This window comes from Schistocerca serialis, chromosome 7 (assembly GCF_023864345.2).
Source record: "Schistocerca serialis cubense isolate TAMUIC-IGC-003099 chromosome 7, iqSchSeri2.2, whole genome shotgun sequence".
Lineage (NCBI taxonomy): Eukaryota > Metazoa > Arthropoda > Insecta > Orthoptera > Acrididae > Schistocerca > Schistocerca serialis.
Genome location: NC_064644.1, coordinates 423,374,909 through 424,528,341, shown reverse-complemented (window position 1 = coordinate 424,528,341; position 1,153,433 = coordinate 423,374,909). Strand labels below are relative to the sequence as shown.

The window sequence follows — 1,153,433 nt, the reverse complement described above, 5'->3', positions numbered from 1 at the left end:
GATTGAAGGTTTTCAGATATTATGAACTGTGGGTTTGCTTATAAATAAATAAATCTTCTGCTACCAGTCACGATTTTTCTTTATTTTACTATTCGCACTATGCGTTTCGAGAAATAATTCCCATTTACACATCGAAAATATCTTATATAAACGAAACAGTTACAAATATCTTCTTACAGGTAGTCCACAGAGATAACATTATAGGTCTTCCTCAGATTACGATATGCTTTTGTACAGAGATTATTTATCTTAACAATTTGGCTCATGAATTACTTATATTGATTTTACAATTGTTAAGATAAATAGCCTCTGTACAAAAGCATATCATAATCTGTGGAAGACCCATAATGTTATCTCTGAGGACTACCTGTAAGAAGATCTTTGTAACTGTTTTGTTTATATAAGATATTTTCGATATGTAAAGTATACAAGAAGTTGTGTGTGATGTGAAGTGTGTGTGAGACTACACAAATGAACCATTAGAAATCTGTAAGTACAAATTCTTCTAAATTTTAGCCGCTAACCTCACAAAAAGAATTGATACCCAATTAAAAAATCGCATGTTTCTTATATATTACAGTAAAAGTCAACAATATGAAGCAGACTGACACACACTGACAATATCAAAAGAAATTGCTTAATACGCAAAAAAACGCACTTGAAAATGGGAATTATTTCTCGAAACGCGTCCTGCGAATAGCAAAATAAAGAAAAATCGTGACTGGTAGCAGAAGATTTACTTATTTATAAACAAACCCATTGTTTCTACAGTCGCAGGCTTTCAAAAACCATTTGTAATGGATCAAATCAGATTATAAACTGTAGTGTAATTGAAGAAAAGAATTGTAAGTGGATGTATAAATGCTCGTCGCGATAGGAGATGGGAAATGTGGGACCCTGCAGCGAAACTTGCAGGAAAATCGATGTAAGCACACTGGCTTTATTCATATGATCGTCTACCAGCTGGAAAGCATTAGGTTATGTATGCATTTATGCATGTATTTATGCATATATGTATGTATTATGAAGACATGCATTCATGGATGAAAGAATGGTTTGAAAGCGCTTCTAGCGTGTCTGCAATGTTGCAACTGCAACGGAGTTGCGTGTTACTCAGGAAAAATGTATAGGAAGTACCAGGTTGCTGTCGCCCCGTCCGTCACTGTGATTTGCGAAGAATAAGTGCGGGCGTAACAGCACGATAAGGAATTTGAAAATCTGTTTCTCGCTTGGACGCACGGCTGTTGGAAATGCCGAAAGGGGTGAGTGCGCACCCTATGGCGGCTGTGACGTAATGGGGCCGACGGCTGATGGGAAGAAAATGGGAGCGCTTCCGCTTTAACTCGGCTGAGACGGGAGTTGAGGTGGAAAGCTCTTACCGGCAGGAATGGGACGAGGTCTGGCGGTGGCGAATCCAGGGCGTAGAGGCGTGTGCGGGCGGTTTAATTCCACCGAGCAAGTGGCGACGAGCGGTGGCTCAGACACATGGTCGGCCGCAGAAATGCATCCAGAGAGCACAAGAATCTAAAAATGCCATTTCTTTAGGTAACTGATTCGATGAATCTGAGAACATTTTCTAGTTCATGAATGAAATATAATAACAAATTCATGTAAGTTACTGTACTTCAAACGACTGATCGGTATACACTCAATATCAATAACACACCCAAAAAAATAAAAAATAAAAAACGCAAAGGATTGTGGGTCCGCATTATTACAAAATACTTTGTTTATTTATTTCTTTATCAAATAAGTTTCAGCGAAAATATCGCCACCATCAGTGGATTTTTCTTTATTCCAAAACATTAAAAATTAGCAACGTTATAAACATTACAAACCATTTTTCATTGGCAGTGTTTGGTTCCAAATACCGTATTCTATGAATAGTTTTCTACACAACTGGACACTAAAACTACTACACCACGAAGATGACGTGCTACAGACGCGAAATTTAACCGACAGGAAGACACCTACAATTTGCTGACATGAGGAAAGTTTCCAACCGATTTCTCATACACAAACAGCAGTTGACCAGCGTTGCCTGGTGAAACGTTGTTGTGATGCCTCGTGTAAGGAGGAGAAATGCGAACCGTCACGTTTCCGTCTTTGATAAATGTCGGATTGCAGCCTATCGCGATTGCGGTTCATCGTATCGCGACATTGCTGCTCGCGTTGGTCGAGATCCAAAGACTGTTAGCAGAGTATGGAATCGGTGTGTTCAGGATGGTAATACGGAGCGCCGTGCTGGATCCCAACGGCCTCGTATCACTAGCAGTCGAGATGACAGGCATCTTATCCGCATGGCTGTAACGGATCGTGCAGCCACGTCTCGATCCCTGAGTGAACAGATGGGGACATTTGCAAGACAACAACCATCTGCATGAACAATTCGACGACGTTTGAAGCAGCATGGGCTATGAGCTCGGAGACCATGGCTGCGGTTACCCTTGACGCTGTATCACAGACAGGAGCGCCTGCGATGGTGTACTCAACGACGAACCTGGGTCCACGAATGGCAAAACGTCATTTTTTCGGATGAATCCAGGTTCTGTTTACAGCATCATGATGGTCGCATCCGTGTTTGGCGACATCGCGGTGAACGCGCATTGGAAGTGTGTATTCGTCATCGCCATACTGGCGTATCATCCGGCGTCATGGTATGGGGTGCCATTGGTTACTCGTCTCGGTTACCTCTTGTTCGCATTGACGGCACTTTGAATAGTGGACGTTACATTTCAGATGTGTTACGACCCGTGCCTCTACCTTTCATTCATGCCCGCGAAACGCTACATTTCAGCAGGATAATGCACGACCGCATGTTGCAGGTCCTGTACGGGTCTTTCTGCATACAGAAAAAGTTCGACTGCTGCCCTGGCCAGCACATTCTCCAGATCTCTCACCAATTGAAACGACTGGTCAATGGTGGCCGAGCAACTGGCTCGTCACAATACGCCAGTCACTACTCTTGATGAACTGTGGTATCGTGTTGAAGCTGCATGGGCAGCTGTACCTGTACACGCCATCCAAGCTCTGTTTGACTCAATGCCCAGGCGTATTAAGGCCGTTATTACGGCCAGCGGTGGTTATTGTGGGTACTGATTTCTCAGGATGTATGCACCCAAATTGCGTGAAAATGTAATCACATGTCTGTTCTAGTATAATATATTTGTCGAATGAATACCCGTTTATCATCTGCATTTCTTCTTGGTGTAGCAATTTTAATGGCCAGTAGTGTAATTCCTTGTTTGCTTTAAGTCACAGCATGGTTTCTACCCTCGTTGTCGTTATTGCCGGCATATTTTCTGTGTTTCCGTTGCCGTCCCTTCCGGCTTACAGCATGTCATCTGCAACTGAGTCCGCCTGCTTTGGGTGGGTGGTAACGTGCTCGCCTCCCATGCAAGCGGGCCCGGGTTCGATTCCCGGCCGGGTTGGAGATTTTCTCCGCTCGCGGTCTGGGTGTTGTGTTGACCTCATCATCATTTCATCCTCATCATCGGCGCGTAAGTCGCCCAGTGTGTCGTCGACTGAAATAAGACTTGCACTTGGCGGCCGAACTTCCCCGGATAGGGCCTCCCGGTCAATGATGGCGTACGCTCATTTCATTTCATCTGCAACTGAATGAGCAGCTGTTAGCAACACAGCTGAAAAAGTGAACTTACATACTATTTGGAAGTGTGGTAATGTTGTGGATGCAGTTTTGGAGTGCAATATGTTGTTACATAATTTGTCGTGTACTGACGTTGGTTGGTCGGCTTGGAGTTACTTTCGTAGAAAAACATAGCTTTACCACTTGGTTGTAATTAAAAACACGTAATATTCTTGTTCGCATGTGTTACGAGAGGGTTTGAAAACTGTAGCTGAAGTTTGGCGACTTCTGTTCCTTATTTGTGTTTCTTTGTGTGATGGGGGTGCGATTATGTAGCCGACCTGGTGGCCGAGAGGTTCTATGCGCTTCAATCCGGAACCACGCATCTGCTGCGATCGCAGGTACGAATCCTGCAACGGGCATGGATGTGTGTGATGTCCTTAGGTTAGTTAGGTTTAAGTAGTTGTAAGTTGAGGGGACTGATGACCTCAGATGTTAAGTCCCATAGAGCTTCAGCCATTTGAACCATTTTTCTTTTATGATTATGTGTGTGCGCATGTGTGTTGTTCCCATCCTGTGTCATGTGTCTGTTCTCTCAAAGCCGTAAAGAATGTGTTGTTTCAAAGGTTTGTATTTTCATATATTAATTTTTCTCTGCCATTGTAGCCATTTTTATGTAATAACTTTCTTCTGTTGTTAGTTTTCTCTGTAAACTGTGGCTGTGTTTCAGGATGTGTAGATTAGTTTCGATATTAATGTGGTGTTGGTGTTTCATTCATTAGCTGTTCTGCGGAAGTTAAACGCGTGCTGACACACCTAAGAACTCTCATCTGCTCTGTGTACCTTCTTGCGGAAGTTCCTGCTTGTTTGTCCTATTTATTGAGTTTCACAGGAGTTGAATGTGAGTTGCAGTGCTCAATTTGTTTCAGATTCTCTCGCCTGTATCTATAAGGCAGACTTCTTTGATACATAAACAGTAACCATATTTCGTCAGTATATGCAAAGTCTATCTTTTCATACTATTAATTTGAGTATTAACAACAAATTTTCGACTCAACGATATTGAATTATATCCTGCTTTCACACGAGAAGAGCACGCGATTTCAAGCCTCGTTGGTCCAGGTTCAATGCTCTATGTGCGGGCGTCAACGGAACGCAGGTTACTGGTCGTCGAGCAAAGAGACGGCGCCCAGGCAGTAACCGCGCCACAGCGGAACGCGACTTTTCGAACCTTGCAGTCTTGTTACATGTGGCTGTAACTGCATCTGCTGTTTGACGTGGTCAGTTCTTGTCTGTTGCCCAATTAAGCAGTCATCTGCTGCTGTAGTGGTCCGTGGCCGACCTCCGACCTCGTCGTTTCCTTCGGGCAGCCTATGATACGGAGGACTCACCATGCACGTTAGACAGTGCTGTGAACATATCGAAACTTCTCCTCACGGTTTCCTGATGATTCTTCCCCGTGCAAAGTCATGCTAATGTTGTCTCCGGGCCCTTTAGTAATGAAGAGTATGCCATAACTGCTCACTGATTGACACGAGCTATCTTTTTCCGTTCCTTCAAGTGCCCTGTGTTGCAGGGCAGTCCTATTTGGGGGCACAGTCACGCTGACGTCATGTGAGTAGAGTTTGCTGAGCAAGATTTTTTTTTTCTTTAATTTCTGTATTTTGGCTATGTTTTACAAGGGCCATACAGCCAACGACGGTTATAAAGTGCCAAAGAAACATAACTGCAGAAAAGCACAATACAACAAAACTACGAAGTTGGCACACAAACACACTCATAAAGTAAAATAAAAGCGCAATTAGACAGAAACCAGACAGCCGGCAGCTGTGATAACAATGACACTGGAGCAGAATTACAAACAGCACTATACGACAACATTATGACAAACATGCGTATGCTCTTGAGGCAAAAGACAAAACGTGAAAGGGCAAACACCGTACACTACATAGTAAATACAACAATACCTGAAATAAACTGCAAACAACGTAGCATACAGACAGACGTACTTAACATAAAAGAAAAACTCAAAATGACAGACACAATACAACCAATGGCACGTACATTATAGCCAGTAGAACAGGTAAGTAATATGCACAAGTGGGCAATAAAAAAAATTTAATTTACAAATAGAGGTCTGTACGCAAAGTAACACACGAATTTACGCACGCGATTACGAACAGGACAGATGCCATGTGAAAATGAAGACCTCGGCACCTCATAAATTAAATTTGGATGCCGGTGGCTTTCAGATAGTCTGTGAGTAGTATATGGGTCACTTGGGAACACCCCCTCATATCAAGGTCAAACTAACCATAGAATATTTTCAATTTTATGGTCAATTTGGACCATAAAAATAACACCACATTTTGTGGGAGTACTGGTCAAACTAACCATAATATTTACATTTTTATTATGGTCAAAACAACCATAATAAAAAAACTTTCTTTATTCAGGACACTGTGGTTAGACTAACCTTAACGATAGCACTCGTTGATATTACGGTCAAAACTAGCCATAACATTAAAACATTTTATGGTAAAAATCAACCTTAATTAAAATACTTTCTTTACCTCGAATATTGTGGTCAAAACTAACCGTAACGTTAATACTCATCTTATGGTCTAATTAGACCATAAAAGAAACGTATCTAGTACCGAGAACACACGCAAATTTAATGGTTGAATGTAGTCCTACAATTTCCAACGACGTCTCCAACGTAAATAATGGTCCAAACTAAGGCTACAATCTCCAACGACTTAATGGTCGAAACTAATGCTACATTCTCAATCTACTTTTCCCCATAAATAATGGTCCAAACTAAGGCTACCCTCCTGAGGGAAGACGTCTATAATGTGTTGGACACTTGGGAACCACACTAATTTTATGGGCTAAACTAACCATAACATTTACAAGTATTTTATGGTGAAAATCAATAATAAAAATGTTTTCTTTTGCAGAGATCACTAGTCGATTTTGATGCTTAAAACTAGACCTACTTTCTCAAACCCAAATGATGTCTAGTTACAGTCAAAGACACCATTAATCGAACTATTGTGTCATAGACGTATAAAACTGCGGTTATTCAATGAGTTGAGCTATCAGGTTATCAAATTCTTGTTCTACCTTAGACAAGCTTTCGCCTATTTTGTATAGATCACGGTTGTCTTCTACTAATTCCATAACAGTCAGCTGTAAGTACTGAAACCTTCTTAGATAGTTAAAAACGATACCTTTTAGGTTTTCTGGCACCTTATTTATATCAAAAGCAAGTACTGCTGGTTTGTCGTCACCTGTCATTATCCTCGTCATGCTACAAGGAGGTACTAGTTGATTACTCATTATTATTTATTTACTTTATATTTTATTAAAAAATCATTTTTACTCGTTTTTTTTCTTCTGACCCATACTCGTAGTTTGTACGACTTTGGGTTATTAAAATGTTTTGTAATCTACTTTACTTTATTAATTTAATTAAAAAATTGTTGAAAACAGCAAAACCTCGGCGCCGAGGAACCCTGTGGGGTCTTTTCATCTATTATCATCGTCGTCGTCGTCGTCCATCTTCTGCCCCACAGGGTTTTTTCTTCTTCTATTTCCACGTCTCGTCCCATGCATCTTGTCTGATGAGGGAGAGCGGATCTGTGCGGACGTCTCATGACGTCACTCAAAATTCCACGACGAATAGTGTACTCAGTTTATTTATTACAGAGGCTGGCCAGACCCCTGACCGAACGCGCTGAGCTACCGCGCCGGCGAAGGAATTGCACTCAGATAGAGTACTAGTAGCACACACACACACACACAGAACGTAAGTAACTCCATCTGTTGGCTACTGAGTGACTCAAAGGCTGACGCGGAGGGATTCACGTCACGCGCGCGAAACTGACCTTTCCTGCAGATTGCGGAATTCGCGTATCTCTAACACAGCCTTGACCGCCACCGTTGGCGTTCTGTATCGGACCACAACTTCATTCTGTTAATACAAAGGGAACTGTTGGAACAGCATCCGAAAATAGAATTAATCCGTGGTCTACCCTAACTAATATCCCCAAGGATACGTTTCAATAATACCACCGGCCTCAGGCTTAATCAGTCTTTTATCATATTCGAATTTGAAATCTTTGCTAACATTCTTATTGACTAGAGTTTTGGATTTAGAATCCCTGGTAATCATTTTGTAGTTTAATCTAACCTTATCTATCTCTTTATCTACAATATTTTTCATAGCTTTTGTGTTCAATGCTTTAGAGTTCTCGTAGTTTAGAGTGAAACCTTTAACTTTCATGGTTTCCTTACCCTTACTTGTCAAGTAACCGTAGCTCTTAGGTCCCGTAGAGATCCAATCTGTTATGTAATCATCCTTTCCCAGTTCATCAGTCCATTCCCCTAGCATACAACCTGTTTTTATGGTATTTGTTCCATCATCTATGTAAACCACTGAGTCAGTATCGTAATAGACCACATTTGACCCTAACTTGTCTAACATATCGTAAAGCCTAAGTCTTGCATTTGAAGTTGTAAATGCAGCTATAAACACATTAGTGGATAAACTATCCTCAACAAAATTATCATTGAATTTGTAGGTGACTTGTACTACACCATCATTAATAAAAATCATATTGCTTATATCTAACCTATCGTCCAATAGTAGGGTATACCATCTTTTAACATCTACTACGTATTCAGTCTGGGTCAAGTTTTGTCTCTGTCCGAATTTACCACACAACGAGTTTAAACAAATCTTAGAAACAGCTCGCTTACCAGGATTTGGAACCACCTCTTCAGGATTTAGGTCTATATCAAGATATTTCTTAACCGCTGTGGTGTACTCTTCAATAGTTTTAAAATCCTCTTTCCATCCACTCGTTTCTAGCTTTATTTTCATAAAGTCTTTGACGTATCCTTTAAATAGATCATTACTCTTTTCTTTAAAGTGCCATACCTCATAAACTTCGAGTATCTTGTAACCCTTTTCGATAGCTTTGTTGACTTCATCAGTGGTCCACGTTCCAATGATTGCCCTTTCACCATCAGAGTGCTGACAAGCACCACATTTCTCCTCAAAACATTTGGAGCACAGTGTAAATATCAGCTTATCCTTCTTTACTGGTAACACAGGGTGGTAAAGCTTACGCGGAGGTAATACTTTGCCCTTAATCAGACCATACCAGTTTTTGTTATATACCTTCGGCTTTAATATTTTTTTAGGGTGGCCGACAGGGTAATAATCAAAATACTGAACAGTAGGATATAGACTGCACACATCTATGTATCTAAGCTTTTTATTCTGGACTTTAAGCTTGCTTGCATTAGTCCTTCCTCCATAGAAAGCATCTCTAGGGTTCAGTGGCTCTACGACTAATTTAGTCTTCTTCTTGTAATCTTTGCTTTTAAGCCATTTACATTCCCACATTTCTACTAAATTGTATCCAGCATCTCTAATCTGAACACTTCTCCGTCTTGTTTTCTCAAACAAATCACCCATAGTCTCATTGTTGACATTGTTAATAGTCTCTTCTTGATAACAATCAGGGCAACCGTGCCAAAAACAGCCATGGTACTGGTACACAGTATTGGTCTCTTTGTTGAACCCGTCGACCTTTGCCCCACAAATCGCGACTTCACCTCCATTTAAAGCGTGTTGTACCCCACCGAAAGTGTTGAGCCAGGTTATAGAAGCTTCACTATACATTTCTTTCTTTTCAGTTTTAATAACAGCCATAGTATTTTCTTGGAGATACTTAGACCTGTATATACCCATGCATACACTCGCGATCGTAATGTACTGGAATGGGTCAATGTTAGCAATATCTAAAAATTGTTTTCTAAGCTCTAGGCATCCTCTACGCAGAATATCAACATCAGAGTTACAATAGTCCATAAATTCCTTTTGAAAGTCAAACACGTAGTTCTCTTTAACCTTCTCATTGTACCACTCAAGGAACTCTTTTCTACCCTTTTCCTTCATTGTGTCAACACCGTAGTATTTAGTAGATGGAATGGGACCTACGTAATTTTGATTCTCTTTTGTATTGAAAAAATGTGGGAAGTAGCCCTTCTTAAGTTCTTTTAGATCAAATGTCTTAGGGAACTCCCTCAAAGGAGAAGCTACAAAATTGTGGCTATCGATAACTTTAATTAAACCATTAACCTCTAGCATCATTAACTTTGTACCATTGTATATAGTATATGGTTTCAACGTATTCTCAACACAATATTTTAAGATGAATTGTGAGTCATAACTTTTAGCATTGTGTGCAATGGCTATGTAGCCTTTGTGATCCTTTGATATCAACCATTTACAAAATTCTTCATTGGTGTTGAAGTACTCTTTGGTCCCGTCGATGTAATGTACTACAATAAGATTGGGAATGTGCACCCCGGTCTCTTGTTCAGCTTCGTAATCGAACCATATGTATTTCTCCGTGTAGCTACAGCCGTTTTCGCGAGTGATAATGTCAATCAAAACATTGTTAAGTAGTGATGTATACCTTTCTTCCGTAATTTCTCTAGCTAAGAATCGTTTCTGGAGGTCTTTAATCTTTGGTTTTTCAAACAGTTGTAACCTATTTTTATTCATAAAACGTTGTAGAAACTTACGTTTATCGTCAGCATTACAGATACACTCGTTGTCACACTTCCCGCCCTTCTGTTGTTTGTGCTGGATGTAGCATTGGTGTTCACCAATCTTAAAAGGTTCCATACAATTGTAGCAGAAGGAGTACCCACATTTGTGCCTGTATATTTTTTCACATTTACTATTACATGTTAAACACTTGAGTGTTATAAAACAGTTCACTTTCTTTGCACATTTCTCACATTCCATGAATACAACAATTCTGCGTAAGTTGTAGTAATACTTGTTTTCATGAACCTTTTTGCACTCACTTTTACATTCTCCGCAGTTCAAAACGACTTCATATTTTACAAAAGTTTCACATTTCCTACATTTAGCAAAGCAACCGCTAGCTTGTTCATATTCCCTTAAGCATATTTTATTGCAGCCTTTGCACTTGTAAGCTACCTTACATACCTCAGAGTGATGGCTCAAACAATCCTGGTTATAACAATACCTATTGCATTCACTACAGTAAACTTTATCTTTCTCTTCGATCGAGTGTGCTGGTTTCTTGCACAGAATACACACATCCCCCTTCCTCTTACACTTATGTTTATCCTTGTTGTTGTAAGGTGTATCGCACCTGTCGCAGTAATATACACTGCCTAAGAATGCTTTCATACTGTTTATAACGTCAAAATGGTTTCCGTTTTTGTATAAATAAATTTTGGTATCCCTCTCTTCACCCGAGTATATAACTGAATTGAAGTTTTCGGCACACACGACCTTTATTTGAATATTCAGTAGTTTTTCCACGTTCTTTATATCCTCTAGAGTAAAACCTTCTTCGTTGTAAGTACCAAGCCTTTTGCACAACTCTTCAGTCAACTCCGTTTGGATTTTTCTACCCATTCTGACCTGTTTAAGATCCATTTCACTTAGTTTCCGGTTTAGTACGTTGCTTGTATTGTAAGTTAACGCAGTTACTATAGCTCTTGGGCAGCACAAGTTATCTCTGTTCTTGATTTGTGTGATACATCTCTTGGTCCTCACGTCATCTGCTAGATTTATTATTTTTGATCTACCCTGGCCCCTAGGCATGTTTATAACCTTAATGTTAAATCTGGTTTGTGTGATGTTTAAGTTTTCATTAGAAGATATAATATTTCCGATATGATTCATGAATGATCTAGCGTTTACGTCTGACTGAACAACAGTTGAAATATCGTGGTTGAAATTAGGATTGCTTGCTACTATCGTCAACTTATCTCCTTTTTTGTAGTTACCTTTCTCTTTGACCAGTTTAATCATTGCATTGATGGCGTTTTCAACTTCCATAATTTTGTCAATCTTAATGGTATAATCTACCTCTGTGGTGTTAAATTTCTTGATAAATCTTGACTTGGTTTCTGTGATAGTGTATGGTGCTTTCCGATCTTGTTCTTTTGGATTTTCAATCAAGTCTTCGTGAAAGCTTAGCTCTTGAGCTACCTTATTACGGAAGACATTGTCTTGCGTCTTTAAAATAGTTTCAATAATTTCTGGTTTTCTCATCCTGTAAGTTACTTTAATGTTTTGATTTCTCCCAAACTCTCTGAGTTGCGGTACTGTTAATCTTTCCAAATCGTCCCTTTTATATAGTATATTATTTACTTTATTTAAAGCCTCAATAAGTTGTGATTTGTTCCATCTAGAGTAGCCACGAAGGTTGTACTCTTTAGCCATACCCCGAAGGTCATTACATGTCACCTCCTGCTTGACTTCTACCTTCTTCTTCTTCTCTTCATTATTAGGGTCATTCTTAATATGACTCATTGATTTCAAGTGTCTGGCCCAGTTGGCGTAACTGATGTCCACACCACACTCTTCTTCCATATCTCTTTATTATATATATTATTTTCTTTTCAAAAAAATCAATTTTCTGCAATATTAAAATCGTATATAATAAATGAACAGAATAATTCTACTATCAATACTATGATTGGTATCTGCTCACAATGAAGCAGCAATAAAATATTTGCACAACTTTGGGTACATAGACTGTCAAGAAGATCAACTTTCTCAGTTGAGTGAAGATATGTACAAAGATGCACTTACGTTATTCCAACAGAAATATAAACTCGTGGCTAATGGTGAGATGACTGATGAAACTTCGCAATTAATGGACAAACCAAGGTGTGGAGTGGAAGATAACGTTTTAAGCTTTACTACACACATCTACAAGTGGAATAAGAAGAATATAAAATGGCATTACTACCTCGCTACTAGAAAAATGTTGCAAATAGCGGAGGCAGCATTTAAAATGTGGCAAGAACACACGGATCTTACTTTTGAGAACAGCAATCAAACTCCTGATATTATCATTTCGACCAAGAGAGGGGCACACCGACGCCAAAATTCTGCCCCACAGTTCTGTCAACGAAGTTTTGATGGTAGAGGAAGAGTATTAGCTCATGCAGATTACCCTAATTTGTACAACGACCCCGTTGAAATCCACGTTGATCAGGATGAATATTGGTACATGGAAATGGACGGTAACACACCATCTTCACAAACAAACCTATTTACCGTGTTAGTTCACGAGATTGGTCACACACTGGGTATGGCACATTCAGATTTCTCTGAATCGATTATGTACGCATTTTACAATAACACTATTGCGAACCTATCTGAAGATGATATACGCGGTATTCAAAGTTTATATGGAAAACGCGCTTCTAGCGATACGGAAGATCACTCTAGTAAATCTCCGGCTTCACCCTCTACCGAAACCGTACCCGAAAAGGAACCTGATTTATGCAGAATGAAGCAGTTTGGAAGTTCTGTGATTGTGAATGAGTTTCTATACATATTTTATGGAAGGTGGGTTTGGATGACTGCTCTTAATAGTAATGACGAGCGTTCAAAGCCACAACTAATCACCGACTGGTTAACGTTCCTGCCTCAGCGATTCAAAAATGTATCTGCTGTTTATCAGAGACCATCAGGTGAAGTCGTTATGATTATTAATAACATGATATACATGGTTCAAATACCGAGCTTAGAGTTAGAATCTAGTTACCCAAAAAGAGTATCTGATATAGGGTTGCGACAAAATTCTGTTGTCCATGGAGCTGTGAACACTTACTCTGGTAGAACCTTCATTTTTTATGACCACATATATTTTGCAGAAATAGATGAATGTAGCTTTAAAGCAAAGGCTTATGGTATGATCAGTAAAAGTTTCCCAGGGGTACCTTCTGCCTTAGATTCTGTTTTCAGATACATAAATGGTTTGTTGTACTTCTTCAAGGATGGTATATTTTATGAATACAATGAATTCTCAAACGTACTAGTAAGAGCAGGGAAATTCGAACTTTCATTATTTGGTATAAACTGTCCCAAGAAGTCATCTTCCTTTACGACACTAGTAAAGAGCTTAAAAGATACTGTGACTCAGCTAGAGAAAGCGACCAGTTGACATTAAACAAACCCAAAAGGCATACAGCTTTAACGTCCCAACGTCAACGTCCCAACGTCAACGTCCCAAAGTCAACGTCCCAACGTCAACGTCCCAACGTCAACGTCCCAACGTCAACGTTTGAGGAAATTTTGTCGCATTTTACAATAAATAAATGTTTGCAAAGTATGATGAAAAGCTTGTGAAGCAAGCAAGAAAGAACAGAAAGAAATTCGAACAACTCAAAGTTCAGTTCAAAGAATGGAAAACTAAACCTATAACTGAATACGAAAAGTATAAGAAAGAAGACCAACCAGTAATTGACAAATTAGATGCTTTAGGGAAAGAAGTTATTGATGCTATAGAGAAAAATCGTGAGATTGAAAAGCAGCTACTACCGTACGAGGGAGACTACGATGGTATGTTCCCAATCCCACCCACACCTAAGGAATCATCTTTTGAGAGAAGCTTATTTGTAGATGATCCCATCACACCAAAGACACGTAAGAGACTGGAACCTATGCTGGAACAAATTGAAGAAGAGGAACGGCAGAAGATGAAGGCAGTTACAGACTACTCAACTACTTACTTGGGCCCAAAAGTATCAAAATACTTAGGCGCTCTGAGTGATACAATTTTTGGACTCCGATTCGACCAGGGTAGACATTACATGGGTGACTCTTCAGTAACTTTTAACAACGACACTATTTCTGTTAAGGGAAAAACATTTAACGCCACAGACGGATTGATGAAGCTATTGACCCAGAAAAGTGTATCACCCGAAGACTACACACCAAATGACCTTGATGCGTACACAACAATGCTTAAGGTGACCAACGCAGTTTTTCAAAACAACGATAAGAGTGCAAATAAGCCCAAGTCAAGCATTAGTGAAAAATACAACATAATTATTAAACCTGTGTGGCAGTCACTCAAGAAAGAACGTAAGAACTCGCAGACAATGTCACCAAACACAAAGGGCGGTATGGGTTTCGTAAAACGGTACACAAACAATCCTGTGGAGTACGTCTGGATGAATGACGTCAGAGATTTGATTGATAGATTAATGGTGATCCACGGTGAAGAAAATGCTGGGAACACCAACTACCACAACGAGAAGGTTGGGATAACCAAGATGCTTACGAGTAAATTTAATGACTTCATAGTAAACAATCCAAAGGGGATACCTTACCTAATTAGATTTCTAAATAATCTACCACATACCTTCTGGAAATCGGAAAGTCACGGAAAGGGCTTAGTGAACACGCTAATTAATAATCTCCCTGTCGAAATGCATTTACCTGGATATAATTACTGCGGCCCAGGCACCAAACTAGAAGAAAGATTAGCTAGAGGGGATGCAGGAGTTAATCCTCTAGATGAGGCGTGTAAAAGGCATGATATCGCCTACAGGGACCATAAAGATTTGGAGAGTAGACACATTGCTGATAAAGAACTGCAGAAAGCTGCGAAGGAAAGGATGTTCAGCAAAGATGCTTCACTTGGAGAGAGATTGGCTTCAACAGCTGTTGCTGGAATAATGTTTGGGAAAAGGAAGCTAGGGTTAGGCTTAGATGATAACGGTTGGTCACTGTGAATTGTGCAACAAATGTAATTTTAATGCAACAATTGCATTAAAATAACTTAATTAATAAATGAAAGGATTTAGTATTGACTACAGTGTTCCCTCCAGTGGGAACCCCAGAGCAAAATCTATTAAAATAAAACTATCCAATGACGATTTGAAAAGTCATGGGTTTCTTGATGCTTATCTTACACCTACTCAAATGAAACAGAAAGAAGGTAAACTTAAAAAGGGTGGTAGCTTACTTTTAACACTATCTATACCTGTCGTGAAAAGGATTCTTGAGTACCTTAACTCAAAGAGTTTAAAAAAAGGCTCTGGGTTGGGTAAGCACGAAGGTGGGTTCTTACCACTGATACTTGCTGCGTTGGGAGCGATCGGTTCTTTAGCTAGTGGTGCAGCGGCAATAACAAGTGCTGTCCACAAAAAGCAGAAGGAAGACGCTGAGTTGGCTGAACAAAAGAGGCATAATCTTGAAATGGAAAAGAAAGCGGGTTCTGGCATCTTTAAAAAAAAGTCGAAAAAATAATTAAGGATTACAACCATCCACTGAGTAACTATGATATCGAGAGGTTAGCGAAATCTTTGAAAATCAAAACCTTTAGGGGCGTATTCATGGCTGACGAATTACCATTAGAACCTAATGAAGTTGAATCAGGGGTAGTTAACTTGGATACATCTGATCACGTAGGCACTCACTGGATATGCTACTTTAAGAACGGTAATGAAAAATTTGTTTTTGATTCATTTGGCGGTATTATTCCACAAACTTTAGTGCACTACCTGGGACCTGATAATTTGTATTACAACACAGAAAGAATTCAAAACTTTAATGAGTTCATATGCGGTCACCTGTGTATACTGGTACTGAAGCTATTTACAGATGGGTGGAATTTTAGTAAAATTCTTGATAAAATAAATGGATATTTTCGGGAACAAAGTAGGTGTAACTACTAACATAACGTTTGGAGTGACGAAAGAAGAATTAGAAAAGCTCAAAGGTGTCGAAAAGAACTTTATCAAATTTCAAAAATATTTCACAGATCTTCTTAAGAAATCAAAGCGTTATATTAATTTTCTAGGTAGAAGGTTAGTTAATGTTGATGATCCTGTTGATGATATGGATGTAGTGACCAAGAGGTATCTGCAAACAAAACTTGACGATAGTAGTGGATTGTACACTGGTCTTTTAACACAGTTCAGTAATTATTACAACAAGAAGGAGATTGAAAAAGCTCTTTCAGATTATTTTACTAAAGCAGATTTAAAGCCGTATATGGAGAGAACTGAGAGCGTGATATACGATAAACAAACAATTGAGTTTACTTTTCTGACTGGTGATGAAGTAATAGAACATCAGTTTGAGTACGATGTAAGAATTAAGAAAATTTTTATATCGGGAGCCAATGTAGATGGTGAAGTGTATCCTGTTAACTTTACAGTAAAAATTAAAAGATCTAATGATAAGATACAAAATCTGTATACTGATCAACTAGATAAAGTACATGAAATGAAATGGAGGGATAAAATGCTGATATCTATGAATCAAACAATTAAAACAGTTCCAGTAGATGTAAAAATATTTTTATTTGGTGAACTGACACCTGTTGGCGAGGATTTAGAGAATTGAGAGTATATTTTTTAACGATCGTTGGGATCTTTAAAAAATGATTTTTAATTATTTAAAATATGATTTTTAATTTTCAATTAAATAAATGAACGACGAAATAAGTATTTGGTGTTTAAAGTGTAAAAGGTTTACCAACACACTTCACTCTCACACTGTTGCGACGAAAAACGGTCGTCACAGGATTGAAGGTATTTGTGGTGAATGTAGCACTAAAAAAAGTAAGTTTGTAAAAAAAAAGATGCAGAAAATGTAGGGGGTAACGTTCCTAAGGAACAGTCATCTGTACGTGAAGGTATTGTAAACGAACTGCATAAACCACTTAGAAAGAACTTTCCAAGGAGAGCTGTTATAACTACCGGTATTGATGATTTGTGGCAAGCTGATCTGGTTGAGATGGATTCTGGTAACCTAAAAGGCATATCTAAAATCAATAAAGGATACAAGTATCTACTAACAGTTATCGATGTATTTTCAAAGTATGCTTGGGCTATACCTGTTAAAGATAAAACAGGTGTGAATGTAGCCATTGCTTTTAAAAGTATCCTACAAGAAAGGAAACCAAAGAATTTACAAACTGATAATGGCAAAGAGTTCTACAATAAACACTTTAAGGAGTTGGTGAAGCTTGAAGGCATAAACCACTACTCTACCTTTACAGAACTTAAGGCATCAGTCGTTGAAAGGTTCAATAGGACGCTAAAAGAAAAAATGTGGAAAAAATTTGCTTTGCAAGGTAATCAAAAGTGGATTGAGCTCCTGCCTGCGCTAATACATGATTACAACAACAGAAAACATAGAACAATAGGAATGAGGCCGGTAGACGTAGATAAAAATAATGCAAAGAAGGTGGTGAAGAATGTAGAATGGAAATCAAACACACCAAAGTTTCATGTAGGTGATAAAGTAAGGATTAGTAAACTGAAAGGTTTATTCGAGAAAGGGTATACTGCTAATTGGTCGACAGAAATATTTCAAGTGAGTCAAGTCACTAACACAATTCCAACCATGTACAAGCTGAAAGGTATTAACAGAGAGGAAATTAAAGGTAACTTCTACGAACAGGAATTACAAAAAACTAAGTATCCAGATGTGTACCTTGTAGAAAAAGTAATAAGAAAAAAGGGTGATAAAGTATATGTCAAGTGGTTAGGTTTTGATAGCTCACACAATAGTTGGGTGAATAAAAGTAATGTTGTACTTTAACCGTGTGGTTAATGTAGAATATTTTAATGGCTTTAATGCTTAAAAGAAGCATTAAAATCTGATAAATGTTTTGATTTTGTTACGGTATTTTCCACTATTAGATTTACGGGTCATGTCAACAGTTATAAATCCAAAGTCCTCGTTCCATACCTTGCTACAAAGTTCTCTAAAGTCGTTCCACTTCAAGTCTCCACCCACAAATTCGTCATATATATGCTTCAAGTTGATGTCGTCTTGCCTAAATATGTTCAAAAAATTAAGGTTATCTCTCACCAATTGCTTAGGTATCTTTGAATATGTTTGAGCTAAATAGAAGCAATCAACGTTCTTATGTCTTCCTCTGGTAAAGTACTCTCTAACAATATCCTGGTTTTCTGATATAAAGTCGTCAAACACCACCACTGAACGTTCTTCACATTCATCTAAGGGTATTATGTCATCACTGTTACTGATAAAGGTAGCTATTTTGTCACTGTACTCATTTGCTATTCTTTCGCATTTATCCATAAGATACTTGTATTTGGGTTGTTCCAAGCTTTTAGAGTAGATGTACACCTTATTTATATCATTCCAGTTTAGCCATCCTGGGCACAACAGGTAATTATCAACCATTAATGTAGTTTTACCACAACCACTAGGCCCGATGATAGCACAACGAATTGAACTAGGTAATAGCTTACCATGTCTGTTTCTGATTCTTTTTTCTCTAATTCTTATCTTTGGATCCCAGTCAGTCATTTTACTTTTTTATTTACTACTTATTAATTGAATTAATAAATGAATAGAATTTTTGAAATCAGTGGTGCATCCTCAAACTTAAAAAAGAGGTTAAATGTACCAATACGAAACAAGTTTACTAAGGTTGGATTGGTTGGTTTTTATTCGACATTTTTGACTCCCAATGTTACCAACCAAAATAATAGACTACACTATGAGAAAGATGGTGAGGTTAGCATCATAAATATTCCTCCAGGACAGTATAGCTTAGATAATTTAGAGAAATATATTCAGAGTCAGGAACCATTTAGTGCTACTAATATAAAAATTAAGGCAAACAACATCCTCAACAGAGTCGAAACTGAAAGCTCTGAATTTAAACTACATTTTGATAAAGAATGTAGCATTGGAAGTGTGTTAGGTTTTAAAAATCAAACTGTGGAACCCTCAACAAGTGTTGTTGCGGCAGAGCTACCAAAAATAATCCCTTTCGAGAAAATTAAAGTACACTTCAACTTAGCTGACGGTATGTTTGTAAAGGATTCTGACCACTTTCATCGGGAAACAAATATTATTGCTTCCTTTAAACCCAAGATAGAGGGGTGTGGTCACTTACAGTTTGGTAGTCCAATAATACACGAGCCTAGTTATCCATTATTTTTTCCAGTACACGATAAAGTGCAAAACTTGGAAGTAAATGTAACAGACGAGAACGACTGTGTTATAGATTTTGGTGGGGCTACGGTGACTGTGATTTTAGAAATGTTTTAATACAATTTTTGCATTAAATATTGCAGTTAATAAAATGAATAAAATAGAAAGTTATCAGTGGCAGTCTTTTCCAGTAAATGAGAAGACTAGGAATAATATCAACCTACCGAACAAAGATGTAGAAATAGACATCAAAATTGGTGATGGTTGGTTTGACAACAATGCTTACTTGTACATGACATATAATGTTACTCATGCAAATGGCTCAGACTATACTGCTTATGAAGGCAAATCGAATGTGAAACTAGTTGACAACTTTCCGACACAGCTGTGGAGTGCGGTAATTGTTAAGAAACGAGGACACATCATCTACAGGTTAGAACACCCTAACATTTCTTCAACGGTTTTATATCACCTTACATCTTCCCTCGACGATGACATCAGGTACGAAGGCAATTTCATTAACAATGGGAAGCTACAAAGGAAGGAAAATGAGGTGTTGTACCCACTAAAAATGTTAGGAGGTTTCTTTAAGGATTACAAAGAAATTATATGGGAAGGAGATCTAACAATAACTTTTGTTGGAAGTTCAAATGTGGGCGATGCTTTGTTTAGATGGTTTTCAAAAAATAATGATGGAACTGATGTTGTGGGTTCTCGACCAGAACAAGGAAAAGTAACAATTACAAATATGGAAATTCGAGTGCCCATAGTAAAGTATGAACCTAACTATGAACTAGAATTACGCGAAAAGATGCTAAAGGACCCAAAGATACCTATTTCGTTCTTTGACATTCAAACGCAGGAGATAGCAGGAATTAGTGGTAAGAGGAACTTTGAGATAGATATAACCAATTACTACAATTCTATGGAGTTTGACATGCCATATTTTGTTTTTGTGGTGTTTCAGACCAACAGGAAAGGGAATCAAGATGCAGACTCTTCGCTGTATGATCACGTTCATCTACAAAATATTTATCTAAAGAATGGTAGAAACGAGATATTTCCTGAAGAACTGTGGAACATTAACCCACCTGGAACGTGTTTGAAAGCCTACAATGCATTTACAGATTTTAAGAGAATAACGGAATTAAAGGATGACATAAAAATTAGTGCATACAATTTTGTTAATTCGTACCCTGTTTATGTAATCAATATGAGTAGACGGAAGAATGTTGTCACGGCACAAAAGACTGCCATGAAGCTGTCGGCGACTTTTAATGCACCTATTCCTGATAACACTGTAGCGTACATCATTATGTATGGCAAGAGAAATTTGACTTACGACCTTAAACATGGAATAATAACAGAGAACTTTTAATTAGAAGTAGATTGATTTTAATGGATACAACTCCATTAAAATTTGATTAAATTAACTGAACTGTACAAGGGTGAAGACTACCATAATTATTATATTCATACATCATTCGGTAGTAACGGGTCAATGGAAAATAGAATTAAACCAAATAAGTGACGTTCGAGACGTCATTACCGTTCTAACTTTTGATTTGACCATTATTTTTAGTAACCCGACTAAATACATCTTATTTAGTTGGGACAGAAGGAAAAAAACTATTATTGATTTTGACCATACAATACTTGTAAATGTTATGGTTAGTTTAGCCCATAAAATTAGTGTGGTTCCCAAGTGTCCAACACATTATAGACGTCTTCCCTCAGGAGGGTAGCCTTAGTTTGGACCATTATTTATGGGGAAAAGTAGATTGAGAATGTAGCATTAGTTTCGACCATTAAGTCGTTGGAGATTGTAGCCTTAGTTTGGACCATTATTTACGTTGGAGACGTCGTTGGAAATTGTAGGACTACATTCAACCATTAAATTTGCGTGTGTTCTCGGTACTAGATACGTTTCTTTTATGGTCTAATTAGACCATAAGATGAGTATTAACGTTACGGTTAGTTTTGACCACAATATTCGAGGTAAAGAAAGTATTTTAATTAAGGTTGATTTTTACCATAAAATGTTTTAATGTTATGGCTAGTTTTGACCGTAATATCAACGAGTGCTATCGTTAAGGTTAGTCTAACCACAGTGTCCTGAATAAAGAAAGTTTTTTTATTATGGTTGTTTTGACCATAATAAAAATGTAAATATTATGGTTAGTTTGACCAGTACTCCCACAAAATGTGGTGTTATTTTTATGGTCCAAATTGACCATAAAATTGAAAATATTCTATGGTTAGTTTGACCTTGATATGAGGGGGTGTTCCCAAGTGACCCATATACTACTTCTGTGAACAAGTTATATTTATCAAAACGGTGCAGTAAAACAGAAACGCTGGTCGGGATGGGGTAACCTCTCGCAACCAGTCTCTTATACGAGACTGACTGTGCAGTCGTGTACATGGAACATGCCAATATGCTGTGGTTAAGATTCGCCACTGCCGTTGAGTCCTTATCGCACTGTCCAGAATTGCTAATCTTCAACCGATACAGGTGCGCGGAGTAACATCCGTTTCCTAGACGCAAGCGGATAATGGAAGTCACATGACGTCTACCAAGATGACGAGAATAGACTTTCGATTTTATGGCCGCCATGTGGCCGCCCTTAAGTGCTGAGAGAAAGGCCATTCACAGCTCTAAGTGTGAAAAGCAGCCTTCCGTGCCGTCAATACGAGATCCGTATAAGGGATTGGCTTTGGGCGTAACTGTTCTTCCGTAATACTCCTCTTTGAAAGGCGGTCCCAGTGTTTAATTATGGAGAATGTCATTGTGTCTTTTGATCCAGATTAATTGGACGGCAATGCCCAAGGTATGCATGTCTCTTAAGGCCGCCGAGACGCCCAGAACATTTATGGTGGTCTGTCTGTCAAACGCGGGTTGTTGCAATTTCTGCAGCACACTTTGAGAGTCAGCAAGTATCACGAAGAACGTGAATGTCTGGGTACCATTATGAATGGCTTCCCGGATGAACAGTAACTCCGCTATGTAGATAGGAGTTTCAGAGCGATACGCAGACATTTGGTACGCGCCACTAGAAGGGCTAAAGAAGGAGCATCACACAAGCGCCTCCGATTTAGAACTGTCCGTATAGATGTGAGCGAACTGTGGTCATCGTATGATGAGAAAATGCTCCCGGTGGGTTCAAAATGGTTCAAATGGCTCTAAGCACCATGGGACTTAACATCTGAGGTCATCAGTCCCATAGACTCAGAACTACTGTAACTAACCTAAGGACATCACACACATCCATGCCCGAGGCAGGATTCGAACTTGCGACCGTAGCAGCAGCGGACTGAAGCACCTACAACCAGTCGGCCACAGCGGCCGGCTGCTCCAGGTTGCGAGTGATGTTGGTCTCAGTACGGAAACCGGACGGCAGATATGACACGGGGCCTGGGGTGAAGAATAGGCTAAACCAAAAACGAAAACAGGGGAATTTGGTGTCCAGTAGAAAGAGTGGAAATATATGGCGCCATTTCTGGTAGCTCTGAAATAGTAAAGAAGTTCTGATCATTCGTCGTCTCCAGAACTGGACCACCGCTTTAAAAGAGACACAATCAAATATCGAAGATCGACTGAAAAGAAAAATATCAGACACCATCTGCATCTTACAGACAACGTCATTAAGGATGCTTCCACTAGCAGGTCATTGGTGGGCATTGATTTCATGGTACTGAGGACAAGCTGTGCACGATTGGGAGAGTATCAACATGTTCCACACTTTCATTCATTTCCTCCGAGTTGTTAAATGTGTTATGTCACTTTACATATCTCGTCCTCCGATTTTGCAAAACAGTCTACGTTGCTGGTAAATATGTTCTGTAGATATATTCTGTATCCTTCGTGGCTTAGTTTAGGTTCAGCTCACGACTAAATTGGTTGAATACGACTATTCCGTAACATAGGGGCTCATCTGTCCATTAAAGTGTTGGATTGGACAAATGTGGTGCCACAGCGTCACTCTGACCCAACAGAAGCGGGAGTATCCAGGGCGTCCCAAGCTTTTGTTATGTAAGGAGTTTTAATATTTATGTAAGAGCAATGCTGTTTTCCTGCTCGCCTCATAGCTCATGCTCATATGGTGTGTGGAAGTGAGACTATACTTAACTTTGTAGAGAAGGCTTTAATAACACATAAGTACAACTAATGTTTTGAGTTTTAACGTCTGTTACTTTATTTTTAATGCCAGCATATGTCATTTGCCGGTAATGATTGCACTTCGTGTGCTTGAAAATGACTCAATGTCAAAATTCCATTCGCAATAAATATTTTTGAGAGCTACAAGCGGGCTAGTTACATTCAGCTTCCCTATTTCATTCATGACAAATGAGGAGTAGTAGTCTCCGCAAAGAACACAGCTAATTTCCTTTCCCAACCGTCTACATTGGAAACTTGTGCTTCGTCGCTGATGACCATGTAGTTGACGGAACGTTAAACGCTGACCTTTCATGCTTCGGTGAGGATGTGGTTCATTTGTAAGCAGCCGAACAGTCTCTACAGAGATGGAGGCTTCTAGTCCAAGGCGATCATGCTCGATTTCGCGCACTTATCTGTTTTACAGCAAACACTTACCCCAAGGCGTTGTCAGTTCGATTTGATACTTGATTTTCGTTGAAAACATTTCGGGCCTTCTTAGGAAAGGAGCTGCATCTTGCAGTTCTCTGCATGAGAGCTTGGTCACGCCGGTTGCAGATTGGTAAGGAGAATGTCATTCACTTCCGAAGGAGCTCGAGGTAGTCTCTGGTTGGTTTGACGTTACCTGTACCACAACGTACTGACAAGTACGTATATTTGAAGAACTTTAAGAATTTTAACTTAAATTCTGGAGAGTGTTTTATTCAGAGCTCGTGATGTATCCTAGAAAGCGACAAAATTTCGTGTTAATACACACACAGTTACTTGTGTTCTCTTTATCTTTATAATTCTTTTCCTTGATATATGCCAAAGAATTATTTTCTGACGAGAGTATGACATTTGCTGGTGATAAGAAAAATCAAGTAGATACATAGTTCAATAAACGAGTCTATAATAACCGCTGTTCATGATCTGTCTCTTTGTTCTTTATGAAGAACTCTTTCAGAAAATATCGTTGTTACGAGATTGAACTGTGTTCCCTTTAAACGTTATCGCTGTCTCATTGGAGGTTGAAAGCCCTGTGGAGTGTAGAGTAAATCATTGCAGTGTAATTTATATTAATGAAGCAGCAATCATTACACGAATTACTTTGTTCCTTCGAGACGGCTTCGCGATTCCATTGTAGAAAGACACCGTTCCACCAGGCCGTATGAGTAAATACTAATTTCTAGTGCTGTTCATTCCTAAGTGCGTACACGTGCATAGAACATCCACGTCAAACAGAAATTGTGTGCCGTGCGTGGTTGTGAACATTGACGATCGTGCTATTATTTTCTTTATTATTATCGTGTGGGTGATACAGGGCCAGACGATGTACATCAAAAAGAATTTCATAAATTCCTTTCAGCCCTTCATTATGCCTATACTACTTCAATTTTCACAAAATGGTTTGTTTTCTTATCCTCAAACCTAACAGTTTCGTTCCTCATGCTGTTTTCCGTTTGGCAAACCGTCAAGGTGAATTTTCTGCCAAAAGTGTTATTCTTCTTGTATTTCATTTTGTGTTAGCTCATCGTCTTTCAAATATTCGTTTATAGTCGCAATTTCTGATTTAGAAGTTTCGTAGACTTCCACAACTTGGTTTTTTGTCCCATTTCTTCAATATGCACACAGAATTGTAGCCTACAATCTATAATTTTCGAATAAAGTTGGTATGTTTTTGAATTTCATTATTAGCGTGTAGATGGTGTTTCCTGTTCATTGTAATTCGACCTAATATTTGTGTGATTACCTTTTGATTGCTTCAGTGTTCCCTCTTCTAGGGGAAGACATAATGTCTATCCAACGATACAATAGCCGTTGGGAAACGATAACTAATTGTTTATTGTAGTCATAGGTGCCATTTAAAATAGGTGATTAGGCGTTTTGGTTGTTGTTTTCAGCTTGGTTCAAGTGAAAAAGTCAACTTTGTAGCCTAGTATGAACGCCACAAAATTAAAGTAGTTTGGTTTGTCACTGAATTGCTACACAGTAACAGTTAAAAATGTCAGAACAGTCGAAAATGGTATATAACCTTTCATACCGCATTTCTGACTCTGAACTACATTAAATGTACACATACATTCCGCAACCTACAAATGTGCATGGTAGAAGGCACTTTGCATCTCTACTGCTCGTTTCCTGTTCTTTTCCACTCGCAAATAGATCGAGGGGAATACGACTATCTTTATGCCTCTGTACGATCTCTCATTTCTGTTACATTCGCGTCCCTAGCCGAAATGTACGTTGGTGGCAGTATAATAGTTCAAAATGGCTCTGAGCGCTATGGACTTAACTTCTAAGGTCATCAGTCCCCTATAAGTTAGAACTACTTAAACCTAACTAACCTAACGACATCACACACATCCTTGCCCGGGGCAGGATTCGAACCTGTGACCGTAGCGGTCGTGCGGTTCCACACTGTAGCGCAAGAACCGCTCGGCCACCTCGGCCGGCCTTCCCTGTTACTGTTCTTACGTGCTCATTTCATCTCGCATCACTATGCCTAGACACAGCATACGACTAAACCTTTCACTGCTACCGACGAGCTCTCTGCATTCTTGAGGCTGTACTGCTCGCCAAATGCTGAGACTTGTGACCAGAAACAATGTTCTGGCGGCTTTAAAATGCTTCTCATCCGATTTTAAGAAAACTATTTTGCGCATCTTACAATCTGTTATTTTCGCTCGATAGGACCGAATTTCTTTTCGTTGTACATTTGCGCTGCATCAAATGAAGTAAAACATTACTCGACATTTTCAAGAGTCTTTGGAGGTAAAAACGCATTGCATAAACTTTGTGCATGGTTGGTTTTAGCTTGTACATTGCAGTATACGAAATTTAGAAAAACGTATAGGAATTTTAATTACAAACTGCGAGGAAATGATATGTCACATAGTTCTCGAGTTACAGATTTTTATATCGGACAGCGGGCGCGCGCAAACGTGTCCATTCCCTTCCTAGTGTATCAGGAATTATGTGGTCATATCAATCGACATATTTCATAAACAGTTCAAGATATCTAAACGATGTTCTTTTGCAAACGCTATCACTCAAAGAGTCACGTATGTTGTACGATAAATACTCGAAACATACAAATGCGGTATTTGAACATTGTGAGAATATTTAACCTACTACTCTTCAGTAACTTTCATTTTTCTACATGAAGAACAAGCTGCAATTCATCACACCATCTACAAATGTTTTTTAAGTCCCTCAACGAGGGCAGCTTCCCGTACACTACTTCATCATCAGCAAACAGCCATACATTGCTCTTAAGAGTTGTCTATCAAACTTTCCTGGGACACTCCCGACGATACCCTTTCCTATGTTGAACTCTCGCCATTAAAGACAACGTACTGGGTTCTACAGCTTAAGAAATCTTCGAACCACTTACGTATCTAGTAACCTATTATGTATTCTCATGGCTTTGTTAACAATCTCCTGTGGGGCTCCGTGTGCAGAGATTTCTGGAAATCTAGGAATATGGAATCTGCGTGCTGCCTTCATCCGTCGTTCACGGATGTCATGTGAAAAGAGAGCAAGGTGAAGTTTTCACGAGCGATGCTTTTCTGTGTCAAGGAAATTTATTCTAACTGAGAATATATTCCCGAATTCTGCAGTAAACCAGTTTATATAGGTGTGTAATTCTGCGAGTCCGTCTTTTACGCATCTTATACAGGGTGAAAAGTATTTAAACCGACAAACTCTGGGAGGTTGTAGGGGACATCAAAACAAATATTTTTCCCTAATATCATTTTTTCCTATGAGGATTATTTAAACCGTTGGAGGCCGTATTACGATCTTCAGTTGTTAGAGGGCGTATTACGCTCTTCAGTTGTAGGCAACTGCTGTCCACCAGTGTAGCAGTGCATTGTCTCTGTTTACTAATGGAGCGATGCACCTGGAGTGATTACACTGATATGGTTGGTGCGTACTACGTAGCTCACCGCAACGGACGAGCTGCACAGCGGGTTTATCAACAACAATATCCTAATCGCCGTATCCCGCATAATACGACCTTTGCTGCTGTGTACCAACGTCTACGTGAGACCGGGTCATTTAGCAGATTACCTGGACAGGTAAGGTAAGAACGCTGCAATTTGAGGAAGCAGTCTTGCAGCATGTGGCGCGGGATCCTTCAATCAGCACTCACGCAATTGCACGTAACATGGGGACGAATCAGACCAATGTAAGAACAGCCCTTCGAGAACAATTGTTACGTCCATTTCACTTAACAGCGTGCCCACGACCTAGAACCAGTTGACTATCCACCCAGAGCACAGTTTTCGCAGTGGTACCTGGAACACCGTGAAATGCATCCTACATTTCCATCCTCTGTGTTGTTTATCGATGAAGCAACGTTCTGGCGTGATGGAGTCTTCAACATGCACAATTCGCATGCTTGGAGTGAGGATAACACACATTTTTTGAAAATCTACTGTAATTCAAATTGGGTTGTGTCGATGTGTGGTCTGTTGGTCATAAAAAAATGGAAAAGTGTTTGTTGGTTTAATTAATTTGCCGCCAGAGAAATCTTCCTCTACCGGTTTAAATATTACTCATAGGAAAAAATGACATTTGGGAAAAATTTATGTTTTGATGTGCTCTACAACCTCCCAGAGTTTGTCGGTTTAAATACTTTTCACCCTGTATACAGGAGTCACCAGCGCTGTTATATTTTCGCTTGCCATTTCACGCTGTTACAAGAGATCCACAGTAGTTGCAACCTAAGTAAGTAGGCAATGCCTTATAATATGCCTTGTGAAACCGAATTCGGATTCCATGCTGACCTGCCGACTTACTAGTTTCAAATTTTTTAGCTGCTTCTCTACGCTGGGGATGCCTGTCTGTTACCATGGGGCAATAGGGGGGGGGAGGAGGGGGGGGGGGAAGGGGAGGGGGTCTGTGCAATGGTCGAATGACAGTACGTTTGTACGATCATCCTCTGTGAACAATTTCTTGAACGCGAAATTTAAAACATCAGCTTTTCTGTTCACTGCCTTTATTGCCGAACTAAACTGGTCAAAAAGTGGCTGTGTAGAAGCCTTCGACGCACGTAGCAATTTTACATAGGACCAGATTTTTCTCGGGTTTACGGCAAGACCTTTCGCTATGTGATTAGGGTGGTAGTCGTTGTACACTTTGTGCAACCATCTTTTTCAGACACAAGAGCCTCTACTAATTTTTTTTTTTTGTAATCATTTGCGCGTTATCGTTTGAACCTAAAATACAAAAGTTTTGAACATGGCTACATGGTTCAATGACCGTTTATAAATTAAAATTGAAACAAATGAGCCCTCGGTCACAATCTTTTAGTCATATTTACCAGGGTTCAACACTTCTAAGAGTGGATTCATCAGAATTTAGACATTTAGAGTGGTTTACAACATAATTACAAATTTATGGGAAGAAAAAATTTTTATGTAAAAAGGTGTAAGTACTGACTAACAATACAAGACAGAGACAGTACCTACACGTCACGTATAAAATAAATAACAGTCCAGAAGGGCCTTAGTTACAAAATATTTAATAGTAATGCGTGAAGGCGAGCCTCTAAGGGCTGCTCATACCTGTACAGCCACAGGTTGCAACGGACTGAGGCGCCCGCGTAAACAAGGTGAACAAGACATTTTCCGAAATTTCTTTTTAAGCTACGGTTAATCTTTTCCAACCACTTTCTCGGAACGTACTTCTCCAGAGCGCGATTTACAATCAGTTTAAACTTTGCGCATAATTCCTCTACGTCCATCACATTCAACTAAATGATGTCGATTCATTGACCAAATGGGACGGTATCAACTGCTTATCTGCACTTCGTAGCAATACACTATCGTACCCTTCTTGATGAATTTATTAGCTTCAGTAACCATCGTCACTATGACACCACCCAGTCCCAAAAGACTCTCTTGTTTAATTGACGTGGTGCAGTGCCTCAGTTTTTTTTTTTTTTTTTTTTTTTTTTTTTTTTTTTTTTTTTTTTTTTTTTTTTTTTTTTTTGGAGACCGCATATTGGTTGAAATTTACGAAGAGCTATGCCCAGGAGGTGCAGGTGTCTGGACTCAGGGCACTATTTATTCAGGCAGCAAACTGTGGTACAACGCAGTAGTCGAAAATATCAAATACATGTCCCTTTTTACGATAAAGGTGTGAAAGCATTTTAAAGTACTGTAACCGGTTTTGACAGCTCGGTGATAGTCAGATAGTCAACAGAAACAAAAGGAAAGACAAAGGATCATATTGTATGGAAGCTTGTCAAGTACCTATATATGTAATAATAAAACAAGAACAAAATTTTGCCTAAAAGGGCATGTTGTGAGTGTTCACGCAATGTTTTGCACTCCGCTGGTACCATAACTAAGAAGAACACTAAGTAGAGCTCGAGGTTTATGAGCAGAGTGAAATTTCTTTGTCTGTTCGTAAACTCTGATGGGCGAAAACAATACGATCATTGCCCACCGCTAGATTTAATGTCGCATAGTCGTGTTGCAGGCACGTACATGATAGTTTACAAACGCAGAAGAGAGTAGTAGTCCAGGCAACAAAGGAAAAATAGTGGGGGATATTGTGTATTCGCGAAATTTTTCCACAGTTCTAAGACAGGATGTCATGAAAGAAACAGAAAAAAATCGTGAAAGAGGGGTGTGTAGACAAAATCACTTCACTGAGTTCATATTTATAGAGGGGAGTTCTTTTCAGTTAATTGAGTACTTATTTGCAGTTCGTAAAGGAGCTATCATGTAAATACGTTCTGGCGTGTTTAATTTGTTGGTGTGATGTTGTCAGTAACATACGTAGAAAGGACTGGTAAATGTGGCACCTTGGTGCTCTCTGTCGTTCACCTGCTTATTGTAAACCCATGTAACAGTGTTTCAGTCACTCCGTGGTGAATCAATGAATGACCAAAAACTTATTGCATTTGTCTCATCATTAATTGTGTTACTAGTAGATTGCATAAATCTTTTCCATTCTGGAATTGCTGGCACTTGAAGTTGTGACTACAGTGAGTCGAACCAATTACCACACATCCACTGTAAATCTTCCAAGATAAGGATGTCCAGTGTGATGCGACTGAACTTGTTGAAGTCTAGAAGAGTAATCTGCTTGAGCTATGTTGAAATATCTGATTTTGTTCTGTAACACCTAGGTGACCAACTGCAATGGGAAAAAGTTAAGCCTCTGAGCCTCTTCAGATTTTGGGAGAGTTGCGGCTGAGATGATGCATTTAATACCCCTCATGCTGTAAAAAGTATTCCAGACAGTGACAGAGCAGGCTACGAAATCGACATTGTCGAATGTTTATTGACAGTGTGTTACACTTGGAAAAGGCTCTTCAGTGTAGTACACAGTTGGAAGCTCCTGCTGTTGAGCGTTTTTACATAACAACTTCTTCTTCTTCTTCTTCTTCTTGCGTTACGGCCTCTGTAGGGCCATGGGTAGCCCCTTCGTGGACTGCATTTTCCTCTTCTTCTCCCAGAACCTCTTCATTCTTTCTCTTCTTCCGAGATCTTCAGTTTCCGTTTCTCCAGGCGGCTCCACTGTTGACATTATAATCTTTTCCCGCATTCTTCTCTGTCATTGATCTCCGGCGTATTTGTCGGTGTATGTTTGTTCCTCCAATTTTCCTTACCTTCGACCTTGTTCCCCAATTCCAACCAGTCCTTCCGAAGTTCAACAATCCACTTGGTTCCTGTCTTTCCCCTTGTCCTCCCTGTCGTTTCCCACACTCTCTTCGCCATTCTGTCCATACTCGTTCTAACTACATGCCCAGCAAACCTCGCCCTTTTGAGTCTGATTTCCCCGGGTATTGTTCTCATGTTCCGGCACAATTCTTCCCTAGGTCCTCGCATCCACCTCTCTCCACCTCTTTTGGGACCTAGTATTTTTCTCAGTATTTTCCTCTCTTCTTTCTCTAGTTGCTATGCCCCATTTCTTCCTAGTGTCATCGTCTCAGCAGCATATAATACTATATTCCTCACTGTTGCCTTGTAGTGGCTTATCTTTGCATCTGTGGTTATATTCTTTTTATTGAATATCTCTCTCGTCATGCAGAAGGCTGACCTCATCTTCTTTATCCTCTCTGCTATTGCCTCCTTGCTCCGGTTCCTTCCTGTTCCCAGGTATTTAAATTTGTCCACCATTTGCACAGTTACATCATAACTGCAAATAATAAACGGACTTTTCTCGTTTTGAGAATACTGAAGGGCGATCTGTTTGATTGTAAAAAAAAAAAAAAAAAAAAAGAAATCAAGGAGCCAAGGCCGCATAAAACATTTCTTTATTTAAGGCAACCTGTTTCAACAGACTATGGTGTCATCTTCAGGTCTTAAAATCTTTTGTTGTAAGACGTGTTCATTTTACAATGAATCTCACGCATAGGGTGTCAAATAGATAAAAATCAGCACATTATAAACGGTCTATCATTCCTAAAACATTTAAAAACATAAAGCATATTATGCAAATAATAAACTGAATAACTCCGCTGTACATAAACTAGCGTACTGAAGTTATTTTGTCTACTCACATAAAACAAATGGACAGGAAATATTGGAGAGCTACACAGAAGAACACTGCAGCTGCTGTACGAGATCACTCAGAATCAATCCTCTAGCAGCGTAAAACAGTGTGCACACATTTATGTAGATTCTGTCCACATTCATTACCTCCGTTGGTGTTATTAGTAACCCCAATCTTCATTGCACGTAGTGCTAACGCATTTTTTGAAGACTAGACACTCTCCGAGCATGTCTGCCCCTGCTTCACTAATGTTTCATAAGCCGCTGTGTGGGGCCCGTATATTTTTGAACACGTCCACTAACGGGTCAACGTTGTTGTGATACAATACTCCTTCCCCATGTTCATCTTTTCAGAAGGACATTCTGTCCTGATTTAGTTTTTGTGGGCGATAATGCGCGACCGCATCGAACAGCTCGTAGTTGCTAGCTATGACGTTGTGGAGTAGATAGAGTGGGGAATCACCTTTTCGGGCTTCAGTTTGTAGACCTATGAAGGAGGGACGTGCATGAACACAATCCGAAGACCCGCCTTCCCTCGAATTTCGACCTCACATCTCCCTCTTCACCGTGTTACATCCCAGGAACACAATTTATCACCTAATACAGCTGTATTGCACTTAGATGTGGTATACACTGTAAGTAGGCTGTTTAGGTTTTTATATTGGTAACGCCACGAAGCGCTCTGTATGAAAATCATTGACTGTGCTGTGTGCAGTCTGTGGCTCGTTTGCGTTGTTGGATATTTGCTATTGTAGCGTTGGGCAGTTGGATGTGAACCGCGCGTAGCGTTGTGCAGTTGGAGGTGAGCCGCCAGCAATGGTGGATGTGGGGAAAGAGGGATGGCACAGTTTTGAGAGCGAACGATCTGGACGTGTGTCCTTCAGAAAAAGGAAATTTGTAAGACTGGATGTCATATATATAATGACTTTTGAACACTATTAAGGTAAATACATTGTTTGGTCTCTATCAAAATCTTTCATTTGCTAACTATGCCTATCAGTAGTTAGTGCCTTCGGTAGTTAGAATCTTTCATTTAGCTGGCAGTATTGGCGCTCGCTGTATTGCATTAGTTCGAGTAAAGAAGATTTTTGTGAGGTAAGTGATTCATGAGACGTATGGGTTATTGTTAGTCTGGGCTATTCTTTCGTAGGGAATATTGAAAGTCAGATTGCGTTGCGCTAAAAATATTGTGTGTCACTTTAGTGATGATCAGAATAAGTAATGAGAGAACTGTTTTTCATTGAGATTTGTTCAGCTGCTTGAAAATCAAATAACATACGAGGTTCACCAGCACAGACATTTATAAATTTTTCCAAGGGAATGTTTCAACACATTTAATATTTGTTTTTTACCACTTCATTTAAACATAAACATTAATTTTATACCATTAGAACAACAAATTTACTAACCTGCGATTTTTCCATCCTCTAAATCCAGAAATTATTAAACCAGAGAAATTATGAGCAGGACATTTTTTGTAGGAAAATTAACGTAGTGTAATTTTGTACTTCATAATATTTTCGCTAGAAGCTGTAGCTTTTTAGTTATCCGAGAAAAACCTAAAAAATGTAGCATTTAAACCTATTTCACCCCCTCCCCCCGCACATAAGATCTCACGCTCCAGCGGATAGAATTTTTACTATATTCTTCCTGACACTCCCAAATAATATGCAAAAATTGGTGACTACATGATTCTTCCTCCTAACCGACCTTTGTTGGTCTTCGTTGACCGGGGTAGGGTGGGGGAGCATCAAATCTGGAAATATGCTGGCATAAACGACTTTGACGAAGGACAGGTTGTTAGTGTGTCTGGGAATGAGCATCTCGCAGACGAAGAAACTGGTCGGCTGTTCGCTTGTTACTGCCGCGATCATTATGAAAAGACGTTAAAGGACGATGAAACCACGACTAGGTGACAAGGTGTTGCACTACCATGCCTCATGTGTGGAGGACGGAGGCTAGCTCTATAGCTAGATGGGGGGAGGGGGCAATCTGTGGCAGATATGACGACAGAATACAGTGCTGTTGCAAGGCAAGTGATTCGAAACATACTGTTCGAGGCACATTGTTGAACTTCTGCATCTGCACCAATGACCCTTACTGGTATCGACGTTGGCCAAGTTATACCGTCAGTGATGATTGCAGTGGGCACGGTATCATCGAGTCTGGGCCGTGGGTCAACGAAAACATGTTGCCCGGTCGGATGAACCACGGTCCTTGTTCCAGCAGGTCGATGGTCACGTTCACATACGCCGTCATTCAGGCGAACGTCTGCTTGGAGCAAGTGCCGCGGCACAGTCGGGGGTCGTTGGGGCCGTTTCATCTGTGTTTCAACGGGGCCTGGGGTAGTAAGCTAAGGCACAATGACAGTAATGAACAACTTCAACATTACAGTGGACAATGTGCACCTCTTCATGCTTGATGATTTTCCGGACGGAAATGATATCTACCATCAGATAAATGTTTTCGTGCTACAGTATTCTGAGAACATTGATACTGAACTCACGTTGATCCCCTGACCACCGAATTCGCCTGATCTGAACGCGAGTGAACGTGTCTTGGATGCTATCGCACAAGCCACCCGCCAGTAATTTACGGGAATTGCCTGATCTGTACGTAGACAGCTGATGCCACCTATCTCCGGAAACCTAAGGGGAGTTGTCGAATCCATGACACGGAAAATCGCTGCTGTGTTGCGTTCCAAAGCTGAACCAATACATAAAGGGATCCGTCTTCAGGCCACAAGTGGCCCATCGGGACCATCCGACCGCCTTGTCATCCTCAGGTGAGAATGCGGATAGCAGGGGCGTGTGGTCAGCACACCACTCTCCCGGTCGTTATGATGGTTTTCTGTGACCGGAGTCACTACTATTCGGTCGCGTATCTCCTCAATTGGCATCAGGAGGCTGAATGCACCCTGAAAAATGGCAACAGCGCATGGCAGCCTGGATGGTCACGCATCCAAGTGCCGGCCACGCCCGACAGCGCTTAACTTCGGTGATCTCACGGGAACCTCTGTATCCTCTGCGGAAAGGCCGTTGTCTACAAATACATAAGGATGAGGTCATATTGTTTTGACTTAACAATGTATATCTACAATCCTGAAACTAACAAGCATCCATTACAGTATCCGACTTTAATTTTAAAAAATTAAGCTAGATTTCAAATTTGTATAGCGGATAAGATGGGTGTTGGAGTATGGGGAGTGGTTCGTAAACAGATGACGGGCAACAATTAAGGATGAAAGTGGCTTTCTCATGTGTCACTAACAAGCAACATAGCTCGATGGAACTGGTACTATACCTAGAAAGGAACAGCTACAATATAGTGTGGAAGGTAACTGAAATAAACATGCAGTGAGACGAACAGAAATTGTGCTTTCATTCAAAGACAATAGCTACACTAAATTCATCGCGATTCATGATGTTTCCCTGGTCATTATATTGCTATTAAATGGGTGTGTGATCACTACGGACGGCAGTACGTACTCTGAAGCGTGCTTACATTCTGGCAAGAAGGTTGATAAGGAGTTCTTGTGGTAGGGCATTCAATTTATTCACCAGTGCGCTTGACAACTGTTGAATGATTTTTGGTGGACGTGGGCGTGCTGCAGTTCGTCTCCCGAAAGGATCCCACAAGCGCTCTTTGGGGTCAGAGTAGAGCAACGGGTAGGCCAGTCTCTTCTTCTTTTGCTTTTGCCTTTGTCCAGCAGTTTTCGCGGGGTTATGGTCTTGTTTGGCATGGTTAATTTAAGTAGTGGCCTGATGCCCTTCCTGCCGCCACCTCTTTGCCGACGACACAAATACCCAGTCCGTGAGAAGACAAAATCTCCGACGCAGCTGGGAATCGAACCCGGGCCATCTTGGCATGACAGTCCGTCACACTGACCAACCAGCTATGGGGGCGGACAACGGATAAGCCTAAATGAAGATGGTATCTGTTCTCTTGGACATTAAATCAACACCCTAAGCTGTCGACAGGCGTTGATATACATCAACGGAGACAGTTGAAAATGTGTGCCCCGACCGGGACTTGAACCCGGGATCTCCTGCTTACATGGCAACGCTCTATCCATCTGAGCCACCGAGGGCACAGAAGACGTGCGACTGCAAGGATTTATCTCTTGCACGCTCCCCGTGAGACCCACATTCCCAACTTAATGTCCACACACTACATTCGTAGTGCCCTTGCCCATTACGCTCATTACTCGCGGCAAACAATCTTACCAAGTCCCGTATGAGTTCGGGCAATGCGTGTGCATCCAGCACATATTTTCAACTGTCCCCGTTGATGTATATCAACGCCTGTCTACAGCTTAGGGTGTTGATTTAATTATCATTTCATTCTAAGAGAGCTGCATGGTCACCGATGTCTGAAAGAACAGATACCATCTTCATATAGTGAGGCTAACCGGCCGTTGACCTTCTGTGCTGGATGCACACGCATTGCCCGAACTCTTACGGGACTCGGTAAGATTGTCTGCCGCGAGTAATGAGTGAATGGGCAGGGGCACCACAAATGTAGTGTGTGGACATTAAGCTGAGAATGTAGGTCTCGCGGCAGGCGTGCGCAAGATTGTCCCTGCAGTCGCACTATCCTCTGTGCCCTCGGTGGCTCAGATGGATAGAGTGTCTGCCATGTAAGCAGGAGATGTATATCAACGTCTGTTGACAGCTTAGGGTGTTGATTTAATTGTCATTTCAACGAGTAGGCCAGCGTAAGCGTATTTGCCCGTAAATTCTCTCATTCAAAGAGTTTCCTCAACATGCGATGTTCTATGCTGTCGCGCACTCCCATCAATAAACGTGGCGTCAGTCGAATGCACGGCTGGAAAGATGCACATGGGCAGAGTGTAGAGAGTCGCGATAATGTTGACCAGTTTGTGTACCGTGGTCGAATATTTGGAGATCTCTACAGCCATGCAACATTATGCCTCCCCACCCAAAGCACCTGCAACACCAAAACGATCATGTTCGGCAGTGCTGGACGTACCCTGGTGGCAGGCGGGAACACGTAATGCAACCAGGGACATCATCGAACATTATCGGTTCCGAGGTCCAAATATTTGGGTGCGCAGTGGCTTAATGTAGCATGGGTGTAATGACCTCCAAATCTTTGAACAGGTAAGCTAACTGGTCAGCGTTACTGAGACCTGGTAGTCAAGTGAAGGCAGGATTCGGTTACGATTGTGGACGGGGCCGTAATCAGTTACTATTGGTTGTCTTTTACAATTACACACATTTATTTTTAAATCAGTAATTCCAGACTCAACAATAAATAAAAGAAGTACACCACGTTATTAACGAAGGAATAAACCACTGTGTAAATGAGTGTTTTCAGTGCGCTACAATTTAGCAAATCACCATAAAATACAAATACAGATAATCTTCATAAAAACAAGCCACTGTGATCACGGCTGAAGCCCTTACACGCCAAAACTGGCAATCTATTAAGAATGTTTGGGCACTCGCTGCAATTACAACTTACAGGTATTCAATTACTAAAAAGTAAGTGGCTACAAACACAGCAGCAGGTATCCGACGCCAGGAATGGCAGTAAATAAGGTTTTAAAGCTTACTGATAAAATACAAATATCGAATTTTTTTTAAGCAAATGACCACAATCACGGCTGAAGGCCTTACACGCAAGGAACGGCAATTATATTAAAAATTTAGAAACCTGCTGTAAAACAGTAAATACAAGCAAAGGTTAATTAAAAGAAACAAGCAACTGACCACCAAACGGGTGAAATAAGATTGTGGTAACCTTGTAACACAACCCTTACACTGCTAAATTTATTCCCGAAGGCGACTGTAACTATTAACTAGACATACACAAACTTTAATGTAGGCATTACAAGGTATGGTAATAAATAATACAATAATAACACACAAGGACCAGTCACAACGGTGCTCCAGGAATCGAACTCTGAGAATTTCCGGTAACAAACACTTTCGCGAGCGATGCGATAGGCAGCCGAGAGTTGCATTCACTTCACAAGGTGGTAACTCAGGCTAGTGGCAGTCTAACGAATGACTATTGATAATCTTGCTGAAGCTACATGACTTCCAGCAAACCAAATTCATGAATGGAATAACATGCGAAAGCCGGAACCGTCGATCTGCACTACGCCCTGAGAATACTGTGCTCAGAGCGCCCGGGACGAGAAAGGAATCACTACCACCAAAGTAGAAGAATCACAAACGGCCTACAATCAAGAAAGCTGTCAAAACTACACGCCTCACTGGACAGCAGTGGCAAGGCGAGGAAATGTACACCGCCGTTACATACACTAACCCCCACGCAAGATAACTGGGGCATTAGCAACGACCAGGAATGAAAAATACCGCTTGTTGAACTTAACAAATTGTAACAAGCTGAACGCAGAAAATTGTAATAAGAAGTCGAGGAAAGCTAATCAGATCCGCTTTTCCCAAGCACTCCGCTCGGTGCTCTTCGCCTCGGCGACACTACGAGCAGCAAAACGAACCCAAGTCACTGGAGAATAGCGAGATCGGCCGGCCGGAGTGGCCGTGCGGTTCTAGGCGCTACACTCTGGAACCGCGAGACCGCTACGGTCGCAGTTTCGAACCCTGCCTCGGGCATGGATGTGTGTGATGTCCTTAGGTTAGTTTAAGTAGTTCTAAGTTCTAGGGGACTGATGACCTCAGAAGTTGAGTCCCATAGTGCTCAGAGCCATTTGAACCAATAGCGAGATCTCACAATGGCGGAGGTTTTAATTGAAGTGCACTCATCTTAAAGACTGCAGGATCTGGTTTACGACGAGGTCGTGCACCCTCGTGACCACAGCCCCTCCATTTGGCAGTCCATGCGTGCCGCCAGCGGTCCCGGCGTGTTCGCGCACTGTGCTGACCTGGCTCCTCCTGAGTCCCTGGCAGAACTGGCCCACTCACACGACCCGGAAAAACAACGACGTCGCCCCAAAGATAGGGCAACAGTTACTACATATCGATAACCGCCGCTGCTACCACTGGCGGACAGGCAACGCTTGCGAAACGAGTGGCGCCAGTCAAGACGGGAAGAAGACAAACCACCACAACCATGCCAACTGAAGGATACGCTCCGGCCTCCAACAGAGGGCGGAAACCTACGAATAGCACCAACGCGAGCCGCAGCACGGCTCAGTTACTGTAACGTTACACTCCTTCCCCACGTGCTTCTTTTCAGAGATGCATTCGGCTCTGACTTCGTTTTTGTGGACGGAAATGCGCGACCGCATTGAATAGCGAAGATGGAAGAGCTCTCGGATCTACAGATTATTCGGCGAGTGGACTGGCCTACCAGTTTCCCCAATTTCAGGTCGAGCACATGTTGATCGTCGGGGGAAATTATTACAGCACGTCCACGTGCGCCAACGGCCATCAAGCAATTGCCAACCGTGCTAGTGGATGAATGGCACGCCCCACTATAAAAACTCCTTACCAGTCATTTGGCCTGTGTTGGAGCACGTTGCATGCATCCATTGCCATCCGGCGTTACCACACACCTGATTAAGAACCATACCCTGGCTGTTGAAATGTACAGAAAATTATCATGTATCGCAGTCACTTCACTGTAATTGTTGCCTTTGTATGAAAGTATTATTTCTGTTGTTTTTGCGTATTTCCTTCAGTCACCTTCTGTGCTAAACTGTAGCAGCTCCTCTTTATTTTTGGTTTAAGTGTCATCGAGCTACGATAACTGCGACACATCACGCGAAAGTTTTCCTCACCAGTGCGCTAAACAGAAATACTCTTGGATACATGATGTCTGCGACAACTAGCTCTGATGCAGCTAGTGTCAAGTGACTTTAGCGTGTCGGAATATTGGAACAGATGTGAGGGGCGGAAAGAAGATGAGATGGTGCCATCTGGCAAATTAGGGGCTGCCGGCGTTCTTGTGGCCTGACGTCAGCTGCCGGCCTCGCTTCTTGTCGCACTTCTGCCACCCACTCTCCCTGACACCCCCACCCTAACGACCAGCCCACTGCCGGCTTCATCCACATCCCTCGAAGACAAGAGAACCGCTGTCAGCTTTTTTTTTTCCAGCCAGAGTGCCTCCATCTTCAGCAAACGCGAAGAACAGCCAGCAGCGCAGCACAGTGGACCGTATCTGCACGTCGTACTGGCAAAGGGCGTCATACTACGACAAGGAATGACGTTTCGCCCGAGGCATATTATTACCTCCACGTCATTACCCCACTTCGATGAGAAAAATCTACGAGAGAAAACTTCAGATTAGTAGAGCCTGTTTTATATTCACATACAGTTCAAATGTTTCAAATGGCTCTGAGAACTATGGTGCTTAACATCGGAGGTCATCAGTCCCATAGACTTAGAACTACGTAAACCTGACTAACTTACATACATCACACACATCCATGCCTTAAGCAGGATTCGAACGGTAGACCATAGCACCAGTGCTGTTCCAGACTGAAGCGCCTATAACCGCTCGGCCACAAGGGCCGGCTTCATATACAGTGGCTGAGGCATTCATTGGGGTGATGACAGATTGATCTAATTAGATATTTTTGTGACAGAAGCGTAATTCCCGACGAGAAGTTAACACACCTATCCACACTGTCAGAAAAAATGCTCAAGGACAAGGTCAGAGCATATGACGACAAATATACACCAAATGAAACACACACGTCACAGTAATAGGTGCCCAAACTATCTCTTCAGTACACAGTGCTGTCCCCTCTGGCAAAACAGGCGTGTATTCTCGCATGCAAACAATCAGAAAGGTGCCGAATGACATTGTGCGATAAATTGTCCCAAACATCTCGCGCCTGTTGTTACAACTTGGCAATGGTTCCTCAGGCCCTGGAGAACGAATAAGTTCCCCTTTCATCACACTCCATACGTGTTCAACTTTGGAGAGCTCTCGTGATCGTTCTGGCCAGGCAGTAGTTGTACGCCACTAAGAGGACGTCAGGTCGCAGCAGCCGTTTGTGCACGTGAATGTCACCACTGGAAAATCACATAACTTCCCTTTCGAAGAAATGATAGCAGCACGTGTTAACCACCTGTTGACCATAGCGGTCACTGCTTGCTTTTAGCCTGCAGAAACACCAAATGTGATCACGAGTTGCCAATGGCTTCCTACAGCATGAAGCCTGGGACGGGACCTGTCCGTTATGGACGAAAGCACTGTAGAATATGCAGCTCACCAGGTCTACGCGTTACACGTGTATGTCCATCACTCGCATATGGAGAGAAATTACTCACGTCAGCCAAGACAGAAAGCAGTCGTTCCACTCTCTAATCAACTCTTTCAGGACACCAGAATAGCCATGCTTGGCAGTATCGTTGTGTGGGGGTAGCCCGGCCAGGGGCACACGTGATCTTAATTCTGCTGCAGGCAGACGGTTCCCAATGGTCTCTGATGACACAACAGGTACAATATGTGCCCAGGTTTCGTCCCTTGATGATAAACATTTGGCCACCATTGCTGACATAACGTGTTGAGCTTATTATAGATGCGTCCAGCGCCTGGTCTATAGGTACGGGAGTCTTTCACAAACCACTATTAATACACTCCTGGAAATGGAAAAAAGAACACATTGACACCGGTGTGTCAGACCCACCATACTTGCTCCGGACACTGCGAGAGGGCTGTACAACCAATGATCACACGCACGGCACAGCGGACACACCAGGAACCGCAGTGTTGGCCGTCGAATGGCGCTAGCTGCGCAGCATTTGTGCACCGCCGCCGTCAGTGTCAGCCAGTTTGCCGTGGCATACGGAGCTCCATCGCAGTCTTTAACACTGGTAGCATGCCGCGACAGCGTGGACGTGAACCGTATGTGCAGTTGACGGACTTTGAGCGAGGCCATATAGTGGGCATGCGGGAGGCCGGGTGGACGTACTGCCGAATTGCTCAACACGTGGGGCGTGAGGTCTCCACAGTACATCGATGTTGTCGCCAGTGGTCGGCGGAAGGTGCACGTGCCCGTCGACCTGGGACCGGACCGCAGCGACGCACGGATGCACGCCAAGACCGTAGGATCCTACGCAGTGCCGTAGGGGACCGCACCGCCATTTCCCAGCAAATTAGGGACACTGTTGCTCCTAGGGTATCGGCGAGGACCATTCGCAACCGTCTCCATGAAGCTGGGCTACGGTCCCGCACACCGTTAGGCCGTCTTCCGCTCACGCCCCAACATCGTGCAGCCCGCCTCCAGTGGTGTCGCGACAGGCGTGAATGGAGGGACGAATGGAGACGTGTCGTCTTCAGCGATGAGAGTCGCTTCTGCCTTGGTGCCAATGATGGTCGTATGCGTGTTTGGCGCCGTGCAGGTGAGCGCCACAATCAGGACTGCATACGACCGAGGCACACAGGGCCAACACCCGGCATCATGGTGTGGGGAGCGATCTCCTACACTGGCCGTACACCACTGGTGATCGTCGAGGGGACACTGAATAGTGCACGGTACATCCAAACCGTCATCGAACCCATCGTTCTACCATTCCTAGACCGGCAAGGGAACTTGCTGTTCCAACAGGACAATGCACGTCCGCATGTATCCCGTGCCACCCAACGTGCTCTAGAAGGTGTAAGTCAACTACCCTGGCCAGCAAGATCTCCGGATCTGTCCCCCATTGAGCATGTTTGGGACTGGATGAAGCGTCGTCTCATGCGGTCTGCACGTCCAGCACGAACGCTGGTCCAACTGAGGCGCCAGGTGGAAATGGCATGGCAAGCCGTTCCACAGGACTACATCCAGCATCTCTACGATCGTCTCCATGGGAGAATAGCAGCCTGCATTGCTGCGAAAGGTGGATATACACTGTATTAGTGCCGACATTGTGCATGCTCTGTTGCCTGTGTCTATGTGCCTGTGGTTCTGTCAGTGTGATCATGTGATGTATCTGACCCCAGGAATGTGTCAATAAAGTTTCCCCTTCCTGGGACAATGAATTCACGGTGTTATTATTTCAATTTCCAGGAGTGTAGAAACTACACGCCACCGATGCATTGCGCCCAACTCTTGCTGCACTACCTCAATAGGTCCATCCAGCTTCCCGCGGGCTTACAGTGCGATCTCTTTCAAATGGCTGACGCTGTTCAACCGGAGCACTTAATCGTTATTGGGGAATGATTGTACCTTAGCATGAACGTTGCAAACTCTGTTCATCACTAAACCGACGACAGTTACTGCCTGCTGAGCTAAAATAGCGAGTGGACAAACAGACCTCCTGAGCGCCACCTGACCGCTGATGAGCGGGACAAGTGAACCAGTGACACTACAACTCTTCACTGTACTCATATTACGCACTACTGCCACTGAAAACAGTCATTGTGGGTGTTACATTTTTGCCCAGCAGTGCATAAGACAGCTAGTTCAGTGATTTAGGCCGCAGAATTCGGCTTCATATTGTCTACGTACTTGCAGCGTCCACCCTAATCAGTTCGTTAAACAAATCAGTTCGTTAAACAAATATATCACATTGTGTTGTGCGTAATACATTAAACTCCCATTTAGGAGGTTCGGGGATTTAGCCATCATTATTTGGATTTTCCATGGTGCAATTGCAACGATTACTGGGATGTTTCCTTCCAAATGGCGCCATCGACTTTTTCCTCGCCGAGTTCGCGCAAAATAACGTTGCACCGGTGCAGAAACTCATTCTCGTCGTAAGTTCCATCCCGCCGCTCCGAAGGAGTGCGCGCCTCAGTCGACAGACGCCCCCCTGACCCGGACACTTCGAGTTACTGATACTGCTACTTCTTCGCATCTGCAGTGGTAAGTAATTTCGGATGTGTAAGTGGTTTGCCGTATTTTGGATGTCTAGTGACAACCGTTAGACTTTGAAATCTGAAGGGCTCCTTCATCTTCAACGAACCTCCTTGATATAGAAAATAACCTCCTTTGCGTCGATTAGCGCTGGGTAGGATGACAAACCTGAGAGTAACCAACGCGTTATCTGCTTTCTGTGCCACAAAAGGCAGAACTCGGCAGTGGTTTTTTACAACTGGCAGGAGACTTATTTTTCTACGCCAGGGACGTACTCAGGACTGCCGGCCAGAGTGGCCGAGCGGTTAAAGGCACTACAGTCTGGAACCGCACAACCGCTACGGTCGCAGGTTCGAATCCTGCCTCGGGCATGGATGTGTGTGATGTCCTTAGGTTAGTTAGGTTTAAGTAGTTCTAAGTTCTAGGGGACTTATGACCACAGCAGTTGAGTCCCATAGTGCTCAGAGCCATTTTTCGTACTCAGGACTGCTCACTCCGATCTCATAAAACTTCTTGGACGTGACCACCTCGCCCATTCTCTTCCATCGAACATCCGCGCTTGCACTTACATGGTATGCTCGAGAGACGTCACCGGTTACCGAATTCGGCTGCGGGTACTTGGCCCCTATAATTTCGTAACACAAAACAATCGATAAGTTACGCACATGAAAATATGAGTTGCACTGAATTCGCTCGACCAGCCGCCGCAAGATAGCACTACAGGTATTACTTACAACAAACGAAGTTACAGAAGTAACGGCTTCAGATCTCATGACCTCTCTAGTACTGCGCAGCTCATTGCTCAGTAAGCATGTCTTTCCCAAAGTGCAACGACTCCCTGTTGTCCAACAGCATTCTGCCAACTGTTGTAGATGCATTCAGTAGGAAATATCCAGTTACTGCAGTGGCGAAGAGTACAACGATAGCAAGATTAATCGCCCATATCCGGTTATGAGGATCAGTTGTTGACATAAAATAACCAGGAGACAGTTCATTTTGATATACTCTAAACTTGATGAAATGACGAATGTTATGTTGCGTTCGCCTTCAAGAGGATTGAGGAGGCTGTCTGTCCAGCCTCATATTTCGCAGTGTAGTGCTCAGAAATCGCCACAGAAGTTAAAATGTCGTGCTGTGTAGGAACTGAAGGCACCGGATAAAGAAACGCATCTAATGTACTGCATGGTTTCCGTCACTTCTTGCAGTCGCAGAACCGGATCGTGGTTTCTTCGCTGATAATGCACGGTTTCTCCTTGGTTAACCGAAAATCCACATGTCTTTCATTAAAACACCTTGCTTTGTCAGTAAATTGGAGTGTAGTGTGCCGAATCACGTCTTCGCATAGTGAACCCTGTTTTCTTTGAATGGTCAATGAACACTATGTATCATCCCTCCCTCTTTTCATTGTGTCGATAATTTTCCGTATGGATTTTCGTACTTTCGGATGAACAGCTAGTTTTTTCGTGCTAATAGCAATGAAATGCGCTACGTAGACCAAAACTGATGAAATTAGTTCTTTGCGGAATTTCGCTTCCCAGTACAAACACGCTCCCAGCGTATACTATACACGTGCCTTGTTAAAAAAATCGTATCAGTATTGCCAGGTGTAAAACAATACAGGGTTATTACAAATGACTGAAGCGATTTCACAGCTCTACAATAACTTTATTATTTGAGATATTTTCACAATGCTTTGCACACGCACACAAAAACTCAAAAAGTTTTTTTAGGCATTCACAAATGTTCGATATGTGCCCCATTAGTGATTCGGCAGACTTCAAGCCGATAATCAAGTTCCTCCCACACTCGGCGCAGCATGTCCCCTTCAATGAGTTCGAAAGCATCGTTGATGCGAGCTCGCAGTTCTGGCACATTTCTTGGTAGAGGAGGTTTAAACACTGAATCTTTCACATAACCCCACAGAAAGAAATTGCATGGGAAGTCGGGATAGCGTGGAGGCCATGACATGAATTGCTGATCATGATCTCCACCACGACCAATCCATCGGTTTTCCAATCTCCTGTTTAAGAAATACCGAACATCATGATGGAAGTGCGGTGGAGCACCATCCTGTGGTACGTTTAGCTCCATGCTTGCTTTATTCGTCGACTTCCGCGGGCTACGCGTGAAACTTGCCCGCACGCGTTCAACCGTTTCTTCGCTCACTGCAGGCCGACCCGTTGATTTCCCCTTACAGAGGCATCCAGAAGCTTTAAACTGCGCATACCATCGCCGAATGGAGTTAGCAGTTGGTGGATCTTTGTTGAACTTCGTCCTGAAGTGTCGTTGCACTGTTATGACTGACTGATGTGAGTACATTTCAAGCACGACATATGCTTTCTCGGCTCCTGTCGCCATTTTGTCTCACTGCGCTCTCGAGCGCTCTGGCGGCAGAAACCTGAAGTGCGGCTTCAGCCGAACAAAACTTTATGAGTTTTTCTACGTATCTGTAGTGTGTCGTGACCATATGTCAATGAATGGAGCTACAGTGAATTTATGAAATCGCTTCAATCATTTGTAATAGCCCTGTACTATGGAGAAAGACATTACAGCCAGCTACGTAGCTATATTGTGGCACCGATCATAATGATAATTTCCTGTTATGACCTGATTTTAAAGGTGAAATGCTGTTAAGTATTTTCTAGAAATTAAATCCATCTTTTTTTCAAATGGTTCAAATGGCTCTGTAGACTGTAGGACTTAACATCTGAGGTCATCAGTCCCCTATTAGAACTACTTAAACCTAAGGACATCACACACAACCATGCCCGAGGCAGAATTCGAATCTGCGACATTAGAACGCGGTTCCGGACTGAAGCGCCTAGAACCTCTCAGCCACAGCGGCCGGCGCGTCTTTTTTCCATTAATGGTATTGTCTCACTGTTAATGAGCAAAGATATTATTACTGATACGGGCTAGAGCTTTGTAATTTATTCTCAGTTAAATCCATATTGTAATCTGTCTGTCTGTGAAGGAATGTCATTCAAATATTACGCTAAACTGAAACTATTTCCTACCGTTATCTTGTTGTGTGAAGCCCGTAAATAAATAACGTTTGCAAGTTTAACGCAATGGGCGCCTGTGCGCCATTGCGGCAGACGAAAGCGGATGACCAAAAGAATCTCTCTACCAGGTTCTTATATTATTACCTTCTCCACGTGGCGGGGATGAAATGAAGGAACATAGTTTCATTTAGTACACATATTGCGGAAAGACACTTACACACCTCTGTAAGAGAAACGTTCGAAGCTGTTCGCTTCTAGAACAATATTAAAAGCCTCCTTCTTTTACGTTAGAGACATAGTTCATTATCAAGGACTTTCTAGAATATGGCTTCTTTGTAGTACATGTGTAGATAACAAAAATATATTTATTTATCCATACGCAACATTAACTAAATTTCAGCGTTCTATCTTTTTCTGCAACTACATATTTACTTACAACGGTGGGCAGTCGATGTTTTTAGATAAACGCGCCGTTTTTCTCTTTTCTTTCGTTCTTACACTTCTTTCATTGTACACAGAATTTTTCCAGGTGACTTTTGTGTAGCAAGACGTCATTACTTCGTTTATTTTTCCTCTTGGTGCTGCGGTGTGCAACTTTTAGACTACCCTGTAGGTAGGTTTATTGTTACTGTACCGGGTAATGACGCCCGCGATGAAGGGCCGCTTTAACGCTTTGAAAGATCCTGCTTCGAACAGGAGCGTTGTGGCAGCAAAAATGGTTCAAATGGCTCTGAGCACTATGGGACTTAACTTCTGAGGTCATCAGTCTCCTAGCACTTAGAACTATTTAAACCTAACTAACCTAAGGACATCACACACATCCATGCCCGAGGCAGGATTCGAAACTGCGACCGTAGCGGTCGCGCAGTTCCAGGCTGTAGCGCCTAGAACCGCTCGGCAACCCCGGCCGGCGTTGTGGCAGCAAGCTAGGTGTTTCAAGGCAACTTCAACGTCACCGTCTGGTTTGTCCTGATAGGTTTCCAACAACTGTGTTTGCAATGTAGAGCATAAATTTAGCATTTAGAGTAACGACATGCTGTCCGTCACGCTGTAAACTCTACCTCTTTATTTCTTTATTAACGATAACTGTTTCTCTTTCTCAGTTTCTTGCCTATGACTAGAAATGCGTATAAGCAAGAGAATACTTTTTAATAAGCACCTACCGAATGTGTCAGTGCATGTATTAAGACACAGACTTCACTTTTGCGAAGATGAAATTTGGTCTTACCGGCTATATTGACCTAAGGCATTTCAAGCAAATACCGGGATGATTCCATCACAAAATCTGCGGTCGACCACCTGTCGTATTTTCTCCTCGTCGTGGTTTCAGCGTGCTTCAACGACTTTCCGCAGGTACTGCTAAGGCCTTGTCAAAGAGGACGGAGCAGTGGACAGAGTTTCAGGACAACCTCTTGCCCTTTAAATGGGAAACTGCCCCCAACAGGCCGAAGACTCAGCAGTGATCAAGGCATGAAGATGCAGAAGCCAGTGGAAACTACTGCAGTTGAAAACGGGTCTTGATGATAGCTCCATTGGCAAAAGATTCTGTGTTGGTCCCCCTTTCGGGAGGGGACTGCCAATGGGGAGGTGGTCGTGAGAAGAAAGATGGAATAACCAGCGACAGAATGATACGAGTCGGAACATGAAATGTCAGACCTTTGAATGTAATAGGAAAGCTAGGAAATCTGAAAAGGGAAATACAGTGGCTCAGTCTAGGTATAGCGGAGATCAGTGAAATGAAATGGAAAGAAAATTACGATTTCTGATCAAACGAATGTGGAGTAATAACAAAATCGATAGAAAATAGTAAATGGGAGTGGGATTCGTTATGTATAGGAAAGTAGGGTAGAGACTTAGTTACTATGAACAGTTCAGTGATAGGGTTGTGCTCATCAGAAGCGACAATAAACCTAAGCCAAAAACAATAGTTTAGATTTATTGCAGATGTGAAATGCAGAAGATGGACAGATAGAGGAAGTATATGAGGCTGTTTAACAGGTAACTGAGTATGTAAAGTGAGATGATAATCTAATAGTCCTTGGGGGACTGTAATGCGGTAATAGGGGAAGAAATAGAAGAATGGGTCTCGGGCTTGGCCGTAGGAACGAGAGAGGAGGAAGACTAATAGAGTTCTTCAATAAATCTCAATTAGCAATAGTGAATACAGTGTTCAAAAATCACAAGAGGAGGAGCTACACTTGGAAAAGGCTTTGATACATGGGAAGATTCCAGTTGGATTATATCATGGTCAGACAGAGAGTCTAAAATCAGATATTGGATTGTAAGGCGATTCCAGAATCAGATATAAACAGTTAGGTCATGTTGAAGAGTAGACTGAAGTTTAAGACAACCATCCGGAAGACTCAGCATGAAAAGCAGCGGATATTGAACTACTGAAAAATGATCAGGTGCACTTAAAGTTCACTAACGCTATGATTATGAATAGTACGACAGGTAGTTAGCTGCAAAGGAATACACGTTTCTGAAAAGGGCAAGCAGAGATGTTAAGCACACAAACATAACTCCTGCAAAGGTAACTGCGAATAAATCTTGTGTAACAGAAGAAATACGACAGTTTCTAGAACAAAGAGGAGATAAAAAAATGTTCAGAGACAGGCAGGAATACAGCAGTATAAATCACTTGAAAACGAAAATAAGAGAAAATACAGTGAAGGCGCGGTTAAATTGGTGCAGGAGAAATGTGGAGAAATCGAAATTGTTATCAGAAAAACTGTTCAGCATATGTAATCAAAAGTGTAAGAAATAGGATAGTGTCCTTAGGGACTGACTTTAGAATCATACATAGGAATGCGCACTGGACGAGCCATAAGCAGTTTCTGGCATTTTCTACTCCTTTTGTGACATACGCGGCTGTGTTTTGTGAAGCGTTTGTAAATACACATATTTAAGTGATTTATAATATATTAAAACTATTTGGAGGATATTGTTAATAATTAGTTACAGAATTTTAAGTTGAGTAAAACTCTCTATAATTTCAAATTAATTACATAACGTGTTGATTGTTAAGACATACTTCGTGGGTCATAGACCATGTCCTACTCTTCCATGGTAGAGTACTGAGGTCATTTAATGTATTAACGATTCTACCTATCTTTAAATTTGTGTTAGTTGCCAATAGCTCGTATTTCAAAATACTTTTCAAATTTGTAAATGATTTATGATAACGTTTCTTCTTAATTTGATTTCACTCACTGATTATTGGCGTGTAACAGAATAATAATGTAACACCCAGACTATTAAACAAAAATCGACACTATTTTATCCATTGCAACACTTTAAAATTGAGTAGAATGTTTGTTCCCAGGTATACACTTCATATATGACCATATTATACCCTGTAACAGTTCTTCACATTTCGAAAAATCTTACTTTTACGGGATAATGTTCGTAATTTCAGAAAAAGACGGCAGCAGACATAAAATATTGCTACCATTTCAAAACGGAAAAAGAAAATACATTAAACTTCTGTTAGAGGGCTGAGAAGAGACGACAGTCTGAAATGTTTTCCACAGTGCAATACTCTCCCCTGCAGAATATGGATTAAGAGTAAACTGAAGAAAGACAAAAGATGTGAAGATTGGCATAAATGAGATTAACGATAAACTTAGCATCAGAATTGGGGACCACGAAGTAGATGAAGTGGAGGAGTTTTGCTACCTTGGAACCAAACTAACAAACGACGGAAGAAGAAAGAAGGACATTAAAGGTAGACTAACACATGCAGAGAAGGCATTCCTGGCCAAAAGAAGTCTACAAGTATCAAATATCGAGCTTAATTTGAGGAGGACGTTTCTGAGAATGAATGGATCACAGCATTGAGTGGTAGTGAATCGCGCAATGTGGGAAAATCGGAAAAGTAGAGAATCAAAGCGTTTGAGACGTGACGTTTAAGATGAACGTTTAAATTTAGGTGGACTGATGAGAAATGAGAAACTTCTACACAGGATCAGCCAAGAAAATATATGTAAACCACTGACAAGAAGACGGAACAGAATAACACGACATGTGTCATGAGGGAATAACTTACATGGTACTAAAAGCAGCTGTAGAGGTTAAAATCTGCAGTGGACGACTGAGACTGGAATAAATCCAAAAAAAAAAGAAAAAAAAATTGAGGACCTCAGGTTCAAGTGCTAATCTGAGATGAGGGGATAGACACAACAGAACAACTCATGGCGGGTCGCATCGAACCAGTCAGAAGAATAATGATTAAGAACAATCGGCGCTATAGTAATACCCAATGCCTCCTCCGCTTCTACAGGGTGAACATTAACAAAACCGACACTCTGGAGGGACGGATTCCTGACTGGAAATCGTGGGAAAAGGTCACATGAACATGCGTGCGGAAATGCATCGTTGCCACAGTAGATGGCGCGGATGAATGGAAGTTTCTCTGACCATCTGCCGAGTGTTACTTGTGTGTTGCGGCATGTGTGGTTGACGCAGCATACTCGAAGCAACAGTATAGTCTGGTTTTCAAGTCGGGAACAAGCCGAGACGGTGTTTGTGCACGGCTGAGCAGATGGAAACAGTCAAGAGACAGCACAGTCCTCCAAATCTGGTGTACACACAGTCCGCCGCCTCTCCGCACCTTCGTCTGTCTGAGAGGACACATGGTCACACAAACGGAGTGGTAATGGTACGTGATGTGAGGGCTCTTGTTTTGGTATAGCCGTGCAACCCCTCGACCGTTTCCGTCTTCTTGGCTGTGCACAGACACCATTCCGGCTTATTCCCAACATTAATACCGGACAATTTTGCTATTTACAGCACTCTGCGTCACTCACGCAACCTGAAACACACAAGGAACACATGACACACGGTCAAAAAATGGTTCAAATGGCTCTGAGCACTATGGGACTTAACATCTGAGGTCATCAGTTCCCTAGACATACAACTACACTACTGGCCATTAAAATTCCTACACCACGAAGATGACGTGCTACAGACGCGAAATTTAGCCGACAGGAAGAAGATGCTGTGATAAGCAAATGAATAGCTTTTCAGAGCATTCACGCAAGGTTGGTGCCGGAGGCGACACTTACAACGTGCTGACATGAGGACAGTTTCCAACCGATTTCTCATACACAAATAGCAGTTGACCGGCGTTGCCTGGTGAAACGTTGTTGTGATGCCTCGTGTTAGGAGGAGAAATGCGAACTATCACGTTTCCGACTTTGATAAAGGTCGGATTGTAGCCTATCGCGATTGCGGTTTATCGTATCGCGACATTGCTGCTCGCGATCCAATGTCTGTTAGCAGAATAAGGAATCGGTGGGTTCAGGAGTGTAATACAGAACGCTAGCAGTCGAGATGACAGGTATCTTATCCGCATGGCTGTAACGGATCGTGCAGCCACGTCTCGATCCCTTAGTCAAGAGATAGGGACGTTTGCAAGACAACATCCATCTGTACGAACAGTTCGAAGACGTTTGCAGCAGCACGGACTATCAGCTCAGAGACCATGGTTGCGGTTACACTTGACGCTGCGTCACAGACAGGAGCGCCTGCGATGGTGTATTCAACGACGAACCTGGGTGCACGAATGGCAAAACGTCATTTCTTCGGACGAAAGCAGGTTCTGTTTACAGCATCATGATGGTCGCATCCATGTTTGGCGACATCGCGGTTTACGCACATTGGAAGCGTGTATTCGTCATCGCCATACTGGCGTATCACCCGGCGTGATGGAATGGGGTGCCATTGGTTACACGTCTCGGTCACCTCTTCTTCGCATTGACGTTACTTTGAACAGTGGACGTTACATTTCAGATGTGTGGCTCTACCCTTCATTCGATCCCTGCGAAACCCTACATTTCAGCAGGATAATGCACGACCGCATGTTGCAGGTCGTGTACGGGCCTTTCTGGCTACAGAAAATGTTCGACTGCTGCCCTGGCCAGCACATTCTCCAGATCTCTCACCAACTGAAAACGTCTGGTCAATGGTGGCCGAGCAACTGGCTCGTCACAATACGCCAGTCACAACTCTTGATGAACTGTTGTATCGTGTTGAAATTGCATGGGCAGCTGTACCTGCACACGCCATCCAAGCTCTGTTTGACTCAATGCCCAGGCGTATCAAGGTCGTTATTACGCACATAGGTGGTTGTTCTGGGTACTGATTTCTCAAGATCTATGCACCCAAATTGCGTGAAAATGTAATCACTTGTCAGTTCTAGTATAATATATCTGTCCAATGAATACCCGTTTATCATCTGCATTTCTTCTTGGTGTAGCAATTGTAATGGGCAGTAGTGTACTTAAAGCTAACTAACCTAAGGACATCACACGCATCCATGCCCGAGGTAGGATTCGAACATGCGACCGTAGCACCAGCTCGGGGCCGAACTGAAGCGCCTAGAACCGCTCGGCCACAGCGGTCGGCGACGCATGGTAAGAGGTCCTTATATTCGTCAGCGCCATTTACCGTGGCAATGATGCATTTCCTGACACATGTTCATAGAGTCTTTTTTTCCTCCATTTCCAGTCAGCAATCCGCCCTTGCTGCTCGTAAGTTTTATTAATGTTCACCCTGTGTTCCTCCCTCATCGCCTCCTGTTTCCTAGTGGTGTTCAGCTTCGCTGGGGGAAGTGGTGTCTATGTTCTGGCTCAACACTGTATAGTGTCTGTCTCTTTTCATCGTATTATGTTGACAAATCCTATACGATTATCATATGTTCTCCTGGATAAAAACTAAGTAAATGAAAATCTCATCATCATCATCAGCCAATTCAATCATTATATGATGTGGCCTCTTCGAGTCGTGGTTTCAGGTAGGCTTTCAGAAGTCTTCTCCAAGTGGGACGGTCTTGGGCAGTTCTCTGCCAGGTGTTACCAGCGATCTTCTTGATGTCTTTGTCCCATCTGTCTGGTGGTCTTCCTCTAGGCCTCCGGTGCTCTCTCAGACTCCACTCCAGTACTATCTTCGTCCATCTGTTGTCTTTTCTTCTTGCGTCTTGGCCAGCCCACTGCCATTTCAAGGAACCTACTCTCTCTAAGATGTCATTAACCTTCGTCACAAATCGGATGTCATCTGCCCTTTTCCTGTCCTTTCTTGTATAGCCCAGCATTGGTATCTCCATGGCTCTCTGTGCTGTCCTAAGTTTCCCTTTTGTAAATGAGTTCAGTGTCCATGTCTCGCAGCCATACGACATCTCAGGAAGAATGCATTGATCAAATACTGCTTTCTTCAGATTTACTGGCATTTTTGATCTGAATACTTTTGAATTCTTCCCAAATGCTTGCCAGCCAAGCTTGATGCGTCGATAGATTTCTGGCCTTACGTCTCCCTTCATATTTATAATCTGGCCAAGGTAGACATATTCACTGACCTCTTCTAGTAGACTGTCCTTGACTTTCACATCTCCAGCTGGGACCCATTTGTTGGCTATTACTTTTGTTTTGGAAAGGTTCATGTTCAAGCCAACCATGTTCATGAAAATCTAGTTTGGTAAATTTCTGTCGCTGAATGGTTTATCGGTACCTCCTTGCGATGCTTCAAACCATTTGAGTGTCTTTTCGAGTACACTGCTAGCGCTTTGTACTGCCTACAGCGCTACGTCACAGACCGCCAATGCCAAATGTTTCCTGTCGACAATACACCAGCACGGTACGGCGGACAGAAGCCAGTGGGTCGAGGTGCCGACACTAGTGTATAAAATAAGACATTGTCGGCAAGGCCGCAGCTTCCGGCGGAGAGCGCCATCGACCGCGCCAGAGTGGTTGCCCTCTAGTATTTCTCGGGTCTTCCGGCCCGGCCCGGCCCTGCACGTATCGCGGCCACTGGCTGCTATTGACGGCTGGCCGCCCTTTCAGTGGCCGTGGACCTCCCGGACGATCGAGTTTCCAAAGAGGCGCTGCCTTGACTCTTCCACCCTCCACAAACCCCCTCCCGGCCCCTCCAACCCAGCCGCAGTTCGGGTTACGGCCGGAGCCGCACAAACAAGTGCCGAATATTCCACCCGCCTGTGTCGGCGCGATAACCTCCCGTTATTTGTACTCCCACCGAGGAAAATAGATTCTTTTTCCTCCTGTCTGGCTCCGGCACAGCGGTCCGACTCGGGGCAAAAAGATAGTTTTCTCTCTCTCTCACTCTCTCCTTCCTTCCCAATAACCCCCTTCCTTGGTCACAACATACAGACGGAGGCAGCAGATAAGGCATGAAGGTTTGCAAGGCCCTGTCTTGGCGTCACCTACATTCTTATTTGCAGATCGCCGGAATTCGGTTCAGCGTTTTCCTCGCGCTGCCGTAGAGGGGAGGTAGGATTTCTTTGTTCCTGAATTCTATTTAGCCCCGAACGAGTCTGAAATACCTACCTACGTGTCTGTTGATGCTATGTACGCTTCTCAGCCTCCAGAATAAACAGAAAGACATGGAACGCAAGCAGCAACTGATACTCGGTTATTCTGACTGCGTCAAACCAATCCCATTTCATTGGTATCCATCCATTATTACACATACAGCAGCATTTCGATGTTTATTCTTCTACTTGACCGAACGATGTTCATCCATCTGACGGACCCATGGAAACGTAATGTTTATCGATTTTAATTCCACACGCTATACCTATGCTGGCTCCACATAATGATGGCACATTTAAATTCCACACCTATGCTGTGACTCGAACACAGTATCTCCAATTTACAAAGAAGAGATGCTACCATAACACACAGTGGCCGATATTATCTGTACAGCTGCATGATAGATCAGGTACTTCATAATATATTAATTGTCATGTGATGTACTGTAGATGCCTCATGGGCAAATCTAGTTACTGAAACTGCCAGTTACATCTGATGTTCAGAGTACGAAGTAATGATTGAACAACAAGTACTGTGTGTAGGCAGCACACAGCACTTATGTTCACATGCATAGTTTGACCTATTTCCATTAGGATTGTGGCTATGAAAAATGAAAGTTGTGGATTATGGAACTTCCTGGCAGATTAAAACTGTGTGCCGGGCCGAGACTCGAATTCGGGACCTTTGCCTTTTGTGAGCAAGTTCTCTACCAACTGAGCTACCAAAGCACGATTCATGGCCCGTCCTCACAGATTTACTTCCGCCAGTACCTCGTCTCCTACCTTCCAAACTTCACAGAAGCTCTCCTGCGAACCATGCAGGACTAGCACTCCTGAAAGAAACGATATTGCGGAGACATGGCTTAGCCACAGGCTAGGGGATGTTTCCAGAATGAGTTTTCCATTCTGCAGCGGAGTGTGTGCTGATATGAAACTTCCTGGCAGATTAAAACTGTGTACCGACCGAGACTCGAATTCGGGACATTTGCCTTTCGTGGGCAGGAGTGCTAATCCTGCATGGTTCGCAGGAAAGCTTCTGTAAAGTTTGGAAGGTAGGAGACGAAGTACTGGCGGAAGTAAATCTGTGAGGACGGGGTGTGAGTCGTGCTTGGGTAGCTCAGTTGGTAGAGCACTTGCCCGCGAAAGGCAATCCCGAGTTCGAGTCTCGGTACGGTACAAAGTTTTAATCTGTCAGGAAGTTTCACATCAGGGCACACTCCGCTGCAGAGTGAAAATCTCGTTCTCATGGATTATGTTCACAAACTCAATGCATTTCTTCAAAATAGTCCCCTCGTCAATCAGTACAGAGCTGATACTATTTTAAATGTTTTTGAAACAATCATTGTAGTCATCTTTTGGAACTGCATTTAGCAGTGGCGTAGAATTTCCTTGGATGTCCTTAATTGCGTCATAACACTGTCCTTTCATTGCCAACCTCACTTTGAGGAACAATTAGAAGTCGGCTGTGGCGAAATCAGGTGACTATGCTGGGAAATCCAGAACTTTGATCCATCTGCTGGCAAAAAACTGGCGCATGATCTTTGCATTGTGGGCTGGGGCGTAGTTGTGGAAGAGCAACCAGGAATTTCACGCTCGATGTTCCACTCGAATTCGACGAATTCTCGCCCAAAAACGATGGAGGACTGACAATAGTTGATGTTTCCTCGCTGTTCCACCGCCATTTTCCGACGAGTGTCAGACGCGTGCTGCTACATTTACGGCCAGAAAGCCTGTTGCAGCAGTGCTAGCGCTTTGACTTTCTACATGGCTGTTGTTGAAACTTCGAGGATTGTTACACTCAGTAGACGGTCGAATGATTAAAGCGATTAAGTTAGTTAAAGGGAGGAGTTTTACAGTAATGAAGTTAGTTAAAATATGAAGGAATATTCAGAGCCGGAAGCCATATTTCTGTTACATTCTGCTGCACAGCGCAGTGGTATGCAGGTAGGTTGGTGGAGCGCCAAGTTACGAAACACGAAGGAGAACACTCTTTCGCTTTCGCTTGTGCCTTTGTCCCGCAGGTACGCAGGGTCGGCATGGGTAATCGGATTTGGCAATATTAGATTAAGGGGTGGCCGGATGGCCCTCCTGCCGCCACCCCGTTACCCCCCCCCCCCCCCCCCCCCAGGACGGAATTACTGTACCCCAACTGTCTGCGACTAGTGTAATCCATAGAATAATGTGAAATTGTTCAGATGTCTGCGAGCCATATAACTGAGGCGGGACGTGGGGACCAGCCCAGTATTCACCTAGGGGGATGTGGAAAACCGCCTAAAAACCACATCCAGGCTGGCCGGCACACCGACGGTCGTCGTTAATCCGCCGGGCGGATTCAATCCGGGGCCTACCCGAGTCCACGAAGCAGCGCATTAGCGCTCTCGGCTAACGTGGCGGGTCAACACGAAGGAGAACACTGTCACTGGCCAATGGAGGATGCGACAAGAAGCAGCTCGCCTCACGCCACGATGTCAACATCGAGGGCTGTAATCTGGTCAGTTATGCCAGCCCAGCAACACCAGAATATTCCACCATCTACTGGGGAGGAAAAACTATAAAGATAAGCGACAGGAAGCCGTATTTAAGGAGATGCTGGAGTGACACAGAGCTTGTGTATCGTCAAATGTCGTCTGCCTGTAATTGGAGTCATGGCCTGGGGTGCTTTATGGTAAGGTACAGTCGCCATCGTCCTGGGACGCTGCCCTCATTTCTAATAATATTAGGGGCGATCAAAAAGTTTCCCTTTGTGGGCGTTGCTGAAGCATACGTGCAACGTGGAGCGACTACGAAGCAGATTCAGACGCGCGCTAAACCCACTGGGCAGAACAGGTGATTAGGATTGTGGAAAGGGCTAAATAAGATGTCGGTCAGTTTCACTTCAAAATTGTAATTTATTGTAAATTAATAACATCTTTAGACCAAATCAGCACATAGCCGAACCTTTACAACTAAGAGTTTCAAAATCCAATTCTTTCACGGCTGAAGGCCTCCAAACAAGAAATCTTAAAAGCAACAAGATAAATTTCAAGTGACTGAAGACATGCAGTTAAAATTGCAAATAAAATAATTAGAGCTAGGTGGAAAGCCTCAAAGCAAAAGTGGATAGAACAAACATATACAAGGTGCAATATAAAGGGCTCAAGGCCACAATTAAACTTCAAAGGCAGAAGGCGGCAGTGTTTTCGCTTAAGGGGAAATTTTTAGAATAAGGCTTTAAGTGACTGAAGGCCAACGGTTGTTTTTCCAAAAATTCAAAAATACCTTAACCTTTAATTTTCAATGGCCGAACGCACACTACATGAAAAAGCAACGCAACGACAATAACTAAATCTAAGAATAAGATTTTACGCGACTGAACGCCCACAATGATTTACATAAATTGATTTACATAAAACACAATTAAATTTTTTTTCTTTTAAAGCATTGGCTGTAACAGATTACCAACAGACCATTAAACACCCATGAAAAGGACAGTATTGACAACGGCACTCCGACGCCTCCGGGGGGGGGGGCTGCCCTCGAAACATTAACGTTCACTTAGGTGAAACAGATGGTGGGCCCAGCTACACTTGATCCGTCGGTAACCCAACAATGAGACAGTCACGGACGGACCGACCAGACGACTTGCCAGCCACCAGTCGGTACACAAAAACTCATAATCAAACTGTTATGGACGTGATTATCCACAATGAAATATATATTAAGTTGTCAAAACTACGCGCCATGTTGGACAGCGACAACAGGTGAGGAAAGGACACTGCCTGAAATTACGTTAGTGGCCAGGGCAGGTAACTGGAATACTAACGGCCACAAGGCAGAAAATTCCTCTGGTGCACTTGAATTGTAGCGAACCAATATAGTTGATTCCACCGCACTGCGGCTCGATTTCACCACTACAAACACTCGGTGTTGCTCACAGGAAAAGTTCCCCAACAGCGAACCACCGAAACGAACGACACAACATGAACGGACATGGCTTGGGTACTTAAGACACCACTCAACTTTGACGTCCTGGGTCGGTGAGCCGCGAAGCTCGTAGCGATCGAACAACTCCACACACGCTCCGACACAGCACAGGGACCGCCAGCGAACCCAGCCGACCGCTCTGCACGAAGATATTCTGCCTGGTCCGCACCAACCGACCGACTACCCTCAGAGTGCCGACAACATCTAAAATAGTCGTCAGTGTAAATAACGCCAACTACACACACAACCTGATAAATACTTGCATGAAGACCTGAACGATACCCTATAGTAACTAAGGACGCACGAAGACAAATCGGGAGTCGATGCACACACGCACAGCCGACTCATGAACGATCGGCGAGCCAAAACGCGTCGTACGGTAGTACGACCGACCGACGATCCACCAAGACCGTGGCCCGGCTCAAGTGATGCGTGGCGGCAATGGTCGGGCGAGCCATGTAGACGCAGACCTCACAGCTCCAACCCAACTGCTCTAGTGCAGCATTGCATCGCAACTCCCCGACTGTCAGGTCCGGACTGCGCTCCAGACGCGTTCCAACTGACTGGCAGCACGAACTCGCGAGCCGAACTGAAAACGACTGGGAAGTAATAGCAGTCGAGCAAAGATACTACGAGAGGGGATATATTGATACGCGCTGCTAGCGCCGTTCACGGTCAGGCAAAGCAGCAACTCAGTGGCACCAGTAATTTAAATTAACGTAGTGAGGTGGAAGTACGTTAAAAACAGGGTGTAAAATACATGATGGCGGGAACACGAGCAACCCACAGAACACAGGTATATGAGTATCTACATTTAGGATTAGGATTAATGTGGCATTCGTGTCTTTCCAACATGGAGCGTCGGTGGGTGGTGGTGGTGGTGGTGGTGGTGGTGGTGGTGGTGGCGGTAACTTCCTGTGGGACCAAACTGCTGAGGTCATCGGTCCCTAGGCGCACACACTACTTAACCCAACTAAAACTAACTTACTCTAAGGACAACACACACACACACCCATGCCCGAGGGAGGACTCTAACCTCCGACAGACGTAGCCGCGCGAACCGTGACAGAGGCGCCTCAGAGCGCGCGGCTGCGTCTGTGGGATGATTGCCTCAATGCTCAACGCTCTTTTGCCTGATTGACATACGGATTCTGAACTGTATGCCCTTTGATCAGAAACGTTTTGATCGCCCCTTACAAATCATTGTAAATTGTTGGTAATCTGTGTCGCCATCTGTTTTTGCCATAGCAGTTGCCTTACACTATTTGGTCTATTGATAAGGCTGTATACATGCAGCATGCAATCATGTCACCTCAGTGGTAAGGGGTTCCCTCCCTGCCCCATTTACATCTTTGAACCGAAATTCATTTAGTGAATACAGCAGGAGAAAATAAATTTGTGATACAGCTTGTCTAAATAAGAGGTTGGTTGGTAGTAGACGTCCTGAGGCATCGAAGTGTCGTCAGTTTGGTAATGAAAGGAGATCAATGATTGAGTACAGTTGTAAGGTGAAAAGGTTTTGCCACGATACATTCAATATTCTTTTAGATGTATATTTATACTGCATCACTGTTTACGACGCTGAGCCGTGGTAAAAATTGCTGTTTTGAAGAGCGCGCCGCAGCGCGTAGTGTGAAGCAGTCGCCCTCCGTTTCTGGAATGGCGCCGCTGAGGCAATCGCAGCTTTGGCGCCTCCCACTGGTGGAAAAGTGGAAAGGTTGCCTGCTCACGTGCATTTAAGGGGCGCGATAAGCTCGCCAGTCGGTGAGTTGCTCAGCCAAGTCAGTCTGGGCCTGTCTCTCGTCCGCATTGGTGAGGCAGTTAGTGTCTGTTGTCGTCCGGGGTGCTAGTATGTGTTAGGCCGCCAGTCTGCTCGAGTTTGTTCAGGCAATGGTCATTGGCGGTTGGATCGGTCGATTGGTCTGTCGCGCGCTGAGACACAAGATGACTTGTCCGTCTTGAGTGTCGGCGAGTGTGAGGTCGCCACGTGTGTGAAGTGGGCCGCGCCGTATAGCGAGGGGTAGTGGCTTCGAGGCCGACACGAGAGCACAGGAGTCAACCCACGACATCGGTCTCTCCGGTGCGAGCTGCGACGCCGTGAGACGGGAGATCGGCGCGCCTTCATGCGTCCGTTGAAGCGGTTGGCAGCGGACGGTTCGGGAGAGCGTTTTGGGGGTGCTGCGCCTGGTTTTCGCCAGAAATCGCAGTTTATTAGAAATTGATTCGCGATATGTTGTTTCATTTACTTGTTAAATTCTACTTGTCTTTTTGGTCAGTCTCTCGTCCCCAGCTTGCTCGTCTGTCCCTCGTCCGCAATTGTTAGGCAGTTAGTGTCTGTATGTCGGTCTGCCGTACGTTAATAGCTGCCTCTGCCAAGTTTGTCGGATTCGGTGTGTTAACGAATTTTTTGCTTGAAGTGTAAAGACCGAACTCCTGAAATATGTTTTTATCTTGCCTATCATCTTGAGAGGCGGTATATGTGTAATGTAGAGCATGTTTGGCCAACCTTGTATACTTTATGTAAGACTGCATTTCATGGGTTTTTATTTAAATGGTCATTTTAGTATGTAAAGTTGCCACCCTACCACCGTAAGATTTTTTTTTTTTTTTAAATCAAGTTGCTCCTTCGGTGGCAAGTTAATCTTTTAATGTTAGTGTTTGTACCATTTCCACCCCTCCTACGGGGTGCATAGTTTATGTGCTTGTGTGAGTTGTTAAAAGTCGAAGGGTACTATGTTGTAAAAATTCAAATGCTTAAAATCTAATTATGAGAGCATAGCTCTTTCAGAAATGGCCATCCACTAATGCTGTTGTAGCGATCTTAGCTTTTGAAATTCTCACAAGATACTATATATCGCAGGTCGCCCACAGACTGACCATGTCATGAATACATCCCGATAGAATGATTGATTTGATGCGGTAAACTGAAGAGAAACCGCCACACAAAACTTCGGTTTATGGAAATCCCTAGATATGGATTGTCAATAGCAGGGTCATCTTAATCATTTATACGCGTAAGAATTCCATTGTGGAGATAACATTAGGCAACCTCACAGTCACAGGATGTATGTTACGTACAGCACTGGGGTTTCCATAAAACATTAAGCAGGAACAAATGGATGTAGGCTGAAGTAGTTGCGAAGAGATGAAGAGACTTCCGTGGAGAGCTGCATCGAACCAGTCTTCAGGCAGTAGAACTGAACAATCGATGATGCGTATTGTCGGATTCGTAACAAGCTGTTCTGGAAAGTAAGGACCAGGTCAGCGACCCGAGAGGAGCGGCCTCCGTCTCGTGAACAAATAGAGCGTCTGGTTTCAGCTGAGAGAGCTTTTCCGCTCCGGCGCTGAGGGGTGTGGGAGACGCCGCCCCCGCAGTTTTGGCCGCGTCTACGTCCGCGTCTCCGTCTCCGGCGCCGCCACGAGCAGGGCGCCCGCGGCCTCATTACGGCTTATCGCGAGTCGCCGCCAGACGGACGCCGGATGATGGATGACTACTCCTGCGGCGGGCGCGTCGCCATGGCGACCTGTGACGTCACGCTCCTTGGTCTGCGTCTCGGCGCTGCCGCCTCAGCCTCCGGGAGCCGGGAGACGGCAGCCAGCGGCAGGCCAATTACCGTAGACTGCTCCGGCTGCGCTAGAGTTCTCCCCCCATGGGGCGCTGTAGAGGGAGGCGAGTGCTAGGCGCCACGTATATACGCTATACTCCGTACGCTCTATTCTGTATTGTCTTTCAGATACTGGATATTGAGGAGGGTGATTGGGGGAGGGGGAGGAGACGTGACTCATTAGGCTTCTGAATGATTTAATACGGATCGCCACGAATTACTCTCCTTGGCCAAACTCTTCATCGCCGAGTAGCACATCAACAGCGTCCACAATTATTTGTTGGATGTGTTCCAATCTCTGTTTTCTCCTACAGATACTATCGTCTGCAGCGAAATTGATCAAAGTCATTGCAATTTGTTGGCATCAGATAGCTGTGTACCATGTTAGATATATTGTCTCCGATTTTCAGAGTTTAATTCGCTACAAATGATTAAAAGCCATTTTGTTGTAACCAATGCGCAATGCCACGCGCACTTTTGTAAACTAAATGATAAAGCTTCGCTAACCTTGGAAGGAAATTAGCACATGATATATGAGGCAACGGGGACACAGAAAACTGACTAGTGCTGGGGAAGGGAGCATCACTGCCCAAAAGAACCATGGTCCGTAATTTGGAAAAGAAACTGCTGAGAATGTTAGTCTGGAGCACAGCATTGTGTGTAAATGAATCAGGGACTATGGGAAAACCGTTTACTACTTATTATAAATATCTTGTGCCAGATGCACACAAAATCTTTCCATTAAATCTCCAGACGCACAACATGTGACGTGAATGACGTGTGAGCATGTGGATGCAATGTTGTGGCGATTTGTGTACATAGTAATTTTAACTTTTACTTTTGACACGCCAACACATCATTCACGTCGTATGTTGTGCATCTGAAGATTTAATGCAAAGATTTTGCGTGCATCTGGCACAAGATGGTTATAAAAACTTGTACGAAGATTTGATGATGGTAACATGGTTTTACTGAAACCAGTCATTCAAAATACATTGTTTATTGCAATCTTGGCTAAGAAGTTTTTCTACTCCTAAGGAAGTAAATACAGATCGCCTCGTCATACTCAGTATGAGTAAACTAATCGTCTCTCTCTCCCTCTCTCACTCTCTCTCTCCCCCTCTCTCTCTCTCTCTCTATCTTTTCTTTTTTTTTCCTTTATACGAGGTTTCGAGTTGTTACGTTTTCAGTCATGGATGAAATTGTTTGTAAGTTCTGACGTCGCGTATATTTCGCACACTCGTCGTAACGGCTAAAATGTACACTAACAATCATCAATGTTTCTGCGTATGTAAATAACTCAAATTAAAGGTACTAGGTTAGCTTGGAACAATTTACTTACGTTGTCAACACACACGTTTAGCTCAAAAATACGGGTGGTTTGTATAAAACTGTAATAGTTAATGCTTGATAAATAAATACTGTTGCAGACACAGACACGATATAATCACCCATGTACTTGTGTTATTATGCTCAATGTTACATAAATTCTTCGTTGAACACTGACCTTTTATACTGTTAATTGTGATCTCAATAATATTTATGACAGTGAAAACAAGATTTTTACCAGTCAGCGAATTATTATAAGCAAAAATGAACCTCAAATAATTATTTATTACATTTATCGTGTGTATTCAATGAAAACTTTTCTGGAAAAAATATTTTCTTTTCCTGATAGCAAGATACAATTTTCCTTTTTTTTCTTGTGGGTGAAGCCCTGAAAATCACGTGATTAATTATATTTCACGTAACGACTGCCAATGCGCCATTATGAGAAAAGAATGGCAGATGGCCAGGATAAAACTTGAATTCTAGCGATAATTAATTATTTCCACTTAATTATATTCACATTGAGGGAGAGGTGTGGAATGAGAATAAAAGGACACATACTTTTTATACATATATTGTGAAAAAAGTTATGTACAATTAACGAAATCGTGCCTTCAGAAGCAACGTCGGACAAAAGCATGTAATAGGTCCGAGAGCTAAAGCAAGAGTGATCATATTACTCATCCAAGCCTTTATCCCACAACTGTACAGAAATTCCATGACCTGATATACTCATAGTCTTTGTTATTCTTAGTATTTGTAACACAGAAATATACGAGGGTTGGAACTTAGGTAGTAGCAACTATTTATTCACAACCGATACTGTCCTTCAAAATAGTCACCAGCGTTGTGTAGAACCCGTTGCCAGCGATGTGGAAGGCGTAGGTCGTAGGTTGTGCTCCAAGAATGAACAAAGCACTATGGGACTTAACTTCTAAGGTCATTAGTCCCCTAGAACTTAGAACTACTTAAACCTAACTAACCTAAGGACATCACACACATCTATGCCCGAGGCAGGATTCGAACCTGCGACCATAGCGGTCGCGCCATTCCAGACTGTAGCGCCTAGAACCGCTCGGCCAAGAATGAACAGCATAGAGACATATGTGATGACACTTTCTGCAGGACCTGACCATCATTTGCAAGACAACGCTCAAGCAAGTACAGTGCAAGCTTCACTGATTTGTTTGACTGATGGGGCTGCTAAGTGCTGTACGACCTACTGCACTCCCCTGACTTATGCGCTCGTGAGTTTAACTCGATTTCTAAACTGAAGAAAACACTTCACGGCATTCGCTTCAGAACTGCTACAAATTCGTCGGCAATAGACGGCGCCGCTCGAACTATCAACACAACTGGCACCGTAAAGAGTAACCTACGACATCCACATCGCTGGCAACTAGTTGTACACAATGCTGGTAACTGCTTTGAAGGTCAGTAAAACTTTGAAACACGTTTCTATTTTGTACGAGCTGTAAATAAATAGTTGCCACTATTAAAGTTCCAACCCTCGTATAAAACGCGTTTCTGTTATTGATAAGCAAATTTCACATTTATCAATAATAATGGGGAACTCTTGCCTTTGATCATGATGAAGAACGTTCTGTTGAGCACAAGACAACAACGAGTTCATGTTTATTAACGTAAATTGTTCTTGCATCAAAATTAATGGCTTTGGCTAACAAAAGCGCAGAATTTACGGGATCAATTAATTTCATTACTTATAAAATGCAATTTATATTCTGTAAGGATGTCAAATACCCTATGGATTGTCACTGAACGCTGTGCGATTCTAATTATGTGCAAAACAAACAACCGAACAAAAAAAGAGAGATGACGTCGGCTCCTAGTTTCCGTAGTCGGCTGCTGTGGCCGAGCGGTTCTAGGCGCTTCAGTCCGGAACTGCGCTGCTGCTACGGTTGCAGGTTCGAATCCTGCCTCGGGCATGGATGTTTGTTATGTCCTTAGGTTGGTTAGCTTTAAGTAGTTCTAAGTCTAGGGGACTGATGACCTCAACTCCCATAGTGCTCAGAACCATTTGAACCATTTTTCCTAGTTTCCGTCGTAAACATTCATTCATGTTTCTCCCCCTACCAGTGCTACAAATACGACCAACTACCCCAACAATTTACTATGTCATTTATGTATATGCTAAAGCGCAACTGAGTCATTGGTACTTGAGTGAATGACCCTGCCTGTGTTTACATGTTTCGATTCGGATCGCTCCTGGACTGTTTTGACGACATTCACTTTATTCTGGTCTGGACTTATGGCTAACAATTCACTTAGTGAACTCCGCCTTATCGACATAGAAGGCGCCTCTTTGTTCCACTCGTCTCTGCGTCTCTGGCAGTGCTAGTGTATCCTACCTACGACGAGTAGAACGGAATAGTCTTAACGGAGAGAAAACTTCCATATACAAAAGTAACTTCTAATGCACCTTAAGGAGTGATATAGAATGATTACTGTTCACAGAATTTGGTAAATGACATAGTGGATAACATTCAGAGGTCGAAGAACTGATCAGTTAATGTTGTGGTCTTATGTAGAGACGTCACAACTAAATGGCTCTGAGCACTATGGGACTCAACTGCTGAGGTCATTAGTCCCCTAGAACTTAGAACTAGTTAAACCTAACTAACCTAAGGACATCACAAACATCCATGCCCGAGGCAGGATTCGAACCTGCGACCGTAGCGGTCTTGTGGTTCCAGACTGCAGCGCCTTTAACCGCACGGCCACTTCGGCCGGCTAGACGTCACAACTAGAAAATTTTAACGACATGGTGGGAGACCTGCACAGGATATGTGCTTGGTGCACGGGTCGGCAGTTATACCAAAGCAAAGTGTTGTGCATAAATGCCCAAAAATCTCCATTGTTGTTTGATCACACGACTGCCGAAAAGTTGCTAGAACGTTGACATCCATTAATCGTCATAGAGGATGCATACACAGTGATTTAAAGGGGAACAATCGAATAAAATCGCAGAAAACGCACATGCCAGGTTGAGATTCATTGAAAGCACCCTCAGAAAGTGTGGTCAGCCTACGACGGAGGTAGCCTACAGTACAGTTATTCAACTGTTTCTTAAGCATTGATTTTGAAATTAATTCGATGAATCCGAATACTTTATCAGCTGTATTAGGCATAAATCTTCTACCTAATAACGACCTATAAAAATTTGTGCCGAACGGAAACTAGAACCTCGATTTCCCGTTGGTCCTGAGCGGTGGCCCTACCCATATTTTTGGTGATAACGTTGTATTTCATTATCAAACAATATAAAACTGAATACAACCAACCTGAGGATACCCTTCCATTAGTACAACATAAGAACGAAGTCACTCGGAAACATCAAAAAATAAATGTTGTTTGGTCCCAAATCTCCATAGCGGGGAGATGGATACGTCTTCTCGTAATATAGTCTTTTTCAACGGCCCATTTCGAGATTCAAACCAGTATCCACCAGACGCAACTTCTCTTACCCGGTACTGCCCACCTGCAGGGGTGGGGGGAAATGGGAGAGGGGGCAGAGGATCTTTGAATACACTGTTTAAGTAGTAAACAGAAGTCTAATATCTGGAATTGCAGTGCAATTAATCTTGTTGTTATTATGGACAGTCCAAAATCGACCGTATCATCTTCATCTTTGCCTAGGTGCGGTGTGTGGTCTTCCGGAGCCTTCGCTTTGCTCCGCCGCAACTGGTCCGTTTGCTTTTAAATTTCGGAGGGCGTTGCGTTCTGGGGAGAGACCTGCTGACGACGAGAGTATCGAGTGCTGCTGCCGGAGTGAGACGGGGAGTTTAGTTTCCGGTTGTGTTGCGGGAAAAGTGGTATAACTTCCTGTGAACGCATGTGATTTCTACGAGCGTGTGTACTCGGGACGGCGGCAGTCGTTCTGGACGGGCTGTGTGATAAGGAAGCTCGGCGTGGCAACTGTTGACGCGGCGCGTCCGCGTTGCTATGGCGGAACTGGGGCGATTGACATAACTCGAGTTGGTGCTGGTTGCAACCTGTCGCCGAATGCTTGTCTGCCTTCTGGACTAACGGTGAGAATTTCTTGACTTGATGTGTCTCACTCAATTTCTGCCCGTATCGTCGTGTGTGTTTTGCTCTAAGGTCGTGTGCCGTGGTGTTTCGCAATTTTAGTAGGCTCAGGCGTGCCCAGAATCCCGATTCAATGATTTGCTGTTATATTGTCAAGTGTAACAATCACTAGAAAAGAGTGTTAACTCTCTGTGCCTTAATAACTGAACCTAAAATATTATCTGTGGTTGAAATTTTATTCTGACCCAAGTGCAATAACGATCTTGTATTTTACAATTTGTTGAGTGGTATTATTATTTAGTACTGGCCGTCACATTTACTAAGTCGAAGATTTACGAAGGCCAGTGGGCGTCATTAACAGTTCCTGCCCAGATAGGCGTTATATTTTGAACCATGTGCTTCAATGTTTAGTAATTTTTATGTGTTATAGAGAATTGCTGTCATGCCCTATGTGGACGACTCGTCACGTTGGTGAAGTTTCTAGTTGTTCTGCTGCTAAAGCAGTCAGTTCTAGCACAGCTGATTGTGAATTTTTCCTAGTGGTGAGGAGCACGGGCTGGTTTTAAGTGCTAACTCACAAACTTCAACCATTCTCAAATATTTATTACTACTGATATTCAGGCCCTTCAGGCCGAGTGGCGACGTCACTACCCCTTTTTGGTTATTAATTTTATCTTGTTACCTTGTTTCATTAAAAAAAAAAACCTTTGGTATTTCAATTTGTCTTTTGGTCTTTACTGTTCCTTTGGACGAAGTAAATTAGCTGTTGGTTTTGCATTCTTGTAGCATTATCAAAACAGCATTTATGGTTATATTTTATTGGCCCTTCTGGCAGAATGATTAAAGTCATTCCTTTCAGTAACTTATTACATTGGTCAATAATTAATCAAAAGTGTTGGGTCCTTCAGACCGTGATTATCTCCTTATGTTGAATCTTAAGGTTGATGTTTCTCACTCCCTGCAGGCTTTGAGCTCTGCTTACCTTACGTTTTGGTTAAGTTTTCCCATAGCACGACGTATCACAAAAGTCAAGCACATCTTTGAGAATGTACCACGAAAAGGTAGTACACAGGATGTCCTTCGACCCAGTTCATCGCAACTGCTTTTGATTGAGGAAATTAAGTATTAATAAGATGAAGGAGCATTGCGGGCGCGATAGTGTAGTGGGGCGGTACTCTAAGTGTAAGGCATCCGTCTTCTGAATTAGAAGTCACACATTCGCAAAAGATCCACATTCCAGGTGATTTCCATCCATGTCCATCGCAGGACGCCGCATGCACATTGGTGAGTCAGCTAGAGCAATATTGTGCAATCTACGTCTTGTCGGAAAACTTTGTTGACCACTAGGTATCAGGTGACGCGGCTCTCTCGTCAAATATTTTTGGCGAATCGCTCGTCACACCGCAGGCCACGCCACTGCTGGGTAGCGTCTTTCAACCACATTCCCAGGGTGATTCGTCATCAATAGGCCGCACACATCTTGCGATGTAGGTGCCCTGGTACGAGCAAGATTCGTGTGCATTATAGCTATAATCGAGGAAGAATGTTTTGACGTGTGGGGGCGCAGGCTCGGTGTGAGCGATAGCAACAGGGGGCAGACAATACGGAGGCGCCAGTTCATCAGTGAGGGGACCGGTGAAGTTGCGTCTTGACCGAGGTGTTGATGTAAAGGCCGCCGCACGCGCTCGAACGTTGGTCAGTCCCAGTCCTCCGCTGCGACGGGAGAGATTGAGGGCATCATATACTATCCTAAAGACAAATGGTCTCCTGAATGCGCTGTAAGATCATTCGAGTCATCGGTAGGATCTGCGCCAAATGTGAGTTCCGGGACGCCATGTGGCTATTAATGAAGGCGACCCTTTGGACCATATCTAAAGATCGGAGCAGGTGACATCAAACACCCATGCAGTGAGCTTGTAAAAGGCGTTTATAGTTCAGCGCTATCTTACGGTGCACGTCTTTGATAAATATGATGCCCGAACACCAAAGTGTATGCATCGTCTGCAGAGGGTCCACACTCACTTTCCGGAGCCCTCTATCGATTCTGAGGCACGTGACCTGACCAGGATCACGTTGCTGCGTGCCAAATCCCCACGGTGCCCGACCCATCCTATCGTCATCTGGATCTCCTCTTCAGAACGAGCGAAAAATACCAGATCATTCGCATAAGCTCGGCACCGGAAACTGTGTGCCTTCACCCTGATCTCCAGAAGCTGTTGTTTTAGCCCATTTAGAAGCGGCTCTGTCGGTATTGCATAGAGGATCATTGACAGTGGACACCCCTGCTTGACCGCGCATAATTGATTACCATCCTCGACGAGGCACCATGGAGAATACGCATGACTACGCAAGTAAAGGCGGCAAGGAAGGCCATATGATTCCCCACGACAGACAGGAAATGATGACTCGCTTTATCAGATCACTTCGGCTATTCGTGCATGCTTGGGTAGTACATCAATACCTAATACACCTGACACCACGGAATTTGCACTCACTGATTTCATTTGTAATATTTCGCACAGCTGTGGTTCGTCAACAATGTCTGTTCTTTCAGACACGCGAATAAGTATTAGAAGTCTAGGCGATCATTCTCCCTTTTAAGTAATGTTGTGAGCACCAGGTGATGAATTTAGTGGACGACAATGTAAAGATGTAGATTGTGTGACATATGGAAGTTTGGGTCGGCTCGGAGAGCGTGCGTGGATGGTCTACTTGGTTGCGACTGCTCGCTGTAAACAGAAGATACGGATTCTCATCCCAGTCCGACACATCATGCGGATCGCCGTCCGTATCTAATGCGCGTAAATCAAGAGTCATTTTATGTATGTAAAATATGGGGTTAGATTCTCGCTTACTCAGAAGTTAAGTTTAAAATGTAGTTTTTTCATGTTTTTACTAAAAATAGTCATTACCATCTATGTGAAGAGACATTTTAATGCAAAATTTGTACACTACGTAATTTAGAACAAAAAACACGCAACGATACACTAAAATCACTATTCCGTCTATAGTGAACTCCCAGCCTGCTCTTCTCACAATCCTTTAACGCCCTAGGGTTCTCCTGACATTTTGATATTGTGAAAGCCAAAACGATACCTGAAGCGATAAAACCAACCTGAACTAGCCGATAAACGTGCTGGATCGTCCTCTTCTTTAGATAAATCTCCATACAAGCTGTTAGCTTTATCTTGGATAGCAGCTCCAGAGAGAGGCATATGCTGTTAGTTGTTATACCCAACCCAATATCTTAACTTTTTTTTTCATTCTTTCCATCGTCTCAGGGGGATATTTGGTCACTCTAGCCACACTTAAGTTACGTGAAGTGTTAGCAGTTTTTTGAATTGCTTCCGCACTGTCACGAACAGCTCTCACAGTGGATTCACTAAGCACACTGAATGTCAACAATACGCTCAACTTTCCCCACAACGATTCTAAACTTCTATCTTTATTTCTAATGAATACGGCCTTTGCACACTCTCCTTCCTCAACGTGCATGCTTTCTTTCTTTTTCCCCGACGTTTTACGTAAAGACCCTGCGAAGTGCAATTTCACAGTTCTACTGACATGAACTGATGGTTCACGTCTCGACAAAAACGACGGAAGATGCGTGTTGAGATGCGCTAATGCAGTACTGGTTCAGTGTGCTGCTAACAGATGGCAACACTGGACTTACAACTAAAATACCATGCATGCAAAAATGCAGATAACGAATCCGTATATAACGGGATCCACCTGCATGTTACTATTGAGTAGAAGACCTGTATCTAATACAGCTGCTCTCAAGTATTTCGTACAGTTTTGGGTCGTCAACAGTGTCTATCCTTTCAGACATACATGTGAGTATTTAAGGATTCTTCTCAGACTGGCTGCGCTAGTGCTATAGGTGTAGCGTCTCTGACCAGTAGGAAAAATGTTTTGAATCGCGGATTCGGACCCAGCGGCGGCTTCAACCCTGTACTTCCGAAGGTGGTTTTACATTTTTTGTTTTTGTCCTGTAAAGAACGGAGTGTTGCGTTCCATCTACGAGGAAGGCAGTGACATACCCGGTCCATTGATAAACACCCCTCAGCGACAGTGCAGAACGGTTTAATGGCTTCCCTAGATCAAAGAATACGGCATCAACTTGGGCGCCCTTGCCCACGTTGCTCTTGAGCTAAGTTTCACAATATCTCCGTTTGCTAAATCCATGTATATTCAAACGAAACTATACGATTCCAGAGACCTTTCCAAGTTCAAGAGTCTTTGCTGTATATATGCAGACTGAAGCGACGAATGAAAATTTGTACCGCTGCTCGGATCCGAAGCCCGGTCTCCTGATCACTAGCAGATGCGCTGATCACTACGGAACCCTGGTGCAGTGGCTATGCGCAACAACACGGACTACCTTAACATGCGTGCCTCCTCAACCCGAATTCCCTGTAGCGCCTCAGCCCACTTCGCATTCCCCCTAAACTCACACTGCAGTGCCTATCGCGCAGGAAACCGGGTTTGAAACCTGCCCTGGGTACAAATTTCCATTCATCGTTTCAGTCTGAAAGCCAGGATCCCCCGTTTCGTTCGATGCTGAGGTACTATTCCATCAATGCTCTTTGAATGTAGGGGAAATACGAAGTGTGCTGAGGTCTGAATGGGAATTTGTATTGGGGACAGAGGCATACTAGGGTAATCCGTGCAGCTGTGCAAAGCCACTGCGCCAGGGTGAAGCAGTGGTTACCGTATCTGCCTACTTAGAAGGAGACCCACGTTTGAATCCTGACATTAGTGTAAATTTTCATTCGTCGCTTCAGTCTGCATACATCGACCATGGATATTTGTTCTCCTGAACGACCATAATATGTGAACATAAAATGTGTCCCATAATCCGGAAGTATATTTAATGTACAATTATGTGTATTTGTCTGTCGATGCTTTTGGAAAACTGGAAATACTGAAATTTCTTCCAGTCGACTGGTATTCGTTTTCGTTACAGCTACCTACTGCTATGATACTGCTTTACTGGGAGCAAGTACTTTCGTATAATGTCTATAGGAATCGCAGGTATCTCACCAAGTCCGGATGAATTTCCACTATTGAGTGGTTTTTGATGGATTTCCCGTTCCGCGACCATTTATCTCAATACTTGTCATTCAGGCTTTTACGCTATGATCGGAAGGAAGAATCGTATGATGATCTTTTGCCGTGAAATAAATTCTGGAGAATTAGTACTGACATTCATAGAACAAAAAAGCTGCAGTAGTAATCATTGCATTAGTATTAAGAAGGACCCATTAATGTATTAGGTAGTGGGTTGCTTATGTATCATGTATTGAAGAATAAAGAATTCTTTTAAAAAAATCTGGAATATGGAGACAGCAATTCGGCCTTCTGTCTGTCACCTGCCATTTCAGTGTTAGAAGGATCGCTGAGTGACTGAATAGATTATTTTGACGCTTTTACCAGCTTTCCGTAAGGCACCACCTAAACTTGTTATGATTTTTGGTCGCTTTGGTTAGCTAAATTTTACTTTCTGAGTGAAGTCTCTTTGCTTATTATCCTTACAGTGTTATGCTACGTTTCTGCATATTTCTATTTTTGCTTCACTGAGGCTCAGACTTCGCTTAAATATGCGGTAACTTTCATAGTCCTCTTCTAAGATGGCTATTGAACCACAACGGTTCTTACGTTAACGTAAATGTAAATGTAGTCGCAGTTGCGAATGTACAACCTTCAGCTATAGAATGGAATTACGACAGTGAAAACTTGTGCTGGACTGGGACTCGAACCAAGATTTCCAGCTTATTGCGAGCGGTGGCAATACCATTAGGCTCTCCGAGCACGACTCAATGCCAGACACAAACTTCCAAATGTCGTCAACCATTTGTCTGCAGCCGGTACTCGTACGTCCATCATCGAATGAGGTGGCGCAGTGGTTAGCACACTGGACTCGCTTTCGGGAGGACAACGGTTCAAACTTGGGTCTGGCGATTCTGATTTAGGTTTCCCTTGATTTCCATGAATCACTTCAGGTAAATGCCGGGACGGTTCCTATGAACGGGCACGGCCGAATTTCTTCCCCATCCTTCCCTAATCTGATGGGACCGATGACCCCTCTATTTGGTCGCCTCCCACGAATCAACAAACCAACGAGCCGTACCTCCATTATGTACATTCCCAAACAGAGGGGACATTTTACTTGAAAGCCACTTGACCGCAGTCGGCGGATAAATGTTCCTTCGGACATGCATCGTATCTATCTGCCGTAACCGGACAAGTGACTTTCTAGTAAAATGTTCCACCTGTACGGCAGTATACATAATTGTTGTAGGAGCATAGGTTGTAGACGTATGGTTGACATATGAATCTATGGGTCTGTCCGTGCGTCGTGCTCAGGTAGCCAAATCGTTAGGCAACCACGGGAAATCCGGTTAAGAGACTCGGTCCGACACAAATTTTCACTATCGGCATTCCATTCTACAGCTGATTGTTCTCCATAGTCGCAATTTCGAATACATTTAATGTATTTCATAATGGCTGTCGTTGCCACAGTGCCTGTTCATTTAGACATGCACGCATGTCCAAAGGAACTTTGCATCGTAATTCATAACACAGGAACTGCAATATCGTACAACAGTTCTTTGTTGGTCCTAGCAGCAATGCTCGGCTCACAAATGTCAGAGGTGATTGCACAAAGCTTCTGAATTTTATCCATTTGCGCTCCACATCTTCGCCTTCGGAACTGAATATCTGATGTTGACTACTCACTCTGTAATATGTTTCCTGCCATTCTTGCTTATCAAAAACATTTTTCTGTGTTTATTAACATTCCTTTTATCACCTATGGTCACTTATTTCCTCCCCCGCATTAACTGATTCCAAAGCGTCCCCATTACTTTTATGTCTTGAATGGTAGAGAAAAGTAACGTACGATCTGACCATTCTTTCTCCGGGCTGTGGGAGAAAATGTTTAAAAGCCAAGACTTAGCTAATGGTTGATCCTAACATTTCTGGAACCACGCCTGCGTGTAAACTGACCTGACAAAGACCGCCGCAACTCAAGACACGAGAATTTTTTATCGCCCGCTTTATTTGCACGGAAGCGTTTGATGCTGAAAATAGGAACAGATTCAGCGCTTCCCAAGAAGTGGGACTCTCCCCAGATCAAAGACTCCACTTCGGAACTGTTAGCGGCTCCTGTACGGACACCAAACAGCAACTCCTGTTCTAGGACGTGGACGCGCAGAAACAAATAAACATAGATCTTCTCAATAATCATTCCATAAATTTTCTTACAGTTAGTCATATGCAACGTCTCTCTCTAAATCAAACTATTTACTGCTAGATGCTAAACTAAAAAGGTAACATTATGTGTTCAGTAGTCGCCATAATGTGCAACTTGGTTGCAGTACAGTTACAAGGTTTATAATTTAACCAGCAGCCAGCCACAAGTATGGTTTAAAAATGTTTATTTGTTAGTCATGTGACGCTGGGTCACCTTTTTCAATAGTGAAGCGTGTGTGCTGCCATAAAATATTAAGTGGTGTGTATCATAACATTTTACAGGGAATTAAACAGTCCTTACAAGGTGCATGTGCAAAATGGATTAACTTTATAACGCAAAACAAAAACCCGGAAAGAATTCCTCGCACAGAAACACGCACCACGCATGTTTTTTGCCATATTTCCTGCTCTATCAACTTAATATTATTTCATATACCTTCCTGTGACAATCTAGTAGGTCCATTTCGATACCACTGAGCTGTGTCATTGAACTGGTGCTTGTTGGCCGCATGTGAAATGGGGTTGCAATGGGTTTGCACATCCACGATGTCTTTAGAGGACGGTTGAATCGTCTGGGGGGGGGGGGGGGGAGGGAGGGAAGTGTCAGCAGTTGAAATTTAATACTCCTAAAACTTCTTAGTACTCTCTCTGTTCATGTAACAAAATATATTTTTTTTCTCTTCATCGTCACAGTCATCATTTATTGCGGTAATGGTCCTTTACGCCTACAGCCAAAAACAAAAGAAAAAAGCCCACTACAGATCGGGGAAAAACAGCACACTACAAAACACCTGTGGACCTGCCTGCAATACCATTGAAGGGTAAATGGGAAAGGAGGCCGTCCTCTACCAGCGGTTTCAAAAGTCACACGTTGGCCGAATATTGTGGAAGAAGATGCTACATCATGAGCACAATGCATTACAAACAGTGCAATAAAAAAAAGAAGTCCATCGGCGACAATGGAGAAGATACCTGAGCCGTGCGCTCTCCCAACTATGCGTTTTCGTGAACTTCGCCGTCTATCTGCGTCTGGTTTCCCGCCCTCGTCGCCTTTACGTCGTAGTTATTCTTCCTTCTACGTGTCGCAACAGTGATGTGTATCGATATTTGCGCCGTGTACCATCTTTGATTTGGTGGATACAGTTTCCGGCAAGGGGGTCTGGGGGGAGTCGGTCGGTTGTTGCGGACCAGGGAAGTTATCTCCACGCAGTGCAGTCGGCTGGGGCCGCTGGCAGTCCCTGCGCAGTGTCTCAGCGTGTGTAGAGGTGTCCGATCGCTACGAGCTTCGTGATTCACCGACTGAGGACGTCAAAGTTGAGTAGTGGTTTCAACTACACAGTCCACGTCTATTCATGTTGTGGTGGTTCGCTTCGGTGGTTTGCTGTTGGAGAGGTTTTCCGGTGAGCAATACCGAGTGGTTCTACTGCTGAGATTTAGCCGCCATGCGGAGCAATTAACTGTTTTGGTCGACTACGATTTGAGTGCACAAGTGGAATTTTCTGTCTTGTGGCCGTTAATGTTCTGGTTACCTGCCCTGGGTACTGGCGTAAATTCAGGCAGCGTTCTTTTAAGCGAGTTAACTATTACCGTGTTTCAAATTCAAGTGTACCAGCGGAATTTTCTGCCTAGTGGCCGTTAGTGTTCCGGTTACCTGCCCTAGCCACTAACGTAATTTCAAGCAGCGTCCTTTCCTCACCTGTTGTCGCTGTCCAACATGGTGTGTAATTTTGACAGCTAATTATTGAAATTTAATTGTGGCCCTCAGCTATTCCTGTTGCACCTTGTATTTTTTGCCTTTTGGGTTTTAAATTATTTTGTTGGTATCTTAATTGAATTTTTGACTTTTTTTATTTCTTGTTGGCCTTCTCCCTTTAAAGATCTATGGTAATGTATTCAGAAATTTTGGAAATTAATTCTGGCCCTCAGCCATTTGTATTGCACTTCGCGTATGTTATTTTTGAATTATTTTATTGCTATCTTAATTGGATTTTATGTTGTTAATATTTCTTGTTGGAGGCCTTCAGCCGTGAAAGAGTTGCTAAATTACAACAAATGACAATTAGAAGCAAAAACTGACTTCAACCCTTGGCCCTTTCCACAATCTTATTACCTGTTCTGCCCAGCGGGTTTAGCGGGCGTTTCAATACCTACTGCAGATGATAGTCCTTCGGTGCCGGTCTCTAGTTTCGTCTTTCACCGCTGTCGGCTCCACTAGTTTAAGGATTGTTAACACTCGATCATTTCATTGCTTCCACGGACGTCCCATGGAGCGCTTGCATTATGAGAATGGAGGACTCGGTTAGGAACGGCTCCATCAGCTGGAAACATGTGGCCAAACCACTGTAGCATCTTCAGCAATAGTATTCGGCCAATGTGTGCCTTTCGAAACCGCTGGTACAGGGCGGCCTCCGCTCCCATTTACCTTCCGTGGTATTATAGGCAGGTCCACAGATCCTTTCGAAAGGAAGCGTAGTTTCTCTTTTTGGAAACTAACAACAAATATATTATTAGGCTAATACTGCACAGATGCGCTCAAGACATATTTATGGAAACAACAATGGAAAAAAATCACGTGAACCAGACTTATTCAGAATGCGAAACTACACAGTATAATAGTTTTTTAACACAACAGATACGATGCATTGCACGTGTGTGATAGAGAGCTTGGAGATAATAACGAGTAGTGACGTAGCCGCGGCGCCAAATTGGAACGTCTTGCAACCTTCCCATTTCCCTCTCTCCACCTCCTTTTCTCTCTCTCTCTCTCTCTGGCGCAGGCTGTGGGCGCTGGAAAGCTGAGCGCCATTGTCTTCTGGGTGGGCGAGCCAGCGCGCAATTTGTGTTCAATGGGCGGCAGACAGGCAGCGGCTACGGTGCGCTCCAGCGACCAGCGCGGCTCTCTGCGGCCAGGTCGCGCCCTTCCTCTACTCTCTACCCCCCCCCCCCCCCCACCCGTCCCCTCCCCCCCTCCCACCATCGCCAGTGCCCATAACCTGCCACGCCCAGATCCTGACGCTCTACAGCATTATCTGGCTGCTGGGACGACAAACAGTAACAACGTTTATGTTGTATTCTCCAACAGTTTATTGAACGTAACTTCTTCTACAACACAATAGCTAGCTGTACAATAGATGTAGACGTCCGTCGATCTAGCCGGAGATGTGGTTCCTCTCGGCCGGCTGGCGGTGCAGTACAGCGGCTTCGGTGATAGCTTCTCGGAGACTCTGCTATAGCGGTTGCCATTAGCAGCGGACGAAGACCGGCCGGGCCTATATAGTGAGTTGGAGCCAATAGAGTGCAAGAAAAGGTTCCTATTAATCGACTGGAATCTTCGGCGTGTTTACTTGATGTCTTCGCCTGTTTGGCTGTTGGTTCGTTTCCCTCATAGCGTGGCTGTTATGCGGTGCTGCCTGCCATTTAGGGGAACCCGATGGCAGACAGTACAGTTTACCTTCGAAAGCAAGTACCATTTCATGACGGATCGAATCGATCTTCTGTATAGTAACTACTTTTCTTCCGATCTTTGGCGAAGGCTGCGATGCCGATTTTCAGCTTCGGCTTTATCGATAACTGCCGCTCTAGTGTAATGTCTTTGGCCCGTTGCCTGGTAACTGTGGCTCGGTCATCCCGCTAGGAGGCAACGATGTGATGCTTCGCGATGGTGAAAGCTCGCTCACGAGCTACAGTATGCTGGTGCTGGTTGAGCATCGATTGCAGTACTGCCACTAGTGATAGTTTGCTGACGGCTCTGTGTAACGACCGACGGACTGGCTTCAGCAGTTCGTCCATTTGGAGTATCTACGCGAACGAGTTGATCGATCCACACTGTTGGAAAAGGATGTCTGCTTCCGGCTTGGGCAGCTGCTAGTTGCGAGTTGGAGTCAAGTCCCTGGATACGCTCCCCAGCCTGGCAGATGGGAAGCTTGTGGTGGTTTTAATGTCATCCGAGAACTACTTGGAAACTACGGCGAGCATCTGCTTTACAGCCATCGAGTGCCTGGGAAGGCAGTTCTGGAAAAGCTCTGTGTTCTGCCGTAAGGTTCCCCATCGTGGTTATCGAAACACATTACGCTACAATACTGTGTGGTCCCGACACTTGTGGATGCATTGTTACTCTCTGTTATCGTACTAAGTAAGCGTGTTACTTCTTGTTAACTTTTCATAAAGTTCTGCTTCACGCTATACAGCAGGCAAGCGGTATACTGGCTAGTGGACATTGTCTGTATGTAATCAATTTTAATGGTAATTTCCAAGAATGATTGCCTATTGAAGTTGGAGATGATTTATCGAAGTTGGCGGTGTCCAAACGATACATACCGAACGTACGATGGTAAATCGATTATGGAAGTCTCCTGGCTCGCGTTGTGAGTATGTTTCAAGTTGTCACTACAGTAACGACAAAAAAAAGCGTTAGAGAAGCACTTGTAAATTCAAAGGAGACGACTTACCTTACTCGTCGTCTGTGTTATCGTCTTGTGACAGTCCGTGTGATGTATAAGCGACAGGGGCAATTCCTTTTTTCCCGTTGCCAGAGTAAACTCTGCCAATATCGCGCAGGAATATCGGCAGAGTGTCGCATGCGTCGACTTTCCCCTGCAAACGCAAGTTGTGGAAGTATGGGTACAGGAAAAAGTACAGTTCGTCCCTCTGTCCTGGACGCCCTTCTTGTTTTATGGTACACTTGACAGACTTCCACAGCCGTTCTATATTCTGGGTGTGGTCACTGGCGTCACACGAAGAGACGAACTCCACTAAGTGGTTCACGAATTCGTGGTCGAACCCTTCAACTTTCAGTGTCTGGTACGACTGAAACCCGCCTGTGATGACTTTTGTTCCAGGCTATATGAAGTGTTTTATGCGACCCACTAAAGTCACCTCCAGGGACAATACCCTCACAACGAAACACTTGCTGAACTCTCTTTCTATCCCACCAAAAACCCAATTATGATCTACTTCACATTTATAAGGTCGTCCTCTCTGGTTCTTTCATCTAGCAATATGAGATTCGTCTACTTCTACTATTTTATTTGGTCCACTAATTGGCACACTGTTATTTGTCACTACCACGTAACACACTTCTCGGCAAAACCTGAAATATTCACACACGGTATTTGCCGATAACTCAATTTCTGATGCTGTGGTTTGCAACGTGTAATCTCGAATCCAACACTACACAAGAATTACGCTCGTCTGAATCGATAATTTGGAGGACTCAAACCACGTATTTTTCCTGATGCTGGTTCGCTTTCCGCAAAGTACGCAATGAAATTGCAACGGTATCTCAGTGTCCACACTCCTCTTACGAAGTTCTATAGACTTCGCAACACCACAATCAAAACAGTCTCTCCTTTCCTCGCCCGGCAGAAGTCCATATTTGCGGAAAAAATTTAAACATTTGTCTATGCTGGATATGCATGGAATTAGAGTTTTCCGCGTCAGACAATCCGCAGAAGAAACGTGAGAAACAGCAGACATTACACTCGCTATCAACAGAAACCGTGTGGGTTGCCCAATCAAATCACAAATAATTATGGCGGAAATGTAATGTACACGAACTGAAGGAACAACGGAAAACTAATAAAAATGACGATCACAAATAATTGATCATAACGCGCGCCTCGGGGCTTCCATAATCGATGTACTATTGCACGTTCGATGTGTGTCGTTTGACCCCTCCAACTTTAATAGACAATCATTCTAGGAAATTACCATTTTATTTATGTTTACAATGTATATAAAACTGGGTGACGCTGGTTGCACTGACAGAAGTACTGCTTACGTTTGTCATTACTTGGCTTTCGATCTGTTCTGTGATACTTCGCCGATAGATGGTGTTTGTATTTCGATTCTTGCGCCCTCTCACGCTGATGGCAGTTTGGTGATTGCGCTTGGGCGTATTCTTTATTTTTTTGTTTAATTCTTTGTGCTTGTCGAAGCAACATTTAAAAATCTTAAAGACTTTGGTGTGTTTCGGACCTTCACATTGTAAGGAATTTAAAATCTTAAATGATAGCCCATTAGAGGACCTAGTTTGCTAATGGTTGAGCTGTTTCCTAAGTTTTAGTAACTCATTTGGAAAGTAGTTAGCCATCTTTGCTTTGCTAGTTTAATCTGACTGCTGCCATGGCTAGTTGCCAAATGCTGTTTTTTTTTTTTTTCCTCATCTTGGTTGCCTACTATGTTGAGTTGCTTGAAACTGTTTTAAAATGTTATTTAAACTTATCAGTTTCCGTGAAGGCACTAATTTAATTACTCTGTTTCTTTATTCTGTTACTTTTAAGGTGGTTGAAGTTGCAATTGCTTTTGACATTTTATTCCTTCCATTCCCATTGACCCGAGTGTTAGCCAGAGCGAAAAAGACAATATCGTATAATCCACTTTTCTAAATTGTCCGCCAGGAGAAACATTAAGAGAACTGAAGCTTCTTGTTGTTTTTTTTCGTTTGATCTTATTGTTACGTAAACTTATAGAAACTGTTTCAACCTATTAAATCCAGCGCCTCACCACTCACCATCTTAGCTCCCTACCATTTCAGATTTCATTCCTCCTTTTCTTCTTTGATGGTTTCTTCTGGTTTCTGTCTAGAACAAACAAAAATCTACATTGGTATGACACAGTAACATTTAATCCAGTCAATAAATGTGACTACCTGGTGGCATTGTGGCACTGCACTCTGGTGCCCAGGTTGTCACTTCTATGGCGTTCTTCATTTATAGAAGAAGTCACCGGGTGACATACCAAACCTCCTCTAGAGGTATGGCAGATGCAGTTGCGCCGTCGAGGAATCCGGAGGGTGATACTAAGCTAGTTCCCCAGACGACAGCTGTGTATGCTAAAACTGGACCCAATATCATTCTCTACAGAACAACTCCAAAGGCATGTGGAAGTGTGGACGTCGGAATCTGCATCCACTTTTACATACATACTGCGCAACCCGTCATACGGTGCATGGAGTCATTCCCTTTGCTGGCCCACTCGCAGATGGAGCAAGGAAAAAACGACTCTCTATACGCCTCTGCAAAGGACCTACTTTCTTATCGTGTCCTCGTGGTCCTCGGGTGAAATGTACGTTAACGGTAGTAGAATCGTTATGCAGCCAGCCGCAAATGCCGATCGTCTGATTTTTCTCAAAAGTGTTTCGCGAAAAGAACGTCTCCTTTCCTCCAGAAATTTCCAATTGAGTTCACAGAGCATTTCCTTAATAATCGTAGATCGAACCTCCCTGTAACTAATCCAGGATCACGCCTCTCCATTACTTCGATGTCTTCCTTTAATATTGCCTGGTGGCGATCCCATACACTCGAACAGTACTCAAGATTGGATCGCTTTAGTTTTCTAATCGTGATCTCCTTTACGGATGACCTATGCTCTCTCCAATAAACCGAAGTCAACATTTCGCCTCCCTTACAGCTGATGTTATGTGTTCGTTCCGTTCATACAGCTTTGCAAAGTTACGCTTAGATATTTAATCTACGTGACTGTGTCAACCAGCACACTACTAATGCTGTGTCCGAATATTGTGTGATTGATTTTCCTACTCATCTAATTGATTTTAGCAGCAAGTTTCATCAGGACACACATTTCGCTACAAGTACAAGTACAAAATCAGGCTGCACACCCCACCAATGCTGTCGAAGTGCATTACACAGATAACTCGCTGAGACGATTGCCCAGTGCGAGGCAGTTGGTTGCATTGATTTGAATCCCTGACAGGTCGTAGGCGTAGCACCTATCTCGGATCTCTTGAGCCCAACTTTCTAAGAGCGGCCCACATACTACCGAGCTTCCGCTGACAACTAGTGAAGTATCAGCTGGATAAGAGTCACTGATGCCAATTGTCACGTGTAACACTCCTGCTCGCCTATCAACACTGCTGGCCACTAAAACTGCAGCACCGTAAAAAATAGTAAATAAAGACATATCACTGATTGTGTATGTAATATACGAGATGAACATTAACAAAGCCGACAAACTGCAGGGACGGATTCCCGAGGAGAAGTGGAGAAAAAAGGTTCTATGAAGATGTGTCCGGAAATGCATCATCGCCGGCCGTTGTGGCCGAGCGGTTCTAGGCGCTCCAGTCCGGAACCGTGCTGCTGTTACGGTCGCATGTTCGAATCCTGCCTCGGGCATGGATGTGTGTGATGTCCTTATGTTAGTTAGGTTTAAGTTGTCTTTGAGTACGGCCAAGCACATGGAAACGATCGAGACACATCAGAGCGATATCAAAACAAGTACCCTCACAGACACCAATCGGATCACACAACATTTCAAGCCCTTTTTGGGCCTTTGTGTAAACATACGCCCTTTTGGACAGACAACGTGCAGGGAGGCACACACACACATACACACCAGATATGGAGCACCGTGCTGCCTCTTGACCATTTCCATCTGTTTGGCCATACACAAACACCAATTCGGGTTGTCCCTGACATGAATGCTGGACCATTTTGCTGCCTACAGTACGCTGCGTCAATCATACAGCCTGCAACACACAAGTAACAAACGGCAAGTCGTCAGAGGAACTCATTCGTCAGCGCCGCCTACCGTGGCAGCGACGCGTTTCCTGACACATGTTCATAGGACCTTTTTATCCTCGATTTCCAGTCAGCAATCCCTCCCTGCAGTTTGTCGCTTTTGTTAATGTTCACCCTGTATATACAGGAATGGATGTTGGTATATCAGTTTGAGATTAATAAATTTCCACACCGTTTGACCGATCGCCATTAAAGTTGCCACATATTCGTATTTTTTCTTGGAGAATGTTTTTATGCTATCCATTTTGTTGAAATTCCCAGAGAGGCGGGGATGAAAAAGAAGCGTAGTGCACCGAAAGTAAATACCCAGACTATATTAATCCAGTAGTTGCGAGTGCCGGAGTGCCAGACTCTGGGCAAACAACGAACTGATGTTTACGATGACAGATCTGGGGAACAAGCTGCACAGGGCGTCGAGAACCCTTTATATCGAGGTGGGCTAAGACAGCACGGGCAACAGGCGGTTTTGCCTTATTTTGTTGAAAGATATCAAGGAGACCTCGACTAAGGGGTGCAGACGCCGTCCTTAATGCGTTACAAGTGTAACACCTGGCCAAATTACCGTCTATGGAAGGTTACTGAGGTGATTGTGCTGTGTACCCTATGGTACAATTATACCACAACCCCTTGTGCTGAATCCTTGTGATGAGTAGAGAAAAGCTTTCTGCCAAAACGTCCAGAGTACCGTCAAGCGGTGGGCAAAGGAGGTGGCAGGCGAAGAGATTAGAATTCTCATCCCTCCAATCACTAAGTGCATCGAGAACGAAGGCGACGACATCGAGAAATAGTATCTGATGTACGTCTGCGAATATTTCATAAATATATAGCCTTTCCCATTTTTAAACAACTGTCTATTCTTAATTTTGTGGATGGGTCCCGTACATCAGTTACTGTCGCTTGAGCCTCCATTTCATAACTGACCGCGCATCGGTGCGTGTAAAAAGCCGTGGGTTAATGCTCTTGCGCTGTTAGTATGTTATTACTGGAACTTTGTATAAGTTTGTTGATGAACAATGAAGAACTCCATTGGTGTTTATCCCACTAATGAAAATACTCCCTGCGCACGGGAAACTTCTAATGATGGATAAACGCGATTGTTCTGCTGTAAGCCCTTCAGCATTTTCTACAATCGACAGTTGTATGTTTTGGGTACGTGGTTGATTTATTGTAGTAACACAACAAATATCTTTCTCCAGTCGTATCGAGTGTATGTTTCTTTTAATGCATTGCCGGCATCGAGATCACTAATATCCTGCTATCCAACGGCAAACAAACCTCTTGTCTGTTTCCCAATGGCGCTAATATTTTTCAATCATTATTCATCACACGATCTATTCAGTGAATATAGTATGCTTCCAGTAAATGAAAAGAGCGACTTCATTGACTATTGGCAAGAAGAATTCTATTGCAAAGTGTACCACAACTTTACGTCGTGTGTGCACTTAATCTCACTGATGATCTTCTTCGCCATTTTCACGGGACAAATGATTATTACAACAGTAATCTTGACGTAGTAGTTAAATACTGTAGCTCACGACAGCTTCTCGGCTGTTATGTACGATGGTGTTGCTGTTCGGCACTACACTCATACTCATATATTAAGGATAATTGCAGAATGTGGCAGAACGTGGCACTACACAAATCTGGTTCAAAATGGTTCAAATGGCTCTGAGCACTATGGGACTTAACATCTATGGTCATCAGTCCCCTAGAACTTAGAACTACATAAACCTAACTAACCTAAGGACATCACACAACACCCAGCCATCACGAGGTAGAGAAAATCCCTGACCCCGCCGGGAATCGAACCCGGGAACCCGGGCGTGGGAAGCGAGAACGCTACCGCACGACCACGAGATGCGGGCCACAAATCTGGCGCTAATACCATAGGCACATAGGGAACACACACGACACAGATCTGCAAGTCCACAGCATTGGTGATAAGTTGAGAAAAGCGTCCCGAAAAACACATGTGCTACAAAATGCCACTGTTTCCTGAGAATGCAGCCCTACATCAATAAGGGATATGATCACCATGCACACGTACACAGGCCGCACAACGCGTTGGCATACTCTGGATCAGGTGGTCGAGCAGCTGCTGGGGTATAGCCTCCCATTCTTGCACCAGTGCCTGCCAGAGCTGCTGAAGTGTCCTGGGGGTTTGAAGACGTGCAGTGATACGTCGACCGACAGCATCCCAGACGTACTCGATGGGGTTTAGGTCTGAAGAACAGGCAGGCCACTCCATTCACCTGGTATCTTCTCTTTCAAGGTACTCCTCCACGATGGCAGCTCGGTGGGGCTGTGTGTTATCTTCCATCAGGAGGAAGGTGGGACACACTGCACCCCTGAAAAGGCGGACATACTGGTGCAAAATGACGTCCCGATACATCTGACCTGTTACAGTTCCTCTGTCAAAGACATGCAGGGGTGTACGTACACCATCACCCCACACCATCAAACCACGACCTCCATACAGGTCCTTTTCAAGGACATTAAGAGGTTGCTATCGAGTTCCTGGTACACGCCAGATGAAAACCCGGCAAGAATCATCTTTCAGACTAAACCTGGACTCGTTCGTGAACATAACCTGGGACCATTGTTCCAATGACCATTTACTGTGTTCTTGACAGCTCGCTTTACGGGCTCTCCTGTTACCAGGGGTCAGTGGAATGCACCTTGCAGGTCTCCGGGCGAATAAACCGTGTCTGTTCAGTCGTCTGTAGACAGTGTGTCTGGAAATAACTGTTCCAGTAGCTGCGGTAAGGTCCCGAGAGGGCTACCGCCAGTACTCCGTGGCCGTCTGCGGGCACTGCTGGTGAGATATCGATCTTCTTGTGGCGTTGTACATTGTGTACGTCTCGTACTGTAGCGCCTGGACACGTTTCCTGTCTGCTGGAATCGTTTCCATAATCTTGAGATCACACTTTGTGGCACACGGAGGGCCCGTGCTATGACCTGCTGTATTTGACCAGCCTCCAGTCGCCCTAGTATCCCCCCCCCCCCTGATAACGTCATCAATATGTGTTCTTTGAGTTATTTTCAACACACCATTGGCAGTCTGAAAACGTCTGCACACTTACTCGCTGCACCGTACTCTGACATGCACCAACACACCTCTGCGTATGTGGACTGCTGCCAGCGCCACCGTCAGTTGCATCGCATGGTCATACCCCGAGGTGATTAAAACCGCAAACCTGCCACCAGAGCGTTGTTTCACCATGTATCAGCATTATCCTTAATTTATGAGCATGAGTGTAGATAGCGTGTTCTGTAAATTATGACACCCAGTTAAAATAGTTCAGCTCAGCCTCTACAAAACATCATTAGTATGCAGCATATTATCTTGACGGTGGACCTGTAAGCAAAAACGGAATGAACTTAACAGTGAAACGAATATCGTACAACGGTCACAGTTTGTTGTTCACGTGATTGAAGCAACACCTTTGTACGAATCAGTAACTAAAGTACCCACCGCAATGGAAATATTGACATGGCACAGTGACCACTGAGGACTTGTTTCCTTGAAGTCATGACTATATTGATCTCAGTTAACTGCAAAAGACAGCACACGTATAAATTAAAGGTTCAATGGTACTGTGTCTCAATAAGGCCAGAAGAAAGAGTTGTGCAGAAAAAGGTTTTACGCTGGAACACAGTACGCAGCGCTATAAAAGCAGCATTATTATTGAGATATTTAACTTTTGTTCCCTTTAACGACTGTCATTCTGTTATTTCTTTGTTATGTATGGTCAGTTTCCCTGTACTGTAAACGTTATAAACAAAACGTGAGAATTTAATTCATTACAATAGAATCCTATTCTGAAGCATTAAATAAAAAAAAACTGTAGCATCGGTACAGGAGACACAATAGCAATGTTACGGACTTTTGTATTACATCGACTCAGTGAAACTGAGCTGTGGAACAAAGTCTTTGCACTGTAGAAGGTCTCTGACAACAGCAGCGGGCCGTAAAAAGACCTGGTGTAGTTGCGAGTGAGGAAGAACACATATCTGTGTGAACCTGGTGTAGTGAATGTTTGTGCAGCAGTTCCTTGTAGTTTCTAGAGGCAATGCAAGTTCCAAGGGCCACTGTGTATGCTTCAAGAGGAATAAAAGAAATTCTATTGTTTGACCACAGCAAATATAAGGAATATTCGCTCCTGGAGACGAGACATTACAAGTGTTGCCGCACAGCTACGACTTCGCTCTTGCAGTGTCTAAAATTGTATTACTGAACTACTTCACGCCCTTAGCTTCGTAAAAACTTGCCAGAGTTTTAAGCGATCTGGACACAAAAATTTTAATGTGAACTTTAATAACAATCTCATAGTTGTCATTACTGCAAGTCATTATTATCTGAACATGATCCACGTCCTATTGTCGTATGTTTTGAGTCACATTAAGAATAAAAATTTGATTATGTTGAGGACAATATACTTTCCCGAAACTGAAACCAAATTTTTGTTGAGTTGAAAGTTCACGTTGTTACTTATTAAATAAAATCATATTTAACGTTTGAGCTACAACAATGATTACTTTCAAAGTTAATATGTAAAAGAACTGTTGAGCCATGGAACCTGACAGATCGTTGTAAATTTTACTTCCCGCTTAACTAATTAATTTGATCTGCATTTGGTAAGTTTATATACTCACAAGCTGACAAATCCGGCATTGTCCGGTTATTCACTTTGCCAATATTCTATTAGAAAACAAAAAACAAAGAAAAGTTTTTGTTGAGTAATAACGAAAAAATTTCGTTTAAATGTATTCGTGAAAACGCATTTGAAGGTATGAAACAGTCGTACAAAGAAATATGCATAATGTACGGATGTATAAGTACAGTTGCTTTGGGTGTCTACAACTGTTTTCTAAACACCTTTATGGCAACGCTTCTTCATAGCTCTATAGGCAAATGCTGTTTTCACGACATCCGTTCGTGCTTTGCAGTTGGAAGTTGTCAAAAGTGCTGCCAGGTGTCAGGAATTTCTTTTCTGTGGAAGAATCGGCATTTTTTCACACATCTCAGTGCTCATGGCGCATGTCTCTTGAACAATGTGTCGTACAATAATATATTTATGTAGATAAGTCCAGCGGCATACTGTCTGTAAAAAAACGTTTTGAATAGAGTCAGTGGCAAAGACTTAATAAATTTAAACGTCATCCATGATGTGGCAGTTCTTTTACGCAAGTTATTGTTTAGGACGTCGTATCTCCTGAACTACATTAGGTGTTTCGTACCCCCACAGAGATTGTTGTCTGACAGCAAGGGACATGTGTAGCAAGTTTGGTTCAAATCGGTCCACTGGTTTAGGACGAGATGTGCAGCATACACACATAAATACATCTTTATATGGATATGGTGTCTGTTCTTTCGGACAGTAGGTGCACGTTATCGTGATTGGTTATGGCGTATACCGAACGAATGTGAAAGTTACAAAGGAAGGGGAAATGTTTTTATTAAATTAGTCGGATTTAGGTGAATCCCATGGAGTGTGGTCTCTGGGATACGGAAAAAAATCGAACATGTGCATTTGATTTAAGTGCAAGACAAAGAAATGACACTACATTACCCTTTTCCAGTGCTTATTCTAATTGTAAATTATTTTAAAACAATAAATTTAAGAGTTTCTATGAAGATACTCTTTTCAATGTAGTACAAGCTGCTGCCAAAAAGAAATTTCATTAACAACTTGTGAAAACATTGCTGGAAATTAACAATAATCTGATAGATAATTAAAATACTCTTCAGTCTTTATTGCACGAGTTAATAAAAAACATAAATCACGCGTCAAAATAATAACCGGTTTCGATTGTATCAGAAATCATCTTCAGATCATGTCTAATCAGGTGAGCGGGGACGACGGGGCAACACAGGTAAGGCCGGCTTCTGGCTGGCCGAGCGGTTCTAGGCGCTTCAGTCTGGAACCGCGCGACCGCTACGGTCGCAAGTTCGAATCCTGCCTCGGGCATGGATGTGTGTGATGTCCTTAGGCTAGGTAGGTTTAAGTAGTTCTTAGTTCTAGGGGACTGATGACCTGAGATGTTAAGTCCCATAGTGCTCAGAGCCATTTGAACCATTTGAACACAGGTAAGTGTCTGGGAACACCACTGGTCGTCTCAGCTTACCTCCTGATGAGACGTGCTCTAAAGACGATTTTTGATAAAATCGAAACTGATTATCATTTTGACGTGTGATTTTTATTTTCATTTTTATTAACTCTGCAGCTCCTAATGAAACATGGTCTTAAAATTGTTTTCGATAAAATTGAATCGTTGCAACCAAAACTGATTAGCATTTTAATTATAAATTTCATTAATTCACCACATCATATACGTGACATTTAATGTACTCTGCTTGATTGTTGAATGCATCTGTATCCACATATTTAACTCTTTTCTGTACGATACGGATGTTAACTGCTTCATGTCTTGTTGTTGTTAGATTCATACTTTTCTCTATTTATTTATTTATTTATTTTTTTTTTTGTGAGAAGGGGAAGGTTGGTAAAGACAAAGAACATTAATAAGTACAGTCATTTATATTAGGCAAAGGGCAGGAGAGAGTGGTATAGATTCAACTGGAACAACGTCATATATAGAAATACCACATAGCTGTACCGTAGTTGGTTTCTTTATAGTTATATAAAGCTGTCAGTACGCTCAAAATGGTTCAAATGTCTCTAAGCAATATGGAACTTAATATCTAAGGTCATCAGTCCCCTGGACTTAGAACTACTTAAACCTAACTAACCTAAGGACATCACACACATCCATACCCGAGGCAGGATTCGAACATGCGACCGTAGCAGGCTCAGTATGCTCTGAAGTTTGTTGATGGGCAAGTGGTCTTACATGCAGTACGACCCATTTGCATTTTAGATTACTTCCCCTGTATTACGAGTTACTGAATGTAGGTAATTCGTTAAAAACATGGCAATTCGTCTTGTTTTTCAACGTCTTTAAGTGAAGAACTACCGTGACGCCTGTATGGAATCACTGTTACTTCTGCTCATTTTCACGGAAGACTGTTGTTTTTGGGACTTAATGATGTCCAGATGTCTATAAATTATAATATGGTTTTTTTATGAAATACACTCCTGGAAATGGAAAAAAGAACACATTGACACCGGTGTGTCAGACCCACCATACTTGCTCCGGACACTGCGAGAGGGCTGTACAAGCAATGATCACACGCACGGCACAGCGGACACACCAGGAACCGCGGTGTTGGCCGTCGAATGGCGCTAGCTGCGCAGCATTTGTGCACCGCCGCCGTCAGTGTCAGCCAGTTTGCCGTGGCATACGGAGCTCCATCGCAGTCTTTAACACTGGTAGCATGCCGCGACAGCGTGGACGTGAACCGTATGTGCAGTTGACGGACTTTGAGCGAGGGCGTATAGTGGGCATGCGGGAGGCCGGGTGGGCGTACCGCCGAATTGCTCAACACGTGGGGCGTGAGGTCTCCACAGTACATCGATGTTGTCGCCAGTGGTCGGCGGAAGGTGCACGTGCCCGTCGACCTGGGACCGGACCGCAGCGACGCACGGATGCACGCCAAGACCGTAGGATCCTACGCAGTGCCGTAGGGGACCGCACCGCCACTTCCCAGCAAATTAGGGACACTGTTGCTCCTGGGGTATCGGCGAGGACCATTCGCAACCGTCTCCATGAAGCTGGGCTACGGTCCCGCACACCGTTAGGCCGTCTTCCGCTCACGCCCCAACATCGTGCAGCCCGCCTCCAGTGGTGTCGCGACAGGCGTGAATGGAGGGACGAATGGAGACGTGTCGTCTTCAGCGATGAGAGTCGCTTCTGACTTGGTGCCAATGATGGTCGTATGCGTGTTTGGCGCCGTGCAGGTGAGCGCCACAATCAGGACTGCATACGACCGAGGCACACAGGGCCAACACCCGGCATCATGGTGTGGGGAGCGATCTCCTACACTGGCCGTACACCACTGGTGATCGTCGAGGGGACACTGAATAGTGCACGGTGCATCCAAACCGTCATCGAACCCATCGTTCTACCATTCCTAGACCGGCAAGGGAACTTGCTGTTCCAACAGGACAATGCACGTCCGCATGTATCCCGTGCCACCCAACGTGCTCTAGAAGGTGTAAGTCAACTACCCTGGCCAGCAAGATCTCCGGATCTGTCCCCCATTGAGCATGTTTGGGACTGGATGAAGCGTCGTCTCACGCGGTCTGCACGTCCAGCACGAACGCTGGTCCAACTGAGGCGCCAGGTGGAAATGGCATGGCAAGCCGTTCCACAGGACTACATCCAGCATCTCTACGATCGTCTCCATGGGAGAATAGCAGCCTGCATTGCTGCGAAAGGTGGATATACACTGTACTAGTGCCGACATTGTGCATGCTCTGTTGCCTGTGTCTATGTGCCTGTGGTTCTGTCAGTGTGATCATGTGATGTATCTGACCCCAGGAATGTGTCAATAAAGTTTCCCCTTCCTGGGACAATGAATTCACGGTGCTCTTATTTCAATTTCCAGGAGTGTATATTCGGTTAGCTCATAAGTTCGTACCGTCATTCTATGAGCTTAATAAACACAGCAGATGGACATAACAAGACTATATTCATCAATGATATATCATACAACGGTTTGCCAACGCTGGTATAACTTTTCGATTCCGCGACTGTAGAAATCACCTGGTGTTGAGGCGAAGGACTCATCGAGTCATGTTCGGAGCGCATTTCCATCCGGAAAGAAAGTTCCTTGTAGACTGCTCGATACAGAGCAGAAACGGTGAAAATTTGAGGGTTCAAATGGCTCTGAGCACTATGGGACTTAACATCTGTGGTCATCAGTCCCCCTAGAACTTAAAACTACTTAAACCTAACTAACCTAAGGACATCACACACATCCATGCCCGAGGCAGGATTCGAACCTGCAACCGTAGTAGTCGCGCGGTTCCGGACTGAGCGCCTGAACCGCTAGACCACCGCGGCCGGCAAAATTTGAGGGCGCAAGATCAGCTGAATAAGGTGGGTGCGGAATGACTTCGCAGCGCAACTCCTGTATAGAGTATTTTTGTCAATCTAGCAGAATTCAGACGGGTGTTACCGTGGAGTAGGATTACTTCACGCAATCTTCCTGGCCGTTGTTCTCGGACTGCGGCTGCAAGACGCTTCAGTTGTTGACAATAAATCTCAGCAGTGATGGCTACATCTCGGGGCAAACACCTTCGTAGTACATCACACCGTCTCTGTTCCACCGGATGCGTAATATTACCTTTTGTGGACGCGCTCTGGACGTTGTACGGGCAGCTGCTGCTTTGATTGGGCTCAACCATTCCTTTCTTTTCCTTATGGCAGCATGAAGACATAGCATCTTGTCATCATGAACGACAGAGGAAAGGGATGGTCGGTGTTGTTCACGAGCCAGTTGATCACGAGCAAGCAGAGATGCACATATGGCAAGTTGGATTAGTGCATACACCTGTTTTTTGAACTTGCCTCATTGCATATTGCATGCAAATGTCGCACGAGGATGGAATGGTCACAGTTTCTCTCATTTGCCAGTTCTCGAGTACATTGACGTGTATCATAGTGGACCGACGCGTTTAAACAATCTTCACCAAATCCGTAAGGTCTTCCTGAACATGGAGAGTCACTAATGTCGAAAAGATCCTCCGAACGAGAAAACCATTTTCTTGTCCTGCTCTGTTGAGTAGTGTTATCCTCTTTCACAGCGAATATGTCTCTGTCTGCCTCTCCTGCTGTCGCCCATCTATTGATCTCAGACAGAAGAATATGTCAAAACATTCCGATTTCTCGACTTGGCGCTCCAATTCCTAGCTTCCACAGTTCCACTCAGTATCTCCAAATAATGAAATCACACTATGTAAGCTCAGACAGCAACAATGATAACACATAAGAAATGAAAATCCATAAATAAACTCATTGTAACCAGAATATCAATAAGCAAAACAAAAATCTTACGAGCTCATCCACCAACCTAATATACAGGGTGAAGCAAAATTCGAGCACTCGGGCTTCGCAGCGCAACTCCTCACATGCCAGCGATAAAAAAAATGTCTGTCACAAAATTTCGTCCGACGAGTACATCCGGCAGAAAAAGGGCGTTTAAGAGTGGCAGTCTGGCAACACTGTTAACCACATGTGTAGTAACTTGCTCTGTCAACACGTTGTAGTTGTGCTGTACAGTTGGTGCATTGTAGTTCAGCGTGTTCGGTCAGAGCGTTAGCTACCCTCTGCAACAAAAAACTGAGTGAATAGATCAATGGAGAACCTAAATGGGTGGCATCCGACGTCCGCCCCGAACAAATTCAACGAACTAAATGAGATCAACAAAAAAAATAGTACAGTGGATAGAGTTTTGGGTTAGCATGCAGGAGGTCGAGGGTTCGAGACTGGGTTCAAGCATATGTTTCTTATTTGGTAAATGTACGCCAAGTGATACGGTATCTGACATCTTAAGCGTCAACAGCTATTGCAGAAGGTCCTCTGGAAAACATACGACAGTCGTAGAAATGGAACAGCGGTCGGTTTTGAAAGATATGCTTCCCACGTCATGGACTCGAATTTATTCGCACCACTTCCTCTACTAGACGCGAAACCTGCTTTCTTTGTACTCTCCTCTAATGGTCACATAGATTAGTACCAACTATTATTCTTGCCTCGTTCAGGTCCATTCTATTTCGTTAGGGCCTTACGTTACCAGTAGGACTAGCAACGTACTTTGCAAATAATGTCCAGACTTGGTTACTATTTGTATGTGTTATCACCATGGTCCCACTAATTGTTTCAAATGTCTATTTCTTATTTGTCCAACCACGTATTTGTGTGTTCAGCATTAGTAAATGTTGTAAATTTAGGGTACATGTGACATAAGAAACGGTGTGTATTAACTACTTAATGTCAGACTGAAATTAGCAAATAAAAAAATGCACCCCAACCAAGGATAGAACCCTCGACCTCTTGCATGGTAACCCAAAACACTATCCACTGAGCCAACTGTGCAGCAGGATTAAAATTTCCTGTAAATGTAGTTACCATACGTGTTGTTATAGTGTTGCCATATTGCCACTGTTTGACGTCCTTCTTCTGCCAAATATACTCGCCGCACGAAATTTTGGGAAAGGCATTTTTTTATCGCTGGCATGTGAGGAGTCGCCCTGCGAAGCCCGAGTGCGCGAATTTCACTTCACCCTGTATAATATGGCTGCCTGACAAGGTGCTCAGAAGTCATTTGAGACAGACAGCAGATACATTCAGAATACGGCTCGCGACAGTACCACAAGGTGCGCTCGCAATCTTCCTCACAGATTACATCCTGTGCACAAGAGCTTTCCCAATTCCAAGTCACACAACATAACGGGTGGGCGAGTGAATTTAAAAGTCGTCGGAAAAGTAAACAGCTGGAAGATTTCAGTTAACTGAAAGTGATTTGCAACTAAATGGAAACTGAGACAAAAAAAAAACACCACCAACATGTTAGCATTGGGCAAATACCGACAGAAACGATGACATGGCTCTGCTATGTCGTGGGCCTCATTTAAGAAAAGTCGTCCAACCTCTCCGCAGCTTTTGAGTGCGCCCGTAACGTGTAGAACGACACGTTTAACACGATTCGAGGACAGCCACACCCTGCTTAATGCATCGCGTCGGATGAATTACGAACGCCTCGGAGTCAGGTCTATAATTAGAACGTTTTCGTATGCCGAGAAAGCCTAATTGTAGGGAAAATTGCGGTATCATGTTAACGTAAACATTCTCAATGCGCCTGTGTGGAAAACAAGACCGTAAATTTTCTATTTGTGAAATAACTTTGTAACAGACGACATCGTTACGGAAAATTTGCGACGACTCCGTTCGTGTCTACCGGTTACCGAGTAATCGTGAATCACCCAACGGTCGCTTGGACTACACTGACCTCTAGGACAGAATTCTCCCGTAAAGTTTGCAAAGCCATGTAAACTGCAAATCAAGTGCTCCAGGTTGATCGGTGATATTTCTGTATTAGAGATACAATTAAGTCTTTACACAGGCTGCGGGTAATATGAAATTTACTCGGTCGGAAACACCCACGAGATGCGATCTTTGAAGTGCTGATGTGAATTGAAAGACGGCTGGTTTTGATCAAGGTCTCATCAGTTTCATGGTTTCCATCTTCACGATTTGTCTCAATCTCCTTAGGTCTTCCTAGATGCCTCGTTTATTAGGGTTCTTTGTAATCTAATGCTGATTTGAGAAGTCGTATGTTGCCTATTCTCTCCAAGTGCTTTGAAGTATTTATAATCTCATTTGATTGTACTTCTGCTTACTGCCGCACTGATCCGTATTGTTATGTAGTACACTACTAAACAGCTTTTTTTATTAGTGTCTCCATGTTTGGAGAGCACTGCTGCTCCCCAACCGAATTCATGAACAACCGTTGTAGTGGCTAAACATTCTTTATTTTAGTTCAACCGGATCAAGTTTTTATATTGCAGCCATTTTGTAGCGGAATCTAAAACTGACGTTGTAAATGCACTCAAACCGGGTGTGAACTACGTTCCCGCAAAGGAATTGAAGAGTCAAGACTTCCAACACGGAACGCAACTTCAAAAACTATAAAAACATATGTTTTGACAGAGCACAGAGAAACTGCGCGATTGTGAAACTCTTTCGTTCATTTGTTGCATCTTACATGACAAACTATTATGTTTTTATCATTTTCTTGGGAGTGATCACATTCACATTCATACCATCACCTATATCGAGCAAGGAAGCATATCTTACTCACTTACCAGTGTACAGATTAGATGAGTCGATAAGAGATTCCTATCATATGACACACGTACTGTCAGTAATGGCATGTATGACACAGCCGACGTGTTTACTGGTCGACTATTCGGTTGACTTGTCATCAAACGTTGACGGTTCCCATTCGAAAGCCGCTTCCTTTCGGCTGCTAATAGAGTAGTTGTGCAGAATCAACTCTCATTATATCCGCAGCTCGTCGTCTTGCGGTAGCGTTCCCGCTTTCCGCGCACGGGGTCCCGGGTTTGATTCCCGGCGGGGTCAAGGACTTTCCCTGCCTCGAAATGACTGGGTATTGTGTGTCCTTCATCATTACTTCATCATCATTGACTCGCAAGTCGCCGAAGTGGCGTCAATTGGAAAGGACTTGCAGTACAGTGGCCGAAATCCCCCGAATGGGGCCTCCCGGCCAACAATGCCATACGATCAACATTTTTTCAACTTTCATTATAGGTCCGTACCTTATACCTTGCTGTTACTCTACGACACTGACATAAATTTGCATAAAGCGAACGGCTGTCCAATAGGCTCGCTTACCACAAAATATGAGGGGGGGGGGGGGGGGTGCGATGGAGAGTTCCCCTCTTGTAAGGAAAGTAAGTTTCCTGAATCAATGGCACCCCGTTATTAATTCCTTCCTGTAAAGGCACTTCGTAGCTGCCTTCAGATGTTAGTGAACATATTCTTAATCTTGCAAGTAGTCCACGTTGCGCCCATGAAGGGCCAACGTCAGCAACAGTTCCTTGGGTTCTAACTTTTGCCGTTCACATTAGAAGATGTAACTTGAAATTTGACCCTTGACCTGGACGCAACGTCCACTGCAACTATTTTATAATTTCCTTAAAACGTAACAACTGCCTTTAGCTTCTGTCAGTTTTTCCATTCTGTAAGTAATTCGTGTAAATACGAGGGACATTCAATAAGTACTGCAACACATTTTCTTCTGCAAATTTCGATTGAAAACTTGCGGAATTTGTTGTGAGACATCGTGCAATATTCCCGTTTCAGCCCCTATGATTTCTTGAATTTTAGATGGGTGGAGGCGCTATAGTCTACGTAGCCTTCAGAATGTAACAGAACTGCGTTCCAAGTAGAGAGTTGTCATTCAGTTTCTTTTGGCGGAAAACCAGAGCATCGCAGCTATTCTCAGGCGCTTGCAGAATGTCTACAGAGACCTGTCAGTGAACAAAAGAACGGTGGGCCGTTGGGCGAGGTGTCTGTCATGATCGCAACAATCTCGCACAAACCTGTCCGAGCCCCCGTGTTCCAGTCGGTGGCCCACAGCAGTGACTCCTGCAATGTTGGTACGACTTCAGAGTTTTCGTCACCACAAAATGAAAACGAAATTCTTCTTCTCCATGACAGCGGAAGGCCACACACAAGTATCTGCAACCGATTGGAACTCACGAAACTTCATTGACATTTTCTTCCTTATCCACCAAACAATCCGGATCTTCCACCTTCCACCTTCCGACTTCCATCTGTTTGGCCCAATGAAAGATACACTCCACAGGAACCAGTATGTGGATGATTGGGAGATATTGATGCAGCAGACGTTGGTTCCGACGGTACCATGCGGGCATATTGACCCTCCCAGTATGGTGGTGTAAGGCCGTCGCATTCAACGCAGACTGTTTTGAAAAATAGGGTTTGGCAGCCAAATGATTGGGGAATAATGTAGTGTATTGGAATCCTGAACAGAATCAACCTGCTTTCAGAAAAAAGTGTTGCGTTACTTACTGAACACCCCTTCCATTTTTCAACTGTCAGTCATTAAACATGTCCGCGCCTGTCTTCTTTAGATCTGGAATTATTACATTATTCTCATATATCTTACGCACCATGTGGAATAGTTTTGTCATGGCTGGCTCTCCCAAGGATATCAATTATTCTGAAGAAATTTCCTCTGCCCGAGAGGAATAATTTGTATTAAATACTCCCTTTCATTTCTTCTTAGACACAATTACAAACCGTGTATTAATAGCGACCGTTTTCAGCCATACAGTGGCCATCTTCAAAACCCGTATGTCACTTAACATTTATGGGTGGCCAGTTTAAAGCGAAATCGGTAATTATTAAAAGCATTTTCTATGATTCGCTTTAAAACATTGAACAGTTTGGTGCAAGACGGGGGACAATTCAAAAATTCACGAAAAACTGTTTATCGCGCATATTTGTGCAGTAAAATTGCTTGGTTCAAAGTGGGCGACCGTAGCGGTCGCGCGGTTCCAGACTGTAGCGCCTAGAGCCGCTCGGCCACTCCAGCCCGCAAAATTTCTTGCGTCTTTGATGCAATTGTAAGGTAGAGCCGCTGGAAACTGACGATAATACATGTGATTAAAGCTTTCATCCCTCTTGCATTTGAGGCAATACAGAGGTACTTCCAGGATGTACCTCTCTCTTGTCCTAAGGTGGTTGAGCAATCACTCGGTAGAGAGAAGCACATTCCGATGTTAGTTGAAGAAAAGGCGGACGAGAGTAATGAGAGTGAACCTTGTGCAGATTCCGACAGCGAATTTAATCCCAATAATGGTACAGGAAGTGAATCTTCAGGGAAAAATATGTCAGTCATCAAAGCGGTCGAAAGCAATTTAGAAATCCAATGAAGTGAGAAAGGAATCTGAGGAAATTGAAACGTGCTAAGGGTGAAGAATATGCTGGTGTTACTGGAAACGTTTTACCAATCAGGAAGCCTACTAAAGACTGCGAACGCAAGGATAACTGCTTGCCGATACATACAGACGATGAGAAAAGTTATATCTTTACTTATTTCTGTGTAATAGAAAATCAAGAGCACCAAAATATGTATTTGACTGATTTAATATCTGTACATACCGTCGTGTGACGCAGGTCAACAACAGGGACAAGGACTTGTCGACCTTGCAGTTTCGAGTTAAGGTACGTGTTGGAAGGAAACACATTCCGAAATGTATGTCTCTCCACATGTTGCTATGTAGAGCAGTGGAGTTTCATACTATAATGGTTTTTTTAGGTTAGAATGGAACCAAAGGAATTTAAACTATGCAAGACGGGATTCAGTCTAATACTGTATATGGGATCAGTAAAAAGAGCGCACTGCAATTTACATAGCAGCAAACATTATACCTACGCAGGACAAAATAGGAAAACATGAAATCATGCCCAGTGGCATTCCAGAAACCATTATCTAACAGATAGACTGTCATATTAACACTTTTCCATTACGTTCATTCCACTACTGCAGAACGAGTTAAATGTTAACAAGATGTGTGACATACATTCGAGACCAGGATATTTAGAAGGTAGAGGGTAGAACTTATAAACCTATTGTCTCTTATCATTTCTACTAAAGACACCTTTATTAAAACTTTAATTATGCGTTTGGGAGTTCTCGATCGGACATCTGCAGAACCTGTGACACAATAGCTAATCGAATGAAAAGTACTACCTCTGAGGAAGAAAAGAAGAAACTTGAAACTGAGAAAGAGTTGCATAATTGAAAAGTTGAATGTTTCTACAATGAACAGAGAGATAAATGTGCAGAGGCACGGGTGGAGGCTTCTGTTGAAACACTGTGTATTGACCACCAGCAGAACACACTACTGCCCAAGGACCGTCTACTGATGCATTTTACAGTCGTCAGCTTTGAGAGTATAACTTCTGCATCTGTGGAGCCAGGAATAAGACAACACACTTTTATATGTATAATGAATCGACTGGAAAGAAAAGTGCAACTGAGGTAGTCACCTTTATGCTCACTACCTTGAGAATATTCTGAGTAGAGATGTTAAACATCTAGGCCTATACATATTTTCAGCCACCTCGTCACTAGTTCAGTTTCCATTTACGTACGGTAATATTGGCAGACTGGAAATCATTACCCCCCGCCCCCCCCCCCCCCCCCGGGTTCCAGAACCAGATCTTAGTTTTATGCTCTGCGACTGGTATTTCGGTCTAATAGAGAAGAACACGCGCAGAACAGAGAGTATTTTTCTGCCTCAGGAAGATGAGAAAATAGTGAAAAAGACGTGACAATAGAGGTTCCATGTAATCAGCTTGAACACCACTATGTTAAGAGACTATGTGAGTCATCTTCCTAAAAACCTTTAGAAGTTATATCAAAGACAGACTTCTAGTGTCTGTTTATCGAGTGTTTCGTTACATTCACAATAGTGATGTGGTAAAATGTAATGTATCTGCAAGTACGCCTATCTTCTGCAAGTTCAGGCTGCTGAAGCAATCTCAGAATATTACCCTCACTGCTCCATGTGAATACCAAAGAAAGCTGCCATTAGAACTTGCAAAACCAAAAAGACGCGATGGTATTGGCGTAGCAGTATGTACCACGTCGTGGCATGTGACACTACGAAGCACTGAAGTGTACCTTACGTCAGTGATGTGAAGACTGTACTAACTTTCTTACAGGAGACAAGAGACAACGCTTACATAGTGAACATTTCACTTTCTATGGTGGCTATTTTCGTTTTATTTTGTTTGTATGTTTGGATTCAAAGAGTAAAAGTCTTTGTTATACATTCGATTTGATATCTTTCACATTGATGATTACAATGAAGAGACATTCTCAAATATTTTAACGTATTTTTAATATTTTGGTGCAAGACAGAGGTAGCTCCATTTTAAATTTGTGTTAATATAAATAACACTAATCAGCTTGAACCTTCAAATTGTACCCACGCATGGCCTTCTTAAAATAGGTGCTTCGAGAATATATCTCTTTGAACTAGTCAAACTGTTTGAAACACGTTAGTCAGTTTTATGTCTCTCATGAAGAAAATGCTGAAATGGAGTTACCGCCTCTTGCACCAGACCCTTCAGTTACAAGAATGTGGTTTTGGTCTTATGTTTAAGCAGTGCGAAAACACGACTCCGTATAAGTTACACAATATGTTTTTGTACGCGTTTTCGTAGTCAAAAGAAGAATGTGAGACCGGCCGTGATGGCCGAGCGGTTCTAGGTGCTACAATCTGGAACCGGGCGACCGCTACGGTCGCAGGTTCGAACCTGCCTCGGGCATGGATGTGTGTGATGTCTTTGGTTTAAGTAGTTCTAAGTTGTAGGGGACTGATGACCTCAGAAGTTAAGTCCCATAGTGCCCAGAGCCATTTGAACCATTTGAAGAATGGGAAATGGACACATGGGGCATCAAATTGACTAGCGTGAGGTCCAATCTTACGAAAAGATATTTGATTGCTTGAAAGTAATAAGGGTAATTAATAATTACCTAATAACAGATTTGAGAGAAAATTGAAATATTTCACGAATAGCTGCTGCTAGCTATGTACGAGGCTTATTCGGAAAGTAAGGAGCGATCGGTTACGAAATGGAAACCACAGTGAAATCCGATAAAGTTTTGCACAGATGTGTTGGGCAGTGTCTCTAGTATTCCAGTCGATCGCGTTACGTCGTTCTTTTTAGTTCTGAGCACACAAGGAGCACATAATGATACCTAGAACAATAGTGTCTACCACCAAGTACGAGGGCGTGGTGAGAAATTTTGCCTGAAGCTATGCAGCCAACATTACATAACTGTCGTGCGTTTTATTCTTCAAGACAATTCTCAGCCGCATTCTGCAGGGTCAATGAAGATGCTCCTGCATAGTTTTCAATTGGAAATGTTTGATTACCCGTAATACAGCCCGTAATTGTCTCCCACTGAATTTCATCTCTGCTCAAATGATCCGCTGGCTATGAAGACAAGATTCTGGCACAGAAAACGAGCTGTAGGCCAGCGTAGAGAATTGGCGGAAAGCACTGGCGGCTCCCTTCTATAACGAGGGTGTTGGATAGTTGGTACAACGCTACGACAAACGTCTAAGTCGTATCGGCAACTCTGGAGATAAGTAGCTGGAAGTTGTAGCTAACTGTTGCAAATAAAACAGTTTTGATTTTCACTGTGGTTTCCATTTCGCGACCTATCGTTCCTTACCTTCCGAATAGCCTTCGTAAATAAGTGTCAAAATGTTCATCTCTTCAAGGCCAAGGTATTTTACGCATGAAAGATTAATTAGTAAGATATTAAATTATCGATCAGCCTTCCTTTATGTCAAGTACTAAATTTTGGATATTTCAAGATCGTACTAACACGCTGGAAAAGCAAATGAGTTGTCAATAAGAATATGCTCTCCGAACAGAACTTGAAAATTAAAAAAAAATGTAAAAAATCGGTCGGAAACTTTGAAAAATGATTTTTGTAAAAGTTAAGCAGTAAAATAGAGTAGAGAAACAATTGCCGCGTCTTTGTATGATGATCGGAATCGTGTACAGCAAATGCGGTGCGTCAAATGTTCCTCTGTTTCTTTTCTTACTTTTAGACAAATAATTTCCGAAGTATGTGACCAAAATTGTTGTAGTTTTTTTGTTTTACAAAAACCTTATATTAAAGATGATACACAGCGAAAATTACTGACCCATACGCCCAGTTCATGAGGAGTTCCCAGCTGTGTTCACTTACTCTCGACGTTGACCATTGCTCATCAATTTCCATAGTTGCCTTCGTTAATGTTGTCAAAAATTGGGAAAGCACATAGCGAAATATCTGCTACGTAGGGAACATGATTTTATTAAAACATTACTCGACTGTTACCGGACGTCGTCATCCATCCCCTGTTGACAAATTTCAAAACCGACGCACTTTTCTCAAGTCTCTTGAAATCTGCAAGAATCGTAGTGAAGGACGCTGTATGTGAATTTTTCATCCATAGGGTGCAAATTTATTTAAATTTAAGTGTTACGTCTGAGAGACACTCAAACGTCTGTCTACAGGCTGCATCCATTGCCCCTTTTTCGAATTTCTGGAGATTAGAATAATGATATCAAGGTAGTGGATGGATAGAATGTTGGTTTCCTTAGTATCTTAAGGAAGAGTTGAACTGTTAGTAGTATTATCTGCGTGTAAATGTTCGAGCGTTAAGATTTACGTAAGGTACTTTTAGAGTATCATGTTGTAGTCTTCAGCCTGAAGACTGCTTTGATACAGATTAGCCGCTAGTCTTTCCTGTGGAACTGTCTTCATCTGTGCATAAGTAATGAAACATCCACTTTATTCATCTCACTGCATTTGAGCATTGGTCTCCCTCAACAGTGTTTACCCCTCAGACTGCCCTCCAATACAAATTTAACTATCCCTCGATGTTTCAGAATTTTTCTAATTAAGCTTTTATTTTATTCAAGATGCGCCAAAGAGCTATTTTCTCCACGACTCAAATCAGTACCTCTGCAATACCCGAAGCATACATCTAACCTTCAGCATTCTCTTGTGACACCATGTTTCAGAATCTTCTATTTTCTTGTTATCTGTGATGTTTATTATCCAGTGCCTTACTTCTCGTAATGCTACTCCAGATAAATACTTTCAGAAAACACTCTGAACACTTTAATTTACATAACATTTAAGCTTTCTTCAAAATTGAGTAATATGTTATCCTAACACTGCCAGACAAGAATTATATCCTCTTTACTTCTCCATCGTCGGTTATTTTGCTTTTAAAGTAGCAAAACTTGTCTACCACTAATTCATTTTCATTGCATAATCTATTTTTGTTGGCATTTGGTTGGATTGCATTCGCCTTGTTTTGCTTTCATTAATGTTCATAACCTATTTTCAAGACAGGTTTATTCCATTCAGATGATATTCCACATCTTATTACCTATTCTGACAGAATTAGAATATTATCGCAGACCGACACCGAAATACCAAAAATTTTCATTATCAGACTCAATTAGACAAAGATTACGATGCCATAATTAGAGCGGAATTTGGAACTTGTTTATGAGAAAACTCGCCGCTGTGCTCAGAACCAGGGAGGCGCAACTAAACGTAGTTTAAATTGTAAGACTAGACTGCAGAAGGTTTCGAAATACCAAAAGCTTCACATTGCCTTTAGGGAAATAGATGAACTTTCGATGAATAACATTCCTGCCTTACTGTATTTTTAACGAACTGCAAATACTGTGCCCGCATCTCGTGGTCGTGCGGTAGCGTTCTCGCTTCCCACGCCCGGGTTCCCGGGTTCGATTCCCGGCGGGGTTAGGGATTTTCTCTGCCTCGTGATGGCTGGGTGTTGTTTGATGTCCTTAGATTAATTAGGTTTAAGTAGTTCTAAGTTCTAGGGGACTGATGACCATAGATGTTAAGTCCCATAGTGCTCAGAGCCATTTGAACCATTTTTGACTCGACGAGCGTCTGTCCGTTTAAAATATATATTTTATGAGAATCGAAAAATTACGTTTGCTGCTTCTACTTCGGATTTGAAGCTTTTGTTTTCTATATCTGTTTCAGAACGAAACCTCCAAATTACATATAGAAAATAAGGAAAACGAAGGTGGAACACACCGACGCCGCCATTTCCGTTGGTGCCAAGAGTGGTCCAACGTGAAGAGGGTCACGTGCTCTTCTCGGATGAGAGCAGACTCAGTCTGAATAGCTATTCTGGTCATGTCCTCATATAGCGAGAGGTGGAAACATGAAATGCATCCAGGAACATCGTCTAACGTGATCGTTTTGCAGCTCCAAATGTTGTTGTGTTCGGAGGCATAATGTCGCGTGGCTGTACTACCTCCAGATCATTGAACGCAATATTCCTACCAGTCAACTTTATTGTTATGCTGTATTACTCTCCCAGTGCATCTTTTCGGGGGTGCGTTCGAACCTTGCATTACTTTCATGGATAACAATGCACGACCGCATCGAACAGCACAGGTGGAGATGTTTTTGGTACAAGAGGATATTCGGCGAATGGAATGTATAATGTTTCTAACTTATTTTTAGCTTTTTGTTTTACATTCACTGAATTTGGGGAGGCCCCTTGCAGGGCAGGTACGGCCGCCTTGGTGCAGGTCTTATTACATTCGAAGCCACATTGGACTACCTGCGCTCCGGATGGGGATGAAATGATGATGAAGACAACACAATACCCAGTCCCTGAGCGGAGAAAATCCCCGACCCCACGGGAATCGAACCCGGGCCTGTAGGATGGCAATCCGTCACGCTGAACAGTCAGCTATCAGGGCGGACACTGAATTTGATGAGAGCTCTATATTTTCATGCGACGTGTCATACTTCGTATTTGTACACTGGACATTTTTCGAACAGTAGTCTTCAATAGTCGATATATTACACCACAGAGGTTCCGAGTACATGCAATGTGATCCTTGGTTGGCAGTAACGTTGTTGTTGTAGCATTCTGTGAGAGGTAAGTGGAAGAGTTGGGTGTTGGTCAGGTTACCGAACGGTCCGGGCATTACTGACGGAGCACACATATGGAGATAAAGAGCATTCTTAATTTTGGAAATATGATTTGGTAAAGATTGATTTGAAAACTATAAAGACTTTCAAGTAGGTTGTTGCTGCACTGCTTGCTTGTGTATATTTATGATGCATTTGGAAAACGTAATGTTGTAGTGGGACTTTTTCATTGGTTGAGGTTAGTTAGTTTTCATTGTTCAGACGCGAATAAGGAAACTTACTTGTTCACATGGCTCGCGTTCAGAAGTTATTTATATACCGCTCCATCACCATTACACTAATTCATTTCGTGGCACAGTCATACTTATAAGATATAAAGGTGACTGTAATGATTCAATTACTCACAATATAGTTCTTGAATGCTAGTTTCTTTATAATCATGCAGTAAATGCACTATCCTCCACCGTCGCCTGGTGAATTTCATTTTAAGATTGTATGTGTCGCCGCATTGCGCTGAGAGTATCGCAATTGCTTAAAAGTGAAGCGTCATCTGCTTAGTCTAGTAGCAAGTCCTCACACTGTGCTGCGCAAGACTTTCTTTTATTTAGCTGGTTTGCTGCTGTAATGTTCATCACTATCAAGCAGCATCGACTTTCCGTTACTACAGGTGAGACATAAAAATTAGTTGGCACCAGTTTAAAATCACAATCAAAACATAGCAAGATCGTTTACAGTGAGCTTTGCATTTCAAAATTATTATCACGTTCAGCTTAGGCAAAGTTCATTTCAGATTTCATTTCGTATGTCGATAGTCTCATTCTTATTGTACAGTGTTACATTCATTTGCGCATCATATAGTGTTCGGAATATTATTTAGTCAGTTTGCATACGTAGAATCACAGAGAATATTCACATAAATACTTTTGTTATTTAGTCTTTCAAAATTCAATTTGTAATTTTATGTAGCATTTGTGTTCTGTCAGTTATAAGTGCAGAAACTGCAAGTCACGTACTGTGACGACACACGCCGTAGCACTATTCATTGCGCTGCACAAACAGAATTTCACAGGACAGTTTCTTTAGTTTACAACTTCAGATTTTATAATTAATTTGGCTGATGTTAACTGCAAGACATTTACACAGCTTCAGTTAGTTTGGTGACTCATTTATCAGATAGCGATTCGTAGGTACACCACTTTCGTTGTTCAGGATTACAACATCTACATCTACGTGATTACTCTGCTATTCACAATAAAGTGCCTGGCAGAGGGTTCAATGAACCACCTTCAAGCTGTCTCTCTAACGTTCCACTCTCGAAAAGCACACGGGAAAAACAAGCACTTAAATTTTTCTGTGCGAGCCCCGATTTCTCTTATTTTATCGTGATGATCATTTCTCCCTATGTAGGTGGGTGCCAACAGAATGTTTTCGCAATCGGAGGAGAAAACTGGTGATTGAAATTTCATGAGAAGATCCCGTCGCAACGAAAAACGCCTTTATTTTAATAATTGCCACTTCATTCACGTATCATATCTGTGACACTATCTCCACTATTTCGCTATAATACAAAACGAGCTGCCCTTCTTTGTACTTTTTCGAGGCACACACACACACACACACACACACACACACACACACACACACACACACACATGCACACGCGCGCGCGAAGTAAGACACGAAACTAGTTAAATTCAGTTTTTTCTTATTTCTAAATTATTCTTATTCAGAAAACTTACCCCTCCCCCCCCCTATATACAATACAAAACGAGCTGCCCTTCTTTGTACTTTTTCGAGGCACACACACACACACACACACACACACACGCACGCGCGCAGTAAGACACGAAACTAGTTAAATTTAGTTTTTTTTTTTATTTCTAAATTATTCTTATTCAGAAAACTTACCCCCTCCCCCCCCCCCCCCCCGTAATAAATCCCATTTAGCACTTGTGGATTGCTTTGGGGAGGCATACTGTAGCACGTTTACATGCACCAGCGACCATATAGCCTGTAACTGCCCTGTTAAATTGTTGGAAACTTAATTAGCTGGTGTCGTAATTTTGAAATGAGAGTTGTTATGGTGGTCGCGTAGTAAGTATTTCGCGCGAAGTACCGTTGCGACATAGGCAAAGGTCAATTTTGGGAACTCAGCCACTGAATATTACAAGTATCATTATAGAGCACGTCCGACTGACTCCACAAAATAAGAGGGCATGTACATTCGCGAGTGAATGGTTCAAAATAAGAACTGATACCGTAAAGGAAATGGGTCATAAATATAGTTCCGTCGGTACACACTCAGTTGTATGTGAACGTACGATCGGCATAGAGGCACGAACGCTCTAAGTACTATCATTCTCCGTAGCCTAGATAAAAGAATTGTGATTAAATTGCATTTTTTTATCTGAGAAGGAAAATTATCGGTCTTCCAAATTGAATGAAAAGAAAGACTGCAGGTTCTGAATGTCGCGGCATATACATCGAAATCGACATTGGAGGCCGCGAAGGGAAAGAGATGAACACATACACGTACCTCTATTGTTGAACAGCACCGTCGTGAATATCGTCGCCTATATCTAAATACTTCATATAAAATTAAAATAATAATAATCTCCCAGAGTTACAGGAGCTGGGATCCGTGGTATCCTAAATCAGAAAATCATATTGACCATAAATTGCTTTTATTGTATAACTCCATTCCAATTTAAAATTACACCACACTTCTTATCACGAGGACAGGAGAATAACGAAAGGCAACCAATACTAAAACTCATCAACGAAGAGCCTAAAGCTTCTTTTGTCAACCAGTGTTAAATACTTTTCAAGTGGATCTTTGGTGTGAGAGTCGAATAACTGTCTATACATTTGGCAATAAGAAAAAATTATTAAGTTCCTTTATAAGCCGTTGTCAACGACACTAGAGGAGTAATGGAACACCCTACTACAAAACTCCATACCAACCTTATGGTCACCATGTCAACACGTTGCCGAGTATGCATTACCACCAGAGTGATAACACACCCAAGTGAGAACCATGTCCCGCCTTTCGAAAAAATCCCAGGGATCATAATTCAATGTCCGTGATTTCATTGTAATTATTGCCTCAGAATCAAAGTCTCATTTCCGTTCGTCTCAATGCGTACTTTTTCAATTACCTTATGCACTGTACTGTAGCGATGTTTTCTATGCGTGGTCAAAATATTAATTACTACGTTACTTGGCAGTGACACACGAAGCGAAAGTTGCTTGGGTCTTTAAGATTTGCGGAGCAGTGCACATTTTTCATTACGTCGCAGGTAGTTCGAGCGTCAGTGAAGACGACAGCCTCCCTCCCATACAGTGACGTACAAGAACGTTTATTACAGTACAATAAATCAAGTAGTGATAATGTACACTACTGGCCATTAAAACTGCTACACCAAGAAGAAATGCAGATGATAAACTGGTATTCATTGGACAAATATATTATACTAGAAGTGACATGTGATTACAGTTTCACGCAATTTGGGTGCATAGATCCAGAGAAATCAGTACCCAGAACAACCACCTCTGGCCGTAATAACGAGCTTGATACGCCTGGGCATTGAATTACACAGAGCTTATATGGCGTGTACAGGTACAGCTGCCCATACAGCTTCAACATGAAACTTCAGTTCATCAAGAGAAGTGACTGGCGTATTTTGACGAGCCTGTAGCTCGGCCACCATTAACCAGTCGTTTCAATTGGTGAGAGATCTGGAGAATGTGCTGGCCAGCGCAGCAGTCGAACATTTTCTGTATCCAGAAAGGCCCGTGCAGGACCTGCAACATGCGGTTGTGCATTATCCTGCTGAAATGTAGAGTTTCGCAGGGATCGAATTAAGGGTAGAGCCACGGGTCTTAACGCATCTGGAATGTAACGTCTACTGTTCAAAGTTCCGTCAATGCGAACAAGAGGTGACCGAGACGTAAAACCAATGGCACCTCATACCATCACACCGGGTGATACGCCAGTATGGCGATGACGAATACACGCTTCCAATGTGCGTTCACCGCGATGTCGCCTGGATTCATCCGAAAAAAATGACGTTTTGCCATTCGTGCACTCAGGTTCGTCGTCGAGTACACCATCGCAGGCGCTCCTGTCTGTGATACAGCGTCAAGGGTAACTGCAGCCGTGGTCTCCGAGCTTATAGCCCATGCTGCTGCAAACGTCGTCGAACTGTTCGTGCAGATGGTTATTATCTTGCAAACGTCCCCACCTGTTGACTCAGGGATCGAGACGTTTCTGCACGATCCGTTAAAGCCATGCAGATAAGACGCCTGTCATCGCGACTGCTAGTGATACGAGGCCGTTGGGATCGAGCACGGCGGTCCGTATTACACTCCTGAACCCACCGATTCCATATTCCGCTAACAGTCATCGGATCTCGACCAACGCGAACAGCAATGTCGCGATACGGTAAACCGCAATCGCGATAGGCTACAATCCGAACTTTATCAACGTCGGAAACGATATGGTACACATTTCTCCTCCTTATACGACGCATCACAACAACGTTTCACCAGGCAACGCCGGTCAACTGATGTTTGTGTATGAGAAATCGGTTGCAAACTTTCCTCATGTCAGCACGTTGTAGGTGTCGCCACCGGCGCCAACCTTGTGTGAATGCTCCGAAAAGCTACTCGTTTGCACATCACAGCGTCTTCTTCCTTTGGGTTAAATTTCGCGTCTGTAGCACGTCATCTTTGTGGTGTAGCAATTTTAATGGCCATAGTGTACCATTTTTCATTATATGCGTCAGTGCGACTCGTAAACCCGTCACGTGCTGTAGAATTTCCTTTTTTTTATCATCACAACTGGTATGCAATCGTACCGGTGCAAACGTGGCGTGGCAGGTGCAGAGAGCAGGTGCCCGTGGGGCCTCGGTGTGCCGCAGGAATTTGCCAAATCCGCGTTATGCGAGTGAGCGAGCGCCTATCGCTGGCGGCCATGAATATGCAGATGTCGACGCAGCGGGCGCACTCGCTGGATTACGCGGCGGCCGTCGCCTCTCCATTTGCGGAATTGCTCGGCGACTTTGTTCGTCGGCAGACGCAACCCTGTCCCTGCTGTCGCGTCTTTTCCAAACCACATTCACCAGCCTCCCTCTGAGCGAGCCGAGTGTCCTTGACTACGCGCTAGAGTCAAGGCACTGATTTACGACATTTTCAGTACGGACAAATATTGTCACGGCTTTACTGTGGTAGTATTTTCTTCCAAGTTACCATACTTTCGACTAGTGTTGGTCTCCATTTTTTCATAAGATCTCAGAACAAAACGTTAGTCATTTCCCTTAAAAGAGGACACTGGTTCCTTTGGATCGCTCTAGACGATGTCGATCTGTTACCAGAGATGGAGTGTTGTATTTAGAACAACAAATAGTAGAGACTTTTTTTTTTTAGTCATCAGTCTTCTGACTGGCTTAGTGTGGCTCGTCATCAGTTCCACTCGTGTGACCCTTTCAACTGACAGTAGAAATTACAACCTACCTCAATTATCTGCTGGATGCAGTCAGATCTCTGCCCCATCTACAGCGTTTAGCCTCTACAGCTCCGTCTGGCACCATGGAAGTTAGTCCGTTATGTCTTAACAGATGTCTTATCAGCCGTCAGCTATGACCGAGCGGTTCTAGGCGCTTCAGTCCGGACCCGCGCTGCTGCTATGGTCGCAGGTTCGAATCCTGCCTCGGGAATGGGTGTGTGTGATGTCCCTAGGTTAGTTAGGTTTAAGTAGTTCCAATTCTAGGGCACTGATGACCTCAGATGTCGAGTCCCATAGTGCTTATAGCCATTTGAACCATTTTTTGTCTTCATCCTGTCGCTTCATCTTGTCATTGTTTTACATATAATCCTTTTTCGTCGATTCCGTGGACACCTCCTCATTCCTTATCAGTCCACTTAAATTTCAACTCTCTTCTGTAGCACCACATCTCAAATGCATCGATTCTCTTCTGTTCCGGTTTTCCCACAGCCCATGTTTCACTTGCATACAGGGCTGCGTTTGAAACGAACATTTTCAGAAATTTCTTCCTCAGATTAAGGCTTGATACTAGTAAAACTCCCGTTTTCCCTGTGCCCCTCTTGTTCCGTCTATAATAAGTTATTTTGCTGCCTAGGAAGCAGAATTTCTTAATTTCATCTACTTTGTGATCTTTAATTTTGATGTTAAGTCTCTCGTTGTTCTCATTTCTGTTTCTTCTCATTACTTTAGTCGTTCTTCGATTTACTCTCAATCCATATTCTCCTCCCATTAGACTCTTCATTCCATCAATCAACATATCCGGTTATGCTCTTTAACTTTCACTGTGGATAGCAATGACATCAGCGCATGTTATCATTGATATCCTTCCAACTTTAATTTTAATCCCAGTATTGATATTTCCTGTTATTTCCGTCATTGCCTCTTCGATGTATAGACTGAACAGCAGAGGTGAAAGAATACATCCCTGTCTTACACCCATTTTAATCCGGGCACTTCGTTCTTGGGGTTTCATTCTTATTTTTCCATCTTGGTTTTTGTATGTATTGTATATTCCGTCCGCAGCTCGTGGTCTTGCGTTAGCGTTCTCACTTCCCGCGCAACGGGATCCGCGGTTCGATTCCCGGCGGTGTCAGGGATTTTCCTTGCCTCGAGATGACTGGGTGTTGTTGTGTTGTCTTCATCATCATCATTCATCCCCATTACAGTCGGAGGAAGGCAATGGCAAACCACCTCCGCTACGACCTTGCCTAGTCGGCGGTGCGGGTCTCCCGCATCGTTCCCTACGCTCCTCGGAGTATGGAGCCTCATCATCATCATCGTATATTCCACCATAGCTTACACCTACTTCCCACAGAATTTCGAAAATCTTGCACCACTTTACATTATCTAATTCTTTTCACAGGTCGATTAACCCTATGAACGTGTCTTGATTTTTCTTCAGCTTTGCTTCCATTATCAACCGCAACGCCAGACCTGCCTCTCTGGTGCTTTTATCTTCCCAAAAACGAGTCTGATTGTCATCTAATAGATCCTCAATTTTCTTTTCCATTCTCGTGTATATTATTAATGTCAGCAAAGTCGATGCAAGAACTGACTGTACAATAATTTTTGCACATGTCAGCTCTTGCAATCTTCGCAACGTGTGGTTGATATTTTCCCGAAAGTCTGATCGTATACCGCCAGTCTCTTACATCCTACACACCAACGTGAATAGTCGTTTCATTGACACTTTCAAAAAATGATGGAATGTTATCTATCTCTCTTGCATTTGATCTTAAGTCGTCCACACGTCTGACTCTAGTACTGTACCCCCAATCTCTTCCCTGCCGACTCTGGTTTAGGATTTAGGTCCGGGGAGTGTGCAGGCCTTTCCATGCATTCAATATCTTCACTTTCCAGGGTGTCCGACAGCTCAGCGGCCCTGACTAGTTGGAGATTGTCGTCCATAAACAGAACGCCTGGACCTAACGCAACCCTAAATAGAGAAAATTATCAAGAATAATCTCCCTGCAACACCGCTCCGCTGTAATGGTTCCTCGCAGAAAGATATGCAGTGTCCACAGCTCGTGGTCGTGCGGTAGCGTTCTCGCTTCCCACGCCCGGGTTCCCGGGTTCGATTCCCGGCGGGGTCAGGGATTTTCTCTGCCTCGTGATGACTTTGTGTGATGTCCTTAGGTTAGTTAGGTTTAAGTAGTTCTAAGTTCTAGGGGACTGATGACCATAGATGTTAAGTCCCATAGTGCTCAGAACCATTTGAAAGATATGCAGTGGTTTTCGGCCATTGAGCATAATTCTTTCACAAACCATAAAGCCTAGGCCATTCCGATAATGTTCAACAACATTCTGTGCTGACCAACGTGTTCTCCTCACTCTCCACATCCTAAGTGGTAGGCAGAATCACTTGCCAAGGTGAAGCGGGATTCGTCGGAGGACCTCACTCTGGAACACTGTCATTGACCCCAACCAACAAGCTCTCTACACTAAGGAATCGTTTTTCGACGATGGCGTGGTTGAAGTGGGATGCATTTAACGGGCTTCTAGGCAAACAAACTAGCCTGATTTAATCGCCGTCAAATGGTTCTGGCAGACAGATGTGTACTGGTAGCTGTTGCAAGGTCTGCAGCGATCTGCCTAGGGGTGAGGTGTCTGTTCGTGTCGCCATTAAGGCTATGTATCGATCCTCCTGCAGTGTGGTGATCCGTCTACTACCACCAGCATGCTTTCACCTAGTATATCCACCTTTAGCAGCTTGAAATGACACTTTTGAACACATCCATTACTGTGGCCACAGCAGTGATACTTTGACCAGCTTCGAGCCGTCGGTCTGCTGGTCAGCGATGGTAAGCACTCAAATTACGTGTTGCAGACATGTTGCCGTCCCCACGGAACGTTACACTAATCTCTTCCACAACAATATTTAATAAACGCCGTACACCATGAACTTTCGAATGCGTACAGAGCTTTCGTGCGCAGGCTTCACTGCAGTTATCACGTTCCGCCCTCTATATTTCGTTTAACTATCCTTAGCCGAGTGTTCCATAGCAATTGTCGGTCGTTCCGTTACGACTGGCAGTTGTTCCTTAGCAAGTGTCACTTGTTCCTTAGTAGATGTCAAGCAGTGTATTTTGACGTGCCTGTGAACACAGTGTGAATGAAGCTGTCTGGATTGTTGATGTACCAACACCGGCAGCTCTGCTTAGTTCAAATGGCTCTAAGCACTATTGGACTTAACCTATGAGCTCATCAGTCCCCTAGACTTAGAACTACTTAAACCTACCTAACCTAAGGACATCACATACATTCATGCCCGAGGCAAGATTCGAACCTGTGACAGTAGCAGCAGCGCGGTTCCGGACTGAAGCGTCTAGAACCGCTCGGTCACAGCGGCCGGCCAGCCCTGCTTGTCTACAAGGGGAGTTCAACAAGTAATGCAGCACTTTTTTCTGAAAGCAGGTTGCTTTTATTCAGGATTCCTATACCACATATTATTCCCTAATTTTTTGGGTAGAAAACCATATTTTTCAACACAATCTTCGTCCAGTGTGACGTCCTTACACCCATTATTGCCAAGCCCTGTTTTCCCGCATGGTACCACTCTACAGGTCGACGTCGAATCCAACGTCTTAACTGCATCAGTAAGCTCCCCGTCATCTACATACTGCTTCCTGCGCAGTGCGTCCTTCATTGGGTCAAACGAAAGTTAGAAGGTAGGAGGTTCGGACTTTACAATTGACGTTGAAGAGCAGTCCACTAAAATCTGTGAGCTCCTCTCGGGCGCTCAGCTTTTTGCGAGACCTTGCTTTGTCGTTTAGAAGGACAAGTTGGATTTTATTTTTGTGCCGATGAACACGCTGAAGTACCCCAACTGGTGGACGAATATGTCAGCGCTACCAAAAAAGACGTCCAGTTGAGCAGCGACGTGTTTGACGGTGATCCGTCGATCACCTCGAATGAGAGTGTCCGCATCTTTCTGTGTGCGGCCGGTAGGAGATTGGCAAAGTATGCGTGGCCTTTTGCGACGATAACAGAAGCCTCGTTCAACGATTCACCGTGCTTTTGTTCACTGCCAAGTCTCCATAGACATTCTGCATGCACCTATGAATATCAGCGGTGATACGTATAGCGCCGCCATTACGCCACCTATCGCAACTTCATGAAAGTATAGGGGCTGAAGCGGAAATATTCCACGGTGTTGTACAATTTTTCAACAGAAATTGGCCGGAACCTAATTTGTTGAATTACTTAGTGAACGCCTCTCGTACAAGGAAGGGTGTACCATTCGCAGCCATGTAACAATCTAAATACAGTGATCGTAGAAAGATCCCATCCGACAAAGACGAAAGACGAGTGTCACGAATTGTCAATGGCAAACGGTTTCCAATGCAAAAGCAACTGCTGCTGTCATCGAATGCACGTCAATCTCAACATGTTATCTAGCGAATTTTGCGAACTGCCTTCAGCGAAGTTTAGAGTCTGCTACATCGCTTAATGCCGGCGCTCACAGCTGCACATGAAGCTGGGTGTCTTCAGTGGGATAAATAACACGTACACTGGACGGTAGCTGAATGGAGTCGTCTCATGCGTTCTGATGAGTCGTGATTTTGACTCGCTTAAATAATTCTGGATGTCCTGTGCAATGATAGCCCTTTGACGCGTTTATCCCGGAGCATCGGGAAGTTTTAGTTCAGGCTGGTAATGGTCCTGTTGTGTTTTTGGGTGTTTTACGTTCTATGTTTGGGTTCACACATTCAGGTTATCGTAAACACTAACCGCGATGTTTCTTTTTTTAAACATTACAGTCTACCAGCGTTGCCCTTTTCTTCCACATCGACATCATGACAATATCTTTCAAGAAGAGAACAGCCGTATTCAGACACATACACGCTTAATTTCTTCGTTTGACAGTCACGCAGCCACCCTATCACACATCGACTGGCCCGCTAAACTTCGCGGTCTGACTCGCATAGAAAATGTCGGGTCTACTTGGAGCCGCGAGTGAAACGTAACAATCAGCATCTCGGTGATTTGTTAACTGTATTTACCCTACGAGCGATGAGTTGCTACAGGTGAATATGGTATCTTTTGTGTTAGCAGAAGAGCCAACACCGTGTTACGACTGGAGGCCGAAATGCACGCGTTTTAGCTCACGCAGGCTGGTGTGAAGAGGGAAGAACTATACTGACGTGACGTCTGGAACATGACAAGGAATGAGAATTCAGAAAGTAATTAGTTTGATAGTTAACTTTAATCCATAAATGATGAACGTCGCTCTTGACGGTACATGATTCACAATATTGTCTGTTCCAATTACTGAATATGGCGTCTTGCTAGGTCGTAGCAAATGACGTAGCTGAAGGCTATGCTAAACTGTAGTCTCTGCAAATGAGAGCGTATGTAGACAGTGAACCATCGCTAGCAAAGTCGGCTGTACAACTGGGGCGAGTGCTAGGGAGTCTCTCTAGACTAGACCAGCCGTGTGGCGGCGCTCGGTCTGCAATCACTGATAGTAGCGACACGCGGGTTCGACGTATACTAACGGACCGCGGCCGATTTAAAGTCTACCATCTAGCAAGTGTGGTGTCTGGCGGTGACACCACAGTATCCATCGATATTATAAAAACGGATGTATATAGATGTATACGAGGTGTGTGAGAAAAGTCTTGAGACTGATAAGGGTCCGAGCAATCTGCCACGATGTGTTGTTCTGCTTGTATTGACAGGTATGTTCATCCCTTCCAGATGTCAAGTTTCAGCTCCATACAACCATCACGTATGTATGTTTGTTCGACATCTCCTCTTAAACCACTGATTTCAACCAATATTCGTACACATATCCGTTACTGTCAGACAGCAATCTCTGTGGTGGTAAGAACCACCTACCTATCATAGTTCAGGAGATACGACGTCATAATCAATGAAAAACTACCGTGTCATGCATGACTTTTAAATTTTATTTCTTCTGTGCTACTAACACAGCGTATTTCGCAGACAGTATCCACATATCCCACTAAATGTACCTACACAAATATATCGTTGTACAACCTGTAATTCAAGAGATACAACGTCAAAAACACAGAGATACGTGAAAAAAAGCCGCATCATGCATGAACTTCTATTACATTTATTCTTTACTACAGTAGATATAATATAAGAAACTCCCTGAAATCTGCCAGCGCTTTAGAAAGCTTTCAACTGCAAAGCGCAAGACGCTGTAGGCGGAAACAATAGCCATCTATAGAAGTATCATGCGGTGTTGCTATAGAGTCGTTCACAAAATCACGTTGTAGGCACGCGAAGCAACAGCGCCCAGCCTACAGAACGTACCCGGGATCATCCCACACTGAGTCTATTTCAAGAGTAAATGTTGTTGTTGTTGTGGTCTTCAATCCCAAGACTGGTATGATGAAGCTCCCCATGCTACTCCATCCTTCGCAAGCCTCTTCATCTCCGAATAACCACTGCTACATACATCCTTCCGAATCTGCTTGCTATATTTATGTCTTTGTCTTCCTCTACGATTTTTACCCTCCACGCTGCCCTCCAATACTAAATTGGAGATCCCTTGATGTCTTAGAATGTGTCCTATCAACCAGCCCCTTCTTCTAGTCACGCTGTGCCACAAAGTTCCTTTCGCCTCAGTTCTGCTCAGTACGTCCTCATTAGTTAGGTGATTAATCCGCCTAATCCTCAACATTTTTCTGCAGCACGACATTTCAACAGCTACTATTCTCTTCTTGTCCAAACTGTTTATCGTCCATGTTTTATCAGCATTTATGGCTACACTCCATATAAATACTTTCACAAAAGACTTCCTGATACTTAAATCAATATTCGATGTTAACAAATTTCTTTTCTTCAGAAACGCTTTTCTTGCCATTCCCAGTCTACATTTTATATTCCGTCTACTTTGGCCATCACTAGTTATTTTGCTGCCCAAATAGCAAAACTAAAAGAAGTGTCTCGTTTCCTAATCTAACTACCTCAGAATCAACTAACGTATTTCGACCGCATTCAATTATTCTTGTTTTGCTTTCGTTGATGTTCACCTCTGTCCTCCTTCAAGTCATTGATTTTCGATATACCGGCTGTGGTTAATAAAGAAATGCCACAAGGCTCAATAAGATGGCGCCCATGCAACGTGGCCCGATACAGGGCTTCATGCAAAGAATCATAAGGCATATCTTGCAATAAATCCGAAAGGAGCGGATAGATAAACAATTATATTCCAAGTAAACTGAAGGAGAGGAGTTAACAGTCCCGCAGGAGTACTCAAACCTGCAGGTACTAGACTCAGATTTACGACAAACAGTAGAATCATCCTGTTCTCTTTTCACGATTTCTGAATAAGTAAAAACAATTTATACCGCAGGACAGGGTAACGCCATAAAATTTGCAATAAGACGAATTGAAAGTATAGTGTATAAAGGTGTAATCAGGTTCCATTCAACTAAGTGTAAGCTACATATAGATTTTACTACGTGGAAGCACATGACCTCTATCCTTAATCCAGGAGTGATCGCAAACAGCCAATGCTAACGTGACCCTCGATACGTAATGTAATAACAAATTCTCTGTCAAACAAGGAGGACCTCAAGGGTGCAGCCCACAAACGATCCCCATTGGTCGAAAGGAAACTGACTCCCAAAGGCGTAAAACGGTCTCAGCGACCAATAAAAGACGTTGTTACATTGCTTGTAAATATTAATTGAATCTATAGCAGATTCGCCGAAGGTATTGGATAGTTTAATATCGAACTTCCTTTATCATGTTCGTGGAAGACGAGCCGCTTCCAATAGTAGGCATTCTCTCCAAATCTTGAAGTATATCCATTCTGTTATTATCAGACAGTGGCAGTGATTTTCAAAGGGAATTTCCCTACATTTTCACACTAATTATCAATCTTTTTACTCATTGTCTATCCTGCTAAATTTTGTACTTTCGTCGTCTCGATAAGTTATGACATAATTTTGTCTAAACCAGATTTCAATTTTTTGAGTTTCATTTTACTTCAAATTTTCTCATTATCTTGTTTCAGCTAGTGTATAGTGCTCCTCTCCCAAAATTTCCAGTGTCAAGAACTTCTTTCTGTATTGTGCCTCGTTTTATTCAATTGAAAATATGCATCTTGTACACTTTGAACATAAAATGTACATTACGTTTCTTTTCCGTTCCCTGTTAACTCAGTTTAACCTACGGCCTAGGTCTTGGGCAAACAACGGCAATGGAGTGTCGTAGAATTAATTCAGGTGATGCTACGGGAATTAGATTAAAAAGTGAGACAAAAAAAGTAGTGGAAGAGTTTTGTTAATTGAGCAAAAAAATAAAACACATGATAGAAATAAAGAGGGTATGTGGAGTGTACTCTTACGTGAAAGGGAGACATGGGCGATAAATGGAATCAACAACAAGAGGTAGAGTCTTTTCAAACTTGGTACTGGAGAAGAATTCTGAAGATAAATTGGTAGACCGAAAAAGTAATGAAGGGACACTGAATCGAATGGAGGATTAAAAAGAAGTTTTGCACAATTTCATTAAAAGAAGGATAAGCTTGAGATGCCAATGACTATTTAAATTGCTAATAAATGGAAGCGTGGAATCTAAAAATTGTAGTTCAAGGCCAGTCGAACTGAACACAACAACAACAACTACTACTACTACTACTACTACTACAAACTGAAAAAAAAACAGATGCACATAATTTTTTGCATCTGAGGTCTAGGAGACTTGTCTTTGTGTGACTTTTGAATTACATGACAAATAGCGTTCTTACGAGATTGTGTGTCTGTTCAGCGACCTTGGTTTCGAGTGTTACGATACTACAGTGTCTGTGTTATTCTGGTTACGATGCAAAGTTCCTTTGGACATGCATGCATACAGTATCGTATTTCTCTATTTCTCTACCGATACTGGGCAAGCGACTTTCAAGTACAATATCTGACTTGTACGGGAATGTACATAATGGACGTACGAGTACGGATTGTTGACGCAGGGTTGACGAGATATGGAAGTTTGGTTCCGGCTGTTGAGTCGTGCGCTGATAGCCAAATGGCACACCGGCACGATAGCTCAGAGTGTTCGGTCGGAGGATTGGCTGCCCTCTGTAAAAAAAAAAATAAATAAATAAATAAATAAAACTGTGTGAATTTATCAACGACGAACCTGAAAGGGTGTCATAGGACTTCCGCCACGAACAAATGGAACGAACAAAATTACGTTAAAAAAATGGTAAGGCGACCGCTTGCGATAACCGAGAAATCCGGTTTCGAGTCCCAGCCCAGCACAGATTTTCATAGTCGTCATTCCATTCTACAACTGATGGAAGACCTTTTTACTGTTGCGAATACATTTAATGTATTAGTTTTTAACTTATGGGACCTAACTGCTAAGGTCATCAGTCCCTAAGCTTACACACTACTTAGTCTAAATTATCCTAAGGACAAACACACACGCCCATACCCGAGGGAGGACTCGAACCCCCGCCGGGACCAGCCGTACAGTCCATGACTGCAGCGCCTGAGACCGCTCGGCTAATCCCGCGCTGCGTGTTCCGCTTGATTTTAAAAGATAAGGTTGATATACCAGTTTATGTTCTGAGAAACACTGGAACCGACGTTTAAGAAATTCAGCTTGGGCCAACAGCGGGTCTTGCCGCCACCCCCGCTTCTGGGAAGCATAATCTCCTTGTCTCGCACCACCGAACGAGGAGAAAGGCTGTCCCGCAGTTTAGGCCGGAACACTTCTCTTATTCATTCTTTCTTTACTTTCTTGTCCTGGCGGCAGGACGGCAGGGTCTAGTTTCAAGCGAGGGACGGCGAAACTGAGAAGTCGGCGAGCGCCGTGAACTTCCAGTCCATAAAGTTGTGTCCGTGCCGGCGGGCAGCTGTCGTTGTCGGAGCCGAATCTGCGCTGCAGAGTGGAGCCCCTGCGCGAAAAGTACAGCGTCGGTGGGCGGCGCAGCAAAACAGCGAAGGGTAGCGGAACAAGTTGCCTGCAGTTGACTGCGACTTCTGGCAAAGTAATTCACCCGTCTTCGCGTTACACTAGACTCGAAAGAAAGCGTGTCGCTTCTTATTCCAGTTATTTTAGACATCGCGTTTAATCTTATTATTTTCTCTTGCGGTTTAGTGACTAAATTATTTTCCTACTGGTGTTGTAATCTTAATCGAGGTGGACGAGTTATTTGACTGGATGACAATATACACTACTCTGCATAACATAAGGGCTAGATGGATAAAGAAACGTAAAAACTAACTACTGGGCGCTACCCTCTATTAACAAATTAAGTAGTCATTGGTACCTCAAGCTTGTCCTTTTGACGTATCTCTAGTGTTAATGAAACTGTACAATATTTTTTTATCCTCCATTCTTTTCAGTGTGTCTTCATTACTTTTTCGGTCTACCAATTTATCTTCAGAAGTCTTCTCCAGCACCACGTTTCAAAAGTCTCTATTCTCTTGTTATCGATACCGTTTATCACCCACGTTTCACTTTCACGTAAGAGTACACTCCACAAAACCTCTTTACTTCTCACATGTGTTTGATTTTGGTGCCCAATTAACAAAACTCTTTCACTACTTTTTCTGTCTAGTTTTCTAATCTACTTTCCGCAGCATTACCTTTACCCTTGTTTTACTTGTATTAATGTTCAACTTACTGCCTCTTGAAAACCTTGACCGTAGGCTAAACTGAATTAAAAGGCAAGAGAAAATCAATGTAATTTACACTCTATGTTAAATTTGTACAATATGCAAATTTTCGATTCAATAAAACAAGCCTAAATAAAGAAAGAAGTTTTTGTCACAGGAGTTTTTGAGAGAGGAGCAAATACACTAGCTGAAACAAGACAGTGGGAAAATTTGAAGTAAAATGAAATAGAAAAATTTGAAATCTGGTTTAGACAAAATTAAGTCACAATTGATCGAAGCGAAAGAAGTACAAAATCTAGCAGTATAGGCACAATGAATGAAAAGTTTGATTACTAGTGATTTAGTGATTTTCAGTGAGAATTTACCTATAATTTCACACTGCGCGAACACCAGATGGCGCTGGCCCCGCAACAAGAGACAGTTGAACCAACGGAAAAAGTATGTATATATATATATATATATATATATATATATATATATATATATATATATATACACGAGGGGCGTTTGAAAAGTTCGTGCAAAAATAAAACTACTTACGTGTTTGGAGTAAACCATGTTTATTTTTCGACATAGTCTCCTTTTAGACTTACACACTTCGTCCAACGCTATTCTAATTTGTTGATCCCTTCCGAATAATAGGAGTCGACCAAGTTTGCAAAATAGCTATTAGTTGCTGCAATCACTTCCTCGTTTGAATAAAATCTTTGTCCCCCCAGCCATTTCTTCCAATTGGGGAACAAATAGTAGTCCGAGGGAGCCACGTCTGGAGAATAAGGGGGCTGTGAAACGAGTTGGAATCACATTTCCATTAATTTTGCGACCACAACTTCTGATGTGTGTGCTGGTGCATTGTCGTGATGGAAAAGACTTTTTTGCGGTCAAATCGACGGCGTTTTTCTTGCAGCTCGGTTTTCAAACGGTCCAATAACGGTGAATGATACGCACCTGTAATAGTTTTACCCTTTCCCAGACAGTCAACTAGGATTATCCCTTGCAAATCCCAAAAGACAGACACCATAACCGTTCGAGCCCAAGGACAGGTCATCGCCATTTCTGGTGCAGATTCTCGCTTGGTAACCCATTGTTTAGATTGTTGTTTGGTCTCAGGAGTATAGTAATGTATCCATGTTACATACACAATGACGAAACGACGCTTAAAGTCCTGCGGATTCTTCCTGAACAGCTGCAAATCATCCTTGCAACTCTTCACGCGATTCCGTTTTTGGTCAAGCGTGAGCAATCGTGGAACCCATCTTGCGGATAGCTTTCTCATGTCCAAATGTTTATGCAAAATATTATGCACCCGTTCATTCGAGATGCCCACAGCACTAGCAATCTTACGCACCTTAACTCTTCTGTCATCCATCACCATATCATGGATTTTATCAATGATTTCTGAAGTCGCAATCTCCACAGGGCGTCCAGAACGTTCAGCATCACTTGTGCTCATACGGCCACTCTGAAAGTTTCGAAACCACTTATAAACTGTTCTAATCGAAGGTGAAGAGTCGCCGTAATTTTTATCAAGCTTCTCTTTAGTCTCTGAGGCATTTTGTCTTTCATAAAGTAGTGTTTAATCACCACACGAAATTATTTTTCCATTTTTTGACAATCACTCGACTTCCTTGATTCACACGAATGCCAAACAGAAAGAAACTGACGAATATGGCTGAAACTTGGTGTGCGTTCTTTCCAAAGATGCTACTAACTAAACATGACCTCGATACACGCCGGTGTTGCCATCTCTCGGACTTTGCGAGGACTTTTCAAACGGCCCTTGTATATATATATATAATCATCGAACTGTTACGGTAGACTTTTATGGTGTTCATCATACAAGGCCCGAGAACAACATTTGGATTTCACACGGGGGAGAATCATCTGGAAACTGGAAGAAGGACGAAGTATGACGAGTGTAGCCCTGGAATTTGGTACTGCTCACAGGACTGTTTCACGTGCTTGTGGAGTGTCCCGAACCACAGGCAATGCTTCCCGAAGGAGAGGAGGTGGTCGACGATGGTCATCTATCACAGCAGATGACCGCTATACAGTGCACTCGTAAGCACATTTAACGGCACTGAAAGGCACGCAATCTGATGCTCCACGGATGCACGGCAACTGCATGGGGGTGATCTTTTTGTCGGACGACTATTACATCATGTTCCGTTGATACCTGCACATCGGCGGCACCGAGGAGTGGGGACGCGTTCTCTTCTCGAATGAGGGCAGAATCATTCTGAGTAGTGGTTCTGGACGTACCCTCATACAACGAGAGGCGGTAACACATAATGCACTCAAAAAACATTGTCGGTCATCATCGCTTTGGTCCCGATGTTACAGTGTGGGGAGCATAATGTTGCACAGGCGCACCGACCTCCAAACCTCAGTACACGGTAGACTCACTGCTCAACGTTATTGTGACTCTGTACTCCTTCCCCATTGATGTCTCTTTAGCACTGCTTTGGGTTCTGACTTCATTATTATGGATAGCAATGCGAGACTCCATCTAACAGCGTGGGTCGAGGAGCTCTTAGAACTAGAGCATATTTGCTGAATGGACTGGCCTGCCTATTCCCCCCGACTTAAAATCCATCGAGCACATGTGGGATGCGTTGGAGAGACGCATTACAGCACCTGCACAAACGCCAACGTCGATTCAGCAGCTGTCAATCGCGTTGGTGGGGAAATGGAATGTTCTACCACAAACATCGTTCCTGTTAAACACAACTAACTCTTTATTCACACGAAGTGCTGAGTGCTATTGACAAGGCATTTCAGATCGATCCCGTATTTCTGGATTTCCAGAAGGCTTTTGACACTGTACCACACAAGCGGCTCGTAGTGAATTTGAATGCTTATGGAATATCGTCTCAGTTATGTGACTGGATTTGTGATTTCCTGTCAGAGAGGTCACAGTTCGTAGTAATTGACGGAAAGTCATCGAGTACAACAGAAGTGATTTCTGGCGTTCCCCAAGGTACTATTATAGGCCCTTTGCAGTTCCTTATCTATTTAAACGATTTTGGAGACAATCTGAGCAGCCGTCTTCGGTTGTTTGCAGATGATGCTATCGTTTATCGACTAATAAAGTCATCAGAAGATCAAAAAAAACTGCAAAACGATTTAGAAAAGATATCTGAATGGTGCGAAAAGTGACAGTTAACCCTAAATAACGAAGAGTGTGAGGTCATCCACATGAGTGCTAAAATGAATTCGTTAAACTTCGGTTACACGATAAATCGGTCTCATCTGATAGCCATAAATTCAACCAAATACCTAGGAATTACAATTACGAACAACTAAAATTGGAAGGAACACACAGAAAATGTTGTGGGGGAGGCTAACCAAAGACTGCGTTTTATTGGCAGGACACTTAGAAAATGTAGCAGACCTACTAAGGAGACTGCCTTCACTACGCTTGTCCGTCCTCTTTTAGAATAGTGCTGCGAGGTGTGAAGGTGGTTCAATGAACCCTCTGCCAGGCACTTGAATGTGATTTGCAGAGTATCCATGTAGATGTAGACGTAGAATAACTCCCTAACAACTGTGTGGTAAGCATGAGAGCACGCTGAAGAGCGTGCACTGCTGCACGTGGTGATCACACTCCCTATTCAGAATCATGTCCCGCCTTCTTTAGCATTCACGAGATTATTATGAATCACGTTGACATCAGTGTAATTGTCCTCGAATAAAAACTGTCATTTCTGTTCGTGTCATTGCGTGTTTCTTCTATTTGCCCTCTGTGCTACACTGAGGTGACATAAGTCGTAGGATAGCGATACACACATACACAGACGGCGGCACTATCGCATACAAAAGGTATATAAGGGCAATGCACTGGCGGATATATCATTTAACACAAGGTATTCATATGAAATGGTTCCCGATGTCGTTATGGGCACATGGCGGCAATTAACCGATTTCGATCGCGTACTGGAGCTACGTACATGAGATGTTCCCTTCCGGAAATCGTTAGGAAATTCAGTACTTCGAAATCCACAGTGTCAACACTGTGCCGAGAATACCATATTTAAGACATCACGTCTCGCCACGGCAACGCAATGGCCGACGACCTTCACTTAACGACCGACGGCAGCTGCCTTTTCGTACAGTTGTCAGTGCTAACATACAAGCAACACTGCATGAAATAACCGCAGAGGTCAATGTCGGGCGTACGACTACGTATCCGCCAGGACAGTGCGGCGAAATTTGGCGTTAATGGCTATGGCAGTGGACGACAGACATGAGTGTCTTTCCTGACAGCACATCATCGCCAGCAGCGTCTCTCCTGGCTTCGTGACCATATCATTTGTACCCTAGACGACTGGAAAATCTGGCGCTGGTCAGATAAGCCCCTATTTCTGTTGACAACAACTGATGGTAGAATTCGAGTGAGGCGCAAATCCCACGCAGCCTTGGACCCAAGTTGTCAACAAGACACTGTACAAGCCGGTGGTGGCTCCATAATTATGTGGGCTGCGTTTGCATGGAATAGATTTGATCCTCTTGTCAAACTAAATTGGCACTTCAATCCGGAACCGCGCTGCTGCTACGGTCGTAGATTCGAAACCTGCCTCCGGCATCGATGTGTGTGATGTCCTTAGGTTAAGTTAGGTTTAAGTAGTTCTACGTCTAGGGGACTGATGACCTCAGATGTTAAGTCCCATAGTGCTTAGAGACATTTGAACCATTTTGAAACTAAATTGTTCATTGACTGGAAATTTTTTTTACTTTCGGCTGCTTGGAGACAATTTGCAAACATTCATCGACTTCATGTTCCCGTCACAACACGCCATGTCACCGGACCACAATGGTTCACGACTGGTTTGAGGAACATTCTGGACAATTCGAGCGAATGATTTGCCCACTGAGATCACCCGACATGAATCCCATCTAACATTTATGGGGACATAATCGAGAGATCATTTCGTATACAGAATCCTGCATCGGTAACCCTTTCGCGATTATGAATGTCCATAGGGGAAACATGGTCCAGTATTTCAGCAGGGAACTTCCAAACACATGTTGAGTTCACGTCACGTCGAGTTACTAGACTACGCCAGGCAAAAGTAGGTCCGGCAGGATATTAGGAAGTGTAGAAAAATTTCCGTTGCCAGTCATAATAAAAAGTTACTTATTTGTCACACGACCGGTTTCTCGCTTGTGGTGCTTATATATTCATTTACATGTTCATATACTGGAGATCGCTGTATAAATACAAAGAAATTATGTACTGGTGACTAAACATTTACAAGTGGGACAATTGTCTAAGTGGCAAGGCAACATTTGTCGAAAATATATCTGTACTTACATAAAGATGAAGCATCATTATTATAGTTACGCTGTGGTGGCAGTTTTTCCACTTAGTTACACACTTATTATCATTTTCACGTCTATATTTCAGTTTTATAAAGTTTAGCTGCATATTGCACTATTATAATGTGGTCTCGTGAAATACACTGTGTTTACATACAAACATGTGAGCTGTGGTCAAAGAACTTAGACGTAGCTGGTGTAAAGATGTTTCTCACACAGAAACATTTAGGTAATGGTCAAAGAACTTAGCCACAGGAAGTGCAAGAGTGTTTCACATATAGAGACTTAAAAAGCTATTATATACTGTGAAGTTTTTATGAATTTTTTGATCCACATTTTTGTCAGAGAACTTAAATCTAGAAATATGAAATTACTGAAAGATATCAACAGCACCCACTATGGATAAAATTCATCATATTAGCAAGTGTCCCATAACCTTTCGCTCCTCAGTGTACTGCAGCAGTTCTTTATATGTGCGGTCCAAGTTCATCAGCTATGTTACATGGCAGTTGCTCATCATGCGAAAGCTACTTCGGTCACTAAGTTTTGCACTCCAGCGTACTTTCCACACATCATGCAAGAAAAAATACCCAAAGTCATTTATCAACAGTATCCTTTCTTCAGAGAATACTATCCCGCGAGGTATACGGGATAAATTCTGTGAAGTTTGAAAGATTGACGTATTGGTCAAAATAAAGCTGCGAGGGCCGTTCGGATAGTTCATTCAGTAAGAGGATTTTTCGTGCAAGACTAGTGGAAGGGCTCGGTTCCCGTCTGGCACACAGTTTTAATCTGCCAGAAAGTTTCAAATCAGCGCACATCCGCTGCAGAAAGAAAGATTCAATCTGCAAAAATACATCAGCATGGATTATGAGACTGGAAAGGGAGCGGCTGGCCTAATCTCAGCCAGGGAACTCAAGAGTTTAGGTCACGTGCTTCCTCTGCCTGAAGAACTCAGCTGTTACAGATAAAAAGGAAAAAGATACGTGTGGCGTGAGGGGGCCGCATTGGTCTAGACCGAATCATCAGATCTGTGTAGGAAAAGCTCTAAACTCAGCATAATTCGATGGTCATGGATTTCTGTTTCACTCTTTGTTTCCGTGAAAATTTCCTAGATAGACATACAGATCTTGCCATATTATTCGTTCAAACAAGTTTTTACAAAAAGCTTAACTCATTATACAACAAAACGAACAAAGTAAATCAGTTCTGCGTGTAGTACGTACTACTTCATAGTGCTCTGAGGCTAAACACCACAAGAGAATGACAAAAGCACCACGGTTTGTCGACGGACATTCCATTGAAAGCGACCGCCAGAGAAACCCCTATCTCCACATCGCTCTTACGTCAAGGAAGTTAGTCCAGCAGAGAAACCAATGACAGATGGGTTAATTCAGCTAAGCTGTTCATCCCAGATATTGCATAAACAGTTTCAATAATTGTAATTCTATTCTCGCCTCAATAACGAAATGTGAAAAAGTCCTCCTTGAATAGTGTACAGTTCCTTTTCATAGCTATACACAAACTGATACTCATTACACTTGGCTATATGTAGTTCGACTGACAAATCAATTGTAACGCGAAGTACGAGGAACATAAGGATGATTCACCAGTTAACTACGGCAACAGTTCTGCTCTTGTTTTAGCCCTAGCCTTGATATGAAGGCCAAAAATTGAATAGATTTGTAAAACATGAAACTAAGATACATATAGACTGTTGCATACACTGGTGTGCAAAACTAGAGGAAAGTAACTTTCCCATGATGTCACTGCTAAGCAGCACAGCTGGATGAAATCATAAATAAAAGGAACTGCTACAGCATAGTACATACATTATGTGATCAAAAGTATCCGGACACCCCCAAAAACATACGTTTTTTTATATTCGGTGCATTGTGCTACCACCTACTGCCAGGTACTCCATATCAGCGACCTCAGTAGTCATTAGACATCGCGAGAGAGGAGAATGCGGCGCTCCGCGGAACTCACGGACTTTGAACATGGTGCGACTGGGTGTCACTTGTGTCATACGCCTGTAAGCGAGATTTCCACAATCCTAAACACCCCTAGGTCCACTGTTTCCGATGTGACAGTGAAGTGGCAACATTAAGGGACACGTATAGCACAAAAGCGTACAGGCCGACCTCGTCTGTTGACTGACAGAGACAGCCAACAGTTCAAGAGGGTTGTAATGTATAATAGGCAGACATCTATCCAGACCATCACACAGGAATTCCAAACTGCATCAGGATCCACTGCAAGTACTATGACAGTTAGGCGGGAGGTGAGAAAACTTGGAAAAAATTTGGAAATTTGTGGTAAGGACTATGGGACCAAACTGCTGAGGTCATCGGTCCCTAGGCTTACGCTCTGCTTAATCGAACTTAAACTTACACTAAGGACAACACACACACCCATGCCCGAGGGAGAACTCGAACCTCCGACGGGGGGAGCCGCACAAACTGTGACAAGAAGCCTCAGATCACACGTCTACCCCGCGCGGCTGAGAAAAACTTGGTTTTCATGGTTCAAAAAAATGGCTCTGAGCACTATGGGACTTCACATCTGTGGTCATAAGTCCCCTAGAACTTAGAACTACTTAAACCTAACTAACCTAAGGACATCACACACATCCATGCCCGAGGCAGGATTCGAACCTGCGACCGTAGCAATCCCGCGGTTCCGGACTGCGCGCCTAGAAGCACTACACCACCGCTGCCGGCTGGATTTCATGGTCGAGCGACTGCTCTTAAGCTACACATCACACCGTTAAGTGCTAAATGACGCCTCTCTTGGTATAAGGACTGGTGTAACGATTGAACAGTGTAAAAACGTTGTGTGGAGTGACGAATCACGGTACAAAACGTGGCGATCCGATGGCAGGGTGTAGATATGGTGAATGCCCGGTGAAAGTCATCTGCCAACGTGTGCAGTGCCAACAGTAAAATTCGGAGGCGACAGTGTTACGGTGTGGTCGTATTTCTCATGGTGGCGGCATGCACCCCTTGTTGTTTTGCATGGCACTATCACAGCACAAGTCAACAATGATGGTGAAGAGCAATTTGGAGATGTCGTCTGCATCTTTCACACGATCGAGCAGCTATCCATAATGCACGGCTTGTGGCGGAGTGGTTACACGACAATAACATCCCTGTAATGGACTGGCCTGCACAGAGTCCTGACATGAATCGTATAGAACACCTGTGGCATGTTTTGGAACGCCGACTTCGTGCCATACCTCATCGACCGACATCGATACCTCTCCTCAGTGCAGCACTCCGTGAAGAGTGGACTGCCATTCCCCAAGAAACAATCCAGCACCTGACTGAAAGTGTGCCTGCGAGAGTGGAAGCTGTCATCAAGGCTAAGGGTGGGCCAACACCATACTGAATTCCAGCATTACCGATGGAGGGCGCCACGAATTTGTAAGTCATTTTCAGCCACGTGTCGGAATGCTTTTGGTCACGAAGTGTAAAGTAAGTGGAAAATGCCCAGTGACATTAATAGAAATGACACTTTTATTAAACGACTGTAATGTGACTGATGTCACTGCGATTTGTGATGGTCCTCCAGGCGTTACTAAAGGCAGAACATGGTTCTCAATAAGGCGTATGTTCACCATGGACGGCAATGCATGCTCTGCGACGTGCTACCATCGAAGTTGGAGAGCAAAAGCAAAGGGAAATCAGACAATATTGTAGTCGTAAACGTTTGCTTAACATGACAGGAAATGTTCTAAACTCCACAGTCTACCGCAATACGCGTTTGCAGTCGCTAATGCAAGAACTTCTGGACAGACTGAAGAAATTGCTTCGATGTCAGCGCACATTCTGGAACAGTGTGGCGTTTTGTATTCTCTGAGATTGCCGGAATTTGTATATGATTTAATCTTTGAGTTTACTCCAGAGAAAAATAAATACAGTGGCGTTATAGCAGACGAAAGTGCAGGCCAACACCTTTACATCCTCTCCAGCGACGAGGATATAGCAGCATGAGTGCTTTCGTAGCCACAGCCGAGTAGTGAGCCTGGGAACGCATCGTGCTGGACCACGCACATCTACGTATTTCAAGTTGTGCCAGCTTACATAGTCGTTTTTCTATGTCGACATATCCGATGAGCGTGCCTTGATTCTTCTTCCATTATTAAGTGTAACGTCAGAACTGCTTCCCTGGCGCCTTTGCCTTTCCCAAAACTAAAGTCATACTCAACAGATCCTCACTTTTCTTACGGATAACGTACTGTAAAGAAGAGCCTAGAACAATAATCCTCAAACGAAACAGAAACATGCAACACACGAGAGCAATCCTTTGAGGCGTTGCGCCACTTCTGACAGTGCCTATTTTTCTTCACTCAACTATCATTAATCTTCTTTTAATTGAACAAAACAGTACTTAGCTGAGTGGTCAGCTCGGCGGAGTGCCACGCCAAGGGGACCGGGTTCGATTCCCGGCTGTGGCAGGAGATTTTCTCCGCTCAGGGACTGAACGCTGTGTTGTCGCCCAATGTGCCGTCGAATGCAATAAGCACTTGCCCTCGGCGGCCGAACTTTCCCGAATGGGGGACTCCCGGACCACAGCGCCGTACGCTCGTTCCCAATTTTTTGTTTTAGTACTTTAAATTATCTACATAAAATAAATGTTGACAGTTCGTGCAAATGATTTTTTAATTATATGAAAATTTTTTGACTTGCTCGTGTTGCTTAAGCCGCAGCTCGCTAGCTTACGCTACAGAGAGATTAGCCAAACCTGGGTCGAATCCGCGAGGGCAGTTGACTATTGTTCTTCCGGTACAATCGGCAAACTGAGTGTTTTTTAGGTCTTTTTCGACGCTCATATTGCCAAATACTGGGCTGGTCCTTCATCTGCGCATCAAAAAATGCTGTAGATTAACAGTTAAAATACAGTGAGAGACACCAAATGTTTCACGACTCGCAGACGGCTTCCCTCCCGTGAGCGAGGCGATAGGGAGGGTACTGGCCACTAGGCAGACGACGTTTTAGGCAATGTTCCACGTCATGGAGGAATGAAACCCATATTCCAGAGTCCCTGCAGGATTCGAGATCTTTTGAGGCCCATTAAAGCTCCAATGGATGCTCTCCACACTGCGGGCGTCTACGAACTTCATCGTGAAAGCGGCCAATTCGATATATACTAGAATGTCGGAGAATATAAAGTTATGTACGACTGGGACAGAACAACAAGACAACTGTGACTGAACACTACAACGAGTGTAGCCGGTCTATAAATTTTCTAGAACCTCAAATGGCACTGAGCACTATAAGACTTAACTTCTGAGGTCATCTGTCCCCTAGAACTTAGAACTACTTAAACGTAACTAACCTAAGGACATCACACACACCCATTCCCGAGGCAGGATTCAAACCTGCGACCGTAAAGGTCGCGCTGTTCCAGACTGTAGCGCCTAGAACCGCTCGGCCACCCGGGCCGGCTCTAGAACCTCACGTGCTTGGTAGACAGCCATGGATGCAGCTGCGTAAAACAAGAGGGCTATTGAAATACGAGAGGCGTTCAATAAGTAATGCCAAACATAGCGTTATACGTAGCCTTCAAAATGGCCCCTGTAAAGGAGGTACGTTCCAAGGAGAGAGCTGTAATTGATTTTCTTTTGACGAAAATCCACAACATCGCAGATATTCGTAGGTGCTTGCAGAATGTCTACGGAGACCTGGCAGTGAACAAAAGCACGGTGAGTCGCTTGGCGAGGTGTCTGTCATAGTCGAAACAAGGTCGCACAAACCTGTCCTACCTCCAGCATACATCTGTAATTCCTCCAATGTTGGAACGTGCGGACGCAGTCATTCGAGGTGATTGATGGATCACAATCATATACCCGGGTGTATAGCTGGACGTCTCTGTGTCTCTGACACGCTCGTCCACCTGGTGTGTGCTCGTTGGCTTCCTCGCCGGCTAACAGAAAAACATAAAGAATAACGAAGGAACACGTGTGTTGAATTGCTTCCGCTTTACGAAGATTATCGTGACAGTTTTTGTCGAACATCGCCACAGGCGATGAAATATGGGTTCATCACTTCGAGCCGGAAACAAAACGTTAATCCATGGAATGGCGCTACACCACATCTCCTCCGAAGGAAAAGTTCACAGCCGCACCCTCAGCCAAAAATGGAGACTGTCTTCTGAGACTCCTAATGTGTTATCCTATTTGATGACCTCCCTCATGATGCAACGATAAACTCTGAAGTTACCTTGGCTAACTGAAAAAACGACTTGAGCTTGTACGTCGCCACGAAAATGCAAACGAACATTTCCTTCTCTGTGATAACGTAAGGTCTCACACACATCCGCGCACCCGAGAGGAGCTCACAGAACGACATGAGACTGTTCTTCCTCATCCACTCTACAGCCTGAACCTCGCGTCTTCTAACTTTCATTTTCTTGAAACCAAGGAAGAATGCACTGAGAGGAAAGCAGTACGTGGGTGATGGAGTCGATATTGATGGAACAAGATGTTGGTTTCGACTTTGACAAGTAGACTGGTACCATACGGGTATATAGGCCCTCCCAGTAAGTTGGCATATGGCCGTAAATCTGAAAGGAGATTGTTGAAAAATAGGTTTTCTGTCCAAAAGAACGTGGTATAATATGGTGTATTGGAATCATGGCCAAAACCAACATGCTTTCAGAAAGAAATATGTGTATTACTTACTGAAAGCGCCTTGTAATTAAACACCTTAAGGGAACCACACCTTGGTTCAGGTCGAAAAAAATCGATTTTCGGTTTTCACCATATTTCGATACACTAAGGTTTTATTTAAGTACTTTGAAAAGGATTTTGCTAAAAAAAATTATTTTCGAGCATTTAAAGAGCATTTTCCTACCACGTGTGTTTCTGTGCCACGCCCACTTTTCTGTCACCCACCTTTCTGCATATATTTTAGATCTTTATATCCTCTACATTGCACTTTAGGGATTTTTTTTACTCCCAAGTGTGTTGGCTATGCTTAGTCTGCAACGATAGGCATTCTTTTGTTTCTGCTGTTTGTTATCAACACGCTTACAAACTCGTGGTTAGTTTTGTTCAAGTGTGATTGTGAGTAGTTGTTATAATTACGTTCGCAGTGCTTGTTTACGTGTGTTCTGTGGTGTTTATTGAAGATAACAAAACGTAAAGGCATTTTCAAGAAAGGAAAATTTAGAGGAAGCAAGTTTAGAAAGCTTTCTGTACAAGAGGTTATGTTGCCTGGCAACGATGTTTCTAATTGTATTTCTTCAAGTGCATCATCAAAGAAGCTCTCACCGTTTCAAGAGAGTTACGACGAATTTTTGTAAGTGACAAGGGCTGCAGTAACATTATTATAAATTCGAGAATATCATCAGATGTAATTTATAAATTTGTACAATGTAGACAGTGTGATGAGTCACAGGGTGTGAAAATTTGTGAGAGTGCCAGTGGGAGAAAAGGCCTAGCAACTGCTTTGGATTTAATTTGCGGTAAACATTCAGCTGTGATTTCATTTATGAGTTCTTCAAAACAAGATGCAAGTGGCCCATATGAAATCAATACTAGATTAGTTTATTCCTTACGATCTATCGGCAAGGGCATGGCTGCAGGGAGTACATTTTGTTCAGTGATGAACTTACATCAACCACGAAAAAAATTTGAAAAACTGACTGCAATATTAGAGAAAGTTGTATGTGAGATCAGTGAGGAAAGCATGAAACTGGCTGCTAGGGAAGCAGTGGAAGAAAATGATGGATGTTCGGATATTGCAGTTGCACTTGATGGAAGTTGCCAGAAAAGAGGACTTGCTTCTCTGAATGGAGTAGTGACTGCTACAAGTGTAGACACCGGTAAAGTATTAGATGTGCAGATAATTGCAAATGTTGTAAAGTCAATGAACATAAAGAGCAGAACTGTGTGGCTAATCTTAGATTAACAAGTGGCGGTATGGAAGTTCACGGAGTACAACAAATATTTCATCGCTCCATAGAAACAAGAGGCATACGGTAGACCAAATATTTGGAGATGCCATTATTAGCAAAATAGAATGTGTAGGCCATGTTCAAAAACGTTTGGGAACAAGGCGGAGAAAACTAACTGTTGATATGAGAGGAAAAAAATTAAAAAATGGAAAACTGTTGACCGGACAGGGTCGGTAAACTAAAACTGAAATAGAAAACTTGCAGGTATCCTAGGAGCACGCAATTAGGAGAAATAAAGAAATTCTGGAGGCAATGAAGAGAGATGTTTGGGCCATATTCCTCCATAAGTCCTCTACTGATCGTAAGTCATGCCATTGATTGTGTCCATCAGGAGAAAATTCGTGGTGCAAATACAACAGGGCTCAGGCAGCTGGAGAATCTTATTCTGACCAGAATTCTCTTCCTGCTGCTGTTATTACAGCAATTAAACCTATTTTCAGAGACGTGGCTCATTCTGACCTTCTAAGGAAATGTCTGCATGGGCAGACACAGAACCCAAATGAATGTTCCAACAACATAATTTGGAACCGCCTTCCTAAAACTGTATTTGTAGGCATGCATACAATGAAACTAGGAGTTCATGATGCTGTTATTACATTCAACTACGGTAATATTGGAAAGTGTTGGGCACTGACAAAGCTGGGAATTAATCCTGGTGAAAATATGATCACTGTGCTGCAACATTGCGATAAAATGAGGAAAGCAGATGCAGATAGGTCTGCATCTGTCATGGCCAAGAAAGCAAGACAAACATCCAGGAAGGTGAAAAAGAAGCTGGAAGACCTGCTAGAGGCCAAAGGAGGGCCATCATATGCAGCAGGACAGTTTTAATTAATTTTATGTAACAAATTTCAAAAGCTTTTTCTTTAATGTTAATTTCCCACAAACTAAAATTTTCAGTATCTATGCCCCATTACATCAGAAAGTATCGTAGATAAAGGAATGAAATTTTCAGAGACTCTGCATAACATAAAAAGCCACCTCTGGTACTACATTCATTAATATTGCCCGATTAGGAAGTTCACAAAAAATATTTTCTGCAGAAAAAACTTAATATTTTTTTATAAATTTAAAAAAGTATCTCTTAAAAACTATAAAATGGATAAAGTAAATTTTAGTACAGTTGACTCTATTATCATCATGTAACATAAAAATATTAAGGTCCTGTATCAAATAGTTTTTTTCAGAAATGAGTCAAATATTTGCCTAAATTAACAAGTGTTAGATAGGCAGGGTGTGGTCCCCGTAACAACACGAACAGGGAGGATGTTTACTAGAAGCCTGCCGCCCGGCTGCCAGCGATCCCAGCCTGGTGCACCACGTCTGTTCGCCATCCATCAGCTGCACTTGACCTGACTTTGGTGGCGTAAACAGCGTCACGAGAGAACTGCCGTGCGGCCTGAACGCTCCGGCATGGATACAAGCTGCCCATTTGTTATTGCCTACTAGTCACCAACGAGAGTTGCCTCGAATCATTTATTAGAGACATACTGTCAGAAACGAATCTGACACAGTTCGTGAGACCACGAACAGAACCTGCATGCCACAAGAAGCAATGGGGAGACAGAAAGGAAAAGACCCTCCCCCCCCCCCCCTCAGGGGTAAAAGACCCAAGTACATTGCCGATGCGCTGTTTCCTACCATTTGTCCGCAGCTTGTGTTCTAGCGGCTAGCGTTGTTGCCTCTGGATCACGGGGTCCCAGGTTCGATTCCCGCCCGGGTTGTGGATTTTCTCTGCCCAGGGACTCGGTGTTTGTGTTGTCCTCATCATTTCATCATCATCATCATCATCATTCGTGACAGTGGCTAAATTGGACTGTGTAAAAATTGGGCTCTGTAAACATTGGGACTTTGTACGGGTACTGATGCCAGCATAGTTGAGGGCCCCACATCATCATACTACCATTCATCCTCTACAGTCGCTTTCCAACCATCTGCCAGAGTATCACTGGCGATAAACAACCTTAGAGCCACTCGCCTCCACAGCAACCTCTCTTCGAATTATTGTCCAGCGACATCCCAGACTTGTGACATCGATACCTACGAGATCCCACGAAATAGATCGGGTAAAGGGGAAGATATTCATCAGTATCCAGCAGTTAACCGTTCTGAAGATGATCGCAAGAAGTCGGTCAAAACGACGGCAATTTAGCTGCTTTAATGTTTTACAATGACGCCCCCTAACCCTGAAAACCATTTTATTTAAAAGTAAGTTTCCGGAATCACAAAAACGGCAGACCCAGTACGACGGAACAAAAAGTATGAAAGAGAGACATGTGTTGTTTCGATAGTTTCACAAAGTATCCGTGATTTTATACAAAATGAGTTTTCATAGAGATGTTGCGGTCGATTGTCATCTTTTGCAGAGTAATCTTGGCTGCAAAGAACAAAGTTCTGCCATTCTGACCCCAGGCAGGCCATTCGAGACCGACCGACCAACCGCCGTGTCATCCTCAGCCAATGGCGTCTGTTGGATGCGGCACGGAGGGGCGTGACGTCAGCACACCGCTCTCAGGTGTTGTCGGTTTCTTCGGAGCCGCGACTTCTCATTCAAATAGCTCCTCTTTAGGCATCCCGAGGCTAAGTGGACCGCCATTCAGTCGTCCCACGAAGGAAAACCGACTGGAAATACCGAGAAATGAACCTGGGCCTCTGCATGACAGAGAGCTACGCTGATCACATTTTTTGCCTTCTTTTGACATTTTTCTTCGTCGTGATGCCGCCAGTGGTTTTTGACGGATGACACCTTTCAGAATCTGTCGATGAGATCTTCACTCAGTTTTGTTATTCCACAGGGTTTGCCAGTCCTCTGAACGAACCATTTGAGGTACTGTGCAGAAAAAATGTGTATCGGCCGGGACTTACCATGGGATACGGAGGCGAACGCAGTAGTAACTGAATTACAAATCTCGTACTTTTATTAAATACTTAGTGAGAGACGTTGTGTGGAAGAAGATATGAGGAATATTTCTAGGGCGTGGAGGATTGTCATCATTTATTCAAAAATGGTTCAAATGGCTCTGAGCACTATGCGACTTAACATCTATGGTCATCAGTCCCCTAGAACTTAGAACTACTTAAACCTAACTAACCTAAGGACATCACACAACACCCAGTCATCACGAGGCAGAGAAAATCCCTGACCCGGCCGGGAATCGAACCCGGGAACCCGGGCGTGGGAAGCGAGAACGCTACCGCACGACCACGAGATGCGGGCTATCATTTATTCATGCCGCTTATCATGAAATTGGAATTGTTTATAAATCACGTGTTTTAAAAGAAACTTATTAGCAAAAAGTAAGAATGATAGGGTGAACAATACGTGAGTTGATGTAATTTGTCACCAGTGGCAGTAAAAATACTTCCATATTTACACTTAGTGACAAAATTCATAAGTTAACACCAACAGTGAAAAGTCATAGCCGCAGTTTTGCAACTGCTGATCCCTGTGGGGCTTCTGGAGGCCATGGCTGCGTTTATATGTTTACATTCATAAATTTCCGAATTTCTCAGCAAATTGTAGCAGAATAATATTGAATTGAAACTTCGAGTCTCGAAAACGTCAAGAAATTCTAGAAATAACACGCTACGTTTACTCAAAACACTTTATTCAGCTGTTTCCTTGAGGACCTGCCGACGTGAGCCTAACCTTGTACAGATAATACTCCAGGCAGGAGACACACACACACACACACACATACACACACACACACACACACACACACACAGTCACAGGCTGACTGTAGACGCTGTCAATAGCGAGTCCGACACAGCTCTGGAGTCCACATGGAGGCCCTGCAAAATACTGGAAGCTGAGTAAAGGAAGACTCGATCAAAAAACCCTCTCAAAGGGGGGGAAATGACACAAAGAATGACGTTCCTGACCGTCTGGTCGAAACGACTCAAAGAAACGACGTTACCCACATTTAGATGCTCACTAGTAGCGTCTACTGCACACCTGTTTTCGCAATCGCAGTGTTAAGTGAAATTCTGATGTCCATAACTCCACACAACGATTTTATATTGTGTGAAATGTGACGCTATCGAAGTCTAAATAAATTGCATGACACATGTACTTATAAAATTTTTCGACAAATCATCTTCAAGTGTTGTGTACCTCTGAACTGTAGTTTCTGGGAAGTTATGCTAAAGAGATATACTGCGCACGGATGTAAACAAATTATTATGGTTTTATTATTACTTCTTTACTTTCTCAGACGTTAAGTCTGGTTAAAAATGGGACGTGACACGGACCTTGATCAAGCGTCACTTCCTTTTAACTGTAAGGTATATGTTATATTGCATTTAGGAACTTTCGGGTAATAGAACATGTATCAATAATTACGGATTTCTGTAATTGTATATATAAGTTTGGATGTAGCTGTATTGTATTTATGTACTGGTGGATATTGTGTGGTATGACTCCTGTAGTTGATAGTATAATTGGTATATTGTCAACTTTATTCTGATGCCACATGTCCTTGACTTCCTCAGCCAGTTGGATGTATTTTTCAATTTTTTCTCCTGTTTTCTTTTGTATATTTGTTGTATTGGGTATGGATATTTCGATTAGTTGTGTTAATTTCTTCTTTTTATTGGTGAGTATGATGTCAGGTTTGTTATGTGGTGTTGTTTTATCTGTTGTAATGGTTCTGTTCCAGTATAATTTGTATTCATCATTCTCCAGTACATTTTGTGGTGCATACTTGTATGTGGGAACGTGTTGCTTTATAAGTTTACGTTGTAAGGCAAGCTGTTGATGTATTATTTTTGCTACATTGTCATGTCTTCTGGGGTATTCTGTATTTCCTATTATTATTATTATTATTATTATTACTGTAATTCTCAGATAGGTCAACTAAGGACCAAGGACCACGTGCCAATTTCAGTTCTTTATTTGCTGATCTTTTCTTTTCTTCCAGTAATCTTTCATCTATTCACATGCTTTTCCTCGTGTCATCTGGCCACTTCAGTCAGCTTCTTCTTCTTTTTTCACTCTTCTACCTTGCAATCCTTCAATATTCAATATTGTTTCCCTAAACACTTCTATCAGTTGTCTCTCCAGTTTTTACATGTACTTCTAAATCCATTTTTATTTTTGTGAACTTTTTATTCCACAGATACATGAAGATACTTTGCATACTATGTAAATGACCAAAAATTGTCAATCTTCTCTTGCTGATTGCTTCTGGTATGTTTCCTGTTTCGATCAATTTTATGATTTCTTCGTAATTTCTAGCCTTCTTAGTTATTCACTTATGTAATATTTTAAAATGGTACCCCTTCTAGTATTTCTAATTTATCTCAATTATAGTTTAGTGATTGATATTCTCTTACATGTATTCAGTACTGAATTGTGATGCCTTATTTTTACATTTCTAGACAGGAATAATTGTAACAGATCTTTAGTTATAACATGTGCCCTTCCCTCTCCGTGTATTCTTCTCTCTATAATGGATTTTTGTAAACTATTTTCTTGGATTATCTCGACAAGATACTTAATTTTTTTAAGCAGCTCTGTTTGGCTAATATCTATTTTCACAAATTTCGGCGCATTTATAATACACTGCTGGCCACCGTAAATGCAACACCCTGAAGGAAGCATCCGAATCAAGTGAAATTTACACCATGGGTTTGAAGCGATAAGATATGCAACTGATTAGAATTTCAGCGCAGACGCACATCACGCGCGCCTGTGGCGCCACCTCATAGCGCCATTTAAGGCTTGGCGATTTCGACGAGTGTACGTTCGACACGTGTGTTTACCTTGTGGTTGTTTCACAAGACGATCAGTTATGCCTCGTAGACAACAGCGAACATCGTTTGATCAAGTATCCGAGTTCGACAGAGGAAGGATAGTGGCTTACCGATATTGTGGATTATCATACAGAGAAATCGCTAGTCGTGTTGGACGAAACCAAACAACTGTAATGCGGATATGTGACCGTTGGATGCAGGAGGGTACTACGGACCGACGTGGTCGATCGCATTCACCTCGGTGCACCACTGCACGTGCTGATAGGCAAATTGTGCACATGGCAGTGACGGATCGCTCAGTGACATCCCGAACCATAGCACAGCACATTGCGTCTGTAACGCATCATCCAGTGTCTGCGCGTACCATTCGACGCCGTTTACAGCACAGTGGTCTGTCCGCAAGACGTCCATTGCTTCGTCTACCATTGACGCAGAACCACAGACGTCTCTGTCGCCAATAGTGTGATGACAAACGGATGTGGACGGCAGAATGGAACGACGTTGTCTTTACTGACGAGGCACGCTTCTGTCTGCAGCACCACGATGGTCGGATTCGAGTGTGGAGACACCGTGGAGAGAGGATGCTGGACAGCTGCATTATGCACCGACACACTGGTCTTGCACCGGGTATTATGGTATGGGGCGGTATTGGATATTACTCTCGCACGCCTCTAGTACACATTGCCGGTACTTTAAATAGCCGGTGCTACATATCCGAGGTGCTGGAGGCAGTTGTCCTTCCTTACCTTCAGGGCTCGGCCACAGCCATATTTCAACAGGATAATGCGCGACCACACGTGGCACGCATTGTCCAAAGGTTCTTCGTCAATAACCAGATTGAATTGCTTCCCTGGCCGGCTCGCTCTCCGGATCTTTCGCCGATAGAAAACATGTGGTCCATGGTTGCTCAACGAGTGACCCAGATTACATCCCCAGCTGCCACACCAGATGATCTTTGGCAACGTGTGGAAGCTGCTTGGGCTGCTGTACCCCAGAAACACATCCAACGTCTCTTTGACTCAATGCCGAGACGTGTGGCAGCGGTGATCTCCAACAATGGCGGCTACTCTGGCTACTGATTCTGGCAGGAACCAAATGTCACAGACGTCTGTAAACGTAATCATTTGATACTTGGTCAACATGTTATCTACAAAATAAATTTTGTTGTGCTACCTCTTGTCTTTCTTGGTGTTGCATTTACGGTGGCCAGCAGTGTATATGTTAAACTGACTGTCTGTTCTGAAAGATTATTTTTTACTTCTGTGGGTATCACATTTTCAGAGAACGTGGGCAAGTCATTTGCAAATACGTGTCAATTTATTCCATTATTTTTGTTCCGTCCTCCCAACCTTATTTGTGAATTATTCACTTCCCTCAATACTAATTCTTACTGATGTTTCTATAACACTGTTAAAAAGAACTGAAGAAAGGCCACGCCGTTGTCGTACACCTGTGTTTGATTCGAAAGGTGGGCCATACATTTTATTTTATATGTGTGTGTTTCACTAACTAGATTTACTAATTTAGACTTTCCACAATACCTCGGAATATTTCGTCTGTAGTTTCTCTGTCGACAGGGTCAGAGGCCTTTTAGTTTGATGCCAAGTACTACTTGGGAGGTGGAAGGGGGAGAGAATAAAAAACCATGTACTCTCCATAACCGAATACTGGATCCGCGTCTGCAGTTTCGCAGCTGAGCCTATGTTCATGTATATTATCGTATTTTATTTGTTTCGTTGTCTCCTATAGCTACCGACATAAGGGGCGCCTTGTTTATAAGACTGGACTAGTCTGCGGTAGGAATAGAGCCTCAAATTATGATTTAGCCATCTACATTTGTTTTACTGAGGAGTTCCAGAATGACCAGTTCCCATTCCCATCCTTGTGCAGCTTGGCTAGTGTTCTGCCGATAAGGTCTTTGACACTGAAATGGAAGGGAACAAACAAATAAGGTTAGGTGGCGTGAGCGCTTTGAAAATTGGTGTTAGGGTGATGTTGGACGAAAACGACCTACCAGTTTCGCAAGGGCCTGGAGAGACACGATAGCCCTTTGTAAAAAGTTGGATGGGACGCGACACGACGAATCTGGCCGACGGATTGGCGCCAGCAAAAAAGCCGTTGGTCATCCACAGTGGCTGTCACGCTTGAATACTGCTGGAATCCGCCAAAAAACAGAGTCAACATATGACAGCCCTGCATTTGATGAGTTTGTCTATCTTGTTTACCATAAAGAGGTTACATTCAGGACATAAAGGCAAAGCAGAGAGGGAATGGATTCCAGCAAGTAATTTGCGGGGATTAATTACTTTTTCACAGCCGCAGTTACTATAAAATGATACTAATAGCATAGAGGGTGGTACCAGCCTGTGATTGTTTGGCACAAACAGTCATTGTCGGAGATACTCCGGAGACGATGCCGATCGAAAACGATAACTCTTCCTGTGTCGTCGTGAGCAGCGGACATGCAAGACTGCAGCCTCAACACTCGTCGGCTGGTTGATAGATTTATGTAGCGTGATGCACAACATTGGTTACGTGTTGTATATTAATTACCTTGCCCCACTGTCGCCGGTCTTCCGTATCCCTGGACGGTTCGTGGCGTAGTCGTTTTAGCTAAACCAGTAAACCTCGATTCCTTACACAACCAAACTCCCATGTATAAAACAGTTTCAGACGTCTGACTACTTTAACCGAATTCTGTTAGCGTAATATATATGTCACGTAACATTTTGTAATTTTTTTCTCTTGCTGGAAACAATGCGTGCGTTTGGAATGCCTACTGCCGTATGTTTCTCAGACGAGAAAGCTCTATTGTTGACATTTTGGCGGGTTTCTGCCAGCAGAAAGCAAAAAGAGGACAGTGTCTGGTGCTTCAAATACTGTAGACTTTCTCTGAACAAACTTTTGCCTTGGAATGAGACGTAAGTAGTATTTTCTGTCGCAATATATCACACAGATTTAAAACTTTCGCTTGATGAGGATGTTAAGTGATTTAGGTTATCCATAAAATGCAGTCAATTATTACGGTTCCTAGTCCACTTTTTAATTGTGTGTTGCGTATGTAGTACGCTAGTCAGAGCAGTCAATATAATGATTCCTTCTCCCTCAGAGACCTGTCTGTACATGCAATCCTGGTTACTCTTCAGAAGAGGAAGAGGATGCATCGGATATATTTACTGAGCCTCCTGCAGCTAATATGGAGTCAGATCAAGATTTTTGTGAAGAAGACGGGGGTGGAAAGATGGATAATCTTGGACCAGGGAACTTCATGCTGGTGAAGAAGCGGTTCTGACCAACAAAAACAGGTTAGGTGGTGAACATTGATTGTTCACAAGAGTGTAGAAAACGTCGAGTTAGACCAAACAGAAAAGCTATAAATCTTAAAATCTGTGATCTGAGATTGGATAAGGGAGTATCTGCAAAGTGATAACGTTCTATTTCCTGAGAGTGATCATAGTAAACAGAAACTTGTCTCCAGTTCAGTGCTTCAGATTCTTTTGGAATGATGAAATAATTAAATTTCTCATCCCCGAACCGACAAAATACGCCTTATTCAAGAACTGACCAGATCCAAAAAAAATAACACATAAAGGGATAAAACATTTTGTAGGTATTCTAATTCTCTGAATTATAATCCTCTACCTAGAAGAATTTGTTAATGGGACTCAGGGTTGTACATGAAAATGAGATGGTGCACAACATGACTAGAAGATACAGTTTTGAAGTAATTATGAGATCAATCCACTCTTGTGATAACACACAAATCAACGTAAATGATAAGGTGTTGAAACTTCGCTAAGAAAAGTGTTTTCTCTCAACCTCAACAAGATTTGGGTTACGATGAGAGCACGATAAAGTATTTTGTTAGGCATGGATGCAAACAATTTCTGAAAGGTAAATCCATTAGTGTTGGGTGCAAAGTACGGAGTCTAAACAACCATGGTTTATGTAGTAGATTTCTAAATATACCAAGAAACTGATCCACGAAGGAACGAAGTGTACGAGAAAGCATGTAGAAAATGTGCTGCACCTCTGGTTCAAATGATCGATTCACTTCCTGAAAAAAGTAAAAATCTGCCCTACAGGTATTATTTTCACAACTTGTTTACATCACAACATTGCTGATTCACCTAAAAGAACGAAGCTATGGTGTAACTGGCACTCTCAGTGAGAGGCGTCTGCTCCAAGAATGTCAGATTATACCCTGTAAGACAATTTACAAGAGGAGTAAGTGAGGTGATTTTGAGTACAAGAATAGCAACGAAGGCAGAATGATTACTATCCGATGGCTAGATAATTCTTTAGTAACAATTGATTCAACCAGCTACGGGATAAATCCAGTGCACTCTATGGACCGATATTCCAAACAACAGAATAAAAGAGTCGTTGTACCCTGACCACATGTTTTTGGACAATACAATAAAAATATGGGGCGAAATTGACTGAACGGACGAAAGCATAGCGCTATATAGGGTATCAGAGGAAATAAATGGTGTTTGCCAATTTTTACATGGCTTCTGGATGGGTCTGTACATAAGGCGTGGCTTCTGCAGAGAAAGACAAGTGTGAATATGCCACAGCTGCAGTTTTGGCACTTCATTCTGAAATATTATCTGAATGCCAATGCAACGATCCCTAGAGGTCCGGATCGCCCTGCAGGTAATTCAGATCAGGGTAGACTGCTGCATTACCTCTAATACGATGAGAAAATCGTCTGGTAGTTATGGTGCCACAGAAAAAAAAGAAGACACTGCACCCAGTATACTTCAAAGGAACTCCAAGGAAGTGTGCTGCAAATCTGATGCTGGTTTATTGTTTTATGCATAAAGAGTTCTGTACCGTGTCACAGAAAATGAATGCCGTTGCCTAAAAATAATATAAATGACACAATGATTTATTGTATTTACTGTCATGTATTTCACTTACAATGTATGTTCCGAATAGCGTGACACTCTCCTTTACTTAAATTATTATTTTACTTTATTGTTTAGCTTGTTGTAGCATATCTCTTCGATGACAATAAACAAATAAATGTGTAATTTCTAAATTCAGAAGTGAAAATTAATTCAGTCATAAATGGGTTAAAATAGGTTAATGTATTACATGTTTGCCATTAAGCTTGTAAACGAGTAAAAATTAAGAAAAGATTTGAAATTACGCTCAAAGTTGTTGGAAGTCACTAAGTGCTCGCTCTATGAAACACTGGGCGAATACAGTCTAAGTAATTAGCGCTCCATTTTAAACGAACCGCGCGACTGCTGCGGTCGCAGGTTCGAATACTGGCTCGGGCATGGATGTGTGTGATGTCCTTAGGTTAGTTAAGTTTAAGTAGTTCTAAGTTCTAGGGGACTGATGACCACAGATGTTAAGTCCCATAGTGCTCAGAGCCATTTGAACCATTTTTTTCCAATTTAAACGAAACCTAGTATTTCATGCATTTCGATGTCTGTGATGTTGTATCTCCTGCACTTACATTCATTGATATATTATGTAGATACTGTCTGGAAAGTGTGTTCCTAATAGAGTTAGCAGTAATGAAGTAAAATTAAAACGTCACGCCTGTTGTGGAAGTTTTACGAGCACCGCACGCCATTTTAAGTAGAAGCCAATTTTTCGCACATCTGCATGTCTATGACGCCATATTTCGAACTATGTGTCGTAAAATGCTATAATTTTGCATGTACATTCAGTGGTGTATGTAGTTACTGTCTATAAACTTCGATCCAAATGTAGTCGGCAGTAGATAAGTAATAAATAAAAACATGGTGTATAAATCTTGCGCACTGACAAATTACTTCTATTAAAATGTCAATATCGGTTTCGCATCGGTGGAGGTGCATCTTCAGGGGATAAGGTTTTTTTTTTTTTTTTTTTAAAAAAAAAAAAAAAAAAGGTCATGGCGCGGCAAAGAGAATTCTTCGAGTCAAGTTCCACCGCTCATCGTCGTGATGAAAGCGGTAGCGCGCTAAAGGCGGTTGTCTATGATTAAACTGACTGGGATCGCGCCGCACCATGCAGTAGACATTATAGAAGTATGTACGGTGCCAGCGTAAGACAGTCAGTTTAACCATAGAAAACGGCTCTTAGCACGCTGTCGGCTTTATCTTGACGATGAAGGATGGGACTTGGCTCTAAGCATTCACTTTGTCGTGCCATGACTGTTTAAAAGAATAACAAAACGCCATGCCTTAACTGTTTAAAAAATAAAATCACCTGAAGATGCACCTCTATTGATGCCCGACCTATAAAATAACAAATTACGACGTCTTACCTGATACTGAAGTCTTAGGGCATGAACCGTGAAGAGGTAGTAAACGATAAACGTTTTGCTTCCATCTTTTTGTATGTATGTGCGTGTGTTGGGTGGGGGGGGGGGGCGGGTGGGGGGGGGGGGTGGAGGGTGGAGGGGATGTCAGCGAGAAGTTGTTTCTTAAAGGTTTCACATTAAGGGCTCTCATTTTCAAATACTACATTCATAAGGCCCAGGTAATTTCTCACACTCGCTTAAATTGCCTCAAGACAGACACACGCTATCTAACTGTAATAGTTGTCTTGTTGTGTTAAACTTTTAACATAAAATTATATCTCTTGATGAGAAGACTACGACAGCATTCTAAATTTTTAAATTCGTTCAATATTTACGCGAGATATTGAAAATCAAATTTTAGTTGTTCCTGGAAGCTGTTAGACAGCCAACATGTAACTAGTACAGGGTACTGGGTATCGGGATACTTGCTTACTAATACAAACAATTAGAGTAAAATTTAATTAGAGCTTCGTAAAACTAAACTAATAATGTACTTTATGTGAGGCGTGGCTATTGAAAGAAAAAGGAGTCTTATCCTCATTTAGTTTTGTTTATTCTGGGTTGGCGACCTTGTTTTTCATCAGCTCGTGCTGTGCTGTATGCAGTATATTAGACGTATCCGTTGTGTGACGGGGCACGGAAATGAAGGTGTAAATGGGGGCAGTTGTTCTTGACCATTACAGAGATCTTGGCCCCATGGATTCCGCAGGTTACAAAACTTGCAAGCATTAGCAAAGTACAGCAACAGCTTTTGAAATCTTTAATGCCGCAAAAACTTTGTATTACCGCAGAATCCACATCGCCTTTCTTCCTTTCTATGCGCTAGACGTGACTGGTAGGCATGCAGTGCGCTGCAATTGAGCTGTTAACACCGACAGTTCTGGAAATTACAGTCAAGTTTCGAGGGATGTCTGGAAAATTCTTGGCCTCGTCCAGAAACCGCAGCACTACCCTCGTGATTCGATTCTCCCTTACGTTCGTACACGCTTAGTAAACGCCACGTTAACTTGCAAGTCATTCCAGAAATGAGTTGACTGTAGGCATTCGTTTGAAGCAGTTGTGGTGCGCGTGATGTTGGAAATGGAAACAATCGAGTATCGTGCAGTGATTAAATTCTTCGTAAAAGAAGGTTTAACGTGGATTGAAATTCATTCGCGGCTTCTGATGTGTGTGGTGGCTCTTCACCTTAAATTTCCACTGCGAAGAAATGGGAGGGCCAATTTAAACGTGGCCGTGAACGGATCCAAGGTAATCCATGTGCCAGGCGTCCAGAAAGTGCAAGCACATCGGGAATCACCGACAAAGCGCATGATATGATTTTGGATATCGGCGTAAAAAAGTGCGTGAAATTGTCAATTCTCTAGTAATATCAAAGGAAGGCACTGGTCACATTTTCCACCACAAATTGAGCATGAGAAAGCTCTGCGCTAGATGTGTGCCACGCTTTCCCACGACGCTTCCCGGAAGGTGCTTGGTGCGTCTGAAGAAAAACGAATGCGACGACTTCTTGAGCCGATACGTGACACAGATTCACCATTAAACGACCGAATCGAAACGGCAGTTTATGGAGCTCATAGAAGCCGGTTCTTTGGTTCCAACGAAGGAAAGGGCGGTGCCATCGACAGGAAACTTGATGGTGTCCGTGTTTTGAATGCGATAGGAATTTTGTTGATTGACTATCTTGAAAAAGATAAAACGTTAAAACCATGCCAGAGAACACTACTCTCAGCTTCTAACGAAACTGGACCAAGCATTCGTAAAAACAGACCCGGATTAAAGAGGAAAAAAATCATCTTCCATCAGGACAATGTACCTCCCTAAAAAGTGTCTTGGCAATGGGGAAATTGAGGGATTTGCACTGTGAAGTACTGGAACATTCACCCAACTCCCCTGATTTGGCTCCCTAGGACTTCTATCTATTCTCGAAACTGAAGAAATTCTTCGCTTGTCAGGGCTTTCCATCCAGTCAGGAGGCAATTGCGGCTGTAGATGAGTACCTTGCAGCAGAGGAACAGTGCAGAGAGGGGATAATGGCATTGCAATACTACTAGATGAAATGTATTTATATAAGAGGAGATTATACTGAAAAATAAGACGCCTTTGAAAACATAAACTGTCGTTTCCATTGTCAGGCCGAGCCCTCATATTCCACTGGAAACGAAATTTAGCTGATTAACTAGGAGTGGGGAGCGTAAACCAGGTGCCAGGGATGCAGCAGCTAGGTGCTCAGGTCGACTCCGTGTCTCCCCGGGGATTCCAGGAGCTGAAGCTGCGACCCGGATGCAAATTCCAGAGTTATCAAGCGGCGGCATTGCTCCGTCCCTCCGGGTTCGAGCCCCGCCTCTGTCCCCGCCGACGCCGCGCTTGCGCGCAGTATCTGCTTCCGCGCAAGCGAGCAGCGGCCGTGATTTATTCGGACGTAATGCGGTTAAAACTAAATCGCGGCGGCGCGCCGGGGGCTTGCGAGGCAATAAATTCCGCGCCATATATCCGGTGAGGGGAAGGGGAGGGGGGGGGGGGGAGCGGGGAGAGGGAGCGGGTGGCGCCCCGGGGAAACACCGACCTGCCCTTCGGTGGCAAACTCGGCCCTTTCCTCCCTTAAAGAAGATGCGCCGCCAGAGCATAAAGGTGTCTGTTCCCGTTTGGAAGTTAATTCTTCATTTGTGTGGCCATATTGTCCGTAGTTGTTTTACAGTTTCTGGGGATATTTTTGCTTTGTGGCTAAAACTACAAGAAGTTTGGCACCATAGTTGAGTGGTCAGCGCGTCTGATAGCCATGCAGCGGGCCCGGGTTCGATTCCCGGCCGGCTCGGAGGTTTTCTTCGCTCGGGGTCTGGGTGCTGTATTATCGTCATTTCATCATCATCGCTAGTCACCCATTGTGGCATCAACTGAAAAGACTTGCGACTCGGCGGCCGAAGCTCCCCAGATGGGGGACTTCCAGCTATCAGTGCCATACGATCACTTCAGCTACAAGAGATGCGTGCTTTTTTCACCAAACGCGTTTCGCATTATTGACATAAAGCATCATCAGTGGTCTGTAATTAAAGATACTTAGAATCCGATTTGTTTTCTAGATAGAAAAGCAGTTCGTTAACAATTCGTTGGTTCTTCCTTACGATTTTATCTTTGCTTGGTTTTTCGCCGCCTGCTAGCTCGTTTATAGTTCCTTTCGTCGTTAGACACTGATAACTCGGTCTAATATTAAGCTGCTTTGCAGAACTATGAATTTTTGACGTTTAACACAGCACAATGTCGTACACTACTGTTCAGTGTTTATTTGTACACTTCTAAGTGTGTATCGAGTTCTGTTTTGTTGCCAGCATTGCCACTAGCTTTTCTTTGATCTTTATTCCTTACTGTCGACTTATCTTTGCTTCTTCCCCAAACCACCTTTAAACCTACTCAAAATTTAAACCCAATCACTATTCCTTCATTATTTCTCTTACACAGTGTATGATAGATAGGTAGATAGATAGATAATTTATTTGTGTTATTTAATTATGTACGTATCAAAGAAAACCTAGTGGCGATGTTGGCAACACTATGAAACACGATACACACTTAGAAGTATACAAATAAACGCTGAACAGTGGTGTGCGCATCAAAAATGCATGACTCTGCAAACCAGCGTAAAATTAGACATTTATCGACGGCATTTCGTACTGTAGGAGAGAAACCAGCAATTTATCAACGAAGTGTTTTCCGATCTAGAAAATAAACCAGATTGTAAATATCTTTAGTTAGAAACCACTAATGATGCTTTACTTTAATAAAGCGAAACGCTTCTGATGAGAAAAGCACGATTTTTCTTGTAGTCATAACGACAAAACAAAACTACCCGCAGAAATATATTCGTATTTTCATTCACGTTTACGAAATTTATTTTGGGAGCGAACCAAGCCTATTCCTGCGTGCTGCCGAAGGTTTTACGTTAATTTTTGAATCGGAAACATCAGTTTCAGGTTTACCAAATCTATTACTATTCTCTCTGCATATCTGAAAGTCATTAGTAGAATGGCTCACATAGTAGGATAATTAGCCCACTACTGTCCTTCCTCTGTTCTAAATGATCTCCTATATTGTTCCAAACAGGAACCACTCCTCTTTGCAGGTAATGCGAGCGTTGCGTAAAGCCGAGGAAAGAAACGTCAACAAAGAAAATAATAAATATATTTTTGTGGAAATTACTTAACTATTTTTCCATAAATGGCCTAGCTATATAGTTTGAAAAAACGCATCTCGTCCGATCTGGTACCGTACTGTCAAATGTATTCCTCTCCTCTGAAACTAGTACACCTACAAGAAATAGTGAACAGCGCAGAAAGTTCTAATTACTTAAGTGTGAATGTTGATGAAATGTTAATCTGGAAAAACCATATAGCAGACCTGCTAAAACGATTAGGTTCGGCTAGTTTTTGTCATAACTGCCAGCTTTGTGGATGAAGAAATGAACAAGGTAACATATATTGCGTATTTTCATTAGTTTGTTTGTTGCAAGTTCTATAGATCATTTGAACAACTCATTTTTCAAAATGATATGTAACAAGTCAGTTTACATGATAAATATACACTTTTATTGTTGACAGTAATGAAAACATTTTTTGTTGTGCACTTCAAATAAACTTTTCTACTTTTTATTCATTTTTTACTGACTACCAGCTTTTAAGTATAAATTCGTCAATGGAATAGAGTTATCCATGTGAAATGATTTTAAATTAGATATGAAACTTGTTTCACTAACTTTCAGAAGTTTGATGTTTTTCGGGAAATGATACGAACTTTTTGTTTATGCACATTGAACTGCTTCTGAACCAAATGACAGCTTTGACAATGAGTGATAAATGTCATTGTTCCCCTCTAGTATTGTAGGTATGGACATCACTGTTCTTCTCAAATTGTGATGGATTATGTACTACGAGTTTTATTAGTGAATATATGTATTGTGACCACGTAGTTACAATGCCTAGGTCCTTCAAGAGGTACATACATAACATCCATGGATGAACACTACATATGATTCATAGGGCTCGCTTTCGTGAAATCACTATTCTCTTTCTAAGTGACCAGTTACCCCAGAAAATTATTCCGAAAGACATTACTGAGTGGAAATATGCAAACTATGTCAGGAGGTTGATTGTTTCCAAATTTAACCGCTACACGAAGAGCAAAAGTAGCTAAATTTCATTGTTTGAAAAGCTCAGTAATATGCTTCTTCCAGTTTAGCTTTCATCAATATATACACCCAAAACTTGGGAGAATTTTACCCTGTTCACTGACTCCTCGTCGCGTGCTAAATCAATTGCTTTTATGACTATTTGTTGTACAGAACTGAATGTAGCGTCTTTCAGTACAAAATTATGTTTATATGAAACAAAATATGATTTCATTTTTTGATTTCACACAAACAGTGTGAATGATGTGTTGCGTGTGCGTGGATTTCTGTACAATGAAGGAGTTACAGTATCTCAGTACCACAAAAAGACGACTGCAGGTCGAGAGAGGCAGAACATACACGCGAACATCACATAAAATACTACTGTAAATATTTTCACTTGATAATGACAAAAAATTCTCGAAACACGTCGTGATATGCATGAAAAATGTAAGTGTTCCAGTGTTTTATTAACTACATCGTGACTGACGCAGTTGCAGGCGTTCTAAAAGCGTCAGTTACGATGAATGAAATTACGTTTCTTTTGGACTGAAGAGTATGAACGCTTCCATGCGTCAACGTTGACGATAAATCACTGTCTGTCGGAGTCTTTTTGTCTTTTGTGTAGCGTCTCCTCTCAAACACAGCACACTAAATGTTCTGGGATCATGTGGCTTTCAGACAGGTTTGTAAATAGACTCATTTAACGTTACAGTTATCTGTTCAATTGTGTGCTACTACGAGGAATATTGATAAGGAAAATGAGACGAGCTTTTTGTGGTTTGTAACGTGTTTACTTTTTTTTAATTCGGATGCTGACATTCAGAGAAATGTCTGCATTGCTGTGGCGAACGAGCTCAACGGACTTTCACAAAAATAGCTAATTGACCTGTCAGTGCGGGGCGTTTATTCTGTATTGTGTTACTAACCGCGGGAACGTAGTTGCGCTGTCTTTCAGAGGAGAGCAGTGTATTGCCCGTTTGTTGTGGCTACGGACTGTTTGTTTGGGTTCGACATCTGTGGGAAGGGTATGGGTTTTGACGGCTGTCTGCTTGTATTTACGCAGCACTGGCTGAAAGTGGATTTGTTGACATTTCAGGCTCTCCTAGAAATATGATTTCCGCCATGACTGGCACACGTGATCTGACGTGAGAATACGAAAACGGCTACACTTTTAATAAACTGGGGACCGGCTTTGCAATGTAATGTGGAGAAAATTTAGTGTTGGCTAAAGTTTTAACAACTAATCTACTTTTCTGAATGAATATTCTCTCCGCAGGGGAGCGTGCGCTGATTTTAAACTTCCTGACAGATGAGAATTGTGCAGAGGACACGAACCTTTATAGTGTTAAAGGTGCACCATTTACCAATCAATTAAGAGTTTTAGGCGTCTCTTACAGAAACTGAAAGAATAATGGAATTTTGTCAAAGATTTTTATCCATTGTTAACCTTTGTATGTACTGACCTTTCTGTGTGATTGTAGGTGCTGATATTTTTGGAAATAGTTAACATCTACATTTCACCTATTCATTGTGCAGTCTTCCTGTCTCTGAAAACAAATCGTGGTCAGCCAGAAACGAATCTTGCATTCTTCCTGTGTATTCTGCATTCGCCGACTGGCGTACTTTCCCTTCTCGCCATACTGCTAGTTCTGTGCGCTAACAATCCTTTTCTCGTATCGTGTTGACAAAGCCGTCAGATAAACCACTTCTGTGTTCATAAACACTTGTTTATTTGTCCTTTAAAAGTGCAATTTTCATTACAGAACGTTAACTTGGCTGAGTAGCTCAACACAGTAAAGCAACGACTCATACAAACAGAAGCAGCTTGAGACGCCCGCTAATCGCGCTGGGCAGAACAGGTAATAGGATTGCGGAAAGCGCCAAGGGTTAAGGTCAGTTTCTGCTTCTAATTTTCGTTTATTGTAATTTAGCAACTCTTTCACGGCTGAAGGCCTCCAACAAGAAATCGTAACAAGACAAAAATCCAATTAAGATAGCAATAAAATAATTCAATAAGCAACATACGCAAAGTGCAATACAAATGGCTGAGGGCCACAATTAAAAAATTTCCAAAATTTTAGTACATGTATTACCATAGACCTTTAAAGGCAGAAGGCCAACAAGAAATCTTAAAAAAAAAACTCAAAAATTCTGTTAAGATGGCAATAAAATAATTTAAAACCCAAAAGGCAACATATACAAGGTGTAATACAAATGGCTGAGGGCCACAATTAAATTTCAAAACTTCAGAATATATTACCATAGACCTTTAAAGGCAGAAGGCCAACATGTTTAACAACAAGAAATCTTAAAAATCAATAAGATAAAAATCCTCTTAAGATAGCAATAAAATAATTTAAAGAAACAACATATGGAAGGTGCAATACCAATGGCTGAGGGCCACAATCAAACTTCAAAATTTCAAAATATATTACCATAATCTTTAAAGTCAGAAGGCCACAGTGTTTAAGCTTGAAAGATAAATTTAAAAATTAATTTTTCAAAATTTTAAGAAACAAACAATAACCACAAGCGCAAAATTTAAAATAGCTGATACCAGATAATTAAACACCGGTAGCACTCAGAAGCATCGTTCACTTAGGCTAGACTGGTGGTGAGCCCAACTATACTTGATCCGTCGGAACCCAACCAGTGAACAGCCACGGATCAACTGACAAACGTCTTGCTTGCCACCAATCGGTACATGAGAAATCAAACTAAATCTCCCCAACAGCGAACCACCGAAACGAATCACATATGAATGGATGAGACACCACTCAACTTTGACGTCCTGGGTCGGTGAACCAAGAAGCTCGGAGCGATCGGACAGCTCCACACACGCTCCGACACTGAGCATGGAGCGGCAGCGGACCCAGCGACTGCACCGCTGGGAGATATCTTCCCTGGTCCGCAGCAACCGACCGACTGCCTGCTGGTCCGTCCGCAACTCCTGCTCCGTCGCGACTGCACTGCTGGTGCGTTTACCACTCACTTCCAGACACACGACGGCGGAAATACAGGCTCGGACGCAACCATGCCGAGGAAACACGCCCACTGGCTAAACCACATCCCTGCACCAGGAAAGGACCAACCCAAGTCCCACAAGATGGTAATTGAAGGGGCCCAGAAGCGCTAAGAGAACTAGTTAAACGTCGCCCGTTGAGACGACCGACCTTTCAGAGCCAATACACCGATCACATTTAAAATAACTTGTCAATCGAAATAACGCCAACTACACACACAACCTGACAAACACTTGCACGAAGACCTGAATGATACCCAACAGCAACTAAATACACACACGAACACGAATCGGGAGTCGATGCACACATACACAGCCGACTCATGAACGTCCGGTGAGCCCAAACGCTGCGTCCGGTAGGACGACTGACGGACAGTCCACCAAGACCGTGGCGCGGCTCACGTAATGCATGGCGGCAATGGTCGGGCGAGCCATGTCGATGCAGACCTCACTGCTGCTCCAACCCCACTGCCCTAGTGCCACATTGCCATTCCGACTGGCAGGTTCGGACTGCACTCCAGACGCGTTCCAACTGACTGGCACACCCGGACTCGAGACGAACTCACGACGCGAACTGAACTAGCTTACGTCAGACAACAACCGGGGAAGTAATAGCAGTTGAGCAACGATTCTACGAGAGGGGATATATCGTTATTCTCTGCTAACGCCGCTCACGGTCAGGCAAAGCAGCAACTCAGTGACAGCAGTAATTTAAATTAACGTGGTGAGGTGGAAGTACGTTAAAACCAGGATGTAAAATACATGATGGCGGGAACACCAACCACGCACGGCTCAAAGTTAATCAAAAAAAAAAGTTAATGTAGTCCTGTCTTCAAATTTCGTTTATAACATCAAAGATGTTATGTTTCCTTAGTTCCTATAGTTGTGTACAATTTACCGTAAGCGGTTAAAATATAATAAAGTTCATCGTCAAAAAAAGAAACGAAGTTTCTTGTATCAATCAATCTTCCTAGACACACTCCACCGCAACACTAGCCTGTCGTAGTCAGTTGTTCATCAGAATTTTTTTGTTTCCCGTCACGCTTTCTATCCCATCCTTTCCAAAAATGGTTTTTGTGGCTAGCTTCTCACGCTGTATTCTACTTTTTGTTAAGGCATAACGTAACCGACTGAGCTGCTGATGCACGACTTACGATACACATTCACAACTCCAGTTCCGCCATTAACTTTCTCCTACTTTCAAAATTCACGGAGGTTCTCCTACACACCTTGTACGAGTGGCACTCCTGAAAGGAAGCATAGAGTGGATAAATCGCTTCATCACAGCATAGGAGATTGTTTCCAGAATGAATTTTCACTCTGTAGCAATATTCTTCGATGACTGTGGACCTTCAAGTGTTGACCGCTAGTACTAGTACTCTTGTAAATTATGTTTGTCTGTATACTGAATCTCATACTTGCAAGCAAAATTTTAATATGAACACTTGAAGAGATCAGAGTTCTCGTCTTTAATTTCACAGTACTCACAGTCCCCTGCCTTATCCAGTTCCCATGGTTTCTCAGTTCTCTGTCATACAGCATTCGTTTGTACTTATAGATGTGTACGGCATATACATACAGTTCGGCTAATAGACAAGTGTACTGCAGCATAGTGAAGCAGCAGTTGCAGAGAACAGCAGCAGAGAGGTACAGACTGTCTCATGTTCAAGGTTCTAGGACAGGTATGGCGAACTATTGTACACCTATGTGCCATTTTTCTTCCAAAGAAATGTTTAATACGACCATGATGTGGTATCAAACTAATCATAGAACTATATACCTTTTCTTTCTTGCTTATTTTGGGCATTTTTAGACATATGAACGAATGCATGGATATTTTAAGGTTTGGTACTGTATAGAAACATGGTCTCTACTGTATAATGAAACAAATCTAAATACAGTGTGAGGTGAATGAAATTGGCCTGGACATTTTGAAACCATTTGTGGCGGCATTAAAGGAGGTGGATCAGATCTACAGTTATTTACAGCAGGATGGAACAACTGCCCGTACCGCCGGCCGAACCATGAAGTACTTTTACGCAATCTTTGCGCTGACACAGTTATTAGCAGAAGTCAGTCTGGTTGCGGCCCTAGCTGGTCGCCCAGGTCATCTTATCCGTCATTGTGAGATTACTTTGTGTGCGGAGCGCTCAAGTTCAAATGGTTCAAATGGCTCTGAGCACTATGGGACTTAACTGCTGTGGTCATCAGTCCCCTAGAACTTGGAACTACTTAAACCTAACTATCCTAAGGACATCACACACATCCATGCCCGAGGCAGGATTCGAACCTGCGACCGTAGCGGTCACGCGGTTCCAGACTGAAGCGCCTTTAACCGCACGGCCACACCGGCCGGCTCGGAGCGCTCAAGTCTCAGGCGTATCGCAACAGCTCTCAGTTTTCAGGAACTGCAGCAGAACACCTCGGATGAGGTTGCAGCAATTACAGCAGTCCAGCTTTGAACTGTCTTCAGAAACTTGCTGATCAGGGCCCAAATGTTCCAAGGGATGAATGGTGGTCACTTTCAGTATGTGTTACAGTCAGGTTAGTACCGTATTTACTTTCCTCTGCAGTGTTTGCTTGTACCCTGGAACTTGTTCTCCGGGCCACTTTCATTTGTCCCACCCTGTGCTTCAATATTAATAATCTTAATCTGCAATCAGAAATAGATCTTTTATGCAGCAATCATGAATACATTTTTAGTTTATCAAAATGAAAGAAAAATTGATGTGATTTCTGCTTTTGCAAATTCGATTTCAAATAATTTATATTAGGAGCTAACGTTGTGACATTTTTGCAGCGAGTCACTTGAAAACTTTCTTAGCGAGTCTTCAATGCTTTTCATTTCAGGCATAGATAGATGAAAACATTCTCAAGATAGCAAATAAGAGCTTCTTTAGACAGCTATATGTGGCTGGAATTGAATTCCACGTTACCACAATTTTAATCTCGGCGTTTTTATATTATCAATGGAAATAAAACTACCTTTTGCACCAAGGTTCAAATGGTTCTGTGCACTATGCGACTTAACTTCTGAGGTCATCAGTCACCTAGAACTTAGAACTTATTAAACCTAACTAACCTAAGGACATCACACACATCCATGCCCGAGGCAGGATTCGAACCTGCGACCGTAGCGGTCGCTCGGCTCCAGATTGTAGCGCCTAGAACCGCGCGGCCACTCCGGCCGGCTTTGCACACAAGGCTTGTTGATGTATGATGTGATGGAATTCAAGATCAGAATGTCCAATGTGTGCTTGGTGTAAACTAATAAAATTACTTTTTTTCGCATCGTACTGGAAACACGATCAATCGTTATCGAAACAGTTTTTCGTGTCTCTATTTCTTTTCCAGCAAACGAATTTTTAACAGCCGTTCAAATATCTGTGCCCTGAGTAGTTGCTGGCAACGATATCATCGCAATCAGTTCTTTGATGTCACTTACGACATAATATGGAGCAATCACAGATAAACGGGCAAATTTAGTTACTGCCGTGTTTTCGTCAAGACAAAGCGAAATTTAAGGAGAGGATGTCATTTTTTGTTGTTTCTTTAAATTACCCGCTATTTGTAGGATTCTGTGTTTAATTGTTTCTAGATGAAGGAGTATCTTTAATGCGCTTAGTTATTTTTATCTTACCCGTACTTCAAAATTTTCAAGAAGTGATGGGCGACGTGCTAAGCAGGATTCCTTCAAAATTCCTCAATCCGAAAGCTTTACGATGCCGATCAATACTGTTTGCAGCCAAGAAAACTGCGACAGTGCTATGACAGCCCTTGCTAACATACTTAATCATAGGTGTCAATTGTATTCCTGTCTTTAACAGCACATGCAGTTATGTGACTGCTTTTGCTCTTTTCACTTTTTTGACAAAGAGATGTGTGATTTGTATCGTAGTATCATTTTACCGTCTGTGTTCTACACACCATTTTCCGAACTAAATACACACAGCTTTATTACCTTTATTAATCATGCCATATTTCTCAGTACACCAAGAACGAAACTATTATACTTATCTTGCACGTTTTGTTTCTTTGCCAAACGAACCATACTGAATAATACAAGTTTAAAAATGGTACTATCTATGTGTCACTGCAGCACAAGACGTAAGTGCACCACATACGAACACTAACAGGTGGACGCTGTTACGCCACGACAATTTCACAGTACGGTACCTGTCGGTAGTGGTCGGAAGTCGTCGTCGTTGGAACAGCTCCCATCCTATGTGCCTAACAGTGGACGAGATGTATTATTACAAATGCTTTTGAGTACAGCGTGACTCACAGAGCCGGCCGCGGTGGCCGAGCGGCTCTAGGCGCTTCAGTGAGGAACTGCGCGACTGCTACGGGCGCAGGTTCGAATCCTGCCTCGGGCATGGATGTGTGTCACGTCCTTAGGTTAGTTAGGTTTAAGTAGTTCTAAGTTCTATGGGACTGATGACCTCCGATGTTAAGTCCCATAGTGCTCAGAGCCATTCGAACAGATCCATTTGACTAACAGTGAGCGAGTATGAGCGAAGATATGTCATGTACAACTTCAACGACGTCTCGGCATCGATAGACCATTCACGATAAACTTTCGTAATGTGACTTAAATGCAGACGAACAAACGAATTATTTCGATTAGGTATGCCTACCTAAATTCCACAAATTATTAGGTCCAGTGCCACTAATGGCACGCTTGCCATTGATTCTCCGTACCTGTTCTAGTCATGCATTACACATAACGAAGTCCTAAGAGAACAAATTTCAGTGAAGGCAATAAGGGAGAAATCTGATTTCAGTTAGATCTATCCGTGAACTTACTGTAGTGTTTTGAGGCAAGTGTTTCCTGAGAAGGTCCGTGTTCTTAATTAGATTCAAGCATTAAAAGAAACAGCATTTTTAAACATCTACTTTAAACATCTACACATGTACATTTACTAAATTGGGCTTGGACTTTACCAATGGATCATTGCCTTATGTTTGCTTCCAGTAGACCAATACGATGTATAGGACGGGTGGGCATAACCATTGGTTGAATTTCATGCACAAGTACAGTGCACAGTTAACAACAAGCCGGCCGGTGTGGCCGAGCGGTTCTAGGCGCTTCAGTCTGGAACCGCGCTACCGCTACAATCGCAGGTTCGAATCCTGCCTCGGGCATGGGTGTGTGTGATGTCCTTAGGTTAGTTAGGTTTAAGTAGTTCTAAGTTCTAGGGGACTGATGACCTGAGATGTTAAGTCCCATAGTGCTCAGAGCCATTTGAACCAAGTTAACGACAAACAGATCACTTCAGCATGCGAAATTGTCTCAAGCTTCGAGAAGGCTGTAACAATTCTTAAACAAAGGCAGCTTCTGACAGGTTTATTATCGAACCATCTCATTAATGAATCATGATTGCAAAATATCATGAATTATCCAATTGCAGGTAGGATGAGAACTCGGCGTGAATGGGTATTGTCGTTTCTTTAATTAGTGTTGACCGGCGCGCTCCGCGTAATTCTTTCGTTACATTCCATGATAAAGCTCGACATGAATGTATTTTTATGGACTGGTCCATTAACTATGCACTTGTCAATCAGACCACAATGCAGACTGATACTGAAATTAATTAAGAACGCAACTGATAACGCAAGAATGACAGGCTGCCAATAGAACACCACGTACAGTTGGCTGAACACGTACCTCTTTCTTTTATTATTATTAAATTACTGTATGCTTTTCTGCTCTCTTGGGCTGTCTTGTCAAAACAGTAATTATCTTGGGCATAACGTATTCCCTCAATGGATCAATACGGAATAGGGATAACTGCATTGAAAAAGGAGCTCTTTTATAAAAATGCACATTTATATTTTAAATGGACAAGTATAAAGGGTTTTAACTGACAAGTACATTCATGTCCACTAAAGGTGCCAATAGCTTTCACTTAATTTATATTGGTCTCCTAATACATAAAGGACATCACCACACAAGGTTTGAAAGTGAAATCAAGACGAGATCTGGTTACTACATTCATCATTCACAAACAATCATATGCGATTAGTGCTACACTGGGATGCACTCAGAACTACGTGATATCATGAGCAAATGATGATGTCAAGGCAAACATCGACGACTGGTTACCCGACAATAGCTTCTGACACCAAGCGTGCAGGTGGACGCTATGTAACGAAAGAACTTTATTTGTCAGTTACCGTTTAATCGTTCATTAATCAGCATCATTCAGTAAAGGGGGTGCATAATTCTTGGCCATAAGGGTACGTGACTGACGCTACCATACAAGGGATGGGGGGAGTGGGGGAAATGGATTGCTGTCAAAACGACAAGTAATATTTGGAGAAATTATTTCCATCTGTACTTCAAGTTACCTTACAACGTGTCGGCGATTGCTGCGTAAACACTGTCTCCACGTACATGTACACCATAACTACTCTACCACACAAATATTTGGGGCTACACTCGTCTGGTATGAGACGTTCCCGGGGGAGTCCACTGGGGGCCGAACCGAACAATAACCCTGGGTTCGGTATGGGGCGGCGGTGGGGTGGGTGGCCTGCTGTGGCCTGTTGTGGGGTTGTGAACCACTGAGGGCTACGGTGGGACGAAGTCTCTCCGTCGTTTCTAGGTCCCCAGTTCAATACACACACATACATACACAATACCTTACAACAGGCAGACAGGGTGGGCAGCACTCTGCAGTTGTGATGTACATGGAGTTCTCGAAGACAAGTGACTGTAGGTTGATACAAGATGATCTAGACAAAATTTCTGGTTGGTGTGATAAATGACAGCTGGCTCTTAATGTAGAAGAATGTAAGTTACCGTGGAAGAGTAGGAAAAACAAACTCGTAATGTTCGGATAAAGCATTAGTAGTAGCATGTGAGGACTGTGGTAGGGAAGGCGAATGGTCGACTTCGGTTTATTGGGAGAATTTTATTAAAGTTTTATTCATCTGTAAAGAAGACCGCATATAAGACGCTGGTGCGACCTGTTCTTGAGTAGTGCTCGAGTGTTTGGGATCCGCACCAGGTTGGACTGAAAGAAGACATCGAAGCAATTCAGAGGCGAGCTGCTAGGTTTGTTACCGGTACGTTCGATAAGCTTACACGTATTACAGATACGCTTCGGGAGCTCAGGTGGGAATCCCTCGAGGAAAGAAGACATTCATTTCGAAGAACACTACTCAGAAAGCCTAGAGAACAGGCGTTTGAAGCTGACTGTAAAACGATGCTACTGCCTCCAGCATACATTTCAAGTAGGGACTACGAAGATAAGATACTAGAAATTAGCTCATACGGAGGCGTACAGACAGTCGTTTTCCCGCGCTCTATCTACGTACGGAACAGAAAAGGAAACGACTAGTTGTGGTACAGGGCACTACATCTACATCTAAATTTAGATGTAGATGAATTCTGGTTACAAAGAAATCACCGAAAAATCATTAACGCCACCAGACAGAATTACTCCAGCTTCTCTGATTGTACATGAACAAATTTTAAAGGCATGAAGGATCCCACGAAAATGTATTTTGAGACTGGTTAATCTAGGGCACAGTTAATCGTGCGAACATGTGGTTGAAGACCATTCACAAAGAAATCATCATTAAATTCATAAAATCCACAGACATAATTTATACAATCTCATCAAAATTCAATTAAACGATCTTTTAACATAAAAAAACACCCGAAATAATAATCTTTACATGTTTAAACTGGAATACCACAAATTATGGAGACACATGACCAAGTTCCACGTACAAGGGAAGGGTCTTAATTTTCAGAGCAAGATGAGATTTTGCAGTTGATACTACACTTAACACCCGCATTTCAAATGAAATTAGAATGCAAACTCACGATTGATACTCGACCTGGACATGACTAACACCCCCCTTTACCATCAATCTTCCAAAACAGTAGCAATTAAACTCTAAAGTGATGCTGACAGATAACTTTATAGCATTTTCTGTCACCGAACATCATATTCTCATACCTCTCTTTGTACCTTTACCTGATGAGCCTCATCGCACGTCCGCAAACTTCGCTACCCAGTCCAACATGGCGGGCTGCAGAGACAACGGTTCCCCTTTCCAGCTCAGCGGATGTAGTGGGTTCTCATGAGCTGTGACCAAGATATCATCTAACGTACTGATTTCGTTATCTTTGGCTCAACATTCCCTTTGCAGAATATTCCCCCACAGGTTAGGTTGGTACTATATCAGTCTACTCACTGTGGTTAGCTCTAAGCTTTCCTATTCTCTAAATCTCATCTGCACACATTCCAGCACCAACACAAAGAAATTGAAATGGACGTAAGGAAAAAGGAGTACGTATTTAAAAAACACAAACACGTCCATCTTTCTGTCCATTACGCGTTATCTACAAAGCGGGAATAATATCATTCAGACACTATTTAACGATAAGAAACTAGGATCGTGTGAAAGTTGTAAATGAAACTAAACAACGTAAGAGAACCGATTCAGGGGGAGGTTACATTGGGGGCGGAAATACACGGAAAACGCCTATCAATAATAACACTACGATTTATCTTTGAAAACACCTTAAAGAAAGGCAAACCGACATTCATAGCATTTTTTGATTACAAAACGTATTTGAGTGTTGACTGAAATACGCTCTTTGCAATTATGGAATTATCGGGGTTAAAATATGAGGAGCGAATGGTTATCTACAATCTGTAGAGAAACCATACTCCATTTGTAAGAACTAAAGGACGTTATAGAAATGCATTAGTAGAGAAGGGAGTGAGACAAGGCTGTAGCCTATTCTCCACACTATTCACCTTTAATACGCTATTGGCCATTAAAATTGCTACACCAAGAAGAAATGCAGATGGTAAACGGGTATTCATTGGACAAATATATTATACCAGAACTGACATGTGATTACATTTTCACGCCATTTGGGTGCATAGACACTGAGAAATCAGTACCGAAAACAACCACCTCTGGCCATAATAACGGCCTTGATATGCCTGGGCATTGACTCAAACAGAGCTTGGATGGCGTGTACAGGTACAGCTGCCCATGCAGCTTCAACACGATACCACAGGTCATCAAGAGTAGTGACTGGCGTATTGTGACGAGTCAGTTGCTCGGCCACCATTGACCAGTCGTTTCAATTGGTGAGAGATCTGGAGAATGTACTCGCCAGGGCAGCAGTCGAACTTTTTCTGTGTCCAGAAAGACCCGTACAGGATCTGCAACATGCGGTCGTGCATTATCCCGCTGAAATGTAGCGTTTCGCGGGCATCGAATGAAGGGTAGAGCCACGGGTCGTAACACATCTGAAATGTAACGTCCACTATTCAAAGTGCCGTCAATGCGAACAAGAGGTAACCGAGACGAGTAACCAATGGCACACCATACCATCACGCCAGGTGATACGCCAGTATGGCGACGACGATTACACGCTTCCAATGTGCGTTCACCACGGTGTCGCCAAACACGGATGCGATCATCTTGATGCTGTAAACAGAACCTGGATTCATCCGAAAAAATGACGTTTTGCCATTCGTGCACCCAGGTTCGTCGTTGAGTACACCATCGCAGGTGCTCCTGTCTGTGATACAGTGTCAAGAGTAACCGCAGCCATGGTCTACGAGCAGATAGTGCATGCTGCTGCAAACGTCGTCGAATTGTTCATGCAGATGGTTGTTGTCTTGCAAACGTCCCCACCTGTTGACTCAAGGATCGAGACGTGGCTGCACGATGCGTTACAGCCATGCGGATAAGATGCCTGTCATCTCGACTGCTAGTGATACGAGGCCGTTGGGATCCAGCACGGCGTTCCGTATTACCCTCCAGAACCCACCGATTCCATATTCTGCTAACAGTCATTGGACCTCGACCAACTCGAGCAGCAATGTCGCGATATGATAAACCGAAATAGTCTACAATCCGACCTTTATCAAAGCCGGAAACGTGATGGTACGCATTTCTCCTCCCTACACGAGGCATCACAACAACGTTTCACCAGGCAACGGCGGTCAACTGCTGTTTGTGTATGAGAAATCGGTTGGAAACTTTCCTCTTGTCAGCACGTTGTAGGTGTCAGCACCGGCGAAAACCTTGCGTGAATGCTCTGAAAAGCTAATCATTTGCATATCACAGCATCTTATTCCTGTCGGTTAAATTTCGCGTTTGTAGCACGTCATCTTCGTGGTGTAGCAATTTTAATGGCCATTAGTGTAATTTTCTGATGCAACACATTCCAAAAGCTTTTGTTCTCTTCTTACCATAACTGGTTATCGTTCACGTTGAATTTCAAAATATGACTACATTCGAGCCATAATTAAGAAGAAATCTGCAAAAAGAATTATATTGCAGGAAGAATAAGAAAAAACATTTGCCAATATCATTGGAAGGGCATTTTAAAGGAATGTATTATGTCGCGGAAAAAGGTTATGGGATTAACATAAGTGAAGCATGAGTAACGAAATGTGAATTTAGGTAAAGTTGAGAGAATTAATTCAGTAACTGGAAGCTAAAAATAATAGACGAGTTATGCTATTTGGGTCTAAGTTAATTGATGGTATAGAGAAGATATAAAGTGTAGGCTGACAAAAGTAAGAGAAGCTTTTTTCTGGAAAAGAGAAAACTTTTTACACCTACCACGAGAGTGGTTTGGTGAGTCCGGTAAAAATGCAAAAAGAAGTGTTTGTTTCGTAAACAACTCACCTTATTTCTTGACATAATCTCCTTTGAGGAATATACACTTGGTCCACCGATCCTTCAGGTTTTTCATCCCATCGACAAATTTGCCTAACTCTACAAAATACTCGTTGACTGCAAAACTCACTTCTTCATTTGGTGCAATTTTCTTCCCAGGAAGCCAAAGTTTCAAGTTAAGGGACAGGAAGAAGTCGCTTGGAGCTATGTCTAGGAACAAGATGGATGTGGAACCAATTCAAAGCCCAGTTCATGCACTTTCGCCATCGCTATCGCTAGTGTATAGGATGATGCCAACCTTGTTTTTTTCCAGCTAACACAAGTTTCAAACGATCCAGTACTGAAGCTTAATAGGGTGCATTTATTGTTCTGCGTTTTCCCAACTAATCTATGATGATTATTCCTTGTGAATTCCAAAAAAGAGTGACCATCACCTTAGCAGATGACAAAACAGCCTTTGCTTCTTTTGGTTCACTTTCACCAGACTGTGTCAGTTCCTTTGTCAGCCTATTTGGCTCTGGTGTGTAATGATGGATACAGGTTTGTAATATTATTGGGATTTCCGTCTTATGAAAGCTTTGAGTACCCTTCTAAAGGCATTCACCTATCTGTATATTAAATTATCAACTTATGAGATGAGACATATTCTTTGAAAGACATTTGTTTTATATAATTTACGTAACTGTAAAGATGCGCATCTAGCGCGGACGCTAATACATAGATTGCGCAGTCAAAGAAACATTTTAACAGATAAAAGATGACGGTAAAAAAACTTCTGTAGATGTTCAGATTTTTAATGTACTACTTCTGCTTGTAATGTGAAAACGTTAAGAAGGTCGACTTTAAGCTAGAAAAGTGAGCGGTCTTGCCAGCGTGCAGACAACATTATTAATTAATAAAATTCAAGTAATTTATGTTCGAAACTGTAAATCGGCAAGTTATTGTTATGAAGGTGTTGGACAGTGCAAGAATTGTCTTTAACGAAGGAGAAAAGTAATGACTGTAATTTGTGACAAAAACGTAAACCAAGGAGACAGCACAGGGCAGGCTGAAATCTGATCGCACCAAACAGTTAAAAAAGAACTTACGTAAGTTATATTGTTTATGAATAAGCCCTAATTTGCTAGTGAGAATTGTTTGAATATATTTAGTGTTTACCAGATTTCTTATTCTGTTCTTTTCCTTTACCCTTTTTGAACCTCCATGCCATATGATTTTTATAAATGTCAGACAGCCTTTACTACAGCAGAGAATACTGCGGCATCCTGGTCGTGTACAGAAGGCCGCCCCTTGTCTTCTAGACAACTCATAGCTGCTCCATTTATTAATGATTTCATTTGCAAATGCAATTTTTTTTTACTGTTCATTGTTAAAGGTCCCTTAGGTAATTATAAAATTCATACTAATTACGTAAAGAAATTCGGGTTGTTCTTTTCCAAATAACAGAAGTCTTTGCGCAATCAAAAACTAGCCTCCTTCTGACAGCGATCAGGAGCCGACCAGAAGACGGACGTCTTCGACCGCTTTCGTGTCTCCTGTGGCAAAGCTGTGCCAAACTGGAAACACGACATTCTAGTATGAAAAACAGATTTAAATTGAAAGAATTGAAATATATTTAACCTAATAATTTTTTTTATCATACTAGAGGTTGCATCAACAGTCACAAATCGGTGCACAAAGTCTTAAGGATTGCAACTAAGCATCGCCAGACAATTGTTGAAGTGTTGTGCCAGATGCACTTTTGGTCGACTGTGAGTAATTTCTATACCCACCTCACACACAGCTTCTTCATAGACAAATATTCAAATAAGTGTGAATTCCTAAGGAACCAAACTGCTGAGGTCATCATTCCGTAGACTTACACACTACTTAAACTAACTTACACTAACTTACGCTAAGAACAAAACACACACACACACACACACACACACACACACACACACACACATGCCCGAGTGAGGACTCGAACCTCTGGCGGGAGAGGCCGCGCAATCAGTGACATGGTGTCTCTAACCGGGGGCCACTGTTCGCGGCTATTCATACAGAATTTCTGTGCAGGATATTATGCACTCGCTCACTTGACACCCTTACTGTCTAAGCAATCTTATGAATGTTTATTGGTCAGTCTTGCATTGCCATATAATGGATTTTGTCAGTGATTTCCTCTGTGGCGACCACAATTGTACGGTTGGCGCGCACTCCATTCTCAGTGCTCGTCCAAGCACGTTTAAAGTCAGTGATATGATGATGTATGTTTGTGGGGCACTCGACATCCTGGTCATCAGCATCCATACAGATTCCACTCTTTCCATTTCCAGTCTCGCCACTACCTGAATGATGATGAGGTGATGAGGACAACACGAACACTCTGTCCCCGGGTGAAGGAAATCTCCGACCCGGCCGGGAATCGAACCCTGGACCCTATGATACAGAGGCAGGAACGCTAGCCACTAGACTACGAGCTGATACATCAGTAATGCTGAGTCCAAGTGAACATCATGCAGTTTTGTTTTGATTTGTGTGACAGTCCAACCTTTCAAATGACAATACTGAATAACAACATGAAATTCGGTTTTCTCCATTATCAAACACAGTCAACACACTGATCAACTCAGACAGGTGTCAACAATGAACTGTACGTTTTACATTGTTGAGATTCCTCATACGATTCTTGGAATAATAAAAGTTACCAAACATCCAGGTGCAACAAAAATGTTCCATTCTTTCATGGAAATTCACCACACGTATCAAACCACCTTTGTAAAAATTTAACTGTCAGGAAATGTTTTCTGAAATTATTTGTCTGCAGCGTAGCCATGTTTTGAAACTAAACGTTGCCGGTAAGTTGTTAAGACAAGAAGAGAGTAAAAGCTTTTGAAACGTGTTGCGAAAGAATATTGTAAAAGATTAAATGGGTTCGATCAGATCACTAACAAAGAGGTATTGAATCAAACTGGTGAGAAGAGAACTTTATGATCACGTCGAGTGAATGAAGGCCTTATTAAAGGTTAATAAGGAAAGAATACAATAATCTGCTTAAAATCAAATGGTTCAAATGGCTCTGAGCACTATGCGACTTAACTTCTGAGGTCATCAGTCGCCTAAAACTTAGAACTAATTAAACCTAACTAACCTAAGGACATCACACGCATCCATTCCCGAGGCAGGATTCGAACCTGCGACCGTAGCGCTCACGCGGTTCCAGACTGAAGCGCCTATAACCGCACAGCCACACCGGCCGGCTGCTTAAAATCGATACAGGTTGCAGTAGTTATACAGAAATGAAGGTACTTACAGGAGAGGCTGGTGAGGATAAGTGCAACACTCTACAGGTTGTTTCAGATTTCATGTCACACATTTCTAGAGGCTGTAGAGGGGACTTAGTAAATCAAGTTTTGCATATGAACCCATCTCCAGAAACGTCATCCAACGAAGCTACAGACCGTCATTACTATAGGCGCCGACAGTTGTAAATGTTTTCTACATGCGAGGTGATTCCGCAATGACGTTACAAACTTTCTGGGGTGATGGACAAGGGTAATTTCAATTAGAGTAAGGGTGCATATACCGGAAACGAACGCGTCGAAAATTAGAAGCTAAAACCTTTCTGATACCTCTGACAGTTCCTGATAGTGTTGTTGCTAAGATTGTGTGGTAGACAACTTTCAGAGGTGGTAGTATGGACCAGTAAATAAGGTTCTAAAATGAATACCTGAGGAGCTATGAGCACTTGTTCAACTTCGCTACTGAGGAACACATTTCCTATATTGAACATGTATTCATAGCTTTTAAAGTATGCATTTTAGAGTCCATGTTTACTAGACGTTTTTTTCTTGTTTTTATCCGTACTATCTCCTCTGAAAATTCACTTCTTCCAGTTTCTAGGGGAATCTAGTGAGACACTGATTGCATGCGTGAACAGAGCAATCTTAATCACGTAACACACCTAATGTACAGGTAACGCGGCTACTATCGTCATTGGCCAAGGTTAGTTGGAGAACTGCCTTAGTCTACGCTTACTTATAATAGTCTAGCGTAGTCTACGGTATTTTACAAGCCTGCTTGTTGCATGTAATTAGCTCGTACTTACACATAGGCAATCTACTGTAGCTGCTTCTAATGTAAGCCGCTGTGGTGCCTTCAGTGACTCCAATAGACTGTATTTTATAGAGCTTTCCCGCGTGATCATTTCGAGAATCTGTAACATAATTAAGAACTTAGCGAGATGCTCCACCCACTGATATGTGTCTATTTTCTGTACGTCTTGTAGTTTTCTCACAGTCATCCTCTGAAACCCCAGAGGTTGTTGTTGTTGTTGTTGTGGTCTTCAGTCCTGAGACTGGTTTGATGCAGCTCTCCATGCTAATCTATCCTGTGCAAGCTCCTTCATCACCCAGTACCTACTTCAAACTACATCCTTCTGAATCTGCTTAGTGTATTCATCTCTTGGTCTCCCTCTACGATTATTACCCTCCACGCTGCCCTCCAATGCTGAATTTGTGATCCCTTGATGCCTCAGGACATGTCCTACCAACTGATCCCTTCTTCTAGTCAAGTTGTGCCACAAACTTCTCTTCTCCCCAATCCAATACCTCCTCATTAGTTACGTGATCTACCCACCAAATCTTCAACATTGTTCTGCAGCACCACATTTCGAAAGCTTCTATTCTCTTCTTGTTCAAACTATTTATTGTCCATGTTTCACTTCCATACATGGCTACACTCCATAAAAATACTTTCAGAAACGACTTCCTGAGACTTAAATCTATACTCGATGTTAACAAATTTCTCTTCTTCAGAAACGCTTTCCTTGCCATTGCCAGTCTACATTTTATATCCTCTCTACTTCGACCATCATCAGTTATTTTGCTCCCCAAATAGCAAAACCCCTTTCCTACTTTAAGTGTCTCATTTCCTAATCTAATTTCCTCAGCATCACCCGACTTAATTCGACTACATTCCATTATCCTTGTTTTGCTTTTGTTGATGTTCATCTTATATCCTCCTTTCAAGACACTGTCCACTCCATTCAACTGCTCTTCCAAGTCCTTTGCTGTCTCTGACAGAATTACAATGTCATCGGCGAACCTCGAAGTTTTTATTTCTTCCCCCTGGATTTTAATACCTAATCCAAATTTTTCTTGTTTCCTTTACTGCTTGCTCAATATACAGATTGAATAACATCGGGGATAGGCTACAACCCTGTCTCACTCCCTTCCCAACCACTGCTTCCTTTTTATGCCCCTCGACTCTTATAACTGCCATCTGCTTTCTGTACAAATTGTAAATAGCCTTTCGCTCCCTGTATTTTACCCCTGCCACCTTTAGAATTTGAAAGAGAGTATTCCAGTCAACATTGTCAAACGCTTTCTCTAAGTCTACAAATGCTAGAAACGTACGTTTGCCTTTCCTTAATCTTTCTTCTAAGATACGTCGTAAGGTCAGTATTGCCTCACGCGTTCCAACATTTCTACGGAATCCAAACTGATCTTCCCTGAGGTCGGCTTCTACCAGTTTTTCCATTCGTCTGTAAATAATTCGTGTTAGTATTTTGCAGCTGTGACTTATTGAACTGATAGTTCGGGAATTTTCACATGTGTCAACACCTGCTTTCTTTGGGATTGGAATTATTATATTCTTCTTGAAGTCTGAGGATGTTTCGCCCGTCTCGTACATCTTGCTCACCAGATGGTAGAGTTTTGTCAGGACTGGCTCTCCCAAGGCCGTCAGTAGTTCTAATGGAATGCTGTCTACTCCTGGGGCCTTGTTTTGACTCAGGTCTTTCAGTGCTCTGTCAAACTCTTCACGCAGTATCGAATCTCCCATTTCATCTTCATCTACATCCTCTTCCATTTCCATAATATTGTCCTCAAGTACATTCCCCTTGTATAGACCCTCTATATACTCCTTCCACCTTTCTGGTTTCCCCTCTTTGCTTAGAACTGGGTTTCCATCTGAGCTCTTGATATTCATACAAGTGGCTCTCTTTTCTCCAAAGGTCTCTCTAATTTTCTTGTAGGCTGTATCTATCTTACCCCTAGTGAGATAAGTCTCTACATCCTTACATTTGTCATCTAGCCATGCTTGCTTAGCCGTTTTGCACTTCCTGTCGATTTCATTTTTGAGACGTTTTTTATTCCTTTTTGCCTGCTTCATTTACTGCATTTTTATATCGTCTCCTTTCTTCGATTAAATTCAATATTTCTTCTGTTACTCAAGGATTTCTACGAGCCCTCGTCTTCTTACCAACTCAATCCTCTGCTGCCTTCACTACTTCATCCCTCAGAGCTACCCATTCGTCTTCTATTGTATTTCTTTCCTCCATTCCTGTCAATTGTTCCCTTATGCTCTCCCTAAAACTCTGTACAACCTCTGGTTTAGTCAGTTTATTCAGGTCCCATCTCCTTAAATTCCCACCTTTTTGCAATTTCTTCAGTTTTACTCTACAGTTCATAACCAATAGAATGTGGTCAGAGTCCACATCTGCCCCTGGAAATGACCTACAATTTAAAACCTGGTTCCTAAATCTCTGTCTTACCATTATGTAATCTGTCTGATACCTTTTAGTATCTCCAGGATTCTTCCATGTGTACAACCTTCTTTTATGATTCTTGAACCAAGTGTTAGCTATGATTAAGTTATGCTCTGTGCAAAATTCTAACAGACGGCTTCCTCTTTCATTTCTTAGCCCCAATCCATATTCACCTACTATGTTTCCTTCTCTCCCTTTTCCTACTGTCGAATTCCAGTCACCCATGACTATTAAATTTTCGTCTCCCTTCACTACCTGAATAATTTCTTTTATTTCATCATACATTTCTTCAATTTCTTCGTCATCTGCAGAGCTAGTTGGCATATAAACTTGTACTACTGTGGTAGGCGTGGGCTTCGTGTCTATCTTGGGCACTATAATACGTTCACTATGCTGTTTGTAGTAGCTTACCCGCAGTCCTATTTTTTTATTCATTATTAAACCTACTCCTGCATTTCCCCTATTTGACTTTGTATTTATAACCCTGTATTCGCCTGACCAAAAGTCTTGTTCCTCCTGCCACCGAACTTCACTAATTCCCACTATATCTAACTTTAACCTATCCATTTCCCTTTTTAAATTTTGTAACCTACCTGCCCGATTAAGGGATCTGACATTCCACGCTCCGATCCGTAGAATGCCAGTTTTCTTTCTCCTGATAACGACGTCCTCTTGAGTAGTCCCCGCCCGGAGATCCGAATGGGGGATTATTTTACCTCCGGAATATTTTACCCAAGAAGACGCCATCATCATTTGACCATACAGTATAGCTGCATGCTGTCGGGAAAAATTAAGGCTGTAGTTTCCCCTTGCTTTCAGCCGTTCGCAGTACCAGCACACCAAGGCCGTTTTGGTTAATGTTACAAGGCCAGATCAGTCAATCATCCAGACTGTTGCCCCTGCAACTACTGAAAAGGCTGCTGCCCCTCTTCAGGAACCACACGTTTGTCTGGCCTCTCAACAGATACCCATCCGATGTGGTTGCACCTACGGTACGGCTATCTGTATCGTTGAGGCACGCAAGCCTTCCCACCAACGGAAAGGTCTATCCCCAGAGGTACTTACGAATAATCCCGTATTTGGGAGGAAATAGGAAAGGGAAGACGACAGGAAAGGAATCGGAGAAAGGAAACAGCATTTACAACTTCGGGGTGGACGAGCAAACTAGGGACATAACATTTTATGCCAATTATTGCTTTTAATTGTCCTGTTGTGAAGAACTAAGTCTGCCAGAGTGTTCAACACCCGGAGAGTCATTCAAAGCAACGAAAAAACTTGCAACGATACTTTCTCGGACGCCTTCCTTCAAAAAATCGTTTCCTTGCAAATTTAGGTTGCGTATGCACTTAATTCTGTCTTCCACAGTAAGATTATCAGTGGCTTCCTCAAGTAAAGCCGGCCGGAGTGGCCAAGCGGTTCTAGGCTCTATAGTCTGGAACCGCGCGACCGCTACAGTCGCAGGTTCGAATCCTGCTTCGGGCATGGATGTGTGTGATGTCCTTAGTTTAGTTAGGTTTAAGTAGTTCTAAGTTCTAGGGGACTGATGACCTCAGAAGTTAAGTCCCATAGTGCTCAGAGCCATTTGAACCTCAAGTAAATTCTGGGCATCTTTTATTCTGAGCACGCATTTTCTGGATGCCACCTTTCTTTTCACTGGAGCCCATTCATTTCCCATAGGGTTTTATTGGCAATGATACGGTGGCAATCTGACAACTTCATGTCGGCAGCAGGATGAATTAAGCCTAGTGTTGCGACATAAACTATGTCAACAATAAGTGTCTGTTTAGCAGTCCTTGTTTCCTATGCACAGGATTTGGTGGTTGAGGCGCAGTGACCAATTTTCGTCCAAAGCGCTAGGCGAGTTCATTCATTTGTTCGGAAGGGGAGGCAGTCACCCGACGGCGTCGGCCACCTTTAGGCCGATAGTCGATGACAGAATCGAGGATCAGGCTCTGCAGTCATTCTCTAACGACTTCACAGAAACTACGAGGGTCACTCCAAAAGAAATGCACACTATTTTTTTAAACCATCTTTTATTCTACATTTTTGAAAGTTTTACAGTGTGTAGATACACCCTTTAGGAACAATATTTTCATTTCTCCACATAATTTCCATCCCTCTCAACTGCCTTACACCATCTTGGATCCAGCGCCTGTATACCCGCACGGTAAAATTCTGGACCAACGTCTTGGAGCCACTGTTTGGCAGCGTGCACAAGGGAGTCATCATCTTCAAACCTTGTTCCACGAAGAGAGTCTTTCAGTTTCCCAAAGAGATGATAGTCATATGGAGCCAGGTCAGGACTGTAAGGCGGGTGTTTCAGTGTTGTCCACCCGCGTTTTGTGATCGCTTCCATGGTTTTTTGACTGACATGTGGCTGTGCATTGTCGTGTAACAGCAAAACATCCTGCTTTCGCCGATGTGGTCGAACACGACTCAGTCGAGCTTGAAGTTTCTTCAGTGTCGTCACAAATGCATCAGAATTTATGGCGGTTCCACTTGGCGTGATGTCCACAAGCAAGAGTCCTTCGGAATCGAAAAACACCGTAGCCATAACTTTTCAAGCAGAAGGTATGGTTTTGAATTTTTTTTTCTTGGGTGCATTTGCATGATGCCACTCCATTGATTGCCTCTTCGTCTCTGGTGAAAAATGATGGAGCCATGTTTCATCACCTGTCACAATTCTTCCAAGAAATTCGTCTCCACCATTCTCGTACTGTTCCAAAAGTTCGCTGCATACCGTTTTCCTTGTTTCTTTGTGAGCCACTGTCAACATCCTGGGAACCCACCTGGCACAAACCTTTTTTAACGCCAATACTTTCAGTATTCTGCAAACACTTCCTTCCCCTGTCCCAACGTAGCGTGACAATTCGTTCACTGTGATGCGTCTGTCAGCAGTCACCAATTCGTTAACACTCTGCACATTGTCTGGAGTGTGTGCAGTACGAGGCCTGCCGCTGCGAGGATAATCCTCAATATTTCCGTGCCCTCTTTAATCACGCAACCTGCTTGCCCACCAATTAACTGTACTGCGATCGACAGCAGCGTCTCCATACATCTATTTCAAACTCTTGTGGATGTTTCCCACTGTCTCGTTTTCACAGCACAGGCATTCTGTGATAGCACGTTGCTTCTTTGAATGTCAAGTGTAGCAGCCATCTTGAAGACATGCTGTGACGGCGCCACTCACGGGAACAGGTTGAACTAAGTTTGAAAACAAGTGGGAAAGATGTATCTACACACTGTAAGACTTCCACACATGCAGAATGAAAACTGTGTTTTTACAAAAATAGTGTGCATTTCTTTTGGAGTGGCCCTCATAATAGGTTAAAAATTTTCTCTTAATGCAGCTTTATATGTTAGGTCGATTATGATGTGCCCATCATTTCGTTAATTTTGATAGTTATTGTGATATTTACGTGAAAGTAACAAACTGCGTGAAATTCGAAAAAGTTTGCAATGAAAAACAGGAGTCGCTATGATTTTGCGTTTAGTGCATATTACATGATATGTTGATGTGGATGATATTTAGCTAACGTACTGAATTTTTGCAGGCCTCTGCCACTAATCTCGAGAAAATTGATCTGATGTAGCACACTCATTTGCAATTGCGCCACGCCAGCTATAAGGCCCGACTGAAATACCCACAACAGTCCTCATGTTTCACAAACAGTTTTGGGTATCTAAACGAGAAAATGGAAGACAAGTGGTGGGACAATAATGTTCCCCTCCCAGTTATCAGTTTTGCTGTTCCCAAGTATTGTCTCTAGACTGAAGACTATTACTAAAATACCTTATTTGTCATATGTGGAATTTATGTCATTAGCTTTGGCTCATCTCATCACACTATTCCACATTGCACAAAAGTTGAGTGTTATAGGTCGCTATATTGGACTTTGGCTGGTATTGCACTATCAAAATTTCTTTGACAAAAAAGTTATCATATATTCATCATACTTTCTCTGACAAAGGTATCTGATGTGGTGCAAATAGAGATACTACACTGTCATTAAGTTTTCTTTGACAAAGGAGTTTGACAACATAGTTGCTTCAGAATGGCTGACGAAGACTTACTGCTGTGCTCTGCAGTTGCGTGTACGGAAACTGCATTGTATTTACATTGGAGGAGGAGCATAAGAAGAGAAGAAACTTAAGTAGTAGGACAAAGAGAGCATCATCCCAAATTTATTCAAGATGATCGCCATAGATGTGGGAATGTCGCACTGATGTCATGGAGGATAATTCAGATTTTGGTGGGAAAATCAAAAGGGTGGGAAATTCAAATTCAATAGTGGGAATATCAGATTTTGTGTGTTCAACCTGAAGCCTGTAGACCAACTGACCTAGTTCCCAACACCACTAACAGAGGCCCTCCACCACTCCAGAATGGGAATGGGCATGCAGGAGGACCAACAGTGTCGTCTGTTGATGGCGTTGTGAACTAGGCCAGTTGGTCTCCAGACCTCCACTCCCCATTCCATCTGGAAATTGGTCAGAAAAGGACTCAATCTGTGATGGGCTGCTGCATAGGATGTGGTGCAGTATGGTGCTTATTAAAACAACTTTAGTTGCTATTGATCGATTACTAGACAGTAGCTCCATCCAGTTGCGTCAATAACTGCTGGATATGGAGTGGATATTTTCGCAGTTGGTCTAGATCTGGAGAGATGCTCCAGCCAGGTTAGCCAGTAGCCATATATGGGGAGGATGGGTACTAATGATGGGACAGCAAGCTATCATTGAAGTATGGGGAAGTAGCTTCCAGCTGATCCAAAAGTCAATAGCTTTTGTTGGGAGGTAATAATAATATTAGAACAGCAATTCCCTGTCCCACTGTGCCTTCCTTTTTTTTATTTGTTGACACTGTGTAAATCGAAGTGACATCCCCGATGACGATCAAGACTTCTTGGTGGAAGGTAAGTAGGTGTTTGAGTTCACATTATCATGAATAAACTTTAGGGTTCAACTTCTTAGGCCCTGTATGTAGGTCCATACAATACCGCCATTTGGAATTATAGTACTCTTGAAAAAAGGGGGGAGTTTCTTGGCCATACCAAAAGCTTTGTTCCTGAGAGAGCCGAGAGTCAGTATGTTTATGGAGAAAGAAGTGTTTGTCCAAAGTGACCCCCAGGTCCTGAGAGAGTCGAGAGTCAGTATGTTTAAGGAGAAAGAAGTGTTTGTCCAAAGTGACCCCAGGTAAGTCACTGTTGCCCCCCCCCCCTTCCAAGGGGATATCCCACCCAAGCAGTCTGGAGTTGTTAGGCATCAAGGGGCGTTTCTTGCTGAAATAGACGGCTGTCGTCTTGGCGGAATTTAGTTGCACTTTAATGGTGTTACACCAACCTGCTGTGGCATCAAATTGATCCTGAAGGCGTCGAATGTTGGCGTGAATATGTCTTCCACTGATTAAAAAAGCCGTATCATCAGCAAACTGTGCAATTTTTACTCCTGTGGCTGTCGACATGTCATTTACATAGAGATTAAATAGTAATGGGGATAAAACGGATCCTTGAGGCATCCCTGCGTGTAGCTGTCAGGTATTAGACGATTGGCCCTCTACTGTAACTATCGCATTTACTCTTCGCCTATAACAGCCTGACATATATATGTATAGGTTTCCTGTAGCAACATCATTTGAGAAGAAAACACACGTCTACCTATGTACGAATCGCAAGCAACATGGAAAATATATCATACGATATGTTTTTCGAATGTAGTGCTCATTATCTTACCTGAAAACGGTGTCCCAAGACGAAAAAGGAAACAGACTAGGAAGCTCCAGTCTAGTCCAGCGCCATCTACAGGGTTTATTATGTACCTGAAGAGCTATCCAGCCGAGAAACCACGGCAGGTCAGAGGCCAGGCTAATCCTCAACTTCCGCATGCCCAACCATTCCTGCCGCCAGCCGTGGCACAATGCAGCCCAACTCGAACTAAATGCAGACCCAAACCTGACGCAGACTCCTCAGTTTAAAAAATCCTGAGATATTTTTTGTCAATACATCTCGAATTTCCACATGAAATGTAGACTCGTCCCATTTATACAAGTTATTTTCGAAGACAGAAGAAATCAGACCATACTTCTTTTGGGAATCCTGTATGGCACTATTACATAGACTATGTTTCCTCTAAGTATTTTCTAATTTCTGACTTATGAAGGAGTGCTAAGAGCATGCTCTACCTCTGTCCCAGGATGCCTCCTCACTTTCGAACGCTCTCTTTAAGCAAGCAATGTTTCATCACATACGAAGGTAACAGCACAGAGAAGTTCTAAATATCATGCTTATACTACATATCAATTTATAAATTTGATAATATAGATGATTTTATTACGATGATCATCTCTCCCTTTGTGGGTGGAAGTTAGAAATAGTTAAAAGATGTCGCCGCAGAGGAAAAACGCCTGATTACCAATCCAACACCTGAATCATAACCTTTGTACTCTCACCCTCGCTTCCACCCACCCGGTGGCATGTCATCGATACCGAATTGATAAGCTAATTAATTAAATTGATCATGAGAGTCTCTTTGCATGGTGGGTATTTTTTTCTGTAGGGTCGTATTATACCCGCCAGGTATCCGTTACAGATGTCTCCATGACGTCTCGGTAGGTTTCCCACAGGCTAGGTATTCACTTCCTATGACGCCAAAATGGGTGGTAGCAGTCAGTAAATAGCAACACTAATTGCGTTATGTCTCTCGGTTTTGTTGTCATGCTTGTGGAAGTAACACATTAGGTTAGGTTAGCTTAGGCTAGGTTAGGTTAGGTTACGTTAGGTTAACCAGTGTCGCAAAAGTTGTCCAATTCTTCTCAGAAGGACTGGGCTCTCAAATTTCGTTGCGGTAAAAACTAGGGCGTTGAACAATATGCTTCCCCTCACCCCTCCCGCAGATCAAAAAGTTCTGAGGTGTGTTTTCACAATATCGCAGAAAGGCTAACACAGTGAGCAATAACAAAATTCGTGTCTACTGACGCCACATCCCAAACATATACGAATCTGCAGACCTAGGATACCCTCAGAAAACAGCCCTATCGAAGCATTCCTATTGGCTCCCACCAAATTAGTGAACGGATGTTCGAGAACTCTAATTGGAATTCCTGGAGGAAAGACAATGTTCTTTTCGAGGAGCACTATGGAGAACCGGTATTTGAAGCTGACTGCAGAAGGATTCTACTGGCGCCAACATTGATTTCGCATGAGGACCATAAAGGTAAGATACGTGAATACGACAAACTAGCGCTTTTCGAGTGGAATAGGAAAGGGAATGACTAGAAGTGGTACAGGATACCCTCTGCCACACACTGTACGATGGATTAAGATCCAGTCCATCCATTTATAGGTACAAAATACTCATGGAAGAGTGTTACTCTTATTTACCGAGGAAACAAAAAGACGGAACATTCTGCTGCTGATTACTCTCTGTAGAAACCTTCGTATTAGCCCATAATTTGCTCGCAGCAGTCACTTCATGAGACATATATCAGAGGTTGTAATATGTTTGGCCGCAACACTTAGAAGAAACTGTATAGAAATCACCTCAACTCCCCTTTCTCACGAATCTGCCAGTCTTCGATATATAGTATTTGAATCCACCTGGTTTCGACGATTAAGAAATGTCTCCCGCAAAGATACAGATCCCTGCTAATTTTCTCAAAATATCGCCACGTTCCGATAGCACTGTTCCGTTAGTTAGAAGGCTTACACGTTGAGAGCTATCACAACGGGCAAAATAGCACATTACCATAGAGGAGGAAAATCACAACCGTGCAGAGTATACGGAGACCGCACAAAGAAATTCAGAAGCATAACACCTACAATTCATAAGTATCGGATGACGATCTATAAATATCACTTTGTACTAGTCCTGATCTCCTTTATCGTGTTCCTATGTTTATCACACTAGAAATAAGACAGTGCAGTGGTGACCGAGTCTTCGTTGACAGCGCAGTGTCCCCTCGTTATTCTTGTAACTTCCAATTAAGTAAAACTATGAACTATAAAATAACTTCTGTAACTTCACCTCGTAGAGGACTCAATAAGATTTTACTGCATCTTTCTCTTCCAATATTTCAGGAAACAAATTCTGTCTTCATGTTGACATCAAACATATGTGATAATATCATTAAGTATACAGGGTGGTCAGAAAATGTCTGAAACTCTTGTAGGGATGTTGCAAGGCACGTTGTACTGAGATATAAATGTTAAGAAACAAATTCAATACGTTGCGATGTTTCCGAGTTATTTAGCATTGAAATTAGCCAATCAGATCGTTGCGCGCGAAAATCCAAGTTTTATGTAACCAAACAAAGCACTCATTGGGCAACACCGCTCCTGGCACGCCGCTTGAATGTGAGTGCGCGATGCCCCCATTGGCTAGTTTCAACGCTAAATAACTCTGAAACGGCACAACGTATTGAATTTGTTTCTTAACACTTATATCTCAGTACAACGTGCCCTGCAACATCCCTACAAGCGTTTCAGACATTTTGTGACCAACCTGTATATGTATTGGTCCACTGGAGAAGGCGAGCAGTGATCAAAGTCAAAGATTTGTTGCCTGTACTGGAGGATGACCATACTGACTATGTAAAATATAGCTTTCTGGTAGCACCCACTGTTCACATCTGATCATGGTTCAGAAATTATACTACACATACATCAGTCCAATGAAATCATCATCAGCAACGGAGAATCCTCTTACAAGAACACAGACAAATGCATAACATTGGTGTTTTATGTGAGAAATTACATGCCATGCTGCGCTAATTCCATCAACAGCACAACTGTCAAGAAAATATATGTGTAGGGTTTGCAGAAGCTGACAAACACCTGTCACTATCTTAGAACTATTGCAGTTATGAAACTGAAGACTCGATTTATGTCCAAGTTGTGGCAGAGAATTGGAATACTTCACATGCATATTCATTCGTCCAGAAGAGAGAGTTGAAAAAGGTTTTCCATCGATGGGAATGATTTATCACACATATGTTTGAAACTCTCTGCTAATTGTAGCATGTAAACTTTTGCTGTTAACGATTACAGGAAGATAGCACTCTAAGTCACACACAGAACACGCAGTTGTATACAAATCGATTGCAAGTCATACCACACAACTGATGCACCCCGAAAGAACAAAGGAAAAAATAGTTAATTGCATGATAAATGACTTACAGCAACATCTCCTTCTGTCTGGATGTCAGGGGCAGGGTTGCAGCTATCCCGCGTCAAAACACTTTGTGTCACATGGGGAGGGGTGGGGTGGGTGTGGAGGGGGAGAGGGGAGGGTGGGAGGGAGGAAAGTTTGGGAGGCAGGCGAGATTGGGAGGGTCAACAGCGGCCTCTGGTGGTGGTGCCTTGAACTACATCAGTTGGTCTCCGGACCAAAACATGAACACAGAAAATTTGATATTCCCACCAATAAATTAGAATTTCCCACCATTTTGGTTTTCCTGCTATTTTAATTTTCCTATTATTTTGATTTTTCCGCCAAGATACAATTTCGCGCCATGACGTGAGTGCCATGTTGCCATATCTATGGCTGCCATCTTCAATAAATTTGGCAATGATGCAAAGTGGGATGATGCTCTCTTTGTCCAGCTACTAGCATACTTGGATGAAGCCATGGTTTTCACAACGAGATGCTAAAAGCATCCAAAGAAATCTCTTATGGCAACTGCAAGTCAAGGATGTAAAAAATCTTGCGAAAATTGCTTGCGAATGGACGAGAGTGCATTTCAGTCCTGTTCAAGGAAAAAACTTTTCAGTTATGAAGCATAAAACTCATCTCAGAATGCAATGCTATACCTACGATTTTTTGCTACAGAAGAAAGCTACTCTTCGGTATAGCAATCGAATACTGCAGTGCATATTGACGAACTTGGTACCAGAAATGTGTGAAGCTATTTATAAAGCACTGAAGGAGGAATGTCTGAAGGCAATTAAATGTTAAGTACATGCGATACACATTACGAATTTTTTTCTACAAAAGTAGTGGGTTTTCACCTTTATATCCTCAGGAGTACATCGTACACTGTACTTCATGGATAATGGTCTCCACAACTTTCTTATAGCTTCACTTCTTATTATTTAATTTTTGTGTTCGAGAGTCAGCAAGGTATATAGTGCTTCATCTGCCCCGTACTTTACCATCAGGTTCGTTGCAGATGCAACGCACTATATAAATTTCGAAGCCTCGCAGATAAACGTTAGATGTCAGACAACTGCAACGATGCTACCGCTCCAAGTGGCTACATTTCTGCTTGCGATAAACAGAAGGCCAACATTTTCTTTTATCTTATGTGAGACGCGGCGCCGAAATTGATGAAAGAAAATTGGACCAATGTTTAACTTTGACAGAGTTCCTTATTATGCTGCCAAGTTGTATTTGACGAAAAAACTGTGTAAAAGAAAATTTGGAAGTGTAACACCGGCCTTAGTTCCTGCTGACGTGATTCAATAGTGTTGCAGCCCCACTCGCGTGTAGAAGCTCTACTTTAGCTGATATGGCTGCGTGTGACGAATAGCCTGACATACGTTCAAGACTTGGAACACCGTTTTTCGGCGGGCGAGCGCGTGGTCGCGGGGTTTAGAGCCGGCGGAGGGCTCGTCGTTAGGGGCGATGCGCGTCCAGCGGGGGTGTTATGGATGGCGGCTGGCCTGGTGACGTCATCGGTCTTCTGGGCTGTGCCGCGCGCAGCACTCCCGCCAAGACAGGACATCCATCACCCGGGCAGACGCCGGCCCGGCTCCAAGGCCGTCTGGGGAGAGAGCGAGGAGCGACCAAGGGAGGGAGGAAGGAAGTTGGGGACCCACCGATGGCCAACAGTCGCGCAGCCACGCACCACACACCTGTCGAAGCTCTCCGAGCCGGCACAAGGCTTTTGTTGACAACGAGGTGTGGTGCATGGTGCAATTCCGCTTCCTTTGCAATTCCTTTTTGCATCGTCTTGAGTCAGTAGCTGTTTGATACGTTTCTTCTTCGTGGAGGAGAGTCACTCCATTTAAGTTAGGGAGAGGAGTACCTCGAACTTGTGCCCTGTCCATAACAAAATTAATTATAATTTTCGTTCTGAGGCTGGACTGTCGGGGCAAACGAACCCGTCGTTATGTGCGGAGGTTCTAAACTCGTGAATTAAGAGGCCGAAAAGCGGACAGGGGTTATAACGCACGAAGAGAAAGGTTATCATTCCAATAGTCATATTTTAGAACCAGTATCTTCCACACTGGCAAGAATAGCCTAAAACGGGTCTAACTTCTCTATCCTCTGTCTGACACTGTCCAGTAGTGACTGGATTGCTTAAGGGGGATAGGATGTCAAACGGGCTGACTTGGAGCAGGAGAGGCACCAGAGGACATTTTAATTTCCACTGTCAATACTTTTGCAAGTAAATTCATAAGACTTTGTCAGAATGACCAGGAAGGATTCAGGATTCACACTCGTAGCAACGGAAGTTCAAAAACATAACAAAATAATTTTTTTACATGTGGAATTTCATCATTTTTCACTTACTATTGGCTGAATTTGTTGCTATAGGTACACTTTTCTTGATAAGTAAGAGAGGCTGTTCGATGAATTTTGCACAGCATACAAACCATACTTACAAGTGCCTGAAACTCTAGAATCTATTTAATTTATGAAAAAATGAATGAGCTGTTACGTTTTAAACTTTATGTTTTGAAAAAAAATCAAATTTTGTAGTTAATTATCTCAATTTAAAATGGTTTGTATGCTGTGCAAAATTCATCAAAGAATCTCTCTTACTTGTGAAGAAAAATGTACCTATAGCATCAAATGCAGCCAACAGTAAGTGAAAAAATGATGAAATTTCGTATCTAAAAACAAATTATTTTGTTATGTTTTTGCACTTCCGCTGCTATAAGTGTGAATCCTGAATCCTTCCTGGTCGTGATTACAAAGTTTTATGAATTTATTTGTAAAAGCATAGACAGTAGGAAATATAATGTCCTGTGGTGCCTCTCCTGCTCCAAGTCGGCCCGTTTGACGTCCCACCCTCCTTAAGACGGTATTGCAAAAGTTAACGAAACTTGTAAATCGTGAACGTAATACTACTTTCGACTGTAGCTGGCAAATATGAGTGAAACTAAAACACTCCCCACGACATCTAGACTTATAGTCCTCTGACGACATTAGTTTACTACTCGTATAACGTCACAGGTATTTAATACTTCAGCACCAAACGTGTCCACCGTACCATCTGGCTGGCCCCAATTAACTTGTATCACTTCCCTTTTGACACTCTGCTTAAAACAAGAAGTCTCAAACACTATTACGTAGATCTCTGCAATTTCTTAGTAGCTAGCGTTCTTCGTGTGACGGAATGAGATGTGTACTGCAACACACTCATACACTCATGTTTACCCTTACAATACAATGCATGCAGTTAAATACGTACAGTCGTGGACAAAACGAGCAAGGCCCCTCGCCTTTTCGTTATGCTTTAAAGTCTGATACACAGCATAACTGGCAAGGGGACGAAGTGCTACCAACATACCTTGCACAGGAGTGAAATGGAAAAACTTTCCGAACTTTGGCAGACAGTTATCAAACGTGTGGAAGACTATATTAATGCTGATTAATGTATTAAACAAAACACATAAATGTAAGATATAAATGAAAGGAGAAACGCTAATTAGTATGAACTCCACTAAGAAAATGAATTTCAGCTTATCGAGATAACTGTTTTAGTAAGACAAAATACCCCAGATCTTTACGAATTACAAAAATACTATGCGCATTCGGCCGCGAAACGGTCTGTGTCAACAATCAGACCAGTCATACTGTATTTCCGTTGCTGGCCTACCATGAAAGTGTGCAAATTTAGCAATGTGTGAAGATTCATAACGCAATTCAGTTAAAAATCATTCAGTGCTACACTTAACTCAATTCAATTACTGACAGAAGCGGAAAAAGTAGGCAGTAAAAAGTATGAAATTCTACAAGAGTTCCATATTGACATCCACAGGGCGCCAGTACAGAATAAAGTGAATCGAGATTAGAACCGAAAATAAACCAGACCTCCCTTGCAGTAGCAAACACCTTTCACTACACTAGCAGACAACCCAGGAAAACAGCTGTCTATTACTTCCCCAAACATGAATAAGCCGGCAATTTAGCAATGAAAATGGCAAAATGATCTGCAGTTTCTGTTGCATAGAGCTTTCTGGACTCAAAAACATGAATTTCCTACCTTTATGTCACCGCTTATGTGACACTCATTCGGGATGTTTATAGAAATAACAAAATACTGTTAGTAGCGAGTAAATTTAGTAGGATAATTCTGCACCACCCCAGGAAATAAACGGCGACATAGCTGCCAAACGTACTCTACAATGTTTCGAATCCTCCATTAGATTCACCACAGCTAGAAAACGTTCATTAGCCGAAGTGTTTCTTAAGCTAGCTATCGATGGGAATACTCGCACTTCTAAAACTCGGTGGCATTAATACTGGGATCTGAATTACCATGGGTACAGGCAAATGGATTTTATTTGCATTCCTGTAAACGTGATTTGGATCGAAAGCGTAGCTACGATTAATATGCTGATGTATCGACTGCAACTAGAACATTTAGAATAAAGAGTAGGTGGAATTATTTATGCGGCCCTCATCTTCCGTTATTGTCGTAGCTATTTTCGTTGGTAGGATTTCGTCACCTAAATCGGTAAAAATGGAACACACTAATCAGCATTAATATAGTCTTACATATGATTGAAAACAGTCTGACAAAGTTGGAATAGTTTTTCAATTTCACGCCTGTGCATAGTATGTTGGTAGCACTTCGTCGCCTTGCCTGTTATGTTGTGTATCAGACTTTAAAGTTGTGCGGATCAGCATAACGAAAAGGCGAGGGGTGTCGCTCGTTTTGTCCACGACTGTACATAGATATAAAATGCATAAATGTTAGAAGTTCTGTTGTGTTATAATTACTGATTCGTAACTGTTCGTTATTGAAAGCGAATATGTTGACAAGTAACTTAGTTGTGTTTGGTGTAATCGTCATGCTAAAGTAAATAAACAGGAATGCTTTATTTATTTAGGATCATAAGGACCAGTGTTTCACACGTACGGTATCTATACATCATAGTTATCTAAGAAATAACAATTTTAATATGGCAACTACTATTAAAACAATGGTGAGTGTCTGAAGTGGTAGTGTGAGTAAATTTTACTGATTATGAACCAATAAAGTAAATTCTGGCAGTACTTGTACTACAGCAGCTGTTGCCACTATTAGTGATAGTAATAACAATAATAATAATAATAATAACGGCATCAATTGTGACAGTAATAATAACAATGATAGCGGGAGATATAAGAAGAAACTATAGGTGTACAAAATAAATTTTTTCTGATACAGCGAGTTCTAGGAAAAGGAAATTTAAAGAGACTGCATGGACTAAGAATATTGGGAAATGAGGAAGATATGGTTGGAAAGAGGGATGTAAAAGAGAACTAGAGTATGCAGGGACAATGGCAATCATTATTGAAACTTTAGCAGATATCTCATTACCTGTCTTCTGGAGCTGTAGATGTTATTTGTTTCTCTGATATGCGGGAAAGTGTTCCAGAGTTGGGTTCCTGCTTTTAGGAAGGGCTTCGAGAAGGTGACTTATCGCTGGAATGGGACAAAAAGGATTTTGCTCTGAGGGGAACTGGTGTTTCTGCTGTGTTGTTCAGACAAGAGCATTAAGGTCGAGGAGAGGTATGAGGGACAGTGTTCATTGATAACACAGTAGAGAAGACACAGAGTATGGAAATCTCTGAGCTTGTCTACATGCAACAAGAATAGCTGTTTAAAGAATAAAGCGTTTCATATTGGAAGCATTATTGTATAGAAAATTTATATTAGTGTCACCAACTATAATTACATGCGCGTGCGCCGTTTCAAGACTTGAAAGGGCAATTTTGAAGCAGGAAGACCCGATGATTTCAGGATTTTTGTGGAGGTCACGTATTGGGAACTTTCTGTTGATTTGATCTGTATGAACGTATCCACTTTACTGATCCGTATTAGCAGAGCGGTGTTGTGCGAGATATTCAAATTGAACATAATAACAAAACGTTGACATTGTAAATGGAGGTTGCATTTGACAGTGAGAAACCTAACCATAGTTAATTAATTGTAGTATAGATGAACACTTAAATGCAGTGAATGATATTGTCACTTTTGTATGAATTCTATTTTTTTTTCAGCTAAATGTGAGCTTCTGTTATATTTCACAACAACTCCTATCTCTTTAATATCATATATTTGAACTGTTTAAACAAAACATACTGCCACTTTGATTTCATATACAATGTCCTCGAACGTATCTAAGGAACGTATTTAAGTAATGATTCCAATGTTATGTTACTCACAAACTCGTACACTTGCACTGAGCCTAATGTTGTGCATGATAGCAGCTGTAGCTGCGAAACGAATGCTATAACTGTCAGTTTAACTGATGTGCTGTGGAATACTGTCACTTATTTCTCAAAGAAAATGCTAAATCTGTTCAGAGCTTCATAATTGCTCTGGCGTACCGTTTTGTAGCAAAGCAAATTGTTAATAAACCTTCTAACTGTTTCCAAATGGGAGGCAGGATGGAATGTGTCGGGTTAGTAAATTTATCAGACACGGTGTATGCACTTCTAACAATGATAACTGCTTAGGTTAAATAGTGAGCCCTTTGTTTAGTATTTCTCATTCAGCATAAATGACTAGAAGCGTAGTACCCTCACACTGTTGAAATACACATTTGAAGATAAATACACAGTTCAGTGCACGGAACAATATTGGCCAATTTACACTCGTAAACAGTAGAACAACAGAATTCACAGTCTCTGTTCTATCTTAAATATCACGGTGAGCAGTTACAGCAGTTCTCAGGAAGACGACCATCACACACCTGAAGCCATTGTGCTAGCCAAACCAACAGCTTCGCTGTACCCTAGACCACTACCCTTGTCCCATGACCAGTGTACAATGGACTTCAAGAAAAACGGCAGGGGAAATTACCATTCGCAAGCTTTTGTTTAAGGGGGCATCATCCTCCGAAGAAGTAAACCACTCATCCTGGCACATAGGTATGAAGCATGTGATTTCAGACAGCAGAACTGCAATGAACTACTGCGAAATACAGGTCAGTAAAGTATCGCTATTACAGCCAATTCTTCTTCCATGACCTCTTCCACTATGCGACCTTTGGGAATCTAATTTGCGAAGGTTACTCTTCAGTCCGCTTCGCCGTTGGGTGCAGATGTGTTGGGGAAAATGGCTATAGGAAAGAAAGCGGCAAGAGATGAGGCGTTGGTAACACAGTTCGTCAGGTTCATCTGCTGAGACCCGTACGGCCTGGGAGACCCTTCCAGTAACCACACCACCATCAGCATAACCTCTGCTTCACGAGAACACCCAAACCTCTCTGTCCGCACGATCAGTGTTACGATGAGGCGGTATCCCCTGCAGAGAAGTGTTCAAGAAAGTGTTCAAATGTGTGTGAAATCTTATGGGACTTAACTGCTAAGCTTACACACTACTAACCTGAATTATCCTAAGGACAAACACACACACACACCCATGCCCGAGGGAGGACTCGAATCGCCGCCGGGACCAGCCGCACAGTCCATGACTGCAGCGCCCTAGACCGCTCGGCTAATCCCGCGCGGCAGAGAAGTGATCAATATAGATTTGAATAATAAAAAGTATGCGCAATGGCAGCGACTGAAGTGCTTAAAACTACGATTTGCCAGAATGAATTTTTCACTCTGCACCGGAGTGTGCACCTATACGAAGCTTCCTGGCAGATAAAACTGTGTGCCAGAACAAGACACGAACTCGGGACATTTGCTTTTCGAGGCAGTTGCCTGCGAAAGGCAAAGGTTTCAAGTTCGAGTGTTGGTCCGGCATACAGTTTTTATCTGCCAGGAAGCTTCACTCTACAGGTTAGTGTAAAAGTGGCTTATGTGTTGACATGGAAGATTGAAGAAAAAAAAGTATCGAGTGACTACCAGCTAGAAACAAAACACAACGAGAAAGTTACGAATTGGGTTCATCGGTTCTTTTATGGCATTACGCAGTTGTCAAATCTAAACGCTAACCAACTTTCCCGTGCTGACAGAGCTGGAAAGGATCGGACGCTCGCAGTGCCCCGGCTGGAAACTGGACGAATGTGAAACACGCGGAGGGCGTGGGTGGGAGAGGAGCGATAATTTCCCCCGATAACTCAGGCGGCGCTGAATGCGACCCCAAATCACACGGACGTTTCTCCGATAAGCGAGACACATTCAGGACGCTTCCGCGCCATTGGACAATTTAATAACGGCCGCACTGTGCTGTGTGTTGCGGCGGGCGGACCCGTGAGTCCAACACAGGGCAGCACCAAACAGCGGGACGCGTTTTGTACACCCAGTTGCGAACCGGCGTCTGGGTCTACTGCAACAGGGGTAAAGCTAGCGCAAGTGACGTATTAAGCTGGCAGCTAGGCAGCGATCTGATTAACGCGGTACTGTTAGCGGCTGCTGGTTTCGTCTTGCAGAAAATGGTGGAAGTTGTGTTAGAAAACGTTTTCCAAATCATTTATCCCCTTATGCGAATTATGAATCACTGGCGAGTTGCAGAGACACACTATGTATAGATATATGCATAGATATAGGAGACAATCTGAGTAGCTGTCTCAGATTGTTGGCAGATGATGCTGTCATTTACAGTCTTCTAAAGTCATCAGATGACCAAAACGACTTTTGCAAAATGATATAGATAAGATATCTGAATGGTGCGAAAAGTGGCAGTTGACTGTGAATAAAGGAAAGTGTGAAGTTATTCATATGAATATTAAAAGAAATCAGCTAAATTTCGATAACGCGATAAGTCACAAAAATGTGAAGGCTGTAAATTCAGCTAAATAATTAGGGATTACAATTACAAATTACCTAAATTGGAACGATCACACAGATAATACTGTGAGTAGAGCAAACCAAAGACTGCGATTCATTGGCAGAACACTTAGAAGGTGCAACAGGTCTACTAAAGAGACTGCTTACACCACGCTTGTCCGCCCTATTCTGGAGTATTGCTGTGCGGTGTGGGATCCCCATCAGATGGGACTGACGGATGACGTCGAAAAAGTACAAAAAAGGGCAGCTCGTTTCGTATTATCGCGAAATAGGGGATATAGTGTCACAGGCATGATACTTGAATTGGAGTAGCAATCATTAAAACAAAGTAGTTTTTCGTTGCGATGGGATCTTCTCATGAAATTTCAATCACCAGTTTTCTCCCCCGATTGCGAAAACATTCTGTTGCCACCCACCTACATAGGGAGAATTGATCATCACGATAAAATAAGAGAAAACAGGGCTCACACAGAAAAATTTAAGTGCTCGTTTTTCCCGCGTGCTGTTCGAGAGTGGAACGGTAGAGAAAGCTTGAAGGTGGTTCATTGAATCCTCTGCCAGGCACTTTATTGTGAACAGCAGAGTAATCACGTTGATGAAGATGTAGATTTTGTCTGCTAGGAATGCCTCATTCTTTGGCTGCGTAGCGATGGAATTCTTGTAAAGCTCTGTCTCGTTGTTAAGTGTCTTTTCATTTTTATATGATTAATTTTGTGGCTGTCACACTACAGGACTCAGATATGGGACTCTTACATAGAGATCACGCTTCGTGACGAAATAAGCCTGACCGTGTGCCTACTACGCGTTGTGTTTCTTATAGTTTTCAAATACTGAAGTCCTTCAACTGAAAAATAAAAATAGTCACTTTGAAATAACAACAGTACAAGTCAATGTTCTTCGTTTTATTATCCTTTTAGCAAGTAACGCAGTTCCCTAGCAATGCGTAAACTCATTCAGTTCAGTATTAACACTGCCAGTTCCAATCCATCTTCCATTACGCGCATTATCTAGGGGGAAGGTGTGTTTTATGCCTATCTATAAAAAAACTGAAAAAAAACAAAATTCTGTAATTTTTCGGACTTACATTAAAAACATACTTTTTATTTTTAAATAGATACTGATGTGTAAGTAGGGTCCAGTCACTGAAAAGATCTTTGAACACGTTGTTAGAAATGTCAACGCACATTCAGTAACATGGACTACGGACGGGGCGGGAGGTTAGCGAGGGGGGTGGCAATTCATGCCAACAGTAAAAAAAAAAAAAAAAAAAAAGCTAAATTCGCTTACTGTTCTTGAGTTTTACTCGCAGCATACTTTTTAAAGAGATTGTCGTGCAAGTAACGTCCTGAACCTGAAAATACTGAATATGACCTACGTTGTGGAAAGTGATCGTCTACGGAAAGATCAAGTTTAACTGAAAAATTCAAAACATTTGTGGAATCTGGCAGAAGTATTCCTTATAAACAAGAAACTTCTGTGACAAAATTTTGAAATAAACAGTAACTGGTTGGGTAACAATATTTTCAAAAGGTAGGTACAAAGATTCACCACCCCCCACCCGTCCATGGTATTGCCAAGGTTAAGAGTTATGCTTGTTTCACATTCACACAGAAGAATCATTGCTGTGTTGCAGTTCCACATTCATTAAACAGGTAACAAGTAATTACTGATCATGAAAGCCTTTTGATTTACGTTCGACTATCAGTATGTCAATACGTTCCTGCACGACAGTTACTGATTCACAAACACAGCACTGTTTCAACCGTAAATCTCGTAATTTATCCGGTGCGCCTTTCCGCGAGATGATCGAATTACTGAAACACTTGTTCTCTACGCTGCGACTTAACAATTTCAAGTATTAATTATCTTTCTAGCAGGTTATTCAAATTAATTATCCATGATTCGGCTGCGAGTGACTGCTCCGCGCTGGAGCTCAACGACTGTGCTTCACAGACATCAAGGAAAGCAAAATAAGCAAAATGTGTCTTTAAAAAAGCAGGAAAGAGCCGAAATTAAGTATGGTGTATTGTTTAACTTTTGCAGCAGTTATACTGTGTAAGATATTCAAGAAAAGGAGGGAAGTATTCGAAAATGCTGTGAAGTACATATCGTTAGTTAGTCAGCCCATTTTTAAAACCTTAATATTTTGATGTCAGTTTCTTTCGCATAACTTTATTTTTCTCAACAAAAACATAACTAATCCTTCTCCTAGGTACTTAGAGGACAAATTTCACAATAGCTGCACTGTAATATTACGTTATTTGTTACATTTATCTAATTATGGCATTGAACAGAAGTCGTATGTTTGTCTTCTCAGTTTAGTCAAAAATGGTTCAAATGGCTCTGACCACTATGGGACTTAACATCTATGGTCATCAGTCCCCTAGAACTTAGAACTAGTTAAACCAAACTAACCTAAGGACATCACACAACACCCAGACATCACGAGGCAGAGAAAATCCCTGACCCCGCCGGGAATCGAACCCGGGAACCCGGGCGTGGGAAGCGAGAACGCTACCGCACGACCACGAGCTGCGGACTCAGTTCAGTCTCTGGCACTTTGTTTATAGCAAATGTGAAGCATATCACTTTTCATTCATCAACACCAACACAGCTTTAGTTTGTTTGTTGTGCGTTTTATTTCATTCAGTCCTTAACAAATTTTCATGGGATGCTGAAGTAATCAATCCGCATTTTAAAGCTTTCCTATAGTCAAGAAAAAAGGGCTACAAAAGAAGCCAAATAACTGTCAAAAAAGTTATTTTGCCGGACTCCAGCTAAATTACTCGTTTATCAGCTACACTCGCACCAAGACAGCGCGTGACCACTAGCACTGCGGCATTATTGTCGTTATACAGCAAGATAATGCTCCCACACAGAAATGCCGCGCGCTTGGCTCCGAAATTTCCAGAAGCCAGCGATAAGTAAGAAGTACGATCTCGTACTTTACGGCATCAAACATAGCAGGACACCTTACATACTTGACTGACCAATCCTGTGTAAGAACGATTGACGTCTGAATTAGCGTGCCCCAGTGCACCGAGAGGAAAAACACATCGTATGTCCGCCAACCTGGAACGCAGCCTGCACTTATCATGATTCAAATTCGACGATTCTGCTAAATGTTTCATTTTGTTGGTCATTTATACACTGTAACACAGAGGAATTTATGCTGATATCGTTGCTTGTTCAGTACTTTGGCGTAATATTTCGTCGCATGACTTTTCAGATTTATAGTTATGATTTCTTTGTGACCAAGGTTAAATCCGTAGTACAGAGCGAGAAACTGTGTTCCACCCTCAAGTATCGGTATCCATATTTTATTAACTCAACCGTGGGGCATGTCATGGCACACGTTACTATCCGACTCATTTACTATTAGTACGGGGATTAGAAATTATGTGGGGTCCTTTCGATCTAATTTTAATGATTTGTGGTAACCGTGTCCCACATGGTCCCATTGAGGACATCTGTAATTTGAGTGCTGAGCCATTGCACTGATTTACTTTAATACTATTCAATAATTATTCCAACTTCTGTTCAGTTACTTCTCATCCCAAAGCTGCTTATACACTACTGGCCATTAAAATTTCTACACCAAGAAGAAATGCAGATGATAAACGGGTATGCATTATACTAGAACTGACATGTGATTACATTTTCACGCAATTTGGGTGCATAGGTCCTGAGAAATCAGTATCCATAACAATCACCTGTCGCCGTAATAACGGCCTTGATACACCTGGGCATTGAGTCAAACAGGGCTTGGATGGCGTGTACAGGTACAGCTGCCCATGCAGCTTCAACACGATACCATAGTTCATCACGAGTAGTGACTGGCGTATTGTGACGAGCCAGTTGCTCGGCCACCATTGACCAGACGTTTTCAATTGGTGAGACATCTGAAGAATGTGCTGGTAAGGGCAGCAGTCGAACATTTTCTGTATCCAGAAAGGCCCGTACAGGACCTGCAACATGCGGTCGTGCATTATCCTGCTGAAACGTAGGGTTTCGCAAGGATTGAATGAAGGGTAGATCCAATGGTCGTAACACATCTGAAATGTAACGTCCACTGTACAAAGTGCCGTCAAAGTGAACAAGAGGTGACCGAGACGTGTAACCAATGGTATCCCATACCATCACGCCGGGCGATACGCCAGTATGGCGATGACGAATACACGCTTCCAATGTGGTTCATCGCGATGTCGCCAAACACGGATGCGAACCATCATGATGCTGTAAACAGAACCTGGATTCATCCGAAAAAATAACGTTTTGCCATTCGTGCACCCAGGTTCGTCGTTGAGTACACCATCGCAGGCGCACCTGCCTGTGATGCAGCGTCAAGGGTAACAGTAAGAATGGTCTCCGAGCTGATAGTCCATGCTGCTGCAAACGTCGTCAAACTGTTCGTGTAGATGGTTGTTGTCTTGCAAACGTCCCCATATGTTGACTCAGGGATCGAGACGCGGCTGCACGATCCTTTACACCCATACGGATAAGATGCCTGTCATCTCGACTGCTAGTGATACGAGGCAGTTGGGATCCAGGACGGCGTTCCGTATTACCCTCCTGAACCCACCGATTCCATATTCTGCTAACAGTCATTGGATCTCGACCAACGTGAGCAGCAATGTCGCGATACGATAAACCGCAATCGCGATAGGCTACAATCCGACCTTTAACATAGTCGGAAACGTGATGGTACGCATTTCTCCTCCGTACACAAGGCATCACAACAACGTTTCACTAGGCAACGCCTGTCAACTGCTGATTGTGTATGAGAAATCGGTTGGAAACTTTCCTCATATCAGCACCGGCGCCAACTTTGTGTGAATGCTCTGGAAAGCTAATCATTTGCATATCGCAGCATCTTCTTCCTGTCGGTTAAATTTCACGTCTGTAGCACGACATCTTCGTGGTGCAGTAATTTTAATGGCCAGTAGTGTTGTTCTTCATTCTTTCTACATCTTCAGCTACATAAATAGCACGCAGAGCACCGTATGGTACTTGGCAGAGGGTAACCTATACCGCTATTTGTCGTTTCCTTTCCTGTTCCACTCGCAAATAGAGCGAGGAAAAAACGACTGTCTATATGCCTCCGTATGACGCTAATTTCTCGCATCTTTTCTTCGTGGTTCTTACACGCTATGTATTTTCTTGTCAGCAGGTCGTTCGGCAGTCAGCTTCAAATGCTGATTCTCCAAAATTTCCCAATACCTTTTCCCGAAACACCTCCGTAACACTTACGTGTTGTTCGAACCTACTAGTAACAAATCTAACAGACCGCCTCTGAATTCCATCTGTCTTCCTTCAATCTGGCCTGGTACGTATCCCAAACACTCAAGCAAATCTCATGAATAGATCCACCAGAATCCTATATGCTGTCTCTTTTACGGATGAACCACTCTTTCCTAAAATTCTCCCAATAAACCGAAGTCGACCATTCGCATTCCCTACTACAGTTAACACATGATCGTTCCACCTCATCGGTTTGCAACGTTACTCCCGGATATTTAAACGACTGTGTTAAGCAAGGGACTAGTAATACCGTATCCGAACATTACTACCTACTCATCCGCATTGCCTTACATTTTCTCTTCATTTAGGACTAGTTGCCATTCGTCATACCAACTGGATATTTTATCTAAGTCGTCTTTTACCTTCCTTCCGACAGTCGCTAAACTTCGACTCCTTACCGTGTACCATGGCATCGTCAGCAAACAACCGCAGAATGCTGCCCTCCCTGTCCGCCAAATCATTTATGTATAAAGAGAACAACAGCGCTCGTATCACATTTCCCTGGGGCACTCCTGTTGAAACTCTTGTCTCTGATAAACACTCGGCGCGGAGGACAACATACTGGGTTCTGTTATATCTGAGTTTATTCCATTTGCTAGTACCTTCGCTAACAGCCTGCAATGGGGCAGCGTGTCAAAGGCTTACCGGAAATCTAGAAATATGGAATATTCCTGTTGCCGTTCATCCATAGTTCTCAGTATATCATGTTGGAAAAAGGCAAGCTGAGTTTCGCACTAGCGATGCTTTCGAAAACCATGCTGATTCGTGGAGATAAGCTTCTCAGTGTCAAGATGGTTCAAATGCTTCAAATGGCTCTGAGGACTATGGGACTTAACATCTGAGATCATCAGTCTCCTAGAACTTAGAACTACTTAAACTTAACTAACCTAAGAACATCACACACTTCCATGCCCAAGGCAGGATTCTAAGCTGCAACCGTAGCAGTCCCGCGGTTCCGGACTGAAGTGCCTAGAACCGCTTGGCCACCCCGGCCGGCCAGTGTCAAAAGAATATGTTCAAGGATTCTGCAGCAAACAGAAGTTAGGGATATTGGTCTGTGATTTTGCGGGTCCGTTCTTTTTCCCTTCTTGTATACTGGTGTCCCTGGCGCTTTTTTCCAGTCGCTTTGGACTTGGTGCTGGACGAGAGAGGCAAGCTAATTCAGGGGCCAGTGCCGCAGAGCACTCTTTGTAAATTCGAATTGGGATTCCATACGGACCTTGTGATTCATTTGCTTTCAAATCTTTCAGTTGTTTCTCTCTTTCATCGTCACTGCTCACTTGCTTTTTGTCTAAAGCCATAGCACCATACTTAACTGGCTTCGATGGAAACGTTATTTTGACTGGTTTTGGAAGATTATTAATTTATTTCTTTGGATGCAAATTACAGCTTGTAAAGGGTAAGTCTGACCGGCTGAGAACTTCAAGATGCGTGCTGATCCTGAATATATTGAGATTGATCATTTTTATTAATGGCTGTTACAAGTTGGTGTGAGTTTATACGACATAAATCTATATCTCCATTGCACACACAGTCTCTAGAAGGAATGTTTCACTACACTTTCAAACTGTGTTGACAGGTTTGTGTGTATTGGTTGTTGCCATGTATTATTTAGATATATGTTGAAGTTCCCCCTTATTTACCATTGCACTATGGAAATCTTCCTCATCCCCGAACATCTCACAAAAAGTCAGATCGCGTTGATATTTATTCATGGGCCGAAATCTTACATAAAAGGTGAATGTATGAAGACAAAAATATCCTGCGACTACAGTGGATCACACCCACGACAGAACGTACACTACAGCAAACGTCATTGCGTTGCAAACCAATTTACCAATCAACGTGGCAGGTATGGAAGACACATTATTAGATTACACTGAAGCGCCAAAGAAACTGGTATAGGCATGCATATTCAAATGCAGAGCTATGTAAACTGGCAGAATATAGCGCTGCGATCGGCGACGCCTACATAAGACAACAACTGTCTGGCGCATTTGGTAGATCGGTTACTGCTGCTACAATGGCAGGTTATGAAGATTTAAGTCAGTTTGAACGTGGTGTTTTAGTTCACAGCATCTCCGAGGTAGTGATGAAGTGGAGATCTTTCCGAACGACCAAATCGCGAGTGTACCGTGACTATCAGGAATCCGGTAAAACGTCAGATCTCCAACATCGCTGCGGCCGGAAAAAGATCCTGCAAGAACAGGACCAAGGACGACTTAAGTGATTCGTTCAACGTGACAGAATTGCAGCCCTTCCGCAAACTTCTGGAGATGTCAATGCTCGACCACCAGCAAATATCAGCGCTCGAACCATTCAACGAAACATCATCGATATGCGCTTTCTGAGCCGAAGGCCCACTCCTGTACCCTCGATGACTGCACGACACAAAGCTTTACGCCTCGCCTGGGTCAGTCACAACCGAAACTGGACTGTTGATGACTGGAAACATGTTGCCTGGTCGGACGAGTCTCGTTTCAAATTGTATCGAGTGGATGGAAGTGTATGGCTATGGAGACAACCTCATGAATCCATGGACCCTGCATATCAGCAGGGACTGTTCAAGCTGGTCGAGGCTCTGTAATGATGTGAGACGTGTGCAGTTGGAGTGATATTACACCCCTGATACGTCTAGATATGACTGTGACAGGTGACACGTAAGTAAGCATCCTGTCTGATCACCTGCATCCATTCATATCAGTTGTGCATTCCGACGGACTTGGGGGATTCCAGAAGGACAATGCTACACCCCACACGTCTATAATTGATACAGAGTGGCTCCAGGAACACCCTTTTGGGTAAACAATTCCGCTGGCCACCAAACGTCCCAGACATGAACATTATTGGGCATATCTGGAATGCCTTGCAACGTGCTATTCAGAATAGATCTCCACAACCTCTTACTCTTACGGATTTATGGACAGCTATGCAGCATTCGTGGTGTCAGTTCCCTCAGCACTACTTCAGACGTTAGTCGAGTCTATACCACGTCGTGTTGAGTCACTTTTGCATGCTTACGGGGGCACTACAAGATATTAGGCAGGTTTACCAGTTTCTTTCGCTCCTCAGTATATTTTCAGGTAATTAATACTGAAGAAATATCAATTATGTACTCAGATTAAATTTAAAAAGGAGATGAAATGTAAATTAAAAAGATGTAATTTTTCGTTATGGTCCTAGGTGGCTAATCGGGCCCTACCGACCGTTGTGTCACCCTCTGCCAATGCCGTCATTGGATGCTGCATTATAGGGCACATGGTCAGGACACCGCTCTCCCGGTCGCTATCGAGTTTCTTAACTTTGGAACGATTACTAATCGGTTGAGTAGCTACTCAGTGGACCTCACAGGGCTGAGTATACCCAGTACCAGTCCTTCCACCATGGAAAATTCCCTGGCATTACCGGGAACTGAAACCGGGTCATCCGCATTGTAGCCAGGTATGCTCATTCTAGAGGCGGACTTCAGTGATAAAAACTGTCGACAAAAATTACGAAAAGTTATAGATTCCTCAGTTTGTTCGTATCGTTTTATTGCAAGATTGCATGAAAGCAGTCGGAGACATTAAATAATTTCAAGTACGGGTACGGCGCAATTCAAAGTTAAACTGTCACTTACGAAAGGCAGATGCCTCACAGAAATGTTCAGAAAGTGTAGTCTACCCACAAAGTAGGTAGTTTACAAAACCTTCGTTAGAGCGATACCCGCTCTTCGCTTTAGGAACTTTATCGATAAGAGTGAGAGAGGAAATAGAGAAGACCCTAAGAAGAGCAACCAGTCACGTGCCCATTTAGTAAGCACAAAAGTGTCAACGGAGATGGTTGTTCGTCTCCGCTGTAAGAAATTCGTTGTCCATTATGTGGTTTACTGTTTAAACTCGGAGAGCGTACGTTACTTAAAGAGACATCCGTCATACTTCTTACTCCTAAATATACTGCAAGTCTACAAAGGAAAACTGGAAATATTTTTGGTCTCACGCAAACTACCAACACTCATTTCTTCCCTCGCACCATTCGCGACTGGAATTGGAAAGGATGAAGTAATAAAGTTACACGCAGTACACACTTTAAGTTGATTTGCAGGGTATACAGGGTGTCACAAAAAGGTACGGCCAAACTTTCAGAAAACTTTCCTCACACACAAAGAAAGAAAATATGTTATGTGGACATGTGTCCGGAAACGCTTACTTTCCATCTTAGAGCTCATTTTATTACATCTCTTCAAATCACATTAATCATGGAATGGAAACACACAGCAACATAACGTACCAGCGTGACTTCAAACACTTTGTTACAGGAAATGTTCAAAATGTCCTCCGTTAGCGAGGATACATGCATCCACCCTCCGTCGCATGGAATCCCTGATGTGCTGATGCAGCCCTAGAGAATGGCGTATTGTATCACAGCCGTCCACAATACGAGCACGAAGAGTCTCTACATTTGGTACCGGGGTTGCGTAGACAAGAGCTTTCAAATGCCCCCATAAATGAAAGTCAAGAGGGCTGAGGTCAGAAGAGCGTGGGTGCCATGGAATTGGTCCGCCTCTACCAATCCATCGGTCACCGAATCTGTTGTTGAGAAGCGTACGAACACTTCGACTGAAATGTGCAGGAGCTCCATCGTTCGTGAATTACATGTTGTGTCGTACTTGTAAAGGCACATGTTCTAGCAGCACAGGTAGAGTATCCGTATGGAATCATGATAACGTGCTCCATTGAGCGTAGGTGAAAGAACATGGGGCCCAATCAAGACATCACCAACAATGCCTGCCCAAACGTTCACAGAAAATCTGTGTTGATGACGTGATTGCACAATTGCGTGCGGATTCTCGTCAGCCCACACATGTTGATCGTGAAAATTTACAATTTGATCACGTTGGAATGAAGCCTCATCCGCAAAGCGAACATTTGCACTGAAATGAGGATTGACACATCGTTGGATGAACTATTCGTAGAAGTGTACCCGTGGAGGCCAATCAGCTGCTGATAGTGCCTGCACACGCTGTACATCGTACAGAAACAACTGGTTCTACCGTAGCACTCTCCATACAGTGACGTGGTCAACGTTATCTTGTACAGCAGCAACTGACATTAGAGTTATCGTCAACTGCACGAAGAATTGCCTCGTCCATTGCAGGTGTCCTCGTCGTTCTAGGTCTTCCCCAGTCGCGAGTCATAGGCTGGAATGTTCCGTGCTCCCTAAGACGCCGATCAATTGCTTCGAACGTCTTCCTGTCGGGACACCTTCGTTCTGGAAATCTGTCTCGGTAGAAACGTACCGCGCCACGGCTATTGCCCCGTGCTAATCCATACATGAAATGGGCATCTGCCAACTCCGCATTTGTAAACATTGCACTGACTACAAAACCACGTTCGTGATGAACACTAACCTGTTGATGCTACACACTGATGTGCTTGATGCTAGTACTGTAGAGCAATGAGTCGCATGTCAACACAAGCACCGAAGTCAACATTACCTTCCTTCAATTGGGCCAACTGGCGGTGAATCGAGGAAGCACAGTACATACTGAGGAAAATAAAATGAGCTCTAACATGGAAATTAAGCGTTGCCGGACAGATGTCCATACAACATCTTTTCTTTATTTGTGTGTGAGGAATGTTTCCTGAAAGTTTGGCCGTACCTTTTTGTAACACCCTGTATATGTACACACACGCAACTGCAGATCCACGGTATTGTGACGCTTTGAAATATTACCTATGGTCTTTGAATTAGGCGAATATCAGTCTCGGAAACAGGTAAACACTATGGGCTTCTACTACAGTATTATATGAAACGAGAAACCAGCATGATATGAAGCTAACTGGAATCCATATCGTGCTTTAGCATCTCTACGATAATCCTATATTTTTGGATAAAATACTAGTTTCTGGTAATCGTAAGGAGGAACTTGTTGTTGAGATGAAACTTCTTGTGACTAATATGTCAACGGCACACATGTTGAAAATTATCTTTTGCCTGTTCAGTTAGTTAGTCTCATGTTCCAAGGATCAATTTGCACGTAAATCGTATTGATGTGATATGGCTACATGCTGAACATTTATAAAACTCTTTTTTGTTTTCAAATATACTGATGTGACTTCGTAATTCCTACCCACCAGCATTTACATATAACCGTAACAGGAATTCTTTTAAAGAATGGGACTTGTCAAGGAGAAACGTCTCAGTTTTTTTCAAGTTTTATTGTGCTGTCTGTCAAACAGTTTATATCACTGGGTAAGTTATCAAAAATTTTAAGTGCAGCATTGTGTACCATTTTCGTGCTAAAGACAACCTTAATGTTGAATAATAAATGTCATTTTTCCTTTTGGTATTGTAATTATGTACATCATTGTTCCTTTTGAACTACAGTGGATCATTTACAACAAACTTAATGAGCGAATAAATGTAACGTGAAGCAACAGTAAGAATGTCCAGCTCCTTAAAGAGATATATTGTACAAGATGAATTATGAAGTAAAACTTTCTACATTCTTTTGATTAAATATGACATTACCCATTTCTTGGCTATAATATCAGTCCCATAAAACTTCAGCTTACCTAGGTGAATAAAGTAATTTACACAGTCAAATGCCTTCAATAGATCCTAGAAAATATCAGCGGGCTCTATTTTATTTTTGTACACTTGTAAAATTTGGTGAGTGTTCATGTAGATGGCATTCTGAGAAGAGCAACTTTTCTAAATTCCAAACAGTATTTGCTGAGGATATTATTGTGACTCAGGTGATATACTACAAGTGTTCCAGAACACTTTACCTGCTCAAAAATCTTGGGAAACGACGTCAGCAGTGCAACAGATCGGTCGGTAGTTACCAGCGTCTTTCCTATCATCTTTCTTAAATAGGATTTGAAAACAGCACATTTCAGTCTCTTTCTGAAAAAAATGCCTTGAGTTGGTGATGCATTACATGTGTCAGGTAAGACTGGGCATATTATATGGGAACAAATTGTCAGTACCACGTGAACTTCTACTTCTGAGAGAATACATAATTTTCTTAGTTTCAGAAGGAAAGGTTTGTGAGTTCCTTTTCTAACATACCGCTGTGATTGTTCTCCTGAAATGTTTGTACCTATACTTTCTACTGTATTTAAGAAACGGCTGTTAAATGTATTTGCTACCTGCGACTCATAATTTACAGCCCTTCCTTTCAGTTCAGTAGTGATTTTATGGCTGGTTATTCTGTCTCTCGTTTCACTACATTTCATGTAGCCTCAAGTCTGTTGTCAGAATTACTGACTTCTGACATTATGTGCATGTTCCTTGAATTTTAAGACCTTTACTTACTAATTTTGAATAGTTTTGTAGCGTGCAACTACTGCAGAATTTCTACTTCTTCGTGTCAACACACACAATTCCCTTTTCCTTTCTCAAGATACTTTAATCCCTCTAGGGATTCATGGCTTTTTACACGCCTGTTTAATGTTCTTTGGGAATAGCTAACACAAAAAGCTATTTTCAAATAATGACACGAATTTATCAGGGAATATAAATATCATCCCAGGCCATGCTTTGTAAACTTTTCTTAAAAACTTAATCTGAAGTCATTAATTATTCTAATTTCCACTGAGGAGTATCCATCCTGTAAGGCACTTTGTTACCGATCCTATTCAACTGTGCATCATGATCAGAGACAGCGTTTGTTACTGGATAAATAATTATCATCTTGCTTTGAGCTTCACCAACGGAGATATTATCAATTAGAGTGCTTCTGTTTTTAACCACTCAAATTGGAAATTTGATTACTGAGATCAAATTGTAGGATCCAAATAAAATTTAATGATCATTTTTCTATCTTAATCCTTTATAAAATCTACTTTGAGGTTACCACAGACTATTAAGTGCTTGCTGCTCTCTGACAGCACATAAGGAATCCAGATGTATGATATAATGTAAAAAGTTAATTATTTCCACTGAGAACAATCACTCAGCACTCTGTTAACTACAAATTCTGTTAATTATCTTACTCATAATAGAATACAACTTTTAATACACGCAAACTCAAACTGTGCCTAAACTAACTACTAGTGCAAAAATGTCTAACTCAAACAACGTAATATCTATGTTACTTTCCGAAAGTGTGAACTTAATAATGGAGAAATACACTATACTCAAATTGCTGGAAATAAAAACAGAACAAGTAAATGGGATTCTCTAAATTAACTGTGCCAGAACATAAACAAAAATACGACTACAGCCCGATCTTACGATTATTCGTATTTTCTGGAACAACAAATAAATAAAAATGATACCTTTACGAGTAAGTTTAAAAAACACAATAATATACGCTTTTAAATCTATTAAACTGTTATTACAATCTAAATATCTTTTCTTTACGACAGTGTAATAACTCGCATGTCTCACTTCGAACAGTTCAGTGACATAATCCCTTCTCATTGCTCTAATGTGTATGTCGTCTCATTATCATTTTGTTCTACACTTATTTGTTGGTTCGAATGCCACATTGATCTCCACTATAATTTAAACATACTCTTTAGTCATATATTTTGCTGAAAACAAACAATAGAAACAAGAATTTGGGAACGAACTCGCAAAGAGCCACAAACCCATTGCAAAATACTTTCTAGTATTTAGACATACGATGCATCAGTAGCTACATCACAATTCTGCGAAGATTCAAACAATTCCAGCAGATAGAGAATCGATCCACATTAGATAATGAGCAGAAAACTCATTTTCAACAGAAAACTCATTTTCCACATTAGTGTATATAAAAAATTAACACAAATGTTATTACTGAATTTGAGGTGTTGCACAGGAATCCAATACTGTACTTATTATAGTCATAATGGTCCTGAAAAGTGTTACTTAACAAAAATCACCTAAATGTTGAAAATCCTCTGTCGGATTAAACAAGGAACTGAATCATTTTTATGACATTTTCATCCTGTTATTTTTAATTATTGCAGTAAAGATTATCACACGGAACACAACAAATGTAACACTTATGAAGGGGACAATTTTTCAAAAATGGATACAAATATAAAAGTTACAAATTAAATATGCAGATAGTGTATGCAGAAGTGATAAATGTGTAATCAAGCGTTATAAAGCACAGTAATTATGGTTCAGAATTTAAAGTGATGGGCGAAACATAGGCCACCTGTTGAAAACGTTTTATTCTTTACCATCCAGCAGTGGAGCAGCGTTAGTTATTGAAGCTATGGTCAAGGAAAAGTGGTGGAAGAATAGAAAGAAGAAGAAGAAGAAGAAGAAAAAGAAGAAGGAGAGGAAGCAGAAGAAGAAGAACATGATGATGATGATTATGATGCTGAAAAATAGAAAGCCCAAGGGCTTAGAAGTGTATGGCGACTACACATTTGTGCATATCAAAATGTAATCAAAGTGTTCTATTTCAGAACCTCACACAAAACTTAAATAAAATATGATCATAACGTTTGTTCTGCTATACTTTGAAGACACTGTCGTTCTCAATCTGCAGATCTGTCAGCAGCAATTATAGTTCCACTTTTTCCTATTCACTGCAAGTCTTTCCAATTGAGAGTGTGTTGTCAGTGCAACGTCTTGTTTTATCTACCTAATGCTTTGAAGTCTTGGTCTTCCTCGTGCATTCTTCCATTCTTCTGTTCTGGCTCTCCTACGTCCATGTTTCTGAGCCATAAAGGGCAACCCTTTAAACAAAAATTTTTACATGCTGCTTCAGATGTTTAAATTATTGTTTTTGAATGTTAGTACCTCTTACCTTCTGCTAAATGATATTTTAGCTTGTGCACACAATTGTTTACAGTGCGCGGAAAAGCAGCATAAATGTCATACATTTCTAAGTCACTGATACCAGTGTGTTATATACTAATAATCCTGATTGAACAATATCCGCAATCTTCGATTTTTCATGAACTAGCGCATCAGAAATTATCAGTTACTTTATTAAACTTCTAGAGTCTAGACTGTACCTATTGCCCTTGTCTCATTATCCCGCCATTATTCCTACATGTGCTAGTCAGTCAGTTCACTACATTTCCACAGGGAATGAGTCGTCATGAAATCTACAATTACACATCTCCTAATACAACGTCTTTTATTCTAAAATACAAACATTGGCATTAGAAGTGACTGACAAATCGCAATCGCGCTATTTGAATACTCAGACGGAAGAGCAGCAAGTTGTAAACATAGTTTAATAAAGTTGCAAATGTACGATTGGTCAGATAAATAATTACTGAATGTTGTTATCAATCTGAGAGCTTCCTCACATCTACTGAATACCCAACCAGAGCTTGACAGAACACTACAGCAATTTTAAAAACGGAAACCTGTTCCAGATGCCCTACAACTGTTATTTATTTAATTATCTCACAGGATTTCGTCTTCTTAGGTCATCATCAGGTGACAACAGAATATCACAGCTACATATAGAATGAGGTGAGACTTAGAGATATTAGTGATACGTTACTTTTTATACGAAATTCTTTCGCTTAGTGAATAGCGCTTTCCACTTAAGAATTTTTGTTGCACCGTCACATATTCTTGTTCGAATATCTCGAATCACTTGAATGGAAATCTCTAGTTAATTTTGGTAACGTAAGATGGATTGTCACATTCTCATTGTTGTCACTGCTAGTAACAATACAACGGATTTCAGACCAGAAGTATCGGCACTTAATGCCAACACAACTGGGTGATCAATATAGTACGCTCTCATCGAACTGTGGATCACCTCAGCTTGCTATGTTGCCTCCATAAAAATTCACCTTCACACATAAGAATCTCTTCATTTAGGTGTGCAATAACAATACTCAATCTGTGGCTCTCCCCAACACTGATATCCCTGAAAACCGATTCTCTTATGCAGGCGTTATCCACATATCAAAGCCTACTAAAAAAAAAAGAAAAAAAATCTGTGATATAACTCCTGATTAGTATCCACAACACATTTTACAATTTTACAAATGAAATGGCAGTGTACAAGACAATAACAAGATAAATGTATTTTTAACTAAAAACAACCACAAATTTATCGTTTTACCATTACAATCTTAATCAATGAATGCAACAGCAAATTATGAGTTGTAATGAAATTATGAATGTTTTATGAATGATAACGAGACATAACTGGAGACAGCTGATTGTTCAGATAGGTATTTTACAGACATCTATTCAGGTGATATGATGGATGCATATCCATTAATCATATATCCTTGTAAGATGCCTTGAATATGACAATTTAAAAGATGATTTGTAATTAGAGTAACATAGTATATGAGACATATGCAGTATGACACACAAAAAGGAAAAGTTTGAATGAATATTGTTAGTTTTTCCTAGATACTAGTTCTGACAGCTATGGTTTAGATGAAGAGTCACTAATAATGTTCGCAGACTCCATGCAGTTTTCTGATAAACAGTAGAACAAATATCCATCTCTTTCTTAATAACTACATAATTTTAGTAAGTAACATACGGAGAATGCAGTCCCCCCCCCCCCCTTCCTCTCTCTCTCTCTCTCTCTCTCTCTCTCTCTCTCTCTCTCTCTCTCTCTCTCTGTAATACACACACAGTATCTAGTAACATTTTAACTGTAATTGCTGTTTTGTGGAGGTACTTGTGCTGCGAAATTTATTGAGCCGGTGTTTCCCTTTTCGTTTCAGAGATCTCAGCGGCAACAACATCACAGACATGAGGGCCGAGACATTGTCTCAGGTTCCAGAGTTGGAGGAGCTGTGAGTACCACATTATCGTTACTCATCAATGCCGCGACTGTATTTCAGTGCTATTTTTTCTTTCTTATCGCAAGAAAAGAGAGGAGTAAAATAGCGCCATTCAGTCTAAAATTAAGACCTCTCTCCGAGAACTTAATCACGAGGCAATTACCAGCTTTGCTAATGCAGTGGTGTAGATAACCTAGCGGTGACTTAAGCTACCTACGGAGATGTAACCATATATTTTAGATAGAAGATCAGTTATAATAAGTCAGAGCCAAGGTGAACTGCAGAATTACAGAAAGAAAAAAAACGAAAGAAGCAAGAAGGAGAACAAGAAGATGAAGCTGAAAAACAGAGTTAGAGAAGTATATGGTGATTAAAAATTCGCGCGCATCTAGAAGTAATCAAGTGTTTTATTTCACAACCTCACACACATCGCTTATATCATAAACGCTGAATGGTTGTCCTGTTCAGTAATGCAAACACGAACATGTTTATCATGTTTCAACCTACTTTGCGAGTCACATTGAAATTAATGTTGTTAATCTCCGTTCTTATATTAATTTTTAATTCCGCCGGTATATGCCGTCTGTTCTTATATGCTCTTTAAGATAGCCCCAAATAATGAAGTCTGGAGACGTTAGATTGGGAGAATGTGAGAGCCATAATCCTTTAGAGATGATTCACTCACAAAAAACTCATACAACTGTACAACACTGGAAGCGATAGAAGCGTGAGTGCGAGCGACCCCAAGATTATTATATGCAACAAATATTTTCTCCCAGGCAGAGCATTTTGTATCTCGTGATGGCCACCTTAGTCTGGCAACTGTACGCCTCACCTTTTCTCCTATGTCGTGATTTCATTCTGTACACCTCTCTGTGGGTAAATACCACGTCGTCTATTAGGGGCCTACTTACTGACCAATTCATTTCCGATCTTGATCTGTATCTTCTTAATGATGGTGCCCCAACACACGGAAGTGCCTCCCGTAGCAAAATCTTCCTCTAAAATTCTGACTTCGCCACAGTTTTCGCTGTACGACAATCTTTCCGCTGCTACTGTCATTCCACCCCCCCCCCCCAAAAAAAAGGCCATTGTACGCTTTATGGTGATCCTCGGAATCCACCAATTAGATATGAGGATAAGATATCATGCAGCCTCCTATGTGTCACGTAAAGGGGATTTGATGAAAGTCTAGGGAATCTTTGTCCAAAGAGTAACACCCAAGTCCCAATTCCTGAAAAAAGTAAAAAAAAATTTTAAAAACCTACATTCACGCCTACATTTCTTATGCACTTCACACGTTCCACATCACAACGTTACCGTGAGATTGATCAAAGGAACAGATAAATAACTAGCTAACTAACCAACTGGAAAGTGGGTACGTGGCAGAATGGCTGGTACAACAGTGAAACAAGTCGAAGACCTTATCAGCTATTCATGTTTCATAGAAAACGCCTAGGGCTCGGCCATATAAACCGTAGTCAGTGCATAGAAAATTTTCTAAAACGGCACAGCCCTGATTACCATTACAGGTTCAATAGGAAAGGCAGTGTGGTCATACAAGTACACCTTCCAGCATTATCCTCATCTTTGACGCCTGTAATGGAATTAGGGAACCAGTAGAGTGTAACAATTGTACGAATTTGTAAGAAATAACGTATGACAGAAATAGACTAGGGTGCTGATAGTATTTCCCAGCATGAAGATACAAATTTGCCACAGTACAGCAATCACAAACTCCTTCACATCCTTCACAGCATCCTCATAGGAGTGTCAACGGCGAAAGCGAAGTGCTAGCAAATCCATCTGTGTTGAGGAAGATGTGAATTAATATTGAGTTACAGTGTGTGTGTGTGTGTGTGTGTGTGTGTGTGTGTGTGTGTGTGTGTGTGTGTATGTATGACCAAGATCACAGCGAGACATTACGTAGAACCTGCAGTACCACATAAATCCAACGTTGGTGCACCTTCCAGTTCCACCTTGGCTATGGAGACAAGGAGGTGAGCACTGGAGGGAGGTTCGTAGCACATAAAATGTAAAAAAGTGCCAAAACAGTCCCAATGTTTTTCCAAGACTTTTTTCAAACACAAAACAATAATAATGAATATTAAAAAGTGATTACTGTACCATAAACATAATGCTAATGTGCTCTGATGCCATTCCATAACATATTCACTTTATGTATAAACTAGCCCCTGTAGCTTCTCCCATGTATGTTTCCAAGACATATATTAAACACCCCCCCCCCCTGTCCTCCCTCTCTTTGTGACCATCTCTTCCTCCCTCTCTGTCCACCTCATCCTCTCTGTCTATTTCTTCATCTTCTCCTCCCTTCTCTTTGTTTATTTCCTCCCTTACTCTGACCATATCCTCTTTCCCAGCTCCCCTTGGCAATATTCTCCTCTCTCTCCATCTCTGCCTCCTCCTCTTCTTTTTCATCTCAACCTGTCTCAGGCCATATGCATTGGCACATGTAGCCCCTGCAACACAGTTCTATGAAGCCAGTTGATACTACTCCTACAACACACCTGTCATGTGGTGTAGGCTACTATACATCAGGAGGTTGAAAATCATTTATTTGCCTCCTCTGCATCCACTGTGTCCAGTCCAGAATTGGGGCACAATTCATGAAGACATGCTGCAGTACTTCATGCACTGTGGGGGTGTTGGTAACACAGATCCACCTAGTCTGCAGAGGAACATCTTCTAGCATCCATGGGAGATGATCTGTTAGGAGGCTGCAATACTTGTGCATGTTCAGTGTTCCATCTATGAAAACTGGGAATATGAGCTGATGGTCCATGCCACCAAGCAAAGCAGTTCCATGAACCAGGACAACATTACTCCAACATGACATGCCTGTCACACAATGCAGCTTGGATATCTGGGCCCAGAATTCCATTTCTTGCCCCTGACATGTAGCCTACCCTGCAAAGCAATTTGTTTTGGCAGGTCGAAACTGCTCCCATGCAACATATCTGTCATGTTGGGCAGCCCATACATCATATTATTATTTCTATTTTTATGCTGATATGTAACTTTGTAACCAATGAAAATATGTAACATGTTTAAAAATTATTAAAACACGACCTATTATACAAACAGAAAGAGTGGGTGTCATGGAAGTAAATAAACAAAGTTGTACATCTTTGCTATCACATTCATCCCATCTCCATCAGAGTATCGACAAAATTGTCAGAGATATCTCTTCTGCAGTTATCTGCACTACTGCAACTGCTCTCCCCCTTTCTACTGCCTGGTGCCATGGTGAATAAAAGACACTCAAACAACTATTCAGGAGCATCTAAAGGCCCTGCAACATCTCAAATGACATCCATTACAAATTATCCTCATCATTCTTAAGTAATTCTGTGCAAAGAATCACTACCTAATTAAAAGCAATAAAAAGGAACGCTGGGATTGCTACGTCTCTTCCTCAGAAAGATAAGTTTTTATGCAGTTGCGGCCCAAGTTCTATAGTCTAAGAGGTCGTTGAAGATCGACAACAGTTTTGGGTTTGTCCCTTTTTGCTGAACACCTCACAACCACTGTGAGAGAGCGTCAGTGTCCAATATTTACCCAGCTACATACTGAATGTGTAAAACAGAAGCTGCATATGCATCTCTGTACTCTACCCCATGTAACCCTGAATTACATAAAGGAACTTTCACTGACTGAGATTTGCTTCAGAGTCTTCTAAATTCTTGAGTCAGTTCATATCATGTTATCTAACATCTGGATGTGACTCACAAACTTCATCCACCCAGCTTTTCCTTCAGAGCGGAAGGTTACAGTCATCATCCTAATTCTTAAAATGGGCGAAACCCAATGCCCATTGATAGCTAACGGCCTATTACCCCTACAGAGGGCCCTTTGTCCCCCCTCAGTGTGATTTCAGAGATGGGCAATCCGCAATGTCCATCTGGTTACATTGAAAACAGCAGTCCATCAGGCATCAGCAGTCCGTTGCAGGTTACACAGAGAAGACAGGCATCTGAACATTGTGGATGGAGCGTCAGAGAATGTACATGTCTCAGACGTACTGTCCCACAGGCTCTACAAGACAACAGAACAGCCATGTTCCGGGCCAGTGTCATGTGCGAATGCCAGATGTATATCATCGTTATCTGAGGTAATTTGATGTTTGTTCAATATAGGAACAGTATCCTCCAGCCCACGTTCCAGCCCTACACTCAACATTTCGGTGAGAGATACGTCTTTCAGGATGGCAATGTTGGAATACACTGCACCTACATCATGAACACCTTCCTCCAGCTGCCAGAAATCAACCGAATATCTGTTGAAACAAATCCTATCGAATATGCTTGGGTCCCATGGAGATTTGCAGAAATTCTCCTTACATAGTGGATAACGCAATGAGGGCCACAGTCTAAGAGTGGCACAAGCCTGAGCACAGAAGTGCTGGTCACCTTGTAGGCAGCTTTTGCAAGGAGATCCAAGCATACATGTATTCGTGGTTAGGTTCTGGGAGTCACAATTCCTTACTTTCTTCCCCATGCTTCTCTCGCAAATTTAATGTGCTGTCACTCCTCCTTTTCACACAACTTATTTCCCTAGAATTTACTAATAATAACGTACGTAGGGTGTTTGACTATTATAGATACAAACGGAAGGTGTTAGTAGAAGACACTGGAACTATCAAATAATCCTAATAAACAAAGGTCACGAAACCAGTGTTTTTCCCAGCACAACATTCTAAAACTGAGTACAGGAACACGTAACACAGTTCCCGAGGGTCCAAACTGCACGTTTGAGACTGTTGATTCCACATATGAACATGTGTAAAAAATCTAAAATCTAAATATCGCACGCTGCACAGTCCTTGTATCAATATTTGCATCTTGTTTAAAGAGTTTAGTCCGTAACTTCTCAAGTCCCGTAGATATTAAGCGTTGAACTTTGTACATTGATTGCACTTTTGTTTTCCGAAACTTTGTGTGTACGATGTGAATTTCAGTTACAAAGTTTCTGACAGAGATGCTTATGTGTTACGTTCGTCACACTGAACTAAAACAAAATACGCAGAAGCAGTCGTATTATACAGTGATAAATGAGTAATATTTTTTTTTTTTTTTTTACTCTAAGAACACTGGAATGAAACAATGTTCATTTAATAGTATGTTGCAGGATGAAACAGAGCTTCATTGTGGATGATCATAATCACATAATTTACATACACTGCTCAGCCGGAGCATTATGGCCACCCACCTAATAGCCTGTAAGCCCACCTTCGGTACGAATAATAAAGGCGACGTGCCGTGGCATGGAAGCAATGAGGCCTAGGTAGCTCTCTGGTGGCACCAAATCTGCACACACAAATCACCTAATTCCCATTAATTCTGGGGAGGGCGGCGATGAAATCTAGTGCCACGTTCAATCACATCCCAGATATGTTCGATCGGGTTCAGATATGACGAGCTGCGTGGCCAGCACATCAATTGGAACTCGCAACTGTTTTCTTCAAACCACTCCGTCTCTTCTGGCCTTGTGATATGGCGCATTACCTTGCTGAAGAATACCTCTGCCGTCGGTTCAGAAATGGTGCAAATGGCTCTGAGAGCTATGGGACTTAATATCTGCGGTCATAAGTCCCCTAGAACTACTTAAACCTAACTAACCTAAAGACATCACACACACCCATGCCCGAGGCAGGATTCGAACCTGCGACCGTAGCGGTCGCGCGTTTCCAGACTATAGCGCCTAGAACCGCTCGGCCACCCCGGGAGGAGATCAGTGTAAGTGTCTGGAAATAATCAACTTAAACAGTTCACTTTCTTCCAACTGCGAACACTACACGCCTTTCTGCCGACGGTTGTCGGCAAAACAAGAACCTCATAATGATTAGCATGGTGAGTAGGTTGTTGGCAACTGAAGCATCAACCCAAATAAAAGGTGGTGATTTTTCCAGAACCCGGCCACTTGTATAAGTCTCTAGTTCGAGTTTTGGGTCGTTTCCTGACCTCCACTTCATGCTACTTGCTGTGTTAAAAGATGATTCTCAACTTGATGTACAGAACACTTTAACTGCACAAGATCACAATGACGTTTGCCCCGGAAACAAAACTACAAGATTGTCCATGATCACTTGAGAATAACAAATACGATGTTCACTGGCGTGATACTAGTCGGGCGGGAAATGTGATCCCTTATGGTTGTTGCGCGGTGTCTGTGGGGGACCACGCCACGTGGAGTAACGTAGCGAGCGGAGTAGAGCTTGTGTCGGCGAGTTTCGTTTGATGCGCTGCTAGTGTGGCCGGCTACTAGCACGGAACTGCGACAGCAACTGAACTGACCTGCTCCATCTGCTGTCTTCTCTTTCTAGATGTGAATAATGTAAGGTCGTGTTTACCATTGGGTATTTACTGCAACAGCAGCCTGTATTACTGTTCATTAGTTTTTTCAGTGTATTGGTGTGTCGTCTCGTGAGCATTAGTGATGTGGCTGCAGGGTCATAATAAGGTGACCTTACTATTTCTCACGTTAAGCCACTGGCCGCCGAAAGCGGTCTCTGTCATTACATCGGTATAGTTGGCGGATAGTAGAGAGGGGATTCCCTTGTCTTCTCGTACGTACTGAGGGCGTGATGTTGGAAGCGGGCAAGAACCTCAATTTCTTGTGCAGAGATTGAGCTGTAAACCGTCGAGATACATGAAATATCTTCTGTAGGGCGACTTTCTGCGTCTGCTGGAGAGAGCGTAGCTAGCCACGGTGCACCATCCGTCACAGGCATAGTCCATGATGGGGCAGACACAAGCCCAGAAGAATGTGAGGCCACAAGTTTACCGGCAAGGTGCACCCTTCGTGCATGAATAGGTAGAGTGCGCCATGTCGTTGCTGCATATTCTATTTAACATTGCGCACGTGCTTTTTCCAGGCGAGCGTAGGATGAAGTGTGAGGCCAAGGCACTTTGCACCATCAGTCCGTTATATAGGCTGCAGCTGCTGCCACAACCACTGGACGAAGTCCCTTGGCAAACATTACAGCTGGCTGTTAGTCGCATTCAAGTTTGTCCGCCACGTCGCTGCCCAATCCTGAACACGCCTCCTGAAAGCGTCAGTGTATGATGAGCGATCAACGACTTGTTGTAAGGACTGTGGTGTTATCTGCATAAACCGCCCGAGCAACTTGAAGCGTCCTGGCTAGGTCTTATGTGTAGACCGACTAGAGGACCAGCGCAAGGACGGGACTTTGTGGGTCACCTGCCTCTACACAAGCTAAACATAGTGGCCATGGAACTCAAAGACGAAAGTTTGTAGAGTAGACCTTGGTGCCAATCACGGTCAGACGCTCGCTTCGCATCCAAAACGAGACCACCACAGTATTCCCTATAGTTGAAGGATGTCGTTATCTCTTCAACCTCTCGAAGGAGTTGGAGTGTGCTTGAGTGTCCATCTCTGAACCGAAACGTTCCGGAGGTAGAAGCCCATCTTCTGTAACTTACTGAGAGAGCCGTAGCAGCACGATTCGTTCAAACAACTTGCTCAGAAAGGGAAGCAGGCTAATCGGCAGATTGTTCCAGGAATCGGCTCTGTTTTCGCCTGGCCTCGTAACAGCAACAATGAGACTTCCATGGCTGAGGTTACGGCGTCAGCCTCCCGAAACACCGGCTGAGGATGCGACTTTTATCTTTTTCTTCAGAGGAGGGATGGTGCGGTGCCGGTCCATTGATTTTCGACAAAAAATGGTCTCGATCAGCCTCGTGGCCGCGTGGAGTAGCCATGGGTGTGTGTGTTGTTCTTAGTGTAAGTTAATTAAAGTTAGATTAAGTTGTGTGTGATCCTAGGGACCGATGACCTTAGCAGTTTGGTCCTATAGGAACTTCAGCGGGCACACACTTTGAGTACCCAACTGGTGGACCAACAAAGACGTCGAGCTGAGCAGTGAGGTGTTCGACTGTGATCCGTCAATGACCTCGAATGGGAGTGTCCGCAACTCCAAAAGCGCATGAGTCACAGCTGTGTTTGGGCAGCCGGCACGCAGGAGATTGGACTGGTTTGTGCGATCTTCTTGCGATGATGACAGACGCCTCGCTCAGCGATCCACCGTGATTTTGTTCACTGCCAGATTTCTGTAGACGTTCTGCATGAACCTAAGAATATCTGCGCTCCTCTGGTTTTGCGCCAATGGTACTGGCCTGCTCGGCACGCATCTCTGCTACAGATGATATTTTGAAGGATATATATACCACAGCCACCAATCTAAAGTTTGTGAAACTATATAAAAGCTGGAGTGGGAATACTCCACGACGTCCCACAATAAATTCCGCATTTTTTCAACCGAAACTGGTCAAGAAAAGAAATGTTTTTCGTTACTTATTATATCCTCCTTGTAGTTCCTTAGGATTAAATTTTTGTAATCGGGGAAAGACTTTATGTTCACCGTATACAGGCGGTAAATTTATTTAATAGGGCATAAGCTCACTGTGAAGTAGGCAAGGCTCTACAAGTGCCAGCGCTACAAAAGAAACAAGATCTATAGATCTCCTGAAATCATTGATTGAGTGAGTGAGTGATACACGATTTTGGAGGGACAAGGATAAAAATGCATTTAACCACAAAGCGCCTTCTAAGCTGTTAATGTACGAGGGTGAGTCAAATGAAAACCTTAAATTTGTAATAACAAATCGAAATTTCGAGCCTTTATCCTGTAAGTTGGTAAGCGTGCTACAAACAGTGTGCAGAAAGGCCTGCACGTGGCAACACAGTGCAGATGTACACATACCGTCGCAGTATCAGTATAAAGATGGCCGTCCCACTTGCGACTTGCACCAGGGAAGAACAGCGTTCTGTCATTCGGTTTATGCGAATTGAAGGTGTGCAACCTATTGTAATTCATCGATGAATGAAGGTTCAGTACGGTGATGCATGTTTGTCACAGCAGCAAGTCAACGAATGGAGTAGGAAGTTCGCAAATGGTGTGACCAGTGGAAGATGCTCCTCGTCCAAGTCAGGCACAACGAGTTGTGACTCCAAAAAACATTGGAGCAGTTGAAGCCATAGTGAAGGAAAACCGCCGAGTGACACTGAATAACATTGCAGCATGTTTACAGATTAGTCATGGGTCAGCACACCACATTGTGCACGATGTGCTCCAGTTTCACAAAGTGTCTGCAAGATGGGTGCCACGGCAGCTGACTCCTGAAATGAGAGAACGACATGTTGATGCTTGTGAAGAACTTCTTCGGCGCTTTGAACTAGAAGGTGATGGCTTCCTTGCAAGAATCGTTACTGGGGACGAAACCTGGGTTCACTTCCACCAACCGGAAACGAAGAGAGCGAGCAAGGAATGGCGCCTTTCCTCATCACCAAAACTAAAGAAGTTTCTAACAGAACCATCAGCAAGGAAGGTTATGCTGACTCCCTGTTGGGACGACAAAGGCGTCATTTTGGAGCATTACATGCCTAGAGGGATCACTGTCACCAGTGCATCATACACAGATCTCCTAAAAAATCATCTGCGGCCTGCAATCAAATCAGAGCGACGTGGATTGCTATCAGCAGGTGTCCTTTTGCTACATGACAATGCAAGGCCCCACACTGCCCGTACAACAATTGCAACAATTACAGACCTGCATTTTGAGTGTCTTCCTCATCCAACATACTCACCAGACCTTGCCCCAAGTGATTTCCATATGTTTGGACCACTCAAAGACGCAATGGCAGGAAAGTAGTTCCGTTCTGATCAAGAGGTACACCACGCGGTGCATGAGTGGCTGCCCGGACTACCAAAAGAACTCTTTGTAAAGGAATTTATGCACTTTGTAAGCGCTGGAGCACTTGCATTGAGCGTCAGGGAGATTATGTTGAAAAGTGATATAGTTTTGTACCACTTCTGCACAATAAATAATATTTAAAAAAATACACCACCGGCCATTAAAATTGCTACAGAAGAAATGCAGATGATAAACGGGTATTCATTGGACAAATATATTATACTTGAACTGACATGTGATTACATTTTCACGCAATTTGGGTGCATAGATCCTGAGAAATCAGTACCTAGAACAACCACCTCTGGCCGTAATAATGGCCTTGATACGCCTGGGCACTGAGTCAAACAGAGCTTGGATGGTGTGTACAGGCACAGCTGCCCATGCAGCTTCAACACGATACCACAGTTCATCAAGAGTAGGACAGGCGTGTTGTGACGAGCCAGTTGCTCGGCCACCATTGACCAGACGCTTTCAATTGGTGAGAGATCTGGAGAATGTTCTGGCCAGGGCAGCAGTCGAACATTTTCTGTATCCAGACGGCCCGTACAGGACCTGCAATATGCGGTCGTGCATTATCCTGCTGAAATGTAGGGTTTCGCAAGTATCGAATGAATGGTAGAACCACGGGTCGTAACACATCTGAAATGTAACGTCCACTGTTCAAAGTGCCGTCAATGCGAACAAGAGGTGACCGAGACGTGCAACCAGTGGCACCCGATACCATCATGCCGGGTGATACGCCAGTATGGCGATGACGAATACACGCTTCCAATGCGCGTTCACCGCGATGTCGCTAAACACGGATGCGACCATCATGATGCTGTAAACAGAACCTGGATTCATCCGAAAAAATGACGTTTTTCCATTCGTGCACACAGATTCGTCGTTGAGTACACCATCGCTGGGACTCCTGTCTGTGATGCAGCGTCAAGGGTAACTGCAGCCATGGTCTCCGAGCTGATAATGCATGCTGCTGCAAACGTCGTCGAACTGTTCGTGCAGATGGTTGTTGCCTTGCAAACATCCCCATCTGTTGACTCAGGAATCGAGACGTGGCGGCATGATCCATTACATCCATGCGGATAAAACGCCTGTCATCTCGACTGCTAGTGATACGAGGCCGTTGGGTTCCAGCACGGCGTTCCGTATCACCTTGCTGAACCCACCGATTCCATATTCTGCTAACAGTCATTGGATCTCGACCAACGCGAGCAGCAATGTGGCGATACTATAAACCGCAATCGCGATTGGCTACAATCCGACCTTTATCAAAATCGGAAACGTGATGGTACGCCTTTCTCCTCCTTACCCGAAGCATCACAACAACGTTTCACCAGGCAACGCCGGTCAACTGCCGTTTGTGTATGAGATATCGGTTGGAAACTTTCCTGATGTCAGCACGTTGTAAGTGTCGCCACCGGCGTCAACCATGTGTGAATGCTCTGAAAAGCTAATCATTTGCATATCACAGTATCTTCTTACCTGCCGGTTAAATATCGCGTCCCTAGCACGTCATCGTCATGGTGTAGCAATTTTAATGGCCAATAGTGTATTTGAGGTTTTCATTTGACTCACCCTCGTACGAGGGTTGTTTTTTAAGTAAGGGCCGTTCGCGCATATAGTCCCGTAGTTCGCGCGGACGCCGCAACAAGCCACCGCGCCACTTGCCGTCATCCTTCCCGTTCACACGGATGCAAGTTGCAGCTCTGTAGCTGACGTGTACGCATCGTTGTGCTACTTTATAATGTTTACGATTATTGAATCGCCCGCCGCGTGTGAGATACGGTCAGTGATACGTTCTTTGACCGCGAGAAGCCTATCAGCTGCAGAAATTCATCGTCGGTTAACAGAAGTTTATGGCTTGAATGCAATGAGTGAAGGTAAAGTGCGTCAATGGGTTGGAGAGTTTAAAAATGGTCGTCAAAACGTCCATGACGAAGAACGCTCAGACCGGCCCTCTGTGATCACTGATGATTTGGTGGCTGCAGTCGAAACAAAGATTCGTGAGGACAGAAGATTCACAATTTCCACTCTTTCTTTGGAATTTCCACAAGTTTCAAGATCGGTTTTGTACAAAATTGTATGTGAAAACGTAAACTTTAAGAAACTGTGTTCTCGGTGGGTACCCAGACTCTTCACAGAGGACCACAAAGGGAAGAGATTTGCCACTTCATTGGACTTCTTGATTCGTTACGAGGAAGAAGGGGATGACATGTTGAGTCAAATTGTCACTGGAAATGAAACATGGGTATCCCATATCACTCCCGAAAGCAAGCGACAATCGATGGAATGGCGACACACAACCTCACCCGTCAAGTTCAAAGCCAAACAGCCGCTGTCAAAGCGCAAGATTATGGCAACTGTGTTCTGGGACCGGCGCGGTGTTTTGCTAGTGGACTTTATGCCACGAGGAACGACAATCAACTCAGATGCCTACTGTGCAACTCTAAAGAAGCTCCGCAGAGCAATTCAAAACAAAAGGCGCGGCATGCTGACAAAAGGAGTTTTGCTCCTGCACGATAACGCTAGGCCTCACACCTCTCAAAAGACTCGGGATTTGATTGATTCTTTTGGCTGGGAAGTTTTGGACCATGCACCATACAGCCCCGACCTTGCTCCTAGCGATTTTCACCTTTTCCGGTACCTGAAACACCATCTTGGCGGGCAGCGTTCAATGACGACGATGAAGTGAAAGCGGCCGTGAACTCTTGGCTGTCGGAGCGGGCGGCCGAATTCTTTGAAGAGGGAATTAAAAACTTAGTTGTACGGTATGACAAATGCTTAAATAAACAAGGCAACTATGCAGAAAAATAGGTAAAACTGTGTAGAATCAGAAAATAAAAGTTTTTTTACAAAAGTATTTGAATCTTTTTTTAAAAATCAAAACGGCCCTTACTTAAAAACAACCCTCGTATGTTGAGACATGCACCATTGAATTCCAGTGGTTGGGTATACCACACCGCGTGACCCCATGCTGCCTATCGAAATTGAAGCAATGTAACACGGCGCGGACGGCTGCAGGGCTGGTAGTAAAACAGCCACGGCAGGCGGTGACTGCGTGCGTGCTGGCAGAGGGAGAACAGACCGGACCACAGCAGGCCACAGGCAGGGGCAGGGTTTGGGCAGAGGGTTTGTAGCCGGCCAACCCCTTAATCCGCGGCCTGCGCGGAACTGCCGGCCCGCTCACTTTATGAGGGGTGGCGCTATCTGGCCGGCCCGCCATTGTCCGCACACGCACGCTCGACCTGGTTCCTCCTGCCGGGCTGCGCTCGCCCGCCTGCGCCGCACAAAAGCGCCCGTGTATAAAAGATTCCACTTGTTAGAGCAGTGTCAACCACAGCGTAAGTCCTCATCATCCTCATTAACAAAACAACAAAGCTGTTTCTCAACTAAGAGGACATTCAAAGTTACAAGCCCTTCCCTGGAGTGTATGATGTTAGTTCAAAGAGGACGCAACTCATTTTCTAAGTTTAAGGTTAAAACTTCGATCTGACATGAGTAGAACAACGAAACCTCCTCAGTGATCCAAAACATACTGCATGTAGTGTGGCGGTATGAAGAGCTTACTTTTTATAAATTTGGTGTTTCTCTAGTCAATTACCAACTAGCCACAGATAATATACATGTTGAATCGCCTACAACTTACAAATATAGCGAAAATGGGAAGTGCTGTTGATGTATCAAATGGCTCTCAGCACAATGGGACTTAACACCTGAGGTCATCAGACCCCTAGAACTTAGAACTACTTAAACCTAACTAACCTAACGACATCACACACATCCATGACCGAGGCAGGATTCGAACCCGCGACCGTAGCGGTCGCGCGGTTCCAGACTGAAGAGCCTAGAACCGCTCGGCCACTGTGTTGATGTATCGTTCTCACAGAATGGGTTGGTAGCCGGGGGCTTGTATTGATAGCCAATCATTAGAGTATAATAATTCTTATAGAGTGTAGCCCGACGGGATTAGCCGAGCGGTCTGGGCCGCTGCAGTCATGGACTGTGCGGCTCGTCCCGGCGGAGGTTCGAGTCCTCCCTCGGGCATGTGTGTGTGTGTTTGTCCTTAATTTAATTTAGGTTAAGTAGTGTGTACGCTTAGGGACTGATGACCTTAGCAGTTAAGTCCCTTAAGATTTCACACACATTTGAACATTTTTTTATACAGTCTATTTTTGTGCAAGAATACACTTTTTATATGGAGCAATGCCTATTGACATTAACAAACTAAAAGTAGGGTAAATTAGAAAGTCAGTGGTGTTCTTCGCAGAAGTATAGTTTGAGTCGTTGAAGAGATATCGTATTTTTATAGGTTCAAAATGGTTCAAATGGCTCTAAGCACTATGGGACTTAACATCTGAGATCATTAGTCCCCTAGACTTAGGGCTACTTAAACCTAACTAACCTAAGGACATCACACACACACCCATGCCCGAGGCAGGATTCGAACCTGCGACCGTAGCAGCAGCGCGGTCCCGGACTGAAGCGTCTAGAACCGCTCGGCCCCAGAGGCCGGCTTTTAAAGTTTCCCGCACACATCTTGTACAATACCTGTGGTAGCGCACACTAAAGAACAACACAAATGGATGCGCGAGGTATGTGGATTCTGATCAGTAACGAGACAATTGATCATCACAAATAACGAGATAACTGATCATCACAGATTGTGTTCAAAATGACCACCGGCAACGCCAATACACGCTTATAGTCTTGTCTGGAACAAGTGCTGCAAATGTGCTAGTATTTCAGCAGTGGTGTCCGAGCAGGCTGCAGTAGTATGTCGTTGAATGTCATCAGGTGTAGTTGGTATGTTCTTGTAGACAGCGTCTTTCACTTTCCCTCACAGAAAAAGTCTACTTGTGTCAAATCTGGGCAACAGGCCAGCAAATGTATAGGTCGTCTGCGTATAGTCCAACGATTTGTAGACAATTTATGAAGACATGCTGTAGCACAGGTTCCTCCTAGTCTGCAAAGGAACGTCGTGTAGCATTCATCGAATATGGTCTATTACGATGGTGCGATACTTGCGCACGTTCGGTGTTCCATGTATAAACTACGGACCGAAGAGCTGTTGGTTGACTATCCCACATCAATTACACTGTCTGGAGCTGACGTTTCATCTGAGGAAGCCAAAGGGGATAGTCAACAGCCCTGTAGTGCATCTTTCTTGCGGTTTACCTGACCATCATTGGTAAATGTGGCTTCATTACTAAAGAAGATACGTGATACTTATGGAACATCCTGACTTAATGTCCATGTATAGAAGTTAACTCGACTCTCATAATTGTTTCTATGCAGCTCTTGATGGAGAGATATACGACAGGGAGGGAACGTATGTCACTGGAGAATTTTTAGGACACTTGCCTGACTCATCTGTGTGTGCCTCCAGACAAAGGGAGATGATTGTCTACGTCCACATATCAAACACCCGTCAAGTTGTTGTACTGCACTCGCAGAGACCGCGTCCCACTACTGTATGTTTCACGCTCCCAGTTCTGTTTCATTAGCACGTAGTGCACGACAACGTGATAGCCCATGTGCGTCTGCAGTAGCACTGAGATAACATATTTTGTTCTCTTTATCCCTTTGGAAATATATGATTCAGTCGATAGAATAGTCATGCACCAGATAAAACTGGTAATTTAAAACCAAAGTAAAAAGTCTCGACCGGAAAAAACCTTTATCTTTGAGGTTACCGGTTTCGATCACTTACTGACCATCTTCAGACCTCATACCGTGATGGTAGGCGGTGGCAGAGAACTGAGCAGTTGTTACGAACTCCAAGAAAATCCGTTAACGCCAGCTCCGCTGTCTGCCACCGTCTACCATCACGGTATGAGGTCTGAAGTTTGTCAGTAACTGACGGAAACCGGTAACCTCAAAGATAAAGGTCTTTTGCTGTCGGGACTATTTGCGTTGATTTTAAAGTACCAAGAAAAGCCGTTGTTGTCCACAACAAACGCTCTCAAAAATTACTAAAACTGGTATTCTCGTCCAGACCCCTTGGTGGTCCCGGCGGTACCGACCGATCGCCACGTCATCCCCTGGCAATCGCGTCATTGGATGGTGTATGTAGGGGGCGGGGTCGGCACACGGGTCTCCCGGCCGTTGTCAGTTTTCGTGACCTCAGTTGGCACCACGACGCTGAGCACACCTCGTTCCAGTCCTCCCACCAAGGGAAAATCGTTGGTAGTACTGGGAATAGAACTAAGGTCCTCTGCATGGCAATCAGCTGCGCTGTACTCTCAGTTGCGGAGGCAGAAGTCACGTATCATATAACGTCTCAAATTACTACATTCACCTCACTGTATCGTACGTGTATTGTGACTAGTCTGTTGTTATCACTTAAGTGAATGCATATTTTACATTTTTATGACTTACTTTGGTTTGACATTTGCAGAAAGAACAATATTATATCCCTGTTTTTTGTAGTCTTGTTTCATGACATGTTCTACATCCGTGAGGATGTCCTCACTGTGTCTCTATGGAACAGAATGTATCTCTAATCGAATCAGCCTACTTCCAACATCAAGTGTATTAAGTTGAAACGTCCCCTTAGAACAATTATACACGACTGTGCTTAACCTGACACACAATATTTTTAGCGCAACGCAATCTGACTATCAAAGATCCCTGCAAAAGAATGGCCCTGACTAACATTAAACTATACCTTTCACAAATCACTTACCTCACAAAAATCTTCGCTGCTCAAGCTACTGCAATACAGCGAGCGCCACTACTGCCAGCTAAATAAAAGATTCAAACTATGGAAGGCACTAACTACTGATAGGGATAGTTAGCAAATGAAAGATATTAATAGAGAACAAACAATGTATTTACCTTAATATCATCACAAGTCATAATATATATATCAGTTCATGACAAATTATAAATCTCCGCCATCTCTCTCCCCACATCCACCACTGCTGGCGGCTCACCTCCAACTGCGCAACGCTACGCGCTGTTCACAGCCAGCTGCCGCTGCCCAACACTACAATGGCAGACAACAATGCAAACTAGCCACAGACTGCACACAGCACAGCCAGTGATTTTCATATTGAGCGCTACGTAACGTTGCCAATAAGAAAACATAAACAGCCTACTTACATAGCCCCCATGCTCCCCACAAAAATTTTTACAAATGGTGTTGGGCACTGGCCAATACAGATTTGACAAAAATTTTTCACAATTACAGTAACAAAGATATAAAATGCACACACTTATTGATACATTGGTGGTCAAAAGCTAAAAATCTCTCACAGTCCATAAAGACAGTCCACATTGTTCATCACAGTGAAACTGCCGTTTCTTTTCTCAAAGTCTGAGCAGTAAAAGACAATGCACACAGAAGTAGTGGATTTCCATGCAGTCTTGAAGAAGTAGTGTTGTCCTTCCAATGGAAAGACAGTGCTGACTCTTGACATGCTGACAGGTAATGGGCCACAATGGAGCAAACCCACAGCAGAGTCATTCGAAGTTTTGAAGAATATTGGTAGGTAGGTCATCACAGAGCAGACCCACTGGAGTCCTGGTAGAGATTGTGGTATTGGTGGGCCACCAGAGGTGCAGACCCACTGTAGTCCTTGTAGAGATTACGGTATTGGTGGGCCATCAAAGATGCAGACCCACTGTAGTCCTTGTAGAGATGGCCAGCAGCCATCTGTTGTGACTGTGCAGGTGCACAATCACCATTGAAGAGTCTTGCGGATAATATAGCAAGTCCATAAACCACCACTTGTGCACTCACAAAGTTTTTGAAATTGTCCTTAGAACCAGCAATGCTGTTATCCAGTCCCTTGCTGAGTTATTAACACACGTGCAAACACTAACAGTCCCTACTTCTCACATATTGTCCACATACTATGACCAACAGAAACGTGTGCAGTGAAATGTAACTAACAAGTTAATAATGTCATGAACTGGTGACAATTACAATTTTATAACATAAGAATACAATTACAAAGGTACAAAATACATCATTAAAAACATAATAATACAGATAACATTTGTAGTACAGGCTTTACAAAAGAATAGAAATAAACATATACATCAGTGTTACAAAAATAGTGACATAAGTACATACATAAAATAATGAGAATAGTTTTCGAAACATTAATTTCACACATGAACATTGAAACAGAACAGAATTGTAAACAACTTTACAAAGAAAATAACATATTATTAATGCAACTTATATTTGAGGATAACAGTATTCCTCCTCATAGTGAATGTAGCTTAATATTAAAAGGAAAAAAAATTCTATGAAACTACACAGAGACAGGAAGAAAACAAATACACAAGGGTACACAAACACATAGTGGGATAACACCAATAGGAAAGGACAGGGTTCGTTTTCAGTGTAACATTTGGTACTGCAGTCCATCCCAAAACTTCATATATCTTTCCTCTTATTTCATCCTTTGTTTCCACCAAAAAAAATTCTATCTAAGCATGCTTTCTGTATTTATATGTTCACACATTTCTTACCTCAACATTTATTTCCAAGAAAATCCTACCTAAACCTGTTTTCTCAATGCATTTCTTCCAATTCATCGCAACTCATTCTCTTAGAGGCTGCCCCCTCTTAAGCTAACTTAAATCTACTGAGCTCAGATGCTAAACTAAGGGACGAGGCAATGCAGCATCACATAACAAATCAACACAAACAGCAATGCAAAAAAATGCAAATTGGCAAAGCTAGCAGCATAAATGAGCAAAAGTCAAATTCAATAACACTATGCCTGGCAAACAGCAGCAACTTATACCTAAACATGACATAGCGCAAGCAGAAAAAATATTACACTAAACAACAATGCAGATAAGGGAAATGTATATTCACATCTTAATGTCTATGTAATTAAAGTGGTGCACCACAAGAAGTTATTCTACCAAAAAGTTACCAATTACTTGAAAAGAAAATTACGAATGCAGTTACTAGTTCCTTCTTATTGTTCTTTCCTTTCCAAGTGCTCCTTTTTTAAAGAATGTGGATCATAAAATAATTATTTAATAGATCTGTTGACAGAAAGTGTTCACATTAGCAAATGCATTTTATTTTATAAAAGCAATGCTGCAACACAGCTGGAAAACAGATGTCAAATGAAATAAGCAACTATGAAAAGCAAAGCATAAAAATATCATTCAGTAGTCATGTGACATTTCGTAAGTTAGTAGAAATTCTCTCAACTCTCATAGAAAGACGCTTGTCATAATCAGGTGTGCAGATGTAAAAATATTGCTTGTCATTTTATTAGGCATTTCAGTAAATATCGTAAATTAAGAGCTAGTGTAATCATATGTTTTCAAGTTCGACCGTGTCGTTTTTGCGATGCTTTCTCTAAAGGAATGACAATGGCCAGGATAATGGCCTTCCCTTTCCTTTTTTTTTTTTCTTGTGCTCTGAAAGGCACGCGCTAATGACTTTTTCTCCAGGCGTCTGACACAGCTGGGTGCCCGCGACGCATTACGTGCAGGTGGTCACTTAACTTTCGTACGGAAATATTTACGACAGCAATTTTCGCTAAAGTGACAGTCTCACATAAAAATACTTCACAGGTCAAGAATTAGCGTTGCAAATCTGTAGAAACAAAATCCTATGAATATAAGTGTCCAAAAAAAATATTCGTCAGCATTGTGATACAGTCACACATTTCATAACTCTTAAAGTACGTTTCTTGGTTTCCAACATCCTTTTCATAAATCAGAGTCCCTAAACACTACTCATTATTCCTTACCTTATTACACATATACATATTCGTCGACACTTCTTCAATATTTCATCATGAGAAATACGTAGCATAATAAACATTCCTCAACAACATAATACACATCGTCGTCGTAATAATAACATCATAACACTTCAGTCAAATCTTAAAATCGTCGTAACTTCCTCCAATAATTTCAAAACGTAAAAAAATTCTCTGCTCATTTCAATAGTGTCATCTACCTCAAACGTACTTTAAAATCATGCTCCCTTACCAAATGCATCATTCAAAGCTCTCATAGTATCACAATGGTTCCGAAAAAATATGAGCATTTCACAAAGTACAGACAAAATACAATTTCGTAAGTGTGAAGTAATCCAACTCTGTAATTGCGTAAACATCTGTCACTGACGTAGTAAAAAAAAAAATTTATCTCTCAGTTAAATGATCAGATAGCTGGGTAATTTGTGTGTTAGAGAAATATGGTACCGATGTGTAAAGTTGTATAAACAAATACCATATTAGCTAGGGTTCCTTGTGGTTGCCACACACATGGTACACAAAGTAAGCGTGTACCCCCCTGAGGATTAATGTAATTATACCCTCAGGTGTTACAGATTACAGCAATGGAATGAAATGTATCACGGAAAACTTTATTTGTAATTCAAAAATCTTTAAAAATAAATGTTTTAAATATAAAATTGATCACTCAAATACGTGTACTGTAGCGCTAAACTGTGCGTCTTGTAACATAATCTCTGTGGAAGTGTCGTAGTTATCGTCCTCCGAAAGCTAAGTTCTGCAGAAGTCAATGTACTTACCTCATGATAAACAAAAGTGAAATGCTTTGCGTATAGATATCATAGTTATTATGCTTATTGGCGTGATGAAGAAAGTACTGTACAGTAACGTATTGTTGTGCCACGAAAAAGGCTGTCTCATTTTTGCTATACCACAAAAGTTACTGCTAAAACATGTTTTTCTTTCCAGAAGAATTCAGAAAACTGTGCAGATATAAAACAGATACACCGCAAAAGCAACATTGTAAATTGTCACTCATTAGTAGCGTCGTGATAAAATCGTGTATCTGTCACATAAACTAATCACTCTGTCGTCTGGTATCTCACAGAAAGCACTTAAATTCAGAATGTATTTTCAAATAAACCAAAATGTTGCATTAAAATCTCATTATCAGTACTGGTAAATGTTCTAAGTATGTGAGCCTTATAGTCGTTACGTAATCGTGCAACAAACAAGCAAGAATGTACACACACAATAACACTGTGACGTCTGTTCACTATAACAATGCATTCGTCATTTCTGTTTAAAAATGTTCCCTAGGTTCTAGACTGGATATTTAACTTCAAACATTGTTGCATGTTAACAGTTTCTAAAGCGTACTAGTAACGTGAAGTGAAACGTTTTATGGCAAAGACAAAGTTAAAAAGCAGATTATCTTTCAATAATCGGTTTTACATGTGAAATGTGGTACAATCTTTTACTCTTCAAAGTACTCAGAATTTCAGCTTGAACGCAATTATCATGCAGTATACGTCGGTAAAGAATACTGGAATTTTTCACAGGGTTAGCGTCTATGTTATTTTTCTCTGAGTGAGCGGGCGCACGCGGGTGCCTGCGGCGCGAGTCATTGTCTGTCTCTTTGTTGGCGCGCGTTGTTATTGGGATTTGGAGACCTAACTTCTACAAATTCACCGTGACGAGAGGGCCCTGCTCTGTTTGAATCCCGCCAGTTCTGATGCAATTCAGGTCTGTCGTTACGATCATATCGTCTGTCGTCATGTCGGTAGATTCCATAGTTTCTTTCTTGTCGGTCACATGGTGGAGAATTTCTCCCTGAATCGTAACTGCGCGCTGGTCCGTTGCGTCTAAAGTTATTCTGTCTCCCTTGATAGTATTTATTTTGGTTCCCATATTGTCTGTTTCTCTTATTGTCTCTGTGATAGTCATTACCACGGAGAGGTGATCTTTCCCTGTAGTTATTACTACTCTGCCAACGGTTGTCATACGGGTGGTGTCTATTTTGGTCACGATTTGTGTTGTGAGAATAGCCTTGTCGCGTCCAGTTATTATTTCTTTCATCGCGGAATTGCGACTGATGTGATCTGTAATTGTTGTGCTCCTGCGTTCCGCGATTGTCAGTGTCACTTTCCAGTTCTTGTAACAGTCCCTGAAAAGCTTCAATGTCGTCTTTGCAACGTCCTGCCAAAATAATGTGTCGTAAATGTTCAGGTAATTTGATTAAGCAAATGCGGATGAGTTCTGAGGGGCTGTATGGATTTGACAGGTACTGATTCTTGTGCAACATGTCTTCAAAATATTTCACAAGACTGGAGAATTCAGATTGTTCGAAACGTTTCATCATTATGATGCCATGTTTTACACGGTCTTGTGTAGCTTGCGACCAATATGCTGAGAGGAAGGCATGGTAAAATTCTCCTTCACTGTGGCAATCGTGAATGACCGATCGCATTCTCACAGCTGGTTCATTCTCTAAGTAGCCACACATAAATTCTAATCTGTGCTCCAATGACCAGTTGGGAGGAAAACAATGAGAAAATTGATGGAGCCATGCTTGTGGATGAATGTCGTTGCCAGAATTCTTAAATGTTTTGAATTTACGTGTAGTAATGAACAGCTTATAGTCAAAATCGTCATGTCGGCGAGTCGCATATTGGTCATTGTTAGGTCGTGTCGGCCGTTCCATCTCAAAATTCGGTGCACATTGCCAATTTCTTTCATAATTTCCGAAATGCCCTGTGTTATTATTTTGCGGCTTTTCCGTGTTTCTAAGTTCCTCTTCCCGTGTTGGAGCGCGAGTGTCCTCTGAAATACGTAATTCTTGTATTACCTGTGTCAGCTGATCTTGTACTTCCCGGATTTCTCTTTGGTGTTGTGTATTAATTTGATTTTGATTTTGTTTGAATTTTCTTATTTGTTCATACTCTTCTGTGTCAGTGAAGGCTACGGGTCTTGTGTCATTCAGATCATCATCTACCTTTGTAGATAAGTTAGTGACCTGATCCGAAAGTTCGGCTACTTTCTCCGATAGTGTACCTATTTCTTCAGTGTGTTTTTCTGAACCAAGTTTCAGAGTATCTACTGTGTCCTTAAAGTTTTCCTGAGTTTTTGCAAGTTGCGTAACCGAATCGGTAGATGCAACTGAGTCAAATTTAGCTTGCAAGGTCTCATGATTTTCATGAACAATAATTTGCAGTTCTTTTATGGCTGTTTCGTGATTCTGTAATGCATTTTCATGCCGCGAAAAAATAGGTTGAAAATGCTCACAAATTTGTGTTTTTACGTCATTACAGACTTTTTGACATTTAGATTCAATGTTATGTAACTCAGTAGTTAAATCTTCACGTGTTTGTTCAAGAGTTTGCTCCAATGAGTCTAACTTTTTAAGATTTTGTTCCACTGTGTCTAACTTTTGAAGCTTTTGCTGTGTTTGTCTCTGATTTTGTTCCACTGTGTCTAACTGTTGCTGTGTTTGTCTCTGATTTTGTTCCATTTGTTGCATTAATTGCAATAATAATGTATTAGTGTCTGGAATCTGTTTCTCTACGCTGTTCGGCAGTGCATTTGCACCGGCAACATTCACATTTTGACAAGCAGAAAATGTGTCTTGACTTATTTGAGAAAACGGTGAGGATCCAAAACCTGAATCTACAGTATTTGCGAGATTGTTTCCTGTCATTTCGGATTCCTGAGGCGAGCTGTTGCCGACCGATCGATCGATAATGCTTCCCTGTTCTCTACATGTTTCAATGTCTACACCATTATTTGACGCCCGCTCCATTTCCCTATGCACAGTTACCAAATTACTATTTTGAATATTTGTTAATTCATTACATGGTGGCGTTAACACACTGCTTTCGTCTTCACTGTCATTTCTCAGTTTACTTTGGAGCCTAGTATTACGTTTCTCACACGCCATTATTGTCACAATATTTCACACGATAACACAGAAAAACACAATTTGAAGATCAAAAATAAGAGAACACATTAACATAGCACTGAAAATAATATCTAGTTAATTACCAGCGCAGCTGCGAAATACTTGGTGCAAATCTACATGCATGCCACAACTGTTTTACAGTACAACAATGAAAGACTGCAACTACAAAGGAGATTCTCTCTACAATTACGCGCTAGCAATAAACAAAAGCTACACTAAATACACAAACTACAAGAAAAAATCAGAAGATTACAGTGAGGTATCCTAGGCTAAGGGTCGACATATGAAACGTCCCCTTAGAACAATTATACACGACTGTGCTTAACCTGACACACAATATTTTTAGCGCAACGCAATCTGACTATCAAAGATCCCTGCAAAAGAATGGCCCTGACTAACATTAAACTATACCTTTCACAAATCACTTACCTCACAAAAATCTTCGCTGCTCAAGCTACTGCAATACAGCGAGCGCCACTACTGCCAGCTAAATAAAAGATTCAAACTATGGAAGGCACTAACTACTGATAGGGATAGTTAGCAAATGAAAGATATTAATAGAGAACAAACAATGTATTTACCTTAATATCATCACAAGTCATAATATATATATCAGTTCATGACAAATTATAAATCTCCGCCATCTCTCTCCCCACATCCACCACTGCTGGCGGCTCACCTCCAACTGCGCAACGCTACGCGCTGTTCACAGCCAGCTGCCGCTGCCCAACACTACAATGGCAGACAACAATGCAAACTAGCCACAGACTGCACACAGCACAGCCAGTGATTTTCATATTGAGCGCTACGTAACGTTGCCAATAATAAAACATAAACAGCCTACTTACAAAGTGACCTGACAGCGTTTCGCCCACTCCCCGTGTTTTCCACTATAAGTTCACCGAAGATTTCTGTGAGAACTTCCTGGCAGATGAAAACTATTGTGTCGGACCAGGACTTGAACCCATGCCAAAAGCGGGCAATGTTCTTACAAACTGAATTACCCAGGCTGGACTCACGATCGGCCGTCACACCTGTAATTCTGTCACTACCTCCCCAGTACCTTCCACACTTCTAGTCCCGCACCAGAATGCGATGAGAAGACGCGTACGTACACAACAGCCTCCAACCAGCAGTATTCATGAGCAGACACATCCTGTTTTGCAGGCATGGCGACAAATTCACGAAGACAAAATTCGGAGACTGCGTCGACAAAAAAAAAAAAAAAAAAAAAAAAAATACATGAGGTTTTTGTTTAGCTGTGTGTCCATTGTTCCTACAGTTTCTTCACAAATATTCTAGATTTTTAAAATCTATCATTGCAAATACTAGGAAATACCACTCAGCTAATAGTAAACATTAGAGAAATAAAAGTTCCATACACAGGTACACTGTTTTCCATTGACAAACACAGAAGCGCCAAAGAAACTGGTACAGGCACTAGTATTCAAACAGTTTGAACGTTGTTTTATAGTCGGCACACGAGCGATGGGACACAGCATCTCCGAGGTAGCGATGAAGTATTTTTCCCGTACGAACATTGCATGAGTGTACCGTGAATATCAGGAATCCGGTAAAACATCAAATCTGCGACATCGCTGCGGACGGAAGAAGATCCTGGAAGAACGGGACCAACGACGACTGAAGAGAATCGTTCAACATGACAGAAGTGCAACCCATCCGCAAATTGCTGCAGATTTCAATGCTGGACCATCAAGAAGTGTCAGCTTGCGAACCATCAGCGATATGGGCTTTTGGAGCCGAAGGTACACTCTTGTACCCTTGTTGACTGCACGACACAAAGTTTTACGCCTCGCCTGGGCCCTTCAATACCGACACTGGACTGTTGATGACTGGAAACATATTGCCTGGTCGGACGAGTCTCGTTTCATATTGTATCGACCGGATGGAGATGTACGAGTATGGAGACAACCTCATGAATCCATGGATCCTGCATCTCAGCAGGGACTGTTCAAGCTGGTGGAGGCTCTGTAATGGTGTGGGACGGTTGCAGTTGGAGTGACATGGGACCATAGATACGACTGTGACAGGTGACATGTACTTAAGCATCCTGTCTGACCACCTGCATCCATTTATGTCCATTGTGCATTCCGACGGACTTGGGCAATTCCAGCAGAACAATGCGACACCTCACAAGTCCAGAATTGGTAAGGAGGGGCTCTAGGAACACTCTTCTGAGTTTAAACACTTCCGCTGGCCCCCAAACTCTCCATACATGAACATTATTGAGCATATCTTGGGTGCCTTGCAACGTGCTGTTGAAAAGAGATCTCCACCTCCTCGTACTCTTACGGATTTATGGACAGCCCTGCAGGATTTATGGTGTCAGTTCCCTCCAGCACTACTTCAGACATCAGTCGAGTCCATGCCATGTCGTGTTACGGCACTTCTGCGTGCTCGTGCCTGCACGATATTAGGCAGGTGTACCAGTTTCTTTGGTTCTTCAGTGTACAAAACATGTGGAGTTGAAGCTATGATAGTGAGACCATTAAACTAAGTGAAGAATGCCTGAAAATACACAATTAGCGACCTCAAAATCATATAGACGAAGCTATAAATTTACTGTAGTTAACAGCACAACTGCGCAGTTGGAGGACGTCGCAGAACAATAGGACTGGCCTGTGCGCTCGCCCTACTTAAATCCCATCAAATACGAGATGCGTTGGGGAGACGTATTGCGTCACGTTCACATGAACCAGTGACCATCCAGCACTTATCAACAGTGCTGGTGATGGAGAGGAACGCGCAACCGCAAGAACTCATAAACATTGAGTCCAGCACGTAGTTTTCGTTGCCGTGCCTGGTGATAACAAACCCTCTAGAGAACCGTGTCCCACCTTTTGTGCCGGCCGAAGTGGCCGTGCGGTTAAAGGCGCTGCAGTCTGGAACCGCAAGACCGCTACGGTCGCAGGTTCGAATCCTGCCTCGGGCATGGATGTTTGTGATGTCCTTAGGTTAGTTAGGTTTAACTAGTTCTAAGTTCTAGGGGACTAATGACCTCAGCAGTTGAGTCCCATAGTGCTCAGAGCCATTTGAACCATTTGAACCACCTTTTGTAATGCCCAGGGAAATTCTACATTACAATGAATTCAGCGTAATTATTGTTGTTGAAAAAAAGTGTCATTTCTGTTCGTCTCGTTGCGTATTTCTTACCGTTTCCTTCTGTACTATGCTATACGGTTCTTTCTACGTATGGTCCATGTTTGAACGAGCTATGTTACTTGGCTGAGACACATCATGCGTTAACTACCTTAGTCCATAAATTTGGGACACCAGTACACATACCGGTATAGAGTAAATGGTTCAAATGGCTCTGAGCACTATGGGACTTAACATCTATGGTCATCAGTCCCCTAGAACTTAGAACTACTTAAACCTAACTAACCTAAGGACAGCACACAACACCCAGCCATCACGAGGCAGAGAAAATCACTGACCCCGCCGGGAATCGAACCCGCATACCGGTATAGAGTAATTATTTATGCCCCGGACAATAACCTCAAATTTAAGAAACGATTTTAAAGGATAAAGCGATCTGATTAGGATAGTGAGAGGGAGAGCGAAATTACGCAAGAGCGCAGCAATGAAATGAGATAATCATTTAATAGTGTGCCGTACTTAACATGAAACACAAATTGTGAACCGTGAGCTCCTAGTATCATTATTTCAATGCGTAGTGGAAGACATCTAGCGCGACTGTATAAACTCCGAAAATGTCCTTTAATAACAGCTGCCTTTGAGAGATCTTCAAATCTCTGTCTTTCGACCGATACTAGTTCATGTACGTTGTTACTCATCCCCACCGGCATCCGTGTCAGACTTACTTACGACCTGAAAAATTACTTCCAAAATATGACTTAGACAAAATTTATAGCTGATGTGACGTATGGCAGCTGGCTCTTAATGTGAAGAAATGTAAGTTAATGCAGATGAGTACGGAAAAAATTCGGCAACGTTTGAATACAGTATTAGTGGTGTGACTTGATTGAGTCACGTCGATTGACTATCTGGGCGTAACATTCTAAAGCGATATGAAATACACTACTCACCATTAAAATTGCTACACTAAGAAGAAATGCAGATGATCAACGGGGATTCATTGGACAAATATATTATGCTAGAACTGACATGTGATTACATTTTCAAGCAATTTGGGTGCATAGATCCTGAGAAATCAGTACCCAGAACAACAACCTCTGGCCGTAGTAACGGCCTTGATACTCCTGGGCATTGAGTCAAACAGAGCTTGGATGGCGTGTACAGGTACAGCTGCCCATGCAGCTTCAACACAATACCACAGTTCATCAAGAGTAGTGAATCGCGTATTGTGACGAGCCAGTTGCTCGGCCACCATTGACCAGGCGTTTTCAATTGGATAGAGGTCTGGAGAATGTGCTGGCCAGGGTAGCGGGCAGCAGTCGAACATTTTCTGTATCCAGAAAGGCCCGTACAGGACCTGCAACATGCGGTCGTGCATTATCCTACTGAAATGTAGGGTTTCGCAGGGATCGAATGAAGGATAGAACCACGGGTCGTAACACATCTGAAATGTAACGTCCACTGTTCAAAGTTTCGTCAATGCGGACAAGAGGTGACCGAGACGTGTAACCAATGGCACCCCATACCATCACGCCGGGTGATACGCCAGTATGGCGATGACGAATACACGCTTCCAAAGTTGTTACGATGTCGCCAAACGCGGATGCGACCATCATGATGCTGTAAACAGAACCTGGATTCATCCGAAAAGTAACGTCTTGCCATTCGTGTACCCAGGTTCGTCGTTGAGTACACCATCGCAGGCGCTCCTGTCTGTGATGCAGCGTCAAGGGTAACCTCAGCCATGGTCTCCGAGCTGATAGTCCATGCTGCTGCAAACGTCGTCGAACTGTTCGTGCAGATGGTTATTGTCTTACAAACGTCACCATCTGTTGACTCAGGGATCGAGACGTGGCTGCACGATCCGTTACAGCCATGCGGATAAGATGCCTGTCATCTCGATTACTAGTGATACGAGGCCGTTGAGATCTAGCACGGCGTTCCGTATTACCCTCCTGAACCCACCGATTCCATATTCTGCTACAGGCATTGGATCTCGACCAGAGCGAGGAGCAATGTTGCGATACGATAAACCGCAATCGGGATAGGCTACAATTCGACCTTTATCAAAGTCGGAAACGTGATGGTACGCATTTCTCCTCCTTACACGAGGCATCACAACAACGTTTCGCCAGGCAATGCCGGTCAACTGCTGTTTGTGTATGAGAAATCGGTTGGAAACTTCCCTCATGTCAGCACGCTGCAGGTGTCGCCACCGTCGCCAACCTTGTGTGGATGCTCTGAAAAGCTAATCATTTGCATATCACAGCATCTTCTTATGGGTTAAATTTCACGTAGCACGTCATCTTCGTGGTGTAGCAATTTTAATGGCCAGTAGTGTAGAATGAGAGCATAAGGATGGTAGCAGGGGAGGCGAATGCTCGACTTCGAGTTATTGTGAGAATTTTAGGAACGTATGTTTCATATGTAGTGGAGGCAGCGTATAGAGCACTAGGGAGACCCATATTTGAGTATTTCTCGAACGTTTGGGATCCAAATCAGGTCGGAATAAAGGGAGACATCGAAGCAATTCAGAAGTGAAATGCTAGGTTTTTGACAGGTGGCAGGTGAACCGGTAGCAAATGAACAGGTAGCAGATGAACCGGTAGCAAATGAACTGGTAGTTTCGATCAACAGGCGAATATTTCGGAGATGCTTCATGAAATCAGGTGAGAGTTCCGAGAGGGAAAACAATGCTCTTTTCGTGGTAAACTATTAGATAAATTTAGGAAAATGACATTTAGAACTACCTGCAGAACGATTCTACTAACGCCAATGTACATTTAGCGTAAGAAGCACTAAGATTAGATAAGAGAATTCAGGTCTCATACGGAGCTGTATATGTAGTCGTTTCTTCCTCGCTCTATTACGGGCGAAACAGGAAAGAAAGCGACTAGCAGTGATACACGTTCCCTCCGGCACGCAGCACACGGTTGTTTGCGGAGTCTGTACGTAGATGTAGATGTGTTCAAAGGAAGCACATTAGTGCAATGAACCCCTGAAAATTCCAGATTCTACGGACCGTAAGAGCTCGTGGAGCGATCTCATTCAAAATTTCAACATGAATGCCATGCCATCTGACAAGTATATGGCTTCAGAGAAAGGGGGAGAATAAATTATTTAATGGTTGTTGGTAAATAGAATTTACTGGTTCTATAAATGAAAAACGATGTCAAATACACAATTCAGCCCTCGAGGTCGTGCTCACATAAACAAATGAAAGTAACGTTATATTTTTCTGAACGACACAGTGAAAGCACATCAAAGAAAATATTATACTAAATGGGAAAATACATCTTTTAAAGTGAATAAGCTTCTTCAAAGTCATTTTCGGTATAATACGTCCATTATTCATACAGAGTTAGGATCAAACGTAACTGCTGAGACGAATGAAGACCCACGTTTACCACACTAAACTGCAACCATAAATTCCGATAAATACGAGGTGCGACAATAAAGTAATGAGACTGATTTTCTTTGCAAGATGTGGCAACCCTGCAGGCATGCGTTCGCACAATATCTTTGACCTTGGTCTATAAGATGCTTTCTAGTCCAAGCTACACATCGATGCAACAGCTCAGTTGTGAGTTGTGCTGTAATAAGTTAACACGTGTTTGTGTCTCTCGTCACGGAAATGGAACAGCATAATATTGCGCAACGGTATTCCATTTAGTTTCGGTAGAGTGGGTGAAAACATGACGACAACTTACGGTAAGCTTCAGAAGGCTTTTGGAGAGGAGATTATGTCAAGAGCTCAAGTTTTTCTTTGGCACAAAATGTTTAGTGAAGGCAGAACGAATGTTGAAGATGAGGACCGCAATGGACGACCTCACGGATAAATGTCAACTTGGCCCGGGTTCGTGAACTCGTACGATCTAGTCGAAGAGTATCCGTTAAAATGATTACAGAAGAACTGAACATCAATCGAGAAACGGTTCGTCTAATAATAACTGAAGATCTTGGTACGAGAAAGATTTGTGCAAAAATTGTCCCCAAAAATCTCACACCACAACAGCGAGAAACACGGAAAAATGTGGCAGCCGACCTGTTAGAGCAAACGGAAATCAATCCAGAATTGTTGAACCGTTCAAATGGCTCTGAGCACTATGGGACTCAACTGCTGAGGTCATTAGTCCCCTAGAACTTAGAACTAGTTAAACCTAACTAACCTAAGGACATCACAAACATCCATGCCCGAGGCAGGATTCGAACCTGCGACCGTAGGGGTCTTGCGGTTCCAGACTGCAGCACATTTAACCGCACGGCCACTTCGGCCGGCCTGTTGAACCGTGTTATCACTGGTGATGAAAGTTGGTTTTTCAGTACGATCCAGAGACAAAACTCCAAAGGGATAACCCAGACCAAAAAAAGCTCGCATGTCAAAGTCAAAAGTGAAATGCATGCTTGTGTGCTGCTTTGATTCCAAGGGAATTCTTCATAAAGAGTGGGTGCCTCCTGGACAAACAGTTAACCAATATTACTACAAAGAAATTTTAGAAAGACTTCGTAAAAGAGTTGTTCGCGTCCTTGCCAACAATGCTGGTAATAGGATTCTGCATCACGATAATGCGCCATCCCATACTGCTCTGTCAGTACAGCAATTGTTAACCTTAAAACAAATTTCAGTACTACAACAGCCACCTTATTCGCCACATATTGCTCCGTGCGACTTTTTTCTATTTCCAAGAGTCAAAATGGTCAAGGAACACTATTTTCAAACAACACAAGATGTCCAAAAATCTGTGACGAGGGTCTTGGAGGATATTGCAGAATATGAGTTCCAGAAATGTTACCATCAATGGCAGAAGCGCTGGAAAAAGTGTGTATAATCAGAAGGGAACTACTTTGAATGAAATAACATTAAACTTGACTAAAACGGTGAGCAACATTTTTTTTTCACATCAGTCTCATTACTTTATTGTAGCACCTCGGATGAACTAATTTGAAACGAAACTAGAACGCATCTCAACATGTTATATCAGAATAGGCTGTTCTAAAGCGTCTTATGCGATAGACAGACGGTCTAAATAACTGATTGTTTATGCGTTCCCCAAGTTACGGCGCCTATGCCACAGAACGCACGTTCACCAGCAGCAGATGAACGACATAGAATTCTTTTTGTGTTATCAGCCGCGTGCCCATTGGCTGACCTTGGTTCAGATACCTTAGCGTATCAGAAGAGACCACCGCTTGCTCACACTTGCAAAGATGCACAGCACCCGCGCTTTGCAATCGACACTCTGCAGACATATTGTAATGCGTACAACAGATTCGGGAGGAATAAAAAGGGGCGTGTTATTAAGTAGTTGTCTTTCAATAGGAAAACTAATATTTGGAGATACAGTTGCAACCACACCCTCTGACTCTTATAACTAAATATCGGGACGCATATTAGTACAATTTTATACCCTCGAAGGGATTGTAGGACAGGACGTGACTAGTCCTCCCGCACCGTTTAGTCCATTTGTCAGTAGTCTTACACGACGGATTAGCCCGCCTGTCTGCCTTCGGATGCTGTCATGAACTGCGCACAGCGACTACATGTCGCCGATCTAGATCGATCACTGTACAGCTCTGAAAAGAGACACCGCCCTTCAGTGACCGCACCCGCTAAATGGCGAAGCGGTGTCCCTCACTTGGGTACACAGAGCTCGAGCGTTCTCCACGTCAGCTCTGTTAGCCGATACTGCCATGCGCAACACTGCGATAGAAGTAAGAGTGGAGCCACACGGATTTGTGACTGCCGCATCAGAGAAAACATAGTAGATATTTCTTTCTTTCGCACTCTTCCGACTAGTATGATGCGACCCGCCGCACATTCCTCTCTAGTGCCCTCCTCTTCATCTCAAAGTGGCACTTGCACCCGTAGTCCTCCACTATTTTTCGATAACACTTCAGTCTCTGTTTTCTCTACAGATACTAGCTTCTATAAATGCTTCAAGTGCAATGCAAGTTATTCCTTGGTGTCGTAACACATGTGCTGTCATCCTGTCCCTTTTACCTGTAAATATGTAACACATTATCCTCTCTCATTCCGATTCTGCAGAGAAACTTCTCATTTCTTATTTTATCAGTCCTTCAATTTTCAACATCGTTCTATGGCACCATATCTGAAATACAGGATGTATGAAAAAGGACTACCCCATTTAAAAAAATCATAACTACTGTGTTATTTGAGGTATGTGCTGAACAACGTACTGATGAAAAGAGTAAAATCTCGAGCTTTACATGGTTCGCGCTAGGTAGCAGTAGTGTGCTCCCACTCAGGTCTAGTAAAAATGGTGCCGGGGCAACAAAAAACGTTTTGTGTTCTACGATTTGCGCACCGCGGGTCAGCATTAACTGTTCAGCGTGACGTTCGTACTAGGTATGGTGTGGATCCTCCTACAGCACAGGGCATTAGACTATGGCATGAACAATTCCGAGAAACAGGTTGTTTGTGTAAAGGCAAATTGTCGGGCTGTCGCCATGTTTCTGACACAGATGTCGAACGCATCCGCCATAGTTTCACAAGGAGTTCGCAGAAATCCGTTCGCCGTGCAGCTCGATAGCTCAACATGCCCCCGATGTCAGTCTGGCGTTTTTTGTGTCGACGTTTACACATGAAACAACACAAATTTCAGCTACTGCAAGCTCTTCGTGAAGGTAGCAAACAACAATGTGTGAAATTCTGTAATTTCGTTTTTGGCAAGAGGGAGGATGACAGTTTTCTTTCTGGCTTAGTGTTTAGTGACGAGGCAATATTCCATTTAAATGAAGGGTGAACGGCTATAATGTAGGAATAATGGGTACGGAACAACCACATGAAGTTGTACAACATGAGAGGCACTTTCCTAAATTTAATGTGTTTTGTGCAGTTTCACAGGAAAAGGTGTATGGCCCATTTTTCTTTGCCGAGAACACTGTTACAGGAAGCACATATCTTGATATGCTTGAGAACTTCCTTTCCCCGAGGTTGGAGACTGATTCTAACGGCTGCATTTACCAATAGGATGGGCACCGCCGCACTATCATGTGGAAGTGAGGGAGTTCTTAAATCAGAAGATTACAGAACGACGGATAGGTAGCACTGGTCCAAATGATTCAGCCTTACGTTACTGGCCTCCAAGATCACCGGACCTGACCCTATGTAGTTATTTCTTGTGGCGGTTTATAAACGACTCTGTTTATGTGCCTCCGCTACCAGAAACAATGAATTATCTGAGACATCGCATAACAGCAGCTGTGGAAGCTGTAACTCAAGACATGCTCGCTGCGGTGTGGGAACAATTTGAATACCGCATTGGCATATGCCGTGCGTCTCAAAGGGGGCATATTAAACACCTATGAAAAGGTGTGAACAGAACTTTTCGAGTTTCCTGTTCATCAAAAAACAAAATTCATTGTATATGTTTATAGTTTCAGAACTATAGACGAGCCAAATCGGATGAATCTTTTTGATACACCCTCTACTTCAGTCTTTTCTTTTCCGGTTTCCCCACAGACTTTGATTGACTTACATTCAATGCTGTGATCCAAACGTACATTCTCCGAAATTTTTTTGATACCTGCTGGCTTATTGTTGTGGCGTAACAAGACAGCCACGCCACTCGGAAGTAGCCGAAAGGCACGCGTTAAGCTCACGCAGATTGGCGTGAGCTCTGAAACAGGATACGTAATGAATGCTATAAAGAAAAGTACGTAGCTTCTGGAATACTTAACTTTAATCCATCATTGTTGTACATCGCTCTGTAGATACATGCAATGTTACTAATGGCGCCTTGCTAGGTCGTAGCCATTGACTTAGCTGAAGGCTATTCTATCTGCTCTGCAAATGAGCGAGGCTTCGTCAGTGTGCATCGCTAGCGAAGTCGTCCGTACAACTGGGCCGAGTGCTAGTAAGTCTCTCGAGACCTGCCGTGTGGTGGCGCTCGGTCTGCGATCAATGACAGTGGCGACACGCGGGTCCGACATGTACTAATGGACCGCGGCCAATTTAAAGCTACCACCTAGCAAGTGTGGTGTCTGGCGGTGACACCACACTTATTTCTCTTTTGGACAGTATTGCCACCTTTGTCTGAATTATCCTGATTTTCACGCCCTCCTTGCTTCGTGCATCAAACGTTATTTTTCTTCTAAGGTGGCAGTAGTCCTTCTCATCGGCTAGAAGCGCTTCCCAGCTTTGATGTTTAAGTTTAACGCTTACGTAATTTCTGATACTTCTATTTAATTTGGTGTGTATTTGATTTACTCTCAGTCCACAGTGTATGTTCATTAGATTCTTTATTCCGCTCAACAGGTTCCGCAATCCTTTCAATGAGGATAATTATGTCATCAGCGACTCTTCTTTCATCCTGAATTTTAGTGTCCCTCCAGAAACTTTATTTTAATTCCGCCATTATTTCTTTTATGTTTATAATGAACAGTAGGAGCAAAACACTACATTCTTGTCTTACATTTTTATACCATTTCTAATCCGAGGACTTCGTTCTTCCATTCTTATTTTCGTTCTTGGCTCTTCTACATACTGCGTTTAGCATACTGTAGCTTGCATCTGTTCTCCTGAAAATTTTGACGTATCAAAGAGTAGATCTGGGCCTAAGACTATGGAATTTCCAAGTGACCAACGTCAGGTCATGTTTGGCAAGTAAGTTCCGTTGTACTGTGCTTGTGGAACCTATGGCATTTGTTGTCCTTTTCTTTATCTGACTGGTGACTATAACTCGCAGTTGATAACAGCGATTTTACTAGGAGATCGCGCAGTGTTGCAGTCTGGTGCTGAGATATTTACACAATCGTGATATATGCAGTGCCATATTTCAATTTGTTAAATTACGTTTTTCGAAGCGGCAAAGTAATGAAATTATTCAAACGTGTGAATAAATCTCTTTCTGGAGCCAATAATATCTACATATACGGAAACATATGCAACAGGTCTCAGTGCGCGTGCACGCACTCCACCCCCTCTCCCCCCTCCCCCCTTCTCTCTCTCTCTCTCTCTCTCTCTCGCTCGCTCTCATGCGCGCTCTATCAAAGTTCATGTGGATGAAAACAATTTATAAATGAGACTTTAGTGACCATTTTACAACAAAAATATTTGTTCTCCCTAGTATTTCTGTGGCAATATGAGAACTGTTTTTCCTTCATTTTCGTGACGTTGGTTCAATAGGCTTATACTGATCAAGAATCAAATATGTTATCGCCTTCCCGCTTAATATGGTTTCTCTCTGCAATATTGTGATTCATGAACTAAGAACGTCGGCAATCGCCGGTACTGTCCCTAAAACAATAGAATTTACAGTATACTAAGCGTTTTCCAACTGTTAAGAATCTGTATTTTGACCACCGTGCCGTGTAGTATCGATAACTTTAGATAGCAGTGGAGACAATTCTGGGAGCATCTTACCGAAATTTTTATACGTTCTTTATAAGGACATTTAAAACTTACTGTAAGGAAATCACCTTTTCTAGTCAACCGTTCAGGATTGACTAATCATTTGAGGCTTCACATTTCTGTCCGTTGCATAACTAGTGTAGACTGATAGTTCTTCCTGTCAAATAAATCAGTCAGAAACCTTACCCTGTCAGCGAACTGACCAAGAGCCAAACTACAGCCCTACGGATTACTGACCGCAGAAAAGTATCATGAATATTCTTCCAGTGTCGTCTCCATAGCAATCTAATGGCATCGATACTGCACGGCAAGGTGGTAAAGTATAGTATTCGCAACACTTGAGAAACGACTAGTACACTGTAAATTCTATTCTTTTATGGACAGTACCGGCGGATGCCGACGTTGTCAGTACATAATCCACAATTTGAATAGGGAAACCACATTAAACGTTAGGGCGATAACATATTTGATGTGTACCATGTTTGGTTGAAATTGATCAAGCGGTTTAGGAGATGTGGAGCATACATACATATGCATATATAAACACACGTATACACTAATTCAAATACAAGGATATGTAAACAGGCAGAATATAGCGGTGCTGTCGGCAACGCCTACGTAAAACAACAAGCGTCTGGTGCAATTTTTAGATCGGTTACTGCTGTTGCAATGGCAGGTTATCAAGATTTGAGCGATTTAGAACGTGATGTAGTCGGGGCATGAGTGATGGGACCCAGCATCTCCGAGGTAGCGATGAAGTGAAGTGGCGATTCTGCCGTACGACCATTTCACGAGCTTAATGTATCAGGAATCAAGTAAAACATCAAATCTCCGACATCGCTGCGGTTGGAAAAAGATCCTGCAAGAACGGAACCAATGACGATTGAAGAGAATCGTTCACCGTGAAAGAAGTGCAACACTTCCGGAAATTGCAGCACACTACAATGCCGGGCCATCAACAAGTCTGAGCGTGCAAACCAATCAACGAAACATCAAAACATCATCATATATGTATATGGCATAGACGCTTCCATCGTGACCAGACAAGCGGCAACAATGTTGCATGTCATCTCTCTGTGAGGAAACGAGAACCGCAATAGAAGTGAAGTTCCTGGTGCTTGAAGACAGGTGTATTACAATAGAAGCCTCAGTGGATAAAATGAAAATCAGTCGTGGATGAGTTTTCAACATCTTACATGGAATTTGGAACGCTCACCATCTGCTGGGTTCCGTAACTGTTCACACCTATTCCAAAAATCCGTTGTAGAGAGGCTGAAGCGAGATTATTCAAGAAGTTGAAACCATTTTGACTATTTTTCGATCGTGACTGTCTCAAGAAATATGTAAAGTTTTTTTTTTTTAAATTACCGCTACCTGTTACAACCTTTGTCAATTTATTTAGTGACATGTTTCGACGGTTAAACCTCACCTTCAGGCTAAATGGCCTTAGAAAAACAACTTTACAATAAGGTCATACTGATGTTACAGTCTTTTCGTAAATATTGTGGTCATCCTGTGGAGGAAGAGAAAACTTAGTAATAGGCGATGTCACTTTGGAAATTGGACTGATGTTTTCACGAAAATGTTTTGTTATGGTCACTTACTTTGTTCTTCTGGCGTTGCAGTCTCGTGATGCTTTGCGGTGTTTTCATTTCCGTGGTCTCTTGGTCACTGTTCACAAATTGTCACTAGATTATTGAAAGTGTGTCACTTCAATCCAGACTACTTTCTTAACCACCTAACCACTACGGACGAGTGTTAAGTATGTGGCTGTGACCTCGAGTCAAAGAAGCAAATCAAACAGTGGAAACATGCGGATCCACCACCGCCGTAAAATTTAAAAACCCAACCGTCTTCCAGTAAAGTGATGCTGGTGAGTTTGAGGACCACCATGTTGTGGAGCTGACAGATCATACTCGTAAGGATCATACTACCGAAATCTCCTGTCAAGAGTATTCGAGGTAGTTAAGACGAAGCGGGAAGCTCTCCAGAGGGGAGTTTCTTTCCGTCGACAGCGTCCTAGCTCATTCTGCGCTGGGTACAGATATCTATGTTGCTCCTTTGGCCTATTGTGCTAACGTGGCATCTACTGACTTCTTCCTCTTTCACCAGATGGAAAAACCATTGTGTGGTAGTTGTTTCCAGAATAGCGAGTTTTCAAGATGCAACGTTTCCTGAACAGCCAAAATGTCGACTTCTACAACCAAGATCTTCGACAAGTCATCCATTGTCGGCAACAAAGTATTGAAGGGTGAATCTGCTAATACCACTACCACCTTTCCTGGTCTCAGCTTCATTTTTTAGAGGTAGCAATTTAAACGTGACGTCCGGCTCTCGTACACAATACTCCTGGAGATAAACCGTCGATCAAGGTATCGTAACGGCTCATGTGCTGGTAGCATTATCGCTGACAGCCAATGAAGATGAGTCGTGAAGTTGCAGGTGCTGATCCTGAAGCCTCAGGAGATTCTGATCTGGCGAGCGCGTCTAGTCTACCTTACGTTCAGTATTGAAAATGACCATTCAAACTGGCCGAGCTGTTCTAGGCGCTACAGTCTGGAACCGCGTGACCGCTACGGTCGCAGGTTCGAATCCTGCCTCGGGCATGGATGTGTGTGATGTCCTTAGGTTAGTTAGGTTTAAGTACTAAGTTCTAGCGGACTGATGACCTTAGAAGTTAAGTCCCATAGTGCTCAGAGCATTTTTGAACCATTCAAACCTGTCCTGGGCAGCTGTCAATAGTAGTTAATTGCGATTATATCTACATATATTCTCCTCCTGCCAGTTTACTGTCTGTGGTGTTGGGAACATCGACTACAAGACTCACTTCTCCCCTTCGTTTCTGAAGTTGTGAATGACAAGATGTTGGTAAGCAGTCATTTGATGTCTAATCTCCTTAATTATACTTCCATGGTCTTTTCGTAGTGGATATATACTGACGAAAAAAAAATCGCAAGGCCAAAAAGGAGTTGTACGAAATAAAAGGAAGTTGGTAGGCGTCAAATTTCGCGCCAATCGTGTAAAATTTGTACTAGCAGCGCCACTATGAGGGTGCATATCAAGTTTGCTTTAAATACACGCTGTAACGTCCGTGAGCGTTAGTTACTTTTGAAAATGGACGTGGTCAGCTGATGTAAGTCAGAATGCTATTAATTCGACAAAGACGCCATTCAGGACACCTCACTGAGTTTGAAAGAAATGATAATTAAATCAAGACCCTACAGGCGTTGATATACATCAACGGGAACAGTTGAAAATGTGTGCCCCGACCGAGACTCGAACCCGGGATCTCCTGCTTACATGACACTCACTCTATCCATCTGAGCCACCGAGGGTACAGAATATAGCGCGACTGCTGGAACTTATCGCGTGCACGCTTTCCGTGAGACCCACATTCCCAAATTAATGTCCAGACACTACATTCGTACTGCCAGTCCGCAGCTCGCGGTCGCGTTCTCGCTTCCCGAGCACGGGGTTCCGGGTTCGATTCCCGGCGGGGTCAGGGATTTTCACCTGTCTCTAGACGTCCCCCTCTGTCTGCAAGTGGTGTATACAAGATTCCGCGTATATGTGGTAGGGTCTACATTGGAACTAGAAAGAGAAGTGTGAGTACATGGTTGAAGGAACATAAAAGTCTTTGCCGACTAGGGAAAACAGACAAGTCAGTCGTGGTGGAACATGCTCTGCAATCGGGTGATCACGTAGTGAAATTTTCGGAAACTGAAGTTTTATGTACTATGACGAACTATTAGTGACGGCTATATAGAGAAGCCATCGAAATATATAAACATGGTGATAATTTTAACTCAGCGATATATTGACAGTAGCGCTACAGAATCGATATGAAGTTTCTATCTTTGACGTACTATGGTCGATAGCTATATTTTATGCTTGACAAGGCTCATCTCTGCTATCACGTCAAATCCAGACCACCCCCACTTTCGACTGTATTTAGGTCGTTTTTCAACGTCCGACTCGTCAGCCGGCAACACAGCACAACCAGGAGCATCTCCGAAGATGTCCAACGTAGGTTTGGACTAAACGCCAGGGATAAAAGAGGTCCATGGACCACGGCCATACAACCCGGAAGAATTCTCGGAGGGATAACACTCGCCCAAATATCGCTGTTGTTATTCGACTTGCTCTACAGAGTATCCAAATGTTGTCTTGGCCTGCTCGATTCCCAAATCTGTCTCCAATCGAATACATATATCATTGAACGACAACTCCAGCGCCATCTACAACCAGCATTAACTGTCCCTGTATTGACCGACCAAGTGCAAGATGCATGGAACTCCATCCAACAAACTTACATCAAGCACCTATAGAACACAATGCAAACAAGTTTTCATGCATGCATTCAGCATTCTGGCGCTTACACTGGTCATTAATGTACGAGTATTTCACATAATGGCTTATCTCGTGCTTATATCTACCTGTGATCTTGCAGTATTAATCGTTTAAATATGTTACCTAGACGAATGTATTCCCGAAATTTCATTACCGTACACTAATCACTTTTTGGTGCTGCGATTTTTTTTCCGTCAGTGTACATTAGTTGATTGTTCCATGAAGCTCACGGGATATCGTAACTTGTAAAGTGACACACAACCTCTCTCGCGTAGCGATTGCCACTGAGGTTGGGTGAGCACTTCGATGACGCTTCCGACCTTACTAAATGAAGCTGTTACAAAATGGGCTCCTTTTCTTTAGGTCTTGAAATTCTCCTCTCAATCATACCCGCAAAAGGTTCCAGGATAAGGAGAAACACTCCATTAAATGTCGAAGTAGAATTTTGTAAGCTACCTACTTTGTAGTTGGACTACACTTCCTGAAACCTCTTTCAGTGAATCTCTGTCAGATATTTTCATTTGCTACTTTAAAATGGTCCTTGCGCTTACTCTCCTATGCTTACAGGGTCTCACTATTTCCAGTGATTGTTCTGCATCAATGAAACAAATTGGATCTTACTGCCTATTTACACGCAAGCGTCAGGTTGCCATGTTCTGGATCAGTTGACAACAGCTGTAACAAAGATCGCCCCTCTGTAAGCCTTCCTGCATTTCGTTACAACTGTCTAGGACTGCGACTCTTCTACAAGTTGCAGGGCCTTCTGTGAACACTCTCATGGATCTTACGATATTATCCAACACGTCATGTATACATTATATTGCTATCAGTATGCCTTAAGTTCAGTACTTTTACGTCTGAAGATTTCTCTTATTTATAAACGTTATGTTCCGTTCTTCTTGCAGGATGCCGATTAGTCCGACACACAGTACTTTAGTACTTTCTTCACTAGAATAATTATATCGAACGAGTACCCGATCTAATGGCATCCATCTGTTGGACTGTATCTACTGCCACTGAACGAAACGGGAATGGATTTCGGAAGATCATCGTTTTCAAAATTTGCGTTGCTTCCTCCAGGGGCCGTATTCAGTTATAGAACTACTGTATTGGAAACAATAATGACCTGTACATTTTCTCAGTCACTTGGAAAGCTTAGATAATCGAGGAACTGCTACTAGGAGAGGAGCAAGTTTTTTTCGCATATTCTGCAGGGCTGAGAAAAATTGTCACGAAATTTTAACCTTGGATACCAGATGCCAGTAGGAACCAAAATTACTGATGTTGTGCAGGTCGACAACGCACCTTTTTAAACAACAGAAACACGGCACCACGTGCTCCGATTGGCCGTGGCATTGCCCTGTTGCCGTTCGTCGGTCGACGGGCAGCGCTATGGTTGTCGGTTCATTCATACAAACGTCCGTCACCCCGTCACTGCCCGAACGTGACACGCACACGTGTCTAATAGGTCTTGCTGTTTGTCTCCACCTCGTGTCAGAGACGTTCACACGTAAGCTTCGCTTCGGAGCACATACACGTCACCTGCGATTTAGTCATACAGTAAGCATGGCGGCGCAGCATTCGTTTGAAGAATAACGAGATACGATTTTTGTTTATGGAGCAGCTGACGGTAATGCTCATGAAGCTCGAAGGTTGTATGAGTAACGGTACCCAGCAAGACGCTACCCACACCCGCAAATGTTTACAGCAACTCACCGGTGACTTGGCGTAACAGGTGCGTTAGGGAATATCATGGAGATGTTGGAAGACCTCGAACACGACGGGATGCTGCATTTGAAGAGACTGTTCTCGAGCACTTCGAGTAAGAAACTACGACAAGTACTCGAGCGGTTGGATACGATATGGGAGTCAAAAAAGAATGGTTCAAATGGCTCTGAGCACTATGGGACTTAACATCTATGGTCATCAGTCCCCTAGAACTTAGAACTACTTAAACCTAACTAACCTAAGGACATCACACAACACCCAGTCATCACGAGGCAGAGAAAATCCCTGACCCCGCCGGGAATCGAACCCGGTAACTCGGGGTCATGGGAGTCACTCATCGGTTAGTCTGGGAGGTTTTGAGAGCTGACAGACAGCATCCATTTACAGAATGAGATTTTCACTCTGCAGCGGAGTGTGCGCTGATATGAAACTTCCTGGCAGATTAAAACTGTGTGCCGGACAGTGACTCGAGCTCGGGACCTATGTCTTTCGCGGGCAAGTGCTCTACCATCTGAGCTACCCAAGCACGACTTACGCCCCGTCCTCCCGAGTTCGAGTCTCGGTCCGGCACACAGTTTTAATCTTCCAGGAAATTTCTTAGCATCCATTTAGTTTCCGCCCTGTCCAAGACCTAAATCCTGTGGCGGACTATGAGCACAGGTCAGGGTTCTGCCGGTGGTTTCCGCGACGTGTTGCATGCGATCCCGACTTCTTCGCCATTGTGTTCTTTACCGACGAGTGCACCTTCCATCGGGATAGCCTTTACAACACTCGTAACGTTCATTGCTGGGCAAGAGGAAATCCTCACGTCACGTACGTCCGCGGACACCAGGAACGATTTTCGCTCAACATTTGGGCAGGCGTTGTGGGTGACCATCTTATTGGGCCCGTAAGTCTACCTCCTCGGCTTACTGAGGCAAATTACCGTCACTTTTTGCAAGAAACTCTACCCGGCCTGCTGGAAGATGTTCCCATGGACATACGGCTACGCATGTGGTTGCAGCATGACGGGGCGCCCGCACGTAACTGTCTTCGACGACCGGGTAATTGACAGAGGTTCTCGTAGGACATGGCCCCCGCGATCACCAGACCTCACACCACCGGACTTCTTCCGTGGGGGTTCTTCAAGGTTCTAGTTCACCCACCTGCGAACGCGAATCACCTAGAAACGAAGAGGAATTAATGGATGGCATTCAAGATGCCATCAGGGCAATGCCAGGAATCTTTGAAAGGGATCAACAAAACACCGTTCGACGTTACCGAGCTTGTGTCGCGTCAGAGGGTCGTCAGTTCGAGCTCCCTGCTTTAAGCGAACGAACAGCGGTCGACTGGTTTGTTCCCGGTACGTCTTATAATGAAACTACAATAGATGTGTCGAGTTCCGGGCGGATTCGGCCCCAAGCCCCGAGAGTGGAAGGCTAGCGCGTTACCACGGAACGTGCGGGCCGTCTTGGATACATCGAGGCATGGCATAGCATTAGCGATCATGCGTTGTCCAGAGCATACCGCAACAGGGCAATCCCGGGGCCAATCGGAGCGCGTGGCGCCAAGTTTCTGTAGTTTAAAAGTTGTGCGTTGTCGACCTGCACAACATTAGTAATTTTGGTTCCTACTGGCATCAGCTATCCAGAGTTAAAATTTCGTGACGCATTTTTTCTCCAAGCTGTTTCACTTTTTCGAAAGGTCGTTATTGTTTCCCATTCCGACGCAGAAGTTTGAAAGTTAGCTCAAAGATACCTACAGCCATCGTCTGTACTGGCGCAAAAGCGTGGCAAACTACGATGTCACCCTCCGGCTCGGCGACCCTTGAAATAGGAAGGTATCGACACACACGGAAAAAAAGGCCACGGCTCAGAAGTTCATGTGAGGTGTAAGGTTGGTTAATGATACCACATTGGCACCAAATGCCACCAAATCCACCGCGGACGTGTCAAATAATGGTAATGTCGTCACAGCCCCTGTTACCAACATTTCACTCTTCTGCGATGGAGGTCAGGACTGCGACGCCCGGCACTGAAAACACAGTTCTGGATGTCAGAGGGAAACGTTTCAGACATACCGCCGACCAGAGTCTGGGCCCTAGATCCTTGCAGACAGGCAACACTTGACACCCCTCCGATACCGCGCAGCTACTAGCATGTGCAAGAATAGCAGTGTAGGCTTCCAGCAATCGCCCAGGACTCTCATCATACTTTTTCTCTGTACAGGTGTATTTTTAAAGTGCTCCAAAGCCAGCCTATGGCCCCGAAAGTGTCCCCAACTGAGGAGTCAGGGATCAAATGGCTCTGAGCAGTATGGGACTTAACATCTGAGGTCATCAGTCCACTAGACTTAAAACTATGTAAACCTGACTTACCTAAGGACATCACACACATCCATGACCGAGGCGAGATTCAAACCTGCGACCGTAGCAGCCGCGTGGTTCCGGACTGAAGCGCCTATAAAAGCTCGGCCACAGCGGCTGGCCTTACTGGGATCCTTCGCCGTTTTATTCACGCATGTGCCATTGTCACATCCCACCGTGATCACGCAACAGGGTATGGGGGGGGGGGGGGGCGGAGATCTGAAAAAAGCAAATAAGCACCATTTTCTGCATTTGATGGCATTCAAATGTTATGCAATGGTTGGAAACGGTCCTAGTGGTCCCACACTGGGAATCAGACCAAAAACCGCAGTCACGCTGCACTCCAAAGTGATGCGACTACGTCCAGTGGGGCTGATGCCCTACGTCTTCCTTATACAGGGTGTTACAAAAAGGTACGGCCAAACTTTCAGGAAACATTCCTCACACACAAATAAACAAAAGGTGTTGTGTGAACATGTGTCCGGAAACGCTTGATTTCCATGTTACAGCTCATTTTAGTTTCGTCCACCTACGCTCAGTGGAGCACGTTATCATGATTTCATACGGGATACTCTACCTGTGCTGTTAGAACATGTGCCTTTACAAGTACGACACAACATGTGGTTCATGCACGATGGAGCTCCTGCACATTTCAGTCGAAGTGTTCGTACGCTTCTCAACAACGGATTCGGTGACCGATGGATTGGTAGAGGAGGACCAATTCCATGGCACCCACGCTCTCCAGACCTCAACCCTCTTGACTTTCATTTATGGGGGCATTTGAAAGCTCTTGTCTACGCAACCCCGGTACCAAATGTAGAGACTCTTCGTGCTCGTGCTGTGGACGGCTGTGATACAATACGCCATTCTCCAGGGCTGCATCAGCGCATCAGGGATTCCATGCGACGGAGAGTGGGTGCATGTATCCTCGCTAACGGAGGACATTTTGAACATTTCCTATAACAAAGTGTTTGAAGTCACGCTGGTACGTTCTGTTGCTGTGTGTTTCCATTCCATGATTAATGTGGTTTGAAGAGAAGTAATAAAATAGGCTCTAACATGGAAAGTAAGCGTTTCCGTACACATGTCCACATAACATAGTCTTTCTTTGTGTGTGAGGAATGTTTCCTGAAAGTTTGACCGTACCTTTTTATAACACCCTGTATAATCGTCCCGCTCAGTGTTGGCAGTGTCATAATTTGCCAACAACGTCGTACTGTAGCTTATCTTACTGCAAACTGTCATTCTCGACCGCGGAATTTGTACGAATCTGTGCCCCAAAGAAAGTGATGGTTTCATTGATGCCCCCTACGCCACCTCCTAAGGCCTTATCGTGCCGATTCTGAGCAGCGATGAGTCTGAAATGTTTTCCTTGGCCACCCGTGAAAAAATCGCGTGATTTCAATGCCGAACGTCGCGATTCTGACCTCCATCGCATTGGCGTCAAAAGGAAGGAAGCTGAGACGACCTTCCCATTGCGTGACACGTCCACGGTGGCGATGGGCGGAATTGTGCGAAATGTGGTGTCAATGAGACATCATTAACCCACCTTACACATCACATGCACTTCCGAGCTCTGGCTTTTCTTTCACATTTGTCGACACCTTGTTGTTTGAAGCGTCGCTGAGCCGGAAGGTGAAGTCATAGGTCGCAGCGCTTTTGCACCGTTACACAGGAAAAAAATGGTTCAAATGGCTCTGTGCACTATGGGACTTAACATCTGAGGCCATCCGTCCCCGAGAACTTAGAACTACTTAAACCTAACTAACCTAAGGACTACACACACATCCATGCCCGAGGCAGGATTCGAACCTGCGACCGTAGCTGTCGCACTGTTCCAGACTGAAGCGCCTAGAATCGCTCGGCTACTCCGGCCGGCGTTACACAGGGAAGTTGTAGGGACCTTCGTGTAGCGTAACTTTACGCTAGCACAGGAAAGGTTCATTTAATGAAAGGAATAGGCCACAATTCTCAAATTAATTACTATAATTAAATATAGAAATCTCCAAACCAAATTCAAGCTGACAAGTAAATGACTTTAGAATTAAGTTCTGCAATAGTTCAACACAGGATCATTAAGAAACATTAAACAAACGCAACTACAAATGCATCAAGAGATAATGGTTATAATTGGAGGCGTATACTTAAGGCAGGATTACACAGCTTTGCTTTCATTACACGTGAACTGCCGCTCTTGGTACGAGAGCCCTTTTACTCTCCAACAATCAACAGGCCCAGCTCGCCCGTCTCCTCAGGCAGGTCGTTGTACACACGGGAGAGAACACAAAGTAACAAGGCAAGCTTCTAAAACACACAAACAGATGGTGTCAATTCAACCAGCCTCAAAAACATGTTCATACGTGCTTCAGAAAATACAGGCTAGACGATAATCACAATTTAAACTACGGCTTGGAAAACTTCAAGCAACCAGTTGGTCCCGCAAATAAAATGTAAAAAAATGTTAACCACACTTGATAAACCATCAAAACACGCGCATTTCACTACTAAGGAAACCGTTCAGGACTGGCAGTTGGCAATACCCATAGCACAGATTGAAGTAGCTGACGATAATTACGAATGAGGCAACAAGAGGCAGCAATCACGGCCGGCCGCGGTGGTCGAGCGGTTCTAGACGCTACAGTCCGGAACCGCGCGACTGCTGCGGTTGCAGGTTCGAATCCTGCCTCGGGCATGGATGTGTGTGATGTCCTTAGGTTAGTTAGGTTTAAGTAGTTCTAAGTTCTAGGGGACTGATGACCTCAGAAGTTAAGTCCCATAGTGGTCAGAGCCATTTGAACCATTTTGAATATTAAATCACGTTGTTACCACAGTTCATGGGCTGAAATTTTGCTTGAGGGATTGCTGATTGCTCTCCTGCCGTTGTTTATGTCACTTCTCTGCCAGGGCAGCGGAAGGAGCATAATATGCAACCAGTCAGTTAACTGACAAGACTCTGACTGACTGATTTCAAACAGGAACACTATATTTCTTGGTGAAAGAGTTTCGTTGCCACTAATTTATTGGATAAGTGACATTCATCAGTTTACTAGACGTGCAAATAACCTCTTTCTAAGCACATGTGAATCATTATGGAAGGATTCCGTCTTAGCTTTTCAGACAAGCAAATGTGGTGTTGCAGTACACATTTTGATGCGTCTTCTTACGCTCCTTTTGCTTTTCATTCCGCTTTTGCTTGTCAGCAAAGCTGTGACTACGTTTAAAGTGAATCTGTAACGACAAGAAAGGCAACAGCAGGAAATGAATGTTTTCAAGATGTACTAACAGTTAAATTTAGGAACAACTTGATATTGCAATAACGCAGAAAAAGGAAAGTAATAGAAGTATTAGGAAGGACTAGTAAGTCGGGCAGTTTTCCACTTTGAACAGCGGCGGCAGTGAACTCGAAAGAAACGGCGGAGACAAAACTGAAACGAGATTAGCCGTCAAATGCACAGGGCGAAATTGCATGCTAACAAGAAAGAAGACTCCGACCATCAAGTAAAGGGACACCTGCTATCATTAACGCGGGCTAGGTCGTCATCTACACAGCCCTTTGCCGACAGCAGAGGACGCTTTCTCTACTGCCACTTCTCACCGAGTTCCATAAGAGCGCCTGAAATTTTCTCTTTAATTAATTTTGAACAGCTGCCGCAGGTTTCTCCCGCTAGACTGCCCCGCCAATCAGCGCTAATGGCTTTCTTCTCATTCCCTTTCTTTGCAAAGTAAAGCAGTCGCTCCGTTGCAGGAAAAGGAGCTGTCGGGAGTTGATGAAACTCGATAGCCCACTTTGAGGACGGCAACTTGCAATTTTTAGGAGGCCACAGTCTTTTTATCGTGTTACACTTACAAGTCCTAAGCGGCAGATAGCGTTTTAGAAACAATATAACCACTGCGAAGATTGGTACGTACGGCACATCAAGCGACTGAATGCTTAGTATATTAAATGTATTCGGAATTATGAATATGAACAATCATCAGCTGTAGAATGGAATGACGAAAACGAAAATTTGTGCGAGACCGGGACTCGAATCCGGATTTTCCGTTTATTGCGAGCTGTCGACTTACTATTTGGCTATCCGTGCACGATTCACAGACCCAAGCTTCCATATGTCGTCCACCCTGCGTCTACAACTGTGGTCGTACATCCTGTACAGATGAGACATTTTACTCAAAGGTCGCTTGGCCGGTGTCGGTGGATAAATACTATATTTCAGTGCCTCTGTTACTCTCAATTACGATGCACACATGTCCAAAGGAACTTTGCACCAAAACTGAGAATAACATAGGCTCAACAAGTGGCTAGGTCTACCCCCTATTAGTTTGTATCTGTTTTCAGTCTGTCACTTCCAAATGCGCTTCTACTAACCCTTCAGTGCAGTGCGGATCCCGCTAAAGGGCAAACATTAATATGTCTGGTAACAAATATTAATAAAATGCGTATCAAAGAGGACTTTCCAACTCTGAAAATTCGTACAAACTTATTCATACGACTTACAAACTAAGTCTTAGTGTCACCTTGGAGAAAAACAGATTAAGTCTTTACTGTTTGGTAAGACGTCAGGGATTTTGTAAATTTACGCATTCCACGTAAGTGAATGAGCGGAGGTGCGCCAATTGCATGACGCCCATGTTCACTGGACCTGACACCTCTTACTTTTTGTTTTAGAGAATCATCAAGCGTACCTTGTTTGTTCCTCCCTTGCAAGCTCAAAGCTATCATCTACCTCGCACGCCTAACACGCCGCAGCAAGTTTGGCAAGAAATCGATGGTATGTGTGCCACATAATCAGTGAACCTGATTAGGTCTGTGGTAAAATATCTGGATGTATTCTTCTATAAAAGGACGACAAAACCATATCTGTAGTTAAATGAACAAATAGAGATGAGTTTTCAGTTGTAAAGACGTCTTTGATACACCTTTCATATGTGATCGTCCTGATTCGTTCGTTACGTTCGGATTAGGTTATGACGATTAGAGGATAGGTAGAAAGCTGTCATGGTATTGGCGCATTCATTAAGTGTGCAGAAATTGACATTCTACGATCACAAAACACATACATGTTACACACCTGATCTGGTTTACTTGGGGTGATTTTCTTCGTTTGTATCATGTGGGGTAATAATTCGGAACATTCGAACGAACATTTTTTCGATGTAATGACACATGTAAAATTTTTAGTCTGAAAATCGTCTAGTATACATGGTGTTACAGAATGACGTTTTAAAAATCTGGGAGCGTTAGAGGATGCAATTTTGAACATTTCGATATGGGAGTCTACAGTCTCAAATGTGAAATTAATTTTATACAGCACTACGCACTTTCTACGCATTCGGTAAGCAGAATGAAACACCAGGATAATGTAATTTTGAAAATGTTTATTGACAGTACAGTACAATCAAATACTGGAAAACTGTGGCTTCACTACTTAACAATAAATGTTCAATGTTACGACCATCGACCTCGATACACATTGTGCAACAACATACCATGTTTTGTCTGATTCCCTGTAAGATCGGATATTTGGAATTTTGTGGTAGGGTCTTATGCAGGGCCGGCCAAACGCTGCACAGTGTGCAGACGTGCGGAAGTGCTGCACATGTGCGACAGCGAGCGACATCTGTTGTTAGACATATGTCCTAAATGAACGGTGGCGGCTCCACTTCCATGTTTATGTGGTACAAGCAAGAGCGCAACATACCCAGTCTCGTTTACCCCTGGTAACCGTAACATTAACAGAGAAGTACTGAGAAATGGCAGGTACTGTGAAAAAGCAAAGGACGGGAGATCTATGTTCTCAGTCGTTTAAAAATTACTGGGAACTGCAATTCTTTTTTGTAGCCGTTGGTGAAAACACAGTGTTTGCTATGCCGCCGAATAATAGGCGGCCAGCGTAACTTTTCAAGACACTACAATACATATCACGAAGACGAGTGTAGTGTACTCAACAGTGAAGAACGGCAAGCAAAATTAAATGTCCTTAAGAAAATGGGTGAGACACATCAACTCGATTATCATTTCTCATGACCAGTGATAAACGTGTTTGGATTTATTCCTTTCATAATTAAAAATTGTTTACTCACTGTGCATTATTGCCTCATTCTGCTCCATATTACATTATTATCAGGAAAGTTGGTCATTAAACCGATTGTTCCAATGTATACTTACATTTATGATTTTTTTTTTTAAATTTGTGAAGGGGTACGCTCAGCTGAAGTCGATAAAACGTAACATTCATCTAATTGTCGGTTATTATTCAGATTTCAGACGGAACTGATGAAAGATGTATCAATAATGGTATTGAAATAGCAGGTGATCATCGAGAGGTCTGCGGTTATCATTCTGTTCAGAGGTCAGTGAGACAGAAATTATGTGGCAGTAACTGGGGGCACCGAGAACTAGTTATAGGAAACCTTGCATTAGTTTAATGTTATTTGAAATCATGAATAAGGTTCGTTGGAAGTCGCAAAGTGCTCTCTTTCTTAAATACTAGATCAAAAACATTACGCATATTTACGTGCCGTCAGTCAAGCTGCCTTAATAAAAACCCACGGTTGTTAACTATATTACTTATCTTTCTGGGTTAAACTGTTAACATAAAAGTAGACGTCTCAATGAGTAGACTGTGACAGTATTTCCCATGGTTGGCTTGCAAGCTGTGGAAAGAGCACTAGAATGCGCCGGTACAGAGTATCCCAGCAAGTGGATAAAGCGACATCTGTGCGTAGAAACATGCACTACATGAACGCTGACGGCTGCGGCGTGCACGCTGTGACCCGGAAGTTGCACATGTGCAGGAGCACCGCACGCGTGCAGAATTTCTGGCCGGGCCTGGTCTTATGGGACCAAACTGCTGAGATCATCGGGTCCTAAGCTTCAACACTAATAAGCTAACTTAAGCTGACTTACGCTAAGGACAACGCATACATCCATGCCCGAGGGAGGACTCGAACCTCCGACGGGGGTAGCCGCACGGACCGTGACAATGCGCCCGAGACCACGCGCCTACCCCTCGCGGCTCTGTAAAATTACGCGCTCCCCTCTGATGGAATCAAATGCTTGAAGCTGTGCTCAATAAGCGCTGGTCCTGTGCCTACTAGTGTTGAGTACACAAAGACTTTACATAAGACCAGAAGAAAAGGTCAAGAGGGGTGAAGTCAGGGAAGCGCACACGCCAAGGGACTGGGCAAGACTCTTTCCTGAAATTGAGAGATACACCCTGACCCCGACAATCATAGTGCGCTGTAGCACCATCGATTTGAAACCACAGACTACTGCGCAGTTGTAAGAGAACGTCCTCTAGAAGTTCAGAGAATCCATTGTCTAGAAGGTTCAAATACCACGATCCCTTCAAACCATCTGGTAAGATGTGTGGTTCAATAAGGTGATTTCCAAAAATTCCAGTCCAGATGTTCTCTAAGAATATCGCCTAATAACTTCTGGTACAAGTACAGTTTGAGTTTTCAGCAACAGTGGTGGCTGTAGAAACGTTATTTCATATTTACATCTATATGTTCCTTATATCAAAACGTTCAAAACTTGTAGAACATTTTGTAACAGCTCTATATACGACATCTACCGACCAACCGTTCGTCACCGGATTTTATTAGGCTGGTGTTTACAATTTATGTATCTTTACATAGTGTATGGTATTGACACTATGGATCTGCACAGACGGGAAAGTTTTCTGTATTATCAATTGTCGACAGACGTATAGTTAATAGCTTGAGACGTACGTGAAGAGTCGAAAATTTTCGCGATTCATGGGCCATTATGTAATGTGATACTGAAGTGCTAACAGTAAGAGCAAATAATTTGTAAGACGTTAGAACAACGGAACACTTATTCCACCCAGAAGTATTTTAAATGTTTAATACACGAAATACCTTCCCATGGTTGGCTTGCAAGCTGTGGAAAGAGCATTGGAATGCGCCGGTACAGAGTATCCCAGCAATGTTTTGGTAATCATTAATAACATTATAATTATCACAGCAATTAATTAGCTTTCGTGCTACCATAGTTACGCCTGACGGTCGAGCATATGTAAACTGAGTATGATGGTTTAGTAGCAGTTATGCGGTTCATATAATGATTTTGTTTTGATTTCAATCACGATCTCTCTAAGTTTCAGTCGTTTGTGCCCTTGCCGGAGAATTCCAGCATCCATCGTGTGTGTGTGTGTGTGTGAATGTATGTGTGTGTGTGTGTGTGTGTGTGTGTGTGTGTGTGTGTGTTTGCGTGTGTGCTGCGTGCGTGCGTGCTTGGGTGCGTTTCAGGATGGGAGGAGTGGAAGCTGCATTTAGCTTTAATGCGTGTACTGTGAACCACATCATATACGTTGCAGTTAATCGTGAAAAAACGTAATTTGGATGATTCTATAGCTTTGTTTAAATGTACAGTCATGTTATGAACATAAATTTTCTTGTAAATATCAGCATCGTCTTATTGCAAATAATCTCTTAATAACTAGGTGGAGCAGACATCTACAGTGAACACGCTATTTTTAACCGTACGGTAACATGATAAAGCCATCAGCTGACATATAGGGCAATCAGCGTAGAGAAAGGTTTCATGGAGTGGAAGCGATGCATCTACAGACAATGACTTTTTAGAACCTCACGCATTTGCGATCGCGCCAGAAAATTTGGGGCTTTGGAATTAAGTCTAAATTGTAACTGTTTAAGCGTTTCTCTACATATGTACCAACAGATGTACCTAGTACTTGCCCAAGACCAAGAAGCCAGGTTGGTACTGTTCCTACACAACCTAAGAAACGATAAACGGAAAATATGAAACATTATTTCCTGCTGCGGAATACAATTGTATAATAGATTCCCTAAGGATATTATTAGATTAATAGACACAGCTTATTTAAAATGCAATAAAAATGTACCTTTGGAACAATACATTCCGTATAATGGATGATTACTTACTTGAGTGCGAGGTCGCAAGTTCAGTCTTTAGTAAGGATCATTTGAAAGTGTTGTGTTAACAATGACAGGAAAGATATTATGACTCACCATATGCATCAAGAGGGCGACAGAAAATGAATGTCCGGAGGGTGCAGAGGTCAATCATCAGTGGCATGTATGAATTGCACTTCACAAAATGGACATTGTCGACATTCAAGAAGTTTTCAAAACGAACCATTAACTTGCACCATGAACACCAAATGTAAAATTGCACGCCACAGTGATCACAAAGGTTCGCACTATCAAGATCGAAGACGAAATCCTTGGGAGTCACAAACAGGGTAGGACGATCAGCTAGGCATCCAATCTTAAAGAATGTATGCAGAATCACATTGATGTAAAGGGTGATGAGAATTGATGGAATATGATGGCATGCAACTGAATCTGACACAATCTGTCGTGGAGCTTGTAGTGATACTGGCTATCCCTTTAAGCGTAGCTGGACATAGTGCGATGATGTTTTATAGAAACGGAAAAAAATAAACATGCAGAGGCATGATTTGTACACCGGGTCCAGATGATATGAGTTGCAATGTTGTACACTTTTCAGGAGGAATAGTTTGCTCTAAGGCAGCATGATTTTTATACACAGACCAGCAATCAAGCAAAAATGGCTCTGAGCACTATGGGACTTAACATCTTAGGTCATCAGTCCCCTAGAACTTAGGACTACTTAGGCCTAACTAACCTAAGGACATCACACAACACCCAGCCATCACGAGGCAGAGAAAATCCCTGACCCCGCCGGGAATCGAACCCGGGAACCCGGGCGTGGGAAGCGAGAACGCTACCGCACGACCACGAGATGCGGGCAGCAATCAAGCGAAAGCAAGTTATTTTAACCAGCTATTGGCCAAATCAAGTGCTCATACCATAGTTGTAGTTCACTTATGCCCATTTTCTCATTATTGCTTGTTGCAACGTTTATATTCCCTACTGACCTTGCAAGGTCACTTACACGAAAAAGAATCGTAGGGGCAGAGGACCCCCAACGTCTCGCATCACAGTAAATAAATTTCCAACGATTTTACATCCACATTAACAGTCGGTATAATTGTATACGAATGCGTTAAGACATACAACTCTCATCCCCCTTCCAATTGCATTTCCTCTTAAAATTGTGATTGGTCGGGGTTTAAAACAGATTCCTTATTGAAGGAAAAGTTTGTTTATTTCGTCTTCATATTCCACAGTTTTCTGTGCATCATCAAGTTGAAGTTTTGTTTGAAATTTCGTTATCTTAAGTATTACATTTCTGGAGCGTAGCTTGGAGTTATGCAACCATCCACTGCTTCCTTTGAAATAACCGTAATCTATGTCGCGCGCAATTTGATGTGCAAAACGTAGTAGGTCACTATCATGCAAATCCTGAAAATTGTATCGAATATCCTTGAAACGCGCAAACATCAGTTTTTGTAACAAGTGCGTCTTGTTCTCTCTTGAATATCCGTAATTTTTCGTATGCACTACGCAGTTATATAACTGTAGACGTATTCTAAATCTATTCATAACTGTTTTTTCTATGCTGCGGCTGTTCTTCCTTGTACGTAATTATGCTTAGTACCCCCTCTTGAACAACGATTGTCCTTTACTACGTGTCAGCGGAGACGGTTTTTGTGGCTCTCTGTCCAACAGGGATCACGAACTACATGGCTCGGCACCTGTTTCATTATCACTTTCACTTGTTAAGCACCTGTCGGCATCATTGTAGTCCTTGTGTACATTATCCACACAGTCGAGCGTATATGACACCACACATCCCACTGACTGATATTGCAGAAACACTAATATTTCATCTGCCACTTCTTCCTCACTCTGCGAAGTTCCTTGTGTTCATTTCTGACGAAATGCCATCTAAATAAAATGCAATGTTTGCTAGGTTTCTTGTTGCCATTGCTCTACTTTGTATCAACACTATTAGCACTGTAGCATTGTCGAGAGCTACTCGTTGACTAAGTAGTTCAACTCCATAGTAGTTCAACTCCATAGTAGTTCAACTCCATAGCAGTTCAACTCTGTAGTAGTTCAACGCTGTAGTAGTTGAACTCCATAGCAGTTCAACTCTGTAGTAGTTCAACTCCATAGCAGTTCAACTCTGTAGTAGTTCAACTCCATAGTAGTTCAACGCCGTAGTCTAATGCTGTGTTCATTATTGGATACTTCCAGTCCCGCTCCCAGTTGCCATCAGCTAACAATGTGTGGGCGTCGGATGCTGTAAACATGATTGGCCTTTTGCGGCCTCGCTCTCGAGGGGTTCCTTGTTAAATAAGACAAACTAGAGATTTGGTAAAAATGTAAATACACGTAAATAACAACAATGACTTCTTCTATGTCTCAACACCCTTTCGCACATAATTTTTCTTTCTTTTCTGTTATGGAACACCTTACTGCAAAACTCTCCTCTTTCTGATCGCATTGCACTCACTACGGAGAGATGCTGACTCCGCTTTTCAAGCAAACAAATCCGATGTAGTGGTACGCAATATAGATACCAAACGTCGTCGTCATAGTCCTGATGTCCACAGGTAGTGTGTGGAGTGTAGCATTGTGAAATATGCGACTAATTGCATACTAATTGACTACATCTGCTGGATGGTAAGTTCCTAAGTTTGGAAGAAAAAGCGTACAATCGATAGCCATGTTCGTAAACACACATTTTTAACTCGAACAAAGCACCAGGTGGTGGACGTTTCGGCAGTTTGCACGTCGTCAGGACCCTAGCCGCCGGCCGGCGTGCCGCGGCCTTTATGGGCTGGGAACCTGCTGGCTGCTGGCCGTGATAGGTTTACGATCGGCTGCGTCCGCCCTTCTGTTCCGATAACGGCCTCTGAGATCACCATCCGCTCTGTACCTCATGGACCCTTCGGTAGGCCGGGCCTGCAAGCTAACACCCTCATCTGTAATAAACCGGCTCTCGTGCGGTTCAACGCCCTGCTAATCAAATCGCCTAATATGAGGCATCGTGCCAAAGATCGTGTATCGTGAATACTAAAATTCATGAGACTACAAGTATATTACCTTGTTGTATCACCTCTCCCTACCCTCACATCACCCACCTACATTTATCGTGCCACAAATGCCTGCAACTTTCTTAGTAGTAACAATCAAACATATAAAATGTTTTAATATAATCATGTTAATTTCTTTACATCTGTGGTTAGTATTGGTCGAGCACAATATAGTTGCAACTGGAAGGAGAGCGCTTCAGTTAGCTTATCGGGAGTGTTTATCGTGATACCCCACGAGGTTCCGCTTGATACTATGCGTATATGCACTCGCCAATGTACACGATGCTTATAATAAAACTTTCCCTATTTAACAAGTATAGCATTGGAACAAATAACCGTTCGAGCACCAAACTTGCTAGCATTAATGTCCAGAGTATGGGGTGCATGATTTCCATGCGTCACAGCGCCGCCATCCAGTTATAACTATGACCACCAGGTGCTGTGATTCCGTGCAGAATGGCCGCGCGGTTTGAGGCGTGCTGTCACGGGCTGCGCGGCCATTCCCGCCGGAGGTTCGAGTCCTCCGTCGAGCATGGGTGTGTGTGTGTGTTGTTCTTAGCATAAGTTAGTTTAACTTAGTTTAAGTAGTGTGTGAGTCTAAAAGCCGATGACCTCAGCAGTTTGGTCCCTTAGGAATTAACACACATTTGAACATTTTTCGGTGCTGTGATATCGTGACGCATCGTCTCACGCACGTGACCAGTCGCAGTGCACCTGTTGACGTTCAGGGCGAAAGGAGCATGGCATTATTGGTGAAACTCTATTATCAAAACACCAGTAATGCTGTAGCTGCATTCCGAGATTATCGCTGGCTGAAAAGATTACGGGAGGGTCCTCTTTCTCCACCTACTGGGTGGAGTATGATGAAGACGTTCGAATCAATTGGAGAACTGGGCGTCGCTCCGGGAGGAGGCGACGACCGGTTGCACCACAGGTGGTTGATGGAATCGCTGTTGCTATGGCAGATAACGCTGCGCGCAATTCCCGATCGTCAGGCAGTGCGCGTGCTGTGTCACATCAGTTGAACATCCCGTGGTTCACTGTACGGAAGGTGATTCGAAACATTCTCAAATGGTATCCGTACAAGATCCATATCGTACAGCAGCTTGCACCACAGAATCTCGTAGGGACTGAAGATGACGAGGGCTGGCCCTGAACCATCCTATGGACAGACGAAGCTCATTTTTCTCTGAACACACAGAAATACCGAACGTGGAGATCCTCATCCCCAGTCACTGTGAATAAAGTTCGTCCGCCTGGTGAACGTGCCACCGTATAGTGTGGCTTCACGGCTACGGTAATCATCGACCCATTCTTTTCTGAACATTTTGGCGCTCAAGGATCAAATACGTGCAGTGTGATTGGCCAGCGTTACTACAATATGCTTCGCCAGCAGATTATACCCACCATACAGGAGAGAGACGCATTTAACTCAACAGTTTTCGTGCAAGATGGGGCCCTACCGCACATCGCTCGTGAAGTTCACACGCTTTCCCGAAACACATTCGGAAACTATAGAATTATCATCCGATCGTTTCCAAATGCTTGGCTGGCACGATCACCTGGTCTCACTCCCTGTGATTTTTGGTTGTGGAGCAATCTGTAGGACAGGGTTTGCCAAGGGAACATTGACACATGTGCTGAAGCGCAGCATATCAATAGACGTAGCCAGCATACCTACGGGCATGCTTCGTTCTCCTTTGCAGAATGCAATCCTGCGCTTTCAGAGCCTTCTGGACAGTGATGGGCGCCATATTTAGCCGTTATTGTAGCAGTATTGGTATTGGTATGTAGTGGCATGATGTACCTTAGCAGCACATTGGAAGTGCCAGAATGAGATTTTCACTCTGCAGCGGAGTGTGCGCTGATATGAAACTTCCTGGCACATTAAAACTGCGTGCCCGACCGAGACTCCAACTCGAGTTCGAGTCTCGGTCAGGCACGCAGTTTTAATGTGCCAGGAAGTTACATTAGAAGTGTTTCTGCTGAATTGATTCTACGTTATTTCTCTTCCCCATGTCCTTGACATTAATGCTACCATGTTTGGTACTTTTACGGTAATTAGTTTCCGTGTTACAACGTTTTAAATAGGGAAAGTGCAATTATAACCACCTGGTACTTGTTCACTGTGTCGTCACCACGTGTTTCTGATAGGGGCCACAGAAGGCCAACTGCAATAATATCATGGTCAGATAGTGAAGAGTTTTTATGGAGGGACGGGCACCTCCCTCCGCTTGGATCCGCGTATGTCAACCTCGGGCGGGGTGCATTACAAATAATGTGCGACAACAAAATTTCGTTAGGGTGAGAACGTTGCTCGAACAACGTCCAAGTCACTCCTCTTTCCATCGACTTACTGTGGAGCCACACGCCACACCGCCTCCATAGAGCACCTGCCATTTCACTACACTGTATAGATAAAGAGCGTGCCAGTTTAACGTTCCATAAGTTAACATGAAACTTAAGCAGTGTGGGACTCAACACCTGAAGTCATCAGTCCCCTAGAACTTGTAACTACTTAAACCTAACTAATCTAAGGACATCGCACACGTCCATGCCCGAGGCAGGATTCGAAACTGCGACCGTAGCGTCACGCGGTTCCAGACTGAAGCGTTTAGAACCGCTCGACCACACCGACCGGGAATCCCTAAAAGTACTTTGGCAGTCAGACTAAATCTTTTGAAACATGGCGAGGATGCTGACATGAATCCCCAGACTGGTCGTTTCAAGCAGACCATTTCAGAATAATTAGAATCAAGCTTAGTTCAGCATTTGGCACACGTACATAGTAGAATGATACCAACGAGTGAAAAAGAATTTTTAAGATTTGTGTTTGAAATGTCTGAGCACCTTAAAATTCCGCACCAGCTTAGTAAAGAACAACAGACAGCAGGTGATAAATTTTATTACCAATTTACAGGCCGCCATCCTGAACTCTCTTTACGAAAACCTCAGTCGATGAGTATCCAACGGGCTGTCGGCTTCAGCAAAGAACAAGTTGAGATTTTTATAACAATTATGAAACAATGGTAACAAAATACAAGTTAGATCCCTCAAAAATCTTCAACTGTGACGAAACTGTTATGTCAGTGGTTCATGAAAATTCCACAATGGCTATGTCCCAAAAAGGCAAATAGCAAGGAAGCAAAATCTCGCGATGGAAAAGAGGAAGAAATGTGTCTGTGTTGCTAACAGTCAGCGCTGTACGTGACGCTTTTCTACCCCCTTTATTTGTATTTGGGAAAAATAAATTGGCTTAGGAGCTAAAAAAGGATGCGCCAGAGGAGAGTACCCTCGCTTGTGAACAAAGTGGGTGGATCACTGCAAATTCATTTTTGCTTTGGCTGAAGATGTTTGTTGCTCGTGTGAACCCAACAAAGGGAAGTCCTGCACTTATAATATTAGATGGCCACAGCTCACACAAGGAACTTCAAGTAATTTTGTACTCAAAAAACAACAACGTCCATATGATAAGCATTCCCCCTCGTATTACACAAAAGCTTCAGCCACTTGACCGTGCAGTAATGAGACCCTTCAAATTGGCTTACAGTGAAGCCTGTGCTAGATGGATGAACAAATATCGTCCTCTTAAAAGACTCAAAGGGACTTTGCTGGTTTGTTTGGGACTGCTTTCAAGGCTATTTGCAGGATGGACCTTGCAGCTTCTGGGTTTTCCTGCACTGGGCTCGACCCATTAGCGAAAGACATCTTTACATATTTAGACTTCCTGGCTGCAAGTCACTTCTCTGAGGAAAAGTCCGACAATTATTTGAAGACCAACGATTTTTGGTGCCGTAGGACTGAATGCGTCTTCAGAAGAACCAGGGGCTGCAATTGCAACTCCTTCTGTGTCAACGATTGACCCAGTGCTGTCGTGGTCAACAGATGTCTCCTTGCCCTGCATTGCGTCAACAAGTCTTTCCACGGCAGATTCTGCTACCGCTTCTCCTCCAACCACTTCTGGGTACTCCAGTGGACATGGAAGCTGCATTTCTTCCTTATTCTAAACAGTGACAAAAATAATTTCTCCAGAGTCAGAGAATGGGAGAAATAAAATTGTCAGTAGGAAGAGAAGAATCGAAAAAAACGAAATATTAACTGACACCTCCTATGGAGAAACCTCATCAATCCATGGACCCTGCATGTCAGCATCGGACTGTTCAAGCTGATGGAGGCCTTGTAATGACCTGGGGCGTGTGCAAATGGATATGGGATCCCTAATACGTCTAGATACGATTCTGATAGGCTTGCTGTCTGATCACCTACATCCATTCATGTCCATTGTGCATTCCGACGGACTTGGGCAATTCCATCAATCCATGGACCCTGCATGTCAGCTTCGGACTGTTCAAGCTGATGGAGGCCTTGTAATGACCTGGGGCGTGTGCAAATGGATATGGGATCCCTGATACGTCTAGATACGATTCTGATAGGCTTGCTGTCTGATCACCTACATCCATTCATGTCCACTGTGCATTCCGACGGACTTGGGCAATTCCAGCAGGACAATGTTACACTCCGCACGTCCAGAATTGCTACAGAGTCGCTCTAGTTTAAACACTTCCGCTGGCCACCTAACTCCCCAGACATGTACATTGTTGAGCACATCTGGCATGCCTTTCAACTTGCTGTTCATAAGAAATATCCACCCCCTCTTACAGTTACGGATTTATGGACATCCCTGCAGGATACATGGTGTCAGTTCCCTCCAGCACTACTTCAGACATTAGTCGAGTCCATGCCATGTCGTGTTGCGGGACTTCTGCGATCTCGCGGACTCCCTACACGATTCTAGGCAGGTGTACCAGTGAATTTGGCTCTTCAATGTAAATGTGTTAAATATTTCAGTCTTTCATAATCTGTTCATATTACGTATGTCTCTATTGAACAAATTATTGTGTTAAACATACGATTGTTTGTGCTAGCCACATTCCATGCATGTTAAACCATTTTTTGTGCAAATGCCCATTTTAGGGTGTATAGCTAGAATCTTAAAATCACGTTATCCATTAAAAATTGTGCATATTACATTTATAGCTTCGATCTTAAAGGAATTGCCAGCGCACAATTAGTTTTCTTGGTCAGGGTAAATATTCACACGCCAGGGGCTTTACATGCTAATCTTTTGCGCAATCAAGCACGTCATACCAATTTAACATCTGTTGTGTCATCTTCATGGTGTTTCTATTTTAATGAGAGCATTGTAATTTAAAAACTCACACACTGCTCACGAATTTGAACACAGCACTGTAGCGACACAACTGCAGTAAGAAAAATTATAAGACGCCGTCAGACAGATAAAAACATATAGATCTAACTGTCTCCATATAAGCTCCAGATAGCTACTTGCAACGCCCTCGCCAATGCCAGAAAATAAAAAGTGCCAGGATAAGAGGCGAAGATGATAAAGTCATACAGTCACACCAAAATTGAGGAGTTCTTCTTCCACGGAAAGAAAGCAATTTATACCCATGTTTATTAACCACAAAAAAATCTATTTCTTCGACCACCACTTCCTACAGCTGATTGCCAGCTTTCCAGTCTAATGCAAGCTAGAGCTAGATCACTGTGCACTCGACTTTAAAGTAACAGCTGCAGATCAGCTACCACTATAACAAAGCTATGGCCGTTAAATCACGGGTTCCTACCGAAAAATGACGACGTATTATCATGGATACGGTACGTTACCAAACGTAGATAATATTTATTTTCTACCAGACATACCCAAAGAGCCACGCACTTCAAGAATACATTACTTTTTCTGTATTAAACATTTGGAAGGACCCGCTGCACGTCATGAAGGTCAACGTTAGTGCTGTACATATATAAACTGACAGCGACGAGATAGTTGGGAGCAAGCTCCTGGATAATCAGATGATTACCTTCTTGCCTGTAAATAAATTGTGTTCTATTAAAATTTGTTTGTTCTTCACGTACTTGTAATTCTCCACGCCAGAAGAAATAAATGTGTATTAACTGACATATTGCAACTTGGTAATTGCCTTTATTAACGCGAATAACCCTAGCCACATGACCGGGCCAAATATCTCACGAAATAAGCGTCAAACTAAAAAGCTACAAAGAACGAAACTCATCCAGCTTGAAGGGGCAAACCAGGTGGCGCTATTGTTGGCCCGCTAGATGTCGCTGCCTTAGGTCAAAAGGATATCAACTGCGTTTCTTTTTTTTAATAGGAACCCCCATTATTACATATTCGTGTAGTACATAAAGAAATATGAATGTTCTAGTTGGACCACTTTTTTCGATTTGTGATAGATGGCGCTGTAATAGTCACAAACATATGGCTCACAATTTTAGACGAACAGTTGGTAACAGGTAGGTTTTTTAAATTAAAATACAGATCATAGGAACGTTTGAACATTTTATTTCGGTTGTTGCAATGTGATACATGTACCTTTACTGAACTTATCATTTCTGAGAACGCATGCTGTTACAATGTGATTACATGTAAGTACCGCATTAATGCAATAAATGCTCAAAATGATGTCCGTCAACCTCAATGCAATTGGCAATACGTGCAACGACATTCGTCTCAACAGCAAGTAGTTCGCCTTCCCTAATGTTCACACGTGCATTGACAATGCGTTGACGTATGTTGTCAGGCGTTGTCGGTGGATCACGATAGCAAATATCCTTCAACTTTCCCCACAGAAAGAAATCCGGGGACGTCAGATCCGGTTAACTTGCGGGCCATGGTATGGTGCTTCGACAACCAATCCACCTGTCATGAAATATGCTATTCAATACCGCTTCAACTTCACGCGAGATGTGTGCCGGACATCCATCTTGTTGGATGTACATCGCCATTCTGTCATGTAGTGAAACATCTTGTAGTAACATCGGTAGAACATTACGTAGGAAATCAGCATACACGGCACCATTTAGATTGCCATCGATAAAATGGGAGACAATTATCCTTCCTCCCATAATGCCGCACCATACATTAACCCGCCAAGGTCGCTGATGTTCCACTTGTCGCAGCCATCGCGGATTTTCCGTTGCCCAATAGTGCATATTATGCCGGCTTACGTTACAGCTGCTGATGAATGATGCTTCGTCGCTAAATAGAAAGCGTGCAAAAAATCTGTCATCGTCCCGTAATTTCTCTTGTGCCCAGTGGCAGAACTGTACACGACGTTCAAAGTCGTCGCTATGATATTCCTGGTGCATAGAAATGTGGTACGGGTGCAATCGATGTTGATGTAGCAGTCTCAACACCGACGTTTTTGAGATTCGCGATTTGTGCGGATTAGCCACGACAGCAGCTAAAACATCTACTTGGGCATCATCATTTGTGGCAGGTCGTGGCTCACGTTTCACATGTGGCTGAACGCTTCCTGTTTCCTTAAATAACGTAACTATCCGGCGAACGGTCCGGACACTTGGATGATGTCGTCAACGACACCGAGCAGCATATACAGGGTGTTACAAAAAGGTACGGCCAAACTTTCAGGAAACATTCCTCACACACAAATAAAGAAAAGATGTTATGTGGACATGAGTCCGGAAACGCTTAATTTCTATGTTAGAGCTCATTTTAGTTTCGTCAGTATGTACTCCAACGTGATCAAATTGTAAATGTTCACAATCAACATGTGTGGGCTGACGAGAATCCGCACGCAATTGTGCAATCACGTTATCAACACAGATTTTCTGTGAACGTTTGGGCAGGCATTGTTGGTGATGTCTTGATTGGGCCCCATGTTCTTCCACCTACGCTCAATGCAGCACGTTATCATGATTTCATACGGGATACTCTATCTGTGCTGCTAAAACATGTGCCTCTACAAGTACGACACAACATGTGGTTCATGCACGATGGAGCTCCTGCACATTTCAGTCGACGTGTTTCTACGCCTCTCAACAACAGATTCGGTGATCGATGGATTGATAGAGGCGGACCAATTCCATGGCACCCACGCTCTCCAGACCTCAACCCTCTTGACTTTCATTTATGGGGGCATTTGAAAGCTCTTGGCTACGCAACCCCGGTACCAAATGTAGAGACTCTTCGTGCTCGTGTTGTGGACGGCTGTGATACAATACGCCATTCTCCAGGGCTGCATCAGCGCATCAGGGATTCCATGCGACGGAGAGTGGATGCATGTATCCTCGCTAACGGAGGACATTTTGAACATTTCCTGTAAAATGTTTGAAGTCACGCTGGTACCTTCTGTTGCTGTGTGTTTCCATTCCATGATTAATGTGATTTGAAAGGAAGTAATAAAATGGGCTCTAACATGGAAAGTAAGCGTTTCCGGACACATGTCCACATAACATATTTTCTTTCTTTGTGTGTGAGGAATGTTTCCTGAAAGTTTGGCCGTACCTTTTTATAACACTTTGTATAGCTCACGCCCGTTGGGCATTTTGATCACAATAGCCATACATCAATACGATATCGACCTTTTCCGCAATTGGTAAACGGTCCATTTTAACACGGGTAATGGATCACGAAGCAAATACCATCCGCACTGGCGGAATGTTACGTGATACCACGTACTTACACGTTTGTGACTATTACAGTGCCATCTATCACATAGTGAAAAAAGTGGTCCAACTAAAACATTCATATTTCATTACGTACTACACGAATATGTAATAAAAATGGGGGTTCCTATTAAAAAAAAACGCATTTGATATCCGTTTGACCTATGGCAGCGCCATCTAGCGGGCCAACCATAGCGCCATCTGGATTTCCCCTTCAAGCTATACGAGTTTCGTTATTTGTAGTTTTTTTCGTTTGATGCTTATTTCGTGAGATATTGGGCCCTGTCACTAGCAATGGACCACCCTGTATATGCGTCGGTAGCTGAGGAGGCCAATAAAGACAGTCAGATACCTGCAAAAAGGTAGCACATTAATAAGTTTATTTGCGATATTTACACATAATAATTGAAACCTACGTAACTTTGAAATGCTGTAACGTCATTCTGTGGTGCTGAGCTATATACAGTGAGGAATAAATAATCTTAGCAGGCGCGAACGATGAAGTTGTCATTGATATCTCATTTATGATTTGACTGCTGTATATTATACTCTATTTACAGTCATGCATTTGTAAAGTACCCGTTATTCGGCTGATCAGAACACATTTTATTGTTTCCAATTGTGCTGTTCCACCTACATGAAGTGAATATATCAGCCGCTGCAGAACGTGTAGAGTAAGGAGCTAGCGGTAGGCTCCCACATTGACTAGCAGAGGCGGTGGGCCATTTGGCACTTTCAGACCAGTGGGATGAGGTGAAGATGAAGAAATCGCTCGCGACGTCAGCAAAGGGTTACATAGGGAAAGTACATTTACTCTGGCGTGAATAAGATAATTAGTGTTAACACTAGAAGTACCATATGGGTAATTTTTGACCCATGATGGTTTTTCGAGGGCCGTAGCGCTCTCCATAATCATCGTAGGACCAAACGCTCCCATGACTTTCCATCATTTACGAGATTGTACAACTCATCAATATTTCGTCCCCTTAGCTCACCTATGAAAAATTTGCCTGTTATACCAGTAGTACCGCCCGCATCTCGTGGTCGTGCGGTAGCGTTCTCGCTTCCCACGCCCGGGTTCCCGGGTTCGATTCCCGGCGGGGTCAGGGATTTTCTCTGCCTCGTGATGGCTGGGTGTTGTGTGCTGTCCTTAGGTTAGTTAGGTTTAAGTAGTTCTAAGTTCTAGGGGACTTATGACCATAGCAGTTGAGTCCCATAGTGCTCAGAGCCATTTGAACCATTTTTTTGAACCAGTAGTACCATGTGGGTCATTTTTGACCCATACGCATTTTAACGCAATTTGATATCAGTAAAGTCGGTTTTAAGACACTAAATAGTTTCTCGGCGTGCCCCGGCGCTATTTACGAGATGTTAGAGTATATTATGATACTTTGGGCCAAAAAGAATGTGAAATACGAAGTATTCGGAGGTCGGACGATACTTTATACAGCGCGGCTTTCCGTTTTCTATGGACTGGCGATATGGAGACCTACGGAGTAACACCGGGACGCTACAGAATAGCATTTCATCTCTCTTTCTCTCTCTCTCTTTCTCTCTCTGTCTCTCTCTTTTCTTGTGCCTTCGTCCCGCACTTTCGCAAGGTCGACATTGTTATGGGTTGATTTGGCAAGGTTAATTGTAGGGGGGGGGGGGGGGGGGGGCCGGATGTCGTACCTATCGCCACCCCGGTGGATGAGACGAAGATGAAGACAACAGAACACCCAGTCCCTGGGCGGAGAAAAATCCCCGATCCAGCTGGGAATCTAACCCGGGCCCCTTTGCGCAGCATTCCGTCGCTCTGACCACTCAGCTAGCGGAGCGGACACAGGATAACATATTATACACTGGGGAATCCGCTCGTCCTCTTCTACACTGCTGTCTGTGTCACTGCTAATAGTTCTCTTATACGACAGCAGATGTCAGGTGCGTCGCCCTTACAGGACGTCACGACTGACAACTTCTTCACCTCCGTGAAACTGGCAGATGAGCTTAAACAAATGTCAAATGTGTGTGAAATCTTATGGGACTTAACTGCTAAGGTCATCAGTCCCTAAGCTTACACACTACTTAACCTAAATTATCCTAAGGACAAACACACACACCCATGTCCCAGGAAGGACTCAAACCTCCGCCGGGATCAGCCGCACAGTCCATGACTGCATGAGCTGAAACAGAAGGTTCAAATGGTTCAAATGGCTCTGAGCACTATGGGACTTAACATCTATGGTCATCAGTCCCCTAGAACTTAGAACTACTTAAACCTAACTAACCTAAGGACATCACACAACACCCAGTCATCACGAGGCAGAGAAAATCCCTGACCCCGCCGGGAATCAAACCCGGGAACCCGGGCGCGGGAAGCGAGAACGCTACCGCGCGACCACGAGCTGCGGACGAAACAGAAGGGAACCAGTTTAGTTGGCGCCCTTCGGAGATCACTCAAGGAGGTCTTTCCTGCAGCGTGAAGTGAAGACGACACATTGTATGCAACACAAAGGTTAGGCGACAATCTTCTCACAGTATACGAAGGGAAAAAGAAAAAACAATCTGTATCCTGAGTAACATGCATGCTGGATGTCAGATGAATGAGAATACTGAGTAGAAACTTCCAGAAACTGTGAAGTTTTATAATGAAACCAAGGGTGGAGTCGATATAGCTGACCAAATGGCTAAACAGTACAGTGTCCGAGCTGGCACCAACCGATGGGCTGTGCGTGTCTTTTACAATATTCCTGATCTTGCCATGATCAACGCTCACACAATTTTTAAGTTACTTATCTCTAAGAAGATTTCGCGTCGGGACTTCCTCTGAGTAGCAGATGAGCTTGCTGCCCTCTACATACGGCAAACAGGAGCCAGTCTCCCCTTGCAGGCACTCGTTGCCGGCGGTGGCAAATATGGAGAAGTCGATGTCAAATTCAGCACTTTATCCCCAGAATCGCAGATGAGCTTGCTGCCTCTTACAAACCGCAGAGAGAAGTCAATCTCCCCTTTCAGGCACTCTATACCGGCACTGACCAATATGGAAGCAGAAGGTCTTGTCAAATTCAGGTTTCCTGCAAACAACAAAACAACAAAGGGAAATAAAACATCAAGCGTATGCATCAAGTGCAACAAATATGTGTGCAAAAGCTGCCGAGCAAAAACTCATGTCGAATGTTTGAATCCCAGCTTAGGCAATTTTGTCAAGTCCTTGTTCTTCAATATTTCCAAATGTTTATAATTATAGGCTCAAGTTATTTGTTCCTATGTTTTAGTTCCTTGATTGCAACAAATAAGAAAACACGCAGGGCGTTTTAGTCACCTGCTGCATTTTGGAATCTTTCACAAACATTTGGTACTTACATTGTTTTTTTATAAAAGTAAAAATACTATAAATACTCACATGATCAATATGTTTTGACTCTGTTTCAATCTTTTTATAAAGAAAAACTTTATAACATTGTTTTACTTACCTGTTTTATCGACGATTGATGAAAGAATGTGAAATTTCTTCTGTAAAATTTAAAAGAAAATAAGTTTACTTCTGGAAATTTATGTTTGGCGGTGTACTATTTATTTTAGAGACGTATTGTCAACATGAAGTCACTCAAAACACCACCCAAATACGAATAAAACTGTGGCTTTCAACGGTGCATCAAAAATGACCTACATGGCACTACTAGGGGCATGGCGAAGTCCCGTACTTCAAGTGTTAATAAATATTTGCTAACAAAAATAACCTTTTGCCAGTCAAACATTAGGAGGAATCTATGGGTCATAAATGCCAACGGCCCTGCCACACTGGTAACACCGGTTCCCGTCAGATCACCGAAGTTTCCGACTGGGCTAACACTTGGATGGTTGACCATCCGGTCTGCCGAGCGCTGTTGGCAAGCTGGGTGCACTCAGCCCTTGTGAAGCAAACTGAGGAGCTACTTGACTGAGAAATAGCGGCTCCCGTCCCGAAAACTGACAACGGTGTGCTGACCACATGCCCCTCCGCATCCAGTGACTCCCCTGGGCTGAGAGGATGACACGGCGGCCCTTCGGTACTACTGGGCCTCCAAGACCTGTTCGGACGAAGTTTAGTTTGGTTTAGTTCAAAAAATGGTTCAAATGGCTCTGAGCACTATGGGACTTAACTACTGAGGTCATCAGTCCCCTAGAACTGAGAACTACTTAAACCTAACCAACCTAAGGACATCACACACATCCATGCCGGAGGCAGGATTCGAACCTGCGACCGTAGCGGTCACGCGGTTCCAAACTGACGCGCTTAGAACCGCACGGCCACACCGGCCGGCAGTTTGGTTTAGTTTATGGGTCATAAATACTACCTTTGAGTAATTTTATAATACCTGTAAATATTGATATTAACAAATAAATGAATAACTTTGGCATAACCGAAGTTGTACGATCTTCTACGAAGCATACCGATTGAACGCACAAGTTACGAACTGTGCGCCATAATAGGCAGTGGTTGATAGGATGCCTTTCGATCTAGTCATATGCTAGACCGCGCTCTCGTGCCGTTAGTAGTTAGCTTACACTCAGTGTGAACAAGTTCATTTTATGGTGTTTTTGAATTACTCGTAAACTTACCATAATGGCATCCCATGTAAAAAGTATTTGCACAAAATAGCTATTACCCGCTTGATTACGTAAAGCCTAGACAGTGGTAGTGCACTTCCATCAGAATCAGACGGCGCTGTTACGGCTCTACAACGGGACATAAAGCTATGAGAGCATCTCCACATAACAGGTAGGAAGAATTCCTACACTGTGGCCCATTGGTTAGCACACTTGACTCCCATTCCACGACGGTGCAAACCCGCGTCCGGCCTTTTACGCGATTTCCCTAAATCGCTTCAGACAGATACCGGGATGGTTCCTTTGAAATGGTACGGCCGATTTCCTTCTCCATCCTTCCCTAATCCGAGCTTGTGCTCGGTTTGTAATTACCTCGTTGTCGATGGAACGTTAAACACTAATTACCTCCTCCAATACCTATGCGGCGGCTCACTAAGTCCGTTCAAGGACAGATTGGCTTAACTATCGCAGAACTCGGGTGGGAAGGCGTGGCCAGTTGTACTGCACGCCCCTTATACCACCGTCTACGGATTCACCAGCTGAACTGAGACATTCCTGGCAGTTTAGTGCGAGTGGCGTGAGGGAGGGGGGGTGGGGGTGGGTCTTCTTGCAATTTTCATAGAGAGATACGGTACTTCGACATGGCTCCCAAGGTTCAGCATCCTAGCATCCTATTAAAAACTTTCCTCACTCCATGACACACATCAGACTGTCACCTCGTTCGTTTTGTTTGTTCACGTTGCATTATACCTTGGATGTCTGAATAATATTTTATGTAGAACAAATTTGTTGCACTGCTTCCAGGACCATAAGGTGATTGGATCAGATAAGGAATTACCTGCTTTAACGGCGTCTCGCCTGATCAGGAGTATTGTCTTTAGCATTCCATGCAGTTATGAGACATAAAGCGTCACACTGCAAGGATTTGACAAGAGTAACATAATGCTGTTGATGGCTACGGCCGTCTGAATAATGGTGCTTACGCTGCAAAATACAATAATCAGCTGATCACCTTCATCGCAGTTCATTCGCATCTCGTATATTATTTTTACTTTATTTAACTTACATCATGTGGACATAAGCCGCACGCCGCAATTAATTGTATCCCAGCATTTTTCGAGGCTTACGTTTGTTCATTCGTGTCAGAGGAACGTAGTTTGCATAAAAATGTCTGTGCTTCAGTGCGACACAGTTGACATACGTCGTATAGACAACAAATTTAGTTTATAAATACAAAAGGGCACAAAATCACAAAATAGGAACTACCATTACGAACACCTTTATCAGATAATGACCATTTGAGTTTGCAGTAACTAAACCCTCCAAAGAATGACGTAAACGTAGCTGGGGGGGGGGGGGGGGGGCGAAGAAAAATCATCGGTGAGAAACGATTTAATGATTTTTTTTCCATAACTTCATAGAGTAGTCTCACAACGAAAGCCTTGTTTCATGAAGTTTGCGTTGAGTCACCTAACACAATCTGCAGTCAGTCTGTTCAAAGGTTTCAACCATATATAGAGTCCTGGTCCAGCATACAATTCCATCATGTAAATTTTGGCTATGTTGCCGGTATGTATGGCAATAAACTTTCATCACACCAACTTTCTTGGCGCAGTACAACGTCAGCCTTCACAGACGAAGTATTTGCTAAAGCAAAGATACCTTGACAGGATCTGTGTGCTTGAAGCATGAAAGTCTTTCAGCAGAAGATATGTGCGTTCCTTCGTTTTCTTGTTGTGATCCATGTAATGTGACGGTAATTTCCGGCTGCCCAGCAGCGCAGGTATCACTTTCCGTGTGCGTCAGCACTCACCTGGTGAGCACGACACGAACACAATTGCCAGTGAACTGCAGTGCAAGCTGTGGGTCATGAAACCTACATTATTTTTGTTCATGTTGTTAAAGGCCTTTGATCATACCTAGTTTTTATGTCATCAGTCAAGATTGAAGCCACATTTTGAGTCTATTATGGGGCGGAATTTAGATTAGTTGATTTCTCGTATGTTGATGTACGTAACGACCAACCGATAATTCGACACGTATTCTGGCCCACATGGAGTTTCTTGCTTCCAATATTTCCCCTCTAGATTCTCTTATACTCTTTCTCAGTATATTTTCCAGTACATTTTTATAACTGTAATTAAGGTAATTGTATGCGAGGATGCACTTTAGGTAACACCTGATCATACACAGTGTGCCTTTAGCATTTTGCCGTGTGTGTTCTTTTCATTGTGGTTGGAAATGCCCTTGTTTTTATTATTTTCAGTTCAGTATAGTTTTATTCGAAACTGTTGTCACTGGTTTCTGGTTTCACATACCCTCTACGTAATCTTTTTATAATACTTGGCTTAGCTTTCCCATTTTCGTAGTCTCACCTCTTTGAAACAGACTGAGATATGTACAGTGCACAGACAGTACATGTTTTCTGTCAGTGTATGCTGGAAATTTGTCGTATTGTGACTACGAGATGCGGGACAGATACAGATTTCTTTGCGCAAATTATTGACAAATCGTGTTGGTTCGTTTCACGGCTATGGTCAATAATACATATTGTTAACGCACATTAGTTATTAGCCTCACCTATGGCTATATCTAATGTTTATTATCGATAAGATGGACTGCTGCTCGTAATTATCGGTAAGAAAGTAACAATAAGTACTAAAATTACACATGTCACAAATAATGATTACAACACATACTCCGCAAAGGGCTAAAAATCCTATCAACACTAGTTTCATGGACGAAGTGGCTCAAAGGAAATTTATCTGTTTATTATGTATTTATTTGCTGCTATTTACAAGTGACCTACCACCTTGTTACTAAGACAGGTCGTATTTTCAGAATACGAAATTGTGCATGTAGAGAATGTGAAACTTATTTGATCTTTCTCGTTTTTAATAAAGATTAATAATATTCCAGCTTTAAATATGTATGGAATTAAAAGTTATTAAGAAACGAAAACCTTAAAATTAACGATTTATGAATAGAAGATAGGAATTTAGGAAGACAGAGAAGAGGTTATCACATATTATAACACTAAGACATAATATAAGCTCGGGATTTTTTTTAAATAAACAAGATTGTTGTATTTCAGATGAGTAAATAAAAGGTAATAAATATTTATGAAATTAACAAAATTTTGGAAAATCGAAATAGAAACCATAACCATATTTTCAGGAAGAAGAGAAACATAAGATAGGAAAGATGATAGTGGAAGAATGCCACTTCACCAAGTGTATATGACGGTGAGTGTCTTGGAAACGTCCATCAAGCCGCCGACTGCCAGTCAAAGTTCTTCATCTAAATGTAACATCTGCCCTAGATTTCCTAATAAGTAAACCTTAACCTCTAACAATTGTCTTTACACTATGTTTGTTTTTTTTTTTTTTTTTTTTTTGGATATAGAGTTCTTGAGATACAGAGATATACATGTCTTGAGTTTAATGTTCTTTTAAGCTATTGTGTTGTTTATTTAGGATATTACTTCATTTTCATTTACATTGTGTCGGGACCAGTATCATTCCATGATTCCATATCGAAATCAATGCTGTTTTCGACTTTGTGGATTCCTCCCTGTCTTTGCAAAGGAAAACAAGACCATCTGTCACGAAACGTACTAAATAACTCGTCCACTGCTTGAAGTAAATGAGGGAAAAGAGATGATGATAATTTCACGCTATATGCGAGTACTAAAAGAACGCGAGGGTTAATAAGGGTCGCTGTCATATGAGAATGCCGAAAGTAAGGACATTGATACTATCAAAAGAGAGAAACTGCAGTACTTAATATTGAAATGAGTCGGGCAAGATTTCACTGCTCACTTCAAACATTTACGTCCATTGCATGGGAGCAAATTTCATACGCAAACTTGTAACTGCTTCTCAGAAAATTAGAGCCAGTTGGGGGACGTGAGCGTAACGTATCCTGTGGAGCTGGTTTCCGCTGCTTAGTTCAGAGGCAATCGTGTCAGGCGGGGGGATTCATTTAACACCGAGCCAAGCACCGGTGTCCTTGTTATTGCCTGCCCCGGTGACGGAGCGACACGAAATGGGCGCTCCACACTTGTTGCTCCTTAGCTCCTGACACGTTCCTCCGCTTCGTTACCTGCGCGTACATGCGCGCACGAACGTCTCATAAACGTCCGTAACTCCTATAAACGATTATCTTATTCCTGGCGTTGAGCGTTTATCAGGAGGGGGAGCACTGCAGACTGGTTCGCGACGACCGTAATACTCGCAAGAGGGATAAATAAACTTTCGTGACTTCGCAGCCAGCCTGGAACATTCCAGTGCGGCTTTATATGACTCACTGTTATGGTGTGAAGAGGAGAATACACCCGTCGACAGGTGCTTTCGTCCAAGCTGCTCGTTGCAGGTCTGAAACTGTTCTACGACGGTGTGCTGAAAAATAATGCTTTCGAATTTTTTATGTGAACACCCTTAAAGCTTTTTAAATGAAACAAACTTTATTAACTATTAACATTCTACATTTTTATTCTTTATGCCTGCAAATTTATCTCTCAACATATTCACCCTGGCAATGGACACTGTCGCCGGCTGCTGTGGCTGAATGGTTGTAGGCGCTTCAAGCCGGAACGACGCGGCTGCTACAATCGCAGGTTCGAATCCTGCCTCGGGCATGGATGTGTGTGATGTCCTTAGGTTAGTTAGGTTTAAGTAGTTCTACGTCTAGGGCACTGATGACCGCAGTTGTTAAGTCCCATAGTGCTTAGAGCCATTTGAACCATTTTTTGATACTGTCGCTATAGAATGTTTGACTTTATTGATGGAGCCAGAACCTCACTTCTTCATGCACTGCTTCATCACTATCAGAATGAAGTCCTCGAAGGTGGTCTGTAAGTTTTGGGCCCAAGTCTGAACTGTGTGGATGATGATCGATGACAGTGAACCCAAGACGTCAGATTGATGCAGATGTCGCAGCTCTCGGGTGTTGTCATGCTGAAAGTGAGACTGCGTCTTGTGTGGCAGGTTAGAAACTCGGTTACAGCACGCTAATCCTCACGCTCCTATATAGTTACGTTACACGGTGCCATGTTACACGCTGCAATTCGGAACTCTCTAGTTACAGAAAGTTGTAACTTGCGTCACCGAAGCGGTTAAGTCGATGACATGAAATGCCTCAAGCCACAGTGAGAACGGAATGCGAAATTCGAGGGCATTACTTTTTAGGATTCCCTCGTAAATTTAGGCGCTTCACAAACCGTAACAACTTTCTCTTGTCCGCCTTGGCGTCTTTAGAAAGTCAGCACATAGGGATTGTCATCGAAGAAGTCGTGTGAAACGGGACAAAAAGAAGTGGAAAATACGGGCGAAGAAACAGCAGTGGCCTTTATAAAGAACCTTACTGCCATTTGAAAGAAACTGTTTTGAAAAGTTGTACCTCGGTCTAATTTTTCTGCTGAAATAACTTAAGAGCCCTGGTGCCAAACTTAGTAGGCCGATAGTAATACAGTATATTGAGGTTCTCGCGCGCGTACTTTTTCGTATGTGTGTGTTCCAACCTGTGAAACACTGGGAACAATTTCAAACTAACTTTTTCCACATTTGTTTTATAATCGCAAAAATAGTGCTAGTGTGGGGCGTTAGGTGGGTGACAGGTAAAAACAACCACTATCGTGATAGTTTCTGGTGACTGACTGATGGATCCACATCATATCACAGGAACAGTCAGCATTTCAGAGTGCATATGAAGTCGTCATCCTTCTCCAGCAGGTAACTTGCTTGCTCAAGGGTAGGGTCTTTTAGGATCTGTTTGCTTTTTTTGCTGTTGGAAGTGAAACTGAATATGTTGTTACGCTCAACTTTGTGTTACATTAATATTACAGTCAATTTGGACGTAGTTAATTTTAACTTTTATCTTTTAAAACACGTAAAAAATTACTTTGATTTTATTTCGTTTTTAAATTTTATCCTATTCTTTGTAAACGACAACTTGGCTACATGTATTTGTTGATCACAAAATATTGCTCCAGAAGTTGGACCATTACGGAATACGGGGAGTAGCTCACAATTGTTTCACCTTTTACTTTAGCAACAGACATCAAAAGGTCATTATTCACAATGTTGAGAATGGCTGTGATGTGGGTGTGGTCTGAATGGGGTACAGTCAAGTGGGAGGTGCCCCAGGGATCAGTGCTGGGGCCACTCCTATTCCTTATTTATATAAATGATATGCCCTCTAGTATCAAGGATAACTGTAAAATATTTCTGCATGCTGATGACACTAGCTTGGTAGTAAAGGATGTTGTGTGCAACCTTGGCTCGGTTTTAAATTGTGCAGTTCATGACTTAAGTTCATGGCTTGTAGAAAACAAACTAATGCTAAATCACAGTAAGACTCAGTTTTTACAGTTTCTAACAAGCAATTCAACAAAACCTGGCGTTTTAATGTCAGAGAATTGGCATATGATTAGTGAAACTGAACGGTTTAAATTTCTAGGTGTTCAGATAGATAGTAAGCCGTCGTGGAAGGCTCACGTTCAGGATCTTGTTCAAAGACTTAATGCTGAAATTTTAATATTCGAATGGTATCTGAAGTGAGTGATCGTTCGACACGTAAATTATTACTTTGCTTATTTTCATTTGCTTATGTCTTATGGTGTTATATTTTGGGGTAACTCTTCCCATTCTAAAAGGATATATTTGGCTGAGAAGGGGGAGGGGGGGATTTGGGCAATAAGTAGTGTAAGTTCACGAACCTCTTGTCGACCCCTGTTCACGAGTCTGGGTATTTTGACAGTGGCCTCTCAATATATATGTTCCTTACTGTCATTTCTTGTTAACAGTGTTATCTTATTCCCAAGAATAAGGAACTTTCACTCAGTTAATACTCGGCAGAAATCAAACCTGCATTTGGATCGGACTTTCTTAAGTCTTATGCAGAAAGGTGTGCCGTGTACTGCTGCATCCGTTTTCAATAAGCCACCTCTCGAATTAAAAATCTTATGACTTATCCACTCGCTTTCAAATCGAAACTAAAGAGTTTCCTCATGGGTGACTCGTTCTATTCTGTCAAGGAGTTTCTTGAAAAATTAAGCTGATTCTTGTTGTGTTGTTGATTGCGTTTAAACTTATGGACTGACTTTCTTCGGGTTCATAAGCATTTATTTTTATCTGTTATTACTTTTGTGTTTTAATTTCATGTACTGAGACGTTCGATGACCTTGGAGATTTGCTCCTCAGTTTGGTCCTACGGAACTTGACGTGTAAATAAATAAATAATGGCACAACATCGTATTCAGGTGGTATTTAGTACAAAAGAACTCGATGTAGAATTATACAGCGGTACTAGTGCCATGGTCCAGTTAGCCTTTAAAAAAATCAATCTCTCTCTGAAATGGCTGGTATGACGAGATAAAATGATTAAATAAAACGATGTAATACGTTATGAATTGATGACCTGAAAATTTGTTACCACCTTTATACAGAAAGAGGTTTGATCATTAAGATAAAATTGAAGATAATAGCTAATGTGCTAAAGTCACCTTATAAATAAGCGATCTCGTTTGTGAAAGTTAGCACTCGCATGTACAACGCACGATGGACAAGGAAGAGAAGGGCTGATCAGAACAGATGGCATTGAAAAATATAAGACGGCACGATAAAGACCTAAAGAATTACTTGTTCCCCATTACAGATGGACGTTAGTTGACTGTGTGGCTCAGAAGCACGTCAGGTCTTGCACCTACCAATTAACGAACGTAACTTTCATTCTGTGTAAGTTTTTCCACTTTAATTTAAACCTTGTCAAGTATCTAATACGAGCTATTGTTGTCGGTCATTACTTAATCTACTACCATGTCAAACGATTTACAGAAAACATGGAAAAGCTAAACATGGACAGCGCAGCGGGATTTGATTCCGCCGCTCCAAAACACAAGCGTCGTGTCTTAACCATTGCACCAACCCGATCGTAATTTTATAAACATGACGTTACACGTTGGTATAGTTATGTAATGGAAGAAAGCTCAGGAATTCGAAACTGATATACTGGTAATCTGGAACGGCGATATCTTATACATTCTGATGCGGACCATATTATACCGGCAATTCGGCCGAAGCGTCGGAGCCTAGCTGCTATATCTGCGGCCTTTTCGCCCGCCGCCTGATACACGATATTGGTGAGGAATCCCCAATCGGGTCAGCCAATACAACGAAGGCAGACTGTCAGCGAAAACAGCTGAGACGCGCCCCGCGTGCCGATGTCAGCGCCACCCTTCTTCTTCTCGCTGAACTCTCTCTCTCTCTCTCTCTCTCTCTCTCTCTCTCTCCACACACACAAAATCATTGACGCACTTAAAAGATACTTTGATGCAGTCTGACAGGTACATTATGAGTTAAATCTATGAATAATCTGATGATGAAGCAAAAATCTCTGGATCTGGATTCCTCTGTCTTTCACACCGTCAATTGCTACATCTACCGCCGCAATAATTAATCCCTGACGCCTCAGGTCGCGTCCGTTCAATCTGCTGTAACAAACCGTAAGTCGGACGCATTCTTTGTGCGAAAGAAAACCATCGTTCGATGTAGATGACGTATACACAATGAGCCAAGACGTAATGACCACGTGGTTAACAGTGTGTTTGTCCAGCTTGGGAACGTAATACAGCAGCCACTGTGCTAGGCTGGTCACATACAGGTCACGCAATTCCCGTAAATTTAGGGCCGATTGTTCGCGAGCTGAGAGCTGGCGGCCAATAGCTTCCAACATGTGTTCCAACGAGTTCACATCAGGGAGTTTATATGAGGCGAATTTGGTGGCCAAGACTGCGTCAGTTACCATAATGCTCCTTAAGCCACTGTTACCAAGTTCTGACCTTTTTGGCACAGATGGTTATTCTTCTGTAACATTACATCGACGTCGGGGAGCACACTAAGTATGAAGGAATGTAGGTCGAAGTGGCTTTAGTTGATAGTGGCAAAAAATTACGGCAGATTTCGCCAAGACAGGTCTGAGCATTTCCTTGCAAAGTGAGTTCTATAATAAATTCTAGGACAAAATTCTACGCACTACGAATAAATTATTCGAAAGGGACGGAAATGATAGATACGATGTAGGGAAGCGAGGGGCTTGTTGTAACAGGCGTAAGTAGTAACAGGCTCTTTTCACTAGGACCTTAAACTTTATTAGCGTATTTCTTCGACTCGATTTGACCTATAAAGCGCGCCGCATCATGTTGCCATAGCCAGTGTTCCGCCGGCCGGCGCAGTGAGCGGAAGTGTGCACGCACTTTTGCCAGGTAATACAAAATTGTACTGCCGTAACATTTTGGTTTGCGTTATTATTATCGACTGATTGCAAACTCTCTATATCTTATTTACATTCAAATTTATCTATCTCTGATAATGTGTAACAGTTTTTCAGATTGCTAAATTGTTTAAATAGTTATCTTGATAAATATTAAAAATCATACCATGTGGTTAGTTTTAACAAAATCCCGGGACTTGCTGTAACGTGTTACAACATGCCCCACGTTATGATGTAGATACCTACTTATTTTTTTCCCCTTTCTTCTAGAATGAGGGTGTATAAAAGAAAGTAAGAGTGGGCAACACAAAGCAAAGAAGTGTACGAGTTAGCAGCAGCTGAAGTTGTAGGAAAAAAAATGTAGTACTCGGAAAGCTAGTCAGACTTTCGGATTATGTCACGTCTCTCTTTATAGATACATAAAGAAAAAGAAGAATAATGAATGTTTAAGAGTTGCTTATGTTAAGCCTAGACAAGTATTTACTGGAGAAGAAGAGGGTAAGATGGCTTCCTACCTACTCAAGTGCGCCTAAATATATTTTGGACTACTTCCTATAGAAGTAAGCAAACTAGCTTACCAATGCGGTGTGCAGCTTAATGCTAAAAACATTCCTCCTTCTTGGGATCAAAATAACATGGCTGGTACTGACTGGTTCCAAAATTTTATGTGCAGAAATCCACAGTTATCTTTAAGGACACCAGAAGGGACCTCTTTAAGTCGAGCGACGTCGTTCAATAAGACCAACGTTAATTAATTCTTTGCAATATATCAACGACTTCTCCAAAAGTATCAGTTTAATGCTTCTCGAATATAGAACATTGATGAAACAGGGGATACAACGATTCAAAAATCTAAGAAAATAGTAGCCGTTCTTTGCAAAAAGCAAATTGGAGCTATCACATCGGCTGAGAGGGGAACTCTTGTAACACTTGCTTGTGCCTCTAACGCTGCGGGTAATTTTATCCCACCGATGTTTGTTTTTCCCAGGCTCAAATATTCTGAAATGTTTATTCGTGGTGGTCCTCCAGATTGCATTGGAGCTGGTAATTCTTCTGGATGGATGGCCGAAAAAGAATTTATAATTTTTATGGATCATTTTATCAAAAACGCCAAACCCACCAAGGAAGAGCCAGTCCTGTTGCTACTTGATAACCATAGCTCACACGTGATTATTGGAGTTGTTGAAAAAGCCAAAGAAAATAATGTCATTATGTTATCATTTCCCCCGCACTGCTCCTACAATTTGCAGCCCTTTTAAAACTTACATAAATAGGGCACAGACAGCATGGATGCACAACAATCCGGGGAAAACAATGACCATATATGACATGCCAGGAATTGTGAAAGAGTCGTTACCGATTGCCTTAAACCCTGCTAATATTATGTGGATTTGAAGCTTCTGGTGTGTGGCCATTGAATGCTGATATTTTCCAAGGATCGAACTTTGCGCCATGTTATGTTACAGATCGCCCAGATCCTACACAAGAGCCAGATGTCGTAAATGTCACAGAGAATTTATCATTGAATCTTGAAAATCCAGAACTATTAGATTCTGCCCCTGAATTAGATATCAGCACCACGGAAATTATAAGCCAAATCGAAACTGCGAACGAACCAACTCCGTGTTCCTCGAGTCTACAAATACCTTTTTCGCCATCGAAGATTACTCCTCTACCAAAGGCGCCACCAAGAAAAACTAATACAAATAGTAGACGCAAAAGAAAATCTACAGTATTGACAGACACTCCTGTAATAGAAGCTTTACAAAAGGAATACGAGGAAAAGATGAAGAAAAAAACCTAAAAAAGATGACAAAATTGAAGGAAAAGGTAAAGGAAAGGGGAAGGGGAAAGGCAAAGGTAAATCAACAAAACAGAAAACCGGAATGGACAGAGCTGAAAAAAAGATTTTATGAATCAGAAGAGTGGTATTGTCTGGTATGTGGTGACGCTTACACAGATTCAAATAAAGAAGATTGGATCGAGTGTTGCATTTGTAAGATGTGGGCACATGTAGGATGTGTTACAGGAGACACTATATCTTTTATTTGTATTAATTGTAGCTCATATCAACACTGAATTTAATTATAATGAAACCCACCAAATGTTGATTCGTATATAAGTGCAATAATTTGTTAGATAGATATTAAAAAGAAATAATTACGAAGCATACCTTAGATGTAAATAATTTAATTACTTACTGCGATTGAAAAGTGCCATGATGATTATAAGTAGTGTTTAACTAAATAAAACTTAATTACTTAATTTTTAGGTGTTGATTGCTTAAAAAGTGTATTTAAGTTGATTTTTGATAAGAATTACATAATACCTACTTTAGAAAGATGTCAATTTTGTCAACAATAAACAAAGAATAAATTATTAGAGTTTTTTTTTTTTTTTTTTTTTTTTTTTTTTGGCGATACTACTTACTACTTGCCCCGGTAGACGTTACAACTTGCCCCAAGCACGAGGTAAGTTGTAGCACCGCACTTCTTCTAGCAAATAATTGATTGTAAAATAATGACCAATAGTAATGGTATTATTTTTACTTGATTTGGCAGAGGAAGAGTTACAGCATCCATCCATCTCTATTTAGTAGCAATTTCATAAATGGGTCTGAAGATATATTAGTTTTCATGGAAACTATTACAACAAGCCCCTCGCTCCCCTACCTGTAGAGACAAACAAATGAGTAGAGTTTCAGAAAAATTGGATGGTTTATTCAATAGAAAGAGCTTCACAGACTGAACAAGTGAATAATGCGCTGTCAGTGGCGTCTCCAGCCGTGTCTTCAGTGTTCGAAAGGGCTCATTTCGAAGCGTTACTCATTACTGAAGACAATTCTACTCCAGCCGATGAGATTCTAGCCCTTACTGCCACCCGCCATACAGCCCGATATCCAGGAGTGATGGTCTGGGGCGCCATATTTTTCATAGCAGGACCCCTTCGGTTGGCATCCGCGGCGCCCTTACGGCACAGCGGTACGTTGACGGTATTCTACGTACCGGTTTGTTGCCCTTCTTGGCAAGCCATCCTGGGCTTATATTCCAGCAAGATGATGCCCGCCAGCACATCGCGAGAGTTTTTATTGCTTGCCTTTGTTCTTGCCAAACCCTACCTTGCCCAGAAACGTCGCCAGATATCTCCCAAGTTGAGAAAGTAGGGAGCACTATTGGCAGTACCCTCCAATTAGGTCAGGAACGTGACCAACCAAAGTACCACCTAAACAGGATTTGCCGCGATTTCCCTCAGGAGGACATCTAACAACTCTTTCAGTCAATTCCACGCCGAATAACTACGTCCATAAGGGCCAGAAGTGGACCAACGAGTTACTGACTTGCTCAATTTTTCTCTCTATTTTTCAATCTAACTCTTGCTCCCTCCCTCCCTCCCTCTCTCCCTACATACCTACCTCTCACATACTCTTTTTTTTAAATTAAAATAAAAAAGGATAATACATTTTAATTTTATACCTTTGGTTTTAAGATATTACTTTTTGTTTGTCTATTGATCCCTGGGACAAGGTGGCATACTATGGGGCAGTTATAGACGCCAATTCAGCACTCTGCATGGTCTGGTCTGAAACTGTCCTCTGCCATGCTACCAGGCAAGGGTCCACAAAGGTGGATTTCGGGCTAGGGGTTTGTCTTGGGAGTCATGACGCATCCCCTTCCTTCCCATTCAACATTTCATTGAAAGCTTTTATATTTTTGTATTGTATTGTATTGTATTGTATATTAACCGAGGACCTAGAAACGACGGAGAGGCTACGTCCCCGCCACAGCCGCAGTGGTCCACAGCCCCAGAACGACTACCGCCGTCCACTTCACCTCTCGGCCGCCCCACACCGAACCCAGGGTTATTGTTGTGCGGTTCGGCCCCCGGTGTACACCCCCCTCCCCCCAGGGAACGTCTCACGCCAGACGAGTGTAACCCCTGTTTACGTGGTAGAGTAATGGTGGTGTACGCGTACGTGGAGAACTTCTTTGTGCAGCAATGCCTGACATAGTGTAGCTGAGGCGGAATAAGGGGAACGAGCTCGCATTCCCCGAGCCAGATGGAAAACCACCTAAAATCCATCCGCAGACTGACCGGCTCACCGGACCTCGACACAAGTCCACCGGGAGGATTCGTGCTGGGGAGCAGGTGCTCCTCCCAACTCCGGAAAGCGGTGCGTTAGACCTCTCGATTAACCGGATATTTTTACATACCTTAATTTCCAAATTTTTCATCTAACTCTCGGAGAATACATCCTAGTGAGAAGTAAGCGACTCTAAATTGACAATAAATTAAAGTACCAGTCTTCGTTTAACAGAGGATACTTCTCTTCTGCATTCCTGGAGGGTTAGACCTTATGGATTGGTTTTCGGTCCGACTCGTTGCCGAAAACATCCCAGGTAGGGCAAGGCGCCCAAGATCGACCATATCTCTTGCAAACAATAAATTTGACACGGTTCATGAGTCCATAAATGTAAACGACAAATCACAGAAGGCTGAAGGAAGATAAAGCTAAAAGATTCTCCCCGAATAAAAAAAAATAGAAAAGACTCACTTTACCGAACATATGCAGAAATGACTGAAAGATACAGCCTCCCGCACACTTATACGCTTGCACAGAGGCAGTCTGCAGACCAGTTTTCACAAGCTTAAAATTGGAACACTGATAATAGTTGGTGCATACTTCCATTTTACTGTGCAAAATATGTTGTCAAAGTTGTCAAAATTTGTTGCCATTATACGACACCTCTTAAGGCACTGGCATGACACAAGTACTTCCAATATTTTGGACAAATTCTTTTCAGGTAACACACTGTCCAATCTCATTAATGCGACCACTTGTCAAAAGCCAGAATAATCACCTTTTCAGTAGAAGGTACTGACAGGGACGTGCAGCCCTGCCGACTACAGTGCCCTATGTTTCTTGGACGAGGATCCATCACACGAACAACGCGGTCGAGCCAGTCCCACAGATTCTTTATTGGGCTTAAATCCGGGAAGTTTGGTGTCCGAGGGAGTGCGGTAAACTCGCCCTTGTGCATTCGAAACGCGCACGTACACTATGATGTCTGTCACGTTGCACTGTCGTGCTGATAGACGCCATCGTGCCGAGGAACCCAGACTGCTTGCAGGAGTGGACACGGTCCCCAAGGATAGATGCACACTTGTGGTGATCCACTGTGTGTTTCAGAAGGACCAAGTTGCCCAGAGAATGGCACGAAAACGTTCTTCAGATCATAAACTCCAACGGTTATTGCAAGGTGTTTGCTTCCAGACCTCTCGCGCGATACGCACCAATGGCTATCTTTCGTTGATGACGAATAGCAGTCTGGGTGCATGAACCAGGCACCTGTTGCAGAGGTCCGTACAAGGCAACGTTCGCTGATCGGTCGTTGAAGAGATACTGCTGGTAGCCCTTGGTTCATCGGGTTGGTCAGTTGCCCAATCTGGACCTCTAGTCATCCATACATATCTTTGCTGTCCGTCGTGTATGGCCCGTGATGTACCACGGATGCCTCAGCTCTATTTTGCCAGACACGGTACACTTCAACGACGGCGGCACGCGAACAGTTTACAAACTTACCCGTTTCGGAAATGGATCCACCCTTGGCCTGAAAGTCAATGATTAAGCTCTGTTGGACCTCATATAAATAGTTCAGTTTCCGCATTACGACAAAGATCGCAGTATTTATCACGTCCTCCCCGACGCACTTCATGTGCCCTCCATTACTACTGCTGCCACCTGGCGCCTGTGAAAGTCAAACGTAAGCAGTGATCACATTAATGCGGCTGGAGCACGTAGATTTACCTGAAGTGCAGTCTCTTGGAAGTTATGCTGGAGTGATGTAAACAAAATACATAAAATAGTTTAATATAAGAACAGCAATATATTGCTATTTTTACAGTCTCATGCATCTGTATTTAGAGGGGGCGGAGGAATAACAAACCGTGACCACCCAGATTCGAACTCTAGATCTGCGACTGGGTGTCACAGTGGCTGTACTTCACACCACAAGTGGTTGGTAACCGTCCGTGCACAATATAAAAGTAGACTGCGGTTCCAATGCTTCGTTTCTCGATGACCTCACTGGTTGCGAGAGCCTACTCTTGAGAGGCCGGTGCGTGACTATCGGCTCTGTGACGTTGAGCGGCAGTATGGCGATTTGTTATGGCCGCCAGCTTGAGTCCGCAGTGATGAAGAAACACTTGGTAGCGGCTGCACCCAGCGTAGTCGACCCTTTCGGAGAAGCCCTTGGGGTTCTGGGCCAGTCCAGAGCATAGTGTGAGCGATAAAGACGCGTGTTCTGCCCGATAGGTTGTTATTTATTATCAGTATGCGATTCTGATTTCACACAGAGGTGCACACATGTAGAAGATGTCAAAGTTTTAAAATGTTTTTGAGAGAATCTCAGATGCCATTTGTGCCAGCTACAGTTCACACTTGGTTCCACGAAAGAAACACAGTTGACTACATACAGAGACTTTGAACGCATCAGATAACCTGAACTTTCAACTCAGACGCAAGAAATAGTTTGAGAGATGATTTCCATTCCTTCCGCGGATACAAAGGAAAAATTTCATGGATTTTCTAAGAAACTTACTCAGCTATGTGTGACAAACACGCTGACTACAGATCGGAAAAGTGAGGAGGAAGCTGGCACCTTAGCTTACTGATGAGTTAAAACGGAGCATCGGGCGTACAAATTACGCCCTGCAGTTTAAAAAGGGGAAGCGGAATGGACTCACTCTAGCTGTGAGATAATGTTAAACTCAGGAAGGCCATACATTAACCGACAACAGGCCCAGACCGGCAGTCGTATGGAGAAACCTGTTCGGTATCGGTGTAGGTAAAGTGAAAGCTGCAGCTGTAATGGTTCAAATGGTTTAAATGGCTCTGAGCACTATGGGACTTAACTTCTGAGGTCATCAGTCCCCTAGAACCGCTCGGCAACCACGGCCGGTGGCTGTAATGTCTATGGCATGGTGTCAGCAGTAAGTCACTGTGTGAACTGTACCTCTCTGATCTTATCTTTTTCGTCTTTTCGCGATAAATGTAGGATGAATTAATGAGTTGGTTTACTCCTATAGGAATGTGTATTGGCCGGCCGGTGTGGCCGAGCGGTTCTAGGCGCTTCAGTCTGAAACCCCGCGACCGCGACGGTCGCAGGTTCGAATCCTGCTTCGGGCATGGATGTGTGTGATGTCCTTAGGTTAGTTAGGCTTACGTAGCTCTAAATTCTAGGGGACTGATGATCTCAGAAGTTAAGTCCCATAGTGCTCAGAGCCATTTTTGAATGTGCATTCACGGATTTTTAACAGTATATCACAGTGCATTTAGAATGCCTCTCTTGGAATGTTTGATACTAGAGTTGGATCAAAGTCCCCATGACACTTTTACGCTTTTTAAACGAGCCTGTGACAAAACACGTTGCTCTCCGTTGGATATTCTCCTCTATGAATCTATTCCGGTACGGATCCCAGACTGACGAGTAATATTTAAGTATTGGTGAAACGAGTGTTTTGTAGACTACATCTTTCATGGGTGGGTTACACTTCCCGAGGATTCTTCTAATGAGTATCGCTCCGGTATCTGCCTACCTTGCGATTACTTGCACATGGTCTCTTCACTTTAAATTGCTTTGTTTGCATACTCCAAAATAATTAATGGGTGTGAATGGCAGCATGCAGGGTATGACTGACTGCGTGCAGTGATTGTTCAACAGTCGCGTAATACAATAACGTATCTTTCCATCTTGTTACGCGCAATAGCTTACATTTCTTTACACTCGCGCCATCTGGCAATCCTTGCACCAATCTTTGATCTCCCGTAGGTCTCCCTACGCTTTGCTACAATTTCCCAGTGTTTTGACGTTTTACACTCTTTTAGTAGCCATAATGTACTCGCAGCATTCAATATATGTAGGAATGGCCTTTTTGCTGTCTTGAAAATATTCAAGATAAGCTCACATACGGACTAAATTTTAATTAAAGTCTTCCACATGTATGGAAGAACTAAAGGAAGCCTGCTTAGACTTTTTCACAGTTTGGCAAAACTAACGATTCAAAAATCAGAGGCGGGCCACTGGCCACTGACTATTAATATTTTTGTTACTCGTGATAAGAGTAAGTCTTCCATTAAAGTACTGTGCAGTGAAAGAAATGCAACAGGCTGACCGTAGTTTATATAAAGAAATTAAGTAGCATATTCTGCTAAATAAAGAAACAAATTTGACAAAAATCAAAATCTAAATAATTAGTACAATTAATGTGATTTCTGAAATCGTTTCTCTTTTAATGATTTTCCTATGTTGGGCTTCAGATCAGACGTTGTCACTAGCAACAAATCAGAAATACGTTGCTCAGGCAGACATATGTGGTATTTCTTTTTTACACAATTAATATTTGAAAAAACTTTTTCAGAAACTTGTTGTTTCGAAACTACTTAAAAACTGAAGACGAGGTCAATTATTGCAGGAAAGCTTTCTTTTGACACCAGTTTCCAGAAATTTGCAAATCCTCCTGAAGGAGTTTGTGACGTCAACGATTTCTTTTTTTCAAAAAGGTTTTCTAGTGCAGCATGATTCTGTAGATCAGTGAGCTCCAACTGAATATTGTCATAATGACTGATTATTTTAGTGAAACTTATTGTAAAATGCTTCACAAAACTTTGTTTTCCTCTATACTTTCAAGAACTTGGAACCTTCTGTCAAACGACAGTTATTGGCATTTAATTTTAGATTCGTACTTAGTACTATTGATAGTGGTGATAGTGAGCTCTTTCAAATCATCGATTGTTGGAAAAAGGTCAATATTTTGGTTTGCTAAATTAATTAAAAACATGCTTAATTTAGCTCGGAATGCGCTTACCAAAGTAAACATATACACTGCCTTGTAATTTGACGTTTAAAATATCGAGGTGATTGATAACGTCAACAAGAAATGCAATGCGGCTGGTCCCGGCGGAGGTTCGAGTCCTCCCTCGGGCATGGTTGTGTGTGTTTGTCCTTAGGATAATTTAGGTTAAGTAGTGTGTAAGCTTAGGGGCTGATGACCTTAGCAGTTAATTTCCATAAGATTTCACTCACATTTTGAACATTTTGAAGAAATGCTAGATCACTCAACCAGGATTTATTTTTCCAGAGGTAGCACCCTTTTTTCCTTTAAATATTCGAACGCCTGCTCTCTCAGGTTGAAGAAATATTTCAACTGAAAAATGCGTAAATGCTTTGTGAGATTTTGTGGCCATGTTTCAACATGTTGCTACTTGAAAGTCATCACACAGTACAGTACAGTTGTAACCCTCCATTATTTATGTGGCGTGTACCTTGGAGTATGATGCAATGACACGAAAACAATTCAAACAATTTTCTAACAAAACTACGCGACCATTGTTTCTCCCGGTCGTTGCAGGCCCACCATCTGTGCAAGTATATTTCATTTAGTCCAATGGTAAAGCCTTTTCCAAATGCATTCCTTAGTTTTCTAAAAAATGTCTTTTCAGTAGGTTGTTGATTCCAGTTTACGTAATTCTAGCAAATCTTGAAATATACTCGTGTTCAGATGTACAACAACGTAACGAATGAAAATAGCCATCTAAGATGTACTCGTTAAATTGCAAATTTCATCGAACGTCAGTGAAAAGTATTTGCACTAATCTCTTGGGTCTGGTCGCTGGTATCAACTGACAGCCCCTCCACCCGCCCGCTACAGTGATTCGTGAAAGTGAAAGACGGTCTCCTTTAGCTTTGACGTTTTGGACATTAAAATTTTGTGCAAAGATTGGCAAAGCCTTTTTAACAGTTTCTCCATCAGAAAAATGCTTCTTCTTTTCATTAAAAGCGAAGAAGTATCGTAAGATGTTCTCATCATACATGCCTTTTAACGAAAATATTCTGTTGGTTGAACTTTGCCCGTTTGCTTTACTTTTAAAAATCTTTTAAAATTCTTCTCTGGTGGCACTACCAATAGGATAGTCTTTTTTCGAAAATCATTTCGTTTATAATGTCTTTATAAATTATTTTTATTTTGTAACAGCTATTGTAGTAAAGAAAAGTAAACATATAGATTTCTGCAGCTTGTTTTCAGTAAAACAATATTCCTTTTTCCGTTCATCATGGAAAAAATGGTAGAACTCTTTCGATTTCGACGTACATGGTTTGCTGTCAGACATACCGTAAACAAACAGCACTTTTTGCTTTACTTCCTCAATACCTAACGTGAAAATTTGTAATCAGGTTTACTGTGGGGAAAACTTAAATTAGGTAACAATGAACAGCAGATCATTGAATGCCAAAATAAGCACTTCTTGTTGTTTATAACAAAGCTGAACAAGCATATCCTATGTTTACTGCAGTACAATCTTCAAAATCACAAATTAAAATGGTATTAGGTACATAATATTCAAGGCAAATAATTAAAAGCTGCAACTGTAAGTAAATAGGCGCACGAACTCGCTACGACTGTTCCTCGAACCACAGAGTACGACCTTCCAAACGGCATAGCCAATCGCGCGACCACGTGCAGCGCGCATCACTTGTTTCCGTGCCGCGGAACACTTTTTCACTGTTTCGGAAATTTTGAAACCTGCTCATGCGGGCCATTTATGGGCCGCTACACATGGAGCCACCCAGCAGAGCTTTTCTGCAGTGCACCAAGCCTTCACACGGCTCAGCGCTATTGGAAACAGAAGCGGTTCTCTTGTCGCTTTGGTCTGCCGCTGCTGCAGCGCCTCCGTGTTTCCGTTCCTTCACGGATCTAATGAGCAGGATGCCTCTCTTTTACTTCTCTCGCTGAACAAGAAAATCAAAAAGTGATGATTAAAAGTAAACACTGGGTGCTCCTGTTTCTCGAAGGACGAGTAGTCAAAGGGCTTACCAATATAGCAGCCAATTTATCCGGTAATGTGGGGACTACAAATGGCAACATATACTTTTCAGCAACGCTGCTGACTCTGGGTTGTTATATTACATCAACAAAAACATTTTCTCGACATTGTTGCTGACCATGTGTGAGTCCCACCACAGGCTGATGTTCATTGACGTTGGAGCAAATAAAAGACTGTCATATTGCTCTGTCTTCAAGAAATGATTGCTTCATAAGAAGATAACTGACAATGAAACTAAATTTCCTGAAAGCAGGCCGTTGTATGAAGGTTGTGATTACTTTTGCAACCGTCGGTGAGTAAAGTCACTTTGTAATGCTGTCACGGTAGACAGGGGAATGAATGTTCGAAATATCGTCTGCCACAATATGTACAGGGGGATGGACAGTGATGCTACGGGTGATTTACAGGTAAAAGGCCAGTGAGTCCGCCCCCCAACTTCTCGTAACTGATATGTAGCCAACTTTGCTTACCTCCCGTCTCGTTGACGTTGCCCCAGTTGGTTTCTTCCCCGTCGGTCGCGAGCTTTTGTGCCATAAACAGCGCTTGATAATATGACGGGTTGGTAGGTTTAAATGCAAAGCATAATAAGAGTCGTAAAATGTTAGCATGCCAAATAATTTTGTTTTATTTCACCAATCGCAAAATTAGTAAAACTATTTCCTGACTCAGTCTATCGTTAATATTCAGAACAAGATTCCTGGTCATTAATCATTATTTCCTGAGCACCGCAAAGGTCACAAAAATGCTTCACACTATCTTAAATCAACATGAGATCGCACAAATTCGTTATCCGACCCAAGTTTTAACAGTTAATTCCGTCCTTACGCGGAGCTGCACTTCACACGCTAGTTCGCATATTGCCACCTCGAAAACCTATCCTACAGTGCCTTGGATTAGCACAACATAGCACAAGTACGTCGTCCGAGGCACATTTTAGAGAAACTGTTTCGACTTTCTATGAGAACACATTTTATATGCGGATGCTCGTATTACCTCGTCGGAAGCCGATCGTAGACTAGTAGTCGGCTATCTTAGCAGTATGGCGCCTGCACTCTCAGGGCGTACTTGTGATTGGTCCATCCTTTCCATTAACAAACACTGACAGTAACTAAAATTCATAATTATTATTTCTTGATGAATTGAGCGATATTGAAATTATTGTTAACAGGCTCTCAGAGCAAATAACGTCATCAGCGTGATTGGTGCTGTGTATTAATATTTAAACAGTAAAGATAAATAACAAAATTTTCGCTTCCCAGCGTTGTCTCTCTCTGTCTCTCTCTCTCTCTCTCTCTCTCTCTCTCTCTCTCTCTCTCTCCCTCTCTCTTTCTCTCTCTCTCTCTCCTCCAACAGTCTATGCCCTCGCTCGCCCGGCCGTTCCCACGTTATACAGGGTGAAAAGTATTTAAACTGACAAACTCTGGGAGGTTGTAGGGGACATCAAAACAAATATTTTTCCCTAATGTCATTTTTCCCTATGAGGAATATTTAAACCGATAGAGGAAGATTTCTCTAGTGGCAAATTAATAAAACCAATAAACACTTTTCCATTTTTTATGACCAGGAGGCAACACATTAACACAACCCAATTTCAGTTACAGCAGATTTTCAAAAATACCTCCATTGACACGTAAACAAAGGTTGAACCATCGGATCATGTTCTGTCTGACACGGGCAAAAACCCCAGGAGTATCCTGAATTGTTCCTGCTGCTCCTACTATCTGGCCAACCAGATCCTTTTCTGATGCAACAGGAGTTGCATAAACGAAGTTGTGCATCTCTCACCACACAAAAAAGTCCAGAGGGGACATATCTGCGGATCGAGCAGGCCATGGTACAGGACCACCTCTGCCAATCCACGTTTCTGGGAACCATCGGTCCAGGAATCGACGCACACGACGACTGAAATGTGCCGGCGCCCCGTCGTGTTGGAACCATATGCGTTGTCTTGTAGGGAGCGGGACGTCTTCCAGCAATTCTGGCAATGCTCTGGCGAGAAAATTGTAATAGTGGCTGCCATTTAATGGCCTAGGTAGCAGATACGGCCCAGTTAAACAGTCCTCAACAACACCGACCCACACATTAACGAAGAACCGCACTTGATGAGCTCTAACAACTGTGGCATGTGGGCTATCCTTACTCCAAACATGCGAATTGTGCATATTGAAGACTCTATCACGCCTGAACGTTGCTTCATCTGTAAATAACACAGAGGATGGAAATGTAGGATACATTTCACACTGTTCCAGGTACCACCGCTAAAACTGTGCTCTGGGTGGATAATCAACTGGTTCCAGGTTGTGGACACACTGTAAGTGAAATGGACGTAAAAATTTCTCTCAAAGGGCTGTTCTTACATTGGTCTGATTCGTCCACATGTTACGTGCAATTGCACGAGTGCTGATTGAAGGATCCCGCTCCACATGCTGCGAGAGAGCTTCCTCAAATTGCAGCGTTCTTTTAGTGCGACGGCGTCCCTGTCCAGGTAATCTGCTAAATGAACCGGTCTCACGCAGATGTTGGTACACAGTAGCAAAGATCGTATGATGCGGGATACGGCGATTAGGATATTGTTGTTGATAAACCCGCTATGCAACTCGTCCGTTGTGGTGCGCTACGTTGTATGCACCAACCATATCAGTGTACTCACTCCAGGTGAATCGCTCCATTAGTAAACACAGACAATGCACTACTACACTGGTGGACAGGAGTTGCCTACAACTGAAGAGCGTAATACGCCCTCTAACAACTGAAGATCGTAATACGGCCTCTAACAACTAAATAGCGTAATATGGCCTCCACCAGTTTAAATAATCCTCATACGAAAAAATGACATCAGGGAAAAATATTTGCTTTGATGTCACCTACAACCTCCCAGAGTTTGTCGGTTTAAATACTTTTCACCCTGTATGACCATCTGGCGCGCCGTTCGACGGATCTTCCAGATAACCTTATCTACCCGCTAGCCTCCCGTAATAAAATCTTCTTATACTTTATATTAAAACATAGAAACAAAATAATAGCAACGTGATCAGTGATGTACCGTAAAAGCCATAATCTTTCTTACTGCATTAATACGGAGACAACTTGTTTTCAAAGAGTTTTCCAATACAGTCTCTGTAGGGCTAGAAGACATGTTGAATGTATTTTTGACATTCTTGGTAAAGAGTGTAGAATTTCTGATAGTCTTCGAATGTATCTCCAGAATTTGCTGAAGATATTGTAAAAACTTGGTGCGTGCTGCACAGTTTTGTTCGTGATCGACCCAACACAAAAATGGTTCAAATGGCTCTGAGCACTATGGGACTTAACAGCTGTGGTCATCAGTCCCCTAGAACTTAGAACTACTTAAACCTAACTAACCTAAGGACATCACACACATCCATGCCCGAGGCAGGATTCGAACCTGCGACCGTAGCAGTCGCACGGTTCCGGACTGCGCGCCTAGAACCGCGAGACCACCGCGGCCGGCGACCCAAGACAAGCAGGAACAAATGTGCGTGACGCTAATCAATCATCGTGCTCTCTGAACATCGCTTGCCTCAAACACCCGGTGAAAACTTTAAATTTCTACAGTTTATCTGAATATTCCTCGCATATTAAATGGGGGTTTCTGAGATTCACAGATGAAATCTTCGGTACTGACTTCCATCTCTCGTCAACAGTATGACCTACACGATGATGATGAGGTCCTATACTACGAGGAGCGTAGGTGACGATGTGGGATGCCCGCACCGCCGTACTTCAAAAAATGGTTCAAATGGTTCTGAGCACTATGGGACTGAACATCTAAGGTCATCAGTCCCCTAGCACTACTTAAACCTAACTAACCTAAGAACATCACACACATCCATGCCCGAGGCAGGATTCGAACCTGCAACCGTAGCGGTCACGCGGTTCCAGACTGAAGCGCCTAGAACCGCACGGCCACACGGGCCGGCGCACCGCCGTACTAGGCAAGGTCCTAGGGGAGGTGTTTTGCCATTGCCTTCGTCCGACCGTAATTGGGATGAATGATGATTATGAAGACGACACATCACCACCCAGCCACCTCGAGGCTGGAAAAATCCTTGATCCCGCTGAAATCGAACCCGTGACAGCGTGCGCGGGAAGCGAGAACGCTACCGCAAGACCACGAGCTGCGGACGACCTACATCAACGTACTACCAAAGAATATTGAGCAGCAACCCCAATACGTCACGAGCCGACTGCGTTAATCGCTGTTAGCCGGTCAGCAGCGCCGCCGAGTGGCATCAGGTGAAGTAGTGGCGCTTCAGCGCCGCCAGTGGCGGTAGTCCACTACCTAGCGCCACAGAAGCACCGTGGCGCTACACATCTGATGGCGCCCGTTTAAACCAGTGTTTATTAGCCACCGGAAACCCTACTGAGAACCGCTTCTCAGTGATTCTATAACTGCCAGCTAGTATACACAATGGAGCTCAAATGTCATCCAGTTCCTGGCGTTCACCTTCCATGCGTGTTGCCGTCCTGGCTCCTCCTCAGTATTCGCGTACAGCACTGCTTGCCTTCTGCCGCTGCCACCTGTCAGTCACGAAGCTATTTTTAGCGCGGCGGGAAGCGGTGCGAGGCAGTTCCCGCCCCTGCTACAGCAGTGTCCAGCTGTGGCAGTGTTCTGAGCCGGCAGCCTCGCTACTTGGCGTGATTAGCCGTGGCCGTTCTAATGCGTGGCGTGTGTTTTGAGAGATGGCGTGCAACTGGCGCTGCCACTAATTGCTCCCCGCGCTTCATTAGCGGCCGGCACGCCATTTGAATGCATGAATATTCATACGGGCCGCGCTTATAGCCCGCCATCTACATCGTCTTCCACTCTTCTCGGCCGGCTAATGTCCGCGCCCACTGCACCGATTCCTTACTCGCAATCCAGTGTTCGCAACACTTTATGACCACCTCCTCATTGATAAAAGAGAGCAGTAAGAGCCGCTCGTTGTGGCACAATGTACGAGGCGCACTGTTTCCTTTTGTGACTTACACTATTTGTTGTGTCATCACTCATGACTGCTAAAGTAGTGAAACTTTGTGAAAGCCGGCCGGAGTGGCCGTGCGGTTCTAGGCGCTACAATCTGGAGCCGAGCGACCGCTACGGTCGCAGGTTCGAATCCTGCCTCGGGCATGGATGTGTGTGATGTCCTTAGGTTAGTTAGGTTTAATTAGTTCTAAGTTCTAGGCGACTGATGGTCTTAGAAGTTAAGTCGCATAGTGCTCAGAGCCATTTGAGCCATTTGAACTTCTCTTTGAATTTCTCTCTGAAATTTACGAAACGGACTGTCTGCTCAAGGGGCTTTTCAATGAAGGATAAACAACGCACACACAAAACACACACACACACACACACACACACACACACACACACACACACACCATTATTCTCTTAATACACAAATCCTACCAATAAATGTAATTTCTCCAAATGATACTGTACAAGAATTGTGTCGGTCACTCTACATGTTATTGGCTTCGAATGGATTGTAACAGCGATGTGTTCTGACTGTAACCGTTTTCCCTACGATCAGATTGTTACGACCTCACCTGATAGTATTCTGCCCCCTGGAAAGTGGTGACATGAGGTTCCTCCATGTCCAGCAGGAATGTCGATTGCCTATTACAACCAATGAATTACTGAAGGGAATAAGTGGAAAATACAGTCCAATAACAGTCTGGCGATATACCATCTGCCTTTGGGAAAACATCATCCACACAATGCCGAAGATTGCAAGGGCTGAGAAGTATGAGAAATTTGGGGATGTGTTAGACGACTGTCAGTTTGGCTTCATAAAAGGTAAGGGCACCAGAGAGGCAATTCTGACGTTGCAGTTGACAACGGAAACAAGACTAAAGAAAAATAGAGACATTTCATAGGATATGTCGACCTGGAAAAAACATTCGACATTGTCATGTGGTGTAAGATGTTCGAAATTCTGAAAAAAAACAGTGATAAGCTATACAGAGAGACAGATAATATACAATATTTACAAGAGACAACAGTGAACAATAAGAGTAGAAGTCAAGAACGAGGTACTCGGATTAAAAAGGATGTAAGACAGGAATGTAGTCTTTCGTCCTTGATGTTCAATCTATACATCGAAGAAGCAATGACGAATATAAAAGAAACATTCAACAGTTGGTTTAAAATTCGGGATGATAGGACCCAAATGATAAGATTCGCTGACGGCATGGGTATCCTAAGTGAAAATGAAGAATAATTACAGGGTCTGTTGAAGTGAATTAACATTTTAATGAGCAAAGACTATGGGATGATAGTCAACCAGAAAAACGAGTAATGAGAAGAGCAGAAATAATAACAGTGAGAAAGTTAACATCAAAAATGGTGGTCCCGAAGTAGGCATAATTAAGGATTCTGCTACCATGGAATTAAAGTAACGCATGACAGACGGAGCAAGGAGGAAATAAAAACTAGGCTAGCACTCGCAAAAAGGGCATTCATGGCCAAGAGAAGTCTACTAGCATGGAACATGGGCCTTAATTTGAGGAGAAAACTTCTGAGAATATACGTTTGGAGCACAGCACTGTATGACAGTGTAATATGGACTGTGGGAAAACCGGAACAGAAGAGAATCTAAGCATTTGAGGTGTGGTACTACAGAAGACTGTTGAAAATTAGATGGACTGATAAGGTAAGAATTGAGATGTCCATACAATCGATGAAGAAAGGATCATATGTAAAACACCGACAAGACGAAGGGATTGGATGATAGGACATCTGTTAAGATATGAGGTAATAACTTCCATGGTAGTATAGGGAGCTGTAGGGGGAAACAGAGATTGAAAACATCCAGAAAATATTTGAGACCGTAGGTTGCAATGCTATTCTGAAATGAAGAGGTTGACGCAGGAGAGGAATTCGTGGCGAGCCGCATGAAACCAGTTAGAAGACTGATGACTCAGAATAAAAAAAAAAATGATACGAGACAGTTTCGTTACACGAAAAGGCGGCGAACTTACCAGTCCACAAATCTGGACTACATGGTCAACCTGCAGGTTAGCTGTGGGGCTCAAATGGCTCTGAGCACTATGGGACTTAACTTCTGAGGTCATCAGTGCACAAGAACTTAGAACTACTTAAACCTAACTAACCTAAGGACATCACACACACCCATGCCCGAGGCAGGATACGAACCTGAAACTGTAAGCAGCAGCGCGGTTCCGGACTGAAGCGCCTAGAGCCGCTCGACCACAGAGGCCGGCGCAAAACGTTCCTTGCAGCCAACTTAACTGGGGAGCAGTCATGCCAATGGCCACTTAGTCTTTCTGCCGAGGGTCATTTCGGCCCACCCCCGTACAGGCTGCCATTACGGGAGTCGGCGGCAGCTCTCTGTCCGCAGAACAACTTGGTATGCCTCTTCCAGCAGTTGTCTCGGCTTAAATTTTAGTTAATGCCTACTGGAACTTCTGTAGATTTGCCTTATCTTGGATGTTTTAAGAATTACATGATTGGTGATAAAAATAACGATTCCGCTCCCGCCATTCAATAGTCCTCTACTTCGATAAGCTGCAGGTTGCTTCAGTTGGCTTGGTGATGATGATGATGATGATGATGATTGGTTTGTAGGGCTCTCAGCTGCGTGGTCATCAGCGCCCGTACAAAGTCCCAATTTTTACACAGTTCATTTTCTTTTCACAATCCAATCTAGTCACTCTCACAAATGATGATGATGATGATGAAGAAATGATGAGGACAACACAAACACCTAGTCACTGGACAGAGAAAATCCCTAACCCGGCCGGGAATCGAACCCGGGACCACGTGGTCCAGAGGCAGTAACGCTACAGTTGGCTTGGGAAAATTACTTTTTGATGTATCAACAAGTAAATTAAATTCATCGACTTTTTAATTAAAAAGGTGTACCACCCACCCGTCCCTCCTACCACTGAACTAGTAATCGCATAAGCACTCCGAAGCTGTGGTTGTAAACACGGTTTTAATTTTATGTAAATCTCTTTGTAATGGGACTGCGATAGATAACAACAGAGACTTCGCTACATGCTCTAAACTTCTCAGAAACTCTGTGTTACAACTGTAACAATTATTAATCATGAATGTACAGTGTACGTCTGTTCACAACTTGCACAAAAAACAAGACTGCGGTTATGAGTTGACATGTAAGGAAAACAGTAGTAGAGAAGGTGTGTACCCTACCCACGATGCTATTCAACTTGTACAATGAGCACGCTGCGAGGAAAAATTTGGATAGGGAATTAAAATTAAAGTTTTAAGTTAAGCTGATGACATTCTCATTCCGACTGTTAGGTCAATGTACTTGGAAGTGAAGTTGAACGGAATGGATAGAATCTTGACAGGAGGTTATAAGACAGTCTTCGATAAAAATAAAACAAGTTAAATGGAATGTAGCTCAATAAAATAAGGGGATGCTGATGTTGTTTCATTACGAAATGAGACACTAAAAGTGATATGGGATTTACTATTGGGGCAAAAAAATAACTGCCAACGCCGGAAGAAGAACATATGAAAGCAGGCTGGCAATAGCTAGAAAAGCCTTTTTTAAAAATGGAAAATCACTAATATCGAATATAAATGTAAGTGTTTTGATATATTTCCTGAAAACATTGTTGCATTTGTAGCCTTGCATAGAGCTGAAATGTGGACCATAAACTATGTACGTTTACAGCGACCTTGTACTGCAGGTCACATCTATTTATCACTGTTTTATTATGTTTTTTACATCTTCTGACGGTGTATATCTTTGAAAGTTCTGTATTCTATTTAATAGCTTAGAAAGACGGAGGCATCAGATGATTACTTCATGCATTGAAACCGGTCGCAGAATAAAGCAAAATTTTTGCAATTTTGCAATCAACGACTGTTTCGAATTCCAAAAAAGTAAACAGTGTAGACAAAGAAAAGAATAGAAAGTGGTGCTGCTGGAGAATGCCAGAACTATTTTGTCTACGCTTCAAAAAGCGTAGACCAAACTGTTAATGAGGAACTACTGATTCTAACCGGGGAGAAAAGGGCATTACGGCACAACTTAACTAAAAGAAGGGATCGGCTAATACGTCACATCCTCAGACATCAAAGGATCATCAGTTTGGTACTAGAGAAAAGTGTGTGGGGTAAAATTGTAGAGTGAGGTCATGGCTCAAATGCAGTAAGCACGTTCAAACGCATATAGGCTGTAGTAATTATGCAGAGACAAGAGACTTGCGTAGGATAGAGTTCCGTGGAGAGCTGCATCAAAAAAGTCTTCTGACTGAAGACCACGCTTTAGCAATATGAACCTTAAAAAAAAAATAAGTCGTTTCGCAATGGTGCTAAGGCCCCAGGTGAATTAGATTTCTTGACAAAATCTCCAAAACGAAGTCTGGATTTAACGTTCCGTCGATGACTATTTCTTTACTGATTGACTGCAAGTTCAGATTGGGGATTTTTGGAGAAGGAAATCGATAGCGAGTTTTAAAAGAAAACATCCCGCCAGTTTGTCTTCGGCGATTCAGGGAGACCTATATCTAAATGGTTAAACTGTTCACACGTTTGACCCGAATACGAATCCAAAGTCTTACCACTGCTGCGCCAACCTCGCTGGTGTGTTTGGTGTTTGTGTAACAGGTTAGAGATAATGAGAAGCCATCTGACTATCAATGAAGTCACACTGCTGGAGCTCAGGCATTAGATGCAATAGAACCGATTACTGCCGTGTGCTATGTGTATTCTGAAAGGTATAAGCTTCAAAGCGATAACGTGGCATTAACTACGACTAATAGCACACGGAAATCAGTTCTAGGTGATCAGGATCGACCAATATCATATAGCATTACCATAAAGAAGTGCTGAAGTAATTCGACCCATGTGTTGACACAACTCAGTCAGCATATTAAACAACCTGTTTTCTCCAGTTACACTCCGAAGCAGTCTGCACAAATTAAACGTCCGCGGCCGGGTGGCTGTACAGAACTGTCTGATCGCTTGCAACAACACATAAACTCTACGAAAATGGCGCCGACATCTCCTAACGAGGACCAGAAATGATCTGAATAGGGCAGTGTAGTCCAGGACGAAAAAACGCTGGAGGCGTTCGCCTCGGCACAGCATTGGGTCCTAACAAGCCTAGATTTACTTTTGGAAGAGATCGAACAGCTACTACAATACACAAAAAGTATTACATAGCTGTATTAAAACTTGAACAAGACAGAATACTTAAGTTGGAAGTAATCCATGTCCACAGGATGACAGCTGTATTGTTACTCTCGCTGATCTCTGTAACTTCTCATTTGATAATTGACAGTGCCAGTCTTTTTCCCTCACGCGGAGAACACGCGCAAGTGCCATAGCCCGATACCCCAGAAACTTCGCACCGTAGAAGAGGAGTCACAGCAGCGGACACGTGTCTGAACATGTTCACAGGTACTCCACCGTTTCTGACAAAATGACGGTCAAAGGCTTCGATGTAACTTAAATGCCATTTAGTGTGCATCAATCTCAGCCGAAATGTCGGCAGAGTGGCTATCGCCGCGGTTTCTTACATTCTGAGCCCCATACCGGAAGCCTGATTATTACTTTTATTTTTGTTTCTTATTTATCTACCCATGTCTACAGAGGATTACCAGATGGATGCTTCTTATCAAGGCAGGATACAAGGCCGTTATATTAATTGCAAAATTACAACTGGGTTTTACAATAAGTGTCATACATGTACTACACACATCAAAAACAGTTTTGCATCACCTTGGTTCCGAGAGTTCCAGAACCTGCACAGAAAATTGGAATAGAGATAAACATAAACATCATTCCCGTCCTTTTTTTGTGCTCATGAAAACCACACATTGCATGTTGTACCACCATACAGCGAGACTTTCAGAGGTGGTCGTTCAGATTGCTGTACACACCGGTACCTCTAATACCCAGTAGCACATCCTCTTGCATTGATGCATGCCTGTATTCGTCGTGGCATACTACCCACAAGTTCATCGAGGCACTGTTGTCCAGATCGTCCCACTCCTCAACGGCGATTTGGCGTAGATCCCTGAGAGTGCTTGGTGAGTCGCGTCGTCCATAAACAGCCTTTTTCAATCTGTCCCAGGCATAGGGTCCATGTCTGGAGAACATGCTGGCCGCTCTAGTCGAGCGACGTCGTTATCCTGAATATGTCTTTCAAAAGATGAGCACAATGGGGCCGCGAACTGTCGTCCACGACGACGAATGCCTCGCCAATATGCTGCCGATATTGTTGCACTATCGCTCGGAGGATGGCATTCATGTATCGTACAGCCGTTACGGCGTCTTCCATGACCACCAGCGGCCTACGTCAGCCCCCCTTAATGCCACGCCAAAACAGCAGGGAACCTCAACCTTGCTGCACTCTCTGGACAGTGTGTGTAAAGGCGTTCACCCTGACCGGTTTGCCTCCAAACGCGTCTCTGACGATTGTCTGGTTGAAGGCATATGTGACACTCATCGGTGAAGAGAACGTGATGCCAGTCCTGAGTGGTCCATTCGACATGTTGTTGGGCCCATCTGTACCACGCTGCATGGTGTCGTGCTTACAAAGATGGAGCTCGCCATGGACGTAGGGAGTGAAGCTGCGCATCATACAGCGTATTGCGCACAGTTTGAGTCGTCACACGACGTGTGGCTGCACGAAAAGCATTATTCAACATGGTCGCGTTGCTGTCAGGGTTTCTCCGAGCCATAATCCGTATGTAGCGGTAATCCACTGCAGTAGTTGCTCTTGGGCGATATGAGCGTGGCATGTCATCTACAGTTCCTGTGTCTCTGTATCTTCTCCATGTCCGAATAACATCGCTTTGGTTCACTCCGAGATGCCTGGACATTTCCCTTGTTGAGAGCCTTCCCTTGACAAAGTAACAACGCGGACGCGATCTAATCGCGGTTTTGACCATCTAGGCATGGTTCAACTACAGACAACAAGAGCCGTGTACCTTCTTCTGGCTTAATGACTGGAACCGATCAGCTGTCGGACCCCATTCCGTCTAAAAGGCGCTGGTCATGCATGTCTGTTATACAATATCGACAGTCAACGATTATCTTCAGGAGTTCTGGGAACTGGGGTGATGCAAAACTCGTTTTGATGTGTGTATATAATACATGTGTATATGGTAACTTCACGGCATTCACTTCAGAACTGCTACAAATTCGTCGGGCTACAGACCGCGCCGCTCGAACTGTCAACACATCTGGCACTGCTAAGAGTATCCCACGACTTCCATAACGCTGGCAACGGGTTATACACAATGCTGGTGACTACTCTGAAGGTCAGTAAAACTGTCAAACACGTATATATCTTTTACGAGCTGTAAATAAATAGTCGCCACTATTAATGTTGCAACCCTCGAGACTTGTCTCAATATCATCTACGCTTCCTCCCTTTGGGGTTTTTAAACACAAATAAGACTCACACTGTATATCTAAGACAGAATACCTGTGGCAATGAATTAGTAACAAGAACAACCGTGTATTAACATAATGTACATCACAAAATAGTCAACTTTTGCGTATAGAGAAGGCAAAATTCTGAACTTAATCTACCCAAACACGGGTAGAAGATTACTAAGTAATTGAAGTTCAGAATGGACTGCACTTTTGAAAGTTTTAGTTCAGTCAGTAGACTAACTCTGGCTATCACCGTAGATAAGTTGTAGACGACTGTAGAACTGAAGAACTGTTAAACTGTAGATGTGTGGTCCTTAAATCATGCGCTCAGAGAATTAATGTCAAAGTGTGAACTATTAAGCGCATATATTAGACAGTTTCAAGTTTCGTCGCTCTTTGTGTCGGCAGACGTAACTTTGGCGGATGCATGACCCATTTAAATGCATTGAGCAGAAGAATAAAGCAGTTCCTGGTATGAGTGCCATCTAGGAGGCTACTGACGGTACTATATGTGAGGCCCAACGCTGTTACTGAATGGTGTGAGACGCCCTCTGATGATAAGGCTGTGTATTGCGTCTGGCGGAGACTCAGCACTACGTATGGCAGAGTTCCAAGCAAAAGACTGTGCAACACAGTTCCTTCTCCTAGCGTAAAGTTATGAATGGGATTTTCAGTCGTGTGTGCCTAGTTTCAACATGTTTTGCGATATGTCTCCAAATAGGATTTGAAATGTAAGAGCATCGTAGCTCAGAGCAGCATTTGAATTCTAGCTGCACGTTCAGAACGTGTTTCCGAGAAAACGATGTGAGTTGATGGCTGTACTGTCTAAGCAATTACCAAAGGCATTCTATTTTATTGAGCATCTACTACGGCCTGAATGTTCCTGATTAAAAGTATCCAGACATTAAAATGGGGTGTGTCCACCCGTTGCATTTGTGGCAGCCAGAACTCTGCTAGGGACACTTCCGATGAAAATATCTGAATGTCTGCGGAGGAATGGCAATTCATTCTTCCTCAAGAACCGAAACCAGAGAAGGTAGTAACGTTGGACACTGAGGTCAACGTTCTAACTCATGCCAGAAGCGTTCTATTGGGTTCAGGTCGGGACCCTGGGCAGATCAGTCCTTCTCAGGAATGTTACTGTCCGCAAGTCATTGCCTCATACAATGAAGAGCCAAAGAAACTGGTAGACCTGCCTAATATCGTGTAGGGCCCAGGGGAGCACTCAGAACTGCCGCAACACGACGTGGCATGAATTCAACAAATGTCTGGAGTAGTGCTGGAGGGAATTGACACCATGAATCCTGCAGGTTTGTCCATGTAAGAGTACAGTGGGGTGGAGATCTCTTCTGAACAGCATGTTGCAAAGCATCCCAGATATGCTCAATAATCTTCATGTTTGGGGAGTTTGGTGGCCAACGGAAGTGTTGAAGCTCAGAAGAGTGTGCCTGGAGCTACTCTGCAGCTGTTCTGAAGGTGTCGGATGACGTATTGTCCTGCTGGAATTGCCCAAGTCCTTCGGAATGCATAATGAACGTGAATGGATACAGGTGATCCTACAGGATGTTTACGTACGTGTAATACTCCATCTGCACACGTTCCACGCCATTACAGAGTCTCCACCAGTTTGAACAGTCCCCTGCTGACATGCAGGGTCCATGGATTCATGAGGTTTTCTCCATACCCGTACACGTCCCTCCGCTCGATACAACTGGAAACGAGACTCGTCCGACCAGGCAACATGGTTCCAGTCATCAACAGTCCAACGTCGATGTTAACGGACCCAAGCCAGGGGTAAAGCTTTGTGTCGTGCAGGCATCAAGGGTACACGAGTGGGCCTTCCACTCCGAAAGCCCATGTCGATGGTGTTTCGTTGAATGGTTCGCACGCTGACAGTTGTTGATGGCCAGGCACCGAAATCTGCAGCAATTTGAGGAATGGTTGCACTTCTGTCACGTTGAACGGTTCTCTTCAGTCGTCGTTGGTCTCGTTCTTGCAGGATTTTTTTTTCGACCACAGCGACGTCGGAGGTTCGATGTTTCACCGGATTCCTGATATCTACGGTACACACGTGAAATGGGTAGTACGCGAAAGTCCCCACGTCATCGCTACATCGAAGACGCTATTTCCCATCACTCGTGCGCCGACTATAACACCACGTTCAAACTCACTTAAATCTTGACAACCTGCAATTGTAGCAGCAGTAACCGATCTAACAACTGCGCCAGACATTTGTTGTCTTATATAGACGTTGCCATCCGCAGCGCTATATTCTACCTCCTTACATATCTCTGTATTTGAATACGTATGACCATACCCGTTCAGTGTATATGATGCTTTATGGCACGGTAGATTGTCATACTGATACAACAGCATCTCCGAGCTGCTCCTCCACTGTACTCAGTACGTAATGATGCACCTTTCCCTCGAATTGCCACGGCATGTAGCACGATTGATGATCCCAAATCACTCTTTTCCTATCATCCAATATCCAACGGCGACACTTTACACCACCTCAAGCATCGCATAACAATTGACTATTTGGAGTGACGGTAGAAGTTTAGAGCTCAAGAATAATTCCTTCCGTTGATTTCAAGCAACTTTTTACAACCAATGCTCGACGGTCGCTGTCCGTCGGTACATGAGGTGTACTTGGTTTCGGCTCAGCTCTAGCTGTTCTTTCGCGTTTCCACTTCACAGTCACATCATCGACAGTCGACTTGGAGAGCTTTAGATGGGGCGAAACGGCCTCGACGGGTCTGTTACTCAAGTGACATCCAGTTACTATTCCTCGTTCGAAGTCACTGACCTCTCTTACTGACACATTATGCTTTTTCTATTTCTATTCTCACAACAAAGAACTGTCCGTCTCCATTTATACAGGCGGGTTCACCTCTCGTGACACCTGGTGGTCAATTCCCAATTACACAGGGATGTTCGGATGTTTTGATAGGTACTGTAACTCCAGCCTCCTCTATAGTTTGATTTAAATTAGTTGGTTCTGAAGTCGACACGTACCGCGGAAAGCAACGTCTTACAATTATCTGCTAGAGCGTTTCCTTGTCCTCGATGATAAGGAATTGCATTAAGTTTCTTTGTCCTAAAGAAATCACACAAAAAAATCAGACAAGCCACGAATTATATAGATCTCTAGAGGGGTCCCTAAGCACGAGTTAAATCTATTCCTAATTTCAATTAGAACAGAATAGTTTGTGCTCTCGTTGATTATCTAAATACTCGTACAACGCCCGGTAATGCATCCTCCCAAACTTAGCGTATCGCCTTGCTTTTGTTATGTGTAAGCGTTGGTAAATAGTGTTGATTTCAATTCTTTTATTACTTAACTCGGCAAAATTATGAAGTTTAAAGTCTCGCCCCTTTAAAAAAATATATCAAAATTGTGAAAGTCACGTATGGTATAGGTCTAGATAGTGTACCCAAGTGTGTCAAAAATCTCTTCGTAATTTTATTAGCGTGATAGTTTAGTTATTTTCCTGAAATAGGCAAAACTTTCACATTCAAAAAGGTTCCGTCTTGAGAATTGGTGGAGGGGGGGGGGGGGGGGGGGGCGTGCAGTCCACTAGCTGTCAAATGCCACCTCCTATAAATCGGACTGTAGTTATTAGGTCTAGGGGTAGCGTCTTTCACTAGTTACCGAAACATATTGGGTCCCCGATTCGGAACGAGCCATTCCTTACATTTTGAATAAAAATCATCATCAATGGCTGCCGACGACTTCCGATGAAAGAAGGTGTCCTCCTTCTGCCAAAGGCCTTTTCAAAGAGGATGGAGTAACTGACAGAGATTGATGGCCACCTGTTGACCTCAGTGTGAAGAAACTACCGCTAAAATGTGCAAGAATCAGCCATGTTAAACAGCACGAGGATGCAGAGGGCAATGGAAGCCACTGTTTTGAAGACACACAAAATGTATTCACAGGACCTGTGGCTTGTAACTGAAAAAGTATCATGATGATCTCTCCACTGGAGAAAGACTCCACGTTAGGGCCCCATTCGTTTTTTCAGGAGGTGACTGCCAAGGGGAAAGTGACTTTGACAAAAAATTGAATATTGTTGTTGTTGTGGTCTACAGTACTGAGACTGGTCTGATGCAGCTCTCCAGTAAAGCTGCATGCCTCAAAAATTACGGCTGCATTTTGCCCTTGCTTTCAGCCGTTCGCAGTACCACAACAGCAAGGCCGTTTTGGTGTTACAGGGCCAGATCAGTCAATCATCCAGACTGTTGCCCCTGCAACTACTGAAAAGGCTGATGCCCCTCTTCAGGAACCACACGTTTGTCTGGCTTCTCAACAGATACCCCTCCGTTGTGGTTGCACCTACGGTACGGCTATCTGTGTCGTTGAGGCACTCAAGCCTCCCCATCAACGGTAAGGTCCATGGTTCAGGGGGGGGGGGGGAGAAAAATTGAATAACCAACGAAAAGATAACATTCTACAGGTCGGAACGTGGAATATTAAAAATTAGAACGTCTACGCCAACAGCTACATAGATGCTCCGCAAACCAACTTCTAGCGCTTGGCGAAGGGTACCTTGTACCAATATTGGTCTTTTCCTTTCCTGTTCCTACATGCCTCCACATGAACTCTAATATCTCGTATCTTGTCTTCGTGGTCCTTACGCGCAATGTATGTTGACGGCAATAGAATCATTCGGCAGTCAGCTTCAAATGCCACTTCTCTAAATTTTCTCAATAGCGTTGTTCGAAAAGAACGTCGCTTCCCTCCAGAGATTCCCTTTTGAGTTCCAGAAGCATCTCCGTAATACTTACAAACTGTTCGAACCTACCTCTAACAAGTCTAGCTGCCCACCTCTGAATTGCCTCGATGTCATCCTTCAATACAACCTGGTATGAATCCCAAACACCCGTAATCAAGAATATTTCGCACCCGCATCCTATGTGCGGTCTCCTTTACAGATGAACCACACCTTCCTAAAATTCTCCCAATAAAGAGAAGCCGACCATTCGCCTTCCCTACCACAGTCTTCACATCCTTGTTCCATATCATATCGTTTCGCAGCGTTACGCCCAGATATTCAAAAGACGTGAGGGTGTCGAGCAGTACACTAGACTTCTAATTCTGTATCCGAACTTTACAGGCTTGCCTGTCCTAGTCATCGACATTAACTTACGTTTTCCCACACTTAGAGCTAGCTGCCATTTCTCACACCAACTAAAATTTTTGTCTAAGTCATCTTGTATCTTCTTGCAGTGACTCAACTCTGATACCTTACCGCTCACCGCAGCATCATCAGCTGACATCCGCAGGTTGCTTGCTCTCCCCCCACCCCCCTCCAACATCAAATCATTTATGTACATAGAGAAAAACAGTGATCCTATCACAATTCCTTGGGGCACTCCTGACGATATCCTTGTCTCTGATGATGATTATTTAAGAAGTCATCGAGCCACTCACACATCTGCGAACGTATTCCACGTGCCTGTACCTTCGTTAACTGCCGGCAATGGGGAACCGTGTCGTATGCTTTCCCGAAATCTAGAAATATGGACTCTGCCTGTTCTCCTCCATTCACAGTTCACAGTATTAGCTGAGTTTCGCCTGAGTGATGCTTTCTAAAACCACGCTGATTCCTGGCCAAAAGCTCTCAAAGAAAATTTATTCTAAATCTGCATCTACTCCGCAAGCCACCTAATGGTGTGAGGTGGACGGTATTTTTTGCACCACTAACTGATCTCTCCAACCCTGTTCGACTCGCGAATAGCGTGTGGGAAGAATGATTGTCGGTAAGCCTCTGCATTGGCACTAATTTCTCGAATTTTCTCCTCATGGTCATGATGCGAGACATATGCAGGGGGAAGTAATGTGTTGGGCGACTCTTCCCGGAAAGCGCTCTCACGATATTTTAATACTAAACCTCTCCATGATGCACATCGCCTCTCTTGTAACGTCTGGCAACGGAATTTGTTGAGCATCTCCCTGTCGCTCTAGTGCCGACTAAACGATCCCGTGACGAAACGTGCCGCTCCTTGTCGAATTTTCTCTCTCTCTTCTATCAGTCGCATCTGGAGGGATAGCAGATAGATGAGCGATACTCAAGAGTGGGTCGAACAAGCGCCCTATAAGCCACTTGCTTCGTGAATGAGTTACATTCCCTTAGGATTCTTCCTATGAATCTGAGTCTGGCATCTGCTTTTTCCACTGATTTATACAGTCACGACACCCCCAGAACAGATATAGACTCAACCACAATTTAGTAATAACAAAGAATAAGCTACAGTTCAAGAACAACTAGCTTAAGTATTAGAAAAATGACCAGAAGAATCAAAATGAAAAGAACTGAGATATGAAGTACTGAGGAAAGATGAGACATGTTTAAAGTCTCTAAAGCTGTACATAAAGCGATAATGAATACCACTAAATACTGCAGTTGGAAGTTGTGTTGAAGAGAAATGGATGACCATAAAAATGTCAATCACAGAAAATGGACATACAAACAGGAAAAAGATGTGTTAGTGCAAAGAAACCTTTGGTAATAGAAGAAATACTTCAGTTGGTCGACGAAAGAAGGAAGGACAAAAATCGTCTAGGAATAACAGCAATACGGCAGTGTAAGTGTTACGTCTGCCACAGACGGCCCCTGCTATACAGACTACACTCAAGACACCACTGAGTACCAGATAACATACGCAAGCAGTTGCAGGCGCAACCAAGAGGAAAACAATTCTTCAAAACAAACAGAACTTGCTAGAGACTAATGCGAACCTTTTTCTGCAGAGGTCGCCTCACAGATACAGGGAAAGTTGGAGTACTCTGCCGGCCTCCGCCGCCTTTATAAGGCCAGCGCAGCAGCAGTACAGCCAGTTCCTTGCTGAGCTAGGACCAGCTGCGACGGACCTCACCGACGCTCTTAATGAATGGTTGTCTACAATTTATTTCTTTCTGTGTGTATATAGTGATTGTTGAAGAATTGTAGTTCAGTTTCAATAAACGACATTATACTGAGTGTTCTACAATGCTGAGTATTCTTCAGTAAGCCACTCGATTATGAAGCGAATAGGAAGCGTAGACAAGACAATGCGAAATGGCTGGAGGGAAAACGTAGAGAAATCGAAAAACAAATGATAGTTGAGGAAACTGACCTAGCATACAGAAAAGTCAAAATAGCCGTCCGTTAAATTAAAAGCAAAGACATCAAAATTGAGAATGCATTGGGAACTCCATCGTTAAACGCAGAGGATGAGCGGGTAGGTGGAAAGATACATCGAATAGGCTAGTGCTAGGGAGTCTCTCTAGACTAGACCTGCCGTGTGGCGGCGCTCGGTCTGCAATCACTGATAGTGGCGACACGCGGGTCCGACGTATACTAACGGACCGCAGCCGATTTAAAGGCTACCACCTAGCAAGTGTGGTGTCTGGCGGTGACACCACAGATTTATTCTCGTAAATTTTGTGAATGGAAAAGGGTTATTAGCTGCTGGTTACCTCGGTTTGTGGAAGGCGGCGGGGCGTGGCACCTGCAAGTCTTCAGCAGTGGCTTGACAAAAGCAGAAATCCGAGAGATTTCCCACCAGAAAGTCTCACGGGCAACATTCCCCCGAGTAGGCCGCTTTATCTCTTAAGCTAGAGTGCTAAAAAAAGCGCCGTTCAAAGCTGTACAAGCCACGTGAGCTATTTGAACAAAGCCCAGAAGACGGAAGCAGGAAAGCAGAGCCACCGTTACGTTCCCTTGAATAGCGTACGAAGCGAGCTGGGTTTATGCACCCAGATATCTCACCGCCGATCACAAGGCGAGAGCCGCTATTCTGCAAAATATTAGATTGTTAACAGAGAATACAAAAAAGCTGGATAAGAAAATTCTGCAGGCTTTCCATGCACGCAGGAAGAGAGATTGAGACTATCAGCAGTCACTATGACAAACCTTGCAATTTTTCTCCCTTCCTACAGTAATTATAAGGAGTATGAGAGATACAGTCAGTCGTGGTTTGCTCGGAGAGGAGAGGAGAAGTTTTCTGGGCGAGGACAAGGAAACTTCTTCGTCTTGTTGCGAGGTTACTGTTCGGTGCCCTGCTTCAACTTGGCGCGCCTTTAGCGGTTTTGGAGTAAGTGCCGCTTTTAGCGTATTGCATGTCTCTGTGCACTGCGTAACTCACAATCTGCGTGTCCGTTTCGCAACTTGAAACTGCATTTTATCGTTATTTATCGAATTGGGATCTAATGCTATCCATTGTATGCTCATTTAATGGGTTTTCCGACTTTGATAAATGACTTTCATCTATCTACGGTCTTCCAGAGGTCATTCAAGTGCCTTCTGCACAGTTATCAGAAATTTGAATATTATAACGATGGAGAGCATATTGCTATTTACGCATTTGATGAAACTTACTGTAAATCAATGTAACCTCTGTGAGACGAAATAGACTAGCATATTTAAAAATAAATTCTGTCATGCCATCATTTCCTACCACAACATACTGATGAAGCGACAATTTTCTTATAAAGAAAAAACAAAGTCTTTAGTGGAACTGCAGTCTCACTGTATCGGTGTTATAGATGTGCCACAACTAGAATCATGTTGTTGCCTTTTACTCTTGAAAGTTAGCTGGGTCATTTTTAATTAGATAAATGTAAATTAATTTTTTATTTCGTTGATAATGAAATTTTAACTGCATTGTTGCTTAGCAGCGTGAAAAACTATCGATTTAACAGTTGTGTTGGATTCTATTTGAGAATAGAATCATTTGTGTGGTCTTTTGTGTGTTTGAGTTCGCGAGTGTGGTTGGCAGCTTGCACTGTCGACTGTCGACTGTCGACTACTGAACCATGGTCGATTCGCACACAACGTACAACAGAAGAATAGACGGCAACAATTATTCATTGTTACGTATAATCTATACTCGATGTTAACAAATTTTTCTTCTTCAGAAACGCATTCCTTGCCATTGCCAGTCTGCATTTTATATCCTCTCTACTTCGACCATCATCAGTTATTTTGCTCCCCAAATAGCAAAACTCCTTTACTACATTAAGTGTCTCATTTCCTAATCTAATTCCCTCAACATCACCCGACTTAATACGACTACATTCCATTATCCTCGTTTTGCTTTTGTTGATGTTCATCTTACACCCTCCTTTCAAGACACTGTCCATTCCGTTCAACTGCTCTTCTAAGTCCTTTACTGTCCTTGACAGAATTACAATGTCATCGGCGAACCTCAATGTTATTATTTCTTCTCCATGGATTTTAATACCTGCTCCGAAATTTTCTTTTGTTTCCTCTACTGCTTGTTCAATATACAGATTGAATAGCATCGGGGAGAGGCTACAACCCTGTCTCACTTCCTTCCCAACTACTGCTTCCCTTTCATGTCCCTCGACTCTTATAACTGCCATATGCTTTCTGTACAAATTTTAAATAGCCTTTCGCTCCCTGTATTTTACCCCTTCCATCTTCAGAATTTGAAAAAGAATATTCCAGTCAACATTGTCAAAAGCTTTCTCTAAGTCTACAAATGCTAGAAATGTAGGTTTGCCTTTCCTTAATCTTTCTTCTAAGATAAGTCGTAGGGTCAGTACTGCCTCACGTGTTCCAACATTTCTACGGAATCCAAACTGATCTTCCCCGAGGTCGGCTTCTACCAGCTTTCCATTCGTCTGTGAAGAATTCGCGTTAGTATTTTGCAGCTGTGACTTATTAAACCGATAGTTCGGTAATTTTCACATCTGTCAACACCTGCTTTCTTTGGGATTGGAATTATTATATTCTTCTTGAAGTCTGAGGGTATTCCGCCTGCCTCATACATCTTGCTCACCAGATGGTAGAGTTTTATCAGGACTGGCTCATGCATTGTAAACGATGGGGGAACTATCACGCTTCCGCGTGGTACTCCGAAAATTACTTTTACGTCTGTCGATTTTGTCCCGTTAAGAGCAACTTGTTGAGTTCTGTCTGCAAGGAAATTTTAAATCCAGTCGCAAATCTGATCCAATAGTCGGGAAGCTCGTTTCCCCCTCTCCACCCCCCACCACCACCCAACAGCAGTGCCGGACGATGTCAAATACCTACCTGACGACAAGGAACACAGTATTACCCTGAGTGCCGTTGTCTACAGCTCTATGGATCTCATGGAGCAACTGAGAGAGCTGGGTGTCGCAAGATCTCTGTCTTCGGAATCCGTGTTGCCGTTTTACACAGGAGATTTTCGTTCTCCAAGAACGTCATAATTCTCGAGCGTAAAACATGTTCCACAATTCTACAACAAATTGACGTCAGTTATATAGGCCTACGAGTACAATTATATGCATCTGTTCTACGACCCTGCTTGAAAACTGGAATTACCTGTGGTTTTTTCAAATCGCTAGGTACCCTTCGTTGCTCCACAAAAGAAACAACTGCGATTGAAATGGTCGCTTGTTCGGGAAGCATGGATGGTGACGAATGACATCGCAATGTATTGCGCTATAAATCGCGGTTCTACCTGCCTCGGACGAGTTGTCGACAATTAGGGCGGCGACTCGGGGAGACTTCTCATTCTTGCACAGGGGCGTTACTCTTCGCATCGTGGTTTAGGAAACCATGGCGAATGAGTTCAGGTCATGTTTTACCTCTCATGCAATATTTTTCAACAGGACAGTGCTCGTCCGCACATGACACGAGTCTTTATGTTTTTCCTCCGTCACGTAGACGTACGCCTGTGACAAGAAACATCTTCAGGGCTATTCGGAAAATAAGTTCCGATCGGTCACGAAATGGAAACCACAGTGAAAATCCGATGAAGCTTTGCTCATACGTGTCACGTCGCTCTTTTCAGTTCTGAGTGCACGGTGAGCACGTAAAAATGCCTAGAAAATGTCTGCCGCCAAGTATGAGGATATGGTGAGAGATTTCGTCTGATGTCATGCAGCCAATATAAAATAACTCTCATGAGGTTCCTTCTTCATAACAGTTCTCGCCTGCACTCTGCAGGGGCAATGGAGATGCTTCCGTAGCGTTTTCGATGCGAAGCGTTTGATCGCCCAAAATACAGCCCGTAAAAGGCTCCCACTGAGATTCATCTCTGCTCACATGAACTGCTGGCTATGAAGACAACGTTTCGGCACAGATAACGAGCTGCAGGTCATCCTAGAGAAATGGCGTCGAGCATAAGATGGTGCCTGCTGTGACGTGGTTATTGGAAAGTAGATAGAACGTTACGACATATTACAGTTTTGAACATGGCTGTTACTCTGCAACCCTACACTAGTTTCAGCATAGGATTATACAGCCAACCGGTTGCACATAACTGGTAGGTACATTAATCAAGGCGTCGACACCTATTGGGGGAGTCTTCATCAGAATGAAATTTTGATAAATCGCAAAATTACATTGCTGAAAATCAATGGTCGGAAATTAGAGCAGCTATGCTCAAGTCAGAAGTGAAATAAAATGTTCTAGCCTTTGCCACATGTGCCCAGCTGGGAGCAACATCATACTGATGTTGTTCTCAGCTGAGCTCACGTGGCAAAGGCTACATGATTTTATTTCACTTCTGACTTGAGCATAGCTGGGAACATCAGACTGATGTTGTTCCCCGCTGCGCACACTTGGCAAAGCGTACATCATTTTATTTCATTTCTGACTTGAGCATAGCTGGGAACGTCAGACTGATGTTGTTTCCAGCTGGGCACACTTGGAAAAGGCTACATCATTTTATTTCACGTCTGACTTGAGCATAGCTGAGAACAACATCAGACTGATGTTGTTCCCAGCTGGGCACACGTGGAAAAGGCTGCATCATTTTATTTCACTTCTGACTTGACCATAGCTGCTCTGATTACTGACCATTGCTTTTTAGCAATGTTATTTTACGATTAATCAAAATTTGATTCTGATGAAGACACCCCTAGTTGGCGCCGAAGTCTAGGTCAATTTATCTATCAGTTAGGTGCAACTGGTTAGCTGTATAATCCTATGTTGAAGCTACGATGTATGTCTAAGTCGGAGCAGTGACTATGTAGAAAACTGGCCGGAAGGTGTGGTTAACTGTTGCAAATAAAACATTTTTCACTTTAACAGTGGTTTCCATTTCGCGACCGATTGGAATTTCCGAACAGCCCTCGTACATGGATCAGCTCGGACAGTAACTCCGTCCCAGTGACATTATTCAGGATATCACGTATCAGTTACAATAATTGTGGACCAGCGAGCCTCAGGAAAGGATAACGGCTTTATGACACCGTTCCCAGCCGAATCAGTGCGAGCATCCAGGCGTAGAGATGGTGCAACTTGGTTCTGGCACGTCGGCTCATATTCCCAACTTATTTGCAAATTTGACACGATTTTGTAATCACTGAAATACCGTCAAGTACAGTCTTAAGGGAGGCACGTTTCAGAAAATACTCTGCTTCACATAATCTAATTCCACTTTTACTCTTTGAGAGATAATTGAACCAAAATTGACATATGTTAGCATCACACTATTGGCTATAATCTATATTTTTCAATATTTTTTTTTACATGATATGATCATCAGGTTGCTGGATACTTTTGGAAACACATAACACAACAGGAGGAACATTTCCTAAAGGATTATTTAACGTCACTTTCAAAAAGTGGTAGATTATTCTTAGTATTTACATAAACAAGTCAGTGAACCAGTTTTTAATATCAGTCTTAGAACCCTCGCAACAATATTTTAAAATTATATGTATGATATATAGAAATTTCTATTTCACATAAATTTAAGTAGAGTTGACAGTAATGGACTTTGGAAAATTTTGGGCCGCAGTAAGCTGTCGCATAGTATTTTCAAAGTCTGCGCCAAATTTCACCTTTTTAGTTGAAATGGTTTAGTAGGAAATGTTCCTTATACACGGCAAAATAAAAGTTGCGGGGAACACAGAAAAAATTATTTTACTAGCAGTTAGTCCTGAAACAAGTACCTTAACGTCGGCCATAACCATCTATTTGGTCCTTTTGGTTTTCATGTAGCTCTTTTCTTCTATCCAGATCATTATGGCGTACTCCTTTGACAATATCGGTCTCTGACACTTCAGAACTAGCAATACCAACATCGTCAATTTTCTTCAAATGCTCAAATGTGTGTGAATTCCTAAGGGACCAAACTGCGGAGGTCATCAGTCCCTAGACTTACACACTACTTAAACTAACTTATGCTAAGAACAACGCACAAACCATGCCCGAGGGAGGACTCCAATCTCCGGCGGTAGGGGCGTCGCAGTCTGTGACGTGGCTCCTCAAACCGCGCGGCCACTCCGAGCGGCGCAAGTTTATTCAATAAATTTTCAGTGGAGCAACGTGCATCAAATCCGAGTCTCCTAACGGTCCTGAGTCTTCCAGTGATACCATCGTTGAACATCAGCCAAGCATCATAAGAGGAAATTTTAACAATAGTATATGAGCAGAATGTTGTCTTGGGACACCTCTTCTAGATTAGGTTATTAAGGCTTTCGTTTCGGTTTTAATTTTCCATCATCTGTGCATTTCAGAATAGGATTCTCACTCTGCAGCGGAGTGTACGCTGATATGAAACTACCCGGCAGATTAAAACTGTGTGCCGGACCGAGACTCGAACTCGGGACCTTTGCCTTTCTCAGGCAAGTGTTCTACCGTCTGAGCTACCCAAGCACGACTCACGCCCCGTCCTCACAGCATTTTCAGTACACAGTACACAGGTTTTTCAGTACGATCCAGAGACAAAACGCCAAAGTTCGCAATGGTGCTTAAGGCGATCACCCAGACCAAAAAATGCTCGCAAGTCAAAGTCAAAAGTGAAATGCATGCTTGTCTGCTTCTTTGATTCCAAGGGAATTGTTTATAAAGAGTAGGTGGCCCCTGGACAAACAGTTAACCAATATTAGTACAAAGAAATTTTAGAAAGACTTCGTAAAAGAGGTCATCGTGTCCGTGCCAACATTGCTGATAGTTGGATTCTGCATCACGATAATGCGCCATCCCATACTGCTCTGTCAGTACAGCAATTTTTAACCTCAAAACAAATTTCACTACTACCACAGCCACCTTATTCACCAGATATCGCTACGTGCGACTTTTTTCTATTTCCAAGAGTCATAACGGCAGTCAAGGGACACCATTTTGAAACAACACAGCATGTCCAAAAAGCTGTGACGAGGGTCTCGGAGTATATTACAGAAGATGAGTTCCAGAAATGTTACCATGAATGGCAGAAGCGCTGGAAAAAAGTGTGTGCAATCAGAAGGGAACTACTTTGAAGGAGACAACACTAAACTTGACTAAAACGGCAAGCAACATTTTTTTTTTTTCACATCAGTCTCATTACTTTATTGTCGCACCTCGCATTCTACAGATGTCTTCTCTGATGTCAGGAAATAATAAAATATCGCAAACAACGAAAGGTTCATGTAGGAAAGAGGGCGTGGCACTGTGCATTGGTTGAAACAGGATGACTTTTACATCATTTGTAGGTCAAATTCAACTCTGAAAATTGGAAAAAATGTTTCTAAAATGCTATAGAACTATTTGGTGGCAATAGATAAGTAAAAAATAAAAACTGACCAATTTTACATACATATCCTCTTAACTTGTGAAGTCTCATTTCGTTTCCTCCTCCCCAACTGAGTTCTTCACTTTAGGCAACGAGAAATGTTATTTACTTCAATGATTCAAATCTGTGTCAGTTGGAGCGCGCTATGCAGTTAAGAAATATGTCCAGAGGAACAGTGAAGTAACTATAGGGGGGGGGGGGGGGGGGAATGGATTACAGCGTAGTGAAACATGAGTTGATGTAACAGCGAGTAGACCTCGTCAGCCAGCCCCCCGCAGTGAAGGGCCTCAGCAGAATATCTGTGACTGTGCGGCGGCAGCGACCTCACAAAGTCGCAGCTGGACCACTTTACGCGGTGCGAAAGAGCGCTCGCGACAGACGGCGATAATAGCGATGGAGCCGTCGCCAGGACTGACTTGTGTTCTCCGGCCGGGCCGGCGGTTCGGCGCCCCTCAGAGCTGATTGTGACGTGTCGGTGCGGGGATGGGGGGCGGAGCAGCGATAGCCCGTGATTTATGGCACCGAGCATTACTTTCCGCCGCCGCCAGCCAGCGCACAGCGATATGAACGATGATAGGCGGCGACTGGGACCCCTCTGTCTGCAACTCCACTAAAGTCTGCCGACTGGCTCCCAGTGGACTTTTGTCTTGCGGAAAATGAATAGTCAGAGGAGGCGGCGGCTCTCCTATCTTGATTGTTCTGCTCCTATGTGGGCCACGCCGTTTTAGCAGCAAACATTCTCCGGTCCTTTCTTTTTTCTTTACAACCGCGATGTGGCAATGGTTATGGTAAGAGTCAAAAAGCGACTGATAGCCAAGTGGGTCGCTGCACTAATTATTTTAATAATGGGCTATAAAGGTCGTTGTTCTATATACACTTCTGGCCACTAAAATTGCTACACCAAGAAGATGTGCAAATGATAAACGGGTATTCATTGGATAAATATATTATACTAGAACTGACATGTGATTACATTTTCACCCAAAATGGGTGCGTAGATCCTGAGAAATCAGTACCCAGAACAACCACCTCTGGCCGTAATAACGGCCTTGATACGCCTGGGCATTCAGTCAAACAGAGCTTGGATGGCGTGTACAGGTACAGCTGCCCATGCAGCTTCAACACGATACCATAGTTCATCACGAGTAGTGACTGGCGTATTGTGACGAGCCAGTTGCTCGGCCACCATTGACCAGACGTTTTCAGTTGGTGAGAGATCTGGAGAATGTGCTGACCAGGGCAGCAGTCGAACATTCTCTGTACCCAGTGAGATATTCGCTATTTTTGACTTCATTAAAACAGCAAATACGAGTAGTTAATACTTTCAGCCAGAAGGCAAATACTTGTTTGTAAATAATGATTAATGTGTAATGAGGCGTCGCATAGCGACGGTGGAATTTTCTAGTGATGTAATTTGTCGTCTTTGGGCGGCAATAAAAACAGAAAAATACGGATAGATATACGATCCTTCACTATTTTGATCGAGGGAGAACAAATGAAGCCTGGAGCGCTAAGAAGACTTGTACTGTTTTTCTCAAGTAAGACGGACGCAGATTTGTGGCAGTCTGATCTAATTTTTTACTAAATGTATAAAAACGTGTATGTCTGAGTTGAGTGAAGTGTAAAGAACTGTTATAACTTACCGTGACGACGCACGAGCGACTCAAAGAAGACAATGGCTATATAAAAGAGCGCTAAATGGACATGATACGGACATAAAAATCTACCGTCATTGTTGTATTAAGCTTAAGGTACGATATATGTTTTAGTTATAATAAATATTTGTTCTGGGAATACTGAATCATTTAGCAGTGCTCATTCCTATTATCTCCTCAGTATTATTTTCATTTTAATTATGCATTTTGCTAATATTACAGACACCAAGATCAGCAGTCTAATGTGCGTGTTACATTGATAAAAAGAAAACTGTTTTATCGTCTTCTTGCATCAGCTTTAATATCGAATTTCCCTTTTGTGTGATGTTACAGTTGTTTTTGCGCCCTTAAGAACTTTCTGGTCCCTTAGGAAATTGTTTTGTCATAACAATAACTTCACAACCGGGTATGATCGTATCTACGATCATGAAGTAATTAGAAAGACGATAACGCAATTTCTTAATCAATAGCACGCTAGTTGAGACTGCCTCAAGCCACGCGAAACCGCAAGTAAAAACTATTCACATCTCATAATGCAATATTTTATGACAATGGTCAATCCATGATTCTTACGCCAATTGCGATTGATAAAACAGTAAGCTAAATCTCAATTCCCAACTTTCCATTGAATAACAACATCACTTTTATTTTGTAACATCACACCAGAAAGGGCCGTACAGGACCTGCAACTTGCGGTCGTGCATTATCCTGCTGAAATGTAGGATTTCGCAGGGATCGAATGAAGAGTAGAGCCACGGGTCTTAACACATCTGAAATGTAACGTCCACTGTTCAAAGCGCCGTCAATGCGAACAAGAGGTGACCGAGACGTGAAACCAATGGTACCCCATACCATCGCGCCGGGTGATACGCCAGTATGGCGATGACGAATACACGCTTCCAATGTGCGTTCACCGCGATGTCCCCAAATACGGTTGCGACCATCGTGATGCTGTACACAGAACCTGGATTCATCCAAAAAAATGACGTTTTACCATTCGTGCACCCAGGTTCGTCGTTGGGTAGACCATCGCAGGCGCTCCCGTCTGTGATGCAGCATCAAGGGTAACCGCAGCCATGGTCTCCGAGCTGACAGTCCATGCTGCTGCAAACGTCGTCAAACTGTTAGTGCAGATGGTTGTTCTCTTGCAAACGTCCCCATCTGTTGACTCAAGGATCGAGAAGTGGCTGCACCATCCGTTACAGCCATGCGGATAAGATGCCTGTCATCTCGACTACTAGTGATACGAGGTCGTTGGGATCCAGCACGGCGTTCCGTATTACCCTCTTGAACCCACCGATTCCATATTCTGCTAACAGTCATTGGATCTCGACCAACGCGAGCAGCAATGTCGCGATACGATAAACCGCAATCGCGATAGGCTACAATCCGACCTTTATCAAAGTCGGAAACGAGATGGTACGCATTTCTCCTCGTTACACGAGGCATCACAACAACTTTTCACCAGGCAACGCCGGTCAACTGCTGTTTGTGTATGAGAAATCGGTTGGAAACTTTCCTCATGTCAGCACGTTGTAGGTGTCACCACCGGCGCCAACCTTGTGCGAATGCTCTGAAAAGCTAATCATTTGCATATCACAGTATCTTCTTCCTGTCGGTTAAATTTCGCGTCTGTAGCACGTCATCTTCGTGGTGTAGCAATATTAATGACCAATAGTGTATATGAAACTAATCATCATAACTTCTGAACGGTTTGCGTTAGGGTGTTCAAACTGCACAGTTGGCCGCGGGGCATGATGGGAATTTTATGGCTTGGTTTGGCTACGAGGGCCACTTCCATTTGGATGGGTTCCTCAGTAGGCAAAATTGGCACATTTGGGGGACTGAAAATCCGCTTTCCGCGATCGAGAAGTCTCTTCACCTTCAACGGATGACTGAGTGGTGTGCAATGTCTACTCACGGAATAATCGGTGCGATGTTCCTTGATGATACGGTGACTATCGAACGGTACGTACTCAAAGTATCCTCCGCCACACACCGTCTGGTGGCTTGCGGAGTATGGATGTAGATGTAGATGTACGCTAGTTTTGGAAGATGATTGCATCCCCTTTATCCTAAGTGACCCTGATTTCGACAAGATGTGGTTCGTGCAAGACGGAGCTCGACCTCCTCGAAGCAGGAGAGTTATATCCTGGAGGAGCACTTTGGCGGCCACATTCTGGGTCTGGTGTTCCCAGAGGCCACCGGCATGGCCGTCGATTGTCCGCCATATTGTCCGGATCTGAGCACATGCAACTCCTTTTTGTAGGGCTATATTAAAGAAAAGGCGTACAGCAATAACACCAATACCACTGCTGAGCTGAAAACAGCCATTCAAGAGGTCATCGACAACATCGATGTTCCGACACTTCAGCGGGTCCTGCAGAATTTCGCTATTCGTCTGCTCCACGTCATCACCAATGATGGCAGATGTATTGAACATGTCATAACCTAAATCATAGTATCTGTAGTGACGTTTACATGTTGAATAAAGCGTGTGCATGCCGTAGTTTGTAACTAATTTACGTTTCTTTCGTATAGTTCTGTATGAGCATCACTGTTCTTCTCAAACTGTGATTCGTTGCTTATTACGAATTTCACTAGCGCATATACAATGAGCTGACAAAGTTCATGGAACAGCGATATTCAGATATATAAATAGCGGTAGTATCTTGTACACAAGGTATAAAAAGGACTGTATTGGCGGAGGCTTCATTTGTACTCATGTGAAAACGTTTGCAACATGATTATTGCCGCACGACGGGCATTAACAGACACTGAACACGGAATAACAGTTGGACCTAGACACATGGGACATTCCATTTCGGAAATCGTTAGGGAATTCAGTATTCTGAGATCCACAATGTCAGTAGTGTGCCAAGAATATAACAAATCTTAGGCATCACCTCTCAACTCGTGCAACGCAGTGGGTGACGTCCTTCACTTAACGACCGACAGCAGCGGCGTTTGAGCAGAGTTTTCATTGCTAACGAACATACAACACTGCATGAAATAACGCAGAAATCAATGTGGGAACTACGATGAACGTATCCGTTAGGAGAGTGCGGTGAAATCTGACTTTAACTGACTATGGCAGCAGACGAGCGACGCGAGTGCCTTTGCTAACAGCACATCACCTGCAGCACCTCTCCTTGGCTCGTTCCCATATCGGTTGGATCCTAGACGAATGGCAAACCGAGGTCTGGTCAGATGAGTCCCGATTTCAGTTGGCAAGAGCTGATGATTTGGTTAGTGTGTGGTGCAGATCCCACGAAGCCATAAATACAAGATGTCAACAAGACACTGTGCAAGCTGGCGGTGACTTCATAACGGTATGGGCTGTATTTACATGCAGTGGATTGGATCCTCTGATCCAACTGAACCGATTATGGAAATGGTTATGTTCGGCTACTTGGAGACCATTTGCAACCATTCATGGAGGTCATGTTCGCAAACAATAATGTCATGTCACTGGGTACAGTTGTTCGCGATTGGTTTGATCTACATTCTAGACAAATCGAACGAATGATTTGGCCACCCACATGAATTCCATCGACATGAAGTCCATCGAACATTTATGGCACATAATCGAGAGGTCAGTTCTTGCGCAACATCCTGCACCCGCAACACTTTCGCAATTATGGACAACTATAGAAGCAGCATGGCAACGGCCTTGCCGCAGTGGACACACCGGTTCCCGTCAGATCACCGAACCCAAGCGGTGTCGGGCGTGGCCGGCACTTGGATGGGTGACCATCGGGGCCGCCGTGCGCTGTTGCCATTTTTCGGGGTGCACTCAGCCTTGTAATGCCAATTGAGGAGCTACTCGACCGAATAGTAGCGGCTCCGGTCAAAGAAAACCACCATAGCGACCGGGAGAGCGGTGTGCTGACCACACGCCCCTCCTATTCGCATAACTGAGGATGACACGGCGGTCGGATGGTCCCGATAGGCCACTTGCGGCTTGAAGACGGAATGCTATAGAAGCAGCATGGCTCAGAACTTGTGCAGGGTGCTTCCAACGACTTGTTGAGTCCATGCTACGTCGAGTTGCTGCAAAAGTAGGTCCGACACGATATCAAGAGGTACCCCATTCCTTTTGTCTCTTCGTTTATGTGTTGTGAAGGTGGAGTTAAGGTGCCTAGCTCCTTGAAGAGGTACCTACATGACGATTCCTTGTGAACAGCAGGCATAATTCTTATTGCTCGATTTTGTGCAGTCAATACTTTCTTTTTTAAGTGCTGAATTACCCCAGAAAGTGTTGTCACGTAACCCATGGATGTGGCAGTACCTGTGAGAACAGTGACGTTCCGCGAACTGTGTGTGGGTCTCGTGTTTACGTGTAGCGCAGCTTCCTGTTCGTGGCGCTGCGTGCTACTTGCTTCTTCCGGTGATCCTTGATTCTGACAGTGACCGATATTTCCGTGGAAGAGAGAATGTTATTTGTGGAATAGCACTGGAGAACTGGTTCCTTTAAAATATGTCAGTAACTATTTTTAGAAAGATTCGGTGATCGACATAAATCGTCTAAGTTCAAATGGTTCAAATGGCTCTGAGTATAATAAATATTTGTTCTGGGAATACTGAATCATTTAGCAGTGCTCATTTCTATTATCTCCTCAGTATTATTTTCATTTTAATTATGCATTTTGCTAATATTACAGACACCAAGATCAGCAGTCTAATGTGCGTGTTACATTGATAAAAAGAAAACTGTTTTATCGTCTTCTTGCATCAGCTTTAATATCGAATTTCCCTTTTGTGTGATGTTACAGTTGTTTTTGCGCCCTTAAGAACTTTCTGGTCCCTTAGGAAATTTTTTTGTCATAACAATAACTTCACAACCGGGTATGATCGTATCTACGATCATGAAGTAATTAGAAAGACGATAACGCAATTTCTTAATCAATAGCACGCTAGTTGAGACTGCCTCAAGCCACGCGAAACCGCAAGTAAAAACTATTCACATCTCATAATGCAATATTTTATGACAATGGTCAATCCATGATTCTTACGCCAATTGCGATTGATAAAACAGTAAGCTAAATCTCAATTCCCAACTTTCCATTGAATAACAACATCACTTTTATTTTGTAACATCACATTTGGCGCCCGAACAGGGACTTGACCAAAAATTAGTTCAAATTCTTGGAAAATTTTCTATGTGCTTGTGTTAATAAATGTTCTGTCGTTTCATGTACACATCGTATCTCTGTGAGAATAACGGTCAATAATGCAGTTTAATTACCGAGAGAAAAGAAAAGAAAAGAGACGTGAATTTGCTGAGACAACATAGCGGTATTCAAGCCATCAAAAAGTAAGTCAGAATTTTGCATACGCAGTGTAGTGCTTCAGTAGCAACGTTGCTTTTCCAAGTCGATCCACATCCTTTCTATCTCCTTCCCGCTATAGAAAATCTGCTTTATTTTATCTTTCAAAGTAAAATTCTTCGTAGTCTGATAATAGAAATTATTTCTCCCCATTGTTAGTATACCTGTATTGCATTTTCAACATGGTGGATAGTGTGCGCAATTTGCAGTGAAGAGCATCTTCATTCATTTGTCTGAAACGGTTAGGTTCCATCTTGTCTTCTTGCCAGATAGAATTTCATTTGTTGCTCACGCGAGAGTGGTGCTCTTAGCGGACTCACCACGTCACTGACAAACGACGAAAGCCTTACGTAGCACGTGATTTACTAACGAAAATGGCAGATAGTAAACAGAGACAGGTGACAACAGGAGACGGGAGTGAAGACGTTAATAGTATTCCATACCCTTTACGATCGCGAACGGTAGGTTCCCGTGTGGAAACTGAACTAACCATGTCTGTAACAGGGGAAAGTGACCCTAAAGTCCAAATTCTTCCCGCTGCAGCTACAAATGACCTCGGTGCGTTAATGGAAATGCTGAAACAACAGTTTGACGCAGTAAATGAGACTATAAAAACACAAAATGAGACTGTTAACGCCCGATTAGATGCTGTAAGCGAATCAGTAAAAACACAAAATGAGACTATAAAAACACAAAATGAGACTGTTAACGCCCGATTAGATGCTGTAAGCGAATCATTAAAAACACAGCTAGGCACAATCAAAACAGATCTGCATAAAGAAATTACGGCTGAATTAAATACCCATTTGGGCGAGGTGCAAACTAAGATCAGTGATCAAATTCAGAAAATGCAGAAACAGGTGAAAAGTGAAATAGCTGAAGTATCTGGAACATTAAACACAAAAATTCAGGCAGCTGCCAAAGAAATAAACTCAGTTAGAAATGCAGTATCTGACATTGAGGGTGTAGTGGAGGATCTGTCGAGGCAGATAGACTCAATCAATATTGAAGAACAGGTTAAGAGCACCGTGAAAGCACACGCGGAGGCATTGTCGGAACACTACAGTGAATGGATAAAGGGTAAAGATATTTTTATCGAAAAGAAGGTCAGGGAGGAGCTTAGGGAGACTGTCAAGGATGTAACTTACGAAATCTTAGCTGCTCCTGGTAAGTCGGGAGACACAGTAGTTTCTGAATTGGGACAGATTCGGAGGACACTCACACGGGATCTTCCCGAGTGGAAGCAGCAAGTAGTGGACGAAGTCAGAATGCTGAGAAACTGGGTAGAAAATCCGCACACGCACACGCAAACTATAGGGAACAACTATTTAGACGGTGACGAATGTCAGTCAACTCCTTATTGTTCACCGCCTGATTACATGCAAAACAACAGTCCTGTTGAGTCCCGAGTAGGGAAACTAAATGATCTGCCCACAATTGTGAGTTTAATGCAAGAGGAAAGTGTGATTAAGCATCGCACTTTTCCTGTTTTTCATCCGCAGAAGCGAGAAATACACCCCATCGTGTTCCTAAAGAATTTTTCCGGCATATTTCCCAGGAGCTGGACAGACAGACAGCGTATTCAGTTCGTCACTGGCTTTATTTCTGGTGATGCAGCATTATGGGGAACGGAAATGGTAGACACGTGTAGGAATTATGAAGAGTTTGAGAAAATGTTCTTGGCAAAATTTTGGAGTAATGGGGTACAGCAAAGATTAAGGAAGGAGGTGTATGGTGCGGAAATTTTCAATGAGAAGCATGGAAGTCTCCGGCGATACTTTGAGAAGTATCTAGCAAAAATTAAATTCTGGGATTCTCCGATTTCTTCCAAGGACGTAATTATGATTCTCAAAAGCAAACTCCCTGTGTCTATTAGAGAGAAATTAGTAAATGTGTCCGAAGAAGACACGGATGTATTCCTTTCTGTGCTGGATTCCTTAGATTTAATTAGCGAGGATGTGCGCTCCAAGGTTGGCAGCGGCAAATTCTTCCCTGGCAGCCAGCAGAATGCATCGCACGCGGACAACAATGCGCCCAAGGAGAGAGCGAGCTACTGCGACCGCTGTTACCAACCTGCCAGCGGTTATCAAAACGCAAACGGCAATAACTTTAAACGGAAGCAGAAAACCAATTACAGTAATCAGCAGAGATACCACCCAATTTACAACCACCAGGTACAACATCAGTACGGAAACCCACCCTTTAATTCTGCGCCTGAGCAGTATGGAAATTCTCCACAAACGATTGGTAATTTTTCAAATGGACCAGTGTACAATCAAAGTTATAGGTCGAAAAATAGCAAGTGGCATGGGCAAGGCGGAGGCCACCCAGCACAACATAAGAACAACTTTTCACAGAATAGAGGACCGCGGAACAATTTTCAAACGGTACCAAATGCGAACTTTCCTTCACAAGGAAATGGTTTTGCCGGCAACCAAAAGATCGGGCGACATCAGCCTTCTCAAGTATTCTATTCACAAGTGAATGCACCCAGTGGATTTTACCCCTTTACACCGGCATTTGTACCACATAACCAGCACCAATATGAAACGGAACAAACACTTAAGGCCATGAATGACAAACAGGTTAAACATCCTGCGGATTTTGAGTGGGGGTACTAATGAATACTCTGATTCTGAGTATGTTAATGCGATACGGTACGACCATGAGACCGACTTACGAGATGACCTTGCACCTGACCTAGAAGCTCAAGACATTAATGACATCTATGATGAACAGGTCCAGGCTTCGATTAAGATTTCTATTGCCAACATTCCTTTCACAGCCGTTGTTGATACAGGAGCATACATCAATGTGATGTCATCATGTCTCTTCAGACAGGTGTCTTCTGTTTCAAAAGTTTTATCATTGCCGATTCAGGGCTGCTCCATATCGGGAGCGATTGGTCCATTGAAACAGAGAGTTAGTTTACAGACGCAGCTTCAACTGCAGATAGAATCTGTTTTGGTTTTTTGCCACTTTCTAATAGTAAAGAACTTGTCAGTTCCATGTCTCTTGGGGATGGAGTTTCTTCGACAAACAAAAGCAGTGATAGATATTGAATCTGGAATGTGTACTTTTATCGTAAATCAACAACAAGTTGTTAACTTGTTAAGGAGTAAAGTGAAGGCAGTGTTGACAGTGCATCAGGTTTGGAGACGACAGAGGACCGCCAAACCGTGCTTTGATCAGACAAATGACCTGAGGAAATGGGATGACATAAATGACAATGAGTATGAAGACTTACTTCCTGACACAGACGAGATCGATGCTAAAGCCAAGGAATCGACTGAACTCAGGGGGGAGCAGAAATATGAGTTGTTCCATTTATTAGTAAGTTACAAGAAAATCTTTTCAAAGAACCCAGGAGTAATAAAAGGGTTCGAGTATAAAATGGAAGTGCTTCCCCACTCAACGTTCTGCAAAGCAAGCTATTCAGTACCCTACGCCCGACGAGAAGCTGTAAAGCATGAGATTAGGAAAATGCTGTGTTGGGATGTTATCGAGTTATCGAATTCGCCGTACTCAAGTCCCTTGTTGTCCGTACTTAAACAGGACGGTAGTGTCAGACTAGTACTGGACGCCAGATCAATAAACAAAATAATTGTACCGATAAGGACTCGGCCTGAAGCACTTGAGGAGCACTTGCAAAAATTTCATGGCATTAGATTTTTGAGTACACTCGATTTAAGAAGTAGCTATTGGCAGGTGAAATTGGCCAAGGAATCCAGAAAATATACTGCTTTTATATTTGCCGGCCGCTCATATCAGTTTAAGGTCATGCCTTTTGGTTTAAATGTAAGCTCGGGAATATTTATTTCTGCTCTCGATTTTGTGTTAGGACCTGAACTTCTGGATGAGGTAACTGTTTATGTAGATGACGTGTTGATAGCCACTAAGAACTGGGAAGATCATTTAGCTATTCTACGAAAGGTGTTTCAGAGATTTCAAGAACATGGTGTTACAGCGAATCTGAAAAAGTCAAAATTTGGAAAACGTGAGGTAAAGTTTTTAGGTCATGTGATTACACCTGAAGGGATTAAACCCGACCCGGAAAAGTTGTCTGCGATTAAGAATTTCCCTACGCCGGTAACTAAGAGGCAACTAAGAGGATTTCTCGGTCTTTCGTCTTTCTTTCGACGACTTCTGTCTGGTCAAGTAATGAACAATCCCGCTTTGCACAATCTTCTGAAGAAAAGTACGCATTGGATTTGGACACCAGAGTGTCAGAAAGCTTTTCAGGCAATTAAAGATGGTCTTGTAAACAATAACATTCTCTGTCATCCACAAATGGACAAAGAATTTTGTATCACCTCAGACGCTTCGTTTGTTGGAATTGGATCTTGTTTGTTTCAGATTGAATTAGTAGACGAAACAGAGCAGATCAGAGTGATTAGTTTTGCGAGTAGGGTCTTAACAGAATGTGAAAAGTCCTATTCAGTTACTGAGCTGGAGGCACTTGCAGTTATTTGGTCCTTCAAGAGGTTTAATTATTACATTTTTGGCAGAAAGATAAAAGTGTTTACGGACCATCAAGCACTTTCGTATCTTTTGACCTGTAAATTACAACATCCGCGTCTGACCAGGTGGTGTTTATTTCTGCAAGAATACGATTTTGATATTGTGTATATAAAGGGCAAGGATAACATTATTGCAGACGCACTTTCTCGTTCACCAGAAGGTCTGCCTGAGACAAGTGAGTTGGTAGAACAGATGTCGAATCACAAAGTTCTTCTTATGCAGGATCCCATTCATAGAAAATATTTCTTGGAACTGTGCAAGCAAATCCTGACACTACAGACCACAGATCCTAAGTGGGGAAAAGTAATCAGACTTCTTCAAGAAAATCCAAACCATAAGTTGTCCAAATTCTTCAAGATTCATAATCAGGTATTATTTCATCGTACCTCTGTGTCATCAGACAACTGGCTTGTTTGTATACCTAGCAGTTTTGTCGAACATCTTTTGTGGTATACCCACATTTCTTGGGGCCACTATGGTCCAGAGAAGTGTAAAAAGAAGATTGCTACTTACTGTTATGTGCCCAACCTACATCGTCGGATACACAAGTTGCTAAAATTCTGTGTCATCTGCCAAAAGGCGAAAGCTCTGAATATTCCTACTTTAATTCCATTGAATCCGATCATCGCAGAAAGACCTAATCAGCTCATTAGCATTGACCTGGCTGGCCCTCTACCGATGGGTAGGGGAGGTGTCAAATACCTCGTTGCTGTTCTCGACAACTTCACTAAATACGTTCGAATGTATGTTATGAAGACATCTTGTGCTCCGCCTATTATACGCTGTCTTGAAAATGACTATTTCCCTCGATTCGGAGTCCCCGAATCTATACTTTCAGATAATGCATCCAACTTTACTTGCCGCAAATGGCGTGAGTTTTTGGCCCATCACAATGTCAAGCAGATCTTAATATCACGTTTTAGGCCTCAGTCGAATTTGACTGAGCGGATCTTCAAGGAGTTTAACAGATTTGTTCGGACGTACATTCCAGACAAGCAAACTCGTTGGGTTGATTTTGTGACACCTTTTGAGGAGATAGTTAATAATTTGCCACACACTTCCACAGGTTTTACTCCACACGAGTTGATATCTCGAAAGAAGGAACAGAATGAGTGGGTTGATCCTCTTCCCAAGATACCTAGCCCTGAGGTAGATCTAGATGTCAAAATTCGAGAAGCTTTAAGTTCCATTACCACCAATGCTCAATTAAGGAAGAAAGGCTATGATAAAAAAGTAAACAAAGTTGTAAATTACCATGTAGGTGAAAAGGTATTACTTAAGACTCATTTCAAGTTATCATTAATATGTAAGAAAAATCGCAAGTGGCAACATATGTACCAAGGTCCTTACCTTATTTTAAGGAAACCGCACATAGGGAGTTATTTGTTAACTGACCCGGCTACGGGGAGAGTAAAAGGCTTATTTCACCATCAAGACTTAAAGAAATTTTATAATGGTAGTGGTTAAATACTGTCGTGGAAATGAATTCTTGCTTACTGGAAATTTCCTTGTGTGAACTGTTAATGATAAGTATTGTGTTGAACAGCGCACTGACTACATGGTAACGGCTATTACATGTAAACTTTAAGTATTAAATGCTATGTATGAAAAAATTGTTTATAGTGATGGACATGAACCGATATTTCTTCAACAAGCTGAAGCAGGAAACTTGGGGTTGCACCAAGAATTTCAATTTAATTTTAAGTTAGTATTAAAAAAAAAAAAAGTGCTTGCGAGGCGATTGCCCGGAGCTATATAAATATGTAAAGGTGAGAAATGGAGAAGGATGCGTAAATAAGCACTTCTCTCAAGGTACAAGAAGATAGATTTATTTTTAGTAATGTAAGTACTTGAAGTTCTGTTGTAAAAGCCCAAATTACCTGCTTAAAAAAAAAGTACATGTTCAAACACTCCAGACAGTGGACAGGAGTAGAAGAAATAGCTTAAAGTTCAGTTAAAGCGTGCTGTTAAATGAAAAAACAAGTGGTAACCCGCATGTGTTCACGCAAGGAGACAATAAGCTGTAGTAAACTAAGTAAGGTGAAATACAGTACAAATGGAGGCAAACCATGAAGCATCAATAATGTAGCGTAAGTACTCCACGAGGCCATTAATTGCTATGAAAGTAAACTATTTCCCTGTGATCTGAGCCCAATGTAAAGAGTATATGAGGAATGTTAGCTGACGAATTGATTTCAGTAGAATCAAGTTACTAAATAACCACACAGCAAGCCCCCTGTATCATAAATAAGTCCAAGTAAAGATCTTCAGAAGATTTGTAGTGTAATCTAGCGACCATTCAATACCCTAATTGAAGGCTAATCTAAAGAACAAGCAATGCAGTGATATTTAAACTTAATACTGACTATAACCAGAGTAAGACGTAGAAGTAGCAAAGTATGCTGTAATGAAAGAGGTTGAAATTTATATATGTGCCTATGTTTATTATGATAATTTAATTTACATGCAGATTTTATTGCAAAAATGTCTCCTAAGACACTCCTCTTATGAAATCCATTTTCCTTGTGCCCGTTCCTTTTGATCCTGGTTCATTAACCCAGACCAAGGGTCGACTTGTAAAAGGCACGTGTGCTTCGGGGCAAAGCAGTGCTTATGAGAAATGAGACACGTAGCGTGATGAACTTCGCTAGCTTTGGTAATGTTTGTTATGGACCGGTTGCGTAAACCCAGTGAACTGTCGGTAATTCCATTCATGCGAAAAATAGTAGACACGCGTTACCCTATTTTTTTTTAAACAGAGAACGATTGCTGAGTACATGAAGCGAAGAGGGAGACCTATTGTTATCCAGTCTGCCCTCAAATATATATAAAAAAAAAGATTCAGCGTTAAATGTGTACTCGTTAAGTAGTAGATATGCTGCGTGGCAGTAGAAAATGATCTTGGGTGCACTAAAGAATAAATGCAACGAGTGTTGCGAAACCTGTAGTTTTCATAATGAGGAGATGAGCACTTAAAAGAAAGTTTGAAAGAATATTTTTAGGTTCACTAGTGAAAGCAAATCTTGAGATATAAAGAGTCCATTCATAAAGCAGTTGTTCACTGGACTTAACAAAAGGAGTGACCATTAATTGTAAATATTAGCTCGTAAGTGATATTTTGTAAATAGTAGAATATAAGTCTTTCTATACCAGTGGAGGAAACGTGCAAAATTGATTGTTTTGTAAATGAACTCCATCGGCGGAGGAAGTAACCACGAATGCTGTGTGAAGATGCACACTAAAGTGCGACGTGCATAATAAAAATAACTGTTCACTGTATACTAGTGGTAGTGTTGTACTGCAAGTGTAAAAAAAGAAGTCAAGGCTACGACAACAGGTGCAACGCAAAGTTCAGTGTTGTTCTAAGTGCAGCGACAGCTAAAACATTCGTCGTCACTTACCTGTGAGCCTCATGGGAGGCAGTTGACAGAGAAGTATGGAGGCAGCTTCAGTGTCTGGCTCCTCCGATGGAAAACGCGCGCGAGGTGTTTGTATCGATGCACTCGTGTGATACGAAGTTCACAAAAAAAAGGAGCAATCTACGACCAGCAGCTCTGTTACAGCCTTAGCGCGAACGGATACTGAGTATTGGAGCTCACGCAACACTGTGCAGCCGCTGTGAGTGGCTGACGTGTGGGTGACGAAACAATCCAAACTTTAAACTGCTAACCGCCATGACTTCCATCGTACATACTGGAGGAAAGACATTTGTACACTTGTGTGACTACATCTTCATATGTAAATTAAGCGATTTTCTTGAGTTAAAGTTAAGATGAGTGAGAAGTAGATTGTTAGATTACTCAGACCTTAAAGCCATTAATACCGGCACTCCTGAACACTGCTAAAATGAATTATAATCCTGTCTCTTGATGGACAAAGAAAATGAATGTGCACTATAGGAAGACCCTAAACTCCAGACCAGTCCCGATCCTTAACAAATGTATCCAGTAGCTTGTAAGTCATACTAATAATTTTCCACTTCTTCTGTTTCATATTGTAAATAAAAACCCGGGAAGCCGCATGAATTCCTGGCACCACAGCGGAAAGGACAGATGTACTGCATGATGAACGCCGTAGACAGCTAACACAGAAAGTGAAAGCATCACGAAGTGCAGTGCTACGTTATTAAACTGTAATTGAACCACAATGAGTCAACAGATGCTCGAACATTGTCCACTCTAGTTTAGTGAAAATAAGCACTCACTGTACTCATGTATTAGTTGTTAAGCTCAAGAGAAAGTAATTTCTGAATTCTATCCCCTGAAGAGCGAAATGAACGTTCACTTATTGTTATAAGCAAATATGGACCAAACTTAAAAATGCACATAAATGTTAGTCTTGGTATTATGGAATGAAGTGACTGATGAACAAAGAATGAAAAACTTTATTTTGGAAAATGATAAATATCTGATATATGTTTATAAATGTAATTTCAATTTAAGTACATGGTACGCCAGTAACATTATGTAAATGTCACACCAAAAATCACGAATATCTCATGAGGACATGAGGATCGAGGTAATCCTTCGGCATTCCCTCTCTCCTCATGGGAGGCAATGAGATATTCGCTATTTTTGACTTCATTAAAACAGCAAATACGAGTAGTTAATACTTTCAGCCAGAAGGCAAATACTTGTTTGTAAATAATGATTAATGTGTAATGAGGCGTCGCATAGCGACGGTGGAATTTTCTAGTGATGTAATTTGTCGTCTTTGGGCGGCAATAAAAACAGAAAAATACGGATAGATATACGATCCTTCACTATTTTGATCGAGGGAGAACAAATGAAGCCTGGAGCGCTAAGAAGACTTGTACTGTTTTTCTCAAGTAAGACGGACGCAGATTTGTGGCAGTCTGATCTAATTTTTTACTAAATGTATAAAAACGTGTATGTCTGAGTTGAGTGAAGTGTAAAGAACTGTTATAACTTACCGTGACGACGCACGAGCGACTCAAAGAAGACAATGGCTATATAAAAGAGCGCTAAATGGACATGATACGGACATAAAAATCTACCGTCATTGTTGTATTAAGCTTAAGGTACGATATATGTTTTAGTTATAATAAATATTTGTTCTGGGAATACTGAATCATTTAGCAGTGCTCATTCCTATTATCTCCTCAGTATTATTTTCATTTTAATTATGCATTTTGCTAATATTACAGACACCAAGATCAGCAGTCTAATGTGCGTGTTACATTGATAAAAAGAAAACTGTTTTATCGTCTTCTTGCATCAGCTTTAATATCGAATTTCCCTTTTGTGTGATGTTACAGTTGTTTTTGCGCCCTTAAGAACTTTCTGGTCCCTTAGGAAATTGTTTTGTCATAACAATAACTTCACAACCGGGTATGATCGTATCTACGATCATGAAGTAATTAGAAAGACGATAACGCAATTTCTTAATCAATAGCACGCTAGTTGAGACTACCTCAAGCCACGCGAAACCGCAAGTAAAAACTATTCACATCTCATAATGCAATATTTTATGACAATGGTCAATCCATGATTCTTACGCCAATTGCGATTGATAAAACAGTAAGCTAAATCTCAATTCCCAACTTTCCATTGAATAACAACATCACTTTTATTTTGTAACATCACACCCGAAAGGCCCGTACAGGACCTGCAACTTGCGGTCGTGCATTATCCTGCTGAAATGTAGGATTTCGCAGGGATCGAATGAAGAGTAGAGCCACGGGTCTTAACACATCTGAAATGTAACGTCCACTGTTCAAAGCGCCGTCAATGCGAACAAGAGGTGACCGAGACGTGAAACCAATGGTACCCCATACCATCGCGCCGGGTGATACGCCAGTATGGCGATGACGAATACACGCTTCCAATGTGCGTTCACCGCGATGTCCCCAAATACGGTTGCGACCATCGTGATGCTGTACACAGAACCTGGATTCATCCAAAAAAATGACGTTTTACCATTCGTGCACCCAGGTTCGTCGTTGGGTAGACCATCGCAGGCGCTCCCGTCTGTGATGCAGCATCAAGGGTAACCGCAGCCATGGTCTCCGAGCTGACAGTCCATGCTGCTGCAAACGTCGTCAAACTGTTAGTGCAGATGGTTGTTCTCTTGCAAACGTCCCCATCTGTTGACTCAGGGATCGAGAAGTGGCTGCACCATCCGTTACAGCCATGCGGATAAGATGCCTGTCATCTCGACTACTAGTGATACGAGGTCGTTGGGATCCAGCACGGCGTTCCGTATTACCCTCTTGAACCCACCGATTCCATATTCTGCTAACAGTCATTGGATCTCGACCAACGCGAGCAGCAATGTCGCGATACGATAAACCGCAATCGCGATAGGCTACAATCCGACCTTTATCAAAGTCGGAAACGAGATGGTACGCATTTCTCCTCGTTACACGAGGCATCACAACAACTTTTCACCAGGCAACGCCGGTCAACTGCTGTTTGTGTATGAGAAATCGGTTGGAAACTTTCCTCATGTCAGCACGTTGTAGGTGTCACCACCGGCGCCAACCTTGTGCGAATGCTCTGAAAAGCTAATCATTTGCATATCACAGTATCTTCTTCCTGTCGGTTAAATTTCGCGTCTGTAGCACGTCATCTTCGTGGTGTAGCAATATTAATGACCAATAGTGTATATGAAACTAATCATCATAACTTCTGAACGGTTTGCGTTAGGGTGTTCAAACTGCACAGTTGGCCGCGGGGCATGATGGGAATTTTATGGCTTGGTTTGGCTACGAGGGCCACTTCCATTTGGATGGGTTCCTCAGTAGGCAAAATTGGCACATTTGGGGGACTGAAAATCCGCTTTCCGCGATCGAGAAGTCTCTTCACCTTCAACGGATGACTGAGTGGTGTGCAATGTCTACTCACGGAATAATCGGTGCGATGTTCCTTGATGATACGGTGACTATCGAACGGTACGTACTCAAAGTATCCTCCGCCACACACCGTCTGGTGGCTTGCGGAGTATGGATGTAGATGTAGATGTACGCTAGTTTTGGAAGATGATTGCATCCCCTTTATCCTAAGTGACCCTGATTTCGACAAGATGTGGTTCGTGCAAGACGGAGCTCGACCTCCTCGAAGCAGGAGAGTTATATCCTGGAGGAGCACTTTGGCGGCCACATTCTGGGTCTGGTGTTCCCAGAGGCCACCGGCATGGCCGTCGATTGTCCGCCATATTGTCCGGATCTGAGCACATGCAACTCCTTTTTGTAGGGCTATATTAAAGAAAAGGCGTACAGCAATAACACCAATACCACTGCTGAGCTGAAAACAGCCATTCAAGAGGTCATCGACAACATCGATGTTCCGACACTTCAGCGGGTCCTGCAGAATTTCGCTATTCGTCTGCTCCACGTCATCACCAATGATGGCAGATGTATTGAACATGTCATAACCTAAATCATAGTATCTGTAGTGACGTTTACATGTTGAATAAAGCGTGTGCATGCCGTAGTTTGTAACTAATTTACGTTTCTTTCGTATAGTTCTGTATGAGCATCACTGTTCTTCTCAAACTGTGATTCGTTGCTTATTACGAATTTCACTAGCGCATATACAATGAGCTGACAAAGTTCATGGAACAGCGATATTCAGATATATAAATAGCGGTAGTATCTTGTACACAAGGTATAAAAAGGACTGTATTGGCGGAGGCTTCATTTGTACTCATGTGAAAACGTTTGCAACATGATTATTGCCGCACGACGGGCATTAACAGACACTGAACACGGAATAACAGTTGGACCTAGACACATGGGACATTCCATTTCGGAAATCGTTAGGGAATTCAGTATTCTGAGATCCACAATGTCAGTAGTGTGCCAAGAATATAACAAATCTTAGGCATCACCTCTCAACTCGTGCAACGCAGTGGGTGACGTCCTTCACTTAACGACCGACAGCAGCGGCGTTTGAGCAGAGTTTTCATTGCTAACGAACATACAACACTGCATGAAATAACGCAGAAATCAATGTGGGAACTACGATGAACGTATCCGTTAGGAGAGTGCGGTGAAATCTGACTTTAACTGACTATGGCAGCAGATGAGCGACGCGAGTGCCTTTGCTAACAGCACATCACCTGCAGCACCTCTCCTTGGCTCGTTCCCATATCGGTTGGATCCTAGACGAATGGCAAACCGAGGTCTGGTCAGATGAGTCCCGATTTCAGTTGGCAAGAGCTGATGATTTGGTTAGTGTGTGGTGCAGATCCCACGAAGCCATAAATACAAGATGTCAACAAGACACTGTGCAAGCTGGCGGTGACTTCATAACGGTATGGGCTGTATTTACATGCAGTGGATTGGATCCTCTGATCCAACTGAACCGATTATGGAAATGGTTATGTTCGGCTACTTGGAGACCATTTGCAACCATTCATGGAGGTCATGTTCGCAAACAATAATGTCATGTCACTGGGTACAGTTGTTCGCGATTGGTTTGATCTACATTCTAGACAAATCGAACGAATGATTTGGCCACCCACATGAATTCCATCGACATGAAGTCCATCGAACATTTATGGCACATAATCGAGAGGTCAGTTCTTGCGCAACATCCTGCACCCGCAACACTTTCGCAATTATGGACAACTATAGAAGCAGCATGGCAACGGCCTTGCCGCAGTGGACACACCGGTTCCCGTCAGATCACCGAACCCAAGCGGTGTCGGGCGTGGCCGGCACTTGGATGGGTGACCATCGGGGCCGCCGTGCGCTGTTGCCATTTTTCGGGGTGCACTCAGCCTTGTAATGCCAATTGAGGAGCTACTCGACCGAATAGTAGCGGCTCCGGTCAAAGAAAACCACCATAGCGACCGGGAGAGCGGTGTGCTGACCACACGCCCCTCCTATTCGCATAACTGAGGATGACACGGCGGTCGGATGGTCCCGATAGGCCACTTGCGGCTTGAAGACGGAATGCTATAGAAGCAGCATGGCTCAGAACTTGTGCAGGGTGCTTCCAACGACTTGTTGAGTCCATGCTACGTCGAGTTGCTGCAAAAGTAGGTCCGACACGATATCAAGAGGTACCCCATTCCTTTTGTCTCTTCGTTTATGTGTTGTGAAGGTGGAGTTAAGGTGCCTAGCTCCTTGAAGAGGTACCTACATGACGATTCCTTGTGAACAGCAGGCATAATTCTTATTGCTCGATTTTGTGCAGTCAATACTTTCTTTTTTAAGTGCTGAATTACCCCAGAAAGTGTTGTCACGTAACCCATGGATGTGGCAGTACCTGTGAGAACAGTGACGTTCCGCGAACTGTGTGTGGGTCTCGTGTTTACGTGTAGCGCAGCTTCCTGTTCGTGGCGCTGCGTGCTACTTGCTTCTTCCGGTGATCCTTGATTCTGACAGTGACCGATATTTCCGTGGAAGAGAGAATGTTATTTGTGGAATAGCACTGGAGAACTGGTTCCTTTAAAATATGTCAGTAACTATTTTTAGAAAGATTCGGTGATCGACATAAATCGTCTAAGTTCAAATGGTTCAAATGGCTCTGAGTACTATAGGACTTAACATCTGAGGTCATCAGTCCCCTAGACTTAGAACTACTTAAACCTAACTAACCTAAGGACATCACACACATCCATGCCCGAGGTAGGATTCGAACCTGCGACCGTAGCGGTCGCGCGGTTCCAGACTGAAGCGCCTAGAACCGCTAGGCCACACCGGCTGGCGTCTAAGTTCTAAATCAAGGCTTGATGACCTAGAGACGGAGAATGGAAAGGGCGCCCTCAGTTATCGAAAGAAAGTCTGTGTGAGTTAAAGTCACGGTTGAGGGCGTCGCCCACAAACTCTCTTCTCCGTTTATCTCAGGAATCTGGACCATTGCGTAGCATGTATCAAAGAGCTGCTGAGAAAGAACAAACCACCATCGACAAGTTATGTAGAACATCCGCCTTGAAATCCAGTTGTCTGGCAACAACATTAACGAACATGCAGCGTAGTGTTTCACTGTGTACACAGGTGGGACGAGGTCACTTCCAGTCCATGTTGTATTATACCTTCATTTCTCGGCGATAAGATTATGTCATGTACAAATTTGGTTTCATATCCTCTTGTATTAAGATTTTCATATCAGTTTTCCTGGGTTGCCTTGCGAGTCGGATACCCGTTATTTTAGCATCAGTCTTCGCTTCTTAATGACAGTGTGATTTGGTCTGCGCATTATAATGTACACAGAGGTACCCCAGACCACTTACTAATTTCCGTACAGAGGTGCTCGCCTCGGAGGTACCCAGATCGAATTCCCGATGGTGGAAGAAATTTTCACCGCTAGTTTCTCGCTGTAAAGTGATGGAGGGGTGCTACTGTACGGTCCTTGATCGTCAGAGTTTTCGCAGAAGTGCTAGATTACATTCAACCTCCTCCACAGTGTCTAAAGAAGTGAGGGCTTGTGATACCCGATGACTCGATGGTGATCTGCCCAATGGATGGGGACTTGTACCTGACGGTACTTGGGGTTTACTACAACTTAGGTTTATGGGTTAAAACCAGATTTCACCCTCTGTCTTCTCCTACCATCATACAATGGGAATGTGGCACCCACACTCACATCCATTACGGTCACCTGCACTCAACAGATACACATCCAAGTCACAGCTCTCACACCCCGCATTCAAAGCGACAGTTCTGTGCCGAGGTAGACAACACGTTACGAGTCTTGCTTCTTTTTCTCAGTAATGTTTTAACTCTTTTTAAGCTTTAACCACGAAATCAGTGCCTCATTTGTTCATGGCTACTAAAGAAAATTTAGTAATATTAATTTCACTTATAACTGTATGCACGAGTAATGTAGTCGTAAATGTGAAATGACAGCTATTGTTCTTCTTGACGTAAATTCGACGATACAACCATTTCACAGATCTGACAACAAATACGTTGAAAACCGAATTTTTTTGTTGTGTAGAGGTCATGTCTGTGGATGTACGAAGAATCGAATCCGGCTCCTTCCATGGCGACATGTTCGTATACGGAGGCGGTCATAACCTATCAACAGAAAAATCTACAAACCATGGCTTTTAAGGGAAAAGTCCACGAAATATTTAAAATTGTTATTGATAATGAAGTTTTAGAACAGGATAAATATGTATCTAGGATGTGCCATTACATATGAATATGATACAAATACAGACAACAAACTATCATTCGCATAAATTTGTAGCATTACGCAGGTGCCTAGAAACCAAAACCTGGAAAGTGATACGACAGAAGTTTCTAAAGATCATAACAGTTTCCACTGTATAGTTCGGAAGCGAGTCACAATATCAACAGAGCGGAATTCAAGCAGCATAAATGACATTCCGCGGAGCAGTTGTGAGATATTTAAGCAGTTAAAGAAAGGTATGTAAATGAACTGTCACACAGTAAATGTATGAAGAAATATGACATCAGGAATAAACTGAACATCTAAGGTTCAAATGGTTCAAATGGCTCTGAGCACTATGGGACTTAACATATGAGGTCATCAGTCCCCTAGAACTTAGAACTACTTAAACCTAACTAACCTAAGGACATCACACACATCCATGCCCGAGGCAGGATTCGAACCTGCGACCGTAGCAGTCGCGCGGCTCCAGACTGCTGAACATCTAAGGATCGGTTCAAAAAATAGTAAGCATTTTTTTAATAAGTTTATTTAATCCCATACGTCACTCTTCCAAATTGTCCCCATCAGATGTTATACATTTATGCCGGCATTTACCCAATCTCTGAAACACTTCGGAAATTCGGTCTTTGGGATAGCTTTTAGCTCTCTCAGCGATGCGTTTCCTTCTCATCAGTGCTCGTTAGAAGATAGCGTTTTAAGGTTCCCTTTATTTTTAGTGACCGAAAAAAGTCACGGGGGGCCATACCTCACGAATTTGGAGGTTGGGGCATTGTTGTTATAGTGTCGTTTATGACAAAAAATTTGCGAATAAGCAACGAGTATGGAGTATGAACAAGTTAATCACCGTGCTAAAAATATCCCCAGAAGTTCATGACCTGAGCCAATAGTTATGCCAGCATCATCAGCGACTTCTCAGATTGTGATCTGGCGACCGTTTACTATCACGTCTTTCACCTGTTGCTACAGTTTCATCAGCTGCTTATGTGCACGGGCATCCACGGCGCTCATCATCTTCAACGCCTTCATGGTATTATACAGACCGCTTATATCACTTGTTTTAGTCACAGCGCGTTCACCAAAAGCAGTGATGCATTTTACAAAATAAACAGATGTAGTATACGATCTAAGACAAAGAATCAACGCACCGCGAAGGGATTATCCGAATGAGATGGAAATCGCTAGACGTGATGTAAGTCAAGGCACAAACAAATGATTGCAATTTCAGAAAAAATGGACGCTTTATTCAGGAGAAAGAGCCTCACCAACAGAGCTGGTCAGTAACGCGTTGGTCCACCTAAGGCCCTTATACGAACAACTGTTCGGCTTGGCATTGAGTGACAAAGTTGTTGGATGTCCCTCTGAGGTATATCGTGCCAAATTCTGTCCAATTGGCGCGTTAGGGCGCAGAATACCGCCGACGTACAACTGTACTGTAAGGGCTTCACGGATGACAACCAAAGGGCTCCTGCTATGAAATGAAGTGCCACCGGAGACCGTCACTCCTGGTTGTCAAGCTATATGGCGGGCGATAGTCAGGTTGGTATTGCTCCGCTATATGGAGTATCTCCCAACATGTCTTCGTCCTGGAATCTCAGTGACAGGAGTAGAATTGTCTTCAGTGATGATTCCCGCTTCGATCTGAAACCAGGTGCCGGCCGCGGTGGTCTAGCGGTTCTGGCGCTGCAGTCCGGAACCGCGGGACTGCTCCGGTCGCAGGTTCGAATCCTGCCTCGGGCATGGGTGTGTGTGATGTCCTTAGGTTAGTTAGGTTTAAGTAGTTCTAAGTTCTAGGGGACTTATGACCTAAGATGTTGAGTCCCATAGTGCTCAGAGACATTTGAACCATTTTGAAACCAGGTGGCCAGTGAAGTATCTGGAGACGACCCAGACAGCGGTGGGATACCAAAGTGACTGTCACCCACCAACCAGGAGTGACGGTCCCAGATGCACCATTTCATTTGGCTGGCATCCACGGCACTCTTAGAGCACAGCCATCCTGTGCTTACATTTCAGCAAGATAATGCCCTCCCACAAACGGCGATAGTTTCTAGTGCTTGTCTTCATACTTGATAAACCCTACCTTGGCCATCATGGTCACCGTATCTCTCCCCAATGGAGAACTTTTGAAGCATTATGGGAAGGGCCCTCCAACGTTTCGGAATTGTGATGATCTAAGAACCAGTTGGATAGAATTTCCCATCAGATTCCTCAGGAGTACATCTAACAACTCTATCAATCAATGCCAAACCGAATATCTACCTGCATGAGGTGGTCCAACGCGTTATTGTTACGTATGTGAAGATCTTTCTATTTAATAAATCATCCAGTTATTTTCTGAAATTGTAATCATTTATTTGATTGTTAATGTACATCACAACTAGCGATTCCCGTCTCAATAGGGTAATTCCGTGGTGCATCTTTTTTTTTTATCTTAAAGTACAAAATACTCGCCGAAAGCATCTAACTTTTCCAACTGCTGGCAGTAGACTAAATATGCAATATGAGTAACAACATAAAAATATTTTTCAGACTTTTTTACCGACATAGCAACGAAAATATCGCGTGAATCAGACTAATACATAACGTGCAACAAGAACGTCCTGTTACTTTTAGAAGAAATATAGTGTAAATTATGAAATAAAATACACAAAAAACTCAGTGGAATGAACACAGTAACAAGATGGGTAGTCAAAGTTCGTAAGGTATAAACCTAAAGGGAGATGAAAGCCAAGGAGGCCAGAAGGAAAGATGGTATTGTAACCTCCCCCTTACTAATTGGCCTATCCTGCTTGCGATATAAAATATGACCGTGGATCGCGTGTATACTTAATGGAATTTTTCGAATCGGATAAGACTATCTTTCCCGAAGAAGTAAAACCGATAAGCAGGGGGAAAGTGTGCAACCGATCTCTCTGATAGAAAGGTCTACTAAAAATAAAAAAGGAATTAAACCGAACAGGGCTACAATTTGGAAAAATGAAATTTATTTTGTGCATTCACTCACGAACAACACTGGACAGAAAAGGGGTACCACTGATCATGAATCCAAAAGTTACACTAATGAACGAAAAGGAAATAATTATGGTCGCCAGCCCACTAGGGTGATTTACATCCAAAATCCTGTACAAGATGATGACGTGGCAATTGAAGGTTGTCACGTTTTTTGACACTAATTTTAAGTGAGTATGTAATGATAAAGAAAACTGAGAAGTCACTTTTACGTTAGCTTTGTCATTAAATTTTGAAAAAGGCTATCAAGTAATGATTTGAAAATATCCACTTAAACCGTATGTTAGCATTGAACTTCCTTACGTGAACAATGACTTTCAGAGACCTCAAAATAATGTCATCAAAGAAATTTAGAGAAAGGCAAGTACTTTTTACTTTGCAGTTGCTTGATTTTCAAATTGGGTTGCATATTATTGACTGAACAATTGAGCCTCTTTTACTGACTTGAACAGAAGTAAATACTTGAATATGTACCAAACCAAACAGGCATGTGCTCCAAGCTATATGTAAAATAAATAAAACTTCTGTACTCTTAATTTGTGAATTTTCTTTAGATTTGGATTTTTTCCAGTGATAGATTCTCAAACTTCGGTTCCATACAAGGAAAAAAGGGAACAAGGACCCTGCTTGGTAACAATATCTTGGGGCAATGAGGACACAATCGCCCTGAATTTAACTGATTGTTATTTAAATAAAGTTCATTAATCCAGTCTTACTTCAGTGCTGTGCGTGTGATGAAACTTGGAGCCGACGACGAATGTGTGTTGCTGGAACTGCTGCTGTTGTTGAAGACGGTAGCATCTTGTGGGGCCACGGCTAATTACAGGAACGGGCAATCGTAATTAATACAGCCTCTTCCGCCTGTCCACTGTCCTTCCTCCTGCTACTAGTCATCTGGCCGGTGCGCGTACATGATGCCGCCGAAATGGTACTCTCTACTGCGAGAGCGTTAACACCACACTTCCGCACACTATAAGCGCTGGAACCCGTCTCTCGCTCTCTCCGCGCGCTCTGTGCAACAACCCCCTGCCCAGAGATTTTACAACGCACAAGCACTGCTATTATCGTTGCTAGTCGATGCAAATAAAAATTCTTTTGGCTTTTTTCCAGAGCTTAAAAGTTTCACAGTAAAACGAAGATAAATACAAAGAAACGTCAACAGACTTCTACCTAAATGTACACATACAGTGAAGCAATGTCCTTACCTATTAAAAGAAAGCATTTAAATTACACATATTTACATACAATTTTTAAAAAAATTATAGGGGGAAGGCGGGGCAAGACGGGGAGATGGGGGTAAGACGTGGAAGGTCTATAAGCTACAGTTAGAGTGCTGCCATCTGTGGATAGCTACGTCAGCATCATCAATACACAGGTCCCAGTGTGTTGACATTGCTGAACCCTAGTTTCGCGGAGGTTTCTGTGAGCTTTGCAAGGTACGTACAATTGTTTTACTGATTTGCAATGTTTTACACCTTTCGAGGTCCTAAAACATGTGTTTCGGGAACATTTGTCCAGACTGCATATATAGCACTGAATAGTACGTCTTATTAACAGCAAACTGCTGTGTCTGTAGTCAATTTCACTAAATAGTGTTCATGTAGGTGTAACATAACCTGACAGCATGGGAGGGGGCAAGACGGGGTGAGGCAAGATGGGGAGCTTCCCCGTCTTGCCCCTACTATTTGTCCAACCATTACGTTGAAAAAGGTCACACAAAGGTGGTTGTTTTGAAAGGGCGCAGACAGGTGGGAGCAGTTACTTCAGCAGAAAGAGGCCAGACTGTGACCGCAGAAATCTGTGTTTCAGCGTCGGGGTGCTGCGTACCACCTATGTTAATTTATCCTCGAAAACGAATGCAACAAGCGTTTGAGACTGGCCTGCGCCCTGGTGCCTGGACAGAAGTCCAAGAAACTGGTTGGATGACGAAAGAACTATTTTTGACTTGGTCTAAGAAGTTTATTGCATTTACTGGAGCTCCAAAGGAAAGACCAATACGTCTCATATTGGACAGTCACAAAACGCACACCAAGAATTTAGAACTGATAGATGTGGCCCACGAAAATGGGGTCGTCTTGCTGTGTTTGCCACCACACTGCTCACACCGTCTTCAACCACTGTACGTGGCATTTACGAAACCTCTCAGTAAATTTTACGAAGATGAAGTAAGATCGTGGCTTCCCCCTCATACTGGAAAAATTTGTTACGCTGCATCTGATCGCAAGTTTATTCGGCAAAGCCTTCATTCATTCAGCTACAATGTCCACAGCAGTGAACGGGTTTCGGAAAACAGGTATTTGGCCTGTAAACAGAAATGTTTTTCTAGAAAGTGATTACCTTCCCTGTCCAACTGCAGACATCCATCAAGCTCACACATCTGAAGTTACAGAAACGGAAGACCAAATACCAGAGATGTTGTCAAGACGTAAAACACCTGAACAATTAACAACTGACGATCAAGCCTTTGTTTCGTCTAACTTTCACGTTACCAGCCCTGAAATGGTGTTAGCTATTCCAAAGGTGGATAAAAAAAACCAAAAGGGAACCATCTAACAGGCGTAGAAATCCCGTTGTTTTAACCGAATCTCGTTGTAGGAGTGAACTATCTGAAGAAATTAAACGAAAAGGAGTCCCAAAAAGTGCTGCATGCAAACGAAAACTCTTCTCAAAAACGTTTAATAAACCTGGGATACCACCAAAAGGACATAATGACAACGAAAAAGTGACGAATGTTACTGACGTCTTGAACACCCCTTCATGTTCAAATGATAATAAACTGAGGTCGAATGACAACGCGGAAGAGAGTGAAGAATGTTTATCCTGCTATGACTTCTCTGAAGGAGGTATTAGCTGCGGACGCTGGGCCCACGACACTTGTGCAGGGATAGAAAGTGATGATGACGAGGCTGTCCACATTTGTGTACTATGTGAAAGTAAGAGGCCTAAATAAAACGTAATAAATGATTCTACAATTCGCAGAACCATGTTTCGAAACCTTATCGTCACATGATTTCGTTATTCCAGTCCTTATTTAAGCTTTAGAGATGAATTCACGCTAGTTCCCCATCTTACCCCGCATATGGGGCAAGACTGGGAATTGGTAGTTTATGTTTCAAATCGAGATATTTCTAACTAAATATAACAATTTTGCAGGTTTCTTTGCATGCTATTGTAATTCAATGGTTAAATAAACAAATGATAATCAAACCTACTTGAATTTGTTTATTTTTGTCCCTTTTTTAAGCGTTTAAAGTTAGCTTTCCCAGCTTGCCGCGCCTTCCCCTACATCGGTAGCAGGTGCCATGCATCCTGCACTTTCAGAAATGTCTAAAACCCGAATTCTAAAAGCAGAAAAGAAGAAGAATCATTGTGCTACTATTATTATTGTTATTGTTATCCCATTGTCATCTTCTATGAGTCTGTGTGGAATGTGAAATACTGCCCTGGATATTTCAGCGATATCCGATCGAGGCGGCCACATTGTACAGAGGTGAACTCGCACGGCTTTTACGAGGTTCAGCGTGCCTCCAGGTCACACCGGGAACCGGTTAGCCTCGCGTTCGCCGCCTGACAGTCGAGTAAAAAATGAACTGGCTTTACCGTCCGACGTGAATGCGATTATTGTGTGGCCAAAGAATAATAAGATTAATACTCTTGACACAAGAAAAGAAACTGTTGAATGCAGTGGTGTAAAGACCGTTACTCGCGTATAAAATACGCTCCCGTGTTGCGCACTAGACTACGGAGGGGCTTACAAGCTGCTCGAGAGGCAGGCATATTTCTCCGCGCTAATACCTCCAGATGGCGTCCGGATGAGATTAGTGCCCCAAACGGGAGTAATGTCACACCGCGCCTCAGTGGTTCTTGCAAACGTCAGGATTGACCTATGAGTCAACGAACACGTGTTAAACGCTGCTTTGACTGTGTAACTCCCACCCAGTGTCGCCACAACGGGACAATGCTTCAGAATGATAGCGCAGGAACAAATGAAGGTGGAAAGAGATGTAGCTTTGACCTCGCTTGCCTGAAGGTTAGATGGCAGATTCACTTATCCAGAGATGGGTCCGCGATGGGACCTGGAATTTTCTCTTGTAGCTAACGTATATTTCACCTCTGAAAATGAGGTGTGTATGCGAGAAAGCCCCTCTGTACTGCGCTGGGGATTCCATGTTAAACAGTATTTCATCTCGTCACACTGGTGTCATTAAAAATGCAACGCTAGGAAAGACAGCGAGATATACGTCTACATCGATACTCCGCAAGCCACCGTAGGTGCATAGCGGAGGGTTTGATAAGCCAAGTTCAAATGGTTCAAATGGCTCTGAGCACTATGGGACTTAACTTCTCAGGTCATCAGTCCCCCTAGAACTTAGAACTACTTAAACCTTACTAACCTAAGGACATCACACACATCCATGCCCGAGGCAGGATTCGAACCTGCGACCGTAGCGGTTGCGCGGTATAAGCCAGGTAAAAAATAAATAAATAAATAAAATAAAAAATATGTTTATTTCGTAAACAAGTTACCTTAAGTCTTGACACGCGATGTCGACCAACGCTTGTCCACTTGCTCAATTTGTGAAAGCTCTTTCTCTTGAAGAAATCATCCGATTTTTCTGAAATTGCAATCATTCTTTTGTCTGTACGAGTACATGACGTCTACTTATATCCGTCTCATTCGGATAATTTCTTCGTGGTACGTCGTTTCTTTTCTCTTCTTTTTTCCTCTCTCTCTTAGAGTGTATAGGTGCGTGATGTTGTTATATTGCGCGTTCGCTTTAATTGCTATTTTTCGTGTAAAATAACGTGCTCTCGAACAAGATTGGTCAAATGTATCCACCTTCCCCTTCCTCTTCCGAAGCTATCAGTATCCCGAGAATAGAAGAGTTGTAGTTGCCACTACAATGTACGGTACTTCGCGCTCGAGTAATAGGCGGCTGAAGTGTGGAGGATCGAGTGACAAACAAACGGTGTGCGTGAAAACTGAAAAGCTTTACTTTCAGAAGCACATAATTATGGCTTGAATTTTGAGCAGGATCGATTGCTGAAACTGATATCTCATATATGCGCTTTTTTTTCTTAAAATGTGAGGTCAAGTTGGTGATGTTTCCTTGTTAGACAAGGCGTAACACGACCTCACAAGGAAACAACATACAAATGCGATTCCTGAATGTGGAACTCGCTGCGTAATCTACCCTTGTATATAGAATGTAAATAGCGTTACTCCTACCTGCTTTGTCGGTTGCCCTGAAATGCTAGTAATTTCCATATCCAGGTACGTAATTCAGTTCCTACCAGTGTGACTTTTGTTACATGCCATCTTCATGGTATAGCAGTTTTAATAGCTTGAAGCGCTCTACCTGGGTAATGCAGTTCTAAGGTCTCAGAAAGTCAGGGCCTTGTTTGAAACATCTTAGTGTTCTTGCTAATTTATTGGTTGGTGACAGATGTAATTAACTTTCCGTAGCACTACACATATTTTTATTTTTATTTTACTCATAAATCCATCATCCATCTCAGCCAGTTTCCGTAATCCTCGGCTTGTGTGTATCTGATCAAAATTCAGTTTTTCAGTTTTGTCCATGTCCCACTACAGTAAGTTACAACTGTTAATAAACACTGATTTCGTAAACTTTTCATGTCAGGCACATTAAGTTTAACACACGTAATATTCCTGGTCATTTCTATTATTCTGTTTATTTCTTTTGCTAGCCTAAATACACTCGCCTACTGGTTTCTTGACTTCATTGATATTTTGCATACTTTTGTTTCCGATGTATGGGCTATAAATTATTTTATTTGTGTTATAACTGATTTTTAACCGAACTTTCTAATTTGCCTTAAATTATTCTGTTATTTGTTGAAATTTATCTGCACTAAAGCCTAACAGTAGTTCAACGCCAATACATCCATTTCCTGTGTAACGCTGACGCATTTTTTTCCATGCACCTTAGGATATTCTTTCTTTCTCTCTCGAAATACTGTATTAGAATCTCGGTCTAGCGCCTTCATAACCTTAGATTTACGTTTACCGTTATACATGAAACCTTTCCGAACGATGAAAAAAAATGCTCTGATATGACGGGCTCCAATAAGAAATTCATAATTGTTTCGTCGACGGATACAAGTTATTTTCTTGCGTTTACAATGATTGTATTCCATTAAATTTCCTTAGCTTCAAGGGTGAATTATGGTCTTTTCATGAAACTGCATTGACAGAATTCCTCCAAATTGCATGCTGTAGGGCACTTGGTGGCATTATAAGACAATCCTGTTGCACTAGCGAACTGAGAAAGAAAAAACTCCGTTGGAATGACTCAGTACGCGTTTTAACCTCTCTCTCGTATTGTTCTTACGATTTCAGAGGATCGCTACGACAGTATAACTGTCTCACTCTAAACTACTGGCGGTGTAAACGAATTACCTTTCGCAGTAAAAACCTTTTTGGGCGAGCGATTCCTACTTATATTTCCTTAGCATCCCCATTACAATGTTACGAAGATTTAACCCGTAGCTTGAAACCGTACCATCACGTCTCTAAATCCCTTCCATTAGCCAAGACACTGTAGCATTACTCAAGAACTGGCACCAAAAGAGGCTTGTACATAATATTCGTCGCGCTACATTCAACTAAGTAACAAGCGACTGGTCTCAATCGATGTGACTAAAGCATACCAATAATGGCGTGCAGCTTATGCCAAAGTTATCGACTTCTGTCGTGTGCTATCATGACTTAATCATATGTTAAGGCAAAGTGCCGTCTACTAAACTACCTACGAATTTCAGTGTAACTATTAATCGGTGATACGTTACTGATCAACAATGTCATCAAGCAATCTTACTTGTTAGACTGCTTTTCACAATGCCTGATAGAACATTCGTAGTGTGTGCGTAAACTGAGAGCACTAGTAGTCTTACAACACTTGCTACTAACATATCCGACATTACCTGTGTTTCTGAAGATGATACGATATGCGGGATAGCACAGTGGGTCTGATCACTCCACAATTCACAGAATCGGACACATATATTTGCGCCAAAGGGTGGTTGGGTTTCGGGTTCCGCTAAATTGGCCAGGTGTCCACTATACGCAGGGGCTGTGTGGCGTGGACTGGACAGATTTTTAGGTTAGAGTGTCTCGGGAAAACATAAGAAGGGCTTCAGTCACAAAGGAAGCAGGCTGAACACAGGAATATCGTAGATACAGGAACCATTGGTATAAAAGTTGTAAATTGTCGTAGCTGTGTTGGGAAAGCACCAGAGCCCCAAGCGCTAATAGAAAGCACTGATGCTCAAATCGTTATAGCCACTGAAAGCTGGCTAAAGCCGGATATTAGATCAGCCGAAATTTTTGTGAAGAACCTAACGGTGTTCCGAAAGGATAGGCTAAACACAGTTGGCGGTGGCATGTTTGTTGGTGTCAGAAGTAGTTTAACTTGTCGCGAAACTGAAGTAGATGCTTACAGTGAGACAGTATGGGCAGTGGTCATTGTTGGCAACCGGAAGAAAATAATAATTGGATCCTTTTACCGACCTCCCAATTCAGATGATACAGTTGCTGAAAGGTTCAAAGAAAACTTGAGTTTGATTTCAAACACGTACCCGACTCATAGGATAATAGTTGGTGGTGACTTTAATTTAATTTGCCGGAAATACATGCTTAATTCCGGAGGTACTCATAAAATATCATCCGAAATTGTGTTAAACGCATTCTCTGAAAATTATTTCGGGCAGTTAGATCATGAGCCCACGCGAATAGTAAACGGTTGTGAAAACACACTTGACCTCTTAGCAACAAATAATCCTGAGTTAATAACAAGCACCAGAACCGATTAAGGGATTAGTGAACACAGGGTTGTCGTAGCGAGATTGAATATTGTAATCCCTAAATCTACGAAAAATAAGCGAAAAATATACCTATTCAAAAAATCAGATAAAAATCCACTTGACGCCTTCTGAGACACAATCTCCACTCATTCCAAATTAATAATATAAGAGTAGACCAGATGTGGCTTAAATTCAAAGAAATAGTATCGGCAGCAATTGAGAGATTTATACCAAAAAAATTAACAAATGACGGAGCTGATCCTCCTTGGTACACAAAACTGGTTAGAATACTGTTGCAGAAAGAACGAAACAAATATGCCAAATTCAAACAGACGCAAAATTCCCAAGATTGGCGATCTTTTACATAAGCTCGAAATTTAGCGCGGACTTCAATGCGAGCTACCTATAAGTTTCCACAACGAAACCTTGTCTCGAAACCTGGCAGAAAATCCAAAGAGATTCTGGTCGTATGTGAAGTATGTTAGCGGCAAGAAACAATCAATGCCTTCTCTGCACGATAGTAATGGAGATACTATCGAAGACAGTGCTGTCAAAGCAGAGTTACTAAACACAGTCTTCCGAAATACCTTCACAAAAGAAGACGAACCAAATATTCCAGAATTCGTATCAAGAACAGTAAATATCCTCGGAGTAGTGAAGCAACTCAAATCACTTAATAAAAGTAAGTCTTCTGGTCCAGACTGTATACCAATTAGGTTCCTTTCAGAGTATGCTGATGCATTAGCTCCATACTTAACAATCATATACAACCTTTCGCTCGACGAAAGATCCGTACCCAACGACTGGAAAGTTGCACTGATCACACCAATATTCAAGAAAGGTAGTAGGAGTAATCCACTAAATTACAGGCCCATGTCGTTAACGTCGATATGTAGCAGAATTTTAGAACAAAAATTGTGTTCAAACATTATGAATTACCTCGAAGAATACTGTCTATTGACAAACAGTCAACATGGGTTCAGAAAACATCGTTCCTGTGAAACACAACTAGCTCTTTATTCACATGCAGTGTTGAGTGCTACAGACACGGGATTTAGATCGACTCCGTGTTACTGGATTTCCGGAAGGCTTTTGACACTGTACCACACAAGCGGCTCGTAGCGAAATTGCGTGCTTAAGGAATATCGTCTCAGTTATGTGACTGGATTTGTGATTTCCTGTCAGAGAGGCCACAGCTCGTAATAATTGACGGAAAGTCATCGAGTAAAACAGAAGTGATTTCTGGCGTTCCCCAAAGTAGTGTTATCGGCCCCTTGCTGTTCCTTATCCATATAAACGATTTGGGAGACAATCTGAGCAGCCGTCTTCGGTTGTTTGCAGATGACGCTGTCGTTTATCGACTAATAAAGTCATCAGAAGATCAAAACAAACTGCAAAACGATTTAGAAAAAAATATCTGAATGCTGCGAAAAGTGGCAGTTGGCACTGAATAACGAAAAGTGTGAGGTCATCCGCATGAGTGCTAAAAGGAACTCGTTAAACTTCGGTTACACGATAAATCAGTCTAATCTAAAAGCCGCATATTCAACTAAATACCTAGGTATTACAATTACGAGCAACTTAAATTGGAAGGAACACATAGAAAATTTTGTGGAGATGGCTAACCAAAGAGTGCGTTTTATTGGCAGGACACTCAGAAAATGTAACAGACCTACTAAGGAGACTGCCTACACTACGCTTGTCTGTCCTCTCTTAGAATACTGCTGCGCGGTGTGGGATCCTTACCAGATAGGACTGACGAAGTACATCAAAAAAGTTCAAAGAAAGGCAGCACGTTTTTTATTATCGCGAAATGTGGGAGAGAGTTTTACATGAATGATACAGGATTTTTGCTGGAAATCGTTAAAAGAAAGGTGTTTTTCGTTGCGACGAAATTCCAATCACCAACTTTCTCTTCCGAATGCGAAAATATTCAGTTGACGCCAACCTACATAGAGAGAAAGGATCACCATAATAGAATAACACCAATCAGAGCTAGGCGTCGAACATCTTTAGTTTTGTGTCTTTCTGACAGCTTGCACGATTTAATAATTTGCTTTAGTCATTAGTCTTCCGACTAGCCTGATGTGGCCGACGCTGTTTCCTCTCTTATGCCTGTCTGTTGATCTCAGAGTAGCAGTTACACCCAACGTCTGCAATTATCTGCTGTACACGTGCTGTTTTAAGAGAAATAACGAGTATTTATGAGGTGGTACTAGAGACTAATTCAAATGAAACTTTCCACATGACACGTGTCCAGTTTTGATGGTTAGAGAGATACTCACAAATGTTAAAGAAAGGCAAATGATTAAGATCAAAGTCGATTTTCGTAAATTCCATCTCTGACTTCAGTGCATTTACTAATGCTCTTACAAACACAGGTGTAGCTCTTCTGAGATCGTCTTGGTGTTCTTTGATGAGGGCAGAAGTATTCATAATTCGGTCGGTCGGTTTGTCTCTGAGTTCGCTTTTCAGCCAGCCCCAAAGGCGAAAGTCCAAATGCGTAAGGTCCGGGGATCTTTGTGGCAAGGAAGCCTGAACGTTTGTGCCCATCCATCTTCGAAGTAACCTCTTTCAATAACTCTGTAATCTAATTTTTAAGAAAGTCTCGACAACGGGGTCCTGCAAATTGATGTGGTAACACTACAGGCGAAATCAACTGATTGTCTATCATACCAAAGCCCACGTCTTCAGCGAAGTGTTCTTGAAAATGTGTCCCCACAAAGGTACGTGGCTTTTCGTCGGACTTCCGATACGTTATTTGTACCGTCACGAGTGAGACGCATAAGCAGGGGCAATTTGAAAATCGCAGAATTAGAGAAAGTAAAATAGATGTGGAGGGAATGAAGTGGTACGAATGTTGATACACTAAATCTTGAAAATGAATCCAATTGTTGTATAAAAGAAGTGTAAAATACAAGACAGAACAATAGCTGAGAGCTATAGTTGGCGAAATTGATAAATGATATAAAAACTCCACCTTGGTGGAAACGGTTATCGAATTCAGGTTCCATAGGGGGTGGGAATGCTGAATGCTTGGTCATGATGGACAAAAAGTGGTAGATTGAGGTAAAAAATTGAAAGCGGGTTTGGAGAAAGGAAAAAAAATTAGGGTTAAACGTCCCGTTAATGTGAAAGGAGTTAGAAGCAGGGATAGGAGCGGTAAGGAAATCGGCCTGTCCCGTCAAATGAACCATCCTGCAATTTGTCGTAAGTGATTTAACGAAAACATGAAAAACCTAAATCTGCAAGGCTGAACAGGAATATGAACCGCTGATTTCCGGAGTCAGCCTTGTGATCGTAGTTATTTTAGAAAATGGGAGTGTCACTTTTACTCATATTGTGGAAGAAATTGATGGTTCATATGGCTCTAAGCACTATGGTGCTTAACATCTGAGGTCATCAGTCCCCTAGAACTACCTAACTGACCTAAGGACATCACACACATCCATGCCCGAGGCAGGATTCGAACCTGCGACCGTAGCAGCAGCACGGTTCCGGACTGAAGCGCCTAGATCCGCTCAACCACAGCGGCCAGCCAGAAGAAATTGAGAGATTATTGATATAAACATCCTGGTTCACGTTCATGATAACCTGAATGAATAGGTCCAAGTCATGGTACCAAATACGTCCGTAACATATTACAAAATCACCTCTAGTACGAACTACACACTCTACATTTTCTGGATTAAACACCTCATTGGACTGTGGATGTTCTCAACGCATTGCAACATCTGAAAACGGGCAATGTGTTGTTTGAACCAATGAAGGTTTGCAGCTTTACATGCCACTGTGAGCAACGGACTTTTGTGAGGTACCAGACTCCAAATGTTCACTGCGTTTATCTACCTTTGCTTTGTTCGCTCAGAAACTAGTTGAGAGGAACCATTATTTACTGAAAGCACCGATCTCCCCCGGGTTTGAAACTGATCATCTCTGACAAGGCATGACGTCTGCAGTCCCAGTTAGTTGGTATGTTTACACGATCACTGCTCCTACGCCGTGTTACATCGCTGGAAATGGTGCACCATCCCATGGAGACACGCTGGACAATGCTGGATATTTCGCGTTGATACATCAAAGAATTTTGGAACTTCCATGACCGTTTGGTCATGGGCACATATGTGACATCCCCACGTCGACCGATCGTACTGCGCTAATTCCATACAACGGCGTCCTACAAACACACATCGCTGCCATAACCTAGGTCAGCGGTCACATGGCCGGGTCTACACCATCTACACAGCACAAAAGTTACCCGTGGCCTTTTTATAAGTGGATGACTAATATTTTGACTGGTGCGTTTATGTGGTGTGATGGAAGTTACAGAGTAGAGCAGTTCCTAAAGGATGCTAAATTGCAATAGATGCTTTGTGTTGCACTGCTGTGGACTTATTGAGCCCGACAGTGGTCAAACACATTGAGCAAAAAAAAAAAAAAATGGTTCAAATGGCTCTGAGCACTATGGGGCTTAACTTCTGAGTTTATCAGTCCCCTAGAACTTAGAACTACTTAAACCTAACTAACCTAAGGACATCACACACATCCATGCCCGATGCAGGATTCGAACCTGCGACCGTAGCGGTCACGGGGTTCCAGACTGAAGCGCCTAGAACCGCACGGCCACACCGGCCGGCCACATGGAGCATTTGGAGGTCCCATGTTCAATCCAGGATAGGAGTGAGGCTCTGTCTTCGTTTCTGTCTCTCCAGGATTCCCCAAGTCTACACGTCCGGCTATCAGGTGAGTACTCGAAATCTTTCCTGGGGTAACAGGTGGCCCGTCGTAGTACCACAGCGAAGAAATGCTCCATTCCATCTGCAGCGAGATCATCTGCTGCGTGCCACAGTCTTTACCTTTACCTTTTACTGTGCACGTATCAACGACCTGGGCTGGAAACTGAGCAATATTTTTTCGTCACCTTTACCCACTATAGACCACCGAGGGAGGTGGCGCAGTGGTTAGCACACTGGACTCGCATTCGGAAGGTCGACGATTCAAACCCGCATCCGGCCATTCTGATTTAGGTTTTTCCTGATCTCCCTAAATCGCTTCAGGCAAAAACCGGGACGGTTCCTTTGAAAGGGGTCTGCCCTTTTCCTTCCCCATCCATCCCTAATCCGAGCTTGCGCACCATCTCTAATGACATTGTTGTTGACGGGACGTTAAGCACATCTTCTCTTCCCTCTGCTGTAAAGACCTCGATACACTCATCACGAAATTTGCATAAGAACAGCTTGCTGCTTGCCCACGTGCCGCTGTCGAGAGAGCGACAGATGTTCTGTATCAGAAACACTACTGGGGCAGCTGTGATGTGGCGCTGTAACTCTGCAGCACTCGAGAAGGCCATTCAGAGGGCCACGGGCTGCGCAATCGCAGCGGCTCGCCGGCTGCCGTCTGGCCATCTTTCATTCGGGGCCCAGAGCCCAGGGCCCGGTGCCCGGTGTCCAGTGGTCCCGCGCCGCACCATTTGCAGTCCCCCAGCGATTCACCGGCCTGAGTGGCCGCTCCGTATTTAGAGGCGAGGCCGGGCGCGCTCGCCCAGAATACCGAACGCCGCTGGTGGTCCGCCGGTGGTCGGCCAAATGCTCCCTTAATGCGCACGCGACAGCACTGCCGACAGGCCGGCCCGCCGAGGCCTCCTGACAGGGTCGCCATCGCCACTCAGCGCGTTCACGTCGCTACGAAAGCCAGCAAATTCCCTTCTGCCCCGAGTACACTGCTGCCATTAAAACAACATAACCAGGAGGAATAACTAGTAACGAAGGTTTATTACTTTTGCGTATACAGCGTAACACAGAATTAAATTTGCAGGTGATTTAAGGTCCTCCACAGATAGAAAATTAGAGCTCCCATATCGACAAAACCACTTTGATGAACCAAGGAGGACATAAAAAGTAAATAGCGGAGTAAAAGACCGTACTACTGGCCAAAAGAGGTTTACTATCAGCCCTCTGTGGTCTAGGACAGCCGGCACAGTGGCTCAGCGTGTTCCGCCAGAGGGTTAGCTGCCCTCTGTAATAAAAAGACAGAGCGAATGATTAGTAAGCAAAATGTTCTCGGTCCCGGGTTCGAAACCGGCCACCTCTGATATTTTGATAAATAATCACCATTGGCGACGATTACTTCTGGCATAGCCGGCCGCAGTGGCCGAGCGGTTCTAGGCGCTACAGTCTGGAACCGCGAGACTGCTACGCTCGCAGGTTCGAATCCTGCCTCGGGCATGGATGTGTGTGATGTCCTTAGGTTAGTTAGGTTTAAGTAGTTCTAAGTTCTAGGGGAATGGTGACCTCAGCAGTTAAGTCCCATAGTGCTCAGAGCCATTTGAACCATTTGAACTTCTGGCATAAGAAATCAGCCTCATTCTACCAACAGCCTTGTCAAAGAGGGTGGAGGAGTGGACAGACGTTCAGGGCACTCTCTTGTCCTTGGGGCGGGAAACTGCCCCTAAAGGCGGAAGGATCAGCAATGATCAACAGCATGAGGATGCAGAACGCAACAGAAACCGCTGCATTAAAGACACATGACAGGTAGCCACAGTACAAGTTGGCTGTAATTGAAAGTGTCATGACGATCTGTCCATTGGCAAAATACTACGGAATAGTCCCCAATCCAATCTCTAGGAGGGGACGGCAGAGGGCGATGTGACCATTAGAAAAAGATTGAATAACGTTCTATGTGTCGGGGAACGGAATGTCAGAAGCTTGAATGTGGTAGGGAAGCTAGAAAAACTGAAAGGGAAATGCAAAGGCTCAATGTACATATAGTAGGGATCAGTGAAATGAAATCGAAAGAAGACAAGGATTTCTGGTTGGATGTGTATAGGATAATATCAACAGCAGCAGAAAATGGTATAACGGAAGTAGGATCCGTTATGAATAGAGGGGTAACGCAAAAAGTGTCTTGCAGTGAACAGTTCAGTGATAGGGTTGTTGTTGCCAGAATCGACACCAAACTGACATTGACAACCGTAGTTCAGGTACACATGCCGACGTCGCAAGCTGAAGACGAAGAGATAGAGAAAGTGTATGAGGATATTGAAAGGGTAACACGTTATGTAAAGGGGGTGAAAATCGTCATGGGGGCCTGGAATGCAGTTGTAGAGGAAGGAGTAAAAGAAAAAGTTACCGGTGAATACGGACTTATGATGGAGAATGAGCGAAGAGAAAGACTAATTTTCTGTAATAAATTTCAGCTTGTAATAGCGAATACTGTGTTCAAGAACCGCAAGAGGAGGAAGTATACTCGGGAAAGACCGTGTGGTATGGGAAGATTTCAGTTAGATTGCATCGTGGTCAGACAGAGAAACGAAATCAGATACTGGATTGTAAGGCAATCCTTGGAGCAGATATAGACTCAGATCACAATATAGTAGTGATGCAGAGTATGATGAAGTTTCAGGCGTTAGTCAGGAAGAATCAATAAGCAAAGAGGTAGGATACGGAAGTACTAAGGAATGACGAGATACACTTGAAGTTCTCTAAGGCTACAGATACAACAATAAGGAATATATCAGTAGGCAGTACAGTTGAAGAGGAATAGACGTCTCTAAAAAGGGCAATAACAGAAGTTGGAAAGAAAAACGTGAGTGCAAAGAAGCTGACTGCGAAGCAACCATGGGTAACAGAAGAAATACTTCGGTTGATCTATCAAAGAAGGAAGTACAAAAATGTTCAGTGATATACAGGAATAGAAAAAACAAATCACAGAAGAAAGAAATAGATAGGAAGTGCAGGGAAACTGAGACGAAATGGCTACTTGAGAAATGTGAAGCAATCGAAAAAGATATGATTGTCGGTGGCACTGACTCAGCATATAGGAGGGTCAAAACAACCTTCAGTAACATAAAAAGCAAGGATGGTAACATTAAGAGTGCAAGAGAAGAGAGAGGATAAGTGGAAAGAGTACATTGAAGGCCGCTATCAGGGGGAAGATTTATGATAGTAGAAGAAACAGGAATCGATTTAAAAGACATAGGGGATCTAGTATAATAATTTAAGAGAGCTTCGGCGGACTTTAGATCAAATAAGGCAGAAGGCACAGATAACATTCCATCAGAATTTCTAAAATCATGTGGAGAAGTGGCAACAAAACGATTACTCACGTTGGTGTGTCGAATGAATAAGTCTAGCGACATACCGTCTGACTTTCGGATAAATATCATCCACACAATTCCGAAGACAGCAAGAGCTGACAAGTGCGAGAATTATTGCACCATCAGCTTAACAGCTCATGCATCCAATTGCTGACAAGAGTAATACACAGAGGAATGGAAAAGAAAACTCAGGATGTGCTAGATGACGATCAGTTTGGCTTTAGAAAAGCTAAATGATCCAGAGCGGCAATTCTGACGTTGCGGTTGATAATGGAACCAAGACCTAAGAAAAATCAAGACAAATTCATAGTATTTGTCGACCTGGAAAAAGCATTCGAGAATGTAACGTGGTGCACGACATTCGAAATTCTGAGAAAAATAGGGTAAGCTATGGGGAGAGACGAGTAATATATAGTACGTACAAGAGCCAAGAGGGAATAATAAGAGTGGAAGACCAAGGACGAAGTGCTCGGATTAAAAAGGGCGTAAGACAGGAATGTAGTCTTTCCCCCCTACTGTTCAGTCTCAACATCGAAGAAGCAACGATGGAAATAAAAGAAATGTTCAGGAGTGGAATTAAAAGTCAGTGTGAAAGGATACCAATGATACGATTCGCTGATGATACTGCTATCGTGAGTGAAAGTGCAGACGGACTACATGATAAAGACAGAGATTGGAAATCATTCAGCAAATAATTGAGGACGCAGGTTGCAAATTCTACTCTCTGAGATGAAGAGGTTGGCAAGGAAGAGCAATTCGTGGCGGGCCGCCACGACTGGTAGCCCCCCCTCCCCCAACAAAAAAAGTAGTAAACAGCAGCACAGCATTTTATCGAACTGAATATGTCTTTTAGTAGCAAACATCAACATAGTATGGTATGGAACTGAATCATGGGCTCTGTGAAAAATTGAAAGAGAAGAGAATGGAAACGTTTCGTATGGGGTGCTGTAAAAGGATGTTTAAAATTTCGTGGACTGATCCGGTACGAAATGAGAAGGCTATACCCAGAATCGATGGAAAAGGAAAATATGGTGAGAGAAGTGGCAACTGTCTCGCAATAAAGGAAATTGCGAGGTCATCAGCATTAGTACAAAAATAAATCTATTAAATTTCTATTACGCGATAAATCACAAAATGTAAAGAGTGTCATTCGACTAAATACCTAGGGATTACAATTACGAACAACTTAAATTTGAGCGATCATGTAGATACTGTTGTGGAAAAGGTGAACTAAAGACGGCGTTGTATTATCGCAACACTTTGAGAATGCAACTACGCTTGTTCGTCCCCTGCTAGAGTACTGCGGTGCTGTGTGGCGGGTCCTTACCAGATAGGACTTACGGAGAACATCAGAAAAGTTCAAAAAAAGGGCAGCTCATCTTTTATTATCACAAAATCGGGGAGACGGTGTTACGGATGTGATAAGGGAGTAGGGATGTCACTCATTAGAACAATGGCGATTTTCGGTACGGCGAGATCTTTCAATCCCTTACATTCTCCTCTGAATGTGAGCCGGCCGCTGTGGCCGAGCGGTTCTAGGCGCTTCAGTCCGGAACAGCGCTACTGCTATGGTCGCAGGTTCGAATCGTGCCTCGGGCATGGATGTGTGTGATGTACTTTGGTTAGTTAGGTTTAAGTAGTTCTAAGTCTACGGGACTGATGACCTTAGATGTTAAGTCCCATAGTGCTTAGAGCCATTTGAACCATTTGAACCTCTGAATGTGAAAATATTTTACTGTCACCAACATACATAGGGATAAATGGAAATCGTAGTAAAATAAACGAATCAGATCGTACATGAAGTTTTACGCGTTGATTTTTTTCCACGCGATATTAAGAAAGTGAAATGATAGAGAAATGCTAGAGACTGTACTGCAACATTGGCGGTACGTGTATTCTGGTGTGGTATTTCTGTATTGGTCGACGTAGATGCCAACGTTTTGTTGAATCTGAGAAAAAGTCTTACTGCGTCAATAACCTCTCCATCATCCACCCACTGCTTCCCGCTGTGCATCCTTCAGTGCTCCTTATAGGCTTCTGTTAGGCAACGAGTACCCCAACTAGTGGACGAGTGTGTCACCACTACCAACAGAGAAGCACAGTTAAGCCGGGAAGTATTTCATTGTGATCTATAGGTCATTTCGAATGAGAAGTCCGCATGTTCGAATGCTGTGTAGAGCATTATTTGTTGAAAGCCCTTTGTAGTCTAAAAGTGGTTCGAAGAACGCTCTGAATAGTCATGTAAATGTAGAACACTGACAAGAAGAAGGGACGGATTGGATGGGGCATGTGTGAAGACGTCAGCGAGTAAATTCCATATTATTAGAGGCATATGTGGAGGGTAGGAACTGTAGGGGAGAGAGAGATTGTTAAATATCCGACAAGTAATTGAGGCCGCAGGTTAAAAGCACTATTCTGATTTGAAGAGGTCGGCACAGGAGAGAAAGACGTGAAGAGCCGCGTCAAGCCGAAGATTGATCAACAACAAAAAAATTCATTGTTGGGGATCGAGTCGAACTGAGCTTAGATAACAGATGTGGGTACGTCATCCCAGGCGGATTCAGGTCTATGCCTGAGTTCAAACAATGGTAGTGGCCGGCGAGTAGTAGAGTACCTGTTTCTCGGCAACCATTACCACAGGTTTTGAGGTGTCGGCGAAAAATCTGGAGAACATGTTCACCAGGAGAACAGACGAACATCCTGTGTCTCGAGGTAGGTCCGGACGGCACAAGTGACAGGCGGTCTCAGATATGTTTAAAAGCTGACGTTGCACAGACCTTTGAAGACAGGGCACAGTCACTGGTGTTAAAAAGGGGGAAACAGATCGCCTGCTACGCGAGCCAGGAGTGATCGTGCTGTTACTTAATGACACCTGATACCACAAGGAGAGTGCTGAACCCCTATGACGACGACAAATACATTCCGATAATGCTCGTTTTCCTCAAAATCTTCGGACAAGCATAGTCATCGTGACGCTGTAAGCAGAACCAGCACTCATCACCCAGTGTTGCCGTTGTGCACATGTCTGCCATAATTCCTCGTTTATTGTCCCGTTAAGCAGAGCAGCAACAATGGTTATCGTGTTGACAGACTATGGTGCTCCACTGTCCATGTGAATATTTGTCTTGCCGCAGCAAGACCGTTTTTCTAGCTCAAAGTACCAGGTGGTTACACGAGGGACGTTCGATAAGTAATGTTTTTTACTTACCGATTTCGATTGACAAAACACGGAATCTGTTGTGGGACATGGTGGAATATTCCCGCTTCAGCTCCTACAGTTTCATGAAGTTCCGATAGTTGGTGACGATATATGTAACCTTCAAAATAGCGTATGTAAGGGAGGCACGTTCCGTGCAGAGACGGAAAACCAGACATCCCAGACACTCAGACTCGCTTACAGAATCTAAGATAACGTGACAGTGAACAAAAGCACGGCTCTGGTGTAGGCGTCTGTTATCATCGTAACAAGGTTCCCCAAACGTGTCCGATCTCCCGCATGTCAGCCGGCCGCACACAGCTGTGACTACACCATTGTTGGAACGTGGGGACACTCTCATTCGATCAGTCTCTGTTGGACCACCAGGGACAGGGGACATCGGCTTGTTAAGCGGCTGTCACTGTCAATGAAATTTACCAACAGCCGTGCATCTTAAGATGTCATTTTATTTCATTTTGAAGGATACCTGTTTTATCATTTCACTATGCCATCTTCAGGCCCCATGTGCATCTCTACAAAGAAACAAAAATGTCGTATAAAGAATCTCTGGACGTCATGAATTCAGTCGTTATACTAGTGCTTCATTCTTTGTCTTCCTATCAAGTCTTCGAATGAAGCATTCGACATCCAGAGATTTATGGCTCTATATGACATTTTCGTTTATATGGAGAGATGCACATAGAGCCTGAAGATGGCATGGTGAAATGCTGAAACTGGTAGCCTTCAAAATAAAATAAAATAACATCTTAAGATACAAGGCTGTTGGTGAATTTCATTGACACTGACAATTACTCTCATTTGATCTGATCGACAGATCAAAGTCAAAGACCTCGCTGCACAACTGGACATCTCTGTTGGTAGTGCTTGACACACTCTCGACTGGTTGTGGTACTCAAAGATGTGTGCCCGATATGTTCCTCGCCGCCTAACAGCAGACCATAGAGAGCAAGGAAGCACCATCTGCGCGGAGTTGCTTGCGCCTTACGTGGGTGATAGTGACTAGCCTTTGTCGAACATCGTCAGAGGCGATGAAATATGGGTTCATCACTTCGAACTGGAAACAAAATGGCAATCCAAGGAACGGCGCCACATCACATATCCTCCGAAGAACAAGTTCAAAGCTGTACCACCGGCGTGTAAATTAACGGCGACAGCCATCTGGGAATCTGAGGGTGTTATTCTGTCTAATGTCCTCCTTCATGGTGCAACGATCAACTCTGAGTGCTACACTCAGGTAATTGAAGAAGCGAAATAAGCTTAGACAGATCAAAGTGATTGTTACCAGTTCAGCACAGTGCCTACATTGACGCTACGGAGCAAAGTTCTATGAATTCTGTGAGAAGACTCCATTTCTACTTAACAGTCGCTGTAGTAGTGGGCAATGAGGAATGTCTACATAATTACACTCAGTCATAGTGACAATGTCATAGGCTATCAAGGAACAGCAAAACTGTCTAGATTTGATTACGTTAGGGACAGACCATGAAGTGACATGCGTAAAACTGTTATCAAAGTGAGGCTCCATATTGTATCATAGCACTTAATACAGGTTACTGGTTATATCTTATTGTGTTTCCATATTCCCGTTCTAGCGCCGCCCTGTCAAGCAAGTATTTCATTACTAATAGCGTGCAATCTCCCACCTTTTATCGATCAGCAGTAGTAACGAAGATTTCTACTACTAGGGCTGAATTACAGTAATAGTAAAATTATCTTTCACCATTCCGGCCATCGTGAAAACAGTATAAAAATCTCTAGAGCAGTTCCTGAGGTTAACCTTCACATACAGACAGAATCGCATGACGGCAGACAGCAGTTTTCAATATTTAGTAATGCAGATGGCGTTGTCCCTAACTACTTTGTGCGGTTTCACCGAAATGCTGTTAATTTGTATGCCAAAGTGTGTGGTACACTTCATGCCAACTTGACATTTGTTGAGTAATGCCTGTGCCGTATACTTTTGATGGCTTCCAGGGTACTATTTTGTCGCAATTAAAACAGATCAGAACTAAGTGCCCGTAGTCAGTGTGAGTAATGGGGCTAAGAAAGTTCAAACATACCCTGCATTGTTGCCAGATTTCCAATGATGTCATGCAGTGTTGCCATGTTTCTCCTCCCACCCACTGATGCCACAGGCCAGTTTCCCTGTGCATAAAAAGGTAGGAAATTTAGTAATTGCCAGCAAATTCAAAATATCCAAATTGTGCTGAGTGTAAGTGGATGTAGACTTATGAGCCAAAACATTATGACAACCTGTTTAGTAGCATCTCTGGAACACAACAAAGCAGCGATTCTGCGTGGAACAGATTATAAGAGTCCATGGTGGGTTTACAAAGCTACACGACACCAGACTTTTACGCCCAGGTCATGCAAATCCTGTAAATCACGAGTCTGTGTTTCCTGGGCTGTGACCCGATAGTGTCCCTGGTGTGTTCCATCGAGTTCACATCAAGTGGCCAAAATGTCAATGCAAGTTCACTATCACGCTCCTTAATTCACTAGAGCACGATTTTTGCCTTGTGAAACGGACTGTTATCCTGCTGGAAAATGCCATTGCCATGGGGGAGACATTAAGCTTGAAGGGATGCTAGTGAATGTGGTTCACAGCTGTATGGTGGTACAACATGCAATGTGTGGTTTTCACGAGCTATAAAAAGGGCGGAAATGATGTTTATCTTGATCTCTATTCCAGTTTTCTGTACAGGTTCCGGAACTCTCGAAACAGAGGTGATGCAAAACTTTTTTTCATGTTTGTATGTGACTTATATATTTTTATTGTGCACCTCGACGCTACTCCACCTTGTGTTTCTCAATCGTTCGGAAATTTATTTCTGCCAAGAATGATCAACTTATGGTCTCTTTAACTTGTCATATGCTCTCTAGTCCAATGGGTCAAAGTGGAAACACGTCAGGATTATCTGCTGTGGCTTTCATGTTCAATAATGTGCACTGAACGGTATTTTGCGAATCACGCATACACTCTCCATCATTGTATTCTGCCGTCAGATCTGCTCCGAAATACTTGTAACTGCACCAGTATTGTACTACGTCGGCAGACCTCCACGTATACTACTTTTCAGAGCAGCCACGCTTCCGATCTCCACGTTCTAAGATGCGGCGTGGACGTCCAACACCCTTCATCAGCTTCTGACTCCACCGTCGCTCGAGCAGTTTCCATAAATGCTCAAGACAGCAGCAATCGAACAGCTGAATGGCTTCGCCGTTCATAGTACGCTCTTTCCAAACTGTCCGGGCATAACAGTCTGCCCTAAGTCATTTATGTCAGTGGATTTCCCCGTTGGCGTCATGTATCGGTGCCAAAAATTACCTATTCGTCTCTGCTCAGTTCGTATATTTTCCAGACTGCTTCATGTGCCCTGAGTCCACAGCTCACAGTCTAGTGGATAGCATTGCTGCCTCTGGATCACGGGATCCCTGGTTCGATTCCCAATCGGTTTGGGGATTTTTCTCTGCTGGGAGACTGACTGTTTGTGTTGTCCTCATCACTTCATCATTGTTATAACCAGGAATAACACAATAACCTCGTCAGTCTAGTTTATTAAATCACAAATCACTTTTAAACAATTATCTTAGCCAAGCGTCTACCCAGGCTCACACTCAGAAGTAATGCATAATTAAAGTTTGGTTATACCAATGTCCAAATGTGCATAGTGGGGTGCACGTCCCGTAATTATTCCCAAGTCCAGTGAAGTTCAGTCTCTCCAAGTGAAATCGCTAGATTTCCGCCGAGCAGCCAGGTAACCTCGAGTGGTGCAGGGAGTCATCCACAAGCAGCTGGAACACGGCGTACTGCGCTTCCCGATGAGAACTGTCGTTTGCGGCGGCAGCCGGGTTTATATAAGGCTTGCTAGTTAATGGAGCCGTCGACTGGGGTCGCTGTTTTCCAGGGAAAACCAATCGCAATGTTTCCTGGCGTAGCCAATTGCTGTGTGCTGACAAACGCGAGCGCGCGAAGGCGGCCAGCGATGGTAGGCGCGAGCCGCCCGGAGAAGTGCGGCCAGCGATGTATTTCTCGGCCACGTAAGGGAGCATGCGTGTGAAGACGGCAGCGATGGAAGCAGCGGGCCGCCCAGAGAAGTGCGGCCAGCGATGTATTTGGCGGCCGCGTACTGGAGCGCGTTGTTCGGTGTTTGTTAGAAGTGGTGTATACCAATCATCATTCGTGACAGTGGCTAGAGTGCACTGTGTAAAAATTGGGATGTTGTACAAGCGCTGATGACTGCGTGGTTGAAATACTGATCATCATCATCATCATCATCATCATCGTGTGCCCTGTACGCCATCAGGTGGCATTTAACCTGGCGATGGGTAGTGGTCACGGTGTTCTTGCTCGTCAGTGTAGTTTGTAGCAGGGGTACAGCGTAATGGTTACATTAATCAGTCCTTCAGATTGGAGAGTAACAGCGGAATTGTGATGCGTTGATGGATAATCCAGAGGTAATACATGGCCTAAATAAAAGATGCAGCACCCTCACAGACTGTGATCTGCAGTACCAGTGCGTAATGTGGTGGTGGTTGGGGGGGTGGCGGGGGGGGGAGGAGGGAGGATGGACCGATGACTTACCTGTGTGGTCCCTTCCCCACTCTTTTAAACCAACCAACAAAACTACTGGGGGGCGGGGGGGGGGGGATGTGGTGTTAGTCATTCATTTGTCACTGTCATCAGCGATCACGTGGTGTTTAGAAGATCTGTCCGTCCAAACTGTTTTTTCTCCACAGACAGTAACTGTGCTGAGTTTAAAGGTGAACAGTGTTTGCAAAATACATTCTAGCGTACAACCATGCCCCGACTACGTGTACATGCTACTGTTGAACAACTGCCGCCATTTGAACTGAATCGCGTTATGCGTCTGCTGGAAGGTAGATGGTAGCATCGACGGATTCCTGCGCGTGTTGGACAGTGTGTACCGTTGATGGGTCTTTCCTTTGAGCAGTGGTTTGTGGAACATTCAGAAATGCAGGTCAGGTTCTGTACGTCCGCGTAGTACAGACGTACGGCAAGATGGACGAATTTTTCGAGCGCTGGTGACCGACGGAACATCATCCATGGAGGAAACTCTGGCACACCTTGCACCTGCTGTGTCACCGATGACCATAGGGACCTGCCTGCTTGTAGCAGCACTATCACGTGTGCCCCTGGACAGGCAGCCAAGGACACCACGACACTGCCATAACCATGCACAGATACTTAGATATCTGTTGATCCATTGTACGAGGGGCGTTCAGAAAGTAAGATCCGATCGGTCGCGAAATGGAAACGACTATGAAAATCCGATAAAGCTTTGCACAGATGTGTTGGGTAGTGTCTCTAGCATAACCCCAGTTAGCATCACGTCACTCTTCTCATTTCTGAGCTCGCAGTGAGTGCGTAAAGATGTCTAGAAAATAGTGTCTGCCGCCAAGTACGAGGGCCTGGTGAGAAATTTCGCCTGAAGCTATGCAGCTAACATTACATAACTGTCGTGCTGTTTCTTCTTCAAGACAATTCTCAGCCGCATTCTGCAGGGGCAATGAAGATGCTCCTGCATCGTTTTCAAATGGAAATGTGAGATTACCCACAATACAGTCCGCAATTGTCTCCCCCTGAGTTTCATCTCTGGTCACATGAACCGCTGTCTTTGAAGACAACATTTTGACACACACAACGAGGTGTAGGCCAGCGTGGAGAATTGGCGGAAAGCACTGGCGGCTGCCTTCTATGATGAGGCTATTGAAAAGTTGGTACAACGCTATGACAAAGGTCTAAGTCAGAACGGCGACTACGTAGAGAAGTAGCTGAAAGGTGTAGCTAATTGTTACAAGTAAAACATTTCTGATGTTCACTGTGGTTTCAATTTGGCAATTAATCGGAGCTTACTTTCTGAACAGGCCTCGTAGATATTACTCTGATGTCGTGAAAGAGTTGACTACAGACTAGAAAGGCACTGTGTTTCCTTCAGTAATGAGAATAAGCTCTGCCTGTAGCGAGTGATGGATGTAAACATTACAGGCGTAGACCCGGTGAGCGGCTTAGTCCGAAGTGCATTCGCTTACGACACAAAGGTCCCACATCAGTCTTCGTTGTGTGGGAGACGCCGCGCGGGCTAGCCGAACTGTCTAGGCCACCTTGCCACGGTTCGCGCGGCATTCCCTGTCAGAGGTTCGAGTCCTCCTTCGGGCTTGGGTCTGTGTGTGTGTGTGTGTGTGCGTGTGTGTTATCCTCAGGATAAGTTAGTCGAAGTTAGATTAAGTAGAGTGTAAGCCTACGGACCGATGACGTCAACTGTTTGATCACATAGGTGATACCACCACCACTGTGTGGGAGACCAATTACAACTCGCGGTCACGTTTGGTGTTTCTGCAGAGTGAAGTAATCAGTGCCCGCTACATTGCATAGGCTGTTGTCCCCGTACTGCCGTCGTTTCTTCGTCAGGACAGTGATCGATTTGCTTTCCCGACAGGACAATGCACGTTCACAAGCGGCTGCTTCTAGCATCGTGCACTCGTGGTGTACAACTACTGCCCCAGCCAGCAAGGGCACCACATCTCTCGCCAAATAAACACGTTTGGGACATGGTGAAAGAGGAACTTACTCCTTCTGCACAGCCTGTAAGAACCACTACCGAATCAAAGGGTGCAAGATACTTGCGACAATCTATCGCAGGATGTCATTCAACTCCTTTATGATCGCTCGCTTGCTTGCAAGAATACACGCCTGCGTTGCCAGCAGAGGGGCTAACACTGGGCCTCTATGCGACTGTTTGGCCACGATTTACTGTGTGATTAATTTGGTCTGAATTTGTTATCAAATACTCCTACATTGTATAATGTAATAAAATAAAAATTATTTGTGACTCTTTCTTTGATATCAGCGTAATGCTATAGAGTGGATATGAGCCGTGACTTAAACAAAAAAGAAACACAAATTAATGCAATGGCTCAGCCTAAAACAGAAATAACTAATGTAGGAATATTATTAACAGTGTAATATGTTGTTTAATTTAGGACGACGTGTATAAGCACTAAGTAAACTATCTCAGTTCTGAGGGTAGTTACGTTATCGTCGATAGTTAATTGTCCTTCTCTTATTTACCCAGCACCACAGATAATATTCCGGGCTCGTGAGATGTCGTGTGATTATTGCACCAGAGAATATTTGCCAAGTCTGCTCTATGTACACTACTGCAATACGTAACTTAAGATCGTGGTTTCGTCTCGATTCCCCAATACAAGATAACAAGAGTACCATTTACAAATGAAATCCTATAATGGAACTGGAACCCTGTGACCAGACCTTTTCTGTCTGGGATGTTATCTCGTTATATAAAGAAAATCGGTAAGTAAAATTGCCGGCCGCGGTGGCCGTGCGGTTCTAGGCGCTGCAGTCCGGAACCGCGGCACTGCTACGGTCGCAGGTTCGAATCCTGCCTCGGCCATGGATGTGTGTGATGTCCTTAGGTTAGTTAGGTTTAAGTAGTTCTAAGTTCTAGGGGACTGATGACCTAAGATGTTAAGTCCCATAGTGCTCAGAGCCATTTGAACCATTTTTTTGAACCATTTGTAAGTAAAATTGTTAAATTATTACTAGCTGCCTCCGGTCTCGTGGGATCTGAAATAAGGTTAACTGTCCTAACCGACGGCACGTCTCATAGATGAGCTAAAAGAAAAATGTTAAAGATTTATCTAAGATGGCGCCTAACAATGAAACTTCTTTGTTAAGGCCCATATCTACTTAAGACAATCCAGGTATCAGACTACCAATTGGCTCAAATGCCTCTGAGCACTATGGGACTTAACATCTGAGGTCATCAGTTCCCTAGAACTTAGAACTACTTAAACCTATCTAACCTAAGGACATGACACACATCCATGCCCGAGGCAGGATTCGAACCTGCGACCGTAGGGGTCGCGCGGTTCCAGACTGAAGCGCCTAGAACCGCTCGGCCACACCGGCCGGCAGACTACCAATTGATTGACGAGATACACAAATTCTTTTGACAAAACAACCATTATATTTTTCGGGTTTTAAGTACAACTTACATTATCAGCCGGTACAGCAAGATGAGCTTTACACAAGAACGTCCCCTTAGGTCTGAATCCAAGCAGATAAGAGAAGTGAAAGACAAAGGAAAGATAGTTCATGCATATAAGCGCAAGAGTCCATGGAATAACATGTCCATTGTAGTTCTGTCTCTTCTTCTTTGGCGTACTTGTCGATTATTTATAGAATTTATCGTAACATTTAGTTTACATTTTTTTTAACCCAAGTCCACCCAGGAGAAACAGTACAAATGATTAATTACTTGTCACAATACTTGTCAATAAAATGACTTTGTTGATGTGAGAGTTGCATTTTTTACCGGCAGTGTTGCATATCAGTACAGTTTGCACGCCTAGGGCGCACAGGTGCACTCAGTTTAACTGGCATCCAACCAAGACGAGACGAGGCAAGGCTTGCGGGGGTGCGTGGCGGTGATGTCTGACAGACACGCTTTTCCGCTCCGCCGCTGCGTGGCGCCGTCCGACTCGGCTGCTAGATATATCAGTCCCATTTCCTTTCCGAACACCCTGCTCTGCATCTCTACGACCCCACAATGCAGTCCGTCTAGCCGGAGCGGGCCGGGTCCTTCCTCGCCATTAATTCGGTTTTATACCTCCTCGCAAGTTTGTGACCGCCGTATATTCGCCGCTCATAACGGAGCGGATGCCCCCCACCTACCTCTAGCCTCACCTCTCGTGCCTCAGCACCGCAAATCCACACAGCGCTGCTTCCCGCAAGGCCGCTGTCGCAGCGACTTTATCAGCCTTATCAGTTCTGTGCTTTCAGATTTTTTGCTTGTAACATTTATTTGACATGCGATCGCGTAAAAGAATGTTGATTTATCAATTTATCTAAAACAAGTAAGGCAGACCGAAGTGGCCGAGCGGTTCTAGGCGCTTCAGTCTGGAACCGCACGACCGCTACGTACGCAGGTTCGAATCCTGCCTCGGGCATGGGTGTGTGTGATGTCCTTATCTTAGTTAGGTTTAAGTAGTTCTAAGTTCTAGGTGACTGATGACCTCAGATGTTATGTCCCATAGTGCTCAGATCCATTTTTTTTAAAAACAAGTAAGCGTATCTAAACTTAATTCCAGTGTTGCACTACGTGTATATTATAGCTTTATGGTATTAGGTCGGTGCATAAATTCGTAGCGTATTTGTTTAGCTTCTTGGTATTCTGTTTGCTGTCAGATTATTTATTAATTGTAATTTTTATTTGTATTTCACTGTGAAACGTCCCCTTAGAAAGATTTATGAATGACTGTGCTGATAAACCCCTTACGTTATTTGATTTTCAAACAGCTGAGTAAAACTGAACGTACTCAGACATTTCTCTCTTTACTTATTCTAATCATCACTAAACTGACACACAATACTTTTAGCGCAACGCAATCTGACTTGCAATATCCCTACAAAAGAATGGCGCTGACTAACAATAACCTATACCTTCCATGAATCACTTACCTCACAAAAATCTTCATTACTCGAACTACTGCAATACAGCGAGCGCCAAAATTGCCATATAAATAAAAGATTCTAACTACTGAATACCCGTGGTCTAGGGGAACCGGCACGGTAGCTCAGCGTGTTCGGTCAGAGGGTTACGTACCCTCTGTAATAAAAAAAACTGAGTTAATCGATCATCAACGATCTTCATCGGATGTCTTACGACGTCCGCCCCGAGCAGATACAGCGAACAAATGCGAACAAAAAATGAGATTAAAAAAAAAGGGCTAGCGTCTTTGATACATGATTAATACGTATTCGGTCCCGGGTTCGATCCCCGCCACTGCCTAAATTTTGATAAATAATCAGCATTGGCGGCCGAAGACTTCCGGCATAAGAAGTCAGCCTCATTCTGCCAACGGCCTTGTCAAAGAGGGCGGAGGAGCGGATAGAGGTTCATGGCGCTCTCTTGTCCTAGGGGTGGGAAATTGCCCCTAAAGGCGGAAGAATCAGCAATGCTCAACGACATGAGGATGCAGAAGGCAATGGAAACCACTGCATTAAAGACACGTAACGTGTATCCACAGGACATGTGGCCTGTAATTGAAGAAGTGTCATGATGATCTCTCCATTGGCAAAAGATTCCGGAATAGTCTCCCATTCGGATCTCCGGGAGGGGACTACCAAGGGGGAGGTTACCATGAGAAAAAGATTGAATAATCAACGAAAGGATAACGTTCTACGAGTCGGGGCGTGGAATGTGAGAAGCTTGAACGCGGTAGGGAAACTAGAAAATCTGAAAAGGGAAATGCAAATGCTCAATCTAGCTATAGTAGGGGTCAGTGAAGTGAAGTGGAAGGAAGACAAGGATTTCTGGTCAGATGAGTATCGGGTAATATCAACAGCAGCAGAAAATGGTATAACAGGTGTAGGATTCGTTATGAATAGGAAGGTAGGGCAGAGGGTGTGTTACTGTAAACAGTTCAGTGACCGGGTTGCTCTAATCAGAATCGACAGCAGACCAACACCGACAACGATAGTTCAGATATACATGCCGACGTCGCAAGCTGAAGATGAACAGATAGAGAAAGTGTATGAGGGCATTGAAAGGGTAATGCAGTATGTAAAGGGGGACGAAAATCTAATAGTCATGGGCGACTGGAATGCAGTTGTAGGGGAAGGGGTAGAAGAATAGGTTACAGAGAATATGGGCTTGGGACAAGGAATGAAAGAGGAGAAAGACTAATTGAGTTCTGTAACAAGTTTCAGCTAGTAATAGCGAATACCCTGTTCAAGAATCACAAGAGGAGGAGGTATACTTGGAAAAGGCCGGGAGATACGGGAAGATTTCAATTAGATTACATCATGGTCAGACAGAGATTCCGAAATCAGATACTGGACTGTAAGGCGTACCCAGGAGCAGATACAGACTCAGATCACAATATAGTAGTGATGAAGAGTAGGCTGAAGTTCAAGACATTAGTCAGGAAGAATCAATACGCAAAGAAGTGGGATACGGAAGTACTAAGGAATGACGAGATACGTTTGAAGTTCTCTAACGCTATAGATACAGCAATAAGGAATAGCGCAGTTGGCAGTACAGTTGAAGAGGAATGGACATCTCTAAAAAGGGCCATCACAGAAGTTGGGAAGGAAAACATAGGTACAAAGAAGGTAGCTGCGAAGAAATCGTGGGTAACAGAAGAAATACTTCAGTTCATTGATGAAAGGAGGAAGTACAAACATGTTCCGGGAAAATCAGGAATACAGAAATACAAGTCGCTGAGGAATGAAATAAATAGGAAGTGCAGGGAAGCTAAGACGAAATGGCTGCAGGAAAAATGTGAAGACATCGAAAAAGATATGATTGTCGGAAGGACAGACTCAGCATACAGGAAAGTCAAAACAACCTTTGGTGACATTAAAAGCAACGGTGGTAACATTTAAGAGTGCAACGGGAATTCCACTGTTAAATGCAGAGGAGAGAGCAGATAGGTGGAAAGAATACATTGAAAGCCTCTATGAGGGTGAAGATTTGTCTGATGTGATAGAAGAAGAAACAGGAGTCGATTTAGAAGAGGTAGGGGATCCAGTATTAAAATCGGAATTTAAAAGAGTTTTGGAGGACTTACGGTCAAATAAGGCAGAAGGGATAGATAACATTCCATCAGAATTTCTAAAATCATTGGGGGAAGTGGCAACAAAACGACTATTCACGTTGGTGTGTAGAATATATGAGTCTGGCGACATACCATCTGACTTTCGGAAAAGCATCATCCACACAATTCCGAAGACGGCAAGAGTTGAGAAGTGCGAGAATTATCGCACAATCAGCTTAACAGCTCATGCATCGAAGCTGCTTACAAGAATAATATGCAGAAGAATGGAAAAGAAAATTGAGAATGCGCTAGGTGAAGATCTGTTTGGCTTTAGGAAAAGTAAAGAGACGAGAGAGGCAATTCTGACGTTACGGCTAGTAATAGAAGCAAGGCTAAAGAAAAATCAAGACACTTTCATAGGATTTGTCGACCTGGAAAAAGCGTTCGACAATATAAAATGGTGCAAGCTGTTCGAGATTCTGAAAAATGTAGGGGTAAGCTATAGGGAGAGACTGGTCATATACAATATGTACAACAACCAAGAGGGAATAATTAGAGTGGACGATCAAGAAGGAAGTGCTCGTATTAAGAAGGGTGTAAAACAAGGCTGTAGCCTTTCGCCCCTACTCTTCAATTTGTACATCGAGGAAGCAATGATGGAAATAAAAGAAAGGTTCAGGAGTGGAATTAAAATACAAGGTGAAAGGATATCAATGATACGATTCGCTGATGACATTGCTGTCCTGAGTGAAAGTGAAGAATAATTAAATGATCTGCTGAACGGAATGAACAGTCTAATGAGTACACAGTATGGTTTGAGAGTAAATCGGAGAAAGACGAAGGTAATGAAAAGTAGTAGAAATGAGAACAGCGAGAAACTTAACATCAGGATTGATGGTCACGAAGTCAGTGAAGTTAAGTAATTCTGCTACCTAGGCAGTAAAATAACCAGTGACGGACGGAGCAAGGAGGACATCAAAAGCAGACTCGCTATGGCAAAGAAGGCATTTCTGGCCAAGAGAAGTCTACTAATATCAAATACCGGCCTTAATTTGAGGAAGAAATTTCTGAGGATGTACGTCTGGAGTACGGCATTGTATGGTAGTGAAACATGGACTGTGGGAAAACCGGAACAGAAGAGAATCGAAGCATTTGAGATGTGGTGCTTTAGACGAATGCTGAAAATTAGGTGGACTGATAAGGTAAGGAATGAGGAGGTTCTATGCAGAATCAGAGAGGAAAGGAATATGTGGAAAACACTGATAAGGAGAAGGGACAGGATGACAGGACATCTGCTAAGACATGAGGGAATGACTTCCATGGTACTAGAGGGAGCTGTAGAGGGCAAAAACTGTAGAGGAAGACAGAGATTGGAATACGTCAAGCAAATAATTGAGGACGTAGGTTGCAATTGCTACTCTGAGATGAAGAGGTTAGCACAGGAAAGGAATTCGTGGCGGGCCGCATCTGATAGGCATAGTTAACAAATGAAAGATTTTGATAAAGAACAAACAATGTATTTACCTTAATAGTGTTCAAAAGTCGTAATATATATATATATATATATATATATATATATATATATATATCAGTTCATGACGTCCAGTCTTACAAATTTACTGTTTCTGATGGACACACGTTCAGATCATCCGCTCTCAAAACTCCGCCATCTCTCTCCCCACATCCACCACTGCTGGCGGCTCACCTCCAGCTGCGCAACGCTACGCGCTGTTCACATCCAACTGCCCAACACTACAATAGCGACTATTACAACAACGCTACCCAGCCACAGACTGCACACAGCATAGCCAGTGATTTTCATACAGAGCGCTACGTGGCGTTACCAATATAAAAACCTAAACAGCCTACTTACAACCTTTGCTATTTGAGTTCATATTGTCATTTTGAGATAGGAAATAAAGAAAGGATGATTGGGTTTAACCTTCCGTTGACTATGAGGTCATTAGAGACGGAGCGTAAAGTCGGTTTGTGTCAAGGATGGGGAACGAAATCGGCCGTGCCCTTTCAAAGGAACCATTCCTGCATTTGAATGGAGAGATTTAGGGAAACTAGGGAAAATCTAAATCTGGATGGCAGGACGTGGATTTGAATCATTTGTAGATAGAAGTGAAGTTTGGAAGGTAGGAGATGAAGTACAGGTGGAAGCAAAGATGTGAGGACGGGTCGTGAGTCGTGCTTGTGTAGATTAGTCAGAAGAGCACTTCCCGCGAAAGGTAAACGGTCACAAGTTCGAGTCTCGGCAGGATTCGGTTACTATTGTGGACGAGGCCGTAATCAGTTACTATTGGTTGCTTTTACAATTCCACACAATTTACTCTAAACCAGTAATTCCAGACCCAACAATAAATAAAAAATACCACATGTTATTAATGAAGGAATACACAACTGTGTAAATAGTAGTGTTTTTGCAAGTGAGTTACAATTTAGCAAGTGACCATTAAATACAGACACAACAGATAATATTTTGAAAGCAAGCCACTGTGATCTGGGCAGAAGACCTTACACGACAGGAATGGCAATAAATTTAGAATTGTTTATGACTCGCTGCAACTTACAGATTACAGGTATTGAAATATTAAAGGTAAGTCGCCACAAACACAGCAGACGGCATCAGACGCCAGGAATGGCAGTAAATAAGGTCTTAAGGCTCACTGCTAAAATACAAATACCAAATTAGAGCCGGCCGAGGTGGCCGAGCGGTTTTAGGCGCTGTAGTCCGGAACCGCGGGACTGCTACGGTCGCAGATTCGAATCCTGCCTCGGGCATGGACGTGTGTGATGTCCTTAGGTTAGTTAGGTTTAAGTAGTTCTAAGTTCTAGGGGACTGATGAACTCGGAAGTTAAGTCCCATAGTGCTCAGAGCCATTTGAACCGTTTTTGAACCAAATTAGAATTTTAAGGCAAATGACCACAATCACAGCTGAAGGCCTTACACCGCCAGGAACGGCAATAATATAAAAAATTCTGAATCCTGCTGTAAGACAGAAAATACAATAGCAAAATTTAGTTATAAAAGCAAGCAACTGATCCAGATGGTGCTCCAGGAATCAACGCCTGAGGAAGTCCGGCAACAAATACCTTCTCGAGCGATGAGATAGGCAGACAATGAGCAGCATTCACTTCACAAGATGATAACTCAGGCTAGTGGCAATGCAACGAATGACTAATGGTAATCTTGCTGAAGCTACCTGACGTCCGATAAATCAAATGCAACGATGGAACAATACGCCAAAGCCGAAACCAGCGGTCTATCATACGTCCAGAATACTGTGTTTAGAGCCCCCAGAACGAGAAAGGAGTCTTTAGCACCAGAGCAGAGGAATCACCAAGCGGCCTACAGTCAAGAATGCTGTCAGAACTACACGCCTTACTGGACAGCAGTAGCAAGGCGAGGAAGTGTACACTGTCGTTACATACACTAGCCACCAGAGCCGGTAACTGGGGCGTTACAGGCAACCAGGTAAGAAAAATTACCGCTCGTTGAACTTAAACAAATTGTTACAAGTTGAACGCAGTAAATAGTAATAAGAAGTCGACGAAAGCTAATCAGATCCGCCTTCCCCAAGCATTCCACTCGCTGCTCTTCGCCTCGGCGACATTACGAGCAGCAACACAAATATCACAGTGGTGGATGTTTCTCTACTTGGATTGAAATGCATCTTAAAGCTTGCTAGATTCGATTTACGACGAAGACGTGTACCCTTGTGACCACAGCCCTTCCATCCGGAAGTCCATGCATGCCGCCAGCGGTCCCGGCGTGTTCTGGCACTGCACGGACCCGCCTCCTCCTCAGTCCCCTACCGAACTCTCCACTTATACGACCCAGCAAAACAACGACGTCGCCCCAAAAATAGAGCAAAAGTTAATACTTATCGATAACCGCCACTGCTGCCTCTAGCGGACAGGCAACGCTTGCGAAACCGAGTGGTGCCAGTCAGCATGAGAAGAAGACAAACAACCACAACCGTGCGAACTAAACGATACCGTCTGGTCTGCAACAGAGGGCGGAAACCTACAAACACCACCAACGCGAGCCGCATCACGGCTCAGTACTTCTGTTTAATTTCAGTAGACGTGAGAGCAGCAGAGGCAGCCAGAAATATTTCCGCCACGTACGGGAATAATGCCACTGGACAGAGCACGGAAAGAGAATGGTCTTCTCGTCTTAAGGAGAATCGTTTTGACACTAGTGCCTCTCCACGTTCAGGAAGACTTTCGAGGTTTGATGAAGATAGTTTAAACGCATTAATACACAATTAACAACTTTAGTTTACTCGAGAACTGCCAAATGTGAAGATCTGTGACTGTTTCACCATCGTAAAACATTTGCTCGCAATGGGAAACGCTCAGAAATCGAATGATCGGCTACCGCATGCTCTAAGCCAAAATTCACAAATATCAGTGGGTGCATCTATCCCAGATCGTCATCAGCTGGCTCGTGGATAGCACTGGCCATTCCTATACTGTTTCGTTAATGGTGTCAAGAAACGGTGTCATTATGCTAACGTAACTAAAAGAAGGGAATAGTTCAGCGCAAACAAAGCATAAGTTTGCAATACAAAGTCCTGCGTGCATCCACAAAAGATAATGTTATGCTTCTGGTGCAACGGTGACGGTGTGGTGTATGACGAATTGATTCCTCGACGTTTATTGTCGACAACTGAGATGTCATGCAGACGAAGTCCAAGAACAACGACCAGGAAGACTGCGTGAAGTGATGCTACTCCGCAACCACGCCCGGCCGCATTCTGCTAGTCCGACAAAAAACACTATACAGATGTTTGGTTAGGAAGCTACTCAACTTGTACATAGAGGAAACAGTAAGGGAAACGAAGAAGAGATTTGGAGATAGAATTGAAGTTTAGGGGGAAGGAATAACAACTTTGGGGCGAGATGATATTATAATTCTATCACATACAACAAACTACGATGACATTATAATTCTATCAGATACAACAAAGTACGTGCAGAATACCTATACCAAAGATAGGAATTCTAAAAAAGAAGAATTTGTTAAATTCACTTTTTAAATTTTAATCTAACAAAGTCTTTTCTGAAGGTACTTTTCTGGACGATAAGCTGTCCAGGCAAGAAAATAATACACTACTGGCCATTAAAATAGCTACATCCCGAAGATGACGTGCTACAGACTCGAAATTTAACCGACAGGAAGAAAATGCTGTGATATGCAAATGATTAGCTTTTCAGAGCATTCACGCAAGGTTGGCGCCGGTGGCGACACCTACAACGTGCTCACATGAGGAAAGTTTCCAACTGATTTCTCATACACAAACAGCAGTTGACCGGCGTTGCCTGCTGAAACGATGTTGTGATGCCTCGTGTAAGGAGGAGAAATGCGTACCATCACGTTTCCGACTTTGCTAAAGGTCGGATTGTAACCTATCGCGATTGCGGTTTATCGTATCGCGGCATTGCTGCTCGCGTTGGTCGAGATCCAATGACTGTTAGCAGAATATGTAATCGGTGGGTTCAGGAGGGTAATACGGAACGCCGTGCTGGATCCCAACGGCCTCGTATCACTAGCAGTCGAGATGACAGGCATCTTATCCGCATGGCTGTAACGGATCGTGCAGCCACGTCTCGATCCCTGCGTCAACAGATGGGGACGTTTGCAAGGCAACAACCATCTGCACAAACAGTTCGACGACGTTTGCAGCAGCATGGACCATCAGCTTGAAGACCATGGCTGCGGTTACCCTTGACGCTGCATCACAGACAGGAGCGCCTGCGATGGTGTACTCGACGACGAACCTGGGGGCACGAATGGCAAAACGTCATTTTTCCGGATGAATCCAGGTTCTGTTTGCAGCATCTTGGTGGTCGCATCCGTGTTTGGCGACATCGCGGTGACCGCACATTGGAAGCGTGTATTCGTCATCGCCATACTGGCGTATCACCCGGCGTGATGGTACGGGATGCCATTGGTTACACGTCTCGGTCACCTCTTGTTCGTATTGACGGCACTTTGAACAGTGGACGTCACATTTCAGATGTGTTACGACCCGTGGCTCTACCTTTCATTCGATCCCTGCGAAACCCTACATTTCAACAGGATAATGCACGACCGCATGTTGCAGGTTCTGTACGGGCCTTTCTGGATACAGAAAATGTTCGACTGCTGCCCTGGCCAGCACATTCTCCAGATATCTCACCAATTGAAAACGTCTGGTCAATGGTGCCCGAGCAACTGGCTCGTCCCAATACGCCAGTCACTACTCTTGATGAACTGTGGTAACGTGTTGAAGCTGCATGGGCAGCTGTACCTGTACACGCCATCCAAGCTCTGTTTGACTCAATCACAAGGCGTATCAAGGCCGTTATTACGGCCAGAGGTGGTTGTTCTGGGTACTGATTTCTCAAGATCTATGCACCCAAATTGCATGAAAATGTAATAACATATCAGTTCTGGTATAATATATTTGACCAATGAGTGCCCGATTATCATCTGCATTTCTTCTTGGTGTAGCAATTTTAATGGCCAGTAGTGTAGAAGCATTTGAAATATGGAACTATAGAAGAATTTTGGATGTTAGCTGGGTATATCGCATAATTAAAGACGAGGTACAGTCATACTGAGGAGAAAAGTAATTTTTAGGCTAACACAGAATAAACGTGGAAAGCTGCATTAACCTCGGCTTCGATCAGCAGACAACAACAACAACGACGACGACAACATGGCTAACTCTCACCTGCACACAGTACTTTCTTAATTTAAAATCATCTTTTACTCCACAGTACCAGCACGTTATTCTATTTCCTACAGCTGGAAGAATAATTAAATGAACTACAGCCTCTGTACAAACAAGGTAGAGGATATTTTTGGTAAGGTCTTCACCTAAAAAAAAATGGCTCTGAGCACTATGGGACTCAACTGCTGTGGTCATAAGTCCCCTAGAACTTAGAACTACTTAAACCTAACTAACCTAAGGACAGCACACAACACCCAGCCATCACGAGGCAGAGAAAATCCCTGACCCCGCCGGGAATCGAACCCGGGAACCCGGGCGTGGGAAGCGAGAACGCTACCGCACGACCACGAGATGCGGGCGGCCTTCACCTCAAGTCCTTAGAAAACCGATTAAGCTATTGTAATTTCGTTTTCACCTAGATGGATCATGGAAAGTCCTCCGTAAAAGAAGTATTGTCTCTTCTCAAGGCTTCATTAGTTACAGAGATATCCGTATCAACATGTCTTTTTCAAATACAACTACCTCTACTGCGAGTATCGTACATCTGTCTACGAGAACATGAACATTATGCTTCGCGAGCCACGTGACGATGTGTGACGGAGGGAACTTCAGGTACCACTAACTGATACCAGTTTTGTTCCTCTCGCGAGTGGCGCGTGGGAAGAATGATTGTTGGTAAGCCTCTGTATTAGCTACATTTCTCAAATATCCTCGTCGTGGTCATTTCGCGAGATGTATATGGGAGGAAGTAATACGTTTACCGACCCTTCCCAGAAAGTGCTCTCTCGAAATTTCAGTAGTAAACCTCTTCGTGATGCACTACGCCTGTCGTCTAACGCCTGATAGTGAAATTTCTTGAGCATTCTACACAACTGAAGCGAATTATTTGGCCACCCACACAGCCCGACTTGAATTCCGTTGAACATTTTTGAAGGGACATAATCGAAAGGCCAGTTAGTGTGCAAAATCCTGCAATGGCAACAGCTTCGCCATTATGGATGTCTATAGAGACAGCATGGCTCAACATTTCGGCTTGTTGAGTCCATGCCACGTCGATATGCTGCACTACGTCGGACAAAAGGAAGTCCAACACGATATTAGGAAGTATCCCATGACTTTCATCACCTCATCGTAATTTAGCCGAAATATCCAAAATAGCAGAAAAGTGTATTTCGTTGAAGGTAGCTGGTTGCATGGCTGCTAAGACTTGTTCGATGGGACGGCACTGTAACAGAAATGAGGAAACACAATATGAAATAACCAGTGTACTACAAATGGTGCTTAGCATTGTTATAGATTGATGCGTGACACTTTATAAATAGCGTCTGCTAAGTCAGAAGGTAGTTCAAAAAATGGTTCAAATGGCTCTGAGCACTACGGGACTTAACATCTGTCTTACAGCAGGATTCAGAATTTTTTATATTATTGCCGTTCCTGGCTGTGTAAGGCTTTCAGCTGTGATTGTGGTCATTTGCCTTAAAATTCTAATTTGGTTCAAAAACGGTTCAAATGACTCTGAGCACTATGGGACTTAACTTCTGAGGTCATCAGTCCCCTAGAAATTAGAACTACTTAAACCTAACTAACCTAAGGACATCACACACATCCATGCCCGAGGCAGGATTCGAACCTGCGACCGTAGCGGGCACGCGGTTCCAGACTGAAGCGCCTAGAACCGTTCGGCCACCAGCGGCCGAGCAGAAGGTAGTCATCAAAGTAAGCTGGCTGCAGACACTGGACTCAGCTGTGTAATGGCCGCTTCACAACTTTGTGGGTAACTGTGGTGCGTCGCGTTTTGGCGCCTGTCGACGGAAGGATTTCCCATTCCACCAGTACAAGGTGAAAGCAAAATAGTCCGCAGTTGACAGTGGTCCTCTTGACGGCTATCCACACTATCGGTAAGTATGTTAGAGATCGGAAACGGAGCGCGTACGAGACGAATGTTGCGGATTGCATACTTGATAAATCGGAAAGCCGCTGGTACACCAGTGCTAACGTGGTTTCTTTGTTCCCACTGCATCTCCGCGATTAAGTCTGAGAACAATGACGCTGCGGTTGCTTCATACTAGTCGACTGGTTCTCTCTTACTAAAGCATGCAGGAGTGTAAGGCTAATCGTGACATTGTTAGTATAGAAAATGAGTACACAATATTGCTGCTGTAAGGCAGCAGTGGCAAGGTGAAAAGACCGATTGTCGGGCCTTTAACAAGACTGTGTTTTTTGAGACTGAGGGGTGTGTTTGACGAAAATTAATTGATCCGAAGTACGCAATTGCATGTGTGTCCCATTAGAGGAGGAGTGGTATCTGGAATAAGTGTCACGCTACAGTCCACGCTTCAGACGAAAAACATACAAATTTCGTCGAAAAAAACAAAATGGTTGTATTTCTGTTTATTCCACCTCCACCGCGAGGATACATACCTGCTGCGTCAAACAAAAACTAGTCAAAGAACTGCATCACTGTTCTATCTCAGCGACAAAAAAACGGCGCAATTTCTATATTCATTAGGTCATGAGCTAACACCAAATTGTGTTGCTTATCATTAATTTCTGCAATTTATTTTAATAATTAATCATCATTTAAAGGCTAAACTTCCTCCTCAGGTCATATTTTCTGGCAGTGTCAGTTACAGATATGGTAATGCATCAAAAGCTTCTATATGTCAATGTAATTTCTAGATATTATTCAGATATATTTTAAATCTTTAAATGAATTTACAGCAGTCTTCGAAGAAGTTTTATCTGTATAAATGTATGTATAAACAGAACAATATTCACTGCTAACAGATCAGTCGTTATATTGTTACATACTTGGTTTTATGATTTCAAGCCGCGCGGGATTAGCCTAGCGGCCTAAGGCGCTGCAGTCATGGACTGTGCGGCTGGTCCCGGCTGAGATTCGAGTCCTCCCTCGGGCATGGGTGTGTGTGTTTGTCCTTAGGATAATTTAGGTTAAGTAGGTTAAGTAGAATATCAAGTAAGGAAAGATATTGAATCATAATAACTGTATTAACTCTCTAGTCTCAGGTGATGATTAAACTGTGCAAAGAGTAGGGCACCAGCAACAAACAGCATGCAAGAAATATGATATTGAGAGATTAAATCAAGATAAGATATATATGTCTCTTAAATTAAGCACATCCTGCCTACTGACAAATTTAACTGGTATCACATTTATTCGATTCTTTTAGGGATTTGTTTTGTATTGGTTCGTTAATAAACGAGTAGATACATGTTCTTCTGTCTAGCACTAGTTTTCTTAGGTTTAAGTTGAGCACTAGAAAAGTGTGAAAAGACTGATTCAATATGATACTTGTAGAACGCTCGTGTTACTTATATTACTGGTGCTGACGTCTGCTTGGCCAATTATGCACATCTTTATCTGTAGCGTTATTGTGAAGTTTAGGGGTGTGAGGAGGGGGCGCGGTTTTGGGGGGATCACGTGTGCTGTAAACAGTACTCCACTCAAAAAAAAGTGACTGTGGAATACTATTACGTGAAGAGAAACGTTAAATTTTAAATCAAAATGTAGAATTTTATAAGTCAATGTAATCTTTATTTGCAGCTACTAGAATTGACTTCTTTAAACTTTTATATTTCGAATGGTGCAAGCTGGACGCCCTGCTGACAAGAAAAGTAGTGTGTTTCACTTGAGCATTAAACCAGAGGAACACCGACTATACACATTGGAGCAGAAACACGTAACAAAAAAGACATAGGAAGGGATGTTACGTGTAACGTGGATAATGCTGTAGGTATTGAGTGCACTGTTCTCATGCGAACATATTGCAGAACTGTACTATCGCTCACATTTCCCCGAATAATTTTCTCTTCTCATGCATGCGATTAAGGAAACTGCGCTCCACGCAACTGACAAATATGTCGATGGTGACACGGATAATCTCCCGCCTGAGAAGCAATCGCATCCATAAAAGGTTCGCCATACGTCATCGGGAAGCCGATCCCAGCATCTGCACTTGGACGTTTACTGCCGCATATGATCAGGCAGCGGCTTCTGGAGCGCTCAGGTGGTCGACGCAAAATAAGAGCAGCTCGGGGCGGGCATTAAAGTGGCAGCTTAATCACTGTCCATGTTTTCATTTCGAAACCATCACTCATTTGAACTATCGTCGGCGTGGGTACAGGCGTTGGGTACGCAGAATACTAAATCTGTCATTTCGTTGTGAAAAAAATAGACAAATTGAATATTACTCCTATGTATGAATTATCGCTTGCAACACTTCGGAAACAGTTAGCCTTATGAAAGGGTTTACGCGAATGTATTCTCACATAGTTATTATAATCGTCCTGTTTGCTAGCAAGTGGGACCGTTTGTGTCACCTTCAATAAGTGAACGGAATGGGATCAACTGAGCACCGAAAAGAATGGACTCAGCTGCGCGACACGTAATTACTGCGCAACTTGGTTTCACTTCTAGTGATGTATTCGAGACATTGATTTGTATCGTTAAATATAAATGTAAGAATTATTATCCGCATAGTACTAGAGACGCCAACGGCCTTGCCGCAGTGCTAACACCGGTTACCGTTAGACCCCGAAGTTAAGCGGTGTCTAGCTTGGCTAGCACTTGGATGGGTCACCGTCTGGGCCTGCAGAGTACTGTTGGCAAGCGGGATGCACTCAGTCCTTGTGAGACTAATTGAGGAACTACTTGATTGAGAAACAGCGGCACCGGTCACGAAAACTGACAACACCCGGGAGAACGGTGTTCTGAGCACATGCCCCTCCGTATCAGCATCCGATGATGCCTAAGGTCTGAGGATGACACGGCGGCCTGTCGGAACCGTTGAGCCGTCACGGCCTGTTCGGGCGGTGTTTGCTTATATTACTACATCTTTTCTTTCAAACAACTCTCCCCCCATTTACACCGTGCGTTCACTTGAATTCGGAGAGGGAAGGTAAGCAGACAGAGCACTGTTCGACAGCTACGCGGCATAAAATCAGCTATAACGTTGTTGAAGGAAGTGTTTATTTCTTGGCGTAAAGTCTAAGGAAGGTATTTGGAAGCCTAGACCAGATCATTTGAGAGGTAATTTGAATTTTGATGTTCAACTGGTGATTGCTGCTGTCAAAACTGCCCTCCCTCGCAGCCACGTTTTTTTATTACTTTTTTAAAATTACTGTTTTGGCTGGTCTGATGCGTCCCAACGCGATTCCTCTCGTGCGTCAACCTCTTCGTCTCAGAGTAATACTTGCACGCAACGCCCTTGTGATGTACAGACGGTAGCAGAGCCAGGACGGGGAAGGTGTAGGCACATTTATTTGGTCCAAACCTTGTTGACACAAATTTATTATTTAACAATAATTGGTTATACATCCAAGTTAATACACTTAACAGTTTAAAAGGAAATTTTAGCAATAAAATTAAAAAAAAAAAAAACAGTCTCTAGAAGAACATGCAGCCCCACTCTGAAACATTACATAAAGGTACTGTTAGTAAAAGGTATATTATATCGTACAATAGCTCAACATGTACAAATATTAACAATTACACCAGAAAAATATTGAACTTATGATTTGCACTACATGTAAATCAAACCTTAAAAAAATCCAATTTGGCAAGAGTGCAACAAATTCCCTACTGCCTATTAAAAAAGAAATGTGGCGGTGATAATCAGTTTTTTGTTTACCTCTTTCACTTAAGCTTACGTAAATCCTACACAAATGTCAATGTCATGTGACATCAGTTCACCTTTCGCGACAAATACACAACATTTCAAAATTGTTTTATATCAGTTAAGTAAGCTACAAGACAGAAATAACATTAACGACTGGTGACATAAGTAAACACTGTCAAGTTTTCAATTTCACGACGGTTGTGTTATCTAGCAAATTTTCATTTAAATACTCCCCCCCCCCCCTACTACGTGTTCCAAAATCAATTGAGTCAGTCTCGAGAAGAAACACAACTTAATACACTAGTATGGTAATATCAAGAAATAGATGCGTTTATCCCAAGCAATATTAGTAGAATTAGGAAATTTGCAATTTAAACGCAACAATTTTAACAAAGTCTAATGTAATAATAATTTGGACAGAACTTTCATAAAATGATCGATGATAGTGGATAACGTGCCATACACTATGAAACAAATTAAGAATTATTCACAGTAGACACCTGGCACATGATGATATTCTCTGAAGTATTTCAAGTCACAAAATGTTGGCTACAAGTACCAACCCCTTAATAAAGTAATGGTCATGAAATATAATACAAGTATATGAAAATTTTGGCCTTAGCCGGGTGACGAGAACCACACCAATGCAGTTTCCTGTTACACTCGAGTGCTAGGCCCAACAAACGACAGCTGGTCAAGGAGAACCACGCTAAGCAAGCGAGCATTCCGTCCTCCCCACATGCTCGCAAACAGCCACACTCATCGCAGTCCTTAGTCGGCAGGCACCAGTTGACTCCCCGCCGCTTCCGTCCTGTCGCCGTATCCCGACCGAGCCGTCCTCCCAAAACTGTTGCTCCGTGCACCAGCGCCCACAGCGTTCAGCGACCACGCCCCCTATCGCTGCGGTGAAAACAAATGAAATTATCTCGCGGGTAAATCAAAAATGCTGAGCCGTGACGCGACTCAGTCCTCAGTTATTTGCCGGATGTATTCCAGCCTCTGACTTTCTCTACACTTTTCCCCCCTACAGCTCCATCAAGACTACGGAAGTTATTCCCTGATGTCTTAAGACAGGCCTTGTTATTCTGTCCCGTCTTGTTGACAATGTTTTCTACACGTTCCTCTCCCCGCGGTTCCTTCGGGGAACCTCCTCATTTCTTACCTTATCAGTCCATAACCGTGACACTTTATGGCCTACAGGCCACATATCGTTTGGATACATATTACGCGACTTTAACGTGGTAATTTCCATTGTCTTCTGCAGCCACGTACCGTTGATCATTTCTGATAACTCCACCTTTTACGGTTAGTTTCCCACCCCAAGGGCAAGAGAGAGTCACAAACCTGTGTCCGCTCCTCCACTCTCTTTGACGAGGCCGTTGGCAGAACTAGGGTCGCTCTTTAGACCAGAAGACTTCAGCTGCCATTGCACAGGATTTTAATTAAAGTAAAAATTTTATTGAAAAACTCTTTTAATAGTGAAAATTGCAACTACATAACACTGACTGAAAATTTTGTAGACGAAATCATTAATAGCCAAATCACCGTTGAATAATATTCATTGAATGTTATACTATTGCGATTTTCACTATGAAAACATTTTGCATACTTTTTAGATAATTTTTGTCAGGAAATAAAAGCACTCGTCTTCAGGCCACAAGTGGTCCATCGGGACCATCCGACCGCCGTGGCATCCTCAGAGGAGGATGCGGATAGGAGGGCGTGTGCTCAGCACACCGCACTCCCGGTCGTTATGATGGTTTTCTTTGACCGGAGCCGCTACTATTCAGTCGAGTAGCTCCTCAGTTGGCATCACGAGGCTCAGGGCATCCCGAAAAATGGCAACAGCGCATGGCGGCCCGGATGGTCACCCATCCAAGTGCTGCCACGCCCGACAGCGCTGAACTTCGGTGATCTGACGGTAACCGGTGTATCCACTGCGGCAAGGCCGTTGCCCCTTGTCAGGAAATAACTCACGATATTTGTTCAGTTTTAAACAGTGGCAGCGAACACACTAGGAATCCATGACGTTTTGTTTGTTAGTCCAAGATGCTACCCCGGGTCATGATGACGAACCATCCGTAAGTTATATTTCTGCAATTGTTTCTCAGATGCAACTGATCTACATCTACAATTACTGCAATCCATCTTGCTGTGTGTGACAGAGGTTACTTTGTGTATCACTGTCATTTCCCCCCTTTCCTGTTCCAATGGTTTCCGTAAGAAGGATTGACGGTAAGTCTCCGTCTGGCCTCGAATGTCTCAAATTTTATCTTCATTATCTTTTGTACATAGGAGAAATCAATTAATTTCTTGAGTAGCAAACTCTCTGAACTTTCACAATAAACAACAAGGTAATGCAGAATGCCTCTCCTGCAGCGTCTGACACTAGAGTTGATTATCTCCGCGTCTCTTCCGCGCTTGCCGGCCGGGGTGGCCGAGCGGTTCTAGGCGCTACCGTCTGGAACCGCGAGACCGCTACGGTCGCAGGTTCGAATCCTGCCTCGGGCATGGATGTGTGTGATTTCCTTAGGTTAGTTAGGTTTAAGTAGTTCTAAGTTCTAGGGGACTGATGCCTCAGAAGTTAAGTCCCATAGTGCTCAGAGCCATTTGAACCATCTTCCACGCTTATTAATTGAAACTATAGTGAAACGCGCTGCTCTTTTTGGGATCGTCTCTATCTCCTCTGTCAATACTATCTAGTATGGGTCCCATACTTACGAGCAATTGGTATTGGTAAAACGTGGATTTCTTAAGGTAGCTTCCTTTGTTGAGGAAATACATTTCCTGAGGATTTTTCCAATTAATATGTGTGATATCTGCCTTACTCACGACTAGTTTTATGTGGTCGTTTCATTTTAAATATCTTCGCTCATATACTCGTAGGAATTTGATGAAAAAAATTGGAAATTTTTGATAAGGTCTTAGGACCAAACTGCTGAGGTCATCGTTCCCTAAGCTTACACACTATGTAATCTAACTTAAACTAACTCACGCTAACGACGACATACACACATACGATGCCTGAAGGAGGACTCGAAACACCGACGGGTGGAGCCGCGTGGACCGTGAAAGACGACTCAGACTGCGCGGCAAATTTTATGGAAGTAACTGATTCCAGCGATTGTTCTGCAACCGTGTAACCGTAAAATAATGTGTCTTACTGTCTATGTGTACGCCAAATGCTTCGATAATTGTATTAGAAACTAAATTTTTGAAATATTAAGGGTACAAATGGCAAAATCCAGTCGATCAAGTCTCCAATAAAATTTTCCTTCAGAAAGTCTAAACAGCAACAAAATGGTGCTACTTTTGTAACAAGGAACGAGGTGGGGCTGTGGAAAGACTCTGGACTCGTGTGCGGACGCCGGCGGTCCAAGGCTCGGCCCAGCCATCAGGGTCTGGATCTTCTGGGGCTTCCTCTAAAGCGCTCAAGGCAAATATCATGATGGTCTCCTTGAAAGAGCACAGCCGGTGTCCTTCGCTACCTTCCCCAACCAGACCTTGTCATCCCTAATGACCTCCTTCAGATTTCTGTGCGTTTGTGGGACACGTTTGATGGAAGAATCAGAAAGAAAACGCATGCTAAAAAAAGAAGGCAATACGATAGGAATAGAGTTTCGCTCACCAGAATGTTGTAAGCTCGACGAATTTTGAGGAGCACAGGATTTAATGTTGTGTTTGTGAGCTATAGGAGCACGCTCTTTGTACTTCGAGGACTATGTAGTTTGTTATTTCGTGAGCATCGTAAATTTCTACTTCGTCTAGAGAATCACAGAGATGGACACTAAACAAAAGAGTTTCACGATAATGTTTCGACGAGTCTGAAAAAAATTACGCACTTCAAAAAAGTTTTGCATCACCTTGATTCTGAGAGTTCTGGAACGTGTACAGAAAATTGGAATAGAGATAAACATCATTTCAGCCCATTGTATTGCTCATGAAAACCACACATTGCATGTTGTACCACCATACATCGAGACCTTCAGAGGTGGTCCAGGTAGCTGTACGCACCGGTACCTCTAGTATCCAGTAGTACGTCCTCTTGCGCTGACGCATGCCTGTATTCGTCGTGGCATAAGATCCACAAGTTCATGAAGGCACTGTTGGTCCATATTGTCCCTCTCCTCAACGGCGGTTAGGCGTCGATCGCTCAGAGTGGTTGGTGGGTCACGTCGTCCACAAACAGCCCTTTCCAATCCATCCAAGGCATGTTCGAAAGGGTTCATGTCTGGAGAACATGCTGATCACTCTAGTCGAGCGATGTCGTTATCCTGAAGGAAGTCATTCACAAGATGTGCAAGGTGGGGGCGCGAATTGTTGCCCCTGAAGACGAATGCCTCGCCAATATGCTGCCGATATGGCTGCGCTATCGGTCGGAGGATGGCATTCACTTATCGTACAGTCGTTACGGCGCTTTGCAAGACCACTAGCGGCGTACGTCGGCCCCACATAATGCCACCCCAAAACAGCAGGGAAACTCCACCTTGCTGCACTCGCTGGACAGTGTATCTAAGGCGTTCAGCCTGACCAGGTTGTCTCCAACGATTGTCTGGTTGAAGACATAGGCGACACTTATCGGTGAAGAGAACGTGATGCCAATCCTGAGCTGCCCATTCAGCATGTTGTTGGGCCTATCTGTAACGCGCTGCATGGTGTCGTTGTTGAAAAAATGGACCTCGCCATGGACGTCGGGAGTGAAGTTGCGCATCATGCAGCCTGTTGCACACAGTTTTGAGTCCTAACACGACGTCCTGTGGCTGCACGAAAAGCATTATTCAAAATTGTGGCGTTGCTGTCAGGGTTCATCCGAGCCATAATCCATAAGCAGCGGTCATCCACTGCAGTAGTAGCCCTTGGGCGGACTGACCGAGGCATGTCATCGACAGTTCGTCTCTGTATCTCCTCCATGTCCGAACAATATCGCTTTGTTTCACTCCGAGACACCTGGACACTTCCCTTGTTGAGAGCTATCCCTGGCAAGAAGCAACAATGCGGACGCGATCGAACCGCGGTATTGAGCGTCTGGACATGGTTGAACTACAATAAAGGAAAAAAATACAATTCTTTGTCACGTGCAGACCGATGGAAATTTGTTTGCCAAACTATATCATGGCGGACGATGCACATGAATCTGCAGACACGCTGCAGAGACCAGACTTATACATCCAGGTTGTATGGAGATCACTGGTCCTTACTGTCACAAGCTCACGTGATACCATGCATGTATCCTTCAGCAGGCGTGTACTTAAGACGGCGCTCCGCCCGCGGAGAGCCAGTTAGGTACCGAGCTCTGAATAAAGCCGTCGGCACACGGACCGCGCTTTCGAGCGTTAAAGTTGGGCGTGGCAAGTTCAAAGTGCTGCTGAACACTCAGGAACGATGCGCCTTGTGCATACGGTACGTGGGCCACAACGTGCTATACGCGATCGCAACGCACTCCAGCGGCAGTTGAAGGGTGTTTCTAGTTCGTAAATCGCACTGTTTACTCAACGGGCGCGCGTAAAATTCCCACGTTAGCTTGATTAAAACGCACATTTCCTCCATCGTCCACGAAAAGGAAAGTACCGTGTGCAATCAATAAGGACACAGGCTTATAGAAGTTCCATTACAAACAGCGCGGTACAAATTTGGAATACTCCTCTGCACAAGATAAGCATTATTTCATCATTCCCACATTTTAGTAAAACCCTAAGGTCAGTCTTTCTTGATCAGTATTCCTACCCAGTAGCAGAATCTTTGCAACATGTGAATTACGAAGCGTAAAAGAAAAAGGAGTAAAATATCTTTATATAAGTAGCGCAAGCTGTCCTGTAGATTAAGCCAATCGAACAAAGTCACCCCACAAAAAAGGTGAACTTATACTTACATAACATTAAATATTGCAGCATATACTTATATTAAGCTAATAATAAAGTATCAGAACCTAATAAAAGTGCGAATATTTGGGAAAAAAAATTTGGAAGTGTTAAGACGCGAAGCACCGCCCCAATAAAAAGACATGCCTGGCCAGAGACGCTAGTCATTACGCTTTCTTTTTTGGTTTTTTTTATCTCATTTTGTTCTTTTTCGGTCGTTGTATCTGCTCTGGGCGGACGTCGAAAGACACCCGTTTCAGTTCGTTGTTGATCCATTAAGTCAGTTCTTTTATTACAGAGGGCAGCTAGCCCTCTGACCGAACACGCTGAGTTACCGTGCCGGCTGTGTTCGTTGTTTCTGCTTGGGGCGGAAGTCGCAAGACACCAGTTTCAATTCGTCTTTGACCCATTAACTCAGTTTTTTTTTATTACAGAAGGCAGCTAATCCTCTGACCGAACACGGTGAGTTACCGTGCCGGCTTACGCTATCAACAACTCCTTCTTTTTACGTAATCATATTGTGTTACCCGTTGCTAAAAACGTTAATCGTAGATAATTATGTTACTAATTGAAATTTAATTATAACAAATTGTACCAAGAACAATGCCTTTTTGGTGGATCTTCAGTGTGTCGCTGCCATCAAATAGCTTACTCACATAATACTCAAGTTACAATAATTCTTTTGCCACGAATATGATGTATCTCATTATTCTATTGGAACGAATCACTCAATTAACAACGGGTTTTCCAGTGATTCTCAATTTTCTGGTGCTCAGAAACGGCATATATACATATAGGCTTGAAATGAACGCCAATATGGCGCCTCACAACTCTGTACTGAAGGGAGACGGCGTGCGTGTGACGTAGGTGGCGTTGTGCCATTTCATTGGTCAACGCTCAGATGCTCGCTCAGAATATCTGACACGCCAGATATTGCTCTGCACGTTCGGAAAGACTCGGCACGCTCAACGCTCAACGTTCGGGTGCACGGTCTGTGTGCCGACGGCTTAACCGACAGCCGCCTCCAGTCTCCGTTATGGATACCGCCTGCTGTTGCCGCCATCTCGCAGCCCTCCGAGATGCTGTGCCGCCCTCGTCCTGTGCAACATCCGACGCTGAAGTTCCACCAGCCGCTCCGAGGGCAGTGCTCCGCAGTATTCGTTATGACTGCCTACGTGCTCATCGCCTTGTGGGACCGCGTCCTTACCAGCAGACTGGTTAACAGCCTTATAGGACCGTGTCGTCACAGCACCTGCTGCTCATCGGGAGACTGCCTAAGAGTTACCATCCTCATGGGTTTTTGTGTGGTTGTTAATTTTCCCTACTCCTCGATACATTGTTGTTCTCAAGTTCCGTAGGAAATATTCACAAAGGTTGTATTTTGCTTAGTTCTTGTAATAAACAGTTGTTGCAAAGTGTATGTCTCGCTCCTCCAAAAGAGGACAGGACGTGTGCAAATATCAGTCAAGAATACTTTAGGCAGCACATATCTATTACAACGTGGTAGCATTGGTGTGAATGGAGATGAACAAACAGTTTTCCAATAGATGTCACTTTAATTTTCAAAGGAAATGTGCTTCGTTTCCTCCACTTGTTCCCCTTCCATACAACTATATCCTGCGCTCACCCCCGGCCCCCTTTCCACCCCGGCGAATATCGTGGACAGAATGATCCTAAATTTGGTAAATGTTTGCACAAATGAACGAGACGCATCATTTTCACAAAATTATCGAAAAAAATTTTAACATATTCTAACAGACACGAGTAAAATTTGTTGGGAAGAATGAAATCATTACTGTTGTTGTTGTGGTCTTCAGTCCAGAGACTGGCTTGATGCAGCGCTCCATGCTGCTCTATCCTGTGCAAGCTGCTTCACCTCCCAGTACCTACTGCAACCTACATCCTTCTGAATCTGTTTAGTGTATTCATCCGTTGCGGTTTCACCTACGGTACGGCTATCTGTATCGCTGAGGCACGCAATCCTCCTCACCAACGGCAAGGTCCATGGTTCATTACTATTTATGTTAAAATTTCAAATAAAGCGTTTGAGGTGTCAGGAGTTCTTGTTTTGTAATGGGTCGTTCTTTTTAAATGCGCGACTGACGTTCTTTAGATGCATATGTTGAACACCCTCGTCCACTATTCCAAGCCAATATAAAAACCCTTTATTGGTTCTTGTCTTACGAACGGCAGGATATTGAAAGGATCTTCGAAAAATCAGTTTAATTTCGTGCAGGTACTTTATATTATCTGAATAAAAACAACCACGTCAGTTGCACAACTCGGCACACTGATTTTACTCTTCCAATGCAGAAATGGCATGTTTTCTAATCTTTATGCGTTCATATAGTAACCAAGTCGCAGCAAAAGTGAGTTGTTACTTGTTTAACATTTTAGTATCAAAAATATTTTATAATGAAACTTCCTGACATTAAAACTGTGTGCCGGTCTAGGACTGCACCACGGAGACTTTACTTTTCGCTCAGCTGTTACGCCGAATGATGTATCTTTCTTTTAACAATGATTTTTCGCTGTGCTGGAACAAAATTGGCTACAGTTTCTACAAAGTTTAGCTATTGCCATCGTTGCAATTACAAAAATTTTAAAAAATCTTCCCACGAGGCTGTACTGATTGTGTTCCCAATAATATACATATTTTTTTCGGGTAACATAAATTGACTCTAAATTATTTTTGTAGAAAATTTTGTCTGCACTATGTTGATTTACGTACGACTCACGATCCGCACCCACAATTCTTTCGCCAATACCGCTCATCTACTATCCAACTTTCCAGAGATTTCCCCGCATACATTCCCCTGAGAGAAGGCAGGAAAGTTACTGAAGGAAGGTGGTGGTCTACGGAATTGCTCCCAGAAAGAATTTTCACTCGGCATCGGGGTCTACGCTGATTTGTAATCTCCCGTCTGGTTAAACTTGCGTGGCTGCGTCAGACACGAATCCAGAATTTTTGCTTTCGTGGGAATTTACTCTATCGATAGAGCTACCAAGACTCGTCACAGCGGTGAAAGCGTGTGGTAGTCATGGAGAGCTCATTTGGTAGAGCAGTTGCCAGCGAGCCCCGATCTGTCAAAAGATTTCAGATCAGCGTGTACTCCGCTTCAGAGAGAAAATACCTTCTGAATAATTTATGGCCTCTGACTGGAGACGGCTAGACAGATATGCATCGATAGTTACCTCGTTGACTGAAACAACAAAATAATGGTCGAAGACAATACAGACGCGAAAATAGGTTGTTGCCTTACGGCCTCATCTGTCTATTCCTCCCAAGGGACAGTGGTATCACGTAGTTACTCCACAACATTGGGGAATTTTAGCATATTCTTCTCGAATTTTTAGCCCATAAAAGCATGTATTATTCGGTGCAATATGTTAGAAATACACATGAAAATAGGTGTAGGCTGTAGGGAAGACAGATAATATGCAATATGTACAAAAACCAAGAGGGAACAATAAGATTGGAAGACGAAGAAGGAAGCTCAAAATGATTCAAATGGCTCTGAGCACTATGGGACTTAACTTCTGAGGTCATAAGTCCCCTAGAACTTAGAACTACTTAAACCTAACTAACCTAAGGACATCACACACATCCATGCCCGAGGCAGGATTCGAACCTGCGACCGTAGCGGTCGCGCGGTTCCAGACTGTAGCGCCTACAACCGCTCGCCCACGCCGGCCAGCCAAGAAGGAAGCGCTAGGATAAAAATCGAGTGAGTCATATGCAATATTTCGCCCTCGTTGTTCAGTCCATACAACGAAGAAGGAATGGCGAAAATAAATGATCGTAAGCGAGATAAAATTCAGAATGGAAGAAAATAAATCATACGATTCACTGATGACGCTGTTATCCTCTCCTCAAGTGATAAAGCATTACAGGACTTGTTAAATGGAAGTAACAAAGTAACGTTCTAAGGAGCACACACTGCAGGCTGAGAGTAGACTGAAGGAAGATAAAAGTTATTGGTTCAAATGGCTCTGAGCACTATGGGACTCAACTGCTGAGGTCATTAGTCCCCTAGAACTTAGAACTAGTTAAACCTAACTAACCGAAGGACATCACAAACATCCATGCCCGAGGCAGGATTCGAACCTGCGACTGTAGCGGTCTTGCGGTTCCAGACTGCAGCGCCTTTAACAGCACGGCCACTTCGGCCGGCGTAAAAGTTATTATAAGTTGCAGAAATGAGGGTTGGCTGTAAACTTAGCGTCAAGATTAATGTCCACGAAACAGACGAAGAAATTTTACTGCCTTGGAAGCAAAGTAACACTTGTTGGACAAAGCAAGTAGGACATGAAAAGCAGACTAGTACAGGCGGGCGAAGAGGGCAACCATGACCAAAAGCAGTCGATTACTATCAAACATCGGTTTTGATCTGAGGAAGAAATTTCTGAGAATGTACGTGTGGAGCACAGCATTCCATGGAAGTGAATTATAAATATTGAGAAAACCGGAAAAGCATAGAGATGGTGATATAGAACGGTGTTGAAAATTTTAGGGACTGATAAGAATCAGCGCTGGGAGTAACATGTGTAGAACATTGAAACCTTCCCGTCTCCCCTATATCTCTTTTGTTACGCAATCTTCCCTTTTACAATAACCTATGAAACCTTCCCGTCCGCAGCTCGTGGTCGTGCGGTAGCGTTCTCGCTTCACACGCCCGGGTTCCAGGGTTTGATTCCCGGCGGGGTCAGGGATTTTTCTCTGCCTCGTGATGACTGGGTTTTGTGTGATGTCCTTAGGTTAGTTAGGTTTACGTAGTTCTAAGTTCTAGGGGACTGATGACCATAGATGTTAAGTCCCATAGTGCTCAGAGCCATTTTTGAAACCTTCCCTTAGGATTTCTATCTCTTGCTTAATAATAACAAATCTTCCCTTTGGAATTTATTCTCTTTCTCAATCTTCGCATACAAATTTAATTGCTGCTTATTAAAAGTGATTTTCTGATTATTTTGACGAAACATAGAATGTGTCGTCGTCTAGGTTCAAATGGCTCTGAGCACTATGCGACTTCTGAGGTCATCAGTCGCTTAGAACTTAGAACTAATTAAACCTAACTAACCTAAGGACATCACACACATTCATGCCCGAGGCAGGATTCGAACCTGCGACCGTAGCGGTCGCTCGGCTCCAGACTGTAGCGCCCAGAACCGCACGGCCACTCCGGCCGGCTCGTCGTCTTGGCCTTCAGTCGTTATCTGCAATCACCCAAAACTGTTCCTTACCTTTTTTACTGTTACTGGATCTCCATCTGACTGCTGCATCGAACTGCGACATGAATATACTTACTCTGTTTTACTATACTTTATTAGCTGCTGGTGGGCTGTCATAACAAGTGGCTGTATTTATTACCAGAGCTGACGTTTTTTTTGATAGCAAAGCTGACGTTATTCTTTAATTAATTTGACTGACGTTACGTAATTTATAGTTAAACTTTTTCTTGACAACAATAAAATTTTGCAGAGTTTTACGTTGATAGTTTTTGAGATGGATTATAATCAGTAATGCAATATTGCTGGCAAAAATTAATTATATTCTGAATGAAATGATTTTACAAACGTTCAAATGGGACTTACGTTTTACAATAATCTTACAACCAGCAATGTGCAAACATACCTTCAGCAGTCTTGAGTTTCTCAAAAAATTAATTCAATAACATTAGTTCCTCTTATGATAATAGTTAGCTGATGTGTCTGTACATCCGTTTATAATCTCTTGTAAATGATAGCTAGTGGCTGGCAGGCACACCGCTCCTCTCAACCTCTCGCTACAGACCTGCTACCGACTCGCTTCACATCTCGCGTACTACTGACTTCCTACGAACGCTAAAGTGCGGTCTCTCCTGCCAACAATGCTTACTGGTGCAGACAATCCCTGCTACCATTACAAAATGTATCAATGCGCGGTCTTTCCCGCTCTTTTCTGAAAATGTATACATACGCTGTCTCTCCCGCCCTTTTTAAAATTATATCAATGTGCGGTCTCTCTTGCCAACAATACTTTGGCGCAGACATTCCCTGCTACCACAATTATTTTCAACATGACAAATATTAATTATTCCTACTTAATCCTATTAATAAATTATAAGCATCTTTCATAAATTGTGGTTTGACAATAGATAATAGTAATATACGCGTCTTACAACATTGACAAGAAGAACAAACAGTATGATAAGAAATGTGTTACGACGTCAGAGTATAACTTGATGGAGCTTTAGAGGATAAAAACTGTAGAGAAAAACAGGGATTAGAATATGTCCAACAAGTAACTGAGGACGTAGGGTGCAAGTGCTACTCGGTGATGAAGAGGCTGGCACAGGAGAGGATATAGCGATAAACTATGACTGCAATTCTGCGATGTGTAATTGTTACTGTAATTCGTGTATACTTAATTAGTAGAGAAACCCCGTGTTGTCCAATTGTTTTACAGCTGTGCGTCCACACCCATACCAGCAGCGTCTGGCCTTATGTTTAAGGTTTACGACACCATATCTCACAATCTATTCGTCGTGCAATGATATAATTTTGCAGTAGTATTCACTGCTATATGTGCATACTGTCTGGAAAATTTATCTCAAATACAGTTGATGATGGTGAGGTCCCATACTCCTAGGAGAGTAGGGAACGATGCGGGAGACCCGCACCGCCGACTAGGCAAAGTCGTAGCGGAGGTGGTTTGCCATTGCCTTCCTCCGACCGCAATGGGGATGAATGGTGATTATGAAGACAACACAATAACACCCAGTCATTTGGAGGCAGGAAAAATCCCTGACCCCTCCGAGAATCGAACCCGGGACCCTGTGCACAGGAAGCAAGAACGCTACTGCAAGACCACGAGCTGCGGACAAATACAGTTAGCAGTAAAGAAACAATAAATTGTAATGTCAATATGCGGTACTTTTACTGCATAAACAGCAGAAAAGTAGTAAACGACAAACTATTTTCATTTCACCATATTTAAGGTGTTGTCACCTAGAAAAATTTTTCTCAAGGTTAGAGCGTGTGTGTAAAGTTTGTTGCAAGTCGCTAAGTGTTATCATTTTCAAATACTGGGTGTATACAGTTTAGGAAGTGACGCGTTGTGAGCTACGCTTTACCACCCCACCCCCTTGACAGGTAGGTGGTTCTTACCCCCACAGCGATTGTTACCTAGCAGCAAGGTATTTGTATGCAATGTTTGGTTGCTGTAGGAGGAGTTGTGAAACATACATACATACACAAACAAAAACACATACATCCATTTTTGTAATATATACAGGGTGTTTCAAAAATGACCGGTATATTTGAAACGGCAATAAAAACTAAACGAGCAGCGATAGAAATACACCGTTTGCTGCAATATGCTTGGGACAACAGTACATTTTCAGGCAGACAAACTTTCGAAATTACAGTAGTTACAATTTTCAACAACAGATGGCGCTGCGGTCTGGGAAACTCTATAGTACGATATTTTCCACATATCCACCATGCGTAGCAATAATATGGCGTAGTCTCTGAATGAAATTACCCGAAACCTTTGACAACGTGTCTGGCGGAATGGCTTCACATGCAGATGAGATGTACTGCTTCAGCTGTTCAAATGTTTCTGGATTCTGGCGGTACACCTGGTCTTTCAAGTACCCCCACAGAAAGAAGTCACAGGGGTTCATGTCTGGCGAATAGGGAGGCCAATCCACGCCGCCTCCTGTATGTTTCAGATAGCCCAAAGCAATCACACGATCATCGAAATATTCATTCAGGAAATTAAAGACGTCGGCCGTGCGATGTGGCCAGGCACCATCTTGTATAAACCACGAGGTGTTCGCAGTGTCGTCTAAGGCAGTTTGTACCGCCACAAATTCACGAAGAATGTCCAGATAGCGTGATGCAGTAATCGTTTCGGATCTGAAAAATGGGCCAATGATTCCTTTGGAAGAAATGGCGGCCCAGACCAGTACTTTTTGAGGATGCAGGGACGATGGGACTGCAACATGGGGCTTTTCGGTTCCCCATATGCGCCAGTTCTGTTTATTGACGAAGCCGTCCAAGTAAAAATAAGCTTCGTCAGTAAACCAAATGCTGCCCACATGCATATCACCGTCATCAATCCTGTGCACTATATCGTTAGCCAATGTCTCTCGTGCAGCAATGGTAGCGGCGCTGAGGGGTTGCCGCGTTTGAATTTTGTATGGATAGAGGTGTAAACTCTGGCGCATGAGACGATACGTGGACGTTGGCGTCATTTGTACCGCAGCTGCAATACGGCGAACGGAAACCCGAGGCCGCTGTTGGATCACCTGCTGCACTAGCTGCGCGTTTCCCTCTGTAATTGCCGTACGCGGTCGCCCTACCTTTCCAGCACGTTCATCCGTCACGTTCCCAGTCCGTTGAAATTTTTCAAACTGATCCTTTATTGTATCGCTTTTCGGTCCTTTGGTTACATTAAACTTCCGTTGAAAACTTCGTCTTGTTGAAACAACACTGTGTTCTAGGCGGTGGAATTCCAACACCAGAAAAATCCTCTGTTCTAAGGAATAAACCATGTTGTCTACAGCACACTTGCACGTTGTGAACAGCACACGCTTACAGCAGAAAGACGACGTACAGAATGGCGCACCCACAGACTGTGTTGTCTTCTATATCTTTCACATCACTTGCAGCGCCATCTGTTGTTGAAAATTGTAACTACTGTAATTTCGAAAGTTTGTCCGCCTGAAAATGTACTGTTGTCCCAAGCATATTGCAACAAACGGTGTATTTCTATCGCTACTCGTTTACTTTTTATTGCCGTTTCAAATACACCGCTCATTTTTGAAACACCCTGTATATGGATTAACAGCATCACTTTCGAATATTTACTCTCTGCTCGTATAATAAGAACCGTCTATTAATGTTAATGCCCTGTAAATTTCAGTTTCCTTACATTTTATTTGCTGAACAGCTTTATTTTTGTGTGATGTATGCTGACCACTAAAGGAAATGATAGTGAGAGAATCTGCGACATGTAGTACTTTTTCTCGAACAGAGAATCATACAGTCATGTTAAAAAGTGTGTCGTGAACCGTCTTCTTCGCTTGATGTTTACCGAAGTATGCCAGTAATCTGCTCTGTTTTACCTGGAACGGGAATATGAGTCCTCGACTGCTTCTCTCCTTTCACTGAGACGTTTTGCGAGAAGAGGTTTAAACTAAAGATGAAACCTACAATTCCTCGTTTTGAGTTGCAAATTGTTATTGTTCACTTTGCTTTTTCGGTGCCAACTGTTAAGAAACAAAAGTAGTGCCAAATGCACAACCTTGATTAATCATGTCAGATTATATGTCGAACCCTAGCATCACTTCTCTACTTCTTTCATTGTTTTACTTGTAATACTCACGTCTTTTTTGCACTCTCAACATTTTTCACACACACTGATTTTATCAATGCTTTGCAAACATTCTCCCGTCATCCGTCATCGCTCCCTCTACTGCTACCGTCTGATTACTAGTGACTTACAGTCGTTCTTCTGAAATACAACTACGAGCTCTTTACTCCCACAAAGTAATGAGTGCTATCGACTGATTACATTTTTCTAGATTTCCCGAAGGGTTGTGGCGCCATTCCTCACAACTGACATCTAATGAAATTGTCCGCTTGTGAAGCATCGTTACAGTTGTACGACTGGATTCGTGTAGTAACTGACAGAAGGTTATCGGGCAAAGTAGAAGTGAAACTTGGCATTCCATGCACTTTAAATGTATACAGGGTGGTCCATTGATAGTGACAGGGCCAAATATCTCACGAAATAAGCGTCAAATGAAAAGAATACAAAGAACGAAACTCGTTTAGCTTGAAGGGGGAAATCCAGATGCCGCTATGGTTGGCCCGCTAGATGGCGCTGCCATAGGTCAAACGGATATCAACTGCGTTTTTTTAAAAAATAGGAACCCCCATTCTTTATTACATATTCGTGTAGTAAGTAAAGAAATATGAATGTTTTATTTGGACTACTATTTTCGCTTTGTGATAGATGGCGCTGTAATAGTCACAAACGTATAAGTACGTGGTATCACGTAACATTCCGCCAGTGCGGACGGTATTTGCTTCGTGATACATTACCCGTGTTAAAATGAACCGTTTACCAATTGCGGAAAACGTCGATATCGTGGCCAGTGCGGACGGTATTTGCTTCGTCATACATTCATCATCATCATCAGTTATCTGCTATATTAGCAGGTCCTTTCCCTCTCCATTTTCTGCGATCCATTGCTTCCTTCTTAAGGCTGCTGTATGTTGTACCGTCCATCATGTCATCCAGTATCTGGAATCTCTTCCTTCCTCGCTTCCTTTTCCCTTCTACATAACCTTCTAAAACTGTTTTTATCAGTCCGTCATTCTTTCTTAATATATGCCCAATCCAATTTCTTTTTCTTCTCTTTATTACATCTAGTAACTGCCTTTTCTCTCCCACTCTTCTCAGTACTTCATTTTTTACTCTGTCCATCCAACTTATTCTTTCCACCTTCCGCCATGTCTCAAAAGCCTCCAGCCTTTCTCTGTCTTTTTTCCTCATAGTCCATGTTTCAGCGCCATATAGAAGAACATTCCAAACAAGACATTTTATGAGTCTCTTTCTGAGTTCTCTGTCCAGACCGCTGCAGAAGATTCTCCTTTTCATATAAAACGCCTCTTTTGCCATTGCTATCCTTGTTTTAATTTCTGTGGTGCACTTCCAGTCGATGTCTATCCTGCTTCCAAGATACTTAAAATTTTGCACCTGTTCTAGTGTTTCTCCATTCAGCACAATTTTTATTTCCTTATTTCCTCCTATTGCCAATACTTTTGTTTTATTTGTGTTAATTTTCATTCCATATTTTTTGCCGTTAGTTGCAATTGTGTCCACCAAATCCTGTAATTCTTTCTCCCCTGTGGCTAGAAGGACCATGTCATCAGCAAATCTCAAGCACTCCAATTTCTACTCCTTTGTCATCTAATGAGCATTGGTCAATCATATTTTCCAAGTACAGGTTGAAAAGAGTAGGTGATGAACAGCATCCTTGTCTTACTCCTTTCCCTAGTCTGATCCAGTTTGTACTTTCTCCTCTCACTTTAACTGAAACTTTTTGATTAAGGTACAATGAGTTTATGTCTTCTGGTTTTCAAGTCCACTCTCTTTTCCCTCATAATAGTCGCCAGCTTGTCCCAAACCACATTGTCAAATGTCTTTTCTAAATCGATGAAGCACATATATAGGTCTCTTCCTTTTTCAATAAACCTTTCTCCCAAGATTCGTAGGTGCCCTATTGCATCTCTGGTGCCCGTATTCCGTCTAAAGCCAAACTGCTTCTCGCCGAGATTCTCCTCTATTACTTTTTCAAGTCTTTTATTAATTATTCTTAACATCACTTTGGCTGCATGTGAAATGAGGCTGATTGTCCTGTGCTCGCTGCATTTCTTGGTTCCTTGTTTTCTCGGTAATGAAATCATTACTGTTGTCAAAAAGTCCTCAGGCCATTCACCACTGTCATATATTTTATTACATAACCTCAATATTTCTCTTATTCCATTGTGGTTCAAGCATTTTAGTATTTCTCCCGGTATTGTATCTGTACCTACTGCTTTGCCATTTTTCATTGCAGCAATGACAGACTTTACTTCTTCCATTATGATGGTCGCCCCTATCTCTTCATCACTTACACTGCTGTGTGATTCAAGTTCCAGAGTTTCTGGTTTGCTATTTGTGTCATATAGCTCTTTTATATATTCTTCCCATCTCTGGAGGACATCGTCACGATCTTTGTAGACTACCTCTTCGTCTTTACTCAAAATTTCCATAGTAGCAGTTGCTGCTCTGTTTTGTTCCCATGTCATAGTCTTTACTCTGTTGTATAGTAAGTGGTATCTTCCCTTCCTGTCCAGTTCTTCAATTTCATCACATTCCTCTTTTAGCCATTTTTTCCTAGCCTGCTCTGTTTCTCTTCGCAGTTCGTTATTTAACCTTCGGTATATCTTTCTTGCATCTTCAGTGTTCTTGTTTTTCAATTTTCTTCTCTCCTCCATCTTGGAAATCATTTCTTGTGTGACCCATGGTTTTTTGACCTTTTCCCTTTTACATATCCTATATTTTGCTGTCCTGCTTTAATGATTCCTTCTTTCAGCATATTCCAGTACTCGTTGTCATTATCAGGTGCTTCTTTGTTTCGTAATGTGTTTAGAAAGTCCCGAGACAGCATTTCTGTAATTTGTTCTTTGTTGGACCTTATCTTCTCTAGATCCCACTTCTTCACCATTGTCGCCTTTTTCAATTTTTTCATTCTTATTTCTATTTCTGCCATAAGTAAGTTGTGGTCACTATTAATATCTGCACCTGGTAATGTGTGCACCTTCTTGATTCCATTCCTGTATCTTTCTTCTACCAGTATAAAATCGATTTGGTTTCTATATTTATCCCCTGGTGATTTCCAAGTGTAGAGCCTCCTTTTATGGTTCTTGAGCCATGTGTTTGCCGCTATCAGCTGCCTTTCCCTGCAGAAGTCAATTAACCATTCACCTCTGTCATTTCTCTTTCCAAGACCATGACTGCCTACTATGTTTCCCTTTTTCCCTTCTCCCACAATGGCGTTCCAGTCTCCCTTTACTATTTCGCAGCATTTTTTATTTTCGTACATTATTCTCTCTATTACATTGTACGTTTCCGCTACAATTTGGTCATCATGTTCTGAAGTTGGCATATACACCTGGACAATCAGTATATCTTTTTGTGCTCCTTTCAGCCTAACACCAATAACCCGGTCATTTGCATAGTCTACATATTCCACACATTTAGCCAATTCCTTTGTCATAATCATTCCTACTCCATTAATTCCTTTTACTTCTCCTCCTGAGTAGTAGAATACATATTCATCTGACTGCAACTCTCCATGTCCATTCCATCATACCTCAGCAACTCCTACGAGGTCCATATGATACTTTTCCATCTCTCTTTTAAGGTTTTCTAGTTTTCCTGCTTGTAGCAGAGTTCTGACATTCCAGGTACCAATTCTCGTTTTGATTTTTTGCCTCCTTTCAAGTTGTCCCCCTCGGAGATCCGTATGGGGGACTATTTTACCTCCGGACACTGATTTAACATGAGAGGAAGCCATTTTTTTTTTTTTTTTGCATAAAATGGAGACTGCATTACGCAGGGAAGATACTCTGCGGTGGTATTCCGTTGGCTTCCGCAGTTCTGGAGGCCGCCCCTAACATAGGATACAGACGCCTTTTGCAGCCGCCCGCTCCGGGTCAGACGCTGCATGAGAAGTATAGGTTGGAAAATGAAAGACCCCTAGCCCTCGAAACCTAATAGCGTCAGGGTCGGAAAAGAACAAGAGCTGGCCGAGGGTGGCCAGATAGGAAAGATAAAAGTCAGGAGCCTGGCATAAGTAAGTGGAAGCAATGCCAGGACATTACCCGTGTTAAAATGAACCGTTTACCAATTACGGAAAACGTCGATATCGTGTTGATGTATGGCTATTGTGATCAAAATGCCCAATGGGCGTGTGCTATGTATGCTGCTCGGTATCCTGGACGACATCATCCAAGGGTCCGGACCGTTCGCCGGATAGTTACGCTATTTAAGGAAACAGGAAGTGTTCAGCCACCTGTTAAACGTCAGCCACGACCTGCAACAAATGATGATGCCCAAGTAGGTGTTTTAACTGGTGTTGCGACTAATCCGCACATCACTAGCAGACAAATTGCGGGAGAATCGGGAATCTCAAAAATGTCGGTTTGAGAATGCTACATCAACATCGATTGCACCCGTACCATATTTCTATGCACAAGGAATTGCATGACGACGACTTTGAACGTCGTGTACAGTTCTGCCACTGGGCAGAAGAGAAATTACGGGATGATGACAGATTTTTTGCACGCGTTCTATTTAGCGACGAAGCGTCATTCACCAACAGCGGTAACGTAAACCGGCATAACATGCACTATTGGGCAACGGGCAATCCGCGATAGATGCGACAAGTGGAACATCAGCGACCTTGGCGGGTTAATGTATGGTGCGGCATTATGGGAGGAAGGATGATTGGCCCCCATTTTATCGATGGCAGTCTAAATGGTGCAATGTGTGCTGATTTCCTATTTAATGTTCTACCGATGTTACTACAGATGTTTCACTGCACGACAGAATGGTGATGTACTTCCAATACGATGGAAGTCCGGGACATAGCTCGCGCGCGGTTGAAGCAGTATTGAATAGCATTTTCATGACTGGTGGATTAGTCGTCGAAGCACCATACCATGGCTCGCACGTTCACCGGATCTGACGTCCCCGGATTTCTTTCTGTGGGGAAAGTTGAAGGATATTTGCTATCGTGATCCACCGCCAACGCCTGACAACATGTGTCAGAGCATTGTCAATGCATGTGCGAACATTACGGAAGACGAACTACTCGCTTTGAGAGGAATGTCGTTACACGTATTGCCAAATGCATTGAGGTTGACAGACATCATTTTGAGCAATTATTGCATTAATGTGGTATATACAGGTAAACACGCTGTAACAGCATGCGTTCTCAGAAATGATGCGTTTCACCCAACTTCGGGGTACGTTGAATCAATCACTTCTGTGTGTTCTGTGCCTTTCTTTTCGCCCAGTACTGCTTCATTCTTTCTGATCTTGCTTTTCTTTCCTCATCAGAGATGACAATCGTTCTTTTCTTTCTATTTTGGAGCTGGAATCCCTCTTTTCTGTCTTTGCTTATCATTTTTGCGGTCCTGTCTGTGAGCATTTTTTCTGTGATGTGTAGTTCTCTTAAGTCTTTCTCTGTTTGGATAAACCAATTTGGTTTGGATTTTTTTATTCCTGAAGTAGTCAAACATTCTTTTTGTAAGTCTATTTGGGTTCATTCTGAGAATGTGCCCATAAAACTCAATTCTTCTTTTCCTCATTGTATCCGAAAGTTTTTCTGTGGTTTTGTAGAGTGTTTCATTTTTGGTGTGAATTAGTTTGTCGTTATGAAATTTGGGGCCTAAAATTTTTCTCAATATTTTTCTTTCTTTGATCTCTAGCCTTTCAATTGGGCCATGGTTAGTGATAGATAATGTCTCAGCTGCATATAGTGCTTCTGGTTTAATGACAGTGTTGTAATGTTTTATTTTTGAATTCCATGAGAGGGACTTTTTATTATAAGTATTTTTAGTAAGCTGAAAGGCTAGTTCAACTTTGTTTCTTCTTAATTCTATTGCTTTTTTCTCAAGGGCGTTCCAGCTAATCCGTTCACCAAGATATTTGAATTCTTTAACAATTTCGATCTTTTGGTCTCTTACTTTAAGATATTTCATTGGCTTCTCTATATTTGTGATTATTTTGGTTTTTTCAAAAGAAATTTTAAGGCCTATTTTCTCTGCTTGTTTCTGTAATTCGAGGATCTGTTCTTTGGCTTCTTCCCATGTTTCAGCTAGTAGGGCCATATCATCTGCAAATGCTAGGCAATTAACCTTGATGCCATTGTTTTTTGTTCCTAGTCGGATTCCACTATTGATTTTCTTGTTCCATTCTCTTACTATTTTTTCTAGAGCACAGTTAAATAACAATGGAGAGAGTCCATCACCTTGTCGTACTCCAGTTTTTATCTCAAATAGGTCTGAGAGTTCTCCCATAAATTTAATTTTGGAGTATGTGTTGGTGATGGTTTCTCTAATTAGGTTTGTAGTTTTATTGTCTAGGTTCAATTCTTTTAATATGGAGATTAGAGATTCCCTGTCTATGGAGTCGTACGCCTTTTGAAAGTCAATGAATGTGATGACATACGCTTTTGCTCTTGATTTTTGGTAGGCCATAAGATTTTTGAGGTTTAGAATTTGTTCTGGGCAGGATCTTCCCTTCCTGAAGCCTGCCTGGTATTCTCCAAGTTGACAATCTAGCTGGGGTTCTGCTCTGTTCAAAAGGACTTTAGACAGTATTTTGTATGTTACGTCAAGGAGCGAAATCCCTCTGTAATTGTTGGGGTCTGTTCTGGATCCCCTCTTATGAATTGGGTGAATGAGGGCCATCTTCCATTCATCCGGAATTCTTTCTGTTTTCCATATTTCTTCAAATATGTTTTGGAGAGATTCTATGGCATTTCTATTGACATTTTTCCACAGTTCAGCTGTAATTTGGTTCTCTCCCGAAGCCTTATAGTTTTTGAGATTCAAAATGATTGATTGTAGTTCCTCGACGGTGGGTGGTACTGAGTTAGGACTTGTTGAGGTTGAGTTGCTGAAATCCATTTTTTCAATTGGTTCTTTACAGTTGAGAAGGTTTCTGAAATATTCCCTCAAAATTTTGCAATTATCTCTGTTGTTGTGTGCAATATTACCATTTTTATCTTGTAATTGGAGTGTCGGTGGGCTGTACTTGGTTATTTTTTGTTTAAAAGTTCTGTAAAAGCTCCTAGTCTTGTTTTTGTTGAAGTCTTCGTTGATCTGCAAAAGGAGTTGATCTTCTTGTGCTTTTTTAATTCTTTTGAGGTTTTTACTCACTAGTTTTCTTACACTCAGGAAATTTTGCCTATTATATTCATTTTTCTGAGATTGCATCTGTTGCCATGCTTTCTTTCTTTGCTCAATAAGTTTGTCACATTCCTCTGTCCACCATGCGTGTTTTTTGATTTTGGTTATAGGTGCTATTTGTTCAGCTTTGGTTAGTAGGCTTTCCTTCATTTGATCCCAATTTTGGTTCCTTATATCTTGAGTCGCGAGGGGAAACTCCTTCGAATTCATTATCTTTTCTGGATCGTATCTTCTGCTTTTGGGTTTACTGTTTCTATCTTTCCTTTTGGGGATAATTTTGAGTTTTATTTTAGAAAGATAGTGATCAGAATCCAAGTTTGCTCCTCTGAGTACTTTGACATTTTGTATTTCTGTATGGTGTTTCCATTTTATCGCCACATGATCAAGTTGAAATTCACCCAAGTGTGGGTTTGGTGAGGTCCATGTCTTCTGTTTTCTGGGTAATCTCTTAAAGGCTGTGGATTTCAGGATCAAGCCATGCGCTTGGCAGAGTTCTACTAATCTGACTCCATTTTGGTTAGTTCTATTGTGCGCTGGGTAGTTTCCAACAATATTTTTGTATTTCTTCTCTTTTCCTACTTGAGCATTGAAGTCCCCCGTAAGTATGATGTTGTGTTTGTCTGGGATCTTTTGCACCACGTCATCTAGTTGTTCCCAAAAACGTTCCACCTTTTCCTTATTTTTCCTATTGTCTTCATTTATGGGGGCATGTGCATTCACAATTGTGTATACTCTATTAGCAGATTTAAAAGTGAGTGTGGAGAGTCTTTCCGATTGTGATTGAAAGCTGATAATGGAGTCTAAAATACTTTTATCTATTATAAAGCCCGTTCCGAGGTGGGGTGTGTTTTTCATTATTCTTTTGCCTACCTTTCCTTTGTATATTCTGAAACCTCCGGAATCAAAATTGTTTTCATCTATGTATCGAGTTTCTTGTAGTGATGTTATGAGTATTCTATGATGTTTGAGGGTATCTGTAAGATGTTTTAATTTTCCTGTTTTTAAAAGAGAGTTTACATTGAAAGTAGCTATGTAACTTGTTTTTTTACATTTCAATTTGCTTGATGTCTTATCATGTCCCGATTCATCTCTGTGCAATGCTGCAGACTCTCCAGAATCCGATAGTCTGGTTGCGCACCTTGGTGCGGTGGATTGTCCACCTGGGGTAATTTGTTTCACATTACACTCTTCCATGATTGATAGTATTATGTAAGGGGTGACTCTTCGACTCACAAATTTACAACCACGGTTGTTAGCCCTGGAGGTTTTTCCCAGCCGCCCCTAACCTGGGGAACAGACGCTGACCAAAGACCGCCCAATGTGAGACAGTCGCCTTTGGATTTCTGGTCCTGTGTTGGTCCACGGGTGGTATTTTATTTCCCACCTACCCTACATATCTGTAGAGCTTTCCCCTATCCACCACCTGGGGACGCGCCCGGTAGGGGAACAGGTTCCCCCTCGGGCAAACGTACCTACATTCTGTATTTTCATTTAAAAAACCCTACGTGTTACCAACTGTTCGTCTAAAATTGTGAGCCATATGTTTGTGACTATTACCAACTATCACAAAGCGAAAAATGTGATCCAACTAAAACATCCATATTTCTTTACGTACTACACGAATATGTAATAAAAATGGGGGTTCCTATTTTAAAAAAAGCAGTTGACATCCGTTTGACCTATGGTAGCGCCATCTCGCGGGCCAACCGTAGCGCCATCTAGCGGACCAACCATAGCGCCATCTGGTTTCCCCCTTCAAGATAGACAAGTTTCGTTCTTTGTAGTTTTTTCGTTTGACGCTTATTTCGTGAGATATTTGGCCCGGTCACGATCAAAGGACCACAATGTATAAACCAGTTAATAGTAAATCTGAGAAGGCCTCCCAGATTGTCTGCATATGATGCTGTCAGTTACCGTCTAGCTTCACAGGATCAAAACCGATTGCAAAATGACTGAGACACGGTAAGTGAATGGCGCGAAAAGTTGTAATTGTCTCTAGTAAGGAAAAGTGTGAGGTCATCCACCTCGGCTCAAAAAGAAATCAGTTAAATTTTGGTAACACGATAAATCACACAAATCTAAATTCTGGTGATTCAACTAATATTTAAGGATTGCAATTGCGAATGACTTAAAGTGTAACGATGACATTGATAATGTTACGAGGAAAGCGAACCAAAGACAGCCTTTTGTTTGAAGAACGCTTATAAGATCCAACATGCTGTGGCGTTTCAGCCATATTTTTCTCCCACATAACAGTTTTATTTTACTCCTACTTGCTATCAGTCGGAGAAGAACATTCAGTATCAGCAACATATGGAGAGAGTACTGTGCACAGATTTGTGCTGCAGATGGTCTCAGATCGTGGGAATGCACCTGCTAGCGGTGACTGCATCACGCTGGAGTACCGTATAGACAGCAGGGAATCACATAATGATCGTGGTGCGAAGCAGTGGAAAGTTGTTAGTTAATATTTATTATTTGAACACTGCTGTGCTCCTCCAGCCGCACCGTCAACAACAGTTGCACTGACAGAAGGTTAATAATAATTTCAATAAGTCATTAACTGAAGGGAAAACATAAATGAGAAGAACATTTTAGCTTAATCGGTATATGTGGAATACGATGGGACAATCAGAAGTGCGCACTGAATAAGTAGGCTCCAGACTGTTACTGTAACTCACTAAGAGTCTTCTACGGGCACGAGCGATGCACCACGTGTCGGGATGATCAAGTGGAATACGATGCCGATAATGATTCGTCGTTATTAACTGTGCCTCGGATGACGTTTGTGTCTAACAACGCACTAGAAGTTTTTATATTGGGTATGAGCGAATGCAGCGCGAGCTTTGGACGGTGTATTGTGACGAGCTACCGAAAATCATTTGTCATGTTGAGCATAGTCTTAGGGAACGATCTTATGAAGTTCTGACATCTCGCAATACTGTAAATCCTTAGATTGTGTCTTGTTACGGGACTCTGAACGTAGTTAACTTCCGCGGAATTCGATTTAATTAATGAATGTAATCAGGCTCTTATTTGCGTTTCTTGATTACCGCCAAACGTTACATTTTGATAACTTTTTTACGCAGCACTGGATTTTCTCCCACATTGCTTATCAGTTTAGCACAGCCTCTTGTTTGGACGTCGAATACTGCGCCCGTATGGAAAGAAAGCCAATCAGGCAGAGATCTAAACATTTAGAAGACGCGAGGTAAGTATACTAGAGCCAGTGATGCTAGGAAACTGAGAAGACATAACTTCATTAACTGTAGTATTGATAGAACCTGGCAGTTGGGCAAGGTGGGTAGGGCATTTTATGAAACCCACTGTGTAACGGATAGGTAGAGGATCTTTATAATAGTAATGCACCGTCGACTTTTTTCTATTCTTTTTTATACGTTAAAAGGCCAACTAAAGAGACTGCCTACATTGCACTTGTCCGCCTAGTTCTGGAGTATAGCAGCTCGGTGTAGGCTCCACATCAGACAGGATTCACGCCGAATATTGAAAAAGTTCAAAGAAGAGCAGCTCGTTTTGTGCTGTTGGGAAACAGGGGAGAGTGTCTCACGGGTATGATACGGGTGTTGGGGTAGCAATTGTTAAAATAAAGGCGTTTTTCGTTGCGGCAAGGTCTTTTCACAAAATTTCTGTCACCAAATTCTTCCTCCGAATACTAAAATATTTTGTTGGTGCCCAACTACACAAGGAGAAACGATCATCGTAATAAAATGAGAGGTCAGAGCTCGCCGGAGGGATTTAAGTGTTCGTTTTTTTTTTTTAGTGCTCTTAGCGAACAACAACAACAGCGAATGGATGGGTAGAAAAATAGCGTGAAGGCGGTCCGACGAAACCTTCGCTTTGCAGAATAGTCATGTAGGTGTCGATGTAGATGCAGAGTTCCTTTCGTCACGTTCGACGACTTTTGTCGGACGCAGTGGTCACGTGAATAAGATGCAACAAAACAAGCACCTCCTGCGTAATCGCCAGAGAAGACAATACTCATCTGGACAGTTTATTTTCTTTATGATACATTGATAATAAAATATCTATATCAAAGAGCCACTCACGAGGAGAACACGGCGAGTGCCATAATCTAATTTCCCAGAAACTTCTCTCAGAGGAAGAGGAGTCTAAATAAGCGAACACATGTCGTCGCTTATCCGTAGGTACTCGACAGTTTCCGAGAAAACAATCGTCAAAGTTTTCTACGTAATTTGGATGCCTTGTAGCGCACGCTCAGCGCAGCCTAACTAGTGGCAGAGTAGATAGCGTCGCGCCGTTTAACTTTTGCATACCGTGTTCGAAACCCCATTTTTATATTTACTTATTTTATTTTACTTACGTTTATCTACAAATGTCCCTAGAAATTTACTACCTGTATGTTTTTTGTCAGGTTAGCGGATACAAGGACGTTTTATTAACTGAAAATTACAACTGGGCTTCACAATAACTGTCATACATTTATCATATATGTGTGTATGGTATTTTCAGAGGATACATTCCTTTTAAAATCTCACATTCTTATATTTCATTCTTAATTCTTATAGTTTATTCTTCAGGCAGATTTGGTACATCCCCTTGGATGAAAATGATCTAGAAACATCCTGAACATAGAAATTGCGAACAGCACGCGTATCGCACAAAGGTACGTTCACCTCAGTGACATTTCTTCGTATGAATATCACTCGGGGAAGAAATTTCGTTACCAATGCGGAAGATTTCACGTATTGGCAATAATTTTACTGTAAAACACGCATAACGTACCACATATCCGGAAACTTGCGCTTGCAGCTGATTATGAATCGAAACATTTCAAATAAGTTTAATTTTTTTGTTAATCCATTCACCAGACGTACAATTAGTAGAAGAATAAGGACAACGTTGTTTCAATATACGTTGATGTGTAAAAAGTCATACGATACCTCCTAATACCGTGTTGGACTTCCTTTTCCCTGGTCTAGAGCAGCAATTCGACGTGACATGGATTCAGCAAGTCGTTGGAAATGTCCTGCAGAAATGTTGAGCCATGCTGCCTCTATAGCCGTCCATAATTGCGAAAGTGTGGGCGGTGGAGGATTTTGTACACGAACTGGCCTCTCGGTTATGTCCCATAAATGTTCAATGAGATTGTTGTCGGCCGATCTGGAAGGGCAAATCACTCATTTGAACTGTCCGAAAGGTCCTTCGAACCAATCGCGAACAACTGTCGCCCGGTGACAGGGCACACTGTCATACTTAAAAATGAAGTCCGTGAATGGCAAACGGTCTCCAGGTAGCCGAACAGCAGTCAGTTTTGCAACCTGCACCACGCAAGTAACGAGCAGCCCTTAGTAGCTCGCCATCACAGTTTTCTTTATCTTAAGGGGCTCCGGAACGCCCTATACTTGCAATGTTAAAATAACGCTTATAAATTACATCTTTCCTCACAAAGTGTTTGAGGTAGGAAGTTGAACTTTTTACAGATTATTTATTGGAATATGGGCTACAACTTAACACAGGGATTTTACAAAATTTTAGTTCAGTTATTAAAGATGATTTTTTTTTCAATTGTAATGAAAATTCACAACATTTTTTTGCAATTTTTTATTTATATATTCAAAAATATACAGTTTTTTGGAAAAAGGCTGTGTTAAATTATGCAGAAGGTACTGTGTAACATTTACTGAAAGTTTGAAACGAATATGTTTGGAAGATCCTTAGAAAACATGTAATTAGTATGAGAAAATAAAAGTTTTGGGAATCGAGCGACAAAGATTGGATTAACTTTTTAGTGCATTCCAGGTCCATAGGATGGATTATCTTCATCCTCTGCAAACTCCTCCTCCAGCTTCCTCTTGTTCCTCCTCCTGTTTACTCTTGCTTGCATTTCTAGACTCTTTACAGCCCTGTCTGCAGCCCGAAAGCGTCCCTTGTCTAAAGCAAGCATCGCTCGTTGTTGTGTTCGTAGATTTTGCTACCATTTTCTTCAGTTGCAGTTACTGTAACACTGTTCCAAAAGGTGGTCATGTATGAACACTTATCACATTTCAGTTGTATTTCACTAGCAAGTCCTACGTGCTTTATTATGGAGAGTTCCAGACCAACTTCACTACAATGAATACATCTTACACAGTTTGAAAAAATTCCTTTGAGAACCGACATATCAAATATTTCATTCACATCCGATTCGCCCATAAAACATTCATAGTTATCACTCATTGAACCAAGCTTCTTCTGTGAAATATTTTCGTTCCCACTTTGACTGCTATGGGCAGGTGTATTTGAGAGGTTAGGTTCACTCACTTGGTTATCGTCTTTATTGTTTACAGTAATAACACATACCTTTGGCTTTCCAACATTTCTCCTTTTCTTAAAAGCCTTCAAAGGATTTCTAATAACTTTACTTTTACTCATTATTATACTTCAACAAAACAGAGACTCAAGAAACAGAATTAATTACTAATATTTTCGAGATAACGACAGAGTAAATAAACATGAAACAATCGACAATCACACCAGCGATATATATTGAACCATCACAGGTTAGCCACAACACATACTTTATCTCACATCACTAAAATGTACCTGATGAACACGGACGTTAGCCGGCCGAAGTGGCCGTGCAGTTAAAGGCGCTGCAGTCTGGAACCGCAAGACCGCTACGGTCGCAGGTTCGAATCCTGCCTCGGTCATGGATGTTTGTGATGTCCTTAGGTTAGTTAGGTTTAACTAGTTCTAAGTTCTAGGGGACTGATGACCTAAGCAGTTGAGTCCCATAGTGCTCAGAGCCATTTGAACACGGACGTTAATAATAACACCATTTGACAGCAGTTTAACAGCGCCACAGTGGGTCACGCCCATGTAGAACACATTTCAAAAAAAATTTAAAAATAGTTGTAGTCTTCGGAATTGAATAAATTATATATCTATTAAAAGGTAATAGTCTGCAGATTCAGAAAACGCAAAAAAGTAAAAATTGAACTTTTCATGATTTTGAGCCTTTCCGGAGCCCCTTAAATATCTTTGTGACTAATGCCCTTTTGGCATATTTATTATTTTATAAATGACATATAAGTACTGCCAGTGTTTCACGACGATTCCTTACTTTATCATACGTTTTTAGTCATAATTCTGCGACCATTTTATAGAATATAGACCATTCTTTGATTCAAATTCTGAGGAAGACACCCCTAGCAGTGTAGAAACCAGGTTAATTTGTTAAAAATAGTGACCGAGGGCCGATTTTCTTTCAGTTGCCGAGCATAACCATTTGCAATCACTGGTAGGTTCAGTTGGACCAAGTAAACACAGCCCACATCGTCATGGAACCACCACCAGCCTGCACAGCACCTTGTCTACAACTTGGTTCCATGGCTTCGTTCGGCATGCGCTACACTCGAACCCTACGGATTCATCAGTCTGGTCACGAGCCTGGGAGAGCCACCGCAGGTGATGTGTTGTTGGCAAAGCCGCTAGTGTTTGTAGTCTGCTGCCTTAGCCTGTTAACGCCCAATTTCTTCGCTTTGTCCTAACGGATACGTACGTCGTACATTCCACATTGATTTATGTGGTTATTTCACTCAGCGTTGCTTGTCTTTTAGCTCTGACAACTCTACGCAGACGCCGTTGCTCTCGGTCGTTAAGTGAAGGCCGTAGGCCACCGCGTTGTCGGTGGTGCGCGGGTAATGAAGTATGGTGTTCTCGGCACACTCTTGACACTGTGGGTCTCGGAATATTGAATTCCCTAGCGATTTCCGAAACGGAATGTCCCACGCGTCTAGCTACAAGTACTATTCCGTGTTCAAAGTCTGTTATTTCCCGTCGTGCTTTAATAATCACGTCAGAAACCTTTTCACGTAAACCACCAGAGTACAAATGAGAGCTCCTCCAACGCACTGCCCTTTTGTACCTTTTGTAGTCGATACAACCACCATCTCTGTATGTGCATATCGTTATCCCATGACTTTTGTCACTTCAGTGTACACTGGAAAATATTCGTGTAGTAATCTTCTATGGACATGGACACACAAACGAAAAACAAAACAAAAATAATAATCAGGTTTCGAACACAGGGAACAAAAGTGCGAAGCCACGACTCTAGCCACTATGGCATCGCTTCGATCGAACTATTTACTCGTTAAAATGCACATAAAGTACCTCAAAAACCTTGACAGTCTGTCTCAGATACGGCCAACTATCTAGCGAGACATGTTCGCTTATTTTGACCCCTCTGTCATTGAACTAAATTTTGGGAAATAGGGCTGTGGCACTTGCCGTGTTCTCGTCGTCAGTTCAGGCCGTGTATATATATATGTATATATAGGGTGGCCCATTGATCGTTACCGGGCCAAATATCTCACGAAATAAGTGTCAAACGAAAAAACTGCAAAGAACGAAACTTGTCTATCTTGAAGGGGAAAACCAGATGGCGCTATGGTTGGCCCGCTAGATGGCGCTATGGTTCGCCCGCGAGATGGCGCTACCATAGGTCAAACGGATATCAACTGCGTTTTTTAAAATAGAAACCCCCATTTTTCTTTACTTATTCGTGTAGTACGTACACAAATATGAATATTTTAGTTGGACCACTTTTCTCGCTTTGTGATAGATGGCGCTGTAATAGTCACAAACGTATGGCTCACAATTTTAGACGAACAGCTGGTAACAGGTTTTTTAAATTAAAATACAGAACGGACGTACGTTTCAACATTTTATTTCGGTTGTTCCAATGTGATACAAGTACCTTTGTGAACTTAGCATTTCTGAGAACGCATGCTGTTACAGCGTGATTACCTGTAAATACCACATTAATGCAATAAATGCTCAAAATGATGTCCGTCAACCTCAATGCATTTGGCAATACGTGTAACGACATTTCTCTCAACAGCCAGTAGTTCGCCTTCCGTAATGTTCACACATGCATTGACAATGCGCTGACGCATGTTGTCAGGCGTTGTCGGTGGATCACGATAACAAATATCCTTCAACTTTCTCCACAGAAAGAAATCCGGGGACGTCAGACCCGGTGAACGTGCGGGCCATGAAATATGCTAATCAATATCGCTTCAACCACACGCGAGCTATGTGCCGGACATCCATCATGTTGGAAGTACATCGCCATTCTGTCATGCAGTGAAACATCTTGTAGTAACATCGGTAGAACATTACGTAGGAAATCAGCATACATTGCACCATTTAGATTACCATTGATAAAGTGGGGCCAATTATCCTTCCTCCCATAATGCCGCACCATACATTAACCCGCCAAGGCCGCTGATGTTCCACTTGTCGCAGCTATCGTGGATTTTCCGTTGCCCAATAGTGCATATTGTGCCGGTTTACGTTACCGTTGTTGGTGAAAGACGCTTCGTCGCTAAATAGAACGCGTGCAAAAAATTTGTCATCGTCCCGTAATTTCTCTTGTGCCCAGTGGCAGAAATGTACCCGACGTTCAAAGTCGTCGCCATTCAACTCCTGGTGCATAGAAATATGGTACGGGTGCAATCGATGTTGATGTAGCTTTCTCAACACCGAAGTTTTTGAGATTCGCCATTCTCGCGCAATTTGTCTGCTACTGATGTGCGGATTAGCCGCGAAAGCAGCTAAAACACCTACTTGGGCATCATCATTTGTTGCAGGTCGCGGTTGACGTTTCACATGTGGCTGAACACTTCCTGTTTCCTTAAATAACGTAACTATCCGGCGAACGGTCCGGACCGTTGGATGATGTCGTCCATGATACCGAGCAGCATACATATCACACGCCCGTTGGGCTTTTTGATCACAACATTTTGATCACAATAGCCATACATCAACACGGTAAACGGTCCATTTTAACACGAGTAATGTATCACGAAGCAAATACCGTCCGCACTGGCGGAATGTTACGTGATACCACGTACCGTTATCGACTATCACAGCGCCATCTATCACAAAGCGAAAAAAGTGGTCCAACTAAAACATTCATATTTCTTTATGTACTACACGAATACGTAATAAAAAATGGGGGTTCCTATTTAAAAAAAAAAAAAAAAAACGCAGTTGATAACCGTTTGACCTATGGAAGCGCGTCCGCATCTCGTGGTCGTGCGCTAGTGTTCTCGCTTCCCACGCCCGGGTTCCCGGGTTCGATTCTCGGCGGGGTCAGGGATTTTCTCTGCCTCGTTATGACTGGGTGTTGTGTGCTGTCCTTAGGTTAGTTAGGTTTAAGTAGTTCTAAGTTCTAGGGGACTGATGACCATAGATGTTAAGTCCCATAGTGCTCAGAGCCATTTGAACCAAGCCATATGGAAGCGCCATCTAGCGGGCGAACCATAGCGCCATCTGGTTCCCCCTTCAAGCTTTACGAGTTTCTAACTTTGTAGTTTTTTCGTTTGATGCTTATTTCGTGAGATATTTGGCCTGGTCCTTATCAATGGACCACCCTATATATATAATGATTCGTGCGATAATAAATTGTGAGGTGGCTTCCGATGTCTCCGAAGGAATGGTAATCTTACACTACAGAACCGCGTCTATCCGGTCATAAGACTGTTGATCCACGAATAATTGGCTGTTTTTAGTGTATGTGAGTGAGTCGTCTATTTATTATCGTTATCGAAGTTTTCTTTAATATCTGTAGAGAAAGAGAATCGGTGTTTTTTTTTTTTTTTTGGAACTAGCTGTAGAGCGTTTTCTTGCCTACGGAAGACTAGCAAAGCTGGTAGGTTTCGCGTCGCCGGGATGCAGCCGGCGGTGGGCGGAGCGGGAGATTCAGTGCGGCCACTTAGAGCCGAGTGCGGCGGGACATTTACATGCAAATAAAGCGGCCGGCCGCAGTTAGTTACACCGCACCGCGCTGCCTGCTTGTTTTGTGGCGGCCGGCGGCGATTTACGACGCGTCCTCGCCCGCCACAGCCTGACAACGCCTGACTTCTGGTCGCCGTGTCACCAGCAGAAGCACCGGCCTCACCGAGCAGTATGTCGTGTCGCGGACAACAAAAGCTGGTCCGACGCCACCGCTCACCCTTCCTGCCCAGCGATTTAAAACACTGGAATGAACACAGTGACGCTCCTGACACTGGGTATTTCACCACGTTTTTATTAGGTCGATTTCTTGTCCGTCTGTCCGTACAGTACAAATTTTGCACTTGATGTTTAACTAACTTCCCGATGAGCTAGAGACCTGAAGCTTTTAAACGTAGCCGAAAGCTGGATGGCTGTGCAATATTAACTCGCTTGGTAGAGGTGGGGGTAGCTTTGGAAATGGTTAAGAACAACTGGCATCTCGGCTGCCCTGCAGGACCAGCATGTTGTGCGTGTAGTATTGCATTGTGTTGCAGGCGGTATGTGAGCAGACTGGCACAGCTGAGCAGAGAGAGGATGGGAAGAGGAGATATGGATATCGGTTTCTTGACTGTCAGTCCATTCTCTACTAATTTTGTAACTGATTTTAAACTAACTTCCCAATGAGCTATAGACGTGAAATTTTTAATCATAGCTCAGAATTTGATGGCAATGCAATATTAAATTGCTAATTTCTGGTATGTGACGGACGGTACTTTGTTTACCACTGTCATATCCTGATAAGCTAGAGACTTGAAACTTTCAGTGTAGTTCAGAACTGTATGACAATGTGGTATTAAATTGCTTTCTTGTCTGGTTTGTGCCTGCGGTTCTTTGTGTACCACTGCAATTTCTACCCTTTCCTGTATCAGTCATGAATGGTTCGTAGGAAAAATAATTGCTCGTAAGACTCTATGTCAACTTGAATCTCTATAAATGTGATCTTCATGGGCTTTTTGTAAGACATTTCTAGGATGAAACACTATACTGGTTGAGTCGAGTGAAGAGAAAATGAAATTAACTGGAAATTTAACACTTGTCTGTGTTGAAACCTCATCAAAATGTTTCAAATCGATTTAAAAATTTCACGCACACAAGACTAAAAAGGAGAAAATTACTGTTTATGCAAAAAAGAATATGATTGTATATGTAAAAATGAATTTTTAATACACGACGTTTTTAAAAATGTAAAATAATTTTTCGTAGCCCTATAATTGTTCCTAACTCCAAGGAGATAGCCTTCAAAATTCTTGATTCTGAATTTTTAATAGCTCTGAAAATACTTGTTTTGTGGCGGCGTTCGTAGCGACAAGCAATTCGCTGTAGAAACGGCTTACGAAGTCACCGCCACACTTTTAATAGCGGGCCGACCGGTCCGCTGGAACAGTGAACAGAAAGATGAAAACCCAAACACTCTGATTAAATAAAAGTCGGTACTTATCTTTATTAACGAAGATACAGAAACACAGTAGTGAACTCCGTGTCTACAGAAATCTGTCTAGTTCGAGTCGGAGCGGCTAGGTCAGCGTCGGCTGACGACAAACAACAACTCTGCTGCGATGAACACACAACTGACTAGCAAGTACACAATTCGGTGGCGAGTATACAACTGAGCGGCGAATACAGAACTGTCCTAGCGCTCGCGACTCCAGCGCTTAAGAAACCAGAAGCCAGCGGTGGCGCGCGCAGACTTGCGGCGATTTCCTGTCTCGCTGGCGCTGCTTATGCGGACGGCGTCCGGACTTTGATGCTGCCAACCTTTTGGCAGCGGGCTCGGGTGGCATTACTGGCTAGGATATAACAACTTGTAACATTTAAAATGATAAACGTGGGCGCATCCAGTACATAATTCATGCATGTATTGTTCAATCCTTACTAGTACCTATTAACACGCGTGGCTACTCAGCTGGATAGTCTGTAACCACTACACTTTTGTAAAACACGATTTTCAGGTAATCATCTGTCATCTGAAGCTCACTTACTGTCTGTATTTGCTTTCAAATATGCAGCGTCTAAGAAAACTATGTATACAGAATTTTAGAGTGTTATAGATGATCAAAAGAAATTTTATGTGACTAGACAGTTCCGGAGGACCTTCTTACATCTACGGTTCTATGAAAGTTTTGACTCTAGTGATTTTCGGAGACAGTGTTGTTCAAATTGTCGTTGCTGAAAATGTCATCAATTTACATTAATACACGACTGACATCTGTGTGCTAATGACTGTCTAAGAACCAACTTTTCACAAATAATGACTGCAGGTTCAGCCAAATAAGCAACCAGCTCTTCTGGAGTGTCTGTTGGTGTCACGTACACCAAACACTTCATCTCCTCTCCAACCCTCCTCTCACCCGCGCACTAAGAAATCCATAGGAGTGAGGTCGACAGAAGATGTTGGTCACAGTACTGCCAGCCCCCCTCTTGATCCAACTAATGGAGGTAACATTGTCTAAATGTTCTCTGGCGTCAACGGTGTACACCCATTCACTCTGGAACGATACTCAAAGTGCGACTGCTAGCGGGACATACCAAAATATTTCCGATTGTCCACCTGTGAGAAAGGTACAGTAATTTCCTCTACTGAGCGTTTTTGACAGAAATTATGACCCTGTCGGATGGTCGTGAGCAATACCAGCCCTGGTAAATCTCTGTTTATTGTGGAACAGACGAGTTTTCAGAATTTTTAGTTAGTGGACATGGCAATTGTGACCATTGCCAGTACACAAGATATAGGTCTGCCAGTCAGGGATGTTTAACATTTAGTGTAGGTACCATTGGTAGAATTCCATTCATCAGCTGATAGGTTTTCTAACTACTAACACATGGATGCCCTTCCCATAGAGGACGTTCCACACGTTGGCGCTGGAAATGTTCAGTTCGTGAGCAGTTCGCATACTACGACGACTATCAGCTTCCCGCCAGTCTGGCGTAAGAGATTTTGTTTGACGAAGACGGTCAGGAAGTCTTTTAAATGTGACATAATTTGGTAACCACTTAGCCAGGTAACTCGGTAGTGTGCAATCAACCATCAACAACCTTTATACATCAGTAGATGAATTCATGTAAATACATCGTAACATAAACAATGACAATGCACTAGATTATCCAGGGGCGTGGACTGCTTAGAGTATTGAGAAATTAATCTTCTTAGTAGCAAGATGTAACGGTGTTATAAATCAGACTGTAACGTCAACGTGATGCATACGCCGCAGTTGGCTTTAGGAAACTCTTTATCCATCCGCAGCGGAGAAACAGCGTACCTGTGACATTCTTGTAACGGAAGGGAAGTGTTTAATAACTCTACAAATCTATACACGTAGTTTTTGTCACCCTGTATAATTAAGCAAAAAAGGGCTCTGCCTTGAAGAAACACAATTATTTTCTTTAAGAACTATAAATGTTTCCACCAAGCCATTGGGTCCATTTTAATTTACTAATATCATAGAGAAAAAAATGGTTAAAATGGCTCTGAGCACTATGGGACTTAACTTCTGTGGTCATCAGTCCCCTAGAACTTAGAACTACGTAAACCCAACTAACCTAAGGACATCGCAAACATCCATGCCCCTGGCAGTATTCGAACCTGCGACCGTAGCGGTCACGCGGTTCCAGACTGAAGCGCCTAGAACCGCATGGCCACACCGGCCGGCTATCATAGAGAAATGATAACGTGAAAATAACAAAAACTACAGATAACAAACTGTTGTCAAAATACAACAAGATGGCGGAATAAGTAAATATTTCGTTAACAGTGGCACAATGTTGTTAGGTAGTATCGTTTCAATAAAGGCATGACTACATGGACACAACAAAAATTGCAGGTGGTAAAATAAAACAAAATATCAGTTAAACTGCAAATGCCAGGCAGCTAAAAGAACATCCATATAAGATACTAAGGAAACAAAATGAACCGACTGTTCTTGTGAATCTTATCTGAAGCTGTGTTTTTTTGGCGGAACAGTGGAATTTGGAAGACACAACAAATCTACTAAAGAGGCTGCTTACATTCCTCTTGTCCACCCTCTTGTGGAGTCTTGCTGTGCGTTATGTGATCCTTACCTGATTTGAATCACGCAGGACCTCGAAAAAGTTCAAAGAAAGGCAGTTTGTTTTTTATTATCGTGAAATAGGGTAGCGAGTGTCACGTGAATGATACACGAGTTGTGGTAGCAATGATTACAGCAAAGGCGTTTAGATTGCGGCGAGATCTTTTTACGAAATTTTAGTCATTAACTTTGTCCTCCGAACGCCAAAATAGACAAATTAACACGATACACCACTCCGTGCGGAGTGGTCGCGCCGTTAGAGGCGCCATGTCACGAATTCCGCGGCCTCTCCCGCCGGAGGTTCGAATCCTCCCTTGAGCATGGGTATGTGTGTTGTCCTTAGCGTAAGTTAGTTTAAGTAGCGTGTAAGTCTAGGGACCGATGACCTCAGCAGTTTGGTCCCTTAGAAATTCACGCACGTTTTGATTCACCACGAGGCAATTATACGAATGAGATGGAAATTGGTTGATGTGGTGTACAAGTGTCGACAAACAAATGAATATAATTTCAGTTTGAATTTTTGAGTACTTTATCTGTGGCGCTCAAGCTCTTTGGCCAACATGGCCGCCGCCTGGGGCACCGCCATCTTGCCACGCTTGTGATCGCTCTTAGCTTGTTGATACCAGTGCCTACCAATTTTAATTGTATAATACAGCACTGAGGATGGTCACTAAGTGACCAAAAATCGATTTTGTTGATAATAAAACAAAAAAATACGACCAATGCTGATTCTCCTTCCAATTTCAGAAAAGCTGGAGGATTTACTCTAGAGAAAGAGCTTCACAAATTGTGAAAGACAATAGTGCATTCTCTACCTATGGCCCTTATGAAAGTTGTTATTCGGCTTGGTGTTGATTGATAGAATTGTTGGGTGTTATCCTGGTGGATATCATCTCAAATTCTCTCCAGTTGGCGCTTTAGGTTGCCAAACTTCCGATTGCTTGGATTGCCCTACCCGAAATGCTCCAAATGTCTCAATGGGGGAGAAATCTGGAGACCTTGCTGCCAAGGTAGTGTTTGGCAAGCCACGAAGGCAAACGGTAGAAACTCTCGCTGTTTGTGGGGGAGGGGGAGCATTATCTTGCTGGAATGTACATCCAGGATGACTTGCCGTGAAGAGCAACAAAACGGAGATTAGAATATCGTCTAAGTACCGCTGTACTGTAAGGGTACCGCGAATGACAACAAAAGTGCTTACGGCAGGAAAGGAAGAATGAATTGATTGTTGGTGATAATAACGATCATCCTCCTTTGCCTCCTCTGCATTACTGCAGATGATGTGTCACTGAGCACATTTTTTCTGTGCATGCAGTACACGTCAGGCGCCTAGTTGTTTCCACTGCACTGTGTGGAATACGAAGGTTCTGTTATAGTTCACTAACCTGCTGTCTTCAAGTTGATGTCCCCAGCGCAGAAAGCAGCACGTAGGTCGTAGGTTCTATATCTTGAGGCTGAAACTGACTTTTGGCGAGGTTTTGTACTGAAATAATGTATCACTTCTTCGGGATGCCACTCGCGTATTTTAATGTAGCCACACGAGAAGACTACATGATCTTAATACAACACCTTCTGATATAGCAAAGTACATGATCAAACACAATGTTTACGAAAAAGTATCTTTATACTATTTGTGGCACGTGTCTGTGCCTCATGACTACCAGAGTGAATCTTTTAATACTGAACACTGGCAAACACATCGTGCCACAGACAACGACTGTACATCTCAACTGCCTAATCCAGAGTGACGAACAGGAACTTAAATAAAAATTGGAAACACATCCTACGACAGACAACATATCTGTTCTTCTCGACTGCCTAATCCAGAGTGACGAATAGCCCGAAACACGTCGCGCGCCATACCAGAAAGGGCGTGACCCGAACGGTTCCGAAGTGCTTCGTCTGCAATCTCGTCAGTCTTTTGCTTTTGATTTAAATTGCTTTTAATAATTGTAAAATGACTGATTGATAGTCAGCTGTTGAGAGATATTTATATTAAAAAGTGAAGTCATTCCAAAAAGTAGTTTAACTAATAATAATAACTATACTTTAACGGTTTGGCGCCCTTGCTCCGAACACAGCAGCCAATCACAGAGCAGTACCATTATGCAGGCGATCTTTCTCACGGGAATGCTACCGAATCTAACATCTGTCACAGGTACCTCACACCACATTTCGTCATCTATATACTTCTTGCATCTCCACTGGTTTTGGAACAGCTTCTTGGAACCCAATATGATGGCTGACTAAGCCAGAAATATTACAGGCTGTGTGATGGGCGACATTTAGACTGGTATCACACCACTGCCACGGGGTGTTTCCAGAAACATCTTCGGTGGTTATCGAAGCTCAGTTTTAAGCGGGAGTTATCACTGAAGACAATTCTACTGCAGCCAATAAGACTAACTTGTTCAGTTTGTGAAGCTGTTTCTCCTGAATAAATCATTCAGTATTTCTGAAATTATAATCATTTCTTTGTCTGTACGTGCACATCTCATACACTTATTTCTTTCGCATTTGGGTAATTCCTTTGTGCTGAGATGTATTCAGGTGTTCATTTCTCCCAGCGGAACAGCCAAGATGTCTTCTGAAAGTAATTCTACGCATCCTCTTCCAAACACTTAAGTGTGAATTGCAGAGTAACAATTTAGAAACAGTGTTTCCTTGTCTAACAGCAGTAGCGCAGTGCCTGACAGCGAGGTTACAGGTAACAATGCCTGAACGAGGTCTCTGCTCCGCTCTGGTCTGCTATGTTGGGACCGCTGGCGAAACGCTCGCCTGCTGCAGGACAGACACGGCAATTGGCCACCAATGGCGCGAGCAGGCAGAGGTCTGCCCTCACCGTCTCCTCCCCCTACTGCCGTGCACCACGGAACCGCTTCCGTTACCGCGCGATGGCTCCTCTAGGGACCAGACGGTCGTCGCGAATGCGGTCATCGCACTGCACTAGCCTGTTACCCCTCACCAGTTTGCCCACCAGAGTTAGCTATACACTTGAGACAAAACTGGACACAGTCTGAAGCACGTAATTTACTGTTTATTTAATTTCGACTTCCAGAAGACTGTCGATAGAGGACAGAGTATGTGCACAAGTAGCATCCCGAATGATGCGTCCACTGTGACTGAAAATAGTGTTATAGGGTCACATGTTTCCACAGTACACAATGGTGGCATTTAAAATTGCTATATGAGGACGGTAATGAATCACACACTTCACACGAGCCGCGCGGTTAGAGGCGCCATGTCACGGATTGGGTGGAACCTCCCGCCGAATGTTCGAGTCCTCCCTCGTGCATTAGAGATGGGTAGTTCGCTAACTAACGTGTGCAAAAGAACGGTTAACCAAGATGAACGAAAGACCGAGGAACGAATTTCAAGGAACGATCGGTTCATAGTTCACTTCGGTCGCGGCGGACTACTTATAGTTTCCGGGAAAGAGGAACGATCGGTTTATAGTTCACTTCGGTCGCGGAGGTCTACTTATAGTTCCCGGGAACGAGGAACGATCGGTTCATAGTTCACTAGTTCACTTCGGTCGCGGCGGTCACTTCGGCAGTTCTCGTCCCAGCCTAGGTCGCGTGCTCGTCTCAGTCTCGGTCTCTCTCGGCCGCACTCGTCGTTCTTCGCATGACCACCTGTCTCAGTTCCGCTGCCGACTGTTCCTAGTTAGTTTAGTATCCAGATGTTCGTTTCGTTCACTACGGTCGCCCATTTTACATGTGTTCCAAACTGTTCTTCCAAGTCCTTTGCTGTCTCTGACAGAATTACAATGTGATCGGCGAACCTTAAAGTTTTTATTTCTTCTCCATGGATTTTAATACCTACTCCGACTTTTTCTTTTGTTTCCTTTACTGCTTGCTCAATATACAGATTGAATATCATCGGGGAAAGGCTACAACCCTGTCACACTCCCTTCCCAACCACTGCTTCCCTTTCATGTCCCGCGACTCTTATAACTGCCATCTGGTTACAAATTGTAAATAGCCTTTCGCTCCCTGTATTTTACCCCTACCACCTTCAGAATCTGAAAGAGAGTATTCCAGTCAACATTGTCCAAAGCTTTCTCTGAGTCTACAACTGCTAAAAACGTAGGTTTGACTTTTCTTAATCTAGCTTCTAAGATAAGCCGTAGGGTCAGTATTGCCTCACCTGTTCCAATATTTCTACGGAATCCAAACTGAGTAAAGAATTCGCGTAGTATTTAGCAGCAGTGACTTATTAAACTGATAGTTCGGTAATTTTTACATCTGTCAACATACGCTTTCTTTGGGATTGGAATTATTATATTCTTCTTGAAGTCTGAGGGTATTTCGCCTGTCTCGTACATTTTGCTCTCCAGATAGTAGAGTTTTGTCAGGGCTGGCTCTCGCAGTATAGAAACTTTTATTGTTCCAAGACGCAAGATAATCGGTTTCAACAGTCTTATACTGCCATCATCTGATCGAAGGGTATAAAATGAAGATAATACGTGGGGGGAGGGGGGAGACTACTATTAATTGGAGCTCGACACATAGAAAATTCCATTTTGGAAATCGTTAGGAAATTCAGTATTGGCAGATCGACAGCGACAAGACTCTGCCCAAGAATACTAGATTTCCATTACCTCTCACCACGAACAACGGGGTGGCCGATGGCATTATTTAACGACCAAGAGCAGCGGCGTTTGCGTAGTGTTGTCAGTGCTAATAGAGAAGCAATACAGCGTGAAATAAGCGAAGTAATCAAAGTAGGACACATGACGAACATATCGGTCAGAACAGTGCTGCGAAATGTGGCGTTAATAGATTATGGCAGCAGACGACCGACGCGAGTGCCATTGCTAACAGCACGACATCGTCTGCAGCCCCTCTCCTGGGATCGTGCCGAGATCAGTTGTACCCTGGACGACTGGAAAACAGTAGCCTGGTCAGATGAGTCCAGATTTCAGGTAAGAGCTGATGGTAAGGTCTGCGTGTGACGGTGATCCCATGAAGCCATGAACCCCAAGTTGTCAACAGGGCACGGTGCAAGTCGGTGGTGGCTCCATAATGGGGTGGGCTGAGTCTACATGGAATGGACTGGATTCTCTGCTCCAACTAAACCGATCAATGCCGGGAAATGGTTGTGGTCGGCTACTTGGAGACCATTTGCAGCATTTCATGGACTTCATGCTCTCAAACAATGATGGGATTCGTGGATGAAAATGTGCTATGCCATGGGGCCAGAATAGTTCGCGATTGGTTTGGAGAGCGTTCTGGACGTTTACAGCGAATGATTTGACCACTCATATCGCCCGACATGAATCCCATCGAACGTCTATAAGACGTAATTGAGAGGTCAGTACGAGCAAAAAATCATGCACTTTCACCACTTTCGCAATTATGTATGGCTACAGAGGCAGCTTGTGTCATCACTTCTCCGGGAGCTTCCAACTACTTGTTGCGTCCATGCCACGTCGAGATGCTGCACTGTGCTGGGTAAAAGGAGGTCCGACACGACATTCCATAATCTTTGTCTGCCGAGTGTAAAAAAAAAAAAAAAAAAAAAAAAAAAAAAAAAAAAAAAAAAAAAAAAAAGGCACAAAGGTAACCCATCGTCTCATTGTATGACGAATATATACTTTGCATTCCAGTTCTTAACGAGTATCTCAAATGATGACAGTCATTTATCTTCAGATCGTCTAGTGCATTAAATTTAAGCTTTATCATGATACTGCCATGAGGGGTTGTGGATATAACAAATGACTTCCATTCCTTAGCCATAATACTAAATATGGACCTCGGACTCAGCTTAACTACTTGATTTCCGTCATTGCTAGTTGCTCAAATGCCCCTGTTTGTAGTATTTTCTGACGCACAGTATGGATTACAGACGTCCGTCAAGCGTTGTCATGGCATATTGACGCACTCACTGGTACGACCCATTTAAAGCTTTAATTTTATTGTAGTTGTATAAATTACTTTTCATAGTATAAGTTATTTCGATTTAACTCTGCAATAGACACCTCGCATACAATAATGCTTAGATGAATCTTGAAGTAATTTTGGCCTCGTGTGGTTTTTATATATGCCAACCTTTTCCATGAGTGATACTATGCGGGACCCCGCCATGTCTGACCGTCTTAAGATTCCTGCTCCCACCAGTGCAGTTTACTGTTTACATTATGTTGATATGTTAATTAAAAACATAGTTTATTTTTTAATTTTTTTGAATTTTACTGTTATTTTCCTTTGCACAACAAGCAGACTATGTATGACAATACCTTTTATATGGAGCTTAAGCCCACGGCGATTTTAAATGCCAGGTCAGTTGGCCTTCCTCGTTGTTACATTAAACGTTTAGGGAAATCCACCTTCATTTCTGGTGCGCCGTTATACTACTTCTAACCACAGCATGCGATCATTTAGCGTGTACTAGTTGCGCAATACAACGCCGAGATAGTTAACTTTATATCGGGTCTGTCGCCTCTGTGTTAACTCTCTGTCCGTAGCGTAGTTCTGTGCGGCAAGCCTGGAAGAGTCATGTTCCACGCCGAAATACATGGATGTCCGAGGATTTTATCAGTTGTGTCCATTTCATCAGCTAAGTGTTTTTATATAGATATGTATACGTGTAGAGTGCCTTTTGTGCATTAATTTCATGTAATGTAATATCACACTTTTATAACAAGTTCCACAAGGTAAGTAAAATTTCGTATTTTATAACATCAAAAACAAGTTTTGCATCATCTTGGTTCAAGAACTCCTGAAGAAAGACGTTGACTGTGAATATTGTATCACAGACACATCCCCTTTGACTGTTCATGCATGAGCAGCGCCTATTAGACGGAGGGGGTCCGACAGCCGATCAGTTCCAGTCATTCCACCAGGAAGGAGGTACACGGATCGTGTTGTCTGTAGTTCAACCATGCTTAGACGATCAATACCGCGAATCGATCGCTTCCGCATTGTTACTTTGTGCCAGGAAGGGCTCTCAACAAGGGAAGTGTCCAGGCGTCTCGGAATGAACGAAAGCGATGTTGTTCGGACATGGAGGAGATGCAGAGAGACAGGAACTTTCGGTGACATGCCTCGCTCAGGCCGCCCACGGGATACTACTGCAGTGGATGACCGCTGCCTGTGGATTACGGTTCGAAGGACCCCTGACAGGGACGTCACCATTTGGATTAATGCTTTTCGTGCAGCCACAGGACGTCGCGTTACGACTCAAACTGTGCGCAATAGGCTGGATGATGCACAACTTCGCTCCCGACATCCATGGCGAGGTCCATCTTTGCAACCACGACATCATGCAGCACGGTACAAAATGGTTCAAATGGCTCTGAGCACTATGGGACTCAACTGCTGAGGTCATTAGTCCCCTAGGACTTAGAACTAGTTAAACCTAACTAACCTAAGGACATCACAAACATCCATGCCCGAGGCAGGATTCGAACCTGCGACCGTAGCGGTCTTGCGGTTCCAGACTGCAGCGCCCTTAACCGCAGGGCCACTTCGTCCGGCAGCACGGTACAGATGGGTCCAACAACATGCCGAACGGACCGCTCAGGATTGGTATCACGTTCTCTTCACCGATGAGTGTTGCATATGCCTTCAACCACACAATCCTCGGAGACGTGTTTGGAGCCAGCGCGGTCAGGCTGAACACCTAGACACACTGTCCAGCGAGTGCAGCAAGGTGGAGGTTCCCTGCAGTTTTGGGGTGGCATTATGCGGGCCCGACGTACGCAGCTGGTGGTCATGGAAGGCACCGTAACGGTTGGCTATACGATACGTGAATTCCATCCTCCGACCGGTAGTGCAACTATATCTGCAGCATACTGGCGAGGCATTCGTCTTTATGGACGACAATTCACGCCCCCATCGTGCACATCTTGTGAATGACTTCTTTCAGGATAACGACATCGCTCGACTAGAGTGGCCAGCATGTTCTCCAGACTTGAACCTTACAGAACATGAGTGGGATAAATTGAAAAGGGCTGTTTATGGACGACGTGACCCACCAACCACTCTGAGGGATCTACGCCGAATCGCCGTGGAGGAGTGGAACAATCTGGACGAGCAGTGCCTTGATGTGTACAGTATACCACGACGCATACAGGCATGCATCAGTGCAAGAGGGCACGCTACTGGGTGTTAGAGGCACCGGTGTGTACAGCAGTCTGGACCACCCCCTCTGAATGTCACGCTATATAGTGGTACAATATGCAGTGTTTGGTTTTCAAGAGCAAAAAAAGAGCGGAAATGGTGTTCTCCATTCCAATTTTCTGCACAGGTTCCGGAACTCTTGGCACTGAGGTGATGAAAAACTTTTTTTGATGTTTATAATAGGTCAAATTAATTGCAAGAAACGGAGGAGAGATGGGGGGCGGGCGCCCTTGCCACACACTTCACCTATTTCGCTAACTTGACGTATGCTCTTGAGATGTGGAAAATTCGGAACTCTGGTACCATCTCTAAATTATATGTAATTATCTTTAGATATTATGGTATGTGGAGTAATACTGATTTTTGTTTTGTTTTAGAACTTTAAAGCCTAATTGTCTTTTGGACCAATTCATATCTGGTGGGAGGCCTGTTGAGACCGGTGCCGGACGTAAATATGCCAATACCAGCTCCCGAACGAAGTTTTTCGCGATCAGTCCTTGACAACCTTCGTCAGTTGCTGGTCCACCTTTTGGAATTGTTTGTAAATTCTGTGCTGCAATGTAATTCCCTTTATTAAAATTCTGTCATTTACTAAGTTAAAGGCACACTGACCCTTTTAAGGGAAAGTTTTGTGCATGCTTGTACTGTCTGTTTTACATATTGGGGCCTTTAAAACTATTTTCAGGTCCACAGTATCTCATTGATTTTAGGTGTTTATATTGCATGTGGTCTGGGAGTAACGTCTTTGGTTAGTTATCAAAAGGTCATCGGTTCCGGGTTCGAAACCTGCCATTGATTAAATTTTGATTAATAATAAGCATTAGCGGCCGAAGACTTCCGGCATAAGAGGTCCCCCTCATTCAGGCAACGGCATTGTCAAAGAGGGCGGAGGGGATGACAGAGGTTCATATCACTCTCTTGTCCTTGGGGTGGGAGACTGCTCTTAAAGGCGGAAGACACAGCAATGATCAACGGCATGAGAATGCAGAAGGCAATGGAAACCACTGCATTAAATAACCATAACGTACATCCATAGAACATGTGCCGTGGGAAATTGTCATAATGATCTCTCCATTAGCAAAAGTTTCTGGAATAGTCCCCCAATCGGATCTCCGGGAGTGGACTACGAAGGGAGAGGTGACCATGAGAAAAAGACTGATTAACCAACGAAAAGATAACGCTCTAGGAGTCTGGACGTGGAATGTCAGAATCTTGAACGTGGTTGGGAGCTAAAAAATCTGAAAAGGGAAGTGCAAAGGATCAATATAGATACGGCAGGGGTCAGTAAAGTGAAATGGAAAGAAGACAACGATATCTAGTCAGATGAGTACACAGTGATACGAACACCACCAGAAAATGGTGTAACGGGAGTAGAATTCGTTATGAATAGAAACGTAGGGTAGAGAGTGTGTCACTGTGAACAGTTCAGTGATACGGTCATTCTTATCAGAATTGACAGCAAACCAACACCGATAACGATAGTTCAGATACATACGCCGACGTCGCAAGTTGAAGATGAGAAGGCAGAGAAAGTATATGAGGATAGTGAAAGAGTAATACAGTACATAAAGGGAGATGAAAACCCAATAGCTATGGTGGACTGGAATGCAGTTGTAACGGAAGGAGCAGAAGAAAAGGTTACAGGAAAAAATGGGTTTGGTACAAAGGAGTGAGAGAGAAGAAAGACTAATTGAGTTCTGTAATAAATTGTAGTTATCAATAGCGAATACTCTGTTCAAGAATCACACGAGGAGGGGTATACTTGGAAAAGGCCATGTGATACGGGAACTTTCAGTTACATTACATCATGGTCAGACAGAGATTCCGAAATCAGATACTGGATTGTAAGGTGTACTCAAGAGCAGATACAGACTCAGATCACAATGTAGTAGTGACGAAGAGTAGGCTGAAGTTTAAGAGATTAGTCAGGAAGAATCAAAACGAAAAGAAGTGGGATGGATAATAGGCAGAGAATGTGTAAGTAGGCTGTTTATGTTTTCTTATTGGCAACTTTACATAGCGCTCTGTGTGAGAATCACTGGCTGTGCTGTGTGCAGTCTGTGGCTGGTTTGCATTGTTGTCTGCCATTGTAGTGTTGGGCAGCGGCGGCTGGATGTGAACAGCGCGTAGCGTTGCGCAGTTGGAGGTGAGCCGCCAGCAGTGGTGGATGTGGGGAGAGAGATGGCGGAGTTTTGTAATTTGTCATGAACTGCTATATATATTATGACTTTTGATGATACTAAGGTAAATACATTGTTTGTTCTCTATTAATATCTTTCATTTGCTAACTATCCCTATCAGTAGTTAGTGCCTTCCGTAGTTTGAATCTTTTATTTAGCTGGCAGTAGTGGTGCTCGCTGTATTGCAGTATCTCGAGTAGCCAAGATTTTTGTGAGGTAAGTGATTTGTGAAACGTATAGGTTAATGTTAGTCAGGGCCATTCTTTTGTAGGGATTTTTGAAAGTCAGATTGCGTTGCGCTAGAAATATTGTATGTCGGTTTAAGCGCGGTCTTGTATAAATTGTTCTAAGGGGACGTTTCAAATGGGCTTTCAGGACTGCCGATAAATGTCAGAACAAGAAATTAGGTATAATGAAGAGCATATACTTCATTGTACGGTATACAAGGAGTGCGCCTAGAGTCGGAAGTTACCAGGTTTAGGCCAGAGGCTGCCTCCCAAAGAAGACGTCTGTTGTGCTCGAGGTCTGGATCACAAGAGAGAGAGGCAAGTGTGTTCTGCATTGCGGAACGCTCCAGCGTCCACGTACGTGACCGCATCCCACGCACGCTATTGGCTAAAACCGATGGCGTGAATTCACTATCAGTCTCAGCGTAGGGCTCAAGGCATCTCTTGTCAGCAGCTTTAACTGGACAGAACTGCCTCAGTTCCGAAAAGACAGGCAACTTGTGTCACGTAGGCAAAGTGTAAGTTTCTCTGGGAGAAAACTTGTAAAGATTTCACTGGACCTTTAAAATAAATTTTTTAAACTAATTCCTCAAATATTCCTTGACTGGCTGCCACCCTGTACTAAGGAATGACGAGACACGCTTGAAGTACTCTCAAGATGTAAATACAGCAGTAAGGAATAGCTCAGTAGACAGTACAGTGGAAGAGGAATGGACATCTCTATTAAACGGCAATCACGGAAGTTGGAAAGAAAAACATAGGTACATAGAAAGTAATGCGAAGAAACCATGGATAACAGAGGAAGTACTTCAATTGATCGATAACAGAAGGAAGTACAAAAATGTTCAAAGAAATTCAGGAATACAGAAATACAAGTCACTGAGGAATGAAATAAATAGGAAGTGCAGGGAAGCTAAGACGAAATGGCTGCATGAAATACATGAAAAAATTGAAAAAGAAGTGATTGTCGAAAGGACTGACTCAGCATATAGAAAAGTCTAAACAGCCTTCGGTGTAATTAAAAGCAAGCATGGCAATATTACGAGTGCAACGGTAATTCCGGTGTTAAACGCAGAGGAGATAGCGGATAGGGGAAAGAGTACATTGAAGGCCTCTATGAGGGGGGAAGGTTTGTCAGATGTGATAGATGAAGAAACACGAGTCGATTTAGAAAAGATGGGCGATCCAGTATTAGAAACAAAATTTAAGAGAACATTGAAGAGTTTAAGATCAAATAAGGCACCAGGATTCCTAAGACCTTTGGGGAATGTGGCAACAAAACGACTACTCACGTTGGCGTGTACAATGTATAGGTCTGACGACATACCATCTGACTTTCGAAAAAATATTACCACACAACTCCGAAGACAGCAAGAGCTAACAAATGCGAGAACTGTCGCACAATGAGCTTAACAGCTCATGAATCGATGCTGCTAACAAGAATAACATACAGAAGAATGGAAAAGGAAGTTGAGTATGTGTTAACTGGTGGGCACCAGAGAGGCAATTCTGACGCTGCGGATGATAATGAAAGCAAGACTAAAGAAAAATAAAGACACGTTAATAGCATTTCTAGACCTGGAAAGCGCGTAGGACAATGTACAATGCTGCAAGATGTTCGAAATTCTGAGAAAAATCGGAGTAAGCTGTGGAAGAGACGTTTAATATACAATATGTACAAGGGCCCAGAGGGAATAATAAGAGTGAACGACCAAGAATGAAGTGATCGAATTAAAAAGGGTGCAAGACAGGGATTCAGTCTTTCGCCCCTACTATTCAATCTGTACAACGAAGAAACAGTGATGGAAGTAAAAGAAAGGTCGAGGAGTGGAATTAAAATTCAAGGTGAAAGGGTATCAGTGATACGATTCGCTCAGAACATTGCTATCCTGAGTGAAAATGCGGAAGAATTACATAATCTGCTGCATGGAATGATCTAATGAGTACAGAATACAGATTCGAGTAAATCTAAGAAAGACGAAAGTAATGAGAAGTAGCAGGAATGAGAACAGCGAGAAACTTAAAATCAGGATTGATAGGTGGTTCAAATGGCTCTAAGCACTATGGGACTTAACATCTGAGGTCATCAGTCCCCTAGACTTAGAACTACTTAAACCTAACTAACCTAAGGACATCACACACATCCACGCCCGAAACAGGATTCGAGCCTGCGACAGCAGCAGCCGCGTAGTTCCGGACTGTAGCGCCTAGAACCGCTCGGCCACCGCGGCCGGCGACTGATAGTTACGAAGTAGATGAAGTTAAGGAATTCTGCTATCTAGGCAGCAAAATAACCAATGATGGACGGAGCAAGGAGGACATCAAAAGCAGACTAGCAATGGCAAAATGGCATTCCTGGCCAAGAGAAGTCTGCTAGTATCAAACGTAGGCGTCAGTTTTAGGAAGAAATTTCTGAGCACAGCATCGCATGGTAGCGAATCATAGTCCGTGGGAAAACCAGAAGAAATGGGAATCGAAGCATTTGAGATGCGGTGCTACAGATGAATATTGAAAATTAGGTGTACTGATAAGGTAAGGAATGATGAAGTTCTGTGCAGAATCGAAGAGGAAAGGAATGTGTGGAAAACACTGACAAGGAGAAGAAACAGAGTGATAGGACATCTGTTAAGACATCAGGGCTTGATTTCCACGGTACTCAAGGGAGTTGTAGAGGGAAAAAAAGTGTAGGGGGAGACCTCCAGGAAATAACTGAGGACGTAGGTGGCAAGTGCTACTCTGAAATGAAGAGATTGGCACAGGAGAGTAATCTGTGGTGGGTCGCATCAAACCAGTCAGAAGACTGATGACTCAAAAGAAAAAAAATGAATGTTTTACGTATTGGCGCATTTGAACTATTTTTATGGCAATGGTGTCTGATGTATTTACTGGCGCTTTCAAACAATTCACTGATTATCTTACGAATACGTAATTTAATGATCAAGTGTGCTCAGGATACATTACGTAATTTTTTGGAGCGGAAATAAACTGTAAAAAATGTTCAGCCGAGTGTGGGCTTAGTCGATTACCACTCCCGGATTTCCGCGAACCTACCATTTCAGTGTCGGTAACATGGTACTGAGAAACAAGCAACAGATAAAGAGTAATTCGTCTCATTTAAGTACCGCTGCAATGCGATAAATGTTTTATTAGAAACTGATAGTGGCAAGTGAGTAGGAAGGAAGGAAGAACGATTAGAGTTCAACATCCCGTCGACATCTTGGTCATTAGAGACTGGTCTAGTTAGAGTTTAGCCGGTTTGGGGACACAGGGAGATTCTTAAGAAAGTCGTCGAAACGTTGAGTTTTGGAGCAGAAATTTGAGAGGAACAAATGTTACCTACAATAACAGCGTTCAAAGAGTCCCGCAGATTTAAATAAGGTGAATGATGAGTCTTCTTATTACGTTAATCTCAATCAATAACCGGTAATCGATGTTGTGTGATTGCTGCAGAATTCTCAAAAAGCGAACACATTCTTGCTAACCCTCAGAAGTTGAGGCACTACCACAGGACACACATGTTTATTTTTTAATAATCACTTTGGCCGGTCATTGCAGTGAGACGCATTTGAGATCTCTTTGAGTTTTTAAAACAGTTGTATAGAATTAGAGGTATAATCTGTACACAAAGAAGGTTAATGAACGACATGTGGTACAACTAACAAGAAAAAATAAGAATAGGAGACCAAGAACAAAGTGGTCGAATTAGAAAGGGAATAATACACAGGGTACAGTCTTTCACTCCTGCTGTTCACTTTATACATCGAAGAAGTAATGACAGAAGTAACAGAAACGTGCAGGAGTGAGATTAAAGTTCAGGATGGAAGAATATCGACGATAAGATTCACCGATGACAATGTTATTTCCATTGAAAATGAGGAGGAATTACAGAGCCTGGTAAATGGAATGAGCAGTTTCATGAGCACACACTATGGTTTGAGAGTATAGCGAGAAAAGAGGGAAATACGAGTAATGAGGAGTAGCAGAATTGAGACGAGCGACAGGTTAGCATCAAAATTGGAGACCACATAGTAGACGAGATTAAGAAATTCTGCTACCTCGGAAGCAAAGTGACACAAGACGGCAAATAGTGGGATCGTCCTGACTGATTCTCCTTGCAAACTAAATAACTTCGATTGCATAAATTAAAATCCAACTTTCGTCGTCAAAAACGTCACTCTGTTTCTCCCAGTATATTTAATAACATGGCCGTCTTCGATATACTCGTTCCAAACAAATCCGCTTAACGTACAGTCCTCGTTGAAATTCAGAGGTGTCTCTCGTTTGGTGTTACCTACGTCTGCCCAATTATACTCACAAACAGAGATTTCGATGTCTAACACTACCAATTGTCTCCCTTCTCTTCAGTAAGTAATTATAATCCCAGTAACAGGCAGTATGTGTTCTAGGACACTGGTGCCTTCATTTGTCTGCCAGTCCTTCGTTGATACAAGTTTCGCTAATTAGCGTAATGTAACAGTCGGAAGGAGTCCAATTACCTTCGAAGAAGTGGTCTTTAGTGCCAGGGAGAATACTGAAAAGCTTTTATACCCCGGTAAAGCAATCAGTCTGAAACTTTTGCACCTCATTAGATATTCATCGTTTCCGCTCTCTGCAAGGCGAAGGAGAAACTGAACTTCCTTTGTATCGAGTTTAATTCAAATAACTTACCTTGACTTAACAAGAACGGATAGAGAGCTAGTCGACGTATAGTCAGCAATCGCTTCAGTATTTCATTTTTTCACATCATTGTGGTCTTCGCTTGTGTAGATAGTATGACCCTTTACGTTTCCGTTCTTGTAACCAAACTTTTTACTGTTGTAAAAATTGAGATCAGATTTTTTTATGACGCCCAAGCATATTTTAATACTTCCTGCACGACAGTCAGCTGATTAGTTTAGTTCCCGGAATATATTTAACATAGAATATTTTTTTCTGTAAAATAATGCCTAAAAAAGAGACAAAACCATAATGCACTTACTGCTGATTAGTAGACAGCATCAGTTTCTAGTATTTTCCGCCGCACATATAAGCCACATATGTATTCCTTTGGGCGCTAAAACAGTACCACTTGTCACCCACAGAAAAATTAGATTATACCTGAAAAATATCTTTAAACCCGTGGCAATCTAGGTTGGCTTGGCACGAACAGTTGTCACAGGTGCAAGATGAATGTTGTAATATCACATGAATAATTTAAACCTTGTATTATAAAAATACAATTTGAGGTAAACTTTTGATGTTATAAAGAAAAGAATAGACTAATTATAAACCACTATAGACAAAACAGCAGGTTGTGAAGCATAGATGATTAAAACGAAAAGGACATAGATAAATATACTAATTTGCGAAAGTATTTTTCGCACTACTCACTATATCTTACGTTGTTTCACAAGAAAACTTTCTGCTTAATGTATTATTTAGCGGTCTCATCTTGTTAACCTTAAATCCTTGCAAATCTCTTTGTCTGCCGTACGCCACTTCTTTTACCATATAATCCGATACGACAGTGTTACCACTAACATTACATCACACACCGAGCTGAAAGAAATGTGTGTGAGACTCGAGCGTTTCGCGAAGAAAATAGTTGTCTTTGTTAACAATATAGTGAAAAGGCTCTCTGCTACAGTTGGGGCTCCATATTAATCGAGCCGTTACCAACTTTTATTATGAAGAAAGAAACAGTCTTGGTTGCAGTGCTGTAATCAATATTTATTTACCAATGACGCGTGTCGCCTGATTCAGCCGTCTTCAGATTGGCTGGTACTCTATAGTGTTAGGCACATGGCATGCCGAGCATATAAAATGTCGCAACAAATCGTTGTCCTCGTCAGATATTCGGAAGCATTGTGCGGTGTCCTTATTGCGGCATGCAAAGTAGTCCAATGAATGAAAAACAGGATCAGGCCTACATTTATCTGTCAGCATCTTTAGGTCTGATCCTGTTTAGCGTTCATTGGACTACTTTGCATGCCTCAACAGAGACACAGCGTAATGCTTCCGAATAACTGTTGAGGATCACTTTTTGTTGGGACGTTTCGTACGCTCGATATGTCATGTGCCTATTACCATCTAATATCAGCCAATCTGTAGACGCCTGCATTATGCAGAACGCGTCATTGATAAATAAATAATAATTAAAACCTGCGACCATAACTGTTTCTTCGTTGTGTTTTACTGGTTGCTGAACCATCCAGTTATCATCTTTATTTAAGTTTGCATGCTGCGCAGGAATACATTGCAATTGATTCACAACAGTTAATCACTAAATTTATCTCTTACGTTACGTTCATTTCTGTTGGACAGTCTCTCTTATGTAAAAAGTTACTGTTTTTCTAAATACTTTCGGAGCAATTTACCGAATGCGTAGAAGGCAAAACCTCACTTGATGTAAAGAAAGAAAACATTTTCTAGCCGCTCATCCACGTATACTGCTGGCCATCAATATCGACATAGCGGGGAGGATGGCAAAAAACGAAGCTTAAGTTCACCACCTGTGGCAGCAACAACGGCTCTAATCCGGGTGAGCATCGAATCGAATTGAATTTGGAGGACAGATAGTCTGGTATCGTGCTGAGCAGAAGATAAATGCCCACGAGTGCAATAGGACCTCGATGGACGATAGAGCACAGTGTAGCCGGAACGCTGCAATCGCCTTGTGAGTGCGCCACCATCTCACCACTTCACCACTTAAATATACCGGCCAACAGGGTCCCTCGCGGCCGGTATGAATACCGCGCCACACCTCGTCCGCTCAGTCTCCCAGCTACTCCCTCTCCCGGATATTGCCCTCTCTCCCTCCATTTATCCCTCCTATCAACTACACTACTGGCCATTGAAACTGCTACACCATGAAGATGTGCTACAGACGCGAAATCTAACCGACAGGAAGAAGATGCTGTGATATGCAAATGATTAGCTTTTCAGAGCAATCACACAAGGTTTGCGCCGGTGGCGACACCTACAACGTGCTGACATGAGTAAAGTTTCCAACCGATTGCTCATACACAAAACAGCAGTTGACCGGCGTTGCCTGCTGAAACGATGTTGTGATGCCTCGCGTAAGGAGGAGAAATGCGTACCATCACGTTTCCGACTTTGCTAAAGGTCGGATTGTAACCTATCGCGATTGCGGTTTATCGTATCGCGGCATTGCTGCTCGTGTTGGTCGAGATCCAATGACTGTTAGCAGAATATGTAATCGGTGGGTTCAGGAGGGTAATACGGAACGCCGTGCTGGATCCCAACGGCCTCGTATCACTAGCAGTCGAGATGACAGGCATCTTATCCGCATGGCTGTAAAGGATCGTGCAGCCACGTCTCGATCCCTGAGTCAACAGATGGGGACGTTTGCAAGAGAAACAATCATCTGCACGGACAGTTCGACGACGTTCGCAGCAGGATGGACTATCAGCTCGGAGACCATGGCTGAGGTCACCCGTGACGCTGCATCACAGACAGGAGCGCCTGATATGGTGTATTCAACGACGAACCTGGGTGCACGAATAGCAAAACGTCATTTTTTTTGGATGAATCCAGATTCTGTTTACAGCATCATGATGGTCTCATCCGTGTTTGGCGACATCGCGGTGAACGCACATTGGAAGCGTGTATTCGTCATCGCCATACTGGCGTATCACCCGGCGTTATGGTATGGGGTGCCATTGGTTACACGTCTCGGTCACCTCTTGTTGGCATTGACGGCACTTTGAACGGTGGGCGTTACATTTCAGATGTGTTACGACCCGTGCCTCTACCCTTCATTCGATCCCTGCGAAACGCTACATTTCAGCAGGACAATGCACGACCAAATGTTGCAGGTCCTGTAAGGGCCTTTATGGATACAGAAAATGTTCGACTGCTGCCCTGGCCAGCACATTCTCCAGATCTCTCACCAATTGAAAACGTCTGGTCAATGGTGGCCGAGCAACTGGCTCGTCACAATACGCCAGTCACTACTCTTGATGAACTGTGGCATCGTGTTGAAGCTGCATGGGCAGCTGTACCTGCACACGCCATCCAAGCTCTGTTTGACTCAATGCCCAGGCGTATCAAGCCCGTAATTACGGCCAGAGGTGGTTGTTCTGGGTACTGATTTATCAGGATCTATGCACCCAAATTGCGTGAAAATGTAATCACATGTCAGTTCTAGTCTAAATATATGTGGCCAATGAATACCCGTTTATCATCTGCATTTCTTCTTGGTGTAGTAATTTTAATGGCCAGTAGTGTATGATCCTCAGCTCCCCCTCACGCCCTCTGTCCTTCTCCCGGGCTCCCTCCCCCCCCCCCCCCCCCACTCTTCCATACTGTTTTTTCTCCACGTACCCACTCCTTGACTCCGTTCTCTCTCCTCCACAGCCCACCGTCTTCCCCACTCCTTTCTCGCGCTCGCCCTGCTCCCCCCCCCCCCCCCTTTATCTGTGCCCTCTACCTACATCGGTTCCCTTTATGTTTTACTTTTCCTCTCATGCCCCCCTTTTTTCCCGTCATCTGTAAGGGTGCTCCCCTCCCCCACCCCCTTCCACTCCCTCGTACCCATGTGCCTTCGTACTCTATAGTGCAGTGTTTTCCGTAGGTGTTCAGTGTTGTGCGTCTCCTTTTTAAAGTGTTGCAAATAGAAATCAGCCTGTCACCGTGTTTTTTAATTATGCGTGTCTATTTCCTAAGTGTTTTTAATCAGCGTCACTGATCACTATTTTTATGTTTTCTTCACAACTTTTTCGCCATGTACCTGTTTTAAAACAGTCGCCGTTTTATCATGTCTTTTTATTCTTATACCTCCTCATTATATTTTTTAACTTTACCTGTAGGCTGCGGAGCGGCGTATTACGCTGCTGCCAGCCCTCCCCCAGTCCCCTCCCCCTCCCCCATACAATAAAGAAAAAAAACCGCTCAGTCAGTCATGTACTTCGTGTGATAGCGATTCGATTTGGGTTGTGGCTCGTACTTGAGATATTGACAGAGTTGTGTCGAAAGTTCGTTGCACTTCATTGTTCTATAGGTTGCCATTTTGTGTTGGTTGCGCCGTTCGGTCTGACAGGTGGCTCGATTCCGACGTGAGTCTGTCCCAACCCCAGGCGGTCTTCCCGCTTAGCGTCTTCACCGTCTCTCTCCAGTTTTCTGACGTGTGCACCGGTATCCGGCTACTCGGGGTGAGTATGGCAGACACAGGTACGTCATTCCCCGTTGCTTGAAGTTTATGAACGTGTTCATTAGTCGAAGAGGTCAGTCAGTGCTGGCGTATCCGTCTCTCGACAGCCCCTGACTATATGTTTTCAGTGGGTGGGAAATATGAAGAACATTTTGAACATGGCAACATCGGAACACACACCATATCGAGGTAGGTTAGCACAGTATAGTACAGGACAGGCAACATGCGGTCTTGCATAATACTGTTCAAAGGTAACACCTCGGAGAAACTGATCATTTTGCCAAAATGGTTCAAATGGATCTGAGCACTACGGGACTTAACATCTGAGGTCATAAGTCCCCTGTAACTTAGAACTACTTAAACCTAACTAACCTAATGACATCCATCACACACATCCACGCCCGAGGCAGGATTCGATCCTGTGACCGTGGTGGTCGCGCGGTTCCGGAATGAAGCGTCTAGAACCGCTCGGCCACAAGGCTGTCTACCAGGTGTACCGGTATGAAATGAGCGTTAAGATACAAATGCCTCGATAGGGAACATTTGTTGTGAACGAGCCTTAATTTTTTTTTGGTTGGTATGACATCTGTCAAAGATATTTAGTATACATCAAGTCATGGAACAGACAACATCATATGTTTTCATCGTGTTAACAATGTCGAATTTTGTACTAGAAGGTGATGATTTGTGGAAAGCATCAATTTTTTGTTTTCATTTGAAAAAAAGTGCTGCAGAGTCGCATCGAATGCCTGTCGAAGCATATGGTGATCACGCTCTATATGAAGCAGCATGCAAAAGATGGTTTCAACGGTTCAGAAACAATGATTTTGATGTAAGAAATGAAGAATGTGGAAGACCACCAAAAAAGTTCGAAGATGCCGAATTGCAAGCAATATTGGATGAAGATGATACTTTGAGTCAGAAGCAAATGGCAGCCATGCTAAATGTTGCACAACAAACAATTTCCGACCGTTTGAAAGCTAAGGGAAAGATCCAAAAGTGTGGAAAATGGGTGCCACATGAATTGAATGAAAGACATATGGAATACCGAAAAACCATTTGTCAAATTTTGCTTCAAAGACATGGAAGAAAATCAATTTTGCATCGAATTGTTACTGGCGAAGATAAATGGATTTATTTTAAGAATCCTAAACGGGAAAAATCATGGGTTAACCCCGGACAACCATCCACATCGACTGCAAAACCAGATCGATTCGGCAAGAAGACCATGCTCTGCGTTTGGTGGGATCAGAAAGGTGTGGTGTATCATGCGCTTCTAAAACCCGGTGAAACTGTGAATACTAATCGCTACAGATAACAAATGATCAATTTGAATTATGCATTGATCAAAAAAAGACCAGAATGGGCCAGAAGACATGGCAAAGTAATTTTTTTACGCAATGCACCTGCACACAAAGCAAAACTGGTTCAGGATACAATCAAAACACTTGGCTGGGAGCTGCTACCCCACCCGCTGTATTCACCAGACTTGGCCCCTTCCGACTACGATTTGTTTTCATCAATCGGACACGCATTGGCTGAGGAACACTTCGATTCCCACGAAGAAGTCGAAAATTGGGTGTCTGGTTGGTTTTCTTTAAAAAGACGAACATTTCTATTGGCGTGGTGTTCACAAATTGCCAGGAAGGTGGTCAAAATGTATAGGAAGCAATGGTCAGTACTCTGAATAAAATGTTTTTACTTTTCAATTCAAAATTAGTGTTTGATTTTCACAAAAAAACGCTCATTTCATACCGGTACACCTGGTAAATTATCGCCCATACGAACCAGAGATGACCGTGTGTTCAGCCTTTGTCGTTCCATACCATCATCATGTCAGGTGCTGGACCTGTATGACAAACAACCAACACAATCTGTCAACATTTGTTATCCTCGGAGCCTACACACAGTGAGAATTTCATCACAGTGCTGAACCCAGAATCGGGATGCGTCTGGAAAGATGACGTTTTAATACTCCGGTGTTCTGTGTTGTAGTCGGCACTCCGCTGCCGACACGCTTCTCTTTGCTCCCGCATCAAGGTAAACCGCAACAACGGCCACCTCACTGACAGTCCGTGGTGCTCGAGACGGCGCTGCACTTCTTGTGTGTTCGTGTGGTTACTATTCTTGATCCAAAAAAAGCACGTTTCCTGTAGTACCCACTACTGCTATCCTCTCGGGTGGTAGTGGCGTGTAAACTAATGTCCGGCGTGGCGTTGGCTTTGGCACTACACCTATCGATTGCATATCCGCATGACAGTCATAAAACCCCGGCCAACACGGCTAAAATATTGATAAACCGCAACATCGATAGGCCCGGATCCCGTTGTTGTCAAGTTCCGAGACGTGCTGATAGACGTTTCCCCATCTTACATGCAAACAACATTCAGATTCAATTTCTGAATGAGAAACCCACTGCATAGTCGTTCATTACATGCGAAATGTGGGTGGCATTTTTCCTGTCCACTTTGCGTAGTTACGCTATCAAGCTATTCATTTGTTTCTACAAACATCTAGTATACTTAATGGCAGTTTGTGGTTTGTTGTATGTCACTTTCGTGCTGGTACACCGATCCACTGTAGTACAGAATGTTTCTCTCTGAATTCACCGCTACACACAGAGGTAGGTTATCAGGGTTATCAGGATCTCGGTACAAAATCAGATCGAGAAGAGCTGACGAAGATGTCAATTACAGGCGTCTTGAGAATACTAATTCGACATTAGCTTAAGGAAGTTAAGAGCAAATAATGGATAAATAAAACTGGATGGCTGGGTGAGAGGTTGAGCGCCTCTGTTTCGAATATGAATCATCAAAGTAGGTGACGCAGTGGTAAGACACTGGACTCGCCTTCAGAAAGAACGTGGTCAAAATCCCCGTCGGGCCATCCATAATTAGGTTTTCTGTTCTTCCTCTTAATCGCTTTAGCGAATGCTGGATAGTTATTCCGAAAGGACAGGGCGGATGTTCTTCCTCATCTTTGCTCCATGTGAACCTATGCTGCATACCGAATGAACTCGCCGCCATTGAGATGATAAATGCGAATCTTCCATCATTCCATTTCTTTCCTTTTTCCTTACGGATACGAACGCAAAAATTTAATGGTGCGTAGTGTCACATCATAATCAAGTATCTTCTACTTTCAGACCCACTGAGATGGCGTAGCAATAAGATGCAATCTCGCTCTCCGTAAGACGGCTGTTCAAATCACCACCCACAATTAGTTTATGAATGATTTCCCTATATCGATTAAGGCAAATGGCGGGCTGGTTCATTTGACAAACAACGCCCGACGCCGCTCCATGTCCTTCAGCATCCCAGCAAGTCCTGCGTCTCTGATGACCTCGCCCTCGATATTATGTTTAACCGTTATTTTTTTTCCATTCCTAATATTAGCGTGGACAATGTGAACCTGAGGATTAAAACCACCATAACTAACCATAGTTCATATTTAAATATCTCTTAGTATGAAGGGTGTCGAAGCTTCATTAATTTTTTTTATCGATGTTGATAGTATGACGTTACGTATACGTAGTAAGCCTAACAGACGTTTCTGCTGTGAAATTTGTTTTAGACTCGATTTATCTCCATTATCGCTGTTAGTGTAGACCGTAATACTCTTTTCTTGATGACCCCGTATGGATTTCAAATAAACAGCGAAAATACATGAGTTTACGTATAACAAAATAATGATAACTCAATAAGATGAGTGTTTAATGTGGCAAAACAAAGGAAAAATTTAGTACACTTAAAGCGACATCAATTAAACGTAACACCTTCCCCTACAAAGACTTTATATTAGAAGTTAGAACTTGTCGGAACTGTACAAAATGTGTGTTGTAGTTCTTTTTACTACGTAATATACGCAATGCATGCGGAATAAACCCCAAAGAGCTTGAATATATCATTGGAGGGCCGATAAGCGTTTCTACTCGGTGAAAGCATATTATGGAAATGGCGACCGTCTGGTGAAAATGTGACGTGCCTTTCATTGTGTCAGTTTGACATGCTGCTTAACCAGCCTACTGCACGAGCCAATATGATTCGAACGTGGATAAGCAAGCTCGAACGAACTGTACTGAGACCTAAAGAAAGAGCAGCAATGAATGAATCATCCGAACCCTTTGAAACGTCTCAGATGTTCGGCCCCTATTTCTCTGTCTTTCTTTTCCCCCGGTTCTGAGACTACTAATGCGGTAACTTAATTCTGAGCGATACGTTGAAATGGTTCACAGCTTTCTAACACCACAACTTTTATTTTTTCCAGTAAATCACCACACAGTATTCCAGCATAATGAAGCTACAAGCCGCACCATAAGAATATCAACGAATGCTGTGAACGCACTGTTCTCATGTCGTATCAGTTCTTGCGATGGGGATACACCTAGCCGTCTCACTCGTCGGATTGAGCTCCGTGCGACTTTTTTTTAGCGGACACACAGGAACGAAAGTATCTCAGGCAGATACATCACTAGAAACCGCGCACTCAAACAACCTACTGTGGACGAGACTGCAGTAACTGCTGACAGTATGCAGGAAGAGGTCATGCTGAAATACCAGGCCACACTTTGACAATGTCTCACTTACGATGGAGATCATTTACTGCATGTAGTGCAGCAAAAACAATTATCTTTTCCTTGTATTCCTACTGGCTCCTTGTAGATGGTGGGCAACATGAAACTGATCCAGAAAGTGTTTCATGCGCTTTAAGGCAGGCTACCCCAGGAACAGATCATGTGAGTTGGTTGCCAATCTTCAGGCGGCACGGAATACTTTTTGGGTCGGTTTCATTTCGCCCACCAGATATTTTCTTAATATGTAATAAGATTTTTGAAAAATTTTCCTTGAACAACCAATCACTGAAATATTCCGCATTTCTGTGGCAACACTGTATTTCAGCAATTCAATGTTCGTTGCTGCACTCGTGCTTTTAGTTCGTAGCCTTGGGGCCCACACTATAGAAATAAAGGATTTTAATACTGAGCTTACGGGTGTTCAACCGGGTCGTTATATCCATTGCCTGCGTAGCAATTTGAGACCGACGCAGCCATCTTCTTCACGTGCTGCGAGTTTTGTTACTGTGTGTTCTCGCTGTCCGGACAGCAACTACACGTACATCGTTGTTTATTGTCGAGTTCGATGCCGTGTGCAGAAAGTGAAAAAAACAGCTCTGTTGAACACCTGGAAGCCCACTATTAATCAATCACTTCGAGAAAACCCGAGACATCATAAAAGATTTCGTTTTAGTAGCGTGGTGCGGACCCTTATATAATCGTGAGAGACGTACAGTTCATTACTTCGCGTGTGCTTATTTGACTTAATTTTTCAATGGACTGCTGATATCAATCAAGTGAGTACTGACTGTATCTCTCCGCAGTTGAGAACGTTTGGGGTATTATCGGTAGGGCCCTCGAACCAGGTCGGGATTTCGACGACCTAACGCACCAGTTGGACAGAATGTGACACGATATCTCTGAAACTGTAGTCAATTGCTTTTCTGTACATGAACATCACATTTACCGATTTCGGTTCCATTCGGATAATTGCATTGTGGTGTGTCGTCCTTTTTTATGTAATTTCAAATCTTTTCGAAACATTTTCCTCCCTGACACCCTCCGCACAATAGTGAAAGCAAAAAAGCATACCTTTTGTTATATTTTCGCTGTTCGCACAATAAAGCTTCAACATCAGAGTTGACTTCTTCACTACAATTAGAGTTAGCAGTAAAGGAGTAATATCTTTTTTACCACTAACGCTATTCGCAACACGTTATGCAGACGTTAGCCACGTATATCACTGAATGTAACTATAAAATTGTATCATTAAAATAAAATTAAAAGGAAGGTCAGCGTTGGAGGTAATACTGATGTTTTATTGATAGAAAAATCGATTTTCAATCACATAGTGATCATCTTCAGTGCTGTGGTGTACAAATTAAACTCATAGACACTGGTATATAGTTATCAGTAACCAAAGCTGAGAAGAGGTCACAATCAGAGCTTTGGTTACTGATAACTATATACCAGTGTCTATGAGTTTAATTTGTACACCACAGCACTGAAGATGATCACTATGTGATTGAAAATCGATTTTGCTATTGTAACCTCCCCACAAAAATATTTAAAATGAACCAAGTGTAACCTCCCCACAAAAATATTCAAAATGTGAATTTAAATATTATTAATTATTGAATGTAACCTCTGAACAAAATTGGGTTCCCATTTATAGTCTCCGTGCAGAAATGCATTCACATTTAATGTACCCACAAAATTCTTTTCTCATTTAATGTTAAGTTCGAAACATAAAAATTCCTAAACCAAAAAAAAAAAAAAAAAAATCAGTAACCTGGTAAATTTTATGACGACAGCAGCGCTGCGCCTCGGCCCTGTATTCTGAATAAAAAGAGCAAAAATTCTTACCTCAATAAAACTGCGAATATATCTGCTCTTACCTAAAAAATTTTCGACACAGCTCCGTGCAATGCTGGCCTATGCTTTGTGATTCGTGAAAGAAATAATCATCCGTTGGATAAAATCTTTAAATTCAAATGAATGCTTTTTTTAAAAAAAAATTACTTTATATTATAAAAATTATATTGGGGCATTTTTTAAAAGAAATTGAATGACAGTTAACATACATTACTAGATATGCGCAAGGCTGCTTCTTTACCTTCTACAATAATACTCACCCTCCAGAGTCCCGACCAGAGCAGACTGCAGACAAGCGCAGACAAGCGCAGACTACTGCCGACTCACGCAGACTACTCAAGACTACTGAAGACTAATGCCGACTAGCGACAAGCAACAACTGACTACATACTGCTCTCTGGTCAGAGACTCTCCTAAGTCTTGCCTGTTGCAGGCAGCGCATACCGCGCATACCTCTTACACTATCAATAAAACATCAACATTGCGGCCAACGCTGAGCTTCCTTTTAATTTAACATATATGGTCGTTGTGCACACAGCACTCCATGGAGTCACCAATCAACAAAATTGTATCATTGTACCACACATAGTTCATTGAGGTGCTGTTTCATACCGTGGAGCTCGATTCTTTAAGAATCGGGGCGAGGGCTTGCTGGCGTATAGCTGTAACCATAGTAAGACGTTCCATGGTTATATTTGTCTTTGTAGGCTACTGATGTCGACTGTCTTAAAAGACCAACTAATCACCATGAACAGAAAATGGGAAGCAATAACGAAAGCTTCAAATGAAATTTATTTTCAATTTTTAGCCTCATTAGCTCATTAAATCACATATAGTAAAGTGAAATTTTATACTCTTAAAGAATAAATCTTTAAACTGCGTTATAGAGCTATAATTCGAAGATTACTCCAAAACGATATTTTTTCTGGTTAGTTATCACAAAATTTTCCCCTGTAGGGCCTGCAATCCAGTTGCAGAATGTGCCTATATTGATCCCGAACTCGGCCCTGCCCTTATCTCGTTGTAAATATGCAAATGAAAGAGATTTTAGGCCTTTAGCTGGTGGTCACACCTCACGATGTCTGACTGGGCCGCAGTTATCCCCCTTCTATATCGTTTCCCACGTTGGGATCTCATCGCTACGCACTACACCACGCATCCTCCACGTGCCGCGTGGGGCGGGCGAGGTGCTCTTGGCGACCGGAAGTTGGCATGCGTGCGCCCTGGACGTACTGCTCAATACGGACCCAGCCATCGGCCCACGGCAGGGCTTTCGCCGCGTCTGCCCAAACTGCCGCCAATTACACGCTGTCTGCAATTCTCGGCCGGCGCTTCGCTAATTGCCTTGCAGTTCCTATCAGCGTAAGTCAGCTGAAATTGCTACTCTCGGCTGGACACACACACACACACACACACACACACACACACACACACACACATACAACGCACACAATCACAGCGAATATCCCCATGCCACAAGCCTTGCCAGCGTCACACACGTAAAGGGTGTTCGATTAGGACAATTTTTTTAACTTATGCTGCCCAGATGGCTTGTTGAGATTTGTTGCATTTCCGTCCCGAAATTCTATTTCCAGTCCATAAAATAAGGCGATTTTCTAGAACTAATGGTCACCAAACACAGAGAAACTACTCATGCAGAGCTCGAAGTGATAATTTTTTTTCTTAACATTTACATTTTTACCACTTGTAATGGTACTTGAATTACGTAACCTCACCTCAACCTCTCGATACCAGCAATATTCTACTGTGTTTCTGAAATATAGTTAACATATTTCTGTGACAACATTCAGATCTGATTTCATTAATGTAGAGGTACTTAGATACATCGATATGTATATATTGCAATGATATTATTCTTATGTGTATTCTTTCTTTTGTCACTACGATCTTTGACGTACTTGTTACTGATTTTTGGGCCCGTAAGCGGTTATAAGAGAGTCAAGCTTTGGTCGTCATGTTAAAAAGACGCAAATTGTAGTCAGTTTATGAAATGTGAACTTTAACAGTGAGGAAGATATTTTCAAGTATGTTTTATATTGTGAAGTGATGTTTTGGAACGAGTTACGTGATATTGCAACAAAAGTAATAAAAAAAAATAAGTGTAACTTAAATTCGGAGTACTGATTACTTTTTTTACATCACCACTGTCCTAACTTGCAAAAGTTTCATCTTCAAGAATGGTTTATGAAACACATCTATAAAACTTTTGTATATCGCAGAATAACACCTAAGACTGAATGCTGCCTTGTAGCGCTGCTGGTACGTGATGCGTTAAAGAAAGTAGATAAAAAAAGCAGAGAGTAATCAATGATTATTGCAACCGTACTATACGTAAAATGGCAAATCCACAGACATAAGCGACTTTGACAGAGGGCGGATTGTTTATGGCTCGGAACGTGGGAGCGAGAACTGTCGGCTGTCGAGAACATCTACAGAAAGTGCTTGAAGCACGGTGAAACAACGATTACGCTACCTCATAACAGGATGTGGAAGTGTGTAAAGCAGGACAGAGTCAGCAACAGAGTGTAACGCTGATGTAGACACACCGTTCAGCGCACCTTGTTGAACATTAGGCTTCACTGTAGCGAACAGTCCGCCCCCGGTAGCTGAGTGGTCAGCACAGAATGTCAATCCTAAGGGCCCGGGTTCGATTCCCGGCTGGGTCGGAGATTTTCCCCGCTCAGGCACTGGATGTTGTGTTGTCCTAATCATCATCATTTCATCCCTATCGACGCGCAAGTCGCCGAAGTGGCGTCAACTCGAAAGACTTGCACCAGGCGAAAGGTCTACCCGACGGCAGGCCCTGGTCACACGACTTTTATTTACTGTAACGAACGACCACTGTATTTTCCCATGTTGACTCATCGACACCGCCAACTATGACTGCAATGAACACGGGTTGGTCGAGATTGGACAGTGAGTCAATAATAACACATCGTCTTGTCGGATAAATAACTTTTTTTAATTATACCAGGTCAATGGCAGTGCCCAGATACGTCGTCATCCAGGCGAATAGCTGTTCGAAACACGCACAGGCGTATGCCTCTGGGGGAAGCATTATGCCATTTGGATATTAACCTAGGCTTCCGTGGGAACCGTGGTAGTAATGACAACTGTGGATTACGCCAATATAATCAGTACTTCAGCAGTGACTGAGGAGAGCTCCTGCATGGCGGTAGCAGTCAGCGTGGACCAGGTGGCGGTATCGCTGCTGGTTGTTTTCATGTTTTACTGACCCTCTTAACACAAATCGATAAAAGGAATATCTACTAGACTAACTTGGAACCGCTCTGTCGAATGGGCACGAAAAATTCCACTTTAAAAATCATTCTGTTTGTAACGGGAAACAAACCGACGGGAAACAACGCCTTCCTGAGAGACAATCTCCACTCATTCCAAATTAACAATATAAGTGTAGACCAGATGTGGCTTAAATTCAAAGAAATAGTATCGGCAGCAATCGAGAGATTTATGCCAAATAAATTAACAAACGACGGAGATGATCCTCCTTGGTACACAAAACGGGTTAGAACACTCTTTCAGAAACAACGAAACAAACATGCCAAATTTAAACAGAGCAAAATATCCAAGATTGGCGATCCTTTAGAGAAGCTCGAAATTTAGCACGGACTTCAATGCGAGATGCTTACAACAGTTTCCACAACGAAACTTTGTCTCGAAACCTGGCAGAAAATCCAAAGAGATTCTGGTCGTATGCGAAGTATGTTAGCGGCAAGAAACAATCAATGCCTTCCCTGTGCGATAGCAATGGAGATACTATCGAAGACAGTGCTTCCAAAGCAGAGTTACTAAACACAGCCTTCCGAAATGCCTTGACAAAAGAAGGCGAAGTAAATATTTCAGAATTCGAATCGAGAACATCTGCCAACATGAGTAATGTAGAAGTAAATATCCTCGGAGTAGTGAAGCAACTCAAATCACTTAATAAAAGCAAGTCTTCTGGTCCAGACTGTATACCAATTACGTTCTTTTCCGAGTATACTGATGCATTAGCTCCATACTTAACACTCATATACAAGCGTTCGCTCGAGGAAAGAGCCGTTCCCAAAGACTAGAAAGTTGAACAGGTTACACCAATATTCAAGAAAGGTAGTAGGAGTAATCCACTAAATTGCAGGCCCATATCGTTAACGTCGATATGATGCAGGATTTTAGAACATATATTGTGTTAGAACATTATGAATTACCTCGAAGGAAACCGTCTATTGACACACAGTCAACATGGGTTTAGAAAACATCGTTCCTGTGAAACACAACCAGCTCTTTATTCACATGAAGTGCTGAGTGCAATTGACAAGGGATTTCAGATCGATTCCGTATTCCTGTATTTCCGGAAGGCTTTTGACACTGTACCACACAAGCGGCTCGTTGTGAAATTGCGTACTTATGGAATATCGTCTAAGTTATCTGACTGGATTTGCGACTTCCTGTCAGAGAGGTCACAGTTCGTAGTAATTAACGGAAAGTCTTCGAGTAAAACAGAAGTGATTTCAGGCGTTCCCTAAGGTAGTGTTATAGGCCCTTTGCTGTTCCTTATCTATATAAACAATTTGGGAGACAATCTGAGCAGCCGTCTTCTGTTGTTTGCAGATGACGCTGTCGTTTATCGACTAATAATGTCATCAGAAGATCAAAACAAACTGCAAAACGATTTAGAAAAAAATATCTGAATGGTGCGAAAAGTGGCAGTTGACCCTAAATAACGAAAAGTGTGAGGTCATCCACAGGAGTGCTAAAATGAACTCGTTAAACTTCGGTTACACGATAAATCAGTCTAATCTAAAAGCCGTAAATTCAGCTAAATACCTAGGTATTACAATTACGAAAAACTTAAATTGGAAAGAACACATAGAAAATGTTGTGGGGAAGGCTAACCAAACGCTGCGTTTTATTTTCAGGACACTTAGAAAATGTAACAGACCTGCTAAGGAGACTGCCTACACTAGGCTTGTCCGTCCTCTTTTCGAATTTTGCTGCGAGGCGTGCGATCCTTACCAGATATGACTGACGGAGGACATCGAAAAAGTCCAAAGAAAGGCAGCACGTTTTGTATTATCGCGATATATGGGAGAGAGTGTCACAGAAATGATGCAGGATTTGGGCTGGAAATCATTAAAAGAAAGGCGTTTTTCGTTGCGACGGAATCTTCTCACGAAATTCCAATCACCAACTTTCTCCTCCGAATGCGAACATATTTTGTTGACACCGTCTTACATAGGGAGAAACAATCACCACGATAAAATAAGGGAACTTAGAGCTCGTACGGAAAGATATAGGTGTTCATTCTTTCCGCGCGCTATACGAGATTGGAAGGTGGTTCGATGAACCCTCTGCTAGGCACTTAAATGTGATTTGCAGAGTATCCATGTAGATGTAGATGTAGGTGTCGCATGAAAGAATTGTCTGACTACACCTACACGTTGAAAAGAAAATAATAATAAAAAATAAAATGCAAATATTTGCCGAAAAATCAGAGAAGATGCTGCTGAGAGAGAACTCTGTGTATTAGTATCAACTTCTTTAAAAGTACTTTGAGGAAATGAGTTAATAGTCGCAAATTGGAAATTTGTGGTAGGGTCGTATGGGACCAAACTGCTGAGGTCATCGGTCCCTCTGCTTACACACTACTTAATGTAGCTTAAATCAAGTTACGCTAAGGACGACACACACACACACACACACACACACACACACACATACCCGAGGCCCGAGGGAGGACTGGAACCTCTAACGGGGGGGGGGGGGGGGGGGGGGGAAGGGCGGAGCCGCGTGGACCGTGACAAGACACCCCAGGGTCGCGCGCGCCTCGGTACTAGCAACAGCTGGCGGTCGTAAAAACCGTCCAAACAGACGACCGACAGTCTCAATACACAAATTAGAATACAGTTCATTAACAGAACCGGTTTCTGGGTCTAACTACATTTGGCGACAACACTTGTACACGGGTTTTAAGATAAGGTTTATCTGTTGCTAGATCAGTACTCCGGACATTGTGGTCTCTCGAAATGTACGTTTTATGGCAGTTTCATGTATTTTTTCTTTTTTTTTACTTTCCATGGTAACTGGTGATAGCAAAGGTACAGAGGTTATAAAGTGCAAACTGGCCCCAGCAAGAAAAGGAATTTTGTCACATTTAATGTAAATTTTAGTTTTAGAAAGTTCTTTCTGTAGGTGTTGGTTCGGTTCAAAAATAGCTCTGAGCACTATGAGACTTAACTTCTGAGGTCATTAGTCCCCTAGAACTTAGAACTACTTAAACCTAACTAACCTAAGGACATCTCACAAATCCATGCCCGAGGCAGGATTCGAACCTACGACCGTACCGGTCGCGCGGCTCCAGACTGTAGCGCCTAGAACCTCTTGGCCACTAAGGCCGGCAGCGCATTGACATATGGCGTGCATCTTGTGACGGTACGTCACATAAATATTGACGTTGGTTCGGATTTTAGCCTTTTACGGAAGTGAAACTTGAAAGACAAATAGTACGTACTAGAAGAGAATAAAAGCGTCTGAAATTTGATGCAACAGAAAGCGTTGAAAATTAGGTCGATAGACTGAATAACTAATGAAAGGTCCCGAGTTGAACTGGCTCTAAGCACTATGGGACTTAACATCTGAGGTCATCAGTCCCCTAGACTTAGAACTACTTACACCTAATTGACCTAAAGACATCACATACATCCATGCCCGAGACAGGATTCGAACCTGCGACCGTAGCAGCAGCGCGGTTCCGGACTGAAGCGCCTATAAACACTCGGTCACAGCGACCGGCTATTGAACTGGAGGAAAATGAAAGTTATTGCAAAGCTTCACAAAAAAAGGGATCTGTTGATAGGATACACCCTGAAATATTGAGGAATCTTCAGTCACGTAATGGAGTGAAGCGGAGAGAGACTTACAATTGTAGAGTAAAATCAAGGATTAAATCTGGGAACCAGCTTCTAGCGGATGAATGTTGCAGTAAGCGGTAGAGACTAAGAGGTTGCGCGGAGAGTTACAGGTAGCCAGTCTTTGGACTGTAAGCAGCAGCAGCAACAACAACAATAAGAACAACAAAAACTACAAAGCTTACGCTGTTGTTGCCTGTTCTACGTGAATCTGTGCCCTCGCACGTTTGCATGTGTTCAGTCGGCGTGCAGTTTATAACTTACTTCAAAGGAGAATGACAAGAGAATGTGTAGTTTCGAGGTCGTGTCAATCATAGATGGCATTTAGACAACGTTCGGATATCTTCTGTGATGTGAATAAAAAATGATGACCGTTAAATGTATTTGTTGTTGCTGCTGTTGTTGTTGTTGTTGTTGAAAAGGCTACCTGTTGCCGTTCAGTGGACGTGCAGTTGCGGCACTGGCCAGGAATTTCTAGCCTTTGTCGCCGGTGAACAGCAATCAGCATGGGTGCATGAATCAGTCGCCTACAGCAGAGGCCCATACTCAGCAATATTCGCTGAACGGACCCTGAGGAGACACTGATGGCGACGCCTTGGTTCATCTGGACGGGCAGTCGCTCAACAACTGCATGTATATTCGCCAGTACGCATCTCCGCAACCGTCGTTCACGTCCGTCATGTGTGGTCCGTGGTGCACCAAGCTGCCTCGCCACCACATTAGGACAGCGCCATCTTGACATGCACATATGTTGTAACCACGGTAACACGCGAACAGTTTACAAACGTAGCCGCTTCGGAAATGATTTCGCCATTGGCCCGAAAGCCAATGATCATCGCCTTTTGAACGTCAGATAAAAAGCTCCGTTTCCGCATGTGGACAACGACTGCACTGTTTTCCGCGTCCCCTCCCCCCGACACGCTTTACATAGCCTCCACTGCTAGTGCTGCCACATGCCGTCTGTGTGTGGTTATTACACGTTGACCTCGAACATAAGCGGTGGTCACAGTAATGTGACTGGACTGTGTACAAATAGGCGAGGACGGTAATGCATTCTTCAATAGTGTTTTAGATCTTATTTAAAGTTGGCATTAACGCGTAACGGGAACGACCTAGCACAGAGAACTATTAGTATGGTGTCTCTCCACTCCGTTTGTAACGTATCTGGAATGTTATGGAACGGCTGGCGGCTGAGTGCAGTATGTCAGAGCGGTATTATACGTTTGCGAACTAGTGGTGTACGGAGAGACAGCTGATGTGACCGCTGTTTAGCACCTTATGGAAGCAACATTTTGGAGGATATGGGGTAACATGGATGAGCGAACTAGGGGATCTGGTGCTACATTTTTTGAAGTATGTCGATGGCTTCATGTCAGAGTAATTTTATTTGCTTTTACATTTTGAACTCAAGTGCATTTGAAGTGCATTTTCTTTAGGATTAACATAGACAGGCAGATGATGGTAACTTCATAAACTCTTTACTCTAGGTTATGTTCCTAATATTAGTGGTTGAATGCTAAAGCATTTATAACAATCCTCTGGTAACAACACGTGTGGCATACAGTCAGAAGATCGACTCTCAGAAGTTCACTTCTAAACAACTAACGGAAAGAAATATTAAACTAAAGAAAGACAAGGAGACTGAACGACAGATCCACAGTGACATGATGAAAAAGTTTTCGGTAGATGAGAACAAGATGATCACAAATAACAAATAGTTGTATGTGCTCTGTAAAGAATTCAACGAAATCCTAAAGTAAGTGCCATAGTTATTAGTATAATGTTATGTTATGTTATGTTACGTTAACTGGGGACCTAGAAACTGGGGACGTCCCCGCCCCACGACGACTAGCGCAGTCCACTTCGCCACTTCGCTGCACCGCACCGAACCCAGGGTTAATGTGCGGTTCGGCCCCCGGTGGACCCCCCAGGGTACGTCTCACACCAGACGAGTGTAACCCCTATGTTTGCGTGGTAGAGTGATGGCGGTGTACGCTTACGTGGAGAGCTTGTTTGCGCAGCAATCGCCGACATAGTGTATCTGAGGCGGAATAAGGGGAACCAGCCCGCTTTTGCCGAGGCAGATGGAAAACCGCTTAAAAACCATCCACAGACTGGCCGGTTCACCGGACCTCGACACAAATCCGCCGGGCGGATTCGTGCCGGGGACCAGGCGCTCCTTCCCGCCCGGATAGCCGTACGTTAGACCGCACGGCTAACCGGGCGGGCGTATCATGTTACTTCGGAACCGTGACCTTCAGCTGAAAGTGTTATCACCATATATGTTCTAAAGATTGATATAGTGAGTTTATTCCATAATTCAGTTCTTTACCTGTATTAATGTGAGATGAAATATAGCAATATTTGACAATGTTTTGTGTATATCCTGACCATGTGTTCTGTGATGTGCTGAACGAAACCAACAAAAAATATTACAATAGACAGCTAATGTAAGTCACCATTTGTAACGAATATTAATTCTTTTTTGTAATATTTGTTGTCATAAAAAATAACTTGGTAGAAATATATTAAAGTTGGACACTATTCTTGTGATGTAAAAAGATTGTTCACTTGAAAATGCGGAACTAAAACCTTAGAAACGCGTCTTGTAATTAATGAATAATAAATCGCGATTGCGTGCAGAATGTTTTACTTGTTAGTAGACACTTAAAAAGTCGCAGATTTAACCTAAATTCAACAAGGATCTCATTAAATTATAAGAACAATTTTAGTATCACAAAGGTTTTGTTACTCTCTTGTAGTTTGTTATGGAACTGTGATCGAAACTGGTGTAGTAAGAAAAAGTGCTACGTAGAGATATAGAAAGTTTTTTTCCCAAGTGGTGATATGTATTAACGGTAATTGAACCACTTACACGAAAGTGGATAATAACATTAATCTGCTAATTAAGTTATATAACTAAACTTTCTCCGCCTTTAGGTCCTACCCATATTTTCAGTTGCACCCATTTTTATGTTAAATAAACATTATGAATCAAAAAGTTTCTTCCGGCTTTTTACTGGCTGTGTTGGTAAAGGACTAAACGCAGAACGAAGAGCGTTATACGAGATCCCGTAGAGCTTCGTCGTTTTGAACGTATATTCAGTAAGAGTCAGATATTTCATTCTGTTTTTCCCCTTTCTCGAGGATCTTTTCGAAGAGTAACATCCAATGATGTGACACTGTTTCTCAGCAGCCGTAATGCTGACTTTTTTTTACAACTTTCCGAAGTTTTCCGATACTAAAGGAATACCGAACACTCGCAAAGCTGCTATCCACGATAGAGAGAGGCTTGTCTTTCGTAACCGGTCTTTATCTCCTCTTCCAGCTGACCCTTTTTAATTTTATACGCTTTATCGCATTCGCAGTGGTTCATTGTCATCCACATTTAATTTTTTCAGTCCAATGACCACTCGTTTATCAAAGATTGAATAGCAGTCCAGTGATCGTTCCATTTAGTTCAAGACGATTTTTTCAACTGAGAAATGCGTTTAATCGTTAGGAATGGAAGCCGGGGAGGGGAGGAAGTGGCATGTCCATGACGCGTAAAGTATTGCCAGCATGCGCCCCAGAATTAAAGCGGGCGGCAAAAAAAAAGAATAATTAAAAAAACTTAAAAGTATCTTTAACTTTTTCTTCCTCTTCATCATCATCTTCCAAAGAGTGGACAGTTCACCAATTCTAGACACAGAGGAAATTATTACCAACGTTTCCTTGGTCTTCTGACATTAGGAATATCGCTTGCAATATCTGAATCTTCGTATTTTATATTCACTTTATCTTAATTAGTTATCTGCCTCTAAAAGCTGTAGTCCCGATAAGCGTGTAATCATACCGTTACAGATCTATTAGTCTTGTATGCCTAAAACGTTATATCTGTTTCATTTCAGGGTCAGCTGCCAATCCGTGCAACAAGCGTCGAGTCTCTGAATATCTTCCTGCGTTTCGCTACAGTTCAAATGGCTCTGAGCACTATGGGACTTAACTTCTGAGGTCATCAGCCCTCTAGAACTTAGAACTACTTAAACCTAACTAACGTAAGGGCATCACACACATCCATGCCCGAGGCAGGATTTGAACCTGCGACCGTAGCGGTTGCGCGGTTCCATACTGTAGCGCCTAGAACCACTCTGCCACCCCGGTCGGCTCGCTACAGTTGTGTAGCGTTATAAATTTTCTATGTACAACTAAATTATCCATCTCATGGAACTTCCGACATTTCATCTGTTCATATTGTTTGATTTGTGATGGTACGCACCTCTGAAGAGAAAGAATCGCAACTGCAGGTTTTAATATATGGTAAGATAGAATTTTTGGGGATAAAGATATTGAGACACTTATAGTTCTCTATCAGCTGAACAAACAAGCTGCAATTAAAACATTTCATGAGTTTTTGACAGTTGAGAACTTCGTTGGGAACGTCAAAACAAAGCAAAAGTTGGCAACTATTACCAATACAGTTCCAGTTTCGCCTAGTGAATGTGAAGCTGATCATTACCGAAGGCAGAGCATCTCTGTTAACGAAATATGTTTCTTCACTACTTTTTCCGAGTTCAAATGGCCCACCTGTGACTCGTTTTGACGCTTCAAAGTATAAAAGTGCGTCTTATCTTGGATGGTTCGTGGACAGCACTCTGCTATGGACACCAAGAAAAGCCAAGAGAGGAAAGATGGATATACAATGGAATCCTTTCAAAGCTTTGGGACAGGGTGTAATGTATGCATCAAAATAAGAGTAAAATGTTATATAAAGTTTTGTCTGAAACTGCTTTATTTCTGAGATATGTAGTAGGTAAGAGATCACAAGTGCACCACAGACAACACAAATTAATTCTTTGTGATCCAGAAGAAACCATACACTTTTCGATGGTGTAATGTATGCATCAAAATAAGCGCAAAATGCTATCTCAAGTTTTGTCTGAAATTGCTTTATTTCAGATTAATGCAGTAGTGTAGAGATCACAAGTGCAACACAAACAGCACAAAATTACTTCTTCTCAGAAAGAAATAACACGAAGGGACTCTAAGTTCAACACAACTATGTAATGTATATATATTCTAGAACATGTTCAAACTATGTCCATGTAGACAAAGACAGTGACGTGCTAGACGTCTTACCGCTCTCGGTATGTTGCAGGTTCCGTCCACCTCGTTGCGCACAGTTACACGGCCATTTTCATTTCACTGCTGTAGTTGTGCTACAGTCTCAGTTGCACCACCATAGACGAGCTCCTTGAGACGACCCCAATGGTAAAAGTCCAGTGTGTTAAGATCCGCTCTGACGGGCCATGCAACAGGCCCTGCACGACTTATCTACTTGCGGATATGAGCAACACTGAGATACTCTCTTGCCTCCCTACTGATATGTACAGAGCAGCCTCGTGCATAAAGGAGTGGGACATCACGAAGCAGGCCACCCAGTGCATGTTCTAAAAACTGTGCCAGTCAAGCTCTATGGAATGACATGCGATCCGAGTAACTGATCGTTCACGCCTCGGCAACTGTTCACTACAAAACGACGTTGCTATCCTCGAACTGCAGTTACGCGAGGATTCTCATACGTGCATGTTATGAGCGTTCATGACGACCGCACGACTAAAGAGGCTCTCATTCGTGACCAGCACCCGACGACTGAACAGTGGATCAGCAGCATGGCGCTCGAGTAACCACTGACAGAATTTCTTGTGTCTATGGTGGTCTATAGCTGTCAGCTCCTGTACCTTCTGCAGAAGAAATGAATGGGATTGCTGTCTCCGAAGCAGGTGCCATACAGCTGATTGAGGGGCACCTGCCGGCCGAAGTGGCCGTGCGGTTAAAGGCGCTGCAGTCTGGAACCGCAAGACCGCTACGGTCGCAGGTTCGAATCCTGCCTCGGGCATGGATGTTTGTGATGTCCTTAGGTTAGTTAGGTTTAACTAGTTCTAAGCTCGAGGGGACTAATGACCTCAGATGTTGAGTCCCATAGTGCTCAGAGCCATTTGAACCATTTTTTTGAGGGACACCTACAGTGGCACTTATATGGCGGGTACTTATGATCGGGATCTTCAAACACCATTTCGAGGACGTTCTCAACACCCACTTCATTCAAATGAGAACGAGCTAATCGTGGCGCACCACGAATGCCATATTCACTTAAACGTCTGTTCACCGGAATGAGTGTCTGATGGTTTGGTTCTATTTTGTTTGGAAACATTTCCATATACTGTCGTCTAGCTGTTCGTGTATTGCGCCGTAAAGAATGCGCGTATTTGAGAATTCATCGTCTGAGTACGCCATTGCACCGTACACGGTAGTCTATGAACTACCGATTGAATGAATGTATGTTGTACGTCTGGTGTCGCTAAAATACAACAGCGCCATAGAGTATAAAGGACCACACCGAAATCAGGTAAAGAAAGGTATTTCGTGCCAGAATCAACTGAGCAGTGAAGAGAGGTGTATAAAGAAAAATCAGTCGATATGCAGGCGAACACGACACGCCGAAAGCCTGTACTGGTATATGACGTAACGCCTGCCTCAAATAACGTTACGCATCATAACCCGGAAATAAAGCAGTTTCAGACAAATCTTTATTTAACGTTTTACTCTTATTTCGTTGCGTACATTACACCCACAATGTATGTACAGTTACTTTTGAATCACCCTATGTAAACTGTAAGCTAAAACATTTAAGATTTTTGGCCTTACTTTTCGGTATCATGTAGTTTAAATTTACTATAATTTATATTTTGTAACAAATAGTGAACTCATAAATAATATTTAACTTAATTAATACAACACGTAATAAAAGGTTGGTGGTGCACATTATAGTTCGTTAAAATAACGTTTTGAGAGATCCGATTTCCGGATCCTCTTTTTTGAGAACCATAATGATTCTGTAACACCCTCTATGAGTATGCTCGAAGCTTTGCATGTGACGATTCTTGCCATCCAGAATGATGTGTCGTGTTATTTTTATTGCACTCATAAAGCAATGCTAGAATATGCATTAAGCCCAAGATCTAAGAAAATTAAAATGCATTCATCAATATGAATGGAGGGTTGATAAGAGAAATCATATCAATCACTTACAGTATTTAAATGTAAGAAAATCGCTTATCACATATTCTTATTTGATCTTCTCCTGTTGAACCGTATATAAGTTTACCCACCCTTAGGTCTCAGAATTTTAACGGGAAACCTCACAGTGATTCACAAAGCCTCTCTTACAGTGTCTGCCAATGGAGTTGGGTGACCATCTCCGTGACGCTTTCGACCTTAGTAAATGATCCAGTAACGAAACGCACTACTTTCCTCTGGACTTCCTCTATTTCATCCACTGATACTATCTTCAACGCATCCCATACCGACGAGCAAGATTGGTCGAACAAGGTTTCGAAAGCTGGCCCCTTTGTGGATGGACTTTATTTCCCGAGGATTCTTTCAGTGAATCTCAGTCTCGACCTTACCTGTCATCAATTTTCTGTGGTCGTTCCAATTCAAATCGTTCTGTTCACATACTTCTACGTATTTAGCATATGCTTAGGCTTCCAGTCATTGTTTTGAAATCATGTAATCGTACGAAAACGGGTCTTTCTGCCCATTCGTACGCAATGTGTCACATTTGTTTGCGTCGCGGGTCAACTGTCAACCCCTAAACCAAGTATCGATACTCTGCAGGTCTTTCTCCATCTCGCTAGAAACGGACTGATCGCCATTGGTAGGATCACATGGTTTCATGTCATGAGACAGTGGAAATATGGAGTCAGCATTTGCCGCATATAGACTTTCTCTTTCACCTATGTGTGATCACTCAGTCTGCGCACTTCTCATGAGCGTTTCTTTGTGTTGCAGGATAATGACAGACAACTTCCTGGAGGCGATCAGACCGGACACCTTCGACTACACTCCAGGCATCAGAAGGCTGTGAGTACCCAACGCGTAACAAGCGCTGTTCTCAAACATTATTATCAGACTAAGAGCAGCCGACCAGTTGCAAAGGATAAAGTAATCTTTACCTAGGTTTCAATAGATATAAATCTATCTTCTTCAGAAGACGGCAGTATTATAACAACATGAAGTGATATGTCCTTATCGTTTAGGCAAACATCTGCATAGTTACATTAATTATATAAAATATATAATTAATGTAACTATGCGGCCGAAGTGAGCTGCGGTTAACAGGTTTCTCTCCAGAAGATGGTTCAATACATTTATTCGAATGTGATGATAATTTTGGAACCAAATACTTTATTAAAGCTGAGTACAATTACAAATAATGTTTGAGTACTTTAAACATAGCTGCGCTACAGCAACGGTTCCACGCAAATCAGACTAAGAGCAGCCGACCAGTTGCAAAGGATAAAGTAATCTTTACCTAGGTTTCAATAGATATAAATCTATCTTCTTCAGAAGACGGCAGTATTATAACAACATGAAGTGATATGTCCTTATCGTTTAGGCAAACATCTGCATAGTTACATTAATTATATAAAATATGTAATTAATGTAACTATGCGGCCGAAGTGAGCTGCGGTTAACAGGTTTCTCTCCAGAAGATGGTTCAATACATTTATTCGAATGTGATGATAATTTTGGAACCGAATACTTTATTAAAGCTGAGTACAATTACAAATAATGTTTGAGTACTTTAAACATAGCTGCGCTACAGCAACGGTTCCACGTAAATCAGACTAAGAGCAGCCGACTAGTTGCAAAGGATAAAGTAATCTTTACCTAGGTTTCAATAGATATAAATCTATCTTCTTCAGAAGACGGCAGTATTATAACAACATGAAGTGATATGTCCTTATCGTTTAGGCAAACATCTGCATAGTTACATTAATTATATATTTTATATAATTAATTATATATATTATATAATTAATTATATATTTTATATATTTTATATAATTAATGTAACTATGCAGATGTTTGCCTAAACGATAAGGACATATCACTTCATGTTGTTATAATACTGCCGTCTTCTGAAGAAGATAGATTTATATCTATTGAAACCTAGGTAAAGATTACTTTATCCTTTGCAACTGGTCGGCTGCTCTTAGTCTGATTTACGTGGAACCGTTGCTGTAGCGCAGCTATGTTTAAAGTACTCAAACATTATTTGTAATTGTACTCAGCTTTAATAAAGTATTCGGTTCCAAAATTATCATCACATTCGAATAAATGTATTGAACCATCTTCTGGAGAGAAACCTGTTAACCGCAGCTCACTTCGGCCGCCCCAAAATGCTTCTTTAATGAGATGGGAAAACGTTGTATAAAGGGCGTTTAAAAAGAAACGATCCGGAGGCATAATTACAGAAACCAGTACCTATGTTAGAAGTACTGACCCTGGTTGTTGAGACACTTGTCCCACTGTGACACAAGTCGGTGAATGGTTGTCTCATAAAATTCCCGGGGCTGCGATGTTAACCAGTTCCGCACGTACAGATGGACGTCGTCGTCCGAGGTGAATCGTTTGGCCCTCAGAGCCTTTTTAAGGGGACCAAAAATGGCGTAATCACGGGGAGAGAGGACCGGAAGCTGGCTGAGAATTTCCCATCTGCATTTCTGCAGGAGTGCCGCGACTGTGTTGGCAGTATGAGGCTTTGCATTGTCCTGGAGCAGAATGACCCCACGGGTGAGATTGCCTGGTCGTTTTGATTTGATCGCTTCACGAAGGGTGGTCAAGATCTGCGAGTAACACTGGGCATTCACTGTTGTCTCGTGCTGGAGGAAGTGAATCAGGAGGAGGCCATCTTGGTCAAAGAAGAACGTCAGCAGAACCTTTCCTGCACTCGTGTGGACGACGATGTCCAGCTGTACTAGCGGAACTGGTTAACATTGCAGCCCCGAGAATTTTATGAGACAGCCTTTCACCGCCTTGTGTCTCAGTGGAACAAGTGTCTCTACAGCGAGGGTCAGTACATCTAACATACAGGTACTGGTTTCTGTAATTATACCTCCGGCTCGTTTCTTTTTGAACGCACCTTATATCAGAAACTCGTTTATCGTAGAACTAAACTATAAAAGTTCCTGTGAACTTTCAGTACGCATATCAAAAGTTTATTCTATTGAAACTAAAGCGGTATTCCCATTGCAAGGACAGAGTCGTATTTTGACTATAGAAAACAAGGAGCCATCTTAGCAAATGATGTGATGCAACAAGATTAAATTCGCAGAGAAGAAACATTAAATAGTGTGTGCCACAACGATCAGCGCTTGGGCTATACCTGTTCTTGGTCAACACAAATGACTTAAATGGGACGTTGTAGAATTCTTCAAAAATTGTAGTGTTTTCTGATAACATAAGGATACTGATAAACGGCCCAAAGACACTGATATTCGGAAGAATAATGTACAGAATAGGCTTACAACAGTTTCACAGCTAACAGCTTGAGCTTCAGTCTTAGAAAAACTGACGTTATGCAGTTTCAACGAATTAGAAATGACTTGTAGGTACCATAAATGAAAATCAGTCGAACCAGCCTGGATAAGCCTCCATATCTGAATTTAAAATGGATGATAAATTGAGATCGTACCATCATGGGGATAAGATGATCGAACACCTCGGTTCTGCTAGATTGCTTCCCAGAAATCCCTCTCCCAATGCCTCCGAAAATGTTCAAATGATTTTGAATTTCTAAGGAACCAAACTGCTTAAGCATCGGTCCCTATACTTACACACTTCTTAAAGTAACTTATGCTAAGAACAACACACACACCCATGCCCTAAACGGCCCAAAGTCACTGCAAGCAGACACATTCGGGAGAATAATGTACAGAATAGGCTTACAACAGTTTCACAGCTAACAGCTTGAGCTTCAGTCTTAGAAAAACTGACGTTATGCAGTTTCAACGAATTAGAAATGAGTTGTAGGTACCATAAATGAAAATCAGTCGAAATAGCCTGGATAAGTTTCGAAGTCTGAATTTAAAATGGATGATAAATTGAGATCGGACCAGCATGAGGATACGATGATTGAAAGTCTCGGTTCTGCTAGATTTCTTCCTAGAAATCCCTCTCCCAATCCCTCCCAAATGTTCAAATGTGTGTAAATTTCTAAGGAACCAAACTGCTTAGGTCATCGGTCACTATACTTACACACTACTTAAACTAATGCTAAGAACAACACACGCACCCATGCCCGAGAGACGACTCGAATCTCCGGCGGGAGGGGACGCGCAGTCCGTGATATGACGCCTCAAACCGCGCGGCTACTCCGCGCAGCAATGCCTCCGAATGTTTTATTCTGTTTTCTATAGCAGTTGAGCTATTACATGTCATGCATATTACTCGATCGACGTTCCCGCATCGCTGACTCAAGTTGCAACCCTCTGCCGCGAGAGGGCTCTGAACTCTAAAGTGTATTATGGCGGTGTAACTTGACTATGTCGGTGTGTGAGAGACTGCCAGCTGTAATCGATTTCTAATAGCTGGAAACGTGTCTCCAATTGAAATCCATACAAGACATCGACGTCAGTAATGCTCTACGCTGGGTTGTTCGTTCTCACAATGAAGGCAACGGTGGTGCTAACATCAACCTGTGACACAGAGCTCGAAGTGGACCACTGCTTACGGCAACAGAAGAGACTCACCGGATTCGGTTTGATGAACTCACCAGAGAAAATCTTCGGCTAACACGCACACAGCTCCCAGGTAAGTGTGGCATATTACGAGAGCGTGTTCGGGCCATCATTGGAGAAGTAGAGAAAACTGTGTGCATGATGGGTGCCTCGAATGGTCACCACTGTTATGAAACAGAGGAGATTCGACATCTTTTAACAATTTCTTTTGCGTTTTGAACGCGAGGGTGATAAAGTCCTTAACATCATTGTGACAGTTTGGGTTTACATTTGACCTCAAACAACAAGAGATCATCGACAGAGTTCCTCCGCAAAGGGTCACCGACGCTAGAATAGTCCAAGACCATGCCATCTTCAGGCAAAGTCATGTTCACTGTTTTCTGGGATTTTGCAGGTGATGTATACTTGGAGATCATGCCTAAAGGCACAACCATAAACTCGGCAATATACTGTGGGACCCTCCTAAATTTGAAAGGACGAATTTGAAGAGTTCGTCCACGTATGGAGCACGCGCCCCTACAGCGTGACAATGTCAGAACATACACGACCGTTGCGACATCTGTAACAGTCCGACGCCTTGGGTCCACTGTCATCGATCATCCTCCGTACAGTGCCGACTTGGCCCCATCTGGTTTTCATCTGTTTACAAAACTTAAGAGTGCTCCATCGAGGACTTCACTTTGATAGTGATGAAGCAGTGGAAACAGAGGTGAGGTTTCGTCAATGAAGTGAAACGTTCCACAGTGACAGTATCAACAAAATATCCTGTCGTTGGAAGAAATTGGTTTGTCGCCATGTTGACTATGATGAGAAATAAATATGTAGACATGAAGAATAAAGACGTAGAATGCTAATAGCGTGTGTCTTATTTAAAAAGGTTTAAGAGTTTTCTCATAAAAAATTCGTAGGCAATACGTTTCAGCCCGCCCTCGTGCTTTCGCTAAGTTCTCTTCAATGGCATTAGACCACTGGTTCACTGCGATTAAGGTGAAAAAAGTATTTATTGAACCTAAGCCTACAGTAAGAATAACAGAAGCCTGCAATAAGAATATCGTGTAAAGTCGATAACCTCAGTAACGTAAATAAAAGTAACTTCCTTATAGTCACGGCTGAAAAATACTAACGCGAATTCTTTACAGACGAATGGAAAAACTAGTAGAAACCGACCTCGGGGAAGATCAGTTTGGATTTCTTAGAAATATTGGAACACGTGAGGCAATACTGACCCTACGACTTATCTTAGAAGCTAGATTAAGGAAAGGTACACCTAAGTTTCTAACGTTTGTAGACTTAGAGAAAGCTTTTGACAATGTTGACTGGAATACTCTCTTTCAAATTCTGAAAGTGGCAGGGGTAAAATACAGGGAGCGAAAGGCTATTTACAATTTGTACAGAAACCAGATGGCAGTTATAAGAGTCGAGGGACATGAAAGGGAAGCAGTGGTCGGGAAGGGAGTGAGACAGGGTTGTAGCCTCTCCCCGATGCTGTTCAATCTGTATATTGAGCAAGCAGTAAAGGAAACAAAAGAAAAATTCGGAGTAGGTATTAAAATCCATGGAGAAGAAATAAAAACTTTGAGGTTCGCCGATGAAATTGTAATTCTGTCAGAGACAGCAAAGGACTTGGAAGAGCAGTTGAACGGAGGATGTAAGATGAACATCAACAAAAGCAAAACGAGGATAATGGAATGTAGTCGAATTAAGTCGGGTGATGCTGAGGGAATTAGATTAGGAAATGAGACACTTAAAGTAGTAAAGGAGTTTTGTTATTTGGGGAGCAAAATAACTGATGATGGTGGAAGTAGAGAGGATATAAAATGTAGATTGGCAATGGCAAGGAAAGTGTTTCTGAAGAAGAGAAATTTGTTAACATCGAGTATAGATTTAAGTGTCAGGAAGTCGTTTCTGAAAGTATTTGTATGGGGTGTAGCCATGTGTGAAAGTGAAACATGGACGATAAATAGTTTGGACAAGAAGAGAATAGAAGCTTTCGAAATGTGGTACTACAGAAGAATGCTGAAGATTAGATGGGTAGATCGCATAACTAATTAAGAGCTATTGAATAGGATTGGGGAGAAGAAAAGTTTGTGGCACAACTTGACGAGAAGAAGGGGTCTGTTGGTAGGACTTGTTCTGAGGCACCAAGGGCTCACCAATTTAGTATTGGAGGGCAGCGTGGAGGGTAGAAATCGTAGAGTGAGACCAAGAGATGTATACACTAAGCAGATTCAGAAAGATGTAGGTTGCAGTAGGTACTGGGAGATGAAGCAGCTTGCACGGGATAGAGTAGCATGGAGAGCTGCAACAAACCAGTCTCAGGACTGAAGACCACAACAACGACAAGACTATGCATCCCTTTTAGGGAATCAGGGTGTAATAGGACATCCTGGTGAAAATATCTGTAACAGGTTGTGTTTGAATATCAAGTAAAAAAAAAAACACAAATTTTTAAAACAGACTAGAGGAATACCTGATTGGCTATCCCTTCCACAATTTATCTGAATACTTGGACGCGGGAATATAAATTCCACGTAACCCTAATATTGATATTAAACGGTTCCTGACTTTGCCATTTAGAAGCAGCTGATTACGATCTGTAAAGTCACATATACATGACTGCTCTACAGTTCCTTTGGTAGGAACTCATGGAACGACTTACAGTTTCTCAACCTTTCCACTTTCGAATAACACTAGGGAAAAATGAACACCTAAAGCTTTGCATACGAGCTCTGATTTCTCTTATTTTATTACATGTAAATGCGAGTCAACAAAATATATTAACATTCGGAGGAAAAAATTTGGAGGCAAATGCGGGGATGGTTCCTTTGACAGGGCACGGCCGACTTCCTTCCCCCTCCTTCCCTGATCCGATGAGACCGATGACCTCGCTGTTTGGTCTCTTTCCCCCAAACAACCCAACCCAAAAGAAAAATTTGGTAATAGAAATTTCGCGAAAAGATATCGTCGCAACGAAAAATGATTTTGTTTCAATGATATTCATCCCAGTTACCCTATCATGTCCGTGAGACTTTGTCCTTCATTTCGCGATAGTACAAAACGAGGTGCCCTGGTGTGAACTTTTTCCACGTCCTCTATCAACGCTGTGTTAACAACCCCATGGTGTGTAGCAGTACTCCAGAATAGGACTGAGGAGTGTAGTGTAGGCACTGTCTTCCGTATATTTGTTGCATCTTTTAAGTGTCCTTCCTATAAAAGGCAATTTTAGGTTCATTTTCCCAGAAACATTTCCTACGTGACGGGTCCAGTTTAAGATATTCGTAATTGTAACCCCTAAGTATTTAGTTGAATCGACAGCCTTCAAATTTATGTGATACGTTGTGTAATCGAAATTTTATGAATTTTTTTTAGTACTCAGATGGAGGACCTCAAACTTTTTGTTGTTTAAGCTCAACAGTCACTTCTCGCACATCTTGTCTAAATCATTTTATAATTGGTACTGATCTTCTGACGATCCTAATAGACAGTAAAGAATAGTACCATCTGAAAACCACCTAAGAGGATTGCTCAGGATGTCTTCTAAATCTTTTACATACGTTAAGAACAGCTGAGGGCCTAGAACAGTTCGGTGGGGAACCCAAGATATTACTTCGGTTTTACTAGAAGCTTTATTTAACGTATTCGCTAAAAATAGGAACTCAGTAGTATAATAGGAAGAGCAGTGGGTTTTTCAAAGTAGGTCTTTTTCTCGTAACATTCATTTATAAATTCATCCAGAAATATGTATACTTTGGATAGCTAACAATAAATCTCTAAGACTGTCGTGTCTGTTTCTATATTTGAACACGCTTCTCCATAACTACCAGACGAATTTTCGTGAGGGTTTCGTAGGTTGCTTGAACATAGTCCGAGGCACCGTTGAAGCTATAATTCATCAAAATCGGTTAATGGAAAAAAATTATAGCATCATTTAAATTTTTACTAAAACCGCCTTGTCTATCTGTTTGTATACGCTGCTAATCTTCAAAACTACTTGACGGATTCTCATCGGGTTGTCGTAGATAACTTGAGTATACCTTGGGTCACCGTACGGGCTTTATTTCATCACAATCTGATCACGAAAAGAAAAAGATATTGTGATTTAAAGTTTTCGTGTCTGTCTGTCGGCTTGAACACGTTAATCTCTTTCAAGGGATTTTCACAGGTAACTTGAACATAGCTTTGGGCACCGTATGAGTTTTATTTTATCAAAATCGGATAACGGAAAAAAGGATATTGTAATTGCAGATTTTATACACACTCACACACTCATAAATAAATGTGAAAGTCACTGTCTGTTACGTTTTGACGAGTACCTACTGAGCCGATTTCGATGAAATTTTGTTTGGAGATAGCTTTAACCAAGAAGAACAACACAAATAACTTTATCAAGTACGTAGTACAAGATATTTATTGATTTGAGGAATATTACTTGAATTAGGGGGAAATATTTACTCTTTGAAAAAGCTATTTATTCTTTGACTTTTGATATTTATCGAATTCGAGAAAGAACTTCTGTTGGTTGATGTGTACCACGTGACGCGATTCAAAGTAATGAATATAATGCTTAAACAATCTTCAGTGTATTGAATCCATACTTCCATACAATTTACTGCATAATGTACGCATTGTATAATGTATACCTACGGCACATGTCTTCCGTAATTTCACTGCAAGCCTGAATAATAAGTCTTCTGAGCTCCATTAAATCACGTGGACGTTTAGGGAAAATTTTTTCCTTTAGGTACCCCCAAAGAAAAAAGTCACATGGGTTGAGGTCTGGACTATTGTGGGGCCAATTTTGTCCGTCATTGAAGCGGCCTGGGAACCTGAGTGAAATGATCCGCATGTCGAAATGCTCGTGTAAAAACTCAAACACAATGTTTGTAGTATGTGGCCTTGCTCCATCTTGCATGAACCACTGCGTGATGAAGGGCAAGGCAGTAGCAAGAAGCTGTGGAATGAAGCTGTTGCGAAGCATGCTCAAATAACGCTCGCTGTTCACAGTTTCTTCAAAGAAAAAGGGTCCAATATGTCCGCGACTGGAAATTGCTGCCCACGCTGTAATCCTCGGAGCATAATGTTGTCGTTCATGAAGCACTTGTGGGTTTTCAGTGGCCCAAAAGCGTACATTTTGTTTGTTAACCACACAGTCTAAATGAAAATGCGCCTCGTCTGAAAACCAAACGTTGTTGTGAGTTTCTTCCCTATCCTCTGCCCACTGAGCAAACAGTAGTCTCTGCTGCTTGCGTTCTTCAATGAGCTTCTGTGCACAGGTTATCTTGTATGGGTACATATGGAGCTCACTTTTAAGAATGCGTTGAAAGGAGCATCTGGATATCCCCAGTTGCACTGCTGCCTTTCGCCACGATTTCCCGGGACTTCTCTGTACAGCAACTTGTACCGCTTCAGTATTTTCCGGCGAACAAACAGGCTTAGGCCGAGGTCGCTTCGCTTCCAGTACTGTTCCTTCCTGTACAGATTTATCGTACAACCTGTGGATGATCTTCTTGCAAGGGACCCACATGTATTAAACTGTTGTCGAAAACGCCTCTGAGTCACAACAAGGCTTTTCGTTTCATGAAAAAGTAACACAATTGCCGATCGTTGCTGTGTCGTCAGTCTTCCATTGTCAGCCATTGCTGCTTACTAGTCTCCTAGCGGCAGTATCGTGAATTACACGTCATTTCGTAACTCATTTGTTTTTCCAAGCTCTGCTGGTACTGTTGTAGAGATCCCAGCGGGATATCTAATGTGCGTCGAAAATTGTGAAAGAAACAATTGGTAACACATTTCATGCGCCACCCTGTATTACAATAGCACTATACATAGATGCATGTTGCTGCCCATGCCCAAGTGTACGCAGCACTTGGCAGAGATGCTGCACATGATGACGCATCGTGCGTTGGGACAGCATAGGTGGGGCAAGAGTGGGGCGTGAATCATGAGCTATGTTTACCCAAACAGGCAGACAGGTGAGGACAACTGACGTTATTACATTACTCATCATAACAAAAGTGCTGACATGTAAGCACAGCTGCAGACAACAGCTAGTTTACAGTGTTTACTAGTTTGAGTAATTTAGCATTGGTCTTAATTTGTTGTTAGTGAACTTTACTGAATAAACTATCAATGACTGTTTCTGCGTGCTAAAGTATAACTGGATTAGTTTCACATTCCTGATGGGATGTACAGAACATGTGTCAACGAATGCATGAATCTGAAGATAACCAATGCTTATTTGAAATCGTATTCTGTGATTGCGACTAAACCTAAAAAAGTGTATAATACGCCAGTCAGCGTACTGTAGAGGCAAAATGTCTTTTTCCTTCCGTTATTACTTACTTTTAATGTGTATATGGTTTTCTTAGTACTGTGTTTATTCCGTTCTGCATATACTGCCGTGAATTAAAGTGTCATTGACCAATTTTACAGTTTATTTGTTACACTACCTGCTACCAAGGATTCCCTGTAGCAGTGTCAGCCTGCTCAGTTCCTTGGGTTGCTACAGGACCCCATTCCCCTCAGAAGTATGTTTCCATCAACTAATGAAAATTTCACGTCTCACTACATTTCCACACACATAGAAAAAACAGCACAAGCGTTAATGACTCATCTTTAGCGCACCCTAAAGACAAAAATCATCATCACGAAGTTGCACATGCACATCTGTCCATTATGTTTTCAGTTAGCGTGTTCATTGTTCCAGCTTCTAGTCACGTAGTTTGCCGCACGATGCCTCACGACACGTATTTGCCCTACGAGATCAGATTTCTATACAACCGCTTGACCATATGAATTATGTGCTGCCCTATAGACTCCTACACGAAATGTTAATGTTATTCCACAGTCAGCCATAAATAACCGGCGATATTCCCTTCCGTTCGCCTCTTCACGAGAGCCGTTTATCACTTTCGCGCTGGGAATTAAAATCCGTGCAGCGGTAATTAGTTCTGGAGTCGGCCACCTGCTCCCCCTTCGCTTGCCTCGCAGTAATGACGTCACTTTATTACCGTCCCTCATCGCGCTACACGTACGCGGTTAAACTGCGGACACATTTCTTCTTACACCGATGGTATACGCTATTAATTGAATTTAATTTTACACTGCCCCTGCACCTTTAGCAGCCAGGCGGCAGGATTGCACAGAGAATTGAAATTTCTGGATCTTTAATGTTCTCTTCGAGGTACTTCGAATATTTCGGGTACCACCATTACTGTGACTACGATTTTTGCTATCGCGAGACAGAATTTTGTTACTGAATCCATTACGTAACATACACTGGTGTTGCTACGTTATTTAAACCAGTGCACTCATGTTTTAAAGGTATGATATTCAGATCTATTTACGATCACCATTTCCTGCTAAGAATCGACTGTCAGGAACAAGTCACTGTTTAAGTTATCCAATTCATTTTATTATCTTTTACCGGTGTCGAGTGTTCTTACACTTGCCCTGGGAAAATGAAGATTTAGTTTATTACAGAAAACAAATAGCATTTCTGACGTTCTCGACACTCCCGATTTCAAGACGATGCATTGTAAACAGTTTACGTGGGTCTTACGTGTGAGACCACGGTAGAATAATATGTACCTGAAAGAAACTGAAAATAATAGTCGATTTTTATAGTACCCACTACCGCAAAAGTATCAATAGAATGTGGTCATTTTATGTGCTGCTGTTCTCACACTGTCATTCAGTAACTTTACAGATTTACCTACATTACGATCCATCTAAGCATTATAAGTTTCATTTAACAGAGTGTGGTAAATACTAACCTTTAACAGCTGTTACATCGTTTCTAAATACAATTTCACACAGACCATGGCAAATACAATAAATTTTATATCAGCTATGACGAAGCATTTAACACATACGTAGACCAATCCATTGTTCGTGTTGCGTCAGTTCTGATTTCAATATTCTAATTTGTTAATAAATAAGTTGGTGCATGCAACAAGTTATTAAGATGAACTATTACTTCAAAATCTTCTAGGATGCCAGAATGATTTACGCATGTGATCACGCCGTTACTGCTCAGAGAAAAGACTTTGAAAGAATCGAGCGAAAGCTGTCAAAATCCCTAGACTTACTGTCCACCTGCTGTAAAACGATTCAGCTGAAGCCAAATCCTTCTCAAACGCAGACGTTTGTATTCCACCTGAAGAACAAGGAGGCTACTAGAAGCCTGCAAATTATCTGTGGAGTAACTCTGCTGGAACACTGCACAGTCCCTCAATATCTTGGGGTTTCTTTGGATCGAGCGCTCATCTTTAAGAAACGTTGCAAACATACCAAGCAGAAAGTGAATGCATGAAATAATGTGGTACGGAAGATCGCAAAAACAACTTGGGGATCACAGCCAGTGACAGTAAAAGCATCCGCACTAGCCTTGTGATATTCTGTGGGAGAATATGCCTGCCCTGTGTGGTATCAGATTTGCCACTCTGGTAATGTGGATGTAGCTCTTTATCAATCATGTCGTACCGTCACAGCCCGTCTCCGCCCTACACTTACGGAGAACCTGTGCTGCCTTGCTGTAATAGCCCCCCCCTCCCCCCCCCCCCCCCCAGACATACGAAGGCTTTCAGCGGCCAGGCCACAACAGATGCAGCTCACCTCATTTTCTTTCACAAGCCAGCACTACCAAGACTGAAGTCAAAGAAGGTCTTCCTGAGAACAGCCGAGGCGCTTGCAGAATCACTAAATGGGGGTAGGACGCCAAACAGTCCGACTTAGAGCAGGAGAGGCATCACAGGATATTTTAATTTCCAGTGTCTCTACTTTTACAAATAAATTCATAAACTTTTTCAGCATCACCAGGAAGGATTCAGGATTCACACTCATTGCAGTGGAAGTTCGAAAATAAACGAAGTAATTTTTTTTACGTGTGAAATTTCATCATTTTTTCACTTACTAATGGCTGCATTTGTTGCTATAGGTACACTTTTCTTTATAAATTAGAGAGATTCTTCGATGAATTTTGCACAGCATACATACCATACTTACAGGTGTATGAAACACTAGAATTTATTTACTTTTTGAAAAAACGAATGAGCTGTTATATTTTAAACTTCATGTTCAGAAAAAACACAAATTTTATAGTTAATTACCTCAATTTTTACCACAGTTTTTAATAGATTTGGAAAATTCTGTAGTTTCATACACCTTTAAGTATGGTTTGTATGCTGTGCAAAATTCATCGAAGCATCTCTCTTACTTATGAAGAAAAGTGTACCTATAGCAACAAATACTGCCATTAGTAAGTGAAAAAAATGATGAAATTTCACATGTAAAAAAAATATTTCGTTATGTTTTCGAATATCCACTTCTATGAGTGTGAATTCTGAATCCTTCCTGGTCATGCTGACAAAGTTTTATGAATTTATTTGTAAAAGTATAGAGAGTGGAAATTAAAATGTCCTGTGGTGATACTCCTGCTGCAAGTCGGCCCGTTTGACGTCCTACCCCCCTTAAGCAAGCAACATTCAAGAATAGCGCACCAGGAGACAGCACATCGAAGACTGGCTGGTACCAGACCACATTGTCCGCAACATCAACTATCTTATTTCCATGGTGACTGGTTTTCAGAAACAGTTTTCCAGAAAATGTCTTCTAATCCGATAATGGATTTTCTGGCGAACTTGCGATGAACTCTAAAATATACTAAACGTCCCAGAGAACGTTTTAAGCCAAAACATCTAATTTTTGAACATTTAAAAGCGGGCTACCTTTTTAAAGCGCCAATTCTGGGACGGGGAGATGCACTGACCCCGTACGGAATTCGCCCGGTGGGTTAACAACGAGTATCGGTCTGGTGGACAGCCTGGATTTGGTTTTGAGGTGGTTCCCCCCATACCACTACTGGTACCCTAGTCCGTCCTGTTACACGGTTCGCGATCATTTAGAACATTTTCGCACACCTTCCCATGAATAACACTGCAGGCAAACAGTTGGGATGCACACTCACCGTCCTATCGTGTCATCGGGTCTCAGTTCGAAACACGACTCATCACTGAAGATGATTTTACTCCAGTCAATGGAATTCCAGGCCGAAGAAGAGACTGGAGACTAAATATCTTCAACATCTCGCGGCTCTGTCAGCAACTGTGTAAATATTAATTTTAATTTTAATAATTAACAGCCTAAGTTGCACTTTTTGCCTAGAATTTTAGAATGAGTTTAGTGTTTTCTCCATCTCATACCATAAATTCCACAATAAGCTCAATCAGGCACGTGTATTAGTTTTTTATTTGATTCTAGACCACTTCAGGTCAAATATACTAATTTTGAATAATGAACATCTATTTAAAATGGCCCGTATTGCCGGATGTTAGAGATTAGATATAGACTTGTTCCTAAGTTCAGTCATGACCATTTGTGTACTAAGTCAATAAGATGTTCATGCGTTATAACCATAGCTAAGCAAGCGCTTAACAATTACGTCTTCAAAACTTCTAGACCTAGCCGTAATAATGACAATGTTGGTTTTATATTATTATTCTCACTCCTAAGTTCTTCTTAGATGATTAAACTTCGTGCTTAAGCACAAAAATTTTCCTAGATAGGCCATACTTTGTAAGCACATGTCTTCCTTATATCGTGACCAATGAATACTTCATAAATGTTAAGACAAAATGGTTCAAATGGCTCTGACAAGGGAACCTCCCCATCGCATCCCCCTCAGATTTAGTTATAAATTGACACAGTGGATAGGCCTTGAAAAACTGAACACAGATCAAGCGAGAAAACAGGAAGAAGTTGTGTGGAACTATGAAAAAATAAACAAAATATATAAACTGAGTAGTCCATGTGCAAGATATGCAACATAATGGACAATGATAGCTGATGAGCGCCGTGGTCTCGTGGTTAGAGTGAACAACTGCGGAACGAAAGGTCCTTGGTTCGACTCCTCCCTCGAGCGAAAATTTTACTTTCTTTATTTTCGCAGAGTTACGATCTGTCCCTTCATTCATTGACGTCTCTGTTCACTGTAATAAGTTTAGTGTCTGTGTTTTGCGACCGCACCGCAAAACCGTGCGATTAGTAGACGAAAGGACGTGCCTCTCCAATAGGAATCGAAAACATTTGATCGCAAGGTCGTAGGTCAACCGATTCCTCCACAGGAAAACACGTCTGATATATTCTTTACGACACTGGTGACGGCATGTGCGTCACATGACAAGAATATGTTGTCGACCCACCTAACTTGCTCACTTGGCGAATGGGTAAAAAGATTCTTCTACCTTGCCCGATTTAGGTTTTCTTGTGGATGTGATAATCACTCCAAAAAAAGTGATGAAAACATAAGAGTTTGTCACATAAATTGCATCAAATGAATGCAACAGTTTCAGAGTCGCACAGTTTTCCCTCTGCTCTGTCAAAACATATGTTTTTTTACGTTTTCAAATGTTTCCGTGCGTAGACCGTCAAATTCTGTGTATGTCCAAGCAAATCTGAACATGTCCTGGAATTTTGGAGAGCGAAGTTGATTATGTGTGAGTACCTGAACTTTGATAATTATCTGAAAATAAAAAATTAAAATTTTCACCCTATAGAAGATTTGAACCAAGGACCTGTCGTTCCATAGCTGCTCACGCTAACCACGAGACCACGGCGTTCGTAAGCTACCACTCTCCTTGATGTTGCCTACGTTGCGCATGGACTACTCAGTTTGTATATTTTGCTTATTTTTTTCATAGTTCCACACAACTTCTTCCTGTTTTCTCGATTAATCCGTGTTCAGTTTTTCAAGGCCTATCCCTGTGCCAACTTATAGCTAAATCTGAGGGGGGTGCGATGGGGAGGTTCCCTTGTGAGCACTATGGGACTTGACATCTATGGTCATCAGTCCCCTAGAACTTAGAACTACTTAAACCTAACTAACCTAAGGACAGCACACAACACCCAGTCATAACGAGGCAGAGAAAATCACCGACCCCGCCGGGAATCGAACCCGGGAACCCGGGCGTGGGAAGCGAGAAAAATGTTAAGACAGTCGATCTAATTACGTTCTGCACAGCTTAACATATACGCCCTTTTCCTCAGCTATACCTTTTACGTCACTTTACTAGAAAATTCAAGGTCAGGAGTTAAGATCACGTCTTGTCCCAAAAAGTAACTGTCATACAGTTCATGCGCAGGCGCAAGTAATTGTGTCCGCCTAGGCGGGCCTCATGACGCTACGGTCAGTTCCAGTACAGCACTCGTGGCTGCCGCATCGCGTTCGCGAAGTGGGGCCGAGGCAGTTCCAGATAAGTTTTATAGTCTGACGACCATTTATTGATTTGTAGTTTTAGCTTGACGATATCCACTATGGAATGACGGTAATTACTGTTATTCTGAAGAAGGTTGGGTTATCCCGACTGAAACCTAGGTACTTTCTAGGCAAACAGTGCAACTGAGGCTGTTAATTATTAAAATTAAAATTAATGTCTGGAGACTCCCCGTTCGGCAATAGGATACCAACCTGATTGTCGCCCGCCGTACAGCCCGGCAACAAGGAGTATTGGTCTGAAGTCCATTTGTTTTCATAGCAGAACTCCTTTGTCATCTGCAGCACCCTTACAGCACAGCGGTACGCTGACGATATTCTACGCCGTGTTTTGTTGCCCGCCATGCAAACCATTCTGAGCTTGCATTTCGTCAAGATAAAGCCCGCCCGTTCACGGAAAGAGCTGCTACTGCTTGTCTTCGAGCTCGTCAAACCCTACTTTAGTCAGAAAGGTAGTCGAATTTTTGAGAATTATTGGCAGGAACCTCCAACCTGCTCGGGATTTAGACGACACAACGCGCCAGTCTGACATAATTTGACACGACATCCTTCAAGAGGACATCCAACAACTCTATCAGTCAATGCCAAGACGAACAACTGCTTGTATAAGGGCCAAATGTGGAAACTCTTTCAGATTAAATCAACCAATTTTTCTGAAATTATGATCAAATGTTTACCTTTATATGTACATCACATCTACTGATTTCCGTCCCATTCGGATAATTCGTTCATGGTGCGCCGCTTTTTTCTTAGTAATCTGTACTAATAGTGCCATGGATGCAGATACTATTTAAGCTAGGATGATCGATTCAGGATGACTTCAGGCTCTAGGGTGCCTAATGCCAGTTCCTCTGCAGTCGTGAACTCATAAATGCTTCCTCAGTAGTGACGATATGTATTATCTGAGACTGTCGTCCAGTGGCGTCGAAGGTGTGGTCAGGCATTGACCCTGCGACTCCTCAGGGGGGAAGTGCACTGTTGTGACGGCGGTAGTAGCTCCCCGTTCAGCGAAGCACAGCAATGCAGTGTCCTTGTGCGGTAATCATTCCTCAATGGTGCTGCGTCAGACACTGACATGATACGCCAGTCCAAGTACGGGACGTGATAGGCGGTACTGACAGTCACTGACGGATGAGCAGCGTAGACTGGTGGCTGTTCGACAACGGGTTGGGAGCGAGGCACTCTGACGCACAGGTTGCAAACCAGAGTCCCCCTGGAGGCACTAAGAAGCTGTTTCGTATCACCCTGAAGGTGGACCCAGCTGGATGGCGGTATATCACATCCCGGAAGCTCATAGACCACCAACTAACACAAGCTGGATGCAATCATAGCTGGGTGGCGCACATCCGACCATCGGCTGACGTGGAGAACGCCTCGGCGTTGGTAGCAGTCGAAGACAGCATACTGTCAGGTCTGGACTGCGAGTGTTAACAGTAAATTTACTCAGTGTTCTTACACGGCCTGGCCCGAACTCTGGTCACGTAGGGACGTTGGGCCAGGCTTAGGGTAATTCATCTCGCTATTCTTGCGGGGTGACATCTGGCACGTTGCCGCCTCAGCAATATTCAGGCACTGACAGCAGCAACTAGCTGTCCCTCCTGGCCATGGGACCTTAAGTCAGTTAACAGGAGTGCTGTCGCAGTAATGTCATTATAGATGTTAAACATTAATAATTGCCACAGCCTTTTAAAATAAAAAGTAACGCGTCTTTTGATTGTAATGTAAGGTAAATCTGTAACATTATTGAGAATTGTGGGGAGCAGTACTGAAGGTCTTGACTTCGATAGCCGTCAGTCCAAGCATTTTTATGTGTTACGTACCACTTCTGCCACATCAGTCAGAGTTTTTTGACGTAAAAAAACCCGAGGTGGATCGTGGTTCGTTTCCCACGATTATTCGTTGGCCCTCCTGTGAGTGGCTGGACAAGACAGTTCAAAGATAGCATGAAGGCAACAGCATACCACATGCAACAGGGGCATGCCTAGCAAAACACTGTGCCGTTAAAAATAAACTTCAGGCATATGACAGCTTTAGCTTTTTCTAGGTATAATGTAGCGCAAAAATTAACTTAGTCTATCGATAACGTTCGCCCAAGTCGATCACATAAAACATCTCTTGTAACTTACTGTCCCAGTTTCACATGTGTTCCGTACTGTGCTGTAACCTCACGTGTAACAGACTTGCACACTATGTTCACAATGCCTTGTGTCAATATTTAATTAACCATGATTATGCCGAAAGAGAATATACAAGTTCTGAGAGTAAATATCAGAACTGTTCGTTTTATACAACAAAAAACAACTCTACTTTCTACAGGTGGATGTATAAGTACACAAAATAAAGAAAAGATAGTAAATAAAATTTGACAAGTAAAATACACACTTTTTGCTGCAAGCCTTCCCCTGTAGTATATCACATAAGGTCGACATTCTTTAACACATTGTGAAAAGATTACCTCATGGCTTAGGTTTTACGTAATATTCGCAAATGGCTCTAAGCGAATGCAGGGTGGTTCTTTCAACAAGGGTAGAGTAAGCCTTTTTTCCGCGCACTGCCCAGCTTTGATAGATTTCTATTTCTAATTGATGTGATATACAACTTCAACGTTCTTTCCACTTTTCGACGTAAGTTGGGAGACTTACAGATATTTTCGTATTACCACACATACAAAAATGGTTCAAATGGCTCTGAGCACTAAGCGACTTAACTTCTAAGGTCATCAGTTCCCTAGAACTTAGAACTACTTAAACCTAACTAACCTTAGGACATCACACACATGCATGCCCGAGGCAGAATTCGAACCTGCGACCGTAGCGGTCGCGCGGTTCCAGGCTGTAGCACCTAGGACCGCTCGGCCACCCCGGATGGCATCACATATACAGAATAACAAACAAGTTCTTGGAAATTTGTGGTAAGGTCTTATGGGACCAAACTGCTGAGGTCATCGGTCCCTAAGCTTACGCACTACCTAATCGAACTTAAACTAACTTACGCTAAAAACAACATACACACCCCTGCCCGAGAGATGACTCGAACCTCTGACGGGGGGAGCTGCGCGGGCCGTGACAAGACGCCTGAGACCGTGCGGCTACCCCGCTGGGCTATAAGTTCTTCTTTTGGTCTACAGTTTGAATACTGGTATGATGCAACTCTCCATGCTAATCTATCCTCTACAAATCTATTTTCGTAACTTACCACTATCCACATGCATTTTAGCCTGCTTACAGTATACACTGAGGAGACAAAGGTCATGGGATACCTCCCACTATCCTGTCGGACCTCATTTCGCCCTCAGTAATGCAGCAACTCGACGCAAAATGGATTCAGCAAGTCATTGGAAGTCCCTCGCAGAAATATCGAGCCATGCTGCCTCTACAGCCGTCGATAATTTCGAAGGTTCTGGCGTAGAGTTTTGTCCACGAACTGACCTCTTGATATATACCATAAAAGTTCCACGGGATTCATGTCGGGCGATCTTGGTTGCCAAACCATTCGCTCGAGTTGTCCAGAATGTTCTTTAAACCAGTCGCGAAAAACTGTGGCCAGGTGACATGGCGCGTTGTCATCCATAAAAATCGCGTCTTTGTTTGGTAACACGAGGTCCTTGAATCCCTGCGGATGGTGTCCAAATAGCCGAACGTAACCATTTACAGTCAATGATCGGTTCAGGGGGTGGAGGGGGAGGAGTAGGAGATTAGTCTTTAACGTCCCGTCGACAACGAGGGCATTAGAAACGGAAGATCGATTCAGTTAGACCAGAGGACCTAGTCTGTTCCATGCAAACAGAATCCACATCATTGTAAAGCCACTAGCAGCTGGCACAGAGCTTTATTGACAGCTTGGGTCCATGGCGCCGTGGGGACTGCGCCACACTTGAACCCTACTATCAACTGAAATCGGGGACCAGGCCACGGTTTTCCAGTCGTCTGAGATACAATCGATACAGTCACGAGGCCTGGAGAGACGCTGCAGGCGATGTCGTGCTAATAGCAAGGGTATTCGCGTCGGTCATCTGCTACCATTGCTCATTACCACCTAATTTCGCCGCTCTGTCCCAACGAATTCGTTCGTCGTACGTCTCACATTGATTTATGCGGTTATTTCATGCATTGTTGCTTGTCGATTAGCAATGACAGCTCTACACAAACGCTGCTGCTCTCGGTCGTTAAGTGAAGGCGACGACCAATGCATTGTTCGTTGTGAGAGGTAATGCCAGAAGTTTGATATTCTCGGCACATTCTTGACACTGTGTTCTCAGAATATTGAATTCCCTAGCGATTTCAGAAATGGAATGTCCCATGTGCTTAGCTCAATCCGCGTTCAAAGCCTGTTAATTGCCGTCGTGCGGCCATAATCATGTTGAAAACTCCTGCACATGAATCACTTGAGTACAAATGACAGCTCCGCCAATAGACTGTCCTTCCATACTTTGTGTACGCGGTACTATCGCGATCTGTACACATGCATATATCTATACCATAAATTTTGTCACCTCAGAGTACAAGGTTTAATCTCCCTCTGTAATGTTAACCCAACTCCTTCACCCCCACACTTCCTTCTATTAGCCGCTTGATAACTTTTAATGCCTCAGGCTGTGTCCTATCACTCGTTACCTTTTTCAGTCATGTTTTCCTAAAGTTTTCTTGTTCCCCAATTCAGTATCTCATTTGTTACTAGCTCTACCCATCTAAACTTCAGCATTCTTCTATAGTACCACATTTCAAAAGCTTCTATCTTCTTCTTGTTAGAATTGCCCATCATCTGCTTTTCACTTCCATACAAGATTGCGCTCTAGCCAGACAAATATCTTCAGAAAAGACTTTATGAAACATAGATTTATATTTCATGATAACAAATTTCCCTTTTTCAGAATGCTTTTCTTTCCCCTATTACCTGTCTGCATTTTAGATCTTCCATTCTTTTTCCATCATAAGTTATTTTTCTACACAAGTAACAGAACTCATCCAATACGTTTAGTGTCTCATTCCCTCCTCTAATTCCCTCAGTAACACCTGATTTAATTGCAATACATTGCATTATCCTGTTTTTACTTTTATTGATATTCAGCCTACAATCACTTGCAAAAAAACAGTATCCATTCCTTTCAACTGCTTTTCCAAGTTCTTAGGCGTCTCTGACAGAATTACAATGACAGTAATCGCTCTATAGTTTCTAAACGTGGTGTAAATTTCCATATATTGGCTACATTTCAGACAGTCTTGCAAAAAAGTTAGTCTTGGAACTACAGACCTATATTTTATAATGCCAATAACATATCAAGATTTTTATTCAATAGTGAAGGCAAATTGCAATACTTGGTACAGAGTGGTGTATATAAAATTACTTGCTGGCAGTGTGTAAAAGTATGGTGGTCAGTTAGGCACAGCTGTGGCAGTTAGGCTACGTGAACGTGAGAGAATCCGACGATTTACGATCATCTTTTAGCAGAAAACCATATATATGACGTAGAATGCGAAGTTCGACATTCTGTCAAAATAAGCAGAAAGATGATAGACTTAGCAAATCAATAAACGTATGAAACAGAACGCCAGCCTAATATTAAACGATCAGTTTCCATTGTCTCCGTTGTTAAATTAAGTTTTCCTTACAAATACTAGATTCAAAAGGTAAATTCATTTTAGTTTTCATCATTCGTTGTATCTCCACATAGAAACTTTGTTTACCCATCCTTTTTTCTTTTTTTAGTTAATGCAATTATTGTAATATTTTCTTATGCAAACACTTTATCATTTTTTATCTTATGTACAAATAATATATTTGTAAGTTGCACAACATGTTTATCTCATTTGTGACTTGCAGTAGTCACCTGGAAGATGGCGTGAGAACCTACAAGCCGGTTCGTGACAAAATAAATATAATTTTCGAGAACATTATTAGCATGTTCTACCAAGTACTAACACAAAATCCAGTTAATGTTAAAAAGATAACTCTTCCATGGAAGTTAAGTAATTCGTCAATGTTTTGACGAAAATTTTTCTCACAACTTTCTCATTGCAAATGATTTTAAGGTCGTTATTATTTTTTATTATTTATTTTAATGAATACGCTGCAACAATCCTGTGTTATAAGCATTTATGCACCTCTAATAGTTCGGTCATTCTTGCGTATGAGCCACCTATTTTTCACTTTTACTTACTATAGACTTAGCAAATTAATCAAAAAATAGTGATGCAGAGGAGACAACATGCTCTTATCTTCATTCTTGATAATGACCTCATTTCTATGGCGAAGAGTGTTTCCTCAGATATGCCACATTCCGCTGAAGCCATACATTGATCGCTAGATCCAACAGAGCTACCAAATGCGGGTATGTTCCTTGCTAAGTTTGTCGCTCCCTCCCTAGTATTCCCAGATATTTCTGTAGGATTCGGATTAGGTGAGTTATCTGGCCAGACGAATAGCGAACGCGGTTTTCGTTATCTTGGAAGATGGCACTACTAATAACATACTCGTCATGATGGTACAAGACGCGGCAACATTTGTTGACTAAGAATTTTGAATTAAGGATCCTGATTGATATTCGCGGTAGAATGAATGAGTGAGTCCAAGTCACGATACGAAAAAGCCCCACAAAACATCACAGAACGATGTTTGGTCTCAACTACACCCTCCACACACTTTGGGCTTAACGCCTTATTAGGCCTTCAGTGCACGCCAAGCATCGTTTGCGAAGAAGCAAAGTCGCGATTCGTCGGACCACAATGCATGCAATGCATGCTTCTAATCTGCTATTGTCCAGTGTCTAAAGACGTGCTGCTGTATTTGTCGACGTCAGTGATGTCCTTTTGCGAGGTGCTCGACTCCAGAAGTCCATTGCAAGCAGTTTCCTTCGTTTCGTTTGCTCGGAAAATGATTGAGTTGGACAGGTATTCACTGACGTCAGCAATTATTGTCGGATTCGAAACTTATTGCCTTTGACAATGCATGACTCTTGTCTGTGGTCGCTGTCGGTTACGAACTTTTTACCACCGCTGCTACTACGGCACGTTAAGTGACTGCAAATGATACTCCATTCCTTGTCGAGACGTTGAGCAGTTGGTACATCAAGAAATCGGGCAAGTTTATTCATCGTGTCTCATGGGCACGCCCATGAACGATAGCTGCTTTCTGTCATTCTGTCGACTCTCCATCGAACCGTATTTCCGCGCTGATTCACATAACCAACTGGCACATATCCACTGTAAGCCTCCTACTTTTTCATATTCAGGTCACATGCAAATATGTACACTGAAACATGCCCTGCATAAAATGCCGTCTGCTATCCGACTGTACTGTTTGTAAAGAAACGGGACAAGAATGGAACAGGAGTAGCTTATTTTGTGCAACGTAGTGATAACTGGCGTAATGAAAGTTGTCTGAATTGTATAAACGTACTAAGTTTTGATATGCATTTGGTCTAATATCTGAAGTGTAATTCCTTTCGACACATCGAAATTAAGCATATAACCAGTTTGGAGTTGCCATACAATTCTTTATTACAAGCACATGTTCTTAATGAAGTTAACAGTAACAACGATTATAATAAAAGGCACCTGCCCTACCGAACCACCAGCAAGACTCAGATTAAAACATTGATCCATTTAAGTCCGATAGACACAGATCTTTCAAAATTTACTCAATCAGTTTTCACTAATTAACACAATGTTCATAAAACCACCATTAATCAAATTTAACTGACATAACTGAATCACACAAACCTTTTAACATGCTTCAGGACTTACATAGAAATTGGCTTTCACATAACTCATATCAAATTCTAAAACTGCTTCCAACAACTAAGCCAGCCGTTGTGGCCGAGAGGTTCTAGGCGCTTCAGTCACAAACCGCGCTGCTGCTACAGTCACAAGTTCGAATCCTGCCTCGGGCATGGATTTGTGTGATGTCCTTAGGTTAGTTAGGTTTAAATAGTTCTAAGTCTAGGGGACTCATGACTTCAGATGTTAAGTCCCATAGTGCTTAGAGCCATTTTAACAATCCAACAACTAAAACATCTTCCATGGACTGATCTTAAGCAATTCTAACAAATTAAAAGTATTATCAGATTAATACACTGAAATAGGCTTCTCTTTAGTATTACTTACAGGCACGATATTCACGTTTCATCCCAAGAATATAATAATAGCACATTAAATAGTCTTGAAATGGGGCCGTTTCAATTTTACGTTCAAAATTAGTGATGGACGCGAGTAGACCTAAAGGTTCTAACAGATACAGGAGATTCACGGACCAGAAGGTGAAGTAGAACTATACTGAACTTTGAGCTACAATTAAGCTTCCGCAAAACCAAGCCGCTCCACCGCAAGGATGGAATTGCAGGACACTAACAACGTAACCATAGACACTGATCCAGTTCCTTAAATTTCCCTCTTCCACCGTGATACCCCTATCGAAGTTTGCTCTCGCCGACCACTGCCAATTATCTGAAACATAAACACATCAGCGGCAGACAACAAAAATGGCTTTGAGCACTATGGGACTTAAATTCTGAGGTCATCAGTCCCCTAGAGATTAGAACTACTTAAACCTAACTAACCTAAGGACATCACACACGTCCATGCCCGAGGCAGGATTCGAACCTGCGACCGTAGCGATCGCGCGGTTCCAGACTGTTGCGCCTAGAACCGCTCGGCCACCGCAGCCGGCGGCAGACAACATTCTGGCGCATCAGATACACAACACATATCTGCCCAACTGGTTATAAATAAACCTTTAATTAAACGCGGCACAAAATGAACCCAAGCTGAACTAACCTACGTGATCACTTGGCCAGTAACGGCTCTTTAAAATTTGATTAGCCAATTCTCTAAAACAAACAAATAAAACAATAACATAGAAATAGGAAAAATTATTTCGGCCCGCTCTCGATCGCCAGGCACGGACTTACACACCACTTGGTATGACCTATAGCTACGCATTAAGCACGGGTTCATGCCTATTTGTTGTGCGTAGCTAGCACTCCCTTAAATTCTGTCAACATATCAGGAGGCCAGACCAAATACAGCGTGAAGTAACTGAAACAATCAAGATAGTTTTCAGTGCACTCGGGTATTCAATTAGCATGAACAGAACCCACCGAGGAACAATTCGACGACCCCAGTTCATTCACTGCGAGTAACATGTAACAGACGCGAAGGAAATCTGTTCTTCATATCTCAAGGAAATCCCAATCACCGTCAGCAGTGGATCTGCATTCCAACGGCTAAACACGCCGCAGCGGCTGCCGACGCTCCTCCGTCGTACCGACTCAGCCACTCGCCACGCTGCATACATCCACAGCGCCACACCTCACTGTCGCTCACACAGCTGACACCCGAACTCAAGCCCCCAGCAGAGCGTGCGAGCCGCAGTTAAATAGCGATCCGCCAAAGATTCGAAGAAGACAAGCAGGCATCGAAAATCGACTCACAACGATCGGGATGACAATCGATGGAGACTGGCGCCAGCAGCACACCAGCTCAATATCGGTAACGTATATAGGAGTTGGACAAAATACGTGGAAGCCCCACTAGAAATGCAAGCTTTAACATAAATTCTGGTGCTAGCCAAGCCTGCAGGTTGCGCTGTTGTAGATGACCACGAGCGGCACCTGTCCAAAGTCCTCGATACTTCGTAAGTGCCAGGTGTGACCAGAACAGTGCTCTGTGTAGTTGTGGGAGCACTATGTTGGATCCAAGTGAATTCTAATGTGGGCACATTTTTTGTGCTCGTATGATGGGTGTTTCTGTAACCCAGGTGACACGCCCGCTAACCCACTGGGCAGAGCAGGTGATTAGGATTGTGGAAAGGACAAAATAAGGTTGGGGTCAGTCTCACCTTAAAATTGTAATTTATTGCAATTTAATAACACATTTACAACCAAATCGGCTCATAGCCGAACCTTTACAACTACGAGTTTCAAACTCCATATCTTTCACGGCTGAAGGCCTCCAAACAAGAAATCTTAAAAATCAACAAGGTACATTTATAGTGACTGAAAACACACAGTTACAACTGCAAATAAAATAATACATATCACAGCCAGGCTGACAGCCTCAAGGCAAGGGTGGACAGACAAACATAAACAAGGTGCAATACAAATACCTGAAGGCCCACAGTAAAATTTTCAAGTTTTTAAAATAAATTACAATAACCCTTCAAAGGCAGAAGGCTCCAACGTTTAAGCTTGAAAGGTAATTTTAAGAATAAGGTTCCAAGCCGCAATGTGTAAGATTGAATGGTAACTTTAGAAATAAGGTTCCAAGGCAGAAGGCCCACAATTAATTTTCCAAAATTTAAAAAAAAATATAACCATAAGCCTTAAGTTTTAAGTAGCTGAAACTGGACTAAAAGAAAAGACAACACAACGGCAATAACCTTTCAGCAAATATCCACTTGCCGGAATTCAAACTTACTTACATAAAACACAGTAAAACCAAGAATTTTTTTATCATTGGCTATGATAGATTATAAACAGACAATTAAACACTGGTGAGAAAGGCAGCAAAGACCACAACTCTCAGAAGCCTCCAGAGGGTCGGTCTGCCCTCGTTCACTTAGGTGAGAGGGGTGGTGAGCCCAACTACACTTGATCCATGGGAAACCCAACCAAGGGACAGCCACGGACTGACCGACAAAACGACTTGCTTGCCACCAATCGGTACATGAGAACTCAAATACAAAATGTTACGGACGTAATTATCCACAATCAAATATGTATATGTATTATGCTGTCAAAACTACACAGCGTGTTGGACAGTGACAACAAGTGAGGAAAGGACGTTAGTGGCCAGGGCAGGTAACCAAAACAGTAACGGTCACAAGGCAGAAAATTCCGCTGGTGCACATGTAGTCAACCATTATAGTTAATTCCACCGCACGGCGGCTAAATTTCAGCAGTACAAACACTCGGTGTCGCTCACAGGAAAACCTCCCAATAGCGAACCACCGAAACGAACCACACAACATGAATGGACGTGGCTTGGGCTGAACCACGAAGCTCATAGCGATTGGACAGCTCCACACACACTCCGACACTGCTCAGGGACCGCCAGCGTACCCAGCTGACTGCACCGGGCGGAGATAACTTGCCTGGTCCGCAGCAACCGACCGACTCCTCTCAGAATGCCGGCAACATCTCATATAATCGACAGAGGAAATAAGGCCAACTGCACACACAACCTCACAAACACTTGCACAAGACCTGAACGATACCAACAGTAACTAAGCACGCACAAAGACAAATCAGGAGCCGATGCGCACGCACGCACGCACACACACACACACACACACACACACACACACACACACACACACAGCCGACTCATGAACGATAGGCGAGCCAAAACGAGTCGTCCGGTAGGACAAGCGACCGACGATCCACCAAGACCGTGGCCCGGTTCAAATGATGCGTGGTGGCAATGGTCGGGCGAGCCATGTCGATGCAGACCTCAATGCTGCGACCCGACTGCACTAGTGCTGCATTGCGACTCCCCAACTGGCAGGTCCGGACTGCGCTCCAGAGGCGTTCCAACTGACTGGCAGTGGGAACTCGCCACCCGAACTCCTTACGACAGACAACGACCGGAAAGTAATAGCAGTTAAGCAAAGATACTACGAGAGGGGACGTATCGATACGTGCTGCTAACGCCGCTCACGGTCAGGCAAAGCAGCAGCTCAGTGACATTAGAAATTTAAATTAACGTAGCGAGGTGGAAGTGCGTTAAAAACAGGATGTAAAATACATGATAGCTGGAACACGAGCACCAGGGAGCCGAAATGTTTGGTGCTTCAAGAGCCACCGTGTCGGAGGTTTATATCGCGTACAGGGACAGCGGAGAAACTCATCCACGAAGTCACAAAACAGACGAAAGTTTGTGTCGATTGCTCGTGAAGGCCGGTCATTGAAGAGGAATAAGACGAAAAGAGGATGACAGCTGCAAAAGTCACTGCGTTATTGGATGTCGCACTAGTGACCCCTGCAAGCACGGAAACAATCCAGAAGGAGCTCCATAAACAAAGAATTACATGGGAAGCTGGAACTACTGATTAAAATGATCGTAACAGGAAAAAGTGACGCCTACGTCATAAAACCTGGACTATGGAGCAATGGAACAAAGTCATTTGGTCAGATAAGTCTTCTTTCACACGGTTTTCAACTTCTGACCGAATTTACGTCCCAAGAGTGAAACACTGCGGGGGGCGGTGATGGTTCGGGAAACCATATTGTGGTATTCCATAGTACCCATGGTTATGCTGCAAGGTCGCGTTACTAACAAGGATTATGTTCCTAGAATGAAATTTTCACTCTACAGCGGAGTGTGTGCTGATATGAAACTTCCTGGCAGATTAAAACTGTGTGCCGGACCGAGACTCGAACTCGGGATTTTGCCTTTCACGGGCAAGTGCTCTACCAACTGAGCTACCCAAGCACGACTCACGCCCCGTCCTCACAGCTTTAATTCCGCCAGTACCTCGTCTCCTACCTTCCAAAGTTCACAGAAGCTCTCCAGCGAACCTTGCAGAACTAGCACTCCTGGAAGAAAGGATTTTGCGGAGACATGGTTTAGCCACAGTCTGGGGGTTGTCTCTAGAATGAAATTTTCACTCTGCAGTGGAGTGTGCACTGATATGAAACTTGGCAGATTAAAACTGTGTGCCTGGCCGAGACTCTCCGCAATATCCTTTCTTCCAGGAGTGCTAGTTCTGCAAGGTTCGCAGGAGTCCTTCTGTGAAGTTTGGAAGGTAGGAGACGAGGTACTGGTGGAATTAAAGCTGTGAGGACGGGGCGTGAGTCGTGCTTGAGAAGCTCAGTTGGTAGAGCACTTGTTCGGGAAAGGCAAGGGTCCCGAGTTCGAGTCTCGGCCCGGCACACAGTTTTAATCTGCCAGGAAGTTTCAAGGATTATGTTGCCAGTTCCGCTAGTCAGATCCATCCCACGTCACAGGGTTTGTTCCCTAAAGATGATGCTGTGTTCCAAGACGACAGCGCCCACGTTCACCCTGCTCGCATCGTGCAGGACTTGTTTTGTGAGTACGAGGATGTACTGTCGCATGTCCCCTGGCCACCACAGTCTGTAGATCTTAATATTGAGCTTTTGTGGTGGAGGCAAGAGCGCATGATCCACTGCCGTTACCTGAACTTACCTGAAGATTGGCCAGCTTGATTCCTGCCTCACGGAGGTACTTGTTCATGAGGTGAGAGGTTGTGGTCTTTTGTCCGTGTCAGAAGCCTCACCTAACACAGAACTGTAGACATAAAACTATGTAGATTCAAATGGTTCAAATGGCTCTGAGCACTATGGGACTTAACATCTGAGGTCATCAGTCCCCTAGAACTTAGAACTACTTAAACCTAACTAGCCTAAGGACATCACACACATCCATGCCCGAGGCAGGATTGGAACCTGCGACCGTAGCGGTCGCGCGGTTCCAGACTGCAGCGCCTAGAACCGCTCGGCCACTGGCGGCCGGCAAAACTATGTAGAGATTCCAGTACGTTCAATATATAAATATTAAATACATACTGTGATTTTAGACTAGAGCTAAACATTTCTTGCCCACAAACTTGTGACGTCAATTGCATTTGACTTTGCACTCGTGAAGTCCTCTATAGTGCATTTGGCTCGTACAGGGTGTTTCAGAAGTGATGGTCAATATTCAGGGATATGACAGGAATGATCATTCGAAACAAAAAAGTCAAGTAAACATGGGCTATAAAACGCATACCTTACTAGCTATGAGCAGTTCTTGATCTTCGAAACTGTGCCACAAATCTCTTCTACTGCAAGCTCTTTGCTTCCCATATTTTGGGAAGTGGTAGTATGGACCATAACAGGAAAAAAGTATCCAGTAAAAATATTCTCTGAAATGCTTACCTTAAGAGCCATGAGAGCCTGTTCATCTTCATTAATTTGAAACACAAGTCTTCTAATGAACAAGTGCTCTTAATTTTTAAGGTATGCATTTTAGAGCAGATGTTTACTTTTTTTTTCTTATTTTGGTCCATACAACCACTTACCAAAATATGGAAAGCAAAGAGCTTGCAGTAGAAGAAATTTGTGCCACAGTTTCGGAGATCAAGAACGGCTCATAGCTAGTAAGGTATGCGTTCTATAGCCCATGTTCACATGACTTTTTTTGTTTCGAATGATCATTCCTGTCATATCCCTGAATATTGACCTCCACTTATGAAACACCCTGTACATGAAGTGTGGTTTGCACCACTCCGCATTTACAGAGGTTAGAGCCTACGGTGTAGCTCCATTTATTAACAGTGTCCGCACGTAGTCCGTTAAGTGCCCAGGTACCCCAGTTAATTGCACATTGGTGCTAGTTCCTCTTTCGGTTCCAAAGGGCCACTCTGGTATTAGGTTCCTCATAATCTTCTGTCGATCTCAGGAAAGGTCGCCTTAATTATGATCGCTGGTGAGCCAGTTGAAGATCGTAGACGAGGCGGTGTTCCGATTTTGCTGATTTAAATCGTTCTTTAAATGCTGCTGCCTCTCTACAGATGGTTGGAGGGCGATGCCAGCTAGGAGGTGGATCCTGTAGAGAGGTGTGGGCTTCAGACATCCGGTGATGATTCTGCCTGTCTCGTTGAGGATAACATCAACTTGCTTTGCGTATACTCCTCTGTACCAAGCCAAGCAAGCACATTCGCAGGCAGTGTCAGAGGGCGAGTGCTGAGGACCCTGGGTTTCGTTCCCCATTTAGAGCTTATCAGCTTGAGAATGATATCATTTCTTTGGCCAACTTTCAGTTTGGTGTTAAGGCAGTGTTGTTTGTATTTTAGGGCACTATCTAGTGTTACGACCAGGTATCTGTGGTTGGGGCAAATCTCTGACAATACCCCTTTCCCTTCGATATACAGTTTTCTGTCAGCATAGTTGTTCAGAAGGTAGAAGGAAACACCTGTGTTTTCAACGGATTTGACTTCAGTTGGTTATTTCGGTAATACAGATCTAGCTTTACTAGGGCCTTCCTCAGAGGTTGTTCCACCTCCTCGGATGTTTCCCTTGTGCTGTAATCGCCCTGCCATCTGCGTATCTGCAGGAGGGGTTTGATTGTTGGTTCAGATGTTGAAGAGTAGTGGTGATAACACACTTCCCTGTGGAAGACCATTCCTCTGGTTTCTCCACCTGCTTCTTTTTCCGTGAAACTCCATCAGGAACCTTCGTTTTCGGAGAAAGTTTCTGATGATGTCTTTAGTTCTAGCATATACCTTCCGCATCGGTAGTCGAAGACTGATGGTGTCTTTGCAGCCGGAAGGTCGGTGAAAACGGCACCCGTTTCCTAGGCCCCTTGAAAACTGTCCTCATTGTACTGAGTTAGCTTGAGCATTTTTGTGGTACAACTTTCGGTTGTGGTCGTGAGTTATCGTCTTAAAAGACGAAATATCGATTGTGAGGCCGGACAGCTGGGTGATGGGTGCCGTACCGCCCCTAATATCTTCAATAGTCCACACGAATGAGGCGTATTTAAAAAGTAACGGGATATTAGCAATTTACCATGTTGTGTTAGTCCGTTTTGCTTTTTGATTGTAAACATGTCTGAAAAGTATCCGTACATTGTCAGCTATATGCAATATTTAGTGCTTTGTCAACTGTCAAAAATATTACGTGTGTTTTGGTAGCATCGGTGATAAATGATTTTGTATAAAATCAATGTGTGCAGTTTCAGTTTATTTCGATAGCGTGCACGCAATTTGGTATAATAATTATACTACCACGAATAATTATACAACTATGAAGACGGAAATTTGTATTTAATTATGTCACAAGAAAAGAATAAAGTGCAGTAAAGTTTTAAAAATGTTAAATATTGTTTCTGGTGGACGTACTAAGAGTAAAGCCACAGTATAAGAGTCTGTAAGTGGGCTGCGAAGACGTGCTGAAGATGACGAGCGCCATGGACTCACGTAGCACATTATCAACCTACGAAATAGTGAGAAAAGTGTAAGAGCTGATTATGAATGATCGGCGAATCACAATAAGAGAAATTTCAGATGATGCTGATATATCAGTGTACTAATACCATGATTTTTTCGGATGTTTTGAGCATGAAACATGTGACAGTAAAATTAGTTCCAAAATTGTAGAATTTCGGATAAAAAAACAGCGGCGAAGTTGCTCTGGAGTGTCTAGATGAAGTCCACAGCGATGCAGAACTACTGAAACATACCATAACATGTGATAAACTTGGATTTACGGATGTGATGTCAAATTTAAAGCTCTAGCGTCCCAAGGGATCATTCTGTAGCGCTAAGATCGAAAAAAGGTTGACAAGTGCCATCAAATGTGAAGTTTATATACACTGTGTTCTTCTATTTTAACAGCATAGTGTACCCCAAGTTCTCGCCACGTGGTCAAACAGTCAATAACGACCACTACTTGGATGTTTAACGTCGTTTGCGTGAAGGGATCCCAAAATAACGCCCATATTTGTGTCGAAATAGTTCATGGCTTTTGCACCATGATAATGTACCTACTTCCACTTCTTTGCTTGTTGGTGAAATAATGACCCAAAACAAGACTTAATTAAGTCCCAACCTCCATATTCGCAAGACACTGCTCGATGTGACATTTTTCTTTTCACAAATATGAAGAAGAGCCCACCGTATTAAAAACATAGATGATATTGAATAGAGAGAGCTAAAAGATATCCCAAACATCAAGTTCCAGAAGGGTTTCTTTAGCTTTAGCGTTAGCGTATAAGGCTGAATTTACACTGGCCATGATGCGATGCTATGCTAAACCCGAGCCGAAGCGAGCGATGACGCGCTGAAATCGCTTCACAATGGGTCGGCATGTTTAACAATGGACAGCGCGGAGCCCGTTCAGACTGCAGGCTGCTCCGTGGGATGCCATGCGATGACTCCGGTGTAGTCGCAAACGAGTTCGTGTCTCGTGCGATCGTTTGGAGCCGCTTCTTGCGATGGACTTCGAAAGGCTCATAAATGATGGGCGAGAACACTCCGTGTTGTGTGTTCAGAAAAGCAGACATTACCGCAACAGGAATCTGACACGTCAAGACTGAGGAACAGACAGTAAATGCAAAAAAGTAAAAAAAAAATACTATAAATAAGTAACACAGGAAATTTCGTATATTATCATATATGACTTATGTACAGATTTTATCACTTCGATGATGAAATAATGGCTACAATAGTTACAGTATTTTAAAAAAATGGTTATGAAATATGTTTGGTTTAGGGGAGAGCCCTGCAGTATCGGCCATCTTAAGTTTTTTGACTTTACTGTGTAATTCTGGTGATTAATCGGAATATCAATATACTGTTTTCTTACCTCAAGACATGTTCTGCGAATAGTACAGTGTAACGATTTTTATTTTTTATGTCTAGTAATTAATCACGTCGAAAGTAAGAGTGCTAAAGTTACAAAGCTTGTAGAAACTGTCTTGCAGTGTCGGCTATTGTATTTTCTGTGATAATATCGGCTGTTAATGACAGCCGGCCGCGGTGGCCGAGCGGTTCGAGGCGCTTCAGTCCAGAACCGCGCGACTGCTACGGTCGCAGGTTCGAATCCTGCCTCGGGCATGGATGTGTGTGATGTCCTTAGGTTAGTTAGGTTTAAGTAATTCTAAGTTCTAGGGGACTGATGACCTCAGATGTTAAGTCCCATAGTGCTCAGAGCCATTTGAACCATTTTGTTAATGACACATTGCACTGATATTCTTCAATAAGCAATAGAACACATATGCACAGGAATTATTGTTACTATTTCAATTCAGTTCACCAGTGTTTAGATCATCGTTTCACAAATATCCAAAATAAAACACGAAATATTCCCGTGATTCACACATTAAACATGTACCCAGTCCCTACGTTTGGTACACAGTACCCAGTCTTCTTCAAATGGCTCTCTTCTGTTGACCCATTATTTCCAGTAAATGCCAGTTTCCTTCGCCGCTTTGTAATTAGCTTTTCATGGCCACCCTTTGTCTCTTTATCTTATTTTGGAACAAGTGACTTTAGCTCAACTTTATTCATCTAGTTTTCAGACTTAATTTTTTGTGCATCTCTTCTCTTTTATGCAGCAATCTTTTTCTTTCCTAATTGTTTAAAACGCTTCAGCTGCCTCCCTCACGGTCATTTTGTGAGACATTACTTTGGTCCCAGCTCACAGCCATCTTCATTCCGTGTTCTTCTCACTTTTTTTCTAACTTCCGCCATTTCAATCTGAAAAGAAGTAAGAAGAGGAAAACATAATTTAAAAATTGAAATTACTTCTGGCCGATAGTGAAAGACAATTGGTGGTCAGTACTGCGTGACAGATACGCAGAAGGATCTTGTCATATTGTACGTTCTTTTATAGAAATTTTTACGAAACGTATGTTAGATATCATTTCTTACGTAACATATGTAACTAAAACGAACCTGAAAACCGTCTGAACAGGTCTTGATGGCCCAGCTGTGGCGACAGGCCGCCTTGTCATCCTCAGTCCTGAGACATCACCGTATGGAGATATGGAGGGGCATGCAGTCAGCTCACCCTACTCCCAGCCGTTGTCAATTTTCGTGATCGTTTTCGCTACTTGTCAGTCAAGTAGCTCCTCAATTGGCCGCACAAGGGCTGAGTGCACCCTGCTTACCAACAATATTCCGTAGACCCGAACGGTGACCCATCCAAGTGCTAGCCAAGCCCGACAGCACTTAACTCCTTTGATCTGACGGGAGTCGGTGTTACCACTGCATCAAGGCCGGTGGCAGATAACCGAAATACGGCAGTTAAATTAATCACTTACCTTAAACATGGGAACCACAGGCTTCAAAATGTCTTTCGTTAGCTAAGAGCTACAACAACACCATCAAGCACTCAGAGCAGACAAAGCGCTAAATAGACGATGACAATATCCAGCTCCAGTGCACATGGATACACAAGCTTGCTTCAGCTTAGTGTAGACTTCTGCGATTTGGAGGCGGAAAGGGAAATCACAGTAGTGGTCGGTATTGATAAGCCAGTCCATTCTGCACGACTCTCCACTAATAACTGTTGATACAGCGTTTGAATACCTCTCTGACACTCTTCGCTCTTCTTGCAGCACTGGTGTTTGCTTCATCATTTTGAAAGCATGCCGCCGAAGCAATATTTTCGATTACGCCTATGACCTGGTCAACACATAATTGAAGGGAGACGTCAGGCCCGTCTTTATCAATTATTATGTTGTGCAAGACGCTAATGCACTGAATAATAATGTCTGCATGTTTTACAAAAGTTTCAGTTTCCTTTCAGAGAGGACTCCACTTGCTGCCCAAGATTCCGAGACCAGGAAACGGACGCATTAAATTTTCCAATAGGAGAAAGGCTTCATCTCTATTCAACACCAATGGGGCTTTTACTGAAGTGCTGGGTAGTTTTCGGTGGTGGCCAGTTTTGCGAAACAGTCATAATATTATTGCACAATTAACTTGCCCTAAATATCTCGCCATCTGACTCCAACGTAACTGCTATTAATCTGCAGTTAACGTCGTCTACAGCAAGTAAACTAAGCGAAAACAATCTTTTTTTTTAATTGTAGTACACTACATTGTCCCAGAATGAGGAGTGTGCTTAAACGGAACGCCGTAATCGTCAGTGCTTCACACACATTTCGGAAAATTCTATTTGGCATACATATGATGTTCAGTGATTTGGAACTGCGCGAGAGCAGGAGGAGACAGATGTAGAGGGAATGAATTTCGCATATTGCGGCACACACTGTGCGACTGAAGTTGGAACCATTCAAAACATCTGTGAAAGTGCATTGAAAGACATCCCGACCAACAAATATCTGGAAAAGAATGAAACGATTAGAACTGAACGATCTATGCAGGACTTGGAATTAATGTGCTAACAGCAAAAAACATTGAATTCATTATAAAGCCTACTTAATTATTTCCGAAAAATATTGATGTCTGTTTTTCCAGGCGAGGTGGTAAAGTCTGTGTGGAACTATTTACGCGACCCCTTCCGTTCGGAACTGATAAGAACTCGTGCAGAATGTTCAGGAGACAAAGGTAGTTTGCGACTGTTCTTGTTTAATTAGCCGTGGTACGAGGTACTGTCCTTCCTTATAGTCATTATGACTCCACGGCAGACAAAAAGTAACATGTCACGGAGGAAAAATCCGCATCTCAACACGCCGACGTACAGTTCTCAACCGCTATTCAGACACACATAACGCTTCCACTGACGAGAGCAACCAGTGTTCATCAGAAGCCAGTTGTTCGAGGTTGTCAGAAAGTGCAAACAGCAGCGTTTCACTGCCTCTACCCTCACTCTCTCAATATCTAGACAACCAAAACAATGGACCAAGGAAGTCTACAATTGCGGAGTGACTCAATATAAACTCAAGCTGAAGCTTCTTGAGCAGCAAAAATATCAGAAGGGGATACGCAAGATGACAATTACTATTTTGTATTGAGTTTGTTGCCCATTAAGCGAAAACGATCCCCTGAAGCTCAGTTGAGAGCTAGAATCAAAAAGCAGCATGTTTTATTGGAAAAATAGAAACGTTGTTCACCCCATTCACTGCACGTCCTTTCATCCCGTTTTGTGGGCCCGAAAGCCTTGAAGTTGAGAGCGTCATTTCGATCTCACAACCTCATGGAAACTTCGATTATTTCAATGAACTGCCATGAATATTATTACAGCAGTGTTATAATTGAGGAAATATGGTGAAAATATCTCAAATTGTAAATTTCAGATAGTATAAAACGTTTTGTAAATTTAATAATGTGTACTGAAGTGACAGTGACCGTTAAGTTTGACTTCAGCGGGAATAACCTTCCAGAAATTTGTGTTTTTCTCGTGTAATCTAGTTGAAACGTACGATATTGTATAGGGTTATCAAAAAGAATCACCCGATTTGGCACGTCTATATCTCTGAAACTAATAAATATATACAATGAATTTTGTTTTTTGATTAACAGGAAACTCAAAAAGTTGGTCTTTCATACCTTTTGTAGGTGTTCAATATGTCCCGCTTGAGATGCACGGCATATGTCAATGCGGTATTCAAATTGTTCCCACACTGCAGCGAGCATGTCTTGAGTTACAGCTTCCACGGCTGCTGTTATGCGACGTGTCAGTTCATTCATTGTTGTTGGTAACAAAGGCATATAAACACAGTCTTTTATAAAGCCCCATAAGAAATAATCCCATACAGTCGGGTATGGTGACCTTGGATGCCGGTAATGCAAGGCTGAATCATGTCGTCCAGTGCGACAACCCATCGTTCAGTAATCCTTTGATTTAAGAATTACGGCACTTCCAGATACCAGAGTGGCGGTGCCCCATCCTGTCGGTAAATGAAGTCGTTTGAATCAGTCTCAAACTGTGGGAAAAAAGTTCTTAAGCATATCGAGATATGTGCTTCCTATAACAGTGTTCTCTGCAAAGAAAAATGGACCATACAACTGCACTACGCACATTACATCTACATCTATATCTACATCCATACTCCGCAAGCCACCTGACGGTGTGTGGCTGAGGGTACCTTGGGTACCTCTATCGGTTTTCCCTTCTATTCCAGTCTCGTATTGTTCGTGGAAAGAAGGATTGTCGGTATGCCTGTGTGGGCTCTAATCTCTCTGATTTTATCCTCATCGTCTCTTCGCGAGATATACGTAGGAGGGAGCAATATACTGCTTGACTCCTCGGTGAAGGTATGTTCTCGAAACTTCAACAAACGCCCGTGCCGAGCTACTGAGCGTCTCCCCTGCAGAGTCTTCCACTGGAGTTTATCTATCATCTCCGTAACGCTTTCGCGATTACTAAATGATCCTGTAACGAAGCGCGCTGCTCTCCGTTGGATCTTCTCTACCTATTCTATCAACCCTATCTGGTACGGATCCCACACTGCTGAGCAGTATTCAAGCAGTCGGCGAACAAGCGTACTGTAACCTACTTCCTTTGTTTTCGGATTGCATTTCCTTAGGATTCTTCCAATGAATCTCAGTCTGGCATCTGCTTTACCGACGATCAACTTTATATGACCATTCAATTTTAAACCATTCCTAATGCGTACTCCCAGATAATTTATGGAATTAACTGCTTCCAGTTGCTGACCTGCTATATTGTAGCTAAATGATAAGGGATCTTTCTTTCTATGTATTCGTAGCACATTACACTTGTCTACATTGAGATTCAATTGTCAATTCACTGCAGATCCTCCTGCATTTCAGTACAATTTCCCATTGTTACAACCTCTCGATATACTACAGCATCATCCGCAAAAAGTCTCTGTGAACTTCCGATGTCATCCACAATGTCATTTATGTATATTGTGAATAGCCACGGTCCTACGACACTCTCATGCGGCACACCTGAAATCACTCTTACTTCGGAAGACTTCTCTCCATTGAGAATGACATGCTGCGTTCTGTTATCTAGGAACTCTTCAATCCAATCACACAATTGGTCTGATAGTCCATATGCTCTTACTTTGTTCATTAAACGACTGTGGGGAACTGTATCGAACGCCTTGCGGAAGTCAAGAAACACGGCATCTACGTGGGAACCCGTGTCTATGGCCCTCTGAGTCTCGTGAACGAATAGCGCGAGCTGGGTTTCACACGATCGTCTTTTTCGAAACCCATGCTGATTCCTACAGAGTAGATTTCTAGTCTCCAGAAAAGTCATTATACTCGAACATAATACGTGTTCCAAAATTCTACAACTGATCGACGTTAGAGATATAGCTCTATAGTTCTGCACATCTGTTCGACGTCCCTTCTTGAAAACGGGGATGACCTGTGGCCTTTTCCAATCCTTTGGAACGCTACGCTCTTCTAGAGACCTACGGTACACCGCTGCAAGAAGGGGGGCAAGTTCCTTCGCGTACTCTGTGTAAATTCGAACTGGTATCCCATCATGTCCAGCGGCCTTTCCTCTTTTGAGCGATTTTAATTGTTTCTCTATCCCTCTGTCGTCTATTTCGATATCTACCATTTTGTCATCTGTGCGACAATCTAGAGAAGGAACTATAGTGCAGTCTTCCTCTGTGAAACAGCTTTGGAAAAAGACATTTAGTATTTCGGCCTTTAGTCTGTCATCCTCTGTTTCAGTACCATTTTGGTCACAGTGTCTGGACATTTTGTTTTGATCTACCTACCGCTTTGACATAAGACCAAAATTTCTTAGGATTTTCTGCCAAGTCAGTACATAGAACTTTACTTTCGAATTCACTGAACTCCTCTCGCATAGCCCTCCTCACACTACATTTCGATTCACGTATTTTTTGTTTGTCTGCAAGGCTTTGGCTATGTTTATGTTTGCTGTGAAGTTCCCTTTGCTTCCGCAGCAATTTTCTAACTCGGTTGTTCTACCACGGTGGCTCTTTTCCATCTCTTACGATCTTGCTTGGCACATACTCATCTAACGCATATTGTACGATGGTTTTGAACTTTGTCCACTGATCCTCAACACTATCTGTATTTGAGACATAACTTTTGTGTTGAGCCGTGAGGTACTCTGAAATCTGCTTTTTGTCACTTTTGCTAAACAGAAAAATCTTCCTACCTTTTTTTATATTTCTATTTACGGCTGAAATCATCGATGCAGTAACCGCTTTATGGTCGCTGATTCCCTGTTCTGCATTAACTGTTTCAAATAGTTCGGGTCTGTTTGTCACCAGAAGGTCTAATATGTGATCGCCACGAGTCGGTTCTCTGTTTAACTGCTCAAGGTAGTTTTCAGATAAAGCACTTAAAAAATTTCACTGGATTCTTTGTCCCTGCCACCCGTTCTGAACGTCTGAGTCTCCCAGTCTATATCTGGCAAATTAAAATCTCCACCCAGAACTATAACATGGTGGGGAAATCTACTCGAAATATTTTACAAATTATCCTTCAGGTGCTCAGCCACAACAGCTGCTGAGCCAGGGTGCCTATAGAGACATCCAAGTACCATGTCTAGCCTGCTTTAACAGTGACCTTCACCCAAATTATTTCACATTTCAGATCTCCGTCAGTTTCCTTCGATACTATTGCACTTCTTATCCTATAAACACGCCTCCCCCTTCACTATCCAGCCTGTCTCTGCGGTATACATTCCAATCTGAGTTTAGAATTTCATTACTGTTTACATCTGGTTTCAGCCAACTTTCTGTCCCTAGTACTATGTGGGCATTGTGACCGTTTATTAATGAGAGCAGTTCTGGGACCTTTCTATAGACGCTCCTGCAGTTTACTATTAGCAGATCAATATTGTTATTCCCTGTTGCATTTTGCCTACTCCTACCTAGCTGCGTCTCAGGAGGCGTCTTGTCGGGCCTAGGGAGGGAATTCTCTAACCTAAAAAACCCACATGTGCACTCCACACGTACTCCGCTACCCTTGTAGCCGCTTCCTGCGTGTAGTGCACGCCTGACCTATTCAGGGGGACCCTACATTTCTCCACCCGATTAAATATTGGAGAGTCTCTCCCATATTGTACAACTTCATGTCGTTGTTCCGTACCCCATATTCTCACATTATGACGGTTAACCTTTCCATTTAAATGGAATGTTGCCTCGTCACTAAACACTAAGAGTGGAAGAAAACTGTCATCCTCCGTGTTGCCAAGAACGAAATTACAGAACTCCACACGTTGTTGTTTGTCACCTTCACAAAGAGCTTGCAGTACATGAATTTTTTATGGTTTCCTGTGTAAACTCCGACGCAACACACGCCAGACGGACATCGGGGGCATGTTGAGCTGTCGAGCTCCACGGCGAACGGATTCCTGCGGACTCCTTGTGGAACTATGGCGGATGCGTTCGACATCTGTGTCAGACACTAGGGGACGTCCCAGCGATTTTCCTTTACACGAACAGCCTGTTTCTCGAACTTATTCATGCCATCGTCTAATACTCTGTGCTGTAGGAGGATCCACATCATACCTAGTACGAAAGTCACACTGAACAGTTATTACTTACCCGCAATGCGCAGAACGTAGAACGCAAAACTCATTCTGTTTTTCCGGCAGCACTTTTACTAGAACTGAAGTGGGCGCACGCTGCTGCTACCTAGCATGAACAGTGTAAAACTCGAGAGTTTACTCTTTCTTATAGTACGTTGTTCACGCACATATCTCATATAACATAATATTTATGATTTTTTAAAAATCAGAGAATTCTTTTTTATACACCCTACATATACAAAAGTCTCTGTACTTATTCTGAAGTAATTTCAAAATTTATCTTCATCTTTTCTCAAGTCATTGTACCAATCATGGAATTCTCCTACAGTGCTCCTCTCCTTGTTGATTTTACGCATCCATTCACGACTGCTTCGAATTTTTAGAGCAATGTTTTCTACTAAACACGAATTTACTGCGTCGAGAAAAAACGACAAGGTCCCAAGAGTGGTCAGCAAATACTACTCCCAGTTGACAAACGCATCGCTTTGGGGAATCTGCATCGCATCGCATGCCATCGCATCGCGTGCAGTGTAAACACTCCATCGCATCGCAGTGCTTTGGGGGATCTGCTTTGTATCAAATCGCCAGTGAAAATTATTGTTAACATCTAATGAGGACTATTTTTAACTTTTTTATTACATATGAACATTTTAGTACATACATACATAAGCACTGAAAGGGAGCTCAGTTAACATTTTAAAGGAAATAGTTGCTATATTCACAAAGGAAATGTTTTTGTAGTGTCTGCAATAGTTGAATGTGCAAACTGCACCTTAAGTTTACTTTATAAGAATTTTTTTAATATGTGAACATATAAATAAGCACTGAATGCAGAAACAGTTAACAGGATGAAGTACATGATTCATCAAAGTTATTTTTGCACTGTATCCAACAGTTTTATGTTCAAACAGAACTTTAAGAAAACGATTCCTTTCCTTGTAGTAAACTGTTCCATTTCCATGATTGAACCACAGAATAAATTAATCTCTTGTATACAGATGGCAACACATGGATCTTATGAAATGGTCTTTTAGAATCTTTAGTAATCCTCACACCAATGCACTAATCCACAGTGGGCTGGTTACTTTTCAAGTCTTGAAAATATTTTTGTTGAAAGTTATATTAGTCTTGCATATAAATATAGGATGTTGATATTTCTAATGGTAGAGACAGGAGCTACTAAATTTCAAGCAAATATCCTGCTACCGATTAAAAAATAGCCCTCTTCTGGGTAGTTGTGAAACAAAAATTTATTTTCTGTCTTCTTATTTTTTTCTTAACCTTTTCAGTAACTAAAAGAATAGTGCCAGGTTAGCATGGCAAGTGACATTTATCTTCAGGTAGATGAAAGTTATCTTCTGATGATTTAAAATGTCTTTCTGTAGAAACTAAAATTGTCTCCTTGCTTGCCAAGTAAAGGAAAAAAAAAGAAATAATAACGATATTAACGTAGGATAGTTCTGTTAGCTTTGCAGGTTTCTTCATTTTCTTGTGATACCTTTCGTACTAGCTAGAGACTTAAAATTAATGCACATCTGCACCATTATTTTCAGCATGTTACCATACTTGTCAACGTAATCTCGTTGTCCTCTTGTCTCTACATGGTCGCATACCATGTGTGCACAGTATTCAAAAGTGTTGTATGGCGCTGATTGATAATATAAGCAGCAGTGTGACCTAAAATCCAAATGGCGGAATTGTGCTTCCTGCTGGGGTGTCTTATTTTTTCTGGTCTGGTTAATTCCGTGATGTCGACGTTGTCAATTATTGACCGTCTACTTCGCATGTGTGCCGTGATCAGTCCAGTTGTACCACAGGTGAATCTGTGCATTAAGGTATCCACGTGATCGCATATCATACAGGTGGGTGTGGGGCTCAGGTGAATGTTGAGTTTCTCATTAGTTGGAACTCTGTCGTTGATGATAACATACCAAATAGACCGGACGCGTGATGGCAATACAAATCTATGGATATTTCACCAGATGGTATTCCACTTGGCTTTCGGGTATTTTTGAATGACTCTTTTTTCTCTACCATCCTAAATATTTTCGCGTTAGTATAGGGTAGATGGATTTTGTCAGCTTATCGTATGTAACTGAACTAGCAGCAGTAGAGTCTAATATGACGAAAGGTTATTGGTATCATAGCTTCATTAATTGATGGCATTATACTGCATGGCTTCCAATTTAGCGTTAAATTCTTTATTAAGCTCAATGTGTCATTGTTGATAGTTTTGTGCAATACCGGCCGGAAACGTGACTGATCCACACCCCTGGTGAATCCATGGAACTGCATGGCTTCGACTTGCCTTGGTTCCTAGTAACTTGCACACCCTTCTACGTCGGTCGTCTGGTGTCAAACAAATTTTTCACTCGTTGGAGAAGATAACACGACACTGCTGATACTGTTCCCTCATCCACCATCATGCTGCAGGATTCATATTGTTATTAGTGGGGTACGCCTAGTGAACAGTTTGACCGTGTAGAGACAGTTGAATACTACATGGTCCGATACAGCTCTCCTAGGAGTCTGCAAAAAGGCAGCGTGCAGTGCCTTTGCAGTCTTCTCGCGGCACTCACGAGTCACAATTTGTGGATAATGGCTAACATTTGGTCTGTTGACTGCAGTCAAGTACCAAGCAGATGATCAGTTTCTTTTTGCCTCACGAATTCTCCAGTAATTGTATTGTACACCAGCTGAAGGGGAACCCTTCCGTCCTGACAATCCTTGTTCCCATAAAGTGATAATGCACTCACGTTCTAAGATTACAAAGACACGACGAGGCCTGTTGACTGTGTACATAAATCGCATTAGTCCGTCTACTATTAGAGACACGGCATGTTCTACTGAGCTATAATGAGAATGAAAGTTTACTTTCGCTACCCTTACACAAGGTCCTGTAAATAGAAATTTCCTGTGAGCGGTTAAGTCAGAGATTTGCGAATAAACCAAAAAAGAACAAGTATGGAATAAATGATGTTGGTGAAAAAAATATTTTGAGTGGTTTGTATTGGATAACTTGCTTAACACTGAAATTTGGTTGTTCCAGAGACAAAGTACATAAACAGATCATTAGTAGCACTACTTTTTGTTGAAGTTCTTCTTCTTTCCACTCGTCACTAATCTGCCATAAGTGACTAAAATTTAATCAGATGTCACTTGAAAATCTCACTTCAGGAAGGAAATCTAGAACCATATATGAAATGAGTAGGGGTACTTCTACAAAATCATTATTTTTACTTGTGGAACTAAGACTATTTTTTAACACATTAGAGTTTTCACTGTATTCCTGTCAGGCGTTGTTACTAAAATTCAAATATTAAAATGCCAATAGTAACAAATACTTGACTTATTTGTCGCAGAACCATTAGTAAAATAAGGAAGTGTTAAATTATATCTAGCCTAGGGTATTGTGCAATCCAGCCACTGAGGCGTTACCAAAATCTACAATGTGCTTAATTTTATTATTCTAGTAGTCTAGTTCTAAAAGCTGGAAATAGAGGAAATCAACTCCAACTCAGTGCCACAAAAGAATTATAATATTGGAAAAACATAATGATGATTTTTGTTTGGCCTTCTTTTTATACTATAATATAATTGCGAAATTATCACAACTACTTCCTCAAAATGTACAAGAAATGCCGTCTGTTCAAGACCTGATAGCTGGTGTTATATAGGGTGATTCAGGCAGCCCTACCGATAGGTTTTATACAACCTGCAAAGCCTCCAATAGCCACATGTGAATTTCCATATTCTCTCGCTCGTTACAGGCAAACTATTAGTCCCGCACAAAAATGAACGAGACCTTTTTGTAGGAAATTTACTGTAGTTAACTCTTACACTGAGATACGTTCTCACTGGAGGCCACAGTTTTCGAATTATTCAAGAGGAACGCATTTGCATATTACTTTTGTACATTTTCCGCAAATGATTCGAAAACTACAGCCTCTATAGAAAGCATATCCTAGTACAAAATTTAACAACATTACATTTTCTGCAGAAAAGTACTGTTCGTTTATACTGTAGGATTGATAGTCTGCATTCAGTGAGCGAGAGAATATGAAAATCTTGCAAATGGTATTTGAAGGCTTTGTGGGTTGCATACAATCCGTAGGTTGAGGCAGCTGAATCAACAGCCTGCGTATTTCTTACATTGTTAGTCTGGGGGCAATTTGCAGAAAATTTCACAAGCCATGTGAGTAAATCATATGCAGTGCGCAGCGAATTTCAACACTGATGGCAGTATGTTGTAAAAATTTTAAAGCATAAGACCTGATTACGACAGCATAGCCTTGTCGAATCAGTCATCCAATAAAATGCTTCTTGAGCGATCTTGGCTTGTGAAGTTTCCTTCAGTTATGACAGTTGGTGTGTTATGCTTCCGTTCGTTAATGGAAACTAATTGCAGCTAATTTACGTCCCAGGTAAAGAGCAACATACTATTAAGTGTGAAATATAATGCTGTCTGAACAGTTGAGATTATGGTTAGATCTATGTCAACGTTCAGAAACCTACCTTCCACCGATATCATAAGCCTCCTCTCTGCTCTGTCAGTAACAGAAAATCTCTGAATTAACGAATATATATCGTTGTGACCGTTGGGGGAAAGAAAAATTTCTTACACACGCCTGAACTTGAACCGTTTCGTATGAAGCAACCAATCTTACATGTTGGTGATTTTTCATGGATAACTTTTGTTAGTTGTGATTTACTTGATAGAGAAAACCAGTCTCTCAGTTTAAAATCATATAAAAACGTAATAAATACTTTATTTCATTTAGTTAGTCCTATTAATATAGTTGGTAAATAGTCGTTAGTCTTCAGACTTTCCGGTACAATGTTCCAGTTGATGTATTATACTGTCATAATTTTTCACACATTAGCAGATTATGCTAGTTCCTAACAACGGTCTGTAATCAGTAGTAGTGTTGTCACTTTTTTCCAGTAGTAGTACGAAATATATCTGTTGTGGGGTAGGTCTTTCCGCTTCTTAGTTTCACTTTGCACTTTAAGAAGTAATATAATAATATTCCAAAAATTATCATTTCTTAGTTTCTTTTTGTAGAGTGGTAAGTCAGTGTCGAACGTTCTCTTTGTTACACGAAGTACCTTTCGAGGCTTGTTTGTCTACGACCTAATCACTAGGTATCTCAACATAGGGTAGTATCCACTAAAAGATTCCTCTCTCTCTCCTTGTAATAATCGGCAACAATACAATGCTCGACCTCTGTCACTGAGTTGGCTTACTTTTCGCACTGCATGTTTCGGAACGCATTTTCCATCTTCAGGCGAAAAATAAATTAACTCGGTGGCGAAGGTCGAACATTTTGTTACGGCCTATTCAGGATTCAACGGTCTTCCTGATACCATCTAAATAATAAGTTTACATTGTAGATTATTTTCACATTCGTCGTCATCTTCGGATGTTCATATGGACATCAGGTTTAAAACTTTTAGAAATTTGTCATATCTAAAGACGTTGAGGAATAATAAATATTAAATTCTACCTCTTTCAAGTATCGAATAATGTTTAGATACTTCTGTAATATAATAGTCTCTCATTCATTATCAATATTCTCTGTCGGAATTTCCCTTCTGATTTTCTCTTCTATCCCTGACGAGAAAAAGTATTTAGATTCCTGCGAAAGTATATTAAGACATCGCAGTAAAGAAAAGCTGAGAATAACGGGTGCCTCACTTACCTGTTTAATTCACTTTGAAACAAAAAAAAAAGAGAAGGTGCTTGTTTTGCATATGTCATCTACCTAAATACTTTCCTTTATAATTCCAGTTATGCTGAAGAATTGAGGAAAGAGGAGCAGCTGTCAGTTTTCCTACAGACGACAGTTCTTGTAGACTTAGAGGGAGCAGTTGCGATAGTTCCGCAATCGTATTGTAGTAACCAACCAAAAGGCCAAAAAATCATCATCTTGCTTCTCGAACTACTCTAATTCTTTTCTTGCATTGTATTGGAGGCTCGAATTGGTTGCCTCTTCTGGCAGCTTTTAGGGACGGACTGCTACAGGATTAACATTAAGCAAAATATAGGCTCTAGCAACCTCTCACTGGCTGGACTGCACAGTATCCTAGGCGTAATTAATTGTACCCCTTTTTTATTTTACTAATAGATCTGCAGCGAATAAGCTGAGTATTTGCTCGCTGGTGGTATTTTAGTAATTAAGTCTGGTACGAATATAGTGAAGACCCTATCTGGTTGTATACTGTGGGTGTGTCTCAGACTGCAAACTTAGTAATGTATTACAGATATGTTTACCTGTTTTCGTACCATCTCTTCCCTCACTAACTCTCACACAATATACAGGGTGATTTTTTCCATCACATACAAACAATAGGGATCGATCGATGAGAGGATACGGAACAAAAAAGGTATAATGAACTTTCTTCCACAAATGCATGGTTTCGATGCTAGAGACCATACATTTAATCAGACATTGTTACAGAGACTGCAATCTAATACGCGCTGTACCATGCAGCCACAGTTACAGTATGTGTTGAATATGGCTTCGATGTGCCTCAAAGCAAGCGTGTACACGCCGCAGCATGTTCTGTCTCACATGTTCACGTCGGCCAGGCTGCATCCAAACAGTGTCAAAGGCAGCACGCATTCGCTGCTCTATTGTCTCCGCATCTGAAATGGTCCCTGCATACATGATGCTTTTGAGATGGCCCATAACCAGAAAGCCCACGGGTTGAGATCTGGTGAATAAGCAGCCACGCAACTGGACTCCCTTGTCCGATCCATCAACCAGAGAAGACACGACTGAGATGCTTCCGGACGTTAGCGGCAAAGTGGGCTGGAGGAACATCATATAACAGCCACATAACCCTTCGAATCATGAATGGCACGTCTACCAGCAGGGTATGCAAAGTCACCCGCAAGAGTGGAAGGAAGACTAGTCCCGAAACATGGTCGCCAATGATCCCAGCCCATACATTCCGCCTGCACCGATGCTGATGATTCGCTGTCACTATGCCATAGGTGTTCTGCATTCTATTCCACAGATGACTATTGTTGAAGATACCACGCCGCGTTGGACTCGCATTCGGGAGGAAGACGGTTCAATCCCGTCTCCGGCCATCCTGATTTAGGTTTTCCGTGATTTCCCTAAATCGTTTCAGGCAAATGCCGGGATTGTTCCTTTGAAAGGGCACGGCCGATTTCCTTCCCAATCCTTCCCTAACCCAAGCTCTTGCGCTCCGTCTCTAATGACCTCGTTGTCGACGGGACGTTAAACACTAACCACCACCACCACCACCACCACCACCACCACCACCACCACGCCGCGTAAAGAAGGCCTCATCTGTGAATGGGATGGATGACACAAATCGCGAAATCGTGGTTGCCTGGTGAAGAAACCAATGACAAAACTGCTCCCGTAGTGAAAACTCTGTCGCTAGTAAGCCCTGCACACGCTGTAAGTGGTTAGGGTAGTAACAATTGTTCAAATGGTTCAAATGGCTCTGAGCACTATGGGACTTAACATCTGAGGTCATCAGTCCCCTATAACTTAGAACTACTTAAACCTAACCAACCTAAGGACATCACACACATCCACGCCCGAGGCAGGATTCGAACCCGCGACCGTAGCGGTTGCGCGGTTCCAGACTGAAGCGCCTATAACCACTCGGCCACAGCGGTCGGCAGTAACAATTGTCATGGAGAATGTTCCACAAGGTTGTCTGGCTTACTTTGTACTGGTGGGTCAACTGCCTGGTACTGATTCGGCAATCACCTTCCCCAGTGTTAATCACATTTTCCTCCAAGTCCGGTATCCGAACATTTTAGGTACGTCTTTCATGATTCTCTGCTTCCTGAAATGACCTTGTATCAGCTACGGCAAAAACTGTATGCTGTGGTTGTTGTCGGCACGGACAGGTCTCCTGATCGGGTTGACGGAGGAGATAGAGAAGATCCAAAGAAGAGCGGCGCGTTTCGTCACAGGGTTATTTGGTAAGCGTGATAGCGCTACGGAGATGTTTAGCAAACTCAAGTGGCAGACTCTGCAAGAGATGCGCTCTGCATCGCGGTGTAGCTTGCTGCCCAGATTTCGAGAGGGTGTGTTTCTGGATGAGGTATCGAATATATTGCTTTCCCCTACTTATACCTCCCCAAGAGATCACGAATGCAAAATTAGAGAGATTCGAGCGCGCACGGAGGCTTTCCGGCAGTCGTTCTTCCCGCGAACCATACGCGACTGGAACAGGAAAGGGAGGTAATGACAGTGGCACGTAAAGTGCCCTCCGCCACACACCGTTGGGTGGCTTGCGGAGTATAAATGTAGATGTACAACCTTGCTGCCCGCCACCTGTTGCCATTTGGCTCTCCGTACGTAAATACCATGTCGGCAAGCTCTCGATTCGAATACAGAACCATTGTGTACAACTTACACGCTGTATTATATGCACTAGCAAGGTGAGTCAGCAAGAGAAGTGAATCGGACCCAACACTACCAGTTGCTACGGCAGGAGAGGGTGCTAGGGCGTGCCGTATGAACAGTACCACTCTCTAGGAGGAAACGATGCATATCGTATCTGTGGCTGCGTGGTACAACGCGTATTAGACAGCCGTCTGTTTAACAAAGTATGATTGAATAAATGGTCTCTAGCATTGAAACCGTGCATTTCAGGATGTAAGTCCTTTTTAGACCTTTTCTGTTCTGTATCCTCTCATCGATCGATTCCTAGAGTTTGTACACGGTGGAAAAAATCACCCTATATATATATATATTCTCTGATTAAAATTATCCGGACAACCCCGTGTAATGCGAAATTGACCACTAGATGTTACGAGAGGGGAACATGGCAGTATAAAAGAAGCAGTAACGACAGAATGTGTCGCTGAGGAAAGGTCAGTCATTTCCGACCTCGACTGATCTTTGTATGTCGCCTGAGTAACAAGTCAATCAGGGACATTTCAACCCTTTAGAAAGTGCCCATGTCGACTATTGGCATGCGACTGTGAAGTGTGCATGTATTGCCAACAATGAAGTACGGAGCTGGTGGTGTTGCGGACCAGGAGTGTGTTTCGTAGTTGGTGTGTGGTCCCCATACTGCGCGTGAGGAAACGGTTAATGCTGAGGGATAATAACACACTTTGCAGCACTAAAGAAACAGTTCGGATACGACGATTGTTCAAAATGGTTAAAATGGCTCTGAGCGGTATGGGACTTAACATCTGAGGTCATCAGCCCTTTAGACTTAGAGCTACTTAAACCTAGCTAAGGTCATTACACATATCCACGCCCGAGGCAGGATTCGAACCTGCGACCGTAGCAGCAGCGCGGTTCCGGACTGAAGCCCCTAGAACTGTGGTGTCACCGCCAGACACCACACTTGCTAGGTGGTAGCCTTTAAATCGGCCGCGGTCCATTAGTATACGTCGGACCCGCGTGTCACCACTGTCAGTGATTGCAGACCGAGCGCCGCCACACGGCAGGTCTAGAGAGACGTCCTGGCACTCGCCCCAGTTGTACAGCCGACTTTGCAAGGAAAGGTTCACTGACAACTACGCTCTCATTTGCCGAGACGATAGTTAGCATAGCCTTCAGCTACGTCATTTGCTACGACCTAGCAAGGCGCCGTATTCAATTGATATTTATTATGTGAAGCATGTATCATCAAGAGAGATGTTCTACAATTGTGGATTAAAGTTAAGTATTACATCATCTACGTACTTTATTTGCAATTCTCAAGATATTGTCCTGTTCCAGACCTCACGCCAGTCAGCGTGTAATTAAATGCGTGCATTTCGGCCTCCTCTAGAAACACAGTGTTGGCTCTTCTGCCAACCCTACAAGAACTGCTCGGCCACAGCGGCCGGCACGATGTTTGTGTCAGCATGACATTGCACCGCTGTCATAAAGCAGCAACTGTGAGGGAATGGTTTATGGTCAATAATTTTCCTCAAGTGGACCGGCCGGTCCAGAGTACCGACCTCTGAAACCAGTGGGATGAGTTACAACACGGACAGCACCAGACCCCAGCGTCCAGTACCACTGCCTTGAGCTGGTATCGGCACTTGAGGAAGAATGGGCTGTTATTCGTCCACAGTCATTCAGACACGTCACTGAAAGTGTCAGCAGCAAGGATTGAGGCCGTCGTAAATGCGAAGAGTGGACGCACCCGATACTAATGCTGAGTAACAGGTGTCCAAAACCTTACGTTCAGTTAGTATATCTGCCTGTCTATGTTTCTCTAGCTGTCTATTACATATCTATCTCTCTAACACTATTCATACACCCCCAACTTATCTATCCAGCACAGGCAGATGTTTCATAAACGTCTGGTCACTCAGATCGCTCTGGCTGTCGAATCATTTATCCGTGAGAATCCAAGGTTGTAGCTCTGATTATCTCTCTCATCGTAAACTACTTGTGCTACAGATGCTCCACTATAGCTTCACGACCACGGACTTCATTAAGAACAATAAGTACAGTTTTTTCATTTATAGTATTTAGCTGCACATGATAAGATCCGATACAGGAACTGAAAGAGTTTCTGCGCCACACAGCCTCGTCCTCTCTGCGATGCGTTCTTGTACTCGTTTAAGTAAAAGAACCAGGATGTAACTACGATGAGTAGGGCGTTGACAACCTGGCCGTTCAGCGCCCTGAAACACTAATCACCATTATCATCCTCATCATCATCATCATCATCATCATCACCATCATCATCATCGTCAACATCATCATCTGTCTCCTAGCTGAAGAGAGAGGAACATCTTAAACAAGTAGACTCATTCTTCCAGCGATCGCCATCTCGGCATTATGGCGTAAATTTTCTGCTGTTTCCAGATACAACATGAGGTGAACCCTGGAATGCTTCTCAACAGGTGGTAGGGGTAAAGCTTGTGTTTTGTAGTCAGGATTTGTTGCGTCCACTAATCGGTGCTGGACTATGCATTTTCGCTACTCTGTTAATATTTAAAATGTGATCCAGCACAAAATGAATATTAAAGCAGGACGATCATAATGGATATCCAACAGGCACAAAATTTGCTGTCATCATATACAAAGGAAGGATGTTATTAATAACACATCCTGTGTAGTTGTCATTGAGTTTTGTGTGCGTAATATTTACATCTACATCTACATCCATACTCCGCAAGCCACCTGACGGTGTGTGGCGGAGGGTACCTTGAGTACCTCTGCCGGTTCTCCCTTCTATTCCAGAGTCATGATGCTTTGGAAAATTTGGAAATTTGTGGTAGGGTCTTATGGGACCAAACTGCTGAGGTCATCGGTCCCTAAGCTCACATACTACTTAATGTAACCTACGCTAAGGACAACACACACATCCATGTCCGAGGGAGGATTCGAACCTCCGACGGGGTGAGTCGCGCGGACCATGACAAGGCGCCTGGGACCTATCGGCTATCCCACGCCGTTTTAGAGAAACTATGACTGGTGTAGATACAGTATGGGTGACAACAGTGTGGGACTCTTCGGAAATTAGAAAGCAGACAAGGAAACCTGAAGGGCACACAACGTGATGCAACATAATTTCCTTACAGAATATCATTTTTCTTTCGAATGAGAGAGACATTAACTGCGGCAGGAGGAGTGGCTGTCGGTGATGGACATTATACGGCAGTTGGTGAACCCAGCTACCCGGCAGTGGAGTTCCTCGTACCAGTAACTTTGACCCTTACCTACGTCCAAATAGGATCCAGTCTCCAACAAGTGAACCCCCTGCCCCTTCCCACTCAACACAACACAAGACAGTCGTACCCCCAGTATATTAACCACACTACGCCACATTTTAACTGAGTGGATATCATACACTGAGGTGAGAAGTCATAGGACAGCTATATACCCAAATACATATTGCGGAAGTATCGTGTACACAAGTTATAACGGGGCACTGCATGGGCGGAGCTGTTATTTGTACTCAGGTGATTCACGTGAAAAGGCTTCCGACGTGACTATGGGCCGCGCGACGGGAATTAACTGACTTTGATAGAGGAATGGTAGTCGGAGCTAGGCGCCTGAGACATTAAGTTTCATAAATTGTTAAGCAATTCTCTATTCCGAGGTCTACAGTGTGCCGAGAGTCTCAGATTTCAGGCGTTATCCCTCACCACGGACAACACAGCGGCCGACGGCTCTCACTTAATGACCGAGAGCAGCGAAACGTGCGAGGAGTTGCCAGTGCTACCAAGGCTGTGTGAAATAACCGCAGAAATAAATGTGGGACGTACCACGAACGTATCCGCTGGGACAGTGTGGCGAAATCTGGCGTTAATGGGCTATGGCAGCTGACGACCGAAGCTAGTGACTTTGCTAACAGCACGACATGGTCTACCTGCAGCGTCTCGTGGCCTCGTGACTATAGCGGTTGGACCATAGACGAGTGGAAAACCGTGGCCCATTTCAGATGATAAGAGCTGATGCTAGAGTTCGAGTGTCGCGCAGATACCATGAAACCATGGACCAGGTTGTTAGCAAGGCAGTGTGCAAGCTGGTGGTGGCTCCAAAATGGTGTGGGCTGTGTTTACATGGAATGGACTGGATCCTCTGGTCAAACTGAACGGATCAGTGACTGGAAATGGGGAAATGATTATGTTCCGCTACTTGGAGACCATTTGCAGTCATTCATGAGCTTCTTGTTCCCCAAAAATGATGGAATTCTTATGGACAACAATGCGCCGTGTCACCGGCTTATAAGTGTTTGTGATTGGTTTGAAGAACATTCTGGACAACTCGAGCGAAAGGTTTGGTCTCCCGGATCACCCGACATGAGTCCCACCGGACATTTATGGCATATAATCAAAAGGTTAAAATTTTTGAAATTTTTGAAAACATAGCGATTCTAACATTCTGCGTGGTGTCTGTTTATTCTATATCGTGTCTCCCTACCACTTTCGCGCAACGACGCTCTGAGCGTGTTTGTTAGGGAATTGACTAGTTTGAACCTGGGACCTGTTGCTGGTAAGGAGACGTCAGACCACACATGACATGTAGAGTTCAGAAGAGTTCAGTGAGACTAGCGGTGATATAACCAAATACTTAATGACCTCAGCGTCAGCTCCAATGCACTCCCTGTAAAAGAATCTTAATACTAACTAAATTTAGTGGAAGGGGTTCAAGGCTTTCCTATTTTTAGTTAACTGGTAAAATAACGTCGAAAAAGCAGTTAAGTTTACCATTGGAAATTTTATTCTACTCACAAAACATTGTTTATAAATTGCACTATTGATAAAAGGAAATGTTTTAATACAGGATGGTAAAAACCAACTGCGTTCAACAAAAATGTGAACGAATATTCCCTGAATGGGTTTCCAAGTTCTACAATGGATCGAAGGATGACCTATGCCATATCACATCTATAATCTAGGTTTAAATTAAGTTTCACAAGAGAGAAAACTATCAAAATGGTCTACAGTGACCCTCAATTATCTTTAATTACTTATCTAACTTGTCGTAAATTACAGTGGCTGATGTGGCTTCTCAATAACTATATAACAGAAAAATCATCGCGTTTCAGATTTTTACTTGAAGTGGCAAATGTGAACACCATGAGCTTTAATTGACGATCGACACTAGTATTACGCAAAAAGGAGGTGTAACAGATGAGACTTCTGCAGTTCTGAGTGAAGCTTTACATCTACATCTCTACATCTATACTCCGCGAGCCACCTTACGGTGTGTGGCGGAGGGTACTTATTGTACCACTATCTGATCCCCCCTTCCCTGTTCCATTCACGGATTGTGCGTGGGAAGAACGACTGCTTGTAAGTCTCCGTATTTGCTCTAATTTCTCGGATCTTTTCGTTGTGATCATTACGCGAGATATATGTGGGCGGTAGTAATATGTTGCCCATCTCTTCCCGGAATGTGCTCTCTCGTAATTTCGATAATAAACCTCTCCGTATTGCGTAACGCCTTTCTTGAAGTGTCCGCCACTGGAGCTTGTTCAGCATCTCCGTAACGCTCTCGCGCTGACTAAATGTCCCCATGACGAATCGCGCTGCTTTTCGCTGGATCATGTCTATCTCTTCTATTAATCCAACCTGGTAAGGGTCCCATACTGATGAGCAATACTCAAGAATCGGACGAACAAGCGTTTTGTAAGCTACTTCTTTCGTCGATGAGTCACATTTTCTTAGAATTCTTCCTATGAATCTCAACCTGGCGCCTGCTTTTCCCACTATTTGTTTTATGTGATCATTCCACCTCAGATCGCTCCGGATAGTAACTCCTAAGTATTTTACGGTCGTTACCGCTTCCAATGATTTACCACCTATGGCATAATCGTACTGGAATGGATTCTGCCCCTATGTATGCGCATTATATTACATTTATCTACGTTTAGGGAAAGCTGCCAGCTGTCGCACCATGCATTAATCCTCTGCAGGTCCTCCTGGAGTACGTACGAGTCTTCTGATGTTGTTACTTTCTTGTAGACAACCGTGTCATCTGCAAATAGCCTCACGGAGCTACCGATGTTGTCAACTAAGTCATTTATGTATATTGTAAACAATAAGGGTCCTATCACGCTTCCCTGCGGTACTCCCGAAATTACCTCTACATCTGCAGATATTGAACCGTTAAGAATGACATGTTGTGTTCTTTCTTCTAGGAAATCCTGAATCCAATCACAAACCTGGTCCGATATTCCGTAAGCTCGTATTTTTTTCACTAAACGTAAGTGCGGAACCGTATCAAATGCCTTCCTGAAGTCCAGGAATACGGCATCAATCTGCTCGCCAGTGTCTACGGCACTGTGAATTTCTTGGGCAAATAGGGCGAGCTGAGTTTCACATGATCTCTGTTTGCAGAATCCATGTTGGTTATGATGAAGGAGATTTGTATTATCTAAGAACGTCATAATACGAGAACACAAAACATGTTCCATTATTCTACAACAGATTGACGTAAGCGAAATAGGCCTATAATTATTCGCATCTGATTTATGACCCTTCTTGAAAATGGGAACGACCTGCGCTTTCTTCCAGTCGCTAGGTACTTTACGTTCTTCCAGCGATCTACGATAAATTGCTGATAGAAAGGGGGCAAGTTCTTTAGCATAATCACTGTAGAATCTTAAGGGTATCTCGTCTGGTCCGGATGCTTTTCCGCTACTAAGTGATAGCAGTTGTTTTTCAATTCCGATATCGTTTATTTCAATATTTTCCATTTTGGCGTCCGTGCGACGGCTGAAGTCAGGGACCGTGTTACGATTTTCCGCAGTGAAACAGTTTCGGAACACTGAATTCAGTATTTCTGCCTTTCTTCGGTCGTCCTCTGTTTCGGTGCCATCGTGGTCAACGAGTGACTGAATAGGGGATTTAGATCCGCTTACCGATTTTACATATGACCAAAACTTTTTAGGGTTCTTGTTTAGATTGTTTGCCAATGTTTTATGTTCGAATTCGTTGAATGCATCTCTCATTGCTCTCTTTACGCTCTTTTTCGCTTCGTTCAGCTTTTCCTTATCAGCTATGATTCGACTACTCTTAAACCTATGATGAAGCTTTCTTTGTTTCCGTAGTACCTTTCGTACATGATTGTTATACCACGGTGGATCTTTCCCCTCGCTTTGGATCTTAGTCGGTACGAACTTATCTAAGGCGTACTGGACGATGTTTCTGAATTTTTTCCATTTTTGTTCCACATCCTCTTCCTCAGAAATGAACGTTTGATGGTGGTCACTCAGATATTCTGCGATTTGTGCCCTATCACTCTTGTTAAGCAAATATATTTTCCTTCCTTTCTTGGCATTTCTTATTACACTTGTAGTCATTGATGCAACCACTGACTTATGATCACTGATACCCTCTTCTACATTCACGGAGTCGAAAAGTTCCGGTCTATTTGTTGCTATGAGGTCTAAAACGTTAGCTTCACGAGTTGGTTCTCTAACTATCTGCTCGAAGTAATTCTCGGACAAGGCAGTCAGGATAATGTCACAAGAGTCTCTGTCCCTGGCTCCAGTTCAGATTGTGTGACTATCCCATTCTATACCTGGTAGATTGAAGTCTCCCCCTATTACAATAGTATGATCACGAAACTTCTTCACGACGTTCTGCAGGTTCTCTCTGAGGCGCTCAACTACTATGGTTGCTGATGCAGGTGGTCTATAGAAGCATCCGACTATCATATCTGACCCACCTTTGATACTTAACTTAACCCAGATTATTTCACATTCGCATTCGCTAATAACTTCACTGGATATTATTGAATTCTTTACTGCTATAAATACTCCTCCACCATTGGCGTTTATCCTATCCTTGCGGTATATATTCCATTCTGTGTCTAGGATTTCGTTACTGTTCACTTCCGGTTTTAACCAACTTTCCGTTCCTAATACTATATGCGCACTATTTCCTTCAATAAGAGATACTAATTCAGGAACCTTGCCCTGGATACTCCTGCAGTTTACCAATATTACGTTAACTTTTCCTGTTTTTGGTCTCTGAGGACGGACGTTCTTTATCAACGATGATAATGTCCTCTCTGGTAAGCCGTCAGGTATTTTATCGTTTCGCCCAAGGGGGGGTCCCTCTAACCTAAAAAACCCCCGTGTGCACGCCACACGTACTCTGCTACCCTAGTAGCTGCATCCGGTGTGTAGTGCACGCCTGACCTGTCTAGGGGGGCCCTATGCGCTGTTATGTGGCATTGCATGCGTTCGTTACCTTGTCGGTGTTCGTCAGGGGGCGGCGGACAGCACAGCTCCGCTCACCTCGCCGTCACGGAAGCAACTCTCTCGTAACTTCTCCTTACTACAATTTACCGAAGTTGGTTTAAAAAAACTATGTGGCTGTGTTTTCATCTGACCAATCAGGGTCTCAATGTTAACCTTAAGCTCCGCCTGCAAACATTCCGTCTATCCAATGAGAAACGTTGTACTTTTCGTGGTGGGGCAATGTTTTTAAAGTTTGCAATGTAACAGAGACGCGAAAAAGTCTCACGCTAAAAACTTGCGGGTGGTGTGGCCCTTTTTGTGTTATCGTAAGATCTATGCTGTTCTTCTGGAGGGCTCTAGCTTTTAACATTGGCTGGGGGGTGGTCCTAACGTAACAGAGACGCGAAAAAGTCTCACGCTAAAACTTGCAACTGGGGTGGTCCTAGTGGTTAGCTGCCGACGTGGGTGTCCAGTCCGTCCCTTATCGTAGGGCCTTCTACTTATCACGGTTCTGCTCTCGGCTTCTGTTCTCGTTTCTCCCCTCGGAACTGCGTCTGTCTTACGGTGGGAAGGTATGACATGCATTTAGGCATTCTTGTGTTAGTCTGTGGTATTCCATTTGCTCACTCGTTACTCGTATTACTTTGGTTAATTAATTTAATGTCACGATTTATTCGGAGCTATGTGACAGACTACTGGATTTGCTTATCATGTCGAGGTTTTCATGGAAGGTGTTGGATTTGCCTGACACCTTACACGATCTTAAAGTTTGTTAAAATTAAAATTTACAACAGTGTTGATTGCTATTTTTTTTTTATTGGAGTGAGTGACCGGTTTCGACTCTTTCATAGAATGATCTTCAGACTCCATAGCGGTGGGTGGACACTGCCAGACGAGTTTCACGAGCGTCGAGGGTCCACCAAACTCGTCTGGCAGTGTCCACCCACCGCTCTGGAGTCTCAAGATCATTCTATGAAAGAGTCGAAACCGGTCACTCACTCCAATAAATAAAAAAAATTGCGATCAAGACTGTTTTAAATTTTTTATTTTAATCAAAAGGTTAGTTCATGCACAAAATCCTGCACCGACAGCACTTTCGCAATTATGGACGGCCATAGAGGCAGCATGGCTCAGTATTCCTGCAGGGGACTTTCAACGACTTGTTGAATCTATGCCACGCCGTGCAAAAAGAGGTCCGACACAATATTAGGAGCTTTCCCAAGACTTTTGTCACCTCAGTGTTCTTTGAGGAAAAGGCATGGGCTGGCTTTAATGGTGACCTCTCCGCTGTTGTAACTGAAGACTTAAGAGGTAAAACTTTAAAAATTTTCTGTTGCGTCTGAATTTCAGCCTAAGTTTCTAAGACTGCCACTACAGAGTGGCTGAACCCTCCTTTTTAGTCCAGTCATCAGCCACTCACATTTATCTCTCAGAATGTTTAGTTCTGTAAGTAGGCTGTTTAGGTTTTTATGTTGGTAACGTCACGTAGCGCTCTCTATGAAAATCACTGAATGTGCTGTGTGCAGTCTGTGGCTGGTTTGCATTGTTGGAATATTTGCCATTGTAGTGTTGGGTAGTTGGCTGTTAACAGCGCATAGTGTTGCGCAGTTGCCGGCCGCGGTGGTCTCGCGGTTCTAGGCGCTCAGTCCGGAACCGCGCGACTGCTACGGTCGCAGGCTCGAATCCTGCTTTGGGCATGGATGTGTGTGATGTCCTTAGGTTAGTTAGGTTTAAGTAGTTCTAAGTTCTAGGGGACTGATGACCACAGATGTTAAGTCCCATAAGTGCTCAGAGCCATTGGAACCATTTTTTTTTTTTTTTTTTTTTTTTTGCGCAGTTGGATGTGGGCCGCCAGCAGTGTTGGATGTGGGGAGAGAGATGGCGGAGTTTTGAGAGCCGATGATCTGGACGTGTGTCCATCAGAAAGAGTAAATTTGTAAAATATATATATATATATAATGACTTTTGAACACTGCTAAGGTAAATACATTGTTTGTTCTTTATCAAAATCTTCCATTTGCTAACTGTGCCTATCAGTAGTTAGTGACTTCAGTAGTTAGAATCTTTTATTTAGCTGGCAGTATTGGCGCTCGCTGTATTGCAGTAGGTCAAGTAACTAAGATTTTTGTGAGGTAAGTGATTCATGAAAGGTACAGGTTATTGTTAGTCAGATTGCGTTGCGCTAAAAATATTGTTTGTCAGTTTAGTGTTGATCAGAACAAGTAAGGAGAGAAATGTCTGAGTACGTTCAGTTCTGCTCAGCTGTTTGAAAATCAAATACCGTAAGAGGTTTATCAGCACAATAATTCATAAATTTTTCTGAGCGGATGTTTCAGTTATTTCCACTGAAATTCCTTTTTAACGAAGGTTTTTATAATATTTCTAGCCGTTTTCTTCTACGTAGGTGTGTATCTACACAGATTCTAGGGAATTTTATATTTTAACTGTGGGGTCCTGCCCACTCGTCTCGGGGTTCCTAAAAGATGCTGCGTTCTCGGTATGCTGTGCAACAATTCAAGCAAATCACATTAATAGTTTTTATTATAATAAAGAAGATAGACAATACTTAACTTTGTATTACAAGAACGTGGCGCAAGTGACGGGCGACAGGTAAACAGTCAGTGTCTATCTCTATACAGGGTGGTCCATTGATCGTGACAGAGCCAAATATCTCACGAAATAAGCATCAAACGAAAAGACTACAAAGAACGAAACTCGTCTAGCTTGAAGGGAAAAACCAGATGGCGCTATGGTTGGCCCGCTAGATGGCGCTGCCATATGTCAAACGGATATCAGCTGCGTTTTTTTTAAATAGGAACCCCCATTTTTATTACATATTCGTGTAGTACGTAAAGAAATATGAATGTTTTAGTTGGTCCACTGTTTTCGCTTTGTGACATATGGTGCTGTAATAGTCACAAACGTTTAAGTACGCGGTATCACGTAACATTCCGCCAGTACGGCCGGTATTTGCTCCGTTATACATTACCCGTTTTAAAATGGACCGTTTACCAATTGCGGAAAAGGTCGATATCGTGTTGATGTATCGTAAAACAGTGGTCTAACTAAAACATTCATATTTGTTTACGTACTACACGAATATGTAATAAAAAATGGGGGTTCCTATTTAAAAAAAAAAACGCAGTTGATATCCGTTTGACGTATGGCAGCGCCATCTAGCGGGCCAACCATAGCGCCATCTGGTTTCCCCCGTCAAGCTAGACAAGTTTCGTTCGCAGTTTTTTCGTTTGACGCTTATTTTGTGAGATATTTGGCCCGGTCAGTATCAATGGACCACCCTGTATACTATGCCCATACAAGCTATGGATGTGGATCACTAATAACTGCTTTCGTAGAGCTCTCCTAGTGTCGGTCTAGTACTGCTCCTTTACTGTCCGCTACTGATCTGCTACCGAGGTGGCAGGAGCGGCGCTTATATTCTCTTCCTGTAGAGGCCGCTTCTGTCGTGGTGCGGTCCTAGTCGGCGTGCTATTGGCTGACGTCTTCTCGCAGCCTTCTCTGCTCTTGTGTTCTTCATCATCGTGCCGGCACTTGTCGATACGCCGGAACATTAACTATTGTTGAGTTTTCCAGTTACCACTTTTAACAACACCCGTCTCATACAATTCTTCAGGACAGGCTGTATATACATGGACGCCGTACGACCATATCAATATATCATCATCATAATCATTGTCACATCGTCATTACTGTCATTGTTTGGATAACCGGTTTTGATCCTCAGTACAAGAACTACAAGATCCTGATTTTTTATTTCCTGTGAGTGCTACAGCCAGTTGCGTCCAGTCCCTTCGCCGGAAACCGGCCATCGCTCCGAACACATGTTCTCACATTACGTCTGCTGTTGGAACACTGTAACTGAATAGTTACCTCATATCTGCAGTCACATCCAGACTTTCTCACGTCTCCTCTCAAAATTTCAGCATTAATGGTTTTGTGGTAAAGCGTATTTTCGAACGACCTCCAAAAACGATGCCAGTGTTCTTAATACCGAGTCTCTTGTACCACGTATCTTTGCATCTCTCGTCTGTAGGAAACAGGATTCAGAAGATTGGGTTTATACGAGTTAATTAGAGAAATGCCTACGCCCTTCCCAAGACACACACAGAAGCGAGCACATTTCCGAAGGCTTTGAGAAGTCCAGTAAATTGAGATTTTGTGTGTGTGTGTGTGTGTATGTGTGTGTGTGTGTGTGTCTGTGTGTCTGTGTGTGCGTGTGTGTGTGTGTGTGAGAGAGAGAGAGAGAGAGAGAGAGAGAGAGTCGTTTGTCACGCTAGTCCCCTGCCGTCAGTTTTGCAGACCCGTTTCCCGTTTGCCGTATAAGGCCGCGCCATAAGATCTTTAATTTCCATCGGCCCGTTTTGGTGTGGGCTATTTGGCTACTGCCGCTAAATCATTACCTCCGAGGGAGGACGCTGCCGACCACAAGATCAAAGCCCTCCCGAAAGTCTGCTGCATCATCAAGGCCCGAGCAACCTGTTTACATCCTCCATCCTCCTTGGATACAAACGTGTTACAAGACTCCCTCCGAATAGCACCAACAGGTTCTCTAAGGTGTGTCGTTTGTGGTGTCAAATTTTATATACTTTGTGTTGGTCAATACGGAAATTTTCCTTCTTCTATGATTTTTGATTGTGTGAGATCATAACTGCTACTGCTTATTATTATTATTATTATTATTACAGCGAGCATGATAAATGAGATAGCGATGCTGCGTTTCATGCCTTATCAGTAGTCGGACGCTTCCCAAGCGTCTGAGAGAGTGTGATGTATCGGCCGATCATTCGTGCAAATCCAATTAATGTGGCTTTTAGCAGTTGGAAATAGGATATTTTATCCATGCCAAAGATCCTCAAGTCCACACTAAGATCTTTTGGAAGTGGGACCAATTTCACTGGTTTACGAGTCACTGGAGCTCGATTTGAGCGCGTCGAATCTGGCAAGGTTTTCAAGTAAAGTAGTTCCTTCTGCTATCAAACTGGATAGTAGTGTCAACGGTCCACGCTTTCTTTTCTCGAAGTTTGATGTATTGTGTTCCAGCATTGACTCTGTCTGAATTCGGAAGTCTCACAGTAATTTTGTATTTTCGTTTTCGACAGCTTTTCTGGCTTTTGGTGCCATCAGTTACTTACTATCGGCAGCTGATAGTTTTAGCGTTAAGTTGCAGTCGATTATTCGCGCCACATCTTTGTGCCTGTGCTTGTAATCAGTCTGAGCAATATTTTTGCAGCAGCTCAAGAGATTGTCAGTTGTTTCCTCAGCTTTTCTATAGAGTCAACAACTTAGTTCTTCTGCTGATTTTTCAGTTCTGCTTTTGATAGCGTTAGCTCTTAAGGCTAGCTCCTGTGCTGCAAAAGTCAGTCCTCCGATTTCCTTCTGTAGGGTTCTGCTGATTAGCCAAAAACCAGATATTTTCTTTATCTATTTTGTTTTCAGACGTCTCCAGAGACTGCCCATGCAATGCTTTATTGATGAGACTGTCAGTCCGGCATTGGAATGTAAGGTGCCCAGTGTTGATTATTCGTTTGCTGTGCTTTGAGAAGTTTTCTGTTATTGACGTTAGTCAGAACTAGTTCTTGGATATCTTTCACATAGTCCACCAATTATTATTATTATTATTATTGATGTTATTAATATTATTCGCGTTTGGTCGCTACTTTACCACGCGATGAACAACAAGGCATTTTCAGAGTTTTGTTTTAGTTTTTCTTTGTGACCATATTAATTTCATTCTTTCAGAATCGACTCTTTTCGCTTCGTCAGAGTAAGTTCTTCTGACCTCCCTGGGTTTTTCTGTCAAACCAACTGTCCATTTGTGAATTTTTTGCTTAAAATGTGTTTTTTTTCTTCTGAGTAGTGGAGGACATCAAGTTGTATTGTTATTTCTTCTTGTACTGCACATATTCAGTTTATGGTTCAGTCTTAGCTTTACTGCTAGTTTCGTAGCATTTCACATTCTGTCGAGTTAATCTGGTTGGTTCCATTCATTTAATATCCCCATGAATTTTAGCCTGCGTTTTTTCCATATCCGAATAAATGTTTGTACACTTTTCAGTTTCCATATTTGCTCGTAGCCTGTATGGTCCCTCTTCAGTGCACTTTGGACTTAATATTTTCTTGGTGACTTTTCGTTCTCTTGTCTGGATTCCTCCAAAGTCTGTCTTTCTGTTTAAATGAGTGTTTCAGCCCTTTAAAGACACTGACTTGATTACTGTATTGTAGAGCCTCGGATTTTTGTACATTTGAGATGCATTTCCGTTGTAGACATCTCTTTTTATTCATGAAAACCGTTCTCTTTCTGTGTCAACGATTTTCGCAGCCAATATTTAACATTTCTGTTTCGTGGATGTTTGCTCCTACATATTTGAACTGATAAACTCGCAATATCGTCGTATTTATTTTTTCAGACATTTGGGTGCCAGGTTGTTCCCAGTCATGTATTCTGCTTTTCAAAATGATGCTTGGAGTCCTTCTCTCTCTGTTGTTTGTTTAAGAACTTCTGTCTCTTCTTGTGATTTTTGAATGTCCTGGCAGAGAATTGCTAGCCCATCTGCCAAAGTTAAGCTGTGTATCCTAACAATGAATCTTCCTAACGTGATCGGTTCATCAACTTTAACCAACGATTTTAGTTTTCGGTGCTCTTGCACTTTTTGTAAGACATAGTTGAAAAGTAATGGAGAGAGTCCACTACTTCGTCCAACTCCTGCTTCATTTTCAAAATGTTCCGAAATTTCTGTTATAACAGTCCTGTCAGTCCATTCAGAACAACATCGTGCAACGACATTTGCAGCAGGTGACTCCAGTATGATTACGAAAGCTGAAATCTTGCTTGCTGTGTTGTTACACCTGTGGGCATGTATATTTCTTCACGTTCCAAGTCTTGGTTCTACGCAACAGCCGAGTCCGTCGTCTAACGCTACCGATCGGTGGTACATATTGTCACTCAAGACACAGAAATCTCATTTGGGAGACCAGCGGCTCAAATCTCCGTCCGTTGATCTAGATACAGATTTTCCGTGGTTTACGTAAATCGCTTAAGGGAAATGCCGGAATCACTACTTCGAAAAGTAAACGGCCGATTTTCATGTCCGTTCGAGCTTTTACTCCGTCCCTTGTTGCATCGTCGACGGGACGGTAAATCTGAATCTTCTTTCTTTGTTCCTTCCTCGCTTTTATTGCCATTCAAATGGCTCTGAGCACTGTCGTACTTTACATCTGAGGTCATCAGTCCCCTAGACTTAGGACTACTTAAACCTAACTAACCTAAGGACATCACACACATTCATGCCCGAGGCAGGATTCGAACCCGCGAGAGTAGCGGTCGCGCGGTTCCAGACTGAAACGCCTAGAACCGCTTCGCCACCCCGACCGGTCGTTTATTGCCATTTCCAGAACAATTAGCAAGTGCAACTTCATAACTGTAAGTTGTTTCGAAATTAATCAAGTTCTCTTCCGGCATATTTATGATGATAATGGATACTCGTCACCAACATTTCAACAAAATGTCTGCAATCTATGTTGATAATGTTTCTTTCTTAGCTTGTCTTTGCGCAGTCAGAGAGACTGTACCATGGATTTTATTTCATAATGTGAAAATAATCCTTCATTCACCGAAAGCAGGTTCATGTGGTACATATCCCACCCATTCCCTTATAGAAACCCGGAAAATGGATGCTAATAGAATTCACTGCTGATGACGATTGCTGTCTGCTACAACAGAATGCGCAGTAAATGAAATACACTGAAACGTCCCCTTAGAAAAATTAATGAATGACTGTGCTGATAAACCTCTTACGCTATTTGATTTTCAAACAGCTGAGCAAAACTGAACGTACTCAGACATTTCGCTCTTTACCTATTCTGATCAACACTAAACTGACACACAATATTTTTAGCGCAACGCAATCTGACTTTCAACAATCCCTACAAAAGAATGGCCCTCACCAACATTAACCTATACCTTTCACAAATCACTTACCTCACAAAAATCTTCATTACTCGAACTACTGCAATACAGCGAGCGCCACTACTCCCAGCTAAATAAAAGAAGGCACTAACTACTGATAGGCATAGTTAGCAAATGAAAGATTTTGATCGAGAACAAACAATGTATTTACCTTAATAGTGTTCAAAAGTCATAATATATGTAGCAGTTCATGATATCCAGTCTTACAAATTTACTGTCTCTGACGTCCAGATCATCCGCTCTCAAAACTCCGCCATTTCTCTCCCCACATCCACCACTGCTGGCGGCTCACCTCCAACTGCGCAATGCTACGCGCTGTTAACATCCAGCTGCCCAACACTATAATAGCAAACAACTATGCAAACCAGCCACAGACTGCACACAGCACAGCCAGTGATTTTCATACAGAACGCTACATGGCGTTACCAATAAAAAACCTAAACAGCCTACTTACAACATGAAAGAAGGAATGTGACATAGACTGAGTGTTTGGGAGACAAATTTCTGAAAGGGAAGCTCCAGTACTAGTGTGTCTGCAAGTGAAAGTTTTTTATCAGTTTGTATTTGACTTTTGTGAATGAGATATCGACTTTCAACGGATTTATTTAGTTTGCTAGATTTCTCCTCTATTTTTTTTTGTAATGTCTTTCAGCAACAACCGTATGGTCGTATCCTGGGAGTCTTCTACAGGAAAAAGGGGTCCTACTCTAGGAAATGAATTCCGTTCTTGTGCCTCTTCTTCCATAGTAACTATGTTACTATTGACCAAGCCGTTCCGCGTGTATTTTCGCTCTCTCCCTCTCTATCTGGGACTCCTAGAGACCCTTTTAATGATCTCGTGATTGCCATTTACTGGTTTCCGCATTTTTAATATCCTCTTTAAATTTATTTATTTAGCTTATGGCATATAACACATCATATAGAAAAGACATAAAAATCATAAGACACAGAAATAAAGAGTAGTCACAGTGTGTAACGTGTTTAAAAATAGTGTATATAACAAACAAAAGTTCACAAACAAACATCCAGATTTGTGACATAGTCTATTGCACTTTCAGTCGCGGTCAGAAACTCATTGGGGTCTCCTGCAAAACGTCTCAGAGGGCAATCTTCCACGGTGTGACGAATCGTCTGCCGGTCCGCACCGCAGTCACATCTCGGGGTGGTGATTTTACCCCACCTGTGGAGGCTGTCTGCACATCTGCCGTTATTTGTCCGAATTCGATTCAGGGTCGTCCAAGTTTTCCTTGGCAAATTGAATCCTGGTACCTCTTTAAAGTCTGGGTTTAACTGTTGTTGCTCTACAAGTAGCTGACCCAGCACCTGTTTTGGACTTCCGTCCATCTTTATTGGTTATTCCGACGGCAGGATACTAGTTTCAAATTACTGTATTACTAATGGAGTTCAATTACAGGCGTCATTGAAATGTAAAATTCATCAAATATATGCTAATTAACACATATAATTGTTATTTTTAGGAAAGTGCATGTCTTATTTCTAATTACATACTGCACACAAAGATCCAGTTTTCAATGCAAAACAAAAAAAAAAAAACTTAGTTACCAATCTTTTATAAAAGATCGTTAGCCAAGACTGCATGATTAGATGGCTCCAAGCACTATGGGACTTAACATCTGAGGTCATCAGTCCTCCAGATTTGGTACTACCTACACCTAACTAACCTAAGGACATCACACACATCCATACCCAAGGCAGGATTCGAACCTGCGACCGTAGCAGCAGCGCGGTTCCGGACTGAAGCGCCTAGAACCGCTCGACCACAGCGGCCGGCCTGCATGATTAAAAAAATACAAATTGATTTAATGATTATAAAGAATCCGCCTCTATTGCAAATAGAAACCGGATGTTGACCTAGTTTTCGGAGCAGATAACCACGCGTACTTCGGAACCCACTAAAACTACAAACTGCCTAAAGAGGCATGGTCCAACATTAATTCAGAACGCCTAAAAGGGCAAAAGACTCGCATAAAATGTAAAATAAACGGTACGTGCGTACCATGTTAGTAGCTGTGCTTAGCTCAAACGTCAGAAGCGTGCTTCCTCACCCCAGCCAACGTTCGGTGGGCCGCGGGCTCTCAGGTAAACTGAGGTGGCGCCAGGAAGCTAGGCTCTGAGAATGTCAGAAAGGAACGCGCATGCGCAAAGTGAGAAATCATCTTCTTCCATGTGATTCGAATAAAATGTGTTACGAAAGTGACCCGATGACCGGGTCAACATCCGGTTCCTACACTACTGGCTACAAAATTGCTACACCAAGAAGAAATGCAGATGATCAACGGGGATTCATTGGACAAATATATTATACTAGAACTGACATGTGATTACATTTTCACGCAATTTGGGTGCATAGATACTGAGAAATCAGTACCCAGTACAACCACCTCTGGCCGTACTAAAGGCCTTGATACGCCTGGACATTGAGTCAAACAGAGCTTGGATGGCGTGTACAGGTACAGATGCCCATGCAGCTACAACACGATACCACAGTTCATAAAGAGTAGTGACGGGCGTATTGTGACGAGCCAGTTGCTCGGCCACCATTGACCAGACGTTTTCAGTTGGTGAGAGATATGGAGAATGTGCTGGCCAGGGCAGCAGTCGAACATTTTCTGTATCCAGAAAGGCCCCTACAGAACCTGCAACATGCGGTCGTGCATTTCCTGCTGAAATGTAGGGTTTTGCAGGGATCGAATGAAGAGTAGAGCCACGGGTCGTAACACATCTGAAATGTAACGTCCACTGTTCAAAGCGCCAGCAATGCGAACAAGAGGTGACCGAGACGTGTAACCAATGGCACCCCATACCATCACGCCGGGTGATACGCCAGTATGGCGACGACGAATGCACTCTTCCAATGTGCGTTCACCGCGATATCGCCAAACACGGATGCGACCATCATGATGCTGTAAACAGAACCTGGATTCATCCGAAAAAATGACGTTATCCCATCCCTGCACCCAGGTTCGTACACTATCGCAGGCTCTCCTGTCTGTGATGCAGCGTCAAGGGTAACCGCAGTCATGGTCTCCAAGCGGATAGTCCATGCTGCTGCAAACGTCGTCGAACTGTTCGTGCAGATGGTTGTTGTCTTGCAAACGTCCCCATCTGTTGACTCAGCGATGGAGACGTGGCTGTACGATCCGTTATAGCCATGCGGATAAGATGGCTGTCATCTCGACTGCTAGTGATACGTTGGCATCCGGCACGGCGTTCCGTATTACCCTCCTGAACCCTCCGATTCCATGTTCTGCTAACAGTCATTGGATTTCGACCAACGCGAGCAGCAATGTCGCGATACGATAAACCGCAATCGCGATAGGCTACAATCCGACCTTGATCAAAGTCGGAAACGTGATGATACGCATTTCTCCTCCTAACACGAGGCATCCCAACAACGTTTCACCAGGCAACGCCGGTCAACTGCTGTTTGTGTATGAGAAATCGGTTGGAAATTTTCCTCATGTCAGAACGTTGTAGGTGTCGCCACCGGTGCCAGCCTTGTGTGAATGCTCTGAAAAGCTAATCATTTGCATATCACAGCATGTTCTTCCTGTCGGTTAAATTTCGCATTTGTACAGGCCTATTACAAGTGATTGAAGCGATTTCATAAATTCACTGTAGCTCCATTCATTGACATATGGTCATGACACACTACAGATACGTAGAAAAACTCAAAGTATTGTTCGGCTGAAGCCGCACTTCAGGTTTCTGCCGCCAGAGCGCCCGAGAGCGCAGTGAGACAAAATGGCGACAGGAGCCGAGAAAGCGTATGTCGTGTTTGAAATGCACTCACATCAGTCAGTCATAACAGTGCAACGACACTTCAGGACGAAGTTCAACAAAGATCCACCAACTGCTAACTCCATTCGGCGATGGTATGCGCAGTTTAAAGCTTCTGGATGCCTCTGTAAGGGGAAATCAACGGGTCGGCCTGCAGTGAGCGAAGAAACGGTTGAACGCGTGCGGGCAAGTTTCACGCGTAGCCTGCGGAAGTCGACGAATAAAGCAAGCAGGGAGCTAAACGTACCACAGCCGACGGTTTGGAAAATCTTACGGAAAAGGCTAAAGCAGAAGCATTTCTTAAACAGCAGATTGGAAAACCGATGGATCGGTCGTGGTGGAGATCATGATCAACAATTCATGTCATGGCCTCCACGCTCTCCCGACTTAACCCCATGCGATTTCTTTCTGTGGGGTTATGTGAAAGATTCAGTGTTTAAACCTCCTCTACCAAGAAACGTGCCAGAACTGCAAGCTCGCATCAACGATGCTTTCGAACTCATTGATGGGGACATGCTGCGCCGAGTGTGGGAGGAACTTGATTATCGGCTTGATGTCTGCCGAATCACTAAAGGGGCACATATCGAACATTTGTGAATGCCAAAAAAAACTTTTTGAGTTTTTGTATGTGTGTGCAAAGCATTGTAAAAATATCTCAAATAATAAAGTTATTGTAGAGCTGTGAAATCGCTTCAATCATTTGTAATAACCCTGTAGCACGTCATCTTCGTGGTGTAGCAATTTTAATGGCCAGTAGTGTAATTTCTTTCGGTGAGGTATATCTGATTTCTGAGCTTCACATACCATAAATTAAAAAAAAATACAAAACTCTGATTGTCGTGTAGTGCCCTTCTAAGACTGTTGTTCGGTGGCCGTAGCTGCCGACGGATGTCCCGCGACGTGGAACAGGTTGGGGGCAGGGCAGCGCGGGTCGCGGGGGCGGCAAGGCGACGATGCTGAAGGCCCCGGAAATGAGGAGCACGGGCAGGGCGGGTGACGTCAGGCGGCAGCGGTTGCGGCCGCGCTCGGAATCCGGAATCGATGCCCGGCGGGGGCAGGGGCCACGGGCAGCGCGCCCTCAGGCCCTGTGGAACGTGGGCTGTGGGCCGTGGTCCGCCCCCGCAGGCGCCTCCGGCACGTGGCCGCCGCCCTCACGCACTCGGCGTGCCATCGCTGTGGCCGACCTGGCAGCCGGCTGTACGAGGAGCCGGGCTGCGGAGGAATGACGATGCAATTTGGGCGAAATATACGTGTGCGTACCTCAAATCCCTTTCCACCCTAAACACAATTTATTTTCTCGAAAAATGAATTCACTCGAATGCCCATAACATATTAGCCTAGTACAGGGAATGGCAAGAACAGATTATAAAATTCAATACGGCTTAAAGAAATAAATTTTATCAAAATTCGTATATTTGCCGACGACCAGATTCTTGTTTTAGATAACGAAGACAGCATACAGATAATGCTGAATGAACAACATAAAATAGATGTGCTGGTCACAAGGGACGGCGAAAAGCTAGGACACAGCGTGTATCGAAAACCGACACACAGGGACCGATACCCATACAAACTATCCGTGGTGTCACCGCCAGACACCACAGTTGCTAGGTTGTAGCCTTTAAATCGGCCGCGGTCCGTTAGTATACGTCAGACCCGCGTGTCGCCACTATCAGTGAATTGTAGACCGAGCGCCGACACACGGCAAGTCTAGTCTAGAGAAATTCCCTAGCACTCGCCCCAGTTGTACAGCCGACTTTGCTAGCGATGGTTCACTGTCTACATACGCTCTCATTTGCCGAGGCGACAGTTTAGCATAGCCTTCAGCTACGTCATTTGCTACGATCTAGCAAGGCGCCATATTCAGTTACTATAATAACTATCTTCAAGAATGTATTCTGAACAGATAATATTGTCAATCATGTATCGTCAAGAGCGACGTTCATCATTAATGGATTAAAGTTAAGTATCAAACTAATTACGTCCGCTTTCTGAATTCTCATTACTTGTCATGTTCCAGACCTCACGTCAGTATAGCTCTTCCCTCCTCACGCCAGCCTGCGTGAGCTAAAACGCGTGCATTTCGGCCTCCACTCGTAACACTGTGTTGGCTCTTATGCCAACACAACACTATCAAACCACCACCCGAGCCAGAAAAGAGGCATGATTTAGACGCTCGTAACGAGAGCAGGACGAATATGTGAGCCACACACAGCACCTCAGACGAGAAATGCAACACCTGGAAAGTGTTCTGAGGAGCAATGGGTACTCCACAAATTATATTAGAAGTGTAACAGAGGCAAACACTCGGCGAAGTAAGGAATCAGAAAAGAAATGTCGTGTACGGCCTTTCTGCCATACATTCCCAGAGTGACGGACAGAATCGGCCGTATATTGCGCAAACATGGCGTAAAGAAGATTTTCAAACCGACAACGAAGATCGGCGAAGGAGAAAAGGGACCCACTTGCAATGTCGGGAATATACTATATACCATGCACACGCGGAAAGTTTATGTCGGAATGACTGGACGATCAATTAACACCAGGATCAAAGAGCATAAGCGACATTGCAGGTTGGGGCAGGTGGAGAAATCGGCCGTGGCAGAGCACGCACTTAGTCAGACCGACCACGTAATAAAATTCGCCGACGCGGAAGTTCTGGCTGTAGAGAAGCATTATCACACGCGCTCGTTCAGAGTAGCTGTAGAAATACAAAAACACGCGAACAGTTTCAACAAGAAAGAGAGCCTTAAGGTAAACAGATCCTGGCTTCCTGTACTGCAGCAAACGACCGTCGCAGCTAGCAAGAGGAGAACCGCATCCGCAATGACCACGGAGAAGCACTCGGACGTTGGCGCGCCAGGTACATATAGTTTGCGGCCGCGAGCTCGGCTCCAGTTCACCACCGGCATTGGAGGGGGAAGCTTTGACAATGCCAGCCACTCGTGCTGGCGAAACGTCAGTAAAATCATTAGATGAAGGTCGGCCGAAGAACCCGAAACAGGAGCCGATAGGCAGTTTGTCAATATAAAACAGACCAAAACAACATAATTAGTCATGTCAAAAAATAAAACCAAGTCAATTGCATTCCAAGGTGATACTCCACATGATGATGATGATGATCGTATGGCATTGTTGGCCGGGAGGCCCCATGCGGGGATGTTCGGCCGCCGTATTGCAAGTCCTTTTTAGTTGACGCCACTTCGGCGACTTGCGATTCAATGATGATGAAATGATTAAGAAAGACACACAACACCCAGTCATCTCGAGGTAGAGAAAATCCCTGACCCCGCCGGGAATCGAACCCGGGACCCCGTGCGCGGGAAGCGAGAATGCTACCGCAAGACCACGAGCTGCGGACGATACTCCACAATTAGGATCGTGATAGCTGTATAAAAAACACATGTTAGGTGGACCCACATATTTCGTCATTTCATGTAATACACTTTATTACTTAACAACGATATTATCACTACAATTTAAAAAAAAATCTTATTAAAAGAATCAGAATTCTTACAATCAAAACTTGGACAGCCTAAATTCATTAAAAACAAAATTTACCATTAACAGCAGGGCTTGAAACCGGAAGTATACAATTCGAAAAAACAAGAAAAGGTCTCACCAACTGGGCATGGCTGCAAACAGTTTCAACACATGATTTCATAAGCAAAATAAGTTACAATGACAGCCACTAAACGTACTAACAATTTAGAGTATTATGTCAACATTACACAAGTGCATAACAGCCATCCAGAACAGAGAAAACATCACAAGTCAGGCCACTAACTGTAGCCATTGCAAAGCCGTTTAACAATGTATATGCTTTAAAGTACTAAACTGCACAAGCTCTCAAAACAGAAAAACTGGGAAGGTATAAAATTTAAATATAAATCCCAGCGCCGACAGGTTGTGGCCGAGAAGTTCTAGGAGCTTCAGTCTGGAACCGCGCGACCGCTCCGGTCGCAGGTTCGAATCCTGCCCCGGGCATGGATGTGTGTGATGTCCTTAAGTTAGTTAGGTTTAAGTAGTTCTAAGTTCTAGGGGACTGATGACCACAGATGTTACGTCCCATAGTGCTCAGAGCCATTTGAACCATTTTGAACTTATCTGTGGCACGCCTCACGTGAGACACACATTCCCAACTTATTGTCCCACGCTGTATTCGTATTGCCCCTGCCCATTGCACTTATTACTCGCGGCTTCGCCGAGTCCCGTAAGAGTTCGGGCAATGTTTGTGCATCCGCACAGAAGATGGACAAATGGCGGTGAGCCTTAACTATATATATGAAGATGGTACTGTTCTTTCAGACATGTCCGAAAGAACAGATACCATCTTCATACAAAAATCAAACACGCCTCTGCTCTGGGACCAGGGAACTGGAACGCGTCTTTTACGGCCAAAACTACCCTGCCAGCACACACGAAAATGGAACAGTAATCCTCGCTAATAAGGGTAACAGACAAGAATGTCTAAGCAGTAGAAAATAACTAATGGCACAAGCGGCTACCGATACAGGTTACACGTTTAACACTCCTTAAAATTACTATTATTCAGAAGCGAAGATATCAGCGCCTGCTGATGCAGCAACTGAAGCATACACATGCACCAAGATTGGTTTGCTTCCCCCAAAGATTATATTACAATTTAATTCCCTTCCTGGAACTTATAACAGGCAATAGCCGTACACTTGTACGACATACGGCATGGAACACAAATTGCGATTAGTAAAATTGACCAGTGATCATGCAGTCACTCGTAGGCGCCTTAATATAACAGGTTCAGTTTCATGTAACACAGATATGACTTCACTATATCAAGTACTCAAAAATAACAGAACAACTCTTACGGGGAGGTTTACTATCTTTTGGTTCAAAAAATCGATTTTTTTAAAATTGCATTTTTGAATCCATAAAAGTGTTTAAAATTCACCCCTGAAATGGTTTTTTCGAATACGGAACGGAAATGTTTGTTATTCGCGGTTGAACAAAAAATTGCACCTGCCTGAGATCGGACATTTTCACGCACCAGTCTTTTTCTTTCGGAGGACGAATTATTGTAGCGATGCTTGGGAGGAAACACACAAAATTCAAATGAAAGTTAAAACTCGTGTGTTTAGAAGTTAGCCGCCAAGCATTTGCATTCTGGTGTCAAGACTGTGGAGATTGCGACTTTCCTGGCAGTGAGCAGCTTCAACGAAGGGTATTCGGCAATTCTGAAGACCCCGACAACGATGGATGTCACCCTGGAACTCTATTCGACGCAGTTCACCAAGCATTTGGACGACCACCGGATTCAAGCGGCCGAAAACCGCTTGTCACCGGCCGTACGAGCGGCTCTGGGGCAGCGCAGGATGGCCCAGATCGAGCAGAACGCACTCCACGGGGAAGAGGAAGGACTAGTTTAAGGACCCGGAATAACGGACTGAACGTACGTTGCATAATATTGCATTTATATGTACTCAAAACCTCAAACGCCTATTTCTCGAAAGGACGCGGTATGGTAACTTCAAATTTACTGAACTGATTGGCATGATTCTTTGTTTCTGACGAAGCTGACTAAATTGTCTAGGAGTTGTACCACTTTTATTCCGACCCATCAACTGTACATGTTTTTTTTTTTTTCAAATGACCGCCATTTTGTTTCCTGTGGTCCAAATATCTTAAGCGAGGGACAACTCCTAAAGATTCTTATGTACTTCTCTAACGTCAACTCAGTTTTGATTTCAGATGAGCCGGCTGACTTGAGACATACCGCGCGTGGAGGTCTACATCGAAATTTCACTTCCGACTTTGCTCTTCGACATTTCCGGTCGAAAAAATTCCAGTTTGTAGAGGAAATATCAATAAATGTAGAGGAAATATCAATAAACTTTGTGACCAAATTTGACGTTGATATTTATACCACATCCCGAGAAAAAATTCTCAAAGAACATGCTTTTTCGGGCCAAAGACAGTAAACCTCCCATTAACTCCACTCAGATGTGAATGAGCCGTTGCTTGCAGGATTCCAGCCAGGATGTCATTATATCCAATCCTTATATGCGGTCGTCGAGTTGCTGTAAAATTTAAGTTTGCAGAGTAGTTCGGAAACTTGCTGACCAGGTTGCACGCGATGTTCGTGGGTCTTCGCGCAGTCCGCCGTTACCAATCCTTAAGAGAGCCGGTGAGGCTCGTCCCGTACCGATTTAACCTTTCGCGGCTTCCCGAGACACACGCCGGACAGCCACAGCCCCCCAAAAGCAACAACCTGCAAGCCATGTGCCTTCCAGCCAATTGACGCTCCAGGCCCGCCAAACCAACAACACACATACCTCGATCAAAGACCTTAGCTCGCCACATACGATCGAATCGATATCGTCACACTGAGCAGTTAGTGGCGCCAGTGGGATGGCATTCCGCCAAGATTAGACCCGCCATGGCACACAATCTCACAACATTCAAGATGAAAAATCATATTAGAATACAAAAATATCGAACAAGTTAAGACCTCCAGACTGGCTGTGACATATCATCTGGCGAAACTGATATTTGAAAAAAAGATTCAGAGACTCAATATGATGTGTGGCGTCATCAACATAACGCACAATGCTGAAATTTTATAAAGTTGTGGCTCTTCGCTGTTGACTGCCTGGAAGTAAAAACTAGACGGTGAGCTCCAGAACACATAATAGACTCCAAGCAATCGAGATGAGAGTTTTGAGAACAGTCCTAGAAGTAACGAGCAGAGAGAGATTAAAAAATGAGACCATCCGGAAGAATGTAAGACTGTACAACTTAAAGCAGAGGATTAAGGATTACGGGGAAATAATTGATAGAACGTGCAGAAAGTATTGGCGATGAACTTAACCCAAAACAAATGCTACACTACATATCTAAAGGAAGAAGAAACATTCACAGATGCAAGTTAACATTGATCGATTAAGAAGTAGCAACGCACCAACTGGTCTATTGCTCGAGGGAGTTAAAGAAGAAGAGGTAATTAACGAAACCTCGATATTACTTTACTTCTATTTACTAGAAATGCTAGCAAAATGATACACAGATTATACCTCGTATTTTATGAGATAATAATGTAATAATCACCACAAATACAGTCCTTCCTAAAACTCAGACGTGGTGGAGACCGATTCACTTTTTCTGAAATATTTTGAAACAATATATTCCCTTTGCAAGGCAGAAGTACTTTGCTTTGTTTCTGCTTTTTCAAGGCTCATATTGACTACATCACCACATGTAATGGAGTGATATGTTTCGTGCAGCACGTTTTTACTCAGCTCTGAAGACGGTCATTACTGACCGAAATTAATAACGCAATTACAAATAAACACAGTGACGCTAGACATGTTACTCGATTACAAAAATGACGTCTACTGTAGGCCAGTGATCATACATATCTTATCGCTTCTGCTGCAGGTCTGCTTTTGGTTGAGTTTTGTATATTACTGTCCTTTTCGACGTGCTAACTCACTTTCTAACGACACTTTGCACTTTCTGACTTTCTTTGTTCGTCTGGACAAAACATAATAGCTTTTGACAGGCACTCTAAATTTCAGAAGGCTCACAATGCTGTTTTTCGCAATCGTTTTTACGGCAATGCTCGTCGTGCAGAAACCAGCAGTTGACATCTCAACGATCTATGAAGTGCAGTAAACACTGACGAAACGTCACTCAAATCAAAATTCTCTAACAGAGTAAGAAGTTGATATGTGTGACCTGCACTTAATACAGTAAATTTGCATCAAAGTTTTCCCATATAAAATGTACATAAAACAGTGATAGAGCGAACATACAACCGCGCTCATTCAATCGTTCTACACTGAAGAGCCAAAGAAACTGATACACCTGCCTAATATCGTGTAAGGCCCCCGCGAACACGCATAAGTGCCGCAACACGACGTGGCATGGACTCGACCGATGCGAAAAGTAGTGCTGGTGAGAACTGACACCATGAATCCTGCAGGGCTGCCCCTAAATGTCGAAGAGTACGAGGGGTTGGAGATCTCTTGTGAACTGCACTTTGCAAGCCATCCCAGATATGCTCAATAATGTTCATTTCTGGAGAATTTTGTGGCCAGCGGAAGTGTTTAAACTCAGAAGAGTGTTCCTGGAGCCACTGTGCAGCAATTCTGGAAATGTCGAGTTTTGCGTTGTCCTGCTGGAATTTACCAAGTCTGTCGGAATGCACAATCAACATGAATGGATGCAGGTGATCAGATAGGATGCTTACGTACTTGTCACCCGTCAGAGTCGTATCTAGACGTATTAGAGGTCCCATATCACTCCAACTGAACACGCCCCACACTATTACAGAGCCTTCACCAGCTTGAACAGTCGTCCATTGACATCCAGAGTCCACGGATTCATGAGGTAGTCTCCATACCCGTACATGTCCTTCTGCTCGATACAATTTGAAACGAGACTCGTCCGACCAGGCAACGTGTTTCTAATCGTCAACAGCCCAATGTCGGTTCTGACGAGCCTAGGCGAAGCGTGAAACTTTGTGTCGTGCAGTCAGAGGGTAAACAAGTGGCTCTTTGGCCCCGAAAGTCCACATCGATGATGTTTTGTTGAATGGTTCGCACGCTGACAGTTGTTGATGGCGAACATTGAAATCTGCAGAAATTTGAGGAAGTGTTGCCCTCCTGTCACGTTGAACGATTCTCCTCAGTCATCGTTGGTCCCATTTTTGCAGGATCTTTTTTGGCGGCAGCAATGTCGGAGATCTAATGTTTTACCGGATTTCTAATATTCACAGTACATTCGTGAAATGGTCGTACGGGAAAATCGCCGATCGCTACCTTGGAGATCCTGTGTCCCATGGCTCGTGCGCCAACACCACGTCCAAACTCACTTAAATCTTGTTAACCTGCCATTGTGGCAGCGCTAACCGATCTAACAACTGCGGAAGACACTTTTTGTCTTATTTAGGCTCTGCCATCCGAAGAGCCGTATTCTGTCTGTATTTGAATTCGCACACCTGTACCAATTTCTTTAGCACTTGAGTGTACATGGCATACATCAAACACTTGGTTTACTGAGCTCTAAGGCATCTTTCACCGTACCTAATAAGGCACAAGTTTTCGGACGTGGACGAAAATCGCATTCAGTGTTACGTCAAGCCCGGGTTCTGCGACTTTGTTCGATACCTTGCCGGCGTACGGCGGATACGCCATTACCTTTTCCGCCTCGTCGTTTTCTGTACGCTGGGCTTGTACTTAACAATTATGTAGCTAGCACATACATAACAGAATACGTTTGGTTTATTCAAACACTTGCGGGAATTCATTTCTAAGAAACTGCAAAATTACATTTAAAAGCACAAATATAGCCTCGCAACACTACAGCATGTCAGCAACGAAACGTTAAGTTGCCCCCGTCTAGCAGCCAGATGGGTGCGAGAAGTGTGGCCAAGTACATCATCTTACTATAAAAAATCCCTTACTTGCAACAGAATTTCGTGGAACTTAGTTAAATGAGTTTATTTGATTTGTGAGAAACTGGACTTTATAGAAAGAAACTAATAACAGATCAGAAATCAGGGCAGAAAAATACTTCAGGAACGTTGAAAATTACGCAGACATCAAAAATCATCTTTCATAATGTAATCTTACGGGAAAGAAAAGGAGGAAGAGAAAGAGAGAAAATAATACTGGCAGTATAAGAAATCACATGTATTTCGACAGCGGCAGTGTATTAACTTACCGTCACCGTGTTTTATGTTTCCGCAATACTGCGGCTTGTTCCCGTCAAGATTCCACGACTTTCATACGAGCATCAAATCGACGGATACTCAGCGCCAAGCAGAAGCACGGACGATATCAGCGCCCCTACAGCCACTGGAGCCCGTGGAGACGGAGGTGTTCGCTCGGCCGTGGAGGATCGTAGAGCCACGCAACGTACCTTGACTGAGGAAATGGAATCATTTGGAGCAAAGCTAGTGTCCACGTGGACAGTGCGACAAAATCTGGAGCACCTCTGAATGTCAGCATGGCAGGCTTTGTTGTCGCTTTCTTTGACTCATCATCAGAGACAGGGGCGCCGATAGCGCAGCGTGCAACGATACCGCTGGGCACAGGAATGGAGTTCTGTGTCACTGTGGATATACCTATGTGTAGAGGCTCCAAACAGAACGACATTTCCGGTCTGCATTCATCATCGTCATATGGGACCAGTATCCTGCGTGATGGTATGAGGTTTATTCTGGCTTGTAGGCGGTAATATGGACAGCAGCCGTCACATTTCCCCTCCAAAAATGTGTGTGAATTCCTAAGGGACCAAACTGCTGAGTTCATCGGTCACATAACTAAAACTAACTTATGTTAAGAACAACACACACACACACACACACACACACACACACACACACACACGTGCCCGATGGAGGGCTCGAACCTCCGGCGGGAGGGGCCGCGCAATCCTTGACATGGCGCTTGAGATCGCGCGGTCACTCCGCGCGGCAGTTCTGGTCCGTTGGGGCACTACATTCGAAGTCTGGGTGACATCTTTCAACAATAATATGCAAGACCGCATATTTTCCGTGCTGTTCTGACCTTGGTCGACACAGAGTGTGATCGCCTGTAGTCCTGACCGACATTCTTCTCCAAATATGTCACCCACTGAAAACATTTGGCCATGAGTTTGTGAGAATGCGATCACTTGTCATCTGCTACGGCCGACGAACGCTAGAGTAAAGTTAAAGCAGCATGTTATTATGTACCCAAATCAGTCATCGGTACTCATTTCGATAGTTTGCCACACAGGTCTGCTACTGTAGGAGGGAGTAAGTACTGTTTAACGTCCCGTCTACAATAAGGTCATTAGAGACGTACACAAGCTTGGAATAGGGAAGTAAGGGGAAGGAAATCGGTCGTATCATTTCAAAGGAACCATCTCGGCAATTGGTTGAAGCGATTTAGGGAAATCTGGGAAAACCTAAATCAGAATGGCCGGGCGCAGGTTTGAACCGTTGTCCTCCCAAATGCGTGTCCATTGTGCTAACCACTGCGCCACCTAGCTCGCTGAAATGTTACTAGGGATGGGAAAAGCCGACTGGTTAAAATCGATACCAGTATTTTAATTCTGAATAATCGGTACTTTTCGGTATTTGTTTGGTCTCAGCTATAATAGATTTTTGATTTTTTTACTGATACCTGGGTAAAAATTCGGCAAATGAATTTGCCATAGCAACAGTGCTTAAGTTTCTAGTTTCTGAACAAAACTCGTTTTGAAAACAAATTATGTCTATTCATAAAATTTCCATCGTTTTGAAATACTGAGTTATGACAGAAACGGGTAAAAGCGATCAGCACTCTTTTAATAACAACGCTTACATATATAAACTAAAAGCAAACTTGTTATGTAAGAATCAGTACAGCATTGTAGAGGCAATAATTTATCTGTTGCTGTATGGCGTGGCCTGTTCAAATGGTTCAAGTGGCTCTAAGCACTAAGGGACTTAACATCGGAGGTCATCAGTCCCCTAGGGTTAGAACTACTTACACCTAACTAATCTAAGGACATCACACACACATCCACGCCCGAGGCAGGATTCGAACCTGCGATCGTAGCAGCAGCGCGGTTCCGGACTGAAGTTCCTAGAACCGCTCGGCCACATCGGCCGGACTTGGCCTGTTAAGCGGTACACTTCTAGATGCTGCGTTCAAGACTAGACCCCAGATGCTGTCTTCGATAGTTTCTCGTCGTCGTCCTCGGACATCAGTTCCACTGCAGAATGGCACCAGCCCTAGTTTGGAAGGATTTTACGGAGAGCGGTAGCAGTGAATATCAAGGCTATAAAAGATTAAATTGGAAGAATCCACAACAAACTTGCAACGTCTTATAAAGAGGAAACATCCACATTGTTTCTTGGAAGAGAAGGTAAATTTAATTCATATATATATATATAATTTTATTCACTTTCTATATACTCGGTATTAGAACTAGACACTTTTGTGGTTGCTTCAGGGTGAAAAATTGATGCTGTACACAAGTGACAATGCAGGGAAGTTATCCACTTCTGACCGTCCTCTCTCACTGTCACTGCGACAGTCTTCTTCACCTTCGTTATCTCTGCTGGAGACAATGAAACTGATTTCTGCTTCAACTACATATCGATCGTGACCTCCTTCCCTTTCGCCTTCATTAGAATTTATCCATTCTTTTTTTTTTTTTAAGTCTACTTTTATTACTGGAGCGAACAGTAATAAAAGGAAACCGAAAGTCGGTTATTTGGGACACCTGTTATTTTGAGTGGTTTTAACAGTCGAGTTAAACTGGAGACAAAAAGAACCGGTTTTTCAGCGATAACCGACATCCGTAGTTGGTACTGGCAGAAGTGGCAGCTGGGTCTACTAAATTTCACACCCTGTAGACTGAAATATTATATATTTAATCATATATTGTTTTTATTATACTGTTACGGGGACCAATACTGAAAGGCGCTAATTGTTTCCGAATATAGTTAACCTTTGCAGCCCAGCGGAAACAAACGGCAAAGCCCTTCAGAATCAGTGTCCTGCGTATTCCCTCCTCGATATTACTATCGATTGCACATTTATCTACAAAATTGTAATTTGAATGCAGAACGTGTGAGGGGCCATATCTGTACTCTCCGCATCAAGGTAGAACAGAGAAAAGTTCAAATTGTCCATCAACCTGGTGTCTTGGTGACGATAATATTCCAGCATAGTAGCACGACGTAGATCGTGGTGGCCTGCTCTCTCCATATAAGGCTGAAGGCAAGTTACTAGCGAGTGAGCTAACGCTCTCAAACTACAGAATAAGAACTTCGGTTAAAAGTTCATGGTACCAATAGCTTTAATGAAACGGAATAATTTAGCTTACTGACCGCTCACAATTGGCATATGATAAGTGTTCGACTACTGAGTCACACGTTATTGGTCAGTTAACAATGTTAATACAGTTCACAAAACTTTATATACAGCAGGTAATAAAGTAACTCCTACTCACGCAGTCTGCTCTACATTGTATGCAGATTCGCGGTACACTGGTATTTACATACTTGGTGTGCAAATAAGATCTTATCCATGCGGCATTGCCTTCACTGAAACGCGTAGCCTTTGCTAAGAGCAAGTTCACCCACCCGTTCACGCTCGACTCCCAACTCTCGCAGCCCGTAACATTGTTGCCAACTCTTCAAAACTAAAAGCTAAATGTGTCTACATATAAATTCAGACAAAAATCTTAAATGAAAGAAAGTAATTATTGTATAGGTTTTATTTTTATAATAATTTTACTGTTAAGATATTTAAGTGGAGGGGAGGAGGTGAAGGACGTATACAAAACAAATATTGTTACATAACTCCAACTCTATATAGAACAACTGTATCAAATTTCATGCATAGAGGACCCAAAAAGTAATAAATTGTGCTATTTTTTGATGGCATTTACTGTTTTACGTTTCAAAAAAGTTCTTGAAAATTAAGCTACTCAGGCTTACACGTATCAGGTATGTAATTCAATTTAAAACAACTTCAGGAAATAACTTTTCCGCGGTATTTTGGATCATATGTTAGGTATGTGTACGACGTTTCGTTTTAATGGCTTTAATAGCAGGAGAGAAAATGTATAGATATTCAAAAATGTAATGCTTCAGAAAGCACAGTACAATCAAAATTTAGAGGCTTGCCTTGTGCATCTCATTAGAGAAACCATTTCTGGATGCTCTTGTACTTCGAATGCTGTTATAACAATATGAGGTTTTATTTCTATGATATGCATGTAAAATATCACCCCATTTTTTAAAAGCACAATATTTTGACGCACAAATATATTTAAATAAACATCTTAATGTCAGTTTCCTTAGCACAATTTTCTTTTTCACACAATTAGAATATAAATAATGTTTCTGTTAGGTACATGGAGGAGAAACATCGCAATATCTACACTATAGCATTAAGTTATTTCTTACACATAGCACTGAACTAAAGTTCGCTGATCTTCTCGACTGAGTCGCTAGCACATTGTTTAGTGCAACCGTGAATTGAATGACTTCTCATTCATTCTGCATACACCAGAGTTTGCTTTGCTTAGGGCAGCTACTTTCATTATTGTGAAGCTGTGATACTTGGGTGCTGTCAGCCATGTTCCAACAGCGTTTCCAATGAGATATTCAACTTATTATATTTTGTAGTTACGTTTTTGGTGTTGTGTGTTTGTATCCAGAGGATCCCAGAACACACACAAACACAACGTCATTTTGCTTCGTTGTGCTTTTTAAATCTCATGCTCGTTTTGAAGTCTTAGTTCGACGCAATGTGTGGCATTGTGCTTACCAAACTCATGCAAATATCATGATTCGAATATCGTATTTTCCCATAAGTTTCTGTGATGTGCTACTGGCCTTGTCGGTATAATAGTTAGCTCTGTGTAGTTGTGGTGTCCACAGCATGAGTTGTATAGTCGGTGGTGGTCGATGCTGTTAGCGTGTAGCTCTCGCCTGTGGCCGTTGTTCAGTTTATATAGTTTTATTTTGTGTGCCCACTTGTAAAGCCGTTAAGATGTGATATAGAGATATCTGTTTTTTGTCTGGTAACCTCTTGTTTGTCCTGCGCCGAGTGAGATTATTGTTTAGGAATATTTGACAGAACGTTAAAGCATAAAATACGGAAAGAAACACGGCTGAAGTTTTATAAAACAGTCGCATTTCCGCCCTTATTACAGGATGGGGAAAATAAAAATGGCTCGGACGGGTGGATACGATTGAATATCGATGTATGCGTATAACCACAACTTGTGGCCTACAGTTACTGCCAGCAGGATGGAGCAACTGCCCATATAGCTGGCCAAACCTCGGAATACAAAAACCAAATGGTTCAAATGGCTGTGAGCACTATGGGACTTAACTTCTGAGGTCATCAGTCCGCTATAACTTAGAATTACTTAAACCTAACTAACCTAAGGACATCACACGCATCCATTCCCGAGGCAGGATTCGAACCTGCGACCGTAGCGGTCGTGTGGTTCCAGACTGTAGCGCCTAGAACCGCTCGGCCACCCCGGCCGGCCCTTGGAATACATTTGCACAATCTTCACGCTTGACAGCGTTGTTAGCAGAAATCAGTAGCTGGCCACCCAGTTTACAGATCTGTCAGTGTGCGATTTCTTTATGTGGGGCCTCTTAAGTCCAAGGTGTACCGCAACAACCCTCATGGTCTTCAAGAACTGTATCAGAACATTTCGCATAAGACTGCAGCAATTCCATTAGTCCAACTTCGATCCGCAGTCAGCAGTTTTCTGACCGGGGCCAGAAAGTGCCAAGAAATTAATGGTGGTCGCTTTGAACAAATGCTATAGTCAGGTTAGTACTGTATTTCCTTTCTTCTGCTGTGTTTCTTCGCACCCTGGAACTCTGTTCTTCGGACAACTTTTATTTTCCCCACCATCTATATGGCTTGCATTATATGTAAGTGAATCGTGCGTACTGAATAAAAGACAAGAAAAACAAATACAAGCAGTAGAAATGAGATTTCTTAGAGCAGTGAAGTGATGTAAAAGACAAGATAAAATACGTAATGAACACATTCGAAAGAAGTTAAAAATTTGGAGAGTGAAAGAAGAACTAGACGAAAACAAAATGAAACGTAATGAACATCTACAAAGCATGGGTCCATAGAGACCAGATAAAGAATTGTAAACCGAAGGTGAAAAGAGATCCTGGCAGACTGAGAAAAATGTGGGAACCGTATCAAGCAACAGTTGCCCTAATGCGGAAAGTGTAGTAGAAGAAGAAGAAGGAGAATATTTGAAGATGCTTAGAATAATTTTTGTATTATTATAATTATTATCATTAATATTATTATACTGCTGTTCCCATTTTAAGCAAGAATTATTCCCCTACATATTCTCATTCATTTTAATATTAAATTGTGGATGATATTTTGTGGCTGTCATTTCAGCTTTTCTGTTTTAATATATGACTGTTAATAAAAGATATTTTGAAATAATCCTGACACTCAGTCTAAACACCACCCTTTCCGAATCCTGCACTACAAACCGATTCACTAATGACGTGTATACCAGGCTCGCCAGTATTGTGATTTTTCCAATCACACTTACAACTGAGGGAAAAAAAAGAGTAGGGATTAATTATAACGACGCCTGTAGCCAGTAAAGCACAAGCTTACCGATAATACACACAGACGCTCGGCACCCACACTGCGAGCCCCCAACTTCCCGGTTCTTCTATAGGGACAGCTGTAATGAGGCAGCTTACTCCGGCCCTGCAAAGAGCATTCAGTCGTGAGGTACAATACAAACCGAATATTCAGCGAAACTCCCTTCCAGGTTAAAACTGTGTTCCAGACTGGGACTCGAAACAGGAACATTTGCCTTTCGTGGGCAAGTGCTCTAGCGGGTGAATGGCCCATGCACGTCTCATGATTCGCCCGAATTCAGTGATTGTTAAACTTTTGTCTTATTTTCTCTATGATTTCTCTGCCAATATGATCAGTGAGCGAGTGGATGGGTGACTTTAATAAACTGACTGACTTTATGTAAGATCAAAACTGGTTACTGTTCTTCCTCAGTACTGATGCGCAACGTATTAGACAACTATAAAAGTCGATATTTCGAGCGTCTCTGCACCGGTCCCATGTAGGGCGACAAAAATTCTTCAGTGATAACCCACTTTCAAGCTTCTATTTCTCATCTACGTTTTTGGTTTGCTGTCTACTTTCAACGTTACTTTATAACCACGGTAGACACAAAATTTACGCCTATGAGTTATCAAGACCGTGTAAACCCACCTGTAGATAGCGATCTCAGCTCAGCAAGGATTAGAGTCCGCAAGGTGCTTCCGATATACCAAATCCAACTTAAGGCAGTGACTGATAATTAGATCCCTCAGGGCTACCAAAATGCATGGATGGTGACTGATCTGTTTACGCTGCTGTGCCATGTAGTTCCAGGCATCATGTATGGGATTACGATCACGTGCTTTAACAACCCAATCTAGGTGCGCCAGGGCGTTCGTCAAACTTTTTGTGCTATCCTTTGAACACGACTGTTGTCGTCTTGGAAGATGTGATTATTACTTATGTCTTCAAATCGAAATCAGAAGAGAAAGGACAACACTTGGACACAGAGAATTTTAAACATCGGGGTTTATGTTCACGATACCGGAGGTACAAAGTCATGAGAGGAAAACACGACAAAAACATCACAGAACCACCTCCGGCGATCACTTTACTCTATATACGAGAACATTGCGGGTTTAACGTCTCACCGGGAAGTCGATGCATGCGACAACTTGCATTACTTGAAAAGATGTAAAATTGGGGCTCGTAGGAACTCACTACACGCCCCCAGTCTGCCTGTCTAGTGTCTATGTTCTTTGGCCGATTGAGGACTTTATTTAGCTCTGTTGGCAACCGACATTTGCGAAGAACCCGACTGCCTGCAGTTCACTCGAAAGCTGGTTGAGATGGACCTGTGATTGACATTGAAAAGGTGTGAATTTCGTCTCCCGTCACTGACGGTTATGATCGTTCTTCGACCACAGTTCTCACTGTCTTACGTGTGTGTGAATAGTACAGCATTCCACGTTGACACGTTAGACGGTTCGCATTCATAGACGAGTAAATCGGCCAACTTCAAACAGTGCGCGGTTGTCGCCATGCCCAACGAGCGTACTGTGTCAATCGAGGGCTCGAATTTGGAACAAATGGGCCCATTTCGGCTTGGCATTGATTACCAGAGTTGTTGGATGTCCTCCTGAGGGGAATCGTGCCAAATTATATACAACAGGCTCCTTAGACAGGGATTTCCGAGCTGGTTGCGAGGCCCTGCCCATAACGCTCCGAACCCCCTCAATTGAGAACCAGCGACCTTACTGGCCGAGGCATGGTTTGGGAAACACGAAGAAAAGCCGTAGAAACTCTCACCGTGTGCGGGCGGGCATAATATTGCTGAAATGACAGCCCTGGGTGGCTTGCATGAAGGGCAACAAAACGCGGAGTAGAATATCGTCGATATACGCTGTGCTGAAAGGGGCCACGGATGACTACCAAAGGGGTCCTGCCATGAAACGAAATGGCGCCAGAGGCCATCACTGTTGGTTGTCGGGCCGTATGGCGGGCGGCAATGAGGTTAGTATCTCACCGTCGTCGGGGGCTTATCCATACATGTCTTCGGTCTGGAATCACATTTACTGGAGTGGAATTGTCTTCAGTGAGGAGTCTCGCTTCCAACTGAGCCCCGATGGCCAGCGAAGAGGTGTCTGGAGACGCCCCGGTTGCGGTGGGATACCAAACGGACTGTCTCCCGCCATACGGCCTGACAACGAAGGGTGGTGGTCTGGACGGCCCTTTCTTTTCATAGCAGGACCCCGTTAGATGTCATCCGCGGCACTCTCAGTACGTCGATGGTATTCGACACCCCATCTTTTTTTTTTTTTTTTTTTTTTTTTTTGCCCTTCATAGCAAACGATCCTAGGCTTACATTCCCGCAAGATAATGCCCGCCTGAACACGGCGAGAGTTTCTACTATTTGTCTTCCAGCTTGCCAAACCCTACCCCGGCCAGTAAGGTTGCCGCATCTCTCCTCAGTTAAGAACGTTTGGAGCATTGTGGACTGGGCTCTGCATCCAGCCCGGAAGTTTCAGGATTTGTCGCCGCTGTTGTATAGAGTTTGGCGCGATATCCCTCAGGAGGACATCCAATAAGCAGTGGTTGGGAAGGGAGTGAGACAGGGTTGTAGCCTATCCCCGAAGTTATTCAATCTGTGCATTGAGCAATCAGTAAAGGAAACAAAAGAAAAATTCACAGTAGGAATGAAAATCAGTGTAGATGTAATAAAAACTTAAAGAAGGATATAAAATGATCATCAACAAAAGCAAAACGAGGATAATGGAATGTAGTCGCATTAAATCGGATGATGCTGAGGGAATTATGACTCAAATGGCTCTGAGCACTATGGGACTTAACATCTATGGTCATCAGTCCCCTAGAACTTAGAACTACTTAAACCTAACTAACCTAAGGACATCACACAACACCCAGTCATCACGAGGCAGAGAAAATTGAGGGAATTAGATTAGGAAGTGAGGCACTTAAAGTAGTAAATGAGTTTTGCTATTTGGGGAGCAAAATAACTGATGATGGTCGAAGTAGAGAGGAACAAAATGTAGACTGGCAATGGCAAGGAAAGCGTTTCTGAAGAAGAGAAATTTGTTGACATCGAGTATAGATTTAAATGTCAGGAAGTCGTTTCTGAAAGTATTTGTATGGAGTATAGCCATGTATGGATTGGTTGGTTGGTTTTGGGGAAGGAGACCAGACAGCGTGGTCATCGGTCTCATCGGATTAGGGAAGGAAGTCGGCCGTGCCCTTTCAGAGGAACCATCCCGGCATTTGCCTGGAGCGATTTAGGGAAATCACGGAAAACATAAATCAGGATGGCCGGACGCGGGATTGAACCGTCGTCCTCCCGAATGCGAGTCCAGTGTCTAACCACTGCGCCACCCCGCTCGGTCCATGTATGGAAGTGAAACATGGACGATAAGTAGTTTTGACAAGAAGAGAATAGAAGCTTTCGAAATGTGGTGCTACAGAAGAATGCTGAAGATTAGAGGGGTAGACCACATAACTAATGAGGAGGTATTGAATAGAATTGGGGAGAAGAGAAATTTGTGGCACAACTTGACTAGAACAAGGGATCGGTTGGTAGGACATGTTCTGAGGCATCAAGGGATCACCAATTTAGTATTGGAGGCCAGCGTCGAGGGTAAAAATCATAGAGGGAGACCAAGAGATGAATACACTATGCAGATTCAGAAGGATGTAGGTTGCAGTAGGTACTGGGAGATGAAGAAGCTTACACAGATAGAATACCAAGGAAAGCTGCATCAAACCACTCTCTGGACTGAAGAACACAACAACAGTGAAATATTTATCATAATTAAGTTTTTAATCACTATCAAACGTATAAAATCAAAGCTTGTTTGTAGCATAATGTCTAAGATATTGTAGTTAAAAATATACCGGGGGAAGAAAAATTCGCGCACGCGGGCTCAGCAGCGCGATTCCTCACATACTAGCGATACAAAAATGTCTGTCACAAAATTTCGTTCTGCGTATATTTCCGGCAGTAAATGGACGTTAAAGACTGACAACACTGCAATCACATGTATGGTAACTACCTCTTTCAGCATTTAGCAGTGCTGATATGCAGTTGCTGCAATGGTTAGTGTTTTGGGTTAGCATCCAGAATGTCGAGGGTTCCATTCTGAGTGAAGGCATATTTGATTTTATTTGCTAAATGTAGTCTGCGTGCTACAGTATATGGCGTCTTAATCGTCACACAGCGTTTTCAGTGGGACTTCTACAAAACATTTGCACTTACATGCTACGACCACAGAAAATGGAGCTACAATCATTTTTATCAGACAGCTTTCAAAGACGCTTTTTTTACATCGTGGACGCGAATTGTTTCGCACCACAGCACCCACTAGACTCCAAATCTGCTTTGTGTGTACCCTCCCTCGATGGTCCCATCGATTACTACCAACCATTATTCTTGTCACATTCAGGTCCATTACACTTCGTTAGGACCTTACGTCACCAGCAGGGCTAACAATGTGCTTTTCAAATAATTTCCAAACTCGGTTACTATTTGTATGTATTATCACCATGAAACCACTAATTATGCCTTTCTATATTTAATTTGGTTAGCGAAGCAATTCGCATCCACGACGTGCAAAATGCTTCTTTAAATGCTGACCAATGGAAACAATTGTACTTCCATTTCTGTGTTCATAGTACATAAGCGCAAATGTTTTGTAAAATACCCACTGTAATGGTTGTATGACGATAAGACGACTGATACCGTACCTCGCAGAGTACATTTAGCAAATAAAAACAAATACGCCTCGATCCAGAACCGAACTGTCAAGCTTATGTACGCTAACCCAAAACATTAGCCATTGCACCAACTGCACAGCAGTTCTGCATTACGCTGACAGCGATAGTTACTGTACATGTGATTACAGTGTTACCAGACTGCCAATCTTCAAAGCTCATTTACTCCCAGAAATACGCGCAGGACGAAATTTTGTGACAGACATTTTTCTGTCGCTTGTATGTGAGGAATCGATCTGCAGACTCCGAGTGCGCGAATTTTTCTTCGTCCTGTATATAAAAGTGTAAACGTATATCACAAGATTTTATGTGTATGCACCTCACACAATTAATTTATGAACTTTAATAGGAAAGCATGTGGAAAATTTGATAACGTCACAATTTACGCAGTTACAACATTGAAGTATTTCACTAAGCACTACAACTATGAACACTAGTCTTCATGTACGAACGTGTAAATGATGGGAACGCTGTTTCTTTCAATGTTTTCGGGCTATGTTCAGAAAATTATCTTTTTGTTAAAGGTGATTCTTTTCTCTTCTTTCTTGCCTGTGACCCACTCGTCCGGCGGCTGTTTATACGGCATCGTGCACCCGTCCGTGATATGGGAAGCCACACTGCAGCTTTCACGTGTACGCGGCAAGTGCCGCTGTTGCCAAAGATGCCGATGACGTCCGTGGTGCCTGACACACTCACAGTAGCGGCTGGCTGCCAAGTGCGGCAATGTGAGCCTATAGAGTAAACATTGGCGCCTTCACACCTGTCAAGCATGACAGGGCACGGCGCGGCTGGTTTACAGACAACGCAACATGTTCACCACATTATTCGTACTGCTATTTGTCTTTCTTTTTTTTTTCACGACTTCTTCCCATAGGCCTAACCGTGAATTGAGAAATACAAGGCGTACAACTTTTCTTCCGCCGTTTTTTACCAACATTTGAGGCTTTAATGAAACAAATTGGTTACACATGTATCATTCAAAGTATTTTCCATCGCTGGCAACTACTTCCTCACATCTTTCGGGCACTGTACGAATCAAAAATTGTTCAAATGGCTCTGAGCACTATGGGACTCAACTGCTGAGGTAATCAGTCCCCTAGAACTTAGAACTAGTTAAACCTAACTAACCTAAGGACATCACAAACATCCATGCCCGAGGCAGGATTCGAACCTGCGACCGTAGCGGTCTTGCGGTTCCAGACTGCAGCGCCTTTAACCGCACGGCCACTTCGGCCGGCACTGTACGAATCCCGAGTCGAAAAAATTGTTCATCTTTTGAAGCGATTCACGAGCCGATCCAATTTGTGACTTCTTCATTAGATCGGAAGTGTTGGTCAGCCAGGCCATGCTTCATTGATCTAAACAGGTGTTAGTCAGAGGGAGCAATGTCTGGAGAATACGGCGGGTGGGGTAGGACTTCCCATTTTAACGTTTCCAAGTACGTTTTGACGTCTTTTGCGACGCGGGGTCGAGCGTTGTCGTGCTGCAAAATCACTTTACCGTGCCTCTCGCTGTACTGCGGCCGTTTGTCTTTTAATGCTCTGCTCAAACGCATTTATTGCGTTCGATAACGAGCACTTGTGATTGTTTCACTTAGTTTTAACACCTCGTAGAACACGACGCCGAGCTGGTCCCACTAAATGCAAAGCATGATCTTGGAGCTGTGAATATTCTGTTTGGCCGTCGACTGGAAGCATGGCCGGGATGTCACCATGATTTTTTGCGTTAAAGGTTATCGTAATGAACCCATTTTTCGTCCCCGGCCACAGTGCGATGCAGAAATCCCTTCCGTTTTTGCCTCTGAAGCAACTGTTCACAAATGCACAGACCCCGTTCAACGTCTCTTGATTTCAGCTCACACGGAACCCAAGTTCGATCTTTCTGAATCATTCCTATAGCCTTTTGAAATGGCTTCCTGTGTCACTCCCACTAATCGTGCCAATTCTTCTTGAGTTTGTCGCAAGTCTTCACTCAGAAATGTCTCCAATTCTGCATCTTCGAAAACTTTCTCTCTTCCACGACTATGCCGGTCTACGACGTTAAAATCACCGTTCTTGAAACGTTGAAACCACTCACGACACGTTATTTCACTAATAGCGTCCTTACCGTACGTACTTGAGAACATTCGACGAGACTCAGCCGCTGTTTCCTTCATATTGAAACATGACATTTTCAATCAATAACAACTTTATGATGCAGACACGAATCGACTAATGTTTGATTGAGGTTATGTTGACCGAGGTCCAAGTTAACTGCCTGACGTCTGCGATCTGTTTCTTTCGACCGTTACTTACCGTTGTAGCCACCTATCGGCAAACGGCGGAAGCAAAGTTGTACACCTTGTAGGTACTAAGCAGTTAATTTGTTTAGCAGGAACGCGCTCACTTTTGTGGGGTCAAACTAAAGCAAATTACAAGAACAGAAATATACACATATCGATTTATTTGATGAATTGGAAGCGTCATTTCAAAACATGAACAACAAGGAAAGAAATGAATGCGATAAGTGGTTTTCTTAATCACGTGAATACATTTTATTTACAGTTTTCGAAAATTTTGTTACACTGAATGGAGTAACAGGAATCACTCTAAAAATATATATTTTAGAAAACTGTTAGTTTACAGAATCAGTTGATTTAAAAAGTCCTGCATGCTTATATTCCTCATGTTATGCGCTCAAATTTCTCCCTGTAATTTTCTAGCTTCCAGTCTGTATAAATTCCACTTACTGGTAATTTATTTTTAGTTTCATCACAGCGTCTGTCACGCATAATGTTACGGGTTTTTACAGTACCTATAGAAATCTCAACACTCAACATCAAAGATCTGTAGAGAAACTAAAACCCATACCACCATTTGTTCACGTTCCATTTCTCTGGAACTGAGCTGAGGGACTGGGAAAGAATAAACTGAGGGAAGCTTCCTTACCGTGTGCAACAGTAGCCAGATAAATGTACAACCTCCGCGACAGAATGCAGTGTACACGGTGTCGTTTAGATGGCTACTCGACAAGCGTGGAAAGAAATGAGGATTAAATCAAGACCCTAAGCTGCCAACAGGCACTGATGTACATCAACGGGGACAGTTAATATTGTGTGCCCCGACCGGGACTCGAACCCAGGATGTCCTGCTTACGTGGCAGACGCTCCATCTGAGCCACCGAGGGCACATAGGATAGTACGACTGCAGGGATTTATCCCTTGCACGCTCCCCGTGATACCCACGTTCCCAACTTAATGTCCACACACTACATCAGTAGTGTCCCTGCCCATTACACTCATTACTCGCGGCCAACAGTCTTACCAAGTCCCGTAAGAGTTCGGGGAATGCGTGTGCATCCAGCACAGAAGAAGAAGGTCAATGGCCGGTTAGCCTTAACTATATGGAGATGGATTTGTTCTTTCGGATATGTACGAAAGAACAGATACCATCTCCATATACCATCTCCACAAAGCGTGGAAAGGGCCTTACTCAGCTTGCTTTGGTTTACCGATCCTACCTGTGGTCTCACGAATCGTGTCGCTACCAACGGCAGGTATGTCAGCCTGTGCATATGAGCCTGCAGCTAGAGGGAATGTTAACAAGTGAAGGCTGCGTTCCCATCTGCGTGTTTATGTCCTCATGTGAACAGCTGTGTTAAAGTTTCACTTTGCTGCGGAACCACAGTCATATAAAACTTTTTGAAAGATATAACCGCCATGTCGTCAAAAATCATTTGCGAGGACATTGTGTAACAGGATAATTTAATGGCAATTAGCATAACTTTTTCACTTGATATAGTTGTGAAATAAAATAGATGACAAAATCGAATGTTTAGATTTCGGTACTCTGTGTCTAAGCAGCCGCTGACGTAAACATGTTTATGTCAATGGCTGTTTAGACACATTGTAGCCATGTTGAAAAGCCGTGATTTGGTCATCTATTTTATTCCGCAGCCATATCAAGTGAAGAGGTCATGCTGATTACCAGTAAGTTAGCCTATTACACAATGTTACTTTGACAAAATTTGTTTATTTAACCGAAGATGATCCGGTCGTTGTGGCCGAGCGGTTCTAGGCGCTTCAGTCTGGAACCGCGCGATCGCTACGGTCGCAGGTTCGAATCCTGCATCGGGCATGGATGTGTGTGATGTCCTTATGTTAGTTAGGTTTAAATAGTTCCAAGTTCTAGGGGACTCATGACCTCAGATGTTAAGTCCCACAGTGCTCAGAGCCATTGAACCATTTAACCGATGATACGTAATTTTTCTACTCAAGTCTAATGAACTTTGATACTTGTAACACTTGAAAATGGGCTAAGACCGAAATCTAGATTGTGGAATAAAACCTGTTGTACAATTAAACGCAGGACAATCAGCCTAATATCACAGGCAGCAAAGGTTTTGATTCGGAATAGGAGGCTGTATGGAATGCAGCAAGAAACGCTTGGTGAAGAGCAATATGGTTTCATAAGGGGAAAGGGAACACGAGATGCCTTTGGACGTCTAAGAACCATCGGCCAAAGATACATAGAAAAGGGTAAAGAAGTGTATGCTGTCTTCATAGACCTCGAGAAGGCCTTTGATAGAGTGCAGTGGGATAAGCTGTTAGATATCTTGAAAATGGAATAAACTGGAAGGAGAGAAGATTGATCGCAAGTCTGTGCCTGAATCAGAAAGCTCGGGTACAAACATGTAATGGGATCTCTGAAGATAGCAAGATTGGGAAAAGTGTTACTATTTAACATCTGTCTGGAGGAAGTACTGGAAAGCTGTTTGGAAGGGACAAGAACCGTCAGGAAAGGTGGGCGGAAAATTGAATGTGTAAGATTTTCAGACGACATGGCGATCCTCGCAGAAAATCAATAGACGCTAACTAGAATACTAAATGACCTGAATGAAGCCTTTGCAGAATATGGTATGAAAATTAATTGAAAGAAAACCAAAAGCATGGTCATAGGCCTAAAGAAAAGAAAACTGAAAATTAAGTTGGGGTCCGAAATCATAGAACAGGTAAGAGCATTCAAGTATTTGGGAAGCTGGATTAAAGAAGACATGGTTCAAATGGCTCTGAGCACTATGGGACTTAACATCTGAGGTCATCAGTGCCCTAGACTTAGAACTACTTAAACCTAACTAACCTAAGGACATCACACACATCCATGCCCGAGGCAGGATTCGAACCTGCGATCGTAGCGGTCGCACGGTTCCGGACTGAAGCGCCAGAACCGCTTGGCCACCGCGGCCGGCAAAGAAGACATGGATTTCCAACAAGATATCAAAGTGAGAATGGCTCTGGGGAAAGAGGCATTTCAAAATCAGAGAAGACTGCTAGCCAGTTCTTTAAAGAAGGAATTAAGGAAGTGACTGGTTAAGTGCTTAATATGGAGCGTGGCCTTGTATGGAGTAGAACGTGGACCTTGAAAAAGAAGTATGAGAAGAAAATTGAAGCTTGTGAAATGTGGATATGACGTAGAATGAGAAGATCAGTTGGACTGACAAAGTCAAAAATGTAGAAGAACTGAGGAGGATCCTACTGACGGTAAAGAACGGGAAACTAAACTGGATAGGCCACACTCTGAGAAGAGGTGGCCTTCTAGTAGAGATAATTGAAGGTTTCGTTCCATGAAAGAGAGGGAAGGGCAGAACAAGGTTCCAGATGCTGGATGATGTCAGCAGGCCACAAGGAGGGTACCAAAGAATGAAGAGGAACACAAAAGAGAGAGAAGCATGGAGGACTATGCAGCCAAAACCTGCCGCAAGGCAGACAACCCAATGATGATAGCCGGCCGGAGTGGTCGTGCGGTTCTAGGCGCTACAGTCTGGAGCCGAGCGACCGCTACGGTCGCAGGTTCGAATCCTGCGTCGGGCACGGATGTGTGTGATGTCCTTAGGTTAGTTAGGTTTAATTAGTTCTAAGTTCTAGGCGACTGATGACCTCAGAAGTTAAGTCGCATAGTGCTCGGAGCCATTTGAAGCCAACCAATGATGATAATGTACAGTTAAACGGCGGCTATATCTTTCAAAACCTATGTTAAACGTAGCTTATACTTTCTAGAATTCCTTATCTTTTTCGGGACACCTACATTACATACTACTTATTAGGTCTACAACTTTGCTTCCACCGTTTTGCAAAATACGGCAGTAGCGGCAAGTGGTGTTCAGGTGGTTGTCATAGATGTTATACAATAAGCTGTAAACATAATGCCATAAATATATTAGTCGATTTGTGATTGCATCATAAGGTTATTCTCGATTAAGTACGTCAACTTATGTACCCATTTCTCGCCACTTGCCGGAAGTTTTAATTTTCTGCTGTAACATGAAGAAATCTGAGGCTTTGGCTCTTAAAATGCTTGGTAAGACCAATGGCGAGGGAACTATTAGTGGAAGAACGTGCAGAGAATGTTTTCAACGCCTTAGGAACGGTGACTTTGATGTCGAAGACCAGCATGGCGGGGGAAGACAGAACGTTTTCGTAGCTACTGAAACAGACGAAGACACTCACAGGACATAATTATCGAAAGCAGTTGATGCGTTCGAGCCCAGCACTGAAACACAAACGGCCACAATACAGCGACAGACACGTAAAGGTAATTTTGCAGCAAGTCAGTTCTCGACCCCATGTCGCAAAACCCGTCAAAATACACATGGAAACGTTGGAATGAGAAGTCCTATCCCTCCCGCCGTATTCTCCATGCGTCGCTCTCTTTGACCACAACCTTTTTCGCTCAGTGGCATACAGTCTGGCTGACCAGCACTTCCAATCATATGAACAAGTGCAAAATTAAATGGATCCCCGGATCCCCACAAAAGACGCCCAGTTCTTCCACCACGAGATTCGTATGCAATCCGAAAGATGGGAGAATGTAGTGGTCAGCGATAGGCAATACTATGAATCATAATTTTTTTATGTTTTTCATAATAAAGCCCCGAACTTCGAGAAAAAATGGCGGAAGTAAAGTTGTAGACGTAGTAATTCTCCAAAATTGTAAAATTCTAAAACTGATACATGTAAGAACGTAAATGTTTTTACTCGGTTATAACATCAAAGACTCCCTTCCCCTCTCGCCAATACCTCTCCCTTGGGTTCATAATTGACAGGATAGCTTTTTTCTGCCATTGTGTCACGTCTCCACGTCAACCCATTTTAGTGCGCTGATTTCACAGGAACCGCATCGCACCGCTTCTGTGTAACGACTTCCTGGTACCAGTTCTGCACCACGTACACTGCTCCAAAGCGACCAGTATGCTCTTTCAAGCGAATGACTATTACAATGCCCAGTGAGTTCTAACATTCTGCGTGGTGTCTGTTTGTTCTAAGGCGTGTCTCCCTACCACTTTCGCGCAACGACGCTCTGAGCGTGTTTTTTAGGGAATTGACTAGTTTGAACCTGGGACCTGTTGCTGGTAAGGAGACGCCAGACCACACATGACATGTAGAGTTCAGAAGAGTTCAGTGAGACTAGCGATGATATAATCAAATACTTAATGATTTCAACGTCAGCTCTACTGCACTCCATATGAAAGAATCTTAATACCAACTAAATTTAGTGGAAGGGGTTCAAGTTTTTCCTATTTTTAGTTAGCTGGTAAAATAACGTCGAAAAGCAGTTAACTTTACCATTGGAATTTTTATTCTACTCACAAAACATTGTTTATAAATTGTACTATTGATAAAAGGAAATATTTTAATATAGGATGATAAAAACCAACTGCGTTCAACAAAACTGTGAACGAATATTCCCTGAATGGGTTTCCAAGTTCTATAATAGATCGAAGGATGACCTATGCCACATCACATCTTTAATCTAGGTTTAAATTAAGTTTCATAAAAGAGAAAACTATCAAAAATGGTCTACAGTGACCCTCAATTATCTTTAGTTACTTATTTAACTTGTTGTAAATTACAGTAGCTGATGTGGCTTCTCAATAATTATATATAACAGAAAAATCATCGCATTTCAGATTTTAATTTCAAGTAGCAAATGTGAATACCACGAAGTTTAATTGACGATCGACACTAGTATTACATAAAAAGGGGATGTAACAGATGAGACTTCAGCAGTTCTGAGTGAAGCCTTATCCGCTCTTATGCGGCATCGCGTGCGTTCATTACCTTGTCGGTGGTTAGGCAGCATCAGGGGCAGCTGGCGGTGCAGCTCCACACACCTTGCCATCTCAGTAGCAACTCTCTCGATCTTATCCTTACCACTGTTTACCGAAGTTGGTTTAAGAAAAATGTATCTGGCTGTGTTTTCAACTGAGCAGTCAACGTCTCAATGTTAGCCTTAAGCTCCACCTACCAAAATTCTGTCTATCCAATGAGAAACATTATACTTTTCGTGGTGTGGCAATGTTTTTAATGTTTGATACGTAACAGAGACGCATATAGTCTCACGCTAATACTTGCAGCTGGTGTGGCCTTTTTAGTGTTATCGTAAGATCTATACTGTTCTTCTGGAGGGCTCTATCTTTTAACATGTGCTGGGGGATGGACCTCTGAGTGGTCGGTCGGCGATGCGGGTGTCCCATTGTCCCGCTCTCATCGTAGGGCCTTCTAGCCTACACGGCTCTGCTCTCGGCTTCTGTTCTCGGAACTACGTCTGTTTCACAGTGGGAAGGTATGACATGCAATGAGACGTTCTTGTGTTAGTCTGTGGTATTCTATTTGCTCACTCATTGATCGAATTACTTTGGTTAATTTAATGTCAGGATTTATTCGGAGCTATGTGACATATTGCCAGACTCGCTATCATATCAGGTTTTTCATGGAAGGTGTTAGATTTGCCTGACACCTTACAAAGTATGTCATGTCCTTAGCCATGAGGGTATTTATGTTACTATATGCAGTCTCTGCAGGTACACGGTGAGTTGGACGTGCACCTCATCGTCAGACGCTTCCAGTACCTGACAATACTAGCAGCTGTGGCGCGGCGTGTGTTGCAGGCAGCTGGACCAGAACCAGCTGTGGTGGCTGCGAGCGGACGCCTTCCTGCGACTGCGACAGCTGCGCAACCTCAGGCTCGATTCCAATGGGTTGACCGCCGTGCCCACGGACGCGCTCAGACCGCTCGCCCAACTGGAGGCCCTGTGAGTACCGTCCCTCACTACTATCTCCTCTTCTTCTGATAACAGTAACAGAAATTTAATCTTGTAGACTGAGCACCTCAGGCGTGAGATGGTACGCACTAAGGGACACATGGTGTCATGATTTACTTTCTTTCTTTCGCTCTGGACTGTTTTCCGCGGCGACCTCGCCTAATTCTGGTACACGTCGGTACATTCTTGTATACAAAATTCTCGTGTCACAGTGTTAGTTGCCATACTGCTCCGAAACGGCTAGATCGATTCTCATGAAATTTTACATGTATCTTCGGTAGGTCTTAGAATCGGTCAGAATCTATTTTTCATACACCTAAGTGATAAGGGTGGTCTACGCCAAAAAAAAATTTCTTAATTTTTGGACAGAACTTTTCATTTTTATTTTTTTATGATGTGGCATTAAAAAATACACACAACCCTAAATTTTCGCCCATCTACCACCAACCCCTATTTTTTAATAGCGATTTTAGTACACTACTGGCCATTAAAATTGCTACACCAGGAAGAAATGCAGATGATAAATGGGTATTCGTTGGACAAATATATTATACTAGAACTGACATGTGATTACATTTTCACGCAGTTTGGGTGCATAGATCCTGAGAAATCAGTACCCAGAACAACCACCTCTGGCCGTAATAACGGCCTTGATACACCCGGGCATTGAGTCAAACAGAGCTTGGATGACGTGTACAGATACAGCTGCCCATGCAGCTACAACACGATACTACAGTTCATCAAGAGTTGTGACTGGCGTATTGTGACAAGCCATGTGCTACGCCACCATTGACCAGACCTTTTCAATTGGTCATAGATCTGGAGAAAGTGCTGGCCAGGGCAGCAGTCGGACATTTTCTGTATCCAGAAAGGCCCGTACAGGAACTGCAACATGCGGTCGTGCATTATCCTGCTGAAATGTAGGGTTTCGCAGGGATCGAATGAAGAGTGGAGCCACAGGGCGTAACACATTTGAAATGTAACGTCCACTGTTCAAAGTGCCGTCAATGCGAACGAGAGGTGACCGAGACGTGTAACCAGTGGCACCTCATACCATCATGCCAAGTGATACATTAGTATGGCGTTGACGAATACACGCTTCCAATGTGCGTTCATCGCGATGTCGCCAAACACGGATGCGACCTCCATGATGCTGTAAACAGAACCTGGATTCATCCGAAAAAATGACGTTTTGCCATTGGTGCACCCAGGTTCGTCGTTGAGTACACCATCGCAGGCGCTCCTGTCTACATCTACATCTACATCGATACTCCGCAAGCCACCCAACGGTGTGTGGCGGAGGGCACTTTACGTGCCACTGTCATTACCTCCCTTTCCTGTTCCAGTCGCGTATGGTTCGCGGGAAGAACGACTGTCTGAAAGCCTCCGTGCGCGCTCTAATCTCTCTAATTTTACATTCGTGATCTCCTCGGGAAGTATAAGTAGGGGGAAGCAATATATTCGATACCTCATCCAGAAACGCACCCTCTCGAAACCTGGCGAGCAAGCTACACCGCGATGCAGAGCGCCTCTCTTGCAGAGTCTGCCACTTGAGTTTATTAAACATCTCCGTAACGCTATCACGGTTACCAAATAACCCAGTGACGAAACGCGCCGCTCTTCTTTGGATCTTCTCTATCTCCTCCGTCAACCCGACCTGGTACGGATCCCACACTGATGAGCAATACTCAAGTATAGGTCGAACGAGTGTTTTGTAAGCCACCTCCTTTGTTGATGGACTACATTTTCTAAGCACTCTCCCAATGAATCTCAACCTGGTACCCGCCTTACCAACAATTAGTTTTATATGATCATTCCACTTCAAATCGTTCCGTACGCATACTCCCAGATATTTTACAGAAGTAACTGCTACCAGTGTTTGTTCCGCTATCATATAATCATACAATAAGGGATCCTTCTTTCTATGTATTCGCAATACATTACATTTGTCTATGTTAAGGGTCAGTTGCCACTCCCTGCACCAAGTGCCTATCCGCTGCAGATCTTCCTGTATTTCGCTACAATTTTCTAATGCAGCAACTTCTCTGTATACTACAGCATCATCCGCGAAAAGCCGCATGGAACTTCCGACACTATCTACTAAGTCATTTATATATATTGTGAAAAGCAATGGTCCCATAACACTCCCCTGTGGCACGCCAGAGGTTACTTTAACGTCTGTAGACGTCTCTCCATTGATAACAACATGCTGTGTTCTGTTTGCTAAAAACTCTTCAATCCAACCACACAGCTGGTCTGATATTCCGTAGGCTCTTACTTTGTTTATCAGGCGACAGTGCGGAACTGTATCGAACGCCTTCCGGAAGTCAAGAAAAATAGCATCTACCTGGGAGCCTGTATCTAATATTTTCTGGGTCTCATGAACAAATAAGGCGAGTTGGGTCTCACACGATCGCTGTTTCCGGAATCCATGTTGATTCCTACATAGTAGATTCTGGGTTTCCAGAAATGACATGATACGCGAGCAAAAAACATGTTCTAAAATTCTACAAGAGATCGACGTAAGAGATATAGGTCTATAGTTTTGCGCATCTGCTCGACGACCCTTCTTGAAGACTGGGACTATCTGTGCTCTTTTCCAATCATTTGGAACCCTCCGTTCCTCTAGAGACTTGCGGTACACGGCTGTTAGAAGGGGGGCAAGTTCTTTCGCGTACTCTGTGTAGAATCGAATTGGTATCCCGTCAGGTCCAGTGGACTTTCCTCTATTGAGTGATTCCAGTTGCTTTTCTATTCCTTGGACACTTATTTCGATGTCAGCCATTTTTTCGTTTGTGCGAGGATTTAGAGAAGGAACTGCAGTGCGGTCTTCTTCTGTGAAACAGCTTTGGAAAAAGGTGTTTAGTATTTCAGCTTTACGCGTGTCATCCTCTGTTTCAATGCCATCATGATCCCGTAGTGTCTGGATATGCTGTTTCGAGCCACTTACTGATTTAACGTAAGACCAGAACTTCCTAGGATTTTCTGTCAAGTCGGTACATAGAATTTTACTTTCGAATTCAATGAACGCTTCACGCATAGCCCTCCTTACGCTAACTTTGACATCGTTTAGCTTCTGTTTGTCTGAGAGGTTTTGGCTGCGTTTAAACTTGGAGTGGAGCTCTCTTTGCTTTCGCAGTAGTTTCCTAACTTTGTTGTTGTACCACGGTGGGTTTTTCCCGTCCCTCACAGTTTTACTCGGCACGTACCTGTCTAAAACGCATTTTACGATTGCCTTGAACTTTTTCCATAAACACTCAACATTGTCAGTGTCGGAACAGAAATTTTCGTTTTGATCTGTTAGGTAGTCTGAAATTTGCCTTCTATTACTCTTGCTAAACAGATAAACCTTCCTCCCTTCTTTTATATTCCTATTAACTTCCATATTCAGGGATGCTGCAACGGCCTTATGATCACTGATTCCCTGTTCTGTACATACAGATTCGAAAAGTTCGGGTCTGTTTGTTATCAGTAGGTCCAATATGTTATCTCCACGAGTCGGTTCTCTGTTTAATTGCTCGAGGTAATTTTCGGATAGTGCACTCAGTATAATGTCACTCGATGCTCTGTCCCTACCACCCGTCCTAAACATCTGAGTGTCCCAGTCTATATCTGGTAAATTGAAATCTCCACCTAAGACTATAACATGCTGAGAAAATTTATGTGAAATGTATTCCAAATTTTCTCTCAGTTGTTCTGCTGTCTGTGATGCAGCGTCAAGGGTAACGGCAGCCATGGTCTCCGAGTTGATAGTCCATGCTGCTGCAAACGTCTTCGAACTGTTCATGCAGATGGTTGTTGTTTTGCAAACGTCCCCATCTGTTGACTCAGGGATCGAGACGTGGCTGCACGATCCGTTACAGCCATGCAGATAAGATGCCTGTCATCTCGACTGCTAGTGATACGAGGCCGTTGGGATCCAGCACGGCGTTCCGTATTACCCTCCTGAACCCACCGAGTCTGTGCTGGTTGGAAACTTTCCTCATGCCAGCACGTTGTAGGTGTCGCCATCGGCACCAACCTTGTGTGAATGCTCTGAAAAGCTAATCATTTGTATATCAGTGCATCTTCTTCCAGTCGGTTAAATTTCGCGTCTGTAGCACGTCATCTTCGTGGTGTAGCAATTTTAATGGTCAGTAGTGTAATTTAATAATTTTCAACACTTGTCGATAACTGATCAGTTATCACTTGATTAGTTATCCCCGCCAGGTGTCTACCGGTGATAGTCTTTCACTATTCGATAGATAGGAAATTGAACAAAACGTACCAAAAGCAACGACTCGAATATTCCTCTTTTAATCGACGCAACTAGACCGAGAAGTTTAACTAGGTAGCATGCGTCATTCGCCAAACCGACATTTAGGCCTAGCGCATACGCATCGATTTTTGTCGTACGGAAATATATCGTACGATCAAATTCTTTTAGTGAGGCAAATTAGTTCCTATGCTCTCCTTTGTTCCTCTAAAAGAATTTAATCGCACAATATTTTTACGTACGATAAAAATCGATTCGTGTGCGCTTGGCCTTATTCATAATGCTGACGAACACGTTCGGACACGAAATTTCCGCCACGTCTGCATGCTCGTGGACGACCCGTGTATCGGCGGCAATTTTTAAATCCGCGCGGTCTACCATAGAAACGCTAGAACTAATAGTGGCCGATACTGCCGGACTTCCCCTCTAAGTCTTTTCTCATTCCCTACACAGTTTTCGGCAATTATTATTGTTTGTGTTACGAGATCCCGCCAACAACGGCTATTGTGTTACACCTATACATTGTGTCACACGTATACATTATTCTTATAGACAAGAGATAATTTATATGGCAAAACAACGTTTGCCGGGTCAGCTATAACATACAAAGATTTTCAGAGGCGGAACGAATTTCGCCCGGTATAGATAGTTCGTTTCTGAAAACGTAGAAAGCGTGTATCTGGAAGTATTAAGGTCCTTGGTGGTTAAAGCAAAATACACTCTAAGACAAAAAAAGCACTATGCAAAACGAAAGAATCATCCAAACGGGTCGGAAATCGGTAGATGTGATGCACATGTACAGAAAAACAAATTATTACAACTTCAGAAAAGTTAAATGATTTATTCGACAGAAAGTGTTGCACAAATTGAGGAAGTCAATAATGTGTTGTTCCACCTCTGGCCCTTGTGCAAACAGTTATTCGTCTTGGAAGTGACAGAGAGTTGTACGTTCTCCTGAGAAGTATTGTGCACGTTCTGCCCAATTGGCACTTTGGATCATCAAAATCCCGAGATGGTTTGATTTCCCTGTCCATAATGCTCCAAGCGTTCTGAAACGGGGAGAGATCCGGCAACCTTGATGGCCAAGGTAGGGTTTGGCAAGTACGAAGACAGTAGTAACCATCACTGTGTGCTGGCAGTCGTTGTCTTGCTGAAATATAAGCCCAGGATAGCTTGGCATGGAGGGCAACAAAACAGGCTGCATAAAATTGTCGACGCACCACTGTGCTGTAAGGGTGCCCCGGATAACAACTACAGGGGTCCCAGACCATCAAGCCGTATGGCGGGCGAGAGTCAGGTTGGTAACCCACCCCTGTCCAGGGCGTCTCCGTACACGTCTTTGCTGGTCATCGGGGTTCATTTCGAAGCGGTACTCATCACTGAAGACAATTCTACTCCGTTCAATGAGATTCCAGTCAGAAGACGCCGCATACAATGTATGTCTTTGCGCTTGCCAAACCCTACCTTGCCCGGCAAGGTCGCCGGGTGTCTCCGCAATTGAGAACGTTGCGAGCATTATGTGGAGGGCCCTCCATCCAGCCCTGGATTTTGACGATCTAACGAGCCTAGACACAATTTGGCACGATACCCAGCCAACTACTGTATCAACCAGTGCCAAACCGAAATATTGCTTGCGTGGGTGCCAGAGGTTGACAAATGTGTTACTGATTTGCTCAGTTTGTTAAGTTCTTTCTGTAGAACATATCATTCAGTTTTACCGAAATTGTAATTATTTGTTTACATGTACACGTACATCACGTCTACCGATTCCTCTCCCAAAATTATAATTGTATTAATACCTTGATATATATCAACGGGGACAGGTGAAAATGTGTGCCCCGACCGGTACTCGAACCCGGGATCTCCTGTTTACATGGCAGACGCTCTATCCATCTGAGCCACCGAGGGCACAGAGGACATGTCCGAAAGAACAGACACAATATCTACATAAGAATATAGCTCTGGCAACACCATCCATGACCTTCTTCTTCTGTGCGGATGCACACATATTCCCCGAATTCTTACGGGACTTGGTGAGAATCTCTTCCACGAGTAATGACTGTGTTGGGGTGAGACACTACGAATGTAGTATGTGGACATACAAGGTGAGAACGTGGGTCTCGCGGGAGGCGTGCGCGAGATAGCCCCTGCAGTCCGCTATCCTCTGTGCCCTCTGCGGCTCAGATGGTATTGTTATGTGTCCATCATCATCATATGCCGGCACCGTAACTCAGCGTGTTCGGTCAGAGGGTTAGCTGCCCTCTGTAATAAAAAAAAAAAAAACTGAGTTAAGGGATCAACGACGAACTGAAACGGATGTCTTACGACGTCCGCCCCGAGCAGATACAACGAACGAAAACGAACCAAATGAGATTTTTTTAAAAATGGATAGAGCGTCTGCCTTGTAAGTAGGAAATCCCGGGTCCGAGTCCCGGTCGGGGCACACATTTTCGCCTGTCCCTGTTGATATATATCAACGCTCGTTAGTAGCTGAAGGTATTAATACAATTGTAATTTTGTTCTAGGCGGCTGCAGGTCACCATCCATGTAAGTATATAGATTCCTCTCCCTTCCGGATAACTCCTTCATGTAGTGTAGACAAAAACTTTTCGTGGAGTGTATTCTATACCATTTTTTTTTCAGTTTTTAGCAGATCTCAAATTTCACAAACATTTAAAACATTGTGCCAGAGGAAAATTTTAAAATTCCGAAAACTTTTAACAATCTTTTAATTAGCGTAATTCGTCGGAAAATGAGTGTTTGTTTAAAACTATAATTCACAAAAGATTTGAATAGAGACGCAGTGTTGAACAGTTTTGAAACAGGATTACAAGGAGCCGAAATGAATGCAGTAGGCAACAAAGGTTACCGACTTAGCTTACCTTACGCTTCACACAGTTAGATGCTTCATCTCATACTCTAAAACATACACAGAATACACATTAAAATTATGTAACAGAAATAAATTACAGATGCCACACAGGTCTTTGGCCTCTGTAGAATACGTAGAAAACGAAAGAAACTATGACTCCAAGACTTTTAATGTAAACAGACAATTAAAGACACAAATGTTTTAGAACAGTATAAATTCCTGACGTTGCCCGAATGTGGGCTGTCTGTATCATAATGAACTCCAGGAAAACTCCAATCAGCCGAGATCGCTAGTAAAGTTTTTTTTTTTTTTTAGATAACTGTTTTAAATAAGATTACGTTAGCATTTTCGAATCTTCGAAGACGTCAACACAGACGTACCGAAAGATGTCATCTAAATAAACACTTTACTAGCGATCTTGGCTGTCTGTAGTTTTACCGGAGTTCATTTTAAAATAGTACATGCAATTTTAAAGAATCCTTGTATGAATGCTTCAAGTACAAAAGAGTTTACAAAAGTTTAAACACATGAGCATTCGAAGTAAGACACATATACAATTTTAAAGCGTCCATCTCTGTACTTAACATTAATAATGGAACTAGGACCGGCCAAAATGTGAGCCCTTTCACAGTTCTGTTAAGAATAACTCGGGTATGTTCCGAGAACCAAAAATGCTGACCCATAATGTAAACAGAGGCGATAATCACGGCCACTAGCGTAAGCTACACACAGCTACAGCCGAGAAACGAAGACAAATTTCAGTGCCAAGGCCTCAGCAAAATAACAAAGGTTTATGTGAATCGCACCCAAATCTTAATCATATGCAAAGAAACGTGCCCCCACTTACGAGGACTTGCTGAAATGTAATGCAACCGAATTTTTTTTTTTTCTGTTGTCGATATCTGTTGCGGCGTTACATGTCACGCTTATTACTCGGTCGACTTTCCCTTTTCACTGATCCAAGTGCAACCCTCTGTCGCTAAAGGGCTCGAAACTGTATCGTGTAACATGGCAGTGTGTAGCGTAACCACGTCGTTGCATGAAAAACAATGTGCTTTTGGAGAGGGCTGGGGGAGGGGGGGGGGGGGCGGTGTGATTTGGTAAAATCTAATCCCCACAATAAAGGAGTTTAAAAGTGGAAGTGCCAAATGAAAATTCTTTTCGTTTTCTTAATCTCATCAGTTCATTAAATGGTAAACTGCATATTAAAAATTCATAAAATGAAACAATAAGCCTCGGATGTTACGTTATTGGCTTTTAATTTCAAAACTGGTCTGAGATGCTATTTCTGAGATTTATTGTTGTTGTTGTTGTTGTTGTTGTTGTTGTGGTCTTCAGTCCCGAGACTGGTTTGATGCAGCTCTCCATGCTACTCTAGCCTGTGCAAGCTTCATCATCTCCCAGTACCTACTGCAGCCTTCTGTATCTGCTTAGTGTACTCATCTCTTCGTCTCCCTCTACGATTTCCACACTGCCCTCCAATGCTAAACTGGTGATCCTTGATGGCTCAGAACATGTCCTACCAACCGATCCCTTCTTCTAGTCAAGTTGTGCCACAAACTCCTCTTCTCCCCAATTCTATTCAATACCTCCTCATTAGTTATGTGATCTACCCATCCAATCTTCAGCATTCTTCTGTAGCACCACATTTCGAAAGCTTCTATTCTCTTCTTGTCCAAACTACACTCCTGGAAATGGAAAAAAGAACACATTGACACCGGTGTGTCAGACCCACCATACTTGCTCCGGACACTGCGAGAGGGCTGTACAAGCAATGATCACACGCACGGCACAGCGGACACACCAGGAACCGCGGTGTTGGCCGTCGAATGGCGCTAGCTGCGCAGCATTTGTGCACCGCCGCCGTCAGTGTCAGCCAGTTTGCCGTGGCATACGGAGCTCCATCGCAGTCTTTAACACTGGTAGCATGCCGCGACAGCGTGGACGTGAACCGTATGTGCAGTTGACGGACTTTGAGCGAGAGCGTATAGTGGGCATGCGGGAGGCCGGGTGGACGTACCGCCGAATTGCTCAACACGTGGGGCGTGAGGTCTCCACAGTACATCGATGTTGTCGCCAGTGGTCGGCGGAAGGTGCACGTGCCCGTCGACCTGGGACCGGACCGCAGCGACGCACGGATGCACGCCAAGACCGTAGGATCCTACGCAGTGCCGTAGGGGACCGCACCGCCACTTCCCAGCAAATTAGGGACACTGTTGCTCCTGGGGTATCGGCGAGGACCATTCGCAACCGTCTCCATGAAGCTGGGCTACGGTCCCGCACACCGTTAGGCCGTCTTCCGCTCACGCCCCAACATCGTGCAGCCCGCCTCCAGTGGTGCGACAGACGTGAATGGAGGGACGAATGGAGACGTGTCGTCTTCAGCGATGAGAGTCGCTTCTGCCTTGGTGCCAATGGTGGTCGTATGCGTGTTTGGCGCCGTGCAGGTGAGCGCCACAATCAGGACTGCATACGACCGAGGCACACAGGGCCAACACCCGGCATCATGGTGTGGGGAGCGATCTGCTACACTGGCCGTACACCACTGGTGATCGTCGAGGGGACACTGAATAGTGCACGGTACATCCAAACCGTCATCGAACCCATCGTTCTACCATTCCTAGACCGGCAAGGGAACTTGCTGTTCCAACAGGACAATGCACGTCCGCATGTATCCCGTGCCACCCAACGTGCTCTAGAAGGTTTAAGTCAACTATCCTGGCCAGCAAGATCTCCGGATCTGTCCCCCATTGAGCATGTTTGGGACTGGATGAAGCGTCGTCTCACGCGGTCTGTACGTCCAGCACGAACGCTGGTCCAACTGAGGCGCCAGGTGGAAATGGCATGGCAAGCCGTTCCACAGGACTACATCCAGCATCTCTACGAGCGTCTCCATGGGAGAATAGCAGCCTGCATTGCTGCGAAAGGTGGATATACACTGTACTAGTGCCGACATTGTGCATGCTCTGTTGCCTGTGTCTATGTGCCTGTGGTTCTGTCAGTGTGATCATGTGATGTATCTGACCCCAGGAATGTGTCAATAAAGTTTCCCCTTCCTGGGACAATGAATTCACGGTGTTCCTATTTCAATTTCCAGGAGTGTATTTATCTTCCATGTTTCACTTCCATACATGGCTACACTCCATACAAATACTTTCAGAAACGACTTCCTGACTCTTAAATCTATACTCGATCTTAACAAATTTCTCTTCTTGAGAGACGCTTTCCTTGCCATTGCCAATCTACATTTTATAACCTCTCTACTTCGTCCATCATCAGTTATTTTGCTCCCCAAATAACAAAACTCATTTACTACTTTAACTGTCTCATTTCCTAATCTAATTCCCTCAGCATCACCTGATTTAATTCGACTACATTCCATTATCCTCGTTTTGCTTTTGTTGATGTTCATCTTATATCCTCCTTTAAGTTTTTATTTCTTCTACATGGATTTTAATACCTACTCCGAATTTTTCTTTTGTTTCCTTTACTGCTTGCTCAATATACAGATTTAATAACATCGGGGAGAGCCTACAACCCTGTCTCACTCCCTTCCCCACCACCGCTTCCCTTTCATGTGCCTCGACTCTTATAACTGCCATCTGGTTTCCGTACAAATTGTAAATAGACTTTCGCTCCCTGTATTTTACCCCTGCCACCTTCAGAATTTGAAAGAGAATATTTCAGCCAACATTGTCAAAAGCTTTCTCTAAGCCTAAAAATGCTAGAAACGTAGTTTTGCCTTTTGAGAATTAAATACCCTAAAATGTGTCGAGGTAGGACCCACACCACATATCCATGCTAGGGGTGTATATATTATAAACACAGCCCCGATCCAGAATAGAACACACGCCTGTGTCTTTTTGATTCAAGATTAGATTTGTTTCACCTACTTCTGGATTACCCTGTATGTATTAGGGATGAGAAAGATGGCTGGTAGTTCAGCAACTTGTCGGCGTGCGCCTGTCACAGAGACGGGAGGCGGACAGCGCAGAAAAACCTGTTTCCCTCTCGCCTGACTCTCGTCTCTCAAAATCCCATTCAGTGGTGAGAGGAAGCTTGCAAAGGGCCCGTGACAGAGCAGCAGGAAGTGCTTATGGAAATACCGCGGAACATAAAAAGGAGTGCTGCGACAGCTTTTACTGTCAACTGATAATGGCTCTCGTGATATATGACAAGCGCCCCGCCCTCTCACACAACTGCGACTCCGCGTCTGCCGCACAACTGTATCATCCGCTGCCTCCGGGAACTGCGCTACAGCTGACGGAGTTCCGACCTGTAGACTGAGTAAGAGGGCATAGGAAATACAAGTTCTTAGCTGTGCTTTTTCTTTCAAGATATGAAAATTAAATACACGAGATCGTCAGAAACAGTCTGAAAAGCTCGTAAGGCTATTACAGCGGAGGTTGTGCTGAGAAATAATTGTTGAGAAAATAATCGATACTTTGCGCCGTTTTCGAGATATTTACCATTGGAGTTAGCCAATCAGGTCGTTGTGCACGCAAATTCGAGCTCCAGGACGCGCTAAAATGCGGTAGTGCACAGACATCTGTGGCTCCGTGAGTTACCACTTGTTGAAATGTTTCATTACCACTTAAATTGTGCCTTTTCCGGAAGTGATAGGTTTGCGTTAGGTGAGCAAACCCACGGTTCAGTTTGAGGAAACCAAACGAAGAACTCTTTTGGCGACACCACCTGTGGCCGGCTGTTTGAATCTGCGCTCGCAAATACCTAATTGGTTAATTTCAATATTAAATAACACGAAAACAGCGCAACGTATTTAATTTTTATCCTAACAGTTATTTTTCAGCACAGCCTAGTCTGTAGCCCCCTTACAAGCTTTACAGACTGTTTCTGACCACTGTACTGTTTTAACTAACACATTAATGCCTTAAACATCATTAACAAAACAGTAACACGATCGTCACAGCCTGATGATTACGTAGATAAAAAAAAATGAATTCTTTACTCTGTTCGGATCTCAGAAGTCGCAAGATTCTAATTTTCCCGGATCTTTGAAAGTGATCAGTATACAAAGCCCCTCCGTCTTCAGGCCACAAGTGGCCCATCGGGACCATCCGACAGCCGTGTCATCCTCAGATGAGGATGCAGGTAGGAGGGGCGTGTAGTCAGCACACCGCTCTACCGGACGTTACCTTTTTTTTTTTTTTTTTTTTTTTTTTTTTTTTTTTTTTTTTTTTTTTTTTTTTTTTTTTTTTGACGGAGCTGCTACTGTTCAGTCGAGTAGCTCCTCAATTGGCATCACGAGGCTGATGCACCCCGAAATATGGCAACAGCGTATGGCGGCCCGGGTGGTCACCCACCCAAGTGCCAGCCACGCCCAACAGCGCTTAACTACGGTGATCTGACGGGAACCGGTTTATCCATTGCGGCAAGGCCGTTGCCGGTCAATATACAAACTGGAATGCGACACTGGACATTCAACAAGGATCAGTAATTACATGGGAACCGGCGGTCGCAAAGGCCATCAAGGGCTACTAAATGGCGTTGGAGTTGTTTAGTCACATGCTACAATTGTACGCACACTACAAGAGATTCTATAAGTTCTGTCCAGATGCATGGAGACATGCCTAACCTCGACACTGCATTGAAACGCACACCCTATCAGAGATGCCTGGTGTATCTCAAAGACATCCTGCTGCCACAACAATCCTGCCCACTAGGTCCTCCGACAACATACAGGTGTTTCATACACTAGACTCTTCAGATACCCCACAGCAATATTTCCATTGCGCACAGAGGGGGTGGTCGTGGTGGCGATGCGACTGGCCCACCGCGACCGTTCCAGCGGCAGGGAAAGGTTTTCTGCGGATGTGCCCTCACTTGTCTGCTGAAATGTGGGTGGGGAGTGGGAGGGGGGGGGGCTCCGTTGCTGTAATCGAATGCTGCGACGAGTAGGCATCATTCAGCTTGTCCGATAGAATACCGGGCCACCATCAAGTTTGTCCGGAGATCATGCGGCCTAATTAAAGTCTCCGACGATGCCAGCCATACGTGACCGTAGCGCCTTCTCGTCGCCGTTCTTATGTGATTATTGACCCTTGTTGTATGACTGAAATGCAATTTAAATTTGTGAATCTTTTTGTCTCTTTGAATCATCCTAAATGTATTTTTCGGTACCGATTGGTATTGACCTGCTCTTAAAACAGCATTTTACTTTTCATTAAAAACTACACTGCCCAGTGTGAATTAGTATTAGGCGTGAAAGAGAGAGGAATCAGATACATGCCCAAAAAAAGTGGATTCGACAGATGCTCAACTGAAGCAGATATTAGCGACATTTTCGTTTATGTTCCCAACGGAAAACGAATATGTGTTGTGTGTAGAAATGAATATGATACTTTCTTCCCCCCCCCCCCCCCCCCCCCATGAACCATGGACCTTGCCGTTGGTGGGGAGGCTTGCGTGCCTCAGCGATACAGATAGCCGTACCGTAGGTGCAACCACAACGGAGGGGTATCTGTTGAGAGGCCAGACAAACGTGTGGTTCCTGAAGAGGGGCAGCAGCCTTTTCAGTAGTTGCAAGGGCGACAGTCTGGATGATTGACTGATCTGGCCCTGTAACACTAACCAAAACGGCCTTGCTGTGCTGGTACTGCGAACGGCTGAAAGCAAGGGGAAACTACGGCCGTAATTTTTTCCCGAGGGCATGTGTAACCTCCCCCCTCACTTATCGACCTTAATGACAGTGAAAAATTAAACCGCGTGTACCTATGGAAATTTGGGAAAAGCAATCGTCACCGAAGTTAATCTGTCGGTAAAGAGGGAGGAAAGGGTTACATCTAAATGAAAGGAAAAATGCAAATGAAACTGGTGGAAATTAATTTTGAAAAGGGGTAAAGTTAATGAAGAAAGTAAATGTGCGGCCGTTACGTTAACAATTAACTAGCGGTAATTAGATGTTTGAGATTTGGGGTAAATCACGGTCGCCAGTCCTATGGACAATTACTATAATAACTGAAAAAGAAAGGTTATTACACATATAATTAGCACTAGAAGCGTGGCAACTGAAGGTTGACACGTGTAGTGTGAAAACTGAAAGTTTGTCAGAAGTAACAAATTTCGCTACACTTAATTTAGCAAAAGAATTAATGAAACCGGAAAATCGAAAGTTAATTTAGTGACTGAAGTTAATAGTGAGCTTTCTTTCTGAAACACATCGACATTCAGTAAAATAAGGTTAGTCTTGGACTACCTCAACAATCATTTCAAAAGCTACTTGAATCTACGCAATTTAGAAATAAGAGAATTAACTTTGAACTTGAATTAAATGATTCTGAACAATTAACAATAGTAAAATTTAGTACGTACCAAGCTGAGCTGCAGTCACAGGTAACTAAAATACGGTAACAAAACTCGCACTCTTAATTTGTGCTCGTGTAACCTAAATATTGTAGCCAGCTACTGAACTTTGAAATTAAAGCAGTGAAATCTAATTATATTATTTTAATGCTGGCGTTTGAATTTCAACGACACTCGGGTTCATTTCGGAAAAGGAAGGGACCCTGCTTGGCAATGCAATTGGGACAATGAGCAACAAAGGTTCATGCTAAGTTGCTGTAATTTTGCGAGGCAAATGGAACAATTTGAAAAGCTGAGGTCTGCCATACAGTTCTGAAACTTTACGTGCTTTTAGTCTTCCTTGTTGGTTGATTGAAGGTTTGAAGCCGTCGATCGAGGAGGTGGCGACAGTCACTCATTGTCGGCCGTCGCTGTTGCAGAAGCTGGATGTTGGCGCGCCTTCTTCTCGACACGGTCACCAGGCGAAACGGGCTCTTGATGTGCGCCAGCTAATGCTTCCCGTCCGCGACACCATGTCAGAAACTATCATCGCGAGTCGAGCGCAATTACATGCTGCCAAACCCCGAAAGCGCGGCAACTCGCGGGAGCGTCACACAACACCTGCTCCACTCGCTACTCCCGCCAGACTCTCACTGTTCTGCCCGCGCTCCACGCGGCAGAGTTAACACTACCAAAGATCCTACACACTTTGAGTCTTCACACGACCTATCGATGTAATCGTTCGATAGCAGTTTTCCCTAGGCAAGACCCAGCGTAAAAATACAAATAATATTTACGAAACAAACCAATTATACATCGACATAAATGCATAAATATATATATATACAAACAGTAAAGCAATTACAATATATAAAGAGACAGAAATGTCATATCTTGAGGTTACAAAACAAGGAAAAAAATAATAGTACAATAGATGAAAATAGGAGGATATGCATTTCCGGCGTTACACGTGCCCCACATTGTCTGAGGATGTTCGTGTAACGTAAACAGACTCAGAAAATGTCCCAAAAAAGAAACAGCGGAAATGCATATGCTCAAAACATCAACAAAAGTTAGCATTCGTCTAATTAACCATAAATCAATTTTTAGACCATAATAATTGAGTGGAGACACTCCTAATCTTATTCCACTCTGTCACCTTGCACAAAATAAAACAGGTTGACAACATATTAAAATTCATAGAAAATATAGAAAATGGTTTAGCTATTCCAAAATCATTAAAATTCGTAACACTATGAGAAATGGAATACTATTTGCAAAATTAATTAGATTGCATGGTCACAAAAACAGGTAGATCAAAATACGCAAATAAATAATTAAATAGACTACACATTTTACATAACCTTTTCATAATTAATATTCTCGTCACGAGAATCTACTTAACGCTAAACAAGAAAATAATATTCAGTAGATCGAAAAAAACATAAATATTGACAGCAGAATTCTTTCACATCAGCTGTCCGGGAAGAAAAACTATTCCGCCTTTCGTACCCGCAAGTACAAAGAATGCCGAGAGCGGCACGGAGAGCCTACGGCGGCACAACAGTCGACAGCGGCACCGCCTCGCCAGTATTGTTGCGCCCGCCATGCGGCACGCTTGATCTCACTCGCCTGTCTAACGGCATTTCCAGAACGTCCGCTTCACTGAATTCTTTGGGAAAAACTCACTCCCGAGTAATCTCAAGGAGTCCATTAACACTATCACAGTGGATAACTCAACACTGTCCATCATCACACGCATGTACTAGCCTGAAACTTAAAACACCGTCTAAGTACATCGGTAATGACTAGTAAAACACATATTCATGAAATCTTACAGCTAGTTACAAAATCATATTTACATTGCTTAATCTACTGTGACTCAGCTGAAAACTTAAACTAGCAGCTTGGATTTTTCAATTGATAAATAATCACTTTCTCTTAAATCATTTAGTCAAAATTAATTACTTATTAATTACAACTTCTTTAATGTCCTCTTGGTCAGGCAAAAGCATGGCAATGTAGCAAACCTTAAATCTTACACTCTATATTTACATATTGTACAAATTACGCATTGTGTGGTATTAATCGATCCTAGGTTGGTACAATTTCAAGTCTACTATATTGCGTATACCTAATCGTTTTCCAGAGCTTGGATACTCTAAGCAATAAGCATTTGTGTGAGGTATACCAATGACTTTATATGGTCCATTATAAACAAACTTAAATTTAGAGATTTCATTGTCTATCTCGCTCGATTTCTCATGAGCTTTTACAAGTACTAAGTCTCCGATTGCAAACTTAGCAAAACGCGCTTTAGCGTCATGACGACGTATGCGAGCATCGGCTTTTAGCTTCATTACTTCTCGCAAACGATCTTTTTTCACATCAATACTAATGTTAATCCGTGGAGGGAATTTGATTATCTCTTCCACTAAACTTTCTACACTTTTGTCAATGCCGAAATTCCTCACATTACAGTAGTTCAAATTCATACCTACGTCAATAGCATCCGGCCAGTTAACAATGTGTATAGGCTGGTATTGCCTATGCACACCGTCTCCTGCCTCGTCAAAACTAACTACTATTGTTTTATCTTGTGACGTACATGTCAAAGTTTTGCTTTCGCAATTAATCACTGCACGGTACTTTAATAGCCAATCTAACCCGATAATTACTTCCGTAGTTAAGTCTGGCACGACGACAAACTCTTGTTCAAATCGTGCCCCACATATCTCGAAGTTGACAAAAATCTGTTTTGTGACCGGTTTACTGGCCTTCCCAGTAGCACCGATAATTTTCACTCCTGTTACTGGCATAACTACGATGCCAGGTCTGTCTTTCAGTAACTCAAATATTTTCCCAGATACAGCACTCAATTCTGCGCCGGTGTCAATCAACACGTTTAGTTGTAGGTCGTGCATATTAACAGACACTACTATCTGTCTACACTTGTCCTCGACTGTTTCTTTATTTTCCCACAGTAAATCCTCGTCTATATCCAGGTCATTCCAGAAAAAACCATCCGGCTTTGATCCTAAATCCGGTTTATCTGGCGGCTTTTTCAGCCTCTGTTCACATACAGTTTTAATTTCAACACGTCTGTCCTGAGGCTTAGTCTGTAGCTTCGCCTCCAATACCGAAACCTTTTCCTGTAACTCGTCAACTAGTGAGTGTTGCTTTGCTATCAATTCACTAATTGTCACCTTCGTTGATTCCACATTGGTCAGATTGATCTCATCTGCCAATCTACCTGGAGGAATGTGCCCAGTAGCATCTGAAATTACTTCCTCTGGATCTGCGCAACCCACACTGCTATCGTCTGACTGTATAATGTCAGCTCTAACCTCATACACGCTGTAATCTATGTGCTTTTCTACCAATCGTGCCCGGCTATCACTAAAATTTTCGTAATCTTTCTCCTTAATACTCTCGCAATGTTTAAACTGGATGTTCGCGTCGGATGGGTCGGCTACTTCTACCATTACAACTTTCGGTAAAGTCTGCCGGTTAGGGCCAGAACTTTCCGTTACTACTTCAACATTCAACTCCTGCGGGACGAAACACGACGCATCTTGCTCGTGCTCCCCCTTAACATCAACTATTTCTAGTAAAGTCTGCCGGTTAGGGCCAGAACTTTCTATCACTTCACAATCACTATCTTCCTGCGGGACGAGACGCGGCAAATCCTGCCCGCGCTCCCCATAAACACTTCTCCCGTACAGGCCCCTATAATCTCTTAGTTCGTCGTATAAGCGACCGAACTGCCTTAACCAGACCTCATCCCTCTCTGCATCCCCTCGCTCGATGACGGACGTTTTATCCGACACCTGATCTTCTTTCAACACTTGCGAATCATTCTTAAACTCAATCTCCAGTTCCGCTGTGGGTATTACAGCTGCCACTTTATAATCGATTTCCGGAACACTACTTAAATTGTTCTCACTGACAGTGAATGTACTTCCTACAGCCGTGTCTACAGCTGATCTACTACTTGTGGGCGCACTCCTTTCTCCTAACACTGGCACACTCTCCCGCCGTTGATTATTCCATACGGAATTTTCATAACGACGACACCTGGGTTTTCTCCTGTTATTGGGCCGCCAAAATTTCTCCACGCCCGGTCGGCCCCTCACCGGCGCGGCTAATGGTTTCCCTGTCTCGTCCCAGCAGATACGCTCCCCGGATACTGCTGAGGCGGCTGGTCACACCCTCTGGCGTTATTACTATTCTGCGCAGCCCGTATCACGCTAGTATGATACTGGTTTCCGTCATTCCGGTTATTATTTGCATTGTACCGATTGTTATTACGGTCCGAACCATTATTGTTATTGCTGCCATGGTTGCGGTATGCATTATTCCCATGGTTATCGTTGGTGTGGTTGCTGTGGTACCCGTTGTTGTTACCACGGCCTCTACCACTGTCGCGATTATTGCGCCAATTGTCCTCGTCCTCCACTCTTTCCAGGAAATCATTTATTGTCCTGTAATTGCTTCCTACGTAGCGTTTTGTATCATCTGGAAGCTTTTTGTAGAGTTCCCAGACTATTTCGGATTCCGTGCGGCGATCACGCAAATATTCCAACTTGCGGATCCAGCCCTCATAAAACTCCTTCATCGAGCCGCGCGAATTCGCATCGAAAGGCCTCGATACGACAAATTCGCGCGAGACACTTTGCTGTTTTTGCTCTGACCAGTATTCAGCCAGAAACAAATTTTTAAACTCGTCAAAAGTCAGGTTCGTAATGTTGAGGTTTAGGCCCCAACGCTTGGCATCACCAGCCAACACATCAATAAGCGCATTAATTTTTCTCTCATTAGTCCATGATCTGGGTAAAACTCTTTCACAATTTTTAATGAAATCCGTCGGGTGTATACCGCCTTTTTTCAAGGGGTCGAACCGCTCCTCTTTCGTCAACAACTCCGAACTATGTGCACAGATTGGCACATAGCTCTGTTTTTCGTCAAGTTTCCTTTCTAATTCCGACACCCTCGTAATCACTTGGCAAGTGGTTGTCGCAAGCGTTTCCACTTCCCTCTTTTTCTCTTCGCAGGTGTTAGCCTGCTTCGTCACTTTGGTATCTACTTCGGATACTAAAGCCTTTAAAGTTTCCACCTTCTGTTGATCCTCTTTTCTCACTAATTGAATTTGTTCCGTCACCTTATTCTCGATGATCGGAGCAACTGCGTCTCCTACACTTTTCTCGATTCTGCTAATTTCGGAATCAAAACGAGTATTTATGCTCGCAATTTCCGCCTGAACGCCTATCATTTCCTGTTTAAGGTTACCGATTTCGGTATTAATCACGACAATACCGTCTTTGATTTTATCAACTTTTGTGTTAACAACTTCAACATTGTTGTTAACAACATTAATAGCTTTGTTCTGATTGTCTAGCATTCGTTCAATTTTTTCAGACTGAGCTACTTGCTTGGCAGCCTGAGCTGCTTGCTCGGCAGCCTGAGCTTCTTGCTTGGCAGCCTGATCTTTAATTTCTGCCGATTGACTCTTGATTTCGTTAATCAAAACATTCAATAAATCAGTTAAATTCCCGGAAACCACCGGTTTTACTTCCGTAGCGGCTTCCTCTTTCATTGTCCCCCCGTATTCGTCATCAAGGGATTCAGATTTGGTTTTCACTTCCGATTCCGAAACATTTTCTAAAGTCTGGAATTCCATTTCTGCTCTTTGTTGCGTTTCGGCGGTCGCGTCTTTCATGCTAGCCGCCTGTCCCTGAACAATGGGTACCGCGGTGCGCGTTCCCCACTGTTCGACCGATTGTTCCTTATCCAAGCCTACCAAATTTTGGTAATTGTTGCCTTCACTCATTTTACTAATTTTCAATATCAATGCAAAATCTCAACTCTAATTAGGATTCCTCACACGATTATTCTCGCTGACGTATCGACCATTTCGTAACCAGTACTTTGTTACGAGATTTGCACAATGCAAAATTCGTGTCCAGAACAACCCAAATTTGAAGATTGTCCTGTCACCAGGTCGCCACGTGTAACCTCCCCCCTCACTTATCGACCTTAATGACAGTGAAAAATTAAACCGCGTGTACCTATGGAAATTTGGGAAAAGCAATCGTCACCGAAGTTAATCTGTCGGTAAAGAGGGAGGAAAGGGTTACATCTAAATGAAAGGAAAAATGCAAATGAAACTGGTGGAAATTAATTTTGAAAAGGGGTAAAGTTAATGAAGAAAGTAAATGTGCGGCCGTTACGTTAACAATTAACTAGCGGTAATTAGATGTTTGAGATTTGGGGTAAATCACGGTCGCCAGTCCAATGGACAATTACTATAATAACTGAAAAAGAAAGGTTATTACACATACAATTAGCACTAGAAGCGTGGCAACTGAAGGTTGACACGTGTAGTGTGAAAACTGAAAGTTTGTCAGAAGTAACAAATTTCGCTACACTTAATTTAGCAAAAGAATTAATGAAACCGGAAAATCGAAAGTTAATTTAGTGACTGAAGTTAATAGTGAGCTTTCTTTCTGAAGCACATCGACATTCAGTAAAATAAGGTTAGTCTTGGACTACCTCAACAATCATTTCAAAAGCTACTTGAATCTACGCAATTTAGAAATAAGAGAATTAACTTTGAACTTGAATTAAATGATTCTGAACAATTAACAATAGTAAAATTTAGTACGTACCAAGCTGAGCTGCAGTCACAGGTAACTAAAATACGGTAACAAAACTCGCACTCTTAATTTGTGCTCGTGTAACCTAAATATTGTAGCCAGCTACTGAACTTTGAAATTAAAGCAGTGAAATCTAATTATATTATTTTAATGCTGGCGTTTGAATTTCAACGACACTCGGGTTCATTTCGGAAAAGGAAGGGACCCTGCTTGGCAATGCAATTGGGACAATGAGCAACAAAGGTTCATGCTAAGTTGCTGTAATTTTGCGAGGCAAATGGAACAATTTGAAAAGCTGAGGTCTGCCATACAGTTCTGAAACTTTACGTGCTTTTAGTCTTCCTTGTTGGTTGATTGAAGGTTTGAAGCCGTCGATCGAGGAGGTGGCGACAGTCACTCATTGTCGGCCGTCGCTGTTGCAGAAGCTGGATGTTGGCGCGCCTTCTTCTCGACACGGTCACCAGGCGAAACGGGCTCTTGATGTGCGCCAGCTAATGCTTCCCGTCCGCGACACCATGTCAGAAACTATCATCGCGAGTCGAGCGCAATTACATGCTGCCAAACCCCGAAAGCGCGGCAACTCGCGGGAGCGTCACACAACACCTGCTCCACTCGCTACTCCCGCCAGACTCTCACTGTTCTGCCCGCGCTCCACGCGGCAGAGTTAACACTACCAAAGATCCTACACACTTTGAGTCTTCACACGACCTATCGATGTAATCGTTCGATAGCAGTTTTCCCTAGGCAAGACCCAGCGTAAAAATACAAATAATATTTACGAAACAAACCAATTATACATCGACATAAATGCATAAATATATATATATATATACAAACAGTAAAGCAATTACAATATATAAAGAGACAGAAATGTCATATCTTGAGGTTACAAAACAAGGAAAAAAATAATAGTACAATAGATGAAAATAGGAGGATATGCATTTCCGGCGTTACACATGCAGCTTTACTGTACGGATAAATGATGATGGCGTCCTCTTGGGTAAAATATTCCGGAGGTAAAATAGTCCGCCATCCGGATCTCCGGCCGGTGACTACTCAAGAGGACGTCGTTATCAGGAGAAAGAAAACTGGCGTTCTACGGATCGGAGTGTGGAATGTCAGATCACTTAATCGGGCAGGTAGGTTAGAAAATTTAAAAAGGGAAATGGATAGGTTAAAGTTGGATATACTGGGAATTAGTGAAGTTCGGTGGCAGGAGGAACAAGACTTCTGGTCAGGTGACTACAGGGTTATAAACACAATAGGGGTAATGCAGGAGTAGGTTTAATAATGAATAGGAAAATAGGAATGCGGGTAAGCTACTACAAACAGCATAGTGAACACATTATTGTGGCCAAGATAGATACGAAGCCCACGCCTACTACAGCAATACAAGTTTATATGCCAACTAGCTCTGCAGATGACGAAGAAATTGAAGAAATGTATGATGAAATAAAAGAAATTATTCAGATAGTGAAGGGTGACGAAAATTTAATAGTTATGGGTGAATGGAATTCGGTAGTGGGAAAAGGGAGAGAAGGAAACGTAGTAGGTGAATATGGATTGGGGCTAAGAAATGAAAGAGGAAGCCGCCTGTTAGAATTTTACACAGAGCTTAACTTAATCATAGCTAACACTTGGTTCAAGAATCATAAAAGAAGGCTGTATACATGGAAGAAGCCTGGAGATACTGACAGGTTTCAGATAGATTATCTAATGGTAAGACAGAGATTTAGGAACCAGGTTTTAAATTGTAAGAAATTTTCAGGGGCAGATGTGGACTCTGACCACAATCTATTGGTTATGAACTGTAGATTAAAACTGAAGAAACTGCAAAAAGGTGGAAATTTAAGGAGATGGGACCTGGATAAACTGAAAGAACCAGAGGTTGTACAGAGTTTCAGGGAGAGCCTAAGGGAACAATTGACAGGAATGAGGGAAAGAAATACAGTAGAAGAAGAATGGGTAGCTTTGAGGGATGAAGTAATGAAGGCAGCAGAGGATCAATTTGGTAAAAAGACGAGAGCTAGTAGAAATCCTTGGGTAACAGAAGATATATTGAATTTAATTGATGAAAGGAGAAAATATAAAAATGTAGTAAATGAAGCAGGCAAAAAGGAATACAAACGTCTCAAAAATGAGATCGACGGGAAGTGCAAATTGGCCAAGCAGGGATGGCTTGAGGACAAATGTGAGGATGTAGAGGCTTATCTCACTAGGGGTAAGATAGATACTGCCTACAGGAAGATTAAAGAGACCTTTGGAGAAAAGAGAACCACTTGCATGAACATCAAGAGCTCAGATGGAAAGCCAGTTCTAAGCAAAGAAGGGAAAGCAGAAAGGTGGAAGGAGTATATAGAAGGTCTATACAAGGGCGCGTGGGATTAGCCGAGCAGTCTAGGCGCTACAGTCATGGACTGTGCGGCTGGTCCCGGCGGAGGCTCGAGTCCTCCCTCGGGCATGGGTGTGTGTGTTTGTCCTTAGGATAATTTACGTTAAGTAGTGTGTAAGCTTAGGGACTGATGACCTTAGCAGTTAAGTCCCATAAGGTTTCACACACATTTCAACATTTCATTTCTATACAAGGGCGATGTACTTGAGGACAATATTATGGAAATGGAAGAGGATGTAGATGAAGATGAAATGGGAGATATGATACTGCGTGAAGAGTTTGACAGAGCACTGAAAGACCTGAGTCAAAACAAGGCCCCGGGAGTAGACAACATTCCATTGGAACTACTGACGGCCTTGGGAGAGCCAGTCCTGACAAAACTCTACCATCTGGTGAGCAAGATGTATGAGACAGGCGAAATACCCTCAGACTTCAAGAAGAATATAATAATTCCAGTCCCAAAGAAAGCAGGTGTTGACAGATGTGAAAATTACCGAACTATCAGTTTAATAAGTCACAGCTGCAAAATACTAACGCGAATTCTTTTAGAGAAGAAAGGAAAAACTAGTAGAAGCCGACCTCGGGGAAGATCAGTTTGGATTTCGTAGAAATATCGGAACACGTGAGGCAATACTGACCCTACGACTTATCTTAGAAGCTAGATTAAGGAAAGGCAAACTTACGTTTCTAGCATTTGTAGACTTAGAGAAAGCTTCTAACAATGATGACTGGAATACTCTCCTTCAAATTCTAAAGGTGGCAGGGGTAAAATACAGGGAGCGAAAGGCTATTTACAATTTGTACAGAAACCAGATAGCAGTTATAGGAATCGAGGGGCATGAAAGGGAAGCAGTTGTTGGGAAGGGAGTAAGACAGGGCCGTAGCCTATCCCCGATGTTATTCAATCTGTATATTGAGCAAGCAGTGAAGGAAACAAAAGAAAAATTTGGAGTAGTTATTATAATCCATGGAGAAGAAATAAAAACCTTGAGGTTCGCCGATGACATTGTAATTCTGTCAGAGACGGCAAAGGACTTGGAAGAGTAGTTGAACGGAATGGATTGTGTCTTGAAAGGAGGATATAAGATGAACATCAACAAAAGCAAAACGAGGATAATGGAATGTAGTCGAATTAATTCGGGTGATGCTGAGGGAATTAGATTAGGAAATGAGACACTTAAAGTAGTAATGGAGTTTTGCTATTTGGGGAGGAAAATAACTGACGATGCTCGAAGTAGAGAGGATATCAAATGTAGACTGGCAATGGCAAGGAAAGCGTTTCTGAAGAAGAGAAATTTGTTAACATCGAGTATTGATTTAAATGTCAGGAAGTCGTTTCTTGAAGTATTTGTATGGAGCGTAGCCATGTATGGAAGTGAAACATGGACGATAAACAGTTTGGACAAGAAGAGAATAGAATCTTTTGAAATGTGGTGCTACAGAAGAATTCTGAAGATTAGATGGGTAGATCACATAACTAATGAGGAAGTATTGAATAGGATTGGGGAGAAGAAAAGTTTGTGGCACAACTTGACTAGAAGAAGGGATCGGTTGGTAGGACATGTTCTGAGGCATCAAGGGATCACCAATTTAGTATTGGAGGGCAGTGTGGAGGGTAAGAATTGTAGAGGGAGACCAAGAGATGAATACACTAAGCAGATTCAGAAGGATGTAGGTTGCGGTAGGTACTGGGAGATGAAGAGGCTTGCACAGGATATAGTAGCATGGAAAGCTGCATCAAACCAGTCTCAGGACTGAAGACCACAACAACAACAACTTTCTTTTGTTTCATCGGGGGTTTATTCCTTACGACAAGACAGTTGTTAAACAGAAATAGGTGATACGATGCCTACAGTGGTTGGACAAAACAGAACGAACAGCCACGTGATGAGATGTAAGACCATTTTTGACGTATACTTCTTGAAGAGAAATCTCCAGTGTTATTGAGTCTGTACACTGAGAGAACAGTAAAGGAAACTAGGGAGAGATTTGGAAAGGGAATTAAAGTTCAGGGAGAAGAAATTAAAAATTTAATGTTTCCTGACGATATTGTAATTGAATTAGAAGCAGCGAAGGACCTGAAAGGGCATCTGAACCGAATGTGTACTGTCGGGAAAGATGAACACCAACAAAACTAAAGCAAGTGTAATGGATGTAATCCAATAAAAATAGATGATGCAAAGAGAATTAGATTAGGAAGTGTGACACTAAAAGTATTAGCTGAGTTTTGCTGTTTGGGCAGAAGAGCAACAGATGAGGGCCAACGTTGAGAGGATGTAAAATGCAAACTGTCTACAGTAAGAAAAGCATTTCTGACAGAGAAGGAATTTGTTAATATATAATGTAAAGTTAAGTGTTAGGAATTATTGTCTGAAGATATTTCTGTGGAGTATAGCCCAGTACGGTTGTGACACGTATCCGATCAACAGTTCGGGGCTGACAAAAAGTGAACAGTAGCTTTTGAAATGTGGTGCTACAGAAGATTGCTGAAGATTAGATAGAGTAATTAATGACAATATGCTGAATCTTCTTCTTCTGATGCCTTCTTTCCCGTACCTGAACAGAGTCAGCGAGGTTAATATCGGATCTGACGTAGTTAATGTTAGAGGGTGGCCGGATACCCTTCTTGTCCCCACCATTTTATCCCGCAAAGGATTTTCTGTAGTCATCTCTCTGTGTGTTATATTATCCATGCAAAAGAGAGAAAATGTTCTCGAAATGTTTGTGAATCTAGCAGCTGAACCGGGAGATGGGTACCAAAGCGGTATTCGCGTAGTCGGCTGTCTGAAGCCACCCAAAAACGTTATCCAGGTTGAGCGTACACTGGCCCTCGTCGTTAATCCGCCATGTGGATTCGGTCAGGAGCCAGTCAGCCTTCTCGAATTCTGAAAGTGCCATGCTGAGACGCGCGGGCAACCAGTCGGGTGAGGAGGCACTGAATCTAATTGTGGAAAATGAAATTTATGACACAACTTGATTTACAAAAAGAATCGATTGATAGGACACATGCTCAGGAGCCGAGGAATCGTCAATTTGTAATCAAGGAAAGTGTGGCGGCTGAAAACTGTTGAGCCTTGAAATCAATAACCCAGTTCAAATGGATGTAGGTTGCGTTAGACATACAGGCATGAAATGTCTTGCAGAGGATAAACTCCCTTGGAGAGCTGCACCAAACAAGTCTCAGGCTGAAGACCACAACAACATCAACAACAACAGTAGTACTACCCACCCACGATATTATTGCACTTGGCCTCCCTTGACCGTGATAGGAAAAACGCAGTGACAGTACAGTGAGCAAAAGCTACATCAATTTTTTCGATTGTCGTATGCACTGTGGAAGACTTAATGGCTTAACGAACATGTTGTCTGGTCGTTAAAAAATCATAGCACCATTTGATCTGCTTCAAGGGCACCCACACCCCCTAGTGCAATCATATTGTGATGGACTAACATATTCAATTTCCACAACACTCATAATAATACTGAAGAGAGTGTCAGTTTGTGTGCAAGAGAAATTGCAGAAAATGCTCCTGATTTTACTTCAAATCAAATGGCTCTAAGCACTATGGGACTTAACATCTGAGGTCATCAGTCCCCTAGACTTAGGACTACTTAAACCTAACTAACCTAAGGACATCACACACATCCATGCCCGAGGCAGGATTCGAACCTGCGACCGTAGCCGCAGCGCGGTTCCAGACTGAAGCACCGAGAACTGCTCGGTTACAGCGACCGGCCCTGATTTTACTTTTGAGGTTGACACACAAATACCCCTAAAATCAAAACAAACTTAAATGTGTGAAGGTGTCTACTTCATAATACGACGTATACCCATACTTTAGTGAAGTGCAGTGCACTGTTTTGGTCGAACATTTCCTTCATAAATTTTTGCGACTATTGACTGATACTAAAGAAATAAATTCCGCTTAACTTTTATTTGATATGTTTGCTTCGAGACAATTACCAACGATTCAGACACATCGTTAACGTTTAGCAGTCCTCTCTCTTTAAAAGAAGCAATTTTGAATGCTAGAGTTGAGATAACGGGTGATTATATTGTAATGGTAAGCCTCTATCATTACTGCAGTATAACTAAGAGGAACACGCGGAAAGTAAGCATATGATAACCGTCTCCATATTAGGTGTCTCCTACATGCCGATAACACGAGTTGCGCGTTTAACGATCACTGTGTATATACGCAGAGAAGATTACGTTGTCGCGTTTGCCTAATTATCCATAGCGACTTCTAGGTATTTGATGACAAAGCGTAATTGGCCGTACTTAACTAGATTTTCGTTTAATCTGCTAACGTAACTATAGGGAAACAGGACACGGTTCCGTCGTGTTAGGTAATTACTTCACAGTCTTTCAACTGTTACGGGAGTTGCCCAAAATGGGGAGATGTCGACTGGGTGGTAATTTAGCGCCAAATTACCATGTGTTTTGTGCTGCATCTAAACTGACGAAGAATTCTTAGTAGCGTGTTGTACTTTTGGTCTTCAGAACGACACTTGTGTGATACAGCTCTCCAGGTTAGTCCATTCTACATCCAAATCTACATGGTTAGTTTGCAATTCACAATTAAGTGCCTGGCATCGAACCACCCTGAAACTATTTCTCTAGCATTCCACTCTCGAAAAGCACAAGGGAAAAATGAATATTTAAATCTTCCTTGCGAGCTCTGATTTCTCTTCTTTTCCTATCATCACCATTCCTCTCTATGTAAGTGGGCACCAGTAAAATATTTTCACATTGTGAGGGAAAAGCTAGTCACGGAATTTTCATGAGAAGATTCTGCCGCAACGAAAAACGCCTCTGCTTTAATGATTCCACCCCAGTTTGCGCATCATATCCGTGGCACTCTCTCCCCTACTTCACAACAGTACAAAGCGAACTGCCCTTCTTTGAAGTTTTTCTGTGTCCATCCGTCGATTCAGTCTGATGCGGATCCCACACCGCGCAGCAATATTCAAGAAGAGGGTGGACAAGCGTAGCGTAAGCAGGCTCTTTAGTAGTTCTGTTGCTTCTTCTAAGTGTTTTGCCAATAAATCGCAGTCTTTGATTTGCGTTATCCACAACATTATCTATATGATCGTTCCAATTGAAGTCATGTGTAATTGTAATCCCTAAGAATTTTCAGCTGAATTTGCAGCCTTTAAATTTGTGTAATTTATAATGTAATCTAATTTTAGCGGATTCCTTTTACTACTAATGTGGGTTTTCATTATTTAGACTAACTTGCCACTTTTCTTGCCACACAGATATATTGTACAACTCGTTTTACATTCGGTTTTGATCATCTGATGACTTTGCAAGACAATAAATGACAGCTTCAACTGCAAACAGTCTAAGACATCTGCTCAAATTGTCTCAAAAATCGTTTATCTAGATCAGGAACAGCAGAGGGCCCTATAACACTGCCTTGGGGAACGCTAGATATTACTCCTGTTTTACTCAATGACTTTTAGTCAGTTACTACGTACTGTTGCCCTTCTGACAGGAAATCACGAGTCTAGTCGCACAACTGACACGATACTCCATAGGTACCAATTTGATTCAACGAAGCTTGTGGGAAACGGTGTCCAAAGTCTTCTGGGAATCTAAAAATATGGAGTCAGTTTGACATCCCCTTTCGATAGCACTCATTACTTCGTGAGAATAAAAAGCTAGTTGTTTTTCACAAGAACGTTATTTTCCGAATCAGTATTGGCTGTTTGTCAATAAATCGTTTTCTTCGAAGTTCAAAAATGGTTCAAATGGCTCTGAGCACTATGGGACTTAACATCTATGGTCATCAGTCCCCTAGAACTTAGAACTATTTAAACCTAACTAACCTAAGGACAGCACACAATACCCAGCCATCACGAGGCAGAGAAAATCCCTGACCCCGCCGGGAATCGAACCCGGGAACCCGGGCGTGGGAAGCGAGAACGCTACCGCACGACCATTCTTCGAGGTAATCGCTAATGTTCGGACATAGTATTATGTTCCAAAATCCTATTGCAACTCGACCTTTGGGATATTGGTTTGTAATTAAATGGATCATTCCTATTTCATTTCTTACTTGTGAAACTTTCCAGTCTTTACGTAAGGATCTTTCGACGAGCGAGGGGTTGTGTATGACTGCTAAGGATGGGGTTATTACATCAGCATACTCTGAAAGGAACCTGACTAGTATACGACCTGTACCAAAGGCGTTGGCTTTATTAAATGATCTAAAGTGCTTTGCTACACCGAAGATATCTACTTCCAAGTTACTCAGGTTAACATTTGTTCTTGATTCGAATTCTGGAGTATTTACTTCGTCTTCTGTTGTGAAGGAACTTCGGAAAAACATGTTTAGGTACTCTGCTTTTAGCGTTTTCACCAGTAATATTACAATTGTCATCGCGCATTGTGGGTACTGATTGTGTCTTTTCGCTTGTGTATTGTACATATGACCATAATCTTTTTAAATTTTCTGCCAGATTTCGAGACAGAGTTTCGTTGTGAAAAGTATTTAAAGCATCTTGCATTGAAGTTCGCCCTAAATTTGGAGCTTCCGTAAAACATAGCCAATCTTGGGAGTTTAGCGTTCCTTTAAATTTGACATGCTCTTTTCGTTGCTTCTGCAACAGTGTTCTCACCTCTGTTGTGTAGTATGGGGGATCCGTACCATCTCTTATCAGTTTATTTGGTATATGTTTCTCAATAGCCATCGATAATATTTCTTTGAATTTAAACAACATCTAGTCTACATTTACATAGATTGGAAGCTGTAGAGAGTATCCTTTAGGAAGGCTTCAATCGAATTTTTGTCTGCTGTTTTAGATGTATTTAGCGTTTGTTTTCGGTGGGTTCGGATTTTACGGTATTCAGTCTCTCTACAAGTTTGTGTTCACTAATCCCAGTATCCGAAATCCTGCGTAAATCTCTTCATCTTTATGCAGCTACTGTAACCTACATCCACTCGAACCTGCTTATTCCATTAAAGCCTCCGAGTCGTCTGAACGCAATTTTTACCCACCCCCTAACCCCAGCCACTTTCTTCCATTACCAAATTGATGATTCCTCGATGCCTCATGTCCAGTTAACTTATCTCTTCTTTTAGTCATGTCGACCCATAAATTTCTTTTCTCCACAATTCTATTTGGTGCTCGTCCTCTTTTGATATGTAACAATGGGAAGAGAAATGTTCAGCAAAATGTTACTGTGTGCAGAAAGGTGGCTTCGTGATAGTTGTTTCTGTTCGGAGCGCACCGTGGCAGCGTATTTACTTACTTGGTGGCGGGAAGCCACGACGCTAGATGCCCATAGCCGTCATCTTTATTGAAATAACTTTTTTTCTTGCGAACCTCAACCGCTTCTTGGACTTCCCTTCTATAAAAGTTGCAGTCTTTTGCTAGCACTCACGCATTGTTGAAATCTGCGGGGTAAGCCAGAACTCCAGTGACAAACTTACGGATGTTGTTCAGGGAAATAAATAAAAATGTCTTGTCACTAAGGCCTCCCGTCGGGTAGATCATAGCTTCTGAGTACTCTGGTATAAGTGACAAACCGGCCCCGGCGGCTAGTTTAAGAGTATTAAAATAATTATGTTTTATTCAGTTTGTTACCTCAGTTACCTTTCTTTCTGAAAAAATACCTTTACATCAGTGAAAATGTCTGTAATATATTATCGCCAAAACGTACATCACAAAGGATACGATTTCGATTCTCGTAAGCGACTATGAGCATCTGACGTGTGTGGCGTCGGTGTGGCGAGAGCTCAGCTTGCGTTGTTATGTGTACCGCGTTCAAACATTATGAGTTACCTCCAAGAAAACTATTTATTGACAAATTCATAAAATATCGTTCTTGTGAAACACAACTACTTTTTACTCTCACGAAGTGATGAGTGATATCGACAGGGGTGTCAAATTGATTCCATATTTTTTAGATTTCCGTAATTCTTTTGACACCGTGCCAAAAGGCTTTTGACACCGTACAAGAAGGTTTTTGACGCCATACCAGAAGGCTTTTGATTCCATACCTCTATTCAAATTGAATGGCTATAGAGTAACGTCTGAGTTGTGCAACTGGATTCATTATTTCATCTCAGAAAGGTCACGGCTAGTAGTAATTAATGGAAAGTCATCGAGTAAAACAGAAGTAATATCTGGCATTCAGTGACCAAAGCGAATTGAAAAATGATTTAAACAAGCTATGTGTACAGCACAAAAAGCGGCAATTGACTCCAAATAATGAAAAGTGTGAATTCATCCACACGAGTACTAAAAGGAATCCTCCAAATTTCGCTTATACGATAAATCACACAAATCCAAGGATTGACAATTTAGCTAAAGACTTAGGATTTATAAATATGAATAACTTAAATCTGAATGATAACGTAGATAATGCTGTGAGTAAAGCAGACCAAAGACTGCGTTTCATTGGCAGAACACTTAGAAAATGCGATATGTCTACCTAAGACACTGCTTACATTACGCTTGTCCTCTTCAGGAGTATTGCTTCGCTGTGGAATCTGCATAGGAGGACATCGAAAAATTTCAGAGAAGGGCAGGTCTTTTTGTATTATCGTGAAATAGATGAGAGAGTGCCACTGATATGATATACGAATTGGGTTGGCAGTCAATAACAAATAGGTGTATTTCTAATGAAATTGCAGTCACCAAATTTTTTTTTCAGAGAGTGAAAATACATTGTTGGCCTTCATTTACATAGGAATAAATAATCATCATAAGTAAATAAGTAAAATCAGAGGTCTTACGGAAAGATTTAAGTGTTCTTTTTTTCCGCGCGCTATTCGAGAATGGGACGGCACACAAATAGCTTCGGGTGGTTCGATGAACCCTCTGGTTGGCGCCCAATTGTGAGCTGTAGAGTAATCGTGTAGATGTAGATGTTATGCCGTTCTATTGCATTGGGCGAGCCCATACACTAGGTGCATATCGACCAACTCTCCATCAGTAAACCTATACGTAATACTGCTGTGTATCACTCGTAACGGACAACATTGCTGGGAAACAAAATCCTAGGCAGAACAGACCATTAGTGAATCCAAATTTGAGGACAACGAGTTAAAGAGTCATTGCTGTTGTCAACAGCAGTTAAGGTGAGTGCATGGAAACAAGACACATGCCGCATACTGGCGACATTGCACTGTTGTATCTGTTTTCAGTGCAACACAGACACAGAAGTAATTTGGGCAAGAAATCAAACGAACCGCAATATCTCTGTAAAGGGCCGGCAGACACCATGGGTCCCTTATTCCAAAATGCTCAGACATTATCTCTGAACAACCTCTGAAAGTGTGTCGGTTTTTCACACTGTACATTTTAGCCCCGTTCTCCCAATGTTGCGCTACCGCATATTTCACAATTTGCTTTAAACGCGTTTGGCGTTCGTAATCTTTCACCCGCTCTTTTATTGTTCTTCTAGTTAGGCTTATGTACCCTTTGCTACAGCCACACGTCGCTTCATAGATTCCCTCGATGTGCAGCTGATCAGAAGCGTCCGTTTTGCTTCGGGAAAATTTTATTTTCTTCTGACTGAAAGCTATCTTGTTTCTATGTCTTTTTCGAAGAATTTTGCTTATGTGATTAGTAGCTCTGGAAAGCAAAGGTAACCCTACAGAGTTTAAAAGCGTTCCTCGTTCTTATTACCATAACAGGTCCGTGCGCGAATATGCGATTTTTCAGGGCGTCATATTTCGGATTTTGTTGATCACAGAGACAAGGGATCAAGTGTTTAGGGTAGCCCTTGGCCTAGCGACCACCTGCATACCCGTCGAAAGACCGAGCATAATGTAGCTACCCGACAGCACAGGGTCAAAATTTAAACACTACACCCTCTCTCCAGCCTGGAAATTTGAGCAAATCGGTTGGTTCTTTTGCATTAGGTGCGGTCTGTAGCGGACCTCAGGTGGTTTATAAAACCACCATCTGTTCATTGGCGGTTCCTAAACAAACCCCTAAAAACCACAATTTTTGTGCACGGAAAGTAGCAGTTGTGTAGATGACCGCTTCTATAATTTCTATTCATGGAATATCGTTAAAAAATTTACCGAATGATTTTAAGAGGATGTTCTCTGGGGACCCCGAAAATCTTTTCGATATCATTATCTGTTACTGAGATTCAGATTTACCGTACTTATGCACGTGAATCACGCATATAATGTTCGGTCTGAGGCGTAAACATAGTTCTGACTGACGTAGTGAACACATGGCAAGGGTTGTATGGCCATCGCAAGAGCTCTGATGTCAGCGTTTTTCCACCATGAGACTTTATGATGTGCTATCTCTGTATAAATATGCCCAAAGTGATACTGCAGTGACAAGAAATCCGCTAGAAATGGACTTAACATGCTTGAAAATAACTTAAAATGATTACCAAAAATTATGCAAAACTGAAAAGAGTGCAAATTCAGTATCTCTAATAACGTTTTTACTCTATTAAGATACAAATGATAAGCCAGGAGTTTTCAATGAATTGCAATCGTTGAGCAAGATATCCAGAAAAACTGTAAAAGCAAACGTTTTTGTGTTAACCTTATATTATGCCTACTTATTTGTTGTTTATATGTGTCAAAGTATGTAAATGTATGGAAGTATGTAAATCAACTGCCATGCTTTACTGATCTATACAATTCGTTTTATGTAATCGGCACGGCCTATATAAAGGAAAGGAAGGGAAAAATGCTTCTGTCAGGGTACTAAAAAGGTGAATACGCTCCTCTTTAAAAGACTCTGATAGAAAATCGGGGAACCAGGTGTTTCAATCCTCATTCTTACTTCAACGCCAAAAATTTTAGCATGCAAATATATTCGCCCTTTTTTGTTCCCAAAGAGAGTAACAGAGAGATAGTGACGGTGGAAGAGATATAGAACAGTGCCAGTGGGAGAGAAAGAGAGAGCAGACAGTGATGGTATGAGAGAAAAAGTGACAGAAAAAGAGAGACAGAGAGAGAGAGAGAGAGAGAGAGAGAGAGAGAGAGAGAGAGAGAGGTGGATGAACACAGTAGCAGTGGGAGCCAGAGAGAGAACAGATACTGAAAAAAAAATGGCTCTCAGCACTATGGGACTTAACATCTGTGGTCATCAGCCCCTAGAACTTAGAACTACTTAAACCTAACTAACCTAAGGACAACACACACATCCATGCCCGAGGCAGGATTCGAACCTGCGACCGTAGCAGTCTCGCGGTTCCGGACTGAGCGCCTAGAACCGCTAGACCACCGCGACCGGCACAGATACTGAAGTTCAGTGAGAGACAGTGACACTAAAAGTCAAAGAGAGATGGCTGGAGATAGTAGCAGTTGAAGGAACAGAGACAGCGGAAATGAAAAATACACATAAGTGGAGACCATGTATAGGATTGGAAGGTCTGGACTGTCCAGGCCGGCGAAGTCTAACACGTAGGTGTAGGGGAGGGCGCGGTTTGGACATAAATCTTAAATAAGTGGGCACGGGAAAGAAAATTTGGATCCCCGCCAGAAATTCTGAGCTGCCAGGATACGGTAGAGATAGTGGAAGTGAGAAAGAAAGACAAAAGGAGACAGTGTAAGAGAGAGATAGTGGCAGTGAGATATATTGTAAATCAGCGGTAGAAATGGAGACTTTAGACGTGTCTGAAAGAACAGACACCATGCATTCATATAATTGATACGCCTAGCTGGACAATGGATCCCCCATCTTCAGAGCGGATGTACAAAAGCGTTCGACCTCCTGTGGGAATCTCAGAGTAGCGAACGGGAGTGAAATGGACCGGGACAGCGGATAGGTGTACAAGTGGTTCAAATGGCTCTGAGCACCATGGGACTTAACTTCTGAGGCCATCAGTCCCCTAGAACTTAGAGCTACTTAAACCTAACTAACGTAAGGACATCACACACATCCATGCCCGAGGCAGGATTCGAACCTGCGACCGTAGCGGTCGCGCGGTTCCAGACTGTAGCGCCTAGAACCGCTCGGCCACACCGGCCAGCCGCGGATAGGTGTGCTCGGTGGGAATGTGGATCGGTCGTAAGTGCGTGCCGAGATAGTCCGCGCAGTTTCGATAACGCTGTGTCTTGGATGGTGCAGTGATTACCGCACCAGGCTAGTATTCAGGCGATCTTGGGTTCGAGTCCCGCTCCAGCACACATTTTCGCTCGTCGCCGCTGATTCCGGCTGATGCCCCGCTGCAGCTAACAGCTATGGCTCTCTTCAGTTTACACGCATGTAGACAGTGGCAATGAGAGGAAGATGCTGAGTATAAAGGCTTAACTACAAAGAGTGACTGGGTAAAAGGATTTAGAATATTGTTTGATAAAAGAGGGCGAAAAAGTTCGCATGCCAAAATTTTTGTTGAGGAAGGCGGAATGAGGCTACAGGCTGCTGGTTCCCCACTTTACTGTCAAAGTCTTTTAAAGAGGAACATGTTCGCCTTTTTTGTGCTCCGACAGAAACATTTTTCTCCTGGTTAATACTGTTTCGTTTGACAGTCCTGTCTCCCGACATTGCTAATAGTTCACCGGTGTTGTTGGCTGTTCTTTTCTTCCAACACATTTGAACTGCATTGTAAAGCTCCCTCTGAACGCACTGTACGTTACGCACATTTATTTCGGAATTAAATTATCGTAAAACGAACGGCAGGTACACGTGGAGGGATTAGGCTGACAGATAATGCGGTACGCTGCTCGATGCTGAATTGCGTGCACAGAATCTGCCATTATAGTTTATAGTGCCGCTGTGACTATAAATAATATCAGATATTGCGTTATGCGCGCACCGCATTAAAACCAAAATACTGGCTGGGGGACGCCTTCGTATATTTATTGAGATTGGGAAACAGGGTGGACCCAGCAGCGATCAACTAATGTGACAGAAATAGCTTCAACAGTGTTACAACCACACATCAATCCATCTATTCAGAAACGAAAAACTTCAGAAGCAATACTCTGCAGGATGACATCGAAATAGTAATGAAATATGGTGCATCACTGGACATACTGCACCAACAACTTATTTAATTTCAGCAGTATAACTGGGCTACCAGGGTAAGAAAAAGTAAAGGGCGAAAATCTAACAACTTTTGCAAAAATTGTAGATAATCCTAATATAAATTAAGTAAGAAACATGGATTCTGACTAACGACGATTCAACCTCTGCATCTTTACTCGCAAGCCACCCCTTACATTGCGTATCGGTGGATAGTTGGTGTACCGCTATCACTTCGCTCCTTTCCTGTTCCAGCTGCGAACGTTGCGCTGGAGTAATGATTACTGGTAAGCTTCCGCGTGGTTCGAACTTCTCCGATTTTACCTTCACGGTCGTTTCGCGAGATATACTAAGGAAACTACACTACTGGCCATTAAAATTGCTACACCAAGAAGAAATGCAGATGATAAACGGGTATTCATTGGACAAATATATTATACTAGAATTGACATCTGATTACATTTTACGCAATTTGGGTGCATATATCCTGAGAAATCAGTACCCAGAACAACCGCCTCTGGCCGTAATAACGGCCTCGATACGCCTGGGCATTGAGTCAAACAGAGCTTGGATGGCGTTTACGTGTACAGCTGTCCATACAGCTTCAACAGAATACAATTCATCAAGAGTAGTGACTGGCGTATTGTCACGAGCCAGTTGCTCGTTTTCAATTGGTGAGAGATCTGGAGAGTGTGCTGGCCAGGGCAGCAGTCGAACATTTTCTGTATCCAAAAAGGCCCGTACAGGACCTGCAACATGCGGTCGTGCTTTATCCTGCTGAAATGTAGGGTTTCGCAGGGATCGAATGAAGGGTAGAGCCACGGGTCGTAACACATCTGAAATGTAACGTCCACTGTTCAAAGTGTCGTCAATGCGAACAAGAGGCGACCGAGACGTGTAACCAATGGCACCCCATACCACCAGGCCGGGTGATACACCAGTATGGCGATGACGAATACACGCTTGCAATCTCAGTTCACCGCGATGTCTCCAAACACGGATGCGACTATCATGATGCTGTAAACAGAACCTGGATTCATTCGAAAAAATGACGTTTTGCCATTGGTGCACCCAGGTTCATCGTTGAGTACACCATCGCAGGCGCTCCTGTCTGTGATGCAGCGTCAAGGGTAACCGCAGCCATTGTCTCGGAGCTGATAGTCCATGCTGCTGCAAACGTCGTCGAAGTGTTCGTGCAGATGGTAGTTGTCTTGCAAACGTCCCTACCTGTTGACTCAGGGATCGAGACGTGGCTCCACGATCCGTTACAGCCATGCGGATAAGATGCCTATCATCTCAACTGCTAGTGATACGAGGCCGTTGGGATCCAGAACGGTGTTCCGAATTACCCTACTAAACCCACCGATCCGATAACGTGATGGTACGCATTTCTCCCTCCTCACACGAGGCATCACAACAACGTTTCACCAGACAACGCCGGTCAACTGCTGATTGTGTATGAGAAATCGGTTGGAAACTTTCCTCATGTCAGCACGTTGTAGGTGTGGCCACCGGCGCCAACCTTGTGTGAATGCTCTGAAAAGCTAATCATTTGCATATCACAGCATCTTCTTTCTGTCGGTTAAATTTCGCGTCTGTAGCACGTCATCTTCGTGGTGTAGCAATTTTAATGGCCAGTAATGGGTATAAAGGATGAGTCTTTTCTAAACGTACGCTCAATAAATTTCTTCCGTAACCACACCGTGGTGCACAACGCATCTCTTGCACCGTCTGCCACTGGGCTTCGATGAGTGTCTCCGTCACGCTTTCCAAGTGAACCTGTGAAGAAACTCGTTGCTCTTCTTCGGGTATTCTCTGATTCCTCCATTAATCCTATTTGATACTGGTCGCAGACTGTTGAACAGTATTGAGGTATGGTCGAACAACAGTTTCCTAGGAGGCGCAACCAGAAAGTAAGTTCGCCGCACAAAACATAGAGGGCCGGCCGGTGTGGCCGTGCGGTTCTAGGCGCTTCAGTCTGGAATCGCGTGACCGCTACGGTCGCAGGTTCGAATCCTGCCTCGGGCATGGATGTGTGTGATGTCCTTAGGTTAGTTAGGTTTAAGTTGTTCTATGTTCTAGGGGACTGATGACCACAGATGTTAAGTCCCAAAGTGGTCAGAGCCATTTGAACCATTTGAACCAAAACATAGCGCCCATCGAAATCCATCGTCAGCTCTCTCTGATCTGTGGGCGGAACATCATGAGCAAACAGGTAGTGCGTCGCTGGTGTAGACTTCTTTCTGAAGATCGTCAAAGGGTCCATGATGAAGAGCGCAGTGGGCGCCCGTTCCAAATCAATGATAACCTGGTAGAGCTGGTGCGACAGTGCATCCTGCAAAACCGTCACTTCCGATTACTGAGCTCAGCAGCCATTTTCCGATATCGAAATATTAATTGCATGAAATTGTCACTAAGCACCTGCTATTCCAGAAATAGTGTGCCAGGTGGGTGCCGAAAAGCCTGACACCTGAGCACGAAACGAAACGCTTTGGAGCAGTACTAGCATTTCCGCAGCGGTATCATGATGACGCCGATGAGTTCATCGACAGGATCGTCACAGGCGATGAGACGTGGATTTCTCACTTGACTTCACAGTGGATTCAAACAGACTGCATCGGGGCAGAAAGTGATATGCGTGTTGTTCTGGGACAGGAAGGCATTCTGATCACTGACTTCCTGCCCAGAGGTGAAACAGTGAACGCTGACCGTTACTGTGAAAGAATGCGGAAATTGTGACGTGCCATTCAGAACAAGAGGCGTGTAATGCTTACTGCAAGTGTTGTGCTGCTCCATGACAAAGCTCGGCGCACAACTGTTTTGCTGAAATTCGCCAGGGCAAATTCCTGTCTGCCGGACAGCGTTTGGACAACGACGAAGAGCTGAATACGACTGTCACATGCTGGTTCGATTCACAGGCAGCAGACTTCTACGACACAGGAATACAAAAGTTGATCCCACGATATGACAAGTCACTCAATTATTTTGGTGGCTATGCCGAAAAATAGTTCAGATGTTGCTGTACCTGTTGTCAATAACATTTTTCATGTAACTGTGTTGTTTTAGTTAAAAAAAAGTAGGGAAAGTTACTTTCTGGATGCGCCTCGTAAATTACCCTATATCCTTTCCACTTCGCCCAGCATCTGAAATAACTGATCGTAGTTCCGTGTACCTAATTTGTTGGAAAAACAGCGACTCGAAAGAAAACTGACCGATATGATATTACAACTCAATAAATTGTCTTAATAAAAACTGAGTGCAAATAAATGTAATTATAAAGTTAATTTAGACTGATTAGTCAAATTTATGATTAATTAAAATTTATATTTTCGTGAAAGTCCACTCCTGATGAAATAATTCAGTCACCTGTCCGAAAGCAGACAGTCTATTTCTGACACCAATAAGTTGTAATCAGATTTAAATTCACTTCAAAGTCAGTTACTCGTGTACTGATAACGTCATTCATTACGTGTACACGAGTAACTACTCGTATTCGGGGGTCAAAAAAATTTTGATTAAGTAAAATTGCATACTCACAACTTTCAAATTGTTCTGAGTAATGATAACCTAAACCAAAACTGAATGGATTACTGTAGTATGTGATGCGGTGATAATGACGCAGCCTCAATATAGTTTTAACTGTTAAGAATTTTGACTGACAATTTTTTCCAAAGGCTTAAAATTCACTATCAGTATAACTTCATTCAAACGTTAATCACCGCAAAGAAAATGGAAAACGCTGTAGCAACGCTGGAATGAGATAAGCAAGACAACTATACAGAAAAGTGCCCAAAATCACATAAAATTAATTAATATGCTCAAATAAGAAGTACAATTTACTGTGGTTTTTCTTATTCAATGGTTTCAAAAATTCTTTTAAATATTAACTCCAGACGTCAGTCACTCTTGTTGCCCAGATTTTGGTTAATGACTTTATTTCATTAGGAACGGTATCTACTTTGAAATCTAGAAAAAAATTAATTTTACTTTCTGGAAAACTTATTGTTCTTAATGATAATCAAATTTTGCATTTATAATGTAACACTCGGAATGTGACATGACGTGACAGTAATGATTACCAGACTAAATATATTATCCAAATCGCTAGAAAAAGTGACAAACATTTTTCAAAGCTAAAAGTCTGAAGTGGATCGATCTCACAGGATTCGATGCTACAGGGTCGAAGTAGCAGCTCGGCGGTAACCTTGTTCCAAGAAACCAAATTATAATACCTCTTTTCTAGATGCAAATATTCCTTATTCCTGCTGTGGTCAAACAGTTAAAAGCTAAAGCTCTGTCTACTGGCCTTGTCGGCCAATTTAATACCGACCGGTCGCCGTGTCGTCCTTTGCCAGTGATGTCACGCGAATGCTGTATAGAGGGGCATGAAGTGAAAGCACCAGTCTTCTGGCCGTCGTCTGGTACCGAGACTTTGGAGGCGCTACTTGTCACTCAAGCCGCACTCAGTTGGCATCACAAGGCTGAGTGCACACCATTTCCCTCCTACCACCATGGAAAAATCCGCGACAGTACCGAGAATTAAACTCGTGACCTTCTCTGGGCACTGAGCTATTCTATCAGAGCTACTCACACTTGCATTCTACTCCCTCGCAGCTGCAGCACCTCTTCCTTATTGCCCGCTGCTGTCAGAGACCGTCTATATTCGAAAGATGTCGCTTGAACCACTCACATAGTTTCAGTGACTCGACAGAACACAAAGTCTCTGACACTGCAAATGTATGTAATGTGCAAATTTTACAAAATTGTTTTTAAACGTTTCAGATAACATTTCATTAATACACAGAGGCATTTCTTAGATTTAGTTTCTACTGTTCACGTAATGGTGAAATTGACCATTTACAGCGTTTTTCAAAAATCCTTTTACAGACTTTGCTGACAGGCTCCTTACACCAAACCCAGAAAATACGAGGGCGTTTGAAAAGTCCGTGCAAAAATAAAAACTACTTGCGTGTTTGGAGTAAACCTTTTTTTTTTATTTTTCGAGATAGTCTCCTTTTAGGCTTACACACTTCGTCCAGCGCGGTACTAATTTGTTGATCCCTTCCGAATAATAGGAATCGTTCAAGTCTGCAAAATAGCTATTAGTTGTTGCAATCACCTCCTCGTTTGAATAAAATCTTTGTCCCGTCAGCCATTTCTTCAAATTGGGGAACAAACAGTAGTCCCAGGGAGCCAATTGTGGAGAATAAGGGGGATGTGAAACGAGTTGGAATCCTATTTACAATAATTTTGCGACCACAACTGCTGAGGTGTGTGCTGGTGCGTTGTCGTGGTGGAAAAGGACTCTTCGCGTTCCAGTCTTGCAGCTCGGTTTTCAAACGGTCCAATAACGATGAATAATATGCACCTGTAATAGTTCTACCCTTTTCCAGATAGTCGATGAGGATTATCCCTTGCGAATCCCAAAAGACAATCGCCATTACCTTTCCGGCCGAAGGATTGGTCTTCGCCTTTTTTGGTGCAGATTCTCCCTTGGTAACCCATTGTTTAGATTGTTGTTTGGTCTCAGGAGTATAGTAATGTATCCATGTTTCACCCACAGTAACGAAACGACGCTTTAAGTCCTGAGGATTCTTCCTGAACAGCTGCAAACCATCCTTGCAACACTTCACACGATTTCGTTTTCACGCAAGTGTGAGCAATCGCGGAACCCATTTTGCGCATAGCATTCTCATGTCCAAATGTTTATGCAAACTCGTATTATGTACCCGTTCATTCGAGATGCTCACAGCACTAGCAATCTCACGCACCTTAACTCTTTTGTCATGCTTCACCATATCATGGATTTTATCAATGGAATCGTGACCTCCACAGGGTGTCCAGAACGTTCAGCATGACTTGTGCCCATATAGCCAATCCGAAAATTTTGAAACCACTTATAAACTGTTCTAATCGAAGGTGCAGAGTCACCGTAATATTTATCAAACTTCTCTTTAGTCCCCTGAGGCGTTTTGCCTTTCATAAAGTAATGTTTAATCACCACACGAAACTCTTTTTCGTCCATTTTTTGACAATCACTCGACTTCCTTGATTCACACGAATGTCGAACAAAAAAAAATAGATCAATATGGGTGGAACTTGGTGTGCGTTCTTTCCAAGAATGCTACTAACTAAACATGACCTCTATATGCGCCGGTGGTGCCATCTCTCGGACATTGCACGGACTTTTCAAACGCCCCTCGTAAGTTCTACGTCTGAAAATCCTTCGTTATTAATGAACTTTTACAGTTTACATGATTGGATCACGTAAACTCACTTAAAATCATAATAAATGCCCGAAATTTCCTTCTCCTGTCTTAAAAATAAGCTTGTACTTTTCAAATCATGGACTGTCGCGCCCTTTCAAATACTCCCTGACGCTGCCGAATAGTTTAGCAGGCTTCCACAGGACGTCCATGAAGAATTTCTGCATCCTGGTGGTATACTGCACAGACTGAAGAGACAAATAACGGATTGGCAGTTTGTGTAGCAAATCATCGTCAAAAGTTCTCCCGCGGTGGATGATTGGTGCGCTTGAGGCCGTTTTCAAGTATCCCCCATGTTTAAGTTTGGGATGTACCACATGCCAGGGCCATTTGCCTTGCGCTGATACCTTCGATAGTCCGTAGATCGTGTTCTTCCCTGGCCAGGCGTACTAGCAGCACCTGGTCTTCCTTACTAAGTAGTCTGCCGTACTGCGGAACGTGCCTCGGAAATGTGACGATACACACCACCAAAGGTTGTATGACTCGGCTGTCTTCGGTCTGGAAACGCCATCTGATGAAGCCATGTAGCCTCGTTTCCATTTCTACTCGCGCGGCCATACATAAAAATCGTGTCTGCCAGCTCACGAAATGTGTATCCTGCCGTGTTTGTACGGTGCACTTCCAGTTAACTTACTACCTATAGTACATATACATAATTGACACATTGAAGACAAATAAATAACGAATGTAAAGAAGTCTCCCAGGCAACATGACGCCATCTAGGATTCAATGAGTCGAACGTGTAAAGCTTGCTGGATCCGGTTTACGACGAGGTCGTGCACCGTCGTGACGACAGCCCTTCCATCCGGCAGTCCATGCGTACCGCCAGCGGCCCCGGCGTGTTCTGGCACTGCGCGGACCTGGTTCCTCCTGAGTCCCCAACCGAACTGCCACACTCACACGACCCGGGAAAACAACGACATCGCCTCAAAGATAGGGCAACAGTTAGTACATATCGATAACCGCCGCTGCTGCCACTAACGGACAGGCAACGCTTGGGAAACCGACTGGCGCCAGTCAAGACGAGAAGAAGACAAACAACCGCAACCATGCCAACTAAAAGATACCGTCTGGCCTCCAACAGAGGGCAGAAACCTACAAACAGCACCAACGCGAGCTGCAGCATGGCTCAATAGATAAGTGAAGCTGTTGGATTGCGTGGAAAGCCGTTGAATGTCAACTTTCATTAGTAACTCGAAAATGGAGGCTTTTCGGACATATGTTTATATGAAAATTGTTCCTTTTTTTTAAACTAAGGAACCTGCCCCGAATGTTCGTAAAAATGTTTTTGAAACATCCTGTATAGTAACGAAATAAAAATATCACATTCATGAAAAAACTTAAATATTTCGATAGTAAGCAGTCTCGCATATGCGGATGACTTAGTTGTGATGGTAGATTCGATTGAAAGTTTGCAAAGTAATATTTAAGAGCTAGATCAGAAATATAAGGACTATGGTATGAAGATTAGCATCTCCAAAACGAAAGTAATGTCAGTGGGAAAGAGAGATAAACGGATTGAGTGCCAAATAGGAGGAACAAAGTTAGAACAGGTGGAAGGTTTCAAGTACTTAGGATGCATATTCTCACAGGAAGCGAGGTGTAGCAAAGCTAATGCAGTGAGCGCTCAGCTACGATCTTCTCTCTTCTGCAAGAAGGAAGTCAGTACCAAGACTAAGTTATCTGTGCACCGTTCAATCTTTCGCCCAACTTTGTTGTATGGGAGCGAAAGCTGGGTGGATTCAGGTTACCTTATCAATAAGGTTGAGGTTACGGATATGAAAGTAGCTAGGATGATTGCAGGTACTAGTAGATGGGAACAATGGCAGGAGGGTGTCCACAATGAGGAAATCAAAGAAAAACTGGGAATGAACTCTATAGATGTAGCAGTCAGGGCGAACAGGCTTAGATGGTGGGGTCATGTTACACGCATGGGAGAAGCAAGGTTACCCAAAAGACTCATGGGGTCAGCAGTAGAGGGTAGGAGGAGTCGGGATAGACCAAGGAGAAGGTACCTGGATTCGGTTAAGAATTATTTTGAAGTAATAGGCTTAACATCAGAAGAGGCACCAATGTTAGCACTGAATAGGAGATCATGGAGGAATTTTATAAGGGGGACTATGCTTCAGACTAAACGATGAAAGGCATAATCAGTCTTAAATGATGATGATGATGATGAGTAATGTTGTGCTATAGTATCACATATTGTGTTGTAGTGTTACAACTTCCGACTTGAATGGACTACACTTCCCGAAGAGTCTTTCTATGAATTTCAGTTGGCATATGCATTATCAACGATTAGTTTTATGTGGTCGTTCCATTTTAAATCGCTCCAAGAGTACTCCCAAATATTTAATGGATGTGCCTACTTCCAGTGATTGTTCGGAAAGCGCGTAATCACACAGAAACGTATTTCGTCCCACTTATGAACAATATGTTACATTTGTTTGAGGTTCGACCGCCAATTCCCGCACCTACGACTTTTCTGAATATAAAGGCATGATATAGAAACAGCTTGGAGAATTCTACGTTATTCACCGTGCAGTTTGCATTCAATGAAGGGCCAAATCATTATTAGCACTTGGTTAATACCGTGTTGGTTCACCAATTGAACCCAAAACAGCAGCGATTCTGTGGGCATGGATTCAACAAGGTAGTGGCACTAGGTGTATACGCACGTGTCTCTCGATCCCCGTAAATTTCTTGATGTTGGTTCGTGGTCGCGGAGCAGGTGTCCGATGACGTCCCAGAAGTCATTCATCTAGTTCATAACAGGCAAATATAGTGGCCAAGGCATCAATGTGAGTTCACTGTCATGCTCCTCAAACCTCTGCCGCTCGATTACGGCGCTGTGACGCGGATACTTATCCTGATGTGAGGTGCCATCACCGTAGGGCAATAAGTCAGGCATGAAGGATTACGGGTGGTTTGCAATAATGTTCGCGTAGTCCACAGCTGTCGTGGTTCTTCCGATTACTGCCACAGGTCCCACAGAAGACGAGGTGAATGTCCACCCTCCCAAAAAAAAAAGAAAGAAGAAACCACGTGATTTATCCGCCATGTGGGGCATTTACTTTGATCTACAGTCCTATCTCCATGACCCCGTGCAATTGGAATCTTAATTCACGACGTCTTTGGATCGACAGGTCTGCAGAGCCCCATGTTCAACAATTTCCAATGAACGCAGTGCTCCGAAACACCCGCAGCTGCTACAGAACTGTACTCTGTAGTACACTGCCCAGTCAGGTGAATATGGCCACATGTAGAAAGCCTGAATAACCACCTTCTGCAGAGTGAACTGCTATGAGACCTGGAGGAAGAGAGTCACTGAGATTCCGGAAGGTACCGATAGCGATGTGCAACCACGTCGACTGCAGCGCCGTGGCCACGGCGCGAACGGCCCAATTGATGTTGTCCGACAGATTCTCGACTGAATTTAAATCAGGGGAGTTGGATGGCCAGGGAAACTGTCGTTGAGTGAGCACTGTTGGTATCACATTGCTTAATCTAGGCGGCTGGTAGCTCAACACTTACACTTCTATTCATCCGTGGACCTCTCCGCAGCCATCATTCACCCTTGTCATTTATGGCCCACTGCCTCGGCACTGGGCTTAATGGCACTATTTTTCACCCACAATATAACCACGGCGGCACGCGAACAGTTAACAAACTTAGCCATTTCGAAAATGCTTCCACCCTTGCCCCGAAATCCAATGATCACGCTCTTTTGGACAGCAGATAAATTGTCCGTTTCCGCATTGTGACATCGACTGCTTTGTTTCGGGCGTTCCCCCGACGTGCTTTATATTCCCTCCAATGCTAGTGTTGCCAACTGCTGTCTGTAAGTGGTTAAATCACGTTGACGGCGAATATAGAGGATGGTCACGTTAATGTGTCTGAACCATATAATACTGGACACATATGGAGGCCCATATTGCTTCACAGAGGGGGTTAGTCACCGACTTCCATTTTCTCTGATGAGGCTTGGATTTCGGACACCTTGTCTCCTACATGGGTTTTCACCGTCCTTCAGCCACTTGACACAGGTGCTCATGACAGTAGAATTCGAACAGATGATCAGCTGCACCATTCCGAGATGCTGTTTCCAGGCACTGGGCCATAATAATCTGCTTTTGGCGAAGTCGCTTTTGTCAATGGATTTCCCCCGTTTGCGGTTCGTGTATTCTCCTCTTATATACTGTCCTTACCACGTTGTGCACCCGCGACACCACCAGACGAAATTCAATCGTATGTTATGTACTGCTCACAACATTTAGGCTCATCAGTTTATATTATGAAAGTAATGTGTAACACTTTCTTGGCGATCGTCCAGAGTTACTTGTACAACATCTCTGTTAAGAATGACAAGCTGTGCCCTGTTTGTTAGAAATTTTTCAATCCAGTCACAACTAAGGCCCGATTTTCCATTCACTTGCGTTTTGTTAACTAGGTGACAGTGCGGAACTGCATCGAACACCTTCCGAAATTCAAAGAACGCAGCATATACCTGGACACCCCTATCTATTGCCTTCTGGGTCTCGAAGATGAGCAGAGCAAGCTGGGTTTCTAAGAGCGTTTTTTGTGAAACTCATATTGGTTCCTATAGCGAAAATTTTTCGGTCTCCAAAAAAGTTACTATAACTGAAAGATTTTCAAAATTCTTCAGCCTGGCGTCAGCAATATAGGCATATACATTCAAGAGCCAAAGAAAGTGGTACACCTGCCTAATATAGTGTAGGGCCCCCGCGAGCACGCAGAAGTGTTGCAATACGGTCTGGCATGGTCTCGACTAATGTCTGAAGTGGAGCAGGAGAGAACTGACACCATACGCCTGAAGAGCTAACCACAAATCCGTAAGAGTACGAGGGGCATGGACATCTCTTCTGAACAGCACGTTGCAAGGCATCCCAGCTTTGCTCAATAAAGCTATGTCTGGGGAGTTTGGTTGCCAGCGGAAGTGTTTAAACTTAGAAGGGTGTTCCTGGAGCCACTCTGTAGCAATTCTGGAAGCGTGGGGTGTCGCATTGTCCTGCTGGAATTACCCAATGGACATGAATGGATGCAGGTGATCGGACAGGATGCTTACGTACGTGTCACCTGTCAGAGTTGTATCTAGACCGATCAGGGGTCCCAGGTCACTCCAACTGCACACACCCCACAAAATTACAGAGCTTCCACCAGCTTGAACTGTCCCCTGTTGACATGCAGGGTCCATGGATTCATGAGGTTGTCTCCATAACCGTACACATCAATCCGCTCCATGCAATATGAAACGAGACTCGTCCGACCAGACAACATGTATCGACTCATCAACAGTCCAATCTCGGTGTAGAGCTTTGTGTCGTGCAGTCATCAAGGGTACACGAGTGGACCTTTGTCTCCGAAAGTCCATATCGATTATGTTTCGTTGAATGGTTCGCACGCTGACACTTGTTGATGGTCCAGATTGAAATATGCAGCAGTTTTCGGAAGGGTTGCACTCCTGTCACGTTGATCAATTCTCTTCAGTCCTTGTTGGTCTCGTTCTTGCAGGATCTTTTTACGGCCGCAGCGATGTGGGAGATTCGATGTTTTACCGGATTCCTGAGATTGACGGTACACTCGTGAAATGTTCGTAAGGGAAAATCCCCACTTCATCGCTATTTCTGAGATGCTGTGTCCCATGGCTCGTACTCCAACTGTAACACCACGTTCAAAGTCACTTAAATCTTGAAAACCTGCCGTTGTAGGAGTAGTAACCGATCTAACAATCACGGCAGAAACTTGTTGTCTTACATAGGCGTTGCCAACAGCAGAGCCGTATCCTGCCTGTTTACATATCTCTGTATTTGAATACATATGCTCATATCAGTTTCCTTGGCGGTTCAGTGTAGTTTTGAGCGTGTATTAGACAATCTTTTATCGAATCAGGAATTCCCAATTTTCCTAATATCTGGGAACTTTGTACGCGTTAGGGTATACATCCTTTCATGTTCTGCACTTAGGGATGCTAAACAACCATGTCAGAGAGTGTGTGTACTTTGTTGATGGGTGTGAACAGAAATAGTATGATGTAGACTACATTCTTCTACATTCTTCCGTTGAATTGTGGTGGCTTGCATTTGGAAGATGACATCGGGGACGATATAAGTGTTGTAGCGAATCGTATATAAAACTTCATACTGAACTGTTGCTCATCGTTCAGTGTCCTCACTTTGTTAGGCTACTGGCGTTGAAAGAAGTTATAGGAAGCACAATACACTACACTGATTCACAACGAAACTGTGTCGGCTGCAACATCAGCCATTGCTGGCTGCTGCATTCCACTGAGTAGACTAAGAATATCACTGAGACATCAACTTGAATTCTTGAAGGTGTTTCTGCATCCATAGCCGAATCCATATTGCCAATGACGTTCCTTGTGTAGGTGTCCTGTTGCGACATTTCCCTCTCTCTCTTTTTTTTTTTTTTTTTTCTTTACACTGCCCGTAAACGTTTGTGATTGGATATAGCACAGTGGCTAGCGCTGCTGAAGAATTGTCTCCAACAAAATGTGGCAGGCAACAGAATGTGGACACGCGACTGCAGTTAAACTGAGACCAAAGTGCCGCTTGGAAAAACAAAACAAAACTGTAATAATTCTCTACTCTTGTATTTAAATGAAATCAGTAGCTTACAAGTAAGATTTATTTTAGTAGCAACAACCATAATGGTCCTCTTCAACATGCTCATTTCCTATCACAGTTAAAACTTGTCCGAAGATTTGGTGTTTTCTGACGCCTAATTTTACGGTTAGTTACGTCACGAGTATTAGGCTGTTTTCAGCCTGTATGGTGTACGTATTAGTTCCACCAACACAGACTTCGCAGTTGCACAGCTCTTACACATCAGTGAGTTTCTAGTCACTTGAACCATCGATAAGAGATTGTCTCGTACGCAAAATTAATATCAAAGCGAATGTATTTGCTGGCGCCCTCGGTCGCATAAGATATCTCCATTCCACAAACCTACACGGAGTGAAAGGATCTCACGTCGTGACATCACCAGGTGCCCTAAAAACAATGCTCCAATTCTGTACCAGACTAGCAACCAAAATAGTAACAGTAAACATACAAAAATAGCACGACTGAGATGTCGTTGTGGCATGGTGTGACAGCAGGTAAGACGTATCATGTTGTCACAGACACGTAGCCTCAAAATTATATAGGCAGAATGAGTGGAATTGTGCGGTGGTTAACGCTCGCTTTCGGGAGGACGGAGGACTTCAGAAATGAGTTCCGTGTAGTCACTTTGAACCAGAGGTGTACTAGTTCGGGAATACATACCAGTCACAAAACGAAGCCCAAGTCCAGTAGGAGGAAAGTTGTCGTTTGTTAATGAGGCAGCTTCAAACAAATCGGTAGGTGTCTCTCAATGAAAACTATGTAAAAAGTTACTTAACACTCACACAAGAACGTCGAGCATATCACGACATGTTTACAAATTTGATCAACAGTTTCCTCATCCCATAAATATTTTGAAATACGGTGAAGACTTAGTGGCTGACTAGAGTGTGGAAATGTATACTAAGGACATGATGCCATTTAGGAGTATACAAGCCTTTTAAATTTAGAGCAAACATTAATTGGCACAGGAAAAAAAATCTGACTCAGTGGATATAAAAAACCAGACTAGTGGCAGAATGCAGTGTATTGCGAAGGAATAATCGATTTCGTGTTCACTAAAATGCATTTGGTGAATTTAGAATGAACTATTTTGGTCACTTAGAATGAACTCAACGAATCCACAATGTACATCTCGAAAAAGTGACTAAAATTGGTACACCTTGGCACATATTTCGCAGCAACACACTAAGACGACGTACAGGATAAAAACATGTTGTTTAACTCTTATTCCCCCAGGCGAGTCTACTCTAGTTTCGTCAATGTAGATGTAGGAGGGAATTTCTTTCTGTGGCCCACAAGTAATCATACACAAGAGTCTGAGGAGGGTACGATTAATCGCTCAATGGAATGCAGGTGCAAAAAGAGAAACAATAAAACTAGCATACTCTGGTATCCTGTTACAACGAAACTTTTTTAGGCATAATGCATTTTTACTATGGTGAAGAAGGTGCTATGCTATAGCAACGAAAAGTACCAGCAAGTAATTTGACTGGAGAGGTAACCTACATGACGTGGTCAGCTAATTTTGCAGAACGCTAGGGGAGAGGAGATATTTAGGGTAATCCTACGGCAGAACACTTTATATTGACTCCATGTTAGCCATTCTAACCTCTCCTAGAATATCACTAAATACTCTTGTTATGATTACAAGTGACAGCGACTGTTGTAGTTAAAATTGTTGAGTAAATGACCAACGCCTGTCGAGCTTCCACAACACATGTGAAACACACAGGACCTAGATGTGCTACCATCTCTTCACCAGGCAGTAATGAAGTGCATTAAAGCAACCCACTAAAAGTCCACCTGTTAATGTTGCATTTGTTTGAAAATAAAACTAACAACTACCAATGCGAGTCTAAGATTATCGTTCATTCATGCACATGCCGGTGCTTTCATTTCACACATATCAAAAAAAGTTTTGCATCACCTTGGTTCCCAGCACTCCTGAAGGGAGACGTTGACTGTGGATATTGTATCACAGACTCAGTCCCTTTGACTGTTCAGAGATGTTACTAAACCCGCCAAAAGATGTAAACAACTGTGCATGAGCTGCGCCTATTAGACGGAGGGGGTCTGACAGCCGATCAGTTCCAGTCATTCCAACAGGAAGGAGGTACACGGCTCATGTTGTCTGCATTTCAACCATGCCTAGATGGTCAATACCGCGGTTCGATCGCGTTCGTATTGTTACTTGGTGCTAGGAAGGGCTCTCAACAACGGAAGTGTCTAGGCATCTCGGACTGAATGAAAGCGATGTTGTTCGGACATGGAGATACAGAGAGACAGGAACTGTCGATGACATGCCTCGCTGAAGCCGCCCAAGGGCTACTACTGCAGTGGATGACCGCTACGTACGGATTATGGTTCAAAATGGTTCAAATGGCTCTGAGCGCTTTTTCGAGAATGTGCATAGTGAATTCGTTTAGTTCATTCTAAGTGCCCAAAATAATTGATTCTAAATTCACCAAATACATTTTAGTGAACACTAAGTCGATTATTCATATTATGTTAGTCTGAAAAGTACATGTCTGAAAGAATAAGCTTTCCTTTCATACTAAGCTTCCTTCGCAATACATTGCATTCTGCCAAGAGTCTGGTTTTTTTACATCCACTGAGTCAGATTTTTTTCCTATGCCAATTAATGTTTGCTCTAAATTTAGAAGGCTTGTATACTCCTAAATGGCCTCATGTCCTTACTATACATTTCCACACGCCTGTCAGCCATTAAGTCTTCGCCGTCTTTCAAAATATTTATGGGATGAGGAAACTGTTGGTCAAATTTATAAACATGTCGTGATATGCTCGACGTTCCTGTGTGAGTGTTAAGTAACTTTTTAGTAACTTTTTACATAGTTTTCATTGTGAGACACCTACCGATGTGTCAAGCTGCCTCAAAAACAAATGACAACTTTTCTCCTACTGGACTGGGTTCAAAATGGTTCAAGTGGCTCTGAGCACTATGGGACTTGACTTCTAAGGTCATCAGTCCCCTAGAACTTAGAAATACTAAGGACATCACACACATCCATGCCCGAGGAAGGATTCGAACCTGCGACCGTAGTGGTCACGCGGTTCCAGACTGTAGCGCCTAGAACCGCTCGGCCACCTCGGCCGGCTACGGATTATGGCTCGGAGGAAGCCTGACAGCAACGCCACCATGTTTAATAATGCTTTTCGTGCAGCCACAGGACGTCGTGTTACGACTCAAACTGTGAGCAATTGGGTGCATGATCCGCAACTTCAGTCCCGACGTCCATGGCGAGGCCATCTTTGTACCCACGACACCATGCAGCGCGGTACAGATGGGCCCAACAGCATGCCGAATGGACCACTCAGGATTGGGATCAATGAGTCTCACGTATGCCTTCAACCAGCCAAGCATCGGAGACGTGTTTGGAGGCAAACCGGTCAGGCTGACCGCCTTAGGCACACTGTCCAACGATTGCAGCAAGGTGGAGGTTCCCTACTGTTTTAGAGTGGCATTATGTGGGGCCAGCGTACGCCTCTGGTGGTCATGGAACGTGGCGTAACGGCTGTACGATACGTGAGCACCGACGCTCTAAAAGAATACGGAGAGGTCCTCTTTCTGCACTGGGGCTGAAGAATATTATCAGTAAGTTCGAATGAACCGGCTATTTGGAAATTGCTCCTGGGAGACGCCGACCAGGAATTACACCACAATTTTCTGAAGACGTTAGTATTACCATGGCTGAGAATGGTGTATGCAATGTGCGACCTTCACGCAGTCCATGCGCTGTCACGACAGCTGAACGTTCCATGGTGCACCGTTCGAAAAGTGATGCGAATAATTGTAAAATGGCATTACACCAATCTCTAGCGCGGTTCCGGGCTGTTGCGAATGCTAATGGTCGTCACATTGAGCAATGTGTGAAACCTGGAACGTAAACATGATACGCAGTTAACAAATGTTATCCTCTCATGTCGAAATTAAACTGTTTCGTTTAATGCTTTATTGATTATTTCTCTTCCGCATGTTCTTACAAATGTTTCCACAAAGTTTCATTGTCCTAGGATCACTCCTTTTTCATGGGTGGCCCTTCCAAGTAGTGAAAGTTTAATTATAGCCACTCTGTATACAAGGACGCAGGATGTCCATGGCATACCGGTGCGGCGTCAGAGTTCCCTCAGTCGCTACCACTCATGACATTAATTCATAAGCACTGGCTGCCCACACAAAGACGCAGGGAATAATACCGCTGGGCATCTCCAAAACATTTGCAGAGTGAGTTCTTTCCGCAGGTAGCCGCCAAAGTCGCCGACGGAGGTTGTCCGGGATAGAGCAGAACCCCGATTCGTCATTGAACACAATGCGGCGCCATTCATCAAACAGCCCATGGCACCACTCCTAAGCCAGCCTGTGGTTTAGTGGTATAACAGACGACAGGATGTATCAGTGCAAGGAGCAGAATAAGGTGAAAAGAAGTTAAAACATGCTGTGCCACAGTGATCCGTAATAGGGCCCCTGTTGTTCTTAATTTGCGTTTAGTTACATAGGATCCACTGGGCACTGGGCACGCCGACCAGGAATTACACCACAGTTTGCTGAAGACGTTAGTATTACCATGGAATGTGCGACCTTCACGCAGTCCATGCGCTGTCACGACAGCTGAACGTTCCATGGTGCACCGTTCGAAAAGTGATGCGAATAATTGTAAAATGGCATTACACCAATCTCTAGCGCGGTTCCGGGCTGTTGCGAATGCTAATGGTCGTCACATTGAGCAATGTGTGAAACCTGGCACCGGTATGCCATGGACATCCTGCGTCCTTGTATACAGAGTGGCTATAATTAAACTTTCACTACTTGGAAGGGCCACCCATGAAAAAGGAGTGATCCTAGGACAATGAAACTTTGTGGAAACATTTGTAAGAACATGCGGAAGAGAAATAATCAATAAAGCATTAAACGAAACAGTTTAATTTCGACATGAGAGGATAAGATTTGTTAACTGCGTATCAGTTTGCAGGTGACACAACATTGCTGTCAAAAGTGGAGAGCGCACTTCAAGCTAATCGACTAGCAGGAATACTGCTCAGTGAGATCAAGGCCTTCCGAACAAGATGAAAATTAATGAAGACAAAACACAGGATCATATGCAGCTTAAGTGAGACTGGAGCACTGGGTGACATAGAAGGTATTGAGCGTTTGGCGTTTTCATTGAGACCAAGGTAACCCGGCAACAACGCATTAAACATGTGTGTTTCAAATTCTCGCGGGTCCTATACTCCTTGAGAAAAGTAGAAAGAGTTATACTACACCGGTATTTATCAACAGTGTACTATGCAATGTACCACAGTCAGTCAGCTAAGGGCTGTTACTGTGTGGCCATTCCGCAGGCCGCAAGAATATGCTTTTATTACAAAAGTAAGCAATTAGGATCGTTACTTGAAGCAAAAAGACTGGCCATTGCAAAGCAATTTTTTCCAGACTAGGAGTTCTACTGTTTTCATTCAACCTATCTTCAACTGTTTTGTACATAAAAAGACAAATCATGAGACCTACAGAGAGAGATATGAAGTTCAATGCAGCACTCACTACAAAGACAATATTGACAGGCCAAGGTGTCGATTAACTACGACGCAGAACAGCTTCCCAGTGGTGGCCGTAAAATTATTTAATGCTCTACCTAGTGGTATTCAATCATTATCAATCGAAAAATTTAGGACTACTATTTTGTGTACACTGAAATAGAAGAATACTTCTCTGACAGTAATACAGTGTCCGCCTGAACTGCAACTCATTGCTAGTGAAACCAGAAACAACTCTGTTATTTTACTAGTCTGTGTTCTAATACTGTGTGTCTTATTATTATAATGTCTATTGTAATCCAATTGTTAGACTGATGTTTTATAGTACCCAATTTAGACTCATAGTTTAAATAGCAGTTTTTTATTAATTTTAATGTAGTAATAATGTTCTAAATTTGACGCTGTCTGTCCAGCCATAGTTGGTGAATGACAAAGAACTGTTAATTAAGGTACTAAAGTAATATTAACTGCAGCCTACGAACGTGACTGTCACTCCTTAGTCGAGCTGGGTGCTCCTAGCCTCCAATCGAAGTTGCAGGATGACATAGTGGATTTCGGATCACAGGTGCTCATGTGATGGAGTTACGATGTCCTTGATGTACATCCAGCATCAGGTAGCTGTCACATCCGAATGGCCTACAAATCTGGATGTTGTATGATTCGACCAGCCAGCCATATGGAGACCCACAGTGGGTCCACTTTAAAACTCGGTCAGTGCTGATAAAGCGGTCTCATATGAGTACACAGCGTCACCTTGTTCTTCATAGTGATCACTCAACATCCGACGCTGTTGTATACCCTACCAGGACTGGCAAAAATACAAAACACGAACAACACTAACGCACTCTGGTGGCCGTTCTGCCTGTCAAGGAGAGTTGCAGCTACAATAATTCACATACGCGCCGGTGGTGTGTACGTATACGAAGTTACAATGACATCTGACCATGTCTTCTGGGTGCTTCACTTTTTCTGTACATTGGTGCAGTGTTGGAACTTGTTTGTTTATATTTATTGGTTAGAAATGGTGCAACTTTAACAAAAATATCATTACAAACAGTATTCGAAAATATAATTTCCCATATGTTGAAATTGAGACATTCACCAAGAACTTCCCTTCTTTCTCTATTTCCTTTTTCACGAATAACTGCTTTAATGTTCACTAAATAATCACATTCTTAATTCTTAATATGACAAGAACATTAATATGACGTCTAAAAAATGTGACTGGTACGAAGTGCAAAATGACTATGCAGCAATGGCTAGAGGGTAAATGTAAGGGTTTAAAAGCATATATCACTATGGGAGGGATAGACAACGCCAGCATGAAAGTTAAAGAGGGCTTTGGAGAAAAAAGAAGGAGTTGTATAAATATCAAGAGCTCAGATGCAAAACCAGTCCTAAGGAAAAAAAGGAAACTGAAAGGTGGGAGGAGTCTATAGACGTACTGTACAGGGGAGGTCAAGACAATATCATAGAAATGAGAAAGGACGTAGATGAAAATGAGATGAGTGATATGATGCTGCGAGAAGAATTTCACACAGCACTAAGAAATCTAAGTCTAAACAGGGCCCCGGGAGTAAACGACATTCCGTCGGAACTAGTGATAGCCTTAGGAGAGCCAGTCATGACAAAACTCTCCACTTGGTGTGCATGTATGAGGTAGCGGAGTACCCCCAGACTTCAAAAAGAATGAAAACTAAACTAAACTAAACTAAACTATCGGTTTAGTAAGTAATGGTTGTCAAATACTAACACGAATTCTTTATAAGAGAACTGAAAAACTAGTAGAAGCTGACCTCGGGAAATAAATAGTTTTGATTATGGAGACATGTAGTAACATGTGAGGTAATACTGACCCTACCACTTCTGTGAGAAAATAGGTTAAGGAAAAGCAAATCTACGGTTGCCTTTCTAGACGTAGAGAAAGCTTCTGATAGTGTTAAATAGAATACTCTCTTTGAAATTCTGAAGGAGCCAGGGTAAAATGCAGAGAGCGAAAGGCTGTTTACAACTTGTACACAAACCAGACGGCGGTTATAAAAGTCGAGGGTCGTGAAGGGGAAACAGTGATTGAGAAGAGAGGGAGACAGTGTTGTAGCCCCGACGTTATTCTCTCCGTACATCGAGCAAGCAGCAAAGGAAACCAAAGAAAAATTGGGAATACGAATTACAGTTCAGGGAGAAGAAATTAAAACTTTTAGATTTGCCGATCACATTGTAATTATATCAGAAGCAGCTTTTAGTCTTGGAAGATCATTTGAAGTGAAATGACAGTGTCTTCAAAGGAGGATATAAAATGAACATCAACAAAAGCATAACAAGGATAATGGAATGTAGCTGAGTTAAATTAGGTGATACTGAGGGAATCAGATTAGAAAACGATACACGTAGTCGTAGACGAGTTTTGTTGTTCGGGCAGCAAAATGATAACCGGCGAAGTTGATAAGATATAAAATGCAGACTGGAAATAGCAAGAAAAGTGTTTCTGACGAAGAGAATTTTGTTAACATCGAATATAGATTTAAGTGTTAGGAAATCTTGTCTCAAAGTATTTGTATGGAATGTACCTTTGTACGGAAGTGAAAATGTTGATTATAAACAGTCTAGGCAAGAAGAAAATAGAAGTTTTCGAAATACGGTGCAAGAAAGGAATGCTGAAGATTAGGTGCGTAGATCATGTAACTAATGAGGAGGTACGAAATACAATTTCCGAGAAAAGATATTTGTGGCACAACCTGATTGGCAGAAAGGATCGGTTGACAGGACACATTCTGAGACATCGAGGGACCGCCAATTTAGTACTGGAGGGAAGCGTCGGGTAAAAGTCGTAGAGGTTGACCAAGAGAAGAATATAGTAACCAGACTCAGAAGGATGTAAGTTGCAGTTGTTATTTGAAGATGAAGAGGTTTAGCACAGGATAGAGTAGCATGGAGAGCTTCATCAAACCTGTCTTCTGACTGGAGGCAAGAACAACAACAACAACAATAATAATAACAACAACTTGACGGAAATGTAATGTCGGATCATAGTAACTTGCACATATTCTTTTTTCAGCTAATATAACTTTCGGTATTACAGTGTTTTATAAGAGGGCAACTTCATAATTTTTAAAAAATGAGAACTAACTTATAGTGTATCACCTACATTACATTAATTAAATTTTGATTCATTCGTTCATCGTGTGGTACGGGTCCTATAGTGAATGACAACCTTCAGGAGTGTGGAACAAATCACGATTTATTTCGACAAATTAACAACAAGGTCTACATTAATGTACTCCCACTAAATTATCGTATAAATGTGTTTCGAGAAATTGAACAAATTCAGTGGCTTTCAGAGACAAAATAACGCTTTGATACAGGCTTTGTTGAAAAATTATCTGACGAGACGACCATCTGAAAGTGACGAATCGTGTCTTGGTATGAACATTTCACACTGTTGTAGTGTGTTATATGTGTTGAGTCGATGTATGTTTAGTGACAACGTGTGTGTGTGTCTGTGTGTTTACAGGAACCTGGGTAGCAACCTGCTGACGACGGTGCCTGTGGGGGCGTTTCCTGAGCTGCCGCACCTGCTTATCCTGTGAGTACTGACTTCTCCTGTCTACCCGCACAGCTCTGAGGAGCGCACTGGGGTCCGCAACGCGTTCACTATTGCCGGACAAGTTACTGTGTAAATGACAGTTCTTTCATCACGGGAGCCCATTCAGTAAACCTGGACAGCGCAATCAGTAGATTAAAAGCAAATACGATTGTAAAAAATCTGATATTGCCATTAAAGGAGAAAACCAGGTGATTACAAAAATATACTATTGGAAATATCAATGTTCCAGACTCCATTTTGTTTATAACGTTTCGGGATTATTTTTCGCGTGCTTGTACTATCATTCTGCAGGACATACTCAGGGGAGGGTGGAAGAATCGGTTATAACTTCGTGTCGATCGCAGGAGCTTTAGTGACGTATTACAAAACCAGTATAGCTGCAAGTGATTAAAAAACTGAATATAAATGCTTCACATTTAGCCCTTCAGATACTTGCTGAATTCCATAATACAATGTGTTGCAAGATAATGATTAACATCCTCTTTAGTGACCACAGTTTTTAGTACATTTAGCGAAGTTCTATAAGAATAATATATATGAAGAATTGAAGAGAAATGGGAATGGTACATGTTGCTCTCTTGGTTACTGAAAGTTAGGAAGTGAAGGAAAATAGCTTCCACTACTTTAGATAGCGAAATAGTACCTCTACCTAATAAAATATTGGCGAATGTATTTAAAACAGTGAGATTTAACTGATATCTGTCTATTTATTTATTGATCTTTGACGTTATTAGCTGCATGGTCATACAACAAAATGTAACTTAAAATGGTAAATTTAATATTTAATGAACAGAAAACGCTGTTTATGTTCCACGTAGCCATTGTAGTTTATCTAATTACGGAGGCAGGAGAGCAAATCAGATATAACTAACAATGAATTACGATAATGGATGCAAATAAAATGGAATATCGTCATTTTTATATTTTCTGTCGTTCCTTTTCACTTCTTTATTATTGTTATTATTATTATTATTGTTATTATCGTGGGCAACAGAAGAATTCCCAGGAGAATGAAACGCAGCTATAATTAACTCACTTTGTAAGAAATGATACAAAAGTGATTCTGGCAACTATAGAGGAATCTCCCTTTTGAACTGTACCTACAATATATTTTCTAAGATTTTGCGCAATAGGATCAATGAACAATTGGATAAGGAACTGGGGAAATATCAAAGACGCTTCAGACCTTGGAGCAGCTGTGCCAAACAAATAATTACTCTTAAATTAATCGTGGGTTATTACCGCAAAAGAAACAATGCTCTCTCAATTACATTTATAGATTTTAAGAAAGCGTATGATTCTGTCCATAGACCCTCACTGCTAAAAATTCGGACTCCAGCCAAAAGTAATTAAGCTGATAGAGCTTAACTTAACAAATACAAAGTAGAAAATTAACTTCAGAGGGGAACTTTCTGAATCATTCTTGGTAAAAACTGGTTTAAGGCAGGGTGATGGTCTGTCACCACATCTTTTTAATTGTGTCCTTGAATAAATAATGAGGAAATTGTACAAATACAATTCAAAGAACATTTAGATTAGAACACAAAAAGACGACATAAAGCTGAGTTGTTTACGATTTGCTGAGACCTCGCTCTTCTCGCCAACAACATTCAAGAAATAAAACAACAAATACAATCATTACAGGAAATAGTCCAGAGTATTCGACTTCAAATATATCTTTTGAAAAAACAGAAATAATGCTGACGGAACTGCGGCTGGCAAACAAAATTAAAATTGAAAAGTTTAAATACAACAACCTTTAAGAGAAACCGTCATGGCAGACTAGAATAAACAAATTGATTAAAACACATTATGTTACCAAGAACATATATAATGAAAAATGCCTCTGAATAGTCACAGAACAGAAACACTTCAAAACAGTCACATAGCCGCAAATAACATATGCTAGAGAAACTATATTTGAAACAACCAACACTGCAGCAATAGGCAGATTACTCAAAATAAAAAATACCAAAAAGACGGAGTTCGTAGAAAGCTTCAAATGAAACTATTTATAATGAAATAGAACCAGTGACAAGTACAATGAAACTGAAACAGATCTCTTTCCTAGGACATTTGATGAGAACAACAGAAAATAGAATTAGCAGGAGAATAATAGAGAATTTATGGATAGTAAGAGCGGCATTAGATGGATCGCAGAGATCAAGGAGATTACGATGGACGATTTGAACGGCAAGACAGACGCGCTCAACATACTTCAAGACAAACAAATCACACTACCAATAAAAATTACGAACAGAGAATGGGAAGGCTGATTGCGGATGAGGAGGGAAGGACATGTTCTGAAAGAATGAAAAACTATTGGGTCAGCAAAAATCAGAAGAACCTAGTTCATAATACTGATTAAAGTGGTCCAATGTAGGCCATAAAATAAATAAATAATCTAGGATATGTCCGACTGTACGATTAAATTGTTTTCACGCCATTCGAGTATGACTCTGAGCACTATGGGACTCAACTTCTGAGGTCATCAGTCCCCTAGAACTTAGAACTACTTAAACCTAACTAACCTAAGGACATCACATACATCCATGCCCGAGGCAGGATTCGAACCTGCCACCGTAGCGGTTGCGAGGTTCCACACTGGAGCGCCTAGAACCGCTCGGCCACTTTGGCCGGCGCCATTCGAGTACCCCATCCTTTTTATTTGCGAAGCATACTTAGTGCCTTGTAATACATGTTTGTCGTTTGCCTGTAATAAATGTGTTTTATTACCATTATTATATTACGTGTTCTGTTGTAGTTACGTAAGAAGCAAATTTTTGGAGAGCAAGTTTTGTAAAGTTATATTACTTTTCGGTCCCGTTTACAAATTTTGGCATCCTGTCATCACATATGTGCTCCGTGTTTTATGTACACCAGTACGTCCGATTTTTGGCATTTGCTAGTACATTTTGCCTAAGTATTTCACTTTTTTGTACTTAAAAAACTTTGGTTGGTTGTGAGTGTACACTATTTATGGTGTTGTCAACTATCGCCTTGTATTTTTCGGTCGAATTTTTTTTGCGTTATAATATCTGTCTGCATTCTCATATTTGTTTGTTTGTTGTGTAGGTGCATGCGTTATTGTGTGTGGCGGGTGAAAATCAGAACAGAGGGAGAAATTTGAGTGAAGGAAATAACTTACGTTCTAAAGTGTCTCTGCATATTACCTTTAGGTTTCATGCCTCACTAATTAGGTTACTAACTCACATCATTCCGAAAAAATTCAACACATGGTGCAGTATATTACTTCATCGACTGCATGCTAACGATTCACGCGTTCCGCACTGTATGGATTTGATTAAACAACAAAACTGAACAGGTGGAGACACGTTACTGTCTTTAGACTAGTATGATTTACCCGAGTAGCTGGGTTTCGATAGACAGGAAGTCCACCGATTGGACGATTTTAAATACGTTGAGAATCAAATGGTTTGTTCATCGTTTAGATAAATTGAGAGAAAGGTTTATAATACAAGTGAAATATCGAGACTGTCAAGAAGTTAAAGTAAATTAAATGAAAGTAATTAAGTGGGTATATTTGTGTTGAGGTGTCATTTATTAATGTGATACTTGAAATACTTAATATTTCTGGTCCGTACTTTAGAAAATGTCACAGTTTAAATTATTCCACACAGTTTTAATCAGACAAATACTAGTTAATTTTGAACTAACCGGGTGGTTCCAAGCTTGTGGAGTAGGAGAGGTTCTGGAACAAGAAGTACTATGCACTATTTAAAAAAGAAGTTCTTTGTTTTACTAAATAATCTAAGGCTGCTAATTTCAAATCACAATTACTGACATCTATTGGACTCTAGTCTTTTACTTGCAAAACTCTTTCAGCTATTTACGCAAAACCGTGCAATAAAACCAAATCTTAAAAAAATTAAATAACTTTTCAGTAGACTGGTTTGACGCCCACTGCTTCGCTCACGTAGGTTATGTGGTCTGCACAGATTTTTTTCTTTATTTTCATAAATTCAGCTTCAAAATATTTTCATAATCCGTCAGTTCCATAATAACTTTCATCCCCTGTTTCACCCACTTACAAGCTGAATTTCCTAAAACACTCAAACATTATTTTATTTCTAACCAAGAAACCAAATACGAATTTTTAAGTTGTTACGCCCGTTGCTCATGTGTAAATCTACAAACTGTGCAAAAACGAATTCTGGTAGCTAGACTTACGAAAATTGATTCGATTTCTCTACTGTAAATTAAAAAAATGCGTTTCAGCATTTCTGCAAATTAAACCCCTAAGGGGCTATGTGAAATGGGGGATCAAATTTTTTTGAGAAAAAAGTCATTATTAAAGAACTACTACTGCTAAAACTAAATACATGAAAACCTGTGTTTGACTTCACAGTTAGAAATAAAAGAATTCACGTTTCAGTGTTTTTAGAAAATCAGTCACTAAGGGTTTGAAATAGGGGATGAAGAGTGCTATGAAAATATTTCATTAGAACAGTATATGTATATCTAAATCTGTGAAAATTCGTATTTGGTTTCTTGGTTAAAAATAAAATAGTGTTTCAGTGTTTTAGGAAATTCAGCTTGTAAGAGGGTGAAATAGGGGATGAAAGTTTTTATGGAAATGACTTGATTACGAAAACATTTTGAAGCTGAATTTATGAAAATAAGTATTTGACATGTCAGATAAAAATAAAGAAAACACGTGTTGCAGTGTTTTTGGAATTTCAATCCCTAAGATGGTGAAATAAATGCTTTAATAATGAAATAATTCCGTTATAACTTACATCCGCTGTTTCACCCTTTCAGAAGTTGAATTTAGAAAAACATTGAAACACATATTTTTTATTTCTAATCGAGAAGCCAAATACAAAATATAATTGATTTTATAAAACTTTTCATCCCTTATCTCGCCTGCTTAGGGGTTGAAGCACGTAAGTTCTTATTTTTGACCAAGAAGTGAAACACCAATTTTCGTAGTTCTGTTCAAAATTGCCTTAATAGCAATATGTTTGAAAAAATCTATTTCACTCCCTTGAATTTCGAAGAGTCCCTTCTTAAACTATGTCAGCTATATCACATCAACACACGCGCACAGTTTCAGGTTTTTGTAATTCGTGATTTAAACTCTCATCCCATATTCCACCCCCATAGGCGTTTAATTGCCAAAAATACTGAAAAACGTATTTTTGTATTTCTAAACTAGATCCAAATTTTCATAAAGCCTTTCAACCCCGGTTTCGCCCCTTTAGGGATGCAGTTTTGAAAAATCCCTTTTTAAATGACATCTACATTATAAGATTAACACCATATGCAAATTTCATGTTTCTATCCATGGCGACGATCAGTCAGTGAGTGAGTCAGTGGGAGACTGCCTTTTATGTATACTAATTAAAACACCACGTTCAAAACTTCCATCGATTTTAAAATTTCTTTAGGTAAAATTTACCTTCTGAAACATAACAACTGTTAAGCACTTGCCGTACCCAAGCAAAGTGAATTAAATATTGACTGACTGACTGACAAACAAGGTTTACAATTTACTCAAAAATGCCACGTACCTAGACAAAGAACTAGACAAGTTAACTGACAAACCAACCTACAAATTGAAATATTGAAAACAAACGCAGTACCTCACTTACTTGGTGCAATTTAATGCAAGGAATTTAAGTTACCAAAAAATTACTTAACTGAAAAAGAAACTGAGAAAACTCAACTGACAAACTCAAATACGAATAAACCGCACTTCAGTTGCTTGGTGCACTACACTCTTTTAATTTATGGAGGTCTTTCCGTCTTGTTACTACATCTATGTCTGGTAACCAGTATGGCGAACTTCACACAGGTTTGCTTCAGTACCATGTTTTTAGAGCAGGATAAGTGGTTATGAAATGTAAGACCTTCACTGCGTCCATCGTCGATGGTGCTGGAATACCATTTTCGTATACATTAGCCACACTACGAGATCCATCTAAAGCTGAGCGCGTTGCACACACTAGGACTAATAATTTGTTCCCCAAGCTGTCTCCAGACGGTGCCTGCAATGGGAAGTAAACACTAACTGCTTTGTTGAAAATGCAACCCACTCGCGGAGCTGAGCTGAGCTTGCAGACACTCCGACACTACGAACTCCACTCAGCTTGGCAAGACCTAGTCGACAACATAGGAAACCACATACAGAGGCTCCTCTCTTACCAACGAGAGGAAGCACTCACTGTGCTGTCGCGCTCCCATTCTCATTGTCTGTCGCTGTCTTCTTTTTCTCTCTGTCTTCTGTCTGGCGCCACCATGCCTGCTATTTTGAAACAAGCCGCTCCAGAGTTTAATATCTGAGCCGCGATTTAACCCAAACCCGTTAGATCACCGAAGTTAAGCACTGTCTGGCTTGGCTAGCACCTGGATGTGTCACCATCCGGGTCTGCCTAGTGCTGTTGGCAAGAGGGGTGCACTCAGTACTTGTGAGGAGAGTTGAGAAGCTACTTGTTGAGAAGTAGCGGCACCGGTTACATGAAGACTGACAACGGCCAGGAGAGCTGTGTGCTGACCACATGCCCCTCCGTATCAGCATCTGGTGACGCTAAAGGACTGAGGATGACACGGCAGCCGGTTGGTAACGTTGAGCCTCCAAGGACTGTTCGGATGGTATTTGTTGCTTTTGATTTAACGCGAGAGATTGGACCCCGAGCAAAGCTGAAGAAAGGTCGACCGCGCGACGGCTCGATTTCCTTTTATTAACTTTGTATTATATGAAGTGTGGAAAAGAGTGATTACTTTTATTTAATACCCGGTAAAATGATGTAGAATTTAGTATTATAAATGCTCTTATATCGGGAAATTACCAATGATGCTGTCAGTATATCGACAGAATAATAAACATTTATGAATATTCAGAATGAGATTTTCACTCTGCAGCGGAGTGTGCGCTGATATAAAACTTCCTGGCAGATTAAAACTGTGTGGCGGACGGAGACTCAAACTCGGGACCGCTCTCCCGTGAAGCTTCTGTAAAGTTTGGAAGGTACTGCCGGCCGCGGTGGCCGTGCGGTTCTAGGCGCTCCAGTCCGGAGCCACGCTGCTGCTACGGTCGCAGGATCGAATCCTGCCTCGGGCATGGGTGTGTGTGATGTCCTTAGGTTAGTTAGGTTTAAGTAGTTCTAAGTTCTAGGGGACTGATGACCACAGCAGTTGAGTCCCATAGTGCTCAGAGCCATTTTTTTGGAAGGTACTAGACGAGGTACTTGCAGAAGTAAAGCTGTGAGGACGGGGCGTCAGTCGTGCTTGGGCAGCTCAAATTGGTAGAGCAGTTGCCCGCGAAAGGCCAAGGTCTCGATTTCGACTCTCGGTCCGGCACACAGTTTTAATCTGCCAGGAAGTTTCATATCAGCGCACACTCCGCTGCAGAGTGAAAATCTCGTTCTGGAAACATCGCTCAGGCTGTGGCTGAGCCATGTCTCCGCAATACCCTTCAGTACCGAAATATATGTAATTACGTATTTTGTGGCTGCAATACAATAAAGCATTGATTACACCGAAATTTTTAACATAATTTATTTTAAACTATTATCATTAACTGAAGATTCGTTCATTATCTTAAAGGACTCTCGCCACAGATCAAAGTATTTGCTGCAAAGCGAAATTTCAAGATTTGAATGGTCACATTGGAGAAACAACGCCACCATTAGATTACAAATACAAAATAGTTTAACAGAGATACGTTTTAACCAGTATACCCATGTAATTTTCTCCTGATCCGGTTTCGCACCAAAACCCCCAGAAAACATTTGATTTACACATCTGAAACCATGCACATCTGTTCGTAATCCTATCATGATATTTCTTACGAAGTCTGTCCCATATATCGTGGTATTTCTTCACCTCAATGAACAAATTCCAAATTCAAACCGGCAGCATCCATGGTGGCTGACGACAGGTGTTGCTAGAGTTGTGAAAATGTGTGGACTGATCGATTTATTCACAACGACTGCTTCTTCAACGCGATACAGCATTGGCAGTGTTCCCAACTTAGCCATTTTATGACTACATATTGCTCTTTTTGAAGTGGCAACCACCGACTGTTTTAGAAAATGCTATTGGTGACATTCCCATTTGCGATACGATACTTCTAGCCATTTTTTCTTTCAGGAGTCCTAGTTCTGCTATGTTCGCAGGAGAACTTCTGTAAAGTTTGGAAGGTAGGAAACGAGGTACTGGCAGAAGTAAAGTTGTGAGGACGGGGCGTGAGTCGTGCTTGGGTAGCTCAAATGGTAGAGCACTTGCCCGCGAAAGGCAAAGGTCCCGAGTTTGAGTCTCGTCCGGCACACAGTTTTAATCTACCAGGAAGTTTATTTATGAATATTGATATTACTTCCACAAAATGTCGGTATTCCCGATATATCGATATAAGTCCTCGCCAACTATACCTATCCACAAGTACTTCGAGATACGTTTGACTCAACCTTTTCTACTGACGACTCCTCCCGTCGAAGAAAGGAAACGAAAGTAGAATCAACGTCCCATCGGCAATGAAGTCATTAGAGGCGTAGAATTGGCTCTAGTCTTAAGTCGAGTGGCATACGTGTGTGGATATTCCTCCCGTAGATATTTTCTCAATTAGATGATCATACAGATTTGTAGCTGAGGCTTTTTGGAAGTTTACGAACACGGTATGTACCTGACATCCGCTCTCTACTGCCTTCCGTACTTAATCAATCGAGCAGACCAGTCTAGTAATCGCAGTATGCGTGCCTTTGGAAACAATTTTCATTGTTACGTAGTTTTTTATGTATTTATTTCAGACATCTAGTTCCATAAAAGCAAATTAAGAAGCAAATCTCTAAGGTCATGAAACGCGTCAGTACATGAAATTACAACATAAAAGTAATAACAGATAAAATAAAATGTTTACGAACCAAAAAAAAAACAAGCCATAAGTTTATGTAAACGTAGTGAACAAAAAACATAGAAATCAGCTTAATTTTTCAAGGAACTCCAACAAGAAGAGAAGGAGTGATCCATGAGGGAAACTCTCCAGTTTCGATTTGAAAGCACATGGATTACCGCTAAGATTGTTGAATTCTTGTGGTAGCTTATTGTTAATGGATGCAGCAGTATACTGCACACCTTTCTGCACAAGAGTCAAGGAATTCTGATCCAAATGCAGATTGGATTTTTGCCTAGTATTATCTGAGTGAAAGCTACTGATTCTTGGGAATAATCTGATATTGTTAACAAGAAATAACAGTAAAGAATACATATATATATAGAGAGGCCAATGTCAGAATACCCAGACTAGTGAACAGGGGTCGAAAAGAGATTCGGGACTTACACAACTTATTGCCCGAAATGTCCGTTTCTCAACCGAAAATATTCTTTGAGAATGGAAAGAGTTACACCAAAATATAATACCATACGACATAAGCGAATGAAAACAAGCAAAGTAGACTACTTTCCGTGTCGAGGTATCACTTACTTAAGATTCCGTTCGAATATTAAAAATGGCAGAATCAAATCTTTTAACAAGATTCTGAACTTGGGCTTTCCACGAGAGTTTACTGTCTATCTGAACACCTAGAAATTTGAACTGTTCAATTTCACTAATCATATGCCCATTCTGTGAAATTAACATGTCGTGTTTTGTTGAATTGTTCGTTAAAAACTGTAAAAATTGAATCTTGCTGTGATTTAGCGTTAGTTTATTTTCCACAAGCCAGGAACTTATGTTACGAACTGCACTATTTGAAACGGACCCAGTGTTGTACACAACCACCTTTACTACCAAGTTAGTGTCATCAGCAAACAGAAATATTTTAGAATTACCTGTAATACTAAAGAGCATGTCATTTATACAAATAAGGAACAGGAGTGGCCCAGCACTGATCCTTGTGGCACTTGCATTTGACTGCGCCCAGTCAGACCCCATATCATGGCCATTGTCAACAGTGTGAATAATGTCTGTTGTTAAAGTAAGAGGTGTACCAATTGCGAGCTAATCCATAATGGTCCTACTTCTGGAGCAATATTTTGTGATCAAAACAATAAAACGCTTTAGTTAAATCAAGAAAATGCCTAGCTTTCGAAACCTTCTGTTTACTCCATCCAAATCAAGAAAATACCTAGCTCTCGAAACCTTCTGTTTAATCCATCCAATACCTAACAGAGTAAAAAGAATGTAACATTTTCAGTTGTTAAACCACTTCTAAAGCCAAACTGTACATTTGATAGCGAATTATGTGAAGTAAATCCGTCAATTATCCTTACATACTTTTGAAGGGCTTTAGCAAACACTGGTGGCATAGAAATAGGTCTAAAATTATCTACATTATCCCTTTCTCCCTTTTTATGAAGCGACTTTACTACTGAGTACTTTAACCGTTCAGGAAACTGACCATTCCTAAAGGAAAAATTACAAATATGGCTAAATATAGGGCTAACATGTGCAGCACAGTATTTTAATATTGTGCTACACACTCCATCGTATCCGTGAGAGCCCTTAGTCTTCAGTGATTTCATTATTTTTGTTGACTCAGTCTCCCCCTTGTCACAGAGGACTATTTCAGACATCAGTCTCGGAAAGACATTTGCCAAGAGAATTATATGATTCCCTGTAGAAACTAAGTTTTTTATTTAATTCACCAGCAATGGTCAAAAATGATTGTTAAATACATATACCTGACTTACCAATAACGGAAATATTTTTACTACGAACTGACTTTATATCGTCGTCTGCTGACCAGACACTTCCTTCACAACTGACCATATGGTTTTAAATTTATCCTGTGAATTAGCTGTCCTATTGTGCACCACATGCTCTTTATCTTCGTAATAACATTATAAGCATCTTACAATACTATTTGTAATGGGCTACTGTAGCTTGATAGTGACAACTTCAAACATTTTGATGTAATTCCCACTATGTTCTACATGATATCCTTATCCCGCTAGTCAGCCATCCAGGATGCCTTTTACTGCTAGCATCCTGTTTAAAACGTTGTAATGGAAAGCAACTTTCAAAGAACATGAGAAATGTGTTAAGGAATGCATTATATTTGTCATCTATATTATCGGCACTATGAATTTCCTGCCACTCTTGTTCCTTAACGAGGTTTAAAAAGCTCTCTATTGTCGTTGGATTAGCTTTCCTGCATAGTTTGTAATTATATGTAACATTTGTTTGAGTACAAAAATCGTTTGCTGTTCAAATACGTGAATCATGGTCTGAAAGGCCATTCACCCTTTTACACCCTTTTACTAAATGAATGCCCATCTAGTAATGAAGAATACTGTGCTACTGTTCCCCTGCATCCTGGTTGGAAAAAACACACTCTGCATCAGATAATATGACTGGGAGATCTTCAAGCAACCTTTTTCTTGCACAATCACATATAAAATTAATACTGAAGTCACCACAAATAGCTGCTTTTTGGTACTTCCTATAAAGTGAACCAAGACCCCCCCCAGGCTTGAGCAGATATGCTCTGAAGTCAGAGTTAGGGGACCTATAGCAACAACAATTAGAAGTTTAGTTTCATTAAATTCAACTGTCCCTGCACAACATTCAAATACTTATTCATTGCAGTGCCATGATGTCTACGGGTCGGGACGCCGATGTCTCCCAAGTGAGTTGGCGTAACTTCTGCTTTGTGACATTTGCGGTATGGTGACTTGCGTAATGATGAAAGAGCAGCACCGCTTGTTACACCATTCCACAACGGTGGATTTCGACAGACATGCTATCCATACACAGTCCTCATTCTTCGATGGATATCTGCCGATGTTTATCCTTCAGCAGCCAAGAAAAGAGGAATAGCTCGTGGATCATGTTAGGACGCGTTTGGTAATAACGTCGCCATAATTCATGTTACTACATTTACCGCACGCACGCCGGAAGGACACGAATGCCAATCTTCCCTTGTCTACTTATCGGTACTTATATACCCTCATCGAAATAGCGCTACCTTTGCATATATGCTGCAACAACGTCCACAAACGGAAACTTTTTGATCGCCACTAATAGACTGAAAGATGAATACGGTAAAGCAGCTAACCACGTTGCGAGCTCTAGAGAAACCAGTTGAATTCTCACAAATAAATATTGTAAAGGCGGTTGTTATACTGACGGTCAATTGAATTAAGTGGACTCGTAAAACAAATTCCAAAAATCATATTTGATAATAGAAATCGAAAAGAAATTAGGGAATTGCGTCAGAGGAAATGGCATTATAACATCGAATGGACAAAGGTCCATAAAGGAAATCCGGGCAGTTAATTACAAGACAAGCTTGTCTAATAACGAGATCTAGAAAACGTTGTAGAAACTGATTACGAAACTCCTGAATCAGTAATCAGAAGAAAATGAGGAATGACTGCGAAGAAATAACTATGAAAGACAATGCGCTAAAACTACAAAAGGGTTGATCAAAAAATGTTTTTTTCAGATCTTGGTCTCGGTTTGCATTCTCTTCTCCAAGTGGCAGAGCGGGTCCATTTGACTGTCGCGGTTCTTTCCAGCCAAATGTCTCAGCAGACTGAGAGTGGGACAGAGGAAATCCCAACTGAGAATATATGGGAGGAAACTTCCGGTTCCGGCATAAGCAATGGAAACCTCCCGAAAACCTTGCTCAGATGTGTGAGGTTGAAACTATTGCAATTAACTTAAAATTAAATTAAAATTTCGCATTCGTGTGTTATTCAGCTTCGTCTTTCCGTTACGTTATTACTGTCAAGTTTTTCAACTGTGTTAACCAGATACGTAAAGTTAATTTCGTTTGACTTTCGGTTTCGACTAGCTATCAGTGCTGCAGTGCTGCTTGCAAATGCGCAGAGGGAAACAAAATATTAGATTACTTATTATGGATGTGTCGCAAACCTAATAAAGAGAAAGATGAGCTAGAAAACAGTGTTACAAAAGAAAGAATGCAGCTGACAAGTCGTCGAGTCAGCTTCTGTAAAACTATAGATGAAACATTTTCACAAATTTTGTAATTTAATGTTAAAAGAAACTACTGTCTGAACTGCTTTCACAGTTATTCCTTTGTCTACATTATGATATTTTGCTGTATTATTGTGAAAAATCACTGTAACGTGATGTTAAGCCTTCAGAAATGTACTGCTATGAATATCTTTAATTCTATGCATTCACCCACAGAGATTTGATTCGTTGCCTGTAGACTTGTTCAACAGTATGTATAAAACTTAAATCTAAAGATTTAATATCATAAATATTGCAATGAAAAATGTTGTAATAATAGCAACAAAATTATTTTATGTATTATTAACAAAAATGCATTTGAGTCTTTAGACACAGAAACAGTTTACAAATAATTAGAGACTTTATCAAACATAAAGTGTGATATGTAAAGTGAAGTTGGGGGAAGAATTATCTCATCCATTTGAAATAAAAACTGAACTAGACACGACAGTGGTTTCTGACCTTTGCTGTTTCAATGTACCCTAGAAAAACGTGCAAGAATCTAGATTAAGGAGCTATCAAATCGCTAAATTGAATCAATAACAATGGAAAGTAAATCAGGCGGAATTAATATAAGCATCCCAGCTTTTGAAAAGATATTGCAACACTTGCGGAAAATGTGACGGAATCAGATACTCAAATAAATTGTCCGGAAAAAATAGCCAATAAAAGTGGAACCTGAATTCCTGCTGAAAAAATAAAATCGAGACGAATATAAAAAATGCTCCAAAGTATACAGAAACACGAGTAGGTAAAATAGAGCGAGCTAGGAAATTCAAACATCTTGAAGAAACCGTACAGCAGAAAGGACTAGAAAAATTTGCAATAAATGTGAGTTAGTAAAACGGAAAGAGCACAAGGTGACTAAAAATATCTGGAACAAGAAACCCATCACTAGAAATTCGAAACGAGAGTATTTATATGCATGTAAACGCTTAACGAAGAGCTTCAATCTGCACACACAAGAGATACTTGAATGAGGAGAAAAAAAATGATTGGTGCAATACAAACTACAGATCGGCGGCGAATGAAATTTGATTAGATCTACCAAAATACGCAGAAAACAATAAGAAGTAATAGCAAAGCAAAGGTTAATTCTTCTTTGGACACTTTTATCGAATAAATGAGAACAGACTAACAAAAGTAATATTCCAGTATATCTGGAAAAAGAAGCCGACAACAGCATGGATTACAAATATAAGAACAGAACTGTGAAGAAACAACATCAAAGAGAGGGAAATAACGGAACAAATTTTTTTCAGAACAAATTACAAACTAGGTAACATTCAAGGTAGGTCAGAAGTCAACATGAACAATGAACGATGAAAGGAAAAGACGTTGTGATCAGGAGATTAAACAGGAAACAACAAAGAAAGAACGGGTATTGAAGATGTTACGTATTTCAGTCGACCAGAACGAGGACAAAATAAATAATAATAATAACTTACACAATACATGTTGACCTCTTCAAATGGTGTACCAACGCTTCTTGAGCTGTTTTACATTGTAAATACCAGACATCCCTATGATATGTTGAAATGAATCCATATTCTGGCAAGACGAGTGAATTGGAAGTAATGTGAGTTTCACAGCGCCTATGGGCATTTTCCGCTCAGCATTTCCACGTTATTCTCAGGGCGTTTGAAATTGTTTTGGATTCGTTTTCGGGGAAGATTCCTCAGCAAACATTGGCTGAATTGTTTCCCCGGGGACCGACAAAAAATTAATTTGCGCGCGCGGCGCAGTCGGGCGAGTGGTCCAGAAACTAAACGGAGCGGGCCCCGGCGCCGGCGCCGCTAACTGCCGCTTTAAGCGGGCGGCGGGCAATTAACTCGGTGCTCATTAAATTAAGTTGCCCGCGGCAGCCAGCAGCCAGCAGCGACTCTTGCGCTCGGCCCTATTAGCGCTCTGTGGCGCCGGCGTCACGTCTGCGGGGGACGCAAAGTGGCTTCATGCGTCCGCGGAAACTAACCCACCATCCTCTCTCCTCAGACTCAAGACACAAGAGCCGAGCGTCAGAGAGTTGAAACAACTGCGGTTCCACGTCTTTGTACAAAAGCAGTACGTCAGTCAGTTGTGTCGCCTAACTCTTGTCAACTACACTCATGCTCATGCATAGTGAAACAACGCTCTTGTGGGCGGTTTGCGGGTTTAAATCACCTCAGGGTATGACCATGTGGTGCATTTGACCTGCGGTCGTCGCACGGTGGCGCTGGCAGCAGTCCACATACCCAGAGGTGCAGCGTGGAAATGTACAGACCTTTTCAGACGTGCTAATGGTGACTGTGTATTGAAAATGGATCAAAGAACACATACTGATGACGTTATGAGGGGTAGAATACTAGGGCGACTGGAGGCTGGTCAAACATTGGTTCAAATGGTTCAAATGGCTCTGAGCACTATGGGACTCAACTGCTGAGGTCATTAGTCCCCTAGAACTTAGAACTAGTTAAACCTAACTAACCTAAGGACATCACAAACATCCATGCCCGAGGCAGGATTCGAACCTGCGACCGTAGCGGTCTTGCGGTTCCAGACTGCAGCGCCTTTAACCGCACGGCCACTTCGGCCGGCTGCTGGTCAAACATTGCAGGTCGTAGCACGGGCCCTCTGTATGCCACAAAAAGTGATCTGAAAATTATGGCAACGATTCCAGCAGACAGGAAACGTGTCCACGCTCTACAGTACGGGACGCCCACATTGCACAATACCACAAGAAGACCGATATCTCACCATCAGTGTCCGCAGAAGGCCACAGAGTACTGCAGGTAGCCTTGCCCAGGACCTTACAGCAGCCACTGGAACAGTTATCTCCAGACGCACAGTCTACAGACGACTGAAAAAACATGGTTTATTCGCCTGTAAACCGGAAAGGTGCATTCCACTGACGCCTGGTCGCAGGAGAGCCCCTAAAGCCCAGTGTCAAGAACACAGTACATGGTCATTGGAACAGTTATGTTCATGGACGAGTCCAGGTATAGTCTGAACAGTCATTCTCGCCGAGTTTTCATCTGGCGTGAACCAGGAACTGTATACCAACCCCTTAATGTCCTGGAAAGGGACCTGTATGGAGGTCGTGATTTGTTGGGTGTGTTTATGATTGGTGCACGTACAGCCCTGCATCTCTTTGAGAGAGGAACTGTAACAGGTCAAGTGTATCGGGACGTCATTTTGCACCAGTATGTCCGTCTTACTCAGGGGTGCAGTTCATCACACCTTCCTCCTGATGGATGATAACGCACGGCCCCACCGAGCTGCCATCATGTAGAAGTACCTTGAAACAGAAGATATCAGGCGAATGGAGTGCCCTGCCTGTTCTCCAGACCTAAACCCCATCGAGCACGTCTGGGATGCTCCCTGTCGACGTATAGCTGCACGTCTTCAAACCCCTAGGACACTTCAGGAGCTCCGACAGGCATTGGTGCAAGAATGGAAGGCTATACCCCAGCAGCTGCTCGACCACCTGATCCAGAGTATGTCAACCCGTTGTGCGACCTGTTTACGGGACGGTTTTCTCAACTTATCACCAATACCATGTACTCGTACTTACAGATCTGTGTCATGTGTGTTCCCTATGTGCCTGTGCTATTAGCGCCAGTTTTGTGTAGTGCCACGTTGTGTGGCCGATGGGAAGGATGCGACCTTTGTAATTTATCATGGCACGATCGCTTGGACGTACACTGAAGCGCCAAAGAAATTGTTATAGTGAGTATTCAAATACAGAGATACATAAACAGGCAGAATACGGCGCTGCGGTCGGCAACGCCCGGGATTTTCTCTGTCTCGTGATGACTGGGTGTTGTGTGATGTCCTTAGGTTAGTTAGGTTTAAGTAGTTCTAAGTTTTAGGGGACTGATGACCATAGATATTAAGTCCCATAGTGCTCAGAGCCATTTGAACCATTTTTTTCGGCAATGCCTCTGTAAGACAAGTGTTTGGCGCCATTGTTTGATCGGTTATTGCTGCTACAATGGCAGGTTATGAAGATGTAAGTGAGTTTAAACGTGGTGCACGAGCGATGGGACACATCTCCGAGATAGCGATGAATTGGGGATTTTCCAGTACGACCATTTCACGAGTGTACAGTGAGTATCAGGAATCCGGTAAAGTACCAAATGACCGACATCGCTGCGGCCGGAGAAACATCATGCAAGAACGCTACCAAGGGCGGTTGAAGAGAATCGTTCAAGTGACAGAAGTTCAATCCTCCCACAAATTCCTGCAGATATCAATGCTGGTCTATCAACAAGCGTCAGCATGCGAACCAGTCTACTAAACGTTATCGATATTGGCTTTCGGAGCCGAAGCTCTACTCTCGTACCCTTGATGACCGCACGACAAAGCTGTATGCCTCGCATGGGCCCGTCTACATCGATATTGCATTGTTGATGAGTCGAAATATGTTGCCTGGTCGCACGAGACTCGATTCAAATTGTATAAAGCGGATGGACGTTAAGGGTATGGAGACAACCTCTTGAATCCATGGGCTGTGCATGTCAGCAGGAGACTCTTCAAGCTGGTGGAGGATCTGTAATGGTGTGGGGCCTGTGGAGCTGGAGTGATACGGGACCCCTGAAACGTCTAGATACGACTCTGACAGGTGACACGTACGTAAGCATCCTGTCTGATCTCCTGCATCCATTCATGTCCATTGTGCATTCCCACGGACTTGGTCAATTCGAGCAGGACAATGCGACACTCTACACGTCCAGAACTGCTACAAAGTGGCTCGAAAAATACTTTTCTGAGTTTAAACACTTCCGCTGGCAACCAAACTACCCAGACATGAACATTATTGAGCATCTCTGAGATGCATAGCAACATGGTGTTCAGAACAGATCTCAATCCCTTCGTATTCTTACGGATTTATGGACAGCCGTACAAGATTCATGGTGTCAGTTGCTTCCAGCACTACTTGAAACTCTTAATCGATTCCATGCCACGTGGTGCTGCGACACTTCTGAGTGCTCCCGGGGGCGCTACACTATATTAGGCATGTGTACCAGTCTTTGGCTCTTCAGGGTATAGCAAACTAGCTGCCAAACCTGGCGATGCCTTGTATTTAATTTCAGCTGTACCTGAGACTTCATATGCGTGGACGGTTTTTTTTTTACTTAAAAAGCTTCTTTGTATACAGTATTAGAAGTCCTATATGAGGTACTTTTTTTAAAACTTAAAAAACTTCTTTGTATACAGTAATTGAAATCGTATGATGAGGGATACGCACAAAGAGCCCCTTTGTTTCTCAAACATGGGAGAGAGTCACATAGACCTGCCCATGCGACAAGCAACAAACACACCCGCAGCACACAGGGTCTGGCCTTGTGCTTCGTTTATGATCCCGGCATAGTATAAGCTCACCAAGAATTGCGCACGTTTAAAGCGAAATTGTAATTATTTGGAACAATTGGGATTTGGGCTATAAAACCTCACTCACCTGCACCGCTTCTCGTCATAATTTCCATTTATATGATGTTACGTAGGCGAAAAGTAGCTGAAAATCTGTGGGAGTGAAGAATCCTGAGGAGCAATGCCTGGCGCTCTAGATCAGAAATACGTTATGCCTCGCTTCACAGGGAGGTTCCAAAGAGCAAGTTAAAGCCTGACGTTCTCGGTCGACGGTAAGTCTCGCTTCTCGATCTTCATTTGGTTCTTGAGACCCTATAGTCCTCAGTCTTTTAGCCGTTTCACTATACTTAGAAAGACTCTGCGTCTTCTAGGCTTTTTTTCATGGGCAAAAAGAAATCATATTTTGATGAGTAGCCACCTAAATTACAAAGCGAACTTAATAAATTCGTTTTTCCTAGCAAATGTTATAAATAAACCCTATCCAAAGAAGCAACTCAGTATCCTTCAGTTTTTAATAAACAAAGCGATATCAGTAGTTCCATGTATCATAGCCAAGTAAATTCGCTGTCAGTTTGTATTTGTATTTTGGTTCTTTGGCGTACTACGCCATTACGAATAAACTTCCGAATTACTAAGCTAAGCAGACAATTTTATATAAAACATTAAATTACTTTACTTTTTCGTAGTCCGCTTTTACTTAAATAAATCATTTATGTTGCCCCATGGTGAGGCTGCCTGTGAAAGCCCCATAAAAATTCGTATAGTAGTTTTGGAGATTAGCATGTTCAAACAGACAGACACGACGGTTTTAGATACAATCTTAAATCACGATATCTTTTATTTCTGTCATACGATTCTGACGAAATGAAGCCAATAGTTTACCTGAGAAAACCCCATGAACATTTTTCTAGTAGTTTCTGTAGATTAGAGTGTCCAGACAGACAGATAGACATGATAGTTTTACGGTTTTATTATTAGTATCACACTTATTCACATAACCGGTTACAGCAAGAAGTTGCCATCTTCAGATGTGCTTAATCCACTACAAAACTCTGTACGGAAATGTAAATAACGACTGGCTCTCTTCAATTTTTGTCTTATTGTCTCTGCCGATACACCAATTTCCTAAAGCAATACGACGCACTTCTGAAAACCAGTCGATAAAATCGACTTTGCGGGTTTCCGAGAGCTGTTATTCATACAAAATTTCAAACATGCAGAAATAGCTGTTCATAGCTCCGTACACCACTTTTATTTTTAATTAGCAATCTTATGAAAACTCGAAATAGCTTATTGTTAAGTACATTACCGTTTTTAACATTACGCTTGTATTTAGTCGCCATCTCTGGAAACAAAGGACTTTGCTTTCAGGTTTGATGTGTGCATCAAACCTTAATTATAACACTAGCATTTCCATTAGATCAGTATTTAAAAACCAATATTTTTGTTAAAAATTATGATTAAATATTTGTTAATCAAAAATTGTATTTTATAATAACTACATGATTCCATTAAAAGTAAGAACTAAGATTAAAAATATACCGAAATTTGTAAAAACAGATATTTGTTAGATAGAGAACGATAAAAAAATTTAATATCTGGGAGAGATAATCTAAGAAAATGATTTGGAGAAAACTGCCATAGAGGGAAGGATACATAAAGCGGGAAGGAAATATGTTGTAAGTAAAGATCTTTACAGTAACAATGTCTGTCTAAAAATTTAAAAATAACGCATTACAGTACAGCAGTGAAGCACAAATCTCTATATGCAAACGAATGTCTACCAAAGTCTAACATAGATAAATTAGAAATACTAGAAAGGCGAATCGTTAAAATCATTTGGAAAAAAAATATAACAGCTGAAGTAAAGAACAGTGAATAAGGAACGGAAATTGGCACGTGATCCTTAGTAGGTCAATCCACAGAAATAAAAAGAAAAGCAACTTAAACCTAGCGAGAATCAAACTACGAACATCACGTCTACAATAGCGGCAACACACGCAGCTGCTAATGGCTCTCATTACGTCTCAGGATTTTTTTTATACTTGACAGGACTCGGAAACCCTCAGAAACGATTTTATCGTTCGACAGTTGCATCGTACTGCTTTAGGACATTGATACCAAGGCACTGACATCAAAATACGTACGAGCAAAATAGGAAAGATCTCCTTTTAGGACTTTAATACCAGGAACTACCGCAACTCTCGAGTGAGGTTAAAACCCAGAGTGAAAAGATATCAGTGATGAGATTCGCCGACTACAGTCCTATTTTCAGTGAGAGAGAAGAACAATTAAAGAACTTGTTGAATGGAATTAAGAGTCTACTGAGCACATGCTTTGCTGAAAAACTAAGAAAAGACGACAGAACTGAGGGGCAGAGTTAATGGAATTAAGAAATCACTTCAGATTTGGAGACGACATAATAGATAAAATGATCTAGTTGTCAATTGGGACATTAATGTCTTAGTTCCCTTTTTTTTCTTTTTCCTTGACAAAAGCCAATGGGACGGTTGTAGCTCTTTTCTGGTAGAAAAAGTGGTATTTCGTCACTAGGACGTGGCGTTTCACGAATTAGATGTCGTCAGTTTTTTTCTGACGCAACCTGAGTTGAAGCAGTGCTAGGAAATATGGTTTTTGGAGCGCAGTTTTCTTGTGTGTAGAGGATATGGGTGTGCGCTGGTGAAGGATGGCCGGCCTAGATGAATCAAAAGAGCCCGTTTGTAGCTTTGCAACAGTGAATATTAATAGCTCGGGCCCACATCTGGCGGGCGCTGGAAGTTGGGCATCAACTCACGGTCGCGATGATACCTGCAAGTACTGTGCCATTACGGTCTAGGTGCAGACCGATCTTGATTGGTGAACACTCCCGGCCGGCGGCCGATCATCATTAGGAAACGATGAGGCAGGAGGGAATTTATTGGGATTTTAACTATATCTCTCGTTTGCACTGATACGATGCTTTTGTTAAAATGCCACATTACTGAAGCCCGCTATTACACTCCTGGAAATGGAAAAAAGAACACATTGACACCGGTGTGTCAGACCCACCATACTTGCTCCGGACACTGCGAGAGGGCTGTACAAGCAATGATCACATGCACGGCACAGCGGACACACCAGGAACCGCGGTGTTGGCCGTCGAATGGCGCTAGCTGCGCAGCATTTGTGCACCGCCGCCGTCAGTGTCAGCCAGTTTGCCGTGGCATACGGAGCTCCATCGCAGTCTTTAACACTGGTAGCATGCCGCGACAGCGTGGGCGTGAACCGTATGTGCAGTTGACGGACTTTGAGCGAGGGCGTATAGTGGGCATGCGGGAGGCCGGGTGGACGTACCGCCGAATTGCTCAACACGTGGGGCGTGAGGTCTCCACAGTACATCGATGTTGTCGCCAGTGGTCGGCGGAAGGTGCACGTGCCCGTCGACCTGGGACCGGACCGCAGCGACGCACGGATGCACGCCAAGACCGTAGGATCCTACGCAGTGCCGTAGGGGACCGCACCGCCACTTCCCAGCAAATTAGGGACACTGTTGCTCCTGGGGTATCGGCGAGGACCATTCGCAACCGTCTCCATGAAGCTGGGCTACGGTCCCGCACACCGTTAGGCCGTCTTCCGCTCAAGCCCCAACATCGTGCAGCCCGCCTCCAGTGGTGTCGCGACAGGCGTGAATGGAGGGACGAATGGAGACGTGTCGTCTTCAGCGATGAGAGTCGCTTCTGCCTTGGTGCCAATGATGGTCGTATGCGTGTTTGGCGCCGTGCAGGTGAGCGCCACAATCAGGACTGCATACGACCGAGGCACACAGGGCCAACACCCGGCATCATGGTGTGGGGAGCGATCTCCTACACTGGCCGTACACCACTGGTGATCGTCGAGGGGACACTGAATAGTGCACGGTACATCCAAACCGTCATCGAACCCATCGTTCTACCATTCCTAGACCGGCAAGGGAACTTGCTGTTCCAACAGGACAATGCACGTCCGCATGTATCCCGTGCCACCCAACGTGCTCTAGAAGGTGTAAGTCAACTACCCTGGCCAGCAAGATCTCCGGATCTGTCCCCCATTGAGCATGTTTGGGACTGGATGAAGCGTCGTCTCACGCGGTCTGCACGTCCAGCACGAACGCTGGTCCAACTGAGGCGCCAGGTGGAAATGGCATGGTAAGCCGTTCCACAGGACTACATCCAGCATCTCTACGATCGTCTCCATGGGAGAATAGCAGCCTGCATTGCTGCGAAAGGTGGATATACACTGTACTAGTGCCGACATTGTGCATGCTCTGTTGCCTGTGTCTATGTGCCTGTGGTTCTGTCAGTGTGATCATGTGATGTATCTGACCACAGGAATGTTTCAATAAAGTTTCCCCTTCCTGGGACAATGAATTCATGGTGTTCTTATTTCAATTTCCAGGAGTGTATTATGACCGCATGTTTCTCTATGCTCAGCTATAGCTGACTTGCTTGGTTGCACGACAATTGTCCTCAAGCATCCTAGCAAATCAACCGTAGTGTTGGACGTGTTGGCTGCTCTTACCGACATAGAAGGTGCTGGGAGACGTCTTGGGAACAAACCCCAGTCCGGCATCTGGGTGACAGCATCTGGCCTCACGGATGCCCAGTGATTCGGTAGCTAGAAGGGCCTCTGTTCGACCCTCGGTTCCTCAATACCGCAATTGGACCCCCTGGCGGGCAGTCCGGTCAGGGTTACGGTGGAGCAGTTGCGACCCGACTGCGGGTGCCGACAGTGTCAGAGAGTCCGACTCGATAACTGGCCTGTTCTTTGGCCTGCCTGGCAACACGGCCTAAACGAGATTGTTGTACTGTCGCTGCAACAAATTCCATGTACGCCGCGTGCCGAATCGTACGTAATTTCGATATCTAGGCGGGCACTGACAGGTGGCCGGGTGACAACGTCCAGCAGGTATTGTGGCGTAACGCTTCACCAACGTAGTGTGGCAAGTGGCCTTTTTTACCATACGGTATTATGCGAGCTGTGTGAACAGTTTCCCTGTCGTCTTCAGATACAACGGCCGCTTTCTTGCATAGGATGCACCTGACCAGTCAAAATGTCTATTGTCCTTGGGATTAATGCGACGTTGCTAACCGTGCTGCCCATGGAACACCACGATATGGTTGCCAAGTCATAGCCAGACCCTCGCCATGTTTCACTCTTGCGATGTAAACTCGGCCATAATTGGAAACAGTGTGAAGCAAGAACTTCCTTGCGTTGTTCCATAGTCCAGGTTTTATGGTTCCGTCATCACGTCCACCTCTATGGGAAATTGCATCACTGGTGAACTGTTTTGGAATTTCAGCTCGCCCTTCAGTTTCTTGCTTACGCAGCTTCCTTCATGTCGTTTTGTGCTGACAGTATTCGCCAATCCGGCATTCAGTTCTGCAGTAACGTTTTCACTTGTCGTCCTCTTGGTTTTCGTCACAATCCGTCCGTCACGATCACTCAACACAGACTTTCGTCTGCGTTGTCACTCCTGGGATTGTGTTTTCCCGCTTTCATAAAATGTGGTATGAAGCTTCGATACGGCACCTCTTGAAACAAACACTTTGCTACATGAGTTACAGAAGCAAACAAGATACTAAAACCAGCAATACGTTCACGGCTACACAGAACACTGTTCTTACCACTACCTAGCCGGCCGCGGTGGTCTCGCGGTTCTAGGCGCGCAGTCCGGAACCGTGCGACTGCTACGGTCGCAGGTTCGAATCCTGCCTCGGGCATGGATGTGTGTGATGTCCTTAGGTTAGTTAGGTTTAAGTAGTTCTAAGTTCTAGGGGACTGATAACCACAGCAGTTGAGTCCCATAGTGCTCAGAGCCATTTGAACCATTTTACCACTACCTACAAACTGCATCGTGTTGAGGACATTGGAGAGGTGCCGTTGGTGGTCAAATACGACAGCGCAACAGCAGACTTGGCTACCATCTGCATTTATGTGCAATCATGCATTCTGTCGATGTTTCCAACCCCTGTATTAAAACTGCTAAGTACAATTTGATTTGTTAATGCCTGTCAAGGACCAAATAACATCTCGAGAATGATGGAAAGAGAGTAATTGTGTCAAATATGAACGTAGGCATCGCGAGGATGTTGGAATGAGAGTAACTGTGTCACATAAGAACGCAGGCACTAGCGACTGTTGTCGACCATATAAAAACTTGCTGTATTTTCGTACCTTGTCACTCTCCCTAGAACCTTGTGACCCGGCGTTTCGGCCATCATTTGTAGGCCGGAAACTGCCTGAAAAATGCGGCGCACTGTCAGACTTTAGCGGAATCGAGGACAGCATTACCTACGTTTATTGCCTTAAACGTTTACTATTGGTTATTGATGTTGCCGTGACTGGAAAAAGCGCTCACCGGTGAACTAGATGGCGCGGCATCAGTGGTGCCTCGTTTGTGTTTGTGTTCGGATGCATTTGTATCGCTCTCGCAGCACTGACGGCAGGAATCCAATCCGCACTTAGCCTCGAGCCGTCTTTACGATTACAACTGTTCGGTCGTTTAGTAAACACGACTGGCCCTCTGATTTTTATTTTAATTTGGAGATTTTGGTAAACCCTAATGTTAGAAAAGCTTATATCCTGATCACATGTTTCACTGTGCGTCAGCTGCAGCTAACTTGCTGTTTCTCCTGAGACTCACATGTCTTAAATGTGTTCGGCTACGGCTGACTTGTTCGTTTCTTTGAGGCGCGCATGTTTCATTGTGTTCAACTACGGCTGACTTGCAAGGATGCTTGAGGACAATTGCCGTGCAACCAAGCAAGTCATCTATAGCTGAACATAGAGAAACATGCGGTCAGAATAATAGCGGGCTTCAGTAATGTGGCATTTTAACAAAAGCTTCGTATCAGTGCAAACGAGAGATATCGTTAAAATCCCAATCAATTTTCTTCCTGACGCCAGCCGGCCGATGTGGCCGTGCGGTTCTGGGCACTTCAGTCCGGAACCGCGCTGCTGCTACGGTCGCAGGTTCGAATCATGCCTTGGGCATGGATGCGTGTGATTTCCTTAGGTTAGTTAGCTTTAATTAGTTCTAAGTCTAGGGGACTGATGAAAATGGTTCAAATGGCTCTGAGCACTATGGGACTTAACATCTATGGTCATCAGTCCCCTAGAACTTAGAACTACTTAAACCTAACTAACCTAAGGACATCACACAACACCCAGTCATCACGAGGCAGAGAAAATCCCTGACCCCGCCGGGAATCGAACCCTGGAACTCGGGCGCGTTAAGCGAGAACGCTACCGCACGATCATGACCTGCGGACGGGACTGATGACCTCAGATGTCAAGTCCCATAGTGTTTAGAGCCATGTGAACCATTTTTGTTCCTGACGCCAACTTTAGGCTGGTGGCGAACTGGCTGCCCGCTCACAGAGCTACGAGTATGCCACGGGGTTGTTGTGGCTTCCCTAAAGTGAGCTTTGCCACTCGTAGCGCCAACCGCGAATACACTATGTGATCAAAAGTATCCGCACAACCTCAAAAACAAACGTTTTTCGTATTAGGTGCACTGTGCTGCCACCTAATGCCAGATACTCCATATCAGCGACTCATTAGTCATAAGACATCGTGAGAGAGCAGAATGAGGCGCTCCGCGGAACTCACTGACTTAGAATGTGGTCAGGTGATTGGGTGGCACTTGTGTCATACGCCTGTACGCGAGATTTCCACAATCCTAAACATTCCTAGGTCAACTGTTTCCGATATGAACACGTACAGCACAAAAGCGTACAGGCCGACCTGGTCTGTTGACCGACAGAGACCGCCGACAGAGGGTCGTAATGTGTAATAGGCAGACATCTATCCAGACAATCACATAGGAATTGCAAACTGCATCATGATCCACTGCAAGTACTATGACAGTTAGGCGGAAGGTCAGAAAACATATATTTTATGGTGGAGTGGCTGCTCATAATCAATTCCAAACGACGCCTTGCTTAGTGTAAGGAACGTAAACATTGGACGATTGAACAATGGAAAAATGTTGTGTAGAGTGACGAATCACGGCACACAATGTGGCGATCCGATGGCAGGGTGTGGGTATGCCGAATTCCCTGTGAACGTCATCTGCCAGCATGTGTAGTGCCAACAGGAAATTCGGAGGCGATGGTGTTATGGTGTGGTCGTGTTTTTCATGGAGGGGGCTTGAACCTCTTGTTGTTTTGCGTGGCACTGTCACAGTACAGGCCTACATTGATGTTTTAAGCAGCTTCTTGCTTTCCACTATTGAAGAGCAATTAGGGGATGGAGATTGGACCTTTCAACACGATGGAGCACCTGTTCATAATGCACGGCCTGTGGCGGATTGGTTACACGACAGTAACATCCCTGTAATGGACTGAGTTCTGACCTGAATCCTATAGACCGCCTTTGGGATATTTTGGAACACCGATTTCGTGCCAGGCCTCACCGACCGACATCGATTCCTCTCCTCAGTGCAGCACTCCGAGAAGAATGGGCTGCCATTCTCCAAGAAACCTTCCAGCACCTAACTGAACGTATGCCAGCGAGAGTGGAAGCTGTCATCAAGGCTAAGAATGGACCAATACCATATTGAATTCCAGCATTACCGATGGAGGGCGCCATGAACTTGTAAGTCATTTTCAGCCAGGTGTCCGGATACTTTTGATCACATAGGGTATGATTTCCATAGGTTTTCTGGCCTTCAACACATGCCGCAAAAGCAAGGAATGCTCTGGAAACGGTTTTTTTAATAATAATGTCCCCTTCATGTTTTTGCAGGCTTAGGATGGCTTTGTGCATGCATGTTTATTTTCTTATATTTACCTTTTTATTTTTTTGTTTCTACAACATTACTGCGGCAAATGAATAAATTCTTATTTTGTGAATTTTAATTTCTTACTCCAACTTTTGTGTAAGAAAGCTAGTGATCTTAAGCATCTTCTTCAATCCCCCGAGTCGTTATACAGGCTGAAGAAAAAATGCCACATTTGACGGTCGGCATGCGATCCCTCATGCACATTCTAGACACGAGTTTATGTAGCACAAACAAATCGGATGCATTTTGAAAAATGTATGAAAACGAGGAGGTGGCAACACTTTCACATCACGCAACGCATTGGAATTTCCAACCCACCATGAAGCTATAGTTCGAATCCTCGTCACGTTCGTTATCTGTTTCTTAGACATCCTTTCCCTAGTTCTCTCGTTTTTAAGCGTGACATCATTTTGTCGCATGAAAATAGTCTATCACATGAAAATGGGAGCCATTAAACAGCGTGCATGTGTCTATTAACCGTGCAGTGCACAATCATACCTGGTCCTCACAAGTTCGCGTAGTGCGGCTTCCTCCCGATGGAGTTCACAAACGATGAATGCGTCGATATTGTTTTGGTGATGGGTGCATCCGTTAACCAAGCTGCTGTTGCTGCTTGTACGTGTGCTGCACGGTACTCGCGTCATCTTCGGTTGGAGAAACATCTTCGGGAAACCGGTGATCTATGTCCACAAGTAATGGCCGTGCTTCACAAAAAGAGGACGCGATTTTTGAAACCGTTCGCCAGTCACTTAGGTGAAGTACCCGTGATATTGCAAAGCGGTTCCAGATGTCTCAAATACTGGTTATTGAAGTTTCGCACGAGGAAGAACTGCATCCATATCATTACACGTCGACTTAACACCAACGGTCAGAACCCGTATACGACAAATACAGTTTTGTACATGGTTGTTGCACAAAAATGGAAGATAACGAACATTTGACATTGTTAAAAACCATCCGAAAGCCAAGATTGTAAAAAATTTCTTTAAGAAAACCAGTTTCAACAGTCACTGCTGTCTTCTTCGGGTCTTTAACATCTCTTTCTTGTAAAACAAGTTCATTTAACGTTGAACCTCACGCACAAGTTGTCAAGTTGCAACAATTACTGTTGAAACTGGTTGTCTTAAATTTAAAAAATTGTGTGATAGTGGCTTTCAAATGGTTTTTAACAATTAAAACAGATCGCCCTTCAGAACTCTGAAACTGAGAAAATTCGAACATTTTATAAACAACATCGTATGGAGTCATAAATCTAGCACACAACACAATCCATATGCCACCCGCGAAAGTGAATTTGAGGCACGCTTTGGCATAAACCTGTGGGCTGGCATCTTAGGAGGAGTGCATTTCGACCCTTATCTACCGCTGGATAAGTTGAATACGCCCTTGCATCGAACGTCACTCTGCACTATTTTGCCTGACGCGTTAGAAACTGTTCCGCGACAGCTATGTTTTCAGCATGATGGTGCACCGCCACACTTTGGAATGAATGTGCGTAACTATTTCAATGAAGCGTTTCCAAGGAACTGGATTGTTCGTGGAGGTCCAGTGTTTTGGCCTCCACGTTTATCAGACCTTAATCAACTGGATTTTTATTTGTGGAGACGGTTAAGGAACATGTCTATAGCGCTCCACCCATGAATGTACACGACATAATAGCTCCGGCAGTGGAGATACAGGGGTGTTGTCTAGGGTCCAGCAAAGCATGATCCAGCGAGTGCCGAAGTGTCTGCTAACACAACGTAGTTACTTTGAACATCTTGTCTAAAGTGGACGATCCTCGTACATGTACATTGCGTCTCTGTAAAAATAAGCCGGGACATGAAACGTACAGAATGCACTTATTTTGGGTCGCGTAGTGTGCAATCTAGTGTAGGCTATCTACTGTGTTTCTTGTACTTAATTGGATACAGACTCAGTCTGCTCATCCATTCCCCACGGCACAGCCTCGCCTCACTTTCCTTCCTCTTTTTTTTATTTTATTTTTTACTTTTTTTGTTTCTTCCAATACTGATCACAAAAGGAACACGAAGAGGGCAGGAGGGCGAAGCGGGCAGGGGTCGCAAACTCTTCCCCTCCGCTACGACGGATGTGACGGGAAAGGCAATATATCAAAGTAGCTGGCAACAATGGTTTATTTTATTTTATTTTTGTTTTTTTCGCTTTTTTGTTTTTTATTAAATATATGTCCACGAGGCAGAGTGGATCGTCGTATCAGGCCGTTCTGGGGGAGGAGGGGGGGAGAAGTGTGTGGGGGGGAGGGGAGGGGGAAGGAGAGCCGTACGGGCTGAGGCCCACGACATCAGGCACAGACAAACACATGCACTTAATTTCAGGTTAACGAAAAATACTAAAAAATTAGCTTTCGACCGTGCGATTGCCTCTGAAAAAAATCATGTCGCCCGCCTGGACGTGTTGGTATGCCGCACGAGTCAAGAATAATAGTAATAATCGTATGCGAGTCAAGACCAACTTCTTGGGATGAGAGGGGGGGGGGGGGGGGGGGGGGAGCGGGAGGCGACTGTTGATCAGGCTACGCAAATAGTTGGCAAAGGGGGGAACGTTCGAGCGTGCTGTGTGTTCCCAGTAAATGCCACCAAAAATCGAATGTGTAGCATGACCGGAAAGGTAGGCGATCGCCTGACCTGGGAATCACGTGACAGCCTGGTGCTTTATCTGAAAGAAAATGAGAAGTTGTGAAGGAGTAGGAGATTGTGGTGGACCGTTGCTGGACGAGGAGGTACAGGGCAATATACATTGTGTTACGAACCAGGCCTCGCGTTTCGTAGTCCATATGAGGCAGAGCTCGTCTGTGTCCTCCCTTAGGCAACTTGTGCATAGTGGCGACGCAGGCATACCAATAAGGTGTAGTCGTTGGTTGTTGGGAAACTTGCCTCCACAATGCGATACCAAAACACCCTGATATCAGACGGAAGGAGAGATACATGGGCAGTCTTCCAGACCAACGACTAGGCGCTGTCCCCAGTGCCTTACGTGGGTGTGCATCAACAAAACTTGTAAAAATCCTTCGGCCGCAGTGGGCACATTGTTGGAAAGGCGTCGTGCACGTAACGAATTGGAAATGTGAGACAGCATTGGAGCAACTGATTGGGCAGATGAGTCCGGCATGAGGATTTCCAAGATTCATTGCGTAATGGTTAGTGAAGGTTCCTGCCAACATCTCAGTATGTTACGTGCATATAATGCAATGTCTCTGTCCCGAACATGGACAAGACCGAAGCCAAGATTTGTAAGAGGGAGGGTGAAGCGTTTTGAAAACAAATTTTTCCAGCTGAAACGTAGTACCCAAGGGCTTCTTGGAGTTGATGTCCCAGGATTGATGGTAGAGGGAGTACTTGAGCGGCATGGAGCAATTTGGGCGCCATGTATGTATCGACGTAAATCACTTTTTGTAATGGGCTCATGCTGCAAATGAGGCTGGGTCGAACGTGGTAACTGATGAAGTGCAGCAGTCGACAGTATGTTTTCGATACAGTACGCTTGGTTGGGGGCAATAAAGTCGATAAGCAACTAACGGAGCATTATCACAGTGGGCAACGGTAGTGGTCCCTTCTCTTGGAGTCCGCATGCAATGTTCATGATTATCAATTTGGTAATGTTTAGATGACCAACAGACGATCGTTCACAATGTAGGAGCCATGTTATGGCATCAGATAATTTTGTGTACGAGCGTGCAAGAAGTAGGGGCCTGGCAGTAGATCGTGCAGCCACGTAAGGTAAATCCCATAAGATGGGGTAGGAGACCTTTGATGAGATGCTCAAGGGCGATCGCATACAAAACAGTGGGAGGACATCCCTACCTGAGCAAACACCAGACAGAGATCGGTCCAGCCAGTCGTCTGTTTACCTGGACCATGGGCTTGGCATTACAAAGTAAGCCGCGAATGGCGTCTATGAATTGTGGCGACAACCCCATCTGTTCTGCCACCGAGAGGAGAAAATGTTGGTGGACCCGGTCGAAGGCGCTGCTGAAATCTATCGACACCAGCGACACACGGAGGCAAGCAACACAGTCAGGTCACGCCATTCACCTGTGGCCATCTGGAGGGTGACCCTGCAGTCTTGCGATGTTTGTTCTGGAGAAAGTACTGCAGGTTGCGCGTGGAAGGATGCGCGTCGCCAAGACACCCGATAAAGCTTATAATCCCCGTTGAGTAATGCGTGGGGTCGAAAGTTGGTGATGTGCGTTCCCCCTGTCGGGCTGGGCACTGGTATGAGAATGCCATTGACAAAGTCTGGTGTTACCGGGAAGGAAGGATTGAACAACTCCTGCAAAATCTAAGTCCAACGTGGAAGTATCAGTGTGCTGAAGGTCCGATAAAATTGAACCTGAAAGCCGTTGGGGTTTAGGGATTTGTTCTTCACGCCTTTGGTGATCGCGTTGGCTAATATGTCCGTGGTTTTTATGCCATTTTCAAGTGACTGAGTCTATGTCATTAACATTGGTATGAAAAGCGGAGACCTTGGTCGTAATTAAATAAACAACAATACAATCAAAGGGCGGTGTGTTTATTCAAAATTTACTGCATGACTGTCACTCAGCAACATCAAAAACTGTTTATGTCCGCTATGATCACTATCACTAGGGATGCTGCTTAAGTGTTTTTAAGGGTGTGGGTGAGAAGTTGTGGAACATCGTCAGGAACCATCGCTGCCGCTGCCACTGCCGGTTCGTCATCGTAAAGTCCTTGGTAATGATCGGCGAATGCTGAGATGTCCACTGCTTTCCCGGGTCGGAAAGGTAGAGACGAGGCAACGTTGTCAACGATGGATGTCGGATGTAACACGAAGCATGGATGGAGACTCCTCATCGGTAGCGCCATGATGGCGTGACTGCTCCACCACGCCTCATAGATTGTTGTCTTGTTGGGGCAGAAGATTGGCTTTGGTACGTTGGTGTTCGCAATGCACATCCCACGATACAGGGGACACATCTGTCCAAAGGATTGCAGAAACATCTATACGATCGAGTCGGCTTGGTGAATGGCTTGTGTGGTGGTTGTAATCAGAAGTATCAATGTGTATCATCTACGCGTTAATGAGGTGGAAATCATCCACCAACATATGTAAGGCCGGACATGGTGAGTAGCCGGGAGTCTGGTCCTTTGGATGCAGGACACTGTTGAAATCACCTCCTACGACATGACGATCACATTACGCTGCAAATAATGGCCGTAATTCTTCTGAAAAGAACGCAGTTCATTGACGTTGGTGTGTCGAGCCTGATGCGGCATATAAATTGATGACTTCAGTGTCAAGCAGTGTGATGGCCATACCCCCTCCGGACGGGAGAACAACCATATCTGTGACGGGATACCTTGCCAGACGTAGAGAACCACCCTGCACCCTGGGTGACCGCCGACTGATGGAAACAACTCGACTCCGCAAGGAGTCAGAAAGGTACTTCGCCGAGTTGCTGACCATATTCGTATTCAACATTGCGAGCTTGTATGTTTGACGTTGTGTTGCTGGGAGCGGTTCCGCCAAGGCATTGTTGTCCTGTGGGACTGTGCCGTATCCATATGATCTTCTCTGAAGGGAGAGGGTCGTGTGACGGCTTTGGGGAGACTGTGGTCTTAAAGCGTGCGTCCGATGGGGAAACATCCATAGTACTCGATGGCGCCAAGGCAACCGTCGCAATAAGCTTTCTGTCCCTGACACCGTCGTCTTACTCCGTGGTGCGAGGGTCTTCCGGTCCGGCAGGATCAGTGTTATCTTGTGAAGGAAAGACCGCCAGGCCCCGTGAGTGACCAACGACGGCGACGTTTGCGTCAGCATGGTGTTGTTTACGAACTTGATCTTCCAAATCAGACGACGGCAACAAGATGTAATATCTCATTCTGATCGTTCTGACACCAAAACCACATAGCCAATGGTGACGTGTCCTACATTGCCGTCAGTGTGACGGAAGCGTAGTCCACGCGAGCCTTTCGTGTAATTTCGTCGCGTGCCGCGTCGCCAATCATATTCACATGGTATTACTATCGAAAGATGGATTCCTACAATGTCGGTCGGCGGCATCTTCGCTTCGTCTTGCAGGAACTGAAGTGTCGGCAGAAGTGCCAACACCTTGTTGTGTGAGGAAGCCGAAATGCAAGCTATAAGCTCACGCAGGATGGCGTGAGGTCTGAAACAGGATACGTAATGAAAGCTATTCTAACTGTATTCTCTACAATTGAGAAAGGCTTCGTCAGTGTTGCATCGCTAGCGAAGTCGTCCGTACAACTGGGGCGAGTGCTAGTACGTATCTCTAGACCTGCCGTGTGGCGGCGCTCGGTCTGCAATTACTGATAGTGGCGACACGCGGGTCCGACATGTACTAATGGACCGCGGCCGATTTAAAGCTACCACCTAGCAAGTGTGGTGTCTGGCGGTGACACCACAGGAACTGTTCGACACCGACTGCCTGGGGACCGGCAAAATCGGGGAAAAAGTGAACCCCAATGTCACTATGTGGTAGCTGTATCCCATGATGTATCCTTATGAGCGACTGCACGTGGTTACGGACGCGGTAAACAACACAAACACTGGCTACCTGCCATCTATCCACACCATAGCAACGCCGAAGGCAACTGTGTCCCACTGAGCTAATGGAACAGCTATGGCACTGTCTAGCATTCGTGCTACCTGTTCTTGGTCACGCTGCATGCAATTACAGCGTTGGCAGAGCCTCGGTTTTTAAATTGTTTTTCTGTTAAAACTATTTGTGGGACTTGGTTTTGCTTGACACACTTCTATACGAAAATCACATGCCGACTTCCAAGTACGGCACTTTTTTCTTCGCCCTGTATATTCTTATAATGTCTTCCAACCTTTTGTCGAAATCTGTGTATCTTGTTCTTCGTTTTTGAAGAGGCAGGCCGAAGGAATTTTTTTTTTTTTATTTTCGATGTAGCATCTGCGTCTTCCTTCAGCTTATTTATCAGAACGTACACATTCTTATGATTTTGATTTATTGAGGAGTTTAGTTTTCTATGTCAGCCTTTGACAACATTCGTTGCCTCATGCCGCTGATAAAAAACCTTCCACGATTAGTTGGTATACGAGGATTTTCCGATGATTGACTGACCATAAAGCGAATTTCATGAACATTTCTCCGTTGGGCATTTCTTCCATTATTACCAACTATAGTTCATCAACACTGTTTGGTAAAAGATGTTCCACTGCAGTACACATGCAGCGAAATAATCCATTTCTGTCCTGTATTCCTCCGTTAAATACAGTTTTTGTATTTTCTTCCACAGACATTGGTTGAAGTGAAAATTGTAACCGAAAACGAATGTTTTGGGGAACATTGTTTTTATTGCTTTAATCGTAACCATTCCGATGTCTAGCATTGCAGTTTTCGGCGACCACAGAGGCATCTTATTTTTCAATCCAGGAAAAAGCCTTTCATGTATAATTTGTCTTTTTTCTCGCAACAAAGGAAATAAAGTAGGAAATACCTTCCTTCTTCTGTGTTTCCGATGTCCTCGTGTGTCGTGTACAGTTGTTTGACCTGGGCCGGCAGGTGTGGCCGCGCGGTTCTAGGCGCTTCAGTCTGGAACCGCATGACCGCTACGGTCGCAGGTACGAATCCTGTCTCGGGCATGGATGTGTGTGATATTCTTAGATTAGTTAGGTTTAAGTAGTTCTAAGTTCTAGGGGACTGATGACCACAGATGTTAAGTCCCATAGTGCTCAGAGCCATTTGAACCATTTTTTTGTTTGAACTGTTTTGAACAACTGTTGAATATTACATCCATAAGAACTGTTCCATTTTGACTCAGAAATGTCTCCGCTTCTTCACAATCGAATACCAGGATTCTTTTGTCAGAAACAGGCCGATCGTTAGTTTTCGAAAAACTATTACTCTCATTTAAGCTGGAAATGTCTTCTTTCAGCTGAATCTCTCAACTAGTGCCAGTGTTCAGTGTCGTCCCAATATCTTCCCATTTTGCTTTACACAATGTAGTCTTAGAGTTCCCATAATTTCCGACAAAATTTAAACCTTTATCTTTCAAACAATTCCTCTTTCAAAGTTTGGGGAACAGGCGGTGTCTTTTCTTTGTGTACTCTTTTCTTCTCGTTAGGCCTTTGTTACTTAATCAACACACCTGCTTCGTCGCTACGCAAGAATGTTTCTGCTGAGCCATGATTCTGTCATTTGCAACACCTCGGCACTTACTCCGTTGGCAATTCACGCACAACGAGTTAGTAAACTCATCACACTTTTTATACACCCGGCTGTGATGACCACCCTTGAGAAGACACACCTTCCCTTTCGTTGTAATTATTTGCAATACTCACGGTGTACAGAACTCATGTCGCTTAGGCCTACAAAACTATACGCAAACGATGACTGTCGGCGAGGACACTGCCGGACAGACGGTTACAAGGCATTCGCTGATGATAAACGACTGGCGTAGATTAGTAGTGGGGAAGGTGCTAACCGGAAAGCCAACCGTGCGAAACTAATTGATGGTAAATCCTATGGTACCTACGGCGCCAAAAAGAGGGCTGGAAACACCAGCCGTCCGAATGTTCGCGTAGTCGCCTTGTTGTTGTGGTCTTCAGTCCTGAGACTGGTTTGATGCAGCTCTCCATGCTACTCTATCCTGTGCAAGCTTTTTCATCTCCCAGTACCTACTGCAACCTACATCCTTCTGAATCTGCTTAGTGTATTCATCTCTTGGTCTCCCCCTACGATTTTTACCCTCCACGCTGCCCTCCAATACTAAATTGGTGATCCCTTGATGCCTCAGAACATGTCCTACCAACCGATCCCTTCTTCTGGTCAAGTTGTGCCACAAACTTCTCTTCTCCCCAATCCTATTCAATACTTCCTCATTAGTTATGTGATCTACCCATCTAATCTTCAGCATTCTTCTGTAGCACCACATTTCGAAAGCTTCTATTCTCTTCTTGTCCAAACTATTTATCGTCCATGTTTCACTTCCATACATGGCCACACTCCATACGAATACTTTCAGAAATGACTTCCTGACACTTAAATCAATACTGGATGTTAACAAATTTCTCTTCTTCAGAAACGCTTTCCTCGCCATTGCCAGCCTACATTTTATATCCTCTCTACTTCGACCATCATCAGTTATTTTGCTCCCCAAATAGCAAAACTCCTTTACTACTTTAAGTGCCTCATTTCCTAATCTAATTCCGTCAGCATCACCCGACTTAATTAGACTACACTCCATTATCCTTGTTTTGCTTTTGTTGATGTTCATCTTATATCCTCCTTTCAAGACACTGTCCATTCCATTCAACTGCTCTTCCAAGTCCTTTGCTGTCTCTGACAGAACTACAATGTCATCGGCGAACCTCAAAGTTTTTATTTCTTCTCCATGAATTTTAATACCTACTCCGAATTTTTCTTTTGTTTCCTTTACTGCTTGCTCAATATACAGATTGAACAACATCGGGGAGAGGCTACAACCCTGTCTTACTCCCTTCCCAACCACTGCTTCCCTTTCATGTCCCTCGACTCTTATAACTGCCATCTGGTTTCTGTACAAATTGTAAATAGCCTTTCGCTCCTTGTATTTTACCCCTGCCACCTTTAGAATTTGAAAGAGAGTATTCCAGTCAACATTGTCAAAAGCTTTCTCTAAGTCTACAAATGCTAGAAATGTAGGTTTGCCTTTCCTTAATCTTTCTTCTAAGATAAGTCGTAAGGTCAGTATTGCCTCACGTGTTCCAGTGTTTCTACGGAATCCAAACTGATCTTCCCCGAGGTTGGCTTCTACTAGTTTTTCCATTCGTCTGTAAAGAATTCGTGTTAGTATTTTGCAGCTGTGACTTATTAAGCTGATAGTTCGGTAATTTTCACATCTGTCAACACCTGCTTTCTTTGGGATTGGAATTATTATATTCTTCTTGAAGTCTGAGGGTATTTCGCCTGTTTCATACATCTTGCTCACCAGATGGTAGAGTTTTGTCAGGACTGGCTCTCCCACGGCCGTCAGTAGTTCCAATGGAATATTGTCTACTCCGGGGGCCTTGTTTCGACTCAGGTCTTTCAGTGCTCTGTCAAATTCTTCACGCAGTATCGTATCTCCCATTTCATCTTCATCTACATCCTCTTCCATTTCCATAATATTGTCCTCAAGTACATCGCCCTTGTATAGACCCTCTATATACTCCTTCCACCTTTCTGCTTTCCCTTCTTTGCTTAGAACTGGGTTTCCATCTGAGCTCTTGATATTCATACAAGTCGTTCTCTTATCTCCATTATTGTGGAGACACTCGAATTCCAGTCACCCATGACTATTAAATTTTCGTCTCCCTTCACAATCTGAATAATTTCTTTTATTTCATCATACATTTCTTCAATTTCTTCGTCATCTGCAGAGCTAGTTGGCATATAAACTTGTACTACTGTAGTAGATGTGGGCTTCGTATCTATCTTGGCCACAATAATGCGTTCAGTCGCCTTAGGTATATGAAAATGTAAACACATACTAACCGCCGCTCACGCCCCGCACACCGGCCTCTAGGCACACAGGTGAATACTCCTGCAATCACGTAACACCGTTGAATCGGCGGTCATTAACTCTCCCTAAATTTGCAAATCTTTGATAGTGCAGCTCAGTGCGCTGCTAGTTCCCATAAGACGGCTTCAGTAAGAGGGCCCAAACCTCGCAACAGAAAATTCAACAAGAATGTATGTGTGTGTGTGTGTGTGTGTGTGTGTGTGTGTGTGTGTGTGTGTATGCGAGTGCGTGGATACAGTAAAAAGTATTAGCAATAGCAATCATATACAACCGCTCGCTCACCGTTAGATCCGGACCTACAGATTGGAAGATTGCGCAGGTCGCACCAGTGCTTAAGAAGGGTAGTAGGAGTAATACATCGAACTACAGACCTATATCATTGACGTCGTTTTTCAGTAGGGTTTTGGAGCATATACTGTATTCAAACATTATGAATCACCTCGAAGGGAACGATCTATTGATACGTAATCAGCATGGTTTCAGAAAACATCGTTCTTGTGCAACGCAGCTAGCTCTTTATTCGCACGAAGTAATGACCGCTAACGACAGGGGATCTCAAGTTGATTCCGTATTTCTAGATTTCCGGAAAGCTTTTGACATCGTTCCTCACAAGCGACTTCTAATCAAGCTGCGGGTCTATGGGGTATCGTCTCGGCTGTGCGACTGGATTCGTGATTTCCTGTCAGGAAGGTCGCAGTTCGTAGTAATAGACGGAAAATCATCGAGTAAAACTGAAGTGATATCAGATGTTCCCCAGGGAAGAGTCCTGGGCCCTCTGCTGTTCCTGATCTATATAAATGACCTGGGTGACAATCTGAGCAGTTCTCTTAGGTTGTTCGCAGATGATGCTGTAATTTACCGTCTAGTAAGGGCATCCGAAGACCAGTATCAGTTGCAAAGCGATTTAGAAAAGATTGCTGTATGGTGTGGCAGGTGGCAGTTGACGCTAAATAACGAAAAGTGTGAGGTGATCCACATGAGTTCCAAAAGAAATCCGTTGGAATTCGATTACTCGATAAATAGTACAATTCTCAAGGCTGTCAATACAACTAAGTACCTGGGTGTTAAAATTACCAACAACTTCAGTTGGAAAGACCACATAGATAATATTGTGCGGAAGGCGAGCCAGAGGTTGAGTTTCATTGTCAGGACACTTAGAAGATGCAACAAGTCCACTAAAGAGACAGCTTACACTACACTCGTTCGTCCTCTGTTGGAATATTGCTGCGCGGTGTGGGATCCTTACCAGGTGGGACTGACGGAGGACATCGAAGGGGTGCAAAGAAGGGCAGTTCGTTTTGTATTAACACGTAATAGGGGAGAGAGTGTGGCAGATATGATACGCGAGTTGGTATGAAGTCATTAAAGCAAAGACGTTTTTCGTCGCGGCGAGATCTATTTACGAAATTTAAGTCACCAACTTTCTCTTCCGAATGCGAAAATATTTTGTTGAGCCCGACCAACATAGGTAGGAATGATGATCAAAATAAAATAAGAGAAATCAGAGCTCGAACAGAAAGGTTTAGGTGTTCGTTTTTCCCGCGCGCCGTTCGGGAGTGGAATGGTAGAGAGATAGTATGATTGTGGTTCGATGAACCCTCTGCCAAGCACTTAAATGTGAATTGCAGAGATAATCATGTAGATGTAGATGTATTTACAGAAGGCTCCAGATGAAAAACCCCGAATCTGCTTCTGTGCATGTCCACAACTGTAGGCACGAATAAACTAAAGCCCTTCTCGTTAATTAATTCATATTATTTGGAAGAAAAGAAACTGGGAACCAGTTATGCATTAAAATTTCCCTCCACGATTAAGAGTGCACGACGGTCTCAAGGTTTACCACCGGTGGAACAAGTGGGAGTAAACAGTTTGTTGAGGAAAAGTGACACATTTAGTGCCGCTGTCACGCGTAGCCTCACATTTTTGTTACACAATTAGGACAACGAACTTAGGTCTATCAATCTCTGTTAAAACTTGAAACGAGACCTGTTTATAAATCTTAAAATGAGGTAAGCCTGTGGGTCCGGATGTGCCTGATGTCGCCAAATAAGCCAACACACTACATCTTAGGGCGACAGGAGGCGACGTAACACAGTAGCGTCCCATCACGCAAGTTGACCCACTCAGGAGGAACAAGGAATCTCGGAGGATGTTGAATGACCATTTAAAGGAGACCCGGGGCAATTAGGCCAATTAGTAGACAACTGTGTTATACGCCACGATTTCTCCATCCCTACTTATACAAATAGCTCCGCGACAGATTATTTAGTGGCAATGCAGATGCTTGTGGCATTGCGAGGAGCCAGCTCACGGCGGGAGAGGCGATGATTTGTATCTGACGGCGCGATGTGGTGGCCGAGGTGGACTGAGCAAGCAGCGCAGGCGAGGCCAGCGTGCAACTCAGCTGCCTGGAGCCCCTGCGGCCGGGTGTCGGGTTTTACTGAGGACCGGTGCGTCCACACACGCTGAGAAACCTGGCGACGAGACAATGCCAGCTTATAAGGATGAAACGAAAGACTGTAAACACAGTACCGGAAAGATGATGATGTTTGGCTTGGGTTGTGGGGCGCTCAACTGCGCGACTATCAGCGCCCGTACAAATTCCCAACCTTCGCTCAGTCCAATCTCTCCACTTTCACGAATGATGATGGAATGATGAGGATAACACAAACACCCAGTCGTTTCAAGGCAGGTGAAAATGCCGGAAGAGTGCAACACCCTCACTAACAAGGTCTATTTATTGGCAAGTGAGGTGCCAGATTGTTCATCATTGAGAGTGTAAAAAAAAAAATTCAGACCAAATGAAACACCCGTTCACAATGAAGGGTACCAAACTGTTGCATCATTCCACAGTGTACCGCCCCGCTGCGGCAACGCTGACGTATCTTCTCACATGCAAACGATCATGAAGATGCCGAATAGCATCCTGCGGAGACTGTCCTAAGCATCTTGCGCCTTTTGTTGTTGTTCAAAGTTTCTTTCATACCCTGCAGAACGAGTAAGTTCCCGTTTCATTCATGATGAATTGGCGAAATATCTGGTGATCTTGCTGGCCAGGGCAGTTGTTGTACAGCACGAAGAGAACGTTGCGTCGTACCAGTCGTATGTGGATGTGCACTGTCCTGATGAAAAAGCACACCACCTTCCTGTCAAAGAAATGACAGTAGCATGGGCATAACATCCTGTACAGTGTAGCGGGTGGTTACTTTACCCTGTAGAAACACCAAATGTGATCGCGAGTGGTAAATGAGGGCCGGCCGAGGTGGCCGAGCGGTTCTAGGCGCGACAGTCTGGAACTGCGCGGCCGCTACAGTCGCATGTTCGAATCCTGCCTCGGGCATGGATGTGTGTGATGTCCTTAGGTTAATTACGTTTAAGTAGTTCTAAGTTCTAGTGGACTGATGACCTCAGCAGTTAAGTCCCATAGTACTCAGAGCCATTTGGACCATTTGGTAACTGAGGCACTCCTTCCCCCACCCCCTTGGGATGGGACCTGTGTATCGCAGGCGCTTGCACTCTAGAATAAGTAGCTCGCCAGTTTTACACCTTTCACACGTACGTCCGTCACTCGCATACAGACAGAGCACACTCTCATCACAGATGACAACAGCGCACCGTTCTACTCTCCAGTCAACTCTTTGATATCAGAGTAACCATGATTGGCGGTATCACGGTGTCCGTGATACACTGGCCACATATGATCTTAATCCTGGTGCATGAAGACGGTCCCGAATGGCTCCTGATGCCATAGCAGGTGTCCAGATTTCTTCCCTGGATGACGTTCGGTCGGCCACCGCAGCTCACACATTGTGTCAATCTTGACGTGCATCAGTACTGCACGGACCTCCAGAACCTGGTCTACAGGTGTGAGAATCTTCAAAGCAGTGACAAACAAACCAATACATGGTGCCAACCTTGTGCAGGTTCGTCACCACGTCCGTCCAGCTTCCCGCAGGTCCAGAATATGTCCGCGTTCAAATGGCTGAAGCTTTTCAACAGGAGTAAGTACTCGTCGGTTGGGCATGTTTGTACCCAACAATGATTGCTGGAAACACTGTTCACCTCTAAACTCAGCGCAGTTACTGCCTGCAGTGTCAAAATAAAGGGTGAACAGACAGGCCTCCTGAGCGGCATCTGGTCGACTATGCCTGATAAATGAATTACTGACATTACAACCTCTCCCCCCAAGAAACATAGACCTTGCCGTTGATGGTGAATCTTGGGTGTCTCAGCGATACAGGTAGCCGTGCTGTAGGTGCAACCATAATGGAGGGGTATCTGTTGAGAGGTCAGACGAAATTGTGGTTCCTGAAGAGGGCCAGCAGCCTTTTCAGTAGTTGCAGGGCCAACAGCCTGGATGACTGACTGAGCTGGCCTTGTAACATCAACCAAAACGGCCTTGTTGTGCTGGTACTGCGAACAGCTGAAAGCAAGGGGAAATTACAGCTGTAATTTTTCACGAAGGCATGCAGGTAGGTGTATGCACGGTTCAATGACGATGGCATCCTGTTGGGTAAAATATTCCGGAGGTGAAATAGTCCCCTATTTGGATCACAGGGCAGGGACTATTCAGGAGGATGTCGTTATCAGGAGAAATAAAACTGGCGTTATACGTGTTGGAGCATGGAATATCAGATCCCTTAATCGGTCAGGTAGGTTAGAAAATTTAAAAACTAAAATGGATAGGTTAAAGTTACATACAGTGTTAATTAGTGAAGTTCAGTCGCAGGACGAACAGGACTTCTGATCAGTTGAATACAGACTTAAAAATACAAAATCAAGTAGGGACAATGCAGTGAACAGCATAGTGACTGCATTATTGTAGCTAATATAGACACGAAGCCAACGGCCCTGCCACAGTGGTAACACAATTCCCGTCAGATCACCAAAGTTAAACGCTGTCGGGCTGGGTTAGCACTTGGATGGCTGACCATCCGGTCTGCTGAGTGCTTTTGGTACGCGGGGTGCACTTAGCCCTTGTCAGGCATAGTGAGGAGCTACTTGACTGAGAAGTAGCAACTCCGGTCTCGTCGACGACATACGGCAGTGAAAGCAGTGTGCTGACCGCATGCCCCTTCGTATCCGCATCCAACGACGCCTGTGGTCTAAGGATGACACGGCGGCCGGTCGGTGCCGTTGGGCCTTCATGGCCTGTTCGGACGGAGTTTAGTTTAGTAAGCCCACACCCTCCACAGCATTACAATTTATATGCCAACTACCTCCACGGATGACGAAGAGATTGAAGTAATGTATCATGACATACAAGAAAAAATTCAGATACAGAAGGGAGACGAAAATTTGATAGTCACGGGGGACTGGAATTCTGCAGCAGGAAAAGGATGAGAAGGAAAAGTCGTAGGTGAATATGGAATGGGGTTAAGGAATGAAAGAGGGAGCCGCCTGGTAGAATTGTGCACAGAGCATAACTAAATCGTAGCTAACACTTGGTTTAAGAATCATGAAAGAAGGTTGTATACGTTGTGAGTGTGTGGGTGCTATTCTGTCATTCTGCGCAACGGATTAATCTGAGATGTACCCTTTACCCTGTGGCTCCTGCAAGATGCAATTTCCACCCCCACACTACTACAGAAGTCAGACGGACGCTCCTAACGTTCTAAAGAGAAATGCTTGAAAAACTTTCAGCAATAAATATCTTCTGGAGTCGTCTCCTGTAAAGAAATATCACAAAAATTTACAAAATTTCTTACGTAAGTAGTGGGATACTTGAGTACTGGAGTAGTGTTAGTTAGTGTAAGAAAAACATGAAACCAACGAAAATTATTATTTATTTTGCAAAAATTCTGAGAAATCACAATGGCACTTTTAGTAATGAACTGAACAAGTTATTTCCGGGTTCTTTTCAAAATGTGAAGTTACCTCTTAAGGATAGGATTTGCTAATGAAATTTCTATACGAATTTTAAGATCGTTATCGACTTGGCAGAATGGCTGAGAGCCGCGCCTACTCAACTTGAATAATTATCCATTAGAATGTTGCTAGGTACGGTCGAGGCTGTTGTGTGCGAAATGCAGTGAAGTGTATTGTTGTGGAGGAAATATGGGGCTCGCAAGAGCTGTAGCGCACAATACCGTAAGCTGCGATGACTGCTGTCTGCGCCGCTCGCTGCTGACAAATAAGATAACTCTCGTTCTATCTGGATTGGCCTTTGCCAGTCAAACTCTCCCTACACCTTGATTAAGTCAAGGACTCCTATTCGCCCCTAGTCTAACTATTGGCGTGGTACACCAGTCTGATAACCAGTCCACCGCGATGCCACTCAAAAATTCGCTCGCAGGCATTTAACTATTACTCTGTCCGTTCACACTGCACAATAAGTGTGGCGGCCAACAGAGTGAACAACGCTTAATCACAAGGACTCAATATAGAGAGTCACACTCCGATTCGCTCTCGACAGAGGTGCTCTCCCAGTGAAGTACTGAGGAGAGACTTGTTCCTCGCTCTTTGAGTACACGTACGAGCGCACATGTTCTCGTTACATGTTCTCTCTCCAAGAGCGACAACGTAACGACCCTTCTCCATGCCAGACACGAAGGGGTATAGCTTTCGGTCTCTTCCATTACTCCTTCAGCTCAAGGCATCAGGAATATCGTCTGCCAATCAGCATTGCTCTTCTAAAACGGGAGAATGACGTTTCGTTTAAGGCGACCAATCCGGAAATCTGTAGCATCGGCGTTTGGCGTTTGCTGTCTCCCTGTGAATACCTCTGAGACTGTGTGCTATGTTTGTAAGGAATGCATAGGCTGGGTGCTCCCACACAAAGTAGCGGAATTTGGTTTTAAGCCAAACAGGGGGTCGTTCTCCCCTTTCACTCGGGCAAACGCTGTCTGCTCCACGGGCGGTCGCCATCCGACGTAGATAGGCTGAATCGTCCTCTGAAGGGACCGGCCTCTCGGTGTGCGGTCCGCCTATCCCGAAATAAAAGCTCTTGTGACCGTCGTGTCTTGAATGTGTGTGTGTACGCCAGCCTCGAGTATCTCATCCCTGGTGCGCACTTGTTATTTGCGTATTGTTTACATGAATTCATACAACATTGACTTAATCTTATCGAGTTTGGGTTCGAATTAAGCGTCTTGATGTGCGGAATATGATTGTGAGGGCGGAATATGTAAGCAATGAAGATCAGGAGACCACAACGTCTTACAAATGTGAAGAGACCTGGAGGCGCAGGAGGTTTCACATTGACTATATAACGGTAAGACAGAGATTTCGGAACCAGGTTTTAAATTGCAAGACATAAGAGGCAGAAGTGGACTCTGACTACAGTTTATTGCTTATGAACTGCAGATTAAATCTGAAGAAACTGCAAAAAGATAGGAATTTAAGGAGATGGAACCTGGATAAACAGAGTTTCAAAGGGAGCATTGGGCAACGATAGACAAGAACACAGGAAAGGAATACAGTAGAAGAAGAAGGGGTAGGTTTGAGAGATGAAATAGTGAAGGCAGCAGAGGATCAAGTAGCTAAAAAGACGAGGGACAGTAGAAATCCTTATATAACACAAGAGATATTGAAGTTAATCGATGAAAGGAGAAAATATAAAAATGCAATAAATGAAACAGGCTAAACAGAATAAAATGCTTAAAAAATGAGATCGACAAAAAAGAGCAAAATAGCTAAGCAAAAATGGCTAGAGGACAAATGCAAGGATGTAGGAGCATATATCACAAGAGGTAAGATAGATACTGCCTACAGGAAAATTAAAGAGATTTTTGGAGAAAAGAGAACCACCGGTATCAATATCAAGAACTCAGATGGAAAACCAGCCCTAAGCAAAGAACTTAAAGCAGAAAGGTGGAAGAAATATATAGAGGGTCTATACAAGGTGGATGTACTTGAGGGCAATATTATGGAAATTGAAGAGGACGTAGATGAAGATGAGAAGGGAGATACGATACTGCATGATAAAAGCACTCAATGACTTAAGTCGAGACATGGCCCCAGAAGTAGACAACGTTCCGTTAGAGCTACTGATAACATTGGGAGAGCCAGCCATGACAAACGTCTTCCATCTGGTGAGAAAGATATATGAGACACGCGAAATACTCACAGTCTTCAAGAAGAATATAACAATTCCAATTCCATAGAAAGCAGGTGCTAACAGGTGTGAAAATTGCCAAACTATCAGTGAAAAAGTCACAGTTGCAAAACACTAACACGAATCCTTTACAGAATAATGGAAAAACTGGTAGAAGCCGACCTCAGGGAAAATCTGTTTGGATTCCGGAGAAATGTAGGTACATGACAGTCAGTACTGACCCTATGACTTCTCACACAAGGTAGGTTAAGGAAAGGAAAACCTATGTTTATAGCATTTGTATACTTAAAAAAAGCTTTTTACAATATAGACTAGAATAATCTCCTTCAAATTTGAAAGGTGGCAAGGGTAAAACACAGGGAGAGAAAGGCTATTTACAATTTTTGCAGAAACCATATGGCAGTAATAAGAACCAAGGGGTACGAAAGGGAAGTAGTGGTGGAGAAGGGAGTGAGACAAGATTGTATCCTTTTCCCGATGCTATTCAATCTGTATAATGAGCAAGCAGTAAAGGAAACCAAAGAAAAATTTCGAGTAGGATCTAAGATACAAGGAGAAGAAATGAAAACTTTGAGTTTTGCCGATGACATTGTAATTCTGTCAGAGACAGCAAAGGACATGCAAGAGCAGTTGAATGGAATGGACAGTGTCTTGAAAGGAGGATATAAGATGAACGTCAACAAAAGCAAAACGAGGAATTAAATGAGGTGATGTTGAGAGAGTTAGATTAGGAAATGAGACACTTAAAGTAGTAGATGAGTTTTGCTATTTGGGTAGCAGAATAACTGATGATGGTCGAAGTAGGGAGGATATAAAATGTAGAGTGGCAATGGCAAGAAAACCCTTTATGAAGAAGATAAATTTGTAAAATCGAATATAGATTTGAGTCCCAAGAAGCCTTTTCTGAAATTATTTGTCTGAAGTGGAGCCATGAATGGAAGTGAAACACTGACAATAAACAATTTAGAGAACAGAAGCTTATGAGATGCGGTGCTACAAAAGAATTGGGAGATTAGATGTCATGTAACTAATGAGGAGGTACCGAATAGAATTGGGGAGAAGTTTGTGGTACAAACTGACTAGAAGAAGGGATCGGTTGGTAGAACACATTCTGAGGCATCAAGGGATCGCCTATTTAGCCTATTTAGTACTGGAGGGAAGCGTGGGGTGTAAAAATCGGAGAGGCAAACCAAGATATGAATACAATAAAGATATTCAGGAGATGGAAGGGCTTGCACAGGATAGAGGAGCATGGAGAGCTTCATCAAACCAGTCTTTAGACTGAAGGCCACAGCAACAACAACAACAACAACAACAATACAACCTCTCAGTGTGCACTGTTATACCCTGAACATAGTCCTTGAGTATGTTGGTTTTTCCCTAGCTGTAATATATTCCAGCGAAAATACATTACAGACGCTATTAACATGCTACAGAAAAAAAACAAGTACACCAGCGAAATCACAGCCATGAGAAGGGCTCATTCCATCTTTAAACATAATTCTAGACCTAGTATTATCACATTTATGATAATTATATGTAACAACAATATTGTCTGAAATGGAAAACTGAAGCAATATGTTCATATGATGCACCATACCAAAGCTGACAACGTCAGTTTTCACCAAAAGTAGCTACTTTCAATTCAAGTATGTGTGTAAAAAATTATAGGCGATATTGATGTGCAAATGTGCCAATATTATCAATTTTCGACAGATACACGTAATGTGAAGGTATCATGAGTCTCCCAGCTCATTACCTAATGTTCGTAGTGCGAGTAACCGCACTCTACCATGTGATAAGTATCACAAATTTAAGTTAGTGGATGAGTAACCGCAATATACTGTTTGATAAGTATTTACAAATTTAAGTTAAGTTTCGTCACGTTGCAAGTCCGTATGAAGCAAGCATTAGTGAATTCTGTTAATAACACAACGTTGTCGATATTTTAATAAGATGTCGCAAAGTGTCCGCGATTATCTCCTTTATTTTATATTATGTCTATGTGTAATTAGCTTTAAATTTCAATGGTGGTCGTTATTTACGTATAAAACTTTGATTCAGTTATTGGGATGTCGCAGAGAGTATTTAAACGCGAGAGGGAGGGTATGGGGATCTTCTGACAGTCAGAGTTGGAGGATGAACTGAGCGAACGATGTGCCTCGTGTGTTAAATTAACGTTCGTTGCGCTTTGAGTAGTCTATAAGCGCGAATTACAAAGTCTAAGTTTTCATGGGATTTAGCATATCTGACTGTGTTTTTTCATGATTAATTTGCACAACTATCCAAAATTTAATTTGTTTACGCGATTTGGAGTAGTTGTGAATAATAATTCTTTGTTTCAGATAATATTTATATCCGTGTGTGGTAAACTTGTTGCATGTTTTTTTCCTAGTGATCACTAAGAATAACGAACTTCAGTTTATGTCACGAGTGACAATAGCGAACTGCACTTTCGAACTTCGAATATTTGGTGCTGATCTTTGTGAATTAACTTGCAGTTAAATGAACCTCACTCACCAAGTATCTCAGTATTCGATGCTCTAGTCGTACTCTATTAACTAGTCATTATTTCATTCTTTGTATTTGAATCTATAAAACTATGTTAAATCACGATTGTCATATTCGCGAACATCATTTAAATAAACGTTTACGTGTTTTAAAATATAACATACTGTTAGTTTTGGAGGGCAGCGTGGAGGGTAAAAATCGTAGAGGGAGACCAAGAGATGAATACACTAAGCAGATTTAGACAGGGTAGGCTGCAGTAGGTACTGGGAGATGAAGAAGCTTGCACAGGATAGAGTAGCATGGATAGCTGCATCAGACCAGTCTCTGGACTGAAGACCACAACACAACAACTGTTTCTGTGACCTTCATTACTCTTTTTGGGATTCTACGAGCCATTTTCTTATTTATTTATAATTTATATTTTGTTAATTAGCTTATTTTCGAAAAAGCTTTGCTTCAAAGCAAAGATGCACAACCAAACTCTCAGACATTACGACCAGTGAAGCCAACAAAAAATTATTTCACGCATTTCATCGATATGCTAGAATATTGTTGAAATTACTTGGTTCTTTGTATCGCTGAGAGACTTGTACATGTTGGGTACCAATTAGCAACTTAAAACTAAGCTAGATTTTATTTTTATCCAAAGGGAAGTCCAAAAAGGAACAGGAATAGCCCCACTCCCTTCTATTTTTTTATTCTAGTGCTTGAAGTGATAATTGTATGCTGGGAAATGATCTTACAGGAATAATTACTATCGGACCAGACGAAACTAAGAGCCATTTTCGGTGGTTGGTCTTAGAGACGAGCTATCATTGTTTCCTGGGTACAGGCCAAAAACGATCCACTTCCTTGAAAAGTTATGAAATTGCAATCAAAGCAGTACAGCTGTTACGCTACAACGCCACTTCTTGTGGAGTATCCTGTGACCGCTTGTGGCAACTCAATTCAACTACATACCTCAGATACCTAAATTAAAACAACTTGGAATTACATATTCGTTCTAGTTGTTACATTAAATCGTCAAGCAACTAGAGGAAGGCATATCTGGTTAGAAAACCTTATTTAAATAGCACCTGCAACAAATGTTTAAAAAAAATCTTCATTTTTGAACGGAAAAGCAGCTCACAGGGACACATAGGCAAAGATGCATCATATCAGATTTTTTGTTGTTTGGACCAGTTCAGAACTTTAAACAAACAAAACCAATGAAAGAACAATCTTAAATGTGCAAAGTGTAGAGGTCGACGTAGACGTTTACGGTCTATTCCTAAAAATACCACAGCATTACTGACGCAAAGAAGCATGTAATCTGCCTCTCACTAAAGGTCGTAAACATTTGTTTACTTGAAACTGAAAAAGTATTCTAGAAACTTTGTTTAAAATGTGACAGTGTACATACGAAAATAACATTCAGAATAAGTAATAATCCAAAACGAAAATTTGTCAGCTTCGATTTTTCTCATTCGCTTAGGACATACACAGTTATGTTATATTATATTCTACATATATTAACTGGATTTGTGAATGGACATCCTGACAGAACTTCCGTACAGAGTGCGACCCCTTTCTAACAGTACATTCCTCTCTTGTGGTAAACTGAAGCGCATGTTAAACTATACCTTTCCGTAGTAACACTCTAGCAAAAGATATATTAAGACGTGAATGTAAAGCACTTTTACTGCGCAATCTATTTAATATACAGGGTGATTCCTTTGATGAAGTCAAAAAGTTTCAGGGATGTTGGAGAAGGTATCAAATTGCGGTATCAATTTGAGGTAAGGGACCCTAGTCTGATAACGATCAAGTCGACAAGTCTAAGCGAAAATCTACTTAGCCTCGCGCTGAGGGTGCACGTAAGACAATGTCAGAGGGACCGAAATCCTTAAGTTTACGGTTCAGTAATATGGACGGCGACGGTTCACTCCCGCGTCCGGCCATCCTGATTTAGGTTTTCCGTGATTTCCCTGGATCACTTCAGGCAAATGCCGGGATGGTTCCTTTGAAAGGGCACGGCCGACTTCCTTCCCCATCCTTCCCTAATCCGAGCTTGTGCTCCGTCTCTAATAACCTCGTTGTCGACGGGACGTTAAACACTATCTTCTCCTCCTCCTCCTCTAGTAATATGGAGTTCCATTTACCTCCACAATTTTCGTAAATTGCCACATTTACAACAGTTGTTCAAATGGTGTCCCTTAATGTCAGTGCAGGTATGGCATCGTCACACGAAGTTACGACGTACTCGTTCCAGTATCCCTGCTGTCGTTTCTGGCAGTGTAACAGGCAGTGATAATTCTTGCCAGCAGATCCTCTTCCTTCTCGACAGACGTGTCGTCCGCATATGACCCTACAAGAACATATGAAGTGGGGTAGGGTCAGGTGAACGTGAAACAGGAGCTCCTCTGCCTAACCGCTTTTCAAGGAATGTGTGATGCCATTATTAATGGAATTAATACATAAGTCGTTCCATAAGAGGCAAAAGACATACAAAAAGTGTACTGTACGTAAGTATGAATAAACATTAATCGATAACTTTATTTGTTACCACAGCTAGAAATGTTACTGGCAAATAAACCATTATAATTGAAGTTACAGTTCTATGAGAGGCAAATGACATTATACAGGGTGTTACAAAAAGGTACTGCCAAACTTGCAGGAAACATTCCTCACACACAAATAAAGAAAAGATGTTATGTGTACATGTGTGCGGAAAAGCTTAATTTCCATGTTAGGGCTCATTTTAGTTTCGTCAGTATGTACTGTCCTTCCTCGACTCACCGCCAGTTGGCCCAATTGAAGGAAGGTAATGTTGACTTCGGTGCTTGTGTTGACATGCGACTCATTGCTCTACAGTACTAGCATCAAGCACATCAGTACGTAGCATCAACAGGTTAGTGTTCATCACGAACGTGGTTTTGCAGTCAGTGCAATGTATACAAATGCGGAGTTGGCAGATGCCCATTTGATGTATGGATTATCACGGGACAATAGCCGTAGCGCGGTACGTTTGTATCGAGACAGGTTTCCAGAACGAAGGTGTCCCGACAGGAAGACATTCGAAGCAATTGATCGGCGTCTTAGGGAGCACGGAACATTCCAGCCTATGACTCGCGACTGGGGAAGACCTAGAACGACGAGGACACCTGCAATGGACGAGGCAATTCTTCGCGCAGTTGACGATAACCGTAATGTCAGCGTCAGACAAGTTGCTGCTGTACAAGGTAACGTTGACCACGTCACTGTATGGGGAGTGCTACGGGAGAACCAGTTGTTTCCGTACCATGTACAGCGTGTGCAGGCACTATCAGCACCTGATTGGCCTCCACGGGTACACTTCTGCGAATGGTTCATCCAACAATGTGCCAATCCTCATTTCAGTGCAAAAGTTCTGTTTACGGATGAGGCTTCATTCCAACGTGATCAAATTGTAAATTTTCACAATCAACATGTGTGAGCTGACGAGAATCGGCACGCAATTGTGCAATCACGTCATCAACACAGATTTTCTGTGAACGTTTGGGCAGGCATTGTTGGTGATGTCTTGATTGGGCCCCATGTTCTTCCACCTACTCTCAATGGAGCACGTTATCATGATTTCATACGGGATACTCTACCTGTGCTGCTAGAACATGTGCCTTTACAAGTACGACACAACATGTGGTTCATGCACGATGGAGCTCCTGCACATTTCAGTCGAAGTGTTGGTACGCTTCTCAACAACAGATTCGGTGACCGATGGATTGGTAGAGGCGGACCAATTCCATGGCCTCCACGCTCTCCTGACCTCAACCCTCTTGACTTTCATTTATGGGGGCATTTGAAAGCTCCTGTCTACGCAACCCCGGTACCAAATGTAGAGACTCTTCGTGCTCGTATTGTGGACGGCTGTGATACAATACGCCATTCTCCAGGGCTGCATCAGCGGATCAAGGATTCCATGCGACGGAGGGTGGATGCATGTATCCTCGCTAACGGAGGACTTTTTGAACATTTCCTGTAACAAAGTGTTTTAAGTCACGCTGGTACGCTCTGTTGCTGTGTGTTTCCATTCCATGATTAATGTGATTTGAAGAGAAGTAATAAAATGAGCTCTAACATGGAAAGTAAGCGTTTCCGGAAACATGTCCACAAAACATATTTTCTTTCTTTTTGTGTGAGGAATGTTTCCTGAAAATTTTTGTAACACCCTGTATAGGTGGCAACAGGTATGAGTGCAGATATTCTTCGCCCTCGATGCAAGGGGTGTGGGCCACAACATGATGATGCAACATTAATATGTGAGGAGGAAATTTTACGTCCAGTAGGTGATCAAACCCACCGTAAGTACAAGGAGGTCGGCATGTCATGTAGGAATATCTCATATGACTGTCCACCGCACGTAATGCGAAGAGTTATTGCGTCCCTCATCCCAGAGAGTTCAGCATCTTTACGAAGCGCACTACTCACGAAGAGCTAAATATCTAGAGCTATATATGTATATAATACACAAGCCGTGGTTTAACATTGTTACCAAAAATCTCCAAAACTTCTTCACAGATTTACTCCAAATTTTTTCAGTTTAATGCAAAATCACGGGGGGATAGTCATCATACATTTTTTTTTAAACTGTATATAAATACAGATATAACTTTATATAAAGTAGAAAAGTTCTTGACCGATTTGCTACAAATTTTTACATGATACTCAATTAACATTTGGACGGAGGAAATATACTAGACATTTTTAAACATATATGCAAATAAATCATACAACAGGGAAACGTTACTGTAGCGAGGATAGAATCCCAGTGGTTGGTAGTGCAGGGTTGGGAGAGAATACACGAAAATTTAGACATCACTAAAAGCATTTAACAAAATTTGTCCAAGAACGTTTGAACGCTTTACTTGCTCCCTTAGTGAGTTTTCATTCATAAATTACCAATCTTGATTAGCACAATTAAAACATTGGAGAACGTCAAACACAAATATAACCTGTTTCACTTATCTAGACATTTACTCAAATGGAATATACATAAGGCTGTGATAACAGGTCTGCTACGTTTGTCTCTTTCTCCACTAAACTTCGTTAGTTATACGTTCGTCGGAAACCTTATATTCACTGAGATTCCCCTAGAAACATAAATAACCAACACTACAGCACAAACATTTACAACAGAGAACGTTTCTTTCAGATTTAGTTAATGCACCAACTCCCAGACCTTGTTGTGCAACAAACACATTTTGTCGTTCCCCTTACTGACAACAAGTCACAAGAATACATGTAACAGGCACGACTAGTGATACCAGACTAAGTCAGATCGCACTTAACACAGTCAAGAAAGCAACAGACTGTCGCCCGTAAACGAAGAACAAATAATATAGACAGGGTTATTCTAAATGATCGACCTATTTTCAAAAATTCGCATGTATTCTAGGACAAGTCCAAAATGAACAAACTTTATACGAATGAAAAGAGGAAGTTTCAAAGTTTTTGGAGGGCGGCGGCGGGCGGGTGGTGATGATCTCGGAAGCGGCCGGTAGAGTTCGCGTGGTAATAGGGCCGTCATTCCGTTTCACTGTCAGTTGTGAGTGAGATGGCGACTGTGGAGCACAAGGTTTTCTGCGCTCTTCAGTTCGCGAAAAGTGAGTCGCAAATGGCAGTGCAGCGGGCATTTCGAACCAAACTCTGCATTCAACCACCAACTCGCTAAAGCATTAGTCTTTGGTTAAAGCAATTTAAACAAAATGGGAGTGTGTGCAAAGGAAAAAGAACAGGCACACCGCGTGTGTCAAAGGATGATATCCGACGAATTCAAGAAAGTTTTGTGCGCTGTCCCAGTAAGTGTATCAAAAGAGCCAGTCGAGAACTTGGAATACCTCAATCAACTTTATGGGAAGTTCTGAGACGGCGTTTACTGTACAGACCCTACCGATTACAGCTTGTGCAGGCCCTCAACCCCAATGACAAAGAGAAGCTTCTAGCATTTTGTGGCTATGTGCTAGCAAAGATGGAAGATGGCGCATTTCTACAGCATGTAACTTTTAGCGATGAAGCAACGTTCCACCTTAGTGGAAAAGTCAACAGACGCAATATTCGCATATAAGTTTGGAAAACCCACATTCACCACTTCAACACGAAAGGGACTCACCAAATAGTTACTATTAAAATCAGTCTCGATCACAAATTTATTTATTCTGGTAACCAGTTTCTTCAGACCTACAAGTCAAATACAGAGTCTGATCAGAGGGCTACATATATCAAAAAATTATATAAAACTACAAAGTTATAAAACGATGAATTACCAAAATGCTGTATGAGCCACCAGAAGGAGGCTTTGCTCATACAGTATTTTCGTAATTCATCGTTTTATAACTTTGTAGTTTTATATAATTTTTTGATTTATGTAGCCCTCTGATCAAACTTTGAATTTGACTTGTAGGTCTGAAGATGACAACAGACGTGGTCGAAACCGGTTTCCAGAATAAATAAATTTGTGATCAAGACTAATTTTCATAGTAACTGTTAGTAATAACATTGATCACTGTCACCTCCCATGATGTACTCAAAAGTAATTAGACTCGCCAAAGATCAACGTTTTCTGTGCCGTATCCCATACAAAGGTTTAGGGACCATTTTTCTTTGCGGAGAGAATTGTAACGGGAATCACATACCTGGACGTGTCGGAACAAAGCCTGTTCCATCAAGTTATGGAAGATTCGCAGGACTTCATTTTCCAACAGGATAGGCACCGTGATGTACGAGGCTTTTTAAACGACACCCTTCCTGAGCTCTGGATTGGTCGCATGGGACTTGAGGAGCTGGCTCTGCACTTCTACCCACTGAGATCTCCTGATCTCACACCCTGAGTTTATTTCTTATGGGGTTATGTGAAGGAAGCTGTTTACGTACCGCCTCTACCAACCACTCTGAACGATGATTTACGCAACCGGATCACTGCTGCCGTGCACTCAGTAACTGCAGATACGCTTTCGCGTATGTGGGATGAGTTTGGCTACCGTGTCGATGTTTGCCGTGCTGTCAACTGTGGCCGCATTGAACATTTATAACATTTATCACATTTCTAATTATTAAATAATTATAAATTACAAATTATTACAAATTATTAAATTTATTAAATTGATATAAATCATTATGAAAAAATCGTTGAAACTTCCTCTTTTCATTGGTATGAAGCTTGTTCATTTTGGATTTGTACTTGAATGAATATAAAGTTTTTAAGATGGGTCCATCATTTAGATTAACCCTGTATATCGACTCAGAGGAAAATTGTGAAACGGACAAAACTCTCCTCCCACGCAGGCCATGAAGGCCCAAAGGTACCGACCGGCCGCCCTGTCATCCTCAGCTCAAAGACGTTACTGGATGCGGATAGAGAGGGGCATATGGTCAGCACACCGCTCTCCCGACCGTATGTCAGTTTCCGAGACCGGAACCGATACTTCTCAATCAGGTAGCTCCTCAGTTTGCCTCACAAGGGCTGCGTACACCCCGCGTGCCAACAGCGCTCGGCAGACCGGATGGTCACCCATCCAAGTGCTAGCCCAGCCCGACAGCGCTTAACTTCGGTGATCTGACGGGAACCGTTTTTACCACTGCGGCAAGGCCGTTGGCTAAACGGACATAAGCCACCCACAATTTTACCAGGCAACTTGACAATGAATATTTGTCAAGAATATGTCGCATGTTGTCAAGTCACCCAATTTCAGGCAGCTCCTAGCACGCACTCAGCACTCTGTGGGCTCTAAATTTAACATGCATAAACACCACTCCTTAATCTAAACTAAACCAGTTATGAAAAAATGCCAGCAACTAAACATCCATAAATACCACGCCCCAGACTGACCCCTTGCCTGAACTTTAATCGCACAGATAAGCAATCCATTCAGTTTCCCATGCCACTTGGAAACACAGAAATCCCATAAACTCCGCAATTCCTACTCCACGCCTCTTTACAACATATCGTTTCTTCTCTACTCCGGCCAATTGTCAACTAATCGTGACTAAAAGTGTAACATTCTGCGTGATGTCTGTTTGTTCTAAGTCGTACTCCCTACCACTTTCGCGCAACGACGCTCTGAGCGTGTTTTTTAGGGAATTGACTAGTTTGAACCTGGGACCTGTTTTGCTGGTAAGGAGACGCCAGACCACACATGACATGTAGAGTTTAGAAAAGTTCAGTGAGACTAGCGATGATATATTCAAATACTTAATGATTTCAGCGTCAGCTCCACTCCACTCCCTGTAAAAGAATCTTAATACTAACTAAATTTAGTGGAAGGGATTCAAGGCTTTCCTATTTTTAGTTAGCTGGTAAAATAACGTCTAAAAAGCAGTTAAGTTTACCATTGGAATTTTTATTCTCTTCACAAAGCATTGTTTATAAATTGCGCTATTGATGAAAGGAAATATTTTAATACAGGATGATAAAAACCAACTGTGTTCAACAAAAATGTGAACGAATATTCCCTGAATGGGTTTCCAAGTTCTACAATGGATCAAAGGATGACCTATGCCATATCACATCTATAAGCTAGGTTTAAATTAAGTTTCATATAAGAGAAAACTATCAAAAATGGTCTACAGTGACCCTCAATTATCAATAATTACTTATTTAACTTGTCGTAAATTACAGTGGCTGATGTGGCTTCTCAATAATTATATAACAAAAAAATCATCGCATTTCAGATTTTTAACTTCTAATAGCAAATGTGAATACCACGATGTTTAATTGACGATCGACACTAGTATTACGTAAAAAGGGGATGTAACAGATGATGTTTCTGCAGTTCTGATTGAAGCCTTATGCGCTCTTATGCGGCATCGCATGCGTTTATTACCTTGTCGGTGGTTAGGCAGTGTCAGGGGCGGCTGGCGGCGCAGCTCCACGCACCTCGCCGTCTCGGTAGCAACTCCCTCTAACTTCTCCTTACTACAATTTACCAAAGTTGGTTTAAGAAAAGCTATCTGGCTGTGTTTTCATCTGACCAATCAGGGTCTCAATGTTAACCTTAAGCTCTGCCTACAAAATTTCTGTCTATCCAATGAGAAACGTTATACTTTTCGTGGTGGGTCAATGTTTTTAATGTTTGCTACGTAACAAAGACGCGAAAAAGTCTCACGCTAAAACTTGCAGCTGGTGTGGCCCTTTAAGTGTTATCGTAAGGTCTATACTGTTCTTCTGGAGGGCCCTATCTTTTAACATGGGCTGGGGGTGGTCTTGGCGTTCGGCTGGCGACGTGGGTGCCCGTCCCTTATCGTATGGCCTCCTAGCCTACACGACTCTGCTCTCTGCTTCTGCTCTCGTTTCTCCCCTCGGAACTGCGTCTGTTTCACGGTGGGTAGGTATGACATGCATTTAGGCGTTCTTGTGTTAGTCTGTGGTATTCCATTTGCTCACATATTGATCGTATTACTTTGGTTAATTTAATGTCAGGATTTATTCGAAGCTATGTGACATACTGCCGGATTTGCTATCATGTCAGGGTTTTCATGGAAGGTGTTGGATATGCCTGACACCTTACAAAAGCTTGGTGAAGATTCCACCGTTGATGCGTACCCCGATGAAAGCATCCTCTCCCCTCGGTGGTAAAAGCTCACGGGCAAGAGCCCTCTTCCTGTTCCCACCGAGTTCCGCCACTGGCCACGTCGACGTCCTTGATCAGGCACGGACGACGCGGACTCGTGAAGGAGAGGCGCGATGCCGTGCTGTCGCACACAACGTCAAGATATTTAAGGGGTGGCGTGGAGAGTGACGTTGATACCACACAGTTACTAGCAAAAATCTCAAAAATTCTTGATCAGTTTACTTCATACATTTACACAATGATATAGTAAATGTTCAGATGTACGTAAGCTATACATTTGTAATACATACGCTAAATAAAAATAAATCTATTTTACTGTATAAAGATAAGTCGTTGTTTTACATTGTTACCAAAAACCTGTAAATACTTATATGCTTCATATATTTACGCAATGATCTAATAAATATTCAGATTTACGTAAGCTACACATTTTTAATATACTGAGTGTTACAAAAAGGTACGGCAAACTTTCAGGAAACATTCCTCACACACAATGAAAGAAAATATGTTACGTGGACATGTGTCCGGAAACGCTTACTTTCCATGTTAGAGCTCATTTTATTACTTCTCTTCAAATCACATTAATCATGGAATGGAAACACACAGTAACAGAACGTACCAGCGTGACTTCAAACACTTTGTTACACGAAATGTTCAAAATGTCCTCCGTTACAGAGGATACATGCATCCACCCTCCGTCGCGTGGAATCCTTGATGCGCTGATGCAGCCCTGGAGAATGGCGTATTGTATCACAGCCGTCCACAATACGAGCACGAAGAGTCTCTACATTTGGTACCGGGGTTGCGTAGACAAGAGCTTTCAAATGCCCCCGTAAATGAAAGTCAAGAGGGTTGAGGTCAGGAGAGCGTGGAGGCCATGGAATTGGTCCGCCTCTACCAAACCATCGGTCACCGAATCTGTTGTTGAGAAGCGTACGAACACTTCGACTGAAAGACTGAACTGTGCAGGAGCTCCATCGTGCATGAACCACATGTTGTGTCGTACTTGTAAAGGCACATGTTCTAGCAGCACAGGTAGAGTGTCTCGTATGAAATCATGATAACGTGCTCCATTGAGCGTAGGTGGAGCAACATGGGGCCCAATCAAGACATCACCAACAATGCCTGCCCAAACGTTCACAGAAAATCTGTGTTGATGACGTGATTGCACAATTGCGTGCGGATTCTCGTCAGCCCACACATGTTGATTGTGAAAATTTACAATTTGATCACGTTGGAATGAAGCCTCATCCGTAAACAGAACATTTGCATTGAAATGAGCATTGACACATTGTTGGATGAACCATTCGCAGAAATGTTTCCTTGGAGGCCAATCAGCTGCTGATAGTGCCTGCACACGCTGTACATGGTACGGAAACAACTGGTTCTCCCGTAGCACTCTCCATACAGAGACGTGGTCAACATTACCTTGTACAGAATCAACTTCACTGACGCTGACATTAGGGTTATCGTCAACTGCACGGAGAATTGCCTCGTCCATTGCAGGTGTCCTCGTCGTTATAGGTCTTCCCCAGTCACGAGTCATAGGCTGGAATGTTCCGTGCTCCCTGAGACGCCGATCAATTGCTTCGAACGTCTTCCTGTCGGGACACCTTCGTTCTGGAAATCTGTCTCGATACATACGTACCGCGCCACGGCTATTGCCTCGTGATAATCCATACATCAAATGGCCATCTGCCAACTCCGCATTTGTAAACAGTGCACTGACTGCAAAACCACGTTCGTGATGAACACTAACCTGTTGATGTTAACGTACTGATGTGCTTGATGCTAGTACTGTAGAGCAATGAGTCGCATGTCAACGCAAGCACCGAAGTCAACATTACCTTCCTTCAATTGGGCCAACGGCGGTGAATCGAGGAAGTACAGTACATACTGACGAAACTAAAATGAGCTCTAACATGGAAATTAAGCGTTTCCGGACACATGTCCGCATAACATCTTTTCTTTATTTGTGTGTGAGGAATGTTTCCTGCAAGCTTGGCCGCACCTTTTTGTAACACCCTGTACACACTAAATAAATATAAAGCTACACAAGTCATTGTTTTACTATGTTACCAAAAGCCTGGAAAATCTCTTGGCCAATTTACATATACACGGTGATTCAGCTGCCCCCAACCGATAGATTTTAAGCAAACTGCAACACATTCAAAAACAATGTGCAAGATTTTCGTATTCTTCCACTTCCTGTGCGCAAACTATTAGTCCTACAGAAATAATGAACAAGAATTTTTTGTAGGAAATTTAATGTAGTTACATTTTGTACTGGGATACGTTTTTGGTGGTGGCCACAGTTTTCGAATTACTCGAGAAAAACGCGTTTTTAAGGTCATTTTTGTACATTTTTCTTGAATAATTCGAAGACTGCAGCCTCCAGAAAAAGCGTATCTCAGAACAAAATTAAGCTACATTAAATTTCCTACAAAAACGTGCTGTTTATAATTTCTTTTAGGACTAACAGTTTGTGTGTAGCGAGTGTGAGAATATGAAAATCTTGTGTGTGATATTTGAAGGCATTGCGGGTGCATAAAACCCTTGGGTAGGGACAGCTGAATTACAGTCTGGAAAAATTTACTTCTGACTTTTCAAATTTTTACACAGTGCTTCAATAAACGATCAAACTGGCATAGGCTCCATATTTTTAACGCATATGTTAGACAAATATATGTATACAAGGTATAAAAGGGAAACGTTGCTAGCAACAGTCATGGAAAATTATTCATTGATTTATTTTAAGTTTGTACACAATACTCTAATAAACATTAAGATTAACTGAGACTATATGTTTTTATGAAGAACACTGTACTAAATTGGTAGAAGGAAGTCTGGCACGATATCAGGAGCTATCCCAAAAATTTAGTCATCTGAAAGTAAACAAGGCTCAAAGTCAGAGTGAGGGGGGAAGAGGAGGATATGGACAGAGAGGAAAGAGCAGATGATATTGTAACATCCCACCCGTCACTTAGCTGGTTTTGGCGTGTGTTCACCCCCAACTAATTGCCTAGCAGATCAACAGAGAGTGCAAAACTGCCGCATATCGGATAACGCAAAAAGTAATATGGCTCTGTGACTCCTGATCGAACTGCAGTGGTAGTGTTGACATTAATTTATTCAGAATTAATCACTTTTAGTTAAAAAGGGGTGCACATTGATGTTATATTCAGCTATTGAACACCAGATGCAAATGTTGAACATAAAATTAATTAAGAAAGTGACTTGGGATTTCAACTACTTGATTGAAAAAAGATGCAGTCGATTAGCACAAATTTATTTTAACTCCCGACCTTCAATCATCACATTACAAGACTCTCCTATCAGGCAGTGGTAATAAATTGCGTTTGCGTGGAGTAAAGCGCGATAACTCAAAAGTAATTCCTATCGACTGACCCAGGCGTAATGCGAAGTGCGAGAAGAATTCTACAATACAGGGCCCATGAAACCCTCGTGGAAACTTTGCCGAGGTGATCCAACAAATTAATCAGTGGCCGGAGCGGGCGCAATATCACCCAATACAGCGTGGCGGAACGGCGTCGTTGTGTGGACGTCGCCCGACCTCGTGGTGCTGCAAGGCTGCACTGGTCTATTCACTCCTAGCTATGTTGCTCAGTACATAGCTGAACCAAAACTTTCTATCTCCAAGCTCAATCGTTCCATTTGCTAAGCCCTAAGCTGCAGAGATGCTCACTCTTTCTCAGGCAAGCTGAGTAAAGAACGCCACGTCCGCACTCTAGGCAAGCTGGGAACGGAAGATCTCTACTGAGACTTCTCACAGTCCGCTCTTCGCCTCGGTTTCCCCTCCAGCAAAATCACTTACGCCAATTGCAGCGCAAGTCGCGTTAATTATGCGTCGCTTCCCAGCGCCGACCAATGCCTGCTCTGTGAAGTGAACAAATTCCCACAAAATTTCCCTTCCTCTCAACTTCTGCTATTTCGCTCCTCCCAGGCCACCCATCAAGGTTAGCGTCTGCACCAACACCAATTTTTCCGGAATTCTGACTCCCAGGAGAGTACTTCATACGTTCCCATCAGAGGTCGGCGTATTTCATGCTGTCGCTCTTCACCTGATTTACTTCAGGCTCTGTGGACCGTGAATTCACCGTGAAGTTGCTATAGTCACGAACACGCATATTTTGACCTCTGTTGACCGCTCCACCGTAGCTTTGCGCGGCTTTCTCGCATGTTTCACAGAAAAAGGGACGACCGACATTTATCAACAGGTGTAAAGTTCTTCGTCTGTTTCTCGGTACACCAGCATGGAGTCGGGGTCAACCACCCACTCACTGTCACTCATCTTAAGGCGGCTGGAGGCCGCGCCGCGTTACCGCTTTCTCAGAGCTTGAGCCGCCCTAAGCTGCCTATTGTCGCTTCCCTTAGCCGCTCCCCAGGAGGACACGGTCAGTTCTGAGTACTTCCCTGGGGTAAACTAGCCTCCAGTAAATCGACGCGTTTCCACAAAGTTTTCGTGTCGTGTGAACTACTTTAAAACCTTAAAGCCATCACCCGACATTAATTATTCCAATATGTCCATACTATACCCTCTACAAGATGCATTGTGCCTTGTCAGTCATTTTTGTTCATCCCTACTGTTCGCTCAATGTGAGTTAGGTGATCTTTAATGACTTCACGTAGGGGGCATAGTTCTTGCCATCGTACAATATATAGAGAGAGGAGGAGGAGAAGAGGACAAAGAAATGGGGAGGAGGGGATGGAAAGAGAGGCGGGACAAGGCGATCAGCATTTTCATCTAATTCTCACACATATTTAGCAATTCCGAACCGTTGACTGGTTTACTAGTATGATAGAAATGAAGGTCAAACTGTAAAAGAAAACCAAACAAGCAGGTCCTTGAGAATATCCTGTCATACTCATATAGTGACGTGGGACAATTGTAGAAAAGTAGGGGGATGTCCCTATAAAATCTGGACAGTTGGCAACCCTATTTGTAGCTGTAGTTAGTGTTGGCTTGTTAAAAAATTAAATTGTTTATTGTTGACACCACTTCTAAAAATTCGAATAATTGTTTAGTGACTCATAGAATATTTCTTTGAATTATTTGGAGAACTGAGGTAGGCTGTAGTTATGTGAAGGTAAATTGAAACATAAATCCATTTTCTAATACTAAATAACTAATGCGACATACCATACCATGATTTCCGTAAACGTGTTACAACACACATTTGTACTTCTGTGTATTGCTCTGTGATGTATGGGTCTAACGTATTTTTTTTCTTTATTGAATTCGATTCCGTCCCATAGGAGGGGGCAGGGGGCTGGCAGCAGCTTAATATGCCGCTCTGCAGCCTACAGAAGAGTTAAGAAAACATAATGAGAAGGTAACAATCAATATAAACAGGCGATAAAACGGCGGCTTTTTAAAAACTGTAAAATGGCGGAAAGTTGTGGAAGTTGACTACGCTAATGAAGATACACAGTAAGTTGACAGACACAACTAAAAAAACACAGTGACAGTCTGATTCCTGTTCGTAACACTGAAAAAAGGGAATGTACAACACTGAAACTCACATAAACTATGCACTATAGAGAAGACACGAAGATGCCACACCACAGCCTAAGGTAGATGGGGGAGTGGGGGGAGGACAGGGACAGATGAGAGGGGAAAAAAGTGCAGAGGAGAGGAGAAAGCAAAAAGGTGAAGCCAACTGAGAGAGAAGACACTTAAAAAGGGGGGCAGGGCAGACACGAGAAGGAGTGCAGAAGGCAGAAGAGAGGAAAGCAAAAGGGCGAGAGAATGGAGGCAAAGAGAGGGTGCATGAGGAAAGACACAATGGAAAGGGGGGGAGAAGGAGACTGGGGAAAGGACAGAGATAGGGAGGGGGAGGTGACGATCAGAGTTGATAGGATGGATAAATGGAGGGAGAGAGGGCGTCATCTGGGAAGGGGAATTGACGGAAGCCACCTTGGGAAAGGAGATAAAGGGTGTAGAGGTGGAGGGTGGGTGGGATGCAGTGGTGAAGGCGGGACAGTGGATGGGGGTTGGAGAGGAGAGGAGCGGAGCAGCCAGGGGATGGGAGGGATAAAGTCTGTGGGAAAAGGAGCAGATGGGGGGAATGGAATGTCATAGAGCATGCGCATGTGGGACAGGAGGAGTATACAGAAGATGAGACAGAGTGCATGGTGCTCAGGGATCTAGAGAGATTTATAGAATTTGGGGGGGGGGGGGCAGATATCCAGGCGGGACTGGCATAACAGAGAATGGTACAGATCAAGTATTCGTAGGTGTGGAGGATGGCAGAGGGACTCAGCCCCCACATCTGACCAGAGAATAGCTTAAGGAGAGAGAGGCAGTTGTGGGCTTTGGATTGGATAGAGTGGAGATAAGGGATCCAGGTAAGGTGACAGTCAATGGTGAGTTCAAGGTAGGTGAGAGTGGGGGAGAGGTGGACAGGACAGGCAGAGATGGCAAGGGAAAAATCAAGGAGCCAGAAGGAGTGAGTGGTAGGACCTGCCTGGGTCTTGGAATTTTTTATTTTTAGGAGCCACTGGTTACACGATGTGGCAAAAACGTCAAGGTAATTCTGGAGAATGTGTTGGAATCGATGAAGGGTAGGAGTGAGGGCAAGGAAGGAGCTGTCATTCACATACTGCAGGAGGTGGACTGGATTTTGGGGGGGGGGGGGGTTGGGGCATATCTGCTGTGTATAGGAGTTAGAGGAGAGGGGAGAGGACAGAGCCCTGGAGCACACCTGCGGAGGGCTGGAAGGTGCGGGAATCTGTGGTATGGACAGTAATGTAGGAGGGGCGGCGGGAGAGGAAAGAGACAATCAGACGGACAGAGTCGATAGGAAGTGCGTAGGTCTGGAGTTTAAACAGAAGACCAGGATGCCATACGCAGTTGTAGGCCTTTTCGAGGTCTAGGGAGACAGAAATGGCGGAGCGACTAGAGTTAAGCTGGAGGGAGAGGATTGCAACATATAACTTACATGGATAAGATAAATTAGCGGGAAAATATTAAATACATGACCCGTTCTGGAAACTGCTTACTATATAGGACAGCTAACATCGCTATTTGTAACTTCTCCTGAGGGCACCATTACGTTGGCTTTAAAATCAGTTAGAAAGTTGTAATGTGACGACAGGTTAAAATCTACGTTGGTTCTGCGAGAAATGTGTCCACCTTCTGCTGCAGCCAACAGATGGCGCTACTCTCTCGCTGTTCGAATTGTGCCGCTAACACCGCTCCCAGCTGCTGATGTCTACATCCCCATCGGCCATATGGCGCGCGAGAAAGAAGTTGTTACCCTCGCGGATAACTGTGACAGGCTGGTCTTTTGCTATTGTGGCTGCGCCGCAGAAGCCGACAAGTCGCGCTGTTTCTCTCAGCCGTAGCAGAAGTTACGGTGCCGCCCCAGCGAGCGGACGCCTACGTTACCACCGGCCGAGAATGGACGGCTCAGCGGGAGGCCAGCCGCGAGCATAAAAACGCCGCCGGACGCCTACCTGGCGGAGTGACACCCGGCTGCCGTGAAATTAGCCGCCATCGCTTAGCGGCGGCAAGCCGTACCCCCGGCGCGCTGGCCGTTCTCCAGGGCGTTTGTCACGCGCACAATGGAGCGGGATTTGCCGCGACCCGTTCCTCAGCGGACCTGATTGTGAAACCTGTAGCGCCGCGCACATCCACCCCGGCCCGGCGGGATTGCGGCGCCGTTTTGTCCACGAGAAAGCAACGGGTGACACAGCTACTTGCCGTCGTGCGGGAGAAAGCTGCCGGCGACAATTGGCGCAATTCGGCCGCATTGTCTGCTCCGCGGGTTTCCGGAACAGCGTGTCACCGCCGGCTTTGCATTCGTTCCGTTCCGCGCATATTGTGTGCGTGTGTAGCGAATTGCTTATAGCGTCGTTCTGTGCTATATGTGGACCACAGTCTGTAACAAAGGAGGGTGGATTCGTTTTGACGTATCAGACCAGCTGTGTGGCTGGATTGAAGAGTTTTTAGCAAACAGAACACAGCATGTTGTTCTCAATGGAGAGACGTCTACAGACGATAAAGTAACCTCTGGCGTGCCACAGGGGAGTGTTATGGGACCATTGATTTTCACAATATCTATAGATAACCTAGTAGATAGTGTCGGAAGTTCCAGGCGGCTTTTCGCGGATGATGCTGTAGTATACAGAGAAGTTGCAGCATTAGAAAATTGTAGCGAAATGCAGGAAGATCTGAAGCGGATAGGCACTTGGTGCAGAGAGTGGAACCTGACCCTTAACATAGACAAATGTAATGTATTGCGAATACATAGAAAGAAGGATCCCTTATTGTATGATTATATGATAGCGGAACAAACACTGGAAGCAGTTACTTCTGTAAAATATCTGGGAGTACGCGTACGGAACGATTTGAAGTGGAATGCTCATATAAAATTAATTGTTGGTAAGGCGGGTGCCAGGTTGAAATTCATTGGGAGTGTCCTTAGAAAATGTAGTCCATCAACAAAAGAGGTGACTTACAAAATACTCGTTCGACCTATACTTGAGTATTTCTCATCAGTGTGGGATCCGTACCAGGTCAGGTTGACAAAAAAATGGTTCAAGTGGCTCTGAGCACTATGGAACTTAACATCTACGGTCATCAGTCCCCTAGAACTTAGAACTACTTAAACCTAACTAACCTAAGGACAGCACACAACACCCAGCCATCACGAGGCAGAGAAAATCCCTGACCCCGCCGGGAATCGAACGCGGGAACCCGGGCGTGGGAAGCGAGAACGCTACCGCACGACCACGAGATGCGGGCTCAGGTTGACAGAGGAGATAGAGAAGACCAAAGAAGAGCGGCGCGTTTCGTCACAGGGTTATTTGGTAACCGTGATAGTGTTACGGAGATGTTTAGCAAACTCAAGTGGCAGACTCTGCAAGAGAGGCGCTCTGCATCGCGGTGTAGCTTGCTGTCCAGGTTTCGAGAGGGTGCATTTCTGGATGAGGTATCGAATATATTGCTTCCCCCTACTTATACCTCCCGAGGAGATCACGAATGTAAAATTAGAGAGATTCGAGCGCGCACGGAGGCTTTCCGGCAGTCGTTCTTCCCGCGAACCATACGCGACTGGAACAGGAAAGGGAGGTAATGACAGTGCCACGTAAAGTGCCCTCCGCCACACACCGTTGGGTGGCTTGCCGAGTATAAATGTAGATGTAGATGTAAGGTCTACGAAATACCAAGGGAAAGGGATGTGGGGCATCGAAAAGTTTCTTTGTTCTGAGAGAAAATATACTTATGAGCCAAAACATTATGACGACCTGCTTATAGCTCGTTGTCCGTCTTTGGACGAAATACACCACTGATTCTCCTTATCAGGTATCCGGCAGTTTGTTGGTAGGTTTTTGGAGGTATATGGCATTTGGTGTCTGAGGACAGGTCGTATAATTCGCGTAAATAACAGGCCGCTGCTTATCGTATTCGGTGATGGCACCCGGTAGCGACCCAGATGGGTTATATAGGGTTTACATTAGGCAAATTTGGCCGCCAAGATATCAGCGTGAGTTCATTATAATGCTCCTCAATCCAGTGTAGCACGGTTCTCTCTCCGAGATACCGACAATTCTATTGCTGAAATATGGTACCGCCGTCGGGAGAGACGTCACGCATGAAGGGATGTAGGTAGTTCGCAGCGGTCAGCGTGTCCTCGGTTACTGCTACAGGTCCCGTGCAAGCGCATGAGGACGTCTTGCCACAGCATAACACTGCTCCACCCAACCTGCGTCCGTGGTGCGCTGCACGTTTCAAACGGCCGTTCACGTCGATGACGGCGTTTGCGAAGACGATTATCAACTTAGTGCAGCAAAAATGTGATTCTCCCGAAGAGCCGACACATTTCTATTGATCGACGGTCGAATGCCGATGGTACCCTCCCAACTGAAATCATAATTGATGATGCCTTTGGGTGGTCTGCTGTGGAGCTTCATGTTCAACAACGTACGATGAACAGTATGCTCCGAGACACTTGGGCATGCACCAGCCTCCGAACCCCATGTTCTGTGAAGAGTCGTGGACGTCCAGTCATTTAGCGCACAGTGGTAGCTTCACTGTCCTACCCCTTTCCGTATATGCTGACGACATTAGCAAGTGAAAATTCTACCGGCTTAACCGTTTTCGAGATATTCGTTCACAGGTAGCGCATAATAATAGCCTGCTCTTTGTCAACGTCGCTTATCTCTATGGATTTCCCCATCTGTCGGCCATGTCCTCCATGTCTGCTCCGCTTACATACTTTTGTTACCGCGTTGTGTAGCCACAACACCACCAGGCGACATCCAACTGACGGTGGGCAGCGGTCAATATCTTTTGGCTCATCAGTGTAGTTAGTTGTTACAGGCTGTCCTTTTCTGGCTGCAGAGTTCTGTGTGCTGGGAACTATGGTATGGGCTCTCCAGTACGTGTGTGTGTTAAATAATTTATTGCATTTTTCTGTGCTTTGTGTTGACCACAATCTGTAACAAATGAAGGTGGATTAAATTTGATATCTCGCAGGTTCTACGAAATGGCAGGGGTAGGAGATGCAGGGCCGTAAAAAGTTTGTGGCTTTGTTCAGAGAGAAAAGAGTTAGATGTTACTGGCTGACCAGTTCTGGCTGTGGAGTTGAGTGTGTAGGGAACTGTCATATGGATTCTCCTGTACCACGGCGAGCACAGAGTCGGGAATGCTTACTCAGCAGGAACATTCTTTATTATATGATGCATTCCATACAGTTTTTCGACGATCCGCTCCATGGGCCATTCGTGGCCAGTGGGCAGTGGAGGGAGCTCCTAGCGGACTACTGAGGCAACACAACAGCAAATGGCGGCGATACTCCCCTTGCTGAAGCAGTAGTCTCCCAGCCATGCCATTCAACGAAGCCAGCGGGTGACGTAAGATGCCTGCGGCCTGTGGTGACTGCGAGGAACGTGGTATTCGCTCAAACTAAAGATTCTCAGAGGTCAGCTGACGTGTCAGGCAATCGTAACCACCTAGCGAGCTCGCCCCAGTAGGAACTGTTCGATGCTCAGAACCACCAGGGATAGGCGACGGCTCGTAGATCATCGGCTTCATCCTTTTGTATGGACGATTCAGTGAGGTTGACGTAGTATGTAAATTGAAGATGGTGGCGGGGGGGGGGGGGGGAGGAAGAAAAGAATGGGAAAGAACTGATGATATCAGCTGCGCTGGGACTTTACAGTGGAAACGAGTGAAAATGCGTCCCAGATCAGGACTTGAAGCTGGGATCTCCTGCTTATTAGGCATATGACATGTCTTAAAGAGCAGACACCAAACGTTCATATAATTGTTTATGCCTCGATGGGCTATGAATCCGGAACCATCAGTGGAGATACATATTAACGTTCTCCAGCAGCACGAAGGACGTGGACGGGTACTGTGAATAAGTGGTGGCGCTAGGTGGGATTGAGAGACGGCCAAGTAGCACGCAGAGAGAGAAAACTCATTTGCAAGTAACACTATAAGTAATGTCATCATTTCCTTCCCTTTCCTTTCCTTTCTTCCCCATTCACCTAAAGTTTACTTAATACATATCACAGCTGTGGATTCCGCGTGCTGTTTCTTTTTTGGCATGTCCAAAAAATCAGACACCTCGTATTCATATAAGAGGTTGGCGTAGCCTAGGTGTATATTCGACTGATGACTGGAGCGGGTAATCTGCAAACTCAAATGCACGATGCTCCTGTCAGCTAAGGTGAAAGCATTCATACTCCCTGCGGCCAGGTGCGTTATCCAGGTGGTTAGTGATATATCCAGTCCATTATAGATATCCACCAAAGAAGGAGATAGTCATAGTAACACAAGTTTATTTCTCTGACACAATGTTTACAAAATTCTCATTGTATTATTGAGGTAAAATTCTTTTAAGTCTGAAGCTAAGCAAAATTCTTCCACATGCGGTCGGTTGCTCGCTGCTCTGTTAAGCTTGTGCGCCGACCTTTATAGCTACCTTGCATAAAGGTCCATGTGGGTCTTTTTTCGGCTCTAGACCCTGCGGATGCGTGAAAAGGTGCGGTACGACAATGACTTCCACCGCCACCGTGCACGCCGTCTGGTGGCCTGTCCAGACCGCTGTTGTCTCCATGTGCTGGTCCACGAAGTTCTGGAGTTCAGAGTTCCCGCCTTTTCCGTAGGGTCGGAGCTGGCGGCAACCAAAATGATTTACAAGTAGGCTCCCATCACAAATGGACCTGTGGAAAGACAGTAACACAATCAACAATTGACGACAAAATGCAGCTTTGTAGGATGCTGCACGAGCAGTATGCAGCACACAGCTGCAGAATTACATCGGTGGCTGGTCTACATATCGAGTGGTTGACTGCGAAGGCCTGCCTTAATTAAGCTCAATACAGAACACGGAGATGCACTTTTACTCAATATATACTGACGAGAAAAAATAGCAGCACCAAATAGGAGTTCTGAGACCTAAATGAAAGTTGCTAGAAGTGTTTGTACATCTGATATATAATGTCTATTCTAATTTCGAGCCAGTCGCATAAGAGTGACGCTAGGAACGCCACTATGAAAATGCAAATTAGTTTGTCTTAAATACACTCTGTAAGGGTCATGAGCGTCAGTTACTTTTGGACGTGGTGAGTTAATGTCATTGAAGAATGCCCTTAATACTTTTTTTATTTTATTTTTTTATTTTTTCATTATTTTTTTTTAACGAGGCACTGTCATAGGGCTAGGATGTTTCTTCTGCGGAACTGCAGAAATACTTGGCGGCAATGTAGCCGCTGTACAGGACTGCTGACAGCGGTGGTCACGAGAAAGTACGGTCGTAAAAAGACCGGGCTGTGGACGGTCACGTGGTGCTACCCGAGAGGGAAACTCATCATGTTTGGCATATGGCTCTAGCGCATTGTTATCTATCTGCAGCAGCAATCTGAGCAACAGCGCCACAACGAACTGTTACAAATCCGTTACTTCAAGGACAGCTCCGAGACAGAAGTCCTGCAGCTACCACTCCATTGGCCCCAAACCACCGCCATTTACGACTTAAGTGGTGTCAAGCAAGAACTTACTGCAGGGCAGTAACGTCATGTTATGCCCTTCGTTGAGACAATGTTCGGGGACGGCAGACTTTTCAGGCTGGAGCAAACGTATGTGACACTGATGTTCCACAGGGAATTTTATAAACTCAACTGCTGAGGCTATTAGTCCCCTAGAACTTAGAACTACTTAAACCTAACTAACCTAAGGAAATCACACACATCCATGCCCGAGGCAGGATTCGAACCTGCGACGTAGCGGTCGTGCGGTTCCAGACTGTAGCGCCTTTAACCACTCGGCCACTCCGGCCGGCTGCAATCGGACTCCTCCTTTTGTGCCAGCTATACTTGCTTCAAACACTCAAAGAGAAAGACTGGCTGCTGTGATGAGAGTTCAAGAAGTAGTAAGACTCCTTCTCACAGGGAAAGTAAAATTATGTTCTACTACAATTTCAAAGGAACAATATCAAATATTTACCGAAAATTGAGAGAAAAATTTAATATAAAATAAAAATATCGGCACTTGATATTACCATTTGACATCGACGTATCGCTGTACCGGTTATGAAAATATTGACGATATATATCGATTTTACTGGGGGGAAATACGGCTATATCGATAATTCTATATTTTATCAACAGTTCTAAGTGCTGCTTCAAGAATCCGATCTGCCGTCTGGCAGGCGAAGCCTTAGCGTGCGATTATGCCCCCATACTGCGTTACAGCTTCCAAGATCCAGCTCTGGAAGATGTTGATCTGCGGTGACCCATCGGGACGCTGTCACAAATCGTGTAGTCGGCTGACTCTGGCCCCACCAGACAGGCAGGCCCTAACACCCAGAAGTATCTGTAGTGTCGTACCGAAGCACTACAAAATAGCTGTTTCACAGCATTTGGTATACAGGCTGCTAGAGAGTTTTATTCAAACTTGTAATGAATTTCTTTTCAACGATAATAATAACAACCTAACACTAGCTGGACAGTGAATGTTAACTGGATAAATAAATGAGAAAGTGGTTTCATTAGTAAACGGTATTAATGGGACTCTCAGCGAGTTTCAATTAGCAAATGACAAAATTCGTGTCATCTACCTTCGTCTCCTTCTCGAAGGCGTTGAATACACTGTAAATTGTAAGGGAATGTCTACCATATTCTTGTAAGTAGAACACAAATGCACTACATGTAAGAATTCGTTGTGTGTTTGTTGAAGGACTACGTTGTACTAACAGAATAATGTCTTCTACTTCATCCATACATTATTCATTTAATAAATGGCTGCTGAGAACTGCACCGGTATCACTCAGTTTAGTAAATGCATGAGCAAACGGTCTTTAATCTAGTACTCTGCGTTAAGGAACTCGTCTGCCGGATTGTCTACAACAACCAGCAACGTTTCCATTACAAAACCCGTACACAAATACGATATTAGCAAGTCGCAAGAAGACAACGGAGCAATCGGACATTTGTAAGTTTTGATATTTATGGCACGCGAAAATAAGATTTCAGATATCAATCGTCGAAAGCACTTCCGTGCAACTCTCAAAAATTAACAAGAAAATCAACTTTGAAGAGCTCTGAAGAAAGTTTACTTCACTAAAATTAAGGGCAGTTTAAGAATGGGCCATATCGTTAACTCAGTAGCTCCTGAGAATGGTAATCAGATAATAAAAGGGCCGCTGCTTCCTGTCTCACTATGGCCTCATTTTCATTTAATTTTTTTGTTCGGTTCGCATACAAGCATCACTCAAATATATAAGTGCTAATTAACTTGTCTAATCATCATTTTCATGAAAAATGCATAACTTCTTTTTCTAATTATACATTGCACACATTCAAATATGAATTCTTGATTAACGATTTTTTATAAATGGTTGTTAATAAATATTATTTAAATTAAGAAACACATTACAAATTTACTAAAAACCTATTATAAAATATCGATAATTGAGAATTGATAATTTCAATCAAGACTAGAATTTTGTGTGTCATATGTAATTATAAACATAAGATGTGCATTTTTCATAAAAATGATGATTATATCTGTGATAATTATCAAATATTTTATGAATTTTTTATGTAAATGTTGCAGGTATATGGATGGAACAAAAAAATCAAATGAGAAAGAAAGATGATAGCGAACGTCAGGCCAATTCAATAATATCTACATCACTTAAATATAAAGTTCATCAAATATATGCTAATTAGCTTATTTAATCGTCATTTTTATTGAAAATGAATGTCTTATTGTTTCTAATTATATATTACGTCTTTTGCAAGTATAAATTCTTAATTATCGATATTTTATGAAGGACTCTTAATAAATATTTTTTAAATTAAGAAAAACGTTACTAATTTATTAACAATCATTTATAAAACATCGATAATTAAGAATTTATAATTGTAATCAAAACTGGAAGTCTTTGTGAGATACATAATTAGAAACATGACGACATTCATTTTTCATAAAAATGATGATTAAATATGTGTTAATTAAATACATTTGATGAATTTTATGTTTAAATTATGCAGGTATACGAATGAAAGAAATTATGTGAAACGAGAAAGAAAGACGATATTGAAATCCAGACCAATGGGTAACTGATTATCTGCTTATCATAACCACACAGCCCCTTGTAGATTGACATTTGAGTTCTGAACTTGACATGCTGTTTATATATAAAAAATTATAAAACTCCGATTGGAGGATGTTCTCCTCGTCAGCATTTGTGTGCAGCACGCTTAAACGATACAGTGGAATTAGCCAACCACACAAAATCAAAATCACATTTAAAAAATTCAGTTACTTAAACTCAATAACTATGTCACAACGACATGAACTTAAAAAGAAACAAAAAAATATACCCATAGCAGCTAGAGAGCCAACGTGCAAAATGAATTATCTGTATCTCAGCAACCAACAAAAATTTGACATACGCTTTGTGGATTGTTCTATTCGAATTAGTCTACTAGGAAAACATTTACTTCTCATGCAGAAACACCCTATATGTACAGTATTTCAGCTTTGATTTACTGCTCCACAGCAACATATGAAGTAGTAGAAGCGACCCCCGCCAGACCACATGATGCAGCAACTTCTGTACATTGCCATCTTGCTCGCTTGATCTCTCTTAACATAAAATTTCTTGCTGTAAGGTTTCGCAATAAAAGGAGTTTATATTCAACCACTTGCAGTGACATTACCAGAATTGAAAAAGAATATTAATACTAGTATCTACGTCGTACTAGAACCGCTAAAGAACGTTTGGAGCTAACTGAACTGCCGTGAGGACGTCTGATGCATTAACCGAAGTCGGTGTAGTTTAAAATTTCCCTGTTTGAAGTGGAGGTAAAATAATGTATTTACGTTCAGTAGGTAAATCGTCTTGTGTTCTCACGACAGAAAATTTCCATTACTGATGATACTCTGGTACTGTCATGTCTTTTTGTGATTCCCTCTCAATGACAGTTAATCTGAATGACTTTCTGATTCACAGCGGTAGCAATTTCTAACTGTACTTGTCCATTCTAGTGAGACATAGTAACATCGTCTCTCTATTTCCAAGAGATGTGTTTTTCCCGTGTGAAACATGGAGAGAAAAAATTCTAGCGGTCCGATTTTCTGCGAAAGCAGTGGGGATTTCCGTCTCTCTATACAGCCGCCCCCTTAGCTACCTAATGCACAGTCGTTGTTCTGTCGCCCACCGAATGCCATAAAATATGCCATAACCCTGCCTGCTCCATACCGTCGTAACTGCCTCGCCACACTGTTCCAGCAAAAAGGATCTGTTTATTTCGGTTTTGTTTGTGGCCACATGCGGGAAGAAAAACCGATCGTAGATGATTCAACGTCTGTTTCTGTACTGCTGATATTGGTGGCTTCTGTTATTGTTTGTGACATACTCGTGCATCAAATCGACATTTCTTCCCCTGCTTCAGTTGTTCGGTAGCTTCGGGTTTCCATAAACTCGGTGAATGCCTCTTGAATAAACATATCAGATTTCTTATGTTAGTTCTATTACGTAATTCGTCAACTACTGAGATCAATCTTTTTAATCATTTTGCGGGGATCTTCATTGTTTTTGATGTATGTAAATGACCCTCCATTCAGCCAAAATTAGTTCTTTTTGCAGATTATGTAAGCGTTATAATCAATTTCAGTAGACTTGTAACAACAGAGGAAATTGAAAAGAAGCTCCATAAAAGAGTTATTAATCACTTTGGTGTGAAGACTCTCTTTGTAGTTTAAAAGGAAACTATATATTCAATTCTACTCATCAAATCAAAAAGGTACAACAGTGATAGGTTTAGAGGATGGCATACTATTCAAAGATTTTGAGATACTGACGAGAATTTAAACTAAAAAAAATACATAGTTCAGAGAAGCAACCAAGTTCAGCTAATTTTGGACTATGTATCATTGCAAGTATTGAGGTAAACCTACTACTAAGCTGAGATACTTTGCTTATAAGTATGATTTATATTCCTATTCCTGGTTTAAGAGCTATACAGTTTGGATATAGCATCTTCTCTTTCTTTGGTCAGAAAAGAGTGAGTAATCAAAATCCTTTATTCTTAACGAGAAATATTTAATACCAGACAGATGTCAAAAATAAATCTGAAAGTAAACCATAAAAGTTGCTTGTGTTCCGTTGCATCTATGCCTTAGAAGAAGTTTTATTTAGAAATTTGTAGGTTCACGTGGAAGAGACCTGGAGACACAGGATTGAACATATAATGGTAAGACAGAGATTCAGAAATCAGATTTAAAATTGTAAGAAATTTGCAGCGGCAGATTTGGAATCTGGCCACAATTTATTGGTTAGGAACTGTAGATTAAAAATGAAGAAATTCCAAAAAGGTAGCAAATTACCGAGATGGGATAAATTGAAGGAACCAGATTTTTTGAGAATTTCGGCTGGATCATTGGGCATTATTTGACAAGAGCAAGGGAAAGGAAGACACTAGAAGATGAAAGAATAGCTTCGAGTGATGAAATAGTGAAGGCACCAGAGGATACAATAGATAAAAACACAAGGGAAAGTATAAATTCTTAGATAACGCAAGAGACATAGAATTTAATTTATGAAAGGAGCATATATAAAAATACAATAAATGAAGCAGGCGGAAGGGAAAACAACAATCTAAAAAATATGGTTGACATGAAGTGCAAAACGGCAAATCAGGAGTGGCTAGAGGACAAGTGTATGGATTTAGTACCATATACCACTAGGGGAAAATATAGATACCGCCTAAAGGAAAATTAAAGAGGCCTTTGGAGAAAAGAGAAGCAGCTGTGTGAACATCAAGAGCTGATATGGAAAACAAATCACAAGCAAAGAAGGGAAAGCTGAAAGTTGGAAGGAGTATATAGAAGATCGCCCCCTGGCTAGCCGTGCGGTCTAACGCACTGCTTCCGAGCGGGAAGGCATGCCGGTCCCCGGCACGAATCCGCCCTGTGGATTAGTGTCGAGGTCCGGTGTGCCGGCCAGCCTGTGGATGGTTTTTAAGGCGGTTCTCCATCTGCGGGATGCGGGATGGTTCCCCTTACTCTGGTTCAGTTACACTATGTAGGCGATTGATGCGTAAACACTGTCTCCACGTACACGTACACGATAATTACTCTACGACGCAAACATTGGGGTCCACTGGGGGCCGAACCGCACAATAACCCTAGGCGGCGGTGGGGTGAGTGGACTGCTGTAGCCTGTTGTGGGATTGTGAACAACTGAGGGCTACGGCGGGAACAAAGCATCTCCGTCGTTTCTATGCCCCCAGTTCAATACATACATACATATAGAAGGTCTATACAAAGGAGATGAAGTTGCAGGCATATTATAGAAACAAAAGAGGACGTAGGTGAAAACGAGGTAGGATACATGACCCTGCGAGAAGAATTTGACAGACCACTAAAAGACATAAATCGAAAGAAGGACCCGAAAATAGACGAACTACTGATAGGCTTGAGAGTGCCAATCACGTAAAAACTCCTCCATCTGGTGTGCAATATGTATGAGGCAGGAAAAATTATCTAAGACTTGTAGAAAAATATAATAATTCCAGTTCCAAAGAAAGCAGATGCTGACAGATGTGATCATTACCGAACTATCAGCTTAATACATCATGGTTGCAAAATAATAACACGAATTATTTGCTGAAGAATGAAAAAACTGGCAGAAGCCGACGTCAGAGAAGATCAATTGGATTCCGGAGAAATGTAGGAACACGCGAGACAGTACTGACGCTACGACCTATCTTATAAGAAAGATTAAGGAAAGGCAAACCCAAGTTTATAGCGTTTGTGACTTTAGAGAAAGCTTTGGTAAAGTTGACTGCAATAGTCTATTTGAAATTCTGAAGGTACCAGGGGCAAAATACAGGGAGCAAAAACACTAATTACATTACACAGAAACAATACGGCAGTTATTATAGTCGAGAGGCATGAAAGGGAAACAGTGGTCGGGAAGGGAGTGGGACAGGGTTTTAGCCTATCCTTATGTTATTCAATCTGTGCACTGAACAAGCAGTGAAGAAAATCAACGAAAAATTCGGATTAGGATCTAAGATACGAGGAGAAGAAATAAAAACTATGAGGTTTGCCGATGACATTGTAATTCTATTAGAGATAACAAAGGACTTGGAAGAGCAATTGAACGGAATGGACAGTATCTTGAAAGGAGGATTTAAGATGAACATCACCAAAAGCAAAACGAAAATAATGGAATGTAGTCGACTTAAAGCAGGTGATGCTAAGGGAATTACTTAGGACACAAGATATTAGATGATATTATCAGATATTAGATGAGTCTTGTTATTTGGACAGCAGAATAACTGATAATGTGTGAAGTAGAGAAGATACAAAATGGAGTCTGGCAATGGCAAGAAAAGCGTTCTGACGAAGAGAAATTTGTTAACTCTCGATATAAGTGTTTAGAAAGTCGTTCTGAAAATATTTGTATGGAGTGTAGCCATGTATTGAAGTGAAACACTGACGATAAACAGTTCAGACAAAAAGAGAATATAAACTTTCGAAATGTGGTGCTACAGAAGAATGCTGAAGATCAGATGGGTAGATCACGTAACTTATGAGGAGGTACTGAATAGAATTGGGGAGAAAGGAAATATATGCTACAACCTGACTAGAAGTGAAAGGATAATAGTATACATTTAGAGATGTCAAGCTATCACCAATTTAATACTGGAGGGAAGTGTGGAGGGTAAAAATCGTAGAGGGAGACCAAGAGATAAATACAGTAAGCAGATTCAGAAGGATATACGTTGCAGTAGTTATTCGGATATGAAGATGCTTGCACAGGATAGAGTAGCATGCAGAACTGCATCAAACCAGTCTTAGGACTGAAGACAACAACAACAACAGGTTATTTCGTGGAAAGTAATAAATACTTCACCCTTTTAAATTAGCAAATATTTCTTTCTGTTCCGTGAACTCATCTCCTTATTTTCAGAATGTCCATAACTAAATAGTAATTGAACCACCAACGTGTAAATTGACTCATTTCACGTCATATGCATATACTGTGTAAGTGTAGCGTATACCATGTAACTAACTACCAAATAGTGATCTCCATGGCACTAGGTAGTGTTGCATTCCTTCTGAATTTCTTAAAAAGAAGGATTCATCCTGAAGTATGAGGAACGTGTCTGCAATTTGGCGACCACGTACCCCGCAGTTTACTCCCTCCCCGTGGTTGTCCTAAAATCAACTGCAATGAATCTCCGAGTGGTTACTTCAACGTAGCTATGGCTGAAGAAACTGTTCAGACAAATGACCACCGTAAGTTCGCTGTGTTACAACCCAGTCGATCCATCACAGATACAAGTTACGCGCATTCTTCAAGCAAATAAAAATACAATAAAAGCTGAAGAGCGGTTTGCTTTTACCACCACAAAGCTGTACTGGAGTGGTACTGGAAGCACGAAATCAGTACATACCGTTGATTCAGACATTTGAAAAATAAGGTTAGAACTCTGTCATTAGCACGTCTATTGGGATAAATTTTGTAACGATGCCTGTGTTCATGATGCAACAGAGACTAGGAACTCTAGCTGCCGGTGCTTCGATGTTGCACACAATGCTGAAAAGTGGAATGTGTACATTCCAAAACCACTGCATGGCATGAAAGAGAGCCATTTGTATCCACGGCTACAGTGTTTTGAGTGAAGGCTTGTAACACTAGGATAGCGAATTTGCATACGGAGTTATCTGAACTGTCGAGGCGCAGTTGAAATGAATGGTGAAACTTGTTGAGGTGTGGGCTGTTCCGTCCTTGACAGCTAACTGCTTGTAGGCGGGAAGTGCTCCGCATGGTTATTTTCGCTCTTCACAAGGATTTACGAACTCATATGAACAGATAAGACTGTTTTTGTATGTCCCTCCTTTTGATTTGGAGGTTTGAGGGACTTCGGCTGTCCACTCTTTATTATATGGCTACCAGTTTCGGTGCTTCAGTGTCTCATCTTCAGGCAGTAACAGCCACTATGGGGAAGGCGGGGGGGGGGGATGGGGGGGGGGGGGTTACACGATTCATCAGTAGCCAACATCTATGAATTGGTTTTCGCAGACTAACTGTAACGAGAATGCTGTGTCTCCAAACACCAACTACCAACTTGGTTAACTTATCACAGAAATACTCCAACTGGTCCCTGCTTTACACAGTAGCCTTACGTCGAAATACTAAGGAGAATCGTTGTCACAAGTAGTCTGCGAAAACCAGGTCATAGATGTAGACCACCGATGAATCGTTCTTACGATTGGACTTAACCCCCTCAGCGGCAATTAAAGCCTGAAGATGATGCACTGAACCACAGAAACTGGTAGTCATATAGTAAAAAACATCATAAGTACTCCTGTAGGTGATCCATTATATTACATGTACACTGAAGAGGCAAGGTAACTGGCACACCTGCCTAATACGTGTAGGGCTCTCGCGAGCACCCAGAAGTGCCGCAACACGACCTGGCATGGACTCGACTAATGTCTGAAGTAGTGCTGGAGGGAATTGTCACCATGAATGTACGGGCTGTCCATAAATCCGTAAGAGTACGAGGGGGTGGAAATCTCTTCTGAACAGCACATTGCAAGGCATCACAGATATGCTCAATAATGTTCATGAATGGGGATTTTGGTGGCCAGCGGAAGTGTTTAAACTCAGAGTGGTTCAAATGGCTCTGAGCACTATGGGACTTAACTTCTGAGGTCATGAGTCCCCTAGAACTTAGAACTACTTAAACCTAACTAACCTAAGGACATCACAAACATCCATGCCCGAGGCAGGATTCGAACCAGCGACCGTAGCGGTCGCGCGGTTCCAGACTATAGCGCCTAGAACCGCTCGGCCACCCCGGCCGGCTAAACTCAGAGTGATCCTGGACTCGTATATGAAACGAGTACTGGGCCACTGTTCAGCTGTCCAGATGACATGTTGAAGACACCGCTAGAGACGTTCCCTTCAGGGAAACGTGTCACATGTTCTCATATAGCAAGTCTCAGATAATAAAAGTCACTCTGCCGAATCCTTTCACACACCGTTTGCCTCGATACAACATGTCCAGGGGATGCTGCGAGGCTAGATGCCAGCTGTCGTGCAATACTAAGGCGGTATCGTCGTGCCGTTACAGTCAAATAACGGTCCTCTTTGATGTCACACTGGTCGGTCCTGCCGCAGTCTTCAGGATACAGTTTCGGTCTCTATAAACTGTTGATACATCCGAGAAACAGCAGAACGATTCACGTTAAGCCGTCGGGCCAGATCAGTTTGCGACTGTCTTGCTTCCATTCTTCCTATGGTCCTCCATCACAGAGAGTGTGCTAGGGATCGTCTCGTGAAGTACTGTCCGTCTGTGACACTGTACACAGCTGTTGTGGATGTAGGTCTACTCAGCGAACACTCGTGTTTGATAAGTGTCCTGACGCCATGGTTGGAGTGGTTGCCTGTTGAACGGAATGCCATCTTCCGTACAGGACACCCAATGACAGTTTATATGATCGTATCGTGAATAAGATACAGGACTGAGAACTAGCGATTTGTTATTTTAAGTTTGAACACCAGTGTATTACTCACTCCGCAGTGTCAGGGGTGGAACTGCGTGGTTATTATCCTTGTTGCAAACTGTGCCCTATCCAAAGGTCGATGGTGGCACCTGCTGAACATAACTTTTGGGCTCTCTCTCAAACTCCGACCGAACAGACCTTGAAGACTCGACGCCACCGACCGACCGCCGTGTCATCCTCAGTCCAGAGGCGTCACTGGGTGCGGGTATGAAGGGTTATGTAGTCAGCACACCACGTACACGGCCGTGTCGTGACCGGAGCTGCTACTTCTCGATCAAGTAGCTCATCAATGGCCTCACAAGGTCTGAGAGCACCCAGCTTTAGCCAACAGCACTCAGCAGACCCAGGCGGCCATCCATCCAAGTGCTAGTCAAGCCCGACTATCTGGTTGGAACCGGTGTTAACACTGTGGCAAGGCCGCAATGTGATATTCTGAATATCTTTCTGTGTACGTGGAGTGTGATGTAGATTAAAACCATTGTATGAACTACAGCAGAATATCGTATCTGCAGTTTCTCCGTGCGGAATGGTGACAGGGCTCTATTTCAATGTTTACGTTGTCCTCAGCGACGGAGTCACTAATTCTTTCTGATACCAGCACATTCTCAATTAGGTACGTTTGGAGCAGCGGATAGCAGACCGTTGTAATTTACCTAACATAAAACGGCACCACAGACAGAGCAACAATTACAGACATGAACACAATCAATAAAAAATGAACGGTGAACTTCCACACTAATAAAGAATTAAAGTTTTATGCACAATTTAGTCCATATCTCAAAATTTATTTGTACCCGGAAGACATTAATAGGGCTGTTTTTCTGGCTTTGACCTATGTCGTGCTTTTCAGTCCCAAGACTGGTTTGATGCAGTTGCCCAAGCTAGTGCGTCAGCTGTAAATCTCTTCGTCTCTTCATTACTACTCGTACTGCCATCCATTTTAACCAACTAACTGTATTCAAAACATGGTAGCCCTCTAAAATTTTATCTCCCCCCCACGTCCCCAACATTCGCGCGCACGCACGCACGCACACACACACACACACACACACGCACACACACACACACACGCACACATACGACTTGACGATTCCTTGATGACTCAGGATGTCTCCTTCTTTTAGTCAAGTTGTACGACAAATTTCTTTTTTCCTCAGTTTGATTAAGTACCTCCTCGTAAGTTATTGTATCTATCCATCTACTTTTTACCTTCCTTCTGCAAGGGCACATATCAAAAGTTTCTATTTCCTTCTTGTCTGAACTCATTATTCCACATATATCTCTTCCGTGCGAGGCTACACTCCATACAAATATCATCAGAAGAAAATTACTAACAAATAAATTTATATTCCATGTTAACAAATTTCTTTTTTTCGGAAATAATTTTCTTACTATTGCCAGTGTGCATTTTATGTCCATTCCAGTTCGGCCACTGTCAGTTATTTGGCTATCCAAACAGAAAACCCCATCTACTACTTTTAGCTTCTCACTTGCTAATCTAATTCTTTTATCACCACCTGATTTAATTCAAATGCATTCCGATATCTTTGTTTTATTTTTGCTAATATTTCATAACCTTATTCCAAAGACTTTTAAGTAGATTGTAATCAGCGCAAGATGGATAACCTATAGTAACAGCTGCTGCGGAAGATGGTCACGCAAGCAAACGTACTATCCGTTCCGTTCAACTGCTCTTTCATGTCCTTTGCTCTCCATGACAAAATTATAATGTCACCGGCAAACAAAGAAGTTTTTATTTGTTCTCCCTGAATTTTAATTCCCTTTCCAAATTTCTCCATGGTTTTCTTTACTGCGAGGTCTGTGCAGATTGAATAATATCAGTGAGAGGATACAAATTTGTCTCACTCAGTTCTCAACCACCGCTTCCCTTTCATAGCGTTCGACTTTCATCATTACTGTCGGGTTTTTGTACTTTTCGTTCCGTTTGTTTTACCACTGCTATCTCCAACATATTCCGCAGCACTAGGAACTTCAAACTTGTTTTGATGCTATGTTTTGGTTCATGTTGTGAACGCTAACCCAAACATAGCATCAAAGCAAGTGTTCAGTTTCTAGTGTTGTGAAGTCTGGAAAACAAAAACTCAAATGGCAATTGTAAGTAAAGGAACTGCGCCAAAAGTGGAACAAAAACACAATATGTAGAGCATCATCCAAGGAACCTGCCACGGAAGATGCCTTGCAAAGAATAAAGGCGAAAAGCGGATGGCACGAAAATTGTGTTTCGATCAGTTGTAATTAGACGGTCCAAAAGTAAAAATTATCAACATATCGTATTACGTCCTTAATTATTTACTGGATGTATTTCAACATCTATTTCCTCTACAGTTTCTGCCCTCTATTGCTCCCTCTAGTACCAGGGAAGTTATTGCGTGATATCTTAATAGACGTCCAACCACCCTGTGCCTTCTTCTTTTCAGTGTTTTCTATATATTCCTTTTCTCGTTGATTCTGCGGAAACCTGATTCCGTACCTTATCAGTCCACCTAATATTCAACGTTCTTCTGTAACACAACATCTCAAATGCATCAATTCTCTTCCGTCCGGTTTTTAAACAGTCCATGTTTCACCACCATACAATGCTGTGCTGCAAACATACATCTACAAGTGCTAGAAATATAGGCTTGCCTTTTCTCATTGTACACAGCAGAGTTTTGCCTGAGGTGACGAAGTTTATCGATATAAGTGACATGTAGTGAAGGCACTACATAAGTAATATAAGTGTCGAGTGCCGTCATTACACTGAATACCTTGACTACCATTGACTGCTCAGCAGTTCGCAAAAGCAACACTCTAGTCACTTAATGTTGTCATTTAAAATACCTGCATGATCGTAGAACGTTAACTACGTTCCATTCTCCTCTAGAGAAATTGGCAATCGAAGTGCGACCACATTTTTAAAAATACTTTGTATCGTCGTCAACATAATTGTAGCCATCGAAGATCCACTGCTTGATGAATATCTTCACAATATTTTCCCATCCAGTATGGTTTCAGTTATAAGTATCGAGCGGTTGCCGTATGTTTTCTAATATAATTTACCAACTTCCAGTACGTCGTTTTCTCGGTTCTTACTTGCACTGGGAATCCAACAAAGAGCTTCCTGGTCCACCTGCAAGCCTATCGCCTGGCTCTCCTTACCTTCCACCTCCACCGGTATTGCATTTGTAATTATGTCTTACATTCGGTGAAGACTACAGGGTGTTCCAGAAATGTGACAACGAACTTCGAGGTATTGTAGAGGTTGTCTTCAGGAACAAATCGAGAATAGAAACCCGTGTCTGGAAACGTTATCCAAAGACGCTACAGGGTGTCAAAGTTATAGGGACCAGCGCCTGCCAGTGTGCCACCACTTCGGCATCAAACGTGACTCTGTACACCGGCGAACCGAAGGCGGAACTTATTGCAATGTTGTTTGTTTTGCAGAGATCGCGAATGATTGCAACGATCCCCATAGGAGACAGTGGAGCTACCTGCTGTGTAGGTATGTCTTGACTCCTATGAGTGCGGTACTCTGTTGGCTTGGTGGATGACTGTTTGGGGCACGGGTTTCGATCTGCAATCAATTTTTCTCGTGTATACCGAGAAACATTGGGGAGTTTAGAGGGTTCCAGGAGAAAAATAAGCTGTGGATAGAAGCCCGTGTCCGAAACCTTCTCCGGCCACTGTGATCGAACGGTTCTAGGCGGTGCAGTCCGGAACCACGCTGCTGCTACGGTCGCAGGTTCGAATCCTGTCTCGGGCATGGATGTGTGTGATGTCCTTAGGTTAGTTAGGTTTAAGTAGTTCTAAGTCTAGGGGACTGATGACCTCAGATGTTGTCCCATAGTTCTCAGAGCCATTCGAACCATTTGAACCGAAAGCTTCATCTAATGAGGCACCGAATTCATAAGCGAGCACGTCTGTCGACGCAGCAGCGAGCTCCATCTTCTCCATTGGCGACGCTGGTAATCAGTCGCGATCACTGAATAACAAACAACGTTGCGAGACGTTCCGCCTATAGTGCGTCAGCGTACAAAGCCACGTTTGACGCCGGTACCACAACTTCGACTCACTGTATCGTCGTTGGATGACGTTTCCGGACACAGGTTCCTATCCCCTGTTTGTTCCTCAACACATCCTCTGCAACACCTCGAAGTTCGTTGTCACATTTCTGGGACACCCTGTAGTCTTGGCACGTAAGACGTAATTACAAATGTAATACCGGTGTAGGTGGAAGGTAAGGAGAGCCAGGGACGCCCTGCATATACAGGGTGTTACAAAACTGATGGTCAATATTCAGCGATATGACAGGAATGATCATTCGAAATAAAAAAGTCAAGTGAACATGGACTCTAAAACGCTTACTTTCAGGACTATGAGCAATTCTTGATCTTCGATACTGTGAAGCAGATCTCTTCAACTGCCAGCTCTTTGCTTTCCATATTTTGGGAAGTGACAGTACGAACCAAACCAAGAAAAAAGTGTCCAGTAAACAAGTGCTCTAAAATGCATATCTTTAGAGCTATGGGCACTTCCTCATCTTCGCTAGTTTGAAACACATCTAATGAACAAGTGCTCATAACTTTTAAGGTATGCATTTTAGAGCACATGTTTAGTGGATATTTTATTCTTGTTTTGGTCCGTACCATCACTTCGCAAAATATGGAAAGCAAGAGCTTGCAGTAGAAGAGATTTGTTTCACAGTATTGAAGATCAATAATTGCTTATAGCTCTTAAGGTATGTGTTTTACACCACATGTTCACTTGACTTTTCTGTTTCGAATGATTTTTCCTGTCATATCCCTGAATATTGATCATCACTTCTGAAACACCCGGCATAGGCTGTATTGCAATTAACAGCGGATACTGACAAGGCGAAAGTATACAATAATGGAAACACAAACATTCCAGCTCAATCTTCTCCACTGGCGTCCCTGGTAATCAGCCGCGATCACTGAATAACAAACAACATTGCGCGATGTTCAGCCTGTGGTCCGTCAGCGTACAAGGTCACGGTTGTTGCCGAAATGGTTGCCTAGTGCAGGCAGCGGCGCATATCAGTTCGACGCTCTGTTGTGTCGTTGATGAAATTTCCGGACGCGGGTTCCTATTCTCCACTTGTTTCTGAAGATGCCCTCTACAACCCTTCGAAGTTTGTCACAACATATCTGGGATGTCCTGTACTTACAATTCTATCGTAATTAATAGCGTTGTCTCGCGGTGTCGTTCTTGCTTCCCGAGCACGGGGTCCCGGGTTCGATTCCCGGCGAGGTCAGGGATTTTCACGTGCCTCGAGATGACTGGGTGTTATTGTGTCGTCTTCATCATCATTATTCATCCGCATTACGCTCGGAGGAAGGCAATGGCAAACCACCTCCAATAGGATCTTTCCTAGTACGGCGGTGAGTGTCTCCCACATCGTCCCCTACGCTCTGTTACTGAGTATAGGACTTCATCATCATCAAAAGCGTAGACTGACACAGATATGCGTATATGACAATTGAAGCAGAAACATTCCAGTAAACTAGGACACACAACTAGCTGTTTTGATGTAATACCGAATGTGTGGTCCCAGGACGTGACTGTGAGTACAAATGTATTTGAAATGTAATGTTTACGATTAAATCTCATCTGATGGGCCCGTATTTCATCCACTGGCTACCTTAGAGAGAGATACGTTGCTACTTCAGTCCATTACATGTTAAAATTTGCTGCTCACTCGTAGCGTTAAAGGGCGTGTCCCACGTGTGGGCCTCTCATTTGGATGCAATACTACTTCCTTTTCCGCAGAGAGTTACGAATTCTTTCAAATACCTCGGATAATCTCGCAATCTTGACTGTAAAGTTGGCTGCTTCAGCTTTCAACTGTATCGATAGGAGTTCTGTACAGCTCGCTCTTGAGATGACCCCATACAGAAAAAATCAGAGGTTTGCCACCAGGTGATTCTAGAGGAGAAGGTAGGGCCATGCTTGATATATCTATCTTGGAGTATATTGCTGCGTTAGATGTGTTTTATATCAGCAGCAAAATGTACGGGAGCTCCATCATGTATCTGCCACATTCTCCAACAATGCACAGGTTATCATGGAAGCTCTCTGTAAAAAGCGAAGGTGCCACAGCTTACTAAACTTCTTCAGGTGAATGTGTGGCCCATCGAGATGATAGCCCGGTAATACCAACCGCACGTTCATTGTGAATTGTTGTTGTGCTGACTCATGAAGAACGTGTACGCTTACCTCATATTAGAGCCCATTAGAGGAGTATATAATCAGTAAGTTTACATTTAAATACAGCAATACAGCATCCTGAAATCAGTGCTGGTTGGTATATTCGCAACTATGCCAAAAACCACTCGTTTGCAGACCCACGATTGCTACAAACAGCCTTCCTTGTGTTATCGTATACTTTAATACATCTCATTTCTCGCGTTGTGGCCGAGCGGTTCTAGGTGCTTCAGTCCGGAACCACGCAGCTGCTACGGTCGCAGGTTCGAGTCCTGCCTCTGACATGGATGTGTGTGATGTCCTTAATGGGAGCCGGAGGTGCTCAAATCCAAAAAAATTACGATTTTTTTTTTTTTTTGCTACCGAAAATTAATTGGAAGATTCCTCTTTAATGTAAACTTCGAATTATTGTTCTACTCGCCCTAGAAGTGGAGTTATTACCATTTTCCCCCATGCCTGCAGAGGAGATGGGCGGCCGCTGAATGCATCTAACACCCTCTCGTGACTTCTTGGCGAACTGCTTGGGATTTTCTTGGTCTGTTACGCATACAGTGCCTTATGTTACGCATACAGCGAGTGTGCAAGGGTTGGCTACATTGTTTTCTGTGACAAATATTACCCGTATTTCCTTACAGCTTACTCCTATTTTCCTCAGAATTTCGAACATCTTACTCCATTTAATATTGTCGTACACTTTTGTTCTGGTTACGATGCCACGTTTTAGTAACCGTGTATATAAGAAGAGGAATAACGTAGGGAAAAGAAAATTAACACTAATACCAAGTTGCGATACTACAATGAATAAGAGCGCGGAACATTGTTTCTTTGCTGTTTACCGTTTCGAATTAGTTCAGTGTTGCGCCTGTTGTAGGTAGTATTATACTTCTTGCGTAAAGCGGGTAATATGCAGTATGTACAAGAATCAGGAGGGAACAATAAAACCAATTTTTCATGACTTAGCACAGCCAGAATTGTTTCACAAATGTCTACACGAAAAACGCAGAATCCTAATGAGAGTGTAAACAATTTGATTTGGAAAGTGATTCCTAAAAGAGTGTTTGTAAGCATAAAAACACTGCACCTTGGCATTTACGACGCAATAGCAACCTACAACGAAGGGATTAGTGTGAAGTGTGAAGGTCTGAAGGCATTAGGATTTACAGCTGGGGTGAACACTGTACGAACACTAAGAAATATTGACAGAGAAAGGATAAGAGGAGCAGAAAGAAGAGAAAGGCATATGACGTATGATGGAACAACAGGCCAGAAAAGAAGGCAGAAGAGGAAGCTTTTAGAGGATGAAGAAGAAGACGCTGATAATCCATCCTATAGTGCAGGAATGTATTGAGAAACTTTGATAGCTATTTCCCGTAAATTAGAATTTTTCGAATATAAGGAACATTTTCTCAAAATACACTCAAGCTAAAGAGATGAAATTTTTATACAGCAGTCCTAGTGGTCAAACTTACATTGTAACACAGCCATTTGGCAATATTTTCAGTAGTTTCATTACAGTTTAATTATAAAGCAATTATTTGTAAAGAATTTGGGTCATTAATAAAAAAAGTAATTGGAAGGAAACTAGAAAAGATACTCCAAAATCCCTCTGTCATAACTGCAATACTAAACCACTCTATATGTAAACTAAAATTCAAATTTTTCTATTTGGTAGTTTATTCATAAATGTTCCTCAAACTTAGTGATTTTAACATGGGCAGCATAGGCACCTCCGGCTCCCCTTAAGTTAGTTAGGTGTAAGTAGTTCTAAGTCTAGGGGACTGTTGACCTCAGATCTGAAGTCCCATAGTGCTCAGAGCCATTTGAAACACCATTTCTCGCTACTAATTACGATACACAATACAGTCACATTAATGTGAGCACCTGTTGTAAACCTGAATAACCACCTTTTGCAGCATGAGAGAAGAGAGTCGGTGAGGTTCTGGAAAGTACCGGCAGGGAAGTGGAGCTATGCTGACTACAGTGCCGTCGCCGGCTGCGCTAGATATCTCGGCTGAGGATCCATTCCGCCAGCAGGTCCCACAAAATCTCGATTGTATTTAAATCCGAGGGGTTATGTGGCCAGGGAGATACGGCAAAATCACACTGGTGCTTTTCGAACCACGCACTTATGTGTGACAAGTTGCATTGTCCTGCCGGAAGAAGCTATCGTGACGAGGAAAAACAAACTACACGCAGTGGTAGACATGGTCCCCAAAGAATGGATGCATACGTGTGTTGATCTAGTGTGGCTTACAGAATGACGAGATCACCCAGGCAAAGCCACGAAAACATTCCGTAGAGCATAACGCATGCAAGGTGTTCGCTTTCAGACGTTTCACGCTGTACACGCAGATATATCTGAAAAGCCAACCAGTCAGTCGACGTCGAGCTGCGGTATTGGCGTGCAATTTCCAGGCTTCGCCGTCAATGAACAACAGTCAGCAGGGATGCATGAACCAGGCACCGCCTGCGGAAACCCATACGCAGCAACTTTCGCTGAACGGTCGTTGACCAGACACTGTTGATAGCACCTTGGTTCATCTGGGCGCCCAGCTGCTCATCGTTGCCAGTCTATTCGTCCATATTCGCTTCTGCAGCCGTCGTTCATCCCTGTCATCCATGACCTGCGCTGCACCACAGTTTCTGATTTAAGACAACGCCATTTTTCCATGTATAGTATACTTTAGCCAGGTAGCACGCGATCAGTTTACCGTCTTAGCCGTTTCGGAAATGCTTCCATCCTTGGTACGAAAGGCAGTGATCATTCCCTGTTAGACGGTCAGATAATTCCCTCCGATTCCACATTGCCGGCCGTTGTTGCCGAGCGGTTCTAAGCGCTTCATCCGGGAACCGCGCTGCTGCTACCGTCGCAGGTTTGAATCCTGACTCGGGCATGGGTGTTCTTTAGTTAGGTTTACGTAGGTCTAAGTCTAGGGGACTGATGACCTCAGATGTTAAGTCCCACAGTGCTCAGAGCCATTTGAACCAATTTTTTTGAGATTCCACATTACGACAAGCACTGCACTGTTGCTCGTGACCCCCCCCCCCCCCCCCCTCCAACACTGTAAGGGTTGTCACCTGACAGGCCGAATAGTTATCGCACGTTGACGTCGAACATGGTCTCTGCTCACACGTGTCGAAACTCACCACTAATTACAACGCACTCTGTATAAATTAATAATGTCATCTGATGATGGAAATGAAACCGGCAATGGCCAAAGAAAACGTTTCATTGAAGAAATTTTAGCAAAATGCTGTAGTCTACCATCATATAATCGTTAGTCCGCGGCTCGCATCCCGGGGTCCCGGGTTCGATTCCCGGTGGGCTCAGGGATTTTCTCTGCCTCGAGACGACTGGATGTTGTGTGTCTTTCATCATCATTTCATTCTCAATCACTCGCAAGTCGCCATAGTGGCGTTAAAGAACTTGTGGAGCGGCGGCCGAACCGCCCCGCGAGGGGTCTCCCGGCCACCAATGCCATACGCTCATTATTATTATTATTATTATTATTATTATTATTAGTCGTAAGGCTCCCAACATGGAAGACGCTAAGTAAAGATGGTTCACTTCTGGGGCTTCTTATTCTTCTTGTTTGCCCACCAGGTCTTCATTCTTTGCGAGAATTCAGCTTTTCTTTCTTCGCTCCATTTTGTTCCAGTTCTCGGCGCTTTTGTCTCTGGTTTGACCTCCCATTTGTCAACTTTAAGTTTGAAATTGTTTCTTTTGTTCATGTCTTCAGTAGTAATGTTGGCTAATTCCAGATCTTTCTTTACATTTTTGATCCATTCTCCTCCATTAACAAGGGATGCTACGTATCTTACTATTTTTTTTTGTAAGTCTGTGATCGGGAAGTCTCATTATGTGGCCATAGAATTTTAGACGCCTCTTCCTCATGTCTATCTCTATGTTAGAATATTCTTCAATTTTAGAATTTTTCTGTAATCTATACCCCTCTTTGGTCCATCTTGGTCCCAGAATTTTCCTAATGATTTTCCTTTCCTCTTTCTTCAGGTTTTCCATATCTGTTTTCCTTTTAAGTGTCAAGGTTTCGCTGGCATATAGCATTATTGGTTTAATTACCGACTTATAATGTTTAATTTTTGTATTTATAGATAGACATTTTTTATTGTAAATGTTTTGGACCAGCCCTAGACCCCTACGAGCTTTTAATATTCTTTCTTGTTGTGAGTATTTTTCAGAAATTATCTCTCCTAAATATTTAAAGTATGGTACCCTCTTAATTTCTCCATATTTGGTTTGTAACTTAGAAATTTCTAGATTTGTTGTTGTAAACACCGTTTTCTCAAAAGATATTTGTAGGCCAACTTTTCCTGCACACTCTTTTAAGGTTTCTATCTGTTTGACTGCCATTTCACTAGAATCTGCCATTATTGCAAGATCGTCTGCGTAGGTTAAGTAGGGGATTTGTAGGTCATCTTTTTTGGTTCCCAGTGATATTGGTTTCCAGTACTTTTCTTTTTTGAGTTCTTTTTCCCATTCTGCCATGACTCTATCCAGAACTAAGTTAAATAACAGAGGTGATAATGCATCACCTTGTCTAACCCCAGTTTTTATCTCAAATGATTTTGAAAGTTTTCCCATGAATTTCACTTTGCATTTTGTATTTGTTAATGTCTGCTCCATGATGTTCCGTGTCTTCTTATCCAGTCCTTGTTCTTCAAGAATTTTAAATAGCTTGGGTCTGTGAATTGAATCATATGCCTTTTTAAAGTTGACAAAGACATATACTGTAGGCTTCCTTCGCATTTGTCTCATCCTTGTAATCAATTTCAAGTTTAAAATTTGTTCTGGACATGATCTGTTTGGTCTGAAACCAGCTTGGAAATCTGAAATTTTGGGTTCTAGCAGTTTTTGTGTTCTTTCAAGAAGACAAGCTGATAATATCTTGTATGTGACGGCAAGTAAGGAGATTCCTCTATAGTTGTTCACATCCGATTTATCCCCTTTTTTATGTAACGGATGTATTAGGGCACATTTCCAATCTTCTGGTATTTCTTCAGTAACCCATATGTTTTGAATAATTATATAATTGAATAATAATATACGCTCATTATTATATAATCGTCTAAGTAGTCGGTGATTTCTAGTGACGCAGACGATAAAACGTCTTCCTCCTGGCCTCTCGATTGCTTGTAGACTGCAGTAGGAAATCCGGTACTCGTGCACGCGTACCAGAAAGTCCTCGGGAGATGGCAGATAGGCGGGAGACAAGCATTAGCCAGCCCCTTCACCGTATGTCGCGGCAGTGGGCGTCCACCGTATCTCGGCGCAGCACGGCAGCAACACGCGGTCATTAGCTGTCTGTGTCCGTGCCGTACCCTGCCTGGCTGGATACCACGTGGCGATCCCATCAGCGCTGGCCGCTGCTGCTGGACTCCAGTAACAGTCGACATCGTGGACTCCATCAGCTTCCGCGTCTCCGCAGTACATCCTGTTACTAGAGACAATGGCTAACATGTCTTGTGACCTCTCACTCACTCACACACACAGCAGTACCTTTCATGGTGTTTTTCCGGGCGCTGATCCAAACTGGGGGAGGTGGGTATAGGGCTTATCCCCCCTCCCAAACAACTTATTATTACATATGCTGATTGAAAGAAAAACATTAAGCAGCGGCAATGCATGGTCGGATGCCAATTTACCTTCATACACGAACACACACCGGCGGTTATGTAAATGATTAGTGTTGTAATTCTGCGCGAAGACAGAACAGCCACCAGACTGCATTAGTGCCGCTCGTGTTTAGTACTTTTACCAGGCCTGCTAGAATATACAGAGTGCAAATTTTAAGTTAAGAAACCAGAATAACTCGAAAAATAAGCTTCACACGAAAAAATGTGGAGAATCCAAAGTGTCCTATTTTCGAGAGGGACATATGATGGTGCTAAAAATAGCCCGCCACACCTGCCCCCTGGAGGTGGGGCGGGAGGAAACTTTAAAATTTCAATTGGGAGTCCCCATTTTTTATTGCAGAATCAGATTCTACATAAAAAACTGCGTACATTTTGTCTTAAACATTTTTTTTATTCTTGGTAGTTGGCATTGTAGTTCAAGAAAATCCATGTTCTCATTTTTGCATGGATAATGGTTATGGATAAATAAAAAATACTTATTTACTTCGTAAATTTTGATTCGTTAAAATTAAAACTCTCCCTCTCTCCCCGTAGGGTGGGTTTTGAGAGAGAGGAATTAGAGTTTTACAAATGTTGACCACGAAACAAACAAAAGTTATCCAAATCTGCGTAAAAAAATTAATATTTGAGTCAATATTTGTAAAATTCCTCTTTCTCAAACCCCACCCTACGGGGAGAGAGGGAGAATTTTAGTTTTAGCATATCAAAATTTACGAAGTAAATAAGTATTTTTTATTTATCCGTAACCATTTTCCAAGCAAAAATGAGAACATGGATTTTCTTGAATTACAATGCCAACTACCAAGAATCAAAAGAAATGTTTAAGACAAAATGTACGTAGATTTTTATGTAGAATCTGATTTTGCAATAAAAAATGGGGGTTTCCAATTGAAATTTTAAAGCTGCCTCCCGCCCCAGGGGCGTTTGAAACTTATTTTTCGAGTTATTATGGTATGTCAACTTGAAATTTACACCCTGTATATGGAGCGTGAACAGCGGAACGGCGTCAAATGTTGAGTGATTACTGTGAAGTAGACGGAGATGATGCGTAGTCGTGTGTGACAGCGTTATCAGAACCTGACACAGTTCGAAAGGGATGTCATTGTTTGTTTTCCTTTAGTCGGCTGGTCGAATCGTGCAAGGCACAGATTTATTGGGCATTCAAATGTGACAGTAGCTCGATGTTCGACTTCATGGGAAAGTAAGGGCAGGCATACTCCTTATCAAGGTTGCAGTCAATCACGTCTCACCACCACAGGAGAGGATCGCTGTATCATGCATCAAGCATTCGTAATATCTTCACATCAAACATGCATACACATCCAAAGGAACTTCGCATCTTATTTCAGAATAACACGGGTATTGCAACTTCGTATTTATTCGCCGACACTAGCCAAGACTTTCAAATAAAATTGTAGACGCAGTGTTGACGACAAACTCAGGTTTGGGTCTGGCAATGAGTCGTGCTTGGATAGCCAAATGGTAAGGCGACCGTTCGCGATAATCGGGAAATCCAGGTTCGAGCCCCGGTCCGGTACAAATTTTCACTGTCGTGATTCAATTCCATACGTGATGGTTGCCCATATTCGCAATGCGAATACATTTCATGTAATTCATATGTGTTCCTTTGGACATACCTGCATCGTAATTCAAAATAACACAAGCACTACAGTATCATACAGAATTAGTGTTCACTGTGTAGGCTGTCTTTAACACCACAGTACAAATAAATATTTATGTAAACAAATTATATAATATTTTTTAGGACGATAATAATATATAGCTATTTTAAAATCTTAGATATCTGTGGCTTGTTAAAATCGAGAGTGCCATCAAATTTTAATTAGGGGTTAGGGAGGGCGGTCTCAAACTATGACACCGGCGTTCCCCTCCAGGTCTGAACCTTAGTTTTCGGTGGTGCCGCACACAGCTGTACCTGGGAATATATGTAGCCATACAGAAATTTGTCCATTGTAATTATTATATATAATGTAAAAATGACAAAATTTGCAACATAATAAGTCACACTAGCATCGCGAGTACATCTACTATGTGTGGCTAGTGTTTTGTTTTTAAACCTTGGAACAGTTCTGTCTAATTTGATAGCATGGTTCACGAAATATAAGTGTTAGTTACAGCAGTAAAGAGGCTGTAGTAAATCATATCATGTCGCAGCTCCTGAAACAGTCATCAGGTGCCAATGCTCACATACATTTGGAACGTTCTGTGCCATGCTGTGTTGTGGCCGTTTTGTTGGATTAAGTAATCAACTCATTCGTACTTCACTCATTTAAAGAACTGGTGGACAAAATTTTTTATCATGTAGTGTATTCATTAGTAAGCCGATAATAGGCACTGCTAATTTTAACTGCACTATATATAACAGACAACTTACCTTCCGTCTTTAAAAGAATATAAATGTTAAAACGCCTGCCTCGAGTAAGGAACGTGTTTTTGGCTGTCCATAGAAAAGGTTGTGCTCCTTTTAAATAATACTCTTAAAAATCTTCAGTAAATATATTACATTCTTCTTCTTATTCTCCATATTTTGCTGGTTCCCGTTTTTCTACTGGATCAGCATTGTTGTATATCGGTTATGAACGTGTTGCTTGCGTTTGATGACCGAATGCCCTTCCTGTTGGCACCACGCTTCTTGGGAAGGAATTTGTTTTTTAAACAAAATCAGAGTCAATCCTATGTGATTTCTGCAATTGAAAAAAGAAATACATTCATTTCCAGTTGAGCCTGCAACTATTTTGTTTATTTTTTATTAAATAAACAAAAAAGACAAATAGGACCAAAAATGAAATGAACTCTCCAATAATAAACCTGAAAATGGACCATGACGAAAATATTAAGAGGATCAGTTAACTCATCACTTCCTTTTTCTTTTTGTCAAGTTTGTCAAATGCGAGGTAACAAGAAAGAAACATACGAACAGAAAAGGGAATCCATACTTCATTCAATTCCTTGACAACTGAATACCATGTACAGCATATCTGCAAAAAGCTCACGATAGAGTGGTATCTTTTCCATGTCCAATGGGCCGTAACCATGTATTGAAAAAAGACACAGGGGTCAGCGTCGTACTCGCTCCCCCCTACATTATGAACATAATGCCCCAAAAGCCACATAACTGAATTGTTCTTTGCGGACTACGGAGGAATGGTATACAACCCGTCGGCTTTGACCAATGACGTCAGAATTTACCAGAGATGATTTATTACACAGACTTAACAACGAAGACGAGTATTCAGAAACAAAGGAATGCAGCAAAGAGAAAACATGTGGTAGATATATATCACGTCCGTTACTATTTCGGAAACCATGTTAAACATACCGCCTGTTTGAGTCCTAGTGTCCTATTCTCCAGTTAACTTACATAGCTCAACTGAAAAATGGGATACTTCTGTGAAAAAAATAAAGAAAAAAAAGAGACAGTGGTAATGTTAGTATGAAATACGTCAGTTGACATATATATGAGCTGTACTCCGAACTTCAGTCGATCTGTATAGGTTAATTGCCGTACGGGATACAAATTTAACGCAGTCTGTTTCTTCGTTTTCGTTAGAATTAGTATCCTATTCTTCAGTTGTCCTATATAGATCAACTGAAGTACGGGATACGGATTTTACAGGTGTTGCTTTTTTCGGCTCCGCTGCTACTAGCATTCTGTTCTTCCGTAAATACTATTACCAGCGAAGGCGAAAAGACCTACATACGTAGCATTTGTATCCCAGAGAGGACGCCAGTGCTAAAGAAAATGAAGAAATCGACGGACTAATATTGGCATCCTGTACCTCAGTTGCACTACGCGAAGACGAAAAAAACACACGCAAAAATTTGTATCCCATGCATCAGTTGACCTGAAATATGGGATACAATTTTTTTTACCTTCGATATTAATAGTATTGACAGAAAATTATCATAGTCTTACTAGCGATGACAAAAAATCAGACAACAGTAAAATTTGTATCCCTTTTCTTCAGTTGACCTATATAGGTCAGCTGAACATTAGGATACTAGTGCTAGCGAAGGCGAAAAATAGCGACATACATAATATTTTTATCCTGTTCCCCAGTTGACCTATATAGGTAAATGATAAAAATGTTACATATGTTGCTTTTTTCCTCTTAGCTAGCACCAGTATCCGATTCTTCAGTTGACCTACGGTCAACTGTAGTCTGGGATACTAATTTTACGTACGTCGGTCTTTTCACCTTCAGTAGTACTAGCATAGACTCGAAAATATTGTAGTAATAGTAGTGCTAGCAAAAGACAGAAGAGCAACAACTGCAAAATTTTTATTCCGGACTGCAGTCGACGAAGCCAAACTTAACACAGAACAGTATAATATGACAAAGAAATGCATGGAAACCAAAGCTCGCCTTGAGATAAGTCAACAAAAATCACATACCCGCATACACGAGAAACAGAAAATCACAAAAAACACACATACACACAAACATATAAACCAAGAAGTTCAGATTAACCTAATGAAAAAATATCCACAGAAAAAAAATTACCTAACATAAGAAAATGAAGAATGATGAATCAACATCAAAAAATCCAAATCAGTATCCTAACCATTCCTACTAAACCCACCCTTTTCATTGTCAGTCTCCCCCCCCCCCCCCCCTCCATCCCAATCGAAATTAACTAAGGAAACATTTCAATGGGCAGTATGTATCGATGTATCGGGTACTCTACGTTCCCGTGAAGATTCATCTAAATGGCTCTGTAGTGTCGAAAAGCGTCGTTTCCCCCTCCCTACAACAGATTTTATGGCTGACCAATTACCTTCTATACTGTTGGTACAAGACAGTTGATGAAGCTCTGTATTTAATATTATGATGCACGACAAAATGCTGAAAACGTCTATTTTCCAAATCACAAAATGAAGAAAAACCATCGGAAATAGCTACAGAACAATCTGCCACATGATCTTCAATTAATTTCACCAACACTTTCTTCGTTCGATTAGGAACTGCTTTAAAAACTACATCATCACATTTTGGACCAGAAATTACAGCCCCCAAACGTGTAATCCGCACAGGTTCCCCCTGTTGTTTTGCCAAAATGAGACTCGTCGATTTCGACGATACCACCCGGTCCCCCAAAAGGCCTACTATATTTTATATATTCCCCACAAACTTCCCTGTAAAACGAATAGCAGTGTAAAACGGTACGCTCACTCAGACGACATACATGCACACACAAACACACAGGGTACATCAAAAACCAACAGCATGTAATTTTTATTATTATTCCTCAAGGTCGTGTAATAAAACTACGAGAAGCTGGATGTTCCTTTGCGATACTGCAGAAAGACTTGACAAGAATGTAACCATTGTACATGACTGCTGTCAGCAGTGGTCAGGAGAACGTCCGGTCGCAAGAAGGCCGGGCTCCAGACGGAAACATGGCACCACAGATAGGTAAAACCATCGTGTTCGTTGTATGACTCTCGCGCATCTACAGCAGCAATTTGAGTAGCAGGTGGCACCACAGTGACACAACGATCTGTTACAAGTCGACTGCTTCGAGAACAGCTCCGAGCCAGACGTCTTGTAGCGTGCATTTCACTGACTCCAAACCACCGCCATCTGCGACTGCAGTGATGCCACGCGACAGCTCAGTGGTGGGCAGGGTGGGGATTGGTTGTGTTTTCTGATAAACGTTATTCCGCCCCGATGCCACCGACGACCGTGTGTTGATTAGGAGGAGTTCAGTTGAGGACCTGCAACCAACCTGTCTTCGTGCTCCACACTCTGGACCTACATCGGAAGTTATGGTCTGGAGAGCAATTTCATACAACAGGAGCAGTCTCACGGTTATCCCACGCAACTTAACTGCAAATTTATACGCCAGTCTGGTGATTCCACCTGCTGTACTACCATTCATGAACAGCGTTCCAGGGGGTGTTTTCCAACAGGATAACGCTCGCTCACGTACCGCTGATATAACCTAGCTTGCTGTACACAATGTCGACATGTTGCCTTGGCCTGGTCGATCAAGAGATCTGTCTCCAATCGAGCAAATATATGATATCATCGCACAACTCCAGCGTCATCCACAATCAGCATTAGCCGTCCCTGTATTGACCGACCAATTGTAGAGGCATGAAACTGGCATGGAACTCCATCCCGCAAACTGACATCCGGCACCTGTACAACACAATGCATGCACGTTTGCGCGATTGCATTGAACATTCTGGCGATTATACCGGTAATTAATGTACCAGCATTTCAAATCTGCAATGGCTTATCTCGCACTTACATTAACCTGTAAGCTTGCAATCCTAAGCACTTAAATTTGTTATCTAGACAAATGTATTCCCTAAATTTCACTAACCTATATTAGTTGCTGTTGGTATTGCGATTGTTTCCCCGTCAGCGTATCTACTCCCAGACTTCTTGCTTGGCGTAGTGGCAATAAATTATATAAAAAGCTTTAGACGTGAATCAGTCCATCTATCATTGAAATGAGTACCAAAATCCCTACGGTATTTCCTGAGATTAGCGTTCACATACAGACAATAAAATGCGGAGAGGGGCTTCAATAAATAAATGGAATTATGTTTTGTTTTTTGTTGAGTTCGTCTGAATCGTTGTTTCTATAGCATTTTCCATACTGAAAATAATAGTTATTTGTATAAATCGGAGGGTGAAATGTCAGATACCTTAATGGGGCATGTAGGTTAGAAAATTTACCTTTGGCAAAAAGCGAACCACTTGTATGAATATCAAGAGCTCAGATGGAAACCCAGTTCTAAGGAAAGAAGGGAAGCAGAAAGGTGGAGGGAGTACATAGAGGGCGATGTACTGGAGGGCAATATTGTGAAAATGGAAGAGGACGTAAATGAAGATGAAATGGAAGATATGATACTGCGTGACGAGTTTGATAGAGTACTGAAAGACCTAAGTCGAAAAAAGGTCCCAGAAATAGACAACATTCCATTAGAATTACTGGCAGCCATGGGAGAGTCAACCCTGACAAAAATCTAGCGTCTGGTGAGCAAGATGAATGAGACAGGCGAAATACCCTTAGACTTCAAGAAGAATATAATAATTCCAATCCCAAGAAAATCAGGTGTGGACAGGTGTGAAAAATACCGAACTATCGGTTTAATAAGTCACAGCTGCAAAATACTAACACGAATTCTTTACAGAAGAATGGAAAAAATGATACAAGCCGACCACGGGGAAGATCAGTCTGGATTCCGTAGTTCGAACACGTGAAGCAAAACTGGCCCTACGACTTATCTTAGAAGATAGATTAAGGACAGGCAAACCTACATTTCTAGCATTTCTAGACGCAGAGAAAGCTTTTGACAATGTTGACTGGAATATTCCCGCTCAAATTCTAAAGATGGCAGGCGTCAAAAACAGGGAGCGAGAGACTATTTACAATTTGTGGAGAAACCAGATGGCAGTTATAAGAGTCGAAGGCACGAAAGGGAAGCAGTAACTGGGAAGGGAGTAAGACAGGGTTGTAGCCTATCCTAGATGTTATTCAGTCTGTATATTGAGCAAACAATAAAGGAAGGAAAAGAAAAATTTGGAGTAAGCATTAAAATCCATGGAGAAGAAATTAAAACTTTGAGGTTCGCCGATGACATTTTAATTCTGTCAGAGACAGCAAAGGACCTGTACGACCAGTTGAACGGAATGAACAGTGTCTTGAAAGGAGACATTAATATGAACATCAGCAAAAGCAAAACGAGGATAATGGAATGTACTCGAATTGAATCAGGTGATGCTGAGGGAATTAGATTAGGAAACGAGACACTTAAAGTAGTAGATGAGTTTTGCTATTTGGGGAGAAAAATAACTGATGATGGTCGAAGTAGAGAGGATATAAAATGTAGACTGGCATTGGAAAAGAAAGCGTTTCTGAGGAAGAGAAATTTGTTAATATAGAGTATAGATTTAAGTGTCAGGATGTCTTTTCTGAAAGTATTTGTATAGAGTGTAGCCATGTATGTAAGTGAAACGTGGACGACAAATAGTTTAGACAAGAAGAAAATAGAGGCTTTCGAAATGTCGTGCTGCAGAAGAATGCTGAAGATTAGATGGATAGATCATGCAACTAATGAAGAGGTACTGAACAGAATTGGGGGGGAAGAGGAATTTGTGGCAAAACGTGACTAGGAGGGATATGTTGATAGGGCATGTTCTGAGGCATCAGTGGATCACCAATGTAGCTTTGGAGGGTAGCGTGGAGGGTAAAAATCGTAAAGGGATACCAAGAGATGAATACACGAAAGAGATTCAGAAGGATGTAGGTTGCAGTAGGTACTTCGAGATGATGCTTGTACAGCATAGGGTAGCATGGCGAGCTGCATCAAACCAGTCTCAGGACTGAAGACCACAACAACAACAACAACACAGTTTCTTTTTCATAGGCTGAACTTGATTCAATCTCTTTTATTATTCATTTCTGAAGCTATGAAAAGCCTCACCCATACCACAGACTAGAGCACGAACTGGAATGCAGCTGGGTTGGATAATCTAGACAACACCGTGAGATGTCTGAGCACGTTGGCAGTAAATGAGGACTACGCGTACGAGCAGTGGGCGTTAGTTCCGAATCCATAATGACCAGAGTGCACAGCTCGGAACAGCGGAGCCAAATCGAGTCGCAAATGCTGCCATCACGCGTGACGTGTGTCAACGTCAGGCGGCGGCTGATACGTCAGCCTGGATACTGAAACAAAGCTGGCGCGCGCAACAGCCGACCGCGAGTAAATTTCAGGGCCGTTAACCCCGCGGGGAACAAAAGGGAACCCGCACGCTGGAAATGCAAGAACGAGGGGATGATCTTCCGAATTGCAGAAAGTGGAAGCTGCTAAACGAACAGTAAGGCAGTCTTTTGTATTTAAATATGCGCATTCAGTATAGGAGGGGGATGCAGATTTGTAGTAATCGTTGAGGTAGAGGGTGACGCAGTGAATCGAGCGATCTGGCATCAGCGCTTATCTTGGTTTGGCTGGAGTGAGGAGGACGATGTTATCGCCATGTTGTAGACAACTTTAACCGTAGTTATAATGGAGCACTGGAGAGGAGCGCAACGTACTTATGCTGCAAAGGGAGTTTATAAAAACGGCATCAGTTACGTGATCGCTCATCGTGAATTTTGAAGAGTGTTCACGGTTGATCGTAATAAGGCTGATGTTGTTCCATCGGCTCATGCCATCAAGACCTGGGTACGAAACTTTGGGAAAACAGTGCATACACAAGAGAAGACAGCAGCAGTGAGAAATAGGGATGGGAAAAACCGACCGGTTAAAACCAATAGCGGTATTTTAGATTTGGATAACCAGTATTTTTCACTACTTGTTTGCCCTAGTTTTAATAAGTGTTCCTTTTTATTTTTTACTAATAACCCTGTAATAAAATCGAAATATCGATTAACCATAGCAGCAGTGCTGAAATTTTCCTTTTCCAAATAAACTTTTTTTTCTAAAAAAGGAGTAGCTTTTACTCATAAATTTTGGATTGGTTTGAAATATTGCAATATTATATAAGTTAGAAAAAGCGATCAGTACTATTTTAATAACAACGCCGACAGAAACGGGCAACAAACACATGGCATAAGAACTAGTACAGCATTGCTGAGACCGTAACAGCAGAGTTTCAAAATACCACTTCAGTTGTAAGGTCCTTTTTATTTAAAACACGACCGGTTTTGGGCTCTTAACATGACCATCACCAGGTGTTCTACTGAAAACAAACAAGAGACCGGAGCTAATAATTGTTTTTACACGCAGTAGTACACATAAGTAATAAAAAAAGTTCCATATAACATTTTAGGAAATAGCGGTCGGCTAGGTTCAGTAAAACCTGATTCAGTGCAATGAGACACCATACAATACTACGGACGACTGCCTCGTCGTTTTTTAAATAAAAAGAACCTTACAACTGAAGCGGTATTTTGAATCTCTGCTATAATGCTCAGTTGCGGATGTTCCTCCGGCAGGATTGTCTGAGTCCATAATGTCCTGTTTTCGTGTGTTGTGGCTTAAGGTACGCATATCCGCTCCCACTGGTCTACGCGGCAGTTTCTCGCTGTCATCGGCTCACATCCGTTTTAGTGCTAAATGGCATCAGCCGTAAGCTGGTTCAAATGGTTCAAATGGCTCTGAGCACTATGGGACTTAACTTCTCAGGTCACCAGTTCCCTAGAACTTAGAACTACTTGAACCTAACTAACCTAAGGACATCGCGCACATCCATGCAGGAGGCAGGATTCGAACCTGCGAACGTAGCGGTCGCGCGGCTCCAGACTGTAGCGCCTAGAACCGCTCGGCCACTCCGGCCGACCCGTAAGCTGGAAATACTTTTACGAAGTGGCGTAAGAATGAAGTACCGTGCTTCATTTGCTTTAAAAGGTTTGTCTGCCATTTCTGTGAAATAATAAAAAGAAGAGGAAAATTATTGTAACAGTAATAAACTATACACGAGCAAGTTAACCCGAAAAACGGAGTTCTTCGTTCCCAGATTTCAGTATGTTCTATTCCGTTGACATCCGTACATCGGCAACAACGTCTGCGATGGATCCAAGAGCATAGGAACTGACGAACGAGAGTGCTCTTCTTGGATGACAGGAGAATCAGTCTGTGATGCTGGACGTACGCTCGTATGGTGAAAGGTGCAAACACTTAATGCGCACAGGAACGTTATCCAACTTGATCGTTTTGGTGGTCCAGGTGCTATGGTGTGGGGAGGTATAATTTTGTACGAGCGTACTGACGTGCGATGCTATGAACATGGTACGCTCACTGGTCAACGTTTGATGAATTGCATTCCTTCCCCATATGCGCCTTTTCAGGAGTGGGGTTGTCCAACGTGATGGTTTTGGTGGTCCAGATGTCGTGGTGTGGGGAGGTCTAATTTTGCATGTGGGTACTGGCTTCCATATCTTTCAACAAGGTACATTCACAGGTCAACGTTATAGTGACACTGTACTGCTTCCCATGTGCGTCGTTTCAGGTCTACATTCGGCCTTGACTTCAATGTTATGGGTGACAATGCACGACCACATTGATTAGGTGGAGGAGGTTTTGGAACGAGACGATATTTGGCGAATGGACTGACCTGTGCACTTCCACGCCTTAAATCCCATCGATCATTTGTGGGATGCGTTGCAGAGACGTACTGCAGCGTGTCCACGTACGCTGACGGCCATGCAGTAGTTGTCAGCCGCATTGACAAAGGATTCGCAGATATCGGAATAGATGACAGAGGGATAGAAAAAATTAAAATCGCTCAAAAGAGGAAAGGCCGCTGGACCTGATGGGATACCACTTCGATTTCAAACAGAGTACGCGAAGGAACTTGCCCCCCTTCTTTCAGCGGTGTACCGTAAGTCGTTAGAAGAGCGTAGCGTTCCAAAGGATTGGAAAAGGGCACAGGTCATCTCCGTTTTCAAGAAGGGACGTCGAACAGATGTGCAGAACTATAGACCTATATCTCTAACGTCGATCAGTTGTAGAATTTTGGAACACGTATTATGTTCGAGTGTAATGACTTTTCTGGAGACTAGAAATCTACTCTGTAGGAATCAGCATGGGTTTCGAAAAAGACGGTCGTGTGAAACCCAGCTCGTGCTATTCGTCCACGAGACACATAGGGCTATAGACACGGGTTCCCAGGTAGATGCCGTGTTTATTGACTTCCGCAAGGCGTTCGATACAGTTCCCCACAGTCGTTTAATGAACAAAGTAAGAGCATATGGACCATCAGACCAATTGTGTGATTGGATTGAAGAGTTCCTAGATAACAGAACGCAGCATGTCATTCTCAATGGAGAGAAGTCTTCCGAAGTAAGAGTGATTTCAGGTGTTCCGCAGGGGAGTGTCGTAGGACCATTGCCATTCACAATATACATAAATGACCTTGTGGATGACATCGGAAGTTCACTGAGGCTTTTTTCGGATGATGCTGTGGTATATCAAGAGGTTGTAACAATGGAAAATTGTACTGAAATGCAGGAGGATCTGCAGCGAATTGACGCATGGTGCAGGGAATGGCAATTGAATCTCAATGTAGACAAGTGTAATGTGCTGCGAATACATAGAAAGATAGAACCGTTATCATTTAGCTACAAAATAGCAGGTCAGCAGCTGGAAGCAGTTAATTCCATAAATTATCAGGGAGTAGCCATTAGGAGTGATTTAAAATGGAATGATCATATAAAGCTGATCGTCGGTAAAGCAGATGCTACACTGAGATTCATTGAAAGAATCCTAAGGAAATGCAATCCGCAAACAAAGGAAGTAGGTTACAGTACACTTGTTCGCCCTCTGCGTGAATACTGCTCACCGGTGTGGGATCCGTACCGGATAGGGTTGATAGAAGAGATTGAGAAGATCCAACGGAGAGCAGCGCGCTTCGTTACAGCATCATCTAGTAATCAAGAAAGCGTTACGGAGGTGAAGGATAAACTCCAGTGGAAGACTCTGCAGGAGAGACGCTCAGTAGCTCGGTGCGGGCTTTTGTTGAAGTTTCGAGAACATACCTTCACCGAGGAGTCAAGCAGTATATTGCTCCCTCCTAAGTATATCTCGCGAAGAGACCACGAGGATAAAATCAGAGAGATTAGAGCCTACACAGAGGCATACCGACAATCTTTCTTTCCACGAACAATACGAGACTGGAATAGAAGGGAAAACCGATAGAGGTACTCAAGGTGGCTAGCGGAGTATGGATGTAGATGGGGATGTAGATGTAGATCTAGATGTAGAATGGAAAGCCCTCCCACAAGAACTGCTTACCAACTTCGCGCCAGCACGGGGGAGCGTTGCGGAGCATGTACTGTCGCCTGTGGTGTTCACACACCTTATTCAAACCATGTCCCGCATTTTGTAACGTCCAGGGGACCATCATAAATCATGGTGACTTCAGCGTAATTATTGTCTTTGAATGAGAGTGTCATTTCTGTTTGTCTCATAGCGTACGTCTTTCAGTTAGCAGAGCTTTCTATGTAGCGTACGGTCTGTTCACAGGACAGGACAAGTTTCAGGAATTGTGGAAGGGGGCCAGAATGCTCGGCTGACAGTTACACTCCAAACATAACACTGTATTTAGTTGTCCAAACATTACAGCTCAACTTCGGAGCTTGACTTTCGACAGATAACGTCTTTAATTCCAAAACGGGTGAAGGCCCTTGAACATGAATTAAATGCAACTGCTGTAAGGTTTTGACAGAAGGCTCTAGGCTTTAATCTTAAATAGTATTTATACCAAGCGATGCAAGACTTGACTAGTCAGATAGATTAAGTTTCCAAAAGCGCCTGAAGGCCCATAAATTTAAAACAACATAACTACAATAACCTTTCAATAGGCAGAAGGCCCAAGCTTTATGACCAATAAGAAACCTTACTTCAAACGGCTGAAGGCCATTGTTAAAAATAAAAAATTTTTAAAAAAAACCCTGCAACCAGTTTTCCAAGGCAGAGGACCCAAAGCTCTTGGCCTTAAATAGCATTTAAGCCCAAGTGATGTAAGACCTGATAAGTAAGAATCCAAAATCTTAAAGCGGCTGAAGGCCCATCATTTTAAGCACAACAACAACAAATTTTCAACAGGCAGAAAGCCCACAGTTTTATGCTCAAATGTGTAATACTTGATAAGTAGGACCCTTAAAACTTAAAGCGGCTGAAGGCCGATGCTTTTAAACACAATATAATAAATTTTAACAGGCAGGAGGCCCAAGCTTTATCTTCAGACAACGTAAGACTTGCCCAATTTAGAAAAAATTACTTTTAAAACGGCTGAAGGCCTTTGTTTTTAAAAACACAATTAAATGCAAATTCCAACCATCGGCTATGAGCCATCAACAATACACAATTAAAAGCTGATAAGAAGGCAGTATAGACAACGGCGCTCAGAAGTTCCCAGGGGGCTCGGTCTGCCTTTGAAATCTTAACATTCGCTTAGGTGAGACAAGAAGTCAGCCCAACTCTAACACAACCAAGAGACAGTCAGGGACCCACGACAAGAAGACTTGCTAACCACAAACCAGTATACGAGAATTCCACAGCCAAAACGTTACAGAGATAGACACCCACAACCAAAAATACATTAAGCTGTCAAAAACTGCACACCATGTTGGACAGCGACAACAGGTGAGGAAAGAACATTGCCTGAATTTACGTCAGGGCAGGTAACCAGAGCACTAACGGCCACAAGGCAGAAAATTCCGCCGGTGATCCTCAATTTCAAACCGACAAATATAATTAACTGCACCACTCGGCGGCTAAATCTTCACCAACTCGAACACTCGCAGTTGCTCCCAGGAATACCGTCAACAGCGAACCACCAACCAAGGGGACAACGTGAACAGACAGGGCTTCGGTAGTAAAATCACCACTCAACTTTCATGTCGTGGGTCGGTGAGCCACAAACCTCACAGCACTCGGAACAGCCCCCACACGCTCCAACACTGCGTAGAGACCGCCAGCGGGCCCGGCCGACTGCGCCGCGCGGAGACTTGCTTGCTGATCCGCCCCAACCGACCGACTGGCTGCACACCGCCAAGCCGGAACTTTTTTTTTTTTTTTTTTTGGGTCATCAGTCTACTGACTGGTTTGATGCGGCCCGCCACGAATTCCTTTCCTGTGCTAACCTCTTCATCTCAGAGTAGCACTTGCAACCTACGTCCTCAATTATTTGCTTGACGTATTCCAATCTCTGTCTTCCTCTACAGTTTTTGCCCTCTACAGCTCCCTCTAGTACCATGGAAGTCATTCCCTCATGTCTTAGCAGATGTCCTATCATCCTGTCCCTTCTCCTTATCAGTGTTTTCCACATATTCCTTTCCTCTCCGATTCTGCGTAGAACCTCCTCATTCCTTGCACCACATCTCAAATGCTTCGATTCTCTTCTGTTCCGGTTTTCCCACAGTCCATGTTTCACGACCATACAATGCTGTACTCCAGACGTACATCCTCAGAAATTTCTTCCTCAAATTAAGGCCGGTATTTGATATTAGTAGACTTCTCTTGGCCAGAAATGCCTTTTTTGCCATAGCGAGTCTGCTTTTGATGTCCTCTTTCCTCCGTCCGTCATTGGTTATTTTACTGCCTAGGTAGCAGAATTCCTTAACTTCATTGACTTCGTGACCATCAATCCTGATGTTAAGTTTCTCGCTGTTCTCATTTCTACTACTTCTCATTACCTACGTCTTTCTCCGATTTACTCTCAAACCATACTGTGTACTCATTAGACTGTTCATTCCGTTCAGCAGATCATTTAATTCTTCTTCACTTTCACTCAGGATAGCAGTGTCATCAGCGAATTGTATCATTGATATCCATTCACCTTGTATTTTAATTCCACTCCTGAACCTTTCTTTTATTTCCATCATTGCTTCCTCGATGTACAGATTGAAGAGTAGGGGCGAAAGGCTACAGCCTTGTCTTACACCCTTCTTAATACGAGCACTTCGTTCTTGATCGTCCACTCTTATTATTCCCTCTTGGTTGTTGTACATATTGGATATGACCCGTCTCTCCCTGTAGCTTACTCCTACTTTTTTCAGAATCTCGAACAGCTTGCACCATTTTATATTGTCGAACGCTTTTTCCAGGTCGACAAATCCTATGAAAGTGTCTTGGTTTTTCTTTAGCCTTGCTTCCATTATTAGCCGTAACGGCAGAATTGCCTCTCTCGTCCCTTTACTTTTCCTAAAGCCAAACTGATCGTCACCTAGCGCATTCTCAATTTTCTTTTCCATTCTTCTGTATATTATTCTTGTAAGCAGCTTCGATGCATACGCTGTTAAGCTGATTGTACGATAATTCTCGCACTTGTCAGCTCTTGCCGTCTTCGGAATTGTGTGGATGATGCTTTTCCGAAAGTCAGATGATGGTATATCGCCAGACTCATATATTCTACACACCAACGTGAATAGTCGTTTTGTTGCCACTTCCCCCAATGATTTTAGAAATTCTGATAGAGTGTTATCTATCCCTTCTGCCTTATTTGACCGTAAGTCCTCCAAAGCTCTTTTAAATTCCGATTCTAATACTGGATCCCCTATCTCTTCTAAATCGACTGCTGTTTCTTCTTCTATTACATCAGACAAATCTTCACCCTCATAGAGGCTTTCAATGTATTCTTTCCACCTATCTGCTCTCTACTCTGCATTTAACAGTGGAATTCCCGTTGCACTCTTAATGTTACCACCGTTGCTTTTAATGTCACCAAAGGTTGTTTTGACTTTCCTGTATGCTGAGTCTGTCCTTCCGACAATCATATCTTTTTCGATGTCTTCACATTTTTCCTGCAGCCATTTCGTCTTAGCTTCCCTGCACTTCCTATTTATTTCATTCCTCAGCGACTTGTATTTCTGTATCCCTGATTTTCCCGGAATATGTTTGTACTTCCTCCTTTCATCAATCAACTGAAGTATTTCTTCTGTTACCCATGGTTTCTTCGCAGCTACCTTCTTTGTACCTATGTTTTCCTTCCCATCTTCTGTGATGGCCCTTTTTAGAGATGTCCATTCCTCTTCAACTGTACTGCCTACTACGCTATTCCTTATTGCTGTATCTATAGCGTTAGAGAACTTCAAACGTATCTCGTCATTCCTTAGTACTTCCGTATCCCACTTCTTTGCGTATTGTTTCTTCCTGACTAATGTTTCGAACTTTAGCCTACTCTTCATCACTACTATATTGTGATCTGAGTCAATATCTGCTCCTGTGTACGCCTTACAATCCAGTATCTGATTTCGGAATCTCTGTCTGACCATGATGTAATCTAATTGAAATCTTCCCGTATCTCCCGGCCTTTTCCAAGTATACCTCCTCCTCTTGTGATTCTTGAACAGGGTATTCGCTATTACTAGCTGAAACTTGTTACAGAACTCAATTAGTCTTTCTCCTCTTTCATTCCTTGTCCCAAGCCCATATTCTCCTGTAACCTTTTCTTCTACTCCTTCCCCTACAACTGCATTCCAGTCGCCCATGACTATTAGATTTTCGTCACCCTTTACATACTGCATTACCCTTTCAATATCCTCATACACTTTCTCTATCTGTTCATCTTCGGCTTGCGACGTCGGCATGTATACCTGAAGTATCGTTGTCGGTGTTGGCCTGCTGTCGATTCTGATTAGAACAATCCGGTCACTGAACTGTTCCCAGTAACACACCCTCTGCCCTACCTTCCTATTCATAACGAATCCTACACCTGTTATACCATTTTCTGTTGCTGTTGATATTACCCGATACTCATCTGACCAGAAATCCTTGTCTCCCTTCCACTTCACTTCACTGACCCCTACTATATTTGGATTGAGCCTTTGCATTTCCCTTTTCAGATTTTCTAGTTTCCCTACCACGTTCAAGCTTCTGACATTCCACGCCCCGACTCGTAGAACGTTATCCTTTCGTTGATTATTCAATCTTTTTCTCATGGTAACCTCCTCCTTGGCAGTCCCCTCCCGGAGATCCGAATGGGGGACTATTCCGGAATCTTTTGCCAATGGAGAGATCATCATGACATTTCTTCAATTACAGGCCACATGTCCTGTGGATACACGTTACGTGTCTTTAATGCAGTGGTTTCCATTGCCTTCTGCATCCTCATGTCGTTGATCATTGCTGATTCTTCCGCCTTTAGGGGCAATTTCCCACCCCTAGGACAAGAGAGTGCCCTGAACCTCTATCCGCTCCTCCGCCGTCTTTGACAAGGCCGTTGGCAGAATGAGGCTGACTTCTTATGCCGGAAGTCTTCGGCCGCCAAAGCTGATTATTTATCAAAATTTAGGCAGTGGCGGGGATTGAACCCGGGACCGGAGACGTTTTGATTATGAATCAAAGACGCTATCTTTTTTTTTTTTTTTTTTTTAGTCTCATTTTGTTCGTTTTCGTTCGTTGTATCTGCTCGGTGCGGACGTCGCAAGACACCCGTTGCAGTTCGTAGTTGATTCATTATCTCAGTTTTTTTATTACAGAGGGCAACTAACCCTCTGACCAAACACGCCGAGTTACCGTGCCGGCATCCCTAGACCGCGGGTCTATAAGCGCCAAACCAAAGATGATATATGGTGCAAAAAGGATACACACAGCTGCTGCCACACATAGAAAGAGGAAGAACCATGGCATAACCGCAATAACCAAGTTTTAAAGCAACGCATAAGGTGGGGTCAGCACGGCTCAGGGTACACAAGATATCAATGGGCAGTGCATTGGCGAAGCAGTGATTTGTACTCAGATGACTCATTTAAATGATTTTCGACGTGATTATTGCTGCACGATGGGAATTAATAGGCAATGAACGCGGAATTTTATGTGGAGCTAGGTGTATGGGAAATTCCATTTTGGAAATTGTTAGGGAATTCAGTATTTCGAGATTGAGAGTGTCAAGAGGGCGCCGAGAATACCAGATTTCAGGCAGTCTCTCTCACCACGGACAATGTAGTGGCCAACGGTCTTCACTTAACGACCGAGAGCTACGACGTTTGTTTAGAGATGTCAGTACTAACAGACAAGCAACACTGCATGAATTAAGTGTAGAAATCAATATGGGCCGTACTATAAACGTATACGTTAGGACAGTGTGGCGAAATCTGGCAGCGTTCGAGTGTGGCGCAGATCCCACAAAGCCATGGATCCAAGTTATCGACAAGGCATTGTGCAAGCTTGTGGTGGCTCCATAACGCTTTGGGCTGTTCTTACATGGAAGGGACGAGGTCCTCCTGTACAAATATACTCATCATTTACTACAAATAGTTATGTTCGGTTACTTGGATACCATTTGCAGCCATTCAGGGATAATGCGCTGTATCACCAGGCCACAACTGTTCGTGATCGGCTTGAAGGACATTCTGGACAATTCGAACGAATGATCTAGGCGACCCAGATCGCCCTACATTAATCCCATCTAACGTGTATTGGCCTTAATCGAGATCCTGCACCGTCAACACTTTCTCAATTACGGACGCCTATAGAGACAGCATGGCTCTGTATTTCTGCAGCAGACTTCCAGTGACTCGTTTGAGTCCATACCACGTCTAATTGCTGTGCTGCGCCGGACAAAAGGCGGTCCGACACGTTATTAAGAGGAGTGGCACGACTTTTATCGTCTCAGTGTATTTATCGTTTCGTCGTAATGTAATAAGGCGGGTGGGAACTGAGTGTGACCATTGTATGCAAAACAGAGTCTGATGGAGAGCCACAAGGGCTGGAAATACTACATTTATGACTGCAGTCGGCCTTTATTTGATATTTTACGGGAAACAGCTTAATTCGCAACGCCATTGTGGAAACCCAGACGCGCCCATTGTGGAAACACAGAGGTGCCCTCGGTCCCCGGGTAAGTGGCGTGCTAACAGGCGAGATCCGCCAAGTCGCCTCGCGTGCCGACTATCCCTGCAGTGCGCGCCCTAAACACGCCTCCCAGGGCAGCCGAGTAAAAAGAAAGGACACGCAGCAGCGCGGCGGCGACATAAAGGGTGACAAACGGCGTTGACAGCGGCGGCGCGCGATATTCTAATGTGGGGCCGGGCCAGGCATTTGCATCTGCTGAAAAATTCCCGCCGTGCCTCGCACACTGTTTAAGCCGTCAGCACGCGAGCGCGAGTTACGAGACCACCAGATACGGCGCCGACGGAAAATTAGTCCCTGTTTTCACCTTTTCCTCTCCACTGGCTTGCCTACGTCAGGCGTAAGGACTCACGCCGGTGCAATTCATCACAAAAACCGGCTGATAAATGTAGCATAAAGCTCTCTCTGCACCCACATAATATAAACATTTGGTGTCTGCCATTAAGTGCGAAAATGAGGCAATTGTTTTGCAAATTTGTAATGTTGCTGTACACTTACGACAGATTTAGTCTGTATATTCGGTCTAGACAGGAATGTCCACAAAACAGTAACTGATGAGAATTGATCGCAACGATATTCTCATTATGGATACATAAATGCGCTATAGTTCCTATCTTGTACAGGATTTGCATTTCTGTGATTTGCTTGGAACATTACGTACACTATCGGAACAACAGTGTCCAGACACCCCATTATGATACGGAATTGACCACATTGAGAGACGGATTCGTCCCACAGTGGGACAACTCACTTCAAAACATGGACAGCATAAGAAAAAGAAAAAGAAGGTGCGCTTTCTGACTTTAGTCCCACGAGAAACTTTAAACTGCACTGGTGCACCCTTCCGCAAAGTTGCGGTTTCATTCCAGTCAAAAATGGATATGTTACACGCCATGACCGTTAACGGTAAACAGTGAATGTACAAGCACATACTTCCCAGATATAGTTTGCGTGGTCTGTTTTATATGTGACAGCTGTCCACCTAATTCTCAGGATAAAATAAGACGGTTAGCATTCCAGAAGGTAAGTTCATGGCGTTTCTAACCGGAATAATGACGCATAGCCGTCCTCTGTGACCGAGAGGTTCTAGGCGCTTTAGTCTGGAATCGCGCGACTGCTACTGTCGCAGCTTCTAATCCTGCCTCGGGCATGGATATATGTGATGTCCTTAGGTTAGTTAGGTTTAAGTAGTTCTAAGTTCTAGGGGACTGATAACCTTAGATGTTAAGTCCCATAGTGCTCAGGGCTATTTGGACCATTTTTAATGACGCATATCGACTGAACACAAACTATTATCGTTGGCTGCAAAATTTCCTCTGCGTGCTCCACTTTTGTAAATTGCTCTCTTACTACCTTGATAGTTTAGTTAAAAGCACTCCGTCTTCAGGCCACAAGTGGCCCATCGGGACCATCCGACCGCCGTGTCATCCTCAGGTGAGGATGCGGATAGGAGGGGCGTGTGGTCAGCACACCGCTCTCCCGGTCGTTGTGATGGTTTTCTTTGACCGGAGCCGCTACTATTCGGTCGAGTAGCTCCTCAATTGGCATCACGAGGCTGAGTGCGCCCCGAAAAATGGCAACAGCGCATGGCGGCTGGATGGTCACCCATCCAAGCGCCGGCCACGCCTGACAGCGCTTAACTTTGGTGATCTCACGGGAACCGGTGTATCCAACGCGGCAAGGCCGTTGTCTGATAGTATAGTTAACGAGGTAAAATTTATTTGCGTACACACACAATGACGAAGAAAAATCGCAGCCCCTAGAAGGAGTTGTGCAACATTAACGAAAGTTGGTAGGCGTGTTTCTACATATGAAATATGATACATTATGTGATCAAAAGTATCAGAACACCACCAAAAACATACGTTTTTCATATGAGGTGTAGTGTGCTGCCACCTACTGCCAGGTACTCTAAATCAGCCACCTCAGTAGTCTTTAGAATGGGGCGCTTCGCGAAACTCACGGACTTCGAGTGTGGTCAGATGGAAGGGTGCCTCTTGTGTCATACCTCTGTACGCGAGATTTCCACACTCCTAAACATCCCTAGATCCACTATTTCCGATATACTGAAGTGGAAACCTGAAAGACACGTACAGCACAAAAGCGTACAGACCGACAACGTCTGTTGACTGACAGAGACCGCCGACAGTTGAAGAGGGTCATAATGTGTAATGTGATCTATCCAGGAATTCCAAACTGCATCAGGATCCACTGCAAAAACTATGACAGCGCGAAGTGAGAAAACATGGATTTCATGGTTGAGCAGCTGCTCATAAGCCACACATCACACCGGTAAATCCCCGCGCCCGGTTTCGGGGTTCGATTTCCGGCGGGGTCAGGGATTTTCTCTGCCTCGTGATGACTGGGTGTTGTGTGATGTCCTTACGTTAGTTAGGTTTAAGTAGTTCTAAGTTCTAGGGGACTGATGACCATAGATGTTAAGTCCCATAGTGCTCAGAGCCATTTTTGACACCGGTAAATCCCAAACGACGCCTCGCTTAGTGTAAGAAGAGTAAACATTTTACGATTGAACAGTGGAAAAACGATGTGTGGAGTGACGAACCACTGTACACAATGTAGCGATCCGATGACAGGGTGTGGGTGTGGCGAATGTCCGGTAAACGTCATCTGCCAGTGTTTGTAGTGCAGACAGTAAAATTCCGAGGCGTTGGTGTTATGATGCGGTCGTGTTTTTCATGGAGGCGGCTTGTATCACTTGTTGTTTTGCGTGGCACTATCACAGCACAGACCGACATTGATGTTTTAAGCATCTTCTTGCTTCCCGCTGTTGAAGAGAAAGTAGGGGATGGCGACTGCTCATAGCCGGCACTGGAGCTCATAGCTGGCCGGAGTGGCCGACCGGTTCTAGGCGCTTCAGTTTGATGACTTTTTAACCAGAGTAATGGCTTATACACATTTAAAACAAAGTTATTACCGATATTATCCGAAATCGTTGGCTACTAAAGTTCCACTGTGTGACTTCTCTTTTGTAAATGGCTCTGCTACTACCTAAACACTATAGTTAAAGAGTTAAAATTTATTTGTGTGCAGGACGGCAATCCCAGACGATAAAAAACGTGTCTCTTATTATTGGGAGTATCTCATAAACTTTTATCTGGACAAATAATGTAATTGGAGTTTTCTGTAGCATTCTTGGGGAAATATTCGGCATTGTGGTCATAATTTTTTCTGCAATTTTGGAAATACTTTTTTTTACAAGTTTATTATTTTCCTGAGTAATATATATATATATATATATATATATATATATATATATATATATATATATATATTGCGAAATGCTGCAGAATTTGAATAATTCTGCGCAAAGAACTCTCTCAGTAAAATATACATCAAGAACTCTGAAAAAATGTATATTTCTCGAAAGTCCGACGGCCGCTATGGTAGAGCGGTTCTAGGCGCCTCAGACCGGAACCGTCGTAGATTCGAATTCTGCCTCGGGCATGGATGTGTGTGGTGTCTTTAGGTTAGTTAGGTTTAAGTAGTTCTAAGTCCTAGGGGACTGATGACGTCAGATGTTAAGTCCCATAGTGCTCAGAGCCATTTGAATTTTATTATCACAGTAAGCGGCGAATATAAGAAGAAACTGGCAGACGGTAAACAATCAACTGCTTTAAGGAGGTGGTTTCACATTATAATTATTGGCACAGCAATAGCATCAGTGCTCTCATGCTAAAGGCACTGGTACTTTAAAAAAAATAGTAAAATGGTGGTTTGAGAGAGAAACCACTGGAGCTTAAGGGCGAATGGTTCAAATGCGATAAGGTTCTTTTTTATTCCCGCAGCCAGACGAACTGCATGATGAATAACGTTATCTTGAAGCCCTAGATGTGTTCTGAGGGAAGGGTTGTGACAATTCTGTTTGAAGAAAAAGAGAACATAACGTGATACAATCCTGTGATTGATTAATTATTTATTTTACATCTAACATATAATTTTTATTGAAAGTAGGCCACTACTTTTGATTGATTGTCGTGAACATGTTTTTAAAATTTGATGTTCCTTGTTGGGGAGAAGATGTATATTGCGCTTGTTGAATATGTGGGCAAAAGAAGCATTTGTTCAATTTCTTTTGGGTTTTTATACTAATATCTCAGTAGCCGTAGTCCGCAGCTCGTGGTCGTGCGGTAGCGTTCTCGCTTCGCACGCCCGGGTCCCCGGGTTCGATTCCCGGCGGGGTCAGGGATTTTCTCTGCGTCGTGATGACTGGGTGTTGTGTGATGTCCTTAGGTTAGTTAGGTTTAAGTAGTTCTGAGTTCTAGGGGACTGATGACCATAGATGTTAAGTCCCATAGTGCTCAGAGCCATCAGTAGCCGTATGTCGCTTGCATTTCTGGCAACACCAACGCTGAAGTACAAACACTGCAAAGAATATATCTACATCTTTACAGAATGTATCTTTACAAGTTAATGGCTCCATACGCTGACAAACGATAAATTACTACGCAATACATCACCTAATATGGACCATGGGCCCCAAAACACGTAATAGAAATAAAATAAAAGATCGTAACAATAGCGCTTGGTTGCGGTTTCATTTTCCCCTTTGTGTTCTATATTTTTTGCGCTCAAGCTACATCGTTCATCACACATCTACTCCGTCATTGCATCTCATCTGGTGTTTGTTAACCGATGTGTCAGCTTAAACGCGTTGCTAATAGTGTATAAATGCTTCGGCGTTGATCGCGAGTCGGACGGAAACGTTAAGAAAAGCAAATAAACCCGTCGCCGATGAAAGCGGAAGGCGTACAAAAAGGTGTTGTGGAAATGAGGACACACCAGGGCGGCCAGGCGGCAGGAATTCGGCGCGGCATTCGTGGGCCGCCGGTCGCCGGCGGCCGCTTTTTACGGCGTCGCTTGATGGATTGGCGCCGCCCTGCGTCGACAAAAGGCAGTCGGCCGGCCCGGCAGACGCGATTAATCGCGCGCGCGTTGTTTCCTTAATGAGCTCTGGGCGCCGATCTGCCTGCGATAAGGCAGCCACCAGCTGCGCGAGTGTGCGTGGGAGTACGTGTTCTCCAGGTGACAGCCGGCGCCATATACAACGTGCAGGCACGCTCCGGTGGCTGAACAGCTCCGAAAGTCGTGCCAGTCAGTAGTAAAGTGCTGCATTCCGTAGCAGCAGCGCTGAGATTTCCTTTCGACCACCTGTACGGTACATTCCATTAGAACTACTGACAGCCTTGGGAGAGCCAGTCCTGACAAAACTCTACCATCTGGTGAGCAAGATGTATGAGACAGGCGAAATACCCTCAGACTTCAAGAAGAATATAATAATTCCAATCCCAAAGAAAGCTGGTGTTGACAGATGTGAAAATTACCGAACTATCAGTTTAATAAGTCACAACTGCAAAATACTAACGCGAATTCTTTACAGACGAATGGAAAAACTGGTAGAAGCCGACCTCGGGGAAGATCAGTTTGGATTCCGTAGAAATGTTGGAACACGTGACGCAATACTGACCCTACGACCTATCTTAGAAGTAAGATTAAGGAAAGGCAAACCTACGTTTCTAGCATTTGTAGACTTGGAGAAAGCTTTTGACAATGTTGATTGGAATACTCTCTTTCAAATTCTGAAGGTGGCAGGGGTAAAATACAGGGAGCGAAAGGTTGTTTACAATTTGCACAGTTATAAGAGTCGAGGATTATGAAAGGGAAGCAGTGGTTGGGAAGGGAGTGAGACAGGGTTGTAGCCTCTCCCCGATGTTATTCAATCTGTATATTGAGCAAACAGTATAGGAAACAAAAGAAAAATTGGGAGTAGGTAGTAAAATCCATGGAGAAGAAATAAAAACTTTGAGTTTTGCCGATGACATTGTAATTCTGTCAGAGACAGCAAAGGACTTGGAAGAACAGTTGAACGGAATGGAAAGTGTTTTGAAAGGAGGGTATAAGATGAACATCAACAAAAGCAAAACGAGGATAATGGAATGTAGTTGAATTAAGTCGAGTGATGCTGAGGGAATTAGATTAGGAAATGAGACACTTAAAGTAGTAAAGGAGTTTTGCTATTTGGGGAGCAAAATAACTGATGACGGTCGAAGTAGAGAGGATATAAAATGTAGACTGGCAATGGCAAGGAAAGCGTTTCTGAAGAAGAGAAATTTGTTAACATCGAGTATTGATTTAAATGTCAGGAAATCTTCCCTGAAGACAGGGAGTGTAGCCATGTATGGAGGTGAAACGTGGACGATAAAAAGTTTAGACAAAAAGAGAATAGAAGCTTTCGAAATGTGGTGCTACAGAAGAATGCTGAGGATTAGATGGGTAGATCACATAACTAATGAAGAGGTATTGAATAGAATTGGGGAGAAGAGGAGCTTGTGGCACAACTTGACTAGAAGAAGGGATCGGTTGGTAGGACATGTTCTGAGACATCAAGGGATCACCAATTTAGTATTGGAGGACAGCGTGGAGGGTAAAAATCGTAGATGGAGACCAAGAGATGAATACACTAAGCAGATTCAGAAGGATGTAGGCTGCAGTAGGTACTGGGAGATGAAGAAGCTTGCACAGGATAGAGTAGCATGGAGAGCTGCATGAAACCAGTCTGAGGACTGAAGACCACAACAACAACAACCTGTACGGAGGCAACCGAGTTGGTTCGTGCAGTGGTGCGACACTGCGTGGCTCCTCTCCTTGCTGTTGTTGGAAGCACCCACACCTGAGGCAGCCGTTTGTAAAGAGCTCGTCACAGTCGTCAAGTGAGATAAGATTAACACCTAATGTAAAATTAACTTCCTGTTCAGACTCGACTGCGGGGGCATCGCCTTCGAACTTACTTGAAGAGGCGCTCTAATAAATTTCGAGATTGGGGAAACCATAGTAACCCATACTAAGAAACACAAGGTATACTGATAGAGACGAGTTGGTGCAAGTGATCACGGAGATGTGAATTCTAAGACTCTACAGTGAAACTTGGAATAGCTTGTAAAGTGCTCGCGTGTTGCCCTAAGCCCAAAAGAATCCAGCAGACAACGACTGTTGACGAGGGCGCTATGAGGGTGGATCCAGCAGCGGAAACAAATATGAGCAGTTTAGATGCACCCTAATAAACGATCTTTAACAGCACAGAATCTGTACCACTAATGTAGAGTTAATAGTTGGGTAATTTTTTAAAGCTTCTCCTTTCTCTTTTTTTTAATGTAATTTTTTAGTGGTAGAGAATAACTGAAGTAGTAGCATTTCTCTAGAACTCGAATGTTTCTCCTAAATACTTGTAAGTGCCAAAAACAAATAATTAATACATACATTTGCCAGCGGTAGTGGCCGAGCGGTTCTAGGCGCTACAGTCTGGAACCGCGCGACCGCTACGGTCGCAGGTTCGAATCCTGCCTCGGGCATGGATGTGCGTGATTTCCTTAGGTTAGTTAGGTTTAAGTAGTTCTAAGTTGTAGGGGACTGAGCCGGCCGAAGTGGCCGTGCGGTTAAAGGCGCTGCAGTCTGGAACCGCAAGACCGCTACGGTCGCAGGTTCGAATCGTGCCTCGGGCATGGATGTTTGTGATGTCCTTAGGTTAGTTAGGTTTAACTAGTTCTATGTTCTAGGGGACTAATTACCTCGGCAGTTGAGTCCCATAGTGCTCAGAGCCATTTGAACCATTTTGTAGGGGACTGAGCACCTGAGCAGTTAAGTCCCATAGTGCTCAGAGCCATTTGAACCATTTTTTGAATACATTCATATATTACTATCCACAAAAATGTGACTGTATAGCCTATATTAGCTTTCTAGATAACAGGCTGTAATGTGAAGAGCAAATAAATACGTACATTCGTACATAAATAACCAAGTGTTGGTAGTAACGAATAGATATATTTTGGGAAGATCTACAAGACCTTCTATCGAAGATCCCAGACAAACACGTCATCATCCTAGTCGGAGATTTCAATGCGCAACTTGACAAGGAGTGAAAATTCCAAGACATTGTTGCAAATTACCCAGCCCATAAAAGAACCAACCGCAATGGAGAAAGACTAGTGGAATTGTGTAAAGCTTTTAACCTTGTCATGACGTCAACAGCATTCAAACACTCGCCAACAACACAAAAAAACTTGGTCAAGGCCAAATCCGAATCTTGGAGGATATCAAATTGATCACCTTGCCGTCACCCGGAAAACACAACGAGAGATCCAGAATGTTAAACTTCTGAGGAATGCCAATCTGGATTCAGATCACTATCATTCAAAGATTAAAATTAAGCCAATTCCAAGAAATTCCAAAAACACAGGCAAAGAAGATAGACTGGACACGCAAAAGCTGATGTCCAATCGAGAATTCAGTTGTAAACTTGAATCCTTACATTCAGAGTGCTGGGAAGAATTGCAACAAACCCTGGTCAGAACAGCAAAGGAAACAGTTCCGATTCTGGAACCGAAGAACCATGCTTGGTGCAACAGTGATTGTCAAGCAGCAGTGAAGCAAAGACAGCATCCATAGCACAGATGGAATGCCAAGAAAAATTAAGCTAACAAAACTAACTTCCTGGATGCTAGAAAACACGCTGCAAAGTTCATACGGGGAGTGAAGCATACATGTGAGAAAAGGCAGTTAGCACGAATTTAACAAGACTTCGAGAAGACAAATACACGAAACTTCTATAGAACTTTTAAGGCCAATCCCACCAAGTACAATCCTCCAAGCCTACACTTCAAAGCTCCAAACGGGAAGCTATCTCACAATGATAAAGACAACTGCCAGATATTAGCGAATTACTTTACAGCTCTTCTCAATTTTGACCTCCAAACTACACATTTCCTTTTACCGACTACGTAGAAGTACACCCAAATTCATCACCACCCACGAAAGAAGAAATCAAGCTAATTATTTACACGCTTAAAAACAACAACGGAACATGGGAAGATTCTATAATTGCTGAGCTATGGAAGTATGCAGGGGTTAAGGCAATAGATAAGCTAACAGAAATTATAGTCAGATTTGGGAAACTAAGACTCCCACATGGCGGTAATTCTGCTCTAATTCATCCTCTTCATAAGAAAGGTGACGGAACAGATGTAAATAACTATCGTGGTATCTCTCTCTCTCATATTAACAGCCTATAAGATTCTGTCGAAAGCTTTGCAAACTAGGACAGAAGAACAGCTAGACCCACAGCTGGGAGAGTATCAAGGAGGTGGAAGGAAGGGACGATCATGCGTCGAACAGATAATGAACCTCAAATCCATCCTTTCGTACGTGAAGCTCAGGAATAAAAGTTTAGTTGTGATCATTGTGGATTTCAAAAAGGCATACGACTCCATTGATCCTAAAACCCTGATCAGAATTCTAGAAGAACTTGGCCTAGACAAAAAGACCAAAGCGATAATCCAGCAAACACTAACCACCACAACCTCAAAAGTGAAATTTAAAGGAGAAACATCAGAAGCTTTTGAAATAAAGACTGGAGTGAGGCAAGGAGATGGGCTCTCACCTCTGCTCTTTAACTGTGCCCTTGAGAAGGTGATGAGTGAGCGGTGCAAAGAACTGGAAAACCAAGGCATTACAAATGGTGGCAGGCTGGGTTACAAGAAACAAAATCTTGGAATCGATTGTCTCGCTTCTGCATATGATCTTGCAATTTTTTTCTGATTGCATGGAGACATCTGAGAGACAGATTAATGAGCTTAACGTACAAGCACGTAAGACTGGCCTCCAAATTTCATTTGAGAAAACCAAATTTATAACAAACATAAACTCACTACCAAGGGAGCTTGTAGTGGATCAAGGCAAAATTAAGCGAGTTGAAAAGTTTAAATATCTCGTACAGTGGATAACAGCCACCTTATCAGAGAAAGAAGCCTTCATATCAAGCATGAACAAAATGGAAATGGCATTCCATTTAACCAAAAAATTCTACAAGAAAAGATCAGTATCGTTCAAAAAATGGTTCAAATGGCTCTGAGCACTATGGGACTTAACATCCATGGTCATCAGTCCCCTAGAACTTAGAACTACTTAAACCTAACTAACCTAAGGACACAACACACACATCCATGCCCGAGGCAGGATTCGAACCTGCGACCGTAGCAGTCGCGCGGTTCCGGACTGAGAGCCTAGAACCGCTAGACCACCGCGGCCGGCTCAGTATCGTTCAATGCAAAGTTAAGGTATTACTGCAGTGTTACCCGTCCGGAAGTCTTGTACGCTTCTAAATGCCTAGTAATGAACAAAAAAAGGCCTAATCGAAAAACTGGAGTCCAAGGAGAGGAAGATTTTGAGAAAGATCTTAGGTCCCATTAAAGACAATGGGGAGTATAGAAGACGTCATAATCATGAACTGTATTCCCACATAGAGAAAATAACCGATGCTATCCGGAAAAGAAGGATTATGTTTTATGGACATATGAACCGAATGAGCCGGAGTATAGAAGACGTCATAATCATGAACTGTATTCCCACATAGAGAAAATAACCGATGCTATCCGGAAAAGAAGGATTATGTTTTATGGACATATGAACCGAATGAGCCGGAGTATAGAAGACGTCATAATCATGAACTGTATTCCCACATAGAGAAAATAACCGATGCTATCCGGAAAAGAAGGATTATGTTTTATGGACATATGACCCGAATGAGCCCTAAAAGACTCACCAGTCGTATGACCACCTACTTTCAGGAGAAGAAAACAAAGTGGGCCTGGTTCACAGAGGTGGAGAAAGATCGTAAAGAAGTGGGGATCACCCATAACGACATCTTGGAACGTGTCACACTCAAGGAGAAAGTGATGGCGTGGCAGGGTTCCCAGGTAAAGCCGAAACTAAAATCAGGAAAAGTTTGGACCCAGGAGAGGAAAGAGCAACACTGAGAACGCACGCGGTGAACACTGGGCAAACATCGGAACACGTAAAGCAAGACAGATGAAATAACGTGGTGCAATGATGGCCTATACGAAATGAATGAATGAATCTATGAATGAAGTTGAGTTCCAATACTGGCTGACTTTCTATCATAGTGACTAGAAGTAATCCCGACAACTTTTGAACACAACTGTGTAGGTTATCAATGATTTTATGTTGCACACACAAGTGTTCGACAAGAGAATGTTGCGAAGTTGCAGGAACATCTTTCTTACTTAAACTTACGCAAGAACCCTTGTCAAAGCTTGCCATTTGTACAAGAAACGGGCTTTAAAAATTTGAGATTGTTGTCATGACGAATAGGAATAGTAAGTGAGCCTTTTAGAAATTCAATTACCGTAATTCATCATTTGCGTGAGGATGTACTGTGCACTATTTGGTTAGTAAAATAATGAGATTTTATGACATTTACTGTAAGGATAACTCATGTACATACGTTGAACTTGTGGAACAGTGTATCAGCAACATTAATTCAATGACATGATGTCCATTAAGACGAAAGATAACTTACTATTAGCAATAAATTGATCCTGTAGGGCAAATAGTACCTCGGTAATAACACATCAGACATTTAAAACATAGACAGGAAAAAGGAGTGTAACAATGACTCTTCTTAATCATGTTGAATAGTTTGGAGAAATGACTATATGTTTAATACTAAATAATAAGAAAGTATGTGAAACATGTTATTAAACGTATAAGATTTACGAAACCTTTACTTCCATACTAACACAGCCCAACTAGATTACGAAATTAACAGTCAAACCACACCCACGACATTATAAACAATTAAACATCACTCAGCAATGTATATACTAACTACTCAGGTCGGACCGAAGTTTACCTGAGTATACCATCTGCACGTCTATCAGTCCCTGAATGCCGTAGTGTCCATTGATGATTGGTGCTCCCTATTCTCCCCACTAGCGGTTCTTGTCTCCCATGTTATTGCCAACTTCAGCAGAAAAATGTTTCTACAACGTCATAACCGTCTCTGGTCAATAAGAGATATCTTGTACAGTCCAGTTTGAAAGTTGGCAAAATTACTACAAGTCATTAATATGGGAACTAAACTACTATCACCAGGTTGATATTACAAAAGAAAGTCTAATAAATATTAGTCATTTCTCCGACTATATGGACGTCCTTCCTCTCTTTAGAGCCTGAGAGAGCTTGATGTGGTATCATCATCTTAGCGTCCGAACGCAATCCAGATAAAACCAGACGCAGTTACTTAACGAAACTGGCTCTGTGTTAGAGAGTGGGTGCATTAATGGATCCTGTTATACTAGAAAGAGAATATACTGAACCTTGAGTTATTAAAGGATGAGATAAAGGGGGTGGTTGTTGCATTTCCTGACCGCACGGTTAGCGCTGCCTGCTTTCACCCGAAGCACGACGTATTAAGAATAGTGCTGTTTGTAAGCACCCGACATTACAACTTCCTGTTCAAAATAATGAACAGGCAAATGTGAGTAGCTGAAAGGCGGCAAGGCCTATAGCAAAGCGCGTTTGCGTCGGCATCATGACGGTAGTCCTAAGTCTCGGTTGAAGCTAAACAAGATGAGCTAGGATACCTACGCTCTTGTCTTTTATGACCTGAGATTCTTTTTAGTGGGCTTCCGACACCAAAAAATACGGCCACTGCCAATAACCAGAGGAGCTGGGACCAAGGACAACCTGCTGTGACGTAAGGAACTGACAGTCTCTTTTGCTAACAGAGCTTCCAAGGGACACTTTCTGCCCCAGTTCCTTTCTGCACCAGTTCCAACAATCGAAAAGCGACCCTCACTGTCTCCCTGCGCGTCCAAGAGGGAGAAAAAAACCTCTTAAAACTTCAAGACCTTTCAACACTGGCCCCTATTTCTTTTAAAAAAAATATTAACTTCTCTCAAAATGACCGTAACCGCAATCCAACTTACGTCTTACGTTCTTAATTGCTTTAGAAATCAGGCTCTTTTCTCTCGGAATTTTTATCAAGGAGCTAAACTGCAACTGAAATTTAATGAAGCTCGAAATACATTGACGGGAAAATAATCACAATACCAAGAAGGAGTGGTGTGGCGTAAATGAGAGTTGGTAGGCGTGCTTCTGCATATGAGAGATGATGTCAATTAAAATTTCGCGCCAGTCGCATATAAGTGGCGCTAGTAACGACATTATGAGCATGCAAATCAGGTTTGCTTTAAATACACGCTGCAACGGCCATGAGCTTTCGTTACCTTTGAGATCGGACGTGATAAGTTGGTGTTAATCATGACTGCCTTTAAGGCGACAAAAGCGACAATTGTCAACACCTCACTGAGCTTGAACGCTGTCGTGTAATAGGGGTACGAGATAATTTTAGACGTATTTCTATGCCATCAGTTTTTGCAAAAGTTATTGAAAAGGCTGTGTATAAAAGGATAATTGATCATTTCATATCACATGATTTGCTATCAAATGTACAGTTCGGCTTTAGATGTCACTTAACAACTGAAAATGCTGTATTCTCTTTTTATGTGTGAGGTACTAGATGGGCTAAACAAAAGGTTTCGAACGCTTGGTATATTTTTTGATTTAACTAAGGCATTTGATTGTGTTGATCACAAAATATTGCTCCAGAAGTTGGACCATTACGGAATATGGGGAGTATCTCACAATTGGTTCACCTCTTACTTTAGCAACAGCCAGCAAAAGCCATTATTCACAATGTTGAATGGCTGTGATGTGGGGTTTGAGTGTGGTATGGTCAAGTGGGCGGTGTCCCAGGGATCAGTGTTGGGGCCACTGCTGTTCCTTATTTATATAAACGATATGCCCTCTAGTTTTATGGCTAAATGTAAAATATTTCTGTTTGCTGATGACACTAGCTTGGAAGTAAAGGATAGTGTGTGCAATATTGGCTCGGTTTCGAATAGTGCAGTGCATGACCTAAGTTCATGGCTTGTAGAAAATAAACTATCGCTAAATCACAGTAAGACTCAGTTTTTACAGTTTCTAACACACAATTCAACAAAACCTGACGTTTATATTTCACAGAACGGGCATATGACTAGTGAAACTGAACAGTTCAAATTTCTAGGTGTTCAGATAGATAGAAAGCTGTCATGGAAAGCCCACGTTCAGGTTCTTGTTCAAAGACTTAATACTTTTACTATTTTACTATTCGAACGGTATCAGAAGTGAGTAATTGTTCGATACGAAAGTTAGTCTACTTTGCTTATTTTCATTCGCTTATGTCGTATGGTATTGTATTTTGGGGTAACTCTTCTCATTCTAAAAGGATATTTTGGCACAGAAAGGGGCGGTTCGGGAAATAAGTGGTGTAAGTTCACAAAAATCTTGTCGACCTCTGTTCATGAGTCTGGGTATTTTGACATTGCCCTTTCAATATATATATTCCTTACTGTCATTTCTTGTTAACAATATTAGCTTATTCCCAAGAATAAGCAGCTTTCACTCGGTTACTACTCGGCAGAAATCAAACCTGCTTTTGGATCGGACTTCCGTAACTCTTGTACAAAAAGGTATGCAGTATACTGCTGCATCCATTTTCAATAAGCTCCCACTCGAATTCAAAAATCTTAGCAGTAATCCATGCGCTTTCAAATCGAAACTGAAGAGTTTCCTCATGGGTCACTCCTATTCTGTGGAGGAGTTCCTTGAAAAATTAAGCCGATTCTTATTGTATTGTTGATTGCGTTTACTTAAACTTATGGACTGACTTTTTCCGGGTTCATAAACATTTATTTTTATCTGTTATTACTTTTATGTTGTAATTTCATGTACTGACACTTTGCATGACCTTGGAGATTTGCTCCTCAATTTGGTCCTACGGAACTTGACGTGTAAATAAATAAGTGAAGAAACTGGACTTCCTTCTGTGATACTGCAGAAATGTAGACAATGTAGCTGACCGCTGGCAGCGGCGCTCACGAGAATGTATGGTCGCAAGAAGACAGGACTCCGGACAGCACGTGGCACTACCGAGAGGGAAGACCATCGTGTTCAACACATAGCTCTGCTGCATCGTACTGCATCTGCACAGTAATTCGATCAGCAGTTGGCACCTCAGTGGCACAACAAACTATTATATATCGGTTACTTCAAGGACAGCTCCGATTTAGAGGCCCTGTAGCGTGCATTCCACTGGTCCCTCACGCGGTCGCGTTCTCGCTTCTCGGGCACGGCGTCCCGGGTTCGATTACCGGCGGGGTCAGGGATTTTCACCTGCCTCGAGGTGACTGGGTGTTTGTGCTGTCCTTATCATTTCATCATCATTTATGAAAGTGTCGAGATTGGACTGAGCAAAAGTTGGGAATTTGTACGGGCGCTAAATAAAAAACGTCGTGTGACGAGGGCCTCCCGTCGGATAGACCGGTCGCCTGGTGCAATTCTTTCGAGTTGACGCCACTTCGGCGACTTGCGCGTCGATGGGGATGAAATGATGATGATTAGGACAACACAACACCGAGTCCCTGATCGGAGAAAATCTCCGGCCCAGCCGGGAATCGAACCAAGGCTCTTGGGATTTACAGTCTGTCGCGCTGACCACTCAGCTACCGGGAGCGGGCTGTACGGGAGCTGATAACCGCGCAGTTGAGCGCCCCCACAAACCAGACATCATCATCATCATCATCATCATCATCATCATCATCCACTGGCCCCAAGCAACAGCCATTTGTGACTGCAGTGGTATCGAGCGAGAGCCCATTGGACGGCATGGTGGTTGTCTCTTGTGTTCTCTGATGAAAGCTAGCTCTATCTCGGTGTCAGTAATGATAGTGTGTTGGTTAGAAGGAGGCCATCTGAGGTCCTGCAACCATCCTGTCTGTGTGCTAGATACACAGAACCTACACGTGGAGTTACGCGCTGGGATGTCGTTTGGTATGACAGCAGAATCACTCTTGTGGCTCTCCCACACACCACGACTGCAAATTTGTACGACAGTCTGGTGATTCAACCTGCTGCGCTGCAATTCATGAACAACATTCCACGGAGTGTTTTCCAACAGGATAATGCTCGCCCACATACAACTGTTCTATGGAACATAGTCTACAGGTTGTCGACATGTTGCCTTGGCCTGCTCGATCTCGAGATCTGTCTCCAATCGAGCACACACGCGACATTATCGGACAACTCCAGTGTCATCCACAGACGGCGTTAATCATCCCTGTATTGACCAATCGAATACAAGAGGCATGGAGCTCCATCCCACGAACTGACACCCGGCACCTTTGCGGCACAATGCATGCACGTTTGTATGCTTGCGTCAAACGTCTTGGCGCTTATATGGGTTATTAATGTATCAGCATTTCACGTTTGCAGTAGCTTATCTCACGGTTACATTAACCTTTGTTCTTGCAGTGTTACTCACTTAAACATATTACCTAAGAAATACGTTCCCGAAATTATTTTACTCTACATTAATTTTTCCGTCAGTGCAAAACTGACAGTGAAAGGTGAATTTATTCGTGGATTGTTCATTAGAAAACGGTCAAGAATCTGTAATTAGGTTGACTGTTAATTATGCAATATCTCCCTGTGCATTTGACTTCTTGCATGGACGAACGCCGATGAACACGTCTTAGCAGGTGGCGAGAAAGTTGTGGTGCTGGGGGAGAGAGGGGGGGGGGGAGGGTTAGTGTTAGAACTGTGCTCGTATACGGGAGGACGGCAGTTCAAATTTTGTGTACTCCTATCCATATTCACGTTTTTGTTGGTTTCCCTAAACCACTGGCAAATATCAAAATGACTCCCTTGAAAAGACAAGACTGTGCTCCATCTCTAGTGATCTTGTAGCCGATGGAACATTAAGCCATAAGTTTTCTTCCGTCCTTTGTATATTGACATAGTCGATTTACACATAGCGGCTTTTCCTCAGGTGGGGTGTCTGCAGTGTGTACTCGTAGGCTGATGTTGTCATCCAAAGCTCTGTACAAAATCTAAATAATGACCTCTGCATAATGTGATACTGAGCGTTCAAAATTTGCAGATCTAAATCACCTATTCTCCGGGTGTTTCAGTTGCGTCAGTCGGAAGCCCAGGCTCCGTAAAGTTATAATCAAAGTGGGAATGCCTCCACCCACTCCTGTCACGAATCTTTCTCGACAGTTGAAAATCTATGTCATTTTTGCAAGAAATTGACATTCGTTTGTAAACTGCAAAATGGGACGAAACAGAATCACAGCATTATTTCATTGACTACAGTACAGCTGATCCTCAGTCATCAGCTGCCAGAAGATGAGGTCTGCACTCACCTGTTGCGGGTTGCCTGTAACGGCTTCCAGGGGAAACAAAAATTTAATTTTCAATATTTCACACAGTTACTGACCTAATTAAAAAGAGTTAAAGTGCTTTCACAGTCTATCCATTAAAAGCTATTGTGTTAAATGTTTAAGGAAATGAGTGAAGTATTATAGATGGAAACAGTGTATATGTCGTGACGCAGCCTAACTCACTGCACGCAATTTAACCAGACTAAATTCATCCAGTATTTAATAGTGAGTGCACTTAGCGACTTCCAATAGGTTTTAAACATAATTTCAAACCTTTTAAAAACTTTTATCACAGACAGCCGTTACATAACAATGAAAGGACAAAAATGTATCGCTTGTTACATCAGACGTGATATTTTAATTTATTACTTCTTTACTATGGATTCTATTCGCAATAAATTTTGTAAACAGTATCCACATATACCATTTACACTGTAGTGATAAAAACCATGGGATAGGGATAAGCACATATACACATGGCGGTAACATCGCGTACACAATGTATAAAAGGGCAGTGCATTGGTGGAGCTGTCATTAGTACTCAGGTGGTTCATGTGAAAAAGTTACCGATGTGATTATGACCGTACGGGAATTAACAGCCTTCGAACGCAGAGTGTTGTTTGGAGCTAGACGCTTGGGACATTCCATTTCAGAAATCGTTAATAGAATGTTTCGAGAGCCACCGTGACAAGAGTGTGCCGAGAACACCAAATTTCAGGCCTTTCCCCTCAACGTGAACAACGCAGTGGCCGATGGCCTTCATCTAGCGATCGAGAACAGCGGCATTTTCGTAGAGTTGTCAGCACAAGCAGACAAACGACACTGCGTGAAATAACCCCGGAAATGAGTATGGTACGTATGACTAATTTATCCGTTAAGACAGTGTGGCGAAATCTGGCGTTAAGGACTACGGCAGTAGACGACTGACGCGAGTGAGTGCCTTTGATAACTGCACGACACCACCGGCGTCTCCTGTCCAGGGACTCTGACCATATCGGTTGCACCCTAGACAACTTGAGAACCGTGGCCTAGTCAATGACTCCCGCTTTCAGTTGATAAGAGCTGACGGCAGGGTTCGACTGTGGCACAGAGCGTACGAAACCATGGATCCAAATTGTCAACAAGGCACTGTGCAAGCTGGTGGTGGCTCCATAATGGTGTAAGCTGCGTTTACGTGGAATGGACTGGGTCCTCTGCTCCAACTGAACCATCATCGACTGGAAATGGCTATGTCCGGATACTTGGGGACCATTTGCAGCCATTCGTAGACTTCATGTTCCCAAACAACAATGTCATATCATGTCATGCCACAGCTGTTCACGATTGGTTTGAAGAACATTTCAGAGAATGAGAAAGATTGCTGGCCATCCAAATTGCCCGAAATGAATCTCAACGGACATTTATGGGACGTAATTTGGAGGTTAGTTCTTCCACAAAATCCTGCAGCGGCAACATTTTCGCAATTATGAACGGCTATAGGGGCAGCATGGCTCAATATTTCCGCAGGGGACTTCCAAAGACTTGTTGAGTCGAAGCCATGTCGAGTTACCGCACTACGCCGGGCAAAGGAGGTCCGACACAATATTAGGAAGTTTCTCATGACTTTTATCACCTTAGTGTAAAGGACCTGCAAAATTATATCATTTTACGACACATAATTCGCAAAGTATGACATCATAAACATTGAGATGTGTAAAAAACTAGCTTCTCCTAAAACGGTCTTACACATTAGCGTTCGATGATTCAAGGAATTGGGGAGGGGTAGGAGTTACTGATTCATTCAGTACGCGAGTGTCAGTATCCATCGCCTTAATGTCTAACTTCTATAAATTGCTTCCCTAATGAGAAACTCCAGAAACCTTATCACGATTTGCAGCGTTATATTTGGCTTCTACAGATTTCGTTCTTGTTACGACTGTGCCTTGAACAATAATTTTTACCAGCGCGTAAGCTGCAGTGACTGTCTGGGTCTGGAATGTAGTACACACATCAAAAAAAGTTTTGAATCACCTCGGTTCCGAGAGTTCCGGAACCTGTACAGAAAATTGGTATAGAGATCAACATAAACATCATTTCCGATTTTTTTATTTCTCATGGAAACCACATATTGCATGTTGTACCACCATACAGCGAGACTTTCAGAGGAGATGATTCAGATTGCTGTACACACCGATACCCCTAATACCGAGTAGCACGTCCTCTTCCATTGATGCATGCTTGTTTTCGTCGTGGCATACTATCAACAATACCAGCACCTGTACTACCCAGTAGCACGTCCTCTTGCATTGATGCATGCCTGTATTTGTCGTGGAATACTATCCACAAGTACATCGAGGCACTGTTGGTCCGGACTGTCCCACTCCTCAACGGCGATTCGGCGTAGATCGCTCAGAGTGGTTGGTGGGTCACGTCATCCATAAACAGCCCTTTTCAATCTATCCCAGGCATGTTCGATAGGGTTCATGTCTAGAGAACATGCTGGCCACTCTAGTCGAGTGATGTCGTTATCCTGTTATTCTGAAGGAAGTCATTCACAAGAATTGCACGATGGGGGCGCGAATTGTCGTCCATAAAGACGAATACCTCGCCAATATGCTGTCGATATGGTTGCACTATCGGTCGGAGGATGGCATTCACGTATCGTACAGCCGTTACGGTGCCTTCCATGACCACCAGCGGCTTACGTCGGCCCCACATAATACCAACCTAAAACATCAGGGAACCTCCACCTTGCTGCATTCGCTGGACAGTGTGTCTAAGGCGTTCAGCCTGACAGGGTTGCCTCCAAACACGTCTCCGACGATTGTCTGGCTGAAGGCCTATGCGACACTCATCGGTGAAGAAAATGTTATGCCAATCCTTAGCGGTCCATATGGCATGTTGTTGGGCCCAACAGGACCGCGCTGCATGGTGTCATGGTTGCAAAGATTGACCTCGCCATGGACGTCAGGGGTGAAGTTGGGAATCATGTAGCCTATTGCGCACAGTTTGAGTCGTAACACGACGTCCTGTGGCTCCACGCAAAGTATTATTCAACATGGTGACGTTGCTGTGAGCGTTCCACAGAGCCATAATCCGTAGGTAGTGGTCATCCACTGCAGTAGTAGCCCTTGGGCCTCTTGAGCGAGGCATGTCATCGACAGTTACTGTCTCTCTGTATCTCCTCCATGTCCGAACAACATCGCTTTGGTTCACTCCGGGACGTCTGGACACTTCCCTTGTTGAGAGCCCTTCCTGGCACAAAGCAACTATGCGGACCGTCTAGACAGGGTTGAGCTATAGACAACAAGAGTCGTGTACCTCCTTGCTGGTGGAATGACTGGAACTGATTGGCTGTCGGACCCCCTCCGTCTAATAGGCGCTGCTCATGCATGGTTGTTTACATCTTCGGGCAGGTATAGTGAAATCTCTGAACAGTCAAAGGGAATGTGTCTGTGATACAATATCCACGGTCAACGTCAATCTTCAGGTGTTCTGGGACAGGGGTGACGCACAACCTTTTTTTGATGTGAGTACAATAATTTACTGTTTTGGTTCATGTTCGTTAATCGTATTAACAGTAATGCAAATTCCCTTTATTTCGTCGTATCTCTCGTGTATACGGCTCTCTTTCCTCTTTGAGAATACATTTTTTTGAGCGGCACACAAAAAATTATAGTCTTTCCTTCTTTTGGTATTTCATTTAAGAGCGTGTGCTTCATGGGGTATTATCCATTTTTTATAGGATATATCATTATTGCATAGGGAAAACTTTCTCAGTGCAACATAATTTACTGTCGGCATAGCTACAAATGCACGTATATACTCCATAAAGTCTTTCATTTATTTTGCTTTTACAGTTGATGTTTCCAATTCACAATAGAGTCAGATATCTGCAGCGCTGAGATGTGAGATCTTTTTGCCATCACCTCGCTGTCGCGTAAGCTGTGGCGGTGGCCAGTTAGCATCCAAGGCTACTGCAGAGCAAATTGTGCCATTAACATGTTGCATCGTTCGCAGACAGAAAAATGTCCTTGTGCGAAATATATGTTTCATATAATGTTGTATTGCACCAATAAAATCATTAATTCACGTAAAACCTCTTTAACATAACATATTAAGACTTCTCACTTGTAAACAGACGCGCAGGAGGTAAAGTACTTGGAAAGCCAAATGCACTGTAACGAAAGCATATTGTAAAAATATCAAATAATAATGTACATTACTAGAAATGCTATGGGGCTTCTGGAACACTTTAACCTTCATTTGAGCTTCAAAATCGTCACGTAATCACGAGCATCTTCAACTCATCACATGTCTGTCATGAGCACACATGGCATCACCAATGACCTTGAACCCTGCCGTCGTCACATGAAGTCAATGATCTAGAATGTATGATGTCATCAGCGTGATGGGTAAATTTAAACAGTAAAATGGTGGATGGTGATAAGTTTAATATTTGGTGATGTTCAATGGCAGTAAATTTAAAAATTAGAGAAGGTAGATAGTCTAAAGTATCCACAGTTCTATTCGCGAAATCACCTACACACACACACACACACACACACACACACACACACACACACACACACACACAACACACGCACACACACACACACACACACACACATGCACACTACATAATATTTTCTCTGTTTTCATACTTAATGTTTCTGCCATTTACTATGCTATCTTTCCAGTAAATCTTACCCTACATCTGCCTTACCGCTAAATTTCATTTATCTGTTTTATTGCTCTACGAATATTTGTACCAAAATACTGCACTACTTCACCACCAGTATTTCTCATGTTTCTCTTCATATGTCAGATATAGCACTGCCTAAACTTATCAGAAAATCTCATCTATTTCTATACAGCATATTACAGAGGGAATCAGGAAGGAGAAAATCTCTAAAAAAAGGTACTCGAGACATAAAATTTATTATAAAAAAATTGGATTCTAAAGACTGTTAGATACACACTTGATGGCTGTGTATATTTACTGACTCCAAGGAATATTCATGGTTGAAATAGCACACTTATTACATTCAATGTTCTACATTTTTTCACACACACTCTGCTCTTACTCTAGGTGTAATGTGATTACATTCCAAATAAAGTTAGATGCACTCTTGTTTAACTGGATACATTTACTTATATCATTCAGCATACTGTAGTATTGAGATTCTAGCAATGCATTAATATTCCACTTTTTCATTTTTCGTATTGGGAAAGAATGGGGGTTGCAATGTTTTAGGCTACTTGTTTTGGCTACTGTTCAGCGTCATCGAACTACCCATTTTCAACTACTTTGCCAGATCATTATTCATTTGATTATTGTAAATACTTGACTTCTAATAGGATTTTTGAAATGGTAACGAATAAGATGACAAATATTCTTGTACAAAGTAATTATTTATTTTTTCATATATATCCCATAATAGTTCTAAATGGTTCCAAGTAGTTCTGAGGGTGTTGGGTAGTGAGTTCCATAGGATTCCCTATTTTGTGTGAAACTGGTTACCTGATTAACAGTTATATCAGCAAAAATTCTACTTGGATAGTAAAAATTCTACCTCATCAGCAAAAAATCTGCCTTGACAGCAAAACTGCTGTCTTTATAAGAACCCCTGAGAGCTGCAATTGACCAGTATTCTGTCGTAGCAGAAAGTATCAGCATGGCTTACAAAGTGTTTCACATCCCTCAGCTGTTAGGAAGACAAAAACAACCGATGAATACTTTAGTTTGAGGGTGTTTTTGCGGAACCTGACAATCTTCTTACTGGAATTGATAACATAAATGACACCGAAAATAGTACACTCCTTAGCAACAAGAATTTAAATACGCCTTTGCCATTTTGTGGCAGTATAATTGTGCTTAAAATTTGTGCTCAAGCGGACTGCCACAAATATTTAGAGAAAGAAGAGACTGTAATGTTAAAGAAAGAAATATGTGGTACGTTTATAAATTATCTACACGTGAATTCTTTGAATTCATGTCTATGAGACATGGAGCCAAGACGAAACTACCATTCTCCTAGATGTGAATCACAATGCGATGGCAGGAGGCTATTGGAAAAACCTGGTAAGGAAGCACTGGTAACCATTTTGAGCAAATATTAAAATTCTGTGGCTATGCCATAAGAGGGAAATTGGTTGACAGCAATTGGATGTACCAATGGATCTACTTTCTGGAATATTGCAGCCGCTCTCTGTAGACGTCTATTACCTTATGGACCTGGATATAGCTCAGGATTCTACTGGAATTCTTAACGCAATGGTGATGATGCGACTACTTATCATCAACCCATGCCTTCTGTGTGGAAGAAGACTACCAAAGAAATAGCATTGTGACTGCGAACAATGATAAGACAATTCGAACAGACAATTTAATGTGAATAAGCTCCAATAGCAGAGTAAAAATATATAACAAATTAGTATGTCAAATAACAAGTCCAGGATTGAAAAAAGATATTGTTAACCATATTATCGATTTTATAAAGAGTCTTGATATATGTTTATGAGATGTACTGCTTCTTTGGATAAAGAACATATTACCAGACTGGAAGCTCTGATAGGCAATTACAAATTGAATAGTGTGACCAGGTGGCATACTGTGTAAGTATATTAAACACCAACAAGTAGTATTTACAATGCACCCTACTGTACTCTGTCCTACTTGCTTATATGTGATGTAAACTATTGGATAGTAGTTGTACTGTGTTTAACAGTGCACTGCAGTTTGTCTGCTGGGCTAACAAGATTACATACAAGTTGACTGGTGTACAGTGAAACCTCCCACCCAACAAAGACCGAGAAGAGATTGAAACTGTGTTCTGTGTGTCTATAGAAAGTATTTACCTGTAAACCATGTGGAAATTGTTGACACAGTTTCCAACAATGACAGTAAGTATTATGCATAAATGCTCTATTGAAGATAGAGTAACTTATTATTCTCAATCTAGGACATTGTTCTCCACAATAGCGTTAGATATATATATATATATATATATATATATATATATATATATATATATATATATTGCTAAAGTAGGAATGGTTCCATGAATAAAGTTACCCCATAAGTCTTAAGAAAAGGAATCAATGTATAGAAGAGACTTAAACCATTCCCTATTAAAGATATTACTGCTTTAAGTGCAGTTAATATGTTACCTGTACACAAAGAAACTGAAAACACAAAGACTGGAGTACATAGTCAAAACAACAGCATTAAAAGGAAAACATAAATGGCACTTGAAATAAGAATAAGCAAGCAAGGCTTACACATCATCTTAAACACACTTCATGAAAAAATCTGTAAAAAAATGCAAAATGCGATTAGCCAGTGCCATGTGGGTTCATATTGGGATACTTCCAGAAATCAGTGGATCCAAGCGCATGTAATATATCAAAAGAAGCACAAAAATCTGTTTATAGACATTCATCCCCAATTTGGATCTGATTAAAAAGAGTAGTTACATTGTATCTAAATGTAGGGGACTGGACGTTGTGCACCTAGCAACAGAAATAGTTTTGCAGAGTTTAAAACTGAGATAATAACTACAATTAATGATATTTCATTTGTAAAAATTGTAAACTTATTGTTTTATATGGACACTCCTCAAAAATGTGGTGGAGAACAACTGAAAATGTACACCCAAGAGGATGTGGAATGCTATAACACTAGTGTAATGCAGGAAATTAAAGAAACGTTACGATCGCTGGTTACTATAGTTTAGAAGAATTGCAGGAAAAGATGGATTGTTAAAGCCATAAAAGAGGTAATTCGTCAGAATAAAATTAAATATCTGTTAGCATTTGAGAACATACTCGCTTTGCGTTTGTCTAATTACTACCTGGAGTAAGAACTAAATGAGTCAGATATATATTTAAATTATAAGTCAAAAATTAGGCTGCATGTTTTTCTCACACTACGTCAAACCTTTTTTATTTTCTCAGATGTCATTTACTTAGCAAAGTGAAACTTGTTAATATGTTGTATCACGTCACAAAGTATTGTAAGAATTGAAAAAAAGAGAATGTGGGGTGAAATTACTGAAGCAAAATGTGTATGTATGAATTTTTACTAAACTTACTTCTTCAATAGCAGCATATTATCGACAGGAAAAACGATTATTCATTGTTGATCCACCAGAGAAGATACAAGTAGAGGCATTGTGGGTCTTGCGCTGTGGATTTAGCAGATTTAACAGTTTTTCAGAGGAAGTTTGAACACCTGTGTATTATGTTGTTTTTATGTATTTGTAAAGCTGTTAGTTCTTGTATGAATAACGGGGGAAGGAATGGCTTGTGACGCCACAAATGTAAGCAAATCAAAGCTTTTCGACGATGTGGCAATAAAAGCCTCATAGTATGCCTTCTTATGCAACTGGGTACGACACAGGGCACCTAATGGCCACGTAAAAAGATAATGAATAAAGGCCACACCACATATCACATTATCTGTACGATAGCGTAGGTAATTAAGGTGATAGACAATTTCCTGGATGCGTTTTGTTTACGGTTACCAGGGGTGCATATTATCGCTGTTGGAAAAATCAATATTCACCAGATTTTGGAAAAAGCAATACGTTACTTTCGTATCAGTAGTGTTTGTGGACTGTTGTCTGTGGCCACCCGGGTCGTGAAAGGACTAATTCCACCATCGAAAAAATGTGGAGCTAGGCGTGCCATTAATATCAGATTTGAAATTCGATTAAGACGATGCTTCCGCTGCTGCATATGAGAGACTGTTATGCAGTATCAAAGCTGCACTGATGCTCAGTGCTGGCATGTAGCTCTCTGGGGGCGAATCACAGTATCTTATCCGTAAAGAGCGTGGACGAATGTCGATAAGAAACATCAGAGAAACGTCAAGAAAATCAGAGAATTAACTTTTCGGAACCGTTGTTGAAAAATGTTAACAGGGAGATAGCAGCGTTACCTATGGGGTAATATACACATTTTCCAGAGCCCTTATTCCGGATCAACCTCCCACCATTTGATGGTCTTTCCTGGAGAGGACAAATGTCTCCAGGAAAGGGTTGGGCTGGGTTGATTTGGGGGAAGGGAGGGAAAGGAAGTCGGCCGTGCCCTGTCAAAGTAACCATCCCAGCGTTTGCCTGAAGCGATGTAGGGATATCGCAGGAAACCTAAATCAGGATGGCTGGGCACGGGATTGAACCGTCGTCCTCCCGAATACGAGTCCAGTGTGCTAACCACTGCGCCACCTTGCTCGGTGTCTCCAAAAGATAAAGCGCTCGAACACGACTAGAACCGCACAAAAAGACGAAAAGTGCACGATAGAGGCATCGAAGCACCTTCTTGACCTTTCGCCTTATCGTAGCCCACTTGTATATGTGTACGACCAGTTTTATCATTATCTTCTTATTGGTTCAAATGGCTCTGAGCACTATGCGACTTAACTTCTGAGGTCATGAGTAGCCTAGAACTTAGAACTAATGAAACCTAACTAACCTAAGGACATCACGCACATCCATGCCCGAGGCAGGATTCGAACCTGCGACCGGAGCGGTCGCTCGGCTCCAGACTGTAGCGCCTAGAACCGCACGGCCACTCCGGCCGGCTATCTTCTTATATTTCAGCTTCATCTTCTCCTTTCTTGTGCCTTTGTCGCCAAATCAGCGCACAGCCGATATGGTTATTAACGGATTTCGCATGGTTAATTTAAGATGTGGCTGATGCACTTCCTGCCGCCACCCAGGTATTCTCTCGGATGAAATATATGTACCCCAACTGTCTTATTCATGTGAAAGTGATCAAAAGTTCTCCAGATGTTTGCAAATCGTGTAACTTGGGTACCGACCCAGTATTCACCTAGTGGTATGTTTGAAACCGCCAAAAACCCACATCCGGGGTGGCCCGCACACCTAACCGCATCGTTAATCCGTCGGGCTCATTCTACGCGGGGCCGGCGCACCTCCACTTCCCAGAAACGCCGCGTTAAAACGCATAGCTATCCATTGTGTGAATCTTATTCAGCGACTCACTCTCGAAAACTTGTAGGATAAAGTGGTTCCGTTACTCTTCGTGACTCATCAGTATCCGGTTGCGGTCCGTCCAGCTGCTTCGTGTGATGTCACCAGCTGTTGTTCTGGATACTAGCAGGCACCTGTAATTGTGCGACAAAACAACAAATTACCACCCAATCCCCTGGTTCTTGTAGATTCCATAGCCAGAGGATAATGTTTCAGTCATGTCATTCTTAACACAACGCTCTGAGGTGATAAAAGTCGTGGGATAGTGATATGCACCTATACAGCTGGCAGTAGTACCGCGTACGCAAGGTATGAAAGGGCAGTTCATTAGCGGAGATGTCATTTGTACTCAGGTGATTCATGGGAAATAATTTTCGACGTGATTATGGCCGCACGACAGGTATTAACATATTTCGAATACGGAATGATTGTCGGAACTAGATATGAGGTTCATCTTACGGAATTCAATATTCCGAGACGCACAGAATAAAGTGTGAGGCGAGAATACCAAATTTCAGGCATTACACTCACCACTGATAAGGAAGTGGCCAACAGCCTTAACTTAACAACCAACAGTAGCGGCGTTTGCGCAGAGTTGCCAGTGCCAATAATAAGCAACATTGTCTGAAATAAGCGCAGGAATCAATGTACGACGAAATTTGACGTTAATGAGCTATGGTAGTAGACGACCAACGCGAGTTCCTTTGATAACAGTACCACATCGCCTGCAGCACCGCTCCTGGGATAGTGACCATATCGGTTGGACCCTAGACGACTGGAAAACCTTGGGTTTGTCAGATGAGTTCCGATTTCAGTTGGTAAGATCTCATGGTAAGGTACGAGTGTGATGCAGATCCTACGAAACGATGGACCAAAGTTGTCAACAACGCACTGTGCAAGTTGGTGGTGGCTCCATAATGGTGTGGGCTGTGTTTATATGGAATGGACTGGGCTCTCTGATTCAACCGACACGGTCATTGACTGGAAATGTTTATATTCGGCTACTTGAAGACCAATTCAGCCATTCACTGACTTCATATTCCCAAACAATCATGGAATTTTTATGAATCACAATGCACTATGTCTCCAGGCCACAATTCTTCGTGACTGGTTTGCAGAGCATTCTGGACAATTAGAGAGAATGATTTGGCCACCCAGATCGGCCGATGTGAATCCTATCGAACATTAATCGGAGATAATCGAGAGGTCAGCTCATGAATAAAATCCTGCAGCGACAACAATTTCAGAATTATGAACGCCTATGGAGGCAGCAGAATGGCTCATTACTTTTGCAGGCACTTTCAACGACTCGTTGTGTTCGTGCCACGTCGAACTGCAGCACTACTCCGGGAAATAGAAGCTCCGTCAGGACTTTTGCCACCTCAGTGTCAAGTTGGCTTGTAGCTCGAAACCAATATCATGTCAAATAAAAAGTCGTGAAGCCCGAGGAAAAGTTCTGTTTTCTTGTGGAATACGAGCAATTTAGTTTGCGTCTATGTGCTTCGAGAAATTAGCACCCGTTAGGTAAGGTAAACATTTTAGCAGGTGGTCCATTTTAAAGTAGTACAAAGACACAGTATATTGGATTTGTTAAATAATTCATAATAATTTTAATAGCGTCTGCAGTAATCGGTTCTATACCCTAACTCCCTGCAAGGTTCAAATTAGCACGCACAATACCGTTATTACTGCTCGGTAGAATGGTTGAATATAATGAAAGGCATAGATGATGAACTGATGAGATACAATACGCAATTAGTGAGTAGACAGTATCAAAAAAATGAAAGAATGACAGCTGCTTATGCAGCATGATCACCTGTTATTCTCGATGAATAAGGTAAGATTCACATAGAACAGATAAAATTCACGAGTAGTCGGTGAAAAATAACCAAACACGACGAAACAGGCGAACTCCATAAAATTTGTTACAAGGAGCAATATGCAAAATTATAATTTGTCCGTCACATTGGAAATTTTTGTAAATTCTTCGTTTGCACACAGTTCCATTGTCACTTTAGGAAACCAGTTTCGGTAATCAGCGCCTCCTCAAAATAATCAAAAATCGTAATATCTTCCTATCTAGGTAATGCAGAGGAAAAAAGTCTACTGGAGGGACAAAAGAAGTAATGTGGAAGCATAGTGAGCAAAACTATTTTGGAGTTGAATACACATGTCAGTCTGTTACCACAATCTACGGGGTGTTACAAAAAGGTACGGCCAAACTTTCAGGAAACTTTCCTCACACACAAAGAAAGAAAATATGTTATGTGGACATGTGTCCGGAAACGCTTACTTTCCATGTTAGAGCTCATTTTATTACTTCTCTTCAAATCACATTAATCATGGGATGGAAACACACAGCAACAGAACGTACCAGCGTGACTCCATACACTTTGTTACAGGGAATGTTTAAAATGTCCTCCGTTAGTGAGGATACATGCATCCACCCTCCGTCGCATGGAATCCCTGATGCGCTGATGCAGCCCTGGAGAATGGCGTATTGTATCACAGCCGTCCACAATACGAGCACGAAGAGTCTCTACATTTGGTACAGGGGTTGCGTAGACAAGAGCTTTCAAATGCCCCCATAAATGAAAGTCAAGAGGGTTGAGGTCAGGAGAGCGTAGAGGCCATGGAAGTAGTCCGCCTCTACCAATCCATCGGTCACCGAATCTGTTGTTGAGAAGCGTACGAACACTTCGACTGAAATGTGCAGGAGCTCCATCGTGCATGAACCACATGTTGTGTCGTACTTGTAAAGGCAAATGTTCTAGCAGCACAGGTAGAGTATCCCGTATGAAATCATGATAACGTGCTCCATTGAGCGTAGGTGGAAGAACATGGGGCCAAATCAAGACATCACCAACAATACCTTCCCAAACGTTCACAGAAAATCTGTGTTGATGATGTGATTGCACAATTGCGTGCGGATTCTCGCCAGCCCACACATGTTGATTTTGAAAATTTACAATTTGGAATGAAGCCTCATCCGTAAAGAGAACATTTGCACTGAAATGAGGATTGACGCATTGTTGGATGAACCATTCGCAGAAGTGTACCCGTGGAGGCCAATCAGCTGCCGATAGTGCCTGCACACGCTGTACACGGTACGGAAACAACTGGTTCTCCCGTAGCACTCTCCATACAGTGACGTGGTCAACGCTACCTTGTACAGCAGCAACTTCTCTGACGCTGACATTAGGGTTATCGTCAACTGAACGAAGAATTGCCTCGTCCATTGCAGTTGTCCTCGTCGTTCTAGGTCTTCCCCAGTCGCGAGTCATAGGCTGGAATGTTCCGTGCTCCCTAAGATGCCGATCAATTGCTTCGAACGTCTTCCTGTCGGGACACCTTCGTTCTGGAAATCTGTCTCGATACAAACGTACCGCGCCACTGCAATTGTCCCGTGCTAATCCATATATCAAATGGGCATCTACCAACTCCGCATTTGTAAACATTGCACTGACTGCAAAACCACGTTCGTGATGAACACTAACCTGTTGATGCTACGTACTGATGTGCTTGATGCTAGTACTGTAGAGCAATGAAGTCAACATTACCTTCCTTCAATTGGGCCAACTGGCGGTGAATCGAGGAAGTACAGTACATACTGTCGAAACTAAAATGAGCTCTAACATGGAAATTAAGCGTTTTCGGACACATGTCCACATAATATCTTTTCTTTATTTGTGTGTGAGGAATGTTTCCTGAAAGTTTGGCCCTACCTTTTTGTAACACCCTGTATTTTCGAAGACATAATATACATGTGCCGTTCAATAAGGAATGCAACGAAATTTTTTCTGAAAGCAGGTTGGTTTTGTTCAGTATTCCAACATACCACATTATCCCCCAGTCTATTGCCTACAAAAACCTATTTTTCTACATAATCTTCCATACGCCATCTTACTGTGAGGCCGTGTATATCTATATGGTATCACTCTACTGGTCTACATCGGAGGCGACTTCTTGCTGCATGAGTAACCTCCCCATCACCTACATACTGCTTCCCTCAGAGTGCATCTTTCATAGGACGAAACAGATGGAAGTTTCCGCACTTTCCAACATTGTAGGAGTCACAGCTGTGCGTGGCCTGCCAGCATGCGGGAGAGTGGACAGGTTTGCGCGATCTTGTTGGGATGATCATATATTCCTCGCCCAACGATTCACCGTGCTCTTGTTCTCTGCCACGCCTCCGTAGACATTTTGCAAGCGCCTATCAATAATTGCGATGCTCTGATTTTCCATCGAAAGAAACTCAATGACAGCTCTCTGCCTGGCATGCACCTCCTTAAAGACGCTATTTTTAAGGCTTTGTATGGTGCTGCCATCTATCGGAACTTCGTGGAACTATAAGGGCTGAAGCGGGAATATTCTACCATGTCCCACAACAAATTCCGCATTTTTTTCAACCTAAATTTGCCGAGAAGAAATGCGTTGCATTACTTATTGCAAAATAAATATTGTAATTGTTCTGTTCTGTCTTAGTTTGCGCACAAATTTCATCACATACCACACTAGTCGGGTTAAAGTCGTCGAGTCATTCTGTGTGCCACTTCACAGTCGCTATAAAAGTGGTTACAGATATATTTGGAACTCTTGGGATCACTCACCTGGATCCCTAATCTCCACTCTATCCAATCCAAAGCCCAAAACAACCTCTGTCTCCTTAAACTCCTCTGGCTGGACGTAGGGGTTGAACCCCTCTACCATCCACCACACCTACAAATCCTTAATCCGTCCCATCCTCTGTTATGCCAGTCCCGCCTGGATATCCGCCCCCCCTCCTACACACACACATACACCAAAAAATTCTATAAGTCCCTCCAGGTCCTCGACCACCATGCACTCCATTTTGCCTTCCGTATATGCCTCCTGTCCCGCACATTCTCTATGGCCTGATCCCTTTCCCCCATCTGCTCCTTTTCCTTGAACATATCCACGTCCTCTGTGTATGAGTTCAAATGTGTGTGAATTCCTAAGGGACAAAACTGCTTAGGTCGTTGGTCCCTAGACATACACACTACTTAAACTAACTTAAACTAACCTATGCTAAAAACAACACTCACACCCATGCCCAAGGGAGGACTCAAAACTCTGGTGGGACAGACCGCGCAGTCTGTGAATGATGCCTCAAACTGTGCAGCCACTCCGTGCAGTGCGTCCTCTACACCTCCTGCCGACTTTATCCCCTGGTTGCTCCTCTCCAACCCCGCACTCTGCCACTCCTTCCCCCTACCCTCCACCTCTACACCCTCCATCCCCTTTCCCAAGGTGGCTTCCATCACCTCCCCCTCCCAGATGATGCGCTCTCTCCCTCAATTTATTCCTCCTATCAACTCTGAGCTTAACCTCCCCCTCCCTCCCTCTGTCCTTTTCCCAGGCTCCCTCTCCCCACTTCCATCCTGTTTTTTCCCCACCTACTGACTCCCTTCTCTCCCCCAAGTGCTTTTGCTTTCCCCTCCACTGCCTCCCCCAATCCTTCTGTGTCCGCCCTGTCCCCCTTTTTTTCTATGTCCTCTCTCTCTCTCCATCGGCTCCCTCCCTTTTCCTTCCTGCCAGCTTTTTCTTCCCCCTCATTGGTCTGGGTCCTCCCCTCGCCCCCATTTGTCGTCATGTCGCCTCTGTAGTGCTGTTTAAAGTGAATGTTCAGTGTTTTCCGTCCCCTGTCAGTGTTGCAAATGGCAACCATACTGTCACTAGTTGGGTTTTTTATCTCGTGCGAACAGAAACCAGACTGTCACCGTGTTTTTTTAATTGTGCCTGTCTATTTACTGTGTGTCTTCATTCGCATCGTGTTTTCATGTTTTATATTTCACAACTTTCCGCCATTTTACATCTTTTTTATAATGTCACCGTTTTATCACCTGTTTCTATTGTTTGTTTATATTCTCATTATGTTTTTCAACTTTTCTGTAGGCTGTAGAGCGGCCGACTACGCTGCTGCCAGTCCGCCCCCCCCCCCCCTCGGGGGGTGGAAACGAAATGCAATAAAGAAAAAATAATTGAGGTCACTACATACAATATGTTTATTTGTAGACAGACTTATTATTGCTGTTTACTATTAGCACAGTAGTTACGAAATTACGAATTTTCACGATGTCACTTCAGTTTCTCTGTAACACCTTTGCAGTTTAGAGCACGTGAAAATATTCTAGTTACTTATCAAAAACTTCAGGATTTCTCTGTCGCTTTCTCTAGGCACGTTATGAAAAGTCAGTTTACAAGTGTGTGTGTGTGAGAAAGAGAGAGAGAGAGAGAGAGACCGACCGTAAGGCGTTCAAAGAATCGTGCTTTATGATTTGGATTGTTTCCTGCAACTCTGCAATATTTGGGCATCTGTATGGCATTTTTCATTAAGGCTATCTTTTGTTGTTTTGTTGTTTGCAGACTACTCAAGAGGAACCAGATAACGCACATCCACGATGATGGGTTCCTAACCGTGCCAGCGCTGAGAGCTTTGTGAGTACGAATCCATGTCTAGCCTTAAGTGATTCTTCCGTCATTTGAAAGCAAGTTTTCCTAATACTTCATCTCTCAGCCACTCACAGCACTTTCCTTTAATCTCCACTCTGGCAAATACGGTTTGCGAAACAGTTACTTTTAAGAGTAAGTTCAGATAGATTTACTTGAATAATGGGAAGTCACAATTCATGTTACACAAGCCAAAATAGCCAATCAGTAAAAAAAACTTATGTAGTGAACAATAGTGGCCAATCTGATCAGATGCTCATTACTTAGATATGTGGCATTTACAATAATGAGCCAAAGCGTTAAGCCCAGCTGCCTGGCAGAGTGTCGGTGGCCTTTGTAACTGATATTGTAGTATTACAGGACACAGGCTCCTGGAGTAGAAGGACTCAGCCCTAGTCATGGATACACTAAACATACAATTGTATTCTTTATTTACTGAGACACTTGGGATATTTTACACTGGTAGCATACATAGAACAGTTATGAAGCTTGTGGTTTTATAGAATGAATCTGAACAAGCAGAACAGATATTTATACAGACGTTAAATGAAGCAAAATCTACTTCCAACAATGAAGCAAAATTTCGTTTTAGGGGCAGGCTCAGCAGTTTAAACAGTAAACAAGTTCAAACCCAATGTCTAAACAGAGCTTAATTAAAACTGAATTTTAAAAATTTTCAGCGCAATAAAATCTGGGAAAATTCAGGTATTTCAAAAATTTATGCACATTAATCCATAAAGTTACTCAAAATTCACATTAAGGTAACTTCCTCACCATATTAAGATGAACATAAGACATGTTAAACATTTCCCAGTCTCCTTAATTGACCTAGTTGCCGGGCTATGCATGGAGTAGCTTTAGCAATGTTACACCAATAAGTTGAGTCTATCGAAGCAGACTGAACTGGAATTAATAAAGCTGTTCTACTAAAAAACAGGTTAGTTGGTAGCAGTGGATGGAGATGTAATACTCAACCTTAATGCACCTGATAATAAGAACACAGGAGGATCATTAAGGTTTGGTTTGAACTATTCATTACACAGGACCCAATTCAGACTGACCCACTTTTCAAAGGCACATAAAAGTCATTTCCCAAATCAGGATAAAATTTACTCTCAACCACCTTTAATGGATGGATTAAAATAGCAAAAAGCAATTATCTTAAGATACCTCTAAAGGAATTTAAAAACATTTTCTGAAATTTAAGCAACTGTCAAGGAAGACTTACCCTTTATATAAATGTATAGAATTGAAAACAGTGCAGCCTTTAAAGGGCGATAATAATTTTTCAGACATTAAACAAATAGTAAAATTGCTGTGACCCAATCTAAAACGACGAGCACTATATCTTCCAGACCCCCACTCAGGTTCCAGAATTATAAAACCAACAACCAATTAGCAAGCTGGAAGTCCCATAGAATGTGTCACGATTATGGAGAGGGCTAAGAAGGGGAGCACAACCAAACCAAATCAGATGTCAACTACGCCGATGTGCTGTAGGAAGAAAGTACAGCTAGGAGAGCTTTAACAGAGACCACTAAAGGTGAAAACCGAGGAACAACTACCAAACAATAACATTCATGTAAAGCAGCTGGCTAAGAAGGTTAGTGGCCAGCAGAGCAGCTCGCACAGACGCAATACAGCAAGCAATTCCGCTAGACGACACATACTGCCTTGTCGAAACCCAGTTCCGCCATATGCAAAGTTTCATTTACGAGAACTCCTGTAGAGACAGAGGAAGATGAGCTAGCACGACGTCTGGCCACTGCACTAGAAACTGAAGAGACATCAGATGTGATGGTGAGTGTGTACCAGAACGTGCTTCGTAGGTTTAATGTCTGCAACAACGTTGGTGGCCGCCACATCGTGCAGTAGTACTGTTCTGTGCGTACAGTATGCTGAGTTCGTCATGGCTAATGAAATTCCTCAAGCAGAAGTGGATGAGTTAAACATCTGAACTGAAACCGCCTTAGAACGGAAACGGTCCGTTTCTGACGATTGGTTCCTATTCAGAATATTACCTACTCACTTCCCTCTACATGTCGTAGAGGTTTGTAACGGTAATTTTTGAACACCCTGTGTCACCCTGTATCATGCAGAATTTTTACATGTTATTTGCCAGGAAATAAATGAACCAACTCATGATGGTGAAATTTCACCGTAACATTCATTGGGTGTTATAGAAGAAAAATTTGTGTATCCTCGACGCAGAACCATAGTTGCGCAATTGGATTTTCACAAGCAAACACGGTCAAAAAGCAATCTTCAGCCACTAGATGAATATCTTTGGCAGCAGCTAACTTAACAACAAGTAAAGTGCGTAAAGTAACCGCACAAGTATGTTTTGGAAAGAGGTTGTGTGAAGAGTGTATGAGGGAATAGACAGAGGCCACTGGCACTGCAGTTTCGCTGAACTGAAGATTGTTTAAATCTATATCCTACAAATTGAGTCTGTTCGCTGACACCGTCGTTAAAGTGAGAATTATGGTTGCAAATGAGGCGACATATCTAATGCTCTGCCTATGGTGCAATCTGCATAATGGCACCTCAGGTCCCGCCGGTGCGACCATTAGCATAATAGCCGCAAATCGGCGCGCGCAGAGTTATCGCGTGCGGAGCTCGTCGCCTCGTTTCGTCATCCAGCGGGCAGGCTGTGGCTAATTGTGAGTGATGTGTGGCCTGTTATGTCGTCTCACGTCGTGTTGTGTTGTGTTGCAGGCACCTGGACGACAACCTTCTCACGCACGTCCCGCTGGCGCTCACCAAGCTGACGGCGCTGCAGGAGCTGTGAGTATGCAACCCTGCGCAACAGCTCCACTCTGCCCGTAAGCTGACGGGGAGGCCGCATCAGGGCAGTCATTCAATTCATTCTACACTGAAGCGCCAAAGAAACTGGTATAGCCATGGGTACTCAAATACAGAGATATGTAAACAAGCAGAATACGGCGCTGCGGTCGGCAACGCCTCTATAAGACAACAAGGTAGCCATTCCATTCGTTCTACACTGAAGCGCCAAAGAAACTGGTATAGCCATGCGTATCCAAATACAGAGATATGTAAACAAGCAGAATACGGCGCTGCGGTCGGCAACGCGTCTATAAGACAACAAGGGAGCCATTCCATTCGTTCTACACTGAAGCGCCAAAGAAACTGGTATAGCCATGCGTACTCAAATACAGAGATATGTAAACAAGCAGAATACGGCGCTGCGGTCGGCAACGCGTCTATAAGACAACAAGGTAGCCATTCCATTTGTTCTACATTGAAGCGCCAAAGAAACTGGTATAGCCATGCGTACTCAAATACAGAGATATGTAAACAAGCATAATCCGGCGCTGCGGTCGGCAACGCCTCTATAAGACAACAAGGTAGCCATTCCATTCGTTCTACACTGAAGCGTCAAAGAAACTGGTATAGCCATGCGTATCCAAATACAGAGATACGTAAACAATCAGAATACGGCGCTGCGGTCGGCAACGCCTATTATAAGACAACGCAGTTGTTAGATCGGTTACTACTGCTTATCAAGATTTAAGTGAGTTTGAACGTGGTGTTATATGCGGCGCATGGGCGATGGGACACAGCATCTCCGAGGTAGCGATGAAGCGGGGTTTTCCCGTACGGCCACTTCAAGAGTGTACCGTGAATATCAGGAATCCGGTAAGGCATCAAATCTCCGACATCGCTGTGGCCGGAAAAAGATCCTGCAAGAAAGGGACCAATGCTGACGGAAGAGAATCGTTCAGAGTGACAGAAGAGCAACCCTTCCGCAAATTGCTGCAGATTTCAGTGCTGGGCAATCAACGTCAGCGTGCAAACAATTCAACGTAACATCATCGATATGGGCTTTCGAGGCCGAAGGCCAACTCGTGTACCCATGATGACTGCACGACACAAAACTTTACGCCTAGCCTGGGCCCGTCAACACCGAAATTGGACTTTTGATGACTGGAAGCATGTTGCCTGGTCGAACAAGTCTCATTTCAAATTGCATCGAGTGAATGGGCGAGTACGGGTGTGGAGACAACCTTCTGAATCCATGTACCCTCCATATCACTAGGGGACTGTTTAAGCTGGTGGAGGCTTTGTAATGGTGTGGGGCGTGAGTAGTTGCAGTGATATGGGACCCCTGATACGTCTAGATATGACTCTGACAGGTGACACGTATGTAAGCCTCCTGTCTGATCACCTGCATCTATTCACGTCCATTTTGCATTCCGACAGACTTCAGCAATTGCAGCAAGACAATGCGACGCCCTATACGTTCAAAATTGCTACGAGTGGCTCCAGGAACACTCTTCTTAAACATTTCTGCTGGCCACCAAACATGCTTAATAATGTTCATGCCAACCGTATGTGGGATACCCTGCAACGGAGTATTCAGAAAAGATCTCCACCCCCTCGTTCTCTTACGGATTTATGGACAGCCCTGCAGGATTCATGGTGTCGGTTCCCTCCAGTACTACTTCAGACATTAGTCTAGTCCATGCCACGTCATGTTGCGGCACTTCTGCGTGCTCGCGGGGGGCGCTGCAAGATATTAGGCAAGTTTACCAGTTTCTTTGGCTCTTCAGTGTACATTCAAAAACAAAATGAGTATTACAAACGGCTATAAGTGTTTAATGCATAGCGACATATTGACAAAAATTACAGAGAACGCGAAAGGAAGTTCAAAATTTCGATCGTTACACAAGTGCAGTGGATTGGAAGCTGGTGCATGTGAAGTGATACGTAAGGCTACTATACTCTTATATCTGTTAAGAAGCGTTTACACTAGAGGCAACAGAAGAGAATAAGTAGCTCATGAACGCTGCTTTATTGTTTCTTGGCGCTAATTATTTTCACACAGGATACAACACTATACAATTAGAGCCACGATACAAAATTTTGATATTCAGAGAGTATTATTTCTCAAGGCGAGCTATTGTTTTTGAGGAAGTAAGCAAAATGTCGGAGGAAAGGAAGATTTTAGCTGTCGCAGTTTCTAAATTTGAAATACGTGGAGATAGAGCACCTAAAACTGAATTGCAGTTCTAACTTTCCTCAGCATTAGTCCTACACTTTGTACATATATCGGTTGACGCTTTACTTTGCTTCCCATTACAAATGAGACGGAAAATTAAAAATAGAAGATTAATTACCAACAGTCAATATAACCAGAAGAAAGGCTTGCATTTGGACTCTGGTTATTAGCAACCGGAGACATGCACGTCAGTGATTGTTTCGCGTTTCAATAGCTGCTATATATCAGATAGTTTCTGATACCTGCAGTGACATTTCGAAGCACTTCAGGGATTTTATTAAAGCACGTATAAGGAAGATAATGTCAATAAAATGTGAGTAATGAAATATGAAATACACATCCACATAGTTTTGAACTACTGCTGAGGCAAGCTTGGAACTGCAGTTCAGTGTTAAGTGCACTTTCTCCTCACATTTCACGTTTACACACAAACTGATACACACAGACTGACACACCTTAATTGTTCCTTTCCTGAGATTGTGCTTACTTCGTCAAAAAACAATGCTCTAATAATATTAGATCCTATTGGTATGTCGGTACAACACACTCTATTCTGAAAAGACAATGCTCCACTTGGGCTACGAAAGAAGCTACATGCTGGATTACGAAACTCTAAAGCATTGCTTTTAGGTCACTGTTGATTTTTCGCTTTTTGATGTGAGTTGTCAATAGTTCTCACATTGTTCTGCACAGATGACTTAGAATATACGCCATCCTCAATCTATATGAAGTTATGAAAGAAACGAATAACGTGAATTATCAAACTGATTTTATTCATGTCACAATTCATTGAAGTATTCAACATCCAGATCTTCGACACTAACAAACCAAAATAAAGCTCAACAGATCTTCGTCCTCTGCATAATCCGTAGTTAAAATCCGACTTTATTAGTTAATTGTCTATGAGTATACAGTCTCATTATATATTTTGTGAGAGGAAAAGCAGTCTTCTTCCGGAAAAGCTTTATGCTCTGGAAGTGAGAGCTGTCTCCTAACATCTTTCTCTTGCTGTTATAATGCCCTACGTCAGCTGATAAAGATCATTCATGTGGTTCTAAAGGCAGCTAACATGGCTACGGACTGGCATCATAAAACGTTGATCCGTATTTATCAGGACCTTTAAGTCTGATGTCCTTTCCGTTGGAGCTACCAATACAGTTTGGTAGATTCCATACTTCCTAGTAAGGCTCCGGTGCCTTCTTCCAGAACTATTGGAATGGCGTTGGTAAATATTCAGGTTTCGGATGTTTCATATTTCCTTGGATATGTCAGCCACGATTCTTCGCATAGTTGTGTGTCATCAGAAAAAAAAGCAAGATCTTTTTTTTCATTAGGCTTTTGACTTGTTTGATGCGAGCCGCCACGAACTCCTCTCTTGAGCCAACCTCTTCATCTCGGAGTAGCACTTGCAACCTATGTCCTCATTTGCTGGATGTATTCCAATCTCTGTCTTCCTCTACAGTTTCTTCCCTCTACAGCAAGATCCGTATTTAACTCATTAAAGAACTGAACGATGACAAATGGAATCCACCATACATCGCTCTCTGACACAGTCGAACTTTCCCAGGGTAAAAATAAAGGCAGACCTATTTTGGCTTGAGTACCGACAGCCAATAGTTTCCTAGAAAATGATGGTCAAAATTTCGATGCGACTTCCTCAGTCCGCTTTCGAGTATCAATCATTAATCGGGTAGCCTTGTGGGTAAGAGCATCGTTTCGAATTTCTTCGCCCTGTCACCAAAATCGCTCTTATGATTCCTCTTTCTTTATTATTTTTCACGGCAGTATGTGACATCAATACTTTTCATGATATCGTGAAGAACAATGAAATTGTTGTCTGCAGAAATAACCATTTCTAGTTAAAAATAGATTTTATCATCATCAATCTTATACAGTCTTATATCATTAACAGTAATTGAAGATTAAAAATATACAAATTCTAGTGTTTCAGTTTTTGAAATGACTTTTACCCTTCAAGAGAACCGGTGAATTTCCCATGGCGATATCTATCACAAAAACACTGATAGCATGAAAGCACCGAGCACCACGAACAATGTGCGAAGGCACATATACGGCAGTCACATTTTTAGTACGAATATCGTTAGAAAAAGCATCCTCGTTAACGTTACTAAATACCTCGCGATCTGGCGATAATTTCGCGGGAAATCACCATGCATATGGAAGTGTTTTCGCGAAAGCTGGAACCTGCAACTGATGATGGATCAAGGTGGATATTTTAATTGCATCGATTGTAGTTGCGATTTATTTTTGCACTGGAGTGAGAATAGAATACTTCTGTAATCAGTGAACGTGATTTTTCATCTGTTAGAAAAAGCTTGCTCGACAGCGTTGACAGAACGGCGTACAATTTAGCGGAATTACGTTTAATAAACACGATAGTATTCCGATTTCATCGACAAACAACCCACGGTATAAGGAAATTGAAGTACTAGAACTTATATGTTTTTCATCTTCAGTTATTGATAATAAGACTGTATAAGATTTGTGACGATAAACTCTATTTTTAATGAGATTTTAAATACTTATTGCTTTTGTCAAAAATAGTAATGTATATCACGATGTTACGAAGCATGTTGATGTCACATACTTCGTACAACAAGAAAACATAAAGGAAAAAGAATATGAGAATGGATTTGAGCGCTGGGCGCAAAAATGGAAATCTGAGTTGCTCAAGACTGTGCTATCGCATCACTAGTTTGTACAATGCGCCGAACAGACTGATCACGTAGCGTCGAAACTTTATACGTCAGTTTCTAAGAAACTGTTGAGTATCGTCACCTAAGCCAAAAATAGATGCGCCTTCATTTCGCGTCTTCTTTCATCCTGTAAAGTTTCGTCTGTGCCAGAGAGTGACTTATAGTGGGTTCCCCTTGTGAGTTCACACGACAGGAATGTTTGTGGAACATCCGCTGTGCCATAAAATTTTGTGAAAGTTTTACATTTAAAGTTCTGAGAAGCTTCTACATTTATTTATTGTTGACAAGGTACTTCACCAGTTTCACTTACAAAATAATTAGACATTGCACCTGTGTTGCTTATTTCTGTCACGTTTCCTCTTTTTCCATCCATAATTCCTGGCACACACAAATTTTTTCGTAATGAATGTCTGCTCAAGTTAGTTACATCCAGAACACAATATACATCAGTTGTATCTACAGCAAAATCCCGTTTTCTACATCCATTGCTCGATACAGCACACGTCATTTTTTCGCTGTTGTATGAAGAACAATCGTTGTATATTCCCTCAATGAAACTGTTAGTGCAGACAAGAAAAATTGACTTATACTACATGTACCTAACTCTTCCGCTGGATCTGAGATTGTCTATCTCTAGTTTAAAAATCAAAATAATTCTTAATGCAATGTTATCTGAAAATGCGAGTGTAACTAAGCTTCATAAACACATACAAGAAAAAAACACCAGCCACAACCCTGCATAGCGCATGGCCATAGCGTCGAGCGGCGTGCGTCGTAGCTCATTGCGGCTGAACGTCAAAATGTATCATTTATTTATTCGTGCCTGGAAAGAAATATGGCTCTCTTTTCAGTGTTACAAACAATTTCTATATGGTAGCTTTATTTTCTATGTAGAAATGTGTGGCCTAATATGAACCAAAAGTAAACTGATCAGCGACTACATTTTTCACTGCAAGCTTTTCGAAATACGTTGCGGTACTTGCTTAATTTTGAAGTATCAAAATAACTATAAGCAGTCTCGAAAAGATGCGCAATTCTTTATCAGGCTGCGATATCAGGCTGTAAAGTGTGAAAGAATCAAATTTTTTTATCAACTACTTTCCTCAAAATCGAATGAGAAAGATTCCGTAGCAGATAAAGTGCGCAAAACTTAAAATAGTGGTTTTTAACTTGTCATCTTGTTTACTAGATATGTTCAAAAATGTGCTCCATATGGAGCTGAGACTTTTGTGCAGAAGTTATAATGTGTGGGACATGAACAAAAAAGACTTGGTATTAGACTTAGAAGGCTGAGACAAGATTTGTCAGGAAAAAAATTACCTGAAGGGAAGGGAATAAAAGGGAGAGGGCGACTGACGGATGCAGAAATTGACAAGCTACACACATATTATTGCTTGGCGATAAGGAGGAACACAGGGGACTTGAAAAATATGAAGCAAGCAGTTTGGCCCTTGTACTTCCACAAATTGTGACCAAAAGGAAGTGAATCATGGTGTGTGGCTACCAAGGGTAAATTTCTGGCGGTGAAGAATATGATCACAGGAATTCTCTACCAACTGCTGTAATAGAAGCCATCAAACCTATATTCAGGGACCTTGCAAATTAAAACTTATTGAAGAAATGTCTTCATGGTGGTACCAAAACCCAAATGAAAGTTTTAACCAATGTGTATGGGAAAATGGGAAAGACTGCCAAAAACCATTTTTGTGGGAAGAAATACACTTGCTATTAGTGTTCATGATGCAGTTTCATGTTTTAATGATGGTGTGCAAAGCAGGAAATATGTTTGAGAGAAAATGGCAACTAAGACCGAAGTGCTGTGGTGTACAGGAAGGTGTCGTCGTTGAGTGACTGTAGGAGGATACAAGATGACTTGGACAGGATTTGTGGTGTAAAGAATGGCAGCTAACTCAAAATATAGATAAATGTAAATTAATGCATATGAATATGAAAAAGAATCCTGTAATGTTTGAATACTCCATTAGTAGTGTAGCGCTTGACACAGTCACGTCGATTAAATACTTGGGCGTAACATTGCAGAGCGATATGAAGTGGGACAAGCATGTAATGGCAGTTCTGGGGAAGGCAGATAGTCATCTACGGTTCATTGGTAGAATTTTGGGAAGATGTGGTTCATCTGTAAAGGAGACCGCTTATAAAACACTAATACGATCTATTCTTGAGTACTGCTCGAGCGTTTGGTATCCCTGTCGGGTCGGATTTAGGGAGGACATAGAAGCAATTCAGAGGCGGGCTGGTAGATTTGTTACTGGTAGGTTTGATCATCACGCGAGTGTTACGGAAATTCTTCAGGAACTCGGGTGGGAGTCTCTAGAGGAAAGGAGGCGTTCTTTTCGTGAATCGCTACTGAGGAAATTTAAAGAACCAGCATTTGAGGCTGACTGAAGTACAATTTTACTGCCGCCAACTTACATTTCACGTAAATACCACAAAGATAAGATAAGAGAGATTATGGCTCGTACAGAGGCATATGGGCAGTCATTTTTCCCTCGTTCTGTTTGGGAGTGGAACAGGAAGAGAAGATGCTAGTTGTGGTGCGAGGTACCCTCCGCCACGCACCGTATGGTGGATTGCGGAGTATGTATGTAGAAGTAGATGTAGAAGTGAACTGCATTTTGATGTATTTGTATGCGATAGACAGAGAGTGGGTAGTGAAAGGAGATAAATCATTTTTGGAGGTGAAAAAAATCAAGAATAGTGCATCATTGGAATGTGAAAAGGAAGAAAATTGATTTATAAAATGAAAAAGAATCTGCTTATGGTGGTGTACAGTTCTAAAAGAATACCAAATGCAAGCAGAAACTTTAACGGCCATTTTCTGCAAAACACAAATTTCTGTACTTAGGTACATGTAACATCGAAAATAAATATCCTATTACTTTCAGACTTGTTATGCTTATTAAACAAAAACTCCATAATGCAAAACTCTAGAATTTTTCGAATCTATTAAAAACTGTGGTAGAAATTGAAATAATTAACTATAAAATTTGAGTTTTTTCTAAACATGAAGTTTAAAATGTAACAGCTCATTCATTTTTTCATAAATTAAATAAATTCTAGAGTTTCATACGCCTGTAAGTATGGTTTGTATGCTGTGCACAATTCATCGAAGAATCTCTCTTACTTATGAAGAAAAGTGTACCTAAAGCAAGTGAAGTATAGTAAGTGAAAAAAATAATGAAATTTCAAATGTAAAAAAAAATTGTTTTATTATTTTTTTGAAAGTCCACTACTAAGAGTGTGAATCATGAATCCTTCCTGGTCGTGCTAACAAGGTTGTACGAATTTATTTGTAAAAGCATAGACAGTGGAAATTAAGATGTCCTGCGGTGCCCCTCCTGCTCTAAGTCGTCCCGTTTGACGTTCTACCCCGTTTAAAAGGAATGGCGTATAATGGTCGATCAGGACCTCATAATCGGCCTATTTCTGTTGTCAGTGCTAAACGACGCTTGAGACTGTGGTCAGAATGACGTCACTGGCAGTGGGTGACTGGAAACGACTGGTTTTGAGTGATTAACCACGATATACACTTTGCAATCCCATGGAAAGTTTTGGGTTTGGCATACGCCTGAAGAACAGAACATGCCATCTTGCGTAGTACCAACAGTGAAGTACATAGAATGTGGTCTTACGGTATGGAGCTGTTTCCCGTGTTTAGTGTGTGGCCTCCTTTTGCGCTTACGAAAACTCTCAATATGAACTACATAAACATATCCTACAGCGTTGTGTATTGCGTGCTGTAGAGAAACTGTACGAAGACGATGGCTCTGTGTGTGAGCATGACAGTGCACCGCCATAAAGCAGCATCTGCGGGCAGTGATTTGTAGACAATAAAATTCCTGAAATGGGCTATCCTCCACAGGGTCGCGACTTGAACCCAGTGCAACACTTTTGGGATGACTTCGCTCCAGACCTCAGCAGTCATCACTACGTTCTCTGGGTTCGGCCCTTGAAGAAGGATAGACTGAAATTACTCCACAGACATTTAGATGCCTCATTGACAGTGTCCCCAGCAAAGTCAAGACCATCATAAAGGTGGAGGGTGGACACACTCCACGTTAATGTCCATTAACAGCTGTCTGGATGCTGTTGATCAGATAGTGTATATTTCAAAACGGACGTTGGCCGCTGTAACGCGGAGTCTACATATTATTTAGCGTACTCTTGAGTGCTCGGTCACAGGCTAGTAAAGGTTTTTCTACGCGCACAATTAAAAAACTCTGCGATTCACTGTTGTCATGTGAACGCAATCTAATTTAAATATTCTGTTTCAGAAATCGAAATGAGGGAGCCTGTACAAAAGGCATTCTGTGTATTAGAATATGAGAATTGTCGTTCTGTCATCATAGTACAGAGAAGAATTTGTTAGCAATACAATCAAACACCGTCTAATGACAAAACTATTCGCAAAATTCATCGGTAGTTTGAATAAACACTTGGTTTGACCAGAGGAAAGAATATCATCCGCCCACTGGTAGTGCCCAAATCGTTTTCCTTCACTGAGTTAAGTGTTACAACAAACAGTTGCCTGGACATTTTGGCGGATCTGCTATTTTACTGAATGGCTGAGTTTAACTGCAAGAATTCCAGCCAGCAGTTTCCGAATGTATCGTAAAAGATAAAAATTTCTCTTTGTACGGGTGAATCCTCACTAATAGGAGTCCAACATAAAAATCCCGTGATATTGTAATTGTTCGTTACAATAGTCATACTGGGGCCCTAAAATACGAAATATGACTGCGGTTTAATGGTCCATCTGCTCCGTTCGTGAAAGAAAGCAAATAGAGCTCCGTGTCAGCTCTAATAGTGAAAAAGCCCTTCCCACTGCACACAGTAATTATTAATAAAAACAGAAACTTCATACTTTCAATTAATTGAAAGAAAGTGATCCACAGTCACACATATCCTCTCAATATTTAAAAGCAAAACAGTCCTCCGTCCAGTTTCTGTCTTCCCTACAATACCCACCTGGGTGGCAACTCAGACGTAGCCGATTTTCCAAAACAATTAATGAAAGGGTTTCCCCCCACTTTCAGTCCTTATCCTATCATTTAGCAAATAGTTTTCAATATATCATTCTAGTTCCACCTTTGCATTTACTGGGGAATAAAAAAAAAGCACTTGTAATCAAACTGTTAGAACATGCTAGACATCTGATACCACAGCTTCATACCGATACCGATTCCCCTCTTTACATTTTTCATTAAAGTGGTGGATTCCCACCAGCAGGTATGGGGGGCCGCACACTATCAGATCGGCCGGTTGATTGGTCGTACTGAACATGACGACCCTGTGTTTGCTTCTGGCCATCTAGATCTCCGACGTCTCAGCCTTGGATTTCCTTATAGAGGATTATGTGCAAGATCATAACAACTCAAAATGTACATTTCTATTGCGCTTGCGTCGGTGACTCCACCTGTGCTGGAGAATTTATGGCTTGAAATGGATTATAGATTAGATATTGGGCGTCCGACCAACAGGAGTCATATACAACACCTGTAGTGACATCTGACATTACTTTACATTCTGTGTAATTCGTATCTTTGTTGCATGCAGTGAGAAGCTGTAGCTATTTGTAATCGCTACAATAATTTTAATTGTCCTGTATAATTAATACATTCCACGTCTGAATGCATACAGGGCTACTCCTAATTCCTAACAAACTTTTCCATTTAGCAGTCTCCTCTAATATTAGCTTCATATTTCCAAACAACAGATTCAGAATTTCAAGTTCTTAAGTTTATATTTTCAATTATTTTCAGTAAATTTTATCTCACAGCTTTCAGCTACGTATCCAAAATCATATTGTATCACCATCATCTACTATAGAAAATAGATACTATTTCCATTGGCTTCGATTTTAAAAAATGATCAGGATTTTTGGCTACACAAATTAACAGACCATTGTGCAAATATGAGGCACAAAAGATTTACAATCGTGTAACATCAAATAATATACATACAGAAAGTTTTTCAATCGTAGTAACTATGTGGATACATACATGACTTCAATCACAGTCTGAAAAACGTGAAAAACTGAAAACTAAACATCATAATTTGATAAACGAAATTTAAGTTTAGTCCAGACGATCCAGTATGTCAGTAATACAATAGTACAACAGGTCCAATTCTGGGCGCTTACAATGTTGGGAAAACATCGCTGTGGAACTTCTGAACGACAGCTTACGACGCAACCAGGGGGTTGGACGTGTTTTACTGTTGTATTATCGACAAATAGGATCTCCTGAACAATATGATTTTCGATAAGCTTAAGGTTATATGTTTCTGGCCCAGTGTGTGTTCAAACATGTATGAAAGCTGTCACCCTGGTCGTATAAGCTCTGTGTCCGTGCTTGCATCAAATATGACTAACAATATTCATCTTTCAACAAAACATAATTATACATTTGTTTACCCAAAAATGTTGCATTACGCAGTAGCATCGTTAGTGAGCATTCCTTTATTTTCTCTCTAGATTATATTTACTTTTTTCTGTGACCTATACATATCAGCCATAATATGTAATAACTGTAATTTATTGTTGCACTGGTCCTGTTCTGATGGGTGAGATGGATTTTTAAGGTCCTTGAAATGTTTTATTGCACCTTTTATATTTTACAGTATTTTACACTAACGTTTTCATTGTCTTTAGATCAGTTATCAGGTCCGTGTCTCGGAACTGCCTTAGTTACACTCCGAATCATGTGCTGTAGTGGGAAACAGGGCTGGCATTGCTGGAGCTGTGACAATATTCTCTGGTAGCGGTCACCTTTACGTCGCACTGTAAATGCAAGTCAGTGACTGCTGTTTCAGGTCAGTGTCTGGGAACCGCATCAAGTACATGCCGGGAGGGGTACTGCAGCGGGCACCAGGGTTGGCACTACTGGAGCTGAGGGGGAATCCCCTGGTGGCGGTCGCGCCCACTGCCTTCTCCCACCTGCCGAGACTGCGAAAGCTGTGAGTACAAACAGCACATCGCCTGGTGTTCTGTACAGAGTAATTTGTTGCTAAGTTTGTCTGCGAAGCGATATGGTTGAAACTGTGGAGTCTTACTAGAAAGCAAATGTGTTATCATCCTTGACGAGTCATCATGACTTTGGCCTCTCTGTGATTTGTTTAGAAGCTATCAGACTAATTTATCTTTTCTTTCCAGTATTCTCCAATTCGAACAGTGCTGTTTCTCTAAAGATTTCGACATCAAAGTGATGCTGAACTTCAATTTTTCTTCAGTCTTTCTAAAACTCACTCAGCTCCAAAACTTGATAAATACAGATGGGAGCATTATATTTTACAGCAGAAAGCTCAGTTTCCTAGTTCTTCTCGAACTTTCTTTTCTGTTCTGTGTATTATGTTGATCTGGTGTACTATAGTCGAACTAATGCTAGGTGCTGTCCCCATTCTCTGGTCCATACTTGTTTCGTAGAGCAAACAACTGTTTTAATCCATGCGGCGATCCATTGGAACAAAGAACTTGTTTGGCTTGCCTGCTGAATAGCATTTGCTGCTGAGAAGTGCTGCGTGATGTTGGAGATGATTTTGCAATTCAATATCGTATCGTTTGTATTCTCGAGGGTCCGCACCAAGCTATGTGTCTTGGAGAAACATTATAAGTAGAGAAATCCAAGTGGCTGCTACGTTTAAATTATTTAGTGCTTTACTGGTCTGGGATAGGTCTGTTTCAGCTAAAGTGCCATTTTCCAGCTGCCAGCGGATAATACATAAGTTTGTTAACCTGTGTTTCTATTCTTATAACTGTTGACAGTATTGGGTTTTACGTCTCGCTTTTTTTGACGTCCACAAAACATCGATCGGTGCTGTCACTGTCTAATGATTCGGTTGTTACGTCTCATAGTTTGCGTGATTATATTACTGTGGCATCTACATTGCCATATCTCCGTCGTTAATGTTTTAGTAGAAGAGATTTTTTGTTGGCCATCGCCTTTTTGTTCTGTTTACTACTTTTTGTACTTTTGACAGCTTTTTTAACAGAACAGCGAAAGTGTTATATGGTTACGATTTTGTTTTAATTTATTAATCTATGAGTTTCTCCGTAATAGTGATTTGATCTTTGCTGCTATTATCATCTTTTATTACAAAATATTGGCTTTGCATGTTTATCTGTTACCAGTATTTAAGTATCAGTATAATTTTCAATGCAGCTAGACGTAAATTCTATTGTATAATCACTCACTATTGTCAATAGAAATAAGAACAGAAGCAAAGGTTGACGAAGATATTTATTATTCGCAGGCAGCCACAAAATGGCACTGTAGCAGAAATAGGCCTATGGCAAACCAATAAAGTGCTAAATACTTTAAACATAGTGTCAGTTAGGATTTCTCTGCTAATAACATCCTGTCGTGTCCAATAAATCTTGTTTGTTGTTCTCTATAGAAATGTCGTGGCAGACTGTTATGAGAATAATCTTATCGTTTACATGGTTGTCATTAAATATCAAGTATTGATGCACCTTACATAGATGACTGATTAAGGTACTTGGTAATAACAGCTTGTATTCGTTCTGAGGCTATAGTTTGGCCTCAAGAAAGTAACAGTGATATAAAATGTAGTTTTTTGAATCAGTGTATGACGAAAATGAAGAGCTAAATCATAAACTGAGGAGAGAAGATACGTTCTTTGATTTGCTCAAAATATTTAACTGTGTGGGCCCAGTTACAATTTTACATTTGTTCCTTTTTTTAATTAGAGAGAAAGCTCACACATGATTCGTGTCGTATCTAGAAAATACAAGCAGAATGTTTCATCTAATGTTAACAAACATCGAATAGTTTCAATCTGAATTGACTTCTGTAGATCTATTACGTAGTTCTGTTATAATTCCATTGTCTTTTGTAATATGAAACTTTGATCTACCACTGAACATTGTTAATACATTTTTTTAGTTTCTAGGTGGCATAAGTTCCTTTGATTAAGACGTTAAAGGTAACATAAATTATTTAGCAGGTGTGGTAGAGGATGAAATTAGCGCATGTCTTATGAAGGACAGGTTTCCATTTAGCTGCATAAAATCACTGTCCTCTAAGCAGAACTCTGGTAAAAACAAAATTTACTATGGAATGATGAAATAATCAGTGAAGTCCAAGATTTTGCATTCATAGAACTGAAGACAGATGAAAACATTTCTTGTACATATCACAGTCAGGCTTTTCTGCAGAAATTGTATGCTGTTGCTGTAGGGATGATCTCCCCTGTCATTGGCAATGAATTCCTATGGCTTTGTCTTACTTCCATTTTATTATCTTTCATAAAATCATATTTTCGTAAAACTCTGAGTATTTATTAGGTACTCCATGTGCGGAGAATGCCGTTATTCTGCAACTGCATATTCAATTAATGTGAGTGTAGAAAGTGTAGGAGTTGAATAAATTGAAGACTCAGCTGTACTGCCTGTCACCGCTTCCCTGTTAGCAGATAAAAGAATTCTCGCTCGCCAGTCTGCTGACCGCTGACCATGGAGACGTCAGACGTGTTCACTTAATTCGTTTCGACTGCCGTAATTAATAACTTGTAAAATGAAGAGGCCAGGGGGAAAGTTACAGACTAACAACAGACAGCAGACTTAAATAAATCAGAGTATATTGTTAGTCTAAAACAGAATGTCTGCGAGGTAGTCTTGTTACACAACTAGAACGAAATCAGTCCGCTATTCTGGATTACTTGTCACACAGCCGTCTTGCTGTAGGACGAGAAAAATACTTGGACAGACTATAAGAAATAAATGATAACTCGTCCAGTCTCGAGAGAGTGGTATTTATTTTTAGAGTTGACACGAACTCTCAGAGGTGAACCTCGCCAAAGAAAGTGGTTAGTGATGAGTTACAGGAGTGACGCCACGGCACCTACCACGTCAGCATTGATGAAATACCGAGCGAGGTGGTGCAGTGGTCAGACACTGGACTCGCACTCGGGAGGACGACGGTTCAATCCCGCGTCCGGCCATCCTGGTTTAGGTTTTCCGTGATTTCCCTAAATCACTCCAGGCAAATGCCAGGATGGTTCCTTTGAAAGGGCACGGCCGACTTCCTTCCCCTTCCTTACCTAATCCAATGAGACTGATGACCTCGCTGTCTGGTCTCCTTCCCCAAACAACCCAACCAATTGATGAAATCGTCGTAATAGCTGTCCGTACTGCAAGCAGCGTAATCGCATAATAAGAACAACCGAATTAGCCATGATATTCTATCGCGAAGTATCCTAACTAAAACCGACTAGCTCCGCACAAAGGTGCTTCCAAGTTCGTGTAAGCCAGATCATGTATAATACAGGGTGATTCAAAAAGAATGCCACAACTTTAAAAATGTGTATTTAATGAAAGAAACATAATATAACCTTCCGTTACATATCATTACAAAGAGTATTTAAAAAGGTTTTTTTTTTCACTCAAAAACAAGTTCAGAGATGTTCAATATGGCCCCCTCCAGACACTCGAGCAATATCAACCCGATACTCCAACTCGTTCCACACTCTCTGTAGCATATCAGGCGTAACAGTTTGGATAGCTGCTGTTATTTCTCGTTTCAAATCATCAATGGTGGCTGGGAGAGGTGGCCGAAACACCATATCCTTAACATACCCCCATAAGAAAAAATCGCAGGGGGTAAGATCAGGGCTTCTTGGAGGCCAGTGATGAAGTGCTCTGTCACGGGCTGCCTGGCGGCCGATCCATCGCATCGGGTAGTTGACGTTCAGGTTTCATAGCTAACCTTTTTTGTAGGACTCTCCATACAGTTGATTGTGGAATTTGCAGCTCTCTGCTAGCTCTGTGAGTCGATTTTCCTGGGCTGCGAACAAATGCTTGCTGGATGCGTGCTACATTTTCATCATTCGTTCTCGGCCGTCCAGACCTTTTCCCTTTGCACAAACACCCATTCTCTGTAAACTGTTGATACCAACGTTTAATAGACCACCTATCAGGAGGTTTAACACCATACTTTGTTCGAAATGCACGCTGAACAACTGTCGTCGATTCACTTCTGCCGTACTCAATAACACAAAAAGCTATCTGTTGAGCGGTCGCCATCTTAGCATCAACTGACGCTGACGCCTAGTCAACAGCGCCTCAAGCAAACAAATGTACAACTAAATGAAACTTTATAGCTCCCTTAATTCGCCGACAGATAGTGCTTAGCTCTGCCTTTTGTCGTTGCAGAGTTTTAAATTCCTAAAGTTGTGGTATTCTTTTTGAATCACCCTGTAAAATGACGGCATCTCCCACACTACTCCAACCGAATGGAGCTCGAAGAGCGTCTCTCCATGGTTTTGTAAATTCGGATGTAGCACACCAGTCTTCCATCTCCGAGTGAAAAAGTTTCATATAGCCAACTTCACGGTGGCAGTGAAGACGGCTCCTGCTGCTTCCATCACGACAGCTGCCGTTAGAGGAGTGGGGGTTCACGTCTACAGAGAAGTTTCAGAAATATGCGGTACCCAGTATCCCTATAACAGCACATACGTTTAGATGGCATACCTAGCTAAGTGTATAGGGCCCTGAAGATGGTGCCCATGAGGCACTGAAACAGGTAGTCAAATAACTCATAAAATTACGGCTGTAGGTATTTATTTTCTTCGAGTTGTGGCGTATAAGTTGGGCGACCCGTGTGGCGCCAGGTCAATGAGCGTGGAAGCAACCAGTCCCTAGACAAAGGCATACCTGCTGCGAAATCTGTACTTTTGCCATCTTGTGGTTTTTCTCTTGTAGCTGATCAGCGGACATGCAAAATGATCCACACCACTACAGTATGATCCTCCTGTTAGGCAATACATCGAGTGGAGAAATCGATACTTAGGGCTAGATTGCCCAATTAATTATATCGACTTTTTAATTTATCAAGCGGTACACCTGTTATTATGACCGCTGAAATCATGATTGTGATATTGTGTACTAAAACTCACTTTCTTTATGTGGGATTGTACTGAATTGCTGCTGCCGCTCCTCCATACAGGTCTCGGACAACTCACATTGTTACTAAAGGCCGCTCCAGTTGCTGATACGTACTTTTAAGTCTACGACCGTTTCGGCTTTCATATACAGGCCATTTTCAAGTGCATCTGAAAACTATACTGTTCCAGAACATCGTCAAAACAGCGTTCCTTCACAACAGCAAAATTTGCTGATCGATTTGAAATTGGCATGTGTGTGAAAGCTGAAACCGGTCGTGGGCTCAAATAAAGTATACAGCGTGACTTTTTTTGTTACAGAGACTGCGGTCTAATACGCGCTGTACCATGCAGCCACAGTTCCAGTATACATGGTTGCCCCCCTAGAGGGCGGTACTGTTCCTCATGCGTCATGCTCTAGTGCCCTCTCCTGCCATAGCAATGAGTAATGTTGTGTCCGATCACTTCTCTTACTGACTCATCTTGCAGTGGACGTGATACAGCGTTGTACAAAATCGAGAGTTTGCCGACGTGGAGTTTACTTACGGGAAAGGAAAATGGAACGGGTGGCGAGCAGCGGGCAGCAAGGTTATGTCAGGGGGGGCCATCACCGCATACAACGTCCACAGCATTCAATGTTTGTAACAATGTTTCGCCCTTTGTCTCAGACACGGTCGTTTCAGAAAGCACGAAATCATGAAGGACGCACGCGAAACGTTCGGACACCAGACTTGGAGGAAACACTGTAGAAGGCGACCGCCGTGTCAGTACCAATCAGTTGACCCGGAAGTACAGGATAAGCCAGACGATTGTGTGGAACATTCTCCATGACAGTTGTCACTACCCTCATCACTTACAGCGTGTACAGGGCTTACTAGCGACAGACTTTGCACGTTGGGAGCAGTTTTGTCACTGGTTTCTTCAACAGACAACCACGATTTCGGGATTTGTCTCGTCCTTCCCATTCACGGATAAGGCCACCTTTACACACAGTACTATCTTCAACTTTCATGACAATTACCTGTGGGATACTGAGCAGAACCCCCATGGTATGGTGGCAGCGAATCATCAACATTGGTGCAGCCGGAATGTGTGGGCTGGGATAATAGGCTACCGTATTTTGGGACCAGTCTTCCTTCCACGTCGCCTAACAGGCCGGAACTGTCCAAAAAAATGTTCAAATGTGTGTGAAATCTTATGGAACTTAACTGCGAAGGTCATCAGTCCCTAAGCTTACACACTACCTAACCTAAATTATCCTAAGGACAAACACACACACCCATGCCCGAGGGAGGACTCGAACCTCCGCCGGGATCAGCCGCTCAGTCCATCAGGCCGGAACTATCAGCATTTCTTCCGGGTGACTTTGCCTCCCCTCCAGAAAAAGTGACATTCACGATTCGTAGGGTTATGTGGCTGCTACACAATGGTGCTCACGCGCATGCCTTGAATCACATGGAACCCATTTTCAAAACGTACTGTAATTGTGGCTGCATGGTAGAGCGCGTAATAGACCGCATTCTCTGTAACAATGTATGACTGAATAAACGGTCTCTATCACAGAAACCGTGCATTTCCAGACATAAGTTCTTTACATCTTTTACGTTCCGTGGCCGCGCGGGATAGCCGCGCGGTCTAGGGCGTCTTGTCAGGGTTCACGCGGCTCCCCCTGTCGGAGGTTCGAGTATTCCCTCGGGCATGTGTGTGTGTGTCGCCCTTGGCGTAAGTTCGTTTAAGTTAGATTAAGTAGTGTGTAATCTTAGGAACCCATGAACCCAGCAGTTTCGTCCCATAAGACCTCACCACAAATTTACAAAAATTTATGTTCCATTTCGCCTCATCGATCAATCCCAAGAATTTGTACACGGTGGAAAAAAATCACCCTGTATATTAGCAACTAGAGCGGCCTTTTGTAACACTGTGCAGTCTTGAACCTATTCTTAGCTTAGAAAAGGGTGATCAGAACTATCTGTGGTATCAGTTTTCCAGGTCCGTACAGTCCCTTTTTAAGTCTCTCACAATTCTAACATATTTCCATATATGCTCCCTCCTGGGATTTGTTGTTGGTAATATGGGCTCATTCTGAAGGATCTATACCATTTAATAAACGAACAATTGACAGAAGTATTATTTTCATTGAATATTTCTACTTTCACCATTATATTGACAAGTGAACACTTTTCTGACAGCCAGTATTTCTACAGGTGTCCATTAAAATTGTAGGGCTATTGTGATAAACCCTAGATTTTCGTATCTAGGTTTCATATCTAAGCTGTGGCTTGTGTTATTCTGTACATGAGTTCTTTGTTTCGGTATAGAATCTTTCACTGTAATTTGTTATTTATTTGCATGTGCAAGAGAAACTATCATAAGTAAATCCAACATTCTGTTGGTAAAGGCACAAGCAACTCAAATTTGATTCTCTTTTATTCAGATTTTGTCACATTTGCGGGCAATTTCTTGGTGATGACTAATTTCGAACGTTAACTTTCATAGTCAAACCAGGAGTTACAGTGTTATTGAACACAAATAATGCAAAATCTTATTGCAATTTTCAGTTCACAGTGTGTATAACTTGTAGTAGTGCAAATATCGAATAAGACGTACTTGCGTTTCAGTATAAGCTAGTCTCTTGAATGCACTACCTCTGTATTATAATCGAACCGCATTTATCATCCTGATCTGTTTTATAAAGATTTCTTGTAAGTACATCATTGGAATTATGCTCTAACAAAAACTTGAACTGCAGATATGTCTTATTGGATATTTGCATTGCTGCGGTCTGTGAAAACAGTATACTGAAAATTGCTATAATATTTTGTATTCTTTATCTTTAATAATATTGTAAGTTCTGTAGGCAATGGTTCCAGAATTAACGTTAACGTTCGAAACTAGTCACCACCAAGAAATTATACAAACTTTGACAAAACTCTGACTCTGTAAGAAAGCTTTACATTTTATTTTATTTCTCGTAATTACTGTTTCTAGTTCTCACCTGCAGTTTCTAAATTATGTATAAAATGTTCCATGAGATAATATGTTCAGCTTGGCTAGTCGCATGAGATGAGGGAGACAAATGACAGTTTTTTAAAAAAGTGTTTGGAACATCCTTTGGGAAATGAGAGTCATCGAATCAACAAGACTGAACAACTAACTATCCGTATTGCCCAGCTTATGACACATTGTTGTACCACAACAATACACTCATAATAGCTGAAAGTGTTACAGTTTGAAGTAGCAGTTCTGTTTTTACCAAACTTTGTGGAGATGTTCTGTTCATAAAGATTGCTGGCTGGGGGCTGGCGTGGAAGTATACGTCTTCCTATTGCGTTCTCGACAAGTTCTATGAGTGACAAACCGTGGGAGTGGATACGTCTGTCAAAGATGGGGGTATTCCTCAAGGCATTTGTAGTGTGAATGCAGTATGGGACGTTCCATTACCCTGTTAGGATATGCCATTTGTCACCCTAATAATTGGGTATTAGAAGAGTTTTTCCATTATTGCCACATTCGAATATTCCGCCTCGGTTCAACTACTGCAAAATTAATCATGTTGTACATCACAACAGCTCCTCACACCATGTGTGCAAGATAGTGAAGCGGGGGTTTCAAGAATAGTTGCGATCGTTCACCAGGGTGTCTAGGGATACATTGACGTCAATCTCACGAATGGAAGCGAGACTTATTACTGAACAACGGAGAAAGCCACTCAGTGTCCTAGTTCTCTGCTTGCACGCCATACAAATCCCTGTTGGCAGTAGTATGATGTCTGGAGTAAACGAAACTCTAGATGTCTAGATCTCTTCCCAGCTTACAGTAATCTGTTCCTGGCAGTATGACGTCAGCGGCAAACGATGCGTGGAAACTCGATATCTCAAACCAGCTTCCAGTAATCTGTTCGCGACAGTATATGGTCACACTGCCTATCACGATACCATTGCATGTAATATGTCTTCGAGACTTCTCTGGGCAATATCGGTGCTTGAAACGAGAGTGGCGAATAAAAGACGTGTTCCGGACTGGGACTCGAACCCAGGACCATTTCTTTTCGCGGGAAAGTGCTATACCGACTGAGCTATTCAAGCACGACTCATAACCCGCCCTCATAGCTTTATTTCCACCAGCACCTCGTCTCCTATCTTCTAGACTCCACAAGAGTTCTCGTGTGCGTATCTTGTGGAACTGGCACTCCTGGGAGAAAGGGAATTGAGGATACCTGGCCTATCAACAGTCTATGAGATTGCTTCCAGAACAAATTTTCAGTCTATAGTGGATTATGGGCGGATTTTGTTCTTCTTGATAAACCAAAACTCTGTGCTGGACTGGGACTGCGATCTCTGCCTTTCTCAGGCAAGTGCTCTACCGACTGAGCTACCCAAGCACGGCTCACAACACGCCTTCGCAGATACACTTCCACTGGTACCTCCCGAGCTTTGAATTCCATTCCAGAACACAATGTTTAGTCTCCAAGGAAGATTAAAATCGGAGTACACTCTGCTGCAGAGTGAAAGTAGAAACTATAGCTGTCGCCCCTTGAGACATGACTGATTTTTAGTAGGCATGGAGGCTGAGGAAATGGGCTGGGGAGGGTAGCAGTCATGCGCCCGATAGCATCAGTTAAACAATGTTGTCTGGTAATATATTTACTGTTCGTGATTTCATAGGACAGATTTCTTTCTCCGGCGCGGCAGAAAGAGTGCTGAATCGCATACTGGAGTGTGGCATGGAACGTGGATGCAGCATGCTGGTGTTGAGCAATCAAGACCCAACAGTGATGTCGTGCTGGTAGCCAGATCAGGAGACCACAGGCGCGAACGTACCATGACTCACCTGGAATTCGTGCAGCCCGACTCAGCACTCTCGAATAAAGACATGCACTTAGGCATGTGCCATCAACATACCACAGATGGTGGGTGTTATGAAGGCAGGAACCCAGAACCCAGATCAGCGACACAGTGTACAGCCAGGGAGATGGTACTACGTTCAACCACGGAGGCGGTACTCAAGTACCAGTGGAAGGCCCTAGCTTATCCAATCTGTCAGTTACAGAGGTGACCAAACAACAGTGGCAGCTTGCAGTGACGAAGTTCCATCGCAGTCGTCTGGCTTCTGTCCTTTTAGACATCGGAATCAGACGGTGAGACCATTATCTGAAGGTCGCAATGGACTTGTCCCGACCGTGGTGCCTCACTTATTATCAGTCCCCCCTTGCCTTCACACTTTCCGTCAGTGCTAAGCCGCTGTAGAGCGGCTGAGATCAGATTTTATATGTTACGACTGCATACTGCAAGGCTCGCTGGTATTGGGTGCTGCAATGCTGCCCCGTTTGCACTCCTTGTTTATTGCTCGGCTTGGTGTGGCAACTTGTTACGAGCAGGGCCCTGCTTTCTGCAAGGTTGGCTGCTCCAGATACCGATTGTATCATACAGTATGAGCTGGACCTGATTACCTACCGTCTGCGCCAAATAATAAGTTTTTAAGATTTATGAGAGCTCCCGGGAATTGGATCTGCTGTGCAACAAAACATTACCCTAGGATACGGCTAAGCCATTTCTCTGCAATATCCTTTCTTCCAGGAGCGCTAGTCCAGAAAGATATGCAGGAGCACTTCTGTGAAGCTTGGAAGCTAGGAGAAGAGGTAATGGTTGAAGTAGAACTGTGAAAGTGGGTCGTGAGTCGTACTTAGAAAGCTTAGTCGCTAGAGCATTTACTCATTAAGGGCAGACGTCCCAGGTTCGACTTTCAATACGAAACACAGTTTTAATCTTGTTGCAAAATGTTTCAGATCAGCACACGCTCTGCTGGAGAGTGAAATTTCGCTCTGCAGTCTGTACTTTACTTTATTATGATTGTCTGGTAACTCTGAGAATAACATCTACCATATTTCACGTTATCTCTGTATAAATTCGCGTGCTACTCATTATGTGGTACGCGTCACCTGTCAGAGTTGATAATATATCCCCCTGTCTGTTTGTGCCAGCATCCTGTCCGACGCGCGGGAGCTGACGGAGTTCCCCAACCTGGAGGGCACGGCGGCGCTGGAGATCCTGCGGCTGGACAGGGCTGGACTCCAGGAGGTGCCTTCCTCACTCTGTTCTGTCTGTCCCAGGCTCCGCAGTCTGTGAGTACCTCAGCGCTTCTCCTCTTAATACGATCTCTGTTCTTAGAGGATGTCCCAAAGTTTAAGAGCCAAAATTATATAGATGCTAGATGACCGTGAACTGGACATTTTCAGATAATCAAAAAAAAAATGATTCATTACACTAAAACATTTATTTAATTACTTAACAAATATATTCGCCAAACAGCCGTGCAAATTGAGAAGTTATTTTATTTTATTTTCGCTGCCAGTTTCGGCAAGTCAATGTGCCATCTTCAAAAATTATCGATATTGCCATACTGGGACCACCTGTTTCTAAATGTCGTGAACCCAAGTGCTGCCTCTGGATCACGGGACCCCGGATTCGATTCCTAGACGGGTCGGGGATTTTCTCCTGTCGGGAACTGGTTGTTTGTGTAGTCTTCACCATTTCATCATCATCCGGGAAAATGGCGAGACTGGACTGTGTGACGATTCGGACCACGTCGTTGAACGCCTCACAAACCAAAATCATCAATTGCCATCATCTACCAGTCATATCTGTTGAAATTACTTTCGTTCCCGGCCTCACTTCTAGCTAGCTTGTTTGGCTATCAGTCGTACTTTGCCGAAATCTGGAACTTGTCGCACTTCTCCCGATGTTCCGCTATCACAGGTGTCACAGTCCCATTAAATGTGTGCGGCTTTCGTGTTCTTTAATCTGATGTTTTTAATGTCCTCCCAGTTTCGATTGCAGGGCAAATACACGTTGCTACAGCAGCACGTCACTTCATAGACTACAGCAGTGCAGAAGTTATTACGTGCGTCTGATTGCGTCGGAAGAAGTATTTCATTTCTCCTGACTGAATGATGTGGTCTTTCTATAATTTTCCGGAAGACTTTTGCTTCTGCGTTCAGCGTTCAGCTAACACAGGACACTAGAAAATCACGAACAGGATCTCAAATGAGTTGAAACGTCAAGAAATCTGAAGAGAAACGTGACGCGGCCTAAGAGCACAGAAGATTTTACCTTTAATGGCAGCTGCCCCAAAAGCCTGAGACGTTAAGACTACTACTAAAGGCTATTTCTGAGATGTCAAAGCTAAAGTATTCAAAACAGTTAGAGGATCAGAAGCATCTCACAACATATCATGAAAAATTCTGCGTAAAATGACGTCAGAGACAGTACATCACATTGGAACGTAGTCATATCTACAACAGAAGCATGGGAGTACAACTTTTCGCCCATTAAACTTCTTCAGAAGCGGTCCAAAGAACCCTCATTACTAACCTTTGCAACCGTGTGTGACTATCGGTGACGCAAGCGGCGCTTCACACTAGTTTCGCACAGATTAACTCATATCGTTTTTGAGTGGCATTTTACAAGTCCTAAAGATGAGGTAACACTAGTGCTGGAAGAACGACGGGGATTTCCGGATATTTTCCTGTCGCCGGCCGCGGTGGTCTAGCGGTTCTAGGCGCGCAGTCCGGAACCGCGCGACTGCTACGGTCGCAGGTTCGAATCCTGCCTCGGGCATGGATGTGTGTGATGTCCTTAGGTTAGTTAGGTTTAAGTAGTTCTAAGTTCTAGTGGACTGATGACCACAGATGTTAAGTCCCATAGTGCTCAGAGCCATTTGAACCATTTTTTATTTTCCTGTCAGGCATACACAAAACAGGGAATACAAGTCATACCATCACTTTTCAGAATGTGATCCACAAACTAAGATCAGTGGAGGCTAGCATCGTTATCCACAGACTAGGAGTTTTGCCAGTGGTCCCGGAAAAGTACCGTGGAAAAGTGGGTAGGAAAATCTTCACATGTGGTATTTGCTGTGTTGCGACACTTCCTCGCTTGTTTCATTATTGAAACATCTTGGATTTTGCGATATACCATGGGATTTTCCTGACTAGCCAAAATTGTTTGCAGAGTAACCATGGGTCTATGGAATGCCACATTATGACTGCCCAAATTATCACCCAACTCCCACTATGTTTCACTCTTCGAACGTAAACTCGACCAGATGTCTGAAACAATGTGAAACAAGACTCGTCCGACCAAATATGTTTCTTCCTTTGCTCCATAGTTCAGGTTTAATGGCTTAGGTACCACAGTTTTCTTGTTACAGACATTGCCATCACTGAGGTGTGATTTTGAAATTCCAGCTCGCCTTGAAACTCCCAGCTCGAGGAACACTCTTTGTGTTGTTTTGGTGCTGACAGGGTTCACAATGTGACATTCTGTTCAGCAGTGGCAATTGCGGCTCTCGTCCTCTTATTTTTCGTACCAATCCTTTTCAGTGACTGCCTATCATGATCATTCAATACACGATATCGCCTGCGTTGTGACTTAGCGGATGATGTCTTTCCGCTTTCCTGCATGCGTTATAGATCTTCAGCACGGTTCTGGAAACACCAGATGATTCGGATCCCTTGCTAACGGAATCACCAACAGTTTTCCCACGTTCGAATGCATAGCTTTGACATAATGCACTCGCAACTATACAGAACACTTTCGTGACCAAGACTGACACCTGCAATGTGTTCATGACTTTCCGCAGCTGCCGACTGCCCTCACATACAGGAGCACAACCTGCAGGCTTGGCTAGCGTCTGCAATTACACTACTGGCCATTAAAATTGCTACACCAAGAAGAAATGCAGATGATAAACGGGTATTCATTGGACGAATATATTATACTAGCACTGACATGTGATTACATTTTCATGCAATTTGGGAGCATAGATCCTGCGAAATCAGTACGCAGAACAACCACCACTGGCCGTAACCGCAGCCATGGTCTCCGAGCAGATAGTCCATGCTGCTGCAAGCGTCGCCCAACTGTTCGTGCAGATGGTTGTCTTGCAAACGTCCCCATCTGTTGACCCAGGGATCGAGATATGGCTGCACGATCCGTTACAGCCATGTGGATAAGATGCCTGTCATCTCGACTGCTAGTGATACGAGGCCGTTGGGGTCCAGCACGGCGTTCCGTATTACCCTCCTGTACCCACCGATTCCATGTTCTGCTAATAGTCATTGGATCTCGACCAACGCGAGATCCAATGTCGCTATACGATAAACCGCAATCGCGATAGGCTACAATCCGACCTTTATCAAAGTCGGAAACGTGATGGTACGCATTTCTCCTTACACGAGGCATCACAACATCGTTTCACCAGGCAACGCCGGTCAACTGCTGTTTGTGTATGAGAAATCGGTGCGAAACTTTCCTGTTGTCAGCACGTTGTAGGTGTCGCCACCGGCGCCAACCTTGTGTGAATGGTCAGAAAAGCTAATCATTTGCATATCACAGCATCTTCTTCCTGTCGTTTAAATTTCGCGTCTGTAGCACGTCATCCTCGTAATGTGGCAATTTTAATGGCTAGTAGTGTATGTTCAACATGCATTTCTCGCGGTGTTTCCATATTTTTGTCCAATTCTTGTGTATCTAGAGCATTTGGAATAAGTCTTTTCCAAACACTTAACATAATTTTACAGTAATCTCACCAGCTCTGTCTAACAGTTTGATGATGGCTTTGCGTTTCTGTTATTTACAGAAGTTAAAACTGTTGTATACAGGTATCTGCTCTGAGCCCGTATTATTTGCGATTATTTCATTGGTTATATTTCCACTCTTTTGCATTTGACGGAAACACACAGATCAGATTCTGCTGTTCACACCAACCCCTGAGCAAAAATGGCTGTTCCGATGTACGACTCGATGTCGAGCGTACGTTAAACCTTATTCTTTCTTCCTTCCTTCCTTCTCGTAAATGAGTGTCTACAAGAGACATCTGGTGACACACAGGGTGAGACATTCCTAGTGCACCAAAACCAAATAATTTGTTTATCAAATAAAGAGAAAAACAAAATTATGCTTATTTAGGTATCGGTATTCAGTACTATGCTTGCCGATATGAAATACCACCAAAGGCTCAAAATGACTGGCGTTACTAGTGATACGTAATGAGCGAGCTATGCCCAGCCACTAGTCAAAGTCTCATATTGCCATTGCTGTTATTTACACGTTAACAGAGGCATGAATGCCTCGCCGACTGTCTCTCTCACATGTCGATCTGTGTTAGACATTTATTAGCTGCCATTTACGTCCCACTTCACTCTTACTCGTTTTCCTCCATTAGTTTCTAGTACCTTGTCGTTTGCTGTTTTTGCCGTTAGTTCTTCTCCAAATTTTACAATATTTACGCCCTTTACCAGACTTGAACCTAACTAAAATATGGAATATTCCCAGTCTAACTATCGCCCATTTCACTAGTCACTTTATCTTCTATGAAACAATTGGCTCTGAGCACTATGCGACTTAACTTCTGAGGACATCAGTCGCCTAGAACTTAGAACTAATTAAACCTAACTAACCTAAGGACATCACACACATCCATGCCCGAGGCAGGATTCGAACCTGCGACCGTAGCGGTCGCTCGGTTCCAGACTGTAGCGCCTAGAATTGCACGGCCTCTCCGGCCAGCTTATAAATAATTAACAAATAGTTCCTGATTATTTCATTCTTCATTGCTGAAATTCTGTCGGGCACTCAGCACACTCTTTCTAAGCTTGCTCGCGAGTTCTGATCTGATCACTCTCAAGGCAATTTTAGAACCTCTGCTGCCTCAGTGGCAGAAGTCCACCTGCGTAGCCAAAAAAGATGAATACTTACATGAGGGGAGTATTCACTAAAATAGTGTGTTTTTGTCCAGTCCTAGGAAAGGGTACATTATTTATTCAGTGTTCGATTCTCATGGCTTTATTCATATATTCAGTATGAGATATTGTGTTCACGAAAGAATATAGTGAGTAACGCAAAAACTAGAAATGGCACTACACTTCGATTTTTTGGGTGGTCGTCAGTCTACTGACTGGTTTGGTATGACCGTCCACGAATTCTTCTCCTGTGCCAACCTCTTTATCTGGGAACTCCAGTTGCTCCCAATGCACTCCTTTGTTGGACATATTCAAATTTCTGTCTACCCTATTGTGCTTACTCTTTATAGTAGCTGCCTTAAGTGTTTTATAATTCATTCTTCGATGTCTTAAGACATACCCTGTCATCATGTACCATCTTACTGTCAATGTTTTCCACAGACTCATCTCTTCCACGATTTTGCGGAGAAATTTCTCATCTCAGCAGTACACCTGATTTTCAACATCCTTCTAAAGCAACACATCTCAATAGATACAATTCCAGTTTTCCAGTACTGTGCTCCAAATTTATCTTCCCAGCGATATCTTCCTGAAATTCTTCGTCACAGAGTCAGAGGACAGCAATGTCATCAGCAAATTTTACTATCGATATTCTTTTATTCTGAATTCTAGTCCCATTCCTAATCTTTTCTTTCATTTCGGTCGTTATCTCCTCGATTCATAGGCTAAACAAGGGTATCGAACCACGAAAGGTGGTACTAACAAAGAACCTCTTGAGTGCGAGGTCGCAAAAGTCCAAAGATGTTTACGGCATTCGACGCCTCACATATTGTCTACCATGCAACCACAATATTGGCTGTTAATGGCAACTGGGAGGCGGGACTGGAGGTATCCAGTGGTGAGCACAGCAAGAGGCTACGGAGCGTAGTTGAACTGATTAGTCAACGAGTAACTCACAACAGTGCTACAGTGCTAATGGTGTTGATACAGAGCAGAGCAGTGGAAACGATAAACAAAGCAAATACTGCATTATATCTACAACAATTGCGGAAGTTGACATTTCAGAAAAGATCCCACGGAATTTTGCAGAGTGAGAAAGAAGAGGCAAAAGAAATATTAGTGTTTCTGCAAGATGAGTCAGTGGAATGTGTGGTGTCGTTTCACTCGACTGTGTGGACAATGTACATGAGGAATACAATGACTGTGATAAGTGCTTAACAAGCGAAAGTGAGATCGATACATGTCTCGAGACATGTAGTTCATCATCCTTGCCGGACAGGGAACCACAAGTCCCGTCTCCAGTGGAACGTTGTAAAGGACTGCCGTTATCCAAGGAGCGGGTACTAAAGAGTTACGTGTGTGGAAGATCATCTGCAGCATGGTAAAAAAACAATTATGAATAGATTTCGAATAAGTCCGTAGCAATATGACCGCATAGTGCATAAAAAAAACTACGGGTACTCAAGGGAGGAAAAGGCGCATTTGTTACAAAAACCGGTGTTTGCGCGTTTCGAGTATGCTAAATACAACTTACAAGATGCGCGTGACAGTGACCTAGTACTTCATGCACATCAGATTGCGCGCGACATAGATTACAATTATTTCAAAGGAAGGAGTGGACGATTGCGTAACTTCAAACATGCTACAGCACTGGAAGACGTAAGATAAAAAAAGTTCTCACAAAGCGTCAACTTGACGATGCACAGCAAACTGTGGAGTCAGTCCGAGAATTTGTGAAAGAGATAAACAAACTTATCCCATCGTTCAGTAAGGACTTTGTTTTCAACTCCGGACAATCTAGATTTAAAGAGGAAATGCCTATAAAAAGAACCCTGGAAATTAGAAGTACAGAGATTTGTGTCCAGTCCAATTAACATCAATGCCTTAACGCATCAGTATACAATTTCGTGCTGTGAGAAGTTGGATTGTTCTGCTCTCTACTATTCTTTCTCGTGTGCGTGTTGTTGCAAGGGCAATACGGAATATTTACGTCACAGCATGTAAGAGTGGGAAAATGGGCGTAATAGAACTACAACTATGGTATGTGCACTGTTTTGACCAATAAATGGTCAAATTAACTTGCTTTTTCTTGATTCCTGATCTGCGTGTAAAAATCATACTCCTTTAGAACAAACTGCCCCTCCAGAAAATTGTGTGACATTGCACTTCACACCACCTGGAACCACTGAACAAATTCAGCCTCTAGATGTTTGTTTTTTCCGTGCCTATAAAACATATTATCACGCTATCTGGAGCTACGCCTTAGAGGACAGCCCGTTTCACGATAAGCTCCACGACAAGCCGTTTCGCATCCAGTTGCATGCCATCAGTTCTCATCACCCCTTTACACATGTATGATTCGGTATGTAAGAGTGGATACCTAGCTGAACATCCTGCACGGTTTGTAACTCTCAAGGAGTTCCCCTTCGATCTTGATGGTGCGAACCTTTGTGATCACTGTGGCGCATCATATTTCATTCGGTGTTCATTGTGCATGTTAATGGTTCGTTTTGGACATTTCTTGAATATTGACTATGTCCTTTTTGTAAATTGTGATCATACATCCCAAAGAATGTTGATCTCTCCACCTCCCAGACGTTCATCTTCTGTCAGCTCCCTGATGCACATGGTGAGTCATTAGCAGCTAGTATTTTTCCTGTCGTAATTGTTAAAACTACATAACAAATGAGCCTTATTAAAGACTGAACTTACGACCTCGCACTCAAGGGATTCCTTATAAGAACTTTCCGCCCTCCACTGCTTGGCGCACGTTGGGGACGCTTAATGGCGTTCCCAAGCGCAGATTGTGCCGATTAATCGGTATTGAGCACCTAGACCAAGCGAGAAGCTTGTTACAGACTGCAGCAGGTTAATGGATTAGTGAGCATATCACAACAAAAGCAGTTGTTGAACGTAGCGCATTTGAAATCGACTGCTGTTCTTTCTATGTTCTGTGCAGTACGCTGCAAAACGTCCACCAGGAAGACGCTCGTAGTTGAAAATGCACCTTAATTATGCTCAGTTTCACCTCACTGTCATCTCATATGTTTTTTGATAGTAGCAAACCCACCAAGTTTTCATGATAACAGTAAAACGCATACGATTGTTGCTGTTGTTGTTGATGTTGTTGTTGTTGCTGTGGTGGTGGTGGTGGTGGTGGGTGCGGTGGTGGTGGTGGTAGTCTTCAGCCAGAAAACCAGTAGGGACCAATGACCCCAGCAGTTTCGTTCCATAGGAACTTACCACCCGAAGACTGGTTTGATACATCACTCAGCACTTGCCTATACTGTACAAGTCTCTTCGTTACTGCATGCCTACATTAATCTGCTTGCATGTCAACGTACTTAGAGTGTTCATGCCTTGGTCTCTCTCTATAATTTCCATTGTCAAATTGACAATTCCTTGATGCTTCAGATTATGTCCTATCACCAGTCTTTTCTTTTAATCATGTTGTGCCACAAACTTCTTTATTTCACATTTCAGTTCAGTACTGCCTTATTAATTATTCAATCTACCCATCTACTCTCCAGCATTCTTTTGCTGTAGCGCCACATTTCAAAAGATTTGATTCTCTTCTTGCCCCAGCTGCTTATCGTCCACGTTTCACAAATACTTTAAAGCTAAAATTTATAATCGATGTTAACGTGTCTCTCTCTTTCAGAAATTCATTTCGTGCTACTGCCAATCAGCATGTGACAGTCTATCCTTTATATCAGGTTCGTGCGTAAGTTCAAAGCGTTTTCGTTTTGCGTGTTGGTATTCCGGTTGCTGTGGGTTTATTCATCGATAGTCGTTCTTTATTTGTAGTTCATTGTTGCTATTTGAGTTAACATTTTCTCAGTTTGAGATAGTGACTGGAGCTGTGGACGCTATAAAATGGAGTGCATTTCTGACATATTCTTCTGTTTGAGTTCAGTAGATGGGTGACAGCAGCGGAGGCAGTCGGAAACATTTGCCCCATGAACGGGGATGAAGCCATTGGACAGGGCACGACAAAGGTAGACCGTTTTGACATTAGTGGCTCTCCAAGTTCAGGAAGACATTCAGGATTTGATGAAGATCGTTTAAACGCATTAATCCACAATGATCCACGTCAGTGTACACGAGAAGTGACGAACTATGATCATTCCACCAACTTGCGGCATTTGCAAGCAGTGGGGAAGGTTCAAAAAGCGGGTGTGTGGGACCACATGCTCTAAGCCAAAATCATAATCTTCACGGGGTGGCCATATGTGCATTCCTGATTGCTCGTCGTCAACTGGCTCTTGAACAACCCGAACCATTCCTACGCTGGTGACTAAGTAAAACGGAATGGTTGAAACCAGACAAAGACATCAGCGTATCCGCAAAAGATAATGCTATACAGTATGTGGACACAACGACGGTGTGGTGTATCGCGAATTGGTTCCTCGAGGTGTAACTATCATTGCTGACATTCATTATCTATGTTGACGTCTTGCAGGCGCAGTCCAAGAACAACGACCATGAAGACTTGGTGAAGAGGTGCCACTGCAGATAACACTCTCTCCCCGCTTTCTGCTACATCGACGAAAAACACTATACAGGAGTTGGGTTTGGAAGTCATTCCGCAACCACCTCATTCACGTGACATTATGCCCTCAGATTTTCATCATTTCCTCTCTCTCCCGAACAACTTTCAAGGAACTTCTTTCCCGGATGAAAATGCGCTCCGAACATGACTCATCCCAAAACCATTTGATTTGTACAAAAGCATAATCGAAATATTACCCAGAGTTGACAAATTGTCGTAAATACTGAAGTAGAATATGTTACTGTTGTTTAAACTCTCCGTTACGTGTATCTTTCGTATTTATTAAACTTATAGGAAAACACTACTAGCTTATGCACCAATCCAATAGTTCTGCCATCATCAGTCATTCTGGTGCCTAGATAGCAGCTCTAATGCATTATTTTTTGCATCTCATTTACTTATCTAATTCCCTCACAATCACCTGACTTCATTCCACTACATACTCATACTATTACCATACTCATACCATTACCCTTGTTTTTCTTTTCTTGATGTTGATCTAATAACCTCATTTCAAGACAATATTCATTGCGTTCAACTGCTCTTCCAAGTAGTTTGCGCTCTGAGAGAACTGCAACGTCATCTGCAAACCTCAAAATTTTTATTCGTCTCCTTGATTTTCAATTCCATTTCCAAATTTTTGCTGGGACTCTTTTACTGCTTTCTCAATGCGCGGACTGAGTAACTTCAGAGATAGGTTACTAAAACCCTGTTTCATTCCCTTTTCGACGAAAAGTTCCCTTTCACGCCCTGCGACTCTTATAACTGCAGCCTGGTTTCTGTACAAACTGTAGATAATGTTTCGGCCCCTGTATTTTACCCCTGGTTTTTTTCAAAATACAAAGAACCCACCCCAGGCAGTACTCTAAAAAGATTTCTATAAACCTAAACGGACATTTGGCTTTCTTCAGTCTATGTTCCACTATAAATCGTAGGATCAGTTCTGATTCGCTCGTTCCTACATTTCTCGAGAACCCAAACTGATAATCCCAAAGGCCGGTTTCTACCTATTTTTCCAGTCTTCTGCAAATAATTTGTGCCACTATTTTGCAGCCGTAGTTTACTAAACTGATAATTTGTCAGTGTTCAGATCTAACGATACGTGCCTTCTTGAAATTGAAATTATTACATTCTTCTCGCTGTCTGAGGGTGTTGCACCTGTCTGATATTCTTACACTTCTGGTTGAATATCTTGTGATGGGTGGCTCTCCCAAGGATTTCAGTTATTCTAAGTGAAGTTTTCCTTGGTTTCCTTGAGCAGGTATGTGTATGTTGAAATTCAGATATGGCCATATATCTACATCCTGCTTGTCGATAGAGTATGGTTCAGGGACTTTCTGGAAGTAGTAAGTCTCTTTTCCGTCTGTTGGTCTTCTAAAATGTCTATATTCTTATTTTTTCAGTGGGATAATATTACTCCTTTCTGTTTTTTTCTGTTTCAGAGACGTGAAATCAAATAAGCTGACGAAGATTCCGGACCTCTCGCAGTGCAAGGATCTAAGAGTCCTGTAAGTACAACAGAAAATCGGTAACACTGTATGCAAACTGCACTACACCCGTGAGCAATTGAACTAGCTATTACTGCTGTGTTGAGCGAGAGAAGGCGTTTCTGCCGCCAGTGAGAATAAAATAATTCGACGGATCACGTGACTACGATCGTCAGATCTCGGATTTGCCCTCAGCGTGACAGACCCCTCAGGATAAGCAACAAGCACGATTACCGCATTTGATTATAGCTAAATCTTGTGTGCTTGATGCGCGGCGTACTCCAATCTGCAAGACTGCACAACCACTGAGATATTTGCGTGAACACATCTCAATGGTATACTGTGCTACTTCGATTCCGGAGAAACTCACGCGGTCACAGTCAGTATGGCTAACAATGAATAAAGAAAAGGAAACACCAGAGCCGTATCATCAAAGAAATTTATTTCAAACGACTACTTGCGGCTCAACACTTATGCTATCTTCAGGTCCAGTATAAACCAAAAGAGTACTTTTTTAATTGGCCCATGTATTGTAGAACCCATTGGTTTATACTGACCTGAATATGGTGTAAGTGTTGTGCCGAAACTAGTCATTTAAAATAAATGTCTTTGATGATACGGCTCTGTTTTTCCCCATAGAGATGGATCCCCTCCACGCCCACACCGGCATGATGGCCAACTCAAAAGGTCTACTGGCATCTCTCCATAAGGGTTAGTTTTCACTAGAGTGAGGTGCCGCAGGATGTAGGTACTGCGATGTTTGCGTCTCATGTGGAGATAGATTGGGTCGAAGTCGAACGGAGGGTAGCGGTTTGAAGGGCAGAGGAAGAAAAGTGCCAAGGCAAGAGCCAAGAGAAAAAAACCTCTGCGATAGTTAGGCCCGGTGATAAGTGCAGTAGCGGATGTCTTGCTGCCTGCGATAGGTCATGCATGGGTAGGCTTTGTTAGTAGTGGGTATCATGCAGGTCGATACCTTTGACGCTGTGCAGTGCTGTCGCTCGGCGGCTGCCGCTGGGTGCCGGTGTTGAACTCTCGATCAGCGTCAGCAACCTGCAACAGGTTTATCATAGTTTTTGTGTCCGATAATTCAGATATCGGATGCACAGTGTAGGGTGATGTTGGCGAATTGTTTGTGCGTCAGTGGGCGAGCTCGTCGGTGTCCCTGCTGTGGCCTGTTGGTCGGCCCTAATAGCAGCTGGTAATTACCAGTTAGTGTTGCTGATATGCAGGGGCTTGCATACGTTTGTCGCTTGTTCGTGTATGTTAGCTTGCCATAGGTGGTTATGCCCTAGCTAGTAGTGTCTTTGGCCGCTTATGCTTCCACCTATGGTTGTAATCGTAGTTTCCTAGAGTAAGGATGAAAGGATTGTTCGAGTGTCTCGAGTTCCTGTATAGTCGTGTGGCGTGTTTTTTTAATACTTCCTTGAGGGTTTCAAGGTGCTATTCTTTGTGAAGATCCACGTCTCGTGTGTAGCTTAGAGCGTTGCTAATGATTCGTAGCACTTTGTTCTGTATGATCTGCAGGGGGCGCAGTCGTGTAAGAGCTGCATATCCCCAGACGGGAGCTGCGTACGTCATCAGAGATCTAATCAGTGTCGTGTATATGGACCTCGACACCCTCCTATTCAGTGTGCTTTCCCTGTTGAGCATTGGGTAGAGTTGTCTGAGCCTCGCGTGCGCTCTGTTGGCCACGTATTCACTGTGGTCCCCCCATGTAAGTTTCCGGTCCAGCCAGACGCCGAGATATCTGACTTTCTCTCGGAAACGTATTTTGCGCGTATGTAGTGTTATCTGTCTATTGTATTGATGTTTGCGCAGTAATTTCGGTCTGCGTGTAAACAGAACTGCTTCGCACTTGTCGACGTTTACTTTAATACGCCATCGTTCCAACCAACGCTCGGCAGTTCTGAGTGCCGTCTGTATTCGACGGTTTCCAATCTTGCGCAAGGATGACTGTGTCATCTGCGTCGATGTCTAACGTCGTGTTTTGTGTTACTGGGAAATGGTTGATGTACAGGTTGAACAAGTTGGGTCCTAGGATGCTTCACTGGGGTACTCCAGCTTGGATATGTTGTGTTAATTGTTTGCCCTGCACGTCAGTGTTGAAACATTTGTTCGTGAGACATGAGCGTATGAGACGTACGAGTCCGTCTGGGAAACCAGCTTCGCTTAGTTTGCGCATAAGCCCGTTGGGACAGAGACGGTCGAAAGTTTTTTCGATGTCCAGGAACACGGCCCCTATGGCTTTGTTCATGTTGTAGCCGTGTGTTATACGTTGGACTGCGCGGAGAAGTTGCGTCGTCGAGGGATGATTTCTAAAAACGAGCTGCTCCAGTCTTAGGGTGTCATTGGCGATGCAGTACCTAGTGATGCGTTTTAATATTACCTTCTCAACAATCTTGCTGAGCAAGCACAGCAGACTGATGGGTCGGTAATTTTGTGGGAGGGACGGCTCTGGTGTTTTCTCTATTTATATCATCAGCCGCAGTCCGACGTCCATGAGAACGATGCACTTCCACAAGTTGGGTAACAATGTGTTGCTGACAGGGTCGCCGTCGACTATCGAGGGTTAGAACTGTGAACAAACTGCCCACACTGCAAAAATGACTGGGAGTTCAGCGCTGCACAGGAATAGCTGGTGAGTTGTCGTAATATCAAGAACAATTTCCTCAGCAAGGAGTTCAGATTCCATCACCCAATAGAGGTACTTTCTGTCACTGCACGTCACACAGTACAGCAGCTATCATGTGTGTTCAAAAAAATGGCTCTGAGCACTATGGGACTCAACTGCTGAGGTCATTAGTCCCCTAGAACTTAGAACTAGTTAAACCTAACTAACCTAAGGACATCGCACACATCCATGCCCGAGGCAGGATTCGAACCTGCGACCATAGCGGTCGCTCGGCTCCAGACTGTAGCGCCTAGAACCGCACGGTCACTCCGGCGGGCTACCGCCTGTGAATCAGCTGTTCACCCATCCGTGTCCACCGCCGCTTGCGGGCGCCCAGCTGCCCGTGAACGGGCACTCGAGATCGGAGAGCCTGACCTAGATCACCTGACCTCAGTCCTAATGAGCATTGTTTTGGTTAGGTGGTCTTCAATCAGAACGGCTAACCAAAACATGGAGTGGATGTCACAATTCGTCGTCCCAGACATGAGTTAGATAGGGCGTGTTGCGTGCTACTCGCAGAATGTGGATAATTTAGTTGCTCATGACTGTAAGTGTTTGTTATTTCGATTTATACACGATATTTAATTGAACAGTGAAGTTTCCATTAGACGAATTATTTGTAAAAATTTAAAATTGATGGACAGATATGTTGGCTCTTCAGCTTCAATATATACTCACCATATTTCTCACAGTTGAGCTGTATAAGTGCTGCTTGCAACAGACGTGATCTATAGTTATGAACTATGGAAAATCTCCTACGAAGTTGCATGGCTTAGCACCTCTTCGACTAGGGCTTGTAAAGAGCGCTCCGATGATTCAGTTTAAAGAGCATCGTCTGAGAACGACAAGATACAGGTTTGAATCGTACCATGAGCGAGTTTCAATAACGTAAATGGCAAGCTGTTTACACGGTTCTCATAACTGCAACTGTCTATTGTTCAATAACGCTTTGATTAAACTCTTTATAGCTGCTCGTAAAATCCAAATTTATGCTCATAACAAAGATGTGTAGGTCATAAGGTAATGTCCGCAAACGGGATCCAGCCACTTCCAGCTGTAAGCGGTGAACTGTGCAGAGAGAGGAAATGTGAAATGACTACCAAGACATGTCAGCGTTGAGGACAGAAGAAAATACATTTACCTTTGTATGAGGCCAGTTATGGATGTCACACCCCAGGACTGACATTTGCAGGATAGTGAGGTGGCCAGCAGATGTCACTCATGATTTCGCTACGAACAAATGCTGTTCATTATACGGGACCAGGTGGAAGCTGGTTAACTGAGTTTTAAAATCATCAGAACCTTCCAACAAAAGACGTTGTCTCATAAAATATTAATGAAATGGAGACTATAAAACACGCAGTCGCTATAGTGATGTTGTGTCTCGTTAACATAAAGGCATTGCAAAAGCTTCGGATAAAGCTCAGAGATGATCTACATCTACATCTACATCTATACTCCGCGAGCCACCTTACGGTGTGTGGCGGAGGGTACTTATTGTACCACTATCTGATCCCCCCTTCCCTGTTCCATTCACGAATTGTGCGTGGAAAGAACGACTGCTTGTAAGTCTCCGTATTTGCTCTAATTTCTCGGATCTTTTCGTTGTGAACATTACGCGAGATATATGTGGGCGGTAGTAATATGTTGCCCATCTCTTCCCGGAATGTGCTCTCTCGTAATTTCGATAATAAACCTCTCCGTATTGCGTAACGCCTTTCTTGAAGTGTCCGCCACTGGAGCTTGTTCAGCATCTCCGTAACGCTCTCGCGCTGACTAAATGTCCCCATGACGAATCGCGCTGCTTTTCGCTGGATCATGTCTATCTCTTCTATTAATCCAACCTGGTAAGGGTCCCATACTGATGAGCAATACTCAAGAATCGGACGAACAAGCGTTTTGTAAGCTACTTCTTTCGTCGATGAGTCACATTTTCTTAGAATTCTTCCTATGAATCTCAACCTGGCGCCTGCTTTTCCCACTATTTGTTTTATGTGATCATTCCACTTCAGATCGCTCCGGATAGTAACTCCTAAGTATTTTACGGTCGTTACCGCTTCCAATGATTTACCACCTATGGCATAATCGTACTGGAATGGATTTCTGCCCCTATGGTCGTCGACGTTCCTCTACAAAATAATTTTACCGCTGTCGCGAGTTTTTTTTTTCTTTTTTTTCAACTATATAGATGGCTTTTTCTGGGAACTCCTGCAGTCCACAAGCTCTCATAATATGTATTGCCAAAATAGTTCTGTAATACAAAGTACTAACCGAATGAGACAACTGAATCATTCTTCATGTTATAACCACAGTTTTCTACTACGAAAGCTATAACTATTTCACTACATGAAATGTGCGTAACTGTTGTTAAAATTCAGCCTCGAGACATCAAAACTACAGCTTGTTCACTTCAGTGAAAGGAACCTTACAACTGAGTACAGCTGAAGGTCAGTAACCTTTTTTCACAATTTCATGACAATCACGTCACGTACGTCAATATATGTAGAGGCTCTATTCGAAACTGCTGAAGTGAGCTTCGATGCAAATCGGTATTACCTGATGATGTTGTCACTACGGACAATACGATGGACTTTTCGTCAGTTTCAGCGTATTGGCGAAATATTTTGACTACGGCCACGCAGAACACTTCTTCTTGATGGTCCAGTGAACCATATGAAGTTCAGCCATTAGACAGATAATCATTTATTTGCTATTTTAAACAAAATAAACGGTGCCTTTTGTGAAAGAGAAGGTTTAGAGAGGACAAACGAAAAATTAGCCGACAACGCCCCTTCTTCTGCATCACACCGGGAATATTAGCCTATGACTATGGCTCACCAATGGTAGCTATATGAATTTTAACCAATACTATCACTTCTCCAGCACGAACGCTACAAAACTCCCCTTTATAAGAGGACGCGACAGTCCTCTCTGACAGTGTTCTAGCAGTAGTGGACACCAGAGGATCCTGAAGAAGATCCCAGCAGAGGGGTCGAAACGTCGATCATTTTAGTAGAAATATGATGCGGCCTAATAACCCAGAAGATTTTTAACTGCATTGACAAGGCCCACGAAAGCCTGCAGAGTTACATAAAGCGAAAAGTAGATTATCACTCTACGAAGAAGAACAGTGGAGAGTTCACGGTAAGGACATTCTTCTAAATCTAAACCTCATCTAAATATCGGTTAGCAACCGTCATATCATTAGAGCAGGAAATTGTGTTAGATAGGGTTTGTTATTTGGAACGGCGGATAATCAGTATGTGACGAGGTCATTACAGATGCACTAAAAAATGGTTCGAATGGCTCTGAGCACCATGGAACTTAACATCTGAGGTCATCAGTCCCCTAGAACTTAGAACTACTTAAACCTAACTAACCTAAGGACGCCACACACATCCATGCCCGAGGCAGGATTCGAACCTGCGACAGTAGCAGTCGCGCGGTTCCGGACTGAAGGATCTAGAACCGCTCGGCCACAACGACCGGTTGGAAATATTATCACGATATTGCAATTACTTGTCTTATTCTTAATTAAGATGTAAAGTTCCTTTGGAAGCACACTAATTCAGAATAACGCAGGCATTGCAATATCGTATTTATCCGCCGACGTCTGGGAAGCGACTTTCAAGTAAAATGCCCTAACTGCACAGGAATATACATAATGGATGCACGAGTAGAGGAGGTAGACGCATGGTTGTCGACATATGGAGCTCTGCGTCTGGCCGTGCATCGAGCTCGAGTAGCCAAATGGGAAGGCGCCGCTCATGGTGAGCGGGAAACCTGGGTTCGAGTTGCGGTCCGGCTCGAATTTTCATTCTCGTCATTCCGCTCTACAGCTGATGGTTTTCCATCTTCGCAATGGCGAATACATTTAATGAGAATATAATCAGTACAGAAAGCAAGTTTTCAACACATCGTTGATTTAAAAACGTTGAGAAGAATGACATCTCTTTACATTTAATAAGAGGTGATATGAAAAGTAGCGTTAATGGGAGCACTCCAGAAGTTTTATTTTCACCTGGTGGCCACAGGCTTCTGGAGGAGGCTGAGGGTAGTGTGAGGATATGTAATGTCGCGAATCAGATTAATTCATAATCTCAAATTACCTCATTGTACACTAACAGAAAAAAATAGCAACACCAAGAAGGAGTTGGGCGACATAAACGAAGGTTGGTAGGTGTGTTTCTACATCTGAAAGACGATTCTATTCAAATTTTAGCGTCAGTCGTATAGGAATGGCGACTGTAGCGCTACTATGAGGATGCGCATGATGTTTGCTTAACATATACGATTTAAATATCGTGAGCGCTAGTTACCTCTGAGATTGCACTTGTTGAGTTGATGTTAGTCGAAAATAGCTATAAGACGATGAAAACACCGTTATCAACACGTCACTGAATATGAACAGGGCTACGAGATGCTGTATGTTCATTCTGCGATACTGCAGAAAGACTTGGCAGGAATTCAGCCACTGTACGTGACTGCGGCAGCGGTGGTCACGAGAATGGACGGTCGTAAGAAGACGGGGTTCCGGAGGGCCACTTGGCAGTACCGAAAGGGAAGACCATCGTGTTCGGCGTACGGCTCTAGCGCATCGTACCGCATCTGCAGCAGCAATTCGAGAAGCAGTTGGCACCACAGCGACACAACGAACTGTCACATATCGATTACTTCAGCGATAGCTCCCAGTCAGAAGCCCTGTAGTGTGTATTCAACATGGATTCTGCAAACAGAGATCCTACGAAACTCAGCTCGCTCGGTCCCTTCAAGAGATCCACAGCGCCGTATACAACGGTACTCTGGTTGATGCCGTGTTCCTTGACTTCAGGATGAGATTTGACACCGTCCCGCTTTGCTTTTTAGTGAAGAAAATACGAGCTTATCGAGCATCTGAGCAGATTTGCCATTGGATTCAAGACTTCCTTGCAGACAGAACACTTCGCTGTTAACAGAGCAAAGTCGGCAAATGTAAAGGAAATTTCTTGAATACCACAAGAGAGTGTGATAGGACCGTTACTATATGCTAATTTAGACTTTCTCGGCAAATCTCGGTGATGAATCAGACTTCGCCTGAAGAAGTAGGGAACTTGTTGAAACGTTGCCGCAAAACGACGCGTTGACTATGCTGATAACCCGTGAAGACTTCATCATCAGGACGGTTACCGTTTACATTATGTATAAATGATCTAATAGAAAGCGTCGGATGCTCTTTAAGGCTGTTCGCAGAAGATGCGGTTCTCTATAAGTAAATAGCAACGACAGAAGATAGAAACGTTTTGCAGAATGACCTCCAGAGAGTTGATGAATGGTGCAGACTCTGGCAGCTGCCCCTGAACGTAAATAAATATACGAGGGTTGGAACTTAAATAGTGGCAACCATTTATTTACAGCTCGTACAAAATCGATACGTGTTTCAAAGTTTTACTGACCTTCAAAGTAGTCACCAGCATTGTGTATAACCTGTCGCCAGCGATGTGAAAGTCGTAGGATACTCTTAGCAGTGCCAGTTGTGTTGATAGTTCGAGCGGCGCGGTCTATTGCCTGACGAATTTGTAGCAGTTCTGAAGCGAATGCCGTGAAGTGTTTCCCTCAGTTTAGAAATCAAGTTTAAGTTACGACGGCTTAAGTCAGGGGAGTGCAGTAGGTGGTATAGCACTTATCATCCCCATCACTCAAACAACTCAGTAACTGCTTGCACTGTACGAGGAGCATTGTCCTGCAAAATGATGGTGTGGCCCTGCAGAAAGTGTCATCATTTTTGACTCTTAAAGTTGTCGTAGTTTGTGTTCCAAAAATTAACAGCATAGAGACAGAAGTGATGACACTTTCTGCAGGACCTGACCGTCATTTTGCAGGACAATGCTCAAGCACGTTCAGTGCAAGCTGTTACTGATTTGTTTGACTGATGGAGTTGCTAAGCGCTTACCACCTACTGCACTCCCCTGACTTAAACCGTCGTAAGTTCAATTCGCTTTCTAAACTGAAGGAAACACTTCACAGCGTTTGCTTCAAAACTGCTAAAAATTTGTTGGGCAATAGAACGCGCCGCTCGAACTGTCGACACAACTGGCACTGCTAAGAGTATCGTACTACCTTCACATCGCTGGGAACGGGTTATACACAATACTTTGAAGGTCAGTAAAACACGTAACTGTTTTATACGAACTGTAAATAAATAGTTGCCACTATTAAAGTTCCAACCCTCGTAACAGTATGGCAAATATATATAGGAAAAGAAATCCACAAGTGAGCAGTTACACTATTGATGACAACCACTGGGAACAGTATCCACCGAAAAAATCTGGATGCAACTATCCAGAGCGACCTTAAATGGGATGAGCACATAAAAGAAACAGTGGGGAAAACAGATGCCAGACTCAAATGATTCAAATGGCTCTAAGCACTATGGGACTTATCGTCTCAGGTCATCAGTCCCCTAGACTTAGAACTACTTAAACTTAACTAACCTAAGAACACCACACACAGCCATGCCAGAGGCGGGATTCGAACCTGTGACCGTAGCAGCAGCGCGGTTCCGGACTGAAGCCCCTAGAACCGCTCGGCCACAATGGCCGGCTGCCAGACTCAGATTCGTAGGAAGAATCGTAAGGAAATGTAACTCATCCACGAAGGAAGTGGCTTAAAAGGCGTTTGTTCGACCGATTCTTGATTATTGCTCATCTATCTGGAATCCCTGCCACATAGGACTGATAGAATAAGTAGAGAAGATAATGAAGAGCGGCGCTTTTCGTCACGCAATCGTTTAGCAGGCGCGAGAGCATTACGGAAATGCTCAACAGGCTCCATTGGCTCTGAGCACTATGGGACTTAACATCTATGGTCATCAGTCCCCTAGAACTTAGAACTACTTAAACCTAACTAACGTAAGGACAGCACACAACACCCAGTCATCACGAGGCAGAGAATATCCCTGACCCCGCCGGGAATCGAACCCGGGAACCCGGGCGTGGGAAGCGAGAACGCTACCGCACGACCACGAGCTGCGGACCAGGCTCCATTGCAGACGTCACAAGAGAGGCATTGTGCATCACAGAGAGGTTTACTATTGAAAGTTCTCGAGAGAACTTTTAGTGAAGAGTCGATCAAAATATTACTTCCCCCCATATACGTCTCGCGTAATGACCATGAGGAGAAAATTCGAGAAACTGGAGCCAGTACAGAGGCTTACCGATAATTTCATGCTGCCCGCCACTAACTCATCTCCTATGCCAACCTCTTCATCTCAGAGTAGCATTTGCTATCTACATCCTCACTTATTTTTTGCGTGTATTCCAGTCTATGTCTTCCTGTCTTCCTCTACAGTTTTTCCGCTCTACAGTTCCCTCTAGCACCATGGAAGTCATTCCCTCATGTATTAACAGATGACCTATCATCCTATCCCTTCTCCTTTTCAGTGTTTTCCACATATTCCTTTCTCGTTCGATTTTGCGCAGAACCTCCTCATTCCTTACCTCATCAGTCCACCTAAATTCTTCTATAGACCACATCGCAAATGCTTCGGGTTCTCTTCTGTTCCGGTTTTCCCACAGTCCATGTTTCACTACCATAAAATGCTGTGTTCCAAACGTACATTCTCAGAAATTTCGTCTTCAAATGAAGGTCTGTGTTTGATAGTAGTAGACTTCTTTTGGCCAGAAATGCCCTTTTTGCCAATGCTAGTTTACTTTTGACGTCCTCATTGCTCCGTCCGTCATGGGTTATTTTGCTGCCTAGGTAGTAGAATTCCTTAACTTCTTCTTCTTCGTGACCATCAATCCTGATGCAAAGTTTCTCGCTGTTCTCATTTCTGCTACTTTCATTACTTTCATCTTTCTTCGATTTACTCCCAGTCCATATTCTGTACTCATTACACTGTTCATTCCGTTCAGTATATCATATAATTCCTCTTCACTTTCACTCAGCATAACAATGTCATCATTGATATCCTTTCACCTTGAACTTTAATTCCATTCCTTAACCTTTCTTTTATTTCCATCATTGCTTCTTCGATGTACAAATTGAACACTAGGGCCGAAAGACTACGTTCCTGCGTTACACCCTTTTTAATCCGAGCACTTCGTTCTTGATCGCCCACTGTTATTATTCCCTCTTGGCTCTTATACATATTGTATATGATCGATCAACTGAAGCATTTCTTCTGCCAGCCAAGGATTCTTCGCAGTTGCTTTACTTTCCAACTTCTGTGATTGCCCTTTTTAGAGATGTCCATTGCTCGTCGTCTGTACTGCCTACTGAGCTATTCCTTACTGCTGTATCTATAGCCTTAGAGAACTTCAAGCGTATCTCGTCACTCCGTAATACTTTCGTATCCCACTTCTTTGCGTATTGATTCTTCCTGACTATTCTCTTAAACTTCAGCCTACTCTTCATCACTACTACATTGTGATCTGAGTCTATGTCTGCCCCTCGATATGCCACACAATCCAATATCTGATTCCAGAATCTCTGCCTGACCACAATGTAATCTAATTGAAATCCTTCTGTATCCCCTAGGCTTTTCCAAGTATACCTCCTCCTCTTGTGATTCCAGAACAGAGTATTCGCTATTACTAGCTGAAGTTTATTACAGAAATCAATTAGTCTTTCTCCTCTCTCATTTCTTGCCCCAAGCCCATACTGTCCTCTAACCTTTTCTTCTACTCCTTCCCTTACAGCTGCATTCCAGTCACCCATGACTATTACACTTTCATCTCTCTTTATGTACATTATTATCCTTTCTATATCCTCCATATACTTTCTCTGTCTCTTTATCTTCGGCGTGAGAGGTCGGTATGTATACCTGAACTATCGTCGTCGGCTGCTGTCGATTCTGATAAGAACAACTCTATCACTGAGCTGCTCACAGTAACACACTCTCTAGCCTACCTTCCAATTTATAACGAATTCTACGACAGCTATACCATCTTCCCCTGCTGTTGATATTACCCTACACTCATATGATAAGAAATCCTTGTCGTCTTTCCATTTCACTTCACTGACCTCTACTATATCTAGATTGAGCCTATGCATTTGCCGGCCGCGGTGGTCTAGCGGTTCTAGGCGCTGAGTCCGGAACCGGGCGATTGCTGCGGTCGCAGGTTCGAATCCTGCCTCGGGCATGGATGTGTGATGTCCTTAGGTTAGTTAGGTTTAAGTAGTTCTAAGTTCTAGGGGACTGATGACCACAGATGTTAAGTCCCATAGTTCTCAGAGCCATTTGAACCATTTGAACCTATGCATTTCCCTTTCCAGATTTTCTAGCTTCTCTACCACGTTCACGCCCCGACTCGTAGAACTTTATCCATTTGTTCGTTATTCAATCTTTTTCTCATGGCCACCTCCTCCTTGGCAGTCCCTTCCCGGAGATCTGAATGGGGGACTATACCGGAATGTTTTGCAAATGGAGAGATCATCATGGCACTTCTTCAATTACAGGCCACATGTCCTGTGGATACACGTTACGTGTCTTTAATGCAGTGGTTTCCATTGTCTTCTGCATCCTCATGCCGTTGATCACCGCTGATTCTTCCGCCTTTGGCGGCAGTTTCCCACCCAAGTACAAGAGAGTGCCCTGAACCTCTGTCCGCTCTTCAGTCTTCTATGCAAGGCCGTTGGCAAAGTCTGTATGACGCCTTACCCGTGGTCTACGGGTAGCGTCTCTGATTAGTAATCAAAATTTTCTCGGACCCAGGTTCGAAACCCTCCACCGCTTAAATTGTGATTAATAAACAGCATTGGTAGGCCTGCGGAGTATGATGTAGATGTAGGCCCAAAACCACTGCTACCTGCGACTTCATTGGTGTCAAGCGAGAGTTCATTGGAGGGCAGTGTGGAGGTTTGTTGTATTTTCTGATGACCGCCGGTTCAGCGTCGGTGCCAGTGAGACAGGTGTGTTGGTTAGAAGGAGGAAAACTGAGAGCTTGCAACCAAATTGTCTGTGTGCTAGACACACTGGACCTATTCCTGGAGTTAAGACCTGGGATGCGATTTTGTATGAAACTACGAGCACTGTCGTGATTATCCCACGCACCTTAACTGCCCATTTGTACGTCAATCCGGTGCTTCGACCTGTTGAGCTGCCATTCATGAACAGCATGAAGTGTTTCCCAACAGGATAACATTGTCCCAAACATCGCTGTTGTAACCAAACATGCTCTACAGACTGTCGATATGTTGCCTTTCTGTGCTTGATCACCAGATCTGTCTCCAGTCGAGCTTCATCGGGAACGACAACCGCAGCGTCATCCACAAGCAGCATTAACTGCCCCTGTACTGACCGACCAAGTGTTACAGGCTTGGAAATCCATCCCACAAACTGACATCCGGCACCAATAAAACAAAAAGCATGAAAGTTTGCATGCTTGCATTCAACATTCTGGAGTTTACAACGGTTATTAATGTACCAGCATTTCACATTTGCAATGGCTTACCTCGCAGTTCCATTAACACGCGATATTGCATTGTTAATCAATTAAAAATGTTACCTGCATGCCCGGTTAGCCGCGCGGTCTAACGCACTGCTTTCTGGGCGGGAAGGCGTGCCGGTCCTCAGCTCGAATCAGCCCGGCGGATTAGTGTCGAGGTCCGGTATGCCGGCCAGTCTGCGGATGGTTTTTAAGGCTGTTTTCCATCCGCCTTGGCGAATGAGGGCTGGTTCCCCTTATTCCGCCTCAGTTATACTATATCGGCGATTGCTGCGCAAACACTTTCTCCACGTACGCGTACACCATCATTACTCTACCACGCAAACATTGGGGTTAGGATCGTCTGGTATGAGACGTTCCCGTGGGGGTCCACTGGGGGCCGAACCGCACAATAACCCTGGGTTCGGTGTGGGGCGACGGTGGGGTGGGTGGACTGCTGTAGCCTGTTTTGGGGTTGTGAGCCACTGAGGGCTACGGCGGGGACGAAGCCTCGCCGTCGTTTCTAGGTCCCCGGTTCCATACAATATAATACAAATATACCTAGACAAATGTATTTCCGAAGTTGTCCTCTCAGTGCACGCAGTTCTCTGAATGCCTTATGCTCGTTCACTCATTGATAAAGGCTCGTAAATTTTACTTAGTGCACACTGAATTTTTGCACTGACAAATCGAATCTCGGGTCAAAATTCAGACGCGGCAGAAAAGTCAATTTTTGCAGCCGTTTTCGCTGAATATAGCACAAAGGGAAAGCAACCACATTTTTAGGATATTTGAGTACTATTGCACTAGCGCAAGCTGCTCAGTACATCCTACCCCATTTCAACTACATCTGTAGTCCCCAAGCTACTCTATGGTGCACTACGGAAGGCGAATAATAGTGCGGTGTAAGAACCCACACTTGCCTTTCGTATTGCATTCGCTCTAATACACGACTGGGATGATTGTCAGATTAACTGAAGCCTTCCAGACTTCTTCACCAACTCACAGCCAAGTTATCACCTTCCAACTTAAATTGTACCTCGAACTACTCTACGGATGAGTCACTACAACCAACATTCCAGGAAGTAATATATAGGCAAAAAATATTGTCAGTATTCTCTTCCTGTTTCTTCCTGTATAACGCCACACACTACACTGTCATTACGTCACGTGACGAAGCCAACATCAGGTATCGGGAAGTTCATATGAGTATGCAACAACTTCTCTCATTTCATTTCCCGCGCAGAAAGCAGTGCGTTAGACCGTACAGCTAACGGGGCGGGCAGGTAACGTATTTAATTGATTAACATTAAAATATCGCAGGTTAATGGAAGTGCGAGATAAGCCATTGAAAATGTGAAATGCTGGTACATTAATAACCTTTGCAGTCTCCAGAATGTTGAATGCAAGCATGCGCTTCCCGCGCACAACGTCATTTCCACAACGACGGCTGTTGACCATCCTGTGCCTCACCTGCTCTGACTAAGCAAGTCACTGACGAGTTGCGCAGCTCGTGTTTTAGACTTCTCCATCTTTCACATTAACTCAATTTGGCAAACAGCGGTTCCATCGCGAGTGACTTAAATTTACTTGGTATTCTGATAAAATGCGGACTAGCATCTGTCAACCCAAGGTTAAATTATGTGATCGTTTCTCTTTAGATTTCCACGCCTAGGTACACCTGGATGCTGTTGTGACTGATTCCAGTGACCGCTACCAATCGCGCATAAGTTACACGCATTATATATTTTTATTCAGCGTCAGCTGAGGTGGTGAAATTATGTTTCGACGTACTCCCACAGACAGGTGTGACGACACATGGTTTTAAGGGGCTCCGGAAAGGCTCAAAATCAAGAAAAGTTGAATTTTTACTTTTTTGCGTTTTCTGAATCTGCAGACTATTACCTTTTAATAGATATATAATTTATTCAATTCCAAAGACTACGACTATTTTTAAATTTTTTTTGAAATGTGTTCTACATGGGCGTGACCCACTGTGGCGCTGTTAAACTGCTGTCAAATGGTGTTATTATTAACGTCCGTGTTCATCAGGTACATTTTAGTGATGTGAGATAAAGTATGTGTTGTGGCTAACCTGTGATGGTTCAATATATATCGCTGTTGTGATTGTCGATTGTTTCATGTTTATTTACTCTGTCGTTATCTCGAAAATATTCGTAATTTATTCTGTTTCTTGAGTCTCTGTTTTGTTGAAGCATAATAATGAGTAAAAGTAAAGTTATTAGAAATCCTCTGAAGGCTTTTAAGAAAAGGAGAAATGTTGGAAAGCCAAAGGTATGTGTTACTACTGTAAACAATAAAGACGATAACCAAGTGAGTGAACCTAACCTCTCAAGTACACCTGCCCATAGCAGTCAAAGTGGGAAAGAAAATACTTCACAGAAGAAGCTTGGTTCAATGAGTGAAAACTATGAATGTTTTATGGGCGAATCGGATGTGAATGAAATATTTGATATGTCGGTTCTCAAAGGAATTTTTTCAAACTGTGTAAGATGTATTCATTGTAGTGAAGTTGGTCTGGAACTCTCCATAATAAAGCACGTAGGACTTGCTAGTGAAATACAACTGAAATATGATAAGTGTTCATACATGACCATCTTTTGGAACAGTGTTGCAGTAACTGCAACTGAAGAAAGTGGTAGCAAAATCTACGAACACAACAACGAGCGATGCTTGCTTTAGACAAGGAACGCCTTCGGGCTGCAGACAGGGCTGTAAAGAGTCTAGAAATACAAGCAAGAGTAAACAGGAGGAGGAACAAGAGGAAGCTGGAGGAGGAGTTTGAAGAGGATGAAGATAATCCATCCTATGGACCTGGAATGCACTAAAAAGTTAATCCAATCTTTGTCGCTCGATTCCCAAAACTTTTATTTTCTCATACTAATTACATGTATTCTAAGGATCTTCCAAACATATTTGTTTCAAACTTTCAGTAAATGTTACACAGTACCTTCTGCATAATTTAACACAGCCTTTTTCCAAAAAACTGTATATTTTTGAATATATAAATAAAAAATTGCAAAAAAATGTTGTGAATTTTCATTACAATTGAAAAAAAATCATCTTTAATAACTGAACTAAAATTTTGTAAAATCCCTGTGTTAAGTTGTAGCCCATATTCCAATAAATAATCTGTAAAAAGTTCAACTTCCTACCTCAAATACTTTGTGAGGAAAGATGTAATTTATAAGCGTTATTTTAACATTGCAAGTATAGGGCGTTCCGGAGCCCCTTAAAGGTCTAGATCACATGGCCGTTGTTGGTTGCTTTGGTCCGTTATTACTATAATCCCCTCACCCCCTCTCCTCCATCAGCTAATTTTATTCAGAAAGAGGAGAATGTGAAACAGTATAATGAAAACAAGTGTCGTCACGTCTCTGCAAGGTAGTATGCGGAAACAAATTTTTTTTATCGAAGTCACTGACTATCCAGCGTCTGTATCGGATTTCATGTAATGTATACTCCCTTTTTAAGATGACCGCATATCGGGACGAAACGTTCGGATTCTCCACTAAATTCATTCTTCCTCTGCATGATAGCCCAGGGAATGTGTGACAGCTCACATATTAGAGACACGTGTTTTGCGTTCTATCATGAGACGACGTGAAACGCTGTCGAAGGCTTTCAGATAATCTGGTTTCCAATATCTGCAACTGTCTTTCTTAAGTGATGTAACAGAACAAACCGGACTGTAGGCAAGCCTGTCGGCCTTTATCTCGTATTTCACGTCTGTTACTGTTTCAGCTCATCGCAACGGACATTATGTAATCATAGGCAATAGTATACCATACGAATCAGTGCTACTCAGTTTCTAGACTACTCTTACAGTAAGGCCAACCCCATGTGGCAGTGATATGAACTCCTCCTCCATCGGCCTACTCCTCACCCCGTCCCACACACCTGCTCAGCTCACCTCTTCCTGCTACGCTCTCGAGCCATGCAAATTAATTAGGTAGAACCGTTCCCACTCGGTAAATATCGAGGAATTCGGGAAGTGAGGACTAACAATTCGAGGAAATGGGAGGCGGTCTCAGAACTCATTATCACACGGGTGTTCTCGCTTCTGGTCGATATGCATTATCGACCAGACACTTCGTAATGTGTCGAAAAGCGGAGCATATACCGATGCTAAGGACACACGCTAACAAACGGTTAGGTTCCTGAATCCCCGAAGGCGAATACCAGGAAGACTCCTTTCATAAAGACGCGACCGAATTCCTTCCCCGTCTTTTCCACTATCCAAGCTTCATTTCTTCTTTGAATACCTCCTTTTTGAGAGGATGTTAAATCTTAACGTTTTTTCTGTCTACACCGAATGAGGAGGCGCAATGATACAGCAGAGGACGTGCATTCCGCAGGACGGCGTTTCGAGCACCCGTTTGGCTATTCTGATTTTTGTTGTCCGTCGCTTCCCGAAATTGCTTAAGGAAAATGCTGGTGGTGGTTCTTTCTATAAGATCGATTAAAAAAATGGTTCAAATGGCTCTGAGCACTATGGGACTTAACATCTGAGGTCATCAGTCCCCTAGAACTTAGAACCACTTAAACCTAACTAACCTAACGACATCACACACATCCATGCCCGAGGCAGGATTCGAACCTGCGACCGTAGCAGTCGCGCGGTTCCGGACTGATGCGCCTAGAACCGCTCGGCCACCGCGGCCAGCCTAAGATCGATTACCTTCCCTATCGTCCTCCAATACATTTGCTGGCTATCCCTAATTTTTTTTAAATATCATCGTTTTCATACCTCTAATTTGTGAAATGTATTTACTAGAGCGTATAATAATTATTTTAACATTGGGTGCTCTGTGAGTGATACCTAAGTGTGCAATATTCCAATAACACAAAACAAGTTTTATACACTGAAGAGCCAAGGAAACTGGTACATCTGCCTAATAACGTGTAGGGATCCCGTGTGCACGCAGAAGCGCCGAAACACGACGTGGCATGTACTCGAATTCCGATGAGGTGCTGCAGGGAATTGACACCATGAATCCTTCAGGGCTGTTTATAAATCCGTAAGAGTACGAGCGGGCGGAGATCTCATCTGAAGAGCACGTTGCAAGGCGTCCTAGATATGCTCAATAATGTTCATGTCTGGGGAGTTTGGTGGCCAGCGGATGTCGTCGACAGTAGATTAAACCCACATCTTTGTTTCTTTTTTTCCATCTTCCTTCCACCCTCCAATGCACCATCTCGGAACGCGCGTCACCAATCGTGAAGCCCGTCAGAACTGATCGGTGTGAAGAACATCGCGGCTACAAGACACATTTGTTGTCAGGCAGCTTTCAATACTTCCTTTGCGTTAGCAAGACCGGTCGTAGAACCTATTGGTGACAGATCGTCTGAATTCGGCGAGGCTGCTGCTGGAGACACGCACGTACGTCGTGTCTCGCTCACTTGCGTCTTTCAGATGATGATCTCTCCTCTGCGCAGTAGAAGCGCTGGACGTGGGCCCGCCTAACTCAGGATCTGTAAAGATGTTGCATGATGTGAAGTCTGAGAGGAGTTAGTGATCGAACAATAGCTCGCATGTTTTTTGGAGGGAAGCCATTTTAAATTCTAGTAATATCCTTTGTGGTGATTTACAATACGCGTTTAAACAATCACTTATCATCCATCTGCACCGTAAGCTGATCACAATGGTCTTACACTCGCGTATCACGCAAAACAATGACAGTTACATTTAAAACAGCTCTGAACAGTGCCACAGTTTAACTGGTAAAGCATATTCTACGCAGTCAGCAGGATCTACGCCAGAGACATAACCACTCACCTCTGCCGTGTTTTCCCGACTGCCGCTTTGTTCTCTTGACATAGGGTGGAAAAGTGCTTCCTTGTTGTCGGGCCAATCAGAATCCCCCGTTTTGTTGCCAAGGCATATGATGCCTTCTGTGCTCGACCAATGGCTGTCTTCTTAGATGGCTGATGTAATGTCACAGCGCTAGGGTCGCTACGCAGGACACTATCTATCCCAAGCTCAATTACACCCCCCCCCCCCTCTCCCTCACAGATTGTTCACCTGTCTTTAGTACTTTCAATATATCGTATATGAATATACACTGAAGCGCCAAAGAAACTGGTTTAGGCATGCGAATTCAAATAGAGAGATATGTAAACAGGCAGAATACGGCGCCATGGTCGGTAACGCCTATATAAGGCAACAAGTGTTTGGTGCAGTTGTTAGATCAGTTACTGCTGCTACAATGGCAGCTTATCACGATTTAAGTGAGTTTGAACGTGGTGTTATAGTCATCGCACGAGCGATGGAACACAGCATCTTCCGAGGTAGCGATGACATGGGGATTTTCTCGTACGACCGTATCAGGAATCTGGTAAAACATCAGATCGTAGACATCGCTGCAATCGAAAAAATATCCTGCAAGAGACTGAAGAGAATCGTTCAACGTGACAGAAGTGCAACCCTTCCGCAAATTTCTGCAGATTTTAATTCTGGGCCATCAACAAGTGTCAGCGTGCAAACCATTCAACGAAACATCACCGATATGGGCTTTCGGAGCCGATGGCCCACTCTCGCGTACCCTTGATAAGTGCACGACACAAAACTTTACGGCTCGCCTGGGCCCGTCAACACCGACATTGGACAGTTGATGGGTGAAACACGTTGCCTGATCAGACGAGTTTCGTTTAAAATTGTATCGAGTGGATGGACATGTACGGGTATGGAGACAATCTCGTGAATCTATGGACCCAGCATGTCAGCAGGAAACTGTTCAAGCTGGTGGAGGCTCGATATGGTGTGGGGCGTGTGCAGTTGAAGTGATGTGAGACACCTGATACTTTTAAATACGACTCTGACAGGTGAAACGTACGTAAACATCCTGTCTGATCACTTGTATCCATTCGTGTCCATTGTGCATTCCAACTGTTGTGACTTGGCAAGACAGCCAAGCCACTAGGAGGTAGCCGAAAGGCACGCGTTTAAGCTCACGCAGGCTGGCGTGAGGTCTGGAACAGGTAAAGTAATTGAGACTAGCAAATAAAGTACGAAGCTGCTGGAATACTTAACTTTAATCCATAAGAGGTGAACATAGCTCTTGACGGTATATGCATCACAAGATAAATAGCAAATGATAATGGCGCATTGCTAGGTCGTAGCTAATGACATAGCTGAAGGCTATGCTAATTATCGTCTCGGCAAGTGAGAGCGTAATCTATCAGTGAACCATCGCTAGCAAAGTCGGTTGTACAACTGGGGCGAGTGCTAGGAAGTCTCTCTAGACCTGCCGTGTGGCGGCGCTCGGTCTGCAATCACTGACAGTGGCGACACGCGGGTCCGACGTATACTACCAGACCGCGGCCGATTTAAAGGCTACCACCTAGCAAGTGTGGTGTCTGGCGGTGACACCACACCAACGGACTTGGGTGATTCCAGCGGGACAATGCGACACCCTAAAAGTCCAGAACTGCTACAGAGTGGCTCCAGAAACACTCCTCTGCGTATAACACATCCGCTGGCCATCAAATTTCCCAGACATGAACATTATTTAGCATATCTGAGATGGCTTGCAACGTGCTGTTCAGAAGAGATCTCCACCCGCTCGTACTCTTACGAATTTATAGACAGTCCTGCAGGATTCACGGAGTCAATTCCCTGCAGCACCACTTCCGACTTCGAGTCCATGCCATTTTGTGTTTCGGCACTTCTGCGTGCACGCGGGTGCCCTACACGATATTAGGCAGGTGTACCAGTTTCTTTAGCTCTCCAGTGTGTAAAACTTGTTTTGTGTGATTGAAATATTGCACATTTAGGTATCACTGACAGAGTACCTAATGTTAATGTAATCATTATACGCTCTAGTAAATAGATTTAACGAATCAGAGATATGAAAACGATGATATTTAAAAAAAATTAAAAACCAATCTTTGCAATATCCTAGTTTCAAAAAATGGTTCAAATAGCTCTGAGCACTATGGGACTTAACATCTATGGTCATCAGTCCCCTAGAACTTAGAACTACTTAAACCTAACTAACCTAAGGACATCACACAACACCCAGTCATCATGAGGCAGAGAAAATCCCTGACCCCGCCGGGAATCGAACCCGGGAACACGGGCTTGGGAAGCGAGAACGCTACCGCACGACCACGAGCTGCGGACTCCTAGTTTCCTGTTTGCCTTTCAGCTTGGTAAATCACATGCCTCAACCGGCTCGATTACCATCCGACGACTAAGAAAGATCGAGTAAACATCGTATTACCGTATCTGAAATCGGTCTCCATTCTGGTTCCCGTAGCGTTACTTAGGAGCTGGGTTCTGCTTTTGAGTAAATGTTATGCTTCTAAGTAACGAGTGCACGCTAGGGAACTTCCTGCTGGTTTTCGAATAGCAACGAAAGCTCGGTTGGCTATGAGTTGCAAGTGAACTCCAGTCACGCGAAACAAACTCCCTGTATTCATTTATGACATAATGAAGATAGTGAAGACAGATCAATAGGATGAGTCCGTCTTCCTAGAGTTTCGAAAGGCGTTCGGCGTTATTCCACGTTGTAGACATAATCAATAAACTATCATGCGGAATGTAGTCAAATTTATGTGACTTTTTCGAAGACTTTTTGACATATGTGGATAAGCTCGTTGTGCTTGATGGTGAATGTTCAACAGAAACTAAAGGAACATCGTGTGTGTCAGAAGAAAGCGTGACAGAACCAGTAACGTTCTCAATATACATAAAAGATCTATAAAAAGAATCACAATATAAGCCAAAAAAGTCATATACTCATCAATGGATACGAACCCTGTGACAGCATATACTGCATAAGTCATTTAAAACTTGCACCCGAAACATTTTTGAAATGGAAGGAGATATTGACTGCAGTTTTCAGATAAATTAAGTGTATCTTCTACCAGAACAACTTCCAGAGATACTAGATTACGTATCACTGCAGTTCATGGGCGTCGCGTGGTATCAGCACAATGTCTGTCCAGCGCATAGAGTACGACATAATCCAGTCTCTTTTGTTGGACAAAGCAGACCTGTACCGTGATTGCTCATTGCTGGAAATTTGACCCCTCAGACGTTCGTCTATGGGAAAAGGTTAAAGATCCTGTTTACAACGCCATACTGACTACATTAGATACTGGAAACCACGAAATATTGCTGCCTCTGTGAAAACTACTGATGAAATGCTAAAACTTGAAACAGGCTCGAAGATTGTATTGAAGCTAGAGGCCGGCATTTTTAACACCAGATCTGAAGATCAATACTCTTCCTCCTTCAAAATTCAAAGCAACTCTTTATTCATTATTTCTCCTAAGTTAGTGTTGACGCGTAAAGAACTGCAGGTATTCACAGTTTTTCCCACTGTGATTGCTCGTGAGGCCAACAGCCTTGCCACAGTGTAACGCTGAAGTTAAAAAGCAGCCAGGTTTGACTATCAGTTGAATGGTTCACCCTACAGGTCTGCCGAGTGCTGTTGACAACCGGGGTGCATTTAGCCCTTGTGAGGCCAGTTGAGGAGCTATTTGACTGAAAAGTAGCGGAACCGGTCACGAAAACTAACAATGGCTAGGAGAGTAGTGTGCTGACTACATGCCCCTCCGTATCTACACTCCTGGAAATGGAAAAAAGAACACATTGACTCCGGTGTGTCAGACCCACCATACTTGCTCCGGACACTCCGAGATGGCTGTACAAGCAATGATCACACGCACGGCACAGCGGACACACCAGGAACCGCGGTGTTGGCCGTCGAATGGCGCTAGCTGAGCAGCATTTGTTCACCGCCGCCGTCAGTGTCAGCCAGTTTGCCGTGGCATACGGAGCTCCATCGCAGTCTTCAACACTGGTAGCATGCCGCGACAGCGTGGACGTGAACCGTATGTGCAGTTGACGGACTTTGAGCGAGGGCGTATAGTGGGCATGCGGGAGGCCGGGTGGACGTACCGCCGAATTGCTCAACACGTGGGGCGTGACGTCTCCACAGTACATCGATGTTGTCGCCAGTGGTCGGCGGAAGGTGCACGTGCCCGTCGACCTGGGACCGGACCGCAGCGACGCACGGATGCACGCCAAGACCGTAGGATCCTACGCAGTGCGTAGGGGACCGCACCGCCACTTCCCAGCAAATTAGGGACACTGTTGCTCCTGGGGTATCGGCGAGGACCATTCGCAACAGTCTCCATGAAGCTGGGCTACGGTCCCGCACACCGTTAGGCTGTCTTCCGCTCACGCCCCAACATCGTGCAGCCCGCCTCCAGTGGTGTCGCGACAGGCGTGAATGGAGGAACGAATGGAGACGTGTCGTCTTCAGCGATGAGAGTCGCTTCTGCCTTTGTGCCAATGATGGTCGTATGCGTGTTTGGCGCCGTGCAGGTGAGCGCCACAATCAGGACTGCATACGACCAAGGCACACAGGGCCAACACCCGGCATCATGGTGTGGGGAGCGATCTCCTACACTGACCGTACACCACTGGTGACCGTCGAAGGGACACTGAATAGTGCACGGTACATCCAAACCGTCATCGAACCCATCGTTCTACCATTCCTAGACCGGCAAGGGAACTTGCTGTTCCAACAGGACAATGCACGTCCGCATGTATCCCGTGCCACCCAACGTGCTCTAGAAGGTGTAAGTCAACTACCCCGGCCAGCAAGATCTCCGGATCTGTCCCTCATTGAGCATGTTTGGGACTGGATGAAGCGTCGTCTCACGCGGTCTGCACGTCCAGCACGAACGCTGGTCCAACTGAGGCGCCAGGTGGAAATGACATGGCAAGCCGTTCCACAGGACTACATCCAGCATCTCTACGATCGTCTCCATGGGAGAATAGCAGCCTGCATTGCTGCGAAAGGTGGATATACACTGTACTAGTGCCGACTTTGTGCATGCTCTGTTGCCTGTGTCTATGTGCCTGTGGGTCTGTCAGTGTGATCATGTGATGTATCTGACCCCAGGAATGTGTCAATAAAGTTTCCCCTTCCTGGGACAATGAATTCGCGGTGTTCTTATTTCAATTTCCAGGAGTGTACATCCGGTGACGCCCAAGGGCTGAGAATGACACGGCGGCCGGTCGGTACTATTGGGCCTTCGAGGCCTGTTCAGAATGTGTTTGTTTGCTCGTGAGACCTGAGTACATCGCGCCAAAGACGCAGTTTACTCTAGTTCCATTTTTTATCGTCGACGGGCATTGTTCTGGTTTTAAAAATGTGAATGTCTAAAAAAAAAAAAATACGTTCTAGTGATATTTGAAATCCGTGTATGGGTTGCAATTGTGGACCCTTGGTTACATTTCATTTCTGTGAATACGACACTTCATTATCGCCTTCCAACAACATGAATAGCGTTTTTGAGGAGTTCGTACAGTGTCTGACACTGAAAGATACACGAAGTGTACGTTAGACTCTTCTGGACAAATAAACCGCTCTATCTCAGTGCTTACCTTGCGGAGACAACACAGAGAACCAAAACACTGTCAAGGCAACATTGCGTGGGTGCTGCCGCACATTAATGCAAGTTGAAGCACAATTTGAACGCACACTACACAGTTAACACCGAGAGTTGAACGTGTTGAGTACACATACACATAACAAGAGAGGTTTTAAAAAATGAATCACATGCTCTTTTCAACGTCGAGAGACTGGCAAGCTTCGGTTCATCATACCTATACGCTCAGTCCGCATCTTTGAGTGGTTCCGATAGGTTTTTCCAAATGCATCACATTCACCGTGTTTCTGGAAGTTATGTGAAATGATCAAAACACAAAGAGACCTTGAAGTACAAAAAGGCTAGAAATCTAGTTAGAGAGCCTATGCGGCATCGGTGATATAATATGAATTATAGCGGTTTATCAAACAATGAAAACTCCAGGTAGGAACATCAACAATGTATGAAATGGCAGCAGCCTTTGTCAGTAAAGACACACACACACACACACACACACACACACACACACACACACACCTCACGCGCTGTGTGATTGAGTGCGTGAGGAGTGGTTTCTTGTATGTGTGTGTGTGTGTGTGTGTGTGTGTGTGTGTATATGTGTGTGCGTGCGTGTGCTTGAATGTGTGTCTGTGCGCGCGTACGTGTGCGTGAATGTTGTGCGTGTGTCTCTCTTTATGACAAATGCTGTAGCCGAAAGCTACATTGCTCGTGCCTTTTAGTCGTGCCTGTCTGCAACTTGACATGTCTTCTTTACAGTAAGTAGCAATCTGTCTTTCCCTACATTGTTTGTAACGGTTTATCTCATTTAACGCCCTGTCAAAGTTTTCCTGGTATCAGCTTCGTTGTTCTGGTTGCTGTTGCTCCACAGAACTGAAGAAGCTAGGGAGCTTATAAGTATCTTCTCTTTCCACTGCATTGTAAAACAGAATTCCCAAGTTCTTCTGATATCTCGTCTGTTGTTTAGGCTACCACTCCAGAGACATCACAAACGTTAATTAGTTGTCAACGATTCAATAATAACCTGACTATGCTTTTACTGCATTCGGCATTGAGTGAGAGCAACAAAAGTGGGCAAATACAGTGCCTACTATGTGAGGTGGCGAAGCGGTAAGGCACTGGATTTGCATTCCGGAAATGATGACTCAAATACCCTTCCTATGGTTCAAATGGCTCTGAGCACTATGGGACTTAACATCTATGGTCATCAGTCCCCTGGAACTTAGAACCACTTAAACCTAACTAACCAAAGGACAGCACACAACACCCAGTCACCACGAGGCAGAGAAAATCCCTGACCCCGCCGGGAATCGAACCCGGGAACCCGGGTGACCCTTCCTATCATCCAGATTTAGGTATTTCGTTGCTATCCTAAATCTCACAAGACGGAAGACGGTGTGGTTCCTTGAACGGGACACGGCTGATTTTCCTTTCTATCCTGCCCCAATGCGACTTTGTTTATCGTCTCGAATGACCTTATCGTTGGTAAGACGGTAGTCCTCCTATTTTGTAGGAAAGAAAAGGCGCTAAGGATAGCTTCACTCGTTATGCTCTTACCAACCGATAGGGACAATGTTTCCGAAATAACCGAACAAACAAAACTTTTGGTGCTGCTATAGATAAATATTTACAGAAAGAATAGTGAGAAAGACCTCCAGAGACTCTCAAGTGTTTCATCACTAAAAGAGTGTTCTAAGGAATATCCCCGAACAGACATATAAACCACATGCTCATTATGATCTGAATAACATACACAAGTAAAGGCTCCACGACATGTTATGAATGTTTCTAAAAATAGGAAGAAAGGAATAAGGGATAAACGTCTCATATATGAGAGGCGGAGCAAAATCTCGGAATGGGAAAAAATAAGGAGAAAAATAGGCCATGTCCTTTTCAAAGTAACCATTCCGGCATTTGAATGGAACATTATAGGGAAATCACGAAAAACTTTAACGTAAATGGCTAGACGGGTATTTGAACCAACATTCTCAAAAATGTTCAAATGTGTGTGAAATCTTATGGGACTTCACTGCTAAGGTCATCAGTCCCTAAGCTTACACACTACTTAACCTAAGTTATCCTAAGGACAAACACACACACCCATGTTCGAGGGAGGACTCGAACCTCCGCCGGGACCAGCCGCACAGTCCATGACTGCAGCGCCTTATACCGATCGGTTAATCCCGCGTGGCAAACCAACATTCTCCAGAAGGCAGTTCCAGTTTCTTACTATGACCCATATCGCTAGGTGACGAATTTGAGCTCAAACATCGGGTTTTCGATACATTCAAGTAAAGTGTAATTGATTCTGTGAGTGGTTACAAAAAACAGTCGCGATATTAGAGAAACTGGACATATTGTTTGTTAGCGGTATGGATTAAAATTATGTCACAATCGTAAAGTGCTCCTCCATAATTTATGGAGAGTTTATCTGCGTGCATGATACACCTGTTACGTGTCGCCGGCTGCTGTGGCCGAGCGGTTCTAGGCGCTTCAGTCCGGAACGGCGCTGCTGCTACGGTCGCACGTTCGAATTCTGCCTCGGGCGTGGATGCGCGTGATGTCCTTAGGTTAGTTAGGTTAAAGTAGTTCTAAGTCTAGGGGACTGATGACCTCAGATGTTAAGTCCCATAGTGCTTAGAGCCATTTGAACCATTTTTTTGTTACGTGTCTCTCCTTGTGAATGGACCGTGTAGCGTTGCCGGTTAGGTGTATAATATTGGCATTTAATATTTGTATGATAGTGCACATAAAACACATGGAAAATAGTCAGGTCAATGATCAACTAAAATTCAAATATAAGAACTTCACGCATGCTTGACGAAATTCTGTGGAGTGACAAACTTGGCACAATGAGTGGAGGGCACCCCAGCGACAACAAATGTTGTAACAAATAATCTATTGAATACGTCTCGAAAGTTTTCTTTTTAAAGTTATATGGGTCATATAACCAAAAACCAATACTGAAAAATTCAACTATGGGAAAAATTGGAAAACATTACTGTTTTTAAACAAAATATCATAACTTTTATACGTTTGTCATATAAATGGCTAAATATTTAACAGAGATTGTTGAAGATATATTATTACAAGAAAAAATGGAATATTGCGAACTTTCTAAAACCCCATATATATTTGAAAATAAAAGTGATAAATGTCATCAAAAAATGGAAATTCTGTTGTCATAAAAAAACAAGGGTTTTTTGTTCAAACATAATTAATACCCTCGAGCGCTGAAAGATTCGAGGCGCTCATTCAGACTAGCGGCCTCTTGTTCAGTACCGCCATCTCCATCCTCTCCCTTTCCTCCAGTGTGCGTAGAATCTTCTTCTTCACTCGGGAAATTCTCCTGGTCACTTTGTTCAACAAACTCCTCATGATTTTCGTCCACTTCAAGCAACTCCTCGCATAGACGTCGCGCTAGCGGTTACCATCTAATTATTTGAATAAAATATTATCTATCGTTCAAAAAATTAGACGTGATAAAACATAGTATACTCACTCTATTTTGCACTCTGGTGCCGAAATATACTTGAAATACAATGCCGCTAAATTTCATTCACTCGACCTCCACTGACACAGTGGGGTGTAGGGAACCCCAGTCGATTGTGGACAGCTGCCGTAAATGGATTAACGATTCCAGCGTGATATCACTGGCTTTACGAGTGGTGGTACTATCGTGATTTACGTACCTAAAATTAACGAAAAGTGGACTTGAGGTTTACTTCACCTCAGCACCTAAGACACGGGTTAATGTCCTGCGCTGAGTCTTCCTTTACAGTTTTTAGCCCGGACTCTTCAACTTGTCAGCAGCGTCATCCTCACTCATTCATTAATTCATTCATAGTATTTCGTTGATCCTATCAACAAGGAGAACATTCAGGAATGTGATAAGAGTCAAATCATATCTTAACAAAAAACAAGGGAATCGTATAAACTTAATCACAATAAACAGTCACCATAATGCTATTCACGCTAATGTCATCAAATTGTAATCGAGTAAATTACAAAGAAAGCTGCTATTTTTTTTAAAAAAGTTGATACTTCGTCAGATCTGTTTATGGCTGCTTTTTGTGTTCTTTACGGTTCCTGATACCTGATTCTGTTGCACATCAGTCTCCCTTACATGATAGCAGTTTTTACGCCAAGTGACAGACAATATGCTGCTACAGGGTACATAAAATCAAAATCAGCTATCGTAAAGTATTCCCTGTGCTCTCCGTGACGTGACTCATAGTTTTTGCAGGATATAGTTTCATCCTCCAACTTTCCTACAGTTCAGGAATGACGTTCACGGTTCGTTAGTAATCTGTCGTTTGACACACATGTATTTAGGGTGACTGTTATAAAGGAAAGTAGGAAGATTAGTGTTTAACGTTCCGTAGTCAACAAGATCATTAGAGACGGAGAAAAAACTCTGAATAAGGAAGGATTGGGAAACAACAAGCCTGGCATTTGCGTTAATCGATTTAGGGAAATCATGGCAAACCTGGATCAGAATGGCCAGACGGGGATTTGAACCGTTATCCTCCCCAATGCATGTCCAGTGTGCTAACCACAGCTCCACCTCACTCGGTTGTAGTGCATCTTAATGCCACGGAACGAAACAGGTGGTTTAACTTTCGCTATCCTGTTGCTCGGATAGAAGCAGCATAGTTCAGTTTTTCACATATTAATAGAAGGTCTCTAGAATAACTTGTAAATGCAGCTTTAAAGTGGTGGGGCAATCGGTCTCTAGTTTCATTTATTCGATTTCAACTATTATTTTCTTTTTCGTGATCTTTTGTAGGATCTCAGAGACTAAGATCTTACAAAGAAATTCGTGCTAACTATAGTGTGATATTCTTACTGAAGAATCCCATTAATTACTGTGGTACTCCATATCTTGGTACAATAGAAGAAGGAAGGAAATTTGTGTCGAAGAAATAGGTGATCCCGTAACGCGGTCAAATTTTGACTGAGAACAATATCATAAGAGTTCCTAATATCATAAGAGTTCCTATACGTCAGCAGGAGGCGATGATATGTCTCTGGAGTTACTGATATCTGTGGAAGACATATAAACAAGAAAATTGTTTTATTTGGTTTCAAAAATCTATTAAATGTGTGCCTTACCATCAAATTACTAGAAAATGAGTAGCACCACAGTACGAAAACAGGCACGTCTGGGTAAATAAGAAAACTATGGGACCATTTAAAAACTCCACCCAAACAGGCCATGAAGGCTCAACGTGCCGTGTCATCCTAAGCCCACAGGCGTCACTGGATGCGGATATGGAGGGGCATGTGGTCAGCACATCGCTCTCCCGCCCATATGTCAGTTTACGAGCCCAGATCGGACCATTAGTCTGACAACATATTTTTAGCTGTATTGGTATTCATCTTACTTCATTTTATTTTACTTATTTAATAATTTTCTCCCGTTATGTAACTTTACTTTTGTGATAAAACTGTTTTCAAGACGCACATACAAGATTCATGCATATTCAAATATTGAACACTCAAAATAATTTGTGCTATGTATGGGAAGGAAGTGTAAACTGTATTTTCTTCTTCTTATGAACTACACAGTTTCTTTTGTTTAAACGCATTTAACAACGTGGACCATCAGAAATCTTAACAAGAACAAACTGGAAGTATTTGGAATGTCGTGCTACTTAAGAATGTTAAATATTAAATAGGCGAGTTAAGTACGAAATGGAGAAGCATTAAAAAGAATGGATTAGGTAAGAAGGCTACGGATGACCCTTACCGGGAGAAATGACAGCCTGGTGAGAATCTGATGTGTATCTAAGACATCCGACACAACTGATACGGCGTGCAGGCACAGTGAACATGGCATTGGGAGAAGCAGTACAAGAAATTTGTAAAACCACTCTAAAAGGGAATGGGACTCCCTACAGGGAAGACGACGTTCTCTTTAAAAAATTCTATTGAGTTAGAGAGCTCATAAGCTACACTCATGCCCATAAATTAAGGATAATGCTGATACATGGTGAAAACACGCTCTTGTGGGCGGTTTGCGGGTTTAAATCACCTCGGGGTATGACCATGCTGTGCATTTGACCTGCTGTCGTCGCACGGCGGCGCTGGCTGCAGTCCACATTCGCAGAGGTGTGTTGGTGCATGTCGGAGTACCGTGCAGCGAGTAAGTGTGCGGACGTTTTCAGACTTGCTAATGGTGACTGTATGTTGAAAATGGCTCAAAGAAGAGATATTGATGACGTTATGAGGGGTCGAATACTAGGGCACATCTTGTGAATGACTTTCTTCAGGACAACGACATCGCTCGACAAGACTGGCCAGCATGTTCTCCAGACATGAACCCTATCCAAAATGCCTGGGATAGATTGAAAAGGGCTGTTTATGACGACGTGACCCACCAACCACTCTGAGGGATCTACGCCGAATAGCCGTTGAAAAGTGGAACAATCTAGACCAACGGTGCCTTGATGAACTTTTGTATAGTATGCCACGACGAATACAGGCATGCATCAATACAAGAGAACGTGCTACTGGGTGTTGCAGGTACCGGTGTGTAGAGCAACCTGGAACACTACCTCTGAAGGTCTCGCTGTATGGTGGTCCAACATGCAATGTGCGGTTTTCATGAGCAACAAAAATGGCGGAAATGATGTCTATGTTGATCTCTACTCCAATTTTCTATACAGGTTCCGAAACTCTCGGAACCGAGGTGTTGCAAAACTTTTTTTGGTGTGTGTATTTTTAGTCACGTCAGATGACTTGAAATTTCCCTCCACGTGTATCATACGATACAGCTGTGTGGAGCAACCAGCACTCGGTATTGCGCCAGGTGATACGACAGAGATATCTATCAGTGTTGTATCACTGTCGTCCCATTGTGAACCAGTAAAATCGCTTCAATTATGTTTCTGCGCACACCACCGGCAGCGTTACTTCTGTGTTGAATCGCATGTTGTATAGAATGTCGTATCGCCTCAGTGAGTACCGCGCTTATTGCGCTAGGCGGAAATGTGGCCCCTTCTTTTCTCGACAATTTTTGAGAAGGTAAAAGTTACACAAAGCTGAACTGCGTCCCAAGTTTTTTTTTTTTTTTTTTTTCTTTTTGCCATCATCAACTCGTTTGATGCTGACCGCCACGATTTCCTCTCCTGTGCCAAACTCTTCATCTCAGAATAGCACTTACAACCTACGCCCTCTATTTGCTGGATGGATTCCAATCTCTGTCTGTCTCTACAGTTTTTGCACTGTATAGCTGCGTCTGGTACCATGGAAGTCATTCGCTGATGTCTTAACGTCCTGTCATCCTGTCCCTTCTCCTCGTCACTGTTTTCCACATTTTCTTTTCCTCTGTGATTCTGCGTAGTCCACCCACTTTTTAACATTCGTCTGTAACAAAATATTTCAGATGCTTCGATTCTCTTCTGTTCCAGTTTCCCCCACAGTTCATATTTCATTACCACACAATGCTGTGCTCCAAACGTACATTCTCAGAAATTTCTTCCTCAAATTATGTTTGGTGCTAGTAGTCTACTCTAGGCCAGGAATACCCTTTTTGTCAGTGCTACTCTGCTTTTGATGCCCTCCTTGATCCGTTCGTCATTAGTTATTTTGGTGCCTAGGTAGTAGAATACCTTAACTTTATCTGCTTTGTGACCAACAGTTCAGTTGTTAAGTTTCTCGTTGTTCTCATGTCTGCTACTTCTCATTACGTCCGTCTTTCTTCGATTTACTCTGACTCCATATTCCATACTCAATAGACTATTTGTTTCTCCACTTTCACACAGGATAGCAATGTCATCAGCAAATCTTATCATTGATATCCTTTCATCTTGAATTTTAATCCCACTATTGAATCTTTCTTTTATTTCCATCATTGCTTCTTCGATGTATAGATTGAGCAGTATGGGCGAAAGACCACTTCTCTGTCCTACAACCTTTTTAATTCGAGCACTTCGTTCTTGGTCGTCCAGTCTTTTTAATCCCCCTTGGTTTATGTACATAACGTGTATTACCCATCTCTCCCTATAGCTTACCCCTATTATTCTCAGAATTTCGAACATCTTTCACCATTTTACATTGCCGAATGCTTTTTCCAGGTCGACAAATCCTGTGAACGTGTCTTGAGTAATCTCCTGAGTCTTGCTTCCATTATCAATCGCAACGTCAGAATCGCCTGTCTGGTGCCTTTATCTTTCCTGAAGCCAACCTGATCATCACAACTAGTGCTCCTTATACAGGCAAATCAATGTACCTCAAACTACAGACTCCTGAAATTAAGAGAGGCTGTTGTAGATCAGACGTTATCTTCATCCTAATGATCCACCATGCTGGTTGTTGGGAGTGGGGGTTGTTTGTTGTTGTGGTCTTCAGTCCTGAGACTGGTTTGATGCAGCTCTCCATGCTACTCTAACCTGTGCAAGCTTCTTCATCTGCCAGTAATTACTGCAACCTACATCCATCAAATCTGCTTAGTGTATTCATCTCTAGGTCTCCCTCTACGATTTTTACCCTCCACGCTGCACTCCAATGCTAAATTTGTGATCCCTTGATGCCCTAGAACATGTCCTACCAACCGGTCCCATCTTCTTGTCAAGTTGTGCCACATGCTCCTCTTCTCCCCAATTCTATTCAATACCTCCTCATTACTTATGTGATCTACTCTTCTAATTTTCAGCATTCTTCTGTTGCACCACATTTCGAAAGCTTCTATTCTCTTCTTGTCCAAACTATTTATCGTCCATGTTTCACTTCCATACATGGCTACACTCCATACTAATACTTTCAGAAACGACTTCCATGCATGGCTACACTCCATTCAAATGCTTTCAGAAACGACTTCCTGACGCTTAAATCTATACTTGATGTTAAGAAATTTCTCTTCTTCAGAAACGCTTTCCTTCCCATTGCCAATCTGCATTTTACATCCTCTCTACTTCGACCATCATCAGTTATTTTGCTCCCTAAATAGCAAAACTCCTTTACTAATTTAAGTGTCTCATTTCCCAATCTAACTCCCTCAGCATCACCCAACTTAATTCGACTACAGTCCATTATCCTCGTTTTGCTTTTGTTGATGTTCATCTTATATCCTCCTTTCAAGACACTGTCCGTCCCGTTCAACTGCCCTTCCAGGTCCTTTGCTGTCTCTGACAGAATTACAATGTTATCGGCGAACCTTAAATTTTTATTTCTTCTCCATGGATTTTAATACCTACTCCGAATTTTTTTTTTTTTTTTTGTTTCTTTTACTGCTTATTCAATATACAGATTGAACAACATTGGGGAGAGGCTACAACCCTGTCTCACTTCCTTCCCAACCACTGCTTCCCTTTCATGTCCCTGGACTCTTATAACTGCCATCTGGTTTCTGTACAAATTGTAAATAGCCTTTCACTCCCTGTATTTTACCCCTGCCACATTCGGAATTTGAAAGAGAGTATTCCACTCAACATTGTCAAAAGCTTTCTCTAAGTCTACAAATGCTAGAAACGTAGGCTTGCCTTTTCTTTATCTAGCTTCTAAAATAAGTCGTAGGGTCAATATTGCCTCATGTGTTCCCATATTTATACGGAATCCAAACTGATCTTCTCCGAGGTCGGCTTCTACCAGTTTTTCCATTCGTCTGTAAAGAATTCGCGTTAGTATTTGCAGCCGTGACTTATTTAACTGATAGTTCGGTAATTTTCACATCTGTCAACGCCTACTTTCTTTGGGATTGGAATTATTATATTCTTCTTGAAGTCTGAGGGTATTTCGCCTGTCTCATACATTTTGCTCACCAGATGGTAGAGTTTTGTCAGGACTGGCTCTCCTAAGGCTGTCAGTAGTTCTAATGGAATGTTGTCTACTCCCGGGGCCTTGTTCCGACTTAGGTCTTTCAGTGCTCTGTCAAACTCTTCACGCAGTATCATATCTCCCATTTCGTCTTCATCTACATCCTCTTCCATTTCTATAACATTGCCCTCAAGTACATCACCCTTGTATAGACCCTCTATATACTCCTTCAGCCTTTCTGCTTTCCCTTCTTTGCTTAGAACTCGGTTTCCATCTGAGCTCTTGATACTTATACAAGTGGTTCTCTTTTCTCCAAAGGTGTCTTTAATTTTCCTGTAGGCAGTATCTATCTTACCCCTCGTGAGATAAGCCTCTACATCCTTACATTTGTCCTCTAGCCATGCCTGCTTAGCCATTTTGCACTTCCTGTCGATCTCATTTTTGAGACGTTTGTAGTCCTTTTTGCCCGATTCATTTACTGCATTTTGATACTTTCTCCTTTCATAAATTAAATTCAATATTTCTTCTGTCACCCATGGATTTCTACTAGCCCTCGTCTTTTTACCTACTTTATCCTCTGCTGCCTTCACTACTTCATCCCTCAAAACTACCCATTCTTCCTCTACTGTATTTTTTCCCCCATGCTTGTCAATTGTTCCCTTATACTCTCGCTGAAACTCTGTACAGCCTCTGGTTTAGTCAGTTTATCCAGATCCCATCTCCTTAAATTCCCACCTTTTTGCAGTTTCTTCAGTTTTAATCTACAGTTCATAACCAATAGATTGTGGTCAGAGTCCACATCTGCCCTGGAAATGTCTTACAGTTTAAAACCTGGTTCCTAAATCTCTGTCTTACCATTACATAATCTATCTGAAACCTGTCAGTATCTCCAGGCTTCTTCTCTGTATACAACCTTCTTTTATGATTCTTGAACCAAGTGTTAGCTATGATTAAGTTGTGCTTTGTGCAAAATTCCACCAGGCGGCTTCCTCTTTCATTTCTTAGCCCCAATCCGTATTCACTTACTACGTTTCCTTCTCTTCCTTTTCCTACTATCGAATTCCAGTCAGCCATGACTATTAAATTTTCGTCTCCCTTCACTATCTGAATAATTTCTTTTATCTCGTCATTCATTTCTTCAATTTCTTCGTCATCTGCAGAGCTAGTAGGCATATAGACTTGTACTACTGTAGTAGGCGTGGGTTTCGTGTCTACTGCTTTATTCATTATTATACCTACTCCTGCATTACCCCTATTTGATTTTGTATTTATAACCCTGTATTCACCTGACCAGAAGTCTTGTTCCTCCTGCCACCGAACTTCACTAATTCCCACTATGTCCAACTTTAACCTATCCATTTCCCTTTTTAAATTTTCTAACCTACCTGCCCGATTAAGTGATCTGGCATTGCACACTCCGATCCGTAGAACGCCAGTTTTCTTTCTCCTGATAACGACGTCCTCTTGAGTAGTCACCGCCCGGAGATCCGGATGGGGGACTATTTTACCTCCCGGAATATTTTACCCAAGAGGACGCCGTCATCATTTATCCGTACAGTAAAGCTGTATGCCCTGGGGAAAAAAATTACGGCCGTAGTTTCCCCTTGCTTTCAGCCATTCGCAGTACCAGCACAGCAAGGCCGCTTTGGTTAGTGTTACAAGGCCAGATCAGTCAATCATCCAGACTACTGAAAAGGCTGCTGCGCCTCTTCAATAACCACACGTTTGTCTGGCCTCTCAACAGATACCCCTCCGTTGTGGTTGCACCTACGGTACGGCCATCAGTATCGCTGAGGCACGCAAGCCTCCCCAACAACGGCAAGGTCCATGGTTCATGGTGGAGAGGGAGTGAGGGTACATCTTGAGAATATTAGGGAAGGAGTTCCCGGTTTCGTCATTGGGCTGATAACCGGAAAAAATCTACCGAGTACCTTTTTTGCAGATGTGGAACTACAAATTGTAAATAGCCTTTCACTCCCTGTATTTTAACCCTACCGAGTACCTTTTTTGCAGATGTGGAACTACAAATTGTAAATAGCCTTTCACTCCCTGTATTTTACCCCTACCGAGTACCTTTTTTGCAGATGTGGAACTACAAATTGTAAATAGCCTTTCACTCCCTGTATTTTACCCCTACCGAGTACCTTTTTTGCAGATGTGGAACTACAAATTGTAAATAGCCTTTCACTCCCTGTATTTTACCCCTACCGAGTACCTTTTTTGCAGATGTGGAACTACAAATTGTAAATAGCCTTTCACTCCCTGTATTTTACCCCTACCGAGTACCTTTTTTGCAGATGTGGAACTACAAATTGTAAATAGCCTTTCACTCCCTGTATTTTACCCCTACCGAGTACCTTTTTTGCAGATGTGGAACTACAAATTGTAAATAGCCTTTCACTCCCTGTATTTTACCCCTACCGAGTACCTTTTTTGCAGATGTGGAACTACAAATTGTAAATAGCCTTTCACTCCCTGTATTTTACCCCTACCGAGTACCTTTTTTGCAGATGTGGAACTACAAATTGTAAATAGCCTTTCACTCCCTGTATTTTACCCCTACCGAGTACCTTTTTTGCAGATGTGGAACTACAAATTGTAAATAGCCTTTCACTCCCTGTATTTTACCCCTACCGAGTACCTTTTTTGCAGATGTGGAACTACAAATTGTAAATAGCCTTTCACTCCCTGTATTTTACCCCTACCGAGTACCTTTTTTGCAGATGTGGAACTGCAAATTGTAAATAGCCTTTCACTCCCTGTATTTTACCCCTACCGAGTACCTTTTTTGCAGATGTGGAACTACAAATTGTAAATAGCCTTTCACTCCCTGTATTTTACCCCTACCGAGTACCTTTTTTGCAGATGTGGAACTACAAATTGTAAATAGCCTTTCACTCCCTGTATTTTACCCCTACCGAGTTCCTTTTTTGCAGATGTGGAACTACAAATTGTAAATAGCCTTTCACTCCCTGTATTTTACCCCTACCGAGTACCTTTTTTGCAGATGTGGAACTACAAATTGTAAATAGCCTTTCACTCCCTGTATTTTACCCCTACCGAGTACCTTTTTTGCAGATGTGGAACTACAAATTGTAAATAGCCTTTCACTCCCTGTATTTTACCCCTACCGAGTACCTTTTTTGCAGATGTGGAACTACAAATTGTAAATAGCCTTTCACTCCCTGTATTTTACCCCTACCGAGTACCTTTTTTGCAGATGTGGAACTACAAATTGTAAATAGCCTTTCACTCCCTGTATTTTACCCCTACCGAGTACCTTTTTTGCAGATGTGGAACTACAAATTGTAAATAGCCTTTCACTCCCTGTATTTTACCCCTACCGAGTACCTTTTTTGCAGATGTGGAACTACAAATTGTAAATAGCCTTTCACTCCCTGTATTTTACCCCTACTGAGTACCTTTTTTGCAGATGTGGAACTACAAATTGTAAATAGCCTTTCACTCCCTGTATTTTACCCCTACCGAGTACCTTTTTTGCAGATGTGGAACTACAAATTGTAAATAGCCTTTCACTCCCTGTATTTTACCCCTACCGAGTACCTTTTTTGCAGATGTGGAACTACAAATTGTAAATAGCCTTTCACTCCCTGTATTTTACCCCTACCGAGTACCTTTTTTGCAGATGTGGAACTACAAATTGTAAATAGCCTTTCACTCCCTGTATTTTACCCCAGCCACATTCAGAATTTGAAAGAGAGTATTTCACTCAACATTGTCAAAAGCTTTCTCTAAGTCTACAAATGCTATCTGTCTCGCAAATGAAAGTGTGTGTATGTGCATTCTGACTTCCGCAAACACGCTTTATTCTGGTAATCAGCAATCATACTGATGAACCTAGTATCCTTACGACTCAAACAGAAATACCACAGTAGCACATGACGATCATAACTTTACTCACTAATTAATATGTCCATATCTGCAGTCTGATTAGATTGAGAACAAGCACACACGGCTGAATTTCATGGGCCTATTAGAGCATTTTGGTTTTAACAAAAGAAGCACAGTCTCTCCGATAAATGAAGTAAAATTACATAGCTTTGGATAAACGCGCCTGAACATTACAATAGTGAAAATATTAGGTGTAAGTTACCCTAAACGACTGCGAGAATAGATATAAAATGTTTAGAAAGTTCTCCGTTTAAATGTACGAGTATGCTGCAGATCTAACCTTGTCTTTTTTCATTCGTTGAACACAACGGGATTGGTTTCTAGCCGATTTATCAGATCTGTCTCTTTATAACCTTGTTGAGTCCACGTGACCTTTATGTTAATGATTTGAATATGACAGCTTACCTCCTGAAGAGGGACAGCAGCCTTTTCAGTAGTTGCAGGGGCAACAGTCTGGATGATTGACTGACCTGGCCTTGTAACAGCCTTGCTGTTCTGCTGCTACTGCGAACGGTTGAAAGCAAGGGGAAACTACAGCCGTAATTTTTCCCGAGAGCATGCAGCTTTACTGTATGATTAAACGATGATGGCGTCCTCTTGGGTAAAATATTACGGAGGTAAAATAGTCCCCCATTCGGATCTCCGGGCGGGGACTACTCAAGAGGACGTCATTGTCAGGAGAAACAAAACTGGCGTTCTACGGATCGGAGCGTGGAATGTCAGATCCCTTAATCGGGCAGGTAGGTTAGAAAATTTAAAAAGGGAAATGGGTAGGTTAAAGTAAGATATGGTCGGAATTAGTGAAGTTCGGTGGCAAGAGGAACAAGATTTTTGGTCAGGTGAATACATAAAAGAAATTATTCAGGTAGTGTAGGGAGACGAAAATTTAATAGTCATGGGTGACTGGAATTCGAGAGTAGGAAAAGGAAGAGAAGGAAACGTAGTAGATGAATATGGATTGGGGCTAAGAAATGAAAGAGGAAGCCGCCTGGTAGAATTTTGCGCATAGCATAACTTAATCATAGCTAAAACTTGGTTCAAGAATCTTGAAAGAAGGTTGTATACATGGAAGAACCCTGGAGATAGTAAAAGGTATCAGATAGATTATATAATGGTAAGACAGAGATTTAGGAACCAGGTTTTAAACTGTAAGACATTTCCAGGGGCAGATGTGGACTCTGACCACAATCTATTGGTTATGAGCTGTAGATTAAAACTGAAGAAACTGCAAAAAGGTGGGAATTTAAGGAGATGGGACTGGATAAATTGATAGAACCAGAGGTTGCACTGAGTTTCAGGGAGAGCATAAGGGAACAATTGACATGAATGGGGGAAAGAAATACAGTAGAAGAAGAATGGGTAGCTTTGAGGGATGCAACAGTGAAGGCAGCCGAGGATCAAATAGGTAAAAAGACGAGGGCTAATAGAAACCCTTGGGTAACAGAAGAAATATTGAATTTAATTGATGAAAGGAGAAAATAAAAAATGCAGTAAATGAAGCAGGCAAAAAGGAATACAAACGTCTCAAAAATGAGATCGACAGGAAGTGCAAAATGGCTAAGCAGGCATGGCTAGAGGACAAATGTAAGGATGTAGAGGCTTATCTCACGAGGGGTAAGATAGATACTGCCTACAGGAAAATTGAAGAGACCTTTGGAGAAAGGAGAACCACTTGCATGAATATCAAGAGCTCAGATGGAAACCCAGTTCTAAGCAAAGAAGGGAAAGCAGAAAGGTGGAAGGAGTATATAGAGGGTCAATGTACTTGAGGACAATATTATGGAAATTGAAGGGGATGTAGATGAAGAAGAAATGGGAGATATGATACTGCGTGAAGAGTTTGACAAATCACTGAAAGACGTGAGTCGAAACAAGGCCCCGGAGTAGACAACATTAGAACTACTGACAGCCTTGGGAGAGTCAGTCCAGACAAAACTCTACCATCTGGTGAGCAAGATGTATGAGACAGGCGAAATACCCTCAGACTTCAAGAAGAATATAATAATTCCAATCCCAAGGAAAGCAGGTGTTGACAGATGTGAAAATTACCGAACTATCAGTTTAATAAGTCACAGCTGCAAAATACTATCGCGAATTCTTTACAGACGAATGGAAAAAGTGATAGAAGCCGACCTCAGGGAAGATCAGTTTGGATTCCGTAGAAATGTTGGAACACGTGAGGCAATACTGATCCTACGACTTTTCTTGGAAGAAAGATTAAGGAAAGGCAAACCTACGTTTCTAGCATTTGTAGACTTAGAGAAAGCTTTTGACAATGTTGATTGGAATACTCTCTTTCAAATTCTGAAGGTGGCAGGGGTAAAATACTGGGAGCAAAAGGCTATTTACAATTTGTACAGAGACGAGATGGCAGTCATACGAGTCGAGGGGTATGAAAGGGAAGCAGTAGTTGGGAAGGGAGTGAGACAGGGTTGTAGCCTATTCAATCTGTATATTGAGCAAGCAATAAAGTAAACAAAGGATAAGTCGGAGTAGTATTAAAATCCATGGAGAAGAAATAAAAACTTTGAGGTTCGCCGGTGCCATTGTAATTCTGTCAGAGACTGCAAAGGACTTGGAAGAGCAGTTGAACGGAATGGACAGTGGCTTGAAAGGCGGGTTTAAGATGAACATCAACAAAAGCAAAACGAGGATAATGGAATGTAGTCGAATTAAGTCGGGTGACGCTGAGGGAATTAGATTAGGAAATGAGACACTTAAAATAGTAAAGGAGTTTTGCTATTTGGGGAGCAAAATAACTGATGATGGTCGAAGTAGAGAGGATATAAAATGTGGACTGGCAATGGCAAGGAAAGCGTTTTTGAAGAAGAGAAATTTATTAACATCGAGTATAGATTTAAGTGTCAGGAAGTCGTTTCTGAAAGTATTAGTATGGAGTGTAGCCATGTATGAAAGTGAAACATGGACGATAATTTAGTTTGGACAAGAAGAGAATAGAAGCTTTCGAAATGTGGTGCTACAGAAGAATGCTGAAGATTAGATGGATAGATCACATAAGTAATGAGGAGGTATTGAACAGAATTAGAGAGAAGAGAAATTTATGGCACAGCTTGACTAGAAGGAGGGATCGGTTGGTAGGATATGTTCTAGGGCATCAAGGGATCACAAATTTAGTACTGGTGGGGAGCGTGGAGGGTAAAAATCGTAGAGGGAGACCAAGAGATGAATACACTGAGCAGATTCAGAAGGATGTAGGCTGCAGTAGGTACTGGGAGATGAAGAGCTTGCACAGGATAGAGTAGCATGGAGAACTGCATCAAACCAGTCTCAGGATTGAAGACCACAACAACAACATCTGTTAATTAAGAAACTATTTAAATTTCCAATGGAAGTTAACCAATAAGGTGGTTATTCCACTGTAAGATTTCTATACAGACTCTCTGTTCTTTCCCAAGGCAAAAATGCTACGATGACTATGAAAAAGGAGAACTAAAAATTTAGAAATTTATACTTTTGAGCCGTTACATTTGATTATCCATCGTGTTTCAGCACGATTATCGACAGCCGAAAGGGTTTCAAAGACCCCACAGTCGGAGACGAAACGTTAGGGAAAAGTTTTACATGTCGACCCCGGCCTGTCAGCCCGTTCGTTTTAAGTGAAAACTTTTAACTGTTTCGAAGTAGTGTGCAGGATGGGATGTGTAGGGTGAGTAAATTTGCAATGAAAGATGTTACTCTTACAGCAACGATGTCCGCGTAACAGTGTAACTGGCAGATCGTAAGTTTACTAATCCACTCAAAACCAAATAGTTGGAAGCTTAGGGTCTCACACTGTTTAGTCTAACTTCTGAACACAAGTCACAGTTCGACGCTATGAACCATTTCGGTTAATTTTGACTTGTTAAGTCCATAGTACAGTAAAACACAATCTCTGTGTCACAGTAAATAAGTTGCCTTGAAGCTCCAATAAATCACGATGTAATAATGTTTTCTTAATTTCCAGAATGAGATTCTCACTCTGCAGAGGAGTGTGCGCTTATATGAGACTTCCTGGCAGATTAAAACTGTGTGCCGGGCCGAGACTCGAACTCGGGACCTTTGCCTTTCGCGGGCAAGTGCTCTACCAACCGGGCTACCCAAGCACGATACACGCCCCATCCTCACAACTTTACTTCTGCCAGTATCTCGTCTCCTACCTTCCAAACTTTACAGAAGCTCTTCTGCGAACCCTGCAGAACTAGCACTCCTGAAAGAAAGGATATTGCGGAGACATGGCTTAGCCACAGCCTGGTGGATGTTTCCAGAATGAGATTCTCACTCTGCAGCGGAGTGCTAGTTCTCAGGGTTCGCAGGAGAGCTTCTGTAAAGTTTGGAAGGTAGGAAACGAGATAATGGCAAAAGTAAAGCTGTGAGGACGGGGTGTGAGTCGTGCTTGAGTAGCTCAGTTGGTAGAGCACCTGCCCGCGAAAGCAAAGGACCCGATTTCGAGTCTCGGTCCGGCACACAGTTTTAACTGCCAGGAAGTTTCGCTTCTTAATTTGATTGGCTCTGGTTATTTACTGTTTGGTATATTTCGGCTTAGTCTTCTTCCCGTCATCTTTTGCGATGATCTTGAAATATCTCGTCTATTGCATGGTTCTTATGCTCTTTTGCATGTTTCCCCAGGATTTTCACCGCTTGCGCTTCCGCTTCTGCGTCGTTCTTTGAAACGAATCTTCTCCTCGATCTAAGTTCTACTCGCCTCTCCTTGTAAATTTGCAACCTTCTCCATTTCATGACACATTCTCTGGTATCTTCCAAAGTTCTCCTCTTTCTCACACAGACGAAACTGTTCTTCATTCCACAAACTAATTAAATTTGCGTAAATTTGCTCCGCGCTCGCGCCTGAGCATCTTAATACTTCCGAGTCCCGCATTAGACTTTCTTTTCTTCCAAACTGTACGCGCCCACCTTCAAAATTTCGCCTTTCATTCATTACTATTAGGAAACACTAATTCTCCTTCTAAAATGCAACTGTTTTTTATGCCATAACATGTATTTGTGTTGTGATTACATTGTAAGCAATAGAATTATTAGTTTACATAACAATTTCTGTTTACATTTTACGCAAATAAAACCATAAAGCAGATAAATGAAATTCAAAAGAAAGAAGAAATAGGAGGAACATATACAATTTTACAATTCATACTCATCTGATATTCAGTTGGTGGAGGAGACGTTGCTAAATCGTTGAAAGGGCTAAACTATGTCCGTCACCAACCGAAAGAACTGCAGACGGTTTGAAAATTCATAAAGGCACTGTGGCGAAGTTTACAAGGAAAATTACTGTGCACAACAAGAGAAGACAGGTTTATGTAACTCCCTGGTTTAGGAAGACAACAGAAGAATGAGTAACGAAGTTACTTACTTTTCGACAAGATGCAGTTCATCACTGATAATGTGGGCATTACGAAAGAAAATAACATACAATTATAAAACCAATTGGCAACGAGGCAGAATTATTCAGTGGCGGAAATACGTCTTTTTTAACAGTTGTCAAAGACCAAGATTTCCATTGTAAAAACGTTAACACGCGCAAAATTGTAATTGCAAGCAGTACACCGTTTCGTGGCATTGTCTATTTTTGAGAGACATCGTTCAGGTGGAGTTTTAAGACATTATGTGGTCGGTTGAAACTTGAATAAATGGCAGTAATTTCGTCAGAAAATACTAGACAGATGAAGGTATTGTCTTGCATACTCTAATTTCCTTTGGTTTCGTGCCGATCTCCTTGTTTACGAACCGAGAAAAATAAGCGACTGCATGGGAGAGATGAATCAAGAGACTTCCTTTTTCTTAAGTGACAAATAATGTAGTAATGGATGACGCTCGAAATCATTCAGTCATGAAAGATAAAGATCCGACTATGACAGAAAACTCAGGCATAACTTCAACAGTACAGATAGAGTGTCCATAGTTAAAGTTCTAGTCCAGTTTCAAAACGATTTAGAAAAACAACGCTCAGAATGACGTCATATTTGAACATAATATTAATGACGTACGGGGAGGGGGGAGGGAGATGGTGAACGTTGTGGGAAAAAAAGATCTTAATGAAAATGGGATCGGCTACAAACGACAGATGAATCACAGTACGACGCCTATGGTTTGCGTTGCTGAGTTGCACATTACACCAACCGTACTGTTCAATGTGCATGACGGCACAAGTTACTGTTGGTTAGGTAACTCTATCCGCACGGAAAGGTCGTATCACATCGGATAAGAAATTTTTTTAGTCACAAGGTCAAAAATCTAAACACATCATCTTTCAGATAACCTCATAGCCAGAAGTCACATGGCTTAAGATCAGGTGATCTAAACGGCCAGGCTGTAGAGAAACGACGGCTGATAATCCTAGCATTTCAAAATGCTTCTGCGGCAAACGATTCACTGCCTGTACAATGCGTGGAGGAGCGCCATTCTGCATAAAAATGAACCTACCCACACATCCACGCTGTTAAAGGGTTGTATGACGTTGGTGCGCAAAAGACTCTCATAGCGTTTAGCAGTGATGGTACAGGTAACAAGACCTGTAGCACTCATCACCTCGAATAAATACGGCCCTACAGTAAACTATGCCGTCAACGCGCACCACACAGTCACCTTCCCAGATGAATTGGTATCACTTGTGCTTGTGGATTTTTTGTGCCCATATTGTGCAGTTCTGCGTACTGACATGTTCATGGAGCTTTAAATGGGATTCGTCTGTCCACAAAATGTTCAGTGACCACTAATTGTCCACATCCTTGTGAGCAAGGAATTTCAGAGCAAACGTTTATATTGCTGGCAGGTCAACAGGAAGTGTCCCCTACTGGGGTGATTTTGTATGAATAGCAATGCAGTATTTTTCGTAGGATGTTTTGCACCGTACTCGCAAGAGTATCCGACGTTGGGGCAATTTCCCGTTCACTGCATGTCTGCACACCACCTATCGACCCTTTCTGCACTGATGTGGCTACATTTTCGACAGACTACTTTCCTCCCTCTGTCACATTTCACTTCAGAAGAATCTGGCTTTTCCAATTTTGTAACCATTTACTCTAGACCCTTTGCACACACCGGATCAAGGCCAATTTTCATACCTCTGAGTATTCAGAATTTCTGCAGGGCAGCGCGCGATCCTTTATGGGACAGTCGTTTTGGGCATCTCGGAAGCAAACTAAGGAACAGCAGTGCGCCACGCGTCTGTTGATGTACATATTCTGACGCTTATAGCGCCCTCAAACTTTCGTTAATTTTTATTTTCATGGCGTTTTCTTCTACGTCAATGCCGGCCGCTGTGGTCGATCGGTTCTAGGCGCTTCGGTCCGGAACCGCGCTGCTGCTACGGTCGCAGGTTATAATCCTGCCTCGGGCATGGATGTGTGTGATGTCCTTAGGTTAGGTTAGGTTTAAGTACAGGGTTATTACAAATGATTGAAGCGATTTCATAGCTCTACAATAACTTTATTATTTGAGATATTTTCACAATGCTTTGCACACACATACAAAAACTCAAAAAGTTTTTTTAGGCATTCACAAATGTTCGATATGCGCCCCTTTAGTGATTCGGCAGACATCAAGCCGATAATCAAGTTCCTCCCACACTCGGCGCAGCATGTCCCCATCAATGAGTTCGAAAGCATCGTTGATGCGAGCTCGCAGTTCTGGCACGTTTCTTGGTAGAAGAGGTTTATACACTGAATCTTTCACATAACCCCACAGAAAGAAATCGCATGGGGTTAAGTCGGGAGAGCGTGGAGGCCATGACATGAATTGCTGATCATGATCTCCACCGCGCCGAAAATTCAAAGCGTTTGACTTTGTCATCGGGTGTCAGGGCTTGTAGCAATTGTAAACGGTTAGGCTTCTGCTTTAGCCTTTTCCGTAAGATTTTCCAAACCGTCGGCTGTGGTACGTTTAGCTCCCTGCTTGCTTTATTCGTCGACTTCCGCGGGCTACGCGTGAAACTTGCCCGCACGCGTTCAACCGTTTCTTCGCTCACTGCAGGCCGACCCGTTGATTTCCCCTTACAGAGGCATCCAGAAGCTTTAAACTGCGCATACCATCGCCGAATGGATCTTTGTTGAACTTCGTCCTGAAGAGTCGTTGCACTGTTATGACTGACTGATGCGAGTGCATTTCAAGCACGACATACACTTTCTCGGCTCATGTCGGCATTTTGTCTCACTGCGCTCTCGAGCGCTCTGGCGGCAAAAACCTGAAGTGCGGCTTCAGCCGAACAAAACTTTATGAGTGTTTCTACGTATCTGTAGTGTGTCCCGACCATATGTCAATGAATTGAGCTACAGTGAATTTATGAAATCGTTTCAATCATTTGTAATAGCCCTGTAGTTCTAAGTCTAGGGGACTGATGACCTGAGATGTTAAATCCGACGGTCTAAGGCGCTGCAGTCATGGACTGTGCGGCTGGTCCCGGCGGAGGTTCGAGTCCTCCCTCGGGCATGGGTGTGTGTGTTTGTCCTCAGGAAAATTTAGGTTAACTAGTGTGTAAGCTTAGGGACTGATGACCTCAGCAATTAAGTCCCATAAGATTTGACACACATTTGAACCATCCTACGTCAATAACATCCTGTTCAAATTCTTCTCTTTCAACAGTGTTTTGAAGTTGGATCTTGAATTATGAACACCCTGTATACCGTTAACGATGTGACAAAAGGGTACGATCGCAGGGTTGTTTTGGCTTTCACCATACCACTGGCACTTTACCGGCATCAAAGTGATTTGGTCACAGATCAAGCAATTTTAACAGAAATTCAATTATTGTTGGAGAAAACAATGCCATAAATCACACAAGAGATAAGGAGTAATGCTGTGACGAGCTCCTCGTGAAGGCCTTGACGGCCCAAGGGATGTCTACCGCCCGTAGTGTCATCCTCTGCCATTCGGCATCGTGCGGAAGCGGTAGGGAGGGGCATGTGGTCAGCACAAAGCCCTCCAGGCAGTATCAGTATGTATCAGTTGGCTACTTTGTATAAGTTATTAATTGGATATTGTTACCAACCATCTAGTCTGCCAAGCCTTCCCAATTTTCGTCGATAACGGAATATTTCCAGGGAATGTGTGATTGTTGATGTCTCTGACATCGATCACAGGTTCTCTGTAGCTAGTAAAAGGGATAGTTGGCTATCCTATACTGGGGCCCCTGCAAAATGGGCGACAATTTTAATCCAGTCACATCAACAACTACAACGAAACCCACACTGCTCCAGCTCTGCTCTAGCGGCGTAACATTTTCTATATGATTTCTGAAGTAAGTAGTTGTGCTATTCTGACGGTGATATTTTGCACCAATCCGCCGTATACGTTTACCTTACCTGTCGTTCCAGTTCATTTTCGAGAAAAGACAGGATAGCTGAGTGATCCTACCTTAGTTTTCTTTGTTGATGATGTTTACATAATATTATTGCTCAATATAGTGTAAATTTTTGTTGATTGTACTTATTGCGAGCCTTGATTTTATTTGCTTCTTCCCTCGTATTTCAGATGTGGTCTGTTTCTTTCCCAAATTACAGGGGTTTGTACGAAAACGCCACGAGAAATGTATGCTTGAACTTAAATGTAGATATAACCAAACCTGCAGGTTGTGCTGCTGAATTTGTCCACCAAAGGAACTTGTGCATTCTCTTCAGTAAGTTGCACAAGTCAGTCACAGTTACAATTCTGTTCTGTGTAACTGAGAGTGAATTGTGTTAGAACTGACTGGGCAAATTGTTGGTTTGGTGCTTGTATGGTGGGTGCCGTGTAAACAAGGTAGCCGAAGAGTTCGTTATTTCAAGAGGCATCGTAACCGAGCATGTACAAGGTGAATCACCTAAAACTTGCACCGAAAATATTGTGGAAATGGAAAGTGCTATTGATGTACGGTTCTCACAACATGGATTAGTAGTCAGGGGCTCGTACTGCTAGCCAATTAAGAGATCGTAATAATGCATATAAAGTGTATTTCTTGCGAAAACATACACTTTTTCTAGTGAAACAATGCCTGTTGGCATTAATGAACTAAAAGTAAGGTAAATTAGAATGTCAGTATGGTTTTTTGGGAAGCGTCTAGTGCGAGTCGTCTACGAGATATCGTATTTTGAAAAGTTTCAACGTCGACACTTGTTTGTGCCATTCAAGCTGTGTAGTTGCCAGGTACGATGTTGTTATGTTTGCTTACAGTGAGTTTGTGTGTTCTTTGAGTGCACTGTGTAACCCCCTGTTAAAATTGTTAGAAGCTTAGTCAGCCGGTGTCGTAATTTTGAAATGAGAGTTATTATGAATGTCGCGTAATAAATATTTCGCGTGAAGCGCCGTTGCGACACAGGCAAAGGTCAACTGTGAAAACGAAGCTACTGAATATTAAAAGCAATGTTATTAAGGAATATATCCGACTGACTACACAAAATAAGGGAGCACGTACATTCGCGAGTGAGTGGTTCATAATAAGAATGAATACCGTAAAGCAAATGGGTCATAAGTATAGTTACGTCGGTACACAGTTGTATGCGAACGTACGAGGCACGTACATTCTAAGTAGTATCATTCCCCGTGGCCTGGGTAAAAAGAAATGTATTTAAAATGCATTTATTCGTTTGAGAAAGAAAATAATCGGACTTTGTAATTAAATGAAAAGAAAGATTTCGGGTTCTGAATGTCGCGGCGAATATGACCTAAATATTGAAATTGTCCTTGGCGGCAACGAAGGGAAAGAGATGAACTAATTCACATACCTCTATTGAGCCGTCGTGAAGATGGTCGCCTCCATCTAAATTCTCCATACAAAATTAAAATAATAGTAATCTTCCAGAGTTGCAGGAGCTGGGATCCATCGTATCGTAAGTGAGAAAGTCGTTCTGTTTCGGAAGTTGTTTTCATTATTTAGCACAATTTCACTAGTAATTACACAGCACGTCTTATCACCAGGACATGAGAACAATGAAAGGTAACTATTAGTAAAGCTAACAAACGATGAGCGAAAATCCTCTCCTCAGTGTTAAATATTTTTCATATTAATCTTTGGTACGAGATTGAATGATTATCTATACATTTATCAATAAGAAAAAGTTATTAAGTTACCTTACAACTACGAATTTCTAGTCAGTCAGTGTGTGACAGTCCAAGCAGTGCCTAGCTCGTGAGTGGACGACTGGATTTACCAGTGCAGAAAAAATCGACAAGCTCAAGGTGTATGGAGAGCTTAGGAGGAATGCCGTTCGTTCTTGTACGGTTTATGCGGCAATATATCCCAACAGATGTCAACTATCTCGGCAATTACGTATCAGCCTCTTCAACCATTTACGTGAAAGCGGTAGTGTAACCAGACAACGTAACAGAAGGAAACAAGTGACGGCAGAAGAGGGGAAAACATGTTCTTGCTGCTGTTGCAGTTGATCCGCAAGTTAGCTCACGCTCAATCGCACGAGGACGTGGCAAGAGTCAGATAAGTGTCCTATGCATTCTCCATCGACATACGTTCCATTTCTGTCACAACTATTTCCATCACGAGCTGCATGGAACCTATTATAAGAATCATGTTAACTTTTGTGCATGGGCATTAAGACAGGATACTCCAGCCGTATCATGTGTCTTGTTTTGTGATGAAGCCACATTTACCAATCACAGCCAGGTAACTGCTGAAACAAGCACCACTGGTCCGCCGGCCGCTGTGGCCGAGCGGTTCTAGGCGCTTCAGTCGGGAACCTCGCGACTGCTACGGTCGTAGGTTCAAATCCTGCCTCGGGCATGGATGTGTGTGCTGTCCTTAGGTTAGTTAGGGGACTCCGATGGATTTGTCAGGTGAAACGTTAGCGTCCATTGAGTGTAATCGTGTAGTATGGGACATTGAACCATCGCCTCATCGGCCCGTTTTTCATAGCCGGAACGCTGAACGCGCACAAGTATCGTAGCCTCCTAACAGATCATCTTTCACAAACGCGAGTAGCCGTTCCTCTGCACCCTTGACGGCTATGTAGCCCATAGTGCACGGGACTTCACGAATGGTTTTCAAATCGTTGGAATGGACGCAGAGGACTTGTATTCTGGCCGGTCTGTTCGCCGGATTTGACGCTTGCAGACTTTTTTCTGCGAGGAAAGCCGTAAGACGATGTCTACAATGACACACCAACGGCACCTGTTGATATGCTAGACGTATTACTGCAGCCCACTCGGCTGAAATGCTAGCACATGTGAAGCAGTCGTTCCATACCATACTCGAAGCGTGTACTGCCGGTATCAGTGGTCATTTTGTCCGCCTCCCGTAGCTGAGTGGTCACAGTCCGCTCTTAGCAGCGGTGGGGCAAGGTCGTCGTGCCTGTGTCCCCCTGTTAGCGCACCGCGCGCGTGTGTGTTTACTGTTTACCTTCCGCTGCGGCGAGTGTCACGCGTCCGTGTCTCGGTAGTGCCATGGCGCACTCGTATCACAAGTCCACAATTAAGATCGCATTTCAAGCGGACTACGCAAGACCTCGAGCACTTGACATTGAACGTTTCATCCGGGAAGAACTTCATATTGCACCTCAAGACATCATTGGGATCCACTTTTCTATAACACAAAGTGTCGTCTACATAAAACTGATCAATGAAAAGGCGTGCACTGATGTTGTGTGCCGACACGCTCATGGACTTAAATTTAAGCATTCTGATGGTCACATAAGGAACTGTCACGATCGACCACGCTGCATTAGGCCTTCGCACTCTGTCTTCGAGCTGCCACTCGAAGTCCCGCCAGATGTTGTGATGACAGCTTTCAAACCGTACGACAACGTGCTAAGCCACTTGGCTGAAAAATGGCAAACGTTTGAGACGTACCCCGTCTTAAATGGAGTGCGACAAATTGAGATTGAACTGACGAAGCATGTGCCATCCTATTTAGTAATTGGCGGCTGCAGAGCCATTGTCATGTACGACGGACAACCGCGTACTTGCGCCGGCTGTGGCCAGGAAGGACATGTCCGATCGGCCTGCATTCAACGCCGACTGACTCAGACACTGGTTGGTGAAGTTCCATCCCCGGCGACGACTACTTCACTCTCCATCACGTATGCAGCGGCTGCAACCGCAACAGCTGTTCCTGCCCAGGATCGTAACACCATATTGCAGTCAGTGGTACTCGGAACATCGACATCCCCCAGAGGTGATCGCCGAAGTCTCTCAACTCTTATGGCACGATCTCTTCGACAGAGAAGGCGGATTTGACTGCAGATGTAACGGAAGAGGAAATCATTGAAGCAATACAGGCTGGGGCTGCTCATAAGTCCCCGGGACCTGATGGCCTTCCTCTGGAATTTTACCGGACATATCAACAATTTCTGGCACCAGCATGGACTGATATTTTCCGCGATCTTATGTCTCCCATGACGCAGATCCCTGGGGCTTTCCTAGAAGGACTGATTGTGGCCATACACAAACCACGAGGCGGATCCAGGATCAGTGACTATCGGCCCTTGACCTTACTCAACAGTGACTTGAAGATTTTCACCCGGCTTCTGGCGGCACGCCTAAAGCGATCAGTACGATGTGTTGTGTCGCAGGACCAGGCATCGTTAGGTGGTGACCATAATATTCGCATTGCATTGTGCCGATATAGAGATATGATCGCGCTAGCCAAAGGTCGCCAACTGCCACGAGTTTTGGCCTCACTCGACTTTAGCCAGGACTTTGACAGAGTCGACCACTCATTTTTGATGGAGGTACTGCTACACATGGGGTATCCGGACGTCACAGTTAATGTACTGATGCGTCTCCTACGCGGCGCGACGTCCAAGGTGTTATATAATGGCTGTCTCACGCCGCCGATACAGATCCAGCGATCGGTGCGACAAGGCTGCCCTCTTTCGGCGATATTGTACGCTCTCGTCTTGGAAACACTCCTCTGCGGCCTCCGACAACGCCTGACTGGAATGTCCCTTGGTGGACACACTTTTTGCTGCACTGCCTATGCGGATGATCTGGTACTCCTTCTTCGCAATAATGACGATGTTCGTGCAGCACTGGCGTGGGTGGCGACCTACGACGCGGCATCGGGGAGCCATCTCAATCTCCACAAATCACACGCCCTGTCTATAGGCAGAGGTTTACCCAATGAGAGCGTCGCACCGCTACGAATCAGTGACACAATCCGCTGTCTTGGCATTGATTTCACATCTGACATGAAGCGTTCAACAGCCCTTAACTACAGGCGTTCATTGAATCAGATGAGAGCAGGAATAGGTGACCACCGTCTGAGACATCTAGACCTGCTGCAACGGACACGATATGCTAACGTCTATTTGGCGTCACGTATCCCCAATTTTGCACAGATACTCCCGATACCATCTACCCTGGCTCACCGCATGTTGGCGGTTTTGGGACCCTTTGTTAATACGGGCATGTTATTTAAGATTCGTTACGAGTCCCTAACCCTCCCGAGGAGCAGAGGAGGTTTAGGCCTTTGTCATGTTCAGAACAGAGCGAAGGCCCTGTTCGTCAGCTGTCACCTACAACTGTGGCGACGAAGCCCGACGTGCCTCACAACTCTCTTACTGGAAGCCTTACGACCGACCTCACTCGCACCCCCTGTGATGATATCGGACATCTCAGCACCTTTCTTCTACATTAGCCAATTCTTCCTTGAATTAAGCTACATCCGCACCGCACTACTACCCACACGCTTGATGATGACGAGGGCGATATATGCTGCCATGCAAATGAACAGGACGCGAATGTGAATGAAAGCAAACACCCCACTACCAAGTGGCGCGCTGTGTGGCAGGCAGTGAATGCCACCACCCTTGATAATGACGTGCAATCTGCACGGTACGTAACTGTTAATGGGAAACAGTTGTGCCAGTCCCGCCTACATCCCATCCACCTCGCTGATTCACCCTTGCGTGCCACATGCCAAGTGATTGACACGGATGAACATCGTTTCGAGTGCGGGTCGGCAAAGGACGTTTGGTATATGGTGCGTCAGATATTGGCTTTTCTCACACTCCCGACTCCCGACAGGATAACTACACGATCACTTCTTTTCCACGATAAGATTTATTTCCGAAGAGCAAAAACGAACTCTGTGACGTGGATCAGCGGCCACGCTGTTCACTAACTATTCGGTAATGGCGAAAAGAAAGTACCCGATTTCTGCCATCACCTCAACGAACGACATTGTGCGATCGTCAAGAACCCTAAATATAGGCAATGTCTTTCTAATTTTCTTTGGAGCGCATTCCATAATCCGCCTCGCAGCTGGATTATCGATGACATGAGAAGATAACCATTGCACCTTTTCCCAGTTCCTTTTTTTATGAGATTGAACAAACAACGGAAACAACACAGCAACGAGAAGACATTCATCGAAAAATTCGCAGCGGGCTATAGTATGGAGCATCCTTTGTCGTAACGGGACGACTTCCTATTATTCTGTTTATGTAACCGAAGAGGAACGGGCTTCCTTTTATCCATTTGTATAAAAATAAAATAAAATAAAAATAAAGTGGTCAGCGCGACGGAATGTCAATCCTAAGGGCCCTGGTTCGATTCCCGGCTGGGTCGGAGATTTTCTCCGCTCAGGGACTGGGTGTTGTCCTAATCATCATCATTTCATCCCCATCGACGCGCAGGTCGCCGAAGTGGCGTCAAATCGAAAGACTTGCACCCGGCGAACGGTCTACCCGACGGGAGGTCCTAGCCACAAGACATTTTTAAGTGGTCATTTTGAACAAAACCCATGATGCCTCGTTACTGGTCAGAATCCTCATAACTTGTGTTGGTCTTTAGTGTGTGCTACCACAGGTGTGGTAAAAGTGTCAGTGTGGGAACTTTACAAAATATGATAGCTCGTAAACGACTCGCACTAGAATCCCGCAACAAACACCACTGGCATTTTAATTTTCCCTACTTTTAGTTTGTTAATTTCAATAGGCATTGTTCCATTTCAAAAAGTGTATGTTTGCATAAAAAATTCAGACGGTCATTGAAAAGCTTCGTGAGGAAAATTAAGAGGACAACAGCTGCAAAAGTCACTGCGGAACTAGTGTCACACTCGCGAATCCTGTCGGCACCAAAACAACACGAAGGTATCCCCATAACCGGGAAATTGCAGGGTGAGCTGGAAGTTCAAAACACGCAAATTCCCGTAGCAGGAGAACGTAGTATAGAAGCCAAAAAATCTGGACTATTGAGCTTTGGAAGAAAGTCATTTGGTCGGATAAGTGTTGTTGCACACCTTTTCCGACTGGCACAGTTTACGTTCCAAGAGTGAAACACTGCGGGTTTCGGTGATTATTTTGGCAGCCATATCGTGCACTCCATTGGCCCCATGGTTGTTAGTCTGCAAGGTCGAATCACTACCAAGGAGTATGTGACCACTTTGGCCGATCAGGTCCGTCCCATGGTACAACGTTTCTTCCCTAATGGTGATGCAGTGTTTCAAGACGACAGACAGCTTGTTCACACGACTCATATCGTCCAGGACTAATGTTGCGAGCACGAGGATGAATTGTCGCATCTCCCCTGGGCATCACATTTACCAGGTCTTAGTATTACTGAATCTTTGTGCTGTCCACCCTCATTATCGTTACCCTAACTAGCTACTATTTTGCAAGAAGAATGATATAAGACCGAACCTGGATTTATCCATTCTGAGACGTCTAGAAGCTGTTTTGAATGCCAACGGTCTTCCTACATCCTATCAGGCAAGGTGATGTATTATGTTTTTGGTGTTTACATGATTTTGTTCACTCCTCTGCATTACTCTGCTATATCTCTCATATAAATGATAACATACATGTGAAAGTGTACATTTCATTAAGCGAAGAAAACTAGATTCATGTGACTGCAGTATCATTTACTCTTGTTGTGAATCAATCAGCTCACATAAATACTGCGGTGAAACATTTTGTGTGGATATGGAACGGAATGATCTTTTGGGCTTAGTCGGAAATGCTGATACCTAAATTGGCAGGTGACTGAAGTTTAAAATACAAATATTTAGTGGAGAATACTGCAATCTCGTTCAAGTCGCTGTCGTAGGGACTCTGGAGACAAGATTAGACTAACTACACGATGTGATCAAAAGTATCCGGACACCACCAAAAACATACTTTTTTGTGTTAGGTGCATTGTTCTGCCACCTACTGCCAGGTACTCTATGTCAGGGACCTCAGTAGTCATTAGACATCTTGAGAGAGCAGAATGGGGCGCTCCGCGAAACTTACGAACTTCGAACGTGATCAGCTGATTGGGTGTCACTTGTGTCATACGTCTGTACGCGAGATTTCCACACTCCTAAACATCCCTAGGTCCACTGTTTACGATGTGTTAGTTAAGTGGAAACGTGAAGGGACACGTGCAACACGAAAGCGTACAGGCCGACCTCGTCTGTTGACTAACAGTCCGCCGACAGTTGAAGAGGGTCGTAATGTGTAATAAGCAGACATCTATCCAGACCATCACACAGGAATTCCAAAATCCATCAGGATCCACTACATGTACTATGACAGTTACGCGGGAGGTGAGAAAACTTGGATGTCACGGTCAAGCGGCTGCTCAAAAGCCACACACCACGCCGGTAAATGCCAAACGACGCCTAGCGTGGTGTAAGGAGCGTAAACATTGGACGGTTGAAGAGTGGAAAAACGTTGTGTGGAGTGACCAATCACGGTACACGATGTGGCGATCCGATGGCAGCGTGTCGGTATGGCGAATGGCCGGTGAACGTCAACTGCCAGCGTATGTAGAGCCAACAGTAAAATTCGGTAGCGGTGGTGTTATGGTGTGGTCGTGTTTTTCATGGAGGGGGCTTGCACCCCTTATAGTTTTGCGTGGCTCTATCACAGCACAGGCCTTGACGTTTTAAACACCTTCTTGCTTGCCACTGTTGAAGTGCAATTCGGGGATGACGACTGCATCTTGAAACACTATCGAGCACCTGTTCGTAATGCACGGCCTGTGATGCAGTGGTTACACGACAATAACATCTCTGTAATGGACTGGCCTGCACAGAGTCCTGACCTGAAACCTATAGAACACCTTTGGGATGTTTTGGAACGCCAATATCGTGCCAGGCCTCACCGACCGACATCGATACCTCTCCTCAGTGCAGCACTCGGTAAAGGATGGGCTGACATTCCCCAAGAAACCTTCAGCACCTCATTGAAAGTATGCCTGCGACTGTGGAAGCTGTCATCAAGGCTAAGGGTGGGCCAACATCATATTGAATTACAGCATTACCGATGGATGGCGCCACGAACTTGTAAGTCATTTTCAGCCATGTTCCCCAGTACATACGGGAGTGGAGCTAGAGCTGGTTCTACTTATATCGTAAAATGAGAGGTAGTCTCTTCCCCGCGCTTCACAGTGGTTTGCAGAGTAGCTGGTTAAAGTGTCAAATTAGTATGATACAGCACCAGGCGTGCCTGTTAAGTATTATAATTTGAAAGTTACGACTGCATGTTTCTGATGGTTCCTTAGATCAATTCGTTTGTAAATACTGGGAGTTGCGTTTCCCAGTACGCTCTGGATAACGATTCTGTTCGGTTATTGTGTCAATAACTTTGCATCATTTGCCACAACATGTCCTGTCGAGTTATTGACTCAATGCCTTTGCCCATTGTGCGAGTGCTGCCTGTATCCCATTGGGCGGCGGCCCAGGTCAGGCCTTTTAATTATCTCAATGCCGTCCTCCAGAGCTGTGGATTGTTATTCCCTCCGCTTACTGCACAGCGTTAATTTGTGCGGCTACCGGGGGGATCAATTCGTTTGTAACTACTGGGAGTTGCGTTTCCCAGTACGCTGTGGATAACGATTCTGTTTGGTTATTGTGTCAATAACTTTGCATCATTTGCCACAACATGTCCTGTCGAGTTTTTGACTCAATGCCTTTGCCCATTGTGCGAGTGCTGCCTGTATCCCATTGGGCGACGGCCCAGGTCAGGCCTTTTAATTATCTCAATGCCGTCCTCCAGAGCTGTGGATTGTTATTCCCTCCGCTTACTGCACAGCGTTAATTTGTGCGGCTACCGGGGGGATCAATTCGTTTGTAACTACTGGGAGTTGCGTTTCCCAGTACGCTGTGGATAACGATTCTGTTTGGTTATTGTGTCAATAACTTTGCATCATTTGCCACAACATGTCCTGTCGAGTTTTTGACTCAATGCCTTTGCCCATTGTGCGAGTGCTGCCTGTATCCCATTGGGCGGCGGCCCAGGTCAGGCCTTTTAATTATCTCAATGCCGTCCTCCAGAGCTGTGGATTGTTATTCCCTCCGCTTACTGCACAGCGTTAATTTGTGCGGCTACCGGGGGGATCAATTCGTTTGTAACTACTGGGAGTTGCGTTTCCCAGTACGCTGTGGATAACGATTCTGTTTGGTTATTGTGTCAATAACTTTGCATCATTTGCCACAACATGTCCTGTCGAGTTTTTGACTCAATGCCTTTGCCCATTGTGCGAGTGCTGCCTGTATCCCATTGGGCGGCGGCCCAGGTCAGGCCTTTTAATTATCTCAATGCCGTCCTCCAGAGCTGTGGATTGTTATTCCCTCCGCTTACTGCACAGCGTTAATTTGTGCGGCTACCGGGGGGATCAATTCGTTTGTAACTACTGGGAGTTGCGTTTCCCAGTACGCTGTGGATAACGATTCTGTTTGGTTATTGTGTCAATAACTTTGCATCATTTGCCACAACATGTCCTGTCGAGTTTTTGACTCAATGCCTTTGCCCATTGTGCGAGTGCTGCCTGTATCCCATTGGGCGACGGCCCAGGTCAGGCCTTTTAATTATCTCAATGCCGTCCTCCAGAGCTGTGGATTGTTATTCCCTCCACTTACTGCACAGCGTTAATTTGTGCGGCTACCGGGGGGATCAATTCGTTTGTAACTACTGGGAGTTGCGTTTCCCAGTACGCTGTGGATAACGATTCTGTTTGGTTATTGTGTCAATAACTTTGCATCATTTGCCACAACATGTCCTGTCGAGTTTTTGACTCAATGCCTTTGCCCATTGTGCGAGTGCTGCCTGTATCCCATTGGGCGACGGCCCAGGTCAGGCCTTTTAATTATCTCAATGCCGTCCTCCAGAGCTGTGGATTGTTATTCCCTCCACTTACTGCACAGCGTTAATTTGTGCGGCTACCGGGGGGATCAATTCGTTTGTAACTACTGGGAGTTGCGTTTCCCAGTACGCTGTGGATAACGATTCTGTTTGGTTATTGTGTCAATAACTTTGCATCATTTGCCACAACATGTCCTGTCGAGTTTTTGACTCAATGCCTTTGCCCATTGTGCGAGTGCTGCCTGTATCCCATTGGGCGGCGGCCCAGGTCAGGCCTTTAAATTATCTCAATGCCGTCCTCCAGAGCTGTGGATTGTTATTCCCTCCACTTACTGCACAGCGTTAATTTGTGCGGCTACCGGGGGGATCAATTCGTTTGTAACTACTGGGAGTTGCGTTTCCCAGTACGCTGTGGATAACGATTCTGTTTGGTTACTGTGTCAATAACTTTGCATCATTTGCCACAACATGTCCTGTCGAGTTTTTGACTCAATGCCTTTGCCCATTGTGCGAGTGCTGCCTGTATCCCATTGGGCGACGGCCCAGGTCAGGCCTTTTAATTATCTCAATGCCGTCCTCCAGAGCTGTGGATTGTTATTCCCTCCGCTTACTGCACAGCGTTAATTTGTGCGGCTACCGGGGGGATCAATTCGTTTGTAACTACTGGGAGTTGCGTTTCCCAGTACGCTGTGGATAACGATTCTGTTTGGTTATTGTGTCAATAACTTTGCATCATTTGCCACAACATGTCCTGTCGAGTTTTTGACTCAATGCCTTTGCCCATTGTGCGAGTGCTGCCTGTATCCCATTGGGCGGCGGCCCAGGTCAGGCCTTTTAATTATCTCAATGCCGTCCTCCAGAGCTGTGGATTGTTATTCCCTCCACTTACTGCACAGCGTTAATTTGTGCGGCTACCGGGGGGATCAATTCGTTTGTAACTACTGGGAGTTGCGTTTCCCAGTACGCTGTGGATAACGATTCTGTTTGGTTATTGTGTCAATAACTTTGCATCATTTGCCACAACATGTCCTGTCGAGTTTTTGACTCAATGCCTTTGCCCATTGTGCGAGTGCTGCCTGTATCCCATTGGGCGACGGCCCAGGTCAGGCCTTTTAATTATCTCAATGCCGTCCTCCAGAGCTGTGGATTGTTATTCCCTCCACTTACTGCACAGCGTTAATTTGTGCGGCTACCGGGGGGATCAATTCGTTTGTAACTACTGGGAGTTGCGTTTCCCAGTACGCTGTGGATAACGATTCTGTTTGGTTATTGTGTCAATAACTTTGCATCATTTGCCACAACATGTCCTGTCGAGTTTTTGACTCAATGCCTTTGCCCATTGTGCGAGTGCTGCCTGTATCCCATTGGGCGGCGGCCCAGGTCAGGCCTTTTAATTATCTCAATGCCGTCCTCCAGAGCTGTGGATTGTTATTCCCTCCGCTTACTGCACAGCGTTAATTTGTGCGGCTACCGGGGGGATCAATTCGTTTGTAACTACTGGGAGTTGCGTTTCCCAGTACGCTGTGGATAACGATTCTGTTTGGTTATTGTGTCAATAACTTTGCATCATTTGCCACAACATGTCCTGTCGAGTTTTTGACTCAATGCCTTTGCCCATTGTGCGAGTGCTGCCTGTATCCCATTGGGCGGCGGCCCAGGTCAGGCCTTTTAATTATCTCAATGCCGTCCTCCAGAGCTGTGGATTGTTATTCCCTCCGCTTACTGCACAGCGTTAATTTGTGCGGCTACCGGGGGGATCAATTCGTTTGTAACTACTGGGAGTTGCGTTTCCCAGTACGCTGTGGATAACGATTCTGTTTGGTTATTGTGTCAATAACTTTGCATCATTTGCCACAACATGTCCTGTCGAGTTTTTGACTCAATGCCTTTGCCCATTGTGCGAGTGCTGCCTGTATCCCATTGGGCGGCGGCCCAGGTCAGGCCTTTTAATTATCTCAATGCCGTCCTCCAGAGCTGTGGATTGTTATTCCCTCCGCTTACTGCACAGCGTTAATTTGTGCGGCTACCGGGGGGATCAATTCGTTTGTAACTACTGGGAGTTGCGTTTCCCAGTACGCTGTGGATAACGATTCTGTTTGGTTATTGTGTCAATAACTTTGCATCATTTGCCACAACATGTCCTGTCGAGTTTTTGACTCAATGCCTTTGCCCATTGTGCGAGTGCTGCCTGTATCCCATTGGGCGGCGGCCCAGGTCAGGCCTTTTAATTATCTCAATGCCGTCCTCCAGAGCTGTGGATTGTTATTCCCTCCGCTTACTGCACAGCGTTAATTTGTGCGGCTACCAGGGGGATCAATTCGTTTGTAACTACTGGGAGTTGCGTTTCCCAGTACGCTGTGGATAACGATTCTGTTTGGTTATTGTGTCAATAACTTTGCATCATTTGCCACAACATGTCCTGTCGAGTTTTTGACTCAATGCCTTTGCCCATTGTGCGAGTGCTGCCTGTATCCCATTGGGCGGCGGCCCAGGTCAGGCCTTTTAATTATCTCAATGCCGTCCTCCAGAGCTGTGGATTGTTATTCCCTCCGCTTACTGCACAGCGTTAATTTGTGCGGCTACCGGGGGGATCAATTCGTTTGTAACTACTGGGAGTTGCGTTTCCCAGTACGCTGTGGATAACGATTCTGTTTGGTTATTGTGTCAATAACTTTGCATCATTTGCCACAACATGTCCTGTCGAGTTTTTGACTCAATGCCTTTGCCCATTGTGCGAGTGCTGCCTGTATCCCATTGGGCGGCGGCCCAGGTCAGGCCTTTTAATTATCTCAATGCCGTCCTCCAGAGCTGTGGATTGTTATTCCCTCCGCTTACTGCACAGCGTTAATTTGTGCGGCTACCGGGGGGATCAATTCGTTTGTAACTACTGGGAGTTGCGTTTCCCAGTACGCTGTGGATAACGATTCTGTTTGGTTATTGTGTCAATAACTTTGCATCATTTGCCACAACATGTCCTGTCGAGTTTTTGACTCAATGCCTTTGCCCATTGTGCGAGTGCTGCCTGTATCCCATTGGGCGACGGCCCAGGTCAGGCCTTTTAATTATCTCAATGCCGTCCTCCAGAGCTGTGGATTGTTATTCCCTCCGCTTACTGCACAGCGTTAATTTGTGCGGCTACCGGGGGGATCAATTCGTTTGTAACTACTGGGAGTTGCGTTTCCCAGTACGCTGTGGATAACGATTCTGTTTGGTTATTGTGTCAATAACTTTGCATCATTTGCCACAACATGTCCTGTCGAGTTTTTGACTCAATGCCTTTGCCCATTGTGCGAGTGCTGCCTGTATCCCATTGTGCGACGGCCCAGGTCAGGCCTTTTAATTATCTCAATGCCGTCCTCCAGAGCTGTGGATTGTTATTCCCTCCACTTACTGCACAGCGTTAATTTGTGCGGCTACCGGGGGGATCAATTCGTTTGTAACTACTGGGAGTTGCGTTTCCCAGTACGCTGTGGATAACGATTCTGTTTGGTTATTGTGTCAATAACTTTGCATCATTTGCCACAACATGTCCTGTCGAGTTTTTGACTCAATGCCTTTGCCCATTGTGCGAGTGCTGCCTGTATCCCATTGGGCGACGGCCCAGGTCAGGCCTTTTAATTATCTCAATGCCGTCCTCCAGAGCTGTGGATTGTTATTCCCTCCGCTTACTGCACAGCGTTAATTTGTGCGGCTACCGGGGGGATCAATTCGTTTGTAACTACTGGGAGTTGCGTTTCCCAGTACGCTGTGGATAACGATTCTGTTTGGTTATTGTGTCAATAACTTTGCATCATTTGCCACAACATGTCCTGTCGAGTTTTTGACTCAATGCCTTTGCCCATTGTGCGAGTGCTGCCTGTATCCCATTGGTTGGCGGCCCAGGTCAGGCCTTTTAATTATCTCAATGCCGTCCTCCAGAGCTGTGGATTGTTATTCCCTCCGCTTACTGCACAGCGTTAATTTGTGCGGCTACCGGGGGGATCAATTCGTTTGTAACTACTGGGAGTTGCGTTTCCCAGTACGCTGTGGATAACGATTCTGTTTGGTTATTGTGTCAATAACTTTGCATCATTTGCCACAACATGTCCTGTCGAGTTTTTGACTCAATGCCTTTGCCCATTGTGCGAGTGCTGCCTGTATCCCATTGGGCGACGGCCCAGGTCAGGCCTTTTAATTATCTCAATGCCGTCCTCCAGAGCTGTGGATTGTTATTCCCTCCGCTTACTGCACAGCGTTAATTTGTGCGGCTACCGGGGGGATCAATTCGTTTGTAACTACTGGGAGTTGCGTTTCCCAGTACGCTGTGGATAACGATTCTGTTTGGTTATTGTGTCAATAACTTTGCATCATTTGCCACAACATGTCCTGTCGAGTTTTTGACTCAATGCCTTTGCCCATTGTGCGAGTGCTGCCTGTATCCCATTGGGCGGCGGCCCAGGTCAGGCCTTTTAATTATCTCAATGCCGTCCTCCAGAGCTGTGGATTGTTATTCCCTCCGCTTACTGCACAGCGTTAATTTGTGCGGCTACCGGGGGGATCAATTCGTTTGTAACTACTGGGAGTTGCGTTTCCCAGTACGCTGTGGATAACGATTCTGTTTGGTTATTGTGTCAATAACTTTGCATCATTTGCCACAACATGTCCTGTCGAGTTTTTGACTCAATGCCTTTGCCCATTGTGCGAGTACTGCCTGTATCCCATTGGGCGGCAGCCCAGGTCAGGCCTTTTAATTATCTCAATGCCGTCCTCCAGAGCTGTGGATTGTTATTCCCTCCACTTACTGCACAGCGTTAATTTGTGCGGCTACCGGGGGGATCAATTCGTTTGTAACTACTGGGAGTTGCGTTTCCCAGTACGCTGTGGATAACGATTCTGTTTGGTTATTGTGTCAATAACTTTGCATCATTTGCCACAACATGTCCTGTCGAGTTTTTGACTCAATGCCTTTGCCCATTGTGCGAGTGCTGCCTGTATCCCATTGGGCGGCGGCCCAGGTCAGGCCTTTTAATTATCTCAATGCCGTCCTCCAGAGCTGTGGATTGTTATTCCCTCCGCTTACTGCACAGCGTTAATTTGTGCGGCTACCGGGGGGATCAATTCGTTTGTAACTACTGGGAGTTGCGTTTCCCAGTACGCTGTGGATAACGATTCTGTTTGGTTATTGTGTCAATAACTTTGCATCATTTGCCACAACATGTCCTGTCGAGTTTTTGACTCAATGCCTTTGCCCATTGTGCGAGTGCTGCCTGTATCCCATTGGGCGGCGGCCCAGGTCAGGCCTTTTAATTATCTCAATGCCGTCCTCCAGAGCTGTGGATTGTTATTCCCTCCGCTTACTGCACAGCGTTAATTTGTGCGGCTACCGGGGGGATCAATTCGTTTGTAACTACTGGGAGTTGCGTTTCCCAGTACGCTGTGGATAACGATTCTGTTTGGTTATTGTGTCAATAACTTTGCATCATTTGCCACAACATGTCCTGTCGAGTTTTTGACTCAATGCCTTTGCCCATTGTGCGAGTGCTGCCTGTATCCCATTGGGCGACGGCCCAGGTCAGGCCTTTTAATTATCTCAATGCCGTCCTCCAGAGCTGTGGATTGTTATTCCCTCCGCTTACTGCACAGCGTTAATTTGTGCGGCTACCGGGGGGATCAATTTGTTTGTAACTACTGGGAGTTGCGTTTCCCAGTACGCTGTGGATAACGATTCTGTTTGGTTATTGTGTCAATAACTTTGCATCATTTGCCACAACATGTCCTGTCGAGTTTTTGACTCAATGCCTTTGCCCATTGTGCGAGTGCTGCCTGTATCCCATTGGGCGGCGGCCCAGGTCAGGCCTTTTAATTATCTCAATGCCGTCCTCCAGAGCTGTGGATTGTTATTCCCTCCGCTTACTGCACAGCGTTAATTTGTGCGGCTACCGGGGGGATCAATTCGTTTGTAACTACTGGGAGTTGCGTTTCCCAGTACGCTGTGGATAACGATTCTGTTTGGTTATTGTGTCAATAACTTTGCATCATTTGCCACAACATGTCCTGTCGAGTGTTTGACTCAATGCCTTTGCCCATTGTGCGAGTGCTGCCTGTATCCCATTGGGCGGCGGCCCAGGTCAGGCCTTTTAATTATCTCAATGCCGTCCTCCAGAGCTGTGGATTGTTATTCCCTCCGCTTACTGCACAGCGTTAATTTGTGCGGCTACCGGGGGGATCAATTCGTTTGTAACTACTGGGAGTTGCGTTTCCCAGTACGCTGTGGATAACGATTCTCTTTGGTTATTGTGTCAATAACTTTGCATCATTTGCCACAACATGTCCTGTCGAGTTTTTGACTCAATGCCTTTGCCCATTGTGCGAGTGCTGCCTGTATCCCATTGGGCGGCGGCCCAGGTCAGGCCTTTTAATTATCTCAATGCCGTCCTCCAGAGCTGTGGATTGTTATTCCCTCCGCTTACTGCACAGCGTTAATTTGTGCGGCTACCGGGGGGATCAATTCGTTTGTAACTACTGGGAGTTGCGTTTCCCAGTACGCTGTGGATAACGATTCTGTTTGGTTATTGTGTCAATAACTTTGCATCATTTGCCACAACATGTCCTGTCGAGTTTTTGACTCAATGCCTTTGCCCATTGTGCGAGTGCTGCCTGTATCCCATTGGGCGGCGGCCCAGGTCAGGCCTTTTAATTATCTCAATGCCGTCCTCCAGAGCTGTGGATTGTTATTCCCTCCGCTTACTGCACAGCGTTAATTTGTGCGGCTACCGGGGGGATCAATTCGTTTGTAACTACTGGGAGTTGCGTTTCCCAGTACGCTGTGGATAACGATTCTGTTTGGTTATTGTGTCAATAACTTTGCATCATTTGCCACAACATGTCCTGTCGAGTTTTTGACTCAATGCCTTTGCCCATTGTGCGAGTGCTGCCTGTATCCCATTGGGCGGCGGCCCAGGTCAGGCCTTTTAATTATCTCAATGCCGTCCTCCAGAGCTGTGGATTGTTATTCCCTCCGCTTACTGCACAGCGTTAATTTGTGCGGCTACCGGGGGGATCAATTCGTTTGTAACTACTGGGAGTTGCGTTTCCCAGTACGCTGTGGATAACGATTCTGTTTGGTTATTGTGTCAATAACTTTGCATCATTTGCCACAACATGTCCTGTCGAGTTTTTGACTCAATGCCTTTGCCCATTGTGCGAGTGCTGCCTGTATCCCATTGGGCGGCGGCCCAGGTCAGGCCTTTTAATTATCTCAATGCCGTCCTCCAGAGCTGTGGATTGTTATTCCCTCCACTTACTGCACAGCGTTAATTTGTGCGGCTACCGGGGGGATCAATTCGTTTGTAACTACTGGGAGTTGCGTTTCCCAGTACGCTGTGGATAACGATTCTGTTTGGTTATTGTGTCAATAACTTTGCATCATTTGCCACAACATGTCCTGTCGAGTTTTTGACTCAATGCCTTTGCCCATTGTGCGAGTGCTGCCTGTATCCCATTGGGCGGCGGCCCAGGTCAGGCCTTTTAATTATCTCAATGCCGTCCTCCAGAGCTGTGGATTGTTATTCCCTCCGCTTACTGCACAGCGTTAATTTGTGCGGCTACCGGGGGGATCAATTCGTTTGTAGCTACTGGGAGTTGCGTTTCCCAGTACGCTGTGGATAACGATTCTGTTTGGTTATTGTGTCAATAACTTTGCATCATTTGCCACAACATGTCCTGTCGAGTTTTTGACTCAATGCCTTTGCCCATTGTGCGAGTGCTGCCTGTATCCCATTGGGCGGCGGCCCAGGTCAGGCCTTTTAATTATCTCAATGCCGTCCTCCAGAGCTGTGGATTGTTATTCCCTCCGCTTACTGCACAGCGTTAATTTGTGCGGCTACCGGGGGGATCAATTCGTTTGTAACTACTGGGAGTTGCGTTTCCCAGTACGCTGTGGATAACGATTCTGTTTGGTTATTGTGTCAATAACTTTGCATCATTTGCCACAACATGTCCTGTCGAGTTTTTGACTCAATGCCTTTGCCCATTGTGCGAGTGCTGCCTGTATCCCATTGGGCGACGGCCCAGGTCAGGCCTTTTAATTATCTCAATGCCGTCCTCCAGAGCTGTGGATTGTTATTCCCTCCGCTTACTGCACAGCGTTAATTTGTGCGGCTACCGGGGGGATCAATTCGTTTGTAACTACTGGGAGTTGCGTTTCCCAGTACGCTGTGGATAACGATTCTGTTTGGTTATTGTGTCAATAACTTTGCATCATTTGCCACAACATGTCCTGTCGAGTTTTTGACTCAATGCCTTTGCCCATTGTGCGAGTGCTGCCTGTATCCCATTGGGCGGCGGCCCAGGTCAGGCCTTTTAATTATCTCAATGCCGTCCTCCAGAGCTGTGGATTTTTATTGCCTCCGCTTACTGCACAGCGTTAATTTGTGCGGCTACCGGGGGGATCAATACGTTTGTAACTACTGGGAGTTGCGTTTCCCAGTACGCTGTGGATAACGATTCTGTTTGGTTATTGTGTCAATAACTTTGCATCATTTGCCACAACATGTCCTGTCCAGTTTTTGACTCAATGCCTTTGCCCATTGTGCGAGTGCTGCCTGTATCCCATTGGGCGACGGCCCAGGTCAGGCCTTTTAATTATCTCAATGCCGTCCTCCAGAGCTGTGGATTGTTATTCCCTCCGCTTACTGCACAGCGTTAATTTGTGCGGCTACCGGGGGGATCAATTCGTTTGTAACTACTGGGAGTTGCGTTTCCCAGTACGCTGTGGATAACGATTCTGTTTGGTTATTGTGTCAATAACTTTGCATCATTTGCCACAACATGTCCTGTCGAGTTTTTGACTCAATGCCTTTGCCCATTGTGCGAGTGCTGCCTGTATCCCATTGGGCGGCGGCCCAGGTCAGGCCTTTTAATTATCTCAATGCCGTCCTCCAGAGCTGTGGATTGTTATTCCCTCCGCTTACTGCACAGCGTTAATTTGTGCGGCTACCAGGGGGATCAATTCGTTTGTAACTACTGGGAGTTGCGTTTCCCAGTACGCTGTGGATAACGATTCTGTTTGGTTATTGTGTCAATAACTTTGCATCATTTGCCACAACATGTCCTGTCGAGTTTTTGACTCAATGCCTTTGCCCATTGTGCGAGTGCTGCCTGTATCCCATTGGGCGACGGCCCAGGTCAGGCCTTTTAATTATCTCAATGCCGTCCTCCAGAGCTGTGGATTGTTATTCCCTCCACTTACTGCACAGCGTTAATTTGTGCGGCTACCGGGGGGATCAATTCGTTTGTAACTACTGGGAGTTGCGTTTCCCAGTACGCTGTGGATAACGATTCTGTTTGGTTATTGTGTCAATAACTTTGCATCATTTGCCACAACATGTCCTGTCCAGTTTTTGACTCAATGCCTTTGCCCATTGTGCGAGTGCTGCCTGTATCCCATTGGGCGGCGGCCCAGGTCAGGCCTTTTAATTATCTCAATGCCGTCCTCCAGAGCTGTGGATTGTTATTCCCTCCGCTTACTGCACAGCGTTAATTTGTGCGGCTACCGGGGGGATCAATTCGTTTGTAACTACTGGGAGTTGCGTTTCCCAGTACGCTGTGGATAACGATTCTGTTTGGTTATTGTGTCAATAACTTTGCATCATTTGCCACAACATGTCCTGTCGAGTTTTTGACTCAATGCCTTTGCCCATTGTGCGAGTGCTGCCTGTATCCCATTGGGCGACGGCCCAGGTCAGGCCTTTTAATTATCTCAATGCCGTCCTCCAGAGCTGTGGATTGTTATTCCCTCCGCTTACTGCACAGCGTTAATTTGTGCGGCTACCGGGGGGATCAATTCGTTTGTAACTACTGGGAGTTGCGTTTCCCAGTACGCTGTGGATAACGATTCTGTTTGGTTATTGTGTCAATAACTTTGCATCGTTTGCCACAACATGTCCTGTCGAGTTTTTGACTCAATGCCTTTGCCCATTGTGCGAGTGCTGCCTGTATCCCATTGGGCGACGGCCCAGGTCAGGCCTTTTAATTATCTCAATGCCGTCCTCCAGAGCTATGGATTGTTATTCCCTCCACTTACTGCACAGCGTTAATTTGTGCGGCTACCGGGGGGATCAATTCGTTTGTAACTACTGGGAGTTGCGTTTCCCAGTACGCTGTGGATAACGATTCTGTTTGGTTATTGTGTCAATAACTTTGCATCATTTGCCACAACATGTCCTGTCGAGTTTTTGACTCAATGCCTTTGCCCATTGTGCGAGTGCTGCCTGTATCCCATTGGGCGGCGGCCCAGGTCAGGCCTTTTAATTATCTCAATGCCGTCCTCCAGAGCTGTGGATTGTTATTCCCTCCACTTACTGCACAGCGTTAATTTGTGCGGCTACCGGGGGGATCAATTCGTTTGTAACTACTGGGAGTTGCGTTTCCCAGTACGCTGTGGATAACGATTCTGTTTGGTTATTGTGTCAATAACTTTGCATCATTTGCCACAACATGTCCTGTCGAGTTTTTGACTCAATGCCTTTGCCCATTGTGCGAGTGCTGCCTGTATCCCATTGGGCGACGGCCCAGGTCAGGCCTTTTAATTATCTCAATGCCGTCCTCCAGAGCTGTGGATTGTTATTCCCTCCGCTTACTGCACAGCGTTAATTTGTGCGGCTACCGGGGGGATCAATTCGTTTGTAACTACTGGGAGTTGCGTTTCCCAGTACGCTGTGGATAACGATTCTGTTTGGTTATTGTGTCAATAACTTTGCATCATTTGCCACAACATGTCCTGTCGAGTTTTTGACTCAATGCCTTTGCCCATTGTGCGAGTGCTGCCTGTATCCCATTGGGCGGCGGCCCAGGTCAGGCCTTTTAATTATCTCAATGCCGTCCTCCAGAGCTGTGGATTGTTATTCCCTCCACTTACTGCACAGCGTTAATTTGTGCGGCTACCGGGGGGATCAATTCGTTTGTAACTACTGGGAGTTGCGTTTCCCAGTACGCTGTGGATAACGATTCTGTTTGGTTATTGTGTCAATAACTTTGCATCATTTGCCACAACATGTCCTGTCGAGTTTTTGACTCAATGCCTTTGCCCATTGTGCGAGTGCTGCCTGTATCCCATTGGGCGACGGCCCAGGTCAGGCCTTTTAATTATCTCAATGCCGTCCTCCAGAGCTGTGGATTGTTATTCCCTCCACTTACTGCACAGCGTTAATTTGTGCGGCTACCGGGGGGATCAATTCGTTTGTAACTACTGGGAGTTGCGTTTCCCAGTACGCTGTGGATAACGATTCTGTTTGGTTATTGTGTCAATAACTTTGCATCATTTGCCACAACATGTCCTGTCGAGTTTTTGACTCAATGCCTTTGCCCATTGTGCGAGTGCTGCCTGTATCCCATTGGGCGGCGGCCCAGGTCAGGCCTTTTAATTATCTCAATGCCGTCCTCCAGAGCTGTGGATTGTTATTCCCTCCGCTTACTGCACAGCGTTAATTTGTGCGGCTACCGGGGGGATCAATTCGTTTGTAACTACTGGGAGTTGCGTTTCCCAGTACGCTGTGGATAACGATTCTGTTTGGTTATTGTGTCAATAACTTTGCATCATTTGCCACAACATGTCCTGTCGAGTTTTTGACTCAATGCCTTTGCCCATTGTGCGAGTGCTGCCTGTATCCCATTGGGCGACGGCCCAGGTCAGGCCTTTTAATTATCTCAATGCCGTCCTCCAGAGCTGTGGATTGTTATTCCCTCCGCTTACTGCACAGCGTTAATTTGTGCGGCTACCGGGGGGATCAATTCGTTTGTAACTACTGGGAGTTGCGTTTCCCAGTACGCTGTGGATAACGATTCTGTTTGGTTATTGTGTCAATAACTTTGCATCATTTGCCACAACATGTCCTGTCGAGTTTTTGACTCAATGCCTTTGCCCATTGTGCGAGTGCTGCCTGTATCCCATTGGGCGGCGGCCCAGGTCAGGCCTTTTAATTATCTCAATGCCGTCCTCCAGAGCTGTGGATTGTTGTTCCCTCCGCTTACTGCACAGCGTTAATTTGTGCGGCTACCGGGGGGATCAATTCGTTTGTAACTACTGGGAGTTGCGTTTCCCAGTACGCTGTGGATAACGATTCTGTTTGGTTATTGTGTCAATAACTTTGCATCATTTGCCACAACATGTCCTGTCGAGTTTTTGACTCAATGCCTTTGCCCATTGTGCGAGTGCTGCCTGTATCCCATTGGGCGACGGCCCAGGTCAGGCCTTTTAATTATCTCAATGCCGTCCTCCAGAGCTGTGGATTGTTATTCCCTCCGCTTACTGCACAGCGTTAATTTGTGCGGCTACCGGGGGGATCAATTCGTTTGTAACTACTGGGAGTTGCGTTTCCCAGTACGCTGTGGATAACGATTCTGTTTGGTTATTGTGTCAATAACTTTGCATCATTTGCCACAACATGTCCTGTCGAGTTTTTGACTCAATGCCTTTGCCCATTGTGCGAGTGCTGCCTGTATCCCATTGGGCGACGGCCCAGGTCAGGCCTTTTAATTATCTCAATGCCGTCCTCCAGAGCTGTGGATTGTTATTCCCTCCACTTACTGCACAGCGTTAATTTGTGCGGCTACCGGGGGGATCAATTCGTTTGTAACTACTGGGAGTTGCGTTTCCCAGTACGCTGTGGATAACGATTCTGTTTGGTTATTGTGTCAATAACTTTGCATCATTTGCCACAACATGTCCTGTCGAGTTTTTGACTCAATGCCTTTGCCCATTGTGCGAGTGCTGCCTGTATCCCATTGGGCGGCGGCCCAGGTCAGGCCTTTTAATTATCTCAATGCCGTCCTCCAGAGCTGTGGATTGTTATTCCCTCCACTTACTGCACAGCGTTAATTTGTGCGGCTACCGGGGGGATCAATTCGTTTGTAACTACTGGGAGTTGCGTTTCCCAGTACGCTGTGGATAACGATTCTGTTTGGTTATTGTGTCAATAACTTTGCATCATTTGCCACAACATGTCCTGTCGAGTTTTTGACTCAATGCCTTTGCCCATTGTGCGAGTGCTGCCTGTATCCCATTGGGCGACGGCCCAGGTCAGGCCTTTTAATTATCTCAATGCCGTCCTCCAGAGCTGTGGATTGTTATTCCCTCCACTTACTGCACAGCGTTAATTTGTGCGGCTACCGGGGGGATCAATTCGTTTGTAACTACTGGGAGTTGCGTTTCCCAGTACGCTGTGGATAACGATTCTGTTTGGTTATTGTGTCAATAACTTTGCATCATTTGCCACAACATGTCCTGTCGAGTTTTTGACTCAATGCCTTTGCCCATTGTGCGAGTGCTGCCGGTATCCCATTGGGCGGCGGCCCAGGTCAGGCCTTTTAATTATCTCAATGCCGTCCGTCAGAGCTGTGGATTGTTATTCCCTCCGCTTACTGCACAGCGTTAATTTGTGCGGCTACCGGGGGGATCAATTCGTTTGTAACTACTGGGAGTTGCGTTTCCCAGTGCGCTGTGGATAACGATTCTGTTTGGTTATTGTGTCAATAACTTTGCATCATTTGCCACAACATGTCCTGTCGAGTTTTTGACTCAATGCCTTTGCCCATTGTGCGAGTGCTGCCTGTATCCCATTGGGCGGCGGCCCAGGTCAGGCCTTTTAATTATCTCAATGCCGTCCTCCAGAGCTGTGGATTGTTATTCCCTCCGCTTACTGCACAGCGTTAATTTGTGCGGCTACCGGGGGGATCAATTCGTTTGTAACTACTGGGAGTTGCGTTTCCCAGTACGCTGTGGATAACGATTCTGTTTGGTTATTGTGTCAATAACTTTGCATCATTTGCCACAACATGTCCTGTCGAGTTTTTGACTCAATGCCTTTGCCCATTGTGCGAGTGCTGCCTGTATCCCATTGGGCGACGGCCCAGGTCAGGCCTTTTAATTATCTCAATGCCGTCCTCCAGAGCTGTGGATTGTTATTCCCTCCGCTTACTGCACAGCGTTAATTTGTGCGGCTACCGGGGGGATCAATTCGTTTGTAACTACTGGGAGTTGCGTTTCCCAGTACGCTGTGGATAACGATTCTGTTTGGTTATTGTGTCAATAACTTTGCATCATTTGCCACAACATGTCCTGTCGAGTTTTTGACTCAATGCCTTTGCCCATTGTGCGAGTGCTGCCTGTATCCCATTGGGCGGCGGCCCAGGTCAGGCCTTTTAATTATCTCAATGCCGTCCTCCAGAGCTGTGGATTGTTATTCCCTCCACTTACTGCACAGCGTTAATTTGTGCGGCTACCGGGGGGATCAATTCGTTTGTAACTACTGGGAGTTGCGTTTCCCAGTACGCTGTGGATAACGATTCTGTTTGGTTATTGTGTCAATAACTTTGCATCATTTGCCACAACATGTCCTGTCGAGTTTTTGACTCAATGCCTTTGCCCATTGTGCGAGTGCTGCCTGTATCCCATTGGGCGACGGCCCAGGTCAGGCCTTTTAATTATCTCAATGCCGTCCTCCAGAGCTGTGGATTGTTATTCCCTCCGCTTACTGCACAGCGTTAATTTGTGCGGCTACCGGGGGGATCAATTCGTTTGTAACTACTGGGAGTTGCGTTTCCCAGTACGCTGTGGATAACGATTCTGTTTGGTTATTGTGTCAATAACTTTGCATCATTTGCCACAACATGTCCTGTCGAGTTTTTGACTCAATGCCTTTGCCCATTGTGCGAGTGCTGCCGGTATCCCATTGGGCGGCGGCCCAGGTCAGGCCTTTTAATTATCTCAATGTCCTCCTCCAGAGCTGTGGATTGTTATTCCCTCCGCTTACTGCACAGCGTTAATTTGTGCGGCTGCCGGGGGGCACCCGTATGGTTCTAGTCGCCGCTGCGGTCGCGACGCGAGTTCGAATCCTGCTTCGAGCATGGATATGAATGATATGAGGTTGGTTGGAACTAATCAGCTCGAGATTCTTGGCCGCTGTTGACCTCAGAGGGCTTTCTGCACAGCGTTAATTTGTGCGGCTACCGGGGCGATCAATTCGTTTGTAACTACTGGGAGTTGCGTTTCCCAGTACGCTGTGGATAACGATTCTGTTCGGTTATTGTGTCAATAACTTTGCATCATTTGCCACAACATGTCCTGTCGAGTTATTGACTCAATGCCTTTGCCCATTGTGCGAGTGCTGCCTGTATCCCATTGGGCGACGGCCCAGGTCAGGCCTTTTAATTATCTCAATGCCGTCCTCCAGAGCTGTGGATTGTTATTCCCTCCGCTTACTGCACAGCGTTAATTTGTGCGGCTACCGGGGGGATCAATTCGTTTGTAACTACTGGGAGTTGCGTTTCCCAGTACGCTGTGGATAACGATTCTGTTTGGTTATTGTGTCAATAACTTTGCATCATTTGCCACAACATGTCCTGTCGAGTTATTGACTCAATGCCTTTGCCCATTGTGCGAGTGCTGCCTGTATCCCATTGGGCGGCGGCCCAGGTCAGGCCTTTTAATTATCTCAATGCCGTCCTCCAGAGCTGTGGATTGTTATTCCCTCCACTTACTGCACAGCGTTAATTTGTGCGGCTACCGGGGGGATCAATTCGTTTGTAACTACTGGGAGTTGCGTTTCCCAGTACGCTGTGGATAACGATTCTGTTCGGTTATTGTGTCAATAACTTTGCATCATTTGCCACAACATGTCCTGTCGAGTTATTGACTCAATGCCTTTGCCCATTGTGCGAGTGCTGCCTGTATCCCATTGGGCGACGGCCCAGGTCAGGCCTTTTAATTATCTCAATGCCGTCCTCCAGAGCTGTGGATTGTTATTCCCTCCGCTTACTGCACAGCGTTAATTTGTGCGGCTACCGGGGGGATCAATTCGTTTGTAACTACTGGGACTTGCGTTTCCCAGTACGCTGTGGATAACGATTCTGTTTGGTTATTGTGTCAATAACTTTGCATCATTTGCCACAACATGTCCTGTCGAGTTATTGACTCAATGCCTTTGCCCATTGTGCGAGTGCTGCCTGTATCCCATTGGGCGACGGCCCAGGTCAGGCCTTTTAATTATCTCAATGCCGTCCTCCAGAGCTGTGGATTGTTATTCCCTCCGCTTACTGCACAGCGTTAATTTGTGCGGCTACCGGGGGGATCAATTCGTTTGTAACTACTGGGAGTTGCGTTTCCCAGTACGCTGTGGATAACGATTCTGTTTGGTTATTGTGTCAATAACTTTGCATCATTTGCCACAACATGTCCTGTCGAGTTATTGACTCAATGCCTTTGCCCATTGTGCGAGTGCTGCCTGTATCCCATTGGGCGACGGCCCAGGTCAGGCCTTTTAATTATCTCAATGCCGTCCTCCAGAGCTGTGGATTGTTATTCCCTCCGCTTACTGCACAGCGTTAATTTGTGCGGCTACCGGGGGGATCAATTCGTTTGTAACTACTGGGAGTTGCGTTTCCCAGTATGCTGTGGATAACGATTCTGTTTGGTTATTGTGTCAATAACTTTGCATCATTTGCCACAACATGTCCTGTCGAGTTATTGACTCAATGCCTTTGCCCATTGTGCGAGTGCTGCCTGTATCCCATTGGGCGACGGCCCAGGTCAGGCCTTTTAATTATCTCAATGCCGTCCTCCAGAGCTGTGGATTGTTATTCCCTCCGCTTACTGCACAGCGTTAATTTGTGCGGCTACCGGGGGGATCAATTCGTTTGTAACTACTGGGAGTTGCGTTTCCCAGTACGCTGTGGATAACGATTCTGTTTGGTTATTGTGTCAATAACTTTGCATCATTTGCCACAACATGTCCTGTCGAGTTATTGACTCAATGCCTTTGCCCATTGTGCGAGTGCTGCCTGTATCCCATTGGGCGACGGCCCAGGTCAGGCCTTTTAATTATCTCAATGCCGTCCTCCAGAGCTGTGGATTGTTATTCCCTCCGCTTACTGCACAGCGTTAATTTGTGCGGCTACCGGGGGGATCAATTCGTTTGTAACTACTGGGAGTTGCGTTTCCCAGTACGCTGTGGATAACGATTCTGTTCGGTTATTGTGTCAATAACTTTGCATCATTTGCCACAACATGTCCTGTCGAGTTATTGACTCAATGCCTTTGCCCATTGTGCGAGTGCTGCCTGTATCCCATTGGGCGACGGCCCAGGTCAGGCCTTTTAATTATCTCAATGCCGTCCTCCAGAGCTGTGGATTGTTATTCCCTCCACTTACTGCACAGCGTTAATTTGTGCGGCTACCGGGGGGATCAATTCGTTTGTAACTACTGGGAGTTGCGTTTCCCAGTACGCTGTGGATAACGATTCTGTTCGGTTATTGTGTCAATAACTTTGCATCATTTGCCACAACATGTCCTGTCGAGTTATTGACTCAATGCCTTTGCCCATTGTGCGAGTGCTGCCGGTATCCCATTGGGCGGCGGCCCAGGTCAGGCCTTTTAATTATCTCAATGCCGTCCTCCAGAGCTGTGGATTGTTATTCCCTCCACTTACTGCACAGCGTTAATTTGTGCGGCTACCGGGGGGATCAATTCGTTTGTAACTACTGGGAGTTGCGTTTCCCAGTACGCTTTGGATAACGATTCTGTTCGGTTATTGTGTCAATAACTTTGCATCATTTGCCACAACATGTCCTGTCGAGTTATTGACTCAATGCCTTTGCCCATTGTGCGAGTGCTGCCTGTATCCCATTGGGCGACGGCCCAGGTCAGGCCTTTTAATTATCTCAATGCCGTCCTCCAGAGCTGTGGATTGTTATTCCCTCCGCTTACTGCACAGCGTTAATTTGTGCGGCTACCGGGGGGATCAATTCGTTTGTAACTACTGGGACTTGCGTTTCCCAGTACGCTGTGGATAACGATTCTGTTTGGTTATTGTGTCAATAACTTTGCATCATTTGCCACAACATGTCCTGTCGAGTTATTGACTCAATGCCTTTGCCCATTGTGCGAGTGCTGCCTGTATCCCATTGGGCGACGGCCCAGGTCAGGCCTTTTAATTATCTCAATGCCGTCCTCCAGAGCTGTGGATTGTTATTCCCTCCGCTTACTGCACAGCGTTAATTTGTGCGGCTACCGGGGGGATCAATTCGTTTGTAACTACTGGGAGTTGCGTTTCCCAGTACGCTGTGGATAACGATTCTGTTTGGTTATTGTGTCAATAACTTTGCATCATTTGCCACAACATGTCCTGTCGAGTTATTGACTCAATGCCTTTGCCCATTGTGCGAGTGCTGCCTGTATCCCATTGGGCGACGGCCCAGGTCAGGCCTTTTAATTATCTCAATGCCGTCCTCCAGAGCTGTGGATTGTTATTCCCTCCGCTTACTGCACAGCGTTAATTTGTGCGGCTACCGGGGGGATCAATTCGTTTGTAACTACTGGGAGTTGCGTTTCCCAGTACGCTGTGGATAACGATTCTGTTTGGTTATTGTGTCAATAACTTTGCATCATTTGCCACAACATGTCCTGTCGAGTTATTGACTCAATGCCTTTGCCCATTGTGCGAGTGCTGCCTGTATCCCATTGGGCGACGGCCCAGGTCAGGCCTTTTAATTATCTCAATGCCGTCCTCCAGAGCTGTGGATTGTTATTCCCTCCGCTTACTGCACAGCGTTAATTTGTGCGGCTACCGGGGGGATCAATTCGTTTGTAACTACTGGGAGTTGCGTTTCCCAGTACGTTGTGGATAACGATTCTGTTCGGTTATTGTGTCAATAACTTTGCATCATTTGCCACAACATGTCCTGTCGAGTTTTTGACTCAATGCCTTTGCCCATTGTGCGAGTGCTGCCTGTATCCCATTGGGCGACGGCCCAGGTCAGGCCTTTTAATTATCTCAATGCCATCCTCCAGAGCTGTGGATTGTTATTCCCTCCACTTACTGCACAGCGTTAATTTGTGCGGCTACCGGGGGGATCAATTCGTTTGTAACTACTGGGAGTTGCGTTTCCCAGTACGCTGTGGATAACGATTCTGTTCGTTTATTGTGTAAATAACTTTGCATCATTTGCCACAACATGTCCTGTCGAGTTATTGACTCAATGCCTTTGCCCATTGTGCGAGTGCTGCCTGTATCCCATTGGGCGACGGCCCAGGTCAGGCCTTTTAATTATCTCAATGCCGTCCTCCAGAGCTGTGGATTGTTATTCCCTCCGCTTACTGCACAGCGTTAATTTGTGCGGCTACCGGGGGGATCAATTCGTTTGTAACTACTGGGAGTTGCGTTTCCCAGTACGCTGTGGATAACGATTCTGTTCGGTTATTGTGTCAATAACTTTGCATCATTTGCCACAACATGTCCTGTCGAGTTATTGACTCAATGCCTTTGCCCATTGTGCGAGTGCTGCCTGTATCCCATTGGGCGACGGCCCAGGTCAGGCCTTTTAATTATCTCAATGCCGTCCTCCAGAGCTGTGGATTGTTATTCCCTCCACTTACTGCACAGCGTTAATTTGTGCGGCTACCGGGGGGATCAATTCGTTTGTAACTACTGGGAGTTGCGTTTCCCAGTACGCTGTGGATAACGATTCTGTTCGGTTATTGTGTCAATAACTTTGCATCATTTGCCACAACATGTCCTGTCGAGTTATTGACTCAATGCCTTTGCCCATTGTGCGAGTGCTGCCTGTATCCCATTGGGCGGCGGCCCAGGTCAGGCCTTTTAATTATCTCAATGCCGTCCTCCAGAGCTGTGGATTGTTATTCCCTCCACTTACTGCACAGCGTTAATTTGTGCGGCTACCGGGGGGATCAATTCGTTTGTAACTACTGGGAGTTGCGTTTCCCAGTACGCTGTGGATAACGATTCTGTTCGGTTATTGTGTCAATAACTTTGCATCATTTGCCACAACATGTCCTGTCGAGTTATTGACTCAATTCCCTTTGCCCATTGTGCGAGTGCTGCCTGTATCCCATTGGGCGACGGCCCAGGTCAGGCCTTTTAATTATCTCAATGCCGTCCTCCAGAGCTGTGGATTGTTATTCCCTCCGCTTACTGCACAGCGTTAATTTGTGCGGCTACCGGGGGGATCAATTCGTTTGTAACTACTGGGAGTTGCGTTTCCCAGTACACTGTGGATAACGATTCTGTTCGGTTATTGTGTCAATAACTTTGCATCATTTGCCACAACATGTCCTGTCGAGTTATTGACTCAATGCCTTTGCCCATTGTGCGAGTGCTGCCGGTATCCCATTGGGCGGCGGCCCAGGTCAGGCCTTTTAATTATCTCAATGCCGTCCTCCAGAGCTGTGGATTGTTATTCCCTCCACTTACTGCACAGCGTTAATTTGTGCGGCTACCGGGGGGATCAATTCGTTTGTAACTACTGGGAGTTGCGTTTCCCAGTACGCTTTGGATAACGATTCTGTTCGGTTATTGTGTCAATAACTTTGCATCATTTGCCACAACATGTCCTGTCGAGTTATTGACTCAATGCCTTTGCCCATTGTGCGAGTGCTGCCTGTATCCCATTGGGCGACGGCCCAGGTCAGGCCTTTTAATTATCTCAATGCCGTCCTCCAGAGCTGTGGATTGTTATTCCCTCCGCTTACTGCACAGCGTTAATTTGTGCGGCTACCGGGGGGATCAATTCGTTTGTAACTACTGGGAGTTGCGTTTCCCAGTACACTGTGGATAACGATTCTGTTCGGTTATTGTGTCAATAACTTTGCATCATTTGCCACAACATGTCCTGTCGAGTTATTGACTCAATGCCTTTGCCCATTGTGCGAGTGCTGCCGGTATCCCATTGGGCGGCGGCCCAGGTCAGGCCTTTTAATTATCTCAATGCCGTCCTCCAGAGCTGTGGATTGTTATTCCCTCCACTTACTGCACAGCGTTAATTTGTGCGGCTACCGGGGGGATCAATTCGTTTGTAACTACTGGGAGTTGCGTTTCCCAGTACGCTGTGGATAACGATTCTGTTCGGTTATTGTGTCAATAACTTTGCATCATTTGCCACAACATGTCCTGTCGAGTTATTGACTCAATGCCATTGCCCATTGTGCGAGTGCTGCCTGTATCCCATTGGGCGACGGCCCAGGTCAGGCCTTTTAATTATCTCAATGCCGTCCTCCAGAGCTGTGGATTGTTATTCCCTCCGCTTACTGCACAGCGTTAATTTGTGCGGCTACCTGGGGGATCAATTCGTTTGTAACTACTGGGAGTTGCGTTTCCCAGTACGCTGTGGATAACGATTCTGTTTGGTTATTGTGTCAATAACTTTGCATCATTTGCCACAACATGTCCTGTCGAGTTATTGACTCAATGCCTTTGCCCATTGTGCGAGTGCTGCCTGTATCCCATTGGGCGACGGCCCAGGTCAGGCCTTTTAATTATCTCAATGCCGTCCTCCAGAGCTGTGGATTGTTATTCCCTCCACTTACTGCACAGCGTTAATTTGTGCGGCTACCGGGGGGATCAATTCGTTTGTAACTACTGGGAGTTGCGTTTCCCAGTACGCTGTGGATAACGATTCTGTTCGGTTATTGTGTCAATAACTTTGCATCATTTGCCACAACATGTCCTGTCGAGTTATTGACTCAATGCCTTTGCCCATTGTGCGAGTGCTGCCTGTATCTCATTGGGCGGCGGCCCAGGTCAGGCCTTTTAATTATCTCAATGCCGTCCTCCAGAGCTGTGGATTGTTATTCCCTCCACTTACTGCACAGCGTTAATTTGTGCGGCTACCGGGGGGATCAATTCGTTTGTAACTACTGGGAGTTGCGTTTCCCAGTACGCTGTGGATAACGATTCTGTTCGGTTATTGTGTCAATAACTTTGCATCATTTGCCACAACATGTCCTGTCGAGTTATTGACTCAATGCCTTTGCCCATTGTGCGAGTGCTGCCTGTATCCCATTGGGCGGCGGCCCAGGTCAGGCCTTTTAATTATCTCAATGCCGTCCTCCAGAGCTGTGGATTGTTATTCCCTCCACTTACTGCACAGCGTTAATTTGTGCCGCTACCGGGGGGATCAATTCGTTTGTAACTACTGGGAGTTGCGTTTCCCAGTACGCTGTGGATAACGATTCTGTTCGGTTATTGTGTCAATAACTTTGCATCATTTGCCACAACATGTCCTGTCGAGTTATTGACTCAATGCCTTTGCCCATTGTGCGAGTGCTGCCGGTATCCCATTGGGCGGCGGCCCAGGTCAGGCCTTTTAATTATCTCAATGCCGTCCTCCAGAGCTGTGGATTGTTATTCCCTCCACTTACTGCACAGCGTTAATTTGTGCGGCTACCGGGGGGATCAATTCGTTTGTAACTACTGGGAGTTGCGTTTCCCAGTACGCTTTGGATAACGATTCTGTTCGGTTATTGTGTCAATAACTTTGCATCATTTGCCACAACATGTCCTGTCGAGTTATTGACTCAATGCCTTTGCCCATTGTGCGAGTGCTGCCTGTATCCCATTGGGCGACGGCCCAGGTCAGGCCTTTTAATTATCTCAATGCCGTCCTCCAGAGCTGTGGATTGTTATTCCCTCCGCTTACTGCACAGCGTTAATTTGTGCGGCTACCGGGGGGATCAATTCGTTTGTAACTACTGGGAGTTGCGTTTCCCAGTACACTGTGGATAACGATTCTGTTCGGTTATTGTGTCAATAACTTTGCATCATTTGCCACAACATGTCCTGTCGAGTTATTGACTCAATGCCTTTGCCCATTGTGCGAGTGCTGCCGGTATCCCATTGGGCGGCGGCCCAGGTCAGGCCTTTTAATTATCTCAATGCCGTCCTCCAGAGCTGTGGATTGTTATTCCCTCCACTTACTGCACAGCGTTAATTTGTGCGGCTACCGGGGGGATCAATTCGTTTGTAACTACTGGGAGTTGCGTTTCCCAGTACGCTGTGGATAACGATTCTGTTCGGTTATTGTGTCAATAACTTTGCATCATTTGCCACAACATGTCCTGTCGAGTTATTGACTCAATGCCATTGCCCATTGTGCGAGTGCTGCCTGTATCCCATTGGGCGACGGCCCAGGTCAGGCCTTTTAATTATCTCAATGCCGTCCTCCAGAGCTGTGGATTGTTATTCCCTCCGCTTACTGCACAGCGTTAATTTGTGCGGCTACCTGGGGGATCAATTCGTTTGTAACTACTGGGAGTTGCGTTTCCCAGTACGCTGTGGATAACGATTCTGTTTGGTTATTGTGTCAATAACTTTGCATCATTTGCCACAACATGTCCTGTCGAGTTATTGACTCAATGCCTTTGCCCATTGTGCGAGTGCTGCCTGTATCCCATTGGGCGACGGCCCAGGTCAGGCCTTTTAATTATCTCAATGCCGTCCTCCAGAGCTGTGGATTGTTATTCCCTCCACTTACTGCACAGCGTTAATTTGTGCGGCTACCGGGGGGATCAATTCGTTTGTAACTACTGGGAGTTGCGTTTCCCAGTACGCTGTGGATAACGATTCTGTTCGGTTATTGTGTCAATAACTTTGCATCATTTGCCACAACATGTCCTGTCGAGTTATTGACTCAATGCCTTTGCCCATTGTGCGAGTGCTGCCTGTATCCCATTGGGCGGCGGCCCAGGTCAGGCCTTTTAATTATCTCAATGCCGTCCTCCAGAGCTGTGGATTGTTATTCCCTCCACTTACTGCACAGCGTTAATTTGTGCGGCTACCGGGGGGATCAATTCGTTTGTAACTACTGGGAGTTGCGTTTCCCAGTACGCTGTGGATAACGATTCTGTTCGGTTATTGTGTCAATAACTTTGCATCATTTGCCACAACATGTCCTGTCGAGTTATTGACTCAATGCCTTTGCCCATTGTGCGAGTGCTGCCTGTATCCCATTGGGCGGCGGCCCAGGTCAGGCCTTTTAATTATCTCAATGCCGTCCTCCAGAGCTGTGGATTGTTATTCCCTCCACTTACTGCACAGCGTTAATTTGTGCCGCTACCGGGGGGATCAATTCGTTTGTAACTACTGGGAGTTGCGTTTCCCAGTACGCTGTGGATAACGATTCTGTTCGGTTATTGTGTCAATAACTTTGCATCATTTGCCACAACATGTCCTGTCGAGTTATTGACTCAATGCCTTTGCCCATTGTGCGAGTGCTGCCTGTATCCCATTGGGCGGCGGCCCAGGTCAGGCCTTTTAATTATCTCAATGCCGTCCTCCAGACCTGTGGATTGTTATTCCCTCCGCTTACTGCACAGCGTTAATTTGTGCGGCTACCGGGGGGATCAATTCGTTTGTAACTACTGGGAGTTGCGTTTCCCAGTACGCTGTGGATAACGATTCTGTTCGGTTATTGTGTCAATAACTTTGCATCATTTGCCACAACATGTCCTGTCGAGTTATTGACTCAATGCCTTTGCCCATTGTGCGAGTGCTGCCTGTATCCCATTGGGCGGCGGCCCAGGTCAGGCCTTTTAATTATCTCAATGCCGTCCTCCAGAGCTGTGGATTGTTATTCCCTCCACTTACTGCACAGCGTAAATTTGTGCGGCTACCGGGGGGATCAATTCGTTTGTAACTACTGGGAGTTGCGTTTCCCAGTACGCTGTGGATAACGATTCTGTTCGGTTATTGTGTCAATAACTTTGCATCATTTGCCACAACATGTCCTGTCGAGTTATTGACTCAATGCCTTTGCCCATTGTGCGAGTGCTGCCTGTATCCCATTGGGCGACGGCCCAGGTCAGGCCTTTTAATTATCTCAATGCCGTCCTCCAGAGCTGTGGATTGTTATTCCCTCCACTTACTGCACAGCGTTAATTTGTGCGGCTACCGGGGGGATCAATTCGTTTGTAACTACTGGGAGTTGCGTTGCCCAGTACGCTGTGGATAACGATTCTGTTCGGTTATTGTGTCAATAACTTTGCATCATTTGCCACAACATGTCCTGTCGAGTTATTGACTCAATGCCTTTGCCCATTGTGCGAGTGCTGCCTGTATCCCATTGGGCGGCGGTCCAGGTCAGGCCTTTTAATTATCTCAATGCCGTCCTCCAGAGCTGTGGATTGTTATTCCCTCCACTTACTGCACAGCGTTAATTTGTGCGGCTACCGGGGGGATCAATTCGTTTGTAACTACTGGGAGTTGCGTTTCCCAGTACGCTGTGGATAACGATTCTGTTCGGTTATTGTGTCAATAACTTTGCATCATTTGCCACAACATGTCCTGTCGAGTTATTGACTCAATGCCTTTGCCCATTGTGCGAGTGCTGCCTGTATCCCATTGGGCGGCGGCCCAGGTCAGGCCTTTTAATTATCTCAATGCCGTCCTCCAGAGCTGTGGATTGTTATTCCCTCCACTTACTGCACAGCGTAAATTTGTGCGGCTACCGGGGGGATCAATTCGTTTGTAACTACTGGGAGTTGCGTTTCCCAGTACGCTGTGGATAACGATTCTGTTCGGTTATTGTGTCAATAACTTTGCATCATTTGCCACAACATGTCCTGTCGAGTTATTGACTCAATGCCTTTGCCCATTGTGCGAGTGCTGCCTGTATCCCATTGGGCGGCGGCCCAGGTCAGGCCTTTTAATTATCTCAATGCCGTCCTCCAGAGCTGTGGATTGTTATTCCCTCCACTTACTGCACAGCGTTAATTTGTGCGGCTACCGGGGGGATCAATTCGTTTGTAACTACTGGGAGTTGCGTTTCCCAGTACGCTGTGGATAACGATTCTGTTCGGTTATTGTGTCAATAACTTTGCATCATTTGCCACAACATGTCCTGTCGAGTTATTGACTCAATGCCTTTGCCCATTGTGCGAGTGCTGCCTGTATCCCATTGGGCGACGGCCCAGGTCAGGCCTTTTAATTATCTCAATGCCGTCCTCCAGAGCTGTGGATTGTTATTCCCTCCACTTACTGCACAGCGTTAATTTGTGCGGCTACCGGGGGGATCAATTCGTTTGTAACTACTGGGAGTTGCGTTTCCCAGTACGCTGTGGATAACGATTCTGTTCGGTTATTGTGTCAATAACTTTGCATCATTTGCCACAACATGTCCTGTCGAGTTTTTGACTCAATGCCTTTGCCCATTGTGCGAGTGCTGCCTGTATCCCATTGGGCGACGGCCCAGGTCAGGCCTTTTAATTATCTCAATGCCGTCCTCCAGAGCTGTGGATTGTTATTCCCTCCACTTACTGCACAGCGTTAATTTGTGCGGCTACCGGGGGGATCAATTCGTTTGTAACTACTGGGAGTTGCGTTTCCCAGTACGCTGTGGATAACGATTCTGTTCGGTTATTGTGTCAATAACTTTGCATCATTTGCCACAACATGTCCTGTCGAGTTATTGACTCAATGCCTTTGCCCATTGTGCGAGTGCTGCCTGTATCCCATTGGGCGACGGCCCAGGTCAGGCCTTTTAATTATCTCAATGCCGTCCTCCAGAGCTGTGGATTGTTATTCCCTCCACTTACTGCACAGCGTTAATTTGTGCGGCTACCGGGGGGATCAATTCGTTTGTAACTACTGGGAGTTGCGTTTCCCAGTACGCTGTGGATAACGATTCTGTTCGGTTATTGTGTCAATAACTTTGCATCATTTGCCACAACATGTCCTGTCGAGTTATTGACTCAATGCCTTTGCCCATTGTGCGAGTGCTGCCTGTATCCCATTGGGCGGCGGCCCAGGTCAGGCCTTTTAATTATCTCAATGTCCTCCTCCAGAGCTGTGGATTGTTATTCCCTCCGCTTACTGCACAGCGTTAATTTGTTCGGCTGCCAGGGGGCACCCGTATGGTTCTAGTCGCCGCTGCGGTCGCGACGCGAGTTCGAATCCTGCTTCGAGCATGGATATGAATGATATGAGGTTGGTTGGAACTAATCAGCTCGAGATTCTTGACCGCTGTTGACCTCAGAGGGCTTTCTGCACAGCGTTAATTTGTGCGGCTACCGGGGGGATCAATTCGTTTGTAACTACTGGGAGTTGCGTTTCCCAGTACGCTGTGGATAACGATTCTGTTCGGTTATTGTGTCAATAACTTTGCATCATTTGCCACAACATGTCCTGTCGAGTTATTGATTCAATGCCTTTGCCCATTGTGCGAGTGCTGCCTGTATCCCATTGGGCGACGGCCCAGGTCAGGCCTTTTAATTATCTCAATGCCGCCCTCCAGAGCTGTGGATTGTTATTCCCTCCGCTTACTGCACAGCGTTAATTTGTGCGGCTACCGGGGGGATCAATTCGTTTGTAACTACTGGGAGTTGCGTTTCCCAGTACGCTGTGGATAACGATTCTGTTCGGTTATTGTGTCAATAACTTTGCATCATTTGCCACAACATGTCCTGTCGAGTTATTGACTCAATGCCTTTGCCCATTGTGCGAGTGCTGCCTGTATCCCATTGGGCGACGGCCCAGGTCAGGCCTTTTAATTATCTCAATGCCGCCCTCCAGAGCTGTGGATTGTTATTCCCTCCGCTTACTGCACAGCGTTAATTTGTGCGGCTGCCGAGGGGCACCCGTATGGTTCTAGTTGCCGCTGCGGTCGCGACGCGAGTTCGAATCCTGCTTCGAGCATGGATATGAATGATATGAGGTTGGTTGGAACTAATCAGCTCGAGATTCTTGGCCGCTGTTGACCTCAGAGGGCTTTGAGCTTGCCACAACATATCCTGTCGAGTTATTGACTCAATGCCTTTGCCCATTGTGCGAGTGCTGCCTGTATCCCATTGGGCGGCGGCCCAGGTCAGGCCTTTTAATTATCTCAATGTCCTCCTCCAGAGCTGTGGATTGTTATTCCCTCCGCTTACTGCACAGCGTTAATTTGTGCGGCTGCCGGGGGGCACCCGTATGGTTCTAGTCGCCGCTGCGGTCGCGACGCGAGTTCGAATCCTGCTTCGAGCATGGATATGAATGATATGAGGTTGGTTGGAACTAATCAGCTCGAGATTCTTGGCCGCTGTTGACCTCAGAGGGCTTTGAGCTTGCCACAACATATCCTGTCGAGTTATTGACTCAATGCCTTTGCCCATTGTGCGAGTGCTGCCTGTATCCCATTGGGCGGCGGCCCAGGTCAGGCCTTTTAATTATCTCAATGTCCTCCTCCAGAGCTGTGGATTGTTATTCCCTCCGCTTACTGCACAGCGTTAATTTGTGCGGCTGCCGGGGGGCACCCGTATGGTTCTAGTCGCCGCTGCGGTCGCGACGCGAGTTCGAATCCTGCTTCGAGCATGGATATGAATGATATGAGGTTGGTTGGAACTAATCAGCTCGAGATTCTTGGCCGCTGTTGACCTCAGAGGGCTTTGAGCTTGCCACAACATATCCTGTCGAGTTATTGACTCAATGCCTTTGCCCATTGTGCGAGTGCTGCCTGTATCCCATTGGGCGGCCGCCCAGGGCAGGCCTTTTAATTATGTCAATGCCGTCCTCCAGAACTGTGGATTGTTATTCCCCCCGCTTACTGCACAGCGTTAATTTGTGCGGCTACCGGGGGGATCAATTCGTTTGTAACTACTGGGAGTTGCGTTTCCCAGTACACTGTGGATAACGATTCTGTTCGGTTATTGTGTCAATAACTTTGCATCATTTGCCACAACATGTCCTGTCGAGTTATTGACTCAATGCCTTTGCCCATTGTGCGAGTGCTGCCTGTATCCCATTGGGCGGCGGCCCAGGTCAGGCCTTTTAATTATCTCAATGTCCTCCTCCAGAGCTGTGGATTGTTATTCCCTCCGCTTACTGCACAGCGTTAATTTGTGCGGCTGCCAGGGGGCACCCGTATGGTTCTAGTCGCCGCTGCGGTCGCGACGCGAGTTCGAATCCTGCTTCGAGCATGGATATGAATGATATGAGGTTGGTTGGAACTAATCAGCTCGAGATTCTTGACCGCTGTTGACCTCAGAGGGCTTTCTGCACAGCGTTAATTTGTGCGGCTACCGGGGGGATCAATTCGTTTGTAACTACTGGGAGTTGCGTTTCCCAGTACGTTGTGGATAACGATTCTGTTCGGTTATTGTGTCAATAACTTTGCATCATTTGCCACAACATGTCCTGTCGAGTTATTGATTCAATGCCTTTGCCCATTGTGCGAGTGCTGCCTGTATCCCATTGGGCGACGGCCCAGGTCAGGCCTTTTAATTATCAATGCCGCCCTCCAGAGCTGTGGATTGTTATTCCCTCCGCTTACTGCACAGCGTTAATTTGTGCGGCTACCGGGGGGATCAATTCGTTTGTAACTACTGGGAGTTGCGTTTCCCAGTACGCTGTGGATAACGATTCTGTTCGGTTATTGTGTCAATAACTTTGCATCATTTGCCACAACATGTCCTGTCGAGTTATTGACTCAATGCCTTTGCCCATTGTGCGAGTGCTGCCTGTATCCCATTGGGCGGCGGCCCAGGTCAGGCCTTTTAATTATCTCAATGCCGTCCTCCAGAGCTGTGGATTGTTATTCCCTCCGCTTACTGCACAGCATTAATTTGTGCGGCTGCCGGGGGGCACCCGTATGGTTCTAGTCGCCGCTGCGGTCACGACGCGAGTTCGAATCCTGCTTCGAGCATGGATATGAATGATATGGGGTTGGTTGGAACTAATCAGCTCGAGATTCTTGGCCGCTGTTGACCTCAGAGGGCTTTGAGCTTGCCACAACATATCCTGTCGAGTTATTGACTCAATGCCTTTGCCCATTGTGCGAGTGCTGCCTGTATCCCATTGGGCGGCGGCCCAGGTCAGGCCTTTTAATTATCTCAATGTCCTCCTCCAGAGCTGTGGATTGTTATTCCCTCCGCTTACTGCACAGCGTTAATTTGTGCGGCTGCCGGGGGGCACCCGTATGGTTCTAGTCGCCGCTGCGGTCGCGACGCGAGTTCGAATCCTGCTTCGAGCATGGATATGAATGATATGAGGTTGGTTGGAACTAATCAGCTCGAGATTCTTGGCCGCTGTTGACCTCAGAGGGCTTTGAGCTTGCCACAACATATCCTGTCGAGTTATTGACTCAATGCCTTTGCCCATTGTGCGAGTGCTGCCTGTATCCCATTGGGCGGCGGCCCAGGTCAGGCCTTTTAATTATCTCAATGTCCTCCTCCAGAGCTGTGGATTGTTATTCCCTCCGCTTACTGCACAGCGTTAATTTGTGCGGCTGCCGGGGGGCACCCGTATGGTTCTAGTCGCCGCTGCGGTCGCGACGCGAGTTCGAATCCTGCTTCGAGCATGGATATGAATGATATGAGGTTGGTTGGAACTAATCAGCTCGAGATTCTTGGCCGCTGTTGACCTCAGAGGGCTTTGAGCTTGCCACAACATATCCTGTCGAGTTATTGACTCAATGCCTTTGCCCATTGTGCGAGTGCTGCCTGTATCCCATTGGGCGGCCGCCCAGGGCAGGCCTTTTAATTATGTCAATGCCGTCCTCCAGAACTGTGGATTGTTATTCCCCCCGCTTACTGCACAGCGTTAATTTGTGCGGCTACCGGGGGGATCAATTCGTTTGTAACTACTGGGAGTTGCGTTTCCCAGTACACTGTGGATAACGATTCTGTTCGGTTGTTGTGTCAATAACTTTGCATCATTTGCCACAACATGTCCTGTCGAGTTATTGACTCAATGCCTTTGCCCATTGTGCGAGTGCTGCCTGTATCCCATTGGGTAGCGGCCCAGGTCAAGCCTTTTAATTATCTCAATGCCGTCCTCCAGAGCTGTGGATTGTTATTCCCTCCACTTACTGCACAACGTTAATTTGTGTGGCTGCCGGGGGGCACCCTTATGGTTCTAGTCGCCGCTGCGGTCGCGACGCGAGTTCGAATCATGCTTCGAGCATCGATATGAATGATATGAGGTTGGTTGGAACTAATCAGCTCGAGATTCTTGGCTGCTGTTGACCTCAGAGGGCTTTCTGCACAGCGTTAATTTGTGCGGCTACCGGGGGGATCAATTCGTTTGTAACTACTGGGAGTTGCGTTTCCCAGTACGCTGTGGATAACGATTCTGTTCGGTTATTGTGTCAATAACTTTGCATCATTTGCCACAACATGTCCTGTCGAGTTATTGACTCAATGCCTTTGCCCATTGTGCGAGTGCTGCCTGTATCCCATTGGGCGGCGGCCCAGGTCAGGCCTTTTAATTATCTCAATGCCGTCCTCCAGAGCTGTGGATTGTTATTCCCTCCGCTTACTGCACAGCGTTAATTTGTGCGGCTACCGGGGGGATCAATTCGTTTGTAACTACTGGGAGTTGCGTTTCCCAGTACGCTGTGGATAACGATTCTGTTCGGTTATTGTGTCAATAACTTTGCATCATTTGCCACAACATGTCCTGTCGAGTTATTGACTCAATGCCTTTGCCCATTGTGCGAGTGCTGCCTGTATCCCATTGGGCGGCGGCCCAGGTCAGGCCTTTTAATTATCTCAATGCCGTCCTCCAGAGCTGTGGATTGTTATTCCCTCCGCTTACTGCACAGCGTTAATTTGTGCGGCTACCGGGGGGATCAATTCGTTTGTAACTACTGGGAGTTGTGTTTCCCAGTACGCTGTGGATAACGATTCTGTTCGGTTATTGTGTCAATAACTTTGCATCATTTGCCACAACATGTCCTGTCGAGTTATTGACTCAATGCCTTTGCCCATTGTGCGAGTGCTGCCTGTATCCCATTGGGCGGCGGCCCAGGTCAGGCCTTTTAATTATCTCAATGCCGTCCTCCAGAGCTGTGGATTGTTATTCCCTCCGCTTACTGCACAGCGTTAATTTGTGCGGCTACCGGGGGGATCAATTCGTTTGTAACTACTGGGAGTTGCGTTTCCCAGTACGCTGTGGATAACGATTCTGTTCGGTTATTGTGTCAATAACTTTGCATCATTTGCCACAACATGTCCTGTCGAGTTATTGACTCAATGCCTTTGCCCATTGTGCGAGTGCTGCCTGTATCCCATTGGGCGGCGGCCCAGGTCAGGCCTTTTAATTATCTCAATGCCGTCCTCCAGAGCTGTGGATTGTTATTCCCTCCGCTTACTGCACAGCGTTAATTTGTGCGGCTACCGGGGGGATCAATTCGTTTGTAACTACTGGGAGTTGCGTTTCCCAGTACGCTGTGGATAACGATTCTGTTCGGTTATTGTGTCAATAACTTTGCATCATTTGCCACAACATGTCCTGTCGAGTTATTGACTCAATGCCTTTGCCCATTGTGCGAGTGCTGCCTGTATCCCATTGGGCGGCGGCCCAGGTCAGGCCTTTTAATTATCTCAATGCCGTCCTCCAGAGCTGTGGATTGTTATTCCCTCCGCTTACTGCACAGCGTTAATTTGTGCGGCTGCCGGGGGGCACCCGTATGGTTCTAGTCGCCGCTGCGGTCGCGACGCGAGTTCGAATCCTGCTTTGAGCATGGATTTGAATGATATGGGGTTGGTTGGAACTAATCAGCTCGAGATTCTTGGCCGCTGTTGACCTCAGAGGGCTTAGAGCCATTTGAACCCATTATGAAGGAGCACCTACTGTTGAAATATAACGTATGAAATCGATATGACTGCGAGAATGGTTGTAAAATGCACTCTGTTTATCAACAGCAGAAGCAGCAAGCTGAACCTTGTAATTTTGTCGATAGTTGAGTACAACGAATTTGCATTGTAGGTGATTTAACAAATCTATCCCTTTATAGGATTGCTGAGTCCACCTAACTTTAATGTTGACAGCGTGAGTATGACAACTATCACTATTGCGCAATCTCCATTCCGCTGACGTCGCCGAAGTAAACAGGTGTATAACGCTGCTCTCATGTATCTTACTTGTATTTCCTCTGATCGATGCTGTTGCTATTTTACACGTTGGGCAGTAAAGTTTTGCCGTCATTAATTGAAACCTACGATATTTGCGTATGTCAATGATTTGTCGGCAAAATTACATCAGGCCGATCTCTGTAAATATGAACTGCATACAGCAGCACAGCGCTTATCGGTACTGTTACATTAAAGGAGCGACTTTTTTAAATTTTATTTTAAAATCGCAGTAACGTACTGAACTGCCAAAAGTTCTTCTGTGAACAGTGTGATAAAGGGAGGCCACTAATTTATTTAAACTGGGAAAGTCACTATATTAATAAAGCGAAAGCCACTCCTACTCACCTTTTCGACTTTTCATCCAGGTCCATTTCGCGATAAGAAGTTCCGACCACTATATATACGAATTCCATAGACAGTAAATATAACTTTCAGAAATATCACACCACAACGTACAGTAACTGTATCGCTTCAGACAGCGCAGTTTTTAATGCTCTTGTTCTTGCACGAGCTTCCACGCTCTCTCCTGTTCCACACCCGCTTGTTCATCAAAATTATATCGGCCCTAGGATATGGCTTTCCGTTTCTGCTTGACACTGTTTCACTAAAATTGCTTCAAGCATATAACAATCACTTTATACGCCAAGACACAATAAAAATTAATTCATGCATCTTATGTAGATATGGACAATTATAGTTCGCTGCCACGAGGTTTTTGTCGTAAGAAAAATTACTGCTGCTTATGGGTGGAAGGCTACTATCCGCCGCAGTGTTTAAAATGCTATCGGGAAAATTTCTTCTGGGAGAAGGCTACGCACTCAATTCAGCTGCTATGTTGTGCTACTTTTGTAAGGACAGAATTTACGCGGTTTGCCGGCCGAAGTGGCCGTGCGGTTAAAGGCGCTGCAGTCTGGAACCGCAAGACCGCTACGGTCGCAGGTTCGAATCCTGCCTCGGGCATGGATGTTTGTGATGTCCTTAGGTTAGTTAGGTTTAACTAGTTCTAAGTTCTAGGGGACTAATGACCTCAGCAGTTGAGTCCCATAGTGCTCAGAGCCATTTGAACCAATTTTACGCGGTTTTTGTGTCTATTGCTCACCCGTCTAAGAATTGTCGGGTGTCATTTGTCTGGTGTTTCCGGAATATTTACAATTTTCTTTATTTGATAGTGTAACGAAGTAACGCATATAAATACTCCGCATACAGAACAAATTGTTTGCGACAACACGAATTCGCTGCTGAACATATGTTATTATTTTTTACTGTACCGAATTATGTAAAAACTAATAAATTCTTGCTACAGGGGCCGTAACTTTTCAGTACTGGCTACGGGAATCTTATTCCATGAATCCGCTGTGGGAATTGTGATGTGACACTTAACGTAAAGCACAGATGAAACTAACAAACACGACCTATGCATTTCATTAGAACTTTCTCGCCATCGATTTTCAGACGCCAGCAAACTTGCACCGAGCGTATCTGCTGGCAGAGCGAATAATCAATTTGCATCACGGAATATGTTCCACGGTTTTACTGAAAATCCATATTCCACCACCAGCTCTACTGAATTTTGCCTCCTCGTGTAAGTTGGAGTTTTTTCACCATCACCCCTTCTCCACCCTATCAAAAATAAAAAAGCACGGCTTTTCTAAAATCTAGTCGATTATGTTAAGCCTCCAGGTAATACCAAATCTCTGATGACACTGCGCGCTTATAATTCCTAAGAGTGCAAAGGCACTTACGTGTTCATGACAGCCAGTCACTGAAGAACTGCCTATGAAATTATCTACAGCCCCCTATGGGGTAGGGCGGCCGGTGTGGCCGAGCGGTTCTAGGCGCTTCAGTCTGGAGCCGCGCGACCGCTACGGTCGCAGGTTCGAATCCTGCCTCGGGCATGGATGTGTGTGATGTCCTTAGGTTAGTTAGGTTTAAGTAGTTCTAAGTTCTAGGGGACTGATGACCTGAGATGTTAAGTCCCATAGTGCTTAGAGCCATTTGAACCTAACAACACGGTATGTGACGCTTCGGGAGACAGAATTATTCACTGGCAGCAAGGCATCTTTGTTAACAGTTCTCAACTTCTTCGGTTTCAGGTGTTCACACATTAACTTTCGTAAAACTGTAATGGGAAAGGTGACAATGTTATCTGGCGTTGTCTAAGATACATTATTTTGGTTTACCCTACAGACATTACCAACGGACGAAACTTAGATAATTGCTAGTAATTCCGCCATAAAAAACAAGATAGATTATGATACATTTATTACATGTGGAATTACTCGTGCTCCCATCGGAAGTAGTTCAATGATTATTGCTGCCTGTTGTAAGTTTCTGTTGTTGTTGTTGTGGTCTTCAGTCCTGAGACTGGTTTGCTGCAGCTCTCCATGCTTCTCTATCCTGTGCAAGATTCTTCATCTCCCAGTACCTACTGCAACCTACATCCTTCTCAATCTGCTTAGTGTATTCATCTCTTGGTCTCCCTCTACGGTTTTTACCCTCCACGCTGCCCTCCAGTACTAAATTGGTGATCCCTTGATGCCTCAGAACATGTCCTACCAACCTATCCCTTCTTCTAGTCAAGTTGTGCCACAAACTTCTCTACTTCCAAATCCTCTTCAATACCTCCTCATTAGTTGTGTGATCTACCCATCTAATCTTCAGCATTCTTCTGTAGCATCACGTTTCGAAAGCTTCTATTCTCTTCTTGTCCAAACTATTTATCGCCCATGTTTCACTTCCATACATGGCTACATCCATACAAATACTTTCAGAAACGACTTCCTGACACTTAAACCTATACTCGATGTTAACAAATTTCTCTTCTTCAGAAACGCTTTCCTAGCCATTGCCAGTCTACATTTTATATCCTCTCTACTTCGACCATCATCACTTATTTTCCTCCCCAAATAGCAAAACTCCTTTAATACTTGAAGTGTCTCATTTCCTAATCTAATTCCCTCAGCATCACTCGACTTAATTCGACTACATTCCATTATCCTCGTTTTACTTTTGTTGCTGTTCATCTTATACCCTCCTTTCAAACCACTGTCCATTCCATTCAACTGTTCTTCCAAGTCCTTTGCTGTCTCTGACAGAATTACAATGTCATCGGCAGAACTCAAAGTTTTTATTTCTTCTCCATGGATTTTAATACCTACTCCGAATTTTTCTTTTGTTTCCTATACTGCTTGCTCAATATACAGATTGAATAACATCGGGGGGAGGATACAACCCTATCTCACTCCCTTCCCAACCATTGCTTCCCTTTCATGTCTCTCGGCTCTTATAACTGCCATCTGGTTTCTGTACAAATTGTAAATAGCTTTTCGCTCCCTGTATTTTCCACCTGCCACAGTCAGAATTTGAAAGAGAGTATTCCAGTGAACATTGTCAAAGCTTTCTCTAAGTCTACAAATGCTAGAAACGTATGTTTGAATTTCCTTAATCATCCTTCTAAGATAAGTCTTAGGGTCAGTATTGCCTCACGTGTTCCAACATTTGTACGGAATACAAACTGATCTTCGCCGAGGTCGGCTTCTATCAGTTTTTCCATTCGTCTGTAAAGAATTCACGTTAGTATTTTGCAGCTGTGACTTATTAAACTGATAGTTCGCTAATTTTCACATCTGTCAACACCTGCTTTCTTTGGGATTGGAATTATTATATTCTTCTTGAAGTCTCAAATGGTTCAAATGGCTCTGAGCACTATGGGACTCAACATCTCAGGTCATAAGTCCCCTAGAACTTAGAACTACTTAAACCTAACTAACCTAAGGACATCACACACATCCATGCCCGAGGCAGGATTCGAACCTGCGACCGTAGCAGTCGCGCGGCTCCGGATTTCGCGCCTAGAACCGCGAGACCACCGCGGCCGGCTGAAGTCTCAAGTCTGAAGTTACTGTACCGTACCGAATAGTCTTGATTTACAGATCAGGGAAACAAGCGTCTACCACTTGGAGAAGGATCGCGTGTGTTTACACTACTGGCCGTTAAAATTGCTACACCACGAAGATGACGTGCTACAGACGCGAAATTTAACCGACATGAAGAAGATGCTGTGATATGCAAATGATTAGCGTTTCAGAGCATTCACACAAGGATGGCGCCGGTGGCGATACCTAACCGTGCTGACATGAGGAAAGCTTCCAACCGATTTCTCAGACACAAACAGCAGTTGACCGGCGTTGCCTGGTGAAACGTTGTTGTGATGCCTCGTTTAAGGAGGAGAAACGCGTACCATCACGTTTCCGACTTTGATTAAAGTCGGATTGTAGCCTATCGTGATTGTGGTTTCTCGTATCGCGACATTGCTGCTCGCGTTGGTCGTGATCCAATGACTGTTAGCAGAATATGGAATCGCTGGGATCAGGAGGGTAATACGGAACGCCGTGCTGTATCCCAACGGCCTCGTATCACTAGCAGTCGAGATGACAGGCATCTTATCCGCATGGCTGTAATGGATCGTGCAGCCACGTCTCAATCCCTGAGTCAACAGATGGGAACGTTTCCAAGACAACAATCATCTCCACGAACAGTTCTACGACGTTTGCAGCAGCATGGACTACCAGCTCGGAGACCGTGGCTGCGATTGGTTACACCCGATGCTGCACCACAGACAGGAGTGCCTGCGATGGTGTACTCAACGACGAACCTGGGTGCACGAATGGCAAAACGTCATTTTTTCGGATGAATCCGGGTTCTGTTTACAGCATCATGATGGTCGCATCCGTGTTTGGCGACATCCCGACGAACGCACATGGAAGTGTGTATTCGTCATCCCCATACTGGCGTATCACTCGGCGTGATGGTATGGGGTGCTATTCGTTACGCATCTCTGTCACCTCTTGTTCGTATTGACGGCACTTTGAACAGTGGACGTTACATTTCAGATGTGTTACGACCCGTGGCTCTACCCTTCATTCGATCCCTGCGAAACCCTACATTTCAGCAGGATAATGCACGACCGCAAGTTGCAGGTCCTGTACGGGCCTTTCCGGATACAGAAAAAGTTCGACTGCTGCCCTGGCCATCACATTATCCAGATCTCTCACCAATTGAAAACGTCTGGTCAATGGTGGCTGAGCAACTGGCTCGTCACAATACGCCAGTCACTACTCTTGATGAATTATGGTATCACCTTGAAGCTGTATGGGCAACTGTACCCGTACAAGCCATCCAAGCTCTGTTTGACTCAATGTCCAGGAGTATCAAGGCCGTTATTACGGCCAGAGGTGGTTGTTCTGGGTACTGATTTCTCAGTGTCTATGCACCCAAATTGCTTGAAAATGTAATCACGTGTCAGTTCTAGTATAACATATTTGTCCAATGGTTACCCATTTATCAACTGCATTTCTTCTTGGTGTAGCAGTTTTAATGGCCAGTAGTGTACTTAACTGCCTGAAGGAACAAGGGCCGAAAATCTTAAATTGGCCGTATGTCAGTGAAATGACAAATGCCCCATGCCGTTCAGTTATCAGAGAGATAAGGCGACATCGGTAAATAGTTGAAATTTCGCTCTGTGCAGGTTCATGACTATTTGCGTGAGATGATGCTGATGATACCTGTAAAAGAAAATAACCAATAGTTTCATGATATGCCAATTCAGCAAGGTCACTGGCATGGTAGATTTCCTTCACACCACTGCCACTTTAACGCTGTCGCAATAATTTGGGCACATATCAAGCTCTACCTGATAATGATAATAAAAACTTCGCTGTGGTAGAAATTCAAAAATTGTTAGACAAATGTATGCCATAAATATCGCCATATATGTTAAGCAATGTTGCACGCCACACAGGAGACGTTATAGAAGCTTGGAAAAGAGAACTGATGGTAGCTATTATACAAAGATATCCATCGAAAATTTTACTGATTCTTCTAACACAGTTGATAGCATCGAGGAAGGAAGTGATACTAAACTAAATAGCATTTGCCCTTGTTTTTATTCATGTTTCCTTAGTGTTTGCAGACTTCGTTTGTGTTTAGTGAGTTTTAGTGAGTGACATCTTCCACATTTCATCCCGCTGTTAACAAATACCCCTCTGCGGGAGTATGATGCACTACATGAACACCACACTGTGTTGACAGTAAGCCGGCCGATGGTCTAAGGAGTCTGTGGGGAGTGGAGGAAAAGGGATAGCGCAGTCCCCTACATACGTTGACCGTTAGGAGGTGTGGAGCCGCGCGGTGTGAAAAGGCGTTGCCTGCCTCTACCAGTGCAGTTATCTTATTGTCCTGTGTTTCATGATGTTTCTGCGAAGGCAGACGTCACGCACGTAGGCAAATATTACTTAAACGTTTTTTTTATAATCGAAAGTGAAATCGTCTTACGTATTTTCATTTTTAATCTTCTTCTGCACTTCAGCGCTTAGGCACTTGTGCCTGTTCCGTCTTCACTTTTCACTGCCATCTCTTTCTGTGTCTCCCTCTTGGCCAGATGTTGGATTCTTCTCTGCACTCATTCTTTGTAGGTCATAGTTCCATAATGGTTAATTTTGTTCAGTCTTTCCGTTAACATTCTAAATATGTAATTCATTCCTAATACCTTCATTTCTTATACGGTTTTTCCTGGTAACACCTCTCACTTCATTAAGCAAACTGATTTCTGCTGCTCCTTGTTTATCGTTCCGCATATTGATTGACATTTATTAATCTTACTTTCTATGTCCTCGTCCATCTCATAGCTTACGTTCCAGTTCCATCCTAAAAATTTAAAGTTGGAAAACTACTCAGGTTGCTTATTATCTGCTATAATTTTTGAGCTTGCGGGAGGGGGGGGGGGGGAGGGGAGTATTTCCTGTGGTGAGCCGTGACTTTAGTTTTCTTTGTTGATATCTGTACGTTATATTCTCTTTTCCCTAATTAAGCTAATTTATAGATTGCTTTTTGTAGCTCATCTTCACTTGCTACAAATTGGTAACATCATATGGATACACAATTAACAAATTTTTTTCTATTAATCTGTATACCCGGATTTACTTCCTGCCTCCAGTTTTTAATCAGATCATTTATATACACCGGGTGATCAAAAAGTCAGTATAAACTTTGAAACTTAATAAACCACGGAATAATGTAGATAGAGAGGTAAAAATTGACACACATGCTTGGAATGACATGGGGTTTCTTCAGAACAAAAAACAACAAAGTTCACAAAATGTCCGACAGATAGCGCTGGACAGTAAAACGTCAGTGACTGTGCATGACAATCGTGTATAAAAGGAGCTGTAATGAGAGAGAGAGAGAATCAGATGCGCCAGCAGTCGCAGCATGTTGACGTTACCTGAAAAGGCGCTTTTAGTGAAGCTGTATTATCAGAGTGGGGAATGTGCTAGTTCAGCGTTACAATCCTATCGCCATAGGAAGGGGATTCGAACGGGTAAAAGTCCATTGACAAATGCAGCTGTGGCGAGAATGATTTCGAAGTTCGAAGCCACGGGTTGTTTAGACGATAGGCCCCGTAGTGGCCGACAGAGCACAAGGCGTAATGCTGCTGAGACGGTTCAGGAAGAAATGGAGACTGTAGCGGGTTCGTCTTTGCACGGGGAAGTCAGCGCTCGTGCAGTCGCACGTCGCACCGGCATTCTATACACTACTGTTTGGTTGGCACTTAGGCGTACCCTCCGATGCTATCCGTACATAATCCATCGGGCCGGCCGCGGTGGTCTCGCGGTTCTAGGCGCTCAGTCCGGAACAGCGCGACTGCTACGGTCGCAGGTTCGAATCCTGCCTCGGGCATGGATGTGTGTGATGTCCTTAGGTTAGTTAGGTTTAAGTAGTTCTAAGTTCTAGGGGACTGATGACCACAGATGTTAAGTCCCATAGTGCTCAGAGCCATTTGAACCATTTAATCCATCGGCATCATGAACTGTTACCTGGTGATTTAGTGAAGCGGAGGGCATTTGCGGTGTGGGCGTTTCAAAAGACGGCGGAAAATGATGATTGGTTGAGTAACGTGTTGTGGACCTACGAAGCACATTTCACGCTCCGAGGGTCTGTCAACGCCCGCAACTGCAGAATTTGGGCTACCGAAAATGATAGAACTGTCGTGGAAACTCCATTGCACGACGAGAAAGTCGCGGTATGGGTTGGATTTACCACATCTACCGTTATCGGGCGTTTTTTTCTTCGAGGAAATGCGTGATTCTGATTTTGTAACTGCTACCGTCACGGGTGATAGGTACCCCGATATGTTACAGAATCGCATCATCCCCAGCCTGGCTGATAAACACCTGCTGGAACGTACGATGTTTATGCAGGATGGCGCTCCACCCCATATTGCTAGGCGCGTGAAAGATCTCTTGCGCGCGTCGTTTGGTGATGATAGTGTGCTCAGCCGCCACTTTCGTCATGCTTGGCCTCCCAGGTCCCCAGACCTCAGTCCGTGCGATTATTGGCTTTGGGGTTACATGAAGTCGGAAGTGTATCGTGATCGGCCGACATCTCTAGGGATGCTGAAAGACAACATCCGACGCCAATGCCTCACCATAACTCCGGACATGCTTTACAGTGCTGTTCACAACATTATTCCTTGACTACAGCTATTGTTGAGGAATGATGGTGGAAATATTGAGCACTTCCTGTAAAGAACATCATCTTTGCTTTGTCTTACTTTGTTATGCTAATTATTGCTATTCCGATCAGATGAAGCGCCATCTGTCGGAAATTTTTTGAACTTTCGTATTTTTTTGGTTCTAATAAAATCACGTGTCATTCCAAGCATGTGTGTCAATTTGTACCTCTCTATCTACATTATTCCGTGATTTATTCAGTTTTCAAATTTATACTGACTTTTTGATCACCCAGTATATACATCAAATGAGGTTGGTACAGGCTACAGCCTTGTATGATTCCTTATTCGTACTGATTTCTTCAGTTTTATTATTACCAACTTCCATTGTTATTTTTGTGTCCATGTATAAGCTTTTTATACCTTCAATAAAATGTCTGGGATTTCCAGCATTATTTCCCAGAGTTTCTTTCTATTCACACTGTCGAAAGCTTTGGAAGTTGACATATTTAATAAAATCATAACTGCAACCACAACATCACTTACCACAAGGAAAGGAAAAAGCACGAAACAGAGTGGCATACACGACTGCGGACACCACGGGGTACCTCACACAGTACTGTCAGCCAGGGGATTACCGGCCGAAGCCTTCCGACGTGTACCGACTGAGGATAAGTGAGCTGATCGGCCAGCTTAGGGACAACAGCTGTACTTAGAGAAACAGTCAAGATCGCACAAATCTCGTTTCTTGCCGACCGGTTTCAGTTTGAAGTCGGACCATCCTCGGATCGCACTCCAAAGTTGATGTGTGGAGAGGGCTCCACGGAGCAGGAATTGCAGAAGCCGCCAGATGGCGAGCCACAGGGGAGTGTTATGGGACCATTGCTTTTCACAATATATGTAAATAACCTAGTAGATAGTGTCGGAAGTTCCATGCGGCTTTTCGCGGATGATACTGTAGTATACAGAGAAGTTGCAGCATTAGAAAATGCGAAATGCAGGAAGATCTGCAGCGGATAGGTACTTGGTGCAAGGAGTGGCAACTGACTCTCAACATAGACAAATGTAATGCATTGCGAATACATAGAAAGAAGGATCCATTATTGTATGATTATATGATAGCGGAACAAACACTGGTAGCAGTTACTTCTGTAATATATCTGGGAGTATGCGTGCGGAACGATTTGAAGTGGAATGATCATATAAAATTAATTGTTGGTAAGGCGGGTGCCAGGTTGAGATTCATTGGGAGATTCCTTAGAAAATGCAGTCCATCAACCAAGGAGGTGGCTTACAAAACACTCGTTCGACGTATACTCGAGTATTGCTCATCAGTGTGGGATCCGTACCAGGTGAGGTTAACGGAGAAGGTAGAGAAGATCCAAAGAAGAGCGGCGCGTTTAGTCACAGGGTTATTTTGTAAGCGTGATAGCGTTACGGAGATGTTTAGCAAACTCAAGTGGCAGACTCTGCAAGAGAGGCGCTCTGCATCGCGGTGTAGCTTGCTCGCCAGGTTTCGAGAGGGTGCGTTTCTGGATGAGGTTTCGAATATATTGCTTCCCCCTACTTATACCTCCCGAGGAGATCACGAATGTAAAATTAGAGAGATTCGAGCGCGCACGGAGATTTTCCGGCAGTCGTTCTTCCCGCAAACCATACGCGACTGGAACAGGAAAGGGAGGTAATGACAGTGGCACGTAAAGACCCCTCCTCCACACACCGTTGGGTGGCTTGCGGAGTATAAATGTAGATGAAGATGTAGATGCTGTCAATTGCTGCAGGCTTATGCAATTGCTGCCCCGTGGATCAATTTAAGTGCCATTTTTGTGGCATTTAAACTGATTCACCTTGAAAACAGTGATAAAAAGAAAAAAGTACAACCTTTCAACGAGTTTGCCATCAAAGACAAAGTTGTCTGGTGTAGAAACAACGAATTAGACGCTGTTCTGACAGCCATTGAAGATGTCTTGTGATCAAGTCGATACGAGTCTAACTGCACAAGATAAATAAAAATATTTAATGTGCAGCATGCAAAAGGTGTTTTCTTTTGATCTACTGTAATTTATATACAGCTGCTGCGAAAATGGCCAACATATGACACTTATTTATTTTCTGATCTGTCTCATTATCTTTTGTACTGATGCGGTGAGCAGCATAATTCTGTAGTATCAGAATATCTTTTTTGGATACAGAGCAGTTCTGTACAGACAGTGATATTTTGTTTCATATTTCCTGATAAATGTCACATGGCGCACTTAGAACGTTTTATATTTCAACCCAAAAATTCTACTGACTTTGCCTACCTTAAGAACTATTTGCCAGTGTTTGAACAAGGTTAATATTTTGTTCATATATGACTGATTATTGCCGGCCGGTGTGGCCATGCGGTTAAAGGCGCTTCAGTCTGGAACCGCGTGACCGCTACGGTCGCAGGTTCGAATCCTGCCATAGGTTATTTAGGTTTAATTAGTTCTAAGTTCTAGATGACTGATGACCTCAGAAGTTAAGTCGCATAGTGCTCAGAGCCATTTGACTGATTATTACCAAAACTTTTTTTTAATAACATTTCCTCAGAAATAACCCAGTTGTATGTGGAAGCCTTACATTTTATCAAACACTATTCATTGTATGTAAATCGAAGGAGGGTCTCTGCTGTCAGCTGCAACGGGACGTTAAGCGGAATCAGTGGCGACGAGCGAAAATGGTTACCGGACCGGGATTCGAATCCAGGATTTCTTGATTACTAGAAACACACGGTAACCACTGCGCTATCCACGACATAGAGTTATCGTAACTCCACGGACTATCTCGGTACGCATCACCTCCGATCCACACTCCCAACGAGCACCGCCTATCCGCAGTCCATGTCCAATACACACTACTGGCCATTAAAAAATGGTTCAAATGGCTCTGAGCACTATGGGACTCAACTGCTGTGGTCATCAGTCCCCTAGAACTTAGAACTACTTAAACCTAACCAACCTAAGGACATCACACACATCCATGCCCGAGGCAGGATTCGAACCTGCGACCGTAGCAGTCGCACGGTTCCGGAGTGAGCGCCTAAAACCGCGAGTTCACCCGCGGCCGGCACTGGCCATTAAAATTGCTTCACCAAGAAGAAATGCAGATGATAAACAAGTATTCATGGGACATATATATTATACTAGAACTGACACGTGATTACATTTTCACGCAGTGGGGTGCATAGATGCTGAGAAACTAGTACCCAGAGCAACCACCTTTGGCCGTAATAACGGCCGTGATACGCCTGGGTATTGAGTCAAACAGAGCTTGGATGGCGTGTACAGGTACAGCTGCCCATGCAGCTTCAACACGATACCACAGTTCATCAAGAGTAGTGACTGGTGTATTGTGAGGAGCCAGTTACTCGGCCACCATTGACCAGACGTTTTCAATTGGTGAGATATCTTAGAGAATGTGCTGGTCAGGGCAGCAGTCGAACTTTTTCTGTATCCAGAAAGGCCCGTACAGGACCTGCAATATGCGGTCGTGCGCTATCCTGCTGAAATCTAGGGTTTCGCAGGGATCGAATGAAGGGTAGAGCCACGGGTCGTAACACATATGAAATGTAACGTCCACTGTTCAAAGTGCCTTCAAAGTGCCGTCAATGCGAACAAGAGGTGATCGAGACGTGTAACCAATGGCACCCCATACCATCATGCCGGTTGATACGCCAGTATGGCAGCCGGCCGCGGTGGTCTAGCGGTTCTAGGCGCGCAGTCCGGAACCGCGCGACTGCTACGATCGCAGGTTCGAATCCTGCCTCGGGCATGGATGTGTGTGATGTCCTTAGGTTGGTTAGGTTTAAGTAGTTCTAAGTTCTAGGGGACTGATGACCACAGCAGTTGAGTCCCATAGTGCTCAGAGCCATTTGAACCATTTTTTTTTTTTTTTTGTCTCCTATGTCGTTGATACAGATCAGGAACAATAGAGGGCCTATAACACTTCCTTGGGGAACACCGGATATTACTTCTGTTTTACTCGATGACTTTCCGTCTGTTACTACGAACTGTGACCTTTCTGACAGGAAATCACGAATCCAGTCGCACAACTGAGGCGATACTTCGTAGTCACGCAATTTGGTTAGAAGGCGCTTGTGAGGAACTAGGCGAATATAAAATTATTGACGTCAGATAATAATACCATGCATTTGTTACTTTTGTCACAACTTAATATAAATTGCGTTGTCACTATATCAACTGTGCTAGGCCGTGCACTCTTCCACGTTACATCAGCTACAGCGATATAGTGACGTGATCAAATGACAAGAGCTCAGTATCTTTAACTCCTCACAGACTGGTCATCGAAGCGTTCAACGTATTACAAAGCTCAACAGGTAAAACCACAGAACTCGTGATACGCCTACAGGTTATTGGCGAGAGCATTTCATTGGAATCCACTGGTGAGCTGCAACAAATGGACAAGAGACCACGAAACTGACAACTCACCGCCAATTACACATGTGAAAGAAATGTCGTCGTAGAATGGAGGAATATCCTAACAGTACTGAACGTAGTGTGTTAATAACAGTGAAAATGGTTCACACTTCGATTTTTTGGGAATGAAACACTACAAAGAAAGCAGACATATGTAGTTCCGGCCTGAAATTTGATGGGTTCGATCTGGCTCGATGAATGACATTGTAAAACACTCGCAAACAGAAAGATGTCTATGAAACGTTAATTTTCAGTGGAATGTAGTATATTAAAGCAAACAAGTAACGTTTCATATGGCAAGTTAAATTCACATACAAGATCATGACTGTACATGGATAGATGTCTTCCATGGCACGATTCCTACCAATTGAGCGATATCTAAGTGACTCAAGACTTTAACTTGTCAATAGATATTATCCCTTCCTTGTAACTCCCCCAGAATCTTCCATCATTTGATAACCCTAAGCGATTAACCAAGTTATTTTACCAGCACGAGCATTTGAAAGTGCACCAGTATTTTAAAGTGCATCCCGATGTGATTCTGCTGAGGCGCGGTCCACTTATAAGTCAGAGTGCAGGGGCCTGATAGGCAGAACCCCCACACCAGATAGCGCCATCCGTAGCTTTTTTGGAGGGGTTCATCAGTCTTATGACTGGTTTCATGCAGCCCACCACGTATTCCTATCCTGTGACAACCTCTTCATCTCAGAGTAGCATTTGCAAAGTAGGTCCTCAGTTATTTGTTGGATGAATTCCAAGCTCTCTCTTCCTCTACAGTTTCAGTGGAATGTCTTAATGGATGTTCTATCATCCTGTCCCTTCCCTTTGTTCTGTTTTCCACATATTCCTTTCCTCTGTGATTCTGCGCAGAATCTCCTCATTCCTTACTTTATCAGTTCATCCGATTCTCAACAGTCATCTGTAGCACCTCATCTCAAATGCTTCGATTCTCTTCTGTTCTGGTTTTCCCACAGTCCATGCTGTCTTCCAACTGTACGTCGTTAGAAATTTCTTCCTCAAATTAAGGTCTATGTGTGATACTAGTAGACTTCTCTTGGACAGGAATGTCCTTTTTCCCAGTGCTAGTCTGCTTTTGATGTCCTCGTTGCTCCATTCGTCATTTCTTATTTTGCTGCCTAGGTAGCAGAATTCCTTTACTTTATCTGCTTCGTGGCCGTCTTTCCTGACGTTAAGTTACTGCTGTCCTCATTTCTGATGCTTCTCAATACTTTCGTCTTTCTTCGATTTACTATCAACCCATATTCTGTACTCATTATGCTGTTCATTCTGTTCAGGAGATCATGTAATTCGTCTTCACTTTCAGTCCGGATAGCAATGTCGTCAGCGAATCGTATCATTGATATCCTTTCACCTTGAATTTTAATTCCACTCCTGAACCTTTCTTTTATTTCCATCATTGCTTCTTCGATGTATAGACTGAACAGTGAGGGCGAAAGACTAAACCATGTCTTAGGCCCTTTTTAATCCAAACTCTTCGTTCTTGGTTGTCCACTCTTTTTATTCCCTCTTTGCTCTTCCACATATTGTATTATATATTACCCGTCTCTCGCTATAGCTTACTCCTATTTTTCTGCTTGATTTTTCTTTACTCTTGCTTCCAGTATCAAGCGCAACATCAGAATTGCCTCTCTGAGGCCTTTACCTTTGCCAAAGCCAAACTGATCGTCATCTAACAAATCCTCAATTTTATTTTCCACTCTTCTGTATATTATTCTTGTCAGCAACTTGGATGCATGCGCTGTTAAGCTGATTGTGCGATAAGTCTCAGCTCTTGCAGTCTTCGGAATTGTGTGGATGATATTTTTCCGAAAGTCAGATGGCGTGTCGCCAGACTCATACATTCTACGCACCAACGTGAATAGTCCCTTTGCTGCCACTTCCCCAATGATTTTAGAGATTCTGATGGGATGTTATCCATTCCTTCTGCCTTATTTGATTTTAAGTCCTCTAAAGCTCTCTTAAATTGTGATTCCAATACTGGATCCCATATCTCTTCTAAATCGATTTCTTCTTCTTTCACATCTGACATATCTTCCCCCTCATAGAGGCCTTTCCTCTTTCCAGCTATCCGCTCTCTCCTCTGCATTTAACAGGGGAATTCCCATTGCGCTCTTTATGTTACCATCCTTATTTTTTTGTGTCACCGAAGGTTGTTCTGACTTTCCTGTATGCTGAGTCTGTACTTTCGGCATCCATTTCTTTTTCGACTTCTTCACATTTTTCATGCACTTCCTTTCATTTCATTCCTCAGCGACGTATTTCTGTATTCTTGAATTTCCCTGAATATTTTTGTACTTTTTTCTTTCATTGATCAGCTGAAGTATTTCCTCTGTTACCAATGGCTGCTTCGCAGCTACCTTCTTTGACAATGCTTACATATAACATAGCACTATTCGAACCCATAGTATACTTTGCAGTGAGCGCCTGGGCGCTCCAACTGAGGCTTGTAACACACAAAATCGTTATGAGACGTGACCAAAGAAGTGTTCTGCTCAGGATGTCGGGGACCTTCGGCACAACCACGGGGAAGGCACTGTGCGTAGTGATGGGAGTGTGCCCCATTGACATCGCCTTACGTCAAAGAGCAGCAGCGTTCTGGTCTTCTGCTCAGGATGTCGGGGACCTTCGGCACAATCTCGGGGAAGGCACTGTGCGTAGTGATGGGAGTGTGCCCCATTGACATCGCCTTACGTCAAAGAGCAGCAGCGTTCTGGTGTTCTGCTCAGGGTGTTGGGGACCTTCGGCACAATCTCGGGGAAGGCACTGTGCGTGTTGATGGGAGTGTGCCCCATTGACATCGCCTTACGTCAAAGAGCAGCAGCGTTCTGGTGTTCTGCTCAGGGTGTTGGGGACCTTCGGCACAATCTCGGGGAAGGCACTGTGCGTAGTGATGGGAGTGTGCCCCATTGACATCACCTTACGTCAAAGAGCAGCAGCGTTCTGGTCTTCTGCTCAGGATGTCGGGGACCTTCGGCACAATCTCAAGGAAGGCACTGTGCGTAGTGATGGGAGTGTGCCCCATTGACATCACCTTACGTCAAAGAGCAGCAGCGTTCTGGTCTTCTGCTCAGGATGTCGGGGACCTTCGGCACAATCTCAAGGAAGGCACAGTGCGTAGTGATGGGAGTGTGCCCCATTGACATCACCTTACGTCAAAGAGCAGCAGCGTTCTGGTCTTCTGCTCAGGATGTCGGGGACCTTCGGCACAACCGCGGGGAAGGCACTGCGCGTAGTGATGGGAGTGTGCCCCATTGACATCGCCTTACGTCAAAGAGCAGCAGCGTTCTGGTGTTCTGCTCAGGGTGTTGGGGACCTTCGGCACAATCTCGGGGAAGGCACTGTGCGTAGTGATGGGAGTGTGCCCCATTGACATCACCTTACGTCAAAGAGCAGCAGCGTTCTGGTGTTCTGCTCAGGGTGTTGGGGACCTTCGGCACAATCTCGGGGAAGGCACTGTGCGTAGTGATGGGAGTGTGCCCCATTGACATCACCTTACGTCAAAGAGCAGCAGCGTTCTGGTCTTCTGCTCAGGATGTCGGGGACCTTCGGCACAATCTCAAGGAAGGCACTGTGCGTAGTGATGGGAGTGTGCCCCATTGACATCGCCTTACGTCAAAGAGCAGCAGCGTTCTGGTGTTCTGCTCAGGATGTCGGGGACCTTCGGCACAATCTCGGGGAAGGCACTGTGCGTGTTGATGGGAGTGTGCCCCATTGACATCGCCTTACGTCAAAGAGCAGCAGCGTTCTGGTGTTCTGCTCAGGGTGTTGGGGACCTTCGGCACAATCTCGGGGAAGGCACTGTGCGTAGTGATGGGAGTGTGCCCCATTGACATCACCTTACGTCAAAGAGCAGCAGCGTTCTGGTCTTCTGCTCAGGATGTCGGGGACCTTCGGCACAATCTCAAGGAAGGCACTGTGCGTAGTGATGGGAGTGTGCCCCATTGACATCACCTTACGTCAAAGAGCAGCAGCGTTCTGGTCTTCTGCTCAGGATGTCGGGGACCTTCGGCACAATCTCAAGGAAGGCACTGTGCGAAGTGATGGGAGTGTGCCCCATTGACATCACCTTACGTCAAAGAGCAGCAGCGTTCTGGTCTTCTGCTCAGGATGTCGGGGACCTTCGGCACAACCGCGGGGAAGGCACTGCGCGTAGTGATGGGAGTGTGCCCCATTGACATCGCCTTACGTCAAAGAGCAGCAGCGTTCTGGTGTTCTGCTCAGGGTGTTGGGGACCTTCGGCACAATCTCGGGGAAGGCACTGTGCGTAGTGATGGGAGTGTGCCCCATTGACATCACCTTACGTCAAAGAGCAGCAGCGTTCTGGTCTTCTGCTCAGGATGTCGGGGACCTTCGGCACAATCTCAAGGAAGGCACTGTGCGTAGTGATGGGAGTGTGCCCCATTGACATCGCCTTACGTCAAAGAGCAGCAGCGTTCTGGTGTTCTGCTCAGGGTGTTGGGGACCTTCGGCACAATCTCGGGGAAGGCACTGTGCGTGGTGATGGGAGTGTGCCCCATTGACATCGCCTTACGTCAAAGAGCAGCAGCGTTCTGGTCTTCTGCTCAGGATGTCGGGGACCTTCGGCACAACCACGGGGAAGGCACTGTGCGTAGTGATGGGAGTGTGCCCCATTGACATCGCCTTACGTCAAAGAGCAGCAGCGTTCTGGTCTTCTGCTCAGGATGTCGGGGACCTTCGGCACAATCTCGGGGAAGGCACTGTGCGTAGTGATGGGAGTGTGCCCCATTGACATCGCCTTACGTCAAAGAGCAGCAGCGTTCTGGTGTTCTGCTCAGGGTGTTGGGGACCTTCGGCACAATCTCGGGGAAGGCACTGTGTGTAGTGATGGGAGTGTGCCCCATTGACATCGCCTTACGTCAAAGAGCAGCAGCGTTCTGGTCTTCTGCTCAGGATGTCGGGGACCTTCGGCACAATCTCAAGGAAGGCACTGTGCGTAGTGATGGGAGTGTGCCCCATTGACATCACCTTACGTCAAAGAGCAGCAGCGTTCTGGTCTTCTGCTCAGGATGTCGGGGACCTTCGGCACAATCTCAAGGAAGGCACTGTGCGTAGTGATGGGAGTGTGCCCCATTGACATCACCTTACGTCAAAGAGCAGCAGCGTTCTGGTCTTCTGCTCAGGATGTCGGGGACCTTCGGCACAATCTCAAGGAAGGCACTGTGCGTAGTGATGGGAGTGTGCCCCATTGACATCACCTTACGTCAAAGAGCAGCAGCGTTCTGGTCTTCTGCTCAGGATGTCGGGGACCTTCGGCACAACCGCGGGGAAGGCACTGCGCGTAGTGATGGGAGTGTGCCCCATTGACATCGCCTTACGTCAAAGAGCAGCAGCGTTCTGGTGTTCTGCTCAGGATGTCGGGGACCTTCGGCACAATCTCGGGGAAGGCACTGTGCGTAGTGATGGGAGTGTGCCCCATTGACATCGCCTTACTTCAAAGAGCAGCAGCGTATTGGTCGAAGAAAGGTAGACGCGACAAGGTATTTGAAATTATAGGAGAGGACATCACAGAAATAATCTGGCGAAATGATGCCTGGCGGAAGTGAAGTGAAATCATCGTATAGCGTTGTTGGCCGGGAGGCCCCATTCAGGGAAATTCGGCCACCGTATTGCAAGTTCTTTTAGTTGACGCCACATCGGCGACTTGCGCGTCAATGATGATGAAAATGATGGTGAAGGACACACAACACCCAGTCCTCTGCCGGGAATCGAACCCGGGCCCCCTGCGTGGTAGGCAATAACGCTACCGCTACGCTACAGAGGCGGACTATGCCTGGCAGAGAGAAAGGAAAACGGGCATCGCGTCTACACCATTTTCCCAAAGATCAAGGAACGAGTGAAGCTAAAACAAACAAATCCCGCACTTGGCATGATCCTATTCCTCACGGGCCATTGTCCACGCCCGGGACACCTCCATCGGTTTGGTCTCAGACAAACATCCATGAGCACTTTCGGTGCCCTAGGAACTCCTTTACACTGTGATACACTCACGACCCAGAACTGAGTATACCAAATGGACAAATTCTTCGACTGGCGAAGGATTGGAGCATACTGAATGACATAAACCATAATGTGTCATGTACGATACACGAATTATACGAACAAGAACAACACATACACAAATAAGAGCAAACATTCAAACACGGGCACAGGATATTTGTAATGGCACAGACACAAACACAGAAATAGACTCAGGTGCTGAAACAGATACAAACACTAACATTAATATACAGACCTAGATGTAAGATGAGACGACATTAAGGAACACAGAAATGAATCAACTGTCATTTTAATATACGCAGAAACGTCTTGTGTAATATGTGTAATACTCGTATGATTGTTATTAAGCCTGGGTAGAATAACATCTGTAATGAAAATTATGTAATTGAGTATTAAACATAGGTTTTACTTTACAGACAACGCACACACTATAAACACAATTTGTAAATATAAAAGAGTCACAGCTGCACAAATAATGCACCCATTACTCCCCTGTGTGAAGCACATATGACCTGTAATAAATGTAATGTAAGAGTAATACAACACAAGTTTGTAAACATAAATTTATCAAATGATTATAAAAGATATTTTGTACGCTGCCTCAGTTGCGATAGGCTCGGTGATTTGCCGAGCTCTCACACCTGATAGAGCTAGGTGGTGCAATCTCTAATATAAAGCAATGTACTTTCCTATGATCTTTTATTTCTTTATCTTAAGTGCAAGATGCTCGTTATTTCAAAAAAATTTTCCGACTTTATGTCTTAAATTGGTAGTATGTCATACCCTCTTTCCAGCTTCTTAAACTTCTGTCTACAAACCGATAAATTTTAAGATTTTAATTTTTATTTACTCTTAAGTCTACATGTATTTAAAGCTGCAATATTATCTAACCCTATTACAAACTAGAAATATAAACCAAGTTCACATTCTGTACATATATATTTTCTTATTGTGAAAATGCGAACTGTCTTAGTAGCTAGGTGGCAGGTCATTTGTAAATGGTAGCAGCAAGCAAATAAAATTCTTCCAAGAAGCGCGAAAGATCGCACTCCCAAATTTTTATGGCTACGCAACTGCCTGACTCCCTGTGGCCCCACAAACATCGGCGTGACGATTTCTGCGTGACGTTACCGAAGGCACCGACATCACTTATCTCCCTCAGCACGAGGATTAGCGGTCACGGTACTCGACACCAGATTCATCGACGTTTATGCACCGTCGGGCACCACCAAATGTCGTCACCGGGTCCGGTTCTACGCCGCTGATATCGCTCCCCTTTTCCTAGGACAGTATGCACATCATCTTCGCAGGCGATTTTAATTACGTCCTTCATGCAAAGACCAAATCCTGCTCTACACGCCTTGTCTGGACCTGGGTATGGTGGTTTATGATCTTGCCTTGTGCGACACGCGGGAAAACGAACACGTCGACGGCGCTGGACGAAGCATCTTCCCAGTCATTCTGCGAGCCAGCAGAGTGACATAAGGTCTTACAGAGGGAGTGGTGGCCGACGAATGATGGCCTCTGGTCTTCTCTGGGGGCTATATCTGCACGATGTTCTCCACCCTCAGCAAGTCTGGCATAGTAATGGCCTTTGAAAGAAGAATGTAACACACCTCCAGGACCGGTACTACCGCCGGAAAGTCGCCGCAAGGGGACCGATTGTGGACGACGTCACTCACGATACCACTCGACTTTGGCAGGATGGCTCCTCTGTGCCAAACCGGCAATCCGCAAGACACTTTGCGGTGGCGCGGTTCTTTCCGTCCGTTTACGACGTACCTGCACCTACCTGTGAACATTGTCTCAGCAGATAATCAGCAGGAAAGCCGAGTGAAACCTACTGTACTTCGACGTGAACCAGGTTGCACTTAAAGTCACTAATCTACGTTTCGGGAGAAACACGAAATGAAAGGTTGGAAATTTTAATACAGTCACTCATAATCCCGTTCACTCACGTTAGTATGTTTATGGTGTTGCATTTCCCGAAAACGTAATATCTACAAAAATACTGATTGTTTTTGATTGAGAATGCTCGCCAAGTATTAAGTCTGTCGGTACATAATGCAGTTTTTAGCCACTGACCTGCTCAATGCGCCACGCGGAATATATGTCTTTTCTCGTCACAAAATTCACTCAAAAATTCCGAAATTTCTACACGCCCAACGGAATAATTATGCCGTCACTTTACCACACTTTTGATGTGTGTAACGCTGCTAGATTCGGCAACTTATCATTTCCATCGGAACTACTACTACACACGTCCAAACTGTTTCATGGCTAGGCTCCGACTCTTCTCTAGAATACTCCTAGTCTTCTCTACCAGCAGAGAAAGGCGCGCGAAGAATACTGCTTTACCATTGGTCAGTTTGCTCAACATCCAATAGCAAAACAACACTCTCCCGCGTCAATCCGAGCTTTTCATCAATAACCAATCTCAAAATAGTAAACCTAATGACTGCACTTTTTACCGATGTAATTATCTAATATGCTGAAGATTTGCTTATGCATAAAGTTATTTACTATTGTTATTTATACCTGAATTAACTTTCCCTTCACCATAAACTTACATTACAAATCTATTCTACAAAAATCCCCTTTGTCCATATCCATACTTCTTCGAAATGTCCCCACACTAAATCCTACTACATAACTCGTTAAACATTTACCTTCATATTAACATTAATCCATACTCACGCATCATTCATACTGCTAAAACACATTTATAACATTTTACATACACAAAAAGACATAATAACACTTTATGAAAATACTAGAACAGTTTATGAAAAACATTCTATTACTTTAGTGCACTCTAGTAGGCACAATCGAAACTAAAATCACAGTCCCCCTATCCAATATTGTCCTCTATCGGCTGATACATAAACTACGTGTGCGTCCAGTCTCGCGTCACCTTCTGTCACTATCCAGCTCTGAGACACATTTCCCACCTAACCGCCTCCAAGGCAGGATCGTTATACGGCGCTACGCCTCAATTTTTGCAGTTTGGCGAGGTCACGGCTGAGTGGCACCAGCAGACAATGGACTTTAGTTGCGTGGTGCTCAGGGACCTCGACGCTCTACCCCTACCGCCGGACAGACAATGAGAACGACATCGAATCTAAGCTCACACACTGTCGTTGACAGAGCGCGGCTCAGAAGGGGCTGTCTAACGATAGACGCCGAGCGGACGCGCCAGCAGCGGTAACAGCAGCAGTGACACACCGTAATGTAGTTTAGTTTTTTTTTTTTTTTTTTCACGTACTTCCGCGAAGAAGTGAACCACACCTGTGTATTTTAGTGTGTTGGCTAGTGTTTAGCAAATTAAGTTTTTGTTTTTGCGTAAATCTTGGTGCATACCCTTGAGTAATGCGGCTTCCTAGTGTAATTTTCTCGCCGCCAGAAGGTCCACGTCACGCCACTAAGTTTAAATCTAGTGCTGGTACATAGCATATAGTATAGATCAATGCATTCTGGTTTGCATACTTATCTTGAGCGGTAGCTTCTGGGTAAGCAGAGTTTCTAGTAACAGGTAACTGTAGATACATCCATTTCAGTAGAGAAACTTTTGTCTTTTTAATAACCTGGCGTCTCAGGATATAATGAGAAATCTGCAGAGAATATTTTAGTGTTTCTTTATCCTCCTCGTTATACACTACTGGCCATTAAAATTGCTACACCACGAAAATGACGTCCTACAGACGCGAAATTTAACCGACAGGAAGAAGATGCTGTGACATGCTAATGATTAGCTTTTCAGAGCATTCACACAAGGTTGGCGAAATTTAACCCTCAGGAAGAAGATGCTGTGACGTGCTAATGATTAGCTTTTCAGAGCATTCACACAAGGTTGGCGCCGGTGGCGACACCTAAAACGTGCTGACATGAGGAAAGCTTCCAACCGGTTTCTCAGACACAAACAGCAGTTGACCGGCGTTGCCTGGTGAAACGTTGTTGTGATGCCTCGTGTAAGGAGGAGAAACGCGTACCATCACGTTTCCGACTTTGATAAAGGCCGGATTGCAGCATAGCGCGCTTGCGGTTTATCTTATCGCGACATTGCTGCTCGCGTTGGTCGAGATCCAATGATTGTTAGCAGAGTATGGAATCGGTGGGTTCAGGAGGGTAATACGGAACGCCATGCTGGATCTGAACGGCCTCGTATCACTAGCAGTCGAGATGAGAGGCATCTTATCCGCATGGCTGTAACGGATCGTGCAGCCACGTCTCGATCCGTGAGTCAAGAGATGAGGACGTTTGCAAGACAACAACCATCTGCACGAACAGTTCGACGACGTTTGCAGCAGCATAGACTATCAGCTCGGAGACCATGGCTGCGGTTACCCTTGACGCTGCATCACAGACAGGAGCGCCTGCGATGGTGTACTCACTGGCGTATCACCCGGCGTGATGGTATGAGGTGCCATTGGTTACACGTCTCGGTCAGGACATCTTGCAGGACCTGTACGGGCCTTTCTGGATACAGAAAATGTTCGACTGCTGACCTCGCCAGCACATTCTTCAGATCTCTCATCAATTGAAAACGTCTGGTCAATGGTGGCCGAGCAACTGGCTCGTCACAATATGCCAGTCACTACTGTTGATGAACTGTAGTATCGCGTTGAAGGTGCATAGGCAGCTGTACCTGTACACGCCATCCAAGTTCTGTTTGACTCAATGCCCAGGCGTATCAAGGCCGTTATTACGGCCAGAGGTGGTTGTTCTGGGTACTGATTTCTCAGGATCTATGCGTGTAAATGTAATCACATGTCAGTTCTAGTATTATATATTTGTCCAATGAATACCCGTTTATCTTCTGCTTTTCTTATTGGTGTAGCAATTTTAATGGCCAGTCGTGTATTTTGCGTACGTTCCAAACTCAGTAGGGCATTTCAGATCTTATATACAGGGTGGTCCATTGATCGTGACCTGGCCAAATATCTCACGAAATCAGCGTCAAACGAAAAAACTACAAAGAACTAAACTTGTCTAGCTTGAAGGGGGGTCACAAGGAAGATCGGTTGCTGTCCGTCAACAGCTGGAAGCTGCGTGGCTAATGCTCGAAGTTGCGGCGACATCGGGACACTTGTGACGAGACCTGCGAGACCTTTGGTGGCTTTGGAATCCCCTGATAAGCAACATCTAACCGGTCTGTCCTCGCTTGAGAATTGGTGGCATACAGTGGGGTGTTCGCGTGTCACAGGACGGAAGGCGGAAGTGGGAGCAGGTCGCGCGGCTGTCTCCCTACGCCTTAGCAACAGGTACGAGATGCTTTCCAGTGTTGACGATAACTCTGAGCCAGCTCGGGATGCCTCTCCTGTTGTGCCAGCGGCCGATTTTGCTGCCTAGTCCGGGTAAGTGCAGAGGGTGGGTCTGCTTAGCATTGGGAGCTCCAGTGTTAGGCGGTTGATGGAGCCCCGCAAGGAAGAGTAGAGTAACATATTAATTCCCCCACATACGTCTCGTGTAATCACCATAAGGAGAAAATTCAAGAAATTAATCATTCTTTCCATGCACTATTCGCGAGTGGAACAGGGTTGGGGGGCCCAGTTAGTGGTTCAAAAAGTACCCTCCGCCACACTCTATTAGGTGGCTTGCGAAGTATGATGTATTTGTAATCCGCACACGATATCGTAGACATGCGCCGCCGATACCGTCGACAGTTAATCACACACCTTACGACGCGAAATGGTCGCTCGTGTTTGACCCAAGCATTGAAAACCACAGAGGATCATTTTCGTCATCTTTACTAGGAAACAGATGCGTTACAACTGGTGACACACACTATCGACGCGGCAACAGTGACGGCATTAATGAAGGAAGAGGACAACGCGTTGGACAGAGGTGCAGTCAGTAAGTCTACAGGGTCCTATGCATTACGAGTCGAGTTTTACCGGAACATCTCTGACATCATGATGCCCCACTGGGTTACAACGTTCCGAGGACACATGTCCCGGACTGCACAATACCGCCTTCCTTAGTCGAAGGATTTCTAATACCGGTACACAAAGCCAGCGGGAGGGCAATCGGTCAGTGACTATCGGCCACTCACAATGTTGAACATCGAATGCAAGATCTTCGTCAGTCTTTTGGAAAGCCATATTTAGATTTTGCCAATGATTTTCGCCCCAGAACAGACGTTGCAAGAGGGAGATGCCAACGTTCAAATGGCCGCAGGCGACTAATACACGTAATAGGGATCGCCCCGGCGTGCCGCCTGAGAGTGGCGATCGTATCTGTCGATTTCATTCGGGCCTTCAATAGAGTGCTCCATGAATTTGTCCCACAAATGATGGACAGTATGGGGTTTCTCCCGAGGCTCACCGACACCCTGCTGCGCCTTCTGGCTGCAGTCAGCTGTTAGGCCCAGATAAATGGACGGACGTTGGCCCCGATACCCATTAAGACGTCTCATCGACAAAGTTGCCCCCTTTCTACCTACATTTATGGAATCGCGCTCGAGGCACTGCTCAGGGGTCTCAACCATAGGCTATCTGGCATCCACAAATGGTTCAAATGGCTCTGAGCACTATGACATCTGAGGTCATCAGTCCCCTAGAACTTAGAACTACTTAAACCTAACTAACCTAAGGACATCACACACATCCATGCCCGAGGCAGGATTCGAACCTGGCCGGCCGGTTGTGGTCGAGCGGTTCTAGGCGCTTCAGTCTGGAACCGCGCGACCGCTTCGGTCGCAGGTTCGAATCCTGCCTCGGGCATGGATGTGTTTGATGTCTTTAGGTTAGTTAGGTTTCAGTAGTTCTAAGTTCTAGGGGACTGATGACCTCAGATGTTAAGTCCCATAGTGCTCAGAGCCATTCGAACCTGCGACCGTAGCGGTCGCGCGGTTCCAGACTGAAGCGCCTAGAACGGCTCGGTCACAACGGCCGACTATCTGGCATCATCCTGCGGGATATCACCTTCCTTCAAGGGGCATACGCCGACGACCTGCTGCTGCTAGTTCGTTTCACCAATGAAGTCTGCAGCATACTAAACTGGATCCAGCGATATCGATAGGCTGTATGCAGTCTTCTGTGCGTCAGTAAGTCGGCAGCGCTGGATAGAGGGCGCTGTCTTAGGCCGGGTGCTGTCGTTCCCTTCCACCAGTTACTGAACTATCTGGGAGTCACGTTTACAAAGGATGTGTGCGGAACAGCCGCATCAAACTATCGACAGTTACTACATATTATACGCGTGTTGGTGCGCCAGAACCTGGCCAGGGGCTTGAACCAGCTACAATGTGTGGAATACCTGGACCTCTAAGTGGGGTCAGAACTCAATCACATGGCACAGGTCCTCCCCCATACGGATGGTGATAGGTCGTAGACTTTAGGCTACCTTCGGTTGTTTACTATTCACAGGGTAAGTATTTCAAGTATGTTATGATACTCTCGCCAACGGCCTCGCCGCAGTGATAACACTGGTTCACGTCAGATCACCGAAGTTAAGCGCTGTTGGGCTGGGCTAGCACTTGGATTGGTGACCATCCGGTCTGACGAGCGCTGTTGGCAAGCGGGGTGCACTCAGCCCTTCTGAGGCAAACTGAGGAGTTATTTGATTGAGAAGTAGCGGCTCCGGTCCCGTAAACCGACATACGGCCGGGAGAACGGTGTGCTGACCACATGCTCCTCCATATCCGCATCCAGTGACGCCTGTGGGTTGAGGATGACACGGCGGCCGGTCGCTACTGTTGGCCCCTTACATGATGGAGGGTTGTGACTGGTTAACATCCAGGCTCATGCCCTATATATGAACAATATGAGAAAACGATGGTCATCTATTGGAGATTCTGATGCCAGTCACCCACGTGCCACCGGTGTCGATGGCGCACGTCGCATCGATCTCGCCACAACGCGGTCGCCAAAGGCAAAAGATTTTTACACCAACCTTCTGCAGGCAGTTCCACGTAACGTGTTAGAAACCAAGTACCCAACTGTCAATTGGCCACGAATGTGATAAACGATACACCACCGTGCGCGTGACGTGGTATCAAGACACCAACAATAAATATGCCAAGAGATACTAATTCCAAGGTATCAGGTTAATGGACTGCCTACTTTGCCGTGATTATCGCCTCCTGAACACTGATGTGTGTCGCCGTCCGGCGTTTGGCGACTGACACAGGAGATCTTAGCTTGCTACCTGCATATGACACCTGACGAGATTGAACCTCGAACCCTCCTGTGCCCGAATGACTATTACTTTCCCCTCTCAAAATACCATATGCATTCAAGGGAATGGGCATTGACTACATCTTCGGCGAAGGGAAGAAAGTGGAACTTGATTACTGGTGGCAGCTGCAAAACACTCTTGAACGCACATTGAAGTACCGTACACTCTTTACGCAGCGTTCTCGTACCCTCCCCGGTTAGCTGGGGAGGGCCAGGCTCATTGTGACGTTCCCCGCAGTATCACATCGAAGACAGAATTACGCGAATTGTAAGCAGTGAAGAAGGAAAAAGATTGGTTGATTCATGGAAATCTGTAGTCATTGAGGCATTAGCAATGCAGCATGAGTCTGTTGTAGTCATTTTAGACGGCATTATTGGAGACTGGTAACGACAATGGCAGTTGACAAGCAAACATCAGTTGCACCGTTTCTTGAAGAAAGATTCTTTTAGTCCAAGTAGCAAAAGTTATATACAAAGCTATGTCAGTTTATCCTTTCACATTGTTTTGTAACATTCTGTTTTCTAGAATTTTGAGTTTTAAGCATTTGCTAATTATTATTTTGTAATAAATAAATAAATTGTAGACCTTTGGAGCCTACCACCTTGGGAGAATCTTTGGGAATAGTTAGGGGCAACGCCCGAAGGGGGAGTTCCATTTTATGGTAGGGTTAAAGTAGCGGTGCCAAGAAGGTGTGGATTTGATTTTAGTTTCTTTTATTTTTAGAGGTTTTGCATGATTAAACTTAGTTAGATAAGGAGATAGGTGCTGCAAAACAAGCGGAAAAGGGAAAAAAAGAAAAAGGGTTTAAAAAAAGTGGTCAACGTGGCAGAACCCCCTGTGGAGGACCCAGGTATGATTTCCAATATTGCCAGTGATTTTTCCTTGTTGGGAGCACTGGACCGATGTGTACTCAGCCTCATGATGCCAGCTTAGGAGCTGCCTGATTGAGAGATAGCAGATCCAAAGTGAGAACGTCGACAACGCCAGAATTGTGGTGTGATGACCAGGTGCTCTCCATAACGCCTGCGATGATGAATGACTAAGGACGCCACGACAGTAGGTCAACGATCTCGTGGCCTTCAGGGCCTGATAGCGAAGTTTACTTTTCTCTTCATCGGTACAGAGCATGAATCTGGGTCCGTCTGTACACGCTCCTGATGAGATCTGTAGAGCAGTATGTCGCGTAATTTGTCTAGCGCGCCGCACGTCGCCGATATGTGACTCTGGGAGTCGCTACGGAGGCTCCGAGGCACGGACGAAAGGGACGTACAAGCTGTATATGGTGAATCTGAATAAACGTGTCGATTCATTCCTTCCCACAGTTGAGGCTGTTATGAGGGCTAGAGGCCGTGTTACACGGTATTAGCTTGATGCCTACTGCAGGGGACAAATGCTTTCGAGACTAGTACTGCGGCTACACAAAATGCACTCATTATCCAGGCACCTTATCCAATGACAACTGTGTTACTTTACAGGGACTTGGCGAGCAACCAGATCACGACGCTGGAGGGCCGTCCATTCCTTGGGCTGTCCCTGCTGCACGACCTGCTGCTGGCGCACAACTCCATCCCCAGGCTGCCCAAGGACGCCTTCGAGGGGCTGCCGCGTCTGCAGGTCCTGTGAGTACCGTTACTATGCTGGCAGCTCCACAGCGTTACATCTACCCCACCCACACAAATTCATCCCTGGACTGTTCGGGAGACCCCTTTTAGGAACTACCGTGTCTGCATGTACTATGAATCACAGTACTCTGTTGGCTGCTACTCAGTACCGCACTAACCCATGCACACTCTTCCAAATCGCCAACCCCAGTTGACCAGAGTCCTTAACACAGTGGTGTTGTGAGTATGGCTGCTTTTCTGGCTGCTGCAAAGCAACACTCCGACACAATTCCATTTACAGGTCACCCAGTGACGCCATTAAGGGGGAGCTGTTCTGGTTTTCTTGAGAATACTGTAGTTCTTCTGGTTGCTCCCTTGCATCATACTCGCTTCTTGTGTATTACTCTACAATTTTATTAGCCTAGCTACCCAGAGCACCGTCTATTGCGGCGTTGCACCTGCTTCTACTGTCAGTTAGATGATTCTTCCTCTACACCAGTATTACCCCGTCCACATTCGTACACAGCCCTATGCACTTTGTGCCTAACTTGCACATGGAGGCCTACAATGCCTGTATGTCCTTTGAATACTGTACCTTTAGCACCTACTCTCAACTCGTGACCAGACTGACCAGGGACACCTTCATGAAACTCCTACTGCTGCGGGTCCTACTATGAGTACCGTTGCTGACTGCATCTGGACACTTCCCCTTACCCGTTCCATCAGTCTATTCATTAGTCTCCCGACTGCTTTTATACGGCCTACCACTATTTCCTCTAATGTGACAGTCTCTTCCATTCAATCAGCTATTTGCTGTACATACTGATCAGTCAGAACATTATGACCACCGATGTACTGTCTATATAAACCCGTCCAGGCGACAGCAGCGTCACCTTACGAGGAATGACTGTTAATCAGACACACACATAGTGCATGTAGTATCAGTGAGTGTGTTGTCCGTGTGTAGAATAGGTCAGGTGTGCGATATATCGGAGTTGTGATGTCCGGGAGGCTCGGGACGAGGATTTCGGCAACTGCACGACTTGTCAGGAATTCGAAGAGTCCTCTGGTAAGTGTCTTCAATACGTGGCGAAACCAAGGTGAAACCACGTCCAGTCATCGTGAGCTTGGGCGCCCACCCGTCATTAGAAATGTCAGATGACATAGGCTGGACAGACTAGTAAAACAGGACAGGCGACGAACTGTGACAGAACTAATATCAGACTTTAATGCTAGGCAGAGTAGAAGTGTTTCTGATCACACAGTGCTCCGAACACTACTAAACGCAGGCCGCGGTGACCGAGCGGTTCTAGGCGCTTCAGTCCGGAACGCGCGACTGCTACGTGTGCCGGTTCGAATCCTGCCTCGGGCATGGATGTGTGTGATATCCTTAGGTTAGTTAGGTTTAAGTAGTTCTAAGTTCTAGGGGACTGATGACCTCTGATAAACGAAGTTTGTGTAAGGAGTGGACAGGGCTGATCAATTCTGTGACTGCTACCTTATTGCACAGCTGTCGTAGAAGTAGTGGCAATAGTTACTCTTCTGGCACAATGAAGCTGAAGTAGTCAAATTGCTGCCGCCGTTAAGTCCCATAGTGCTCAGACCCATTTGAACAACTACTAAAGACACGCCTCCGCATGCGGCGACCCATACATGTGGCAATGTTAAAACCACGTCATCGGCAACTATGGCTGAAATGGACACGTGACCATGGGCACTGGACGTTGGCGCAGTGGCTGAGCGTTGCATGATCTGATAAATCCTGATACCTTTTTCATCATGCCGATGGGAGGGCGCGAATCCGTCTGCTTCCAAGGGAACAGCTCCTTGACACCTGTACTACGGATTGGAGATATGCTGACGGCGGCTCCATTGAGCTCTGGGGAATATTCACGTGGGCATCCTTGGGTCCAGTGGAGCTCATGCAAGGCACCATGACGACATGGAGTATTGTACCCTGGTTGCAGACCACGTACAACCCTTCATGACGATCAGGTTTCCTGACGGCAGTGGAATTTTTCAACAAGATAATGTGCGTGTCACAAGGCCAGGAGTGTAATGGAGTGTTTCAGGGAACAAAGTGGCGAGTACCAATTGAGTATCCGCCAGATCTGAACCCGATCGAACATACCTGGAATGTGATTGAACTTGGCGTCAGAGCTCAGGGGAATTAGGTGACATCGGTGTGCAGATGTGCTGCCATCTCCTTCCATCGACTACCAAGGTCTCATTGCTTCCATGCGACAAGCATCAACGACTTTATCCGCAAATTTCCTTTAATTTACTTCTATGGTCACAAACTTTTTGTTCACAGATTACCGGTTTCGGTCTATAATGAACATCTTCAGATCTGTTTTATAAAAACAGTGTCGTAATGTACTGCAGCCTTAGTGGCATCGTCAAATGTTAATGCCACTGTGGCTGCAGTACATTAGGACCACCCTGTATATAAGATTTGAAATGCCCTACGTAAATTTATTCTATATACGGGTCACTGTTTTATTCGCGACAATGTCGCAGCTTGTGAGACTTTATCCGTGCCAAAGATTGTCACACCAGCTATTAGTTAGGTGGTCATAACGTTAAGGCTTATAAGTGTATATTCGTCTTCCCCTACTTCCTGCAATACGTGTATTCCTCTGTTACCATGAACGCTATTCGCTGATATTTTATCATCTTGTCGCTTCTCCTAGTTACTTTTTACCACACTTCGCTTAACTCACCGGTAATGCTGAGTGGCTCATCATGTCTTATCATCTCGTCAGCCCATTTAATTTGCGCATCCTTTCGCACCACCTACCCTCCTCCGCAGCGGATGTCGCTAACGCACGCTTCTACGGTTGCTCTCGACTCAGAGATAAGCCATTTCAAATCCTGCTAGTAGAATGTTTTTCAATGCAAGTATCAGACTGGTATAGGGAGAAGGGGCGGAGGCGTAAAGTTCCTCATAACCAGTGTTTACACCAACGTCCTGGACTAAATTCCAGATTTCTGCGCAATGTCTCATGAATGAGAGCATGTGATACTGTTGATGTTGAGCCGTCCGGCGGACGACGACGTTTATCTCGGTTGTTCCCTTTGTGCTATTCGAAAAAAGTAAGCTATGTACCGGCTCTGATTTTATCCTCTCCCCACCCCACCCCCCCTTCACCCATAATTACGTCCGCCCCCGGTAGCTGAGTGGTCAGCGCGACAGAATGTCAATCCTAAGGGCCCGGGTTAGATTCCCGGCTGGATCGGAGACCCCGCTTAGGGACTGGGTGTTGTGTTGTCCTAATCATCATCATTTCATCCAAATCGACGGGCAAGTCGCTGAAGTGGCGTCATATCGAGATACTTGCACCCGGCGAACGGTCTACCCGACGGGAGGCTCTAGTCACACAACATTTACATTTTACTCATAATAACACAAAAAACAATATTACACTGAAAAAGCACTCATCAAAGTCATCCACACGGCACAGATATGCTCTTGACAATATGAAGGCAATGGCAAAGCACCTTGCCCAGGATGGTGATGCCGAATTCCTGCATCTGCTCCTTGGCACCCACTCCCTGAATATGGGACTCTATGTTACAGCGGTTGGTAAATCTTCCGGGTTGTGAGACCGTGATCCACGAAACTATTCCATTGTTAATTTTTCGTCCATAGCTGCAGTGGAGATCTCCTCTGAGTCTTGACGACTGAATGGTCAGACGCCAGAAGGCGACATAAAAACTGTGAAATATAAATAATCTCTTTACCTGCGCTAGTCTACTTCTTAGATCCTCTTTGCTTCGTCCGTCATACTTTATCCCCCATCAAAGTTGATAGATTTCCTTCATTTAACATACTCTCAGTCCGTATTCTGCGCTAATTAGACTGTTCATCCTATGCAGCAGGTCCAGTAATTATTCCTGACTGAGAGGACTCCAATGTCATTTGCGAATCTGATCACTGATGTGGTTTCACCGTGAATTAAAATTCTTCTTCTGTACTCAAGCTATTACATGGCTATAGCGATGGACATCCGGAGAAATTTTCACTAGACAGAGCAAGATTCTAAAATTTGCACGTGATGACTGATTCGCTTAGTCTGAAAACGTGTCGTGCTTCAAAAACTAAATTTGAAAAGAAATGTATAAAACTTATCGTATCTAAAACGGTTGATAGTCATCCCCTCTATATATTGTACTAACAGTCTTCGCGTCAGGGCGCTGGACCAACCCCTTTCTGAATCTCTATGAGGGCTGTACGAGAGAGTTACAGGATAAATGTTGAGGACACTGTTTCGGAACGATCCTGTTAAGGTTTGCAATCATCTTCACTGTAGAAGAGCCCCAAAACTGCCGTCGTACCAAGCAATCGTCAAAATTTCACGTGGACAAAGTGACAACAACAAATATGAATAAATAAATAAATAAAATAAAAGAATGCGGGGTGATTCAGCGATGATGTCACAAACCTTCAAGAATGATGGAGAATAACTATATCAATTTCAGATAAGGGACACTAGTCCGAAAACGACGGAGACGAAAGGTATAGGCGAAAATCTACCCAAATTCCTTCTTAGCCTTGAGCAGCGTTCAAAGTAACGGCCCCTAACTTATGAATCCTAACTATGACGTGCAGAATACCCTCGGATGATTTCCGCTGCTGACACACTTGTAACGGCTCACGTAACTTATAGTCAGTGAGACCGAAAATCCTGTCTACGGCATATTAATAATGAATCCCATTTACGTACACCGGTTTGACGAGTTGCTACATTTACAACAGCTGTTCAAAATGGCGTCTCCCGGCGTCAACACAACCATGACAGCGTCGCAAAATGTTCTGACGTACCCGTTCTGATATCCTCAGTGTCGTTTGAACTGAGTCGCAGGCAGCGAGAATTTTTGCTAAGAGATCCACTTCACAGGCGTCTCGCACACAACACTTTTCACATGGCTCCACAAGTGGGGCGAGATCAAGCGAACGTGTTGGCCACGAAACAGGACTTCCACTGCTACCCAATTTTCTGGGAATGTCTTATCCAGGCGATCACCAATCCTCAGTCCACGGTGAGGTGGTGCTCCATCATGTTGGAACCACATCCCTTGACCAATAACAAGTGTGATATGTCCTAGGGATCTGAGTGGTATGTTCGCGCCAAGTGACAGTATCGGTACGTGTATTCCACTATCAGAGGTGTCAGTACGAGTTTTGCTTTTTAACTTTGACTCGGTCGTTTCCTGATCAGTGTCACTTATCTGACATTGATACATTTACTCTTCTCCATTACCCCTAAAAGTCTTAACGTCGTCAAGGAATCACCCTGTGTAGTGACTGCTAAAGTCACAGTATTTCCCGTAGCGCTCAAAAATATTAAATTTGCCGTAGAGTAGAGCCGCAGACAAGCATTGCTATAAATTCGTGAGAATTCTTTAATGAACAACAAACCTGAGCAAAGACTCCAGGAGAGGGCAAGTGCCCCTCTTGCCCCTCCCCCGCCCCCCCCCCTCCCCAGTTACAGACGCCTATGGTTACGAAAGGGAATTGACAGGAAGTGGAAAATGGCTAGAGGACAAATGTAAGGATTTAGAAGCATATTCCACTAGGGACAAAATAGATTCCGCCTGCTGGAAAATTAAAGACACATTTGGAGAAAGGAGAATCACCTTATGAATATCAAGAATTCAGATGGAAAACCAGTCCTAAACAAATAAGGGAAAGCAGAAAAGTTGAAGGATTATATAATGGGTCTAAACAAGGTAGATGGACTTGAAAGCAATATTATATAAAGGGAGGTGGACATAGATAAAGATGAGATGGGAGATATGATACTGTCGGAAGAACTTGACAGAGCTCTGAAAGACCTAATTGGAAATAAGGTCATAAAGTTAGATGATATACCGTCAGACAAGACTTCCATCTGGTTTTAAACTGGCGAAATACCCTTCAAGAAGATTGTAGTAATCCCAATTTCAAAGAAATCAGTTGCTGCCAGGTGTGAAAATTACCGCACTATCAATTTAATAAGTCATGGTTGCAAATACTAACACGAATTCTTTACAGAAGATTTGAAAAAGCCGACCTCGGGTAAGATCAGTTTGCAATCCGGAGGAATGCAGGAACACGTCAGGCAATACTGACCATACGCCTTATCTTAGAAGATAGAGTAAGGAAAGAGAAATCTACGTTTACAGCATTTGTAGGCTTAGAGAAATCTTTTGACAATGTTGACTGGAATACTCTCTTTGAGACTGTGAATGTGGCAGCGGTAAAATACAGGGACAAAAGGCTATTTACAACTTGTACAGAAACCAAACGGTGGTTGTAAGAATCGAGGGGCGTGAAAGGGAAGTAGTGATTGAGAAGGGAGTGAGACAGGCTTGTAGCCTTTCCCCTATGTTATTCCAAGTGCACATTGAACAAGCAATAGCGAAACCAAAGAAAAATTTGGAGTCAGAATTAAAGCTCAGGGAGCAGAAATAAAAACTTTGAGGTTTGCCAGTGACACTGTGATTCTACCAGAGACAGCAAAAGATTGGAAGAGCAGTTGAATGGACTGGGCAGTGTCTTTAAAGGAGGATATAAGATGAACATCAACAAAAGCAAAATAAGGATAATAGAATGTAGTCGAATTAAATCAGGTAATGGTAAGGGAATTAGATTAGGAAACGAGGCATTCAAAGTGATAGATGCGTTTGACTGTCTGGGCAGCAAAATAATTGATGATGGCCGAAGTAGAGAGGATATAAAGTGTAGACTGGCAATGGCAAGAAAAGCATTTCTGAGGAAAAGTGATTTGCTAACATGTAATATAGATTTAAGTGTTAGATCATTTCTGAAGATATTTGTCTGGAGTATAGCCATGTATGGAAGTGAAAACTGGACGATAAACAGTTTGGACAAGCAGGAAATACAAGCTTTGGAAATGTGATGCTACTGAAGAATGTTGAATATTAGATGGGTCGATCACGTAACTAATGAGGAGGTACTGAATAGAATTGGGAAGACAAGAAATTTGTGGCACAACTTGACCAAAAGAAGGGATCGGTTGATAGGATGTATTCTGAAATACCAAAGGATCACCAATATAGTATTGAAGCACAGTGTGGGGGGCAGGGGGTAAAAATGGTAGAGGGAGACCGAGAGATGTATACAGTAAGAAGGCTGAGAAGGATGTAGGTTGGAGTAGATGAAGAGGCTCGCACAGGACAAAGTAACGTGAAGAGCTGCAGAAAACCAGTCTTCGGACTGAAGACTACAACAACAACATGGGCATGGCTGAGCTTTCTTCAAACCCTGTCAGCACTGGTGCAGACTTCAGCTCAGCTCCCTGATTATTTTCTCAGTGAAGAACTCTTGTAGTGGTCACCACAGCTGATCATGTGAATACTAAGATGCAGCTAGGACTTTCTCCAATCGTCCATGTCCTGTCTCAGAGACTACCATTGTATTCCTTTGAGAATCAATCACGCTTGCCATTATGCTGCAGCTACATATCACTAACGTTTACTCTATGATAGTATTTTTTGCAGAACATCTACGTGTCTTAAATTTGCAAGACTGAGCACATGCTGTGTAACACGCTCCAATTCTCACTAAATTATCGAATGTGTCTGTAGTACCACAATCGGTTATCGAGGTGTCACCAGCAATGGGTTTCAAATGCTGTGAAACGACCATGTGATTGTTCTATCAGACAGTAGCAAAAAAATAGTCAAAATAAGTTATTAACTATTTCGCACATAATCAAATTTAAGTTTATCATGTACTTCATTTTGATTTGAGAGTGGTTTCGCAGAATGTCATATTTTGCATATCTCTCCTGTCGATGAGCTTTTGTTTTAAAATAGAGAAATATTCCAGAGCTCTGCATATTAAGTACAAATTACAAATACTCCATTACTCCTAGATGCACGCAGTAACTATAAATTGATATTTGTTCCTGCAGTTTCATGGCTTTCTTCGTATTGCTGTGGTCCTCGGTTCAAAGACTGGTATACTACAGCTGTCCACGCTAATCTACCCCATGAAAGTCTCTTAACCTGCGCATAACTATATCTGTTTCAGCATGATACTGTAGGCAAGCTGCAGTGTCCCTCCAGGATTTTTACCCCCTCCACCGCCAGATTCACCAATCTACAATCAACAATAATGGCTTCCTCTGACTGTAGCACGACTAGATTTCACATTTCTCATGATTGTTGACTGCAGAGAAAAGTAGCTCCTTTCTAATCACTAGATTCTAATCACTTACGTTTAGTGAAAAAAATACGAGCTTACGGAATATCGGACCAGGTTTGTGATTGGATTCAGGATTTCCTAGAAAAAAAAGAACACAACATGTCATTCTTAACGGTTCAAAATCTGCAGATGTAGAGGTAATTTCGGGAGTACCGCAGGGAAGCGTGATAGGACCTTTATTGTTTACAATATACATAAATGACTTAGTTGACAACATCGGTAGCTCCGTGAGGCTATTTGCAGATGACACGGTTGTCTACAAGAAAGTAGCAACATCAGAAGACTCGTACGTACTCCAGGAGGACCTGCAGAGGATTAATGCATGGTGCGAAAGCTGGCAGCTTTCCCTAAACGTAGATAAATGTAATATAATGCGCATACATAGGGGCAGAAATCCATTCCAGTACGATTATGCCATAGGTGGTAAATCATTGGAAGCGGTAACGACCGTAAAATACTTAGGAGTTACTATCCGGAGCGATCTGAAGTGGAATGATCACATAAAACAAATAGTGGGAAAAGCAGGCGCCAGGTTGAGATTCATAGGAAGAATTCTAAGAAAATGTGACTCATCGACGAAAGAAGTAGCTTACAAAACGCTTGTTCGTCCGATTCTTGAGTATTGCTCATCAGTATGGGACCCTTACCAGGTTGGATTAATAGAAGAGATAGACATGATCCAGCGAAAAGCAGCGCGATTCGTCATGGGGACATTTAGTCAGCGCGAGAGCGTTACGGAGATGCTGAACAAGCTCCAGTGGCGGACACTTCAAGAAAGGCGTTACGCAATACGGAGAGGTTTATTATCGAAATTACGAGAGAGCACATTCCGGGAAGAGATGGGCAACATATTACTACCGCCCACATATATCTCGCGTAATGATCACAACGAAAAGATCCGAGAAATTAGAGCAAATACGGAGACTTACAAGCAGTCGTTCTTTCCACGCACAATTCGTGAATGGAACAGGGAAGGGGGGATCAGATAGTGGTACAATAAGTACCCTCCGCCACACACCGTAAGGTGGCTCGCGGAGTATAGATGTAGATGTAGATGTAGATGTAGATTTGTTACGTATTCTAGAACGAAAGATTCTTTCGAACGTTCGTAAGAGATTACAGCTAGTCGCCAGTCACGGATAGAATCTGAAGCCACTAACTTTTCGTGAGCTGTGAAGCCATTAAGGTACACCTGAAGCAAAAAATTCTCATAGTGAATCTGTACTTAGTTTTCCTCTCTCGTTCTGGCTACACACTGATAGCGCCGTCTACGGTCGGACATCTCCTCTGACGTAAGGGTAATAATTTCACTAATAGCAACAGAGAAACACCACGGCTTACCTACAGAAAACAGGTTCAAAAGGACATTGCTGTGCACAGGTGGAGAGTCTTGCACAGGTTAGATTAGCATGGAGAACCATTGTAAAGCAGTCTTTGGACTAAAGACCGCAGCAATACGAAGAAACTGTGAAACTGTAGGGACAAATATAAATTTATAGTTACTGTGTGCCTCTAGGGGTATAATTTGTACTTAATACGCAGAACTCTTTAAGAGTTCAGTATTTTAAAATGAAAGACAACAGCTAAATGTAAAATGAGACACATTCTGCTAAACAACACGTAAATTCACAGGGAAAGTTTGTGTATATTCACCTACATGTAAAACACAAATCAGGGCATCATGCAACTCATTAATAACAGCCATTGACTCTGTTACCATCAAGAGTGACACAGAACAACAAGAACGTTGTCATTTTAACCAATTTCAATTACAGCAATCAGTCGTAAACAATGTTTATTGCAAATCCACAGTTCGGTCGCTGTGTGCCCATCTTGAGCGCAGTGAATGTAAGTTAAAACATTAAAACCACTTATATATACACATAGCCCAACTGGAATATTCAAGCGTGAAACGAATCTTTGACATGAATATTGCAGTCAGATTTTGCGTAGGTAGAAGTGGTTTTAATGTTTGAACATACATTTACTGCGCTCAAGATGGGCAGGCAGTGAGCGAAATGTGGATTTCCAATAAACGTTTTTTGCGACTAATTTACGGGATCTTATACTTGGCAATGGCGCACAAGCACAAATTGCAATGACGTATAAAAAGAGGTACAGCTAGAATAAAAAATGACGTCAGATAAATAATTTATAGAGGCTGTGAATCCGTATTGCATGAAGAACCCTGCAAATTCTTCGTATTACAGGACGCTTTCCAAAACGGCACTCAGGTACGTGAAAGCGAAAATTCTTAGTCATTTATCTTTAGTACTTCTGTGATATCATCGGGCCTCATACACTCAAGCCATTGGGCCTAAATACCCAACAATGACGTATATAGGGCAATCCGATATCTGTAATTAACTAATCAACATAACTGCCGTGCATCAGCAAATCACAATAACACGTTCTTGTAAATGTTACATGTATGTTCTGGAGCAGCGTTATGCTGTTCTATTGTGCAGCGATCACAGTCTGAACTACCTCATACGAAACAGCCGAATACAGCGAGTCTGTCAGCTCATTGCCGTAGTAAATTTTATGCGACGTAGAAGCAGCGCTAATATGTCTCAAACCTCTATTTCCACTGCTAATAAAACAGACTTCGGCTATATACGTATTCGGCGCTCACGCAAGTTCATGTGCACCGTTACCACGGCCCAGCTGCTACGTTCATCTCGCACTCGCCAAAAAATATAAATCTTTATGAATTCAGCTCTCAACCAATCGTCACAGAGTAACGATTAAACTGAGTAACAGTTAGCGTACTGCAAGAATATAAGCTAAAACGACAAGACGAAAATACAGCAGTGATCAGTGGTAACAAATATACGTACGGGGTGTAAATTAAACACTTTATCACGATTTAAAAAAGTTTCACGTATTCCTGCAGGAGGTAGTATTGGTCGAAACTAGATAAGTTTTTTGTAATTATATTTCCGAAAACCAATACCCGTTGAGATATGAAACGTTTTAATTTTAACGAATAGTATTCGGTGGTGCAGGGTGTCTTACTGTTGCAGTTCATTCTGCGATGAAGCACCAGCACTGTTGGAGAACGTTATCCTTGCAGAAGGACAGCGACTGTAGTTTATGCGCTACAGAGCCCAGCCAATTTTCTACGGACCGTGCTACAGTACGTCACTCCAACGTTTTGTGAGCGATAGATTGGTCTGAGGAGGTCCGGAAGCATAGCCTCTCCGGACCTGAAACAGTTGTTTTTTTGGCCACTAGAACATTTAAAGGCAATTCGTGACATGGCAACTCTAACCATGCGGCCACTCCGCGCAGCCCTCCTGCATTGACACTTTTTTAAACCCCTGTACATCTGTCGTCTCGGAGATTAGATACCGGAGCTGTTGAGATCTGCAGGCGTTAACTATGACCCTCTTCATCCCATCAATTCCTTGTTCGCCGGCCGTGGTGGCCGAGCGGTTCTAGGCGCTTCAGTCCGGAACCGCGCGACTGCTACAGTCACAGGTTCGAATCCTGCCTCGGGCATGGATGTGTGTGATGTCCTTAGGTTAGTTAGGTTTAAGTAGTTCTAAGTTCTAGGGGACTGATAACCTCAGATGTTAAGTCCCATAGTGCTCAGAACCAACCTTGTTCGCACGATACTCGTGGAATCCTCACCAGCTGCAGTAGCTATATTGCGTAACGATAAACTGCAGTCTGGATAAGAGACAATCCTGTTGTTAGTTTCTCCTTCTTACGCGAGGCACGAAACCAACATCTCACACACAACCAACATTCAAATTTCATTTCTGAATGGAAAATCCGTTGTGTAATGTTTCCTTATTTAAAGAACTTGGATGCGGTTGCACTGAAACGCTGTTTATTTGCATAGCCAAGCACGTCGGACATTTCATTCAAGTTTGAACTTTGTTGTATGCTGTATTCAATCAACATCAAGATGAGGAGCTGTATAGTGAAAATAGCTCACACTGCATTAAAGGAGACTCATATCACAAAGTCGTATACTACAGTACATGAGACAACGTAAAAACCAAACGAAGTAACAAACCCAACTGCTGTAAAAGATACTTTTTCATCAGTCTTCTGAATGTTTACTTGCGTCGCTACACTTGTTCTAACTTTTTCACATCAGACCAGCACTTGCACCCAACTTCCACAATTATTTGTTGGATTAATTCTTATATGTGTCTTCCTCTACAATGTTTATCCTCTGCGGTTCGCCCCTAATACACTGGAAGTTGTTTCCTGATGTCTCAACACATGTTCTATCTTCCTATCCGTGTTTTCATTATCTTAATGTTCAGCCAGCTTCAAATGGCAGTTTTGTGGACGCTTTCCCAAACTGCTCAGCTAGCCATTAAAATTCCAACACGATGAATACAGCATACAACAAAGTTCAAACTGGCATGAAATGTACAACGTGCTTGGCTATCCAAATAAATAGCATTTCAGTGCAGCCCCATCCATTCTGTTGAGAAAGTCTTTATTCCTTATCAGTCCACCTACCTGTCAACATCTTTTATAGCACCACACCCCAGCGCTTTTATTAGTCCATCTATATTGCTTCAATTTATAAAAGTAACCGGATTCACTTCCACATGAACCAGCTTGAGATGTGGTTGTATCAATTACAAGAGTAACCACCCCAACTTATCAGTAACCTTTGCCTGTTACGATAGGGGATAAAATAATGGTCTGTGTAACATTGTAAGTAAAATTTGCTGTTAACTTGGAAGGGTTAACTTTGTAGCCCATATTATCAGATACATTACCGAAAAAAACAAATGCTGTAACCTCAAAGACTGCGTTCAGCATCACCAAGGTGTAATATGTGCAGGTTCTAGTCTTAGCGATTCATGTATCACGGTCGTCGGCGATCGGATGACACTCAAGAGGCCTGTTTGTGCACCCTCCGTTTTGACTCTGCAAACTGTAACCGTGCTGAATTCATAGGTGAACAGCGTTTACAACATCCATTCTAGGGTGCAACCATGATCCGCCGTCGGTATGAGGGGCGTTTGAAAAGTCCGTGCAAAAATAAAAACTACTTATGTGTTTGGGGTAAACTTTTCTTATTTTTCAGCATAGTCTCCTTTTAGACTTATATACTTTGTCCAACGCTGTTCTAATTTGTTGATCCCTTCCGAATAATAGGAATTGTCCAAGTCTGCAAAATAGCTATTAGTTCCTGCAATCACCTCCTCGTTTGAATAAAATCTTTGTGCCGCCAGCCAATTCTTCAAATTGGGGAACAAATAGTAGTCCAAGGGTGCCAAGTCTGGAGAATAGGGGGGGATCTGAAACGAGTTGGAATCCTGTTTCCATTGATTTTGCGACCACAACTGCTTAGGTGTGTGCTGATGCATCGTCGGATGGAAAAGGACTGTTTTGAGGTCCAATCGTCGGCGTTTTTCTTGCAGCTCGATTTTCAAACGGTCCAGTAACGATGAATAATATTCACCTGTAATAGTTTTTTCCCTTTTCCATATAGTCGATGAGGATTATCCCTTGCGAATCCCAAAAGACAGTCGTCATAACCTTTCCGGCCGAAGGAATGGTCTTCGCCTTTTTTGGTACAGATTCTCCCTTGGTAACCCATCGTTTCGAGTGTTCTTTGGTCTCAGGAGTATAGTAATGTATTCATGTTTCATCCACTGTGACGAAACGACGCTCAAAGTCCTGCGTATTCTTCCTGGACAGCTGCAAACTATCCTTTCAACATTTCACACTATTCCGTTTTTGGTCAAGCATGAGCGATCGCGTAACCCATCTTGCGGATAACTTTCTCATGTCCAAATGTTTATGCAAAATATTATGTACCTGTTCATTCGAGATGCCTACAGCACTGGAAATCTCACGCGCCTTAACTCTTCTGTCATGCATCACCATATCATGGATTTTATGAATGATTTCTGGAGTTGTAACCTCCACAGTGCGTCCAGAATGTACAGCATCACTTGTGACCATATGGCCACTCCGAAAATTTTGAAACCACTTACAAACTGTTCTAATCGAAGGTGCAGAGTCACCGTAATGTTTATCAAGCTTCTCTTTAGTCTCCTGAGGCGTTTTGCCTTTCATAAAGTAATGTTTACTCACCACACGAAATTCTTTTTCGTCCATTTTTTGACAATCACTCGACTTCCTTGATTCACACGAATGCCAAACACAAAGAAATAGACCAATATGGCTTAAACTTGGTATACATTCTTTCCAAAGATGCTACTAACTAAAAATGACCTCGATACGCGCCGGTGGTGCCACCTCTCGGACTTTTCAAACGCCCCTCGTATTGCATAGCTTCAGCCATTTCAGCGGTATCGCGCTGTAAGCCTGCGGGAAACTGGATGGACGTATCGACGGATTGCTGCGCATATTGTTCACAATGCATCAGTGATAGTTCCGCACGTCCGCATACTACAGTCACACGTCAAGATCGACGCACTGTGCGAGCAGTGTCACCATCCAGGGACGAAATCACAGCACATGTTACTTGCTGCGTCGGCAGGGACTCTTGGGATCCGTCTGCTTGCAGCAGAATTAAGACCACGGGTGCTTCTGCCCAGGCTATCACTGACACCAAGACGTGGAGAAGTATTGCCGTGAAAGGGTTGATTAGGGAGTGAAATGGATTTCTGGTCTTAATAGTCAGGTTTTCTGCAGGATCCTGAATTCAACATGACTCGATATTTCAGCTACCCATCTGTCCGCCATCTTGAAGAGAACGCTGCTACTATTGATCCCGCTAAATCGTCGTCCTATATGGACAGTACAAGCCGCATGCGCTACCCACAACAGTTGCTGCACTTCAAGAAAGGAGCTGGCTGGCTCTGAGCACTATGGGACTTAACATCTATGGTCATCTGTCCCCTAGAACTTAGAACTACTGAAACCTAACTAACCTAAGGACATCACACAACACCCAGTCATCACGAGGCAGAGAAAATCCCTGACCCCGCCGGGAATCAAACCCGGGAACCCGGGCGTGGGAAGCAAAGGAGCTGGTGACGTCGCCCCTAGCAGGACACAGGTAGCAAACATTCTGCACGGCCGCTCTGAAGAACGCGAGATAGTAGTGGGTTCCGCGTCTTGCTGAGAGGAAAAACCATGGCTCTGTTAATCAAATTGTCTGCCAGCCTATTGCTCAATGCCTCTTTATAAATAGTTCCAAAAACCAGGAGTACTAGCAAGTACTTCAGTCTCATCAAATTTCATCCCGTGTCCATCATTCAAGCAATGTTTCGCTAACACCGATTTCTTAGGCTGTCATAGCCTTGTGTGAAGGCAATGCTCCAAGCACCGGTCTTGAACTGTGAGAATCGATCGATGTAAACTTTCCAACACTGACTGTAGTAACCAAAACCAACAGCGGGAACGCCTTGGGCTGCGGATCGGAGCCGCCATGCGCGGAAGCCGCCGGTGGTGGAGCACGCACCACCGGGTAAACACAGGACGAGTCGGACGACAGACCAACGACAACTGACAACAACCGACCACGACCGACTATGAGCGACGCAACCAGGAAGAGATAAACAACGGAGGCTTGTGGAAATCCAACACCAAACACCAAACACCAAACGTAAATCCACTCGGAACCAGAGCCAGGCAAATGTCAACAACGAGCAACGACCAGAACGCAGTACCGCCGAGATAGAAACGAAATCCAGAGCGAGTACCAGACCGGCTGGACTAGGGCAGAGCGGGTCCCTATATACGAAACTGGAGGGAGCGGCTATTGGCCACCGTCTGCACGTGGCGTAGCGGTGGCGCCCTCGCTGCGCGAGAGCCGCGTCCATTTGTTCTGCCGCGTCCATTTGTTCTGCCGCGTGTTCGACTTCTGCGTCGGAAGGTACTAGACTGACAGAGAATTTCATACACTTGTTAGTCAGAACATTACGACTACAGACCTACCGTCGATACGCACTCGTCCAGGCGATAGCAGCGTCACCTGGCGAGGAATTACTGCTACTTAGACACATGCACGGTGCGTGTAGTATCAGTGAGTATGCTGTCCCTGTGTAGAATGGGAAAGGCGGGCGATTTATCTGAGTTTGATCGAGGGCAGATTGTGAGTGATTGTCTTCAACACGTGGGGAAGCCAAGGTGAAACCACGTTCAGATGTCATGTGGCTGGGCAGCTACCAGTCATTACAGATGTTGGACGTCATAAGCTGGGTAGAGTGGTAAAACAGGACAGATGGCGAACTGTGGCGAAATTTACATCAGACTTTAATCTTGGGCAGAGTACAAGTGTGTCTGTACACACAGTGCACCGAACACTCCTAACGATGGGCCTTCGCAGCTGATGACCCATGCAAGTGGCAATGTTAACACCACGACATTGGCAACTTCGACTGAAATGGGCGCGTAACCATCGGCACTGGTCATTGATGCAGTGGCAGAGCGTTGCATGGTCTGATGAAACCTGATACCTTCTTCATCATGGCGATGGGAGGGCGCGAATCCGTCGTCTTCCAGGGGAACAATTCCTTGATACCTGCACTGTAGGATGAAGACAATCTGATGGATGCTCCATTACGCTCTGGGGAACGTTCACGTGGGCATTCATGGGTCCAGTGGAGCCCGTGCATGGTACTATGATGGCCAAGGTGTATCGTACACTGGTTGCAGACTATTTATATTATATTTCACGATGGCAGTGTCATTTTTCAGGAAGATAATGCGTCATGTCTCAAGGCCAGGACTGTGATGCAGTGATTCGAGGAACACAGTGGCGAGTTCCATATGATGTGCTGCCCTCCCCCCCCCCCCCCCCCAATTCGCCAAATACGAACCAGATCGAACGCATCTGGGATGTGATTGAACGTGGCATCAGAGCTCATCGTCCCCCTCCCCGAAATTTAAGAGAATTAGCTCCGGAATTTAAAGGAATTAGGTGACTTGTGTGTGTGTATATGTGCTGTCAACTACCTCCAGCGACCTACGAAGGACTCATTGCCTCCATGCTACAACTCGTCGCCGCTTGCCCTAATTTTGGAAGATGAACAGCGTTAACGTTAAAACTGCTTAAAATTCTTCCAGTCTTAGAGCTATTCCCGTAGCATAAGGAATGAAGACAACAAATCTTCGCTCCTCTTCTGGGATGGACCACATTCAATAGCCCGACTTCTATATATTTCGAGCAAGCCTAGTCAACAGTTCACTAGGTTTGACTTCTGGAGGAGGTTGAATAGATGCTACAACATATAAAGAATATTAGTTCAGTTTCAGTGAAACACTTCAATACAGAGTACGTAACTCTGGAGGGAATCCATAGCCATGTGAGGGTCGACAAACACTTAGTACCGTCTCAGAACTCGATGATAACTCGTTATTACTTTTAATAGCATTGAATGACTGTCAAATATCACATTGCGTTTAACTATGAACTTAAGTACACACGTCTGATTAATGATATTAGCTTGCTACCAGATTTGAGCTACGATGGTGCTGCCATCAGAGCGGGCTACCAAAGAGTGGGGCGAGCAAATCGGAATGGCCATATACTTCAAGAGCTTCTAGAAAAAGTAACTACCCTCATTGTATCGACTGGTAATTCTATACCTGATCATGTGGTCTGTTTCCGAGGTACCTTATTAGAAACGAATGTGGTGAAATGTGGATTGGAGATGGAAGTGATAGTGACCATCTTCCAGTCTTATTAATGATTCCATTGAAAGTTAATATCAAACGAAGAGCAAAACTAAGACCGAAAAACCATTCAAGACTTGAATACATTGGACACGCAAAAATTTGAACAAACACTAAAACTTCCTCTTCAGGATGTTTGACGATTTACCAACAAAGAAGATATAAATGACTATAATGAAAGAAGTGTGAACGCCATAAATAAGTGATGCACGTGCGCTCTCCTCGTACCCATATCATCCCAGGAAGACAGAGGATGCCCAGATATATTCTAATAATACGGTGTTGATCACAACAGCCGTCTGAAGATGCGCATGGTAGCCCAAAACAGGTTATGCCACTAAAATAAAACATTTTAAAAGTATTTGTGGCTAGTTGCGTCACTCACCAACTATAAGCTGCGAAGTTCGCAAGATTCAATATGGATAAAACAATAAAGAAATTGCCAAGCCATGAATGTCAAACTGTTTATACAATTAAAAACTGCAAAGTAAAGATTATGAAAGTCGTAAAACCTACAAAGTTTAATAACACCTGTCTAGCTTTTAATGTAATCCCTAACTACATTAAGGTTAACATTAAGAGCTAGAGTAAATCTGTACAGCTTGCCAAATCTAAATGTGAAATAATGTGGTTAAAAATTGAAATCAGATCCCTCCACAAGGGAAAAGACACACTAAACAGGCAAATATATAAACCGCATGCTAAACTCAGCAATCAGATGCATCCTACAGACTTCATGCACATCTTGGATATTATCAACACACAGATAAGCAAAGAACATCTAATTATCTCCACGAGACATAAAAACCAAATTCGTTCGCTTACTTCAAAATTAACGCATGATCCCACTGACAACCCTAGCACCTCAGAATTAGAATTCTACGACAGAATAGTAAAGTCCACCAGCATTTCATTCGACGTAGAAAACGTTGGTTTACTAAATAAAGGTCTCAGACATAACACTGTACCAAAACTTAAATAACAAAACCGTCATAGAATTTGTTGTCAGCACAGAAATTGCATGTGACATAACCAAACAGAGCTCAAGTGAACAAAATACTTTAAGTTCAGATGCCAATCAAATTATTGCAAGAAATCTACAATCAACACACAGTTCTGAGAAAACCGATTCAAGGATACTTACTACCATTAATAAAAAAACTCGCAGGTAACAAAGCCCTTGTTATTAAGGCAGATAAAAGTGACACTACTGTAGTTATGTATGAAGAAGATTACATCAACAAAATCTTACAATTCTTTCTCCAAAACAACATGATAAACCCCACATCTAAATATCAAGCCCAAATTAGGAAATTGATTAAGAATTCCAACTACCTTTTGTCAGATGCTGATGTTCAACGGAGCATAGTCATGAATCCTGTGCCTCCTAAGCTAAGATCTCAGCCAAAGATATACAAACCTCAACGACCATTATGTCCAATTGTTAACTCAAGGAACAATCCTGCATTTTACATCTCTAAGAATCTCAAAGATTTCCTTAGACATTTTTACACATTTCAAGACAACAATCTATTAACGATGTGGGTAATGTGCACATACCAGACAGTGGCAGATTTGCTCCCCTGGACATTATAAACCTGTACATAAATATACCTGTCCATGAAACTATTGACAGAATTATGTGCAATTTATTAAAAAACAAACAGCTTTGCAAGCCAGAACTATAGAAACTCGTAGATATGTTAGAATTAATTCTAGCACATAACTACTCCTCATTTAGCGAGAAAATGTATGTGCAGGAAGATGGCCTAGCAACGGGAAGCAGTCTTGCATGTCATTTAGCTGACATTTACATTAACCATTTGGAAAACGAATTTTTCAGGGCCAGTATCGATTTAAAAGATAAACTGATTTATTACAAAAGGTATGTTGACGGACATAATAATCTTGTTCATTGGTACAGTAGATGAAACAGAAGCATTTGCAAATGCCGTGAGTAGCATGCATCCCAACATCAAATTCAGTGTTGAGCATCAGACAGAAGAGGGTGTCAGTTTTCTTGATCTTAGAATAAGAAAGCTGGATCAGAAGCATGCCTTTGAAATTCATAGAAAACCAACCATCGCAGATGCAATTATACATAATTATTCATGCCAGCCAACTCAGCACAAAATAGCCTATTTCAGATCCAAGTTAAACCGTGTAAATACAATTCCGCTCAGCTCATCTTCCAAGGAGAAAGAAATCAATATTATCAAAATTGTAGCTAAAAATAATTTCTGTAAGCAATAAATAATTAACTGCCTATACAATGAAATTAAAGATAGTAAATCACCTGCAGTAAATAAAACATCTATTACAGTCGCAGAACACAGAACACAATGATAACTGTTTAGCAGTTTTAACAGTACTGATTGACACTCAAACATCACATTGCATTTGACTATCAACTTTAATGCGCAGTTCTGAATAATGACACTAGCTCGCTGCCGAATCAGAAATACGATGGCTGGCCAGGTGGCCGAGCAGTTCTAGGCGCTACAGTCTGGAACCGCGCGACCGCTACGATCGCAGGTTCAAATCCTGCCTCGGGCATGGATGTGTGTGATGTCCTTAGGTTAGTTAGGTTTAAGTAGTTCTAAGTTCTAGGGGACTGATGACCTCAGATGTTACGTCCCATAGTGCTTAAAGTTATTTGAACCAGTTTTGAAATACGATGATGTTACTGTCAGAGTGGGCTATGAAAGAGTGGGCCGAGCGGCGCTGTGTTCCGACATAAACAGACATCCAGCAGTGGCGCCGTATGGAAGCTCTTGAGGGCGCGTCTTCGTCGACGTCTCTCATTCGTGGCTTCGTCTGGCATCTACTGTGCTTAGCCTGTGGCTCCGTCGTGAGCTATCAACTGTAACCTGAGACCTCACTCTTCGGACGACACCACACCGACGAATCCGCTTCTCAGACTACCCAGTGTTCATTTACCTTAAACACAGCCATCAAATACGCACGTTCCTCAATTAAACTGTCCTCGTCGGAAATGGCACGTGCTCTGCGTACAGAGTCCTAAGGATGCCATTGCGTTGCTATGATGGATGGAAACTCTCAGCACACAGATATCGATCGCTGTGTGTCAGCTTTTGGGGAACACTGTGTCCCAGGGTACCATCATGTTTTTAGTAAACCATGACGTCGAAAATGGAAGCCCCCCCCCCACCACCACCACCACCACCACCACCACCACCACCACTTTCGACTTCCATGGTAAATTTAATGCTGGGATGAAGGCAGCTCAAGTGCTTCAAAAAAAATTTTTTTATAGTATTACCTCCATGAGGCCAGACAAATGAGGTATCGCCTACGTATTTCTAGGAACATATCGCTTCCCGGCCTTTTGGCTAAGATCAAAGGGTAGTTCTCCAGGAGCACATTGGTTACAAACCTGAAGTCCTCAATGCCCCTTCCTCGAAGTCTTCCATGAATAAATTCGCAATTATAGTAAGTAAATTAGTAATTAAAGTGCACCCACTTATAACCTGGCGAAGTATTTAAAATCTGTTCTTAGCCCACATGTTGGCAGGTGTGAACACCATATCCGCAACTCGGCAGGCCTTATTCGAAGGCTGATATTTTTGTAGCTTGGTCCTTAGGATTTACTAGTAAGCGGTGAAAGCTGACACACATCGATCGGTATCAGCTTGCTAAGAGTTGCCATCCACCCTGCTAATGCAGTGGCATCCTAAGGACTGCGGTACGCATATCATATGACATTACCGACGCGGAAAGCTTAACCCCAGGATTTTGCACATTTGAGGCTGTGTTTAAGAAAAATGGGTACTCTGTAAAACGGATTCGTCGGGATATGGAGTCTGGACCATCCCCAGCAGTGCATGAAGAAGAGCATATACCTGTGGCATTTATTCCTGTACTGGAGGCATATCGTTTAACACAGCAAGAATTTTAAGGAATTTTAACATTAAGAATGTGTTCCGTCCATCTTTGGAGTTTAGGGCACTACGCCTCTATCGAAGACTAATTTGGCAGTTAGGAAACCTAGCATATATAAAATTCCGTGTCAGTGGGTGGGTATGCCTGCATCGGCCGTTCGAGTCGGACAGTTCAAGACTGGTTCGTGGAACATGGCCTCAACAAGAGGCTACAGAAGCCTGAAAATTCGGCGGTAGCGGAACACTGCTTAAACAGCGGACACGGGATGAAATTTGACGAGAATGTTTTAGTTGCTTATACTTCTACATCTACATATATACTCCGTTAGCCAACAAGCGATGTGTGGCGGAGGGCACAATTCGCGCCAAAGTCATATTTCCCTCCCTCTGTTCCATTCGCGGACCGCGCGAGGGAAAAACGACTGTCTCAACGCCTCAGTACGAGCTTCCAGTTTTCTGAAAAGTATTTGCAAAGAGTCAACTGAAAGTGGATTGGCAGACAATTTGATTGGAAGAGGCCATAGTTTAACGCATCAGATCAAAACACAACCTTCTTCTGTGCAGCCAAGTCTGATTGAAAGTAGTCCTTAAGTGCGGCATATCGTTTCTGACGGTGTTCTGCTAAGGGCGGCGCCACCAGCCCATTCTTGGGGTGCAGCAACTGTGATGAGCGGCGCATGCGCCATCTACGGCACGGAGGCTCATAGGACGACGCTTTACGTTGTCGTCATCGGCTTTCAACGGTACTCGGCTGCAGCGGCAGTAGCAGCAGCATCAGTGTTCTCCTGACGAATGGATCGCCGAAATACCGAGACATGTTGATTTTAGGATTCGGCAGCAAACCCCAGGAGAGGGGAGGAGGGGGGGAGGAGGATGTACTTCGTGTTTCGGTGCGGCTATTGTGGGCAGGCTTTACTGTGACATGGTGTATCGTTGGGTCTGAATTTGCTGTCGTATACTCCCACAATGATGAACTACTTTTCACCTCATTTCTCAATGAAATTATCTTGTCCTTGAAAGTGTTGCCCTTTTTTCCGTTAGGTATGAGGATGTTTCATGTGACCCGAAATCGGCCATTTTAAAATATTAAAGCAGTCTAAACGGAAAATAAAAAAATCTGCTTTACAGCAAGTGATTCTATCGAGACAGTATGACATCTTTTGCCTACTACTGAACACGCACACCCCCAACGCCTGGAAGAAAACAATGAAGGAAAACTCTTCACTCTATAGATGGGTTTGCCTGTGTGTGATGTGTGTGTGAGCGCGTCCACCGTCACCCGTGTCGCACCTTCTGTGGGTAGGAAAGCGGACTGGTCGCGCATCGGCCTGCAGCTGACGTGTTTGGAGAGCGGCCGTAAACAAGACGCGTTGGCCGCGGCAGATGAATGCCGCCTATTAACACAGCGCCCCCACTCTGATATATGCTACGCGCACACTTGTAGCGCCACGTTATTTAGCACTGCGCCTCTGTTGTTCTTGGCACCGTACCACCACCAAGAGCTAGTGTTCTCCTTTTTTTCTCTCCTCCCTGTCTTTCTGTAGAGCAATGTGACTTGTCACAAAGCAGTCTATACGCAGCCCCGTGCTATGTCCATTTATTACACAGCCTTATTAAATGTGGCGTTTTAAGATCACATGTTTCAATATCTCTGCCTTTAGGCGTACGACATTGCCATGAATGTGTTGTGCCTATTGCAACGGATGTTGCTCTTTTAATGTTAACATACACACAAGGATAACGGACAGTACATTAAAATGTGAGATTTTTAAAATTATTCCTTTGTATTTTAATTTATACGGAATAGAAAACTGTTGTCAGCCTTTGGTGACTGTTGTTTTGAATAAATTAGCAGTCTAAATTTTATTCACTTATGAACAATGGATCTTTTTCATCATCTATATTTTACCTAGTTGACAGCTCTCAACCAGAATCAGTTAGAAGCTGACTTCTTTGTATCTGCATAATAAGAGACTCCGCTAATTACTTAATGTCTGCATAATCAGAGACTTTTGTGTTATGTACAGCTTGTTTTAAAAATGCCAATCGTAGGTTTGCTCGGGCTATTTTCCTCAAATCGACAATCGTTATGCAATCCACTTCGAAACATCGATGTTTGGTCAGTGTAATAATATGCTTTGAAATACTGATAATTCAAAGTACTTCTGACGTTTATGCAAAACTAGCTTTAATGATTAAGAATTAATCATGTAAAATTTACATAGGAAGGCTTGGGTTATGTCACCTCATTGTAACGGTTAACTCAGTCCGCACTTAAGTTACAATTATTTAGAAGCATGCAAGTCATTATCATTAACTTTATCCACCACGACTTCAGTACTGATGTTTCTCACGTGACAAACACAGGAGTTCCTTTAAATCGTTACGACACAGCAATGGAAAGAACAAAAGCTTGAAAACATGCTAGTAATGACATTAATGTAATACATTTTGACGGAAAAGATTTAACAACATGAAAATAATTGGAAGATAAGGTATCTATTATTCTTTTGCATATATCAATGATAATGCAAACGGTTAATGAACATCGAATTGAATTTTAGTATGCCGGTTAATTTAATGATGCAGCACCGGAGACATTTAGGACCAAGTGCAGGATGCTAAGAAATTTCAGGTAAGTGAAGCAACACAAATGTCACTTTTAGTGACTACATTCAATTTTGTAACTCAGTTGTTAATATCCAGAGCTTCCAACTAATTGAGTTTTTTGTTTTTATTTGCTAGGTGGAGGACACAGGAATATGACCAGCCAAAGCCCTGGGTGTGAAAACCCTTAAAATCAACAAACGTCTGATCCACAGTCCGCAATTAACATTCAACGAACAAACCCAGCTTAGTGTTTCCCCTGGTCTATATTTCACTTAATTCTCATGCTTTTCCAATGCTTCCCGCTCTGTCTGTTCCATACTATTCCTCCATTTTCCCTGTATTTATTTACTCATCACGATTGTCTATGTACTATTCATATTCTATTGTTTTATAGTATATACATCTTCCCTTTCATACAACTGATACAGAATTTAGCTTGTCTATTTCTTATTACATTTGTCTACTCCATCTTTTATTCTTGTTCTGTAATCTTCATTCAAACTAGTCTTCAGTGCCCTTCTCTTGTACTAATTTTATTTTCTTTCTGTTGTTAATTTAATTTAAATTGTTATATATGATCTGATTTGTCATTGTTTGGGGTGATGTTTCTCTGGTTTGTCCCATTTGTTTCAATTTACTGTTTATCTTTAACATATTTGCATTTCCTCTGCACTGCCAAAGATGACATTTACTCTGCGTTCGTATTTCGCTCTCAAATGTAACATCTTTTTCCATGTTCTTCGCGAATATTGTACCCTTTTAGAAGACAATAGTCGATTAAAGTTTGATGATAGCCTTGTAAACCGAAACTGGTTAACAAAATAAAGCACTCCTTCAGAAAATTCACATCATTCTATTTTAATTTATAATTATCGATTAGTGATTTTCAATTTTTCCGTAATCGCCTCGACTGTGATACGCTGATCTTAGAACACTAGGTCCTCCACAGCTCGTTTGCTTCGCGGTTGCTCACAGAGTGATGGTCTGCCACTTCGTTCTTCGTCTTTCAAATTTGTTCGACCAGAGTGGAAGTGTCTGTGCCAACCACCCATCATCATATTGATAGAGCATTATTGCAGTACGTTTCTACCAACTCAGTATGTATTGTTGCAATTCTTCCCCTCTAAATGCAGTAAGAAAATTACCACACGACTGTCCAGTTTATCAGTAAGCAACGCCATTGACAACCCCAATAAACATTTAGCGTTACATTGTCTCTCGATGATTTGTTCTTTTTTTTTCAGGTTATGTTGAACCCATATTTTCCCCCTGATTCTTTGCTCATTCGGCTCAGGATCACAGTGAAACACCCACCTCTCATCCATGGTTCTTAGGCAGTTAAAGAAGTCATCTGGATAGGCCCAGCACAGTTGTAACATTTCTTCTGCTACCTCGGTTTGGCAGGCTTTTTCAATGCGTGTAAGCAGACGCAGAACCTAGCAGGCTGTGTCGTCCCCATTTTAAAAATGTTGTGTAAGGTGTTGAAAACTGATTCATGACAGATTTTCACTTCTTCTTCTATCACCTCGAATGTGATACATCGGTCTTCGAACATGTGGTTCTCTACTTCTGCTGCAGTTCATGGCTGTTTGCAGAGAGATGGCCTGGTGCTATGTTCTTTGCCATTCAGACTTGTTTCACGACACTGGAAGTCTCTGGGCAACGGTGAGTGCTAGCGTGAGGAGAGCAGTAGTGGTGGGGGTTGTGGGCTGGCGATCAGTGCGCTGTAGGGAAAGTGCCGAGCGCTGGAGGGTAAGTACCGTCCTGAAAAGAAGCCAACGATCTTTTATTTTTATTTTTTTTTTTGTAAATATTGAGTAGATCTCCTCCACGCCCACGCTTGCACAGTGACCATCCAAAAAGATCTATGTCACCTCTGGTTTGTTAGTATCTAAAATGAATGCCGCTGAATTGCAACAAAACCTCTGATTTATTTTTCCTTGCGTTAAAATTGAAAAAAATGAGCCCTCGGTCACAACCTCCGTTGCAACCTGTGGCTGTATAGGTATGAGCAGCCCTTAGAGGCTCGCCTTCACACATCCCTTTTAAATATTTTGTGACTAAAGCCCTTCTGGCTTGTTATTTATTTTATACGTGACAGGTAGTGCTGTCTCTGTCTTGTATAGTTAATCAGTACTTACACTTTTTTATATAAATTATTTTTCTTCCCACAAATTTGTAATTATGTTATAGACCACTTTAAATGTCTAAATTCTGCTGAAGGCACTCTTAGTTTTGAAACCTGGTTAATAAGACTAAAAAATTGTGACCTAGGGCTCATTTGTTCCAATTTTAATTTATAAACGGTCACTGAACCAAGTAGCCATGTTCAAAACTTTGGTTTTCCTCACGTGTTTACCACCTGCAACTTTCAGAGAAGCATCACGATTGATGAATTTTGAGTACAATTTACAATTCTCTTTTTGCCATGTTAAAATTTTCTTCTTCTGCCAAAACACAGCGAAGTTTACTCAATGTTACCTCACTAACATGGTGTGCAGATGCAATTCTAAGAGAATTCTGAAACAATATTTTATTCAGTTTATTGAGTAGGAACTGAGGCCAACAGCTTATGAAAAAAGCACATGCTCAATACAAAAATAAAAGTGTAAAGTCTTCACTTATATTGTTCCAAAACACACAGCATTTCTCATTTCACCAGCTAGAGATGGCCCTTAAAAATTACGTACTTCCTTCAGAAAGGTCTGTATCTTGTGGAATAACACAGTAGATAATAAATTTTTACGTAATAACGATATGGTAAAACACTCTCCTCCTTGCATGCTATCATTTGCCAAAACCTCGTTTCGGTATCTCAAATCGTATATGAGATATGAGGAATGTTATGGATATTTCGCTCTGGTTATATCACTGACGCTAACAATCGCAAATGAGTGTGATGGATAAGAACAATTTTCTCGAGATTGGAGACAGACAGAGACCTCCACCAAAGTCTAAAGAAAAATTCAGTATGTTAGCTAAATTTCATACACAGCAACATATTTTGTAATACGCACCAAACGCAAAATCGTAGCGACTCCTATTTTGCATTGCAAATTTTTTCGATTTTTGTGAATTGTTTTACTCAAATGCAAATATTCGAGATTGACTGCATGGCTGCGACTCGATTCTGCCATCAGCACGGCTCCAATCGGCCGGTATCTGGCAAATAACGTCGTTCTCTCCTCCCGAACAAACGAATAAACTCACTCAGCGCCGCAGACGAAAACTGGGACGCTGTGGATCGGCTACCGTATCTTGAGTGGATTCCAACCACTGCCTCATTTGATACTGCATTGTTGATGCACACTTCAACCATGTATAGTTTGATGCAGCTTTGTCCCCTGTCATAAGCAGAAAACGAATTACCCCACAGCAATCCACTTCACAACGGATCGCGCCATTTTGTTTTGGCTCCTGTAGTGGCTTGCTATGGTACTGTGTTGTGGGGATTTGGAAGTGTATTTGGACTGTATAGGTGTACCTACAAAAAGAACAAAGTTATATAGTTTTTTCTAGGTCATAATCGACACTTCATGATTACCGTTTGCAATACGTACATTGATGTTAACACTTACAGAAAAGGAAATCTATGCGGAAATGATTAAATGAGATTTGTTGTTGTGACGGAAAACAGTTTCTTTGTGTACCAGTGTAATGCATCGAATATCAGAACCGTTTTGAAATGAAGTTTACTTGTCTTCCCTCTCCCTACCTTTCGCCAACATACACCGTGAGTTCACTGATTTCTTGTACAGAGGGGTTATCACAGTGGAAGCGTCTAATAACGAATACTTTGTAACTCATAAGCAGTTTGACAGTTTCATATACCTACTATTCAATGTGTATTCGTTACTTTTTACAACCTTAGGGATGAGTAAACAGATAGAATGAATGTACAGTTTCAGTGGCCTTCTTTCCCTTACAACGACTAGTGATTTGTACATTTATTTTAAATATTCGTTAACATTTAACAAATGAAAGCAGGAAGTAATCGTAATCCGTTCGTTGCCTGGCAGCAGTGCGTAAAACTAGTATGCAGATGTTGGAGCAAGTCAGTGTTGGATTATACTGTATTATACGTCTGCATATACTCCGCGGCTGGTGTGAGAGACGTTGTTATAGCCAGAATACCTCCTGCAGCATGATGTAGTGTTTATACAGCTTTCAGGGATTTAATTCTGTGTGCTTCTCCGAAGGCGACTTCGTGCCGCGCTCTCAGAAGTGCATTTAAGCCGATCCGCAGCTAATTCCCTCCAGTGGCTTCGCAAAGGCAGCGCGCTCGCTAAAACCCAGCCGCCTTCTCGATGCCCCTTCTGAAACTTCAATTCATCGCAGAAAAAATATTTTTATTTGAGTATTCAGGTCTCCAAATCTGTAGAATAACAGCGTTTATCTTAAACCTTGAAGTTGCAGAGTATGAGATATCCACGCCTTGTCTGAATACATATTCGCGGTAGACCAGTTTCTCTAGATTAATGTAATTTTTTTGTAAGTACGGGAGAATACTGTTTTACCTTTTCCAACAGATACCTGGAAGGATGTTTATTCAACTCCTGCAATGACCTATACGACTGTTCATTGGATGGAAATCTCTTTCGGTACTGGTGATCTTTTGGCTTACTGGACAAAATCTGCTCCAGGTAACAATCCCGTCTCTCGTTGACAGGACTATACGTGCTTAGAAAGTCAATAGTCAACGACAGCCAAGTATTCCCTGTTCCTTATCATTTTTGAGAAACTTCCCGGCTAATTAAAACTTCATTCATAATGTTACCACCCTTGCTTTTAATTTCTATGTACTGAGTTAGTCCTTACGACAAACATTTCTTTTTTCATGCAGCCATTTCGCCTTAACTTTCCTGCACTTCCTATTTATTTCATTTCTAAATTACTTGTATTTCTGTATTCCTGAATATCGCAGAATATTTTTGTACTTCCTTCTTTCATCGATGAACTGAAGGATTTCTTCTGCTACCCGTGGTTTCTTCGCGCTTACCTTCTTTGTACCTATATTTTTCTTTCCAGCTTCCACGATTGCCTTTTTTAGAGATGTCCAGTCCTCTTCAACAGAACTGCCTTGATCTATTCCTTATCGTAATATCTATAACTTAGGAGAACTTCAAGCGTCTCTCTTAATTCCTTAGTGCTTCCGTATCCCTCTTCTTTCCGCAACGATTCTTCCTGATTAATCTCTTTAACTTCAGCCTACTCGTCATCACAACTAAACTGTAATGTGAGTCTTATACCTGCTCCTCGGTACGCCTTACCGTCCAGTATCTGGTTTCAGAATCTCTCCTGAAAATGACGTAATCTAACTGAAATCTGTCCGTATCTCTCGGCCCTTTCCAAGTACACTTCCTTCTCTTGTGATCTTGAACAGATTATTCACAGTTACTAGATAAATTTTAATGCAAAACTCAATTAGTCTTTCTACTTTCTCATTACGAGTATAAAAACTAAAATTTCCCTAACTCTTTCTTCTACTCCTTCCGCTACAACCACATTCCAATCCACCATAACTATTAGATTCACATCTGTCTTTGCGTACTGAATTAACCGTTCAGTACCCCACACATTTTATCTCTTCACCTTCCGCTTGAGACGTCGGCACGTCAATGTTTGTTTCTAACGATTCTGATGAAAATAGCCCTGTCACTGAACTGTTCACAGTAACTCACTCTCTGCCGTACCTTCCTATTCATAACGAATCGCCCGCCGCTGTGGCCGAGCAGTTCTAGGCGCTTCAGTCCGGAACAATGCGGTTGCTACGGTCGCAGGTTCGAATCCTGCCTCGGGCATGGATGTGTTTGATGTCCTTAGGTTAGTTAGGTTTAAGTAGTTCTAAATTCTAGGGGACTGATGACCTCAGATGTCAAGTCCCATAGTGCTCAGAGCCATCCGAACCATTTGAACCATAACGAATCCTACTCCCGTTACACCATTTCCTGTTGCTGTTGATATTACCCTACTCTCATCTGACCAGAAATCCTTATCTTCGTTCCATTTCACTTAACTGACCCCTATTATATCCAGATTGATCATTAGCATTTCCCTTTTCATATTTTCGTGATTCCCTACTACGTTCATACTTCTGATTTTTCACGCCCCGACTCGTAGAATGTTCTACTTTCGATGGATATTCAAACTGTTTCTCATGATCACCTCCCCTTTGGCAGTATCCGCCCGGAGATCCGATTCGGGAATCTTTTGCCAATGGAGAGATCATCACGACAGTTTATCATTTACAGGCCACATGTTCCTTAGATACACATTATGTATCTTTAATGCAGTGTTTTCCATTGCCTTCTGCACCTTCATACCGTTAATCATTGCTGATTCTTCCACTTTTAGGGACAGTTTCCAACTCTAAGGGCTAGAAGGTGCCTTGAAGCTCTGTCCGCTGCACGGTCCTATTTTGACAAGGCCGTTGGCAGAAAAAGGGTGAATTCTTATGTCGGAAATCTTCAGACTCCATTACTGATGATTTTTATTCAAAATTTAAGCAGTTTCGGTGTTCGAACACAGGACCGAGGAAGTTTTGAGTCTTAATCAAAGGCGCCACCCATAGACCACTGGTTCTGCAATTAAAAATGTGTTACTGCTAATAGCTATAATTATTAGTCGGATAATGAAGTAAATACTGAAGTGTTGTTGTTGAGTACACGATCCTCAGTCACCAATAGAAAGATCTGTTGCACCTCGTATAGTGGACTTTTGTTCGAATTCTGGTAGATAAATGAAGAATGGAAAACGGACAAATGAGGTACCAAATTGACCAGCATGAGGTCTAGTTCTGAAAAAAAAAAGAAAGAAAATGAACTGCATCGAGAATGGTCTACTTGGGCAGACGAATTCTTTCGTTCTTTAAAGCTCAAAAAATGAAATAAGTACCAAATCACAACATAAATTGAAACTTCTCTGTCTTCTCTTGATCTATAGGCTCTTAATAATAATAGTATATCGATCGATACTGAAATATGTTTCATGTATTCTGAACAAAACTAGAGAATAAAAAAGTGGAATACAAATAAAACAGATTAAAGAAACATTTGACGCGTCGTAGCATCACATAACAGTGGCATCTGAAGCCCACACAACAGTAGACTGGACGGTATATATAATTCACCAGACAAGTATTATCTAATACCAAACTCCGCCCGAACAGGCCATGAAGCCTACAAGCGTCACTGACTGCGGGCATAGAGGAGCATGTGATCAGCACACCGCTCTCCCGGCCGTATATCAGTTTATGGGACCGGAGCCGCTGCTTCTCTATCAAGTAGCTCCTCGGTTTGCCTCATAAAGGCTGAGTGCAGCCCGCTTGCCAACAGCGTTCGGCAGAACGAATGGTCACCCATCCCATTGCTAGCCCAGCCCAACAGTGTTTAACTTCAGTGATCTGACGGTAACCGGTGTGACTACTGCGGCAAGGCCCTTGGCAAATATCATCTAATACTCTTCAAAATTTCAAGTTAAACATTGAACTTTAAATTCTTATTCGGCCCATCATTTGCTTTACTTGATTTCGAGTATAATTTAAAGATACATCAAGTTTTTCTGTCATCTGTTTTTTCATTTTTTGCTTTTAGACAAATCTTTTCAGAAAACATTTGTCCACTTTTTTCAAATATACAAGACATATTGAAGTTATCTGACAAAGAAGAAAAGATATGATTAATAGGAAGATGTAATGTTTCCATAAAGTGTGGTTCAACAGCCGTAAAGTATTTTATAAAATGCATTTCAAACATTAGCTGTTTATTTGTCCCATTAATCATCTACCAGTTTCGGTTATTAACCATCATCAAGAATGTAGGGTGCAACTGATTAGCTGAAAGCACCTCATATCCCTTTGATAATGAACAGCAGTGAAATTATACAGTGAAATTGTACGAACACACATTATGTCTGGCTGTTTGGTGTGAGATATGACTGTCAGTATTCTCAGACAAAATATGTCAGATGTTATTACAATTTGACTGTATAATTCCGATATTGTTCAGCCTCAAATGAAAACGGGAGGCTTTTACCTAATCTGTTGTAACCTTCATCCTGGATGATGTTTCATAACCGAAACTGGTAGATGATTAATGGGACGAATAAATAGCTGATAGTTAAAATGCATTTTATAAAATCAGGAAAGTGTGGTTCCCCTTAACGCATACTTCACAGAGGTCCCGTAAATCCGAAAATTCTGTCCAGAAGGTGCATCTCTTAGCTTAGAATTAATATTCCTAAGTGAAACAGAAGAAAATCGTACTTCGCACTACACAGCTGATACAGTTCAGTGGTTTGCATTCCATTTCTGAGTTCATCGCGATAAATAACGAATTAGGGTTGGTTGAAATGGAATATTCCATCGGTGGTTCGTTGGAAACTAGCGTGTATCGTTAACATATGTATACAAGCAGGTCATAGTTTTATTAGTGAAAGTGTGCATATGACATACAAATTAAATCTATCGGACAAAAAATTACGAAGTTCACGTGTTCTGCGCCGTGATTTATAGTTGATACTTGGACAGACACACACACACACACACACACACACACACACACACACACACACACACACACACACACACACACATACAACATAAAACAAACATAATGACAGTGCGATTGGGAAAAAAATTCTGTAACAGGGACATAACACACAAATACACACCGGATGTCTCTCATGGCTGTTAGTTTTTCCGCTTTTAAATTCTGTTCATTGTACAATAAGACTATATAGACCACTATCTGAAGTAGTGTCCAAGGGCAAACAGGTCCAGAAAACTACCGTACACAAAATATTTTTTTTAATTCAATATATCCATATTTATGGCCGACAGTCGGAGTTCATTCTTTCAACTTCTTTGCTTATTTAATCCGACATTCACAAATATCAACATCATAAATATGCATTTAAAAATTTCGCTTTAAGCTTCAATTTGCGTAACCTATAACGAATCTCTTTTTGTAAGTTAAACCTCAGAGTACCGGCATTTTTGAAACTTACAGGTTTTGCTTAAATCACTACTGTCTCCATCAACGCTTTGCATACAGGAAACGGATTGCTATAAAAAAGCAACAGCGTAATGTTGTGCATCGGTTTCTGCCTGTCGACGAAGATATTCCAAAAAGGAAGATTTTTGCAAATGAATGCGAGTAACTTGTCGGGATGTGTAGAAGACCGCACTTGCGCGCATTGTAAGTCAGGAACACAGCAGCTGCAAACAGCGAATCCATTACGGGAGTGTTGACGCATAATTACCGCTGACATGGGAACACACGTCCGGAATAATGCGACCGCCAGCATCCACCGTGCTGCGATCCCGCGTTCGTTTCTCTGTTAGCCCCATGAATCGCCTCTCTCACCAACATTCTGCACTGGTAATTAACGTCACACACCTGATTGAACATCTAATCACCATTTTCCTGTTTTCTAGCACGAAGCATCACTAACTCAATATTCCCTCGTACATGCATATATTTCAACCTCATTATCAGCCGTTTGAAATGCAATGAGGGATAAAGGCTTCCTCCCTACTTTACCAAACATTGCAGTCTTCATCTCTACTTATTCATCCTGTTTCTATATGTTTTCTAATGCAATCTAGGTCTTGATCTCGTAACTATCATTACCGAAGCATGCCCGTCGACTAGAGCTGGTTGCTGTTGTGAATTCCAGTGCCGTTTTCCGGGTTCCGGGAGCGGGACTCTTCTCCAGCCTAGACATAATGAGTTCCTCTTCCCTTAATTCGGCTAAATGGGTTGTCTGGACTCTCTATGCGAGAGAGTAACACGCCATGGCCGATGCTACCTAACACATTTTGGGAAAGAAATTTCTGAAACTCTTTAAAAAAAAACCAGTAACTTATAGCAAGTACACCACCGATCAAACGTATCCGGACACTTATCGCATTTACGGCGACTTGAACCCTGCTGAAGACACTGAGATGTCTGAATTTCTATGGAGCAATGGCAGTCCATTCTTCCTCAAGATTCAGAACCAGAGAAGGTAGTTATGTTGGTCGCAGGAGTCACGTGCGGAGCTGATATCCTATATCATCCCAAAAGCGTTCCATTGGGTTCAGGTGGGGACTCTGAATGGGTCAGTCAATTTCAGGAACGTTATTGTCCCAAATCGTTGACTCACAGACGATGCTTTGTTACGGGGTTCATATCAATGCGGACACAATCATCATCTCCGAATTGTTCCTCTACGCAGCCCATTATGCTGTAAAAAGTGTTCATGTCCTTCCACATGTAGTGTTTTTTTAGACTCAGTAAGGGGACTACTCTCTTCCAACGAAAAACACTCTTGACACCCTAACATCCCCCCCTTCAGTACTTCAGTATTGGCACTATCCGTATAATGTTCTCCAGACATTCGCCAAACCCAAGCCTTCCATCGGATTACCACAGGAAATAGCGTGATTCTTCACTCCAAATTACTAGTTTCCAGTCATCCACTGCCCATAGACTTCGCTCCTTACACAACCTCAAACATCGCTTAGCACTGATTACGGAAGTGTGTGGCTTTGGAGGAGCTATTCGACCATTCTACCCTTGGAGGTCACGTGTGGTTTTTTACAACCATCCTCCGCAATGCTTGACGGCGCTGTCCGCCAGTACGTGAGGTCTGCCTGTGGTTGTTTCTTCGCGTTTACAGTCACGTCACGAATAGTCAACTTGGGCAGCTTTAGAAGGGTTGAAACTTTTTATCTATGTCACAGCGAGCCTAGATGACAGTTCAGTAGTTTTATTTTAGGAGGAGCGAGAGGTAGCTACAACACCTATATACATGAAATGTGTATAATCATACAACGGATTTGTGATTACACATAATCATAGTTGCTCCGTGAAAGGATACATCTTACAAGACGAGAGATGGATTCTGTAGACCGTAAGTTACTGCAACTACATTTACTCATTGCTAGCAAGGTATCGGTAGATCTGTGGAATAAAAGAGATTACCTGACGTTTAGGTCGATGTAATCTACAGGATGGTCCATTGATCGTGACCGGGCCAAATATCTCACGAAATAAGCCTCAAACGAAAAAAACTACAAAGAACGAAACTCGTCTAGATTGAAGGGGGAAACCAGATAGCACTATGGTTGGCCCGCTAGATGGCGCTGCCATAGGTCATACGGATATCACCTGCGTTTTTTTAAAATAGGAACCCCCATTTTTATTACACATTCGTGTAGTACGTAAAGAAATACGAATGTTTTAGTTGGACCACTTTTTTCGCTTTGTGATAGATGGCGCTGTAATAGTCATAAACATATGGCTCACAATTGTAGATGAACAGTTGATAACAGGTAGGTTTTTTTAAATTAAAATACAGAACGTAGCTACATTTGAACATTTTATTTCGGTTGTTCCAATGTGATACATGTACCTTTGTGAACGTATCACTTCTGAGAACGCATGCTGTTACAGCGTGATTACCTGTAAATACCACATTAATCCAATAAATGCTCAAAATGATGTCCATCAAACCTCAATGCAGTTGGCAATACGTGTAACGACATCCCTCTCAACAGGGAGTAGTTCGCCTTCTGTAATGTTCGCACATGCATTGACAATGCGCTGACGCATGTTGGCAGGCGTTGTCGGTGGATCGCGATGGCAAATATCCTTCAACTTTCCCCACAGAAAGAAATCCGGGGACGTCAGATCCGGTGAACGTGAGGGCCATGGTATGGTGCTTCGACGACCAATCCACCTGCCGTGAAATATGCTATTCAATACCGCTTCAACCGCACGCGAGCTATGTGCCGGACATCCTTCATGGTGGAAGCACATCGCCATTCTGTCATGCAGTGAAACATCTTGTAGCAACATCGGTAGAAAATTACGTAGGAAATCAGCATACATTGCACCATTTAGATTGCCATCGATAAAATGGGGGCCAGTTGTCCTTCCTCCCATAATGCCGCACCATACATTAACCCGCCAAGGTCGCTGATGTTCCACTTGTCGCAGCCATCGTGGATTTCCCGTTCCCAATAGCGCACATTATGCCGGTTTATATTACCGCTGTTACTGAATGACGCTTCGTCGCTAAATAAAACGCGTGCAAAAAATTTGTCATCGTCCCGTAATTTCTCTTGTGGCCAGTGGCAGAACTGCACACGACGTTCAAAGTCGTCGCCATGCAATTCCTGGTGCATAGAAATATGGTACGGATGCAATCGATGTTGATGTAGCATTCTCAACACCGATGTTTTTGAGATTCCCGATTCTCGCGCAATTTGTCTGCTACTGATGTGAGGATTAACCGCGACAGCAGCTAAAACACCTACTTGGGCATCATCATTTGTTGCAAGTCGTGGTTGACGTTTCACATGAGGCTGAACGCTTCGTGTAACCATCCGGCGAACGGTCCGGATACTTGGATCATGTCGTCCAGGATACCGAGCAGCATACATAGCATACGCCCGTTGGGCATTTTGATCACAATAGCCATACATCAACACGACATCGACCTTTTCCGCAGTTGGTAAATGGTCCATTTTAACACGGGTAATGTGTCACGAAGCAAATATCGTCCGCACTGGCGGATACCACGTACTTATACGTTAGTGACTATTACAGCGCCATCCATCACAAAGCGAAAAAAGTGGTCCAACTAAGACATTCATATTTCTTTACGTACTACACGAACATGTACTAAAAAATATGGGTTCCTACTTAAAAAAACTCAGTTGATATCTGTTTGACCTATGGCACCGCCATCTAGCGAGCCAACCATAGCGCCATCTGGTTTCCCCCTTCAAGCTAGACGAGTTTCGTTCTTTGTAGTTTTTTCGTTTGATACTTATTTCGTGATATATTTGGCGCGTTCACTATCAATGGATCACTCTGTATAATAGAAGTAACTACTTGAAGGCACAAGAAGAAGTTTGATAAATTACAACCTAATGTGCTAAGTATTAGTAACGTTGTCAGATGCTGTTATTAATAAATCACAGGGTGTATTGTCTTACCGGCCGCTGTGGCCGAGCGGCTCTAGGCGCTTCAGTCCGGAACCGAGCTGCTGCTACGGTCGCAGGTTCGAATCCTGCCTCGGGCATGGTTGTATGTGTGGTCCTTAGGTTAGTTACGTTTAAGTTGTTCTAAGTCTAAGGGACTGATGACCTCAGATTGAAGTCCCATAGTGCTTAGAGCCATTTGAAACTATTTTTTTTTTTTTTACTATTGTCTACGATGAAATTTCGGTCCTTGCAAGAGGAGAAATCTTTGCCATTACGCCTACCAAAGTACCAGTTGAGGAGATAATTGCGAACGTAGAAGCAGGGATAGAACCCTCCCCAAAGAAACTGCAAATGGAATTCGAATCGAAACCACCAGGGTCTTGTGCTGTAGTAAACCTTTGGAAGGTAACCTAACGAAAGGTGAGGGAAGGGCTTCAGAGATATAAATACAAAGGCAATGTTACTGTTGTTATGAATAAACAGGATTATAGAAGTAAGATTTTGGATCTCTTAACGTCAGGACAATATAATAAACGTAAGAAAGACCCTACTACTTGCATATTGAGAAAAACAAATACGCTGATAAAATCATCTACTTCAATTCAAAAGGAGGAGAAGAAAGGTTTGTTGAGGAGTGAAGCTATGTGTCCCAGACTTTATGGCCTACCTAAAGTTCATAAGATTAACCTTCCTCTGAGACCCATTGTCAGTGCTATTAACTCTCCAACGTACCAAATAGCAAGATATCTGGCATCTTGTTTACAACCACATATTGGCCGAACTGATTCTTATGTAAAAGACATATGTCATTTCATTGAGAAACTGAAGAGACTAACTTTGGCTTCTGAGGATATTCTTGTCAGTTTTGACACAGTGTCTTTATTTACGATGATTCCGCGTAACGAAGTTATGGTTTACATAGCGGATGTTTTCTCACCAGATTTGACTGCTCTTTTCAGACACTGTTTCACCTCTTGTCAGTTCCAGCGGGAGGATGAGTTTTATGAGCTGGTTGATGGTGTGGCTATGGGTAACACATTGAGTCCTACGATCGCCAATTTTTACATGGAAAAATTCGAACTATTAGCTCTGGAAAGAGCGAATAAGAAATCATGTCGATGGTATCGATACGTGGATGACACAATTATGGTTTGGTCACATGACAAAAAAGGTTCAGAGGAATTCTTTTGTTATTTAAATAGTATAAATCCTAAAATCCAGTTTACCATGGAAATGGAGAAAGACAACGACATATCCATCTTGGATGTCTCCGTTATGAGACAGACTGATGGCAGCTTGAAACATAAAGACATTCGGAAGGTTACACATACCGACAGATAGTTGCATAAGGATTCCAATCATCATATAGAGGTGTAATTAAAAGTCTAGTGGACAGAGCTAAAATGATTTGTGCGTTGGGATACCTGGACGCCGAGTTGTTGAAGCACATTTGACCCTTCGTGATCTCTGTTAGGTGGAAAATCGAGCATATATATATTGATGTGCCGTCGTAAATCCAAAGCAACACATAGATGTATGGAAATCTATAATCACGATGAAAATAACAGTAATTAAAAATCTGTATATTGTTGGCCAATACAAGGATTAATTAAAAAATCATAATATTAATAACCCCCCATGAACCATAGACCTTGCCGCTGGTGGGGAGGCTTGCGTACCTCAGCGATACAGGTAGCCGTACCGTAGGTGCAACCACAACGGAGGGGTGTCTGTTGAGAGGCCAGGCAAAAGTGTGGTTCCTGAAGAGGGGCAGCAGCCTCTCCAGTAGTTGCAGGGGCAACAGTCTGGATGATCGACTGTTCTGGCCTTGTAACACTAACCAAAACGGCCTTGCTGTGCTGGTACTGCGAGCGGCTGAAAGCAAGGGGAAACTACAGCCGTAATTTTTCCCGAGGGCGTGCAGTTTTACTGTATGGATTTAAGTGTTAGGAAGTCGTTTCTGAAAGTATTTGTGTGGAGTGTAGCCATGTATGGAAGTGAAACATGGACGATAAACAGTTTGGACAAGAAGAGAATAGAAGCTTTCGAAATGTGGTGCTACAGAAGAATACTGAAGATTAGATAGGTAGATCACATAACTAATGAGGAGGTATTGAATAGAATTGGGGAGGAGTTTGTGGCACAACTTGACTAGAAGAAGGGATCGGTTGGTAGGACATGTTCTGAGGCATCAAGGGATCACCAATTTAGTATTAGAGGGCAGCGTGGAGGGTAAAAATCGTATAGGGAGACCTAGAGATGAATACACTAAGCAGACTCAGAAGGATGTAGGTTGCAGTAGGTACTGGGATATGAAGAAGCTTGCACAGGATAGAGTAGCATGGAGAACTGCATCAAACCAGTCTCAGGACTGAAGACCACAACAACAACAACAGTAGTAATAATTTTAATTCGAGTGGTAATTCGATCAAAACGCAGTGCAGGAATTGAATGGTCATAATCCTTTTAAATGCTGATTCCTGCAGTAACACCAAAGTTTTGTCAATTTTGTTTCTGGTGCTGGCGCAGCGCCTAGGGTTCCCAGATTGGGTATGACGAAGGAGGAGAGCGAATGTATCAAAACTCATTGACAATACTCAGTTCGCATTGGTATCCTGTGTGGAGCGATAGTGTTCCAATTAGTGTCGGGCAATATGTACTTCGCTTTGGCTAAGTGTCATCAGTGGAGCTTTCAGAAACATTGTTATTCCAATGATTTGTCGTTGTGTAATGGAATACATAGTAGTTACACAATGCTCGTGAAGACCGTAATTGTACAGTAGCAGTACTCTCTTGTAAGTGAGTCTGACGTACACAATGTGTTCAAGATATTGTTTTTATCAAGCATTTAACTCTTTGTCATTAACATCTCTCGTTCATCACATTTATAGTTAGTTATTATTGTTTTAGGGACCTGGAGAACAACGGCATCACCGACATCCATCCAGAAGCTTTCCTGCCCTTCACGCAGCTGGAAGATCTGTAAGTACAGCTTGTAGATATTTAATCCTTTAATATTCATACACTTCAAGGGTCTTTAGTAATATTGCTTTGGCCACACTAAATTCATCTGTCTACTTTCTAGCAGCCATTATTACAACCACAGTGAAATCATTTTGTTAGAATAACTAATAAACACTGATACTATGTATTTTATCTTGATTGCTATTATAACTTTACGTATATCAGAGCAAAGACGTAATTTATCGATATACCACAGAGATGGCATTGACATCAATTACATTTTATTTCCTTACATTGAAATACGAATATGTTGCGTAATAATGTGAGTTAGAGTCAGCTGATGTAGGAAGATTTAGTATCAATAAAAATTCATTTAGTGTAGGTGAAGGTTCATAAGTGTATATCCCGTCATTTTCAGCAATTCAGAAATGAGTTATTAAATCCCAATATAGCAGTACTCGATTTTAACATCATAAACTTAAAAAACCGCCGAGATAGTGAATAATGCGGTGCTGAACACAAGTGATTAAAATTTTATGAAAAATCTACCGTGTCATTCAGTCGGAAGAAAGTATATGTTACGTCCACATGGAGATTTAACTATGAGTAGGCTTTATGCAAAACGGGTGCTGCGTTTATTGAACGCTGACGAAAAGCCCATCAACTTGTTTGCAACTGTGGGTTGGACGAGGATTCACTGCTTCAAAAAATTGAATATCAATCAAAGGAACGAGTTGTATCTAGTTTGCTTGTGTGTGAAGTCGATTTCATCTGCCAGAAAGATTATGGCTAGTGTTGAACAAGTCGCTAGAAGTAATACAGTATCTGATCTTACCCATCAACTGTATTACAAAGGACGTGGGAAGAGGGATCGGCTTCCATAGGACAATTACCTGCCCGCAAAAGTATTTTGGCATTGGGAAAACCGAGGTATAGAAGTGAGAGTTGCTAGAATATTCACGCTTTTCATTCTATTCGGCGTCCTTCGATTTCCACCTACTTCCATCTACTATGAAATTTGTGCCTGGGAAGAACGGATATTAGGGATGAACATCCCCTCGACGAAGAGGTCATTAGATATGGAGCACATGCTCGGACTGTGCAAGAAAACAAGCCTTTTCCTTTTTTAATGGAACCATCTCGCTACTTGCCGTAGATGATTTAGGTAAACTACGATAAACCTAAATCTAGATGGGCGGACTAATAGATGGACAACCTACCTCACGTATGGGAGTCCAGTGGCATACCGGTACGCCACTTCTTTCGGTTCAGTGATTTAATCTAAAAGCACGACACTCTTATGGCATTAAGTCAGAGCAGCATTTTACATAATGCAGTTGTAAGTCAAAGGTACACAAGCCATACATATCATGGTTGATTGGTTGATTTGGATGATGATGATTATGATGTTTGGTTTGTGGGGCGCTCAACTGCGCGCTGATTTCTCAGTCATTTGCTCAGTCCAATTTCGTCACTTTCGTGGATGATGATGAAATGATGAGGACTACACAAACACCCAGTCATCTCGAGGCAGGTGAAAATCCCTGTCCCAGCCGGGAATCGAACGCGGGACCCCGTGCTCGGAAAGCGAGAACGCAACCGCGAGACCACGAGCTCGGATGGTTGATTTGGAGGAGGGGACCAAACAGCGAGGTCATCGACCCCATCGGATTAGGGAAGGATGGGGAAGGAAGTCGGCCGTGCCCTTTCAAAAGAGCCATCCCGGCATTTGCCTGAAGCGATTTAGGGAAATCACGGAAAATCCAAATCAAGTCGGCCGGACGCGGGTCTGAACAGTAGTCCTCCTGAATACGAATTCAGTGCGCTACCACTGCGCCACCTCGGTCGGTATATACAGTACACATCATGAAAATGAATGTATGCATATATGTATGTACATATGTGCCGTATCTCCTCCTAAATCACTGGGCCGATTTCAACCAAATCTATTGTACATATCACTTACTGTTTGGAGGGAATTTCTGTGGGAGAAAGAACTAAACTAACTACTTATGAAACTGTGTGGCAGAGCGGCTCTAGGCGCTTCAGTCTGCAACCGCGCGACCGCTACGGTCGCAGGTTCGAATCCTGCGTCGGGCATGGGTGTGTGTGATGTCCTTAGGTTAGTTAGGTTTAAGTAGTTCTAAGTTCTAGGGGACTGATGACCTCAGATGTTAAGTCCCATAGTGCTCAGAGCCATTTGAACAATTTGAAGCTATGAAATTGGGGGGGGGGGGGAGGTATTGAAAAAGTATTGTAGCTCATGACGCGCGAATCCGCAAATTTTATTCTTCCAGTATTTAAAAATAAGAGCACTTAGTGACTTGCAACAAACTTTACATATCATTTCAAACCTTGACGAAACTTCTTCACGCTGCCAACGCACACAAAATGATCAGGGAAGAAGCTTACAGCTCACTTCATTTCGCAGTTCATGTACTAAATCTGCAGCATGAGGCATGGCGTTTTAATTTGTTACTTCTTTGCTACTAACAGCATTCGTGATACATTTCGGAGACGGTATTCATGTATACCATTTAATGTGGCTGCAAAATTAAATCATTGTGTGGCACATATTTCAGGAGATACTACGTCATACACAGAGATGCATTCAAAACTGCCGCATCACGCATAACTTTTCAATTTATTACTTTTCTCCTACTAATTCTATTCATAACGAAATTCGTGGATAATATCCATATATGTCGACCATATTCCTTCAAAATGGTATTGTACGACATATGTTTCAGGACACATGATGTCATAAACACTGAAATGCGTGAAGAACTGCTGTGTCATGGATGACTATTTTATTGATTATCTCTTTGCCACTAAATCTACTCGTAACACATTTCGCAGATAGTATAAAAATGTACCACTGAATGTACGTGCAAAATTATATCATTGTACGACACCTTGTCCAGGAGATATGGCGTCACAGACATTGAGCTGCGTGAAATCGAAATTGCAGGAACGTGTTCTATACAGGGACTGGTGAAATATGTGTACAAATATGAGTTCAAATGGTTCAAATGGATCTGAGCACTATGGGACTTAACATCTGAGGTCATCAGTCCCCTGGAACTTAGAACTACGTAAACCTAACTAACCAAAGGACGTCACACACATCCATGCCCGAGGCGGGATTCGAACCTGCGACCGTAGCACTTGCGCGGTTCCGGACTGAAGCGCCTAGAACCGCTCGGCCACCGCCGCCGGCCAAATATGAGTAAATAATGTTAAAAATATGTGAAATACATGTGACATGTGCGTGCTCTGGCAAAGCCACGGCTGAAACGCTCCTCCAAAACCCCTGGATTGTTGTTTACCAAATGTGATACACATATTACAATCGGGAAAGAAATATTGTTTGGATATTGTTTGGGGAGGGGGAGGGGGGGGGGTAAAAGCCAGCAGCCTCCTATTGTGTTATAGCGTGGAGAGACAATGTGGGAGGAAGAGATAAACATACAGACAGGGGGAAGGAGGACATAGACACAGATATGAGGAAGGGGGAGATGGACACAGTGAGGGGGGAAATGGAGAGAAAAAGGAGCAGATGGTCAGAGAGAGGAGGGAGGACGAGATGCACAGAGAGAGGCGTAGGAGAAGATGGGCAGAGAGGGGGAGCAGGAAAATTAATAGAGAGGATAGTTGAGGAGATCAACAATGAGGGTAGAATCAGAATAAATACACATCCGGGCAACGCCGCGTACTCAGCTAGTACACCATATGAGTCGAATTAGCAAACTCAGAACATGCTAAAATACGTGGACTCTAGAAATTTTGTGGGTAAGACTCAGCGAGAAGCACTTTCCTTTCGTGGTAGCTCTTTCAGTGGAGTTTGAGCAGTTAGGTGGCCCTCTCGCGGTGTCTAGACGAATCTCTCATGAACTGCACAGCTCTTTCTTGTAAATTCTCCGTCTTTTCAGTTAATCCACGTTGGTAGGAGTCTCGCGCGTCGTCCACTCCTTAAAACTTCGTCGAACCAGTTTTATAAGTCACCTCTGTAATGCTTAAGATTCTTCCAATTAATGTATCTGGCTTCAGCCTTCCCCACATATAGATTTACGTGCTGGCTACGCCTTATGTGCTCGACACGTTTCTCTCTCACTGCAGTGACAGACATCATAGTCAGACAATGTTTGATATTTACGTATACATACGCACATTAATTTATAATTATTTATCTTGAGAAGGATTTGAAATATCTTGGCATCAAGTAATAGTCATCTGCAAGTCTATATGCGTGATAATTTCTTAACGATGTCATTTCAGTGTTGTCTATGACAGCCTCATGAAGCTGTTCACTTTAAAAATTCTAATTTTGAGATTTGTGCGTCATTCTGCATGCATGATAATCAACCGAGCAAGGTAGCGCAATGGTTAAAGCACTGGATTGGATAAATTATGATCGAAACCTCCTCCCGCCATCCAGAATTAGGTTGTTCCTTGAGTTCCCTGAGTCTCATACTTCAGATGTCTGGATAGTTCCTCCGAAAATGACGTGGCCGACTTCCTGCCATCAAGTGCTACCCGTAATTGTGTCTTCTTCTCCTCTTTATGGAGAAAACTTACAGTCTCTTCCGTCTTCGCTAAAACCGTTCCTCGATTATCCGATACCTGTCATTCCTATTGTTTTATAATGGATTACTTGTTTGCCCAAACTGTCTTCCTCCATTCTGTTGATACACTGATCAATAGCATCCGGTCACATATTACTGGACATTAATATTGTGGGTCGGAGGAAGGCAATGGCAAACCACCTCCGCTAGGGCCTTGCTTAGTCGGCGCTCCTCGGAGTAAGGGATCTCATCATCATCAATATTGGGGGTGCCCACCCTTCGCCTTTATGACGGCTTCAACTCTGCTGGGAAAACTTTCAGTGAGGTATCTGAATGTCTATAAAGAAATGGCAGCCCATTATTTTTCAGCAGCCAACACCAGAGAAGGTAGTGATGTTGAATGCTGCGATCTAATGCCAAGACGACATTTCAATTCATCCTAAACGTATTCCATTGGGTCCATGTCGAGTAATCCTTTACATTTATTTGAAAATTGCTTTTTGGCCTACTGTATTTTACTTTTGTCTTTCTTGGTTGATGGTTAAGATTCCATTCCATATGTTATAATAGGATTATCTATTAATTTGTAAAATTTTAACTTTGAGTTCATCCTTGTCTTGTCACCCATAGTTCCATATGTCATTTGAAACTTATTTCATTTATTAGTGACATCGGTTTCATATTCAAAGTTAGTGTCGCAACGTAACCACTGAATATATGACACCTATTTTATTGGATTTCACCTAGTAGTATTTTGGAGCGGACTGTAAACTTCCCTTTTAGAGCTATTAATTTAGTTTTTTACTGAAATTTTTAGATGGCAGTTCTTACATATTTGATTTAGACGTTGTATTGAAAACTAGAGTTCACTTTCTGCCTTGTGAATACTTATTTGGTCGCGGCAAAGAACAGGGTATCTATGTTTGTGTGTTCTGGCATATCTATGTTTGTGTGTTCTGGTAGTAATCTCACATCTTGGTGTTCCTCTGTAATGACATGACGGTACCATACACTGTAATGGTCCTCTCTCCCTGTTGAATGTAGAGGTTAGGTGACTGCTTCATTTAGAACGTGTTCTCCTCTCCGATGCAGTGGTTCTCCATTGTCATTAGCATCTCTGTAAGGCGTTCACATTCTCTTGCGTATGTTTTTAAAAGCAAATTCTCCTCTGTTTTCCAATACTGTCATCATTGCTCAGAATTATGGTGCCTGGTCAGGCATTTAACACCATGCAGTTAGAATTTCAAGTGATCTATGACTTTCTGTGAATGTAATACTGATAAGAAGCTATTTTCGTACATAACTGGACAACACTGGCATTAAAAAGTGCTTAAAAAGATTTCTGCCTCCGTCATCTAAGCTATTTGGCAATAAATACAAGCGATGTCTTCGATGGATTAGTAAGACTTTCTGGGCACTAAAATTCTGTAACTGAGGAGTAGGAGGACTGTACTGAAGCGCTGTTAAGAAAAGTTCTAAGGTAAGTGAATATATAGGTAAACGTGCATGACTTGTAGCATGGTTCTTGTGCATATGCGTAACAAATAAACACAAGAAGAAAGGGGACTCTTCGGTTCGGGAGGAGCAAGATTAGATTTCCTGTTACGGCCTTCCAAATTTTGCGTGGTTTCCGATAATCATTCCAGGAGAATTACAGTACAGTGGTTTTTATAAGACCTTGGCGGATGTTCTTTTCCATCAGCTTTAATCAGGACTAGTGTTACAAATCCAATCACTCAGCTTCCAATGACACATTGCACGGTATCTGCTGTTTATTCTGCCAGTTAGATTCCCTACGAACACAAAAGGAGAATTCGCACGAAGTAATGGCCGCTATCGACAGGGGATCTCAAGTTGATTCCGTATTTCTAGATTTCCGGAAAGCTTTTGACACCCTTCCTCACAAGCAACTTCTAATCAAGCTGCGGACCTATGGGGTATCGTCTCAGTTGTGCGATTTGATTCGTGATTTCCTGTCAGGAAGGTCTCAGTTCGTAGTAATAGACGGCAAATCATCGAGTAAAACTGAAGTGATATCAGATGTTGCCCAGCGAAGCGTCCTGGTACCTCTGCTGTTCCTGATCTACACTCCTGGAAATTGAAATAAGAACACCGTGAATTCATTGTCCCAGGAAGGGGAAACTTTATTGACACATTCCTGGGGTCAGATACATCACATGATCACACTGACAGAACCACAGGCACATAGACACAGGCAACAGAGCATGCACAATGTCGGCACTAGTACAGTGTACATCCACCCTGCGCAGCAATGCAGGCTGCTATTCTCCCATGGAGACGATCGTAGAGATGCTGGATGTAGTCCTGTGGAACGGCTTGCCATGCCATTTCCACCTGGCGCCTCAGTTGGACCAGCGTTCGTGCTGGACGTGCAGACCGCGTGAGACGACGCTTCATCCAGTCCCAAACATGCTCAATGGGGGACAGATCCGGAGATCTTGCTGGCCAGGGTAGTTGACTTACACCTTCTAGAGCACGTTGGGTGGCACGGGATACATGCGGACGTGCATTGTCCTGTTGGAACAGCAAGTTCCCTTGCCGGTCTAGGAATGGTAGAACGATGGGTTCGATGACGGTTTGGATGTACCGTGCACTATTCAGTGTCCCCTCGACGATCACCAGTGGTGTACGGCCAGTGTAGGAGATCGCTCCCCACACCATGATGCCGGGTGTTGGCCCTGTGTGCCTCGGTCGTATGCAGTCCTGATTGTGGCGCTCACCTGCACGGCGCTAAACACGCATACGACCATCATTGGCACCAAGGCAGAAGCGACTCTCATCGCTGAAGACGACACGTCTCCATTCGTCCCTCCATTCACGCCTGTCGCGACACCACTGGAGGCGGGCTGCACGATGTTGGGGCGTGAGCGGAAGACGGCCTAACGGTGTGCGGGACCGTAGCCCAGCTTCATGGAGACGGTTGCGAATGGTCCTCGCCGATACCCCAGGAGCAACAGTGTCCCTAATTTGCTGGGAAGTGGCGGTGCGGTCCCCTACGGCACCGCGTAGGATCCTACGGTCTTGGCGTGCATCCGTGCGTCGCTGCGGTCCGGTCCCAGGTCGACGGGCACGTGCACCTTCCGCCGACCACTGGCGACAACATCGATGTACTGTGGAGACCTCACGCCCCACGTGTTGAGCAATTCGGCGGTACGTCCACCCGGCCTCCCGCATGCCCACTATACGCCCTCGCTCAAATTCCGTCAACTGCACATACGGTTCACGTCCACGCTGTCGCGGCATGCTACCAGTGTTAAAGACTGCGATGGAGCTTCGTATGCCACGGCAAACTGGCTGACACTGACGGCGGCGGTGCACAAATGCTGCGCAGCTAGCGCCATTCGACGGGCAACACCGCAGTTCCTGGTGTGTCCGCTGTGCCGTGCGTGTGATCATTGCTTGTACAGCCCTCTCGCAGTGTCCGGAGCAAGTATGGTGGGTCTGACACGCCGGTGTCAATGTGTTCTTTTTTCCATTTCCAGGAGTGTATATAAATGACCTGGGTGACAATCTGAGCAGTTCTCTTAGGTTGTTCGCAGATGATGCTGCAATTTACCGTCTAGTAAGGTCATCCGAAGACCAGTATCAGTTGCAAAGAGATTTAGAAAAGATTGCTGTATGGTGTGGCAGGTGGCAGTTGACACTAAGTAACGAAAAGTGTGAGGTGATCCACATGAGTTCCAAAAGAAATCCGTTGGAACTCGATTACTCGATAAATAGTACAATTCTCAAGGCTGTCAATTCAACTAAGTACCTGGGTGTTAAAATTACGAACAACTTCAGTTGGAAAGATCACATAGATAATATTGTGGGGAAGGCGAGCCAAAGGTTGCGTTTCATTGGCAGGACACTTAGAAGACGCAACAAGTCCACTAAAGAGACAGCTTACACTACACTCGTTCGTCCTCTGTTAGAATATTGCTGCGCGGTGTGGGATCCTCATCAAGTGGGATTGACGGAGGACATCGAAAGGGTGCAAAAAAGGGCAGCTCGTTTTGTATTATCACGTAATAGGGGAGAGAGAGTGGCAGATATGATACGCGAGTTGGGATGGAAGTCATTAAAGCAAAGACGTTTTTCGTCGCGGCGAGATCTATTTACGAAATTTCAGTCACCAACTTTCTCTTCCGAATTCGAAAATATTTTGTTGAGCCCAACCTACATAGGTAGGAGTGATCATCAAAATAAAATAAGAGAAATCAGAGCTCGAACAGAAAGGTTTAGGTGTTCGTTTTTCCCATGCGCTGTTCGGGAGTGGAATGGTAGAGAGATAGTACGATGAACCCTCTGCCAAGCACTTAAATGTGAATTGCAGAGTAATCATGTAGAAGTAGATGTAGATGAAAAGATTAAGGTTCTTTTCAAGCAACTCTTGCACCAATACGTTTTTTCCAGCTTTTCTGAATCAAAAGTATATATAAAACCCTGAAATGTTCCATATCTGTATTGTCAGAAAAAGAAATAAACAAAGAACCAAAGCCTGCGTGGAGTAATTTTGGTGATTCAAATAGCGCTTTAAAAACTAAGCTCGATTTGTCCAAAAAGCGAAACATTTGCAATCATTCTGTATTACCATTTTGCTAAAAGATTTCGTTAAAATGTTCTGGACTAGTCCCCATTCGAATATTTGGGAGGAGACTGCCAAGTAGAAGGTGACTATGACAAAAATACTGAGTAATCAACGAAAGGATAACGTTCTATGAGTCGCGTGTGGTATATAAGGCGTTTCAACGTGACACAGAAGATAGAAAATTTGAATAGGAAAATGCAAAGGCTCAATCTAGATATAGTGGGGGGTCAGCGAGTGAAATGAAATGGAAAGAAGACAATGATTTCTGGTCAGATGAATATAGGGTGTTGTCAACAGCAGCAGAAAGTAGTTTAATGGGAGTAGGATTCGTTATGAAGAGGAAGGTAGGCCGGAGTGTGAGCTACACTAGAAGTAAGTGGGCAGATTGGGTGCACTTGCAGATAATTTAATGACATTTTTTATTTTCTTATAAACGACTAGGCTGAGCACGCTAGCAAGCTAATTACTAATATTTTTTATAAACGGATGCAAGCTAACACAACCACAAGATTACAAATTTGTAAAATTTTCAGTCATATATCAAATTCTGTAGCCCCAAAAAGCTACACATCAAACTTTGGATCGTGAAATTCGCTATAATTCTTTTTAAGCTTCTTCATTTCTTCATATTTTTAGTTTAATGTCACCATCTTTAAAAACTGGAGGTGCTCAACACCAAGCTATAGAATTAAATGAACAAACTAACAACTACAGCTTCAATTGGAAGAAAAAGATAAAGAATGTCTACAATTAAAAGATTTTTCGGATGCCATAAAAAAGTCGTCCAAAATATTTATTAATGAATCATGTTTATATATTGCTTAATATTAAAATGAAAAAAGAAGAAGCAAAAGCACTTAGAGTTGCGAAAATCACTTTACTATATTTAGAACTGCTTTTCAAAAACAATTAAATTTTATGTCTTTTTTGCCTTTTTAATTCTAACTACTTTTTTCAAGTCTATTAAATTTCTTCCTCTATAAATGTAAGTCCAAAATTGACTCTCCACAACAAACAAACAAAAAATATTCCATAACAGAACTGTTACAGAAAATTTGAATAATAATAATAGTTACAGATTTAATACACTGAACAAAATCTGTAGATATAAAATTAGAAGAGATTCAATAACCATAAGGCACTTATCATAATTTTCTAGAACAACTCTTTTATCATACTGAAATGAAAATTCTTTCTTAACATGTTTGTTAACCAGATTTTTAGTATCAACATGTCTGGTTATCTGATGTTCTTTTACTTCACTTTCTGGTAGCCTTATCATAGATTCAGCATTCAACTTTTGAATATTCTTGTAATTTAATGTGAATCCTTTTACCTTCCTTTCTGTCTTCTTATCATTTTTTCATAATAGTAACTTTTGGGAATTGTGGAAGCCCAATCTGTAATCCAATTATTTCCTAATTCATTAGTCCATTCAACCTGTTTCCACAGTATTTTTACCATCATCAATATATACTACAGAATCAGTATCAAAATATGCAACAGATTCTCCAAGTTTATCTAACATATCATACAATCTTAGCCTTCCATTTGATGTAGTGAATGCAGCTGCATTGTTTTCCACATAGTAATCCTTGAAATTGTACCTCATCTGAACCATCTACTCTGTAATACAATTTACATCTAATTTATCTAATCGATCATCCAGTAATGTCTTATAAAATCGTTGCAAATCTGTCACATATTCTGTTTGACTCATATTTTGCCTTTGCCCAAATTTGCCCCATAATGAATTAAGACATATCTTAGCAACAGCTCGTTTTCCAGGATTTTCCTTTATTCTATCATGATCTAAGTCAATGTCAAATTTCTCTTTAACTGTCTTGATGTATTCTTCATCACTTTCAAAATTATGTGAACTAGTTTCTAATTTTATTTTCATAAAGTCTTTCACATAATTTTTAAAGAGCATATTGCTTTTATGTTTAAAATCCCATACTTCATGGACTTCTGACACTTTATATCCTTTTTCTACAACTTTCTTTACTTCATCTGTTACCCAAGTTCCAATAAAACTTCTTTCTTCATGACTGTGATTGCATTTACTTATTTGTTCTTCTGCACATTTGACACACAAAGGAAAAAATAGTTTTTCATTTTTATCTATTTGGATGTGTACAGGTAAAACAGGATGATACAATCCTATAGGAGCCAATACTTTACATTTTATTAAACCATACCAATTTTTAGAATAATATCTTAGTCTATATATTTTTCTTTCATGTTGCTCAGGATAATAATCATAATATTGCACAGTAGGATAAAGACTACATACATCAATGTATTTTAATTTTGAGCTAATACCATCTGCTTTAGCTCTTAATTTTATTGCATTTGTTCGTCCACCATAAAATGCATCTCTTGGATTCAGTGTTTCAATAACTTCTGGTAAATGCTTTAATTTTTTAAGCATTTTATACTTTGTTGAGTTCAGCCAATCACATTTCCTCATTTCCACTAAATTGTACCCAGCATTTCGTATTTCTACACTTTTTGTTAAAGTCTTTTGATGAAGGTCATCCATCGTTTCCTTATTTTTATTGTTAATTGTTTCACTTTTGAAACATTTTTTACAACCATGCCAATAACAATCATGGTATTGATAAACAGTATTAGTTTCTAGATCAAATCCATCTACTTTTGCCCCTACAACTCTTACTTCTCCACCATTAAGAGCATGTTGAATGTTGCTATTATTTATTAAACTATCCAACCAAGCTATCGATTGTTTACTGTAATTTTCCTTCTGTTCTTTATCCAATATAGCAGTTGTATTTTTCGGTAAATATTTAGATCTGTAAATTGCCATACAAACGCCAGCAATAGTTAAATAACAGAATTGATCAATCTTAGCAATTTCCAGAAATTGTTTTCTTAATTCCAAACAACCTCTTCTTAATATACCTACATCAGAATAACAATACTCTTATTTCTTTCTTCATATTGAACACATAATTTTCTTTAACTCTGGAGCTGTGCCATTTAAGAAATGCTTCTCTATCTTTTAGTTTCATAGTGTCAATACAGTAATATTCAGTATCAGGAATTGGTCCTATGTAGTTTTCATTTCCTGGCTTATTGAATAAATGTGGGAGGTAACTTTTCTTCAGTTCTTTGAAATAAATTTTTTTTGGAAAACTACTGAGTGGTCCTTGGATAAAGTTACTACTATCTATAATTTTCATACCTAACTGTTTGATTTCCAATAACATCCTCTGTAGATGGTACATGGCCTTATTGTATTTTCAACACAGTACTTCAAAATAAATTGGGAATCGTAACCTTTTGCATAGTGAGTTATGAATGTGTGATAACTGTCCTTTTCAGGTATCATCCACTTACAGAATTCATAATTTGTCTTAAATTTATAAGTAGTATCACCTTTAAAATTGTGGACAATTATAAGATTTGGAATGTGTGTTCCAGTTTCTTGAGTTGCTTCATAATCAAACTACATGTATCTTTCAGTATAGATACAATTCACTTTCTTTGGAAAGCCTTTCTTACAACATTTAAACACAGTCTGTGTCGCCTGGCCACCAAGAGCTGTTGCAGGACGAATTGATTCACGGATCCAGTTATATGGCTCCTTCCGTGCATAGAGATTTTATGACTATGACGAGTAGGGCCTGAAGATGGCATCAATATAATGCCGAAACTGGTAGCACATAGAAGTTCATGAAATAAAGTAAATTTCTACAATACATACGGCTGTTGGTAAATTATTGCATCAAGAAGAAAATAAATTACTTTTGTTGCATTTTCAGCGGAATTCCTTCTAGGTACTAACCAAAGCAGAGGTGACAATAGATCTTTTTGAATGGTCACCATGCAAGTGTGGGCGCGGAGGGGCTCCACCTAATATTTACAAAGAATATGAGCACATGCTTCCCTTTAGGACGGCATTCCCCCTCCAGCGCTCCACGTTTCCCCTACAGCACCAGCTCGTAGCCCTCACCACTACCCTCTCCGCACGCTTGCCTGCCGCATCTACCATCCATGTTGTTCTCTGCGCACGCTACTTAAGAATGATGTTGTACTGGTCGCCGGACACGTCAGAGCTTACAAGGGGAGGACCTGAGACACGGCCAACGGATTCGGCTCAAATTTGGCAGTTCGCTTGCGTACAATTTAAAACGAAGGAATCTAACTATTTTGGGTCAACACCCCCGAGTTTTTGAGAAAATCACCCCTAAAGGTTGTGAAGAGCAATCGACTCATAATTGGAGGGATCGATAGATAATTGTAAATAGAGCATTTTTCATCATCGGGTATGAGGTCCGCAAACGCAAACTTTTCCAGAAATCGCGGAAAGAAACTTAAACAACTGCCGCTTCTGTACCCGTATGGTAAACGCTATTCGGCGACAGCGCTGATAGCGCACCGGCCAAGGTAACTGGCTGGGACTCGAAGAACCCGGGTTCGAATCTCGAAAGATATGACACAACAAACAATAACTAGTTACTACAGCATAAAAAGACGAGCTAATTACTACAAACTACATACAGTACTCGTCATGTATTACTTCCAAAAGGACACTGTATTCATTCACAAAACGTATTTCATTCGGCGCATTAGCGATGGAAAAATCACTACACGTATCCGCGAGGTTCGCGGCAGCCTAATGAAAAAAAAAAAAAACAACTCTTTCCGATTGACTTCTATAAGGCTCGTGCTGGACATCTTTACTCTTCCAGGTTCACAACTATGATATGACGAAGAGGCAACTGGGACAACTTAACTCTCCGCGCATGCATTCTGTCCCGTGCCACGCTATAAACAAGCGTCGCGCGGTTGGCTATCTGTGATCCCTTGTAAGGAATGCGCAGCACTCTTACTCGGAGTTGTTTTCATGTGACAAGGCTTAAAAGTTTAATACTTTACTAACTCACGGCGTTTGGGAAATTAGTTTGCCTACCTTATTATTATCATTCCTTATTGATTTACTTACCTTATTAATCCTCATATCCCTATTAATTGAGATATGGAAAATTACAAACGAAAAGAATAACATCTGCTAGGTTTCTTCGAGATTCGAACACAGTTTTTCCGATTCCCAGCCAATTACCTTGGCCATTGCGCTATCGGCGGTGCCGGCGAAAAGCGTTTTGTATGTCGGTACAGAAGCGGCAGTTGTAAAAGTTACTTACCCCAAGTTCTGGATAAGTATGCGTTTTCGGACCACATACCTGATGATGAAAAATCCTCTACTTACAATTATCTATCGATCCCGCCAATTTTGAGTTGATTCTTCGTCATAACCTTTAGGGGTGATTTTCTCAAAAACGAGGGGGTGTTGACCCAAAATATCTTAGATTCCTTCGTTTTAGGCTGTACACAAGCGACCTGCCAAATTTGAGCCGAATCGGTTGGCCGTGTCTGAGGCCTTCCCCTTGTCAGTCCTGGCAGGCAGACTGTGATGGTGGCAGGTGAGTAGCGTTGGCGCCTGTGCCGGCAGGAACCTGGGCCACAATGCGTTCCCCGTGCTGCCGACGGCCGGGCTGGAGCGGCTGCTGGTGCTGAAGGTGTTCAACAACGGCGCGCTGCGCGAGTTCCCGCCCCCGGAGCGGTTCCCGCGCGTGCAGCGGCTGATGCTGGCCTACGCCTACCACTGCTGCGCCTTCCTGCCTCTGCTGCCGCCGGACCCGCCGCCCAAGCCACCCCTCAAGGACTCCGTCATCTTCCCGGAGGACCCCGAGTTCGACATGAGCCTCTGGAACTCCAGCCTGACCGACCTGTGGCCGCAGCTGCGTCAGTACCTTTACATCATCTCACTGTGTTTGTATCTCTGCCCTGCAGCTCGTTACAGTTTTAGCGCTTTTATTCTATCTTATTCACTGTGCAGCCTGTGCTTAGACATAAGGTAAGCTATAGTTACGAACAGGCTCGCTGACTCCTAACTGGGTTAAAGTTTTATCCACAGCCGTATTTTAAAACACGCACTGCTTTCACTGCCCTGATTATTTGGCGTTTGACTTGTAAGTCCGAAAGCAAAAGGAGAACGGATCACAGACAGTATTTCTTTTGCATGTACATCAGCTTCTCGTTGTGATGGTAGACTTATCCGTAGCGTAGACCAGCGTCTAGGTTATGTTAGAACGTGAAAGGTTAGTTTCGAGTTGATTAAGCCAACGAGTGTGTAGCTGTGACTGTAGACTGATCTGTAACGTAGTGAGAGGTATAGGTTAGGTTGGAGGGTGAGAGATCGGTTTCGAGTTGATAACCCGCTGTATTAGACTAGCAAATGAGACGCTTAAATTAGTAATTGAGTTTTGCTATTTGGGGAGCAAAATAACTGATGATGGTCGAGGTAGAGAAGATATAAAATGTAGACTGGCAATGGCAAGGAAAGCGTTTCTGAAGAAGAGAAATTTGTTAACATCGAGTATACATTAAAGTGTCAGGAAGTCTTTTCTGAAAGTATTTGTATGGAGTGTAGCCATGTATGGAAGTGAAACATGGACGATAAATAGTTTAGACAAGAAGAGAATAGAAGCTTTCGAAATGTGGTGTTACAGAAGAATGCTGAAGATTAGATGGGTAGATCACATAACTAATGAGGAGGTACTGAATAGAGTTGGGGAGAATAGAAATTTGTGGCACAACTTGACTAGAAGAAGGGATCCGTTGGTAGGACATATTCTGAGGAGTCAAGGGATCACCTATTTAGTATTGGAGGGCAGCGCGGAGGGTAAAAATCATAGAGGGAGACCAAGAGATGAATACACTAAGCAGATTCAGAAGGATGTAGGTTGCAGTAGGTACTGGGAGATGATGAAGGTTGCACAGGATAGAATAGCATGAAAAGCTGCATCAAACCAGTCTCTCGACTGAAGACCACATCAACAACAACAACAAGCCACTGTATGTGTCGTTTCTTTGCTCTTCAGTCCAGAGACTGGTTTGAATGAATGGTTCAAATAGCTCTAAGCATTATGGGACGTAACAGCTGAAATCATGAGCCCCTTAGAACTTAGAACTACTTAATCCTAACTAACCTAAGGACATCACACACATCCATGCCCGAGACAGGATTCGAACCAGTGACCGTAGCGGTCGCGCGGTTCCAGACTGAAGCGCCTATAACCGCTCGGCCACACCGACCGGCAGAGACTGGTTTGATGCAGCTCTCCATACTACTCTATGCTGTGCAAGCTTCTTCATCTCCCAGTACCTACTGCAGCCTACATCCTTCTGAATCTGCTTGGTGTATTCATCTCTTGGTCTCCCTCTACGATTGTTACCCTCCACGCTGCCCTCCAGAACCAAATTGGTGATCTCTTGATGCCTCAGAACGTGTCCTATCAACCTATCCCTTCTTCTAGTCAAGTTATGCCACAAATTTCTCTTCTCCCCAATTCTGTTCAATAGCTATGTGATCTACACATCTAATCTTCAGCATTCTTCTATAGCACATTTCCAAAACTTCTATCGTCTTCTAATCCAAACTATTTATCGTCCACGTTTCACTTCCATACATGGCTGCACTCCATAAAAGTACTTTCAGGAACGACTTCCTGACACTTAAATCTATACTCGATGTTAACAAATTTCTCTTCTTCAGAAACGCTTTCCTTGCCATTAACAGTCTACATTTATATCCTCTCTACTTCGACGATCATCAGTTATTTTGCTCCCCAAATAGCAAAACTCATTTACTACATTAAGCGTCTCATTTCCTAATCTAATACCCTCAGGATCACCCGATTTAATTCGACTACATTCCATTATCTTCGTTTTGCTTTTGTTGATGTTCATCGTATATCCTCCTTTCAAGCCACTGTCCATTGCGTTCAGCTGCTCTTCCAGGTCCTTCGCTGTCTCTGACAGGATTACAATGTCATCGGCGAAACTCAAAGTTTTTATTTCTTCTCCATGATTTTAATTCATACTCCAGATTTTTCTTTTGTCTCATTTACTGCTAGCTCAATATACAAATTGAATAACATCTGGGGTAGGCTACAATCCTGTCTCACTCCCTTCTCAACCACTGCTTCCTTTTCATGCCTTTCGACTCTTATAACTGCCATCTGGTTTCTGTACAAATTGTAAATAACCTTTCGCTCCCTGTATTTTACCCCTGCCACCTTCAGAATTTGAAAGAGAGTATTCCAGTCAACATTGTCAAAAGTTTTCTCAAAGCCTACAAATGCTAGAAACATAGGTTTGCCTGTCCTTAATCTATTTTCTAAGATAAGTCGTAGGTCAGTATTGCCTCACGTGTTCCAACATTTCTACGGAAACCAAACTGATCTTCCCCGAGGTCGGCTTCTACCAGTTGTTCCAGTCGTCTGTAAAGTATTCGTGTTAGTATTTTGCAGCCATGGCTTGTTAAACTGGTAGTTCGGCAATTTTCACATCTGTCAACACCTGTTTTCTTTGGGATTGAAATTATTATATGTATATGAAGAGGAAATCGTAGATTTAGTGACAGAGTGATCTGTAACGTAGACCGAGGTCGAGGTCAGGTTATCAGATGACGTTTTGGTTGTGTGTGTTGAAGCGGTATCAAACGCTTCACTTAATCCCAGCTTACAGGCTTCTTGTTTTATTCATTAACTTCTCCATACAACAGAGGAGAAGCCAGAGCAAACATAACGGAGATATTTCTTAACTGATCAACTATTGACGACTAATATTATGTATCAGGTGATATCAGTAGATTTTACAATGGTACAAACAATGCCCCATCATCATGAAAATAAAAGAAGGAAAATGCCTGGGGAGAATGTATGGATAAGAACAATACTTCAGTACATCTCCCAGATAAAATAAACTCTGAAATCGACAACATACTCAGAACTGATGAGACTTGTGGAAAATAAAAAATGGAAAACGAGAATCGCTGCCAACAAATCTTCGGATTGACTACATAAAGAAAAAGACTTTCATTTTCAGTGTCTATGCACTATTGTTCACATGGGTGCCTTGGTTCCTGTCATCTGGGCGATTCATATTACCGATCAAGTTTACAGACGATGTAACACTTGTAACTTACCCATTTTTCACACAACAATAAATCATATTCTTTTTTGTCAGTTTCCAAAATGCTACTCCAGGCAGGTGTAATGAATGTGCGCAACGGAAAATAATAAACGCTAAAATGAAGATTTGTCCCTGTCTCACTACCCCTTGACGCACATCTCAGGATCTCTTAATGGACTTTAACATATAAATTACAATCCAAACATAAATGAATGATTAAAGCAATTAATATTACTAAATGATAATCGTTGTTCCTGCTTATACATATATTGTAGATTAAACAAAAACCCTTTATATCACGAAGTTTACATTTCCTAAGTAAAATTACTCTGCCCCTTATTACGACTGCGCGATCTAATATTAATAACGCGAAATGACTGACACCATCTACGTACCAAACACTAGAAGACACTACTTTGAAAGATCATCTACGGTGGTGTGGAACCTCAGTGGAAATACACTAACGTGATCACAGCTGTTTAGCTTTATAGCCCTAATAAGCCGAAGCAATTTGTGATGTCACCGTATGTACTGCGTCTGGTGGGTCGGCGTGCTGGTTCTCGTACACGACTGCGTCGATGGAATAACTTCAGTCACAAAATAAAAACTCTTTCAAACACTAGGACGGTAGAAGGCCGTCCTCTAACTAATATACTCTAATACTGTCTTCTCCTCTCTGTATTCTACAGACGAGAAACGTGAACTCCCAGCCACAAGGACGGAGTTCAGATAACGTCTCAATGTAAGTATAGGTAGAGGAAGTGCTCTCAATTACTGAACGCCGTGTACTCAACGACGACTTCTAACCCAGAAGTGAAGTCCAGAATGATATAGGTTCGTAACAGTATAGTGCCTAACTGCTCTAACTATAAACTCTCCTGAGAGGCACATACACGGGCTCTGACGACGGAAGGCCTCGTCTCTCCACTTCTGGCTTCCCAGCAAGGCTCGGCTACCCACCCTCGTAATTCCGAAAACGATTCATATTCCCGAAACCACGGAATATTCTCCCTCTCTACAGATTCTTCCGAACGCTGACCAACCATATTTTAGTCTTTTGTCATCCAGCGCGGAGAATTTGCGACGAAAAACCTATACTCGTACAATGGTACACTTCTGAGTAAAAATCCTTGGAAATAACCCAGCCTGCGTGGTTTCCGAAGAGACGCTTCCTTGTTCCTCTCAGCTGCGTCCAAGATTTTCGTAGTTTCCGAAGCATAATCCTTCCCGTCCGGCAACAAACCGGCCGGTCGCGACTCTATTGTGCCCCAGCGGTCAGGTGTCTCAACGTCCGTCTTGCTACTTCCTGTGTTTAAGCAAAACCAACACACCTGTGTGGGCCTTCCACCCAGGACTTGAGATCCGCCTGTCGTTTCATTTCCACTGTCGTTCCAACCTCTACTAGTATGCAATAAGCGTTAACAATTATTTGTAAGGCGTACTTAACAATGTCAGTCTCCTTTATATATTCATATATACGATGTACAACCTATCAGATGGTACCTAAATGCATTTATAGATCACGGTAAAGTATGTGGATGGGTGCCTGTAAGGTGCGAAATTATAGCCGCCCTACAAGATAACACAGGATGTATTTTTGAATTGAAAACCGACAGTACACACACTGAAGGCGTACTTCCTAACGCCATGAGCAGTTCGCTAACATAGTGATCTCGTGCAGTGCTTCGTGTGGCGCTCGCTGTCTTGCTCCACTGCAAAGCACTTTTCCACTTCTAGGGAAGAGCTCTTGCGCCGCACCTTTCCTTTTCGACTCTTCGGGGCAGGGTCTGAAACCCCTTAGTCACGCCAACTACCCACTATCAAATTGGTGCCGTAGAGAGGTTTCTTTCTACTTGCCCAGCACTTTCTCTATTTGAGAGCGCAACATCACGCATTACAATTGTAGCAAAGAGCCAAGTACTCTACTGCACTTTTAGAACAGTGCAACTGCATGCCTTATTTTTTTAACACAAATTCAACAAATGCAGAATGCTCTAAATCGTTATTATCTCGCAGATACTTATGCGTGGGAGTAACGTGACTAACTTGTCATAATACTTTACACAACATGTGTTTTTTATTTATTTTTTCCTTTTTTCGGTGTCCGACGAGTTCAAGATTTAAAATTCCTTTCTGGAAATGCGCAACGTTTAAGCTGTACATCTGCATCAGCTCGCCACAAACCATGTTTTGATTTTCGTTCCAAGTATTTTAACGTTTACACAGCCAAACACAGTGACACGTTACATTGTAACTAATATATAGATATCAATAGATGCCTGGTGACGTGTTGTGACTGGAAGGTCTATGCATCGCCTTTAAGCATTGCGAGCAGGTAATGACTATCTGTTGTAAGGTTAAAGCCGAAAATTAGAATGGTTACGTGTCCTGTGATAGGACACTTCTACTGAACTCGGAAAAATGAGGAAACCTTCGGAAAAAGGGAAACCCAAGGAGCGGAAGTCTTTGAGCGTAAGCAGGTACAGAAGAAGTACGTAGGTGATGCAGCGAGAGTTCATAAAAAAATTCAATTTCTACGAGAAGTAAGTAGCGCCACCGCTGATTGCGGAGCAGCAAGACGTGAAAATGCAAAGTCCTACATCACTGTTCGAAATTACCGCCATCGATTCGCCGCACCTATGGCTGAAGCTGAAAGAGCTGACTGTTCAAAGAAACTTGCGGTTTCCCCTCAGTTGAGGCAGGCAAATAATGCCGCGTCACGGACTTCGAAGAGCATTACTGAATTATCCGAAGTGTACTCGTCTTCCTTCGTGTGTCGCCCCAGGGGGTGGTACCTAGCCATTTTTGGTAAATACTTGTCTCCTGTACGGCATTTGCTGCTGGCGGCAGTGTTGTTACTTCTCCTTTTTTCGAAATGGGTAATCCCTGCTTGAATGCCTCTCCTCAGCGTTCCTGAGCCTATCAGACCACGCACTTACAACAGGGTTGATACATCTCGGTCACTGGAAACCAACGGAGGCCGATATTTAAGGTAACAGCTGTCTTCAGTTGTTCCAAACTCGGTGAGAGGCATAGAACGTTTGCGTTTCTGCTGCCTGTTCAACAGTATCTGTTAACACTTCTCCATTTGCCTGTCGGTCTCTGCCACATTAACACTGACAGCTATTGTCGCTGATCACGACAAACGACCGAAACTGGGTCAAATGGCTCTAAGCACTATGGGACTTAACATCTGAGGTCATCAGTATCAGTCGCCCAGAACTTAGAACTACTTAAACCTAACTAACCTAAGGACATCACACACATCCATGCCCGAGGCAGGATTCGAACCTGCGACCGTAGCAGCAGCACGGTTCCGGACTGAAGCACCTAGAACCGCTCGGCCACATCGGCCGACGTCCGACACTGGTTATCATCTATATTATAATGCAATTTCCACTGAATGCACCTCGCAACCAAATTAAAGGATCACTCTTTCGAAACCCCGTAATTATTTCCCATTGCGACGTATAGCTTTGAAATTTGGTCCGCAAGTCCGTACAGCCTTCCTCTGCAGTGAAGCAAAAGCGTGGCGCCCTGCGACGTCACCCTCGTGCTCAGCGACGCTTCACACATTAAGATGTCAACAGATGCGGAAAAAAGACCGAAGCTCAGAAATTCATGAAAACTGCAAGGTGGCTTAATGACATTACATTGGCATCAAATTTCACCACAATTCTGACCAACGACACGGTGGACGTGTCGTACGATAGAAAGGGTGTCGCTAGTCCTCCACCCCTTATTTCGATGCCTCCGCTGTGGGAGCTAGAACTGTGACACCCAGCTTTGAAATCACGCAGTTTCCTTATGTGAGACGGAGGAAAATATAGGCACACCCCTGCTCGGAATCGAGACAAAAAGGCCTCTAGTAGTGGCATAAAGGCCTGTTGAGGAATTGATTCCCACACATTGTGAAATCTATAACGGCGGTTCGCAGTGCAATGAGCTTCAGGACGATTCTTGACAATCATTAACACTGTTGACACCCCATGGAGGTATCAACCCTTCTCTAAAGACATCGTGGGCCAGTAACCCCACTTGTTACTGCGTCAGCAGTTTTTGTTGTGGTGTACTTTTTAGAACCACAAGGGACCGTTCAAAACCATTCGGCGAAATCTGAAAGCGGTCCGAAGCGAAAAATGGGGCTTATGCTGTTGCAGCCCTCCTGTTTTGCATCCTCCTGTGACGTGATCTTGTAGGGGTGCGACATGACCCATGCATGAACAAAACAGCAAACGGTTCCTCTAAGACGCCCTAGTGCGGCAGCTCCCCCAAAGCTACCTGCCCACATTTGTTGATCACTTTAAAAAATGTACCTGCACAGAGAAAATCCATGACGAGAGTCCTAGGCGTCGGCAGATAAGCAACAACTGACAACTTTCGTTCCAGTATGCCTACTAGCAGTCGCCCAGGACTCGCTCATGGGTTTTCTCTGTGTAAGTACATTTTTAAGATGCTCAACAAACGTGAGGAAGTGGCACCGAGGGAGCTGCCACACTGGGACGTCTTAGAGGAGCCGTTTCCGTTTTATTCATGCATGTGTCAATGCCCACCCCTTCATATTTCCGCCACAGGAGGGCACAAAACAGGAGGGCTGAAACAGCATAAGCACCATTTTCCACTTAGGATCGCTTTCAAATTTCGTTGAAGGGTTTTTAATGCTTCCTTGTAGTTCTACACTGTACATCAGAGCAAAACCTGCAGTGTCACTGCACTCCGAAGTGGCCTAATCACGTTCAGTGGGATTGCTGGCCCACCATGTTCTTAAAGGATGGATGGTTTATACACTACTGGCCATTAAAATTGCTACACCAAGAAGAAATGCAGATGATAAACGGGTATTAAGTGGACAAATATTTTATACTAGAACTGACATGTTTCACGCAATTTGGGTGCATAGATCCTGAGAAATCAGTACCCAGAACAACCACCTGTGGCCGCAATAACGGCCTTGATACGCCTGGGCATTGAATCAAACAGAGCTTGGATGGCGTGTACAGGTACAGCTGCCCACGCGACTTCAACACGATACCACAGTGAATCAAGAGTAGTGACTGGTGTATTGTGACGAGCCAGTTGCACGGCCACCATTGACCAGACGTTTTCAGTTGGTGAGAGATCTGGAGAATGTGCTGGCCAGGACAGCAGTCGAACATTTTGTGTATCCAGAAAGGCCCGTACAGGACGTGCAACATGCGGTCGTGAATTATCCTGCTGAAATGTAGGGTTTCGCAGGGATCGAATGAAGGCTAGAGCCACGGGTCCTACACATCTGAAATGTAAGGTCCACTGTTCAAAGTGCCGTTAATGCGAACAAGAGGTGACCGAGACGTGTAACCAATGGCACCCCGTACCATCACGCCGGGTGATACGCCAGTATGGCGATGACGAATAAACGCTTCCAACGTGCGTTGACTGTGATGTCGCCAAACACGGATGCGACCATCATGATGCTGTAACAGAACCTGGATTCATCCGAAAAACGACGTTTTGCCATTCGTCCAACTAGGTTCGTCGTTGAGTACACCATCGCAGGCGCTCCTGTCTGTGATGGAGCGTCAAGGGTAATCGCAGGTATGGTCTCCGAGCTGATAGTCCATGCTGCTACAAACGTCGTCGAACTGTTCGTGCAGATGGTTGTTGTCTTGCAAACGTCCCCATCTGTCGACTCAGGGATCGAGACGTGGCTGCACGATCTGTTACAGCCATGCGGATAAGATGCCTGTCATGTCGACTGCTAGTGATACGAGGCCGTTGGGATCCATCACGGCGTTCCGTATTACACTCCTGAACCCACCGATTCCATATTCTGCTAACAGTCATTGGATCTCGACCAACGCGAGCAGCAACGTCGCTATAGGCTACAATCCGACCTTTATCAAAGTCGGAAACGTGATGGTACGCATTTCTCCTCCTTACACGAGGCATCACAACAACGTTTCACCAGGCAACGCCGGTCAACTGCTGTTTGTGTATGAGAAATCGGTAGGAAACTTTCCTCATGTCAGCACGTTGTAGGTGTCGCCACCGGCGCCAACCTTATATGAATGTTCTGAAGAGCTAATCATTTGCATATCACAGCATCTTCTTCCTGTCGGTTAAATTTCGCGTCTGTAGCACGTCATCTTCGTGGTGTAGCAATTTTAATGGCCAGTAGTGTACAATCGCTTGAGGCCTGTGTCGATCCTGAGTGCCGGTGTGTCTGAAACGCTTTCCTCAGACACACATACGACCACGTGATTTCAATGCAGGGCGTCGTGGTTCCAACCCCCATCTTGGAGATATCACAAAAATTCTGGTAAGATGGGAAGTGCCGACCTTCCCACCGTGTGACACATCAACCGCAGTGCTGGACAGAATTGTAGTGAAATTTGGTGACAGTGTGACATCATTAACCCACCTTACAGCTCACATGAAGCTGCTAGCTCCGGCCTTTTTTTCATCATGTGTCGACATCCTGCTGTCTGAAGAGTCTCCGAGCCAGTGGGTGAGGCCACAGGGCGTCAGCTTCTGCACACGTATAGAAGAAGGTTTTAGGCATCTTTGAGCTGAAATTCAGACTTGTACGTCAAAATGGTAAATAATTGCGGGGTTTCGAAAAGTGAAACTTAATTGTGTTGCACTGTGTAAATAATCAGATATAGCTTTACGGCGGTTGCTACATCTCTCCCCAGATCTTATTGCAACCTGGTTGTCAAGGGAAAGTAGGATTCGATTGTGATTGTGGACGGGGCCGTAATCAATTACTATTGGTTGCCTTTTACAGTTACACACAATTTAAATCAATTATTCCAGCCTCAACAATAAATAAAAAATAACACACATTATTATAGAAGGAATAAGGAACACTGTAAATAATAGTGTTTTCAGTGAGTTACAACTTAGCACGCCCGGGTTCCCGGGTTCGATTCCCGGCGGGGTCAGGGATTTTCTCTGCCTCGTGATGGCTGGGTGTTGTGTGCTGTCCTTAGGTTAGTTAGGTTTAAGTAGTTCTAAGTTCTAGGGGACTTATGACCACAGCAGTTGAGTCCCATAGTGCTCAGAGCCATTTGAACCATTTTTTACAACTTAGCAAATCACCATTAACCACAGATACAGCAGATAATGTTTTAAAAGCAAGCCACTGTCGTCTGGCCAGAATGCCTTACACGCCAGGAATGGCAATAAATTAAGAATTGTTTAAAACTCGCTGCAACTTACAAATTACAGGTATTGAAATATTAAAGGAAGTCGCCACGAACACATCAGACTGCATCAGACGCCAGGAATGGCATTAAATGAGGTTTTAACAGCTTACTGCTAAAATACCAGTACCAAATTAGAATTTTAAAGCAAATGACCACAATTACGGCTGAAGGCCTTACACGGCAGAAACGGCAATAATATAAAAAAAATTTGAAACCCGCTGTAAAATAGCAAATACAATAACAAAAGTTAATTTAAAAAACAAGCAACTGATCCAGACAGTGCTCCAGGAATCGACCTCTGACAAGGTCCGGCAACAAACACTTTCGTGAGTGATGAAATAAGCAGCCAAGAGTTGCATTCACTTCACAAGATGGTAACTCAAACTACGGGCTGTCTAAAGAATGACTAATGATAATCTTGCTGAAGCTACCTGACGACCGCCAGAATAATCAAATCCAACGATGGAACAATACGCGATCTGCACTATGTCCCCAGAATACTGTGTTTAGAGCGCCCGGAACGAGAAATGAACCACTACCACCAGAGTAGAAAGCAATCCAGTCACTGCTTTCACCTCAAGACTCTACGAGCAGCAACACGAACCCCAGTCACTGGAGAATCGCGAGATATAACAATGGTGGAGGTTTCTCTACTTGGTTTGAAATGCACTCATTTTAAAGCTTGCTGGATTCAGTTTACGAGGAGGTCGTGCACCCTCGTGACGACAGCCCTTCCACCCGGCAGTCCATGCATGCTGCCAACGGTCCCGGCGTGTTCTGGCACTGCTCGGACCTGGCTCCTCCTGGGTCCCCAACCGAACTGGCACACTCACACGACCCGCAAAAAACGACATCGCCCCAAAGATAGGGCAACAGTTACTACATATCGATGACGGCCGCTGCTGCCACTAGCGGACAGGCAACGCTTGCGAAACAGAGTGGCGCCAATCAACACGAGAAGAAGACAAACAACCACAACCATGCCAACTAAACGATACCGTCTGGCCTCCAACAGAGGGCGGAAACCTACAAACAGCACCAACGCGAGCGGCGCACAGCTCACATCTGTCACCATTTATAAATCTTATTTCTGAAAAGAAGCAAATCTATCGGTAAAACCATAGTCTTTGATAGTGCTGCTTTTGCTTCCAGGAGCGTCTGACATAATCATATCATTCTAAGGTTAGGGGCCGGTGACGTGCTTACTCGTGAGCGCTGCAGCCGGTGTTTTACAAGTTGCGTGCTTTTAGTGAGTCCTCACGTAGCGTCTATTAAACAGCTTCGTTTCCTAAGTGACAGTTTAATCGTAATGGAAAGCTACCAGCGGAAGGATACTATGAAACTGGAGTTCGCCTAAATCAATGAACAGCCAACAGCTCTCAAAATTCAGAAATACGTAACTACCTACAAGAAACTAAGAAGGGATCAAGTAGATAGTGTGTAACATAATACTGACGAGTATGTCTACTTTTTCAAACTCAGTATACTAGCGATTAATCCATGGGCATATTGGTAACTTTGAAGTAACATTTGCCACATGCTCTGTCTGGATAAGTTAGTATAGTGGAAGGCAATTTGACAAAACTGCGGGTCTTTCAATTCCGTTTGGAAATTCCCAACGAAGTAATAAAATTCAGACTTATCGAAACCTTCGTGCGTTTGGGAACGAGGTCTAGGCAGTTCTGTCCGTTCCCCGTCCCAAATGCAATCAGATCTGTCAGAATAAAAGTTTAAAAAAATCGATCCCGTCCCTAATGAATATTAAGAGTTATCAAGCGTCAATTGCAAACATGGAGCAACTGCCAGCATGCTTCATACGTAATGAAACAAATCACGTTAAACAGGACGGCCCTAGACGACGAGAATTCCATCTTGAGCTCAACCTAACTAAACGAAGACCTTTATTTTCTGATGTAGTAGTAAGAATAAGTGGAAAATCGACGGCAAACGGTACCACATCAGCTGAACGTAATTCAGTTGCTGTTAATGACACCGAGACCGTAAATAATGGACATGAAAACAGTGGTGATGTTCCTAATGTTCTAAACGAACGTGCATTTCAGTCTTCAGATGTACATGGAAAGAATTATAATGATTTAAGAATGAGGAATACTGACCCATTACCCCACAGTCAAGTCTAGGCTAGTAGTAAAGATGAAGACTCTAGCACAGTTAATACTAGCAGCAAACGGTAAATAACCCAGCCGTCAAAGAGACATTGCAGTCGTGGGCAGACAGTCTACGATAAACAAATCAGAAATGTACGTGATGGACGTCGGTGACATGGTGGGTGGTGCTGCGGAACCAAGTCTTGAAACACGGTCGATGGTACATTCAGAAGAAACATCTGCGGATTTACCACCTGAAAAAAAAAAAAAAAAAAAAAAACAGAACAGTCATGAATGGACAGAGCTGAATCTGCTGATACAAAAATCCGAGACAAGTTTCGACTGAAAAGTCTAACAGAAAAATTTCAGCGAGTAACAAAGAAGAGGCGCAAAACTACGGAAACAAAGAGCCCTCAGCAACTTCTAGTGGTGACTTAGGGGAAACAAGATTGGGAAAAGAGACTGAATGAAAATATACTAATGTCTGACTCGTAAGCAATTTCCCTTACCGAACAGCAATTGTCTGTGGACAATCGTAAGGCAAGCAAGAAACCACGGAACCTGTGGGCTGTAGGATCAAGTAGAATCACTAGGGAACTTAGGAAACAACAAACGAACCTATTCTCAGTCCAAAACTCAGATCTATTGCAAGAACGGGAACAACAAGTATAATTCACAACCACAAAAAACATTAATAACCTATAAAATTTATAACATTTGTACCTTAAATACCAAAAGAATATGAACATGCTAAAACTGAGATGTCAATAACAATTCTTACAAGCTGCAGAAGTCGAAAAAGGAAAAATGGTATGAGTAACGAGACGAGTTCTATGTTTTCCTTAACAAGAGACAAGAATTTCAGTTTCTATAGATATCGAAGTGACTGGATTTAGACGAAACACCGGAATTCAACCATGGGAGTTATTCCTCGATGTCTGTTCCTTCTCCTCGTCATGTCCGCAGCGTTCTCGCTTCCCGAGCACAGAGTCCCGGGTTCGACTCCCGGCGGGGTCAGTGATTTTCACCTGCCTCGAGATGAGTGGGCGTTCTTGTTGTCCTCATCATTTCATAATCATTCATGAAAGTGGAAGGGTTGGACTGAGAAAAGGTTGGGAAATTGTACGGGCGCTGATAACCGCGCAGTTGAGCGCCGCACAAACCAAACATCATCATTTTCTTGTCAGTGTTTTGCATATATTCCTTTCCTCCCGATTCTGCGGAGAACCTCCTCATTCCGTATCTTATCAGACTACATAATTTTCAATATTCCTCTGTAGCACCACATCTCAAATACTTCAATCCCTTTCTTTTCTGGTTTTACCGCAGTCCGTGTTTTACTACCATACAATGCAGTACTCCAAACCTACATCCTCACAAATTTCTTCCAGAAATTAAGGTATAGGTTTGATACTAATAGACTTCTTGTCCAGGAATACGTTTTATCCCAGTGCTAGTACGCTTTTCATGTCTTACTTGCTCCGTCCGTCATGGATCATTTTGCTTCCGAGGTAGCAGCATACCTTAACTTCATCTTCTTCATAATCACCAGTCCCGATGTTAAGTTTCTCGCTGTTCTCGTTTCCATTACACCTCACTGCTTTCTTTTTTTTTATTCTCAATCCATATTCTGTGTTACATTAGACTGTTCATTCGATTCAGCACATCCTGTAATTCTCCTTTGGTTTCACTAATGATAGCAGTGTTATTAGCGAATCTTATCATTGATATCATTTCACCTTGAATTTTTAGTCTACTTTTGAACGTTTCTTTTATTACCGCCATCGCTTCATCGATCTATATATTTTGAACAGTAGTAGCGAAAGACTACATCCCCATCTTACAATTTTTTGAATCCGAACGCTTCGTTCCTCGTCTCCCACTCTTAATGTTCCCTCTTGGTTCTTGTATTTATTGTATTTCCCTATAACTTACACCCACTTTTCTCAGAATTTAGAACATTTTGCACCATTTTACATTATCGAAAGCTTTTTACAGATCGACAAATGCTATGAACATTGAACCGTGATTTATTTTCAACGAATATTCTTAAGAATTTATTTTATTTACTAGCGATTCATCAAGAACATTAACACATTTAATCACACTATGTAAGCATGGAAGTAGTTGCCAGGGAGTAACTGAGGAAATCATAACCAAATTCCTTTTAACAAATGGGAATTTTATTCACTTTAATAGTGCCTAAAAGCATTTTTTTTTAAAGAAACAGATTTAAAATTATAATCAGAAAGCACCCTCTAAATATCAAAGTTACAATTTATTCAGCGGCAGAAAGAAACAAGTTTTGACTGCATGAGCTTTCGGGCAGAGAACCTTGCCACTCCCTTTTGACACGGCCGTAGTTACAACTGCTCACAACAGCCTCTGAAAGACTACACTGGTGCAAATCTGCAACACACCAGATAACTTTAAACTAAGAGTTTTAACAATTTACACAAGCACACAAACTATGCACCCCCCGTAGGAGGGATGGAAATGGTACAAACACTAACAATTAAAATATTAACCTTGCCACAGAAGATGCAACTTGATTTTAACTTCTAAGAAAAGTCTTACGGGGAAAGGGTGGCAACTTTATATACTACAATGATCATTTAAATAAAAGCCCATTAAATGCAATCTTATATAAAATTCTACAAGGTTGGCCAAACAATAGTTAAGATGCTCTACAGTACACAGATACCGCCTCTCAAGATCATAGGCAATAATATCAAAGTTTCCAAAGATCAAAATATATTTCAGGTATTAGGCCGTTACACTCCAAGCAATAAATTCGTTAACACACCAAATCCGGCAAACATGACAGAGGCAGCTACTAACGTACGGTAGATTGATAGGGAGATTACCGAACAACCCGAACCGCAGGTTGTTCTAACCCGCCCTTACTCCACAAGGAAAAACGGACCACCCAATTTTGTAAACAACCACCTTCCCGCGGGTGGGCAAACGGAGAAGAATGGTGGGACGACCCCAAAGCAAAACGGCTGGTGACCTCACCAAGAAAACAAGTAGAATTTAACAAGAGTAAATGGCTGGCTCTGAGCACTATGGGACTTAACATCTATGGTCATCAGTCCCCTAGAACTTAGAACTACTTAAACCTAACTAACCTAAGGACAGCACACAACACCCAGCCATCACGAGGCAGAGAAAATCCCTGACCCCGCCGGGAATCGAACCCGGGAACCCGGGCGTGGGAAGCGAGAACGCTACCGAACGACCACGAGATGCGGGCAAGAGTAAATCAAACAAGATATCACCAATCACTTAACTTGTAATAAACTGCGATTTCTCGAGAAGACTTGGCGCAGCACCCCCAAATCGCTCTCCCGAACCGTCCGCTGAAAGCCGCTTCAACGGACGCAGGAAGGCGCGCCGATCTCCCGTCTCACGGCATCGCAGCTCGCACCGGCCAGACGGATGTCGTGGTTTGACTCCTGTTGCTCTCGTGTCGACCGCGAAGTCACTACCTCTCGCTATACGCCGCGGCCCACTGGACTCACGTGGCGACCTCACATGCTCCGACGCTCAAGACGGACAAGTCATCTTATGTCCAGTGCGCGACCGACCAACCGATCTATCCAACCGCCAATGACAATTGCCTGGGCAAACTCGAGCAGACTGGCGGCCTAACGCGCAGACTCAGATGCAGGAACTAAGTCCCGACCGGGCTACCACTCGCTGAGTTCTCTTACTGGCGGAGCGGAAAGACTCTCATTTTGCCGGCTTTAAAGGTTGATCCGAACGACAGACATACTAGCACTCCGAACGACAGACAGACACTAACTGCCTAACAAATGCGGACGAGAGACAGACTAGTAAGCTGGGGACGAGAGACAGACCCAGACTGACCGACTCGCGAGCTCATAGCGCCCCTTAAATGCAGGTGAACAGGCAACCTTTCCACTTTCGCAACAGAGGGAGACATCAAAGCTGCGATTGCCACAGCGGCGCCACCGCCAGAAACGGAGGAAGACTGTTTCACACTACGCGCTGCGGCACGCTCTTCAACACAGCAATTTTTACCACGGCTCCAACATATTTTGATTTGTCGTAAGTCTTGCTTAAATTATCAAGCACAACGTCAGAGCTGCCTCTCTGGTGCCGTTACCTTTTCTAAAATAAAATTCATCGTCATCTGAGACGTACTGAGTATTCATTTCAATTCTTCTGTATACTATTCTTGTCAGCAACGTCCATGCATGAGATGTTAAGCTGATTGTGCGATAATTCTCGCTCTTGTCACCTCGTGCGGTCTTCGTAGTTGTGTGCATGATGTTTTTCCAAAAGTCAAATTGTATATTGCGTGCCGGCCGCGGTGGTCGTGCGGTTCTAGCGCTGCAGTTCGGAACCGCGGGACTGCTACGGTCGCAGGTTCGAATCCTGCCTCAGGCATGGACGTGTGTGATGTCCTTAGGTTAGTTAGGTTTAAGTAGTACTAAGTTCTAGGGGACTGATGACCTAATATGTTAAGTCCCATACGGTCGCAGGTTCGAATCCTGCCTCGGGCATGGATGTGTGTGATGTCCTTAGGTTAGTTAGGTTTAAGTAGTTCTAAGTTCTAGGGGACTGATGACCACAGTAGTTAAGTCCCATAGTGCTCAGAGCCATTTGAACCATTTTTGTTAAGTCCCATAGTGCTCAGAGCCATTTGAACCATTTGAAGACTCATACGTTCTACACACCACGGTGAACAGTCGATTTGTTGCCACTTCCAATATTGACTTTAGAGATTCTTATGAAATGTTATCTATCCCGTCTGCCTTATTCGACCTTAAGTGTTGAAAAGTTCTTTTAAATTCTGACACTAATACTGGATCCCCTATCTTCTGTATCGCCTCCTGTTTCTTCTTCTATCATGTCACCTGATAAATCTTTCCCTCATAGATTCACTGCATCTATCTGCATTTAACAGTGAAATTCTCATTACATTTTTGATGTTTCCACCTTTTCTTTTAATTTCACCGAAGGCTGTTTTGACTTTTCTATATACTGAGTCAGCCCTTACTACTGTCATTTCTTTCTCGATTTCTTAAAATTTTTCATGCAGCCATTTCGCATTAGCTTCCCTGCACTTCCAATTTATTTAATTCCTGAACGACATATATTTCTGTGTTGCTGAATTTTCGTGACCATTTAATACTTCCTTTTTTCATCGATCAACTCGAGTATTTCTTGTGTTACCTATAGTTTATTCACAGATACCTTCTTTGTACCTACTTTTTTCTCTCCAAAATCGGTGAGTGCCCTCTTTACAGATGTAAATTCGTTTTAAACTGTGCTTCCTACTGAGATATTCATTCTCGCATCATCTATAGCAGGCTCATCCAAGAATTGCTCCCGGCGGGCGCGCCCTCGCCCCGCGGGCGCAAGTCAGTGTAGTTCAGCGCCCCGTCCGCGACCGTGTGTCGCTAGTGTCGCCGTAGGAGCGAGAGAGAGGGAGTGAGAGAGAGAGAGAGAGAGAGAAAGAGAGAGCTGCAGAGCGAGTGAGACCGCACAGCACTGCTCTGCGCTGGACTGTCCCGCGGTCAGATCCATCGTAAACAAAATATTCTATTTTAGAATCAATTTTATGTAAGGGATATAGAGTCTCATTCTTACTGTTAGTAGTTACAAGTAAGTATTTTTTGTTATACTTCGTGCTACAATTTTTGTATCTCTTTTTAGAGTTAAGAAAACGGATCCTTAGTTTGCTGTTTTGTATGTAATAATTTTAACTGACCAAGTTTGAAAATTTATTAAAATAGAATTAAGGTTATAAAGCTCTTTAATTCTTACAGTCAACATTGTTAAAGAAGACAACATTTTACACGTTTTTCTTTTTCGAGGAAACGATTTTGTCTAGGCTTGGTACAATATTCCGTGAGACTGCTAACCTCAAAGAATTGGTCAAATTTTTAGCGCCAAGGAATGAACGGTTCTTAGTTTTAGCAAGCTTTAAAAGAGAGAAAAAGCGCTCACAAATATACGTGGAACCAAACATTTAGATAACTTTGGCCGCGTGCTTGTGCAAAAGAGGATATCTCTCTCGTGGAAGACAGCTGTAAAAGTCATCCAAAGTTTTACAAATAAGAAAGCGATCCTTCAGGCGGATATGGCACTGTACGTTAACCAGCTCTAGTTGAAGCACTTGTGAGACGTCCTCTGCCCGAAGGGAAAACGGGCGAACAAATACATCTATCGGCTGGCGTTCGGGCTATCCGCACGGCCAGCTAAGCGGCACGGCTCGGCCACTGCAGCAACATACAAATTGGCCCGGGGCGCTGGCCGCAGGCGATCGCGGGCGTTAGCGCCCCAGGGGCACAGTTTGGACGAGCCTGATCTATAGCCTCAGAGAACTTCAAGCCTATCGCTTCATTCTTCAGTACTTCCGTATTCCATTTCTTTGCGCACTGATTCTTGCTGAGCCTATTTTTCATGATTACTAAATCTTGATATGAGTCCACATCTGCTCCTAGCTACATCTTCCAATCCAGTATCTGGTTTCGGAATCTCTGGCTGACCATGATGTAATCTGACTGAAATCTTTTAGAAGTATACATCCTCCTCTTGTGATTCTTGAACAGGGTATTCGATATTACTAGCTGAAATTTACGGCATAACTCAATTAGTCTTTCTCCTCTCTCACTCCTTCTGTGAAGCCCATATAATCCCGTAACCCTTTCTTCTATTCCTCCTCCTAAAACCGTATTCCATCTCCCTTTACGTATTGAATTACCTGTTCAGTGTCCTCATATACTTTCTCAGTCTTTTCATCTTCTACTTGCGACGCCGACATGTATACCTCATCCATCGTTGTCGGTGTTGGTTTGGTATCAATTCTGATGAGAACCACCCCATCGCTCAACTGTTCAATGTAAAGTAACTCTGTGTCCTACCTTACTATTCGTAACGAATCCTACTCCCATTATACCATATAATGCTGTCAGTGTTACCCTGTACTCATCTGATCAGAAGCCTTTGTTTTCTTTCCATTTTACTTCACTGACCCCCACTATATCTAGATTGAGCCTTTACATTTCCCTTTTCACATTATCCAGATTTCGTGCCACGTCTGTAGTTTCGTCCCTTTACTCTCTAAACAAGCCAGCTAACTCTTACACGTTCAAACTTCTGACATTCCACCCGACTCACACACGTTATCGTTTCGTTGTTTATTCAGCCTTTTTCTCATGGCGACCCCCGCCTTGGAAGTCCGCTCTCGGAGATCCGAATGGGGGACGGCCTAAATCTTTTGCCATTGGAGAGATTATCATGACACTTTTCAGTTACAGGCCACACCAGCCAACCAATCCTGACATGTTCAGACTTCTGACATTCACGCCCCTACTCGTAGAACGTTATAGTTTCGTTGGTTAATCAGTCTTTTTCTCATGATCACCTCCACCCAGGCACTCTGATCTCGGAGATCCGAATAGGGGGCAACCGGGACCTTCTGCCATTATTATAACTCTTTTCAGTTACAGACCACATGTCCTGTGGATACGCATTGTGTGTCTTTAATGCAGTAGTTTCCATTGCCTTCTCTATCCTCACCCATTGATCACTGCTAATTCTTGCGCCTTTGTGGGCAGTTTGCCACCCCATTGGCAAGAGAGTGCCCAGAACCTCTATCCGCTCCTCCGCTCTCTTTGATAAGGTTGTTGGCAGAATGAGGGTGACTTCTTATCCCGGAAGTCTTCAGCCGCCATTCCTGATAATTTTCAAACGGTGACGGGCTTCGAATCTGGGACTGAGACCGCTTCAATTACTAATCAAGATACAGACTATGGATTCATCTAAGTAATTTAAAACGATGGTACTCGTATATTCCACGCATATTCTTTTCATTAAAACCTGCCTTACAAAGACAGAATTTTAGAATGCCGAAGTCGGTTGTAAAAAGTAAATCTCGTGTAAAACTTCTTTAAAATCTTTGATATTTTGACAGTTAGGTGAAACATATAACTATTGGTGTCGTAATCCTTTACAATTTTTTTTTAATGAAATGATGAATTTCGAGGTGTAGCACAAAGTTCAGTTATAATAATTGGACTAAAACACTCTCCACAAATATTTGCAAACATTACCACTGCTTTAGAAAAAAAGTCAGGTAGATAACAACATATTTTTTCAGCAGCTTGCCCTTGTTATTTTACGTGTCTCACGTCAAATATGATGGAGTTTAAATGATAATTACAAGACATTATGATGAAGATTTTCTACCCAACTGAATACTATCTTCACTGGTATTCTTAAAATTAATGCGAAACATTTATTATTATAGTTCATAAGAGCATTTATGTAGTAACATTTCTTAACTCTAAATTATACTAATATGTTTCACTTAAACAAAATGTGACCTTTACATGTTTCCATGTCGAAAATACTCATTACTTTTGGATCGATGGGATTTTACTGATGAAATGTAGTACAGTATAATGCACGTACGTTCGTTTGCTCTTCGCTGCCTCGTTTCGGGGCCCGGTAATTAAATGCACGAGTTTAAGGGGTGTCGCGGTGTTTCTGTCTAGCATCTGCAAGAAATTACTTCTGCTAAAGTTTCACCCGCAGCTGTTCGTCCTTCTCCCACTGTTCTTGCCAGCCGAGTTCCCTTGCATTATCCGATGCGGTTACTACACTTCAGCTTCACTGTTGCTAACACACAGCTCCAGAATTAAAGTGATAATCTCATTGTCGCTTATGGATCTGCGCAGAGTCCGAAGCATTGGTCGATATCTCAATACTGCTTGCGTTCCGGCGTGAAAATTACAGTAGTACTGCATCACAACCATTGCTTGAAACGAAAGCGGTGACTAAACACGAGGAAACCGACAAATCCACTTTTCGATGCAAATGGAACATTTAGTGGTTGTTTACAACAAAATAATAAAGCAAGCTAACGGGATACTGTGCTAAGGAAATGTTTCACTCATTACGAAATCAGCTAATGAACTGCAGTTCACTGCCAGCGCCAAACAAGATTATAAACCTCAAAAGTATGAGAGGTAAGATCGAAAAATGATACTTAACAAAAACAATAAGAGGAATGCAGTTCGCTGTTACATAACATTTCGGAAAGTCTTGATGCTCCACAAAGAGGTATGTGTTTGAACTCTGCAAAAATCGAAACAACTATACAGTCTTAATCTGTGGCCATAATGTAGCAATAAAATGTGAGAATGAAAATTGTCTTGTAAAACATAAAGATCTTGTTTAGATTTCCACACTCAAGTCTTTCAGTTGGATTTGTACCATCGTCACTCGTTTCATACTTAACTAATGCCATTTTTGTATCTTTTAATTTTGTACTTTTGTTATTAAATACCTCATGTAATATACATAAATGACCTTGTGGATGACATCGGAAGTTCACTGAGGCTTTTTGCGGATGATGCTGTGGTGTATCGAGAGGTTGTAACAATGGAAAATTGTACTGTAATGCAGGAGGATCTGCAGCGAATTGACGCATGGTGCAGGGAATGGCAATTGAATCTCAATGTAGACAAGTGTAATGTGCTGCGAATACACAGAAAGATAGATCCTTTATCATTTAGCTACAAAATAGCAGGTCAGCAACTGGAAGCAGTTAATACCACAAATTATCTGGGAGTACGCATTGGGAGTGATTTAAAATGGAATGATCATATAATGTTGATCGTCGGTAAAGCAGATGCCAGACTGAGATTCATTGGAAGAATCCTAAGGAAATGCAATCCTAAAACAAAGGAAGTAGGTTACAGTACGCTTGTTCGCCCACTGCTTGAATACTGCTCAGCAGTGTGGGATCCGTACCAGATAGGGTTGATAGAAGAAATAGAGAAGATCCAACGGAGAGCAGCGCGCTTCGTTACAGGATCATTTAGTAATCGCGAAAGCGTTACGGAGGTGATAGATAAACTCCAGTGGAAGACTCTGCAGGAGAGACGCTCAGTAGCTCGGTACGGGCTTTTGTCAAAGTTTCGAGAACATACCTTCACCGAAGAGTCAAGCAGTATATTGCTCCCTCCTACGTATATCTCGCGAAGAGACCATGAGGATAACATCAGAGAGATTAGAGCCCACACAGAGGCATACCGACAATCCTTCTTTCCACGAACAATACGAGAATGGAATAGAAGGGAGAACCGATAGAGGTACTCAAGGTACCCTCCGCCACACACCGTCAGGTGGCTTGCGGAGTATGGATGTAGATGTAGATGTAGATGTTGTTTTTGAAAAATAAAAAAAAACAATGAAAGGAGGTAAATGCAACTCTGGCATGGAGGCTGACGTGCAAGGTAGCGCCTGTTGGAGCCTGCCGTGAAAATTTACGAATGTGAGCGGAACAGCGAGCAGCACCGATAAGGCTCCAGTGGTGGCACACCGAGAGAAGTAATACAGAGTAAGTCTAGGGTAGGTGGTAAGTAACCGAGGAGTGACCGGGACTTGGACGAGTCATTCATTCCAACAGAATGCTAATGGAGATGCCGCCACTCACGGATATTTAACTACTTCCTCTTGTGCGAAATAAAAGGAGCTCTGATGACCTTTGCATTATTAATCAGCATGAGTATCACATCACGATATCAGCATAAAAAATTTGTAAACCAAGAGCAGCCCCGCACGGCCACTCTCCGGTGCGCTGTTTGCTCGATGTGAGGTTGCCCAAAAGTATCTTTCATTAGGTTTTAATGAAAATGAAATGAAATGTCGTGTGACGAGGGCCTCCCTCGCCTGGTGCAAGTCTTTCGCTTTGACACCACTTCGGCGACTTGCGCGTCGATGGGGATGAAATGATGATGATTAGGACAACACCCAGTCCCTGAGCGGAGAAAATCTCCGACCCAGCCGGGAATCGAACCCGGGCCCTTTGGATTGACAGTCTGTCGCGCTGACCACTCAGCTACCGGGGGCGGACATTAGGTTTTAATAATTTGCTGAACATGAGATTGTTACATTGATTAGTCTACTGGGACAAGCATCGGATGTCAGTCTAGAGAACGACACTCTGTTTATCCACACCTCAGAAGATTTCTTTTAATCATTTTTTAGTTATTGCACTTCTGGCCCTTTTACGTTGATCAGTTTACTCATAGATAACTACTTTTCCAGGACATAGGTACAGTCTCATCCACTCTGTTCGTCTGACCTATTTACACCAACGGAATTCTTCGATGGTTATTGTTGTTCTCGTGTTAGTGTTCTGTCGTCCCACGTGGTCCTTCCTCATTTCTTCGATCTTCAGCTGTACTTCTGTCCTCTGCGTTCCATCTCTGTATTCCTGACAAGTACAATTCTAACACGTTGTGATGACCGTCCGGCTTATCTTTTCCAACACATCATACAGTGTTCTATCCCTGACTATGGTATATGTGCTTTTGTCCCTAAACATACACCTTTCTCCCTTTGTTATGTATATTTCCATCACACATTCATAGATGCTTTGCTGTGGCGATTCAAGCTGTCCGCCATCATATGCACCATTGCTTCGTTATTTACTTCTTTTGAGGTGCGTTGGATGTAGCTCGTAACCCGATATACAGGGTGGTCCATTGATCGTGACCGGGGCAAATATCTCACGAAATAAGCGTCAAACGAAAAAACTACAAAGAACGAAACTCGTCTAGCTTGAAGGGGGAAACCAGATGGCGCTCTGGTTGGTCCGCTAGATGGCGCTGCCATAGGCCAAACGGATATCAACTGCGTTTTTAAAAATAGGAACCCCCATTTTTATTACATATTCGTGCAGTACGTAAGGAAATATGAATGTTTTAGTTGGACCACTTTTTTCGCTTTGTGACAGATGGAGCTGTAATAGTAACAAACATATGGCTCACAATTTTAGACGAACAACTGGTAACAGGTAGGTTACCTACAGAACGTAGGTACGTTTGAACATTTTATTTTGGTTGTTCCAATGTGATACATGTACCTTTGTGAAATCATTTCTGAGAACACATGCTTTTACAGCGTGATTATCTGTAAATACCACATTAATGCAATAAATGCTCAAAATGATGTCCGTCAACCTCAATGCATTTTGCAATACGTGTAACGACATTCCTCTCAACAGCGAGTAGTTCGCCATCCGTAATGTACGCACATGCATTGACAATGCGCTGACGCATGTTGTCAGGCGTTGTCGGTGGATCACAATAGCAAATAGCCTTCAACTTTCCCCACCGAAAGAAATCCCGGGACGTCAGATCCGGTGAACGTGCGGGCCATGGTATGGTGCTTCGACGACCAATCCACGTGTCATGAAATATGCTATTCAATACTGCTTCAACTGCAAGCGAGCTATGTGCCGGACATCCATCGTGTTGAAAGTACATCGGCATTCTGTCATGCAGCGAAACATCATGGTAGAACATTACGTAGGAAATAAGCATACATTGGAGCATTTAGATTGCCATTGATAAAATGGTGGCCAATTATCCTTTCTACCATAATGCAGCAACATACATACATTAACCCGCCAAGGTCGCTGGTGTTCCACTTGTCGCAGCCATCGTGGATTTTCCGTTGCCCAACAGTGCATATTATGACGGTTTACGTTACCGCTGTTGATGAATGATGCTTCGTCGCTACATAGAACGCGTGCAAACAATCTGTCATCGTTCCGTAATTCCTCTTGTGCTCAGTGGCAGAACTGTACATGACGTTCAGAGTTCTCGCCGTGCAACTCCTGGTGCATAGAAATATGGTACGGGTGCAATCGATGTTGATGTAGTATTCTCAACACCGAATTTTTTGAGATTCCCGATTCTCGCGCAATTTGTCTGCTACCGATGTGCGGATTAGCCGCGACAGCAGCTAAAACACCTACTTGGTCATCATCATTTGTTGCAGGTCGTGGTTGACGATTCACATGTGGCTGAACACCTCCTGTTTCCTTAATAACGTAACTATCTGGCGAACGGTCCGGACATTTGGATGATGTCCAGGATACCGAGCAGCATACATAGCACATGCCCGTTTGCATTTTTGATCACAATAGCCATATATCAACACGATATCGACCTTTTCCGCAATTGGTAAACGGTCCATTTTAACACGAGTAAAGTATCACGAAGCAAATACCGTCCGCACTGGCGGAATGTTACGTGATACCACGTACTTATACATTTGTGACTACTACAGCGCCATCTATCACAAAGTGAAATAGTTGTCCAACTAAAACATTCATATTTCTTTACGTACTACACGAATACGTAATAAAAATGGGGTTTCCTATTTTAAAAAACGCAGTTGACATCTGTTTGACGTATGGCCGCGCCATCTAGCGGGCCAACCATAGCGCCATCTGGTTTCCCCCTTCAAGCCAGACTTGTTTCGTTCTTTGTAATTTATTCGTTTGTTGCTTATTTCGTGAGATATTTGGTCCGGTCACTATCAGTGAACCACCCTGTATAAGGTGACTAGCCTCCGTGATGTATAGGTATCGACCACTAGTAATCATTTCTCCTTGTCAGAAAAATACTTCTTAAGCACAAGTTGTAGTATCGCTGCTATCCCTCGCTTCCCACCGCTCCCTCATTATCTTGTTCCTTATTTCTGACCTTCCATCAGTATAATCACTCTCAATGTTACGGTCCTTCATCTGTAACGTCTCCGAAACGAGCCTTACTATAAAGTCAATGGCCCATATCTCTAAAATCACCTTAAGCCGTACTAAGACACGCTCTCTGTGCCCATTGTAACATTTTCGCCACTGTTGCCATCTTCAGTCTGTGAGCGCAAACACTGCCTCCACATGCCACGATGCTAGCGAGAATTTATTTGTGATATATTCTGATTAGCTAATATGGCATTTAAAATCTATTGTGGGCAATATTCACGATTTTTTTTTTCACTAGGGCTGAGGCTTTGGTGCTAACATGTTTAATATGAACTAGAAAGTTTTGCTTTTTGTCCAATATAATTCTTTAAGACCTATAAGTGTGTTGTCCGAATGCCCTTCCGTCCGATCCTAATCATAGGGTTTCTCGTCAAAGATATTCGCCATTTTAGTAGTGGGAAACCGTTTTACAAGCTCACAGGTAAAACTTAGCTTAGTTTCTATGCACAATTTCTATACTGTTTCCGTCGTAATCTTCTGTGTTCTAGAACGTCCAGTCCGAAACCTATCCTGGATAAGGTACATAGCCTGTTACTTCTGACGCCGCTGTCATTTTTATAGCAGGAGCTTTAGATCCCAAAAAACGGTCCCAAAATAGAGCCCTTTGGACATCCTTTCCTTATTGCTTTCTGCATTACTTTAACTAAGTAAGTGTGTCCTGCCTATTCCTGCAATAATCTCTTAAAACTTTTGTGCAAAGTTGTAGGACACTACTAGTCATGCAGTTGTGAGAACAAGGAAAGTCCCCAAGAGTTATTTGACGCTCCTGAGATATTCACCATTCCATTACAAGGCTCAGTACATGACTAATGTCATGTGCTGTGGATTTCGCTTTTCGAAACCCACACTGGTTTTGGTTGTTCTCTAAGTTCTCTTAGCTCTGCTAGTCTCTTGGAGAGTAACATTTTTTGCACTTTTGCAAAGTTCTTTACTATGCATAGGGGTCGGTAGGAATTCTCATCATCTGCTTTCTCAAGGATGACCACTTGTGTTAATTTCCATGATTTTGGGATTCTCCCTCGTTAAACAGACTTGTCAAGTAATGCGCACTGTTGTCCTCCCGTGCTTGCAGTATTTCGGTCACTCTGCAGTCTGGCGCAGGAGTTTTTCTTTTCTGTAGTGGCGTATAGTCGATCTCAGTTATTTATCTGCGAAGGTTTTTACGGAGACACGTGTATAATAATGTGAATCCATTTATCCTCGCAATTTGCTCTGTTTTTCATCTTCATCATCGTCTGTATAATGTGGTAATAACAGTTGCTTATGCAGGCTAGTCAACTTTTCCAAGCCTTTTGTGGCTGAGCGTCTTGTCTTTTCAAGGATGACAAAAGTCTCCTTAGTTTTCTGGATATTAATTTAAAAGTTTTACGCTAGGGGTTTAGGCTAAGTTCACTTGAAACATAATTCATCCATTTTTCCTTCGGTGTCCGCCCCAATACCTTAGTGGTCACCGCGGGGGTCTGTCACGCCAAGGGGCCCGGGTTCAATTCCCGGCTGGGTCGGAGATTTTCTCCGCTCAGGGGCTGGGTGTTTTGTTGTCCTCATTATAATTTCATCATTATCAGTGGAAGGCAACGCGAAACCACCACTGGAATCACTTCCCTAGACGCTCATGCGGTGGACCTCTCTGACGAGGTTTCTCCCATGACAAGACCTACCGTAAGGCAGAACACAAAGTTTCCTTCGGTACTTTAATGACTTTTTCCCTGTATTCTTGCCGTTCAGTTCTATAAATTCTCTTTCTCTCTCGCCTTAGATTCGATGACAGATTCGAATCAAAATGGTTCAAATGGCTCTGAGCACTATGGGACTTATCATCTGTGGTCATCAGTCTCCTAGAACTTAGAACTACTTAAACCTAACTAACCTAAGGACATCACACACATCCATGCCCGAGGCAGGATTCGAACCTGCGACCGTAGCAGTCGCGCGGTTCCGGACTGAGCGCCTAGAACCGCATGGCCACCGATTCGAATCATTAACCGTCTACAGAAAAAAGTCAGTACGTTGTACAACGTTGGATTTCCAGAAGATTTGGTTGTAAAGTACATCTTGGAGCAAGTAAGCCTAACGGGAATCAAAATACTCAATGAAGAGCATTTCAGGCAGGAGGGGATAGTCGAATATCATAGGCCAGGCAAGAAATAGAGAGCAAAACGCTACTTCGAACACATCAACTAACTTAGAGAATACAATTTATTACACAACAGCGAAGGCATGTGACGAAACTATGGATTATATGAAAATGCAACGTCCATCTTTGTTGCGTATTTAAGTGACGTAAACAGCATGGTTTTTAATACCCTCTCTACGCGACAGACAGATTGACTTACTTTCTCTGCGCCGGTGGCGTCACGGCGCCTGCCGCGTATGCTACCGAGCGATACTCGCAGTTGCCAGTAGGCCACGTACAAGAACAACTGCTTCACATTATTTTCAGGAGCCTTCCTGATTCCAAGGACAAGAATGGAGCCGCCACAACGACAACTGTTGTCTGATTCAAATTCGTTATTTAAATGTACTTTTGTTTCGTTTGTTGCCAGTCACCATTTATTTTATTTCCAATACGCTTTTTCAGAGGTTTAAACCTCTCTCATCTGGTGAATTTATGTAATGCACGTATCAGCAACAATCAGAGTAAAGCCTAACCTGAAATATTCGCATCTGAAGTATTTTTGTTTACTGCTTTCATTTACAAGAATATAAGTTTTCAGTGCATATGTTTTGCGGGCTCGCCGCTCGAACAGCGCCAGAGTGATCGTCGAAGTAAATGCCCTCATTTGACAGAAGGATGCATTAAACGGGCTCACGTCTTTACCCAATGAGAAACTGTTGAGAGGTTAAACTTAGAGAATGAATTTCCACTTTGTAGCTGTGCGTGTGCTGATTTGTACGGAAGTTCTCTACCGACTGAGCTACCAAAGTACAACTCGTGGCCCGTCCTCATAGGCAAAAGGCCGAGTTTCGAGTCTCGGTCTGACACACAATTCCAATCTGCAATGGATTTTCAGAGTAAATTTCGTTCATCCAGAACGACAAGCCGCTACTTCTCTCCCCATTGCCAGTCAAATCCTAGTGGCTAAAACAGGTTTGCAAGCAGTTACCTCCGAGTCGAGCGCCACTGCACGACGACGATTTAGAACAGCTCCTTTTGGAGCCTGCTATTGTTAGAATTTTTATTGGTGTATATATGCAGATTCAAGTGACAAATGGAAACTTCTACTAAGGCCTGGATTCGAACCCGGGGCTCCTGCTCACTAGGCAGATGCGTTAACCATTACGCCACCCTGGCGCAGTGGATTTGCACAGCTGCACAGGCTATCCTGGCACGGTTCCCCCTCAATACAAATTCCCAATCACGCCTCAATCCACTTGGTATTCCCCCTAAATTCGAAAAGCATAGCAGAGGTTCTTCAGTTGTATTGGAATAGCAGCTTAGATCCTACGAAACGGGGGACCCGTTCGAAGCCCAGGCATAGATGCTTTTATCAAATGAAACTACATGGTTCCAGACGCCTTTTTAAATCTCAGACTTCTGTGACGTATACACGGTGATCCATTGATAGTGACCGGGCCAAATATCTCACGAAATAAACTTCAAACGAAAAAACTACAAAGAACGAAACTCGTCTAGCTTAAAGGGGAAACCAGATGGCGCTATGGTTGGCCCACTAGATGGCGCTGCCATAGGTCAAACGGATATCAACTGTGTTTCTTTTTTACATAGGAACCCCCATTTTTATTACATATTCGTGTAGTAGGTAAGGAAATATGAATGTTTTAGTTGGACCACTTTTTTCGCTTTGTGATATATGGCGCTGAAATAGTCACAAACGTATAAGTACGTGGTATCACATAACATTCCGCCAGTCAGCACGGTATTTGCTTCGTGATACATTACCCGTGTTAAAATGGACCGTTTACCAATTGCGGAAAAGGTCGATATCGTGTTGATGTATGGGTATTGTGATCAAAATGCCCAACGGACGTGTGCTATGTATGCTGCTCGGTGTCCTGGACGACATCATCCAAGTGACCGGACCGTTCGCCGAATAGTTACGTTATTTAAGGAAGCAGGAAGTGTTCAACCACAAGTGAAACGTCAACCACGACCTACAACAAATGATGATGCCCAAGTAGGTGTTTTAGCTGCTGTCGCGGCTAATCCGCACATCAGTAGCAGACAAATTGCGCGGGAATAGGGAATCTCAAACACGTTGGTGTTGATAATGGTACATCAACATCGATTGCACCCGAACCATATTTCTATGCACCAGGAGTTGCATGGCGACGAATCTGAACGTCGTGTACAGTTCTGCCAATGGGCACAAGAGAAATTACGGGACGATGGCAGATTTTTTGCACGCGTTCTATGTTGCGAAGAAGCATCATTCACCAACAGCGGTAACGTAAACCGTCATAATATCGACTACTGAGCAACGGAAAATCCCCGATGGCTGCGACAAGTGGAACACCAGCGACCTTGGCGGGTTAACGTATGGTGCGGCATTATGGGAGGAAGGAAAATTGGCCCCCATTTTATCGATGGCAATCTCAATGGTGCAATGTACGCTGATTTCCTACTTAATGTTCTACCGATGTTACTACAAGATGTTTCACTGCATGACAGAATAGCGATGTACTCCCAACATGAAAGATGTCCGGCACATAGCTCGCGTGCGGTTGAAGCTGTACTGACTGAATAGTGTATTTCATGACAGGTGGATTGGACGTCGAAGCACCATACCATGAACCGCACGTTCACCGGATATGACGTCCCCGGATTTCTTTCTGTGGGGAAAGTTGAAGGATATTTGCTATCGTGATCCACCGACAACGCCTGACAACATGCGTCAGCGCACTGTCAATGAATGTGCGAACATTACGGAAGGCGAACTACTCGCTGTTGAGAGGAATGTCGTTACACGTATTGCCAAATGCATTGAGTTTGACAGACATCATTTTGAGCATATTTGCAGGTAAGGACGCTGTAACAGCATGTGTCCTTATAAATTATAAGTTCACAAAGGTACATGTATCACATTGGAACAACCGAAATAAAATGTTCAAACATAACTACTTTATGTATTTTAAATTAAAAAACCTACCTGTTACCAAGTGTTCGTTTAAAATTGTGAGCGATATGTTTGTGACTATTACAGAGCCATCTATCACAAAGCGAAAAAAGTGGTCCGGTTCCTATTTAAAAAAACGCAGTTGATATCCGTTTGACCTATGGCAGCGCCATCTAGCGGGCCAACTATAGTGCAATCTGGTTTCTCCCTTCAAGCTACACAAGTTTCGTTCTTTGTAGTTTTTTCGTTTGACGCTTTTTTCGTGATGTATTTGGCCCGGCCACGATCAATGTACCACCCTGTATATGCAGACTCAGACTTGAGACTTGAAAAGGTCTCTGGAACCATATATTTTTACTTGATTAAAGCACCTATGTCTGGGTTTCAGACAGGATTTCCCATTTCGTTCGATGCTGAGGTGCTATTCTAATATAGGTGCAGAGCCTCTAAAATGTTGTTTGAGTTTAGGGGAAACACCAAGTGAGCCGAGGCGTGAATGGAAATTTCGATTGATGCGGGAGGCGTGCTAGGTGAGTCGGTGGAGCTGGCGCCAGGGTGGCGTAGTGGTTGGCGCATCTGCGTAGTGAGCAGGAGACCCCGGTTCAAATCCTGGCCTTTGTGCAAATTTTCATTCGACGCTTCAATCTGCATACATACATCATAGATGTTTGAGACTTTAGAATGTCTCTGGAAGGATATAGTTTCACCTGATTGGAGCTCCTATGACTGCGTTTGAGGCAAGAACCATGTTGTAGTCTCTGGAACCAAATAGTTTCATTCGAGAATTTTTATTGTTACCAACGAGAGCGCTGACATCTCAGAAATTAAATCATCTCATCTCATTAACTACACACTATTGGAGACGTCCTTGCGACGTCTTGTGCGCGCACTGTAGCGTTGTGGGACTGAGGTCCCTGTGCATGGTGTTGCAGAGAACCTGAGCAAGAAGTTCGGGTCGCAGGTGAACGACCTGTGGGACAGCTTCGGCTCGGACTTCACGTATCCGGGTAACCTGCCGGCCTACGTCGAGGAGTACTTCGAGGAGGCGGAGGCCGCTGCGGGGGCGCGCGTGGGCGGGAGTGAGCAGCCACCCGCCGGCATCCACTGCGTCCCGCTACCCGGTGAGTAGACGCAGCTCAGAACTGCCACACCAACACACTGCTCCGAGGTGGTGCACAGAATAACCCTATGTAATGTGGAATTAACCACTACAGTCGACGTCACGAAAGTAAGTACCTCAGGGTCATCTCACAGTCTTACAGCATTCCCGGTTAGTGATTATTTCAAATGTTAGTAAAAATTCCGAAAAAAACATTAGACATTCCAAATTTTAGTCTAGAATATGACATGACACTTTCCACGCTACGACAAAAAAAAACTGACAAGAAATTTCGAATCAAAGTAACTTTTTACTTCAGCATGTTGATAGAATGGCAACGGTCTTGCCGCAGTGGACACACCGGTTCCCATGAGATCTCCGAAGTTAAGCGCTGTCGGGCGTGGCCGGCACTTGGATGGGTGACCATCGGGGCCGCCATTCGCTGTTGCCATTTCCGGGGCGCACTCAGCCTCGTGATGCCAACTGAGGAGCTACTCGACTGAATAGTAGCGGCTCCGGTCAGGTAAAACCATCATAACGACCGGGAGAGCGGTGTGCTGACCACACACCTCTCCTATCCACGTCCTCAACTGAGGATGACACGGCGGTCGGATGGTCCCGATGGGCCACTTGTGGCCTGAAGACGGAGTGCTTTTGCTATGTTGATAGAACCACTGACATATTTGAACTGAAAAAATGTATGGATATTCTGAAAGTTTATAGGTGCATGTGGTAAATATTTTCTCTTGTAAACATACAAGTATTCCGACACAAAAAGTAAAACACCGTAAGAGGTGTGAAACTGTTCCATATGTGTAATGAAAAGCGTCGTCGCCTATGGCTCTCTTTCAGCGAGAAAGTTTCTAGGGAAACTATAAAATTAATTTTGTTAACATCTGAGACATCATTGTGATAATGTGTCACCTATGAACGTACTTTATTTGCGAGTGCGGCAGAGCGCGACTTCTGGTGTGCGGTCGTCAGGATTTTTGTTCCGGTGGTTACCCTTAATACGACCGAGAACGTTCCCTCCCTCCAGAAAATGATTTATTTGCAGCGCTTACTGACCCTAAGTTATTGCACCAACCACCCAGATCACAGATACACATCATACAAAAGTAACTGCAGGTACTTTCAGGACACTACTTCCGTTGAAGCTGAGCAAAATATATGTGTGTGTTGGTTTTGTGAAACTTAAGACTATTGTCCTCAGCACGCAATAAATGCACCATACATAGAACCTCTTTCTTGCTGCTGCAGTGTTTCTGCATTCCATTAAAATTTTTCGTCCATAATTACATTTTCTTAATCAAAAACCAGGTAAGCAGGGAAGACAAAGGAGGTCTCTGAGCTGAAATAATTTTTTCACCGAGATTATCCCGTATTTTTCCAGGCGTCGGGTACTCTCATCTGTCGTGGTATCATAAGTACAATTCTGCGAATTAATTTTTTATCGGAATCGTTAAATTCCGTAGACTTTCTCTTTCATTTATGTCCCTTTCTTTGAGAACCAAAACACTTGCTCACATCTAGAGATTCTGTTGAGTTCATTACTGTTAATTTGAAATATAGTCGATTCCGAACTACTACGAGCTTTTTTTGTATTTTATGAACTCGGACAAAATTTATATTATTCGTTGTTGCTTCACTGCTAGCCCGATCAGTAATAATCTTCAGTACCAACGAGACGACAATTTTAGATTGTTTTCGAATGTCTTTTCGCCCTTTACGCACACCGATTGGAGTGCACTACACAAAGTCCTTGCTCATGCCTTTAGCTCACTACCAAACACACGTCATTGCACCGTCCACGGAAGGCTCAAATCACACGTGGCGCTGATCTACTGCACTGTTAACAGTGAAGCAACAAAGCTACAAGCAAAGGAGAATCACATCACTTAGATCCTGTGGATTGCACGCAACGGCTATGACCTTTATGTGTGTAATTTCGTGACGCCCACTCTATATGACACGACACGCGGAACTGCCAGTATAAAAAGAGGAGGGAAACGTTGTGCTTTCAGTCTAATACTCATACAGGACCACATTACCAGAGAGCAACTTCTCCCGGATGAATCACGCTGCTACTTGTGATAATCCGATGGAAGTCTTCCTTCTTTTTGGCAAATGCCTGGCAACCTGGCAAACATTATTTCCCAACGTCTTTAGAGCCAAAGTGAAGAACGGAGGGATGCCGTTACCATATGTGGTGTTTCTCAAAAATGGCTCTAAGCGCTAAGGTCATCAGTGCCCTAGACTTAGAGCTTCTTAAACCTAACTAACCTAATCACACACATCTATGCCCGAGGCAGGATTCGAACCTGTGACCGTAGCAGCAGCGCGGGTCAGGACTGAAGCGCCGAGAACCGCTCGATCACAGCGTCCGGCTGGTGTTTCTCGTTGTTAGTGAGTGGTCCACTTAATGCGCTTAAGAAAACTTTAAATGCAGAAGCATATTACCATATTTCACCGCTTTGTGTAGTGCGTACAGTAGAATAAGAGTAGAGTAGAATAACAATGAGACAATGGCTTGTGGACAATACTTTCCTAAAACGGGCTGGCCAGCCCACAGTCCTAAACTGAACCCAATGAAACACCTTTGGGATAAGTTGGAATGTTAGTTTCGCTCCAAACTCCAGCATCTAACGTCTCTACTTTCTTGCAAGACGCACAAGTTAGAGCTCTCCCAACAGTGATAGAGTAAAAGAAACAAACTTTGGTCGAAAGAACTTAACAGACTCAAGAAGGATTCGATAACCAAAAGCAGATCCAGCGAGAGTCCAGAACTCTCAGAGAGAAACAAATACGATTTGAACAGTTCAGAGGGGTGAAGTGATAGTACAAGGGACTGCTACTGCAAAGAGATGACATTTGGACGAGTATCTTCAAACACAGTTCAGAAAAAACTTATGGGGAGCTTGGGTGGTAAACCAATTTCCTTAACATTTGATAGGAGTTGAAAATGCTCCATGCAGACCAACAAGACACGGCCCCTGTCCAATGCACCATCATCGAATGCATCTCTGTCAGCAAACAGAGTGTTCCTCTGGGAACCAGTAACCTCAGAGTATATACTCCTATACTGCACACTACACATGCGGACCCGACAAACGAATTTCACACATGACAAACATCTATGAATCCATAAGAGACATAGACAAAAAGCAAGACCAGGACACAGCCGCTACATTACATATACTGTACACCGAATACACAAAAACAAGACTGTACAGACAAACCAGACAGGCAGTTAACCGAGATGAACCTGAGCAAGGGAAAGTATGCAACACAGAACAGAACAATACCACTGACTCTGACAACGACAGTTAACAATTGATGAGCGATGCAGTGGAAGCCAATTAGGGCACACAGCATCACATTAATAATTAGCATATTTACGGCTGCTGTCTCGTAATCTGGCATACGGCCGAAAAAGCGATGTGCTGACCACATGCCCGACCATATTCGCATCCAGTGACGCCTGTGGGCTGAGGAAGACACGGCGGCCGGTCGGTACAGTTGGGCCTTCGTGGCCTGTTCGGGCGGAGTTTACTTTAGTCAGATTTACGGCTAACAGCTCTCATGTCAAGAGACATCAAGAAGTAACGTTTGTAGACTACCACTAGACTACCACTAGCCTAAGTAGGTACGCTAGACCTTTGTATATATAGCGTAGAAGTAGTACCATTACATCAGCATATTCTACACGGAAGAGCCAAAGAAACTGGTACACCTGCCTATTGTCTTGTATGGCCCCCGTGAGCATGCAGAAGTGCCGCATCACGACATGGCATGGACTCGACTAATGTTTGAAGTCGTGCTGGAGGGAATTGACCCCATGAACCCTGCAGGGCTGTCCATGAATCCGTAAGAATAGAGGGTGTGGAGATCTATTCTGAACAGCACGTTGTAAGGCATCCCAAATATTCTCAAAAATGTTTATGTCTGGGGAGTCTGGTGGCAGCGGAAGATTTTAAACTCAGGAGAGTGTTCCTGAAGCAATCTGTAACGATCCTGGATGTGTGGGGTGTCGCATTGTCCTGCTGGAATTGTCAAAATCCGTCGGAATGCACAATGGACATGAATGGATGCAGATGATCAGACAGGATGGTTACGTACGTGTCACCTGTCAGAGTCGTATCACTCCAGCCGCACACGTCCTGCACTACAAACTACAAAAAGTTTTAGCAAAACTGTGGGCACAAAATACACAGAGAAAACATATGGAGAGAAAGTATAATGTGTTATAAAAAAAGGAAGAATAGAAGCAAATACAAGCCGGCCGGAGTGGCCGTGCGGTTCTAGGCGCTACAGTCTGGAACCGCGTGACCGCTACGGTCGCAGGTTCGAATCCTGCCTTGGGCATGGATGTGGTGTGATGTCCTTAGGTTAGTTAGGTTTTAGTAGTTCTAAGTTCTAGGGGACTGATGATCACAGCTCAGAGCCATTTGAACCATTTGAAGCAAATATTCTCTTACGATTCTTAACACAGGGTGAATTACATGTCAGACGTTAAAGAAGTTTCGATTACAGTGCAGTACTCGCGAAAGCAACTACGTAATTGGAATTCTGCAACCGTAATATGGGCATATTGTGACTTTAGTTGTAATCGATAACTAACACAGCGAGTAGGGCTGGTTACGAAAGATATTGAATCCATAAACGTTAACTAGTTCCTCAGTATAGCCCCACATACTTGCCATGAAGCATCTACAATACTCCTTCATGTCGCCAGAAAATTAACATTTACGTCTCTGTGTTTTGGCGCACTTCGTCTGCTGAAGTAGTACTGCCAGACCGATGAAAGTTTATTATACTGTATGTTGCCACCTTTCATTGTTTGTTGATGTGTTCGGCGGTTCTGGTCTTGTTCATGGGTATTGAGATTTTTTCGGCCGTCGCATAGTGGGCCAACTCTCTTCAAAACCTGGACAGAGTACATCTTGTGTATATTGCAATGGCGCTCACTTGTCCAATGCTGCGGTGTTATTCCAGTCTGAAGTCCATATTATATGTGCAGTGACAGTTGGCGGTAAACAGTGAATCGGGCAACGACACATTTTTCAGATATTGTTTACGTGGCCTGTTTAATGTATGACAACGATCCTGCCTAGTTGCCAGGATAAAATAAGACGAGTTGCATTCCAGACGGTTTGTTTATACATTTTTTAAATGGTGTAATGATGGTATGTCGAATTAAAAGTAAAGTACTACCTCATTATCCGAAATCGCTGCCTACAAAATTTCCTCTTTGTGGCTCCACCTTTGTAAATCGCCTTCCTACTTCCCTAATGTACGGTTAATGTAGTCGTGTGCGCATATTTGCAAGTTTTTAGTGGACGGTCATTTTTCTACCGTGCGGCAGTGCCACGCGGAAAAAACCGGTCGTTCATTATTGCAATTATCTCATAAAGTGTGATCGGCACAAAATATTGTCATTAGGGGTTTCAGTAGAATTCTTGGGGAGCTAACGGAATTTTTAGCAAACTGGCAAATATTTTTGTTTTCAACGTTAACATTTCCCCGAGTAATATTGCTTTGTTCATGAAATGCTGAAGAACTGTTCAAACATTGTACAGAGAGCCATAGAACTGAAACATATCTATCAAGAACTCTTAAAAATGTATTTATATTTCTCGAAAGTCGGGCGCCAACTTCACTGGGCTTACAATATTCTGCGATAATCCCCAATGCTGATAATGGTCCACCTACTTTGGATGCACGGATATGCCATAACCGAAGCTGCTCCGTTGCCGATTGCTCGGCTATATGAAGTTGCGCAGGAAGCTCCGAATAAGGATACCTGGCGTTACTTGGAAGATTTTACATGCAAATATTTTAGTGAGAAAAAGACGCACGTAGCATTTCATCGACTCCTGGCATCTTCGGATTCATTTATCTCGAGAGTCCAGAAAATTACAATCGAAGAACATATACAGATGTCACCTGAGGTAATAGATTTGCTTTTCGAACTATCTCCCAGTGGACTACCCGACAGCGAACCTTCTGAAAGTAATAGTGACACAAGCGACGAAAGTGACTTTAATTTCGACTGATAAATGTAAAATATCGAATAAAACATTTCAATACGGCAATTTCGACTTATAATTCGTTATTAGCGACGTCGCGATATTTTATGCCCGTAGTTTTACCCGAATCCACTAAATTTATAATTTTTGATCCGCCATTTTGAATTTTGTAATTCCAACATCGCATTCCTACTACAGCATCCACAGAAGTAGCCTCCATTACGAGAATTTAGTATACCCAGTAAAATTATTAGGATGATACAACTGTACATGGATGGCCCCCAGGCAGCAGTGCACTTCAGAGGATCAATATCTCCCACATTTCCAATTAATGCAGGCTTACGACAGAGAGACGCTCTTTCATGTGTCCTCTTCAACCTTGCATTAGAGAAAGTGGTTCGGGAGAGTAATTTATATCTATACAATGGTCTCCGATTCCAACGTAGTGAAGTAAAACTCCTGGCTTATGCAGATGATACAGTGTTGCTGAGTGAAACTGAAGAAGAACTGAAAGACATGTATAGATCTCTCAGGCACAGTGCCAGTAAAATCGGGCTTCTGATTAACCAAGAGAAAATATGGAAACAGGTCGAGTTATAAACCCAAATCCTTACTTTGAAATTGACCAACATTCCAAATTCAGAAAAGTTCTCCAGTTTAAATACCTTGGATCACGTTTCAACAGTAAAAATAACATAACAATGGCTATATATGAAAGAATAGCCCCAGGGTCAAGATGTCTGTACTCACTAAGCAACCCACTCAAAAGTAAAGCTCTGTCAATCACCACAAAGATGAAGATATACAACACTATTATCTGCCCCATAGTACTGTACGGTTCAGAAAGCTGGACACTTAGTAAAAATGAAAGAGAAAAACCGAATGTTTTCGAAAGAAAAGCAATGAGAAAAATCTGGGGACCAGTGTTAGAGAATGGGGTATGGAGAATTCGAAATAACAATGAAATTTATCAGTTAATGAAGCAACCCACTATCATCCAGTAATTAAAAAGTAGGAGCCTGCAATGGGCTGTACATGTGGCTAGAATGGAAAACAACAGAATCACCAAGGAAGCATCTGAAGGAACTCTACAGGCAACAAGACCATTGGGCCGACCTCGTACAAGGTGAAAAAATGACATTAGGTATTTCCGCAGGGTGGAGAGAGGCTGCGAGAGGTAGAAGGCGGTGGAAGCAGACCGTTGATGCAGCGCGTGGTCTACAGGGCCTGTGATCGCTGAGAAGAGAGAGAGAGAACATCGCATTCCTAATCAGTGTTAGAAAGAATCCAAAAAGAACTCAGTTTCGTAGGATTTTAATATCCATTTTTTGGGGTTCCGTGCCTGAATCTTTAAAAACAGGCTCGTTATAGGTTTGTTTTGTTACCTTTCTATCTATGTGACTATTAAGAACACTTTTTCTGTAGAACTGAAATTTTTGTCACATATTTAGGTCTATGGTCCCTTTGGGGTGTAAAAATTTTACGTCTCGTAGTCAATAAAATCAAAAGATACAGCCATTTATGTTACATGTTTTGATACTCGAAACTCACTCGTCAAGACATATTGGCAGCTTCCCGTTGACCTAGAATCATGAAATTTGGCAAGAAGCAAGGTTTCACTGTATAAGTAAAGGGAAAAATTCTAAATTGGTAATTTGTAAATATATCCCGCTAAAAAGATATTTCTTTTGTCGTTTGTTATCCGATTTCACACTTGAAACTAAAGCATTCTCGAAAGTCCCTGGGACTTCTATCTTGCCTGTATCAATGTCGATAATAGCGAAACTCGTCAATATCCCTCGATTCCTGGAATGGATGAACTGTCTGTATACATAATTAAGTTTGTACGGAGCCCTCTGTACGTGAGGTGTAGTAGCACCTGGCCAATTTTTTTTATTGTGTCTAGGTTCTGAAGCGAAATGGCCCATTGTGCGAAGATACAAAATAAGGAAAATTTGATCGGCTGGGATAGCACCGACAGCTTCTTCTGTGCTGCAGAAGCTTACACTCTGCTTGATACTCTGAAACCTGGACAGACCTGCTCAGACAGCATAACGTGCAGAGCTCTAACTTGCGGGACAAAGGAGGTGAGTCACGTCTGTATCGAGCCCTTGCTGATTAACAACAGTGGGCTGGTACACCTGCCAATCTGACTCCGGTTTTCGGCTGTTTCCCGTTCTCATCAAGGCAAATGCTAGGCTGGGCCCTAAATTCCGCATTTGAGAACGCTATACAGAAACAGTTAAATTCGATCACACAAGGAACAAAGTTTACACGATTCACGGACATGGAACTCATAACTTCGCTGTCCTAGCTTACCTTCATGACTGTCGAACCAGTAAGAGCTTCAGGCTACGAAATTAAAATAAAGTTCGCCAAATTCTGACAAACAAGACCTCGTACTTGACGGGTTAAACGCTGCGGAAAAGGAAGAATAAAAAGTTCTAAAAACTGGTTGTAAACAAATCTTATCCACTACATTCACTTTTGCAGTCCGCCTTACATTACTTGCATGTTTGCTCTGGAAAGGAGGTCATCCTTCCGTACAACAACACACGGGGTTAATGCTCGTGTCAGTATAGAAACTTAGGACACTTGGGTCGGAAACTCTCCCGTACTTACCTCGCTCACCTACTTCGTCACCCTCCGAATATTATTCTTTCAATTCTGAGAAAGAACAATCGCGTCACTAACACCACGAAACTGTGTGTGTGTGTGTGTGTGTGTGTGTGTGTGTGTGTGTGTGTGTGTGTGTGTGTGAATTCCTGAGGGACCATACTGCTGAGGTCATCGGTCCCTAGACTTACACACTACTTAAACCAGCTTAATCTACCTTATGCTAAGAACAACACACCCACCCATGCACGAGGGAGGACTCGAACCTCCCTCGGGAGGGGCCGCGCAATCCGTGACATGGCGCCTCTAACCACGCGGCCACTCCGTGTCATTCACTGGTATATGTGAATACTGTCCGCAAAATGTATCTCGAATACAGTTAAGTTGTAAATAAGTAATAAATCAAAATGTCATGCTTGATGTGGAAGTTTTACTGTATGAACAGCAAAAATGTAACACGCAATAAATCTTTTCCTTTTTGTGAGGGTCGTCAGCGGGAAAAAGTCCGTACAAGTTTGAAATTATGTGTTGACTTTGTTACAAGACTCTAAGCGCTCTCATACTCAAATACTGTATGACTAATATATGGGTGGTTTAGGAGGACATGTAAAACATACGTACACGGAAGCGCCAAAGAAACTGGTATAGGCAGGCATATTCAAATATAGACATATGTAAACAGACAGAATACGGCGCTGCGGTCGGCAACGCCTATATAAGACAACAAGTGTCTGGCGCAGTTGTTAGATCAGTTACTGCTGCTACAATGGTATCAAGTTTTAAGTGAGTTTGAACGTGGTGTTATTGTCGGCGCACCAGCGATGGGATGCAGCATCTACGAGGTAGCAATGAAGTGGGGATTTTCCCGTGTGACCATTTCAGAGTTACCGTTAATATCAGAAATTCAGTAAAACATCAAATCTCAGACATCGCTGCTACCGGAAAAAGATCCTGCAAGAACGGGACCAACCTCGACTGACGAGAACCGTTCAACGTGACAGAAGTGCAACCCTTCCGCAAATTGCTGCAGGTTTCAAGGCTGGGTCATTAGCAAGTGTCAGTGTGCGAACCATTCAGCGAAAATCATCGATATCGGATTTGGAGCCGAAGGCCCCTTGATGACTGAACGATGCAAAGCTTTACGCCTCTTCTTGGCCCGTCAACACCGACATTGGACTGTTGATGACTGGAAATATGTTGCCTTGTCGGACGAGTCTCGTTTCAAACTGTGTCGAGTGCCTAGACGTTTACGGGCACAGAGACAACCTCATGAATCCATGTACCCTGCATGCCAGCAGGAGACTTCAAGCTGGTGGAGGCTCTGTAATGGTGTGGGGCGTGCGCAGCTGGAGTGATATGGGAGCCCAGATACATCTAGCTACGACTCTGATGGGTGACACGTGCATCCAATCGTGTCCATTGTGCATTCCGACGGACTTGGGCAATTGCAGCAGGACAGTGAGACACCCCACACGTTCAGAATTGCTACAGAATGGCTCCAGGAACACTCTTCTGAGTTTAAACACTTCCGCTGCCCATCAAACTCTCCAGACATGAACATTATTGAATATATCTGGGAAGCCTTGCGATGTGCTGTTCAGAAGAGAGCTCCACCCCCTCGTGCTCTTACGGATTCATGGACAGCCCTGCATGATTCACGGTGTCAGTTCCCTGCAGCACTGTCTCTGACATTACTCGAGGCCATGCCCCGTCATGTTGCGGCACTTTTGCGTGCTCGAGGAGATCCTACGTGATATTAGGCAGGTATACTAGTTTCTTTGGCTCTTCGGTGTATATATACACATATACAGGGCTATTACAAATGATTGAAGCGATTTCATAAATTCACTGTAGCTCCATTCATTGACATATAGTCACGACACAATACGTATACGTAGAAAAACTCATAAAGTTTTGTTCGGCTGAAGCCGCACTTCAGGTTCCTGCCGCCAGAGCGCTCGAGAGCGCAGTGAGACAAAATGGCGACAGGAGCCGAGAAAGCGAATGTCGTGCTTGAAATGCACTCACATCAGTCAGTCATAACAGTGCAACGACACTTCAGGACGAAGTTCAACAAAGATCCACCAACTGCTAACTCCATTCGGCGATGGTATGCGCAGTTTAAAGCTTCTGGATGCCTCTGTAAGGGTAAATCAACGGGTCGGCCTGCAGTGAGCGAAGAAAAGGTTGAACGCGTGCGGGCAAGTTTCACGCGTAGCCCGCGGAAGTCGACGAATAAAGCAAGCAGGGAGCTAAACGTACCACAGCCGACGGTTTGGAAAATCTTACGGAAACGGCTAAAGCAGAAGCCTTACCGTTTACAATTGCTACAAGCCCTGACACCCGATGACAAAGTCAAACGCTTTGAATTTTCGGCGCGGTTGCAACAGCTCATGGAAGAGGATGCGTTCAGTGCGAAACTTGTTTTCAGTGATGAAGCAACATTTTTTCTTAATGGTGAAGTGAACAGACACAATGTGCCAGAACTGCGAGCTCGCATCCACGATGCTTTCGAACTCATTGATGGGGACATGCTGCGCCGAATGTGGGAGGAACCTGATTATCAGCTTGATGTCTGCCGAATCACTAAAGGGGCACATATCGAACATTTGTGAATGCCTAAAAAAACGTTTTCGAGTTTTTGTATGTGTGTGCAAAGCATTGTGAAAATATCTCAAATAATAAAGTTATTGTAGAGCTGTGAAATCGCTTCAATCATTTGTAATAACCCTGTATTTTTATAATTTGCATCCATGCAGCCAACAGGCGAATCTTCAAACATCAACTAATATTAAGAGTTTTCCTACTCAGTAACAAACAAAAATACTTACAGAGGCAGTAATATTTTAATACGTGCTTGATTGTAATTGGCATTGGTGAATTCGGCCGATTAAAGGGATCAGAGGGGTAAGTAGCGCGGCCACTGTGGTTTTAGAGGATGTGAGAGGGGGAAAGTTTTTTTTTGTCTTCCGGTACTGACAAACCACTGGCGCGTATGCCTTGTACCTATCAATTGTTGTGACATAAACTTCAAACGGAAGTAACATGGATTCGTTACTGTGGATTATGGGGACAGTAATCTTCAAATGCGGTACCCATTCGTAGCAAGGAATATGAAATTAAATTAATCAATTAAGTATTCACTCACACAGACGACACAACATCACCTCGTCAGTTAATTACAGTGTCACAACCGTCGGGTCACCGAGGGTAAAAGCGATCTGCAACTTAACAGTTGATACGAAGCGTTGCGGATCGTGTCGACTTTTAACGATCAGTATTCGGAGACCAGCGCCCAACGTAATACCCCTTTTCTATACCTAGTCTGTTGGTGCTTCATACATCTACATGTACATGATTGCTATTCACAATTAAGTGCCTGGCAGAGGGTTTATCGAACCACCTTCAAGCTATTTCTGGACCGTTCTGCTCTCGAACGGTGCACTGGGAAAACGAATATTTTCGTGTGAGCTCTAATTTCTCTTACAATGATGATCATTTCTCCCTATGTAGGTGGCCACCAACAAAATATTTTCACGCTCTGAGGAGATAGTTGATGTACAAAATTTCATGAGAAATTGCTGCCCAGCGAAAAAATCTTTTGTTTTAATGACTGCCACCCCAATTCGTGCACCATATCAGTGACATTCTCTCCCTTATTTCGCGATAATACAAAACGAGCTGGCCTTCTTTAAACTTTTTCGATGTCTTCCGTCAATTCTATCTGATGTGGATCTCAAACTACACAGCAATACTCCAAAAGAGGGCGAACAAGCGTATTGTAAGGATTCTCTTCAGTAGACCTGTAGTATTTTCTAAGAGTTCAGCCAATAAATCGCTGTCTTTGGTTTGCTTTCCTCACAACATTATCTGTGTGTCGTTTCAATTTAAGTTATTCGTAATTTAATACCTAAGTTTGTATCTGAGTTTGCAGCCTTTAGGTTTGTGTGATTTATCGTGTAACTGAAATTTAGCGGAGTCCTTTTAGCACTCATCTGGATTACTTCACACTTTTCATTATCTGGAGTCAATCGCCACTATTTTGCAGTTCGTTTTGATCATCTGGTGACTTTAAAAGCCGGAAAATACAGTATCATTTGCCAACAGTCTAAGAGAGCTTTTCTTGTCTCCTAAATCGTTTAGATGTATTAAGGACAGCAGAGGTCCTATAACACTTTCTTGGGGAACCCCAAATATTACTTCCCTTTTACTCGATGAAATGGTTCAAATGGCTCTGAGCACTATGGGATTTAACTTCTGAGGTCATCAGTCCTCTAGAACTTAGAACTAATTAAACCTAACTAACATAAGGACATCACACACATCCATGCCCGAGACAGGATTCGGACCTGCGACCCTAGAGGTCGCGCGGTTCCAGATTGTAGCGCCTACAACCGCTAAGTCACACCGGCCGGCTTACTCGACGACTTTCCCTTAGTTATTAAGAACAGTGACCTTACCGACAGGAAGTCACGAATCCAGTCGTACAATTGACACGGCACCCCAGTGGCACACAATTTAATTAGAATTCGCTTGTGAGGAACAGTGTCAAAAGCCTTCTGGAAATCTAAAAATATGGAATCAGTTTGACGTCCCACGTCGACAGCACTCATTACTTCGCGTAAATAAGGAGCTAGTTGTGTTTCACTATAACGATATTTTCTGAATCTGTGATAGCTATTTGTAAATAAATCGTTTTCTTCGAGATGATTCGTAATGTTCGATCACAGTAAATGCTCCAAATTCCTCCTGTTAATCGACGTTAGTGGTGTAAGTGCGCAATTCAGCGGATTACTCCTGTTTCCTTTCCTTGGTAGTGGTGTGACTTGTGCAACTTTCCAGTCTTTAGGTACCGATCTTATTTCGAGCGAGCGGATGCACGAGTATATGATTGCTAAGTACGGAGCTATTGTACGTAGTATCAGCATACACAGAAAGAAACCTGACTGGTATACAATCTGGACTGGACAGTGCACTAAAGATTACTAATAAAGAAACAGTAACTATCGCAAAATATCATTCATTTAAAATGACTGGTTTCGGCAGTTATCCTCTCTACAACCCGGAGCTGCTCAGCACGTCGCCAGCTCCAGCAAATGGTGCAATCAATCTGAAAATGGCCTACTGTATGTGCCGAAACCGGTCATTTTAAATAAATGAGATTTTGCGCTCTTGGCTCTTTTTTCGTAGGTAATCATCACAAGTACTATTGCTGACGCTCCTAAACATGTTGGTTAAAAGCATGATTACAGCGAAGATATCTGCTTCCAAGTTACTCAAGTTGGCAGTTGTTCTTGATTCGAATTCTGAAATATTTACGTCATCTTCTTTTTCAAAGGAATTTCGGAAAACCGCGTTTAATAACTCTGCTTTAGTGGTACTGTCATCAATAATATCACCATTGTTATCACGCAGTGTAAGTATTGACTGCGTCTTGCCACTGGTGTACTTTACTTACGACCAGCATCTCTTCGGGTTTAGCCGGCCGCAGTGACCGAGCGGTTCTAGGCGCTTCAGTCTGGAACCGCGTAACCGCTACGGTCGCAGGTTCGAATCCTGCCTCGGGCATGGATGTGTGTGATGTCGTCAGGTTGAAGTAGTTCTAAGTTCTAGGGTACTGATGACCACAGCAGTTAAGTCCCATAGTGCTCAGAGCCATTTGTACCATCTTCGGGTTTTCTACCCGATAGCATCTAGCCACTGGTATGCTTTACATACGACCAGAATCTCTTTGAAGGATGTCGGCAGGTGAAGGCTGAAGTGATCACTGTAGCAAATATCTACTAATACCACTGTTGCTGGACCTTCGTTTGATCACAAGCGAGGTAGATTCTTCCTACGCGTCGGTCAGGGGCCTGAAGATGGAGTAGTAAAACGCTGAAACTGGTTGCCAAATAAAATTTGGTTGGACACTAAACGGCTGAAAGGTGTTTAATTTGACATCCTCTATCGAACAGACGAGTCCCACAATCATGTCTAAAATGATGGACATACAGAATCTCTTTGGGTTTTCTGCCAGGCTCGAGGTAGGGTTTCGTTGTGAAAACAATTAAAGACATGTCGCATTAAATTTCGCGCTAAATTTCGAGCTTCTTTAAAACTTCGCCTATCTTGGGGATTTTAAATTTGATATGCTGTTTTCGTTGCTTCTGCAGGTGTTCTGACCTCTTTTGTGTACCATGGTGGATCAGTACCATCTTTCATTAATTTATTGGCCTATACCTTGAGTGGAATACTCTCTTTCAAATTCTGAAGGTGGCAGAGGTAAAATACAGGGAGCGAAAGGCTATTTACAATTTGTACAGAAACCAGATGGCAGTTATAAGAGTCGAGGGACATGAAAGGGAAGCAGTGGTTGGGAAGGAAGTGAGACAGGGTTGTAGCCTATCCCCGATGGTATTCAATCTGTACATTGAGCAAGCAGTGAAAGAAACAAAAGAAAAATTCGGAGTAGGTATTAAAATCCATGGAGAAGAAATAAAAACTTTGAGGTTCGCCGATGACATTGTAATTCTGTCAGAGACAGCAAAGGACTTGGAAGAACAGTTGAACGGAATGGATAGTGTCTTGAAAGGAGGATATAAGATGAACATCAACAAAAACAAAACGAGGATAATGGAATGTAGTCGAATTAAGTCGGGTGATGCTGAAGGAATTAGATTAGGAAATGAGACACTTAAAGTAGAAAAGGAGTTTTGCTATTTGGGGAGCAAAATAACTGATGATGGTCGAAGTAGAGGGGATATAAAATGTAGACTGGCAATGGCAAGAAAAGCGTCTCTGAAGAAGAGAAATTTGTTAACATCGAATATAGATTTAAGTGTCAGGAAGTCGTTTCTGAAAGTATTTGTATGGAGTGTAGCCATGTATGGAAGTGAAACATGGACGATAAATAGTTTGGACAAGAAGAGAATAGAAGCTTTCAAAATGTGGTGCTACAGGAGAATGCTGAAGATTAGATGGGTAGATCACTAACTAATGAGGAGGTATTGAATAGGACTGGGGAGAAGAGAAGTTCGTGGCACAACTTGACTAGAAGAAGGGATCGGTTGGTAGGACATGTTCTAAGGCATCAAGGGATCACAAATTTAGTATTGGAGGGCAGCGTGGAGGGTACAAAATCGTAGAGGGAGACCAAGAGATGAATACACCAAGCAGATTCAGAAGGATGTAGCTTGCAGTGGGTACTGGGAGATGAATAAGCTTGCACAGGATAGAGTAGCATGGAGAGGTGCATCAAACCAGTCTCGGGACTGAAGATCAGAACAACAACAACAACCTTTCAGTTGCCGTCAATACTATTTCTTCGAATTTAAACATCCTTATTTATGCAGGTTACCAACTCAAAATAGGATCGGTACATATGCTGACCAAGGTGCTACCCACAGTGTCAGAAATGGCTCTTGAGCAAGAAAAATTAATGACCGCTACTCTATAAGATGAGGCGTACAAGCACTTCCCGAGAAAAGCAGACGTACTATTTCGACTCCGCATCCGTTTCACGATTCTCAACTGTCAGAACTGTCAGAAATACTTTCTTTCAGGGACCAATTTGTTGGAGAAAGAGACCAAAGAAAAGCAAGTCTGTAGTTATGGTGTAAGAGCGCGGTGTAATGGATGGTTGTGGGCTACGCACCTCAGATTAATCTCGCTTACGAAATAAATAATGTTGCTCATTTGCAGGGAAACCCCCGGCGAAACTGGCGCCACGTCGTGGGAAGCGCACCGTCTCTATGGACTGCCGCCGGTGACCCCGAGCCAATTAATATCGCTTAACGGCCCGGAACGAATTGTCCAAACGAAACGCGGAGCGAGGGCGGCGCGACAGCAGCGCCGACACGCCGACGGACCAAAATAGAACTAAAAACAAGGATCAGGTTGCGGAAAATGGCGCCAGGCCCCTCCAGTGAAGCGTAATCGAATTATCGGTGGTCATCGGTTACACGAGATGCGCGTCGGTTATCGGCTGCAAACGTCGTTTATTTCTGGCTGTGACGTGAATAGCGATGGCTGCCGCTCTCTCTCTCTCTTTCTCTCTTTCTCCTTTCTCTCGGCTGGAGAGCGCAGCCACTGGTTCGAGTTACACATAAATCGGATTTAGTGGTGTCGTTCTACAACCGCGGACATTGCCGTATTTCATAAAACGACTACCGTCGTCCAGAAAGTCTAGAAAATTATGCGCGCGTGGGAGTAACGTATCCCGCTAATAAAATCCGCAACTTACGTGGCGCTATCGGCGATACGCAGGCGAGGATAGTTCGTTAGCGCGGACTCCCGCTGCGCATGTGGGAACCGTAAATTCTCCTGCGCTATTTGTAAAGCGCTTTCCCGTCTTTGTGTGGGATGCGTTTATAACGGTTTCGTTACCGGTTGCGTGAAGACAGCTTTATCTCCACAAAAGGTCGTTGTGACCAGAGTTACTGTTGATCTTAACTCCGTGTGCTGCTCTGTATAAGAAATACAGGATGTTTCAAAACGAATGTACGTGTTTTAAGGCTTTGTAGCATTTATTACATTCAACTTACAAATAATTCATCAAATGAAACAGCAACTGGAACAGTTTTCTTGCAAGTGTCCAATGTGAGTACCTTTCGTCACATGTCGAGTCGATAGGCAAATTCACCCCAAAAATTGATCAGTGCGACTAGAGTAATTATTGCAACAATGCTTTTTTTAAAGTCGAGTAGAGTAACTGGTAGCGGAGGCACATACAAATGATCGTTTATGAGCTCTCAAAAGGAAAAATTGCACGGTGTCAGATCTTGTGTGAACTCTGAGGTCATGCTAAACATGCTCCGTCATGTGGTCCCTCCGACCGATCCAGCGGTCGGATACAATGTCGTTTAACCAATCACGTAATAAGTTATGCGACTGAGGCGGCACGCTATCTTGCTACCAAATGAAGTTCTGTGGTTCTTCCAACTGAACAAACCGCCACAGTTCTAACGCATCAAGATAATAAACACCAGTTACAGTTGCTTCATCGAAAAAGAAAGACCCATAAACATTCAATTTGCGGGAGTCTCGACGCAGGTGTGCTATCTCGTGTGAATTTTCTGACCCCCAGTTCCTCGCACTATGTGTGTCCATATTTCCACTTTGGTGAAAAAATGTTCAAATGTGCGTGAAATCTTATGGGACTTAACTTCTGAGGTCATCAGTCCCTAAGCTTACACACTAATTAACCTAAATTATCCTAAGGGCAAACATACACGCCCAGGCCCGAGGGAGGACTCGAACCTCCGCCGGGATCAGCCGCACAGTCCATGACTGCAGCGCCTCAGACCGCTCGGCTAATCCCGCGCGGCACACTTTGGTGAAATGTCGCTTCATCACTGAAGGCGTCACGATCCAGGAAATCTTTATGCAGCAAAGATTTGTTTGCGAAGTTTGCACGTAAACCGTAGTAAACCGTAGTCTATAGGCGTTACAGCAGTGGTTTCCACCCTATCATAGACCATTACCCCTGAGTGCAATCACACGTTAGCTACTATCACCGCCCATCCCCTGCCACTATTTACCCCACTGTCCCTCACATTATCACCAACTTTAGTATCTAATTAAACTGCAGAATAAAAGACTTTTGTTGGAACACTTTTATTTTTAAAATAATGAAAGATGAATGATATTCAGTTTGTGTGTATGGGTGTGTGTGCGTGTGTGTGTGTGTGTGTGTGTGTGTGTGTGTGTGTGTGTGTGTGCGCGCGCGTTTGTTAGAATGAATGATGAAGGAATTCGTGGTGCATCGCAAGTGCCGCCCACAGTCGTTTCTCACAAGGGAACATCCCCATCGCACTCCCCTCAGATTTAGTTATAAGTTGGCACAGTGGATAGGCCTTGAAAAACTGAACACAGATCAATCGAGAAAACAGGAAGAAGTTGTGTGGAACTATGAAAAAATAAACAAAATATGCAAAGTGAGTAGTCCATGCGTGAATAGGCAGTATTAAGGACACTGTCAACCAAGAAGCGCCGTGGTCCCGTGGTTAGCGCGAGCAGCTGCTGAACGAGAGGTCCCAGCTTCGAACCTTCCCTCCAGTGAAAATTTTACTTTCTTTATTTTCGCAAAGTTATGATCTGTCCGTTCGTTCATTGACGTCTCTGTTCACTGTAATAAGTTTAGTGTCTGTGTTTTGCGACTGCGCCGCATTTGATCGCAAGGTCATAGGTCAACGGATTCCTCCACAGGAAAACACATCTGATATATTCTATACGACACTGGTGACAGCATGTGCGTCACATGACAGGAATATGTTGTCGACCCACCTAACTAGTACACTTGTCGAATGGGTAAAAAGATTCTTCTACCTTGCCCGATTTAGGTTTTCTTGTGGATGTGATAATCACTCCCAAAAAAGTGATGAAAACATAAGAGTTTGTCACATAAACTGAAAATAAAAAGTTAAACTTTTCACTCGAGGGAAGACCTGAACCAAGGACCTCTCGTTCCGCAGCTGGTCACGCTAACCACGGGACCACGGCGCTCTTGAGCGCACATTGTCCTTGATATTGCCTATCTTGCACATGGACTACTCAGTTTGTATATTTTGCTTATTTTTTCATAGTTCCACACAACTTCTTCCTGTTTTCTCGATTGATCTGTGTTCAGTTTTTCAAGGCCTATCCACTGTGCCAACTTATAACTAAATCTGAGGGGGGTGCGATGGGGAGGTTCCCTTGTCAGATAAGAAAGCTAACTATCCACAGTGAAAGTAGACTCTTGCTACAAAACATGCTTGTCCTTTATTACTCCTCGCCATTGCGTCACTTGCTTGACCTGCAAGCTGCAACCCCATTTAAAATCAAACAAGTTTAGATGTGTGCAGTATACTGACTGTCTGCAAATCACTCGATGGCTGCCCTCCTTACTTCTGAACTGGCAGAAACTGGACGACTTCAGATGGTTGATGCTTTGTGTCTATCCACTCTAATAATACGAGGGTTGACTGAAAAGTAATGCCTCCACCTTCGTAACTCTTCAACAGTTGGCAGCATCGGTATGAGGCAGGTACTGGCTTGTTCCGTAGCCTCTTCTCTACAGCTCCACGTGGCGGGAAGCCTTAGTATTGACAGGTTGTGTTGTTACAGTGTAAAGTATGGAATCCTGCGCAGACGTTCGGTCAATACGATTTAAGCAACGTGCTGTCATTGAATTGTTGACAGTAGAAGGTGTCACCCCAAAGGAGATTCATCAGAGAATGAAAGCAGTTTATGGTGACTGTGTTGTACTGTGCGTCGCTGGGCGAGTAAGTTTAAAGATGTTGAGGCGGGAACATCTGACATGCGTGACAAAGAGTTGGATGGCCTGTGACAGCAACCACCGAGTTTCACAAGCAAAATGTTGACAGATTGATTCAGGACGATCGTCGTACCACTCCGAGAGAAATTGTAAGCACAATCGGCATTTCACAAGAACGTGTAGGTCACATTATTGCTTCGCTTGGCTATCGGAAGGTCTGTGCACGATGGGTACCCCGGATGCCACCACAGCAGAACTTCAAAGACTGAATCTCACCACCGCACGGCTTCCTCCATACAGTCCACATTTAGCACCGTCTGACTTCCATCTGTTCCCAATAATGAAAGACGATCTGAGGGGACATCATTATGCTTCTGACGAAGACGTTGAGGGATCTGTGAGACTGTGGTTGCGGAAACAGAGTGTCGACTTCTTCCGTGACAGCTTCAGTAAACATGTTCATCGTTCGCAGAAATGTATCCACTTGGCTGGTGCTTATGTGGAAAAGTGATTATAGGTAATTAAAGAACATATTCTAAGGATTATTTCTACATTTGGTTTATTAAAATATTCCCATCCAAACCCAATTAACGAAGCTGGAGGCATTACTTTTCATTCAACCCACGTAATGATCATAATGTGTACAGCACTATATTAGCCCTTATGGAGTTATTGCTGCGTTGTGCTGTCAATTAATTTATGAATTTGTTTCGAAGCGAGTAATGAAGCAATTTATGGACTGCTGCAGGCACTACTAAAACTTGGAGACAACGTTTTCTTGAGATATTTAGCATTTATTACGTACATTCCCATTTTTACCTTCAGCGATGTACGTCGTTGTGAGGAACCTATAACCTCCTTGCATTAATGCTAGCAATTGAGAATTGATAACTTATATAATCAGTATTAGAGTCTTGCAAAATTGTGGTAATAGTAATGATCTTTCGAAAATAATTGACAAAAACATAATCGAATCGCTTAGTTTTCCCCCTCAGATAACTTCATTTTACCCTTCAGGAGGTAATTACCCCCAGGTTTGGAACCACTGCTTTAGAGCTTGTAACAACTGCAAGCGGTAAGGATGTAGTTGTGTCTCCTTAAAAGTCCCTACACAGACATCTTTGGAACTGCTGATTACGACTGATCTTCCGAACTGATCTCTTGGGGCTACGCGTGGAAGACTCTAGCTCGTTCATCATGTTCTTCAGTCTCTCTTGGTCGTCCCAGACTCTTCCCTCTGCGCACTGGCGAACAAACAAAATTGTTTAAGTTGCGCTTTCATTTTATTTTACGTATTATTTATAATTGAAAGTTGAATGTAATAAATGGTACAAAGTTTTAAAAACCATATGTTCATTTTGAAACACTCTGGATATTTTATACTGACCGCATAAATTGAACACTTACGGTGTGTGGCCTTTATTCCAATTCCTGATCGACCTACTACTGTTTATCTCTGCGAATTTTGAGGAGCATTTAGTACTATTCATCAAGGAACATGAGCAACCGTGCGGACCCACAAGGATTTTCCAACCAAAAATATCGGTACAATAAAAATTTTCGGTACAATATGATGTAAATTAAGTTTGATATTAATAAACTGGAGCAGATGGCAGGAACTCATCGCAAAGCGAAGCGTATTTAAGCCATAGATGTGAGAAAAATTGTGTGCATTACTAGCACAGTGTTTGGAAGTGAGTTAATTGGTATAATTTTGAAAAAAAAATGAAAATGCTGTAGAGGTAACGAGTAATTCGAAGCTCCATAAATTTTGTTTCTACACCAGTGGGTCACATTATTATAACCTGCAGTTAAGCCTTCTCACACTGGAATGTGGAGCAGCACGAGATATGAGACGACTTAATTCACATTGCGAAGTGTTTGCAAGTGTGAACTACAAAATACATTCTATTGTACGTGTACAGTTTTTACTCTCTTGGCTGTAGAATGGCACAGAGTTGTGCCACAGTGCACACTCCCTCTCCATAAATATGTTTACAAGTAACCCTTTCAGTATCACTTGTTCATAAACTCACCGCACGAAAAATTAGTCGCCCCTAGAGGAAACATTACAAGCATCATTTAATACCTTGTAACTCTGACCCTGGACTTGATAATCGCCTGGATTTGGTCATGAAGTGAGTCCACAATGTTGTGCATGGACGTCTTATCCAGGTTTCGCCACTCGTAGCGGATTTGATCGCACAGTTCCACCAAACTGCGGGGATGGTGACGTCGATGTTTTACCCGCTGTTTCAACGTGTAATAGGGCGGGAGAGTGTTCAGGAAACCAGTCACAAATTCTTCCAGTCCGATGAACGATGCTGTTGCGATCTAGAAGAATAAAAGTATCAATGGTCTTTTGCGACGTGACCGATTCAAAATATCTATTGCTTGCAGTTCCCGTCGCAGTGTTCTTTCGACAACAAGTGGGATTGAGCTTCATTCACTCTCTGTAGCAAGTGATGTTGTATCTGGAAGCGATTTGGTTCACAAGTTGTGAAACGCGTCTCCGGTCCCTCTCAGTCAGAATCTTTCTCCTACCAAAGTTCTACTGTTGTGTTTCGTGCCCAAGTGTGTTGCGCCATTGCTTGTAGACACATTGATCAGTCCGCCGCGAAGTACTAACAAATCCAACAACTTCGCACACCGTAAGGCTCTGGTAACGGCCAAACACGACTGCCATTATTTGCCACTCTGTCACATCCCTACCCGTATTTACCTACAATGTCCACTTGAAACATACATGCGTCACTGAACGCTGCTGTCTTAGAGCTGGAATATATCTGAGAGTTACTTGCTCTTAGGCAGGTTGGTACTATCAGATAGTCCTCGCAGGACTGTTTACTCTATGGGCGAATTGGTCTGATAGTTCCTTTCGAGTACTTTCTTTAAATGTCAGAGAGTCTTGTGAGAGCAGATGGACGCGTTTACAAACGACAGAGTGAGAGCATCTGTGAGAGTTGAGAGATCAGCGACTTTTTTCTGTCGTTGTTCGGTGCGTGGAGGAAGAGGCTGGCGTCCGGGGTGGCCGAGCGATTCTAGGCGCTACAGTGTGGAACGGCGCTACCGCTACGGTCGCAGGTTCGAATCCTGCCTCGGGCATGGATGTGTGTGATGTTCTTAGGTTAGTTAGGTTTAAGTAGTTCTAAGTTCTAGGGGATTTATGACCTCAGAAGTTAAGTCCCATAGTGCTCAGAGCCATTTGAACCATTTTTGAAGAGGCTGCGATGAAAGACCGTCGGGCTGCAGCTGCACTTTTATTACTTTTACTAACAAAGAAAAGACGTAAACGACTCTGTTCTAGTTGGATAAGAGAGCTCATTAGGCGGCGGGATGATTTTGGAGCATGCAAGAATCTTATTGCGGAGCTTGTGATGGAAAATCCACAATGTTGTGTCGGCCACTGTGGGAGCCAGAACTGATACAAACAAGGAAGGAGAGAAGTTGCAATGGCCGGTGGCGGGAATCCGAAATAATCTGTACATAACATTTTTAAATTAATAGAACTCTTTATTACTAAAAAGGAAAGAAACATAACTTCTCGTTATGCAGTGGCTTCCTGTGCTTCCTGCGCCTTCTACATGCAATTACATTTGCTCCCTATTACTACTCGCAGAACGCAGACTAAGTATCGTCTTCCTGTCGCTCAGTACTGCGCGTTTCGTCAAAGGGTTATTTGGTAAGCGTGATAGCGTTACGGAGATATTTAGCAAACTCAAGTGTCAGACTCTGCTAGAGAAGCGCTCTGCATTGCGGTGTAGCTTGCTGTCCAGGTTTCGGGAGGGTGCATTTCTGGATGAGGTATCGAATATATTGCTTCCCCTTACTTATACCTCCCGAGGAGATCACCAATGTAAAATTAGAGAGATTCGAGCCCGCGAACCATACGCGACTGGAACAGGAAAGGGAGGTAATGACAGTGGCACGTGAGGTGTCCATCACACACCGTTGGGTGGCTTGCGGAGTATAAATGTAGAAATCTGCGACCAGCGGTGGGCGACTGGTTAAGTACCGCGCGACCGCTACGGTCGCAGGGTCGAATCCTGCCTCGGGCATGGATGTGTGTGATGTCCTTAGATTAGTTAGGTTTAAGTAGTTCAAACGGTTCAAATGGCTCTGAGCACTATCGGACTTAACATCTGAGGTCATCAGTCCCCTAGAACTTAGAACTACTTAAACCTAACTAACCTAAGGACATCACACACATCCATGACCGAGGCAGGATTCGAACCTGCGACCGTAGCGGTCACGCGGTTCCGGACTGAAGCGCCTAGAACCGCTTGGCCACACCGGCCGGCTGTTTAAGTAGTTCTAAGTTCTAGGGGACTGATGACCTCAGAAGTTAAGTCCCATAGTGCTCAGAGCCATTTGAACCATTTGAACCTACGGTGGGTGCAGCAACTGTAGCAGCGTGCAGTGGTGCAGACCGTGTAGAAGATCCGCCGGTGACGGATCGTCGCGTTGCGGGTATGGGAGCGGTACGTTGCGAGAAAGAGCGGCAGCGCTTGCTCCCGTGTGTGGGAGGCACGTGCACTACTGGCCATTAAAATTGCTACACCAAGAAGAAATTCAGATGATAAACTGGTATTCATTGGACAAATATGTTATACTAGAACTGACATATGATTACATTTTCACGCAATTTGGGTGCATAGATCCTGAGAAATCAGTACCCAGAACAATCATCTCTTGCCGTAATAACGGCCTTGACAAGCCTGGGCATTGACTCAAACGGAGCTTGGATGGCGTGTACAGGTACAGCTTCCCATGCAGCTCCAATACGATACCACAGTTCATCAACAGTAGTGACTGGTGTATTGTGACGAGCCAGTTGCTCGGCCACCACTGACAAGACGTTTTCAATTGGTGAGAGATCTGGAGAATGTGCTGGCCAGGGCAGCAGTCGAACATTTTCTGTATCCAGAAAGGCCCGTTCAGGACCTGCAACATGCGGTCGTGCATTATCCTGCTGAAATGTAGGGTTTCGCAGTGATCGAATGAAGGGTAGAGCCACAGGTCGCAACACATCTGAAACATGACGTCCACTGTTCAAAGAGCTGTCATTGCGAACGAGAGGTGACCGAGACTTGTAACCAATGGCACCCCATACCATCACGCCGGGTCATACGCCAGTATGGCGATGACGAATACTTGTTTCCAATGCGCATTCACCGCGATGTCGCCAAACACGGATGATACCATTGTGATGCTGTAAACAGAACCTGGATTCATCCGAAAAACTGACGTTTTGCCATTCGTGCACCCAGGTTCGTCGTTGAGTACACCATCGCATGCGCTCTGTGGTGCAGCGTCAACGGTAACCGCAGCCATGGTCTCCGAGCTGATAGTCCATGCTGCTGCAAACGTCGTCGAACTGTTCGTGCAGAGGGTTGTTGTCTTGCAAAATTATCCATCTGTTGACTCCGGGATCGAAACGTGACTGCACGATCCATGCGGATAAGATGGCTGTCATCTCGACTGCTAGTGATACGAGGCAGTTGGGATCCAGCACGGCGTTCCGTATTACACTCCTGAACCCACCGATTCCATATTCTGCTAACAGTCATTGGATCTCGACCAACTCGAGCAGCAATGTCGCGATACGATAAATCGCAATCGCGATAGGCTAAAATCCTCCTTTATCAAAGTCGGAAACGTGATGGTACGCATTTCTCCTCCTTACACGAGGCATCACAACAACGTTTCACCAGGCAACGCCGGTCAACTGCTGTTTGTGTATTAGAAATCGGATGGAAACTTTCCTCATGTCAGCACGTTGTAGGTGTTGCCACCGGCGCCAACCTCGTGTGAATGCTCTGAAAAGCATATCACAGCATCTTGTTCCTTGCGGTTAAATTTCGCGTCTGTAGCTCGTCATCTTCGTGGTGTAGCAATTTTAATGTTCAGTAGCGTAGTTTGTCCATCTGTTGCCTTGAACGTACGCACGAATAATTCAGCTTATCCGTTGGAATGAAAATGAAACGGCGCATTGGTAAGGTGAGCCGTAAACCCTGGTCCGTTGTCTGTAACCAACACTTCAGGCAAACCTTCCAAGCAAAAAGTAGATGACAAAGCGTGGATGGTACTACGCGACGTAGTCAAGTTCATGGGCACTACAAACGAATACTTTCCAATAGAGTCCACAACAATAAATCAACGAATGTTTCAAAAGGGATCAACAAAGTCAGTGTGCACTCGTTGCCACGGCGATTGAGATTTTGGCCAAGCTGGAAAGACTTGCGGTTGGGCCAACAGATTTTCAGCACAAGTCCGACACTGTGACGTCTTCTGTTCAATGTGCGTGTCCGTGCCCGGCCTTGATGGAGCAATCGCAACACATCTTTTTGTAACACTTTAGGAATAAACACATGCGGTTGTCCAGAGTCATTTTGCAATAAAATCACACCGTGGTGGACGGAAAGGCTATGCCTCAAGGCAAAATATCGGCGCACAAAAGAATTCTCAATGTTTTTCACTGAACGAGGCCAAACAGTACGGATGTAGTGCAACAATAGGCTTAAGACTGTGTCTGCTTCTGTGGCCGGAGCAATTTTCTTAAACCACAGTGGAAATGTCTGTAAAAGTTCAGTGTCCTGCGCAGCGAACTGACATCAAGGTGCGGCAGTTGCATCGAATTCAGAATCAGGACCAAGATGCAGGCGAGAAAAGACGTCATTATTTGCATGTATCGACGTAGCCGGCCGCTATGGCCGAGCGGTTCTAGGAGCTTCAGTCCGGAACCGCGCTGCTGCTATGGTCGCAGGATCGAATCCTGCCTCGGGCGTGGATGTGTGTGATGTAGTTAGGTTTAAGTAGTTCTACGTCTAGGGGACTGATAACCTCAGATGTTAAGTTCCATAGTGCTTAGAGCCATTTGAACCATTTTGTATCGACGTAGGCCCGTACAATATTTCGTGCTGATACTGTGACAATAACAAAGCCAACGTTTCAGTTTCTGCGCCGTGCTCCGCGAACAAGTTTGGATGGATGAAACAGAGACTGAAGTGGCTTTAGGTCCGTCATTAGGTAAAACTTCCGACCAAACAGATAGTGGTGAAACATTGTCACGCCGTAGGTAATAGCGAGCGCTTCCTTCTCGATTTGGGAATAGTTACATTGAATCTTGGTCAATACCTTGTAAGCGAAAGCAATCGGCCTGTCCTGTGAACCAAATCTGTATGAGTGCACAGCTCCGATTCGGTACCAAGAAGCGTTCAAATGGTTCAAATGGCTCTGAGCACTATGGGACTTAACTTCTGAGGTCATCAGTCCTCTAGGACTTAAAACTACTTGAACCTAACTAACCTAAGGACATCACACACATCCAACCCCGAGGCAGAATTCGAACCTGCGGCCGTAGCGGTCGCGCGGTTCCAGACTGTAGCGCCTAGAACCGCTCGGCCACCCTTGTTGGCACTAAGAAGTGTCCACTGCCAAAACGACAGGCTTAGTGGGATAGAAATGAACAAGGCGTCGTTCAACATGGCATTTTGAACTTTCTGGAATAGATACTGACACTTTTCGACTCAAAGAAAAGGCACATTCTTCCGGTGCAAACGATGAAATGGAGCCGCGATGTGGGCTTCTTGGGTATAAACCGGATATAATATGTCAATGTTCCGAGTTCTGACTGCAGTTCCGTTACGTTCCGCGGAGCAGGGATGTCTCCGATGACCAGAAAATGTGAGTGAAGAAATGAACACCTTGGCTATTATGATCGCGGCCTAACTACTGAATTTCAGTCTGAAAAAAGGCACACTTTTCCTGGCTACGCTTCAGACCTCCAGCTGAAAGTACTTGAAAAAGCATACGAAGGTTACTGATATGTTCCTCCGGTGTACGTCCTGACACCACAATATCGTCCAAGCAATTTGAACAGAATAGGACTTTTGCAATAAGTTATTGTAAGTAGCGATGGAATATGGCAGGCGCGGAAACGTTGCCAAAGGGCAAGCGCAAAACTTTGAACAACCCTAAATGTATGTTGACCACAGACACTTTCTGAGACTCCTCATGTAGTGGATTTTACAAATACGCACCGCGTAAGTCAATTTTTGAAAAATTGCGGTCTGCACCAAGCCTGTCCATCAATTCCTCAGGGTGAGGCAACGGATATCATTATAGTTCGTGTATTCACAGTGGATTTAAAGTCAACACGAAGGCGTCCAGAAGGCTTTGGTAAGATGACAGGGAGAAGCCCATTGACTTGACTGGATAGGAGCAACCTAACACCATTGTCTTGCCATTTTTTACTTCACTTGCAGCTTTGTCTCTAAGTGCGTGAGAGAGGGGACGCGCCAGAAAAAACTTTTGTTGCGCTTTGTTCTTCATTGTAACATGCACACAAAATCATCAGCTCTGCCAAGTCCTTCAGAAAAGAAATTAGGAATCTCTGCAGTCAATTGAGTAACACTGTCTTATGGGCTGAAAGCACAAACAGAAAGTACATAGCCCTGAATACAAAGACCAGACAAATCAAACGTATCTAACCCAAAAGAATTTTGACAGTCTCAAAATTGTAAACGTCACTTTTCTGTTGTGAGATTGGACTGTGCCAGGCAGGCTACATGTACCAAGCACTGAAATCTCCTGACCGTTATACGCAGTAAGTTGTGTGTGAGATATTGTCAACTGTGGCGAACCCAACTGTTCATAAGTGGCACGTTTAAGCAATGTAACGGAAGCGCCAGTGTCTAACTGAAGGCGCACACAGCATTCGGCAATGACCAAGTTCACAAACAGTTCGTCTGACTGTCGTTGCACAGCCCTTGAGGAGGGGGGTGGGAACATCCTGAATTCGGCCATTACTAGTACCGGTAGCCGATTTAGAAAATACTGCATTCAATGAGTGGGAAGGTGCCCTGGCCCTGTACTTAAGAGAGCAAACGTGGGTAGAGTTCTTTTTCCGTTGCAAGCACACAGACTGTACATGAGCTGGCTATCCACAAGCAAAGCAAGTCACGTTCAACGAAGAGCAATGTTGTCTTTAATTCATGGAAAAGCAGTGGGGACATGATTTCACAGCAGACGCTTGTTTACTCTGTCCACAGCACGGTGGCCTGTTTACACGTGGTGGTCGGTCGCGAGGGCATACCTGTTTGTCACGTTGCGTTACACTACAAACGGGAGCTACCTCAAAGTTTTCCACAGCACTAACACACGAGCCCTAATGTTCAATAATTTGCAACACTTGTTTCAAAGTAGGATCAGAATGTTTGAGAATTAGTCCTGGCACATTGTACGCAATTACATCACGAATCATTGTGTCACTATAGTACTGTCAATAGCTACATTGAAAACGACACTGTTTAGTCAAGCCCTAAAGTTCGGTGAACCATTGATGGTATGCCTGCTCTGGCTTTTTCCACAACCGAAAGAGTTTGTAACGAGCTGCAGCGACCTGTACCTGATCCTTGTAATACTTAGTGAGGGCGGAAATTAAATCTTCAAAAACTAACAACTCCGGCCTACTAGTGGGGAATAACTTCTGAGCGAAGCGGTTAACTGCTGTTGCTGGCCTTTGACAAGAAATAGGACAGTTTTACAGTACCTTGCACACGATGTGTAGCACAATGAGCATCGAACAGTACTCGTTCCTCTCCTCTTGTTGGTCATTGAAAGCTCGTAACAACGGAATGCATGGAGGCAGTGCAGTAGAAAAGGCTGGCTGTTGTGGCGGAGTCGATGCAGCACTTCCCTGTGCATTAATTAGCTGCTGGACTGTGTCATCAGCTGCGGCATTTTGCTGCGATTCTGAAACTGAGTAAACTGAATTAGATCAATCCAGCAGGAGGCGTAGGCGCAGTTGGTGTAGGCGAAAGGTTAGAGGCCATTTTAATGAGAGGAGCGCCGCAACTATATAACTAGAACCAATGCAAATACACAAATAGCGCAAGCATTGCTGCTAGTCTGCAAGGAAGAACACAACTAGTAACTGTTCCGAAAGAACAGAGAGATATATTAGTGACGCGGTGGGAAGGAGTGGCGAAGAGTGAAGGAGGCGTTGGTTCTGGCTCTGAGCACTATGCGAGTTAACTTCTGAGGTCATCAGTCGCCTAGAACTTAGAACTAATCAAACCTAACTAACCTACGGACATCACACATACCCGTGCCCGAGGCAGGATTCGAACCAGCGACCGTAGCGGTCGCTCGGTTCCAGACTGTAGCGCCTAGAAACGCACGGCCACTCCGGCCGGCCGTTGGTTCTGGAATACTCGTCGCGGATGTTTTGTCGGCTACTGTGGGAGTCAGCACCGAAATAGACAAGGAAGGGCAGAAGTTACGATGGCGCCTGACAGGATTCCAAAATAATCTGTACATTAAACTTTTAAATTAATAGAACTCTTTATTTCTAAAAAGGAAAGAGACGTAACTTCTCGTTATGAAGTGGCTTCCTTTGCTTCCTATGCCTCCTACATACAGTTATTTTTCACTGTTACGACTCGCAGAACGCGGGTTAAATATCGCCTTCCTATTACTCAGTACTGGGCGGCTGGTTAAATCAGCGCTGAGATGGAGCAGTGAACTCTGTCTTCCTGGATGAATGGTGCTGCCCACTCTTGCCACTGGTGCGCGGGTCAGCGCCTTCTTGATGGCGTTTCGCACCGCTGCGCTGGTCGGTGTGCAGTCGATGCCGTATTGCTGCACACACAACAATATCGAAGTTTTAAAAGAATAACAGAATTGGACCCAAAATTGCCAATATAGATACCATTTTGCGTAAATCCATTATTGTTAAAGACAGACTGTTTGCGACACTAGTATTTCTGGTATCAGCTACGTTTATTCTATTTAATATCTGGTAACGTAACAATTACGATGAAATAACGTTACACCAATTTCATCTTTGTACCCAAATTGGGCAGATATCTCGTAAGTGAATAATTTATATACATACGTTTATGTGAACATATCTTGTACCTGTTGACTTTTACGAGACCGCTCGTAAATTCCTGAAGATCTGTTCCTCAACGCTCTTTCCGAGTTCCAAAACGATTACTTTCCAATGTAACTTTACTTGTTTCTTTAGGTTAGTTAATCTATATTATAAAATTAATTTCTATGTTATGAAATTCTTTGAGTTTTGGATATTCTGGTAAATTTTTCCTGTGGAGGTGTTAAAAACAATAGCTGTTACAGCCGAGAAACTTTGCTTCTTAACTCTGCTCGCTTAGCCCAGTAGGCAGCCGGAGTGGCCGTGCAGTTCTAGGCGCTACAGTCTGGAGCCGAGCGACCGCTCCGGTCGCAGGTTTGAATCCTGCCTAGGCCATGGATGTGTGTGCTGTCCTTAGGTTAGTTAGGTTTAATTAGTTATAAGTTCTAGGCGACTGATGACATCAGAAGTTAAGTCGCATAGTGCTCAGAGCCATTTGAACCTTTTTTTTTTTTTTTTTTTTTTTTTTTTTTTTGCTTAGCCCAGTAACTGTACATTCCATAACGCTGGCTTTTTCTGGTAAAAGCTAGTAAAATGCGCCGCTTCATCATGAATCCACTTCTGTCAGCTTTGTTCATTTTTTCCCTATCAAATCGTTAAAATTCACTCACAGTGTATATCCGCAGCGCCAGTAGTCTCAATTGTCCCGGCAATGATCGTACACGTTTTCAGAGGCACTCGATGCAGTGTTGATGTGGCGCAGTGGGCGGTCTGCCTTCGGCAGTGGAGACGCCAGCACGCCTTGTTTGCGTCTCGCCTGTTGTTGTGCGTGCGTGCGAACACGCGTTTCTTACCGCCACGTAGCGGCTTGTTTTAAGTGTCCGACTTCATTAACCATCATAGCGCTTTCCTGCCGCCAAACCACGATGAAATTAACGTTTCCTTTGGATAATTAACGACCAAGGGCGTATGAAGTAGAAAGGTTTATACCGGTCGAAATGTGTGTCCCGCCGAAACATGCTCCCGGAATTCATTTTTCGACCTTCATTACGACTGTATACATCAAGCTGGACAATGAAGAGCTGTGCTCCGACGTTGTGCGGCGCCACGATAGCGATCTGAGGTTCCGATACTCTGACCGCCATATGGAAGCTGTCGTGGTTGATCACGCGGGTTACGGTCTCTGAACATTTAGGGTTTTCTAACTCCCGTTTTAGGGCCGTCGGTCGTTGGGGTGGCCGCCTTCGAACGTTACAGCAACGTCGTCAGTCGCGTTGCGCGTGGAAGACGCTCGAAATGTACCATGTGGTCAATGGTGTCCGTCAGGTAAAAACTGAACTGAATAACACGTGTCTTCGTACTTGGTAATTGCTAGCTGCAGGGCTGTCGTCATGTATACGATGGCCAACTGCGCACCTGTTCAGGTTGTGGCCAGGAAGGCCATGTTCGCTCTGAATTTCTCCGATGTAGACCGGTTAAGACGCCGATCGGAGCGTCGCTCTCTCTGCAGCACCCACTGTGTTATCATCTTACGCGTTCGCAACTGGGCTGCCTCCTGCGACCGCTCTGAATCAGTCGGCCCCGGCGTCGACTTCTCTCGATGACGCGATGGACATTTTGCCTGCCTCCATCGAATGTGTGCACAGTAGGACGACCCTCCTACTGAAGCGTTGTCGTCTGACACCCTGGCACCAGACGACGCGACGTCTTTCCCCGCATCCGTTCCCAGTGGGCATCCGCCTACAGATACGGACCTTCCCCCGCCTACGTCTGATATGGTTGCCTTGCTTTCTGCTTCTGTCGCTATCTATGGTCGCAGCGCTGATAGCATTCCACTGAACGGCTCCTGTAAGGCTTCTGTCCCCTGAGTAGACGACATCGATGCTAACGATGAACGTTCTGGAGGTGTACACCCCCCACCCCCCCCCCCCCCCCTGGTGGGATAGGCTCCTCCCACGTTACAGTGATGTTCCCTTCCAAGGGAGCCTAACAGGGAGCTCCCTGTGCTTCCCCCAAGTATACACCGCCCGTCTTGCTGGCGATGGCAGCTGTTCAGACTTATCGGATAGCCACAGTCAATGTAAATACCATTCACGCACGCCACGAACTGGTTTACTCCATGATATGTTGTCCGCTACGGACGTAGACGTTGCTCTCCTTCGGGAGGTGTATTTTGCAGCCTTTTGTGCTCCCCATGGCTCTACAGCACACATCTCTCACGCAGACCCAGTTTCCTATTTCCCTAATGCTGGAGGTATAGCTCTCACGTTTAGTGGCGTCAGGGTCATCAACGTCTATGTGCCATCTGGTTCGGATCACCGCCGCGAACTTCCCACTTTCTTCTCTGAGGCGCTCACACCTCTCTTCCTGGGTCGGCACGACACTTTGGTCATGGGAGGCGAAGTCAACTCCAACCAACCGCACAAACACCAACGGCCTCGTCACTCTCTATGCGCGGCACTAGCAGCAGTTCTCCAGTACCTGAGCATTGTGGACTCTTTGGAGATGTGTTGGTAGAGCGAAAGCCGGATGGACGACTGGGCCATTCTGTGTACAGGAAGCCAACCCATACAGACTTATATCTGCATAACCATAGCTTCCATCATCCGTCTCAGAACAGAGCTATGCTGAATAATTTAGTACACAGAGCCAGGACTATTTCCGACAAGGACCACCTCGGTCCCGAGATTAACCATTTGACGACTGTTTTCAAGAGGAATGGTTATTCTGCCGGTGAAATTAAATCAGTATTGTCCAAGAAAGTAAGACACGATGCCGGCCACATACAAGAAGAGGACCAACACATAGCGCGGCTTCCTTTACGCGGTGCTACAACGAGCATGATAGCCAGAGTCCTGAAGAGGCAAGGAATAAAACCAGTTTTCCGACCACCTAGGAAAATTAAGGAAATGTTGAGACCAGTCAAAGATAGTCTCGGCTTAAGAGTGCCGGGAATTTATACTATTCCTTGCGAATGCGGCAAGAATTACGTGGGCCAGTCTGTAAGAACCGTTGCCGACCGCTGCATCGAGCACCAACGCCACCTGAAATACAGGTATTTGGAAAAATCAGCGGTGGCTGAACATAGCCTGCTTAACAAGCATAAGATTTTATTTGAAGAAACCAGAGTAATAGCCCACACATCGAATTACTGGGACTCTGTGATCCGGGAAGCAGTCGAAATTAGACTTAGCGATAATAACTTTAATAGAGACAACGGCTATGCACTTAGCAACACTTGGAAGAGTGCACTGGATAAAGAAAAATCGCAAAGAAAAACTTCTCGCACTTTACCTCCTGATTCAAGGGATGGCGCTGCAAGCAACGCGGGATAGCAACTACATCTATGGAAGTAGAGGGCACCACTTCGCTACGCGCCATATCGCTGACGTATTCCAGCCAATAAGAAGCATCCTTTGCATATAAAAGTGGGAACCTCGCTAGTTCACGACAGTCAGTTTTAGCCCTGACGACGACCATGGAGGTAGTGGTCGAAAGCTTGGAGATTTATCCTGATTTGACGCGGCATGTACACCGAGAAATTTTTACTCAAGAAATACGTCGCGAAAGACTTCGTAGCCTCTTTGGAGCATGTTCATGATGGTCGTCCAGGTTTTACACATTTCACTAGTCACTCATGCAGTCACCTCGGTCGTGTTTATATCTACGTCGGTATTGTCGGTGGGATGCAGGCTGCTGAAGTCTGCCCTGTTGTGTTCTCTGACCATGATGCATCTATCAGTGCCATCAGTCTCTGCCGCCAAAAGCTGTGGTGCAGCCAGCAACCATGGAAACTGAAAACGATCTGTCTTACTTCACCTGACTGCCGACAACTCATCGAGATCATGTGGACAGCTTGTTTTCGACGCCGTGATGTATATCAGTCTGCCTTGTCATGATGGGTCCTAAGCGCAATGCATGCCCTCCGCAGGGCCTTGGCCGGTTACGGAAGGGAGGTCGCGGCGTGGCGGCGAGGAACCCAGGATTTCTACTTCACCATTCTCCAGGAATGTACTCGCCAGAGCGTCAGGCGTTGGTGAATCGTGCCAAGGCATTCTCGACATCACCTCGAACGAGCTATGCTCAGGGCGTGCATAGACGACAGTTCAGTGCAGGAGCGTCCGTCTATGTACCATGTGGTAGCAGAACGGCGCCACCTTCGGAGGACTTTGATTAATGTTCATGCAACTGGCTGGATGGCGCTTAGGTACCCTACGTGATATGGGGTCTGCCTCCACGCACATTATGTTATCCTGTACTCTGCCAACGTCACCAACCTGCCAACATTAAGGCGGCCTCCCGACTCTCCTGTGGCTCGGTTCCTAGACATTGAACAATGGATCTTCTTGCCGACGTCACGGATGACAAAGTCCACGGTCCTATCCAGGTGGGTTCTATGAGCAAGTCATCTGGCCCTGACGGCTTTCCACTAGAGTTTTATCGGACACTTCGTCCGCTAATGGCACCGATGTGGACGGAAATTTCTTGGGGCCTTATGTCGCTTCTTGCGTATATCCCAGACGGTTTCCTCGAAGATCTCCTCGCTCCCATCCACAAGACTCGGGATACATCATGAACATGTGATTACCGCCCATTGACGTTGCTCAACAGCGACACAAAGATCTTTAACCAGATGTTGTCCCAGTGCGTGGTTTCCCCTGATCAAACTTCTTTGGGAGGTCCCAATAGCATCCGCACTGTCCTCTGTTGCAATAGGGACATAATTTCTCTTGCTCACGCTCGTCGTGTACCTGGACTTTTGGCAGCTCTTGACTCCAGCCAGGCGTTCGGTCGTGCCGATCACGGCTAACTGGAAGAGGGGCTACGCAGTATGGGGTACCCTGATACTACCGCCGACGTTGTAATACGTCTGCTTCATGGAACTGTCCTCCGCCATTTAACTACATCCCATGCATACTGTAATGGCCATCTCATTCCTTCCATCTTGATCCACCGTTCGGTGCGTCAAGGCTCTCTGTACTGCTGTATTCTTTCGCCATGGAACCGTTGCTCTGTGCCCTCTGTCAAACACTGTCTGGAATGTCTCTCGGTTCCCATGTTTTCAGCTTCACTGATCACGCGGACGATCTCGCCATCGTTCTCCGCTGCGGTGCTAAGGTCACCGAGTTCTTGGCATCAGTTACCACCTACGGCAAAGCTACCGGTAGCTCCCTTAACATCCGCAAATAGAGCGCCATGGCTATAGGTGCGAGGCTTCCTGCCGGCAGCACTGATCCGTTGTGTGTAGCTGCTGCTATCCGATGCTTAGGACTCAATTTTGCAAGTCATCTGCGGCGCACGACTGCCTCTACTGTCGGTGCCTACTGTCGCAACTACAAACACTCGCGACTTTATTGAACGTTTGTTTGGTGCACTGACCGTATCATGCAGACCCAGTTTACAGAATCTCCTCCTCCAATGCGAATATGTGGCCCACTCTCCAAAACCGCAGTGTCGTTGCGCGCCGTGTCTGTATTTTGGAGCAAAATCTTCTGTGGCTCTACAGTTCATTGTGATCAGTTGGCCTCTTCAACGATTCTCCGTCGGTTATCACGATACAGTGCTCTATCTCTGCATTCCCTCCATCTCTCCATCTGGTTCTCGGTCGACCAGTCCCCTTTATGGATTTCCATCTAATGTGCTTTTAGTTACTTCTGTATCATTCATCCATGTCACGTGCCCGACCCATCTGAATGTGGCTTGCACCACTATTCTTCTGATAGATGGGTCATTATATATAGTGTACAACTCATGTTTGTAGCTCCTCCTTAAGCTTCCTCTTTCACATGTTAGGCGAACGATTCTTCGAAGTATCTTTCTCTCAAAGACATCTAGCATTCGAATACCTTCGGTATTAATGATCAAGTTTCCGATGCATATGGAAGTACCTGTCGTGCTTGGTGGTTATAATTAAAGTACAGCTACTGACAGCGGTCTATTGTAGGCTGTAATTATCGTGATGCAGTGAGTGCGTTAATGCGGAACCGCTTTACGCTGGAATAAAATTTGTTCCAAATCTGCCCACCAGGTGCAAATCTGGTGCTGTGAACGCAAGAGAGACGTACAGAAATGTTTCCGTATGTGATGGATTAGGAATGGGACGTGGGCAGAAAATGCCAAGCAAGTGAGCAAGGCATAATGTTGATTTTATTATTAACCACAGCTTACACAATGTGTTCAGTATGAGCACTGGAGACCTCGAGGAGAGACTGAATCTGTAAAACGATGTGATCAACAGTTGCTCACAGCAGCTGCGGTGGAATCTGAGCAACGTGTTCCTGTATAATGGCCTTCAGATCAGGTAGAGACTGAAGGTGTCCCCCCCCCCTCCCCCTCTCCCCCAGAGCAAAAAGTCACATGGCTGCAGATGAGATGATCTCGCAGGTAATGCATTTGGAAAGCCTCTGGAGAAAACATGTTCATGGAAGGCTACATTAACCAGATGTTTCACTGGACAAGCAACATGAGGTGCTGCCCCGTCATGCATGAAAACAGTGGTTTCCGCACACTTGCGACCTTTCAAAGCAGGGATCACATGATATACAACGAAGTCTCGATAATGTGCGGAGGTCGTGGTACACCTGACAGGTGCTCTGGATGTATTCTCTTGAAAGAAGAGAATAAAAGTGCTTGTGAATCCACACCACACAGTCACATACAGCGAGTGTAGTAACTCTTTGTGCACAACACCAAAATTCGTCAGTTCTGTTTATTCAGTGCGCCCTGTAGTATAAAATGTGCCTCGTCGCTCCATAGAATATTGCCCGGCCATATGTCATCAAGTTCTGTCTATGCCAGAAGGCAAAGAGCAAATTCAGAACTTTGTTGTGGATCATGAGGTTTCAGTTGCTGCACCGCCTGGATCTATACTGTTGACTGTGGGATGGATCTATTCTGTTGACTGTGGGATGGAAAGTTCTCGTGACACTGCACGAGCACTAGCACTACCGAGGCATGTGTGCATTGTTAGTTACAACAACAGCAACCCCATCAGTAACCTTCACCGGAATAGAACACCCTTCTCCTCAGGTTCCACATCTAGCTCATCCATGTTTTCGACTTTCTTTAAACCATTTAGTGACATCGGACCTCTCCTCAGACCTTTCAGTCCGCAGTTTTCAAGGCACCATTGTAATTGCTGTCGTTCACATAAAACAGTTTCACTAACGGCGCACGGTCCTCTTCTCGACAGCCGCACTGTTAAATCACGTTATGGCTTGACAAATAACAGCATAGATGTCATACCAACAATGTAAAGCGCCAGATTTACACCTGGTGGCCAAAATTTGAACTATTTTTTTCCAGCGTAAATCGGCTCCACATTAACACATTTACCAAATTTCGCTTTCATACGATAGAAACAGCCACAGTGTGCCTCCGCGACCTGCTGCACTTTAATTATGACCATCCAGTATAAGTAATTTATAAATCGTTAATATGATTACACAAATTAAGAGCCTTGAGGAAAACAACGTCTTAATGCGAAATAAGCTCTGTTTGCTCCCATTAACCTCTATTTAATTTCATAAGAACTTTGAGTTGGTGGCAGTCGATGCCAGATATTTAACCTGCTCCAGTGTTATTGAAGGTAGCTTGTTCTCCTCGCATACTTTTCCAGCAGCCAAATATTTTCTTTCATTTTCTGATTGATATTCAGTCCTTTACTCCTACTGGTCTGCCCAAGTGTGACGAATGTCTCCTCCTCCATTGTTTTCCTAGTTATTGCTACCATATCTGTTTCATCAGGGTAAATTAGTATTTGTATTATTTTATAAAATATCGTTCCCCTGTACACTAAGTTAGCGTTGTGACCCTCTCCAAAGCAACATTAAAAAGGAGACGCGCCAGCGCATCTCTTGCTTTACACTATCTTCTGTATCTGGAGGATCATACGTCCCGTTCTTATACTACTCTGTTTCTCATTCATCCTCATTCTCGAAAGCCTTAACAGTTTTCCTAGGAATTCCTAGTTCAGTCAAAGGGCGGTGCAGTTGCTCTCTGTATGTGCTATCGAATGTTGATTTGTAGTCAATGAAGAGGTGATGCGTCTCAAGACCGTATTCATCTATTTCTTCTAAAATTTGCCTTAGGGTGAAGATCTTCTCTATAGTTTATTTTCCTAAGAGAAATCCACACTGATGTGAACTAGGCTCTGTCTGAACGCCTGGAAGGCAACATTCAAACAGCATATTCGTAAATATCCCAAGTTTAGCAGCGTAAATGATGAGAAAAGTAGGTAAAGCAAACATTTGTAACACAGAGACTTTTCGGTGAATTATTGATCACGCGGCAAAGTCTCAGAAACTGAACAGCGCAGTCCCACTACAATGAGAGAGAGTAAAATAAAATTGTAAGTGCGTTTACAATAATAGATTTGTACTGATTATGCAATTACGAGTTCGGTCGTAGGAGTGACAGGGCTGTACACATCATAAGTCATCTTCCCAAACCAAATGAAGCTACCTAGTGCGTTCCTAAGTAGTGAACCATCGAATGGTGGGTCTGAGCAGTCTTCATGACCACAGACATTTAATTCATAAAATATTCAAGGTGGCGAAACCTGCAAAAGTTCCAGTGGCCGTCGGTTTCAAACTCAAACCAAGGAAGAACACTGACCCCTCCGGTGGTCAGGGAATTGGCCTCACCTCACGACCACCAGCCTTCATGTTGGGCAGGCCGAAATACCCCTCAGCAGAAAGCCGCAGTAAAATCTGCATTACCACAGCCAGTCAAATTGTCTAAAGGAACCTTTTTCTATCGGATGAAGGACACAGTGGTGTGGCATCAAAGGGAACAAAACCAATGAGAGATGGCCTTGCTGAGCCTCAGTTCGTTTCAATTCTTGATACGTCACTTCCTGACTAGCAGTAGTGCAGTAACTGCCACCGTTTTCCCGATATGTGTATTGGTTTCCACCACCTTGGAAGGAATCATGCACTCTTAGATTCAGCTTTCATCAAGAGACTCGCGGAGGAACGCTTATTGCAAATATCACTAAGATACAAATATTCTATTTGCACCGTAAAAAAGCAGCATTATGGTTCCGTCATGTTAGAGTTGTAAGCTTTTTCGCGATGCCCCTATCTACATAGTTGCATCACGTGTTACACATGGTCAGTTAGGTTCGTTTGTGATTCTAAATTCCGGAAAGTCAACTCTGTTTTCCAGGTCAATGACATCTATAGGGACAGCAGTAGTTATCATTATTTCTCAAGTGTTTCTATGTCTTTTCATTTGCTTTTGGCTTAGCCCATGACAAGCTTCAGGATCGTCGTGTAATCCAAATCTGTCGACTGGCAAGTTCCCACATTTTTTTAAAATAAGACTGCCTCGGATTCCTACGTGTTATCAAGAATATAACAGGTTGAACTGTACCGTAGCTCTCGGTTTGTTATTAGTCTGTAGTCTCTGCATGATCCCCTCCGTAATCAAGTATTTTAACTCGGCTATCGAATTCCCTTCAGTACGAGATGTCTGATGCCTTCACGGTCCTGGGAGCTGAAGACTATCAGGTGAGATCATTCTAGTCAGATGGTTTGACAAAGTCTTTTCCTAATCCACAATATCCCACCATCTACACATTATTGTGTGCAAGATACGGATTTTGCCAATCCAGTGGAAGACTGTCACGGTGACGTCACGTGCGATGTGTGCTGTGTCCCGCAGGCCCCTTCCTGCCGTGCCAGGACCTGTTCGACTGGTGGACGCTGCGCTGCGGCGTGTGGGTGGTCTTCCTGCTGGCCATGCTGGGTAACGGTACAGTCGTCTTCGTGCTCGTCTTCTCCAGGAGCAAGATGGACGTGCCGCGCTTCCTCGTCTGCAACCTCGCCGCCGCGGACTTCTTCATGGGCGTCTACCTCGGTGAGTGTCATTTTTCCCTTTTAATTTCAAATGATGGCTGGGCCACTGCACTGGTATCTTTGGTAAACCAAACAAAGGTGCACTAAATAATCATTGCGAAATTTCACTTGTAGTCTTCGCATAATTCAGATGGGGTGATGAACGGTAGCGGCGAAAGCTTTAAACTGAAGGAGCTCGAACAGGATCATAACACAGGTAGTCCAAAATCGATAGAGGACAACTGAACCTACAGATACCAGACGTTTTCTTTGATCTATGACACAATGATCTTGTATCGAGCGACGCCCCGCGTGCGCAAGCAGAGAAAGAACAGAATGCTGACAGTATTTATATTGAAATACGGTTGTGATGCCTGACTGATCTTTAGAGTAGCTCGAGGTCTCTTGAAAAGTAACAGTTTGGTTGTGAGTGAGCAAGACTAATAAATGCGATGACATGAGGATAACTATAATGTTTGTTGTGGTGCGTATTTTAGAAATACTGAGTTTCAATGAATGTTTTTTCGCCGTTTCGATTACGTCATGCTCCAAAGTAGAGGAATACTAAGGGTACGTTGAATATTTCCGTGAATTGTGATGTATCTGTCAAGCCTGGCCTCTGTTAATGGAAAGCAATGGCTCCTTTATGCTGTACTTCTGCCATGAAGTTAGATGCAGTTAAAACTAAAATTGAATGAAATTTCTGTCACTCCATTTCTTCAATGATGTTAGTCGTTCTGGTGCCATTTAGCAGTCACACAACCTCATCTTTTTTTGTTAATGATTACTAGGACAGTATTGTGTTCACTAACACTCGTTCCAATAACTTTCCACATAACTTGTTTTTTTTTTCAGCCATTCCGCTTCAGTCCCTCTCCTCACTATGTAAATTGTGAACATAAACACAGGATCATTTGGTTTCCCTTTTAAGTGGCAGTCGGTAACTATGATTTGGTTCATATTGTGTGCCTTCCACAATATATTGCCTATCATATCATTCTTTTTATCCAAAATCCCTTTAATCTGAAACTTCGCCCCCAGATTCAGTGCATCTATAGACTTATCAACATTAATACAGAAGATTGCGGCGAGGACACTATTTCGACGTAGCATGATGCTACTAAATATTACTAATATCCAGTGCCTTATGCAAGTATCTCAGCATTCAAGAGTATTTTATACAATTAAGAATTCTATTCTCATTATTTCAAAGTTATTTACATTTCAATTATTAAGTGTCCATAGTGTATCTCTTGGCAGATGTCTGATTGTGTTTATTGGCCACCTTCATAACCAATACAACACACACAATTCTTTCAAGGTATGAGAGAAACCACATCGTAAGGAAACGGCAGATGCTTTCTAAGTATCCAAGAAATGTTATGAGATATATACGCTTAAGTACAGACCTCGGTAACAGCAGTGAACACATTTCCGTGACTCTTTCTGTTGTGGATTGGCAGGAGCCAACCCACGGAGTTTGGAGGAAGCCGAAAGGCACGCGTTTAAGCTCACGCAGGCTGGCGTGAGGTCTGGAACAGGACAAGGAATTCAGACTTCAGAAAAAAGGTGGTACTTGGTGGAATACTTAACTTTAATCCATCAATGTTGAACGTAGCTCTTGTCTGTACATTCTTCACAATATCAATAGCAACTGATAATGGCGCCTTGCTAGGTCGTAGCAAATGACGTAGCTGAAGGCTATGCTAACTATCGTCTCGGCAAATGAGAGCGTATTTTGTCAGTTAACCATCGCTAGCAAAGTCGGTTGTACAACTGGGCCGAGTGCTAGGAAGTTTCTCTAGACCTGCCGTGTGGCGGCGCTCGGTCTGCAATCTCTGATAGTGGCGACACGTGGGTCCGACGTATACTAACGGACCGCGGCCGATTTAAAGGCTACCACCTAGCAAGTGTGGTGTCTGGCGGTGACACCACACTTTCACCAGACACCTTTCATTTCCCTTTTTTAGCTTCACAGGGCTCTAAACATCCACCTAGTGAAAAATAGTAAATCATCTTTCAGCAGTCCAAATGATCTTCGGTGTCCCTGTGCATCTCCCATTTTTTTGGTGAATGTTCAGTGATGTGTTTTTCAGAGCAACTTCTGTAGTGTTCTGGCCGCCGGACTTCTTTACAGATTTACAGCTATACTCTGAGACAGTCTGAACACAGTTTCCTAAATTCTGGAAAGTGAAACATATGTATGATGGTACATCCCGATTGGACCTACATGCTGAAAACATTTTTCAGTCTATTAGGTATACAATAGTTACCATAATTTTTGTAATTTCTGAACGTCACTGATCAGCACGGCAGTGTGCCCGCCCTACACATTTTAACTTTTTGTCAGCAATGTCTAGTGTTGTTGAAGCATATCAGGCTGGAAACCACGAGGTTGGCAAGTCAGGTACAAGTCAGTGCCTCTAGATGTGTACGAGTGCGACTTCCACACCACGGCTGCAGACTGGCCTGGGCCAGCAGCTGGTTGTGAGGTGGAGGAGAAACAGACCACCAGTAATATGCATGGCTACAGATATTGTCGTGCTTTGCTGAGTAATGCGTTCGTTAAGAGGTATTTTGTGAGCTGTATAATTAACGAAATTGATAAAGTGCTCCTTGGCTGTGTTCTGTGACAGTGATGCTAATGTTCAAACTGTGTAAATGTTGGAAAATTTTGTCATTATGTGTGCCTGTTGGACGCATGGATGAAAGTAGAGCGAACAATGAGCGCAACCGCTGATAGTGGTGATGGACTTGGTGCACCACAACTGGTGCATCGGCTGGGAAACTTGTTCAGATTAATAAATTGCTCCGAGGACAGGAACATGGATCTGATGTAAAAATAGTAAGTGGTCGAAGTGGACAGTATGCATAAGAACTGATATCAGTATATAACTGATTTCTTACAACTATTGGGATCTGTTATGGCACATCTCAGGGATCTAACAGTGGTGGAAGACTTGGTATCTTGGATTGTCATGTCCAGGAAACTTCTGTAGTCCACACCCAATCTTTAAATAACTACAACTATTATATCCACAAGTTATTCATTTTGTAGTGTTATCATACTATTGTCCTGTTGTGACAAAATTCTTCATTAGCTCATTAGGCTGTCAACTGGTTTTATGTTTCCCCTATTTAATCCTTTTCACCCTACATGAGTGCTTCAAGCAGCATCCTTTACAATCTTTCCTGAATATTTTAGTCTTTGTCTGTACTTATTATAACTCCTCTCTGCAACATCAGGCTTGTTCTTCCTGAACATCATAACATACGTACTATATTGTTGCTAGATTGTGTCTTAACGACTAGTGCTGATAGAAGTTCGTAGTAGTTCTTTATTCATTTCAGGAGGGTACCCCAAGAACAAAAATTACACAGAAAAAATTGGAATTTGTGGTAAGTTCTATGGGACTAAACTGCTGGGGTCATTGGTCCCTAAGTTTACACACTACTTAATGTAATTTAAAGTAACTTACGCTAAGGACAATATACACATCCACGCCCGAGGAAGACTCGAACCTTCGATAAGGGGAGCCACACGAACCGTGACAAGGCGCTTTAGACTGCACGGCTAACCCGTATGGCCAATTACACAGAAACTGCATTCTGCTCTTCTTCTGGCATGACACATACACTAACTATCTGGTCCCTCGCTAGCGTCCAGCAGTCTAATGAAAACACAATCTACACAGAAGCTTAACTTCAGATCATCGTCTACTTCACTGGCACACTTCTGTAGTCCACACCTGAGCTTTACAAACTACTACTATTACATCACCAAGTGATTCATTTCATAGTGTCACCATACTAATGTACACATTCTGGTTGCTTATCCTGCTGTGACGAACATCTTCTTTAAGTCATTAGGCTTTCAACTGGTTTTATGTTTACCCAGTGACAGTACGTTTTTTGAATATCATTCACGTAAGTGCGAGCATCCAGAGTCTCCAATTAATATTTACAAAAACTGTGAGTGTGGGCTTAGTTTAGAATGGCACTTCCCCTCCAGCGCTCGCCATTTCCCCTACAGCGAATATCCGCGACCCCCACCACTACTGCTCTCCCCACACTTCCCTGGTAAGAGACTGCTGTGCAGCCAGCGCTTGAGTTGGTCAGCTCTCGCCGACGCGAACTGCCTGCTGTGCTCGCTACGTCTCCTTCAATATCCGTTCTTCCAGAAGAGATGTGCTCCCCTTACCACACACGTGACCAGCAGGGGCGTGGCTGGGTGGTACTGCAACGGCCTCTGGCTCTGTTTGGTGAGGCTACTCGCTCTGGTACGCCTCCTGATGATTTGCCAGTAACTTAAGCGTTCAGTGATGTCGTGGCAGCGTGTATGAGCGGAGCTGTTCCTTGCCTGTACCGTGTGTCTTGCGGGTTGCGGATGGTGCCCCTGAGCACCATAGCACTTACATTCCACTAACCTCCCATTTCTCTGTCGAGAGTCTTCCATGGACTCCTTTTATTATCTATACTTTGAAATACCACAGTTGTACTTCATCTGTCCATTTAATTTTTACTACTCTTCTGCACCACCACATATTAAATGCTTTCAGTTCCATCTTCTCCAGATTTCTGGTTGTCAATGTTTCATTTTAATAAAATACTTTGCTCCAAACGTATAATTTCAGGAACTTCTTCCTAATTCCCATCACTATCGATTGGCTGTAAGCTGGTTGCATTCTACCTCTGTCGAGCGCTTTATTCGAGAAGTCGTTCTTTGCTTTCAGCCATCCTTTGTATTCTAGCTTACTACGTATGACAATTGCTTCACTTCTTCAATAGCTCTGTTGTTCCCATTTTCTGGGAAATACTGTAAAACGAAATCCCTGCGACTCAATTATTCCTGGCACTCGGTAGGTTCTTCAATAAATGGAGGATTGTCATTGTTTGGAACCCCAGAAAAGTGGTTTCGTGCTGATGGTTGGGTTGACTTGAACTTGGCCCGTCAAATGGCTTGAATGGCTATGCTGTTACAGATGTGGTTGGATGTTTCTACAATAGACGAGTCCCTAGAGCTTTTGCTACAGAAGGTAGATGTATCTGCGCTCCCACCCCAACTGTGCGTGATGTACCTACAAATGAACCTGTTCTCTTCTTTACCTCCACTCCTGTTGGCTCCTTACAGGTGAATGTGTCAAATGTAACCGAGTTCCAGTGGTTGACCATTCGATGTGCTGAAAAGTGGCTATTTTCAGACACATTATACTCAATCCTGACCCTGTAATTTCACATATCTTGCACTCATTCACACTTACTGGCCAGGGTACATGTGTCAGAATTAAAAGAGTTCCAGATGACCTTCCTGTACATGTTCTGACTTAATTGCACAAGAAAAGCTTTTCCATGGCTGTGATTGCACAAAGAATGAACACCGTGAACTACAGGGGAGGCACAAAAATAAGAAAACACCAGAAACACAACAGATTACCGTGAATAAGACGCTGTAGAAAAAAACTTTGGCATTCAGAAAAGTTTCCAGTCGTCTCGGAATGGATAAATACTACTTCTGTATGGTTTTCCCTGTTCTCCCTGCATAACAGTGGCAAGTTGAGGCAACGATGATGGAGTTGGATAGCGATCAAGGAACCTTCTCTGAAAAGCAGACCTCAAACAGTCAATAATATTAAGGTCTGGAGACTGTGACTGCCAGCGGAGATGCCACAATGTTCATACTTCTAATAACAAAACGAGTCTGGGGCAGCGCGAGCTGTGTAAACAGGAGCCCAGTCGTCTTGGAACTTAGCATCACCACTGGAGGAAAAACATTGTAACACTGGATGGACCACAGCAGCCAGAATGATCACATAATCCTTGGCAGTAACACGACCTTGCAGAGTACGCATGGGGCCTATGGAATAACTCGATGTAGCTGCCGAGATCATCACCGAACGCGCGCGATATTTCACTCTTCAGACGTAAACTTGGCCACAGCATGGGAACAGTGTGATACAAGACTCATCCGATCAAACGACTTTTTTCCGTTTCTCTAGTACAGATACTGTGGCTTGGGCAACACGTTTTCGTGTTATGGGCATTTGCTTCACTGATTAGTGGTTTTGGAATTCCAGATCACCCTGCAATGCCCTACTTATGGAGTTACCTTCGTGTTGTTTTCGTGCTGACAGGGTTCACGACTGTGACAGTCAGTTCAGCAGTGACTTTTGCAGCTGTCGTCCTCTTATTTTTCGTCACGATTCCCCTCAATGACCATCTTTCACGATCATTCGACGCACACTTTCATCCACGTTGTGACTTAGCGGATGATGATTTCCACTTTCATTGTACGTGGTAATAATCATCGATTTGGTGCATCTCGACACATCGAACACTTCGGCTGCCTTGATTACAGAAGCACTCACTATATGAGCATCAACCGTTTTCCCATGTTCAAATTCACTTAGCTCCAACATGATGCATTCACAACTACCTCGATGACTCTTGCATAGGTGCTGTTCAAGGTCAAATACAACAGCACAACTCGCAGGCTTGGCCAGCATCTGAATTTATGTTGAAGAACGCGTTTATCGTTGTGTTTCCACAGCTTTGTCCAACCCCTGTACCGTAAGCTGTTGTGTAAAGCCCGAATCCTTCATAATGTTATAAGAAAAACACAAAACACAGGCTGATTTTGCAGCATAGCCCGTCAACAGAATAGTACCCAATGAGTATCTTAAATGCAGGGAGAAATGCTAGACTAAATTTTTGTCGCTGTGTGAGCAGCTTGATTCTGCTCTGGAGACCACAGGATCGCTCCATGTTCATGACATGGCGAGGGAAAGTGTGCCCCTGGGCTGTCGCTAGGCATAGGGCGTTTATAATGACATGGTTGGTGGATATATAGTCACCAGGGCAAGTGTGGGGAGAGTGGTAGTGGTGGGGGTTGCGGATAGGCGCTGTAGGGGAAATGCCGAGCGTTGGAGGGGAAGTGCTGTTCTAAACTAAGCCCACATTCACATTTTTTGTAAATATTGATTAGAGATTCTCCATGCCTACACTTAAGTGGAGGCCAATCCAAAAATGAACTGTCGCTTCTGCTTTGGTTAGTGTTGTTGCTGTTGTGGTCTTCAGTCCAGAGAGTGGTTTGATGCAGCTCTCCATGCTACTCTATCCTGTGCAAGCTTCTTCATCTCCCAGTACCTACTGCAACCTATATCCTTCTGAATCTGCTTGGTGTATTCATCTCTTGGTCTCCCTCTACGATTTTTACCCTCCACACTGCCCTCCAATACTAAATTGGTGATCCCTTGATGCCTCAGAACATGTCCTACCAACCGATCCCTTCTTCTAGTCAAGTTGTGCCACAAACTTCTCTTCTCCCCAATCCTATTCAATACCTCCTCATTAGTTATGTGATCTACCCATCTAACGGGTTAGTATCTAAAATTAACTCTGCTAAAAACTAAAAAAAACTGTGATTTATTTTCGCCCATCTTATTAACCGTTTATAACTCCCAGAGAAGTGTCATGAGTGGCGAATTTTGAGTAAGACCTACATTTGTCTTCTTGCCAAGTTTAAATTTGCTTCTTTTGCCATAACACTGTGATTTTTGCACGATGTCACTTCACTAACATGTTGTGCAGATGTAAATGAGAGAGAATTCTGAAACAGTGGCTTATTAAATTTGTTAAGCGAGGATCTGAGGAAAAGTAAGTTCAATAGCTTATGAAAAAGCATATCCTCGATACAAAAACAAAATGTAATATCTTTATTTATGTTGTTCTAAAATGCACAGCATTTCTCGTTTCAACAGCTATCGAGGGATCTTAAAAATTATGTTATTTCATCAAAAAAGTTTGTAGTTAGTGAAATAACATGGCAGATAATGAATGTTTACGTAATAAAGATATTGTGAAATACTCTCGTCTCTATGTGCTATCATTTGTGAAATCTCATTTCGATATCTCAACCCATTTATGAAATATGACGAATGTTGTGGATATTTCCTTCTGACTTTATTGCTGGTGATCGCAAATGAGTGTGCTACATCAGAAAAATCTCCTCGTAGTGGCGAGGTCCGGTGTTCCGACCAATCTGTGGATGGTTTTTAAGGAGGTTTTCCATCTGCCTCGGCGAATGCGGTCTGGTTTCCCTTATTCCGCCGAGTTACACTACGTCGGCGATTGTTGCGCAAACACGCGTACACCATACTTACTCTACCACGCAAACATTGGAGTTACATTCATCTGGAATGAGACGTTCCCACTGGGGGCCGAACCGCACAATAACCGTGGGTTCGGTGTGGGGCGGCGGTGGGGTGAGTGGACTGCTATAGCCTATTGTGGGGTTGTGAACCACTGAGGGCAGCGGCGGGGTCGAAGCCTCTCCGTCGTTTCTAGGTCCCCAGTTCAATAGATACACATATATGCAGCAAGATATTATGTAATATGTACCAAACGCAAGGAAAAATTCAGATGTTAGCTATAGGTCGTAAGCAACAACATATTATGCAGTATGCACCAAACGCAAAATCATAGTGACCCTATTTTTCATGCAAACTTTTCAAATTTCGCAGAGTCTTGCTTAAATGCAAATACCACAGTAACTATGACCATTAACGACATGATGACCATGTCATCATGCAGCTGACATATCAACCTATGTTGTTGTTGTTTTGTTCTTGTTGTTGTGGTATTCAGTCCAAAGACTGGTTTGAAGCAACTCTGCATGCAAGTCTATCCTGTACAACTCTCTTCGTCTCCCTCTGAATCTGCTTACTCAAAAAAAATGGCTCTGAGCACTATGGGACTCAACTGCTGAGGTCATTAGTCCCCTAGAACTTAGAACTAGTTAAACCTAACTAACCTAAGGACATCACAAACATCCATGCCCGAGGCAGGATTCGAACCTGCGACCGTAGCGGTCTTGCGGTTCTAGACTGCAGCGCCTTTAACCGCACGGCCACTTCGGCCGGCAATCTGCTTACTGTTTTCATCTCTTGGTCCCCCTCTATGATTTTTACCCCCCCCCCCCCCCCCATACACACACACACTTCCCCCAGTACTAAGTTGGTGATCCCTTGATGCCTCAGAATGTGTCCTAACAACCGATCCCTTTTTTTCGTCAGGTTGTACCACAAATTTCTCTTCTCCCCAGTACTGTTCAGTACCTCCTCATTAGTTACGCGATCTACCTGCCTAATCTTCAGCATTCTTCTGTAGCACCACATTTCAGAAGCTTCTGTTGTCTTCTTGTACAGCTAATAACGATGTCCTCCTGAGTAGTTCCCACCTGGAGATCCGAATGCGGGACTATTGACCTCTGTAATATTTTACCCAAGATGATGCCATCATCGTTTAACCACACAGTTGAGCTGCATGTCCTCGGGAAAAACTACAGCTGTAGTATCACTTGCTTTCAGAAAGTACCAGCACAGCAAGACCGTTTTAGTTGTTGTTACAAGGCCAGATCAGTTTGTCATCCAGACTGTTGCCCCTGCAACTACTGAATAAGCTACTGCCCCTTCTTAGGAATCCACATTTGTCTGGCCTCTCAACGTATACCCCTCTTTTGTGGTTGTACCTATGATACGGCTATTTGTACCGCTGAAGCAAGCATGTCTCCCCACCAACGGCAAGGTCCATCTATTTTTTTTTACTGAATAGTTACTGTAAAATCGTTTGCGAAAGACATCGATTCTGTCGTTGCCGACCGTCAGAAAGCAGGCAAACAATGTCGCCCCCCTCCCCTCTTCTGAACAAACACATGAACTGGCCCAGTGCTTTCAAACAAATGAACTCGCCCAGTGCTTCCAATGAGGACTGGTCACTGCACATCGGCCACCATATCCAACACAGACACTATTCACTGCCTGTATGTGGTGCTACCGGGTGTGGTAGCATATACACAGTCTTCCTCTCTAAGTCAATGGCTACAGCAAACCAAAGGCTCTTGGTTAACTTCCTAGGTGTATCAAAAATTTTCAAATGTGTGTCAATTCGTAAGGGGCCAAACTGCTGAAGCCATCGGTCCCTAGACTTACACAATACTAAAACTAACTTATGCTATGAACAATACACACACCCATTCCCGAGAAAGGATTCGAACTAAAGATGGGCAAACTCGTTCATCCTTGGGAACTAGTTCACTGGTGATCGCTCTTTTTTGGGAACCGTTCATTTTTACTCGTTCACCGTTCATTTGTGCTTGGTACATGGTTCTTATGAAGAATTAGTAGCATAGGTAACTAACGATGGAAGGCGCCAAGAGGGGGCACTTGCCTCCCCCTTGGAGTACAGTGTTTTTATTGATAACAGAATTCTCACACACTTGTAATTTCCGTGATTCTGCGAAACCTCTCGTTTAGCCAACTACAGCGTTATGTGGCTGATCGCAGTGAAATAACATTAGGTGGCGCAGGAAAAACCGGCCCCGAGTACCGACTGCTCGCCAGTTACGTTCGAGTTGTTGACCGCTACGAGCAGAGTAGATAAACATGTAATAATTAGGCAGTGAAGAAATAACAAAAAGGAAATGCAAACAACTATTTCGAAACAGTAGACGATCATTGGTGGGCGACAATGAGCAGTCTAGCACTCGGGGACGATTTTTCGTGCGCCACCCTGTACCACTGAAATAATATTGTAGAAGTTACCATTTTTTTTTTTTAAAAAAAAAAAAGGGGCACCAGACACTCGATTATGGAGCGCGGGCTTCATTCGGTTGTAAGTCGGTGTGTCTTCCATAACAATGAACATGTCCTTTTTACCTTGGATCAAAAAAGGACGGAAAATGGCCACTCGTGTGTGCCGTGCCGACTTCCTTTGCATGTGTAATAACAAAAAAAATCTTGCCTTTTTACAAGTATTTCTTGCGCTATTTATCTAAATAGTGAAGTAAGCTGATATGCCTTTTTGTTACCTGGAAAAATGTATGTATTATATGCCACGTGATTTTTATGTGTTGTTGTTGTGGTCTTCAGTCCTGAGACTGCTTTGATGCAGCTCTCCATGCTACTCTATCCTGTGCAAGCTTTTTCATCTCCCAGTACCTACTGCAACCTACATCCTTCTGAATCTGCTTAGTGTATTCATCTCTTGGTCTCCCTCTACGATTTTTACCCTCCACGCTCCCCTCCAATACTAAATTGGTGATCCCTTGATGCCTCAGAACATGTCCTACCAACCGATCCCTTCTTCTGGTCAAGTTGTGCCACAAACTTCTCTTCTCCCCAATCCTATTCAATACTTCCTCATTAGTTATGTGATCTACCCATCTAATCTTCAGCATTCTTCTGTAGCACCACATTTCAAAAGCTTCTATTCTCTTCTTGTCCAAACTATTTACCGTCCATGTTTCACTTCCATACATGGCTACACTCCATACAAATACTTTCAGAAATGACTTCCTGACACTTAAATCAATACTGGATGTTAACAAATTTCTCTTCTTCAGAAACGCTTTCCTTGTCAGTGCCAGCCTACATTTTATATCCTCTCTACTTCGACCATCATCAGTTATTTTGCTCCCCAAATAGCAAAACTCCTTTACTACTTTAAGTGCCTCATTTCCTAATCTAATTCCCTCAGCATCACCCGACTTAATTAGACTACATTCCATTATCCTTGTTTTGCTGTTGTTGATGTTCAGCTTATATCCTCCTTTTCAGACACTGTCCATTCCATTCAACTGCTCTTCCAAGTCCTTTGCTGTCTCTGACAGAATTACAATGTCATCGGCGAACCTCAAAGTTTTTATTTCTACTCCATGAATTTTAATACCTACTCCGAATTTTTCTTTTGTTTCCTTTACTGCTTGCTCAATATACAGATTGAACAACATCGGGGAGAGGCTACAACCCTGTCTTACTCCCTTCCCAACCACTGCTTCCCTTTCATGTCCCTCGACTCTTATAACTGCCATCTGGTTTCTGTACAAATTGTAAATAGCCTTTCGCTCCCTGTATTTTACCCCTGCCACCTTTAGAATTTGAAAGAGAGTATTCCAGTCAACATTGTCAAAAGCTTTCTCTAAGTCTACAAATGCTAGAAACGTAGGTTTGCCTTTCCTTAATCTTTCTTCTAAGATAAGTCGTAAGGTCAGTATTGCCTCACGTGTTCCAATGTTTCTACGGAATTTTTTTTATGTAATTTACGTAATTATAAAATACATTTTAATTACCAGTCATGAACGCTGAATAGAATACGAAGAGAACCAGAAGTTCAGAGTTCAAAAACGTTTGAAACTGATCTAGAATGGGCGCGCGCAGCGAACGAAACGGACAACTCGATACTGAACTATGAGCAGTCGGCAGTGTAACTGCGACGAGCGGCCACCCGAAGGAGGACGAGTCCGGCCGAGGGAGGCCGAGACCGAGACAGACGGGAACGGGACCGAGGCTGGAACGCGACCGGCCGACGTGCCGTTGCGGGAACGAGACCGACCGTGAAATATGAAACACCGTTCCTTAGAATTCGTTCCTCGCTCGTTCCGTTTATCTTGGTGAACCGTTCCTTTGGACCAGTTAGTTCGCGAACGACCCGTTTCTAATTCGAACCTCCGGCGGGAGGAACTGCGCAATCCGTGACATGGCGCCTCAAACCGCGCGGCCACTCCTCACGTCCTAGGAGTATCGTCATTGGTCCAGAGGTTGTACTGTGCCACAGGGTTCCTGGCGGTGGTGGACGCGTCGACGCTGGGCGAGTTCCGGCGCTTCGCCATCCCGTGGCAGATGTCGGCCGGCTGCCAGCTGGCGGGCTTCCTGGGCGTGCTGTCGGCCGAGCTGAGCGTCTACACGCTGGCCGTAATCACGCTGGAGCGCAACTACGCCATCACGCACGCCATGCACCTCAACAAGCGCCTCTCGCTGCGCCACGCAGCCTACATCATGCTCTGCGGCTGGAGTTTCGCGCTCCTGATGGCGCTGCTGCCGCTGCTAGGTAAGCAACAGCATGAGTATTGCTACAGCAGGGAAGTCACGAGGCATTGCTGTAGTTGGATATTCATATCGTTCATCTTACAGTAAAATGTATACAGAAACTATGAGTTACGTAGTCTCACAAATGGAACTGAAGAGACTGTTTTTGCCTCGGCTTATCAAAAATGTTCAAACGTGTGTGAAATCTTATGGGACTTAACTGCTAAGGTCATCAGTCCCTAAGCTTACACACTACTTAACCTAAATTATCCTAAGGACAAACACACACACACCCATGCCCGAGGGAGGACTCGAGCCACCGCCGGGACCAGCCGCACAGTCCATAACTGCAGCGCCTTACACCGCTCGGCTCGGATTATCAATCGCTATCAGAAGCCAGTACCCAAAAAGGGAAGTAGGAGTAATCCGCTGAATTACAGGCCTATATCACAAACGTCGATTTGCAGTAGGGTGTTGGAACATTTACTGTATTCGAACATTATGAAGTACCTCGAAGAAAACGATTTATTGACACTTAGCACGGTTTCAGAAAATATCGTTCTTGTGAAACACAACTAGCTCTTTATACTCATGAAGTAATAAGTGCTATCGACAGGGGATGTCAAATTGATTCCATATTTTTAGACTTACAGAAGGCTTTCGACACTGTTCCTCACAAGCGTCTTCTAACCAAACTGCGTACCTACGGAGTATCGCCTCAGTTGTGCGACTGGATTCGTGATGTCCTGTCAGAAAGGTCACAGTTCGTAGTAGTAGACGGAAAGTCATCGAGTAAAACAGAAGTAATATCCTGCGTTCCCCAAGGAAGTGTTATAGACCCTCTGTTGTTCCTGATCTATATTAACGACATAGGAGGCAATCTGAGTAGCCGTCTTAGATTGTTTGCATATGATGCTGTCATTTACCATCTTGTAAAGTCATCAGATGATCAACACGACTTGCAAAATGATTTAGATAAGATATCTGCATGGTGCGAAAAGTGGCAATTGGCCCTGAATAAAGAAAAGTGCGAAGTTATTCATATGAGTACTAAAAGAAATCAACTAAATTTCGATTACGTGATAAGTCACACAAATCTGAGGGCTGTAAATTCAACAAAATACTTAGGGATTACAATTACAAATGAGGTAAATTGGAACGATCACATAGATAATATTGTGGGTATAGCAAACCAAAGACTGCGATTCATTGGCAGAACACTTAGAAGGTGCAACAGGTCTACCAAAGAGAATGCTTACACTACGCTTGACCGCCATATTCTGGAGTACTACTGTGGGACTGACGGATGACATCGAAAAAGTACAAAGAAGGGCAGCTCATTTTGTATTATCTCGAAATAGGGGACATAGTCTCACTAATCACGTAGATGATGTAGATGTAGTGTTGTTGGTGCTAGGGAGCTAAAGTGTTTGGTGTTTCGTGTCTCGGTCCGGCACCCAGTTTTAATCTGCCAGGAAGTTTCATGTCAGCGCACATTCCGCTGCAGAGTGAAAATCTCATTCTGGAAACATCCCCCAGGCTGTGGCTAAGCCATGTCTCCGCAATATCACCGAGCGAGGTGGCGCAGTGGTTAGCACACTGGACTCGCATTCGGGAGGACGACGGTTCAATCCCGTCTCCGGCCATCCAGATTTTGGTTTTCCGTCATTTCCCTAAATCGTTTCAGGCAAATGCCGGGATGGTTCCTTTGAAAGGGCACGGCCGATTTCCTTCCCAATCTTCCCCTAACCCGAGCTTGCGCTCCGTCTCTAATGACCTCGTTGTCGACGGGACGTAAAACACTAACCACCACCACCATCTCCGCAATATCCTTTTTTCCAGGAGTGCTAGTTATGCAAGGTATGTAGGAGAGCTTGTACGAAGTTTGGAAGGTAGGAGACGAGGTACTGGCTGAATTAAAGCTGTGTCGACGGGGCGTGAGTCGTGCTTGGGGAGCTCAGTTGGTAGAGCACTTGCCCGCGAAAGGCAAAGGTCCCCAGTTCGAGTCTCAGTCTGGCACACAGTTTTAATCTGAAAGGAAGTTTCAAATCAGCGCACACTCCGCTGCAGAGTGAAAATCTCATTCAAGAAAGGAAATGACTAACATTAGCAGAAAATACACTACGCCGAACATCGTAGTAGCTGTGGATAGGCCTCGTATGAAGTGGAACGAGTGAGGTGGGGAGAGGAGGACCAAAGTTCAGGTCGATTCCCACGCAGAACCAGTGTTTGCATGAATTCTCTAAATCACTTAAGACAAATGATGGGACACTGCTATTTGCCAGAACCGTACTTGTGCACCGATCTCGTCGTCCACGGGGCGTCCAGCCCCAATGATCCTCCGTGCACTGGTCAGTGTCCCTCCCAGGTTACGAGTGCAGACGTGCATTTATGGCCAGCAGGAGTGCGGCGTGTTGCAGGCGTGTCGGACTACCGCAAGTTCGCGGTGTGCCTGCCGTTCGAGACGACGACGGGCCCCGCGAGCCTGGCCTACGTGGTGATGCTGATGCTGGTGAACGGCGTCGCCTTCCTCATCCTGATGGGCTGCTACCTCAAGATGTACTGCGCCATCCGCGGCTCGCAGGCCTGGAACTCCAACGACTCGCGCATCGCCAAGCGCATGGCGCTGCTCGTCTTCACCGACTTCATCTGCTGGTCGCCCATCGCCTTCTTCTCGCTCACCGCCGCCTTCGGGCTGCAGCTCATCACGCTGGAGCAGGCCAAGGTAAGACCATTCCGTCGCTACTCATGTGCACATCACGTAATTTTACCACGAAAGATCGAGAGCAATGATTTTAGTATCAGTGTCCTTGCATATCTGAATTCGCAGTTCCATAAAACAAGGACAGAGTCACATTCACACTTCGTACAATACAAATAAAATAAAACTCAGTTTTGGGACAAACTAATGGTCTAACCGCCAGGTGTAATAAGTTGCCTTATTCATTTTGTCTGAAATAAATTACCTAAGTAAATGACTGTAGTAAATGACTGAAGAGAATGACTCAAGTAATTGACCTAAGTAATTACTTAAGTACCTGACTTAAATATCTGAGTCACGCAAGTAATTGACCTAAGTAGGTGACTCAAATAACTTCCTCAAGTAATTCATGTAACTAACTGACTAAAGTAACTGACCAAAGAAACTGACTTAACTAATTGACTTAAGTATTTGACTTAAGTAACTGACTTAAGTAACTGACTTCAATAACTGACCTGAGTAACTGACTTAAGCAATTGGCTTAAGCAACTAACTTCAATAACTAACTTGAGTAACTGACTTAAGCAACTGTCTTAAGTAATTGAGTTAAATAATCGAATTCAGTAACTTTGTCAAAATCTGTAGTGCTTATAGATGATGACAAGCATTTATGTAACAACAGATTTTATTATACGCTACACTGGAACGTCTGATTAATGTTGATTGGATTTATTAATTAACAGCGAATCACATTTGAGTGTGCCATTTCCAGTCAGTAAGAAATAAAGTGACAGGGTGTGTCAGCTGCAGGAATTAAAAATAGAATACATAAGAACCGATTTCTTTTTAAAAATATTATTATGCTTTCGACAGTGGCTAGTTAATTTCAGTTATCCTTGACGAAACATAATTAGGAAAGAATAATTGTATTTTTGTCACTGCAGTAAAAATAAGAAAAGAAGAAAATGTTCATTGTATTGTTGAAAATCTGAGAGTCGTTTTTAGTGGGCTTTAGGTACTTCTTTGAGATTAATTTAATACTAAAATATTTTTAAATTCGTGCGCCATAGCTTTTATAAAAGAATTTTGTTGCAAAAACACGAAAAATACCACAAACTCTAAAAGCTCTTTTGGGGCGGGAGCTTCCTAGGTCACCCTCTCTCTGTAGGTCCTGGTCTAACTGGCTAGAACCTCCTCTGTCCGGCACAGCATTAAGCCTGCAGCAAATCGTATGAATTCGTTACTGAATAACAAATATTCCATGAGACTCGAAGAGCCTATTAAACATTCCCTAAAACGTTCCATCACTCGTATTTCGTTTTTCAGCACTTAAATTAGTGCTCCACTGGTTCATATCCCACCAGTTGGTCTCAGCAGCCGAATGGGTAAAGAGGAACGACACAGTGGATACTGTTCGTGCTATTTTCGAACTCAGTCTATAGTTACGTCTTACATTTGTTTCTTGTGATGTGTTTCTTTACTACCGTGAATTCGCTCTAGCAACGCGCGCGCCTGGCTACCAAGCGGAGTGCGTAACACAGGTTAACGTGCGCATCTGATAGTGTAAATTTTCACTCTCATTTCGTTCCTGCATTCTATAAATATCAACGGTGTTGCTACATTTGTCATAATATGATTTTATTAAATTAGAGATCTTAATGTACTTAATTCAACAACTAACATCACAGCATATATAAACAATGGGACACCATGGGTGAAAACGATAGATAGTTACGCAACAGATACGGACATTAAATTTCGTGGCATCATTGACGAATTTCCTGAATAGCAGCAGTTTGTGGGCGGATGCAAAGAAAATGTTGAATAACCAATAACCTACGAAACATCAGTAACTGGAAGGTATTAGAAAGTTAGTCAGCTTGGCTTATTGTACAGTTCAGCAAATACTCCTGCTATTTATTAATAACTGCATTAATAATTATACTCATATACTAAATTCTGAGGGACACTGCATGAAATGTCTTAAGTTGGCCTCTAAAAATTGGGGTAGATGAAAGAAGCGATAAGTGATAGATAAAGATCTTAGAAACGCTTGGTGATCGAGCCCAGACCTTGGGATAGGTAGATCGGCAATCACCCTATAAGCCAGTGTAGAATTCATCTGGACACATACTACGATATTATTTTAACAAATCATATTAAAAGAAATGCGTTTTCGGTGGACCTTCTATGCGCCGCTAGCTACAAATATCATACTTTTTGCGTTGATACGAAATCACCTTAAGAATTCTCACATGAAATACGGCACGCTCTCATCTGTTCTCCACCAGCCAATCACAGCACAGTGGTAACTGTGTGTCTGTAGGCAGATATAATTAGTAACGAAAGTAACGATTAACGAATATTTTGTAACAAGTAGATTGCTCGAAAGTACCGAATACACAGCTGCATCACATTCAGGTATCGTGTTCAGTGGCACCAGGATATGATGTATGCATACTGAGGGATTTGTAGTGTTAGTGATTCATTTGTCACGGTCATAATCATTCAAATGGTGCTCATGGGACCTTTCTGTGCGTTCTATATTTTGATTCTGCAAACAGTAATTGTGCTGAGTTTAGAGGTTAACACTGTTTGCATCGTTCATCCTACGGTATAACCATGCCCCAATAATGAGCACTTATGCCTGTTGCACACCTTCAACCACTTGAACGGGATAGAACTGTGGGCCCGCAGGAGTCTGTATGGATCTACAGATGGATGCAATGTTGGATACAATGTAACGGTGATGTGTCGCTGCTTTCAACAGTGGACTGTGGAACATTCCCACGCCTGTAGAACAGGTTACGGACGCCTGCGTAGTACAGACGCATGTGAAGGTCTATGCATAGTGCGAGCAGCGGTGGCCGACCGTACATCATCCAGTAACAAAATCCGGACACATGTTGTACCTTCTGTGCCATCAGGGAACATTGGGAATCATCTGCTTGTAGCTGGCTTAAGATCACTCGAGCTTCTGTCTAGGCTACACCGACATCACGACACCGCCAAGCATAACAACGCTGAGGGTCGAGGAAGAGTTGACTGGAGAGTGGAGTGGCTATCTGCTGTCTTCAGAAATGAGAGTAGGTTCTGTCTGCATGCGAGTAATTGAAGTACACATCCATGCCGAGCGGTTCTAGGCGCTTCAATCTGGAACCGCGCGACCGCTACGGTCGCAGGTCCGAATCCTGCCTCGGGCGTGGATGAGTGTGATGTCCTTAGGTTAGTTAGGTTTACTTAGTTGTAAGTTCTAGGGGATTGATGACCTCAGATGTCAAGTCCCATAGTGCTCAGAGCCATTTGAACCATTGGAACACGTTCATGGCATAGACATGGTGATTTGCATATTCCAGAGTGCATTCTACCTCAACACAAAGGCCTCGTATGAGGCTTCATAGTATCTGGGCTATCAGTTATAACTCGCACTGCATGGGCTATCTATTGCCGTTTCTTCAACAAAAGGTGATGTGCTTTTCAGCAAGACAATGTTCGTACAGACATGGCTGCTGCGATGAAGTGTGCTCTTCGTTGTGTAGAACATCCATCCGATATCAGTTTCTTCCCACACTTGTTGCAACAAATCGCGAGTGTACTTATGCAACGACAGCGTAGGTTCGATTTTTCAGGTCGGCTAAACCATTTGGTAGGGAAGAAACATACACAGTGTATTTCTGGATTTCCGAAAGGCTTTTGACACTGTACCACACAAGTGGCTCGTATTGAAATTGCGTGCCTACGGAATGTCGTCTCAGTTAAGTGACTAGATTTGTGATTTCCTGTCAGAGAGGTCACAGTTAGTAGTAACTGACGGAAAGTCATCGAGTAAAACAGAAGTGATTTCAAGCGTTCCTCAAGGTAGTGTTATAGGCCGTAGGTGACACTGTCGTTTATCGACCAATAAAGTCATCAGAAGATCAAAACAAACTGAAAAACGATTTAGAAAAAATACCTGAATGGTGCGAAAAGTGGCAGTTGACCCTGAATAACGAAAAGTGTGAGCACATGAGTGCTAAAAGGAACTCGTTAAATTTCGGTTACACCATAAATCAGTCTAATCTAAAAGCCGTAAATACAACTAAATACCTAAGTATTACAATTACGAACAACTTAAATTGGAAGGAACACATAGAAAATGTTGTGGGGAAGGCTAACCAAAGACTGCGTTTCATTGTCAGGACACTTAGAAAATGTAACAGACCTACTAGGGAGACTACCCACACTACGCTTGTCCGTCCTCTTTTAGAATACTGCTGTGCGGTGTGGGATCCTTACCAGATAGGACTGACGGAGTACATCGAAAAAGTTACAGAAAGGCTGCACATTTTTTATTATTGCGAAATATGGGAGATAGTGTCACAGAAATGATACAGGATTTTTGCTGGAAATCGTTAAAAGAAAGGCGTTTTTCGTTGCGACGGAATCTTCTTACGAAATTCCAATCACCAACTTTCTCCTCCGAATGGGAAAATATTTTGTTGACACCGACCTACATAGGGAGAAACGATCACCACGATAAAATAAGGGAAATCAGAGCTCGTACTGAAAGATATAGGTGTTCATTCATTCCGCTCGCTATACGAGATTGGAGTAATAGAGAATTGTGAAGGTGGTTCGATGAACCCTCTGCCAGGCGCTTAAAAGTGATTTGCAGAGTATCCATGTAGATGTAGATGTTTTTAATGAAATTCCAGAAAAAGAAATCCAGTGATGTCGAGTCTGGGAAGCGAGGTGACCATGTGATAGGCCCTTCACGGCCAATCCACTGACCTGGGAAGCGATTACCGAACTTCCGTGAGGAAATGAGGTGGTGCACCGTCCTCCTGGTAGTAAACCATCCCATCTCGATCTGTGGAATTAAAAAGTTTTCAAATATATCCAGATACACAATACCAGTGACAGTTTTCTCCATGAAGAAGAAAGGGCTGTACAGTTTCAGTTTGCTAAGGGCACAAAAAACATTAACTTTGGGACTGTCACGAACGTGTTCCAGGTTTTCATGTGGATTTTCGCTGCTCCATATTCCGGAGTTGTGATTGCTCACCATGCCACTAGTATGAAATTATGATTCATCGCTGAAAATTATTGTGTTCAGGAATGCCTCATCGTCCTCTTTCCGATGCAACACTTGCGCACAGAATACCCCACGTGCAATTATCTGCATCACTAACGTGCTGTGCCATTGCGAATCTGTAGGGTTTCAAGTGTAAACGTCTAAGCAGTACCCGCCAAACCGTCTGTTGTGGAATGGAGGTCTCGCGAGAAGCACGTCGCGTTAATTTTTGTGGACTTCGGGCAAATCTTTCCCTAACCTGTTCGACATAATCATCTATCCTGTCGCAGCGAACAACCCGTCTCAACAAAGTTCTTATGCCAAGTGTAAATTGCAAGCCTGCTTCGGGCTCTTTAGCGTATTTGGTGCGAAATTTACGGCGAACAGTTGTTGCACAGTCCGTTTCATGAAACCAAAACACACAGCACGCTTCCCACCACTGAAAGTAGCCATTTTAACTGTGCAGTACTCAAGCGCTCCTGGTGGCGGAGTGTGGTACTGATGCACTGCGTAAATCAGACTTTAGGTTGTTTGGTGCAAAATGCCACATCTACCAATTCTTTACGTTACCTCAATAAATTTCTATATCATTCCAAATTTGAAAAGTCCATTTTGACTTACCCTGTATACTACTAGAATGATCAACTGTCACCTCACTTGTCAATAAAATGACTCTGTCCTTGAGGGTACTGCATTTTTTTCCGATAGCGTATAAGTGGTTTCTTTTACAGGACTACGCACTCCAAGTCCTCTGAAGAATAGCTAGACGAGGGGAGCTAGGTAACACTTGGTGTCGTCCGCAGGTGTTCACGGTGTTCGTGCTGCCGCTGAACTCGTGCTGCAACCCTTTCCTGTACGCGATCCTGACGAAGCAGTTCAAGAAGGACTGCGTGCTCATCTGCAAGGCGATCGAGGAGTCGCGCGTGACGCGCGGCATCGGCCGCTGCCGGCACAGCTCCAACTTCAGCAACCGCCAGACGCCCGCCAACACCAACAGCCTCGCGGACCGCTCCTCCAGGGAGCAGCAGCAGCTGCAGCAGCTGCAGCAAGCCGTCGCCATACACCCGCACGCCTGCACCTGCGCCGGTCAGTCAGCACTCGCCGTGTTTCCATCAAAAGTACCACTTACCGGGTGGTCTCACAGAAATCCAGTGTGGGCTGTAATTATCGCATGGCAGCGGAATTTGGTAGATATTCTAATGATTTAATGCGGCAGCGGCTTACACTGGAAAAAAATAGTTCCAATTTTGGCCACCAGGTGCAAATCTGGCGCTGGACAGCATGTCGTCGACGTCTTCTGCGCTTATATTGAACAAGATTAGATTAGATTAGATTAGATTAATACTAGTTCCATGGATCATGAATACGATATTTCGTAATGATGTGGAACGAGTCGAATTTTCCAATACATGACATAATTAGGTTAATTTAACAACATACTTAAGTTAATATAACAACTTTATTTTTTGTGTTTTTTTTAATATTTTTGTTTTTTTTTACAAATAGCGTAAGCGACCATTAACAATATCAACTTTATGCCTTTCTCACTTATTTGGCCATTTTTGCCCACGTCCCGTTTCAAATCCATTACACATAGAAATATTTATATATATCTTTCTTGCAATCACAGCGCCAGATTTGCACCTGGTGGGCAGAATATGAACTTTTTTTCCAACGTGAATCAGTTCTGCATCAGTGCATTAGAACATCTACCAAGTTTCGCTTACATGCGATAATTACAGTCCACACTGGATCTTTGTGAGTAGCTGCACTTTAGTTATAACCTCCTAGTACTTTACTTTCTTTCCGTGTCCGAGAGAGAACATCTAAACTCTCTTGTTCTAAAACTCTGCACCTTTAATTGCCTTGTCGTAGCATAGAAAAGGAATTTCCTCTGTGCAAACCTTCATCCTCCATGGGCACATGAGCGAATGTCGATTCATCTGTGTTTTTCCGCATTTGCACTGAACATTTTCAGGGGACCCCACTTAATCACGTTTACTCTGAATTTTGCGACTCCCGTTCTAAATATATTCACTGCACCCCATGTATTATACTGTAGGTGCTGGTCTTGTGTGATTTCCTCTTTTGGAGTGCAGGTTTGTATTTTCCAGAGTCGCACCATAAAGGTACGCGGCAGGTCTCATGTCAGCCCGTTAGCGGTTCTGTCCTTTGATGCGGCTGATCTGGGCGCAGGTTCGAATCTTCCCTCGGGCAAGGGTGTGTGTGTTTGTCCTTAGGATAATTTAGGTTAAGGGGTGTGTAAGCTTAGGGACTGATGATCTTAGCAGTTAAGTCCCATAAGATTTCACACACATTTGAACATTTCTGTCCTTTGACTAAGGCTCTTCCTTGACCTAAGATGACATGGAACTGTTTGGTGGTTATGCATTAAGGGCCGTGAGTCGGTTTGCCTTTTTCGCCTCTCTATTTCACTGGCTACTTTGCGTCTGATATTTGGTGGTCCTATGACCGCAAGTGGATAACTTTTGTGGACAGACACCAGGTGACAATCCTAACACTCTTGTATAAGCGACGTACCGCTAAGTAATGCAAACAAGACCAACCGTTCCCCTTGTCATGCAGAGTGACAACAGTGCTACGTCTGAAACTGTGAAGCAGTACAGACGTATCAGATGTATTCCTAAGTTTCTTCCAGCGTAATCTGCGCAGAACCTGACACCTTAACCTCAGTAACTAACTACACTCCCTGACAAAAGTAGTGAAACGCCGAGAACAGAAGGAAGCAACGAAATGAAACTTCGTGAGTTCAGTGGGTATGTGATTTAATTTATATGCTTACGAAATCGTGCCATATTTATCAAAAAACTTGAAGTACGTCCTCTTATCTGAATGAGATTGTGGCCTCTGTGCCCTGGATGCACTGCACTCATTCGGCTGGGAGGGGTGTGATAAAGCCGTTGTTTCCCCTCCTGCAGCAAGATGGCCCACACCTGTTGTAACTCGACACTGATACCCTAGATCAGTGACCGTCAAACTTTTCTACTTAGGAGCCAACACAGACACTGTAGGGCGACACCTCAGACCCCGTAGGAAAGTGGGGGGGAGGAGGGGCGAATGCTACTCAAAGACGTATTCAGTTTTCACCAAAGCATAGCTAGTGATAGAAGCTTGCCATTTACACATTTTGAATCTTCATATTATAATGTATCACATCAAATATTTTCAAGTGGGACAGAATTTGATATAATGGGACTAAATGTATTTTGCTGAAGGCTTTTTCGCTGGCTCTTTACTATTTGCTTTGTTTTATTATTACTCGCGTAACAACTAATATATGAGATAAAATATGTTGCTACGAAAAGAGCCCCGAAATGCCTTTTAGTGATGCTGCGCTGTTGTTTTATTATTACTCGCGTAACAACTAATATATGAGATAAAATATGTTGCTACGAAAAGAGCCCCGAAATACCTTTTACTGATGCTGCGCTGTGACTTTCTTTGGATCATTAATTTTCAACAAAACAAAATAGATTATGTTCTTATTGTTCTGGATCTGGCTTTCTATTAAAGGAACATTTTTTCGTAACTGTAACTCGCCGTAAAGTTCAACATATCTTCCTTACTTTATAGTTATTGAAAAGGTTAATGAAAATTACTTCGTTATCAATACTGATGTTACAGTACGCAATGATTGTTCAACATCAAAATTTTGCAGTGAATTTTTGTTAACAGTAAAACACCAATAAGTACCACGACTAACACGAGAACATGAGACTATCGTCATAGAAAAAGATGTTTTTACTATAAGGTTGGCCAGACCAGAACTACGCACAGCAAGATTTCTTTTATGTTATGAAGGTAAATTATCTTTTTGCACTGTTAATAATATATTATCAACAGCCCGGGTCAACCTCTAAAACACATCATAAAATCTGCTGCTCTGCTCTGCAATTCCGAAAGCTGAAAGAAATAATTTTACTTCACTATTACCTGTCCGCTTCTTTGCGGTATGATTGGTTTCATTTAATGCAGTTTGAATGCGCCGCGGCAGCGGCTCGTTCGCTCGTAGCGCAGCTCTGCACCACGAATAATATTTAAATAACTGAAAATTTCTTAAAGGGATGGGATAAAATACCAGGCAAGCTTATTACAAATCATAATGCAAGGTTTCACTAACTAACTCTATTCAAAACATTTAAACAAATCAAGTTATTATACACCTTTCCCAAGCTATGTCTAATGGCGTCCCTCTCACAATCTTGACAAAAGAATGCTACGCAAGCGTACAATATAACGTCACAGGCTCTTCCTACTCACGTAACTCCAAGAAGACGACAGAGAAATTAATGTTCGTTCTGTACTATTTATAGTAGTCACATATTCTCATCTTTGTTTGATATTTAATAAGTATCGTCTGTGGCGGTTTCAGTATTCGCCGACACAGATATTATCTAAATAAAAAAAATCAGTACATAATTCTATACAAGAACAAAACATGACACATAATGCTTTTTCTTTATTACGTAATACGTCTTTTGCTAAGAGACGTTACAGTTTACATAGTGACAAATTTTCCGCACCTAAGCGGGTGCTGCAGCCACTGGCAACGAAACAAAATCCCACGTTGTTTGTTGTGGTTTCCAGGCACTTTTTATGGGGATCTTGATGCCTACTGTCTAAACGAATACCAAGCGGTTGCAGCAGACCGTTTTCAATCGGACCTTTGTATTAGGCTAATACACTGAAGAGCCAAAGAAACGGGTACACCTGCCTAACATCGTGTAGGTCAGTTGGTCAGTTGGTTTGGGGAAGGAGACCAGACAGCGAGGTCATCGGTCTCATCGGATTAGGGAAGGACGGTGAAGGAAGTCGGCCGTGCCCTTTCAAAGGAACCATCCCGGCATTTGCCTGGAGCGATTTAGGGAAATCACGGAAAACCTAAATCAGGATGGCCGGACGCGGGATTGAACCGTCGTCCTCCCGAATGCGAGCATCGTGTAGGGTCCCGGAGAGAGCGCATAAGTGCCGCGACACGACGTGGCATGGACTCGACTAATGTCTGAAGTAGTGCTGGAGGGAACTGAGACCATGAATCCTGCAGAACTGTCCACAAATCCTTAAGAGTACGAGTGGGTGGAGATCTCTTCTGAACAGCACGTTGTAAGGCATCCTAGATAGGCTCAGCAATGTTTATGTCTGGCTAGTTTTGTGGGCAGCGGAAGTGTTTAAACTCAGAAGAGTGTTCTTGGAGCCACTCTGTAGCAGTTCTGGACGCATGGGGTGTCGCATTGTCCTGCTGGAATCGCCCAAGTCCGTCGGAATGCACAATGGACATGAATGTATCAGGTGATCAGACAGGATGCTTACGTGCGTCTCACCTGTCAGAATCGTATCTAGAAGGATCAAGAGATCCATATCACTCCAACTGCAAACGCCCCACACCATTGCAGAGCCTCCACCAGCTTGAACAGTCCCCTGCTGACATGTAGGATGCATGTATTAACGAGGCTGCCTTCGTACCCGTATACGCCCATCCGCTCGATACAGTTTGACTCGTCCGACCAGGCAACGTGTTTCCAGTCATCAACATTCCAATGTCGGTGTTGACGGGCCCAGTCGAGGCGTAAAGCTTTGCATCGAACAGTCATCAAGGGTACACCAGTGGGCCTTCGGCTCCGAAAGCCCATATCGACGATGTTTCGTTGAATGGTTCGCACGCTGACACTTGTTGATGGCCCAGCATTGAAACTCCAGCAGTTTTGACGAGGGTTGCGCTTCTGTTACGTTGAACGTTTCAGTGTAAAAGAACGCTACACACCTGTTCCAGGCTTTCAATAAGAAAACTCTTGAATGCATTAAGTCAAAATTGAATTTTCTAAGTTGAACATCGAGTGGCATTCAATTACTCAACATTCTGAAACCCTAGTTAGTACGCCACTCCGTAAGGAGATCACAACTGTAGTGCACGGCTCACAGCCACAGTTAACTTCACACTGTCTCATCAAGTTGTACCAGCTTTAAAATGAAAATATTAACAAAGATTCTTAGTAATTAATGACAATGGATAAAATACAAATACGCAGAAAAATAGAAGTATTAATAAACGCAACGATTCGTTGAATTTAAATCTGATGCGCGTTTGTACCTAGCTGTACAGACAATGGTCCAGTGGCAGGCATTCAGGAAAATGGCGTATGCTTTGCCACATCTGGATAAGGTAAACGTTCTCAGACGATCACCTGTACAATCCGCCAGCGAGCCCACGTCCCAGGCGAAATTATCTTCATGCATAGAATTACGACAGACTTCTACAGTAGGGAGAGAAGCATAATTAATTTACGCATTACAGTAAGGTAAACCAGTTAAATATGAAATCACAGTATTGCCCGGCATAGGCAAGAAAATCGCTGAAACTGGTAGAGAGAAAAATTAACTCTTAATCAACCCCCCCCCCCCATGAACCATGGACCTTGCCGTTGGTGGGGAGGCTTGCGTGCCTCAGCGATACAGATAGCCGTACCGTAGGTGTAACCACAACGGAAGGGTATCTGTTGAGGGGCCAGACAAACGTGTGGTTCCTGAAGAGGGGCAGCAGCCTTTTCAGTAGTTGCAGGGGCAACAGTTTGGATGATTGACTGATCTGGCCTTGTAACACTAACCAAAACAGCCTTGCTGTGCTGGTACTGCGAACGGCTGAAAGCAAGTGGAAACTACAGCCGTAATTTTTCCCTAGGGCATGCACCTTTGATGTATGGTTAAATGATGATGGCGTCCTCTTGGGTAAAATATTCCGGAGGTAAAATAGTCCCCCATTCGGATCTCCGGGCGGGGACTACTCAGGAGGACGTTGTTATCGGGAGAAAGAAAACTGGCGTTCTACGGATCGGAGCGTGGAATGTCAGATCGGGCAGGTACGTTAGAAAATTTAAGAAGGGAAATGGATAGGTTAAAGTTCGATATAGTGGGAATTTGTGAAGTTCGGTGGCAGGAGGAACAAGACTTCCGGTCAGGTGAATAAGGGTTATAAACAAATGGGGGTAATGCAAGAATGGGTTTAATAATGGATAGGAAAATAGGACTGCGGGTAAGCTACTGCAAACACCATAGTGAACGCATTATGGTAGCCAAGATAGATACGAAGCCCACGCGTATCACAGTAGTACAAGATTATATACCAACTACCTCCGCAGATGACGAAGAGATGGATAAAATGTATGATGAGATAAAAGAAATATTCAGATAGTGAAAGGATACGAACATTTAATAGTAATGGGTGACTGGAATTCGACAGCAGGAAAAGGGAGAGAATGAAACGTAATAGGTGAATATGGATTGGGGGGAATAAAAGAAAGAGGAAGCCGCCTGGTAGGATTTTGCACAGAGCATAACTTAATCATAGCTAACACTTGGTTCAAGAATCATGAAAGAACACTGTACACATGGAAGAACCCTGGAGATACTAGAGGGTATCAGATAGATTATACAATGGTAAGACAGAGATTCAGGAACCAGGTTTTAAATTGTAAGACATTTCCAGGGGCAGATGTGGACTCTGACCACAATCTATTGGTTATGAACTGCAGATTAAAACTGAAGAAACTGCAAAAAGGTGGGAACTTGAGGAGATGGGACCTGGATAAACTGAAAGAACCAGACGATGTAGAGAGCTTCAGGGAGAGCATTAGGGAACGACTGACAAGAATTGGGGAAATAAATACAGTAGGAGAAGAATGGGTAACTTTGAGAGACGAAATAGTGAAAGTAGCAGGGGACCAAGTAGGTAAAAAGACGAGGGTAATAGAAATCCTTGGGTAACAGAAGAGATATTGAATTTAATTGATGAAAGGATAAAATATAAAAATGTAGTAAATGAAGCAGGCAAAAAGGAATACAAACGTCTCAAAAATGAGATAGACAGGAAGTGCAAAATGGCTAAGCAGGGATGGCTAGAGGACAAAAGTAAGGATGTAGAGGCACATTCACTAGGGGTAAGATAGATACTGTCTACAGGAAAATTAAAGAGACCTTTGGAAAAAAGATAACCACTTGTATGAATATCAAGAGCTCAGATGGAAACCCAGTTCTAAGCAAAGAAGGGAAAGCAGAATGGTGGAAGGAGTATATAGAGGGTCTATACAAGGGCGATGTTCTTGAGGACAATATTATAGAAATGGAAGAGGATGTAGATGAAGATGAAATAGGAGATATGATACTGCGAGAAGAGTCTGACAGAGCACTGAAAGACCTAAGTCGAAACAAGGCACCGGGAGTAGACAACATTCCATTAGAACTACTGACAGCCTTGGGAGAGCCAAGCCTGACGAAACTCTACCATCTGGTGAGCAAGATCTATGAGACAGGCGAAATACCCTCATACTTCAAGAAGAATATAATAATTCCAATCCCAAAGAAAGCAGGCGTTGACAGATGTGAAAATTATCGAACCATCAGTTTAATAAGCCACGGCGGCAAAATACTAACACGAATTCTTTACAGACGAATGGAAAAACTAGTAGAAGCCGACCTCGGGGAAGAAATGTTGGAACACGTGAGGCAATACTGACCCGACGACTTATCTTATAAAATAGATTAAGGGAAGGCAAACCTACGTTTCTATCATTTGCAGACTTAGAGAAAGCTTTTGACAATGTTGACTGGAATACTCTATTTCAAATTCTGAAGGTGGCAGGGGTAAAATACAGGGAGCAAAGGCTATTTACAATTTTTACAGGAACCATATGGCAGTTATAAGAGTCGAGGGGCATGAAAGGGATGCAGTGGTTGGGAAGGGAGTGAGACAGGGTGGTATGTAGTCTATCCTTGATGTTATTCAATCTGTATATTGAGCAAGCAGTAAAGGAAACAAAAGAAAAATTCGGAGTTGGAATTAAAAGCCTCGGAGAAGAAATAAAAACTTTTAGGTTCGCCGATGACATTGTAATTCTGTCAGAGACAGCAAAGTACCTGGAAGAGCAGCTGAACGGAATGGACAGTGTCTTGAAAGAAGGATATAAGATGAACATCAACAAAAGCAAAACGAGGATAATGGTATGTAGTCGAATTAAATCGGGTGATGCTGCGGGAATTAGATTAGAAAATGAGACGCATTAAGTAGTAAATGAGTTTTGCTATCTGGGGAGCAAAATAACTGATGATGGTCGAAGTAGAGAGGATATAAAATGTAGACTGGCAATGGCAAGGAAAGCGTTTCTGAAGAAGAGAAATTTGTTAACATCGATTATAGATTTAAGTGTCAGGAAGTCGTTTCTGAAAGTATTTGTATGGAGTGTAGCCATGAATGGAAGTGAAATATGGACGATAAATAGTTTGGACAAGAAGAGAATAGAAGCTTTCGAAATGTGGTGCTACAGAAGAATGCTGAAGATTAGATGGGTAGATCACATAACTAATGAGGGGGTGTTGAATAGAATTGGAGAGAAGAGAAATTTGTGGCACAAGTTGACTAGAAGAAGGGATCGGTTAGTAGGGCATATTCTGACGCATCAAGGGATCACCAGTTTAGTATTGGAAGGCAGCGTGGAGGGTAAAAATCGTAGAGGGAGACCAAAAGATGAATACACTAAACAGATTCAGAAGGATGTAGGTTGCAGTAGGTACTGGGAGATGAAGAAGCTTGCACAGGATAGGGTAGCATGGAGAGCTGCATCAAACCAGTCTCAGGACTGAAGACCACAACAACAACAAGCAAATCATCACCATATTGGTTAACAGCACACTAATTCAGAGAGGCAACGAGCATTTGTAGTTCAACGTTCATAGATCGGTATCCATCCATTCTGTAAACGCAACGTGCAATTCTATGCATTAACCTAAAATGTCAAAGTATAGGTCTGTGGTTCGTCGCTGACACTTAAACCCCTAACTGCCACGTGAATTTAAGAGTTTGGTCAACCTGAATAGCCGGGCGGAGTGGCCGTGCGGTTCTAGGCGCTACAGTCTGGAACCGAGCAACCGCTACGGTCGCAGGTTCGAATCCTGCCTCGGGCATGGATGTGTGTGATGTCCTTAGGTTAGTTAGGTTTAATTATTTCTAAGTTCTAGGGGACTGATGACCTCAGAAGTTAAGTCGCATAGTGCTCAGAGTCATTTGAACGATTTGATTCAACCTGAATAAACTTTACATGAAATGGAGTATCCGGTGAGTTATTACCGTATATCAGAAGGTGGAAACGAGAGCAAGGCCACAGCCTTCAGCTCCAGGAGACGCTGGGCCAGCTACACAGCAACTGCATGCTGCACTCTCATGTGTATCTTCCGGTCAGCGGCGGTTACAATACTGCCTGCCCCGCTGCCTACACGCCTCGGTCCTGAAAACCAGCACGTGACTACGGCAAATTCACGCTTCCTTCATTGATCAGCGTACACTCCGTTCTCTTCTTAAGAGGAGCCGCATCGCCCAAAATGACAATATTTGACATTTCTATTTTTATGCAGATTATGAAAATATGGATATTTATGCTTAATTTGGTGTTCGTTTTATTGAAAAACTGGAACATTTACTATTTTAAATAAATATTCTAAAATAATCATGCACTGTCATTTCTGAGGATGTTGTTTGGCATCATTTGTGGAGAAGAAACCCTACAGTGACTTGCCAATTACAAAACTAGAGGGCAATAATCATGTGCAGAAGAAGATGGGCGCAAGACCGCTTACACCACAACAGCAACTGGGAAGTACTAAGTTATTAGGCGGTCTCAGTATAAGACGTCGACTGACTGATAAACAAACTGATCAGATTACACAATATTGTAGTATGGCTATAAGAAGCAACAGGATAATTTAGATGGTATAAAGAGAGCTGTTTGGGCAGTTTATTCCCACAAGCTATGTATAGATGCTGAACCAATCCACAATCTGCGTCTCATTGAGTGCTGTAAATACCTGAAGGAAAAAGAAGAAGATAAGTAGAAACTCTCTCAGAAAATTACTGTATCAAATGCTGTTGTGCTTGCCGTATAACCTGTTTCAGCATCTTGCCCATCCGGAGCTGCTGGAGAAATTTCTGAAAGGCAAAACACAAAATGCCAACGAATCTTTTAAGATTGTTGTGTGGTCAATAATACCAAAAAAATGTTTTTGTTGGAAGGTCAGTCTTCGAACTTGGTGTTTTTGACGCTGCTTTAATGATGGCTATTGCGGGAAACTTCATGTTCTGGAACATCTTGGAATTCATAAAAGATTAAACCATCACTAAAAGAGGGACTTGGAGCAACTGCGAGTCGTGAAGGCAGAGTCTGCTGCAAACAATTTATCAAAAGAAGTCAGATCCAAGGAAAGGAAGGCAGCGTTGGGTGAGGAAGATGAAGAAGGAGATGAGGACCGCCAACCAGGAGGATTCTAACACATTCTCTATATATCAGTTGACTATGTATTAATTTTTTTTAAAAGGAATTTTGTCGAAATGACATTTTTAGTATAAATGTCCTTTTTCACAGAAACCGGTAAATCTCACACCTACCAATTAGTTACCTCTTAACAAAGGTAGTTCAAATGGCTCTGAGCACTATGGGACTCAACTGCTTAGGTTATTAGTCCCCTAGAACTTAGAACTAGTTAAACCTAACTAACCTAAGGACATCACAAACATCCATGCCCGAGGCAGGATTCGAACCTGCGACCGTAGCGGTCTTGCGGTTCCAGACTGCAGCGCCCTAACAAAGGTAGTACCCTGTTGTTCTATGTCTACTTTAGTAGCATTTGCTCAAATGGTTAAAATTCAAGAAATTAAAACTGTGAAAATTTACGTCAAGAAATTATATGTTTAGGAAAAAATCATAACATTTGTTTTCCAAAGGGCCGTTTTAAAGTGATTGTAGAGCAATACATTCACGAAACATGAGAGAACATGTGGTAAAAATCCTACATTTATATACTCAACAGTTCCTGAGAAAATGTGGCATTTATGTATTAAATTTAACATTATCAAGATAGGGTGGTACGACTCCCCTTAAAAGTCAAATCAAAACAGTCTTTTCGCGCTTGCTCGCCGCTTAAAATTGTTCCAGTCCGAGGCGCTCCTGCCCTGTCACTACAAACAGATGGGGTAACTCTTTGCTCCAGTGAAACCGATCAGAGGCAAATATCGATACGTACGTACCAAACAGCACACAGTCAGTTCATAAAGACACGTGTCATCTGCTGATGAGCACTGTCCTCTGAAATAATGGCACCACCATATTGTGGCATGAGTAGTAACAGATGAAGAGCCAGGATGTCCGTGGATCACGGTTTGCTATCAGACTTCCTTCATTCACGTCCACCCATGACCTGAAGTCATACCCAATGGTTGCCCACACCATGATGGCAGTAGTAACGCCGCTGTGTCTGTCCAAAGTACTGGAATAAAGGGCCTCATCCCCAGGTCGCAGCCATGCTCGTCAACAATGTTCATCCAGGATAGTGCAGAACTGTGAACCATCACTGAGCCCAGTCTGACGCCATTCATCAGGAGTCAATACTTCCTGATCACGACACCACTCTAGACCCAACCGTTTGTGTTGTGGTGTCAACTGACGACTACGCAAGGGACGGGATACCACAAAACGTTGTCGGATGGCAGGGGCAGATGCGAAGGCGTTTACGATGTGCTTAGTGCACAGTATGACGATGCTCCCTCATGGTGATCAGATGTGGTCGGCCAGAAGCTTGACGACGAGCATACCTGCCGTCGCGTTCCCATGTACTCCAACACTGGGCCGCTGTCACATTCGAATTCCCCACAAATCTACGAAGGTCATTTTTAAAGTAAGAACTGACAGCGCATAGTGTCCGTGCATCCTGTCACGTGAAGTCGGCTCACGGTCGGCCACTCTTGGCCAGTCTCTCAGACGGCCGCTGTGGCCGAGCGGTTCTGAGCGCTTCAGTCCGGAACCATGCGGCTGCTACGGTCGCAGGTTCGAATCCTGCCTCGGGCATGGATGTGTGTGATGTCCTTAGGTTAGTTAGGTTTAAGTAGTTCTAAGTTCTAGGGGACTGATGCCCTCAGATGTTAAGTCCCATAGTGCTTAGAGCCATTTGAACCATTTTTGAGCCACTCTCTCACTACGACGCCACTAAGCTTTACGACTCTGCCGCTGTTGTATTGTTACACTGCTTCGTTTGTTGCTACATTAATCAGTAATCCTGCCGATTGTCCTGTGCGCTCGATTATTCGGTTCTCAAATGCGAGGCAAGTCCGTCCTGCTGAAACTGTTCGATTGGTTGGTTCATTTGGGGGAGAAGACCAAACAGCAAGGTCATTGGTCCCATCGGATTAGGGAAGGATGTGGAAGGAAGTCGGCCGAGCCCTTTCAAAGGAATCGTCCTAGCATCAGCCTGAAGCTATTTATGGAAATCACGGAAAATCTAACTCAGGATGGCCGGACGCGGGTTTCAACCGTCGTCGTCCTGTGTACGAGTCCAGTGTGCTAACTACTGCACCACCGCGCTTGGTTCAAATGGCTCTGAGCACTATGGGACTCAACATCTTAGGTCATAAGTCCCCTAGAACTTAGAACTACTTAAACCTAACTAACCTAAGGACATCACACACACCCATGCCCGAGGCAGGATTCGAACCTGCGACCGTAGCAGCCTCGCGGTTCCGGACCGCAGCGCCAGAACCGCACGGCCACCGCGGCCGGCCACCGCGCTTGGTCTGCTGAAATTCACCGGCAGCTTGCTGAAGGTTATGGTACAGGTTTAATGAATGATGAAAATGTGCGTAAATGGTGTACGCTGTTTAATGAAGAAAGGACAAATTTTCGTGATGAAAAACTATCTGGGCGGCATGCTGTCATGAATGAAGACTTCACAGATAAAGTTGATGAGGCAATTCGCCAAAACAGGCGCTTCACTACTGACTAGCTGCATTAGAAATTTCCACAAGTTTCAGGATTAGTAGTATTTCACACTGTTGCTGACAAACTTCACAGCAAAAAGATGTGTGCGCGATGGGTGCCGCAAATGTTGACAGAAGAACACGAAACAAAGCGACCGGCATATTCTTTGTCCGTTATGGACATCACAAGGATGGTGGCGAGTTCATTGGTCACATTGTGACCGATGAAACGTGGGTTGTGCGCTGCACTCCAGAGAATAAACGTCAATCCAGTGAAACCACGAAAATTCAAATAAGGACCTTCAATACGGAAAATCATGAACACGGTTTTCTGAGACCGGAAAAGTATTCCTCTGTTAGACTTTTTCCCAAGAGGAATGACAATACATGATGAGAGGTGCTGTGAAATATTATTAAAGCTGAGGCGCGCTATTCAAAATCACCGGCGGGGACTGCTCTCTAGCGGCGTCGTTCTTCTTCACGACAATGCCCAGCCTCACGTTGCGGCAAGAACAAGGACGCAACTGGACAACTTTGGTTGGGAATTACTGGATCATCCACCATACAGCCGTGACTTAGCACCATCAGACTTTAATCTGTTTCCGAAACTGAAGGAATTTCTTGGTGGAAAGCGCTTGAAAAATGATGACACGTGCAAAGAAACTCTTGCTAACTGGTCTAACGGTCATGCGGCAGAGTATCCTTAATGCTGGTGTCCAAAAGCTAGTCCCATGACTTGACAGATGTTTAAATGTTCGTGGTGACTATGTTTAAAAAGTGAAAAAAATGTGCATATTGTGATACAATTTATGTTCATAAATAAAATTTCTCTTACTCCATTACAAATCGGCCCTCGTAGATAGGCACGAATCGTCCAGCCTGCCAAATGGAGACCCAAAATGAAGCCATTTGCAAACTCTTTCAGGTGCTGGTAACGCTGTCTCACGTCGAGTATGCGCCATTTCTATGTCTTTTACATGGATCATTCAAAATCTGACGCTGTTTCCTTTCTATAATTTATCCAGTTATTCCTATAATTTCACTTCTTCCTCTCCTTTACGTTTTCTACTGTGTCCATTTCTTTATCTGCTTAGCCGCCTTCCTCTTTTTTCTACTTTTTCACTTTCTTCTTCTGCCTCTTCAATTTTGTTCTCTCTTTACTGTACTTCATCTGCTTTTTCCTCTTCAGTCTCTTCTGCGTCTTCAACTTCCTCTTTCTTAGAAATCATTCTGCAGGAAGGACCCTTCATTCCTCTGTAAATCATATCTCTTTCATCATCATCCCCGTTCTCCGTCAGTTCACTACGTTATATGAGGTTGAGTTTCAGAACTACCAAAAAGTGTAGACTGGGTCGATTGGAATTGAAAATATTTACTAAAACATTAGTATTGTCAGTGTGAACATAATAATGCCTGCAAAAACTCATGTACATCTCTTAATGATTAACCAAATGTCATCAACGAGGCATGCAACACAGTTTTTTGTTCAGTAAAAAATAAAATGTTGTGTGACTAGGGCCCCCCGTCGGGTAGACCGTTCGCCGAGTGCAAGTCTTTCGATTTGACGCCACTTCAGCGACTTGCGCGTCGATGGGGATGACATGATGATTAGGACAACACAACACCCAATCCCTGAGCGGACAAAATCTCCGACCCAACCGGGAATCGAACCCGGGCCCTTAGGATTCGCATTCTGTCGCGCTGACCTCTTTTTTTAAATTTTTTTTTTTAATCATTGTGTTTGGTCGTTGCGGATGTCGCAAGACATCCTGTTCAAGTTCGGTGGTTGATCCTTCCACTCAGTTTTTTTATTACAGAGGCCAACCGGATCTCTGACCGAACACGCTGAGCTACTATGCCGGCGTCCAATATCGGAGAGCCCTAGCAGTAGTGACAATATGTAAAGGAAAAATCAATCGAAGTGTGTGTTAGGGAGGGCACTCAGCTTAGGCACTTTGTGCAGCATCGTGGTCCGTCGTTCTGCGGTGGTGTAATGGTTAGCATTTCTGCCTACCAATCATGACGACCTGGGTTCGAGTCTCGCCGGCACGGTAGCTCAGCGTGTTCGGTCAGAGGGTTTAGCTACCCTCCATAACAAAAAAACTGAGTAAATGAATCAACGATCAACCTGAACAGGCGTCATCGGACATCCGCCACGAACAAATTCAACGAACAATCTAGAACAAAATGAGATTTAAAAAAAAGGAAAATAAAATTTAAAAAAAGATGCAGTGGCTAGAGGTTTAAAAAAAAAGTCCCGGGCGCTGCATAATTTTAATTCATTTCGTCTGCTTCGATCGTTATCGTACATAATAAAAAGAGACTTAAATGTCTCAGAGAAACATTTAATTATAATCGGTAATGAGATTACCGATTTTGGGACGTTATTTCCTTCGACACATGTGAAATATATCACGAAAATGTTCTGTTTCGTATCTTTTGGCTAAATATTTTTGTATATATTCCGCATGCGGCGATGGTAATGACGTGGCTAAACCAGTAATGTGATTTTTAGTAACAAATTACGATCTTGTTTATCTTTTAGTTTACAGTATGGACCGCTTTGCTTTGTAGGACAGTTGCGGCTGTACTTTGACAGACTGCTCGCTGCACAGGTCGCAAGCTGCTGTCGGACGCGGGGGCGGCGGCGCTGGTGGCGGCTGCGGCGGCGGCCCGTGCGGGGGCAGCGCAGGGAGCCGGCGTGGGCGTGGGTGTGGGCGTGGGCGTGGGGGCGCACCGTGGCTCCGCGGGCTCCGAGCCGGCACTGTCGTCGCTGGGGCTGGCGACGGCGCGGGAGGCGGCGAGGGAGGCGCCGGCCCCCAGGGGGCGCCGGCCCGGCTCCGGCGGCGGGGGCGGCGGAGGCGGGGGCAGGGACGCGGGAGCGGCGGAGGCAGCGGAGGCGGCGCCGCGGCGCTGGCTGCTGGGCAAGGCACGCTGGCTGCTGCGCTGCGTGCGGCGGGAACGGCGGTACGCGGGCCGGCGCGCGCGCTCCGACGAGTACGCCTACCAGATCGCCGAGATCCAGCAGCGCCAGAAGCAGAAGCAGCACAAGCGCGCCTCCTCCGTCTCCTCCTCCGAGAACTTCAGGTAGGCCCACCTCCCGGGTGGGAAGTAACCGCTGCGCAGATGCAAACGCGTTTCTGCCATTGTACGTGTGATATGCAGTAAGGGTACAAAAGTCATTTAATATCATGTCGGACTTCCTTTTGTCCGGCGTAGTCCAGCAGCCAGACGTCGCATCGACTTAACAAGTCGTTGGAACTCTATTTCTATTGTCTATCGCTTGCGCCTTGTCCCGCGGTTACGCAGGGTCGGCCATGGTTAATCGGATTTGCCATGTTAATTTTAAGGGGTGGCTGGATGCCACTCCTGCCGCCACTCTGTACCCCCCAGGACGGAATTAGTGTACCTCAACTGTCTGTGTCTAGTGGAATCCGTGAAAATAGTGTGAATGTCTACAGATGTCTGCGAGCTGTGTAACTGAGGCGGAACGTGGGGACCGGCCCGGTATTCACCTAGCGAGATGTGGAAAACCGCCTAAAAACCACATCCAGGCTGGCCGGCACATTACCTCTCGTCGTTAATCCGCCGGGCGGATTCGATCCGGGGCCAGCGCGCCTACCCGAGTCCAGGATAACAAGTCACTGGAAGTCCCCTATAGAAATAATTAGCCTTGCTGCCTCTATACCCGCCCATGATTGGGAAAGTGTTGCTGGTGCAAGATTTTGTGCTCAAACTAATCTCTCCACTTTGTTCCACAAATTCACGTTGGCCGATCTGGGCTGCCAAACCATTCGCTTGAATCGCAAACAGTTGTGGCCCAGTTGCGGCGGCACGGTTCCTTCCGTCCCTGTACGACGAACCTGCACCTAACTGTGAACATTGTCTCAGCAGATCATCAGCAGGGCCGGCCGGTGTGGCCGTGCGGTTCTAAGCGCGTCAGTTTGGAACCGCGTGACCGCTACGGTCGCAGGTTCGAATCCTGCCTCGGGCATGGATGTGTGTGATGTCCTTAGGTTAGTTAGGTTTAAGTAGTTCTAAGTTCTAGGGACTGATGACCTCAGTAGTTAAGTCCCATAGTGCTCACAGCCATCATCAGCAGGGAAGCCGAGCGAAACCTACTGTACTTAGACGTGAACCAGGCTGCAATTAAAGTCACTAATCTACGTTTCGGGAGAAAGTTTTCACACGAAATGAAAGGTTGACAATTTTGTCCTTATTCTGAAACTTAGTTGAACAAGTATCACTGCCAAGCCCGTGCTAGTCTTAACACAGTCACTCACAATACCTTTCACTCACGTTAGCAAGTTTATGGTGTTGCATTTCCCGAAAACCTAATAGCTACAAAAATGCGGATTGTTTTTGATTGAGAATGCTCGACATATATTAAGTCTGTCGGTATCTAATGCAGTCACAGTTTTTAGCCACCGACCTGCTCAATACGCCACGCGGAATTTATGTCTTTTCCCGTCACAAAATTCACTTAAAAATTCCGAAATTTCTACATACCCATCGGAATAATTATGCCGTCACTTTACAACACTTCTGATGTATGAAACGCTGCTAGAACCGGCAACTTATCATTTCCTTCGGAGCTGCTACTACCCACGTCCGAACTGTTTCATGGCCATGCTTTGACTCCTCTCTAGAATACTCTAAGTCTTCTCTACCAGCAGAGAAAGGTGCGCGAAGAATATTGCTTTACCATTGGTCAGTTTACTCAACAGCCAATAGCAAAACAACATTCTCCCGCGTCAGTCCGCACTTTTCATCAATAACCAATCTCAAAATAGTAAACCTAACGACTGCACTTTTTACCGACGTAATTATCTAATATGGTGAAGTTTTGTTTATGCATAAAGTTATTTACTATTGTTATTTATATCTGAATTAACTTTCCCTTTACCATAAACTTACTTTACAAATCTATTTAACAAAAATCCCCTTTGTCCACATCCATACTTCATCGAAATGTTCCCACACTAAATCCCACTACATAACTCGTTAAACAATTATCTTCATATTAACCTTAAACCACACTCACACATCATTCATACTGCTAAAACCCATTTATAACATTTCACATACACAAAAAGACATAATAACACTTTATGAAAATACTAGAACAGTTTATGAAAAACATTCTATTACTTTAGTGCACTCTAGTGGGCACAATCGATACTAAATCACAGTCCCCTATCCAATACTGTCCTCTATCAGCTCTGAGACACATCTCCCACTTAACCGCCTCCAAGGCAGGATCGGTATACGGCGCTACGTCTCACACTGACAAGACGAACTGTCATCCATAAAAATTCCATGGTTTTTTGGGAACATGAAGTCCAAGTAGCGGAACATAACCATTTCCATACAATGATCAGTTCATTTGGACCAGAGCACGTAGTCCATTCCATGTAAACACAGCCCACACCATTATGAAGCGACCACCAGTTTGCGCAGTGCCTTGTTGACAACTTGCATCCATGGCTTCGTGGGATCTGCACCACAATCGAACCCTACTGAACTCGGGACTCATCTGACCAGGTAACGGCTTTCCAGTCGTCTAGGTTCCAACCGATATGGTCGCGAGCCCAGGACAGGCGTTGCAGACGGTGTCGTGCTGGTAGCAAAGGCACTCGCGTCTGTTGTCCGCTGGTATAGTCCACTAACGCCAAATTTCGCCTCACTGTCCTAATGGATACGATCGTCGTATTGATTTCTGCGGTTATTTCACGCAGCGTTGCTTTTCTAATAGCACTGACAACTCCACGCAAATGCTGCTGCTTTCGGTCGTTAAGTGAAGGTCGTGGGCCACTGCGTTCTCCGTGGTGACAGGTAATGCCTGAAATTTCCTATTCTAAGCACTGTGAATCTCAGGATATTGAATGCCCTAACGATTTCCGAAACGGAATGTCCAATGCATCTAGCACCAACTAGCATTCCGCATGCAAAGTATGTTCATTCCCGTCTTGCGGCCATGATCACGTCGGAAACATTTTCACATGAATCACTCGAGTACAAGTGACAACTCTGCTAACGCACTGCCCTTTTCTACCTTATGTGCGCAACACTACAGCCATTTGTATATGCTCACGTTGCTATCCCATGACTTTTGTCACCTTGGTGTATGCTGCCTGTGTCATTTCGTGAGTGGTGTTTTCGCTTCATTACTTTTGTGTAATGAGCGATTTAGAAATGAAAGAGTTTAGAGAGTGGCCAAAGAATGCCAGGTTGTGCTGTTGTTGGCTGTAGTACTCACAATTGCAACATTAAATCAATTAAAATACTGCTTCTTGCTTTCCTTCGCGACGTATGGGTACAAAACATTTAACTGTCGAAATGCTGTAGAAAATACGTTGTGAATACTGTACTTCCTAGAACACGTTCTCGTCATTTCAAAAAAAATGATTATGTTGGAGACTTCTGTGCGGAGCTGCTAAATCTACCGGCGAAACAAGAGTTTAAGAGAATGACTCATTTCCATCGTGTTATTTGCCTTGTATTAGTAGCGCCAGTGATGGCACACCACGTCCAACACAAGAAAGGACAAATGTGAGATACAACAAGCACAGAGACTTTAGAAAAGCTTTCACCAATGAAGGAGAGTGTATATTTACAGATGAAGTTATTTTTAACGATTCAAGTCAGAGTACAGAATTCGACAGAGGCATTGTAACGGAAAAATGCTCAACTGAAAAACGAGTGCACGAAACTGCGAGATTTTCAAAATCAGTTGTCGTCGATGTAACGACGTCTGTACGATGACTAAAATAATAAAAATACAACTGTGTCTCATGAAATTAATCGAATTGGGGAAAATATTATCACCTTATCAAGTCAGAAGATTGTTACTGAGGTCAGAACGAGTTCGATCCATGAAAGAAGACCTAGACGAGTTGATTATTTTGCGCGTCGCTTCGCAGAAAATTTACAATTTTCAAAAGGAAAAACTCGGATATCCTTCATCTGCAGCGTCGACCTTGCGTATTTAGGTAGACAGCAGATTCAGTTGTCATCCAAGTATACTGAAGGATATTTTAGATATATTAGCTAATTAAAATGCTCAATAAAAAATACCAGTCATTGGATATTGACCAGCCGTAGTCCCATACTCCAGACAGAAGATGGAGTTACAGTCATAATTCGAATGCTTTTTGCAGATTAGGCTCTTGCGTAATTTTTTGAGTGAAAAAGACAGTGTCCACCTATTAGTTGAAGTTTTTTAACCTTTTCACGAATACAAAACGAAAATGAACCTTATATATATCTTTTTTACAGGTTAAAACTGTTCTCAGAGCCGACTTTGAATACTGTATGCTCATTTCGACCATTTACTTTGACGGAAAACTGCAAAGACAGACTATACTGTACGCTTCGTTTGCGTGTTTCGATTCGATACATGTCTACATTTTTTTAATCAGCAGCGTCCGCTTAAAAGTTAGCCAAGTTACAGGATGTAGCAATAAAATTCTAGCACTAGCACAATAACAATTTACATTTCATTATTTTAGCAGAACCTAAAACCTAACACAAATACATCTCATAAGTGCGCAGTCCACATGTTACAGCACTGTTCCCGAGGTAGACGCTGTTCCTTAACGACGTCACAGTATCTGCCATTAGCATCGTAGGGGGCTTACTGCCAAAACTTATTTTTCTAAGGACCCTGGTCCGCGACACTACTGAACTCCAGTTGGCTCTGTAAAGGCTAGGCTACACAATGACACTAGGTTGCGAAACCAAATTTCGAAACTGCGCTTCCGGCCACTGTACATGCACGACACGCGGTTGCGCAAGTCGCTATCGACGCTAAACCGTTTCGGCTTCTTTCAACTTTGGGAACACGCAACTAGTGTTCCGCGCGGTTTGCGGTTGGTTGGTTGTTTTGGGGAAAGGGATCAAACAGCGAGGTCATCGGTCCCATCGTATTAGGGAAGGATGGGAAAGGAATTCGGCCGTGCCGAAGCGATTTTGGGAAAACACGAAAAACCTAAATTAGGATGGCCCGGAGCGGGTTTGAGCCGTCTCCCTCCAGAATGCACCTGACCTCTAAAGTCTTGTGACATTTTCCTTTAGAGGTACAACATATCACTTTATTTCGAATCATCCTTTTCCTAGGTTTCCATAACTTTAATTGTCGATCGAGTTACATTCCAGAGATGTTTGCGTCCTAGTTCAAACACCGCTATAGCCATTTCCGTTCTACTCGCTGATAACGGCTCAACTTATCACTGAGACCGTAGTTATGCGGAATGCATTCTAGGGCAACGTAACTGTGAAATGCATAAAAGGATCGACAGTGCGAATTCATTTATAACTGCGAATTATTTACGGATTCTTATCGCTCAAGCACTTAAGAAATACTAATAGAAATCCGACTGCGATGAATTCAAAATATATGTTCATGTTTCGTGATCTTATCTGGAAGGCTAGAATTTCAGAGTCACTTTATTTTGTTGATCGATGAACCTACCGCAAGTGCCAATTTTAGACATTCAGATTATTCGTATTAAATTCTACAATAACTAAAAATTTTATCCAATGTCAACTGCCGCCAGATAAGACGGATATTGTCGTCGTATTGAATACTAGCACTCGCAAACAAAGCACTCTCGTAGTAATGGTTATTTTGTATTAATGCCTGGCAAGCTCTAGTGTAGGGGTACATTGGGGACCGTGTTTACGTAACCCAACTGCCAAGAACAGTAATCAGCTCAGCGAACGCATCCGTTTTGCTGTGATGACCGTTGACAGCATGTTGCTACAGAAGGTATGGAACGTACGTGACTGCCGTTGGACTTCATGAGTTGCCTTGTCACCGCCTAAAGTCCAGTCAGTGAAATGTCAGTAATCAGTGATAGCGGCCAAAAAGGGACTGTGTTACCAATGGCATTGTCAGTGTATTGCCTGGGTTTCAGTGGTAGATTGTTGTAGAACAGTCTGAGTTGCCTTCTGTACTTCTCCATGAGTTGCCTTGTCATCGCCTAAAGTCCATTCTGTCTTTAATCTTGTTCAGAAATAGTGGCCATGCGACCATTTAGGATGATGCCCAAGGTACTGTGACTTCTGTTTAACTTTATGACGACCTGAATAGGAGGGCTGTAGTGATGGATGAACTGTCATCCCTTAAAATGACATACTTGGAGCTTTTGAGATCTTGGTGTACGATTGCCAACGGCGAGCCATGTAAGTGAAGAGGAGGAAGAGAAGGTATACGAATGTGAACTACATGCTTTTTAACCTTGCCTACAGTTCTGGCAATGCCAGTATTTCATGTACATCTGTAACCTCACAGAACATCTGTAGAATGTAAAATGCAACCTTGGTGAGTTTATGGTTCTATTCATGATTCTATCACATGTGTACATGTATTACTTTGGAAAATATTGGGCTTTGGAAACGAACAAGTTATTTATAATAGCCCTGTATATTAATATTTTGTTGATGACCTTCGTCTCATGTGTTTTATCACTGTCTAATTCTTATATTTTGTAAGTAGTCTGTTTACAACCCCTTGCAAGTTGCGACGAATCTGATTGCTTTACTCGGTCAAGACACACCAGGAATCACAACTAATTTTCCCATGGACAGTGCACGAGTTGGAGACATTCCCCTACCCTCACTTAAACGGAGTTAATCCCAACCGACAAAAATCTGACAAATAAAGGATCACTTTTTCGAAATCCTGTAATTGCCTCCCTTTGCGACGCATAACTTTGAAATATGGCTCAAAGGTGCCTACAACGTCCTCTGTAATGGTGAAAAAGCGTGGCACCCTGTGATGTCACTCTCGGTCATTTTACCCCTCTTTTGACGTTTCTGCGATGCAGGTCAGAACCGCGCATCCGAAATTGAAATCACACGATTTGTTATGGGTGGCCGAGGAAAACGTTTCGGACACACCGCCGCTCATAATCGACTCGAAAAGGCACCAAGAGGGGGAAGGGGGTGGCATAAAGGGCATCAGTGAAACCATGACGCCGGCCGGAGTGGCCGAGCAGTTCTAGGCGATAAAGTCTGCAACCTCGCGACCGCTACGGTAGCAGGTTCGAATCTTGCCTCGGGCATGGAAGTGTGTGATGTCCTTAGGTTGGTTAGGTTTAAGTAGTTCTAAGTTCTAGGGGACTGGTGATCTCAGAAATTAAGTCCCATAGTGCTCAGAGCCGTTTGAACCATTTGAAACCACGAAATCATCTCTTTTCCTGGGGCGTTGGTTCCCACACATGTCGCGGTCGATAACACCAAAGGTTGACACTGTTGACGCCGTCGGACGTTTTAATTCATTCCTAAGAACGCTATGTAGCTGCATTCAATTATATGTGATCGCACCCGTTTGGACTATAGCGTGCCCATAATTTTTGCACTAGTGTACGGGTTGGAACCACGAGGAACCATTGAAAACCATTCAAAAAGTTTGAACGTGATCTGAATCAGCAAAGGGTACTTATATGCTTTATCAACCCTTCTGACGCGGCTGCTACGGTCGCACGTTCGAATCCTGCCTCGGGCATGGATGTGTGTGATGTTCTTAGTTTAATTAGGTTTAAGTAGTTCTATGTCTAGGGGACTAATGACCTCAGATGTTAAGTCCCATAGTGCTTAGAGCCATTTGAACCAATCAACCCTTCTGTTTTCCGCCATCCTGTGGCGGGATCACTGGGCAGTGCAACATTAATATGTGCATCAATAAAACGGCAAAGGGCCCTCTAGGACCCCCAGTTTGGCATCACCTTCGGTGACACACCACCACGTTTATTGAGCATGTTAATAATATACGAGGGCTATTCATAAGGCGAGATCCGATGGGGCGCGGAATGGAAACCACAGTGACAATCCGATTAAGCTTTGCACAGATGTGTTGGGCAGTGTCTCTAGTATGTGTGTCGATCGCGTCACGTCGCTCTTTTCGGTTCAGAGTGCGCAGTGAGTACGTAAAGATGCTTAGAACAATAGTGTCTCCCGCCAAGTATGAGGGCCTGGTGTGACATTTCGCCTGAATTCATGCAACCCACAAAACATAACTGTCATACGTTTCCTTCTGCATGACAATTCTCGGCCGCACGCTGGAAGGGCAGTGAAGACGCTCCTGCAGCGCTTTCGATAGGAAGTGTTTAATCGCACACAACAGAGCCCATAATAGACTCTCCCTGAGTTTCATCTCTGCTGACATGAACCACTAGCTATGAGGACAACGTTCTGGCACAGACAACGACCTGTAGGCCATCGTAGAGGATTGGCAAGAAGAACAGGCGGCTTCCTTCTATGACGACGGTGTCGGGAAGTTGGTACAACGCTACGAGAAATGTCTAAATCGGAGCGGCGACTATGTAGAGAAATAGCTGGAAGTGCAGCTAACTGTTGCAAATCAAACATCTTTTATTTTCATGGTGGTTTCCATTTTGCGACCGATCGGACCTTACATTCAGAATAGGGATCGTACCTGTCAGAAACTTCGACACCAATTCAGCCTGGCCGCTGCTGCAGTGTATAAACGTAGGAAAACTGCAACAAGAGGGAATTCGAGGCGGTTGCCTAACCTTCAGGAGCTAGTGGAGCCACCCCGCAGATTTGCGACCAAAATTTCTGAAATTTCTAACATGCACAATATCAGTGCGTCGGTGTTGCCAAACTGATGTTGCAGTCATGCATAATAATACCAGAGGAGGGTGCGATACAGGTGGGCCGAAAACACATACACACCCGTTGCTGCTTCAGAATGATTTTGAACAGTTCCTAGCGTTCCACCCTGTATACCAGAGCAAGAACTGTGGTCGCGCACCGGCCACGGTGACCGAGAGGTTCTGGGCGCTTCAGTCTGGAACCGCGCGACTGCTCCGGTCGCAGGTTCGAATCCTGCCTCGCGCATAGATGTGTGTGATGGTTCAAATGACTCTGAGCACTATGGGGCTTAATATCTGAGGTCATCAGTCCCATAGAACTTAGAACTACTTAAACCTAACTAACCTAAGGACCTCACACACATCCATACCCGAGGCAGGATTCGAACCTGCGACCGTAACGGTCGCGCGGTTCCAGACTGAAGCGCCTAGAACCGCTCGGCCACGTCTGCCAGCTGTGTGTGATGTCCTTAGGTTAGTTAGGCTTAAGTAGTTCTAAGTTCTAGGGGACTGATGACCTCAGATGTTAAGTCTCATAGTGCTCAGAGCCATATGACCCACTTCGTGGTCGCGCTACACTCCAAAGGGGTCGGATGACGTTCACTGAGGCTGCAGCCCCACGAGGTCTTTAGAGAGGGTTGAATTACAGAAAGGGTGTCAGCAGTGTCTAATGTTGTCAAGAACATCTGTCTGTCACTCATCGCACTGCAAACTGTCGTTTTTAACCGCGAAATGGGTGGGAATCAACCCACCAGGGAAACGCTTGGTTTAATTGACGCTCTTTATGCCACCCCTGAGGTCATATCGTGTCAGTTCGAGCGGACGTGTGTCTGAAATGTTTTCCCCGACCAGCCATACGAAAACCGTGTGACTTCAACGCTGAGTGTCACGGTTCTGGCCTCCATTGCAGAGATGTCAAAAGAAATAGTGACACGTAGGTAAGCTGTGACCGAGCGGTTCTAGGCGCTTCAGTCTGGTACCGCGCTGCTGCTATGGTCGCAGGTTCGAATCTTGCCTCGGGCATGGATGTGTATGCTGTCCTTAGGATAGTTAGGTTTAAGTAGTTCTAAGTCTAGGGTAATGATTACCTCGGGTGTTAAGTCCCATTGTGCTTAGAGCCATTTTTTTAGGATGGGCGGTTAGGACCTTCTCTTCTTATGACATGTCCACGGTGGCTTAGGCAATATGTGATGAAATTTGGTGCCAATGTGACATCATTAAGCGACCTTACAGCTCATATGAACCTCCGAGCTTTGGTCTTTTTTCGCATGTATCGACCCTATCAGGCCGGATTGCGGGAGGACGTAGAAGCAGTTCAGAGGCGGGCTGCTAGATTTGTTACTGGTAGGTTTGATCATCACGCGAGTGTTACGCAAATGCTTTAGGAACTCTGGTGGGAGTCTCTGGAGGAAAGGAGGCGTTCTTTTCGTGAATCGGTACTGAGGAACTTTAGAGAACCAGCATTTGAGGCTGAGTGCAGTACAATATTACTGCTGCCAACTTATATTTCGCGGAAAGACCACAAAGATAAGAGAGATTAGGGCTCGCACAGAGGCATACAGGCAGTCATTTTTCCCTCGTTCTGTTTGGGAGTGGAACAGGGAGAGAAGAAGGTAGTTGTGTTACGAGGTACATTCCGCAACGCACCGTATGGTGGTTTGCGGAGTATTTATGTAGACGTAGATGTAGATGTACTGCTGTTTGGAGCGTCTCCGAACCCGAGGGTGACGTCGCAGGGTGCCGCGCGTTTGCACTATTACAGGCGAAGACTGTAGGCACCACTGAGTCAAATTTCATACTTAGACGTCGCAATTGGGGGGCAATTATGGGGTTTCGAAAATGATTATAATGCTCAGTGTAGTGGCGCTATAACATGAACGCTTGCCTACCGCTGCTGCTGCTGCTGCTGCTGCTACTGTGCGCGCTGACGTCAGCTTTCTCGGCGTTCGCAGCTCTTCGCGGTCGGACTCGTGGCGGCACGCGGCGCCGCACCACCACTGCGGCATCCCGATGCGGCTGCTGGACCCCAAGCGGCGCGCCTCCTCGTGGCTGGTGACGCGCAAGACGTCGCAGGACTCGAACCTGTCCAGCTCGCGCAACGACTCGTCCGGCTCGGCGACGACGGCGAGCACCAGCACCTGGAAGCTGTCGCGCTCCAGCGCCTCCAGCGACGCGCGGCACGCGCAGGCGGCGGCCGTGGCGGCCGCGGCGGCGGCCGCGGCTGCCTCCATCGTCGCGCCCTGTAAGTCACGGCGCTGCCGCTCCGCGTCTAACACTCTTCCTCTTGTCAGTTATTACGAGGGCAATTCAAAAAGTAACAGCAAACTACTAGTATTAAATACAGTTCCGCACTGTCGCCTGATAAACAAAGTAAGAGCCTACGGAATATCAGACCAGCTGTATGGCTGGATTGAAGAGTTTTTAGCAAACAGATCACAGCATGTTGTTCTCAATGGAGAGACGTCTACAGACGTTAACGTAGCCTATGGCGTACCACAGGGGAGTGTTATGGGACCATTGTTTTTCACAATATACAGGGTGTTACAAAAAGGTACGGCCAAAATTTCAGGAAACATTCCTCACACACAAATAAAGAAAAAATGTTATGTGGACATGTGTCCGGAAACGCTTAATTTCCATGTTAGAGCTCCTTTTAGTTTCGTCAATATGTACTGTACTTCCTCGATTCACCACCAGTTGGCCCATTTGAAGGAAGGTAATGTTGACTTCGGTGCTTGTGTTGACATGCGACTCATTGCTCTACAACACTAGCATCAAGAACATCAGTACGTAGCATCAACAGGTTAGTATTCATCACGAACGTGGTTTTGCAGTCAGTGCAATGTTTACAAATGCGGAGTTGGCAGATGCCCATTTGATGTATGGATTAGCACGTGGCAATAGCCGTGGCGCGGTACGTTTGTATAGAGACAGATTTCCAGAACGAAGGTGTCCCGACAGGAAGACGTTCGTAGCAATTGATCGGCGTCTTAGAGAGCACAGAACACTCCAGCCAATGACTCGCGACTGGAGAAGACCTGCAATGGACGAGGCAATTCTTCGTGCAGTTGACGATAACCCTAATGTCAGCGTCAGAGAAGTTCCTGCTGTACAAGGTAACGTTGACCACGTCACTGTATGGAGAGCGCTACGGGAGCACCAGTTGTTTCCGTACCATGTACAGCGTGTGCAGGTACTATCAGCAGCTGATTGGCCTCCACGGGTACACTTCTGCGAATGGTTCATCCGACAATGTGTCAATCCTCATTTCGGTGCAAATGTTCTCTTTACTGATGAGGCTTCATTCCAACGTGATCAAATTGTAAATTTTCACAATCAACATGTGTGGGCTGACGAGAATCCGCACGCAATTGTGCAATCACGTCATCAACACAGATTTTCTGTGAACGTTTAGGCAGGCATTGTTGGTGATGCCTTGATTGGGCCCCATGTTGTTCCTCCTACGCTCAATGGAGCACGTTATCATGATTTCATACGAGATACTCTACCTGTACTGCTAGAACATGCGCCTTTACAGCTACGACACAACATGTGGTTCATGCACGATGGAGCTCCTGCACATTTCAGTCCAAGTGTTCGTACGCCTCTCAACAACAGATTCGGTGACCGATGGATTGGTAGAGGCGGACCAATTCCATGGCCTCCACGCTCTCCTGACCTCAACCCTCTTGACTTTCATTTATGGGGGCATTTGAAAGCTCTTGTCTACGCAACCCCGGTACCAAATGTAGAGACTCTTCGTGCTCGTATTGTGGACGGCTGTGATACAATACGCCATTCTCCAGGGCTGCATCAGCGCATCATCAGGGATTCCATGCGAAGGAGGGTGGATGCATATATCCTCGCTAACGGAGGACATTTTCGACATTTCCTGTAACAAAGTGTTTGAAGTCACGCTGGTACGTTCTGTTGCTGTGTGTTTCCATTCTATGATTAATGTTATTTGAAGAGAAGTAATAAAATGAGCTCTAACATGGAAAGTAAGCGTTTCCGGAAACATGTCCACATAACATATTTTCTTTCTTTGTGTGTGAGGAATGTTTCCTGAAAGTTTGGCCGTACCTTTTTGTAACACCCTGTATAGGCCTATATCTCTGACATCTATCTGTTGCAGAATTTTAGAACATGTTTTTTGCTCGCATATCATGTCATTTCTGGAAACCCAGAATCTACTCTGTAGGAATCAACATGGATTCCGGAAAAAGCGATCGTGTGAGACCCAACTCGCTTTATTTGTTCACGAGACCCAGAAAATATTAGATACAGGCTCCCAGGTAGATGCCATTTTCATTGACTCCAGAAGGCGTTCGATACAGTTCCGCACTGTCGCCTGATAAACAAAGTAAGAGCCTACGGAATACCAGACCAGCTGTGTGGCTGGATTGAAGAGTTTTTAGCAAACAGAACACAGCATGTTGTTCTCAATGGAGAGACGTCTACAGACGTTAAAGTAACCTCTCGTGTGCCCCAGGGGAGTGTTATGGGACCATTGCTTTTCACAATATATGTAAATGACCTAGTAGATCGTGTCGGAAGTGCCATGCGGCTTTTCGCGGATGATGCTGGAGTTTCCCAGCGAAGTGTGGTAGGTCCGCTGTTGTTTTCTATCTACATAAATGATCTTTTGGATAGGGTGTATAGCAATGCGCGGCTGTTTGCTGATAATGCTGTGTTGTACGGGAAGACGTCGTCGTTGAGTGACTGTAGGAGGATACAAGATGACTTGGACAGGATTTGTGATTGGTGTAAAGAATGGCAGCTAACTCTAAATATAGTTAAATGTAAATTAATGCAAATGAATAGGACTAAGAATCCCGTAATGTTTGAATACTCCATTAGTAGTGTAGCGCCTTACACAGTCACGTCGATTAAATGTTTGAGCGTAACATTGCAGAGCGATATGAAGTGGGACAAGCATGTAATGGCAGTTGTGGGGAAGGCGGATAGTCGTCTTCAGTTCATTGGTAGAATTTTGGGAAGATGTGGTTCATCTGTAAAGGGGACCGCTTATGAAACATTAATACGACCTATTTTTGAGTACTGCTCGAGCGTTTGGGATCCCTATCAGGTCGGATTGAGGGAGGACATAGAAGCAATTCAGAGACGGGCTGCTAGATTTGTTACTGGTAGGTTTGATCATCAAGCGAGTGATGTACGGGAAGGCGTCGTCGGAAATGCTTCAGGAACTCGGGTGGGAGTCTCTGGAGGAAAGAAGGCGTTCTTTTCGTGAATCACTACTGTTAAAATTTAGAAAACCAGCATTTGAGGCTGACTGCAGTACAATTTTACTGCCGCCAACTTATATTTCGCGGAAAGACCACAAAGATAAGATAAGAGAGATTAGGGCTCGTACAAAGGCATATAGGCAGTCATTTTTCCCTCGTTCTGTTTGGGAGTGGAACAGGGAGAGAAGATGCTAGTTGTGGTACGAGGTACCCTCCGCCACGCACCGTAGATGTAGATGTATACAGAGAAGTTGTAGCATTAGAAAACTGCAGCGAAATGCAGGAAGATCTGCAGCGGATAGGCACTTGGTGCAGGAAGTGGCAACTGACCCTTAACATAGACAAATTTAATGTATTGCAAATACATAGAAAGAAGGATCCTTTCTTGTATGATTATATGATAGCGGAACAAACACTGGTAGCAGTTACTTCTGTAAAATATCTGGGAGTATGCGTGCGGAACGATTTGAAGTGGAATGATCATATAAAATTAATTGTCGGTAAGGCGGGTGCCTGGTTGAGATTCATTCGGAGAGTCCTCAGAAAATGTAGTCCATCAAAAAAGGAGGTGGCTTACAAAACACTCATTCGACCTATACTTGAGCATTGCTCATAAGTGTGGGATCCGTACCAGGTCGGGTTGACAGAGGAGATAGAGAAGATCCAAAGAAGAGCGGCGCGTTTCGTCACAGGGTTATTTGGTAACCGTGATAGCGTTACGGAGATGTTTAGCAAACTCAAGTGGCAGACTCTGCAAGAGAGGCGCTCTGCATCACGGTGTAGCTTGCTATCCAGGTTTCGAGAGGGTGCGTTTCTGAATGAGGTATCGAATATATTGCTTCCCCCTACTTATTCCTCCCGACGAGATCACGAATGTAAAATTAGAGGGATTAGAGCGCGCACGGAGGCTTTCCGGCAGTCGTTCTTCCCGCGAACCATACGCGACTGTAACAGGAAAGGGAGGTAATGACAGTGGCACGTAAAGTGTCCTCCGCCGCACATCGTTGGGTGACTTGCGGAGTATAAATGTAGATATAGATGTAACATGTCAAGCATTTGAAACGCTCGGGAAGTGAAGATGCATCCTTTGAGAACGTTCCGAAATACGCCGACGGATGGCATGACAAGCTGAATAGGAAAGGCAGTTGAAAGAAAATGGCCGCGTTCCTAGCTGTCAGCACCGTAGGAAAACAGCTAGCAGTAATACGGTTTGTATGTTCGGATGGCGTAAAAACCTCGACAAATCCATAGGCGGATGTTGGAAAGGTTTGTAGATACCTGCAATCGTGAGAGAAGGGTGTACGAGGGGGTAGATGCCTTTAAAAGTGGACTTGCGTCAGTCTCAAATCAGCAACGCTCTGGTCGTCTCAGCACGGTTGTTACGAACAACTTAAACTGGAAGGAACACATAGAAAATGTTGTGGGGAAGACTAACCAAAGACTGTTTTTTTTTTTTTTTTTTTTTTTGGTAGGACACTTGGAAAATGTAACAGATCTACTAAGGAGACTGTCTAACTACGCTTATCCGTCTTCTTTTAGAATACTGGTGCGCGGTGTGGGATCCTAACCACATAGGACTGACTGAGTACATCGAAAAAGTTCAGAGAAGGACAGCACGTTTTGTATTATCGTGAAATATGGGAGAGGGTGTCACAGAAATGATACAGGATTTGGGTTGGACATCATTAAAAGAAAGGCGTTTACCATTGCGAAGGAATCTTCTCACGAAATTTCTATCACTAACTTTCTCCTTAGAATGAGAAAATATTTTTTTGACACCGACCTACATAGGGAGAAACGATCACCACGATAAAATAAGGGAAATCAGACCTCGTACGGAAAGGTATAGATGTTCGTTATTTCCGCTCGCTATACGAGATTGTAATAATAGAGAATTGTGAAGGTGAACCCTCTGCCAGGCACTTAAATGTGATTTGCAGAGTATCCATGTAGATTTAGATGTAGACGAGAATGTAGGCCGCGCTAACGCCATGACTTGTGAGAACCGACGTATTTCTGTCGAAGTTTCAGCCAGAGAACTGAATATCAGTGTTGGATCCGCTCATACTAGCAGTATTAGCGAGATTCTCAAGTACCCTCTTTTGTGTACACGATGCTCACTGGTAAACACAAGATGATGAGCTTTCAGGTTGCCACATCATTTATGGCGTCATACAAGACTGAAGTACACAACTTTCTGACACGCTACTGCCGCGCGGGATTAGCCGAGTGGTCTGAGGCGCTGCAGTCATGGACTGTGCGGTTGGTCCCGGCGGAGGTTCAAGTCCTCCCTCCGGCATGGGTGTGTGTGTTTGTCCTTAGGATAATTTAGGGTAAGTAGTGTGTAAGCTTAGGGACTGATGACCTTAGCAGTTTAGTCCCATTAGATTTCACACACATTTGAACTTTTTTTTTTGACACGCTACGTCACAGGAGACGAAACCTGGGTGCATCACTATGAAACAGAAAGTGAAAGACAGTCTCCCGAATGGCGACACACGTCTTCTCCAGCCTAGAAGAAATTCAAATATGAGCCCTCTGCGGAAAGGTCCTTTTCACCCGCTTCTGGGATACGAATAAGCCAAGTTTGGAGTACCGTCAGCAAAGGGGTGAAACACTGGACAGTGGCCGGTACAGCGCCATGTTAAATAACGAGCTAAAGCCAGCAATAAGGAGAAGTCGCAGAGGACTTGTGTCAAGAGTCGTTGTTCTCCTTTACGACAACGCGTGCCCTCACGCCACCGCTACAACTCCTGCCGACATTAGGAGATCGAGATTTCAGATCGTACTGCATTCCTCATACAGCCCTGATCTCGCTCCTGCGGATTACCAGGTTTTTGGACCCCTGAAGGGCTATCCGGAGGACCGTGGTGAGCAAGATGCATAACGTAGGGCACCGCCTGTCCGCTTGGACTTCCTGCACGATGGCTGTGCGTAGCAGGTTGCGTCGCAGTCCCTACAGTCGCACTTTGCGCAAATTACATGCTGCACAAAGGGACTGTGGCAACCCATTCGATTTATTGGTCCACCACTGTTATGTCTGAGGCAATTTCTACCAAACTGTGTAAACGTACCAATTGCAACCTGGAAAAATAAAACGAGTACGAGCACCTCTACGGCTGATGGTGGGAGTGAAAAGGAGTGATATAAAAGCTTAATTCAGGGCTGCCTGGAATAATTTAAACCAAATCTGGTATATATTCATTTTAGCAAGTTTTTATTACGTAGTTCGCTCTCTTGTCTGTCTGTCTGTCTGTTCGCTACAAATTTCGCAATTGATATTTAAACTTTCCCATGAGCCAGAGACTTGAAACATTCTACATAGCTTTCTTGTCTGATGTATGATAGCGGATGCTTTTTACACGAATGTCATTTCTCCCTTTTCCTGTTCCAGTCAGAAGTGGTCTACAGCAAGAACGCTTGCTGGTAAGCTTCCGTGTCATGTTGATTCTCTCTAATTTTTACCTTCACGATCTTTTCCCGAATTATACGTAGGAAGAAGCAATATATTGACGGAGTCAGGTAAAGAGAAACTTAAATAAACCTGAAATTTACCAAATGTCTCTGTTATAATCCCCTCACTATGTTTGAAATCGATTGAAAAATTCACACACACAACGCTAAAAAGCACAAAAAAATTACTTAAGTAACAATTAATTTCTAATAGACTACATTTTTAAATAGGACTAAGAAGTATAATATTTCTCCTCGCTCCATACGGATTCTTAATCCCCCAAATTTGTGATTGCGGATTTTTAATAGCTACCAAAAACGGGGGCACGTGGATAAGGAGGTGAACTATATATACGTGCATCATTTAGGAAGTACCGCGACATGCATCAATACTATGTACCGCACGCGCTCCTCGTTTTTCAAGTTTCCCACGTATTTTCATAGCTATTAAAAATTCAAAATCACGGATTTTGAGAACCGTATGGCTTTAAGGTTTTGTGTGGGGCTAGGAGAAGCTATTTTAGACCTTCTAGTTCGATTTAAAAACGTGATATATTAAAAATTCATTATCACTTACATAATTTCCGATTCAGATCGCTTCCTGGGCTGTCTGAACACGCGATTTTCACTTCACTCTTTGGCTTGGCTTATGGCTAGCAGGAGCCACCTGTTTGTTCTACTGGTCCACTGGTCTCTGTGTGGCCGCCAGTGCGAGTGATCAGAAACTGTGTTCTACCTACGCCGATTACAGTACAAGCTGTTTATAAGGAGTGTAGACTTTAAAACTTTTTCGTTAGGTCTCACAAAACAGCTGTTGCAAGGAAATAGCACGGTTTACAGACTAAATCGGACATAAATGGTAGCAAGGAAGGAAATTCCAGTCTTTGAGTGCAAAATGTCAAAACTATAATTAAATTTCTTCACTAACATTTACATGTGAATTTTTTCATGGATTCAAGTCTCCATTACAGTATTAAATTTCCTCTTAAGTGTAGGACACCATTTAACAAAAATAACTAAATGAAACACTTCCTCACTTTAAGGACTAAGAGTATAATCTGTATGGTTCTGTATAAACAAGCTTAAAAAATGATCACGGAAATTAATCTGCAGCCTACTTTCTTTATAAAGGTGCTCTATTAGCAAATGCGTACATGAATTAACATAGTCTTGTAACATGTAAAACCTAGAATGCTAACCAAACTGTGCGGCTGGTCGCGCCGGAGGTTCGAGTCCTCCCTCGGGCATGGATGTATGTGTTTGTCCTTAGGAAAATTTAGGTTAAGTAGTGTGTAAGCTTAGGAACAGATGACCTTAGCAGTTAATTCCCGTAAGATTTCATACACATTTGAACATTTTCTGCTAACCAAAATTTAAACATTTATTTTAAGACTGTTAAATGGTATGGCTGATTAAAGTTATTTTCCAGCTAATGACTGTTGTAATCACTTCAAATATTACTCCAACCGAGCGAGGTGGCGCAGTGGATAGCACACTGGACTCGCATTCGGGAGGACGACGGTTCAATCCCGTCTCCAGCCATCCTGATTTAGGTTTTCCGTGATTTCCGTAAATCGTTTCAGCCAAATGCCGGGATGGTTCCTTTGAAAGGGCACGGCCGATTTCCTTCCCCGTCCTTCCCTAACCCGAGCTTGCGCTCCGTCTCTAATGACCTCGTTGTCGACGGGACGTTAAACAACACTAACCTAACCTAACCTATTACTCCAATACTACGCAATAGACCACGTGAAATGTTTGTTTGCTTTGTTCAATCTTTAAGCTACACTTAGATGATAAAAGTCATGGGATCACAATATGCACATATGCAGAGGGCGATAATATCGCGTACACAAGGTATAAAAGGGCAGTGCATTGGCGGAGCTGTCATTTGTATTCAGGTGATTCATGGGAAAAGTTTTCAAACGTGATTATGACCGCACGACGGGAATTACGAGACTCTGAACGCGGAATGGTAGTTGCAGCTATAGGCGTTGGACATTCCATTTCGGAAATCGTTACGGAATTCAGTATTCCGATACCCACAGTGTCAAGTGTGCGCCGAGAATACCCAATTTTAGGCATTACTTCTCACCATGGACAACACAGTGGCGTTTGCGTAGAGTTGTCAGTGCTAACACGCAAGCAACACTGAGATAAATAACCGCGGAAATCAACGTGGGACTTACGACGAACGTATTCGTTAGAACAGTGCGGCGAAATTTGGCGTTAATGGGCTATGGCAGCAGAAGACCGACGCGAGTGCGTTTGCTAACAGCACGACATCGCCTGCAATGCCTGTCCTGGGTTCGTGACCATATCAGTTGCACCCCAGACGACTGAAAAACCATATCGAGGTCGATGAGCCCCGACTTAAGCTGGTAAGAGCTGATGATAGGGTTCGAGTGTGGCGCAAACCTCACGAAGTCGTTGACCTAAGTTATCAAAAAGGCACTGTGCAAGCTGGTGGTGGCTGCATAATAATGTGGGCTGTATGAACATGTAATGGACTGGGTTCTCTGGTCCAATAGAATCGACCATTGATTGGAAATGGTTGTGTTCGGTTGCTTGAAGACCATTTGTAGCCATTCATGGACTTCATGTCCCTAAACAACGATGAAATTTCAATAGGTGATAATGCACCATGCCACTGGGACACAATTGTTCGCGACTGGTTTGAACAACATTCAAGCGAATGGTTTGGGCACCCAGACCGCCCGACATGAATCCCATCGATCATTTACGGGTTATAATCGAGAGGTCGGCTTGAGCACAAAATTCTGCACCGGCAACACTTTCGCAATTATGTACAGTTATAGAGGCAGCGTGGCTCAGCATTTCTGCAGGGGACTTCCAACAACTTAATGCATCCTTCCAGTTTTATGGGATTACTCGTATTTCAGTGTCCCAGGCCTCTAGATGTCCACTGCATTTTAGAATTTTTGCTGTGGAACTGTCCTACACCCTGGGGATATGTCGTGTCGTAGCAATTGTTAACGATATCGTTGGTTGAAGATTTTCGAATTTTCAGGTGACATATTATCATTGAATCCTAGGCGTTTGGTCGGTTTTTCACAGTTCAATAGCTTCTCAAAACGTGCTGCAAGAAGCTTACACTTTTCTTCATCGTTAAGGGCAAGTTTTCCATTTACTTTCCTGAAGCATAGCGATTACGGAATGTACCCAGACACAGATTTCATGAACGATTTGCAGCAGTATCTTTTACAACATTATTTTAAGTGTTCCTCTATAGTTTCAAGTTGCTCCTTTTCAAAGCACCTTTTTTGTACTCTAATAATTTTACCTGCTCGCTTCTTCTCAAACTGACAGATTTCCCAATTACTGCTTGTTTTCCTACTATACTAGTTGTTCTAAAATTTCTTTCTTTATCTGCTTCTTCACGTTTATTATTCCACCATCTTTGCTTTCTATGCTTGTTCTCTGGACATATTTGAAATGCAACATGTAAAATTGTTTCTGTACAGCTGTTGACATCACTATCACTTCCTTCAGCATCTTTTGAAAGTCACATTCTCTTTTCTTCAAAGTTTTGTTATTAACTCTCTTAGTCGTACTGTTTATTTCATGATTTTATGTTTTGGAAAAATTTCGTGTGGATCTCAGTTGGATAGTTATCTGAATCAACTTCCATTTCTCTGTTGACTGTAATGTTCTTGATTTCTTAAAAATTATATCTGGAGAAGGTGACATGACCAGTTTCAAACTTTCCCAAGTTTGGGTATGGTGATACTAATCTCGAGTTACTTGTGTTTGCTCTCTTATGAGCTGGATAGTTTCTGATAACTTTTCGGAATGATTTCTCGTTACCCAGTTGGGTGCTGAAGTCTCCCAACACGATTATTATGTTATTCTTGTGAACTTTTTTAACAGTCTGATTTCCAGATCTTCCTAGTATTTTTCTACTTTGTCAAGGTTCATCTTGTTTTCGACATGGTCTGTTGTACGTATCACTTAAAATATAAAGTTTTACATAAAAGTGATGCCAATACAGTAAAAAACACTAATATACTATTTGCAGAACTTTACAATCTCAAGATACGTTATTGGAGTAGCCACGAAGTGTAGTACATGGTTCAGTATGAAAATGATTAGCACCTCAGCGCTGCCGCATAAAGTAGCTAGAAGTAACGCCATCTACATTCTATAAGTAAGGAAAGCCTGCATAATTGGTTTCTCATTCAGATATCTCAGTCAATTATTGGTTGTTTACGAGAAGAGCGTGTTGTGCCTAGGGACAGGATAATTTCGCGCAAACCACAGCGCGGAAAATAACGTGAAATTAGCGTTTTTTAGCGAAATGACGCGAAAACTACGATTTTTTTACGAAAGATCTCGATTTATGTCATTTTGTCATATAAAATTGTTATAAATCTGAGGATAATAGTTTACTAATATTCGTAACTATATTGAATGTTATAATTGCATTTTGCCTTCTAATCTCCTAAAGGATGAGGTCCGTTTATAATCTTCAGTTCATTTGCTGCGTAACGAACTTCTATGTGCCAACGAAAAGAGCACGAAATGAGCAAAAATAAAACGAAATTTTGCAAAAAAAACAATATCGAAGTAGCAAAGAATACTGAGTTTTCCCAAAGAACATTGAACTTGGAAAAATAAGCATTAAATTTAGCAAAAACTTCGAATTTGTCAAAAAACATAAAATTTGTCAAATAGGTACCGACTTTGGCAAAAAAATAACACCGAATTTGGTAAAAAATAACATAGAGTTCAACAAAAAACGCCGAATTTGGATAAAAATAAAACCGAATTCGGCTATAAAACAGAATTTGGCAAGAAAACCATCGAGTTCGACGAAAAAGAAACACCGAATTTGGCACGAAAATAATACCAAATGTGACAAAAAATTCCTCCGAAATTGGAAAAAGAATACCACCGAATTGGGTAAAAATAAGAACGAACTTAGCGGGAAAGTAACACAAAATTTGGGAAATAAATAACTCTAGATGGGGTAAAAATAATACTAAATTTGGTAAAAACTAACATCGAATTTGGCAAAAAAAATTATCTTGTATTTGGCAAAACAACATCTACTTTGGCATAAAATGATACCGAATGTGGAAAAAAGACACCGAATTCGCCAAAAAAATTATTCTGAATATCACAAAAAATACACTGAATTTGGCAAATAAATAATGACGAATTTGGAAAAGTGTTAACTAATTTCCAAAAACAGCCACGAATATGCCAAGGAATAACATTGAATAGGACCAAAAACTAACACCGAATTTCACTATAAAATACAACTATTTTTTTGTCCCTAGTTACGCCTCATGTAACACTTAGAAATTCTATCAGCATGTGACGAAATTCAACAGCGACAGGAGCGTGGCCTATTGAGACTGCAGTTTATCGCTTTGCGATATTGCTTTCTCACGTTCATCGAGTTCCCACGTCTGTTACAACCTGCAGTATCTCAGCTCCCACGCGACTTGCGACAGAGAAGTAGACGTATTGTCCGTCCAATAAGGCGGGCTCGTTCACCTCGTCTCGTACCTTGAGTCAGGAAATGTATGTTTGCAGCAAGACAAGTATCCATATAGACAGTGCAACGCCGTCTGCAGCACCACAGATTGTCATCACGGCGATCATTGTTGCAACGTCCTTTGACGTGTCAACAGAGAAAGGCAAGCTGACACTGGCGCCTCCAGAGACAGCAATGAAAACAGGGCTGACACCACATCGCCGTCTCAGATGAGTCCCGGTTCTGAATACAGAGAGAAATTTCTGTCTGCAATTGCCGTTGCCTTATTGCATTCGTCATCGTCATCGCCATATGGGCCAGCAAATTATACTATATCGTTTTGATGACCTAGTATTGTACAGGGACCTCGCTATGGTGTAAAGTAACACTGAAATCGATACAAATAAAATAAGACTTATAAAAGCAGCTGAAGGTTCATGTCTACTACATAAAGTTTATCCCCTGTTTCTCCACTTCGAGGGGTATTCAAAAAATGGTTCAAATGGCTTTGAGCACTATGGGACTTAACTTCTAAGGTCATCAGTCCCCTAGAACTTAGAACTACTTAAACCTAACTAACCTAAGGACATCACACACATCCATGCCCGAGGCAGGATTCGAACCTACGACCGTAGCGGTCGCGCGGTTCCAGACTGTAGCGCCTAGAACCGCTCGGCCACACCAGCCGGCGAGGGGTATTAATGTGGCCATTTTTGTTCATATTCAGCAAGATTTCTCAGTCTTTTTCCCATTTAAGATTTTTAATTTTTGCTTCCAACGTAATATTATGGGAGTATAAATAAATTATATTTGTTAATGTTTTGTTGCTTTATATCATAAATTGTTGGACACTCTGGATTTAATCATATGACGGTGTAATTCCAAACGGTTGAATCAAAAAGATGGCACCATATTCATTTCAATAACATAAAAAGAAATACTTTGCATATACTATTGAAATAAGCGTATCTTTTAGGTACCAAAGTAGCATACGAGCGCTGATGGACAAACACTGAGACTGATTTTTTTCACAGAAGTTTATTACTCAGTTTCAATGTTTACATTATCTTTTTCAAAGTAATCCCCTCTTACTTGAATATACTTCCTCTAGCTTCTATGTCAGTCCGCGAACAGATGGTGCATTCCTTTCTTTGACAGTTCCTTGAAAATCGCTTTTTTTGAGCACTGCTTCAGAGTTCTCAATCGAATGCCGCGAAGCCTTACCTCTTTTTTTTCTTTTTGGTCATCTGTCTTCTTCTGACTGCTTTGATGCAGCCCGTCACGAATTCCTCTCCTGTACCAACCTTTACATCTCAGAGAAGCTCTTGCAACCTACGTCCTCAATCAACTGCTGTGTGTATTCCAGTCTCTGTCTTCCTCTACAGCTCCCTCTAGTACCATGGAAGTCATTCATTGATGCCTTAACAGATGTCCTATCATCCTGTCGCTTCTTCTTATCAGTGTTTCCCACATACTCCTTTCCTCTCCGACTCTGCACAGAACTTCCTCATTCCTTATCTTATCGGTCCACCTAATTTTCAACATTCGTCTATCTAGATTCTCTTCTGTTCCGGTTTTTCCACAGTCCATGTTTCACTACCATACAATGCTCTACTCCAGCCGTACATTCTCATAAATTTCTTCCTCAAATCAAGGCCTACGTTTGATTCTAATAGACTTCTCTTGGGCAGGAATGCCTTTTTTTCCATTGCTAGCATGCTTTTGACGTCCTCCTTGCTCCTCCACCATTGTTCATTTTGCTTCCGAGGTAGCAGCATTCCTTAACTTCACCTATTTCGTGACCATCAACCCTAATGTTAAGTTCGTCGCTGTTTGATTTCTGCTATTTCTCATTACTTTCGTCTTTCTTCGATTTACTCTGAATCCAAATTCTGTACTCATTATATTCTTCATTCCGTTCAGCAGATAATATAATTCTTCTTCACTTTCACTGAGGATGGCAATGTCATCAGCGAATCGTATTATTGATATACTTTCACCTTGAATTTTAATTCCACTCATGAACCTTTTTTTTTATTTCCAGCGTTGCTTATTCGACGTACAGATTGAATAGTAGGGCCGAAAGATTACATCCCTGTCTTACACCCTTTTTAATCCGAGAACTTCCTTCTTGGTCGTCCACTCTTATTATTCCCTCTTGGCTCTTGTACATATTCTAAATTACCCGTCTCTCGCCGGCCGCGGTGGTCTCGCGGTTCTAGGCGCGCAGTCCGGAACCGTGCGACTGCTACGGTCGCAGGTTCGAATCCTGCCTCGGGCATGGATGTGTGTGATGTCCTTAGGTTAGTTAAGTTTAAGTAGTTCTAAGTTCTAGGAGACTGATGACCACAGCAGTTGAGTCCCATAGTGCTCAGAGCCATTTGAACCATTTGAACCCGTGTCTTCCCACAGCTTACTCCTATTTTTCTGAGAATTTCGAACATCTTGCACCATTTGACATTGTCGAATGCTTCTTCCAGGTCGACAGATCTTATGAACGTGTCTTGATTTTTCTTTAGTCTTGCTTCCATTATCAGCCCCTCTCGTGCCTTTACCTTTCCTAAAGCCAAACTTATCGTCATCTAACACATCTTCAATTTTATTTCCCATTCTTCTGCATATTATTCTTGTAAGTAACTTTGATGCATGAGCTATTAAGCTGATTAAGAGATAATTCTCGCACTGTCTGCTCTTGTATTATTCGGAATTGTGTGGAAGATATTTTTCTGAAAGTCAGGCAGTGTATTACGAGACGCACACTCTACCCATCAACGTGAATAATCGCTTTGTTGCCACTTCCTCCAATGATTTTAGATATCTGATGGAATTTTATCTATCCTTTCTGCTTTATTTGATCTTAAGTCCCCCAAAGATCTCTTAAATTCTGATTCCAGTACTGGATCCCCTATCTTTTCTAAATCGACCCCTTTTCCTTCTTCTACCACATCAGACAAATCTTCCCCCTCGCAGAGGCCTCCAATGTACCCTGTCCACCTCTCCGCTCTCTCCTCTGCATTCCCACTGCATTCTTAATGCTATCAACCCTTGCTATTAATTTCGCCGAAGGTTATTTTGATTTTTCTATATGCTGAGTCTGTCTTCAGCATATTTCTTTTTCGATTTCTTCACATTTTTCATGCAGCCATTTCGTTTTAGCTGCCGTGCACTTCCTATTTATTTTGCTCTTCAGCGACTTGTACTACGGAGTTCCTCGGTTTCCCTGAACATTTTTGTACGTCCTTCTTTCTTCGATCAGCTGAAGTATTTCTTCTGTTATCCGTGGTTTCTTCGCAGTTACTTTCTTTGTACCTATGTTTTTCTTTCCAGCATCTGTGATTGCCCTTTTTAGAGATGGCCATTCCTCTTCAACAGCGCTGCTTACTGAGCTAGTCCTTATTGCTGTATACTTCAAGCGTATTTCGTGATTCCTTAGTACTTCCGTATCCCACTTCTTTGCGTACTGATTCATCCTTGTTAATCTCTTAAACTTAGCCTACTCTTCATCACTACTACATTGTGATCTGAGTCTATATCTGCTCCTGAGTACTCCTTACAACCCGATATTTGATTTCGGAAACTCTGTCTGACGATGATGTAATCTAATTGATATCTTCCCGTGTCACCCGGCCTTTTCCATGTACGCCTTCTCCTCTTGCTATTATTGAACAGAGTATTTGCTATTACGAGCTGAAATTTATTGCAGAGTTCAATTAGACTTTCTTCTCTCTCATTCCTTGTCCCAAGCCCGTATTCTCCTGTAACCCTTTCTTTTACTTTTTCACCCACAACTGCATTCCAGTCCCCTATGACTATTAGATTTTCATCTTCCTTTGCATATATTTTCTCTGTCTCTTCATCTTCGGCTTGCGAGGTCAGCATGTATACTTGGGAACTATCTTTGTCGGTGTTGCTTTGCTGTCGATTCTGATAACAACAACACTATCACTGAACTGCTAACAGTAAACACACTCTCTGCCCTACCTTCCTAGTCATAACGAATCCCACTCCCGTTATACTATTTTCTGCTGCTGTTGATATTACCCTATACTCACCTGACCAGAAATCAGAAATCCTTGTCTTCTTTCGGTTTCACTTCACTGACCCCTACTATATCTAGATTGAGCCGTTGCATTTCCCTTTTCAGATTTTCTAGCTTCCCTACCACGTTCATGCTTCTGACATTCCACGCCCCGACTCGTAGAACGCTAACTTTTCGTTGGTTATTCACTCTTTTTCTCACGGTCACTTTCCCCTTGGCAGTCCCCTCCCGGAGACCCGAATGGGGTATTATTCCGGAATATTTTGCCAATGGAGGGATCATCATGACACCTTTTCAATTACAGGCTGCATGTCCTGTGGATACACGTCATGCGTCTTTAATGCAGTTGTTTCCATTGCTTTCTACATCTTCATGCCTTTGATCATTGCTGATTCTTTCGCCTTTAGGGGCAGCTTCCCACTCCAAGAACAAGAGAATGCCCTGAACCTCTGTCCACTCCACCGCCCTTTTGACAAGGCCATTGACAGAACGAGAGTGACTTTAAGCGGTGGCGGGTTTCGAAACAGGGATCGAGGAGGTTTTGATTACTAATCAAAGACCATGTGTTGCCTGCTTTAACTTAAACGATGTGAAATAACAAAAAAAAAAAAAAAAAAAAAAAAAAAAAAAAAAAAAAAAAAAAAAAACAGGGGGCACAATCGTGGCCATAAGGCTATGTGATACACAGGTAATGTTGAATTGAGTCAGAAACTGCACGACCTGATTTGCAACGGGAGGCCGCACGTTATCATGATGAAGTCGCCACCCATTCTGAGAAAGTTCAGGTCGTTTCCTAGCAATGTGCTTCTTCAGTTTAGTCAGTACTGACCTGTAGTATGCTGCTGTAACAGTAGTGTGAGGGTGAACTGCATGCTGGTAAATCATTCCGTGACAGTCAAAAAATGTGACCACCATCACTTTCCCTGCAGATGAAATACTTACGCCTTTTTTGGTGTTAAAGAACCCGGCGATTTCTATACTGTGCTAGTTCCTTTTCCTTGCAGGATCATAAGACTGCACTCATGACTCGTCACCAGTTATAATCGATTCCAGAAATGCATCCTCCCCATCAGCAAAGAGATGCAGCACCTTACAGCTTGTCTCCATTCGCACAGATTTTTGTTCGAGAGTCAACAGATGTGGTACATAACGGGTACAAACATTGGGTCATGTGGAGGTGATCATGTATAATCGTAAAGATTCTGCCTTATGAAACTCTCAGAAATTACCGAGGTTACGTAAACTTATCCGCCGACCCTCACGGACAATCACAGGTGGTGTATTGATGCTGATCCCAGAAGAAGCCAGAACACCAAGCCTACCTTGCTTAACACTCACAAGTCTTTGAAGTCCTTGAAGCACCTAAACACTGTTGCACGAGGTAGTGCCTATTCACCGTACACTTTCTGCAACTTTTCGTAAGTTTTAGTGGGTGTGTGGTTTAACATCATAATTGGTAATCACGAAGTAGATGAAGATCAGGAATTCTGCTACCTAGGCAGCAAACTAACGTAAGACGGGCAGAGCAAGTAGGACATAAAAAGCAGACTAGCACTCGCAAAGAGGGCATTCTTGACCAAAAGAAGACTACTAATAACAAACATAGGTCTTAGTTTGAGGAAGAAATTTCTGAGAATGTACATTTGCAGCGCAGAACAGAAGAAAATAGAAACATTTCAGATGTGGTTCTAGAGCTGAATGTTTTAAAATTAGCTCCGCAGAATCGGCGAGGAAAGGAGTACATGGAAAACACTGACAAGAAGAAGAGGTAGAATGACAGGTCATGTCTTAAGATACCAAGGAATAACTTCCATGGTGCCAGAGGGAGCTGTAGAGGATGAAAACTGTAGAGGAAGTCAGAGATTGGGGTACATCCAGCAAATAACTGAGGATGTAGATTGCAAGTGCAACACTGAGATGGAAAGGTTGGCACAGCAGAGGAATTCATAGCAGGCCGCGTAAACCAGGTCGAAGATTGACGACTCAAAAAACAAAATTAATAAATAAAGTAAAAGCTAAATGTGATCAACAACCGGACACGGAGGTTCATACAGCAAACACTGCAAAGAGCGTCTGTAAATTATAGGATTAGTACCAACCTACAGATACGAGAGTTTTGTCCCCTATGGACACGATAAATAAAAAAAAAAAGACACTCTGTTCAAATATACATGGTACAGATAGGAAACTAAGACGGAAACTATAGGATAAAAACAGTCTTAATCATTGTTGATCAGCCCTCGCACCTTAAAAACACTAAGTAGGTAACTTTCAGTCTTTTGAGATGTAATAACTTTTGTGTTCTACTTGTGAAATTTAGTTCTTGAGTAAGACACCAAAATCAGAACTTATAAGTTCTGAATCTCGCCCTCTTTTCGAATAATTTTAGCGAACGCCCATGCCAAAAACCGACGGCAGAGTACATATTTGTTTACATGAGTGTTTCACTAATTTCCAGATGGAAAGGACGCATCTGGCCGTAGGCACAGCGATTGACAACTCCCCTAACATTATTAATCAGCCACAGAAGGCTTCCTCTTGAATTCTGCATTTATTTATATAGCAGTTCGTACTAACCGAAGGTTCAGAGCAGGAATAACAATGGATAGAGGGATAAATAAATTACATAACCTCTCCACATTCTTTGCTTACTTCAGGCACCTTCGCCTTTTGCTCTAGGCCTCAGTCGGCAGAAATCAGTAAAAATCGGAAGCCTTCGGGCAAATAACATAATTACTTTATCCATTGCTCGCCGATCTGTAGCGAAGTAACAGCAAGAACTCCATTACTGAAAATGAACGTGCTGTGTACTTGGCAGTTGTCTGATGCACGCGTACTGTTTCAACACAAACCACGTTAGCGGCAGAAGTATAGGGTCGGGTACGGATGTGTTACGTTTGAGAGTCGCCCATAACTTCAGTTGTGGGGAACCAGCGCATGCGCAATGGTAGATGTACGTTCATTATTAGTTGCCATTTCAGCAGCCATAAAGCCTTGGTCAATTGAACAACGCGTCTTTCTTTGCGACACCTTTGTTGCAACCGGTCATTCGGCAGTGCAGACGCAGCGAAGATTCCGCGATCAGTTCAGTGTTGGTAGACGAGGTGCTGTCCCATTCATCCAACAATAATGAAGTGGTTCAACATCTTCAGAACTGGAGGAACGGTGAGACCTGGAACAATTCGGGGAGGTGTTCGGGCAGTTAGAATAGCAGAAAACATTGAGAAAGTTCGACAAGCTGTAGAGACCAGACCTCGGCGTTAAGCGGTGCGACATGTTCGCGCTTTGCGACAGACAGGTCAGTTCGTCGCATTTTGCACTTTGACCTCCACTTTCATCCTTTTAAAATCATGGTGTTTCAACTACCGAAGCAAAGTGGCCATGTACGGCGGCGTATGTTTACAGAAAGAATGCTGGAAACCTTGAAAAATCACAGTATTTTCATTTATCGGAGGCTGTTAATAAACAAAATTGCCCGTACTGGTCGGAAAATAAGCACGGAAACTCCACGAGAAACCCCTACACAGTGTTAAAATAACTGTACAGTCTGGATTAACCCGATTTGGCGCCATTGGACCCTACTTTTCTTGGGAAAATGGACACACTGTTAGTGCCACAGTCTCACTTCGAAAGACGTCGCAAGAAATTGTAATGCCAGAACTTAGGTGATATCAGATTGGCCTCAATAATTTTTGGTTACAGAAGGTTGGGGCTACTTTCCATTTTCTACAGAGACACTTTCCAGTTCGCCTCATTTTTTTGTTTGGGGATGTGGGGCGGCCTCCTCCATATCCAGATATTCCTCCGTGCCATTATTTCTTACGGGACTACCTGTAATCTCGGCTTTACATTGAAAAACCACGGACTCGAAATTTTTTAGGATGTCATTACTCGAGAAATTCCCCCTGCTACGCGTGAAATATGTATGGACGGCATTTCTACTTGCCTGCAACGATGCCTGGACAAGAATGGCCGCCACTTAGATGATGTCATTTTTCGCACCTGATTTGCAATGCATTCTTGTTTGTGCTTTATGTTTATTAAATCGCGTTGTATTTTTAATCTTTGAGAAATTTAAAAATTGAAATTTATTTTTTAAAAATACATGTGTTAGAATGATTTGAAAAGTGTTACGCCTCCCTATCGGACCTTGTATGTTCGGCAGTAGTTGTTTATGATGCTACTGGGACGAAATGACACAGTACGACAGCTTGCATTTACAGTTGCCGCCGACCGATAGAATGCCAACTTCTTGGGGGCCGATAGAATGCCAGTTCCTCTTAGACGGAACATAGGAACTCGTAGGATAGGGGTTCTCAAGAAACTCTTGCGGTTAATTCATAAACCACCTTGTTTCTTTTTTTTTCTGTCAGATTTTGCGCCCATATGTGTCTGTGGCCTTGCCGGGCGTCCTGTCGGTAGGGCTCTTCGTGCAATACTCGTAACCAGTATCTGACCTGTCTCGCAGCGCCGGCGGCAGCGGCGCACGCCTCCGCCGGGGGCGGCGTCGGGGGTGGCGCCCGGCCGAAGCCGCGGCTGACGCGCCAGGCGGCCGTGCAGCACGAGGACTCGTGCCCCGCGCTCGGCAGCGTCTTTGGCGTCGGCTCCGGCGGCGGGGGCGGGGGCGGCGGCGAGACGCTGCCCGGCTCCCCAGGGCGGCTGACGGTGCGCTTCCTCGCCACCATACCGTCCGCCGCCGAGCCGGAGACCAGCACCAGCTGCCACGCCGACGCCGACGGTGACGGTGACACCGGAGGTGGCGGTGACGCGGACGTCGACGGTGAGCGAGACGCGGACCCCGACGCCGATGACGAGGACGGCGACGGGGGCGCGACCGCCTCCCTGCTGGGGGGCCCTAGTGTGGGGGCGGGCACGCCCTGCTACGCCGTCCTGCACTGCAGCCCGCCGCACACCACAAAGGTAGATGACACGCGTCCGCTGCTCGCAATCTTTTGGTTAACTCTCCATCAAGTCAAAAGGAATAAAAACTGATGAACATTTAGCTAAATGAAAGCTAATTAATCCACTGTAGCTGTACTTACTGAAGTCCTTGTAGACCTGCACTACAGGTTTCGCAACATTTCTAGTTCTATCTTCTGGTGCATTCCTGATAAAAAAATTACCATAACTATTATTACAGCGAGAAAGTAATAACATAGTCGGAATAAATTACTTGTGAATTGAATAATTTAAAAAACATGAAATTGGTATTGGATTCGCCAGAATACCAATATGCTTAATGTTAAACGTAAAGATGTTCATTACAAGGAAGGGGTAGTGTTGCATAATGAATTTGAACGTAGACTGGCGTGTTGCAGACTAACTCATTTCTGTCACAAGTAACTATTGTAGTTTACGTTTGACAAGGTGCAATGGTCGACGCCGACCCGCAATATCCTCAGCAATTGCAAAAATTAAAACTTGCGTGACCACCTTTAGTGTGCGCCGTACCGGCAAGAAATCCTACAAAACTGATAAAACTGATTTACGTTGATGTAGAAACATACGGCTTATTCGCCAGGAAATTGGTTAAACTAACCTTAAAACCAATACCGTTGACTATCAAATGTGCAGATGTCCTGTGCAATCAAGAGCATTACTGTTGTAAATATTTCATCCAGATAACGTGAGTGCCCTATAGCAAAATTTTCGTTCTAAGGTGTCAACTATAACGGATGGTGGGCTACCCGCGTCTCAGAGCAGGAATAATGTCGCAAACCAGAATAAACACACAGAGCTGAACTCAATGATTGGCGGTGCTGGGTGTGAGCCTATTACACATCCTTAATTGAAGAAAACGGTTGCGACAGCTGTCACATAATATCAATGTGCAGACCATGTCAAACTATCGTCGTGTCCTGTGTGCGCAGCATCGTGTACCAGTCGCAAGAATTTAGCAGATTGACAGCGGTCTGCGAGGGCGCTATATGTGACTTGCTGAAAGGTTGCGTCGACGACAAGAACCATTAAACACAGTTTCCCATATTACACGATCAATTAATTACCTGAGTAAACTAAATACCGTACAATCAGAGCAGCTAAACTTACGCTGTAATTGATAACCAAACAGGCTAAAAGTAACGTAGGCTACATTGAAATTGTAAGTTCATCATCATCATCTTCATCATTATCACCATCATCTTGAACAGTTTGGAACTCAAGCTTCACCATCTAGTCCCGTTTTCCCACCATCTTTCTGTATTCACTCTGGCCCAGTCCTCGCCTCTTTTTTCAACACACTCCTCCACACCTTCCAGCCATCTGTCCCTCGGTGCTTCCTCTTGGTCGTTTCCTTCGCATCTCCCTTTCGTGTTTCTCATTGGGAATCCTCTTGTTTTCCATTCTCTTTAAGTGCCCACGCCACCTTAGCCATGATTTTTCTGTCCTGCTCTGCAAGGGTTCCTCTTTCACTGTTTCCCTTACTCTTTCATTCTTCATGATATCTCTCCCAGCTACTTCTGAGGAAATTGATTTCACATGACTACAATCTGCTTACGCCTCTTTTCTTTACTACTTTATTTATTATTTCTTTATTACCTACGTTTCATATGTAGTAACTTCTACATGTCACTTCTCTGCTTTTTTGTGAGAGTCTTGTGCCAAACTAAGCTCCTAACAGGTCGCAGGAATTCTTCTGCCTGTCTGCTACGTTCATTGATCTCTTTCTGATTTCTTCCATTTTTTTTCTATCATACTTCCCAAGAACTTGACACTTTCTACTTTCAATTTTTCACCTCCAATCCTTATTCCACTAGTAGGTATACCTTTCTTTCAAGTTGTAACCAATATCTCACGTTTGTTTACCTTAAATTTCATCCCATTCCTAAATATCCTCCTCCCTGTTTCCCCTGACCATCAAATCATCTGCGAACACCATTGCTTTCATCTCGTCCAGTTTTTTCCTGCCACATTAGTCATTGCCTCATCCAAGACCACAATGAAGAGGAGAGGTGACCGTGCACTACCCTGTTTCACACCACTTGTTTGCTGGAACCAACCCGTCCTTTCACTCCCCACTTGAAATTAAAAATTTTCATTATTTTTTATAAATTTTTACGTAATGAACATGATGAAGAGTTGTAATAAAAGCCTCAAGATATAGAAAGCAGTTAGATAATATTCCGTTGTGTTTTAGCTCCGTCTGACTGTTTAACGTGTTGCCTGGTGATTGTGCGGTGGTCCTTTTTATGTATATTTCTTCCACTGCATTTAAGACATTATACTTACCTTCTTTATGTACTATTTCTAAGTTATTCTGAGTGTTTGCAATACACTGACAGGGAAAAAAACACAACATCTAGAATTAATTAATGTAGTTACAAAATTTCCGGAATAGATTTATCTAGTAGACATATTTCAGTGATCAACATCGCAAGATTACAGGTTAATGGAAGCGCGAGATAAGCCGTTGCAAATGTGAAATGCTGGTACGTTAATAACAGATGTAACCGCCAGAATGTAGACTGTAAGCATGCAAACTGATGTCGGATTGTGGTATGGAGTTCCACGTCTGTTGCGCTTGGTCAGTCAATACAGGGACGTTTAATGCTGGTTATGGATCACGATGGAGTTCTCGACCGATGATGTCCCACATGTTCTCGACTGGAGACAGATCTGGTGGTCGAGCACGCCAAGGCAACATGTTAACAGCCTCTAGAGTATGTTGGGTTACAAGAGTGGTATGTGGGCGAGCATTACCCTGTTGGAAAACACCACCCGGAATGATGGCTCAAAATGGCTCTGAGCACTATGCGACTTAACTTCTGAGGTCATCAGTCGCCTAGAACTTAGAACTAATTAAACCTAACTAACCTAATGACATCACACACATCCATGCCCGAGGCAGGATTCGAACCTGCAACCGCAGCGGTTGCCCGGTTCCAGACTGTAGCGCCTAGAACCGCAAGGCCACTTCGGCCGGCACCCGGAATGATGTTCATGAATAGTAGCACATGTCGAGTCGCCAGACGGGCGTACATTTTTCAGTCAGGGTGCGTGGGGTAATCACGAGAGTGCTCTTGCTGTCATATAAAATCGCCTCCCCTCCAGGTGTAGGTTCTGTGTGTCTAGCAAGCAAATAGTTTGGTTGCAAGCCGTCAACTGGCCTCCTCCTGACCAACACACAGCTATCACTGACACCGAGGCAGAAGAACCAGATTTCATCAGAAAACATAATCGACTTCCATCCTGCTCCCCAATGAATTCTCGCTTGACACCTCTGAAGCAGCAAACCGCGGTGATTTGGGGTCAGTGAAATGCACACTATAGGGTGTTTGGCTCGGAGCTTAACCAATTTGTAACAGTTCGCTGTGTCGTTGCCCACACGATGCCAAACACGATGGTCTTCTCTCTCGGTCATTCCACGTGGAAGTTAGGAGTCCGGTCTTCTTGCGACCGTGCAATCTTGTGACCACCGCTGCCAGCAATCATGTACAGTTACAACATACCTGCCAAGTCTTTCTGCAGTATCATACACTACTGGAAATGGAAAAAAGAACACATTGACACCGGTGTGTCAGACCCACCATACTTGCTCCGGACACTGCGAGAGGGCTGTACAAGCAATGATCACACGCACGGCACAGCGGACACACCAGGAACCGCGGTGTTGGCCGTCGAATGGCGCTAGCTGCGCAGCATTTGTGCACCGCCGCCGTCAGTGTCAGCCAGTTTGCCGTGGCATACGGAGCTCCATCGCAGTCTTTAACACTGGTAGCATGCCGCGACAGCGTGGACGTGAACCGTATGTGCAGTTGACGGACTTTGAGCGAGGGCGTATAGTGGGCATGCGGGAGGCCGGGTGGACGTACCGCCGAATTGCTCAACACGTGGGGCGTGAGGTCTCCACAGTACATCGATGGTGTCGCCAGTGGTCGGCGGAAGGTGCACGTGCCCGTCGACCTGGGACCGGACCGCAGCGACGCACGGATGCACGCCAAGACCGTAGGATCCTACGCAGTGCCGTAGGGGACCGCACCGCCACTTCCCAGCAAATTAGGGACACTGTTGCTCCTGGGGTATCGGCGAGGACCATTCGCAACCGTCTCCATGAAGCTGGGCTACGGTCCCGCACACCGTTAGGCCGTCTTCCGCTCACGCCCCAACATCGTGCAGCCCGCCTCCAGTGGTGTCGCGACAGGCATGAATGGAGGGACGAATGGAGACGTGTCGTCTTCAGCGATGAGAGTCGCTTCTGCCTTGGTGCCAATGATGGTCGTATGCGTGTTTGGCGCCGTGCAGGTGAGCGCCACAATCAGGACTGCATACGACCGAGGCACACAGGGCCAACACCCGGCATCATGGTGTGGGGAGCGATCTCCTACACTGACCGTACACCACTGGTGATCGTCGAGGGGACACTGAATAGTGCACGGTACATCCAAACCATCATCGAACCCATCGTTCTACCATTCCTAGACCGGCAAGGGAACTTGCTGTTCCAACAGGACAATGCACGTCCGCATGTATCCTGTGCCACCCAACGTGCTCTAGAAGGTGTAAGTCAACTACCCTGGCCAGCAGGATCTCCGGATCTGTCCCCCATTGAGCATGTTTGGGACTGGATGAAGCGTCGTCTCACGCGGTCTGCACGTCCAGCACGAACGCTGGTCCAACTGAGGCGCCAGGTGGAAATGGCATGGCAAGCCGTTCCACAGGACTACATCTAGCATCTCTACGATCGTCTCCATGGGAGAATAGCAGCCTGCATTGCTGCGAAAGGTGGATATACACTGTACTAGTGCCGACATTGTGCATGCTCTGTTGCCTGTGTCTATGTGCCTGTGGTTCTGTCAGTGTGATCATGTGATGTATCTGACCCCAGGAATGTGTCAATAAAGTTTCCCCTTCCTGGGACAATGAATTCACGGTGTTCTTATTTCAATTTCCAGGAGTGTAGAAGGAACATCCAGCTTCTCATAGCACTATTAGAGGACCTCGTTCAAACTCAGTGAGGTGTTGATAATGACGTCTTTGTCAGGTTAAAGGCATTTTTAACTAACATCTGCTCACCATGTCCAATCTCAAAGATAACTAACGCTCACGGCCGTTAGAGAGCGTATTTAAAGCAAACCTGATTTGCATCTTCATAATGACGGACGGTACCAGCGCCACTCGTATGTGACTGGCGCGAAATCTGAGTAGACATCATCTTTAAGATGTGGAAACGCGAATACCAATTTTCGCTTATGTCCCACACCTCCTTCTTGGTGTTACGATTTTTTTCCGTCTGTGTAGAATATTGGTTGTCTCTTAGGTGTATACACAATGCGGATCTGGAGCTGTTCGCGTTAAGACGTTCTTTGAATCGTATATCAAACGCTCTACTCGTTCGTCCTTCTGTACTGGCGGGTCCGCCTCTCATGGTATCTAGTGGTCAGTTCTGCATTATTTAGCTCTGCCCGAATACATTTAATACTCTGCCGTCCGGCGGGACCACAGTGGTGTCGTGCGCGAAATAGCAGTCAACGGCCAGCGACACCACAGCGGTGTCGTGTGCATAGTATTTCTGAGTGGCTGGCGACACCACAGTGGTGTCGTGAGTATAGTATCGCGCAGTTACTGGCGACAGCACTTAAGTATTTTTTGCGTTCTGTTGGTGTTTTGTTTACATAACAATAAATTACACACGTCAACAAGTTTTTTGTGTTTATAGGTACTTGTGCCCTTTCACTGTGGCAGACGAAAGAGACGATACGATTATTTAAGATGAATGCTCGGAACATAACTTGGAAGCTGCCACTACATCGCATACGTCTCATCATGATGCGGTTGACAGAGTTCCCGGTCACATAAAGCAATAAGAACTAATAGGCCTACGTATTTCCTAAACGATAAACGAAAACGAAGAAACTGCCATATATGTTCCAAAAACAAAAAAAGAACAACAAACTTGATGTGCAAGTCTTGTGGAGACTGTTTTGCTGCATATCATATGAAGAGAAATACTAAGTACTAAACACAATGCAAATAAACAAATATATGAAAGAAACTAATTTTGTATTTATTTACGTATGTATATCTTCGAAATTTCATGAAAGTTGGGAAACAGGGTTGATAACTTATGAGAACTAACGATGAGATTAGTAAAACGTATCAATTTATAATCTCTCGATAATGTCAAGAACGGCCGGCGACAAGCCAAGTAGTCCGAATTAGCGCTGCCGGCGCCAAGCGAATAAATTTGTACGAGACGCGCGGACGGCAAAGTGTTAATATGGCAGATTTCACCATTGCAGTGAACGCAGCGTATCTGGAGCGGTAAACCAGCAGGCTCGCAGCAGCCACAGTCAGTGACGGGCTGCCACTTTGCAGGTGGTGGCTACGACGGCGCCGGGACGCCGGCTGTCGGAAGCGGCGGTCGTGCACTACCACCACCACCAGCAGCAGCAGCAGCAGCAGCCGCGCGGCCAGCGCGCCAGCTTCTCATCACCCTCGTCGCCCTCGTCGCCGTCGCCGACGTCCTCGTCGCGCTGCTCGTCGTCGCAGTCGTCGCCGCGCGCCAGCACCAGCACCGGCGCCGCCGCAGGTCGCTCTAGTCACAGCAGGCCCCAGCCGGGACCTTCCTCCGCGTCCTGAGGCGCCGCCGGGAGCGTCACTGAGCCACGGGAGCGGAAACTACACGAGTAGGCCTCGCAGTTGCACAAGTGGCCGGAAGGGACACTTGTATTCCCGAGTGTGTTACTTTAAGCTCCACAGGAACAGTCGAAAGGACATTAGCAATAGGTCTTAGTAAACCGAAGACTATTTTACAAATAATTTGTATGCTGAGCATTTCACTATTCTTACTATTTTCATAGAAAACTTCATGGAAGACATTTGACTGCAAATCTCTGAAGAAAGGCCAGAACCATTCCAAATAAACAGCAGTAGAATATCATTAAAGAAAAACAAATGTAACATTAATCAAATAGAAATGAACGGGAATTACTTGTATAAACTCAAATGTTACTACAGACGTGGGGAAACTTGCAACGGAAATCAATAAAGACTGAAAGTAGTTGGTAGAGCAGTGTCCAAAGTAAGGAATGACGGAACGAAATGAAACATCGGAAAAGGCTACTGTCAAAGACTACGAATCGCAGACGTCGAAACACACTCTCAGTATAACTACAGGCTATATCATATTTAATGGCGTAAACGCATACAGTTGAAAGTACACGATACTAGAAGCAAAAAACTATCAGAAAACATAGGGTCGAAAATGCATACCTTCAGAGCTACGAGCAATTCATCTTCGATACTGTGAAGCAAGTCTCTTCTACTGCAAGCTCTTTGCTTTCCACATTTTGGAAACTAGTAGTATGGACCAAAACAATAAAAAATATCCAGTAAACATTTGCTCTAAAATGCATACCTTAAAAGTTATGAGCAATTATTCATTTGGCCGCGCGGTTCTGGCGCTGCAGTCTGGAACCGCGAGACCGCTACGGTCGCAAGTTCGAATCCTGCCTCGGACATGGATGTGTGTGATGTTCTTAGGTTAGTTAGGTTTAAGTAGTTCTAAGTTCTAGGGGACTAATGACCTCAGCAGTTGAGTCCCATAGTGCTCAGAGCCATTTGAACCATTTTTTGAATTATTCATTAGAAACTTGTGTTTCCAAGTAGTGAAGATGAGCATGTGCCCATAGCTCTTAAGGTATGCATTTTACTGGATATTTTTTCTTGTTTTGGTCCATACTACTACTTTCCAAAATGTGGAAAGCAAAGAGCTAGACTTGCTTCACAGTATCGAAGATGAAAAATTGCTCGTAGCTATTAAATTATGCATTTTCGACCCTTTGTTTACTGAGACTTTTTTGCTTCTAGTATCGTGTACGTTCAACTGTATGCGTTTACGCCATTAATTATGATACACCCTGTATAGGCAATTATCTATGATCTCGGAGCGCAAACGAACGCTCTTTTTTTTCTTTTTGTAAATGTTCGTGCAATCTCTATGAATACACTTCCACAGAATAGAAAGAGATCAGACGCTAGTAAGTAAACTAATAGAACAGACTACCGTAGATCATGAAATGCATTCCCAGATGCGAATATGAACATCCATCAGCTGTATGATGAAATGGCGGCAATGAAAATTTGTGCCGGACCCGGATTAGAACGCAGATTTCTTGTTTATCGTACGCAGTCGCTTTAGCATTTTTTAAATATCCTTTTTTTAACTCATTTTGTTCGTTGTGTTTGTTCGGGGCGGACGTCCCATGACTCCCGTTCAATTTGATCGTTGATTCGTTCACTCAGTTTTTTTATTACAGAGGGCAGCGAACGCTCTGACCGGACACGCTGAGCTACCGTGCCGGCATATATATCAAATGAAACTATATGGTTTCAGAAATCTTTTCAACTCTCTGACTGAATCGAAATCGACGAATGAAAATTTGTAGTAAGTCCAGGATTCGGACCCAGGTCCCCTGCTCATTAGGCAGATTAGGCTATTCGAGCGAGGCCAGACCCAGACTTCCATATCTCGTCAACCATTTGTCTACGACCTGAACATTGATTATGTGTATTACCTTGAAAGTCACTTGCCGGGTATCGGCGGATAAATACAATATTGCAGTACCTGTGTTGTTCAGAGATGCGATGCAATAAATGGTTGGGTCTGGCCATAATTTCTGCTCGGATAGCCTAATGGTACGGCGACCGCTCGCGATAAGCGGGATATCCGAGTTCCAGTCTCGGTCTAGCATAAATTTTCATTGTTGTCATCCCATAGTACAGCTGATGGTTGTCCTGTTCGTAACTGTGAAAACATTTCATGTATTTCATAATGCCTGTAGTCGCCGCAGTGCCTGTTTCTTGAAACACGAATGCATGTGGAAAATATATTGCATCGCACTTCTGAACAACAGAGGTACTGCAACATCGTGTCTTAGATCAGCAAACTGATTAATTGTAAACTCTCACATATTCAAAGTCCACTGTGTTATGCTGTGGTCATTAACTACTGACGAGCAAAAATGTTTCCCGAACACTATGTCAGCAGTAGCATCGAAATACGGATGGAAACTCTGCTACTGTCCATAAATTCCTCTGTGGAGACTGTTACTGGGCCAACAGTATAGTCCAGAGACGTCCCAATTCAGCTGAATTTGAGGAAACGTTAATGCATCCCGTGAGTCCACAAATACGTACCGCAATAATTTTCTTTCCCAGTCTTCAGATATCATTCAGCCCCCCCCCCCCACATTCCCCCTCCCCCGCCCTCTACCTCCCCTCTTCCCCCCACTCCCACACCCCGTCTGCACGTATTCAGTTTCGTAGTGTATGTGCACTGTGAGCTATGGCGCACGCAAATCGCCATGTTCCAGGTTTCCATATCTGAGCTAAAGAGAAAGTTCAAGCTTCTAGCAATGATAATATTGATTTCATGCCCCTGTCTGATGAACATTTTATTCCCTTGTTAAAAAGTTCCCTCCCCAGTCATTGCGCATTTTCACTCACGTCTTCCCAAGTTTCTAGTAGTGGCCGCCTCTTCAGTTACAGACACATTTGAAGTAAAATTTCTAAACGTTTTTTATAGGATGTTTCCTTTCGAAGCCTCGTACTGTAGTGCCGTAAATGCGAAGCATCACTTGTTTCACTCGGGTATTCCACCTATCGCTATCTTCGCCGTCGTAAGACTGCTGAAATTTCTGGAACGCAACCATTTTTTCCACCACACATTTCTGTGTAAATACGTTTGCAGTGATAATTTTTTGCAAGACATTGAAATTATTTAATATAGTCGGAATTCAGAAGCCCAAGCCAATACGACTGTTATGAACTGACTAGCTTCTTCGAGTAACACTACTCTTTCAGAACAATGGCCGAGCCGAAAGAGACCAGTACCGTACGATCAGTTCAGGAAATATTAAACAATCAGCGCATACTGTGTCCCCAGCCTTCCCAAACGGTCAAAGTAACTATGACGACTTCGCAGACAGTAGACGAAATGCCTCGGCGCTCTTTGTTGCTCCCTCCTTGGCAGTCTCAGAACTACGGAAACAGCCAGCGGGACATTAGTCCCCACTTCTGTCTGCCATGCGCAGATTACCGTACAATAATTTACCATAGATCTCCAGCCACGTTTCTTATTTCATATATGTGCCTATGTAAATATTCATACATATATATATAAAAACATATACATGTAAATCTATGTCTTGTTTTGTATAAGATTATATAGTACGCGTGGGAACTCCCCACGTGAAATTAAGACAATAAATGTGTGTGCCATGTCTGCAGGGATTATTTATTTAAAGATGAAAATGACTGTTGAGTGTGTACATTTATAATCACATACATGTTATTTAAAATAAAGTCTGAACAGAAAGTTTTTCTGACTTTGTTCTGTGTCTTTGCCTCTAGTACAAGGGACATCCAGAAATACTTTATAACTATTTGTACAGCAAAAAATTACAAAATAAGCAGCAACCAGTTGCAAGATCATGTTTTCTTTATCTTGCGACTGGTTGCTTCTTATTTGGTAATTTTATGGTTTACGGTCGCTGCACAACTTGGGGACCTTATGGAGCCCCCCATTCAGACATTTGTACAGCATTCGACACACATACAAGACAACTGTCTTCTTCCTTGTAGCAGGAAAATATGACGACTTGAGGTATCTTTAAAGCTGGTGGAAAGCATCATTCAATGCTCTATTACGACTCAATAATTAGTTTCAATCCATTCGAAACACTTGCTGCATTTATAGCTGACTAACATCTTTCAGAGACGAGAAATTCAAGCAACCCTGGATGCAAAAGTCAAAGCACAATACTGCTTCTTTACGTCTGTGACAGAGGAAGATACACATAATCACAAAGTTCCGTTGAGGGATGCCTGGAATGTCATACAGTCATACGTGGATATTTGTGGAAGAAATGTTTATTTACGTTTGTCGTGTTGCACGCATTTTCCCCGTGCGGTTTGCAACAAAACAAAACAAAATACATTCTCATTTGACCATCAGAATTAGGCCGAGTACTTAAAAATTGCAAAAAGTAGGTCTTTCGGGTAGGAAGGGGCAGAAGTTGGTACAAAGCCAGGTCCGTTAGATGACGCGCACAGTTGTGAAAATGAACAGTTCACTACGGTTACAGTTGGGAGGTGTGTCTGTTAACGTCGTCCGACAGTTATTGTGATAATGCCGCGTGGTAAGCATCTATCGGGTGACAAACGAGCAAATAAGTATTAAGGCGTACAAAAAGAAATTATGAAATTTAAGCTGCAGTATTGATAATTTTGTGAGACTAGGTGCAAAGTATGGCAAAAATAACAATTATGGTCGGACACGAAAATTATCAACATTAGGTCCACATAAAGCAAAAGTCAACGGTTTGTGTTCCTCCCAAAACGTGGCTGATTTGCAATTAGTATTATTAGAAAAGTATCAGATGTATATTAAAAACAAAGATTCCATGACTTGCCAAACGGGAAAGCGCTGGTAGACAGACACAATAAAAAACACACAAACACACACACACACAGAATTTCAAGCTTTCGCAACCAACGGTTGCTTCGTCAGGAAAGAGGGAAGGAGAGGGAAAGACGAAAGGATGTGGGTTTTAAGGGAGAGGGTAAGGAGTCATTCTAATCCCAGGAGCGGAAAGACTTACCTTAGGGGGAAAAAAGGACAGGTATACACTCGCGCGCGCGCGCGCGCGCGCGCGCGCGCGCGCGCGCGCGCGCGCACACACACACACACACACACACACACACACACACACATATCCATCCACACATATAGCAGACATATTAAAAGACAAAGTATCAGATGTGATATATGACATGAGAGAAATGCTTTATGAGCAAGCAGAAGCCAAAGCAGCTGCTGCTGCTACAGCAGAAAGAGAAGCATTATTTTGTACAACTGACAATGAGGCTGCAAAAACAGAAAAACACTGATACTGACAACAGGTACTGAGGAAAAATCACTTATTTTTAAAAAATTCTGTAGAGCCAATGTCAGTCAATAATTTTATGAATAAATTATTTCACTTCAACAATCTATTTGCCGCTTCCTTTAAGAGGGAATGCTGGCAAGATATAGTGTATCTGAGTGTAAGTTATGTATTTAAAGTGACTGTGACAACTTGTATTTTTTTACTTAAAGGTTGAAGTACCTGCCAATTACTATGGCAATCTGAGACCTTAACAATAAATTTCAGTTCCTTTACTTCAGATAGTGGGATACTGAGAAGGAATTGCATATGCATTATGTGCAAATAAGTACATGTATTATTGTGTTAAGAATGTATAGAACATAAAATAACAGTACTTACTCTTGCAAAATCCTTGAGAACATTCACGTGGACACCGCACACACTTGGCACAGTTTCACCAATCTTGGCCAGCGATATTCGATGAGAGTACATTAAACTTGTATAACTGTCACCTGTTGCCAAAAACTGAAAGGTTACAAGAAGTTGTTCTGCTGGTGACACAGCAGCCCTAAAATTTGTGTCTTTCTTTTTTTTTGTGGTGGTGCTACTAGCCTCAAGAGTACTTAAAATTGTCCACAAGTCAATCTGACAAAATTCTTAAAACCTTGCTTGTCTTCAAAATTGAGCACCTCCAGTACAGAATTATAAGCTCTATGGGTTTCTCTTTCTAACAAAAACTTTCTGGATCAATGCACCTGCACAGTCAGAATCCTGTCCCATTCATTTCCTGTAAAAAAGACAGAAGAATGCCTAATGTGTGTTTAAAGTGTGAAACTCTTGTCCATATTTTGTGACACTTGACACCAGTTGCAAGTTTGCCAAACTGACAACAGTTGTGTGTTTTTGTTTCTTGGAGTTGGTCTTCAGTATAAAGGTGCCTGAAATTGCTGGAACTGGCAAAAATCTGTAAACTAGTGGTAATATGTGACAAGCAGTACTTTGGAAGCTGTGAAATAAATAATTCATAGAGAGATCATTACTTGCTTCACACAATCTAGGTGACTCATATGCAGTACTTAATAGTTGCAAAGAATATGAACTTAGTGGGTTCTCACTCTTTATCAATTGGAACATTGACAATACTGACTTTTGAGATTAGGTTGCGTTCAAAAACAAGTGCTCCATTCAAAGTTCAGTTACTCGGCAGGTCTGTAGTAGGCAAAATTGTGATCAGCTTTTGTGGTCTCTTAAAGATTTACATAAATGAGTCCTAAAAAAAATCAGACTATGAGAAATAAACAATTTTCACTTACTTTGTTGTTCTTATAAAATAGAGAGAACATTTACCTAAAATAACGTACAATACCATACTTTATTATAGAGTATGATTGGCAACCCTCAATACAACTGATGTACAGGGATGAGAGTGAAAAACTGTATAGTCTAAATGGGGGCAAGTCTTGCACACTGCACATACCCACGTGCTAACTAACAGACCATGCCACACAATGACAGGCACTACATCATTGTCTCAACAAAGCCATACTGATTCTTATGTCATGTATATGTTTCTAATGGCTGGTGTTGTCATTATAACAGCACTGGTCACTTTTCCCGCTTTCTATAACAACTCAGTATTTCAAAACAACAGAAATTTTGTGAATAAACATTATTCAATTGTAAAAAAAAAAAAAAAAAAAAAAAATATTTATTTAAGAAACAAAAAATTTAGCACTGCTGTTATGGCTAATTGATACTTCCTGTTTATTTTTATTTCTATTTTTTTAATTATCAGGTTATTAGTAGAACTGTTATGACTAAGACCAAACAAATACTGAAAAACACCAGTTATTCAGAACCAAAATTCCGGTGCCAGTATCAGATGTAACCAGTCAATTTCCCCCATTATTAGTTGAGCTCCAGGGCATAAAACTAGTAAAGAGTGATTAACAATATTAGTTTGAGCAAATGTTACTGGGACCTATAAAATACCATTCCTGCTCTCTGTAAAACAAAAACCCCAGATGCTTCAAAAATATCAGAGTTCCCGTAAGGTATAAAAACCAAAAAAGTGTATAGACGAGCACCAAAATATTCATTGACTGATACGACAGCACTTTTATACCTGAAGTAAAAAAATAAATAAAAATAAAAAAAAATAAAAAAAAAATAATTCAAAATGCAATTGGTAAACAAGGAAAAATCCTAGTTTTACTGGATAGTGGGCCAACCCATCCTTAATAAGTTTAATTTTCGTTTTGTTGTTCTACATAAACATATAATGTTATCTAAGGATTTTTAGCATATTGCAGCCCCGTCAGGAAATGTGATAGACTAATATTTTGAAGAATCAGCCTCAGCAGTTGCCGCTGCCAACTGACCACATGGCAAAGAGATGCCAGGGATGGACTTCAGTTAAGTAGTTTTAATTCGACATGGTACCACGGTACTACAGGTTTTAATTTTAATGTTGACTGTGCTTTACTCTGGCATGTTATAGTAATTTTATGCTTCTGTAAGAAGGCTAGATTAATTTAGCCGAAACCTGGTAAAGACCAGAAAATTTGCGCAACTGAGGCCGATTCTTCAAAATATTAATATATAATGTTATGTATTAACACTAGGAAGATAAACATACAACAACGTATCTGAAAGCCAACCATACGCAGTTGACACGATAGTCTTTCCAGAATTAATAATAGAGAAATTGCTTTTCTTTATACACACAATTATCCAGACTTTCGATTATCCAAATGACTTATGACAACAATTAGTTCTGTCGATCTGTTCTCCATTGTATGAGTATTTATATTAATATTTGTCTGCACTACCCCCCGATCATCAATTTGGTTAACTATTTCATTTAATTCTTTTACACATTCAGTTTCAAACTCATTTACTATAGATTCTGTTAACCATCACTGTTTCTACTTCTTTTTCAATCTGACATCCATCCACACCACCGTCTAGTTTAAGAGACTTATTCAGTACTTGCACACACTCTACTTCAACACCATCAGAACTATCAAAATTTACATCAGAATTCGACAATACATTACCTGCACCCGGCTCAAGCAATAGTGTGGAGAGTAGTTGGCATCCACTGAAAGTGCGTGGCATCGTGGGATAGGGGACACTGGCCAGAACACTCATCGTGCTGGTGACATGCCTATCTGAGGCCTCAGGTAGCCACCTTGCAGATCAATATACAGTAAGTGGAAAATCTTTTGTTAGAGGGAAACTGTACCCTCCACAATCATCATGTAATATTTATTTGCAGATCAAAACCCACATTGTACTAATTAGGACCATTGATATTTTAAAAAATATCAGGAATCTCATATATCGATACCTAAAAATACATCATTATCAGTGCTTAATATGTCAAAAAAAATTATTGATATAGTGGCAGAAAAAATATTGAAACACCAGCCAAAAAAAATATTGTCTGTACATTGTAAATATACTGCCTGTTTTCGGCCTGTATATTTAAGTACTGATTTGTTATTAGATATTCATTACATCAACAAGCTAGCAGCCTGCTTATCCCCCTCAAAGCAAGAATTGAAAGGAAAATAATGCATGTTCATGCTTGGCAATAACCATTTTCCTAACAATGACAACTGCAGGTAAGTGGCACAATAAAAAAAAAAGTGTCTGATGAGTCCGTCATATGGTTTCGTTACATATTGGATTTGTCTGGATCGCTTCATGTTGGCTTCCCTGTTTTTTTCATTTCCGTGAATGCCAGCCACCTAGCAATTGCAGTGTCAAACCTGCGTGACGAAGTTAAACGTGCAGTTTCTGTTGGTAGTACTGAGTGCCAATTACATCAGCATTTCCCCTCACACCTCTACGACCACTGCAAAGACCAATCTTGCATTTAGATTTTTGGTCATCAGTTTCAGAAACTGCTTTTGAAGAATGCTGACGTGAAGAAATAGCACACTACCTGTGTTGTAAATTGTTTTTCAATGCACCTGTTGCGCTGTTTCTTCACATCAGATATATTGTTATTCCTTTCACACTGCCACCCCCGAGTGCAGTTGGACATCTTCTTTGTGCCATCTACACTTGCTTCACACAGTCAAAGAAAAAGATTGAATGTGATGAAAGCTCAAAAAGTAGTAAGCCTCCTTCACGCAGTGAAAGTAAAATTATGTTTAACTACAATTTTAACACAACGATTTCTGATATTTACTGAAAATTTGCCATTCTGATATCAATATATCGGTCAAAAAAATATCACTGATATATATCATTATTTTTTGGAAAAAAATACTGATATATTGACGATATATTGATATTTTATCAAAAGCCCTAGTACTAATACAAAAAAGAAAAAGAACTCTTTGCATATTCAGATTCAATAACCTGTACTCCTCATAAAACATGAAACTGGTGGGCTGGTTCTTGTCTGATGCACTTCAGATGTTAAAGTGTTTCTTAGATGTACAGAATTCAACAATTAGAACAAGTAAGTTAAATAAAGAAAACTCAGACAGAGGAGTTTTGTACCTTAGAAGTTGAATGTTTCACTTTCTTTCCTGTTTATAATTTTCCACTCAACACTTTGGCGACCAAGCCAGAGTGTAGCATGGGCCACGGCACTGAGCTCAGTGGACCATGCCCGAGCATAGCTCGGGCCGCAATGTTTCACGTTGTGCAAGCCTCCTGTCACTCGAAAATGAGCTGTTTTGTGTGAGAACATTGTATAGACGTCTGGCTGGCTGTCCCTTGACAGGTGCTGCCTTTTGTTGTCAGGTTCTAGAACTACTAGGAAAGAAGCAGTAGCAAATTTTAGCGTTGCTGTCACACCTGACTGAGCCTTTGTGTGCTCGTGTTGTCATTGTATTCACGCGCAGTTTCGTTCCGTTTTATCGCTGTCTGTGATCCCACTACAAACTTGTCATGTTTATTGAGTGATCAAGAAATTTTAGAGCCACTGGAAGAAGAAATGATTGATTCTGGATGGGAGGGAGAAGTATCTGAGTGGAAACAGTCTGAAGAAGATTTAAATTCAGGTAAGCTATAGACTGATATAACTTGTTGTTTCCAGTACTATTGCTTCAGTTACTGGCACTGCAATTACGAATCAGTTACATTTTATTTGTCTTAATCTCAACTTTTTTTTACAGTCAAATCTGATGACTAATACGCTGCTGTTCAAACAACTTCCATGCGACAATATTCTTCCTCTGTAACACAGTCTTCTGCACCACCACGGAAGAGGCAGCGGTCCTCGCAAATGAAATCAACAGATACTGATTTAGGTTGGAGATTCAAGGACCTAAAGCCTCCCTTGCCACAGTTCTCTGGCATAACTGGAGTAAGAGCTGCAGTTCATGAAAGATCCTCTCCACTTAATGTGTTTTCTATTTTCTTTCCATATTCTATGATGAAACACAAAATCAGAAATGAACAGGAATGCAAAGTGTGTTTATGATAAACTGAAGGCAGATTCCAAACTAAGCCCACACAGTATTTGGCATTCATGGGTTGGAATGAAGCTTCACGAAATGTATTTGTTTTTCACCATAATTATTCATATGTGCCTCATGAAGAAACCAAAATTGGCAGACTACTAGTATGTCAATAGTTTTATTTCAACCCCTTTCCCAGGATCTATAATGAGCAGAAATAGGCTCAAGGCCATACTTTCAAATTTATATTTGAATGACAATTATACCTACATTCCTAGAGGTCAACCACAGCATGATGCCATGCATAAAATCATAACTTTTCTCTATCATCTATTATGAGAATGTAAGAAATCATTTTATCCCTATGAAAACCTCACTACTGATGAAGGCATATGTAGATTTCATGGGCGAGTGTTCTTTCGTGTCTACATAAAAAGTAAAACAGAGAAGTATGGAATGAAAATGTTTATTGTTTGCGATTCAAAGACTGGTTACATTCTGGGATTCGAAGTATATACTGGTATAGGATCGAAAGACAATTCCATATTACCACTCTTTCAGAGGTTGCTTGCTGATTATTTGAGTAAAGGTCATACTGTTTATATGGACAGATTTTACAGTTCACCATCAGTTTTTGATTTTCTATGGCAAAATAAAACAAAAGCTATAGGTACATGTATGGCAAATTGAAAGGAACTGCCAAAAGAAAATGTTGTTTTGAAGAAACTCAGAAGGAATCAGTCAATGTCAATGAGAAGAAAAGACCTGCTTGGTTTGAAGTCGAAGGACAACGAAAGATGGTGTCAAGATCAAGTCAAAACCTGATGTTATTCTTGATTATAATATGAACAAAACAGGGGTTGATAGAAGTGATCAGATGATCTCCTATTATCCTTTCAGGAGGAAACAAATGAAATGGCGGAAAAAACTATTTTCTTCACTTGCTCATAATGGCTTCAACAAATGCTTTTGTTCTGTATCACGAGACTAGAAACCCTAATGAGAATAAAACCTGTCAATTTTCAATTTTTTGTGCCACATTGGTGAACGATTCTTCCAGACAGGCTCAACTTTGGCTCAAGAAACTGTTCCTAGTGCAACCATCAGCAATAGGTTTGCAGAATGATACTTCCCTGAGAAAATTCCTGCAACTGAGAAGAAGCAACAACCAACAAGGCTATGCAAGGTTTGTTTGGAGCAGACAGAACAATCAACTGGCAAAGCAAGCAGGAAGGAAACAAGATGGTATTGCCATGACTGTAACACACCCCTCTGCATTCCAGAATGCTTCAGACTGTACCACACAAAATCCAATTATGTGTGAATGTTCTGAAATCCACACTGACACTTTTCTTTTTTGAGTGAAAATTATACTTTCTGTAACCATCATTGTACAGCGTGTAATGTGCCAGAGAACTGCAATAAAGGTCAAAAATAAACCTTGAAGCTTGGTCTTTTTTTAAAATCATGTATTGCCATTTAAGATACATCAACCACAGATGTGCCAGTAATAATTTGAGGAATGGCATAAATAGCTGGTTCTCTGGTTCGAAATTTTCCTAAGTGTCTGGACCTCAAAGTGTTAATAAGAATTTTGGTGTAGTCCTGTGCTATAAGTTTTTGGTTTGACAGATGAAATATCATAATACAAGGGAACCTGATGGGTTGTCAAAAAGATCTCAGTTTTTTACAGAATGTTAATAAATTGAAACCTCCTTCCATCTAACTAGATTTCTAATTTTGAAAATGGACTCTTTAATTAGTTCTCTTCCAGAAATGTGGAGTCTACGCTACTATACTGATGTTGGAAGACTTACTGCACAAACGGAAATTTCAATTTGAGCAAAGAATGGGACCCAGCACTCAATTACGATATTGTCAGCCTATTCTTCCAATGGAACTAAATACACTACTGGCCATTAAAATTACTACACTGAGACGAAATGCAGATTGGACAAATATATTATACTAGAACTGACATGTGATTACATTTTCATGCAATTTGGGTGCATAGATCCTGAGAAATCAGTACCCATAACAACCACCTCTGGCCGTAATAACAGCCTTGATACACCTGGGCATTGAGTCAAACAGAGCTTGGATGGCGTTTACAGGTCAGCTGCCCCTGCAGCTTCAACACGATGCCACAGTTCATCAAGAGAAGTGACTGGCGTATTGTGATGAGCCAGTCGCTCGGCCACCATTGACCAGACGTTTTCAATTGGTGAGAGATATGGAGAATGTGCTGGCCAGGGCAGCAGTTGAACATTTTCTGTATCCAGTAAGGCCCGTACAGGACCTGCAACATGCGGTCGTGCATTATCCTGCTGAAATGTAGGGTTTCGCAGGGATCGAATGAAGGGTACAGCCACGGGTCATAACACATCTGAATTGTAACATCCACTGTTCAAAGTGCCGTCAATGCGAACAAGAGGTGACCGAGACATGTAACCAATGGCACCCCATACCATCACACCGGTGATTCGCAGGTATGGTGATGACGAATACGTGCTTCCAATGTGCGTTCACCGCGATGTCGCCAAACACGGATGTGACCATCATGATGCTCTAAACAGAACCTTGATTCATCCAAAAAAATGACGTTTTGCCATTTGTGCACCCAGGTTCATCGTTGAGTACACCATTGCAGCCACTCCTGTCTGTGATGCAGCGTCAAGGGTAATCGCAGCCATGGTCTCCGAGCTGATAGTCCATGCTGCTGAAAATGTCATCAAACTGTTTGTGCAGATGGTTTTCGTCTTGCAAACGTCCCCATCTGTTGACTCAGGGGTTGAGACGTGGCTGCACAATCCGTTACAGCCATGCGGATAAGATGCCTGTCAGCTCGACTGCTAGTGATACGAGGCCATTGGGATCCAGCACGGAGCTTCATATTACCCTCCTGAACCCAGCGATTCCATATTCTGCTAACAGTCATTGGATCTCGACCAACGCAAGCAGCAATGTCGCGATACGATAAACCGCAATTGCGATAGGCTACAATCCAACCTTTATCAAAGTCAGAAACGAGATGGTACGCATTTCTCCTCCTTACACGAGGCATCACAACAATGTTTCACCAGGCAACACCGGTCAACTGCTGTTTGTGTATGAGAAATCGGTTGGGAACTCTCCTCATGTCAGCACATTGTAGGTGTCGCCACTGGCGTCAACCTTGTGTGAATATAACAGCATCTTCTTCCTGTCGGCTAAATTTCGCGTCTGTAACATGTCATCTTTGTGGTGAAGCAATTTTAATAGCCAGTAGTGTAATATGAAGGAATGTACATTACACATGACACAAACATGTTAACAACAATACTTGGCTTCTAGGCAACAAACAACTGCTTGCAGTATGTGATGGAAATGATAAAGTCAGTCATAAAATTACTGTAAAGAAAAGGAGCTTAATCAATCTGGTTCTGCACCTAGGAATTAATCTTCTTCACACACATAAAAACCTGAGAAATCACATAAAGTCAATATTCTTTTGGTTGCTCAATGAGCGGTTAGTATTACAGTGTAAACCAGAACAATACTATTTTACAGTTATTACTAATAGTTACCTACAGGCAACATTATCAAGGTTGCCACATGTTCCCCCAAGAGAAATTCCTTGACATTTGTCTGATTTCCAGATAAGTTCCCCCCCATGTTAGCAAAAATTGTGAGTACTAAAATCAACATCTTTTGTAATGAACTGTTTTTAGATGGAGAAAGCAAGCCAAATGGTATGTGTGTTTCATTAAGACCAATGATGTTATTTTATTTCAATAAAACAGAACACATTTGGTAACAAAAATACCCAATACTGGAAAAATACCCATTACAAGACTGTACAATGTATTTGTGGTGAGGCAGTCACATTTCCTGAAATCCATCACCCACAGCCTCTGGCCTGCTGAGGAGCATGTGGTGTCACCGCCAGACACCACACTTGCTAGGGGTAGCTTTAAATCGGCCGCGGTCCATTAGTACATGTCGGACCCGCGTGTCGCCACTGTCAGGGATCGCAGACCGAGCGCCACCACAAGGCAGGTCTCGAGAGACTGAATAGCACTCGCCCCAGTTGTACGGACGACTTTGCTAGTGACTACATGGACGAAGCATTGCTCATTAGCCGAGCCAATAGTTAGAATAGCCTTCAGCTAAGTCAATGGCTACGACCTAGCAAGGCGCCATTAGTAACATTGCATGTATCTAAAGAGTCTCACTTGTATCGCCACAATCTCCAGATGTACCAAAAGGATGGATTAAAGTTAAGTAGTCCAGAAGCTACGTACTTTTCTTTATAGCATTCATTACATATCCTGTTTCAGACCTCACGCCATCCTGCTTTAACTTAGCGCATGTCTTTCGGCTTCCTCTCATTGTGTCTAGGCTGTCTTGTCTAGACACAACAGAGCACACCTATCCTGGGTCCATGGATAAACCATGAAAATCCACTGCATTATGCCACAGACAAACAAATCCTGCCTGTGGGCAGATCAGTAAGACTAGAACCAATGGGCAAGGCCTGCACATTAGTGGGAAAAGAAGGACTTCATATAGGCCAAATCTGTTAGAGATACCCATAGAAATGACCTGCAGTTTTGACCCATTGCGGAAAACCACTTGTGTGGCCAGCTGTTCGTGTGTCACAGACACCATGTTGAAGAAATGAGACCACTGTGATCAACCCAGGCAACAAATAACTTGTGCAAATACCCTGGGAATCGATACCAATGAAGATAGATAGCAACTCACTGTAAAGATGATCGCTGAGCCGTAGACAAACATGTAGAAAAGACAATCACACTCCTACAACTAAATTTTCGGCCATAGCCTTTCTCAGAAAATGAGAACACACACATATTCACAATCACTCAGACACACCTCATGCACCCATAACCGCTGTCTCGAGCTGCTGCATCTACAGTCTCTGAGAATCGGATCCAAACAATCCACTCCTCATGCCTCCCTGCCTCTCGTCAGCAACTGCTGGTGTAGTGGGACGAAATTAAGCGTCACCCATCCACCAAAGTCAGCCCAGTTTGCAGGTGACTATAAGTTTAATTTAGTTTTTGTTTATGTGTTTTCTTATTATTTGTAATAAATGTGAATTATCTAAAAGTTTGTATTTTTTTATGTGTTTCATGTACGGAGAGGTCGGCGCAACGAACGGGGACAGCATCTTCGTTGCCGCGATCAGAGAGGAAATTGCTGGCCGCTATACGTCGCGGGTCGACAGCCAAGGAGCAACAGAAGATCCTGGAACCGAGTTGTTGCGTCGTGCTTCTAAAAATTAAAAATGAAGTTTTATACTCTTTTTGTACAACAATGACATCATGTAGATCTTAATCTTATTGAAATGTTAGTCACTGTCTGTCAACGCTCAAGTTCACATCTGTATGTGTAGTAAGCTAATAAAATAGTGTATGCTACTAAAGTTGAAACACGTGTCTTGAAGATTTATTTATGAAGAGTTATGTGAACGGATTAATAATATATTTGACAAGATTATTGATTCAGACAGCGTTGGCCAAAACTTTGAATCTAAAAAGTTTATTTAATGTGTGATTCTGATATCGATTAGATCAAGATAACGTGTGTCGATATAATTTTCTGAGGAGAAACAAACGAAATTTAAATTCGAAAAAGTTACGAAAACCAATTGGCCCAAGTGATGTAATTCTTTGCACACGACTTAACTGATGTTTTACAGTTTTGTTCAAGAACCATTCTATGACAATTTAAAAAGAATATGAATCATTTTGAAGTGGGTTGTAACTGACGTAGGTGACGAAGTCTGCACATGGTCATATATCAAACGAAAACCTAATACGTCGTTACACCGCACCGTGGCGACCTTAGAAACAGGACTTGTGTGCAACTAAGGCACACAGGTACGAAACAAAGCATCAAGAGTCCTTCGGAAGTCAACGCGAGTTTTCGTGGAGCCTTCACCAGCCAGCGGCGACTTCGTGGGTGTGGGCATCTGACGGAGCCGCAGCCAAGCAGTACGGTCACGCAGTTGTTCCACGAGAAGGCGCATCTGTTGGGCAGCAGCTGAACGCTGCAAACCTCAACAACCCTTTTTCTCCCTAAACTAATAGGCCCAGTACGTCAGCTGCGGGGCGTTCCTCCGGCTGGTATTAGAGGTGTTGCTGAGGGCTTCGCCTGTCTACGGCGGTGCCGGGCGTGGTTGCAGCTAGCGACGTTTCCGGTGTTCGACTCAGCGTCCTGCCGGTTGCGGAAGCGGGGTCGCAGCATCTCAGCGGCTGCATCGACGGCTGTTACATCTGCAGCCCATAGCAGCACACTAATCATCGAGAACTACAAATTACAATATTAGTGTCCGGTGAGTTTGTTTCAAGTTGGAAGTGGAGTGTTGTACATAGGAAGTGTGCTTTTACAGGATTGTTGATTACAAGTCTGCGTGTGTAAATAGTTAATATCTTACAATAATGTCGGGAAGTGAAATGTCAGACGAAGAGCAATCTATGTCCGATAGGAGCATGAGAGCCCTTTTTAGGGCGATCGCTAAATTAAAACAATCTAACGAGGAATCTACTGCTAGATTAAAAGAGGAACTAAAACAGGAATTAAAACAGTCTAACGAAGAATCTACTGCTAGATTAAAACAGTCTAACGAAGAATCTATGGCTAGATTAAAACAGTCTAACGAGGAATCTACTGCTAGATTGAAAGAGGAACTAAAACAGGAATTAAAACAGTCTAACGAGGAATCTACTGCTAGATTGAAACAGGAACTAAAACAGGAATTAAAACAGTCTAACGAGGAATCTACTGCTAGACTTAAAGGGGAGCTAACAAAATCTACAGACAGGTTGCAGGAATATCTTAATGAAACCAGTCGAGAATTAAGCGATAAAATAGAGTCTTCTAAAGTTGAAATGCAGGAAAAATTAGTAGGACTTAGTAATAAGATTGCTGATAATTGTAAAAGGTTAGAAGAACATATCCAGGAATCGCGCGAGGAAAAAGCTCGCATGCGACACGATATTACTGACTTATCCGAGAGACTAGATAGTGTCAATATCTTAGTTGTAAATGAAATACAGAAAAATAATAACATGTTACGAGATGAACCTTCCATGCAAACGGAAACTGTTCGTAGAGAATTATTGGAATCTATTAAAGAGGTCTCTACCAAACCTGTAGAGATTTCTTCAATAGATAATGTAGAATTAGAGACATTAACTCATCAAGTAGAAAAGGACCATACTGAAATCGAAAACATGAAATCTTTAATTACTGAAATATGCAGTAACCTTGAGACTGCCAAAGATAATAATATTGACGAAGGTACAGAGCGTTCACATCGTGAGCACAGTGAAGAATCGATATTAGCTAATCGCGTATCCAATACAGAAATGCGGATACAGGAAATTACTAAACGGTTATCGGAATTAGATAATAACGAGAACATTTCAGGTAGCAGAGGTAATAACATAATCAGAGACAACAGTCGCATCGAATTTGCTAGCACGGAAGACAACAATATGAATAAAGCAATCACGGCAAGCCAATCCGATGCAACTCCGTCTCTGCAATCTAAACAAAATCCGACTATTTCTCTCGCAGAATGTCTGGATGACATAACGACAAATTCAAATGTAGCAAGTCGATTTCCTGTATTCAAACCAGGAGGCGAACTTCATCCTATAATCTTTATAAAAGCTTTTGAAACATCATTATCTTCTAAATGGAGTAATGAAAAACGCATTCAATTTGTAATAGGACATTTAGAAGCAGAAGCTGCGGAATGGGCAGTACTGCATAGAAATGAATTCAGGGATTGGGATGATTTTGTTAAGCAGTTTAAACAAAATTATTGGTCAAGACGAAAACAACAACACTTAACTTTAGAGTTGTTAGCCCCTCCTCCATATTCTAAACGGTGGAGAGGTTATAGGAATTATTTTGAATGGAATTTAAACCGTGCTAAATTAATTGAAAGTCATCTAATACGAGTCCTAAGTAGTAGGTTACCGTATTACATAAAGGAAAGAAAAATGTTATTCTACGAATTATACAAAACCTTAATAATGGGGACGAAGCAGTTAACGCCCGGGGTGTGTGGTTATATTTTAACGACTTGTTGTATTGGAAAGCACAGAGGGAACACCAGAGATGGAAAATCTGCATTCCGAAAACTGTTGTGGACGAGTTAATTACTTATATTCATGAAGGTTACGGGCATTTTGGAATTCATAAATGTATTAAACATCTAATGAAGTATTATTATTTCAAAAATATGTCACGTATTGTGAGAAGTATTATTAGGGCTTGTGAAACCTGTCAAAAGGTTAAAGTTAATAACAAATCCAAGCGTTATAAATTATATGCTGTAATTCCTCGAGGTTTGTGGGATCTACTATCATTAGATTTTTTCGGCCCTCTGCCTCGGA

General features: G+C 43.2%; 1 protein-coding gene, 2 non-coding genes and 3 pseudogenes across 3 annotated transcripts; 1 reads left to right on the top strand and 5 right to left on the bottom strand.

The window, feature by feature from the left end:
- Positions 1-207,533: 207,533 nt before the first annotated feature.
- LOC126413132 (lutropin-choriogonadotropic hormone receptor-like) lies at positions 207,534-1,139,831 on the top strand. The gene is made up of 24 exons (XM_050083024.1): positions 207,534-207,599; positions 470,833-470,904; positions 569,975-570,118; positions 628,536-628,607; positions 774,175-774,246; positions 776,977-777,045; positions 788,833-788,976; positions 799,898-800,038; positions 810,653-810,718; positions 930,196-930,339; positions 970,565-970,636; positions 985,254-985,546; positions 1,017,686-1,017,874; positions 1,058,279-1,058,473; positions 1,071,061-1,071,333; positions 1,073,732-1,074,036; positions 1,079,869-1,080,089; positions 1,091,415-1,091,429; positions 1,095,099-1,095,103; positions 1,095,488-1,095,547; positions 1,095,755-1,095,959; positions 1,106,443-1,106,686; positions 1,127,259-1,127,472; positions 1,139,827-1,139,831. The coding sequence occupies exons 1-24, from the start codon at positions 207,556-207,558 to the stop codon at positions 1,139,829-1,139,831; spliced, it is 3,264 nt and encodes a 1,087-aa protein (XP_049938981.1). The 5' UTR covers positions 207,534-207,555.
- On the bottom strand, positions 394,577-394,693 carry LOC126413658 (5S ribosomal RNA; annotated as a pseudogene).
- Positions 582,543-582,660, bottom strand: LOC126413663 (5S ribosomal RNA; annotated as a pseudogene).
- On the bottom strand, positions 684,292-684,409 carry LOC126413435 (5S ribosomal RNA; annotated as a pseudogene).
- Positions 920,238-920,309, bottom strand: Trnag-acc (transfer RNA glycine (anticodon ACC)). Its single transcript has one exon. It is a non-coding gene; the product is annotated as a tRNA-Gly (tRNA).
- Trnat-agu (transfer RNA threonine (anticodon AGU)) lies at positions 1,014,899-1,014,970 on the bottom strand. The gene has a single exon. It is a non-coding gene; the product is annotated as a tRNA-Thr (tRNA).
- Positions 1,139,832-1,153,433: the final 13,602 nt, after the last annotated feature.

What these genes read in the sequence shown, in the direction of transcription:
- LOC126413132 (XM_050083024.1), top strand. Translation starts at nt 207,556, where the DNA reads ATGAGGGCCGAGACATTGTCTCAGGTTCCAGAGTTGGAGGAGCT. An exon ending in CTCGCCCAACTGGAGGCCCT is followed by an intron (nt 570,119 to 628,535) that starts GTGAGTACCGTC and finishes GTGTGTTTACAG; the next exon opens with GAACCTGGGTAGCAACCTGC. An exon ending in TTCACGCAGCTGGAAGATCT is followed by an intron (nt 970,637 to 985,253) that starts GTAAGTACAGCT and finishes CTGTGCCGGCAG; the next exon opens with GAACCTGGGCCACAATGCGT.